The sequence below is a fragment of the Lissotriton helveticus genome, chromosome 6 (genome assembly GCF_964261635.1).
Source record: "Lissotriton helveticus chromosome 6, aLisHel1.1, whole genome shotgun sequence".
In the NCBI taxonomy this organism is placed as follows: domain Eukaryota; kingdom Metazoa; phylum Chordata; class Amphibia; order Caudata; family Salamandridae; genus Lissotriton; species Lissotriton helveticus.
The window spans coordinates 506,566,451-507,719,883 of record NC_136067.1 but is presented as its reverse complement, the minus strand read 5'-3'; the positions used below and the strand labels follow the sequence as shown (position 1 = coordinate 507,719,883).

At 44.2% G+C, this 1,153,433-nt stretch overlaps 1 protein-coding gene across 1 annotated transcript; it reads left to right on the top strand.

Annotated features, from left to right (window-relative positions):
- Positions 1-454,189: 454,189 nt before the first annotated feature.
- On the top strand, positions 454,190-925,857 carry FAM83B (family with sequence similarity 83 member B). The gene is made up of 5 exons (XM_078647970.1): positions 454,190-454,497; positions 488,626-489,118; positions 706,225-706,389; positions 889,903-890,027; positions 923,159-925,857. The coding sequence occupies exons 2-5, from the start codon at positions 488,663-488,665 to the stop codon at positions 925,662-925,664; spliced, it is 3,252 nt and encodes a 1,083-aa protein (XP_078504096.1). The 5' UTR covers positions 454,190-454,497; positions 488,626-488,662; the 3' UTR covers positions 925,665-925,857.
- The last annotated feature ends 227,576 nt before the right edge of the window (positions 925,858-1,153,433 follow it).

Genomic DNA, 1,153,433 nt, shown 5'->3' with positions numbered 1-1,153,433 from the left:
GTCCAAAACCTTCCTTGAGTTTACACTTGGTGGAGTGGGAATAGTAATTTGTATAGGTTCAGTGTCCAACACCTTCCTTGAGTTTACACTTGGTCGAGTGGGAATAGTGATTTGTATGGGTTCAGTGTCCAACACCTTCCTTGAGTTTACACTTGGTGGAGTGGGAATAGTAATTTGTTTGGGTTTAGTGTCCAGCACCTTCCTTTAGTTTATACTTGGTGTAGTGGGAATAGTAATTTGTATAGGTTCAGTGTCCAACACCTTCCTTGAGTTTACACTTGGTGGAGTGGGAATAGTAATTTTGATAGTCTCAGTGTCCAACACCTTCCTTGAGTTTACAGTTGGGGGAGTGGGAATAGTAATTTGGATGGGCTCAGTGTCCAACACCTTCTTTGAGTTTACACTTGGTGGAGTGGGAATAGTAATTTGTATGGGTTCAGTGTCCAACACCTTCCTTGAGTTTACACTTGGTGGAGTGGGAATAGTAATTTGTTTGGGTTTAGTGTCCAGCACCTTCCTTTAGTTTATACTTGGTGTAGTGGGAATAGTAATTTGTATAGGTTCAGTGTCCAACACCTTCCTTGAGTTTACACTTGGTGGAGTGGGAATAGTAATTTGGATGGGTTCAGTGTCCATTACCTTCCTTGAGTTTACACTTGGTGGAGTGGAAATAGTAATTTGGATGGGTTCAGTGTCCAACACCTTCATTGAGTTTACACTTGGTGGAGTGGGAATATTAAATTGGATGGGTTCAGTGTCGAACACCTTCCTTGAGTTTAAACTTGGTGGAGTGGGAATAGTAATTGATATGGGTTTAGTGTCCAACACCTTCTTTGAGTTTACACTTGGTGGAGTGGGAATAGTAATTTGTATTGGTTCAGTGTCCAACGCCTTCCTTGAGTTTACACTTGGTGGAGTGGGAATAATAATTTGTATAGGTTCAGTGTCCAACACCTTCCTTGAGTTTACACTTGGTGGAGTGGGAATAGTAATTTGTATGGGTTCAGTGTCCAACACCTTTCTTGAGTTTACACTTGGTGGAGTGGGAATAGTAATTTGGATGGGTTCAGTGTCCAACACCTTCATTGAGTTTACACTTGGTGGAGTGGGAATATTAAATTGGATGGGTTCAGTGTCTAACACCTTCCTTGAGTTTACACTTGGTTGAGTGGGAATAGTAATTGATATGGGTTTAGTGTCCAACACCTTCTTTGAGTTTACACTTGGTGGAGTGGGAATAGTAATTTGGATGGGATCAGTGTCCAACACCTTCCTTGAGTTTACACTTGGTGGAGTGGGAATAGTAATTGATATGGGTTTAGTGTCCAGTACTTTCCATGAGTATTTACATGGTGGAGTGGGAATAGTAATTTGTATGGGTTTAGTGTCCAGTGCCTTCCATGACTATGTACTTGGTGGAGTGGGAATAGTAGTTTGTATGGTTTTACTGTGTTGTACTTTTTGTGATTTTACAATTGGTTCAGTGGTAATAAGAAAAGTTTTTTAATAATAAATAATTATTTTTGTTAGGATAATATAATAAAGTTTTACAATAAAATATAAAATTTTACTGTTAATTCTAATTATTGTTACTGTTGTAGTAAAAAGATATATACATTTTTATAAATATTCAACTCTAAATAGCATCTTTAATTAGAACATTTAATATTTAGTTAATATTTATATTGAATATTAAAGAAGGAAACATACATAGGGTTAAATGGAACAAATAAAAAACAGTTTATTAACATGTCAAAATATATTTTCAGTACAATTATTTTTTTCATTTGTAGTGTAAATTAGTAAGTAAATAGTTTTTATTATCACAAAAAATATACTAAGTGTATATATATTTTTTTAATAAAACATGAATTTTTATTAACTTTTATGTTTAATCACATATATTGTAACATAAATAGTGAAAGCAAAAAATGTATAATATGTCCTTTTCATTTAATAAAAATTATTTTCATCACATAGACATTGCATAAATTGTTAGAATAAATGTGTTGACAATTATTTTTTTATTTGTTGTACATTCATTTTTACTTTTTGTAAATTACAGGAAAATCATACATACATATTTATACATTTTTTATTACAGTAACATTTTTGTGGGTTACAAAGTTGTAAAAGTTTGTTTTAGAAATCAATATTATGAATATAGAAAACTATTAATAATATGAATTTTTACAAAGATAAACACACTAATACATTTTTATAAACATATATAAGTAAGGAAATAATAATAGAATTTTTATGAATACATTTTTTGGGACAAGGTTATACATTCAAATTAGTTTAATATATAATTTTTTTTCAAATGTATATATAAGTACATATATTATAATACTGAGGTTATATTTTTAAAGTGTAGGAATATAGAAAATAAATAGCTTTTTGGGATATACAGGGACTACTTTTTAACCGCTGATGTTATTTAGGCTTATTTGGTGATTCAACAGATCGCGGTTGGATGCTGCTTCGCGTTGGAGAGGGTAAGTTTGTTTTAATTGAATATTATAAGTTAATGAAGTTATTGTGAGTGTATGTGTGGCGTGTTTAGCTTTATTTAGATAGTGTTATTGAGATAAGATTGTGTTTTGGGTGTTAGGTCGAGTGTACGATATTTGCTGATTACCGCGTTTTACTTGTAAGTGTGTGAGGTTAGCTAATATGTTTAAATGTTTGCAAATCAATATGTTTGCTGTATAAATATGTTTTTTTATGTATGTATTTGTGTGGGTGTGTATGTATTTTATGTTTTTCAGGTTATCGTCGTGTTTTATCGTTTTGGAGGAGGTACTTTTTTTTTTCAGAGTTGTGTGACGAGTATTATAAACTCCTATTTTTACACACATACTTTCGTTTTCGGGATTTCCAGGAACGTTTCTTTTTTTAAATTATTATTTTCGGGTTTTGAATGGTACATCGTGTGGATTACATTGGAGAGGAGTTGCTATGGAATTGCTTGTATTTTTCCATTTTTTGTTGGGCTTCCTTGGATTGTATTGGTTTTTGCAACGCTTTCGTATGGATTGCTTGAAATTGGATCACGTTTGAAGGTGCAACAGAAATGTAAGTATTTACAACACATTTTGTGGGTGGGGAAACTTTTAATTTTTGCTTAACTTACGTTGTATGTAACATTTTGTAAATACATTTTCAAAATACATTTAATATATGTTATTAATATGTATTTGATAGTTTAATTGCAAATGGTTACATATAAAAATATAGGAATTGTGAAGAAAATAAATGCTTAATGTAACATGTATAGTTATGTAATGTTTTATAGAATAGTTTTTGCTATCATTGATAGATATTCTAGTCCTTTGCTAGTTGGATAGAGTGTAACTTGGCTTTGGAGTGTGTTATACATTTTTTTGGTTTCTTTGGTGAGTTTAGGTCCAATCAGGGTTACTGATTGCTCCATTCGGAGCTCCTGGTAACTCTGTTCTTTTTGTAAGGATTGTATTAATTTGTGAAGGGTCGGCGTTCCTCTGCCTGTAGTTGATTGGAAGGTATTGTGCCATCCTTCAACTGCATTGTTTGTTTTTGCTTCCTTATTGAGTGTGCTAAGGTAGACATTCCACCAAGCTATTTGGTATTTGGGTTGTCTTCTATGGCCTGATCTGTGTAGCCTTCCTACCCATGTGTCTTCGAAGTAGTCAAGCATAGGGCTTAGTCTTTCTTCGTTTCTTTTATAGTAGGGGCTGTCTATTAACAAGTTATAGTGTTCAGTGACATCAGTCAATGGAACATAGGCTAGGGCGATGAGTTTTTCTATTTGATAAGCAAATGTGCTATCTGTGGCGTATTGGACACTCAAGGTAGATTTTTGTAGATGTCGCCATATACATTGGTTAAAATGATAATAGCAACCTTGTATTGCTGTGTGTGGGTATGTTTTAAGGATGCTATTTATCATTGCTTTCTCAAAGTCAATGATTATTCTTTGTGGAAAATAGTTGTTAGTATGTTGTTTGACTTCAGTTAGTATTTCTTGATACGTTGCTTGCTGTTTGTTTGGTAGGAGGGCATATAGGAATGGAATATTAGCATTTTGGAAATGACCGTGGATAGTGTATAATTGATAAAAAGGTTTTGGACATACAGAAAAAGTACCGTCCATCATCCAAGTTTGGCATTGGGTAAGTTTAGTCATGTTGTTTGCTGTGGAAGACAGTATAATTCTTTTATCTTTAGATTTGTTGTCATATAGTATAAATTGATCTTTACTGTGAGTTACACAGAGTTCAGGGGGAATTCGCACTTCTTGAAAAGTTGTAGGTGTGGGAGGAGTTGTGCATGTAGCTCTTTTTTGTCTAGCTACAGTTCTTTTAAGGGATTCTATAGATGGTAGTTGGCTAGAAACATGTTGGGGAAGTACACTTAAATGATGTTTCAAAATAGCAGTTGTTGGTTGATCAGTGCTAGTACTAGCTTCTTTCAGGGAATCAAGCATTTGTCTAATCTCTATTTCTGTTACATTGGGTGGGTGATTATGTTCCTTAGTATAAGTAACAGTTGTTTCCTGAGTTATAGCTCTACCATAACATTTGTTGGCATAATATTTTGTACACTTTCAAAAAACTTTCAAATCTTTTTGTTTCTCTTGAGTGTAGACATATCCCATGTAACAAAGAAGCAATTTCCCTTTTTGAGAATAAATGAATTTAGCTCCTTCAGTCATGCTTGTATTTTAGTGCTAGGAGGTAATTAAAAGAAAATATCAATACATTGTTTAAAGAATGAAAGTTGTATTATAATCACACACTTTAACACATTTCTGATTTACCTGTATATGTTTTTATGTTTTCAAGCTGTTCTTTTCAGATGTTGATGTTTTTCAAACTGTTATTTTCTGTGTATATCTTTTTGTACCTGTAGAAATAGAGAAAATGTGAGCTAATATTTTACAAGTATTTTTGATTTTTCTCTAGTGGGTTTTTAGCTCGTTTCTAATTAATTACCTATTTATTAAACTTCGAAGTAACATTTAAATTATATACTTACTTATTCAGATTTTGAGTTTGATGTCCAGGTGTTGTGTAGGTCTTTTGTAGAATCTTTTTGTCTGTAGGATAAAGAGTAGAGATAAAAGATTTGTTTTAGTTATTTGGCATTTAAATACAGGTGTGAGGTTTGAGAGTTTAATTTTCTATGGATATTCAGGAAGTAGTACTTACTTTAGATAGGTGTAGCTTTCTTTATGTTGAAGTCAATTAGTTTTCTTTCAGAAATCCTGCAGGGTTTCCTTTAGTTTGGAGATTTAGGGGGTCATTATGATGACGGGCCGACTTTGTCCGCCCGTCACCATAGTGGGAAACGGGACCGCCCGCCATAAGGGCGGGGGTCCCGTGGGGGGCATTAGGATGTGCACGCCACAGTGGCGGGCACATCCTGTAGTTTTAGCATTGTGGCGGGCGGTGCACTCTGCACCGCCCGCACGATGCTAAAATGCTTTTTTGCATTTGCATATGCAAAGCGGCAGGCACCGCGCGGTGCCAGCCGCTTTGCATATGCAAATGTGGGGGGGTACCATAGGTACCCCCCATGTGCCCCCTGACAGTGTCGTGAACCTGGGGGCCCTGCAGGGGGCCCCCGCAGCAATCCCCGCCTGCCTTTCCGTGGCGGCATTGCCGTCGCGGAAAAGCAGCTGCAGACAGGCACCCTAATATGGATGGTGGTGTCTGATAGACACCGCCACCATATGGTTCCATTACCGCCCTGGCCGCAAAGCGACCGGGCGGAAAAGCGGCGGACGGTGTTTTCGTCCGCCTCGGTCCCCCCCGCCATCCTAATATGGCGGGTGGGAATTAGAATGCGGATGTCGGGCGGATTGACCCCGCCAGGGTGGCTGTGGCCACCGCCACCCTGGCGGGGGCAATCCGCCCGACATCCTAATGGACCCCTATGTCTGCATTTTTAGTTTGTTTAAATCTTGTTTATATAGCATTAGTGTAATAGTTTCTCAAATAGGATTGGTTGTTTCAATTGATAGTGTTTTCTTATTTGTGGATTTGAATTTTTTTACATGGTATGGTAATTCCTTTCCTTATATGGGTGACGCCAATTAACGTATTTTTTATGTGTAAGGCCCTTTTTTGTATAGGTAATGTTATATTTTAGTTTTTAAAATAGAGGAGTATATATAATTTGAAGTAAGACATTTTTAGGTGTCAGTAACGTTGTTTATGTATTAGAAAATGTATATTTGATGTTATTTTCTGCTTTTAAATGTTAGTAAACTATATAGTATGTTTTATTTATTTTTGAAACGCTTTGTGATAAATAGTGATGCATATGACAAAATTTTAAAATAATACAGTGATTTAGGTAAGTATTTTGCAAATTCGATATTTAAAAAAAAAACGATATATTAGCATTCTATATTTTTGTAATCGATATTTTGGCTGTTTTTCAAGTAAAGATGTGATATTCGATGTTTTAAACATCGATAATGTTGTTTGTCGATATTGTTGTAGTCGTGGGTTTTTTTAGTCGATAATGTGGGTTCGATATTTTGGTGTTTAGTTGTTTAAGTATAGGCAATCGATAATTTTGTGGTCGATAATTTGGCATCGATATTTTGTCCAGTCGATATTCGGTCTGTCGAGGTTATGTCAGTGATCCGTTTGATTAGTAGGCTCACTGCTACAGTGCGGGCTAATCCCTCAGCACACCTCAGAACCGCTGGTGCCGGGACGCCTCTTCGTAGGCAGCCAAGCACTACATACATTTAATTGTATAGTATTGTACTGTTATATATTCACACCCTGACCTTTGGGCTTAGAAGGCAACTTTAGGGGTGACTCACAGAAATATAGAAATATGCTTTTCCTACGATGTAGAGGCATTTTCAGTGGCACCTGTTACTGCAGTGCAATTAAAATGCAGCCTAGACAGAAGCTCCAGGCAGAAATATATTTTGTTGTATATTTAGGTCGTGTAAATACACATTACAGTCCACATATTACATCTAACATTCATTGCAATTAAGGCGCCCTGTATAATTGATATATTGAATATTTATAAGGAGTTTCAATGTAGAGCATGCAGTGCTAAGTTTGTGAAAGAATAAGTGCTGGTGCCCAGTAATCTTTTCAGAAGCTCACTGCTGGCGCTATGGAAAGTTGTTGTTCTGGCTACCAATGCTGTATAGTCTTGATTCCATTTAACACCTCTTTAATTCTTCACCTGGCATTCCCTGTTTCTTTATTTCACTCTTGCATGTTCTTTTCATTCCTGCTTTCTCCCTTTGGAACTGTTTTTTGTCTTTCTCTTCTCCCTTATTTTTTTCCTTTTATGTTTTTTTGTCTTGCTGTGGATCAAAACCTTGTTAAGGAAAAATAGGTGGCGGTCCCCAAAAATTTGTGCTGGTGGGGCCCACCTGAAACCACCCGTTCAAATTAAGCACTGACAGCATGATCTACAGGGGAGTCACAGGCACATTATTACTGTTAGCAGTGGTCAAGCGCTCAAAATCCTCAAGCCAGCAACAATTGGTTACAGAAGAATGCAAAAATTCTGGGGACATGCAGAAAAAGAGAAGTATGCTAAATATTTGAACCTAGTTTCTATCAAGCCTGGAACCCATGTATGTACTGTTGGGACAGAAAAGTCCTCTGTATGATTATGGGTTTGAATCCCTGCCCTAAGTGCCCAACTATACTGCTGTCTGGATTCCTAATGTTGTCATAGGCAAACATGGATGTGCCATGACTTAGCCCTGTCTCATGGATTGTGCTCTTGTCGGACCAGGATGGGGGGCCCAAAGAGTTACCCTCAAAGTGATAGAAGGCTACTGCCTTCATCGGGAGAGATAAAGCAGCATGAGTGTGGTGGTGGCAGGATATTGTTTAGTGATCAGTCTGAAAGAGCAGGTCCTTTTTAACCTATCAACTTACTCAACCTTTTTAAAGTACTGCTGCTGTCTGCTTCAAGCACCCATGGCCTGCATCAGTTGGATGTAAAGTGCTGCACAGGAGTGGGGACTCTGTAGTGGATGTATATGTTCTTTTCATTCCTGCTTTCTCCCTTTGGAACTGTTTTTTGTCTTTCTCTTCTCCCTTATTTTTTCCTTTTATGTTTTTTTGTCTTGCTGTGGATCAAAACCTTGTTAAGGAAAAATAAGTGCCGGTCCCCAAAAATTAGTGCTGGTGGGACCCACCTGAAACCACCCGTTCAAATTAAGCACTGACAGCATGATTTACAGGGGAGTCACAGGCACATTATTACTGTTAACAGTGGTCAAGCGCTCAAAATCCTCAAGCCAGCAACAATTGGTTACAGAAGAATGCAAAAATTCTGGGGACATGCAGAAAAAGAGAAGTATGCTAAATATTTGAACCTAGTTTCTATCAAGCCTGGAACCCATGGATGTACTGTTGGGACAGAAAAGTCCTCTGTATGATTATGGGTTTGAATCCCTGCCCTAAGTGCCCAACTATACTGCTGTCTGAATTTCTAATGTTGTCATAGGCAAACATGGATGTGCCATGACTTAGCCCTGTCTCATGGATTGTGCTCTTGTCGGACCAGGAGGGGTGCCCAAAGAGTTACCCTCATAGTGGTAGAAGGCTACTGCCTTCATCGGGAGATAAAGCAGCATGAGTGTGGTGGTGGCAGGATATTGTTTAGTGATCAGTCTGAAAGAGCAGGTCCTTTTTAACCTATCAACTTACTCAACCTTTTTAAAGTACTGCTGCTGTCTGCTTAAAGCACCCATGACCTGCATCAGTTAGATGTAAAGTGCTGCACAGGAGTGGGGACTCTGCAGTGGATGTATATGTTCCTAGGGAGGGTACAGTACAGGGATAGAGAAATCCTGTGCAGTGCGGCATTGGTGAGTGCATGTAATGGGTGTATGTATACCGGAGAGTAATAGATTACAAGAAAGATGTAGTGCTGTGCAGTGCGTGCCCAATGAAAGCATGTGCTAGGTGTATGTTTTCCAGTTCATGAAGGGTGAAGTATTGCACAGTGCATTGCATGGTGAATGTGTGTGATAGCAGTGTGTGTGTTTGTAAGTAGCACACGCTGGCACAATACAAAAAGACTACAGTACAGAGCAGTGCGCCCAGAATGAACATGTGTGCTGAATGTATATGTGCCTTGTGTGGCACAATACACGGAGGTAACAGTATTGGTTACTGTGTGTGGTGTGTTCATACACTGAGTGCAAGTGTGCCTGTAATGGTACATTACATGGAGGACACTGGGCTCCTTTTTTTGATCGGGGAGGAAGCTTCCAAACCTCTGCTCCGGCTGCAACGGGAAACACACCCAGGTTCCCTATAGCCAATCACAACGCTGCAATGCAGTGTTGTGATTGGTCTGAGTGCCGCGGTTCGGTGCTCTGCCAGGGAATGGGGGCATGGGCATGTTCTTCACACAAGCTGTAATGCAGCCTGTGTGGAGAACATTCAAAGTGCGCATGACTGTTTGACCGGCCCCAAAGGGCCATTCAAACAGTCATGCCCACTTCGTCAACGTGCTCCTGTCATGACAGCAGCCCCACCCGCAAAGCTGCCTGACAAAATAAAATTATAATAACATGAGTTATTATAATTTTATTTTTCCTTTTTTGCACTACTCAAAGGCCGTGGAGCGATACTCCTCCACCTTAGAGGTGGAGCTGCCACTGTTTGATAGGATATTGATTTATTGATACTGCTGTGTGCTCTCTGAGTTATGAGTTGTGTTCACTGACCTGTATTCGCACTCTTTCCCCCTCCTTCCAGGGATCCTTTCCCTGCTCGACCATAGCTGTCACTGAGTCAAGTGCAGAAGGGTTACTTGGCCCAGTTGTTTAGCATCCATAGAATGTCGGTCTCTGGGACATCAGGATTAAGTTCAAGTTCAAGTTAGTTAGTGGGCCCAACCTCCACAGTTGGGCCCACTAACCCTTCTGTGCCCCATGGCCCTCTGGAAGGGTTCATCACATGTACCATTTACATAGTCTGTGCAGCATGATACTGAAATGTGTGCAAGTGCACAGATAGTACGCTGTAGAATGGAACAGGCCTGACTGTGAAAAGGTAATGACTTTGTTTGACAAAGTTTTCATGAAGTCAGAGGTGAATGTAAAAATATACGAACTAAATGCACTCATAACACAAGCCTTAGTTCCCATGCGTGACTGAAGGCCACGAGGGATTACAATTATCAGAGAATTCTGCTGGTTGCCTAGCCACAGTCAAGAAAGAATAGCAGCAGATGTTGAACAGAAAAGCAGGATCTGAGAACAAAGACTGCATTCACATTTCAATTTGTAAAGGAAAACAATGACCAGTTGGTCATCACCTACAAGCAGTGCTGTAGGAGTTGTATTTTTGGGTACAATGTTTGAAAGCATAGGATTCACAAATAAGCTATTTTAATAAATACAAGCCAACTCAATAATGTTTGCATTTGCTAATGATTGGATTTACAATACCGTCACGTATACTCCATCCCATTTTGTTCTTTGTTTAAAAAAGTATGTTAATAATTCTCAATCTGCATGCACTAGACACTGTGCTCCTTTGGCTTCAGCTAAAACAGCCACATTGAATTCAGGCTATGGGAGGCATGCCTACTGATTGATAAGACTCTAACTTAATTTCTTTCGAATCTTTACATCTATGAGGGCTCTATTTAGATTGCTTCTTTTATAATGATATGGTGAACACAACTGTATCCCTATCCCTGTCCCTATTGATGACTCAGTGTCAGCATATTAGCATTCTTCCCAGCCTGGGTACCCACGATTGGCTATGCCACACATGGAGCTTAGCATAACAAGTCTTTATTTATCTGAGTGTAACTGGGAACTCAACATGTGTTCAAAAAGGGCTCCACCATTGCTAACTCACACAACACTACATCTCCCCCTCTCTTAAATAAAGATCGACAATTGTTTACAAATGTGCTCTTATCACACAAACTGACTGTGTCTTCGGAAACTGGGGATTGGCTGTAGAAGTGTCCATCATCTGTGTTGGCGATGTAGGAAAAACAAAAGTCACGGGGATACAATTGTCATTTTCATACCTAGTCTCCAAATAGACAGCAGTGCCTGATGAGCAATGAGCGACGCATCAGAAATGCAAGGAAGCTCACGTAATAGACTTCCTAGGATGTTGGGTCCTTTGCTGGTAACAACATGAAATGGCTCAGCATCAAAAGGAGCATCACATTTTCATTTTCCAACTGATAAACAAGCCTGTTCAATAAATGGCTCTAGTAAAAGTAATGTCTTTTCATGGCGACGCTTGTCTTCACTTTGTTTGATGATCCAAGTCTCTTATACAAGTATCTTTCTCAGTACTTGATCTTCTGTTGGTCCATTGAGGTAACTTGGTCATCTGACTTTCCTGAACATCACAGTTGCAGGACTTGTGGTCGACTGAGGGGTCGAACAGCTAGCGTCACGTGACACCGCTATGATTCATGGGGCACGTAGTCCTGAATCAACGCAACATTACAAGCACAGTAAAAATACTGCAATCACAGTGTTTAATTTGGGGTAGTTCTATGTCTATGTTGCCAAGACCACAAATGCGGGACAATTAATCTAAAATAGTTAGTAGGCAATGCACATTTATGTGCTCACTTTTTAACGGACCACAGCGTTATCAATTCGCTATCGAAAGTTCAGGTTTAAACTTAGGGATAACGGTGGCAGATAGTATGCTTACGGAAAATGCGATACCGTGCTGCATGTACTCATAAATAATAGAAGTTTAGAATCCTTAATATGCTTGTTAGCGATACCATATGTGTTTAGCTGAACAACGGATTCAGATTCATCCAACAGAAGCAACATGTCCATGAAGAACCGCGGAAGAGGACGCCAACAACGATGGAGAGGTAACAACCAGAATCAGTTTCCTCAGTGGTGGCAACCAAATCCGTGGGCATATGGTGCCCAACGTTCCCCACACAAACGGGGCCCTTTGGCCCCCAACATTTTCCAGCTGACTTCAACAGCCAGCCTTTTTTAGGCTTTGGCCGAGGCACACCGAGAGGGAGACGGAGAGGACGGCAAACTCAAGTCCATTGGAATCCAACGCCGCAGTCAATGGACCTGAGGAGCAGCAGGAAAATACCACCGGAACAAGCAGGACCGAGTGCAGGGACAGCCTCGTAATTAACCTAAGCACCAGGGTCCTAACAGAAACTGAGGAAGCGATAATCAATAAAGGACTGGGTTTTGTGTCCACACACAAATGCGATCCTTTTCACACACGAATAGAAATGGCTAAATTCTTCCGCAAGATCAGATTGCACTTTTTCTTTTCCATAGACAACAAGGAGATAACGGGAGCATCAGATAGGAATACTGGCCTCAAGAAACCCTCCACTTTTAATCCTCCGTCAGTAGGGCTTCCTGCCAAAGTCGTGGCCTTTGAACAGGCAGTAGAGAATGACATCTCAAAAGTACAGCGTGAAGATGAACACACTTTTGTGAACGTGCCAAAAGCCAAACAAATTGGACTACGGGGTCTGATGAATGACGAGAAACTAACAATCAAGCCAGCTGACAAAGGCCGCGCCATTGTTCTTATGGATTCTACCACATACCGAGAAGAGTGCCCCCGACAACTCCAAGATAGGAGATCTTATTGTCCTCTCACTGAAGACCCAACTGGAAGGCTTGAAAGAATCATTGACCACATGGTAGAGGAAGCGTTATCGGAAGGTTGGATAACGGCACAAGAAGCAGGCTTCCTCCGTACCACTCATCCCACTATGCCTTACTTCTATGTCCTTCCAAAGGTGCATAAGGCACGTGGACGTCCTATAATATCAGGAATTGGTTCTATCCTTGAACTATTGTCCACCTTTGCGGACTTCTTTTTACGGCCGATGGTGAAGAGAATGCCAACGTTCCTTCAGGACACGAAGGACGTCCTGCGCATAATTCCTGACATCGAATTTGACAGCACAACAGACCATCTGGTGTCATTCGATGTTGAATCATTGTACACCTTGATTCCCCAGGAAGAGACTTTGGAAGTCATTGCCACCCTGCTAGCCGAGAGGGACTTGGAATCCATCACGCCTGCCAATTTCATCATGGCCTGCGCGTCCCTTGTAATGAAAGAATACTGTTTTCGTTTTGAGGAGACGATTTATATACAAACATCAGGGACCAGCAAGGAAAGCGTTTCTGCTCCAAGTCTGGCCAACCTGTATGTCCACCATTTCGAACAGGAGCATGTCTTGACATCTAGCAACCCATATCGTGACTCAATATGGAATTGGAAGCACTACATTGACAATATTTTTGTCATTTGGCGTGGTAGCGTTGAAGAACTTCTCCTATTCTTACAGTGGCTTAACACCAGGAATCAGTTCCTCCACTTTACAGTTCAGCGCGACTGCAACCACCTCGCTTTCTTGGATCTACTGATCTCTGCAACACCCCAAGGTTTAGCTTCAGAACTGTATAGGAAACCGATGGCACATAACTCCATGCTCCGTTTTGATAGTTGTCACCCGAGGGCCCTCCGGAACAACTTGCCGTATGGACAATTCTTACGGATCCAACGAAATTGTTAAACTAGAGAAGCTTTCTCTGAACACGCGCACAATTTGGAGGAACAGTTGAAAGCAAAGAAATACCCCAGGAAACTGGTGGGACAATCATTGAAACGCGCCGCGAATAATAACAGAGAGGCGCTCCTGGAACCAACACCACCAAAGGAGAACACCCAAAGAATGACCTTTGTGAACACCTACAATACCATGTCTAACCAAATACAGAAAATCGTGAGGTGACACTGGTTAATCTTGAACACTGGCGCAGACACATTACCACCGTCTCTGTTTTTATTCAAACGTAGGCCCAACCTCAAAGATAAACTGGTACACACCCGACCGAAGACAAAGATACCAAGGGCGGTAGGGACACTATGGGATGTACCAGCTGTTGAGGGTCACCACCCATGCGGTACCTGCACTGCTTGCCCGCAAACATCTAAATCAGCCTCCATCAATATAGGCACAGACGGCCCATGGCAACAGAGAAGGTTTACTAACTGTAATAGTGAATGGGTGATCTACATGATTACATGCCCGTGCCAACTTAAGTACGTCGGCATGACGACAAGAAAAATTAAAGTGCGTATTTCCGAACACAAGAGCACAATACGATGCAAGAAACAAGCTACCAGACTTAGCAACCACTTCTTGGATGCAAAACACGGCTTAACTGAATTCAAATGGACGGTGATTGAACAACCATTCATCCCTGAACACATAGTTGACATCAGTAAATACTTGCTAGTGAAAGAACAAAAGTGGGTATATAAGCTTGGCACAGACAAGAACGGCCTCAACGATGAGATACCATGGATGTCACTCTGATGATCGGTGCATAACTGCACATAATGAGCTTGCTTGCTAATTATTTTGAGCACCACAGTTGTCTGGCATTTACTTGCTATTCTTTGATACATTACCCTCAACCATATAACACCATATAACACCCATTCTTAAGAACCATCGATATAGTCTAGTGACAGTAACTGAGGTACTGGCATTACCCCCTTAATTTTATAACATCACTTGGGTCATGCTACTACTCTTCTGCATATACATACATGATTGGGTGGTTTAATGCATGTAATACCCTTACTTTGGTCCACCACTTTGAGTATGTGGCCTTCTCAATTACTACTCAGACCGTTATAATAAAATACTATTTGTTTAGCTAAACACATATGGTATCGCTAACAAGCATATTAAGCAGTCTAAACTTCTATTATTTATGAGTACATGCGGCACGTTATCGCATATTATGTAAGCATACTATCTGCCACCGTTATCCCTAAGTTTAAACCTGCACTTTCGATAGCGAATTGATAACGCTGTGGTCCGTTAAAAAGTGAGCATGTAAATGTGCATTGCCGTACTAACTATTTTAGATTGATTGTCTTGCTTTTGTGGTCTTGGCAACATAGACATGGAACTACCCCAAATTAAACACTGTGATTGCAATATTTTTACTGTGCTTGTAATGTTGGGTTGATTCAGGACTACGTGCCCCATGAATCAAAGCGGTGTCACGTGATCGCCACTTCCGTGTTGTGAGCCGGCACCCTGCTGATTAAAATGGAGCCTTGCCTTACACCGACCACCTCCCCGAGTCGGCTTGGATGCCTGCTCGGAGTACCGACGGAGAGGTAGGTCTGACGCTCGAGGGCTAAGCAGTAGAAATGCCGTAGTGGGGCGTAACTTTGACCAACCGGGCGATACCGGGCGATTGAGGATACATTAGAGCAAGAGTCCATGATATGTGAACGAACAGTCAGTGAGAGGTCTTGTAACCAGTACAATCTAGTGAGGAGAAACTTTAACGAACCTGACGAGCGTTCTACAGCGGGGGGCTGAGATTGCAAAGGGGTGTTTTTGCATCTGGCCTTTTGAAATCACGGTGTCAGCTATACTTAATATAGAGATGATGCCTGGGTCTTGTTTTTTGGCGAGGACTATTAGAGTGGCGTAGTTTCACTCGATGCTTAATATAAGTAACTTCATATGGCAAATGCATAATGTTTGGTACTTCCTTACCCACATACATTTCCTCTATAAAGCCAATCAAGGAAGAGAAGTATTTCATCTTACGGTTAGGACTAACTGATATTTTCCTGCAAGGCTGACAGAGGTTATGTGTGGGACTAAAATACTTGCCAGATAGACAGTAAAGAAATTGTTATACTCTGACATACAGGAACTGCGAGCTCGTCTTAACACGCACATACTAGATGCAGATAATGGATGTAATGACACGTGTGAGGTCTATACTTCCTTTCATTTCTTTTAGAGCGGTGCTCCATTTGCCTGAGCCGCAGCCAGGTGAGGTGAAACAAATTCCTCCTGCACAATGAGTAAGGATGAGGTACCCTGTGAATTGTACATAGGCTACTACATTGCTGAATAATTGGCATTTTTTTATGTTTTTTTGTTCATTCTTATGACGTACATTCCTTTCCAGAAGAGAATTCAAGAGAGGAGACGCTATTAACCACACCTAGGAATTCAGGTGATATGGTTCTTTCACTTACAATTTTGATTTATTCACATTTTGCAGTTGCATGAACATCTCTTAGAAGGTCCTGAGGAAAGCAGAGGACACTTTTGTCCATTAATCTGCAGAACCATGTCGACCACACATTAGATATAGCAGATATTTGTTTGAACTGCTATTCCTGCACTGTTTTTAACAATTGGAAAAGTGAGGGACATTATTAGTTTTTCTCTCTCATTTTCTCCAATTTTAATTACACGTTATATATATTTATTTCACTCACTTTTGTGCACTGCAAATCAGTAGCCATAGATTCATACACGTCCTGGGTTCACTCCATCAAGTCCAAGCCTAAGTATGGGACATATACATCTAGTCCCTGCTGGTGAACTCTTGAATCATATGGTATGAGGAAGCCCAAATGATGAAAAGGGCGGTACAGGACAGTTACTGATGGGTATCCTATTATACTAATAGGTATTTAGAGCATTCTCTTCACACTGAACACCACATATTTTTTGGAAGGTTTCTCGTCATATTTTAGCACAAAGTTCTTTTGACCCCAGACCCTTGGACACTCTTTGTTTGTTTAGTACCATTCATCAACAATCATAATCAGGGGATGTCCATCGTCAAGAGGACCAAAGAAGTCGACGGCAATTCTATCCCATGCATGATTTGGCAACTCTGACATGTTTAAGGTGAGTTGAGTGGTTTTCAATGGAAGGCATTTGCATAGATGACAGGCCTTCAACTCTCTCATTGAAATGGGGAATTCAGACTCGGTCTCAGAGATCTCATTTTGTGGCACCAATTCAACAATGTCCTTCATGGTTCACTTCAATTATCTGTTATAGCAGACTCTCTGGAATATTAATACTTGAACCTCTCAGTATAATTCCTTCTTGAGTAACGGACAGTTCATCCTAGACATTTGTACATTTCTGGTATTCACTGTCACTGGTAAGAGGTCGAGTGTGCTGGTTCCAAGACTAATGTGTAATAATGCCTTTCAGTTTTAACATGTCAGTATCTAGACTTATGGAAGTTACAATTTGTTTCAACAAAATGGCAGCTGGTGTGCTTGATTTTACAATGAAATTTATGTAGGCTTCAGCTGTCTTGGAGGGGGTACAATGGCACTGTAGAGGAATTTGTGAGAAGTAGTCGACAAGGTTTTAATCTTATCCAGGACGGTGCATGATTGTGTAGTTGTATTCTTGTAATCGTAGACCCCATCGCTCAATGCAAAGAGGTATCTTGCCCTTTGGATTGCCAAGAATGGTCAACAATGCTTGATGATCTGTCAAAAAGCATGAAATGCTTTCCATATAGGAATATGTGGAAATGTTCACAAGCCCACACCACTGCTAAACTTTCTTTCTCAGGTTGCGAATAAGCACGTTCAGTTTGAGACAAACATCTGCTTGTACATGCCACAATGTGTCTTTGAGCATTTGGGTGTCCACTGTGCTGTGGAAGGTGTGCACCTAGCCCGGCTGGGCTAGTGTCAAAAACAACCTTTGTATGAAACTTTGATTCAAGTTTTGCAATTTCAGTAGCATTTTCAATAGGTTTTTTGATTCTCTTGAAACTTTGCTTGCATTCACGTGACCAATGAAATGAAACATTCTTTTTCGTTAAGTCTCTCAACGGAGCGCTCATGGTGGCCAAGTCTCATATGTATGTAGAACAGTAGCTGGCCATGCCAATGAATTACCGTAACATGGAGACATCTTGTGGGGGACTGGCAGTTGAAAACCTTAAAACCATTCAGTTGGGTTACCATGTCGACGATATACGGACCTGGATGTACTTCTCGTTCAATTGCCTTGTTCGATTGTTGCATGTCAACCCAGATGCATACAGCTCCTTAACTGTTCTTTGTGAGCCCTACCACTATGGGAGAAATCCAGGGCATTGGACCAGTGGAACGTTCAATTATGTCATGTTTGAGCAATAATTCAAATTCTTTTTCAACAGCTTCCTGTAAATGAAATGCAATTTGTCTGTGTCTTTGAACAATAGGATGAACGTCCTCATTAATGTGTAGTTGTACTTTCATAGTCTTGAGTTTTCCTAACACGTGAAACAACAAAGGGAACTGACTTACAATTTTGTGAAGAGCATTCATGTTATAGTTCACTGATATCAGTCCCATGTCAGCAGCTGTGCTTTAACTAAGTAAAGAGGCATTTGATGTTGTACTTTGAAGTACATGAATGGGTGCTTGTACTTATATTTCTTGTGTTTTCTTGTTGCTTTTTAATGGCGTTGATGCAGCCCATGTATGCACTTTAGTTTTTGATGGCATAAGTTGTGGCAATAGAGCTAGTTCATTGTATTTCTCCTCAGAAATTACGTTTATAGTCAATTATAAAAGGTATTGAGCAACCGTTTACTTTTAGTGTAATGTTTGAACAATGTTTGGTGCCTTTTAATGTCGACTTTTCTTTGAATTGTGTTTTCTTCACAAGTGGCCCGTCCAACATGCGCGCAATTTCCTGAGTTAAATATTGACTTTGCACAACCCTCATCTTCACTTTAACTTGATGAAGATACTGAAGTACTGTGATGCGGTGTACACCCTTACCTCGCCGGAGCCACATCTCCGCGGACATTTACCCTTCCTGGAAACCGACGCCAGAAGCGTCAATAGAAATGACCCGACAACCAGAAGCCCAACCCTCTGTCCTCTCTTCAAGGAGCCAATCAGGAACGCCCGACACCGGAAGCACTCAACCTTGACCCCGGAAGTCCCTCCCTAGCCTCGATCGCGGAAGCCGGAAAAGACGACGGAAGAGACAGGAGCCCCGTCGCAGAAGCAAGCTCGTGGCAGGAGACCGAGACCGAAGCGGAAGCAGAGCAGGCGAACGAAGAAGAAGACGTGTGGAGTGAGGACTGGTGGAGTCCGCAGGAGGTGGCTGGGGAGGAGCCGAACACACTGGAGAGTTGCGGCGGAGCGTGTGAGTACCCATAATCCGCCTCTCTAGCACATTAGGTGCCTTGTATACATATCTCCCTTTAGCGTCACCTTGCCTCTGGCTACCACTGTAATTACCTTGTATAGCACTTACCCCTGTGTACAGCACTGTAGACATCTCCTCTCCCTCACGACCCTCACAGAACATATACCTTCTTGGAGCTCTCTCCTTTCCTTACCCGAGCCCGACCCCCCTTTCCTCATGGTCGTTTTCAACCCTCTCCACACTTAGCCCAGTGCCGGTTACGGTTTACGTTCAATATAGTCCGGATCGGACTAACGGCTCCTTTGTTTTCTTTCTTTCCCCTATAACCTCCGAGGACCACGCCAGGACGAGACCTTCCCCGAAGACCCAGCACCCAGACGTGACCTCGGAGCCTACCAAGACATCGCCCTTCGGGAGCCTCGACTTCTGTTACCCCTTCATCCCTTATATTCCTGAGCATACCCTCTATAAATAAAGACCGTCATTGCTCACCTTATCCGGCCTCCTCGCCTATTATTCCGGCCCGCTATCACCCCACGACCACAAGTACATTTTGAGTATGATTTAGATAATGATCTGCTTCATTTGGTGTTGATTTTCCTCAATTTCTGTGGTTGCTTGGCCTTGTGAAAGTGTGCTAAATGTTGCTCCTGAAAGGTTCAGCCAGAAAAAATAATTCGCACTGTGATGCACTTACTTTTTCATTAGCCTTACAATCCATTAAAACTTTATTCTCCTTCCCACAGCCTTTGCCCACCTGTCCTGTGGTGGGATATTTTCCTTTGTGTGGAAATAATAATCCACACCTGAAGCACTTCTTTTTTTTCCATGGAGACATCACTCTGTGTCCCTCTTCCTTGTGCTTTTGCTTACTTTTCATGTTCATGACTGACTCACTCTGGGCACCTCCAGCTTCCATATCAGCATACTGAGAGTTTCTCTCAACATTTATCATCTGAATGAATTTGGCAGGCATCCGTCAATAACCCTGCGGTATAGCTTCCTCATCATTAAAATCAATGATCTTACAGTGTTTAATGAGCGTACCCAATCTCAAACAAGTTAGTTAGTTGCTCAAACAGGTAATTTTCTGTTGTTCTTGACTCAAAATGTAGCTTTTGTAATCTACATTTATTATTGGCTTAAATTTGACACGCAAAGCTACTTTCATTTGACGGAATGCAATTTCGTCAACTTGTGGCATTTTTTTTATGACGCCTTTTACACCTTCACCAACTAGATTCTTAAGGTATTTGATAATCTTGTCGTAATCTGTTTCTTCTAGTGGATCAACGAAATTAACAAATGTCTCTATCCGAACAGTCCATCTTTTGCCAATTTTCAGCTTTTGGCAGTATCAATGGTGGTGATGGTTTCAGGAAGACAGCGGCCTTATAACCATTCATGGAACTAACTGGTGTGAAAGTAGTGTTGTTTCTAATTCTGCTAGGTAATCTCATTTAGGCAAACCATCTCTGAGGCCCTTCAACATACCGGCTTCTGGGTCATCTTTGATCATTTCCGGAAACGTGGCCTCTTTCTTGCTTTCCATTGGGAAAACAGCCTTTCAGTCTTCCCATCACAGCTCTTGGCTTTCTGATCTTTGAAGACCTCTGGAGACCTCTGGAGTTGGTCTGAGCCCCACTCTGCAGCTGTTGTGGTGTGCCACTTCGGGCATGGATGGCTCCATAAACACAACTGTCAGGCACTTCATCTGGCGCCAATTCTCCCAACTCTGTGGTATGATGACTCTCTTTGCTCAGTTTCGGTAAGCAGATGACTGTTTCCTGCATCTGAATCTTATTGCTTTTAGGTGTCTTTTTGTACTGTCTGGTACCTGGTTGATATCTGCCTCCCAGAGCTTCTGATCGCTGCGTTATCTTGCAATTTGCTATCACTATTTGATGCTCTTTCCAAACCTGTTGTATCCGCCCTTAGATTAATGATTCCGTATGATATAGCTTTAGGCTGCATGAGAGCACATTACCACTTTTTACTTTCGTTCTAGCAGGTTCTTTGCCAATGATGCCTCACTGCTCAGTGAACCTTTTGTTATTTTCAAATTCTTTACACAGGCTGTAATTTGCCCTTTGACTCCACAAACGCCAAGCATTGATGCTGCACTTCAACTGATGCACATGTGGCACGCACAAACAGTTCTCTGGACCACGGCAAACTATCTGGGAGAGCACAGTTGACCTTCAGGTTACTTATCTCCTATCTCGTTGCAAGTTGTAGGATCTTCCCCAGTCAGGGTACCCACCAATGAATATGCCACACATGGAACATAGTATAACACATCCTTATTTGTCATTCTAATTCTGAATTCACATTACTCCTCTCTAACACTTACAACACAGTTCTATGGAGTCCATCAGGAGCCAAAAGGGTTCAGGAATTGCTACCTCACACGATAATACAACCATCATTTTATGTGCTTAATTATATGTTAATCTGTAACACGCATACCCATTATTTACATGTCTGCATTTATCATTTTATACTTCATTATACATTTCGATTTAGTAAACTGAATTAATCAATTGTTTTTGATTAACGTTTTAGTATAGCAATTAACTGTTTTGGACAATGAGTGTCAGCACCTGCATGAGATGGGAGTCAGAGACAATGAAACGTATTTGTGAGAAATCACAAAGGCAGCTATAATAGAAAAAGCTTGTGATATATTATCCTTTGAGAAGCACAGCTGGAACCCTGAGTTTCGATTGGTTCATACTCGGTAGGAATCAGTAGAATGTTTCTCTTTCATTTCATGTTTTACCTGTGTGAACTGAGGTAGTTAGTTAGAACACTTGCCCCTGTCCAACTTTGAAGGCAGACGTCCCTTTCTCTTGAAACTCTATGCTCCTTATTGTTCTGCTCTTAGACTTACTTTCTAGAGCAAATACTTTCTCCTGTACTTGATTGGAACCATCATTTGGTTCTATTTGAGATTCTATGCTAACTGAAACCTGCTCCTTATGAGTTTCCTGCCTTTTTACTGTCACTTTAGACTAGCTTCATGTGATTAACTGCTGCCTTTAAATAATCGAATTTTGTATTGTCTATTTGACTTGCCTGGCTTATTTACAACAATGCTGTAACCAGGTGACTATTGATTTATGATTGAATTTGCTGATTTGACAATATACCTTCACTAATGTGTTAATATACATTCATGGTATGTCAATGTAATCTTCTCTTACATTACTCTGGGCCTAAATCTGTTTCACTGTCATTGGTATAGCTGAATTGTAATTGTATGCCTCAGTTTGAGTACAAGGGCTATACATGTAAGTGGAGCGCATACTAGAGTGTGCACCTACTTTTCTCTGTGTAAATACCATCCTTATCTTCCCATGCTTCCACTATACTCGCATAACTAACCTGTGAGCTGACACTATAGCCCTCTCCACCTTAACCCTCCTGTTATTTCTTGAAATGCTTCACCATTTTGATCCCTAGAGCTGCGGTGTTTTCAGCTGTTTTCAGCTGTTTTCAAACAGTAAAGTGGATTTAATTACACGTTGCAACATTACAAAAGCATATCATTCTCGTTTCACCTGGTGTGAATTGGGTCTACTTTTCTCTCTACTCCAGTTTTATTGAACCTGGGGGCTCATAGGGTGTCCTTATGGTCTAGTCGCAACTTTTTGTAAGGTAATATTTCATCTGCTTCTTTCTCCGGAGGACTGGGACATTTCCTAGGAAACAGGCCCAATAGAAAAACACAGGGCATTGAAAAAAGATTCTCTCACCAGAAGCAAGAGGAAGTACTTCAGAGCATCCAGCCTGGGACCAAAATTCCTTCATGACGTGAGGTTTCCACAGTGCCCCCAAAGAAGCTGGAAACCTACAGCCAATGGAGGCCACATTTATGTTCCAAAACAAGCTGTCCTCCAGTGTCAGGAGCCAGGTTTCCCATACGCTCAGGATAGCGAAGACCCCATAAGCTCCACTGCATAAGATCCAAAAGTTTGCAAAGCCCCACACGGGTATGAGTCAATCAGGAGGGGTGGTCTGCCCAGATAACCAACAGTACCCAGTTTAGCACCTTCTTTAGATGAATTTCAACAAGTTCTTCAGCAACATTTTTCTCCTTTCTCCTTAAAAGTTATCCAAGTGTTCAGAGCCCTTTGCCGGGCATGCCCCTCTAGAATAATGACAAAAGCATGCCCTCAGTTAAAAGACATGGCCTGAGGAAGAGGGAGTGCCGGGCAAAAGGGAGTCCATAAGTCCATCACAACTCCATGCGAGATCCATAATCAAGAATGTGCTCACCCTCATATTAGGCCTAGCAACCAGCTGAATACACCAGGCCTTACACACACCATCTGAAAGAATCAGTGAGCCCAATCTCAGACATCGCAATATCAGAAGCACACGGAGGCCACGGAACAGCCTTCTAACCACATCCATTTGTTTCCTGTGATAAAATAGAATAACAGATCACGAGAGACCTAGGGAAAGTGCCCAAAAGACCAATAAAAAAGCCAAAAAATCAGTCCAAAAAAAAACTTCTAGAAAAAGAGCACAGTCAAGACATCTGGCACCACTAGTGAGGATCACGTTGCACCCCACATGCCCGGACTGGAGGGGTATACACGTGACCTAAGGGCATGTTGTGATTGCCGACATGCAATTATGTCATGCTCCCGCTTTTTACACATCCCAGTGCAGGTGTAGGTCAAACTACACCATCCACGTTAATAGCACCTCCCCATGATTACATTGCATAGAGGAGCTGGCGACACCCATGGAATCCTAGCTAAAATTAATGTCATCCCATGTTCACAAGTCACAAGATTCCCCCATAAAATGTTGAATCAGCCTAACTGCCAGCTAGCTACGATAAGGGAGATGGCCAACATCCCATAAAAATTAAAGGCCAAACAACCAATAAAAATTAATGGATCCCATGAACAATAGCACACATTCAAAAATAGCTACCCCGACTGGGGCAACCCTCCAGCGCCTCATGAATAGAGTGTAAAGAGCACACTCTTAAAAGGAAGGCAAAGGAACCCCGAAGGGAAATGACAGCATATGCAATAATGCACTGTTTATTTAACTAACCAAAGAAACAAAGCTCCTATTCAACAGGTTGGCAATTGCTCTTCCAAGTGTACCGCCTTTTCAGTGGCCACATCAGCACCCCGACAGGATTTATGGTGGGCGAATGAAAGAATTACAAACTGTACAGTAAACTTTTTGCCTCAAACTTTGTTGACTAAAAATCCTCCCAATTACCAGAGGATTACATATGTCTCCCTGGATCCAATCCCAAGACCTGAAATGTTCAATACGTTTTTGTATTGTTGCCCTTCTATTTACTCTCTACTTACCATTGATGTTTCCACATCCATTCATCACCAAAGCATTGCTCAGTCCGATGGAGTCCACCCTGAAGCTTTCACTGCACTTGAGTAGGGACCTGTCCCACATGACTTAAAATTACGCCAAACCCAGCACTTGCATTCACACTCAATACATAGTGCCCTTTTACACAAAATGTAGTATCAGCACATGGCCACTGTGGCCTCCAAGATAACAGCCATGTTATGTTATATCTGTTCGCTGATAACGCATAGAGTAGGTGCAGAGGGCTTTACTTTTCCAAAGAGGTAGTCCCCAAAAAAGCACAATGCCTTCTCCACCTATAACTAAGTAGGATTAGGGCCAAGATACAACCCAACAGAGTAGAACCCCATAGAGTAGTAGTGAATTGGACTCAATACAAGACTAATTCCACAGTATGGTACCTTTTCACTAAGCTTAGCCACATTCAGACAGAGCCAAATAGGATGCACAGGACGGGCACTATAGAGGAGGATACTGTTTGGCCCCAAGACTTTCCAGAAAAGCGTTTCTTGGAGGTAGCACAACCACTGCACCAATGTATAAACACATCCACTTCTGCTTCCATCTGTGCTCTCAGGGTGGCCCATAGCATTTCTGGGGATGTCTTCTTTAGTCTAGGGTCATCCACCTCGATGATACAAAGGGAAACGATTCTAATACGGTAGGGTTCAACCACAGCATGGATACTCCATGCCAGGAAATCAGGGATACTGAGGTAAAAAGCTATATGTAGCGAGAAGAGAAGAAGCAAACCCTAATTGGACAGAAACTTACACAATATTGCTTGTGTTTCAGAGGTAAAAGAACCATTCCACTGGGAACAAATTAAAACTGTGGGACAGTACTGCACATTCCGGCCATGCAATGGTGCTCCTCCACATTGATGGATACCTACTGGCAATGTCGTGAGTTTGCCTACTTTTAGTTCGTCACTAGATGGTGTGGGCTCTGGTCCATCAGAAGAAGATGACTCTGTTGTATCAGGCTGAAGAAAAAATAACTGCTGATCACTTTGGCTGGGCTCAGTACAAGGACATACCAGAAGAATTCAGACTATTTTAAGACACACAAATAAATTCAGGTTGGTCTATACCCTTCTTCACAGTGCTGAAGAAAGCAAACGTACGCTGGTTACAAATACTGAGATGAGAATTGCTCAAGATAATGAGCATCACTGAACTCTGCCTTACTGCAATCAAGGAAGAACTAAGAGCCATCTGCCTCATGATGAATGCAACATTGATATGTTTGTTGGATTTAATGTTAATGACCGCAATAGAGGGAGGGATGTGTGTCAAGATCAGAGCATCTTGATCTAGACAATGGGACTCTAAATCTTGCAATCCAAACAATGCACTGTTTACAAAGAGTCATGGTGAGGAGGGAGGTGCCCCTGATCAGTAACTAGGAAAGTAGTAATAGTCAAAACTGAAGTACAACATGTACAACATGTCCCCAATAATCTGACTGTCAAGAAGTATGGGTTAGATAATGTAGTTGAAAATTCAAGTAGTGATAAAATCCATTCCAAAGTTTACAATGATACACTCACATTTACGAGAGAAATAGCATCAGTATTAATAAACTCCCCTGTCGTGAATTCTCCATCAGCCCTGACTCAGAAATATGTGGTCAGACAGGCTCTGCGACATAGGCCTGTGGTTACTGATAGGCACTTCACAGGTGGGGTGGTATGTTGCCGGCAGACAAATGTGCAAGCAGGGAACTCAGGTGCATCCCCTAGATAAGCACAGCAACACCACAATGGTCCAGGGAGATTGGCCCCAATAAAGCACACATGGCCAGATGGGTGTGCACATTCCCAAAACATCATGAAGTCAGATGCCACACGAAGTTAGGAACATATAGCCAATCAGGACACTGCACACACAGTATGCACAGTGATCACGCACCCCTCATGCCAGACATCTAGCGACATTACCCAACTGTATTTGTAATCAGGGGTCTTATTTATGACTCCACTGACAAGGCCTGCATTCTTTTACCAAACAAGGTTCACACGAAGTATGTTTATGATACCCAAAAATTGCATAAAACCTCGCTCAGATTGTTTGTACTTTGAGAAAGTCTTCAGGCCTGCTACTGTTATTGTGTTTCCGGCCGAAGTGTTTAATTAAACCAACCGTTTCTGTTTTGCCAAATTCCTCTTGTCTTTTGAGTTCTCAAGGTAAATTCATATTCAAGCAGCAATACGTTATACCCTGCCCTCTGGGTTGTTGAGGGCATATAGGGTGACTCATAAGTATGAAAAGGGAAGGTTTGAGCTTGGCAAAAGGTTTATTGTAAAAAATAAAATGGGGAAGGATTACTTGTCCTGCATGAACCAGGGTATGCAGGAGATAAAGCAAAGGTGTCTCCAATAAAAAACCCTCATGCACGTGTTGGGAAGCATGGATAGCGGTATATCTTGGTTCTCCGCTCTTCATACACGTGTGTGCATAATCATAGGGTTAGTTTCGGTATGCAGCCTCCACCAGGAGGATCTTACCCTTGGTTAAAAACAGTAGTGACCCAGTGACGTGGACAGTGTTCAAAATTTTTAAAAAACACCCGGATAACCAGAAATTGAATTTTATTGGGTCTGGGTTCGGGTCAGATTGTACACTTACTGCCTAACAGTAAAAGCAGGGACTTAGAGTCTTTTTCGCAGATTTTAGCCCTTAGAACCAACATAAGGTGTGTTGCTGCTGGGTCAAAGATTCAGGTTGTTCCAAGTCACAGCTTTTCCACAGCAGGAAAACCATTTCAGTGGAACTTCGCAGACAAGGTATCTTGCCTTGTGGAGCCCTATTCAGCTACAGCCTGCAGCCTTGCACCACTGGAAGAATCCAAGATCTGTGAAAGTGACTAAGTAAGAAGGTGGAAATCTTAACCGGGCAAATGTGCCTTAATCATCCAGTCAGTGAGAGATGTTACTTGGGCTCAAATTTTGAATTTCCACCACTTTGAGTTTTCTTGCCGGTGAAGGTCCCTCCTTGGGTGCTAATTTTGAATTACCCTTACTTTAAGCTTTCCTGCCAAAAGTCAACAGATTCACTGGGATTTAGTTTGACAGCTATCCAGCCTATGGAGCCCATCTCAGCCACAGCCTGGGGCCTTGCCCCACTGAGGATTTGTGACTTCTTTTCCAGAGAATAAGTCAGAAGATAAAATGAACCTGTCCTCTGTGTCTGACTCAATAACAGCTTTAAGCCTTACTTCTAAGCGGTTGGTGAATTGCATTTTTTGATGCTCTTTTTATCTATACCTTTAAAAGGTTATATATTCAGTTCACATTATTGAATTTTTAATATTTAGAGCTCATTTTGTTAATCAAAGTATCATCATTTTTATAAACTGATGTGGGATTGTTATTCTGTTGTATTTTTGACTTTTCAACTCTTTTGATACTTCTCAATTCTTTACACATTTTCCTAAGTTAAGCCAATATGCTCTGTGTCCAGCTACCAAGAGTTAAGTTAAAGTTTAATTTACTGAAGCCTTTACTGAACCTAACAAGATTAGTGAAATTATTAAATGTGGTGGACTCCTATCCTTCACAACTAATAAGCCACTTTCTTACACAATTATTAACGCTAGTATTAGTACAGAATTTCAGTTGGAAGATAAAAATTTCATAACTAACGCCAAACACAAGTTGCCCTCAGCTATCTTAACTCACTATCTATGGCATGCCATGACAGGCCACATTTTCTAGTAGCAATGATCCATGTGAATACCTGAGACAGAGCATGGAATCCTAGATTTAGTCCTTTTGCACAAGCACCATGAGAAGTTGTGCTTGTGATGTTAATATATTTTACGGTAAATAAAATAATATCTTTTCCAGCTTTACAGTTGTAAATATGCAAATCAAAGCTTAGCTTAGATAAAATAATATACCCCATTATTTGATTAAATATATTAGAGAGTTGGGGTAGCCATTCTCTGGTTATTGTCAGGATTCTGAGTAACCCTGAGCAATGAACTCCACTCCGCTAGCGGAGATTTGTTAACTACTCATTCCATTAAAAACACTGAATTCAGGCAAAAACTCTGTTCCTCCACGTAGCGGAGTCAGCTACTAAAGTGCACCCACAAATGCTTTGATAAAGCAACTTTACATGCTAAAAAGCATATAACCAATTCACAAAAGTGAACTTTGAAAATGAAAAATATCAGGCAATGAGAAAGGTGATTATTTTGCCCCCCCTAACCTAAGGGAAGGACCTAGCAGAAGCCTTGAACACAAAGAGCATATCAGTGGTGGTCCTATCCTCTTAGGACCACCACAAACACAGTTATGGGCAAAACTACATTCCCAACCAAAGGCCCTGCAAAGCAATATGGGACGAGATTAGCAGTGGGCAGTGAATATTATATTATAGTATCCAATATCAAAACATTCCTCAAGGGGCAGCAGGTCTCGGGCTGAGCAGAGAGATAATACTATAAATTTTACAAAGTGCTGCAGGTCAACTAGTCTTTTGCAAGGTGTCCCTCAAGTCAAATGCTTTTGCATTTGACTCATGAGGGACACCAAGTAACAACTAGTGGAACTGCAGCTTGATGTAATAATTTCAATGCTTTTACATTTGACTCATGAGGGACACCTAGTAACGACTAGATAAACTGCAGCTCTTTGAAAAATTATTTTTATATTGGATACTATAATATTCACTACCCACTGCTAATCACGTCCCATAATGATTTGCAGGGCCTATGGTTGGGATTGTATTTTTGCCCATAACTGTGCTTGGGGTGAGACCACCATCGAATCCTTCAGCAAGATGTGCTCTTTGTTTTCAAGGAATCTGCTTGGCTCTCTCCCTAGAATAGGAAGGATCCAAAAATCATCACCTCTCTGACTGCTTGCTAAATTTTCATTTTCGCTTTTGTGAAATGACTATATGCATTTTAGCATGTAAAGACAGAGATACTTGTTATTTTACCAAAAGTATATGAGGTCTCTGTTTTATTAATTGGGAGTCAGACGGAGCGAAGTTGCAGAATCACAGAGTTTTTGTTCAATTTCGTGGAATTCCGCGTAGTAGTAGTCCGTCAACTACACCCACCCTTAATTCTGATAGATGGGAATTCCTCAGTAAGAACTTTGCCACCATTTGACAAATCTCAATGAAACTTTTCTGAACAATTCCCTTTTCTCCTTTGACTGATGATGCAAAGTTTTGTGGTGATTAGTTAGGGGAATGCAAAGAAAAAAGGGGGTCCCAAAACATGTTTTCCCACATTTTCCATTGACTTTATACACAGACGTAGCGGTAAAATGGCTAAACGGATATTCATGTAATTTGGCAGAAATATAAACTATGATGGGAAAAGGATGCAATATGGGGTGTAGAGAAGTATGATGCAAGCCTGCCACCAGTCTCCCTTAATATTTACATTGGCTATGGAGCCCCTGCCAGCTTGGCCAGAAATGAGAGTCATTTCAGGGGATACGAATGGTAAATGTTAGCCACTACATCTCACTTTACATGGGCGATTTGTTGATTTTTCTACGGAATGCAACCGTTGAGCTGACGGGAGCCCAAAGAATGCTGCAGGAATTCGTTGAACTGTCGGGACTGTATGTTAATTGGCAAACGTCCAGACAGATTGGGATCCTGCAGTGGGAGTCCTACTGCTTGTCTTACCTTGGAGTGAAGATTTAGGATGACCTGTCAAATTTACTTGAGAGGAATATTGGCCTGGCGGTTAGTTGCCTTTGATTCCTCAGTATACTGAGCTACACTCAATAATCATTGTCATTTGTGGGGGCCGGGCCCGAGGTAAGTAGGTCTTAGCACACTGAAATTACCCATAATTGAGGAAGGCCTTGCAGTCCCTGATTTTGAGACATAATATTTCATGGGGCAGCTCCAATGGTTCACACAATGGTTGGCGGGTAAACACACTCAGGACCGAGTGGTGAGACTCCAGGTTCCAGAGTTGACTGCACTGACTAAGTTGTTACTAAGAACAAAACACTCTGTGACAGGAGACTTCAGAGAACTTAATGGAATGATGCATTGTTGGAATAGGTGTCTTAAGAACACGTGCTCTTTCGTCCCTTAACACCCTACTTACTCATGTCCCGGTTGCGGCTGCTGCCAAACGGTGGGTGCTGGGGGGACCTAGAGGACTGGATGGCAGCCAGGGTGAAGACAGAGGGGAGCTTATTCAGGGAGGGTACGTTGCACCCTTTTGAAGATTTTAGGGCTGAGGAAAATCTTCCAAGAAGACATTCCCTGTTCCATGACTCTGTTACAGCTGCTTTCCAAAGACACTGGAAGACAGGGATCTTGGAACCTCAGGTACACATTCCATGCCGGTATATTGCCCTGTCCTCATACACCTTCAAGGATGTAAATGTATTTGGGGAATGCAGTTCCTAAAGAAGAATCAGTGTCTATGTGGGTCAATGACTATTCTGTAGGATACGCGGTGGGCATGAAATTGCAAAAATCAAATGCCCTCACATACCTAGATAGGTGTCATGCTTCATCATAGGGCATTTGCTCCTCATCGGTCTGGCGCTGTAATGCTCTGGGTCCTCCAGGGGCCTTCCTATGCTATGTGAGCTCTCTTCTAGCCAAAAGCAAGGCTAAATCCTTGGCAGAAACCCAAGGTATGTGTATTGGGAGAAAATCAATGAACCCAAACAACAAAACTCCAATCACTAAGTAGATTAGGTTGATATTGGTCCTGATAAATAGCTACTAGATCATTGTTATGACTACACGCAAGCTAGAAACATGTTGCCCTATAGCTATCTAAGATAACTAAAGTCTAATAGATATTACCACACAATTTTTTATATTGGTAAGATAACTTATTCATTAAAGTCTTTCCTGAGAAGTATCTCTTTCCATATTTTTAACCTCACACCTTCACACCTCAATACCAATCTACTCCTTAAGCCCCCACACCTGCACTTCACCAAACAGCAGACTAGAAGATATCTGGCAAAGAGCCCCCATTGAGGCTACCCATCTGGCATTGCAGTGCCGCCCGACGAGGAGCATATGCCCTATGATGAAGCATGACACCTATCCAGATGTGTGAGGGCATTTGATTCTTGCAGTGTCACGCCCACTGCGTACCCTACATAAAAGTCCTTGACACATAGAGACACTCATTCTTCTTTTGAAACTGCATACCCCACATACATTTATTAGATAATTTGGAACATGTATGCTGTACCTTGATGCACTCTAAGTCCCTCCCTTTGTTAGACACCTACAAGGGTGTCACATGTCTTTATAGGTCAATGGGTAGTGATGTTCTACGGCCCCTTGAAATGCTTGGTGCGAAGCTGGAGACAGAATAGCGAGAAAGCTTGGATAGCTATCCTGGAGGGCCTGGGGATCTCTCGTAATGCTCACTTTAAGTTAATTTATTTTATATTTTACACAGAGCCTACCTCACCCCAGAACGGATTAATACATACTTCCATACTACAGATGTGACCAGCCTGAGGTGTGGGGAAGTGGGTCCTGGTTTTCTTCATATGCTTTGACTGTTTCCCTTCATGATTAGTCATTGGAAAGGGATCATTAGGCTGTCAGAAATTACGGAGAAACCTACTCCTTGTTCTCCAAGTCCTCACACCTCCAAAAATACAGTTGCCAACAGGTTTCAGGATTTAGCCTCCCTGTTGGCTATAAGAGAGCTCACACAGCACTGGAGGGTCCTTGGAGGACCCAGAGTGATTGTTCGGAGAAGGGAGCTAGAAAGATGGGCTGCATATGAGGGGGGGTGTTCGAGAGGTGCTAAAAGAGGCGGGGTATGCTAGAGGTAGCCCAAGCATGAGAGGTCCTGGAAGAGGGATTAAAAGACCTGGCATTTGCTCTCCCTCCCCCCAGCTATCAATGGAAGGTTTGTCGGCTGCTGCCGGTTCCCAACAGGATTAGCACCTTCAGCACCTTAGATTCGTATCCAGGAGTGGCTCAATATATGAACTTTCTTGCATGGAAAAAAGTTAACTAATTGTTCAAATATTAACACATACACACTACTGTGGTAAACCTACAGATGTGTTACAATTGTGTATCTGGGAGTATTTGCGTGAGCAGCCCATGACTGGGAGGGAGGCTTACAGTTAATAGTTCATATACCCTTGGGTGGGGGATGGGACGCTTCAAGTTACTGTCGCTGGTATTCTTCTGAATGATGTGGTATCATCCTACACTAAGAGACAGTACGGCATCTAATTTACTGATTGCAGCAAAATTCAATAAAATATGTTTACCTAAAACAATGCTGTGGAAAGGATCCTAATAGCACTTTCCCAAAAATGTTGTTCAGTAGTTTTGTAGTACTAAGAGATAACATCTTAGGGCCATATGTAGGTGGGCAAATACAGATCGGTAAAGCCGAAATTCGGTAAATTTTTGCTTAACCGACCGGTATTTAGCCCTGTGCGATGTACGTTTTACCGAATGCCCTCGGTAATAACGAATCGGTAAATCGTTACCGATTCCTTATTTACTGATCAGTGAACACTGAAACAAACATCACCGAATCGGTAAATAACGAATCGGTAATAATTCCGAAATGCAATGTAGCAAAATTCGGTAATACCGAATTTGACCAAAATTGGTATTAACAAATCGGTATTTACCACTGATCCTGAGCAGGTGGTAATCAGGTGCAGTACATAAAAACAGCCCCAAAATGCAACAGAGTGAACACAATGGCGGGCCTCTACCTCATAGCAAGGCGGCTATGTTTGAGAGCAGCAGGAGTGAGGATTTGGAGACGGGAAGAGCGGGTATACAGACTGCATGTCACATTGTTCGAAATGACTGAACCAGAAATCCATGAGAGGTACAGGCTGCACCCACACACCATCCTTGACCTCATACAGGACCTGAAACCATATCTTGAGCATCATACACCAAGGGCGCACGCAATACCCACCCATGTACAGGTGCTCTGTTGCCTGCACCTCCTGGCCTCAGGAAGTTACCAGGGTGTGATAGCCGCAGTAGGTGGTGTGTCACAGAGCTGCCTATCAAGATTTTTCAACACCTTCCTGGATGCCATGATGGACCGAATGCATCATTACATAACCTTCCCCAGTACACAGGCGGAGCTGCAGAAGACCAAGCTGGATTTCTACCAAATGGCACAGATCCAACATGTAATAGGCTGCGTCGATGGGACCCACATACCTATCTGTCAACCTGCAGCAACAGAATACATTTACCGCAACCACAAAACCACTCACTCCATAAATGTGCAGGTGATATGTGACTGACATTGTGGCAAAATTCCCAGGGAGTACCCACGACTCGTACATATTCAGGAACAGTGGTATCCATACACGTCTGGCTGCTGGTGAATTTGGAGAAGGATACCTACTAGGTAAATCAATGTGACACACCCTAATGTATACCTTGGATCAACCTATTGGTGACATAAATGAATGGCACTTTCTTTTGCATTTAGGTGACAGCGCATATGCCCTCCGGTCTTACCTACTCACACCATATCTCAACCCATCCACACCAAGGGAGAGGAGATACAATGTGGCACATAAGCGCACACGCAACGTGGTGGAGCGCACCTTTGGACTGTTTAAAAGCAGATTCCGTTGCCTCCACAAAAGTGGAGGTGCATGTCAGTACAGCCCCATCAAATTTTGCAAAATAATTGCTACATGTGCAATGCTACATAATATAGCCACAAAAAAAGGAACAGCAGTGGAGCTAACTGACTCCGAGGACGAGGGCGAGGACAATCCCCAGCCAGAGCCCTGGCAGCTGGTGTTGCAGTAGAATAGGATGGGAGACACAGACGGACTGAGATAACGTGCCACTATTTCTGAGTGAGCAACGAGACAGAGCCAGTTACTGTATTTGTGTAATGGTGTTTAATTAGCACACCACCAGGATCTAAACCAGTGTGTATTCAGACATGGGTTACATCACCCATTCAATGAGTCCCAAATAACAGTATGATCTATTTTTTGCGCCCACGCGCTGCATGTCCACGTTCACTGGCTACACTGTCTGTGCTGCCGCTATGTTCCTGCTCAGCGCTGTGGCATTCGCTGCGCCTCCTGCCCTTGGTGGGAGAGGGCATAATGCTACCACGGCTGGTAGCCTCCTCACTATCCCCCCGCTTCCATAGTGGCCGCCTTCACATTCTGCAGCACTTCCAGTGCAGAGGTCAGTGACACCATGCCCCTGGCCACGTCCCTGCTACAATGTGCCATCTCCTCCTGCATGGCGATGGACCTTCTACACATTAGGGAGGTAGCAGTGGCCAGTCAGTTCACTGCCTTGGTATAGGCCTGGAGTCTCTGCCTCTCCCTGCGCCTACCAAGATGGTCCTGCTCCAACTGGCTGCAGAGCTTGTCCACAGAGGTCGCAATGTCTCTCATGCCCTCAGACATGTTGTCGCCCATTGCAGTGATGCCCTTCTCAATTCTGTACATGTGTTTGTTGATGTGAGCCACCTCTCTATGCAATGATCGCATCTCTCTCCATTGCAGGCGCTGGACCTTAAGCATGTTGCCTTCATGTCCAGCAAAAACACTTTCATCATGTTCTGAGCCTTGAGGACTGGCTGGCCTTGGCCTGCGGCTTCTTGAGGATGTGTGGGCGCGCTCAGATGGAGTCCCTGCCCTCACCATGTTGCCCTTCTCATGGACTGGAGACTGTTGGCCCCCTGTACCCTCCTCCTCTGACTCCTCCCTCTGCTGGAGGGTGGCCACCGCATGCCTCCTGCCTGATTGTGGTGGTGGTGGTGGTGGTGATTGTGGCACTGGGGATTGAGTTTGAGGAGATGGCGGCGTTCTCTGGTGCGTGGTGATGTTGGGGAAGGAGAAGTTCTTGGTGGTGGTGGTGCGGAGGTTGTGTGCCCTGCAGGCAAACTCTCTTCCTCCTGTTGCCTCCCCTCTGGCTTGGCTGCCTTTGGTATGCTCCCCTCTGCAGCACTGTGAGATGACTCGCCTGTAATGACAGAATGTACATATACTCACTTCTCTGGCTGCATTTGCATTGCATTAAACATCATGCCTACAGATCACACTGACTGTCCTCAGCTTGCTAATTTTTTTCACATGCTATTGGGCTTGCTAGGCTGACTGTCCTATACATCTGTTCCCTAGGACTACATCTCCCACAATGCATAGCAGGTAATGAGTAAGACATGTAGTGGAGTGGGAGCCCCTATGCCTCTATGGGGATTGGGGTTGGGGAGGGGGTAGCACAGATGCTGGGCATGCATCTTACCTTGTATCCTGGCAGCTCTGGCAGAGCTGTCTGCGTCTCCCACGCCACTCACACTCTCCGGCTGGAGGGTGGACTCTACCATCAGTTCCAGTGATGTTGGTGCAGGTGCTGTGTTCTTCCCTCCACCAGGTTTGCCAGCCTGCCTCTGCCTCTCAGCCATCCTTGCCTTCTCCGTCTTCCTGAGGTTGTACCACCTTTTTTTTATGTCCTCTATGGAACGCTGGGTGACCCCAATTGCATTAATTTTACGCTGGATCCCAGTCCAGATCTGTCCCTTCTGAGACTCAGGCACATGGAGGGACTGCTTTCCAAAAAGCTCGTCATGGTCCTGGCTCATATCTTGTATAAGTACCTCCAGCTCATTCTCGCTGAACTTCAGCTTCCTTTTCCTTTCTGATCCCTCCTTCTCTCTCTCCTGGCTTGCCATTTCCAAGGTTTTTGGGGGGATTTGTGGATGTGTGGCTCTGTTGCTCCTGGATCCTCAGCTCACCTGCCTGCCTCACAGTCAGCTCCAGGTTCAGTGCAGCTGCCTGGGTGTGGCCACTTCCTGTTTGGGAGGTAATTGGGAGGCACAGGATTGGCTGATTCATCAAAAACTGAATTTTTGAATTGATTCGGTATTTACCGATTCGGTAACGGATTCGGTATTGGTGTTTCGGTATTTTTTACTGATTGCTTCCAAATCGGTATTTTTTTACCGAATCTGTATTTTTTACCGATTCGGTATTTCTTACCGATTTTTAACGAATCGGTAGATTTTTACCGATTGTTTACATGCATCGGATATACTGATTTCTTAATACCGAATCGGTAAAATTCGGTATTAAGGAATCGGTATTTCATGATTACCTACATATGGCCCTTCGAGATATATTGGGCTTCAGTATACAGCAGTAATTGTGTGGTATAATGCGGTACATAGCAATGACGAAACACAATATTATTGGCTAATGTATGCCCTTAAGAAAGTAAAAGGCAGCCACATTGTTTAGCCCACACTTCGGCTGTGTTCTGGCTATGGAACTGACATATACATTAGTACTATGTTTTACACTAAGGTGAAGACCAAGGGCAGTTTACAAAACTGGTACTAGTTTGGTAAAAGTATTTATAGTGTTCTATATATTTTAAACAATGTAAAGGAGTACTGCAGTAACATCTAGGAAGTACTGCGGCACCTTTTGAAATTTAAGAAATAATACATTTATGACAAATAATAAAACAAAAATAAACAAAAATAAAATTAATTGTTTTATTGCATGTAATAAATCTTTTTTTTTAAATTTCAATAGGTACTGCAGTGCTTCCCAGATAGTATAGTGGTACTCATATAGGAAAATAAATGTACATTTCACTAACTATTCACACTTTTGTATGTAAAGTGCCTCATACCCTGAGCGACCTCTGACCCTGCTCGCAGTCAGGTCTCTCCCCACGCTGCTGCACGGCTCTGCCTGCATTGTTTTTGTCTAAACTTGTATTTTTCCCCTGTGCCTAACTTGTTTTCTTGCCCAGACTTGTTTTTTCCCCTGTGCCTGTACTTGCCTTCTTGTCCAGACATGTTTTTTTCCCCTTGCCTAGCTTGCTTTCTGGCCCAGACTTGTTTTTATTCCCCTGTGCCTGTACTTGCTTTCTTGCCCAGACATGTTTTTATTCCCCTGTGCCTGTACTTGCTTTCTTGCCCAGACTTGTTTTTATTCGCCTGTGCCTGTTTTCTTGCCTAAACTCGCCCAGAGCCCAACCGACAACCCCATTGACCCCGACACCGCCACCCAAAACCTCAGACAGTGGATCAACGACTGGACCAACACCCTCGCCCCGATCAAGAAACCCTCCAACAGTCACACCAACAAGAAAGCCAGCTGGTTCACTGAAGACCTCCGGGCCTCCAAGCAAACCTGCCAAAAGCTGGAGAAGATCTGGCTCCATGAACGAACACTGGACAGCCACGCAGCCCACAAGAACGCCACACGCAGACACCATCACCTCATCCGATCCGCCAAAAGGGCCTCCTTCAAAAACTGCCTAGACAACAACGCGCACAACAGCAAAGAGCTCTTACACATCGTGAAGGAACTCTCCGACCCCAGCTCCAACTACAACAACGTCCCACCCTCGCAAGACCTGTGCGACCCGCTGGCCACCTTCTTTCACCGCAAGATCGCAGACATCCACCACAGCTTCAACGCCACGACTGCCTCGACAACCACTGAGACCTCCGCCCCCAAAACCACCATCCGCACCAACTGCCTGGTCTCCTGTACCAACATCAATGACGATTACACCATCAAGATCATGAACACCATCCACTCTGGATCTCCGTCAGACCACATCTTCAATAAAGTCAGCACATCCATCGCACCCCTTCTCCGGAAAGTCATCAACACCTCCTTCGAGACAGCAACCTTACCGGAGAGCTGGATGCACGCCAGGATCAACGCCTTACTCAAGAAAGCCATGGTGGACCCCAAGGATCTCAAGAACTTCCGGCCCATCTCCCTGCTCCCGTTCCCGGCAAAGGTCATCGAGAAGATCGTCAATGAAGAACTGACCCAATACCTCGAGGAGAACAACATCCTGGACCCTTCTCAGTCATGGTTCCGCTGCAACCACAGCACCAAGACTGCCCTCCTCGCCGCCACCGATTATCAAGTCCCTGCTGGACAGTGGAGAAACGGTAGCTCTCATCCTCCTGGACCTGTCAGCCGCCTTCGACACGGTCTGTCACCACACACTACGAACACGCCTCCAGAACGCGGGGATCCAAGAGAAGGCCCTGGACTGGACCACCTCCTTCCTCTCTGGCAGAACACAGAGCGTCCACCTTCCCCCTTTCCGCTCTGAAGCCACCGAGATCATCTGCGGCGTATTCCAGGGCTCATCCCTCAGCCCAACTCTGTTTAACATCTACATGGCACCCCTCGCCCACGTCGCCCGTCAGCACAGCCTCAACATCATCTCCTACACCGATGACTCCCAGCTGATCCTCTCCCTCACCAAGGACCCCCGAACCGCCAAAACCAACCTTCATGAAGGAATGTAGGCCGTCGCTGAATGAATGAGGAACAGCTGACTGAAGCTGAACTCGGACAAGACGGAGGTCCTCATCCTTGGATCCACCCCTTTGGCCTGGGACGACTCCTGGTGGCCGACTGCACTGGGAATCGCTCCAACACCCACTGACCACGCACGCAACCTAGGGGTCATCCTCGACTCCACCCTCTCCATGACTAAACAGGTCAACACTGTCTCCTCCTCCTGCTTCAACACCCTCTGTATGCTCCGCAAGATCTACAAGTGGATCCCCACTGAAAGGAGAAGAACAGTCACCCAGGCCCTCGTCGGCAGCAGGTTGGACTACGGAAATGCCCTCTACGCTGGAACCTCTGCCAAACTCCTGAGACAGCTCCAACGCATCCAGAGCGCCTCTGCACGCCTGATCTCGACATCCCGCACCACAGCCACATCACACCCCACCTGAGAGACCTGCACTGGCTCCCGGTCAACAAGAGGATAACCTTCAAGTTCCTCACCCACGCACATAAGGCACTCCACAACACCGGACCAACGTACCTCAACAGACGACTCAGCTTCTACACCCCCACCCGCCAGCTCCACTCCGCCGACCTCGCCCTCGCCTCTGGTGGCAGATCGTTCTCCCACGTTGCGGCCCAGTACTGGAACACCCTCCCCATCCACCTACGGCAGACCCAAGACCTGCTGACCTTCAGAAAACTCCTCAAGACCTGGCTTTTCGAGCAGTAGCAGCATTCCCCACCCCAGCGCCTTGAGACCCTCACGGGTGAGTAGTGCGCTTTACAAATGATATGATTGATTGATTGATTGATATCTTCCGATAGGTGCAAAAGCATAATAATAACCTCTGTCCAGTGGGGCTTGGCCAAGGAGGCCAACATGGTGGACTCACCTTAACGTCGCACTGGGCTCTATCCCAGGGATCCGTCCAGAATCTGGAAGAAAAGAAGACTATCAGCCTTCCTGGTGGCAAATTATTAAAACAAATTGATGATATACTCTCAGAATTGGCTATTATTACCACCCAAGAGAAGATTCAAGACTTTATGACCAAGCTTGAAGTGCGTCTAAACAAACTTGAAGACGAAATAACAGCACGTAAACAAAGGAAATTCTTAAGAGACTTCCAGGATTATCAATCGGGTAGAACCCTAACATTTCACAAGAAATACGATCATTTGTTTCTAAAGGTGAATATGAAGGAAGCAGACACAAGTAAAGTAAATCTCACATTGGAAGGAGAAAGTACTGCCCCCGAAGAAAGTGATGCATCTGATGGGAATGCCTCTGACGCAACAGGAAGTGCACCGGGAACGCCAATTCAAAAAGCAGTTACGGGTAAAATTAATTTCCTTACGCAATTTCAAATGCTAAACCAAGCGAAACAAAATCAACAAGGGGGCCAAGTGGATCAGGATTTTCACAGGGGCCGTGGACGAAACTTTCGCGGCATAGCAAGAGGATCCAGAGGAACCAAAAAGCGAGGCGGAGGAAGCAAAGGAGATTCCAACATACCCGCACCACCACCAATGCAGACCAGAGCAAGAAAAGGAACATGATGACAGTTGTCAACCTCTCAAAACGTGAGTTAAATAACACTGAAACTGACTTACTTTCGTTGGGGTTATCTTTTTGTCCTATGAGGAGAATGGACTATGTTCAAACACGAATAGATACTTTTTGCTTTATTCGTAAACTGAAATTGAAAAAATGGTTTCAAAATCAAGCATTGAGTGTGTCTACAAATATGGTTTCCAATGATTTAACTGATCCGCTAATGCCAGATGTGACCCCTATACAAGAGAGAAATGAGGTTGATACAGTGGGAGATACTGTCTCTAACACTGACAGTGATGCAGTAATGACAGCATTACCGTGCAAGAGCGGCTTTAAGCCAAAATCCACATTTGTTCCTCTTGTCCAGAGTGATGCAATTGATGTTTTTGAGCGGAGCGTTACTAAAGATCTAAAGAAGATTCGTTATAGTACTGCTGGATTGGCTAAATATAATTTGTCTAGATTGCAATATGAGGCACTTGATTCCCTTAAAAATGATGATTCGATTGTAATCCGCAATGCGGATAAGGGAGGAAATGTTGTGGTGTGGGGCAAGACTGAATATCTGAGAGAAGGTCTATCACAACTTGATGACACACAATGTTATTGTAAAGCATCTATGGAGGAATTATATGACTCGCAAGTGACATATGATGGCATGCTATTGAACTGGTATGAACAGGGAATTTTGGAAAAGGGAGAATATCTAGGACTGAAATGTAAATACCCGAAAACACCGGTCTTATATCTACTGCCAAAATTACACAAGAACCCACTATGTCCACCAGGGAGACCTATTGTGTCATCCATGGGGTCACAACTGGAGGTAACATCTAAATATATAGATTACTTCCTGAGACCTTTTGTAATGTCCCTACCTGCCTACCTCAGAGATACCATGCACTTCTTAAACCTAATTCATGACCTAACCTGGGAATCTGACTATTTATTAATAACTATGGATGTGACCAGTTTATATACATCAATTAAACATGAAACTGGCATCCAGGCAGTCAGACACTTCCTTAGAGCGAGATCAATTACTGCCCAGTCACACAGTGATATGTTAATTAAAATGACACAATTTTGTCTATCCAACAACTTTTTTTATTTTAACGATCAACTGTACAGGCAGATACAGGGCACGGCGATGGGCACCTGCTTCGCCCCCAGCTACGCGAATCTATTCATGGGCTGGTGGGAGGAGCAGGTGTCCAGTAGCCAAGGCGACCAGGGGGAAAGGGTGATACTCTGGATTCGCTTTATAGATGATATCTTTTGTATCTGGAGGGGAGATGAAGTGAGTGCCAGGAGATACATTGCCAGTCTAAATGACAACGAGATGAACATCAAACTAACTTCTCACATAAGCAGTGAGAAGGTCATCTTTCTTGACACCGTAGTGGAGGTCAGAAATAACAAACTATCCACGAGCCTGCACAGAAAAGATACAGCGGGGAACAGCTTGCTGTTTGCGTCTAGTGCTCATCCCTACAGTCTCATCCAGAGTATACCTTTCGGTGAGCTGTTAAGAGCCAAACGCAATAGTAGTGATAGCTTCAACTTTGAGAAAGAAAAACACGTGATGATAGACAGGTTTAAGGAGAGAGGTTACCCTGCAAAAACCATCAATCAAGCAATAGTCAGAGTTGATAGCATGGCAAGAACTGAATTACTTGTACCCAAACAAAGAAATGTGAGTGAGGAGGAGGGGACAGTAAGGTTCATTACAACCTATTCTGGGCAAGCATATCAGGTGAGGAAGATATTGACAAAAAACTGGCCAATTCTAACTACCGATAAATTCCTGAGCAAACACATAACAGAGAACCCCCAGATCACTTTTCGCAAGGGAAGATCACTGAAAGACGAGCTAAGCATTAATATGGTTTCGTCAAAAAAGAAAACCACAGCCAGGAATAAAGCAGGATTTGAGTGTTGTATGAAGTGCAAGGCTTGTAAAGGAAGTACGAACTGTAAGAAAATCCAGATGCCCAACAGCTCCAGGCCATTTTCCATCATGGGCAACTTTGACTGTAACACCGAATATTGTGTGTATTGTTTAATTTGTCCCTGTGGGAAAGTTTACATCGGAAGTACCAAACACAGGGCAAAAATTAGGATATTAGAACATAAACGGGCAATCAGGAATAACAACAAACTTTACCCGGTTGCCCGACATTACAAGACACACCACAACCAGAATGATAATTTGTTGAAATTTGTGGTACTTGAACAGCCGGGAATGGTTGTCGTACATATATATATATATATATATATATATATATATATATATATATATATATATATATTACCTACTGGCGGTCGCCAGTAGGTATATATAGTTAGGATTTTTTCTCTATGGGTTTTTTGAAAATTCTATGTCTAATAACTTTGGCGTTTGAGGACGGAATTGGCTGAAATTTTCAGGAAAATGGCACATTTTGTTTCTGAGCAGCCCTTGAAAATTTGGGGGGGGTTCGTCCAGTGGGGGCCGAGAAAAAAGGGGGGTCCCAAAACGTGTTTTTAACATTGAGTTTTCCATAGGGCGGTTGGCCTCACTTTTAGCCCGAACGGCTGAATGGATTTGCACGAAACTTGGCAAAATTGTAGGGACTGGTAGCCCGATGTGCCTTTTGTAGGTCTCAATATATGTGCTCCAGTGGATTTTGAGAAATTAACGTTTAAAAAAAGATATATATCTGTAACAGCGGACCGGTTAGCGCTCTGGTTCGCGGACTTTTCGCGCAACGGAGCTTTGTGAAGCGAAGCTGATTGGTTCTCCGGCGTCTGTCAACATTCCAAACAGTCCGTAGCGGCCGCCATCTTGTCTCTCGGTAGGATCGAGAGACAAGAGGAGGTCAAAACAAAGGGGGAAATAACTATAAGGGGGCATAGTAGATCCTCGCTGACCCCCTAGGTTTGATGTGGAGGTTTTAAAAGGGCCCCGTGGGGCAAAAAAAAAAAATAATAATAATAATTGAACGGCTGAATGGATTTGCACGAAACTTGGCAAAATATTAGGGACTGGTAGCCCGATGTGCCTTTGCTAGGTCTCAATATATGTGCTCCAGTGGATTTTGAGAAATTAACGTTCAAAAAAAGATATATATCTGTAACAGCGCTCCGCTTCGCGTAACGGAGGTTTGCGAAGCTGATTGGTCATTCTGTCACTGGGCTATAGTTGGGCTACATCTGGCTGATATTTGGGCTACATTTGTTTTTTTGTGTGTCTGGCGGCCATCTTTGGGCTACATTGGGCTACATTGGGCTTCATTGGGCTACATTCGGCTAATTAGCAAATAGCTCATCGCAAACTAGGAATGGTAAAGAATCGCTATTTATTCCTTAAAGTTCGCTATTTAGGAAATGCAAAAAACTTTGATGATATATATGGCGGTTCATCTCTAACAAGATAAGAAGCATAGGGATACATTTATGATGACTGGCGCATCACCAGGGATGTGTTAGTCATTCTGTGCCGCTGTTCCGTCACCTATGGTGTGCTGCATTTACAATGCGGCGCATCATGGGGCAAAAACAGCACAGATGCGTGATGTATCTGTGCCGTAAAGGTGGCGCATTGCTGGAGTTGTATCGCAAGTGTGATGAAGCTCCAGCAAGGGTCGGGGGTGCCCCTGTCGCAGGGTTTCTGTTCTCACACAGAACTGTGGACAGAGGATTGGAACCTCGGCGAATGCATTGCTGGAGTTGTATCGCAAGTGTGATGAAGCTCCAGCAAGGGTCGGGGGTGCCCCTGTCGCAGGGTTTCTGTTGTCACACAGAACTGTGGACAGAGGATTGGAACCTCGGCGAATTAGGGTGTCCCAAAACTCACGTTAGTAATCAAAAACTCCTTAGCAAGCTAGGTACAGTGTCACATTGGATATAACAAACTCTCAATGTTTAGACAATCCAGAATATGAACTTATAGTACCTCAGGATACGTGGAACTCATGAACAGTCGGTCGTTATAGATTTCTTAGAAACCAGAACATGGAGTTAAGAAGAACAGATGTGTATTTGAAATGTTTATTTACTAATGCCGTCTTCTCAGGCGTAGTACCTTAGATAATAAAAGTACACATATTATCAGTAGCAAAATTACCAGCATAGTTACTAGTACATAAAAAGTGAATGGTGATAGTATGTTAACATGCTGTAAATGAATAAGAGTTAGCAACACTTATAAGCAGCCGCGGGCCGTGGAGGGAGTTACGGTGAGGCAGGGAGGCGGGGAGGGGGAGAAGCAGGGTGGAGAATACAAGTACACATATTATCAGTAGCAAAATTACCAGCATAGTTACTAGTACATAAAAAGCGAATGGTGACAGTATGTTAACATGCTGTAAATGAATAAGAGTTAGCAACACTTATAAGCAGCCGCGGGCCGTGGAGGGAGTTACGGTGGGGCAGGGAGGCGGGGAGGGGGAGGGGCAAGGTAGAGAGGGCTCCACCCTGCTTCTCCCCCTCCCCGCCTCCCTGCCCCATCGTAACTCCCTCCACGGCCCGCGGCTGCTTATATCTCACCCTCCCTAATACACATATTATATTATTTGCTAAGAAGGTCTCTTTGTGTTGGTTTAGGGCGTGCCCATACTTTAGTGTTTTAGATTTGAAGGAATCACATCACCATACACCAGCTCTCTCTTCATGTGAACCGCATCAACTGTTGTGTATGTGTGTTCGGCAAAGCAATATAAAACCCGCCTCATGCCCAGAATTGGCAGAAGTTGCACTTATGTTATGAGTATGAAGTCGTGGAGATCAGACCTCATAACAATTCTGTATCGTGTTGTTCTTGAAACTTTAGCACTCGCTGTACAGATATAGTTTAACAAGTAAAGCAGATAGTAGACCAATAACATATTATTCTCATGTAAACCACGATGAACTACTAGGTGGAAAGCTAAAGCAACAACTAAGTGTCGTGTGCAGAAGTTGCAAAAAAGGAAAAATGGCGTTTAAACCGGTAATGAGCCCATGCTAACTTAACACGGTGTAAAGATATCCAGGACCTAGATGACACCTCCTCATGATCCGGAAACGAACTGAATAAGATAATAGAAGTGCCATCTCATGAGAGCAGATTGCAAGTTTATATGTGGACGGTCCGCAAGGTAAAGCATTAAAAACTAGGAAAATTTAATGCTAAAGAAAAATAAAACAGCCAAGTACTTTATCGAGTCTTAAGCCAATAGGCAAGGTAAATAAGAAAAACTTGACAAATAAGTCAATGAATTGTCAATGAAATGCTAGTACTCAGCATATCAAACATGAAAAAGGTCTATGACATAACTGTGTATGCAAAATAAGCTGCAACAGCCTCCAATAGGAAGTCACCGTCTTCATCCGAAAACAGTTCAGCCATCCAATTTAAAAGCGGAAAAGAACATACGTGCTCTCCCAGCACCGGATCCTCTATCACCATCAGAGGACAGCTCGGTGGGTTTTCAAGAAAGCTCTCTTCCAAGAAAGACTGTGCTGCCGCCAGTAAATTCCAGGGACCAAGTAGTCCATGCATCAATGCCACAGCCATAATCCTTTCGCCAGGACAAACCAACTCGTGAGTAATGATAGGAGTCATCAGCTGATTAAAGTCGACGTCAGGAGAAACCGGTCCGCAGAGACACAAATCAATGGCCCAATCGAAATCACAGGTCAGGCAGTGAAATACAGGCTGGACACAGGTGAAGTAGGAGAACCGAAAAGATAATCCATATGCCGTGCTTAATATCGCCAACGGCATTGTGCCATAATATTCTAGCATGCGATTGCGGAACAGTGTCAGCAGCTGCAGGGTCGGAGGTAGCATAGGAGGGACATCCATATTTAAAAATGTAAAAAAGCACAAGAGCGTCCGCTGGTAATGCAAGTAAAAATGCCAATCCACGAACCAGAGTGCAGAAAATACAATGAAAGGAAGCAGGGATGACTCCAAAGATTTTCTCAAATGAAGTCACGAGACCACTGGTAACAACTTTAAAAAAGTGTGTCAGGGACTTTGTGGAGGATGCGTTAAAGATAGTCGGAAACATGTTGCTGAAATTGAAAGGCAAATCTTAATTGAAAAGGGTGTGCACCTCTGTACGGGTGTTCGCTATGTGAAGTACAAAAGTTTCACGGGCCGAACTCAAGGCCACCTCTCTCTGAGACAAAAGAGCTCTTATTCTTGCCATGCCGTTGAAACGTGTCCCAAGGTTGGTATTTGTGGCCAGATTGAAAACTCCCTATGTTCATGTGTGGGAGGAAATAGAACATTTCTGCAGCAAATAACCCGTTCACTTACTGTTACGATAAAAGGAATACTTTTAATTAACTCAGAACAATCTTCATTATTGAGCATCAAATAACTACCATTTTCCAACAACTTGAACGTGGGGATGATAGCAGGAACTGGCGTGCCTTGCAACACGCAAGCCATATTTGGTCGGTGTTTGTTGCATGAACCGTGTAACTGTATGTGCCTACACATTAGTGAATGATCTGGCGTCTCAGTGCATTCCTCTCCATTCAGATAAACTTCTTGATCATCTTTGAAACATCTGTATGTGTATGGAAGCGACCAGACCTCATGAAGAAAAGCACTACCTAAAGGTTCATAACGACCTATTGGTATATATTTCATACAATTTGAAAACTTATATAAAGCAAAAGGCAGCGTTATTAAACCGTGGATAAGGCATGTTGTCAAAAAACCCGCAATCCTCTGCTGATGATGTCACTGAGCATGTCATGAATGATGTAATATGTGACATCATCAGCAGTGGATTACGGGTAATAGTATCTCTAGTTTACTCCCCTATAGCTGTCTTTATTTTAACATAAGTGTGTGTTTCCCTCCCTTATACTTACTGTTTTTGGTTCGCTTCCAGTTCGCGTACCGGCGAGCGAACTAGGAAGCGAACTAAGAGAAATAGAGGTTGGCACAGTTCCAAATATTGTACCAATTTTTTAATAACGGGGAGGTAGTTCTGAAAAGAACTTTTTTTTTTATTTTTCTGAACATTTTTTTACTGTTTTTGAATTTTTCGGAACAGTTTTATATTTTTTGGGGTTTTTCTTGGAGGGGGCAATGAAAACGATTCATTGTAAAGGGCTCAACAGGAGCAACAAAACAAAAAAAAGAAGTATTTATTATTTTGGGCGTTTCGGACAAACTTGCATATGATAGTCTATAGCTCTGTTGATCAGAGTGATGCTTCTTTCTCCGTAGGAAATGAATCCATCGCAAAATACGCAGGTGTGTTTTACTTCACCAAATCTCATTTGTATATTTGGCACCATCTCCCTGCCCTCTGGTCCCGTTACTTCCGGTACAACAGATCTTCTGGCCATAATAGGGAGATTATCTAGGTCGTTCCGAAACTGTGCAGCACTGTAGTTGTTAGGATGCCACCTAGTCATATGGCGATGCATTGTGTAGTTTCCGAAACTGTATTTTTTGTCGGTCCCTCTGGACAGTCTATCTTGACATATAAGGCAAGTTACGTATCTTGCATTTACTTTTTTCTGACCTTTGGGAATTTTAAAAAATTGCCAAATGAAGTTTTCTTTCCGGTGAGACGTCCTGGGCTGCTCAGGCAAAAACTGCCTCTCTTCGTGCTCGTCCTCCTGTTCCTCTTCTTCTTCTTCTTGTTGAATTATAACTTGAGCAGGTGGTCCACTCTTCCTTGGATGTGGTGGAGGTGGTGGGGAAGCACCAGCTGAAGCTACTAAAGAAGCCATTGCTCAGTGATCACAAAAGGTCTTTCTCTCACAATGATGAAAGTCAGAGTGAGGAAAGAAGGAGGGATTTTCATCATTTGGGAAAAACAAGAGTTCTCAACCAATCAAAAGTGTTCATTTTAGATTATATGACCTAGTCTTACATCATTAGGAAACCAAAAGTGAAATGAACCAATGAAAAGTGTTATTACCAAGTCACATGACTTGCTGTGTTTACGTTAAGCGCTTTGCAGGGCCTCCCGGTTTGCTTCCAGAAACCTGCGCTTTGCGACTCGCTTCGCGTACCAGTTCGCTAACGTAGTACGTCATATGACGTATCACGCGACAACGTGAAACGTCATGCGGACGGGAGGCGTCACGATGTTGTTTTGTAACGCGGCACTTGCGGTAAAGAAACGTTTACCGGCTCGCGGTCTATTTCACGGCATCAAGGTCAGCTAACGGGAAGCTTCCCGATTTGCAAAGCGGGAACGAAGAAAAAAAAATATTTTAAAAAAAAATTATTCATAAACATATAAAATATATTTTTGGATTTAAAGAAGAATACATTTTACAGCTACAGATATTAGCTGTTAAAAAACCAATGAAATTCACAGAAAAAACCATAGGTTATGGACCATATATAGTTAGGAATTAGCATTTACAAAACCTTGAAAATTCACTGAAAAAACCATAGGTTATAGACCATATATAGTTAGGAATTAGCATTTACAAAACCTTGAAAATTCACTGAAAAAACCATAGGTTATAGACCATATATAGTTAGGAATTAGCATTTAAAAAACCTTATTTTACTCACACAAAACCATCGAAATTCCATATATAGTTAGTTGCACTAACTATATATCGCGCACCCGCAATCCACTGCTGATCATGTCACATATTACATCATTCATGACATGGTCAGTGACATCACTGATGACATCACTGATGACATCTCAAATGACATCACTGATGACATCACTGATGACATCTCATTTGACATCATTCTTGTGCTAATACGAAAAACCTCTTCAGACTCTAATATAACCTTAGATACACTCAGTGTATACAGACACTCACACACTGCCACTCATCCATGGAGTTACTCACACACCCAGTCAGTCATGCAAAGAAACAATCTCACCTCCATTTCTTCAACTATACAGTTAAACACACCTTACTTATTGAAACATATACTAACACATATTTACTCTCTTATACAATCCCTGATACAAGTTCACAATGATCGATACAACCACTCACTCATTCAGTGGCTCTCATGCACAGTTATTTATATATGCCAACTCTCACATGTACTGTGTTTTACATATGTACTTACTATGACATGTAGCATTGAGATATCCATTCACTCATCAATACACTCATGCACACAGTCAACTGCCCATGTAGCTGTTTCCACATGCACTCTTGAACTCATACACCTAGTGAATAAACTGCTCACACGTCTATGCATAGAGTCTCACACCTTCCAGCCACCCCCACACAAACTCAATCTCCCATAGAAATACTTGGGCAACCAATTAATAACACATATAGCCTCTCGTATAGCTAATGATCAACACATGCAGCAGTTTACAGAACAACAGACATAATGATGCACAAATTAAGACAGTTTAGTCACTAACCCATGCATTCAGTGAGACACATTTAATCACTCACTCATACAGTCAGTCATGCACCTACTAAATCCTTCATCCAGACACTTATACATCCACTCAAGACATATTTTAACTTTACAGAAAAATACAGTCACTGGATGTTGTCATCAGTGATGTCATCAGTGATGTCATTTGAGATGTCATCAGTGATGTCACTGACCATGTCATGAATGATGTAATATGTGACATGATCAGCAGTGGATTGCGGGTGCGCGATATATAGTTAGTGCAACTAACTATATATGGAATTTCAATGGTTTTGTGTGAGTAAAATAAGGTTTTTTAAATGCTAATTCCTAACTATATATGGTCTATAACCTATGGTTTTTTCAGTGAATTTTCAAGGTTTTGTAAATGCTAATTCCTAACTATATATGGTCTATAACCTATGGTTTTTTCAGTGAATTTTCAAGGTTTTGTAAATGCTAATTCCTAACTATATATGGTCCATAACCTATGGTTTTTTCTGTGAATATATATATATATATATATATATATATATTTATAGGTATATAAAAGGGTAAATATTTAAAAAAAACACAGAATAAAAAATTATGTTTGAGGAAATAATTTTTAATACTCATGTTTTTAAATAAATACAGAATAAAAAATTATGTTTGAGGAAATAATTTTTAATACTCATGTTTTTAAATAAATACTAGGGTTTCTTAAACAAATTAGGAAATTATTGCATTGTGAAATATTAATAGTATCAGGGAGAATAAATTGATTTAATATAATTAAAGAATTTAAATAATGTATTGTTAAGAAAATTGTATTTAATGTCCAGGTATTAAAATAAGTACTAGAGTAAATTTAAGTAAATATTTTAATAAATGCATTGATATATATTAATATTATCATGGGGAAGTGTATTATATAAATAATAATAAAACAGTAAATAATTGTACGGATTTAATAAAATATACATGCATTACAATTAAAACTACAGTTTGTGTAACAAAATATTTTAAATAAATGTTTACTATTAAAGTAAGAATTAAGGGGAGATTAAATTTAATATACAAATTAAATAAAAACAAATTGGTTATATAAATGTAATAAAATATTTAGGTAATAAAATTAATAGTAGAGTATATATTTAAAGTTTTATGAAAATAGTACTGTTAAAGGGAATTTCAAAATACGTTTTTAAAAATATATTATATTAATTGATAAAAACTATTTTAAAAAACATATTGTCGACTGATTATATTAATTCAATTTAATATAAAATGAAGAAAGAAAAAACAGACGTAATTAATTAATAACATTTTATTAACATTATTAATATTGTTATGTTACACATATTAATTATAAAAAAATCAAAAATAGTTTATATTTAAAAAAATGTACAAAAATAAATGTGTAATTTTCCAATGCTCTTTTTCCATTGAAGTCAATGGGAGAAAATGTCCTTTTTTCATTTTTACAGAAAGACATGACGTTGCCGCGTATACATAGCTTCAGCATGAGTATGAGTAGGATGCACAAACGATTGTGGTTTCACTCAACTCACAGGATTGATGTAGAACACTCTCAATATACAGTTTGGAGTATTTTATGTATCCTGGGAAAGTGGTTCTGATACACGATATCTGATCATGGTATTTGGTATAACACTTCGGGCCGATTCCGATGTCGGAAGGACCTGAGTCCGTCTGACATCGGCCAGGAGCTGTAACCGACCGACCTGCTCTTGTCGGTTACAGCCCTGCTAGTATGGCTCGGTCAGAAAGGAATCCGGCCCACACATTCTGGGTCGGTTGGAAGGGCTCTGACCATCGTTCGGAGCCCTTCCGGCTGAAATCATAATCAGCCCCTTCATTAGATAAATATTATGGTGGTTTCAATGACAATAGCATGTGCATTATGTGTTGGTCATCGCTGTACATTTGTGCTTTTGTTTTTGCAGATTTGCCCCTGATGTAGGGACAACATATCCCAAAAGGCTTAATTCACAATTGTTGATCAACTACACATCTTAAGAAAGTTTTTATTTAAAAGTATTTTTGTTTTAATGATTGTATTAACCTATTGTTAGATAGGAGTGAATAAATAAGTTTTGTTTAATATATCACCAGAATGTGTTCACAACTTGTTAAACATTGAAAGTATATCCCTTTAGTAGTGCACACCTTGTCCAAGCCACCACAGGTGCTTGGCCTTGTTCTTTCAGGATATAACTGATAACCATCTTAAAGGTAAATTGCATTTTGCCATTCTGTGACACGCTCGCCAGTTTGAAAGACAGCGGCAACACGGACGTGGTTTAAATATTAGAATGGAAAGCTAATCAAACTGTGTAAATGGTATAGGACAGCATTTTAATTAGACTGAAGCAGAAGAGTTATCTCCATGCGAGCACAGAAAAAAAGCCTCATATTCTGAATTTGTATGACCCTGGAACTAAATGTGCAGACTACCGTGTGACAAAGCCTATCAGGAATAAATGTGGGCAAGATCCATTCCTACAATATAAAAGTATGTGAAAGCAATTATAAGAAAATTAGACTAAGTAAAAAAAAGAACTAAAATGGAAGCTAAATGCAAGCAGCATAACAATGTCCTGAGCGATGTAATATGTGAGGTCATAAGCAGTACATGGTTGGGGTGCTAGTTATAGTTAGCTCTGCTAACTATAAATAGTGCATTTTTGTGTTTTTTAGTTCAAAATGTTAATGTTGTCAAGGATGTATTCACCTAACTATAATGTCACTTTAACCTTTGTGATTTTAATGGATTTCTAAGTTGTTTTAAACAAAAAGAGATATTTTCATCACACCTCACTATAACATTACTTTAACCTTGTGTTTTTTAGTGAATGTCTAGGGTTCTTTTAAAGTAAAGTAATATTTTGTTATCATATGTATAGCCAACCCCCACCTGTGGCTAGGTCACCATTCCATAGTCAGCCAATTCCACGCTGAACATTGCCTTCAGCTGTGCACAGCAGGGGGTTGGACACATGGTCTGGCTGGCTAACCCACCCAGAGACAGCCAACCCCCCAGAGGCAGCAAACCCCACGCTGCGCACAGCTTGCTGTTATGCACAGCATGGTGCTGGCCGTAGGGCATGGCTTGCAACCAGGGCCTGTGTTCAATTACATGCCGGCAAACACCCGGAGGCAGTCAATCTGATGCCATGCACACCCATTGTTTGATTGTGTGTGGCATGCAACCAGATCCTATTTCCAACTTCCCACAAGTGCCAATCCTATTCCGTGCTCATCCATTGGCTATGCGCAGTGGGAGGTTGGCCACAGGGCTTGGACTGTAGCCAAGCCCTGTTGCCAAACCTCCAGCAGGCTGCCATACCCACAGCCTTGGGAGTGCACAGCATAGTATTGACCATTGGGCCCCAGGGACCCCATCCTCTGGGCCAAAAGCTATATATTAAGTGTGGGAGGGAAGTGCAGCCACCAATCCATAACTGGCCAGAGTGCTCCTCCCCAGAAATTAAATTCCAATAAAAAGGAGAGGAGGCACGTGTCCCCCCCCTCCCCATGTCTTAAAGAAACCCAGGGACCCCATCTCCTGGGGCCAAATACAATTAATCAGGAGTGGGGGTGAACAACCCCCTTCCAGATCCTTCTTGGGCCCAAAGGACCCATTCCCCAGGGCAAAATTCTACGGGAAGAGAGGCATCCACCCCCAAGCCTTAATATCCCACGGGGACCCCATGCCCCAGACAAAATACAAAAAAAAGGGAAGGAGTGTCATGCAGATCCCTTCCAGAGCATAAGTAGGCCCTGGGGACACCATCCCAGTGGCCATGTTTTATTTTAAAGGGGGTCACGTGGCCCTCCTCCACAAGCCTTATTAGGTCCTGGGGACCCCATCACCCATGGACAAATTGCATAATTAAGGGGAGGGGCCACACAGCTCACCTCCCCGAACCTTGTCAGGCCACAGGGTCCCTAATCCTAGGACCATAGTTTTTTTAAAAGGTAGGCGAGCCCCCCTCTTTGAGCCTATTTTGATGCCAGGGACCCATCTACTGGGGCCGTTAATAACTACAGGTGGGTACCCCTGTGACCGCCCTAGGGAATCCATCAACCACCAATTTGTGGGCTGCATGGGGAGCCCCCGGGCACCTACAACCCAAGCTGGCTCCCCCCATGGTAGAGGAGCCCCCATTGCTCCCACTAGGAGGGAGAAGCTTGATGTTGCATTCCCGGCCCGCAGCAGTGCAGGCAGGGAAACTAGCACAATTTTGATCCCAGCCAGCTGGAGCATCTTTAAATTTCCAGCCGACTGGGAGCAGATTTACGTCTTTGTTCCCGTGTGGACGGTGGGAGCACACACATATTTCCCCGCCTGTGATAGTGTGGGCAGGTAAACAAACTAATCTGTCTGGAGGGTGGGCTCCCCTCGACTCAGTCACTGAACTGGTCCTGGGGGATGGGTGTTCCAGAGATTACATGTAGTCTCCCTTTCAGCTTTCCTTTTTAACTTAGCATCTTTTTTTGATAGTGGTTGGCAAATATTTTCTCCTATTATGAGGAAGTTCTAGGTAGACATTGTAGCCCTGTAGTCTGCACAATTAGTTCCAGAGTCACACATATTAGAACACAATGCCATTGTTTTATGTTTGTGTTCACAGGAGATGACTCTTTCTCTACAGACATTGTTCTGCATCTCTGGCACAGTACAATAAGACTGGTGTTTCATTATTTAAACATCATCCATGCTGAATTAGGTGCAAGATACTTCACACCATAGTTATAATGGAAGCTCTAGTGACTGAGGTGCAGCTCTGCAGGTCCGACCTTCAATCTGAAAAGGGCTATAGCTGTGCAAGAGAAGCATGCAGGCCTGAACACTCAGATGGGGTGCATTTGTTAATTCACTGAGGCTGCATTACTGACACATTATACTAAGGTATGGGGTTAGATCATTTCAACTGGGCTGACAGAAGAGTTCTCCCAAAATGCTCTTTTTAGTGTAGAGGTATTAGTGATAGATAGATAGGAGTAACATTAGGAACAATGAACATCTCTCCTCATCTCAGGCTTGTACTGGCATTCTCTTATATAGAGCCCCTGGCCCTTTAGGCCCTTTCTTGGACGAACTGCAGGTAGCACTCTCAGTCCCGTGCCTTAAATCGGAGCATTGTTTACTTCTTGGTGATCTAAATATACACATGGATGATGATACTAACCCAGACACTATGAAACTGATGGACATAACTACTATACTAGGATTGTCACCGCTCATTCATGAACCTACGCACAACAAAGGTCACACCTTGGACCAAGTCTATTCTACCCTCCCTATTGACTCTCAAGCTCCGCAGCCGGTGTTGTGGTCAGACCATTATTTAATTACTTTTTTCCTTTCTTGTGTTTCATCCTCTAGAAGGAAATTTACTAGCCCTTCCAAGCGAACGTCCAGACCTTTTCATCTTCTTTCTAATGAGATGCTACTACAGGTTATGGAAGACGTACCCTGTACCCTGTCTGGCAACGTAGAAGAAGATCTAGCCCACTTTGTCGAATGGCTCACGGCAAGATTAGCGACTCTCGTTCCTGAGAAAATAGCCAAAGTGGGAAACAAGAGGCCCTCGGCTCCCTGGTTTACCTCTCAGCTTAGGGAAGCCCGCCAAAATTGTAAGAGAGCTGAAAGAGTTTGGAGGAGGGATTATAATCCCTTGGCAAAAGCTAAACTTAAAAACCTGACGAGATCCTACCACAAGATGATGTGGAATGAAAAAAAAACCTATTTTGAACGTCGTATTGATGATGCAGGAAATACATGTAAGGAAATTTTTTAAATTGTTAAGGATTTTACTGCGCCGTCTTTGGGTACCCAACCCCGGCTCAACCCCATTCAAAACCCTGGTTGATTGAATTGGCACATTATTTTGTTAACAAAATAACAACCATCCAAGATTCCCTCGCAGGTTACTCCAATCACACTAAGGTTGATCTACCTGGTGCCCTCTCCTTCCCCAATCCAGCTATGGTTCCCACTCTCTGGGAATTCCCCACGCTGAGCCTTGATTCTTCGTTAGCCCATCTGACCGGGCTGAAGTCGGGCTCTCCTTTAGATCCTTGCCCGGCTTCTTGTCTCAACAAAATAGCCCCAGCCCTAAATGGTTCCATTAATTCCATCCTTAATTCCTCTTTATCTTCTGGTGTGGTCCCCCCGGCCTGGAAGTGTGCGCTCATTCTCCCACTCCTAAAAAAACCAGCTGTAGATCCTACCGTCCATGCCAACTATAAGTCTATATCTCTCCTCCCCGCTCTGGCGAAAGTGGCAGAAAGACATGTGCACAGATCAATCTCGGATTTCATCGAAGAGAATGATCTGTTGCACAACACACAATCCGGTTTTCGTGCCAATTACAGCACGGAGACCGCGTTGCTGGAAGTCACTGTCGCTATTAGAGAGGTGTTAGATGCGGGAGGAAAGGCCATGCTGGTTATGTTGGATCTGTCGGCGGCGTTCAACACCGTTCCCCATGAAACCCTACTAATACGACTCTGGGAATGCGGTCTTCGGGGGACGGTGTGGAACTGGCTTAAATCCTTCTTAGCCGACCGTCGACAAACGATCTGGGCGCCTCCACACTCCGCCGTTATGGCACCTCTGGAAGTAGGGGTCCCTCAGGGGTCTATTCTTAGCCCCCTGCTTTTTAACATCTTTTTGGCCCCTCTTGCAGAGGTGGCGGAGTCCTTTGGCGCCCAGATCGTGTCTTATGCTGACGACACCCAACTCTTGTTTACCCACGACAAGAATGAGGTGTTCGACGGGATCCGCATCAGAAGCTGCTTAGAGGCGGTCTTCGGTTGGTTCAGAGAGCATGGTCTAAAATGCAACTCCGACAAATCGGAGTTGCTATTCTTTGGCTATGCTACTGAGCCAGCTTGGAAAAACTGGTGGCCGCAAGACTTGTTTCCACCTGCAAAGGCAAGTGTTAAAGCAAAGAATTTAGGAATTATTATTGATAATGACCTAACTTTTGGGCCCCAAATATCTAGCCTTTCGGGGAAATGTTTCGGCATCCTCCGGATGCTTAGAAAATGTCTCCCCTTGATTTCTACCAATCACAGAAGGGTCATTGTTCAAGCACTTGTTGGGTCTAGATTAGACTACGCAAACGCCCTATATCTAGGACTTCCTAAATACCTTGTGAGGCGACTTCAAGTAGTCCAAAACTCAGCCGCCCGTGCCATCTATGGGCTTCCTAGACGCGCAAGTGCCTCTGATCTGCTTAAAGAGCTGCACTGGCTTCCTATAGCCAAGAGAGTTCTGTTTAAGAGTTTGACGTTGACCTTTAAAGCCCTCCATGATATTGGCCCCAGCTACATCAGGAAACGTCTGGTCCTTTACAAACCCAATAGAGCTCTACGGTCCGCCTCCCTGTCTAAAGTGGTAGTTCCGACCATTAAACGCGTTAGACAGGGCGGCCGATCCTTTCATCACTTGGCTCCTCGTGCTTGGAACGAGCTTCCTCTTTCCCTTAGACAGATTTCCAGCCTTCTGTCTTTCAGAAAGGCCTTAAAAACTTGGCTCTTTACCAGATAGGCTTGCCGCATTCCCTTACTGTTGTGTTGTGTTGTCGCCCTTGAAGGTTTTCTTCGCCAAAGCGCCGGGACACTCCTTTTGGAGTAGCTGTTGCGCTATAGAAGAACCAAAATAACATAACAAATAACATAACATAACATAACATGGCTGAATTTGGGTTTTTCAGCATTTTGATAATTTTTTTAACAATAATGTGTTTCATCTACTTAATCGCAGATCATGTATTATTTACAAGGAATATATCTTTTCAATAGATCTTTGAAAATGTATTCTCGTATCTTTTCTTTCTGACACCTTGGGTATGCAAAAGTGACAAACGAAAGGGCTGGATCTGTTTCCATGAATTTCTTCTGAAGCAGAGTGGTCATGTTTGAGGTTACCTACAACATATATAACTCTGTAAAGGTAGGAGTTTAGATCTGCTACTGTGAGCTAGCCAAAACAACATTTACTGATGATATGAGTAGTCTCAGTCCCTATATTGTGAATATCTGTTGACCAAATACACAGTCATGTTAAGTTTGTAGGAACAGTATAACATGGTGCCACCAACGTTCTAGGTTTTGTACTTATTTTATGGGTCTCCTGGGTAGTTTTCTTAGGTGTGCCCAAGGCTCCTTTATTACCTCTATTCGGAGACATCTGTCATGACAAGGAATTATCCTTCTCAGCTTTAATCGAAGGCACCTATTTATGTCTGTAGGTTGATCAAGTTTGATCTTTTAAAAAGATAATCCCATATAGCATTTCCTTTTTTTAATGAATTCCATGAATTAAAAATGGCACCAGCAGTGATTATTGATGTTAATTGTAGACAAGCTGCCACTAATCATTTGGCTAGATATTGGCTCAGGTATAAGGTTGGATCAAACTATTTATTCACTCACTATTTTTTACTTGTGCAGTAGTTTATAATCAACTGGTCCTGAAGAAGGCCAGAGTACATTGGCTGAAACATGTCAACCGAAATAACAGCACACCCACACATCTATTAAGGGTGTTCTTGCACATTGTTATGTTTTATCATTTGATACCAAAGGATACTTAATAAATACAATTTTTCCTATTGGTTATCAAATTTTAACCTATTTCACTACACTGCACTATTATTAGCACTATTTCTTGCTTCATTCACAGACTACATTTATAGATATGTGAGTACCTCCATTTTACAACTAGGAGGTACAGAGGAGTTTCCCATATGATGACAACATATCACTTCGGTGTCTGATGGGAATCTACTTCTCTTATAGACACTTCTATGGGTTTTCTCTGTTTGTTAACTCCTGCACTGGTGCATTTTTCACAATTTTTCACTGTTTCTGTTCTCAACCCTGCAAAACACATATTTTGAGTTTTTTAGACCCACTGAGTTTTTGTTGTTGTTATGTATTGACAGGGGATTCATCCCTGCTGGTCTTTAAATGTCCCTTGGACCCTCCTGTTTACCTGGTAATATATATTAGATATTGGCTCACCAAATGTGTTGGAGATGTTACCTTCATGGTTGAGGCTCATGAAGCGTATAAATGAGAAGTTGTTTATTCCTTGGTTAATTTTCTAGCAGTTGATGCCAATTCACAAATATTTCACACATACACTGAGGCTGCAGTTCCGGGTGCAAATAGACCATATGAATATTTAGAAAAACCTTAAGCTTACCAGAAACATCATAATTCGTACCAATGTACCCTCCCACATACACTTCAGAATGTAAGACTGGGCCCTCTCAGTAATGGAGGAGCAACCCAGCCGGTCTAGCAGACCACACGCCTTAACCACATACATTACCATTTAGCTAGGCTGTATCAGCGTCTGATACAGGGTATTATGCATACATTAAGTACTGACCAGTAAAGGCTTTTCAAGCTGGGCAGGCACTGCTAGCGTTGCCAGCAATTAGTCTAGTTACTCATAATGCCAATATGGGTAAAATCCCTAACAAACGTGATGAAATTCCATTTTGAATTGCCCAAAAAACAAATCAGCTTGAAGCAGTGTTTCCCCATACAGGACCCAAGGAGAAATTTAGAATTCACTATGGGGTCTATTATGATGTCCGACCGCCATCGCCCCGGGAAATGGGACCCCGGACTAAAGGAGCAGCGGTCCCGCCTGCACAATGAGGATACACCCGCCACACTGGCGGGTGCATCCCGCATTTTTTGTATTGCGCCGGCCGGTGCTGTCAGCAGCACCCGCCACAATGCAAAAAAGGCTTGTGTGCATTTGCATGCACAACGTGGCAGGCACCGCGTGGAGCCGGCCACTTCGTCCATGCAAATGTCCCAACATCCTGGGGTGCCCGAAACGGGCCACCAAATCAGTAAACCGCATGCCTTCCTAATATGGATAGCGGTGTCTAGCAGACACCGCCACCATATTAGGCCCCTTTTCCGCCCAGTAGCCTGAGTGACTGGCAGAAAATCGGCGGACTGTCTTTCCGTCGGCCGGGGTCCCCCCCGCCATACTAATATGGTGGGGTAAATGGGTGGCGGGCGGGTTATGATGTAGGGCGGATCGCCACTACCCGCATGCTGGTGGAAATTTGCCCGATATCAAAATGGACATCTTGAGTCTTCCGCATGGTATGGTTCCCTCCAATTGAGGAGGGCAATATATGGGGTACTGAATTTGCTGCCATTTACACCATTACTCATGGTTTTCCTTCAATTGTAGTTTTACCTGAAGTTTTCCCTGAAGTCCTTAAACAATTCATGCTGAACATGGAGTGGCTCCTGCCCTTGATTTTGGGATGAAACTCATTGGCAACTCTGCCAATGTTTCCCCAATTATTTTAAATTATATCGTAGGGAAAGCATCTTCTTTGTCGGCACGGAAACAGCTCATTTTAGTCCCCACTGTAGACAGTAACGCAAGCCTTCTAAAATAATTTTTGAAATCTATGCATCTGTAGATTGGATTCTTTATGAACTAGGTCTAAAAAGCCAGAATCTAAATAACGTTATAAAACGTAAGGCAAATCTAGGTAACTGTTATAAAATGAAACAGCCTGATAGGTATTAGTATTCTGATACTTGTCCTTCTTGTTAATTGAAGGACTCTACAGACAAGCAGTCAAACAGAGAGGGACGAGGCAACCACAGACAGAAGAAGTATGTAAAACCAAAAATAGGCTCACAGCGCTCCTCTGATGTCATCATACAAAAGGAAGAGAAACTTCCACAAAAGGCCTGGGTTTGAAGTATAAACCAATACACATACATCAGTGATGTAGGCGTGCCTTGTAGCACCTACCATACACACCCTGATACGTTGCAAAGGGAGATACGATAGGCTGGCATGAAGGGTTCCTTATGAGAAATGCAACTTAGCAGCCATGACTGCTTGGCTCATGGCAAGGCTTTCTTATGCGATAAAAACTGTGGGTAGGATGTATTATAATTCCCGTCCAACTAAAGTTTAAAACACATGGACTCTTTGGCCACTGGATAGGGAGTAGGAGGAGAATAAAAGGATCTGTACTGTCGGGCTTAACCGGTCCTTGGTTCACATAGTACTGTACATGGAGAGTTTATTTTGAGCCTAATGTAATTTTTATCATTAAAAGATAATGGCAATCTCTGAAATCATGACATGTACTGAAGGGAGGACAAACTTTCATAACTTTAACAGATCATAATGCCAACACCCACTCTGAAGGACTATGACACAGCAATGAGAGGTACATTTCTTAATAATAAATTTTATGAAACATTGATATTGTTTTAGAAAGTAAAGGAATCGTACAATTAATAGTCCATGTTTAAAAAAAAAAACTGTTAGGCCAAATGAACTGAGCCACAACAAGTTTATGTCACAAGCCAAATATAGATATATTGGAATCTGGTCTTTTGGAGACAATTACATAAGGAGGCTGTAGCAAATAGGCATTAGCAGCATACTAAAGTACAAAAATGCAGATTTTCTTACAATTATGAGACTATGACATTTGGTATTTACAGTACTGGAATATAAAATGAAATGAAATGAAATGAAAAAGGTTCTTAATAAAGCGCACTGTGACCAAGCGGCTTCCTGGCGCTGAAATGATTTGCTGTGACAAAAAATAATGAATGGACGCAAAATAAGAATATTGAATGTGCAAAAAAATGAATGCTCCAAGATACATATATGGGGAAACTGTTTAAACAATGAAAATATGTCATTTGTTATTTAAAGCACTGGGAAATAGCATGATTTGTTGTGGCATACAAAAATCAAAGGGTGAGAAAAGAGGAAGAAAAAAGTGATTAAATGGGTAATTGTATAATCATGCTGAATCCCCCTGAGAATAAAATACCGTCAGGACAAATTCAACCAGGGACAAGCAACATGAGAATGGGAAACTAGCCTCTTACATCATGACAGGATGTTGTTGCCTAAAATTAATACATAAATGGGATGTATATAATTTATGATGCCTTTTTGAGAAAGATATTGACCACAATTTGAAAAAGGATTCAAAAATGGATTAAGTAACAAGTGAAATGTCAGCATGTGTGAAATTGTGTTTTTATTTTGTAAGTGATCACTTTTGCAAGTGATTTTAATAATGTGTGTGTATTGTCTGTATTTTGTAGCCCTAATGAAACCTCTTGTAAAGAGACGAAACGTTTTGGCTACATTGAACAAGTCAATTCTTGAGAAGATGCAAATAGAGAAATTCCTTTAAAAAAGAAACACATATGAATGAAGTCTATGCATCCTATGTTTCAACTGATATGCACTATATGTCAATGAATGGAAAACTGGGTGTGCTGATCAGTCTCCAATAAAAGTATTATAGAGTAGGACTCCTGTGAGGAAGACTAGGAGGCTGTTCTTCCTGATCTTTGGCACTACATACGTTTGACCAAATTTACTATATGTGACAGGTCTGGTTTCTCTTGCCACAGTCTCACCTTTTGTAATTGTAAATGTAAATGTAAATGTACATGTATTTATATAGCGCAAATCACCGACACGGTATCTAAGCGCTTGCTTAGGGAACCCGTCCTGGTATTCCCCTGTGAGATACCCCGGCAGGGTATCCACAAGGTGAAAGCCAGGCATCCCGCCGTGAGGGGCCGTAGTGAAGATTAAGCAAGCTATTGCCCAGAGTCGCAGAGTGTGACCCCGTGAGTCGAGTAGGCACCGGAGCGAGAATTATCGAGTCCGTGGAATTTTTTTAGAGCCCGAGACCCGCCGAGGCGGGGAATCGAACCCTGGTCCACGGCCGATCTCAGCTTCCGGGTCTGCCGCCTCTAACCACTGAGCCACACTTCTCCAATTCACTCACAACCGAAAGCAACATTTAAAAATAAGTGGCAGGAATTTCGGTTAAATATGCCACAAATGCTTAGAACTCTTCTTCTAGGCAAGACGTGGGTATTTGACCAGGTCTCCTGGTCGCTCCAAGGGCAATTATGAACGTCTCAGGATTCGGCCCACGGCTTAAAACTCGGGTCCAGCAATTGTGTGAAGGTGGTAAAGCCTGGGTTCTCTGCTCGGAAATTCTTTCAGACCCCATAACTATCACCAGAGGCACCCGGTAGGGTTGTCCTCTTTTACCTCAATTTTTTGCTCCCTATATCAAGCCTTATATCCAAGCTCTTAAAACTGCCAAGGCCATTCATCCTCTGCATGTACATCATCTGGAGCTTAAAGTTCTAGCGTATGACATGGCTATTCTGACTCCCTCTCTGGCTGCTGCTCTATCAGCTGTAGAATCAATAGCAGGATAATGCAGCTCCTTACCAGGATATAAGCTGAATCTCAATAAAACCCAGGTACTGACGGATGTATCTATTCCTGTCCCAAAAAAGCGCTGGGTACAGTCAACTGAGGTTTTCAATAAATAGAATCAACTACATCATAGACTGCTTGCAAGGGGTAACCTTATTAAAATGATCATCTTACTTCATTATCTTTACATCTTCAAGTGTATACCCCTCTATCTTCCCAAGGACCTCTTAAGCAAATCGAGGGGTGCTGTCAAAAATATATCTGCGTTATAAGATACCTAGAGCTAGTATACAGTTTCCTCAAATACCATGAGATAGAGGTGGTCTTTCCTTACCAGGCTTATGGGTCTACTATCTGGCATCCTTTATGTCACAACTATTTAAGTTACTTGGTAGATAACTATGGTTTCTGGGGCTAATGTTCTTGGATCATCTACTGTGTGGGGAGGCTATTGTGCCCCGCACTGCCATTATTGATACAATCCTGACTTTCTACTAATGTACATTAAAAGGACGCAGTTCAAGACTTTGAGGGTGTTCCACTTGATATGGACTTATCTCAAAAAGATTTTTCCAGACATCACTCTTTTTACACATATACCCATCTGGGCTATGACCCTAATATACCCAGTTTGTTCATTATAGCTTTCTTAAGTGCTGGGATGTCTCTAAACATCTCACATGGGGGCATCTATATGAGGGTGGCATACTTCTATATCATTCAAGACTTTCCAGTAACTATCCTCTCTTCCTTGTGTGGGATTTTTTTTAGATATCTACAGGTCTGACATTGTTTACGACGTCTCATTAGGACAGATGATATTTGCTCTTCTAAGAATACCTTCCTGGAGTATTTGATGAGCAGCCCTCATTAGAGGAGTATCAGCCTAACCTATAAAATTATCACCTTAGCAGAGGTCAAGCGGAGGGCTGGCCCATTTCAACTGGGGGCTGATAATTGGGGTAGGTAACTTGGGGTAGGGATTACTTCAGATGCCATTAAGAGAACTAATCTTCTTGGCAGAGTGTCCTAAACATCTCCTGGGCCAAAGTACATCATAGCAAGTTTATTAATGACCTTTTATTACACACCTTATCGCCTTAATATTATAAAGGTTAGACAAGATGGGAAATGTTTTTGTGCGGGGCTGAGGGAGCGAAAGCTGTGCACTTCTTTGATGCTTGTCAACTGGGAGATTAATATGGGGAGGTTTAATTGGATCTTTCAGGTCAACTTTGTTTGGGAGCCTGAGTCGATAGTATTAGGGCACTCTCATTTCATCCCATCGCATGTTGAAGCGAGATAATTGTTTGACATCACTTTGGCGAGATTAATGTAGGCTAGACATTGAGGCTCTTAACCCTAATCTCTGTTGTTGTTATGAATTCTTGAATCTGTCCTCTCTAGAAATGCCTCTACCAGATAATGATGAATGCAGAACCAGGTGAAGGAGGATGTGGCAACCTCTGAGGGGTTGACAGAGCTGGGTTCGGGCTGGCCATGACTAGCTATCGCTATAATATTATTTACTTTCCTTTCTGATAGTTGGACGCTTATGACACACCCTGCACTTTACACTCTGGCACTTTACACTTCAATTACATTTTTTCTCCCCAGGGATACGGACTGCTCCTCTTTGTCTTCCCCCCTTTTTTAAGGGTTTTTGCTGGTTTAAGTACTTTAGAATATTTTCTAATTTGCTGTAATTCCAATAAAAAAAGAAAATGGATATATATTCTCTTATCTTTTCTTTGTCTCACCTCAGGTATGTAAAAATGACAAATGAAAGGATTAGATCTGTTTCTACTAATTCCTTGGGAATTGGAGTGGTCATGTTTGAGGTTACGGACAACATCTATAATTCTGTAAGGTTAAGAGTTTAGATATGGTACTGTGAGCTAGCTAAATCAACATGTGCTAATGCCCAGTCCTACTACATTTTTAGGAATCATATAACATAGGGTCCCAGGACCAATAAAGCTTCCAGCTGGGGTGCCACATGGCCCCCTCCCTTTTTAATTAATGTGACTGCCCCGGAGGAATGGGACCCTCAAGCCTTTTTAAGGCTTGGAAGGGGGGCGAATGTGCAGCCCCCTTACTTCTTTTGAAAATCAGCCCTGGGGAGTGGTGTCCCCAGATCTTCCCAGACTCGAGGAAGGAGTCTGTGCGGCCCCTTTCCCTTTTTTATGATTTCAGCACCAGGTGGTGGGGTCCCCAGGTCCACTGTTGACTCCGGGAGGGGGAGGCACATACCCCTTCCCTTAATTAAATATACCTTGTCATAGGGGATAGGGTCATCATGGCCCGAAATGAGCTGGGAGACATACTCAAGGCCCCCTCTCCATATATTCAATAAAAAAACCTAACAGCTGCCATTTTTGTTTTTGGTGTGATTTTGTGGGATTCCTGTCGTTTTGCGGCAAAAACCTTTGACTTTTGAGTATTTTTCATTTGAGCCACTGGGGGTGGGTCCCTCCAGACCCACCAAAGAGCCTAAGGGGGCAGGGTATCTCTACTCTGCAGCCTTATATTTATTTTTTCATGCACATTTTAGGACAGGGGACTAAGTCCCCGAGTCGTATAATGGCTGCCAGAAAAATGTTTCTCATGTTGCTGGCAGCCAATCAGAGCTCTCACTCTCATGGGAGTCAGACTCCTTCGGGAGAAAATTGGCCCATGGGAAAAAGTCAATTGAAGGGGCTCTCGCATGAGTCCCTTGGACCCAAACATCCAGCTATATAATTGTTTTTTAGCCTTAATTTCTCAAAAACTACTTTACAGATTTACACCACATCATAAAAAGTAAAATCTGCAGACCAAGATCTAACTTCCTGCCAAATTTGTTGTAATTCCATTTATCCAACACTCTAAGCTGACAAGTATTACTTAACAGGATCAACAAAGGGACTGTGGAGCATGGCTCTAAGCCAAAAAGAGAGAGACATGTCAAACTGACTGGTAGCAAGCCAGATGCTGAGGTCCCTTTTCCTGTTAGTCTAACAGGTATTGCCTAGGTGGGGTACAGTTCTGCCACTATAAACTGGTTAAGGGCATGACGATCACTCTTACTACTCATAGTTGAATCCACCATGAATCCCAACCCTCCCTTTCACAGTCGTGATTGTCGCTACTATACAGGTAAATACCGTGGGCAGCTAGATAAGAATCAAGAAGGAAGAGAAAGAGAGAGAGAGAAATACATATCTGTATCGACTTCTCTTCCAAAGGTGGTATACAGAGATCTCCTTCTCAGCAATTTAGGGGCAGATTTTCAAGCCCCTTGCGCCACCTTTGCGTCACCTTTCCCATGTTAAAAGTGACTTAAAATTGGCGCAAGGGGCTTGTAAATCTGCGCCTTACTTTTTAAGATACATGCAAATAGATTTATTCAGGGATGTTTGTCATAGGGTATTCATAAAATCAGTACATAGGAGCTGGATTTTAGGAAACCTCTCTCGGAGTGAGTGTCATTTGGAAGGAAAATACATACTGGAGAGAACTCGATCTCTAGAAACCCAGATCACAAAGAATTTGAATTTCTCCCATTATATAGTATTGATATACAGCAGGTAAACAATTGAAGAGTCTCTTACAAATACTTCTGCATGTAGTGTTGTTATGATTGTTGTTGAAAACAGGAGAAACTCCCAAGAACCATGTTGTGGTAAAAGCCATTACTATTAATACAGGAGCCAATGTAGAGGCAGAATGCACAAAGTAGCACAACAACAACCTGCCTATCAAAGCATGGGAACAGAACCTAGGGACCAAATAAGGAGAAAACAAAAAAACGTGAGGGATATTATGGCTGAGTGACAACCTAGACATTTTAGTGAAGCACCTTAGCAAAGCACATTGTTGTTAGTCCATGAGTGACTAAATGATGTGCCTTCTTGTGCAGGTGGACAAGTGTGGACCCTAAAGTAATAATTTTTGGATATTTGAGGTAGGAACTTATCGCCTGCAAAGTGCCCTTATGGGACCTTTTTAGATAAAATACATGTGGTCATCTAGCCATATTTACAATGATTTACTATTGGCGTCATCTATATGTATGTTATGTTCTCCTACTTTGAATACAAAATTGGAGTATAATTTTTTATATAATTGCCGCCCTGTTAAAATTACGACCTTTGTGAGGCAATTAGGATATTTACTGTTAGGATATCCCTCTGGTGCACAATTTGTAATTGTATTTACATTGCTGTTCGGACTAGATCTTATTTGATAAAGATGGGGTCTGTGTTATAATAATAATAATCTGCCATAGGTTTTACCGCAGTAAACTTATAGAGTGTGAACAGACTCTAAATTAAAATAAAGGAAAGGTGAAATGACATATAAATAGTAATCTCTTTTGCTCTCATTACTTCAGAATCAGGCTACTGGAACAAAGATCTAAAAGACACGTTTTTATCACCAAATGACCAGATTTATTAAAATCAACACGTGACTAAGTGCGCTGAAAGTCATCTTGCAGAAATAAATCAGGTATATTTTCAATGTAGGGCAGTTAAGAGAGTATTTAAATAGTATATGGTAAAACATTAGTATCTAATAAAGATCGCATGTCTACTTTTCAGCATATCAGACTCGATATAAAAACGAAATAAAAGCTGTCGCCATAGGAAGCGAAGTCTCTCGCTTATAGATTCGACACCTTGACAATTATGTAAGTAAAATGTGTGAATCCTATTTTATTAGTAAGGATAACTTTAGGGTGAGTGTATAGGTACTTTTTCTATATCCACATCTATCTTGTTTTCTAGATTCTCTTCTCTCTCTGAAGCACCATTCTATAGTATGGAGCTGTTGGTCTGGGAACCCTTCAGAAAAACTATCATAGTTAGGAGTGCAATAAAAATGTATATGCTATAAGTGACAATGCTTTTATATAAGTATATTGAGTTTAGCCAATATTGATAAATGATCACCCATAATGTAACCTAGCAGGTATAAAGTAAATAACTAGATGGTCTGGCTTTAAATTAATTTGAGTGGTTGCACTAAGATGTTAACACTATATATATATATATGCATCTGTACTATAAATGTTATAGACCCTCGAATACAGAAACTGAATTTGTATTGTAAATAATTGAAATTAATGTGTATGTATGAGTTGTTGATATATTTTTTCTGTCTTTGTTTTGTTTGTTTAGGTTATATCACTTTTTCTATTTTATATAAAATGTACGAATGACGGTCACCTGACGAAGGCCTTGGGCCGAAACGCGCGTAGTTCTATTCAACCGCATTGCCTTCATCAATTATTCCAACGACTGAACATCTCGTATATCACTGGGTTTATCTGTTTTTTGAAATTGTGGATATGTAATTTTTCTGTTTTCACTTATTGTCTTTGTATGTCTTTAGTTGTAAATAATCCATTCTTTGCCTTAGTTTGAACATTTTGTATTATATATAAATGTTTTTTAAATGTGAAAAATGAAATGAACAAGTAAATGAAATGTAAACAAAAGACAAAAATAACAAGAAAACATACAATAATCAAAATAAAAAGATTGAAGAATTTTTGTATAAACTCACTGTTTCAGCACACGTTTATTTGAATGTTGTGGAGGGTCTATCACTATGTTCAGATTCTGATCTAGGGATTATCGATGCCCTTGGAGTTTGCTACACTTTTTTTCTCTACATAGTTGACCCTAAAGTAGGATTCATGAGTCAGGAACTCCTATCTAAGCCTTGCCTGCTCGCCTAATGCAATAACTGCCATCTTCCATTCTCTATAATCTCCACACTCTCTGTAATAAAACCTGATCCTTCGAATTTCTAACTCTTATTCCTATCACACAAGATAGCATGAATCCAAGTTTAAAATGGAATGCCAGGGGCTCTCTTGCTTTGTCTAATAATACTGAGCAGCTCATACCATCTGATCAGAGTTTCCTTCATTCACTCATAGTTTGTTTGATCAGCTACTGTCATTCTCCCAATGACTGCTATTCCTTCAATGGGCAAGTGACTTATCAAAGAGGCTGCTGTATACACATTTTTCAAAGACCGCGCTCTACAAGCGACCTCAAAGCTCACACACCATCCAAAAGTATCTAGAGGAGTGTGTATAATGTGACTAAATTTGATTTTACGTAATGAAGCAAAAATTGTGGCAGAACTGGTATTTCAGGCTGTACTGTTCCCTTGAGGCACAGGGTCAAGACTGATTTGCATATGGTTGGGTCCAAATTGCGGTGGCAAAGTGAGCTAAAGAATGAAGTTGGATTCAACCCAGATCTGTGACTGTGAGTGAGTGTCTGAAAAGTTTCAGCACTGTGTCCATCACCTCCTTGTGTTTGCTTTGTGCGCCCTAAGTTGGCAGGGTATGCTCATATGTCCCTTGACCCAGCTTGCAGGTCGGGCCACCCCCCACACCGCACAGCTCCGCCTGTGTGCTCCTGCCTCTGAGACAGCTGCTGCCGCCTCGGGAGTTGGCCGCTCCGCCCCCCCTCCGCTGGTATTACTCTGTGCCTTTCGCTCCTGCTCTGCGCTCTAATCTGTACTGCGCCTTTTTTTTCATTTTTCATTTTATTTTACCTCTGTAACTGTGCCAATTTGTATTCGTATTTGCTTTATTTTCCTAACTGCTTTTGTGCCCTGCGTTGCCTATAGCGCCCCTGCCCCGCCCCCTTCAGCCTTCGGCTTCTGTCCTGTTCTTCCCGCCACTGCCCCCCCTGCGGCCCGCCCCCCCGCACTCCCATTCGCCACCCCGCTCTCACCTCCTAGCTGCCCCTCCCTCCCACATCCCTTATATGGCGGCCGCAAAAGGCGCGCCAAAGGCAAGCCCATCTGCGCCCGTCCACGCCTGGACCGCGCCCAGTGCCAGACCCCTGGACCCCAAAGACACCACAACACCCGACTACACTACGACGGCAGCACCCTCCACGCACTTAACCCAGAGCGAGAACACACATGCTACCGGGCCACCCCGAAGCGCACCCAAGGGCACTTCACCTGCCGGGACTACAGATTCACCAGTATCCGACCCGCGCAACCACCAACCAACGAACCCAACCACCTGAAGTGCATCCTCCTCAACACCCACTTCACCCACAAAAACGCTGTTGAAATCTGGGACCTCCTCGACTCAACTGTCCCAGACGTCGCCTTCCTGACGGAGACCTGGCTGACCCCTGCCTCAGCACCAGACATCGCCATAGCCATCCCGGAAGGATACAAGATCGCCCGCAGAGACCGCATCAACGGAACAGGAGGTGGAATTGCCATCGTCCACAAGAACACCCTCAGCGTCTCGTCCAACACGATGACACCCTCAGCACCGCTGAACACCTGCACTTCCAGATTCACACTGACCCCAACACCACCCTCAGAGGAACCCTCATCTACAGACCCCCCAGGCCCAGACCACAGTTCAGCGACTCCATCACTGACCTCATCAGCAACCACGCCCTAGCCTCCACTGACTACATCCTCTTCGGGGACCTGAACTTCCACCTCGAGAACAACAACGACGTCAACTCCACCACCCTGATCGACAACCTTGCCAACCTCGGACTCAGACAGCTTGTGACAACACCCAACCACGCCACCGGTCACACGTTAGACCCCATCTTCTCCGCAAGCCCCCATGTCTCCTTCAACCACACCACCCTACCCCACTGGACCGACCACCGTTGCGTCCACTTCACCTTCAGGAAGCCCACCGCACATCGCCACACCCATCAGATGCCCCGTCGCTGCTGGGGAAAAATCACCGAAGAGCAGCTAGCCACCGCCCTCGCCCAAAGTCCACCAGCTGACCCCACCGAACCGCCACCCCCATCCTCCGACAGTGGATCAACAACAGCGCCAACACCCTCGCCCCGCTCAAGACACTCCCCAACAACCACACCAGCAAGAAAGCCACCTGGTTCCCTGAAGACTTTCAAGCCTCCAAGCGTACGTGCCAGAAACTGGAGAAGAACTGGCTCTGCAAACGATCAGCAGACAACTACACGACCCTCAAGAACGCCACCCGCAGACACCATCAACTCATAAGAACTGCCAAAAGGACCGCATTCAAGGACCGCCTGGATAACAATGCACACAACAGCAAAGAGCTCTTCAGCATAGTGAAGGAACTCTCCATCCCCAGCAACACCAACGACATCCCCCCTTCGCAGGACCTGTGCGACTCACTGGCCACCTACTTCCACCGCAAGATCGCAGACATCCACGACAGCTTCAATGCCACGACCACCCCGCCAACCATCGAGACCCCCACCGCCACAACCACCGGCCGCCTGATCGCATGGTCCAACATCAACGATGACGAAACCATCAAGACCATGAACTCCGTCCACTCTGGATCCCTGTCTGACCCATGCCCACACCACATCTTCAACAAAGCCAGCACAATCATCGCACCCCATCTTCGGAAAGTCATCAACACCTCCCTCGAAACAGCAACCTTCCCCGAAAGCTGGGAGCACGCCGAGATCAACGCCTTACTCAAGAAACCCAGGGTGGACCCCAAGGACCTTAAGAGCTTCCGTCCCATCTCCCTGCCCCCTTTCCCAGCAAAGGTCACTGAGAAAATCGTCAACAAACAACTGACCCGCTACCTTGAGGACAACAACATCCTGGACCCATCCCAGTCAGGCTACCGCAGCAACCACAGCACCGAAACCGCCTCATCGCCACCACCGACGACATCAGGGCCCTGCTCGACAATGGGGAAACAGCAGCCCTCATACTCCTGGACCTGTCAGCCGCCTCCGACGCGGTCTGCCACCGCACACTACGAACACGCCTACACAAAGCCGGGATCCAAGAGAAGGCTCTGGACTGGACCACATCTTTCCTCGCGGGCAGAACTCAAAGCGTCTGCCGGCCCCCCTTCAGCTCCACCGCCACCAAGATCACCGGCGGCATACCCCAGGGCTCCTCCCTCAGCCCAACGCTGTTCAACATGTGCATGGCACCCCTCGCCTTCGTCGCCCATCAGCACGACCTCAACATCATCTCCTATGCCGACAACACCCAGCTGAGCATCTCCCTCACCAAAGACCCTCACACCGCCAAAACCAACCTCCATGAAGGAATGAAGGCCGTCGCGGAATGGATGAGGAACAGCTGAATGAAGCTGAACTCAGACAAGACGGAGGTCCTCATCCTCGGCTCCAACCCCTCAGCATGGGATGACTCCTGGTGGCTGACTTCACTGGGAACAGCCCCGACACCCACTAACCACGCACGCAACCTGGAGGTCATCCTTGACTCCACCCTCTCCATGACTAAATAGGTCAACGCCGTATCCTCATCCTGCTTGAACACCCTACGAATGCTCCGCAGGATCTTCAAGTGGATCCCCACCGAAACAAGAAGAACAGTAACCCAGGCCCTCGTCATCAGCAGGCTGGACTACGGAAATGCCCTCTACGCAGGAACATCAAACAAGCTTCTGAGACGGCTGCAACGCAGCCAGAACGCCTCGGCATGACTAATCCTCGACATCCCCGCTGCAGCCACATCACACCGCACCTCAGAGACCTACACTGGCTCCCCGTCAACAGAAGGATAACCTTTAAACTCCTCATCCACGCACACAAGGCCCTCCACAACGCCGGCCCAGCGTTCCTCAACAAACGACTCAGCTTCTACACCCCTACCTACAAGCTCCGTTCCACCGACCTCGCCCTCGCCAGGGTGCCGCGCATCGGAAGAACAACCACCGGCGGCAAATCGTCTCCCACCTCGCCGCCAAGACCTGGAACACCCTCCCCACCAACCTACGGCAGACGCAAGATCTTCTGGCCTTCAGACGCCTTCTCAAAACTTGGCTCTTTGATCAGTAGCAGCAACCCCCCCCAGCGCTTTGAGACCCTCACGGGTATGTAGCGTGCTTAACAAATGTCTTTAATGATTGATTGATTGACACGTGGGTCCCTTGCTCACTTTGCCACTGGACTCAAGCTAGCCTGGCTGATGAGGGGTGTTACCTGGAAACGGGTCCCAGGATGATTGTTTCTGTCCCAGGGAGGACCTGTCCTGGCAGTTTGGGCTGGACTGTTCCTATGAGACACAGAATCAAAACTGATTTGCATATGCCGGGGTCCAAACTGGGGTGGAGAAGTGAGCTAAAGAACAATGATGGGTTCAACCCAGGTCTGTGACTGGGAGTGAGTGTCTGAAATGTTTCAGCACTACCTCCATCATCTCCTTGTGTTTGCTTGGAGGTGGAATCTCCATTCCCAGATGTAAATGTCTCAGCAGCCAACCTGAGTTTCTCTTTCACTAAAGGTATCCTCTCTCACTCAAATTTTCATTTCATTAATTGTTTTGCCTTTTTTTATATGTCTTTACTTTTCTTATTCTTATTGTCAATTTCCGCCTTTCCTTCTCTTTCTATTTTTCTTTCTTTTAGAGCCCATATCCTCTCTTCTGTTTTCCTTCTTCTTTCTGCTGGGGACCAATCCTCCTGTCTCACCTGCTTCTTTTCCTTGTTTTCCTAGTAAGCTAATGGTAGCTTCTCACTCTCAAACTCCCTAACTGTCTCTTGATCTTCAGTCTTCAATTTGTGGAGTGCCAACTGCTAGTTCAGAGTCTTAGACTTAACCATCCATTCTAGAATCAATGAGAGTGGTAGCTTTGAAAATAGAGGAGGAGCGAAAATCTCATAGGAAACCTGTGTGGTGAGAGCCTGACACAAAAGCACTCCTTCCCTGAGTGCCGGTCGTATAACCCCACCCAGAGCCCATGACAGTTTCTTCCCTTCATCTCACTTTTTGTAAATGGCATATATCAAAGGCACAAGTAGCTCCCTATCCTTGTTTCTGGAAGCCCCCGTCCTCTCACCAACACAGATCCCTCAAATGATATAAGAACTGGGTGCTAAGGTATACTCTCATCGACCCTGTGTCTGCCATTGTAAAGCAATGTAATAAGGCAGAACTACTTGTTCTGCTTCTGTTCAAGGCAGTTGTAACTAGAATTTGCAGATCCTACAACTCTTGCTGTCAAATGTCAGACCCCATTTAAGAGTCACAGAGCAGACATGGGTAAGGCGGCCCCAAATATGGTGGATGGGATCTTTTTTGCAGATCTAACAACCACATTTCTCAAGTGGTGAAATAAGGTTGTGGGTAACTGCTCTGAGAGGGGTGTCTGTTGGGACTGGAATGGCCCCTGCATGGTGATCAGGCATGTGCCTCACAACGTGTGAATCTGGTGTCCTGGCTTTGTTTGGCTCTGGTGGCACACTATTATAACATGTGCAGATGCCTAGACCAGTCCTTGTAATGCAAAGTCTAGAACTTATTCTGTGACTTGAACAGGTGCAAAAAGCATGCCCTCACAATAGGTACATGACTACTGTCCAGGGCTTCGGTAAGTCGCATAAAGCATCGGTTACAGAGTACTGAGTTTTGTGAATCTTCAGTTTGACTAGACCTTTTTCTCTATGTCATGAGAGGAAATAGAAAATAGTCTATTGACCCATCTTTTGTAAAGTTGTGCTTTGTATGTGAAGAACAGACCTTGTGCTGAGATATCATGTGAATGTTGAGTTAAGATATGTGTGCTAGCATTGTGACAAATGTGCAGTAGGGGGATTCTGCATGCAGTCAAAGTCTAAGTACTGACACCCTTGGGGTCCATTTTGATTGGCCCCTAGTTTAGCCTACCTCAGTATACAAAAAAAGTAATAAATAGAATCCTGAAGTAATCTCAACCACTTGTGTTCACTCAGCTTCACATCCTAGTCCATTGGTATTTTGCACACCATTCCACATCAGTTTGGACCAAGCCTAATGCACATCATCATTGACCCTGCACCACTGGGAACAGTCCAGACTGAACTGCCATGCCACATCCTCCCTGAACTGGAACACAAGCAATACAAGACAGTCAGCATGGGACCCACATCTGGGCATACCATTCCCATTTAGGGCATCACACATAAGTATATATAACAGGGCGAAACCAGACTTGAGGTATTGTGTTCAGGTCAGTGCCTAATTTGTAAAATAGTAAGTGCGGAGGCCTTGACCAGGAAGCCACTGCAGCTTGCACCACCCATTGCCCCATCATCGCTGCCAATGACGGTACCAAAACAATGACTAACCATCTCTCTCGCCTGCAAGTGTGACAGTTCGGATTATTCCAAGTTCCCAAAGCTAAAGGAATGGCTAAGGGGGTAGGTATTAGTAACTTTTTATGTATATTGCATTCAAAAACAACCGTTGTTCTGCTCATCTGTAAATTTGATCAGCAGCGCCACCATGTGGCAAAGTGTCATAAGTGTGGTGTTGACAATTAAGTGCCGGTGCTGAGCACCGGAAACCAATTAATTGCCTGTGTCCAGCACCGGAAACCAATTAAATGCAGGTGCTGAACACCGAAAAACACTGGCTGAAATTAAGCACTGGTTCAGGTTCATAGAGGACTTTGCTTAGCAGATTGGGCTGAACTGATCCTAATGGAGCAGGGTTATGGCTGATTTGCCTATGTCTGGGTCAAAACAAAGGTGACATGGTGGGCAAAAGAATGATTGGCTTGAATTCTACCCAGAGTGATTGCCAATGGGTAGACTTCTTGCAAGCATTCCACCCATCACCTGTTGTGTGTTTAATGTAAGTGGCAAAGATATGCCCAGACGTGGGTCTCATGCTCATTGTGCTACTAGACTCAAGCTATACCCGACTGATGAGCCCTAAGCAAGATAAAAGCGATCTTGAGTTGGTTGTGTTACAGTTCTGGGGGAAGGCAGAGACTGATTTGCATATGGCTGGGACCAAACTGAGGTGGCATGATAAGCAAAAAGAACAATGGGTCGGAATTCTGCCCTGAGCGATTGCTAGTGGTTAGAATCACTGCGAGCATTGCTCCCATCACCTGTTGTGCATTTGAAATATTGCACTAAGTGGCAACAATATACCCAGATGTGGGTCCTGTGCTGACTGTGTCACTGGAACCAAGCTACACCTGACTGATGAGCTCAAATCAGTGTAAAACTGGTATTGAGTTCCTAGTGTTTCAGTTGAGCTGGCACTTCCTTTGTGACCCTTGGCCTCAGAAGGGGCAAAGCATTTGCCTCCTCTGAGGCTAGGGGTCTCAAAGGAAGTGCCAGGAAGAGCTAGAGGCCATAGCTCCGACCCCTGACTACCTACAAATGACTTGCAAAGATTTTAGGGGTGAGGAATGGGACTGCTGTTTCTGTTGTAGTTTCTAGGCAAGGCCTGCACTTTTGTATGTCCTTCAGGAAGGGTGAGGACGACTAGGTGCAGAAATCTCACATTCCATTGTACCCTTGTTTTGGATAGTCCCATGTGGATCCAGCACCATTGCTACCTGCTAAGAGTGCCATCACCTTGCACAAATCCTGTGTCGTGTTTAAAAGCGAGCCAAACCATGATCCACATTCCATGTCTGGAAAATGAATATAAATATGGTACCCAAGCCACAGACTTCGTTTCAGTTCTGTACTTTTCTAGACTACGCAAGGGATTGCTTTGCAGTGCATTCAGAGGATTGCTGTGTGAACATGGATAGTGTCTGCCTGACAGCCAGTCTTATAGAGCTGGGAGGACATCAACTGGTGTGTATGCATTAGAGCGTCAATTCGAATTTGTACTTCCCAGCTTTCCCACGAGTGACCCCGAAGGCCTTCTGCTCGCACTGCCACTAGAGGCGCCCTTCCATGAGGCTGCATCAGCCTGGTAGCCGGAACCGCCTTAGACAAGTGCCTGACTGAATCTACCTGGAGGTCACACCTACTGAAAATCAGCACCCCCCTGCATCCGCATCCAAGCTTGTATCTGCCAAACACAAATCATGAACTACTTTGTACAAACAATTAATGATTTTCTCTTACATGGAAGAACAGAAACCCCATTTTATCATCATTGTCCTTTATAGTTGTATTTGTTATTGTGTAACAGATTGTGTGAATTGTACAGTGATGATCTCAGAAAAAACAAGCATGTGCAACTGGTATTCCTTCTAATTGGCCTACGGAAAAAAAAAACGTTCTAATAAGAAATAGTCCAGAAGAACAGTGCAAAACCTTTTATATATATTGTGTATGTGTTTCACTAGGAGGCTCTTTAGGAAAAAGACCTTTAAAAAATATGTACCTTTTTTGGTATTATTCTAAAGACCGATGAGGTAATTTAAAGCTTGGAGACCAGGGTCAAAAAATCAGCAGGGTACCTGCCCTCCCAAACTCAGCCTAATCTAGTTCCACCACCCAAAGCCTATGGCCACTGAGCTGCCAGGTGAATGAATGTAGGCATATCAATACATGTTTTGCCTGCATAGGACCGCTACATGAAGCATGGTAGATCCAGGAAGAAAAATTATCAATGGTCAAGGCACAGAGGGACATTGATTGAATTAATAGAAAAAATGCCGACCAACCTCTATGGCACGGCATTACAGTTTTGACAAAAAAATAAAACAATGTAAGTGGGAGCACATTCACCAAAGTGATCACACTTAGCCAGTGGGATAGCTAGTGTGTAGGTAGACTTGCTCTGGGCAGAAAGAGGCGAAGGCCTTCCTGACATCGGACAATTCATAGACTGCCCACCATAATTCATAAACTGCCCACCATACTCTAATGTACCTGCAAAGTGTATTCCTGCAACAACTGCTGCTTTAAAAACAGCATCTATGAACAAAGCGTTAATTCGTGTAAAAATATAAACAAAATATTTTCACGAAAAGAATAAACCAATATTTCCAGCTGTTTCAATGAGATTTGACGGCTTTGTTTTTGTTTCCTACTGTAGACAAAGCTACCCTTCTATCAATTAGGAATGCTTACTCAACCTGAGCAAACGCGTCACCTTAAAATGTCTGAGGAGAGCAGTCAACAGCTGAGCGGTGGCCAGTTAACTATGGGAAAGTGACAGTCATCGTGTTGCAACTGTATACCACTATGTGACTGTGTTATGTGCGACAAATGAATACTTACACACAAAAAAGCTGCTACAGCCGAATCATGTTTTTCCCGTGCCCTAACTAAATTAGTCTTTTTGCATTGAGACCATTTCTACAGTTTTGAAATAAAACAGGCAATGGTTCAAATGATTATAAAGATGCTATCGCTGGATTCTCAAGACCCAGCAAAAGGTTAACTTAGAACTAAAGTACAAACTCTGGGCACAGTTATAAAGAAACTGACAACTTACACATGGGGGATCACTGTGACACTTTGAGTAACATAAAATGATGCCCCCCTGCAGAATGTGTAGAGGGGGCCCTGAGTCGCCCATATCTCATATATATATATTATTTGGCCTTGGGCTGATTGGGTGTTTGTTAGAAATAGGGTCTCTAGTTGGCAGTGGTTTGTACCCTGTCCAGATAGGGATGACTACTCTGGTCAGGGTAAGTCAGATACACACCCTAAATTGACCTGTGCTCACCCTCTGGTAGATTGGCACAGAGCAGCCAGGTTTAACTTAAGAGGCAATGAATAAGGCGTCTGTGCAACACTTACATTACAGTAACTCAATAAAACAGGCTATGGTTCAACTGATTATAAAGATGCTATCCCTGGATTCTAAAGACCCAGCAAAAGGTTAACTTGTAACTAATGTACAATATTTGGTCACAGTTATAAAGAAACTGACAACTTACATATGGGGGATCACTGTGACACTTTGATGTAACAGAAAATGATACCCCCTGCAGAATGTGTAAAAGGGGCCCTGAGTTGCCCATATCTTATATATATATATTTTTGGGCCATGGGCTGATTGGGTGTTTGTTAGAAATGGGGTCTGTAGTTGGCAGTGGTTTGTACCCTGTCCAGATAGGGATGACTACTCTGGTCAGGGTAAGTCAGATAGATACACACCCTAAATTGACCTGTGCTCACCCTCTGGTAGATTGGCACAGAGCAGCCAGGTTTAACTTAAGAGGCAATGAATAAGGCGTCTGTGCAACACTTACATTACAGTAACTCAATAAAACAGGCTATGGTTCAACTGAATATAAAGATGCTATCCCTGGATTCTAAAGACCCAGCAAAAGGTTAACTTGTAACTAATGTACAATCTTTGGTCACAGTTATAAAGAAACTGACAACTTACATATGGGGGATCACTCTGACACTTTAATGTAACAGAAAATGATAACCCCTGCAGAATGTGTAAAGGGGGCCCTGAGTTGCCCATATCTTATATATATATATTTTTGGGCATGGGCTGATAGGGTGTTTGTTAGAAATGGGGTCTGTAGTTGGCAGTGGTTTGTACCCTGTCAAGGTAGGGATGACTAATCTGGTCAGGGTAAGTCAGATACACACCCTAAATTGACCCGTGCTCACCCTCTGGTAGCTTGGCACAGAGCAGCCAGGTAGAACTTAAGAGACAATAAATAAGGTGTCTGTGCAACACTTAAATTACAGTAACTCAATGAAAACACCACAAAAAGACTCCACACAGGTTTAGACAAATAGAGAATATGTATCTGAGTTAAACAGGACCAAAGCAACAAAAATACAATTAGTAGAAGTTGAGATATTAATTTTGAAGGAATAAATGCAAAAACAGTGCTTAGAAGCCAGTAGTGCTAAAAGTTTACTGGAGGTCGTGAGGGATCAGGTTAAATCCAAAGTTGAGGCCAACCATGACAGGACTCAGACAGGTCCTGCTAACAAAGTTCCTTGGATGAAGCAAAGTATCGATGTTAAAGACTGGAGGTGAGGAGTCGATGATGCGACGCATCGTCGATCCATGGTTGGAGGCAAGCATTGGCGCTGACCTGCCCCATTGATGGAAGGTTCGGTGTCAAACCCCTTTGCGATGCAGATGCTGTGTCGTTGTCGAGCCACGATATACATCTCCATGGAAGCACACCAGCTGTTGAATCGCTATCTTTGAGAACTTGCTGCTTCGGCATTGAAGGAGATGTGTTGGTTTCGATAGGTGCAAAGTCACAGCTGCTTCAACATCGATGTAGGGATTAGCTTCAGAAACCAACTTCTGAGGCACAGGACTGGAAGGGCACCTCAGGCAAAGGTAGGACTCACAGATGGAAGAATCGAGCAGCACCAGCAAGATTGTAGAAAGTCTTTTGTGTTCCTGATACTTCAGAAAACAGGAGGCAAGCCATCAAGCCCTTTGAGTCACTCTGGGTTCAAGTGAGATGGATCCAGTCCTTGTCCTCCTCAGGCAGCAGGACTGCTTATCCAAGCAGAGAAGAAATCATTACAGCACAGCAGTCTTTACCCCAGCCGAGTTCTTCCCAGGTCCAGTAGTGTATTCCTTTGGTAGGGCCAGAGCCCTAGTACTTACACTCAAAAGTGCCTTTGATGCAGGGGGGGACTTCAAAGGAACTCTCTGAACTGCACAATAATCCTTTTTAGCCCCACCTTGGCTCCAGACTACCAGTAGGGGTAAATTAGCCCTTTGTGGGAGGGCAGGACACAACCTATACAGATGCTCCCCCTCCTGCCCAAGAAGGCTATCAGTATGCAGAGGAATACCGAAGTTTCTCCTGCCACACCCAGCCCTTCTTGTCTTGTGGCTGTCTAGAGGGAAGGCACAAAGTGTGGCTGTCACCCAGCCCGGATGTGTATTGGAGACAGGATGCAAGGCACACAGAGCAGTAATAGCAGAGAAATGTCCACTTTCTAAAAGTATGAAAAGGAGTGGGAGACCCAATAGACCCTTGGAGGGTTGGCCAATTAGTACATTAGTGGGTAAGGATGCCTGCAAGGGATTTTGTTTTCTCTACTCAATCTAATATCTGTAATCAAACATCGGTCGTAAGCTTACATCAGGTAATTTAGGAAATTAAATTCACTCATTTAAACATGAACAAATCCGCCAAAGATAATTTCACAGAAGTGTAAGCTTTTTGAAACATAAATCTATAATAAAAGAACTTCTTAGAGGGTACAAAAACTGTTACATATATAAACATACACCAACACATAGTGACTGAGATTTAAGAATCCTTTGTTGTTATAAGCATCTCATTGTCACTGATGTGGAGATCTATTTCAAACAATATGTACAGAAGGAAATTGTGACTGATTAAACAGAAAACAAATCCTTTAGTGAAATAATTCACAAAGAAAATAGGTGTAATTGTCGATGTTTCGGTCTAGGAAGTGAAGGCATCTTTTAAACCTTCTTCAGGATGATAGATTCATGTGTTGGATGACCCCTATACAAATGGAATAAACCACAGATTACATACCAGGGAAAGATCAATGAAAAAGATACACCCATGCAAAAAAAAGGAAGGAGAAAGGGCGGCGTGACCAGGTCCAATGATAATCAATAAAGCGATAGGACTAATACTTGTCCACTAAAATGTAAGCTATTAATCAGAAAATGTGAAGAAAAAAAATCACCTAGAAATAGATTAAAAAGTAAGTGACTGGGACTTACTTAGAAGACTACATAGGTGGCTTAAGAATTGTAAATGTAGTCAGATACGTTAAAGTTGTGTGCTCGACGTCAAAGAAATAGCTAATTAATAGCTTGCGGTAATCCAAGGAGGTCCCTGTTTAAAAAGAGATATCAGAAGTAACCTATGTGGAACAGTCAGCAGATTGTGAGGCTCAATGCACATGTCCCTAACTCAGCAATTTATGTGGAGCACATATCTCAAATATATCTGTTGATGATTAGAGCCTATATTACGGTAATATGCCGTTAGGAGGACTTCAATTGTTCCCTTCTCCTATGTTGAGTCATAGCATGCTAACGACTGCTGTGTGGAGCTGTTATCTTAATAAAAAAAAGTGGAGAGACTTTAAGTATTCACACTCAGTGATGTAATGATCCAAAAGTTAGAAAAGCAGGTACAGAACATCTCAACTCTCTTAGGGCGATAGAAGGGTATTCAAACCAACCCCACGGCCAATGACATGTCTGTCCAAAAACAAATGGGGCGCATGCACACTGTCTAAAAATGCTGCACATCTTCAAGAGGGTAAAAGCACGTAATCGGCATGTCCTCTAATGAAGTCCTCTGTTCTTGATGTATTGGCCCCAACAGTAATCTTTGTATAAAAACAAATGTAGCCTGAGTTCAGCTTAATCTGAACATGCTTTATACAGTATTGTTTGCCTACTGATTTCTCTTACCAACAGTATGCAACACAAAAGTACTTGTAATCCTCTAGCGGTTCACACGGACGAACAGATGCAAGTGCCGGTGTTGCCGATCACTTCGTATCTATCGAGAGGTAAAGGGGGGGAGTTAGATAACCACATACCTCTGCTCTCTCTGCATATAAGACAGAACCGGCATGGAGTGTACTTAAAGAATTGTTGAACGGGCACTGCTCCGTACAACCATCCGCTGTCTCAACAGTCGGCATCTGAACACATGTCTGCGATCCTGTGTTAATAAAGATACTTCCGGGGCATGGTCTATTGAACATTGAATAGGGACCACAATAAGGCGTCTGCTTGAAGGCAGAGGCCATATTGGAAGCATAGTACCTAGTACATCCAGCTATTATATAGAAAGTGATGCAAGTTGAATACTCTAATATATTAAATATTCTGGTGATCACAAGGGAATTAGTCACAGCCAAAAAGAGGATAACAAAATTAAATAATCAAAAATGATTGTTGTACCGTGGAATGTAATTACCTTACCAAGTACCTTAAACTGACTGTTCGATAAATGAGGTACTCACTAGTCAGATGTGATAGCGTCTACACTGACAGGCCATGTTGATCATTAGGGGAAACTTGGGCTTACTATCACAAGGCAGACATATAAGGCAGTCAGCATGCCGACCTAATCAAAGCAAGGTGGTTGTGATGGTGGGGTTGGGAGTCTTACTGTGGGTAACTCTAGGGGATGGGCCCTGGAAGTGTATAGTAACAGAGGCCTACTCGAGGGGACACTTGACACAGCCACACGCTATCTGTACTTCGTGGCATCAGCCACGAACGCTGGCATCAACTTTTATTTATACTCCCCGGTCCGACCCTGGCCCAGGGAGTTGAGGTGCAACAAAGTATTGTACGGGAAGTGTGGCTCACTACATCCCATCCAACCAAGGGGTTGCAAAACAATAAACTAAAATAAGGAAGGCTAACACAACAAACCAACATAACAAACTGCCACAGATACGTGTCTTCACATCGACCTTGCTCTCGAGGTCACCTCAGCACATGAAGTCTCTCAACCGGGTGCTTGGCTGTGGGTTGTTCCTCAGTCGATGTCTGATATTTCCCCTCCGGGTGGTTCTTCTTCCTCACCTTGGGATTCCTTGCTCTCGGGCTCTTGACCCTGGCTGACTTCCTGATGTGCAGGAGCCGCTCCGCTTGGTTCCTCTACCTCAGGCTCACCAGGAACTGGACTCATCACATTCTTGAACCACAAAGCATTTCTGGATATCTGTCGTTCTCCCCTCTTCGCTGTGATCATGGAACCCTTCACCTGAATTACTTCCCAGGGCTCTTTCTCAAAAGGGGCGCGGAACTTTGAACCAGGGTACTGGTCCTTGACAACCACTTGGTCTCCTCATTGAAGATGGCAGTCCCGGGTTCTCCGCCGTTGACTGGTCCAATCATTGTTTTGCTTCCGTTTGCTTTGTGATCGGTTGCTGTCTTGGGCCGCAGGCGCCCATCGCTGGCCAGTGGGCACCAAGTCTCTCACTGCTTGTTGCATCAACAGGTCACTGGGAGCGCACCCCGTGGTGGAGTGAGGGGTTTGACAATATGCCCGTAGGAACCGATGAAGGCTATCTCCAAGCTCTTCCTCTTGGTCAACACCGATCCTCAGAGCCTTGTTTACAGTCCTCATAAACCTCTCCACATCACCGTTGGCCTGGGGCCACTGGGGAATTATCCTACGATGACGGATGTTATGGAGATTCATGTAGTCTCGGAATTCCTGCCACTGGATTGGTGGTCCATTGTGTGTTGGCATTTCCTAAGGTATCCCTAACATCCCAAATGTTTTTTTCTAGCACCGGCTTTAACCCCTCAAAGGCCATTGATTGCACCACTTCCACCAGGGGGAATTTAGAGCAGCTTTCCATTATGACGATCGTATGCCTCCCATCCGGGAAGCTTCCAAAGTCCATGCTAATGTTGGCCCAGGGTTTGGTGCTGGGTGCTACCGTGACTACGGCAAGTGTTGGAAGTTCTGCACCTGTTATCAGACATGCATGACAGCCCTTTACTTTCTCTTTGACCATCCGGTCCACTCCAGGGAACCACACCTTGGATCGAATACAGGCCTTATTCTTCTCGATCTCTTGATGGCCCTGTTGGGCAAGGTCCACTGTCCTCCTCCAGAGCAGTGTTGGTATTACCAGCCACGCCCCTCGTAGTATCACTCCATTGCCCCTTCACTCAGCTCTTCCCGACACCTCCATAGACCAAGCTTGGCCCCCCGCTGCTCATCGGTCAGAGTGCTTAACCCCAGGTAGAGCATTTTCCACTGGTGGTTATGCAGCGTTTCCTTCACTGCCTGGAGACATGCGTCGCCCCGAGTTGCTTGTACTATTTCCTCCCTTAACAGCACCCGGGGACACGCAGCCTCCACGATCTGCTTCATAAATTACTCTGAACCATTGTCCACTTCTGATGACTCCCCTGTCCGATCTGCCATGGGGTGCTTGGACTGGTAATCTGCAGAGTATTTGGCTCCTGGGCATTAAATGACATTGAAGTTGTAATGTTGGATTGGCACTGCCAACCACTCGATCCTGGGTGGCCCACTCCTGGCCGTACCACCAAATAGAAGCACCAGTGGTTTGTGATCGGTGACGACAGTGTACCGATGTCCACACAGGTATATGTCGAAATGCTGGCATACCCACCTGATGGCCAGAGCTTCTCATTCAATCTGGGCGTAACGGGTTTCCACAGGTGTTAGGGCCCGGCTGGCATATGCAATGGGCACCCATTCATTGCCATTTCCCTGTTGTAATAGCACTGCTCCCAACCCCACTGGGCTGGCGTCGACCACTACCTCCTTGGGCTGTCCTGGTTAGAAATACGTCACTGTTGCCCCCATTAGCAATGCCTCCTTGATGTCCGTGAATGCCTTTGCCTCTGCACTGGTCCACTGCCATATGACGTCCTTCTTAGTGAGATTTCTGAGCGGCTCCAACAGCATGGCCAGGTGTGGAATGCATCTGTCACAGTAATTTGCCATCCCTAGAAAACTCCTCACCTCGGACTGATTTTGTGGTACTGCTGCTGCTCTTATGGCTTCCACCTTGGCCAGGTCCACCTGCAAGCCTTGGGCCGAGAATCGATATCCAAAGAACGCCACTTAATTCGTATAGAACTCACAATTTCCCTTGTGGAGTGTCAGGCCTTGCTCTAGGAGTCTCTGCATCATCGCTCTGAGACTTGCGTGATGCTCTTCAAGGGAATTGGAGAAGATGAGGACATTGTCACTGACGTTGATGACACCCACCAAGCCAGACTGTGCTTCCCTAATGGCATTCTGGAATACCTCTGCTGCTGAGGATACTCTGAAGCTGAGGCACTTGAATCTTCGCAGTCCGGCATAGGTCGAGAACGTTGTTATATAGTGACTTTTCTCCTCCAGGACCAATTGATGATAGCCAGATTTCAGGTCCACTTTGGAAAAACATTTGGCCCCATTGATGTCTGCCACGATCTCATCTATAGTGGGTGTAATATGGCGCTATCTGTTGATGACCTTGTTGGGCAACCTCATGTCCACACACTGGCAAATCGCCCCGCATGCTTGGGTTTGGGGGCAATCACTAGTGGCGACACCCAGGGAGTAGGACCCAACACCTTTTCAATTACTTTATTCCATTCCAGTCTCTCCAATTCTACTTCCACTAGGGGTCTCAGGTGGAACGGTACCCTACGATGTCTGAGGGCTGTTGGCTTGATCGTGTCTTCTATCTGGAGTTTGACTTTGACCCCTAAACCTTCGAACAGCTCTGTAAATTCTGCTATCCCAGAGATTAAAGAACTTGTTTTGCAAACATCACTAGCCCCAGATCTTCGGCAGAGTGGCACCCCAGTATGGACCTAGCGCTGTCTCTTGTTACGTGGATTCGGAGTAGCGCCGCTCATTCACCACTGTCTCACCTCCACGTCGATGACTCCCAATAGGGAAATAGGCATGTCTCCCCCATAGGTGAAGATCTTCGCTTTGGTCTTGAGAAGTGTTGGTTTTCGTTCCAGTCGTTCATACTGAGCCGCATCGAAAAAAGGTTGACGGACGCTCCCGTGTCGATGAGAGCCCTAATGCAGTTGTCTCCCACCCACAGTTGACACATCGGAGATGGGCGTTTCTTGGTGATCACTCCTCTGGTGTACAAGATCACAAATACATTGTCCTCCTCATCGTCCTCCATTACATTCATCCTGCGGCACATGCTCTCCACCTCTTCTACTTCCTGCACGGTGCGCACTGTGGGTTTCTGTTTACTTTGTCGGCCTCCGCCTGTCGTAGATTTGGTCATGCCCAAGCAGACTTTGGCAAAGTCCATACTTGTTGCACTTCAAACATTGTCCGCCTTACACTGATCATCTTCTTGGCGGGTGGCTCCCCAGACCGCAATTTCTACAGCTTCTCCTGCCGGTCCGTTCTCCTCTGCCGCTTTCGCTCTCCTTGCTGCGGCCACAGAACTTCCTAAGGGCATCCGCCCTCTCCTCTTTAATGGGACTCAGCTATAACGGCTGTTGAGTAACCGGTCGTCGTGCCAGGGCTGATTCCATCTCCCCCGCTCTCGCATCCGCCAGCTCGTGTAGTCTCCCCAGCACTAAGATGTCATCCAGCGATATTCCGGGTTGGCGCAATATAAGTTTTCGCAATCCCGATGACTTGTACCCTAATTTCAACTGTGCCCTAATCTCCAACGGTCAATCAATCCCCACGCACAAACTCATCAGTTTCCGGAGGCACGCATGGAACATATCGATGGATTCTTCCCCCTTCTGCTTTGCCTGGCGCAGTTTAAAATGTTCGAAATCTGGGTTGACATGGGGATGGAAGTGGAATTTCAGACCTTTTACAGCCTTTTCATAGTCATTACTGTCCCCTGTGTCTGGGAGGTCCTGAAACAGTTCGTATAATTTCTCCCCTCCCATGTGGAGCATAGTGGAACGCTTTACTGCGCTGTCCTTTTCCCTGGTGGCGATAAAATAATTTTTTAACTGCCCGATCCACTTGCGCCAGTCTGGCGCGGCCATGGCCAGGTCTGCCAGCTGGCTTAAGGGGGGTAGTGCCCTCAAGGACATGCAGGAACCCTGGTCTGTGGGCTCTGTGGCCCCTCCATCTGCAGGCCTCCACATTTCCCCTGGTGCGCTAGTCTCCTGACTTGTAACCTGTTCTTGCCATGTGCTCATTAATTCAGGGGTAACCCCTCTCTTCTTGTCCCAGCTTGTTCTGCGTAAGAAAAATAGGAGTCTAGAGGGAAAAACAAAACTAGGACGCCCTCCACTCAGTAAGTCATCATGTTGAAAATAGCAATGTGTATGTACATAAGCGGCGTTCATTTGTGTTCACTGTACCCCTTGTTGTAAGCAGAACAGATATCGCTAAAACACTGACTGTGTTATCCCACTAGCATAGACCCATGCACACACGTACACGACAGCCATTTTAGGTATCATGGTCTCCTTGTTCACGATCGATCATCGGCACACTTCCCTGACCCTGCAAGCTTCCCCCTTGCACCCTGACCGCCCCCGCTCTCACATGCACAAGTCATGAGCCCTCCCCTATGACTCTGTCTCTGAGAATCACACCCCGCACCTGACCAACACCTCCTTTCCTTCCATGAATACCCCTCCTTTGATGACCCCGACCTCTGAGCCTGAATGTCTGCACGGACCGCTGGTCATCCCTTAGCCCGAGGATACAGTTTATTGCCCACTACTGTATGCACTCGCCTCTCTTGAAAGGAGCCACTATTGATCATGACCACCCCACCCCCTGAGATTCGACCAGGCGCACACATTCCAAAGGAATCAGCAGAACACTCAGCTGCGTGACAGCCCCTCCTATTGTATGGAGGATAAGGGCCCCTACTGTAGCCACGTGTTGGAATATCTTCACACTTCACAATGTCTTGATTGTAATGAAGGATGTGTGTGCCATAAACCTATGTATAAAAGACGAAGCCTCAGAGAAACTTGTTAGAGCACCTCCCGAAATACACTATGCGAGTGTCCCAAATGACATGCTCTCCTCATGAGAAATAAACCTTTTTCCTTGTCTTCCTGCTTCCAGTGCCCGTCTCTTCATTCGGTAATTATTTATGATGGGAACCAAGAGGCGCCTTGCGCCAGCAGCCTGGGCATCCGGTGCGTTATGGGCTGACTTTTCCACAATTGGCGTCCCAACGCGGGGTCCATCAGCGACATAAGGTCCGGTAAGAGAGGTCCAGACGATGGGGTGAACATCTAAATGATTGGAGTATACCTGCCTTGAGAGGGCCCTCGTCCGGCTGCCAATTGAATGAACTACACCGATTCCGAACGGACCACTCTCAAGTGACCTATTGTCCTGACTGGAATCCCACAGGAATGCTGCGGTAAAAAAACATGGAGAAAGAGAACGATCGGGCGCTGGAAAAAGGAAGGCGAAGAACTGTCCACATGGTCCGGTCCGGGTAAGGTCGTGACACACGACAAATTGCGAAATTGATTGATTGATTGTTTGAAAATACTAGTATTACTCACTTTATTGTCTCTGAGAGATTCTCTATTTGCAAACAAGCACAGAGTCGCCATACTCTGTTTAGTCTTTGCAGATAGTGAAGGATAGGTAATGCAGACTTTTGTCCCCATTGTAATCCGTCATAACTATTTTTCTCCCCATTGATTGATTGTTTGAATCGAGCATTGAATTGTTCGAAGTTGGTTCTCTTAAGGATCATTCTCTGCCTACAAACGGGGAAGAATAGGAATACTCTCTCTCCCTTTGCAGATAGTGAAGGGTAGGTAACGCAGGCTTTTGCCCCCAATTGTAACCCGTCGTGCTTATTTCGTTCCTCATTGATTGATTGTTTGTCCGAACATTGACTGTTTGGAAATTGGTTCTTTTCTTGGAGGTATTCCCTGTTTGCAAATAACGTAGGAAAAATCTTTGCAAGTAGTGAAGGGTAGGTAATGCGGACCTTTGTCCCCCGTTGTAATCTGTCATGCCTATCTACTCCCCACTGATTGATACGCCAGTTTCACCCGGACCATTTACTAGAGGTAGGTCATCTGGCCCGACCAGAGAGCACCCCTAGTGAAAAGGACATATACAATAATAACGAAGTGATCACTGTATCCTGTTAACAGAAACTTTAGCATGAAACAACCTGGAAAGAAAGGAATAGGAAAACGAAATCAGTAGGCTACTGATGAACTTTTTATTAAATAACGAACGAGGAAACGATAACAATACTTAATGATAAAACCTATTATTGTCCTAGAAACAAGAAACGTTAGAAATAAGCCCGTAATAAGAAACCTGAAAATGATAAGAGAAGCCAAGCTTGACATTGCGACGGCCATGAGGCAACGAGGCTTCACCGCCCCTCACTGCTCCAAACATGTCTGTCCCACCGCCTGCCACGCCCAAATAACGGCAACCGGGGAAAGATACAAGTCAGCAGACATCCGCCCCCATTCTGGAACCTCTCAAAGTGCAACAGGTTTACGGCTACGCCCAGCAACACATGTAGGGCGGGTCCTGCTGCCAACCGTCGGCCGGAGATCATAAGAGGCCGAGGCCGACGGGATCCGGCCGCGGTGGCTGCTACGACAACACTGGAGAGTTGCAGGGGGGGAATGTCCATGTCCTCGACCCCCCCTCTCTCTCCCAGTCTGGACAGGCTTCCATGGGAGGTCTGGGGGTGGAGAGGCCGCTACGCCAACAGCCCGAAGGCGGCGCCGCGCGCCAAGGCCTGTCTCCAGGATGGACTAAGGGACCCGTTCCTGGGGCCGTAGAAAAAAAAAGCGTCCAGCCACCATCAACCAGAGGCCCGGCCCGAAAGCATGCCAGGCGCCACTTCTTTCTTGTATAATGGCTGCGACAACCCTGGGGGGGGATGTCTTGCACATGCCTCCGACCCCCCCCTCGTCCTCATCGCCTGGTCCGGCCATAACAAATGTCAAGCGAGACGCCGTGGGGTGCACTGGGAGGGAGAGACGGTGCGAACAAGCCTCTCCCACCTCCCCAGGTGGAGGCTCCCCAGCTGCACCCTAGGCGCTCCACGCGCCCGGAAAAAGGGTTCATCCACTGTGGCGAATGCTGCGACACCTCGCCCGGCAGGTTGGAGCCCGTCCGCTCATTTAACCCCGCGATCGCCGGTAGCTGCCGAACTCTCAACATGGCGGTCGACCTTGCAAGAGCGGGCCCAGCATGAAGGAATGGCCCGGTCACTTGTTGACTCCACCATCATAAAAGTTCTCCACGACCTTGAAGATTCTAGAGGAGCCGCGGGAGTCCCCGACTCCCGCAGATACCCCCGATGGGGAATGACTGCCATGATTGCCCACGGAACGATGGAAATGTAGCCGCAGGACGTCGGCGCTCCCATGCTGGCGCCAGCCTCAGTTTGAATGACTAGAATCCTGCAGACTACAGTTGGATCAGTTCCGGTGAAAACCCAGTATGACCCGGTAGGAAAAATTGTTGCCTCCCTCCCCTTTTTGACTGATAGTTCAGACCGCCGATCCTTTCTTTTGCCCTTTAACGGAACTCTTGGACTGCCAAAAGAAGCTCTGGGCCAACCGCGAGTTAGTGGAGATTTAGACTATGCATGGATCTGCCTGACTGCACCCAAAATGGCGCCGATACAAATGAAACTTTCAACTCCTTGTTGTACCCCGATTGTTCAGCCCTGGTGTCATGAGATATATATATGCAGGTTTTTTTAACCACATGAATTGATATAGGATGTGTACTGATTATATGTTCGGACAATTAATTGATTCAGGATGTGTACTGTCAGTTCGGGAAATGAATTGATATGGGATGGGTACTGGTTATATGTTCGGACAATGAATTGAAATTGGATGGGTACTGATTATGTGTTCAGACGGTAAATTGACATCAGATGGGTAGTAATTGAACATTCGGACAATGAATTGTTGTTAAGTTTGGCGCATCATGATTATTGAAAATTGGAAGCCCAACACTCATGACACTCGCTCACACTGAAGTCTCGACATGATTTTATTGCACTTGTCGCACTTTTTATTATGAAATAAACGACCACTGACTCCATTAAAGTTTTCTGCTAATAAGTATCCCCACATATAACAGTTCCAGCCTGCTCCGTGGCCGGCCCACGGGGTTGTAGGCCCATATTTATGCACCGACATTCTTAGTAAAGATTTTTGGAAAAAGCAAACGTAGTTGTCACGTGTGAATTAGTAAGCTTCGAATAAATGACCACTGTTTAAGGATTAAAAAGTATAGTACGCAGAGATACTGCAAAAATGAATGGTACAGGTTTTTGTTGTATGTACTTTGCACATTTTTGTACAGCTTAAAGCAACCGCTAAAAGACCCTGGAATTCAGTCTATACTTTATATGCTACCTGTATCAGAAAAATTGTGTTAAAATGCCCCTAGGTCGCTCCGAAGGAGTGCCATCTGGTCTCCCTACATACGATCCGTAATACCACACTTGGGTGACCTATGCTATCCACCGGCTTCCGATAATCATCTCTCCCACACTAAAAGGTTCATCTGGGCTTAAATGCCGAATTGGCAAGAACTGCGTTCCGGGGAGATAGACCGCGTATGTAGTAAGTAAAAGCCTTTTCGGGTTTATGCGCGCTGATGTATTCTTAAATGCTGCCCCCGCCCCCTTCTTTTTCCCTCTTTTCTGCAGGTCACGTTGGAACATCGGTTAAAAATACGAAAAAAGAAAATGGTGATCTAACGGACGAAGAGACGGGAAAAAGTCGTTCGATTATGGTGCCCACGCACTCCGAATAATACAAACCTAAACTAATGTGCACACATGATTAAACCCTCCACACTTAACTAAATAGGGAAAGTTTAAGGAAAATTCCGAGGTAAGGATTACACAAGTACCCTCCGACGGGAGGACTAGGAATATTGCCGATACTTAAAGACCTACTACCTCCTTTTCGCATCCTCATAGACAAGTAACTAAAAGCTGCCCCATTGTTCTCCAACTGACACCAACTGTTGTCTCAGCCTGGAAACACATTTGCTAAAATGACTCGAAAATACCGCCGTGAGCATTAGCCCGACCAGGTCAGTTCATGACCAATTGCCAACGGCGTAAGTGTGTACAATCAAAGCCACCAGTAAGGGTAGCCGACGAATAAAAGAGAAGAAAAAGGTAAAAAGAGCTTAGGATGACAAGGATGCACAGCATACAGAAAAGGATAATTTTGGCCAATAACTATTTTATGTTTTGTCTTGGATTTTTGTATAATACATGTACTGTCTTCCCCGTCTGAGTTTGTGTGTACGTGATGTATGGATCTACGTCATCCCTCCGCTTGTGAATCCGTGTTACTTAACCCCTGGTGTTTTGTGTAGTGCGCGCACTGAATGGCCCATTATTGTACACGTCTCTCTCTCCTTCTCTCTCCATGTCATACGTGTACCGAATGGACCATTTAGGGTGCGGTCTCTCTCTCTCTCTCTCTCTCTCTCTCTCTCTCTCTCTCTCTCCCTCTCTGTCTCTCTCTTTCTCTCTCTCTCTCTCTCTCTCTCTCTCTCTCTTTCTCTCTCCAAAAGCCCCTGTTTCCTCTTTCCTTGTATGATGACGTTGTGCCCCTCCGGCACAAAACATAATTGGGTTTCCTCGAACGCAAAGGTGTTCAGCAAAATTGACCAAAACCAAAACGATTGTGACTTGCCATATTACTACCTCTCCTTTCTGCAAAACGATAGAACCCGAGTTGGTAATGAAGGAAAGGACAGGTAAGACGACGGACGTCCCCTAATCTGGCCTTTTATAAGGGAACTATAACGTCAATGGTCTTCTGTTTCTCAGTTCGTTAGAAATGCGATCCCCAATGCCCCGATTGCCCCACCCCCCTGCACCTAAGTGCGGATGTCCAGAGTACCCCACTTCTCCCGATCGACCCCAGCTCCCTGTCCAAAGCACCCACGCGCCCCCGATTAACCCTAGCCTCATGTCAGCTACCCACGAAACGTAATTGATGACCTTGATTAACGGTCATTCCCCAGGAAAGCCATGTTTAACATCTGCCCCCTCCCCCTTCTTCATGACGATAACGCCCCTGCTTGCAAGAGTTAGCAGACCCCGAAGGGAAGTGTAAGACTGTCAGTACCTGGGTTAACATGAAAAAGGGCGAGTCTCTACATAGGGGCTCGAGTTTTGAGTGATGAGATAATACACCATGTATAAAAAGTCCAATTCCTCTCACCATACATCGCGCATGAACGCCACACAGGTCCATGAAATCAATAACAATGCACTCCTACAGACTCCATAAGTGACGACTTCTGACTGTGATCGATGAACATATCCCCCACCTACGCAGGATTGGGGACGGAATTGAGATGTATAAATGTCTTCTCCTGCCAGTTTTTCTAAAACTTGTTTTCTACCCATTCAAAGATACAATCACCGGAGGAGAGGAGCTGGACGTAACGCACAGCCTGGCCACAGATCATTGAGCACGTGTGACCACAACCAAAGGTGGAACTGCAGAGCAACGAGACGCGGGACGAGGCATAACTTTCAAACTCAGCAGATGGAGGAATGAAGGGCTGCCTTGAAGCCCTCGACTCGCTGACCCACTCGTGCCTGAAGTCCCCCGTCCCCTTTTGAGTCCGACTGTTGGGCTTGCCTGCTTGTTGTCCTTTGCTCCCTTGGTCCCTTGGTGTGTTCAAAGATCTGGCCCCACTCCGCCCTCTCTTCCCTCGATTATCCAACAAACTCACCCTTTTCGCATAAACTTTTGACTATAGAATGAGGTTTTGCCACGGAAAAAGAAAAGACACGCAGGTGCCCAGCTTGAGGCACCCCTAAGAAAATAAGTTAGGAAACAGGACTGAGATCTAACAGCAGAGGACTGATCGCACCCTGCAACGTGTAAGGATGAATCCGAGCTGGACCTATAGCTCCACCGCCGGTGCTCAGTAGCGCCAACAAAAGAAGAACGGACTCTGTTAAAAGACATTGCGACAAAGACCCTCCCCCTTTCCAGAACTTTCTACTCACCCCTTGACTAATTGCTTGTATCGAATTGAATTCCTATTGCCTTCTAAAATGCTTCATCGGTCACTCATGTAGTTAGTTTTTCAAAAGTCTCTTATAGTACTGACAAGACTCGAAGGTAGCAGAACATTTTTCCTGTATGTTGATGTCACTGGAGAGAAAATGTGAACCTGATTTTTAATGTGTCGGAACATTCTTCCTTGATTCTACACCGACTAAACATTATGCCGATCTCTAGGCTTGTATGAAGAACCCAACAGATGTAAATTAACATGTATTGCATTCTGCCTCTAGCATCGACTAGGTAGAAATTGAACTTGCTTATGTAAAAAAGCGGCGACTGTTGATAATAGCAATGTGTATGTACATAAGCGGCGTTCATTTGTGTTCACTGTACCCCTTGTTGTAAGCAGAACAGATATCGCTAAAACACTGACTGTGTTATCCCGCTAGCATAGACCCATGCACACACGTACACGACAGCCATTTTAGGTATCATGGTCTCCTTGTTCACGATCGATCATCGGCACACTTCCCTGACCCTGCAAGCTTCCCCCATGCACCCTGACCGCCCCCGCTCTCACATGCACAAGTCATGAGCCCTCCCCTATGACTCTGTCTCTGAGAATCACACCCCGCGCCTGACCAACACCTCCTTTCCTTCCATGAATACCCCTCCTTTGATGACCCCGACCTCTGAGCCTGAATGTCTGCACGGACCGCTGGTCATCCCTTAGCCCGAGGATACAGTTTATTGCCCACTACTGTATGCACTCGCCTCTCTTGAAAGGAGCCACTATTGATCATGACCACCCCACCCCCTGAGATTCGACCAGGCGCACACATTCCAAAGGAATCAGCAGAACACTCAGCTGCGTGACAGCCCCTCCTATTGTATGGAGGATAAGGGCCCCTACTGTAGCCACGTGTTGGAATATCTTCACACTTCACAATGTCTTGATTGTAATGAAGGATGTGTGTGCCATAAACCTGTGTATAAAAGACGAAGCCTCAGAGAAACTTGTTAGAGCACCTCCCGAAGACACTATGCGAGTGTCCCAAATGACATGCTCTCCTCATGAGAAATAAACCTTTTTCCTTGTCTTCCTGCTTCCAGTGCCCGTCTCTTCATTCGGTAATTATTTATGATGGGAACCAAGAGGCGCCTTGCGCCAGCAGCCTGGGCATCCAGTGCGTTATGGGCTGACTTTTCCACAATCAATCAACAAAGGTCCTAGTTTTCAAGGCAATTCTCGTCTATCAATCTATAGACAACACTGGTTAAGAACCAATCACCCCAGGACATCTCTTATTATAGAGATTGTCAAATTGTCTCAGTTTATTGCCTCTATAAAAAGCAGCCCGGCTCTGATCTACACATTCAGAACAACACAAAAACTCACAATCACCTTAGAAGACAACAAAAAAGTGTTGTTCTGAATGTGTAGATCAGAGCCGGGCAGCTTTTTATAGAGGCAATAAACTGAGACAATTTGACAATCTCTAGAATAAGAGATGTCCTGGGGTGATTGGTTCTTAACCAGTGTTGTCTATAGATTGATAGACGAGAATTGCCTTGAAAACTAGGACCTTTGTTGATTGATGGCCAGCTTGTTCTGCCCCAGCAAGTTCAGCCTCTTTTGTGAGCTTGTGGTGGCCTGGCATCTCTCCCACCACACACACACACAGCACTCGTCTGTGTGGTACTCAGTGACGCCCTTGGCGTTGCAGTCATGTGTGCAACCAACTTCTCTTCCAGCACAGCGTGCTCGCAGCTGCCTCCCACGTACATGTCCCTTTCAGCGCCTCTTGTTCAGGGCCTCTTCTCCCCCCTGGTGCGTTTCCAGCGCAGCCTCACCGGTATAGCTGGTGCCCCGCAAAAGCAGCAGACAGGCTCCGGTGTCCCACACGCTCTGGGGGTATCAAACACCAGGGCGGCCAGAGAAACAGCGCACCCCACGTGTGTTGACGTCCTGAACGCACTAACTCCCCCCAACTGAGCGGCACACCTCTGCAGCTCCGCAACCGCAGTCCACAGCATCCGCGCTGCACCAGCGCGATCGTCGACGGACACCTTCTACGGCGATATGCGTAGCGAGGAGCACGCACTGGATTGCCAGCACCCACCCCGTCGCCAATGTGATGGTGGGGTCGGGAGTCTTACTGCGGGTATCACTAGGGGATGGGCACTGGACGGGTACAATAACAGAGGCCTACTCGAGAGGACACAGAGAAACAGCCATACGCTATCTGTACTTCGTGGCATCAGCCACGAGCGCTGACGTTACCTTTTGTTTATACTCCCCAGTCCGCGCCCGGCCCAGGGAGTTGAGGTGTAACAAAGTGTTGTACGAGCCCGGTGGCTCACTACATCGGTGTACTAGTTCATTCAGGGAGAAATAGATAGATATCTTATTGCCCACAGTGGTTGTCCACCTAGTACGTTAATAGAGTGATAGATGTGACATGAGTTAACAAATCAAAACTATTGAGCAAATGTCCCCAAGTGGTAAGGGTTATTAACATAGACAATGGAGCCAACTAATGAGATTCAAAGGCGGGCTTCAAGCTCTTTATTGTAAACAATACCTCTCACAAGCCCGCTGTGTAGGCTAGGCCTCAAAAGGAGGTCCAGACAGACTTTCTTTCGGTCAGCCTTCTTTATTTATTAGTCTGATGTAGTGTACACATGTTGCTTCTGCCAGCAGAGTACAGTCAAGAGGTCAGCCCAATTGGCTACCCTCGCTGTAAGTGTTTTGCCTGGACTTACTGTCATTATGTCCACATTGGCAGTGAAGTGGGACAACATTCCCCTTTCTTAATATGTTTTCTCAGCTACCACGACAGCTCGAAACTTCGATGCTCCCCTGTCCTGCGTGTACCTCTTGACGCTCAACAGATATTTTAGAAGGAATGTTTCAGCAGAATGCTCTGTGAGTATTCCGGTTTTCTTTGGAGTATGCGGGTTATTTAGACGGAATATAACTGTTTTCCCCTTTATATGTGGATGATAACAATGGTCTTGATGGAAAAAATATGTCTGTACATTCTTGCTTTGATACATAAACATTTCGCATTGGGAGGGAAAATGCTCCCTAACGGCCAGATTTGTGGACTTTGGAAGTGGGGAACAAGGCTTGAGTCTGGGCGGCAGCTCACTATCCTGTTATTCCGGTCATTCACTTACTCTCCCAGTGCCTAAAAGTGAATTTAACCTTGTGTAATGTAATTTGGTGCTCACGTGAAGCGGCCTGATGCCCCAGGGCTATGTTTGCTCTGTATAAAACGGAATAAATACGGTGTTATTGCTAAGGGAGTAATACAACCAGAATGCAGTGAAGACTGGCAATTGCTGTGTTTATGTTACTTTGAAATATTCTGCACATTCTTTCATGACCAGAGAATAAACATATTTTGTGTAGAAAGTCAACCTGGGCGATTCCTGCTCCAGCATAGCCTGTTTGGTTTGGATGAGTAAATAGAGCTTTCTTTAATCAACAGTTTTCACTAAAATAAAATCAATGAGTTTCATACTATTCAATTATTATTTCAAAAAATGATTTGCAATGCCCACTAACTTTTAGTTTTCTGAGTTGTTTCATCTTGCAATGTTTCTGTTTTAGACAAGATTTGGACTCAGAAGCAACATTTAATTTATTAGCTTTTCTTGTTTATAAGTGTCTATTTACGTGGATATTTCAATGGAAATGTCTTTAAATGGTGTGACGGCGCGGTTGGCTAAAGCCCATATGTTTTGGTGGGTGTTATTGTATATATTGACGCAGTAGCTCAGAAAATGTTATTGCTTTAGTTAGCAAAAATCATAGCAATTTACAAATAAAGAGCTATAAAAAAAACACCATTGCTGCCCAAATAAGGAGATAAAAATATATATTGATAAAAAGAATCCATGTTTACATTCTTGTAACAAATGACTGAAAACCCAACGGCCTAAATGATGAATGTGGGGGTGGGTGAAGACCAATTAAAGTGCGTAGACCAAGTGTTTGATGACACCGAGAGGCTTTGAGTGGGGTCTAAGAGTTAGTCAGGGTGGGCCTATACAGAATGCATTCTGGGAGCAAGAGCGGTGGAAGCTTTTTAACGAGTCTCACTTTCCCTTCCATTGTATTGAACTTAGCCTGGGAGATCCATGCCACCCCAGTTCCTGTTTCAGGGTCTCGCCGTATAGTAGTCCGTTATAAGTATTTGAAAAAAGGAGGAAGGACATCAATAGGGTTCTTTTAGTGTGGGAGAAGCACAGCATAAAACCGCAGCATAGCAGGTGTAAATTATGATTCTTTCTCATAGTTGCAGAGTCCGCAAGCCCCCTCTTTGCTCAGATGGGCCCATGGGTTAAAGTTGACCACTGGTAGGACTAGCAGGCCCTTAAATAAGATGTCTCTGCGTGCCCATTAATTTATGGCTTCTGAGAAGTATGGTTGTGGCTTCCCCGGTAGATAAAATTGTTCAGAAGGGAGGTAATGCTGGAGTGCTTTAAGGAGCGAGGGTCCAGCAAGTACGAATTTGATTGCAGCTGTCCATTGATATCCATTTTCCTGGCTGTATAAGGGATAGCATATGATTTAATGTTGATCCTTTAATTTACAGAGAAGCAATTGCTTTTTGAACTTGTAAATGCCCGGGGTTCCTAGGGCTCGCTAATGTCTCTATCAGGCAAGCTTTGATAGTGTTTACCGGGGCTTTCAAGATCCTTACATAGAATTTGAGGGTGAAAGCCTCACAGGTGATAGTTTATCTTGAGAGGCTAAGTTCCAGGCACACTCTAGTCCTCCAGAAATATATGAGCAGTTGAAATTCTCTTCTCTAGACTGTACATTGGGCGTGTTCTAGGCTGAGGGCACAGGCCTCCGGAAAAACCTGTTACCCATAATGTTTTGCCGGAAGGAGAGAGGCCTTCATGACCTTCAGGGTAGGTGCAGCCAAGGCACTGTTTAGGTTCTTATTGAGGTAGGTGAGATCATATATGATGGCTCCAGCTTTCTTTTTCAAGATGACTAAATGGGCCGTCAGTTTGGAGGTCTTGCTGAACTGTACTCCCAGATATTTATACTTCATGGTTGTTTTAATGATCATGCCCTGTGTGCCATGTTAGTAATTTTTCATTTTCATGGTGGCCAAAAATCATGACGTTAGTCTTATCTTGGTTGATCGTAAGGTGATTTGTTTCTCTATATTCCTAGAGTTTGCTCAATGCTGGCTGGATCCTGACTTTGGTATGGGCTATTATGACAATGCCATCAGTATACAGTAGGATGTGTAGGTTTGAGTGGCCTAATTGGGGAGGAACAAGGGAACTGTTCTCCAGAAACCTGCCTAAGTCAGCTGTGTATAAGTTGAAGAGGTGGGGAGAAAGGATGCACCCTTGCTCAGGCTACAATTAATAATCATTTTAGGGGTTACAGTGTGGGGAGACTGTTCTCACCAGACCTAGGAAAATGATGGCCCAAATCATTTCCTGGTTAACCCCCACATGCTTACTTTTCTCTAAAGCATGTTGTGGTCTACCTTATCGAACATGGCACTGTAGTCAATAAAACAGTTAAAAGTGGAGGCTGACTTTTTTGGCCTGCTTGGTGACTCAGAATGGCAAGTGCAATGATGTTGTCAATTGTAGAAATGGCAGCACGAAACACTGTTGGCAAAAATGGCAAATTGTGAATTTCCATCGCCCAGTCTCCAGCTGTTTGAGAAGAGTGCGGGGATAAACTTTGGCATCTAGGTCTAGGAGTGCTGTCAGTCGATCGTTAGAGAGAATTGTTGGATCTCCTTTCTTGAAAATCGGACACTGGACAGAGCACCTCCACGAGTAGGGGATTTACACAGTGAAAAAGGCTTGATTGAAGACGGGGGTTAGCACCTTTGCCCAGACCTCCGAGGCACATTTAAATATACTAGCCGGAAGGCTATTAGGGCCTGGCACTCCATCGTTTTTCATGTTTTTTTGTGTATACAGACATGGGCGGGCATGGACAGGACCTGTGTGCTTCCTGATTTTTGATCTGCAGTTCCCCTATTGGGATCGTCATTTGTTTCTGTCGCTGGATGGTGTATAGGGCTTTTACTTGTCACACCCAGGATCCCTTTGGAATGGCATTTTGCTTGGGGCAGTTATGAGTTTATTGATTTAGTACCAAAAATGAATTGAGTTTTTTTCCTGCAACATTTGATGTATTTGCAGCCATTCTTTGTGTTCTATGTTGTTCTAGGCCTCCCAGGTTGTTTCTTTGTGCTTTTTGCCAAGTTAGTTAAGTTCCTATTTGAATTTGCTGTGGGGTTGAGCTTATGAATACCTATAGAGCTTCTTAGTACGCTTCGTGTGATGACAATGGCCCTGTTGTACTGCTGTGGGGCTGCTCCTTCAAGGTGACCTTAAGATGATGTTGGAAGTCACCAGGTCCCAACAAATAGTCCCGTAACTCATTTATTAGAACGTCTCATCTGGTCTGTAAGTATATCAAGTGCTTGATATTAGACACTGTGGTCACATCTTCTAGCCACTTGGCCACCTTTGAAGTGTCTGTCGCTCTCCATGAAATTCTCCTGACTAGCTTGAATGCTTCAGCACATGTGGAGGAGCCCACTTCTGGGAGTCTGGTGACTGTTGTTGTGTTTAGGTCAAGCAGTACAGTCAGGGGATTGTGGTCACTTTCTGGGCCATCTGGGATTTCGAAGTTTACCAGATGGCTCACTAAAGATATCGACAAAAAGACATAGTCGATGGATGAGATCCCTTTGAGCACAGCAGGGAACAGGGAGTTGTGGTCTGCATTGTTTTGGCACAGTACAGGCTGTCATAAATTGGGTCATATGAGCCCTGGAAATGTTTTCATACCAGTTTGTCATACTGGAGATGATGAGCCCCATTCTCTCAGAAGGGTCTAGGGAGAGATTCCTCCACTAAGCAATTTCCTTAAATCTTTGTGGATGAGTTACTCCATCCCAACTGTGACGGATATCCAATCCGCCGAAATATAAATTCCGTAAACTATAATGGTATTTATATTTCGGCGGACGGGATATCAGACACCGGTGTTATGGAGTAAACTATCCGTCAGGATTTAAATCAGGCCCAGGCTCTTTTAATATTCCTCTACTTCAGCATCTTGCACAGCACCCAGGTGTTTTAGTTTTGTGCAGCAGTAAAATATGTCTGTGGCTCGAAAAAAAATGTGTTTCGCCCTTATCAGCTGCTTTAATGCCTGGGGGGTCCTTCTGCCGCCAGTGCCTAGGAGCAACCTGCAATCCTCCATCTAACTGTAGGTTTGTATGCCCCATTCTTCTAGTGATTCAGTAAATTCACTTTTTAAACATTTATTTTGCTGTCACCGGCAGATTACACTCATTCATGGACGCCTGGTGTACTTTTATATTCCGTACACTTTCACTCACATACCTTTTGTGCGTAGGCACATTAACCCAAAAGCTAATAATTACTATAGTCATTTTCCACATGTAGCACTTCTTTTACCCAAACAGTTGATTAGTCGAGGTGTCAAATCCTTCCTGTTTCAAATAACCTGTTTCATCATATTAGTTTAAACTATTTGTTTACAGAATAGTATGATTTTCATAAATTGCCAACTTGTAAATGAAAACCAACTATTTCATGCATATATTAACACGCACATTAATCCATGCAGCAGTATATATGTTTGCCATTTAAAAAAAAAATCTTTTTATTAACAAAATCTAAAAGAAAAGGCATTGGATGACATTTGCCACTTCCACATTTGTCATATATACATTTCCGTACTACAAGATAATACATACAGGATAACATTTAGGGATCACAGGGACTCGTGCACTGCCGCTTTGTCCAAAACCACTGGAGGAACACATATATCCCCACGATAACTGTTCCAGGCTCCCCAAACCTTCCCCCACTTCGCAGGACAGACCCTAGCAACGTAGACCGACCTCTACTTCTACAAACACCAATCCAGGTCCTCCATCCACCTCTCGACCCGGGGCGGTTGGCTGGTGCCCCACAGCTGAGCAATGTTCCGTTTAGCAATCATACACGCAAGGGTCGTCCGCTGTCTCCCATACACACTCAAATCTGTAGGCTCCCAGACATTTAGGACACACCTTAAGTCCTGGTGGGTCCACTCAGCCTTTCATCCATCTGAGGTTGATAAAATTATTACCGTTAAATAACATGCCCCCTGTCTTAATAAACATTAAGGCATACCTAATGGTGACCTATTAATATTTAGGAGGAGGCTCTAGGCATGTCAAAATGTGACATTTAGACAGGCTGAACTGGCAGTTTAAACCTGCCCAGCCAGGCTACTGGTGGCAAGGCTGCAGTCATGGTTGGAACTGTCAGTTTAGTGGTGGCCTAAGATATGCTGCAGTACACTAGTGGAAATTTAACTTACAGGCCCTGGGTACACTGTGTACCATATACTAGGGTCTTACATGTACGATGGATGTGCCACTTTTTGACACATTGTAGGGGTCAGACATTTAGGACACACCTTCGAACCTCCACTGGTATCTCCAACCCTAGCACCTCTCGCATCTTGTCATGAATTTTAACCCAGTATTCCTGTATTTCTGCACAATGCCACAAAGTATGCATGAAGGTTCCAAGCTCCCTGCACCCCCTCCGGCACTCCCCGCCCTCCGCCCGACCCATGTGCAGTAGCTGATGCCCCATGACACACGACCTGTGAAGAATCTTTAATTGCACAAGCTTGAGTCTCATCTGAATAGCCACTACCTTTGGAGAGGAGGCTGCCTCCCTCCAGTCCTCATCATCTAATTCCAACCCGTCAGTGCCCCATTGTGCCCTAATGGTTGCCAGCGGTTCTCCCATATTGTTGATACGTTTTTTTATATAATAACGATATGGTCTTTTCTGGGAGATGACCATCTAACACTCGATCTTCCAGGGGGGAGGCGTCTGGGAGCGTGGTGCCTCTGGGAATATGTGTGAGTAGGGCATGTCTAACTTGGAGGTATCGATAATGCTCACTTTCTTGTAGATGATACTTTTCTTGGAGAGCACCGAATGTGAGCACTGTGTCTTATGTTTGCCATTTTAAGTTATAGTTTTATGTTATGGTTCGTGCACTGGTATGCTTTGCATCGCATTTGTATAACCCCGTGTCACTTTTCAGGACTTGCTGAACTGCTTACTAGTTTACTAGTGCTCTAAATACCAGGTGACATAATGAACTAACTTTGTTGTGCTTACTGTATCGACCTCAAGAGCCTGACGTGTGATCCAGCGGCCTATAGAAAATATATCATAAACAACACTACCCAACTTCATAACCTAGAAACAAAATTCTATACTAAATTATGGACCCATTTATGAACCTGACATATTTTTGGGCCTACTGAATCAGGTGATCGGATTAAATCTATATACACCTAATTTACAAACTATATACAATATTATACATTAGCGGAAAGAATATTGTCATTATAACAAATCCTAATTATTTAAACGACCACCATTGGCGATGGGATCTAGCTAATAATAACCTGCACTTCTGAATAACCAAGACCAGCTTGTTTGTCAAAAGTAAGATTTTATTTACTAAATTATGGTATTTCAATTGATAGTTTTATATAAGTAATTTATTAGCATTGAAGCAAACATGATTGTAAAGAAACTTGAAAAATACAATTTAAGCAATTGAATCAAAGTTAAAGTAAGTATTTAAAGTTTAGCATTTCTAAAACCTAAGTCCCTATCTGAGCTAAATAGATAGAAATTAAAGTAAAGTTCTTTGAGGATTCTTACGTGCTCCACGCAATGTCCGACAGCACTTCACCCTCATCGGAAAGTCAGAAAGCAGCAGCCAGCCCATCCCTAGGGGCATGACTTTTTATACCTTTCTACACTAACTAAACTACGCAAAGGAAAGTTTTCAGAAATCTTCGACGTCCCATTGGCTGAGAGTGACAAGTGACATGTCACCCACATTTCAAATCTTCCATTAGGTCACTTTTCTTAAGGACCATTGTCCTTTCCAAGTGCAACCAGGAGCTTCCTAGGATTGCAACAAATGTACAATAATGTTCTCACTGCTTCCAATTGACTTCCGCGGATGCCAAGTTAAGGGCTGACAAAATGTTCTTTTTCGACCTTGGCCACGTCCGACAGAATGATGATAGCACGTCAGTTTTTGCTTTGTGAATGCAGCTTTTGACGATCACTTTATTTCAGAATGGGCGTCTCGTGACTTTTGCAGAAGTAAAATTCAGCTTTTAACAACTTGAGCAAACTAGGCCCAAAAGCAGGCAACTTATGCTTTCTAGTATAAAACAAACACAAGAAAAGTATTAATGTAAGAAATAATGTAAATTCTGTATCCACCCCAGGATTTACTAATTAATTAACCCACCCGATTAATCAAATGTTACCTAGCAAATGCAAACAAATAAAGCAGCGTTTATATCTACCAGTCTTCATTAATCCATGAGACTTATGTGCACCTAGAATAGTAGAAATGACATCACACAGACAAGGAAAAGCAAAACAAGCACATGCTTCTTTTAAGTTTGCAGCAGTTAGTAGTGACAAAAACGAAAACAATAAATTATTTTATTATTTTGCACGAACAAAAAGATGCAACAATTATGCACGTTTATGAGCACACATGTTAGTCCCCCCATGTGTAAAGTTTAATCTAAGTTGTATTAGCACGACATATCACAAATCATTAATATTATTATTCAAGTTATGGAAATGTGACTTCACGAGTTTAAACAAAATTTTGTTTTCTATCTCGCTCCATCAACTCCCTCATCTGGTGATTAACAAATCACCACACCAGCACCCAAAATTTTGGTAATTTAAACTTCCGAGAAATCGATTCAAATTCATTTGTATCAGTAATCTTAAAAGTCTGTTTCTGCATAATCTTTGGAATTAGCATAACGCTCTCTATGTAACTCCTGTAATTCGATTTCCCTTTCTTCTTCTTTCCTAAGTTTATAGATTCTTTTCTTTTCTTTCAACTGCTTCTTTCTTTTATGTAACAAACAACTTATTTTGGTCAAAATAAAAATGAATACTATTATAATCAAAGGTGCCAAAATCTTGCCAAGAATTGAACTTCCAATATCGTGAAACCAGTTTTTAATTGCTTGGAACCTTTTTGAAAGTTTCCCTGTAAAATCATCTTCTTCTAAAGGAATTATCTCTGAATGCATTTGTGTAATATTCTTGATATACATTTCAATATTCTTACTTTCGTCAGGTATATATGTGCAACAATGTTGTACATGTAAAATGCCACAGACTCCTCCCTCTTTTGCTAGGAGTATGTCTAAAGCAAGGCGGTCTTGAATTACCATGGATCTAATTGCAATAACTTCAACATTCACTAATTGAAACCCATCAGCTGTGTCAGTTGATAATCTATCAACTATAGTGGACAATTTTCTGATTTTCCCTGCATTTAAGGTTATACCAACAAAAGGTATTACTGCTTGAAAAATATCTCCCAGAACTTCAGTAAAAGTTTCTCTTTTAACTCTATTTACATAATTATGAATTTTAAACAATCCTTCTGAATCTCTGTCAACATGAAACACTTTAGGAAAAACAATTCCCACATAACAAGTTCCATACCAGTGGTCTGGAAGGTTGTAGTAGGCTTTGTCACCACAAACAAAATAAATCCCAGGAAAGATTGGATCCTTTCCACCTTTGAATCCCCAACCTCCCAAAATCTGATAAGTATCTTCACAGTTACTTGCACCTACAAAGTAATTATCAAAAAGTGTGTTATCTCTCCTAATGCAAAGTTTTCCACTAACTGGTTTGTCTATGTGAATTGCAATATTTTCAAGCATTTTGCCATTTAACTTCTCATCCTCTTTCTGCCAGAAATTAGACTTAGTCTGCTTGACTAATTCATTCCTCTTATAAATTGCTCTTCTCTCCTCAACCATATTCAAAAATTTCTTTCCTTCAGCACTTAATTTGCAAGTTAAATTATTTTTATAAGCATACTCATAAGTAAGTTCGTTAGTAACAAGGAAAAATTCTCTCATTTGCTTTGCTTTCTTATGCTTATTTAAAGCATTTTCAATCTTAATATTTGCAAAAATTTCGTCATAATTTGAATAGTAATATTCTAAACGTCCAGTTTGATAAAATAAGCTAGTTAACACACTACATGTTACACCATAAGTGAGAGGAAGCATATTATATGTTACTCCCTCAGAAACAGAAGCAGGTAACTTAACGCAGACGTAGCAGTCTTTTGCATCCATTACCTTAACATATTCACTCAATAGCTTTGTGAATGTATTACTTGAAAAATCACTAATTGATTTATCTTGATGAATGTTAGGCTGATGATCAATAACTTTTGCAGACGCACTATGTTTAGTTTGGCTAACCAGAGCTTTGTTTGTTATGTTAACTTTGTGTAATTCTCTATTCATCTCCAAAGGGATAATCACAGCTAAAACCAACCAGAGCAGAATTAAAATGAGCAGACACACCAGAGTCATCTTACAGCATCTCTTAAAAACAGAACACTTTGAAGTGCTCTCCTTAACATAAGGCATTTTTGGTTAGTTTAGCCTCAAAATAAAACAAAATAAAACAAAATTTTTAAAATCTAAATTTATATTTACACCCCCCTTTTAAAATATATATATATTTTTTTTTTAAACCCTAAACAAGATTTCTTCGACCTTATGTCATACATAAGTTTTCTTCAACTAAACAGTTTTTCTTCGACCTTGTGTCAACTAACAAATTTTCTTCAGCCTTTTGCTAATTTAATATTTTTGTACTTCAATCATTGTCACTAATTTCTTGGATTTCGTCTTCTTCTTCACTACTACCATATATGTCAATAACAGGTGGAATTACTAAATAAGTCCACTCAGGAGACTTGTATTTTTGGTTTGGTCTTACTATTCTTTTTCCTTTTCTCGATATTACTTCAATTTTCCTTCCAACTCCAACTTCTTTTCCAGGACTCTTTTGACTACTGATTTCTTCAACTTGTTCTTTTGGTTTCTTGATCAATCTGACTCTCAATCTTCCACCAGGCCAGTAGTCTGCTTTTCTCACGTACTTCTTCTTTGGTTCAGAATTATTTGATTCTGACTTCCAAGTCCTTTTCTTTCTGTTTTCACTTTCACCATCCACGTCACTTTCTTCAGTTTCGTAGTCTGAAATTTCAATTGACTCAGGAACTTCTCTATTCGGCAATTTCACTCCTTCAGGAACTTCACTTTGTTTTCCATTACTGGTACTCGGTAATTCGTCTTCCTCTTCTTCTTCAATTACCCCCAACTTCCCAGATTTTGGATTTCTGTTCCTTACTCCAGAGCTTGTTCTCTGCCTTCCGATACTCTCCTGGTCTGAAACTTCTTTTTGTTCTGCTTCTTTGTCTTCAATAGAGACAACCGAATCCTCAGTTATCTTTCCCTTTAACAGATTCTCTTCACCTTCAGAATCTATTTCAATGATTTCCAAGTCTTTTCTTGTCAAATTTCCATTCACTGGCACAGTTTCCAGATGTCGACTTTCTTGTCGATCTTCAGAATCTGGATTTATTTCACCTTCTGTTTCGCCTTCTGCTTCAGAATCAGAATCATCTGTGGTATCACTTTCAACATCAGAACTCTCAGGAGTTGGTACTGGAATAGTATGACTAGGATGAATCCAGCGTTTCAATCCTCTGCACTTTACAGCATTAGTAGTGATCAAAATTATCTGCCTAGGCTTCTGCCATCTAGGAGCTAGACAATTCCTTCTCCGATGTACTTTTGTTCTGACCCAATCGCCAGGTCTCAGATCATGTGTCAAAACCTTTTCATTTGATTGTGCTTCAGTTCCCACCTGATTAGACACATAAGTTACCATATCAGATAACCTTTTACAGTAATCCAAAATAGCACTGTCATTTATGCTCAACAGTTTACCTACAGGTACAAAAGCTTGCCTCATAACTCTTCCCATTAAAATTTCATGAGGACTCAAACCTGTCTTTTTATCTGGTGTACTTCTTAATGACATCAAAACAAGTGGAAGAGCATCAGTCCACTTTACACCTGTTTCAAGACACATTTTTCCAATTCTGTTTTTAATTGTTCCATTAATTTGTTCAACCACCCCAGATGCCTCTGGTCTGTATGCACAGTGTATTTTCTGCTCAATGCTCAAAGCTTCGCAAATTAACTTCATCAGTTTGTTATCAAAATGGCTTCCTCCATCACTCTCAATAGTGACTGGAAAACCGTACCTTGGGATGATTTCTCTAAGCATCAGTTTTGCTACTGTAATTGAATCACAATGTCGTGTAGGGAAAGCCTCTACCCATCTTGAAAATAAGCAAACAATTACAAGCACATATTTCAAACAATTGTGTAAGGGCATTTCGATGAAATCCATTTGTAACCTGGTAAAGGGACCACCCTCTCGACCAATTATTCCTGTCCCCACCACTGATTTTCTGTTTGGATTCATTTGTTGGCATGACAAACACCTTTGACAAAAAGATTCTGCAATAGTTCTGAACTTAGTATTGAACCATGTTTCTCTGAAAAGTCTAACCATAGAATCTCTTCCTAGATGTGCTGGACCATGATATAATCTGGCCATGTCAGCAATCAAGCAATTTGGTAAGACTACTCTGCCATCTTTGTAAACCCACACTCCATCTTCTTCACGTGGTCTACAATCTGATCTTAACCACAAGTCTTTTTCTTCATCTTCTGCTTCATTTTGTAAATCTCTAATCTCATGCCATGTTTCTACAACTGTTGTTAGCATTAATGAATTTGAATCAGTTTCTTTACTCCTTTCCCGATTGTATGAATAATTTTTCCTTGCGCAGTATTTAGCCGTTTCATCTGCGAAGGCATTGCCCTTGGAAATATAATCAATTCCTCTAGTGTGCGCTGCACACTTAACAATGGCGATTTCTTTCGGCAATTGTATTGCTTCAATTAATCTCCTAATGAAAACTGCATTTTTAATTGGTGATCCTGCTGATGTCATGTATCCTCTCTGTGACCAGAGTTGTCCATAATCATGTACAACTCCATACCCATACTGACTATCAGTAATGATGGTAACTCTTATATCCTTTGATATTTCACATGCACGAATCAAAGCAATTAATTCAGCTACTTGTGCTGAACGAACTCCTTCAAGACATGATGCTTCTTCGACATCTTTGACTGTACAAACTGAATATGAAGCTTTTAAGACACCTCCTTCGGATCTTAAGCATGAGCCATCTACAAAGTAGACAAAATCCGATTCAGACAAAGGTCTGTCTTTGATGTCTTTTCTTGGTTTAGTGCAGAATTCCATGACATCTAAACATTCATGTTCTGTTTCAATGTCATCAACAATTTCAGAATCAGGCAGTAATGTAGAAGGATTCAGATTCAAACATCTTGAAATTGAAACATTATCTGCTCCTAGTATGATTTTCTCATACTTTGTCAATCTACTGCTTGTTAAATGTTGAGTTTTACCTCTTGTCAGTAATATTTCCACTGAATGAGGCACAAAAACTTTCACAGGAAATCCCATAATGATCCCCTCACTTTGTTCGAGACTAATACTTGTAGCTGCAACTGCTTTTAAGCAACCTGGTAATGCCTTTGCAATTGGATCAAGAACTGCAGAGAAGTATGCAATAGGTTTCTTTAGATTTCCGTGTCTCTGAATTAACACAGATAATGCACATCCTTCTCTCTCACTGCAATACAGTTCAAAATCTTTCTCATAATTTGGCATACCTAAAGCAGGAGCTTGACATAAGCTCTTTTTCAGGTTTTCAAAAGAATCCATCTCAGCATCATTGAGAATAATTGGATCTTTTACATCTGACTTTGTCAGTCTTTGTAGTGGTTTTGCAATTACTGAAAATCCACTTATCCATTGACGACAGTAACCAACCATTCCCAAGAACATTCTGACCTGTCTTTGTGTTCTTGGTGGTAACATTGCTTGAATCATTTTTATTCTCTCTATTGTTACTTGTCTTTTTCCCTTTGCAATTCTGTGACCAAGATATTTTATTTCTTGTTTGCAAAACTGTAGTTTTGCTGGGGACACTTTATGTCCTTCTTCTGCAAGGCGATTTAACAGAATTATTGTGTCTGTCACACAATTTTCTCTTGTCTTTGCAGCTATCAACAGATCATCAATATACTGTACTAACGTTGACCTACCAGGTAAGTCTAGGTCTTCTAATGATCTTTTTAACAGTTCATTAAAGATTGAAGGACTTTCTGTATAGCCCTGTGGGATTCTCGACCATCCGAGGGTCTTACCTTGGAATCTGAAAGCAAAAATTTCATAACTGTCTGGATGTAAGGGAACAGTAAAGAATGCATTGCAAAGATCAATGACTGTATACCATTCAGCATCATGTGGAATCTGATATAGAATTACTGCTGGATTTGGAACCACAGGACAACATGGAACGACAATTTGATTAACCTTTCTCAAATCTTGTACGATTCTAAATGTTCCATTAGACTTTTTAACTCCCATAATTGGTGAATTACAAGGACTACTCTCCATTTCTTTTAATACGCCTTGTTTGATTAATTTTTCAATTATAGGTGTAATACCTTCAATTGTTTCTGTTTTCATTTTATACTGTGGAATGTTAGGAAATTCTATTCCCTGTTTCAATGTAATTTTTACTGGATCTACATTTTTCATTAGACCCATCTCGTTCCCAGTAAAATCCCATATTTCAGATTTCACTGTTTCCTTGAGTTCTTCAGGTAAATCCTTTTCTTCAAAAGCAGGAAACAATTTTGTTTCTTCTGCTTCCATCATCATCATTGTCATTCTGTATAAACCATCTTCCTCCATTGTTTGTAACTCAACTCCATCAGGAGAACAATATATTCTGCAATTCATTTTACATAGGATGTCTCTGCCCAATAGATTCACTGGACTACTATTGCAAACCACAAATCTGTGTTTGTCTCTGTAATTTCCAATTTCAACTGGAACTGGATCAGTTAAGTCAGTTTTAATTTGTTGATTACTTACTCCGACAACTTGGATGGTATCCCCAGAGAGAGGTAGGTTTTCAATTTCCACTGATCTAACAGTAGAACGGGTAGCACCAGTGTCCACTAGAAAAGTGATGTCTACATCATTAACTTTCCCGTTTACAAAAGGACCAGACTGGTCAACCTCAAGAGTGGCTCCAACAACACACTCTTCCCCCTCTCTCGGGCACCGTCAGCAATAATCATCAGAATCGCTGTCTTGACTTTCTGCTAATAAAAACTGTTGTGAAGCATTTTGCATTTGAACTCTTTGCTGCTTTTGCTGTTTTTGCGGTTTTATTACCTGTTCACTTCCCTGAAATCCCACGTTTGGATTATATTTTTGAACTCCCCCACAATTCGGAAAAGGTGGTTGTGGCAATTGATCCTGACGATTATTCACCTGTTGCTGTTGCTGTTGCTGCAACTGTCGCTGAATGTTTAATTCGTTTAACCCCTGTTGCATCTGTAGCTGTCGCTGCAGGTCAACACCATTCTGCATCTGTGGATTCAATAAGGGATTCTTTAAGTTTTTAGGAGGATGAGGACACTCGTCTCTCCAATGTCCAATTTCGCCACAATTAAAACAAGGTAATCTTTGTTTCAACTCCTCAATCTTTGGGCTAAATTTCTTTGGGAAATTATTACTTTTAAACTTTCCTTGTATCTGGTTTGTATTTCCAGTTTGAACAAAGTTAGTGTTCTTATTACCCATGCTGGCAATCTGTTGCTCAGCCACTTTTACCTGAGCCCACATGGCTTTCTCCTTGAGCTTCTTCTGTTTCACTTCTATTTCATCACTGCAATACTTTGCCTTTCTTAGAATATCATCTACAGAAAGTGATTGCCATCCTACAATGCTATTTCTGATCATTTCTCCGATTTCAGGTTTTAGTCCATAAACAAATCTATAGACAAAATGGCTCATATCCTTTTCATCTAGTTTTTCATAACCACTGTATTGTTTAAAGATTAACAGTAGTCTTTCATAAAAAGAATGAACTGATTCTTTTGTTTCCTGTTCTGTCCTTTCTATTTTAACCCAATCGACTTCTTTGGGTGGAATTTTGTTTTTCATCCAAACAATCACCTTTTCATAAAAATCCATTACAAGTGGATTTGGAGCACCTGTTTCTTTGATTCGTTCAGGTTCTGTTTTTGGCCAACTAATCGATATTTTACATTCTGTCCAAAGATCTGATGGAACGACAATGTCAAAAAATCCATCTAAATCAATCCACAGAACTTTTGACACTTTGATAAATCTATCTACTTGTCTGTACCACTCCACTGGTTTTTCCCTCAATTTTGGAAAGTCATTCGTAAACAACAGAATGTCCTGTCTCGACCAAGGGACATGAACATATCCTCCACCTGCAATTTCTCTCATTGGAAATTGTTTTGACAATTTTTCCAATTTTTCATCTTCCTTCTTTTTCGTCCATTTTACTCTCCACTTATTCAGTTCTCCTAGCTTTTTGATATAAACAATCAAATCTTTTATATGTAATATTCTTCCCATTGAGTTCAAACTCTCAATGTCACTTTCTGAAAAGTCTAATCTGTAATGTTTCGCAAAATTCTTTTGTTTGCTCACATCGATTTCAAGTTCCGCTGCTAGATCTTCTAGTTGATCATATTTATTTTTTGTTTTCCACTGAATGCTTTTGCAAATGAACAGTAGTTCATCATCTCGATAGTAATTTAAACTATCTGGACCAATTGTTCCGATTATTAATTCTTCGATATTCGCTTTTAATTTGGCCACATCAAGTTTTGGTGTGGTTACCCTGACTTCAGGACTCCCTATATCTGATATAGCACCCATTGGTGTTTTTGGAGATAAATCCTCATTAAAGGTTAAATCAGGCATTCTCGATTTAGAAGAGTTTATTTCAGATAAGTCTGAATAAAATTTTTCAGCAACCTTTTGAATTTCTGCATTTAAAGGAATAGTTAATCCTGTCTTGTTTGTTTCTTTTTGGTCAAATACAGGCTGAACAGGACCAATCGTTACTGGAACTGTCACAGCTTCCATGCCTTTTGTCATTCTTTTTATTAATTCTTCTTTAGATCTTAAATATTCATTATAATCGACATCTTCAACATTTCTTGCCTTTCTTGTATAATCTTTTGGAGCTTCTCTTGCCCTTGGAGCCATTGTAAAATGTCTACCTTCATTTCGAGCATTATCAAATTCTGGTCTTCTAGGAGTTTCAATGATTTCACAATTATTTGGATAAAGTTTAGGAGCTTCATTAATTGGAGGTGCACTCGGTGAAGTTTCAGTAGAAACCACCGGAGTAGACCATGATCTAGGAGGTCTCAAAGGTTGATTCTTTCTAGCTGTAGTATATATTTCTTCCATAACTGCATCCTCAGATTCACTTTCCATAGATTTCCCTGTAGGAGTACCCATTACCATTTCTTGTATTAAATACAATCCTTCACTCATGTTTCCCTGTCTCCACATTCGCAATCTATCTTCATGAGTTTCTCTTCTCCAAGGTGGATTTTTAGAAGGTCTTTTAATTCCACTAGCTTCTCTTTGTAACTGATACATCTCATCTTCCCACTCAACTAAAGCTTCAAATTGAGTTGGTCTCGGTTTTGGAATAAGAGCATTTATTTTCTCTCGTAAATTTCTCAAAACTTTTACGTTAAATGAACCATCATCAGGCCAAGTTAAAACACCATTGTTCTTAGTATAGCGTTTCCAGCTATCAAACCATAAGACGGTATGATATCCATATTCACCTTCCATGTACGCTGCAGGTGTTTTATACTTATGAAGTAGTTTACCACCTCGCGTTTCAATTTTCTTATCAGGTGAAAATAAATTTTTAAATTTCTGAAATAATGTTGGCTTTTTCTCAACATGTTTAAAATGATAACTCATTTTTAAGAGTTAATTCTAATTCACAAAATCGTTCGTAAAATATTTCCGGGATGTTCCACAAAACAACCAATCCGTGCGCGAAACACACCGACAAGCCAATGACAGTTGAGCTACGTCACGTTTCTGCTCAACAAATAAAATTGGAGTTTTCCTAAAGAACCAATTAGCTTACAGATCGTCAGAGACTCAAGAGCCAATCAGAGTATAGTTTGTGACGTAGGTCACCCAATCCCAGCGCGGCTCTGTGACGTACACAGCAGCTGCGGTTTCTCGTTTCTCACTCCTGGCGCTTACCCCTCCTTCACAAAATCTTTTCACAGCGCCATTTTAAGAACACTTTTCAGTGTAAATTAATTCTTAACAATGACTATAAGGACATCATCTGTTCGTTTCACTATTTAGGATAGTTTACATACATTCAAGTATCCACACTTCGGAATAGACGGCGCTATTCACACTAAGGATAATATCCAATTGTCAGTAGAGTAACCCTTACCCCACCCTTCTAACACGTATAATTATGAACTCGCTTTCCTCTGAACGCACCGCGAAGTGACAGTTCTAAGAGTTCCACTTGAACATAAAATACAAATCAAACTCGCACTTTCACACTGAAAATTCCCTAATTTCGAACACACATGAAATCCGTACAGGACTCTCACCTGTTTATAGAGATCATGCACCGTTAGCAAAATAACGACGTTATCCTTACAGGGCTCTCACCTGTTTATAGATATGAAACATGTACCCGTACAGGACTCTAACCTGTTTATAGATAATCATGCACCGACGCTACTTTACCCTTCATTCAAGCTCGGATTTAACTAATACTCTTATCACAGTGAGTTTTATGGAAGGCGCTTTGTCCCTATTCTCATGCTGCTCTAATTTCTTAGAAAACCCTCACTATACAAGATTCACACCTAGCCCTAAAACTGTGCTGCTCGGCGACAACACTATGGTACACGGCGATACCTCTTGTGATACTCGGCGATATCACTACAAACAGAACAGATGGTTTGCGTGACTAATTTCTCGCCACACAATCTATACCGGTATAGCTTACAGATAGCACGAAAAACGAACTCAACATGTGTTAAAACGTCGATCCTATTTCCATACCATAACACTTTAGTAACCCTTAGCAACCAACATATTACCTTGGTTACCCTTAGCAACCATCAATTTCTGCTACCAGAGAATTGATCCAGCGGCCTATAGAAAATATATCATAAACAACACTACCCAACTTCATAACCTAGAAACAAAATTCTATACTAAATTATGGACCCATTTATGAACCTGACATATTTTTGGGCCTACTGAATCAGGTGATCGGATTAAATCTATATACACCTAATTTACAAACTATATACAATATTATACATTAGCGGAAAGAATATTGTCATTATAACAAATCCTAATTATTTAAACGACCACCATTGGCGATGGGATCTAGCTAATAATAACCTGCACTTCTGAATAACCAAGACCAGCTTGTTTGTCAAAAGTAAGATTTTATTTACTAAATTATGGTATTTCAATTGATAGTTTTATATAAGTAATTTATTAGCATTGAAGCAAACATGATTGTAAAGAAACTTGAAAAATACAATTTAAGCAATTGAATCAAAGTTAAAGTAAGTATTTAAAGTTTAGCATTTCTAAAACCTAAGTCCCTATCTGAGCTAAATAGATAGAAATTAAAGTAAAGTTCTTTGAGGATTCTTACGTGCTCCACGCAATGTCCGACAGCACTTCACCCTCATCGGAAAGTCAGAAAGCAGCAGCCAGCCCATCCCTAGGGGCATGACTTTTTATACCTTTCTACACTAACTAAACTACGCAAAGGAAAGTTTTCAGAAATCTTCGACGTCCCATTGGCTGAGAGTGACAAGTGACATGTCACCCACATTTCAAATCTTCCATTAGGTCACTTTTCTTAAGGACCATTGTCCTTTCCAAGTGCAACCAGGAGCTTCCTAGGATTGCAACAAATGTACAATAATGTTCTCACTGCTTCCAATTGACTTCCGCGGATGCCAAGTTAAGGGCTGACAAAATGTTCTTTTTCGACCTTGGCCACGTCCGACAGAATGATGATAGCACGTCAGTTTTTGCTTTGTGAATGCAGCTTTTGACGATCACTTTATTTCAGAATGGGCGTCTCGTGACTTTTGCAGAAGTAAAATTCAGCTTTTAACAACTTGAGCAAACTAGGCCCAAAAGCAGGCAACTTATGCTTTCTAGTATAAAACAAACACAAGAAAAGTATTAATGTAAGAAATAATGTAAATTCTGTATCCACCCCAGGATTTACTAATTAATTAACCCACCCGATTAATCAAATGTTACCTAGCAAATGCAAACAAATAAAGCAGCGTTTATATCTACCAGTCTTCATTAATCCATGAGACTTATGTGCACCTAGAATAGTAGAAATGACATCACACAGACAAGGAAAAGCAAAACAAGCACATGCTTCTTTTAAGTTTGCAGCAGTTAGTAGTGACAAAAACGAAAACAATAAATTATTTTATTATTTTGCACGAACAAAAAGATGCAACAATTATGCACGTTTATGAGCACACATGTTAGTCCCCCCATGTGTAAAGTTTAATCTAAGTTGTATTAGCACGACATATCACAAATCATTAATATTATTATTCAAGTTATGGAAATGTGACTTCACGAGTTTAAACAAAATTTTGTTTTCTATCTCGCTCCATCACGTGCTAACGCTCGTGACCAACAGCCGTTTTACCCGCTTGCTTGTTAGTGTTTTCATAAATACTTTTACTATAAAGTAGTTCACACACATAGAGCGGCACAATCTCACCTGATCACTTCCCTGATCATCATACCTGCCATATTCTCCTATAAAACCAGACGATGCATCCTGTTAACTGCTCCCCCCTATACATTCTTAAACAGACTGGAAAATTGACCGCGGAACTACTTAACAGCATTATTCCAAAAAGGCATTTCGGTATGAAGTATGTAGGGATGGTGCCAACACTATAAATGCTACAGTGAGCTCCCTTGACCCTCAAGTGCCTTATCAATGTAAATAATCAAACATGAGTGCATTAAAGTACCATGCTGTGTAATTAGATTAAAGTGGCACATTCATTTATTTCATCTCTTTATGTATTTTAGCATTCATTCTGTATGAGTAAAGCAATAAGGCCTTTCACCGTATTTGTATTCTTAGAAGTCATTGGATCCGTCTAATCAGGCTTATATTACAGCACCATCACACTTTAAGTGCTTTATTTTTACGATTTGTTAAACTGGAACCTGCTCATATTACAAAAGCGGGTACAGTTTTTGACAAGAAGCATCAGATGATTTTTTTCAGTGAGGCTAACTATGTCATAATTCACAAACACAGCATACTTATGGCAAGCAAAAATATATGCTGGGATGCCAAGCAGTTCGCATTCAGTATATTATAGTCTCAAGCACAAAAAGAATCAGAGACATTTTGAAATGTTCGACAGCAAATGAAAATTCCAATAGTAACACATACTCAAATATGGAGAAAGGTGACCTCCATGGCCCTGGAGTGTGTGCCCCCACCTAGAATCCCCCAAAGCAAGCTTTAAAGTATTTACGCCCCACCTCAGCACACACAATTGTTATGCATGTGCACTAAGGTAGTATGTAATGAAACTTGGAGTGGGGCTTTATTTTCAAGAGGGCACACAATATGTGAATCTTTCTTTTAAAGAAACTACTATGATCTGCCCGGGTTGCATGGGACCGACAGTGGCGGCAGCGACATAATTTTAGTCAGAGGGAAGGCTTTTTTACTTGTCAGCCCTCCCCTATTTCTTTATACTAGTCTGCAAGTCCCATACAACTGTATCATTGGCTCATTCATCCCAGACAAGGATGTCACTTGTGAGAACATTTCTAGGTGGCAGAAGCGTGTGATGTCAGTGTTGAGCTTATTGTCAAGGCCACACTGGATTCCATTTTGCATGTCCGGAATCCAACTGCTACCCATGATGGAGGGTCAGTTTGAGAGCAAATATAGCTAATGTGAATTGGAGGGTTATTTCAAATATTCAAGGAATCTTTGTAGTTCTCAAGAATAGTATAGAATAGTATTTAGAAGGGGAGACTGTGGGTCTCTTTAAAGCTAGGGGGGTTCTCTCTGCCCTTTCCTTGCTCTTTGTCCACAGAAAGTGCTATCCACCACAGGTTCACCGGTAGCTGAGTGGAACAGCCCGCACATCTTTTGCACCATTGTCTGGGGTTTTCCTGGCAACAAATTCCCAGAACTATACCACCATTCTCCTCAAGTTCTGGACAAAAACCATTGCTGGACCACTCTGCATGGAAATAACAAAAAATTATAGAAACACCAAGAACCATTCACAAAACTGAAGTTCCGAAATACTCAACATCTGTCAAAAAGAGGTTTATTAGTTGGGGTGCATAGTAGCCCACCACAGGTAATAATGTGACTTTTATTCTTAGATCCAGTAAAGGTGTCCATAACTTAAATCGGAGCTTAACCAATGGAAGCTATAGCACAGAGCAGTTAGAAGTACCAAACCAGTTAAAAAGTTGATGGCACAATAAAAGTCCCACTCCAATTTGTAAAAATAGAGAATGTTTTCAATTAACAAAATTACATCAGCATGCCAAAATGTTTTAAGAGGAACCAGAGATATGAGTCTTAATGTTAAATTCAAAAAAAGCTTTGAGAAGTGCAAAGCATCAACCAAGATTAATTGATTGTGATAGACCAGGACAAGAGTAAGCTTTGAGTAAGATTTGAGGTTGAACGCGATGGAGTGGGGATCAACTCCAAGGCGGGTCTGGTGGCTCAGTGGACTAATGCATCCACTGCAGGGGCTTCTGTTTGTCCTCATGGTCACAGGTTCAAATTCTGGTGGGTCTACTCATCCTTTCATCCATCTGATGTTGATAAAATGATGACCGTTGAATTGGGTAACAATAAACATCGGTTATTCAGCGCCAAGATACCCTGTTATGGGTAAACTTGTGCTATACAAATACACATGTTATGTTAGAACCAGTTTGGTCTCTGTCTGAGTTAACTTCAGAATTGAAATTTTCTGAGAAGGTAAAGTCTTCAGCTGGCCAAGGCAGTAGGCTGTATCCAAAGATGGGCTCATCAATGATGGTTTCCAGTTGTTCGAAGGCCCAGTGAAGCCATCAATAAATGTGGGAAAAGTTCAGAATAGGAAATGTACAGATTTCAGAGACAGGAAGATATTGATGCAATTGCTGCTTGGCTTTGGGTCGGGTGAAGATTTCTACCTTCGGACTCAGCATTTGTATCCCTATTTCTTAACAGGAGCTTGGCTAATTGACCTTTGGAGTCCACATTTTTGACGTGGGTACCAGTGGGAGCAGGTCTAGCCCTTAGGATTTTCCTCAAAAGTCACAGCAGGAGGTGCAGTCCTTTGTTGAATTTCCCCAGGTCCAGTAGTGATCCGAAGAGGGTGCCCAGAAGTGCCACATTTTGTCTAGTTCTAGCCAGGGCTGGGGTAACTCCTACACACTACATTATCAATAGGGAAAAAGTTCCAGGGGTAACTCTACCCACTTTTGCAGCAGTTACTGTGTGCCCTCCTGCAAACAATCCTACAGTCTTGTTCATAGTCTGAGATAACATTAGATCATTTCAATATTAACTCCCAATGCTTTTCAATGGAACAGCCAACTCTGCTGCAGTTAATCTTGCTTGGTGCCTTGTTACTGTAAGGACTTTTTTTATATAAACGTTTACATATCCCACTTTTAACCCATGTGGCACTTCTGCAAAATGGGCGGGGCCGCGTCTACCGTTGGACGTGCGCAGCACTACGAAGGTAGTGCTTGCGACGTCTAACGGCCGATGGCAGCACTTAAGGGGTTAAATAACATGCCCTCTGTCTTAATGAACATTGAGGCATACCTAATGGTGACTTATTAATATTTAAGAGGAGGCTCTAGGCATGTCAAAATGTGACATTTAGACAGGCTGAACTGGCAGTTTAAACCTGCCCAGCCAGGCTACTGGTGGTAAGGCTGCAGTCATGGTTGGATTAGTCAGTTTAGTGGTGGCCTAAGATACGCTGCAGTACACTAGTGGAAATGTAACTTACAGGCCCTGGGTAAACTGTGTACCGTATACAAGGGTCTTACATGTACGATGGATGAGCCACTTTGTGACACATTTTAGGGGTCAGAGGACACCTCTGGGAACTGGTCAGTAGTGTATCAGTGTGCAAAGTCTAAAAACCTGCAATACAATCTTGCAAAAAAAAATTAATTGTAGTGACCACTCAAAAAGAGCCATTTCCTTTACAGGCTCCCAAGATAAAAAGGCCAAAAACCAAAGTCATTCCTTTGGCAGGTGTTCCTAATTTTCAGCTGAGAGGATGTGGAAATGCCCTCTGCTTCAGTTCCAGTCTCACATTCTCCTGTCAAGTCTGTTCCCTTGAAAGGAGTTGGACCACCTCAAGAGTTTTAAGTCTACCCTCAAATTTGGCCTTAGACAACAGTGGCCTCACCACTACTAGTCTTTGTATCCTCTCTTACCAAAGCAGGTAGCCCCTGGATTTCTGGTCTTCCCACTTGGGAGCACTCCTCCTCCTACCCCTATCATCTTTTTTCTGGGCCTCTGTGCCAAGGGCAGTAGCCCAGAAATCTGGGATTTTGGGGTGCCCTAGGTGGCCACTCCACTTAGCTCTTTTTTTATCTAGCTCTTTTTTTTACCTGCAGGTACCCTCTGCCATGGATGCCATCTAAGGAAGGTCAGGGAAGACAACTACCCTCCTCTATGGGCAACTACCCCCTCCCATTCTAGGATACCAAGGCCATAGGGTGGAAAGATTCTCACCCATGGGCATTCCTTTCCCAGCAAATCTCTCCAGACAGATAGTGATCTGAAGAAACCAGTCTTTGTAACACTGCTTTAGTATGAAACAGCTAACCTTGCTATATTACAATTAGCTTTTGGGGCCATGTCACTATAAGGACTTCTTTTAAATTAAGCTTTGATATCTCCCACTATTAATTAACATGCAACCTCCCTTATTGGTCATTAAATCCTACTTAGAAGTGACATATTCATATTTAAATGAATTACAGATAATAATCAAGGAACTATGAGCTAATATGGAAACACCTGGTTGGGGGGAACAGTGTGAGACCCAACCCTTTTGAAAATGGAGAACAAGGGTGTGATTCCAAACATTATGGAATGACCTCTGAGCATCTTTGCACAGCCCAGGTGATATCATAGACAGTAGCACAAGAACACTTGACAAAGAGGCCCCCCCACAACATGTTTGCTCGGATGTACGTCATGACAACTCAGGCTTTTACACCGCGCTGCCATTACGACACATCCATTACAACGCAAGTCGTTGCAACGACTTGCGCTGAAGGCGCTGGATTTTGGATTAGTATGATTTACTATTCCAACTCCAGCCTACGCAACAGTAGGGAATGTGTTGGAATAGTATATCTACTATTCCTTAGTCTCTAGCGCCATCCAGCACAAGTCGTTGATACGACTTGCGTTGTAATGGCAGCGTCGTAATGGAAGCACGGTGTAAAGCCCGCGTTGTCATGGCTGTCTCCCTGTTTGCTCATGTGTTAAGCACTTACAAATGGTACAAGAGTGGCTTGAGGTGCTATCTAAATGTAAATGTAAATGTAAATGTAGTTGAGCTTATATAGCGCACAGCTACCCGCAGTGGGTTTCCCGGCGCTTGCTTAGGGAACCCTTCCTGGTATTCCCCTGTGAGATAGCAGGGTATCCACAAGGTGAAAGTCAGGCATCCCGCCGCGAGGGGCCATTGTGGAGATTAAGCAAGCTATTGCCCAGAGTCGCAGAGTGTGAACCCGTGAGTCGAGGAGGCACCGGGGCGAGAATTATCGAGTCCGTGGAATTTTTAGCCCAAGACCCCGCCGAGGCGGGGAATTGAACCCTGGTCCAGGACCGATCTCAGCTTCCGGGTCTGCTGCCTCTAACCCCTGAGCCACACTTCTCCACACAATCTCCACATCTACAACACACAATTATTGTTCCTCTTATGATGATGTTGTGGAGGTTGATACACCGCACCTTGAAATCTTGTTCCTAAAGTGATTATTTTGAAGAACATGAAGACAAAAACTTGATTTTGATGTGTGTTCACTTTCATAAATAAATGCCAGTTTTTACATGAACAATGACAAACAATAGCGCTGGCTTTAAATTAGTTCAAGTGTTTAACAATTCATGGTGAGTGTGTTTTATGTTGTGATACATCAGCGGGTGAAAGAAAAAAATTTGGATTGAATGAATGTGTGGGTGAAGGTAAATGGTCTAAATATCGATTCCAAAATATCGAGCAACCTAAATATCGAGTCCAAAATATAGAATGGACAAAATATCGACTGGACAGAAAATAGACATCCAAAATATCGTTTTGAAGGTAAGTACTGTAATATCGAATTTAAAAATATAGACAGTCAAAATATCGAAGTACATAATATAGGTTATTATAAATATCGACTTTTTAATAATATCAAATGTTTTTTAAATGTTTTGTATGTTAGTATATGTGTGAAAAGTGTATATTTATTTCTAATTTATTGTAAGTGATTAATTTTATGTTATTTAATTTTTGCGTAGTTTAATTCTGTAGCGGGTTGTGGGTTTATAGGGGAATAGGGTGGGAAGTAATTTAATTATAATTAATTAAATATGTTAATTAATTGGTATTTATTTTGAATAAATTGTTAATTAATTTTTAATTGGTAAATAATTAATTGTTAATTGATAATTGATTTTTATTAATTGATTAATTGATCATTATGTGAATAATATTCTTTTACTTTCTGTAGCGGGTTGTGGGTTTATAGGGGAATAGGGTGGGAAGTAATTTAATTATAATTAATTAAATATGTTAATTAATTAATTGGTATTTATTTAGAATACATTGTCAATTAATTTTTGATTGGTAATTAATAAAGTGTTAATTGATAATTAACTTTTATTAATTGATTAATGTATAATTATGTGAATAATATTATTTTATTTTTAGTAGCGGGTTGTGGGTTTATAGGGGAATAGGGTGGGAAGTAATTTAATTATAATTAATTAAACATTTTAATTAATTAATTGGTATTTATTTAGAATACATTGTTAAATATTTTTTAATTGGTAATTAATTAATTCTTAATTGCTAATTAAAATTTATTAATTGATTAATTTATACTTATGTGATTTGTATTAATTTATTTTCACTAGAGTGGGGATAGTAAAATTTACCCCTATGCTATCCAATGCTTTCCCTATTGTTGCACTCTCTGGAGTGGGAATAGTAATTTTTACCCCTACGCTATCCAACGCTTTCCCTACTGTTTCACTCTCTGGAGTGGGAATAGTAATTTTTACCCCTACGCTATCCAATGCTTTCCCCACTGTTTCACTCTCTGCAGTGGGAATAGTAATTTTTACCCCTACGCTATCCAACGCTTTCCCTACTGTTGCACTCTCTGGAGTGGGAATAGTAATTTTTACCCCTAAGCTATCCAACGCTTTCCCGACTGTTGCACTCTCTGGAGTGGGAATAGTCATTTTTACCCCTACGCTATCCAACGCTTTCCCTACTGTTGCACTCACTGGAGTGAGAACAGTAATTTTTACCCCTACGCTATCCAACGCTTTCCCTACTTTTGCACTCTCTGGACTGGGAATAGTAATTTTTACCCCTACGCTATCCAACGCTTTCCCTACTGTTGCACTCTCTGGAGTGGGAATAGTAAGTTTTTACCCCTACGCTATCCAACGCCTTGCCTACTGTTGCACTCTCTGGAGTGGGAATAGTAATTTTTACCCCTACGCTTTCCCTACTGTTGCACTCTCTGGAGTGGGAATAGTAATTTGTACCCCTACGCTATCCAACGCTTTCCCTACTGTTTCACTCTCTGAAGTGGGAATAGTAATTTTTACCCTTACGCTATCCAACACTTTCTCTACTATTGCACTCTCTGGAGTGGGAATAGTAATTTTGACCCCTATGCTATCCAACGCTTTCCCTACTGTTGCACTCACTAGAGTGGGAATAGTAATTTTTACCCGTACGCTATCCAACGCTTTCCCTACTGTTGCACTCTCTGGAGTGGGAATAGTAATTTTTACCCTTACGCTATCCAACGCTTTACTTACTGCTGCACTCTTTGAAGTGGGAATAGTAATTTTTACCCCTACGCTATCCAACGCTTTCCCTACTGTTGCACTCTCTGGAGTGGGAAAAGTAATTTTTACCCCTAAGCTATCCACCGCTTTCCCTACTGTTGCACTCTCTGGAGTGGGAATAATAATTTTTACCCCTACGCTATCCAACGCTTTCCCTACTGTTGCACTCACTGGAGTGGGAATAGTAATTTTTACCTCTACGCTATCCAACGCTTTCCCTACTGTTGCCCTCTCTGGAGCGGGAATAGTAATTTTTACCCCTACGCTATCCAACGCTTTCCCTACTGTTGCACTCTTTGGAGTAGGAATAGTAATTTTTACCCCAAATTCGATATTTTTACAATGTATATATATATAAACGATGTTTTGGATTCAATATTTTGGTACTTACCTGTTTGTAGATAGGAATTCGATATTTTGTCCGTCGATATTTTGGCGTCGATATTTTGGGTAGTCTAAATTGTGTCCGTCGATATTTAGTCAGTGAATGGGTGAAAGACTCATTAGTGCATGCCATCCATGAAATCAATCATTATTCTATATCACAATGCCTTTGTTTGTCGAGCATGGGAAGAGCCGCTTTGGTGGAGAGACATTTCAGTTAAAAATCAACCAATATTACCTCTATGCTGGCAAAAGTCCACCAACATTTGTGGGCACTGGAAATACACCCTCAAAGTGAATGAACTGCATCATTTACAAAACAATCATGACACGCTCCTCCACTTATCTTGCAGTCCCTCCCTCCCCTACTTAATGGCGACTGCTGCGGGGAGCGCGTGTGAAGCCTAGACCTTCGGTCCAGGCCAGCACACTCCCCTGCAGCTCCGCCTCACCGCCGCAGCCTTGAGTCCCCGCTGTTCAGGGTTTGCACCAGTAGCCCACCCAGCCCCCCAGTGATTCTAGCTTTGTATTGTTATTTTCTCTTGTGACTGTATTTGTACTCCACTATGCTCCACATTACTGCAACTGAATATTTTCTTGTTTTCCATCAGGGCTTGCACCAGCAGCCCCCGCAGGTCAGGGTTTGTGCCAGCAGCCCGCCCAAGCCTCCTGGCGATTCCAGTATTATGTTATTTTTTCTGTGACTGCAACTGTATCATCTCCTATTCCTCCTGACTCTCTGAGTCTTTATTTTTGTTCTATACCCTGCATTGTGTTGAGCCCGTTCAACCGCTGCTCCTGCCCCTGCGGCACCTACCACCCTGACTCAGTCCCCATTCCCCCTCCCTATCGCTGGTCCCGCCCCCCCACTTAATGGCGACCATTGTGCGGTCACACCGCTGGCACTCCGAAGGCATGCCCGTCTGCACCCGTCTCCGCCCGTCCGATACCCGACCGCGGCCAGCGCCAGAAACCCTGGTTCTCCGGGCCCTCACTGCTATGACTCCGCCACCCTCCACGCACTCAATCCCGGAAGACACAATGACTGCACAAGATCCTCACCGATGGACAGTTCTCGAACAGACCCTGGCGCAGATCCTTCACCACAGACAAGGCTCCCGCAGCTGCCGAAGGCCCGCCTGATGCACGCACAACCGAAATTCTGACTTGCATCGTTCTCAACGTGCGTTCCCTGCACCGACACATTGTAGAGATCTGGGACCTGATCGACACCCTCTTGCCTGATGTTACCTTCTTCACAGAAACTTGGACCAACACCTCCTCTGGCCCTTACATTGCCACGGCCATCCCCGACAGCTACAAGATCCAGAGAAAGGACCGCCCACATCGCCCAGGAGGAGGACTCGCCATCGCACACAAGACCCCCTTACTCTCTACATCCAGCACGAGTGACCCCAACTCCAACACAGAACACCTCCACTTCCAGATCCAAACCAGCCCCAGGACCACGCTATTCGGCACCCTCATCTACAGACTGCCAGGACCTCGCACCCGGCCCGCAATTGCCATCGCCGAGTTCACCGCACCCCATGCCATCACCTCCACAGACTACATTCTACTATGATGTTAGTTTCTGACATCATTCCGACCGATTCAGTCAGAATTCTTTCCAACCGACATTGTAATCGACCCCCAAGATAGTGTACATCATAATAGGGGCCTTTGATGCTTATCCTCACGCAGCTGTGTTTTATATATGGTTTTATTGACTTTGGCATATGCTTTTTGTTTTGGTATGATCACTCCTAATTTGTTTGGACTGATGCTGCTGTTTCTCTAACTCTGTGCACTGGGAATCTGATAACCAGGACCCCGTGCAAGTGCGTTGACTCCTAAAACATCTAGACTTGGGTAAACTCCAAATTGGTATATTTAACTAACCCATAAGTCCCTAGGCTAGAGTACGAAGTATATCATGGGCTTGTTCACTAGATTTCACCAGTGAACTGCAGTACACGTTGTGCTTCACTGTACCTTGTCTGTGCAGGTTTTAACCTGTAAATTTAATTTGTCAAAATATTCCATTTTGGCAGGCCCAAACCCTTCATCAAATTATTAATAAGCGACTCAAAGTAGGCCTTAATGCTGAATAAGGTAGGGCTTTTGGTACTTAAAAGTAGGATACGTGCAAGTTTAATATAAAATATGTACTTAGAGTCACAAGGCCCCAAAAACAATTGTTACTATAGCATGGTTAGCTGTTCCTTAGGAAAGCACTGGTATATAGTATTAAATAATGTAATCGACATTTAAAACACAGCAACTAAATTAATTCTTGTACTTTTAAACATATATATTATAAGCCTAATTCACTGGGAAAGTTGGATTTGTAATACATATTTTACAAAGGCACTTTTAAAAAGTAATCTTGTACCTTCCTAAAGTGTCTAGAAACCCATTTGCATGGGGTTAAAATTGCTAACCAGGAGCTGAATGGCTCCTTGGCGAGACTTGCTCCCAGAACTGAAACAAAGGCGTTTGGTGTAGGGAGGTGTTCTGTACCAATGCCAGGATGATCATCTGGGTAATACCCTGTAACTTAATTAACTTCAAAGGGCCTGCCTAGTCACAGGCAGTTGTAGCTAAAACCTTGACCTGCCCCTTCTTTTGTTCTGTTAGCCGGTCAGGCACCAGCCCCAGTGGGAGAAGGGTTGACCTCAGAACCAGTTTTGAGCAAACAAAGAGTAAGGGTTGGTAATTTCCCTGGCCACACGTCTAGTCTGGACACACAAGCTCCGCACAGGAGAAAAAAGGTTCTACCATGTTGTATTTAGGTAGAGAAGGAAAGATATAAATGTGGTACCCCTTGGCACCATCTTCAAATCACTGTTGGACCAGTGAAAAACAAACAAGTACAACACCTGCTGTTGAGATCTGTTAGGAGAATTGAGTCTCCCACTTGTACCCAGGACAAAGAAATGGACTCCATGGTTCAGTTTGCTGACTCCCTGTTAAGATTGAGGGATACTAAAGCTGTAAGCAACCCACTTTTCTTAAAGCTCCCAGTTGACCAGTTTCAACTGGACTTGCCCTAGACTCTGGTAGTGGCTTCTGTTGATGTGAATCCTGACCCCCAAGTGTTATTCTTAGGGTCCTGGAAACCTTGGCTGGTGTCAGAGTGTACTCCTGCTGCCTTAATCTAAAAACCTAGGACTTAAAAACGTTTTGCTATCTTTTTGCATGGTGAACCGTCAAGTGACCTGGACCACCTGCCAGCCCATCAGTGTGCCTCACTTAACTGCAGATCCTGCTATATTCTTTTCAGCAGCGATTCCATTTCAGTGGGACTGACGCCGAACTGCATCCAATGACTTCGAGCACTCTTTGATTACAGCCTTCAGCCCTGCTCCACTGAGAATGTCCAGGAAAGTCCAAAGGTAGAAAGCTTCAATTAGCCCAACACTGAGCAGCATCAGATTGACATTGATGACTTCCTGGAGAAAAACTCAGGACTTTTCCCAGTCAGAGCGTTTCTCACCTTCGTCAATGGCTTCACTGTGGCATGGTGCTTCAACAAACAGTCATTGATATACCCGTCTTTAGATCAAGCATTTAGCCTTGCCCCCCGAAAGACTCTAAATTTTCTGAGATTTTCTACTTTTGGGGTTACATTTCCAATGGGCCAAATCTGACCTGTGTATCCAACCTGTGCTCTATTACAGTCAGGTTTAAATCATACCCTGGTCCAGGTCTAGTGCAACCAGTTGCCTGCAGTTGGCACATTCTGCATTTTTGCAGTTTTTTATTTAAAAAATGTAAGATACATATCTCGGGTTCCCCTTATTCAATTTTTGTAATATTTTTCTTGACATATTCTCCAATTGTATAATTTGGAGTGAGATGATTCATTTGTTGTGAGTTGTTAATTTTTATCTTTCCTGGTACTTCTAAGATCTTTACACATTTACTCAAGTTGATCCTGCGTTGTCTGTGACATAGATACTAGGGTCCTGATTCCGATTCCGTTCGGAAGCTCTCCGCATTGGATTTGGCTTTTCCGAAACTGATTCATAGCCTTTTTTTCCAACTGAATCGTACACAGGTCCGAATAACCAAGTACGATGCGAAGATCGCGTACTCGTCGACCAAATTGTTTCCCAATGTGATCCTGTCTATACAAGTCGTTCGTAGATGAATCGTGCCGCGCAATGGAGCCGGATTCCGAGCGAGCAAGTACAATGCACGATTCGGACAGCCGCATTGACTCGGCCTCAGTGAGACAAAATGGCTGTCAGAATCATACTTCGGGTGGCTGGAGCAGGACCCCTTTCACCCGGGGTCCTATGAATCTGTCACAGGGTGCCCATGAGTCCCCCCGATCCAAGAATGCACAGTGTGGCGGTCACCATGGGCTAGCCGCCACAGGGTTTACAATAACCCCCTTTTTTTTCTATGGGATCCTGTAAGTAGGCTCCCGTAGAGTTCAATAAAAGTCTGAGCGAATTGATTCTGTATGCTTACGGACGCATCGAACTCGCTCGCTCAGACTCCCGGAGCACATTTTGTCCGCAAACGCCGCTGGATCCAAGCTGTTCGGGGGCTTTCCGGACAGGATCAGAATCGGGCCCTAGGTTTGAGCTCTGGTATAAATTATCAAAATCTTTAAGGACTTAATAAGAATATTTCCTTATTACTTGTTGTTGACTACCCTCCACCATAATTAATAATTCACTTTCTCACAATATTGTTTATATCTTTGGATGATAATACTTTTTCATTATTCTGTAATTGTTCTACTCTGATAATGGTTGTGTTTTCTGCAACTCGGTCAGGGTTTTGTGGCTTATATATTTTAATAAAGATTTTTAAACGCTAAGGGGTCTATTAGCATGGCGGGCGGATCGCCACCGCCCGTAAGGCCGTGGCGATCCACCCACCATTTCCGTCCGCCCGCCTAACATTTCCTCCCGCCATATTACGATGGCGGTGGGGACCCAGGCGGACGGTAGACCGTCTGCCAATTTTCTACCGGTAGGCAATCTGCCCAATTATCTACCGTGTGGAAAAGACATTCAATATGGTGGCGGTGCCTTCCAGGCACCGCCCTCCATATTACGATGATGGCTGTTCCAGGCCTTTCCATTGGGAGACTCCACCATGGAAAGGCATGTCACAGAATGTCTTTGGGGCCCGTTACGGGCCCCCTGGGGGTTAGGAGGTGGGTGGCTGCACTTGTGGGGTACCCATGGTACCCCCGACATTTGCATGCAGAAGGTGGCACGCACCGCGCAGTGCCTGTCACTTTGTGCATGCAAATGCACAGCAGGCCCTTTTTTAACGTTGTGGTGGGTGCTGAATACAGCACTGCCCGCCACAATGTTAAATATACAAGATGCGACTGCCATGGTGGCGGTCGCATCCTAATTGGCGGTGTGGGACCGCCGCATCACTGGTCCCAGCACTGCTAAGGTGGCGGGCGGACTGGAGTCCACCCACCATCCTAATAGACCCCTAAGATGACAAAGGCATTTGAAAAGGAGGTAATCAGTTCACATTTCTCGCATTACAATGTTTTAGACTATATGACTGATTGTGAAGTCTTTCATATTGATATAGGCGTGGATTTTTTCTTTAGAGATCTAAGCTGGTTCAGAAGAGCGTTCACTATAATAGTATTGAAGAAAGCAGATGTGAAAATACATTATTCAGTTCTACCCCATTTTCAGGCCACTAATTTGCATTCCCCTTTGTGTTTGCTCTTCTTTATTGATGAATAGCTTTTCTACCACAAACAATGTACGTTGGGACATGCTTATTCTGAGGTCAATGTCAATAGAGACTGTGAAAAGATTATTAAGGCTATTCACGATGGTAAGTTACACTTGTGAATAAAATACATTTGTAGGTTTACTTTTACAATTTAGAGTCACTTTACTGCGTTTGGTTATTCACAAAATCTGAATGTAATGTAGCTAAAAAATGCAGACTAATACATCTTTAGCCACTACAAAATAGGAGGTGGAATCAAGCTTGCAAGTATAAGTTGCTACTGCCAGAAACAATAGTAACTCTAGCACCTCACATGGTCAATCACTGATACTGCAACACCCTCTCATTGGCTCCTTGGCGAGACTTGCTCCCAGAACTGAAACAAAGGCGTTTGGTGTAGGGAGGTGTTCTGTACCAATGCCAGGATGATCATCTGGGTAATACCCTGTAACTTAATTAACTTCAAAGGGCCTGCCTAGTCACAGGCAGTTGTAGCTAAAACCTTGACCTGCCCCTTCTTTTGTTCTGTTAGCCGGTCAGGCACCAGCCCCAGTGGGAGAAGGGTTGACCTCAGAACCAGTTTTGAGCAAACAAAGAGTAAGGGTTGGTAATTTCCCTGGCCACACGTCTAGTCTGGACACACAAGCTCCGCACAGGAGAAAAAAGGTTCTACCATGTTGTATTTAGGTAGAGAAGGAAAGATATAAATGTGGTACCCCTTGGCACCATCTTCAAATCACTGTTGGACCAGTGAAAAACAAACAAGTACAACACCTGCTGTTGAGATCTGTTAGGAGAATTGAGTCTCCCACTTGTACCCAGGACAAAGAAATGGACTCCATGGTTCAGTTTGCTGACTCCCTGTTAAGATTGAGGGATACTAAAGCTGTAAGCAACCCACTTTTCTTAAAGCTCCCAGTTGACCAGTTTCAACTGGACTTGCCCTAGACTCTGGTAGTGGCTTCTGTTGATGTGAATCCTGACCCCCAAGTGTTATTCTTAGCGTCCTGGAAACCTTGGCTGGTGTCAGAGTGTACTCCTGCTGCCTTAATCTAAAAACCTAGGACTTAAAAACGTTTTGCTATCTTTTTGCATGGTGAACCGTCAAGTGACCTGGACCACCTGCCAGCCCATCAGTGTGCCTCACTTAACTGCAGATCCTGCTATGTTCTTTTCAGCAGCGATTCCATTTCAGTGGGACTGACGCCGAACTGCATCCAATGACTTCGAGCACTCTTTGATTACAGCCTTCAGCCCTGCTCCACTGAGAATTTCCAGGAAAGTCCAAAGGTAGAAAGCTTCAATTAGCCCAACACTGAGCAGCATCAGATTGACATTGATGACTTCCTGGAGAAAAACTCAGGACTTTTCCCAGTCAGAGCGTTTCTCACCTTCGTCAATGGCTTCACTGTGGCATGGTGCTTCAACAAACAGTCATTGATACACCCGTCTTTAGATCAAGCATTTAGCCTTGCCCCCCGAAAGACTCTAAATTTTCTGAGATTTTCTACTTTTGGGGTTACATTTCCAATGGGCCAAATCTGACCTGTGTATCCAACCTGTGCTCTATTACAGTCAGGTTTAAATCATACCCTGGTCCAGGTCTAGTGCAACCAGTTGCCTGCAGTTGGCACATTCTGCATTTTTGCAGTTTTTTATTTAAAAAATGTAAGATACATATCTCGGGTTCCCCTTATTCAATTTTTGTAATATTTTTCTTTACATATTCTCCAATTGTATAATTTGGAGTGAGATGATTCATTTGTTGTGAGTTGTTAATTTTTATCTTTCCTGGTACTTCTAAGATCTTTACACATTTACTCAAGTTGATCCTGCGTTGTCTGTGACATAGATACTAGGGTCCTGATTCCGATTCCGTTCGGAAGCTCTCCGCATTGGATTTGGCTTTTCCGAAACTGATTCATAGCCTTTTTTTCCAACTGAATCGTACACAGGTCCGAATAACCAAGTACGATGCGAAGATCGCGTACTCGTCGACCAAATTGTTTCCCAATGTGATCCTGTCTATACAAGTCGTTCGTAGATGAATCGTGCCGCGCAATGGAGCCGGATTCCGAGCGAGCAAGTACAATGCACGATTCGGACAGCCGCATTGACTCGGCCTCAGTGAGACAAAATGGCTGTCAGAATCATACTTCGGGTGGCTGGAGCAGGACCCCTTTCACCCGGGGTCCTATGAATCTGTCACAGGGTGCCCATGAGTCCCCCCGATCCAAGAATGCACAGTGTGGCGGTCACCATGGGCTAGCCGCCACAGGGTTTACAATAACCCCCTTTTTTTTCTATGGGATCCTGTAAGTAGGCTCCCGTAGAGTTCAATAAAAGTCTGAGCGAATTGATTCTGTATGCTTACGGACGCATCGAACTCGCTCGCTCAGACTCCCGGAGCACATTTTGTCCGCAAACGCCGCTGGATCCAAGCTGTTCGGGGGCTTTCCGGACAGGATCAGAATCGGGCCCTAGGTTTGAGCTCTGGTATAAATTATCAAAATCTTTAAGGACTTAATAAGAATATTTCCTTATTACTTGTTGTTGACTACCCTCCACCATAATTAATAATTCACTTTCTCACAATATTGTTTATATCTTTGGATGATAATACTTTTTCATTATTCTGTAATTGTTCTACTCTGATAATGGTTGTGTTTTCTGCAACTCGGTCAGGGTTTTGTGGCTTATATATTTTAATAAAGATTTTTAAACGCTAAGGGGTCTATTAGCATGGCGGGCGGATCGCCACCGCCCGTAAGGCCGTGGCGATCCACCCACCATTTCCGTCCGCCCGCCTAACATTTCCTCCCGCCATATTACGATGGCGGTGGGGACCCAGGCGGACGGTAGACCGTCTGCCAATTTTCTACCGGTAGGCAATCTGCCCAATTATCTACCGTGTGGAAAAGACATTCAATATGGTGGCGGTGCCTTCCAGGCACCGCCCTCCATATTACGATGATGGCTGTCCCAGGCCTTTCCATGGTGGAGACTCCACCATGGAAAGGCATGTCACAGAATGTCTTTGGGGCCCGTTACGGGCCCCCTGGGGGTTAGGAGGTGGGTGGCTGCACTTGTGGGGTACCCATGGTACCCCCGACATTTGCATGCAGAAGGTGGCACGCACCGCGCAGTGCCTGTCACTTTGTGCATGCAAATGCACAGCAGGCCCTTTTTTAACGTTGTGGTGGGTGCTGAATACAGCACTGCCCGCCACAATGTTAAATATACAAGATGCGACTGCCATGGTGGCGGTCGCATCCTAATTGGCGGTGTGGGACAGCCGCATCACTGGTCCCAGCACCGCTAAGGTGGCGGGCGGACTGGAGTCCACCCACCATCCTAATAGACCCCTAAGATGACAAAGGCATTTGAAAAGGAGGTAATCAGTTCACATTTCTCGCATTACAATGTTTTAGACTATATGACTGATTGTGAAGTCTTTCATATTGATATAGGCGTGGATTTTTTCTTTAGAGATCTAAGCTGGTTCAGAAGAGCGTTCACTATAATAGTATTGAAGAAAGCAGATGTGAAAATACATTATTCAGTTCTACCCCATTTTCAGGCCACTAATTTGCATTCCCCTTTGTGTTTGCTCTTCTTTATTGATGAACAGCTTTTCTACCACAAACAATGTACGTTGGGACATGCTTATTCTGAGGTCAATGTCAATAGAGACTGTGAAAAGATTATTAAGGCTATTCACGATGGTAAGTTACACTTGTGAATAAAATACATTTGTAGGTTTACTTTTACAATTTAGAGTCACTTTACTGCGTTTGGTTATTCACAAAATCTGAATGTAATGTAGCTAAAAAATGCAGACTAATACATCTTTAGCCACTACAAAATAGGAGGTGGAATCAAGCTTGCAAGTATAAGTTGCTACTGCCAGAAACAATAGTAACTCTAGCACCTCACATGGTCAATCACTGATACTGCAACACCCTCTCATGAAAAATAACGGAGACAGGGTCTTAAATTAAAAACTCATAGGAAATAATGTTAAATGTAATTTAATTATTTAAAATATTTAAAAAAACTTAAATAAATATAATTTAATGTTTAAAAATATTAGAAACTATTTTAACAAACTTTCTATTAAAATATCCAATAACTTGAAAATGGTACGCTAACAAAAAATCGAGTTGTAAATGTCGACCTACAGAAATATTGTGTCCTAAATCTCATGAGCGGGAAATATTGACAGCAAGAATATCATGGTCAAAAGTATCGATTTAAGGTAAGAAATATTGATTTTAAAAATATAGAAGTCATTACTATCATTTGCAAATATATTAATTGTTTAATTAGTGTTATGTATTTTAGTATATATTTTAAATGTCTGTGATCTATATTTTGTACAAGAATTGTTTATATTTTTCGATACATGTATTAATGTAGTAGTAGTTAATACATTTTTTAAATTTCATTCAGCATTTGACCTAGACCACCCCTCTGCCACGCAAAAGTGGTACTCACTGGAAGCACCGGGTTGGCTAGTTGCCCCCCCAGGGGCCCTCAGGATTGAAAGGTAATTAATTCCCCAACTTTAAACGCGCCACAGGGCGTGGTTGCACACTTGCCACTTCAGGCCCCGCCCCCTCCCTTCATTCATGTGAAAACGCACCCGTGGCGCGTTTTAACTTGAGGGATAAAGTCCCCTTCAATCCTGAGGGCCAACGAGCCTACCAGGTATCTCCAGTAAGCGCCACAGGGTTACGTTGCAGAGAGATGTAAAAAGGGGCGTGGCCTGGACCACCTCTTTGCAACACAGCGCAGTGGCACTTACTGGAACCACCTGGTGGACTAGTTGCCCCCCAGGGGCCCTCAGGATTGAAACGTAATTATTCCCCAACTTTAAACGCACCACAGGGCAGGTTTGCACACTTGCCACCTCAGGCCTCGCCCACGCCATCACTCCCTTCACACCGTGGCGCGTTTTAAGTTGAGGGATAAAGTCCCCTTCAATCCTGAGGGACTCTGGGGGCCAACTAGACTACCAGGTACCTCCAGTAAGCGCCACAGTGCCATGTTGCATAGAGGTGTAAAAAGGGGCCTGGCCTGGACCACCTCTCTGCAACGCAGCGCAGTGGCACTTACTGGAAGCACCTGGTGGACTAGTAGGCCCCAAGGGGCCCTAAGGATTGAAAGGGAATTAATTCCCCAACTTTAAACGTGCCACAGGGCGTGTTTGCACACGTCACCTCAGGCCCGCCCCCTCCCTTCACCACTGTGCAAACGCCCTCGTGGTGCATTTTAAGTTGGGAGAATAAGTCCCATTGAATCCTGAGGGTCCCTAGGGTCCAACTAGCCCACGAGGTACCTCCAGTAAGCGCCACAGAGCTGCGCTGCAGAGAGGTGTAAAAAGGGGCATGGCCTCTGCACACCTCTCTGCAACGCAGCTCCCCGGCACATACTGGAGGTACCTGGTGGGCTAGTTGGACCCCAGGGACCCCCAGTATTCAATGGGACCTAATCTCCCAACTTAAAACGCAGAGATGTCATCAGTGATGTCATCAGTGATGTCACTGACCATGTCACGAATTAAGTAATATGTGACATCATCAGCAGTGGATTGTGGGCGCGCGAGTTATAGTTAGTACAACTAATTATAACGCAGAAATTTTCAATGGTTTTGTACGAGTGAAATGTTCAGCTAACGATAACACCCCTAAAACCTATGGTTTTTCCAGTGAATTTCTAAGGTTTTTTAAATGCTAATTCCTAACTATAACATGCCTGAAACCTATGTTTTTTTTCGGTGAATTTCAAAGGTATTTTAAATGTTAATTCCTAACTATAACATGTCTGAAACCTATGGTTTTTTCAGTGAATTTCAAAGATTTTGTAAATGACAATTTTTAAATGTATTAATTGTTATATTTATTTTTTGATACTGATTTACTACATTTTTTTAAACTATTTATTGTTAGATATTTTAGTTTTTAAATTACATTACATATTTTTTATATAAATAAAAAAAAATTAAATATTGAAATTCTAATATTGTTCTATTTTATTTTATATTTTTAAAATATATTTATATATATTTTATATAGCAGGCAATGATAAGGAATTCAAGTTACTGGTAAGTACAGTTAGAATTACTTTTCAGGAACAGTACTGGGTTCAAAGATGCAGCACTGAGTTCTCTCCTGATAACAGGTGAGTAAATCAGAGTTCGTAGTACGGCTGATTTTAGAGGAATATTTGTAAGTTCCAAAACTCCACACTTAGAAGAATTTCCAAGTGAAACCAGTCCATGTTAGCCGATGGAAGGAAATTAAAGTTACTGGTAAGTACAGTTAGAATTACTTTTCAGGAACAGTACTGGGCTCAAAGATGCAGCACTGAGTTCTCTCCTGATAACAGGTGAGTAAATCAGAGTTCGTAGTACGGCTGATTTTAGAGGAATATTTGTAAGTTCCAAAACTTCACACTTAGAAGAATTTCCAAGTGAAACCAGTCCATGTTAGCCGATGGAAGGAAATTCAAGTTACTGGTAAGTACGGTTGGAATTTCTTTTCAGGATCAGTACTGGGCTCAAAGATGCAGCACTGTGGTCTCTCCTGATAACAGGTGAGTGAATCAGAATTCGTCATTCGGCTGATTTTCGAGGAATATTTGTAAGTTTCAAAAATCAACAGAAACTTTTTCAGCGAAAAACAGGCAATGATATCCTATGGAAGGAAATTCAAGTTACTGGTAAATACGGTAAGAATTACTTTTCAGGATCAGTACTGGGCTCAAAGATGCAGCACTGAGGTCTCTCCTGATAACAGGTGAGTAAATCAGGATTTGTAGTTCGGCTGATTTTAGAGGAATATTTTAAAGTTCCAAAACTCCACACTTAGAAGAATTTCCAAGTGAAACCAGTCAATGTTAGCCTATGGAAGGAAATTCAAGTTACTGGTAAGTACTGTTAGAATTACTTTTCAGGATTAGTACTGGGCTCAAAGATGCAGCACTGAGGTCCCTCCTGATAACGGGTGAGTAAATCGGAATTCGTAGTTATGCTGATTTTACTTTGGTCCAGTATATATAGAGCCAATTTCCTACACCATCCTCTCCCTTCACCACTGTGCAAACACACCCTGCGGCACGTTTTAGGTTGGGGAAATAATTCCGCTTCAATCCTAAGGGTCCCTAGGGTCCAACTAGCCGACTAGGTACATCCAGTAAGCTCCACAGAGCTGCTGTTAAAATCTGGATTGTGGCGTAAACATTATCGGCGCCATCTTGCCCTTTTCAGATCCATACGTGCGCGTAAGCAGCAGCCATTTTGATTGCCATGGCCTCTCTGCCCACTCCCGATAGCCAGCGCATCTCTCCCCCCTCACTCTCTTGTTTCCCCAAGCACCCCCGCGCTCCGGCAACGCCCGATCTCTCCTCCTTGAACCATAAACGAACCATAAGCGCGATCCTGCCTCAGCGCAATATCCCGAGCCGAAACCATATAACCCTTTCATCCCTTCACAGGAACAAGCCTTTGATATCCTCTTCCTCCCTGCCCGATTGTCCAAGCTGTTCCCAGGCCATCACCTAGCCCAACAGATGCAGTTTATTGCCCCCTACAGTAGGACCTCGCCTCACATCAAAGGAGTGGGGATTAATCAATGCTTTCGCACCCCGAAGATCCGACTGAACACACACATCCCCGTTCCCAGCGGAATGTCCAGCTGCGCGATAACCACCACATGCTGAAATCGGGGTGGGAACTCTACTGTAGATGTGTGTGGGAACGGGCCTGGACCGGGGATTCCGAGGATGTCTTTTCTGTCCTTCAAAGAAACATTACAGATGCAGTGTATGTAATAAAGCCATAAACCTGTGTATAAGAGGCCAGGCCTCAGAGATGCGGTAAGAGCACCTCGAGAAGATACCCTGTTGTCTGATTTGACGTGTTCTGCTCCGTCGGAATAAACTCCTGTTTCCTGCCTTCCTGTCTCCAGCGCCTGCCTCTTTGTTTGGTAATATCGGACGGTATGAGAGGCGGCTAACGCCGGGCAAACACTGAAGGTTCTTGGTCGACATCGGCTCTACCTTTTTACACTGCGTAGCATAGAGATGTAACAAGGGGCACGGCCTAGACCACCTCTCTGCAACGCAGAGCAGTGGCACTTACTGGAAGCACCTGGTGGTCTAGTTGGCCCCCCGCATCCCTCAGGATTGAAGGAGAATTATTTCCCCAACTTAAAATGCCCCACAGGGCGTGTTTGCACACATCACCTCAGGCCCTGTCCCTTCCCTTCACCACTGTGTAAACGCCCCCTGTGGCCGTTCTAAGTTGAGAGATTAAGTCCCCTTGAATCCTAAGAGTCCCTATGGTCAAACTAGCCCACTAGGTACCTCCAGTAAGCGCCACAGAGCTGCATTCCAGACTGGCGTAGAAAGGGGCGTGGCCTCTGTACAGCTGTCTGAAACTCAGCTCCCTGGCGCATAGTGGAGATACCTGTTGGGCTAGTTGGCCCTCAGGGACCCTCAGTAATGAAAGAGAATTAATTCCCCGGCTTAAAACATGCCACAGGGCGCTTTTGCTCAGTGGTAAAGGAGGGGGCGTGGCCTGAGGTGACATGTCTGCAAACACACCCTGTGGCGCGTTTTAAGTTAGAAAATTAAATCCTCCTCAATCCTGTGGGTCCCTGGGGGACAACTATCCCACCAGGTACCTCCAGTATGCGCCAGGGAGCTGCGTTGCAGAGTGGTGTTCAGAGGCCACTTCCCTTTTTACAACACTCTGCAATGCAGCTCTGTGGCGCTTACTGGAGGTACCTGGTGGGCTAGGTGGCCCCCAGGGACCCTCAGGATTGACAAGGAATTAATTCCCCAACTTAAACCGTGCTGCAGGGTGTGTTTGCACACATGTGAACTCAGGCCCCGCCCCCTCCCTTCACCACTGTGCAAACGCGCCCTGTGGCGTGTTTTAAGTTGGGAGATTAACTCCCCTTGAATCCTGAGGGTCCTTGGGGTGCAACTAGCCCACCAGCTACCTCCACTAAGTGACACAGAGCTGCATTGCAGAGAGCTGTGAAAAGGGCCATGGCCTCAGAACACCTCTCTGCAACGCAGCCCCTTGGCGCATACTGGAGGTTCCTAGTGGGCTAGTTGGCCCCCAGGGTCCTCCAGTATTCAAGGGGAATTTGTTCCCCATCAGCAAGCGGGCCAGGGGGTGCATTTGCAGATTGCTGCAAGGAGGGGGCGTGGCCTCCGGCGCGATGTCGGTCTTTATTTTCTTTTAGATGGAGGGCTATGTAGCCCCACTTCTTTTTCTATTTTTTTGGCCCTGGGGACCCCCCCCTAATTTCTTTTTTTATTAAAAAATGTAGAAGGTGGCCACGTGGCCCCCATCCTGAGGCATTAATGGGCCCTAGGGACCCCATCCCCCTGGGCATGGCCTTTTCCTTTTTACCATTTGTTTGTAACTTTTTGGGAGGGGGGCCGTGTGGTCCCCCTCCCGGGCCACTTATGGCCTGGGACCCCATCCTCCATGGCCGGCCTTTCTATTTTTTTTACTTTTGGGGAGGGGGGCCGTGTGGCCCCCCTCCTGGGCCACTTGTAGCCCTGGGGACCCCATTCCCCAGGGCTGGCCCTCTTCATTGGGGACCAGTGGGGCGGTGCCCAATCCCCCACAGTCCCAGCCGGCTCCCGTGTCCTGCGAGAGCCGGCATTGCTTTTTCACATGGGGAGCAGCTAACATGCTGCTCCTCATTTAAAAAAGCAATCTGCTTTGCTTCAATGAAGCAAAGCAGTTTGCAATGACAGGGTGGGAGCCGCAAGTATCCCGCCTCTTTATTGCAAACTAGTGTCCCTGGGGTGGGCACCCCAGGACACTGCAGGAGCAGGCCCTGGGGGTTGGCGGTCCCCAGGGCCATGACAAAGCCCCCCCTCCCATATTTTACAAAGCCCCAGGAGTGGTGGTCCCGGGGCTAGCGGGTCCATCACAGACCCCCACTTTGAATCTTTAGAGCCCCAGGGAGGTGGCGGTCCCCGGGGCATGTGGGGGGGCTTGAGCCCCCCTCACAGGGTATTTTTTTATAAAAAAGCCCCAGGGGGTGGCAGTCCCCAGGGCTGCAAAGGGCCATGAGCCCCCGCATACACTCTGATAAATCCCCAGGGGGTGGCGGTCTCAGGGCTTGGGGGTCCTTTGAGCCCCCCACCCTCTTATTAGCAATTCCCCGGGGTGTGACGGTCCTCGGGACTGGGGGGCTATGAGCCCCCGCACATTTAATATAAAGCCCCGGGGGTGGCAGTCCCCGGGGCTGGGGGGCCACCCACACATTTCTTACATTGCCCCCGGGATTTGGCCCCACCGGGTTTTTTTATCATCAAGATCCTCGCACCCTGCGAGGATTTTGCCAATTTTTAATAAAAAGTTATATATTTTTTGGCCCTGAGCAGGCCTCCGGGGTCAGGGTGTTTCTACCCTACCCCCTTTTCGTGTTTTTTGCATTTTTTTCCTAGGTTTCTTGTGCCTCGGTTCTCCCGAGACACAAGATGGCTACCAACGCTTCCTGATTTGGAGTGTTGACAGTCAATTAGAATACTGCTCGTGCTCGGCAGGGTGCGCTTAGGGTGCCCGGATCCTCCGCGGCCATAGATATATATGTGATTTTACTTTTGATTTTCTCAGGAACTACTGAACGGATCAACACCATTTCAGCAAGAGGCACGACTCTGAACCTAGGGCTACATCTTAGCCACATTTGTAATTCTGTTCAGCAGTTCGGGCTGTAGCTGAGATTAACGGGTCTTATGGGAAATTGCGTGGGGAAAACATGTTTTGGGACCCCCTTTTTTCTCGGCCCCCGCTTGATGAATCCCCCTGAGACTTTCAGGATAGGAGTGTACTGGAGCGCCCCACCAGTTTTGAAAATTTCACAAAGATTCGTCAACCGGCGCCAAAGTTTTTTCAAATAGAATGTTGCGGATTTCCTATGGAAAATTGGTCCTAACTATAACTACCTACTGGCTCATTCTTTACAGTTTGGAAGGGTTTAATTGATGTCATGTGGCAGGTTCAGCCACAGAGCAACACACCACTATCAAAGCGCACCATCACTACCCGAACAAGAACCACAGAGAGAAAAATGAAGGCTAGAGGGTAGCGGCTGCCACCTGGGACCAGCCTCAGGTTAAGCCCCCAGCATACTTGAAAATGGCATGCAGGGGATCGCGGAGATTAACAGCAGTAAAAATAACGGACACCACCCACCGGAGGGGAACACTGTGAAGGCAGACTACAGGCACCATAATTCCTCACACTGCAATCCATTGCGGCGCCCACTAGAGGGTTAAATCATCGAGAGATAAAAAGAAAGGCAATAACCTGGTTTCATGTCAGTGCAGCCTCGTAGGTGTCCGGAAGCTCCTCCTCCTTTGAAAAAGGCCGAAGTTCAGGCCGAAATGCATCAGGACTATTGGAGTTCTTTTAAAAAAGGAACAATCGTTACGGCGATGTGTGCGGCTTTTTCTTTCCAGTTTGGAAGGGTTTATTTGATGTCATGTGTCAGGTACAGCCACGGAGCAAAGCACCACTATCGAAGCGCGCCATCACTACCCGAACAAGAACCACGGAAGGAAAAACGAAGGCTAGAGGGTAGCGGTTGCCACCTGGGACCAGCCTCAGGTTAAGCTCCCAGCATACTTGAAAATGGCATGCAGGGGATCGCGGAGATTAACAGCAGTAAAAATAACGGACACCACCCACCGGAGGGGAACACTGTGAAGGCTGACTACAGGCACCATAATGCCTCACACTGCAATCCATCGCGGAGCCCACTAGAGGGTTGAATCATCGAGAGATAAAAAGAAAGGCAATTACCTGGTTTCCTGTCAGTGCAGCCTCGTAGGTTTCCGGAAGCTCCTACTCCTTTGAAAAAGGCCGAAGTTCAGGCAGAAATGCATCAGGACTATTGGAGTGCTTTTAAATAAAGGAACAATCGTTACCGCGATGTGTGCGGCTCATTCTTTGCAGTTTGGTAGGGTTTCATTGATATATATATATATATATATATATATATATATATATATATATATATATATATATATATATATATATATATATATATATATATATATCTCAAATCAGTTTGCAAGTCTCTCTGCCGCTAATGGCGGCGGGCTTAAGCAAGGGCGGGAATCTTCCAAAATGTCACCAAGTTTTTATCGTATCAACAAAAAATACTTAAGCCCAGTTCCATTTTCGCAATGATTTATTGCAGCATGTGGCAAGCCAAACGCCCGACGCGTTTCGGTGCAGTCGCTCCTTGGACCCGTGACCAAGGTGCGGCTGCACCGAAATGCGTTGTGCTTTTGGCTTGCCACATGCTGCAATAACTCATTGCGAAACAGAACTGGGCATAAGTATTTTTTTTCTGATACCATAAAAAATGGGTGAAATTTTTTATTTGTAAATTTTTATGTAATTTAAAAATTATTTAATGACTTAAAATTAATAGTTTATTAATTGTTTTAGAGTATATATAGGTTTTAGGGGTGTTATAGTTAGTTGGACATTTCACTCGTACGAAACCATTGAAATTCCCCATTATAGTTAGTTGAACTAACTGTAACTTGCGCGCCCTCTATCCACTGCTAATGATGTCACATATTACATCATTCATGACATGGTCAGTGACATCACTGATGACATCACTGATGAACTCATCCAGTGAATGTGGTTTATTTCGATATTTAAAAAAGTATTATACATATATATATATATGCCACACCAACACTTCCCCACTCGGGAGAGATCACCACGGACACTTCACATGGTGGGGAAGTGTTGGTGTGGCATTATGCAGGGCTTCCGGTGCCCTGACCGCGGACCGCCCTGTAGACGGCCTCTTCTTTACCAGAGTTGGGTTGCTGATATATATATATATATATATATATTACCTACTGGTGGTCGCCAGTAGGTAGTTATAGTTAGGATTGGCTACCATAGGAAATCCGCAACATTCTATTGGGAATAACTCTGGCGCCGGTTGAGGAATTTGTGTGTAATTTTCCAAAGTTTTGGCCAGCTCTGCTCCGCTCCTGCCCTGGAAGTTTTGGGGGATTCGTGGGGTGGGGGCTGAGAAAAAAGGGGGGTCTCAAAACGTGTTTTCCCCATCTTCATTTCCATAGGACAGTCTGACAAGTCTACAGCCCGAACCGCTGAACGGAATTACGCCAAACTTGGCAAAATTGTAGGGACTGGTACGCAGATGTGCCTTTGCTATATTTGGTGAAAATTTCTCCAGTGGTTTTTTTGAAAATTACCTTCAAAAACACATATATATCTGTAGGCGCGCTCCGAGCGCTCACCGGTACACGTACCGGGGAGCGCACCCGGCGCGCTACGGGAGTATGCGAGCGGAAAGCTGATTGGCTGTCGGGTGTTTGTCAACATTCTAAACAGTCCGGAGAGTCCGCCATCTTGTGTCTCGGTAGAATCGAGACACAAGAGGTGAAAAAGAAAGGAGGAAATAATTAAAAGGGGGCAGAGTAGACACCCCTGACCCCCTAGGTTTTCTGAGGGGGGCCTAGAAGGACCCTGAAGGGCAAAACAACTTTTTAAAAAAAAAACATTTGCGGGGTAAGCGCTGGGTGCGTTCCCAGGTGCGCGCTCCGGTACGCGCACCCTGAGCTCACCACAGGGAAAAACAGTAAAAAAAATTATAGTAAAAAAATCATTTAGAGGGCTTAGAAGTAGGGTAGCTCTGAAAAGAGATGTTGTGTTATGTGGGTGTTTTTGTACCTACAAGTAGGTACCAATGCAGAGTCTTATATTCAAGAGGAAAACTCTATTCCCCTCATCTGTAAAATGCACACCATCTCTCCTATAGATGTCTTGCATGTTGTAACGCAAGTTGTTGTGGTAAATGAAACCCATACCATAGTCTCTGAGGAAAGCAAAAACAGATTTATTCACATGTTTCCTTGCTTTCTCAATCTGTGGACAAAACTGGTTGGACCAGTTCCATTTTTGCCTTTGGCATATATTAGAAAATACCAAGGCAGTTTTTGGAAAAAGTGACATCAATTGCCCAAAGATGTCCTTTAAAAGCATTTCCAGACCTACCCCAGTCAAAGTGCCCAGGTCATTGCCACCACAGTGCACAATTATGAGGTAGATGCATAAAGGATTTTACCAATGGTATCAATTGGTGACTTCTCAATCCTCTCTGTCCAATCCATACAATGTCCACATTTGGTAAATCAAGTTTGTAAATACCTCTGTTAGCTGCGTATTTTTGACTCCAGTGGACAAAGCTATGACCCACAAACCAGACTTTTGGCATCTTGAAGGTAGATGTGCTTGTATTCAGATGAGTTGTGGAAATGAAATGGCAGTTTGAAAGTAGGAGTTATGTAAAAAAGTGGTTGAGATTCAGTGCACTTGAAAAACAAAAAATGATTGGTGCTTTCTTAACATTCTCCACTGAAAACTAGGGTGCATGCTCTTGTTTTTTGAAAGAAGTCATTTCAATGGTTGAGGGAAAGTCATTTCAAGAAACATTGCACATGATTAGCTGGTACATTGAGTGGTCAAACACCCTTGCTGCTTTTTTTTTGCAACTTAGTATGATGAACTTCTGAACTATGTGCTGGGTGAGGAGGGAGTTACCATGGTAGCAAGGGAATGAGCACTGGGGGGATGGGTGAATGTTATGTGACTTTCAAAGTGTTCAAAAGTACAACCAATTAAAATGTGCAGTTTCTTACTCCACTTCATTATCTCCTTCTCTTACTACTTCTGTCCTCTTACTTCTACACTCCCCTTCCCTCATTCTCTCTCTGTTAGCCTCATTCTCTCCGTCCCCTTAGTCTCTCACTCCTTTTCTATCACGCTCACTCCCTATAACTCAGCCATACTCCTACACTCACCTTCTTTCAGACCTTTTCCTTTACTTTCCTTCCTCTGTCTTCCCATCCTTCGCTCCTTCACTCTTTTCCCTTCCCTTACTCCCCTTACTCCATTTCAGTAACTCCTTCTCTCAATCCCTCTGTCCTCTAACTTACTCACTCCCCTTCTCTTACTCTCTCTCTGTTACCCCCATTCTCTCCGTCCTCTTAGTTTCTCACTCCTCTTCTATCACACTCACTCCCTATAACTGAGTCATACTCCCAGACTCACCTTCTTTCAGACCTTCTCCTTTACTCTCTTTCCTCTCTCTTCCCTTCCTTCACTCCTTCCCTGTTTTCCCTTCCCTTACTCTCCTTACTCCACTTCATTAACTCCTTCTCTTACTCCGTCTGTCCTCTTACTTCTACACTCCCCTTACCTCATTCTCTCTCTGTTAGCCTCATTCTCTCCGTCCCTTTAGTCTCTCACTCCTCTTCTGTCACGCTCACTCCCTATAACTCAGTCATACTCCCACACTCACCTTCTTTCAGACCTTAACCTTTACTTTCCTTCCTGTCTCTTTCCTTCTTTTGCTCTTTCACTGTTTTCTCTTCCCTTACTCTCCTTACTCCACTTCACTAATTCCTTCTCTTACTCCCTCTGTCCTCTTAGTTCTACACTCCCCTTCCCTCTTTCTCTCTCTGTTAGCCTCATTCTCTCTGACCCCTTAGTCTGTCACTCCTCTTCTATCACGCTCACTCCCTATAACACAGCCACACTCCCTCACTTATGTTTCTTTCCTCCCTCACTCAGGGCCTCATTTATGAGAAATGACGCATCGCTGCGTGAAAGCAGCGATGCGTCACTTCTCAGTGCGCTCTCTTTGCGACATTCCTGATGCATTATATTTAATGTATGACGCATCATGTCTCAAGGAGTTACAGATACATCAGTATTTCTGACGTGTCTGTAAGCGCAAAAGTGACGCATTGCTGGAGTGTGTCACAAAAGTGACGCAACTCCAGCAATGCATCCTTTCACATGGGGCAAGCCCCTGCGTCAGTCTTACGCCTGCTGTGAGGCAGGTGCAAGATTTTGACGCAACGGTGTCCTAAAAGTGATGCAGTGAAATCTCATAGATTTCACTGCGTCACTTCTATGACCCTTCCTTGCATCAATACGCCCCCTTCACATACATTATACCTGGCGCAGGTATAATGTGGTGCAGGGGTTTACAAAGTGACGCATCTACCTAGATGCGTCACTTTGTAAATATGACTCACCAAGGTGCATTTTTTACACCACTGATGCGTCACAAAAAGTGACGCACCGGCGGCGTAAAAGTGACGCATGGCCTCATAAATGAGGCCCTCAGTGTTCTACTCTCACTTTTTCTTTCACTTTCTCTGTTTCTTCACTCCCTTACTCACCTTGTCTCACACTCACTTGCCTTTATCCAGTCTGTATCTCCACTCTTTCCTAAACATCACTGCTCTTTTCTTACCCTTCCACACCCCGTTCCTTTATTACATTTTCTTCACTTATCCTCATTCCCCATGTTCACTCTCCTTCTCCTCACTCTCCTTCCCCACACTCACCTTCTTTCAGTCCCCCTGCTTCACTTCCCTTCCCCTCTCGTCCCTTTCTTTGCTTTCTCACTCATTTTCCTCTCCTCTCTCATTGCACTCCACTTCAGTTACTCTTTTTCATTTTTTTAAGAATACAGCTCTTTTTTGAGAATTGGAGGTAGTTCTAAAAAGAACTTTTTTTTTCTTCTTTTTTCGTTTTTTTCTCAACAAAAACAAAAACAGGGAATGGGAAACTGCTCAACAGGAGCAAAAAAAATAATCAAAATTAGAGCTGGGGACGGCAGCGGTGGTTCTCTATTGCTCGAACAATAATCATAATACTTTGTTCCCCGTAACAAAGTAGTGCATCACAATGTTTGCATTTGATTGTGGCCTCATTAAAAACAGGCTGAATATTTGGGATCAGCTGTTCTGGTTGCCCCCTCACCAATGCAGTTGCTCCTCCAGTTGAAGTAGAAGCACCATCCCCTGGAACCTCTCGTTCCAGAGCCCTGACACTCTCCCGGGCATAATTCTGAGGGTGCCTCCTCTGGACATGCCGAATCATGGTCGAATTTCCAAATGAACCTTTTCTTGTAGGGTCACCCCGTGACAGGACAGTGTGACAAATTCGGCACTCCACCTTTGGAGCATTTACTTTTTTTTATCATCTGGAATGGAAAAAAACTTCCATATGAAGTGTTCTTTTACCTTGGGCTGAGGAGCTTCTTCTTCTATGAACCCATCCGAATCCTCACTGCTACTGGTGGGTCTAGCAGCCATGATAATCCAAAAAAGATTAAGCAGGAAAAAGACAGATCTTGCAGTCACAAAAGTGAAAGAAGAAGTGAAGGAAATGGGTGGGGATTTTATTCTTTGTAAAAAAAACTGTTAGCAACCAATGAAAAGTGTTATTTTAAGGTCACATGACCTGACACGCTTACGCTGCGCGCACCGGAGCACTTCTGAGGGCGCTTATGCGGTGCGAACGTAGGCGCTTCCGGGTGCGCTTATGCGGCGCGCCTGAGTGACGTTTTGGTAGCTTTACGGAAATGCAAAATCATTTTCATTCGGAAAATCAAAAATACTGCTTTTATAAGTATGGTACTGAATGTCTTGCATTATTATTTCGTTTTCATACCTATTTTTTTTTACGAACACAGAATTAGCGCTCTCGCTGCGCTCTCGGGGGAGCTTACTGGTGCGCGCACCCTGAGCGCTCCAAGAAAAAATGATACGGGTAAGCTTACTGGTGCGCGCACCCTGAGCGCACCAGGAAAAAAAGATTACAAAAATATATATATGCATTGAACAAATAACTAAAAAAATAATATATTACCTACTGGCGGTCGCCAGTAGGTATATATAGTTAGGATTTTTTCTCTATGGGTTTTTTGAAAATTCTATGTCTAATAACTTTGGCGTTTGTGGACGGAATTGGCTGAAATTTTCTGGAAAATGGAACATTTTGTTTCTGAGCAGCCACTGGAAATTTGGGGGGAGTTGGTCCAGGGGGGGCCGAGAAAAAAGGGGGGTCCCAAAACGTGTTTTTAACATTGAGTTTTCCATAGGGCGGTTGGCCTCACTTTTAGCCCGAACGGCTGAATGGATTTGCACGAAACTTGGCAAAATTGTAGGGACTGGTAGCCCGATGTGCCTTTTGTAGGTCTCAATATATGTGCTCCAGTGGATTTTGAGAAATTAACGTTTAAAAAAAGATATATATCTGTAACAGCGGACCGGTTAGCGCTCTGGTTCGCGGACTTTTCGCGCAACGGAGCTTTGTGAAGCGAAGTTGATTGGCTCTCCGGTGTCTGTCAACATTCTAAACAGTCCGGAGCGGCCGCCATCTTGTCTCTCGGTAGGATCGAGAGACAAGAGGAGGTCAAAAGCGAAGGGGCAAATGACCTTAAGGGGGCATAGTAGATACTCCCTGACCCCCTAGGTTTGATGTGGAGGCTTTAAAGGGGCCCCGCTAAGCAAAAAAAAAAAAAAATTTTTTTTGTTTTTTTTCGTGGTTAGCGCCCGGTACGCGAACCGGGAAGCGTACTGGGGAGCGTATCACAATAAAAAATGAATGATAGACTTTTCAAATGCTGTATGTTAATTGATTGTTGGTTTTGTTGATTATTTTTTTTTTTTTTAATTTTTTTTATTGTGTTTCATAATTTATTAAACTTTCTAACATTTCATTGTCAGAAATTTCATAATCATGGAATATAGATTGTAGTCTCTGAGGTTGTAAAATGTCCTCATTTGCAAGGAGGTTATCTACTGCTTGCACACATTGCAGTAGTTCTTGGTCCCATGTTTCATCCATAAATTCAATCTCATTTGGATCAATGATTTCTGTGTTGGACTCTGGAAGGACAATTTCAAATGAAATGTTTTGTTCACTTTCCATTTTTCCTGAAATTTGCATAAAAAAAATATATATTAGTAGAGGTAGGGCACTGTTGGGATTAATTTTAGATAGGCAGTTTTTATCAGAGAATTTATCTTTGGGCAGTGTATAGTATCAGAGTGGAAGTAGGAATATAAAAAAGTGTATCTAAATTTATAAGTACTACAGAGGGATAGTATATAACTAACAGAAAAAGTTTGCCATATTAACTTAAAGTGCACAATATACTTCAGTTTTAAAAATAACAACTTACCTTTAAAAAGAAGTTGAAGTTATTAATGAAAATCCAAATGAAATGTACACCAGGAAGTAGTAGTCAAAATGGCTGTGTTTCCTTCTCTTCCTTTATATATATTCGGGTACATAATCAATCAAATATCATGTAAAAAAAGTAGAAAATGAAAGTAACATTTTAATTGGTTGTCAATTCCAACACTTCAGATGTGTTTTGTGAAGTAATTTACCTCACGGTATTTAGAGAGGACTACAGGCTAAATGGCTAAATGGAATTCCAATCAAATTTGTGAAAATGGTAGGGATTGGTATGTAGTATGAGCTATTCTATATTTGGTGAAATTGTCTCCAGTGGCTTTTCTGTGAACTACTTTCCCACCTTTTTTGATGGTGCGCTTCCCAGGAAGCGACCCGGTACGCGAACCGGTGAGCGCCCTGGTACGCGAACCTTAAGCGTAACGGGAGTTCACCATTTTGTGTTTCGGTCGAATTATGATACAAGATGGAGGGCAAATAATGTTCAGAATGGGTAGAAGGGGGCACGGTAGACTTATCTTGACCCCCTAGGTTTTGTGAGGGTGGCTGAGGAGGCCCATATGTGCGGAAAAAAAAACATTTTTTTTAAAAATTTCGCGAGGTTAGCTCCCGGTACGCGTACCGGGTAGCGCACCAGGGAGCGTATTTTGTTGAAAATTAGTGAAAATAGTTAGAGTAAAAAAATAATTGTGAGTGATTAGATGTAGGGTAGCTCTGAGAAGAGCTTTTGGGTTTATGGTACATTTAGGTACTTATAAGTAGGTACCAATGCACATTTTTAAATTCAGAGTGAAAACTCTGTTGCCCTCATCTGAGAAGTGAACTCCATCTCCTCTGTAGATATCTTGCATGTAGTAACGCAAGTTATTGTTGTACAGGGAGCCCATTCCATGGTCTCTCATGTAAGCTGAAACAGATTTGTTTACATGCTTCCTCGACTTCTCAATTTGTGGACAAAATTGGTTTGACCACCTCCATTTCTGTCTTTGGCATATATTTGAATATACCAAGGCAGTCTGAGGAAAAAGTGCCATTAATTGCTCAAAGGTGTCCTTTAAAAGCATTTCCAGACCTACACCAGTCAAAGTGCCCAAGTCATTACCTCCACAGTGCACAATTAACAGGTCAGGTTTTGGCAAATGCATAAAGGTTTTCACCAATGGTATCAATTGGTGACATTTTAATCCTCTCTGGCCAAACCACTTAATTTCCACATCTTGTAAATTGAGGTTAGGTAAATTCCTGCTTTCAACGTACCTTTGAGCCCAGTGAATATAACTATGACCAACAATCCAGACAGAAAACATGGTGAGAGAAGGTTCTCCTGCAGTCAGATGAAGTGTGGCAATGAAATGGCAGTTGAAAAAATGTGAGTTTGAAATGAAAAAAACTGTGGAGTTTCTGTGTTCATGAAGTAGTAACAGTGATTGGTGGATTTTGATTGATGAAAACAGAAAGTTAGGGTGTAGAGATGTGTTCTTTGAAAGATGTATTTTGAGTGGTCAATAAAAAATCATTAAATGAAAGAAAGCACTGGATATGCAGGTGCACTGAGAGTTCAGAGTTCAATTGCAACATTGTTGTGTGAATTTGCAAACACCAGAGTTTCTCCAAGAGGTGGTTGCTATGGAAAATAGGCAGAAAGGGCAGAGGGGGAAGGGTTTTCATTTGAAAAAAAGTGAGGGAAGAGTTTTGATTGGGTGACATGAGAAATATGTGTGAAGAATTACACCATTTCTGTGCTTTTGATAGCTGCAGACTCTGGAGTGCATACCTTTTGCTCTGCTGAAGACAAATTGGTGTGTTTCTGAGACTGTTTTCAAACTCAAAGTATTTGCTAAGGTGAGAAAATATTTCTTTACTTTAGATAGAGAATAGTGTGCTTTAAGGAGAAAATTATGATTTATGTGGCGCAATTTGGTAGTAAATATGCTCTCACATGTGCATGGAAATTTTTGATTTTGAATGTTTCTGTTATATAGCCATGTTAAAAGTGACTCAACCATGCTGGAAAGTCAATCAAAAAATGATTTCATGTATTTTAATGACATTTTAAGTCATTTTCTGATGTGCAGTGTTTAGAAATTATGATTTGAAAATCGTTTTTGTGGAAAAGGAATTGTTTTTAAAATCATGACAAGGAAATAATGGTGTATGGTTATTTATAAGGCAATTGACTGTCCTTGATGTTATTTTTCTCATTTTATTGTAAGACCTTTCTCTGTGGCGCAAATTGCTTGTAAATATGCTCTTACATGTGCATGAAAATTTTAATTATCAATGTTTGTGTTACATAGCCATGATAAAAGTGAACCAACCATGCAGGAAAGCCAATAAAAAAACGCTTTCATGTGTTTCAATGACATTTTAAGTCATTTTCTCATGTGCAGTTTTTTGAAATTATGATCTGAAAATCGTTTTTGGGAAAAAGGAATTGTTTTTAAATTCAAGAGAAGGACATAATGGTGTATGGTTCTTTATAAGGCAATTGACTGTCCCTGATGTTATTTTTCCCATTTTAATGTCAGACCTTTCTTTGTGGCGCAAATTGCTTGTAAATATGCTCCCACCTGTACATTGAAAATTTTGATTTTGAATGTTTATGTTACATAGCCATGTTTAAAGTGACCCTACCATGCAGGAAAGCCAATCAAAATACGCTTTTATGTGTCTTAAGGACAATTTAAGTAATTTTCCCATGTGTAGTGTTTTGAAGTTATGATTTGAAAATCGTTTTTGAGGTAAAGGAATGTTGTTAAAATTTATGTTCGCCATATGCCCCCAAATTTCTTTCTCAGGGTTGCAGCAGGGTGCTCTTGAGACACCCCTGCACTTTTGGAATAAATTCCTAATTTGTGATGAGCAAATTGTTAATCGCAAATTGCACCTTCATTTATATGAGCCTCCTAGCCCATGGAAATGAATGGGTAATTTGCAATTAGCAATTTTCTCATCGCAAATTTGGAATGGTAAAGAATCGCTATTTATTCCTTAAAATTCGCTTTTTTGGAAATGCAAAATAGTTATATGATACATATGGCGGTTGATGTCTAACAAGATAAGAAGCTTATGGATACATTTATGATGACTGGTGCAATGAAGTAGAAATCACTTACTTCATTGGTAGGCCTTTACAATAAATTATCTCCTCTGTATTCTTCATCAAGCATAACTTTAATCTGCAATCCTGAGTAGGCCTCACCTTAAACAAACCTCTGGATAGGCCACATCTTATTGTCATCCTGATTTAATCATTTATAATTCTAGGGACAGATTTATGATAGGTGTATACCTCTTTTGTGCCACTTAGAAAACATTGTCCATGGGGAAATGAATTAAAATGTCATTAAGACACATGAATGTGTTTTTTTTAAACGTTTGCAATTTTTTTGGGTCACTTTCAACATGGCTATGTGTCTGAAACAGTCAAAATCTAAATTTGCAATGCACTGGTGGGAGTATATTTACAAGGAATGTGCTTCATGGGGAAAGGTCTTATAATGTAATATGGGAAAAATGACATTAGAGATACTGAAATGCCTTATAGAGAAGCATACACCATTATGTCCTTGTCATAAATTTGCAAACCATTACTTTTCCCCAAAAACGATTTTCAAATTATATTTAGAAAACAGTGCACATGTGGAAATTACTTAAAATGTCAATAATTCAAAAATTGTGATTCCTTAAATGCAATGTATAAAAAAAAAATATGTAAAAAATGATATTAAGGATTTGGAAACTACCACCAACTTGTAGTTTGTGGTAATTTGCGAATTCTTTTCAAAAAGAATTTTTTTTAAAAAAAAAAAAAGGTCCCATATGACGCCCATACATGCCATTAGGGCATGTAGGTGTGCCATGTGCTCCCAAATTTCTTTTTCAGGGGTGCAGCAGGTTGTTCTTGAGATACCCCTGCACGCTTGAAAAAAATCCTATTTTGTGATGAGCTAATTGCTAATCACAACTTGCAACATTAATTCCTATGAGCCTCCTAGCCTATGGAAATGAATGGGTAATTTGCAATTAGCAATTTGCTCATTGCAAATTAGGAATAGTAAAGAATCGCTATTTATTCCTTAAAATTTGCTATTTATAATATGTAAAATATTTTGATGATACATATGGCAGTTCATCTGTAACAAGATAAGAAGCTTAGGGATAGATTTATGATGAGTGGCGCATCCCCAGGGATGTGACAGTCATCCTGCGCCACTGTTCCGCCACCCATGGTGTGCTGCATTTACAATGCGGCGCAGCATGGGGCAAAAAAGGCACAGATGTGTGACGCATCTGTGCTGTAAAGGTGGCGCATTGCTGGAGTTGTATCGTAAGTGCGATGCAGCTCCAGCAAGGATCAGGGGTGCCCCATCTATACAATGCTGCGTCAAGACCTATGCCAGCTTCAAGCAGGTGCAGGGTTTTGAAGCAGCTTTCTCCTATCTGATTGTAAATGTGGCACACCATGGGTGGTAAAGCAGTGGTGCACATTAACTGGTGCATGCCTGGGGATGTGCCATTTAATATAAATCTGCACTTTAACATTTGAGTATGTGCAGGGGACACAGAGTCGTTGAGGCTTATCCAAGGTTAAGAACAGATGAGTCCTGTTCAGTGAAAAATTAGACATAGGCTTCACCTGCTCAGCATCGCTGGACATGGCTAAATAATAGCTGCAAAATGTTACTCTTGTTAAATAATTTTACTATTATAATCTGTGAGATTTGTCTCTTACTCTGCAACATCTCATTGTTGTTGTCTTTCTTTAAAGATAAAGACAACCTCAACATGAGCGACAATCTGCAATCAGTTGATTTTGACCTCATCATTGAACTTGTAATTGAAACATCAGTGGATGTTGATCCATTGGATGATTTAAATCCTGAGGATGAAGAAGAGCGTGATGAGGATGCAGATTTGTCCGAATTATATGATATAGGATGGGAAGATGACCTGCTTGAGCCTTTGGAATTATAAACATTTATTTTTAAAATTTATAATCAATAAAAAGTAAAAAGGTAAACCGTTTAATTTAAAAATAAAGACACCTTCAAAAACAGGTTATGTGTAGTGTCTTCAATAAAATATTAAAATATGCTCATAAAATTAGATCAGATTCACATATAAAATAGCATAGGTAACATAAATATAAATGTCATTTCTTTTCTGCTACTTCTGTATTGTAAATTTGCAAGGACTAAAAAATCTTCTATTTAAAATGTCAAGTAGTGTGTTATGTTTTTGATCACTATTACTGATTTACTGTTTGATAATATTTTTTTATTAACATTTTTATTATATTTTTCCTCAGATTCAACTATGCCTACAAAAATAAGAGAGATGAAGGCTGCAAAACGTCAAAGACAGCAGGAGAAAAAAAAAATGCAGCAGTCCTCTAACAAAAAGATTTCTCAAGCGATGAAGAAAGCACCGGGTAAGAGCTCTAAATATTTCATAAAAAATATTTCAAATAAAAAAAATATTAGTACAGAAAATGTTTCAATCCATAACAACACAAGTAAATCAAATGGAAAGAAAAGGACAAATGAAAATGTTACTGCTAGAGCAAGAGATAAATCTGTGCATGATAGTAGAAGGAAACAACAGTTTACGGAGATTCGTAAACGAATGTTCCGTAACAGGATAATTGGCAATTTGTTAAAAAATATTAAGAAAGGTCAACAGAAATTAGTTTTTTATAGGAGAAAAAAAAAAGTTGAGAAAGTTATTGATCAGGCTTTTGAAATTAAACGTAAGTTATTTATTTTGATAATCAATAGAATTAGGAAGCTAAACAAGGCAATTTTTGATTTCAAAAGAAATAGTAGATGGAAGAGAATAGTTAATCGTAGTAATTTTTGTGAAGTTTTTTCTGGAGAATGGATACATAGTTCAAGCTGTGAGGCATTTTTTAATGAAGAGAGTTATTTCCAGGATAATGATTTGGTGCATGCAGTTGACATCAGTGGTCGTGCTTATGAAGTGAAAGATGGTTGTCCAGTTGAAAAAGAAAAACTTGTGACAACAGAGGCAGAAGAGTTGTTAGGTAATGAGGTTTTAGGAAGACGTGCTAAGGGTCCTGTGTACACCTGGAAGTGTAGTAGTATTTGCAGTGTGCGACAGGATTCTATCAATTTGCTTTGTGATTTTGTACGGTCATTTAACAAGAAAAGTTTGAAGCAGAAAATGAGGTTGTTGCAAGAATTAGATCCTTGCAGAGTGAGAGAAGTGACAGGTTTGCATGGTCATTCACTGGCTTGTCTTTCCAGGAGAGTATGCCAGAGTGTTTTTCATCATTTCAGGATGCTAGCAGTGCATCATAACAAAGTGAGGAAGTTAGTTAGACTGTTGTATTATGCTAAGAGTCCAGCAATTATGCTGAAACAATTATGTGCTGCTCTTCTGCATGGTTCTGAAATAGATGTGAGGAATATATGTGAAGAAATTGAGTTTTGTTACTTTGGAAGTAAAGAGGAGAATGTTGAAATTGAGCAAGAAATAGAGGGTCATTTGGAAGATACTGTACATGTTTCCAGTACAGATAATTTCCAGAGGGAAATTGCGACGTTTGACATGAAATCAAGTGAGAGGCCTAATTTCACTTGTGTGTGTTGTCGACGCACTTATTATAAGAATCAGACTAAGTTAGTGGATTTATATGCAAAAAGTGAAAGGGAAAATAATAGTGAATGGAAGGATTTTGCAACATACTTGATGGTAGAAAATTGTTTTGATTTGGGATTGGATCAACGTGTGTGTACTTATTGTTGTAACAAATTAAAACAAAACCAGATGCCTGCTAGAGCAGTTCATAATAATCTGGAATTGGTTGAGATTCCTTCTGAATTGAAGGATTTAAATACTTATGAATCTATTTTGATTCAAAGTATCCATCCCTTTCAGGCTATTGTAAGAATGGAGCCAAAGACAGGGAAATTGCCTCCATCAGATTTACAGAGAGGATTAAAGGGAAGAGTTGTTTATTTGCCTCTAGATTTGAAGAAAAACATTAACACAATTGGAGTAGAAAAAGTGGAAGAGGAACCTCTGGTTATCTTAGTTAATGGGGTTCCGACAAAGAATAAGAAAATATGGCAAGATTTAGTAGATGTTAGGAAAGTTAAAAAGGCAACATTGTATTTGAAAAAAAATAATAAATACTATAAGAATGTATATGTTGAAGAAGAGGAAGTAAGTGAGGAAGAGGATAGCGATTTGTGTGCTGGTCAAATTGAGAAAGTAGAACCCTCTACTAGTGAGGAAATATATGAACATTATAGTGTTCATCCTTTGCATTCAAAGGAAGTCATGGGGAATGCTATTGAGTTGTTTCAAATGAAACAAGCCAAAGGGAGTCCCATTAGTGTTTGGGAGCAAAGTTTGGAAGCTCGGTGTTTCCCACAGCTTTTTCCAACAGGTCAGGGAGGAAGATATGATGAGCGACCTCATCAAATTCCTGCTTCTGAATACCGGACTTTGCGATTGTATGCAGGAGATGCTAGGTTTCGACAATGCATTCCATATTTGTTTCATCTCCTGTTTGAAAGCGATCTGTCTGGACTGTCATATGCAGTGAACCACATCTTGAAAAGTGGTATACACATGCAAAACATCTCGGCAAGTGATTTTATGGATAAAGTGAATGTCCAAGATAGTATTTTGGATTCTCACCTGATTAATCTCATGGCGTGTCAGCGTGGTACTAATGAGTACTGGTACCGTCGTCATGGTGATTTAAAATGTATGCTGAGGAACTTAGGTACTCCCACATGGTTCCTCACTCTGAGCTGTGCCGAGTATGGCTGGGAAGACTTACTTGAATTTCTACGAGAGGCAAATGCTAACGTAGAAAACATCGAATTCAAGACACCCGGAGAACTGTGCTCTTTGGATCCAGTCAATGTATGTAGGTACTTCAATCATAGATTTGAAGCTATGATGTCTTTCATCATGAATAAGAAGAATCCACCTCTTGGAGAGGTGTTGGATTTCTTCTGGAGAAAGGAGTACCAAGCAAGAGGTGCTCCTCATATACATATGTTGCTGTGGATCAAGGATGCACCTAAATTTGGAACGGATCCAGATGACTCAGTGATGAGTTTCATCCAACAGTATTCTACGTGTGCTGTTCCAAACGCAAAGGAGAAGAAAAGCCTAAGAGAAAAAGTTCTGCGTTTCCAAAGCCATCGATGTGGAAAGTACTGCCGTCGTAAATTCCGAAACAAGGACAAGTTCTACACTAAATGTCATTTCGGCTATCCACGACCGGTGATTTCTAAAGGAAGAGTAAACAGTTTGATGTCTTCGCTGCGACACAATGTCATGAAGAAATCACCTAAAAACACTTACAATTTGAAGAGGAACGAAGAGTCCAAGTACATCAACGACTACAACCCGGTGATTTTGTCCATGTGGAATGCTAACATGGATATACAGTTTGTGGCTGATAACTGTATGGCTGTGGCTCGGTATGTGACGTCTTACATCACCAAAAAAGAGAAGACAGAATTGAAGGATATGTGGGAGGACATTTCCCATGAAAAGAGCCTCAGCAAGAAGTTGTACAGTTTCAGTCTGAAGATGTTGTCGCATCGAGAAATCGGAGCGTACGAATGTTCTGACCGGTTGTCTTCAGCAAGTCTCTATGCCAAGTCCAGGAGTATCGTTTGGGCGAGTCTTGGTCTTGCTGCAACGCGTAATCGAGTTCTCAAACCTGTGCGGGAAATTGAGTATTTGGCGGAAAAGGAGCCAAACAGTACCGACATTTTGAAGACAAACATGTTGGATACATATTATCCAAATCGAAGCAGTCACCTAGAGAATGTTTGTCTGTATGAGGTTCTGCAAAATTACATGTTCAAGAGGAACATCAAAGAAGATACTGAGAAAGGAGTGTATGCTGTAATAGGAAGTGAGGGATGTCTGGTGAAGCAAAGAAAATGCCACTTGATAAACCATCGAAAATTGAGTGGCGAATCTCCTGAAAAAAAGGAGTTTTTCTATTTAGCACTTTTGCAACTTTTCAAGCCTTGGCGTGCAGAAGAGGAACTGCTTGGAGATTTCCTCTGTTATGAAGACTCTTTCAATGCCGCCAAGGAGACCATAGAATGTCCTGCTTTTCCCAAATATGTAGAAATGTTGAATGCGGAAATTGAGCAGGAAGCAACAATTGCAGCCGAGATTGCCAGAGACAGTTCTCAGGACAGTCAGAGTTCTGCTTCATTGAGTCAGGATCCACTAGGAGGACCTCTTATTGAAAATGAAGCTGCCACTGCTATGAATGAGGTGGAAAGAGCCATGGCACATGCTCAAGAGGATGCGGTTAACTTAGAAGAGTTGGAAAGGCAACTCAACGTTGAGCAGAGGAAAATATATGACGAAGTTACCATGCAAATTGATCATGGATTAAGTCATGATAAGAAAGAGTGCTCATGTACGTCGTTGAAGCCTGTCCGACTGTACGTGAGTGGAGAAGCGGGAACTGGAAAAAGTTTCCTCATTAAAGCAATTTCATGCTATTTGCAGGAAAGGACAGAGTCATCGCTGTCTTGTGTTGTCACTGCTCCAACTGGACTGGCAGCACATAATATTAAAGGGATTACTTTACATCGTTTACTGATGCTGCCAGTGGAGCATGACAACAAATTAGAATATCACAAGCTATCTGGAGATGCTTGTTTTGAAGTTTCAAGAATCTTGAGGAAAATGAAACTTCTTATCATTGACGAAGTAAGCATGGTTTCCAATGTCATGCTTGCCTTTGTGCATTTGAGGATGCAAGAAGTTCTCAAAACAGAGTATGATGTGTTATTTGGTGGCAAACACATCATTGTTTTCGGAGATCTTCTGCAGCTGACACCAGTGAAAGGGCAACCTGTGTTCAAAATGCTCACGCATGAAGATACCAGGAAGTGCCTAGGCAGCATTGGCAACGTCAATATATGGTTAAACTTCAATTATGCTGAACTGCATGAAAATATGCGTCAGGCAAAGGATGAAGTTTACAAGACTATTCTACAAGATGTTAGAATTGGAAAAGTGACCGAGCATGGAAAAGAAGCTTTACATGCACGATTACTGTCAAATTTATATCCAGAACAAGATGTTGTGCCTGAGAATATTTTTCAGAAAATTACTGATAAGAAATCTGGAATATGTTTGATGCCAACTCTTGCAGAATGTGCCAAATTTAACAACAAAATGTTGCATTTAGAAAAGCAAGAGATTGTGAAAGTGGAAGCTATTGATAGAGTAGAGCATATGGGATCAACAATTATTTTGTCTGAGAATCTGAAATCAAAATTGGATTCATTAGAGAAGACTATATCTAAAACTGCAGGTTTTGAAAAGACTCTGAATGTGTGCTTGAACTGCCGTATAATTTTAAGAAGGAATTTACATGTTGAAAGAGGTCTGGTAAATGGATCAATGGGTAATGTTGTTGATTTTGTGAAATACAGAAATAGAGATGGAATTGAATTTTTAAAAATTAAATTTGATGGCATTGAGGAAGTACAGCTAATTGCTCGTTGTTCTGCTAGATTTTTGCTTGTAAAAGACTTATATGTTCGCCGTAAGCAGTTCCCTGTTTGCTTGGCATATGCGGTGACAATTCATAAATCGCAAGGTTTAAGTGTAGACACTGCATTGGTGAATATTGGCAGTTCTGTGTTCAAGGAGGGTATGGCATATGTGGCATTGTCACGAGTTAGAACTTTATCGGGATTGTACTTGATTGAGTGTGATGTCAGAAACATTTGTGCAGATCTAGATTGTGTTAAGGAATACAATAGGTTAAGAAGAGAGTATGCGCCACATTTGCCTCAGTTTCCTTTGTTTGAGAAACGTCTGGTAGGCCGGAAACGAAGAAATGAGAACAATACTGGGGAGGTTGTAGCAAAAAGACAAAAAGTGAATGAACCTAAAATTACAAGCAGAAACAAAGAGGATTCTGTTGAAGATGTTGTTGGTTTTCAGTTTGAAAACAGTTCTGGTGTCAACTGCTATGCTAATGTAGTAATGAATGTTTTGTTTTCTCTAAAAAATGTAAAAGAAGAGATTGTGGTCAATTCTGATCAAAGATTTTGCAGTTTGTTGAATTCTGTGTTAGAGAAATGTAGCACAGATAGAACAAAAATAGAAAGTGTGTCTGAAATTCGAAACCTGTTAGACAGATGTTCAGGGCAAACACAATTCTCTCAAAATATTCAGCAAGATTGTCAGGAGTTTTTAATGTATATGCTTGATGTATTACATGCTGAAGGTGTAGATGTAGATCAGCTGTTTGGGCTTTCTTATCAATGGCAGCATGACTGCGAGAACTGTATGGTATCAAGTACTACTAGTGTAGACTCAGAAAGATTTATATATTTAACTTTGCCAGACAGTAAATCAGTCTCCTTTAATAAGCTAGTAAAAGCTGCTAATCACAGCATGGAGTGTAGCCAATGTAAATCTGAAATGATGTCCACATTATTTATACGAAAATATGGCCAGTACGTCATTTTAATGTTCCAACGATGTAGGCCTGATGGAACAAAATTGACAACTTTAATAAAAAATTTTGTAGCTTCGCAGTTGTCAATATCAGGAAGGACTTTTGTAACTACAGCAATTATATATCATGACGGCCCTTCAATATCATCAGGACATTACACAGCTTATTTAAAGTCTAGAAATGGCTGGTCATTCTGCAATGATTCTGTTTTAATTTTCAAAAAAAAATTGCCGTATGACCTTAAAAACTCTTACCTGGTGTTTTTAAAACCAAAATTTTAGGAAAATAATCTCGGGATATGATCTGTGGAATTTCAAGAAGTTCTAATGGCTCCTACACAATTTGGCCTTGAGGATAAGTGTAGTTCAGAGACATAACTTCTAATCAAAGGATTGGACATCATGGAGATGTATGTGCACTTTAAATGAGTTCAGAAAAATTGTTTCTTTTCATAAGCTAATTGAAGCAGCCAATCAAAACATGGAGTAGAGGGAATGTAAGTCTGCAATGCTGTCTACTGTTTTACATTGCTTTGTGATTAAAAGTGATGTAGAGAATTAAATAATTGTAGTACTCATAGAGGTAGTGTAAGTCTGCTTCATATTAAGCAGTATCAGTGTCATAGGAAATGTAGAACATGACTGACCAAGAAGGGGAAGATATTACTATTCCAGGATTGTGAAAATGATCTTCAACATTTTAATTCTGAAAGTTGCGGAAATGCCAAATGATGGGATTGGCTTACAAGAAATCCAAGAGTTATAAATATCTCTGACTAGATTTGGCCTTGTGGAAAATAGTGGTAGAGAGCAAGAAGTCATTTATTGCATGTAACGTGTTTTTAAAAACGATGGAGGTTTTCTTTCAGAAAGTGGCGGGCTGAAAGTAATAACAGCACAAAAGAGTGTAAGCTGTTCATAGGACATCCTTGGACGTCATGGAAAGTAAGTTAACTTTAAGGAGTTCTGAATTTTATTTTCTGATGTTGTATGGGTTTTTTAAACACAATCATTTTGATTGTGTTTTTTTTTCCCCGCTGTTACATGATGAATACCTTCAAGTCACTGTTTTTAGTGAATTTTGATACATTCTGAGAACAGCAAAAATAAACCATTTAACATGTATAATTAATTCTGTACTGTTTGCATTTATGATGTATATGTAGAACTGTGTAGGAGGCATGGAGAAGGTGAGTTTTCTGTAAGTGTTAAATTTATTGTATGCAGTGCTGCACTTCTACGTAATCTTTCATATGCTGGACTACATCTGCACAATGAGATACCTAAGCAAAGGAAACACAAGTGATGTGATTGTGAAATGAGCAAAATAAATTGCACATATTTCAATTACATCACTTGAGTTTCCTATCATTACGAATCACATTGTGCAGATCAAGTTTAGGTCTGTCCAGGGAAACATAGGAGGTTTCTACTTTGTTGAAGAGTGCAGTGGACATGACTCACTTCATTAGTAGACTTTCACAGATATTATCTCCTCTGTACACTTCAACAAGTGTAAATCTCATCTTGAACTCTGAGTAGGCCTCACCTCAAACAAATCTCTGGATAGGAGACATGTTATTGGCATACTGAAGCGACACTTTTCTGAAACAAGAGCAATGCAAAAGATGCACCATGTTTTAAGATAGTCCTCACTTCATCTGCATCAAGATACTGTTAGTTTAAAATGTATATCTTTAGCATTGTGTAGAGGACCTGGAGAAGCAGAAGCTTCTGTCAGTGTCAAAGTTGTTGAAAAACTATTTGTCCTTCAATATTTTCCCTTGTCTTTTGTAATTTTTAAATACATATTTTAATTTTTTTTTAAATGTTGGTTCTCTCTTTCACAGATTGAAAGTATAGAAATAAAATGTGATTAATTTAACAGCAATTACAAGGTAAATAGTTGTACTCTTTTCGTTACATTTCTATCACATTCACCTACTATTAGATCCACTGCTTCACTTCTTTAATCCTCAGTTTCCTGCCTTTGCTACTTTCCTCATTCCTTTCTCTATTACCTATTTACTCAACTCCTTCCACTCTTTTTCTCAGTCCCTCTGTTCTCATAGTTCCTCAGTCTTGTTCACTCACTCCATCTCTATTACTCTTAGTGTCTGTGAATTACTTTCCCAACTTTTTTTTTTTGGGGACCGCTTCCTGGGAAGTTGCCCGGTTCGCAAACCAGCAGCGTTATGGCAGTCCACCATTTTGTGTTTCGTTCGAATCAAGATACAAGATGGAGGGCAAATAATGTTCAGAATAGGTAGAAGGGGGCACGGTAGATGTATCTTGACCCCCTTGGTTTTCTGAGGGTGGCTCAGGAGGACCATAGTTCTTCACTCTTGTTCACTCTCTCTGTTTCTATTAATGTCACTGTTTATGACTGATCAAAAAAATGTTTTTTAAAAAAGAACAGTAACTATAAGGGAAGGAAATAGACAGTTATGTTAAAAGAAAGACAGCTAAAGGGAGTAAACTAACGATACTGTTACCTACAATCCACTGCTGTTGATGTTACTGACCATGTCATGAATGATGTAATATGTGAAATCATCAACAGTGGATTGTAGGTAACAGTATCCTTATTTTACTCCCTAGAGCTGTCTTTCTTTTAACATAACTGTGTATTTCCTTCCCTTATAGTTACTGTTCTTTTTTAAAAAATATTTTTTTGGTTAGCTTCCGGTACGCGTACCGGGTAGCGCTCCGGGAGCGAACTAAGAGAAATACAGGTTGGCAGAGTTCCAAATTTTCTACCAATTTTTTTATAATGGGGAGTTAGTTCTGAAAAGAACTTTTTTTTTTATGTTTTTGTTGTTTTATATTTTTTTTAGTATTTTTTGAACATTTTTTTACTTTTTTTGTATTTTCTGAACGTTTTTAAAAAAATTTTGGTTTTTTTGGGGGGGGGGGAAACAAAAACGATCCATTATAAAGGGCTCAACAGGAGCAAAAAAAAAAAAAGAATTTATTTTTTGGTGCGTTTTGTGCAAACATTAATATGATTTTGAATTGCTCGCAAAATCAAAGTGATGCTACTTTCTCTGTAGCAGATGAAAGCGCCACATTCCACGCACACTTGTTTTACGTGACCAAACAACATTTGGATGTTTGCAATCACCTCCCTCGCCTCTGGTCCCGACACCTCTGGAACCACCGATCTTCTTGCCATTTGGAGGGGATGTTGTTGTTGGTCACGTAGCTGGGCAGCACTATAGTTATTTGGGTGCCACCTACTCATATGCCGATGCATAGTATGATTCCCATAACTATATTTTTTATCGGTGCCCCTTGACAATCTGTCACCGCATATGCGGCAAAACACGTAACGAGCATTCACTTTCTTTTGCCCCTCAGGAATTCTGTAGAATTGCCAGATATAATTCTCCTGTCGATTGTACCTCCTGGGCTCCTCTGGCAAAAACTCATGCTCTTCCTCCTCTTCCTCCTCTTCCTGTTCTTCCTCTTCTTGCAGAATTACTTCTGCAGGTGGTCCTCTCTTTCTTGGATTTGGTGGAGGTGGTGGGCTAGCACCAGCTGAAGCTACTAATGAAGCCATCACAAAGTCTCAATAAAGGGTCTTTCTCTCACCAAGATGAAAGTCAGAGTGATGAAAGAAGGAGGGGTTTTCATCATTTGGGAAAAACAAAAGTTCTAAACCAATGACAAGTGTCCATTTTAGATCACATGACCTTGTATTACATCATTAGGAAACCAAAAGTGAAATGAACCAATGAAAAGTGTTATTATCGAGTCACATGACCTGCTATGTTTACATTACGCGGTCGGCGCCGCGCTGCGGATCGCTTCCGGTTCGCGTACCGGTGCGCTTCCGGGTACGCTAACGTAGCACGTAATATGACGTATTACGCGAGAACGCGAAACGTCATGCTGACGCGACGCGTCACGATGTTGTTTTGTAACGCGAGAGGTGCGCTAAAGGAACGTTTACCAGTTCGCGTACCGGGTCGCGCCTCCGGATTGAGCTAACGGGAAGCTAACCGGTACGCGTACTGGGAGCGAAACAAAAAAAAATAAAAAAAAAATTGTATAAAAAACATGTAAAAAATATTTTTCTTTTTAAAGAATAATACATTGTAAAGGTTTTGATATTAGCTATTAAAAAACCAATGAAATTCACTGAAAAAACCATAGGTTATAGACCATATATAGTTAGGAATTAGCATTTACAAAACCTTAAAAATTCACTGAAAAAACCATAGGTTATAGACCATATATAGTTAGGGATTAGCATTTAAAAAACCTTATTTTACTCACACAAAACCATTGAAATTCCATATATAGTTAGTTGCACTAACTATATATCGCGCACCCGCAATCCACTGCTGATCATGTCACATATTACATCATTCATGACATGGTCAGTGACATCACTGATGACATCACTGATGACATCTCAAATGACATCACTGATGACATCACTGATGACATCTCATTTGACATTACTGATCACATCACTGATGACATCATTCATGTGATGATACAATGAACCTCTTCAGACTCTAATATAACCTTAGATACACTCAGTGTAAACAGACACTCACAGACTGTCACTCATCCATGGAGTTACTCACACACCTAGTCAGTCTTGCAAAGAATCAATCACACCTCGATTTCCTCAACTATATAGTTATACACACCTTACTTATTGGAACATATAATAACACATATTTACTCTGTTATACAATCCCTGATACAAGTTCACAATAATCCATACAGCCACTCACACATTCACTGGCTCTTATGCACAGTTATTTATATATGTCAACTATCACATGTACTGTGTTTTACATATGTACTTACTTTGACATGTAGCACTGAGATATCCATTCACTCACCAATACACTCATGCACACAGTCAACCGCCCATACAGATGTTTCCACATGCACTTTTGAACCCATACATCTAGTGAATCAACTGCTCACACATCTATGCACAGTCATACACCTCCCAGACACCCACACACACACTCAGTCTCCCATACAAATACTTGGGCAACTAATCAATAACCCATATAGTTAGTCATATAGCTAATGATCAACACATGCATCAGATTACAAAACAACAGACACAATGATGCACAATTTAAAACAGTTTAGTCACTAACCCATGCACTCAGTGAGACACATTTAATCACTCACTTATACAGTCAGTCATGCACCTACTAAATCCTTCATCCAGACACTTATACATCCACTCATTCTTCAATATGTAAGACATATTTTAACTTTACAGAAGCATACAGTCACTGGATGTTGTCATCAGTGATGTCATTTGAGATGTCATCAGTGATGTCATCAGTGATGTCACTGACCATGTCATGAATGATGTAATATGTGACATGATCAGCAGTGGATTGCGGGTGCGCGATATATAGTTAGTGCAACTAACTATATATGGAATTTCAATGGTTTTGTGTGAGTAAAATAAGGTTTTTTAAATGCTAATCCCTAACTATATATGGTCTATAACCTATGGTTTTTTCAGTGAATTTTTAAGGTTTTGTAAATGCTAATTCCTAACTATATATGGTCTATAACCTATGGTTTTTTCAGTGAATATATATATAATTAACAGTTATAAAAAACAGCTAATAAAAAAAAATCGTAGGTTACAAAGTCGATATACAAAGGAATTAGCTTTTAAAAAAAACATGAAATTCACTGAAAAAACCATAGGTTTCACAAACATTATAGTTAGGAATAAGCATTTAAAAAACCTTTGAAATTCACTAAAAAACCATAGGTTTCACACTCGTTATAGTTAGGAATTAGCATTTAAAAAACCTTTGAAATTCACTGAAAAAACCATAGGTTTCACACCAGTTATAGTTAGCTGAACATTTTACTCATACAAAACCATTGAAATTCCCACGTTATAGTTAGTTGGACTCACTATAACTCGCGCGCCCGCAATCCACTGCTGATGATGTCACATATTACATCATTCATGACATGGTCAGTGACATCACTGATGACATTACTGATGACATCTCAAATGACATCGCTGATGACATCACTGATGACATCTCAAATGACATCACTGATGACATCATCCATGTGATAATACGAAGCCCCTTCTCACACTCGAATCTAACCTTTGATACACCCAGTGTTAAATACAAACTACCATTCCTGAAATTATTGACACACCAATACCAGTAACTACATACGCACTCACTGATTTCTAGGTCTACACACACATCCACTCATACACCCATACAATCACTCATACATACAGTCACTAATCAATAGAACACTATCATATCCACTTATACACCTATATAGACACTCATACGCTGACACTCATCCACAGAGTTACTCACAGACCTAGTCAGTTATGCAAAGAATCAATCACACTCCCATTTCCTCAACTACACAGTTATACACACTAAACCTTACTTATTCAAACATATACTAACACATACTTACTCTCTTTTACAATCACTGATACAAGTACACATTGATCCATACAGTCACTTACGCAATCACAGGCTCTCATGTATAGTCATTTATATATGCCAACTCTCACATGCACTGTGTTTTACATATGTACTTACTTGGACATGGAGCACTGAGATAGCCATTCACTCACCAACACACCCATGCACACAGTCAACCACCCATACAGCTCTTTCCACATGTACTCTTGAACCCATATACCAAGTGAATCAACTACTCACACATATATGCACAGAGTCACACACCTCCCAGCCACCCGCACACACACTCACACTCACATACAAATACTTGGGTAACCAATCAATAACCCATATAGCCACTCATATAGCTACTGATCAACACATGCAGCAGCTTACACAACAGACATACTGATGCACACATAGAGACAGTTTAGTCACTAACCAATACATTCAGTAAGACACATTTAATCACTCACTCATACAGTCAGTCACGCACCTACTATATCCTTCATCCAGACACTCATACATCCACTCATTCTTCAATATATAAAACATATTTTTACTTTTCAGAAACACACATTCACTGGATATGTCATCAGTGATGTCATCAGTGATGCCATTTGAGATGTCATCAGTGATGTCATCAGTGATGTCATTTAAGATGTCATCAGTGATGTCATCAGTGATGTCACTGACCATGACATGAATGATGTAATATGTGAAATCATCAGCAGTGGATTGCGGGCGCGCGAGTTATAGTGAGTCCAACTAACTATAAAGTGGGATTTTCAATGGTTTTGTATGAGTAAAATGTTCAGCTAACTATAACTGGTGTGAAACCTATGGTTTTTTCAGTGAATATATATATATATATATATATATATATAGCAATCTGCCCTGAGTGGATGTAGAAGTGTCTGAATGGAGGATTTAGTAGCAATGTGATTGACTGTCTAAGTGATTAATTTAAAGTGTCTCACTAAATATATGGGATAGTGATTAAACTGTGTGAATACCTGTATCACTCAATCTCTTGTTGTGTAAACTATTACATAAGTTGGTTACTAACTATGTGAAAGTCTATATTAGTTAATATTTAGTTAAGTGAGATAACTCGCGTGCCCGCAATGCACTGCTGATGACGTCACATATTACATCACTCATGACATGGTCAGTGACATCACTCATGACATCACTGATGACATCTCAAATGATATCATGTCATGAGTGATGTAATATGTGACGTCATCAGCAGTGCATTGCGGGCACGCGAGTTATAGTTAGCTGAACTAACTATAACAGGGGAATTTCAATGGTTTTGTATGAGTGAAATGTCCAGCTAACTATAACATGTGTGAAACCTCTGGTTTTTTCAGTGAATTTGCAAGGTTTTTCAAATGCTAATTCCTAACTATAACATGTGTGAAACCTATGGTTTTTTCAGTGAATTTCTAAGGTTTTTTAAATGCTAGCTCCTAACTATAACGTTTGTGAAACCTATGGTTTTTTCAGTCAATATATATATATATATATATATATATATGTAATGTAATGTAAAAATTACTTTTAAAGCGCAACTAACACCTAGCGGTTTCTTGGCGCTCGAGCAGCAGGGAGAAAACTGTTCGCAAGACACAGGGCGTTAGTGGTAGACATTACAAAACATATAAGTCTTGAGAAGGGACCTGAAACGTGCGTAGGGAGAAACAGATCTGATGCTTAAAGAAAGTGAGTTCCAAAAGGAAGGGACAAGAAACGAAAATCTTGATCCTCCATGTTTTTTGCGTTTGAAAACCGGAACCCTGAGTAGGGCCAGGTGGGAGGAACGAAGATTACGGGAAGGAACATAAGGGTTCAATAATGAAGAAATAAAAAAAGGACTCGCACTGGCGAGGGACTTAAAGATGGTGCAGCCTAACTTGAATTTGCACCGTTCGGACACAGGGAGCCAGTAGAGGGACTTTAACAAGGGACTGACGTGTTGGTGCCTAGGTTGATAATGGATGAGGTGTGCAGCCTGGTTCTGAACAAGCTGCAACCTCTTCAATAAATAGGCTGGGATACCTGCATAAAGAGAATTGGCATAGTCAATCCTCGAGATGACTAGAGCTAATAGGACTAGGGTCAGGGCCTCAGTGGTCAAAAAACGGGCGATCGTCCGGAGCTGAAAGAAGCAAGATGAAACTATAGCATTGATCTGGGGCTTCATCGTGAGATCATTGCTGATGATGACTCCCAGACTTTTAGCTGAGTTGACTGGGTTAGGGGGGAGACCCAAACTCGCAGGCCAAAAGGTGGATTTCCAAGGATTGGCAGCGCCCCCGACAAGAACCAATTCTGTCTTGTCGGGGTTGAGCTTGAGGTGATTAACCCCCATCCAGTCACTGATGTAGCAAAGAGTGGACTGGAAGTCGAAAATGGACTCCGCTGAGCCATCAATATTAAAAATCAACTGAATGTCATCCGCATAATTGAACGCGGTGACATGGTTGCCTCGCAAGGACCGGATAAGTGGGGTCAGATATAAATTAAAAAGGAGGGGGGTTAAGGAGAAACCCTGCGGGACACCACATGATAGGCCGACCCTGTCAGCGGTGAACTGAGAGAGCTGGACCGCCTGAATGCGGTTGGTCAGAAAGGAGCGAACCCAGTCCAGAGCCATGCCCCGGATGCCAGCCTCCCTGACACAGTCGATCAAGATAGCATGGTCGACCGTGTCAAAGGCGGCCGACAGATCCATATATATATATATGCACAGGAAAACTAAACAGGCACTTCCCTTAAAAAGAAGTACAAAGTTTGCATGTCTGCAGCCTTTCTTATTTTTCACCATATTCATTTTTCGCTCAATCAACACATCATCCACACATACACACATCTACTTGCTCCCTTTCTTGGCTGGGGTTATCAATCATTCTTCTTTCATTCAAATTCAAAGTAAGGCCCTTTATCGACGCGTTTTATTATAACAACTACCCCGGTCGAAGGCAGTATGACATTTGCACACTTGCTCCCTTTCTTGGGTGCACTCATCAATTATTCTTCAATTTCATATTTTGATTCAAACTCAAGGCCCTTTATCGAGCCTTATTGTTGTAACTGCTGTTGCAGTGATTATGCTCCTACACACAACTGTGTATAAAGGCTTACGACCTCAGTGAATTACGGTGTTCCAAACCCCACCTTAGTACCCAAACCCCTTAACAGACTAGACACCAAATGGTTACCTCAGGTAAGGTAGATAACAAGAGCACTCTTTTGTTACAATCTTACACCAGTCCAAAACAAGCACTTAATAAACACACCTGCAACTTTGAAATATTTATTTCTAACACCGTAATCTCATGCCCAGTACCTTACATAATACAAGCAAACATATTATCAGAAACAAAGTTGTCAGCATTGTTACTATCAAAACAAACAAGATGATGGACGGAATGTTGACAATGGCAAAACATTCACCCCCAGTCACAAATCTGGGTTTAATCCATCGTTATTTTGCTCACCAAGCCACCCCAGTTCAGACATGGCCATATGCAAATCAGTTATGAACCTGTGCCTCATGGGAACAGTCCAGCCCGAACTGCCAAGCCATGTCTTCCCTGGACCGGAATCAAGCATCCTAGGACCGGTTTCTGGCTATCAGCCGTCTTCAGGCAGGATAGCTTGACTCCAGTGGTGCAGTGAGCACGGGACCCACGTCTGGGCATACCCTTCCCACATAGGGTGAATAGCAAAACAAACAAATTGAATGGTATGCTCAGACGTGAGTCCCGTGATCTCCATGCCACTGGAATCAAGCTATCCAGGCTGATGAGGGCTCATAGCCCGAAACCGGTCCTTGGATGCTTGTTTCCAGTCCAGGGAGGACCTGGCTTGGCAGTTCGGGCTGGACTGTTCCCATGGGGCACAGGGTCAAGACTGATTTGCAAATGGCTGGGTTCAAACTGGAATGCCATGGTGAGCAAAAAAATGATAGATTTAGACCCAGATCTCTATACTGGGGTGAATGTATGACATTGTTCTGCATTCTGTCCATCACCTGTTGTTTTTGCATTTGTCACCCCGAGTGGGACGGGTATGCTCAGACGTGAGTCCCGTGCTCTCCATGCCACTGGAATAAAGCTATCCAGGCTGATATGGGCTGAAAGCCCGAAACCGCTCCTTGGATGCTTGTTTCCAGTCCAGGGAGGACCTGGCTTGGCAGTTCGGGCCGGACTGTTCCCAGGGGGCACAGGGTCAAGACTGATTAGCATATGACTGGGTTCAAACTGGAATGGCATGGTGAGCAAAAAAACGATGGATTTAGGCACAGATATCTGTACTGGGGTGAATGTATGGCATTGTTCCGCATTCTGTCCATCACCTGTTGTTTTTGCATTTGTCACCCCGAGTGGGACGGGTATGCTCAGACGTGAGTCCCGTGCTCTCCATGCCACTGGAATCAAGCTATCCAGGCTGATGAGGGCTGAAAGCCCTAATCCAGTCCTTGGATGCTTGTTTCCAGTCCAGGGAGGACCTGGCTTGGCAGTTCGGGCTGGACTGTTCCCATGGGGCACAGGGTCAAGACTGATTTGCATATGGCTGGGTTCAAACTGGAATGGCATGGTGAGCAAAAAAACTATGGATTTAGGCCCAGATCTCTGTACTGGGGTGAATGTATGACATTGTTCTGCATTCTGTCCATCACCTGTTGTTTTAGCATTGTTACTATTCCATAAAATACAAAGGGAGAAAGCATCCTATAATGCAAAAGGGAAACAGATTTAAAATATACCTAGATTTCACCCTCCCTACTTAGCAGGTTAGTTTATAACTACAGAAGATCTCATACGACTACATAGGCAGACCCATACCTCTGTTACTCAGCAGTAGTGGATCACATTGAGTTCTGCACAAACTGTCAAGATATGAATGTTCAAAAACTATGTGTAATCATACCTGCACACTTCATTACTAAACGCGCAAGTATAAGAGATGCCACAGCTGCATATCTCTTATGGCTCGAACGTGGGAACATCATTCCGAATAACACACAGTATCCAACATAACCTTGATGTTTCATGCCCTCACTATACACACTAAAGTAGCGAGGCAGTCTACAAAAGTAGTATATCAAATTATTCTCATATGGAGCAAAATACTCACCCTTCTCTAAACAATATTGCAAGTGCGTGTTGTGTGCAAAGCAGAGCAGGAAAACAAAAATGGCATTTAAGCTTCTAATAAACCCATGCTAACTGAAAACGGTGTGAGTGCAAGGCTCAGCCCACGACACATTTCATTGACCAAACTACATAATATTAATGTGGGCAAATTACAAATGCAGAGTCCAAGCTTAAATAGCAGAGTCAAGTTAACATTTCCCAAAAAAAGTTATTCACTCTTTCACAGAAAGCAGTAACTACATAATAAAGAATACGTAGAAAAATCAAAGAGTCTTAATCCAACAGGGTGTAAGCACAGTACGTAGCAACAGCCTCCAACAGGAAGTCATTGTTCTCATCTGAAAACATTTCAGCCATCCAATTCAATAGTGGAAATGAACATACATGTTCCTCAATGCCTGGAGACTCTATCACCATCGGAGGAAAACTCGGGTCATCTTCAATGTAACTGCGTGCCAAGAACTCAAGCGCCGCTGCAAAAACATTCCAACGTCCCATTATTCCATGTGTCGCTGCTAAGGCCATAATCCCGCCACCAGAACAGAAAACGTCATGAACCACTAAGGGGCTCATCAGCTGGTCATAATCCGCATTGGGAGATACCGTACTGCAGAGAATGGAAACGATAATCCATAAGCTGCACTCAACGTTGCAAGACGCAACGCTCCATAGTAACTAAGCATTCGGTTGCGGACCAGCAATAACCGAGAAATATTGCCGTCTGCTGCAAGATGTGCATCCATATTTAGTAAACAAATTAATACAAGCACACCGGCAACTCATGTGAGCATTAAGCACAATTCACCAAAGATGCTGGAAAAAATCGAATGAAAAAACACTGACAAGACACCAAATATAGTTTCTACAGAAGTCACAAGGCCAATGCTTATAACTTAAAAAAAGTAAGCTAACCCCCTACTCAAGGACGCATTAAAGATAGTCTAAATTAACTCCCTAAAATTCCAGGGCACATCTGTATTTAATAAAGCATACACTTCTGTGCGGGTGTTTGCTACATGAAGGACAAATGTTTCTCTAGCAGATGTAAGAGCGACCTCTTTTTGAGACAATAACGCTCTTATACGGCTCATTTGGTTGACTCTTCTTTCAAGGTCGGAATCGACAGCCAGATGGAAACATCCAGCTTCCCATACAGAGGAGTAAACACAACTTTTTTATAGCAAACCACACGCTCAGTTACCGTAATCATGTAAGCGATGCCTGCTAACATCGTACAATAAGCCACATAGCTGAATCGGATCTCCAATAAGTGACCACTTCTAACTATTCTCATAGCGCGCCCTGTGCTCTGATTTGACAGTGAGAGAGTGATCGCACCATAGTTTCTACTGCTAATCATTCTCAGCATACGTTACGAATACGATAAAACGGCGATAATTTTAACACCGGTCCTTGATAAGATGTCCCGAATTTTGTAGTGTGCCCTGCATCGCAAAATGCGATGCAAGGCACGGAACGAAGGGGCATATTATCAACAACATAAGGCGATACATTATCGCCGCTTTTATCGGCAGGAAACTGCAGATAAAGCGGCGATAATGGGCTTGATAATAGGCCCTTGTAAATTGCCATAGCAGCCCAGGTTCTGGTATTAACCTGGGCTGCTATGGGAATTCACAAGGGCATATTATCAAGGCCATTGTCGCTGCTTTATCTGAAGTTTCCTGCCAATAAAACCGGCGATAATGTATCGCCTTATGTTGTTGATAATATAGCCCGAAATTCATTTTATTAATTTAATTGTTTACTTACCTACAATAATCCAGATTCCGTTGTTTATCACCCCCCCACCCTGCCTCTCCCCCGCCCCACCTGCCCCACCGCAACTCCCTCCAGGGGCCACGTCTGGGCTTGATAATACTCCCTTGTTAATTCCCATAGACCGGTGTTAAAATTATCGCCGCTTTTATCGGCAGGAAACTGCCGCTAAAGCGGTGATAATGGGCTTGATAATAGGCCCTTGTAAATTCCCATAGCAGCCCAGGTTCTAGTGTTAACTTGGTCTTCTATGGCAATTCACAAGGTTATATTATCAAGACCATTATCACCGCTTTACCGGCAGTTTCCTGCCGATAAAAGCGGCGATAATGTATCGCCCTTTATTGATAATATGGCCCATAATCCCTTAATGTACAGAGACGCACAAACTGATATTAAACAAAAAAACATAACAGCATGCATTATATCAAAAACACATTTACTACTATAAAATGTTTAACACCGGATAAATATAGGGGCATATTATCAAGATAGGCGATAACATTATCGCCGCTTTATCGGCAGTTTTCTACCCATAAAGCGGCAATAATATTATCGCCTGTCTTGATATACCTCATAATTCCTTAATGTACAAACACTCCCATACAACTTATCAACTCACCTTTCAAATTGATTTGTAGATTAAGAAGAATACCACTCACACAGTAGATATTCTTGTACAGAATCTCTCTAGTTCCATGTTTGCAGCAGAACCGTCAACTGGAACATTTTCCCTCTCATTTTACACATACATACATATAAATAACCAATTAAAATCCTGCACACATTGCACACATTAGTTCAAAACAAAACACACATTTCTATTGATTTAACATTCCAAACCTGTCCAACTGACATAACTTTCCACCCTACCCCCAACAGATCATGCAAAATCCAACTGTCAACAATGGTCAAAAGTTCAGCACTGTATAAAACACTGCTCCTCAACAAATTTAGACTATGCATAAGCACTTACTTATAAGTACCAATATAGCAAAAATGTCTCATTACAAGCAACAAAGATATAAACACATAAACTTGATAAATATCTTTAAAAGATTTATTTTTAATTCATTTTTCTTGCTGACGTACGCTTATGGAACAACTTTCAAAATTTGCACTGTAGGCGCACAATAAATATACCGTAAAAAAAAAAATAGCATCCATCACTCATTTTTTACAATCACCGGACACCCCATCCACCAAGCCTCAAATGTAACGTTCAAGACTGTAGGTAGAGCCCCAAATCCACCACGGTACCAGCCGGCTCCCTTCATCATTCGGGAGCCGGAATTGCTTTTGGTCAGAGACACTACCTTACATACTGCTCTCTCAGACGAAAAACAATCTGCTTTCCTACTTCAAAGTGAACTCTCGCCCAACCATAGCAAACAGCAGACTCCCACGAATAGGCACCCTTTAACACTACAAGAGCCGACCCTCGGAGACAGTGCTCCCCAGGGCCATCAAAGGCTCAACAAAGGCCATCAAATATTTTGAACTTGGACATCATTGTAAATCCCCCTAAGCAGTCCTACGGGATCAGGAAGTCCTATAGCAAATAGAAAACTTTTCCGATCAAACTACACACTCAATCTAAACACATATACAAATAATTAAAAAATCACATTTATTCCCACATTAAATTCAAAACGAAACACACATTTATATTGCTTGAACTTTTGTACCCTTTCAAACTGACAAAACTTTCAACCCTTCCTCCATTCCACAATCTGCCAGTTACCATAGAAACACTACTGGGAACACCTAACTCAGCACACAGGTGAAAAGTTCATCATACATTGTTGCAAATTAAAACAGAAAGTATGCTTCACTTGAAAATATACCAGCTTATTTTATGTAACGTTCTTTGCTAACACTTATTCTTAACCAATAAAAGTCAGCCTTTTAAAACACAGAAACATTCATTGTAGCTTAGTTCAGAATGTTCTCGAACAACTAATCAATCCTTTTCTTTTTTCAAAACTGCATGTTGTCCACCATTTTAGAAAAAATCTCACTTTTCAAACTGCCACTTCGTTTACAGAGACCTTCAGAGTGCATCCAGACCTCTCTTCAAGATGCTTACAGTGTGGATTGTGGGACACAGCTATATTTTCTGAAGTCAAAGGTACACAGAACGGAAAGGAATTCGCAAAGACCTATGTTTACCAAATGTAGACATTAAATGGATTGCACAGAGAGGGTTAAAGTGCCACCAATTGATTCCATTGGTGAAATCCTTTTTGCATCTCTAACACCCTGACCTCATAATTGTGCACTGTGGTGGCAATGACCTAGGCACTTTGACAGGGGTAGGTCTGGAAATGCTTATGAAGGACACCTTTGCACAATTGATGACACTGTTTCCAAAACTGCCTTTGTATATTCTAATATATGCCAAAGGCAGAAATGGAACTGGTCTAACCACTATTGTCAACAGATTGAGAAAGCTAGGAAACGTGAATAAATCTGTTTCTGCCTTTCTCCGAGACTATCGAATGGGGTCCATTTACAACAACAATCTGCGTTACAATATGCATGACATCTATAGGAGAGACGGTGTACATTTTACAGATGAGGGGAACAGAGTCTTCCTCATAAACTTAAGACTCTGCATCGGTACTTACTTGTAGGTACTAAAATCTCCCAAGAAACACAAGGGCTCTTTTTAGAGCCACACAACACATAAACAAATACACTTCATAAATATCTAAAATTATTTTTATTTTTCTTGCTTAGGTACGCTTACAGGACGACTTCCAATATTCCATCTGTACGTCGTCCATATGTGCTCAGTACGCCTACGATAAATCTACCATGAAGAAAAATAGCCTTTATCACTAATTTTCTATAATTCCCAGGGACCCCGTCCCCCGGGGCTCAAATCTAACGTTGCGGACCATGGGAACAGCCGCAAGGCCTCCACGATCCCAGCCGGCTCCCCACTTCCTGCGGGAGCCGGCATTGCTATTCCTCACAGAGAGCAGCTTACATGCTTCCATTCTAATTTCAAACATGATTTCAACAGTTTGTTATACATTTTATAAAATAATATAGTACTGCACGCTAAAGCAGAAAAGTCAGCACAATTATGATAGAATACAAAATAGAAAAAAATATATATACTTCTACACTCAACAAACTCGTAACCAGAGTACATAGTTTAATTTAAAAAACACCCTACCACAACTAGTTTTTCAAACGCATTGTACAATAAAATGCGTCACAAAATATTTTACATACATGGTGACTCTATAACGTCACATAGAAAAAAGGCCACTCTTATGCTACCAGGAAAACACAACAAAAGTACAAGGCCAAAACTTCCATTGAAGTGACTTCTTAATTGCAGGTCTAGTGGTCAGATTGACAAACACACTTCCTCATGGCTGGTATACACCCACACCACATCCATTCAGCGCACCCGTCACTACACACGTGACCCTATCTATAAAAAAGACGGAGCGCACGTGTTGTACGCCATTTTAGAGTTGTTCCCAAAGCACCGAACAATGGGTCCACTACCACATGAGTGGCCTCTTTGGTCACTGAGTTAGTGGTGCCCAAAGCACTGAGCGAGTGAAGAACTTACGATGATGATGATGGGAGCATGAGTATGTCGTGAGCCATAGAGGTATCAAGACTCGGCAACACGTATGAGACTTCTTTGTTGAATATCGTGACTACATCATGAAGAAACTCGTTTCCACAAAAGGTGAGCAGTGACACTTGAGTACGCATCAGAAGGAGTCAAAGGGTTGTAGCCAGCCTCAGCCGGTAGTGGGAGTACCGGCCGGGCGGTGACGTGGGGAGGGGGAGGGGCAGGGTGGGGGGTAGTAATGTATGAAATACGGACTTTAAGAGGTAAGTAAACATAAAAATATATAAAACGAATTTCGTTGCTTGCACTGCATCGCATTTGGTGATGCAGTGCGCGCAACAAAATTTGTTTTATTTATTATTATGCTTACTTACCTGTTAAAGTCTGTATTCCATACATTACTACCCCCACCCTGCCCCTCCCCCTGCCCACGTCACTGCCCGGCTAGTACTCCCACTACCGGCCACGGCTGGTAGTAGCTGACTACATACAAAAATGCAACTTAATATTTTACACGAACGCACTCCTATATAATGTATTAATTTATAGATTTAATTTTTTTTCCCAATAGCAGTAAAATTTTTATAATCGCTGAAATGTCCGGAATATATTCACAATACAAACAGACATATTATCAAGGACTGCTGTTCAAATTATCGCTGTTTTATCGGCAGGAAACTGCCGATAAAGCGACGATAATGGGCTTGATAATATGCCCTTGTGAATTCCCATAGCACCCCAGGTTCTTGTGTTAACCTGGGCTGCTACAGTAATTCACAAGGGCATACTACCAAGCCCATTATCGCCGCTTTATCGGCAGTTTCCTGCCGATAAAAGTGGTGAAGCTGCAACAGTCTAACTACGGAATATTAAGAACCCACATTAAAATTCACTTTTGACAGGAGTTACGCAACTCAGTTAACAATGACTAATCAAAATATCCTTTTGTTTCCTTCACCAAACATCCTTCAGAAGCAACCACGGCCTATCGAGCAACAGCAATGGAATTGTCTGCAAAGTATTGAATATACTTTGACGTATAGAAGCAGAGTTCAAGTCGAGTGGTGAACTCCGGTGGCCGCACTGTTTATACAAGGTAAGCACAGCAGCCTACATATACAATGCCTTCATAGCAATGAATTAGAAATAAATCTGCATATTTACAATGCCGTTATGCCACTTTTGCGTCAGTAACGCAGTAGGCACTTCCATATAAACACCACTTGAACGCGGCACTATAACAAGTGAAATGTTACAGGTACACTGCACTCGTAAAACTATAGTGTTACCTTTATTTGTGAAAGGAGAGAGGGCCATATTATCAAACCTTGGCGACAAAATTATCGCCACTTTATCGGCAGGAAAGTGCAGCTAAAGTGGCGATAATGGGTTTGATAATATGCTCTATGGAATTCCAATCGAAGCTCATGTTAGATATGAAGGACATTTAACATGAGCTTCGATTGGAATTCCATAGAGCATATTATCAAACCCATTATCGCCACTTTAGCGGCACTTTCCTGCCGATAAAGTGGCGGTAATTTTGTCGCCCAGGCTTGATATTATGGCCCAGAGTGCGTAGTGTACAGCAGCTTCTCTGTAAAATCTATAATTACATCCGAGCAGTGACAACAGATAGGTTACAACAGTCTGACTAACAGATCCACAACCTTATTACGCCACTTTTGAGTCACTTTTAACATGGGTAAAGTGATGCAAGGAGCTAGTAAATCTACGTCTGACTTTTCAAGAAAAAATCTCAACTCCAGACTCTGTGACACAGTTTTAATGTTGTTTTCTCTCTCTTTCTCTCTCTCACTCTCTATGACATCATTTCTATTTTTCTCTTAAACTTATAGACACTGCTGTCTGCTTGGACGTGTAGAAGAATTGTTCGAAATAAGTTGTGAATTCAACTGCCTGAAGTGTTTGGCCACAAGGTTTATACAACGGTAAGTACAGAGGCCTAGATCTACAAAGCCTTCACAGCAATGCATTAGAAATAAGTCGACATAACGGGCGTCAGAAACGCAATAGGCACTTCCATATAGACACCACTTGAACGCGGCACTATAACAGAACTGAAATGTACGAGGCACACTGCACACGTAAAACCATGGAGTTACCAAAACTTGTAATGCTTCAGCTCATTTACTCTCATCTACATAATTCTAAACTCTAATTTTCTTTTTTGTTTTGTAGATTACCAATCGGACATCTTTTGGAGTCCATCTAACAATTTGTTTATAATATTGTTTGTTGTTAAAGTTATTTTTCTAGTTGCTTCTAATATAGTTAGAATTGAGTTTCGTTTACATTTATTGATTTAATAAAAGTTAATAAAAAAAACTACATACTTCTTTTATTTTGTGGGAGTGGGGTATGACAGTCCACAATAAAAATAATGTTGAAATACTATAGTAAGATATTCAAGACTAGGATTGAAAACTACTGAGTTCTAACTAACTACTAAAATGGCGGTGGACGGAGTACGTAATCAACGTTTGGCGCCTCAGCACTACCTTTCAAATAAATATAGAAAAAATATGATTATTAATATATTACAAAAGTACAGCAGCGGATGACATACACGACCCGGGAAAACAAAGCAACAAATTTACTACCTGAAATAAAGAAAGGTTTGCTTGTTGAACTTGAAGAAATAGAAAAAAACGTGGGCTTCGAAACGACGCTGTGCATGCCTAGAGAGTACAACTGCTACACAAAAAAAAAGGAAAGTTTTACATACTATCATAGAAATGAAGGAGCATATTATCAACAAAAGGCGATACATTATCGCCGCTTTTATCGACAGGAAACTGCCGATAAAGCGGCGATAATTAGCTTGATAATAAGCCCTTATAAATTCCCATAGCAGCCCAGGTTCTGATGTTAACCTGGGCTGCTATGGTTATTCACAAGGGCATATTATCAAGCCCATTATCGCTGCTTTATCGGCAGTTTCCTGCCGATAAGCGACGATAATGTATCGCCTTTTGTTGACAATATGGCCCATTGATCTTTTTTTTGACCAGTAAACTTAGGTGCATATTATCAAGGACCGGTGATAAAATTATTGCAGTTTTATTCACAGGAAACTGCCGATAAAACGGCGATAATGAGCTTGATAATACGGCCTTGTTATTTCTCATAGAAGCCCATGTTAACACCAGAACATAGGCTTCTATGGGAATAAACAAAGACGTATTATCAAGCCCACACTCCAAACATTAATAAAAAAATCATAGGCCCTTGTTAATTCCCATAGCAGCCCAGGTTCTGATGTTAACCTGGGCTGCTATGGTTATTCACAAGGGCATAATATCAAGCCCATTATCGCCGATTTATCTTTAGTTTCCTGCAGATAAAAGCAACAATAATGTATCGCCTTTTGTTGATAATACGGGCCATTGCCTTTTTTTTTTACCAGTAAACTTAGGTGCATATTATCAAGGACTGGTGTTAAAATTATTGCCGGTTTATTGACAGGAAACTGCCGATAAAACGGCGATAATGAGCTTGATAATACAGCCTTGTTATTTCCCATTGAAGCCCATGTTAACACCAGAACATAGGCTTCTATGGGAATTAACAAGGACATATAATCAAGGCCACCCTCCCAACATTAATAAAAAACTCCAGACAATGCAGGTACCAGGAGCTGGAAGGTCATTTTACATATTACTGCCCCAGAAAGGTGGCGTTCCCAGTGACGTGTACGGGGAGAGAGAGAGAGCTCAAAACATATTTTTTTTTTAAAAAGACCCGAGGGATGCCGCTCACAGAGACTGCGGGGAGTAGGACCGTAACCCCCCCAGCATACTTCAAAATAAAACCAGAGGAGTGCCGTTCCCCAGTGCTCGGGGCACCTTACAAGCCTCCATAATGCAAAAAAATTGCCCCCGTAATTTTCCCCCCCGGGACCTAGTGAATAAAACGTACTTCTAGTTTTTTTTCACCTTTTCCACCGCGTGCAAGTACTTCACAAGTACCCCGCCACTTTTTATTTTAAAAAAAATAAAAATTGTGCCTAAAGATCCATGTACCACCCCCTGACCAAGACTATAGGGTCAGAATGTTTCTACCCTGCCCCCTTTCCTTATTTCTCAACTTTGTTTTTCTGTTTTCTTGTGACTCTGCTCTCCCGACAAACAAGTTGGCTGCCAACTCTTCCTGGTTTGAAGTATTGACAGCCAATCAGCATGCACCTCCTGCTCGCAATTGTACGTATTTCCATACGCATACGCAGCGATTTTTCTTTAAAAATAAAATAGGGCCTAGACATCCATGTACGACCCCCTGAGCAAGCCTAGAGGGTCAGAATGTTTCTAGCCTGCCCCCTTCCCTTATTTCTCAACTTTGTTTTACTGTTTTCTTGTGACTCGGTTCTAGCGATGAACAAGATGGCTGCCAACACTTCCTGGTTTCAAGTGTTGACAGACAGTTCACAGCCAATCAGCATGCAGCTCGCGCTCGTAATTGAACGGATCTCCGTCCGCGTGTAGAACTCCGTCTCTAGATATCGCTATGATTATACTTGTCATTTTCTCAGAAACTACTGAACGGATTTACACCATTTAATGAAGAGCACAATCTGCGAACCGAACTCTACCTCTCTGCCAAATTTGGTGTAATTCCGTTCAGCCGTTCGGGCTGAAGCCCGGGCTAAATGTCCCTATGGAAAATTGAATGGGGAAAACACGTTTTGGGACGCCCTTTTCTCTCGCCCCCCGCTTGACGAATCACCCCCAAACTTTAAGGGAAGCAGCGGAACCGAGCATGCTATTTTCTTGGAGAAATTCGCGAAGATTCGTCCACCGGCGCCAAAGTTATTCCAAATAGAATGCTGTGGATTGCCTATGGTCCTAACTATAACTACCTACTGGCGACCGCCAATAGGTAATATATATACATATACATATATATATATACATATATATTCAGCACAATAGTCTTCAAAACCTCCTCGCAGGCGAAATGAAGAAGCGGACCCCACGGCTTCAGGCAAGGAAATAATTTATTCCAACTTTCCTTGTTGACGCATTTCGAGCATCAAGTGCTCTTGTTCACACAATGAGCACCACATCAGCCATCTTTTTAAAGTATGCTATGTGAGTAACCACTCTCTGTGAGTCACATGACCACATCCATGGAGATAGAAAGAGTACTTGTAAAATATAATCGAGTTTAAAACACAATCTTATGAGTGTTATTTAAAAATTCCTGTTTTGTTTCATTGATATCTGCATAAATGCAAAATATATACAACAATTCATAAACATATATTGGCAGTTTGTCAATTAATCTTCAACAGCATAAATGCTGGAATAGGACAAGAGTCTAAAGTGGCATAGTGCAATAAATAAGTGCAGAATATATACATATAAAAAATAGAAAACATTATATATGTATACAAATATATATTAAAATATATAAATATATATCAACATTAAATATCTCTAAGTAAAATATATTCCTGTTTGAATGCATTAGTTCTTTCTTCATAATCAAATGTATGCTACACATAACCACTCTATACACTTTATGACTATTTACACCAATATGTTTATAAAAAGAAATGTCCAAACAAAAACATTTTTGCCCAAAAATGTTTTTAAACTCATACCATCTATCCATGGATCACTGTGGTTGGTTCAATATATGTGTTTATTAAAATGTGCTAACCACAACCTTTAACCAAAAAAGGTTTATCCTATAATTTATACTTGATAATCAAGAAAGAAGATAAAAATAAAATAATATCTTCAAACACTAAATCTCACAAATGGTGTATATACAATTATATATATAAAGTGATGTTTAAAATATGATGTTGTAGTCTGGTTCACGGGAAAGTAAACCAATCATAGGATATTAACATTGTTAGGATACAATTTATACTCTTTTATTCTTCAGATATCTACAGCTTATGAACTAACAGTTATTTGATGGGAAATCATACCCATAATAGTCTATACAGATATTACTCACTTCTCAAATTATTATTTTTACAGGAAATTGTGTAAATCCTCAGTTGTATTTAATCAATTTGGATATTTGCTATCCAGTTCAACTATATAACCTGTTTCCTTTCTCCTTAATAATTTATCTCTGTTGCCACCTCTCCTTAGGGGTGCAACAGCATCGATCACAAAGTAAGACAAACATGATAAATTATTGCTGTGTAATGCTCTAAAATTCCGTGCAACCGGATAGATGTTGTCATTATTGACGGTTGCCCTCAAATGTTTTACGAGCCTGGCGTGCACCTGCAGCTTCGTGCTTCCCACGTACCGCAAGCCACAGGTGCACACCAGAACATACACAGCATACTCTATGCGACAGCTTTAATTGCCTTTGATCGCAGTTTGAAATGTGGAGAATGGGGTATCGGAATGGGTTGTAGTAATACTGAATATGCATGCCCTACAGGCTGAACATTTATAGAACCCATCTTTAGGCTTTAACCAGGTACTGCCACTACCCATTCCTGGACTGGCTCTTACTAGTCGCTTTCCTGTAAGTATTAGTGGGACTATCAGGCAGTCTACTGCCCAAAACTCCATCGGTTTTAATGATGGGCCAGTATTTTTAACAATAGCTTTAATTTTTTGCTCCTGTTTACTGAGTGTTAGTAATAAACAAAGAGTATCATCAACACCCTCCTTGTTAGAACTTTTGGGTGCTAATAAAGAATCCCTGGACCTTTCTTGTGTCTTGAATAGTGCTCTAGACAGAGTTCGATCACTACACCCTCTTGCCTTAAGACGTCCCACCATATTTTTAGCTCCCTCTTCAAAACTTTTAGGAGAGCTACAGATTCTTTTAAGGCATAGGAGAATATATATATTCATCAAGCGGGGGCTGAGAAAAAAGGGGGGTCCCAAAAGATGTTTTCCCCATGCAATTTTCCATTGGGACCTTTAGCCAGGGCTACAGCCCGAATGGCTGAACGGAATTACACCAAATTTGACAGAGATGTAGAGTTCGGTTTGCAGATTGTCTTTTTTTTTAAATAGTGTAAATCCGTTCAGTAGTTCGTGAGAAAATCAAAAGTAAAATCATAGCAATATCTAGAGGCGAAGTACAGCACGTGTACGGAAATCCGTACAATTACGCGCACGAGCTGCATGCTGATTGGATGTCAACTGTCTGTCAACACAGGAAGTGTTGACAGCCATCTTGTGCCTCCGTAGCACCGAGTCACAAGAAAACCATAAAACAAAGTTGAAAAATAAGGAAAGAGGGTAGGGTAGAAACATGTTGACCCTAGGCCTGCTCAGGGGGTCTCACATGGATGTTTAGGCGCAAATTTTATTAATTTTTTTAAATAAAAAAAACGCGTTGTACGCATATTGTACTCGTACGTGGCAGAAAAGGAAAAAAACCCTAGAAGTTCGTTTTATTCCTAATTAGCTCTAATTAGCTCCCGGGGGCAATTATTTTCTGTAATGGGGGGCTTGGTAGTGTCCAACAGAAAGAAAAGAATGAAAAAAAAAGTAATGTTGAGGACAGTGATGCTCCTGCTTCCTGCATTTTATCAGGTCAAAATAGACTGTTTCCCATAACACAAAAGTTTATTGCAATAAATGTATAGAATTTTAACTTGAGCAAAATCAGGATGAATTTGTGTGCGTGGACTGTTTAATGAAAATGCTGGTGCAGCAGTTGATGTGCTTGGTGCAGTAGCAGGTGGGTTGTCCTTCAACCTCTGTGTTGCAGCTCGAGCAAAGTTGTTGGGGTGTAAGTTCTTTACGTGTCGCTCCATATTTGCTGTTCTAAAGGAGTATTTTTGAGATGGATGGCTTGAAAGAGTTTGGAAAATTTTACAGGTTACTTTTGGAGCATTAACCTTTTTTTTCCCTTCTGGAAAGTAAAAAACTGCCATATTAGATCTTCTTTCCTCTTCTTTGGAGTTTCTTTAGGAATGAAATAGTCTTCTGAAGAATAGCTGGAAGATGAGTCAATTGCTGTTAATATGGTAAACTTTGTTCTATTTGACAAGATTCGCAGAAGAGATGTTTCTTTTTAGAAAGTCAAAGTAGAATTTTTAAAATGGGACGGAAGTTTCAACAATTGTAATAGGAAGTGTTATGAACCAATGAAATTTCTTCTTTTAAAGTCACATGGCTTTGCATACGGTTACGCTATTATTACGGTGTTCTTAGGATGCGAGTATGCATGACTTTTCACCGCTATTGGTGTAATTGCTTTTAAAAGTAATTAGGATTATTGGAACTTAAAAAAAATGTTTTCATAATTTTCCTAGATTATGTGTTCTGTTAGTATATTCAATAAATACATAAATATATGTTTTTAAACAATTAAAAACATTTGCGTCTTTGCGTACGGGGCACCGTACATGACGTCACACAGAAGCTTTGACGCGATGCGTAACGTAAATGCGTATTCATAGCGTGTGTTGAGAATGATTAGCAGTACAAACTATGGTGCGATCACTCGCTCACTGTCAAATCAGAGCACAGGATGTGCTATGAGACTGGTTAGAAGTGGTCACTCATTGGAAATCCGATTCAACTGTGTGGCTTATCCACGGTATCATAACGTCACTTTTTAGCCTGTTTAAGTTTGAGGTTTGCATGTAATACTATGGTATAGGCAGATATGGATGTTTAGTCAGCGCTTATCTCCATTAAGCTTGGTTATTATCATTTACATATAGGTGTCTGAGGGAGGGAAAAGAAGTCTATGTGAATGGCGAGGATTGCACAATAGCACCACATCACTCCTTAATTTGTAGACACATACAATTGCTTGGCTCTTGTAATCAAGATGCGCCTAATTTGGTGTGAGTTTTGAAAGGCACTGCGACACCTGCTATCTTACTATAGTTCAGTTTACTGGAAACGTGAGTTATTTAATTTGAAATAATGCAGATTGCTGTGCAATGTTACCAGGCATCGGTTACATGATTACGGTAACTGAGCGTGTGGTTTGCTAAAAAAAAGTTGTGTTTACTCCTCTGCATGGGAAGCTGGATGTTTCCATCTGGCCATCGATTCCGACCTTGAAAGCAGAGTCAACCAAGTGAGCCGTATAAGAGCGCTATTGTCTCAAAAAGAGGTTGCTCTTACATCTGCTAGAGAAACATTTGTACTTCATGTAGTAAACACCCGCACAGTGTATGGTTTATTCAATACAGACGTGCCTTTGTATTTTGGGGAGTTATTTATGAGTATCTCTAATGCGTCCTTGACTACGGGGTTCTTACTTTTTAAAGTTAGAAGCAGTGGTCTTGTGAGTACTTTTCAAACTATAATTGGTGTCTTGTCGGCATTTTTTCATTCGATGTTTTCCAGCATCTTTGGTGGAATCCCCTTAATAGTCGCATTAGTTGCCAGTGTTCTTCTATTAATTTGTTTACTTAAATATGGATGCACATCCTCCAGCAGCGACAATATTTCTCGGCTGTTGCTGCTCCGCAACCAAATTTTTTGTTATTATGGAGCGCTGCCTCTGGCTACATTGAGTGCAGCTTATGGATTATCATTTTGATTCTCCTTTTTCACATGCCTTCAACTTGTCTTCCATTGCCTGAGCTGCAATTTCGACTGGGCCCTGGATTTGTGTCTCGGCAGTACGGTGTCTCCCAACGCGGATTATGACCAGCTGATGAGCCCCTTAGTGGTTCATGACTTGCTCTGTTCTGGCGGCGGGATTATGGCCTTAGCAGCGATACATGGAATAATGGGATGTTGGAATATTTTTGCAGTGGCGCATGACTTCTTGGCACGTAGTTACATTGAAGATGACCCAAGTTTTCCTCCTATGGTGATAGAGGCTCCGGTCGTTGAGGAACATGTATGTTCATTCTCACTATTGAATTGGATGGCTCAAATGTTTTCAGATGAGAACAATGACTTCCTCTTGGAGACTGTTGCTACATACTGTGATTATACGCTGTTGGATTAAGACTCTTTGATTTTCCTACCTATTCTTTAGCATTTAGTTACTGTTTTTTTTAAACAGCGAATAATTTTATATGGAAATTTGAACTTGACTCTGCTTTTCAGGCTTGAACTCTGCGTTCCTAGTTCGCCCACGTTTATATCACGTGGTTCTATCGAGGGAGGGTGTCGTGGGCTGAGCCTTGCACTCACACCGTGTTAACTTAGCATGGGTGCATTAGAAGCTTAAACGCCATTTTTGCCTTCCTGCTCTGCTTTGCACACGACACGCAATTTTGATATTGTTTAGAGAAGGCTGACTATTTTGTTTCACATGAGAATAATTTGGCATGCTACATTTCTAGACTGCCTCGCTAGTTTAGTGTGTATAGTGAGAGCATGGAAAATCAAGGTTATCTTGGATACTGTGTCTGTTATTTGGAATGATCCTCGCACGTTCGACCTATAACACATATGCATGTGTGGCAACGTCTCATACTGGCGCATTTAATAATGCATTGTGGGGCATAATTAGACTCAGTTGGAGAACATTGGTATCCTGACAGTTTGTGCAGAAGTCAATGTGATCCACTACTGCTGAGTACCAGAGGTATGGGACCGTCTATGTAATCCTATGAGACCTTCTGTAGTTATAAACAAACCTGGTAGGTAGGGAGGGTGAAAGGTAGGTATATTTTAAACTTGTTTCCAGTTAGCAATATAAGATGCTTTCTCACTTTGTATTTTATGGAATAGTAACAATGCTGACAACCTTGTTTCTGATAATATGTTTGGTTATATTATCTAAGGTACTGTGCATGAGATTACGGCATTAGAAATAAACATTTCAAACTTGCACGTGTCTTTATTTACTCCTTGTTTTGGACTGGTGTAAGATTATAACAAAAGAGTTCTCTTTTTAGCTACCTTACTTGAGGTAATCTAAGTCGCATGTTCTGGGTTGACTAGTCATTGGTGTTTTTGCTATAGAACAAAGAACCAATGTGTCACTGATTGCAAATCTGGTAGGGGGTTTGGGTACTAAGGTGGGTTTTGGTACACCGTAATTCACTGAGGTCCTAAGTCTTTATGCACAGTTCTGTGTAGGAGCAGAATTCCTGCAACAGTAGTTACAACAAAAAGGCTCGATAAAGGTCCTTGAGTTTGAATCACAATATGAAATTGAAGAATAATTGATAACCCCAGCCAAGAAAGGGAGCAAGTGTGCAAATTTACAATGTCTTCGGCTGGGGTACTTGTTACAATAAAAATGTTCAATAAAGGCCTGCATTTTGAATAGGTATATGAAATAGGAGAATAGTTGATAATCACAACTAATGTATGCAGCAAGTAGTTGTGTGTATGAGTGGAAGATGAAAAAGGTGAAAAATAAGAAAGGTTGGAGACACGCATACTACCCGCTCCCTTGTCAGTGAAGAGAATCTTTGGATTTCCAGCTCATTACACAGATAGGGTGTTGAATTCCGCAGTGGGAGCAAGAGAAACGAGTAGCACATCTAAGGAAGCAAGCTAGTGCATAAAGTACACATAGTATGCGGTAGTAAGGACGGAAGAAAGGACGGAAGTGTGGAAATTTCCCACTGCTATTGGTGAGTAGTAGTTACGAAGAAGGCTGAATAAAGGGCCATGACTTTGAGTTTGAATTAAAGAAGAATAATTGATTAGCCCAGCCAAGAAAGGCAGTAAGTAGGTGTGTGTATTTGTGGATGATGTGTTGATTGAGCGGAACATGAATAAGGTGAAAAATAAGAGAGGCTGCAGAGATGCAAACTTTCCATGTCTTTGTAAGGGAAGTGGGTGTTTAGTTTTCCAGTGCGCATATATATATATATATATATATATATATATATATATATATATATATATATATATATATATATATAATCCACAATCCTGAGTACCAGCAACACCGCACAGGCACGAAACAGGCACAGACCACAACCGAGGATTCAAAAAATAAAGTGCTTTATTCCATGAATGGAGACAGCAACATGACGCGTTTCGTCCGGGAAACCCGGACTTGATCACATGACAAAACCAGAGAGTCATGTGGTTAAGTACTGGTTACACTCACAAAAGGCTCCTCCCATATTACAAACAATATAAAGAAAATACTACCATTTAAAGCATGTTTGGCTGATGGATACATGAATTTATAAAAAATATATAGAGCTCGTATATACACTCAATATATAAAATAAATCTTTAACAATTAAGGGCAAGTGCCCAAATGTGGATGTCGCCAATACAGACTACACATATAAAAAAATGGTATACAATATGAAGAGGGCCATGTTAAAGAAACCAGTAACAATAGTTGATACCACATCCTAAAATAGTGCATAAATAAAAGTGCAAAATACATCTAACCAAATAATTGGGAAAGAGCAATCCAGTGTTCAGGCAACAAAAACCTGTAGCAAGATGTTTCATGAAGTGGAAAAAAAAGTGCAAAGTGCAAGAAAGTGCAAAATACGGCAATTTCATAAGTATATAGGGGGGAAGGGGTCATTATGTTTTAAACGACAGGATAAAGTGTAGAGTTACTGTACAAAATGCATAATATGACGAAAGCTATTATCAAAACAAGATATAAGATGAGACTTAATACTTATCCCATCTACATACTCCATAGATAATATAATCCTCAATGTCATGTATTGATAAAACCACAGAGATTCATCCTTCATAAAATTAGCAATTATCTTCACCATAGGATAGACAGTTTCTTAGGTGAAGAATATGATAAAAACCTGCATATGAATCAGAACATATGATACTGGAGAAACATAAAGAACAAAGTATTTTCAAAGAAAGTTATTCAGTTCCTCCCCCATATTTAGACCATTAGGGATCTTACTATTGAGCCTGAGTATGTATTGGCTCTCTAACTGTCTTAGTTTCTTTTCTCTGTCTCCTCCTCTTTTATTAGGAGGTACTGCATCAATAACAAAGTACTGCAAGTCATTTAAATTGTTATTATGGACCAATTTGAAATGGCGAGCCACAGGGTAGTTGGGGTCAGAGTTAACTATTGCACGGAGATGTTGCAATATGCGGTTGTATACTTGTAGTTTAGTGCTACCTACGTATAACAACTCACATGTACATTTTAAAACATACACCGCAAAATCTGTCTTGCATGTGTATACATTATTGATTTTAAACACAGCATCTGTCAGGCCCTCAACAAAATCTGTGGTATTTACACCAAACTTGCAAGCCCTACAAGAGCTACATTTTCTGAATCCGGTTTTATTGGAGAACCAATGAGTTTTAACAATGGTTTCAGGGCTAGTTTTTACTAGAGCATCCCTCATAGATGGTGCCCGACGAAAGGTGATACTCGGTCTGTCTTCCAATAAAGGACCTAAAATGATGTCAGTTTTTAAAATTGGCTTTTTGACTTCATGATTTGTTTTATTCTCTTTTCTTGATTATTGAATGTAGTTATAAGACGAATAGTTGATTTATCCGTCTTAGCAGTAACCTCATTAGGTGTGTCTACAGCTAACTCCTCTGCATTTGTTACTGTAGGTTTAGACATCACCTGTTTAAGAGAGCTAGTAAGAGAATTTTTATCATAGTCTCTATGTAGGAATCTCTGAAAAGATCCATTGAGACAGTTGATAAGATCAATTTCGTTATTGCATATGCGTCTGATTCTTAAAAACTCCCCATAGGGGATGCTTTTAATCAGGTGATGCGGATGATTGCTCTGTGCATGTAAAATAGAATTTCCAGCAGTGGACTTTCTGTGCATTCTAGTCATGATGTTCTGATCTTTGATGTAAACCTCAACATCTAAGAAATTAACCTTAGTGTCACTGATGTTAGCAATAAATTCAAGATTTAGAGAGTTGTCATTGATGTTACAGACAAAATTCTCAGCTGATGATTTACAACCCTGCCAGACTATAAAAACATCATCAATAAACCGCCACATCTTTACAATGCCTGTTTCATCCTCCTTCAAACAGCTGCGAAGCCCACCAAGAACGTGCCTCTCCCACCAGCCCACGTGTAAACACGCGTAACTGGGGGAGAAGCACGCGCCCATGGCAACGCCACGCATCTGCTGGAAGATCTCATTGTTAAATAAGAAAAAATTGTTGTTAAGGCATAAATTGATCATGGAAATAAGCATTTTACTGTGTTCATAATACTTGATGTCTCTTGTAGACAAAAAATATTCTATTGCATTAATTCCATCACAATGATTAATGGAGGTGTAAAGAGACGTAATGTCCATGACAAGAAACAAATAGTTAGGTTTCCACACAACTTCTTTCAATTTTAACAGGAAGTCACTAGTGTCCCTTAAGTAGCTCGGTAAAGCCTCCATATATTCATGAAGGTAGTAATCAACATATTTGGAAAGGGGTTCCAAAAGTCCATTCTGGGCAGAGATAATGGGTCGCCCAGGCACAGGTGTGATGCCTTTATGGATCTTTGGCAATACGTATAATGTTGGAGTAATGGGAAAATCTTTTTTGAGAAAGTCAAATTCCTTTTTGCTGATCAAGCCTTCCCTCTTCCAAGATGTCAGATTAGTGTGTACCAAAGATTTTACTTTATTTAGTTCATTGAAAGAAGCCTTCCTGTAACAGGCTGGGTCACTCAATTGTCTTTCAGCTTCCTGTAAATACAAAGTGCGTGGCCATAAAACGACATTTCCACCCTTGTCTGCTTTGTTGACAATTATATTTCCATTAGATTTAATTTTCCGAATCAGTTGAGAGTATTGCTGCTCTCTGAAACTCCTCTGTTTGTTACTCTTAGCCACCGTCCGATTTAGTTCCTTTAAGTCCTCAATGACTCTGTCACTAAAAATGTCAATGGCATCCCTAGGCATCACAGGGACAAAAGTTGATTTAGGACCAAAAGGACTGTTCCCAGCACTTCCACTGCTGATACCCATAGAACCCAAAACTTCCTGAGTGTTGGTAGCGTGGTCATTCTCATCATTAGCCAAAGAATGTGCAACCTTCAACGCTCTAGTATCAGCTATGGAAAAGTTACTTTTACTCTGAGATTCATTTAAGATCTTATTGGCTTTTTCATATATATTCACTGAAAAAACCATAGGTTTCACACCTGTTATAGTTAGCTGGAAGTTTTACTCGCATAAAACCATTGAAATTCCCACGTTATAGTTAGTTGGACTCACTATAACTTGCGCGTGCAATGCACTGCTGATGACATCACATATTAAATCACTCATGACATGGTCAGTGACATCACTCATGACATCACTGATGACACCATCCAGTGAATGTGTGCATTTAAAAAAAAAATATGTGTTATATATCTATATGTAAAAGTTGATGGAAGAATAAATGTTTAAATAATGGTTTACATGGATGTTTTTTTTTTTTAATTGATTGGTTCACTGGCTTATTAAGTGTATCTTAGTGTATACATATATTAGTGAGTAATGTTTAAATATTTAAATATATGGATTAGTGTTTCACTTTGTGTATAAGTGGCTGCATGGGTTGGTGAGTAGCTACATGTGTATGTATATGGGTTATTAGATGTTTTTTTTAATATCAATAAGAGTGTCTATATGTTTGGTGGGGGTATTACTTAGAACATAGATGCATGAGTGACTGACTCTCTGTTTGTATATGTTTTGAAGACAGCATATGTGCAGGACTGTATGGGTGGATGACTGTATATATGTGTGTGTGTTACTGACTGAATGACTGTCTCACTATTGTCTTTATCAGTAACTACATATATTTTAATGTAGTATATGTGAATATTGATGTATATAAGTGACTATATGTGAGAGTAAGGGATTGTAAGAGTTCCTGTTTAAATAAGTATGTGTTTCTATAAGTGATTGTTTAAGAGAGTAAGAATGTGTAAGGTTCCTTAGAAGTAAGGTGGTAGTGTGTGTATAGCTATATATGCAAATAAATTGATGTATAATAGTTTATTTGCATGTGTGAGTATGTGTGAGAGTATCTTTTGGATGACTGTCAGTGTGTAACAGGATGTATAGGTGTATCACTACATATGATGAGTGAGTATACGTATGAGTGATTATATAGAACTGTTGGTGAATGAGTGGATGTGTATATAGATGGTGGAATTATTGAATTGGTTGTTGTAACTGGTATGGCTATCTCCATTTTTTTGAAAATTATAGTTTCTATTTTTGAATATGTGTTTCAAGGGTTACATTACAGTGAAAGGAGGTCTGTCAATGTGTCACAAGGATGGTGTCATCAGTGATGTCATGAGTGATGTCACTGACCATGTCATGAGTGATGTAATATGTGATGTCATCAGCAGTGCATTGCACGCGCAAGTTATAGTGAGTCCAACTAACTATAACGTGGGAATTTCAATGGTTTTATGCGAGTAAAACTTTCAGCTAACTATAACAGGTGTGAAACCTATGGTTTTTTGAGTGAATTTAATAGGTTTTTTTAAATGCTAATTCCTAACTATAACTGGTGTGAAACCTATGGTTTTTTCAGTGAATTTCAATGTTTTTTTAATAGCAAATCTCTATAGGTATAAAAAGTAAAAAAATGTATAACGAATTTTATATTGTATAAATATTTAATAGTTTTTTTTAATTTTTTGCCCCGGAGCGCTCCCGGGGCGCCTACCGGTGAACGCACGAGTAAGCGCAATGTTGCGGCGCGTACCGGCAAGCGTCCCGTTAGCGCTATTCTCGCGAATGAAAACAACATCGTGACGTTTCGCGTAACTGCGTGATGCGTCATATGACGCACTGCGTAAGCGCAACCGGAAACACGTGAGCGCATACGATCGCGCAACGTCCTGACGCGCTTACGCTACACACCCCCCGGGCGCGCCCCGGGGCGCGTAGCGTAAGCGCGTCGGGTCATGTAATCTGAAAATAACACTTTTCATTGGTGCAGATCAGTTTTGGTTTCCAAATGATGAAAACTCGGATCATGTGACTTGAAAATAACACTTTTCATTGGTCCAGAACAGTTTTGTTTTCCAAATGATGAAAGCCCCCACCTTTTTTCCTTATTCTGACTTTGTCCTTTGACTGAGGAAGACCTGTTTGGAGATCTGTCTCTAATCTTTTCTACTTTAAAATGGCTACAGTAGCAGCAGCAGCTGGAGCATCTGCACCACCACCACCACCACCAAGAGGACCACCACAACATCACTTTGGTGGTCAGGAAGAAGAAGAGGAGGAGGAGGATGAGGAGGGGAGAAGGACATTCCTCCAAGAAGACAATACCCCATATAGGCCAAAGGAGCACATAGTATGGGATTTTTTTTCTATTCCAGAGGGCAAAAAGAAAGTCAATGCTCCAAAGGTGACTTGCCTAATCTGTGGCATGGAACTTTCAAGGGGGAACCCTAATAGGAAATATTCATTTGGTAATTACACCATGATTAGGCATATGCAGCGCAAGCATCCCAGGAACTATGCTGCTGCAGAGATGAGAGATGGCCAGTAACCTTCCCCAATCTTCATCCAGCACCTCCAAAAGAAAGCAACCCACTCCATCGGGACCAGACACAAGGGAGATGATGCCAATCATCCAACCACGGTTTGGTGAATTCAGGGTCACTTGTATTTTTTGTGGTAAGACCTTCAGCTATGGTGAGCAGAGCGTAAAGCTCATCGTTCTTGCTGGTGACAACCACAATTGCCCCAAAAAACACTAATTTTTTCCTGATTTTTTTTTTGCTCCAGTTGAGCCGTTTACAATTCCCTGTTTTTTGTTTCTCCCCATAAAAAATACAAAAAAAATTTAAAAGTGTTCAGAAAAGCCAAAAAAAGTAAAAAATTTTCAAAAAAACAATTAAAAAAATATAAAACAACAAAAAGAATAAAAAAAACAGTTCTTTTTAGAACTACCTTTAATTTATAAAAATAAACCTATATTTTTAAAGAATCTCTGTCATTCTTTTTTCCTTAGGGTACGCGTACCGGTGCGCACCCAAAAAAAAAAAAAAAAAAAAAAGAAAGAGTGAGCATGAGGGAAGAACACAGAGAGAGTAATGTTAATAGAAAAAGAGCTAGAGGGAGCAACACAGAGGGATTGTTTATTACATAGTAAAAAACAGAGAAGGTGTAATAGGGTGTAAGTGAGAAAAGGAAAATGAATAAGGGAGCGAAAGAAGGGAAGAGAGAAAAAGAAGACTAAAGTAGAGGTACTGGTAGAATGTGAGTGGGTGTTGAAAGTAAAAGGAAGGACAGTAAGGAATGGGGAATGAGGGGTAGTGACGGAACCGGAATAAATGAACAACGGTGAGGGAGGGTGAGAAAAGAGCAGTGAGTGTAAGTAAAGAGGAGTGAAAGAGGGTGGATAAAAGTGAATAAGGTTAAGACATGGGGAGTGACAGAGAGAAAAGAGAGAGAGAGTAAAGGAAGGAGTGACTGAAAGAGTCTGAGTGAAACAGGAAAGAAAGGTAAGTAAGGCAGTGTGGGTGACTTATAGGGAGTCAGTGGGTGTAGGTGGGGGTGTGGGTGTGTAAGGTGTGTGTGTGTGGGTGTGTGGGGTGTTTGGGTGTGGGTGGAGGTGTGGGTGTGTGAGATATGTGTGGGGGGTGTGTGGGTGTGGGGGGTATGTGTGTGGAGTGTGTGTATGTGTGTGGGATGTGTGGGTGTTTGTGTGTGAGAAGTGGGTGTGTGGCTGTGTGTGTGTGTGTGAGGTGTGTGTGTGGTGTGTGTGGGGGGTGTATGTCAGAGGTATGTGTGTGTGTGTTGGGGGAGGTGTGTGTGTAGGAGTGAAGTAAATCATTAAGGGAAAGAGAATGAGTGAGTGAGCAAAGTAAGGAAACAGAGGGTAAGGGAAGTAAAGAATGGGGACTGAAAGAGGTTGAATGTAGGAGGGGGAATAGGGAAAGGGGAGTAAACATGGAGAATATGAATAAGGGAGGGAAGCAGAGTAAAGAAACAGGACTGAGGTAGGTTGAGAAAATAGTAGTGAGGTTAAAGCAAAGGGTCATGACAAACTACATTTTTTTAGTCACACTTACCATGTAATAAATGTAACTTTAATTACATTTGTTTACTACATTTTGTATCTGTAAAGAGAGAAGAAAAAATAAGTTATAATTAGTAAAATATGTATTTAAAATTAAAGATACAAATAAAGAGGTTAAAAATCATAACAGTGTATTTAGAAATAAAGTAAGGTAGAAGGACAAAAAGAGGGACAAAGAAATAGAAGGAGAGCAAATTACTAAGAGTAAGGCATATAGATTCACTGACAGAAAGGAAGAGAAGAAGAGAAAAATGAACTGAAGGTAAGAAAGATACTAAAAGAATATGAGTTAGCAAAACTAAATCAGGAAACAGGAGTAAGTAAAAAGATAATGACTGAGAGGGAAAGGAGTCTAATAAAGGATGCATTTAGAAGAATGAGGAATGGAAGATAACTGAGAGTTAGTGAAGGAGAGTCATAGAGTGAAGGGATGAAGGGAGAGAGGATAATATAGAAGGATTGAGGGAAAAGCAGTGAGGAAGTTAGTAGACAGAGAGACTAAGGGAAGGACTGAGTGAAGTGGAGTACAATGAGTGAGAAAAGAAAAATGAGTAAGGGAGCAAAAGAAGGAAAGAGAGGAGAAGAGGACTAAAGCAGTGGTACTGAGAGAAAGTGATTTGGTGATGAAAGTAAAGAGAAGGATACTGAAAGATAGGAAATGAGGGGTAGTAATGAAACCGGACTAAAAGAAATAGGTTGATGAGAGAGGAGCAGTGAAGTTGTTGTAAGAGAAATGATAGAAGGTAGATAAACACAAGTGAACATAACACAAGGAGAGTGAGGGACTGAGGACATAGAGGTAGTGAACGGAAAATAGAGAGAAGAGGTCAAAAGAAGGAGGAAACAAAGATAAGTGAGGGAAAGTGGATGATTTATAGTGATAGAGTGCGACAATACTGGTGAGTGAGTAAAGAGGAATTACTAAAAGAGCAAAGGAGGAAAACACGGAAAAGAAAAGTAAAGCAGACAGACTGAAAGCTGAATAGTTATGTAAGGGAGCGAGGGGATGCAGACAGTTGAAATGAGAATGAGGGGTTGTGAAAGAAGTGGAGTAAAAGAACGGGGTTGAAAGAGAGTGAAAGAAAGACATTATGGGGCGATTCCGATCCGGTAAAATCCCCGACCGTACGAATCGTATCCAGAGCCGTTTCCGTACGACTCGTACGGACGCCGTACGACCGGATGATTCCGATCCCGATCGGCCGACCCGGACGCGATTCGTACGGTACACGTCGATTCGTACGGAAAAGCGCACGATCACCTACACACCGTACGGCGCGTACCCCCCATGATCGCAGGGGTACGCACCGTACCCCTGTGATCATGCGGGGTATGTGCCGTACACCCAGCGTACATGGGGTACGTGCCGTACACCCACCGTACATGGGGTGCGGTGCGTACCCCATGTACGCTGGGTGTACAGCACGTACCCCGCATGATCACAGGGGTACGGCGCGTACCCCTGCGATCATGGGGGGTACGTGCCGTACCCGGGGGGGGGCGTTCCGTACCTTTTTCGGCGCGAACTCTGCGTTTACGACTGTTTTCGCTCCCGTAGGAAAAGGGTCGTACGGCGCGTACCCGACACGAATCGTACTTGCTGGGTCGTAAAAACCAGCCGCGAACCGTAATGATGTCGCGTACAGCCGGTTCCGAGTGAGACTCGTACGGAGATTTGAGTTGTACGGAGTCCTGTACGACTCGTACGGAGTTTGGCACCTGGTACGGATCGTACTTCGTCGTACGTACGGGACGTCTACGGGTACGATTCGTATGGGGAAAAAACTCTCCGTACGACGATTCGGAGCGCATTTTACCGGATCGGAATCGGCCCCTATAAGTGAGTAAAAAGAGCTGAAAGAGGGTGGAAAAAGGAAAGTGAGTGTGAGACAATGGGAATATAATTTAAATTACATAATACAAACTATAGATTAACTTGTACAACATGTTACATAGTTTATTTTTGCTGTTCTCAGAATATATTGAATTTCACTTAAAAGTGAGTTCAAACTACTCATCATATGACAGCGGGGAAAAAAACACAATCAAAAAGATTGTGTTTTAAAAAAAAACATCTAAACTTAAAAATAACAAATGTACACTAATCTTTGATTCACTTACTTTTCCTTTAGGCCAAATAGTATATCATGAAGGTCCTTTTCGTTGGAAAGTACTCTGCTGTTCTCTAAAAATTCCATTTCATCGACTTTCTAGAAGAAAACCTCGAAGAACATCTGAAATATTTTCATTATTTTCATATACTCCTTCTGTTCAGGCATAACTCTTTGCTCATTCCTTCACCATTCCTTAAGGCCAAATAGTGTCAGATGTATCAGTATATTTTCAAATTAATTAAAACAAACTCTAAAATTACCGTTTTTCCGACGTTCAGAAAGAAAGGCTCAAACAACATTTTCACAATATTTAAATTTTCGTAATTCCATCTCTGACTCACTCATGTTCATCATTTCCTATAATACTGATATCACTTACTATGAGATCCACTTACAGTACCTATATGACAACTCAATTTTTTATATTATCTTGATCACTTTTACTCAGAATATAATTTTAAACAGCAAACTAACCTTTATTAACTGCTCCCGTCTTCATAGGCCAATTACCTTTACTTAAATTTTGGTTCTAAAAACACTAGATATGAATTTTTTAAGTCAAAAGGCAAACGTTGTTTAAAAGTCAAATGAGTGTCATTACAAAGGGTCCAACCTTTACAACTTTTTAAATAGCATGTGTAATGCCCTGATGTTGTTGAAGGACCGTCATGATAAATAATAGCTACACTTGCAAAGGATCTTCCTGAAATTGATAACTGAGAAGCCACAAAATTTTTAATAGAAGTTGACAATTTACTTCCATCAGGTCTACATCGTTGGAAGATTAAAATCACATATTTACCATAAGTTTGTAAAAATAATGTGGACAGCATTGCAGACTTACATTGGGTACACACCATATTGTGATCAGCTGCTTTAACTAGATTATTAAAAGGCACTGATTTGCAGTCTGGTAAACTCAAATATATAAATCTTTCCGTGTCTATTCTAGTACTACTTGATAAACTACAGTGGTCGCAGTCATGCTGCCATTGATAAGAAAGGCTAAAAAGATTTTTTATATCTACTCCTTCATCTTCCAATACATCAAACATATACATTAAAAATTCCTGACAATCCTGCTGAATAATCTGTGAAAATTGATTTTGACCAGAACATATGTCTAGAAGATTTCTAATTTCTGAAACACTTTCTATTTTTGCTCTATCACTGCTACATTTCTCAAACACAGAATTCAATAAACAGCAGAATGTTTGATCCCGATTTTCAACAATCTGTTCTTGTAAATTTTGAAGAAAAAAAACAACATTAACCACTACATTAGCATAGCAGTTGACACCAGAACTGTTTTCAAACTGAAATCCAACAACATCTTCAACAGAATCCTTTTTCTTTCTGCTTACAATTACAGTTTCATCTACTTTTTGTCTTTTTGCTAGTACCTCACTGCAATTATTCTCATTTCTTCTTTTTCGGACTACCACACGTTTTTCAAACAGAGGATATTGAGGCAAATGTGGAGCATACTCTCTTCTTAACCTATTGTATTCTTTAACACAATCTAGATCGGCAACAAATCTTTGTTTCATCACACTCAATCAAGTACAATCCTGATAAAGTTCTGACTCGTGATAATGCCACATATGCCATACCCTCTTTAAACACAGAACTTCCAATGTTCACCAAAGCACTATCTACACTTAAACCTTGAGATTTATGAATTGTCACTGCATATGCCAAACAAACAGGAAACTGTTTTCGGCGAACATATAAGTCTTTCACAAGCAAAAATCTAGCTGAACAACGACAAATTTTTTCTATTTCGTCAATGCCATAAAATTTAATTTTTAACATTTCAATTCCATCTCTATTTTTGTAATTCACAAAACCAACAACATGACCTATTGCTCCATTTACCAGACCTCTTTCAACATTTAAATTCCTTCTCAAAATGGTACGACAATTTAAACACACATTCAGAGTCTTTTCAAAACCAGCAGTTTTAGATATAGTCTTCTCTAATGATTCCAATCTTGATTTCAAATTTTCTGACAAAATAATTGTTGCTCCCATATGCTCTATTTTATCTATAGCTTCCAGTTTCACTATCTCTTCATTTTCTAACTTTAACATTTTGTTGTTGAACATGGAACATTCTTTCAGAGTAGGCATCAAACATATGCCAATTTTCTTCTCGTTAATTTTATTAAAAATATTCTCTGGAAGAATGTTTTCATTTGGGTACAAATTTGAAATTAATCGTCCATGTAAAGCTTCTTTCCCATGCTGACTTACTTTTCCGATTCTTACATCTTGTAGAATATTTTTATAATCTTCATCCTTTGCCTGCCGCATATTTTGGAGTAGTTCTGCATATTTGAAATTTAACCATATATTAACATTTCCAATGCTTCCTAGGCACTTCCTGGTATCTTCATGCGTGACCATTTTAAACACTGGTTGTCCTTTCACTGGAGTCAACTGCAGTAGATCTCCAAAAACAATAATGTGTTTTCCTCCGAATAACACATCATACTCTGTTCTAAAAAAAATTTGCATTCTCAAATGCACAAAAGCAAGCATTAGATTTGAGACTATGCTTACTTCATCAATGATAAGAAGTTTAATTTTCTTCAGGACTCTGGAAACTTCGGAACACGCATCTCCAGATAGCTTGTGGTATTGCAATTTGTTGTCATGCTCCACTGGCAGCATCAGTAAACGATGTAAAGTAATCCCTTTAATATTATGTGCTGCCAGCCCAGTTGGAGCGGTAACAACACAAGACAGCGGTGATTCAGTCCTTTTCTGCAGATAAGTTGCAATTGCTTTAATCAGAAAACTTTTTCCAGTTCCCGCTTCTCCACTCACGTACAGTTGGACAGGCTTAAATGATGTACATGAGCACTCTTTCTTCTCATGACTGAATCCATGTTCAACCTGTTCTGTGACTTCGTCATATATCTGTTTCTGCTCAAGGTTTAATTGTTTCACCAAATCTTCTAAATTAATTACATCCTCTTGAGCTTGCTCCATAGCTCTTTCCACCTCATCCATGGCAGTGGCAGCTTCATTTTGGATAATTGGTCCTCCTAGTGGATCCTGACTCAATGAAGCAGAACTCTGACTGTCTTGAGAACTGTCACTCACAATCTCTGCAGCAATTGTTGCTTCTTGCTCTATTTCTTCATTCAACATTTGCAGATAATTTGGAAAAACAGGACATTCTATGGTATCCTTCGTTGCATTAAAAGAGTCTTCGTAACAGAGTAAATCTCCAAGTAGTTCCTCTTCTGTACGCCATGGTTTAAAGAGTTGCAAAAGAGCCAAATAGTAAAATTCTGTTTTGTCTGGATTTTCACAACTCAATTTTCGATGATTAATCAAATGACCTTTTCTCTGTTTCACTAGACATCCTTCACATCCAATGACAGCATATATTCCATTATTTATATCTTCTCTGATGTTCCTCTTATACATATATCTTTGCAGAACTTCATAGAGACAAGCGTTCTCAAGATAAGGACTTCTATTTGGATAGTATGTATCCAACATGTTTGTCTTCAAAATATCTGCACTTTCTGGTTCTTTCTCCGCCAAATACTCTCTTTCCTGTACAGATTTCAAAACTCGGTTTCGTGTTGCAGCAAGACCTAGACTTACCCAAATGATGGTTCTAGATTTGGCATATAGACTTGCTGATGACAATCGATCGGAACATTCATATGCTCCAATTTCTCGATGTGACAACATCTTTAGACTGTAACTGTATAATTTCTTGCTTATACTCTTTTCATGTGAAATGTCCTCCCACATTTCCTTCAGTTCTGTCTTTTCTTTTTTTGTGATGTAAGACGTCACATATCGGGCAGTTCGGCCTGGACTGTTCCCAGGAGGCACAGGGTCAGACTGATTTGCATATAGCCATGTCTGAACTGGGGTGGCCGAGTGAGCCTAAAGAATGGTGATGGATTAAACCCAGATCAGTTGACTGGGGGTGAGTATTTGATTTGCTCAAACACTCCGTCCATCATCCCCTTTTGTATCGCTTTGTTCGCCCTAAGTGTGGCAGGGTATGCTCAGACGTGAGTCCCTTGCTCACTTGGCCACTGGATTCAAGATGGCCTGGCTGATGAGGATTATGAATCCGAAAACTGTCCCAGGATGCTTGTTTCCGGTCCAGGGAAGACATGGCTTGGCAGTTCGGGCTGGACTGTTCCCATGAGGCACAGGGTCAGACTGATTTGCATATAGCCATGTCTGAACTGGGGTGGCCGAGTGAGCTAAAGAATGGTGATGGATTAAACCCAGATCAGTTGACTGGGGGTGAGTGTTTGATTTGCTCAAACGCTCCGTCCATCATCCCCTTTTGTATCGATTTGTTCGCCCTAAGTGTGGCAGGGTATGCTCAGACGTGAGTACCTTGCTCACTTGGCCACTGGATTCAAGATAGCCTGGCTGATGAGGATTATGAATCCGAAACCGGTCTCAGGATGCTTGTTTCCGGTCCAGGGAAAACATTGCTTGGCAGTTCGGGCTGGACTGTTCCCATGAGGTACAGGGTTAGACTGATTTGCATATAGCCATGTCTGAACTGGGGTGGCGAGTGAGCTAAAGAATGGTGATGGATTAAACCCAGATCAGTTGACTGGGGGGGAGTGTTTGATTTGCTCAAACGCTCCGTCCATCATCCCCTTTTGTATCACATATCGAGCCACAGCAATAGAGTTGTCAGCAACGAATTGAATATCCATGTTAGTATTCCACATGGACAAAATCACTGGGTTGTATTCGTTGATGTACTTGGACTCTTCGTTTCTTTTTAAATTGTATGTATTTTTGGGTGATTTCCTCGTCACAGTATGTCGCAGAGAAGACATCAAATTATTTACTCTTCCTTTAGAAATCACTGCTCGTGCAAAACCAAAACAACATTTTGTGTAGATCTTGTTCTTGTTTCTGAATTTTCGACGACAGTACTTTCCACAACGATGGGATTGAAAGCGTAAAACTTGTTGCCTTAAACTGTTTTCTTCAGTAGTTTTCGGAACAGCACATGTTGAATACTCTTCAATGAAGCTCATCACTGTCTCATCTGAATCTGTTCCAAATGTGGGTGCATCTTTAATCCTTTACTCCTTTCTCCATAAGAAATCCAAAACCTCTCCAAGGGGAGGATTTTTTTTGTTGGTAATGAAAGACATCATAGCTTCAAATCTATGATTAAAATATCTGCATACATTCACTGGATCCAAAAAACACAGTTCTCCAGGTGTTTTGAATTCTATATTTTGTATATTTGCATTTGCCTCGCGTATAAATTGAAGTAAGTCGTCCCATGCATACTCGGCACAGCTAAGAGTGAGGAACCATGTAGGAGTTCCTAAGTTTCTTAGCATACATTTCAATTCCCCATGACGACGGTACCAATACTTGTTTGTACCACGCTGACATGCCATGAGATTGATTAGATGAGATTCCAAAATATTATCTTGCAGATTAACTTTCTCCATAAAGTCCCTCGACTAAACATTTTGGAGATGTGCTCCACTTTTCAGTATATGATTTACTGCATAAGAAAGCCCAGACAAGTCACTTTCATACAGTAGATGAAACAAATATGGGATGCATTGACGAAACCTTGGATCTTCAGCATATAATCTTAAAGTCCGGTATTCAGATGCTGGAATTTGAAGTGGTCGATCGTCATATCGTCCACCTCGACCTGTTGGAAATAGCTGTGGAAAACAACGAGCTTCCAAACTTTCTTCCCATACACTAATGGGACTTCCTTTTGCTGATTTCATTTGAAACAAGTCAATTGCATTCCCCATTACTTCTTTGGAATGCAAAGGATGAACAGTATAATGTTCATATATTTCTTCACTTCTAGACACATCAACTTTTTCAATTTGGCCAGCTGAACAATCACTGTCTTCATCCGCAGCTGTTTCCTCTGCTCCAACACATACATGTTTGTAGTACACATTGTTTTTGACCAAATACAACGTTGCCTTTTTGACTTCCACTAAATCTTGCCAGATTTTCTTACTCTTTGTCGGAACCCCATTAACTAGAATAACCAGAGGTTCCTCTTCCACTTTCTCTACACCAATTGTATCAATATTTTTCTTGAAATCTAGAGGCAAATAAACAACTCTTCCCTTTAATCCTCTCTGTAAATCTGAAGGAGGCAATTTCCCTATCTTAGGCTCCATGCGAACAATTGCCTGAAAAAGATGGACACATTGAATCAAAATACACTCATATGTATTTAAATCCATCAATTCAGGAGGAATGTCTATCAACTCAAGATTATTATGAACAGCTCTAGCAGGCATTCTGTTTTGATTTAATTTATCATAACAATATTTACAAATACGCTGATCAGAATTCAAATCAAAAGAATTCTCCACCCACAAATAAGTTGCAAAATCCTTCCACTCATAATTATTTATCTTTTCACTTTTTACGTATAAATCAACTAATCTAGTTTGATGCTTATAATGAGTTTGTCGACAACACACACAAGTAAAATTCGTCCTTGCACTTGATTTCACCTTAAACCTGATAATTTCCTGGTCAAACTTTTCTGTAGTTGAAATCTGTACATTGTCTTACACATTACCTTGAATTTCTGTGTCAATTTCTACACTGTCCTCTTTTTCACTAAAATAACAAATCCCAATTTCTTCACAAATCTTCTTCACATCTAATTCAGTTACATGCAAAAGAGCACTGTTTAATTGTTTAAGCTTAAGTGCTGGACTTTTTGCATAATACAACCTTCTCACTAATTTCCTCATTTTGTTATGATGCACTGCTAACATCCTAAAATGATGAAAAACACTCTGACAGACTTTTCTAGAAAGACAAGCCAGTGAATGCCCTTGCAAACCTGTGTTTTCTCTCACTCTGCAAGGATCTAAGTCTTGCAACATCTTCATTTTCTGTTTTAGAGTTTTCTTACTATATGTACGTAAGAAATTACAAAACAAATCGATTGATTCCTGTCGCACACTACAAATACTACTACACTTCCAAGTGTACACTGGACCCTTAGTACGTCTCCCTAAAACTTCATCAGTTAACACCTCTTCTGGTTCTCTAGGTACAAGTTTCTCTTTTTCAATGGGACAACCGTCTTTCACCTCATATGCTCGACCACTGGTGTCAACTGCATGCACTAAATCATTCTCCTGAAAGTAACTCTCCTCATTAAAAAATGGCTCACAACTTGAACTGTGCATCCATTCTCCAGAAAAAACTTTACAAAAATAAGTCCGATTAATTACTCTTTTCCATTTACTGTTTGATTTGAAAACATCAATTGTCTTGTTAAGTGTCCTAAATCTATTGATTATTAAAATAAATAATTTGTTCTTAACTTCAAAAGCATGATCAACAATCTTCTCTACACTTTTCTTTTTCTTATAAAAATCAGATCTCCGTTTTCCTTTTTTAATATTTTTTAACAAATTTAAAACCACCCTATTGCGAAACATTCGTTTACGAATGTCCCTAAATTTATTTTGCCTTCTATTCCTATACATATTATTGTCTCCTGCTGCAGTAGTAAAAAATTTTCGGAATCTCGCCTTCCTCTTCAAATTTGCTCTCTCCTTCTCTTTTTCTACATTCTGTCCAACATTTTTTTTTTATCTACATATGTTCCGTAAGAAAGACTTACCAGGAGCTTTTTTCCTGTTTTTTTAAGTATTTGTTTTAGGAGACTGCTTTAATTCCGTTGTTGTTTTTGATTTTTTCCGCTTAGAATCTTTTCGTCTCCTTTCCCTTGAGGGCATATTTCCTTACTATTGAAATCTTGATTTAAATCTGTGGAAAAAAAAAATCATTATAGACCACTATTACCAAACAACAAAACAATGACAATAAGCAAACAATATAAACACTATAATACTTCTACATATGACCTTATCTCTGTTTTTTAAATATAATTCTAAAAAAATATTTCGGGCACATGAATTACTTTTACATTATTGACAAGGATTAGATAGTATCTGCATGTTTAAAAAAATATATTTGCACATTTCACAATCATATCACCTGTGTTTCCTCAGATTAGTAAGCAGATTGTACACATGAGGTAAGGACTGTCCTGGGGAGCATAGGTGGTGAGGCCGGTGTCTAAGAGTGCACTGGACTGCACTTCATGAAGCCTATCCCCCACTGTACTCTTAGACACAGCCCTCACCTCCTTTCCACCCCTGGACAGACCTCTCTTCCACTACACTCCTCAACAAATGCATCACCTCCTATGCACCCCTGGACAATCCTCACCTTATCTGCAACCCAGAATAGACCTCAACTCATCTGCACCATTAGACAGGCCTCAGTTCATTTACACCCCTGAACACGCCTCATCTCATCTGCACCCTGTTACCATCAATTATACTCAATGCATTGAGGCCTGTCGAAGGGCCACAGATTAGATAATGTTTGTCTAAGGGTCAGAGGAGGTAAGTCCTCTCAATTGCACTCATGGACACAGGCCTCAACTCCTTTGCGCCCCTGGACATGCCTCACCTCATCTGCACAATCCACTTCCTAATTTGAGGAAACACAGGTAACATACATTTTCTCTCTCTTGCAAACATTCCTACCAAGCATTACCATAAAAATGACACAAACCAACAGCAAACAAGCTCAGTCTGCTTCCTTTTCTGAGGTAACAGAGGTGACATGATTGTGAAATGTTGGAGAAGCGTGGCTCAGTGGTTAGAGGCGGCAGACCCGGAAGCTGAGATCAGCCGTGGACCAGGGTTCGATTCCCCGCCTCGGCGGGTCTCGGGCTCAAAAATTCCACGGACTTGACAATTCTCGCTCCGGTGCCTACTCGACTCACGGGGTCACACTCTGCGACTCTGGGCAATAGCTTGCTTAATCTCCATTACGGCCCCTCGCGGCGGGATGCCTGGCTTTCACCTTGTGAATACCCTGCCGGGGTATCTCACAGGGGAATACCAGGACGGGTTCCCTAAGCAAGCGCCTTGAGACCCCTGGGTGATTAGTGCGCTATATAAATCGAAACACATTTACATTTACAATGTTCAAATATGTTTATGTAATCATGCACACACTATTTATTCCTTCTCAAAAATGTAAAAGCCATTCATTTGCCCCAAAATCGTTTTTTGAATAACATTTTAGAAACAGAGCACAGGTCCTATGTACAAGCATTCAACTTCACTACTGAAACCTCACTATTTCACAAAATAAAAATCCTCTATCTTGCAAATGTAGATACCAAGCATTATCAAAAAGCATGACACAAACCATCAGCAAAGAAGCTCAGAGCCTCATTTATGAGGCCCTGCGTCAGTTTTGCGCTGGTGATGTGTCACTTTTTGTGACGCATCGGCAGCATAAAACATGTGCCTAGTTGCGCCATATTTAAAAAATGACACATCTAGGTAGATGCGTCACTTTTTAAACCCCTGCGCCACATTATACCTGCGTCAGGTATAATGTATGCAGAAGGGCGTTCCCCCGTAAAAAACCTTGTAATAGTGACGCAGTGAAATCTATGAGATTTCACTGCGTCACATTTAGGACGCTGTTATGTCAAAATCTTGTACCTGCTTCACAGCAGGCGTAAGACTGACGCAAACCCTTTCACATGGGGCTTTCCCCATTTGAAAAGACGCATTGCTGGAGTTGCGTCACTTTTGTGACACACTCCAGCAATGCGTCACTTTTGCGCTTACAGATACGTCAGAAATACTGACTTATCTGTAACTCCTTGCGACATGATGCGTCATACATTAAATATGACGCATCATTGGTGTCGCAAAGAGTGCGCAGTGAAAACTGACGCATCACTGTTTTCATAAATAAGGCCCTCAGTGTGCTTCCTAATCTGAGGTAACACAGGTGACATGATTGTGAAAGGTTCAAATATTTTATGTAATCAAGCACACACTATTTATTCCTTCTCAAAAATGTAAAACCATTGATTTGCCCCAAAATCGTTTTTTGAATAACATTTTAGAAACACAGCGCAGGTCCTATGTACAAGCATTCCATTTCAGTTCTGAAAACTCACTATTTTACAAAATACATTTCCTCTCTATTGCAAACATTCCTACCAAGCATTACACAAAAAATGACACAACCCAACAGCAAAGAAGCTCAGTCTGCTTCCTAATCGGAGGTAACACAGGTGACAGGATTGTGAAAGGTTCAAATATTTTTATGTAATCATGCACACACTATTTATTCCTTCTCAAAAATGTAAAAGCCATTGATTTGCCCCAAAATCGTTTTTTGAATAACATTTTAGAAACACAGCGCAGGTCCTATGTACAAGCATTCCATTTCAGTTCTGAAAACTCACTATTTTACAAAATACATTTCCTCTCTATTGCAAACATTCCTACCAAGCATTACCCAAAAAATGACACAAACCAACAGCAAAGAACCTCATTCTGCTTCCTAATCTGAGGTAACACAGGTGACATGATTGTGAAAGGTTCAAATATTTTTATGTAATCATGCACACACTATTTATTCCTTCTCAAAAATGTAAAACCATTGATTTGCCCCAAAATCGTTTTTTGAATAACATTTTAGAAACACAGCGCAGGTCCTATGTACAAGAATTCCATTTCAGTTCTGAAAACTCACTATTTTACAAAATACATTTCCTCTATCTTGCAAATATTGATACCATGCATTTTCAAAAAACATCACACAAGCCAACAGCAAAGAAACTCAATGTGCTTCCTAATCTGAACTCTCTATCTATTTTAAATGAATCATAACTCACCTTTACAAATGCTTTGGGAGATTGAGAACAGTGTCAGATACACACACCGATATTTCTTTAGCAGAGCAAAAGGTATGTACTCCAGGCACTGCAACCATGAATGGCACAGAAAACCTCTAATTCTACACACATATCCCTCATGTTAACCAATTAAAACTCTTCCCTCTCTATTTTCAAACCTACACCCTTCCCCCCCTCAGCCCTTTCTGCCTGTTACCATAGCAACTCCTTCCTCACTCACCTCTGAGGGTTAAAAGTTTATTCTACAATGTTGCAATTGAACTTAGCAAGGATGTTTGACCTCTCAATACACCAGCTTATGAGGTGCAATCTTTCTTTTAATGACTTTTTCTTAACCATTCAAATTACTTCTTTCACAGAACAGAACCATGCACCCTAACTTTCAGTTTTCAACTATCTGAATCCACAAATCATTGCTTGTGATTCAAGAGAACTGAAACTCCACAGTTTTTTTTTCAAACTCCTACTGTTCCAACTGCCATTTCATTCCCACACTTCATCTGACTGCACCAGAACCTCCTATCACCATGTACTCTGTATGGATTATTGGACATAGCTACATTCACTGGGCTCAAAGGTATGCAGCTATATGCAGCTATCAGACATTTTCACAACCTTGATTTACCAAATGTGCACATAAAATGGATTAGCCAAAGAGGATTGAGATGTCATCAATTGATACCATTGGTGAAAACCTTTTACCATCTGCCACACCCTGACCTTATAATTTTGCACTGTGGTGGAAATGACCTAGGCACTTTGACTGGGGTAGATCTAGAGATGGTTTTAAAGGACACCTTTGGGCAATTGATGACACTTTTTCCACAAACTGCCTTGGTATATTCCAATATATGCCAAAGACAGAAATGGAAGTGGTCCAACTAATTTTGTCCACAATTTGAGAAAGCACGGAAACATGTGAATAAATCTGTTTCTGCTTACATGAGAGACTATGGAGTGGGTTCAATATACAACAATAACTTGCGTTACAAATTGCAAAATATCTACAGAGAAGATGGTGTGCACTTCTCAGATGAGGGGAATAGAATATTCCTCCTGAATATAAGACTGTGCATTTGAACCTACCTGTAGGTACCTAAATCAGACACAGAACCCAAAAGCTCTTTTCAGAGCTACCCTACCTCTGATCACTCAAAATGATTACTTTTCTCTAACTTTTTTCACTAATTTTCACCAAAGTACGCTCCCCGGTATGCTCCCCGGTGCGCGTACCGTGCGCTCCCCCGCGAAACTTTTAATTTTTTTTTTAACCTATATGGGCCTCCTAAGACCCCCTCAGAAAACCTAGGGGGTCAGGGGGCGTCTACCGTACCCCCTTTTACCCATTCCCAATGTTGTTTGTCCTCCATCTTGTGTCTCAATTCTTCCGAAACACAAGATGGAGGACTCCCGTTGCGCTGCCGGTACGCGTACCGGGGCGCCCACCGGTAAGCGCTCCCAAAAAAATTTAAAAGTTGATTTACATAAAAACCTCTGTAAAGATGTTCACCAAATATAGAATAGGCAATACTACATACCATTTTCCCAAATTTGATGGAATTCCATTGAGCCATTTGGCCTGTAGCCCTCTCTAAATATCCTGAGGTAAATTACATGACAAAAACACATCTGAAGTGTTAGAATTTACAACCAATTAAAATGTTACTTTCAATTTCTAGTATTATTTCCTGACATTTGATTGGTTATGTACATGAATATAAATGAAAAAAGAGGGAAACACAGCCATTTTGACTACAACTACCTGAGGTACATCTTGAAAGGATTTTCACATTTTTTCTTCTTCACCTCTCTCAAAAGTAAGTTGTTAATTTGTAAGGAGCACTTTAAATTAACTAGTAAAAACGTTTTCTGATAGTTATTTATTGTCCCTCTGTTATAGTTATAGCTTGAGATATGCTTCTCTATTATATTTACGGATTAAGTTAGGCTTCTCTAGTATAATTACGATTTTAATTAGTCTTCATCACATGCACTTTTTAATAGTTCTACTTCCTGCCTGATACCATACACTGCCCAAAGATAACTTCACTGTTAAAAACTCAGAAGTACCTGTCTGAACTTAAACCTAACAGTGCCCTATCTCTACTGATATATTTATTTTTTATGCAATTTACAGTAACAAAATGGAAGGAGAACAGAAGAAATGTAATATTTCATTCGAAATTGATCTCGAGAACAACCCAGAGGAAGAGATTAATGATTTAGACTTTTTGGATCAGTCTCTTGATGAAGAGTTTCTTAAATATGTGGAAGAAATGGAATCATGTAATCCAAATGAGGACATTCCTGACGAAATAATGTTGGAAGTGTTATTAAATTTTGAAAAATCAGAGCAATACATTTTTATTTAATAATTAAAAATTGTTCCAGACATTATTCTTTTTTATATGTAATTCATGAAATAGTACCAAAATGAATATAATATAATGTGAGACTTATAGTATACTGTGCAACTTTTTTATGTTAAATAGTAATTTTCCTCATAGTTACTTCCTTTCTCCCACTATATTATCTCCAATGTGTATTTGACATCTCTTTTTCATCTCCTGCCTCAATGTTGTTTCTACTTTCCTGACAAACTATGGTATGGATTCCATATACCACAATAACTTCTGTAACAACATGCAAATTATCTACAGGGGAGACAATCTACATTGAATTTAAAACTCTGCGTTGGTACCTACATGCTGGTACTTATATCACCCACACAACACAACAACTCTATGCAGAGCTACCCTACCTCTAAGCACTTTAAATTATTATTTTACTGTTTCACTGGGTTTTCCTCATGGTACGCTTCCCGGTACGTGTGTGTGGGGGGGTGAGGTGTGTGTGGGGGATGTGTGGGGTGTGTCTGTGAGGTGTGTGTGTGGGGGGATGAGGTGTGTGTGTGGGTGTAGGTGTGTGGGGTGTGTGGGTGTGGGTGGGGGTGTGGGTGTGTAAGGTGTTTGTATGGGTGTGGGTGTGTGGGGTGTTTGGGTGTGGGTGGAGTTGTGGGTATGTGAGGTGTTTGTGGGGGGTGTGTGGGTGTGGGGGGTATGTGTGTGGGATGTGTGTGTGTGTGTGGGATGTGTGGGTGTGTCTGTGAGGTGTGTGTGTGTGTGTGTGTGTGGGGAGGTGTGTGTGTGGGATGTGTGGGGTGTGTCTTTGAGGTGTGTGTGTGTGTGCGTGTGTGGGGGGGTGAGGTGTGTGTGTGGGTGTGGGTGTGTGGGGTGTGTGGGTGTGGGTGTGGATGTGTAAGGTGTCGGTGTGGGTGTGTGGGGTGTTTGGGTGTGGGTGGAGGTGTGGGTGTGCGAGGTGTGTGTGAGGAGTGTGTGGGTGTGGGGGTGTGGGTTTATGTATGTGGGGTGTGTGTGTGTGTGTGTGAGATGTGTGGGTGTGTTGTGTGAGGAGTGTGTGTGTGGGTGTGTGTGGGTGTGTGTGTGGGGTGTGTGCATGTGGGTGTATGTGGGATGTACTTGTAGGTACCTAAATCAGCCACAGAACCCAAAAGCTCTTTTCAGAGCTACCCTACCTCTGATCACTCAAAATGATTATTTTACACAAATTTTTTTCACTATTTTTCACCAAAGTATGCTCCCCGGTACGCTCCCCGGTGCGCGTACCGGGCGCTCCCCCCGCGAAAATCGAAAAAAAATAAAAAAAAATTGTTTGTCCCGTGGGACCCTTTTATGGCCCCCACATTAAACCTAGGGGGTCAGGGGGGTCTACCCTGCCCCTTTTTGGTTATTTCCCCCTTTGTTTTTGCCACCTCTTGTGTCTCGATCCTACCGAGACACAAGATGGCGGCCGCTCCGGACTGTTTCGAATGTTGACAGACACCCGAGAGCCAATCAGCTTTCCGTGCGCGAACTCGCGGTGCGCGCCGGGAGCGCTCCCCGGTGCGCGTACCGGGGCGCGCCTATAGATATATATATTTTTTTGAACCTAAATTACTCAAAATACACTGGATCACATATCTTGAGACATAGCAAAGGCACATCGGGCTACCAGTCCCTACAATTTTGCCAAGTTTTGTGGGAATCCATTCAGCCGTTCGGGCTAAAAGTGAGTCCAACCGCCCTATGGAAATTAACACGGGAAAAACACGTTTTGGGACCCCCTTTTATCTTGGCCCCCGCTTGACGAATCCCCCCCAAACTTCCAGGGAAGGAGCGGACCACCGCGAGGCAAATTTGAGGAAAATTACAGGTAGATCCCTCAATCTGCTCCAAAGTTATTCCCAATAGAATGTTGCGGATTACCTATGGAAAACAATCCATTTGAGATGTCATGTGTGATGTCATGAGTGATGTCACTGACCATGTCATGAGTGATGTAATATGTGACGTCATCAGCAGTGCATTGCGGGCGCGTGAGTTATAGTTAGCTGAACTAACTATAACGGGGGAATTTCAAAGGTTTTGTATGAGTGAAATGCCCAGCTAACTATAACATGTGTGAAACCTATGTTTTTTTTCAGTGAATTTCTAAGGTTTTTTTAATGCTAATTCCTAACTATAACGTGCCTGAAACCTATGTTTTTTTCAGGTCAATATATATGAATATTACCTACTGGCGATAGCCAGTAGGTATATATGGTTAGGACCTAGCTACCATAGGAAATCCGCAACATTCTATTGGGAATAACTTTGACGCTGGTTGAGGAATTTGCATGTAATTATCCAAAAGTTTGGCCAGCTTCGCTGTGCTCCTTCCCTGAAAGTTTCGGGGGGATTCGTGAAGTGGGGGCTGAGAAAAAATGGGGGTCCCAAAACGTGTTTTCCCCATGTTAATTTCCATAGGACGTTCTGACAAGGCTACAGCCCGAACCACTGAACGGAATTACACCAAACATGGCAAAATTGTAGGGACTGGTACGCAGAAGTGCCTTTGCTATATTTGGTGAAAATTGCTCCAGTGGTTTTTATGAAAATTAACTTCAAAAACACATATATATCTGGGCGGAGCCTAACCTCACATCTCATCGTGAGATCTGATTGGCTGTCAGCACTTCATCCAAGAAGTCTTGGCAGCCATCTTGGGACCAATATACATGATAGCACCTCATTAAAAAGCATTGTAGTTAATAGAGGGTTTTAGGACTTTAGTTACATTATATACCATACTCATTTTAGGAATTGTGGTGTGTTCTAAGGTGATTTTACCATGTGAAAAAGCCTTCTGCTGGGATATCATGAATCATGTTTGAAAGAAAACTATTATCTCATGCTTTTCCCACAGTAGTTTGGAAGTGGATCTATAAGCCAAACTGAAAGCATATTTTCTGTAAATTCACATTATCTTTCTCAGTCACGTGAGCATGAAGTCTGACATTTTCAGTAAAACATGTACATCCAACATGGACAGAGACTGTCAGTTGATTCCTTTGTGTTCTACTGCAGCCTCCTAGAGTGTTCTAAAGAACATCTAGAGCGCTAACAGTCCTACTTATTACAAAGGTATGGCACACCTGAAGCCATCTTGATTGGTATAAAGTGGTAACTCTTAAAACATTTAGTTCAAAAAGGAACAAAATGAGGGGGTATATTTTGCCAGAGAAAGTATGATTAGTGCTGAAGAAAGAAAAATTAGGGCACATTTTGAGTGACTTCCCAAATCCTCTTCTATTTCATTAAAAAATTCTGACATGCAGTCTCCCAAGATGGCCAAGAGACAAAAGAGCCCAAATGTAGCCCAAATATCACCCAGATGTAGCCCAAGCATAGCCCAATGACAGAATGTCCCAGAGTGTTCTAAAGAACAACTAGAGCGCTAACAGTCTTACTTATGACAAAAGTATGGCACACCAGAAGCCATCTTGATTGGAATGAAGTGGTAAGTCTGAAAACATTTAATTTAAAAATGAACAAAACGAGGGGGTTCATTTTGCCATAGAAACTATGATTAGCAGCAGACTTCCCTGGTGAGCAGTAGCTTTACTACAGTGATCTAATGAGCAACTAGAGTGCTAACATTCAGAATTTATGGCAAATGTGTGACACATCTGAAGGCCTTCTTGATGGAACCAAAGTAAACAAGCATTAAAAATGCAATAGATCTCGCCCTCGTTTAAGTTAAAGCCATTCTGTTTGTAATGAGGTGGCTTTTTAGCTTTGCTTTTATTAGTGTTTTTAAAACATTCATGTAAATAACATGCATATGTATGCATATATGCATATGTATGCATGCATTTATATTTGTATTTATATAGATATGCAGATTATATATGTTTATATATGTATGTATATATATATATATATATATATATATATATTTACACATACATAAATGCATATGCATATATATGCATATATATGTGTATATGTGTGCGTGTAGAGAGAGGTAGAGAGGTAGAGGTGTAGTGGTAGAGAGGTAGAGGTAGAGAGGTAGAGGTAGAGAGGTAGAGAATAGTAGAGAGAGAAGTAGAGAGAGGTAGAGAGGTAGAGAGTAGAGAGTGAGTAGTAGAGAGTAGTAGAGAGCAGTAGAGAGAGTAGCAGAGAGTGAGTAGTAGAGAGTAGTAGAGTGAATAGTAGAGTGAGTAGTAGAGAGTAGTAGAGAGTGAGTAGTAGAGAGTAGTAGAGAATAAGTATTAGAGTGAGTAGTAGAGAGCAGTAGAGAGTAAGTAGTAGAGAGTAGTAAAGAGTGAGTAGTAGAGAGTAGTAAAGAGTGAGTAGCAGAGCGAGAGAATAGTAGAGATTAGTAGAGAGTGAGTAGTAGAGAGTAGAGAGTAGTAGAGAGTGAGTAGTAGAGAGTAGTAGATAGTGAGTAGTAGGGAGTGAGTAGTAGAGAGAGAGAGTAGTAGATTAGTAGAGAATGAGTAGTAGAGAGTGAGTTATAGAGAGTAGTGGAGTAGTAGAGAGTAAGTAGTAGAGAGTAGTGGAGAATATTCCAAAGTTTGGCACAGCACCACTTGCACAATAAGTCCAATCAAAAGCTTTTATTTTCCTTAAGTTTATGTACCACAGCCAGCTGACACGTTTCGTTCTGTACAACAGAACTTCTTCAGGACGTTCTTATTTCCTTCAAGTTATGTCGGTATCCTGTTGTCATATAACTAGATATTTCTTCCAAATTGTAGACGAGACGTAAGTACATTCTTATTCAAAGTAACTAGGTATCAATTTTACCCACACAATTCGGCAGACTTGAGTAATTTATAGCATCCTCAAAGTCAGTATTTCAAAAATTCCAAAGTATAGGACATGATAATCCAAATCCAAATGTTTCTCAAGAAAAGTCATTTTCAATCGTTCGGAATTTCGGCGTTTAGGCAGATATGACCCAGGGACCCCCAGTATGCAAGGGGAATTAGTCCCCCTCTGCAAACGCACCAGTGGCCTGCGTTGCAGAGAGGTGTAGAAAGAGGCATAGCCTCATTACACCTCTGTGCAATACAGCCCCCTGGCGCTTACTGGAGGTTCCAGGTGGGCTAGTTGGCCCCCAGGGACCACCAGTATGCAAGGGGAATTAGTTCCCCCTCTTCAAACATGCACGGGGGCTGCGTTGCAGAGAGGTGTAAAAAAGGGTGTGGCCTCATTACACCTCTCTGCAATGCAGCCCCCTGGCGCATACTGGAGGCACCTGGTGGCCTTGTTGGCCTCCAGGGACCCCCAGTATGCAAGGGGAACTAGTTCCTCCTCTGCAAAAGCGCCAGGGGGCTGCGTTGCAGAGAGGTGTAACAAGGTGCATAGCCTCATTACACCTCTGGAATGCAGCCCCCTGGCCCATACTGGAGGTTCAAGGTGGGCTAGTTGGCCTCCAGGGGCCCCCAGTATGCAAGGGGAATTAGTTCCCCCTCTTCAAACATGCATGGGGACTGCGTTGCAGAGAGGTGTAAAAAGGGTGTGGCTTCATTACACCTCTCTGCAATGCAGTCCCCTGGTGCATACTGGAGATTCCTGGTGGGCTTTCAGGTCTTATATAGTTAGGAATTAGCATTAAAAAAACTTTGAAATTCACTGAAAAAAACATAGATTTCAGGCCTTATATAGTTAGGAATTAGCATTTAAAAAACCTTGCAAATTCACTGAAAAAAACATAGGTTTCAGGCCTTATATAGTTAGGAATTAGTATTTAAAAAACCTTTGAAATTCACTGAAAAAACTATAGGTTTCAGGCCTTATATAGTTAGGAATTAGCATTTAAAAACCTTTAAAATTCACTCAAAAAACGATAAGTTTTAGGGGTGTTATTGTTAGCTGGACATTTCACTCATACAAAACCATTGAAATTGCTCCTATATAGTTAGTTGTACTAATTTATTTCGCGCACCCGCAATCCACTGCTGATGATGTCACATATTACCACATATTACATCATTCATGACATGGTCAGTGACATCACTGATGACATCTCAAATGACATCACTGATGACATCACTGATGACATCATCCACGTGACAATCACATACATCCTTTCAATACACTAGTAACATCTTTCATCACTCTTTGTAAAATAAAGAGTATCATATTTGAATCCATTGTTACAGCAATACAAGTATCTAAAAACCCACTCAGTGATATTAGATGTATAAACACATCTAATCACTTACCTGTAGATTCACTCATACATGCTGTCAATGAACAATAGAACACTATCAAAAATACTTATACACCTAAATCGACATTACACACCAGCACACATCCTATTCACATATGAAGTCATCCTACTCACTCATTCAAACAATGGATCATACTTACATATTTACTTAGCTACACACTTATACAAACACAACTACATCTATTCATTTAGATAGTAAGTCATACTTAGTGAATTATAAAATCATTATTACAAGTATAAAGTTATCCATACAGTCACTCACACAATCATTGAGTCTTATGTATACTTATTAATATACAACAACTGACACATACACTGCCTTTTATTTTTCTAGTTTGTTGGACATGTACCATTGAGAAATATATTTGCTCATCACCACACCCATAAAGATATTCACTCACCCAAACAACTGTTAGAACATGTAGTTTTAACTTCATATATCTAGTGAATCAACTATTCACACATCTTTGGGCAGTCACACACCCCCCACTGAACCACACACACATTCACTTTCCCATATAAATACTCAGTTAACTAATCAATAACTAATACAGACTTTCACATAGCTAGTAACCAACTGGAGAACCAGTTTACACAACAACTGACAACGTGATACAGATATTCAAACAGTTTAGTCACTATCCACTATATTTAATGAGACACTATAAATTGGTCAAGTAAACAGTCAATTACACTGCTACTAAATCCTCCATCCAAATATTTATTTTTATATATCCACTCATTCTTCAATGCAAATTGCTATATATATAATGCATATTTAAATAACGAAGCAAACCACATTCACTGGATTATGTCATCAGTGATGTCATCAGTGATGTCATTTGAGATGTCATCAGTGATGTCACTGACCATGTCATGAATGATGTAATATGTGACATCATCAGCAGTGGATTGCGGGTGCATAAAATATAGTTAGTACAACTAACTGTATAGAAGCAATTTCAATGGTTTTGTATGAGTGAAATGTCTTGCTAACTATAACACCCCTAAAACTCATAGTTTTTTGAGTGAATTTTAAAGGTTTTTTAAATGCTAATTACTAACTATATAAGGCCTGAAACCTATGGTTTTTTCAGTGAATATATATATATTACCTACTGGCGGTTGCCAGTAGGTAGTTATAGTTAGGATTGGCTACCATAGGAAATCCGCAACATTCTATTGGGAATAACTTTGGCGCCGGTTTAGGGATTTGCGTGTAATTTTCCAAAATTCTGGCCAGCTCTGCTCCGCTCCTTCCCAGGAAGTTTCGGGGGGACTCGTGGAGTGGGGGCTGAGAAAAAAGGGAGGTCCCAAAACATGTTTTCCCCATGTTAATTTCCATAGGACGGTCTGACGAGTCTACAGCCCGAATCGCTGAACGGAATTACGCCAAACTTGGCAAAATTGTAGGGACTGGTACTCAGATGTGCCTTTGCTATGTTTGCTGAAAATCGCTCCAGTGTTTTTTTTTAATTAACTTCAAAAACACATATATCTATAGGCACGCTCCGAGCGCTCACAGGTGCGCGTACCGAGGAGCGCACCGGGTGCGCTACGGGAGTGCGCGAGCGGAAAGCTGATTGGCTGTCGGGTGTCTGCCAACATTCTAAACAGTCCGGAGAGTCCGCCATCTTGTGTCTCGGTGGAATCGAGACACAAGAGGTGAAAAAGAAAGGGGGAAATAAATAAAAGGGGGCAGGGTAGACATTCCCTGACCCCCTAGTTTTCTGAGGGGGGCCTAGAAGGACCCTGAAGGGCAAAAAAACTATTTTTTTTTTTTAATTTTCGCGGGGTGAGCGCTCGGTGCGCTCCCAGGTGCGCGCTCCGGTACGCGCACCCTGAGCGTACCACGGGGAAAACCAGTGTAAAAAATAGAGTAAAAAAATAAAGTAGAGTGTTTAGAGGAAAGTGATGCATTGCTGGAGTGTGTCACAAAAATGATGCAACTCCAGCAATGCATCCTTTCACATGGGGCCAGTCCCATGTGAAAGGGCCTGCGTCAGTCTTATGCCTGCTGTGAGGCAGGCGCAAGATTTAGATGCAATGGCGTCCTAAAAGTGACGCAGTGAAATCTCATAGATTTCACTGCATCACTTCTACGACCCTTCCTTATGTCAATACACCCCCTTTGCATACATTACACCTGGCGCAGGTATAATGTGGCGCAGGGGTTTACAAAGTGACGCATCTACCTACATGCGTCACTTTGTAAATATGACTCAACAAGGTGTATTTTTTACAGCACTGGTGCGTCACAAAAAGTGACGCACCGGTGGCGTAAAAGTGACGCATGGCCTCATAAATGAGACCTTCAGTCTTCTACTCATGCGTCATATTTAATGTATGACGCATTATGTCGCAAGGAGTTACAGATACGTCAGTATTTCTGACGTATCTGTAAGCGCAAAAGTGATGTATTGCTGGAGTGTGTGACAAAAGTGACGCAACTCCAGCAATGCATCCTTTCACATGGGGCCAGCCCCATGTGAAAGGGCCTGCGTCAGTCTTACGCCTGCTGTGAGGCAGGCGCAAGATTTTGACGCAACAGTGTCCTAAAAGTAACACAGTGAAATCTCATAGATTTCACTGCGTCACTTCTACGACCCTTTCTTGCGCCAATACGCCTCCCTTTGCATACATTACACCTGGCGCAGGTATAATGTGACGCAGGGGTTTACAAAGTGACGCATCTACCTAGATGCGTCACTTTGTAAATATGACTCAACAAGGTGCATTTTTTACACCACTGGTGCGTCACAAAAAGTGACGCACCGGCGGCGTAAAAGTGACCCATGGCCTCATAAATGAGGCCTTCAGTCTTGTACTCATGCGTCATATTTAATGTATGACGCATTATGTCGCAAGGAGTTACAGATACGTCAGTATTTCTGACGTATCTGTAAGCGCAAAAGTGATGCATTGCTGGAGTGTGTCACAAAAGTGACGCAACTCCAGCAATGCATCCTTTCACATGGGGCCAGCCCCATGTGAAAGGGCCTGCGTCAGTCTTACGCCTGCTGTGAGGCAGGCGCAAGGTTTTGACGCAACGGTGTCCTAAAAGTGACGCAGTGAAATCTCATAGATTTCACTGCGTCACTTCTACGACCCTTTCTTGCGTCAATACACCCCCTTTGCATACATTACACCTGGCGCAGGTATAATGTGGCGCAGGGGTTTACAAAGTGACGCATCTACCTAGATGCGTCACTTTGTAAATATGACTCAACAAGGTGCATTTTTTACACCTCTGGTGCGTCACAAAAAGTGACGCACCGGCGGCGTAAAAGTGACGCATGGCCTCATAAATGAGGCCTTCAGTCTTCTACTCTTACTTTTTCTTTCACTTTCTCTGTTTCTTCACTGCCTTACTCACCTTGTCTCACACTCAATTGTCTTTATCCAGTCTGGATCTCCACTCTTTCCTAAACATCACTGCTCTTTTCTTACCCTTCCACACCACCGTTCTTTTACTACATTTTCTTCACTTATCCACATTCCCCATGTTCACTCTTCTTCTCCTCACTCTCCTTCCCCACACTCACCTTCTTTCAGTCCCCCTACTTCACTTCCCTTTCCCTCTTGTCCCTTTCTTTGCTCTTTCACTCATTTTCCTCTCCTCTCTCACTGCACTCCACTTCAGTTACTCTTTTTCATTTTTTTAAGAATACAGCTCTTTGATGAGAATTGGAGGTAGTTCTGAAAAGAACTTTTTTTTTCTTCTCTTTTCCTTTTTTTTGAACAAATACAAAAACAGGGAATGGGAAACTGCTCAACAGGAGCAAAAAAAATAATCAAAATTAGGACTGGGGACGGCAGCGGTGGTTGTCTAATGCTCGAACCATGAGCATAACACTTTGTTCCCCATAACAAAGTAGCTGATCACATTTTCTGCATTTAATTACGGCTTCATTAAAAGCAGGTTAAATATTAGGGATCAGCTATTCTGGTCGCCCCCTCACCGATGTAGTTGGTCCTCCGGTTGAAGTAGAGGCACCATCCCTGGGAGCCTCTCGTGCCAGAGCCCTGACACTCTCCCGGGCATAGTTCTGGGGGTGCCTCCTCTCAACATGGCGAATCATGGTGGAGTTTCCGAATGAATATTTTTTGGTAGGGTCACCCCGTGACAGGACAGTGTGACAAATCCTGCACTTCACCTTTGGAGCATGACTTTTTTTTATCATCTGGAATGGAAAAAAACTTCCATATGAAGTGTTCTTTTATCCTGGGCTGAGGAACCTCTTCATCTATAAATCCCTCTGAGTCATCTTCGCTGCTGGATGCTCTGGCAGCCATGGTAATCCAAGAAAGATTCGACAGCAAAAAGACAGGTCTTGCAGTCACAAAAGTGAAAGAAGAAGTGAAGGAAATGGGAGGGGATTTCATTCTTTGTAAAAAAAAACTGTTAGCAACCAATGAAAAGAGTTATTTTAAGGTCACATGATTTGACACGCTTACGCTGCGCGCACCGGAGCGCTTCCGGGGGCGCTTACGCGGCGCAAACGTAGACGCTTCCGGGGGCGCTTACGCTGCGCTCCTGAGTGACGTTTTGATAGCTTTACGGAAATGCAAAATCATTTTCATTTCGTTAATCAAAATTACTGCTTTTATAAGTATGGTACTAAATGTCTTGCATTATTATTTACTTTTCATACATATTTTTTTTTACGAACGCAGAAATAGCGCTCTCGGGAGAGCTTACCGGTGCGCGCACCCTGAACGCACCAGCAAAAAATGTAAAAAAAAAATATATACATTGAACAAATAATTTAAAAAAAAAAAAGAAAATTAATTGTAAAAAACAGCCAATAAAAAAAATTGTAGGTTACAAAGTTGATATACAAAAAAATTAGCTTTTCAAAAAACTATGAAATTCACTGAAAAAACCATAGGTTTCACAAACGTATGATCTGTATGGATCAATGCGTACTTGTATCAGTGATTGTAAAAGAGAGTAAGTATGTGTTAGTATATGTTTGAATAAGTAAGGTTTAGTGTGTATAACTATGTAGTTGAGGAAATGGGACTGTGATTGATTCTTTGCATAACTGACTAGGTGTTTGAGTAACTTTGTGGATGAGTGTCAGCATGTAAGTGTCTGTATAGGTGTATGAGTGGATATGATAGTGTTCTATTGATGAGTGACTGTATGTATGAGTGATTGTATGGGTGAATGAGTGGATGTGTGTGTAGACCTAGGAATCAGTGAGTGCGTATGTAGTTACGGGTATTGGTGTGTCAATAATTTTAGGAATGGTAGTTTGTATTTAACACTGGGTGTATCAAAGGTTAGATTAGAGTATGAGGAGGTGCATCGTATTATCACATGGATGATGTCATCAGTGATGTCATTTGAGATGTCATCAGTGATGTCATCAGTGATGTCACTGACCATGTCATGAATGATGTAATATGTGACATCATCAGCAGTGGATTGCGGGCGCGCGAGTTATAGTGAGTACAACTAACTATAACGGGGGAATTTCAATGGTTTTGTATGAGTAAAATGTTCAGCTAACTATAACTGGTGTGAAACCTATGTTTTTTTTCAGTGAATATATATATATATATATATATATATATATATATATATATATATATAAGTATATATATATATATATTACCTACTGGCGGTCGCCAGTAGGTATATATAGTTAGGATTTTTTCTCTATGGGATTTTTGAAAATTCTATGTCTAATAACTTTGGCGTTTGTGGACGGAATTGGCTGAAATTTTCAGGAAAATGGCACATTTTGTTTCTGAGCAGCCCTTGAAAATTTGGGGGGGGTTTGTCAAGGGGGGGCCGAGAAAAAAGGGGGGTCCCAAAACGTGTTTTTAACATTGAGTTTTCCATAGGGCGGTTGGCCTCACTTTTAGCCCGAACGGCTGAATGGATTTGCACGAAACTTGGCAAAATTGTAGGGACTGGTAGCCCGATGTGCGTTTGCTAGGTCTCAATATATGTGCTTCAGTGGATTTTGAGAAATTAACGTTCAAAAAAAGATATATATCTGTAACAGCGGACCGGGCAGCGCTCCGGTTCGCGGACTTTTCGCGGTACGGAGCTTTGTGAAGCGAAGCTGATTGGTTCTCCGGCGTCTGTGAACATTCCAAACAGTCCATAGCGGCCGCCATCTTGTCTCTCGGTAGGATCGAGAGACAAGAGGAGGCCAAAGCGAAGGGGCAAATGACCATAAGGGGGCATAGTAGATCCTCGCTGACCCCCTAGGTTTGATGTGGAGGTTTTAAAAGGGCCCCGCGGGGCAAAAAAAATAAATAATAATAATAATCGAACGGCTGAATGGATTTGCACGAAACTTGGTAAAATATTAGGGACTGGTAGCCCGATGTGCCTTTGCTAGGTCTCAATATATGTGCTCCAGTGGATTTTGAGAAATTAATGTTCAAAAAAAGATATATATCTGTAACAGCGCTCCGCTTCGCGTAACGGAGGTTTGCGAAGCTGATTGTTTCTCCGGCGTCTGTAAACATTGCAAACAGTCCGTAGCGGCCGCCATCTTGTCTCTCAGTAGGATCGAGAGACAAGAGGAGGCCAAAGCGAAGGGGCAAATGACCATAAGGGGGCATAGTAGATCCTCCTTGACCTCTTAGGTTTGATGTGGAGGTTTTAAAAGGGCCCCGCGGGGCAAAAAAAAAAATAATAATAATAATCGAACGGCTGAATGGATTTGCACGAAACTTGGCAAAATTGTAGGGACTGGTAGCTCGATGTGCCTTTGCTAGGTCTCAATATATGTGCTTCAGTGGATTTTGAGAAATTAACGTTCAAAAACAAGATATATATCTGTAACAGCGCTCCGCTTCGCGGAGATAAAATTATCTCTGTATTACCTAGCTGTTGCTAACACCAGTTAGCGACGGCTAGTAGGAGATAGCGACCATCTTGGGCCCCACTTTGCATGTGAGTGATATTTATCACTAATGACATGCAAAGTGGGCATGCCAAGATGTTAGCGACTGGAAACAGTCGCTAACATCGCTATCTCCTATTACCAACTTTTGGAAATATTCGCGATAAGCGCGAATATCTCCAAAAGCTACCACCTGCCCTGAGCAGTTCTTAGCCATGTTATCCAATGGGAGGTGGATAACATGGCTAAGAGCATTAGCTCGGTAATGCATGAATATCGCTGAGTTTTCAGCGATATTAATGCATTGCGGTCGTTTTTTATCGTATTTGCGATAAACCTTGATAATAGCAAGGTTTATCTGCGATAATTTCTGAAGATGCTTAGCGGTAAAAAATGTGTTGCTAAGCATCGTTAGGGATAAATATCGCTTAACTTTGGTAATATGCCCCAACGTCTGTTAACGTTCGATTCGAAGGAAATCAGGAAGTGTTGAAAAACATTGTCTGCGCCATCTTGCCTTTTTTCAAATCCCACACTTTTGTCGTGCACGGCAGTCATTTTAGATGCCTTGACCAGACCCACTCTCTGCACGCTGTCGATCCTTAGCATGGCTCCCCACCCTCGCAAGCATCTCCCCCAGGCAGTGGTCACCCCCGCTCTCTGTCTTATGCATGGGTAATAAACCACCCCCCATCTGCGCTGCTCTTCCCTGAGAATCACACCCTGTGCCCGCCCGACACCTCCCTTTCGCCCTATTCACTACCGCACCCTCTGACACTCCTTTTCCTCTGTGTCCGATTGTCCAGACCGGTCCTAGGGTATCAGCTAGCCCTGCAGATGTAGTTTATGGCCCCAGCTGTAAAGAATCACCCCTCTTCAAAGGAGTTATAGTAGATCAAGGCCCACACTCGATGAGATCCGTCACAGCAGACGCGTTCCTATTATCTGAAAACCATCCTGTATTGTGATTGGGGAGGGGACCGAGCCTGAAGCGGAAGATTCCAGGGATGACTCTTTGTACATCAAAGTTTTTACAATTATGTGTCACATTAAAAATATATAGCACTCCAACAAAGTAGTAAGATTATAAAACTTTAATAACTTATAAATATATACAAGAAAACAAAAACAGTAATAACATATAAACATTTTTAGGGAAAAACAACGAAGTAGCGGTCGGCTGTGCGAATAGTCCCAACGCAGCACAACGTCCAGATTTCACTGATTTCGGAATCCGGCGTGGGGCGTCGCGGGGGGTGGGTCATCAGTAGCAAACTGTTGTGCGAATAGTTCCAAGGCAGCAGAACGATGGCACCAAGGTGATGTCCAGTAAGTTGCCGCACTGGTTTTGGTATCCTACAATGCTGCTCCGAATAACGGCGTGGGGCGCCCCGGGGGAGGCGGCGTGAACGGGCCTCTCCAGGTGGAGTCTCGTCTGTTGTAGTGGGGCGCCCCTTTACCGTTTCAGTTGCCATTCCGTCCGCTTTTGGTCCACTGTGTCAAAAGCCGCAATTCAGCTGAGTTGCGCACACTCTTGCGGTGCAGCGATAGGCGGCTGTCACAGGATTCTCAAAATGGCGGCAGGCTGTTTCCTTTTTGGGCCTGGTCCACTGAAATGGCCCTGGGACACCTTGGAAATCGGACGCTTGTCTGCTAGGTCTTGGACCCCATTCTCGAAAGCGTCCCCTCCGCCTTGAGGATTCATCAAAAGTTTTGGGGGCCCCCGACTCCTGCAGGCTTCTGGTGGGGAGCGGCTGCCATGATTGCTCGCGGAATGACTACGACGGAGCCACGAGATGGTGGTGCTTTCATGGTGACGCCAGCTTCAGTCTGAAACATCCAGAAACAAGGTGGGGCTTTCATCGTTTGGGGAAATAAAAAACTTTTCATCCAATGAAAAGTGTTGTTTTTAGGTCATATGATCAAGCCTTCCATCATTAGGAAACCAAAAGTAAAATGAACCAATGAAAAGTTTTATAAACAAGTCACATGACCTGTTATGCGGCATAGGGTATAAAATGCGGAGAAAATACGTTGGCACGTGAGGCGGCGTCAGTAGCGGACCGATGTGCGAATAGGCCGAAGGCAACACAACGCGCCAAGATCCGGATGGCACCGAGGTGGTGTCCAGCAAGTTGCAGCACTGGTGTGGCCATCCTACAATGCTGAAAGTCGGCGTGGGGCGCCCTGTTGGCCTGTGAGTTCGCGTCAGTAGCGGACCGATGTGCGAATAGGCCGAAGGCAGCACAACGCGCCAAGATCCGGATGGCACCGAGGTGGTGTCTAGTAAGGTGCACTGGTGTGGCCATCCTACAATGTTGAAAGTCTGCGTGGGGCGCCCCGTTGGCCTGTGAGATGGCGTCAGTAGCGGACCGATGTGCGAATGGGGCCAAAGGCAGCGCAACAATGTTTTCTGAATAGAAGACACCACAAGGCGCTGAGATGCCAAGATCCGGATGGCACCGAGGTGGTGTCTAGCAAGTTGTGGCACTGGTGTGGCCATCCTACAATGGTAAAAGTCGGCGTGGGGCGCCCTGTTGGCCTGTGAGATGGCGTCAGTAGCGGACCGATGTGCGAATAGGGCCAAAGGCAGCGCAACAATATTTTCTGACTAGAAGACACCACAAGGCGCTGAGATGCCAAGATCCGGATGGCACCGAGGTGGTGTCTAGCAAGTTGCTGCACTGGTGTGGCCATCCTACAATGTTGAAAGTCGGCGTGGGGCGCCCCGTTGGCCTGTGAGATGGCGTCAGCAGCGGACCGATGTGCGAATGGGGCCAAAGGCAGCGCAACAATATTTTCTGAATAGAAGACACCACAAGGCGCTGAGATGCCAAGATCCGGATGGCACCGAGGTGGTGTCTAGCAAGTTGTGGCACTGGTGTGGCCATCCTACAATGGTAAAAGTCGGCGTGGGGCGCCCTGTTGGCCTGTGAGATGGTGTCAGTAGCGGACCGATGTGCGAATGGGGCCAAAGGCAGCGCAACAATATTTTCTGTATGGAAGATACCACTAGGCGTTGAGATGCGAAGATCCGGATGGCACCGAGGTGATGTCTAGCAAGTTGCTGTACTGGTGTGGTCATCCTACAATGCTGAAACTCGGCGTGGGGCGCCCCATTAGCCTGTGAGATGGCGTCAGTAGCGGACCGATGTGCGAATGGGGCCAAAGGCAGCGCAACAATATTTTCTGAAGAGAAGACACCAAAAGGCGCTGAGATTCGGTTACCACCGAGGTGATGTCTAGCAAGTTGCCGCACTGGTGTGGCCATCCTACAATACTGCTCCGAATAACGGCGTGGGGTGCCCGAAGGGGGGGGGGGGAGGCGGCGTGAACGGGCCTTCCTAGGTGGAGGCTCGTCTGCTGTAGTGGGGCGCCCCTTTACCGTTTCAGTTGCCATTCAGCTGAGTTTCAGCTGCTCTTGATGCTACAGCGACAGGCGGCTGCAACAGGACTCTCAAAATGGCGGCTTGTTCTTTGGATTTGGGCCTGGTCTACTAAAATGGCCCTGGGACACTTTAGAACTCGGACGCTCGATTTTTTTTTTTCCTTTCCTGTACATGCAAAAAAATATAAATGCCCGGTACGTTACACGCTTCATCTGCCACGATGTACTCTCCAGAGGAACCGAAAAAAAATATAGTTATGGTAACTATACCATGCATCGTCATATGGAGAGGTGGCACCAATTAATTATAGTGCTGCATAAAAGAGAGATTTGGAGGAGAACCCCCGACCTGCCAGTACATTCATCAAAGAAGTGGCACTGACAGCATCAGAGGCAAGGGAAATGGTCCCAAATATTTAGAACTTTGGAAAGATTAAAATGACATGTTTAGATTGTGGCAAATTAATTTCATGTGGACAGATGAGTGTTACTCTAATAAATACAGCATATGAACATCATCATAGTCGATGGTTGGTAGAGACATTTTGACTATATCCTGGACCTGCCCGTCCTCGCCCAAAATGGCGCCGGAATAAATGGGACTCGTAACTCCTTGTTGTGTACTGGTTGCAGAACCTTGAAATCACGAGATACGTATGCAGTTTTGAAGCATATGGCGGGCGGGGACGAGAATTGATTGAATATTTCGACATCCCTATTGATATTAAGTTCTGATGTGTTATTGATTACTGTACTATTGAAAGTTCGAATTAACGTCACCCATGGTACTTGCCCGCAAATGTATATCTTGATAATTTTATTGTAACTGGCCCTGTCGTATTTTAATTATAAAATGTACGTCCACCGATTCCGCAACTGTTAGACACCTTAGTTCTTGCAACCTAATGGCCCGCCCGTTACGTTCCTCTACAGTGTAAATGTCTACTCATCATATACGATTACAGTTTGCTCCGTGGCCGGCCCACGTGGTTATAGGCTCGTATTTGTATAATGAAATTTTCACAATAAAGGTTTTTAAAAGAAAACATGGTAGTAGTATATACATTGGTAAAGTTTTTAATAATAGTCACTGTTTTAGAATCATTAAAAGGCAAGTGAAATAAAGCAGACCAATTACATGAAGGGTAAAAGGTATAATACGCAGGAACGCAGTAAAGATAAATGGTCAAGGGCTGTTGTGTTTTCTACTCCTGCAACATAAAGTGATCGATAAGAATCTCATATTCGACCCTCTTTTGCTCAACGGCTCTGTCATGGGACGAAGAAACGCTCTTTTTCTCGAAAAAAGAATATATTTTACTTGCAGGACAGTTGTAAATTTTCCGGGAAAGTACATTAGCCTGGAACATTATAACATATATTTAAGAAAAAATAATGTTCGGAAGTAATAAAAAGCGTAATTTTTAGGTCATATGACCAAGCCTTTCATCATTAGAATAAGAAAAGTAAAATGAACCAATGAAAAGTTTTATTAACAAGTCACATGACTTGTTATGCTTACGTTACGCGCTGCGCGTCGCGCCCCGGATGACTTCCGGATGCGCTAACGCAGCGCGTCATATGACGCATTACGCGACAACGCAGGTCCAGAATATAGTCAAAATGTCTCCACCAACCAGCGGTCGGAACACAACCCCTTTCAGCAGGCTAAATAGTTCTGTTAAATGACAACAGAAGGGACAGGCAACAAGAACCATCAGTCAAAGAGGGGAGGGCTAGTTCTTCTCTACCGGGTTACATTGGGGCGCTACCGGAACTGATCGAATTGGTAGTCTACAGTGTTTCTGGATGTTTCAGACTGAAGCTGGGGTTAGCATGAGAGCACCACCATTTCGTAGCTCCGTCGTGGCCTTTCCGCAACCAATCATGGCAGCCGCTCTTTATCGTTATTTTGGGCGGGGTGGGTGGCGGAGCCGAGCTGTTTTGCAGCCATCATTGTGTGGAGTTCAGTTCATCTCACTAGTTTTGTATTTGTCATGAGGGGTTGTTCCTAATGTTTCTATTTTAGCGAGGTCAAAAAGAGATCCCATTAGTGGCCTACTGATTTTGCTTGATTCCTTTTCTTTTTTTTTACACGATTTTTCGTTATCTGCAAAGACTAAACAGAGTATTGCGACTCTGTGTCTGTTTGTAAATAGAGAATGAACCAAAGAGAACCAATTCTAAAACAGTAAATGCTTGGATAACAATCAATCAAATGGAGAGAGAAGCAGGCACGACGTATTACAACGGGGGCAAAGGCCTGCGTTAACTACCTTTCACTATCTGCAAAGAGAGAGTACTCCTAATAGAAATGAGGGGGGGCACCATTCAAAGCAGATCAGTGTGCATAAACACGAAAATGTTTTCACTTACCACGTACTTGACATTCGACAGCTTATGATATTTGCTATTAAAAAACCATTGAAATTCACAGAAAAAACCATAGGTTATAGACCATATATAGTTAGGAATTAGCATTTACAAAACCTTGAAAATTCACTGAAAAAACCATAGGTTATAGACCATATATAGTTAGGAATTAGCATTTAAAAAAACCTTATTTTACTCACACAAAACCATTGAAATTCCATATATAGTTAGTTGCACTAACTATATATCGCGCACCCGCAATCCACTGCTGATGATGATGTCACATATTACATCATTCATGACATGGTCAGTGACATCACTGATGACATCACTGATGACATCTCAAATGACATCACTGATGACATCACTGATGACATCTCATTTGACATCAATGACCACATCACTGATGATATCATTCATGTGACAATACAATGCATCTCCTCACATTTTAATATAACCTCTGTTTCACCCAGTGTTAAATACAGAGTATAATGTTTGAAACCATTGACACACCAATACTAGTTACTACATACGCACTCACTGATTCCTACGTCTACACACACATTCACTCATTCACCCATACAATCATTCATACATACAATCACTCATCTTTACAACACTATCATATGCACTCATACACCTATACAGACACTCACACTCTGCCACTCATCCATGGAGTTACTCACACACCTAGTCAGTCCTGTAAAGAATCAATCACACTTCCATTTTCTTGTCTATACAGTTAAACATAGAGCACCTTACATTTTCAAACATATACTAACACATACTTACTTTCTTATACAATCATTGATACAAGTACACATTGATCTGCAGAGAGTCACACACCTCCCAGCCAGCCACACACACACTCAGTCTCCCATACAAATACTTGGACAATCAATCAATAACCCATATAGTTAATCATATAGCTACTGATCAACACATGCAGCAGTTTACAGAACAACAGACATAATGATGCACAAATTAAGACAGTTTAGTCACTAACCCATGCACTCAGTGAGACACATTTAATCACTCACTCATACATTCAGTCATGCACCTACTAAATCCTTCGTCCAGACACTTATACATCTACTCATTCTTCAATATGTAAAACATATTTAAACTTTACAGAAACACACAGTCACTGGATGATGTCATCAGTGATGTCATCAGTGATGTCATTTGAGATGTCATCAGTGATGTCATCAGTGATGTCACTGACCATGTCATGAATGATGTAATATGTGACATCATCAGCAGTGGATTGCGGGTGCGCGATATATAGTTAGTGCAACTAACTATATATGGAATTTCAATGGTTTTGTGTGAGTAAAATAAGGTTTTTTAAATGCTAATTCCTAACTATATATGGTCTATAACCTATGGTTTTTTCAGTGAATATATATATATACATATATACATATATATATATATATATATATATATATATATATATATATATATATATATATATATATATATATATATATATATATATATATATGAAATTCAATGTGACTGCCAAAACGACATACACCTGCCTATGAGTGTCAGTGCTAGCCATCGCGGCAGGTAGCCACAAAAATCAGGGAGGCCAATCTAGGAAGAAAGTAAGCGGCACACCAAATTCGGGTGATTTCATGAGAAAGAAAAACAACGCGTTTCACCCAAAACAGCCTTTATATATGTACATATATATTAACAAATATGTATGTGTGTTTAACTTTTTTTAATTAATTTTATGTGTGATATTTGTTAAAATGTATAATAAATCAAATTCATTTTTTATATAAATTTTATTATTTAATATTTTTTATATGTATAATTTTATTTTATATATATATATATATATATATATATATATATATATATATATATATATATATATATGTATATACATATTGCGTTTCACCACACGCTCACAAGCGTGAAAATGCACTCGAAATCCAGAGTAATTCACCATTCAATTATACCATCCAGCAAAGTTCGTGGGTATATATTCTTTTATTCCAGCATGGAACACAGTTCATGGAACTAACCCCCAACGCGTTTCAGCGACAACTCGCCTTGGTCACGGGTGAGTAATGTTAGTGAAATAAACATTTAAATAAAGTTTTCAAACCATCGTGTATAAACATAAACAAAGGACAATGTGCATAAAATAAAACACAGCGGCCATCTTGGCATGGTCAACTATTCATAATGATGTGCCTGAGTGAATATCCATTCGACTATCAAACTCTTGCATTAATGTATGCTATCACTTCTAGCAACAATAATAAATGATTTATCCAATATCTACACCATAGTAGTTCGAAATAAATGTCCCAAGTGGGGAAAATATTCTTATTATGTCAAAAGTAAGGAAAGTTCCATGCTGCTATATTCACACAATCACATTTAAAGCAGCACAAAACCCATATACCCAGCAAGTGCATAATGGTGACAAATGAGAAACGGGCTGTGAGAACCCCCAACTCCAGTGGGTGATGGTGGTTACATACCAACTAGGTCACAAGGTAATCATGAAAACAGATTAGGTCATACAGTTTCAAAATCAATCATAATCAAAATAAACAAGACCCAAATCATGATAATATTTCCTTAAGTCCCAAGTGGGAAATATACACGTGACCCCATGGGTTGATCACATCTGCTGCCCGGTCTATTCTCCACAGAAAAGTGTCACCTATAGAAAAACAAGAGCGGCACATCAGAACTACTAATGCCATGTACAAGCGGCCTTCAAATAATATGTGCATAGAAACCAATACAATATAAGTGATATAAAAACAGTCGAATCATTATTCGGAGTTTGAGAAAACAACTGACGTTATATGCAATGTACATCATTGTAGGCAGACCACTATATAGTTTACTCTCCCAGATACCATTTAAGTTCTTCTTCAGAATTTAGCCCACCTGGGATGCGTGTGTCGAGGTCAAGAATATATTTACTTTCCAATTGACGCAACCTGCGTATTCTGTCGCCACCCCTCCTCATGTTTGGAATTCTATCAATCACAAAGAATTTCAATAAGTTACGGTTGCCCCTGTGTTTTTCTTCAAAGTGACGGGCGACCGGCGAGCTTTGATCTTTATTGTCGATCGCCCTCATGTGCTCAAGAATACGCTTTTTCGCAGGGAACATAGTGCTCCCTACATATTTTTTGGCACATGGACATACCAACACATATATCACATGGTCAGAGAGGCAGTTAAGATGTTGTGTAATTGGTTTTTCCTTGTCTTCTATGGGATAATAGACTGATTTGACGTTGGTGCTGAACTTACAAGCTTTACACTTCATACAAGTGAAAAAGCCCTTTATCTCATTGGTCTTCCTCGGTATGGTATTGACCTCATTTCTGCTCAGCTTGTCTTTAAGAGAGTCAGCCTTCCGATAAGTAATACTAGGATTGCTCCCTAAAACCTCGGTGAGTGTCTGTTCAGTAAGTAACACATTCCAGTTTTTTTTGAAGCTTTTCTGTATCTGCCACGAACTGGCATGGTACGTAGAGATAAATCTAATAACCTCCTGTTCTTCAGGTTTATCGATCTTGGGTACCAATAGCGACTCATGGCTGATGGTGCTTGCCTTTACAAAAGCCGCTTCAATCACCTGTGGATTGTAACCACGTTCCCTGAAACGTTCTTTCATTATGTCTCCTTCTCTTAGAAAATCCTCATCTTTACTGCAGTTCCTCCGAGCCCGGAGGAACTCCCCAAAGGGGATACTGCGTATGAGTGACTTCGGGTGACTACTGTCCGCGTGAAGCAGGGTGTTCCCTGCCGTGGCTTTGCGGAATAATTTGGTGACAAGTTTATTCCTCTCAACCCCAACCTCTAAATCTAGAAACTCCATCATACAGTTGCTGATCTTACCATCAAAAGTGAGGTTGAGATCATTACAGTTTAATTCACTGATGAAATTCTTCGCCAATATTTCAGGACCATCCCAAATGATGAATAAATCATCAATGTACCGCAGCCATGTCTTGACATGGCTGCGATACAAAGTGCTGGTCTCAGCCACCCGTTGCTCCCAGTTTGCCAAGAACAAATTCGCAAAACTGGGAGCAAAACAAGTTCCCATCGCTGTCCCTTGTCGCTGTCTAAAGTAAGTCTCATTAAAGATGAAGAAGTTATTTTCGAGACAAAACAACATCATTTTCAGAATCATATCTGTATGGTCACGAAACGAAATAGACCGTTTCTTAAGAAACCTCCGACAGGCGTCGATACCATCCAAATGCCTGATGGAGGTATACAGGCTGCCTACATCAAGAGAAATGAGGAGATAGCTATCCTGCCACTCACAGTTTTTAATCTTATTGACAAAATCTCTGCTGTCCTTCAGGTACGAGGGTATACCCTCCACAAAAGGGCGCAGAAAAAAATCAATATATTTTGAGGTATTCTCGAGGAGGGATCCCATTGAGGAAACAATTGGCCTGCCTGGGGGCCTGACTGCATCCTTGTGCAGTTTGGGCAGGAGATATAACACTGCCACTTTAGGGTTTCTATTCAACAGAAAATAATACTCATTCCATTCTAACAGGCCCTCACTGTGCCATTCCTTCAACATATTGTGGTACATGATATTCGTTCTTTCGATCTTTTCAATAGATGATACTTCATAACATTCAACAATGTTGAGTTGGCGCATACCCTCCTCAACATAGCTGTTAACATCCATGACCACAACATTCCCACCTTTATCCGATATCATGTACCACAATATGTTGAAGGAATGGCACAGTGAGGGCCTGTTAGAATGGAATGAGTATTCTTTTCTGTTGAATAGAAACCCTAAAGTGGCAGTGTTATATCTCCTGCCCAAACTGCACAAGGATGCAGTCAGGCCCCCAGGCAGGCCAATTGTTTCCTCAATGGGATCCCTCCTCGAGAATACCTCAAAATATATTGATTTTTTTCTGCGCCCTTTTGTGGAGGGTATACCCTCGTACCTGAAGGACAGCAGAGATTTTGTCAATAAGATTAAAAACTGTGAGTGGCAGGATAGCTATCTCCTCATTTCTCTTGATGTAGGCAGCCTGTATACCTCCATCAGGCATTTGGATGGTATCGACGCCTGTCGGAGGTTTCTTAAGAAACGGTCTATTTCGTTTCGTGACCATACAGATATGATTCTGAAAATGATGTTGTTTTGTCTCGAAAATAACTTCTTCATCTTTAATGAGACTTACTTTAGACAGCGACAAGGGACAGCGATGGGAACTTGTTTTGCTCCCAGTTTTGCGAATTTGTTCTTGGCAAACTGGGAGCAACGGGTGGCTGAGACCAGCACTTTGTATCGCAGCCATGTCAAGACGTGGCTGCGGTACATTGATGATTTATTCATCATTTGGGATGGTCCTGAAATATTGGCGAAGAATTTCATCAGTGAATTAAACTGTAATGATCTCAACCTCACTTTTGATGGTAAGATCAGCAACTGTATGATGGAGTTTCTAGATTTAGAGGTTGGGGTTGAGAGGAATAAACTTGTCACCAAATTATTCCGCAAAGCCACGGCAGGGAACACCCTGCTTCACGCGGACAGTAGTCACCCGAAGTCACTCATACGCAGTATCCCCTTTGGGGAGTTCCTCCGGGCTCGGAGGAACTGCAGTAAAGATGAGGATTTTCTAAGAGAAGGAGACATAATGAAAGAACGTTTCAGGGAATGTGGTTACAATCCACAGGTGATTGAAGCGGCTTTTGTAAAGGCAAGCACCATCAGCCATGAGTCGCTATTGGTACCCAAGATCGATAAACCTGAAGAACAGGAGGTTATTAGATTTATCTCTACGTACCATGCCAGTTCGTGGCAGATACAGAAAAGCTTAAAAAAAAACTGGAATGTGTTACTTACTGAACAGACACTCACCGAGGTTTTAGGGAGCAATCCTAGTATTACTTATCGGAAGGCTGACTCTCTTAAAGACAAGCTGAGCAGAAATGAGGTCAATACCATACCGAGGAAGACCAATGAGATAAAGGGCTTTTTCACTTGTATGAAGTGTAAAGCTTGTAAGTTCAGCACCAACGTCAAATCAGTCTATTATCCCATAGAAGACAGGGAAAAACCAATTACACAACATCTTAACTGCCTCTCTGACCATGTGATATATGTGTTGGTATGTCCATGTGCCAAAAAATATGTAGGGAGCACTATGTTCCCTGCGAAAAAGCGTATTCTTGAGCACATGAGGGCGATCGACAATAAAGATCAAAGCTCGCCGGTCGCCCGTCACTTTGAAGAAAAACACAGGGGCAACCGTAACTTATTGAAATTCTTTGTGATTGATAGAATTCCAAACATGAGGAGGGGTGGCGACAGAATACGCAGGTTGCGTCAATTGGAAAGTAAATATATTCTTGACCTCGACACACGCATCCCAGGTGGGCTAAATTCTGAAGAAGAACTTAAATGGTATCTGGGAGAGTAAACTATATAGTGGTCTGCCTACAATGATGTACATTGCATATAACGTCAGTTGTTTTCTCAAACTCCGAATAATGATTCGACTGTTTTTAAATCACTTATATTGTATTGGTTTCTATGCACATATTATTTGAAGGCCGCTTGTACATGGCATTAGTAGTTCTGATGTGCCGCTCTTGTTTTTCTATAGGTGACACTTTTCTGTGGAGAATAGACCGGGCAGCAGATGTGATCAACCCATGGGGTCACGTGTATATTTCCCACTTGGGACTTAAGGAAATATTATCATGATTTGGGTCTTGTTTATTTTGATTATGATTGATTTTGAAACTGTATGACCTAATCTGTTTTCATGATTACCTTGTGACCTAGTTGGTATGTAACCACCATCACCCACTGGGGTTGGGGGTTCTCACAGCCCGTTTCTCATTTGTCACCATTATGCACTTGCTGGGTATATGGGTTTTGTGCTGCTTTAAATGTGATTGTGTGAATATAGCAGCATGGAACTTTCCTTACTTTTGACATAATAAGAATATTTTCCCCACTTGGGACATTTATTTCGAACTACTATGGTGTAGATATTGGATAAATCATTTATTATTGTTGCTAGAAGTGATAGCATACATTAATGCAAGAGTTTGATAGTCGAATGGATATTCACTCAGGCACATCATTATGAATAGTTGACCATGCCAAGATGGCCGCTGTGTTTTATTTTATGCACATTGTCCTTTGTTTATGTTTATACACGATGGTTTGAAAACTTTATTTAAATGTTTATTTCACTAACATTACTCACCCGTGACCAAGGCGAGTTGTCGCTGAAACGCGTTGGGGGTTAGTTCCATGAACTGTGTTCCATGCTGGAATAAAAGAATATATACCCACGAACTTTGCTGGATGGTATAATTGAATGGTGAATTACTCTGGATTTCGAGTGCATTTTCACGCTTGTGAGCGTGTGGTGAAACGCAATACATACAGGGTGCCTTTGACCCTGGTGTGCACCGCAGTCCGAGGGTCCCGGTTTTTCAAAGGATGTGAACTTTTTATGTATATACATATATATATATGTATATAAAGTTGATATTTTGCACAACTATATTTTTTACTTCAATATTTTTTTTTCAATATTTTTGTAATGCCCTTTTTAAGTATGGGGAGCCGATCATTTTGTATTCTAGATTTAAACATCGATAATTTTTCCTTCAATATTTTTCATGTTGATATTGTGTCAGAGGACCCTTTAAATTATTGCTATACAACACTTTTAATTATTGATTCATAATACATAACTATTTTTGCACTTTGGATAGGATTTTATTTTCTAATTTAAACTTCATAATTATAATTTTTATTCAATTTAATTTATATAAACAAATCATATATTTAATTTAAAATTAAGTTAATAGTGCTGTAGCATTTTGTTTTTGTTTTGCATTGAAAAACATGTTTAAAGTTATTTGACATTAATATTTACATAGGATTATCTTCACTGATTTATTGTACATTTTAATAAACTCTTTTTTAATATCTCTATACTTTACTATAGAGAGTTGTGCACCCCAACTGTGGAGTCTCCCTATGATAAAGTATAGGAAAAAGTAAAACTAAAACATTAATGTTTATTTTTTGGTATACTTATTTTAAATGTAATGTGCTACTCGAATACTTCAGTATTGACTCTGCTTGCCTATTTGTTTCTTTGTTTGTTTGTTTCTTATTTTTTCCATCTCATTGATCTTTCTTTTTTCTTTTTTAAATTATAAAATGCTTCCACATTGTATATATGACTTGGTTGCTTTTCCTTAAGCAGCTGTTTTTTTTCGATATTGATTTTCTATTCGCAAAGTTCAATTATAAAGTGACTCAGAAGTGTAATCTTACATATCTCCATCCCAGAAAAAAGGAAGTGAAACCAAATTTAGGAGTGTAAAATACTACTGCCAGAAAGAACGAGTCATAAGTCCAGCACCACACACTCCCCAGTTGAAAATAATGGAGACAGGGACTTAATATAAAACCCCATAGAAAATAATGTAAAATTAAATTGCTTAAAATAGGTAAACATATAAACACATGTAATATAATGTTTAAACATGTCTAAAAACAAAATATATTAATTATTCGCACCAGCCTGATCATTGTGGAAGGGGCATGGTGAAAGCCAGGGAAGATTGAATGAATCATACAATTGAAACCCTTGCCTAGATGCACAAAGGAATATTGGGATAAGCTGATTAACATCCAATTAGCCCATCTGACCCATTACTAGGGTAAGGGTGTTTGAATTGCAACAAATTTTGTTGATAACAATTTGGATTGCAGGGTTTAGGTGAATTAGTGTAGAAAGAAAATCAAAACGTTAAGACACTTCCTACGCATACATCATATAAACAAGGAACACATATTTGCAATGGGGGAAGAAAAAGATGTTGACACTTGAAAAGGGCAATTATTACAGAAACAAATATCTGCAATGGTGAGATGAACAATAACTACTTCCTAAAACGATTTAAAGCATGTATACAAATGGTTTAAAAAATGGAATGCCTAGAATATGTATGTTAAATAAACAAACAAACTTTCATGCAGAGTGTATAAAGAAAAAAGGAAACAACAGTTCTGAAATGGACAAAGGTATTTTAGGCAGGGCCAACTGCTCATGTTCTGAAATAAGAATTTCCTGTATGCTGTAGAGGGTCGAGTGAGATGGGGATAGGTGTTAGCCTTCTAGTTCACTCAAATGAAACACATTATCAAGCATTATCTTGCATTTTGACATTGACTTCCTCATGGCTAAGGTACATCATGATTTGCAGACGTTTTCATTCATCAGTCTCACAATGACTGTATTGATCCCAATTCTCAATGCTAACTCTTCTCAAAGACTGCAAATCACTCAGCTTGAGAATTTCACCCTGTTGAGACATGGGTTTTTTTTTATGCAGCTTTCCCAGGGCATTCGGAGAAGAGGAAGCATCCAGGATATACTCTTTAATTCATGAAGATATAGCACAATCATCTACCAACAAGGAGCAAAATATAAGACATTTATTGTATCTATCAAAAAGGGAAATTAATCAAAAGTTACACGCAAGTACACTCATCAAAATATCATCGCGTGCAGCGTATACCCCGAGGTCTACGAATAGCCTTAAAACCATCTCTATGTAAGAACTCTAAACGCTTTCAAGAACGGTGGTACGCCATCCTGAACAAATGTTCTTTAGATTTGATCTTAGGTGATCTCACAAAAGAGATAGTGGAAGTGTCTAATGAACTTACCAACATGTTGTCGACTGAGGATTGGACAAAAACTCTGGAGGAAATTAATGATCAAATTGCGAAACACTCACAGGAGATAAATGAGAGGAAGATCAGGAAGTTTAAGAGGGACACCCTCGACTATAAACTGGGGGAAGTATATACATGGGCAGAAGTCTATGCCCTGAGACGAAACCGTCCTTACTCACAGCAGACTGACTCTTCCTCATCGGGAAGTGATACCTCTAATAGGCCACAAACAGGAAGAACATAATCAACATCAAGGCGCCAAGAAACAACATGCAGTGATGAGTTATCGACCGTCACCACAACAGCTGCAACCAGTGTTCTTTTTTAGACCAAAGCGACCAACAAAAAGGAACACACCAACACAAGGAGCATAATGGCACTAAAGAAGGAGAAAGACAAGAAGAAGACACCACCGAAAGACAATTAGTGATTAATATTTCAGATTACACGTTAACCATCAATGAGACCAAATTATTACAGAAAGGGACATCTTTTGTCCCTACCACTCTCAACAAATCACTTTAACTTGAAATTAGCTTATTTAAATTAGTGAGGAAATGAAGATTAAGGCATTTTTTGACAATGTCTTACCGAAACATGATACACAGAAAGAGGATCAACTGACGGGAGTAAAACCAACCAGTACATTTCAAGCTCCAGTAAGCCACAAGACGCTAGATCTTTTTGAAAATTTGGTGAAACAAGATCTAATGAAATTAAAATTTAACAGAAAAACCAAAAAGAACATCAAAGAAAAGGATTTGGGTACATTAAGGAGCTTAGCTAACAATGAAAAAAATCACCTGTGTGAAGGCCGACAAGGGAGGAGGACTTGTAATCATGAATATGGTTATGTACAAAACCAAAGTCAGAGAACACATACTGGATGTAAACACCTACTTAAAACTTGAAAAAAAAAACACCTTTGAGTACATGAAAACCTTGAAAGAGATCATTGAGAAAGCACATGATCAAGGTGTGATTAATGAAAGGACCAAGAATGTTCTACTAAAACAGAACCCAAAGAGTCCGACTTTTTACATGATACCGAAGGTCCATAAAAATCTAAGGGACCCACCTTTACGACCCATAGTATCAACAAGACGGAGTTTGCATGAACCTGTTGGACAGTTCCTAGATAAATATTTGCAACCGGTGGTAAAGAACATGCAGACCTAAGTGAAAGATATGACTGACTTTCTCTTGAAACTTCAAATGGTTGAGATCGAACAAGAAGAAAGCCTGATATTGTGTACAGCTGACGTTAAGTCACTCTACACTTCAATTCCGCATTCCTGAGGTATAGAGGCTAGGGAACAAGCCATAATGTCCACCAACTTGGAATTACCGATGCAAACTTTTTTGATGGAACTCATGGTGTTTACCCTGTACCAGAGCTATTTTAAATACACAAAAGATTGGTATCAACAACTCGTAAGCACCGCAATTGCGCTGCACCAGTGTATGCAAACATTTTCATGAAACAGTATGAAGAGAACATCCTAAAAAAACAGAATGGCATGACAACACCAAATTAATAGTGAGATATTTTGATGATGTCTTCATAATTTGGAGGAACTCAACAGAAGGGCTAGAAGAAGCATTGACACAATTGAACTCAATTGATGAACGCATCCAATTGACATGGGAAATCTCGAAAGACAAGGTTACATTTTTGGACGTGGAAATCACACTCACAGAGAATGGTTTGAAAACAGACATTTTTCAAAAAATTACAGACAAAAACAATACACTTCATTATACTAGTTTTCACCAAATATCTTTGAAACAGCATCTTCCAACATCTCAGATGACAAGAGTTAAAAGAATCACTTCAGATCCCATCAAATCAGCACAAAGAATAGAAGAAATGGGAGAAAAGTTCAATAACTGAGGGTACCCACAGAGCGTGATCGATACAGCAAAACAACGAGTCCATTTGATGAAAAGGAAATTAACTATTAAAGGAACACAAAACAACAGAGAACACCAGGACGGTAGGTGTATCGAAATTCTCAACTTCAAGCACTGACTTCTAGAAAATAATAAGAAGGCATTGGCCTATCCTGAACTTGGAGCCGGATTTCAACTCAGTATTTGCGGCAACACCACTGTTCGCTCACACTAGGAGTAAGAACATAGGGAAGATACTTAACCACATGAATGCTACAGCAGTTCATGCTCTGTGCTGCAGATCCATATTTAACATTGTTCATGATGAGCTCAGCTCGTCATCAGCACACAAGCAGTGTACTGCATGACGAGCTCAGCTCGTCATGAGCATGGAAGGGGTTAAACAGAAGGTGAAGACATCAGTTCGGTACAAAGGCACCAAAGCATGTCTAAATTGCGGGAACTGTAACAGCATTATAAGAGGTCATTCAATAACACATCCCATCAAGGGATATAACATAAAGCTAAGAGTATCTGCCACTTGTGATACGTCCAATGTAATTTATTTACTGAAATGCCCATGTGGGAAGGTGTGCGTGGGGAAAACAGAAAGGAAAAATAAAGACACGCATCAATTAACACAAGTCTAACATACAAACACGTAACATAAAATCCGCAGTGTCAATGCACTTTATAGAAGAACATCATAACGTCTCACAACTGAAATTTTTGATATTAGAGACAGTGGAAAAGATTGAAGGGAGAGACAACAATAAATACTTACTGCAACGTGAAAACGTCTGGATACATAAAATGAACTCTAGCAAGCTGAATGGTCTGAATGACCGGATGGAGTTTGCATGCTATCTGTGACTGTACTGCTGAATATGTTAAATATTATTAACATTGTTGATATTGTGATATAATCCTTGGTCCACATGGTAATGATCTCATGTACCGTTTTCATCATATAAAAACAGAAGTTTGCTGGAATGTGCAATTGCTGATGTACTAACAATCACACTTGGAACACGACCCTTGACTGACAGGGTTCACCTGGTTGTTAAGAGCACTTGGTTACTTTGTGTTTTATCACTTTTGCTTGTTTTTCACTTTTTTCTATTTTAGGCATTGCTGATCTTCTTTACGTTCTTTTTTATATTTTTTGAGGTTAGCCGAATTATTTGGTTATTTTTTACATATTTTCCAGTAGGGGTTTGGATCGCGGATGACTTCCTTTTTCTAAATAAACACCGGAGTGAAGGCTGTTGTTGAGTCTGTTGTTTAGTTTGACAACACGTGACGCGCAGGGGGCGTCCAATAGGGTTAAGTTGGAGGCAGTAAGATGGAAATACGGCTGCCATTGCTCAGAGTTGGGGAAACCGGTCTGGTAGATTAGAATTTGGCGAGAGAGAAATTCGCACACATTATATGCAGTTGACCCTATATGGTTGAACACACTAGTGCTAAATTCAATGCTTCGTCATTTTATCTAGAATAACGAGCTTCGTGGTGAAGAGAAGGCATGTAAGTTCGGGGATTTTTGGTTTCGTCTTTTGTTTGTTGTTTTTTTCAGCATGTTTCCAAATCATGAGCACAGATTTGCTCTTTTGCACTTGACACGGGCACTTATACATTGACGATCAGTATCTTTCGCAAGAACGCTCACGTGTTGGTTCACTTCGTTTAGAGCACGTTGTTCACAATCAGCAGAAGAATTGATAATAGGCATTAGAATCAATTGAATTATTTGAACTATTGATATGTTTTGAATTACCAGCAACAAATGATGCATATATGGTTACAGTGTTATTCTTTTGAATTCATAGCGATGCTCCCCAAGGAAGGGCTTTGTGCCTGAAATGCATAGGAGCTACACAAAGCAAACATGCCTATAAATGAGAAATAAGAATGGAATGCTAAATGAATTTCATTAATTAAGTTTTGAAAAGTAATTAGGAAAATAAAATAATTAACATTTGAACAAGAAGACGTGAAAGTGTTGGAGACCTAGTTTCTTAACAGAGAACCCGAAGAAGTGCCCAGAGGGATGCATCGAATGATTCATTAGTAGCACATGAATGACTGTATACATAGACGTCAGGGACGGCAAACGTCACCTGTGGAGCACCCAAAACATTGATAAAAGAATTGCGAGTCAAAAAATGTATTTAACTCACAATCCTGTGCACCTGCACCGAACATAACTAAGCTTTCCCAGGGCCCCATCTTGTGAGTTTTGAAACATAAGTTAATCACTTTAATGTGATATATGAACCATTCACATCCATTGCAGTACCTCTGTAGTCCAGTGGACAAAAACAGTTCATCCACCACGTTAAGCAGAAAATCCTTCTGGGGAAAACAGCATAATGATTTTTGTTAAAATATTTAAAGTCGCAAGGGAAGAGTTACACTTGCAACTCACTTTTTTGTTTGTGTGACTGTAAGTGTTTTATTCTGCATCAACTGTCTTCATTTTGGCAAGTGTTTGGGGGACATAGCCCTGCCATCCTAGAAGAGATCAGTATGTGTGAGGTATTCCTTGAAATGTGGTAGAGCTGAAATGAGTACAGTGTCCCATTTCTAGCACTACCTCTCCCAAGTACCCCTCCCAAGCCAGAATCCACTCACTGGACACTAGGGATTCATTAGTGGGGGCACGTGCCATTGGGCAATTGTCTAGAGCTCAGTGTCAAAGGAAACATTCACTTTTCCGTACCTTTGGTAAGTCTGTTGGGGTGCATATCCCAATCGGCCCAAGGGGGAAGAAAGTCAACTAGATACAAAGGATGATTAAATTAGCTGACATGGGGTGGGGGCAGCCCACTTCAGAATCTGGCCTGGCTCAAAAACATAAAGAAGGGGTGGGAGAACTAGATATTGTGCTATGTCTCGCCCAAGTAAGGCTCAAGCAGTTTTTCTGCCCCCAACCTCCAGCGGATACAGATTGTCCACTTGACACCAGAGAAAAATGGTTAACAAAATGTAGTGGAGGCCAACCCCACAGTCAAGGTGTGCCCCCAACCAAGAAAAGCCCCACAATCTTTCTGCTGGGGTGCATAAAGCCCACTAAACAGCAAGGATACTTCATTTTAAAAAGAAGACGAGGTCCTCATTAGACCATGCTCTACAACCAAAAGCCACAAGAGTCTATCTGCCCCAACCCGTTAAGGAAAATTAAAGGATTTACCCCAATCGGCCCCTTGGGACACTAAGCTCACTAAATGCCAGCATTATTATTTGAAAAAAAGAAAAAAGAAGGGGTAGAAGTGGCATGTCCAGTCATTAAGCCATGCTAGCACCCCAAAATGGGCCACATAATCTCCGCCCTCCTATAGGGTAGAAAGCCCACTAGACACCAGGGAGAAATGGTCAAAAAAGATTTGGAGACAGCCTACCCAAGCATCAGGCCATGCCTTTTTCCCAGAATGACTGAACAAGATGTCTGTGCACACCCTACCACATCCCCGGCATACGGAAATGATTACCCACCACCACCCCTTGGGGACAGAAAGCACACCAGAAACTGAATATAGTATATAAAAATGAAGGGGAGGGTACAGCCCACATATACATTGGGCCATCCTTCTACCCATAATGAGCCTAAAAGACTTCTCCCCTTCCCCAGGGAAGCAGAAAGCCCACTAAAGACCAGGGGAAAATACTTAAAATAGAAATAAGGGGTGTGCCAGCTTGGCCAAGCACCTGAATCATCCAAGCCAGCTTTCTGCCCCAGGTGATCAGAAAGACCACTTTACACAATGGACAATATTAAAAATAAAGAAAGGGTGAAAATGCCCTATGAGATTTATCCCTTGCACCCTAAAGTCAATGAATGCCATGGATATTTCAAAATAATGGGGTAAGGGTCAGCCCATCCTGATATCATGCCATACTTTACCCTTAGATCCCTAGCAGTCTTTCTGCCTTTTTGGGGCCTAGAGCATCCCTATACTCATGGCAAACAAAAGGAAATATGGATTCTGGTGGGCATAGTTTTAATATGTGGGCTGGCAGAAAGGGCCAAATCCCAATTTCTTTTCACTTCCATGGTAAATGGCTGCACTATTCAAGCTCTTTTCTGAGCCCCTGAGATGCAGGTGAATCCAGGGTGGTGTTGCTTGCATAAATCCCACTATGTTGTTTTCACCCAAAACATCCTGCAAATGTCAAACTTTGGCTAAAATTTCACACGTTCCTTAAATTTCTGTAATTGCATGTCCTGGAACCTGTGGAGATCCTCAAAATTCCTACAATCCATCTTTCACACACTTCACCTCAGAAAAAGAGTGCTCCACTTGTGTGGGTGAGCCTATCGAATGCAACATGAATGAATATAAAACTGTAATCATATGAAGTAAAATTACCTTTACATTGTCCCTAGTTTGATCCTTTCTCTTCTCAGATAATCAGCACAGATTCTGAAACTTTTGTGAGGAAAGGTATGATTTTAGATCACATCCACACACGTTGCCAAAATGGGGCAATTTACAAGGGAAAAATATTATGTCTCCATGTTGCATGTCAGGCATTTCCTTTTGTGAGTACTAGGCCCAGTCACACAAGTGGATACCGTTTTTTCCCAGAGATGGGTGAATAATACTGGATGTTAAGAATTTTGTGGATCCTCTCATGTTATGGATTTGAGGAAAATGTGTCACTTTAGCTCAAATTTAAAGTTGATATGCATTCTGGTTAAGAAAATGAGATACATGTAAGTAATTTTCAGAAGTATCTTGATTGGTTGGTTTTCCTTGGTAGCAACCGAGCCCAAGCCGAAATACTACAGCTATTCACATTTCCAAAATGGGCCCCTTTAACAGGCAAGAACTTGATGTCCTTGTTTTGATTTCGGGCCTTTTTAGTTCTGGGTGCTATGCCGAACCACACAATATCATTTCTAGCTTGAAAAGTGTGGCAACACATTATGGTAGAAAAAGTGTGGATCCACACAAAATCCAGAAAGTGTCCTCATAAAAAATTGAAGATGTAGTTTTTGAGGTTTGCAGGAAATTCTGTGTAAGCAAAAAGAGAGATACACACATTTGCCATCACCATGCACTTCCTTGGTTGTCTATTTTTAAGGTTTTCCTAGATGGTGGTTGAGCCTGCTTCAAAATCCCACAGCTACCCACATTTGTCAAGTTTCAAGGCACAATTATGATGTCTCCCAATGTGGGAAGGCTGGGTAGTTGACATTTCACAAAACATCTCATATTCTGGGACTTTCTATCACACAAATTTGGAGACATGCATGATTTTAGTCAAAGAGTTAGACTTGTATGGCATTCTGGGTACGAAAATGTAATGAGATTTATATAAATCGCCCCACCATGGACTCCCCTGGATGTCCACTTGTTAGAAATGATTGGGTTGAGTAGGTTCTGGGTGGCACCGTAGCCGTAGTCAAAATACTGCAGCTATTCAGCTCACCTAAATGGGTCAATTTTCCATGATAAAAGTTGTTGTGTCCACGTTGTCTTTTGGGACCTCTCCTACTGAGGGCAGGAGGCACTACCACACGTGGGGAACAGATTTTTATCAAGAATGTAAGAAATTGGATTATTGGCTGGGAGAAGTGGAGCCTAACTCAGGCAAAAACTACAATCCTTGTGATGGTGATCCACACAATTCACTAAATTAACCTGTGCTGAACCCTCTGGTAGATTGGAACAAAAGCAGTCAGGCTTAACTTAGAGGCAATGTGTAAAGTAAATATGCAGCCCACAACCCTTAATAAAGTGAAAACACAGCATAAGAAAAATCCTTAATCAATTTAGAAACATATAGTACAGTTTAATAAATAAAATTATACCAGCATGGCAAAATCCAATCAGTAGAACAAGAGATATGCAATTTTACATTAGAGCCTAAGAGCACTCAATATTATATGTCCATGCTAGACCAAGGCAAAGTCCCAGCTTTAGGCTGATCATAATGGAAAGTGGGTTGAATAGAGGGACCGGGCTAATTCCACTGAAAATGTTACTTCTCAAGTCCATTGCGAAACGTTATGGTCACATTGGAAGGGTATGCGACGTTTACGACGCAACAATTACAACATCGTTCCATTACGACGCGGTCATAACAACGAAAGTTGTTACAACGAATTGCGCTGGGGGGGCGCTCAAGTATAGTAAATCATTTAATTTACTATCCCAACACCTTCCCTACTATCCACGGGGACTGGTGTTGGAATAGTAAATTAAACATTTTTAATTTGCGCCCCCCCCAACGCAAGTCGTTGTAATGACTTGCGTTGTTACAACCGCGTTGTAATGGAACGCGTTGTAAAAGTGTGGGTCGTAATGACGTACATCCTAGTCACTGCTATAGCTTCTGATTTGTCATTGTCACATTACGTTACCCTAACACAAAGTGCAGTACTCACATTGCTGGTCATTGCTGTGGGTTCCTGCCCCTGCGTATAGCAGATCTCACCGAAACTTCGCATTAGTGGTCATTGTGAAAGGAAGTGTCTTGGCGCAACCGGGCCCATATGCAGTCATGAGGAGCTCAAACTTCAGGATTTTCACCTTTCTTCTTGCAGGAGCATTATCTGATACCAGCCAAAGGGACAGGACCTGGGAGAACACCTCTTGGGTGTCAGAACTCACTCCATCAGAGTACAGCAGCAGGGCACAGGCAGGTCCAGGCAGGTCCAGTTAAAGCAGGTCAGCTGGGCAGTTGCAGGGAGGTCTCTGATGCGTGTTGTGTCGCTGTAGCTCACACAGGAGGTTGGCCAAAAGACCTTTGGCATCACTCTGGGTAGCCTGGGATGAAGGCAATCATGTCCAATCTTCCTTCTCAGACATCAAAGAAATCTTTCATTCAGTACAGCAGTTCTCTGGCAGCAGGGAGTCCTTCTAATGTAACTTCAACTGGTCCAGAAGTGTTCTGATGAGTGGCTCTGGAGGTCCAATATTTATACTGTTGCCAATCTTTGTGGGGGGGGCACCCTCATATGGTTCTGGAAAGTTCTTCACCTTCTCCTGTCAAGGCTACAATCTGTCTTGGGGTGACAAAAGGCACAGTAAGCCATGGGTCAGGTTCCTTTGGGTGTGTGTAAGAGACAAAGTTCTTTGATGTGTAAGGGTGCAGACCCTCTCCACTCATTCCATCAGGATTGCCCATCCTGTCCACACCCAAGTCCCGTTTGTGTTACCTCAACACCAGAGCCATTCAAAGTTATGTGACACAGGATACTGGCAGAAAGGCACAGTTGGTTGGGAAAAGAAAATGCCACCTTTCTAAAAGTGGTATTTTTTAGATTGTAACTTAAAATCCGACTTCACAATTAAAGAGATGATTTTAAATTACAATTCATTTGAGTGTAAACGATATATCTCTATCTGCTCCTTGTCTAAAGTTAGCCAGGGGGAGAAAAAGGCCTTAGATGAGTGAAAACAGCTTTAGGAGCTTTTCACTGTCAGGACATGTAACGCCTAAGTTCATATGTCCCATATTTTAAATACAATGCAACCTGCCCTATCAGCCTTTAGTGCCTACCTTCGGGGCACTTAAATGCAAGGTTTAGGCCCTACAAACATTTTATCTTGCCAGGTCAAAACAGCAGTTTACAAATGCACAAGCGCCTGCAATGGCAGGTTTGAGCCATGTTTTAAAAGTTTACTTGAGTGGGTGGCACAATGAGTGCTGCTGCCCATTAGTGGCATTTAATTTACAGTCACTGGGTACATATATTGCTATTTACTAGGGAATTACAAGTATATTAAATGTACCAATCAAATATATGGCAATTATACCATGTTTTAGGGAGAGAGCACAAACATTGGCGCACAGAGTTCTAGTGCCACCAAAAATGGGTTCACAAACATAAGGCACAAAGCTGGGGCTGACCCTACAAAAAGGGCCACGCCCAAAAAAGAGAAATTTGGGAATGGTCAGTGATAGAAATGTGGATCCCCAAATATTCTGAAACTTTCCATCACAGAAATATGAGGGAAATGTGTGTAATTAACCAAAGGTTGATCTTTGCAGGGCATTCAGGGTATGAAAACACAGTCAAATTCAACAAGCTAACACCACTCTGAACTCCCCTGGGTGTATAGCTTTCAGAAATGTCTGGTATTAGTAAGTTTCCGTTAGTGGTAAGTATTCCCAGACCCCAATACTGCAGCTACCCACATTGCCTTCAGTCAATTTTCATAGAGAAAACAGGATGTTTCCATGCTGTATTTTAGGACCTAACGTGTCACGGATGCTAACCTATCTACACATGGGAGGAGTGTGACTGTACAGAATAGTAGAAACATTTTATTAGCAATTTAATTTCTCTCCATTTTTGCCTTGTAAATGTATGCCAATATGCCAGAAAGAACCCGTTCTGTAACGTTTTCCAATGCACAAGATAGTATGGGAATCCTCAAATACAGAGCTCTACAAATAACCACTATTTCAAAAATCTGAATCTTGGGCACATTTCGGATATCTATAGCTTTCCCCCATACTCATTTTTCTTTCAGTAGATTTTTCCACATGAATTGCTGTGTTGTCCTCATGCAAAGGGATGTTGTTATAAGCTGCAGCTCAGTTGTTGACTCTGGATATCGCGTGTTTTTGGACAAGCAGCAAACACTATATATCACTGCAAACAGACGGGATAGACATGATGGTATATTAATTGTGTATATTGCTCATCGAAGAAAAATTCACCTATTTCTATTGTTTCCAATTTTTTTGCATTCTTTTATAATTCAATGATTAGCCTATTTGAGAAAACATGAGTTATCTACACAAATCATACCTTGCTGAATTGCGATTTTTGTGTACTTTGCTGGAAAGTGTTGTTTTCGCGGGTTCACCCATAAGTTTCTCCTGTTTTCACAACAAACTGCAAGTACATAGAACAGACACCCAAAATACAAAGAAAAATCAAGATCAACATTTCAAAATGCCAAAAATTTGGTATTTATTTTACAACGCTGCTTGTTCCAAAGAGCTTTAGAAAAAAAAGCTTTCAAGCACTGCAATTTTTTCAGAAATGGATGTTTCTTGCAAACAAAATGGGAACGGTCCACTTTCATACTCTACATTGCTCAAATGTGACTGAATTGTTCTCCTATTTTTTACCCAAGCTTCCATCAGTAAATTTAAAAAATGTACCTTTTTTCTACCTTAGGCTCATTTGTGACCTCTCCTTTCTTCCACCTCTCACCACATCACTACAGATAAGGACAGTTCGTTGTGGTCCTTTGATGTCTTCTCCATCACAGTCCCTACATTTTCACTGGTGCATAGTTCCTTTCCTAACTCATCCTTTCACTGCATTTAAAATTACTTTTATGAACTTCTCTATGACGTCCATACTTATGGATGCACCCTTGCCAACTAAGGTATTAGGAGCACCTCACTGATCTTTACCTGACTCCTTGTTGCAGGCCTATATTGCCTTGTTCGTCTGTGAAGGTTGCTTAGTAGACCTATATTCTTCTGGACTTTAGAACTGACTTATTTGGAGCTAAGCACTGCTGATAATTTACTTGGGGCAGGAGCAATGAGCACTTGGCTTGAAGTTTCTATCTTCCACTGGTTATGTTAATGAGACCTCCATGTAGCAGACAGATACACACAACAAAGACACCAGCTTGAGGGAAACTGGTGCCTCAATCATAATATAGCAGAGAGTGAAATTGGTTTCTGCACAGTTTAACTGCCTCACATATTTTACTATAACTATTACTTCTTATGCCTCCTCTTCTCTGGCAGATAAAAAGATAGGTAGAAAAATGTCAGCAATACCTGACATTATCAATCAAAAGAAGACAGCATTATTGTCCATTCTAGATTAGTGCAGCCATGTCAACACCATGAAAAGCCTCCAACCCTTAGAAGAGCTAATAGTTAGCCACTGATCGTCTCATTCATATGGCATAGCTCTAGTAGATACTGATTGTAAGCTGCAGACACAATGATATATTTTGTCATAAAAGTCCGGGTTTCAAATGTTCTTCTATGTTCTCAAGCCCATGGAGCCAATACCTGAGAACTGTTAACCTACCACTCAATTAAAAACAACTGTCCAAATTGCTGTACATATATATGGTATGTTGGCAGCTTTCTCGCCATTGCAATGTGCGAACTGACACATTTTCCCGTTTTGAGAGAATGAAAGTGTGAGTTAAGTGAATTGCGCACAACAGGACAAATATGAATTCATGCATAACAGCTCCATTAATTTTCGTTTTCTACAACTATTCGTTATCCCACAGCTTTCCAAACTTTTCATGTTGGTGACACACCTTTTATAGAATCTTCAACTTGTGGCATGGTAATGCGAGCGAGCTCAGTGAGCTAGCCAGAACCACCTCAGGGAGGTTCGGGGAGTTTTCTCCTTGAGAAATTTTGAAAAAATAGTGGGCAAATGGTGCATTTCCAAGCAAATTTGAGAAAGCAGGAAGGTTAATAAAGCAATTGTGAATCTGATCTAACAAAGACAGTGACTGGCAAAACTGGGTGTGAGCAAGGTTAGGTTTGTGCCTGAAACATGAATATAATCATGCACAAATTTTCACATGCCCCAGTGATTTGCGACACAAAAAGGGAGGGTGCACGCACTGCCAACCCTTTCAACCATGCACACTGTCTGCCTGCTGCCTTGCAGAATATGAGTTATAAAAAATGCGTTCAGGGAGGGGGAATTGTGAGTGGTAAAACAATCATTCAACCTATCAGCCGGTCTCTGCGCATTGAACTCAGGTGGGACCGCTTTCCTCATCGCAGCGTGCCAAAAGGCAACAGAAATTAAGACAAGTCATATGTTTTTCCATTCAGTACTTTGAGGTAAAATTAACTGGATATAAGAGATAAGGACAAATACTTATATGCCATATAAATTGTAAATATCAAAATGTATGGGGACACAACATATCACAAAAACCTTTCATTTTTTTAAAATAAGCTTTGTAGTATAACACACATACATTCCCAAACCATGTTGTCCTTTATGAGTAGCAATATGTAATTATGTGCAAGAATAAAAAACTTTGAATAAAAACAACAGCACTTATTATTTTATTGAGGTAAATGAGGTGGAAAGGATGAACACAGCTGGTCAATATTTCGCATTTCAGCATTAAGCATTTTCATCGATTTCAACATTTGGTAAGTAATGGTTAAGGTTCTCTCTGAGCAATGTTAAATGGTCAACAATCAGGGGGCTGATATCACATTTCAGCGGGCACTTAGCAGTTTTGGAAAACATTTAAAAATGTCCTTCTTTCACTTTGCTTTTCCAAATTGCTCTTTTGTCTCTCATAGCTCAACAATTACAAAATTTGAACAAAAACAGCAGCCCTTGTCTTACTATTTTAATGCGATATATGAGGCTGATAGGATGAACACAGCTGGTCAATATTTGGTTGAATATTTGATAAAGACACTTGCATTTCATCATCTAGCATTTTCAAGCATCCACGTTTCAGTGTCTTTAAGATTGTCGTCATTGAAAAGGATACTTCACAAATGTATGTAGTAGAAAACTGCAAGAGAATATTTTACGCTTTTTTACCTATGTTTGGTGCATTTTTGTAACACAAATCCAAAAGCTGTCTAAATCACCCTCGGCATGCATACTTCGATCATTTTTTATTTCAGCTAATTTTTCTTCTAGTGAAAAGTTCCCATTTGAAGTTGAAACACTCCCCACCTCATCCCCATCCCCTAACCCTCTACTCTTCCCTCTACTCCCGGAGGAAGAGTTAGCTCAGGACTTTGTCCATGCATTGAGACTACCTCGGAACCGCTATACCTCAATGTGCTCCTCGGACACACAGCACACTGGAACTTTTGAACACTTATGCTTTCTTTGGCCTCTTTTATGTGTTTTTTCTCCCCTATATGCTGTAAAGCACTCCGATACCTTTGGGTCTAGCTAGCGCTATATAAAACCTCTTAAAAGAATAAATAAATACATTTCTGATCCAATCATAGGGGCCGATTACGACGTCTACCATCGCTGGTGGAAAAGGGATCGCCCGCCATAGGTGCGGCAGTCCCGCAAAACGAATTAGGATGCGCCCACCACCCTGGCGGGCGCATCATGTATGTTTACATTGTGGCGGGTGGCAGCACCCGCCACAATGTAAAAATACATGCTTTACATTTGCATGTACAACGTGGCAGGCACCGTGCGGTGCCTGCCACCTTGTACATGCAAATGCAGGGGGTACCATAGGTATCGCCCACGTGCAGCACCCCACCCTCCCACCCCCCTGGGGGCACGCAACGGACCCCGAAGGCATTTTCTGCCTGTAAGACAGGTATCCTAATGTCCACGGTGGTGCCTGAACGGCACCGCCTCCATAGCCCCATTGTACCGGGTCCTGCAAGGCGGCTGGAAAGGGATTGCCTTGTGGGACCAACACGGACGGTCTTTCCGTCCGCTGCGGTACCTTTCCCATTCCCACCACCATCCTAATTTGGCGATGGGAATATTCAGGGTGACGCCGGGAAATCCGCGACCGCCGAAGCGGCGGTCCACAACACCGGCACGGCAGTCGCGGATTTCCCACCATCGTATTCGGCTCCTTAGTCTTGGATTTCAACATTTGGGAAGTAATGATAAACTTTCTCTCCGAGCAGTGTTAAATGGTCAACAATCAGGGGGCTGATCTCATTTTTTCAGCTGGCACTCATCGGTTTTGGAAAATATTTCAAAACTGCCTTCTTTCACTTTCATTTCCAAATTTTTATTTTGTCTCTCAAAGCACAAATGTTATCTACTGGCGTTAAGATATATTTTCCTATTCCTTGCATACTGGTGTTAATTTTGCTCAAATATTCAAATATGCCAGCAAGCTATGCCAATTTTGTGCACCAAATTTTGTCCTGAATTAGTTCGCAGAATTCGTGTTGCTGATTTTCCTCGAAAAGTTTAGGCATCATTTCGAGCAATTCGTATATGCGACAAATCATGCGACCTCTTGAGAGCCAACGAACGTCTGTGTGCAGATGGAGCTTTTTAAACCTTGTCCCCATTTTTTCACAAATATGAGCATATATTCATGATTTAAGAGGTCTGCTTTTAACCCCTTCGCTTCTAGGCCTTTTCCCCCCCAACTGTGCTAAGCCTGTTTTTGGCTATTTGGGGTAATGCGCGCTTAGGCCCCTGAAACCTTTTGACCACATAAGGTATCCATGCCAATTTTGTGTCCTTTTCTTCCAACATCATGGGGATTCTGAAGATACCCAGGGTTTGTAGATTTTCCTTGGAGGGGTCCCAGAAATTAGCCAAAATACAGCAAAACTTTGTTTTTTCTTGGAAAAATGGGAAAAACGGGCTACAAATGATAGCGTCTGGGTTTTTCGCCGCAAATGTTATCAAAAAAGGGTTTGTGGGGCTGAAATCACAATTTTCCCAGCTTTTAGGGAATGACAGACTTTTGTCAGAAAACCAACATTTTTTTTACACAGTTTTGGCATTTTTCTGGGACATAGTCTATTTTTGCTATTTTTTGTGCTTTCAACCTCCTTCCAGTTAATGGTAAAAATGAGTATGAAAGCAATAATGGATCCTGAAAAGCTATACATTTTAGGAAAGTAGACAAAATTCTGGATTCAGCAAAGAGTTATTTGTGTAGATCCATCAAGGTTTCTTCATAGAAACTAACAGTTAAATATTGGAAAAATTGAAAATTAGTTAAGAAAAAAGCCTTTTGTGTCAACGTGTTCACCTGTAACTTATTGTAATTATGACAGCTCTTTGAAAGCAATATAACGTTACATCCACTGGACCTTCCTGGTTGTGGGGATATATAGGACTTGTAGGTTCACCAAGAACCAGACGAACCCAGAGTCAAAAACTGAGTAGCAATTTGAAATGGCTTTTTATTATGTACAGGGTATACAGCAACTATTGTGTGAAAATGTATACATGAAAAAATCGGTATGAAAGATACATACATATTTCTGAAATGGGAACAAATTATAGAGTTTAGAAACAGTACATATTTGCACATTTTCAAAATTGGAAATACTCCTACTAGCATGAGAATTATAGGTCATTTTTCAAAATGACTTCTTTTTTACACAATGTCTTTCATTTGGAAGGCAGAAATGCAACAAAAATCAATAAGTAAAAACAGTTGCTTTACAAATCTGAATGACCCTAAGTAACCTGATAAAAATGGTACCTCACTTCTGTGGGGAGGCATAGTGTCCACGACCGGAAAGGGCACAAAACCCAACATGATCACACCACATTTTCACAATGAAAATGGACCCTTTTTTGCGAAGTGTGTAGCTGTCGTTTTTGAACCCTAGCTCTGCCGGCACCTAGGGAAACCTAGCAAACCTATACATTTTCGAAAAGTAGACACCCAGGGGAATCCGGGATTGGGTGACTTGACTGCCTCATACCAGGTTCTGTTACCCAGAATCCCTTGCAAACATAACAAAATTGTCAAAAAAGCCACATTTTCCCCACATTTCTGTAGTGGAAAGTTACGGAATCTGCGTGGATCCACAAATTTCTAACCACCCCGCGTTTCCCAAAGTCCTACAAGAAAAACGGTACCTCACTTGTATGGGTCGGCCTAGTGCCGGCGACAGGAAACGGCGCAAAACGCAGCGTGGTCACACCTCAATTTCGCAGTAAAAAATGACCCTTTTTTTGTAAAGGGCCTAGCTGGTAAAAATGGAACCTCACTTCTGATGGGAGGCATAGTGTCCACGACCGGAAAGGGCACAAAACCCAATATGAACACACCACATTTTCACAATGAAAATATACCCTTTTTTTGCGAAGTGTGTAGCTGTCGTTTTGGAACCCTAGCACTGCCGGCACCTAGGGAACCCTAGCAAACCTATACATTTTTAAAAACTAGGGGCCTTATTTATGAAGAGCTTGCGCCGTCAATGCGTCAAAAATAATGACGCATCGTCGGCGCAACGCATGCGCCATATTAATGAAGTGGCGCATCTCCGACGATGCGTCATTTTGAGCCCACTGCGCGGGGAAAACCACTGCGTCACAATGCCCTGCGACACGTAAGAATTAATGTATGCAAGGTGGGCGTTACCCCGGAAAAACATGCGCAAAAGTGACGCATCCACATTTATGACTTTTCCCACTTTTGACGCATCCGTAGCTGAAATGGCGTAGCGTCGCGGTTTCGTCAGAATCGATGCGCCTACAAAACGGACGCGCAGGAAATGACGCATCGGCACATATCAAGAGGAGAGGCCAGAGTGGACATTGCTGCAACTATCCCCACACCATGGAGGTGGTAATGCTGCGAGTAGCTGCCAGACGGAGACGACTAGCACCAGGAATCCCACCACATTATGCATCTTGATTTTTGTTTGCACTAATAAAAATACATCATACAACCTTTTGTACCTTGTGCATGATTATTTTTCCTAAATTTACACTGCAAGTTGCATGACAATCTCATATGTGGAGTATATACATGACATTTACTCTCATGTCTGGAGGCTGACATCAGACATACATCAGGCCACACATCCATTTACATTGTACTGCCTTGCAATTTCACCTGCAATGGCCACACTCACCAGTGTCTGGCCAACACAGGTACCCTGGCACCATAGTGCATGTGTGTCTGTGTGCAGGGTATGAATGCACATGTGTATGAAGGTGACCCTTCCTGTACAAAAATATTCCTCCATGCAACACAGCATACATAGTGCCGGGAGGCAGGCCGGCCATTGTGCGTCAGCGCACATGAAAAGCACACGAATCTCCCGTATGTCATAGACACAGCACCTTCCCGCCCTATTTGCTTGCTGTAGGGAAGTGCCGCAGGAATGCATGCTGTAATATTCAACGCAAAAACATCATAAATTAGGTTCTAAATTCACAATTGTCAAAATGCAACATTTACCATCCAGATTCTGTGGTGCAGAAAATGAAAAAAGCACAGGTGAAGATGAGCCCACATAATGAAATCACACAGCAGGAAAAAATATAAAAAAGTACTTGTATGTTGCAAAGTCATGTTGAAAGTAAATAAATAATAGGACAAACATTACATTCATTAATATGTTACACAGTGGATGTGAGGCAAAATATGACCATCCATGAAAAAGTAGCTCTCAGTGCTCACACAAGTTTGCATAATAGAACAAATGTGGCAGGCACATAAATGAAGTTGGTGTATCATACTTCATAATCTTATCCATGCATTCATGACTCTACACACAAAAGTGATGTTGGGTCTGCCTATGTCAGTATCTGACCCATGCATTCCTGACTCCACGCACAAAAGTGACGTTAGGTCTGCCTACGTCAGAATCTGACCCATGCATTCCTGACTCCACGCACAAAAGTGACGATAGGTCTGCCAACGTCAGAATCTGACCCATGCATTCCTGACTCCACGCACAAAAGTGACGTTGTCTGATCTTATCTTATCTTAGGTGAAATTTATAGAGCGCACTGACACCATAGGCTTCCTGGCGCTATAAGACAGAGTGAGTGAGGAAGGAAGCGTGAGTGGCGGAAATTTAGCCCAAGGAAGGGAAAAGGTGGGTTTTAAGCGATTTCCAGAAGTTCCCAAGGGAAGGGGAGGATTTGATGGAGAGAGGAAGGAGATCCCAAAGCCCAGGAGCCAGATGAGAAAAACGGCGACCGCCAAATTTCTTGGTATTAGTATTGGGAGTGACTACCAGATGACGGTGGGCTGATCGGAGGGTTCGTGTTGGGCGGTGAGGGCAGATAAGAGATTTCAGAAACGCGGGGCCGGAGCAGTGGAGGGCTTAGAATGTGAGGCAGGCCACCTTAAAAGATGCCCTCTGGTCTATTGGGAGCAAGTGCAGACTGTGGAGTAGAGGTTTGGCCGGTTTTGTGAATTAGACGGGCCGCTTGATTCTGGACAACTTGGAGGCGGTGTGCCAGGGATTGTGGGAGACTGTAGTAGATGGACTTAGAGAAGTCCAGGCGGGAGAGCACAAGTGAGATGACCACTTGGGTAAGTGCGGTGGGTGGGAGTAAGTGGCGGACTTTACGGATCTTCCGGAGCTGGTACATACAGGAAGAAAGTACCGCACCCACTTGTGCTCTGAGGGAGAGTTCTGCGTCAATGATCACTCCCAGACTCTTTACTGAGTGTACCGGGGCTGGGGGGGAACCTAGCTCCGAGGGCCAGAACTGAGGGCCCCAGTGGGCATGACTGAGTCCAGGGAGGAGGAGCTCGGTTTTCCCGGGGTTAAGCTTCAATTGCTTCTGGTTCATCCATAATTGGATGTGGATCATGCCAGCGTGGAACGTGTTGATGGCATGAGGTGAATTGAGCGGGAGGATGATCTGTAAGTCGTCAGCGTAGTAATAGACAATAATGTTCCGTTTCTGAAGAGAATGGATCAGCGGCCGGAGGTATAGATTGAACAGGAGCGGTGAAAGGGAGGAGCCCTGTGGGACTCCACAGGACGTGGGTGTTTTTGTTGCAGTATAGGGTCCTAGGCAGACCGCTTGAGTTCTTCCAGTTAGGAAGGACTTGACCCACTCAAGAGCGGTGCCCTGGATGCCTGCCTGTTTGACAAGGTGGAGAAGGATGTGATGGTACACCGTGTCGAACGCGGACGACAGGTCCAGGAGTACGAGGGCTTGGGGGGACCCCGCATCCGCGTTGCTCCTGAGTGTGTCCAAGACTGCCAAGATAACTGCCTCTGTTGAGTGGGCAGGTCTGAAGCAGGCTTGATTGGGCTCGAGGTGACAGGAGGATTCAATGTAGTTTGACAGACATCGGGTGACATGGGCCTCCATTAATTTTGAGAAATATGGGAGGAGGGAGATGGGAGACGTTAGGTCTGGATAAGTCAGAATCTGACCCATGCTTTGCTGACTCTAGGCACAAAAGTCACGTTACACAAGGCCCAAAAGTGACTTTGGTCAACATATGTCATAGTCTGACTCAGCTGAATATACAAACACCACAAATTTACACGCAAACATTTAATGTTCCTGTTGAGACACTTTCATGCTAAGCGTAATCACGCATCTTTTGCCCAGCGTCAAAAATACAGCAGTAAATATATGCAACAACATTGTCAGATAAAAACAGCAATGCGTCATTAATGAAGATTGTGACGCATGCCAATAATGTCGCATCTAGTAAAACTGGTCGCACCTTGAGGGGAAAATATGTCATCAGCCAGCTATGCATCAAATTTACGATGCAACATAATAATGATTCGGTCGCATGACAATAATGACGCATCGACGATAACTGGTCGCACCGTAAGGGGAAATATTTAAGCAGTGTACCATGCTTCAAATCAGCGATGCGACATAATTAGGTTTTATTCGCATGCCAATAATGACGCTTCTACTACAACTGGTCGCACCTTGAGGGGAAAATATGTCATCAGTCAGCCATGCTTCAAATTAACGATGCGACATAATAATGATTTGGTCGCATGACAACAATGACGCTTCGACGAAAACTGGTCGCACCGTAAGGGGGAATATTTAAGCAGTGTACCATGCTTCAAATCAACGATGCGACATAATTAGGTTTTATTCGCATGCCAATAATGACGCTTCTACTACAACTGGTCGCACCTTGAGGGGAAAATATGTCATCAGTCAGCCATGCTTCAAATTAACGATGCGACATAATAATGATTTGGTCGCATGACAACAATGACGCTTCGACGAAAACTGGTCGCACCGTAAGGGGAAATATTTTATCAGTGTACCATGCTTCAAATCAACGATGCGACATAATTAGGTTTTATTCGCATGCCAATAATGACGCTTCTACTACAACTGGTCGCACCTTGAGGGGAAAATATGTCATCAGTCAGCCATGCTTCAAATTAACAATGCGACATAATTAGTTTTTGTCGCATGCCAATAATGACGCATCGTCGGAAACGAGTCGCATCGCAACAGGAAATGATGTAACCAGCCTGCCCTGCTCACAAACAGGAAGTCAAATCATACTTTCACTTTCTATTTCACTCCTTTGTAGTCTCTGAGAGGTGCAGGAGTGTGTTTGCCAAGTGCTTGAGAGTTGTGTCCTGTCCTGCAGTTGTTTTACAGTGTGTGTCTTGCTTACTGTGTCCAAATAGTCTCTGTACTGTAGTGTATTGTCTACCTGTATGTTGTGTGTAAAGGGGTGTCTGTCTGTTTAGGGGGTTTAATAGTTATTAATAGGGGGATTAGTGTTCTGTTTAGGGGTTTTCATAGTTAGTAATAGGGGGATTAGTGTTCTGTTTAGTGGATTTAATACTTAGTAATAGGGGTATTTGTGTTCTGTTTTGGGGTACGTATAGTAATAGGGGGATTCCTGTGAAAACAAATTTTTTTTGTAGCATTCACACAGCGTGGCTTGTGCTTTGTCACAATGCCACCCAGGTCTAGGAACCTTACTGAGCAGGAGTATGGGGGGGCTACTGTGGCTGATAGTCCACTACCTCCCAAATATGATTGGGAGTGGAGGCAGAGTACTGCTGGGTTACCCAACCCAAGAAAGGAAGCTGAGGTGGGAGAGGGTGCGGTACCAGATGTTGCGAATCTTTGGAGTGGACAGGACCCTGAGACAGTACAAGCATCGGTGGGCTGATCTCATCAACCGTGAGCAGGATCTCCTGGACCACCTTGGAATTGAGGTTGATGGAACAGTTGGTAAGTCAAATTACATGTATATCATATATTAATAGCTGTATTCTAAGGTTTAGCTATTCCATTGTGAAACTACCGGGGCCTCACAGATGATACCCTTGCGCCGCTGTAACATCAGATATAGGGCCATATCTATCAACAAACCCTTTTGCAAATCATAAATAGTGATTTGTAAGGAATTGCTATTTATGAATTGAAAAATGGTATATATGAAGAAAATCCGCTATTTTGTATGAATTCCTTAATCTTCCTTATTTGCGACTTTGCATTTTTAAAATTTGCAATTAAGGAATCATTTTCAATGCATTCCCATGGGCCAGGAGGCCCATAGGAATGATTTGAAAAAAAATCTCTAATTGCAAATTAGCAATTTGCTAATCGCTATTTGTGAATTATTACAAGGGTGCAGGGGTGTCTCTAAGACACCCTGCTGCACCCCTCAAAAGTATATGTGTGTGCATATGGTGCACATACATGCCCTATGGGCATGTGTGTGCATCACATGCCACCTTCAAAAATGCTAAATTGTGGATTTTTGGAAAAAAACGCAAGTTACCATCAACTACACGTTGGTGTTAATTTGCTAAATCTCAAACATAATGTGCTACACAAAAATGCTACATACATAGCATTTAAGGAATTGCAAAATTGCAATTCCCTAAATGCTATGGCAAAATAAGGATTCGCTAAACGTTGCTATTCCTTAATTGGCAAATGTTTCATACATCCTAAGACATGGATATAGGCCGTTTGCAATTCGCCAACGCCGAAAATCTGCGATTTTCAGACTCAGCAATTCACAAAAGGCTTGATACATATGGCCCCTAGTGACGTTCTGGTAATGCACAAGCCAGAGTGATCTACATCATGCTGGACTATGACCCTCATTGAGGCATAATCCTGCATGATAAATGTCCGCCCTTTCAATGCATTGTTCTGTGTCAAAGGGGCGTGCAATGGGTGTTGTTTGGCATGTCTACACTAACATCCATGGCCTTTTGTCACTGCTCCAGGGGCCTTTGTAATGAAGGCCTTGTGCCGCCGCAGCATCACTCATTAACATGTGGTAAAGTGACGCTCTGGCGGTGCAAGGCCTATGAAAAGAAGGCCAGAGATGTACGAGTCTGAGGCAGCGCAAAAAGCACATGCCTGCCCTGGGGAGGTGTAAGTGATGCGCAACGGGGAGTGAAGTTTTCATGTATCCATGTATTTCATATTTCTCTGTGTGCAGCTGCATTGTGCAGCACACAATGAAAAAAGTCTATGCAGTGTCTGACCATTGATGTACAGGAAGGTATCCCATACGGTATAAAAAACTTCTTCCAAGCAACACAGCCACCCTTGCATCATGGTGCAAAAGGTATTGTCCTACTGCATGACAGCACTTTGTGGGCAAGGCCAGGGAAAAGCACAAATATGCTACCTTAAGGGAACAACATGTTCCATCCTGGTATATCATATGTATGCATGATGGATTCTTGATACAATATTTCACACAGTGACAATATCATATTAACAATGGGCCTAAACATCCTAAGTAGTGCATAACATCAACAGAAACTTGGATGCAAACTTCATGCTCCCCCTCCATCACACATTGTAGGCCCTGTACATACAGTAAGAATCTACAGGGACATCACCTCAGAGGAGCATATGTCTGCCGGCATCACAAGTAACCTTGTAGTGGTTCTAAATCTCTCCACAAACGTGTTTGTATGTGTATTTCACTATACACAATGTGCTACATTACCATCTGTATGCAGTGAAGATGCACAAGTGTCAACTGAGTGCAAACCATGCCTTCACTCCTTCATCATGACTGTGTGCAGGAAGTATCACATTTAATTACTTGGATTCTACTTAATGACTGGATGTACTGTAACTACTTGTGATGTTAAATGCAGTGCAGAATGGATAACAACATGATAATAACAATACACTTATGCAACAATGTGCATACATGATGGCATACCGTGGGCTGAGTAAGGTTTGTTAGCATACCCAAACATAGGATTCATCATACAGCTGGGATTACGTCCGGTCACATGTTTGTTGTGCTGAAACAACAACATCAATCAAAATTTTAGGCCACTATTGTGCTTAGTCACGTGGCAAATAGGCACACATCTACAAGGCCTGGAAAAGTGTATGTAATGTTAATACCATGTACACGTGTACATGGTGTACTTGCACACAGATCAATGTGTATGTGTGTAATTGCATGTTGCTAGCAGTTGTTGTCACAATGCACATATCAAAGAAGCTGACACACTGACACATGTAAGGGTGCCAGTACATCTGTGAATGATGAATAAACAAATGACAAGCCATGTGTGTATTAGGGAGGACAAACTTCTCCAAAAGGCCACGTAAATTCCACTATTGTTTGAATACATATGGCAGATATTTGCTATTTTTTGTGTGAGACGCATTATTCTGCTGGCACATCTGTGAATACTCAAATGTTCACATTCACCATTGTACCAAAGTCCCCCATAAAAGCAGAATCACATACATCTACACAATGCTAACATATTTGCTATATGGGACAAGTGTGCATGTATTTGGCAAATGCCATCTCAATGTGACACCACAAACAAGGGACCACATGTGTGTTATACATGCAGTGGAAGAGTGTGCTTCACATGTGAAGCACTTAGCCAGAGACTGTTGTATGAATCAGGTAGCCTCATGGGACGCAACGTAAGCCAATGTTGAAGATACCACTGACTCTCATGTAATCTCTGTACTGTGTTGAAATATGCAACATACGCTGAGAATCTGGTCTATTGTCTTTCCCTTGTAGGTGGTCCACACCATACACAAGGGATGAGGTGGAGTCCTTCAAGAATCCTAAGGCCACTGGTGAGTGTGAAATCATTACTATCTTTGTCTGTATGCTTACAATGTCTCCTCATGCATGCCTTGTATGCAGACAGTCCAAAAGCATCATTTTTGCATGCATCATGTTTACACATCACATGTGCATGGAAGTGCCAAGGACTGAATGGCACTATGTGGAAATGCATAAACTCAAAGATAAGGGTCACATGTATGAGGTGTTACAGTGTGCAAGGGACACAGTAACACTTCTTGTGCTGCTGTAAGTATCTATCACATAAAATGAGACCACAATCAAACAATACATCTATACCTCCATAGAGCACCATACTCAGGTGTGAGGGTCTCAAGGCACTGAAGGGAGGGGGTGTGCTGCTACTGATGAAATAGGCAGGTCTTCAGTTCTTTAATGAAGGTTAGATGGTTCTGGTCAGTCGTACTTGTGCGGCAAGGGAGTTTCATGTCTTGGTGCCCAGGTAGGAGGATGATCTACCTCCAGTGGTGGATCAGTGAATCCTTGGGATGGTGGCTAGTGGGAGGCTGGTGGAGAGGAGGTGGCCGGTAGGATCTGAGAACGAGAGGCGGTTGAGGAATCATTCTGGGCTCATGTCATGTGTCTGTGTGTGCGTGTGGGTGAGGAGCCTAAACGTGATCCTTGTGTTGACGGTGACCAAGTGTTGGTCAATATGGCCTGTAGAAATGCTGCTGTGGTGAGGGCTGTCGAGGATGAGTTGTGCCGATGCATTTACTATGGGTAGTAGTTCTAAGTGAAGTCTGGCAGTGGTTCCTGTATATAGGGCCTTCCCGTTGTACAGTTGGCAGTTGATGAGGGCCTGGGTGACCGTCTCACAAGTTCCGGTGGTGATCCACCAGAATATATATCGGAGCATGCGCAGGGTGTAGAATCATAAGGATGAGATGACGTCCACTTGTTTGTTCGTTGTGAGTGAGCAGACCTGGATGAATCCCAAGTGGGGTGTATGCTCCGTGGGTGTTGTTGCAGTGAACATTGTTGTGGACCAATAGGCGTCGTCCCTGGCGGATGTTGATTTGCCAAGGATGATAACCTCTGTATTGTGTGTCTACAGTTTCTGCTGACTGAGCTTCTTCCATTCTGCAGCGTCTTCCTTTCCTTCATGGAGGTTTTTTTGGTTGGGGCTGGGTCTTGGGTGAGGGACAGTACCAGATGGGTGTCATTGGCATAGGAGATTATGTAATGGTGGTGTGTGCATGCAATGGCGGCAAGGGTGCTCATGGAGATGTCGAAGAGTGTTGTGCTGAGCAAGGAGCCTTGGGCTACGTGACAGTCAGTGTTTTTATACCATGGCTACATGACACATACTAATTGTAGTACAACATAGATATACCTCCTACATGTAGGATTTCCTTGTGCCCCACGTGTGTCAGTACTTGCCATTGTTAGAGGGATGCAACAGTGGTGCAAGTCCATCATTAATTAGCACAACATTCATGCTGTTACCTATGCAACTAAAAGGGTCACCGGCAGAATTCCCTATTGACATCAGTAGTAAATATGCAATGATGTACATGTGTTTAAATGGTCATTCCATCATTTATCATGCATAGTCAATCCACATACCAGGCCTTTATGCTGGGCATGATATGACGTCCCCTGTCAAGATGCGTCTACCATGAAAGTGTTGTGCAGTGTGTGTTGCGTTGTGTGAAAACGCAGCACGTATTTACTCCCAAGCAGAACCCCATGTACAAGTGTAAAATGATAGGAGGCGGTACACAAATCAATAGCATTGCACACCTGTGTTTTTCCTTGCAACACAATCCTAATTTGCCCATGTTTCGTTTCCATGGTGCATTTTACATGTGTGTTGCCTTGTGCAGCATACAGGGATCATGGTCCATATACCTTGCTTTGTATCTGCGTATGAAGTGTCAACTTACAATGCCTATACAAACCTTGCCGGCACACAGATGCACTGGCATCATGTTGAGAAGGGGCCTGCATATGTGAATGGCGAACATTGGGTTCATAGCAAGGACAAATGCATTGGAATGCACCATCTCATATGTATTGAGGCCTTACATGTCATCTACATTATTTATCATGTTAGGTATTATGCAACATCACTTAGCATCCCTGTGTATGACCATCGATGATGATGCCACCATGCTTTGAAATTGATGCCCTGTTAACCTCTTGGATGCTATGGGAATTCCCCTGCTGTGCTGGGATTTCGCGATCCTCGCACATTCATGACGAGCTGGGCTCGTCATGAGCGTAGCAGGAGGCTACTGCATGACGAGCCCAGCTCGTCATGAGCGTCGAAGGGGTTAACGATAGGCCCTTGACAAAAAGTGCCGAATATTGCATTAATGTGCATATGTACAGGTGTCAATGTGTAAGTGCAGACTGATGTGGATGTCATTGCTCCATTACAGAAAACATGTCACAAGATGAGGAGATATTTACAACAAGGGGTGGTGATGGACAGAGTCTCTGAATTAAGCAGAATACTCTCACCCAGTCAAGAGATCAGGGCTAGATCCAACACCGTTTTTTAGCTCATTGCACCATCCCAGTTTCAGAACCTGGCTGTATGTAAATTAGTCTGTCCCTGGCCCAGTGCATCATGGGAACAGGGCAGACCAGACTACAAAAGCCAATTCTTACACTGGGAAGGAAACAAGCTTCCGGGGACCGGTTTCTGGCATTTTAGCCGTCTTCGGCCCGGCTTGCTTGAATCCTGATGGTGCAATGAGAAAGGGACTCACATCTGAGTATACCCTTCCACGCTTAGGGTGGACAAAAATATTTACAACAAGGGGTGGTGATGGACAGAGTCTCTGAATTAAGCAGAATACTCTCACCCAGTCAAGAGATCAGGGCTAGATCCAACACCGTTTTTTACCTCATTGCACCATCCCAGTTTCAGAACCTGGCTGTATGCAAATTAGTCTGTCCCTGGCCCAGTGCATCATGGGAACAGGGCAGACCAGACTACAAAAGCCAATTCTTACACTGGGAAGGAAACAAGCTTCCGGGGACCGGTTTCTGGCATTTCAGCCGTCTTCGGCCCGGCTTGCTTGAATCCTGATGGTGCAATGAGCAAGGGACTCACATCTGAGTATACCCTTCCACGCTTAGGGTAGACAAAAATATTTACAACAAGGGGTGGTGATGGACAGAGTCTCTGAATTAAGCAGAATACTCTCACCCAGTCAAGAGATCAGGGCTAGATCCAACACCGTTTTTTAGCTCATTGCACCATCCCAGTTTCAGAACCTGGCTGTATGCAAATTAGTCTGTCCCTGGCCCAGTGCATCATGGGAACAGGGCAGACCAGACTACAAAAGCCAATTCTTACACTGGGAAGGAAACAAGCTTCCGGGGACCGGTTTCTGGCATTTCAGCCGTCTTCGGCCCGGCTTGCTTGAATCCTGATGGTGCAATGAGCAAGGGACTCACATCTGAGTATACCCTTCCACGCTTAGGGTGGACAAAAATATTTACAACAAGGGGTGGTGATGGACAGAGTCTCTGAATTAAGCAGAATACTCTCACCCAGTCAAGAGATCAGGGATAGATCCAACACCGTTTTTAGCTCATTGCACCATCCCAGCTTCAGAACCTGGCTGTATGCAAATTAGTCTGTCCCTGGCCCAGTGCATCATGAACAGGGCAGACCAGACTACAAAAGCCAATTCTTACACTGGGAAGGAAACAAGCTTCCGGGGACCGGTTTCTGGCATTTCAGCCGTCTTCGGCCCGGCTTGCTTGAATCCTGATGGTGCAATGAGCAAGGGACTCACATCTGAGTATACCCTTCCACGCTTAGGGTGGACAAAAATATTTACAACAAGGGGTGGTGATGGACAGAGTCTCTGAATTAAGCAGAATACTCTCACCCAGTCAAGAGATCAGGGCTAGATCCAACACCGTTTTTTAGCTCATTGCACCATCCCAGTTTCAGAACCTGGCTGTATGCAAATTAGTCTGTCCCTGGCCCAGTGCATCATGGGAACAGGGCAGACCAGACTACAAAAGCCAATTCTTACACTGGGAAGGAAACAAGCTTCCGGGGACCGGTTTCTGGCATTTCAGCCGTCTTCGGCCCGGCTTGCTTGAATCCTGATGGTGCAATGAGCAAGGGACTCACATCTGAGTATACCCTTCCACGCTTAGGGTGGACAAAAATATTCACAACAAGGGGTGGTGATGGACAGAGTCTCTGAATTAAGCAGAATACTCTCACCCAGTCAAGAGATCAGGGCTAGATCCAACACTGTTTTTTAGCTCATTGCACCATCCCAGTTTCAGAACCTGGCTGTATGCAAATTAGTCTGTCCCTGGCCCAGTGCATCATGGGAACAGGGCAGACCAGACTACAAAAGCCAATTCTTACACTGGGAAGGAAACAAGCTTCCTGGGACCGGTTTCTGGCATTTCAGCCGTCTTCGGCCCGGCTTGCTTGAATCCTGATGGTGCAATGAGCAAGGGACTCACATCTGAGTATACCCTTCCACGCTTAGGGTGGACAAAAATATTTACAACAAGGGGTGGTGATGGACAGAGTCTCTGAATTAAGCAGAATACTCTCACCCAGTCAAGAGATCAGGGCTAGATCCAACACCGTTTTTTAGCTCATTGCACCATCCCAGTTTCAGAACCTGGCTGTATGCAAATTAGTCTGTCCCTGGCCCAGTGCATCATGGGAACAGGGCAGACCAGACTACAAAAGCCAATTCTTACACTGGGAAGGAAACAAGCTTCCGGGGACCGGTTTCTGGCATTTCAGCCGTCTTCGGCCCGGCTTGCTTGAATCCTGATGGTGCAATGAGCAAGGGACTCACATCTGAGTATACCCTTCCACGCTTAGGGTGGACAAAAATATTTACAACAAGGGGTGGTGATGGACAGAGTCTCTGAATTAAGCAGAATACTCTCACCCAGTCAAGAGATCAGGGCTAGATCCAACACCGGTTTTTATCTCATTGCACCATCCCAGTTTCAGAACCTGGCTGTATGTAAATTAGTCTGTCCCTGGCCCAGTGCATCATGGGAACAGGGCAGACCAGACTACAAAAGCCAATTCTTACACTGGGAAGGAAACAAGCTTCCGGGGACCGGTTTCTGGCATTTCAGCCGTCTTCGGCCCGGCTTGCTTGAATCCTGATGGTGCAATGAGCAAGGGACTCACATCTGAGTATACCCTTCCACGCTTAGGGTGGACAAAAATATTTACAACAAGGGGTGGTGATGGACAGAGTCTCTGAATTAAGCAGAATACTCTCACCCAGTCAAGAGATCAGGGCTAGATCCAACACCGTTTTTTAGCTCATTGCACCATCCCAGTTTCAGAACCTGGCTGTATGCAAATTAGTCTGTCCCTGGCCCAGTGCATCATGGGAACAGGGCAGACCAGACTACAAAAGCCAATTCTTACACAGGGAAGGAAACAAGCTTCAGGGGACCGGTTTCTGGCATTTCAGCCGTCTTCGGCCCGGCTTGCTTGAATCCTGATGGTGCAATGAGCAAGGGACTCACATCTGAGTATACCCTTCCACGCTTAGGGTGGACAAAAATATTTACAACAAGGGGTGGTGATGGACAGAGTCTCTGAATTAAGCAGAATACTCTCACCCAGTCAAGAGATCAGGGCTAGATCCAACACCGTTTTTTAGCTCATTGCACCATCCCAGTTTCAGAACCTGGCTGTATGCAAATTAGTCTGTCCCTGGCCCAGTGCATCATGGGAACAGGGCAGACCAGACTACAAAAGCCAATTCTTACACTGGGAAGGAAACAAGCTTCCGGGGACCAGTTTCTGGCATTTCAGCCGTCTTCGGCCCGGCTTGCTTGAATCCTGATGGTGCAATGAGCAAGGGACTCACATCTGAGTATACCCTTCCACGCTTAGGGTGGACAAAAATATTTACAACAAGGGGTGGTGATGGACAGAGTCTCTGAATTAAGCAGAATACTCTCACCCAGTCAAGAGATCAGGGCTAGATCCAACACCGTTTTTTAGCTCATTGCACCATCCCAGTTTCAGAACCTGGCTGTATGCAAATTAGTCTGTCCCTGGCCCAGTGCATCATGGGAACAGGGCAGACCAGACTACAAAAGCCAATTCTTACACTGGGAAGGAAACAAGCTTCCGGGGACCGGTTTCTGGCATCTCAGCCGTCTTCGGCCCGGCTTGCTTGAATCCTGATGGTGCAATGAGCAAGGGACTCACATCTGAGTATACCCTTCCACGCTTAGGGTGGACAAAAATATTTACAACAAGGGGTGGTGATGGACAGAGTCTCTGAATTAAGCAGAATACTCTCACCCAGTCAAGAGATCAGGGCTAGATCCAACACCGTTTTTTAGCTCATTGCACCATCCCAGTTTCAGAACCTGGCTGTATGCAAATTAGTCTGTCCCTGGCCCAGTGCATCATGGGAACAGGGCAGACCAGACTACAAAAGCCAATTCTTACACTGGGAAGGAAACAAGCTTCCGGGGACCGGTTTCTGGCATTTCAGCCGTCTTCGGCCAGGCTTGCTTGAATCCTGATGGTGCAATGAGCAAGGGACTCACATCTGAGTATACCCTTCCACGCTTAGGGTGGACAAAAATATTTACAACAAGGGGTGGTGATGGACAGAGTCTCTGAATTAAGCAGAATACTCTCACCCAGTCAAGAGATCAGGGCTAGATCCAACACCGTTTTTTAGCTCATTGCACCATCCCAGTTTCAGAACCTGGCTGTATGCAAATTAGTCTGTCCCTGGCCCAGTGCATCATGGGAACAGGGCAGACCAGACTACAAAAGCCAATTCTTACACTGGGAAGGAAACAAGCTTCCGGGGACCGGTTTCTGGCATTTCAGCCGTCTTCGGCCCGGCTTGCTTGAATCCTGATGGTGCAATGAGCAAGGGACTCACATCTGAGTATACCCTTCCACGCTTAGTGTGGACAAAAATATTTACAACAAGGGGTGGTGATAGACAGAGTCTCTGAATTAAGCAGAATACTCTCACCCAGTCAAGAGATCAGGGCTATATCCAACACCGTTTTTTAGCTCATTGCACCATCCCAGTTTCAGAACCTGGCTGTATGCAAATTAGTCTGTCCCTGGCCCAGTGCATCATGGGAACAGGGCAGACCAGACTACAAAAGCCAATTCTTACACTGGGAAGGAAACAAGCTTCCGGGGACCGGTTTCTGGCATTTCAGCCGTCTTCGGCCCGGCTTGCTTGAATCCTGATGGTGCAATGAGCAAGGGACTCACATCTGAGTATACCCTTCCACGCTTAGGGTGGACAAAAATATTTACAACAAGGGGTGGTGATGGACAGAGTCTCTGAATTAAGCAGAATACTCTCACCCAGTCAAGAGATCAGGGCTAGATCCAACACCGTTTTTTAGCTCATTGCACCATCCCAGTTTCAGAACCTGGCTGTATGCAAATTAGTCTGTCCCTGGCCCAGTGCATCATGGGAACAGGGCAGACCAGACTACAAAAGCCAATTCTTACACTGGGAAGGAAACAAGCTTCCGGGTACCGGTTTCTGGCATTTCAGCCGTCTTCGGCCCGGCTTGCTTGAATCCTGATGGTGCAATGAGCAAGGGACTCACATCTGAGTATACCCTTCCACGCTTAGGGTGGACAAAAATATTTACAACAAGGGGTGGTGATGGACAGAGTCTCTGAATTAAGCAGAATACTCTCACCCAGTCAAGAGATCAGGGCTAGATCCAACACCGTTTTTTAGCTCATTGCACCATCCCAGTTTCAGAACCTGGCTGTATGCAAATTAGTAATGTAATGCCAGAAACCGGTCCCCGGAAGCTTGTTTCCTTCCCAGTGTAAGAATTGGCTTTTGTAGTTTGGTTTGCCCTGTTCCCATCATGCACTGGGACAGGAACAGACTAATTTGCATACAGCCAGGTTCTGAAACTGGGATGGTGCATTGAGCTAAAAAACGGTGTTGGATCTAGCCCTGATCTCTTGACTGGGTGAGAGTATTCTGTTTAATTCAGAGACTCTGTCCCTCACCACCCCTTGTTGTAAATATTTTTGTCCACCCTAAGCGTGGAAGGGTATACTCAGACATGAGTCCCTTGCTCATTGCACCATCAGGATTCAAGCAAGCCGGGCCGAAGACGGCTGTAATGCCAGAAACCGGTCCCCGGAAGCTTGTTTCCTTCCTAGTGTAAGAATTGGCTTTTGTAGTTTGGTTTGCCCTGTTCCCATCATGCACTGGGACAGGAACAGACTAATTTGCATACAGCCAGGTTCTGAAACTGGGATGGTGCATTGAGCTAAAAAACGGTGTTGGATCTAGCCCTGATCTCTTGACTGGGTGAGAGTATTCTGCTTAATTCAGAGACTCTGTCCCTCACCACCCCTTATTGTAAATATTTTTGTCCACCCGAAGCGTGGAAGGGTATACTCAGACATGAGTCCCTTGCTCATTGCACCATCAGGATTCAAGCAAGCCGGGCCGAAGACGGCTGTAATGCCAGAAACCGGTCCCCGGAAGCTTGTTTCCTTCCCAGTGTAAGAATTGGCTTTTGTAGTTTGGTTTGCCCTGTTCCCATCATGCACTGGGACAGGAACAGACTAATTTGCATACAGCCAGGTTCTGAAACTGGGATGGTGCATTGAGCTAAAAAACGGTGTTGGATCTAGCCCTGATCTCTTGACTGGGTGAGAGTATTCTGCTTAATTCAGAGACTCTGTCCCTCACCACCCCTTGTTGTAAATATTTTTGTCCACCCTAAGCGTGGAAGGGTATACTCAGACATGAGTCCCTTGCTCATTGCACCATCAGGATTCAAGCAAGCCGGGCCGAAGACGGCTGTAATGCCAGAAACCGGTCCCTGGAAGCTTGTTTCCTTCCCAGTGTAAGAATTGGCTTTTGTAGTTTGGTTTGCCCTGTTCCCATCATGCACTGGGACAGGGACAGACTAATTTGCATACAGCCAGGTTCTGAAACTGGGATGGTGCATTGAGCTAAAAAACGGTGTTGGATCTAGCCCTGATCTCTTGACTGGGTGAGAGTATTCTGTTTAATTCAGAGACTCTGTCCCTCACCACCCCTTGTTGTAAATATTTTTGTCCACCCTAAGCGTGGAAGGGTATACTCAGACATGAGTCCCTTGCTCATTGCACCATCAGGATTCAAGCAAGCCGGGCCGAAGACGGCTGTAATGCCAGAAACCGGTCCCCGGAAGCTTGTTTCCTTCCCAGTGTAAGAATTGGCTTTTGTAGTTTGGTTTGCCCTGTTCCCATCATGCACTGGGACAGGAACAGACTAATTTGCATACAGCCAGGTTCTGAAACTGGGATGGTGCATTGAGCTAAAAAACGGTGTTGGATCTAGCCCTGATCTCTTGACTGGGTGAGAGTATTCTGCTTAATTCAGAGACTCTGTCCCTCACCACCCCTTGTTGTAAATATTTTTGTCCACCCTAAGCGTGGAAGGGTATACTCAGACATGAGTCCCTTGCTCATTGCACCATCAGGATTCAAGCAAGCCAGGCCGAAGACGGCTGTAATGCCAAAAACCGGTCCCCGGAAGCTTGTTTCCTTCCCAGTGTAAGAATTGGCTTTTGTAGTTTGGTTTGCCCTGTTCCCATCATGCACTGGGACAGGAACAGACTAATTTGCATACAGCCAGGTTCTGAAACTGGGATGGTGCATTGAGCTAAAAAACGGTGTTGGATCTAGCCCTGATCTCTTGACTGGGTGAGAGTATTCTGCTTAATTCAGAGACTCTGTCCCTCACCACCCCTTGTTGTAAATATTTTTGTCCACCCTAAGCGTGGAAGGGTATACTCAGACATGAGTCCCTTGCTCATTGCACCATCAGGATTCAAGCAAGCCGGGCCGAAGACGGCTGTAATGCCAGAAACCGGTCCCCGGAAGCTTGTTTCCTTCCCAGTGTAAGAATTGGCTTTTGTAGTTTGGTTTGCCCTGTTCCCATCATGCACTGGGACAGAAACAGACTAATTTGCATACAGCCAGGTTCTGAAACTGGGATGGTGCATTGAGCTAAAAAACGGTGTTGGATCTAGCCCTGATCTCTTGACTGGGTGAGAGTATTCTGCTTAATTCAGAGACTCTGTCCCTCACCACCCCTTGTTGTAAATATTTTTGTCCACCCTAAGCGTGGAAGGGTATACTCAGACATGAGTCCCTTGCTCATTGCACCATCAGGATTCAAGCAAGCCGGGCCGAAGACGGCTGTAATGCCAGAAACCGGTCCCCGGAAGCTTGTTTCCTTCCCAGTGTAAGAATTGGCTTTTGTAGTTTGGTTTGCCCTGTTCCCATCATGCACTGGGACAGGAACAGACTAATTTGCATACAGCCAGGTTCTGAAACTGGGATGGTGCATTGAGCTAAAAAACGGTGTTGGATCTAGCCCTGATCTCTTGACTGGGTGAGAGTATTCTGCTTAATTCAGAGACTCTGTCCCTCACCACCCCTTGTTGTAAATATTTTTGTCCACCCTAAGCGTGGAAGGGTATACTCAGACATGAGTCCCTTGCTCATTGCACTATCAGGATTCAAGCAAGCCGGGCCGAAGACGGCTGTAATGCCAGAAACCGGTCCCCGGAAGCTTGTTTCCTTCCCAGTGTAAGAATTGGCTTTTGTAGTTTGGTTTGCCCTGTTCCCATCATGCACTGGGACAGGAACAGACTAATTTGCATACAGCCAGGTTCTGAAACTGGGATGGTGCATTGAGCTAAAAAACGGTGTTGGATCTAGCCCTGATCTCTTGACTGGGTGAGAGTATTCTGCTTAATTCAGAGACTCTGTCCCTCTCCACCCCTTGTTGTAAATATTTTTGTCCACCCTAAGCGTGGAAGGGTATACTCAGACATGAGTCCCTTGCTCATTGCACCATCAGGATTCAAGCAAGCCGGGCCGAAGACGGCTGTAATGCCAGAAACCGGTCCCCGGAAGCTTGTTTCCTTCCCAGTGTAAGAATTGGCTTTTGTAGTTTGGTTTGCCTTGTTCCCATCATGCACTGGGACAGGAACAGACTAATTTGCATACAGCCAGGTTCTGAAACTGGGATGGTGCATTGAGCTAAAAAACGATGTTGGATCTAGCCCTGATCTCTTGACTGGGTGAGAGTATTCTGCTTAATTCAGAGACTCTGTCCCTCACCACCCCTTGTTGTAAATATTTTTGTCCACCCTAAGCGTGGAAGGGTATACTCAGACATGAGTCCCTTGCTCATTGCACCATCAGGATTCAAGCAAGCCGGGCCGAAGACGGCTGTAATGCCAGAAACCGGTCCCCGGAAGCTTGTTTCCTTCCCAGTGTAAGAATTGGCTTTTGTAGTTTGGTTTGCCCTGTTCCCATCATCCACTGGGACAGGAACAGACTCATTTGCATACAGCCAGGTTCTGAAACTGGGATGGTGCATTGAGCTAAAAAACGGTGTTGGATCTAGCCCTGATCTCTTGACTGGGTGAGAGTATTCTGCTTAATTCAGAGACTCTGTCCCTCACCACCCCTTGTTGTAATATTTTTGTCCACCCTAAGCGTGGAAGGGTATACTCAGACATGAGTCCCTTGCTCATTGCACCATCCGGATTCAAGCAAGCCGGGCCGAAGACGGCTGTAATGCCAGAAATCGGTCCCCGGAAGCTTGTTTCCTTCCCAGTGTAAGAATTGGCTTTTGTAGTTTGGTTTGCCCTGTTCCCATCATGCACTGGGACAGGAACAGACTAATTTGCATACAGCCAGGTTCTGAAACTGGGATGGTGCATTGAGCTAAAAAACGGTGTTGGATCTAGCCCTGATCTCTTGACTGGGTGAGAGTATTCTGCTTAATTCAGAGACTCTGTCCCTCACCACCCCTTGTTGTAAATATTTCTGTCCACCCTAAGCGTGGAAGGGTATACTCAGACATGAGTCCCTTGCTCATTGCACCATCAGGATTCAAGCAAGCCGGGCCGAAGACGGCTGTAATGCCAGAAACCTGTCCCCGGAAGCTTGTTTCCTTCCCAGTGTAAGAATTGGCTTTTGTAGTTTGGTTTGCCCTGTTCCCATCATGCACTGGGACAGGAACAGACTAATTTGCATACAGCCAGGTTCTGAAACTGGGACGGTGCATTGAGCTAAAAAACGGTGTTGGATCTAGCCCTGATCTCTTGACTGGGTGAGAGTATTCTGCTTAATTCAGAGACTCTGTCCCTCACCACCCCTTGTTGTAAATATTTTTGTCCACCCTAAGCGTGGAAGGGTATACTCAGACATGAGTCCCTTGCTCATTGCACCATCAGGATTCAAGCAAGCCGGGCCGAAGACGGCTGTAATGCCAGAAACCGGTCCCCGGAAGCTTGTTTCCTTCCCAGTGTAAGAATTGGCTTTTGTAGTTTGGTTTGCCCTGTTACCATCATGCACTGGGACAGGAACAGACTAATTTGCATACAGCCAGGTTCTGAAACTGGGATGGTGCATTGAGCTAAAAAACGGTGTTGGATCTAGCCCTGATCTCTTGACTGGGTGAGAGTATTCTGCTTAATTCAGAGACTCTGTCCCTCACCACCCCTTGTTGTAAATATTTTTGTCCACCCTAAGCGTGGAAGGGTATACTCAGACATGAGTCCCTTGCTCATTGCACCATCAGGATTCAAGCAAGCCGGGCCGAAGACGGCTGTAATGCCAGAAACCGGTCCCCGGAAGCTTGTTTCCTTCCCAGTGTAAGAATTGGCTTTTGTAGTTTGGTTTGCCCTGTTCCCATCATGCACTGGGACAGGAACAGACTAATTTGCATACAGCCAGGTTCTGAAACTGGGATGGTGCATTGAGCAAAAAAACGGTGTTGGATCTAGCCCTGATCTCTTGACTGGGTGAGAGTATTCTGCTTAATTCAGAGACTCTGTCCCTCACCACCCCTTGTTCTAAATATTTTTGTCCACCCTAAGCGTGGAAGGGTATACTCAGACATGAGTCCCTTGCTCATTGCACCATCAGGATTCAAGCAAGCCGGGCCGAAGACAGCTGTAATGCCAGAAACCGGTCCCCGGAAGCTTGTTTCCTTCCCGGTGTAAGAATTGGCTTTTGTAGTTTGGTTTGCCCTGTTCCCATCATGCACTGGGACAGGAAGAGACTAATTTGCATACAGCCAGGTTCTGAAACTGGGATGGTGCATTGAGCTAAAAAACGGTGTTGGATCTAGCCCTGATCTCTTGACTGGGTGAGAGTATTCTGCTTAATTCAGAGACTCTGTCCCTCACCACCCCTTGTTGTAAATATTTTTGTCCACCCTAAGCGTGGAAGGGTATACTCAGACATGAGTCCCTTGCTCATTGCACCATCAGGATTCAAGCAAGCCGGGCCGAAGACGGCTGTAATGCCAGAAACCGGTCCCCGGAAGCTTGTTTCCTTCCCAGTGTAAGAATTGGCTTTTGTAGTTTGGTTTGCCCTGTTCCCATCATGCACTGGGACAAGAACAGACTAATTTGCATACAGCCAGGTTCTGAAACTGGGATGGTGCATTGAGCTAAAAAACGGTGTTGGATCTAGCCCTGATCTCTTGACTGGGTGAGAGTATTCTGCTTAATTCAGAGACTCTGTCCCTCACCACCCCTTGTTGTAAATATTTTTGTCCACCCTAAGCGTGGAAGGGTATACTCAGACATGAGTCCCTTGCTCATTGCACCATCAGGATTCAAGCAAGCCGGGCTGAAGACGGCTGTAATGCCAGAAACCGGTCCCCGGAAGCTTGTTTCCTTCCCAGTGTAAGAATTGGCTTTTGTAGTTTGGTTTGCCCTGTTCCCATCATGCACTGGGACAGGAACAGACTAATTTGCATACAGCCAGGTTCTGAAACTGGGATGGTGCATTGAGCTAAAAAACAGTGTTGGATCTAGCCCTGATCTCTTGACTGGGTGAGAGTATTCTGCTTAATTCAGAGACTCTGTCCCTCACCGCCCCTTGTTGTAAATATTTTTGTTCACCCTAAGCGTGGAAGGGTATACTCAGACATGAGTCCCTTGCTTATTGCACCATCAGGATTCAAGCAAGCCGGGCCGAAGACGGCTGTAATGCCAGAAACCGGTCCCCGGAAGCTTGTTTCCTTCCCAGTGTAAGAATTGGCTTTTGTAGTTTGGTTTGCCCTGTTCCCATCATGCACTGGGACAGGAACAGACTAATTTGCATACAGCCAGGTTCTGAAACTGGGATGGTGCATTGAGCTAAAAAACGGTGTTGGATCTAGCCCTGATCTCTTGACTGGGTGAGAGTATTCTGCTTAATTCAGAGACTCTGTCCCTCACCACAACTTGTTGTAAATATTTCTGTCCACCCTAAGCGTGGAAGGGTATACTCAGACATGAGTCCCTTGCTCATTGCACCATCAGGATTCAAGCAAGCCGGGCCGAAGACAGCTGTAATGCCAGAAACCTGTCCCCGGAAGCTTGTTTCCTTCCCAGTGTAAGAATTGGCTTTTGTAGTTTGGTTTGCCCTGTTCCCATCATGCACTGGGACAGGAACAGACTAATTTGCATACAGCCAGGTTCTGAAACTGGGACGGTGCATTTAGCTAAAAAACGGTGTTGGATCTAGCCCTGATCTCTTGACTGGGTGAGAGTATTCTGCTTAATTCAGAGACTCTGTCCCTCACCACCCCTTGTTGTAAATATTTTTGTCCACCCTAAGCGTGGAAGGGTATACTCAGACATGAGTCCCTTGCTCATTGCACCATCAGGATTCAAGCAAGCCGGGCCGAAGACGGCTGTAATGCCAGAAACCGGTCCCCGGAAGCTTGTTTCCTTCCCAGTGTAAGAATTGGCTTTTGTAGTTTGGTTTGCCCTGTTCCCATCATGCACTGGGACAGGAACAGACTCATTTGCATACAGCCAGGTTCTGAAACTGGGATGGTGCATTGAGCTAAAAAACGGTGTTGGATCTAGCCCTGATCTCTTGACTGGGTGAGAGTATTCTGCTTAATTCAGAGACTCTGTCCCTCACCACCCCTTGTTGTAATATTTTTGTCCACCCTAAGCGTGGAAGGGTATACTCAGACATGAGTCCCTTGCTCATTGCACCATCCGGATTCAAGCAAGCCGGGCCGAAGACGGCTGTAATGCCAGAAATCGGTCCCCGGAAGCTTGTTTCCTTCCCAGTGTAAGAATTGGCTTTTGTAGTTTGGTTTGCCCTGTTCCCATCATGCACTGGGACAGGAACAGACTAATTTGCATACAGCCAGGTTCTGAAACTGGGATGGTGCATTGAGCTAAAAAACGGTGTTGGATCTAGCCCTGATCTCTTGACTGGGTGAGAGTATTCTGCTTAATTCAGAGACTCTGTCCCTCACCACCCCTTGTTGTAAATATTTCTGTCCACCCTAAGCGTGGAAGGGTATACTCAGACATGAGTCCCTTGCTCATTGCACCATCAGGATTCAAGCAAGCCGGGCCGAAGACGGCTGTAATGCCAGAAACCTGTCCCCGGAAGCTTGTTTCCTTCCCAGTGTAAGAATTGGCTTTTGTAGTTTGGTTTGCCCTGTTCCCATCATGCACTGGGACAGGAACAGACTAATTTGCATACAGCCAGGTTCTGAAACTGGGACGGTGCATTGAGCTAAAAAACGGTGTTGGATCTAGCCCTGATCTCTTGACTGGGTGAGAGTATTCTGCTTAATTCAGAGACTCTGTCCCTCACCACCCCTTGTTGTAAATATTTTTGTCCACCCTAAGCGTGGAAGGGTATACTCAGACATGAGTCCCTTGCTCATTGCACCATCAGGATTCAAGCAAGCCGGGCCGAAGACGGCTGTAATGCCAGAAACCGGTCCCCGGAAGCTTGTTTCCTTCCCAGTGTAAGAATTGGCTTTTGTAGTTTGGTTTGCCCTGTTACCATCATGCACTGGGACAGGAACAGACTAATTTGCATACAGCCAGGTTCTGAAACTGGGATGGTGCATTGAGCTAAAAAACGGTGTTGGATCTAGCCCTGATCTCTTGACTGGGTGAGAGTGTTCTGCTTAATTCAGAGACTCTGTCCCTCACCACCCCTTGTTGTAAATATTTTTGTCCACCCTAAGCGTGGAAGGGTATACTCAGACATGAGTCCCTTGCTCATTGCACCATCAGGATTCAAGCAAGCCGGGCCGAAGACGGCTGTAATGCCAGAAACCGGTCCCCGGAAGCTTGTTTCCTTCCCAGTGTAAGAATTGGCTTTTGTAGTTTGGTTTGCCCTGTTCCCATCATGCACTGGGACAGGAACAGACTAATTTGCATACAGCCAGGTTCTGAAACTGGGATGGTGCATTGAGGAAAAAAACGGTGTTGGATCTAGCCCTGATCTCTTGACTGGGTGAGAGTATTCTGCTTAATTCAGAGACTCTGTCCCTCACCACCCCTTGTTCTAAATATTTTTGTCCACCCTAAGCGTGGAAGGGTATACTCAGACATGAGTCCCTTGCTCATTGCACCATCAGGATTCAAGCAAGCCGGGCCGAAGACAGCTGTAATGCCAGAAACCGGTCCCCGGAAGCTTGTTTCCTTCCCGGTGTAAGAATTGGCTTTTGTAGTTTGGTTTGCCCTGTTCCCATCATGCACTGGGACAGGAACAGACTAATTTGCATACAGCCAGGTTCTGAAACTGGGATGGTGCATTGAGCTAAAAAACGGTGTTGGATCTAGCCCTGATCTCTTGACTGGGTGAGAGTATTCTGCTTAATTCAGAGACTCTGTCCCTCACCACCCCTTGTTGTAAATATTTTTGTCCACCCTAAGCGTGGAAGGGTATACTCAGACATGAGTCCCTTGCTCATTGCACCATCAGGATTCAAGCAAGCCGGGCCGAAGACGGCTGTAATGCCAGAAACCGGTCCCCGGAAGCTTGTTTCCTTCCCAGTGTAAGAATTGGCTTTTGTAGTTTGGTTTGCCCTGTTCCCATCATGCACTGGGACAAGAACAGACTAATTTGCATACAGCCAGGTTCTGAAACTGGGATGGTGCATTGAGCTAAAAAACGGTGTTGGATCTAGCCCTGGTCTCTTGACTGGGTGAGAGTATTCTGCTTAATTCAGAGACTCTGTCCCTCACCACCCCTTGTTGTAAATATTTTTGTCCACCCTAAGCGTGGAAGGGTATACTCAGACATGAGTCCCTTGCTCATTGCACCATCAGGATTCAAGCAAGCCGGGCTGAAGACGGCTGTAATGCCAGAAACCGGTCCCCGGAAGCTTGTTTCCTTCCCAGTGTAAGAATTGGCTTTTGTAGTTTGGTTTGCCCTGTTCCCATCATGCACTGGGACAGGAACAGACTAATTTGCATACAGCCAGGTTCTGAAACTGGGATGGTGCATTGAGCTAAAAAACGGTGTTGGATCTAGCCCTGATCTCTTGACTGGGTGAGAGTATTCTGCTTAATTCAGAGACTCTGTCCCTCACCACCCCTTGTTGTAAATATTTTTGTCCACCCTAAGCGTGGAAGGGTATACTCAGACATGAGTCCCTTGCTCATTGCACCATCAGGATTCAAGCAAGCCGGGCCGAAGACGGCTGTAATGCCAGAAACCGGTCCCCGGAAGCTTGTTTCCTTCCTAGTGTAAGAATTGGCTTTTGTAGTTTGGTTTGCCCTGTTCCCATCATGCACTGGGACAGGAACAGACTAATTTGCATACAGCCAGGTTCTGAAACTGGGATGGTGCATTGAGCTAAAAAACGGTGTTGGATCTAGCCCTGATCTCTTGACTGGGTGAGAGTATTCTGCTTAATTCAGAGACTCTGTCCCTCACCACCCCTTATTGTAAATATTTTTGTCCACCCGAAGCGTGGAAGGGTATACTCAGACATGAGTCCCTTGCTCATTGCACCATCAGGATTCAAGCAAGCCGGGCCGAAGACGGCTGTAATGCCAGAAACCGGTCCCCGGAAGCTTGTTTCCTTCCCAGTGTAAGAATTGGCTTTTGTAGTTTGGTTTGCCCTGTTCCCATCATGCACTGGGACAGGAACAGACTAATTTGCATACAGCCAGGTTCTGAAACTGGGATGGTGCATTGAGCTAAAAAACGGTGTTGGATCTAGCCCTGATCTCTTGACTGGGTGAGAGTATTCTGCTTAATTCAGAGACTCTGTCCCTCACCACCCCTTGTTGTAAATATTTTTGTCCACCCTAAGCGTGGAAGGGTATACTCAGACATGAGTCCCTTGCTCATTGCACCATCAGGATTCAAGCAAGCCGGGCCGAAGACGGCTGTAATGCCAGAAACCGGTCCCTGGAAGCTTGTTTCCTTCCCAGTGTAAGAATTGGCTTTTGTAGTTTGGTTTGCCCTGTTCCCATCATGCACTGGGACAGGGACAGACTAATTTGCATACAGCCAGGTTCTGAAACTGGGATGGTGCATTGAGCTAAAAAACGGTGTTGGATCTAGCCCTGATCTCTTGACTGGGTGAGAGTATTCTGTTTAATTCAGAGACTCTGTCCCTCACCACCCCTTGTTGTAAATATTTTTGTCCACCCTAAGCGTGGAAGGGTATACTCAGACATGAGTCCCTTGCTCATTGCACCATCAGGATTCAAGCAAGCCGGGCCGAAGACGGCTGTAATGCCAGAAACCGGTCCCCGGAAGCTTGTTTCCTTCCCAGTGTAAGAATTGGCTTTTGTAGTTTGGTTTGCCCTGTTCCCATCATGCACTGGGACAGGAACAGACTAATTTGCATACAGCCAGGTTCTGAAACTGGGATGGTGCATTGAGCTAAAAAACGGTGTTGGATCTAGCCCTGATCTCTTGACTGGGTGAGAGTATTCTGCTTAATTCAGAGACTCTGTCCCTCACCACCCCTTGTTGTAAATATTTTTGTCCACCCTAAGCGTGGAAGGGTATACTCAGACATGAGTCCCTTGCTCATTGCACCATCAGGATTCAAGCAAGCCAGGCCGAAGACGGCTGTAATGCCAAAAACCGGTCCCCGGAAGCTTGTTTCCTTCCCAGTGTAAGAATTGGCTTTTGTAGTTTGGTTTGCCCTGTTCCCATCATGCACTGGGACAGGAACAGACTAATTTGCATACAGCCAGGTTCTGAAACTGGGATGGTGCATTGAGCTAAAAAACGGTGTTGGATCTAGCCCTGATCTCTTGACTGGGTGAGAGTATTCTGCTTAATTCAGAGACTCTGTCCCTCACCACCCCTTGTTGTAAATATTTTTGTCCACCCTAAGCGTGGAAGGGTATACTCAGACATGAGTCCCTTGCTCATTGCACCATCAGGATTCAAGCAAGCCGGGCCGAAGACGGCTGTAATGCCAGAAACCGGTCCCCGGAAGCTTGTTTCCTTCCCAGTGTAAGAATTGGCTTTTGTAGTTTGGTTTGCCCTGTTCCCATCATGCACTGGGACAGAAACAGACTAATTTGCATACAGCCAGGTTCTGAAACTGGGATGGTGCATTGAGCTAAAAAACGGTGTTGGATCTAGCCCTGATCTCTTGACTGGGTGAGAGTATTCTGCTTAATTCAGAGACTCTGTCCCTCACCACCCCTTGTTGTAAATATTTTTGTCCACCCTAAGCGTGGAAGGGTATACTCAGACATGAGTCCCTTGCTCATTGCACCATCAGGATTCAAGCAAGCCGGGCCGAAGACGGCTGTAATGCCAGAAACCGGTCCCCGGAAGCTTGTTTCCTTCCCAGTGTAAGAATTGGCTTTTGTAGTTTGGTTTGCCCTGTTCCCATCATGCACTGGGACAGGAACAGACTAATTTGCATACAGCCAGGTTCTGAAACTGGGATGGTGCATTGAGCTAAAAAACGGTGTTGGATCTAGCCCTGATCTCTTGACTGGGTGAGAGTATTCTGCTTAATTCAGAGACTCTGTCCCTCACCACCCCTTGTTGTAAATATTTTTGTCCACCCTAAGCGTGGAAGGGTATACTCAGACATGAGTCCCTTGCTCATTGCACTATCAGGATTCAAGCAAGCCGGGCCGAAGACGGCTGTAATGCCAGAAACCGGTCCCCGGAAGCTTGTTTCCTTCCCAGTGTAAGAATTGGCTTTTGTAGTTTGGTTTGCCCTGTTCCCATCATGCACTGGGACAGGAACAGACTAATTTGCATACAGCCAGGTTCTGAAACTGGGATGGTGCATTGAGCTAAAAAACGATGTTGGATCTAGCCCTGATCTCTTGACTGGGTGAGAGTATTCTGCTTAATTCAGAGACTCTGTCCCTCACCACCCCTTGTTGTAAATATTTTTGTCCACCCTAAGCGTGGAAGGGTATACTCAGACATGAGTCCCTTGCTCATTGCACCATCAGGATTCAAGCAAGCCGGGCCGAAGACGGCTGTAATGCCAGAAACCGGTCCCCGGAAGCTTGTTTCCTTCCCAGTGTAAGAATTGGCTTTTGTAGTTTGGTTTGCCCTGTTCCCATCATCCACTGGGACAGGAACAGACTCATTTGCATACAGCCAGGTTCTGAAACTGGGATGGTGCATTGAGCTAAAAAACGGTGTTGGATCTAGCCCTGATCTCTTGACTGGGTGAGAGTATTCTGCTTAATTCAGAGACTCTGTCCCTCACCACCCCTTGTTGTAATATTTTTGTCCACCCTAAGCGTGGAAGGGTATACTCAGACATGAGTCCCTTGCTCATTGCACCATCCGGATTCAAGCAAGCCGGGCCGAAGACGGCTGTAATGCCAGAAATCGGTCCCCGGAAGCTTGTTTCCTTCCCAGTGTAAGAATTGGCTTTTGTAGTTTGGTTTGCCCTGTTCCCATCATGCACTGGGACAGGAACAGACTAATTTGCATACAGCCAGGTTCTGAAACTGGGATGGTGCATTGAGCTAAAAAACGGTGTTGGATCTAGCCCTGATCTCTTGACTGGGTGAGAGTATTCTGCTTAATTCAGAGACTCTGTCCCTCACCACCCCTTGTTGTAAATATTTCTGTCCACCCTAAGCGTGGAAGGGTATACTCAGACATGAGTCCCTTGCTCATTGCACCATCAGGATTCAAGCAAGCCGGGCCGAAGACGGCTGTAATGCCAGAAACCTGTCCCCGGAAGCTTGTTTCCTTCCCAGTGTAAGAATTGGCTTTTGTAGTTTGGTTTGCCCTGTTCCCATCATGCACTGGGACAGGAACAGACTAATTTGCATACAGCCAGGTTCTGAAACTGGGACGGTGCATTGAGCTAAAAAACGGTGTTGGATCTAGCCCTGATCTCTTGACTGGGTGAGAGTATTCTGCTTAATTCAGAGACTCTGTCCCTCACCACCCCTTGTTGTAAATATTTTTGTCCACCCTAAGCGTGGAAGGGTATACTCAGACATGAGTCCCTTGCTCATTGCACCATCAGGATTCAAGCAAGCCGGGCCGAAGACGGCTGTAATGCCAGAAACCGGTCCCCGGAAGCTTGTTTCCTTCCCAGTGTAAGAATTGGCTTTTGTAGTTTGGTTTGCCCTGTTACCATCATGCACTGGGACAGGAACAGACTAATTTGCATACAGCCAGGTTCTGAAACTGGGATGGTGCATTGAGCTAAAAAACGGTGTTGGATCTAGCCCTGATCTCTTGACTGGGTGAGAGTATTCTGCTTAATTCAGAGACTCTGTCCCTCACCACCCCTTGTTGTAAATATTTTTGTCCACCCTAAGCGTGGAAGGGTATACTCAGACATGAGTCCCTTGCTCATTGCACCATCAGGATTCAAGCAAGCCGGGCCGAAGACGGCTGTAATGCCAGAAACCGGTCCCCGGAAGCTTGTTTCCTTCCCAGTGTAAGAATTGGCTTTTGTAGTTTGGTTTGCCCTGTTCCCATCATGCACTGGGACAGGAACAGACTAATTTGCATACAGCCAGGTTCTGAAACTGGGATGGTGCATTGAGCAAAAAAACGGTGTTGGATCTAGCCCTGATCTCTTGACTGGGTGAGAGTATTCTGCTTAATTCAGAGACTCTGTCCCTCACCACCCCTTGTTCTAAATATTTTTGTCCACCCTAAGCGTGGAAGGGTATACTCAGACATGAGTCCCTTGCTCATTGCACCATCAGGATTCAAGCAAGCCGGGCCGAAGACAGCTGTAATGCCAGAAACCGGTCCCCGGAAGCTTGTTTCCTTCCCGGTGTAAGAATTGGCTTTTGTAGTTTGGTTTGCCCTGTTCCCATCATGCACTGGGACAGGAACAGACTAATTTGCATACAGCCAGGTTCTGAAACTGGGATGGTGCATTGAGCTAAAAAACGGTGTTGGATCTAGCCCTGATCTCTTGACTGGGTGAGAGTATTCTGCTTAATTCAGAGACTCTGTCCCTCACCACCCCTTGTTGTAAATATTTTTGTCCACCCTAAGCGTGGAAGGGTATACTCAGACATGAGTCCCTTGCTCATTGCACCATCAGGATTCAAGCAAGCCGGGCCGAAGACGGCTGTAATGCCAGAAACCGGTCCCCGGAAGCTTGTTTCCTTCCCAGTGTAAGAATTGGCTTTTGTAGTTTGGTTTGCCCTGTTCCCATCATGCACTGGGACAAGAACAGACTAATTTGCATACAGCCAGGTTCTGAAACTGGGATGGTGCATTGAGCTAAAAAACGGTGTTGGATCTAGCCCTGATCTCTTGACTGGGTGAGAGTATTCTGCTTAATTCAGAGACTCTGTCCCTCACCACCCCTTGTTGTAAATATTTTTGTCCACCCTAAGCGTGGAAGGGTATACTCAGACATGAGTCCCTTGCTCATTGCACCATCAGGATTCAAGCAAGCCGGGCTGAAGACGGCTGTAATGCCAGAAACCGGTCCCCGGAAGCTTGTTTCCTTCCCAGTGTAAGAATTGGCTTTTGTAGTTTGGTTTGCCCTGTTCCCATCATGCACTGGGACAGGAACAGACTAATTTGCATACAGCCAGGTTCTGAAACTGGGATGGTGCATTGAGCTAAAAAACAGTGTTGGATCTAGCCCTGATCTCTTGACTGGGTGAGAGTATTCTGCTTAATTCAGAGACTCTGTCCCTCACCGCCCCTTGTTGTAAATATTTTTGTTCACCCTAAGCGTGGAAGGGTATACTCAGACATGAGTCCCTTGCTTATTGCACCATCAGGATTCAAGCAAGCCGGGCCGAAGACGGCTGTAATGCCAGAAACCGGTCCCCGGAAGCTTGTTTCCTTCCCAGTGTAAGAATTGGCTTTTGTAGTTTGGTTTGCCCTGTTCCCATCATGCACTGGGACAGGAACAGACTAATTTGCATACAGCCAGGTTCTGAAACTGGGATGGTGCATTGAGCTAAAAAACGGTGTTGGATCTAGCCCTGATCTCTTGACTGGGTGAGAGTATTCTGCTTAATTCAGAGACTCTGTCCCTCACCACAACTTGTTGTAAATATTTCTGTCCACCCTAAGCGTGGAAGGGTATACTCAGACATGAGTCCCTTGCTCATTGCACCATCAGGATTCAAGCAAGCCGGGCCGAAGACAGCTGTAATGCCAGAAACCTGTCCCCGGAAGCTTGTTTCCTTCCCAGTGTAAGAATTGGCTTTTGTAGTTTGGTTTGCCCTGTTCCCATCATGCACTGGGACAGGAACAGACTAATTTGCATACAGCCAGGTTCTGAAACTGGGACGGTGCATTTAGCTAAAAAACGGTGTTGGATCTAGCCCTGATCTCTTGACTGGGTGAGAGTATTCTGCTTAATTCAGAGACTCTGTCCCTCACCACCCCTTGTTGTAAATATTTTTGTCCACCCTAAGCGTGGAAGGGTATACTCAGACATGAGTCCCTTGCTCATTGCACCATCAGGATTCAAGCAAGCCGGGCCGAAGACGGCTGTAATGCCAGAAACCGGTCCCCGGAAGCTTGTTTCCTTCCCAGTGTAAGAATTGGCTTTTGTAGTTTGGTTTGCCCTGTTCCCATCATGCACTGGGACAGGAACAGACTCATTTGCATACAGCCAGGTTCTGAAACTGGGATGGTGCATTGAGCTAAAAAACGGTGTTGGATCTAGCCCTGATCTCTTGACTGGGTGAGAGTATTCTGCTTAATTCAGAGACTCTGTCCCTCACCACCCCTTGTTGTAATATTTTTGTCCACCCTAAGCGTGGAAGGGTATACTCAGACATGAGTCCCTTGCTCATTGCACCATCCGGATTCAAGCAAGCCGGGCCGAAGACGGCTGTAATGCCAGAAATCGGTCCCCGGAAGCTTGTTTCCTTCCCAGTGTAAGAATTGGCTTTTGTAGTTTGGTTTGCCCTGTTCCCATCATGCACTGGGACAGGAACAGACTAATTTGCATACAGCCAGGTTCTGAAACTGGGATGGTGCATTGAGCTAAAAAACGGTGTTGGATCTAGCCCTGATCTCTTGACTGGGTGAGAGTATTCTGCTTAATTCAGAGACTCTGTCCCTCACCACCCCTTGTTGTAAATATTTCTGTCCACCCTAAGCGTGGAAGGGTATACTCAGACATGAGTCCCTTGCTCATTGCACCATCAGGATTCAAGCAAGCCGGGCCGAAGACGGCTGTAATGCCAGAAACCTGTCCCCGGAAGCTTGTTTCCTTCCCAGTGTAAGAATTGGCTTTTGTAGTTTGGTTTGCCCTGTTCCCATCATGCACTGGGACAGGAACAGACTAATTTGCATACAGCCAGGTTCTGAAACTGGGACGGTGCATTGAGCTAAAAAACGGTGTTGGATCTAGCCCTGATCTCTTGACTGGGTGAGAGTATTCTGCTTAATTCAGAGACTCTGTCCCTCACCACCCCTTGTTGTAAATATTTTTGTCCACCCTAAGCGTGGAAGGGTATACTCAGACATGAGTCCCTTGCTCATTGCACCATCAGGATTCAAGCAAGCCGGGCCGAAGACGGCTGTAATGCCAGAAACCGGTCCCCGGAAGCTTGTTTCCTTCCCAGTGTAAGAATTGGCTTTTGTAGTTTGGTTTGCCCTGTTACCATCATGCACTGGGACAGGAACAGACTAATTTGCATACAGCCAGGTTCTGAAACTGGGATGGTGCATTGAGCTAAAAAACGGTGTTGGATCTAGCCCTGATCTCTTGACTGGGTGAGAGTGTTCTGCTTAATTCAGAGACTCTGTCCCTCACCACCCCTTGTTGTAAATATTTTTGTCCACCCTAAGCGTGGAAGGGTATACTCAGACATGAGTCCCTTGCTCATTGCACCATCAGGATTCAAGCAAGCCGGGCCGAAGACGGCTGTAATGCCAGAAACCGGTCCCCGGAAGCTTGTTTCCTTCCCAGTGTAAGAATTGGCTTTTGTAGTTTGGTTTGCCCTGTTCCCATCATGCACTGGGACAGGAACAGACTAATTTGCATACAGCCAGGTTCTGAAACTGGGATGGTGCATTGAGGAAAAAAACGGTGTTGGATCTAGCCCTGATCTCTTGACTGGGTGAGAGTATTCTGCTTAATTCAGAGACTCTGTCCCTCACCACCCCTTGTTCTAAATATTTTTGTCCACCCTAAGCGTGGAAGGGTATACTCAGACATGAGTCCCTTGCTCATTGCACCATCAGGATTCAAGCAAGCCGGGCCGAAGACAGCTGTAATGCCAGAAACCGGTCCCCGGAAGCTTGTTTCCTTCCCGGTGTAAGAATTGGCTTTTGTAGTTTGGTTTGCCCTGTTCCCATCATGCACTGGGACAGGAACAGACTAATTTGCATACAGCCAGGTTCTGAAACTGGGATGGTGCATTGAGCTAAAAAACGGTGTTGGATCTAGCCCTGATCTCTTGACTGGGTGAGAGTATTCTGCTTAATTCAGAGACTCTGTCCCTCACCACCCCTTGTTGTAAATATTTTTGTCCACCCTAAGCGTGGAAGGGTATACTCAGACATGAGTCCCTTGCTCATTGCACCATCAGGATTCAAGCAAGCCGGGCCGAAGACGGCTGTAATGCCAGAAACCGGTCCCCGGAAGCTTGTTTCCTTCCCAGTGTAAGAATTGGCTTTTGTAGTTTGGTTTGCCCTGTTCCCATCATGCACTGGGACAAGAACAGACTAATTTGCATACAGCCAGGTTCTGAAACTGGGATGGTGCATTGAGCTAAAAAACGGTGTTGGATCTAGCCCTGATCTCTTGACTGGGTGAGAGTATTCTGCTTAATTCAGAGACTCTGTCCCTCACCACCCCTTGTTGTAAATATTTTTGTCCACCCTAAGCGTGGAAGGGTATACTCAGACATGAGTCCCTTGCTCATTGCACCATCAGGATTCAAGCAAGCCGGGCTGAAGACGGCTGTAATGCCAGAAACCGGTCCCCGGAAGCTTGTTTCCTTCCCAGTGTAAGAATTGGCTTTTGTAGTTTGGTTTGCCCTGTTCCCATCATGCACTGGGACAGGAACAGACTAATTTGCATACAGCCAGGTTCTGAAACTGGGATGGTGCATTGAGCTAAAAAACAGTGTTGGATCTAGCCCTGATCTCTTGACTGGGTGAGAGTATTCTGCTTAATTCAGAGACTCTGTCCCTCACCGCCCCTTGTTGTAAATATTTTTGTCCACCCTAAGCGTGGAAGGGTATACTCAGACATGAGTCCCTTGCTTATTGCACCATCAGGATTCAAGCAAGCCGGGCCGAAGACGGCTGTAATGCCAGAAACCGGTCCCCGGAAGCTTGTTTCCTTCCCAGTGTAAGAATTGGCTTTTGTAGTTTGGTTTGCCCTGTTCCCATCATGCACTGGGACAGGAACAGACTAATTTGCATACAGCCAGGTTCTGAAACTGGGATGGTGCATTGAGCTAAAAAACGGTGTTGGATCTAGCCCTGATCTCTTGACTGGGTGAGAGTATTCTGCTTAATTCAGAGACTCTGTCCCTCACCACCCCTTGTTGTAAATACAAGATGAGGAGAGGCAGTATCGCATCCGACATGAGCACTCACGTGCTGCTGGAGCCTGGACATCACCAACTCCCACTCCCCCATGCAACATGCGGAGCAGGAAGCAAAAGCCAAAAACCTCACACATGGACTCCGGACCAGCAACTGGATCATGTCAAGATCAAGTTCCCCAAATGGAAACTGCATCTCCAACACAGAGTGGACCCTCAGGCATACAGACCTCAGCACCATCAACATCTGGTTTGGTGGCACCCCCAGCTAGTCTTGCTTCCGGATCTTCAAGTTATTCCACTTCTAGACATCCCTCTGATCTGACCCCTGTGACAACCAATGCTCCAACATCTGGAGCCACCACTGCACAGCCCCTTGCAACTAAGACAGATGGAGCAGCAGTAGCGCCACCTGAACTGGCTTGTGCGCAAGTCAGACAAACAGCAACAGGGCATGCAGCAGCTCCCCCAGAGATCGACGGTGTGCTCCTGATGGCCAAAATTGGCAATATTGAGGGCAAAATGGACAATATTGAAAAGGCCCAAAAGGAACTGACTTTGAAGGTTGCGGGCATGCAACTGCAGCTGGCCACCCTGTTGTCCATGGTTGCTGACATGAAAGCCACCATTCAACAAATGGACGAGCAGCAATAAACACTGAGTGAACAACGCCATCACTACTGTGGTCGTTGTCCATGACATGGAATGTCACATGTCAAGTTACAGACCTTGTTATTGTTTACCTTTTTTATTGTTAGTTAGCTTTTAGGATAGTTGTATTACTTAGGAATAGTGTTAGGATAAGTGTTAAGTTATTAGGAGTGGGTGGGGGGTTGATGTATAGTGTATGTTACATATATTTTAAGATGTATAAAAAAATTTAATACAAAAAATATATCATTGTTTAGTTAGGTAGGTTAATTAGTATGTGTTTAGATTAAGTGTATGTATGCCTGATGTGTGATTGTTGCATAGGGGGTGGGGGGTCATCTGTGTGTTGTGTAGTATGTGTGAGGTAGGTATAGGAACAGTTCGACAAGATAACTGTAGATGTTAGTGCCTTAGATTAGCTTAGTGTAGGATTTTAATTCAAATTTTAATAAGTGTAGTGTAGTTTACCATAGCTTTTTATTTGTGTGAACAATTTTTGAAAATAAAATATGTTTTTCTTTTACAATGAGTCGGACTTGTAGGCATATGAAGTTTTGAAATCCGCTTAGGGTGAGCCTTACACTTGCTGGTCAAGGAATGTCAACAATGATCTCATATCTGAGATTACCGTTACATGTTAGGTATTGTAAGCCAAATGTTCATTACACTATCACTAATTCATACAGGCCAATACTCACCCTTGAGGGACTTTAGGTATTGCGTCTCAGGTGAGCCCATGTGATCAACAATCATGTGTAAAGATTGTGGGACCTCTTTCATGACGTTTTGCCGTAGGGAAGCACAGCAGGCCTTCCTGTTGCACTACCCTTTTGCAGGATGAAGGGCAGGACCGTGCCGTATCTGCAAGATACTACGCAGTCCTGTTGTTCTCACCAGCACTGTAGCACAATGTCTTGTTCAGCGCTAACGCAGTCACCTTTGCACAATGGGGCAAGTGTGTCTGCCTTGCGGGGAACATCATACTTGTACAGGAACGGACACCTGTCAGTTAATCAATCATCACAACGGCCTCTTCCTCTTACTATATGTACTGCATTGTGAGAAAAAGGGAAGACAAAGAGAAATCATCATATTTGTCAACATTGTGCCTTCCTCACGCCTGCCCTGGGTCTGTGTCATTTCTGGACAGTGCCTCACATTTCATGTTCCTATAACATCTGGGGCAGTGTCAAAAGCCAATGGATGTTGCTGGGAAGGCACCCAGCAACACCCATTGCACATGCCTGTAACGCAGATCAATGTGTTCAAGGGTCGGATTTGTTGCATGCAGCATTATCCCATGACTATGGGCCCGATGTAGGTCGGTCGGTAACGGCCGAAAATCGGTATTTTCGGCCGTTACCGATCGAAAGTGAGGCATCGGGATGTAGGAAGCCGAAATCCGACAAAATCGGTGAAATTACCGAATCGGAAAGTCACCGAGTCGGTAAAATCCCGAATCGGAAAAAATAAGGAATCAGAAAAATCTCCGAATCGGTATAATACCGAATCGGAGATTTTTCAGAATCCTTATTTTTTCCGATTCGGTATTCGACCGATTCGGAGATTTTTCAGAATCCTTATTTTTTCCGAATCGGTATTCGACCGAATCGGAGATTTTACAGAATCGTGAACGTACCAAATCGGTATAATTACCGATTCGGTGATAATCCGAATCGTTGTGAAAAGCTGAAGATTGAGATGTAGGTAAGCACTGAAATACCGAATTTGCTTCAAATTCGGTATTTCAGATTCGGTAATTACCATGGATTGGAATCAGGTGGTAACCAGGTGCAACCTATAAAAAAGGACCTAAAATGCAGTTCTACTTGCAACATGGCAGCTTTCTATGTCATAGCAAGACGGCTACGGCTACAGCAGGAAGGAGAGAGGGAATGGCAGAGAGAGGAGCAGGTGTACAGAGAGAGGATCACCCTGTCCATGCTCACTGATGCAGAGATCCTACAGAGGTACAGGCTGGACCCAGAGACCATCAGAGACCTCATTAGGGACCTCAAACCCCTGTTGCAGCACCCCACCCCAAGGGCACACACAATCCTTGTGTATGTGCAGGTGCTATGCTGCCTACACCTGTTGGCGTCTGGCAGCTATCAAAGTGTAGTTGCTGTGGCAGGAGGGGTGACCCAGAGCAGCCTGTCAAGGTTCTTCCACAAGTTCCTTGACGCCATGATCCAGAGGATGGACCAGTACATTTCCTTCCCTGCAACCCATGCAGAACTGGTACAGACTAAAGCTGACTTCTACCAGATGGCAGGATTCCCCCACATCATTGGCTGTATAGACGGCACACACATTCCGATTTGCCCCCCTGCTGACACGGAATACGTATACCGCAATCGGAAGTCACGGCACACCATAAATGTCCAGGTGATTTGCAATGCCAAGGGTGTCATCACTGACCTGGTGGCGAAGTTTCCGGGGAGTACCCACGACTCCTATATCTTCCAGAATAGCGGAATTTATGCACGGCTGATGGCAGGGGAATTTGGTGAAGGATACCTCCTAGGTAAGACACAGTGTCAGACCCCCATAACGTAAATAGCAGTATGAAGTACATGTATGCATGTGAGTAATGTCACCCCTTTTCCTTCTAGGCGACAGTGCATATGCCCTCCGCTCGTTCATTCTCACCCCCTACCTGAACCCCTCTACACCCAGCCAAAGGAGGTATAACCGTGCCCACAAAAGCACGAGGAATGTAGTGGAAAGGACCTTTGGCATCTGGAAGAGCAGGTTCAGATGTCTGCACAAGAGCGGAGGTGCAAGGCAATATACCCCCATCACCTGCTGCAAAATAATTGCTGTCTGTGCAATGTTGCACAACCTTGCAGTCAGGAAAGGCACAGAGGTTGAGTTGTCCGACTACGAGGACCCTGACGATGACAATGCTGTGCCACTACCACTACCTGCTGGAGTGTCTGCACCAAGTGACGGCAGATACAGGCGTGAGGAGATAACAGCCAACTATTTCTGAGTGAGTACAGATGCACAGACAGGTCAATGTATGTTTTCAAAAAAGAAATTTAATAATGTTGCAACAACGTTACTGCACTGATGTGCAACAAAAAAAAAGTAAACAAGATGTGGTCAAATGTCAATTGTCCGGGTTGCCTCACCCACCCTGGCAGTCTTATTTCTTGCTGCGCTTAGCAGCCCCACTAGGATGTGGCTCACCCCCTTCTGTATGACCAGCAGCCTCAGCTGAGCGCCTGCTGCTCCGGCGCGGCTCAGACACTGCGCTGGCCGGGCTGCTGCGGCTGCTGCTGTCCCCAGCCTCGCCCAGGCCCAGGGCGGGATTAACAACTGTGTTGGATATCAGTAATGTCTCCATTGCGTTGGTAATGCGGGCCATGCCCCTAGTCACCTCTGCCATGTGCTGGGTGAGGCTGCCCTCCATGTTTGCCCCACGTTGGCATAGCTGGGCGGTTGCAGCAGCAAGGCGGTTCATAGACCTATTCTGCATGCGGGCATCCCTGCGGCGACAGTGCTCGTGTTCATCCATTTTATTGCAGAGCTGGGTGATGGCAGTGGTCATTCGCCCTATACCTGTTGCAATGTCCTTGTTGCTATCAACAAATGTTTTGAATCCCTGTGCCATCTCCCCCATCTGCAGGTTGTGCAGCCGCAACTGGCGATGGCAGGCCAAGATTGATTTTGCCTGCATTCTCTGGATTCTGACCATACTGCCCTCCAGCCCTCGGAACACGCTGCCCTCCTGTGCTGGATGTGCACTGCTGGATGCACGTGGCCTCCGGGGATTGCTGCTGCCCTGCTGTGTGTGCTGGGGTGACACAGGTGTTACAGGGTTTTGTGCTGGAGCCTGACCCGCTGCTCCCTCCATGAGGTTTAATGGTGCAACAATTCTCCTCCTGGCAGGAGATGTGGCCGGTGCAGGGTGGGTCTGTGGTGGTGAGTTCTCCGGGGAGAAATGCAATGGGGGCGTCTGAGACAGAGACAGTCTGGGGGAGTGTGGTAATGTGAGGGAATGTCCAGTGTCTTCCTCATTGCCCAGGGCGCTGCTGTTGTCCTCCTCCTGTATATGTACACTGGTGCTTGGCACTGCCACCGCACTGGCTGATGGTGCTGGAGCTGGTGCTTGAGTAGCTGCTGCTCCCCCGCCTGATGGTGCCCCTAGGTATAAAGAGGCATTTGTCAACTGATTGCTAATGTATTACATTCAGTACTATTAAAACATTGCACATCTCATTACTAATACTTTGATGCAGTATTACAGTTCTTTTTATTACGCTTCTGCAGTGGCATTTTAGGGTACTTTTGCTGACTGCATTTAGCATGATGCATTGATCATGTCTGTTGCTAGCACAACTGGGCTGGGGTTTGGCTGTGCATTGGGTCTAAAGGGGAGATGTCTGGTATGGTGTGTCAAGTTGTGCATGCTTCTTACCTGTAGCTGTAGCTCGAGATGAGCTATCCAGGTCCCCAATTCCCACAACACTCGGGCGCTCAATGGTATTCGCCACAAGTTCCTCCAGCTCAGTGAGGGGTGGCGCCCGGTTCTTGCCTCCACCAGTTAGTCCAGCCTGCTTGTGCAGCTCGGCAAGTTTCCTTTTAGTGACGCCGCGGATGTCGTAGAACCTCTTTTTGAGGTCGTCCAGGCTCCTGTGGGTGACACCGACAGCGTTTACTCTTTCCCCAATTTCAATCCACAGCTTCCTCTTAGTGCTCTCTGGAACAGTGAGTGACAGCCTTCCATACAGCTGGCTGTGTACCCTCACCACCTCCTCCACCAACACTTGCAGCTCCATGGTGCTGAATTTGCTCTTCCGCTTGCGCTCTGCCTTCTGCCTCTCAGAGCTGCTTGCCATGTTTTACAGGGATCTGGATACTGCTGCTCACTGTGGCTGCTCAGCTCAGGCTGCCTCTCCAGAAAGTTCTGATGAGTTGCACCTGCCTGGCTTGCCACACCCTGTGGGGGAGGGTGCTTCCACCTCATTGGCTGATGGCTTTAGTTTCAGTTTCCTTGCTCGACAAATCGGCATTTACCGATTCGGTAATTGCCGAATCGGTATATTCCGATACGGTAATTACCGATTCGGTATTTATAATCCATTCCTATTGGCCTTTTGGCCCAAGGGGTGTTTTGCTATTACCGATTCGGTATTTTCCGATTCGGTGGTGGCAGATTCAGTTTATACCAAATCGGAACTTGCCGAATCGGTACGTATCGACTCACGATACCGATTGCTACCGATTCGGAAAATTTCCGAATTTTTTTATCTACATATCATTTACCGATTTTGAAATACCGATTCGGTACGATTCGGTATTTTAAAATCGGTAAATGCGTTTTACCTACATCGGGCCCTATGTGCCTTGGTGATGGATGATGACTATTAGGCAGGGTTAGGCGTCACACAACGTCACAACAAGTGAGGGTCAGATAGCACAAGGGCTGTCATTAATTGGGCCACCTGGTATTGAGACTGTAACTCAATGTTTGCAGTGTTGTCCCAATGCTGAGGGCCAGTACGACCCACGACTTTCCTGCAAGTGGAAAATAAAGCTGGTTCACAGGCTGGCTATGTAGATGCAGGGAAATGTGACCATGGCTAGGTCTGTATTGCAGAGGTATGTCTTGTGGGCCTAGAAGCAGATTCATTGGTAGAGGTTTGCTGGGCCAGGGTTGTGGCTGACTGTGTAGGCGTGTGTGAGCTCCTTGAGTGTCAGTATATCTGTATGGGTGTGGATGCAGTAGAGCTCCTGTATGTGCTGGCGGAAGTGGTATTATCATGGAAGCCACAGGGAACGTCTACCTACGGTTGTCTGGACATTCATCATTTTTGTCCTTAGGGAATTCATGATACTGATATTCAGGGCTTTCACATTGAACAGGCTGATGATGATGGATGTGTGGCTGATCTAATCAATGCATTTGTTGGCAATTATGTTGATGCTCTTGCAGAGTTTGCAGAGGGTGAAGAAGTATGGTGAGGATACTGCTATTATCCATAATGACAGGGTGAGGGATGTGTTCTGTACAATGTATAGTTTGTGTGGTACATATGAGTGGTGAACTGTTTATCCAGCCCAGGGGACCCCCAGGTATAGTCCCATGTGGTAGGGTTTGTTGTGAGGATGATGACATGTTTTGACAACAAATGGAGATTTGTCCAGCTGAGGCACATACTTGTTGGCACATCTTGCATCCATTGTGGTTAGTTGTGTCCTGTGATGTTGGGTACCTTGGTGAGGGAGAGGCAGAGCTGGGTGTAATAGGCGTAGGGTACTATGCAGAGTCCATGTTCACTGATGTTCTCAGCAAGTGGGGCCATGTAGACATAGTAGACAAAGGTACTGAGGGACAGTCCCTGAGGAACTCAGCATCAGTACTCTGTGTGTTGTGCTGTGAAATGTATTAGGCTGAATCATCTGCTCTGGTCTGCAAGGGAGGAGACAATCCAGTGTGGTGTATTACCTTGCCTCATGCCATAGTGAAGTCTAACTGCTAGTGTGTTGTGGAACATTGTTTCTTGCAATGGTGCGATGTATTGTGTATATGGAGTGGCAGTGTGACCTACTTTGAGGATTGTGTGGATGTTGCTGTGGCGTGTAGGAGGGACCTCTTGATGCAGTTGTTTGTCATGGAGCAGGATTGGGGATGTTGTATGTTCCTATAAACATCACTGGGTGCATGATGACCCTCTGCTTTATGACTTTGTCTGCAAATGTGTGTGGAAAGATGTGCCTGTGTGTCTTGACGTCTGTTTGGTCAGCAGGGGTGTAACTGCTAATGTCATTTAGCTCTCACCATTTGCAATTACTGTGGAGGTGCATGTTCCAATGGTGGAGGCCATGTACTGTCACTGTTCGTGTGCAATGGGGGATGCAGCCCTGTAGAAGATGTGCTGTGGGCAGGTGTGTGTGGGTGCTCCTCAAAGTATGTCCATCACGGTGTTTGTGGTGTGAAACATGTAGACATGTGGCCACCAGAGGATGGTGTGTAGTGTGGCTTACTTGGGCTAAGGTGTTGTGTAGTATGCCTTGCTTATGTTCATCTAAGTAGACATTCACTTTGCTGATCTAGTGGTAGGAGACTGTACCAAGTGTCTAGAAAATTCCCGTGAAGTGAGTGAGGGCTGAGCTGGGTCATATTGTTAAAGTTGGTATGGAGTTGATGCTTGCCACGGATAGGCATGATGTGTAGAGGATTGTGCCCTTGATGATTTTGCATTTGTGTGGATCAGATGAGTTTGACATTTTGCTGTGATGTTGTCCCTGTAGGCGGAGTGTAATTCCTGGGGTTTGGTTGACCCTCAAAGCTAAATCCAGCAGCCTGCACATGAGCATTGTTTGTTGTATGTCCGTGGATACACAGGTGACATTGGTGGTGTGTTGTATGTTGTGCTTCAAGGAAGTGTGCAGGCATGTATGTGCATATGTAGTACAACATCTGTAATTCGTAATGATCTGAGTTTGTGTGGCACATGGTGGATGGAGGGGTGTGTATCAGTGCTGAGGCAAGGGGCTCTGTGTTGATCTTGCACCAGTGTCTGCACAGGGACTGTGCCCTTGACATGTGTATGGTGTGTTTTCTGAATGATGAGAGGATGTATTGGGGCTTGGATCAGGGAGGATGTGAGGGATGGCCAAGGAAAATGTAGTTACCTTGGATGACAATGTGTGCCCGGGTGTGTCCCGCCTTGTGAGTTGTGTTGATGACAGCCTGGGTATATCTGATGTTGGGGATGTTGTCTAGGAGTGCGGTGAGGTTGAATTGGCAGAGTTTGTCAATGAGTCATACTGGTGTCTGAGCTGTACATAGTCCATGTATTGTAGGTTGTTGTGCGGTCTGTGATCTGCATTGTAGTTGGCAAATGTTGTGGCACATCAAGGATGTCTGTATGCAAGGGTACAACATGGAGTTGTCCTGTAGTTGACTTTGATACAGGAGTGGACATGTTCAGGACTGTGCAATCACTTGATCATAATGGCATTAGTCTGTTGGAGGCAGTTCCTGGAGATGATGGCAAGGCATCCCTCCATGGTGTTTGTGGCCGTATTTCTGCATGGTCTTGTACAAGTTGTGTATTGCGTATGCAATGCCAGTTGCAGATGTGACCCAGGCAACGTAACTAGTGCCAGAGGCTGTAGTTGGCCTCACACATTTATATGCCATATCTGTGCACAGTGATTCAGAAAAGGGGGTGGTGATGAACAGAGTGCCTGAATTAAGCAGACCACTCTTACCCAGTCCAAAGATCAGGGCTTGATCCATCACCGTTTTTTAGCTCACTGCACCATCCCAGCTCAGAACTTGGCTATATGCAAATTAGTCTGTTCCTGTCCCAGTGCATGATGGGAACAGGGCATACCAAACTACCAAGCCAATTCTTGTACTGGGAAGGAAACAAGCTTCCGGGGACCGGTTTCTGCCATTTCAGGCGTCTTCGGCCCGGCTTGCTTGAATCCTGATGGTGCAATGAGCAAGGGACTCACATCTGAGTATACCCTTCCACGCTTATGGTGGACAAAATGATTCAGAAAAGGGGGTGGTGATGAACAGAGTGCCTGAATTAAGCAGACCACTCTTACCCAGTCCAAAGATCAGGGCTTGATCCATCACCGTTTTTTAGCTCACTGCACCATCCCAGCTCAGAACTTGGCTATATGCAAATTAGTCTGTTCCTGTCCCAGTGCATGATGGGAACAGGGCATACCAAACTACCAAGCCAATTCTTGTACTGGGAAGGAAACAAGCTTCCGGGGACCGGTTTCTGCCATTTCAGGCGTCTTCGGCCCGGCTTGCTTGAATCCTGATGGTGCAATGAGCAAGGGACTCACATCTGAGTATACCCTTCCACGCTTATGGTGGACAAAATGATTCAGAAAAGGGGGTGGTGATGAACAGAGTGCCTGAATTAAGCAGACCACTCTTACCCAGTCCAAAGATCAGGGCTTGATCCATCACCGTTTTTTAGCTCACTGCACCATCCCAGCTCAGAACTTGGCTATGTGCAAATTAGTCTGTTCCTGTCCCAGTGCATGATGGGAACAGGGCATACCAAACTACCAAGCCAATTCTTGTACTGGGAAGGAAACAAGCTTCCGGGGACCGGTTTCTGCCATTTCAGGCGTCTTCGGCCCGGCTTGCTTGAATCCTGATGGTGCAATGAGCAAGGGACTCACATCTGAGTATACCCTTCCACGCTTATGGTGGACAAAATGATTCAGAAAAGGGGGTGGTGATGAACAGAGTGCCTGAATTAAGCAGACCACTCTTACCCAGTCCAAAGATCAGGGCTTGATCCATCACCGTTTTTTAGCTCACTGCACCATCCCAGCTCAGAACTTGGCTATATGCAAATTAGTCTGTTCCTGTCCCAGTGCATGATGGGAACAGGGCATACCAAACTACCAAGCCAATTCTTGTACTGGGAAGGAAACAAGCTTCCGGGGACCGGTTTCTGCCATTTCAGGCGTCTTCGGCCCGGCTTGCTTGAATCCTGATGGTGCAATGAGCAAGGGACTCACATCTGAGTATACTCTTCCACGCTTATGGTGGACAAAATGATTCAGAAAAGGGGGTGGTGATGAACAGAGTGCCTGAATTAAGCAGACCACTCTTACCCAGTCCAAAGATCAGGGCTTGATCCATCACCGTTTTTTAGCTCACTGCACCATCCCAGCTCAGAACTTGGCTATATGCAAATTAGTCTGTTCCTGTCCCAGTGCATGATGGGAACAGGGCATACCAAACTACCAAGCCAATTCTTGTACTGGGAAGGAAACAAGCTTCCGGGGACCAGTTTCTGCCATTTCAGGCGTCTTCGGCCCGGCTTGCTTGAATCTGATGGTGCAATGAGCAAGGGACTCACATCTGAGTATACCCTTCCACGCTTATGGTGGACAAAATGATTCAGAAAAGGGGGTGGTGATGAACAGAGTGCCTGAATTAAGCAGACCACTCTTACCCAGTCCAAAGATCAGGGCTTGATCCATCACCGTTTTTTAGCTCACTGCACCATCCCAGCTCAGAACTTGGCTATATGCAAATTAGTCTGTTCCTGTCCCAGTGCATGATGGGAACAGGGCATACCAAACTACCAAGCCAATTCTTGTACTGGGAAGGAAACAAGCTTCCGGGGACCGGTTTCTGCCATTTCAGGCGTCTTCGGCCCGGCTTGCTTGAATCCTGATGGTGCAATGAGCAAGGGACTCACATCTGAGTATACCCTTCCACGCTTATGGTGGACAAAATGATTCAGAAAAGGGGGTGGTGATGAACAGAGTGCCTGAATTAAGCAGACCACTCTTACCCAGTCCAAAGATCAGGGCTTGATCCATCACCGTTTTTTAGCTCACTGCACCATCCCAGCTCAGAACTTGGCTATATGCAAATTAGTCTGCTCCTGTCCCAGTGCATGATGGGAACAGGGCATACCAAACTACCAAGCCAATTCTTGTACTGGGAAGGAAACAAGCTTCCGGGGACCGGTTTCTGCCATTTCAGGCGTCTTCGGCCCGGCTTGCTTGAATCCTGATGGTGCAATGAGCAAGGGACTCACATCTGAGTATACCCTTCCACGCTTATGGTGGACAAAATGATTCAGAAAAGGGGTGGTGATGAACAGAGTGCCTGAATTAAGCAGACCACTCTTACCCAGTCCAAAGATCAGGGCTTGATCCATCACCGTTTTTTAGCTCACTGCACCATCCCAGCTCAGAACTTGGCTATATGCAAATTAGTCTGTTCCTGTCCCAGTGCATGATGGGAACAGGGCATACCAAACTACCAAGCCAATTCTTGTACTGGGAAGGAAACAAGCTTCCGGGGACCGGTTTCTGCCATTTCAGGCGTCTTCGGCCCGGCTTGCTTGAATCCTGATGGTGCAATGAGCAAGGGACTCACATCTGAGTATACCCTTCCACGCTTATGGTGGACAAAATGATTCAGAAAAGGGGGTGGTGATGAACAGAGTGCCTGAATTAAGCAGACCACTCTTACCCAGTCCAAAGATCAGGGCTTGATCCATCACCGTTTTTTAGCTCACTGCACCATCCCAGCTCAGAACTTGGCTATATGCAAATTAGTCTGTTCCTGTCCCAGTGCATGATGGGAACAGGGCATACCAAACTACCAAGCCAATTCTTGTACTGGGAAGGAAACAAGCTTCCGGGGACCGGTTTCTGCCATTTCAGGCGTCTTCGGCCCGGCTTGCTTGAATCCTGATGGTGCAATGAGCAAGGGACTCACATCTGAGTATACCCTTCCACGCTTATGGTGGACAAAATGATTCAGAAAAGGGGGTGGTGATGAACAGAGTGCCTGAATTAAGCAGACCACTCTTACCCAGTCCAAAGATCAGGGCTTGATCCATCACCGTTTTTTAGCTCACTGCACCATCCCAGCTCAGAACTTGGCTATATGCAAATTAGTCTGCTCCTGTCCCAGTGCATGATGGGAACAGGGCATACCAAACTACCAAGCCAATTCTTGTACTGGGAAGGAAACAAGCTTCCGGGGACCGGTTTCTGCCATTTCAGGCGTCTTCGGCCCGGCTTGCTTGAATCCTGATGGTGCAATGAGCAAGGGACTCACATCTGAGTATACCCTTCCACGCTTATGGTGGACAAAATGATTCAGAAAAGGGGTGGTGATGAACAGAGTGCCTGAATTAAGCAGACCACTCTTACCCAGTCCAAAGATCAGGGCTTGATCCATCACCGTTTTTTAGCTCACTGCACCATCCCAGCTCAGAACTTGGCTATATGCAAATTAGTCTGTTCCTGTCCCAGTGCATGATGGGAACAGGGCATACCAAACTACCAAGCCAATTCTTGTACTGGGAAGGAAACAAGCTTCCGGGGACCGGTTTCTGCCATTTCAGGCGTCTTCGGCCCGGCTTGCTTGAATCCTGATGGTGCAATGAGCAAGGGACTCACAGCTGAGTATACCCTTCCACGCTTATGGTGGACAAAATGATTCAGAAAAGGGGGTGGTGATGAACAGAGTGCCTGAATTAAGCAGACCACTCTTACCCAGTCCAAAGATCAGGGCTTGATCCATCACCGTTTTTTAGCTCACTGCACCATCCCAGCTCAGAACTTGGCTATATGCAAATTAGTCTGTTCCTGTCCCAGTGCATGATGGGAACAGGGCATACCAAACTACCAAGCCAATTCTTGTACTGGGAAGGAAACAAGCTTCCGGGGACCGGTTTCTGCCATTTCAGGCGTCTTCGGCCCGGCTTGCTTGAATCCTGATGGTGCAATGAGCAAGGGACTCACATCTGAGTATACCCTTCCACGCTTATGGTGGACAAAATGATTCAGAAAAGGGGGTGGTGATGAACAGAGTGCCTGAATTAAGCAGACCACTCTTACCCAGTCCAAAGATCAGGGCTTGATCCATCACCGTTTTTTAGCTCACTGCACCATCGCAGCTCAGAACTTGGCTATATGCAAATTAGTCTGTTCCTGTCCCAGTGCATGATGGGAACAGGGCATACCAAACTACCAAGCCAATTCTTGTACTGGGAAGGAAACAAGCTTCCGGGGACCGGTTTCTGCCATTTCAGGCGTCTTCGGCCCGGCTTGCTTGAATCCTGATGGTGCAATGAGCAAGGGACTCACATCTGAGTATACCCTTCCACGCTTATGGTGGACAAAATGATTCAGAAAAGGGGGTGGTGATGAACAGAGTGCCTGAATTAAGCAGACCACTCTTACCCAGTCCAAAGATCAGGGCTTGATCCATCACCGTTTTTTAGCTCACTGCACCATCGCAGCTCAGAACTTGGCTATATGCAAATTAGTCTGTTCCTGTCCCAGTGCATGATGGGAACAGGGCATACCAAACTACCAAGCCAATTCTTGTACTGGGAAGGAAACAAGCTTCCGGGGACCGGTTTCTGCCATTTCAGGCGTCTTCGGCCCGGCTTGCTTGAATCCTGATGGTGCAATGAGCAAGGGACTCACATCTGAGTATACCCTTCCACGCTTATGGTGGACAAAATGATTCAGAAAAGGGGGTGGTGATGAACAGAGTGCCTGAATTAAGCAGACCACTCTTACCCAGTCCAAAGATCAGGGCTTGATCCATCACCGTTTTTTAGCTCACTGCACCATCCCAGCTCAGAACTTGGCTATATGCAAATTAGTCTGTTCCTGTCCCAGTGCATGATGGGAACAGGGCATACCAAACTACCAAGCCAATTCTTGTACTGGGAAGGAAACAAGCTTCCGGGGACCGGTTTCTGCCATTTCAGGCGTCTTCGGCCCGGCTTGCTTGAATCCTGATGGTGCAATGAGCAAGGGACTCACATCTGAGTATACCCTTCCACGCTTATGGTGGACAAAATGATTCAGAAAAGGGGGTGGTGATGAACAGAGTGCCTGAATTAAGCAGACCACTCTTACCCAGTCCAAAGATCAGGGCTTGATCCATCACCGTTTTTTAGCTCACTGCACCATCCCAGCTCAGAACTTGGCTATATGCAAATTAGTCTGTTCCTGTCCCAGTGCATGATGGGAACAGGGCATACCAAACTACCAAGCCAATTCTTGTACTGGGAAGGAAACAAGCTTCCGGGGACCGGTTTCTGCCATTTCAGGCGTCTTCGGCCCGGCTTGCTTGAATCCTGATGGTGCAATGAGCAAGGGACTCACATCTGAGTATACCCTTCCACGCTTATGGTGGACAAAATGATTCAGAAAAGGGGGTGGTGATGAACAGAGTGCCTGAATTAAGCAGACCACTCTTACCCAGTCCGAAGATCAGGGCTTGATCCATCACCGTTTTTTAGCTCACTGCACCATCCCAGCTCAGAACTTGGCTATATGCAAATTAGTCTGTTCCTGTCCCAGTGCATGATGGGAACAGGGCATACCAAACTACCAAGCCAATTCTTGTACTGGGAAGGAAACAAGCTTCCGGGGACCGGTTTCTGCCATTTCAGGCGTCTTCGGCCCGGCTTGCTTGAATCCTGATGGTGCAATGAGCAAGGGACTCACATCTGAGTATACCCTTCCACGCTTATGGTGGACAAAATGATTCAGAAAAGGGGGTGGTGATGAACAGAGTGCCTGAATTAAGCAGACCACTCTTACCCAGTCCAAAGATCAGGGCTTGATCCATCACCGTTTTTTAGCTCACTGCACCATCCCAGCTCAGAACTTGGCTATATGCAAATTAGTCTGTTCCTGTCCCAGTGCATGATGGGAACAGGGCATACCAAACTACCAAGCCAATTCTTGTACTGGGAAGGAAACAAGCTTCCGGGGACCGGTTTCTGCCATTTCAGGCGTCTTCGGCCCGGCTTGCTTGAATCCTGATGGTGCAATGAGCAAGGGACTCACATCTGAGTATACCCTTCCACGCTTATGGTGGACAAAATGATTCAGAAAAGGGGGTGGTGATGAACAGAGTGCCTGAATTAAGCAGACCACTCTTACCCAGTCCAAAGATCAGGGCTTGATCCATCACCGTTTTTTAGCTCACTGCACCATCCCAGCTCAGAACTTGGCTATATGCAAATTAGTCTGTTCCTGTCCCAGTGCATGATGGGAACAGGGCATACCAAACTACCAAGCCAATTCTTGTACTGGGAAGGAAACAAGCTTCCGGGGACCGGTTTCTGCCATTTCAGGCGTCTTCGGCCCGGCTTGCTTGAATCCTGATGGTGCAATGAGCAAGGGACTCACATCTGAGTATACCCTTCCACGCTTATGGTGGACAAAATGATTCAGAAAAGGGGGTGGTGATGAACAGAGTGCCTGAATTAAGCAGACCACTCTTACCCAGTCCAAAGATCAGGGCTTGATCCATCACCGTTTTTTAGCTCACTGCACCATCCCAGCTCAGAACTTGGCTATATGCAAATTAGTCTGTTCCTGTCCCAGTGCATGATGGGAACAGGGCATACCAAACTACCAAGCCAATTCTTGTACTGGGAAGGAAACAAGCTTCCGGGGACCGGTTTCTGCCATTTCAGGCGTCTTCGGCCCGGCTTGCTTGAATCCTGATGGTGCAATGAGCAAGGGACTCACATCTGAGTATACCCTTCCACGCTTATGGTGGACAAAATGATTCAGAAAAGGGGGTGGTGATGAACAGAGTGCCTGAATTAAGCAGACCACTCTTACCCAGTCCAAAGATCAGGGCTTGATCCATCACCGTTTTTTAGCTCACTGCACCATCCCAGCTCAGAACTTGGCTATATGCAAATTAGTCTGTTCCTGTCCCAGTGCATGATGGGAACAGGGCATACCAAACTACCAAGCCAATTCTTGTACTGGGAAGGAAACAAGCTTCCGGGGACCGGTTTCTGCCATTTCAGGCGTCTTCGGCCCGGCTTGCTTGAATCCTGATGGTGCAATGAGCAAGGGACTCACATCTGAGTATACCCTTCCACGCTTATGGTGGACAAAATGATTCAGAAAAGGGGGTGGTGATGAACAGAGTGCCTGAATTAAGCAGACCACTCTTACCCAGTCCAAAGATCAGGGCTTGATCCATCACCGTTTTTTAGCTCACTGCACCATCCCAGCTCAGAACTTGGCTATATGCAAATTAGTATGTTCCTGTCCCAGTGCATGATGGGAACAGGGCATACCAAACTACCAAGCCAATTCTTGTACTGGGAAGGAAACAAGCTTCCGGGGACCGGTTTCTGCCATTTCAGGAGTCTTCGGCCCGGCTTGCTTGAATCCTGATGGTGCAATGAGCAAGGGACTCACATCTGAGTATACCCTTCCACGCTTATGGTGGACAAAATGATTCAGAAAAGGGGGTGGTGATGAACAGAGTGCCTGAATTAAGCAGACCACTCTTACCCAGTCCAAAGATCAGGGCTTGATCCATCACCGTTTTTTAGCTCACTGCACCATCCCAGCTCAGAACTTGGCTATATGCAAATTAGTCTGTTCCTGTCCCAGTGCATGATGGGAACAGGGCATACCAAACTACCAAGCCAATTCTTGTACTGGGAAGGAAACAAGCTTCCGGGGACCGGTTTCTGCCATTTCAGGCGTCTTCGGCCCGGCTTGCTTGAATCCTGATGGTGCAATGAGCAAGGGACTCACATCTGAGTATACCCTTCCACGCTTATGGTGGACAAAATGATTCAGAAAAGGGGGTGGTGATGAACAGAGTGCCTGAATTAAGCAGACCACTCTTACCCAGTCCAAAGATCAGGGCTTGATCCATCACCGTTTTTTAGCTCACTGCACCATCCCAGCTCAGAACTTGGCTATATGCAAATTAGTCTGTTCCTGTCCCAGTGCATGATGGGAACAGGGCATACCAAACTACCAAGCCAATTCTTGTACTGGGAAGGAAACAAGCTTCCGGGGACCGGTTTCTGCCATTTCAGGCGTCTTCGGCCCGGCTTGCTTGAATCCTGATGGTGCAATGAGCAAGGGACTCACATCTGAGTATACCCTTCCACGCTTATGGTGGACAAAATGATTCAGAAAAGGGGGTGGTGATGAACAGAGTGCCTGAATTAAGCAGACCACTCTTACCCAGTCCAAAGATCAGGGCTTGATCCATCACCGTTTTTTAGCTCACTGCACCATCCCAGCTCAGAACTTGGCTATATGCAAATTAGTCTGTTCCTGTCCCAGTGCATGATGGGAACAGGGCATACCAAACTACCAAGCCAATTCTTGTACTGGGAAGGAGAGAAAAGCTTCCGGGGACCGGTTTCTGCCATTTCAGGCTCCATCAGGATTCAAGCAAGCCGGGCCGACGACGGCTGTAATGCCAGAAACCGGTCCCCGGAAGCTTGTCTCCTTTCTGGTGAAGAATTGGCTTGGTAGTTTGGTCTGCCCTGTTCCCATGATGCACTGGGCCAGGGACAGACTAATTTGCATATAGCCAGGTTCTGAGCTGGGATGGGGCAGTGAGCTAAATAACGGTGATGGATCAAGCCCTGATCTTTGGACTGGGTAAGAGTGGTCTGCTTAATTCAGACACTCTGTTCATCACCACCCCCTTTTCTGAATCATTTTTGGCCACTATAGGTGTGGCAGGGTATACTCAGACATGAGTCCCTTGCTCACTGCTCCATCAGGATTCAAGCAAGCCGGGCCGACGACGGCTGTAATGCCAGAAACCGGTCCCCGGAAGCTTGTCTCCTTTCTGGTGAAGAATTGGCTTGGTAGTTTGGTCTGCCCTGTTCCCATGATGCACTGGGCCAGGGACAGACTAATTTGCATATAGCCAGGTTCTGAGCTGGGATGGGGCAGTGAGCTAAATAACGGTGATGGATCAAGCCCTGATCTTTGGACTGGGTAAGAGTGGTCTGCTTAATTCAGACACTCTGTTCATCACCACCCCCTTTTCTGAATCGTTTTTGGCCACTATAGCTGTGGCAGGGTATACTCAGACATGAGTCCCTTGCTCACTGCTCCATCAGGATTCAAGCAAGCCGGGCCGACGACGGCTGTAATGCCAGAAACCGGTCCCCGGAAGCTTGTCTCCTTTCTGGTGAAGAATTGACTTGGTAGTTTGGTCTGCCCTGTTCCCATGATGCACTGGGCCAGGGACAGAATAATTTGCATATAGCCAGGTTCTGAGCTGGGATGGGGCAGTGAGCTAAATAACGGTGATGGATCAAGCCCTGATCTTTGGACTCGGTAAGAGTGGTCTGCTTAATTCAGACACTCTGTTCATCACCACCCCCTTTTCTGAATCGTTTTTGGCCACTATAGGTGTGGCAGGGTATACTCAGACATGAGTCCCTTGCTCACTGCTCCATCAGGATTCAAGCAAGCCGGGCCGACGACGGCTGTAATGCCAGAAACCGGTCCCCGGAAGCTTGTCTCCTTTCTGGTGAAGAATTGGCTTGGTAGTTTGGTCTGCCCTGTTCCCATGATGCACTGGGCCAGGGACAGACTAATTTGCATATAGCCAGGTTCTGAGCTGGGATGGGGCAGTGAGCTAAATAACGGTGATGGATCAAGCCCTGATCTTTGGACTGGGTAAGAGTGGTCTGCTTAATTCAGACACTCTGTTCATCACCACCCCCTTTTCTGAATCGTTTTTGGCCACTATAGGTGTGGCAGGGTATACTCAGACATGAGTCCCTTGCTCACTGCTCCATCAGGATTCAAGCAAGCCGGGCCGACGACGGCTGTAATGCCAGAAACCGGTCCCCGGAAGCTTGTCTCCTTTCTGGTGAAGAATTGGCTTGGTAGTTTGGTCTGCCCTGTTCCCATGATGCACTGGGCCAGGGACGGACTAATTTGCATATAGCCAGGTTCTGAGCTGGGATGGGGCAGTGAGCTAAATAACGGTGATGGATCCAGCCCTGATCTTTGGACTGGGTAAGAGTGGTCTGCTTAATTCAGACACTCTGTTCATCACCACCCCCTTTTCTGAATCGTTTTTGGCCACTATAGGTGTGGCAGGGTATACTCAGACATGAGTCCCTTGCTCACTGCTCCATCAGGATTCAAGCAAGCCGGGCCGACGACGGCTGTAATGCCAGAAACCGGTCCCCGGAAGCTTGTCTCCTTTCTGGTGAAGAATTGGCTTGGTAGTTTGGTCTGCCCTGTTCCCATGATGCACTGGGCCAGGGACAGACTAATTTGCATATAGCCAGGTTCTGAGCTGGGATGGGGCAGTGAGCTAAATAACGGTGATGGATCAAGCCCTGATCTTTGGACTGGGTAAGAGTGGTCTGCTTAATTCAGACACTCTGTTCATCACCACCCCCTTTTCTGAATCGTTTTTGGCCACTATAGGTGTGGCAGGGTATACTCAGACATGAGTCCCTTGCTCACTGCTCCATCAGGATTCAAGCAAGCCGGGCCGACGACGGCTGTAATGCCAGAAACCGGTCCCCGGAAGCTTGTCTCCTTTCTGGTGAAGAATTGGCTTGGTAGTTTGGTCTGTCCTGTTCCCATGATGCACTGGGCCAGGGACAGACTAATTTGCATATAGCCAGGTTCTGAGCTGGGATGGGGCAGTGAGCTAAATAACGGTGATGGATCAAGCCCTGATCTTTGGACTGGGTAAGAGTGGTCTGCTTAATTCAGACACTCTGTTCATCACCACCCCCTTTTCTGAATCGTTTTTGGCCACTATAGGTGTGGCAGGGTATACTCAGACATGAGTCCCTTGCTCACTGCTCCATCAGGATTCAAGCAAGCCGGGCCGACGATGGCTGTAATGCCAGAAACCGGTCCCCGGAAGCTTGTCTTCTTTCTGGTGAAGAATTGGCTTGGTAGTTTGGTCTGCCCTGTTCCCATGATGCACTGGGCCAGGGACAGACTAATTTGCATATAGCCAGGTTCTGAGCTGGGATGGGGCAGTGAGCTAAATAACGGTGATGGATCAAGCCCTGATCTTTAGACTGGGTAAGAGTGGTCTGCTTAATTCAGACACTCTGTTCATCACCACCCCCTTTTCTGAATCATTTTTGGCCACTATAGGTGTGGCAGGGTATACTCAGACATGAGTCCCTTGCTCACTGCTCCATCAGGATTCAAGCAAGCCGGGCCGACGACGGCTGTAATGCCAGAAACCGGTCCCCGGAAGCTTGTCTCCTTTCTGGTGAAGAATTGGCTTGGTAGTTTGGTCTGCCCTGTTCCCATGATGCACTGGGCCAGGGACAGACTAATTTGCATATAGCCAGGTTCTGAGCTGGGATGGGGCAGTGAGCTAAATAACAGTGATGGATCAAGCCCTGATCTTTGGACTGGGTAAGAGTGGTCTGCTTAATTCAGACACTCTGTTCATCACCACCCCCTTTTCTGAATCGTTTTTGGCCACTATAGGTGTGGCAGGGTATACTCAGACATGAGTCCCTTGCTCACTGCTCCATCAGTATTCAAGCAAGCCGGGCCGACGAAGGCTGTAAGGCCAGAAACCGGTCCCCGGAAGCTTGTCTCCTTTCTGGCGAAGAATTGGCTTGGTAGTTTGGTCTGCCCTGTTCCCATGATGCACTGGGCCAGGGACAGACTAATTTGCATATAGCCAGGTTCTGAGCTGGGATGGGGCAGTGAGCTAAATAACGGTGATGGATCAAGCCCTGATCTTTGGACTGGGTAAGAGTGGTCTGCTTAATTCAGACACTCTGTTCATCACCACCCCCTTTTCTGAATCATTTTTGGCCACTATAGGTGTGGCAGGGTATACTCAGACATGAGTCCCTTGCTCACTGCTCCATCAGGATTCAAGCAAGCCGGGCCGACGACGGCTGTAATGCCAGAAACCGGTCCCCGGAAGCTTGTCTCCTTTCTGGTGAAGAATTGGCTTGGTAGTTTGGTCTGCCCTGTTCCCATGATGCACTGGGCCAGGGACAGACTAATTTGCATATAGCCAGGTTCTGAGCTGGGATGGGGCAGTGAGCTAAATAACGGTGATGGATCAAGCCCTGATCTTTGGACTGGGTAAGAGTGGTCTGCTTAATTCAGACAATCTGTTCATCACCACCCCCTTTTCTGAATCGTTTTTGGCCACTATAGGTGTGGCAGGGTATACTCAGACATGAGTCCCTTGCTCACTGCTCCATCAGGATTCAAGCAAGCCGGGCCGACGACGGCTGTAATGCCAGAAACCGGTCCCCGGAAGCTTGTCTCCTTTCTGGTGAAGAATTGGCTTGGTAGTTTGGTCTGCCCTGTTCCCATGATGCACTGGGCCAGGGACAGACTAATTTGCATATAGCCAGGTTCTGAGCTGGGATGGGGCAGTGAGCTAAATAACAGTGATGGATCAAGCCCTGATCTTTGGACTGGGTAAGAGTGGTCTGCTTAATTCAGACACTCTGTTCATCACCACCCCCTTTTCTGAATCGTTTTTGGCCACTATAGGTGTGGCAGGGTATACTCAGACATGAGTCCCTTGCTCACTGCTCCATCAGTATTCAAGCAAGCCGGGCCGACGAAGGCTGTAATGCCAGAAACCGGTCCCCGGAAGCTTGTCTCCTTTCTGGCGAAGAATTGGCTTGGTAGTTTGGTCTGCCCTGTTCCCATGATGCACTGGGCCAGGGACAGACTAATTTGCATATAGCCAGGTTCTGAGCTGGGATGGGGCAGTGAGCTAAATAACGGTGATGGATCAAGCCCTGATCTTTGGACTGGGTAAGAGTGGTCTGCTTAATTCAGACACTCTGTTCATCACCACCCCCTTTTCTGAATCGTTTTTGGCCACTATAGGTGTGGCAGGGTATACTCAGACATGAGTCCCTTGCTCACTGCTCCATCAGGATTCAAGCAAGCCGGGCAGACGACGGCTGTAATGCCAGAAACCGGTCCCCGGAAGCTTGTCTCCTTTCTGGTGAAGAATTGGCTTGGTAGTTTGGTCTGCCCTGTTCCCATGATGCACTGGGCCAGGGACAGACTAATTTGCATATAGCCAGGTTCTGAGCTGGGATGGGGCAGTGAGCTAAATAACGGTGATGGATCAAGCCCTGATCTTTGGACTGGGTAAGAGTGGTCTGCTTAATTCAGACACTCTGTTCATCACCACCCCCTTTTCTGAATCGTTTTTGGCCACTATAGGTGTGGCAGGGTATACTCAGACATGAGTCCCTTGCTCACTGCTCCATCAGGATTCAAGCAAGCCGGGCCGACGACGGCTGTAATGCCAGAAACCGGTCCCCGGAAGCTTGTCTCCTTTCTGGTGAAGAATTGGCTTGGTAGTTTGGTCTGCCCTGTTCCCATGATGCACTGGGCCAGGGACAGACTAATTTGCATATAGCCAGGTTCTGAGCTGGGATGGAGCAGTGAGCTAAATAACGGTGATGGATCAAGCCCTGATCTTTGGACTGGGTAAGAGTGGTCTGCTTAATTCAGACACTCTGTTCATCACCACCCCCTTTTCTGAATCGTTTTTGGCCACTATAGGTGTGGCAGGGTATACTCAGACATGAGTCCCTTGCTCACTGCTCCATCAGGATTCAAGCAAGCCGGGCCGACGACGGCTGTAATGCCAGAAACCGGTCCCCGGAAGCTTGTTTCCTTTCTGGTGAAGAATTGGCTTGGTAGTTTGGTCTGCCCTGTTCCCATGATGCACTGGGCCAGGGACAGACTAATTTGCATATAGCCAGGTTCTGAGCTGGGATGGGGCAGTGAGCTAAATAACGGTGATGGATCAAGCCCTGATCTTTGGACTGGGTAAGAGTGGTCTGCTTAATTCAGACACTCTGTTCATCACCACCCCCTTTTCTGAATCGTTTTTGGCCACTATAGGTGTGGCAGGGTATACTCAGACATGAGTCCCTTGCTCACTGCTCCATCAGGATTCAAGCAAGCCGGGCCGACGACGGCTGTAATGCCAGAAACCGGTCCCCGGAAGCTTGTCTCCTTTCTGGTGAAGAATTGGCTTGGTAGTTTGGTCTGCCCTGTTCCCATGATGCACTGGGCCAGGGACAGACTAATTTGCATATAGCCAGGTTCTGAGCTGGGATGGGGCAGTGAGCTAAATAACGGTGATGGATCAAGCCCTGATCTTTGGACTGGGTAAGAGTGGTCTGCTTAATTCAGACACTCTGTTCATCACCACCCCCTTTTCTGAATCGTTTTTGGCCACTATAGGTGTGGCAGGGTATACTCAGACATGAGTCCCTTGCTCACTGCTCCATCAGGATTCAAGCAAGCCGGGCCGACGACGGCTGTAATGCCAGAAACCGGTCCCCGGAAGCTTGTCTCCTTTCTGGTGAAGAATTGGCTTGGTAGTTTGGTCTGCCCTGTTCCCATGATGCACTGGGCCAGGGACGGACTAATTTGCATATAGCCAGGTTCTGAGCTGGGATGGGGCAGTGAGCTAAATAACGGTGATGGATCAAGCCCTGATCTTTGGACTGGGTTAGAGTGGTCTGCTTAATTCAGACACTCTGTTCATCACCACCCCCTTTTCTGAATCGTTTTTGGCCACTATAGGTGTGGCAGGGTATACTCAGACATGAGTCCCTTGCTCACTGCTCCATCAGGATTCAAGCAAGCCGGGCCGACGACGGCTGTGATGCCAGAAACCGGTCCCCGGAAGCTTGTCTCCTTTCTGGTGAAGAATTGGCTTGGTAGTTTGGTCTGCCCTGTTCCCATGATGCACTGGGCCAGGGACAGACTAATTTGCATATAGCCAGGTTCTGAGCTGGGATGGGGCAGTGAGCTAAATAACGGTGATGGATCAAGCCCTGATCTTTGGACTGGGGAAGAGTGGTCTGCTTAATTCAGACACTCTGTTCATCACCACCCCCTTTTCTGAATCGTTTTTGGCCACTATAGGTGTGGCAGGGTATACTCAGACATGAGTCCCTTGCTCACTGCTCCATCAGGATTCAAGCAAGCCGGGCCGACGACGGCTGTAATGCCAGAAACCGGTCCCCGGAAGCTTGTCTCCTTTCTGGTGAAGAATTGGCTTGGTAGTTTGGTCTGCCCTGTTCCCATGATGCACTGGGCCAGGGACAGACTAATTTGCATATAGCCAGGTTCTGAGCTGGGATGGGGCAGTGAGCTAAATAACGGTGATGGATCAAGCCCTGATCTTTGGACTGGGTAAGAGTGGTCTGCTTAATTCAGACACTCTGTTCATCACCACCCCCTTTTCTGAATCGTTTTTGGCCACTATAGGTGTGGCAGGGTATACTCAGACATGAGTCCCTTGCTCACTGCTCCATCAGGATTCAAGCAAGCCGGGCCGACGATGGCTGTAATGCCAGAAACCGGTCCCCGGAAGCTTGTCTCCTTTCTGGTGAAGAATTGGCTTGGTAGTTTGGTCTGCCCTGTTCCCATGATGCACTGGGCCAGGGACAGACTAATTTGCATATAGCCAGGTTCTGAGCTGGGATGGGGCAGTGAGCTAAATAACGGTGATGGATCAAGCCCTGATCTTTGGACTGGGTAAGAGTGGTCTGCTTAATTCAGACACTCTGTTCATCACCACCCCCTTTTCTGAATCGTTTTTGGCCACTATAGGTGTGGCAGGGTATACTCAGACATGAGTCCCTTGCTCACTGCTCCATCAGGATTCAAGCAAGCCCGGCCGACGACGGCTGTAATGCCAGAAACCGGTCCCCGGAAGCTTGTCTCCTTTCTGGTGAAGAATTGGCTTGGTAGTTTGGTCTGCCCTGTTCCCATGATGCACTGGGCCAGGGACAGACTAATTTGCATATAGCCAGGTTCTGAGCTGGGATGGGGCAGTGAGCTAAATAACGGTGATGGATCAAGCCCTGATCTTTGGACTGGGTAAGAGTGGTCTGCTTAATTTAGACACTCTGTTCATCACCACCCCCTTTTCTGAATCGTTTTTGGCCACTATAGGTGTGGCAGGGTATACTCAGACATGAGTCCCTTGCTCACTGCTCCATCAGGATTCAAGCAAGCCGGGCCGACGACGGCTGTAATGCCAGAAACCGGTTCCCGGAAGCTTGTCTCCTTTCTGGTGAAGAATTGGCTTGGTAGTTTGGTCTGCCCTGTTCCCATGATGCACTGGGCCAGGGACAGACTAATTTGCATATAGCCAGGTTCTGAGCTGGGATGGGGCAGTGAGCTAAATAACGGTGATGGATCAAGCCCTGATCTTTGGACTGGGTAAGAGTGGTCTGCTTAATTCAGACACTCTGTTCATCACCACCCCCTTTTCTGAATCGTTTTTGGCCACTATAGGTGTGGCAGGGTATACTCAGACATGAGTCCCTTGCTCACTGCTCCATCAGTATTCAAGCAAGCCGGGCCGACGAAGGCTGTAATGCCAGAAACCGGTCCCCGGAAGCTTGTCTCCTTTCTGGCGAAGAATTGGCTTGGTAGTTTGGTCTGCCCTGTTCCCATGATGCACTGGGCCAGGGACAGACTAATTTGCATATAGCCAGGTTCTGAGCTGGGATGGGGCAGTGAGCTAAATAACGGTGATGGATCAAGCCCTGATCTTTGGACTGGGTAAGAGTGGTCTGCTTAATTCAGACACTCTGTTCATCACCACCCCCTTTTCTGAATCGTTTTTGGCCACTATAGGTGTGGCAGGGTATACTCAGACATGAGTCCCTTGCTCACTGCTCCATCAGGATTCAAGCAAGCCGGGCAGACGACGGCTGTAATGCCAGAAACCGGTCCCCGGAAGCTTGTCTCCTTTCTGGTGAAGAATTGGCTTGGTAGTTTGGTCTGCCCTGTTCCCATGATGCACTGGGCCAGGGACAGACTAATTTGCATATAGCCAGGTTCTGAGCTGGGATGGGGCAGTGAGCTTAATAACGGTGATGGATCAAGCCCTGATCTTTGGACTGGGTAAGAGTGGTCTGCTTAATTCAGACACTCTGTTAATCACCACCCCCTTTTCTGAATCGTTTTTGGCCACTATAGGTGTGGCAGGGTATACTCAGACATGAGTCCCTTGCTCACTGCTCCATCAGGATTCAAGCAAGCCAGGCCGACGACGTCTGTAATGCCAGAAACCGGTCCCCGGAAGCTTGTCTCCTTTCTGGTGAAGAATTGGCTTGGTAGTTTGGTCTGCCCTGTTCCCATGATGCACTGGGCCAGGGACAGACTAATTTGCATATAGCCAGGTTCTGAGCTGGGATGGGGCAGTGAGCTAAATAACGGTGATGGATCAAGCCCTGATATTTGGACTGGGTAAGAGTGGTCTGCTTAATTCAGACACTCTGTTCATCACCACCCCCTTTTCTGAATCGTTTTTGGCCACTATAGGTGTGGCAGGGTATACTCAGACATGAGTCCCTTGCTCACTGCTCCATCAGGATTCAAGCAAGCCGGGCCGACGACGGCTGTAATGCCAGAAACCGGTCCCCGGAAGCTTGTCTCCTTTCTGGTGAAGAATTGGCTTGGTAGTTTGGTCTGCCCTGTTCCCATGATGCACTGGGCCAGGGACAGACTAATTTGCATATAGCCAGGTTCTGAGCTGGGATGGGGCAGTGAGCTAAATAACGGTGATGGATCAAGCCCTGATCTTTGGACTGGGTAAGAGTGGTCTGCTTAATTCAGACACTCTGTTCATCACCACCCCCTTTTCTGAATCGTTTTTGGCCACTATAGGTGTGGCAGGGTATACTCAGACATGAGTCCCTTGCTCACTGCTCCATCAGGATTCAAGCAAGCCGGGCCGACGACGGCTGTAATGCCAGAAACCGGTCCCCGGAAGCTTGTCTCCTTTCTGGTGAAGAATTGGCTTGGTAGTTTGGTCTGCCCTGTTCCCATGATGCACTGGGCCAGGGACAGACTAATTTGCATATAGCCAGGTTCTGAGCTGGGATGGGGCAGTGAGCTAAATAACGGTGATGGATCAAGCCCTGATCTTTGGACTGGGTAAGAGTGGTCTGCTTAATTCAGACACTCTGTTCATCACCACCCCCTTTTCTGAATCGTTTTTGGCCACTATAGGTGTGGCAGGGTATACTCAGACATGAGTCCCTTGCTCACTGCTCCATCAGGATTCAAGCAAGCCGGGCCGACGACGGCTGTAATGCCAGAAACCGGTCCCCGGAAGCTTGTCTCCTTTCTGGTGAAGAATTGGCTTGGTAGTTTGGTCTGCCCTGTTCCCATGATGCACTGGGCCAGGGACAGACTAATTTGCATATAGCCAGGTTCTGAGCTGGGATGGGGCAGTGAGCTAAATAACGGTGATGGATCAAGCCCTGATCTTTGGACTGGGTAAGAGTGGTCTGCTTAATTCAGACACTCTGTTCATCACCACCCCCTTTTCTGAATCGTTTTTGGCCACTATAGGTGTGGCAGGGTATACTCAGACATGAGTCCCTTGCTCACTGCTCCATCAGGATTCAAGCAAGCCGGGCCGACGACGGCTGTGATGCCAGAAACCGGTCCCCGGAAGCTTGTCTCCTTTCTGGTGAAGAATTGGCTTGGTAGTTTGGTCTGCCCTGTTCCCATGATGCACTGGGCCAGGGACAGACTAATTTGCATATAGCCAGGTTCTGAGCTGGGATGGGGCAGTGAGCTAAATAACGGTGATGGATCAAGCCCTGATCTTTGGACTGGGTAAGAGTGGTCTGCTTAATTCAGACACTCTGTTCATCACCACCCCCTTTTCTGAATCGTTTTTGGCCACTATAGGTGTGGCAGGGTATACTCAGACATGAGTCCCTTGCTCACTGCTCCATCAGGATTCAAGCAAGCCGGGCCGACGACGGCTGTAATGCCAGAAACCGGTCCCCGGAAGCTTGTCTCCTTTCTGGTGAAGAATTGGCTTGGTAGTTTGGTCTGCCCTGTTCCCATGATGCACTGGGCCAGGGACAGACTAATTTGCATATAGCCAGGTTCTGAGCTGGGATGGGGCAGTGAGCTAAATAACGGTGATGGATCAAGCCCTGATCTTTGGACTGGGTAAGAGTGGTCTGCTTAATTCAGACACTCTGTTCATCACCACCCCCTTTTCTGAATCGTTTTTGGCCACTATAGGTGTGGCAGGGTATACTCAGACATGAGTCCCTTGCTCACTGCTCCATCAGGATTCAAGCAAGCCGGGCCGACGACGGCTGTAATGCCAGAAACCGGTCCCCGAAAGCTTGTCTCCTTTCTGGTGAAGAATTGGCTTGGTAGTTTGGTCTGCCCTGTTCCCATGATGCACTGGGCCAGGGACAGACTAATTTGCATATAGCCAGGTTCTGAGCTGGGATGGGGCAGTGAGCTAAATAACGGTGATGGATCAAGCCCTGATCTTTGGACTGGGTAAGAGTGGTCTGCTTAATTCAGACACTCTGTTCATCACCACCCCCTTTTCTGAATCGTTTTTGGCCACTATAGGTGTGGCAGGGTATACTCAGACATGAGTCCCTTGCTCACTGCTCCATCAGGATTCAAGCAAGCCGGGCCGACGACGGCTGTAATGCCAGAAACCGGTCCCCGGAAGCTTGTCTCCTTTCTGGTGAAGAATTGGCTTGGTAGTTTGGTCTGCCCTGTTCCCATGATGCACTGGGCCAGGGACAGACTAATTTGCATATAGCCAGGTTCTGAGCTGGGATGGGGCAGTGAGCTAAATAACGGTGATGGATCAAGCCCTGATCTTTGGACTGGGTAAGAGTGGTCTGCTTAATTCAGACACTCTGTTCATCACCACCCCCTTTTCTGAATCGTTTTTGGCCACTATAGGTGTGGCAGGGTATACTCAGACATGAGTCCCTTGCTCACTGCTCCATCAGGATTCAAGCAAGCCGGGCCGACGACGGCTGTAATGCAAGAAACCGGTCCCCGGAAGCTTGTCTCCTTTCTGGTGAAGAATTGGCTTGGTAGTTTGGTCTGCCCTGTTCCCATGATGCACTGGGCCAGGGACAGACTAATTTGCATATAGCCAGGTTCTGAGCTGGGATGGGGCAGTGAGCTAAATAACGGTGATGGATCAAGCCCTGATCTTTGGACTGGGTAAGAGTGGTCTGCTTAATTCAGACACTCTGTTCATCACCACCCCCTTTTCTGAATCGTTTTTGGCCACTATAGGTGTGGCAGGGTATACTCAGACATGAGTCCCTTGCTCACTGCTCCATCAGGATTCAAGCAAGCCGGGCCGACGACGGCTGTAATGCCAGAAACCGGTCCCCGGTAGCTTGTCTCCTTTCTGGTGAAGAATTGGCTTGGTAGTTTGGTCTGCCCTGTTCCCATGATGCACTGGGCCAGGGACAGACTAATTTGCATATAGCCAGGTTCTGAGCTGGGATGGGGCAGTGAGCTAAATAACGGTGATGGATCAAGCCCTGATCTTTGGACTGGGTAAGAGTGGTCTGCTTAATTCAGACACTCTGTTCATCACCACCCCCTTTTCTGAATCGTTTTTGGCCACTATAGGTGTGGCAGGGTATACTCAGACATGAGTCCCTTGCTCACTGCTCCATCAGGATTCAAGCAAGCCGGGCCGACGACGGCTGTAATGCCAGAAACCGGTCCCCGGAAGCTTGTCTCCTTTCTGGTGAAGAATTGGCTTGGTAGTTTGGTCTGCCCTGTTCCCATGATGCACTGGGCCAGGGACAGACTAATTTGCATATAGCCAGGTTCTGAGCTGGGATGGGGCAGTGAGCTAAATAACGGTGATGGATCAAGCCCTGATCTTTGGACTGGGTAAGAGTGGTCTGCTTAATTCAGACACTCTGTTCATCACCACCCCCTTTTCTGAATCGTTTTTGGCCACTATAGGTGTGGCAGGGTATACTCAGACATGAGTCCCTTGCTCACTGCTCCATCAGGATTCAAGCAAGCCGGGCCGACGACGGCTGTAATGCCAGAAACCGGTCCCCGGAAGCTTGTCTCCTTTCTGGTGAAGAATTGGCTTGGTAGTTTGGTCTGCCCTGTTCCCATGATGCACTGGGCCAGGGACAGACTAATTTGCATATAGCCAGGTTCTGAGCTGGGATGGGGCAGTGAGCTAAATAACGGTGATGGATCAAGCCCTGATCTTTGGACTGGGTAAGAGTGGTCTGCTTAATTCAGACACTCTGTTCATCACCATCCCCTTTTCTGAATCGTTTTTGGCCACTATAGGTGTGGCAGGGTATACTCAGACATGAGTCCCTTGCTCACTGCTCCATCAGGATTCAAGCAAGCCGGGCCGACGACGGCTGTAATGCCAGAAACCGGTCCCCGGAAGCTTGTCTCCTTTCTGGTGAAGAATTGGCTTGGTAGTTTGGTCTGCCCTGTTCCCATGATGCACTGGGCCAGGGACAGACTAATTTGCATATAGCCAGGTTCTGAGCTGGGATGGGGCAGTGAGCTAAATAACGGTGATGGATCAAGCCCTGATCTTTGGACTGGGTAAGAGTGGTCTGCTTAATTCAGACACTCTGTTCATCACCACCCCCTTTTCTGAATCGTTTTTGGCCACTATAGGTGTGGCAGGGTATACTCAGACATGAGTCCCTTGCTCACTGCTCCATCAGGATTCAAGCAAGCCGGGCCGACGACGGCTGTAATGCCAGAAACCGGTCCCCGGAAGCTTGTCTCCTTTCTGGTGAAGAATTGGCTTGGTAGTTTGGTCTGCCCTGTTCCCATGATGCACTGGGCCAGGGACAGACTAATTTGCATATAGCCAGATTCTGAGCTGGGATGGGGCAGTGAGCTAAATAACGGTGATGGATCAAGCCCTGATCTTTGGACTGGGTAAGAGTGGTCTGCTTAATTCAGACACTCTGTTCATCACCACCCCCTTTTCTGAATCGTTTTTGGCCACTATAGGTGTGGCAGGGTATACTCAGACATGAGTCCCTTGCTCACTGCTCCATCAGGATTCAAGCAAGCCGGGCCAACGACGGCTGTAATGCCAGAAACCGGTCCCCGGAAGCTTGTCTCCTTTCTGGTGAAGAATTGGCTTGGTAGTTTGGTCTGCCCTGTTCCCATGATGCACTGGGCCAGGGACAGACTAATTTGCATATAGCCAGGTTCTGAGCTGGGATGGGGCAGTGAGCTAAATAACGGTGATGGATCAAGCCCTGATCTTTGGACTGGGTAAGAGTGGTCTGCTTAATTCAGACACTCTGTTCATCACCACCCCCTTTTCTGAATCATATCTGTGCACAGGACATGTGTGTAGGAGGATGCAGCTCAGGCATCACTGTGCATTGGCATACAGCTGGCTGTTCATAGCTGTAATTGTCTGCAGACGGGGTAAGGTGCTTCAGCAGTGTCAACATGAGAGTGTTGCTTGTTATTTGTACGGTGTCCTGAGCTGTCAGTTGTATTATCTCACAAGGTTGCATACATGGAGTGCTGCATTTGTAGTGGGGGTGGTTTTAACGACCAGGCTAACTTGAGCTGGTCTTGCGCATGTTGTGTATGTTCACTGATGTGCTTGAACTCTGCACAACAATAGTACCTATATACATAATCCACCATTCAGCTGGGGTCGTGTGTAGGGTGAGCAGCTTGTAGCTGGAGCATGGACGTGTGTGGGTGCTGGATGGACAGGTAACTGCAGTGGCAAGTAAAAGTCAGTGTGAATACAGAGAAAATACAGGGGAAACACAACAGACAGGCCAAATTTGCGCTATCAGGAACAGCAGACACACACACCAAGGGCACAATACAGTGAACAAGGCACAGACAGACCATGGTGCCACTGGGAAATGGCCTCATTGGCAATCTACATTGTACTAGTGGTACGGATTGTACCACGAGTGTGTTGGGGCATTTCAATTGGGGAATGACTTTTCTTGTCTGTAGTAGCACAATAATCAGTTTGACAGGCCTGTACATAAGTACTTATTGTGGAAGTATGGTAGCTGACTCATTCTCACATAGCGATTTAGTGGATTTTCTAACAGACTCAAAGCTTGAAATCGGTCACGTTGTCACTTCTCCAAATGAAAGGTGTAACCGTGATCAAGGATCAGTAGTGTGGCGAGGCTTTGCCATTCGCTCAGATTCACATATGTGTTAGGACATCTCAATTCTGACATGTCATGTAAGTCATCTTGCCATGGCTAATTCCGCAGGCAATTTTGTCCGTCAGTGTGTCAACATACATCTGGCACACTGAGCCTCATCAATGACAGCCTTGATTCACTTTTGAAAAAGTGAAAATCGTGACGCTTCGGTGCCACAAGGCATTAAGGCATGAGGGCCACAGTCCTTGCAGCAGCACTGAAGTGTTTGTAGGACTTCATACATGAGACACCATTTGAGTGTTGAGTGATGTTGTTGCAATCACTGGTGTGATGCATATCCCTATTCCTAGGCTTAAGTTAATAGAATTGTCTGCTACTTATCTTACCTTAGGATGTGCCTTTGATGCCAGCCACGTGCTGATGTTTTCCATTTTTACATACATGTGGTATTTCAGATATTTCATCATCACATACATACACCTTGGACTGACCCACATTTATGGTAGCGTGCAAACAGATCTGATTTTACCAGTCACCCCCTCCTTGTACAAACTTGTAGTGTTAGTCTTTCAAACTTATGACATCATTCGTTATGTTGCACATTAGCAATGCTGTAGTACACAAGTTACTAGTCACTTTATGAACGTTGCCAGTTGGACATTGTATGTTGTGGTTGCAAATTAATGTAAGTGACTCAACTTTGCAAGTAGCAAGGTATGACAGGACTCTAATAATCAAGGGACACATACAGTAGGGTTGAGGATGTACATGCATAGTCCATACATCAACATGACATTTGTGACATGCATGAGTGAGTAGGTTTTTATTGTGTGATAAGGGAGTGTTAACATCATACGTTCACCTCATGGAGGGAGGCCACAGAAAATTTATTGTACATCCATTGACTACCAGTAATTTGTTTTTCATCATTACTGGGGTACAATGTCAGTAGTATGAGCACCAGACAGTGTATATTTAGTGTCCTGGTACAATAGGTGATGCTAACGCTTAGTTTTGCGGAGGACTGGACAATCCACTGAATCTTCTTCATCAGATGTATTTGTTGTCACAGCTGATGGTGTAATCAGTGGTACAGTCGACATAGGAGGCTTCGACACATCAGGGACTGCAGATGTTGACGGGACTGTACCTGTATCATGTTCCATGCCCATCAGGTAACGCATAAATGCACTAAGCATGACTTGGTGGTTTTCCAGCACTACTGTAACATCCCGTTGGTAGGCAGCCAAGTTGGTTAGGTATGCATCCTGGTTTGCATTCATTTCTTTAAGAATGTCATGAATGTCCCTCAGCCTGTTGGCAACTTCAAGGCTGGCACTTGTGTTGGGCATTTGTCTGTGCCTCTGCTGCATGACTTCTGATATGTCATTCATGGCGTGAAACAAAGTACCTGGTGGTGCATCGTTGCTGCTACCAGTTTCCGCACTGCCACTATTGGATGTTAGGCAACGGAGCACTCCCTCTAGGGTGCCTGACATGCTCTCTATGCCTTTACGCACCTCCTGTGCCAACTGACCCTGTACATCAACAACACGTTGTTCAAAAGAATTTAGCGTGTTCGGCGAGTGGTGAGGCTGAGATGTTGTGGGAGGTGGCGTAGGAGTGCTTCCATGTTGGGCAAGCGGAGATCCCACTGTGCTGCTTTGCATTCTTGTGCGGGGAGAGGGAGTTTGTATTGATTCTAACAGGTCCTGGAGGAGGCCTGTGTCCACACTTGGTACACTGTCACCGCCCTCATCATCGGATTCAAACATAGGTTCCTGCTCATGAGTAGGTGTACCATGCCCTGAAATGAAAAAAGATGTAGGTTTATGATCATGTCTGACATATGGTCTACAGATGCACAATTTTGAGTCATCTACCCTTTTTGACTTTGATGTGTGTCAACATGTCAAAGTTAAAGCTACACATCATCACTCATGTTACCTAAAATGACATGGCATGATTCATTTGATGGATTCAAACTGTTTTGCCAATCACATGGCACATGGCCAGACAGTGCTTGCACACTTGCAACATTCAACTTGAGTGCATGTCCTGATGTCTGTTTTGTTTGTGTATATTGAGGACACATTCCAGCACAGTAGCAAGTCCAAGTGGCATTATTCACTCTATATGTGTGCAACAGGTATCAGGCCACAATTACTGAGGATTTAGGACATGGATTTCTTACCATCTCACATCATCCCACCTGTCATAGCCATCACGGCTGTGTTGTTTGTGTGACCCATTTCCTGTGTCTGCATGCTAATGACGTTATATTTGGATAATACTGATTGCTCCTGGTATGTTGCTCAACCTACACCCAGCTCCCCCTGTGTGCCCCTGCTGCCGCTGCTGAGTACACACTGGCAGGTGTGCAGAACCACCATATTAGTGTCCCGTTAGTGGCCTCTGTGCAACTATTTTTCACCCTGTTTGCACACCATTTTGGTTTCAGTGCCACTGTTCCACCACCCCATGCACACTTGCTGCTCCCGCCTACCAGCTGCTCCTCCCTCCCACATCCCCATATGTGCCATACTTTGCTCGACTGTGCTACTTGCGCACCAGAGGCACACCTTAAGCAAGGCAGTCTGCAGCCATCTGCGCCTGGACCATGCCCAGCGCCATGACCCCTTGTGGCCACTAACGACACTACACCAGACTCCAGTGCTATGCCTGTACCCTCCATGCACTCAATGCCGGCCAATACAACACTTGCTTCAAGGCCACCACAATAACATACACAAGGGACCCTTCTCCTGACGCACATGCAGCTTCACATGCAACTGAGCCACCAAACCCCCATGGAGTGGACCCAGCCACCTCCAATGCATTATCCACAACACCCACTCCACACGAAAACAGCCCATGTGGCTCTGGGATCTGCTTGACACCTCCGCCCCAGATGTGTGATTATTAAACATGACCTGGTGGAACTACTCCTCTGCGACCAACATCACCATAGACATCCCAGACAGCTACAAGTGCAACCGCAGGGATTGCGCTGACTGATTTGGTGGATGAATCACCATCGACCACAAGTCCACCCTCAAGGTCGGCACCCATGCAGACAACACCATCAACACCGCAAACCACCTGCACTTAAACATCCACACCGACACCCAACACCACCCTCAGAGGACCCTCGTCTACAGCACCCCGACCCTGTGCTCAGTTCTGCAGCTCCATCGATGACCTCGCCAGCACCCACGCACTCGCCTCCACGCACTACATCATCCTGTGGGACCTGACCTTACACCTCAAGGACAACAACAACGACAACTCCACCATACTGATCAACAACCTCACCAGACCCGGCCGCAGACAACTCGGGACCGAACCCACGCCGCCAGCCACAAGCTGGACCCCGTCTTCTCAACAGGCACCCACGTCACCTCTAACCACACCACTGAACTGCACTCGACCGACCACCGCTGCATCAATTTGACCTTCAATTAATCAACCACACACCACCGCAGACAACTGCTGCCTCACCAATGCTGGGTAAAAGTAAACGTAGACCAGCTGGTCACACCCCTCAGCCAGAGCCCAAACTACAACCCCACCAACCCAGTCGCCAGTGCCCAAAAACTCTGACAGTTTATGTAGGACTGCACCAACACCTTTGCCCCACTCACGTTACCCTCCAACAGCCACGCCTGCAACAGAGCCACCCGGTTCACCGACTACCTCCAGACCTACCAACGCGCATGCCAGAAGATGGAGTGAACATGGCTCCACGGACACACACCACACAACCACACAGTCCACAAGGACGCCACGTGTATACATCACCACCTCAACAGATTGGCAAAGAGATCCTCCTTCCGAGCCTGGCTGGATACCAATGCACACGACAGCAATGAGGTCTTCAGCATTGTTACTGAACAGAGAAACCCATGCGCAAACGTTAACAACATCCCACCCTCACAAGAAGTGTGCGACTCACTGTCCATCTTCTCACAGCACACGTTTGGTGACATCGACGACAGCTTCAAAACCACATCCACACCAACTATGCCAGACTCCACCTCCCCGGCGAGGACCACCAGCGCCAACCGCAGCACCTCCTGGTACTACGTCAACAAGGACGCAACACACAAGGTCATTAACTCCATACACTCTGGATCACCAGCAGTACCATCACCACACCACTTATTGTACGAAGCAGAGGAAGCGATCATACCACAACTACACAAGTTCATCTACATCTTCTTCAATGCAGCAACATTCCATGAAATATGGAAGCACGCCACAAACAATGCCCTCCTCAAGAGGCACAAGGCACACCCCAAGGCCCTCGAGGACTCAAGGCCCATCTCCCTGCTCACGTTCCCAACGAAGGTCATCTGGGTAATCATCAACATGCAATTGGGCCGCAAGCTGGTAGACCCCAACATGTTTGACCCGTCCCAGTACGGATTTATACGTACATACAGCAGCAAGACAGTCCACATGTCCGGCACAGACAACATCATGCGCCAACTAGCCAGCACCAAGACAGCAGCCCTCTTCCTCCTGGACCGGTGAACCACCTTTGACACGGTATGCCATCACACTCTGAAGACACACCTCCGAGAATCATGATTCCAATAGAAGGCCCTAGACTGGACCACGTCCTTACTCTCCGGCAGAACCCAGAGCGTCCAGAGTGTCTGAATCCCATCCATCAAATCGGACGCCATCAACATCATCTGCGGCGTACCCCAGGGGTCATCCCTCAGTCCAACACTGTTCAACATGTACATGTCCCCCTCGCACAAGTGGCCCTCCATCACAACCTCTACATCATCTCCTACACCAACAACACCCAGCTCATCCTCTCCATCACCAGGGACCCACACACACCCTGAACAAACCTCCACGAGGGAATGAAGTCCCTCACCAACTGGATGAGGAGCAGCAGTCTGAAACTGTACTTGGACATGACACAGGTCCTCATCCTCGGACCCACACCCTGAGCCTGGGACGACTCCTGGTGGGCAACCACACTGGGAACAGCAACAACACCCACTGACCATGCACGCAACTTACAATACATCCAGTACTCCTCCCTCTCCATGTCTGAGCAGGTCAACGCCATCTCCTCCTCCTGCTACAACAGCCTCCGCATGCTATGCAGGATCTACAAGTGGATCCCCACCCCAGAGAAAAATAACGGTGACACAGGCCCTGAGCAGCAGCAGACTGGACTACCGCAACGCACTGTACGCAGGATTCCCAGCCAAACACCTACAACGACTGCAACGCATCCAATACACATACGGCTCATTGATTGTCAACGTCCCCCCCAGCAACATCATCCCCCAAATGTGAGACCTACACTGGTTCCCCATCAGCAAGTGGATCAGCTTCAAGCTCCAAACCCAGACACACAATGCACTCCAGTAGGCCGGACCAGCCTACCTGTACAGCAGACTCAGCTTCTACACCCCCGCACGCCATGTCCACTCCACCAGCCTCCCCCTCACCACTGTCCACCGCATCCTATGACCAACCTCCAGCAGCAGATCCTTGTCCTACCTCGCCGCCAAGACCATGCACACCCTCCCGGCCCACCTACGGCAGACCCAGGACCTACTCGCTTTCAGAAGACTCATCAAGACCTGTCTCTTTGAGGTGTAGCGGCAGCCCATTCCCATCAGAGATGGAGATCCAACAGGTGTTTTTCCATGCTGAAGGAGTTGTTCCAAGGACACGGACTTCTGTATTCTCTGATTTTGTTTTCATGCAGCTGTGGTTCATGCAGACTGCAACGTAATGCTTTCCTCAATGTATTTCAAGTCTTTGGTTGGTGTAGTCTTAGGTGTGAGAGGGTATGAGCTGTCTGTCATCAGCAATGGATACAATGTTGAGGCTGTGTTTGGTTTCAAATGGCGCTGAGGCAGCCCTGTTGATGTTGACAAGGGTCAGACACATAGATGGTCCCTCTTGCATTCTGCCTTGGAATTACGTGATTTTTAAAGACGAAGGTTGTCAGTCTGATCCTTGGACCTCTTGCTGGGATGAGTGACCCAGTTAAGCGTTGTTCCTTGGAATCCTGCTTCATGTAGTGTTGCAAATCTGTGTGGTGTTAGTCTGTGTCGGAGCACACTCACGGCTCTTGGTCCCGGAGGGTACGGATGTCACCTGTGACTGTGAATAGGGTGATCTTGGTGCTGTTGTTGATGTGATGAGGACAGGGCTGTAGTGATCCCACAGGTGGCTGTATCTCATGTTCGAGGGGGTGCATTGAGCTGTGACTGGTGTCCCGGTGGGGATGGTAGTATGGCTGTTGTGTTGGGAGAGGTTTGCGTGGTGCTGCCTGTGGCATCTCATGTGTACCGCAAAGTTGTTGTAGTGTAATTTTTTAGTTTATGGTGAACTTTGTTGGACACTTATCACAGGGCTGTAATGCCAGGGTGATGTGTGTAGCTTTGCTGCATAGGTTGTTTTATTCATGCAGGACCTTGACGAGTTTGCAGGACTTTCCATTATCTTAGACTATTTTTTTGTGGTACTCCCTCATTGCGTCCATGTATGTGTTTTACATTTCAGGTGTCTTGGTGTTCATACAGTTCTTACCAAGGTATCTGCTGGTGCCTCTTGCTTCTTAGAGATCAGTGCTCTACCATGCCGTGTCCCTGTAGTGCTGTTTGTTAGGCTTGCAGAGGGTGGAGGTCTAGTATGCACAGTTGTGTATCCAGGTGTGACTTTCACTTGCAGAAACGCTGGCGTTGGCTGTGTTTGAGACCAGGGTGGTGGTTGAGCTTTGTCAGCAGTGTAGGCATGTAAAATGTCTGCGGGTAATGTTTGCAAAGGCCTGTTGTCATTCTCCAATGTTTTCCATGTGTGAGTGCATGGAGGCTGTCTGAGCTGCATCAGTGAGTGACTGTAGATCAGTTGTTGCTGGAAATGATTGCGTTTGGGACACAGATGTGCGCATTCAGACTTGCCTTAGGCGTGCCTTCAGCACACCATGTACATGCGTCTGCTGTGCGCTTGCACAGCGGCTGACATTGAGTAGGGTAAGTGTGAGGTACAATATTCAGTGATGACGGAACACATGGAGACAGGGGTGGCGGCCTTAGTGGTAGTTAATAGACCATATTTGGAGTGTGGGCTCAGATGAGAGCACTGAACTGACTTCTAATGAAGACACAAGGGATGAGTGACTGATGTGATCATGCTATGTGTCATCATTGCATGGGAGGGTGGTTAGGGCACATCTAAGATGAGGTGGGTCATGTGCATATTGGCAAGATGACTCAGGTGCCACCCATGATGACCAAAGCAGTAATACCCACTTCCATGTTTGGTATGCAGGCTGCATTTCAGCCTCCATGGCAAACATGGCCAACACTCCAGCATGTGGCTGCATGACTTATCCCATTTCCTATTACCAGTCACTCCAGCACTTCACAGCATTGTGATTGGCTCAGAGTAGTGAGCCTGGCTGCCTAATTCCTTTTACGTGACACAAAGGCAGGGTTGCATAGGCTCCAGAGAAATGGGACACAGCTTTGAGGTCAGACTTCCCTCAATATGTGCCGGATTAACAGAATGAACTTAAGACTCAATCCTAAACTTACTACTATTTTGTTATTCACAGAAAGCACTTACTACTTTTGGCATTCACAGAATGAACTTGCTACTTTTGGTATTCACAGAAGTTAGTATTTTGTCTTGAGTCTGTCTTAAGTCTGTCTTACGAGACACTTAAGACAAAATCCTAAGTTCTGTGAATACCAAAAGTAGTAAGTTCATTCTGTGAATGCCAAAATTAGTAAGTGCTTTCTGTGAATAACAAAATAGTAGTAAGTTTAGGATTGAGTCTTAAGTTCATTCTGTGAATCGGGCACTATATGTTTTGCAGCACCCACTCACACACACATCCCTGCATCCATTAGACATTCATTGTTATTTCCTGCATTTGGTAACTGACAGCTGTCCCCCCCAATTGCCAATGTTTGCCACTGTGCCCCCATGCAGAGCAGGTGTGCCACTCTTGTGCCAAAAGGCACATACATATTACCAAAACATGCCATGTCATCACATTCCATTTAATTTATTTTTAATACTAGCCATGTTGCAACTGTAGAGTAGGTGTTGCACAGCGGAGACTTTAATTACACTGTTCAAAGTTCAGTGAGTACATGACAAACTATCCTTGTCACCACACACCCAGACCTGAAGCATGACAATCCTTTATGAACAACCACGACACACACAATGGAGTCAGATTAGTGAGTAATGCACACACCATTTGTCATTGGCAAAACAAATATACACAGCATTTGTTAATATTCTCAACATTTCAACCCCTATTTCTCATGATGTACATCTATACAAATAATAGTTCTGCCATATTTCACCCCATGACACAATCAAATGTTATTATTTGACACATAAATGCAAAACATTTTAGATATTTTTCCGATTTGTCACAAATTATTTTTTTATAATACTGACACACATTACCACATGAAGTACTTACATCACAACATAATTGTGGTCACAATGAGGTAGTTTGAGATGATATTTTGGTACACATGCATTGCATTGTTGACATTGTGCAGCATACATTGTAATGATCATCGCACAACACTACGGCAACCATAATGTACGCTGTTTGCATATGACTGGCTCAGGTCCACACTGTGAACCAAGGTTTCTTCCTCTTGGACACTGCAACAATACAATGTCAGCAACCTCCTCACCATCAACCCTGTACACCACCTCACCTGCCAGGACGTAACTCTGCTACAGACATCACTATCACTGTCACTGACAACTTCTGTGTCACCTGCATGTGGCAGCACGACAATCATGAAAGAGGCATTGTAAACCCATACACTGGTACACTCAGAATGAGCAGGCACTCTGATGTGCCATGGTTGACCATGTACTGCGACAACTACATTATCGTGACCAGGCCCATGGCCATACTCTGCAGCACACTTATGTGCAGGACACCCAGGCCATGTGCCCCATTCTCCAACACCATTGTTGACCTCATTGCACCCCAGTGTGTGACATCCACAGACAGCATCCCTCTCGATGACCTCCAGTTCCACCTCAGCAGGTTAAGTTACCTGACCAACAACACCTCCAGGGTAACTTCACTGACATCAGACACAAGCATCAAGGGACCTCAAGATACCACTGAACAGGACACGGTTAAGTACCTGTACTACGGCTGCAGGTACTTCAGATTCCGGTCTGTCTTCATACTCTCCTGGCACTACCATCATTGAATGCATGACATATGTGACTTGACCAGCAATCACCACCGCCATCCTTGCACCCTCTTGTAGCTGGAGCAAGGACACTGCATGACATCTCATCCACTCCTTGTGCAAAGACAGTCCACCAATGCTTAAATACTTGTGACACTACAGCACACAAATAGCACTGTTAGGATCTCTAATGACACCATCATTTCTGCACCCCTCATGAATGTACTTGCATCCCTACTTTCCCCCTGCCTCATGGCAACCATGTATGTGGGCAGTGGCATTGGCATCGTCTGCCACTATGCATTGCTGGAGTTGCGGCATGGTTGTGCATACACTGACATTATGATTTGTAATGGATCAGTCAGTACTTGAATCATGGAGCAATGTCCAGTGGGTACTGTACATCCATGCTATTGCAAGGGGGGACATGGTGAGAATTGTTGCCTCACTGTCTTCTTGCAGCAACAATTTTCATGGTTGTGCCATAGGAATGCACACAATATTGTTGTTGTTGCACATTTGTCGAGTGTATCTTTGTCACAGGGCAACCCTGTAACCTTGTTTGCAGCGCTGTCCAGTACCAGTCCCATGCATATATGTTGTGCCACAAATTGTCACCTTCCTTAGCGACATGTATGTTGTGGCTTTACATTCCGGGAGCTATAGTGCATTTGCGTGAGTTTGCTTGTTTCTTTCATGTCTGTGACAGCCTTGCTAATCTTGCAAGGTGCAGTTAGTTAACTTGTTAGCATTATTTGGATACCTAACGCATACTTTGCATGTCATTGCCATAGTTTTGTTGGGACATGCAATGCCATTGACATACAAGTTGCTATCACTCCTGAGCATTTGCTCTCATCTGTATGCTACAGCTTGCTACTGTGATTAAACATTCTTGGCACTTAAGATACACAAACAGTGCTGCTAAGTCGCTGATGATCCATTTGTATAATTAACTATGGTGCATATTTGCTGGATGTTTAGCAGCTGGACTGCACCACTTGCAATATTGGTGTGCTGCAGTGCATGCATAGGTACAGACCATGAATGGAGGCCTTTGGTGAGATGGTGCGCATTCCTGCAAACTATTGATGTTGGATGTTCTTTCACTGCAAGAACACCATTGGTACACTTATGTTTTTCCCATGGTCGTGACAACATAGATGTGCTGTATTCACTGTGTGTCACTACATGTTGTTATTCATGTTATATCCGTCATTCATCCAGACATAGATGGTCAGTGCTTAAGTCATGCATTCATGTGAGGAGCATCATTCAAGTACAGCAAACCTTGGTGCAAGCCTCTCCCGGTGGCACTGCCTCACCCCTATACCTACCATGATGCAGGTGTGAGGTACTGACACAATTGCCAGATGCTAATTTATTTCCAAACTTTGGATGGATTGCACAGCACCACTACTGATATTTTTGTTTGGATGTGCAGACCCACCATGCATACGTTATGCATGATGCTTGTGTAATGTGGCACAGGGCTTCACATGCTGAGTAACATTCCTGAGTACTTTCCCTTACATATGCAGATGATGAGGCTTAAACCATCATGCACAAAGTAGTACGATGACAGATTTTGGGCCTGCATGGGGTGACTATCAGTAGGGGCTCTTTATTGGTCTCACCTGTCCTTCACAGCGACATAGGTGCACAATGCTTGGCATGCGCCAACCCAGGCAAACTTGCACCATGTTGCAGGGGGTCCAGCGGTGCAGGGGATCATTGTTTGTTATAATCATAAAAAGTAAAGGAGGCCCCTTATCTGTCAAGTCTGGGACAGGGGAGTACTATTGAGAAACAGGGAAGTCCCATGATCATTGTTTGTGTGCATGGAAGGGACACATTCCTGCATGAGGCAGTCATCAAAGGATTTTTCCTCTTTCTATGTGTCCACTTGGATGCAACAGCTATATGTTGGGTATATCGGAGAGGAAACAGTTAGTATTGAATCAGGTTGTGCATGCCTTACACAGACCCTGAGGATGCATATCTTTGTGGCACAGCGTAATAGTTACAGTTTGACTTTGCTATTGGACATTGTCAATTGGACATGGATGTTTCGGGGTACACCCCCAGCAACAGCCATGGAATTGCGCTTTCTCACACTTTAATGTGGGAATGATGCAATGACATGATATGTTGTACTATGTAACATGGCTGTCTGTGGCCTATTATTGTGGGTGTGGAACATTGTGCCACCACTACATGATCAGAGTTACATCCTGCCAGCACAGTGGTGGCAGTCCAGGTTATACAAGTGTTAAACTCGGTCTGTTGCAGGATGTTGTGTGATTGGTATTTCATGAGGGTAGTTGTCTATTTGCACCAGCGTGTGGCACTTGTCAGGTGTAGCAGTGGGCTAGGACTTCACTTTAGAAATATGTTATTACTTTGACAGGGGTAGGTGTTTACCAAATGTGACTTCTGCATGTCCCTGGTACTATACATTTTGAAGGCACTTCACAGTTCATGACATTGCATGACTTCTCTTTCCACAACACGTCAGTAATTGAGCCAGCCACCTTAGTTTATGCACTGCACAACATTAGCTTCTTTGCACATTTCCCCTTGTAGGGACTTACCCTGTGTGTCTTGCAGTTCCTCATGCTCTGCACTGTCCTGTCCTGCAATTCCTACCACCAACTCGTCTGGGATGACCTCCGCAACCCGCTCCTCAAGGTCATCCAGCTCTTCCTGTTGTGATGGGCTGCCTCCTCCTGTCCCCGCTGCTTCTTTGCGGTTTTTTGCCATTTTTTCTTTTGTCCTGCGCTTTATGTCATTCCAGCGTTTCTTAAGGTCAATGACTGTCCTCTTTGATTGGGCCACACAGTTGACCTTTGTCAATATGGACTGCCAAATGGCCTCTTTTTTTGATAATGGCAACTTGGAACTTGCAAAAAGCTGGTGCTGGTGGTCTGTCACCTCATTGATTAGTATTTCGTTCTCCTCAGCACTGACATTTATTTTCCTTTTCCTCTTTACATGTGTTTCTTCTCCCTGTGTTTCAGACTGGGCATCCTGGCTGCCATGTGGCTGGGCATCCTGGCTGCCATGTGGAAGGTTCCCTTGACTGCTGCTGTCTCCTTCACGCTCCATGGTAGCTATTTTTTGCTTTGCGGGAGAATTAGGAGATGGATGCGTGTATTTTTGACGTTTTCCGGATTCTGACGCAACGTGAAAGTGGCGCAGCGCGACGTAGACTTGCGTCAGTACCGCAATAGCGACTTACGGCACTTTTCCAGCAGTTGCGTGACTCTCCGGTGCGTCAGGGCGGCGCTGTCTGTGTCACTTTTTTCCAACTTCCGCCATCACTTGCGCCACGATGCGCCATTGCATTAATCTGACGCATCTGTGTCGCAAAATTGTGACGCAGCGCGTCGTACGGAATTGTGACGCATCCCTGCGCCTGCGCAAGGATGAGTCACTTTTCATAAATGAGGGCCCAGACAACCAGGGGAATCCAGGATGGGGTGACTCGACTGCCTCCCTCTAGGTTCTGTTACCCAGAATCCCTTGCAAACCTAAAGAATTGTAAAAAAAACACATTTGCCCCACATTTCTGTGGTGGAAAGTTCTGGAATCTGCGTGGTTCCACAACTTTCTACCCTTCCCGAGTTCCCCTAAAGTGTTACGAGAAATATGGTACCTCACTTGTGTGGATCGGCCTAGTGCCTGCGACAGGGAACGGCGCAAAATACAACGTGGTCACACCTCTATTTCGCAGTGAAAAATGACCCATTTTTGGCAAAGGGCCTAGCTGTAGTTTTTTCACCCTAGCTCTGCCGGGACCTAGGGAAATCTAGCAAACCTATACATTTTAAAAAACTAGACACCCAGGGAAATCCAGTATGGGGTGACTTGACTGCCTCCCACCAGGGTCTGTTACCCAGAATCCCTTGCTAACCTAACAAATTGTAAAAAAAACACATTTTCCCACACATTTCTGTGGTGGAAAGTTCTTGATTCTGTGTGGATCCACAATTTTCCACCCACCCCGCATTTCGCAAAGTTTTACGAGAAAAATGGTAGCTCACTTGTGTGGGTCGGCCTAGTGCCCACAACAGAAAACGGCGCAAAAAGCAATGTGGTCACATCTTAATTTCGCTGTGAAAGCTGACCCTTTTTTTGGCAAGGTGCCTAGCTGTCGTTTTTGAACCCTAGCTCTGCCAGCACCTAGGGAAACCTAGCAAACGTATACATTTTTAAAAAGTAGACACCCAGGGAAATGAAGGATGGGGTGACTTGACTGCCTCCCACCAGGTTCTGTTACCCAGAATCCATTGCAAACCTAAAAAATGGTTAAAAAACACACATTTTCCCTACATTTTTGTGGTAGAAAGTTCTTGAATCTATGTGGATCCACAATTTTCCACCCACCCTGCGTTCCCCAAAGTCTTACAAGAAAAATGGTAGCTACCTTGTGTGGGTCGGCCTAGTGCCTACAACAGAAAACGGCGCAAAAAGCAACGTGGTCACATCTCAATTTCGCTGTGAAAAATGACCCTTTTTTGGCAAAGGGCCTAGCTGTAGTTTTTTCACCCTAGCTCTGCCGGAACCTAGGGAAATCTAGCAAACCTATACATTTTTAACAACTAGACACCCAGGGAAATCCAGTATGGGGTGACTTGACTGCCTTCCACCAGGGTCTGTTACCCGGAATCCCTTGCAAACCTAAAAAATTGTAAAAAAAACCCACATTTTTCCCTCATTTCTGTGGTGGAAAGTTCTTGATTCTGTGTGGATCCACAATTTTCCACCCACCCCGCATTTCAAAAAGTTTTATGAGAAAAATGGTACCTCACTTGTGTGGGTCGGCCTAGTGCCCACAACAGTAAAACGGAGCAAAAAGCAACGTGGTCACATCTCAATTTCGCTGTGAAAGATCACCCTTTTTTTGGCGCGGTGCCTAGCTGTCGTTTTTGAACCCTAGCTCTGCCAGCACCTAGGGAAAGCTAGCAAACGTATACATTTTTAAAAAGTAGACACCCAGGGGAATGAAGGATGGGGTGACTTGACTGCCTCCCACCAGGTTCTGTTACCCAGAATCCATTGCAAACATAAAAAATGGTTAAAAAAACACATTTTCCCTACATTTTTGTGGTAGAAATTTCTTGAATCTATGTGGATCCACAATTTTCCACCCACCCTGCATTCCCCAAAGTCTTACAAGAAAAATGGTACCTCACTTGTGTGGGTTGGTCTAGTGTCTGCGACAGGGAACTGCGCAAAACGCAACGTGGTCACACCTCAATTTCGCTATAGAAAAATGACCCATTTTTGGCAAATGGCCTAGCTGTAGTTTTTTAACCCTAGCTCTGCCGGCACCTAGGAAAACCTAGCAAACCTATACATTTTTCAAAATTAGACACTCAGGGGAATCCAGCATGGGGTGACTTCACTGCCTCCCACCAGGTTCTGTTACCCAGAATCCCTTGCAAACCTAAAAAATTGACAAAAAACAAATTTTCTCTGCCAATTGTAATACATCCAATGTAATTTATTTACTGAAATGCCGATGTGGGAAGGTGTACGTGGGAAAAACAGAAAGAAAAATAAAGACACACATCAATGAACACAAGTCTAACATACGAACACGTAACATAAAATCCGCAGTGTCAATGCACTTTATAGACGAACATCATAACAGAAGGCAAGCCCGTCTGCGCCCGTCCGCGCCTGGCCCGGGCCTAGGGCCACCCCCCATGCAGGATGCACATCCACTCACCAAGCTCCGATAATCGGTATACGGCCGATCAGCTAAGAGAGATAAATGTGAGTAGCTTTCTACACGCCTGCTCTCCGATGTTTGGAGTGACTTCCTTTACGCCTCCTAGTCATCTTTGTCCAACATGTCGTTATTCTTTTCCTGGTCTATGTCCACCTATTCAGCCTTCTCGCCTGAAACTAAGGCCCCCTTACTTAGCCGCCCTTGTTAATGCCCGTTCCGTACCTTGGCACAACTTAGAAATCCGGGAACTGATTAGTAACTTAGACCTGGATATTCTGTTTATTACAGAAACATGGGGCGATGCGGCCTCAGGACCAGACTTTTGTTCTGCTACTCCTGAGGGCTTTCTAGTTTCCAAATTGGACAGACCTTTAGGCAGAGGGGGGGGACTTGCTATAATCCATAAAGCAAAGTTTCATCTAAAAACTGAACCTATGCCCGCTTTGTCCAGTGAGGTTCTCAAATTCTCACTCACACTTAATGACAATCAAGTTTTCAATGGTAGTCTTTTTTATCGACCTCCAGGCCCACGCACTCATTTTCTCTCTAATCTTGGCGACATATTACAACTGTGCACTGATTCGTCGGACTACACACTCCTGGGAGATTTTAATTTTCATCTTGAATCTCCCGTGGACAAAGATACGATTCAACTTATTGCCGACTTGGAAGCAATAGGATTATATCAACTAGTCACAGCCCCGACACATCAAGCTGGCCACACCCTGGACGGGTTGTTTACTAACAACTCTGCTTTATCTTTCACCAAAGTGCTACCTTTAACCTGGTCAGATCATGACGCGGTCATTTTTTGTATTAAAGCACATAACCCTAATCCAGCACAATCTAAATCACAAAATGCACAGAGTATCCGCGACTGGAAAAATCTAGATTCTTCTCTGCTTGTTCAAACACTCACGTCTCCCTCTATTGATACTTCTGTCAACCCCAATCAGGCGGCGATTACATATCATGATTGGCTTCTAGAGGCACTCAACAAGGTGGTGCCCACCAAGTTAGTTTTTCCTAACCGCTCTACTAAATCTGCCAGATGGTTCTCAGAGGAACTTAGACTGCAGAGGCAGCACTGCAGGAACCTTGAGAGACATTGGCGAAAGAATTATAACCTTCATGATAAACAAAGCTATAAAGCTGCCATAGCTATCTACAAGCGCGCTATAATCGCCCACAAAAGAGCCTATTACCTATCTCAAATAGAGCTCGCACACAACTCTTCCAGAAAACTGTTCCAAATAGTTGACACCTTATCCACCCCTCCTTCTGTTCCTGCAATTGAGCCATCCCAAGATCTCTGTAACTCTTTAGCTGCTTATTTTTCCAGCAAAGTTACGAACATTTATGATACTTTTTCATCATTAGTTCAGTCCAAAGACCCGGACCCTCGACCCGTTTCTTTACCAATTATTGGCCCTTCGTTTTCTTTGTTTCAGCCTGTCTTCACTGAGACAATTATTAAATATACTACAACTATCACCTCAGGCTCCCCTCTTGACCCATGTCCTCCATCGGTACTCAATCTACTCGGTGAAATTATCACACCCCCCCTCACTGAGATTTGCAACTCCATGTTTCTTACAGGTGAGTACCCACAGATATGGAAGAAAACGATAATCAAACCTCTGTTAAAAAAACCTTCACTGGACCCATTGGAACCAGCCAGCTATAGACCCATTGCCTGTCTCCCTTTCCCAGCAAAAATCTTTGAAGCCCTTATGAACCGTCAACTTTCTGAATTCATTGATCAACATCATTTGCTGGACGACACCCAATTTGGGTTTAGAAAAGGTCATGGGACAGAGACAGCACTGATAAAGGCGGCTGATGAGATCAGAACAATTTTAGATCAGAATGGGGCAGCTGCCCTTATACTGCTTGATCTCTCCGCTGCCTTTGACACGGTCGATCATACCATCTTGATCGACCGTGTCTCAGCACTGGGGGTTAACCATCTAGCCAGAGATCTCATAGCTTCCTTCCTGGCTAACCGCTCCCAATCTGTGAAACTTGGTTCGTTCTACTCGCCCACATCCTCACTACCTTGTGGAGTGCCCCAGGGATCATCGCTAAGTCCGACACTTTTCAACATCTACGTGTCGGACTTGGCGAGGGTCATTAAAACTTATGGGCTGAATCTGACCACCTACGCAGACGACACCCAACTGGTGTTGGCGGTCCATAAAAATGGGTTGGCAGTGGCATCTAGATTCCAGGAGGCTATGCTAGCCATAGGCTCCTGGATGATGATGAACTGCCTAAAACTAAATTCTAATAAAACAGAGGTTATGACCTTTGGCAATCTGTCTCCGGTATGGTCTGACACTTGGTGACCCATTGATTTTGGCCCCCCTCCCGTTCCGGTTGCCAAGGTGAAGAACCTTGGAGTCATATTTGACACAAAATTAACATTTATCCATCATGTTAATACAGTGACTTGATCCTCCTTCTTCACCCTTAGGAAAATTAAAAAACTTCTCCCCTACCTACCTCCGGCTGCAGGAAGAACATTGATAACTGCACTAATATTCTCAAAATTGGACTACTGCAATGCCCTCCTGATAAATGCCCAACAACAGGTTGTGGACAAACTGCAATTAGTCCAAAATGCAGCAGCGAGAGCACTTCTTGCTATTCCTAAACATCAATCTGTTTCTGCGGCCATACATCAACTGCATTGGCTCAGAGTCAGGAGCCGAATAAAATTCAAGGCCCTCTGCATTGCGTATAAGGCTATTCACAATTCAGGCCCTCAATTTCTGATAAATGCCTTCAGGATCTATACCCCCACGAGGTCTCTCCGTTCGGCTTCCAACTACCTTCTTCCTCTTCCTCGCACCAGAACAGTTGCCTAGGGAGACAGACGCTTTTTGGTAGCCACGGCGAGACTGTGGAATACTCTCCCTCTTACCATTAAGACCAGTCCTACCCTCTGTATTTTTCGAAAACAGCTGAAAACATGGCTCTTTGATCAATAGTACCATTCTTCGTTCACTGTCACTGTATAAATCCTCTGCGCCGAGACACCTCCGGGTATTTGTTGCGCATTACAAATCCAAAAAACATAAACATAAACATAAACATAACGTCTCACAACTGAAACCTTTGATATTAGAGACAGTGGAAAAGATTGAAGGGAGAGATAACAATAAATACTTATTGCAACGTGAAAACGTCTGGATACATAAAATGAACTCTAGAAAGCCGAATGGTCTGAATGACCGGATGGAGTTTGCATGCTATCTGTGACTGTACTGCTGAATATGTTAAATATGAATAACAGTGTTGATATTGTGATATAATCCTTGGTCCACATGGTAATGATCTCATGTACCGTTTTCATCATATAAAAAGTTTGCTGGAATGTGCAATTGCTGATGTACTAACAATCACACTTGGAACACGACCCTTGACTGACAGGGTTCACCTGGTTGTTAAGAGCGCTTGGTTACTTTGTGTTTTATCACTTTTGCTCGTTTTTCACTTTTTTCTATTTTAGGCATTGCTGATCTTCTTTATGTTCTTTTTTATATTTTTTGAAGGTTAGCGGAATCATTTGGTTATTTTATATATATTTTCCAGTAGGGGTTTGGATCACAGACGACGTCCTTTTTCTAAATAAATGCCGAAGTGAACCCCCTGGTAGCTTGGAACAAAAGCAGTCAGGCTTAACTTAGAGGCAATGTGTAAAGTAATTATGCAGCCCACAATCCTTAATAAATTGAAAACACAGCATAAGAGAAATCCTTAATCAATTTAGAAACATATAGTACAGTTTAATAAATAAAATGATACCAGCATGACAAAATTCAATCAGTAGAACCAGAGATATGCAGTTTTACATTAGAGCCTAAGAGCACTCAATTTTTTTTATGTTCATGCTAGATCGAGGCAAAGTCCCAGGTTTAGGCTGATCATAATGGAAAGCGGTTTGAATAGAGGGACCAGGCTAATTCCACTGAAAATGTTACTTCTCAAGTCCATTGCGAAACGTTATGGTCATATTGGAGGAGGCCACATGGAGGCGCCGGAGTGTCCCTCAGCGCTGTAGCACGAAAAGCTGGTTGGGCGTCATGGACAGTCACTGCTATAGCTTCTGATTTGTGATCGTCACATTACGTTACCCTAACACAAAGTGCAGTTCTCATATTTCATGGTCATTGCTGTGGGTTCCAGTCCATGCGAAGAGCAGGTCTCACCAAAACTTCGCTTTAGTGGTCATTGTGGAAGGAAGTGTCTTGGCGCAACCGGGCCCATATGCAGTCATGGGGAGTTCAAACTTCAGGATTTTCACCTTTTCTTCTTGCAGGAGATTTATCTGATACCAGCCACAGGTACAGGACCTGGGAGAACACCTCATGGTTGTCAGGTCTCACTCCAGCAGAGTACAGCAGCAGGGCACAGGCAGGTCCAGGTAGGTCCAGGCACGTCCAGTTACAACAGGTCAGCTGGGAAGTTGCAGGGAGGTCTCTGATGCATGTTGTGTTGCTGTAGCTCACACAGGAGGTTGGCCAAAAGACCCTTGGCATCACTCTGGGTAGCCTGAGATGAAGGCAATCACGTCCAATCTTCCTTTTCAGACATCAAATCAATCTTTCAATCAGCAGGGCAGTTCTCTGGCAGGAGGGAGTCCTTCTTATGTAACTTCAACAGGTCCAGAAGTGTTCTGATGAGTGGCTCTGGAGGTCCAATATTTATACTGGTGCCAGTCTTTGTGGGGGGGGCACCCTCATATGGTTCTGGAAAGTTCTTCACAATCTCATGTCAAGGCTCCAATCTGTCTTGGGGTGACAAAAGGCACCTTAAGCCATGTGTCAGGTTCCTTTGGGTGTGTGTAAGAGACAAAGCTCTCTGATGTGAAAGGGTGCAGACCCTCCCCACTCATTCCATCAGGATTGCCCATCCTGTCCACACCCAAGTCCCCTTTGTGTTACCTCAACACCAGAGCCATTCACAGTTATGTGACACAGAATACTGGCAGAAAGGCACGGTTGGTTGGGAAAAAATGCCACCTTTCTAAAAGTAGTATTTTTGAGATTGTAACTTAAAATCCGACTTCACAATTAAAGAGAGGATTTTAAATTACAATTCATTTGAGTGTAAACGGTATATCTCTATCTGCTCCCAGTCTAAGGTTAGCCATGGAGAGAAAAAGGCCTTAGATGATTGAAAACAGCTTTAGGAGCCTTTCACTGTCAGGACATGTAAAGCTTAAGTTCACATGTCCCATATTTTAAATACAGCCTTTAGTGCCTTCCTTCGGGGCACTCAAATGCAAGGTTTAGGCCCTACAAGTGTTTTATCTTCCCAGGTCAAAACAGCAGTTTACAACTGCACAAGAGCCTGCGATGGCATGTTTGAGCCATGTTTTAAAAGTTTACTTGAATGGGTATCACAATCGGTGCTGCTGCCCATTAGTGGCATTTATTTTACAGGCACTGGGTACATATATTGCCATTTACTTGTGAATTACAAGTATATTAAATGTAACAATCAGGTACATGGCAATTATACCATGTTTTAGGAAGAGAGCACAAACATTGGCGCACAGAGTTCTAGTGCCAACAAAAATGGGTTCACAAACATAAGGCACAAAACTGGGGGTGACCCTACAAATAGGGCCATGTCCAAAAAAGAGAAATTTGGGAATGGTCGGTGATAGAAATGTGGATCCCCAAATATTCTGAAACTCTCCATCACAGAAATATGAGGAAAATGTGTGTAGTTAACCAAAGGTTGATCTTTGCAGGGCATTCTGGGTATGAAAACACAGTCAATTTCAACAAGCTAACACCACCCTGAACTCCCCTGGGTGTATAGCTTTCAGAAATGTCTGGTATTAGTAGGTTTCTGTTAGTGGTAAGTATTAACAGACGTGTAAACACATAGAGGGGTGGGGAGAAAGAAACTCAAAACAGACAAAGATACAGGGCTGTGAAAAATCAAAATTATTTGGAAAGACTGCCCTCACTCGCACATAATGTGTGTGACATGCTTCATCATTGGGTCTGCTTACAATACACCGCCGCGTAGCCACGCAGGGGGTGGAGCATAGGGAGTGGGGAACACAGAACTCAAAACAGACAGAGATCAACACAAAAGTGACAAACAGTGATCACAACAATAAGTGTTGTACCTAAGGACTGGGTGAGTGATAGATAGAAAAGTGCAGTTAGATAGTGCTCATTAAAACTGGCTCATGGATACCCGTTAACACTTTATTCATAGGTTCCACAGTCAGGATTAAAAGGTGTGAAGGATGACTAAGGGGCAGATTTATGAAGGCCTTGCGCCGCCAGTGCGTCACTTTTTCCCATGTTAAAAATGACGCACCGGCGCCGCAAGGCCTTCATAATTCTGCCCCTAAGTGTTTAGGCAGGAGGTCAAGATCCAAAAACACTCCTCCTTATACTGCGATGGTCAACATGTTTCGACCGTATTAAAGTGCCCTCACTTACATGGGTCACGTCGGTCTTCTTCAGGACAGTCTATCTGTCCCAGTCCCTATTTGCCTCTTACCTCAATCTGATAATTGTCAGAGGAAAACCACGTGGAGGGTACTTCCACAACCGTGGATTGTTATTACTAAAAGAGACAAGAAAAACAATAACACTTCAACCAAATATTCAATGGAATGCCACGGAATATCATGGCGTGGGAGCTATATCCCACATTAAGCTTACATACACATAAATGGTTCCTCGAAACCATGGTTACCAATAGTGCCCATGGGAATGAATGATATTCTGGTGGCAATGTAGGAACCTTAATAGTTTAGGTTTCAATAGCCTCCCGTCAGCTACTGGCTGCATTAATTAAAAACCCAGACACGTGTCAAAGAACAATATAGTCATACAGGCAAGGCGGAAGGACTACCCTGTCCGTAACTTATGATTAAAAGCACCCCTATTGCATATTATATCGCTAAAAAGCGAGCAGTAATGCACCTTCGATGTTCCTAGGGCATAAATATCTTTCCGAGTCTGTTGTTTCTTAAGGCTCGAATTGGCGTCGGGCGGGTGGAGTTCCAAAGAACACAACCTCTGTTCGAAAAGAAACAGATCCATTGTACAAGCTGTTGTTTTAAGTTTTTAACTCTGCGTACATCACCAATCTTTAACTAAAACAGGGGTAGGAATTAGTAGCTTTATGATTACCATAACACACTAAGGGGTATTATGCTTTATAGAGACCGTCAGTATTTGTGGGTCCCCTAATTTTATCATCATTTTAGTAATGAGGAGCCTCCCATTAATGTACAATAGGTATGAGGATCGAAATTTGTACATTTTGAATTATGTATCACACCGACATTTTGAGGAGCACTTCCCTCTTGCTTTCTTTCCCCCTTCTCCACCATAAAGTTAAATGCCCTTTCCGGACATCTTCAGACAAGGAATGATGATGGGTTTTACTCCGGATTACAGCTGCGGGACCCGTAGGAAGGGCCAAACTACTTTTCCCGTCACACCTACGCACGAAATGATGCCTCTACGTGGGCTCACACGTGACACACTGTCTTCCGGGTCTCCGTCAAGGTCCGCTTTAAATGGCGGAATCTTCCACACGCCGTAATCTTCACAGCGCATCGGACGGCGTGCACAACTGGTGCTGGAGGTCTCCATCAGAACAGTAAGTGGGTGCCTTCCCTGGGGTCCGGTACGTTTGTACGCACAGGGATATTTCTGTACCCTGTTAGTTTTTGTTGATAGGTTAACCCATAGGGTCTATGGGGAGACGCTTTGGCAAATGGAAAGCTATGAATTCCTATCCCTGTTGTAGTTAAAGATTGGTGATGTACGCAGAGTTTAAAACTTTAAAAACAGCATGTACAACGGATCTGTTTCTTTTCAAACACAGGTTGTGTTCTTTGGAACTCCACCCGCCCGACGCCAATTCGAACCTTAAGAAACAATAGACTCTGTAAGAAATGCATGCCCTAGGAACATCGAAGGGGCATTACTGTTCGCTTTTTAGCGATGTAATATGCAATAGGGGTGCTTTTAATCATAAGTTACAGACAGGGTAGTCCTTCTGCCTTGCCTGTATAACTATATTGTTCTTTGACACATGTCTGTGTTTTTAATAACCCTGGGCTTAATACTTCGCTACTCCAACGGAGCATGCAAAGTTTGTACTAATTTGCATTTTGCAAATTGCACATAGTACAGTACCAAAACTGTGCTGAATCACGTAGCGGAGCAGCTAAATAAACAATATCCTCAGATGCTTTGAAAAAGCAATTTTACATGCTTAAAAGCATATAACCAATACACCAAAGGGAACTTTTACAAAGAAAGCAATAGGCAATGAGAGAGCTGATGATTTTGGGCTCCCTCCTAACCTAGGGGGAGGACCAAGCAGATGCCTTGAACACAAAGAGCATAAACAAAAAGCACATTTTGTTGAACTTCAGTGGTGGTCCCATCATTTTAGGACCACCCCAAGCACAGATAATGGCAAAAAAAACAATCCCAACCAAAGGCCCTGCAAAGCATTATGGGACGAGATTAGCAGTGGGCAGTGAATATTATAGTATCCAATATCAAAATAATTCTCCAAAGAGCTGCAGTTTACCTAGTTGTTACTAGATGTCCCTCACGAGTTAAATGCTGAGCATTGAAATTATTCTTACATCAAGCTGCAGTTCCACAAGTCGTTACTAGATGTCCCTCACGCGTCAAATGCAAAACCATTGAAACCCTTTCATCAAGCATTTACATTTGACTCGTGAGGGACATCTAGTAACCACCAGTTAAACTGCAGCTCTTTGTAGAATTCTTTTGATATTGGATAGGATATAATATTCACTGCCCACTGCTAATCTCATCCCATAATGCTTTGCAGGGACTTTGGTTGGGAATGTTTATTTGGCAATAACTGTGTTTGGGGTGGTCCTAAGAGGATGGGACCACCACCAAATCATGCAATAAGATATGATTTTTTGTTTTCAAGGCATCTGTTTGGTACTCCCCATAGGTTAGGGAGGATCCCAAAATCATCACATCTCCCACTGCTTGCTAATTTCTCAATTTCACAATTGTGAAAGTACTATATGCACTTTAGCATATAAAGATAGAGATACTTATTTTATCATAATTGGCACTGTACAGGATGCCATTTGCAATTATTTTGCATTTTTTAACAGTGAAGACAAGTACTCAGTGTCATCAGCTTTGCCACGTAGACTACGTGTACTACCTGAAGTTCAAAGTATACTACGTGAAGCTACGTGTAGTGCTGCTACGCAATCTACGCCCAGCCTTAGTTTTTAATTAATACAGCCAGTAGCTGACGGAAGGCTATTGAAACCTAAACTATTAAGCGTCCTACAATGCCACCGGAATATCATTCATTCCCATGGGCACTATTGGTAACCATGGTCTCGAGGTACCATTTATGTGTATGTAAGCTTAATGTGGGATATAGCTCCCACGCCATGATATTACATGGCATTACATTGAATATTTGGTTGAAGTGTTAATGTTTTTCTTGGCTCTTTTAGTAATAACAATCCACGGTTGTGGAAGTACCCTCCACGTGGTTTTCCTCTGACAATTATTAGATTGAGGTAAGAGGCAAATAGGGACTGGGATAGATAGACTGTCCTGAAGAAGACCGACGTGACCCATGTAAGTGAGGGCACTTTAATACGGTCGAAACATGTTGACCATCGCAGTATAAGGAGGAGTGTTTTTGGACCTTGCCCTCCTGGCTAAACACTTAGTCATCCTTCACACCTTTTAATCCTGACCGTGGAACCTCTGAATAAAGTGGTAACGGGTATCCATGAGCCAGTTTTAATGAGAACTATCTTACTGCACTTTTCTATCTATCACTCCCCCAGTCCTTAGGGACAACACTTATTGTTGTGATCACTGTTTGTCACTTTTGTGTTGATCTCTGACTGTTTTGAGTTCTGTGTTCCCCCCTCCCTATGCTCCGCCCGCTGTGTGGCGACCCGGGGGCGTATTGTAAGCATACCTGATGATGAGGCATGTCACACACATTGTGTGTGAGTGAGGGCAGTTTTTCCCAATAATTTTGATTTTTCACAGCCCTGTGTCTTTGTCTGTTTTGAGTTTCTTTCTCCCCACCCCTCTATATGTTTACATTGTTGATTAGGGGGTTTGGGGTGGTCGAGTTCATTTGTTGACCCTCTCCCCTCCTTTGCGATAAATGAAGTATTCCCAGACCCCAATACTGCAGCTACCCACATTACCGTCAGTCAATTTTCATAGAGAAAACAGGATGTTTCCATTCTACATTTTAGGACCTAGCGTGTCACGGATGCTAACCTATCTGCACATGGAAGGAGTGTGAGTGTACAGAATAGTAGAAACATTTTATTAGCAATTAAATTTCTCTCCATTTTTGCTTTGTAAATGTATGCCAATATGCTAGAAAGAACCCGTTCTGTAACGTTTTCCGATGCACAAGATAGTATGGGAATCCTCAAATACAGAGCTCTACAAATAACCACTATTTCAAAAATCTGAATCTTGGACACATTTCGGATATCTATAGCTTTCCCCCATATTCATTTATCTTTCAGTAGACTTTTCCACATTATTGCTGTGTTGTCCTCATGCAAAGGAATGTTGTTATAAGCTGCAGCTCAGTTGTTGGCTCTGGATATCGCGTGTTTTTGGACGAGCAGCAAACACTATATATCACTGCAAACAGATGGGATAGACATGATGGTATATTCATTTTGTATATTGCTCATCGAAGAAAATTTCACCTATTTCAATTTTTTCCAATTTCTTTCCATTCTTTTATAATTCAATGATTAGCTTATTTGAGAAAAAATTAGTTATCTATACAAATCATACCTTGCTGAATTGCGATTTTTGTGCACTTTGCAGGAATGTGTTGTTTTTCTGGTTCACCCATAAGTTTCTCCTGTTTTGACAACAAACTGCAAGAATGTATAACAGACACCAAAAATACGAAGAAAAATCAAGAACAACATTTCAAAATGCGAAAAATGTGATATTTATTTTCCAACGCTGCTTTAGAAAAAAAAGCTTTCAAGCACAGCAATTTTTTCAGAAATGGATGTTTCTTAAAAACAAAATGCGAACGGTCCACTTTCTTACTCTACATTGCCCAAATGTGACTGAATTGTTCTCCTATTTTTTACCCAAGCTTCTATCAGCAAATTTAAAAAAGGTACATTTTTTCGACCTTAGGCTCATTTGTGACCTCTCCTTCCTTCCACCTCTCACCACATCACTACAGATAAGGACAGATCTTTGTGGTCCTTTGATGTCTTCTCCATCACATTCCCTACATTTTCACTGGTGCATAGTTCCTTTCCTAACTCATCCTTTCACAGCATTTAAAATTACTCTTATGAACTTCTCTATGACTTCCATACTTGTGGAAGCACCCTTGCCAACTAAGGTATTAGGATTACCTCACTGATCTTTACCTGACTCCTTGTTGCAGGCCTATATTGCCTTGTTTGTCTGTGAAGGTTGCTTAGTAGACCTATATTCTTCTGGACTTTAGAACTGACTTATTTAGAGCTAAGCAATGCTGATAATTTAAAGTGGAGCAGGAGCAATGAGCACTTGGCTTGAGGTTTTTGAACCCTAGCTCTGCCAGCACCCATGGAAACCTAGCAAACCTATACATTTTTGAAAACTATACAACCAGGGAAATCCAGGATGGGGTGACTTGACTGCCTCCCTCCAAGTTCTGTTACCCAGAATCCCTTGCAAACCTAAATAATTATCCAAAAAACACATTTCCCCACATTTCTGTGGTGGAAAGTTCTGGAATTGCGTGGTTCCACAACTTTCTACCCTTCCCGAGTTACCCTAAAGTGCTACAAGAAAAATGGTACCTCACTTGTGTGGATCGGCCTAGTGCCTGCGACATGGAGCGGCGCAAAACGCAACGTGGTCACACCTCAATTTCGCAGTGAAAAATGACCCTTTTTTTGCAAAGTGCATAGCTGTTGTTTTTTAACCCTAGCTCTGCCGGCACCTAGAGAAACCTAGCAAACCTATACATGTTTTAAAACTAGACACCTAGGGGAATCCAGGATGGGGTGACTTGACTGCCTCCCTCCAGGTTATGTTACCCAGAATCTCTTGCAAACCTAAAGAATTGTCCAAAAAACACATTTTCCCCACATTTCTGTGGTGGAAAGTTGTGGAATCTGCGTGGATCCACAACTTTCTACCCTTCCCGAGTTACCCTAAAGTGTTTGGAGAAAAATGGTACCTCATTTATGTGGGTCAGCCTAGTGCCCGCGACAGGAAAAGGTGCAAAAAGCAACATGGTCGCACCTCAATTTCGCAGTGAAAAATGACCCTTTTTTGGCAAAGGGCCTAGCTGTAGTTTTTTAACCCTAGCTCTGCCGGAACCTAGGGAAATCTAGCAATACTATACATTTTTAAAAATTAGACACCCAGGGGAATCCAGGATGGGGTGACTTCACTGCTTCCCACCAGATTCTGTTACCCAGAATACCTTGCAAAGCTAAAAGATTGTAAAAAAAAAACACATTTTCCCCAAATTTCTGGGTGGAAAGGGCTGGAATCTGCGTGGATCCACAAATCTCTACCCACCCGCGTTTCCCAAAGTCTTCTGAGAAAAATGGTACCTCACGTGTGTGGGTCAGCCTAGTGCCCGTGACAGGAAACGGCGCAAAACGCAACATGGTCAAACCTCAATTTGGCAGTGAAAAATGACCCATTTTTGGCAAAGGGCCTAGCTGTAGTTTTTTCACCCTAGCTCTGCCGGGACCTAGGGAAATCTAGCAAACCTATACATTTTAAAAAACTAGACACCCAGGGAAATCCAGTATGGGGTGACTTGACTGCCTCCCACCAGGGTCTGTTACCTGGAATCCCTTGCAAACCTAAAAAATTGTAAAAAAAACACATTTTTCCCTCATTTCTGTGGTGGAAAGTTCTTGATTCTGTGTGGATCCACAATTTTCCACCCACCCCGCATTTCGAAAAGTTTTATGAGAAAAATGGTACCTCACTTGTGTGGGTCGGCCTAGTGCCCACAACAGAAAACGGAGCAAAAAGCAACGTGGTCACATCTCAATTTCGCTGTGAAAGATCACCCTTTTTTTGGCCCGGTGCCTAGCTGTCGTTTTTGAACCCTAGCTCTGCCAGCACCTAGGGAAAGCTAGCAAACGTATACATTTTTTAAAAGTAGACACCCAGGGGAATGAAGGATGGGGTGACTTGACTGCCTCCCACCAGGTTCTGTTACCCAGAATCCATTGCAAACATAAAAAATTGTTAAAAAAACAAATTTTCCCTACATTTTTGTGGTAGAAATGTCTTGAATCTATGTGGATCCACAATTTTCCACCCACCCTGCATTCCCCAAAGTCTTACAAGAAAAATGGTACCTCACTTGTGTGGGTTGGTCTAGTGTCTGCGACAGGGAACTGCGCAAAACGCAACGTGGTCACACCTCAATTTCGCTATAGAAAAATGACCCGTTTTTGGCAAATGGCCTAGCTGTAGTTTTTTAACCCTAGCTCTGCCGGCACCTAGGAAAACCTAGCAAACCTATACATTTTTCAAAATTAGACACTCAGGGGAATCCAGCATGGGGTGACTTCACTGCCTCCCACCAGGTTCTGTTACCCAGAATCCCTTGCAAACCTAAAAAATTGACAAAAAACAAGTTTTCTCTGCCACTTGTGATACGTCCAATGTAATTTATTTACTGAAATGCCGATGTGGGAAGGTGTACGTGGGGAAAACAGAAAGAAAAATAAAGACACGCATCAATGAACACAAGTCTAACATACGAACAGGTAACATAAAATCCGCAGTGTCAATGCACTTTATAGAAGACCATCATAACGTCTCACAACTGAAATTTTTGATATTAGAGACAGATTGAAGGGAGAGATAACAATAAATACTTATTGCAACGTGAAAATGTCTGGATACATAAAATGAACTCTAGAAAGCCGAATGGTCTGAATGACCGGATGGAGTTGGCTTGCTATCTGTGACTGTACTGCTGAATATGTTAAATATGATTAACAGTGTTGATATTGTGATATAATCCTTGGTCCACATGGTAATGATCTCATGTACCGTTTTTATCATATAAAAAGAGAAGTTTGCTGGAATGTGAAATTGCTGATGTACTAACAATCACACTTGGAACACGACCCTTGACTGACAGGGTTCACCTGGTTGTTAAGAGCACTTGGTTACTTTGTGTTTTATCACTTTTGCTCGTTTTTCACTTTTTTCTATTTTAGGCATTGCTGATCTTCTATATGTTCTTTTTTATATTTTTTGGTTAGCGGAATTATTTGGTTATTTTTTATATATTTTCCAGTAGGGTTTTGGATCACAGACGACGTCCTTTTTCTAAATAAATGCCGGAGTGAACCCCCTGGTAGCTTGGAACAAAAGCAGTCAGGCTTAACTTAGAGACAATGTGTGAAGTAATTATGCAGCCCACAACCCTTAATAAATTGAAAACACAGCATAAGAAAAATCCTTAATCAATTTAGAAACATATAGTACAGTTTAATAAATAAAATGATACCAGCATGACAAAATCCAATCAGTAGAACCAGAGATATGCAATTTTACATTAGAGCCTAAGAGCACTCAATTGTATATGTTCATGCTAGGTCGAGGCAAAGTCCCAGGTTTAGGCTGATCATAATGGAAAGCGGGTTGAATAGAGGGACCAGGCTAATTCCACTGAAAATGTTACTTCTCAAGTCCATTGCGAAACGTTATGGTCATATTGGAAGAAGCCACATGGAGGCGCCGGAGTGTCCCTCAGTGCTGTAGCACAAAAAGCTGGTTGGGCGTCATGGACAGTCACTGCTATAGCTTCTGATTTGTGATCGTCACATTACGTTACCCTAACACAAAGTGCAGTTCTCACATTTCATGGTCATTGCTGTGGGTTCCTGTCCATGCGAAGAGCAGGTCTCACCGAAAATTCGCTTCAGTGGTCATTGTGGAAGGAAGTGTCTTGGCGCAACCGGGCCCATATACAGTCATGGGGAGCTCAAACTTCAGGATTTTCACCTTTTCTTCTTGCAGGAGATTTATCTGATACCAGCCACAGGTACAGGACCTGGGAGAACACCTCTTGGTTGTCAGGTCTCACTCCAGCAGAGTATAGCAGCAGGGCACAGGCAGGTCCAGGCAGGTCCAGGTAGGTCCAGGCACGCCCAGTTACAGCAGGCCAGCTGGGAAGTTGCAGGGAGGTCTCTGATGCGTGTGGTGTTGCTGTAGCTCACACAGGAGGTTGGCCAAAAGACCCTTGGCATCACTATGGGTAGCCTGAGATGAAGGCAATCAGGTCCAATCTTCCTTTTCAGACATCAAATCAATCTTTCAATCAGCAGGGCAGTTCTCTGGTAGCAGGGAGTCCTTCTTATGTAACTTCAACAGGTCCAGACGTGTTCTGATGAGTGGCTCTGGAGGTCCAATATTTATACTGGTGCCAGTCTTTGTGGGGGGGGGGCACCCTCATATGGTTCTGGAAAGTTCTTCACATTCTCATGTCAAGGCTCCAATCTGTCTTAGGGTGACAAAAGGCACCGTAAGCCATGTGTCAGGTTCCTTTGGGTAGGTGTAAGAGACAAAGCTCTTTGATGTGAAAGGGTGCAGACCCTCCCCACTCATTCCATCGGGATTGCCCATTCTGTCCACATCCAAGTCCCCTTTGTGTTACCTCAACACCAGAGCCATTCACTGTTATGTGACACAGAATACTGGCAGAAAGGCAAGGTTGGTTGGGAAAAAAATGCCACCTTTCTAAAAGTAGTATTTTTGAGATTGTAACTTAAAATCCGACTTCACAATTAAAGAGAGGATTTTAAATTACAATTCATTTGAGTGTAAACGGTATATCTCTATCTGCTCCCAGTCTAAAGTTAGCCATGGAGAGAAAAAGGCCTTAGATGATTGAAAACAGCTTTAGGAGCCTTTCACTGTCAGGACATGTAAAGCCTAAGTTCACATGTCCCATATTTTAAATACAATGCAACCAGCCCTTTTAGCCTTTAGTGCCTTCCTTCGGGGCACTCAAATGCAAGGTTTAGGCCCTGCAAATGTTTTATCTTGCCAGGTCAAAACAGCAGTTTACTTGAGTGGGTATCACAATCGGTGCTGCTGCCCATTAGTGGCATTTATTTTACACGCACTGGGTACATATATTGCCATTTACTAGGGAATTACAAGTATATTAAATGTAAGAATCAGGTATATGGCAATTATACCATGTTTTAGGAAGAGAGCACAAACATTGGCGCACAGAGTTCTAGTGCCAACAAAAGTGTTATTGTTTTTCTTGTCTCTTTTAGTAATAAAAATCCACGGTTGTCGAAGTACCGTCCACGTGGTTTTCCTCTGACAATTATTAGATTGAGGTAAGAGGCAAATAGGGACTGGGACAGATAGACTGTCCTGAAGAAGACCGACGTGACCCTTGTAAGTGAGGGCACTTTAATACGGTCGAAACATGTTGACCATCGCAGTATAAGGAGGAGTGTTTTGGGATCTTGCCCTCCTGGCTAAACACTTAGTCATCCTTCACACCTTTTAATCCTGACCGTGGAATCTATGAATAAAGTGTTAACGGGTATCCATGAGCCAGTTTTAATGAGAACTATCTAACTGCACTTTTCTATCTATCACTCACCCAGTCCTTAGGGACAACACTTATTGTTGTGATCACTGTTTGTCACTTTTGTGTTGATCTATGACTGTTTTGAGTTCTGTGTTCCCCCCTCCCTATGCTCTGCCCCCTGTGTGGCAACCCGGGGGCGTATTGTAAGCAGACCTGATGATGATGCATGTCACACACATTGTGTGTGTGAGTGAGGGCAGTTTTTCCCAATAATTTTGATTTTTCACAGCCCTGTGTCTTTGTCTGTTTTGAGTTTCTTTCTCCCCACCCCTCTATGTGTTTACATTGTTGATTAGGGGGTTTGGGGTGGTGGAGTCCATTTGTTGACCCTCCTTTGCGATAAATGAAGTATTCCCGGACCCCAAAACTGCAGCTACCCACATTGCCGTCAGTCAATTTTCATAGAGAAAACAGGATGTTTCTATTCTGCATTTTAGGACCTAGCGTGTCACGGATGCTAACCTATCTGCATATGGAAGGAGTGTGAGTGTACAGAATAGTAAAAAAATGTTATTAGCAATTTAATTTCTTTCCATTTGTGCCTTGTATATGTATGCCAATATGCTAGAAAGAACCCGTTCTGTAACGTTTTCCGATGCACAAGATAGTATGGGAATCCTCACATACAGAGCTCTACAAATAACCACTATTTCAAAAATCTGAATCTTGGACACATTTCGGATATCTATAGCTTTCCCCCATATTCATTTATTTTTCAGTAGACTTTTCCACATTATTGCTGTGTTGTCCTCATGCAAAGGAATGTTGTTATAAGCTGCAGCTCAGTTGTTGGCTCTGGATATCGCGTGTTTTTGGACGAGCAGCAAACACTATATATCCCTGCAAACAGACAGGATAGACATGATGGTATAATAATTTTGTATATTGCTCATCGAAGAAAATTTCATCTATTTCAATTTTTTCCAATTTTTTTGCATTCTTTTATAATTCAATGATTAGCTTATTTGAGAAAACATTAGTTATCTATACAAATCATACCTTGCTGAATTGCGATTTTTGTGCACTTTGCAGGAATGTGTTGTTTTCCTGGTTCACCCATAAGTTTCTCCTGTTTTGACAACAAACTGCAAGTATGTGGAACAGACACCAAAAATACGAAGAAAAATCAAGTTCAACAGTTCAAAATGCGAAAAATGTGATATTTATTTTTCAACGCTGCTTTAAAAAAAAAGCTTTCAAGCACAGCAATTTTTTCAGAAATGGATGTTTCTTGCAAACAAAATGCGAACGGTCCACTTTTTTACTCTACATTGCCCAAATGTGACTGAATTGTTCTCCTATTTTTTACCCAAGCTTCTATCGGGAAATTAAAAAAAGGTACATTTTTTCGACCTTAGGCTCATTTGTGACCTCTCCTTTCTTCCACCTCTCACCATATCACTATAGATAAGGACAGATCTTTGTGGTCCTTTGATGTCTTCTCCATCAAATTCCCTACATTTTCACTGGTGCTTAGTTCCTTTCCTAACTCATCCTTTCACAGCATTTAAAATTACTCTTATGAACTTCTCTATGACTTCCATACTTGTGGAAGCACCCTTGCCAACTAATGTATTAGGAGCACCTCACTGATCTTTACCTGACTCCTTGTTGCAGGCCTATATTGCCTTGTTTGTCTGTGAAGGTTGCTTAGTAGACCTATATTCTTCTGGACTATAGAACTGACCTATTTAGAGCTAAGCACTGCTGATAATTTAAAGTGGGGCGGGAGCAATGAGCACTTGGCCTGAAGTTTTTGAACCCTAGCTCTGCCAGCACCTAGGGAAACCTAGCAAACCTATACATTTTTAAAAACTAGACACCCAGGGAAATCCAGGATGGGGTGACTTGACTGCCTCCCTCCAAGTTCTGTTACCCAGAATCCCTTGCAAACCTAAAGAATTGTCCAAAAAACACATTTCCCCACATTCCTGTGGTGGAAAGTTCTGGAATTGCGTGGTTTCACAACTTTCTACCCTTCCTGAGTTACCCTAAAGTGTTTCAAGAAAAATGGTACCTCACTTGTGTGGATCGGCCTAGTGCCTGCGACAGGGAGCGGCACAAAACGCAACGTGGTCACACCTCAATTTCGCCGTGAAAAATGACCCTTTTTTTGCAATGTGCATAGCTGTCGTTTTTTAACCCTAGCTCTGCTGGCACCTAGGAAACCTAGCAAACCTATACATGTTTTAAAACTAGACACCTAGGGGAATCCAGGATGGGGTGACTTGACTGCCTCCCTCCAGGTTCTGTTACCCAGAATCTCTTGCAAACCTAAAGAATTGTCCAAAAAACACATTTTCCCCACATTTCTGTGGTGGAAAGTTGTGGAATCTGCGTGGATCCACAACTTTATACCCTTCCCGAGTTACCCTAAAGTGTTCGGAGAAAAATGGTACCTCACTTATGTGGGTCAGCCTAGTGCCCGCGACAGGAAAAGGCGCAAAAAGCAACATGGTCACACCTCAATTTCGCAGTGAAAAATTAGCCTTTTTTGGCAAAGGGCCTAGCTGCAGTTTTTTTTAACCCTAGCTCTGCCGGGACCTAGGGAAATCTAGCAAAACTATACATTTTTAAAAATTAGACACCCAGGGAAATCCAGGATGGGGTGACTTCACTGCTTCCCACCAGGTTCTGTTACCCAGAATCCCTTGCAAACCTAAAAGATTGTAAAAAAAAACCACATTTTCCCCAAATTTCTGGGGTGGAAAGGGCTGGGATCTGCGTGGATCCACAAATCTCTACCCACCCGCGTTTCCCAAAGTCTTCTGAGAAAAATGGTACCTCACTTGTGTGTGACAGCCTAGTGCCCGCGACAGGAAACGGCGCAAAACGCAACATGGTCACACCTCAATTTGGCATTGAAAAATTACCCTTTTTTGGCAAAGGGCCTAGCTGTAGTTTTTTCACCCTAGCTCTGCCGGGACCTAGGGAAATCTAGTAAACCTATACATTTTTAATAACTAGACACCCAGGGAAATCCAGTATGGGGTGACTTGACTGCCTCCCACCAGGGTCTGTTACCCAGAATCCCTTGCAAACCTAAACAATTGTAAAAAAAACACATTTTCCCAACCTTTCTGTGGTGGAAAGTTCTTGATTCTGTGTGGATCCAGAATTTTCCACCCACCCCGCATTTCGCAAAGTTTTACGAGAAAAATGGTACATCACTTGTGTGGGTCGGCCTAGTGCCCACAACAGAAAACGGCGCAAAAAGCTACGTGGTCACATCTCAATTTCGCTGTGAAAGATGACCCTTTTTTTGGCAAGGTGCCTAGCTGTCGTTTTTGAACCCTAGCTCTGCCAGCACCTAGGGCAAGCTAGCAAACGTATACATTTTTAAAAAGTAGACACCCAGGGGAATCCAGGATGGGGTGACTTCACTGCTTCTCACCAGGTTCTGTTACCCAGAATCCCTTGCAAACCTAAAAGATTGTAGAAAAAAACACATTTTCCCCAAATTTCTGGGGTGGAAAGGGCTGGAATCTGTGTGGATCCACAAGTCTCTACCCTCCCGCGTTTCCCAAAGTCTTCTGAGAAAAATGGTACCTCACTTGTGTGGGTCCGCCTAGTGCACGCGACAGGAAACGGTGCAAAACGAAACATGGTCACACCTCAATTTGGCAGTGAAAAATGACCCTTTTTTGGCAAAGGGCCTAGCTGTAGTTTTTTCACCCTTGCTCTGCCGGGACCTAAGGAAATCTAGCAAACCTATACATTTTTAACAACTAGACACCCAGGGAAATCCAGTATGGGGTGACTTTGACTGCCTCCCACCAGGGTCTGTTACCCAGAATCCCTTGCAAACCTAAACAATTGTAAAAAAAAAACACATTTTCCCCACATTTCTGTTGTGGAAAGTTCTTGATTCTGTGTGGATCCACAATTTTCCACCCACCCCGCATTTCGCAAAGTTTTACAAGAAAAATGGTACCTCACTTATGTGGGTCGGCCTAGTGCCCACAACAGAAAACGGCGCAAAAAGCTACGTGGTCACATCTCAATTTCGCTGTGAAAGATGACCCTTTTTTTGGCAAGGTGCCTAGCTGTCGTTTTTGAACCCTAGCTCTGCCAGCACCTAGGGCAAGCTAGCAAACGTATACATTTTTAAAAAGTAGACACCCAGGGGAATGAAGGATGGGGTGACTTGACTGCCTCCCACCAGGTTATGTTACCCAGAATCCATTGCACACCTAAAAAATGGTTAAAAAAACACATTTTCCCTACATTTTTGTGGTGGAAAGTTCTTGAATCTATGTGGATCCACAATTTTCCACCCACCCTGCGTTCCCTAAAGTCTTACAAGAAAAATGGTACCTCACTTGTGTGGTTTGGTCTAGTGTCTGCGACAGGGAACTGCGCAAAACGCAACGTGGTCACACCTCAATTTCGCTAGTGAAAAATGACCCTTTTTTGGCAAATGGCCTAGCTGTAGTTTTTTAACCCTAGCTCTGCCGGCACCTAGGAAAACCTAGCAAACCTAAACATTTTTCAAAATTAGACACCCAGGGGAATCCAGCATTGGGTGACTTCACTGCCTCCCACCAGGTTCTGTTACCCAGAATCCCTTGCAAACCTAAAAAATTGACAAAAAACAAATTTTCTCTGCCACTTGTGATACGTCCAATGTAATTTTTTTACTGAAATGCCGATGTGGGGAAAACAGAAAGAAAAATAAAGACACTCATCAATGAACACAAGTCTAACATACGAACACGTTACATAAAATCCGTAGTGTCAATGCACTTTATAGAAGAACATCATAACGTCTCACAACTGAAATTTTTGATATTAGAGGCAGTGGAAAAGATTGAAGGGAGAGATAACAATAAATACTTATTGCAACGTGAAAACGTCTGGATACATAAAATGAACTCTAGAAAGCCGAATGGTCTGAATGACCGGATGGAGTTGGCATGCTATCTGTGACTGTACTGCTGAATATGTTAAATATGATTAACAGTGTTGATATTGTGATATAATCCTTGGTCCACATGGTAATGGTCTCATGTAACGTTTTTATCATATAAAAAGAGAAGTTTGCTGGAATGTGCAATTGCTGATGTACTAACAATCACACTTGGAACACGACCCTTGACTGACAGGGTTACCTGGTTGTTAAGAGCACTTGGTTACTTTGTGTTTTATCACTTTTGCTCGTTTTTCACTTTTTTCTATTTTAGGCATTGCTGATCTTCTATATGTTCTTTTTTATATTTTTTGGTTAGCGGAATTATTTGGTTATTTTTTATATATTTTCCAGTAGGGGTTTGGATCACAGACGACGTCCTTTTTCTAAATAAATGCCGGAGTGAACCCCCTGGTAGCTTGGAACAAAAGCAGTCAGGCTTAACTTAGAGACAATGTGTGAAGTAATTATGCAGCCCACAACCCTTAATAAATTGAATACACAGCATAAGAAAAATCCTTAATCAATTTAGAAACATATAGTACAGTTTAATAAATAAAATGATACCAGCATGACAAAATCCAATCAGTAGAACCAGAGATATGCAATTTTACATTAGAACCTAGGAGCACTCAATTGTATATGTTCATGCTAGATCGAGGCAAAGGCCCAGGTTTAGGCTGATCATAATGGAAAGCGGGTTGAATAGAGGGACCAGGCTAATTCCACTGAAAATGTTACTTCTCAAGTCCATTGCGAAACGTTATGGTCATATTGAAAGAGGCCACATGGAGGCGCCGGAGTGTCCCTCAGTGCTGTAGCACAAAAAGCTGGTTAGGCGTCATGGACAGTCACTGCTATAGCTTCTGATTTGTGATCGTCACATTACGTTACCCTAACACAAAGTGCAGTTCTCACAATATCATGGTCATTGCTGTGGGTTCCTGTCCATGCGAAGAGCAGGTCTCACCGAAAATTCGCTTCAGTGGTCATTGTGGAAGGAAGTGTCTTGGCGCAACCGGGCCCATATACAGTCATGGGGAGCTCAAACTTCAGGATTTTCACCTTTTCTTCTTGCAGGAGATTTATCTGATACCAGCCACAGGTACAGGACCTGGGAGAACACCTCTTGGTTGTCAGGTCTCACTCCAGCAGAGTACAGCAGCAGGGCACAGGCAGGTCCAGGTAGGTCCAGGCACGCCCAGTTACAGCAGGTCAGCTGGGAAGTTGCAGGGAGGTCTCTGATGCGTGTGGTGTTGCTGTAGCTCACACAGGAGGTTGGCCAAAAGACCCTTGGCATCACTATGGGTAGCCTGAGATGAAGGCAATCAGGTCCAATCTTCCTTTTCAGACATCAAATCAATCTTTCAATCAGCAGGGCAGTTCTCTGGTAGCAGGGAGTCCTTCTTATGTAACTTCAACAGGTCCAGACGTGTTCTGATGAGTGGCTCTGGAGGTCCAATATTTATACTGGTGCCAGTCTTTGTGGGGGGGGGGGGCACCCTCATATGGTTCTGGAAAGTTCTTCACATTCTCATGTCAAGTCTCCAATCTGTCTTAGGGTGACAAAAGGCACCGTAAGCCATGTGTCAGGTTCCTTTGGGTAGGAGTAAGAGATAAAGCTCTTTGATGTGAAAGGGTGCAGACCCTCCCCACTCATTCCATCGGGATTGCCCATCCTGTCCACATCCAAGTCCCCTTTGTGTTACCTCAACACCAGAGCCAATCACTGTTATGTGACACAGAATACTGGCAGAAAGGCAAGGTTGGTTGGGAAAAAAATGCCACCTTTCTAAAAGTAGTATTTTTGAGATTGTAACTTAAAATCCGACTTCACAATTAAAGAGAGGATTTTAAATTACAATTCATTTGAGTGTAAACGGTATATCTCTATCTGCTCCCAGTCTAAAGTTAGCCATGGAGAGAAAAAGGCCTTAGATGATTGAAAACAGCTTTAGGAGCCTTTCACTGTCAGGACATGTAAAGCCTAAGTTCACATGTCCCATATTTTAAATACAATGCAACCAGCCCTTTTAGCCTTTAGTGCCTTCCTTCGGGGCACTCAAATGCAAGGTTTAGGCCCTGCAAATGTTTTATCTTGCCAGGTCAAAACAGCAGTTTACAACTGCACAAGAGCCTGCGATGGCAGGTTTGAGCCATGTTTTAAAAGTTTACTTGAGTGGGTATCACAATCGGTGCTGCTGCCCATTAGTGGCATTTATTTTACAGGCACTGGGTACATATATTGCCATTTACTAGGGAATTACAAGTATATTAAATGTAACAATCAGGTATATGGCAATTATACCATGTTTTAGGAAGAGAGCACAAACATTGGCGCACAGAGTTCTAGTGCCAACAAAAATGGGTTCACAAACATAAGGCACAAAACTGGGGGTGACCCTACAAAAAGGGCCCTGTCCAAAAAAGAGAAATTTGGGAATGGTCAGTGATAGAAATGTGGATCCCCAAATATTCTGAAACTCTACATCACAGAAATATGAGGAAAATGTGTGTAGTTAACCAAAGGTTGATCTTTGCAGGGCATTCTGGGTATGAAAACACAGTCAAATACAACAAGCTAACACCCCCCTGAACTCCCCTGGGTGTATAGCTTTCAGAAATGTCTGGTATTAGTAGGTTTCCGTTAGTGGTAAGTATTAACAGACGTGTAAACACATAGAGGGGTGGGGAGAAAGAAACTCAAAACAGACAAAGACACAGGGCTGTGAAAAATCAAAATTATTGGGAAAAACTGCCCTCACTCACACACACAATGTGTGTGACATGCTTCATCATCGGGTCTGCTTACAATACGCCCCCGGGTCGCCACACAGGGGGCAGAGCATAGGGAGGGGGGAACACAGAACTCAAAACAGTCATAGATCAACACAAAAGTGACAAACAGTGATTACAACAATAAGTGTTGTCCCTAAGGACTGGGTGAGTGATAGATAGAAAAGTGCAGTTAGATAGTTCTCATTAAAACTGGCTCTATGTGTTTACATTGTTGATTAGGGGGTTTGGGGTGGTGGAGTCCATTGGTTGACCCTCCTTTGCGATAAATGAAGTATTCCCAGACCCCAATACTGCAGCTACCCACATTGCCGTCAGTCAATTTTCATAGAAAAAACAGGATGTTTCTATTCTGCATTTTAGGACCTAGCGTGTCACGGATGCTAACCTATCTGCACATGGAAGGAGTGTGAGTGTACAGAATAGTAGAAAAATTTTATTAGCAATTTAATTTCTTTCCATTTGTGCCTTGTATATGTATGCCAATATGCTAGAAAGAACCCGTTCTGTTTTCCGATGCACAAGATAGTATGGGAATCCTCACATACAGAGCTCTACAAATAACCACTATTTCAAAAATCTGAATCTTGGACACATTTCGGATATCTATAGCTTTCCCCCATATTCATTTATCTTTCAGTAGACTTTTCCACATTATTGCTGTGTTGTCCTCATGCAAAGGAATGTTGTTATAAGCTGCAGCTCAGTTGTTGGCTCTGGATATCGCGTGTTTTTGGACGAGCAGCAAACACTATATATCACTGCAAACAGACGGGATAGACATGATGGTATATTAATTTTGTATATTGCTCATCGAAGAAAATTTCACCTATTTCAATTTTTTTCAATTTTTTTGCATTCTTTTATAATTCAATGATTAGCTTATTTGAGAAAACATTAGTTATCTATACAAATCATACCTTGCTGAATTGCGTTTTTTGTGCACTTTGCAGGAATGTGTTGTTTTCCTGGTTCACCCATAAGTTTCTCCTGTTTTGACAACAAACTGCAAGTATGTAGAACAGACACCAAAAATACGAAGAAAAATCAAGTTCAACATTTCAAAATGTGAAAAATTTGATATTTATTTTACAATGCTGCTTTAGAAAAAAAAGCTTTGAAGCACAGCAATTTTTTCAGAAATGGATGTTTCTTGCAAACAAAATGCGAACGGTCCACTTTCTTACTCTACATTGCCCAAATGTGACTGAATTGTTCTCCTATTTTTTACCCAAGCTTCTATCGGGAAATTAAAAAAAGGAAAAAAATTTCGACCTTAGGCTCATTTGTGACCTCTCCTTTCTTCCACCTCTCACCACATCACTACAGATAAGGACAGATCTTTGTGGTCCTTTGATGTCTTCTCCATCAAATTCCCTACATTTTCACTGGTGCTTAGTTCCTTTCCTAACTCATCCTTTCACAGCATTTAAAATTACTCTTATGAACTTCTCTATGGCTTCCATACTTGTGGAAGCACCCTTGCCAACTAATGTATTAGGAGCACCTCACTGATCTTTACCTGACTCCTTGTTGCAGGCCTATATTGCCTTGTTTGTCTGTGAAGGTTGCTTAGTAGACCTATATTCTTCTGGACTATAGAACTGACCTATTTAGAGCTAAGCACTGCTGATAATATAAAGTGGGGCAGGAGCAATGAGCACTTGGCTTGAGGTTTTTGAACCCTAGCTCTGCCAGCACCTAGGGAAACCTAGCAAACCTATACATTTTTAAAAACTAGACACCCAGGGAAATCCAGGATGGGGTGACTTGACTGCCTCCCTCCAAGTTCTGTTACCCAGAATCCCTTGCAAACCTAAAGAATTGTCCAAAAAACACATTTCCCCACATTTCTGTGGTTGAAAGTTCTGGAATTGCGTGGTTTCACAACTTTCTACACTTCCCGAGTTACCCTTAAGTGTTACAAGAAAAATAGTACCTCACTTGTGTGGATCGGCCTAGTGCCTGCGACAGGGAGCGGCGCAAAACGCAACGTGGTCACACCTCAATTTCGCCGTGAAAAATGACCCTTTTTTTGCAAAGTGCATAGCTGTCGTTTTTTAACCCTAGCTCTGCCGGCACCTAGGAAACCTAGCAAACCTATACATGTTTTAAAACTAGACACGTAGGGGAATCCATGATGGGGTGACTTGACTGCCTCCCTCCAGGTTCTGTTACCCAGAATCTCTTGCAAACCTAAAGAATTGTCCAAAAAACACATTTTCCCCACATTTCTGTGGTGGAAATTTGTGTAATCTGTGTGGATCCACAACTTTATACCCTTCCCGAGTTACCCTAAAGTGTTCAGAGAAAAATAGTACCTCACTAATGTGGGTCAGCCTAGTGCCCGCGACAGGAAAAGGCGCAAAAAGCAACATGGTCACACCTCAATTTCGCAGTGAAAAATGAGCCTTTTTTGGCAAAGGGCCTAGCTGTAGTTTTTTAACCCTAGCTCTGCAGGGACCTAGGGAAATCTAGCAAACCTATACATTTTAAACAATTAGACACCCAGGGGAATCCAGGATGGGGTGACTTCACTGCTTCCCACCAGGTTCTGTTACCCAGAATCCCTTGCAAACCTAAAAGATTGTAAAAAAAAAAACACATTTTCCCCAAATTTCTGGGGTGGAAAGGGCTGGAATCTGCGTGGATCCACAAATCTCTACCCTACCGCGTTTCCCAAAGTCTTCTGAGAAAAATGGTACCTCACTTGTGTGGGTCAGCCTAGTGCCCGCGACAGGAAACGGCGCAAAACGCAACATAGTCACACCTCAATTTGGCATTGAAAAATGACCCTTTTTTGGCAAAGGGCCTAGCTGTAGTTTTTTCACCCTAGCTCTGCTGGGACCTAGGGAAATCTAGTAAACCTATACATTTTTAACAACTAGACACCCAGGGAAATCCAGTATGGGGTGACTTGACTGCCTCCCACCAGGTTATGTTACCCAGAATCCCTTGCAAATCTAAACAATTGTAAAAAAAACACATTTTCCCCACCTTTCTGTGGTGGAAAGTTCTTGATTCTGTGTGGATCCACAATTTTCCACCCACCCCGCATTTCGCAAAAGTTTTACGAGAAAAATGGTACATCACTCGTGTGGGTCGGCCTAGTGCCCACAACAGAAAACGGCGCAAAAAGCACATCTCAATTTCGCTGTGAAAGATGACCCTTTTTTTGGCAAGGTGCCTAGCTGTCGTTTTTGAACCCCAGCTCTGCCAGCACCTAGGGCAAGCTAGCAAACGTATACATTTTTAAAAAGTAGACACCCAAGGGAATGAAGGATGGGGTGACTTGACTGCCTCCCACCAGGTTCTGTTACCCAGAATCCATTGCACACCTAAAAAATGGTTAAAAAAACAAATTTTCCCCACATTTCTGTGGTGGAAAGTTGTGGAATTTGTGTGGATCCACAACTTTCTACCCTTCCCGAGTTACCCTAAAGTGTTAGGAGAAAAATGGTACCTCACTTATGTGGGTCAGCCTAGTGCCCGCTACAGGAAAAGTCGCAAAAAGCAACATGGTCACCCCTCAATTTCGCTAGTGAAAAATGACCCTTTTTTGGCAAATGGCCTAGCTGTAGTTTTTTAACCCTAGCTCTGCTGGCACCTAGTAAAACCTAGCAAACCTATACATTTTTCAAAATTAGACACCCAGGGGAATCCAGCATGGGGTGACTTCACTGCCTCCCACCAGGTTCTGTTACCCAAAATCCCTTGCAAGCCTAAAAAATTGACAAAAAACAAATTTTCTCTGCCACTTGTGATACGTCCAATGTAATTTATTTACTGAAATGCCGATGTGGGAAGGTGTACGTGGGGACAACAGAAAGAAAAATAAAGACACGCATCAATGAACACAAGTCTAACATACGAACACGTAACATAAAATCCGCAGTGTCAATGCACTTTATAGAAGAACATCATAACGTCTCACAACTGAAATTTTTGATATTAGAGACAGTGGAAAAGATTGAAGGGAGAGATAACAATAAATACTTATTGCAACGTGAAAACGTCTGGATACATAAAATGAACTCTAGAAAGCCGAATGGTCTGAATGACCGGATGGAGTTTGCACGCTATCTGTGACTGTACTGCTGAATATGTTAAATATGATTAACAGTGTTGATATTGTGATATAATCCTTGGTCCACATGGTAATGATCTCATGTACCGTTTTCATCATATAAAAACAGAAGTTTGCTGGAATGTGCAATTGCTGATGTACTAACAATCACACTTGGAACACGACCCTTGACTGACAGGGTTCACCTGGTTGTTAAGAGCACTTGGTTACTTTGTGTTTTATCACTTTGGCTCGTTTTTCACTTTTTTCTATTTTAGGCATTGCTGATCTTCTTTATGTTCTTTTTTATATTTTTTGAAGGTTAGCGGAATTATTTGGTTATTTTTTATATATTTTCCAGTAGGGGTTTGGATCACAGACGGCGTCCTTTTTCTAAATAAATGCCGGAGTGAACCCCCTGGTAGCTTGGAACAAAAGCAGTCAGGCTTAACTTAGAGGCAATGTGTAAAGTAATTATGCATTCCACAACCCTTAATAAATTGAAAACACAGCATAAGAAAAATCCTTAATCAATTTAGAAACATATAGTACAGTTTAATAAATAAAATGATACCAGCATGACAAAATCCAATCAGTAGAACCAGAGATATGCAATTTTACATTAGAGCCTAAGAGCAGTCAATTTTATATGTTCATGCTAGATCGAGGCAGAGTCCCAGGTTTAGGCTGATCATAATGGAAAGCGGGTTGAATAGAGGGACCAGGCTAATTCCACTGAAAATGTTACTTCTCAAGTCCATTGCGAAACGTTATGGTCACATGGAGGCGCCGGAGTGTCCCTCAGCGCTGTAGCACGAAAAGTTCGTTGGGCGTCATGGACAGTCACTGCTATAGCTTCTGATTTGTGATCGTCACATTACGTTACCCTAACACAAAGTGCAGTTCTCACATTTCATGGTCATTGCTGTGGGTTCCTGTCCATGCGAAGAGCAGGTCTCACCAAAACTTTGCTTTAGTGGTCATTATGGAAGGAAGTGTCTTGGCACAACCGGGCCCATATGCAGTCATGGGGAGCTCAAACTTCAGGATTTTCACCTTTTCTTCTTGCAGGAGATTTATCTGATACCAGCCACAGGTACAGGACCTGGAAGAACACCTCTTGGTTGTCAGGTCTCACTCCAGCAGAGAACAGCAGCAGGGCACAGGCAGGTCCAGGTAGGTCCAGGCACATCCAGTTACAGCAGGTCAGCTGGGAAGTTGCAGGGAGGTCTCTGATGCGTGTTGTGTTGCTGTAGCTCACACAGGAGGTTGGCCAAAAGACCCTTGGCATCACTCTGGGTAGCCTGAGATGAAGGCATTCATGTCCAATCTTCCTTTTCAGACATCAAATCAATCTTTCAATCAGCAGGGCAGTTCTCTGCAACTTCAACAGGTCCAGAAGTGTTCTGATGAGTGGCTCTGGAGGTCCAATATTTATACTGGTGCCAGTCTTTGTGGGGGGGGGGGGCACCCTCATATGGTTCTGGAAAGTTCTTCACATTTTCATGTCAATGCTCCAATCTGTCTTGGGGTGACAAAAGGCACCGTGAGCCATGTGTCAGGTTCCTTTGGGTGTGTGTAAGAGACAAAGCTCTTTGATGTGAAAGGGTGCAGACCCTCCCCACTCATTCCATCAGGATTGCCCATCCTGTCCACACCCAAGTTACCTCAACACCAGAGCCATTCACAGTTATGTGACACAGAATACTGGCAGAAAGGCACGGTTGGTTGGGAAAAAAATGCCACCTTTCTAAAAGTAGTATTTTTGAGATAGTAACTTAAAATCCGACTTCACAATTAAAGAGAGGATTTTAAATTACAATTCATTTGTGTAAGAGTGTAAACTGTATATCTCTATCTGCTCCCAGTCTAAAGTTAACCATGGAGAGAAAAAGGCCTTAGATGATTGAAAACAGCTTTAGGAGCCTTTCACTGTCAGGACATATCAAGCCTAAGTTTACATGTCCCATATTTTAAATACAATGCAACCAGCTCTATCAGCCTTTAGAGTCTTCCTTCGGGGCACTCAAATGCAAGGTTTAGGCCCTGCAAATGTTTTATCTTGCCAGGTCAAAACAGCAGTTTACAACTGCACAAGAGCCTGCGATGGCAGGTTTGAGCCATGTTTTAAAAGTTTACTTGAGTGAGTATCACAATCGGTGCTGCTGCCCATTAGTGGCATTTATTTTACAGGCACTGTGTACATATATTGCCATTTACTAGGGAATTACAAGTATATTAAATGTAACAATCAGGTATATGGCAATTATACCATGTGTTAGGAAGAGAGCACAAACATTGGCGCACAGAGTTCTAGTGCCAACAAAAATGGGTTCACAAACATAAGGCACAAAACTGGGGGTGACCCTACAAAAAGGGCCATGTCCAAAAAAGAGAAATTTGGGAATGGTCGGTGATAGAAATGTGGATCCCCAATTATTCTGAAACTCTCCATCACAGAAATATGAGTAAAATGTGTGTAGTTAACCAAAGGTTGATCTTTGCAGGGCATTCTGGGTATGAAAACACATTCAAATTCAAGAAGCTAACACCACCCTGAACTCCCCTGGGTGTATAGCTTTCAGAAATGTCTGGTATTAATAGGTTTCCATTAGTGGTAAGTGTTAACAGACGTGTAAACACATAGAGGGGTGGGGAGAAAGAAACTCAAAACAGACAAAGACACAGGGCTGTGAAAAATCAAAATTATTTGGAAAAACTGCCCTCACTCACACACAATGTGTGTGACATGCTTCATCATCGGGTCTGCTTACAATACGCCTCCGCGTAGCCACGCAGGTGGTGGAGCATAGGGAGTGGGGAACACAGAACTCAAAACATACAGAGATCAACACAAAAATGACAAACAGTGTGTTATGGTAATCATAAAGCTACGAATTCCTACCCCTGTTGTAGTTAAAGATTGATGATGTACGCAGAGTTTAAAACTTTAAAAGCAGCATGTACAATTGATCTGTTTCTTTTCGAACAGAGGTTGTGATCTTTGGAACTCCACCCGCCCGACGCCAATTCGAGCCGTAAGAAACAATAGACTCGGTAAGATATTTATGCCCTAGGAACATCGAAGGTGCATTACTGCTCGCTTTTTAGCGATGTAATATACAATAGGGGTGCTTTTAATCATAAGTTACGGACAGGGTAGTCCTTCTGCCTTGCCTGTATAACTATATTGTTCTTTGACACGTGTCTGGGTTTTTAATTAATGCAGCCAGTAACTGACGGGAGGCTATTGAAACCTAAACTATTAAGGTTCCTACATTGCCACCAGAATATCATTCATTCCCATGGGCACTATGGGTAACCATGGTCTCGAGGAACCATTTATGTGTATGTAAGCTTAATGTGGGATATAGCTCCCACGCCATGATATTACATGGCATTACATTGAATATTTGGTTGAAGTGTTATTGTTTTTCTTGTCTCTTTTAGTAATAAAAATCCACGGTTGTGGAAGTACCCTCCACGTGGTTTTCCTCTGACAATTATTAGATTGAGGTAAGAGGCAAATAGGGACTGGGACAGATAGACTGTCCTGAAGAAGACTGACGTGACCCAAGTAAGTGAGGGCACTTTAATACGGTCGAAACATGTTGACCATTGCAGTATAAGGAGGAGTGTTTTTGGATCTTGCCCTCCTGACTAAACACTTAGTCATCCTTCACACCTTTTAATCCTGACCGTGGAACCTATGAATAAAGTGTTAACGGGTATCCATGAGCCAGTTTTAATGAGAACTATCTAACTGCACTTTTCTATCTATCACTCACCCAGTCCTTAGGGACAACAGTTATTTTTGTGATCACTGTTTGTCACTTTTGTGTTGATCTCTGACTGTTTTGAGTTCTGTGTTCCCCCCTCCCTATGCTCCGCCCCCTGTGTGGTGACCCGGGGTGTATTGTAAGCAGACCTGATGATGAGGCATGTCACACACGTTGTGTGTGAGTGAGGGCAGTTTTTCCCAATAATTTTTATTTTTCACAGCACTGTGTCTTTGTCTGTTTTGAGTTTCTTCCTCCCCACCCCTCTATGTGTTTACATTGTTGATTAGGGAGTTTGGGGTGGTGGAGTCCATTTGGTGACCCTCTCCCCTCCTTTGTGATAAATGAAGTATTTCCAGACCCCAATACTGCAGCTACCCAAATTGCCGTCAGTCAATTTTCATAGAGAAAACAGGATGTTTCCATTCTGCATTTTAGGACCTAGCGTGTCACGGATGCTAACCTATCTGCACATGGAAGGAGTGTGAGTGTACAGAATAGTAGAAAATTTGTATTAGCAATTTCATTTCTCTCCATTTTTGCCTTGTAAATGTATGCCAATATGCTAGAAAGAACCCGTTCTGTAATGTTTTCCGATGCACAAGATAGTATGGGAATCCTCAAATACAGAGCTCTACAAATAACCACTATTTCAAAAATCTGAATCTTGGACACATTTCAGATATCTGTAGCTTTCCCCCATATTCATTTATCTCTCAGTAGATTGTTCCACATTATTGCTGTGTTGTCCTCATGCAAAGGAATGTTGTTATAAGCTGCAGCTCAGTTGTTGGCTCTGGATATCGCGTGTTTTTGGACGAGCAGCAAACTCTATATATCTCTGCAAACAGACGGGATAGACATGATGGTATATTAATTTTGTATATTGCTCATCGAAGAAAATTTCACCTATTTAATTTTTTTCCTATTTTTTTGCATTCTTTAATAATTCAATGATTAGCTTATTTGAGAAAACATTAGTTATCTATACAAATCATACCTTGCTGAATTGCGATTTTTGTGCACTTTGCAGGAATGTGTTGTTTTCCTGGTTCACCCATAAGTTTCTCCTGTTTTGACAACAAACTGCAAGTATGTATAACAGACTCCAAAAATAGGAAGAAAAATCAAGATCAACATTTCAAAATGCGAAAAATTTGATATTTATTTTCCAACGCTGCTTTAGAAAAAAAAGCTTTCAAGCACAGCAATTTTTTCAGAAATGGATGTTTCTTGCAAACAAAAGGCGAACGGTCCACTTTCTTACTCTACATTGCCCAAATGTGACTGAATTGTTCTCCTATTTTTTACCCAAGCTTCTATCAGGAAATTTATAAAAGGTACATTTTTTCGACCTTAGGCTCATTTGTGACCTCTCCTTTCTTCCACCTCTCACCACATCACTACAGATAAGAACAGATCTTTGTGGTGCTTTGATGTCTTCTCCATCAAATTCCCTACATTTTCACTGGTGCATAGTTGCTTTCCTAACTCATCCTTTCACAGCATTTAAAATTACTCTTATGAACTTCTCTATGACTTCCGTACTTGTGGAAGCACCCTTGCCAACTAAGGTATTAGGAGCACCTCACTGATCTTTACCGGACTCCTTGTTGCAGGCCTATTTTGCCTTGTTTGTCTGTGAAGGTTGCTTAGTAGACCTATATTCTTCTGGACTTTAGAACTGACCTATTTAGAGCTAAGCACTGCTGATAATTTAAAGTGGTTCAGAAAAGGGGGTGGTCCCTTGCTCACTGCTCCATCAGGATTCAAGCAAGCCGGGCCGACGACGCCTGAAATGGCAGAAACCGGTCCCCGGAAGCTTGTCTCCTTTCTGGTGAAGAATTGGTCTGCCCTGTTCCCATGATGCACTGGGCCAGGGACAGACTAATTTGCATATAGCCAGGTTCTAAGCTGGGTTGGGGCAGTGAGCTAAATAATGGTGATGGATCAAGCCCTGAACTTTGGACTGGGAAAGAGTGGTCTGCTTAATTCAGACACTCTGTGCATCACCACCCCCTTTTCTGAATCATTTTGTCCACCATAAGCGTGGAAGGGTATACTCAGACATGAGTCCCTTGCTCACTGCTCCATCAGGATTCAAGCAAGCCGGGCCGACGACGCCTGAAATGGCAGAAACCGGTCCCCGGAAGCTTGTCTCCTTTCTGGTGAAGAATTGGCTTGGTAGTTTGGTCTGCCCTGTTCCCATGATGCACTGGGCCAGGGACAGACTAATTTGCATATAGCCAGGTTCTGAGCTGGGATGGGGCAGTGAGCTAAATAACGGTGATGGATCAAGCCCTCATCTTTGGACTGGGTAAGAGTGGTCTGCTTAATTCAGACACTCTGTTCATCACCACCCCCTTTTCTGAATCATTTTGTCCACCATAAGCGTGGAAGGGTATACTCAGACATGAGTCCCTTGCTCACTGCTCCATCAGGATTCAAGCAAGCCGGGCCGACGACGCCTGAAATGACAGAAACCGGTCCCCGGAAGCTTGTCTCCTTTCTGGTGAAGAATTGGCTTGGTAGTTTGGTCTGCCCTGTTCCCATGATGCACTGGGCCAGGGACAGACTAATTTGCATATAGCCAGGTTCTGAGCTGGGATGGGGCAGTGAGCTAAATAACAGTGATGGATCAAGCCCTGATCTTTGGACTGGGTAAGAGTGGTCTGCTTAATTCAGACACTCTGTTCATCACCACCCCCTTTTCTGAATCATTTTGTCCACCATAAGCGTGGAAGGGTTACTCAGACATGAGTCCCTTGCTCACTGCTCCATCAGGATTCAAGCAAGCCGGGCCGACGACGCCTGAAATGGCAGAATTCGGTCCCCGGAAGCTTGTCTCCTTTCTGGTGAAGAATTGGCTTGGTAGTTTGGTCTGCCCTGTTCCCATGATGCACTGGTCCAGGGACAGACTAATTTGCATATAGCCAGGTTCTGAGCTGGGATGGGGCAGTGAGCTAAATAACGGTGATGGATCAAGCCCTGATCTTTGGACTGGGTAGGAGTGGTCTGCTTAATTCAGACACTCTGTTCATCACCACCCCCTTTTCTGAATCATTTTGTCCACCATAAGCGTGGAAGGGTATACTCAGACATGAGTCCCTTGCTCACTGCTCCATCAGGATTCAAGCAAGCCGGGCCGACGACGCCTGAAATGGCAGAAACCGGTCCCCGGAAGCTTGTCTCCTTTCTGGTGAAGAATGCGCTTGGTAGTTTGGTCTGCCCTGTTCCCATGATGCACTGGGCCAGGGACAGACTAATTTGCATATAGCCAGGTTCTGAGCTGGGATGGGGCAGTGAGCTAAATAACGGTGATGGATCAAGCCCTGATCTTTGGACTGGGTAAGAGTGGTTTGCTTAATTCAGACACTCTGTTCATCACCACCCCCTTTTCTGAATCATTTTGTCCACCATAAGCGTGGAAGGGTACACTCAGACATGAGTCCCTTGCTCACTGCTCCATCAGGATTCAAGCAAGCCGGGCCAACGACGCCTGAAATGGCAGAAACCGGTCCCCGGAAGCTTGTCTCCTTCCTGGTGAAGAATTGGCTTGGTAGTTTGGTCTGCCCTGTTCCCATGATGCACTGGGCCAGGGACAGACTAATTTGCATATAGCCAGGTTCTGAGCTGGGATGGGGCAGTGAGCTAAATAACGGTGATGGATCAAGCCCTGATGTTTGGACTGGGTAGGAGTGGTCTGCTTAATTCAGACACTCTGTTCATCACCACCCCCTTTTCTGAATCATTTTGTCCACCATAAGCGTGGAAGGGTATACTCAGACATGAGTCCCTTGCTCACTGCTCCATCAGGATTCAAGCAAGCCGGGCCGACGCCGCCTGAAATGGCAGAAACCGGTCCCGGAAGCTTGTCTCCTTTCTGGTGAAGAATTGGCTTGGTAGTTTGGTCTGCCCTGTTCCCATGATGCACTGGGCCAGGGACAGACACATTTGCATATAGCCAGGTTCTGAGCTGGGATGGGGCAGTGAGCTAAATAACGGTGATGGATCAAGCCCTGATGTTTGGACTGGGTAAGAGTGGTCTGCTTAATTCAGACACTCTGTTCATCACCACCCCCTTTTTTTAATCATTTTGTCCACCATAAGCGTGGAAGGGTATACTCAGACATGAGTCCCTTGCTCACTGCTCCATCAGGATTCAAGCAAGCCGGGCCGACGACGCCTGGAATGGCAGAAACCGGTCCCCGGAAGCTTGTCTCCTTTCTGGTGAAGAATTGGCTTGGTAGTTTGGTCTGCCCTGTTCCCATGATGCACTGGGCCAGGGACAGACTAATTTGCATATAGCCAGGTTCTGAGCTGGGATGGGGCAGTGAGCTAAATAACGGTGATGGATCAAGCCCTGATGTTTGGACTGGGTAGGAGTGGTCTGCTTAATTCAGACACTCTGTTCATCACCACCCCCTTTTCTGAATCATTTTGTCCACCATAAGCGTGGAAGGGTATACTCAGACATGAGTCCCTTGCTCACTGCTCCATCAGGATTCAAGCAAGCCGGGCCGACGCCGCCTGAAATGGCAGAATTCGGTCCCCGGAAGCTTGTCTCCTTTCTGGTGAAGAATTGGCTTGGTAGTTTGGTCTGCCCTGTTCCCATGATGCACTGGGCCAGAGACAGACACATTTGCATATAGCCAGGTTCTGAGCTGGGATGGGGCAGTGAGCTAAATAACGGTGATGGATCAAGCCCTGATGTTTGGACTGGGTAAGAGTGGTCTGCTTAATTCAGACACTCTGTTCATCACCACCCCCTTTTTTTAATCATTTTGTCCACCATAAGCGTGGAAGGGTATACTCAGACATGAGTCCCTTGCTCACTGCTCCATCAGGATTCAAGCAAGCCGGGCCGACGACGCCTGGAATGGCAGAAACCGGTCCCCGGAAGCTTGTCTCCTTTCTGGTGAAGAATTGGCTTGGTAGTTTGGTCTGCCCTGTTCCCATGATGCACTGGGCCAGGGACAGACTAATTTGCATATAGCCAGGTTCTGAGCTGGGATGGGGCAGTGAGCTAAATAACGGTGATGGATCAAGCCCTGATCTTTGGACTGGGTAAGAGTGGTCTGCTTAATTCAGACACTCTGTTCATCACCACCCCCTTTTCTGAATCATTTTGTCCACCATAAGCGTGGAAGTGTATACTCAGACATGAGTCCCTTGCTCACTGCTGCATCAGGATTCAAGCAAGCCGGGCCGACGACGCCTGAAATGGCAGAAACCGGTCCCCGGAAGCTTGTCTCCTTTCTGGTGAAGAATTGGCTTGGTAGTTTGGTCTGCCCTGTTCCCATGATGCACTGGGCCAGGGACAGACTAATTTGCATATAGCCAGGTTCTGAGCTGGGATGGGGCAGTGAGCTAAATAACGGTGATGGATCAAGCCCTGATCTTTGGACTGGGTAAGAGTGGTCTGCTTAATTCAGACACTCTGTTCATCACCACCCCCTTTTCTGAATCATTTTGTCCACCATAAGCGTGGAAGGGTAAACTCAGACATGAGTCCCTTGCTCACTGCTCCATCAGGATTCAAGCAAGCCGGGCCGACGACGCCTGAAATGGCAGAAACCGGTCCCCGGAAGCTTGTCTCCTTTCTGGTGAAGAATTGGCTTGGTAGTTTGGTCTGCCCTGTTCCCATGATGCACTGGGCCAGGGACAGACAAATTTGCATATAGCCAGGTTCTGAGCTGGGATGGGGCAGTGAGCTAAATAACGGTGATGGATCAAGCCCTGATCTTTGGACTGGGTAAGAGTGGTCTGCTTAATTCAGACACTCTGTTCATCACCACCCCCTTTTCTGAATCATTTTGTCCACCATAAGCGTGGAAGGGTATACTCAGACATGAGTCCCTTGCTCACTGCTCCATCAGGATTCAAGCAAGCTGGGCCGACGACGCCTGAAATGGCAGAAACCTGTTCCCGGAAGCTTGTCTCCTTTCTGGTGAAGAATTGGCTTGGTAGTTTGGTCTGCCCTGTTCCCATGATGCACTGGGCCAGGGACAGACTAATTTGCATATAGCCAGATTCTGAGCTGGGATGGGGCAGTGAGCTTAATAACGGTGATGGATCAAGCCCTGATCTTTGGACTGGGTAAGAGTGGTCTGCTTAATTCAGACACTCTGTTCATCACCACCCCCTTTTCTAAATCATTTTGTCCACCATAAGCGTGGAAGGGTATACTCAGACATGAGTCCCTTGCTCACTGCTCCATCAGGATTCAAGCAAGCCGGGCCGACGACGCCTAAAATGGCAGAAACCGGTCCCCGGAAGCTTGTCTCCTTTCTGGTGAAGAATTGGCTTGGTAGTTTGTTCTGCCCTGTTCCCATGATGCACTGGGCCAGGGACAGACTAATTTGCATATAGCCAGGTTCTGAGCTGGGATGGGGCAGTGAGCTAAATAACGGTGATGGATCAAGCCCTGATCTTTGGACTGGGTAAGAGTGGTCTGCTTAATTCAGAAACTCTGTTCATCACCACCCCCTTTTCTGAATCATTTTGTCCACCATTAGCGTGGAAGGGTATACTCAGACATGAGTCCTTGCTCACTGCTCCATCAGGATTCAAGCAAGCCGGGCCGACGACGCCTGAAATGGCAGAAACCGGTCCCCGGAAGCTTGTCTCCTTTCTGGTGAAGAATTGGCTTGGTAGTTTGGTCTGCCCTGTCCCCATGATGCACTGGGCCAGGGACAGACTAATTTGCATATAGCCAGGTTCTGAGCTGGGATGGGGCAGTGAGCTAAATAACGGTGATGGATGAAGCCCTGATCTTTGGACTGGGTAAGAGTGGTCTGCTTAATTCAGACACTCTGTTCATCACCACCCCCTTTTCTGAATCATTTTGTCCACCATAAGCGTGGAAGGGTATACTCAGACATGAGTCCCTTGCTCACTGCTCCATCAGGATTCAAGCAAGCCGGGCCGACGACGCCTGAAATGGCAGAAACCGGTCCCCGGAAGCTTGTCTCCTTTCTGGTGAAGAATTGGCTTGGTAGTTTGGTCTGCCCTGTTCCCATGATGCACTGGGCCAGGGACAGACTAATTTGCATATAGCCAGGTTCTGAGCTGGGATGGGGCAGTGAGCTAAATAACGGTGATGGATCAAGCCCTGATCTTTGGACTGGGTAAGAGTGGTCTGCTTAATTCAGACACTCTGTTCATCGCCACCCCCTTTTCTGAATCATTTTGTCCACCATAAGCGTGGAAGGGTATACTCAGACATGAGTCCCTTGCTCACTGCTCCATCAGGATTCAAGCAAGCCGGGCCGACGACGCCTGAAATGGCAGAAACCGGTCCCCGGAAGCTTGTCTCCTTTCTGGTGAAGAATTGGCTTGGTAGTTTCGTCTGCCCTGTTCCCATGATGCACTGGGCCAGGGACAGACTAATTTGCATATAGCCAGCTTCTGAGCTGGGATGGGGCAGTGAGCTAAATAACGGTGATGGATCAAGCCCTGATCTTTGGACTGGGTAAGAGTGGTTTGCTTAATTCAGACACTCTGTTCATCACCACCCCCTTTTCTGAATCATTTTGTCCACCATAAGCGTGGAAGGGTACACTCAGACATGAGTCCCTTGCTCACTGCTCCATCAGGATTCAAGCAAGCCGGGCCGACGACGCCTGAAATGGCAGAAACCGGTCCCCGGAAGCTTGTCTCCTTCCTGGTGAAGAATTGGCTTGGTAGTTTGGTCTGCCCTGTTCCCATGATGCACTGGGCCAGGGACAGACTAATTTGCATATAGCCAGGTTCTGAGCTGGGATGGGGCAGTGAGCTAAATAACGGTGATGGATCAAGCCCTGATGTTTGGACTGGGTAGGAGTGGTCTGCTTAATTCAGACACTCTGTTCATCACCACCCCCTTTTCTGAATCATTTTGTCCACCATAAGCGTGGAAGGGTATACTCAGACATGAGTCCCTTGCTCACTGCTCCATCAGGATTCAAGCAAGCCGGGCCGACGCCGCCTGAAATGGCAGAAACCGGTCCCCGGAAGCTTGTCTCCTTTCTGGTGAAGAATTGGCTTGGTAGTTTGGTCTGCCCTGTTCCCATGATGCACTGGGCCAGGGACAGACACATTTGCATATAGCCAGGTTCTGAGCTGGGATGGGGCAGTGAGCTAAATAACGGTGATGGATCAAGCCCTGATGTTTGGACTGGGTAAGAGTGGTCTGCTTAATTCAGACACTCTGTTCATCACCACCCCCTTTTTTTAATCATTTTGTCCACCATAAGCGTGGAAGGGTATACTCAGACATGAGTCCCTTGCTCACTGCTCCATCAGGATTCAAGCAAGCCGGGCCGACGACGCCTGGAATGGCAGAAACCGGTCCCCGGAAGCTTGTCTCCTTTCTGGTGAAGAATTGGCTTGGTAGTTTGGTCTGCCCTGTTCCCATGATGCACTGGGCCAGGGACAGACTAATTTGCATATAGCCAGGTTCTGAGCTGGGATGGGGCAGTGAGCTAAATAACGGTGATGGATCAAGCCCTGATGTTTGGACTGGGTAGGAGTGGTCTGCTTAATTCAGACACTCTGTTCATCACCACCCCCTTTTCTGAATCATTTTGTCCACCATAAGCGTGGAAGGGTATACTCAGACATGAGTCCCTTGCTCACTGCTCCATCAGGATTCAAGCAAGCCGGGCCGACGCCGCCTGAAATGGCAGAATTCGGTCCCCGGAAGCTTGTCTCCTTTCTGGTGAAGAATTGGCTTGGTAGTTTGGACTGCCCTGTTCCCATGATGCACTGGGCCAGGGACAGACACATTTGCATATAGCCAGGTTCTGAGCTGGGATGGGGCAGTGAGCTAAATAACGGTGATGGATCAAGCCCTGATGTTTGGACTGGGTAAGAGTGGTCTGCTTAATTCAGACACTCTGTTCATCACCACCCCCTTTTTTTAATCATTTTGTCCACCATAAGCGTGGAAGGGTATACTCAGACATGAGTCCCTTGCTCACTGCTCCATCAGGATTCAAGCAAGCCGGGCCGACGACGCCTGGAATGGCAGAAACCGGTCCCCGGAAGCTTGTCTCCTTTCTGGTGAAGAATTGGCTTGGTAGTTTGGTCTGCCCTGTTCCCATGATGCACTGGGCCAGGGACAGACTAATTTGCATATAGCCAGGTTCTGAGCTGGGATGGGGCAGTGAGCTAAATAACGGTGATGGATCAAGCCCTGATCTTTGGACTGGGTAAGAGTGGTCTGCTTAATTCAGACACTCTGTTCATCACCACCCCCTTTTCTGAATCATTTTGTCCACCATAAGCGTGGAAGTGTATACTCAGACATGAGTCCCTTGCTCACTGCTGCATCAGGATTCAAGCAAGCCGGGCCGACGACGCCTGAAATGGCAGAAACCGGTCCCCGGAAGCTTGTCTCCTTTCTGGTGAAGAATTGGCTTGGTAGTTTGGTCTGCCCTGTTCCCATGATGCACTGGGCCAGGGACAGACTAATTTGCATATAGCCAGGTTCTGAGCTGGGATGGGGCAGTGAGCTAAATAACGGTGATGGATCAAGCCCTGATCTTTGGACTGGGTAAGAGTGGTCTGCTTAATTCAGACACTCTGTTCATCACCACCCCCTTTTCTGAATCATTTTGTCCACCATAAGCGTGGAAGGGTAAACTCAGACATGAGTCCCTTGCTCACTGCTCCATCAGGATTCAAGCAAGCCGGGCCGACGACGCCTGAAATGGCAGAAACCGGTCCCCGGAAGCTTGTCTCCTTTCTGGTGAAGAATTGGCTTGGTAGTTTGGTCTGCCCTGTTCCCATGATGCACTGGGCCAGGGACAGACAAATTTGCATATAGCCAGGTTCTGAGCTGGGATGGGGCAGTGAGCTAAATAACGGTGATGGATCAAGCCCTGATCTTTGGACTGGGTAAGAGTGGTCTGCTTAATTCAGACACTCTGTTCATCACCACCCCCTTTTCTGAATCATTTTGTCCACCATAAGCGTGGAAGGGTATACTCAGACATGAGTCCCTTGCTCACTGCTCCATCAGGATTCAAGCAAGCTGGGCCGACGACGCCTGAAATGGCAGAAACCTGTTCCCGGAAGCTTGTCTCCTTTCTGGTGAAGAATTGGCTTGGTAGTTTGGTCTGCCCTGTTCCCATGATGCACTGGGCCAGGGACAGACTAATTTGCATATAGCCAGATTCTGAGCTGGGATGGGGCAGTGAGCTTAATAACGGTGATGGATCAAGCCCTGATCTTTGGACTGGGTAAGAGTGGTCTGCTTAATTCAGACACTCTGTTCATCACCACCCCCTTTTCTAAATCATTTTGTCCACCATAAGCGTGGAAGGGTATACTCAGACATGAGTCCCTTGCTCACTGCTCCATCAGGATTCAAGCAAGCCGGGCCGACGACGCCTAAAATGGCAGAAACCGGTCCCCGGAAGCTTGTCTCCTTTCTGGTGAAGAATTGGCTTGGTAGTTTGTTCTGCCCTGTTCCCATGATGCACTGGGCCAGGGACAGACTAATTTGCATATAGCCAGGTTCTGAGCTGGGATGGGGCAGTGAGCTAAATAACGGTGATGGATCAAGCCCTGATCTTTGGACTGGGTAAGAGTGGTCTGCTTAATTCAGAAACTCTGTTCATCACCACCCCCTTTTCTGAATCATTTTGTCCACCATTAGCGTGGAAGGGTATACTCAGACATGAGTCCTTGCTCACTGCTCCATCAGGATTCAAGCAAGCCGGGCCGACGACGCCTGAAATGGCAGAAACCGGTCCCCGGAAGCTTGTCTCCTTTCTGGTGAAGAATTGGCTTGGTAGTTTGGTCTGCCCTGTCCCCATGATGCACTGGGCCAGGGACAGACTAATTTGCATATAGCCAGGTTCTGAGCTGGGATGGGGCAGTGAGCTAAATAACGGTGATGGATGAAGCCCTGATCTTTGGACTGGGTAAGAGTGGTCTGCTTAATTCAGACACTCTGTTCATCACCACCCCCTTTTCTGAATCATTTTGTCCACCATAAGCGTGGAAGGGTATACTCAGACATGAGTCCCTTGCTCACTGCTCCATCAGGATTCAAGCAAGCCGGGCCGACGACGCCTGAAATGGCAGAAACCGGTCCCCGGAAGCTTGTCTCCTTTCTGGTGAAGAATTGGCTTGGTAGTTTGGTCTGCCCTGTTCCCATGATGCACTGGGCCAGGGACAGACTAATTTGCATATAGCCAGGTTCTGAGCTGGGATGGGGCAGTGAGCTAAATAACGGTGATGGATCAAGCCCTGATCTTTGGACTGGGTAAGAGTGGTCTGCTTAATTCAGACACTCTGTTCATCGCCACCCCCTTTTCTGAATCATTTTGTCCACCATAAGCGTGGAAGGGTATACTCAGACATGAGTCCCTTGCTCACTGCTCCATCAGGATTCAAGCAAGCCGGGCCGACGACGCCTGAAATGGCAGAAACCGGTCCCCGGAAGCTTGTCTCCTTTCTGGTGAAGAATTGGCTTGGTAGTTTCGTCTGCCCTGTTCCCATGATGCACTGGGCCAGGGACAGACTAATTTGCATATAGCCAGCTTCTGAGCTGGGATGGGGCAGTGAGCTAAATAACGGTGATGGATCAAGCCCTGATCTTTGGACTGGGTAAGAGTGGTCTGCTTAATTCAGACACTCTGTTCATCACCACCCCCTTTTCTGAATCATTTTGTCCACCATAAGCGTGGAAGGGTATACTCAGACATGAGTCCCTTGCTCACTGCTCCATCAGGATTCAAGCAAGCCGGGCCGACGACGCCTGAAATGGCAGAAACCGGTCCCCGGAAGCTTGTCTCCTTTCTGGTGAAGAATTGGCTTGGTAGTTTGGTCTGCCCTGTTCCCATGATGCACTGGGCCAGGGACAGACTAATTTGCATATAGCCAGGTTCTGAGCTGGGATGGGGCAGTGAGCTAAATAACGGTGATGGATCAAGCCCTGATCTTTGGACTGGGTAAGAGTGGTCTGCTTAATTCAGACCCTCTGTTCATCACCACCCCCTTTTCTGAATCATTTTGTCCACCATAAGCGTGGAAGGGTATACTCAGACATGAGTCCCTTGCTCACTGCTCCATCAGGATTCAAGCAAGCCGGGCCGACGACGCCTGAAATGGCAGAAACCGGTCCCCGGAAGCTTGTCTCCTTTCTGGTGAAGAATTGGCTTGGTAGTTTGGTCTGCCCTGTTCCCATGATGGACTGGGCCAGGGACAGACTAATTTGCATATAGCCAGGTTCTGAGCTGGGATGGGGCAGTGAGCTAAATAACGGTGATGGATCAAGCCCTGATCTTTGGACTGGGTAAGAGTGGTCTGCTTAATTCAGACCCTCTGTTCATCACCACCCCCTTTTCTGAATCATTTTGTCCACCATAAGCGTGGAAGGGTATACTCAGACATGAGTCCCTTGCTCACTGCTCCATCAGGATTCAAGCAAGCCGGGCCGACGACGCCTGAAATGGCAGAAACCGGTCCCCGGAAGCTTGTCTCCTTTCTGGTGAAGAATTGGCTTGGTAGTTTGGTCTGCCCTGTTCCCATGATGGACTGGGCCAGGGACAGACTAATTTGCATATAGCCAGGTTCTGAGCTGGGATGGGGCAGTGAGCTAAATAACGGTGATGGATCAAGCCCTGATCTTTGGACTGGGTAAGAGTGGTCTGCTTAATTCAGACACTCTGTTCATCACCACCCCCTTTTCTGAATCATGATAATTTAAAGTGGGGCAGAAGCAAAGAGCACTTGGCTTGAAGTTTTTGAACCCTAGCTCTGCCGGCACCTAGGGAAACCTAGCAAAGCTATACATTTTTAAAAACTAGACACCCAGGGAAATCCAGGATGGGGTGACTTGACTGCCTCCCTCCAAGTTCTGTTACCCAGAATCCCTTGCAAACCTAAAGATTTGTCCAAAAAACACATTTCCCCACATTTCTGTGGTGGAAAGTTCTGGAATTGCATGGTTCCACAACTTTCTACCCTTCCAGAGTTACCGTAAAGTGTTACAAGAAAAATGGTACCTCACTTGTGTGGATCGGCCTAGTGCCTGCGACAGGGAGCGGTGCAAAACGCAACGTGGTCACACCTCAATTTCGCAGTGAAAAATGACCCTTTTTTTGCAAAGTGCATAGCTGTCGTTTTTTAACCCTAGCTCGGCCGGCACCTAGGGAAACATAGCAAACCTATACATGTTTTAAAACTAGACACCTAGGGAAATCCAGGATGGGGTGACTTGACTGCCTCCCTCCAGGTTCTGTTACCCAGAATCTCTTGCAAACCTTAAGAATTGTCCAAAAAACACATTTTCCCCACATTTCTGTGGTGGAAAGTTGTGGAATCTGCGTGGATCCACAACTTTCTACCCTTCCCGAGTTACCCTAAAGTATTAGGAGAAAAATGGTACCTCACTTGTGTGGATCGACCTTGTGCCTGCGACAGGGAACGGCGCAAAACACAACGTGGTCACACCTCAATTTCGCAGTCAAAAATGACCCTTTTTTTGCAAAGTGCTGAGCTGTAGTTCCTTAACCCTAGCTCTGCCGGCACCTAGGGAAACCTAGCAAACCTATACATTTTTGAAAGCTAGACACCTAGGGAAATCCAGGATAGGGGGACTTCACTGCTTTCCACCAGGTTATGTTACCCAGAATCTCTTGCAAACCTAAAAGATTGTAAAAAAAAAACAGAATTTCCCCAAATTTCTGTGGTGGAAAGTTCTGGAATCTGCATGGATCCACAAATCTCTACCCACCCAGAATTCCCCAAAGTCATCTGAGAAAAATGGTACCTCACTTATGTGGGTCAGCCTAGTGCCCGCGACAGGAAAAGGCGCAAAAAGCAACATGTTCACACCTCAATTTCGCAGTGAAAAAAGACCCCGCTTTTGGCAAAGGGCCTAGCTGTAGTTTTTTAACCCTAGCTCTGCCGGGACCTAGGGAAATCTAGCAAACCTATACATTTTTAAAAATTAGACACCCAGGGGAATCCAGGATGGGGTGACTTCACTGCCCCCCACCAGGTTATGTTACCCAGAATCCATTGCATACCTAACTAATGGTTAAAGAAAACACATTTTCCCCACATTTCTGTGGTGGAAAGTTCTTGAATCTATGTGGATCCACAATTTTCCACCCACCCTGTGTCCCCCAAACTATTACAAGAACAATCGTACCTCACTTGTGTGGGTCGGCCTAGTGTCTGCAACAGGGAACTGCGCAAAACGCAATGTGGTCACACCTCAATTTAGCAGTGAAAAATGACTCTTTTTTGGTAAAGTGCCTAGCTGTAGTTTTTTAACCCTAGCACTGTCGGCACCTAGGGAAACCTAGCAAACCTATACATTTTTCGAAATTAGACACCCAGGGAAATCCAGGATGGGGTGACTTCACTGCCTCCCACCAGGTTCTGTTAACTAGAATCCCTTGCAAACCTAAAAAATTGACAAAAAACACATATTCTCCACATTTCTGTGGTGGAAAGTTCTGGAATCTGCGTGGATCTACAAATTTCCACCCACCCCGCGTTCCCCATAGTCTTATGAGAAAAATGGTGGTACCTCACTTGTGTGGGTCGGCCTAGTGCCTGCGACAGGTAACTGAGCAAAACGCAACGTGCTCACACCACAAATACTTTGTGATTTGAGTTGCACTTTTTAAAACTTAATTTCTGATTTTAATAGCAATTCACCTTTGTCCCTTGCCGCACCTCGAACCCTGCTACACGCGCAGATGATTAGGAGATGTCGCATTTGGAGACAGGGCGTGCTGCCATCTTAGGTAGGAAAGCAGGGTAGCGCACCAGCTGTTGGATGCCTCCCGCCCTCCCTGGTACTTAAGCCGCGCTAATTCACGCACATTCAGATTTAGTGTACTTACTCTCCCCTGAGGCCGAAAGCCGGGGACTTAGGCTGCTACGAATTTTTAAATACTTTGTGATTTGAGTTGCACTTTTTAAAACTTAATTTCTGATTTTAATAGCAATTCACCTTTGTCCCTCGCCGCACCTCGAACCCTGCTACACGCGCAGACAATTAGGAGCTGTCGCGTTTGGAGACAGGGCGTGCTGCCATCTTAGGTGGGAAAGCAGGGTGGTGCACCAGCTGTTGGATGCCTCCCACCCTCCTCCTCCACCATAAAAGGAACACCGGTTCCCATCCGCGCAGCGGGCGTGCCAAAGGCAAGCCCGTCTGCGCCCGTCCACGCCAAGACCGCGACAGGCGCAGGCCAAACCCGACTGACATCCCCTACACCAATCTATCAGGCTATTGACCTTCTCAGGCTTAATATTGTAAACAACTGTAATTGTAGTATTTCCATCGGTCAAATAAGAGGTCCTTTTTCATGCAGGATCTGTAAATGGCCCATTCCTCGGCCAATCTCGGGACCGACGCCTCATTTAGACAGAATCGCCGCTGGCAATCCCTATCTTAAAGGAGGGCTTATTATCGCGCATTCTATGTGGCGCCACAGCCAAGATATCAAGGATTTAATCCTTGATCTCGACCTAGATTTTCTATGCATTACTGAGACTTGGCTAAATGATTCTAGTAACCCAGACCTAGCCATTGCCCTTCCCTCCGGTTTTACCATTCTTAGGCAGGATAAGCAGAATGGAAGAGGAGGGGGGTCGCCGTAGTTCTTAAAAATACCTTGAAGTGCCACACCTTCAATTTAGGTCCCCTGAAAGGTGCCGAAGGGATCGGGTTCTCTATTATGCTAAATGCATCTTCCTCATTCTCGGGAGGCTTGGTCTACCGACCCCTAGGCAGTGCCACCACGTTCTTAGACTCCCGGGGTGATTCTCTAGGTCAGCTTTCACTCCGGTATCCCCACTTTACTCTGTTGGGCGATTTTAACCTTCAGTTGGAATCTAAAACTGATGCACAAGTGCTCAATTTCCTTCAGACACTTGAGATTTTCGGCCTTCACCAAAAAGTGAGTCAGCCGACTCACGTTGCCGGACATACACTAGATGGGGTATGTTCCAACTTTCCTTCTCTGATGACTCAGGCTCTTACCCCGCAAATCTGGACCGACCATAGTCTCATTCCCTTCAATATTTGCATCCTTCGCCCCCAGAAAACAGCAAAGACTAGTCAACAAGCTGCTAACAACTTGAATTGGAAGGGTGTGGAAGATAGTATTAAGCGCAATCCAATTCATCAGTCACAGATTCCTTGTTTGTCTGGTGAAGTGGCCCATGATTCCAAATTATTTCACACTTGGATGCATCAAGTGATTAAAGAATGGGTTCCTCCCAAATGTCCTACTAGAAAGGAGAAAAGAGGAAAGATAAATGCCCCTCGGTTCTCACTAGCTCTGGCTGAAAAACATCTACTGTGTAAACAAAGTGAACGTAAATGGCGAAAAACATACGATCACTCAGCTAAAACCTTTTACATCCAACAAAGGAAATTGTATCTCTCTAGCATTAAATCGGCAAAGAAGGATTATTACATAAAAGCCATCAAAGAAGCCCATCAAAAGCAAAAAACGATATTCTCCATTGTTAAAACGTTTATACACCCCAAAGCTCCCCAGCCCGTAATTCCGTCGTCCTTAGGCTTTTGTAACCAAATAGCGGACTACTTTGAGTAGAAAATCGAACTGATTGAGAGGGATTTTCCGCCCCTCTCCGTCCTCCCCACCTATGACTGTCAGGGTAAGCCGGAGACTAAGGCTCACACTTTTAGTGCCTTTAAACCGGTCTCTCTGCTTCAAACGCGTGAAACTATTTTGGCCTGCAAATCGGGGTCCCCGACTGACTCCTGCCCACCACGGATACTCCACCAGATAATCGATGTGGTTAATCCCACAATTAATGGGATCATCAATGCTTCACTTAGCGCAGGCAAGGTCCCCCCTGATTGGAAAAAGGTAATAGTTAAACCTCTCATGAAAAAACTCAATAAATCCACTACAGACCTCTCTAATTTACGTCCAATATCCCTTCCTCCTGTTCTGGGCAAGGTTACAAAACAAATGGTCTACCAACAGCAAAAAAAAATTGTGGAAACACACAATATCCTTCATTCTCAGCAATCGGGTATCCGCCCAAGGCACTCGACGGAAACGGCCCTTATCGAGCTTACCGACTCCATAAAATTTCTGCAGAACAAAGGGAAGAACGCCGTTTTGATCTTGTTAGACCTCACAGTGGCGTTCGACACCATCTCCCATACAATATTGATTAGTAGGCATCGGTATTACAGACCTGGCCCTCACGTGGATTATTTCTTTCCTGTCAGACAGATCTCAAACTATTTCCTTGGGCCCTTATCTCTCCAAGGAAAAAAAGGTTCCATCGGGAGTACCGCAAGGCTCTATTTTGAGTCCTTTATTATTTAACATTTATATGGTGCCGCTCATTACCTTAATTGAGTCATATGGCATATTAGTAACATCATATGCCGATGACACCCAATTATTTGTACCCCTTGATAGGAACTCTACTGATGAAGAACAGAATCTAAAGTACTGTCTGTCTGATGTTTTTCAGTGGATGGAAAACAACCATCTAAAATGCAATGCTAATAAGACGGAGATCTTGCCCGTGGGAAAAAATGCCCCATTTTACCCCAGCAAGTGGTGGCCAGACGATTCTCCCGCTCCGCCGCATGCAGTAGAATCCGCCAGAAATGTGGGAGTCTTATTTGACTCCACACTTTCTTTTGACCAGCATGCGAGGAATGTGCCTGGAAGCTGTTTTAGCATTATTAAATCCTTAAAAAAATTCTTTGACTTCCTCCCTATTGATTCTAGAGAGGCAGTGGCGGTCGCCCTAATACTCTCCCGTCTCGCCTACTGTAACGGTCTGATGGTCGGGGTAAAAAAGACCACTTTAAAGAAACTCCAGAGTGTGCAACACGCCGCCGCCAGACTGGTGCTGAAACTCCCAAGGAAATCATCTGCATCCGCGGCCCTTAAGAACCTGCATTGGCTACCTTTGCATAAGAGGATTTTGTTTAAAATCCTGGTGACAGCCTTTCGAGCTCTAAACAATACAGGTCCACGATACCTCTCCAGGAGATGCACCCTCTATATTCCCCCCAGAAAGTTGAGGTCATCTGGTGGAAACCTGATTAACACCCCTAGATTCCACTATAAAACCAAGGAAGGGGGGGAGACTTTGATGGTCCTGGCCTCTAAGGCCTGGAATGCAATGCCCAAAGATCTTAGACTCCTGGAACAAGAGAACGTCTTCAGGAAACACTTAAAGACCTGGATTTTCAATCTTCCAGATGCCCTCGTAATGGCTGCCATTTAGCTCCCACTATTGTATTGTACACTTTTTCAGCGCCAGGATGCCCCTTTCGGAGCGACAGTAGCGCTTTATAATTCCTGCATACAAATACAAATACAAATTTTGCAGTGAAAAATGACCCTTTTTTGGCAAAATGCCTAGCTGTAGTTTTTGAGTTCTAGCTCTGCCGGCACCTAGGGAAACCTAGCAAACCTACATATTTTTGAAATGTAGACACCCAGGGGAATCAATTACGGGGTGATTTTACTGCCTCCCAACAGGTTCTACTACCCAGAATACCTTGCAAACCAAAATTGCCTATCTCGAAACAAGGGGGGGTTACCTGGGTTTTTGGCCCCGTGCTCGGAGGCCATCTAAGGAAACCTACCAAACCCACACATATCTGAAAACTAGACACCCGGGGGCTTCCAAGGAGGTATGGCTTGTGTAAATCCCCCAATGTTTCCTTACCCAGAATCCCTTGCAAACCTCAATATTAGCTGATAAAATCAGTTTTTTTCACACATTTTTGTGTGGGAAAGTGTGGAATCACCGGGCTCACACAAATGTCCTACCACCCAGCGTACCCCCAGGTCTCCCGATATGATAAAAATGGTGCCTCACTTGTGTGGGAGGCCCAAGTACCCGCGACATGCAAGGGCACAAAATGTTTTGAGGCAACATTTCACAATCCACTTTACACCCTGCATCACTGCTAAAGGCAGGCAACATCGGCTGCACCATGTTTGGATCAACCCAGATCCAGCACTTCCAGTAGGAAACCTAGCAGCCTCAGGCTGCAATCCAGATGCCTCTTGCACCATCAGAACAGCAGTATCCTCCTCTACAACAGGCACTTCATCTGCACTGAGAGAACCTTCATCATCTGATGAATCCATGTGAAGAGAAAACTCACTACCAGAATCTTCCCCTACCTCCTCTCCCTCAGATGCACTGTCAGTGTCATAATCCGGGTCAGAGGAAGATTCAAGAAGCATATCAACCACCTGCTGAGCAGTCATTCTACGGCTAGCCATAATGATTACTAATAAAGGTAACTTGTCAAACAAGTAAACAACAACAAACACTTTGTAAAATAGGTAATAAACAAAATGCACCTTTATCAAAAATACCTATACACTCCGAAATGATACCACTCACTTATCAGAAGCAGCTAAACTCACCACCGCGTACTCTGCACAGACACAGTATGGATCAACATTGTCTCACTAAAAATGAAAGAGAAAAGAAAAATACACATAAGACAATGCAAAACACATCACAAAGATTTTCATGCTCAAAACACTAACTAAATATGTTGCCAATATGACACCACTTACAAAAAAATTAATTCATACATTACAATATTACTCATTTGGAGTACATACAGCAAAATGTTTTTCTTACCAAAAAAATGCAACTACACAAAACTGCAGAACAACCACTGTCGAAACTGCAAACAGGAATCAAAAGCGTTTCACTAGATTTAAAAGGAGAAAAAAACATGGCTTGGCAGTTTGGGCTGGACTGTTCCCAAGAGGCACAGGGTCAGACTCATTTGCATATGGCCATGTCTGAACTGAGATGGCGGATTGAGCTACAGCATGATGATGGATTAAAGCATGATGATGGATTAAACAAACCAAAACCTAACCTCATGAGCATACTAAAATGGCCCCCAAAGGGGAGTGACCCTTGCCCAAGGGGCCGCTCCCCAGTACATATATTACATTAGCCCAGTGGGCTGATTTTTTAAAATCAAATTAAAACTGTCCCCCCAGGGGGCAGGAAGAGGAAAATATATGCCCCAAAAAAGGGAGTGACCTTTTCCCAAGGGTACATTTCCCACTACATTTATTCAATTGGCCCACTGGGCCGAATACATTTTTTTAAATTTAAATCTTCCCCCCAGGGGTCAGGGGGGCACACCAGGGGGGCAAACCAAGTAAAAATGATGGCCCCCAAAAGGGGAGCGACCCTTGCCTAAGGGGTCGCTCCCGAAAACAAAACAATAAACATTTTGGGCTTCCTAAAATGGCCCCCAAGGGGAGTGACCCTTGCCCAAGGTGCCACTCCCCAGCACATTGGCCCAGCGGGGCAATTCTTTATTAAATAATCAAATTCTGACCCCCCAGCAGGGCAGACAAAGCCTTTCAAATTGTCCCTAAAAGGGGAGCGACCCTTGCCTAATGGGTCGCTCCCCAAAACAAAACAAAAAACATCGTGGGCTGCCTTAAATGGTCCCCAAGGGGAGTGACCCTTGCCCAAGGGGCTACACCACAGCACCTTGGCCCAGTGGGCCGTTTTTTATTAAATAAACTAATTTTGCCCCCCCCCAGGGGGGCAGACAAAGCCTGTGAAAGTGTCCCCAAAAGGGGAAGCGACCCTTGCCCAAGGGGTATTTAGTTAACAGCAAAAAAAAACAGCTTGCTTAAAACGTGACTTGCGGAATGTACAAACAACCAGAGTGCAACACTACCTTGATTTCTAACTGAACAGCTCTAGTTTTACAGTTATATACACAAACATCTCAATCCAGCATACAGTAAGGCTCACTTTAGTGCACAAGAAACTGAGCAGTCATAGGATGGTAAGCATGTAACACAGGTTATTTGAACATGGTTTTTCAAGTGCGCAGCTTTAAAAATTAATGTCTAGATTAGAATTAGAGAAGCCGAACTGAGACAGCTTGCTTCTGTGACTACATGATCCACATTAATGGAAAAGTAAAAAGTATTGTCTGAAATTTTGAGCAACCTGGTCAGCCCCAGGTCTGTTAGTGTTTGCTAGACATAAATGTGCATACAAATATGTCACATTTCCAGACTCGAGCACACGGTCTCTCACATACATACAGTCAGACACATAGAGATGACCCAAAGAAGCGAATATCTTACGAATCACTCACTGCCCTCATTTTCAAACATTGGCCACTTTACTAGCTGTATAATTAACTAATGGGGGGGGCACTTTTATTTGATGCCAGGACTATTTTCTGTCCCAGTCCGACCCGGCTGTTGTGTGTGCAGAGGCGGCTCCATGGTCTCTGTGTCGGAGAGGAACAAGGCCGCGCTCTCAGCTAACGCTCACCTAACGCTTCTTCTTCCACTCCGCATGCCGCTGTACAGTCACTGAATGCAAACATTCACCCTAATATGCCCGTAGACGTCATCTCCATGTGACACACCCAGACATGGGAGGCGACATAGTACTGTGAAGGGACACACACTTTGGAAAGCACTGCGTTATCCCTTTGAAACTCAGATGCAAGGTAAAGCCTCAGATTGAGGCACCCAAGGGAGCTGAAATACAGATGGTATCAGAGAGAGATGTACAATGTGCCAGGAGACATGGCTCCCTATAAACTTTCTTCATTTCAAAGAAAAGCTCTGGGGTCTATGGCATATTTCTGGGGCCCATTATAGTGTCAGATTGTTGGGTTAGTTACCATTTTGTTGTAATTCTACAAGGTGTGCTTTCCCACCCACTGGTGGGTGGGGTGGGTGAACTTGGTGCAATGCACCATCAATGAATGTAAAAGACAAGTTAATGTAGCCCTGCAAAACACGATTCAATGTGCAATTTACATAGAAATATTGCCTTTGGGTTACTAATAATCACATAAAGGGATCAGGAGCACCGTGGAAACAGCAACAAACCCTATGTTGTTATTCACAGTATCACTCACACTGTACTAAGAAGACTACATGAACAATCAGTTTCTCAGTACATCTAAAACATCTATACAGAATATTATAAAAGCAGCAACAAGCACATTATAAATAATGAGAATAAGGTGAACATTTCCAGCATTATCAAAATGTTATTCAAAATGTTATCTAGAACATAACACCCTAATGCCTACTTAATTGCGCTATACTGTGAAAGCATGAAATGCAGAGCAATTTGCATTCTAGAGTTTTTAAGAAAAAGAGATGCACTGCATATCTTGTTAACAGCAAAGGCTTTCTTTATCAGCGGAAGCATAAATACAGTGTTCCCAACGAAGAGCAAACACCCACTGCGGTATCCAAATGTTACCAGAAATTTCTGACATAAGTTGAGGAATGTTTAACATATATTATGTGCATAAGGGTGTGCATCCCAGACAGTTCCTTAAAACCATATAAGGCAGAAGGACGTGGATTCACACTACATTATTTTGATTATATGTCTATATGTGTTCTTATTTAACCTTGAGATGGTGATGAGGAGACATTTGACCAAGAAGAATGACTCATTAGATGTTTTATCTATGTCATTAATCAAAGAATTTAACAATTTTACAGTTCCTAGAAAGTTAAGGGCTGGCGACATCTGCGTTTAAAGGCAGACATGACAATGATTCTGCATAAATCTGGGAATATGGTGGCTTCCATTGTCTAAATTAAGAAGGTAGCAGTCTCCATGAATAGGAAAGAGTGAGGGACTTTACATCATCCCCGACTTGATCGTCTGAATGGTACATCATAGGGGTGTGTCTAACAAATAGTAATTTGACTAATGTTTAGACAAATGTACGCTTTCACGTTATTGTCGACAAATATCTAGAACAGGACACATGTCTAAAACTGATTTATGTCATATACATGTAGAATATTATACGGTAATATAAAAAGCCATCAGCGCATTGTGGATATAAAAAATTTAAAAAAACAAATGTGGTTATATTTATTTAACAAAGCAAATCATAAATATTTGGGATTCCTGTCTTACAGCTAATACTAACAAAATCATATTTCATAATCTATCTAGAGTGTTTTATGTGTGTTGGTGAATAAACATACCACTGATAATATAGAGGGGACAGATTAAAAAAAAACTGTATAAAACGCAAAAATTAAAAAAAGGCCATTAAAATATTCGGTAAACTAGTTTGCATAGGCTTGGTTATATCTATGATGAATACAGGTCAGATTCGTTGGTTGACTTCCGTGTTGAGTTCATTGGTCATAAGAGGACATGTTGACACCATCACATGAATACGCAACATAAATAATAAATCCACATTTGTAAAGTGCACAATCACCCTCAAGGGTCTCTAAGCGCTGGGGGCCTTCGGGAAGATTAAGCAAGCTTTTTCCCAAAGTCACATGGTGCTGGGCTAATCTGCCGCCGGTGCCAGGGATCAAACCGTGATCCCCAGATTCCCGAGTCAGTCGCCCTAGCCGCGGCACCACACCTATTCCATTTCTGTGGTCTTTGCGGAATCGATACAGAGCATGTTCGTAGTTAACAGCTGATGCGTTAAAAGGACCAGCAATTGGGTGCTCATCTGAGGCATTCGATGCTGGTTGTGGGACTGCTACAGGGGGCTCAAAGAATAACAATGAGTCTAGCCATTCGTCAAGAGCTGCATCAGAAAGCGCCACTGGCGATACTGCTCTGTTGTAGGTGGCATCCTGTATAAGGGACATGTGCATTGCTCTGCATTGTTTCCAGTGATTATGCAGAGGTTGCAGAATCTTTTCCATATCAAGATAAACCACTGGAGGCTGCTCCAGATGTAAGTACAAGAGGATGTCAGTCAGAAAGTTTATGTACCAGAACACAAGCTTCACTTGTGTAGCATTCAGTTTGCGAAAAGTGAGCAACCAGAGTTTGCTGAGTTCGGATAACAAGCAAGTCCAATTTAGCATGCTAGAGTCTCCCTGTTACTTGGTTCAGTTGGATATGGGTACTCCGTGATGTTTATTTCTTTAGCGGAATAGGAGAAAGATGATGATAACACGTCATTTGGCAGTATTATGATCAGAAATCCTCCAAATGACTGTAGAACAGAGCATGAAATAATGACCGAATCAGTGAAAATGCTGCTTTAATTCCAGCTACAAGATGAGATGTTCTTAAAAATATGTACAACACCAATTGTTACAGATGATTTAAATATCGTTTGCACAATACCTGAAAAATCTATTAGGTATTGTTTGTCTCACAGCCGTTGAATTTCTGAAGCAGTATTGGCTATCTGCAAATTATAAACTTCAACCACTGAAGTCAAAGGGACTTCCTTTTTGTAAGAGAACAAACAATGGTTTGTTGAAGTCTCCAAAATGCACAGATTTCATATTTGTACTAGTACAATAGATATTCCTAAAAACATTTCTTGGTAGAGCATACAAAATCTTTCCACAACACTGTTTTGTTTCTCAAACCGTTAAAAGGTACTGCTGGACGGGTTCCAATTCACAACAAGTAATATTTGTTGAAAACAAATAGGAGCCATTACTTAAACATTCACGATGTATAACAAGAAGTGCAAGGGGGGAAGAGAGAAGCTGCAATTTAACCCTGGCATTAAAGTGTTATACATTCCGTGCAAAGATATGGGGTCGCATAGAAGGGAGTGTCCAAGAGGATTTCTGAAATTTGTGGTACTGATATACAGAGGGGCATCCTTATTTTCATTTACACAGATATGAGTGAAAGGAAATTTCCACGAATGAAACAGTTGTGAATTGTGCATGGTTTCATACCAATCAATAGTTTTATATTTTTGAGTCATGAAAATAAAAGTTGTTATGTGTAAAGAAATAATACCATGTATTAACCAGGTAATAGGTGGCGTGTCGCTGACTGTAAATGCTGCACCTTCAACATGTGCATCTTCAACTTGTTATAGGCTTTATTGAGTGTATGTGGATTATTTCTTTGCCATTGTTTTTTGAGTAAGTGTCAAATTATATGATTTGAATAAGACTATTTCATTAAGGAGTTGCATACGCACAAAACCTGATTTAAGTGTTTGTTATGGCAAATTCAGTTGTATAATTGTTCTCAATCAAGCCTGCCCATGTTGCAACAGTTGAGGATCTCCTTTCATGAGGTCTAATTCTAAGGACAAAACGTGATTTAGTGAGTACACTCTTTTAGAACGCATATGCATTCCATTGTCAATTACTTTGAAAACGGATTGCATGTTTTTCTAATCTATTTGCCTAATTCTTTCTACATTCTTGTTTCTTCTTTCTAATTCTTCTTTTTCTGAATATTCATTTAATTCATTATAGATGGCATATATTTCTTTAATGATGTGGTCCTAGAAAAAAGTCATAAAAAGCCATATTTTCACTAATGCAAGAGAAGTATTCCTTCACAGCTGAGAGACTAGACAATGTTGGCATAACTTGCCTACACTGTATGTGGTAACCACTACAGGTATTTGTGTATATTAACGTGGATCAGGACCATTACGTTTGGGTCTAGGAGTACTGGAAAAGAAATGGGGCATGCCTTCAGCAGAGAATCAAGTTGAATTATAGGTTCCATTGTATATCATAATATTTCTATCTGAGTCAGGCATGTTCATTGAAAATTACCAATTATTGAACATAGATTGACTTTTGGAATAGAAGGTTTCTTTAAATCCTTCATTGTTCCAAATCCAAGACAAGCAGTCTGTTGGATAGTTTAGTTTAGCAATACCATTTATTTTGGTATTATACTGGCTCGAAATAAGGCTCTTTACCTTTAATCTGCCAGAATTTGGCTCCTCAAATGCGTTTCTCATCAACATTTGCTTTTCATTACTCATTTTCTTGAATTGATAGGTTTTGACTAAACTCAGTCGAGTAAATAAGATTGTTGGTGGTGATTAGATTTTTTGGAAGCTGCTGTGGCTTCTGTGTACAATAAAATACTGAAGGGTTGTAGTGAGGTCATAGAATTGGTGCACAGTCAAAATATCGATTTTTAAATATCGACCTACCTTAATATTGAGTTTTTTATATCTTATGAACAGAATATCGAAGTCAAGAATATCGTTGACCAGAATATCGACCTTAAGGTAAGTAATATTGTTTTTTTAATATCGTAGTAAGTAATATAAAAGTAAGTACTATCGTTAGCAAAAATATCCTTGTCAATAATATTGAGAAAAAAAACTTAGTGTTATGTATTTTAGTATGTATTTTATATGTATGTTTAACATTTTATTTTAATGTATTTTCATAATTTTTAAATTTATGTATTAAATGTTTAGAAATTAGTCATTTTTTTAAAGTAAATTTTGCGTTTTTGTATCAGAGCGGGTAGTGGGTTTATAAGGGAATAGAGTGGGAAGCAGTTTAATTATAATTAATTAATTATTATGTTTTTATTTATTGTTATTGATTCTTAAATAATTATTAATTGGTAATACACTTTAATTAATTCATTATTTGTTAATTAAAGTAATTATGTTATTTTTTATGTGTAGTGGGTTGTGGGTTTATAAAGGAATAGAGTGGGAAGTAACTAAATTAATTAATTAATATATTGTTATTTATTTTTATTGATTATTAATTTATTGTTAATTAAATATTAATTGGTAATTAATTTGCATACATTGGTAAATGTATAATTATATTAATTATAATGAATGTATTATACATTTTTATATGTTGTTATTGATTATTGATTTATTGTTAAATATTTGTTATTAATTGATTAATTGATAATTAAATCAATTGTGTTTTTATGTATAGTGTGTTGTGTGTTAATGGGACAATAGTGTGGGAAGTAATTTAATGGTATTTAAGTAAATATTAATTACATTTATTTGGTATTTATAAATAATTTGTTGGTTAATTAATTATTATTAGGTTATTTATTTTACAAAATGTATTTAATTGATAAGTATGTGAATTTAACCCCTACGCTATCCTACATTTTCCACACTGTTACACTCACTGGAGTTGGAATAGTAATTTTTACCCCTACGCTATCCAACCCTTTCCCTACTGTTGCACTCCCTGGAGTGGGAATAGTAATTTTTACCCCTACGCTATCCAACACTTGTCCTCCTCTTGCACTCATTGGAGTGGGATTAGTCATTTTAACCCCTACGCTATCCAACACTTTCCTTACTGTTGCACTCCCTGGAGTGGGAATAGTAATTTTAACCCCTATACTATCCAACATTTTCACTACTGTTGCACTGTTTGGAGTTGGAATAGTAATGTTATTCCCTCCACTATTTAATTTGTTTTTCATTATTTTAGCTAATGTAGTATATAATCAATTGTAAAAGGATAAATAATATTAGATGTATTTATAATTTATAAGATTTTTTTTAAACAACTTATAAGTTATTCAAATCATTAATAAGTATGATATTATTATATATGTTTAATGTTTTTTTTAAATTATATATATTATTTATAATTTTTAAATATTTTAAACTATGTTTATTTTTATTATATGTATTATTTACTTTATTTTACATAAATGTTTTTATTTTAAAAACTGATATTTTTAATAACAATATTTTTGACATCGATATTTTTTCTCCATATTTTTGTACTTACCATAATGTAGATAGGATGTCGATATTCTTGATTTCAATATTCTTGCTGTGATATTTCTGTAGGTCAATATTCTGACCTGATATTTTTCCAGTGATTCCACAGAATTGCAGACACTGCTAAGTTAGCATTAGCTAGTATATGCTTGGCAGCCATCTTGCCGCTTTTGCACACGTTACTACATAGCTAGGCTGCTGGTGCATTCTCACATGAGAACTGCCTGCCCTTCATACATTTCGGTGTACACTGTGTTCCAGGTCTGCACAGCGTGTTCAAGTTCGAAAAATAATGTATGCTGTTGATTCACTTTGGTCAGTCCCGCGCCCATAGCCACAACATAGAGCACAGCTGCACTAGTGAAAGTCGTGTGCTTTTAATATGTCATTGCATGCATGAAAAGGCACTTGGAGAGATTCATTCCAGCGAAGAAGAACTGTGCTTGTCCTGAGATGTGATTCCTGACATCTAGACTTGGAGGTATGGGGTCCCCCTAACAAAAGCCTAGAGGTCTTCTATATTTATAATAAACTAACTTATAGCACAGGGAAGGTGGTAAGGTGTTGTAGCCCTGTTTCCACTATATTATAATATGATTTCCCCGCTTGTGCTTTACGGAATTGTAACCATGCTGATTATATTGTTCTTATGCATTTTGCTGCTAGTATTGGCTCGTGTACTGCATTATAGAGCACATTATTTAAAATAAACATTTAAAACTAAACTGTGTTTTGTTTACTCACGTTGTGGACAAGTGTGAGTGTTTGAACACTCACACTTGTCCACAACGTGGACAAGTGTTCTTCTTCCCGCGATTCCTGAGAGGGACAGAGTGACATGTTCTAGGATGTCTAATGACTGGTAGCTTTGCTGTATTCCGGAGAACGAATAAGACACTATAGCTAGTCGGATTGGGGTTCTGGTCACCGAGGTGGGTTTTCTGGTACACCACTACACACCGAGGTCCTGGTTTCCTGCTCATAGTTTGGAGAACTTGGCCTTATGGGCCGAGCGGCACAGGTCACACCTGAATTCTCCGGGTTCACCTACCTTATCAGACAGAGACACGAGACACTCTATTTAGGCGTAGAAAATCAGGTTTATTAGCTGCAGCTAAGCACAGTTGTCCAAGAAGTACACCAATGGTAGGTTCTCAGGAGACTGCCACTTCATTCCGTGGCGAACAATCTTTTATACCATACATATTTACAATGCCTACTCCCAAAACAGGCAAAACTGACAAATGAGAAAAGTTCGAAAACAAGCTATCAAGTATCTTGTATACGCCCTTCTTTCAGACCCCGTGTTCTCCCCTCCCATCAAGTTATTCAATGCTAGTGCATGTAATTCAATTTGCAGATGGCAGGACGTATTTGGGAGCCTCAAAGGATAGTTGTGTAACAGGAGAGTACACGGAGAGAATAGTGAAGGCTAGTCAAACAAGATAAAGTAAAGGAAGAATGGTGGGACCCAAACAGTCAACTAAGACAAGGATCAATCAGTCTAGACATGGATTAACTAACTCGGCCAGTCCCTGACACCGGTTTCACAAACAAGGACAAAGGGTTACTTTTTAACAGGAGAGACGAACAGCTGAAAAGGCAAAAACACTATGTTCGCCGTCTCGCCTGAGTGAGGGCAACATAAAATGGCGGCTGTCACAAAATGGCGGCTGACTACAAAGCAAAGTCGAAAATTACAGAACCTCAGACCCTCCTTTTGCCATTACTCAGGCAAAACACAAAGGACTCACGTTAGTCTGAGTCAATGTCAATGGACATGAGGTCATTGAGCTATTGCTGCAACATCATCTTAATGTTCTCTGTTTTCTGTGACACAGGCTGTGGAACACACAAGGTGGCACAAAGACCATAGATGGCGGGACCACATTGCAAACAGAGACAACAAGAAAAAATGATGGCTAAAATCATTCCAAGGAAAGTTAACACTTTCCATTCCCACTTAGACAGTAGTCCCCAAAACCATCCAATCACAGACCAATCTCCTGTGTCCTGATGAATAGACTCGGAAATCACATGTAACTTAGAAATGGCTTGGTAAACTGTAGGGGCATTGTCAGGAATGTAAATGCAGCAACTAGACCCAATCAATTTACAAACTCCTCCTCTATCTGCAAGAATAATGTCCAAAACCATTCGGTTTTGTAAAGTCATAAGACGATCCGCCTGAAGTTCAGCCGTCAAGTTACTCAATGCTCCGGAAGTTAAATTTATCGTAGCCTCGACAACACGAACCAACTGTCTGATGTTTCTGCTATTGACCATTGGGCCCCAAAAGGGAAGAAACCCTTTAATAAAGTCTCCTCCCTCTTGTCCAGCTGTGTCTCCAGAATCAATAACCCCTCTACCATATCTTTTCCTATGGTGTCCTGAAGGAGCAGTGTATGTAGGGGGAAGAAGAAAAGCTATATAACATGTTCCTGAAAAATAGGCAGGAAGCCACGTATAGGCCCTATCGTGACAAACAAAATATGTACCTTGAGATGGTACTAACGGAGAAGAAATCAAGGGGGAATAGACATAGGTATGTGAACAAACACTCTTTTCCTGCTTCTTCTTATTATTCTTACCAGTTACTTGCAAACACAGGATACCTTTATGAGGTACAGTCCAAATTGGTAAGGATCTTCTTTCTTTAGCCCTGTCAGTGAGGCTAGTAATGTAACGAGTCACATTCCAACCATCATATGCTTGTTTCTCGTCCATGGGAATCTTACTAATATCGGCAATTTTAGCCATAGTCACTATTCCCTTTATCAAGGGACTATGACTATAGTCTGATCCACCAGTATATATATCACCAGGAGGATATCGGAGTTGGTTCTGATATGCATTGGAAAACATAGCCAAATAAGCCCAAGGAGAACATTCATATGAAAACGGGAGAACTAAATATGGCATCCCTGTCTCAGCGTTATGGGGCATAAGCCCACAAACCCAACAGTCAGTAGTGTTATCTACCAGTTGATGCTGATGTAACAACTGGATGAATGAATTGTTAAAATATTCTGTTCTCCTAACTTGTTCATGGTCTGGAAGTGTGTAGAACTTATGAGGATTGTTAGTAGAAGAAGAGGGCAAAGGAACAGAAGTTGGAACAGGTGCTTGCTGCATAGTGTGGATAACCCATCCCACACAAGCTAATAAACTACATAAACACACTAGAATACATAATGCTATGCCACATCGACTAAACAACAGTTTCTTGTACTTATTTCTTTTTACAATCTTAACATCATTCCCTTCCATTTCAGTATCCATTTCTCTAAAGGCGTTGCTCACGGTGTGATTATTAGCCGTCCTATGACACTTCAAGTCCTGTTGACCTAGTCACTATTCAGGTCCCAGCCTAAGACTCCTACCGTGACCCTGCAACTTGATGGATAGTGGAAAGGAAATGTCTTTTCAAAAAAAGTAATCAAAGGAAAAGAAAACACAGTTCAATTGTCTTTTGACAACCTAGGTCTTAGGTTGTACCGTGTCTTGACAGGTATCATTTCGTCCTGGAACAGAGTCTCTGGGTTAGTCGCATCCAATCTTAAATGTGGTGGTACTGCTTCTTGCAGCACATCGTCATCTTCTTTCTCAGAACTTGTCCAGTCCAGGTGTGCACTAATAAAAGGTACAAATCGGGGTACTTTCTCACATTCACTATCACCAATGCCTTCTTGGACCCATTGATCATAAGGTAAAGGCAGGGGTACCCTCTTACAGTGCACGCCGTGAACCCAGTTTTTCTTCCCAACGACTTTAACAGCTGTACGTGTCGTCAAAAGCACTTGTCGCGGCGGCCCCCAACGAGGTTCCAGATTCTTCTTCCTCTGCAAATTTTTGAGGCAGACAAAATCGCCAGGTCGAATGGAATGACCTGGATCTGAGGAAGCCTCCGGCAAAGCGTTTTGGACCTGTTGATGAAGGGAAACATCCTTTACAACGCAACTTTTACCACGCAGTGCCTTTACGACGCAACTTTTACAACGCAAACCATTACAACGCATTGCGCTGGGGGGCACTCTAGGATAGGGAATAGATTTAAATTTACTATCCAACACCTTCCCTACTATCCACGGGGACTGGAGTTGGAATAGTAAATTAAACTATTCACTATCCAGCACCCCAAAGCGCTATGCGTTGTAAAGGCATGCGTTGTAAATACCGCGTTGTAAAGGCATGCGTGGTAAAAGTATGCATTGTAATGTCATACATCCATTGATGAATAACGTAATTTAGTGGTGAGGTCATGCAAGTAGTCAACCAACAATGGATATGGAATGTCAGAATATTTCTTTGGTCGAGGGACTCCCCAGACATTGGCTGGGCATCCGAAAACGACCTCATAAGGACTAAGTCCTAAACAAGAATGCACAGTTGTTCTTGTAGAGAGAAGTGCCAAAGGTAAGGCGTCAGGCCAAGCGAGGCCTGTGCTGGCCTGAATGTTCGCTAATTTGAGCTTGAGAGCACTCTACCAAACCCGCTGACTGAGGATGGTTTGCCGCATGGAATTTCTGTTTAATCCCAAGACCCGCACACACTTTCTGCATAATTTGACCACAAATTCACTTCCATTGTCACTCCAGACAATGCGCGGCAAACCAAATCTTGGAAAAAACTCTTTCAAAAGAACTTTAGCAGTGGATAAAGCAGTATTATCCTTTAGGGGGTAAGCCTCTACCCATCTGGAAAAGGCACAAACCACCACCAGGACATACTTGAGGTTATTGGAATGTTCCATATGGATATAATCTATTTGTAAAACCTCTAAAGGATACGTAGGGGGAGAAAAATGACCTGCCGGAGTTGGGGTTCCCTTTCCTGGATTATGCATTAAACAAACAATACAATGTTTCACCACATTTTCCGCACATTTAGGAATACCTTCATTCTGCCATACTGGAGCCAGAAGCTTACATATTCCTTTTGCACTGATATGAGCTGGACAATGCGCCATAGTAACTACAGGTAGTACGTAGGCGTCTGGTAACAACCATCGTTGGTGTTCCGACAATTCCGTCCAACATCCTGTCTCATCCAACATTCCCGTACTTTCTCTCCACTTACTTAATTCCTTCTCAGTTGCTTCTGCTTGAATCATTTTCATACTTTCCACTGTGTCCTCACACATAGCTCCTTCTCTGACCCAGTTTGCAGGGCCCGCAACATACATATGGCTCTTAACATTTGTTGCTGTTTCTTTCGCTACTTTGTCTGCAAATGCATTCCCACGACCCACATCATCAATGATCCTTTTCTGTGCACTGCACTTCACAATCGCTATTTGGGTAGGCAAGGCAAGTGATTCGAGAAGGTCAGTAACCAACTGACCATGCTTTATCTTAGTCCCATGGGAAGTAAAGAATCCTCTTTCCTTCCACAAGTGACTGAAACTATGAGCCACGCCAAAAGCGTATTGGCTATCAGTGTAAACAGTCACTCTCTTTCCTTTTGCCAACACACACGCTCTCGTCAGTGCAATCAACTCAGCTGCTTGTGCTGAATTGTGTGTGATACGTGCAGTTTCTACTACTGTATGCAAAGTGGTAACAGCATAGGCTACAGTCGTATCACCATTAGGAAGCTTAAAACACGACCCATCTACCCATAGGATCCCATCCGGCTCCACGAGCGGTGTATCTTTCAGATCTATTCTGCCTTTAGTTTCCTCCACTGTACGAAGGAAACAATCATGCTGATCTTGTATATTCTCTTCTTCTAGTTTAGGTAACAAAGTTGCTGGATTTAAAACAATACATCGCTTGATGTGTATGTGGCTAGCTAAAAGCGTCCACTCATACCCAGACAAGCGAGCACTCGTGAGATGTTGCGTTTTTGTTCTGTTCAAAAGAGTATCTACTGCATGTGGTACCATAACAACAAGAGTGTGATCCAATACCAATCCAGCAGATTGACAAATAGAGATCGCCGCTGCTGCTGTTGCTCTGAGAACTAAGCAATGCCTTGGCTACTGGATCCAAAGTAGCCGAAAAATAGGCACATGGCCTTTGTTTGTCTCCAAATTGTTGTGTTAAAACTGACAATGCACAACCTTCCCGTTCATGCACGCAGAGTGTAAAAGGCTTACTATAATCTGGAGTACCCAACACAGGAGCAGAACACAAAGCAGTACGTAGATCAGAAAAACTCTTCTGACATTCGTCAGTCCAAGGAAGAGGTTGGGGTGTGTCTTTCAGAGTAAGTGCCAACAGAGGTTTAGCCAAAAAAGAAAAATTTGGGATCCACTGTCTGAATAAGAGGTAATGCCCAAAAACGCACGTATTTCCTTTTGTGTGGATGGTACAGACATTCGTGAAATTGCATGAATTTGTTCTGGGGTCAATCGCCTTCCCTCCTTCGACAAGAGATGACCTAAATAGGGAACCTCTTGGCGGCAATATTGCAACTTAGAAGGTGACACCTTATGATGTAAATCAGACAAATGACGTAAAATCAAAACAGTCGCATTTTTACAAACATCCTCTGAATCGGCAGCAATTAACAAATCATCCACATACTGAATAAGAGTAGCACTTGAAGGCAAAGAGAAAGCATCCAGCTGGGACTTCAAAGCTTGGCTATAAATGGAGGGACTCTCACAGTAGCCTTGAGGTGCACGTTTGAATCTAAAGCTTCGGCCTCCGAGAGAGAAACCAAAGAGATCTCTACTTTCCTCAGCAATAGGAATGCTAAAGAAAGCATTCTTAAGATCGATGACTGAGAACCAAGCAGCCAAAGCAGGTATCATTGTGAGCAAAGCAGTAATATCTGGGACAACAGGAAACTGAGGGACAACAATTTTGTTGACCTCTCGAAGATCAATCACAAAACGATATACAGGTGGCTTAGAAGGAACAGTACGTTTAAGAACAGGCAAAACAGGACTGTTGCAAACGTTTACTCTCGTTTCTTCAACAACACCTTTCTGAACTAAATCATACACAATAGCTAACAGAGCTCTTTCACCATCGCTAGAAATCTTGTACTGAGGAATACGTGGCAATTGAACATCTGGTTTGACAGTGATCACGTAAGGTGGAATTTTGAGCAAACCAACATAATTCGGACCCGTGGCCCAAAGCGTAGCAGGAAGTGAACGCAATTCAAGTGGTAGTTGATCTTTAGACAAATACATAGGGGAAACCAATTTGTCACCCAACGTAAGAAGAACACCAGAGGGGGAACAATACAACGTTGCATGTAGACGTTTCAATAAATCCAAACCCAACACATTCTCACCACAACCAGTTGTTAAAATTAGGGGGGCTTCCAAATCATAAGGACCTATAAAAATGGGCAAAGGACATGAAACTGGGTTGCTAACTGGGGTGCCAGAGAATCCTACGGAAACATTCGTTAAGCCAGACAAAGGTGCCCCAGGGAGTTTGGAGTGAATAATAGAACATCTCATCAAACCGGTATCCAAAAGAAACGGCGCTGAAACACCCAATGCAACAACGTTAACATAAGGCCCATCCTGATCCACTGGAACTGATACCACTCCCTTGCTTTGTCTTCGGCTGTCCTAGCTAGTAGAAAAATCTGTATTTTCATTCTCAACACAATAGTCGTCATTGTAATATTGTGCAGACTGAGAATACTGTTGATCAAAATAATTCATAGTATTCTGAGAGGGTAAGGAACGCTGTTTATGCAATAATTCAGGAAGTAAATTAAATACAAATGTATCCACAAATAATCGCTGTCCACCCTCCGTACTCATATCCTGACCACTGTGGTCGATGAACATCTCTTCGAAACGAGTAAAAAAATCGGAAGCACTCTCATCTTTCTTCTGTTTACACACAGCTAACTTATCCCAATTAACTCGGAGGGCGGGCATCATCGTTTTCATGAGAGCTATTATTCTACCAGGCAATTCAGTGATCAAATCATCGGGTTTAGCACCACCTACTGTGCAGCATCCGCACCAGTTAAAGCAGCCTTATTACCACCTAAAGCTTGATCGTGGTCCTCCTTACGAATCCGAGCCCATAATGCTTGAGGGACTATATTTCCCATCAGCATATCAATATCTGTCAAATTCATATAGCACGCATCAACAGTCTGGGACAACTCTTTATAATACCCAGCAGGATTCTTACGTGGGTCCGGTAATGACTGTTTAAGCGCCAGAACTTCAGATCTTTTCCAAGGAACATGTACCCATATACGCTGAAAATGAGCAGGGATAGGCGGATTAGCAGCCTGATCCCCTTCCCTCCATATCGGAGGAACTTCTCGCATAGGATAGTGTTTTATTTTACGCCGGACCGCAGGATCAGGTTCGAGAGATGTTTGAGAAAAGAAGGAAGACCTAAAAGTAATAAGTGTTAGAACAGCTTCCTCGACATCGGAACCCACAATAAGTCCTTTATCAAATTTAGCCTGTATATCAAACAAACCATGAGGAGGTAAATCCAAATCCATATCTTCCCATCCTTTAACAAGAATATTACACATAACGTTAAAAATATATCTCTGTGTGGGCGCATTCCACTGAAGAAAAGTATCCAAAATATCGCGCACGCTATACTGTGGACCACGAAAGATCCAATTGGGAGCGAGAGAGTCTAACTTAATTAGTTCGTCAGTATCCGGAATTTGACTACGGGATTGTCTTCGGGACGAAGCAGGAGTCAAATTAAGAGACCCGAAGAAAGGCAACAAAAGACCGGAAACGGTATCAACTAATCGTTGACGAGCTGTAGGAGAATCAGACAGTAAGACTGGAGACATCGTGTGAAGCACAGCAGGAGAAGAACTGGCAGTAGTAAAGGAAACTGACGGTGAAGCAGACTGAGGTACAGAAGTCGGGGGCAAAGGATGTGGGGGAAGAGGCAATTGCGGAGGAACTGGAACAACTGATTAGACAACAGGTTGCTGAACAACAGGTTGTAATGGGGGTGCATTAGCACCTAATACATAAGGTGGAGGTAATCTCAACAAATGAGACATTAAAGGATCTTCATCAAGATCTTTACTCTTTGTAGAAGGAGGCAACACAGGATAACATCTATCTATTGCCATATGATGCTGTCGTTCTGACATTTCAATCATTTGGTCAATTTCATTATTCTTAAACTGTTGAGCAGCCTGTAGGATCGTCATATCCTGTGCTTTCTTATCTTTCTTTACCTGTTTAATTTCTTTCTGTTTGGATTCCTTACGCCATTGGCGGAAAAAGTCAAACATTGCCGGCCCAGGCTCAAAGCTACCATTTTGTGGCCACTGCAGAACACCATCTTTCTTTGTATATCGAATCCATGTTTCATTAAAAATAATTGGACCAAGACCATGTTTTGAATAGAGCTCATAAGTGGGAGTTCCAACCGGAGGAATTGGACAAGAGTCCTCTAGCTGGGAATCCCTATTAGAAGAAAAACAGCAAAACTTCTTAAACTTACTAAGTCCAGGCATTTCGTAACAAACTGGACTATTCTCAAACTTCAAGGGGTTTAAGGCAAATAATACAGCGCAAACGTACTTTCCCCTTCGGCTTCGACTAATGCATTTGTCGAATAACAAAAACCAAAACAAAAGAGTGGGTGCTACCCACGAATACTTAACTAAATATTTTCTCACGCCAACAGGTGTCTAACATCTCGCAATACCAATCATCACCAGAGGGCCAAAGCAGGGTGACAGTCAGGGCAGCAGCCATCTGCAGCCGTCAGAAAGGAGTAGCCGTGCTGAAAAAGACCCTCGGTTCACTTTCGACATACAGGGGTCACTTGACGTGGTTCGCTAATCCTCCAAAATTTTCTTGCGAGGCTCCTCACGACCTTCGGGCTGAACCGCTACCACTGAAGTCGCCCCACGTTGGGCGCCAATTGGAGAACTTGGCCTTATGGGCCAAGCAGCGCAGGGCACGCCTGAAATCTCCGGGTTCTCCTGCCTTATCACTCTGTTTAGGCGTAGAAAATCAGGTTTATTAGCTGCAGCTAAGCACAGTTGTCCAAGAAGTACACCAATGATAGGTTCTCAGGAGACTGCCACTTCATTCCGTGGCGAACAATCTTTTATAACAAGTGAGGTATGGAGAAGTGGCACAGCTGTTTTTTATAGAACAAGGATTAATATATTGTAAATCCACAATTTTTAAGGTTCATGAGGTTTGCAGTCAGGGAGACGTCTCTTGTCAAAGACGTCCAGTAAATCATGAAATCGTGCTGCCAATAGAAATTAGAAGCCTCCCCTGGCGCTCCACTCTTAAAATAAATTCAAATTGATTCAAAGAAAAGTTCATTCAATGTTGAAATCATTTCAAAGTTTATATGTGTAAGTTCAATTTAGAAAATATTTCTCATTCAATTGTATAGTTCATTGAATAACATTCCGTGATCAGAAAACAACACATTTTCAAGTCCGATGCATTTCGGGCTTTTTGCCCTTCTTCTGGGACAACAACTAGAAGCAAGAAAAGAAATTCTATTCAAATCGCTGTAAATATAATATCATACTCAAAACAAATTCATTACATTTTCAGTGTATCACTAAAGCATGGTGCCTGTGACCGTAGTGCTCTCCCCTTGTGTACATGCAAGCTAAATTGTCAACAGAATCTTTATGCACTCACGTGTTGTTCGTTTTCTAACTCATTCGAAGTCAATGACTGGTAATAAAGTTTAAACACGAGAATACGTAAGTATCATGTGTAAACCAAATGTCTATACAAAATTTAAGAATCACTGTTTCAGTTTAACTTACTAGCGGTACGCATTAGCGTCTCCTGTGTGATTCGAGCGATTTCCCAAACGCGTCTGGCGCGAAAACTGTTTGAAAGGACTTAACCACTCATATCAGGTATAAGATATCTACGGTTTTTCTGTTTAAAGTAAGATGTAATGCAATTGGACGAAGTTCCGATCATGTGATCGGAAGTCCCCCAATGGCTGATCAGCATTATGAACAACAAACTAATATATCGTTTCTATTGCAATGTTAGAGAGAACATAAACTCCAGCGCATACCGAGAGGACTACGCATTGCATTAAAACCTTCTCTTTGCAAAAATTCACAAAAATTCTTTGATAAATGGTATGCCATTTTGAACAAGTGCTCCCTGGATCTCCTATTACTAATTATAGAATAACTTTCTGGTATTTTAAACGAACTAAAAAAGGAGATAGAAGACACTACAGAAACAACCAGAATCAACTAGTCATCAACATCTCAAGCTACAGGCTTAAAGAGGTAGAATTGAAACTACTCCAAAAAGGAACATCTTTTGTTCCCACGACCAGAACTAATTCTTTGGTATTGGAGATTTGTTTTTTCAAACTTATGCGTAAACTAAGACTGCGACGTTTCTTTAACAACATATCTACCAATCCAACCACACAAGAACCAGATCAACTCAGAGGCTTGAAACCAAGAAGTACCTTTATGGCGCCCACTAGCCATAAGACACTTGATCTTTTTGAAACGTTGGTCAGGCAGGACCTGTTGAAAATCAACTGCCAAAAAAAATGCCAAAACAATGTTACCATGAAGGATCTCGGTATCCTGAAAAGATTATCAACCTACAAAGATATTGTTTGCACCAAAGCTGACAAGGGAGGTGGATTGGTCATTATGAATTCTACCATGTTCAAACAGAAAGTATTAGAACACATTAGCGACAAGAATACTTATGCACTCTTAGAGTACAATCCCACCAACGAATACCTAATGATTCTGACAGACCTCATCAACAAAGCCAAAAATGATGGTACAATCAATGAAAGAACGAGTAAATTCTTAAAATCTACAAACCCAAAGAGTCCTGCATTCTACATGATGCCAAAAATCCACAAGAATTTACTTGACCCTCCATTACCTCCAATTGTAAACCTAAAGATGTTTGTACGATATATTGATGACGTTTTCATCTTGTGGAAGAATTCGACTGACTCGTTACAACAGGCTCTGATTGAACTCAACAAAAAAGAAGACTGCATACAATTCACGTGGGAAATCTCTACAGAATCTATCACCTTTTTAGATGTACGAGTGAACCTAGTCAAAGGCAGAATTGAAACTGAAATGTTTCACAAGGAAACTGACCGGAATACCACCCTTCACTACCAGAGTTTCCACCAAGATTCTCTAAAACGACACCTACCACTATCGCAGATGATGCGGGCAAAACGGATAACGTCGAACCCAGAAAAAGCAAAGTTGACCATTAGAGAGATGGGTGAAAGATTTCACGCTAGAGGATATCCAGAGTCCATAATCAATGAAGCTGAACAGAAAACAGCAAACTTACACAGAACGGATTTATTGTCAATAAGACATAAACCTCAGTTAGACAGAATGACAGTAGTGTCTAAATACTCCACTGCGAGTTTCAACTTCAAGAAGATTATTAATAATCACTGGAACATTCTCAAAGCAGAAGCTGATTTTAAACAGACTTTTGACAATCCGCCAATCTTTTCTTTCACCAGAAACAGAAATTTTGGAGAAATGTTGAAACCTTCTACCACAGATTCCAAACTATATCGTGGTACCCGTCCATGTCTTCAATGCGGCAACTGTAACAACATCATGAGCGGAAATCAAATAGTACATCCTATGAAGGGTCATAAAATCAAACTGAGAGTCAACGCGACTTGTGACACGTCAAACTTGATATATATGTTGAAATGCCCTTGTGGCAAAGTATATGTCGGTAAGACCGAACGAAAAATAAAAATCAGAATCAACGAACATAAGTCAAACATAAGAACAAAAAACTTAAAATCAACAATAGCGAGTCATTTTTCTGAAGCTAATCACAACATTTCCCAACTCCAATATGTGGTTCTTGAAACTATTGAGAAGATTGAAGGCAGAGATAACAACCGTGTTCTTCTACAAAGAGAGAATCACTGGATCTATTTAGTGAACTCTAGCAAGCCGAACGGTCTCAATGACCGCATCGAATTTGCATGCTATCTATAATATTGACTCATGAATTTGTAGTACCTTTTTGAACTTTTTCTGCCTTGTTGGAACTGAAAGGGGACCGATCTGCTTATCCAATTTATTTTTTCTAAGTATGGGTTCGTTCTAAATCTTATTATAATGTGCACTGTAATGCATCTCTAACATTGCAATAGAAACGATATATTAGTTTGTTGTTCATAATGCTGATCAGCCATTGGGGGACTTCCGATCACATGATCGGAACTTCGTCCAATTATATTACATCTTACTTTAAACAGAAAAACCGTAGATATCTTATACCTGATATGAGTGGTTAAGTCCTTTCAAACAGTTTTCGCGCCAGACGCGTTTGGGAAATCGCTCGAATCACACAGGAGACGCTAATGCGTACCGCTAGTAAGTTAAACTGAAACAGTGATTCTTAAATTTTGTATAGACGTTTGGTTTACACATGATATTTACGTATTCTCTTGTTTAAACTTTATTACCAGCCATTGACTTCGAATGAGTTAGAAAACGAACAACACGTGAGTGCATAAAGATTCTGTTGACAATTTAGCTTGCATGTACACAAGGGGAGAGCACTACGGTCACAGGCACCATGTTTTAGTGATACACTGAAAATGTAATGAATTTGTTTTGAGTATGATATTATATTTACAGCGATTGGAATAGAATTTCTTTTCTTGCTTCTAGTTGTTGTCCCAGAAGAAGGGCAAATAGCCCGAAATGCATCGGACTTGAAAATGTGTTGTTTTCTGATCACGGAATGTTATTCAATGAACTATACAATTGAATGAGAAACATTTTCTAAATTGAACTTACACATATAAACTTTGAAATGATTTCAACATTGAATGAACTTTTCTTTGAATCAATTTGAATTTATTTTAAGAGTGGAGCGCCAGGGGATGCTTCTAATTTCTATTGGCAGCACGATTTCATGAACAATCTTTTATACCATACATATTTACAATGCCTACTCCCAAAACAGACAAAACTGACAAATGAGAAAAGTTTGAAAACAAGCTATCAAGTATCTTGTATACGCCCTTCTTTCAGACCCCGTGTTCTCCCCTCCCCTCAAGTTAATCAATGCTAGTGCATGTAATTCAATTTGCAGATGGCAGGACGTATTTGCAAGCCTCAAATGATAGTTGTGTAACAGGAGAGTACACTGAGAGAATAGTGAAGGCCAGTCAAACAAGATAAAGTAAAGGAAGAATGGTGGGACCCAAACAGTCAACTAAGACAAGGATCAATCAGTCTAGACATGGATTAACTAACTCTGCCAGTTCCTGACACCGGTTTCACAAACAAGGACAAAGGGTTACTTTTTAACAGGAGAGACGAACAGCTGAAAAGGCAAAAACACTATGTTCGCCGTCTCGCCTGAGTGAGGGCTACATAAAATGGCGGCTGTCACAAAATGGCGGCTGACTACGAAGCGAAGTCGAAAATTACAGAACCTCAAGTTCTGTGTATGTGCAGAATCCCTGCAACAGGGTGTTTCTCTAGGATATCTAGTTCTATAAATGAAATGATGTACATTGTGATGATAGCAATACATGTCTTTGTAGTTTGCTGAATTTGAACGAGGAACTAATTACTCAATTATTACTAAGGAGTATATGACTGCAAATGATTCATCATTCTTTCAACAGCCTAAATGTCCCAATCATCTTAAATAGAACATTCACCATTGAAACTTTCATCAGATAAGGCAATTGCATTGTCTCAGTGGATCCCACAATCTGATATGAAAATTTTTCCCAGGGTGTGCCCTCAGGCACAAGATAGGCTGTAATGTTTTTAACATAGAAACCTCTTTAAAGTCCACATTTGTAAAGCGCACAATCACCCGTAAGGGTCTCTCGGCGCTGGGGGGCCGTCGGGAAGATTAAGCGAGCTATTGCCCAGAGTCACATGGTGCTGGGGTGACCTGCCGCCGGAGCCGGGGATAGAACCGTGGTCCCCAGATTCCAGCGTCAGTCGCCCTGGCCGCGGCGCCACACCTCTTCCGTCGATGTGTTCTGTGGGATGAAAAGTGCGGCTCTAGTGCACGAACCAAAGGGGGTGCAATTCCTCTTGCAGGGGCAAAATCTGTGTTGATTAGTAGTAGACAAACACATGATGAGAAGAAAAGTTTGTAAAGCGATCCAGACATAGGACCATGGAGGAACCATATACTTGTCAAAAAACCTCTAAAAAGGTGTAAACCAGTCTTTGGCAATGAGAGACTGTGAAAGGGGTAAGAAAAATCTTCCGAGAAATATCCAGAGTCATATTCAGCATCGTTTGTCTCTCGGAACTCTCTTAAAGATACCAGTTCAAATGGTATAGCATCAAGTGGAATTTCATAGTAGACCATAGAATGATGTGGGACAGTAGCTACTTTCATATTGGAATCAGCTCTGTTTATTGCACTCAGTGTTCTGCATAAAGTGTTAAGCACAAACATCCCCAGCTGGGAACTTGAGCTAAGAGTAGTAGTGCTCTGTTTAAGGGGTAGGGTATTCAAATTAGGGAGAGACTGGGAGGCACTACTCTGACTACTTCTTGGTGTCTGCGGCAGCTGACTGTAGAGGGCTGACCACATAGTGTTTTTTATTGTGGTTTATAGAGACCTGTCTGTTTTTCCTTCATCTAGGCAGAGAAACAGGAAAGCAATTCTATTACCTTTCACCCCAAGAACAGTAATAAGTGGTCTGTAAGATGGTTCCAAAGCTGGATTGTCGTGAATTTTCTCCCAAACTACGTCTCCATCTTTGGGAACCTACCTGTTGGAAATAGCAAAGCCCTTCTCTTCACAGGTGGCAACGTCAGTGTAGTTTGTGTTAGACAGCAGGTCTCTGACTTCTTGGATACAGTGTTAAATATTCAAATGTTCTCCAAGTGAAATTTATCTTCATCCGCCCACCTTCCCATCATTGTCTAAGCCACGCACATATATAGGAACTCCGAAGAGAACCTACTATGGATGCATCCTCCCAATACTCATCTAGGCTAGCTATTCAATGCTTTCTGAACTCCATACAGATTATGGTACCAACTAAGACCTGAACTTAATACCCTAGCAGTCAAAGCTTCTTCAATCATGCCATTGGCCCTCTCTACAGTGTCGTTTGGCTCAACTTTGAATGGGTTGCTGAATTGCAGACAAACTTCCAGAGCAGACAGTGAATGCCTGTAAGCCTTGAAGTCAAATGCAGCACTGTTATATGAATGGAATAGATGAACTGCCCTTATTGACAGTAGGCACTACATATCTTTTACGACTATTGAAACGTTTGCATTTCTATGTAGCCAAACTCCTAGGAACTGAGAACATGAATCAATAGCTATCAATATGTGCTTATATCAGTTAGCTGGATTTAGGGGACCAATGTGGGCCAAATAAATCACCTAGACGGTGATAATTGAGATCATGAGGGGATCTGGTGAAGGTCTTTTAACAGTGGAGCATTTAATCTGCTGACACATGTTACATTTTCTCACATAGTCCCTAGCCTGTTTATATAAACTAGGCCACCAGTAACGTTGCTGTAGCACTCCTATGGTTGAATTTATTACTGCATGTGCAGAGATCGAACACTCGTGCGCTTCTTTGATTAATTCTAATCTAGTCAGATTATTATACATTATTCTGTCTCCCACTCCTTGTATCGTAACTAGCAGAATGTTATCTGAATTGAAGGTGTAGGAGTATTTTATTTTCATTTGATTTTACAGATTGAATATTGCTCAAATGCCCTGGGGCGTCTTGGCGCTGCTTCACACACAGATCTAATACCTTTTGGTACACACAATGTCTAGTTATTGAAAAGCGAGGTTTTTAATGATTCCTTGAAATACTGAAGGTTTGGACTATTCCTATGCTCCAAAGGGAGAGAATTCCAAAGTTTCACTGTTCCTTCAATGATGCTTTTTCCACCCCATGAAGCTCTTGTTATCCTTGGAACAACCAGAAGTTTTGCATTGAACGATCTGAAGTGCCTTGCTGGGGAGTACCAGGTAATATGCTTTTTTTTAAACTCTGGACCATTATTGTGTAATGCCTTGAAGGCTATACAATGATTTAAATGTGATGCATTTGCAGGCCTAAGGGTGCACCTAAGACAAGCCAAAGAGAAGCCCGTCTGCGCCCGTCCACGTCCGGACGGGGCCAGGGGCCATGAGCTTTACATTTTCAGATAGGGAGTATGGTACACCGACAAGAGTCTGTTATTCGTCACAAGCACTACTAGATGTACAGATTGCCCCTTTGTTGGGCTGTGCAAGGGAGGCTGGGTCACTCCCGGTAGGACTGTTTTCCTGCCGGCATTGTCAGTTTCAGGTGCCATACGATGAATAGTATCAATCAGGAACACCTTCTGTGACGGCTTCTAACGCCCATTTAGGGTGGAAGAATCTGCTTTGTAACATTAGATCGCTGCCGAAACATCATACAGAGGTATGGGACCTTATTTCAACCTCACTCCCTGATTTATGCTTCCTGACCGAGACGTGGCTAAAGCCTCATTCGGTCCCTGCCATCACCCTCGGTATCCCAGAAGGGTATAAAATAGTAAGGATCGACCGACCCATAAAGGTGGGTGGTGGTATAGCCATAGTTCATAGATGTGGCATAACCATCTCCATACTGGATCAATGCTGCACAGCAGATATGGAATTGATGATCTTTATGATCAACATCTCGGCTAGGACCAGTTGGAAAGGGGCTTTGGTCTATCGCCCCCCAGGTCCTTGCACAACCTTCCCTATCTCCTTAGTGGAAGCACTGGCCCCGCATATTAACCCGGGTAATGATTTTCTACTTTTGGGGGATTTTAATGTACATAGCGAATCACTGGATAATGCGGAGGCCCAGTCTCTGCTAGCCGATCTTTCTTTATTGGGGCTAACGCAGCACAACTTGGCCCCACTCACTGGGCTGGTCACACATTGGACCTAATCCTCTCCAATTCCCCGAAGATTGTATGCTGCCCCCCTAAACAGGTCAATTGGACAGATCATTAAATTTTAGAATTTGTGATGCCCACTCTGACCAAACCCCTCAATAAGCCATTACCGCTACCTCTGTGGCGGAGACAATGGCACAAAATGTCACAGGAGGTCCTCCAAGAGACATTGGTTGAACCCCATATTGCATCCACAGAGGACATCGAGATGTCTCTATCGAAATATAACCTTGCCATCCATTCGGCAGTAGAAATTATCGCCCCTCTGAAATCATGTAAGGTACGCCCTGCACAACGGCAGGAAGTATGGTTCTCTGACCTACTTCTGTCTCACAAACGGGCTTGCAGGAAGCTTGAAAAAGTTTGGAGATCGTCCCATTTGGAGGCTGATAAAATATGCTACCACACTGCTTTGACCTCCTACCATAAGGACATTAGAGCTGCTCGCAAAAACCATATTGCCTCTCAGCTCACGGAGGCAGGTAATGCCCCGAAGGTCCTTTATCGGATTCTTCAACTCTGTGACGATATCTCCCTTTATCTCACCAGTAAGATCAACAGGATATATGATAAAATCACTGACTCAAGCCTATTTATGGGTGGACCTGTGGCATTGCCTCAGGTAAAGAGGTTAGCTAATCCTGCCATGCTTACCAAGTTTCCTGCTGCCTCCTTGGGTGGGGTAGAGGACATCATTGGTCTAATTAAGAGTGGCTGCCCTTCAGATCTCATACCGGCAAGAATTATGCCAGTGGTTGGCAGGGTGCTCGGTCCCGTGATCCAGTCCCTTGTCAACCTCTCGCTCTCCAGATCTGTCCAACCTCAGACTTATATCTCTGCTTCCGTACCTGAGCAAAATAACGGAAAAGCACATCAAAATACATCTGTCGAGCTTTATCGAACGTACAGGGAGTCGGGACTATTGTCAGTCCGGCTTCAGGCCAAATCACAACACTGAATCTGCACTCCTTTCAGTGACAGATGACCTCCGTATGTTCCAGGACAAGGGACACTTGGTGATTTTGGTGCTATTGGATTTATCGGCAGCGTTCGATACCATATCTCATGACATCTTGCTCGGGCGTTTGGCAGAGATTGGGCTTGAGGGTTTGGCACTGGCCTCGCTGAGGAGCTTCCTATCCGGCCGCACACAGTGTGTTAACATGGGTACTTTTCGATCTGCGGCAGTAGAGATCACAAAGGGGGTGCCACAGGGCTCTTGTTTGAGCCCTACACTTTTTAATATCTATGTGGCCCCCCTGGCTAGGATCATGAGAGCTTTTGGTTTTATCCCAGTGTCATACGCTGATGACACTCAGCTCCTTTTTCCATTTAAATCACTCACCCCTGCGGTTAAACAGTCCTTCTCTGAAGGCATGAAGGCTGTCGCACAGTTGATGGCCTTGAATTTCCTACAATGCAACGTTGGAAAAACGGAGGTTATGCTTTTTGGGGAAGCCAAAATGCTGTGGACCCCTGACTTGTGGCCTTCCGATCTAGGTCCTGTTCCCAGCCCTGAGCAGGTGGTGAAGAATTTGGGGGTCCGATTGGACCAAGATCTGTCTTTGAAGGACCACACAAATAACACAGTAGGGTCCTGTTTTCATGTAATTGGACTACTCCGCAAAGTGTTTCCTTTACTCCCAGACATCACCAGGAAAACCTTGGTTCAGGCCTTGGTGTTCAGTCACCTGGATTATTGCAACGGGCTGCTGGCATCGGCTAATGAGGGAGTACTCAGCAGACTTCAAGTGGTGCAAAACAGTGCGGCAAGGCTGGTCCTAAATGCCCCACCCATATCCCCTTCACGCCCCCTGCTAGAAAAATTACACTGGTTACCAATTCGTCAAAGGGTCAAATTTAAGACCTGCTGCACGGTCCATAAGGGCTTACATGGACTGGGCCCCCGGTACTTGGCCGAAAAATGTATTCCCTACAATCCAGCTCGCTTCCTCCGGTCAAGAAACCAATTACTTCTTCAAGCCCCCACTGTAAAAAAGGCGAGACAGGGTGGTAAAACCCTGTCTTCCATCAACCCAGCACTATGGAACAAACTCCCTATCTCGCTTAGGCAGTGCTCGGACCATCTAACTTTTAGGAAAAGGCTGAAAACATTTTTGTTCCAGTCTCTGCATCTTATCTAGCCTCAGCTCTCCTCTTCCATCTGTTCACTGGCGTAGGACGCAGAGATACTTCTTCGGGAGTCGATTCTAGCGCGGTACAAACCCACAAATAAATAAATAAATAAAGTTGGAAGACAATGCAACTTAGCCAAAATAGAGCATTCCGGTAATGCAGTCTCGACAAGGCTAGGGCAGTGACCACTGTCTTCTGAAGGAATAAAAGGGCAGATCTTCCTAATCATTTTTAGGATGAAAAATACTGGGAATATCAAGGTGTTAATGTGATATTTGAAAGTCAGTCTGTCATCGAAGATAACCTTTAAATTACTATCCTTTCTCACAGGGAGAGGTAGAGTACCCAGATCAGTTGGGCACCAGTTCTGTGACCAGAAAGAAGTTTCAACACCCAGGAGGTGGACCTTAGTCTTCCAGGAATTACGTCTTAAGCAGTTGGTCTTCATCCACCCATTGATCTGGGGCATACAGCTATTAAAATGCTCTGCTGTTTCATCTGAATATCAAGACAATTAGCTGAGTGTCATCTGCATACTATATGACTGTAAATCCAAACTGTTTAATCAATTTGGCCGGCTTAGATTAAAAAGAGTAGGCCTCAAAGACAAGCCCTTTGGTACTCCAAATGGTAACCTAAATTGGTCAGAAAAGAAATGTTCCATTATAACCTGTTGTAATCAAACTGACAAAAAAGAAGTAAGTAGTTTTAGAGCCATACCTTTTGTTCCAAGCTCAAAGAGAGGCTTAATTAAAATGTCATGATTGACAGGGAGGAACACCTGAAGAAACATTCCTAGCTTGCTTGGCTGCATTTATGCCTGTCAAAATATTTGTCTCAATCTTCACTTGAGATCTGGCTAGAACTGCTACTCAGACAGTATGAATTGCAGCCTTTGCCGCTTGGTCAGCTACACAGTTCCCTTTTGCATGAATACCAATAGGTTGATGCTCTCAAATAGACCAATAGATGCTTGCCTTGCAAGACAGTTACCTTTCCCCAAAACTGTTTATTTTTTATAGGCTTTCCCTATGAATGCTTTCATTAATGAAACCGCCAATGTTGCAAATCAACATTGTATCCTTGTACAAAGAAAGCTGAGGCAGACACAGTGAGTGTGGGAACTGATAAGTCAGTCTTTAGTAATGCAAATAGAAGGGCATGTAATTCTGCATGTTGTGCAGTACTATCATCTAAGAGTTGGAGGAACTCATAATCCTTCACTACACCTTGGACTGTTGCGCAGGCTTCAGAGTACTTACATTTAGTTTCTACTGTGGGTTGAACAGAGCCATCTGTGTAATAGATGCTCTGGTAAGACTCCATAAGTAAAATGCCCGGAGTTGGAGCAGTAGCATGTTCATATTGGAGAGACAATGTATACAAAGGGAGGAATCATACTGAAACTTTAATTCCACTGCACTTACAGAAGATGCCCACTGTATCCATCTCAAGTATAGGGCATGAGCATTAGGAATGCTTGGCTATGGGGCTACCTCTATTTCTTGTATGGGAGAAACAATAAGAATATGTTTTCCCCATACCAAAAGGCGCTCCTTTGGAATAGCTGTTTGCACAGCAGTCAGAATTTTTTCAATGGACACAAATCATACTTCATACTTCAGCCAGGGAACACAAATGAGGTTTGTAAGCCTCGCCTTTTTTTCAACAGAGTATTATATAGTGCAAACTTGCCCCAAATCGCGCATCAGAGCGCTTTACATAGCACCAGTTGCATTACATGAGGACACATTCTTTTCTGTTAGGCACAGGGAGATTAAGTGATTTGCCTACAAAACAGGATGATCAGTGTCATTGCTGAGACTAGAACCCAGTTCCCCAGATTTGAGGTCGACCGCCCAAGCCGTTAGGCCAACGCTTCTCCCAACTCCTTTCTCCTTCATTGTACGTCACATAGGTGTAACCATAGTGACTGGATATGACTCTGAAAACTAGACTGGTTATCAACCTAGTTTGTAAATAGTTTGTCTCAAGCATGTCTGATTGTAGAGCATGCATGATATGAGTTTGTGCATTCAGCCAATGTTTAGAGAAAATTGTGGGAGAAATCAGGTCATATAGAGGCTTGACTCTCTGTGTAGTGAGGCAAATTAGCACATCCAAAGTCCAGACACCCCAACAGGGATTGCAACTTTTTCAGTGAATAGGGAGACTGTAATGTAGTGTACTTCTGGAGGAAGTCTGACGCTAGACCAATGCCATCAATGGATAATTCAGTCCGAGGAAGGTCACCCTCATGTAGGCGATGTGATGACACCATAGTCCCTACTTTATCTATCCTGGTAAGGTGTAGATTCAAGTCATCATCAGCTAAGTAAATATCCTCAATATACGACAATAACTCAGGATCTGGTTATTAGGTTTCCATGATTGGTGCTGAAAGCAAGCCACAACTATTCCTATAGCCCATGCTCTAATGTTGGAATGAAAACTATACTCCATCGAAACTGAAAGCAGTTAGGTACTCACTTTCAGGCGTTATGTTTTGACTGAAAAAACAATTGGAAATATCCAGGGCTCAGTTGTATTTTTTTCTGCTTCAGGTTCATCATTAAATCTGTGCTGTGTGTATTTTGTACTGCATATGTTCAGGTGTGCGAATTCTAATTTCTGTAGTCTAAGACTTGTCCATAGGAGCCATCTAGTGTAGAGCTGGGAAAAATTGGTGTGCACATGGGTGAAAGGCAAGGCATTATTATGCCTTGATGCTGCAATTGGTCAAATATTAGAGGAAATAATAATAATAATAATAATAATAATAGTAAAAATAATAATTTATAGTAATATGAAAGGAAATGGGGTCTTCTCTTTAATTGTGAGCAGGGTTGCCTAAAGCAGTGCCCCTTCATTTGGTGCTGTAAGGATCAACAGTATACCTGCTATTTTATAAGCGTTCCATATCCTTGAGGGAAAATAGGAGTTCTCCCTCCATAACTTCCCCAGAACAGGAAAAACGCTGTTGGTGTGTGACTGGTTCAGTATGGAGATTCAGATCCTATGCCAAGGAATATATCCACTATTGAAATTCATTTCTGTATTATGTGCAAGGGTTTTTTCTTGTGATCAACTGTGATCCCTGATTGGTTATGATTTCAGGGTACCATTGAAAATGGGAAAGTCTACCATGTACAAGATGAATCTGTTATGCTTTCCCCTGGCCACAATCAGGGTAGCTTAATTTAGTGCTGTGTGGCACCAAATAATTCCTGAATGACAGGCAAATTTGCCTTCCTCAGGGGCAGATCAGAACATACACCATAATCTTCCTTGCCAGTGTAGGGAAAATATGTTTGTTAACACTGCACCTGGGGAATGGGTCATAGTGCCAGGGTGGCACTCCCTCACTTACATTCATTTATGGCTAGAGGAACGTAATCCTTCATGGGGATTAATGTCCTTCCACATTCAGCAAGCAGAAAGGAATTTGTGAGTAGCAACATTAAAGAGGGAATAATCTCTGTTCCATCAATTACTTCCGCATTCATGTCTCTGCTTGGGAGGCCACTATACAATTCCAAATACATTTTGGTTTCACGGTGGGCTTTTCACTACAGAGCTGAGGGTATCAGAGACTAACTACTGATCTGCTCCAGGTTGATTACATGGGTTCAGTTGTTAGTTTGGGTTCTTTTCAAGTTGGTGCCCTCAATTGAAACCACTGTTGTCTATTAAGAACACTTCTCAGGAACTATAGTCTTGCAACATTGGGAATCTTTTCAGTAGGAGCACCAATAGATAAGGGAGAGTTTCCTCTTTCCAAAATTACCTATCTCATTAGTTTGTGAGCCTGGATAGCAAACAAGTCACCTTTTCTGCAGTTGAAGGTGGATTGAGAAATGTACGGTAGATGTATCCCTTTCTGGCATTTAAAACTGACATATTTAGGACTAAAGAATGGGTCCCTAAAAATGTTAGTGTCTCTGGGATTTCCCTTTTTTCTGGGAGGCAGATATGGGATAATCCATATCTTGGCCCTGAGAAGTAGAAACCTTGTGGGTGTGAAGATGGGGCCCAATGAGCATTACTTTCCATCCAGAAAAGGGAATCTTCTGGTTTCTGGGAAGAGAAATTTTGCCCTAACCTGATCTGGAGGAAGGACTGATTCTGACAAGTAGGGAGACATGGCCTACGGTTCCAACATGGACAAAACTAGCTAGAGCTTCAATTTCCATTTCAATTGACTTTGCCCTGGACCTGTGTGGACCAAGCTGTTGTTGGAGCAAAAAGAATGTGAGCAGCGTGCTGTGCTGCCTGTTTTCTTCTGCCTAGCAGCAAGCCAATAGGCACAACTAAACCTCTGCTGACATGCCCTGCTGCTGCGGTTGACATGTGTGGAAGCTTCCAGCCAGCCCAACGAATCATAAGATTCAGAGACAGGATCTTCTATCCCCCTGTTCCTCTCAACAAACACTGGAAGAGAGCTGCCCAAGAACCATACAGCTGGAAAGAGCCAATGAGCTTAGGGGTGGCTCTGCTTGGCATACATACTCTCTCACTAACATTTCTTATTTTCTTTATTTTTTCTGACCCAGAGCGAGGCCCTATGCCCAGTTCTTGGTGCCATTAGTGAGGTTTGATGTGCAAAGATGCACACTTTCAAGCACCAGAGGCTCTGCCAGCTATTAAAGTTCAGTGTATTGGAGAAGCCAAGCCTGGCGAGGGGAAGAAGATAAGGAAGGATTAATGAGCAGAGAGACATATAAGGAGATTTGAAATAGGTAGTTTGAAACCATAACTATCTCTAGCCCACTAGGTCCAACAGCTTCTGTCTATTCAACTGAACGTGTCTTTCATTCCTCCTGCTCCCTCAAGGCAGGAAATCTTACATTTCGAAGAATGCAGAATATTCAACAAGCAATGAATTGTGGTTACATACCGTACTCAGTATAAAATAATGGATACATCTATGAGTAGTGATAAGTGCAACAAGTGCAATCCGATAAAACTGCCTGTGAGTTTTTGGAGTCCCGAAATAAGAATCTGCATGCTATTACGAAAAATCACCTCTACTCTGTCTGCAACATATTGCTTAATGTATTGTTAAACCCAACAGTAACAAAAATCGGGGGTTTGGAATTCTTATTGTCCCACACACAGGACATGTTGTTTGGGGTCAAGGACAAGTGTTCATGTTTCTTTTGTCCCCTAGGCAAGAAAGCCCAACCCAATGCAGCGCAAACCTTTGGCTGCCGGTTTAGTCTACCAGGATATGGATGTGGGAAATAAGAATGTCTGCCACTAAGGCAATATTGCTGAGTTGTTCAGACTTGCACGCATGATTCATTAATGCAACAACTTTTCTTATTAAAGAGAGTGTTCTAAGAAAATGCAAGGAGCTCAGCTTGCATTAATGACAGTGGTTTCAGTGTAACAGCAGGTACCCATGGGCACACTTTTAAGCAACTTAGAATGCTCCCATATTATTCACAGGCTATACGCAAATACATTAGGACATATGGCAGCATGATTAGTGACTTCAAAATAAAATGCACACAAAAAATTGCATCTTGAAAAAAAGGTTTGCCAAACTATTGCATAGTCTTAAATTCCATTTCGCTGAGATGTAATTTATTAAAACGTGTTTGCTGCATGCCAGTATTTAAACAAATATTGACTTAAGTGCAGCTGTATGAGTGCAGATTTACGGTTTTCGGTTTTTAGGAATTCACAAGATTTTACAGTATTAATAATAATAATAATAAGGGTAGTTTATAAAGCGCATGGTTACGCAGACGCGTGTCCCCGCGCTACAACTAAAGGACCCTGGACGAGGTTTAAGAGAGTAAGACCAGTTATCTGGAAAACAGGTATGTTTTTAGGTTCTTGCGGAAGCTGTATTCGGATAGATCTAGGCGGAGATGGAGAGGCAGGGAATTCCAGCTTTTCGCCGCCAGATGGCGGAAGGAGCGTCCGCCCATGCGGGCCCTTTTAACCCTAGGAACCTTTAGTAGGGCCCCCTGTGAGGAGCGCAGATCGCGTGATGGTATATACCTGGTTACTAGGTTCTGAAGTGGAAAAGGCGATTTCTTTGCAAGGATGCGGTGACAGGTACAGAGGGCTTTGAATTCCACTCTGCTCTTTACTGGCAGCCAGTGGAGGGTTTTAAGAGCGGCCTTGGTGTCTGACCGTTTAGGGATTTTTAGGATAAGACGGGCTGCCGCATTCTGTATTACCTGGAGGCGATTCATGGCCTTACAGGTGGTTCCCAAGTATAGTAGGTTGCCGTAGTCCAGGCGTGATGTCACAAGGGCATGTACCAGTGTTCTTCGTGCAGACATAGGAAGGAGGTCCAGAACCTTCCGTATAGTTTTTAAAATACTAAAACAGACACCTGCCACTCGATCTATTTGGGGTCCAAAGGACAGGTCAGCATCAAGCCATACGCCAAGGTTTTTGACTCCCTGGCGGGGTATGGGAGCCTCACCCAGGCAAGGAGGCCACCACGCCGATGACCAAGCAGATGGATTCCCCCCCACAACGAGCACCTCGGTCTTGTTGCCGTTTAATTTAAGGCAGTTGGTGGACATCCAGGTTGCAAGTTCTTGCATGCAGTCCCTGAAACTGTCCATCGCAAGACCGGGTGCACGCGAGAGGGAGATGGCCAGCTGCGTGTCATCGGCGTATGACACAATGTTCAATCCATGACTCATGGCAATTGAAGCTACTGGCGAGACATAGAGATTAAACAAGGTTGGGCTCAGGGACGAACCCTGAGGAACGCCCTGTCCCAAACCTATGTCTCTGGAGTAGTGGTCGCCCTGGCGGACTTGGAAACTTCTCCCTGTCAGGAAGGATTGTAACCATTGGAGTGCAGCTTCGGATATTCCTCCGTGATTCAGACACTGTAGCAAGTTGACGTGCGCTACAGTGTTGAATGCTGCACTCAGGTCCAATAGGATGAGGGCCATGGTATGACCCTCGTCCACTCCCTGACGTAGTATCTCTACCGCTGTTAGGAGTGCAGACTCCGTTGAGTGGCGGGGGCGGAAGCCGAATTGAGTGTCGTGCAATAGGGCAGCCTTTTCCATGAAGTCCATCAGTTGCATATTGACCGTTTTTTCAGCCACCTTGGCCAGATAGGGAAGGAGTGAGATAGGGCGGAGGTTATCCAGCTTCTCGAAGCTGATGGTTGGTTTCTTCCTTAGAGGTAGAACTACCGCCTTTTTCCAATCTTTGGGTACTGTCTTGGTGCTAAAAGATACATCTAATAGGTGTCTGATGTAGGGTTCCAGTACCGCCAGACTATCCGTTAGGCGTTTGGGTGTGGTCGGGTCTCGAGGAGAGCCTGACTTCACCGATCTACAGATTTTTAGAAGATCTTCCGTGGGCGGGGTGACAAAGTTGGTCAGTCTTTGTTTATCTCCCCACTCCTGTGGGCTTTCAACAAACTCTGCCCCAGTTATGGGTTGCGTTGGGAATGCTGAGTAGATTTTGGTTATTTTTTCTGAAAAAAAGTCTGTGATTTTATCACACAATTCTGGTGAACAGTCGTCAGGGACAGTAGCTGATTTTCCGCTCGAAAGTTTTTTGTAGAGCGAAAACAGCTCTTTCGTTGAATTATCAGCTTCCCTGATTCTAGACGTATAGTATGCTGTTTTCGACTTTCTGATTAGGCCATGGTAAGATCGCCTCTCGGTCAAGTAGATAGTTCTGGTTTCTTTAGAGAAAGTCTTGCGCCATTCCCTTTCGGTTCTTTTCAATGCGGATTTCTGGACTCTCAGTTCATCCTTGAACCATGGGGCGGTTTTTTGTGCACGGCCACCAAATTTGGTTTTTAGAAGAGGAGCTGTGCAGTCTAGTGCCTCATTGATGCGTATGCAGAGGTTAGCATTGGCTGTATCAGCATCATCCCCCCCTGGGCTCCCCCCTTTAGTCAGTGCTTCACAGAATTTAGACTGAGAGAAAGTCGCCCATTTCCGTTTGAGGTGGTACATGACTGTTGGCATCGGGGTTCTGCAACCGGGAATTCGTATGGAAAAAGGGACCAGAAAATGGTCCGACCATGGAATGGGAATGGGGGTCATTACTTCTACTTCCCCCCAATTAACAAATATGGGATCCAGCAGATGACCCAGCTGATGGGTAGGGCCTTTAACAATTTGGTTCAGTTGAAGGGCTCTCAGTGCCTGACTAAAATTCTTACTGACGCTGTCGGAGGGATTATCAAGATGTAGATTAAGGTCCCCGAGTACCAGAAACTTGTCTCTGCACAGTGCGGTTTCCATAATACCTTCAATCAGACTCTCCTCAAACCTGGCTATAGGGCCTGGTGGTCTGTAGATTAACATGCCCTTAAGTGTATAATTATTATTCACTTTAACAGTAAAACTCCCTGCCTCACTGTCCAGGATGGGTGAACTGTCCAGTTGGCATCGTAAGTTTTCTCGAGCTATGATTGCGATGCCACCTCCTCTGCCTGTGGGTCTGTCCTGTCTATGTATTGTATACCCTAATGGAGTTGCCTCAAGGGCGTCGGTGTAGACTCATTGTCTAACCATGTCTCTGTTAGAAACACAAGATCCCATTGCTTCTCAATGAGTAGATCGTATAGGTCTAACCTGTGTTTTCTCAATGAGCGTACATTAAGCAGTCCACAGTGTAGGGTATGGGCCATACTAGTTGAATTCTTACCAAGGTCATAGGAGAAGTGACAGTATTCGCAACCCTTATCATCTTCCACGCATAGATTGTGCTTGCAGGCTGCTTCGATATTGCGGCGTAAGTTCAGTAAATCTTGCTTGCTCCACCGTATGTGGTCATCTAGCGGAGCAGGGGGTGTGGCCCTGGACCGCGTACGACCGCGGACGGGCGCAGACGGGCTTAACTTAGGTGCAACTTGGGCGCGATGATGGCGCGCCCGCTGCGCTCGCCCGCTGCGCGTCCGGGGAGGGTTCATAGATAAGGTGGCGGAGGGCGTGGCCTAAAAGTGGGCGTGGCTTGCGGGTCGAGCGCGCGAAGGCGGCAGCGCTGTTCCCCACCGGCAATCAGCGCTAGAATCCGCTGTGCAGGTGTTTCCCAACAATCGGCAAGTAAGCAGGGGCTCAGGAAGTGCAAGTGCGTTTAAAAACACAAAATACAGTGACACAGTTTTAAAATTAACACGAGCTCAATCTCCCGGCTTTCCGCCTCAGGAGTGCTTCAGTTGTTTGTTTAGGCGCGCTAGTGAGTCAGCGCGACTAAGTAGTGCAGGAGTGGGCGTGGCCTAAAAGTGGCCGTGGCTTGCGGGTCGAGCGCGCGAAGGCGGCAGCGCTGTTCCCCACCGGCAATCAGCGCTAGAATCCGCTGTGCAGGTGTTTCCCAACAATCGGCAAGTAAGCAGGGGCTCAGGAAGTGCAAGTGCGTTTAAAAACACAAAATACAGTGACACAGTTTTAAAATTAACACGAGCTCAATCTCCCGGCTTTCCGCCTCAGGAGTGCTCAGTAGTAGGCCAATAAACTGTACTTCTATCAAACTTTTGTTACTTCCATTTTCGCATGATCAATTATATACACTTGTATTTGCTCATGCGAAAATCTGCTAAGGAATTACAAATTCACTTTTCCTACAAACCCTTTTTCTCATGGTGAAAAAATGTTTTACTTTAACCTGTCAGGAGTAAATGTCTTTCTTTCTACAATCTGGGAAATTATTAGAGATGAGTTGGTAAATACCCTAAAACATGTAGGATTGAGGTTGTACACAGACTCATATTGCATTCCAACCCTAGAAATACCGCTGCACACCCTACTTCCAGCCCCTATAGTGTCCCAATTATGAGTTGCGTGGTACTGGCTGGTTAGTAAATCTGAACCACAAAAACCAGCACAATACAGAAGCACCTTGCCATTACCATGTTACAAAGGTACGGAACAGAGAATTATAATGCAGTATTACTGGCTGGAATTCTGCAAGGTATTCCCTTTTCTGTAGGTATTGTCACTCTAATATATCGCCTGCTTGCAGGCAAGGAGACAGGAGGGAGGATAGTGGGCAGGTGGGCAGAGGAGCCTAGTCTGGCAGGGGAGCACATTGCATGCTCCCTATGTGCCTTGGCCGACAGTTGGGCTGTGGCAGGCAAAGGGGGAATCTCATATGGGAATTCTGCTCTGCTCATAATCGAGACCTATGTAGATGCAGAAAGGTGGCAAAATCAAAACTTTTCTGGACTCCAAACCCTGATGTAACATGACCCCTGCCACAATTAGATAAGCTATTATCAGAGCTTTTAGATAATGAAAATGCTGTCAATTTTTTACCTCTCTGCTTGGTACTTAAAGGGACAAATGGATTTTCTTACAGAGCAAGGAAATTTCGGAATCATCCTACCCATTGGCCAAGTAATTGGATTATAACACTCTACACCCCTGAAATGGAGTTGCAGTTTACAACTATGAGGGGAGTTTAATAGCTGCATTAATTGCTGCATTTAGACCTGCGGGATCCAGCACCTAGTGTTGCGACACCTCATTTGAGGTAGCTATGCTCTTTAAAAAATACATCATTATTATGTATTATTAATGTTGTTTTCACAGCTGATATCAACAACAATGATGTGAACAATAATGGGTTTTACATTTCCCAACCTCAAAGAGTATATTACTGCACATCAAGAAAGGGTTTCACAAACTTCTGTTCATCTCAATATAAACATAATGAAATCTCCATTGTTAAGTTTAGAATGCACTTTGTGATGATTGTGGTGTATTAGATGGTGTTGTTGTGCGACCTCAGCATGTAATACACTCACAATACCATCCTGTGACCAATCAGTCTCTTTTGTAAAAATCTCTTGCTAAACTCAAGGTAGCAATGGCTTTGAGCAGCAAGTTTCAAACAAAGGAAATAGTGTAGAGCATTTGGAAGCACCAAACAACAGAATAAGAAAAACACAACATGAAAGAAACCTGACACCAATTTATAAAAACCGATGACATTTTACAAACCTTTTGATACCCTGATGGGCAAAATCCACCAGAGGGTTCTGGAGATGCAGATTTTCAATGAAAATGTAAATCTCCGCCTTTTAGTCAAAGCACGACCAAACATTGGTAACAATAAAGTTTTGAAACTTTTCAAAAGTTTGGAAGAGTTGTATTTGGCTACTCCAGCCAGACTGGGCGACCAATTCCAACAGGGAGAAGGTCAGAGAGGACGCTAAGGAATATTTGGACAGTTATGGGGTCACCAAAGCAGTCTCAAGTCCAGTTTCACACTTTACAACAAAACCGCCATGAACTTCAACGGAGTGGTCCTGATGCTGAGGATACAGGAGGATGCTAGACAGTCAACAGGGGTCTAATTGCAGTTATTTCTCTTTCCACGGGTAAGGTGGTGGTAACTTTGGCTTTAGGGTCTGGGGTCTCTCAAAGTCCCGCTTGGCAAATAGAAGTCCAGGAGTGGCTGGGCTACCGATCTGTGGTCGCAGTGGATCCAAAGGCATACTTTGGTGAGGGCTAGTGTCCATTTTTAGAGTAGGATCCACCCAAAATGGCTTATTTGTATCCTGGTGGGAATTGCAGTCGTGATGTAGTCTGTGTTAACAATGCAACGAATACTGACCTCCCATGGGCCAACGTTTTTTTGCAATAGCATTACCGCAGTCCTTTGTTCAATTTCACCATAGAGACAGCTAGCCAGATGGATAGAATCCAGTTTAGCCTAAGCAGACTCCTGTGCGCATTCAGGCTTGCTCCTATATCTGTGGGTCAAAGAGAGGTTTGCCCCCTTTCCTCATCAAATTCAGTCCCTGCCAAGTGAGGAACCTCCGGACCCTAGATAGTGGGGTGTAATTGTTTTGCATGACAGACACCACTAACCATAAAGATAAAAGGTAATTTACCTTCTTAGACTTGATAAATAAACTTTTCAAAGTTTGAAATACAGTTAACTCTTTAGCAGGTTACTGGGTACACTGTATGTCATTTGGCATTGATTTTGTTTTGGTCTCTACTGTTTGCAAAGACTAGGCCCGTGAAGAGTGAATGTTCTGGACTTGTAGCAAAGTATTTTGTTAGAAGGGACATAAACACTATTTTGCAGTGCATTCATGGTGGTCTTTGAAAACTGTGCCAGTGTGTCTCCATTCTTTTAAAGGTTTACAGGCCTCCAATCAGGAGTGGGTGAAATTTCTGGGCAAATTTCTAAGAAGATAAAATACACCCTGTATTTTTTTCCTGTGAAGCAGAGTTAGGGTTACTCCGAGAAGGAATAAGACCTATGTCCAATCTTTGAATATAGTTGCTTCTAGAAGTCCTGCAAGCGGCCGGGCACTGTATTTACCATATTTGCAATTGTATTTAGGTACTTACATTCCCTGACCACTGATGGTACTTAGATACCTTCTCTTCCAGCAAGGAAGCATTCATGTGGCACATGCCTGCAGAGTCTTTCTTGAATTATGAAAGCCACGTACCACACACAGGTTCTGCTTTAAGAGAACTTGCTTTCATACACTTTCAGAGAAGTGACAGTGTAACTAACTTCATCTAATTACAGAGTGGCTTTTGATGAGCAGCCTTCAGCCTTTGGTCTGTTAAATTGCCATTCATATTTTGCTTCTGTCCACCGCACCATTGAACATGAGGCAAAAGGTCAGCCTGCTTAAATCATCGGATCCGTTCATTTGAGGTACTGCACACAGTTTGTACACATTGTCCACATCCCCCTAAAAATAATTCCTTTCCCTTCAGTGACAAAGCTGGCTCAAACCATGATTCTTTATGATATTTTTCCATACTAACTTTAAATGCCAGTTATTTATCTTGCCCGCATTTCAAGAATCCAGTTACATGCTCATTTATTTTCTGCCTCCTGTATAAAGGTGCTGTTATGAAGTGCTGAATTGACATTGTAAAATTGTAGCTCTCTGTGATTTGAGTGCTTGGTTAAGTCATGATTTATTTTTATCTCCTTTCCATATACCAGCAAAAATAGCAACAGTAAAAACAAATGCATGGCATATCTCGAAGGTGTATTCTTTTTTTTTAAGTAAACTAGTAAAACAGCTACATTAGTGAATTTCTTAAAAAATAAAAATTGTTACTGCAAGCATACACCAGCCATATCTATTTCATGGCATGTGTTCTTTCTTTTTGTTTTTGTTGCAAAGGTTTGTAATAAATAATAAAAGAGAAATAACCATTGCACTAGCTTTCCAGAGCCAGACCTTTTGGTTTTGCCAAAATGTGTTTAATCTGGGACTAGCAGAGCAAAATCAGTAAAAATGGATAGAATTGCTCAAGGTTTGACTTCTGTTTACCACAAATTCGAACAATAAATAAATTTGCCCAGCTGTACCCCCATTAATCATTGGGAGGGTCCCACTTGCCTAACAAACTGTGAAAGCAATGGAATATTTCACAAATGTTCCTAAAATTCTCTGGTTTTGAAAGTCTATTCATATGAAAATTAGTTCATATACAATTTGGAGAAAAAAAATTCAAATGTTTCCCAGAGAGAATCTCCAAAATCTAGGTTAAGAAACTCAGACCTTATCACACAATGTGAGCTCTGAAAGTGCTTGTTGGACCCGACCCTCTCTGTAGGGTCACCCCCAAACGTTTTGCCTTCATTCCTCTTAGTTTTGCTGAATTCGTTTTTGTTGGCCTTAGGACTCCTAGCACTTTACCACTACTAAACAGTGCTAAAGTGCTTGTGCTCACTCCCCAAGACATAGTAAAATTGGCTTATACCTAATTGGACTATTTCATTTACTTATAAGTGCCTGGTAAAGTGCTATGCTGTGAGAAAGTCATCCTTTTTGCCCTATTCACTCCCATTTTTGACTGATACTGGTGGTGACTGAATCTGAAGTGCCCTAGTCTCTGCTAACCAGGCCCAGGGCCAGTTGTCAAATTAAAAAGGAATATGGTACATATGTTTAATCACAATTGGAAATGACGGACAATCTTAGTTATACGTATGAGTCACCCCCAAGGTCTCCCCTAGGTGCCCCAGTGGTGGACAAAAAGCAGAGACCTTATAAAATATGTTTTATAAGCCCTGTTGAGGGAAAACTACCAATTCCATTTTCCGCCATAATAGATTATTAGCTCTATAAACTAACATTGGAATATGTTATTAAATTATAAATATTGCTAGGAAGGAGCTAAAAATTTAATTCAAAATTCAAAACATAGCAATGATAAATCCAACAGATTGACACTGTTGATTTTACCTGAACTAGTACAGAAAATAAGTTATAGAACTTTATTTTCTGCAAGCCAAAATCCTGCCTTCCAGTCGTCTCTCCTGATTGGTCAGCCTTAACAGGTTTAGACATGCTGCTATGATGAGGTGATAAGTGGCCTCATCGAGCAGAGTTTATCTGATGTGGAAAGCTCTGTAGCTGCGAGGATGAATCAGAAAGGGGGCTGGGTACATCACACTGGGCTTCAAAGAGTGAGCAGGACAGTAAGTAACACCAGGCGTACCACGCCCTCTTCCTGTGACCAAAGCCAAATGGCAAGCCTGGGAAAGGAATTTGAAGAAGATGAAGGGGAATAGAAATGAGCAACCCCAGTGGGTTCGTTTTGCCAGTATTTACTTCAAAGAAGAGAAAACCTCCATCTTGAATTTTAAAGTGCAGTGCTTTGTGGGACAACAATATGCAACACTTTGGGGGAAGCTCTCTGTCCTGCTTTGGGGTGGCACCCTGCACCCACTGTACAGGGGTGCCCCCCTGCCTGTCACCCCAGATCATTGAATAAATATATGAGAGCTGCAGAGCTACTCAGTTTTGAATTTGAATTTGCTGCCTGAAACTACAAGAAGAAGGGCTGCCCTGCTGGAACCCTTTTCTTTACCACACAGGATTGCTGGCTGAAGGACGGCTCCTGTTGCACACTTGGAACTACAGCACTGGGGATGTTGTCTTGCTTCAAAAAGGATTAAGGAGTGGACTCCCCGAAATTAACAGGTTAACAGAGCTTCCCTGCACCATCTCCCTCAAGAAGTCCCCAGCTCAGAGTGCGTCCAGTGGATTTTGAAGGATTTGGTCAGGTGCATTGTGGGAACTGCATTCCGAATTCCAAAGCCCATCTCAGAGCTTCTGACCCCTTAGATTTGTGTTTTGGACACTTTGAATCCTCAAGAAGAACTTCAGGAAGACGTTCCAGAAGTTTGAAGCAACTTTGGGAAAAAGCTCCAGAAAGGGACCGGCCCGAGGTTGAGAGTCAGGCCGACTACCTTCAACTGAGACCCGGCCTGGATTTCAGGTTCGTCCAGCTGAAAGCTCCGGGGCTCCAGACTTACAGGATTTGACAGGTGCCTTGCCAAGAAGCAATATGATGACGTTGCATCTAAATCAATCCGCTCCAGAAACGTTCTAAGTCCAAAGGTAAAATTTTGACGGGGGCTTCCCATTTAGTGTATCTGACTAGAGCTCTATGGCAGTCAGCATCAATCTTTGACTATGTTCTGGTCAAGCCTGACCACATAACCCAAGTTGGTGTGATATGTTTTGAGCATTATAAAGTGGTTCATCTTTAAAAATTCATATCTCTTTTACAAAAAAAAAAAACAAAAAAAAAAAAATTCATATCTCCTGTTCCCTACATTGGATTTTAGTGTTTGTTGTGTCCTACTTATTTAATGTATCGGTTCATTTAAATGCTTTATATACTTGTCTCCTATGTTAAGCCTACCTGATCATGGCCAGCTATCAATGGTTGAGCAAGGGAATAATTTATTGAGACCTTGTCTTGACCTTATGTTGCTTAGGTGGGCCTATTGCTTGTGGTAGGTGCATTCTTACCCCATACCAATAACCTATCCTCTAATATAATTGGTGGCAGCGGTGGGATAGGAAGTGAGTTGGCACAAACTCTAGCAACACATTTGTTTGCTTCGACTCCAATGTGCAATATTGATATCTTGACTTGAAGGGTTGTGTTTTTTTTGCTGTGGATTGCCATTCTGGTTTGGAAACCCTTCTGTGTTCACAACAGCCATGTCCAAGAGCCAACAGGGGTACTTGCTGTGGGGGAGTTTGGGCAGGAATTGGAAACAGGGGAGGTGACCAAGCTCGGGAGACTCCACACAGACCTAAGTTAGTCTTTTAAATGCCACCAGGGATGGAGGGCCTGGATGGAGACCAGCAGTGCTGCTTGGGATTCATAGGAGAGTGAAGGTGTGAATAATGAGGAACAGGGTCTGCTTCTTGAGGCTTTCCAGATCAGGAGCTGCTGGGATAGGTTGTGGTGCCTCCCCGGTCAGGACGCAGTGTCACCTCTAAGTATCAGTCCTTCATGGAACAGGGGTGCATGCGGAGAGAAAGGGAGCTTGCGATGGAGCCTGGTGGATTCCAATGGGAACGTAGAAGGGCATGGGCAGAGAGAAGACATGATGTAGAGGTAAGGAAAGGATGTTATCTCAGGGGTTAAATGCAGCAGGGTTGGATTTACAAGCCAAGAGGCATGGACAGCCCAGGTGTTGGCTGCACAGGCGCTAGAAGAGAACCCTAGTGTGGGTGGCACCGATGATCCCTTATCAGGGGTGGGGAGGTACGGATAGGCATGGCATTTCCCCAAGGAGTTGGGTGGTTGGGGGCCCTCTATCTCTTCTCGATGGAGAAGGAAGGTCAAGGGTGGACCATGGTCCGGGATGCCTCCAGCTCAGCCACAGGGTGTGGTGTACTCCAGGTGGGTGCACCCAGGTAGGAGCCACAGCAGTACCAGGACACTATCCGCAGAAGGGTCTCACCTAGTGAAGGGAGAACAAGGGAGATGGCTGCCACAGTCACCCCCTATTCAGGATACAGGGGTACCCCTCTTCAATGGGGGGTATGAAACTCCTGAGAAAGGGGACAGGGACAAAGAGATCACCTCTGGCCCCTGTCCAGCATCAGGGCTGTGACCCCATGCTGGAGGACTAGCCTCAGGAGATCATCTCTGAGTTGGTAAGAGGGGAGAGAATGAGGGGGTGCTGCCCTGGGTCAGTCAACACCACCTCCCCCAGAGAACCACCCAAGTCGGAGAGCTCGAGGTGGTCAGGAAGCTGGTTTTGGACACTGGCAGTTGTCAGTGCCCTTTTCTGGGTTATTCACTAATGAACTAAGGTTGCCTGGGGGTGGGGCACTGGGTTGAGCTTGTGGGCATTCCCAAGGGAGGCTTAGTGGGCCCTGAGAGAAGCAGGACAGATCAAATGAGGTCCAAGGGGTGTAGAACTGGCAGGTTCCACTAGGGGAAGTGGGCCATTGTCCAGGGTCTATCACTCTGTGCAGGGAAGTTTGTCAAGTTATCAATTAAACTCCCCTGGCTTTCAGCTGGGAGAGGGTAGTGTTAGAAATGGCCCTTTCTAGGGTGCTTTCCCTCTAGTTTTTGCTTTTCTCCTTCACAACTTTCTGCTGCTCTGGATGCTAGTCTTAGGACTTCAGCATGTTTGGCACTGCCTTGCAGTGTCAAAGCTCTGACCTCTTCATATACATACTGTGGATTGGTGTATATATGATTGACTGATTTGAGTTAGCTGTAAGCCGCTTGGCATGGGCTGAGACCTATACCCAGGGCATGTATCTCAAATGCACCTCATTGGCCTGCTGCACTGGTGGTGCCATCTACGGAGGTAGCTCATTGATTGTGCCACAGGTCTGCCCTGGTGGGAACTGTGTGCACGGATTACTATTACTCTGTTTGCCATTTAAACAGCTATGTTCCAATATTCTGCATGTCTCCTGCTACATCGGAGTTCTCCCTGGTGACAGGATGTGGTAATGGGAAGAGGTTTGGCAGGTGTGTGTATGCATTATCTGCAAGAGACATGAATGACAATGGAAGGTGTGTTTGGTACAATGAGGCCTGCTTCTGGCATTGGATTAGCATGAGGGGGTGAAGAAAAAGGCTATTGAGCATTAGTAGCTTCGGGCATAATAATAACAACATAGTGTTTGGTATTGATGACTTTGTAATGGTGAATCCTCTCCAGTAGTGGGAGGGGGCTCGACATTACGGTGATGGAAATGTCACTTTGGGAAAGTGGGCTTTTCAATGTTCGTGGCTCTGTGTGCCTGGCAGCCTATCTCCTAATTTACAACTGAGTGCTAGCGGGACAGCCACATCTGCGTATTCCTGGTGGAAGGCCATAAACTAGGGGTTCAGTGGAAACTGCGGACCTCTGATTCTGAGGGCCTTCCTGGGATGATTACGTGGGTGTGGAATTGGCATCTGCATTCCAAGGGGCAGGGTCTTGACCCTGTTAAAGATTATGATGAAACTTCCCAGGTGGGAATGCAGACAGGACAAAAGTTAAAGAGGACCTGTGCATTTCAAAGGTGGCCTTTTGTACTGATATCATCTTCAAAGGCCATTGTGGTTTTGGACACTGGCAGTTGTCAGTGCCCTTTTCTGGGTTATTCACTAATGAACTATGGTTGCCTGGAGGTGGGACACTGGGTTGAGCCTGTGGGCATTCCAGTGGAGGCCTAGTGGGCCCAGGTTAAAGGCGGGACAGATCCAATGAGGATCAGGGGGCGTAGAACTGGAAGGTTCCACTAGGAGAAGTGGGCCATTGTCCAGGGTCTATGACTCGGTGCAAGGAAGTTTGTCAAGTTATCAATTAAACTCCCCTGGCTTTCGGCTGGGAGGAGGTAGTGTTGGAAATGACCCTTTCTAGGATGCTTTCCCTCTACTTTTTGCTTTTGTCCTTCACAGGTTTCTGCTGCTCTTATTGTGCCACCCACTTATATAGTCCCTTAAAACATATCCTTGGTCTGCCATTGCAGCCTGAATGCCTTTTGAAACTGCTAAACTGACTTGGTAATATACCTCCTTGCCAAGCCTTAAACTCCCCTTTTATTGCATATAAGTCACCCCTAAGGTAGGTACTAGGTAGCCCTATAGGGCATGGTGCATTGTAATTAGATGGTTCAGCATGTACCTTTACGTTTTACATGTTTTGGTAGTAAAAAAATCCTACATTCATTTTTCACTACTGTGATAACTTTTGATCGGGGACCGACTTGCATTTTGTGTTTGGTATCTATGAAATGGTAATTGAAACTCCTTTGTAATGGTGAAGTGAGATTTTAAATTACAATTTTGAAAATACCACTTTTACAATGTTGCCATTTTCCAGCCCTTTGCTATTTGGTGCCTGCAGCCTGTACCAGGTCACGTGACTTGGTGTAGTTGGTAGTTGGACTTGGTGAATTCCTTCCAGATAGCCACACAAAGAGAAATTAGATGTGTCTGAATGGGTCATTTGCTGGCAGAATGGGGGCAGAGTTGGACACAGCTCCATTTGTAAACGAATAGGCTGTGTTTTGCCTTCACACAAAGGACTTGTCACCACTGTATTGACACTACAGCTAGCTTGGAGCCAGGGCAGGGGGAGTAAGGAAATTCCAAGCACTGGAAAATGAAACCACTAGAAACTTCTCCTACTTCAAAGAAGGCACCAGGTATAAAAAGAGACCCTCAGACTCACTTTTCAGTTTACTTTCTGGACCTGTGGAAGGGTTCTCAGAAGAGCTGCCTGCTGTGCACTTCACACAACTGCTTTGCTACACATGGAAGGACAGCTTTGGTGCCTGGAGCCTGCCTTGAATCCATAAAGGCCTGATATGCTGCTTGAGAACTGCTTCTTCACTTGAACCCACGACTATCAGAGTAACTGCAAGGGCTAGGTTGCTGGCCTTCTGTTCAGATTCACTGGAACATAACAGGCTCCCATAATCTTGCACCCACAACTGGACATAGCCTGAGTAAGTCCTGAGCCTCCAAGTGGTGCCCTTCCAGTCCTTGACCCTTAGTTGTTGTTTGAAAGGTGCCCAGATAGCCATCCTCCGAAACTTGGGACATGAACATTCTTTGGGTAAAACCTTCACTGTAAACTGAGGAAACACTGGGACCAACCTGCTCAACTATCCTTCCAAAGTGCATCTCCAATCAGCCTGACTTTGTGGTACCTTCCACTATGTTCTTCTCTGCAGCAGCGAATCCTTTCAGTGATCTCTCAGTGTAGGGGTATCCAGCCTTCTGGAACTCTCATTGGCTACAGCCTCCAACTTTATCCTGTTGAAGATTTTTCACTTCCAAAAAAGACACCGTATGTTAACGTAGAAAACTTCACTGCAACTTCGTCTTGAGGCTCCCTGACGATGACGCCTCTTTCTTGGACACAACCTGTAGCTATGCCCTGCTGAACTTTACCTTCACGGAACAGATTCTTCAAAATTTCTTCTAAGTCCACTTCTTGTATCTGACCTACTCTGCATTGCATCCACAATATTTTTCAAGTTAGACCCCGTCTTGAACGACTTGATGTCTGCGGTTGCCGCTTTGATCGTTTAGGAGCTAGATTTCACTTTAAACTTTAAAAATGCATGACTCCGATTCTACTGATTGGATTTTTCTCATGGTGTCAACCAGTTTATTAAATGTATTCTATTTTTCTAACATTGGTGTGGGATTTTCCTTGTGTTGTGTTTTCACTTTATTACTGTTTGTGAGCTGCAGGAATAACATATACAGTGTCTTTAAGTGAAGCCTGCCTGCTTTTGTGCCAAGTTACCAAGTGGGTTCATTTAGTTACTTTTGTGGTTCCCCCTTACAGGGATTGTTCTGGGCTGTTGTTTGAACAGCCCCCCCCCTTCAACAAACAACCCAATTTCTCACAGTGCTAATTTGAAACAAGTCTCTGCCCAGTGGTGGATAGCTATCATTTTAGGTTGTGGGTGTTTAGGGGTTCTTACAGGACAATCATACACACATACTTGCTCACAAAACTCACACCTGCCCATTCACAAGCACACCCACGTGCTTGCTCACACCACCCATTCACAAGTATACACATGTGCTGTGCACAAAGTCACGTCCACCTATTCCCCAACCTGCGCAGAAGGCTCCTTTGTGTTCTCTCTGCCTCCGTACCCTTCCATGAAGAAATTTGTGTCTCACCAGTTTCAATGTTCAGAAACTTGCATTGCCTGTATTTCTCCATAGTTCGTTTATGCACTTTTGTACAGGCACACCTTAATCTCTTTCGATTGCGTTTCTTTTTTTTGCACTCATGCACATTGGTTCCCTCCTTCTCGACTCCAGCGGCACTTTTTGGCAGGTTTGCTCTTTTGCTGTTCTCCTGTTGATAATGCTCAAGGGCTTTAATGTATTAAAACATTAGATACTGCCATTGGGTCACTATTTTCCTTATCTCCCTTTTTGCATGAGATGAAACTGCAATATTGTCCCTCCTGCAGGATCTGTGCATATATTGAAGCAAGTAAATACGACTCCATCCACATTGCTGTTCTGTTTTTTGACTGTCTGCAGCTGGCTTTATTCCTGTTCCACTCGCTTTCAGGCGAATTCGTATTGTTACGGCGGGATTTCTGATCTATTGCTATAGATCTAGATCCCAACTCAGGTCGACTGAACCGTTGATACCTGTCATAGAGTAAAAGGCAATCCACTACTAGGTCAATCAGTTAAGGACTTTCACCACTCTAAAGAACCACTTACTACGAATAAGTTTTAAAAGTTTATTATAAAGCCAAAGTTAACTGGAGATACAAACATCTCAAAATAAGGTTCAAAAGATATACTGGTATCAATACAAACATAAATGTTCTAAATGCTCTTAGTCGGCAGAAGAATATCACCAAAACCAATTTAAAAATCATCAGAGTTGCAAGAATAGACACAAGCTGTAACTTGTGAGTCATTTACAGAAAGGAAGAAAATCCAGATTAGACTGTCCCTACACTAGACTAAGTGACATCCCTACTTAGTAAAATCTTAACCTAAAAAGGTGTCAGCCGTGGTGACTTCCAAAGAAGATCACTCACTTCCCTTAGTCTTCGTTGTGAATCGGTGTCTCGCTGTTATCCTATCTGCCTACCCATCCGCTCTCTTAGGTTCCTCAGACCATCTGCCCTAACTCCACCCAGGGGTGCTGTCCCTAATACAAAAATCACATTTACAATAGAAACTCCCTTTAGAGACGCCCCTCACGTGGTGTCGGTTCTGGCATTTTCCATGCTGATACTCCTCTGGGCCCATCGTTAGCGTTGACCTTGCTTCTCAGGCTCTTCTCCGGCAGGACGATACCCCCCAGGAAATTCCTGAAGCCTCCTCCAGGCCTGTGCCTGGCTCCCTGAACAAAACTCTATTCATCACTCTCTTGATTGGAACCTCCTCGCACCTGCAAACAGACACTTGTACAGTGGGCCCCAAATTCCGGCCTCCACCGTATCTTCTAAGTCGTAAACCTTCGAGCAGGCTCCGCAATTTATGCTTAACATGACCTTCCTCTAACTAACACATGCAGATCAAAAGAAATGACCTTATCTATTCAGGCCTATTAGAATTACATGAAACGGGCCTATGCACTCTGTAAACCTTTAATTTCTTAGTCTAAACAGTATTCTAACTTATTACACACAATGGTTATATGAAACACTTCTATAAAACATATATTTCAGTTCTATGATCAGTAATACTTTGAATTACAACAACATTAAAAAAAAACATATCATGTGAGAGTGTAACAGCACCTTTCATTCTCTGTGAACTGCCATGTGGCCTACACATTTCTACGTTTAGCAGTATTACATTCTCCTCTACAACAGCCACATAACATGGTATTTCAACATCATTCTAACATCTCTACACACTTCTACATTAGCTTTTCACACTGATATATGCATTCTATTTTAATTAAACACTCTTATGTATTTTCTCTCTATAAATTCGACACTCTTATGTAATCTTTACTAAACTGATGCAACGTGCTTGTAAATATGGTGCACTTCTATTTTTTTCTCAATTTGCGCTCTCTCAGTTCCCCCCTTTGATGACTTTTAGTAGTCATCACCATCACAACACCATCCCTGAGGTATGAACTGAATCAGACAGAACGCGTTGCAGTACTCTCTCGAGCCCTCAGACTCCTGTACTGATTATCCTGCATCGCAGCTAATCTCCTCTCCTGCTCTCTCATGGATCTCTGCAACCTATTTGATCTACACCATTGGTACAGCCGCACCAATCCCCACAAGGTGATTATACAAATCACTATTATGATGATAGGTTTCAGTATGTACCAAATGAAACCCTTTCCTAGGTTGGCAAACCAACCTCCAACTTTACCCATTTCATGACCTACTTTTCCCACACATTTACCTGTGTCAAATCCTCAATCTCATGATGAATTTCAGTGATGTTCCGTATATACTTTTCTAGAGGTTTTGAATTGTCTGGAATGTAAGTACAACATTCCTGAACCTTCAAAGCCTTACAGACTCCTCCCTCTTTGGCTAACAGAACGTCTAGAGCAAGTCGGTTCTGAAGAACCATTGCCCTTATCGATTGCATTTCTCCCTCCACCGGCATTAATGATCTAGCAGTACTGGCGGACAACCTATCTACAACTGTTGCCAATCTTCTAATCTTGACATCATTCAGTACTATCCCTAGAAGAGGAAACATAGCACCAAATACGTCTCCAACTACCTCCTCATAGCTTACATCCCTTCTTCCTCTAGCTTGAGTTCCTCCCTCTATAATTTCTAGATCCTTAGCATGGTATATCTTGGGGAAGACAATTGCTAAATAGCATGATCCATACCAATTATCCGGTAGTTTCACGTATGCATTTCTTCCACAAACAAAATATACATTCGGGATCACCTGCATTCCCTTCAAGAAATCCTTTGTATAATATTCTAATTGGAAAGCATGTTCACAATTTACTTCTCCCACAAACACATTCTCATAATAGGTTTTACCCCTATATATACACAGTTTCCCTTTTTGCTCTCGATCTAAAGCTATTGGACCATTACTACCCTTTCTTTTGTGTGACCTTTCTTCCTCGGTCCAATCTGTTTTCCATTGGCCTGAAGCCTTTAAGATCTTCTGTCTCCTATACCGATCATCCACCTGTCCTATAAACCTTTTCTCAATTTCTGACACTTTACAAGTCAAATTATTTCTTCGGGCATGTGAAGTATCCAACGTTTTCCAAGGAATGAAAAATGTCTTTAATCTATCTTCACTCTTATAATAATCCCACTTGTTCATGTGGTTGTAGTTTGGAACTTCTGGTAAAACAGCATCAAAATTTGAAAAATAATACTCAAAACCATCACGTTCATAAAATATACTAAGCAACAAACTATATGTGATTCCATAAGTCAATGGAAGATGATGATATCTAATACCTTCGTCTACAGAGGCTGGCAATTGCATGCACACATAGCAATCCTTTGCCTCCATAGCATCAATATATTCATAAAGCAATTTAGCATATGCATTTGATTTGAAATTTCCCTGTGATTCATCCACATGCAACCTACGAGTCTCTGCTGCTAGTAAAGCTTTATCTTTCTCTGTATTGTCCCCCCTTTGACCAGCAGTAGTAGGTTTCTGTATCGATACAATTTTTGGTTCCTTTGTTGCCTTCTCTTCATTTTCATGTCCCACTACATATGATATAGTAACTACTAAAACTATAAGAAAAATTACTCCCACTAAAAGTGTGCCTACTATGCATTTTGTCTTGCGGTTTGGGTTGCCGGCCTCCATGATCTCAAGACAGTGTAGTTCTGATTTTCTTTCACAACACAAAGTCTCTTTTCTCTGCTTATTCAGCCTTTCCGAACCACACCTGGAAGCTGATAATCCCTTCTGCAAGATCAGTCTTTGAGTTCTATAGCAACAGACAACCCTAGCCCTTCTCCGTCCACTAAATGGGAAGTCCCTAAATTTCTTCTTCTTCCACTTGGCGCTAGGTTATCTTTCAATCTGTTTTATTTACAAAGTCTTTAGCAATCTGGAATCATACGTGTTCCAGCGGCTCTAATCACGTATTCTAATATTTCTAAACGAAGAATGATCTCCTCGAGTGTTGGCATCATTGAACAAAAAGTCGGAAACTCTATTCTGTTTAAAACCAGTTCTCTTATCCTGCTCAGATAAGGAGGATTGGGGATAGTGAGTGTCAGCAACCCTTCGACCTCCACTCCTGGTACCAACAACACTACTTCCAATGTTATGATTGGGTCAGTACTGGTCACCGTCACTTCCCTCACCCTCCCGGATCTCCGTGCACTGGACATCTGCTGCTAGGTAGGTCCACTCAGGAGTAGCGTATCTTCTGCAGGGCACTCGCACCCTCCTCGATCTTCTCGGACCTTCCTGTTCCTGTCTTTGTGCACCTTCGTCCAAATCTGAGTCTTCAGATATAGGAGCAAGAGTTCTCTCTGGAGTTGGCTTCAAGCTCGGCCTCTCCTTTCTTTCAGGCCAACTAGCTTCTCCACGCCTTGTTCTCCTATTTCTTGTCCTCACACTCGGTTCTTGATCACTCTTGTCTTGATCCGTGTCTGAGCCGTATTCACAGCAACTTTCTCCTTCGGTGGCAACTTCAGTTTCACTGTCGTCCTGTCTTTCTTCTGCTGGATCTGTAGCACTCCCAACTTCTTTCGACACCCCCACAGCTTGACTGATCCCCTCTAGTGGTTCGCAGTCCACAGCTGGATTTTCATCTGTGAGAGGAGCTGTTTCTTCTAAGGGTGCTGGAACCCTTCGAGTATGGGAAGCATGAATGCAGTTTGGCAGCCCTCCACACTTTACAGCAGTATTCGTTGTCAGGATTATTTGGTAGGGCCCCTTCCAACGCACGTCTAGGCAGTTCTTCTGGACGTGTTTTTTCACAAGCACCCAATCACCAGGGCACAAGTCGTGACATAGGTCTCTTGAAGATGGAACTTCAGCAGCCTGCACCTGAAGAGACACAGAATGAATGACATCAGAAAGTCCCTTGCAGTAATCCAGGATCAGGTCATCTGTAATATTCAACAAAGCTGTAGTTGGAACTGACGGAAGTCTCATTGCCCTCCCCATTGAAACCTCATGTGGAGAGAGACCTGTCCTCCTGTCTGGTGTGCTACGCATACTCATGAGTACCAAGGGCAGAGCATCAGGCCAGCTTAAGGACGTCGATGAACATACTTTGGCAATTCGGGACTTTAGAGTTCCGTTTATCTGCTCCACGATACCTGAAGCCTCTGGTCGATAGCTACAGTGCAACTTCTGATCAATGTTTAATGCAGAGCAAAGCATCTTCACAACTTCACTGTTGAAATGAGTTCCTCTGTCTGATTCCAAGGAGGTCGGCACCCCAAAGCGCGGGATCAACTCTCTAAGCAACAACTTTGCTACTGTGAGTGTATCGCACCTGCGTGTAGGGTATGCTTCGATCCATCTGGAAAATATGCATACAACCACCAGAACATACCTGAGGCGGTTGATTTTTGGCATCTCAATAAAATCTAATTGCATTCGGTTGAAAGGCCCCCCAGACCTCCCAATGTGACTCATTGTAACTGGAGTTCTTTTCCCTACGTTCAATTGCTGACATGTGACACATCTTTGACACACTGCTTCTGCTGCAATCCTAAACTTTGGATTATACCAAGTCTGCCTAAATAACCTCAGCATGGCATCTCTTCCTAAGTGTACTGGACCATGTATCTGTCGTGCCATTGGACTCACTAATTCATCAGGTAATACTGCCCTTCCATCTGCTGAAACCCACAAATCCATTTCACTTTTCACACAACCTGCTGTTTCCCATGCCTTTTTCTGAGAATCAGGTGCGTTCTCTTGCATGTCTTTTAAATCCTCCCAAGTATCAACTGTTTCTAGCATCATGTTTAACTCTGTCTTTTCCTGAGTCCCTCCTACTTCCACTTCCGTGAAAGAATATCCTTGCTCCGCACAATATCGAGCAACTTCGTCTGCATATCGATTACCTTGCGACACAAAATCTGTATTTTTGGTGTGGGCTACACATTTAACGATCGCAATTGCTGCTGGACCTTGTAATGCTTCTAACAACAGTCGCACAAATTCTCCATTTCGAATAGGCGAACCAGAGGAGGTCATATAACCTCTCTGAGACCACAATTGCCCAAAATAATGAACTACACCGAAACCATATTGGCTATCGGTATAAATGGTGACTCTAATTTTGCTACCTGCTAAACAGGCACGTGTCAATGCAATGATTTCGGCTACCTGAGCGGAGTGTACTCCTTCCAGGCAAGCGGCTTCCACAACTCCAGTAATGGTGCAAACAGCATAAGCTGCTCTCAACCGACCAGTATCGTCTCTTAAACATGAGCCATCAACAATGAAAATTTCATCAGGGTCAGTCAACGGCTCATCCACAATATCTGGTCTTGGCTTGGTGCATAGTTCAGTCACATCAAGGCAATCGTGATCTTCACATTCTTCGACTTCTATATCATTAGGAAGTGGCATCAATGTAGCAGGATTCAAAACAGAGCACCTTTTAAGGGTCACGTTCTCCGCAGCAAGAATAACTTGCTCGTAGCGCGTGAGCCTATTATTGGTTAAGTGCTGTGTCTTGGTCCTGGTCATTAACAGTTCTACAGAATGAGGTACATACACCACTAATTGGTGTCCCATTACTATATTTTCACACCTTTCAATGCTGACACCTGTTGCAGCAACGGATTTGAGACATCCGGGCAACGCTGCGGCTACCGGATCTAAAGTAGCCGAAAAGTATGCAACTGGTCTACGGGCATTTCCATGAGTTTGTACTAAAACTGACAAAGCACAACCCTCTCTTTCGCAGCAGTAAAGTGAAAATGGTTTTTCGTAATCAGGCATCCCCAAAGCTGGAGCACGGCACAAGTCCTCTCTCAGCTGTAGGAACGACATCAAACAATCCTTGTCCCATGGTACCGGATCACTCACCTCCTTGTGCGTCAGTTTTTGTCAGCGTTTTGCCTTCAGGGAAAAGTTAGCTATCCACTGTCGGCAATAACCGACCATTCCTAGGAACATCCTGACTTCTCTCTGTGTCGTAGGCGAGTTCATCTTCATTATCGCCTCTATCCTATCTGGTGACACCTTGCGCTTTCCTTTTTCTATCCGGTGACCCAAGTACTGTACTTCTGTCAGACAGTACTGCAATTTGCTCGGAGATACCTTATGCCCATTTTCAGCTAAATGGTTCAGCAAGGCGATAATATCTATCTTACAAGCTTCTTCCGTTCCTGACGCAACAAGTAGGTCGTCTATGTACTGGACCAGAACCGTGTTCTGTGGCAGTACTAGACTTTCAAGATTTTTCTTCAATAGCTGGTTGAAAATTGATGGGCTTTCTGTATACCCCTGTGGGATACGACACCATGTTAGGACACGATTTTCCAGCTTAAAAGCGAAAAGAAACTGAGAGAGAGAGAAAATCTGTTTATTTAGACCGTGGTCTTTAAATTTCGAGTTCATATAAAATTAAAACATTACAATCCAAACAGTCACAATGATACGTAATGCTCTCTAAAATCACACAATTGCATTTCTAAGTTGCTTATACATTTCTAGTAAAACCCTAGCTACTATAGGCCCATATATTTCAGTATTTCCAACTTTAAAAGTCGGTTAAAATGTTAAAAATCTCTAAACATAATAAAATAAGCATTTACAATCTTTAAAAACCTGTACAAACATCATTATTATTTTACAAAGAAACTGGCTCTCCTCATCTAATGGAATTGAGAAGAAAGCCTGACAAAGATCTATCACTGTGAACCACTCAGCTTGGAATGGTATCTGAAACAATATCACTGATGGATTCGGTACCACTGGACAACATGAAACAACTATGTTATTAATCCTTCGAAGATCTTGTACTATTCTAAATTTCCCACTTGGTTTCTGCAAACACATAATCAGGGAGTTGCATGGACTACCCACGATTTCCTTCAGTATTCCCTGTTGAATCATAGAGTCGATTACGGGTTTTATTCCTGCAATCGTCTCCGGGGTCAATTTGTATTGAGGCGTTCTTGGATATTCAACATTTGGTTTTACCATGATCTTCACTGGTTCCACTCCTTTGATCAATCCTATCTCTTCTCCAGTATAATCCCATACCTCTGATGACACTGTATCTCATAAGTCCCAAGGAAGCTCCTCCACAGTCAGGGTAGGATACAGTTCTACGCATACTCTCGAATTTGCAACTTTAAAGGTAGCATCATCGTCTGTAGTCTGTACCTCCACTCCCTGAGGTGTGCAGTATATTATGCAGTTCAGTTTGCACAATAAGTCTCTTCCTAACAGACACACAGGACTAGAATCACATACTACAAACTGATGTTCATCAGTGTAGTTTCCTATTCTCACTAGCACTGGTTCCGTCAAAGGGTTAGTCATTCTCCTATTTGCGACTCCTACCACTTGAATTGTTTCCCCCGACATTGGTAGATCTGGAACCACTGCCGATCTCAAAGTTGATCGAGTAGCTCCGGTATCTACTAAGAATGTTGTAGGACACCCTGCCACTTCAGCCTCAACAAATGGTCCTCTTTGATCCACCTCTAGAACTGCCCCGAGGGTACAGTCCTCCTCTCTACTTACACGTCGTTCCATCAATGGATCAACGTAGTAACACTCTTCTTCGTCTATAAAAAGAGGCATTTGTCTATAGATCTTTCCCCCTGCCGTAATCTTTGGTGGCTGCGGGAACTGAGCTCGTGGAGCCGAAGTCTCCCCTTTGGCCACCTTACTCTTGGGCACTGTCACCCCTTGAACTGGAACTTCTTGAACTTCCTCCTCCTCTACTTCTAGTTCTCCGTTTTCAGGGTTATAGGGACACTCGCGTTTCCAATGTCCCACCTGGTGACACTGGTGACACTTTGTTGTTTTTTTTCAATGTAGCAACGTCTATTCTAGGTCTCGGTTTTTCCTCGTTGTCCTTATTCTGACTATTTGATTTCCGTCCCATCGACCCTGTTCCCTGTTGCTGCTGTCCACCCTTTCCAGCCGACTGCATCTGTACCATCATCAGTTTCTCCTTTAGTTTCTTTGCTTTGGAATCTATTTCATCACTGCAATACCTTGCGTATCGCAAAATTTCATCCAATGGTTTGTCTTGCCAACAAATTAAATGTTGCTGAATCATCAAACAAATATCAGGTCTCAACCCCAAAACGAACTTCGATACAAACTGTCCTATCTCTTTGGGATCCATTACATCTAATCCACTGTATTGTTTGAACGTTTTCAGCAATCGCTCATAAAACTCATGAACTGTCTCCTTGGGTTCCTGTCTTGTTCGGTCTATTTTTACCCAATCTATATCTTGTGGTGGCACCTTCTCCTTCAGCCATGTCATCACCTTTTCATATTTTAACATTACTCTTTCTGACGGTCCATTAGTACGAGTATCCCTTTCTGGTTCTGCAGTTGGCCATTCGACACTAACCTTGCATGCTATCCACAAGTCTCCTGGGACCACAATGTCGAATAAGGTGTTCAAATCAATCCACAATACCTTTGAAATCTTGACAAACCTCTCTACCTGCTTGTACCACTCTACGGGACTTTCCGTTAACTTCGGAAATGAGTTGGTAAATGCAGCCAAATCTCCCCTACTCCAGGGCACGTGTACATAACTCCCATTCGCTATTTCTCGCAAAGGGAATGCCTTCATCTGCAGTAGCCTTCCCTCCGGAGACATCACATTCGCGCTCCGCCTAACAGTTCCCTTTTTGGACCACCTCTCTTCCATTCCAGATCTCTCCATGCTCTTATTCCTGTGATCAGTTCCCTTATGTGTGTTTTTAATCCAGTTGTCCTCCTCTCTTCTAAGTCCTGATCTGAATAATGCAACCTATGGTTACCCTGCAATGCCTTTGTTCTGGACAAATCTACCATATACTTGTCTGCCAGTTCAGACAGTTTCTCATGAGTTGCTCTTGCCTCCGAGTAATATCTTTTGCTATAAACAGCAGCTCATCTTGTTCGTACATGTCAATCCTTTCTAAAGGCAACGCACCATCTATTATCTCGTCCAGGTCCGACTTTAAGCTGGTCACATCGAGTCTTTTGGCTTTTATCACAGCTTTCAGTATGCTATCTCTAGAGAGTCCATTTACATCTCTCCCATCACAGCTTTGAGTCCTACGTCTGGGCTCAGGCGTGTTATGGGGAGTCCTCCCATGCTCCAATCTCTCCAGGTCCCATGCAGTTCCATCCTCTCTGGGTGTATAGTGAAACACTTCTCTATTTCCCATAGTCCCACATTTCCCATTCTGCCTGGTTTCTCTAGGTGCATGGTAAGACATTCCATTATTCCCCATGCCTTCGCAATTTGCCTGTGATCTCTGATCACTCGACGCATGGCAAGATCCTTCGCGGTTCCCCATGTTCCCACGATTCCAGTGCTGTACGTTATCATCAGGTGCGTGGAGAGTGCACTTAAACCTATCCCTGTACTCTTGTGTCCTTTGGTCTCCCTCAATTTGAATGAGACGAGACGTCTCTCCACACTCCGTACTTCTACCTTTTCGCTCCTGCCCATTTCCACCGTCAATATGACGTGTAACTCCTCTACTCTCCTGACTTTTACCGTCCCACTCCTGACTGCTTTCACTAGCCCCGCAGTGAGATAATGTCCCGTTGCCTCGACTTCCCCATTCAGCTTCTGCTCTTGACCTGTTGCTCGGTGCTTCTGTGGACCTATCCCATTCCTTCAAGTCAGCCCTCAACTCTTTATAGGATTTCGGCCGTGGTCCCCTCAGGTCCATCGGTCCTCTCTGACCCCCCTGTTCTGTTACGGGATCCACTGCTGAATCCAATGGGGTGCTCCACGTTATCGGTCCTGGCAATTGCCTCCAGGCATTTGTCGTGTTATTCCTTCTTTCCATCTCAACTCTTTCTCTGTCTAGCCGTACCTGTTCTTCCTCTCTCCCTTTCTCTGGGTGATAAACCGACACTATAGGACCTATGGTAACGGGTACTTGAAGAGCATCTGGCAATCCATAAGACTCAACCCTCTATGTTGCTGGCATCTTCTGCACCACAACCCTTCCGACTACTCTCTGTACAAGACTATGTTGAGGTGTCTCCTCACCTTTGGTAGGTACCCAATTCGTTATAGGGAGTGGCCTATTCCCTTCTATGTCAACCCTATCTTCCCTTGGGAGCTCAGTACCTTCTATCTCCCTATTGTCCGGAGGCGGTCTATCTATCAACAACCTATTTATTAGGCCATCCTCCGACTCGCTCTCGTCATCCTCTTCTATGGGTCTCTTTTCTCCTGTAACCTCTCTCACTGGGTACAACTTATCCACTTCAATCGTCTGTACCCTCCATTTCTTGGCTTCCGCATCCCATTTGGCATCTTGCACTGCCCTTACTGATTGCCTTACCCTTTCTTGGCGTCTGTTCTGATTCCTGTCGTGCGCCGCCCTAATCCACGCATTAAGGGCCTCAAACTGTGTTGGTCTAGGCAAAGGTCTCAATGAGGACATAACTGCTTTCAGCTGATGCAACACTTCTAGTCTAAACGTTCCGTATTTCGGAAAAGTCAGTTCCTCATTCCCTTCTGTAATCTTACTCCAAGAATCAAGCCACAGTATAATATGCAACCCAACATTCGTTGCTATATAGTGAGCTGGTGTACCCTCTAGCGGTGCTTCTTCCCCGTAATAAGATTCTCTTCTTTTTCTCTTAAAGATTGCTCTCAAACATTTAAAACACTTCATGTTCAAAATCTACAAAATTTCTATTTTCTCCACGTTCGTTTACTTCCTGATGACAATCCACCAATCCCAGCGCGGTTCTCGCTAACCGGCCTATCACAGCGCGGCTTCACACCAACCGGCCTATCACAGCGCGGCTTCACACCAACCGGCCTATCACAGCGCGGCTTCACACCAACCGGCCTATCACAGCGCGGCTTCACACCAACCGGCCTATCACAGCGCGGCTTCACACCAACCGGCCTATCACAGCGCGGCTTCACACCAACCGGCCTATCACAGCGCGGCTCTCGCTGACGTCACTCGTCTCCCCTTCGCAGCAGTTCGCCTCCTTTCTCAGCTCGTCTCCCGGTCATGCATGCGTCCCATTCATACTCTGAAAAATGATTACTTCCGACCAAGCGATCACTTCCCTTGACTGTACGCCCACAGTCTAACTGTAATTGTCACCTTAACTGACGAAATGTCTTTCCGTGTCCAGACAATCGCCTTAACTGATAGGTTTCTTACACACGGTAACTTTCGACCTGCGTCCGTTACCCACACACTCACTCTTGCGTTCCCCCTATCTCGGTCCTGCGGGCGATCAATGGTACCTCATGACCCCCTTTACTCTGGTCGACAACTACTCTGGATGTTCGATACACCCGAACCACTTAAGCTCTTCTCCGAACTTAAGATTTTCACCCAGGTTGCGCGCGCTCACAACCCTCTCACAATCACACTACAGTCATTCAACTCCGCATGACATTACAATACAGATACAACACAAAACACCGCAATCTGTCAACGCATGACCCTTGTTATACTCACTCTCGTCCGACCCTGCTGCTTTTCTCTCGCACCGTCAGCACCTTCTTCGGCAGGCGATTCTTCCGCTGCTCATCTCTCGATCTCTAGGGACCTTGGGGTAATCTTAACCTAGTCTAGATCACCTTCCTCTAGAAGGCAACCATCCTTCTCTGCTACCAACTGTTACGGCGGGATTTCTGATCTATTGCTATAGATCTGGATCCCAACTCAGGTCGACTGAACCGTTGATACCTGTCATAGAGTAAAAGGCAATCCACTACTAGGTCAATCAGTTAAGGACTTTCACCACTCTAAAGAACCACTTACTACGAATAAGTTTTAAAAGTTTATTATAAAGCCAAAGTTAACTGGAGATACAAACATCTCAAAATAAGGTTCAAAAGATATACTGGTATCAATACAAACATAAATTTTCTAAATGCTCTTAGTCGGCAGAAGAATATCACCAAAACCAATTCAAAAATCATCAGAGTTGCAAGAATAGACACAAGCTGTAACTTGTGAGTCATTTACAGAAAGGAAGAAAATCCAGATTAGACTGTCCCTACACTAGACTAAGTGACATCCCTACTTAGTAAAATCTTAACCTAAAAAGGTGTCAGCCGTGATGACTTCCAAAGAAGATCACTCACTTCCCTTAGTCTTCGTTGTGAATCGGTGTCTCGCTGTTATCCTATCTGCCTACCCATCCGCTCTCTTAGGTTCCTCAGACCATCTGCCCTAACGCCACCCAGGGGTGCTGTCCCTAATACAAAAATCACATTTACAATAGAAACGCCCTTTAGAGACGCCCCTCACTTGGTGTCGGTTCGGGCATTTTCCATGCTGATACTCCTCTGGGCCCATCGTTAGCGTTGACCTTGCTTCTCAGGCTCTTCTCCGGCAGGACGATATCCCCCAGGAAATTCCTGAAGCCTCCTCCAGGCCTGTGCCTGGCTCCCTGAACAAAACTCTATTCATCACTCTCTTGATTGGAACCTCCTCGCACCTGCAAACAGACACTTGTACAGTGGGCCCCAAATTCCGGCCTCCACCGTATCTTCTAAGTCGTAAACCTTCGAGCAGGCTCCGCAATTGATGCTTAACATGACCTTCCTCTAACTAACACATGCAGATCAAAAGAAATGACCTTATCTATTCAGGCCTATTAGAATTACATGAAACGGGCCTGTGCACTCTGTAAACCTTTAATTTCTTAGTCTAAACAGTATTCTAACTTATTACACACAATGGTTATATGAAACACTTCTATAAAACATATATTTCAGTTCTATGATCAGTAATACTTTGAATTACAACAACATTAAAAAAAACATATCATGTGAGAGTGTAACAGCACCTTTCATTCTCTGTGAACTGCCATGTGGCCTACACATTTCTACGTTTAGCAGTATTACATTCTCCTCTACAACAGCCACATAACATGGGATTTCAACATCATTCTAACATCTCTACACACTTCTACATTAGCTTTTCACACTGATATATGCATTCTATTTTAATTAAACACTCTTATGTATTTTCTCTCTATAAATTCGACACTCTTATGTAATCTTTACTAAACTGATGCAATGTGCTTGTAAATATGGTGCACTTCTATTTTTTTTCTCAATTTGCGCTCTCTCAGTATATAACCTTGATTATAATAGTGTGTGCCCTACAGGGCCTCCCACCACGATGAGCAGGCAGTAAAGCAGACCTCAGACTGTCTGTTGCAAGGGAAGGCGTGCATGTCTGCACCTAGGGCCAGACAGCTTTCTGTTTATTACTGATCAGGCGCCTAGATGTGTGTCACCCACTGGCTATGCCCTCTTAAGCAATAAACAATGAAGAATGCCACATTTTCCCACCTAAAGAATGATTACAACATTTTTACAACATTTTTAGAACATGATGGCTTTAGTAAGTCTGCCTGACAAAAAGGAAGTGGCTGTGGGGTCAAAGAGCAGGTACACACCAGAGATGAAAGGTCATACTGATCCAACTAACTGGGCAGATCCTCTCCTTGAGAAAGCACAGCCATTGTAACCTCTCTTTACTCCTCTTTCGCAGACTCCGCTGTGAACCCCAAGGTCCTTAAGTAATATGTAATGATAGAATGTTTTAACAAAGAGACAGGGTCGATAACAGGTCCACAGCTCACGAGGTGGCCCCTTAGCTGCTTCTAACATCAGCGTGTTTTTGCATGTGCAAGTTTTCCATTTATATAGCAAAACAATAGCATTTTAAATGTCTTGTCTCACTTCTATCCATATAAGTAACATTTATTTCACTTAAATTGCGTAACTGTTAGAAATGTTGATACCAAATCTATGCTTTAAAAAACACACGTGGTTCCCCTTAAAGACATGCAATAAACGTACTGTAAAAAAAAAGTTGTTTCGTTCTTAAACGTTGGGTGCCATGTTGGACCTAGCCGCTTGTTAGAGTGCTGCGGTGCAGTGCACCGGCCGGTACAAAGCCAGAGTATTTATTTTTTATTTTCAGGTAATGAAAACTTTTCTCGTCTGCCTTTGAATGCTCTGCCGCCAATGGGATCACTAGACGTCGATGAGTAAGTTCTTTTTTTCCGGAAGGGCTGGGCTGCTGCTGAAACAGGTTCGGCAATAGATGATTTTGCAGCCGAGGGTTTCGTGTGACACTTATTTACATGTTTCAACTGGTTCACACACCCATCTGCCGACTGCCCTCCTGCCGGTGACATGAAATACCTGCCTGCGATCGTTTGTTTCTTTTCTGCCTGGCGGTTTCACAGAGCGGCTCATTGTCCCCTGAGCTGAGGAAATAACTCCAGTTTGAGCGACTTCCGAGGACATTCCCATGTAAATACCTCTCCGAGTAAGTGATAAGCTTGCTGTTAACCCTTAGGTGGTTTTCCGAGGTGTTGGTAGAACGTTTTAATAACTTGTAGTGCGCCCGCTCCGCTCTTTTCTTTCCAGTCTAGCCGGGGTGCGTGACTTTCTTTGCTTTGCAAATCTAAGCTACTTTGCAGCAGAAGAGTTATGTTCAGGGAAGGGCAGAAAACAAGAAGTGCATATGCAACTTATTTTTCAACTTTGGCACGTGAATTAATTTTGAATTCAAATTTGGGTGTACAAAATACATTAATTCCGAATAATTGCCATAAGGAGATGTCAGACCGAGTGAGCAAACACTCAGCGAGGCAGCCAAGGCAGCTACAAGAGGGCTTCCGAGAAAGCAGTGGGTTTTTACACTAAAATAAAGCAGTCTATTTTGGGGTGGGAACGGCATTTCCTTTGCTTTGCTAAACTTTTAACGTCATGCAGCGTTAGTGCACGCGCCTTGAAGCACAGACAAGACGTTATGTGAAAGCACAAGTTAAATACGTGTTCTATTGGCAGCTCTTAAACAGTTCCACCGTTTGTATTGTTTTCGCGCTTGTGTTTAACAGAGTATGTGTCAAAAGTCACAAAAAGGACTGAGACAAACGAGAGCGGAGGATCACCCTTGGCTCGTTTGCAGTTTGATTTAAATTTCGCTTTACATTTCGCTTTAAATTTCGCTTTAAGACAATGCAGTTTACCAATATCTGCGGAGTTTGACTCATTCTGCCTGACCGAACAAACCAAGGTCTGTTGGGGATCATTAAATACCTGAAAGTTAGTACGCTAGTTAAACATGTGTAGTCATGTTTTAGATGCCTTTATTGTCATTTCTGCAACCCAGCAGAGCACTGTGGCAGACTGAGTATGTTACAAAGTGGGGCTTTAAGTCCCCAGAACCAGAATTCTGATAAAAATTAGATTCTGGCATGGGCTTTGTCTTGGCTGAGACCATTTTTGCCGTGATCACCGCTACCTATGAAGTGACATGTCTTAGTCAAAACGGAGCATTGAAATAACGTTCTTGTGACCCTGACCTCCCATTAAATACATAATTCACATTCTTAGCATAGAGTAGACGTCGATTCACCAAAATGCCAGGGCTAGCGGAAATGGCATCATATGCCCTTTTCACATCAATCTGTGCTAAGGCACCAAATAATGGACGGAATCTGAATGGATCAAATATTCCTCCCCAGTCAAGAGATCTGGGTTACATCCATCATTCTTTTTCTCACTGTGCCCCACCCCAGTTTGGACCCAGCCATATGCAAATCAGTCTTAACCCTGTTGCTCATGGGAACCGTCCAGCTTGTACTGCCAAGCCAAGTCCTCCCGGGACCGGACTCAAGCATCCTGGGACCGGTTTTGGGGTAACACCCGTCATCAGCCAGGCTAGTTTGAATCTAGTGGCAAAACGAGCATGGGACTCAAGTCTGGGCATACCGGTCCCACTTAGGTTGAAAAGGGCTACGGCAACAAATGATGGATGGAATGCTGAATGAATCGAACATTCATCTCCAGTCAAGCGATATGGGTTAAATCCATTGTGTTTTTTGCTCACTACGTCACCCCAGTTTGGACCTGGCACTATGCAAATCGGTCTTTATCCTGTTCCTCATGGGAACAGTCCAGCCCGAACTACCAAGACAAGCATCCTGGAACTGTTTTCAGGGTAACACCCCTCTTTTAACTGGAATAGCATGGCATGCAAAAAATAATGGATTCAACCTAGATCTGTGAATGTTTGATTGGTTCTGCATTCTGTCCATCATCTGTTCTTTTTGCTTTTCACACAAATGACATCACAGTATATGACATCATATTACCCTTGATTCGATTATGTAAAAGAAACTGATGCCACATTACAACGCAGATGTTACATTGCTGTTAAGAACTGAGCTATATAAGTACAGTTTCAATGAAAGGAGAGCAGTTACAGAAGCAGATTCATGTCTACTTTAGTTACAATCTATATTTTAGCCTGAGTGCCACCAAGATATGCCAAGGGTCAGGCCACCACCTACCAAGGTAATACTGCCATATGCAATTATGGTCTAAAGTGCTTGGGCACATTATTGTATGCTTGTGCATTCATCAACATTGCTTTCCTTCCCAAACCAGCATGTTCCTTACCTACATAGCATTCATAACATAAATATTCTTAAATTTAAATCCTGTTCTATTTTAATGTGAATCTGCTGTATTTCGATTTGATAGGATTAAAATTGCTGTATGTAATGTATAATTTAATAAAGAATATAAATCAATCAATAAAACATCATTTTTTCTAAAGCGCAACACTGTCCCACCCAGGGGTATCTGGGCTCTGTTTCGGCGTCAAAGCTCCAGGTCTTGAGTCTCTTTCTGAAGTCTGCCAGTTTGGGGGCTGTACGCACCTTGAAGGGAAAGGTCATACTATGTCTTGGCCATGATGTAGGAGAAGGAGCGGCCACCACTGCAGCAGCGATGTATGCAGGTGTTTGTGTGCGAGGGCGAGTAAAGAGGAGTGCAGGTGTATAGAGGGTTGGTGAAACTTCGGTTGATGTTTGATGTAAGCAGGTCCAAAGTCGTGGAGGGCTTTGTTGGCATGTGAGGAGCTTAAGCTGTCATCTCACCTAGATGGGCATCAAGTGGAGGTCTCTCAGGTGGGGGGTGATGTGGGTTTATTTGGGGAAGTCCAGGATGAGTCTGAAGTCTTTTGAGGAGCTGGGTGGAGATTTCGGTGTAGAGGGCGTTACCGTAGTTGAGGCAACTGGTGACGAGGGACTGAGTGATGGTCTTTCTGGTGTTGGTTGGGATCCGTGTGAAGATTCTGTGGAGCATGCAAAGTGTGTGAAAGCAGGAGGAGGTGACTGATTTGACTTGTCATTTAATGGTCAGTTGGCTATCAAGGATGATACAGAGGTTACATGCATGATTGGTCGGTGTGGGTGTAGGTTCTGCAGGCCACCAGCTGTGGTCCAATGCAGAGGTATTCTTCTAGAAGATCAGTACTTCAGTTTTGTCGGAGTTGAGTTGGAGGCAGTTGTCACTCACCTGTTTGGCTACATTGGTGATGGCACTGCAGAAGTTGTTTTTTTGCTTTGGATGGGTCCTCTGTGAGAGAGAGGATCAGTTGAGTGTCTCTAATAATAGTAATAATAATAGTATTGAGACCTTATAAACAGTACCATCACACTGCTAAATGCTACTTCAGGCCTAATGGAATTATGAACTGGAATTAAGAAAGCTAATGATGATGCATGATGATGCATGAGGTAGAAACAGGAGCTGGACGACCCATAATCCACTTCCGTGTGATAACATTCCCAAATGTATACCCCAGCTTTGAGTCCCCACTGCAACTGTCCCAGCCACAGATACCTCAGTCACGGAAAGTTATTTAACATTCATATAACAACGGTTCTCAACGGAACGTCTTCCCCCTTTGCGAATAGGTTACTTTTCAATAGTTTGAACTGTAATTGTGGTTACAAATCATTGAAACATTGCAAAACGGATCACAGTTTGGAAGGGATGTCCTAAACAGGACCCTTCCAAAATGAGATTCAGGATCCATTTCTAAACCCATTTTGCAATTTTGTAATCCTTTGCAAAATGTGTTTTGTGCTACCGCCAAGCCATTTAACATTTGCAAATCCTGTTGATTTTGCTTAGTATATTGCCCCCTAGCCCCAATTCATTTGCATATGGCTTCCTTTTATAGCACTTGGAGTATTCAAACTTACACTTGTGCTACAAAGCTTTAATTATTAATGTTACAACTTAAAGTATTTGATCAGTTGCTATACTACTGACAATACCATTTCTAAAGTCGCACTGTATGTGTGAATCATTGATTTCTTCCATGAAATATTAACCTTAAGCTGGGGAACCTCTTAACTTCCTCTATTAATCCCCAGCATTAACTAAAAATAACCCAACCCCTTGTTCCTAATCAGAAAATTGTTACAACACAGAGATAAGGTTTTTGAAAAGGAAAAAGGTAAAGAACAAGCATCAGGAATACTATTAAGTTACAACTGGTAGTTTAAGCACTGATTTCCTTTCATATATGTTTCTCCCTCTGGCTGTTCCCTTTGGGTCCCATGCCTAACAGACAAGATGAGTCAGCTGGACTCTCAATGGCATGCTACTTCTACATATCCAATTAGATAGGCCTTATCTGAAACTTTGAGACTGGATTAAGGAAAACCAGTGTACAGGTATAGGAATACCAGAACAGAAGGTATATACAGTTGGGAAGACTAATGAGTACCTCCTTCTCAGGAGGCCAGTATACTTTTCCCAAGGCTCACCCTCAAGCCTCTAGGACAACAAAAAAAGTGACGGGTTAAATGGTTACATTAATGTCATCCACTGGTAAATACTTTGGGACCCATCACTATCCATCATATTTTTCCCGCCATGCCCCTCAGACAGGACCCAGTCATGGTCCTGCTTCAACAGGAGAAGTCCAGCTGAACTTCCAAGACAGGTCCCTTCTGAAACGACACCAGAAACCCCAGATCAGATTTGACTTATTTGGCCCAAGTGATAAAGTGAGAATGGGACCTACATCTGAAATGAAATGAAATGATTACGCACTTGTATAGCGCACGACTACCCGTAGGCATCTCGGTGCTTGTACGAATACCGCCGAGGAACCCTTTCTGGCCTTTCCCTGTGAGGAGCCCACTCCTGGGCACCCCCAAGGTGAAGTCAGGCATCCTCAGCGTTGTTGGGTCCGTTGTAGAGATTAAGCAAGCTATTGCCCAGAGGTGCAGAGTGGGACTCATGATTAGAATAGGCACCGAGACGAGAATGATCAGGTCCGAGGAAATTGAGCCCGAGACCCGCCGAGGCGGGAATTGAACACTGGTCCCGGCCAGACTACTGCATCAGGGTGTGCCGCTCTAACCATTGAGCCACACTTCTCTCTGGGCATATACATTGCTTTTAGGGAATCACACTAAGCAATGCAAAAAAGTGATGGGTGGAATTCTTGAATTTATCACTGCAACTGGTAATTACACAGCTCACCGGAGAGCACACCGATGAACAGTCCTCTTCTAAGTCAGGTCATAAAACAACCATCTAAGGCATGTAGCCTGGTATCTGCTGTGCCCATTATACACAAGTACCCACAATGACTTCTCATTCTTTTTTCAGGTAAGCCAAGGGAGGCATAGGTCAGAATTTAAAGTAGGTTGCCCAAGATCACACAATTGTGTTGAGCAAAATAAACCATATTTAGTTTCAACGTTTTTCTAAATATACACCATTATTCGGAATACAGGAAGTAAACCCTAGCCTGGAGGTAAAGTTACTTTAACAAAAATTGCACATTTGTGTTTAGTGAGGATTTTTTTTTAGAGCTGACTGTTCTCCTAGATTTACCATCTGCACCTACACTCTCACTTAAAGGCATACATACGTACTACGCACATTATTAATAGCACTTAAAAACAGAAATGAGGCACTATATAAAAACACATGATTAAAAGCATATAATAAGGCTTTATGTTCATTACTTACCCTTCTTGGAAGGATCAAAACATAGCCTGGCATAACCGAAACCCATTTGACAGAACATGTGTGTCAGTTCTCTTTACTGAGCTATAGGAAGTGACTAAGGCTCAGAAGAGCCCTGGTTAACTTTAAGTTCCTAGCACTGCCTTTGTGATCTCTGGGGTGAGAGGTCGCAAGGGAAGTGCCAGGGGTCGCAGGAGGCAAGCCAGGTGTCGCAGCTGCGACCCCTAAATGACTTACATGATTCTTAGTAGGGTTCTGTATCCATGTCTTAACCTGATGTGCAGAACATTAGAATACGAAGTTAGAGAATGCTTGGCCCGATGTGCAGGTAATTTACCTTTGTTAAGTGTAAAATATGCTATGTGCTTGTTGTCAAAGTCGTTTTCAGCAACAATCCGTGCAGCTTGATTGCACTACAGGGGCCCAGAAGAATCCTCTTGTAGTTTCCAGTTGCAGACCAGCAGGTTACAGCTAATGAAAATATCTGCAAAATACAAAAAAAACAGCATCAGTTGAAAATCAAGTTAAACCAGGCTGTGTTTTCATGTCATGATGAACACACAAAGCGTCTAATTTTTGTTCTGTAAGGAACACACCTCTTACCTTAATTGCACCCATTAAGCCAGTTTAATAAAAAGGCTTTCTTTCAAAGTAAATACATCACGTGATGCTTATGGAATAAGTTTGGCCATCTGAGATTCCCACCAATGTACATAAGTTGCACTGATGGCAAACTTTGGCCAAAGCTGGCTGCTGAATAGACATATAATAGGGACACAGCTTTAAGTGATGCTGGCTGCTCTGGGTCTCAGTTCCGGTAGTAATAAAAAAACAACTGGCTTAGAAATGGGTCCCTATCGGGCCCTATATTCATATAATTTACAGGAAACAGACATCAATTTCTCAACAACGAGATCTTAACAATGACTATAAAAACTATTAATATAATCCATGTTGGTGTAGTAATTCCAGTTTACATACGTTTCACTTAATTTACGTCCTTAAGAGTATTTGCTTCTTCCAGGGTGCTGTGTTCTGTATTTTTTTCATGCAGCATATTAAGCTTGTGTTATGCATATGGGGACTGGGTCATTTGTAGGTGTCTGTGTGAGCTCAGGTTGTGGGTGGGTGTTTATAACAGCCTACAATTGGGAGCTCTGGATTTGAGGCAGAAGGCAGTGCAAAGTTCTTATAAGTGGGTCAGTAGGAGTTCAGAATGCATGGTCATCCAATCCTTGGTCCTTCTGTAGTGTGCACAGAGCAATGGAAATGTGCCACTTGTAATTGTGAGTATATGTGAAAGTGTGTGAAGGAGGTGCAAAGTTGTTAATATATTAACCGTGTGAAAGTAAAAGAAAATTAAGTGCATATGTGTCTGGATGCACTAACAGAAAATGAACAGAAAGGAACTCAAATGCTAGTCAGGTGGTATGTTGTGAGAAACACAATATTTTAGTTTACTAGGTTTAAGGTATGCCCTTCTTTACATAGGCCACTTCTCTTGGAAAGGTTTCATAGTCACAATTGTTTGGCCACGCCTCGTTAAAAGACCCTCCCCACCTCTGTCATTCCATTTCAAGAGCTGATAAGAAATAGTAGAGCATGACTCTTGAAAGCAGCCAGAAGTCTCCATTCAGATCAATGGCTCCTTTTGCACTTTTATAAACGAATACATTAGGCACAGAAAGACATAATCTAGTCGCACAGTATTTGGCCCATTTTCTGACATGTTTGCAAGAATCTACAGCATGTGTATCATCTTCTAATGAAATTCTGTCATCGAGCCCCTAGAGGCAAACTAGTTCTTGTCAGACACTTACCAAAAGGGATGGGCAGCTTCCACGCTCGCCCAAGAAGAGATTCTCACAGCAGAGTGCTGCTGTGCTGAATCACTGCTTATATCCACAGTCAATAGGCCTATAATTAAAAGATAAAAAGCACACTTATACCAAGCTATCCACATTCTTGTGTTCAGGTATAAAGAGGAGAGCACATCATTTTGTTGTAACTGTAGACATAATTTAACAAACTGAACACTAGTTCTTCAATACTCTGATGGCAGTGTCACTTATATTCTGAATAGGTGTCGTTTGCACAGTGTGGGTCCTATTGTAACCCTTTATAATTTATGCTTGATGATTCTACATGATGGAAGAGTGCCTGATCCTGTGCTTGTGGCCACAGGCAAACAGGGGCTACTGTGTCTCAGCCGTAAGGATACAATTAGTTTGTCGCTGATGTTTCAGCATGCTGCGGGTGGCCTGTAGGGCAATCTGGCAGCTGCAGAAGGGAAGGACTGGACTGACAGGTCAGTGTATGTGCTCATTTTCGCGCTGCCGTGGGTCAGTTTTAAGGACTCGTCGGCTGGTTTTTACTGTTAATTTCCATGATATTACCACAAACATTGCGTGCAGCAAACACAAGGCCATGCAGTCTCCAATACCTTGCAAAGCAACTATGTAGTGTGTATTTAAAAGGTTCAAAACTGCCATGATTTGCAAATACAGCCCACTTTTTTAGGTATGCTATTGGCTAATGGAGCACACTTTTATTTTGGTGCACGGTCTTTTTTCTGTCCCAGTCTGACCTCTGAAGGCCTCAACCTCAGTCCCATTCACTTTAGGCCTCTGCCTGTTCTTGTCCATGTTTTGAGGTAAGGCAGCAAGGGTTGCAATATTCACCCCACCCAGGGACACTAAGGTTGTTTCCACCACCTGACTACCCCTCTCTGGGACACCACTCTCCACTCTCCACCCCTACACTTACACTGGCAATCCCTGTGGATGGCCCCTTAGGGGGGAGTTTCTTGGCGCAGATAGCATCTCCCTGCTTGTGCCCTGGCTGGTTACAGTCAAAGCACTTACCCACCAATGAGGGATCAAAGAATCTACCATTCTTTCCCTGATACCCCCTCCCTTTGAATTTGGGTTGGCTCAGGCTCCCACTCCTTGTTCAGGTTTTTGTGGGTCTTTTGAGGACTCCTTAGAATTATGACCTTCTTATCTCTGGGCTCTCCCCTGGGGAGCGACCTGTCCTCCTTTCTTCTGGTCACCCCCCGGGTTCTCACCCACTGATCAGCTGCTTCTCCCAGCTCTCTGGGGTCTGTCAGCTTAGAGTCCACTAGATACTGGCGTATCTTCTCTTCTGCACAATGAGTAAAAATATGCTCTTTCAAAAACAAACTATACAATCCCTCATATGTGCAAATTTTGTTACCAACAATCCAGCCTTTCAGTGCCTTCACTGAAACATCCAGAAAGTCTACCTAAGACACTGAACTTCTGGATGCCCTAAACTTCACCCTGTAGGGCCAGGTTGAGTTTGTCCCTTATTTAGCTTTTTTCCAAAGTTACTTCAAAGTTCTCCAAACTCCTGGAACTTCTTCTTGAAGTTCCCCAAGAGGTCCCAAAGTTTCTCAAACTCACTCCAAGGGTCTGGAATCTCCAACATGGTCCTTGAAAGTTGAGGACTTCAGGTCCCGCAATCCACTTGGTCAAAACCCTTACAAATCCACTGGTAGTTCTCCACATTAAGGATCCTTGGTGGTGATGTTCCAGGTGAGCTCTGTTAACATGTAGCTTGCAGGGAGCCCACTCTTTAGTCATTTTACAGCAAGGTAATCCACAGGCTGTAATTTCAGATGGTGCAGAAGGTGCATTCTTCAGAGTGCAGGCCTTAGGAAATGCACATCAAACTTCTCTGCATGGTCATCTTGCTTTCTTAGTTTTCAAGCATCAGATCTCAGAGGCTCTGCCTCTCTCAGAAAGTTATTCCAGGTTCTCTGGGTCAAGCAGGAGGTCACTCCTGTCCAATGGGGTGTAGAGTACCACCCCAAGGTCTGACCACTTCCTGCAGCGTGTGGCACTATTTTGTCCCAGAGTGCACCAATTCTTCCAAATTCATAATGGCTGATTTTCCATCAGGGAGAGAAGAGTTGGCTAAACACACCCCTAGGTTGGCTAATCTCCATAGTCTCTCCCCCTTGCATCAGCTCATTCTTTCCTTAATCCTAGTATCTGGCTGGGTTCAAAAGAGTAAAATTGTAAATGACACCGGGGTCATCCCCTTCGCTTAAAATCCATTGTTTACAACTCCTCCACCTGCTCTGGCATTCCTGGATAACAGAACACTGCCCTCCCAGCAGAGCTGGTCAACCCTGGGGCTCATCATCACCTCTTCAAAGAAGACTGGCTAATCCACTTAACTCCGACCAACCAGGATAGACCACTGGAAGGCTGAATCTGGACTTACAAAGAAGAAAGTCTTATAACTTCTTGTATGTACATTTTAGGAGAATTTCAACAATATCATATTGTTGAGTTTATTAACACAATTCTGGGAAGTCTTTGAATGGTACTTTTAGCCTTCTCCTATCAAGAGTTATTAGTTAATAACGTCTTGCCATGTTAACCTATGTGGCAGGGGATTTACACTGGGAAATATGGCTTTTGTTCCATGTTTCGAGCACCAGGGCTTATAAAAACATATTTGATACGTGCTCCACCTATATCTACAGGACCCCCACCCCTGGTATACCCAGGGGAGACTTTAGGGGTTTTGACAATGCCGAAATATTGCAGATCCTCCCTCCACATTGCTCCTAGCACCAAAGGCGAGTTTATGCAGCACTTTATCACAATGTAGGGAGTGAAATGTGCAATTTCATTAAACTCAGGGCATATAAAACTTATTCTATAAGGGTTTTGCTTTTAGATACCTGACCCCCCACCCCTTGGACTCTTAGGGGCGACCCTGGGGGTACCTAATGTGCCCATACATTGTAGGTTATCAGTTTGCAGGTGCCCCAAACACCAAAGTCGAGTTTGGGCAAAATGTACTTTTTAAAAGCAGTCCTGCAACACAGTGCTACTTTTAAACTGGCCTCAGGCTCAGCTGTGCAGACATACAAGTGCAGAAAGGGCCTCTTACTGCCATGCCCTACCTAGTATGTGCCTGGGAATTAGAGGTAATTTCAATCCCCCTGCCCTATTATGTACTAGGGGCTGATATGGTGGGTCATGCCAATCACAGGGGTACCCCAGCCCATAGTGTATCCTAGTGTATGCAGGTGTTTTCACTATATTCTAAATGTGTCTCTTTCAGCATAGCACTGGACCTGGGCCTGGTTAGGCAGAGTCCAGTGTCAGAGTCAGTTACCACCAGTACCAATCAGCAAAAATGTGGGGATGCCCAGGGCACAGGATGACTTTGCAACACTCAGTGAATGGGGCCATGTGTAACCACTTTAAGCATTTGACTCTCAGTGGTAGCGATGGTGAGCAGTCACAGGCTTCTCAGTGTCAGGACCTCGGGTTCAGAACTCAACAATCACACAGTAGAACGATAACTGATTGTACAGTTCAGTGCTTTACTTATAAATAGAAATGTACTTCAGTAGACTTCAAAACTAAATACTACATATGCAGTAAAAGGCAGGTACAATTTAATGAACTGTGTGCTGGGGCTCGCTGTGCCTCAATCGACTATCCTACTTCTCACCTTTGACTTCTCCATTCTTCTGGTTTAGGCAGTTCCCCTCTTTGCAGGAACAGTGTTAATGGTTCCAATGTATCCTCAGGTGCAGATTATGATTGTCTCCCTGTATATTGTTAATGCTTGCACTCTTTATCTGTTCACATCATATTTCTCTCACTATGGTAAGTCCGGAAGGCATTCAGTTGTCCAGCTGCAGCCATCTGTAGGCAGCATGCAGCCCCCCTCCTGTTTCTTGGATGTTGAGCATGCCATGGTTCCAATGTTGCCTCCTCTGAATGCAGCAAGGTTGTGTCTGAAGAGTAGCTGTGGAAAGAGACAATAAAGAGATGCATCAGACTGGGAAAAGCAAGTAGCTTGATGTTGTTATGTTCTGGCATGGACATATCTTGTAACATCAACACTCCAACCAGCTTCGGGTTGCTGGGCTTTGCACAGTTCTCACTGCAGTCCACTGGATTCCTCGGCATAGGGCCAAAGGCAGGGCTTAAATTTATTCAGACCCAGTGGCACACTGGCAGATGTTAATCTTCAGATGAGCATCAGTTTTTTGGGTCATTGTGGCACAGCCTCAGCTGCAGTAACCATTCTTTGGAATCACAGAGGCACATGTCAGCTGCAGTCACAATCCTCATTGCAGCCTCAGAGAGCAGCTGTGTGCCCCAGTGAGGCCTGGAGCACACCGTTAGCTCTTCTCTATCCTCCTTCTTCTAGCAGATCTAACCAGCACCAACGCTTTTCTGCACCTGGCTCTGCTTGGACTGTCACTTCTCCTGTAAGTTTGTCAGAGCCCTCCCCTCTCTCAGTAGGCAGGCAGTTTCCCAGTGGCTCTAAAACAGGTACACCTTTCTTCTAACAAGATATTCAGTCTCATGTGATGTCCTATCACCTCTGGTAGACTGGATGCCAGACAGAGACAATACTATTCTGCAGAGAACTCTCTCCCTTGGCCAGAGAGACTTTGGAACTGGAGGTGGGTCCCCACTTTTATATACCAAAATCAGATTGTGAATGTGCATAACTCACACAAAAAAAGCAGAGGAAAAATAAATGTGCCTTACTTCTTCATGTGTAGCCCTCAATGGTATTAAAACTGCCCTCACAAAATAAATAGTGTCATGCTTGTTCATAGGGCATGCTGCAACACTCAGATGCAGACAAACGCTCAGATTGGAGCAAAACATACTTTTTAAGGGCAGAACAACAACAGGGATCCTCCAAACACAAACATTCTAAAACTACCTAAGAGAGTGGCCACTTAATTTTATTCCGGGCCCCTCTTGGCAGGATTTAAAAATGTCACTCAGGGTATCTTTGGACTATTAGTAGCCTGAACCCCACATATTGTGTCCCTCATCAAAGTGTTTCAGCCTTTCAAACGCTTTTAAAGGTCACTTGTCAGGATGAAGATCGCCCTAATTCCTCCTCTACTTTACCCCCTCCTTCCTCTGTATTAGAATGAAGATAGGAATCAGATTCTTGCCATACAACCTTGTCAGGAACTACATGTAGAAAGAAATCTTGTAATCAGTTCAATGCCATTTGAGTGTAGGCTCGTGGCAATTTATTCTTAAGTAGTCCAATGTTTTATCTAGGACTCACACTCTGTGCTAACACCAAGCAGATGACACACGTGAACATAAACAAGCACAAACAAACACAAGGAGTCCCATTTTAACATTCCTTACCTGAGTTTTATCAAAGCTGTTCCAAAACTGGGGTAGGAGTGGGAGCATCGCCCTATAGTCACACTCTGTATGGGAAAGGTGAGAACACCAATACACATGCTCTCTGTATAATGTGCACTCTGTGCTCTTTCCAGTGCATTTGCGGACCAAGCTATGCCCCTCCTTCTAGTAAGCACATTGTGTTACTGTATGAGCAATCAGCATCGCTTAGTGGGCCTCCTACGTCCCAGAATCATTCTGTGTACCTTGTGCATAAAGCCTGATAATCCTGTTATATCTCTCGGCCCCCATGTTAAGACCAAATCCTTCTCATTTATTGTCTCAATATTGGTGTACCTATACTAATTACCCTTTATGAGCCTTTTAAATGCCTCTTCTAATTGTGTCATGCACAGACATCGATATTACATATATATGTTGTAGATGCAAAAAGACTTGTGGCTCCCAGGCCCGCCTGACTATCACCTGAATGTGGCCATGCCTGATCGTAATCAAAGGGTCAGAAGGGTATCCTCCTGCTGCCTAACCGTTTCCCCATTTCTCATAGTGATAATGCTTTTTAATAGCTCATGCAACATGACCCATATCAAGGTCATTATGCTGTGTTATACGCTGCAGCATATTGTTCCCACTTCCCCACTTAATTCATCAAGGGTCTGACACCACCATCCCGCCGCTCACTGCCTTCCGATGTGTGGAGGATTGTTCATCAGCTGCCATATTTATTGTGGCAGGTCCAATTTACATGTGTATCCCTCCTTTTTTTTAAACATATTTTTATTGTTTTTTTGCACAACAAGCTTACATCTTACAGTTGCCCCCAAAAACATAACCTCCCCAACCCACCTCTACTAGGACAGAGGATCCCCGTAGGAACCAAGCAGTCTTTCATTATTGATTGTCTAATAACCCGGTCGAATTAACATGTCCACAGATAGATAAAATCACAGCCAACAAACCTAGTCAGTAATTACATTGAGTTCCCACCGCTCCTTCCCCCCTCCTAACCCCAACCCCCTATTGTCCTACCCCCCCTCTACCCCCCTCCCTGTTCCCCTGGTGTCGGTGTTCTTCTAACTATCAACTGATATGTGGCACATGGAGTGCAGCCTGTATTCAGGATTCGCCCCTTTCGGGCGTGCTTGCACCGTTCTGCATGTCATGGTGTTGTCCCTGTTCTTCTCGTGACTGCTGTTCAACTAGCGAGCGAACAAGTTCTCCCCACGCTCGTGCTGTGTCCAATGCCTTCTCATTGTTCATGCGCCGCGCCAGCCTAAGCCTGACTGCCTCCTCTGTGTTGGCCCATTTTAACAACTCAGCCCTCCATCTCTTACTGCTGGGTCCGTCACTAGACTTCCAGCGCATTGTGATTTCCCGTTTTGCTAGCACCAGGCCCATGTCTACAAATTTACTTGTTACCTTTGTTTTGGGAGTATGTGGAAACCAGTGTAGTACACACGTGGCAATGTCAAAATCTAAGTTGCGCTCCGTGACAAAATTCAGGAGTTCCCCCACTTCTCCCCAGTAGTTCCCCAGTCTCGGACAGTTCCATAACATGTGTTCTAATTCCACACCTAGTCCGGCACACCTGGGGCACACCGCACGCTCAGCGTTAAAATACCTCATTATCTTGCCCGGCATCAAATATGCCCTATGGATTATAAAAAAGTGTACGAGTTGAAAACGCGCGTTCCTGTTGCTCTTCCACGCTCTGTTTAATAGTTGGCCCCATGTTGCGTCCGGTATAGGTTTACCAATCCCCGCTTCCCACTTCAATTTGAGCGTGTCAAGCGGGACCAATGTCTCATTCAGCATTCTCTCGTAAAGGCATGTTACAGCCTTAAAAGTACCCGTCGCCATTACCACATATTGGCATGCCATTGCCGTTGCAGGCTCTGCCAGTCCCCCCTTCCAATGCTTTTGCAACGCACAGACCAAGGCAGCATGCATCAGGAATCCCCCCCTGGGGAGGTCATATCGCTCCTGCAACGCTTGATACGAAAGCAGCACACCATCCTCATAGAGGTCTCCGAGCACCTAAATCCCGGCCTCCTCCCAGTCCTGCAAGGACGACCAGTCTCCCCCGTGAGGCAACGCCGTAATCATCCCTAAAGGGATTTCAGGTGCATAAGGGTGGGAAATCCCTGCCCGGCGGTGACACAGATTCCAACACAGTCGCAGCGTTTTTTCCTCCAGGGAAAGATCCCCGACGTCTAACCGCTGCTATAGTACTATGAAAGATAGGATATGCCTCTGTATGCCCCTTCCCCGCAATTCCTCCGGTCCCCTAAATTCTTTTGCTACCGCTTGAGTAAGGAGCTGAAGCTGCGCCGCTAGGTAATCGAACTCCAGATCCGGAACCGCCAACACCCCCTCTGCCCTCGGCCTCATCATTGTCTTCAGTGCTACTCTACGTCTGCAGGTTCCCCAAAGGAATCCCACCACCATGGATTGCAACAATTTGAATAAGGAACCAGGAACCCACACTGGCAATGTTCTAAAGAAATACAACAGCCTTGGGAGGGCCACCATTTTCAACAGAGCAGTCCGCCCCATCACGGACAACGGCAGCGTACTCCAGAACGCCATGCTCCCTTTCAATGCACATATACACCTGCCCACGTTGCCATCCAGAATATCATCTGCTTCGTGGTAAATCTTTACCCCTAGGTAGGTAAGGCAGGTCGGTTCCCATCGCATGGCCCTCGGCAGCTCCGACGCCACTCTCCCTGGTGTCATGGGGAACAGGCAAGTATTGGACCTGTAGCTGTAGCTCCCCTTTATAGGGCAAGCCCTCATATCGCTGTCCCAACCGGGCGCACGCCGCTAGTGGTTCTAACGCCAATGCGAACAGCAGCGGAGACAACGGGCAACCCTGCCGAGTTCCACGTGCCACTACATATCCGGGTGATATCATCGACCCCACTTTCACTCAGGCCAGTGCAGATGTATAGAGCACTGTCGTCCAGCTCACAAAGGTATCTCCCAGACCAAAACAGTGCATGGTCTTGTAAAGGAACGGCCATTCCAGGGTATCAAAAGCCTTTTCCATGTCTACCGACAATACTGTCGCCTCAGGCGATGTAATGCGGGCCACTCCCAGAACTCTCACCAACCTCCGTATATTCATGGTGGTATTTCTAGTTGGAATAAATCCTGCCTGGTCCTCATGTATCAAACTGGTCATATGCTGCATCAAGCGCGTGGCCAAGACCCTGCTGAGAATCTTATAATCTGTGGACAGCATCGACAGGGGCCGATATACAGCCACATCTTTACCCTCCCGTCTCGGTTTCAGCAGTGGAACAATCAGCGCCTCCCTCATTGAGAGCGGCAAGTACTTCAAGTCTCGGGCTTCTCCATAGACTTCCGATAATTTGGGCGCCAGCAGATCTATATAATGGTAATAAAACTCTATTGGCAACCCATCTACTCCAGGTGTCTTATTACGGGCCATGCCTTTAACTGCACTTCGAATCTCCTCAATCATTATATCCCTGCCCAGATGAGTTGCCTGTTCCTCTCCTAACTGCGGAAGCTGCAGAGAACCCAAGAAGGAAGTAATGTCCTCCTCCCCTGCCTCCAACTTGCTCCCATGTAAGGACTCATAGTATTCCTGGAACTTGGCCATTATCTCTTTCTGCGAATACACTACTCCCCCAGACTCAGTTGCCAGTGCCAATATCGGAGACCCCGCGGCGACGGACTGGCCAGCCATGCCAGCAAGGTGCCCGCCTTATCTCCCTCTATGTGGGTCTTTGCAAGGTAGCTCTTATAATCAAAACAGCGCAGCTTCTCTACCTCCACTGCCACAGCCTCCTTAGCATCTGTAACCTCGGCCTGCACCTCCGGTCTCTCTGGTCGCTTTAGTTCTGCCAGTTTCAGTTTTAGCTCGGCCCTTTCCACATCCTGTATCAGCGCTTTCCGCACTCCAGCATATTTGCTTATACAGATTTGTTGTGAATCTATCTAGGACCCTAATTAGATATCCCCGATTCATGCCCTTATTTGGTTATAACAAAACATACCCTTATAAAGGCATAATAATAATGTCCATATTTAGCCATAGCCAATGCAGTCCAAATACGGCAAGGCTACTGCCATAGATTCCTAGAAAGCACAACGTGTTCTTTAAACAAACCAAGCCTCCAGCAGCTCGGGAATTCCCCCTGCTTTTGTTTTGATTTGCACAAGAACTCCTGGAGTCCAGAAAGAACTGTTAGTTCTTAGTGACGTCTTATGTCCAACCTTACGTCAAACACGGCACCTTTCAGGTATAAATATACCAACGTTGCCTTAAGCAAACACACGGTGGTTTGGAGCAGAGCGGCTATCTACTTGCCCGATGCCCAGCTGATGCGAGTGCTGAAGGAAGCCGACCCTCCCATTTGACGCACTGAGAAAGACGCTGTCTTTTCTCCTGCCGAGAAATCCAGCTCCGGTGTTTCCAGTCACCCTTGTGGGTTGCTGGGAGATCGAGTCCTGAGACACGAGATACAAGACCTCCCTCATTCTAAATCCAAGGTACGGAGCTGACTAAAACCTTAAGAGAATTCTTGATTCAGATTCTTGGCAAAAAACCAACTTAACTTAAACTGCAACTTACTTACTCCTTCCCACGTATTAGGCTTAGGTCAGGTACACTAGTGTAGGCGTATATTAGAAGCAACAGTTGAGTACGTTAGTCAATGTTTTTATGTATGTATATATTTTATCCGTTTTAAAGTATCATATGGCTAAGAAACCAAATCAATGCTTTTACAGTATTGTTTCATAATACTCCTTTTACTGTACGCACTTTACTTCATGATAAGTATTGCAATTGTGGCAATTCATTTCTCTTGCATGAGAAAGAAGACTGCTCAATAAATAACAACTTTTATTGAAAACGCCCGTCTCTCTATTTCTCTGCACTCCTGGTGAAATTAAGCATGCACGATTGACTGAGTGAAATAGCTGTCTATTGTTTTCACACGACTCTGGAGATATACTCTTTATTCTGAGGGAGCAAAGTTGTCATGTTTATGCTGTTGTCTGAAGCTAATCCCTTCTTGTCTATTCAGGGAAGTTAACACCTCCTTGTTTACTCGAGAAAGTTTCTAGTGACCTCTGAGCTAGCTGGCAAACCTAATTAAGTCTAACATAGTCAGTAGAGACCTAGATGACCTCAGTCCTACGTCTAAACTGCTGTTTATGTTATTCCAATGCGCAGAGCCTATTGGGAATATAGGAACTACACTACAGATTCCCCTTAACACCATCTTAAAGGCGTCCTACTCTACTGCTCTGGAGGAAGCTGTGCCCGCGTTTTCAGCAAAATAATTCACGATCCCTCCCCCACTTCTCTTCGGAACACAGGATCTTCTAATGTTTCTGGACGTAACGTCCAAGTCGGAAAGTCCGACCTTTCATTCATCCAGTGCATAGTGATCATCAATGGGTTATGATCAGATAAAATTCTAGTCAGGTACTCTGAATTGGTCACAGTAGCCACAACTGACTGAGAACACAACACCACGTCCAGCCGGACATGAAGCTCGTGCAGAGATGAGAAATAGGAGTGATCCCTATCTTGCGGATGTTGAACTCTCCAGACATCCACCAAGTCCCACTTAATCTGCCAATCTCGTCTATATTTCGATAATTTATGGACCAAGCAAGGGGGGGTGCGATCTGTCCCGTGAGGGATCCGGTATCGAGTTTGAAATCCCCGCCCAGCACTATTGGGCCCGCCAAGTATTGCGCTAAAACTCCTGAAATCCTGTCTAGAAACCATGCCTGGTCTACATTCGGAGCATAAATGCTGCAAATCGCTACCTCTCTACCATATAGATGCCCTTCTACTGCCACGAATCTCCCCTCTGAGTCAATTGTGTGTCGTAACACCTGAAATGGGACTCCGGCCCTGATCCAGATCAATGCCCCCCGAGCAAATGCCGAATACAAGGTGCTGAATACCTGCCCTCTCCACCTGCGCTGCAATGCTAATCCCTCTACCCTGGTAAGGTGTGTCTCCTGGAACAATGCCACATGTACCCCTCTCCTAACTCAATAAGCATGTATTTTGTGGCGGCGTGACATAGTGTGGAGACCCCGGACATTCCATGTTATACAACGCAAATCAGGTGTATCCCCCATGTTCATGCCACCATCGGCTCTCCTCCCCCCGCAAAAAACAGAACACACCGACAATTAGCAGTCCCCACCCTTCCCCCCTACCCCTAAGACCCCTCTTCCCCAGAACAGGACCTAGAACAACATTGCTAGCCCCCATCCAAACCGTCCCAACTCGTGATTCACACCTAAGCCTAACAGTAGCCACTGTAGGCATGCCTTGTGGGCTATGGGGAAGACTTGTGCCAACTGGTGACCTTTACTAACCAATCAACCCCGCTCCCACCCCTTCCGCAATAACATCTAGCCCCCCTAGGACCCCTGTATTGCACCAGGAGCAGTCATGTGCAGCTCACGGAGCCGCCGACTCACGCCAGCCCAACCAGCCAGACAACATCCCCTGGGGCTCCGTCCAACATCCACTATACCATACCGCAATGCCCACTAACAAGTCTCCATTTCTGGCCCCCGTGTTAACCACCTAACCCCATGGAGTAGGCCATTACTCATCCAAAAGTCCGTCTGCCGTCGCTGGAGTAACCTGTGGCAGTTTAATACTCTCCGCCTCAGAGGGTTCGGTCTCCGACTGGGCCCCGCCATTTTCCGTGTCCATGCCCTCCGGAGACTGCATCGGCAGCTTGCCCAACAGAGCCAGTACCGCCTCAAGCGCCTCCTGCCTTTCCAATGCAGTCTGTGCCTGTGAATGTTTCCGTCGATCTTGTTGCTTTTGTCGAGGGCGTTGCGGCTGCCGTCGAGGAAGGTCTTCACACAAGGCATCATTGCGGCGGCCATCACGGTCTGTTCCAGCTGTGTAAGTCTCTAGCCACGCCCAAGCTTCTTACGGAGTATCATGAAACATCGTGGTACCATCCAACATTACCTTTAGCCTCGCCGGGAACATCAACGCATATTGAATACCGTCCGATCTCAGTTCTTTTTTGATCGTCAGAAAGGAGGCACGACGGCACTGGATCTCCCACGTATAGTCCAGAAATATGGTCACTTTACTGTTGTCCACTTGATATGGGTGATCCACTCTGGCCTTCTGAAGCAAAAGATCCCTGTCCCGGAAATGCAGCAGCTTGTCCACCACCGGACGTGGGGGACGCCCAGGCAGCGGGGGCTTAGCCGGCACCCTATGTGCCCGTTCCAAGGTATAAAAAGGAGACAGTCCCTCTGCCGCCACCACTGTGCGTAGCCACTCCTCTAGATATTTCACCATGTCTGCCCCTTCCAAATTTTCCGGCAGGCCTACCACTCGGATGTTGCTCCTTCTATTTCGCCTTTCGGCATCCTCTGCTCTCTTTTCCAAAGCTTGTATGCGCTCCTGTGCGTCTGCCATTTTGCTGTGTAAATCATTATGGGCCGGTACCACCTCCAGCAGCGTGTCTTCTGTTTGTTTCACCCTATCAACCAACTTGGGGTGGTCAGCTCGCAGGAGTCCCAATCCCGGTGCCACCTGCGCAATGTCCTGCTGCAAGGCTGTGCGCGAGTCCGCTATTGCTGCCAATATTTTGTCAAACTGTTTTTGCATCCCTGGATCTTGAGGCAAGCCCGCGTCCTCCGTATCAGTGTGTGATCTGGACTCCTCGTCCGGTGGCTGCTGTCCTGCCCCTGGCTTCCCTCTCGGCTTTCCCATTTTGCAGGCACTAAGGTGTGGGCCAATAACAAGGGGATCACAGAGGCCAGGTCAGGTTCCTCACTTCAACACAGGATAGAACAACCAGTTCAGCAGTTCCTACTTCGCAGGGACTCCAGTTTCTCCCCCTTAACGATCGCTGTTTGCCACTAGACTTATGCAATCTCAGCCGTCCAGCATAGCCTGATTCCAATTGTCCGCCCTAGTAAATGGGACAGCCATGCTCATTCCCCTGCTCAGGCAATTTTCGGATGTTGTGGTTGGGCTGACCCGTCCAGCCGTGCTCTCGTGCACCTTCTTCGCCCCTGGCGCGCCCGTACAGGGCCTTTCCCCCACTCTTTCCTAATCTTTTGCGGCAGAAGCCAGGGCTACTCACGAGTACTTCCTCCTGCCGTCGCTGGCCGACCCGTTGCTCAAGGCCGCTGCGACAGCCCCAGCCACTGTCTCTTCCACCTTAGCCCTCAGGCCGCGGCTGCCCCTCGCAGCCCCGCAGCCACTGCCACAGTCCTGGGCCACCGAACAGGCCACCCCCTATTCACCGCGGCATGAGCAATATGCCTCCGGCCTTCCACTGAGCCCATGCTCCCTGCTCTGGGCTATGCCTAGGGCCCACTCCGTCCTCGCCGTCACCTGCACTGGGTCGCCGCCGTGTGCTGTGCATCTGCGCCACCCCCGGTGCAGCAGGGCAGGATCCTCGGGTATGGCCAGCTCCAGTCTGGCTCACCGACGCGCAGTCACCCCCACCAAGCCGCGACTCATCCGTTTCCCGACCATCGATATCGTCCTCCGACGTTTGAGAATCTTGGCTCCGTACTCTCACCAGGCAGCCACGGCTTACGGTAGTCCACCCGTGCAGCCCACCCACCGAATCACGATGTCCACGGGCTGTCAGGGTCTCGTGTCCCGCAGCAGGCAGTCCTTCTGCCGACCCTCCATGTGTATCCCTCCTGTGCTGGAGTGAGAAACTCACTACCAGTGGCCCAGTTCCACCACCATATTGTAATCCTGCGGAGCCAATACCCTGTGATAAGGACTTGCAGTTTACTGTCTCGGTTCAATATTGCACTCAGTCAGCTCAATCTCTCAAAATCTATAATTGCTCCCTCTCTTACAATAGGTTTTAACACCCACATGATTCTCAGCCAATCCTAAATCCTACAGTGTGGCTATTGCACTTCCAAGTAGATAAATATTCCCCTATTTTTTAAATAACAGTTAAGCACAGCCTGTCAGGACCATTATGTCACACATCTCCGGAGTGAGGGTTACATTTCTATTTAATGTGTCGTCAACGTTGTCGTTGATTTGTGGCACCTGACGTTGCTAATGTGTTCCATGATTTTAATCTTTATTCCACAAAGGCTCCTGATAAGATAAATTACATTTTCTGAGTTACATATCGAATGATATTAAGTAGCCATAGAGTGTTCATGCCCAAATCAGCTGGCTTGACATTGCTGGTTAGTGGACATGCTTTACACGACCCACAGGCATTGTGTCCTGTCACAAGTGGGAGGTCCCACATTCTTAATCCCACCATCCGTTTACATACCTGGGGTCTGGTGTTGACCAGTAGGTACTTAACACTGGCACTCTTTCAATATGAGAACAATAGGATTTCCAAATTCAGACCATTAGAATTGATGATTCGTCATTTTCTTGAAACAATCATTTAGGCCATATTGGAGGCCATACTAAATGTTGCCAGGCATATGCTCCTCTCTGCTGTAGGTTTTTCAAGGATATTCAACAGGACATCCCTGTTGTTATTCTGTACTCTCCTTCATGCCCTCCTTAATACCCATTTAGGATAGTTCTGGTCCTGCATTTGGGTGGTCAGTTTTGCTGCTTCCTCGTCAAAAGCAGTAATCTCGGAACCATTCCTGCGCAACCGCAGGAATTGTCAGTAAGGTAAATTGTCTCATAGAACCCTGGGGTGAAAGCTATGGTAGGACAGCAGATTATTTCTGTCCATTGGTTTGCGATGTTCCTCTGCTACCAACCCACCCTCTTTCGGTTTGATATCCAAGTCCAAAAAAGAAGGGATATATTTGAGACCTTAGATGGGAAGTATAGGAATGGGTTCCTGCTATATAGCCATTCCAGGAACTCTGGAACTCTTCAATTGACTCACTATCTCTTTCCAAAATGACCAGCACGTCATCGATGTAGCAACGCCAAAGCTTCAGATGTTCCGAGACGAGGTTATTCGGGGAGTAGATGTGCTCTCTTTCAAAGTCCGAAACGTACAAACATGCCAAACTTGGCACGAATGTACACCTCATGGGAGCCCCATGTGATTGAAGGTATATTATCTCCTTGAACTGGAAGCAGTTCCTGGTCAGTGCCAGTTCAGCCAGGTTAAGAATGAAAGAACTTGGGGTTTGAAATTCCCCGTTTTTCTGATACAGGATGTTTTCAACCACCCTTGGGGGCTCTTCCTGGGGAATATTTGTATACAGGTACTCAATATCAAACCCTACCAGGAATTATGAGGGATGGTTTAATGTGATGTCCTTAATCAGATTGAATACTTCCCCACAATTGGTCTCAGGTAAACATCACAGAGGCATTACAATGGTTCTTAGACTGATTCTGTGCCCAAAACTATGGGTCTTCCAGGGGGGGGAATCTGTTTTTATATACTTTTGTAAATGTGTAAATGTGTAAAAGTACAGTATTACCCGGCTTACCTTTACAAAAGAAATATGCTTCATTCTGTGAGATCCAGTAATTTTGCAAGGCTTCTTAACCATGGTCTGGATGACAATGGCACTTCCCTTGTCCATCAGCTTTAACACTCTTCTGGGGTCCTCATTTAACTCCTGTATTATCTGTCTCTCGAGTCTTGTCAGATTTATAAAATATTTATAAAATATTTTTTATTTGTTTGTATTTCCTGTTCCACATCACAGATAACTGCTGGTTCAATTGCCCCTATTTCAGGTGGAAGTTGTGCCAGTGATGGTGTAAAAGTGGATTTGGGGCATAGGCATAGGCATGTGTCCCCACACTGCCCCTTGTCTAAATGACTTTCACCAAAGAAGATCCTCAGGTGTACATTTCTAAAGAACTTTTGGAGTTCACGCTTCAGTTTAAAGTCATCAACCTCATTTGTGGGGACACACCCAAGACCTTTGCTCACAACATTCTCTTGTTCCTTAGTCAGGATGATAGCCATTAAATGTATAATCAGGTTCCCTCTTTGCTTGTCCGTGGGAAGAAATCTGCGGTCATGCTCCAGGTTATCACCTGGTTCAGATCTTCCCACTGTACCTGTTGCCCTTTCCGTGTCACACACTCACGCCTCAAGCACATTGGAGCAGGTGGCTATTTCACCGCACTCGTTCAGGTTCTTTATTATGCGCATATCATTTCCTGTTTAGATATCCTCTGATGAAGGGCTAAGGAATGCCTGAAATGCATTGGGATAATTGAAATGCCAGGGATAATTGAAATGCCAAGAGTAAGACACTTTCTATAAGGATTACGATATGTCCAATTCAATATCATCAATTGAAATAAAAAATTGCAGGCAACTGTGACGTTATCCGGATTACATGATTATGTTTGAACTTTTTTGAATGAATACATACATATCGCCACGGCGTTCATGCAAAGCTTTTCTCAGAGGGAAGTTCCCTAAACTAGGAAACGCTACGCTTTGCCCTTTCCATTTCCCCATACCCCTTCTCCGGCCTCACTCAAAAATGGATTTGATTCTGCAGATACTGGAAGGGTTCCATCTGTGGGTACATTGGTGGCAAGCCATATTCTTGTCCAGGGTGGGGGGTTTGGGAATATCGGCATCTGTGCTTGGTAGAATTCCCTTCCCCTCTCTCGACCCCTAGGTCTTTGCTTATACTCGCTGCTATCATTGCCTGTGCTGGATGTAGCTGTATCTCTTCTCCCACCAGAATTGTTAAGTGTGTTCTGTAAGATTTTCTGGTTAATATACTCATCATTAGTATAGGGGTATAACTTCTGTGAGAACTTCCTCAGGTCTTTCTGGAGTTTATTTATCTTTTATTGGGCCTAATAGTGATAGTATTCATTAACCTCTCTGTTCGCTTCCTCTAGTTTCTTTTTGTAGACTGTCAATTGGACCTGTGTCCTTAAAGAATTTTCACTGGTCTGAATCAGGATAAGAATTGTTCCTGAGATTTTTTGGACTGTATTGATGATTAGAATGAGCCAATCTTTGGTACACTTCCATGCTATTAATGATCAATCCCTCCGAAAGGAGGCATCCTCAAAGAAGATTAGAGATTCATTCCTAACCAGAAGGCCCCTAGTTGTCACGTTAGCTCTCAAATAGTCTGTTAATACTGCTCCATGTAAAATGATCTTAATATGAGTTTTCTTGAGCTCTAACAGTGTGCTTTGCCCTCCACATGGGTTAGTACTTGTGAAAGTGGTGTCTCCCCCTAGAGGGAAGGTTCTGCTAAAATAGATGATGCTACATCATCACTATATGATAATTCCTGTTTGTCCACCATTATAGTAGTCGGAGATGTCACACCCTATATATATATATATACGTGACCAAGGCCTCTGTGCAGGCCGAAACGTTATGCTGACGAAGGTGCAATAAAATAAGAACCTCACCTGATTTTGGGTTCGTGTTCTGTGCTGCAGCGGCTTCCAGGATATTGGGTGTCCTCTGGTGTTGAACTCTTTGGAACATATATATATATATATATATATATATATATATATATCTGCCAAATTTAGTGTATGTCCGCCACGGTACTTCTGGGATCACCACTGCGGCCCAGCAGTCGTACTAGTATCAAATTGCAATTAAAGAGGGGTGAGAAGTGTCATCCTTCCTTTTGTCATCCCAAAATACTCTTACAACTCACACAAAAGAAAAGAAAGCGGAAAAACCAATCCCCCTCACTTCTTCATATGAAGCCCTCAATGGTATTAAAACTGCCCTTACACACTAAAAAAGGGCATGCTTCATTATAGTGTATGCTACAATACTCTGGCACAGATCAACACTCAGAGTGAAGCAAAACAATTATTTTTAAGGGTCAAAGATAGCCCTGCAACAACTGGGATCCTCAAAACACAAAGGGCCAGATGTAGGTAGGCTTTTACCGGTCGGTAACGGCCGATTTCGGACGTTACCGACCGGTAAATGGATTTTGAGATGTAGGGGGCAGAATCGGTAAATTTACCGATCGGTAAATTTACCGATTCTGTAAATTACCGAATCAGTATTTTTACCGATTCGGTAATTTTGAGATGTAGGTGGGACTCTTCTGAGTCCCACAAGCCTTTCCGAATCGGTATTTTACCATCAAATTCAATTTGATGGTAAAATACCAATTCCGGTGTGCATGCACATGTGTGCATGCACACCTGTGCCATATGACAGGCAGACCTGCCCTTAGGGCATGTATGCCTGCCACATGGCACACAAACCAGTTTTGGGGGTGCTAGAGGGTGTCAAAGTGACACCCCCTGCACCCTTGTGAAATTCGGTATTTACCGATTCGGTAAATACCGAATCGGTAATGCCCATTCATTCCTATGGGCTTCAAAGCCCATAGGAATGAATGGGCATTACCGGTCGGTATTTACCGATTCGGTAAATACCGAATATTACCGATTCGGTAAATGCACATCTGTTTTTACCTACATATCAGTACTTCTATTTTACCGATTCATAAATACCGAATCGGTAAAATTCGGTATTTATGAGTCGGTAAAATAGATTTACCTACATCGGGCCCAAAAAGTCTAAAACTACCTAGGAGAGTGCCGACTTAATTTTATTCCGTGTCCCTCTTGGCAGGAAAACTGTTGGTTGGGCCATCTTTGAACTATTAGTATCCTGTACTTCTTCATATTGTGTTCTTCCTCAAAAGTGTAGACGCTGTTGGCAACTGTAGTATCAGTTTAATGATGTACTCCTTTCAATGTTCTTCCCAGGATGGTCTCCGGACATAGTTGTCTGTGTGTAGAGTGATGCTCCACATAACAAGGTGGTATACAGCCTGGAGCACCCACAACAAAGGCACTAGGAGGTGTGAGCTTTCTGCACCTGGCATTCTTCAGCCATTCTGAAAACATGATCAGAGGAAAGACAAAAGGTTGGTCTCACCTAAGGAGTCCCTTTCACCTTGCACAACAGAGACTGCAGTGTTAGTCTGCACCCCCACCATGTACCAAATGGCAGTGCTAATAGGAGACTATTCATCCATGGCTCTCTCAGCTAAATGTCTAATCAATTTACTAAAGAAGCCTTGTCTCTTTTCTCTCCACTCCATTGTCTAGGTCTCTTTCCTCCGCTTCAGTAATGTCAACAAGACATTTCCACTTTCTGATGAAACAACCTCACCTCCATCCTGTGCACTAGGCCAGGCCAGGGTTATCAAAAATGTATCCCACATTCCTCTATTTCTCTGGCTCCCTCATACTCACAATGCAAGTACCATGCAGGCCACAATTTACAACATAAACTTGAGTACTTCATATTATACAAGTGGGCTATTAGGCCTCTACTTCAGTGATACAAAAGGTCCTAACTTCAACTGTAGATTCACCAAAATAGTATGCTCTATGTACTAACCCCATGACAGGATCAGCTGTCTTTGCAATGAGGGTACACTTGGGGTGCACCTTCATGTCACAGGCTGGTCCAGAACCTTATGGTTGGGTTAGTGGGTGTGAGTGTTTCACCCCTTAAGTCTGAGCACCATAAAGTTACAAGTTTGCAAGTACTCTCCAAACGTTTCCACTCTATATGCACTCAGTCATTTACCCATGCAGAAGTAGATGGGTGTTTGTGGTGATAAACTTGGAGGTGCCACTGCCAGAAAGGATGGGAAGCAAGGGTAGTGGTCCCTCTTTTTGGAAAATATTTTCCCCTTGTATTAAGAAAAATGTTTAGAAGGACAAATGCACCTTTGCATTTTATTTTCCAATTTAAAGGTGTTATAGGCATGTGAGATCTACTGGGGATCTAAAGCAAGTACAGAATCCTATGCTCTCCTGAAATGTTTCTAAATGTAAAAAGTCAGGTATTTACTTCACAGATAGCTAAGATACATGTTTTACTTTTTAAGGAACCTCTTTTAAACTATGCCTGTCATGTGTGCCACATTCAGGCAGTCCAAACTTTTTAACCAACAAAATGTTGCACTATGGGATTTATATTTTCACCTTAACCTTTGCTAAGGCGGAGGAGCCTCGCCCCACCTCTCAAAAGGACAAATACAATAACATAGTGTTATTATCACTGTATTTTTCCTATGGAAGACAGTGGCTCATGGGGCTGGGCAGCGCAAGGGGAGGAGTGGTTTGCACCCCCTAAGTGCTCATGGGCCGGCCAGCCAGGCATGCGCACTTTGCATCTTCCCCACCAGGCTGCATTACACAGCCTGGTGAGGAACACGCAAAGCCTCCCTGTCCCCATCTGAGCACCGAAGCACAGCGCTCAGACCAATCAAAACGCTGCATTGCAGCATTGTGATTGGCTTGGGGAGATCCTGTGTGTCTGGTTGCTTACCGCTACTGCTGCTGGCCGAGACTGGAGACCCAGAAATTAGGAGGATTTAGGAGAGGCGACTATCCGTCTGTTACAGGTAAGCCCTTTTTATTATTCTTTTCCATTCCCCCCACCTCCCCGCCTCACCACTCCCATCGGGTATCAGCCGCTACTGACAGGAAGTCACATTGCTGCTTATGCCTGCATCCATTTCTCCCTGGGTGTTACACACAAATACTTTTTAAAATGTTGGGTGCTTCTATATCCAATTTCTTTACCACTAAAGAAGAGCCAAATAGCGAGAACTGGGTCTCCTTAAGACTACCTTTTCCACATTACAAGAAGATAAATCAAATGATAGTTTTACTCTTGTCCTCCCGTTTTCAAATGGCGTTTCTGAGATTATTTGTTTGCCATACATATGCAATTAGCATCAAAAGCTTAAAATTACAAAATGTAAAAATGCCACTGTGAAAGCACATGAATATGTTTTGAAAGAAAAAAATGCCCCATTGCAAGAATAAGAAAAATGAAAGAAAAATGAAATGAGAGCAGGGACTAGAAACGGAGCCCTGGCACTGAAGGCGGTACTTTTCATGCGGATGTGCACATGCACACAAGCAAAATGCCAACAGTTACTGTGAAGAAAGCCTATGACTTAGGTCAATGGGCTGACCTATTGCTCCGTGCTGTATGCTATTCATTAGGCAAATATCGGTAAAGGTTTTGAAACAGCAACTCACTATTCTAGAAATGAGTCTTAGTAGCCAAGTTTTAGTGTGATACAGAAGTTCCATATTCATTATTTTACTCTTTCCTTCTTTCTGGAATAAGACGGTGGTTCTTCATCCCTTCCTGCGAGTTTTAGGATACTCATGGTGGGTCATGTCATCATGTTCTGAGGATGGTCACATGGACAATACTTGATGTCAAATGGTTGTATGCCTCAGAATGATGCCTGGGTAGGAGAATCACTGAAATATCAGTCCAAGATTCTCTCTGCATACTGTCTAAGGAAGAGATATACCTTAAAAGAGCCTAGGCCTTAGTGCTTACTAATCCATCAGTAGGACTGACTGTGCCAGCATACTATTTAAACCTAAAAAATGCACCATTTGCAGCTCTTGTGCTGAAGGCCGCAAATTTTGGTCAGGAATACATTACATAAAGTGGTTATTTTTATCACACAGGATTGGGGCTTTGCATTTCACCTGAATAAGCACATTAATAAAGAGATTGCATATTTGTCCATTGTGGGTCACAAGACTGAACATATGCATGTCAGCATCTCTCCCCTTTTTAGCCAAATGGAAGGAGCATGTCCATGGGGGACAGGAAGGACTTTGATATTCTCCCTCGCCTTGCTTAAAGTTGTGCAGAATATCACTGGAAAATGACACATGATGGTGCTGTAAGCCTGTTGCCAGGTCCTAACGTCTCCTTTTTTGCACTATCGTTGTGCCAATTGTTTGCTTACTCTTAACATAGGCTAAATGCCTAATCTTGTTCAGTGGTATTTTAAAAGCCTTAGGTCACATAACTCTCACCGACTTGATGACAGCCCTAATTACTTTTTAAGCAAGAGCTTAGCTCGTACACTTTGTTTCTGAGTAAAACCAATTTCAGACGTAGCTGTGAAGACGTGGTCTCTGTTTATCTGCACGCAGACAGGTATTATAATTTGGATGCCTGCCATGTGAGCAAGCAAGAAGGCTCCAGGCTTGCATTTGCAACTTTCTCTCCACAATCTCGAAATGGATCCAACTCCAATGTCACTCATTAAATCACCCAAAGTCCATCTCCTCAAATGTGCCATTTCTCCCCAGGTTGTTTAAACCAATCTATATAGTATCATTTAAACCGTATTACTAAAGTGTATCATTTTGCTGAAGGTCTTCTACAGGTCAAGGCTTTTTCATGTATACATCCAAGTCCAACCATGGGTGTTAGGAGAGAGTAAATATACTGTATCTCAAAGTCTAAAGTCTTGAAGTAGGACAAGAAGGAGATCCTGTCACGACATTTTGTGGTGGTTGAGGAACAGGAAAACCAACAAGTTCATACTTATCCACACATAGAAACAAAATAAAAGAAAAAAATCTCACCACGACAGAAGTTGACAATGGGTTATAGCCTCATTTGATAAAATATCTTCCTGAGTTGCTTTCTGCTCTATCTCTAAGTCAGTGGACTGAAAATTCAAATGTGCCTACCACATGGCAAGGAGTCAAAACAGTGGTGATCGGATGAGCATCAGACACCAATACCAGCCCTTTCTTGGGGGCAAAATAGATGCTCCTAACTGAGGTGACCGTGAACGTCCAGGGACTGCTCTGCTGGCTTACTCCTGGCTCACATATGGAAGTTTAAGAATGCTGCAGGAGTAGGTTGCACTTGTAATTGATGAGCATTCTGAAGTGTGAAAAAAGTGTACTGAGTGGGCTATTTGATTCCTCTGTTTGCACGGTCTTGGACATTTGGCACTTAGCAATGAAGATTGCCCACAGAAACTTGGCCGCCACTAGAAACCAGTGACAGGAATAAGCTACAGTGGTTGTACATTCTAACCCATTCTATAATAAGTCTTGTAGGAGGAGTCAGCCACCATTTGGAAGTAGCTGACACAAGAAACCACAGTCTGTTCTGATGAGAATCAGTTTGAGCAAATGAGCAAAATATATGTTATTAGAAAAACCATGGGAAAGTCTGTTTATTTTATGCAACTATCCCACTGTATTAATGAACACACATTCACACATTTACGAATGAGTACAGTTGAGTTGGGTAACAGTGAGCCTCTGTTATTCAGCGCCAAGATGCCTATGGATGACTGTGTGCTTTACAAATACACGTTATGTTATGTTATTACTATAGATCAAAGTTCAAATTAAGGGTTTAGTGCAGGAAGATTGTAACGAGAAAAACAAAACACTTTACTGCTTTACAGATGACATATAGCAATAACTTTACCAAGGGAAACAACTCTTTGAATAGCCATGTGGTCTCTTCAAAGTGATTTTACCGCTTACTATAATGCATAAATGTAACCATTTGAATCCTAGTTTTGGTTAAATACCTTTAGGTAAAACAAGAACACATGAAAAAGTACCATGGCATAATCCATGTATGTATATGTGCATATATGTTGCTTCTTACCATTGGTGAGTGTGAGGCATCTTTTCTCACAATCCCCAAGGTGAACAATTGTAATACATAGGATTCTAAACATCTCCGTTTGAATAATGTGTGGGTTGTCATCTTTTTGAGACATTATTAGTTTTCTGGTTTATTTGCATATTTAGACACATATGACCCAAAGTTAATTTTATGATCCTTGCTTTACACTGTGCTGCTGGAACAATTTTCAGAGTGGGTGTGCCGCCATCAATGTTACATCACTGAAGTCATAGGGATTCAGCACTCACACACTCTAATTTGCTTTATTTATTTACCTCCGTTCCGCCGTTTGCTGGAGTTTACTACCCCCCACCCTGCCCCTCCCCCGTCCACCTCACCGCACCGCAGAACCCCCTCCAGGAGCCACTACTGAGCAACACCCATTTAGGAGGCGAGTGGTAAGGGTGTGGTTAATAGCTGGTGGTGCATTTCGGAGCACATGTCGGCAAATCTATTACTAAAGCTTAGTGTGCAGCACACTGTCATTTACAAAGAGCACATTTTCCATTGAAATGGCCTACTAAAATCCACTGTTGTACAGTTTTACTGATATAACTTTATACTACAAGTACAATAGTGTGTAATAATCGGGTATTAGGGAATATTTATCATTTGCACATCACCAAGTAAAGTGTCTTGATTTGTTTTGATCATATTAAAATGTGTGTTTGCTTCCCACGTCAACATATTTGCACCCTTTGCTTTCCTTACTGCTGACATATTTTGAAATATTTGCACTGTTGATTTTCAGGTATTTAAATGTTGTTGTTGTGTTAGATAAAACTGACAACCTACAGCCTTTCCTTTCAAACTCCCTATACTCCAGCATGAATGTCTGAAAGTTTACTTTACACATTTCTCCCACTGTGCAGTCAGAGAAAGAAAATGAAACAACAATCTCCATATTAAAATTTTAAGCATAAGCAGCAATTTCTCACTAGACATCACCTGGCATTTGACCGCTGTCTTTGAAGGCACAGCAAATGTGCCAAAATAACAACAAAATATATAAGCATCTTTATTGTTCCCTCGCCTTCTGAACTCCAGCATGACTATTTTGGGTGCTGCAGCACCCCCACCACCCTTACTTTCAACGCCTATGCTTGCATGGGAACTATTTATTTCCTTTAAGACTGTAAATTGATCATCTTTTTCCTTACTGAGACTCAATAATCTTTATGACAGTCTAGAAAGAATAGAGGCACACCCATTTTACACCCACCTCTGAACCAACACCCTACTGAGCTTCCTTAGAACTCAGTCCTCTTTTTTAAACAAAAGAAAGTATTTTGAAATTAAGACGGTTCCAGTGTGTTAGAATGATATAATTGGTTTGTTGATGGATTTGGAAAACAATGATCTCTCAGACTGTCGGTGTACAGCCTATGACTCATTGTATTTTGAAAGCAGTTACACTAACATTCGTGTTCAGACTAGCCATAATATTTGTATGAACCTGGGTAGCTCTGAAGTGAAGCTGTAGTTGCTCGAGGATTCCCTGAACGCCACTCATTGGATGGGCAAACAGCGAAAGTTGGACTTTTTTGTTTATGTGTGAAATTGATGAGTGTTATCAGACTGTGTGCCTTATATTTGTATGAACTGTTTCGCAAATGGGCACCCGTGGTGATGACATCATGGTAAAAGTAATGATCAAATATTGATTCCAAGCAAGACTCTGTCAAATAAGAATTCCAAAGACGTACTGAAAATGAAACATAAAGGCCATCATTCCATGGGACACACAAACGCACAAGTGCTGTTTACCACTCCAATGTATGTTTACCCGCCCAGTTCTCATGAGCTACATACTGATTTAAATCGTTTGACCAAATATCACACATGCGCTGTTTAGACACCTCAAAATGAGGACTAATGTGCTCTATTACCACATATTGCCCTGTTTCGCAGTATATCAATTGGAATTGCATTGTGCACACCAAGTAGATATCAAACCATACACAACCAGGGGGTTGTTTATGGAAGCCTTGTTTCACTTTTGCTCACTTTATTGTGGTACATGTGTGAAACAGGGCTCTGAATCTGATTTATGCAGCCAAGCAAAGCCACCCTGTGTGTGGGCTGTGTCTTGTGATACGATGCTACAAAGTGTAGATGCTCAATAGAAACATTCAAACTGATTTCTCACAAAAACATTAAGGAGCCCATTAGGATCGCGGACGGACTTGAGTCCGTCCGCGACCCTTGAGGAGGAGGGAACGTCCGCATGGGCTGTGGCGTTCCCTCCTCTGCAATTAGGATGTGACCGCCACCCTGGCGGTCACATCCTCTATTTTTAACATTGCGGCGGGTGCGGCTTCAAGCTGCGCCCGCCGCAATGGTAAAAAAGCACGCGTTGCATTTACATGAAGAAAGCTGCAGGCACCGCGTGGTGCCTGCCGCTGTCTGCATGTAAATGCAGGGGGGTACCATAGGTACCCCCCCATGTGCACCCCCACCCCCCCTTCACCCTGGGGGCCCGCAACGGGCCCCCGAAGTGCACATCCGTATGCTTTTCCACGGCGGAGAACCCGCCGCGGAAAAGCATATCTGATACGCAAGCCTAATATGGCTGGCGGTGTCTGAGAGACACCACCACCATATAAGAGCGTATCCGCCGCAGGTTGTAAGCCGACCACGGCGGAAAAGCGGCGGACATAAACCAAGACCCACCAGCCATCCTAATTTGGCGGTGGGTCTTTGGAGGCTCCGCTGCGGTTTTCCCGCATCCTCCGGGCCGGCGGTGGATTCCGCCGGCCCGGAAGATGCGGGAAAACCGCGATCGTAATGTGCCCCTAAATGTGTGGAAGGACTTCTCTAAATAACTGGTAGAGAAAAACAGTACATGAAGTCAGAATGTGTCTAAAAGACGTTATGCAGCCTCTGCGGGTAGAAAGCAAATTAACACGAAGAGCTTTTGCGATGTCTTCCTCTGCCTTCAACATTTGTATTTTTACAATTCAAAGGTGTTTCAGCATGTTTTTCTTTCTTTAGGTCTGAATTGACTGCATGCATGGTTGACATGCAGTAGATGCCTTCCATAATGGATTCACTGTCTGCGCTTTCCTCTTTGCATGAGGAGTCCAAATCGGAGAACTACATAGAACCTCACTATAAGGAATGGTACCGTGTCGCTATTGAAGAGTTGATAGAAGGAGGGGTCGAGGCTTACCAACAATTCATTGCTAAGGAGCGGGTAACTGAATTTCTTGCCGAGGAGGAACTTAACCACATTCTGAACAATATAAAGAAGCCACCTGAAAATGTGGCTTATTCCACCGATGACAGCACAGACGATGGCTCTTCATCTGGGACCTATTGGCCTATTGAGTCAGATGTGGAGGCTCCAAACCTGGACCTGGGCTGGCCAAACCTCATTTCTGGACTTTCAGGGCCAACGAAAATTGATTTACTCTTTCATCCTCCACGCGCACAGCTGCTAACAATAAAGGAAACTGTCAGAAAGATGATGAAAGATGCAAAACAGGTAAGGTCCTCTTTCCTTCGAGTGTGAGCTCTTTGTACGTCATTCTAGGTGTTCAGCACACAAAGTACTTACAGATTCCATGTTCTTTCCATACAGGGCAGTAGGTTATAGAAAATATACTAATGTATGTGTCTTGTTCTTGATACATTTTGTACTATAAAGGTATACGTGTGATCTGGTAGGATGGACCCAAAGTGTCACTGAGTAGTTTTACTGTAAACAATCTAGTCGAAAACATCGAAGGTCAAGTGGTCTGTACATGTTATCAGAAGCCTGGCATGGAATCATTATTTATATTTTACATTAGTGCTTTTCTTTGGTTTACTTGGCATACAAGTAATCTTTTTTTTTTCAAACACTAAAATGTTTGTTGCAGGAAATTCATTTAGATGTCCTCTGTTTACTAATCTAAAGGCTGTAATAAAGTAGAGACGAGGTATACAAGTTCTGCCAGCCAGTAGGTGGGGCATTCAGAGAAAACCTTTGTTTGCTGTACCAAAAGTATATTATGTCTGCAGCCCTAAGGGGGTTTCCACCTGCTGGTTGCAAATTGGCATATGTAATTGCTGATTGCACATAATGTTTAACTTTGTTTACACTCCAGGAGAGGCTATTTTTTGAGCAAAGGGCATTAATTAAATAGTAGTGTGTATTTTAATGTTTTGAATATTTATACGCATTGCCATACATAACTCTGACTACTTAACTAATGAGTACGAAATGAGACAAAAAAATCTCAATTTCCAGGCATTATTTTTTGAACGTCATAATGTACCATAATTGTGTTATTTCTGTGTATTACGAGTAATAATTTATGATAATAACGTAATTCAAATGAATTATGTGTTTGAATCCTCTGTCTTTTCTGCAATGGTAATAGCCAACATACTAGGTTTGGATCTGAAATGGAATTGTAGAATATTCTAAATAGATGAGAAATCACGTGCTTAGTTTATCGTGTTAGCTATCTTCTTTACTCCCATGTCTCTCCCTGGTGTAACCTGCATGACATTTATAGTATATGGCACGAAAAGAAGCAAGTCACCATGAGGTTTGAATAACATTCTAAAGCAAGGCAAAAAATCCACATGATTTATAATGACAATACATGTATTTGTGTTGCTCAAACATTATTTTGGAGCATACAATTTCCAACTACAACCATTTAACAATGAGAAACAATATTTTCTTGCGACAAATATGTTCTCACGTTAGAATGAGCATTCATTTTATCCTAAGGGTCAGCTTTCATTGTCTTGCTGTTAGAAGGTCTGGCTAGAGACAGCTTTCACAATCTCACAAGAGCTTGCATTTTTTAGTCTGAAAGAGGGGCAAAAGTATAGTCTCCTCAGACACTGCCTCTCATGATAGCCGGTCACATTGTGTGGAGTATTGCTGTTTACGCAGCATACCACAATGTAATTGATGGAGAACAGTTAGATGAGTCCACACAGTGATGTCCCATCCTCCCTCTCTCTAGTTGCTCTGTATTGTGCATGGTACATTCACCTTCATGAAGAAGCTGGAATCCATCTGGACTCAATACTCCTCCAGTCCACTCTCTTACACATTGCCACTGAATGTCCTCAGGTTCTTGCAGAAGCTGCGCTTAAGATAATTATCACAGTGGTGGGCAGAGCTGTTGTTGGACTTGGCCCTTTTAGCAGGTTCACCCCGAAACAATTTGCATTTGCCTAGCCTGTTTCTGTAACCTGGTGTTGGTGATTTTAGGCCTCTGCGCATTTTTTCACTGTGGTCCAGTGTAAAGTGTGTGCACTCTCTGTGTATGTGTGGTGAGAGTGGCCTGCCCTCCCATAGGAATGCATGGGGATATGTGTGTCCATGGTAGTTCCTAATGTGGGGGGAGTGCAGGGTCGAGTTTGGTATGTGCGAACTCGTGAGATTAAATGCTGCGCGATGATGTGCACAGAGTTATTGTGTCTAGTGTGGAAGTGCCACTTCAAGAAGCTGGCATGTCTGTGCAGTGAATGTGAATTGACTGTCTGGCTTCTGATTGGCTGGTGTGCCTGGCTCCAGAAGTCAGGATGGGTCTGCCCCTGTGGTGAATGGAGAGATCTGCATGTTGATGGAAGGGAGAAGTGCATATGGGACCTGAATAGGGCTGGGCCTTCCCTCCACAATGCTATCTCCACCCCCTGTGGTGTGCCTGATGTCCCTGACCCACCCTGTGAATAGGCAGAGGGGCTGAGCAAAACAAAGTGCTCCAGAACCAGTTGCATCTGGTTCGCCCCTTGCCTGCACCTTTGGAAACAAAGGATTTATGTGTATAAAAAGGGGCCGTGACCCCATGAAAAAGGTTCTTGTTCCTACTTGAATCTACCTGGGGCTTGCTGCTGCTGGGGCCCAGGGGAAGGCTTGCCTCCCTGGGCCCTGCCCCGCCCCTGGATGCCTGATGGATTTTCCCTGGAAATCTTTGCCTGTGTTTCCTTGCTTGAAGACTTCTGGGACCCTTTCTTTACCTTTGCACAGGCTGGTTGTAGCCTAAGCGCCCTGGGAGCGCTTTTTAAGGAGAAGGCTGGTGACTTTGCCATAGCGCTTAGAGATTGCTTCTGTTTTGTGCCTTTGCAGCTCTGGGATGCTGTCTAGGGATTACCCCCGTCATAGCCGCCTATTTTGTTTATCTGTAGCAGGTGCCCACCCTGCGTTATTGCCGCCGTGTCGATGTGTATTTAAATTACGCGGATGCGCACACCGCAAATTTGCCCGTATTCCTATTCTTAATTTACAGGTGCCCACCCCGCTCTGATGCCGCCTCTCTGCTGTCGTGAACCGCGGCCCGCCTGGTTGTGGGAGGGGCCTGTGGACGGAAGCAGGAATGGAAGTGCGGCAGGAAGTTGTGCGAGACAGGAGATTGGAAGCTTACCCCGCCTCCTCAAGTGCCGGTGACGAGCCCCGGTCCCGAGATGGGGGACCGGGTGAAGATGCCGGCATGAGCGGTGCTGCGGGGCTCCCATGTGGAGGGGAGAGCCCCGCAGGAGAAGTGCAGCCACAGCCGCGAGGCTCTCCAGAGTGAGAGAGCCCCGCCCGCTGCACCATCGAGGCTCCCCGGGCCGAGTTCCCCCGCCCACGCCACAAGAGGAAGGCAGCGTCGTGAGCAGGGCTCCCGTGATCGGGAGGGAGACCCGCTGGAGGCAGAGTACCGGCACAAGGAAGAGTCCCCCTGCGCCGGAGCCCGGTAAGTGAGGGCTGGGCAGTGGGGATGGCAGTCTCATTCCCCGAGCGCCCCCGGATGGCAGAGGGCTGCTCTATCCCTAGGAGACAGTCTTTGTTAAAGGGCCCCAGTGGGGGTCCCAAGGCACACGATAAGTGGTGGCATTTCAAGCAGCCCCGGATGGCAGCGGGCCGCTCCAACATTTTGCACAGTGGCTTTTCAGAGCCCCCGAGGCTCCACCATGGGGGCCTGTTTTGTTTCGGGAGCCAGTGCGCTCCCTGGGGGCTAGATGTTTTTAGAGCCTTGCGGGCCCCAACAATGGGCATATTGATTTACAGAGCCTAGGTGGCTCCAACGTTGTGGCCCCATCATTCCGAATGCCTAGAGGGCTCCAACATGGGCCTATTGTTGTTTAGAGGGCCCAGAGGGGCCCATGCCTCATTGCCCAAGGGCCAGTTCTTTCCCTTCAAGGGGCCTCAGTATTGAGGGAGCCAGTGTGCTCCCCGGGGACTGTTGATCTCAGACCCTAGAAGGCTCCCATGTGTGGCAGTTTTCTTCCTAGGGCCAGTGAGAGCCCATGTCACAGTTTTGCTGAACCCCAGCTGCCCAGCAAGTAGTGGGCAGCTGCACCGTTTAGGCATTTATTTCAGGGGACCGGTGCTTGTGAACCCAGGAGTGAGACGCACTCCTTCCCCCTACCTTGGCCTCCACAGCTGCGCAGCACTTAGTGCCAGCTGCAGCGTTTAGGCCTCCAGTGAGTGTTCTCAGCTGCCCAGCAAGTAGTGGGCAGCTGCAACATTTAGGTTTGCGCAGATGGCGCACCCCTGACTGGCCGTGCCTTAGCAGCGTGCCCTGACATTCTGGACACAGGGCATTTGAGCCCCTTCTTAGATGGCCAGTTGGCCAGGGGGCTGGTAGATGTATAGGGCGCAAGGCCCTAATGTGATTTATGTGCTGAAGTGATTGTGATGCTAGGAAATGTAATGCATTTAGTATGTTTTACGCACCCTGTGTTTTATACCTCTAAACTGTGGTTTATGATTATGAGGTTATTTTGCATTCCATGTGGTTATGCTAGTGAGGTTAGGTTTCACTCTGTGATTTACGCCCCTAATGTGAGTTATAATTAGGAGGTAGGATCTAATGTGTTTAGACTAGTGAGAGATTAAAATGACATCTCACAAGATGGCGGACTGAGGACGCCGCTGTGTAGTTGCAGTTAGTGTGAGCTCCCTAACCCCTGCCGGACCGTTATGTTATGGCTTCCTGAGCTATGATTGTGAACTTGCCGGAGTCGGTGGCGTGAGGCTTGATGCCAGCTAAATGAAATCCTGAGTTACAGAGGGAGACAACTTTAAAACAGCCACCGGAGCTACCAGATTTGCCTACCGAGATTTTGCGGCGAGACCCGCTTAGAGGCGAAGGTGAAGGTGAAGGTGAAACGTAGCACTGAAACCCTGAAGGGGGTGTGATTGAGTGACCCCTGTTTGCTCTGAAAAGAGAACGGATTATACGGGGACTGATAAAAACTCTAAGAAAGGAGGAAAAAAAAAAACAAAGCAAAATAGGGAAGAGTCAGAGTCAGAGGCATATGCAGATCCATGCAGAGGCTGCTCCCGACCTACCTGCTGCTCGCCCGGCGTCTCATCCCACGGCTGGTCGGTGGGACTGTGCTCGGCTGGTCTGGTCTGGCACTACGGCACCGGTCAGAGGTGCGGGTGGATGCTCAGGTGAACGCGGATCTATCGCGAAGCACGCGTCCACAGATAGCGCCTAAGATTGTTTTAAGGGCGACAAGGGCTAATAAAATCAATGCCTTGGAGGTAGCAGGGGCAACGGGGGTTACAGCCATGGCCTCGGTATTAAATAACGCTAAACCAAGCACGGTGACCCAAACGCCCAAGACTGTTAAAGCAACCGCTACATTAATCACAGCAGCGGCTATCACTACAGCAAGTGAGACGATTTCACCATCACGAGGGGGGGCCAACGATACTTCTATCACCTCTGGGCAAACAGGTACTTTGACCTCCTGTGTTGGTTATCCCTACACTCGGGTCTGTGAACACATTTAACATAAAATCTGCTGAAGTTGACGCCAGTGTCTACAGGTGGGGAAAAAGCAGCTGAAAATGTTTCTAATATGTGTTCCTCTAATGGGGCTAATGGGGCTGCAGTTATGCTCCCGCCCACTCAGAGGGGGTCAATCACTGCTGGAGAAATGGAAGGAGAGGGAGGAAGAGAAGGAGAAGATGGCTTGATGATGGCTCCCTCAGATTGCACGATTGAAGCTTTGTCTCTTGCTATAGAGAGTATAGATGACTCTCCGGTTTTGGGCACAGATGTAACCAGCCCCTCTAACGAAAATCCGCTTGTGGAAGAGATTGGAGGAGCTGAGAGTGAAGCATCGAACAAGGAGTATGAGGACTTGACTGAAATGGGTTCTCCATCAGACAATGCCAAATACTTAGCCGGTAGGAGAGGTAGGCTAAATCTAAGAATAAAACAAAGAGCAAAAAAGGGAAAGCACTATGACTGTTGAGCATGTCTATATTGAACTTAGTACCATCGGTAAAGCAATCCCTCCTTGCAGAGAAAAGTCCCCTCAGGAAATGAATTCAAGCCAAGGGGTTGGTAAAGAACATGACGCTGAGACTATCTGGTGCAAGCCCGCCCGATCAGGATGTTACTCAATCTCTTGCCTTACTTACAGAAGATACCTCACTTGCAAAGGATACTTTACACATGCCCTCACCGGGCTTGAATGCTACAGTACGGCTAGAGACTGCAGGGTCCAAACACTCAGCCAACAAATTATTAGAAGTTTCAGAAGCCTTAGAAGATGCAAACTCCCAAATGGCTCCATTTTCTGAGAACCCCCCCTAATAATCCTACTGTGCCTAATGAAGTGGTTACTGATACCCCCTCTGTCAGTACAAGGTCACTAACTTCACCTGTTATCCCAGTTGATGTGACATCGCAAGGTGTGGATAGTATCAGCAGAAAAATGGAAGAAGAAAAAGGAACTGCAAACTTGCCACTTGACATTATTCTACAGACTCTAACTAGTCACAGGAAGGAGGCGCAAGACATTTTTTTACAATTGAGAGAGGATAATACTGAACTACAGAATTCCTTACAAGACATTACCGCAAAGATGGGGGGGATCTCACAGGAAATGGAGGAGCTACAGCAACGAGTGGTTAAGATAGAGGAGGGGGCTGCAGGAATGGATACTGTGGTTGGTCAACACGACGATCAGCTTTTATCACTGCAGTTAAAGGTTGAAGATTTAGAAAATCGCCAAAGGCGATCCAATCTCAGGCTTTTTGGTATCCCGGAGGGGGTCGAAGGGGGAGATCCGAGGGCATTCATGGTAGGGTTACTACAGAAGGCTTTTACGGATCTCTCTGATTGGGATTGGGATTCCCAATTACAGAGAGTCCACAGGCTACCATTAATCCAGAGGACCAAACAAAACAAGTTCCCACGCCCATTTCTCATCCACTTTGGCAATTATTTGCTGAGGCAGGCCGTTTCTTTAAAAGCAAGGCCTAATCTGCCAATCACAGTAGGCGATCTGTCTTTTTTTTTGTCAGATCGGACCATAGTAAGGCCACCATGGACAGACAGTGGCAATTGCGTAAACTTATTGATCAGTTTAAATCTCGAGGTGGTCAAGCATATTTGCAGGAACCTGCCTGACTCAAAGTTATTAAGGGAGGGCATACTTATTTTTTCACAGATGTAAGGGAAGCCAAGGATGTATTAGCCCCATTTTCGTAACTAAAAGAGAGATTACATGGAATGACATTTTTTTTAAAATGTTTTTTTTCCATTATATACGGTCAGGCAGGGATCAGGTGGAACCACAGGATGCTTCTTAGGGTAGCTGCCACTTCAACGGCAGCAGGTGTATTTGGGGAGGTGCCCTCCCGTCTGAGGAGGGAGGGGGTAGGAGGGGTAGGGGTGACTCGGGGAGGTAGGGGTGGGGAGTCTCTGTTTGAAAAAAGCAACACAGGAAGATAAGTCTTTAAAGCAGCTCGAGAGAAGTTCATCATGTATTTCAGTTTTACAGAATGACAAGATATATGTATATATATTTTTTTCTTTCTAAATGTTGCGAGTAAAATGTTTGGCCTGGAATGTTGCAGGCATAAACAGTAAAAATAAAAGACGCCTGGTTCGGGAAGAATTAGCCCTGCATAACTCACACTTTGTTTTTCTATCTGAAACACATGTTGCCTATAAAGACATGAAAATTCTGGGCCATCTGGGTTAAGAGGTGATCATCTGTTCTACGTTTAATGCGTCAATTAGGGGGGTCGCCATCCTTAAAGATAAATGCTTTAAGATAGAAATCATCAAAACCTCTTGAGACAAGAACGGAAGGTGGGCCATTACCCAATTACTGATCGAAAGTAGCAAATTTGTCTTCTGTGTAGTCTATGGATCGAATTTTGATGATGCTTTTATGATCAACTGAATATGGAACTGCTACAGTGGGCAGGAGAATTAATTATTATGGGAGATTTTAATTGTATAATGGACTATCAGATTGACACCACGAGGAGTAACGCTTTCCAACGTATGCGGAGAACCCGGGCTGCTATTGTAGAGCTAGGTCGCTTACATAATGTTAAAGATGTCTGGCGCTGTGTTTTTCCTATAACGCCCGGTTATACAAATTATTCGGCCCCTCATAGGCTCTGCTCTCGTATTGATATGGTTCGGGCACCGGACAGAGTGGTGAACACTTGCACTATCGAACTTTGTCCAAGAATTAATTCTGATCACAATCCAATATTTCTATCTTTTGACACTGAACGGAATCATATAAAACCCCGAATTTTCTCTTTTCCTAGGCATTTATTTATCAACACTTTATTTATGTCACAACTTAAGTTACATATAGCAGACTTTATCGAGCTCAATCTTAACTCCATGTCATGCCTTATGGTATGGGATGCTTGTGAGGCAAGTATCCGGGGTTTCACTCAGCAGTTTCTCTTCCACCAGAATTCTGAGCGCCGTAAAAAAGATAAAGCACTGATTAATGATATACTGTCAGCCGAATTGTTACTGGCGGAGGCTCTTCGCTTACATGCTGCTAATGTGGTGGAACTGGAACTACAACTAGGGCGGTTGAAGTCGGCTCTAAAAAATATTTTCTGGGAAAAAAGCAGCATAAAATTACATAAATTCCAAGTGACTGAATATGAGAGCGGAGATAAAGTTGGGAAGTTATTAGCTTATAAAATAGCTGAAGAGAGAGCTAATACTTTGATTAAAAAATTGAGTGGTCCGAATAACACTATACTTGATCAACCAGCGCAAATATTAGAACAATTTGAAATATTTTATAAAAAATTGTACACTCCAGAAACCCATCCGGCAGGGGCGGCCATTCAGAACTATTTGGATTACTTCCTGGTAAAACCCGATCTCCCCGAGTTGGAACAACTATCTAATCATATTAGCCAACTTTAGATTAGACACGCAATCTTCTCTCTGCCATCTGGAAAAGCGTCTGGCGAAGACACTATACCGGTAGAGATATATAAGTTATGTGTCGAGGAGCTTGTACCTCTCCTTTGCCAAGTTATTAGCTATATTGGGGACAGTGGGAAAGCCCTGTGTTCTTGGAACAGGGTAAAACTAGTTTAAAAAAAAAAAAGGGGAAACCCCCAGATGACTGTGGCTCTTATCGCCCTATTTTGTTAATCAACGCGGATGCTAAAGTATTTGCTAAGGTGTTGGCCACCCGTTTAGCATCTTATATACCTAAAATAGTTAGCCCACATCATCATTGGTTTGTAATGGGTAGGGACACCACAGCACATATTAATATGGCGGTAACAGCCTTTGATATAGCGGATAAGGAATCCACCCCACTCGGTATGATTATGCTTGACGCAGAGAAGGCTTTTGACCGAGTGGGGTGGGATTACCTATGGTTAGTGATGACCGGTCTTGGCTTTAGTGGTAAATTCCTGAACTGGACGCAATCATTATACGATAATCCTATGGCCAAAATTAGTTATGCAGGCTTGTCGTCAGCTACTTTTTCTATAGCCCGGGGAACTCGCCAGGGGTGTCCCCTGTCACCTCTTTTGTTTGCCTTATCAATGGAACCATTTCTTTATGCACTTCAATTGCAATCCGGTATTATTCCCTTTAAGTTTGGTCCTCACCTATTAAAAATTACAGCCTATGCTGACGACATCGCCATCTATTCTACTGATATTGTAAAAGCAATGCAGGGCATTACTACAGAAGCCAGCAGATTTGGGGACGTTTCTGGATATAAATTGAATATAAACAAAACTCAAATAATCGCTAATCATAATCCAGGGGGTGTAACTATTGGATTATGTCAAACGGCAACATACCTAGGGGTCAAGATATCTACCAGATCTAAGGATATAATTAAAATAAACTATGATGGTCTAGTTAAAATTTCTACAACTCTTTTAAAAAAATGTCACAAACTCCTTTTAAATATTATTGACAGAATTAATTTGATCCGAATGATAATACTACCTAAATTCCTTTATTTATTTTGGTCTATCCCTTTGGCACTGTGTAATTCTTTCTTTAGAAATTTGGACGGAATTTTCAGTAGTTTTATCTGGGGATATCGCAAAGCTTGTAGATCTATAACTCTCCTTCAAGGGGCTCTAGACGTAAGGGGGCTGAACTTTCCAGACTTTAAGTTATACTTCTGGGCAACATTTGTAGGACGTCTCCGACATTTAATTAACTCGGATAGTGCAGACAACCAACCTTACTTTTTTACGTTTATGTTTAATACTGATGCTAATTTGTTTCTGTGGAGGACCAACGACCCTAACTATTTCAAAAGGGTGAGATTTAATACCGCCAGAGACTTGGTTAAAATCTGGCGCAACATACAGGTTTTCTGTAATGTGTCTTTTTTCCCATCTTAAACTGATTTTATGGGGAAATCCTGGTCTGTCGGGAATATTTAGTGACGGGTCGACCAGTACTTGGTTGGCGCATGGAATAAAAACACTTGGGCATCTGTATGGTACACAAGGATTTCTGAGTTTTGAAACCCTTAAAATACTTTACAATGTCTCAGACTCTATGAGGTTCAAGTATCTGCAAATACATGATTTTTTTATTCGAAAAATGAAACTTCCGAATATTTCTGACTCTAATATATGAGACAACCTTTACTCGCAAAAAAATAAGTCACTAATTAACTGTCGCTATAAATGCTTTAACACCTATAGAAATACTGATTGTAGTACATTAGCGAAGAAATGGAGTAGGATGCTGGGGAGTAATATTACTTCGGCGGTGATTAATACTTCCTTATGTAACATTAACAAAGCTGTTTTCTTGGCAAGCCTGAGACTGCAGCAATTTAAAACAACTTGCATGCTTTATCACACCCCAGAAAGAATATCTAAATGGGCTTCGAACAGTACATACAGTGATCGATCTAAATGCCCCAAGTGTGCGTTAGCTGCAGCAGACCTGGTACATATGCTATATACCTGCCCCATGATATCAGAATTCTGGACGTCTTTTGATAAGATAATGAAACTGAAACTAGGGTGCACATTTTCCTTAAATCCAGCTTTAGTCTTACTCGACGTTAATGTTACTAACACTCCACAAAGAGCATTAATTACTATTATGTTATCAGGCGCCAAACTCATAATCGCCCGTGCCTGGATCTCTCCTAACTCTCCACACATTATGGAATGGTGGTCGCTGCTCAACGAAATTCATTGTATAGAACTTGCTTTGGCCAGGCTCAGGGGTACTAAGTCCTTAGTCAAATTTGATAAGATTTAGGGGTCTTTTTTTTTCTCAAATGAAAGCTACTCACTATCCGAAGTTTATTTAGCAGATAAATTGAGAATTTTTGTTGTATGCCTGCAATGATACTTGCATTAAGCTTGATTGGATTCAATTAGAATTTATCATTGATGTAATGTCTATTCTGTTTATGCTTTGGTTTCTATATTGTTTCTTACCTCGACCTGCTTGTTCTTGTTTACATTTTAGACCTGTGCTGCTAATAAAAATCTAAAAAAAAAAGACTTGTGAGAGATTACATAATGTGTTTATGCTGGTTAGGTTGGCACAGGATATAATTTGCGCCTGATTTGACTGTGCAAAATGTAAAGGTATGTTACAGGGTGAGGTGGAGTACAGTGATTACCAGTGGCTACTGGTTGGATGTTTATGAGCTATTATTACTTGTACCAATTTCTGCTAAGTGTTGATCCTGACAGTGGCCCACGTGGCCCTGTCCTGTGTAAATAATCCCTTGTGAATATTGCCTGTGCCAGTTGGCACAATGTATATTGTGTGATTACTATCTGCTGTGTTATGAGAATACAAAGGCTCTTTTTATGTAACCTTGTGCGGAGTTCCTTTTGTGGTGTGCCTGGGATGTTGTTGCTGTGTGCGTGCGCAAATGCTTTACACATTGCCTCCGGGATAAGCCTGACTTCTTGTGCCAAGCTACCAAGGGGGTGTGCAGGGGTTATCTTGGAGTGTAACTCCCTTGCCCTGACTAGAGTGGTGGTTTCTGCCTGGCTTTGGCGCAAGCCTTAGCCAACCAGAAATCCCAGTTCTAACAGCTGTCAAAGACAGAGCGGAAGCAATAACACTGATGTGTTTGCTATGATGAGACTCACAATATGGAGGGATCATTGGTGTCAATGTGGAGACCGTAAATAAAGGCGACATTATCAAGGAAAACATAGTGTTTCATCCACCTAATCTACTGGTTTTACACTGAGGTGTGGATCATTAAATCTTTCTGTTTAAATCTTTCAACATTATCACTTCCATTCTAATATTCCCAATTGTATGTTGTGGAGAGGCCTGCAGTACGGTGTCATGAGACGTGCAAAGGAGAAGCAACCAGTAAATCACCACTTCTGGGAGGTGTGCCTCTAACCTTAATCTCCACAAATGACTCCGTGGAAGGTGATGACATCACTAGGATCCCCAAATATTTTGAGAGTGAACATTAGTTTTGCCATATTTTTCCTCAATTTGTTAAGATTAGGCAGAACCCCTATCTATCTTTGGCTATTAAGAGCTATTGTGTAGATGGGAAATGTGGTTTGATCTCTGACACAAGCTAATTCAAATAATTAAATAAATATAGATGCAGAAAATCCCAAAAATTACATGGATCCGCTAAATGCCCCTTCACCGTACTGCTAGTTTTATGTGTGTTTTCGCTCTCTCAAGCTCATTGATAACATTTTATATATTGTGGAAATAAACCATGACCTTCCTTCTATTCGACACATTGATCATGATTCAGAAACAACCCCTTCTGAGTCAGTTATTAAGACATATATTCGTTCCTATTGGTATCAGTTTACCCTGTTGAAAATGGAGCCATGCAGCCACCACAGAGATGTCTGTGTAACCTGTAATGCATGCATCAGGTTCACAGTATGTCCACTCTGCCATGCACTCTTCAGAGCTTCAAACAATGAACACCATGCAGCTGGGTGATATGAACTCCTGTCATTGATGGTTTTGCCAAGCTCCCCTGCTCTCCCCTTGTCAACAGTAACTACTGAGAAGTAGCTAGAGGAAGTGTTTACTGTCGCGTTGTAGCTAGTGTATGCTATATAAGCAATATACGTACGCAACACTTTATATAAAGACTTTGAAATTTGAAGGGCAACGCCCATATATATTTTATAATTGTTATGCTGTAAGTCCCCGGATGTGGCATTATCTTTCTGAAATCGTGCCAGTGCTGTTTTCCATTCTGATCTCTATCAGTGCGGCACAAACCTTAAGCAGTTTCTAAATCCTTTGTTAGCTTTTCCGGGGCTTTCATCTCCACACTGTCTGTGACATACCCAGCATGCCGAAATATGTGGTTGGAGAGGGATATTGCTGTTCGGACACTGGTTTGGGTACCAAGCAAGGCTAGACGACACAAGCGTCATTGGTGGCATGCCGACCGAGCATGATAACGTTTTTTACTAACACCTTTGATTAACGATATTCATGACAGATCAGACAGCTGAGGTGGCAAATTTACAAATGACTCAGTAGTATATTGTAAGAATGCTAGGTTAAAGGGTCCTGTGGAAACCAGGTGGTACTTGGACCTAATTGTAACAACTAGGGTCTTTCCATCAATGTCACCTTTGATTAACGATATTCATGACAGATCAGACAGCTGAGGTGGCAAATTTACAAATGACTGAGTAGTATATTGTAAGAATGCTAGGTTAAAGGGTCCTGCGGAAACCACGTGGTACTTGGACCTAATTGTAACAACTAGGGTCTTTCCATCAATGTCATTAAGGGGTGGCTAGGGGTCAGAGCTGCAACCCCTAGCTTGCTCTTTGCGACCCCTGACACTACTTTTGCGACCCATGAACTCTGAAATAGCAAAATCAGTGCCAAGAAAGAAGGCAGCTCGCCTTTATGGGTGTCATGCTCCGCCTTCTTTTTCTGGTCATTTTTATATTACAGCAATATTGAACAATGTGTTATTATTCACAATTAGTTTAGTAAAATAATTGAAAAGGGCTAGCTAGAACGAGATCTACAGTGGTAGATGTGGTAAGTAAAAATGTTTTTAATTGTATGTAGTATGTGTGCTTGTCGATGAGAGTATGCATGTGTGCAATACAATGTGTGTGTTTGTGAGCATTTGTCTGAATGTCTGAACATGTATGGGAGTGAAAGGAGTGAGAGTCAATGACAGGTGTGAGAATGAGTGTCAGTGAGTATGAGTGAGTCTGAATGAGTGACAATAAGAGTAAGCATATGAGCGAGAAAGTATGACTGTGTGAGAGTTAGAGAGAAGGTGATTGAGAGTGAGTGTGAATGAAGTGAGAATGGCCGAATGAGAGTGTGTGAAAATAAGTGATTGAGAATGGTGGAGTTAGTGCATGAGACTATGAGTAAGTATAATTGAGTAATAGTAATAATGAGTGGAGTGAGTTAGAGTGAGTACAAGAAAGTGAGAATAAATGAGTGCAAGTGCAAATGAGTGACAAAGTGTGAGTGAGAATAAGTAAATGTAAGTAAGCGCAAGTTAGAATGTGGAAGTAGGCTGGTTAGTCTGCCAATGGAATACTGAATTTAATTCTTACCTTATGGAGGCAACCATTGCAAAACACTACATCTGGCATACTGGAGCCAATTGTTATCATGACAGGCACCTGTGAAAAATACTGGTACTGGTATGCTAGAGATAATTCTTTGCATACTGTGCTATAATGTGGAACAATCCTGGCACTGACACACAAGGAATGTATTGGCATGGGGGCACTCATGTCAAAATACTTGGCACTAACTCATTGGGGTTACTTCTCAGCATAAGGAGGAGGGGGCATGACATTTGGTAGGGGAGCAACCATGACAAATAAACTTACTGGAAGTACTTTGACATAAGGTATACAATGACATTAAATACATAGTTGTGACACAGATATTGTAGGTACTTTATGGCATATGAGGGGCACCCCTAACAAAACTCTGGCATCGGCAAAATGGAGGTGATTTTTGACATATGGGGGCATCCATAGCATATTCTCAAATGAATGGGATGAACTCCTCGAGAGCATCAGGTTTTATTGGCTTGGAGCACTTTGAATATGAATTAATGACCTTTCACGGCATATGGCTTTTTAGCAAACTGATTTGTTAATTGGGCTTTTGAATACACTATTTGCACCAATTAAAAAAAATCACAGTGGAAAAAAAAACCAAGTCCACGAGAAGTGGCCTGGCTTACTACAATTCAGATTACATATTGCACCTTACCACTTTCAAAGATCATGTCAGCACCATAATGTAAGTGGTTTCTAAAATGGCCTTTAGTCTGAGTTGTGTTATACTGATCATGCAGTTTTTAAAGAACTCCTGCAAAGTCAATTATTGCAATGTCTTCAGTGTTAAGATGATATGAGATCACTTCCAGGAGACATTTAGGGTCAAAGGCCATATGATGTGCATTTCCAGTGGTTTCATTAATGTCAAGGGTGTGTGACGTCTCTTCCACTAACCCTGGCATTTTGGTGAATCAGCATCTATTAGTCTTTCGCCACTGGTATCCTGTACTTCATACCCCTCACTGGGAACCCTTTTGTAGCACTTGATTCTCAGGGTAGCGAAGCAGAAAATTCCAAGGTTTACTCTGGGGAGGTGCTATGAGTTAGAGACTCAGAACTCAGCACAAAAACAAACCACACCCTATAATGTCTGATTAGTTCTTTAAAAACAGAAAAGAGACATGCTTTACTTTACATAAAGTACTACTATGCTCAAATGTACACATACATACAGAATGGCTTGTAGGAATGCCCATTGTGACATACTTGAAAGGGTCACAGAACCAATAGGGGCGCACACTAACACAGGGTCACACCAGACAAGTAATCCTATATATGTGCCCTGAAGTCCTTTAGCTGAAGCCACTTTAATAGCCCTGACCCTAAACCAGAATACTCGCTTATGGGTCTAACACTACATAAGGAGTACATCAGTTAAATAATCTGGCCTACTGACTTTATCAATGTGCCACCAATATAACAAAGCAATTCAAAATATTTTGGGATGGTATAACCTTTCAATAACTCATGAAAACATCTGCAGCAATTTTCTGACAACAATGTCATGTCAATAAAGTATTTATTGCTCGAAATTATACAATGGACCTGTCTCTTATACCTAAAACTTGGCCGCAAGGCAGCCACTGGACCTAATACCAAAAGGTTCAGACACCCAAGATCCTCTGGGTAAAAGACCAGGTTACAGGAGTGCTTGAAAACATCAATGGCCTATCTCTCGGGAGGGTGGGGGGGTGTAAAGTGCAGAGGACGTCATGGAATCATTAAGCAAGGAGACGTGGAGTCTCAATATAATTGTTTACATGAGACTCTTGTGGGGACATGCAACATTCCTAGAACACCCTTTTCAGTGTCAAGAAGAGCTAAAACTGAACCACTTTCCATATTTTGTGCTTGAATATCTTATCTATATATGACCACAATACTTATTTGTATATAATGTGATCCACCCACTTAATAACCTTTATATTTGAATATGGTTAGTGATAGTCACATAGCAATAGGTCACCTTACTTCATCAGGTGGAAAAAACTAAATGTATGAGTATTGTCTATGAAGAACTCAAAAGCACACTAGAAATATATTAGACAGGAAAGAGTCCCACCATGCATAGGCCCTCTATGAAATTGATTTCATGTGATCTGCTGATACTACACGTTTTTGTGTCACACTCTAACCACTATATTTACATTACTGATTCACTTTTATGTGATTATGGAACTAAATCTGAAACTTGAACTCGAAGTTGAGTCTGTGTTTTGATAAATCACTTGTAGTACAAATAACCGTACATCTGTCTCACCATTGCACAACCCTTTGCATTTGTCAGTAACCACTGCAGCCTCTCATGGAACATATACTTGTCTGCAGAATTACATTATGGCTACAGTTAAAATACTGGTTGTCCATGCTTAAAGTACCTACCTTGCAATATATATATAAGCTATCCTTCAATTGCTTAATTACCTGTGTAGAAGGTATTGCCCCTTTCTACTTCTGCTGCTGACAAATCCAGAACCATCGATTTAGAAAAAAACAACTTTATTTGTAGCATAATGAAAAGTAAAGACTATGGGCACCATCACTTGATACAAACAAGCATTTGCAATGCAGTAGTACTCGCATTCACGAGAGTTTGAGCTATTGGCATTCTAAATGGCAATGCCTTTTATTCATATGTTTTGAAAACCTGCAAGCTGTGCGTAAACACTCCTTTGTACTTATAGTCGTTGCTTGAGAGAAGCAAGTCAGGCAGTAACTGCGCTTCTTTTACTGACTGCCTTGCTTCTCTTAAGCAAGGATTATAAGTAAAAAGTGTGTGTGTATGCACCACTTGCAAGTTTTCAAAACACATAAATCAAATGCATTGTCATTTAAAATACCCTTAGCTCACACTTTTGCAAATACGAGACCTATTGCATTTCAAATGCTTGTTTAAATATTGTATCATATATTGTACTATGGTATCTCTCAGGTAAACATTTCTCCTTTGCTACCATGTCAACAAAAACGTAAGAAACCCCCCTGGTCCTACCAACAAGAGTTCTCAAATGCAACATTCCAGATTCATTCTCCTTCTAGGTGATATTCCTTCAAACTGTTTCTATTTTACAGGTAACAGAGTCTAATGTTCAGTGCTGCAGGCACAGTATAGGACTTTAAGGTAAAATAGGAACACTATAATATTATAAGGCCCTCTCACAATTTAAATGCACTCTGCTCTGTAAGTTCAATACGTCATTTCATTCCACTTACCAAATAGTTTTGAAATCCGACTCAAATAACATAATATATGTAGTTCGTGATTTAAAACATTCAGAGTATATGTACTGTAATGACTTATCTTTTCGGTAGCTCTGGCTGTCCCATTTTAGCGCTGTAAATAAAGGACATTTTCTTCTAATACGCTACCTATTTCAGCTATACACAGCTAAAAAAAAGGTTTCTGTGCAACATGAATTAACTTGCTGACCGCCTGAAATTACTCTTTTTCGAAATTGCTGTATTCACGAGATACATATTTATTGACCAATGGTCCAACCTCCAAAGGTGACCGGCCGGCAGTGAAACGGGAAGGTCATATGATAGGTGATGCTTCTAAAAACCTTGGGAGGGCTGGGGCAGAGTTCTCATAAGGAAATGGCTCTATCACAAGTTTGTCTCTAAAAGATACTACCCTGCAATTCAGCCCTACAGTAGCCTTGTACAGTAGACAGGCCCAGTGGCAGGGAGGTGCCTTGGAACTCACGAGTCAGAACTCACTAATCCCTTCACACACCCTATCCTAACATGTAACCTTTGACCTCCTATATTTAGGAACCTAAAAGACAAAATGCACAGTTAACTGCAATAGGGATAGGTTGATAAAATCATCGTGATTCTTTTAGAAATGTCACCCGATAAAATCATTTTTTATTGAAAGCATGTTTTTATTTAGATCGTAAAAGAGCAAAACTATCTCTCCATGGCATGTTGGCTCTCAGAGCCGACCTAGGCCACAGAAAGAGAAAATAGCACAAAAAGAAACGTAATCAGCAGAAAAGAGCCTTCTTGAAAGGCAGCTCTCCAGAAGAGACAGTGATCCCCTCACTGCCAAATGCCAGGGTTGCCGATCACCAAGGCAGCCTAGTCTGTATTCCACATCATGCCTCTCTCTTCCACCATCTTACTCTTATTTGTCTTTATCTCATGTGTGCGTGTTCTTATTCAGCCTTTAGTTCATCCTTTGGTGCTGTTTTTATATCTTTCTCTTCTTCTTACTTTCGTCCTTTTCTGCCTTTTTTCTCTGACCTTATCTCTATTGCTCTTGATAAAAGACCAAAGAAAAACATTAAGATTTGATTACAAAAACATTGTCAGTGCTCACCACATGTAACTGCCGGTACAAATTAAGTACTGGAAATCTTGATCCTTAGGGCAGTGTAAGCTCTCCACTTCTACCCCATTCCCCGCCACAGCGAATACATCTGAAACAGGGATTAGCACAGGGTGTTGATACATTTGCCAGAAATAATGGCCCGTATTATAATAGGCGTAGTGGGTGGTGCAGAGAGACTTAAAATGACCAGCTGTTTTACATCAAGCCAACAAGCAACTTTTGCACAGCAGAGATATTGTCATATTTCTTCAGTTACTAGCTGCCAGGTTTTGAAACATGTTGGGGGTTGGCAGTTGGGGACCCAAGTAGGGCCAGTCTCACTCTGACGGCATGATTGATGTGGGAAAGTATCAACAACAGTCCGTTACCAGGGCAGGCAGCCTAACCGAAAGTGACCGGCGCTGCCAGACTTGGGGAATATAGTGCTGTGCAAAAATTGCAAAGCAAGTAAATAAAATGCCCACGCAGATTGTGTGATGTGATCATACATCACACCCACCTACTATCCCTGAGTGCTTTGAAATGGTGGTAGGATAAAGAGTGTCGCCATGGAAACCACACTTAAAAAATAAATACAAATACTGCTAAATTGCTTTGTTTCAAAGGCGCACCTGCACAATGTGCATGTGTCTTGGCACATATGTGGAGCTATTTGCACGCAGGTGCAAAGTGCACTAATAACTCCAACATAAATAATGTTATCATCCTTTCTCTCCCTCCCACAGTCTGTAGGTGTTATTGAGTTACACAGTTTTGTTCACTCGTTATTAGGATACATGCTGGAGTTAGCATGGGTATTTTCCCACCAGTCACAATTTGGCGGTATTTTTCTTTGTAAATCTAGGAATGATGGCAAAACCTGCTTTTAGTCAGCACTAAGGCTAAAACAGGAGTTTGTTCAATTATAACAAGACGTCAGTAATAAACAAGCAGGCCAGCAGAAGCAGCAGAGCGTGCTGCATTGAAACACATGTTAAGAGCATGAAGGAGGGGGCGCATGAAGCTCTGCTGCCCCCACCCTCCCAGATAGAGATTGGAGACTTTGAGCCGTCACTCCACCACCCCCGCTCTTCTGGTACGTATGCACAGTCTACGTCCCGGGCCATGGCGTCCCTACTCAGGAGAGTGCTAGCAGGGGAGACGATGAAGCATCTCACTGAAGAAGAGCTCATGAGAAAGAGCACTAAAGTACCTTAGGTGCCACATACACCGCTCCAACAACGCACAAAAACTGCAGGGTCGTGCGCACCGAGCGTGAACCAGCAAATTATTATCACCTGGTTCCAGCCATCCGATGGGGGCTTCTGGGTGGTCTAGCCATTCCTGTGTGTGAAAGGGATGCACCTCTGTTGTGCACTGGTATTTTTGGCTCACACAGTGTGGAGCTCGTTGTTTTGTCTCCTGTTATGTTCTATCCTTTCTCATGTCCCAATTAGGAATGGAATGAGAGTTATTTATTGTATGTATTGTTAATATGTTAATATGATATTGTACTGGATTTCGGGGGGCCGTGGTCTTATGGCCTGGTATTAGAGGCGCCAAATGCATATTCAGACATAATTGAATATTGTTAACACCAGTAGCCCTGTTTTTAATTTGTGACTATTATTGCTCGGCTGAGCATATCAATTGGTCATGATTTTATTTGTATGTTTATATGTTTTGTTTTATCATAATACTGCCCTGAAGAAGTCCCTTCTGGGACGAAACGCGTCGGCTGTTCTTGCTTACAAATGGAACAATAAAGTGGATTTTTTAAAAAAAATTGACATTATTCGCATTGTCTTTGTAATCATTTTGTGATATAGATTTCACAATTGCTATATGTGGTGCACCTGTGCTTATGAATGAAATCTCGTTGTAAAGGTAACCTGGATGGCAGTAACATGCTCCCTTGTCCCAATCTGGCCACCCATGCTGCAGCCTTATTTTGGTGCCTTCTGCTCTCTTACTGATTCTGTGATTTCCATACAGGAGGTGGGGCATTTGCATGCTTTACAGCTTGTTTCTGGCTTGGGAGAAGTGGAAGTGCCCCTGTGCGCCGCTTCTTGTTCCCCGGGCAATAATCCATGGGAGTTACCTTGTCAGAAAACATGGGACATGCACCCGCCATTAGCCATTTGCAGGCTCTGAATCTTAATTGACACACACCAAAGCCAATCCAAAGTATAGGAGGAGTCAGACCCCACAAAGTACACGCAACATATCGCCTATCCACGCAAGCGCTGTGTAGCCTCGACCTAATGATTATTATTCTGACTTCAAACAAGGTGATATATAATTTTACCACTCTTTTTAGGTTCAATAACCCATGTAGGCAGAATTAAAAGGCACAATGTTCATCTAAGAAACCATTAGGTATGTGTAGGAGGTGGCTGTGTGTCTAGTTAAATGTGGCCATTATATTGGAATACACAAAAAAATAGGAAAGGGATGTCTGGTTATCCGCACAAATAGCTAATTGATGTTCTTTAAAAACATCATTTTTTAAAGGCACCAAAATCAAAATATTCTTTTGAAAATCATTTGTTTCCAAATCATCTCATGACATGCAGATGGTGTTCTAATTATGATTTAATTACATCAAGCGTAAAAAGATTTTCTTTCGTCCAATACAATGATGTTCTCTGTCACCCAAAAACATAAAGAGTGGCCTCCTTCATTATTAATGGCTGCGCAATATGATGCACTATTTTACTATGTTCTATGAGCCTCAAATCCGACCTTCTATTTACTGAATTATCATTCTTAAATATCTTTTAGTCATTTGCTGCTGATCAAAATGATGACGTTATTTTTTGTAAACATCGCAGCCGTCTTGACTTCTCAATTCCTCTTGTTCAATTATTTTGTCTAAAATTATTCTTGAATCTCATTAGTGAACTACTGCATGCATCCCCTGGGATTCCCTAACTTAAGATCCATTTATGGATATATCTAATAACTATTCATAAAATGCAGTTTTTTTGTTAACTATAAGTTAATTTAACTTACCTCTACGACATTGGGTACATGCACAGAATTTTCAAGGGGAAAAATAATATGGTCTGCATTGTAATTGAGGGCCGTATATATGCAGACGGTGGTTTGAGGTGGCAAGAAACATGCATGTGTTCAAGGAGTGCATTTTTGGGGGTATAGTTTTATACTATTTCCTCTAAATTAAGCCACTAGTTTATTAGGCATATGACCAGACATATAGACTATTAAGTGTGTTTACTGTGCTACATTGTATCTGTGCTGCAGTCTTTTTCTACCTCTTGAGGTTAGTCTGGGCTGCGCAATATTGTTACTCTTTTCATATGCTTCCTGGTAATTAGTATCACTTTGTTGCTGTTTACCAGGCTGACGTGAAAATCTATGTGGGGGATGTCAGACATGCAGGGTGGCTAGGAAGCCCTTCTCATAGCCCTGCACACAGCAAACTAGAGCTGCTCAGAGGTGGGTTTAACAGGAATTAAGAACCAGAACAGGAGATTTAGGCCCAGATGCATCAAGCTAAAATCCGCTCGCAAAGGGGCAGATTCTCACAATCAATTTAAGAAATCGCAAAATTGCGATTATTTAAATTGCTATTGCATTAAAGGAATCTCAAATTGAGATTCCTTAAATGCAATACATTAAAGTAAAAAAATAGCGATTTCGCTAATAGGGGGCGGAAATTTCCATGAAGTTGAACTTCATGGTAATATGCAAAAACTTTGAAAAAAGCACTAAAGTGCATTTTTCAAAGTTCCATTTTACAGACAAACATGCCCATAGGGCTAGGGCATGTGTGTGTGCAAGATGTACCCATATGCAGATTTCAGGGGTGCAACAGGGTGTCCTTTTGACACCCTGGCACCCTTGAAATTGCAATCTCAATTTGCGATTCTCTAATTGAGAATCGCAAATTGAGATTGTCTTCCCATTCATTCCTATGGGCCTCTAGGCCCATAGGAATGAATGGGGAGGTATTCCTTAATTGCGACTCGCAATTTGCGAGTCGCAATTAAGGAATTTTAAGAAAGTGCTATTTTTTGAGCGAGATCTTCATGCATAGCATTTTGCTATTCCTTATTAGCGAATCCTTTTTTTTTTGCTAATAAGGAATTGCAAAATGGGTGCTTGATGCATCTGGGGGATAGTGTACAACACAGGTTTAAGACACTGCTAAGTAGGAATGTGATCATCTATAGGAACAATGCTGCGCCCACAAGAGGGTAGTCGTAAAATAGTAGGCCCCTGCCCTAAAACATTTACATTAGTCAAACTGAATACATTCCTAGTATGTTAAACTGCAGAATTAAGATCTAATTTCTTGTCACTATCAGTGAAAATGGAAAGTACAATTTTGCAATTCCAGATACCGCTTCACCTCCATTAAAGTTGTGCCTAACTTTCCATGCAGTGTTACATAACTCTCTGTGTAACAGCAACGCTATTTGTACACTACAAAGTGTAACTAGCTCACATTTACCAGCAAAACTAAGATTAAATCATAATCAGACATGAATCACAGGTTTGCTAAGGGCTTGTCCTGGGATCATGCCGTTGGTGCTCATTTCCTGCAGGAAGATTGTTTTGAAGTGCTGACGTAATGGCAGATAAGAAGACAAAGGCAAACTGAGACCTTGATTTACCCAAGATCGAACAATCTAGCATTCATCCTACATTAAGTACATTTAATCATAACTGCAAAAAAAGGAGCAGAGGAGTAAGTTAGCAATCTGATTGCACAGGAGCACACAATTTGGTGACATGGGCAGGGTAGGAATATAAACTGTGTCATCTTTTTCCACAACTTACTCACTACACCAGTCATTTGTGGATGGTAATGATCCTCAACTGCCCTCCACAGACCAAATGTCACTCTATCGGAGGCCCTGTCAGATTATATTACAGTTTTTATTGACAGCATATTTTGCAATGCCATCTCAGTTTGGACTCAGCCAGATGCAATCAGTCCTGACCCTGCTGCAGTGGGAGCAGTGCAGGCTGAACTACCAGGCAAGGTCCACTCTGACCCAGAACACAAGCAACCCAGGACCGATTTCTCCCTAGTCAGGGCTTATCAGCCTGGTATAGCTTGGTTCCAGTGACATCTGGCCTGGTAGTTCGGGCTGGACATCTCCCACTGGGGCAGAGTGTAGACTGATTTGCATGTGGCTGGGTCCAAACTGAGGAGGCATGGTGTAAAAAATAATGATGAATTGAGATGCGGCCCGAGTAACTATCAGTGGCTTAGATTATTTCAAGCATTTCATCCATCACTTCTTTGTAGACTTGAGTGTTTACGTAAGCATGAGTAGGTGTTTTACGTTACCACAGCTGTCATTATAAAATCATAGTGAGCACAACGTTTTGGCCAAAAGCGTTGATTACACCTATTTGCCTTCTTCACCACTCATAATTTGCTATTGTCAATTAGTATTTTTCTCTTAGCTTGCTTATGCAGATTTTTTGCCTTAGAATGTTGAGTATACTGCAGTAGTATCTTGGATATCCAATTTGAAATAAATACTGTTGGAGCACCAATGGTAAGGAGTACTACCCACGATGGACGCTACCCAGTAATCACCTACTTCCCCAGGACTTAGAGAAATGGACTCACAATTTCCTTCTACTTTTAATCCCTCATCCTTAAAACGAAGGAGTCACACCTTCACACCACACACAAAATGAGGGCAATTCACTGAGGTGCATAGAGATCATCACCTTATCTGCATCAACTGGCACTAAATGGCTTGACATCAATGATGGCTTTACCACATTACCAAAAAATGGTCTCTTTTGCCTGTATTAAAACATTTCCCCTTCAACGCCTGATACATCTGCTATATTTGTAATACCTATATATCATCTAAGTTGTTTGGAAAAAAGTGTTAAACCGACACCAAATAGTGTTATGTACTTTTTTTTAAATTAAATCCACAGCGTTTTAAATGACATTATAACACAACAACTGTATTAAATGTTTCAGTAAGTATTGTCCAGCACATCATGCAACTCTGGCCTCATTAAATGTACCACCCACACGCCGGTTTGTGCTGTGGTTTCTCTTGTTTCTTTATTTATTCATGGTAACTATTTTAAAAGGGTGTTTCACATAAACATGTGTTGCTCTCATTGTTATTACCTACCTTATATATTTGGACTCCAAGCGAATCTCCTCTCTGCTGATACCCAGATCAGTTGACTGGGGGTGAGTGTTTGATTTGCTCAAACGCTCCGTCCATCATCCCCTTTGGTATCGCTTTGTATGCCCAAGTCAGCACACAACAATGCACCCACATCCATCCAAACTAAAATACGAATGAGTCTGGAGGAATATCCTTAACCTGTGAGGCCATAGGCATCAATAGAAGAGCATAAAAGTGAATGTGATACGTTTGGCTGGTGCGTCGAGCTAGCTACGTTGGACCAGCCATGGCGATGGCCACCAGTGCCATTGACTTAACGGATGAACCTCATTTACTAGCCTTGTGTATTTAGTTAGGCATGCACTACTTGAAATTCGCTGCCTCTTTATGTTTCATTTGAACAAATATAATGTTTCTGACAGTGAATCGTTCTGTTACTATATGTTTCTTTAGCTGGCAACCACCTGGTCCTTACAAGTGGTAAATGTTAAGTGTCATCGTTATCGTGAATATCCCATGCTAGTTATCAGCCTCAGTGTCTCCAAAGAGACAGAACTAACTGTGCTGCTCTGTGTTTTATGCTTCATGTTAACTTCTATTATGCAGTATTCAACAGAGAGAGTAGACACTTTTTCTGATAGATAATTCAAACTGCAGAATCTTTACCAGGAGCCAAACTGATTCTAAAGAATTTTGTAGCAGTGCTCCTGTGTGCAGACAAATCCACTGATGTAGCGCTATGAAATTACAAATGCGCAGACAGTTTTCATGCAGCCTAACTCTAACCTATGCCTCTACCCCATTACAGCTATCACCAGAGATTTGCATTTGTTTTTGTCTCTGACCTAGGTACTAGGCCAGAGCAGTGCGCACCTTAGTATATGGATAATGATGATGTTGAGTGTGACAGCTTTCTCCGACTTTACTATACTCATGAGTCTTTATACCATCCTTTAAAGAACACCAGTGGACTTGGTGGCCTTTTGTGAGACAGAGATTGACTCGCCACATGGACCACCAATAGAAGAAAATGCCTCGTTTGCAGTGGCGCTTGAGCAGGCAGTCAAAGTATGAGCATTACCGCTACCCAAAGCTGAGAGTAAAACACATTTTTTGACAGAAATTGTTCCGCCTCAGATGGCAAAATCTAAGCCTTAGCTCCCATTTAGTGATGCCTCTACAGATACTTTGATATCCATGGTCCAAACCAGAAGGTAAAGTGCATGAAAAAGTATGGGACATATGATGAATATAATGGGCGTAGGGTCAGCGAACTTGGGGCAAGGCAACAAGAACTATGGAAACTGTTAGTGTATAATAATCAGAACGCCATTCCCAATAGATCCTGCTCACTTCAACCACTAGTCGAAACTATGCTCTTGCTCTGTTAGCTGGCACGTGGCCAGGCGACATAGGCACTGATTTTCTGACCAAGCACCCTACACTGCTAATAGAGAATCCGAAAGGATTATTGCCAATGGAATGCACTTGTTTTTTCTGCCAGACTGGCACTGTGATCTGCAAACGCAGTCTATGTATTGGGCAATATACGCAAACCTTTTGAAACATGGTCAGCGAGATCTGTGACCCAGACTATTCTCGATGGACAACTTCACAGGTTTGCATTTACATGGCAATTGGCACCATTATTGTGCTTCATAGACTCACCTGGATGAGGTCTTCCTCATTTTTCAACAATGTATAATCATCGCTAATAAATTTGCCCTTTGATGAGTCTTGTCTCTGTGGAGAGAAGGTGGGTTTGCTCTGGATGTTTTTTAAATGGCAGATCTGTAGTGCATTCCTTGGGACTATGAACCCCTAAAAAACAATGTCCACACCAGTTTCAGACATTTGGGGTTTATTCAAAGGTATCGTCTATAGGCAGAGGCAGCCTTTGTAATCAGTTATTCCGCAGGTCGCCAGGGTATTTTGGGCTGCAGACCAGCAAGGGCACCAGTCCTCTAACTCCTCTTAACCTGCTACAGTAGCCAACAATCCACTTTAGTTTGCCCTCAGCAGTGCATATCCAAGCAGTGGGGGGAGGACCCAGTACTTCCTCCTGGCTTGGAAGATGGTTCCTGTAATCGCTGTTCTGATGAGGTGGGAAGTGGCCTGGGCTGAAATAATAAAAACATCTGGTGGGAGGAGATCTGCTGCCCGCAGATGTCAGTACAGGAAGGGGGCTGGTGGCCAAACTGGTCTTCAAAGGGAGACAGACGGATAGTACTGGAATCAGGCCCACTCCCACATCCTGAACCCCCAGCTGTAATTAAGTTAGGAGAGGGTCTGGAAGGGGAGTGTAAGGAAGTGTTAGCCACACCTGTGGGTTGGGATAGCCTGAACTGAAACTCCAGGAGAGATTTTCTCCATTTTGATTTTTTGTGAGAAGTGCTCTTTGGGACAAAATTATGCCACAATTCCAAAGAAGTGTTCATTACAGAGGTTGGGAACTTGGTTAGGGGTGCCCTCCTTTTGCCAGCCCCGAAAACTGCAACAAATATGGGAGAGCAGCACAACACCTCAGATCCCTGCCTGAAAATATCAAGAGGAGAATGATCCCTGCCTGAACCCCTAGTCTGCACCAAGAGAGGACTGCACTCACAATGACTACACCTGTAGCACACTGTGGTCTTCACAAAAGGGGCTTTGCCTTGCTTCAGAAGATTAATGCATGAACTCCCTGAAAGCAACAGATAGAAAAGAGCTACAAGAAGTCACCTGCAACACTTCCACCAAGACAAGCCCAGCTGACCAGCTTCACCTGGACTTTGAAGGATTTGAACCAGGTGCATAGTGACAATTGTAGTCCCAAACTTCTAAGAGGCAACTCAGAGCTTCTGAACACTTGACTGATGTTGTGGACCGTTAAAGACCCAGAGGAACCTTCTGCAAGAAGATCCAGAAATTTGAGAACATTTGAACAACTTTTATTAGATAGCTCCATAAGTTCACCAACCGCAGGGATGGAAGTCAGACAGGTGACATCAAACTGCGACGCGGCCTTAAATCCAGTTTTGCCCCAGTGAAAGCTCTGAAGCTCTTTGTCATCGACAAAGAAAACAAATTCCTCCAGGAATCACTGTGGCAAAAAACTCAGCGAGATTCCACAGAATTCCACGAATGGGCGCAATAATGATGGGAGCTCGTTCTGCACTGAAACATCAGTGCTAATGGTGCCAGGTGGTGTGCCAGAGGCTTCTTGAGTTGATTTTGATGCTGCTCAAGTAGATTGTCTACTTTAGAGGTAGCTTTTTAACTGCAAATGGTTGTGGCTGCCTGCTTTGGAAAAATCTTGCTGGGTGCCCTCTCAGCGACATAAATTCAAGCCATGGGATGCCAAATTTCACTCACGCTCTCCAACTTTCCATAAGTGGAACTCCTAACATCATTGGTGCTAGCGATTGCATTCTTGCTTGGCTGGGGTGTGAGCAGAAACCACAATACTAGTCAGTGTGAGGCACAAGCTGTCCCCAAATTAACCTGTGCTCACGCTCTGGTAGCTTGGCAAAAAGCAGTCAGTCTTAACTTTAATGCAATGTGTAAAGTATTTGTGGACTACTAAGAAGGCAGGGAGAGGGGTAGGTCGAACGCGAATCACCGCGCAGAAGACTAAACTACATTAATCACATGGTTCTGTGCCTTGACCTAAGATCACACTTTGGCCTGATATTGGGGTTGGTTTACAGATATCTATTAGAGTCAGCATATTCTAGATACATACTGATCTTTTGTGCCACCACTACGGATTATCACATAGAACTATACTCTGACACCTGTCTTGAATAAGGGGAGGATATTCACTTACTTGTTCCAGGTCCTGAAGAAATGCCTTGCATCCCTTCTAGACCAATAGAGCGTGAAACATGTCAACCTGATTTATGAATCCTCAACAGCTTTTTACACTGCACCTATCAGATAGTGTTGCTCCTTAGCTTTGTGCTCACTGTCCACATTTGTTTTTTAACCCAAACAAAGGAACCCTGAATAAAATTTAGCTGGATCCCCTTTAGGCATTTATAGATCACTTATACCATCACTCATTAGCACCTCAAACCCGCTCACACCATCACGGCTGATAGCGATAAAAAGATATCCACTAAAGAGCCCTCTCGTTGGGCCTGTGGCGCATTGCAGCACCAACCCCACGAGGAGCAAAAAGCCCGATGATGTAGCATGACACCTGCATGGATGCCTGTGGGCAACACTTCCAAATAAGGAAAACCCCTCTCAGAGCTATCTATTCCAACCGCTCCTCCTCCCTTTACCACCTGGGAACAAGTACTCTCTCTGGTTATATAAAGTATTCGTGCAACACTTCAAAGAGTAAAAACTGAAAATACCATACAAAAAGATACCACACCACTTTAGAAAAATGGAGAATATTTTAATAAATCAAACAAGACCAAAATGACAAAGAATCCAATTAGTAGAAATCGAGATTTGAATAATTAAAGATTACATTGTAAATCAATTCTTATAAGCCATAAGTGCTTTCTTGGGATATTTGTTCATGCTGGAATTCGGACAAAGTCAAAAGTTCAGGCAAACCGTGATGGAGCATGGGCCAGCTACATGTAACAGGGTTGGTCTGCTGGACTAGAGTGCCTTGACCATTGATGCGTCGACATCGAGGGATGCGCGGTGTAGTCAATGCAATGCGTTGGTGTTGAAGTGATGCATCAGTGACAATCCATGCGATGAATTGGTCCTGATCCGTGCAGCAGTGGTAATGTATTGGCTCCGATGAGTGCAGGGGCACTGATTCGGACTTCCTGGCATTGTTGTTGAGGCTTCCATCGATGGATATGCGAATGCCCTGCGCCGGGTCGAGCACTGCTCAGTGGTGGTTCTGAAGGCAATGCGTCAGGTCAGATGCGAAGCTCCAGTTCTGGTCAAGAAACAGGAGTGATGCACCAAACCTGATCTTTGCAACAGGAGTGATGGTATTGTTCTGATCCATGCAATGGCGCTGATGTGCTGGTTTGAGGGAGGATGTGGGAGTTTTGCTGAAGCAAGCACCCGAGGGCTCACTTCCATGGGTAAAGAGCTGGGGTAGAAATACATGAACCCCCTCTGAAGGGGTCAGAGACCTAGTTGGTGTGTATGGTTACTGCCAATTATGTCAGTGTGTACCAAAAAATTAAGAAAGAAAAATTTCTTTCTATAGTCCCCTCACTCACCGGGGTTTCCCCACGGTGACATGCTTCATCATTGGGGCTTCCCAATTTCTCTACGAAAAAGGGGCGTGCTGCGACAAAATGGACTACGCAGGAGCACTTTTTATGTGAAAGGCTATGTGTGGTGCAAGGTGTAATGATGGTGGAGTGGGTGTGTGTTTAAAAATACCGTGCTAGTGGGCCTCAACAATTTATTTTGCTCCTAGTCTGGTATATTAAAAAGGGGGTGACACTGCTATCTGGCCTTAAACTAGGGCTAGATCAGTGTTCTATGGTCAACATGTTTCAAGCTCCCCAAGCTTTTCATCAGGACCATACAGGGTCCAGCCTTGTATTGTCCACTCCAATATCCCAATATTAGGGTTTTTTAAAAAAATATAGTGATCATACTAAACGCTGTAAATTTTTAAACATGCGTTTTTCATACATACGATTTGTATCCTACTCGTATTTATATGAAAGTGCTCAGTTACACTTCATGGTCTCTGGCGAGGGCAGGATCGCCTCGTGGAAACGTTGTTCCTATCGGCAAACCCGCTCGGTACTACCTGATCAATCCTCACCTGACCGCATACTCAGAGCTGGGGTGACACCACTTGGCAGGGCAGACTCATAGAAGGTGGAGTCTCCGTGCGGAGCAGATAAGTTTTATGTCCATTAGACTTCAGGTCAGGAGGCCTACCAGATAGCCCTTGGAGTCACTCTGGGTCTGAGTTCAAGTGATGCAGGTCCAGTCCTTCTCACCCAGGCAAGAGTGCAGCAGGTCAGCACAGTAAAGCTGGATACCAGCAGAGTAGATGTGGTAGTCCTTTTAGCAGCACAGCCATCCTTCTTCCTGGCAAAGTATGCACTGATCCAGAAGTGCACTGAAGCACTGAACTCCTTTCTCCTTTGTAGAGAACAGAGAGTAAAGCTTGGAAATTTCCTCTCCCCTGCCAAGTCATTGCAATGTGGGGTGCCACAGGGGTCGGCCCTTAGTCCGACCCTGTTTAACATCTATGTGGCCCCCCTTGCTAGACTAGTAAGATCGCAGGGGATGGAGGTGGTGTCCTACGCCGATGACACCCAGATCATGGTGTCACTGGCTCATTCCTCTGTCCATACATCGCCATTAGCTTTAGGTCATGCATGCAGCATGTGGCAGATTGGATGATCATCAATTCCCTAAAGCTAAATGGCGACAAGACAGAGGTCTTGGTCTTTGGGAAAGACCAAGATGTTTGGTCGAGCGATTGGTGGCCTTCATCTCTTGGCATCTGCCCCACTCCCTCCCAATCAGCCAGAAATCTCGGCGTGGTTTTTGACACCTCACTCTCTATGACGCTCCAAGTAAATAGGACCGTGGCCACTTGTTGGGGTGTTATTAGGATCCTAAATAGGATCCGTAACTATCTTTCTATCCAGGCTCGTAAGCAGATTGCAGTCGCTCTTGTTGAATCCAGGCTCGATTATTGCAACTCCCTGTATGTGGAGGCCAACAAGGGCCTTATCCACCGACTGCAAATCGTGCAGAATGCTGCAGCGCGCTTTGTTCTGGCCCTTCCCTTGGCATCTTCAGCCACGACTGCTAGGAGAGATCTTCATTGGCTCCCTGTTCAGCATAGAGTCTTCTTTAAGATTCTATGTCTCACATACAGAGCTCTTGCGGCTGGCACGGACGACGCACTTGGGTCTCTGCTTACCCGCTATATCCCAACCAGATCTCTTTGATCTGCTGGGTTACTTCAACTGGTAGTGCCCCGTACAAGGCTAGCCAGATGGGGAGCGAGATCCTTTTCTGCTGCCGCTCCTAAGCTTTGGAATTCTCTTCCAATTGAGGTTAAATCTCTACCCTCAATTGATCTGTTTAAAAAGGCCCTTAAGACGTGGTACTTTTTCAAAGCCTACCAATGAGAGATTGCTGGTTTGATTTGCGAAGCTGTATTATTTGAATTAGGCGCCTTGACGCCCATTGGGCAAAGTTTGCGTATGATAAAACTCAGTTCATTCATTCATTCAAGCAGTGGTGTCTGCGGTCCAGTTCTTGTACTCAACGGTGCCTTTGAAGTGGGGAGACGTCAAAGAGATGCCTTTAAAGTAAACAGATGCCATCCCTTCCTGCCCTGATCCAGACTCACTACAGGTGGGTATGAAGCCCTTTGTGTGGGGAAAGTACGCATCCCAAACATGTGTAAGTGAAGCTGGGTCCGTCTCCTCCCTACAATCCTGTCACGATGGCCTATCAGGTCAGACTGAAGCTTCATGCTGCTTAACATTATCAGCATTATGAGGGCAGTGTCTGGAATAGTAGAGGGGAGTTGGCTGGGGCTCTGTAAAGTGATCACTCTGTGGTTAGGTAGTGTTTGCGCCAGAAAGAGGATTACTAAAAGTAAGTAACTTGCTCATTTGAAATAGGTGGCTTAGGGGAGTCTATGATGGCAAAAACTGAAGGTTGGAACTGGTTATAGACCAATGAAAGCTCATCATCTCAAAAGTGATTTCGATGATTTGCTTTCTACAATACAATAGGATTTGTAGAGCACTAATTACCACCTGTGATGGTATCCAGGTGCGGTGGGGGGTATGCTGCTGCTGCTGGCTGTCTGTTGTAAAGCCAGGTTTTCGATTTTTTTTTAACTCTTGGAGGGTAGGTGTTGATCAGAGTTGCATAGGGAGTTTATTGCAGTGTTTGGGAGCCATGTATGAGACAGCACGTCTGGCACGTATGCTTTTTTGGATGCGGGGTGTGTGGGCCAGGTGGAGCGACGCAGAGCTTAGTTGTTTGGTGGGTTGGTGGAAGTTAACTCTGTGGTTGAGTTAGACAGGGCCCAGGTTGCGGGTGGATTTGTAGGCATGGGTGAGTGGTTTGAACAAGAACTGTTTGTTTACAGGGAGACAGTATAGTGCCCTGAGGTGGTGGATTATGTGGGCTCATCTTGGGAGGTCGAGGATGAGTCTTGTGGCTGAGAGGGTGTTGCCATAGTCCAGGTGGCTGGTGATGTCTGCCTGGGTGACTGTGCATCTAGTGTCAGTCGGGAGCCACTTGAAAATTGTATATTCAGCATTTGGAGAACGTAAAAGCATGCTGAGGAGACAGCGTTTGTCTACTTTTTCATCAAGAGTTTGCTATTGAGGATAATACCTAGCTTTCTTGCGTGCTGTGTGGGGTGTGTTTGTAAAAGGGGCTGAGTTTGGTTGGCCGCCAAGTGTCATTCTGGGGACAGGGGTGCTCCTGAAGATGATGACTTCCATTTTGTCAGTGTTGAGCTTGAGGCACTTGTTCTGCATCCAGCTTGTGATGTCGGTTATCAGGGCCGGTTCCAGCAGGTGGCTGGGTGGGCCAGGCCCACCCAAACGTGAGCCTGGCCCACCCAAACAGGAGCCTTGGCCCACGCAGTGAGAGTTTGAAGGCAGGCGGCCAACAGCATTGGGCTCAAAGGGCTGTCTGTGTGTGTGCCCAGGCTGAGACAGCTTCCCGGGCACACACACACACATACAGTTGTAGAGATTATCGCAGCCGCACCCGAGTACTTCACAGGTCTTTAACCCCTCGGCTGCGCCGCCGATTTTGCGGAAGTGCGGCACTTCCGCAAAATGGGCGGGGCCGCGTCGGCCATTGGCCGACGGCAGCACCAGCGAGGTAGTGCAGCCGTCGGCCAATGGCCGACGGCAGCATGGAAGGGGTTAAAATACCATTAACATGTTAACGAGGCTTTGTTTATTTTTTCACCCCTTCATCTCCACATGGCGAAGGCGACAAATGCTTTCTTTGTTAACGGTCACCTTTGCCTACTGTTCTGCTGTGTGGATATTTCTTTTTCTATGCAGCACAGGAGAAAAGAAGTTTGTTTATTCCTATTCACCTTTCCTGACCCCTGCAGCTGCTTATCACATTAGGCTGTGACACAAAGTTTGACTAATGGAGTAGTAGGTAAGAGAATGGGTTTCTATTTGTTTTTCTTTTGAAAATCTGCACAGGGCCACTAGGACACATACTTCATGTGCTTCATTTAAACAGTTCTTATCATTATCATGGCTGATGCAGGACAACAATAAGACAATACAAAATGCCCAGATAACGCTGGTGATTAATGATCCTGCTGAAGAGCAATCATGTGTTTGTTAGTAGTTGTTAAATGCAGATAAACTGTATTTTAAGTGGAAGCTCAGTGGGTTACTCCCTTTGTCACAGAGATCACCGTGTTACTTGCAGTTCAGAAGTTACAATCCTAACATAGGACAGAGACCAATGAACTGTCACGAAAGAGCTGCTTACAAACACGAATGGTATAGTTAGAACTTCACTTTTTTTGTTTTGTGATATAGTTAGAACTTCCTCAGTCTTTCATTATTCTAATATTAGTAACATGAGTATGTTTGGGCAGATAAACATTTTTATCAGTAAAGCTGACCCCCATGGAATACTCCTTAAATCCTAAGGTTATGTTTCCACTGACCAAACCCTCTTAAAATATAGTGCCATCAGTATGGATGACACATGATTCCTACACCTTGTAATATTCATTGGCTTATGTGACATTCCCTGTAGACTGATTTACATACTTGTATGATTTATTGTCTCTGTATAATGTGTGCGTGGTATAAAGTACTGACACACACTACACTGATATGAGTAGCGCTATACAACCAAGGAAATGCATATGAGTGAAGGGCTACTTAAAGATGAGGGGCACTGTTGGAGGGTGGCAGCGAGGGAATCTGAGGAGGAGGTAGCGGGAGGGGCTACGGAGCGATGAGGGGCACTGGGAGGGAATCAGAGGAAGAGGTCATGGGGTGGAGGGGGATATAGGGAGAGATGAGGGGCACTGGTGGAGGGTGGTAGCGAGGGAGTCTGAGGAGGAGGTCTTGAGGGGGAGGGGCTACAGGTCAGTGGTGGGGCGCCAAAAAGGACTTTCGCACCAGCGCTAAAGCCAGCCCTGTCTTGGCCTTTTTGTTTTTGTTTATTTAATTAGCAGTCAGGTCATAAGGGTTTCTGTGGAACATACTTTAAAGTGCGTGCTAATTATATTTACTGCTATATTCAATGTTTTAAGTTTGAAGGTGATTTTACTAATGTTTTTACTGGGAAAAATGAAAGGGGAGCCTGATGGTGCCTGATATGGGGCTGGAGCCCAAGGTCAGATGTGAGATAAGGTGCACTGGAGAGGGGTGGTAGAAAAGTGGATAATCAAGCCTGTATGGGTGTGCATTGCAGAGTCTGGGGTCAGGTGGAGGTAGTAATGAAGAGGGATTCTCCCTGAAGGCTCGCACAGAGGGAGCCCGAGAAGTGTCACTTGCCTGATACTCCCACCTCAGAAACCTCCTCTTCCCATCAAAGGAACATTACATGGAAAAAACACTTTTTGAGAGTGATAATATTTAGAAAGAGACTTGGAAAAGAGTGCGTTTTACTGGGCCTTGTCTTATTGTTGTCCTGCATTAAGAAGAGATAAACGAGGGCCCTGAAGCAGGCCTGCCCAGACATATATGTGACAAATCGAGCCCGCCGTGGCTCACCCAAATGCACCCTTGGCCCACCCAAATAAAAATTCCTGGAGCCGGGCCTGTTGGTTATGCATCTGTGGAAGTTTGCTTTGGTCGTGGTGGGGTCTGCAGACAGGGAGAGAATGAGCTGTGTGTTGTCAGTGTTGGAAATTATGTTCATCTCGTGTACTTTGACCCGTGGTGGCTAGAGAGGCCATGTACGTTTTGGAGAGCATTGGGCTTAGAGATGATCCTTTGATTATGTTAGAGATAATCCACAGATTATGTCTTTTGGGCCTCAGTAGAAGGGGGGAGGCTTTGGGTTCCTCCTGTAAGGAAGGAAGCTATCGACTTGAGGACTTTCCCTTGGATTCCCATCTGGTGGAGGCCAAGTAGGAGGGAGTGCGTCAGGGCTGCTGTTTCTTCCCTGTCCATGAGAGCGATGATATAATCAGTGGCATCGACCAGGGTGATCTACATGCTGTGGTTTACGCAGAAGCCTGACTGTAAGGGGTTCAGGAGTTTGTTTGTTTCCATCTGGTTGGTTAGTTGGATGTTGTTGGAACTGGCTCTTCTTTCAGGGTCATCCCAAAACTTTTTGCTTCTTCCTCCCTTATTTTTCCAGACCCATGGCTGTTGGCAATAGGACTCTGAGCGCTTTACCACTGCTGATAAGTGCTAAAGTGCATATGCTCTCTGTATAAATTGTTATTATGATTGGATATACATGATTGGCATATTTGTATCACCAAGAAGTCCCTAGTAAAGTGCACTGGGTGTGCCAGGGCTGGTGATGACAAATGCTACAAGTGGGCCTGCAGCACTGATTGTGCCACCCACATGAGTAGCCCTAAAATGGTGTATCAGGCCTGCCACCACAATGCCTGTGTGCAGTCTGTAAACTGCCATGTCCTCCTGGTCAGTGTTCCCACTGACCAGGCCTAACCCGTCCCTTTCTGTGCACGTTGGTCACCCCTATGGAAGGCCCAAGGTACCCCATGGGCAGGGTGCAGTGTATGTGAAAGGTAGAGCATGTACTTGTGCAGGTGACATGCTCTGGTAGTGAATTACAGTAATTTTCGTTTTTCACTGCTGCAAGGCTATCTTGCTCCATAGGCTATCAAGGGGGATGCTGGCTACAGTGCCTACCAGCATATCTTCCTATAAGAGCAAGATAGGACATAAAAGTCTGGTATCCCTGAACTCAGAATTTAATAACACATCTTTTAGGAAAGGTAGTGTTTAACTCCTGTGTTTGAGAATAGCACTTTTAGAAAGTTGCTGTTCTCTTGTCTGACCTTTCTGTGTGCCTTGGCCTGTTTGTGAATTGACTGTCTGTTTTGAGAGTGACAGAGGCTGGGGATTCCCCAGGAGGCTGGCTGAGTCAGACCTAGGCTGAATGACTGCATCTGCATCTTGAGTGGTGGGAGGGGTTAGCACCTGGGCCTGAATAGGACTGTGCCCGCCCCCCACAGTGCTGGCTCCACCCCCTGTGGTGCGTTTGATGTCTCTGCCTTGCACTGTGAGAGGAGAGAAGGAATTATGTCAACAAAGTGCTCCAGGGCTGTGCTTTCCCTCCACAATGCTGGCTCCACCTCTTGCTGTGCGGCTGACGACCCTGCCCCTCTCTCTGAAAGGAAAGGAGAGGCCAGGAAAACAAAGTGCTCAAGGAACACCCAGAACTGGTTCAGACCGGGCTCAGAGCTCTCCTGCACAAAGGGAACAAAGACATTTTTTAGGGGTATAAGTACAGGACCCCTGACTACAGAAAATTTGATCATCCTGGAATCAAGAAGGAACCTGTGCCAAGGAGAAAGCTGAAACTGAAGAAGTAAGACTGTCCTGCTGTTGCTCTGCTGGACTGACCTGCTGTTGCTTTGCTGCCAAGGAGAGGGGAAGGACTTTGCTTTGTGCTGTGTCCCCTGTCTGGAAGGAATCTCCAAGGGACTGAGAAGAGCTGGCTCCCTGTTCTGAAGTCCCAGCAACAAAAGGACTTCACCCCAGCTTCCCTGAACTCTACTGAGAGAGTTCTGTCCTTCCTGGAGTGCATGGCTCATGTGTGGTGCCTCTAGAAGTTGTACCTGTGTTGGGAAGCTGGAAAGCAAGTTTTTAAAGACTTTCTGCAAGTTTTGACGCATCGCCCGATTGCGGAGCGCATCCCTGACAGTGCGAGGAAATTCCCGCTGCTACGAAGGTCGAGATGGTCGCAGCGCCTGTTACCTCTGCCAGAGCCGACGCATTCTCTGTGTGCGGGACACACCAGACCGGTGCGGGAAGATTACCATCGCTGCGAGTGTCGTCGCTGGGTGAAATCGCCGCACCGCTTGCTTGCGGACCGCATCACGTCACTGCGAGTGTCTTCGCAGAAGCCATAGCATCGAGGAGCTGCAAGAGAGAGATCACCTCTGGTCCGCGCATTGTCGCCACGGAGATCGTCGCAACTCCAAAGATCATCGCATCGTGCCTTTGCGAGAGAAAGCTTCCTAAGGAACCTACGCACCGGAATCCATACCAGTCTGCCTTCTTCCCCATACAGACCGGATTCGTCGCAGCACGCACGCTGCTGCAGTGGGGTTGTCGCATCGCCTCCCCAGGGTCTCAGGAGCAACGCATCGCTTGTTTTCTACCGCACCAGCTTCTGCTTTGGAACTTTGTCGCTTTTAAAAGGTACTGTTGGCAAAACGTGACGCAACTGTGAACTTTTCACGCAACTATGGAATATTTTATTGCAACCCTAAGAACTCTTTTGCAACCATAATCTTGAACTGTGTATGTTAGATTTTTGTTGTTTTCGTCTTTTGTATTTTTCTAAACTGTTGTGGAGTCAGTTTGTGGTGTTTTCACTGTGTTACCGTGAGTGTTGGTACAAATACTTCACACATTGCTTTTGGATAAGCCTGACTGCTTGTGCCAAGCTACCAAGGGGGTGAGCAGAGGTTATCTAAAGAGTGTTTCCTCCTTACCCTGACTAGAAGCAAGGGTCCCTATTTGGACAGTGGTGCCTACCTCTACCAACTAGAGATCCCCAGTTCTAACATTGGTGGCAGCGGTGGGATTTGAACTTGTATTTGTACTAGACCCACAGTGATTGGTGAACATCACTAGTAAGTGCAGACCACTACGCCACCGCATACTACGGTTGAGTTTTTTATTTTTTGTTCTATTTTTGATCGTAACCCTGAAAGAATCCAAGCATCATGTCTCTGAATGGTAAACCAGCAAGTGATGTTGCAGAACTGGAGTTTGATATTGAAATGTTAAGTGATTACAAAGTAGGTCAACTCAGGCAGTTCTGCAGGAACTTTGGATGCCCCATGAAGCGCCACTCCAAGAAGGAGGAGCTACAGGAGGCCTTAAGGGCCTGGTGGAAGACCAAAGAGACTGGGGAGACAGATGGTGCAGAAGTGGATGAGGATGCACAAAGGGATGGTTTCAGGCCACAGGATATGCCTGTGTCCAGAGCAGCCTCAAGGGCTGGCAGCAACCATCCAGCTAAAAGTATTTCTCCTGAGGAGTTGGAGGAAAACCAAAGGACTAGAGATCATCAATTAGAAATGTTGAGGCTTGAAATGGAGCTGAAGCAAATGGAAAAAGAAAGAGAAAGAGCGGAAAGAGAAAGGGTGGGGGAGGAGAGCAAACATGCCCGTGCCCTGGAGGAATTGAAATTGACTTTGGCCCACGAATTATGAATGAGGAAGCTTGAGTTGGAGCTCAAGAGGCGTGAAGCCATGAGGGGCTCAGCTGAAGAAGAAACATGGGTAGCTCAAGAGATGAGCTTTGCTGAGTGGGAGGTTGAGTCCAGCTCAGATGGTGGCAGCATGGTTATGATATCTAGTGCTGAGAGAAAGGTACAAACACCCAGAGATGTGGCGCCTGACTTGAGGGAGGGGGTCAACATACACCAGGGGGTTCAGGTTTATGATGAAGTTCCAGTTGAGTGCAGTGTCCCTGAAGTGGATTGGGGGACTGGCACAGGGGACCATATTCCTAGTGGTGGAAGGGACACTCTACTGACTCTAGATGAGAGGTACAGGGAGAGGGGTTCCCCCATGGTAGAAACCTTGGTGTGTGTGTGTGAAGACCAGCCAGAAGAGTGTGGGTTGTGTGACAGAGACAGTCAGATACTGTCTTGCCAATCTCAGGAGAGTGGTGTGAGGTACGTGTGTGAGGCACTGGAGGGTGAGGCAAAGGGTAGCTTGGTTAACAACTGTGGGGGGCTGTGTGATTCATTTGTGGGAGAGCATATTTTAAGTCCCTTTTTCCCAGAGCTATGCCAACACCCGCCGGAGTGTGAGTTCTCTGATTCCAGAGAGCTTGCGATGGAGGCAGACCTCTTGGTGGATTCCAGAGAGTCTGAGGAGGCATTGGGAAGTGACCCCAAAAGGAGTGGCTCAGATATCTTCCAGACCTGTTAGGTGGAAGAGGTTCAGTATAGCCCAGTTAGGTCCCAGTGTATTGGGATGGATGTTGGGGCTCATGTCCGGTCTCAGTGGAGAATGAGTGAGTGTGGGACGGTGTGTCTCATGGTGCCCGAAACCCAGTCTCAGGGCCTGGAGGGTTCCTTAAGGGAACACCAGGTTGGGGACCTAGACTGTACTTGTAGGCCATTTGAGGAGGATCTCCTAGTGTCTGGTGAACGGCGAGTGCCTGTAACCAGGCCTCCATCAGTTCTGGTGTCTGGCTGTGCCACTCCAGTTGGGAAGGTGCAGAAGTCCAGACTGAGGGGTGAGAGGGGGAAGGAATCACCAGTAGAAGAACCAGTGGGTCAGGGGCCAGCCAGAAGGGCTGAGTCTCCGAGGAATGACCATGGTGACACCACTTCTGTCCTGGGGGATCTTCACGCACTGTCAGGTTGACAGGGGTCACAAGATCAGCGCCAGACAGACTGTCACAGGACACATGAGTTGTGTGTCACCCTCAAGGGGGTACTGTGTGAGTCCCCAGAAGTCCTGGCGTGCCAGGCAAGTGCACAACCGCAGGTATTGGTGCCTGGGTTGGGAGACCAGGTTCAGGATCTGCCTGACCTGGAAGGAAGGATATCTGTAACCAGTGTCCTGACCAATATGGTTCCCAGGGGTACCACTCCAGGAGGGAGGGTGCAGCCCTCTGGAAGGGGGTGCAGAGGGGGGAGTCTTCGCCTCTGACCCCAGTGCAACCTGAGGGGTGGAACCCTAGGTTGGGAGACCAGTTGCTGGAGGGAGGTCCTGAACTGGTAGGAGAGATGTGTTCTGAGGGCGCCTCTCCTGGGAGGAGAGCGCGGGAACCCAGAAGGTGGGGTAGGGAGACGAGAGCCTCGCCCCTGACCCCTGGTCAGCCTGAGGGTACAGACCCTGAGCTGGCGAGCCAGTGTCAGGATGCCCTACCTGACTTGGCAGGAGGAAGAGTGGAAGAAAGGTGCCAGGTACCTGGGGCTACTGCCCCCCACTTTCTGACACCACAGAGGTTAGAGAGGCCTGACAGGCAGGAGGCCTGGCTCTCATCACTGACAGTTGTCCGTGGCCCCTGTGGATGGTTGTCCTGGTGGACAGGGTTGGTCCCAGGTAGGGGGAAGCCAGGTTCAGGTGTTGTCTGACCTGGAGGCTTTGGAGCCTAGATTTGAGGACCAGGTCTGGGGTGTCCCCCCTGACCTGGAATACCAGTTGCAGGATAGAACCCCTGAACTGGTGGGGGAATGGTGCGGGGCACCTGCCACAGGTGCCCTGACTATTCTAGAAGGGGGTACCGCTCCAGGTGGAAGGGTACAGAGCCCGAAGGAAGAGGAGGACTGAGTGTGGGGAAGCCCACCCCAGCCTCCGGTCCAGCCACCGGATACAGGTCCGGGACTGGTGGGTCAGTGCCAGAGTGTCAGACCTGACCAGACAAGAGAGGGAGTGGACAAAGAGTGCCAAGCACCTGGGGCTACTGACCCCACCCTCTGACGCCACAGGAGTTTGAAAGCCCTGAGAGGTATGAGGCCTGGATCCCATCCCTGATCACTGTCAGTGGTCACTGTGGCTGGCTGTCTGTCTGTTGGGACACACCTGTGAGTAAATTAAGGTTAGGTGCTTCACAGGTGGTGTTAACAGGTGAGGAGAAGGGTTCCACATGGATTGGCATGGTGGACCCTGAGAGTATGGATAGAGTGATCCAACTGGGTTTAGGACAGCGTAGAACAGGACTGCCCTGCTGTTTGGGCCAGTTTCCGTGTTCTATCGCCTTAAGCAGGGAATCCCATTGAGGTAACGTTTGGTCTATCCTGGCTTTAGGCTGGAAGGGGGTTGTGTTGGAACTGGCCCTTCTTGCAGGGTCATCCCCAAACTTTTTGCTTCTTCCTCCCCCATTTTTCCTGACCCATGGCTGTTGACAATAGGACTCTGAGCACTTTACCACTGCTGATCAGTGCTAACGTGCATATGCTCTCTGTGTAAATTGTTATTATGATTGGATATACATGATTGGCATATTTGTATCACCAAGAAGTCCCTAGTAAAGTGCACTGGGTGTGCCAGGGCTGGTGATGACAAATGCTACTAGTGGGCCTGCAGCACTGATTGTGCCACCCACATGAGTAGCCCTAAAATGGTGTCTCAGGCCTGCCACCGCAGTGCCTATGTGCAGTCTGTAAACTGCCATGTCCTCCTGGTCAGTGTCCCCACTGACCAGGCCTAACCCTTCCCTTTCTGTGCACATTGATCACCCCTATGGAAGGCCCAAGGTACCCCCTTGGGCAGGGTGCAGTGTATGTGCAAGGTACAGAATGTACTTGTGCAGGTGACATGCTCTGGTAGTGAATTACAATCATTTTCTTTTTTCACTGCTGCAAGGCTATTTTGATGGGAGTTGCGGTGTATGCTGTCGCTGTGCAGGTGATGATCACTTTATGGCTGATGGCTAGTCCACCGCCTTGCTTGTTGGTGCAGTTGCGGTGGATTCTTTTGTGTCCGTTTGGGATGGTGGGGGTGATTGTGGGTGCAGATGCTGGGTTGAGCCACTTATCGGTGAGGAAGACAATGTCTGGTGTGAGGGAGGTGATGGTGCCCCAGATTTCTGGTGGGCTGTGGAGCGAGCGAGTGTTGATTAGTAGGCAGTGTATTTGATCCGTGAGGGTGGTGGATGGTGGGTGTTCAAGGGCGTATACTTCCTCTGGCCATTCACTAATAAATTTCACATTGATTGTCCTGTAAGAGTGAGCAGTGTTGATTGATATTTTTATGGTACTTGTGTATGAGTCCAAATCAAATGACTGGCAGGATTTAAAAGTGTGATCAAGAGCATTCAGATACTTCCCTTACTTCTTTTTTTATTACTTACTTTCCATTTCAGTATGTTTGTTTCTTTCTTTGTTATATTTTCCTTCCTTCCTTGTATACTCTGTTTCAGCTGTTTTCCTTTCACCCTTCCTTTGACCCTTCCTTTCTCCTTCCATTGATTCCTTTCTCTCTTTTTTCTTACTTCATTCTTTCCTTCTATCAACGATCCAAATTTCTCTTTCTTCGTTCTTCCCAGTATTTATCACATTCTTTTTTCCTTCAGACAACTTGTCCTCCTTCAAACTCCCCCTTTCTCTCTACCTTTTTTTCTTATTTCTTTCGTCCCTTCTCACTCTCACGGTCTCCATCTTGCTCAGCTGAAATGTGTTATGCGTTGTAACTAAATAACATCAGTAATGAATACGGCATGAAATTAGGTCAATGTTAGGGAGTGCTGTGTTTATCTGGTTTTATTCCTGATGCTCAAGTAAATGCAGTTTGGTTCTATTCCTTAAACGATTTAGCCAAAGTATTTCTAGTGTACCAATGAACATCAGAACAAGCAAAATCAATCATCCGGCCTTTCAGGGGGGCGATGTATGCTAATGCGTGTATCCTTTTCCCCAAGCCTGGGTGCTGGCTGGCACCATTAGCTTGCTGCAAAGGTGAGAAGGTCACTACAAACTTGATCCTGGCTTTGACTCTGCGTGGGGTCCTCTAAGACCTACGAGCTGGGTGTAACAGAAGATGGACTTGTCTGCGCAGCAGGTTAAATGTATTTTGAATACCACCTCATCAAAATGTGAGAGTCTTGAAGCACTCTGCTGCTGCACCAGGTAAGGGGCGGGGGCTCTGGGAGGAGGCACTGCGCAAGAATGCCTTTTTTACATTTTGATAATAGGGTAATCGAAATACAAAAAGCCAGAGCTGGTTTTCTGTTGCTGCACCCACCCAGCGGGGACCCTCCTGCGCCGTGGGCCTTTTGCAAGACTAGGATGGCCCGGTAATATATGGATTGAAGCAGATACTCGAAACTCGAAAGTCAGGACGCTTGAGGATAAAGTAGTAGAAAAGAGAGAAAAAAAGCACACTATAACAAGTAACACACAACGAATAAACGGAGGAGCAACGGAACAGAAAAGACAGTGGATCCTGAGGAAAGGAAGAATATAGCATGGTCGATGCCACAGATATGTTGTTCTCTTTTGTGTCCCATGTAGCAATTACGCAGCAAAACCTAACACCATTCTACATGAATGTACACTTTTACCATGGTGTAATGACACGTCGCGGTAATCAGCTCTTGCATCACTGATTTCCAGGAGAACGCCTTACTGTGCTTTGTATTTTAAAATGCCTCATTTTCCACTCTTTCAGGAGAGATTTTATCCTAGAATGCAGGTCAAGAAAATATGATCACCCCCCTCGGCATCTTTGCTAGACACCTCCTTCCCAGGGTTGCCATCTTAAATTCGTAGCTCTTACACCTACAAGCTACACAACAGCTGGATGTTTCTTTTTTTTTTTAACATTTCGTGGCTCTGAAAGGGGAGATAGAGCAAGAAATAGAGGGAGAAAGAAAGAGACAGAGAGAAAGAGGAAACAAGAGATGTACCTGGTCAGGTCGAGTTAGAAAGGGAGGAGGTGGGGATGTGGAACAGTTAAAGGAGAAGAAAAAAAGAGGTAAAGAATAAAAAAGAGAAAGAGTGTGTTTGGGAGAGGGAGTAGAAGTACATTTGTGGGTTTGTGAGCAGAAGGCAGCAAAGGGCAATGTTAGAGCATTAGTGATAGTAGGCGGACATCGCGGAAACTATTTTCTATTTGGGTTGGCTCATGCTTAGGCTCTCCCCGCAAACTGGTTGGCTCGCCCAGCTCTACTTGTGTGCTCACATACGCTGCTGCAAAACCCTGCCCAGCATCTATGAGAATTTCTAGATCTGCTGTATTTCTGTTTGACTTGCAAATATTTCTCTTTCAAATCCAAGTAATTACTGTAAATGCAGACTGCACTATCCCAAAATCGAATAAGGCAGATTTCAAAGTATACATTTGCCTTAGAATTTTTTTTCCCGAAAGGGGAAACTGGTATTTTTAAAATAGGAACAACGGCTCCCTCAAATCTCAGTTCACAGCAGTCTTTGAAAGTGTCAATAATTAACCTATCAATAATTGCCAAGAAACACAGGAGTCAACAATAATGACATTTCAGCTTGTCTCGCTGGTTTGTTGAATTTTTAATACAAATTCCAGTGAATCACAAGTTAGGTTAACATCAGAAATGCTAATATCAAAAGCTGATGCGTTGATCACTGTGGGCCAGGGCATGTCCATGCAGTGCATGTACATCATGAGAAAGTATGGGCTTTTTATGCAGGGAGGAATAAAAAAAGAGTTAAGGCTGGTGCAGTAAAGCCCACCGCAGACATGCAAGTATATTTACATACATCATATTTCTAATCCCCCATCACCCCAGCAGCAGACAACCTGAAGTTATAATATGTTAGGTAAACAAAAAAAACATTATTTAGGTGAGAAGGACCATAAGATCCAACTGAGGTCATTAAGAAAAACCAAAAACGACTATTGTAAGACATTTGATTATTTGTTGAAATAAATGACACCAAAATGACAAAAATCTATTCAGAAGAACTAGAGATACGCTTTTTTTTAATTTGGAAAAAAACTGGGGCCAAAAAGCAGAAAGAACCAATCATGGGTATCTGGTTGCACTGGACCAGGTCGAAATCAAAAGTTAAGGCCGACCTCAGTACAGGGCAGGTCATATACAGGGACCAGGTTTGTAATAGTATAAAGTTTACCTTAAGACTTTAAATTTAACCTTGAGAAAAGTGGTCGACGGGACAAGTTTCAAGCAGGATCTGATGCAGGCCTCGAAGGGGGCAGGTTGTTTAAGAACGGGGACCTAGTGTGGTCATTGATGAAAGTGGGAAAGCTCAGAGTTGCCGAAGCTTGGAGTCTGGGCCCAGAAGGCCTCAATGTCAATCAGCTACTGCTTGGCATTAGTCTTGGAGAAGCCAGAATTAAAAATGTTTCTGTATTTGAGATCTCCTTTAGTGAATCTGACCTGCGATTCGACGTCAATGACTTTGGCTGAACAGTATTAAAGGTATCCTGCCAGTACGTTGGAGGACAACTTGGAAAAACATTTCTAAGTTCCAGGTTTTGCTGCTGGAACAAGAGGACAATACTGTAACACCAGCCAAGGGTTCAGGACCTCGGAGGCACCACGTGGGGATTAGTTATGTTCTGAGAGGGGTATTGTGGGTGCCACTTTTATGCTCAGAGCCAGTCTCTGGGTTAGGAAAGCTTCTGGCCACTCACTAACCAATGGGGTAAAAGTTCCCGGGGTGACCCTACCCACTTTTGCAGCACTTCCTGTGTGTTTTAGTGTAAACTATCCAACAGTTCCCTTTTCCACCTAACTCCAACATGGCAGAAGCCTTCGTCCTTTAGTCAGAGCTCCCTTTGCCGACCCAGAATTGTGGCTATGATAATGAACACGCCTATTGAAACAGCAACTAGATTTGCACAGACATACCGTTATACTGATAAACCAGTATACTGTACATAACATAATGTGAAGATGTAGGGTTTCAGCTAATAATTATCATTTGCACATCACCAAATACAGTGTCTTGATTTGTTTTGATCATATTAAAAAAATTGTTCTTTTCAGACTTCAGATTTACAAAACAAATGCCCCTTATTTGTGTTATCCTGACTGTCGATATTTTCTGTAATACTTGTGTAGTTCGTTTATAGGTATTTCAATTTTGCTGTGTGTTAGAAAACATGTCATCCTACGGTCTTTCCTTTCACACCGTACAAAATCCTTTCACTTCTAGTTGGACAAACAAATGTAAATCCCAATCTCCATGTTAAAAGAGTAATCACCAATTTGCTGGAAGTCATAGTCTGACATGTAGCGCCAGAGTCGAAAAGGTAAACATGCACTTTTGTGTAACTTTACAATGTTTTGCTATTCACAAAGGGAAAGTCATCTCTGCTTTCAGGGGATGGTGTTATCCTGGCTGCGGTCTTCCTTAGAATGCCGATCTCAGCTGGTCCTCCTTTGACCTTTTTCATCTTCATCCAAACTGCTGGTCTGTGGAGTGCCGCAGGCTTCAGCCCTAAGCCTGTTGCTTTTGAATCTATACTCAGCCCATTTGGCCACTATTATTGAATCCTGGGGCATGAAGGTGGTTTCCTATGCTGATAATACGCAACTAGTGTGTTCCTGTAGAGAACACTCCGTAGCAGCTTTCCATAATTTCAAAGAATAGCTGAAAGATATTTGTAAGTGAATGAACAGCAATTTCCTGTAATTAAACGCAGATAAGACTACATTTCTTTTTTTCAGTCAGGCAAAGCCTCCTTCAGCCAATCTTTGGTGGCCTGCAGAGCTTAATCCTCCAGCTACCTGAGCTAGAAACTTGGGAATCAGGTCGGATACCTGTCTCTCCTTTATGGCTCAAATTCGTCAGATTTCTTCATCTTGTTTTGTGAAGCTAAGATCTATCAGGAAGCTATTGCATTTTCTCTCAGAGGAGAGCCGCAAGATCATTGTCCATACATTGTTGACCTCGCACTTGGATTATACCAATAGCCTATACCTGGGGCTTCTAGCTTTTCTGAGTCTCAGATTGCAGATAATTCAGAACGCAGCGGTTAGGATCATTTGCCGGGCCCGTTTTCCCCACATCTGAGACAGCTTCACTAGCTCCCTGTGACCAAGAGGATCAAGTTCAAGGCACCTGCATTGGCCTTCAGAGACTAAAAGGGAATAGGTCCACATTATCTCAGACAGAGACTCAGCTTGCACCACCAGGAGTGAGCCCTGAGATCTAATCATCTGCGACTCCTTAACATTCCGAAATATGCCAAAACTTGATGAGGTGGCAGGTCCTTCCCCGTAAGGCTAGTAAGCTTTGGAATGCTCTGCCTACCCCTCTACGCGTGGCTGAGACAGAAGAGGGATTCAGCAAGGACTTCAAAACTACGCTCTTCAGTCAGGCTTAGATTAGCTGGTGAGGCTTTTCTTCAGTTTCACTTTTAGCACCGGGTCACCTCAATGGAGGTAGTCGCATGCTCTATAAATGACTTTGATTGATTGATTGATTGATTGAATTTTACTAGTAGTATCTTTACGACTTCCTAACTTTTTATTGCCGACTCTCCGCCATGAGTGTGGATACTGCTTGTAAAATTCCTTTGTCAATTAAATCGTAAACGTTGGCAAAAGTACAAGTTCACCTTTCTGAAGCAGGCCTCTAAACTCTGTCTTTGAAGCACAGTAAATGTTACAAGACGAAAAATAACATTTTAGGTTACCTTTATTGTTCATTCAGATTTTGATCTCCTGTATGTTTTTTGGGGGGTGCTGCACCCTTACTTCAAATGCCTATGTATTGTTTAAATTTACAAAACAATGGGGTGACCTAAAAATTGTAACCTGTAGGACCTTGGTAGCTTGAGACATAGACAACAATGGTCCTATCGGAAGAAAAGGGATAATTATTTAAATCTTGGAGGGCCATATTAGATACCTCCTACTTAATAACGTTAACAACCCCACTCGGATTAATCATAGAGAAATTAGGATAAAAAAAGTAAATTGTTAGCTCCAAAAGATTTTAGTGATAGAATAGTGCTCAGAGAAGGTGCTCATGCAGATTTAGAGAAAAGAAGAGGAAGGACGATATGGGGCCATTACATAAAGTATATATCTTTTCATGTAGTAGCCTATCCAACATATTCAGTACAGAGCAAAATCCTAATTAGTTGCATCAGAATGTGGGTACATTTACTGATTACATATTGCCCCAGTGTGATCCATCTATTGAATCGAGACTTTATATGTTACATCAAGGGTTTGACTTGGCATGGGAGGAAAGGGCCCGTAATTGCGGGTCTTCCTCAGGACTGGATAAGGGAGTAAAGAAGGAGCATCCTGGAAACAACCATCATTCAAGTATAGTAAAACCATTTATAATTTCAAAAGAACACAGAAGGCCCGTAGGCTCCTTTTTAAGTGACTATTTCACCTTGGCAATAACATTTGGCGCAAAGCAGGCAATAGAAGTAAATGTGTTCCAGCAACTCAAGTAAATAAAATAGCTTCATTTGGGGGAACTAATTCCCACCACAGCCTCTTTATGTGTAAATCACCTCAGGCTCTCATGCTGCAACAAAGTAACCTTCTGTCATGTCTGTCTGTAATTAAGAAGGATGTATCTAATTTAACCCTGCATGATTTAAATAATGTTCCTTTTTCTTCTGATAGGACCATTGTTGTCTGTATGTATTGTTTGAGGAAGGGATTATGCTGAGCCCTTCTGCTGTTCCTGGTTTCTCCCATCTCCTTTTTTATGACCTCATGCAACAAGGGCATGACACGGCCAGTGAGTCACCTCATCATTCCATTCTTCATTATTGGGTCCCTACTCTTTGTTCTTTCTTTTACTGTTTCCAAGTTCATTTCATTATCAGTCTATGGTCATAAAGTTTCTGTTCCACATAGCTCCACATCTATTCCCTTTCCTTGCCACATTAAGCTTCAAGGTACCTCATTCTCCTTCTCTTTCCCATCTTTGTACTGATCAGCTTTTGCTTTCATTGAACATAAACTATATTCTGTTTTTGAATAAGTATGTATATTAGAAACCTCAATTCTGTATAAAGACAGCTAAAAAAGCGGGAAACAGCCTTTACAAAGAAACTTTTACAACGAACTACCATTACAACGCAACTTTTACAACGCAAACTATTACAACGCATTGCTCTGGGGGGCGCTCTAGGATAGGGAATAGGTTAATTTACTATCCAATAACCTTCCCTACTATCCACGGGGACTGGAGTTGGAATAGTAAATTAAACTATTCACTATCCAGCGCCTAAAAACATTATGCGTTGTAATGGTATGCGTGGTAAAAACCGCGTTGTAAAGGTAGGCGTTGTAAAAGTATGCGTTGTAACGTCATACATCCAAAAAAGCGATTTCCTTGAACTGCCTCTGTTTACGTATAATCTGTTATAGAATAGAACACATTTTTTTGTGCAGAACACGCATAAAAAACAGCTCAATAATATGATTGGAGATAAAGTACAAAAAAATATAGCAGCTCATTTATAGAATAAAGGAAGCAATGACACAGTGCATGTCCAGCTGTGAGGCAATTTAGAAACGGTAAGTTGAGAATCTGCCAAAAATGGGACCTATGGCAGGCTGCCCCTTCCCTATCTCCAGACTTTTACAAGTAGCAGGTAATCTAGGCCAGAGGAAAAGTCCCTTCTGATCTCATCGTGCCCAACTCCACCGGCGCAAAGGGCAATCAGTGCTCCAAGGTGTACCCCACACCTCCTGCGATGCCTGATCCCTTCTACCACGTATCCCGGCCTGCAGCAGCCCTCTGCTCCCATTTCCAACCTGCTCAGAGCAAGCCAGTGTCTGCATAAATACTACCTATTCTGGTCTATTTAGCTCATATTTAAGCACTACAGGGGTGGAATTACTAGCAAGAAACATTAATTTCAGGTACTGGTAACTCTTCTCCCACATCACCAAACTTAAATTCAGGCCCCAGATCACAGGCTACACACAGGGGCTTATTACGATGTTGGGTGGAAAGCCTCTGCCGGACAGTCAGAATCTTCATTACCACGTCGGCGCCCTTCCGACCGAGTCAGTCGGTTTACAGTCCCACCACCCAATTACGATGTTCACGGTCGGAATGTAAACCTGCTGGTCATTCTGACTTAGGGCCATATGTATCAAGCAAATTCGCAATTGCAAAGGCCGAAATTCGAATGTATTAACCAAAATGTGGTGCAAAATAAGGAATTGCAAAATTTGCAATTCCTTATTTTGCAATTGCATTTAAGGAATCGTGAATTTTGCGATTCCTTAAATGCAATGTATGTAGCAAAATAAATTAGCAAAATGCCCTTAAGGAATCGCAAATTACCACCAACTTCTAGTTGGTGGTAAGCTGCGAATTCCTTGAAAAATGCACATTTTTGCATTTTTCAAAGTGCCATGTGACGTATGTGCGCCACTTGTGCACCCATGCATATTTCAGGGGTGCAACAGGGTGTCCTTTGGACACCCCTGCACCCTTGAAATTATTCTCAATTTGCGATTAGCAAATTGCAAATCGCAAATTGAGAATAACTTCCCATTCATTCCTATGGGCCTCCTGGCCCATAGAAATGAATGGGAAAGTATTCCTTAATTGCAATTCGCAATTTGCGAATCGCAATTAGGGATTTTAAGTAATCGCAAAAAAAATGCGATTTTGTACATACATACCCATTTGCGATTCTCAAATAGCGATTCTTTAAAAATTGCTATTTGGGAATCGCAAATGGGTATCTTGATACATATGGCCCTAAGTTCCCCCTCACTCGCGGAGTATTCCTGTCAGTTAGAACCGCACCGTAACCCACAATGGACAGCGTTCGCGCCGTCGGGATTACGATGTCATTTTCCAACAGCCTTTCTGTGTAGGCCTATCAGACACGGATAGGCTGTCAGAAAGTGAGTTTTGGGGTCCGTAGCAAGACCCTCTTGCCCCCGTGGCATACAGTTTTTGTCCGAGAGGGCTTTAAGGTACCCCCCTGTCAAACCATTCATTGTGTGGCAGGCATCATAGGGTGCCTGCCACAGGGTGCAAGGTTTTTCACACACACCCCATTCCCCATAAAAGCCTGTGTTACAACCAGTTACAGCCAGTTCTTGGGCATAATATGAGCTCTCATACGAAACCATGGGAAACCGACTGAACAGTTTTCGGTCACATTGTAATCTGGCGATCGTAACTGCCACAAATCCTAGACGGTGTCGGGCAGAGGCTTTCCGCCTGACATGGTAAGGAGCTCCACATTGAACTCAAAGCAGCCTTATTTTTACCAGTGACCTTTATTGCATATGCAGGCTACGCGTCTCTTAGGGAAACCCACATTTTCATTTCCATTGTGACCATTTTGTGAGTTCTTGTGCTAAATGACTGTTAAGTGGGAGAGTGGAGTAGAAGTGAGTTGGAGATGCCATACTTACCTTGGTGTTGCAAGACTGCAGGACTTCCCTCAGTGGTACTTGGCTTTTCATTTGAAGTATCATTAGTCCTAAAGAAATGAAATGCGTTAGTTATTGTTGGAGCAAAGACCGTCGAAGAAGCATTTCTTTCGACACTGTCCTTTCAGATTTTCCTTTGGTCCACCAAGTTTTCAGTAAAAAAAAGTTCTTATAAAAATTGTGTCAAAGCAAGTATGCAAATATTGCATTTACACTGTCAGTACACCAAAAATGGCATTATTCATAAGCCACAGGGGACTAGCCATTTGAAGCCTTCAATAGTTCTAAACTTCGGGAATCACAATGTATTATATCGAAAGGCAACAATGACCTTTGTAGAACATAAAAAAGGAAATAATTCAATAGATTATTCTATGGTGTTCAATATTGTGCAAAAAAAATTGCACTTGTGTTATGCACATTTTAATGGAATTCCAAGTAAATTTATGACGCTGATTATTTCTCTGAGGGAACATTATTTGCATTAATATGTGCCCAGATATTTCCAATTGACACTTTTTACATCGATTAAATAAAAAAGACAGCTCGACTACACAACCAAGCAGGTTAAAGACACTTAGCACAAGTAAACGCTTCGTACAAATCCTCCCCCCCCCCCCCCCCGCTAACCCTGATTGCATTTTAGGGAATACGAAAAGTGTACGTAAGAAAAAAAGGAAATCTGCGGAGCAGGAATTCCTCCTGTTTCAATTGAAACTGAAGTCGCTCTTGAAACCCTTTTGAAAGGTAACAAGAATGAATAACGAATTAGTGCACCCAATAGGAGAGATTGTGTGGCTTTGACAGTGAAACATTTTACCATCAGACTTAAAAAGTTTTCGGAGTAAATATCAGTAAGCTGGGCAAAGCATAAGGGTTCGTGTGATACTAAAGATTTGATGGGCCAGTGACCTGTCTTTGTGAAGGTGATAGTCCTTTATTAAGGGCAAGGCATGGCCTTTGTGAGTAGTGTACGTAGTTCTCAAGATAGGTGCCTCTGAATTACCTTAATGCTCAAAGTGGAGGATTCTTCCTGAAATGTCAGAAATCTTTGACAAGCAATTATACAGTACAGGAGAGGTGTATTTTCAAATACTTTTTTTCTTTTGACCATGCAGGATTGGTACTAATAAACCCAGTCAGCTTCAGAATATCTGTGTCAGGATTCAAATACATCTTGTGCTCAAGTTCTATTGGAAATATTGCACTCTTCCATCTCTCGCCATCTCCACCAGTGTTCCCAAAAAGGCAATATCTTTGATAGTGCTAGAAAGAGGAAAAGGAATATGGGTTAAAAGAAAAAATGGAAACATTGCACTGCGCCACATTGATTCCTCACTTTTTCTCATTACTGGTGAAAGAGAGGTGTAGTAGGTGTCGAAAGGCATCTTTAGTATGTTATAGCAACATAAAAAGATAATGAATGGAATGCTGAACATTGTCAAGCATTCTATGAGCTGAATAACTACCTCAAGCTTCATTACTATGCACTTTCTGTGGAAGTAGAGTTGTAATACCTACTTGATTCTTGATACCTTTCGCTTTAATGTATATATTCAGAATGGGCAGTGTAGTTTTGACTTAAGAATCACTACTGTTCTGCCACAGGATACGTACAAGTTGAATGTGACACTCCTACAGTCATTAGGAAAGTTCATATTAAGGGGTCAATTACGATGTCAGTCAGAGGGTTTCCAATCGACTCGGTCGGTTTGCGGTCTGACTGACCGATTACGATGCTGACGGTTAGAACGTAAACTGGCCAGTCATTCTGACTCAGTTCCAACCAGCTTTCGGACTCTTCCAGCTGATGGGAACCTCACTGCAACCCCCTATGGATTGCGTTTCCGCCATCTGGATTACAATGTCGTTTCCCACAGCCTTTCTGTGCTGGCCTTTCCAATGGGAAAGGCTGTCAGACAGTGAATTTGGGGCCACCTAGCAGGGCCCCCTTGACTCCGCGGTCTACACCCGGTGGTCGAGGGGGTACCTCCCTATAAAACCATGCACTGTGCAGCTCCCATAGAGAACAGTGGGAATCCGGCTGAATAGTGTTCGGTCGCATTGTAATCAAGCGATCTGAACCGCCTCAGGTCAGTCGGTCACGAGTCCGAGACAGTGTCAGTCGGAGGAACTCTGATCGACATTGTATTAAGTCCCTAAATGTTCAAATAGTTGAAAAATTGACATCCACCACATTATTGTACATTCAGAAGTACATCTCTGTAGTCTCAATTTTGTAAATTAACTCCAAGGGAAGCAGTTGTTTTTTGCGGGGGAAATCCTAGCTCTGTATAACAAGGCCCTGCCTGTATCAACATTGTATCATTATTGACTGGTAAAGAAGCCATTGGCCAAAAAAACATAAATGCCAAGAGAGCCAAGATGGCTGTTGCATCTCCAAAGTAAAGTGAAAACACAAAATTCCGTAGAATCTTAAAAGTCATTACACCATTCTCACATTCATCAACTCAGTATTCCTCCAGCTATTCCACCGAAACGCGTTGACGCTACTTTTGTATAAGGAATCCAACAAGGGGGAGCCATAAGGATAAGAGCAGGGCTCTCACCTGTTTTCCCCCCCCTAAACAATATATTTGGACCTTCATAGATAACAGAATCTTATCTGTATCAATAGGGTTTCCTCTTGCAGATTGATTTTCCATGTTTTTCATTGTATTGTACATGTAATTTGTTTTTAACTAGTGGATAAGAATTGTATTGTCTCCAACTCCAGGAGCTGGAGGAGTGGTCCTTGTGTGTTTATCCAAAAAAACACTTTTTTATTCTGTGATTTTAATAAATTAAGAAACTTTGTATGCGCTATACCTTAATCTCAGTGGGTTCATTTCGCTTGGTATTTTCAAGTTTTCCAGGGGGTTTGTTCTCAAGGTATATTTATACCTTCTAGGTTGTATGCACTAGGGCATGTATGTTGCTGAGTTGATGAATGTGAGAATGGTGTAATGACATAAGATTCTAGGGGAATTTTGTGTTTTCACTGTAATATAGTGCTCCGTCTCTTAAGATATCAGAGCCACCTCTTTCTCTTTTTTTGCATCTCCAAAGTATGTAAGAGTTCATGATCTGCAGTAAGCAGCACCCGCCGCAATGTTAAAATGCCGCAAGGCGACCGGGGCGGAAAAGCGTCGGACGGTCTTTCTGTCCGCTGAGGTCCCCCCTGCCATACTAATATGGTGGGGGGGGGGGAAACGAGTGAGGATGTCGGGCGGATTGCCCCCTATGGAAGGAAATGCAAGATACTGGTAAGTACGCTTAGATTTACTTTTCAGGGTCCGTACTGCCCTCAAAGATGCAGCACTGACGTCCCTCGTGATAACAGGTGAGTAAATCGGAATTCGTAGTTCAGCTGATTTTGGAGGAATATTTTGCTCAATAGTGAAGGAAGGGGGTGGGGCCTGAGGTAACATGTGTGCAAACACGCCCTCTGGCGTGTTTTAGGTTGGTGAATTAATTCCTCTTCAATCCTGAAGTCCCCTGTGAGCCAACTAGCCCACCAGGTACCTCCAGTATGCGCCAGGGAGCAGTGTTGCAGAGAGGTGTTCAGAGGGCACGCCCCCTTTTTACAACACTCTGCAACGCAGCTCCGTGGCGCTTACTGGAGATACCTGTTGGACTAGTTGCCCCCTAGGAGACCTCTAGATTTTTTTTTGTCCTCATACATGCCACCAGAATAGATAAACTCTAGATGGGGTCTCTCTGCGCCTTTCACATAGACCGACTCGATAACCGGCCTTGATGTCTATGCCCAGCATGCAGAGTTCGCCCAGAGGTCAGGCTGTCTCCTGGTCCAACTCCCATTCCCCTGGCTGAACCAACATAAATACAAGGGAGGACCGGACCACAAACCTCATAATCATTAGACCAATATTAGTTTTTCCTCCAGGCCTCCAGTGCAGACCAGATTTTATTAGTACTAGCTTCGTCACAAGACATGTCTGACTGACTGATCATAATAATGTATTTTAGACAATCAGCAAATATAGGTGGGGCCTCCGACTTCCATGCCCTACAAATTTCCCTTTTAGCTCTAACTATCACATAAAACAAAAATTTAGAGGCAAAATTATTCATGTTATAGCCCAACGGCAGACCAAAGAAGACCAGTCTGATGCTGAAAACGATTGGCCTTGATAGGACCTCCTCTAGGAAGCCACATACTGCAGCCCAGTATGTAGCGATCTTTGGTCAGTCCATAAAGATATGTCGATCATCCGAAGCCTGATGCCTACATCTGGGACAGTAATATGTATTCATGGTCACCTTGGATAGTTTAGCCGGAATCCAATACACCCTGTAGGCTGTATAAAGGTGATTCCTCCTCAAATTAGCTGGTTTAATTATTAACTGAGACATAGTGAAAGAGTCCCTCCAGATTTTCTGTATCTCTTCTCGGCTTCCTGTAAGGACATTACTCCAAAGATTCACCAATTCAGAACCCAAACCATCTTTTACTTCAATGAGCGTCTTATACCAGAAGGAGACCTCACGTTTCCATAGGCCCACTCTGGAGATGGAATCTAGGGGCAAACTGTCTTCTCCAATCCCCCAGGATTGTCTTGCCCACCAAGACCTCTAGATTGAAGAGGAATTAATTCCCCAACTTAAAACGTGCCATAGGGCATGTTTGCACTCACATCACCTCAAGCCCCGCCCCCTACCTTCACCACTGTGCAAACGCGCCCCGTAGCGTGTTCTAAGTAGAGGGATTAAGTCCCCTTGCATTCTGGGGGTCCCTGGGGGCCAACTAGCCCACCAGGAACCTCCAATATGCGCCAGGGGCTGCGTTGCAGATAGGTGTAAAAAGGGGCGTGGACTCATTACACCTCTCTGCAACGCAGCCCCCTGGTACATAGGCAGAGGGGGAACTAATTCCCCTTGCATACTGGAGGTCCCTGGGGGCCAACTAGCCCACCAGGAACCTCCAGTATGCGCCAGGGGACTGCGTTGCAGAGAGGTGTAATGAGGCCACGCCCCTTTTTACACCTCTCTGCAACGCAGCCCCCTGGCGCGTTTGCAGAGGGGGAACTAATTCCCCTTGCATACTGGAGGTCCCTGGGGGCCAACTAGCCCACCAGGAACCTCCAGTATGCGCCAGGGGGCTGCGTTGCAGAGAGCTGTAATGAGGCCACACCCCTTTTTACACCTCTCTGCAACGCAGCACCCTGGCCCATACTGGAGGCTCCTGGTGGGCTAGTTGGCCAGTATGCAAGGGGAATTAGTTCCCCCTCTGCAAACGCCCCAGGGGGCGCGTTTGCAGCGAGGTGCAGGGAGGGGGAATGGCCTCCTCCTGATCCCATTTTTCTTTTAAATCTACATTTAAGAAAGGGGGCTGTGTAGACCCCCTTCTTTTTTTTTTTTTTACCCTGGGGATCCCATCCCCCAGGGCCTGCCCCCAATTCTTATTTATTTCTTTTTTTTACGTTAAGGGGGCCGCGTGGCCCCCCTCCCGTGGCCAATTCTGTCCCCAGGCACCCCATCCCCCGGGGCATGGCAAACTCTTCTATTTTTTTTCTGGAGGGGGGTTGCATAGCCCCCCTCCTGGGCAACTTATGGCCCCAGGGACCCCATCCCCGGGGCCTGCCCCCTCCGTTGGGGACCGTGGGGGGTCCTCAAGCCCCCCACGGTACCTGCCGGCTCCCTGCATCCTGCGGGAGCCGGCATTGCTTTTCTGCATGGGTAGCAGCTAACATGCTGCTCTCCATGCAGAAAAGCAATCCGCTTTGATTTTTGAAAGAGAGAGCAGATTTACTGCTCTCTCTTTCAAAAACCAAAGCAGTTTGTTATGGTAGGGCTGGAGCAGCGAGGCTCCTGCCCTACCATAGCAAACAGGAGTGTCCCGGGGGTAGGCACCCCGGGACACTGCAGGACCTGGCTCTGAGGGGTGGCGGTCCCCAGGGCCATCAAGGGCTCCAGGAGACACTGGCTCCACCAGTTAAAAAGCCCCAGGGGGTGGTGGTCCCCAGGGCTGGGGGTTCCTTCACGCCCCCCCATTTATAATATTAGTGCCCCGGGGAGGTGGCGTTCCCTGGGGCGTGTGGGGGGGCTTGAGCCCCCCCACACAGGATTTTTTTTTTATTTAAAAAAAAGAAGCCCGGGGTGGTGGTCTCTGGGTCTGTGGGGGCCATGAGCCCCCCCCGCATACTCTATAATAAAGCCCGGGGGGTGGTGGTCCCCAGATATTATACTTACTTTGCCCCGGTGGTGGCTGTCCCCGGGGCAGTATGGGGGGGGGGATTGGGGCCCCCACACTTTTTTTATAAAGCCCCCGGGATTTGGTCCCCCCGGGGGCTAATTATAAAACAAATTGGACCAGGTTTTTTTTTCTTTTCATGGGGTACGCGTGCCTACGCGTATCCCGCGATTTAACAAAATAAAAATTTGGGGGAGCCTTGGGGGTCCTTATGGGACCCTCTGAGCAGGCCTAGGGGGTCAGGGTGTTTCTACCCTGCCCCCTTTGCGTGTTTTTCGCATTTCTTTTGCTGCTTTCTTGTGCCTCGGTTCTACCGAGGCACACGATGGCTGCCAACACTTCCTGGTTTGGAGTGTTGACAGACAGTTGACAGCCAATTAGCGTGCAGCTCATGCTCAGGAAGGTACGCATACTGTACTTCGTTTATAGATATACCTATGATTTTACTTTTGATTTTCTCAGGAACTACTGAACGGATTTACACCATTTTAACAAAAAGCGTAATCTACGGACTGAACTCTACTTTTAAATAAACATTTCAAACTCTCATAATTTTATGTTGGTATAATGTTTAACATTTGGGTTCAGACTTGATCGAAGAGCTACAAAAATCCAAATACTATGGTCTTCATTACAATGACACCATAGGTCGGCGATTCCACATACCGAATTAGGATGCGACCGCACATGATGCTTGAGCCCGTTGGAACCTAGTCAGTTTTCCCAGCCGGTTTATACTCTGACTGCCGCATTAACATTTGGCGGTTGGAATGGAAACCAACCGCTCGTTGGAGGCTTACCGACCGACATCATAAATAGGCCCCATATGTACAGACTCCAGGTATTGATGAATACTAATCTGAGAACAAAATACAGTTTAGTTGCAGGGTAACCACGGGCAGGGGTAGCAACAGATTATGGACTGGAGAAAAGCCACATGGCAATTTTGCACATGGAGATTATAGCCAAAGTTTTGTTTCCACAGGTGCACACATGGTCAGGCAATGGTGGCAATGTAGACTACACCCTATACTGTTACACATTGTTATCCTTCTGAACATATGCAGTATTGCAACAATCCCATGTTAGAAGGATATGTGAAAGAGTAGAAAATAATTTCTACTCAGTATACAGAGGTTGAGGCTGGTCTTCAGTCTTCAGGCCAACCGCAAAGTCCAAAGCAGATGTGTTCACAAAACCAAACATTCTAGATGACCATTGGTAGTATAATTTATTGTAAAGTCTACTGTAGGTACCTTGGCCTGCAATTTCAATACATTTATGTAATTTATTTTTGTGTTGATTTATATGGTGAGAGTCATATCTAAGGGTGATAGAGTGCAAAGGTGATAGAGTGCTGTACAATTGAGAAGCCAAGTGAGTGCATTGCAGGGAAAGGGAACGGTACATCAATAAACTAATAACAACAACACCCAAAGGAAAAATATTAAGTATATAACTGCAGAGAAGTATTACTTCAGAGTGGTCATAAACATGTTGAACCAGGTTACCTCATAAATTAAATCATAAATTAAAAGTTAGCATAGATATGAAACGCAAGCATTGTAAGGTGCAAGCTAAAAGGAAAAAAAATGTTAGAGGCCAATTCAGGAAGACATCAATATAGTTCATTGAGGGTCTACATGGTGGGAGACAGGCAAGAAAGGAAAAGATGAGGAGGTAACTGTGAAGGAAAGTCAGGTGAGTCAGAAAATAAAGTAGAAAAAATCATGACTTTGTTGAATTCGAAACTGAAGAAAACAAGATTCAAATTATTTTAAAATATTGTACAGAAGAGGTGGTGCACAGACCTGGAGAGAATGCATTTCAGATTTTGATTGCACTACTTGAAAAAGGTACATGGTGCGCTGCTTCTTGAATTCTAGCCATTGGAGAAGAAGATCCTCATCTCTGTGAATGGAAAATTGACTTCCAGAGCTTGATCACTTGTTTCTCAGGTGACAGAAGCTGCTTGATGATACATGGGCTTGATAATAGTGTTATACAAGCCAACATGTACAGTTTTGGAGAATGTGTATCACTTTAGTGATGTTGAAACCTCTTTACTTCTAATAACAACGCAGGTCACTGCATGCAAAACATCTCTCAGTAGCACAAAATGTGTTTTTTTGGGGAGCCGCTAAGAGTGAGCTGTCATAATTAAGTCTTGAAAGAACAAGATATTGTACTGTAGTCTAAAGATCTTGTCCAGATAGAAAGCGTCTAATTGCCTGCTATAGTTTCAAACGGAACATGACTTTAATTTGAGATTTAGGTATGTTCTTTTGTCAAGAGTCATTGATAGCTAGGTCGCAATCAAGGATTTTGCAGAGGTTGATCCAGGATTGCACAAGTATGTGAATCTGAATACAGGAGATTAGTAAGAACTCACGTTTTAATTGGTTGAATTTCAAATAGCAGGTGTCAATCACTGTTTCACAACCAAAGCTAAAGGGATTGCAATAGGTGCAGAATAATGTTAGATGAAAACATGTTGAGACAGACCACTGTATCATCTGCTATTAAAAGTCAAAGAAGCTATAATTATTAAGGATGAACTGAGAGTCTCTTGATAAAGATTAAAAGCAGATGGGGTCAGAATGAAAACGTGTGTACCTCCATCCTGTTGGTTATGAGTCTTCAAAAGGAATCACCAAGGTTGACCAATTTTGATGGAGAGTCAAGTGAAATATGACAGGTCTTAGAACTATGCTATTATTACCCATGCAGTGTTTACACACATTTAAGAAGGGTTGTATGATTCATTGTGTCAAATGCAGCAGATAAGTAAGTCAAAATAAGTAGACAAGAATATCTTAAGTTGAGAATTGGAAATGCATCTTCCATAAGCCTGGGGGTATGGCTGGACAAATCATTAAGCATGGAGGCCTAGGCCATAAAACTCACCACATGCTGCTATGGCATTCTCAGAAGGCTCTGCAAAATACTCTCCTTCCACTGCAGAAGGTTTGTTGTCCAGGCACCTATCCTCTCCCGTCTTGACTACGGGAACTCCCTATATCTGGAAGCCCTAAAATCTGTCATCAAAAAACTACAAGTGGTGTAGAACCCATCAGCCTGAGCTCTACTAAATATTCCTAAACACAACTCCCCCAGCAGGCCCTGGCCACCCCGCATGGGATACTGGTTGAACAAAGGGTAAAATTCGAAGCCCTGTGCATTACTCACAGGGTGCTCCAAACAAGAGGCCCTTTTATCCTCAGCCCTCTGGTGTCCCATTATACTTTTGTTATAGCCCTTCGTTCCACCAACGCCTGCTTGGTCGCTTCCATTTATAAGAAGAACAAGAAGTGGAGGACAGTCCTCTGGATAAACATGGTGGCCAAATTATGGAACACCATTCCACTCAGAGTGAGACTTAATTTCAATGAACTCAAATTCCATAAATGCATACAAACTTGGCTATTTTATAATGAATTCACCCTTAGCACTTTGGTGGATTCTGTGTCGCTTTGCTACTGCTCGGATGCCCACTGGTCGCCATCCACTCTACAAATGTGCTTAGAATAGAATAGAATAGAATAGATTAGAATAGATTAAAATAACCTCAAGCAATGCAGTATAAGAACTGCTGTACTGACTGAAGCCAGATTAAAAATGTATCTAAGTGTTGATTGTCTAACATACATTGATTAATTTGAGAGGTTACACAACTTTCAGTAACCTTCACTAGGAGGGGAGGCTTTATACAGACAAACGTTCTATTGTGTCAGCAGATGGGGGGAACTTTGCCAACTTCAAGGCAGTCTGGGAACAAACCTTGTGCAAACCAGTGTATACTTTAGTTTATCCAGAAGATTTACATCTAGTTGGTCAATTAATTTGGAGATGATAAACATGTGTAAAATAGTTTGATTGTTTTACTTTATCAGTGGTTTACTTAATTATCTCTGAGATTTTTGTAAAGTGTGACCACTCTCGCTTTTCAATCAATGTTTAGCTTTAGCAAGAATAGATTTGAATCTCTCATCAAAGCATTGCATATGTTCATCACACTTAGCCACAGGGTTATCAACAGTGAAGGCCAAGAAAATGTAGTTAGAAAATTGTATGAGATCAAGGATTTGTTTTGGGGGTTGATAGCATGGGTGACCAAATATTTGATAAAGGTGGCCCTTGCATTATAAATGTGTTTTTCACACACTAATATGACTCTGATTATCAAAGTAATAGAATGGTAAGATGGTCTCTAATTATTCCTAATCACTCTCAACGTTTGTTTCCAAATGGTTCCTTAAAAAAGACAGACCCAGAACGTAGTTTTTTTTACCTAAAGAGCTGGTACTTTATCAAGAAATGCCTTCGTTCATTAATTCAAATTCAAGGAGCCTTCACTGCTAGTTATCTACTATTTTATTTGGCTGAAGGTTTTGCTATGGGTGAAAGCTAATGAGAAAGGAACCTATAGCTGATCTACCCAATTTATAGGGAGAGGGTTCATAGGTCGTGAGTAAACCATTTTGAATTGATATTGACATCCTGCAGTGTCACTAAGATTTAATTTGCTTATATTTTGAATTATTGATCCATGATTGATAGTACAAGTAGGACTGTTTGATTTTGTGAAATCTTAATGCCATAGGTTGGTTTCTACAAAACTATTACTGTGCTAAACTTAGGTCCGGTCTCATCATTTAAATTACAATGTGACCGCCCTTAAGGCATCACAAAGCATATTTTTTGTATTGTGGCACACCGCAGTCCAAAAAATGCACATTTTGCATATCCCTACACTATGTGGCAGGCACCATGCGGTGCCTGCCAGATGGTTCAGGGATATGTCTGAGGGCCAGGGGGTAAGGTGTGCCCCATACGGGCCCCCAATGTCCCTTTCCACCTGCCTTTTCATGGCAGGTAAACCTCCATGAAACGGCCAGCAGGAGCGGACTTCACAGACATAACAGGCAACGCCACCATTGAAGGGATTGTGGCTTCCTCCGATGCAACAATGGGCTCAAGGAGCCCATCGGATGCGTGGTGGTCGGTCGTTCCGATCGCCAACCATCCGCCCTCCATATTACAAATGCAATAAGCCGGGCGATAAACAGTGTTACGATGGCGGTCCCATCGTCATCGTAATCCAATGCACCAATGGATTCAAGGAGCCCATCGGATGCGTGGTGGTCGGTCGTTCCGATCGCCAACCATCCGCCCTCGATATTACAAATGCAATAAGCTGGGCGATAAACAGTGTAACGATGGCGGTTCAATCGTCATCGTAATCAGGCCCTTATTTCGAAACAATAAACAGTTGATTCAGTGGACAAGATCGAGGATAACACATGAATATAGTTTTCCAGTGATGCATCTCCATTGTGGGCTTTGTAAGTAGGTTTGGTATGTCGTTCAATGTTACCCTTTCTAAGTACTTAACATGTACTGCTAAACTGAATTAAAAATAGAGACATAACGCAAATACCTAAAGACCACCTCCAGTCCAAGTGTATAACCTTACGTTTACCTGTAGCATCTAGAAAAAGATTCACCATGGAGCAGCCACGTCACATCTCTGAAAATGGTGCTTTGCTATTCTAACAAGATGCAGCTAGTATGTATATGCTCGTTGGAAGAGTGCCAAAGATTCCTTCTGTAATCACCTCATGCAGAACAAGTTTTGCTGGAGTCAGTTTGAAAGATGTATTGCCAAGTAAGAATGTAATGAATTCAAAATGGAGAGTACTTGGCATTCATTCATACCGCCTTCGACCAGGTGAAGAACATTCTCAGGAGAGTTTCTTTGACTTTTGTGACTTGCCTTTTAATGCTACTCAAAAGTTTTCTTTTACTTTGTAAGTCGTGGTGAATCAATGTTTATTATTTCAATATAAAATAGGTCATTCATATCTTAAACTTCATGAGCGTATCATTGAAAAGTATTTTTTTAAACTATTCAGTTCAGACTCTTTAAATACATCCTAAAACATACTACTTCAAATTGGGTGCTAAAATACATCCGAGAAATTTCTGTTTGTCCTTGGTTTGCAATGGGCAGTGCTGCCCGATCTAGCAATATGTGTAGAAATGGGGTATAATCGTTGCAAATGACTTCTGTGCCTATCCTTGCACCCATGTTGTGCAGTTTTGTACAACCATCTGCTAGCTGGTGGTACTTTGTGGCAGTGACAGCTCGCACAGGAAACCCTGCGGTGGTGAGGCGGGGCTGGGGGGTGGGGGAGTACCACTTACCTTGCGCACACCACATAGTTGAGTCGCCGAGATGGCGATGTGGCGAGCGCAAGGTAATGGGTTTTATTTATTTCTTTCTTGACTTTAATCTTTCCCGTCATATGTCGAATTCCACTATTCCCCCACCCCTGCCCCGCCTCACTGCCACACAACGTTACCTATGCAAGCCGCCACTGCTTTGTGGTGCAAAAACTCAACAACGTGCAACAACACAGGATATATTATTGTCAACCATCACCCATCTATGGTATAATGAAGGGGGCATGCCTCAAAACAAGCCAATGCAGCAAACTTTGACTGAGAAGCTTGAGGCCTCTTACTTGCATTAGCATCCTAGTGTCACATCCATTCTTCAACATAATGATCTAACAAGAGCCTCAAAACCCTGATGCTTGCTCATCAATCACCAGAACCTTAAGAAACTCAGAATGCAGAAATCCTTACTCTCTTTGAGCATCTTGACGGTGCTGGTGCCAAAACACCTTCAGGCCCACAGCCTTTTGCACTCTAGGCCCCAGCACCACTTCAACATCCTTTTGTTCCTTACCCTGTAGGGACTCTGGTGTCCGGAATATACCCAATATACCCCACCAGCCGGATATCTGAGCCCCTTTCCGATATCCGATCCCCCTTCAGCATCCAAAAATGGATGGTCAGCAAGTAAGACAATACCTTAAGGCTGTTGTACTGCTTGTCAGACAGATACAACTGAAACAAATCACAGACCATGGCCCGTGATGCTGTAAGCTGAATCCTTCCTGAACCATGTCTAGGCACCATGTTGATGTAAATGTTTTTGTACTTGTATAGTGCGCAGTTACCCAGACCGGGTCTCCCGGCGCTTGTACTCATACCGCTAAGGAACCCTTCCTGGTTTTCCTTGTGAAGTGTCCACTCCTGGGCACCCCCAAGGTGAAACCAGGCATCCTCGTGTTGTTGGGGCAATTAAGCAAGATATTGCCCAGACTTGCAGCGTGGGACCCATGATTAGAATAGGCACTGAGGTGAAAATATCCGGTCAGAGGAATTTGAGCCCAAGACCCGCCGAGGCGGGAATCGAACCCTGGTCCCGGGCCAGAGCTTTGCATCAAGGTCTGCCGCTCTAACCATTGAGCCACACTTCACCACATGTATGATCAACACACAGTTCTAGAATACCTGGGCTGTAAGGTCACTTCCAGTTCATATGCAGCAGGTATGTAAATATTTATCACATTATTGAAAAAAAAAAATGAAATTCACCCAAATAATTTGTTGCTGGTTAATTAGGGTAACTTCCCTCTCTGAAAACTATACCGCTAAAAGTTAGAAATTTAACAAGAATCTTCCCATCATTTGCATTGAAGGTGATGATTCAAAGTCTCAAAAATTCCACAATTTACTATCTGAAGTTGTTGTGCGACATGACAACACCGATGATATCATTAATGTCATAATTTTTTAAAACAACAATGCCCCGCTTGTGACATCACTGATGATTTCCCTCCATTACACCTTTTTTTCTGAACTTTTTTGTTTTCACTTTCTTATCCTTGCTGCTTTACAGTGTCCCTCTCTGCCAACGGATTCCTACCGTTTTATTACCCCACGGTATAAAAAGGTGGTCAAATATTAAAACTAATAGACAAAATGAAATAATTAATACACAATATCATTGAAGACAGGAACACACATTACAATGTGAGATTGCTCTTCGGAGTGTGTATAGAAGTGTTTTGGGGTTTAGAGATAAATATAAAATGACACAGGGCAGTTTGTAGCAAAATCATATTCTCTCATACATTTTATGTCAATTACACGCAGTCCATGCTGTAATATTAATACTCTATTGTACAACGATTAACATGCAAATTACCTACATGCACTGTCTCGTTGAGAAGAATCAAATAATATCCCTTTGTGCTATTGACACCACATAATCCCATGCGTTAATATATTAACTGAAAATGAGAAAATGGAATGGTTGCTTATCTCCATTCTTTGTTTACTGCACGATAGACTGTGCCGGCAGAAGCTCACGGGAGCATTACCGCGGATATTACAAAGATTATTGTGTGCTGGCTGCTGCACGGGGATGCAGTATCATTTATTTATCACCTAGTTTTGTATAACGCGGACAGACCCACAGATGAGATGACAGAGCCTTCACAAAGGTGCATATTCACAAAACACACTTCAGAAGGCATTATATTTAGAGATGGATAAGCGAAGGTTTGATCACTTTCAGGGTGAAGTGTATGCGCATGCAAAAATTACTCAGAACAAACATAGGGCCTTATTACGATGGCATATGGTCAGACTGCCGACTGGAATTGTATCGGGTAGGAGACCATCTGGTAATGAGTCCGCAATCCTGCCTGCCCAATATCGATGGGTCCGACAGCACGGCACTCGGAAAAGTTTTTTTTACTGCTGCAGCATGTGCTGCGACCCAGGAAAAGGGCTGCAGCACAAGCCTCAGTGGTAAAAAACACTTTGTGCATATCTATACATCGTGTGCCATGCACCATGTGGTCCTGGTGCACAGTGAATGGATGAGTGGGGAGGACCAACATGTGCCCACAGACCATTTAGCAATGGCCCACGGGAGCCCTGCTTGGGGCTTCCAAAATCGGTTTCTGTCTGCCTTTTCACGGCGGTCAGCCAGCCAAGGAAAGGTAGGCGGAAAGGGACATCCTAATCCCAATGGTTTGTGCCTGCGCAAGCACCGCCTCCATTGCAGGGATAGGATTACAACCAATGGGATCTTACATCCTGTCAGAGACAGCGGTCTTTTCCCCTGACATCTGCGCTCAGGGCCGAACTGGGAACACAAACGAGCCCTGGCAATTTACTTGAACCAGCCCTGGGAGGGGAGGAGGGATGCTAGTGAGAAGCACTGCTGCTGCTTTTGTTACAGGGGGCCGATATTGCACCAGTGCTGCAAAACCCACTCCCAGTAACCAAAACAGCTCTCATCACTCAAAAACCAGCCCCAGCCTTCCGGGCCACCACAAAAATGCCTGGTGTCCGCTACGTCCAGTCTGGCCCTGTCTGCACTCCGACTGCTGGTATTATAATCCGGCTGTTGGACCGATTGCCTGGATGTCGGGTGGACTGCCACCGACGGCCTGTCGGTGGCGGTCCAAATGCCATCGTAATGAGGCACATAGTCACAAGATAGATACCATAAGGTATGATTAATGTGAGCTGGCGTCTGGGCTTTATGAGGCGATCCTGAGAGAGAGGGAAATCCTCATGCTCTGAAAGGTCATTAGTGTACCTCCAGCCTGTATTAGTTACATGAGGCATTGAAATATAAGAAATGTTAATTCCTTTTAAAATTGACATGATGGAATTGTCCATTTTGCCTAGTAGGATGGAATTTCAGGATATGTGAACTTTCTGCCACGTTATTCATGCCAACAGGTATTTCACTGCCTTTACTGCAGTGGCTAATTATTAATTAAACAGCGCTGCAGATTTAGACTGCGAAGTGCCTTTTGGTAGATTAGGAAGAGGAGCAGGGGCATTCCTCTAAAAAAAAAAAAAAGAATAAAAACCCATGTAGCACTTCATGAGAAAAGACTGCTTTAGTGCTTTTGCTTACTCATGGCTGGTGTTTCAAGAAACCAAGGGACCTATTTTTGACCCGGTGTGCGTTGCATTTGCACCACGCAATGGGGATTATGCTTGATGCAAACCTTAAGTGAGATTAAGACAACAGACAAGACCACTTTCCATGAGTCTAACTGACTTAAAAAATCTGGAGTAAAGAAACGCAGTGCACATCACTACATTGTCTTACTCTGCCCTGGGAGGCATTCCATGAGTGTTGTGTGTGTGTGTTCCCATGCAACTCCCATGTGTTTGACACATTCACAGATAACCAGAACTGGTGAATTTAGGAATGCACCAGAAAGATACACCTTCCCAAGGGAGACATAATGAGAACTATTTTTATTTCTCTGTGTTACTTCCTTTTTCTATGTGTGTAACATTCTGTGATGCACATAGAAATAGGAATATGCCTCTCACTATTGTTTTTGTGCAGAACAGTGCCCCTTCCTGCAGAAAAACAATTATGCATGCAATAAAGGCACCCTTGCAACATGGTGCAAGAGTGCCTGTGTCAGCGCTATGCTGCCAAAAGACCACTAGTGCAGGCAGTGGCACAAGGAAAGTTGAGAAGCTCCTCCTACAAGGTACACAAAGGGGTTTTCAGACCTGAATACTGTCCTGAGGGCTGTGGGGGCCTGCGTTACGCCCCATAGCGCAGGGTGAAAAGCAGGAATGTCCTGTCCTTTCCCTGTCACGCACTGAAGCGCAGCAAGGTGACTTGCTGCGATGCACTGCGTGTCAAGTTCGTAACTAGGCCCCAGGGTTTCTAGACTCCTCAGTTGTTGCTGGACTCTTGTGATCCGTAGTTTCTGGTTAAGGTATTTTGGAGTGCATCCATGTAGTGCTTTGTGAGTGGCATATTTCAGTTTGAAGATATTCTGTTCTTCTGTTGAAAACCAGTTCAGAGAAACTAGTAAGGGTGAGACATGTTCCTAGGTCTAATAGCGCCTGCTACCGATTGGGAGTGGTGGGTAGGGGTGAGGGAAGGAAATGAACGCCTCCTCTCCTCCGTTCTGTACTTCCATTCTTCGCTGGCAACATGAAGCACCCGGGCTCCCCATAGCCAATCACAAAGCTGCAATGCAGCATTGTTATTGATCTGAGCGTTGTGGTTTGGGGCTCAGATGGGGACTGGGAGACTTTGCATATACCAAAAATAGTGACAAAGTGCACACCAATTCTTTCATATTAGGTAGACGATCGTTTTTTTCATTGTTTAGCGTGCTGGCCCGGAACCGTGGTCTGCCCAACCACGTGAATTGAAGAATCACTGGAGGAAGTGGGGTGAGGATGCACCCCACACTGGACGCACAGCTTAAAGTGCAACATACTGATGCCAAAAGTAGTTCAAGTTCATCAATTTTTATTTTCATTGAAGTTATTTCAATTGTTACGCTGTTCATGGTTTATCGGTCACATGTTAGACAAACTATGTTCACATTTAAACTCCTTAATGCTGTAGACATGCCATAACGAGCCTTGTTCTATAGCATGGAATGTTACATAGATATTCCTCGATTAAATCATTTCCGTCACCCAATGCATTTCGTGCCTTTCTTTGCACTTCGTCAGGGGTTCACTACAATTATTAAAAGACATGACTGTTAAGTTATATCTCAAAATGACTATAATTTATCAAATTATACAACGAATAGACCTCATGTCAGATAAACAGGTTTGTAACTTAAAGCTCATAATCAACGTTTTGCCCGCTGAAATTCATGTTATTAAATAACATTTGTTAAATGTCCCATCATTCACTAAGCGCTGCTTTCCAGTCAGTCACCAAAATACTTACAAACTTTACCAATCCTTAAAACATTTTCAACCCGGTAATTGCCCTTTTTTTTTAACAGTTGTTTGTTTCAGATTTAATCCCATAAACCCATACCTCGAGTGTTCTGGTGACTTCTTCCTCTCATTTCCAAAGTCGTACTAAGTGTTAACCTTCCACTTAATTATAACCACCTGTGTTATACGCCTGCCTCCTCGTGCCTTGCCAGATCACCCTCCCTCATTCGTTAAACTACAAAACCCATAATTCACTATTCTTATTCTATGCAAAGGCTGGTGAGAAACATATAACCGTCTTTGATTTATTCCATCTTAGATTGACACATGTAGTTTTCACTTTTCAATTTGGTACCTCCGGTACATATTTTATCCATCTTATGTGTCCCCGTTGCTGAAAGGTAGAAAAGCATCCATTATTGTGAACAATTCAACAAAAAGTTCCCCGCCCTCCCATAGGTGTAATTTTAAACATTGATCACCCCAAAGATCCAATCGTACTTGGTTGAGCTATGTTGCATTAAAAAGATAAACATGTCCTCGCTAAACATAACCATAAGTCCAGCCGATTTTCATCTGCTATTATGCTTCATAAAAAAGGTAGTCCGTACTTATCATTTTCGAAGAAGGATGTAAAAATAGTCCTGCATGTGACAAAACGTCCTTTTGTAGATTGTTATTCGATAATCGATGGGTGCTACTCGTCGGGTGGACAGAAGAGTATTCAAATCACAAAACTAGTGACAAAGTGCACACCAATTCTTTCATATTAGGTAGACGATCGTTTTTTTCATTGTTTAGCGTGCTGGCCCGGAACCGTGGTCTGCCCAACCACGTGAATTGAAGAATCACTGGAGGAAGTGGGGTGAGGATGCACCCCACACTGGACGCGCAGCTTAAAGTGCAACATACTGATGCCAAAAGTAGTTCAAGTTCATCAATTTTTATTTTCATTGAAGTTATTTCAATTGTTACGCTGTTCATGGTTTATCGGTCACATGTTAGACAAACTATGTTCACATTTAAACTCCTTAATGCTGTAGACATGCCATAACAAGCCTTGTTCTGTAGCATGGAATGTTACATAGATATTCCTCGATTAAATCATTTCCGTCACCCAATGCATTTCGTGCCATTCTTTGCACTTCGTCAGGGGTTCACTACAATTATTAAAAGACATGACTGTTAAGTTATATCTCAAAATGACTATAATTTATCAAATTATACAACGAATAGACCTCGTGTCAGATAAACAGGTTTGTAACTTAAAGCTCATAATCAACGTTTTGCCCACTGAAATTCATGTTATTAAATAACATTTGTTAAATGTCCCATCATTCACTAAGCGCTGCTTTCCAGTCAGTCCCCAAAATACTTTCAAACTTTACCAATCCGTAAAACATTTTCAACCCGGTAATTGCCCTTTTTTTTTTAACAGTTGTTTGTTTCAGATTTAATCCCATAAACCCATACCTCGAGTGTTCTGGTGACTTCTTCCTCTCATTTCCAAAGTCGTACTAAATGTTAACCTTCCACTTAATTATAACCACCTGTGTTATACGCCTGCCTCCTCGTGCCTTGCCAGATCACCCTCCCTCATTCGTTAAACTACAAAACCCATAATTCACTATTCTTATTCTATGCAAAGGCTGGTGAGAAACATATAACCGTCTTTGATTTATTCCATTTTAGATTGACACATGTAGCTTTCACTTTTCAATTTTGTACCTCCGGTACATATTTTATCCATCTTATGTGTCCCCATTGCTGAAAGGTAGAAAAGCACCCATTATTGTGAACAATTCAACAAAAAGTTCCCCGCCCTCCCATAGGTGTAATTTTAAACATTGATCACGCCAAAGATCCAATCGTACTTGGTTGAGCTATGTTGCATTAAAAAGATAAACATGTCCTCGCTTAACATAACCATAATTCCAGCCGATTTTCATCTGCTATTATGCTTCATAAAAAAGGTAGTACGTACTTATCATTTTCGAAGAAGGATGTAAAAATAGTCCTGCATGTGACAAAACATCCTTTTGTAGATTGTTATTCGATAATCGATGGGTGCTTCTCGTCGGGTGGACAGAAGAGTATTCAAATCACAAAACTAGTGACAAAGTGCACACCAATTCTTTCATATTAGGTAGACGATCGTTTTTTTCATTGTTTAGCGTGCTGGCCCGGAACCGTGGTCTTTGCATATACCTCACAAGGCTGTAAAATCAGGCCTGGTGCAAAGTACGGAGCGCTGTTTGGCCGGTCCAAGAGGGCCCGACCAAGCAGTCATGCGCACATAAGGAGTGTAAGCCATTCCTCTCCCTGCTCTGGCCAGCCACACCCTGCCCCGAGGGCCACTGGATTAAATAGGAAAAATAAAATTATAATAACAATACAATCATTATCATTTTATTTTTCCTTTTGAGCAGTGGGGTGATGCTCGGCGGAGGAGCCGCCACTGCTTAGGTCCCTGGTGAAATTCCTAGCCGTATGGAGTCCTCTGCACAAGGAAGCAACAACAGACTGTTGCGAGAAGAAACGTGTAAATCAATGTTTACTCACAACCCCTTGTGAGCAAAACCAAGAGTAGAAAAATAAGTGCTGTAAAGAGGAGCAAAAATTAAGCAGCTGAAATACTTCCTTACGTTCCTTTTTCGAGGCAGGAATCCCCTGTAGCGTGAAATGAGGCAAGCTCAGATATTGTGTCTGCAGTGTGCTTTGTCTGACTTCAACATTTGCTGACCAGAGTTAATGTAAGTAAATGTCAATGTTTCAAATAGTGTCTGGGAGCTTTTTCGAAGTCCATTTAGCATAGGTTATATATTTGCATGAATACTTAGTTCTAGAGTATCAAGTGGGACTGTCGGTGGATGGAGGTGTCTTATTCAGACTGATAGCAGTTAATATATTTTCAACTGTGTTAGGTCTTTGTGTGGTAATACGTCTGCTACCTTCAAAATGCAAAAAAAACAGCACATTGACGTAAGTAGACACTCCGATCGAGAACTGAAGGCGCTTGATTTGTGAAATGGTACACAAGTATGTGTAATGTATACTGATCAAAATCACATTAAGCATAACATTTGCATAGGATTTCCCAAAAGACGGAAATGAGAGATACAATATTACATTTCCAAGAAGCGCTCAAACAGGACTTTTATTTTGTAGTTGTGTTCTGCACTAGCACTATGTCGACCTGCCTTTGTTTGCCATGTCTGGCTCTCTGATCCAGGCTTTGTTAGCTGAAAGGATAGCAATTCCTAGGGTAAGCATACCCTGATGGTTTATGTTTGCACAGCTAAGTGTTTGTGCATTTATATCTTTTCAACAAACTCTGACTGGCACACTCTTCCAACAGAACGATCTCTCCATGTTGAAAAATCAACATATCGTCTGTTTCTCATGTGACACCCCCATTTTCCCATTCGATTAAAAAACGACAGTTTGCAATTAATCATTGTAATAGCGATCAATGCCCTCACAGGATGCGTATATTAGGATGTAAAGTAAGGCAATATGGTATCCTTGTATTGTGGAAACACAGTTTGACTTGAAAAAAGGTTTAAATATGCCACATTTTAACTAATTTCATAACTACTCTGGTTAATAAGCCATCTGCCAAACGGGCTGTAGAATTCACTTTAGTACAACTAAGAAGAAAGCATAGGCGTAGGTGTAAACACTGACTCCTTCCTTCCTGACTGTTTGTAAAGGCTCCTCAGAGGAATTGAGCACGTGAATTTCTATTTAATTTAATTCAGGGGAAATCACTGTTCTCATATTCAAGTCAAATACATGCCTTTCGTGTTTAATAACTGATTTTTAGCTTGAAGCCTACCAAACAGAACATCTGTCTGGTTTGCTAGAGACATCTTGGGGACTTTCTGAAAGCCTACCTAGGAATGCATTCTGCCCATGGCTTGCCAGTTGCTCTGTGGTTTGTAACTCACATTAGCTTCATTTCTATTTGCTGGTGTTATTTGTTTTATGCTGTCCAGCTTGAGTTAGCCTATCATGTGTAACCTGTTTACTGTATTCTTCGACAGTGCTCGCTTTCTCTAAAGTGGCCTTTAAATTTTGCTCTTATCTTGTCTTATTTGCTCTGCATAGACGGAGATAAAACGCAGTGCTCTATCTTCCGAGGAAGCTTGGTGTTTATTTTTCTTTCTCTGACTTCAAGGTGAGAGGATTTATCTGACAATCTGGTGATGCTAAACAGGGTGGATTTTTTCCTTTGATTTTGTGTTGGGTTTTCTCATCTTTTTCATTTTCTCTCCCTTCCTCTGTTGCAGTTTCTGGGAGGAATCCCCCTCCCTACTCCTTTAGTATAGGACTACACTGTCCTACAGTTTCCTTTCAGTGTAACTCTCTCCACTAGACTCCTTGTTGACCCACCAAGGTACTGCATACCACTTTTTGTTTGAGATACTTGGGCATGTATGCTGGACTTGACCTAAAGCCCTGTTGAGTCCCTTCTTTGTGATTAATTATCCTGAGTGGTGTCATCAGCCCCCTGCTTTTAGCAGCTTGAGTGGACTCCCCCACCCCCAGAGCTAGGCTGTGCTTATTTTGAGCAGGTGGCTTCCAGCTTTTCATGCGCACCAGTTAAGGTCACATTAGGTTACGGGTAGATTAAGTAATTTGCCCAGAATTACAGGATGTTGAGCGGACACCGAGACTCGAAAGTGATTCCCCAGCTCCGAAGTCTGCAGCTCTGGCCATTATGTCACATCCTCTCCCCACTTTCATGTTAGCAGTTGGTTCTGTTTTAGGTGGCCTAACAGGAGAAATAGGCAGGTGCAAGCTGCCTCTTTATGAGAGCCTTGGCACTTTTTTACAAATTAACCACTAGAGCTCAGGGCACCAAACCGAGTCAGCTTAAGCTCAGTTTGCTTGTTACAGTGACTGAACTTTATGGGGGTTGTAGTCCTCAGGTCAGTTCCTCTTTACGGTGTCCTGACTTTTGAGGACACAACACCCAAAGGGCTGCACGGGTTGCCTAATCTCCCAAGAGATTCATCAAGATTCCAGTGGGCATTGGTGGTTGTCATATAATTTTGATAGAATCTATGAGTAACAGGAGCGACCCACTGCAAATGCATTTCTCTCATTTATTCCTATAATCGTGTGCATCTACTGTGGTGTTTCATTGGTGTGGGAAGGTTGACTCCTGTGCTTCAAACCTACATTTCCTGTATGCTAAAAAGATTTCTTCGTTTTCTAAGGGTTAAAAGTGAAATATTTTTCCTAATAGACTTTAAAGAAAGCAAAACTATGTCAATTACTTATTTTGGTATAGTTGAAGTGTATACAGCTCAATGCAGAAAGCTCTGCTACATCATTGTTATTGCTTCAGTCCTGCCTCTATTACTTTAATCTTGGCTTTTACAAAGGAAGTACACCAAACCTGCATTTTCTTTGGTCTAGCTTTTAACTTTCTTTTATTTATTGCATTAATGTTTACTTGATATTGGGAAAACAAATGGCACAAATGAGGGGTAGTGTTTACCCAAATTAATGGTTACCTTTGTCCAAACTATTGACACGCTGGGCAAGACAGTGTATTCTTGTTAGATCAACTGTTCAGAAGGGACGGCAGGTGAAAGGGAAAGACTTCCAGAACGATGGATGAGAGAAATGTAAGGAACAAAGACGCCGAGGTGTTAAAGGGGAGAAAAGGTGTTAAAAGGGGGAAAAGAGTTGGAGACAAATGGAATTGGGAGAGAGACGAGAGACTAGGAGGGAGACAAAGAGAACAGTGGAGGTGAGTGAGGTGAGACAAATTTGGCAAGACGGAAAAAGAAGTGGGTGTTGGGTAGAAAAAAAGACAAACTTAGGAGAGAGGCAGTAAAAGGCAAAATTAGATGGGTAAGCAATGCAATGGGAGGAAACAGACAAAAGCAGAAGGATTGAATGGGAAAAAGAAGGAGAGAGGAAAAGGGGACGAATATATAGAGAGAGATCCAGTAGAAGAGAGCGAAAAGAGAAGCGATAGGAGAGATTGAAGGATATATCTTATAGGAAGAAACAGGTTTACTTGCGTGTTCAGCTATTCTAGATGTGGGTTCAAGTGGGGGGTATTTCTTTTTCCTAGCTCCTCCCCTGAACCTGAGCGATTTTTGGCTGAATACAAAAAAGACCCCGGGGCATATTATCAAGCAGGGCGATAGGCAATTATCACCGCTTTAGCGGCCGTTTTCGTCCGCTAAGCGGCGATAATTCTATCGCCCTATTAGCAAGCTGTTGCTAACTCATGTTAGCGACAGCTTTTAGGCGATAGCGAGCGGTTTGGGGCCCGCTTTGCATGTTAGCGATATTTATCGCTAATGACATGCAAAGTGGGCATACCCAACCTGTTAGCGACTGAAAGCAGTCGCTAACATCCCTATCGCCTATTAGGAAGGTAGGCGTAGCGATGGAAATATTCCCGCTATCGCCAAAAACCAACGCCTGCTCAGACCAGTTCTTAGCCATGTTATCCAATGGGAGGTGGATAACATGGCTAAGAGCATTTCGTCGCTAATGCGTGAATATCGCTGTATTCTCAGCGATATTCACGCATTTCGCAGCTATCGCTGGATATTTTAGCACAATGGAGAAAAACTTTTCTAATAGCATGTTTTCTCCGCTAACATATCCACCGATAGGCAGCGATAAAAAAAATTCACTAAGCCTATTCAGCGATAATTATCGCTACTTGTTGGTAATATGCCCCCCCCCAGTGAGGACAAAATAATGTGGGGTTGGGTGGTAGATTGATCATCTTCATAATGCGTTCTCTGTTTGTTCCCAAAAGCAAAAGAGAGATTCCTGTAGCCACCATAATATCAGTCAACATAGAGGGCAAATATTTCTGCAATAAGGCTATGGTGAACGCTGCAACGAAGTGAAATATTGATTTCATTCTAAAAGATGCACATTAAGAAGAGGTTCCTCAAGTTTGGTAATTCGTTGAAAACAGTGTTGAGGTGTTGCCCATTTAGAAACCATTTGTCTCCGGGAATTCACCAAGAGTGCTAAAGGGATACAATGGGACATTTTACGATTCAGTTATTTGTTTCTCAGGCACAGTTGTTATGGTTAGATTGTCACATGTTTGCTAGGGACCTGAGTTTTAACATTTATAGATAACAAAGACATAGTTGTGTTTATGAACATGTCCAATGATTTACAACCATTTGTCTACATGATTATCTGCAAATGGTTATGCAAACATTTGGTTTAAATCCCGGCTTTGTGATCAGAAGGGGTTAAGTCTGTGTGCTAACAGCAATGCTTCTAGGGGATTAAAGGCATTGTTTACAGATAATGCACAATGATAGTTTTGAATAAGCCTGCGGAGATGCAAAATCCCGCTTTATCCTGTCCTCAGCGGTGGTCTGATCTGAAAAGTTAGCTCGACCTCTAATTTCGAAAATATAGCAATAACAAAACGAGAGAATTATCATATATTATAGAACAACATATTTATCAAGATAAGTGGGGCAATGGCTAAATAACAATGATGCCACAGAGGGGGGAGCACGGGAAGTCCCAGCAGATACAAAATATCAACAAAATCTCTGTGTAAAGTTGAAGGATTTGTAGCAGGTGGGGGTTATAGTCAAAGTTAAAGTATACATTTAGTCAATTTGCAAGAAAAAATCATAAACTTTTGTTGTGATTGAGTTACATGGTTTAGTAAAGAGAAGGATTTCCCTGATGAGAGCAAAAGCACATCACCTGAGGGATTGTTAGAGGCAGAGGGCTCAAACATGTCCCGTTATGTAAAGAAAAAATTACCAGAATCACACTCCGGTCACTTTTATTTGGTTGAGCAGAGTGATCTGCTCTGGAAGGCACTGCAGCTCAAGCCACTCACCAAGTGATGAGCTTTGTACTCTAAAGATGTTATAGAATGTTAATGTAGATGCAACAGGTAATGCTTATTATTGGTGTGGATTGCAATAGTGTAAGCTACGAGGAGATCCTGATACAATATCTCAAACGAGGGAAAAAGTTGTCAGCCTATTGTGCAAGAGTCCCTTTCTTGTCACTATGCAGCACAACGTGTGCCAGAGCATGGAGAGTGTAGAACTGGTTTGAAGATGTGATGCACTTCTGCTCTCTCAAGGTGATGCAACACAGCGCAGACACATTCCCTTTCTGCACTGCTGTGTGCCACTTGTCAGTAAATCTGGGGAGAAAGAGAGAGAGAGAGAGAGAGAGAGAGAGAGAGAGTGTGTGTGTCTGTGTGTGTATGTGTGTGTCAGACTTAGGATCTTGAAAATTACTTGTCACAATGGTAATGCTAACAATGTATGCAGGATACAATGTTATTTACAGAGCTGTGAGTTGACATTGCTCAGATTAACAAGACAGAGACTTGAAAATATTTCACTTGCAGAAAGCTTCAGAGCAAGGTTCAGTGGTTGGAGCTACAAGATTATCCTCCCTCCTGCAAATCAGACTTGGAAGTAAATTGAAAATATTTGCTTGCCTTCCGTGAGCTGCTACATACAGACATTGTCGGTATTCCGGAGTGATGACAAGAAACTGTGCAGGCCACCCCCATAGAGAATAAATGGAAAACAAAGGATGCAGAGATTGTGTTGCTTGGTATTGACATAATTACAGAGTTCCTATCACCATTGAACGGATATAACAATCATGAAGAACACATGTAACAATCACGAGGAACATATATTTAGATATTAGTTGAGGATTAGAATAACTGATTAGAGAAGTGTGATAAAATTTGCTTTGGGGTTTCCTAATGTTTATTTTGCTTTATATTGTGACTGCTGACACTATCGTAATAATTACCATTATTCTGATACACGTCATTAATGGATGATTAGTGCATAATAATAACTGCATATTGTAAAATACCAACAGCTGTGTGTGCCTTCCATATCTATGAGCCAGGGTGGGGTTCCATATCTATAGCCAATGCTTCCTTTACAGATCAGAGTTATTCTGTCATGGTTGCCTGGCTCCTAACACTCATTATCTGAATGAGCATAAATCGACGTACAGAGGACTGAGAGGCACCTGCCAATTTTCCTTTTCTCTAAAGGGGGTATGCTGTGTTTTAGTCCTCTTCGGACTTTGTAGCTCTACCTCGATTTGTCACCCCAGGATGAACGGTTCATAACAATGATATTACTAAAGTATCAAATGTATTGCTAAATATTAATTATCAACAATAGTTATGGAAGTGAAGTGAGAGTTCTCTTAGTTGGTTTCGTGGTGTGACATTAGCCTTACCAAGGAAGTGGCAGCGGCATAGCAAAGTGGGAGCCGGGGGCAACCCGCCCGGGAGACACGAGTTTTGGGGGTGGCAGCCTCCTCCCCGGTCTAACTTACCTGTTGCCATTGCGGGGCAGCAAATGCAGAGATCGGCAGCCACCCCACCGCTCTTACCTGCGGCCATCACTGGACGGCAAATGCATGGACTGCCATGGGCGGCCTAAGATCCAGCTACACCACTGGGAATTGGACTGACTATAATCTCGAACAGTAAGCAACTCCAGTGAAATATGAACAATTTTTTTGATGAAAACGAATCTATCAAATTGACTTTATCAGCCAGATTGTAATCTGCAAAATGTCCCTCTTGGTTGATATTACACTGTGCAGGTTTTCTGAACGTGACTAATATTGTTTTCAAGCAGTACTTCTGACATTGTTTGAGAATTCCCTACAAGTAAGACGGTACCTCCAAGCAATATAGTAATGAGATAGGAGAAATAAAAAAAAATACATTAACTTTCGTTAATTAGTTTGCACTGTAATTTAAAATGTTATGTACAAAGAGAAGTATAGAGTTATGGGTTCGTGATGCGAATGTTGAAATCATTTGTGTAGATCAATTGTCAGACAATGTAATCTGTTGAAAAATATAGGCTTTATCGCAAACAAATTGTCATTTCACTTTCAAACGTAATCAGTTTCAATTGCAAACAGTTGTCATATTCAAATGTAAATCAAGGTAAAGTTGTATATTCTGCATGATAAGCACTTGTATGCCATACTTTGTTCCGTTCCCATTGCAACTTTTCTGGCTCGCAAGTGAGTTCTCTTCTCTGCTGCTGCCTCACCTGTAAAACCCCACAATGTGTTGCGGACCATTTAGGAAATAATATCCAGGGCTTGAGTCGGGGTACCACGCGGGTGGACGGCGTCTCCACACGTATTTTTCCGGGAGCTCGATAACTGGAGCAAATGGAGCCACACATTAACTCTTTGGCCTTTCTGGGGCAAGATCGGAGCCCATTCAGAACGTTGCTCACGCGCTGGCTTCTCTGATGCAATCACATCTAAGGGGTGAGCAAAGGAGGCAATGAGTATGATGGTGCAAGCCACCTGCCGTTACGTCAGCGTCCCCCACTTCTTTTTTTAGGACTTGTGCCCTGATAATGTCATCTATGGCAGCTACAATAATGACTTTGACTTTGTAATGAATTATTTTCATACTCTGCAAAGTGCACTTCACTAAGGGATTGAGGAAGGTTATGGTGAATGAGCCCTTCTGAGTGCCCAGCATTGTACAGAGATGGGCTTTCATCAAGTCTTGCTCTACCCTTATTGTGACGTCATTGGCTGATTTGCAATCTGCAACGCTGCCTATAAAACTTTGTGCTGTGACCCATAGCATCAGTGATGCAGCAATGTGCTAAGCACAACAAGCACGCTGCTGATGGGTTTGATAAGCATGCAGGTGGAAAGAAGTTATGCAGGTGAATCTCTTTATAGTTAATTATATTAATTAAGTTTGGCAAGTGGAAGTTGATGATGTTCTCTTTGAACTTATATTTAAACTATCTTCCAAATAACTGATGGCATACAACCACATATTATGCTTTCTCTATAATGACATTGTATCGTTTTAGTGGGTCTTCCAGGTTTACCACTAGCAGGTTGGTTTTTGTGACATGAGAAGCAAACTCAGAGTTTTTTGGGCTCTTTAAACCTGGACCCGGAACTCCCCATTCTAGAGCTTGGTTTCTGAAGCTCCATTGTCTTTTTAGGTTAGGCGCCAGACATGATCTACCTATCCATCTATCTATCTATCTATCTATCTATCTATCTATATATCTATCTATCTATCTATCTATCTATCTATCTATCTATCTATCTATCTATCTATCTATCTATCTATCTATCTATCTATCTATCTATCTATCTATCTATCTATCTGTCTGTCTGTCTGTCTGTCTGTCTGTCTGTCTGTCTGTCTGTCTGTCTGTCTGTCTGTCTGTCTGTCTGTCTGTCTGTCTGTCTGTCTGCCTGTCTGTCTGTCTGCCTGTCTGTCTGTCTGTCTGTCTGTCTGCCTCCCTGCCTGCCTGCCGGTCTGTCTGTATGTCTATCTGTCTATCTATTTACTCAATTATAGAGGCTTTCAGCCAACCCTCTTCACCCACTGTTTTGTTGTTGTGTCATTCAGATGTCCTTAAGAAGAACACTCACACCAAAGCAGGGACGACTATGACAATGTTTACTTTTTGAGGCCAAATGTATTTTTGCTTTTAGCCAGTGTTTTATGTTTTTTATAATTGAAGCTTAACAGCTCTCCCATCAAAACAATCTACAGACATCATGGCAAAGCAAAATAGATGCAAACTAGCATACACAACGACAAAAGACAGTGTTCCAACGCCAAATCTATGAACGTTACCAATGCTTGCTTAGAAGTTTTGGTTTCAAGATAGATTAGATAGTGATTGTACCAGATGGATGGGTACGGCTGAAGACAACCAACCGGACCTTTAGGTCCTGATGTAAATTTTAATATAAGGAGGACGATAAGTCAGTGATCACAAACGTCATACATCTGCTGCTATTTGACAATGACGTGCTAATAGCTTTGAAAGCTTGTGTTCCACGAATGCCCAAAAACATAGTAGATATTCCCAATACACATGACTGCCCCTCCACCACCTCACACATGAGTTATTTTTCTGTTGAGAAAGTTTCATTAGCAGGCAAAGCTATGTTTATGTTAGGCCCTGAGTGGCCTTTTAAGCATGTTGTTAGGAATAATAAACACCAGATTTGGAGATTAAAGATTTCCCATCTAGGTGGTGGAAGCGGCCTGGTGTTCAGTAATATGGCTTGCTCCTCCCAGTAATAGCATCAGTGATGTGGACGCTAGCTTGGGATGTGAAAGCTTTAAGCTGGAAGTCATTAAAAGAGACGACAGAATCAGACTCTGGCCTCGGCACTTACAGGTCTGTTCCAGATATTTACTGTCTCAGACTACAACATGATAACTGTTGTCAATGGGCCTCAACTGCACACAAATACCACAAGGAAAATTACAAAGAAGGATAAAAATGTCTTTTCAAAATGGTAGGCTGAATAAGGCAACTGGTGATAGAAAAGGGAAGATAGTTTCCTCCCCTGCTCCTTAATGAATGCCCTGTACGGTGAAAAAGGATAAAAGTAACACCTTTTTATCCCCAAAACAATCAGTTGTCCTGTCGCCATATAGCAAGCTTGCGATGGCTGGAAAGTAACCACGGTTTGAAAGAGCACAGTTAGGTACTCTGAGTGAAAGGTTTGTTACCTTATGTTATATATATATAATGATATGAGTCACCATAAGCCGTCAGTCTAAGGTGGGAATTTTGCTCCCATCCCAAAAAATAGTGGTTAGATTAGAGCTGGGTAGCAGTACTGCTGCTCCGGTCAAGGTACTTGAGGTCAAGGATGGACCTGGAGATCACCTGCCTGATTCAGCAATCATTACTTTAATTGAGAGTAATTGGGTTGACTTTAGGACTCTCTCAATAACCAACACGCTTTCCGAAAATCAAATAATGTGGGATATAAAGAACTCTATCTCAGATAGAGGAGTTTGCGGGGAAGGGGGTGTTTCTCTTCGTTGTAAACAGGGTGCCAGCTTGAAGATGCCCTTGTGGAATATTCCTGGGACCTGTGGACATAAAGAAGACTTTGATATAGTCTGTTAAATGATGACTTTGGTTTCAACTGCTTGCAGGAATCCTGAGCACCCATGCCTATAGCTGTAATTGGTTTCCAAGCTTTGGTCCATTTTTCAGGATGATAGCAATTAAGGACAGAGCAAAGCTAGCCTGCTTACATTCTGGTCTTTCAAGGTCTTATAATAGGTGTGAGGTTTGCCTGGTTCAATAAGACAAACGGCCTTGTATACGAGTTTATTATGATATTCAGCTCCTGATGGATACCTGCACCGCATGTGGTTAAAGACTATTATTATGGGAATATTTTCTAGTAACCATCAGATGACTTGATGGACTGGCCTTGTACTGGAGGATTGCTCAGGTTAAGCTCTTAGCCAAAAGTTATTGTAGGCTCAGATATTATGTGCAGAGCAGTAATTCACTATTTTAAGACACCTTTATCATATACATCTCCACTGTGAGGGTATATATTTTATTTGATAAAATGTTATTTGATTGTATATCTATGGGGAAATTACACATTACTTATTTGATGAAAGAATGGGAGAGACCTTTCTGGACAGGTCATTGTTCATCAGGCTCATCTTCTTTTCGTTCCCAGCAGTAAGGCCCTAGGTATCATGTACACAATGAGGGTCAAAGGCCATTAAGTAGCCAGTAGACTTCCATGAGGAGTCAAAGCTTGGTTAGTCTGGGAGTCCACTATTATGCTAGAATCTAGAATAAGGATTAGGATGTAGCAATATGATGATTATGTCACTACTCCCCTTTCTTTTGATACATTTGGGGGAAGTTGGATGAAAACAATTTAAGAAAAGCTGTTTAAAATTCCAAGGGAAAGGATGCAACGTGCATTCAAATTAGTCTGTTCTGCTGATAAAATCTTATTCGACATGTTGTTTGTAGGACTTCTTGGAATCCAAATAATATTTAAACCCAGTTGCAAGAACTGCGGAGTGATTATATGTTATGCATCAAACAAACTGCAGGGAGTTTTCGAGATAGTGATGCGAACATACGGTCAATTGCAAATTACAAAGAACCACAGGTTTTTGGATCTCGGTGGCCAGAGGTGGTAGCCAGATAAAAACTGAACTTACGGTGTATCCAGTGCAAAACAATGTAAGTGCTCAATAGGTGCGCTCCCAACAAGACTCGCTCTCACAATCAAGTAAAACAGTGACAAAAGAATGGGTTTGATTGCTGTGTGGGTCTGGAGCCAGGATCAATAAGAATTGAGAGACAACATAGCAGAAGAAGGTGCCATGGGACAAATGGAGGTTGTGCCAACTGGTCCATCATCAGTCTGCTCTTTGCCCAATGTCAAAGGTAAGCGGTTCTCTTGAGTTGAGAAATTATCCACCGCAGAGTGAAGTGCTAATGGTGATTAAAGAAAAAAAGCTGGATTCCATCCAGAGGGAAACAAATTAACACTGGACCATTAAGAAAAAATCCCTTGTCAGTGAGGTAGGGGAAATGAGGCAAAGCCACTGCTAGCAAAGCCATTACAAAAGTAAATTTATTTAGGGCGGGAGTCCAAAGGTCCACAATTGCAAACTCCAACCTGGCAGAAGACCTACATATGAGGAAACCATAAAGCTTAGTGAACAGAGGAGAAGAAAATAATTTTCTAACGATAACAACAATATGAGTACCATACTGAGATAGCAGACTGCAAGTAATAGCACACCCATCCTGGTGCTTACTCACTGACCCACCAAGCAAGATATATCACTCTGTGACAACATCTGAACCAAGAATGAACATGTAGACATGGAGGGAAACAGCTTGAGAGGAATTTGCCGAGCATTTTCATACACGTCCTGGAAAGGAACATTAGAATATCCAAATTGTGAATGATGATAAAGCGAGGTTCTGAAGAAGGAAGATGAATTGTGCCCAACGGATATATTAGCGAAGCATGCCCCCCTACCAGTGAAAAACAGAATGGTAAGAAAAACATTTAAAGCAGACAGCAGCACATTTGATGAAAGCCACCAACAGATCTGTCTGAAAGCATTTTGAACAAAAGAGGATCTCTGCAAGGGATTACGAGAGAACAAAGACGAAGAAAGATGACATATATGTGCATTAGTGTTCCCATTAAAATCTATGAATCATAGAGTCCAAAAAAGCAGAGGAGAGGAAGAAAGCATTGGAACTGCAATCAAGTGGATCACCGAGCACTCATACCAATGAGGAGAGATCCAGAACATGAAACTGGAGCAAATGAGGAATAAAGCAGCAGAAAATAGTGTATGGACAAGCTGAAATAACTCGAAACGGGACTAAAGAGGCTACTCATTTGAAGACACACTCTTCTTAACAGTCTGATAAAACTGCAAAGAGTGGAAGAGACATTTATGAGCGCATGAGGGAGAAAGAGGAATACCATCTATTGATGGACGTGCACTCTCTAGCACACCTGGGGTCTATCAATGGACCAGCGTGGGATCAGAAGGTTAAGTTAAAAGTCTAATTTGGATATTTTAACGGGGAATTTATGGTTGGGAGAGAAGAGAGAATAGGAGAATACACACCTCAATGATCAGAAGGACCCTTCCCCTGAAACACAATATAGACAGGTATCAAGGCTCAGTAGGTAAGGTATACAGGATTTCATTCTGAATGACCTGGTTGATCAGATGGAATTTGTGGGGTCTGAAATACCCAGTAAAGTGCCACAAAACAGGGCAGGCACACTGATTGGAATCACGGATGTGATATGTTTACAAGAGACCCATCTTCTCTCAAAATATATCAGATATAGGAAGCACAGGATGTTGCTGACCCAAGCAAGTACATCAACTAAGCAGAAAACCTATGGGTTATCAATCAATCAATCAGTATTTGTAGAGTGTGACTAATCATCCGCAAGACAATACAGACTCTGGGTTACTTGGCTCAGTCGAAAAACCAGGTCTTGAGTTCCTTTCTGAAGTCCATGGGAGAGGGTGATGATGTAGGTGTCAAGGTAGTAAAATGGACAGCCTCCCCTGTAGTTATGGTAGATGTGAGGTATCTGTGCGATGGCGAAAGAGGCAGAGTGGAGGACTCTGGAGAGTTGGTGAAAGTTCAGGCGGCGGCTGCTGTATTCTGGTCCTTGGTCGTGAAGGGCTTTGTAGGCGTAGCATGATTTTGAATTGGCATCTTTTCTGGATGGGGAGCCACTGGAGGTTCTGAATGTGATGTGGGTCTGTTTCAACAGGTTAAGGATAGGTCTTGCAGCTGATTTCTGTATCGTCTGGAGTCTCTTCATGAGTTGGTGTATACAGTGCATTGCTGTAGTCCAGTTGGCGGGTGACTAGGGCTTACGTAACATTTTTTCTTGCACTGATGAGGAGCCATTTGAAGATTCTTTTGAGCATACATAGGGTTTGGAAGCAGGCAGAGGAGACCACGCTTATCTGTCATTTCATGGTGAGTTTGCTGTCCAGGATGATGCCAAAGTTGGGGGCATTGTATGTCAGTGCGGGAGTGGGTCCAAGTTTGGCAGGCCACCTGCTGTGTTCTAGCGGGAGGTGTTGTTCCCAAAGAGTAGAACTTTTGTCTTGTCAGTGTTGAGCTTCAGACAGTTGGTCTTCCAACAGTCGGCAATGTTTGTCATGCAGTTGTGTGAAAGTTGGCCCTTGTGGCGGAGGGGGTCTGGTGAGAGCGAGAGGATGAGCTGGGTGTCATCGGTGTAGGATATGATTGTGAAGTTAGGGGTTCTGACCATTTCGGCCAGGGGCATCATGTACATGTTGAAGAGGGTAGGGCTGAGGGAATGAACCTTGAGGGATGCCGCAGATGGTGCTCTTTGGATCCAAGGTAAAAGTTGGCACTCAAACTCTCTGGGTTCATCCTAAGAGGAAGGATGTGATCCTTCTGAGGACATCTCCCTGGATCCTGATGTGGTGGAGTCTCTTGATGAGTGGGTGGTGGGATACAATTTTGAATGCTGCAGAGATTTCGAAGAGGATCAGGGCTGCTGATTCTTCCCTGTCAAGGAGGGTTTGGATGTCATCAGTCAAGGTGATCATGGTGGTCTCAGTGCTGTGGTTGGTATGGAAACCCGATTGTGAGGCATCAAGCAGGTTGTTTCTCTCCTGGTGTTCAGTGAGCCGGTGGTTTATGGCTTTCAAGAGAACTTTGGTGGGGAATGGGAGGAGCGAGATGGGTTGCTAGTTCTTGAGTTCACTGGAGTCGGCAGAGAGTTTCTTGAGAAGGGATTTGACTTCTGCATGTTTCCATCCATCGGGCGAAGGTGGATGTGGTGATGGATGCATTAATAATGGTGGTGATTTGGCAGCTGATTTCCTTTCTTTCGAGGTTGAAGCAGCAATGGGGGAAAGGGTCCATGGGTGCTCCTGAATGGATGAAGTTCATGATGGCTGTGGTGTTCTGTGTGGTAAGCAGTTTCCACAAGGGGAGCGGATGGTCTGGTGTGGCATCATTTGGTGTGAGGAGACTATTGAGGTCAGTGAGTTCAGTGGGTTGGGGATCAAAGTTTCTGTAGATGGTGGATATCTTGTAATGTAAATAATTCACTAGCATGTCGCAGAGTTACAGTGAAGGGGAGTTCATGTTCTCGGTGGTTGCAAGGCAGAACTCTTTGAAGCTGCTTAAGAGTTCCTTTGTGTGGTTGGCACTTGCTTCAATGCGGTTCACCATGGCATCTCTTTTTTTGTGTCTTTGAGGTGTTGGTGGTATTTGTGGAGCACAGACTTGATGGTGGCCTTGTCACAGGGTCTCTTCTGGTGTGCCATGTTCTCTACAGTCATTTACAGCTAGGTTTAATTGTCCTGAGTTTTGGTGTGAACCAGCTAGCTTGTTTTAAGGAATTGAGGCTCTTGGCTGGCTTGACAGGGAGACTCTGTATCAATTTATGAAAAACTAGCAGTTGAGATTAGCTAGACATGGGAAGATAATAAAATGGGTAGATATTTCATTATAACAGGCAAGCTAGAGGGGAAGGACTTAACATTTGTGGCTTCCTAAGCTAGAGGGGAAGGATTTAACAATCGTGGATTCCTATGTTGCCAACAAGAATCCAGATGGGTTCTCAAAATCATTACACAATATAATTCGGGAGAAATGGGTGGGTGAATTGGCTTGACTGAGAGACTTCAATTCTGTACATGCACCACATTTAAATAGACCCCCCCTAATGATAGATTCCTCAGTGAAGGGATGGTGAAAACTGTTAGCAAAACAATTCTAGGCAATGCACTTCCCAATTCCTATTGTCTGGTGAATGGTTCAACCCAAGCACAGAAAATATACATACATGCAAATGACAGAGAGATCTCTTGAGACTCAAACAATTCTTTGAGAATGCCTAATTTGGCTGATAAATTACTCAAGACAACTAGATAGAATCCTTGTATTTCAATGGTGATAAATGCCTCAGAAGGACCTACTGACTCGAAAGTGGGAATGATTTTAACCTACCTGTGCTAAATTCACATGAGAGAGAAAGGCTAGACCAACACATTACAGAGTACTAAATAGTCAGGGTAATTAGAGACCCTTTTATACACACATCTCCCGCCTCAATTGGTCTGACAGCATATTTTTTAAAAGATTTGTAGGACTATTGTGAGCCCCAACCAGGTAAAACTTAACAGCTCATGTACAAATACAGGAGAAATCAGTCAAACATGAAGCAAATATTTCTCTGACACACAAAGAAGCGAAATCCAAAATCATATTGTAAATCCCATAGACCAAAAATATAGTTCAATCTAAAATTACGGATATATACAAAGATATTGGCCAACACACTAGAAAATGTTATGTCTCGCCGTATTGCCCAGAGTAGTTGAGATTAATAAAAAACAGTCAATATTTTGGTAATGTCCAGAAGGTTCTACATTTAGCAGAGAAGGCAAACACGCAAAAAATCCCAATGGTCCTTCTTTTCCTTGAACTTTGAAAGGCATTTCACCAAGTTGATTAGGTATTCCTAAAATATACATAGAGTGATTTGGAACTTGCCCCATGATACAGAAATACTGTTGCTGGGATTCTCCTCTTTGAACAGAACTATGCTTAGAACCATAGTACATCAGTATTACTAGAGTCACCATATCACCTCAGTACCCATGAGTCCGAATCCGACTAACTATAGTCCCTCACTTGCTCTCCTAACCTTACCAGAGAAACAAGTGAATTGGTACCCAGGAACACAACACTCTCGACCCTTGCAAGGATCACGGTAACAGGAAACACCCTTTCAATCTCTCACTCATACTCAGCCACAATAAGTTGACCAGGAGACACAAAGGCAGTTTAAAATATTCAATCAAACTATTGTGCTCCGAAATGCAGTATACGTGCTACAATTGGAAAACAGATGCATACTAAAAATAACATTAGCATGGATAATAATCCATATATCATGAAAAGTCTTTCCTTTTATAGAACAGAGAAACCCCCTCTCTTTCTAATGAAGCTAAATGAATATTTATCAAAGATCTCTGGGAATAATGGCACACCCCGTACCTTACCATGCACAGGTGGACCCTCTACATCTCAGCAGCTGCTGTGCCCTTGTCTCAGAGCTCTCGTTCAATTAATCTGTTTTCTGCTCAGGCGCTCATCTATATGATAGGACATGTGTGCATATAAACAACAGCTGCATTCTTATGTTATGTCTATGTGTTAGTGCCTGACCAGAAATAATAACAAGGAACATTGTTGTTTGACCTTGTCTATGGTGTTCAGACTAAATCCGAGGAAAAGAACTGAACCCAAAAACATATGCAGGTTCTCTGTGAAAGTACAATGTGGTATAAAAGAAAAACATGCTTTCATAGTAATGTGCAAAGGAAAATGAGGCCTACAAAGTGCACAGTTTGGTCTCACATAGTGAAAACTATAATGGGCCATGCAGGAAACACACAATAATACATTTGGGTTAGCTATGCAATCCCAGCAGCCCAAATTTTAATAGATGGAGGGGAAAATACAACTTCTTTTCATTTGGAGTAAAAGACCAGGCTGGGATTCCATTATGGAAAAGAAACAATTGATGGACGTAATTCTGGACAATGCAAACATTCACCCCCAGTCACAAAGATCTGGATTTAATCCATCATTCTTTTGCTCACCACACCACCCCAGTTTGGACCCAGCCAAATGCAAATCAGTCTTGACCTTGTTCCTTGTGGGAACAGTCCAGCCCGCACTGCCAAGCCAGGTCCTCCCTGGACCAGTAACAAGCATCCTGGGACCGGTTTCTGGGCATCACCATTCATCAGCTAGGCTAGCTTGAATCCAGTGGTGTAGTGAGCACGGGACTCACTTCTGGGCATACCCTTCCCACTTAGGGTGACATATGCAAAAGAAATAATTGATGGATGGGATGCTGGATAATGCAAACATTCACCCCGGTCACAAAGTTCTGGATTTAATCCATCATTCTTTTGCTCACCACACCACCCCAGTTTGGACCCAGCCATATGCAAATCAGTGTTGACCCTGTTCCTTGTGGGAGGAGTCCAGCCCGAACTGCCAAGCTAGGTCCGTTATCCCAACTTCTCATTGTACAATCAGTACTGCCACAACTTTTCCCACAAATTATAGGTTTTGAGGGGAAGTCCTTCAGATGTACCCTACACAAAATATATCTATTTGAAGATGACATTCTACTCTCCCACGGACATCTCAAGACATAATTACCAGCGGTTTGGTTTATCCTAAAAGTATATGCCTTCATCTCAGTAGCCAAAGTGATAACTCAAGGGGTGCTGGGGTTAAGGCTACAAAAATTAACACAGGAAAATTTGGTTCCATCTCTCCTTTTCTTTGGGACGGGGAAGGTCAGATACTCAAAAGTAGATATAGGGCCATCTTTTCAGAAACTGTTTAAAGCAAAATATCCTTTACCAATATCAGAAATTTGGAAAGACCTAAACATTTTATTCTAGCTGGGCTGAATAGCAACTTTAAAAATTAATCCCCCTGAGGTTGCTTTATATGTTTCAAGCACTGCCAACCCCCTTTTCCAAAACTGGAATACAAGTTCTCCATGCCGAGAATGGGGTATTTATAAGGGGAGGCATGAAACCCAGAATTGCTGAAACAAATTATGTTAAATTACAGGTTTGGGAGGCCTATGTATTCCAAGTTTAGAGGATTATTACAAAGCTGCTCAATTATTAATTGCTAAATACAAATGGATTGAGGGTAGAGGCTATAGAAATCCGCACCTGACAGATATAGTATGTCTCAGTTATGACTAGATAGTGCAAACAACAAAGGAGCACTCCCCTCTATGTTCCCTACTTAGGAAAAAATCCTATATCAACATTAAACACAGAAAGGTTCGGTACTTTAACAATTATAGCAGACAATGTCCAAACAGTGAGCACACAAAAACATATCCAGATTCCAGTTGTAGGTTTCTTAAAAGGGATTTTTCTTTATTTAATTCATTTATTAAAAGTCAAAGGACCTTAGCCGACGCGTTTCGTCGTCTCACAAGAATACTTCTTCAGGGCTTTTTTAAGTCACAAGGAAATGTATTCAAAGACGTTGACTGAAACTGACGAGCATACACACTGCTGGCTATCGGGCCACTTTGTGGTAATGCCTACCGTATAAAGGTCTTCTCAACATGGACATTATGACATTCTGTTGGAACTTACAACGTTTTTGAATACATTTCTTTGTGACTTAAAAAAGCCCTGAAGAAGTCTTGTTAAGAAACCTACATCTGGGATCTGGACATCTTTTGTGTGCTCACTGTTTGGACGTTGTCTGCTATAATTGTTAAAGTGCTGAAGCTTTTAGTGTTTAATGTCAATTATTAATTGAGTTTGAATTTTTCCTGTTGGCCAGGGAGAAACACTGGCTATACATGGACATGACAATAATGCAATACTGCCTGTGGGACCTATTTTAGTTTCTGAAAAGGTAATAGACGCACAGTGCCTATGCAATGCAGATAATATGTCTGTACCTAGAGATTGGCAACAACATTTCGAGAAACCCTCTATAACTAAATTCTCATTGATGTAAATGTACAGGAATTTATATAGCGCAAATCACCGAGCGGTTTCTAAGCGCTTGCTTAGGGAACCCGTCCTGGTATTCCCCTGTGAGATAACTCCGGCAGGGTATCCGCAAGGTGAAAGCCAGGCATCCCACCGCGAGGGGCCGTTGTGGAGATTAAGCAAGCTATTGCCCAGAGTCGCAGAGTGTGAACCTGTGAATCGAGTAGGCACCGGAGCGAGAAATGTCGAGTCCATGGACATTTTAGGACTCAAGACCCCGACGAGCTGGGAATTGAACCCTGGTCCCGGGCTGACCTCTGCTTCCAGGTCTGCCTCCTCTAACCAGTGAGCCAAACTTCTCCACGATCTTCCCCCCATATGTGGTCATCTGAGTTTAAAACCAGTTAGATAAGTTAAGGGCTTAGGAAAATGGAGAAAGAGGATTTGCTTAATGTTGAGGGACTTCTTCTACCAGGGAACAGTAAAACCTTTGAACTGTATAAAAAATGATTTACAGTAGGCAAAGCAGAAAGGTTAAATTACTTGTGAGTAAAATATTGAGTATCTTTGCCTATGATGACTTCAGCAGGCAACGACTGCAGGCAACAGAGAATTGACAACTTTTGATACACTATTCAATGCATACAATTCTATGAGGGGGGTCTTATAACGAATATATACAAAATATTAACCAATCTGCATACACATCTTCACTGGCCATGCATGAACTCATGGAACAAAGCATAGGCTAGAAAGGTAATCAATGACAACAACTGTTCAATGGGACAATTGCTAAAAATATTTTGATTGATGTAACAAATGACAGAGTAGAATTCTGGAACTACGTAGACTCATCTGTAAGGAAACAGTAGGAGTGTCAGATGCTAAATCTGCTATGCTAGTGTTTTGAGTATTCATATGTTCAAAATCGGGTATTTATCTGCTCAGCTGTAGAATGGTATATGTGCACATAAAGCTTTCAAGTATAATCCCTCCATCTGCCTATCAAAACTGCTTGTGAAAATATGATCCATAGTCTAATGAGTTATTAGCTAAGCTAAATAAGAAAGTGGCTGCCTGCGGACGGGGGTGGTGGGGCAGGGGGAGGAATGTATTTTTTTTAAAAAGGACTTACCTGAAATGACCATTTCCTCCATCCTCGTCCTCTTCATTCTGCTTATCTGGGCTGGCAGCAGGAAGCACCAGGGCACAGCATGGCAGCATTGTGATTGGTCTGAGCGCTGTGGTTCGGAGCACAGATGGAGACAGGGTGCCTGGCATGTTCCTAACCAGGCTGTGTAATGCAATCTGGTGGGAACATGCAAAGTGCGCGTGAACTGTTTGGTAAAACAGTTCATGAAGACTTAGGGAGTACACACCACCCCTCCCCCTGCTCTTACCAGCCCCACCTCGCCCCACCACTGGTTGCAATAGGAAAGATAAAATTATAAAAACGATATGTTATTATAATTTTATTTGTCCTTTTGCAGTCCTGCCAAGTATCACGCATCATGTGTGATGCTAACGCATTTCAGTGCGGTGCTCCACATCACCACACCGAAATGCATTGTCACGCATAATGCATAGTCTTAGCCTTGTCACAGAGGCACTGCAAACTGAGTGTGTTTGTGGCAGCAGTGAGAGCGCGCCTTTGGCCTGTGCAGTTCCGCAGACTTGGGGCACTCCCAACAGTTGAGCAGGCTCACAGTCAGTGTGCTGCTACAATGTATTTTACACAATCCAATCCCACAGTGCTGCGCGGATCTGAGTTCAGGCAGGCTGACGTCATGGCCCTGCCGCCGCTGAGAGCCCACTACTCCAGAGACAGCTTGGGCCAGCCTACGCAATCAGTATGTGACACACTTTATGGCTCTGCAAGAGGGATGTGACATCCTGCTGCTGCCAGAGCAGGTCGCAGGGTCCGGAGTTTCAACTTTGTAAGGTTGTCCGTGGGACCGCGGCAAATAATTAATCAAGGTGCTGGAGCTGGTTCGTAGAGCTCTGCTGCTCGCACCGGCCGGCGCCCGCGCTGCTGGGCTAAATGTATACTATGCCCGCGCTGCTCCCCTGCCAATGAATTAAATATTTCAGAACCCGGCCGCCGAAGATGAGTGCGGCATCCAGTGACGGATGACAGCCACTGACCAGGTTGCAGCGGCTGCCAGGACTCGGAGGACAGCTCAACTGGTCGGTGTCAGGCCACTGTAACAGCCTGGACGCTTGCAGCTGATTAATTGTGACCCAGGGGCCAGTCGAGCGATCTTGCACAGTGAGTCGCAGATGCACCAGTTAAGTTGCCCGGTGTTCAGGCTGAGAGATTCAGAAGAACAGATCCGTGAGTATTACCACCAGCCACTTCAAATGTTGTCAAAGTGTTTAATTATAACACAATCACATTAAATTTTATGGGAGCGCCTGATATTTCTGAATGCTATGAAACTTCCATGGACGCCTATTGGGGAACTTATGGTGCCAGCCATACCACAGACACCTTGGTCTTAATTGGAGCCCTATTCACCCATAGGGCCTGTCTCGTTCCTACCACTAGTATGGCATTTGATCAGAAGTTTGTCCCATTGAAACAGGCGTTAGGCAGCAGGTGTATGAGTTGTGAAACTTTCTTGATTTCATGCGATGGGGTTCTTGACTTAGGAGGATGGTACCTGGAAGAGGCACTCTCAATAAATGGGTGTCATTTCTGAAATGTATATGTTTCCCTTGTTGCCATTGTTTGATTTTGCTCGCGAGAAAATGTCACTCATAGTCGTTGAATGTCACTCATAATTGCACAGAAATTTCGAAAATGTCACACATAAGCAATTTGAAACCTTGGCAGCTATGCTTTTGAGCAGAGGAGTGACACATCTCCACCTTAGCGGAGGAACCACCACTGACTGCAAATAGGAGTACGTCTAAAGTCTGATGAGAGCTATCCAGTCAAGGAGGAAACTAGAATATTGTTTCAAGTTGAGTTAATGTTATGCCGAGGAACACTCTTAAATTTCCCTTCTTGAACTATTATCACCAAGAAATTGTCAAAGAGTTATGTGTTCCTTTGTCATCACTGCCTCCTTAGGTGAGGGGTTGAGTGATCTTACTCTTGTCATAGGTTTATTTTGGCCATCAGTTCCTTTTATACATCTATTAGGCCTATGGCCTAGTTTGAAGTACTTGATGTTGCACTTTTTTTTAAGGATCTGCCTACTTATATTATATGCACCTCTAGGTCGAAAACACTTCACCTGTTTGTTTTGATTTGGGTTTGACTAACAAAGTATATGCCTGTTTTGTGCAAATGATCACTCTTGCAACCAAACATCTAAACAGCAGGTGAGTAGGTCACATTTGTGCTCTTTCATCATGCCGATTCATTATGTGAATGGCTATTCAATTACTGTTGGTGATAAGTGAACTGAGTCATGTTTGTTAGTAGGTTAAAATGCTGCAGCTGTTTTGCCCAAATAGTTTTTAGGTGATTCACAGTGGAATAAATTAAGTGTTTACCTGTCATAAAATGGTCGCTAATATATGGTTTTAATACTTTAGTACTGATGGGCCGCTGATGACAGATGCATAATGTGATTTGAGATTATTTTGCTTTGCTTGTAATCTTTATGATGTTTGGACTGTATATAACACCTAATAGCTGTTAAACTTTCAGACCAAAAGCAATCACATTTGTACACAGACTACTAAATATTTATTTTTCCTGCATGACATACTGGTGACCTTAAGTAAATGTAATAAATATAAATCAAAACAAACTCTATGAACATTGATTTTTACTGCCACAATACAGTTGTGACTTCCAGAAACGGAAATTGAGCGAAATGGCTAAAATGTAAATATGTGATGTGATAATAAAGAGTATCTACATGGAAATTAGCAGCACCCAGTCAGTGTCTAATGTAGCCTCAGATCTGAAAGAAGCCAAATCTATTGTACATAGGATTAAGAACATCAATGTATGTGACATCTGATATTAAAATTCACATTTAACCAATATTTTGCTGTTGGCACTCCGGTCATTATGAAAAGCACTGGATGAAGAACTGCCTACCCATGTGTTGATACATACTCTATACCTCATGCGGGGGGGGATTGACATCTTATCACATGGCTATACAAACCAATTAGGGACTATACGGGCATCTCTTTAGTGTACCTCGGGCACCTCTGAGAGTAGGACTTAACGAGACCTCTTCATGACACCAAGTGGTCTAGAGCCCTGGAATCCCCTAAGACTATTTTGAGGAATGCTTGTTTTAAAAATATCAAATGTATGATCCTACACAGGGCTTACCTTACACACTTTCGACTAAATCATATGTTCCCCGCAGCCAATTTCACTTGTCCTAGATAATTATTCCAGTTAGCTGACTTCCAGCACATGCCCAGGTCCTGCCCTAAAATAGCAAGATTTTGTCATGCACTACATTCTTCATTTGAGCACAGTCACAGAACTCACCACATTAAATCCTTGGGAGGCTACTGCCTTATGTATTTTCCACAGGCCAAAGAAATCACAGGGTACGGCTGCAATTCGCCAGCCTCACCCTCCTGTTGGCCAAGTATCTACTAACTATGAACAGGAGCACCCAACACCCACGGCTTTGTCCCTATGGTGTAAGGCATTACTGGGGTGAAGCAGAGACCTCTGCGTTGCATTGAGAGGAGGCCTTTCAAATACGCTGGAGCCCTATTGCTGCTGCCTGGAACCGAATGCTTCTACGGTATAAGGTACTGGCTGAGGAGAACACCCCCTCCCTCACAGTCGTAAATATATAGGCCTCAGGTCCCCAGTTACCCTCCCTCTCCATCACAATATGTCAGAGTTCACACAGCAGCATTACACTATTATCACTCATGCACCCCCTAGCTCAGTTTTCCAAGTTTTGTAACAACCCTATTTTGCATTGGGTCCCCCTTATCCTTTTAGGACACAGAGGGAGAAAATGTTACATGGCAGCAAGTAGCAGTAGCGTTGTGTCATTTTTCATCAGTATGAGCCAGTGCAATTCACACTAGCCCAGCGGGAAAGGTGGGGGGGATAGCGATCATTTTTAAGGACATTTATTCCTGTTCCCTGAACGTCGTCCCTTTTCCAAATTGCGAAGCTGCAGTATTCAAGCTAGTGGTCTCCCCTCGACTGACGCTATCGGGCATTCTCATCTACCGCCCCCCAACAAGCCTACGCAGTGGCTAGCCTCATTCGCTGAGCACGTTGCTCCCCACGCTACGAAGGCAGCTAATTTTACGATCTTGGGAGACCTAAATCTCCACCTAGAGGACATACAGAATGGCTTAAGCAGAACGTTCTTATCCGACTGCGAGGCCATCAATCTAATACTGCGCAACCGAGGACCCACCCATCAGGCCGGCCATTTACTTGACCCCATCATCTCCAATATCTTGTTTGACTGCACTTCCCCTGCTCTCCCCCTTGATTGGTCCGATCATTTTGCCATTTATTTCACCCTGCCTGCGGATACTATAAAGGGCATGCCCCTTCCTGGCCCTATGGGCAACCACAGAGCCTGGTCTAAGCTGAACGTCTCGGCATTTAATGCCTCACTTTCTGCCACCTGCCCTGATACCAACCTTGGGTGCACCTCCTTGGCTCAGGAAGTATACTACTGGCTTACTTCTAACATCAATCGCCACCTGCCGCTCCGTTCCAGATGACCAATTCCCCATCTTGCCCCAGCCCCATGGTTCACGGACGATTTGAAAGCTATTAAATCTGAATGTAAACATCTGGAGAGATCTTGGCGAGAAACTTACGACCTGAATGACGACTTAACCTATCGATCAGCACTCAGGCTATACCATCGTGCCTGCAGAAAGGCAAAAGCCCTCTTTGTCTCAGAGTCTATCGAAAAGGCCATCAATCGGCCGAAAGCCCTCTTCTCTATGGTTAAAAAGCTAGCTGGCTCAAATACCGCCCCCACTCCACCCGTGTTGGGGGTAGTGGAATGCAATGAAATTGCGGACTTTTTCATATCTAAAGTCGAAACTATCTACAATACTTTGTCCTCAGCCCCCCAAACCACCTCCTGACCCCCCCACCCTGGACTCTCTGAGCCTGATGTCTCAGAAAACTCAGATCTCAAAATGGCCCCTGTTAGACTCCATTACGCTGCTCACCTGCATGACGAAGGTCAACTCAGGTTCCCCCCTGGACCCAATCCCTATTAACATCCTCCGCCAGCTCTCTCCTGATGTTCTACTAGTCATCCAAGAGCTCCTGAACTCCTCATTGCGGGAATCTATAGTCCCGTAGGAATGGAAAAGAGCCCAGGTAGTACCACTCTTAAAAAAACCCGGTGCAGACCGCAAGATGCTTGCCAACTTTCGGCCCATCTCTCTGCTGCCCATGTTCTCTAAAATCCTGGAGAGGCATGTTAACATCCATCTTTCCTCTCATGTGGAGACTACAGGTTTTCTACATCCATCCCAGTCGGGATTCCGTTCCCACTACTCCACTGAAACTACCCTCTTGGGGGTTACTGAGAACCTATGCACTTGTCTCGACCATGGTGAGACCGAGGCGCTTATTCTTTTAGACTTAAGCGCCGCATTCGACACGGTCTCACACCCCATTCTCCTGCGAGCACTGAGAATGGCTGGAGTGACCGGCCCTGCCCTTGCCTGGCTGGCCTAGTTTTTGAGTAACCGCACTTTTCAGGTTGTCTCTTCTGGTTCCTCCTCCTCCGTCCGTTCATCTGCGTATGGCGTTCCGCAGGGGTCTTCACTGAGCCCTATGCTCTTTAATATCTACGTGAGACCGCTGGCCACCATCGTGGAAGACGCTGGTCTTTCCCTCTACTCATACGCAGATGACACCCAGATCCTTTTTTCCCTTTCCTCAGCCGCAGCAAACGCCCCATCCGCTTTTAAACTTGGACTTAGCCGAGTGGCAGAGTGGATGGAGGCGAATCTCCTGAAGTTGAATGGAGATAAGACGGAGGTGCTCATTCTGGGCAAGCAGAAGCACCTCTGGAGCCCTGCGTACTGGCCTCCAGAAATGGGCCCACCACCCCTTCCAGTGACCCAGGTTCGCCACCTTGGCTTTGTCCTGGATGACTCGCTCTCCATGCGACACCAAGTGGTCAAGGTGGCAGCCACGTGTTTTTCCATCTTGGGGTGGCTTCGAAAAATATTATGGATGCTCCCAGTAGGGACTAGATGCTCGGTGGTCCAGGCTTTAATCACCTCTCGCCTGGACTACGGCAATGTACTCTACCTCGGAGCTACCTTGGAGCTTCAGAGGAGACTTCAGCTCATTCAGAATTCAGCTGCTCGCCTCCTCTGTAAGGTCCCATGGAGATCCCCAATCTCCCCTTCTCTTAGAGACCTTCACTGGCTCCGCATTGCCAACCGTGTCAAATTCAAGGCCCTCTGCTTTATGCATAAAATCAAGCAAGGGTCAGCTCCAGTCTACCTTCAGGCTCTTGTCCAACAATATTCTCCACCCCGTCATCTCAGATCATCAGCTCATGGCAATTTTCTGATTCCACATTTTAAATTGACGAGAATGGGTGGTCGCTCTTTCTCCTGTGCTGCCCCCAGGCTATGGAACTCTCTTCTGGCTACATTGAAACTCGAACCATCTTTGTTGAAATTCCGCAGAGACCTTAAAACCTGGCTCTTCTCTCAATAACAACTGCGATGTGTAATCACTACTTCTTTGGCGCCGGGAGACCCCCTGTGGGTAGCTGCGCGCCCTACAAATTCAACTACAATACAATACAATACAATACAATAGCCTATTGTTTGTGCTGGTGCTGGACTTGTTTCTTTCATATACTGAAATTGAAATGTGTCTAAAATTTATATATTTTTTTAACTGCTACATTTACTAATTTCTATATAAGAGTGCCATCCATTCTTGTTCTCATCCTGCTACAATATTGTCTACAGTTGATAAAATCCAATAAAAATTGTTTGATCATGACTAATACTTTTATGTGTTTGAAAATATTGTGAAAAACATAGTGAAAAAATAATCTTATGAATAGAGATACATGTAAGCATAATGCTTGACTTAAAAAATATGAATTGATGTCTGTATTGTGGGATTCTTTTAAATTCTCATAAAAATTGTCACATTTAGAGCGTGCAATGCTAAGGTCATTGATAGTTTTGAGAAGCAGATAGTGCGTGGAAATTATGTTTTGCTGTCCATTGTCCTGAAAGTATAGAGTCTGAAAGGTCCTAGTGTACTATTCACGACACAACATCTCCCCTTTCCATACAGAAATTGATCTCTTCTCCCCTTTCCTTAAAGATAAATGATTCTAAAATGATTCTAAAGTGCAGCATTTCACCCACTTGAGGATGAATTCCCTTGGTGTTTTTCCTTGGGTCTTATACTGTGAGCTTGAACCTCTTTTCGTCATTCGAACTACTCCTGTTGCTGAGGATGGCAGAATGGTCATATTTTTGTGAGATTCCAGCTAATGTTGTACGTGGAGGCTAGTACTTGGTGCTAGAAAAGGGTAATCAAAATATGCTGTGCTACTCTCACCATTGATATGATTCTCTGAGTTCCATGTGCCTTTTGGTGGTTTTTGGCAAGGGTGTTCTTTTTTTGCTCATCCTCCTTGCATTAGTCTATGCACCTTTGTCATTGATTAACTCCCCAGCTCTCACCTTCACACGTATTTCCTCTAATGTGATTGGCCTTTTGAGAAGTTTACATTGCATATTTGGTGATGGACAGCCCTCAATAACTTGCAGTCAAACTGCTCCCTCGTTGGTGAATGTATTGATGTATTGAAGGAGCAATTTTGAGCCAGATGTTTAGCTGTCCAATGAAAGCTGTTAAGGATTCATCTGGCTCCTGGCATGAGGAGGTGAAGTTAGGGTGCTCTTGATCCACATTTCTCTTAGGGCCCTATTCCGATGTCGGACGGACTGGAGTGCATCCAACTTTGGTTTGGAACTGGAACCGAACGACCTCCTGTCATTGGTTCCAGACCAGCCAGTAGGATGCGACCGAACCCTGTTTGGTTACAATCCTAATCTTTACAATGGGAAAATGCATTCCAAACGGAATGCATGCTCTCATTGCCAAGAGCAGAGGTGCAGTTCATCCTTATGGTGCCTGCCACGGGGTGCAGGGATTAACAGGGGGACACCATAGGTGCCTCCTAGGCCACCATTTGCCAGCCTTGCAACCATGGGGGCCCTGCTGTGGGCCCCCAAAGACAGATTCCCAATGCCTTTCTGTATCACACATGCCAGCACAGAAAGGCAGTGGGAAGCTGCCATTGTAATTCCTCCCGCCGGAAAGAGCCAGCCAAGGGTTTACTGCATGATACAGACAAAGTGGTCCCAGATAGACGAACACTCAACTCAACAATTAGAATCACATGAGTGAATACAAAGACATTTATAACAACATTGTTTTTAATCACAACGTGTATCATAGGAAATCATTCATAAACATAAATACATAGTAAATCACATATAATGCCCCTGAAGAATGGGATGTAGGAAGGGTAGTGATGGGATGGTGAAGGTATGGGAGTTATACAGAACGGTCATTAAGACCCAGATACACCAGAAATAATGATAGGTTAACACAATGGAAAAAATGAATTAGCAACTGATTAAGTAATCATGCCTCAACATAAAATAGAATCACAAATGATAAGTCAGGGAAGAGGCTGAACACAGGAGTAAGTGTCGACGTTTCGACCCAAGTAGATGCAGGCGTAGTGTAAACCTTGCTAGAGGGTCTTCATCAGGACGGGGGATGTGAAGAATGGGGCAATGGATCTGTATGAAAAATTAATAAATATTACTATGGGTCACAAAAGGATCCCAGAAGCTCCTAAAATCATAAGAGGCAGTGAGGGAAATACATGGTCATATGTTAAGATCACATAGGGAATACATTAGAATGAGAAACAAATCCTGACCAATAATGATTGCGGTCTTGTGTACTGGAAGCACACATCTCATGTGAGGAAAGCCTCAACACTGAAAAATACCTGGTTGATTGGTCATAGAGATGTATTAGATTAGTAGTTGCATGAAAGTAAAAGCAGCACATAGCAAGCACAGGACATCGGTTAAATGGTGTCCGGGCCAAGGCTGCGAGATGATAGACGTCTTTTAAGGAAAAAAGTCAACAAATAATTACACGATCTAAGATGTTGCTGATCGGATATTGCAAAATTTGGTCCACATAGATCACTGTCACAAAATAAAGATCTATGGAGAAATCCTCACAACTGAATCAGTATTGGAAAGCATAATACATATTGGGCGAATGTAAATTACCTTAAGTTGGTGTGATAAGGCAATACGTTAAGTTAAATTCAGTAACGGTGGGTTCTCAAAGGACGTGGGAATTGTTGCAATGTCTAGAATACCAAAAATAGATCGACTGTATATTAGTTCAGGTACATGGTGGTATTCTGATGGTATTATCGGTTAGAAAAAACATGCATACCTGATATGCTTGTACCGGTCCGCTATAGAAAGCGTCTTTTGATGACGAATTGTTAACTGGTAGTACCGTTTCTGAGTGAATAAAACAACAGCAGGGGAAAGACCATTGAGTACTCACTAAAAGGTGTATACATAATTATAATATAGTAAGGAGATAGGAAGCATACCTTGTACCGACGCTGTGTATGTTGTTAAGATGACAGGGCCTAGCGTGTTATGACAATCAATGGAAAAAACGAAAAAACGAAAAATGGGGGCACCTCATCAGAATGCGTGCAGCATTGAAGGCAACATACTTTGTGCAAAATGTATGCAGGTTCGCATACCTGTTAGGGCGAGGAAACACCGCCAGGAGCGGGGGTTCAGATGTAGCTGCTTAAAACGGCACACAGTAATCGCCGTTATATTGAAGGGCAAGGGGTCGCTCAGAGGTCTTAGTAAAATCGTTGCATCCCGAAAATGAAGTCTGTGGAGTAACGAGGCAACAAATTAGTCAGTCCGCTTAACCTGGTAACGGAAGACTGGCCATGAAGAATGGCGGGAGATAGGTCAGACGTACCTTGCACGGTATGCAGTCACGGGCGTTTAGTGGGATTCAAAGAAGCAGTAGTCAGCGCTACACGCCGTCGGGGTAAAGTTCTATATCAACTTCCTGGAAAAGTTCCGATCACGTGACCCACACTGGTCATAGTAATGGAAAACAGACTTGAAACCGGTCCTAATAATGTAAAACAGACTCGCACAAAAGAGTAATGTATGACACGGTATATACGATTATGCATGGAGAGGCCAAATAGATGATTGGCATGTTTATACCTAAATCAGATGTAAAATATATACATTCATATATATATATATATGTAATAAATCTGTACCCTCGTTTGTAAATTTAATATACATTGTATAAACTGCCATATGAAAGACTGGATATGTTGAGCCAGCAAGTTTTTAAGTACAAAAAGATATGAAGTCTTAAAACATAAACAGTATGGTATAGTCGACCTGGAAAAATGGGCACAGCATTAAGGCCTACATATTGGTCACCTCATTGTTAGATATACAGAAATGTTTAACGTGATCTACGCCATCATATGTGAGTGTGATCTGATTTATATAGGGCAGACCCAGCAGAAGGCAAAAGTTAGGATTTTGCAACACATGAGCGGAGTCAGATGTGAGGTATTGGGAGCCCCGCTGGTTGATCATTTCAAAGTCAAACAACATTCACCAGAGAGCCTTAGGGTCATTCTGGAAAAAGTTACATTAGGCGCCAGAGGAGGGAGTGTTTCTAATGTTCTGAACATCCGTGAAGCAAAATGGATGTTGCTCTTTGATTCTGTAAGAACAGGCCTTAATGAAACAGAGAGCACTTTTGCTCAAATGGCCAATCTGTGAATGTGAATCACCAGTAGTATATAATTTTTTGAGCAATATGCACTTTTTCTCTAAATTATCTATGAGTAATGTGAATTTTGTCTCCTACACGGCCTTTACCGTCGTGCCTGACAGGTACGCCGTAAGTGTTTTATTAAACATTTCTGTATATCTAACAATGAGGTGACCAATATGTAGGCCTTAATGCTGTGCCCATTTTTCCAGGTCGACTATACCATACTGTTTATGTTTTAAGACTTCATATCTTTGTGTACTCAAAAACTTGCTGGCTCAACATATCCAGTCTTTCATATGGCAGTTTATAGAATGTATATTATATTTACAAACGAGGGTACAGATTTATTACATATATATATATATGAATGTATATATTTTACATCTGATTTAGGTATAAACATGCCAATCATCTATTTGGCCTCTCCATGCATAATCGTATATACCGTGTCATACATTACTCTTTTGTGCGAGTCTGTTTTACATTATTAGGACCGGTTTCAAGTCTGTTTTCCATTACTATGACCAGTGTGGGTCACGTGATCGGAACTTTTCCAGGAAGTTGATATAGAACTTTACCCCAACGGCATCTAGCGCTGACTACTGCTTCTTTGAATCCCACTAAACGCCCGCGACTGCATACCGTGCAAGGTACGTCTGACCTATCTCCCGCCATTCTTCATGGCCAGTCTTCCGTTACTAGGTTAAGCGGACTGACTAATTTGTTGCCTCGTTACTCCACAGACTTCATTTTCGGGATGCAACGAATTTACTAAGACCTCTGAGCGACCCCTTGCCCTTCAATATAACGGCGATTACTGTGTGCCGTTTTAAGAAGCTTCATCTGAACCCCCGCTCCTGGCGGTGTTTCCTCGCCCTAACAGGTATGCAAACCTGCATACATTTTGCACAAACCTTGCCTTCAATGCTGCACGCATTCTGACGAGGTGCCCCCATTTTTCGTTTTTTCGTTTTTTCCATAGATTGTCATAACACGCTAGGCCCTATCATCTTAACAACATACACAGCGTCGGTACAAGGTATACTTCCAATCTCCTTACTATATTATAATTATGTATACACCTTTTAGTGAGTACTCAATGGTCTTTCCCCTGCTGTTGTTTTATTCACTCAGACACGGTACTACCGGTTAACAATTCGTCATCAAAAGACGCTTTCTATAGCGGACCGGTACAAGCATATCAGGTATGCATGTTTTTTCTAACCCATAATACCATCAGAATACCACCATGTACCTGAACTAATATACAGTCGATATATTTTTGGTATTCTAGATGCTGCAACAATTCCCACGTCCTTTGAGAACCCACCGTTACTGAATTTAACTTAACGTATTGCCTTATCACACCAACTTAAGGTAATTTACATTCGCCCAATATGTATTATGCTTTCCAATACTGATTCAGTTGTGAGGATTTCTCCATAGATCTTTATTTTGTGACAGTGATCTATGTGGGCCAAATTTTGCAATATCCGATCAGCAACATCTTAGATCGTGTAATTATTTGTTGACTTTTTTCCTTAAAAGACGTCTATCATCTCGCAGCCTTGGCCCAGACACCATTTAACCGATGTCCTGTGCTTGCTATGTGCTGCTTTTACTTTCATGCAACTACTAATCTAATACATCTCTATGACCAATCAACCAGGTATTTTTCAGTGTTGAGGCTTTCCTCACATGAGATGTGTGCTTCCAGTACACAAGACCGCAATAATTATTGGTCAGGATTTGCTTCTCATTCTAATGTATTCCCTATGTGATCTTAACATATGACCATGTATTTCCCTCTCTGCCTCTTATGATTTTAGGAGCTTCTGGGATCCTTTTGTGACCCATAGTAATATTTATTAATTTTTCATACAGATCCATTGCCCCATTCTTCACATCCCCCGTCCTGATGAAGACCCTCTAGCAAAGTTTACACTACGCCTGCATCTACTTGGGTCGAAACATCGACACTTACTCCTGTGTTCAGCCTCTTCCCTGACTTATCATTTGTGATTCTATTTTATGTTGAGGCATGATTACTTATTCAGTTGCTAATTCATTATTTTTTCCATTGTGTTAACCTATCATTATTTCTGGTGTATCTAGGTCTTAATGACCTTTCTGTATAACTCCCATACCTTCACCATCCCATCACTACCCTTCCTACATCCCATTCATCAGAGGCATTATATGTGATTTACTATGTATTTATGTTTATGAATGATTTCCTACGATACACGTTGTGATTAAAAACAATGTTGTTATAAATGTCTTTGTATTCACTCATGTGATTCTAATTGCTGAGTTGAGTGTTCGTCTATCTGGGACCACTTTGTCTGTATCAATTATCCGCCCAGGTCCCAGTGACTTTTTGGGTTAACCCGTGTTTTTACAGCAAGGGTTTACTGCAGGCATTCCAAATGGTGGACGGGCTCTCTAAGCCTGTCGGAGGCCATTTAAAAAAAACGATTTAGATGCCCTTCTGACCCTCACAATCAAAATGGGTTGGTCGGAATGGAATCTGAATGAGCAATTCCAACGTGGTAGTAAGGGCTCTGACCGATGGTCTGAGCCGTTCCCAATTGCATCTGAATTGGGCCCTTAGAGTTGAAATGTGCACACAATGCTTCTTTGAGCTTCATGTACGTCTCAGTCTTCTTTTTGGAAAAGGTCTTAATTGGGCACCGGCCTTCATACCCTACTAAATCGATCAGAAGCCTCAATTTTTTCTAGCCTTAATTCTCCTGCTGCTTGGTGAAAGTAATCTATCTTCCTCTCCATCTCAAACTCTGCGTATCACCCTTTGTGACAAGGGATGGCACTTCGGGTTAGGGAGCCAAGTTCTGTGATCCTCTCTCTTCAGGCGTAATCATGTTTGCTACAAGGTCGTTTATTAATGTCTTTTCCTATTGTCAGTATTTAAGGCAGTTTCATTAACTCTGTGTATTTTGTTTTATGTTGTATCACAGTTTAAAGTTCATTCATATGTGGTAGTTGAGTTGACTTGCACAGATAATTGGGCACGGTGGGGCTTATTTACAATCCCCTCGCGCCATCAGTGCGTCACTTTCAAAATGGGGAAAAGTGACGTACAGGTGGCGCAAGGGGCTTGTAAATAAGCCCCAGAGTGATTAGCCTGATATCTTAATCTTATGATGTTCCCCATGGTATTTGTTTGTCTCTTACTGTGCTTTATTGGTACTTGTTTGAAATGGGATCTCTGGCTGGCCAAGGCTTGCGCCAAAGTCAGTCAGAGACCACCACTTCCACGTCAGGGCAAGGGAGTCACACACCAAGATAACCCCTGCTCACCCTCTAGGTAACGTGACGCGAGCAGCCAGGCTAAATTTGGAGGCTATGTAGGTTAAGTGTTTGCGCGCGCACCCAGCAACAACACCCAAGGCCCACCACAAAGGAAACTCCACACAAGGTTATATAAAAATAGCCTTTGTATTATACCAAAACACATTGGATAAGAACACTGGGCCCGATTCACAGAACTAACTTAAGACAAAATCCTAAACTTGCTACCATTTTGGTATTCACAGAAGGCACTTACTCATTTTGGTATTCACAGAAGGCACTTACTCATTTCGGTATTCACAGAAGTTAGGAGTCCTATCTTTAGGACTCTTAAATGCCTTCTGTGAATACCGAAAGTCTTAAAGTTAGGATTTTTCTCAATTTAGTAGTAGTAAAGTTAGGACTCCTAACGTTAGGACTCCTAAATGCCTTCTGTGAATGCCGAAAGTCTTAAAATTAGGATTTTTCTAAATTTAGTAGTAGTAAAGTTAGGACTCCTAACTTTTGGACCTCTAATTGCCTTCTGTGAATACCGAAAGTCTTAAAATTAGGGTTTTTCTCAGTTTAGTAGTAGTAAAGTTAGGATTCCTTACTTTAGAACTCCTAAATGCCTGCTGTGAATACCGAAAGTCTTAAAATTAGGATTTTTCTCAATTTAGTAGTAGTAAAGTTAGGACTCCTAACTTTCGGACTCCTAAATACCTTCTGTGAATACCGAAAGTCTTAAAATTAGGATTTTTTTCAATTTTACTACTGCTAAACTGAGACAATTCCTAATTTTAAGACTTTCGGTATTCACAGAAGGCATTTAGGAGTCCTAAAGTTAGAAGTACTAACTTTACTACTACTAAATTGAGAACAATCCTAACTTTAAGATTTTCGGTATTCACAAAAGGCATTTAGGAGTCCTAAAGTTAGCAGTCTTAACTTTACTACTCCTAAACTGAGAAAAATCCTACCTTTAGGACTTTCGGTAATCACAGATGGCATTTAGGAGTCCTAAAGTTAGGACTCCTAACTTCTGTGAATACCGAAATGAGTAAGTGTCTTCTGTGAATACCAAAATGAGTAAGTGCCTTCTGTGAATACGAAAATGGTAGTAAGTTTAGGATTTAGTCTTAAGTTAGTTCTGTGAATCGGGCCCACACATTTTACAATGTGCCAACAGGCACGGGCAGAATTTACAGGGCATATGCACAAGACAGGGCCACCTGGACCACTGTCAGGAATCATCACTTTTTAGGAATAGTAATTAGCACATAGAACACTTATAGAACCAAATAGAAAATGTAGCACACAACCAGTGATTACTGGTAAAGGGTAAGTACCTTCTGCGCAACCCTAACCACCTTAGGAAAATATTGCGCAGGGAACCAAGACCTCACTAGCAACACCTGTACTAGGAGAAAACCAACCACCTAAGTATCACCAACATTTAGGGGTATAAGCATAGGAACATTACACATGATGTATTAACATTCAGCGGTGTAGGAAAGAAAAACACATGATGCATCAAAACACATTCAGCGGTGTAAGGAAGGGAAACACATGATGCATCAAAACACATTCAGAGGTGCAAGGAAGGAAACACATGATGCATCAAAACACATTCAGAGGTGCAAGCACAAGCAATTGCGCAAAACTCACATGAGCCACAACCTGTGGCAGTCGCTAGGCCAACTGGCCTCTCTAGGGCTAGGACGCCCTGTGTCCCAGTGTCAGGGCAGGCTGCGCAGGCAGCCAAGAACAAACCTAAACGTGGCAACTGCCCACGAAGTGCTGGGCAGTTGAAGTAGACAAGATGATGCCAACGTTGGAGCCTCGTGGGCTCAAGAACACAATGGTGAGGGGACCAAACACAGCGTGGGAGCCTCGGGGCTCTGACCGACTAACTGGTGTCCCCCAAGAGCCTCACTGGACTCTACAAAGCAATGGCACCTCGAGCCTCTCTGGGCTCGTAAAACAAACATGGGCTGTGATCCTCTCTGGCTCGGAAAACAAGGAAATGCCCCCAGAGCCTATCTAGGCTCTAAACACAACTGGGGCGCCGGGAGTCCCTCGGGCTCGAAGGACCAATGTGGCGTTGTGGGAGTCCCACTGCTGGGGACTCTGAAACCAAGAAATGCCGCCTCGAGCCTCGCAAGGCTCGTAAATGCAAAAGGGCACGCTGAGCCTCTCGGGCTCGAAAGACAAATGTGGCGCCGTGAGCCTCTTGGGGCTCGAACACAAGATAATGCCCCCAGAGCCTCTCTTAGGCTCGAACACAACCGGCCTTTGTTCTGGAGGGGAGGGGCGGGCACCGACAGTGTGTCCAGACGCCCCCTCCACCATACGGGAAACCGTTGCCCCACTCACCGGCTTCTTTTGGGCCTGGAGGCAGCCTCTCTCTCCTGGGCAGTGGGGCTCTCCTTCTGGCAACGGAGCCCCGTCTGCACCTTCCGCCGCCCTGCTCTTCCTCTCGTGCTGCGGGGCGGGACTTCCGGGTGACACCTTCGGCTTCCGGGTCGTCGCTGGCAGCACGGCGGCCCGGTGGCTCTTGGCACACTCCTGGGCTGCGGCGGTGAAAACACGGGCAATGCCGGGTGGGCACCGGCTTTAATTATCAATAAAGCGCTCCCAAAGCGCTAGTAAAGAACTACTCAATTTCGCTGGCAATGCCGGGTGGGCACCGGCTTTCCCCCACGCAAAATGCGGGGTAAATATCCGCTCTGAAACACCAAAAGACAGCGCTCCCAGGCGCTATAAGCAGGAATCAAGCTCTCCCAGCGCTTAAGGGAACAAAGAGTCCAGCAAAGTTCTTTTAGGCGGGGAGGGTGGCAAGGCTGGGCCCAGAGCCAGCTCACAGGACCTCCAGGCAGGGAGACAGTCCAAGTGGCGGTCCTCCTGGCACCCAGCACAGCAACAGCCCCCCTCAGACAGGATCCTGGAACAGAACAACCTTCATGGGGACATAGCCCCTTCTTATACTCTAAAATCCTTTGTTTGGAGGTGCAGGGTGGGGGAGAAACCAGTCGCAGCTGGTTTTGGAGCACTCTTGATGGCTCAACCACCCCTTTCATTCACTAGGGAGGCTAGGGTCGTTAGACGCACCACAGGGGGTGGAGCCAGCATTGTGTGGGGAAAGCCCAGCCCCATTCAGGAACCAGGTGCAGCCCTCCCTCACATCACTCAGGCTGATCTCTCCATTCACTCCTGGGCAGACCCATCCAGGCTTCCTGGAGCCAGGCTTGCCAGCCAGCTCCAGCCAATCACACTCCAGCACCTTCACTGCACACACACATCAATGTCTAGAAGTGGCACTTCCCCACTAGACACATACGAGCCGCACATACCATTGCGCAGCATTCACTCTCATGAGTTCGCACATACCAAACTCGAGCCTGCACTCCCCACACATCAGGAACTACCAGGGACCTAGATATTCCCCATGCATTCCTATGGGAGGGCAGGCCAATCTTACTCCACGCACGCACATTACCCTGGGAAAAAGTGCACCAAGCCAGAAATCATGAACGCCAGGTCGCCATTAAAAGCGAAAGGTTGAGGGGTGAACCAGCCACAAAGGCCCGGGTCCAACAGTACTCAGCTCACTAACCTTAGAAGGATGAATAGGATGGTCCCCTGACATATGTTAAGCTTTTGACTTGGTGAGAGCTGCCTTTATCAGTGTTCAATATCTACTTGATTCACTTTGACTAGGTTTACTTAATGAGATCTCTCTAGTGGTATTTAACCGTGTTTTTGCATTTACTTAGTTGTCTCTTATTTTATTCATGGTTCTCTGTCTGTCCTCTGCACCTTTCTCTTTGTATGCTTTCATGTGTTTGTTGTTGTATGTTTGTTTGTCTTGAGTTCTGTGCTTTGATGCGCCTTTGAATTTGGGATTTGTCTGCTAAGTGCACTTCTCGCTCTCTGTTATTTATAGTGTTTCTTGTGTGGTAATCTGCTATTACACATTTCTTGTGTGGCCCACAAGTTGCTGTTTTTTGTTTAAGTCTTAAAGATCTTCCGCCCCATTTTGCATATCTGAGCATTGAGATTGCAAATAGAAGGCTGGAGGTCGCGAACAACCTGTACTTGCACAGGTGGGGCTCCAACCTTGTAGCAAGAAAGTTAGGGGAGAGCATTTTATACAAAATACTATGCATCTTCATCAATATGTTAAACATGGAATTGGGGTAACACTTCCTCATATTTTTTAAAACCAAAAAGAACTTGAATGACTGCATTGTGTATATGGTGCAATCTGTTCAACAGATTATGGAGTAATCCCAGATGCTTGGAATTACAAAACCCCTTACTGGATTAAACACTGGTGCTGACTGCTGGGATCTTATGTCCAAATGTAAGCGAGCAGAGGCAAAGTCAGTAGCTCTGGCCTTAATGTGCTAACAAGCAACCACATTCTCTATTTGCATTAGTGTGCACCTTAAACCTACACTAATTCGCTTTGTCTTTGTTTGTTTGTTTGTTTAATGTGATAGCAAGAAATTGCAGACGGTCGTTCAATTGAAGAAGAAAATCTGTCCAAAATTATGGAATAATGAATGCGAATATGTGGTAGGCCTCAGGAAGAGCATGGCATTGTAATCGAGAAGAAAATCTGAGGGACTAACGTCCACCTTTTGTAAACTGTGGCTAAGACCTGATCCTGGATTGGGACAGAAGAGGTTAGGCTGGTTGGCGCGAATGAGGAAGCAGCATTCTGCACCTCGTCTCCTCTACCCCCACTGCAGGAAGAGGTACAAGTATTTGGAGAATCCTTCTGACAAAAGCGTGTCAGAATGCCCTAAGTGACTGACTCCGAGATCAGTCTGCTGCATGACTGATAAAAGCGTGCCATCAGAAACTGCCCTACAGCATGGTATGAACCACTTCACACAAGCAGTGCTTGCTAACAGTGCTCTGGACAACATGTATGATTGGCAGAGGGTGAAATGACGGCAAGTAATCCATAGCATACAATGTAAAAGCTCCAACATAACTAGTGGCAATAATGCAGTTTTGTGAGGGCTTGATACATTCATTAAGACAGTCTGAAGGTGGAGTTTGGCGAGGCTTTTAAATAAACTTAATGACTGAGTATGAGCTAGTGAATGGCTGACAGCGCCTATTGAACAAAGGAATTATGAACGCCATGTTGGAGTTGCCAGTTTCCGTCAGCATTTGAAAGTCCACATGCACAGGGTCTGGGCAGATACAAGTGAGTGCAGTACAACTGCTGCACTGATCCAAGCAGACCTACTTTATGAATGCACAACCTATGTGCTTGAGTGGTGGATGGGAGTAGAAGAATGAATGCAATCCGACGATGCGATTACGAGAGGCAGTAAAGCACGAGGGACACTCAGTGCCAAAGACCACCTTTTAATGTTGATTTTGCACAGGGCACATATCATACTATTGTCACTGTCTGTGTGCAGGCGCTTGTTCCTGTCTCAAGTGACACTGCCTGAACTGCAGTAGTTTCTATGTATTATTTGTTTTATTTATTCATTTAAGAGATTTATCAAGACAGATGCAATTAAATGTTCACCAGACCTAAAAAGGTTGATTTCTTACAATAGCTCTTAATGATAAAAACAGGTGTTAGTGATTGAGGGATTCCTTGGAGTAAATCAACATTTCCAAGTTTGCCACTGCATGAACTGAGCAAAACATGTTCCCAATGAACCGGGCTGCAGTCTGCTAGTATAGATGTTTAACTTGTCATTGTTCAATAGAAGCTCCACCTTGGATGGGTTCAGTTTAAGACAGTTTTTGTTTATCTCCAAGTGAAGTTCTCCAGAACTTGATGGTGGTTTTAACCAGAGGAGCCCCTCTCTCCTCTCCTTACCTCAAGGAGACGCGGGATGTTTTCTGAAAATATGAAGATATGAAAATATGAAGAAAGAAAATCACTATAGCAAGCGAGACATATGAGTCATATATAATTATGCAGAATGGAGAAGGGCAAGGAAGTTTCCCTGTGAACTTCTTAATGAACTGATTTAAAGGTGATGTAAATGTGCACACCTAAAAAGTTTGAGATGTTCCGTTCACGAAGCATTTGATCCACTGACGAATGGTTAAATGTTGCAGCAGGATCTGATGTTTGCTTCAACATATAGCAACATTTCTAGACCACTAGGAGTCCCAAAACCACCGCTATGCATTATCATGTACAGATTATTCAGTACCAACATACCTATTCTGCCCAAAAGCTTGATTAGCGTCCCAAAGTAAATTGGACTTTACTCACTCTTCGTAGCTGTGTAGATTTGAGGGATAAGGTAGCAATAAAAAAAGGGCAATCATTCACCAAGTCCGTAGGGTCATGGAATACTTGTTTAAACTGTAGGGTTGGGCTGTGGACAGGGAATACTTTGTTTAACTATAGAACTGACTATTAAAGTTTTCAAGTGATTCGAAAACTTACCGGTTGATTAAGAGCTGTTTTGCTGACCCCATATGAGAGTGAAAGCTTACCTATTTGGTCTTGAGGAGAATTTCCAAGTGGCATATGTGTAAAAGGAAGTGCCAAAATTTAGTGACAGATTTTTCTCACACTCTCCTGGGAATAATGTTCGAATGTCCATGTTGAATGATATTAATAAGTTTTTTTTTAGAAAAACAAGAAATTATCAAAAATATCAAAGCAGTTAATCAAAGAAACTGTACAATGTATAAATCCATTGCATTTAAAATCGTTTTGTTCCTCGACAATAGGAAGGCTGATGGCAGATACGCATAGGTGCTTAGGTGCACTTCTTAAGCAAGATTCATTAAGCAGGGCCAATGGCTTGTAATGGTTTTTATGTAGAGGCTGGTGAAGTTGGTTCAATTTCCTCTTTAGTGTAAAGAATGATGAGTAGGCCCTGGCGTCCCACACCCTGGAGAAAGCCTCTTGCCCATTAAGCCTTTGTATGTTCTATGATACTCCTGCCCTCTGGGGCCTGGACCTTTGCAGAGAGTCCAAAGTATACACCTTCCCTTACACGAATAGAAGCAACTAACATTGCCATCATTCAACAGGGATAACATGCTGAGCAAGGATGCTGTTGTATAATCTTGCTCCTGAACGTTTCTGTGAAATTGTTGCTAGAGTATGTTTGATCACTTCAGGTAGGGTGTTGATTTACATTTTGGTCGGCTGTTGGGTGGTTTGGATACTGCAAATCTGTCCTTTCTGTTGTGCTTAAAACAGACGAGGTTGGGCTCGTTTAAATGTTGTCCAATGTTATTTGCAATTTATGAATATGCAGCATTTCTTTCAATCTATGTACTATATGCATAAGGCCTGAGTCCTTTTCTGATGAGACTATAAAATACCTATGCATAGAAATGTCTGCATGGGTTGGTCCACTACTCTGTACTTTGTATATCCATGTCCTCCTTAGATGGATACCCTTCTATTCTTTTGTTTGCCACCAACACTGTCCTCCTTGCCAGAAAGTACCTTTTTAAGTAAAAGAATACACTTAACAGATCTCCTGGGAGTCACTACAACCATGCTTTCCTACCACATAATAAATTATACATTTATAGCGTTGTGTTTGTGCTTGAGGTTAACTGTAACCTCAAAGTCTCTCTCAGCTGTTCCTACAAGGAAAGGCATACTACAGTGCGCACTATTCAAAATATTAAAGATAACTAAAGACATATTTTAGATGTCTTATCTTTTTTCCCTCTTTGGCACATTATTATGCTAATACTGTATTGCCTGCACCTGTTTCTAATTGGTATTAACTGGTTATAAAGGTACATCAATTTGGATGTCTCCAAAGAAGAGAAATGTGACGCACTAAAAGTCATGGCTTTTTTGTCTTTACAAAAATAGATATCAGCATGTAATGCAGATCAGGAAATAAACTGAGAGTGCTCCGTTGTGTAGCATCCTATTGTCGACACAAAAAGAGATAAACCGAATGTATATCTGTCAAGTTGATAACAAAAATCCAATACAAATAACTAAACTGCACTACATACCAGAACGTCGATAATTGTAGAGAGGGAGAGAGGTATAAATAAATGATTCTAAGCCTGCACTCTCACACGACAGTTTTTCTTTTAGGAACATTCTTTACCCAATGGTATATAGGGACTATCATTTCTCTTGCATTTTCTATGAACGTGAGGCAATCTAACTCATACTATTTTTATCAATAACACCAAAACGGCTGCTTTTTAAATAATAAAATAATGCATGTTCTCAGATTCACTTCTGGAAAACGACAAAAAATTAAATGTCCTGACATACTATAGCTTCTCACTCATAATAGTATAGAAATGTTGTCTTTAAAAGTACAGTAGGCATACTAATGGAATGAAGGTATTATGCAGGAAAAGAGTGAAGTGATGGCACAATAGACGAGAGAGCGAGACTTTTGTTTTTGGACCTAGGAGGGACTACTAGTCCTAGGGTGGCTTCTGGAGACCGCTGAGCAGGGAGGGGCCACAATCACATCCTATAAAGCACTTGGCCACCCCCACTGCATGGTAGTCTTTTGTTGTTGTAGCAAAGAGTGACTACAAGTCCCAGGGTACCTGCTGGAGGCTTGTGAGAAGAGAGGCGCCACAATCACCATGCTATAAAATGCTCACCCACACCCCGCTATGCTTAACGAGCCAAGATTTAGCCTATCAATGCCCATTAGAGCCCAGAGGAGGTTGGGCTGGGCTATCTCCCTCCTATCATCCACTTATAAGGCTACCCACCTCACTTCAGCAAGGGTGAGTCCTGTAATATGTGTCCCAATTGATTTGCCAATATGACCATACTTTTATGGGAGTCTGTCACAATGGGCAAGCACAAAGCTACAGAGAACTTTCCAGGAAAGAGGAATAAAAGCGCTAAGCTTACCCCCACATGCCCAACTGGCAAGCCCCAAGTCAACGCTACGCTCTAGGTCATTGACACTCTGATTGAGGAGGTTGAAACTCTTCTGGGGGCGACAAAGCCAAAGATCAGAAGCAAGGAAAAGGGTCCAGCAAGATTTCTCCCTTATTTGACAAGCTAAAAAGTAAAACCACAAGATCCAATTTGAAACTAGCCAGCCATCTCCGAAGACCCCACATCCAACGTGCCACAGAGGCCACCGCTGAAAACTCTGTTGAGGCCGATTTTACAGAACATCCTCCCGTACTTTGTAAGCCAGTAAATTTAAGCACAAACACCAACGTGGTTCTTTTGAAACTCACACCGTGGTGTGGTCTGGAAGTGACACTAGAGAGAGCATTGGAAAGTGGTAACTGGTGGGTTGACTTGCTTTGGATTCTGGTTTGGGAGCAACTGACAATGTTGAAACAGCTAATATAAGTGCTATAGTTAGGAGACTACAGAATGAGGTTATTGATTTAAGAATGCAATTAGCAGCTTAATTGGTTGATGTTGGGAAAATAAGACATTGCAAGCAGCCTGGTGCTCATCCACCTCATAAGATATATAGGGGCCGTGCTCCACCAGTAGTATGCATAATGATTCAGTAGTGTCTTTGCGGGATTCTGGTAAATATTACTTGTCTCTGTGGCCCCAGTTTACCTGTCAGAGCAGGTGAACAGAAACCTGCATTGACTTTGATGGTGCAGCAGCATTACCTTATTTCAACTTCACTTTGGTCCCGGGTGACCTGGAGGAAATGATGGATCACTACTACACAGAACGTGGCCTACATGGCCCAGCGCCTGCCATCAGAGCATTGAATCACTATGTTTTGAAACATTTGTTCTTATTAATGGCTTATCATGGAATCCATAAATTAACGGGTTGATTCACTAAGCTAAATATAAATGTGTATATTTACTCACATGTAGATCTACTCCTACATCCAGGTGTAACTCAATCTTTTTGCTATTCAACATTTGCAAGTGGAGGTTTTACACCTCAGTGTAATGTACACCTCGGACTTATATGTCTCCACCTCCTGAAATGATAAGGAACCCTATACACAGTGCTTAAGTTGTAAAAAAAATAAGTGCCAAGGCCCTCTCAGGGGGCCAATGCAGCTTACAACACACATTGCCCCTGCTCTGCCGCCAAGGAAAGTACCAACACAACTACTAACCATCACACTCCTACAGGTGTGACAGTTCGGACTATTTCAGGAACTTAAAGCTATAAGAATGGCTTGGGCATCAGGCAATTATTATTTTTAATGTCTATTTAACTAATAAATAACTGTTGTTGTGGTAAATGCTAAATTAGCCAGACATCGCCACCTTGGGACAGACTGTCACAGGCACAGGTGTTGATAATTAAGTGCGGAGCACCAGACCCCACCTGCACAAATTAAGCACAGCTCAAACAACAGAATTTACAAGTGTAAAGTTTTGATAAATTTGGCCACTTATGTCTGCGATGCAAACCCTCTACACCACCGCTCATTAGATCGCTGAGAGCGAGCCTACTGAATTACATATAATTTCATGGTAGCGATGTTATTCATAGCAACACAGTGACATTTTAAGTACCATGTATTATATACTCCTGTGACCGGTATGGCTGCACTACCCTTGTTACTAATGGCAGCCAGTGCATAACAGAGCTGCTGATGCCTGCTGTTTTATATGCAGAGAGGCCCAATAGAAATAGAGCTGCAACTATGCTTACTGCCCAACACTCTCCTGCCTACAGGTTCCTATCATGAATTGGCATTTATAAGCTCTGGAACTGCAGCTACAAATTTGTTGAGGGACACTTTACCCTAAAAAAAAGTGTACCATTGTCATGACACTGGTGTTATGTGCCGTATAATTTATGGATTATGTTGAAAGAATACATTTACTAGGATTTCCAGGTGTAATTTGTACGGCTAAAAATCAGACTATGTTTAAAACTATTGTCCGTGCGATAGCAATTTTATAGCCGAGTACTGTTCAAATGCAGGTCTCACACAAGCTGCATGTTTTACCAGCTTTCACTTTCAAGTTAACAAATATAACATGAATTATTTACCTTGCAAATAATGAATGTACTAATAAGGGGCTCTGTTTGAGGCCCTAATTTGGATGCATAACAGATCAATTGAAATTCAGGTTATGTAAGTGTTATAAATTAGGTTTCTAGTTGGCAGAAGTGTGCACCCTGTCCAAGTAGGGACTAGAGTCCTAGTCAGAGTAAGCCACCACACAACCTAAATTATCCTGTGCTCACCCTCTAGTAGCTTGACACAGAGCAAGCAGGCTTAACTTAGAAGGCAATGTGTACAATATTTGTGAACTATCTCAAGCAGCAACACACTGTAAACACCATCAATTATGACTCTATAAATAAAACAAGACCAACATTTCAAACATATATGTGTAGAAGATGAGATATTGAATTTTAAAGAAATAAATGCAGTAAAGTGCTTTAAAGCAAGTAGCACTAAAAAGGCTACTTTAGGTCACGCTGGACCAGGGCAAAGTCAAAGCTCGAGCCAGATGAGATGGAGCGCAAACCGGCTAAAGGACCCACGCAGGTCCTGGTGTACAAAGTACTTTTCCTGGTTGTTAACAGTGAGATGTGTCAATCATCTCCTCGCAGTGAAGGTGATGCGTCAGTTCTGAACACAGGTGCTGGAGTCGAGACACATCGAGCGATATACCAGTATCTGCCACACAGTTGAGGGGATACGTCGATGTCACCAACCTGCAGTAGTTTTGACACGCTGTTAGATGCATCGATCTCTGGAGGAAATACGCTGGTTCTGAAGCAATGTGCTCATTTTACTGCTGCAGCTGGCTCAATGCGCTGGTTCTGCTACGCACAGATAGAAGCTACATCAAAAATCTGTCTTGCAGGTATATGCTCCACTTCCAGTGAGCCAGGCACATGAGCAGGGGTAGACAGTTTGATATCCCTCAGTCTCAAACAACAGGAAGCAAGCCAACAATCCCTTGGAGATCACTTGGAAGAAGGCAGAGTCCAGCTCTCCTTCAGCAGAGTCAGAGGGCAGCAGACACCAGGGCAACAAACAGAAAAGCACGCCTTCCTGATCAATAATAAAATTGAGTCCTTTAGGCAGCACAGCCGTTCTTCTGACAGAGGTCCAGAAGAGTCTGATTTGCTGGGGTCAGAGACCTAGTACTTATACCCAAACTGCCTTTGAAATGGGGGAAACTTCAAAGAAATGCTTTGAAGTGCACCAGTATCCCTTTAACCCAAGTCCTGTCTGCCAGGCTATCAGTGGGGTTTAATCATTCCTTTGTGTGAGGTCAGGCCAATATCCTTTGAAGTGTAAGTGTGAGCCCCGTCCTGCCCAGGAAGGGACATCAAAATGCAGATTTATGTAGATGTGTACTCAGCCAAACTTAGCCTTTCTGTGCTTGTGGCTGTCTGGAGGGAATGCACAAAGTGTAATTGTCACCCATCCCAGACATGTATTGGAGGGAGGCTGCACGGCACACAGAGCAGTTAGAGCAGAGAAATGTTCACATTCCAAAAGTTGCATTTTTAAAATAGTAATGTAAAGTTCGATTTTACCAGTAAAGAGGATTTATTACCATTTAAAATATATGAAACATGATGTAGGTACTCCTTTCTAATCAGGAATTACAACTTCAAGATATTTTAAGGAATTCTTAATGTTAGCCTATAAGAGCAATATGCCTCACAGCAGTGAGAAATTAATTTTGCTTTTTGTCACTACCAGAACAGGTAAAACTTGTTAGTTCATGGCCTACCTTTTAGTTACACAGGACCCTGCTTTAAGGTACTGCCCTCAGAGTTTCCTGAAGCCTACTTTAAGGGTGACTTAGGTATAATAAAAGAGGATTTTAAGGCTTGCCAAGTAGTTTTAAATGCCAAGTCGAAGTGGCAGTGAACTGCACACAAAGGTTCTGCAGTGGCATAAATGAGACATGGTTAGAGGCTACATAGGTGGGTAGCACAAGCAGTGCTGCAGGCCCACTAGTAGCATTTAATTTACAGACCCTGGGCACATGTAGTGCACTTTACTTGGGACGTATAAGTAAATTAAATATGCCACTTGGGTATGAGTCAATGTTACTATGTTTTAGGGAGAGAACACATTCAGTTTTGCACTGGTTAGCAGTGGTAAAGTGCACAGACTCCAAAAGCTAGTAAAAACGAGTACACAAAAATGGGAGGAGGAAGGCAAACATTTGGTGGTGACCCTTCAGAAAGGGTCAGCTCCAACTGTAAGCATATGAAGCTCTTTCTATAATAATAGATATGTTTTATAGCACCAAATTAGTGAATTGGCAAAGCCCCGAGAAGTTCATTGTGCATATATATTTTCTTCGAATGATGAAATTAAGAATAGCCTGTATTTCGAACAATGATTCTAATCCTACATCAGCCTCAGTTCTGTGCTGCATATGTATTCCGTTTTACTACAGCAGAGTCGAAAGTTACACTCATGCTTGTGAGTCTTACATCAACACGATACAAAGAGGTTGATATTCTGTGCCATAAGATATCCATTAAGTGGCTTCGCTCTATTGGAAATGACATATGCATTTGTAATCCACACGAATGTTGAGTGGATGTTGGCTGCAACAAATTGGTCTTCAAGAGGACGTTGGTAAAATTGATATTACATACATTGGATGTTGTGAATTATTTGTAGTTTGATGCTTTTTCTCTCCTTAGCAGTTTTCTTTATCAGAATAATGCATATATGTTTTTATAAATGTTGTGTGACATTACTTTATGACATAGCGTATACAATGCATATTTCTGTTTATTGCAGAACTCTTGTCCCCTAATATGTTATTGTTTCATGCTGTCAGCCAAACAACAAGAATACATGAATGTGTCCATTATATTGGCTATGGGAGGAATTGTTAATGTGCTGCTTTAGGAATTAAACATAACATCATCTGTTGGTATCTCTAACATAATTACATAGCAAAAAAGAACACCAACAGAAACGAAAAAATAATATCAAACGAACAACACAACAAAAATAACTCATCTCGATACATAACAAAATATTGGAAAAAAGAATGCACCGCCAATGCAGTAAACACACCAGCATAATGCAATAATGCATCATAAATCGCAGTAGCACAAAAAGCCCACGTCGCCACCACAACAACATTTAACACAACAAATATGCACAAACATTCTAGTCACACATGACCAATTTCACAAATCTGTTTTTATTATACGGTGGTAAAAAATATGTTCACCAAGGACTGCCTGACTTACCACCAAGGACATATGAGAGAATATCAAAAATACGTTGTGATTCAGCCTTTAAAACTCAAAAATACACCGGAAAACATAGGAGGGTGTTCAAGCGCACTTAGTTCATGAATTTATATCTTGTGCATATCAATGGGGTGGTAGGTAATCTTTAATATCTATGCTCACTTTCAATTTATCGTTTCGGTAACATATTTGAATATATCAGCTGATTAAAGTTCTAAAGTGCAGAAACCTTTTTATATTTGATTAGAATTGCAAGGCACGCGATCTTGAAGGCAGAGATCGCCTGCAGCAAGAGCACTGTTGACACCTGCGTCCTTGTGGGTAACATAGGCTTGTGTGCGATGCCAGAGGCAAACAAACCATTAATCTAAGAAAGCTGACAAATGAATTATCTGAAGACTCCATTGCAGATAACTGCATCTGCATGCACAGCACACGCTTCGAGCACGCACTCAATGACACGACAATTGTTACTAAGCAAACGTCTCTTCTCCTATAATGGCACCATCTTTGAACACATTTTTCAGTGTTGGCGTTGAATACGGTTGCGTCACAAAGGTTGTATACTCGAGCTCTGCTGGTGGTTTAATTGAACTGTCTTTTGTACTGAAAAGCAAAGAGATTTTTCTCGGGCAGTGCGTGTGATTAATTCCTATTACTGCAGGGGCCTAATACTGTGCAGGGTTCCCCAACTCCTTAGGGGGCCCCGCCATTGAGGCGAAGGCCAATGAATATCTGTGAGATATGGGAGACTTAGGGGCTCCTCATCACATTCTGCAGGGTGGCCTGTTTTATTGATATATCCTTCCCTTTTGACTGAAGGGAGGGCAGGAAGGAAACTATCGCTTATACGCATGTGTTGCACGAAGGGCGCAGAAGAAGATCGAAGAAGGCAAGAATTCGCCAGTCTAGCGGACTCAAAAGAAGGCGCTTGCAGCTCAATGCTTTTCATTGCTATACGAGCAGCGCGTGTTCCTGTGTAGCCAGAGACATTTTAAGACACGGGCAAAGTCGGCTGTGGCCCAGGGACCCAGCCTTTCAGAGGGGCCCTTGATAACGCCAGCTCTGTTCTGCACAGTCTTGCCCTGTGACATTAAAGAAGTCTTAAACAGATTGTTTTAAATACCGTTTTCCTTTCATTTTCAAATGTGGTTGATGTGTGAGAGTCTATTACAGATATTTTGTAGAGACATGTGTTTATGATTCATGAAAAACTCATGTAAAAGTTTATTTTGATCAAAACAGGACCTCACATATAAGAAACTGGAGGATGTCACGGAGATTGTTTACAGTTATATTAGTAAACTGCTGTTGTGCTACCATATTGAAAACACATTTCAGTATCCCTGGATAGTATATGTAAACACATTTCGAATGTGTATGTGTATGTGTATGTGTATGCCTGTACTGGTTCAAATGAAGTGATAAAGAGGACATGAAAGAGCTGAAATTTGATCATATTTTTCAAGCTGTTCCGAACAGGGGTCCCCAAAATATGTTTTTCCCAGGGCCCCCAAATTCCTTACAATATGCCTGTAGTGTAGCAAAGACCATCTTATTCAAGACTTCCAGAGGTTCTTGCACAATGAGGTGCAGATCACCCACCATTTAAATAATAATGAAGCTGGAATTAGTTCGGAGCCCCTTTGTACGTAATAGAAAACGCAGCAATAGGGGTCTGCATAGGATGTCTCAGTATGCAATTAGTAGGGTGTTCCCATTGGTACAGGGAACAATGCAACAAAAAAGTGGCGTTGCAGTATGTGACATCATAGAGATCCATTCTATGCTTTGCAAGGACAGAGATAATGGTAAAGTATTTCTACATTAACATACGAATTGCATGAAGGGAGGAACACCTCTTTGGTGACCACAGGGCCGGATTTGGGGCAGTGCGAACGGTACGGCCGCACTGGTCGCTGACCTGTGGAGGGGGCGCTGCTTTGAGCAATAACGTATGATTGAGATGAGGGGCACTTTTGCCTGGTGGTGAGACAATCTGAGAAGGAGGTCATGGGGCGTAGGGGTGCCAGAATTAATTGTCGCACCAGGCGCCACCAGTGCTAAAGCCGGCCCTGGGTGACCTCAAAAGGATTACAAACAGTGCATTGCTGTTCACTATGACACTTGTAAACTGCACTGAAAATTGTGCATAGAAAGTTGGTGCTTTTTTAACTTGCACAGGCAGATATGCTGTTTTTGCAAATCCAGAAATGCTGGTGTGAATCTGGCCAATGTGATTTAACATGTAGAGCATGTAGAACGAAGTGGATGTAAGAGGGGAAGAACCAGCAAGAGAAGATAACAGGCTGGGCAAAAGGTGAGGTGCTTTTTTAACTTGCACAGGCAGATATGCTGTTTTTGCAAATCCAGAAATGCTGGTGTGAATCTGGCCAATGTGATTTAACATGTAGAGCATGTAGAACGAAGTGGATGTAAGAGGGGAAGAACCAGCAAGAGAAGATAACAGGCTGGGCAAAAGGTGAGGTGCTTTTTTAACTTGCACAGGCAGATATGCTGTTTTTGCAAATCCAGAAATGCTGGTGTGAATCTGGCCAATGTGATTTAACATGTAGAGCATGTAGAACGAAGTGGATGTAAGAGGGGAAGAACCAGCAAGAGAAGATAACAGGCTGGGCAAAAGGTGAGGTAAAAAGTAAAGTGCAGTGGAAAGAGGTGGATTTAAGTGGGCAGAATCAGCAAAAAAACATAAGCGACTGTAGGAGAGGTAAAAGTGTCTTTGAACTAACATGTGCTGCTAAGTACATTGAGCCTTCTGCCAAAGTTTGCAATACCTGTCTCTTTATTTTCCAAGTAGAAAATTTGGCTTAGATTTGCAATTTGTGTCATCTTTCACAAAGGTTTGTGATCTTGAAGCATCCTCGACATGTCTACGGAATTACAGCCTGCTCTCTGAGTACTCTTACTACTCTTGATCTTTTAACTAAATCTAGCTCCCACTTGGGACCCTTTCCTGCCCATTTCATAAATGGACATCTAATGTGCATAGCCCCTGCCCTGACCTGCATTTGTAGTATCACCCTTTTCTTGGAATTGGTCCCTATTAATATAAAAAAGAACAAAAAAACAGCTAAAAAGCTGTGTTTGTTCCACTGCCTAAAAATCCTTCTGCAGGCTCAAAGCTTCTCAGCATCTTCTAAAGATCTATGTCCGGCCTTTTTCTGAAACATTCTTGATAAATAAGTCAACTGACAAATATCTATTATAGAAAATTATTTACTTATTGATCGCTTGCCAGTTGAATTCTGACCTCTCCTTGAGTTGGAAGTAGCATTGCTAACTGTTTGCGCCTGGTTCTTGATCAGAAAAGCAGAGCAGCCTTGATATTTCTAAATTATAGTGTCACATTTGTCAGTTTCCCATCCAGTGCTTTTAACTCAACTTGAACAATCTATAATTCAAGGTATTCCACTGGCATAGCTTTAACTCTATCCTTTCTGAGAGGCCTCCAATGCCATGTTCGTGATGTACTAAACCTCTGACTTGTAGAATTTCTTGGGCCTCTGCTTTTTATTCTTCATCTTACCCAGTTTGCCTTAGTTATTCAATCCTTTAGTTTTTTGCTTATGTTCTTTGCATATTGATACCCAAATTATCATTTAATTCAATGACAATCTGGTCTCTAACCAAGAAAATGTTTTTGACTTGCATGCAATCTGTGTCTTTCTGGATAAAGACAAATTCATTAAAACCTTATAGTGAAATATCAGGCATCTGCATCTTTAAGGGGCCTGGTACCAAATTTGCTTCTCTTTGGTGGTCTATGGAGCTGGGCCAATCAACCGCCATTGGTTGCATCAACAAAAAATCTTGGATTCATTTTCCAACCTCTTCTCTCCTTGTCTGGACAAAAAGTGTGTTATCTAGTTCTACTACATCCACATGCAACACAAAATCCTGCCAAACAGTGTGTTATCTAGTTCTATTACATCCATATGCAACCCAAAATGCAGCATTTTCACCCCTGTCACTTCCGCAAGACTGTTGTAGAGTCAATTATCTTCTCACAACCAGATTACCCAAGTGTTAATTTCCTTGAAATTCCCACCTTTTGCATTTGGTACCCTTCAGATCATTAAGAACAGTGATAGGATTCTCATCCGAGGCAGCCCTAAATGCTGTAGCATTTCTATTCATCATTCTGCTGATTCCAACTACCAAAGGATCTATCCATGTGCCATTGTGGAGTGCATAAAAGGGCCCGCTCATTCTTCAGCACTATATTATTACTTCCATTTATTCCAGAATCCTACGCTCTGTAACAGCCATGCACCTGTGCCATCATGTAATTTAGAGGGAACATATTGGAAGTAGAACCTCCTCCTTTCTAACTGCATAGGACTGGATATGTCTCAGTCTTGAGCTAAGGTGCATATTAAATCTTCTCGGAAAAAACCTAAAATTGGTCTTTCCATACACTAGTATAGTCTGCCTGTCCCTTGGAAATACCTTAGTGCCAGGATACCCCCTTGGTGTGGTATTTTCATTCATCTCTTTCAAGAGAACAATAACTAAAGAAATGTGCATTATCTACACATTTAGTGTAATTTAACAAAACACTCTAAGGAAAGGGAAAAGTGATGAAGCCCAAATATCTTGTAAAAGTAGCTTGAAGGCCTATTAGGTATCTGCTCCAGTGTGTTTTCGGGTGCATCATTTGACACCAACAGTCCAAGGAACTATAACCATATATGCTACACACTAGTTATCCTGTCCCAAAGAGCGTTAAAAATACATTTACCAGGTTACTACACAGGTTAAGTCTGGTCATGCTCCCAAAGATAGCCTGATCACTGTCAAGTGCAGAATAACAATGGGCAGGTCTGGACAAGCACAAGATGACGTGCACCTCTTCCCACAACAAATGTTCCCAAACCTCAAGGAGTGACAGTGAGGCTTGAGGAAATTGCTGCTTTTTAGCAGTACAGTTTGAATTAGCCTTGCTTTGGAGTTCAGAAGAAGGGGTAGTGTACAGGAAAAGGGGACTGAAGAGGGGAGCTGACTGAGGAGTGAGTGCCTCATTCCATAGAGTACTTAATTGCATACAGGTTGATTAGCCAGTCATTGAGCCTAGGAGAGTGGGTGGCCAGTAGTTTTAGGAAGGCAACTCTTGAATTTGCAATTGGAAGGACCAAAGGTGTTTGGTTAAGGTAGCCTGGGGCATGACTGGCATTATTTTATGTATACTGTACGTGCTCGTTCAAGGTTCTTGAATTCAATTATCTCTTTAACCAAGATCCAGTGGATTTACCTGAGGTTAGGTGCAATTTGGTTGTTACTTCTTAGGCTAAATTTGAGTTGAGCAACATGTGTCTGTCACCTTCGCAATTTGGCAAGTGTCTTCTCAGATATTACGGTCATGTGACTTAAAATCTGACTTCAAATCTTTAAAACTGCAAATCTCAGTGATAATGGAAACTTTATTTTGAAAGTTAAACACAATCTCCCCAACCTATTCCACATTGCTAGATTAGTCTACTATAGTAAAGTCCGGTATCATAAAGCCCTCTTGTTTTGTTGCTTGAATTTACTACTTGTCTGTTTAGTGTCTGGCTCTCTTTGTTGCTTTTGGCAGGTTTTTCCCTTTCTACACATTCTTTTCTTTTTTAACCCATCTCATCTTTGTTAGAAATGGGGGTCTCTAGTTGGCAAGGGTTTGAACCTTTGTCCAAGTAGGGACCCTTCTTCCTAGTCAGGGTAAGGGGGATACACTTCTAAAATATCCCCTGCTCACGCCCGTGGTACCTTGGCAGGAGCAAACAGACTGATCTGAGAGGCAGTGTGTAAAACATTTGTGCACACATACAGTAATACAGTGAAAACACTACAAATGGACACCACACCAGTTTAGAAAAGTAAGTAATCTTTATCTAAACCAAAACAAGACCAAATACAACAACAATCCACAATACAATACTGTAAAAATAGTTACTTTGCAAGATAACTTTTAAATTGCAGAAATAGCTGAAAACACAGTTCTTCCGAGTCGGTAGCTTCGTCTGGGGCTACCTCGATGCTGAATACAACAGAATCTCACAATTCCCGCTGACCGCATCCTTGCGGGATCAGCTAAAGTGAAGACGGACTCGAAAACAGTACCTTTAGTCGTTGCAGCCAACACAATGGTTTGAGCTGGCCAGGGGGAACCATCACATTTGCGTTGCAAACCAATGGAAACGTTGCAGGGTGCGGTGCCCTCACAATGCGGTGCAGGCAGCTGCTCGGTGAGGATCATCCAGACAGCGTCGGTGAGCCCAAGGCTTATGGTGCAGGGTGAGGAGGTGTTCAATGAGGTGCTGGTAGGTTGCAGTGCAAGCAAAGGAGCTGGTCGATATACAGGTCGGGCAGCGATGGTGTCGGTAACGTCCAGGCAGGGTGAAGCGAGGCGGTGCGGAATGCGTGGCCCACAGGATGCGGTGCGAGCAACGGCTCAGTGATGATCTTGAAGGCAGCGTTGGTGAGACCAAGATTGTGGTGCGAAGTGCGACAGTGCCTTCTAAGTTGCCATCAGGACATGGAATCCTGTGACAGACTCTGTGACAGAGTCGGTTACCCTTGTCTTCTGCTAGCAGTTTCAGAGACGGTACCCAGAAGGATGGTGAGGTCTTTGCTGTTGCTGAGACATCTTGAACAGGAGGCAAGCTCCACTTCCAAGCCCTTGGAGACACTTCCAAAGCAGGATACACACACTGTTCCTCTCCTTGTCAGAAACAGCTACTGCAGGCCAACCCCAGACAGCACACAACAACGGGGCAGTGCTCCTCCTCCAGTTTCTTCCAGCTCTTCTTCCTCTAGAAGTCCAAAATATTCTCAATTTCTGGGGTCTGGGCCCCAATATTTATACAGCAAAATCCTTTGTTCTCTGATGGCAGACAAGCCCTGTGCCTAGCCAAAACCAGTTCTGTCCTCTCTAGTGCAGCTTATTGGCAGGAGATGTAGAGAGCATTGTCCTTGGCACACCAGGCCCATTCAGGTGTGAAAGAAGTCTCCTCTCCCTACTTTGAATGTGGCTCAAGTCTATTCAGCCCAGCCCAGACTCCCCCTAAAAAGGCACGACACACCTCAATCCCCCAAGTAGCTGTCTGAACAGAATGCACATACCCAGCCCCTGTCACTCCAAAGCCAACCAGTCAATACACAACCATAGCAGAGGCACACTGGATGGTTAGGCAAGAAAATACCTACTTTTTAAAAGTGGTATTTTCAAACCCAGAATGGAAAAATTACCCTCACTAAAAGATGCATCTTAACATTCTGTGTCCAGGCATATCAAACTTTATTTTCCTATCTTGTTCCCCTGAGCAGTTATGCTTATAAGATGTTATAAGCAAACTCCCCATTCTATCCTGTGGGGACAGAAAGCCTTACAATAGTAAAACCTAAATCCGGCAGTATTTCACTATCAGGACACGCCACACATATCAGGGCTTGTCCTACCTTTCACATACACTGCACCCGCCCACAGGGGTACCTTGTGTCTACCTTAGAGGTGACTAACATGTAAGAAAAGGGATGAGTAGGACCTGGCAAGTGGGTGCACTTGCCAAGTCGACATGACAGTACCAAACTGTGCACAGGTACTGCAGTGGCAGATCTAAGTTACATTTACAGGCTGCTTAGGTGGGTGGTACAATCAGTGGTGCAGGCCCACTAGCATCATTTGATTTACAGTCCCTGGGCACACACAGTGCACTGTACTAGGGACAGACTAGTAAATCAAATAAGCGAATCATGGAAACACCAATCCATAACAATAATTTACAAAGGGAGAACTTTGCACTTTGGCACTGTACGGCAGTGGCAAAGTGCCCAAAGAATCTAGACTAGCAAAACGAGGTCCAACACACAGCAAAAACACAGGAGGAAAAGGCAAAAATACAGGGGAAACCCACACCAATGATGCCAGGTCGAACTTTCTTTATATCTTCAAGGTAGTTCAGCTCTTTTAGGGCCATATGTACCAAGCCTTTTTCTCGTTTGCAAATGGGCAGATTCTTAGAATCGACCCATTCGCGAATGGAAAAAGCCTTTTGGGATGTATCTTCCCAAAAGGCCATTGCAAAATAGAGAATTGCAAAATTGGCGATTCTCTATTTTGAGAATGCAATTAAGGAATACCAAATTGCAATTCCTTAAATGCAATTCTGGAAGCACCAGAAATTTGCTGTTTAGCCTTAAGGAATTGCAAATTACCACCAACTTCAAGTTGGTGGTAATTTGCGATTTTCTTTAAAAAAGCCATATGTCTCACACGTATGTGCCTAAAATGTGAACACATGCATATTTCAGAGGTGTAACAGGGTGCCCTTTTGGCACCCTTGCAACCTTGAAATTGCATCCTCAATTTGCAATTCTCTAATTGGTAATCACAAATTGAGAATGTCTTCCCATTCATTCCTATGGGCCTCCTAGCCCATAGGAATGAATGGGAAGGTATTCCCTATTTGCGAATCCCAATTTACGATTCGCAAATAAGGAATATGTAGGGTTCGCAAAATTGTTAGTAAATCCTACATACATTGCATTTTACGATTCTCTAATTGCGATTCGCTAAAAATCGCAATTTCAGAATCCCAAAACTCTTTTATGGCCCATAATCTCTTAAAAATTATGTTTGAGAGTAGTTGCTGGGTTTAGGCATTCAATTTGTGGGATTGGTCCAGTTTTTGGTCCAGCTCCTGCCTATCAATATATTTGTCACCCCACCTGTGTATGTCATCTGGGCCAACTCTTCCTCCTATTTTTTGCAATCAGTGCTTTCTGTTGTTTACTGGAGCACTTGCAGGTCACTCACCCAAACCAGCATGTAAACCTTTGTGTTGATGCCCATGCCTGTTAAAACCAAATGCCCTAACCTTGAACTTCACTGGTGCAACTGGAGTACCATAGAGTCACCTGAAGGCCCACTGTATATCTTTGAGGCAATCTGTCTTACAACTGTATTGGAGGGATATAGGCCTAGCTTTTCAACCCAGTTTGACTTGTTGTAGTTCCACATAATAGAGCTTTAAACTATTTGCATGTATTTTATTAGGGCTAATATTTGTTTTTGTGGCCATCTCAGTGATATCCACATTAGAGAAGTAGCTTCTTGCCAGAAAATGAATGGTAAGTTGACACCTCCTATGAATTTATTCCCTGTAAGATAACATCTTATGCACATTAGAGGGGCCTCGCATGTTCCTATCCAACCAGTGGCCCCACAAATCCTAGGACTGGCCATGTATGCTAGGATTGTTTATCGAGGCGTTGGAGTAATGGCACAATGTAGCACAATTTTACATAAAAAACAGTGTAAAAGGCCTGAAATTATACGAATGACAGCAGCGTAATTTAATTTTTTCTGGGTCTTGTTTTCTGTCCTTTGCCGGACCCTAAGTTTTAACTTTGCTATTAGTCCAGGGATCCTATTAGTAAGCACACCATCATCAAAATGGAATACTGTTGCTTAGAATATGCCTGAGCAAGAAACATGGAGCAGGTGCCTTCTAAAATTCGGGTTACATTTTTTCCTAAGTTTTTTTTAAACATATAATATTTTTGGGAAACGTGCATTGCAAGAGTATATCTCTATATGTTTGGTCGAATTCATCTTTATTTTAATTCACAGCCGTTTGCAAATGTATTTGTTTGGCCTCTCTATGGCTTTGAAGTTATTATTTGTAACCAAACTATGGTAATTTGAAAGGAATGCACTTTTACCAGATTTTATTCGTTGCCCCTTTTTGTAAAATGTTTGAAGTTGCTCACTGTTTTAGAATGATTTCCTGCACAAGTTTCGACATTGCAAACATGCCACTGGTAGAATGCAAGAGTAAATATGTGCTAAAAGCTGAGCTTCCCATCACTGCAATTTACAAAATCGCTGCCAGGTCACTAGATCAAGCTATAATGTAATTGAGTGTCTATATATGTAGAATATAATGGACGTTTATATTTTCTATATTGCAGGTCTCTAACATAATATACATTATGTGTGTTCCTTAATAGCTTTTATCATACTGCCGCCAAATCATTCTTTAGTACTTGAGTAACAATTGACATGAAAAAATTACACTTTTGTTCCAAGTATCTGCGTACACTAAATAACGCAGATCATTTCTATAAATATTTAATGCGGACCCATTGGAGTATGATTATTATCCTTTTTTAACAGCTCTCTTACGGTCTTAACCTATCTATCCGTGCCAAAGCCGTAACACGATTGGCGTCTTTGCTTTTTACGTTATTTTTTTATTGGTTTCAAGTCGCGCTTGCCTCAGATGATACGTGGTTGTACTGTAGGTTTTACATAATATTAAACTCACTGCATTTATGTTATTGGGGTTTACTCTAGGGCACATTGTTATGTCATGAAAACCAGTGGCGGCCACCATGGCTCTTGGGTGGCGGGGCAGGTGTGAGGGAGGCGCGGGGGCCACTATAAAAAAAAAAAAAAAGAACATCTACCTTCCTGCCCGGTCCCGCACCTCTGCTACAGCTCTCGTCTTCCAGGAACAGGAATAGCCAGGGCTCTCACGCTCCCCGCAGCCAATCACGACTCTGAATTGAGGCGTTGTGATTGGTCTGAGCGCTCAGCCAGGGGCTGGAGGAATGGGCATGTTCTCCATGCAGGCTGTAATGAAGCCTGCATGGAGAACAGGGAAAGTGCGTATGACTGTTCTGGCCATCCCGAGAGACAGTCATTGCGCACTTAGGAGGGTTGTACCCATCTCCCCTGCTTTTCAACCCTACCCCCTCACGCAAACTGCCGCAGCAAGAGGACAAAGTAAAATGATAATACCATTACGTTATTATCATATTACTTTTTCCTTTATTTTCCTGCTTGAGGGCAGTGGGGCAATGCACCTCCGCCACAGCGGAAGAGCCGTCACTGGTGAAACCCGTCAACACATTTCATATACATATTTATGCAGCTCCTATGTCTCCATTTCTCAAATTGATTCATATATGCAAAACTATACCGACAACACAAATCTGGTAACTGTTTGGTGCCTATTAGAAGATGCTTTGATTTGACCAAATCTCATTCCTTCTTTAAGTGAATGGTGGCCGAGTTAACAAGCACAAACTTGTATTCAGACACAGCCTTCTGATATGATATTGTATATGTTCTATAAGAAGACGTGAGAAGCACTCTCCATTGTCTATAGGATATTAGAGCCTTACGTGCATTGCTGAAAATTGTCTATCAGTGGAGATTTCCCAGGTCATTTCAAACTAGTGTTTTACATAAAGGAAAAGGTAATTCCAATCAATTTTGTGTCCTGATTAAAACATTATTTTATGCATCCCAGTAAAACAGAGATTTATCCGCGCCCTCTTTGTAATGATTGACCTGCATTGTTTCTTCCAGGCATATCGTGTAGAGACGTCTTATGTTTCATAAAGTTATTTGCACTTGTGACATTTTATTAATGCCTGCTTCTACTGTCATAAATTTAACGTACATGCTGGAATAGCATAAACATTAATGCGGAGCTTTGTAAGGTCCTGGAACTATGTATTGTTGTTTTCATTTTTAGTTGATCTGGGAAAAACTATCATTTTCATATTTATGATCCCATTTATATTTATTTAATTCTATTGCCTGATTGCTATCATCATGTGCATCATTGCATACACAGCAAAAAGGCAATAATCTCATAGTATGGACCCAATTCTGAGCCAGGTGGAGTGATATGTTTGTGAGACACTGCTCTACCCTGTTTCAGGTTTTGTTAGGTGTGGGAAAGCACCCATTCATCCAAATGTGTTTCCATATGTGTTGAAAGTTAGTGGGAAATATCTCTGGACAAATTGGTAGCTACATATGGTATTGGAACTGGTAATTCATGATTGATCATATTGAAGAAGTTTAGAGCCCCCGAAACTATTGAACATACTTAAGAAGGGTGGGTCTGCAGCTAAGATATAGTCACAAATAGTGCCTCAATCAGTCAATCAATCAGGTGTTTGTTAAGCGCGACTACCCACCCGTAAGGGTCTCAAGACACTGGGGTGTTGGGGGGAGGGTGGGGGGTCGCAGGTTCCAATCCATCAGGGAGGGGGTCTGTCAAAGAGCCAGGCTTTGAGGTTTCTTGCGAAGATGGGGAGTGATGTTATCTGTCTGAGGAGGAGCAGAAGGTCGATCCAGGCTCTAGCCGCGCGGAAGGAGAAGGAGCGGCCTCCCGATCTGGTCTTTCTGGTGTGGGAGTCCACGGCGTAGGAGAGCTGGGCTGATCGTAGGGTCCTTTGGGGTGCGTGGAATTTGAGTCGGCTTTTCAGGTATGCTGGTCCGGTGTCGTTGAGGGCCTTGTGAGCGTGAGTTAGCATCTTGAAGGTAACTTTAGCTTCGATGGGGAGCCAGTGGAGTGTGCGCAGCTGCTGGAAGATGTGGCTGTGTCTTGGCAGGTTGAGGACGAGTCTTGCAGCAGCGTTTTGGATGTTCTGTAGCATGCAGGTGAGGTTTTTGTTTATTCCAGCATAGAGTGCGTTGCCCTAGTCAAGCCTGTTGGTGACCACGGCGTGAATGACAGTCTTTCTGTGTTTGAGGGGGATCCATTTGAAGGTCTTACGTAGGAGGAAGAGGGTGTGGAAGTAGGAGGACGAGACAGAGTTGATCTGGCGGTCCATTTTGAGCTCTGAGTCCAAAATGATTCCCAGGTTGCGTGCGTGGTCAGTGGGGGTGGGCGGGCTTCCGAGGGCGGGGGGCCACCAGGTGTCGTACCAGGCATCGGGGTTTGAGACCATGTTGAGTACTTCCATTTTGTTGGTGTTTAGTTGTAGGCAGCTGTTTTTCATCCATTTGGCGACGGCTTCCATGCCTTCTCGAAAGTTCTGTCTGGCGGTGTTGGGTTCGTTGGATAGGGAGAGGATGATTTGGGTGTTGTCTGCGTATGACACAATGTTGAGTCTGTAGGTTCCGATGATGGGGCGAGCCGAGCCATGTAGACGTTGAAGAGCGTAGGGCTGAGGGAGGACCCCTTGGGAACCTCGGAGGTGGTAGGTGTAGGGTCCGAGGGGAAAGGGGGGAGTCTGACCTGCTGCATTCCGCCGGAGAGGAAGCAGCGGATCCAGTTGAGGGCCTTGTCTTGGATCTCTGCATTGTGGAGTCTGCGTATTAGGTTGCGGTGAGGGCCTGCATCTTCATTTTCCATAACAATTAATTTTCATCCCTATCACAACAGACGCAACTCACACATAAAACATGGCCAGTCTACTTCTACCTTACCATATTTGTGTGAATTTTGAAACTGTTAGAAGAGTCATGTTGGCCTATGATGAATTCATTTCAGATAATCAATTTGCTCTAGTTTAAAAGGTATGTAAGCCAGACATTCATATGTAATCTAAGGTGTGCACCCGAGACTATGTCAGTAACGCATCAGCTTTTGCCTATCTTCTCGTCAGAGACATTTAAAGAAAAAAGTCAAATTTCTATACAGCGCATTACCAAGTGCATAATTTAGTCAATAAGATTCAGGAAGATTGCATCTAAAATTTCCCAACTAAAATGCAGTGGGGTGGAGGAGTGAGATGACCAAGGTTCATGATGGAGTGTTTCCAAGAGTAACAAGTTGACTACAGATTTGCGTCTATCTAGATTGGCACAGTCGAGAACGAATGGGTTGGAATGCCACATTAAGCAATTGCCAATGGTTAGACTATTTGCAAGTTTTCACCCCATCACCTTTTTGGTGATTGATTGCCAGTAGTATGTATGGAAATCTGAGAGTGGTGGAGTTTTTTAAGTCAACTACTGCCAATGTTTGTGAATTCCAGAAAGTAGTAAATTTGTACCCATGCAAGTAGTACTTACATAGTTGAGATTTACACATTTGTTTTGGTAAACTGTTCACTATATATAAAATAAGAATGGCAAGAAAAGCCAACACAGACATAGCAAACCAGGCTCAGGGATCCAGACTCAATGACCTACCCATGAATACATTTACACCCCAAAACCCACTTTTCTCATTGCATCTCTGAACCTCTGAACCAACACACCTGGGCCTCATAGTTCCCCGTGGGAAATCATGACTACAGTCATGTACAGCACAATTGCCAGGAGTTCCTGCCTTTGGCATCACTTATTTTAAATGGTTTTTCATTGCACACACTATTCTTCATTTCTGCTACAAAAAGTCTTAATTGTAGAGTTTTCAAATTGGTGCATGTAGGCATGGCTTCATGTTTCCAGTCCTTGCCTTTTTGATTGACAGCCCCATGTACTAAGCCTGGGTTGCAAATAGTGGTGGGCACATCCACAAATTAACAGGACCAGGTGAGCAGAGCTGACCCAAAGGGCTGGCTTGGCTCCAGGAGTCTGTGCCCATGCACGAACAATCCTGCAACAAACATAATGTACAAATAGGATACATTCTCTTCAAACTCCAAAAAAGGGGATTTCTGTTTCAAGTGGAAGAGTTTCCTCTTTGCACAATCGATTACTGTATAAAAAGACATTTATTAAAAATAGTATTTAAATATGAACTTAGAAACATTAGTGAGTTGGTCCCCCAATCACAATTTCACCAGTGAACTAAAAGGCAAGTCAGTCATAATGTGAACCCTAATCGTGGCCTAGATTTATATTATAGATGGAACAACATTATACTCTATTAGATGAAACACCGCACATACTGAACTCATGTATTTAAAAGTGCTCTTGTATGTGTTAATAAAATGGTGTTTTTTTAGTGTGCTGTCAGGTACAATAGAGTGAAACCTGTGTTTTAATCCAGCAATCAAAGGTTTTGTCTCTAAAATGCAACAATTGATACTACTGTTTGGGACATGGAAAACAATGGAAATGATCTACACAGAGATTTCTTAGCCCGTTTTGCTTTTTTATTGAGAGACAGCAACACTTTTGGACACAGGGTACTGGTACTTATGTGTTGGTATGCTTCAAATGTTTAGTGCTGTTTTTTTGGCAGTTGATGTATAACTTCTAACTTTTTTTGGGACATTTTAGACATCTTCAACAAAATGTGGACATTTCAAAGAGGTGCTGGAAATTGGGTTGGCGGTTTAAGGGCAGGGTGAAACCCTACTCAACCAGAAACCACAAGCCCTGTCAGGATGAAGTCAAAAGCAAACACAAATTAACCTGTGCTAAACCCTCTGGTAGCTTGGCACAAAGCTGTCAGGCTTAATTTAGAGGCAATGCGTGAAGTATTTATGCAGCACTTCAAACAGTAATGAAGTGAAAATACACCACAAGAAAAATCCCACACATTTTTTTAACTCTAGAGCAAAATGTAATAAAGTATTTGAAACCAAAATGACAAAAATTCGAACAATAGAATGGAAGCTATTCAATTTTAAAGATTTAAGTGAAAGTAGTACCTAGAAGCTCAAACCACCAACTGTGGTTATCTGGTCATGGAGGACCGGGACACAGTCACCAGTTCAAACTGACCAATGTGGAGCGTGGTTCAGATACAGGGACCAAGTTAGGCCCAATGAACAAAGTGCCTTAAATCTTGTTTATGGAGTATTGCGAGCTCTTCCCATAGCTGTGGAGCTGTGATGTGGAGTCCTGCGTCATCGTTGAGGATCTGTCTATGAGAGACTTGCGATGCGAATCAAAGCTATACAATTTTAAATATTTAAGCGAAAGTAGTGCCTCGAAGTGCAAACCACCAACTGTGGTTATTTGGTCATGCCCGACTGGGACAATGTTACAAGTTCAAGCTGACCAATATGGAGCGCGGTCCGGATACAGGGACCAGTTACGCTCACTGAACAAAGTTTTTAAATCTTGTTACGGAGCATTGCAAGATCTCAAGTCTAAGATGCATCTCACAGTGGCAGTTCCCATAGCAGTGGTGCTGTGATGCGGGGTCCTGCGTCATCGTTGAGGGTTTTGTCAACGAGAGGATTGTGATGCAAAGAACTGCATTAAAGATGCGTTGTGCACTGGCATTTCCAAATGAGTTGTGATGCGAAGTCCTGCATTGTCACAGAGGATTTAGTCGACGAGGGGTTGCGGTGCGAAGGCCTGCATCATGGATGCATCACACAGCGGAAATTCCAAGGAGACTGTGAGCTGCACTGTGAGGTCTGTGGTCGGGGATGCAACACGCTGCAGCGGTTCCGTAGTGAAGCTGCAGGGAAATGCCTTGCACTGCATCAGTTCTGCCAACAAGACATCAGCAGGGCTGGCAGGACACATTTGGACCCACTTCCAAGGGTACAGGACAGGGGTGGAACGTCTTGTGGAGCAGGACTCACAACAGACTGACTCCAGGTGCTGGGTTCAAGGTGCTTAGAGCCTTTTCTATCCCTGAGGCTGTCATCAGGAGGCCATATAACTAGCCCTTGTGGTCACTTTGGTGGTCCTGGGTCCAAGATGCAGGACCAGTCCTTCACACTCATGCAGGAGGGCAGCACGGTAGCAAAGCGGGGCAGCAGAGTGGCAATCCTTCTTGCAGCAAAGAGAGCATAGCAGTCATTCATTTGAGTATTTCAATGGTCCAAATGTGTAATGAAGAGATGCGTCTGAGGGTCCAATATTTAATATATTTAGCGCGGGGATGCCTCCGGGTCACCAGGCGCTTTATAAATTTATAAATAATTTATACCTGGTGCCCTCTTTGAAGTAGGGGAAGGTTCTGGAGGTTTGCACTCCAGCGGTGTGTGGAATTTTCTGCCTCCCTGACCTGGCCCCAGCTTGTCTGGGGTCACAAATGTATGGTGTCAAACCCTTTAGAGTGTGCTCAAGCAAAGCCTTTTTTTATGTGAATGTGAAGTAGGTGACAGTTCCTCCCCTCAACAATTCAGAGATGGACTTTCCTGATAACAACCATCCTCCCTGTATCTCACAGTCTGGGAGCAAGACACAAACACCAACTGCCAGCTACACCTAGTAATGTGATCCAGATTTCAGGCTACAAGCAACAAATGGTTAGGACAAGAAAATGCCAAAAAGTGGCATTTTCAGAACTGTGATTTAAAATCTGACTTTACCATTAAAGATGGTTTTGAATTACTACTCCATAGACACCAAACTCAACACTTGTTCTGGCTCCCAATTGAAAGTTGTCCATTATTAAATGTAATACGTTAACCCAATGTTATCTTGAGTGAGAGGTATGCCTCATAGTAAAGAAAAACACATTTAGGAGGTATTCAATGCCAGGACATGTAAAACGTAAAAGTACAAGTCCAACTTTTCAATTTTACTGCACCCTGCACTTTGGGATAATTAGGGCCTACCCTAGTGATGACTTATATGTACTAAAATAGAAAGTTTAGTCCTGGCAAATGGTTTACTTTGCCAGATCAAAATGGCAGCTTACAACTGCACATACAGGCTTCAATGGCATGCATGAGACATGTTTAAAGGGCTACTCAAGTGGGATCCATCAGGATTCAAGCAAGCCGGGCCGAAGACGGCTGTAATGCCAGAAACCGGTCCCCGGAAGCTTGTTTTCCTTCCCAGTGTAAGAATTGGCTTTTGTAGTCTGGTCTGCCCTGTTCCCATGATGCACTGGGCCAGGGACAGACTAATTTGCATACAGCCAGGTTCTGAAACTGGGATGGTGCAATGAGCTAAAAAACGGTGTTGGATCTAGCCCTGATCTCTTGACTGGGTGAGAGTATTCTGCTTAATTCAGAGACTCTGTCCCTCACCACCCCTTGTTGTAAATATTTTTGTCCACCCTAAGCGTGGAAGGGTATACTCAGACATGAGTCCCTTGCTCATTGCACCATCAGGATTCAAGCAAGCCGGGCTGAAGACGGCTGTAATGCCAGAAACCGGTCCCCGGAAGCTTGTTTTCCTTCCCAGTGTAAGAATTGGCTTTTGTAGTCTGGTCTGCCCTGTTCCCATGATGCACTGGGCCAGGGACAGACTAATTTGCATACAGCCAGGTTCTGAAACTGGGATGGTGCAATGAGCTAAAAAACGGTGTTGGATCTAGCCCTGATCTCTTGACTGGGTGAGAGTATTCTGCTTAATTCAGAGACTCTGTCCCTCACCACCCCTTGTTGTAAATATTTTTGTCCACCCTAAGCGTGGAAGGGTATACTCAGACATGAGTCCCTTGCTCATTGCACCATCAGGATTCAAGCAAGCCGGGCCGAAGACGGCTGTAATGCCAGAAACTGGTCCCCGGAAGCTTGTTTTCCTTCCCAGTGTAAGAATTGGCTTTTGTAGTCTGGTCTGCCCTGTTCCCATGATGCACTGGGCCAGGGACAGACTAATTTGCATACAGCCAGGTTCTGAAACTGGGATGGTGCAATGAGCTAAAAAACGGTGTTGGATCTAGCCCTGATCTCTTGACTGGGTGAGAGTATTCTGCTTAATTCAGAGACTCTGTCCCTCACCACCCTTTGTTGTAAATATTTTTGTCCACCCTAAGCGTGGAAGGGTATACTCAGACATGAGTCCCTTGCTCATTGCACCATCAGGATTCAAGCAAGCCGAGCCGAAGACGGCTGTAATGCCAGAAACCGGTCCCCGGAAGCTTGTTTTCCTTCCCAGTGTAAGAATTGGCTTTTGTAGTCTGGTCTGCCCTGTTCCCATGATGCACTGGGCCAGGGACAGACTAATTTGCATACAGCCAGGTTCTGAAACTGGGATGGTGCAATGAGCTAAAAAACGGTGTTGGATCTAGCCCTGATCTCTTGACTGGGTGAGAGTATTCTGCTTAATTCAGAGACTCTGTCCCTCACCACCCCTTGTTGTAAATATTTTTGTCCACCCTAAGCGTGGAAGGGTATACTCAGACATGAGTCCCTTGCTCATTGCACCATCAGGATTCAAGCAAGCCGGGCCGAAGACGGCTGTAATGCCAGAAACCGGTCCCCGGAAGCTTGTTTTCCTTCCCAGTGTAAGAATTGGCTTTTGTAGTCTGGTCTGCCCTGTTCCCATGATGCACTGGGCCAGGGACAGACTAATTTGCATACAGCCAGGTTCTGAAACTGGGATGGTGCAATGAGCTAAAAAACGGTGTTGGATCTAGCCCTGATCTCTTGACTGGGTGAGAGTATTCTGCTTAATTCAGAGACTCTGTCCCTCACCACCCCTTGTTGTAAATATTTTTGTCCACCCTAAGCGTGGAAGGGTATACTCAGACATGAGTCCCTTGCTCATTGCACCATCAGGATTCAAGCAAGCCGAGCCGAAGACGGCTGTAATGCCAGAAACCGGTCCCCGGAAGCTTGTTTTCCTTCCCAGTGTAAGAATTGGCTTTTGTAGTCTGGTCTGCCCTGTTCCCATGATGCACTGGGCCAGGGACAGACTAATTTGCATACAGCCAGGTTCTGAAACTGGGATGGTGCAATGAGCTAAAAAACGGTGTTGGATCTAGCCCTGATCTCTTGACTGGGTGAGAGTATTCTGCTTAATTCAGAGACTCTGTCCCTCACCACCCCTTGTTGTAAATATTTTTGTCCACCCTAAGCGTGGAAGGGTATACTCAGACATGAGTCCCTTGCTCATTGCACCATCAGGATTCAAGCAAGCCGGGCCGAAGACGGCTGTAATGCCAGAAACCGGTCCCCGGAAGCTTGTTTTCCTTCCCAGTGTAAGAATTGGCTTTTGTAGTCTGGTCTGCCCTGTTCCCATGATGCACTGGGCCAGGGACAGACTAATTTGCATACAGCCAGGTTCTGAAACTGGGATGGTGCAATGAGCTAAAAAACGGTGTTGGATCTAGCCCTGATCTCTTGACTGGGTGAGAGTATTCTGCTTAATTCAGAGACTCTGTCCCTCACCACCCCTTGTTGTAAATACTCAAGTGGGTGGCACAAATTAGAGCTGCAGTCTCACTAGTAGCATTTAATTTACAGGAAAAGGGTACATGTTTTACCACTATACTACGGACGTATTAGTAAAGTTATTTGCAATTGAGTTTAGGCCTATTTTACTATTTTTCGAGGCGAGAGCACAACCATTTTAGCATGGTTAGCATAGGTAATGTGCACAGAGTCCTAAGGCCAACAAAAATGAAATCAGCAGAAATGGAGGAGTAAGGCAAAAGGTTGGGGAATGACCCTGCAGAAAGGACCAAGTCCAACAAAAGGTATTGCACATTATCTGTCTATGTTCGAATGTTTAGTAGCAAGAGTATGTGAAAGCATCACTAAGGACGGGCCAATGAGTGGACATGCGAGGCATTGCAGCATCAGCCACGATATACATAAATTAGCAACAGTATTGATATGGACTGTGTTAATCTCAACTCTGCTAAGTTGCCTTTTAGGTTAAGCAATGGGCAACTGCTTAGTTCATTTTTGCAAGGAAACCACACAGTCAGGATAACGCAGTCATCAAGAGGACCCTTTATTCCAAACATTTCAAATGAGAAACATTGCCATACATTTGTACTGTTGTCTCAGCAATTGTCCCAGGATTTCCCACTAGATGTTATCATTTCTCCGGCACACATTTTGCAAATAGTTCTGCAGATGTTCACATATTCGTCCAAACAGCTGGAATTCCTATCATCATGGACACATTAAATGCGGCATAGTGAGTGTATCGAATTATAAATGATTATCACGAACACCTTAATCTGCTTCCAACTAAATATTTCAATAATCTATTATTAACAGATTATATTGCTTTTTGTTAGCACTCTTTGTCCAGAAAAAATTTTGTCCTTGCATAATAAGAGTGAATTCAATGATTGACTGCATTTCAAGTGTACTCGCTTAATTACTCACGCCCTCATTTACTCACACATTCACCTCCTCAATCATGCGCCCTTTCATATAATCCAGATATTTATAGTAGGAAAGTAAAAGATGATGGTATTTACAGGCAGGTACATTCAACATAAATAAATGATGCTCCATTTTAATTATCTCCTGACTATGGGCCTCATTAGGATCGCGGACGGACTTGCGTCCGTCCGCGACCCCAGAGGATGAGGGAACGTCCGCATGGGCTGCGGCGTTCCCTCATGTGCGATTAGGATGTGACCGCCACCCTGGCGGTCACATCCTGGATATTTAACATTGCCGAGGGTGCTGCTTCAAGCAGCACCCGCCGCAATGTTAAAAGTGCATGTTTAACATTTACATGCACAAAGCGGCAGGCACCGCGCGGTGCCTGCCCCTTTGTGCATGTAAATGCTGGGGGGTACCATAGGTACCCCCCATGTGCACCCCCTACCCACCAACACCCTGGGGGCCTGCAACGGGCCCCCAAAATCAAAAGTACACATGCTTTTCCACGGCGGAAAAACCGCTGCGGAAAAGCATGTTTAGAAATGCATCCTAATTCGGCTGGCGGTGTCTGATAGACACTGCCAGCCAAATGAGAGCTTTTCCGCCGCGGTTGTAATCCGACCGCGGCGGAAAAGCGGCGGACAGAAACCAAGACCCACCAGCCATCGTAATGCGGCGGTGGGTCTTTGGTGAGTCCGCAGAGGATTTTCCGCCTCCTCCGGGCCGGAGGTGGCTTCCGCCGGCCCGGAGGAGGCGGAAAATCCTCCATCATAATGAGGCCCTATATCTGCAGATATTTCCCATCTTTCATAACTTTAAAGTCCGAGGCTTCTGAATTCCTTGACAAACATTCATAGTAGGAGCATCCAGGAAGCAACCCAATGCCAGACTCTTCATAATGAAAGGAATTATTGACTCATTAGGGAAACAGCTTCCTTCTGATGACTCTGATTACTCTCTATCAAATGATATCACAATAAGTGACCAAGGGCCAGATGTACGACCGCAATATTTAGCGGCTCGCGATTTGCGCCAAATTGCAGCTCGCAAATTGAAAGTCGCTAAATTCAATGTACCAACACAGTACTCACAAATGACTCGCAACGCTAAATTGCGATTATGCCAATTGCGACATGTTAAACGCTTGAAGATAGCGTACATGGTTGAAAGCATGCATTTTGCATGCGTAATTAACGTTTGCGGCTGAAAGCATGCATTTTGCATGCGCAAAAAGCGAGTGTGAATAAACATTGGGGAAAAAAACGTTCCTGGTTGAGCAGAAGGACCCCAAATGAGGAAGTGGTGTCCCTGGAGAATCCTGAACAACATTAAAGGCACATGGCAAGGTGCAGCAGCTCAGTAAAACACTGATAGCCAAAGAGAGAACAGCACAGGAAGATTCCCAGCCAGACAAGTGAGAAAGAAGGGAAAAAGAGGCTGCGCAAACTGAAGTTTTCAGAAAAAGAAATTGACATTATCATCGAAGAGTACTGCAACAAATATGAGCAGCAAATTGTTCAGAGTTCTCATCCTGTGCTAGAATCTGACAAAAGAAAAATATGGCATGACATGTAGCTGCACGTGAATGCCATTGGTGTGCCTGACCATTCAATTGGCGACATTATGACCTACATTTCAGGGCAAAGGAGAGGGTGGCTGCACGGCTGCGTGATGCGCAACAAACAGGAGGTGGCCCATCCAGCCTCCCGGAAGCCTCAGCAGCAGAGGCAATGGTGGAAGCCACACTTGAACCCAAGGCAGTAGTGGGAATTGGAAGCCTGGACACATCTCAACCTCCACCACCCCCAGGTAATTGAGAAATGAATTCCATATTATGTCACACTCAAAGCCAGCACCCCACATGCATGCCCCACACACAGGCCCAAGTGCATCTACATGCTCCATCTACACAATAAAAAAGTCACAGTTGGTGCATCATGGGAAATGTAGTACGTGACACAAACATTGCTGTTAGGAACTGACATGATGAGATGTGAACATAGTACCACCACAGACAGTGACTCAAAACATTTCCTTTATTTTTCCTTTTGCAACATAGATACACCTTTGGGAGGAGAGCCAAGGGGATATGAGAGAGATTCTGAGCAAGAGCAGGGCCAAATGGATGAAGAGCTGGATGATCCAGGTTGTTCCATGTCATTGGGGAGTGCTCCAAGCTTGACACAACAGCCCCACAGCAGCAAGCAAAATCACGTCACACTCTGGGCACAAGGGACAGGGTACACCGTCCAACCCAGCGATCAGGAAGGCTGCTTCAATATCGCATGCACACTCCCACCCACACCAGAGCAGTCAATCAGTCTCCTTTTGCTGGCCTTGAGGATTCCATGTTAAATGTTCAGCCCCTTCAACAGAAACAGATCAGGAGGATCAATATGAAGTTGAGCAGGGGATTTGCCTATACAACACAACAATTGGCTGACAATCAGCACGTATTGAGGGCAAATTTGATGCCATCACTGGAGCTATTGTGCAGCTGTGCACAGAGCTGAAAGAGGACAGAGTACAGAACAGGACGATGGAGTGCAGCAGGTCATACGAAATGCACTCCATGACAAGGGCAATTGGTCGGCTGGCAACGGCCACATCTCAGCACAGTAAGCACACCCTGGTACTGCAGGTTGAAATGGGCCACTACAGATGTGATGCAGCAATGGGCCAGCAACAAATCACTGCTGCTGCTGAGGCTATTCAAACAAACATGCTAGCTACCGGAGGAGGCACAGACACTGCTGGCAGTGAAGTGTCCAGCCGCAGCATTGTTTCTACTGCAGATGCACCAATCCAGTGGTGAAGCAGCAGTCAGAATTCTATGCTTCCAAGTGCCAGATCCACACATGTTGGACATAGGAGCAAAAAACAATTTTATTTTATAATTTGCGTTGTTAAATTTGTGTGAGATGGACAGATTGTCCCATACTCTAAATCAATATGCCCTTCAAATAAAGAGAAATTGCAATATGCAGATTGCAGATTGCCTCATTCTTGTGTAGTTTATTGTGCATATAGGTGAGTGGTAATGTCTGGCTATGTGGTCCCTGCGCCTTCTCCCCTCTGCTGCTGAGCTTCCCTCGCTTGACTGGTGGGCTGGTGGTTCAGGCTCTTCATCCCTGAGTCTGTATCTGAGAGCTCCATGGGCAAGCCACACCTGCATGCAATGTTGTGGAGTATGGCACAGCTTGCCACAAGAAACGCGAAAGTGCACTCTGTGATACACCTCCAGCCACTGCAATTACGTCTTGATAACTACCTATGGCCAATAGATGGAGGGAGCACAACACCTGAACAAGTGCTGGAATTGCATTTCTGCGTTGGGTTCTGCTTTCCAAATGAGGCTTCAGAGTGTCTATGAGGTCTAGGATGACAGTGCTACTAAGCCTATACTGTTCATATATCTCTTCCTCCGTCTTCTTAAACAATGTCAGCCTGACTCTGAAAATCCTCTCCTGTCTCCGCCTCCTCTGCAGAGCAGCAAGTATCTGTATCCTCCTCACTATTACATACAGGGCAGTCCTTTTGGAAAGGTTCTGGTGCATTTTAGAACAGTTTTTATAGTTTGGGACCAGTAACCACCTGTTTCAGGTTAGTGGTAAATTGCATGCACAAATGGCCTGTTTTGAGCTTAGTCGTACATATTATTTTGCAAATCGCTATTTGCGGCTCGCAATTTGGTATACGCAAAAAGCGGTTACTTTTTCTGTGACTCGATATTCAGTCGCAGCACAATTTTGTGGTTTGCGAGTGCATTTGGTACATTGCGTTCGCTATTTTTGCATGCGCAAATCAATTTGCAACCAATTTTGCATGTGCAAAATGGTCGTAAATGCGGCCTACTATAGAAGGTAAAACTTTGGACCAGATTAAAACGGTAAATCTTTCAGACTGGTGAAACACTCTGAGCTTGTATGAAATCCATATTTGTTCAGCTCTGAGCTTTTGGCACCAAACCCAACAGCTTCAGCAGGAGCTTAATAACAAGGTATCCAGCTTTGTTCAACCACAAGCTTAGACCTTTCACCCACTGAAAATTTGTAACTTAAAAAATATAAGACTTAGGGCCGTTTTACAATATCGGTTGGTTGGACTGCTGACCGCTATCGTGGCGGTCAGGAGATCACCTGACAAGAAGTCGGCGGTCCAACTGCCACATTGTGATGTGAACGTCGTGCTGGTGGTCACAAAGTGGTACTTTACTCAGTGGCTAGTGCTTTGGCCCAGCAAAAGAGGCGTGGCACAAGCCACCATGTATAGGAGCACACGGCACACAGTGAATGGAGGTGAGTGGGCACTACATGTGCCCCTAGGGCCACTTTACATTGGCCGACAATGGACACAGGTCTTATTTGGGGCATCCAAAATCCATTTTGACAGCTTTTTCATGGCGGTCTTTCTGACCTGAAAAGGTTGTCTGAAAGGGATATCGCAATCCTGACGGCAATGCCTGCCTTCGCACCCCCTTCATTCGGGATTGCGATTCCTACCGCAGCTTGATTGAATCACTGATCCTGTCGGAGGTGGCTATCTTCCCCAGACCTTTTAGGGTCTGCCGCCTGGATTGTAATCTGGTAGTCAACCCGATGGGCTGCCGGAGGTGGCCCGAAAGACATTGTAATCAGGCACTAATTCAGAAGGTAAACAAATTCAGAAAAATCAGATTGGTGTGTCCAACCTTTGCTTCATTGCAGTCAGTCTGAAATCACACCTAGATTCCTGTCGTACCCGAACAGTGCCATTTGATTGGTGCTTTAACTTTTTGGGCGCTTTTTTGCCTTAAAACTTTAAAAATTCATATGCATGGTACCCTTAACCTATTTTGATGATCTTGGTGGATTTGTGCTCATTTAATTTTTCCCTGATGAATGAATTTGGTTTGGGAATGTTACTGTTTTGTGGTACCCCTTGAATTTTGCACGCACTACCTTCGAGATGGCATGCATCTTGTCCCATAGCTGCGGCAGTTACGCAGTGATATCTTTTGACCTAATTAGCGCAAGTTTATATAGTTGTTAGGAGTACCCTCTCCCAAATGAATAACTCAGTTTTTAACACTTAAAATTAAGGAAGCCTCTGTGAAGAAATAGAGGTAACCGCACACAATATCTTTAATCTGTAAAGTCTTACTCACTGAACGAGACTTCCAATTATGAGAGAAGGCCTGTCTCTCTACATTCCATCAGAAACAGCAGACTATGGGAGTAATCTTGGTTTTGCTACAATTTACGTAGTATTTTTAAAGGGCATAAAAAGTATTGGGTTGCTATTAATAATTAAGCTACTTTACAAAGGATAGATGTCTCTATCGTCTCATTTCCAATTTATCTAGTAAATAATTTTGCCTATATGAAATATATGAAATCATTAGCATTGTGTTTTATGGTGAACGTTTTGTAAGTGCTAGAAAGTCAGAATTTTTCAATATTTGCATATCAATGATGCATTTTCCCTGCTGCACTTTTACCTTTTTGGGAAACTTCCACACTTAGGGGTCGATTAGGATGGCGGACGGACCTGCGTCCGTCCGCCACCCCAGAGTAGGAGGGACCGTCCGCAGGGGCAGCGGCAGTCCCTTCTGTGCAATTAGGATGTGACCGCCACCCTGGCGGTCACATCCTGTATTTTTAACATTGCGGCGGGTGCTGCTTCAAGCAGCACCCGCCGCAAGGTTAAAAATTAAAGCAGTGCATTTGCATGCACAAAGCGGCAGGCACCTCGAGGTGCCTGCCGCTTCGTGCACGCAAATGCAGGGGGGTACCATAGGTACCCCCCATGTGCACCCCCCACCCCCTCTTCACCCCTGGGGGCCCGCAACGGGCCCCCAAACAAAAGTCCGTATGCCTTTTCACGGCGGAAATGCCGCCGTGGAAAGGCATAGAAATGCTGACATCCTAATATGCCTGGCGGTGTCTGATAGACACCGCCAGACATGTTAGAGCTTTTCCGCCGCGGTTGGAAAGCGACCGCGCCGGAAAAGCTGCGGACGGTCTTCCTGACCCCCCAGCCATCCTAATCTGGCGGGGGGTCTGTGAAGGCTCCGCAGCGGTTTTTCCGCATCCTCCGGGCCGGCGGACTCTTCCGCCGGCCCGGAGGATGCGGAAGAACCGCTATCCTAATGAGGGCCTTATTACGGGAGAAGAAAAATATCAGATCACATTTTAGAAAAGAGGGAAAGTTAACATGCTATCTGGATGCTTCAGCACAGGCTGATGTACAGTGATGCATCTGTTTTACTTGTTATTTCAAACTATGTTCCATTAATGGTTTTGGAGGATTTACTAACATGAAAAAAGAACTACACAGTATTTTTGGGAAACACCTGATGACTTACTTTCAATACAAAAGCATTTACTTTTTTATCGGTCTCCCTGCAGTTTTCAAGGATAGCATCATAAATGCGTGAATAATAATCAGAGAAAGTGAAAGATGAGACAATGCTGATAAGACAGGAAAATGAGGGGCACTTGTATGTATTGTCCCACATCACTGTCCGATCCATCGTGTACATATGTTCTTCCTCCTTCAGGCTTGCCTTTGGTTCTACCTCCTAGGCCAGGATAATACAGCACACAGTGGATGAAAGGGGAAGGCTGGATCACCAGGTGGAGTGAAACAAGGCACAAACTAGATAATAGAGAAAGTGAGACTTGAGCTGGATGAGAGAGAGAGTAGTGAGATGCAAGACTTGTGAGACATGGGACTGATAAGGGAACCGTTAGATCACTAGATACGTGAATAAGTATACCAGAGCATGAAATGGTGTGAGAGAGGTCTATGTGGATGAGAGGGAAATAGGGCAAACAAGGGATGACATGTGACCATACACATAGTAGATGAAAGAGGCGGCCAAGGCACATGACAAGATGGAAAACACTAAAATACTTGATAAATGTCAGAGTGAAGTGAAGTATGGGATAGATTAAAAGGTGGAGTGAGGTGCCATTTGGGTGAGAAGGCATAATTTGGCACCAGTTCAGCGGGAAAAGGTTCAGGAGTCACAAGACTAATGAGAAGTAAAGTAAAGTAAAGTCCACATTTGTAAAGCGCACAATCACCCGTAAGGGTCTCTAGGCGCTGGGGGGCCGTCGGGAAGATTAAGCGAGCTATTACCCAGAGTCACATGGTGCTGGGCTGACCTGCCGCCGGAGCCGGGGATCGAACCGTGGTCCCCAGATTCCAGCGTCAGTCGCCCTGGCCGCGGCGCCACACCTCTTCCACAGAAGAGGGGTTTAGGTACAAATTGTGTGTGAAAGAACAAACCGAAGACAGGTGAGTGACACTACTCAGGCACAAATAAATTAGAGACAAGATTGGGACACAAGATGAGTACGAGTAGGGTTTGAGGTTCAAAAAATATATCACAGAGGAGGGTATGTCACCAGATTGATAAGACAGTGAACGTACTACAAAATGCTATTGACAATCCTACGTACTTAAGTTCCATTTCTGTCTGTCCTGCAGTGGCGGCTGGTGGATTTTGAAAGTGGGGGGCTATAAATGGTGTAGACTAATGTAACAAGCGAGCGAGCGAAGCGAGCGAGCCCGAACCCCAAAAGGAGGGTGCGGGGGGGGTTCTCCCCCCGTAAGAAAATTTTGAAAAAAATCGAAAAAGGAGGGGGCGGGGGGGTTCTCCCCCGTAAGAAAATTTTGAAAAAAATGGATTGAGTACGAGTAGGGTTTGAGGTTCAAAAAATATATCACAGAGGAGGGTATGTCACCAGATTGATAAGACAGTGAACGTACTACAAAATGCTATTGACAATCCTACGTACTTAAGTTCCATTTCTGTCTGTCCTGCAGTGGCGGCTGGTGGATTTTGAAAGTGGGGGGGCTATAAATGGTGTAGACTAATGTAACAAGCGAGCGAGCGAAGCGAGCGAGCCCGAACCCCAAAAGGAGGGTGCGGGGGGGTTCTCCCCCCGTAAGAAAATTTTGAAAAAAATGGATTAAAAAGGTGGATTTTACACCACATATTTACTGCAAATTGTTGAAAAAAAGGGGGATCCAAGTATAGCATTTTGGAGCTAAAGAATATGGTAAACAGTGAAATATTTGTTTGAAGAGCATTGTTTTTAAGGGTTTCCTAAACCGAATACAATTACCTATGTTGTATAAGTGATCTGGGAGAGAGTTCCATAGGACAGAAACTTGTACCGAGAAGTTACAGCCTCCTTTACTTTTCTTTACCAATCTGATTAGGGATGTATTTCTTGACTTTCCTATCCACAAAGCAAGTAGCCATGCCATTCAAGACCTTAGTGCGAAAACAGCAGGTCTTAAACTGGATCCTGTGTCTGGCTGGTGGCAAATGCAGGGCCATCAATAAGGCAGTGACATCTGTGATCAGTGAGTTTACATATCAGACATACACTTATACACAACATAGTCACAAAGTCCTGATTTACATGCGAAAGCTCAGCTTTACAGCTTCTTGAGCTTCACACTAGTTATAGTTTTCTGCTAGAAATTTCGAGGTTGCAAGAAGAAATGTTTGGCAATTCTCAAATCTATACAAAAAATCACTAGACACCATGTAGCACAACAAGACAGAACATAGCACTCAACAAAGCATATGAACACATCACAGCTCAATACAATATCACAATTCAAGGCACACTACTGCATCGCATCATTGCTCACTGCAACCCATCACAACATCAGAGCTCAAGGCAACTTGTAACATCATAAGACACATCGCACCACCACAGAGCAGCTCGTCACAGTATCAGGATGTACTGTTTCAGGCTCCATTATGTTTTGATAAGATTCACAATCATAGTAAGTACTGTACAACAAAACTCACTAGTAAATCAACATGTCGAGGTAATGCAAAGCAAAACTCAGAATCTATAGTAACATCAAAATATTATTATTCGTTATTATTTAGTGCACGAAAGTATATACTTGGAATGCTTCCACACTACTAAAAACGTAGCGAAACAGCTCGTCACACTTGAAAGCCATTCACACAAAGGTTGACTGGTCACCCTTCAGCTGATTATTGCTCTATTTATGTGTAATCTGGAACTAATGTGGTCAAACCTCTGCCCAGTGTTAACATGTTGAGAAATGACAACAGTATGAACTAATACCATCAGACAATGTGCCACATAATTTGCCTTTTCTTGGCAGATAGTTTAGTCAACCCAGCCGCATTATTTAGCCCTCCCCTGTTACATAATTCCAGTGCCCTTGAATATAGCTGATTAAGGTGGGAATACCCTGCTCTATGTAAAAAAAAAAACAGCAGCATTTGGCATCAAACCCCCTAGCTCCTCGGGCAATAACCCAACAAGGGATCAAACAGAAAAGTAGCATCAGAAATCTTTCTCATAATCTCATTGACATAACCCTGATGTATAGTTTGATATTGCATCGGATTCTTGTCCTGCAGAGACAGCCTTGCAGGTGTCAGGTTTTCTTCTGATTTATTTTATGTCTTGATGGATGGCCACGTGCCGTTGTGGACTAAGAGGTTATTGCTGATGAAACTGCGTTCATGAGGCTGTCACATTTGATTGAGACTTGAAACAAATCCATTTGAATGTGGGCCACACCAGGGCTTAAAAGTGGGTGGCAGCCTCCTTAGTACCATTTTGGGCAACAACACCTATGTGTGTTTCAAATGAATCACTGTTTTTTGCTCTTCTAGGTCTCAGTAAGAAAACAAAAGTGAGATTACGGAAATTTCCCACATGAAGGAGATCAGTGGTGCGTGCAGTGTGCAGTGACTGCCGGAAGCAAACAACATGCTCATTACTTTATACACCTTCACACCACATGTCAGGGAAACAAACTTTCAGAGCCTGGTTGTGGGCACATAATGAACAACATGGGGGTTCAATTGAGCTGATAATGCGATGCAGCTTCCTTGATGTGACAGGCGCACAAACCACCAGCTGTTGTTTTACTCCAGGAGAATGCCTAAATTATGAATAAGTTCCGAAATGTTTCCTCCAAGAGACATTTCTAACTATTTACCTAGCAATGCCGCGCTGTTCCATAGCTCTGAGCAGTTATAAGGGCAACTAAATGGTACCAGGGCGAGAGAGCTGGAGTTTCCCACTGAATCGGACTATAATGACCTGCCAAAGGGCCTGACCACTGTAATTGTAGGAGAAAAGGTGTATGGGGAAATAAGTAAGGGAACGTCTCACCTGTGTATTGAACTGGCAGTAACAGCCCCTGGCAAACTGACCTGCACTAGAGCATTCTGGGACAAGCAAAGAAGGAACTGAGCTTTCAGAAGCAGGTCAATTTTGATCTGTGCCTGGATTTTGAAAACAAATTTATGCACAGCGAAGGCACCAACTTTATGCCGTTATGGGTTTCACTTTTCATCCATGTTTAAAACTTAAGCAGCGTGATAACATTTTAAACATTTGCTTTTTTATTAGGGGGTGTGAATCTGAGTTACTACGAATTTAATGTGGATTAATAACAACCAAACACTTTTAATTTCTTGCTAAATAGCACAAAATGTGTTTTACATGTGCAATTTAGTGATGGCTTTGGGGCGCTTTTAATTTCCTGAACACACTACACTTTGCTACCACTGTGCTCTCTCTGTGTTGACAGGATTTGATATAACGGCAAGAAGGGACCAGCAATCAAAAATATGGCCTAACGAAAAATAGATGCGGATCGGATTCAATCATTGATACTTTTTTTTATTAAGCAGAGCTGCTTCGCCCGTGCAGATAACGTGTCTGCGCCACCACTTCAATGTTATTCTTTCAGCCAGCCCACATAAACCATAGTTATAATTTAGCCTAAATGTCCTAATCATAAAACTCATTCCTCTTCCGAGGGACAAGGCAAATCAGTCTTGAGCGAACTTCTATTTGGAAGCCAGCGATGAAAAAAAATAAAATAAACATGCCTTCATTTGTCAGAGGATTTCTATTAGAAAATCGGAGTGACAATCAATGCAGTTTTAGCACCAGGAACAGAATAGTCACACATTCTATGCCACTGTAGAGGGTCCATTACAACCCAGTCCCTTTTCTAAATACTGAAAAAAACTATCTATGTTAATGCTTTTGAAAAAAGTTCCTGTTAAAGCCCTAGTGGAAAATCCAATTGACAAGTTACAAATGGGTTCTCCTGACCCACCTGTGGCATATGGGTTTAATAACGTTTCACTGCATGTGCCCATTGTAAAAAAAAAAAACAGTATGGAAATTCTACTTGTCAATAATAAAAAGCTGAAACCAATAGGCACCTTTAGACATCAACTAATTAGACAAATATTGACATTACAAATCATCTCTAATCTGCAACCTCTATCAGCTGGGATTTCCACCAAGGGTGCTCTGTACATACAACCATATTATCAGCGCTTTAAATGGGACGGTACTCACCGGTATGGAGTACCGGCACTTCTCCGTGTTCTCCCATTGAGTACCGGGACTTCTCCTTGTGTTAAGAGAGTACCGGTACTCCCAGTGGCATGCTGTGGTCAGTCTCTGGGTTATGGGCGCGTGGCGGTTAATGACGTGTATCCCGGCGCTAGGTTGCGACTGCAGCCATACACTCAGAGCCGGCATTTGTTAAGATAGCGCCTTAGGCGGAGAGAAATTTGGCGCCCTTGCTGATAGAGACTGAAATCTGGCAGCAGGGATCCAAACGCCTCGGGACCTCCACCGCTCACCTAAATCACAGACAGCTTAACTGCCTCACGGTGATGGGTCTGTTGGTGGAGGGGTGAGAAGGTGAAAGGAGAGCGAAGAAAGGGGCAATGAGGTGTTAAAACATTGCCCAAAAGTCTAATCATAAAGGATTAAAAGAACTCTAATCTGGCAAGTCAGACAGAGGCAGGGACATGAACAAGGCGGATGCAAGATGACAGGGGTTCTGCTGCTGGTATTGCCTTAATGCGCACAGCTCCGTGCGTCCCTTGGAATACTGGCGCCATGGGCCTGTGCCCAGCTCGCCCACGCTACAGGTCGGCCCTGCTCACACCCTGACAGCGCGACAGGACAGGAAGACACGTGTGGCTTGACAGCTAGAGCTCTCCACATTGGAACTGTCGCGCTTTCAGTTATAGGGAAAGGTTGCAGGCTGGAATACACTCGCCATTGTCTGTCAGAGCGCCTAACGCCCTTCGGCCAAGTTCGGCTTGTGTATGCAGGGTACATTGGTCTATTTATGCAGTTATATATAGCGCAAACTTGGCAGGAGGGCATAAAAGTGCTTTACATGAGAAGCACAAGTTCTACATGAAGGCATTCTTTGTTTTTTTGGCACAGGTGAAATCCCAGGGTTGACTCAACATCCTGTGATCCAGGGCAAATCACTTAAATCTCCATGTGCCATAAAAAAAAGTCTGCTTTTGCGAAACTTCTGCTTCTCACATTAATGCCCTCGGGCTAAGTTCACGCTGTATTTAATTACAACAAACACCAATTACACCTTGCAGCTATGAGCACAACTTGGCCAGGGGCACTTTACATTGAAGAAGAAATTGCTGATAGTGTACAAGGCTGCCTTGAAGCCACGACCCACAGATACACCCCTCCCAAGCACCCTAATCAATTTGGTGAGAACTGGCACTTCTCTTTTTCCATTTAAAGCACTGCATATTAAGAAGTGGATCTTAAAGACAAATGATGACTGTTTATATATTTGGGGGCAGATTTATGAAGGCCTTGCGCCGCCGGTGCGTCACTTTTTTCCATGTTAAAAATGACGCACCGGCGGCGCAAGGCCTTCATAACTCTGCCCCTTGGAGTCTTACCTCTGGGGTCTGCATAGGCGACAGATAGAACTAACAGAAACACACGTGTTTATTTCATTGTGCACTAAGTCCTGCGAAATGCTGTGATTTCCTTCTCAAATGGGCTGCGTGGGGTGCCTTAGAACGGTTATTTATTTTGTCTATTTAAATCACACTTTCCAGAACTTTTAATAAATGATTGTCAGAGGCACAGGAGCACGGGGCACTCATCCTTGACCCATGGGAGTGCTAAAGAAACGAAACAGACAGGCTCTGTGAAATAAATACTGCAGTAATTTGCTGGCGCTTAAGTTTTAAACTGCAGGAAATTATGATTTGCGGCCCAAATTATCTCGAGGGCAGCAGGTAAAAGAAAAATGGGGGTGGGGAGGCTCAAAACTCTATTTGCACACACAGCCTGGGCGATCTAGTTGCCGGCCAGTGCTCAACACAGGGACCACCCGGAGCTCCAATAATGGCATTACCTCACACTCCTGCCATCAACAACAGCGCCGCAGGAAGCAGAAAACTCGAGTCTGCAGTGGTCTTCAGAAGTACTGATGACTGCGCAGACTCGATGTCTCTGCTTCCCCCTGTGACGAATTGGGAAAGGGTGGGGTGACCCCTCCCTCCACTCCCAGACTGACGTGCAGCTCCGGAGTTACAGGGCTTAAGAATAAACGCCCGGGGCTAATTTTGCACGCACGTCTTCAGGGGGTGGAGACTGGTCTTTTAGGCAATGTATTTGCCGAGCTGATGACCTCACAACCCTCAGGGCTGTGGGATCCTCCGACCGGCAAATACATTAGGTTGTAGCTCTGCCCACAGGCACAGGCAGCGCCAGCACATTCAGGAAGTAGCTTTCACTGACTGGCAAGCTGCAAGCAGTGTGTGCACAATGTTTTTTTAAAAGCAAACTCGAAGAGAATGGATCGTGGTTGACCGGGGTGAAAGTAAAGGGGGCGGAGCCCCGACGCCCTTAGCCAGAAACCGCCACTGCTGTCCTGGCTTTATCTGTGGGGAGATCTCTGCCTCAGCTGCAAAGTTTCCACACACAATGCTGTATGCTTCAGAAGCAAATATGAAAGGAACAGAGGGAGGTGGATGCACAATGGGGAATACTTTCTACTAAATCCAAGGGGTTAAGGGAGGAGTAAGGAATGGTTTAGGTAGAGAGGTACACCCACCCACAGAAGAGTAAGAGCATTCTTATTCACAAACAGCCAAAAAGGACTCAAACAGTCATAAATATAAATGTACTCCAGCTCAGAGGTGGAGTAAGTCCAGCACCACACAATGCTAACCAGGTATACTGGAACACCCTCCCAAAGAAAATGCTGCAGATAGAAACTTAAAATTATATCTGAAAGGAAATAATGTCACATTAGAGTACATTATTTTAGCTGGTTAAAAATATAAATACATTGAATTTAATACAAAAATATTATCTAAAACGAATACATACTTTTATTTAAATTTAACATAGTTTAATACCTTTAAAATGTAAACATGTATGTAATATTAATTTATACTAAACTATAATTACGCTACTGTTAATTAATTCTATACATCACCTTAAAAAATGTCATGCATAATAAAAAATATATACAATTCCCTATAATTTAGAAAACATTGTGTAGAGGATTTATTGAAATTCATGTACATGTTATCTATCTATCCATCTATCTATCAATGTATCTATCTCTCTGTCTGTCTGTCTGTCTGTCTGTCAGTCTGTCTAAGTTTTGAACATGTCTGTTTCTGATTTTTTTACATCAATTGCGCAAATATACTAATGAACAGCATTAAGCAATCTGAAGACTCACATTTTGCTTGTTAAGCAAAAACGTTTAACAACTTTTGTGATCATCTAATTGTAAATGGATACAGCTTTTATGACTACTTCAGTACTCTAATTTGCAAAACAATAAATAAGATAATGGATAACAATGATGTGTGAATGTTTTAATGGGTCACAAACAAGAAAGCGATTAGAAAATATTTCTTGCAGCTTAGTTAAATTGTATTCGATTGCAAAAAAACGAGTTTTAAGTAGTTTTACACATCTCTCAGGTAATTAATGAAACCATCAAACTAAGCAAAATTATAGTAAACCACACACATTGCTCTTAAGTATCCATCTAAAACCATATATACAGTAAATGTAGAGTTTTAAAAATCCTTCACCAACTCCGGTATAGTAAGGCTTTTCAGCACGGAAATAGTATTTCTCTGAATACAAACTTGCCTCGGTCTACTCCTGTTTAATAATGTGCTAAATTTGGCTAAATTAGGTGCTGATTAGGATGGCGGTCAGACTTTCGTCGGCAGTCCCGCCATAGGCATTAAGATTCGACCATCACCACAGTGGTTGTAATGCCTATATTTTGTATTGAGGCGGGTGCTGCTGACTGCAGCACACACCACAGTACAAAAAGGAGACACTGCACATATCCCTGCACTACGTGTTAAGGCACCATGCTGTACCTGCCACATGGTGCAGGGATATGTAGGGGGGCACCTATGGTGCCCTGTCTGAGAGCCAGGGTTTAAGTGGGGCCCACCACAAGAGCCCAATGTAAACCACTATGAAACAGCCAGTGAGGAGGGACATCTTAATCCCTATGGCGATACCTGGCAGGCACCACCACCATTGTAGGGATTGTGGCTCCCTCCGATGCGTGGCGTCGGTCTTTCCAACCGCTATCCATCCACCCACCATTGTAATATGGTGGGCGGTAAACTGTGTTACGATAGTGGTGGGACTGCCACTGACAAGCTGTTGGTGGCGGTCCCACCGTCATCCTAATCAGGCCCTTAATTCCAGTCCTTTGATAATGCTCTACTTTTTTTATTCTTACACCCTATCTCCATTGCTGTGGACTTCGCTCTTTCAAAAAAACATTTTTTTACTGGGGTTTTGCCAGTCGACTTTTAGGAAACTATCTCTCTTAATTGCATGTCAGAGATCACGAAATTCAGTTGGTTTCTTTCCATTTTAGACAAGAGGGAAAGAAATGCAGTTCATAAGAGCTTTACGATCATTGCTGCAGGAGAGCTGCAAGTGTAAATTTCAGCATACCAACTACGGCTTTTCACCCTTAAATGGGGTTCTCAGTCAACCAGTTGAGCAGTTTCCCAAATTTTTCTCCCTGTTTGTAATTCATGCTCTGAGATGCAAACCAAATGCTTTTAGCTTCTCCAGTTAAATCTTGTTTGAGGAAGATATGCGCTCCTTCCATGTCGAACAGTGTTGCATGCTCTTGTGAGCACCTACACCTTGCTTTCAGCTCTAGGAAGTTAGCTTTAAGAGGCGCTGTTGCTTACCTGTTGTCTTTCTTGATTCAGAAGATTCCGTCATCCACAAGGCTATGACGAACCGTTGAAAGACTTCCCAAAGAGTAGTGGGAAGCTTGGCCTAGTCTGTTTTAGTAAAGAATTGAGATGCAATCCCTGCAGCTATTTGGCCATGGAATCCTGATCCATTTGCCACCACACACTCAGGGGCACCCACCGACCCCTGCCCCCACTGAATCTTAAACCTCGAATGAGAAAAGATCATTCACCAACTGACCACCATCCTCAGTGCCTCATTTACCACCACCACCTTTCCTGATGCCTGGAAGAACGCTGAGGTCAGACCCCTCGGTAGACCCCAACGAACTCCAGAACTTCAGTCCCATCTCACTTCTCCCATTCCCTGCCAAAGTCCTGGAAAAGGATATCAACCTCCAACTCACTAAACACCCGGAGAGGAATAACGTACCGGACCCATCCCAATTAGGCTTCAAAACCAACCACATTACCAAGACAGCCATGATTACATCAACTGACGACTTCTGCACCCTACTTGACAGAGGAGAATCAGCCACCCTGAATCTGCTTGACCACTCCGCTGCCTTTGACATGGTCTCCCACCAGACAATCTCCAACCGCTTCCAACAGATTGATAAAAGAGACTACGAACTCAGATGGATGGTAACCTTTATCACAGGATGCACCCAGAGAGACAGACTCCCTCCTCTCACATCACAAGCCAAGCACAACATCAGTGCTGAGCACTAAGACTTATCCTTCAGTCCAACCTCCACTGGCTCCTGGTCCAGATAAAATGCCAGTTCAAGCTCCTTACACATGTCTACAAAGCCATTCATGACCAAGGACCCACCTACATAAACCACCATCTGTACTTCCACCAGCTCCCCAGGAACCACTGCTCTGCACACCTCACTCTTGCACAGATCCCTTGCATTCACAGTTGCCATGCAGGAGGTTGCTCCTTCTCCCATCTCACCACCAAAGTCTGGAACACCCTACCCCTCCACATCCGCACATCGCCCTTGCTGACAGTCTTCAGGAAGGGGCTCAAGACCTGGTTTTTCAACTGAGACTTTTAGCCAGCTCCTGGATACCATTTCGGTGACAACCCAAGCTTTACAAATATGACTTGAATGATTGATTGACACATTAAGTCTCCACAAACTACCAGCAGGAGTTATTCAATGCCCCAATGCAAGGACAATGGGTAAGTGATCAAAGACACCCCTTAGAAAGATGTATGCCTCAGGGAGCAAATGTGCATCAACCATGGGAATAAAAAAGAGTTGATCTCTAGAAACTGGGTGATGGGTTTGTCCAAATATCCAGAAATCTAAGGCACCTTATAAAGGAGTGTTATAGGATGTTTCCTCTCCGTGTCAAATTTTGGTAGATTGTCTAACCAACTCCAAGTTCATCATTCCACGGAAGTCACTCCCAGTTACAAGAATACCTGTTGAAGATTCCAGTTGTACCATTCTTATGACTGAGATGAAGGAGTCTGTAATATGTGGTGGAGCATATACATTTATGCAGGTAAAGATCTCGCCCTTGATTTTACCACAGCAGTCTCACCAAGTGCACTGGATAGTAAACGGGGATGTTTACAGCATAAGGTAATGACCCCACAGGAGCCCCAGAATAAACCTAATTATAGAATGTTAGAAAAGTCAAATCTACCAAGAAACAGGCACTGTAATCCCAAGTTTTATTTGATGAGAAGTATGTCTGTTGAGAGATGGTTGACAACTTTTAATATCACATCCTTATTCACCTTCTTTTTGAGTTCGCTCAGCACTTGCATTAGAGGACATTTGAAAGTACTCATCATAGTGGCCATTTAGTGTAGGAAATGGACATAGTGGCCCTTCCGGGACACCAATAGAACATCTGCCATTTCTGAATACCACCATACGAACAACCAACAACCTCATTCATAAAACCAAAAACAATATGCCTAAAGAAAGCACCATTACCTAATCGTTACTTCTAATCTGAAGCATCAGTCATTCAACCCTTAGACACGGGGGGCCCGATTCACAGAACTAACTTAAGACAAAATCCTAAACTTCCTACCATTTTGGTATTCACAGAAGGCACTTACTCATTTCGGTATTCACAGAAGTTAGGAGTCCTAACTTTAGGACTCTTAAATGCCTTCTGTGAATACCGAAAGTCTTGAAGTTAGGATTTTTCTCAATTTAGTAGTAGTAAAGTTAGGACTCCTAACTTTAGGACTCCTAAATGCCTTCTGTGAATGCCGAAAGTCTTAAAATTAGGATTTTTCTCAATTTAGTAGTAGTAAAGTTAGGACTCCTAACTTTCGGACGCCTAAATGCCTTCTGTGAATACCGAAAGTCTTAAAATTAGGATTTTTCTCAACTTTACTACTACTGAACTGAGAAAAATCCTAATTTTAAGACTTTTGGTATTCACAGAAGCCATTTAGGAGTCCTAAAGTTAGCAGTCCTAACTTTACTACTACTAAATTGAGAAAAATTGTAATTTTAAGACTTTTGGCATTCACAGAAGGCAGAGGAGGCAAACGTTTGCCCCCTCTGAGGCCAGGGGTCACAATGGAGGTGCCAGAAGTAGCAGGGAGAAAGCTATTGGTTACAGCTGCAACCCTTAACTTCTTACAAATAATGTCCATCTTGCCAGGTCCACATCGTCCTTTTCAATACACATGTAACCCCTGGAAAAGGCCCTGGACAGCCCAGAGAGTGGGTGCAATGTATTTAGAAAGTAGGACATGTACTCTTATGTTTTACCATCCAGGTAGTGAAAAGCTATGACACTTGTTTTTCACCACTGCAAGGCCAACCCCTTCAATTGAATAACATTGGAGTCACTTTATTACATTTAGTAAGCTGTAATTTTCAAATGTGAACAGGTAACAAGTTCATATTTTTTGGCTTTGGCTTTGAAATGAAAAATCCTAACTTATGGTGTAGTCAGATTCTAAATTACAATTTTGAAAATGCCACTTTTAAAAGGTTTGGTATAACAAGGGGTGGACCCTATGTCACACAGCTAGATTGGGCCAGTAAACTACAAAAGAACGAGATATCTATCTGACCATTTATTTGTCTGCCAGCAATTTAAGCAGACCTAGACCAAAGTCCCAAATAAGATGGTATACATAATTTAATTATTCTTTTTTGAAAATGATCATACATTTTATCAGTACAAAAGGTAGATATGGACAATACTTCACAATTTACATTGCGCAAGAATTAGGCTAAAAAAGTGAAAGCAACAAAAACAATTGTAACATAATCAATTGGTGATTTCACAAGGTGACTTTGGTCTGCTTAAATTGCTGGCAGCCTAATAAATGGTCAGCTAGATATCTCGTTCTCTTGTTCTTTTAAATAGTTGACCTTAGCCATTTAGTGCCTGTAGCCTGTACCTGGGTCACACAGCTGGCTGATGCTTTTAGCTGAGCTTTGTGTATACCTCCTAGATAACCACACACATAAGCGAGCTTAGTTGTGCCTGGGTGGGCCATCACTGGCAGGATGGGAGGGAGGAACTGAGCACAGCCCCACTTAAGCTTTAATATCCTGTCTCCTACCTCCACACAAAGGGCTGCATACCCCCTGTAGTTAGTCTGGGGCCTGGACAGCGAAGTTTCTCTCCTACTACAAAAGTACAACTGGGTATAAATACTGGAACTCAGATACCACTTCTACAGTACACTACTGGACCTGTGTATACTCTGCCAGGAAGAAGGACTATCTGCGACAAGCACTGCCTGGCTGCTGGACTGCTGCTGTAAAGGAACTGCTGCCGTGCTGTACGGACCTTCTGTCTGCTACCCTTTTGCCTGGAGGAGAAGAACCGGACCTGCAACTTCTTCTTGAACCCTGGGACCCAGAGTGACTCCAAAGGCTAGTCTGTTGGCCTCCTAATCTGAGCCTTACGGACATAAAATACATCAACCAGCCCCTGAACCCTGCTGCGTCAAGTTCCTCACCTCCCAAGTGGTGTCCCTCAGTTCCTGGATCCTTGGTGGAGCTTAGCAAGCTTGAATCAAGCCTTTGTGCTCTTACCACGACTGCAAACAAGCCCATTTGCACCACGACCCCATTGCTCGGACCGCAAATTAGCATGAGCCACTGACAGCCCTTGTCTTCACACCACCACAGCATTAACCGCCAGTGGGGAACCACCAATGTGAAGCTACACCCCGCCCGTCCGCAAAGCCCAGCCTGCTCTTCATGCAACTCCGACAGCCTCCAGGATGCTCATCTTGCGGCCCTCTCAAGTGCGAATGGGACTCTTGGCACAAAACTTGAAAAGGTAAACCTTCAGTGGGAATGATGATCTGAACAGTTGCCATCCAGTCATACAGTACCTATCCTAACAGAAGTCCTTGCAAAATGCTTGGAGACTGAGCTCCAAATAATTAATAAATGAAGAAACCTTTTTGGTGAAGTGCAATCAAGTCTTATACCAGGAGGTGAGAAGAATAGGCAACAGTGGCTACCTTGAATAAAACACCTGAAACCAGGGGCAATTGGCATATACTAAATAATGGTTCTTAGTTGAATGGATGATAACACAAATAATATGCATTGCCTCACTGGTCATGGTGGGTGACGTAATGTTCTTTGCACACTGTTGGATGGTACTTCGTCCACCAAAGTTTTATTGTGGCTTATATATGCTTATAGTTTGTTCAAGAAATAACACATATCTGCTACTCAAAGGCTTCCTCACCCATTAACAATAGCATCTCAAAGCATAATGCCTTTTGAAAGCTGAAACTTTGAAAAAAATTGACTGTGATATTCTTGCTTTAAAATATGATGTGGTCTTGTTGCGTACATTTAGCCTGCCCATATTTACATCTGTCATTGTATTTCAAACACTACTTCTAAGACTACACATTTAGTCAAAGTAAATCTATTGCTGAATAAATGAATCTATAAAGAGGATGGTTCAGGTTAGAGGTTCCTACCACCAACGAAGGCAGGAGGATGGTTCAAAAGAGTTCTTTTAGCAGGAGCAAAGGGATCAAGGTAAAGTCAACTGCAGAAAAGTCTATGGCCATGGGAAAGGGAAATTGGCGCAATAAATAGGAAAGTTCAAGTCTAGTCTCTCACCAGACACCTCCAAATCGCCATCAGGCGAGATCATCAGCAAAGAGAAAAATGTGAGGGGCATGTAAAGATATTCTGGCAGTCAGGCTGAAGGCAATGGAAGAGAAAAGGAGCTTTGGTGAAAGGTGGTTCTCTCCTCCTAGGAAAGTCAGTTTTTATACTCCAAGTCATCTATTTGTGACATCAGTTGTCACCATATAATGGTCTGATGATCATGTGGCCGTTCTTCCACTCACCAGGTACAAAATTGATACTCCAATATATTTTCCCATGTTGCGCATGAGAAACGACTGTCCATTCCATCCTCACAGGTTAGTTGACAAAGTGCTTATGTACTTTGTTGCTCTTCATGGATTAAGTAAAAGGATCAAGTTCCCACCAATTCACCCACAATGAAGTACTGGAAATGGTGTGTATTGATTAAAGAATGTGGCATAAACAGAAAGGATTAAACAACATTTGAGGAAACGGTAACACAAGTCCATTACACCTGGCTTGAAATAATGCAGCCTAAGGAAAAGGGCTTTTCAATGCATTTTAAAGTTAGCATTTCTTAATTAGTAAAATAACTCATAATTATGTTCAAGCATAATTAAATAAATCAAGCATATCATAAGTGGAAATAATAGAAACATTTGTCAGTGATTATTGCACATAAAGTTCAACTCTAATTATGACCTGCTACCAACATTTTAGAAGAGCCTACGTGCAACCTTTTCTTAAAAACCATTATAATAAAATTATTTTGGAAAATCTAAGACTAATATTGTCATGTGTTGATACTGAAAGTTTCATTCATATACCATATTGCATAAAGATTTTGCACCACTGTTTCAATGAAGGTAATAGAGATGCTAAGCCTCATCATTAATAATTGCACAATTGCATTTAAGAATTATTTGTTACATAGATATACTGCTCCATATTAATAATTTGTGTTATTTTGCATTATAGACTTTGATCAAATTATATAGTAACCAATTAATAAGCATGTCAAATTCGTATCTACATTCTTTTATTTCTACAAATCCAAGCACACTTTCATAGTGCAGATACTTCAACTTCTCTCAGTTTCAGTATTGATTTTCTAAATGAGTGCAAAATGCACATTATAGTTTTATTGCCAAGATTGTTTTTATATGCTGTGTTAAGACGAAATGGCTTTTCCACTGCAACAAAGGTCAAATTGAATGCAACTAGTCTGTCATAACTTACAATCAGTGAATAGTTTTTTAGTGAACCGTTCTGTGACCATGCAGGTACAGCCCACACTTCAGATAACTGCTGAATAAATGAATGCATAAATATGTTGTACAGTTGAAGGAAGAGAACACGACTTAGACTTAGAAAAGGGAGGGCAGAGAGAGAAATAGAGGTAGAGCAACAGAAAGGGAGACAGAGAAAGAGAGCTGTGGTGAAGGGGTTTGTAGGAGAGTGCTAATTTTTACCAATCCTGTTTCAAACTGTGCAGTTTCTAGCAACTTAGAGAATGCATCTCAGAAAAGAAAATCAAAGAACCATTCCTCTGCCTGCTCTGTCAGCATAATAACTTCTAATATTTCGGATATGTGGGCACGCCTGCATAAAACACTGGCCAATGTTCCTAAATCTCCTATGTTAACAGGGCATGCCATTGCAGCGTGCTAGTGAGATCGTGCTTTCGAACCACAATACTTGTATTTGACTTAAGATTATATGATTGGGAAGTTGAATTCGTGTTTTGGAAGTCAGCTGTGAAATGCATTCTCCCTGGAACAACATTGGTCCCAGTCTAGGACAGTTTGTTAGACATCATGTGACAGCTAAAGTGCTGCTCTGTCATGGCAGTAAAAGAGGTTTCATGTGCTATGTTTACTTTCTGTCTGAAAGGATTTCCCTCTGTAATCATCCACTAATGGAGCATTCCACCATTAAATTAAAGGATATACCCCCAGGAGAGTGGAATATATTTGCACGTTTGACAAGTAGCATGGAAAAAAGTTTTACATGTATCCATGCCACTAAAATAGGACGTACTTTATTTATTGCAGGTACAATTCAAGCATTTCCAACTCGAAAAGAATTGACATGCTCCAGCACTACATTGAATCAGGTGTATAGTAAATAACTCAGTACATCCCGACCCACCTGTGCTTGTTGTGGCATTTGCTCACTTCATATTACTGTCATAAACACCTTTTTAGAAAATATTGACCTTTCTTTAACAAATTAACATAAATGGACAGCTCCTGCTTAAAACACCAATTAAGAACTGTAGATATTTTCAGATTGGAAACAACAAAGCAACAGGAATATGACTAATCATTAGATTAAAGCTCGTTTTGTAATTTGTGAACAGTGACTCACCCTGGGATTATTCCAAAATGTCTTAAAGAGTGTTTGGTGAAACTGGAAGGATACCTCTAAGTAACTCTAAAACTACACTCCTCTTTCATATACTCAATTTACTCTCTTATAGTGTTCATAGCTGCTATATTACATTATTTACTACATTTTTCTATTGAGAACTACAAAGGTTCTGTGCTTTTATGAATTACCAATACCATCTGTTCACGTTTGATCTATAAGTTGTGCTTGGATGCAATGAGTCTTGTAAATATTGGAACAAATGTTATCCATTAACAGCTTGCAAACCAATGGAGACATTGGGCCTGATTTAGATCTTGCCGGACGGGGTAGAAGTCACAATGGTGACGGACATCCTGACTGCCAAAATATAAATCACATTATATCCTATGATATTTATACTTCAGTGATTGGGATATCTGTCACTGTTGTGATGGAGTAAACCGTCTGCCAAGATCTAAACCAGGCCCTTTGTTTCTTGTTTGTGACTTCTGTATCACACTCACTTAAGTAAACTGACATGTAGACAGCAAAGATTGCAAACCACTTTTTGACTTTCAGATATTAAATACATCATTAATGTAGTGTGACACACAGCATATGTTGCTTAATCAAAAATTATTTTCATAAAATATTGAACATCTGACGAATATACATATTAAATTAAAAAGGAGTGGGAACGCCATGCGTAGTTCTATAGTTAGCAATGAGTCTCTATTTATTTTGAGCACTTTAATGAAACTCTACATTACAAAACACTATTTTCATAAGTCATTGAGAATGTTCAGATGCTGCAGTCTTCACCTTCTACAAAGTCTACGTAACATTTCCTGGTTTCATTCTAACGTGATGTGAACTATATTGAGTTACTTAATATTAAAGCAGCAGTACTACTCATAAAACAGCCATTGGGAGATCCAGTACTGAATTACACCTGTAGTCATTGCATACACGTTTCCATTTAGAGTCGCATTATCAGGTCTCCAGATTTGAGCCTATTAGTCCATCCTAATTGAGATTTGATGCCATGGTTAACTGCTATCTCTTCAGGGCTGAATTATCACGGATTGCAGGTGGAACTACGTGGCTCCCCTCAGAAAGGAAGTAATGAGTACCATTTTCAGACAGTTGGAATTAAGTGGCTTCTACTAATGAGGGTCTTAATAACGAGGGTCATGATGTTTCCATCAGTTGAGAATGCATTCCAAGAGAAGGCGTCTGCTCCTACTTATTTTAAGAAGGAACACATTCGCATTTACTGTAAACTGTAAGAGTAACAGAGAACTTGTTGACAGATAATGTCTGCCTGGTTGCATTGGTAAGTTATTACCTTTATTTATTTTTTGTATTTGACATAGAATAAACTTATTTCCAAGGAGCAGTACGGCACCCACAGATAACATTTACACTGTATTAGAGGAATCTCAAACATGCGGTGTGATCAAAGCTGTGTTAGAGAAAGCAGGAAGTGATGTGGAAGAGGAGGGAGGATGCTGGTCATGCAATTGGACAGCATTAGACAGCACACTCCACACTTCGCATTTGCACTACACTAATTCATATTTCGTTTTATGTTATACAGCTATGGATATTTACTGAGGAAGAGGGACATACAGTAGTTTGTCAAGTATTACAGTGTGACAAAGCACAGTCTGCCTTCATTGTTTCTAAATAGTGTCTACTTTAATTGATTACACTGCTGTGCTCTTTATACCACAGACAAGCACAGAGATTGATAATGATATTACTTTATTTCTTCAGATTGAAAGGTCTGCATTTTAGGGCCTTATTATGAGTATGGTGGTTGAGGATCAGGACCGCCCGCTCCCACATTGCCAAACCCCTGTAGGAACCGCCTGCCAGATCATTAGTTTTCTCCTGGTCAAGCGGGTGGTTCTTTGGCGTTCCCAGGGTGGTGCCTATGAAATAGATACCACAATGGAAACATCAAAGGTAGTACCTGCATGGCATGGACTGCTGCAGTCCATACCGTGCAGGTACTGGTCTGCATGCACACAGGAGGGCACATGGTTTGCCCCCTTGTGTGCATCCACATTAAGTGAAGCACTAGGGGGGCCCTGTAGGGCCCACTTTGTTTCATCACTGCCATACCTTTCATAGCGGTCGCACTACCATAAAAAGTGTGGCAGTGAGGAAACTTGTAATATGCTTTGAGGGGCTGCATCGACCCCGCCAAGCATATTGCGGGCACAGGACTGCCGTGCAACCACCGTGGACCAGAGTGGCTTCAGTGGTCTCATGACAGCCCCGACACGCCTAATTATAATTTGGCGGTTGATAGACCACCACCATGAGTCTGGCAGTCTGTGCACTGCCAGACTCATAATAAAGCCCTTAGACAGTAGGCAGTAGGCCACGTTTCCTCCATTACCATTGGTTTATTAGTGCTCTCTATTCTCCCCATTTTGATCCAGGATATTTTTATTTTTATCTTATTCATGTTTTCATCATTTCTGGGAGGAGGATGCTCCATGCGTTCACTACAATTTCTGTTACAAATATCTTCCAGTAAAACTTCTGACATTGCATTCAATATGATCTTTTTAATCTCTTATTCTAAGAGTATTCATCCGATGTAAAAAGTATCTTGGTTCACTGACTTAAATCCGTCAATGTATTTGAAAGTCTCTGTCATGAAACTCTTCATTCCTGAAACTCATAAATGGTCATGTTGTGGTCCCTTCACAAAAGATACGTGGATAGTTTAAAGATTGCATTGTATTTGTAAAAAGTAAAGAAATAGTGTCTTATCAATCTAAAACCTATATGAAAACCTAGTAACTGCTTGCATGGGTGTCTCACCTACTAGAATGTTAGGGTGGTGTTCGACCTACATTGTCCTATCACTCTGATGGTTTATTGATGATCTGGGGTGTCTGTGTCATACAGTTCCAGAATGCTAGAGTGATGGGAAAAATATACAAATTGCACTAGTCCAATGGGTGAAAAGTCCATGCTTGCCGCATCAGAGATGGACAGGTTTTAATGTTTTGCTACAGAATGCTATGGTAAAAAAATGGATTTTAAAATGACAGCTCTATGTTGCCAAGTAAAGCAGCTTACACCAGCTATCCAGACCAACAAGTCTTTCCAGCATCAGTTGTTGGCAGGGGCCTCTCACCCATTATGGCGTTTGAGTGCTGTCCTACCAACTTCTTGTCCAACTACTTTGAGGTTCTGATGGTGTGCAGCGTTGTCTCTAAGACATTTCCCACAGGTGTTTTTAAAGGTGTCTGTTAGAAATAGTTTTTTTGGTTGATGGAGTGTGAGCCCTCCTCAAGGAAAAACCACAATCCCTGCCAGAGTGAATCACAAAAAGTCACAGCATTAACTTATGCTTAACCCTTTGGAAGCTTGGTAGAAAACCAGTCAGGTTTAACTAAGACACAATGTGTCAAGTATTTATGCAACACTTAGTAATAAACTGAACACACAACACAAGAAAGATTCCACATCAATTTGGAAAAATAGAGTGAAATTTGTACATAGGTATTCAAAAATTAATTTTTTATGTGGGAATGACTCCTTTGCCTCCCTTTAAAAAAGAATTATTTTCATCCCCACTTTTAACCTTACCTCCTATACTCCTACCTGGTCCTAAACTGCAAACATACCCTTACCATCCTATACCTCTACCCACCACTATACCCTACAAATACCCTACCATTTTATTCCTCTACCAACCCTAAACCCTAAAGCACCCTAATAACCCTGTTCACCTACCCACTCCTAAATCCTAAGAAATACTCTTACAACCCTGCACCCCTACCTACCCCTACACCCTAAGAATTCCATTACCTCCCTATATCCTTAGCCAACCCTAAGCCCTAAAGATACTTTTACCACCCTATATCTCTACTCAGCCCAAACCCTTAAAATAACCTTATGACCCCACCCCTAAACTCTAAAACATGGTTTCCACTCTATACCCTTACCCGCTCATGAGCCCTAAAAAATACCCTTATGTTGCAAAGTCATCCTGTGGCCTGGGCACCCCCATTTTTTTTGCTGACTGGTACTGGTGGTACCTGATTCTGACTGTACCTGATCTCTGCCTAACCAGGCCCCGGGCCAGTGCTATGGTGAAAACACACACACACACATTAGCGTACACTATATGTTAGGGTATCCCTATGATTGGCAGGACCTACCCTATAAGTCCTTAGTACATTATAGGGCATGGGGATTAAAACTTCATATTAGTCCCTAGTATCTAATATGATATAGTAGTTTAGAGGCCAGCAGCCCTTTCTGTACTTGCACGTGTTCACTGCTAAGAGCCTGAGGTCAGTTTAAAAGCAGCCCTGTATTGCAGCACTGCTTTTAAATGTAAATTGTGCCCAACTCGACTTTGGTGGTAGGGGCACTTAAAAAGTGATAAACTACGATATTGTTGCATATTAGGTACCCCAGGGTCTCCTCTAGGTGTCCCAGGGGTGGGGAGCATGCAATTATAAGGAGGACCCTTATAAAATAGGTTTTATATGCAATAGGGGATGGAGACATTGCACATTTCACTTCCACCATTATAGTAAAGTTCTTCCCAAAGTCAAGGTTTGTGCTAGGAGCACTATGGAGTGAGGATCTACATGATTCTTACATATTCAGGACCCTTACAGTCCCACTTAGGTGTCCTAGGGATGGGGGGTTGGTAGCTATACGCAGGGTGCTAATAAGAGATGTTTTATAGCTCTTTTCATTTTCCCCATTGTAGACCCCCAGCCACCTAGGTTAACATTGCAATACTTTATGAAATCATAACTATCGATAGGGATTACCAAAAAATATCATTCACGGACTTAGGAGAACGGTATTGCTAAATCCAACAATATGCTATTGTTGAATTTATCTCAACGTAAAGGAACCACATTTGGGCACCATTCCAGCTGCAGAGCCAAATTCTGGACTGTGTGAATCCAGTGCTTATGTCAGCATCTGCGTATGACATACAAATGCGTAAAATAAATTGTAAAGAAAAGCGTTAAACATGATAAAGAATATGGAACAAAATAAGGAGCAAAAAGAAGAGTAATTGGTAAACTCAATTTATTGGATTCATACAGTTCAGAATTTGGCTGTGCAGCTGGAATTGTTCCCAAATGTGGTTCCTTTGTGTTGAGTTTTCATTGAAAAGCGCAATGGGACCGTGCGCGTAACATGCTTGCATGCCTACACAAGTATAAATGGTTAAACATGATGTAAAAGAATGATTACACTGGTGTGCATCTTACCACCCCCAAATGATTATCGAATTTATCCCAAAGTCAACAGAAAATAGGTTATTAGACTTTCTTGTCTGTAAGCCAGAATTTTACCTTACTGCCCTCTTCCCTGATTGGTCAGAGTTAACAGGATTGGCCAGAATGCTTTTATGAAGTGATAAGTTACACCCAGGAGGAGAGGCGATCTGGTAGGAGAGGGCTCTGCTACACAGGAATGCCAGAACAGAGGGCTGACGGGTCGTAACGCATGAGCTTCAAAGGAGGAATCGGACAGGCAGAGAAGGCCAGGTCCATCCACCCACCCCCTCTGAACCTAGCCAGATAGCAGGCTCAAGGAAGGAATTTGTAGATCTCAGGGGGAGAAGAGCTATGTAAAAGAGCCATACTGGAGCATGGTTTAACTAGCTCTTGATTTTATGCTGAGACTTCAGCCATATTGAATGTTAGAGGAATAGTATATTCTGGAATAACATTATGACACACATTGGAGGTAGTGGTCATGCTCCTGGGTGTTGCCCCATACCTCATTACACAGGAGGACCCTCCTGCTTGACCTCAGAGAACACTGAATAACTATCTGAGAGGAGCAGAGCCTCTCAAATCTGCTGCTTGAAACTAAAAGAAGAAGAAGGGTCCATGCTGGAAGTTTGATTTGCACAAACCAGGGCCTGCACTGACTGACGCTGCTTGCTGCACAATCTGGAACTACAGGTCTGTGGACCTAACTTGCTTCAAGAGGAATGAAGAGTAGACTCCCAGCAAGCTACATGTTAACAGAGCTCGCCTAGACCATCACCACCAAGAATCTCCAGCCTGAAGTGCATCCAATGGATTTCTAAGGGTTTTGTACAAATGGATGGTGGGAACTAAAGTCCCAAACTGTCAAGGACCATCTTGGATATTCCAGACCATTCGATTGTATTCTTTTGAACACTTTGGGACCTTCAGAGGAACGTCAGGAAGAAGTTCCAGAAGTTTGGACAACTTTGAAAAAAAAGCTCTAGAGGGGGAACCAACTCAACTTCGAGAGCCAAGCCGGCGACCTTCAACTGCGATCTGGCCTTCCCTGCTAGTTCGTAATTATCAGAGACCTATTCTGAGCCCTAGACTATGTTAGTGGCCTTATTGTCAGTGGTAGATGCACGTTTACCACTATTAATAACCCACTTTTCAACACCTTCCTACCCTATACCCATACTTACATGAAATGTTCTGTAGCTCACACACCTTCGTACACAGTGTTGTGAACTTGCTATCTACACTACATTAACTGTAACTTGCACCTTTTCCATGTACTCCTTATACCCTTTCATATAAAATCCATTATAGCATGTTAAATCATAGCATTCTTAACAACACTCATGCCATCTCAAATTACATTATTTATAAGAATACTGTGCATGATAGAGGTGCGAGTTATAGTTAATTCAGTGTGACTAACAAGTTCACAACACAGAGGTGGGTGATATAGGATGTTTCAGACGGGGCACAAATAATAACTGTAAGTTATATCTATACTGTTAGAAGTTGTAAGGTTTGTGTAGTTTAAGTTGGTTTTATATAGAAAGAATAAAGAATGTTTCCTAATTATAATCAAGCATGTGTTGGCGACTGGAGTGTCATCGACTGGAGGGTTGTCACGTGGAGTGCTGAAAGTGAGATCGAGTGAAATGGCATGCAGTAGAGTGTTCTAGAGTGGAATGCCATAAAGTGGAGTGCGTGTCATAGAGTACAGTGGAATTCCATAGAGTGGAGTAGTGTCATAGAGTGGCCTTTGAATGTGGTAACCTTGATAAAGTCAAGGACCTGCCTTAATAAAAGTGACATTCTCATATATGACAATGTGGTATATAGTATGGGAGGGATGCACTTTGATTTCTAAAGGTCATGACCTTTTAGGAGTCAAATGTGATTTCCAAGTGTCACCAAGGTATTTCCACCTAGCTTATGTATGTTTCTAAGATACTGTATAGTATCAAGTAGTAAGTGTGTAATGTACTCTTCCTTTTCAAGAGAAAAGCACAGACTAGTAAATTATTTATTGGATGTTAATATTGCCTGCTAAAGAATGGTGATTACTAGCCCACATTACCTCCACGGAGTGGGGCTAGGATAGCTCTGTTTCCCTACCCTGAGAGTGTCAGGCGCTATAATGGATTGCTCGGTTCTCAGTGAAGGGGAAATTGTGGACCTAGTCCTTGTGCAGCACCACATCCTGCACAACTAATAGCCCAGTTTCCTTACATTAATGTTTTCAGCCATTTTGTTGGGTGTTAAAATTCACTAAACATGTTTTATGTTTGTGAAGTGTAACTGTACAAGAAATGTGATTGAAATCAAAATTAACATTACATATTTGGTACACTTGTGCTTGTTATTTTGATGCCACTTGAGGAACATTAGATTCTTGTTTCCAAATTAAATATTGCCTTCTCTTAAAAGATGCCTTAGGAATGTGCCAACAATTTATTTCATACTGCAAACACAATGGTATTTAACAGATTGAATATGGCATCCCTCCAGCAATAATATATATGTTTTAGTTGAATAGCAGACACCAACTAATAAGTAACACTCAGTCAAAAACCTGCTCAAAAATGAGGGTTGGAAAATTATGTGTGCTGCTTGCAAAATCAATAACAAGACACCCTTGCGATAGTTACAGTGTTCCCATCAGGGTTCCAACCTGTACCGCCCTTCATCATTTGGGAAGGCCACCATAAGTACACAGGGAGACCCCATATACGATCAGGCACAGCATGGTGGAAACCAATGCCCAATGAAGTTATGACAGGTCGGTGGCAGGATGTAACCAATAAGCAGTGCTAAATAATGAAAATAAGAATTTTTCAAAAAAGTGGTGATGTTAAAAAGGGGTAGGAGAAGGAAAATAGATTTATTAGCAACCTTCAACTCCCACTCTCTAAAAACAGTGCAAAAAGGTAGTGTGAGCAAATTACTACCTCGACGGTTTATAAAGTCACGGTCGACATGTTTCTGCAGCTTTTACCTGTGCCCCGGGGTCACTTGCTGCTTCTTCAGGACCTATCCTGCTACTGCTTAATTAGTGCAAAATAAGGAAACTTAAATAAAATAAATTTCACCTTAGATTCTCCTCAGATTTTCCTGTTGGGGGAACCAGTGGATTTCGCAATACAGCACACACACATAGAAAAGAAGAAAGACCGGTTTGAACATCATGCCGATTGCCTTACAGAAGATCTTGCACAAAAACATTATCCCAAAGGCCTGATTCGGAAATCAAAAAAGAGAGCCTCCAATAACAACCGTGAGGGGCTATTGGAGATATTGCCACCCAAACCCATTCAAAATCGAATGACCTGTGTGAGCACCTTCACTCCGCAATCAAATGCCATACAGAAAATAATAAAGAAACGTTGGGGCATTCTGAACACTGGAGGTGACACTATTCCAGCCCCATTGTTTGCCTTTAAGAGAGGGCAGAGCTTAAAGGACAGATTGGTTCACACGCGTCCCAAAGGGGACATACCACGGGCATTAGGTACATTATGGGACATGCCTGCGGCCACAGGACACCATCCCTGTGGGAATTGCGCGGCCTGTCCGAACACAACGAAATCCCAAACTATTGATATAGGGACTGGGAGACCATGGGAACAGCGTAGGTTCACAAATTGTAACAGCTCCAATTTAGTGTACCTAATCAGCTGCCCATGTAATAAGAGGTATGTGGGTATGACTACTCGCAAAATCAAGACACGCATCTGTGAGCACAAAAGCTCTATTCGGTGCTCAAGACAGTCGACCAGATTGACGAACCACTTTTTAACAGCCAAGCATATGTCGTCTGAGTTGCATTGGACTGTGATAGAGCAGCCCCTAATACCAGCCCATATCACTGACACTAAGAGCTTTCTATTCCAGCGTGAACAGCGATGGGTACATAAGTTGGGCACAGACAAGCGAGGATTGAATGAAGACATTCCTTGGATGTCACTCAAGAGTTAGAGGCACAAGATAATTAGTGCTTTTTCACCAATGAATGATATGCCCGGAGAGAGGTATATCTGTTACTTCCCGTGAGTATCAGTACCTGATGTTTCGATGATGTGTGTGGCATGTGGGCTGTCAGTGACAGAACATCTTCGCTGCCTGGGTGCATGGAAGCTCAGGACTTTTGTTTTCCAGTACAATGGATACAGCGCAGGAGTAGCGCGTTTATAATGGCCTTTTGAGGCGAGATCTGTCTATGTCTCGCCCAAATGCGCCATTAGCCTAAATATGATATGGCCATTGACCTTACTATTAAGACACAAGGGGCCTTGGTTTGGTGCCCCCCCCCTCCTTGTCACGTAGGATTTGCCGCCAGGCTGTTTCAAACTTTGTTTAAATTGAAAAAAATTCTGGGCAAATTTTTTTTAACACAAGTACGAGGGCGCCACGATAATTGCGCGCCAGCGCTAAGTGTGTATGTTAAAAATCTGAGGAGTCTGGGAGACCTCTTAGTCCCGATACCATAGATAATTGTATATAGAGTACACACGAGGGTTTTAAACTACAAAGCCCACATTTCCTCGCGTGACGCGTCCGCGTCACGCACCGCGCTAGCCAATCAGTACACTCCTCTGGCATACCCGGAAGAGGACAGACTGACGCGAGCAGCAAGGACCGGGGCAGCGCGTCCGTGTTTCACGGTATGTGCCGGTACACCCATAAGATCAATAGCCTATTTAAGCAACACGACGCCTACCGTCGGTACCTCCCACAGACAGCCCAGTTGGACGTCTGGAGTACCGACGGAGAGGTGAGTCAACAGATAGAACAGGCGCCTCTGTAAGCCACGCTATATCGAGTGGCCTGCCTTGACCTTATAGTACTTCCTTTAATTAATTCTGGTTTTATATGTGTTTGTGATTCATACAGAGCGGGGCTCCGCAGTACCTGAGCTAATGCCGGGTGAGGTGGGGCAGCATTCTCCACAACATTGGGTGAGTGTCTCTGTACCTAAGTGGCAATCTGGCTCTTTTGGGAATTGCTGTTATCTCAAAATAAGTGTGGAAGGTAATGGATTATAGACCATTAATTGCGAGACCTTGCTTGGTATCTGAGTCTCGCCCAGAGAGCTTTCTGCTAATAGGCGTGTTCTCTTTTTCTTCTTTTCTATGTGTGTGTGCTGTATTGCGAAATCCACTGGTTCCCCCAACAGGAAAATCTGAGGAGAATCTAAGGTGAAATTTATTTTATTTAAGTTTCCTTATTTTGCACTAATTAAGCAGTAGCAGGATAGGTCCTGAAGAAGCAGCAAGTGACCCCGGGGCACAGGTAAAAGCTGCAGAAACATGTCGACCGTGACTTTATAAACCGTCGAGGTAGTAATTTGCTCACACTACCTTTTTGCACTGTTTTTAGAGAGTGGGAGTTGAAGGTTGCTAATAAATCTATTTTCCTTCTCCTACCCCTTTTTAACATCACCACTTTTTTGAAAAATTCTTATTTTCATTATTTAGCACTGCTTATTGGTTACATCCTGCCACCGACCTGTCATAACTTCATTGGGCATTGGTTTCCACCATGCTGTGCCTGATCGTATATGGGGTCTCCCTGTGTACTTATGGTGGCCTTCCCAAATGATGAAGGGCGGTACAGGTTGGAACCCTGATGGGAACACTGTAACTATCGCAAGGGTGTCTTGTTATTGATTTTGCAAGCAGCACACATAATTTTCCAACCCTCATTTTTGAGCAGGTTTTTGACTGAGTGTTACTTATTAGTTGGTGTCTAGTATTTACGAGGGACGTAGCACTCTCGGTCATTAAACTTTCCCTCTGACCCTCCCTAGTGAAGTTTGTTAGTTGAATAGCATCCAGATTTGCATATGATTCAAGGTTACAAAAATTCAACCAAACTCATTAATGCAATGCAAACATTTACATCATTTAAAACTTGCCTGGGGTCATTCAGAACTTGTACACCCGTCAGACTATGCACATAGAAGTGTGTACATATACTAAAGACGAGATACATCCTGTGCATGTGTCCAACAAATTTTCTCAGAGAAGGGTCTTTTAAATAAATCACTTAGTAAGATCATGGTGTTATTTAAATGGTATGTGAACATATTGTTTCTGACTGTTGATATTTTTGCTTATTCACTGAATAAAAATGCTAAAGTCATATGATTTGTGATCTGTGGTTGGCTTTTTGAGATTGCTGGACGAAGCACTGTTCAGTTCTTAGAATCTATGCTCTTGGCAAATGTGCTGGTGATAAGTATCAGTGTGTCCCTGGGAATGTATTCACAGGAGTTCAAGCTTATAAGTGTGGGGCAAATGAGGTGCCTGAGGGTCCACACACATTTGACTTATTGCAGAACCTTGGACTCGCTCAAGTGGCAATGCCTATGCCTCTCCGGCTGAGAGCAAAACATTCATCCACAGCTTTGCTATCTGACTCTGCCACAGCCCATACCCATATGTCTGAAATACCCAGCTGCTTCATGGGGTTAACAGACAGTTTGACAGACACTTTGTTTACTGTCCTATGCAGTTAAATGTATTACACCACCTCGTCTGTTTAATTTTTCTGACTCCTTTAGGTTTCGTGCCAGGCAAGTCCACAAGCATGGGCCTATGATAATAAAGGAACACCCATGTTTTACTGTCTGCTTTCTTCAGCACCACCTAATCTTCATTCCTACAGCAAGAGTCCTGTACCCCATCCTTAATATAAAATGTTATAACCAACCATGCAACTAACTGAACGTACTGTGTGTGGGCCAACTGTTTAATACTGACCCTTAATCATATTGAGAATGGTGTGAAAATACTCTTATATTATTATAATATTCACAATAAATTCACAAGCTGTGGAGTTAATTATTTGGTAAAGAGACAGTATTTTGCCCCATTTCCAATGCAAGTTATCCTGAATGAGGGCCATCCCCCGTACCCTGGTCCACCCCAAGGGAAATTGATAAAACGGCAGTGTTGCTCCACAAGCTCCATTGGGTCGCTTTGGATGATCTTGGGCTCATTTCACTCCTGGAGAGGAGCTATATCCACATAAACAAACAGAATTCACTCTTATGACAGACGGGTTTCTCAACTGTGGTTGGGGGCACCCAGTGTTTGTTAACATACCCCTCACACACCAAAAGGACCCTTGGTGTCATGCTTCATCATTGGGGTGCGGCGTGCTGCGACCTGCGACTACGCGGGAGCACTTGTTCACTGACTATGTGTGGAGTGTGTGAGGGTTTTTTATTTTTGTTTCATGTGCGTGAGTGGTGAGGTTATCGGCGAGTGATGTTAAAAAGTGCCTGGCTTGTGGGGTAAACACAAAAGAAATTTTAATGGGCCTCTGGGCTGGCGCTACTAAAATTGGTGAAGAAAAGGAGGTGTGGAATGCAGGATAATGTGCATCACCTCCTGTGTGTGTGTGTCAACATGTTTCGGAGTGTGGAACTCCTTCTTCAGGACGGGGTACACAAATCCCCACCTTACTCACGTTTCTCTACTTTAAAAATGTGTTATTTACAAAGGTGAGATATGGTGCAGGTTATGCAATGCACCTACAGTTTCGCTTTGACGTCGCTATTCAGCTGACCTGCAGAAGAAGGGGATAGAAAATGTTTTGTGGTAGTCCACTTCTCTGCTTTCAGAGGTACAGTGACCTGTGGGAAAAAGATCAATATGTGCGGGCTTTGATCTCTAGACTGGAGTCATTCTATGTGTGAAATCTTGCCTAGCGTGAAAAAAGGAACAAAGACAAGACACACCAACACTTAACATAAAACACACACTCTATAAAACTGTCACTCTTTCAAGGGTTAACTTGGTTGTGCATCAATTCGGCTTCTCAAAGTTTTTTATGAAGTTAAAGGTTTTTAGTTAGTGCAAAGAACATTATGAATGACATACTGTTATAGGTTAATTTTCAATGCCTCATGAGCCTAAAGGAACGTAGGGGTCTTCGTGCTAGTTCGCTACCTCAGGGTAATGCAGAGAATCAATGATTGCCAATACTTACATTGTCTGGGACTTTTTAACCTGGCTCCCATTGTTTTATACTCACGATGCCTCAGAGAAACTCTCTCTTGACTACCCCGTACGCGGATCCGCTGCGAGTGTCGGTTTGTTATTCAGTTTGCATTTTTATACTGAGCCTGATTGCCAATTATCCCTCTAATTAGTAGATTGGTCATTTCGGAATGCCCTAATTCGGGTTTTCCGGTGCAGCGGTTTGTCGCATCTGTGCAGATTGGTCGGGTTTTTCTGCCCATGCGCATTGGTTTGACGCTGCCCTGCCCATGCGTCTTTGCCGGTATTGTTCTGGGTCCGTGCTGAGAGGGATAGCGTGTCTCTGCGCATGTGCGCTAGCTACACACGTGTTCTCCACGCAGCTAATGTTATTTTGGGCCACACGTTGGTGCATTGGTTTAAGGTCTTCATGCTTTGGATTTTTGAGGAATTTTTTAGTTCCTTTCGATGTTCCTTTTTTGGAGTTAGCTTCCAAAAAGGAATCTGTTATATACAATAAGACTGCTGATTATGACCTTTCACACTTTATTGGAATTATTGTCTTGCAATACACATTTCTGGATCAAGATGTTGAAGTGTGGTGTATACTAGTTTATGACAGTTGGCCCCAAGGTATTTCGTCATTCAGGCCTCTGACATCGGTGTCCAATCTAAACACCCAACATTGCTCTTTCTCAAAGAGTCCTGCCTCTGCAGGTAATTGTTCTATGACGGTCCACATCATCTCATTGACACAGTGTTGTTTTTCTAAGAAATGGGTAGCCATTTTGGTTGTGCTTTTTTTGCAACAAATGTTGCTTTTATGTTCGTTCAGTTGTACCTTTACTGCTCTGGTGGTCATGCCTATGTACTCGAGGCCACAGGGACAGGTGATCATGTAAACAACATTCTTACTATTGCAGTTGGTCAATTTGCGCTGGTCCCATTTCGTACCATTGCTGAATATTAGTTGTTTACTCTTTTTCGTGAGGTGACAACTACCACTATACCACACGATACTCCACACAGACAACCCATACAGACAGCACATAATCACCTAGAAAAGGTATATTGACGATGTGCTGGTCATCTGGCAAGGGAATTTACAGTCTGTTACACAATTCATGGAATGGCTAAATGTACAAAATCAGTACCTAAAATTTACCCATTCAGTGTCCAAGGAGTCATTGGTCTTCCTAGACCTGAACATTTACCACGAAGATGGACTAGACGACAAAGTACAACCCAGCATGGAACAAACGAGACCTATATGTGTAACTACATATAGTACACACTCCAACGAGGTATCCAAAATCATCAACAAACATTGGCGGATTCTTACATGTGGGGCATTGAAATTTGAGAAACCACTTTTTGCACATAGAAAAGGAAAACATCGCAAAGATATCCTTGTCCACACCCGTCCAAAACAAATATACCCACTACCACTAGCCACACATGGAATCCAGGGCCATTACCCATGTGGCAATTGTGGTAGTTGTCACCTCACGAAAAAGAGTAAACAACTAATATTCAGCAACGGTACGAAATGGGACCAGCGCAAATTGACCAACTGCAATAGTAAGAATGTTGTTAACTGGACCTAGCAGGGTGACAAAAGGCCTGGGCTCTGATCCTGTACTGAGGTAGGAAAACATGGAAACTCTGAATGACCCACAAGATGTACAGTAATTTTGAAAGTTACACATTTGAGGTTCTCGCAACGATTACACTCTAATTCAAGGAGTCAATGGTCTCTGTAGGCCAAGGGGAAGGAACATTACACTCTAAGGCAGTAGCCTCCCTATTTGTGTAATGGAGGGTCACTATAGTTAAAACAGTGAAGCACACTGATCTTCGTAAATAGTGACAGAACCCTCATAAGGCCTATCCCAGGTGGAAACCTAACTGTACAGAGACCCCATTGCACCAGGATAACTGTGCACTGTTACCGGGCTGCACATGACAGCAGACACCCACTCTCAGCCTGCTCTCGTGTACAACCACCCAAGTGCCTTTTACCATTGATGCTTCACAGCAGCTTATCTTAAAAGGTGGGCACTGGCGGAAAACATGTGCAGTCTGTTTGCCATGTGATTTCCGTCGATGAAACACTGGTAGTGATGCTCACCACAGTAAAAGGCCTAAAAACAGGTGTTTGGAATAGCAAAAAATCCAGGTGTACTGCTGGGGCAGAACCCAGTGCAACAGCCATATTCTAAATTCGTTCTTTCACATGTGAAGAAATGTTTTCTTTTCTTTGTCATAATAGTGGAATGTTTCATGAATAGCACACGCAGGAAGACACCACAGTGTACAGGGAGGTTTCTATATCTCATCCTTGTACAGATAGTTTAAGTTTGAAAGACTTTGAGAGACGCTTTTTTCATTAGAAGTCCTGAGAAACTAACAAGCGTATAATTGCATCATCTTGCTTCAATCTGACTAGATTGTCTCATGAGAACTGCATGCAGGTGTTTCAAGTGTTAGAATTGTGTGTTGTAAATTAGTGCAGTAGAGCTTAGAAGCGGAGGGAGAGTTTTGATGCAGCTAAAAGCAGAGTAGGAGATTTAGATTACTCTCTTAGAATGAGAAAACTGACTTTCCCAGGTCCTTACCTTTAAGGCTATCCCATGTTGATTTGTTCTCTGATTTCTAGTTCACTTGATTTTAAATTCATATTATTGGATGCATTCATATTTTGATTAGTAATCAGTTCTAATTAGTTTTTTGCCTTCTGTTACCCATTAATGTTCAATAATACTTCATGGTTTGAAATTTCAATAATAAATGTGTATTTCTTGTGGAAACTAACATTAATCCTAATCATTGAATATATACATGTTTGACCAGGCTCAGTTGTGAAATTTTAACCATCCAGTAGAGCTTTATAGTGTTTGAACTTGCACAAAAAAGCACTAGCATTGTCCTTCAATTAAATATTCCATACACAATTATGGTTCGTCCTTTCTCTTCCTTTATTCCCTGCTGCAATACATTCTATAGTGAGCTATGATCTAAAATGATAGGAAACTACAATGGGTGCAAAACTGTGCAGAGCACCTCCACCTGGATCTTCAGTGTACTGGCCCTATCATTCCCACTACAAAATCACTTTTAATTTGAAGGGTTTTATATAGCGCTGGCAAGACCCGGAGGTATCAGAGCGCTTTACAAGAGTATCAGACCATAGTTGCAGGTTACATCGTTACAACGGTGACACACAGTTTTGGAGCATAGCTACAAAGTTACATGTTAGGTTGAGACAAACAATAACGTGAGGGAATAATCATATAAGGAGAGAGATTCAGGAGAGAGGGGGTAGGAGCAGGGGACATAGACAGAGAATGAGGGAGGGAAAGAGGAGGGCGAAGTAGCGAGACACAGCATGAAAGAGGAGCTGGAGGGCGACTGGGGCAAAAACCGGTAGATGAGTAAAAGCTGCGTCCAAAGTCCAATAAGCTGTGAACTCAGGGCAAGTGGTATCATTCCCCTATCTCGGTTGCGAGAGGATCCCTTCACACAGTGGACTCTCTCAGAGGGGTCTCTGAAACTCCAAGGCCTACCTACTGGATCCTTCCCCAAAAAGGGGAGAGGGAGTGCTTTGGCAAGGGGCGCCATACTATACCTCCACTGTGAGTGGCTCCCTTGGCGCTGTGGACTCTCTCAGAGGGATCACTGAGACTCCAGAGTATACATATTGGATCTTTCCCCAACAAGGGGAGAAGGAGTGCTTAGTCAAAGGGCACAAGGGACAGGGGGCAAGGCAGCGTCGCAGGCAAGGAGAGAGATTCAGGGGAGAAGATGTAGGAGCAGAGGGAGTAGATAAAGAATGAAAGAGGGAAAGCGGTGGGGGAGGGTGAGAGACAAAGCATGAAAGAGGAGGGGGAGGGGGAAGGGTGAAGTGGGCACAGACCGGTAGACGAGAAAGGGCCGCATTCAAGGTCCGATAAGCTGTGAACCCAGGGAAGTGGTATAATTCCCACATCTCCCCTGCGTGAGGCTCCCTTTACACAGTTGACTCTCTCAGAGGGGTCTCTGAGACTCCAAGGCCTACCTTCTGAATCCTACCCCAACAAGGGGAGAGGGAGTGCTTTAGCTGGGGGCGCCATACCATACCTCAACTGTGCGTGGCTCCCTAGACGCTGTCAACTCTCTCAGAGGGGTCACTGAGACTCCAGGGTATGCATATTGGCTCTTTCCCCAACAAGGGGAGAAGGAGTGCTTAGTCAAGGGCAACAAGGGAACGGGGGCTAGGAGGCAGTCGGAACTGGTAGGTCAACAGAGGGGCAACAAACGGCAAAAGAAAAATCACATTAATTACAGAAAGATAATAACATTCAATACCAGGGTAAATTTGTGATCCTGAAAAATACAGGATCCCCAAAATGCAGGGGTCAGGGAGAAGAAAGGGAGGGAGTCAACGAGTTGAAGAGTCCCACAAGGAAGAGATACCGATATCAGAAAAGGCAATGTGTATGTTGTAGAGTCACTCAGCGGAGAGATGCAAATGGGAAATCTCAGAATCACAGAATAGTGATATCAAGTACAAAGAACTACTACATACTGACGGATAGTCAAACAGAGGGCAGAGTTCTAAACTTTTACCTTCGTAAGCAAGGCACTGCAGGGTCATGCTCTGGGACAATTACTTGAAGCTGATGCTTCAGTGCCACCCTGTCAGGTGCCTGATAGAACCTCTTTCTGTGTTTTGAAAGATACAAATTGTTGCTGTGAAAAAGTCCTGTTTTCTTAGCTTGACATACACTAAAGTCTTCCCGGTTGTCCTTCCGATTGTCTTGATACATGTTTCAGGAAGTACTATTAGATATCTCTCTTTTTCAACAGCGATTCAAACTAGGCACCTAAGTTTGCTCTTGGAAAATTATGTTTTTTTAATTGGCAATTATTGCTATCAGTAATCATTCAGAGGTTGAGTGATTAAAGAGTGGAAGGATTGATAGCCTACTTTATGCTGTTTACACAGGGGATTTCCAGCGATCAGCCTGGGGCCACTTTTAACTTCTCTGAATGGACTATTACCCTTTCATTTGTTCCGACTGCCATTATCTGTGAATCAAACTTACACTTTGTTGGAGTAGGACAACTACACTCTCCCTAAACTCGGTCCTTACAAACAGTTTATTGTATGCAAATATGCAAGCCTGTCCTTAATAGAACCGTAAAAGCATTCAGAATGTTATATCCTAAGTATTACATTTATGTAATCAGCCTAGGTCCTCCTAGCTGCTCAGCCAGAGTGAGAGATGGTATTGGAATGTTGGTGTGACTGTGATGAATGGAATGCCTGGGTGCCTGTGTGGATGAGTGGTGGCAGTTGGAGATGGACTGAGCAGCTAGGCAGGCTGCTCCTGGTGGGGCTGGTACATGACTAGTACCTAAATAGAGCTGGCTGGACTATGATTGATATTACCCTGGCATGGAACTAATAAAGAAGACTTCAGAACATACAACATGGCTACCAGTGTCTCTGTGTGTAGGGTACAACATTTATTTTGGCGATGAGCAGACCTGGGCCCAAGCGTACTTAATGACAGTACAGAAATCAAGCGACTACTATGGGATTACCAGTAACCAGCGCAACTACCAGAAAATAAAGCAAGTACATGAAAGAGTATGGAGTTTCAGGCAAGCCAGCCCCACCAGTGTCCATGTCATCAGACGGCCACATCCACTGTGTGTGTCCAGCCTGAACTTGTTCCTTGGATTTGACCTCAGGTATGGTCTGTTATGTTAGTGTATATCTGGACTAAGTGTCACCCTACCACATCCTTTTGTACATGTTGCATTGATGATTCTACAGTGTAAAGAAATTGTGTCTGCACGGATAAGAGTTATGGACTAACTCAGTGAAGAAAATTCACAGGTGCCACACAGGAGCTGTGTGGTTCTTCTGAGTTTGGTGTTTTGTTGGCACATAGGAAGTTCTAGTATTGTCAGTGAACACTGTGGAAGTAATGTGCCTGGGAATCTGTTCACATCAGACTATTATTATATGACCCTGTGAAATCCACAAGCACAGTGAGAGATGTGGTCATCTAGTGAAGGATTAACTATTACGCCTGCTGATTAGTTACAGAACCACCTCCCAGTAAAACACTTGAATATTCGAAGTTTCTTTACAGTTTACCTTCCCCGCCCGTTCATTTGAACCTTTCCATTTAAAGGCTTGAAAACAAGAATCCCCCACTCTCTGACCTCTCTTGTTTATGTATATCTGCACCCTGCCTCTTTTGGGTATGCCACGTGTATCTGCCTGGCACTCTGCATTGCCTCATTTATTATCACAGCATGATTGCCACAATAAATATTACAAGCTACTTACAAGAAACACCTTGCCAGATGTTTTTTGCCAAACCCCCCTTAAACATATCCTAACTTAGGGCTCTTGAGTATGCCAAGCACGTTACTCAGTCCTTCCATGTCATATATTGCTACTTTACCCATCTTCGTGCCCACAGAATGCATCCATTATTGGAAGATTTAGCATCATTAACGGTGAGAAACCTTACAAACTAATGATTCCTCCATGGCATTACAAAATCCACTCCTGCTTCTATTTCCTTCTGTAAAAAGTAACAGTTTTTCTCTGGCAAGATTGCTTTCATCTTCATTGTTCTAGTCTTTGCTCCCAGGTCCTAATTCTCTGTCAACCCTCAATGATCGTTTCCTTTTTTCATTCTTGCAATTCAATCATTTCTTTAAATCGTTCAAGAACTCTGAGTTCCATTTTTACCTTACCCTTCCTCCCTATTATTAAAATATTTGCCCTTATGATAATGCCTGTCCTACTTCATTCAATTAAATGTCCGAGCCAAAGCCATTGGACAAAGAGCTTCACCCAGTAGGAAATGGTGGCACCTTTTAAGAGCTCTGAGGCGATTTCAAAGTGGCGTCATGGGAGGCACCATCTCCCCAAGGTTGTATCTGTTAACCCTCAAGTGTATGGGTGGGTACTGTGCAGCTGTGGAACACCAAGCAGATGGCTCAGAAGAGAGACCTACCAAGAGCGTGCTGCCCTGATGGAGCTCTGATCTGTGTGGCAGGAGAAGCAGAAATTACCACAGATGGCACCTTTACCACCTAACACGCTCTGAGCACTCACCTTTCAGAATGCTCTTCTGTCTTTACAAGATTGGGTGGCAAACAGTAAAGTACCAGGGGAGCAACCCAGACCGGTGGTGGTCAAAATAGAAAGAGGGCCTGATGACATGCACAAGCGGTGGTCATCTTGGAATGGGTGCTAAAGTAATGGCACCTTATTCTTTTGAAATTCACCAAAACAGAAGTGGAGCTGGCAGTGAGCACCAAAACATTGCCCTTTGTCAGACCTTCCAAACCACACAATGCCACTGTGTGTCGTACCATATCCAGTCCCATCACACGGTCACCTAGTGAGGAGCTGATATCACACAGTGCGCACTCAATTATCCAGAAACGTCAGCAGAGAGCAGGTTTACAGCTAATTGTTTGGAGATTCTGCTCGTCCAATGTCCATTACATGGTATGAAATCTCCCCAGGACATCAACAGCAGCCTCAAAAGCTTTGTATCTGGTTTTTGCACATTGGAAGGGGTTCAGAGGACGAGATATTTGAGGAAGTGGTTTAAAGGTACCTCGGGTTGTGCTCAGCACTAAGCCCCCCCCTCCTTTGAGGACATGCCCCGCCTCACACGGTGAAAGCATTTTACTAGTTGTCAAGTCTGCTATGTGGTCAATACTTCTGACTTTTCTTTTGGCCACGATTGTTCACTTTTGATGTTTACTGCAGATACCATACGGAGGTCTTCCTCTCACCATTGAATACACTGCATTGTCCTAGCACCTGGTGCCTATGGCTTTTATTGGCATGTATTTGACATCAAGCACTATCATTGCTTTCCAATGGTTGTGAGTTAGGGCTGAGGCAGCCCTATAATATCCCATCTCATTTTACTTAATCAGCAATACCTAGGCAATAGGATATTATGCTACTGAGTGGCTCATATTAGTGCCTGTAGAAGGAGCTGAGTCAAATTTGAATTGTAAGTTATGCAATCTTAGGCTGTGACTGGTGCCGCCTTATAGCTAGCGTTTCTGTGGTGAGTAATTCCTGACAAGATAGTTCAGTTGGCAGGACCTGTGAGATGTTGCTTGATTTAAAAGTTAAAAAAAAAGAAATTACAACCCAATAGACCCTTTGAGCCTTAGGTAATGTACAATGTCAGGTAATAGTGCCTGCAAGGGATTATTTTTAATATCTAAGTCTTCACTGATTTCAAGCAGAGATTATCCTAAGCCCTAGGTAGCAGTTTATTACAATCGAATGTCAAAATTTATTATTTAGCTAAATGGGTGTATACTTAATAAAGTCCAAATTTATATAAAAACTGTTTTATTTAAAAGGGTACAGATTACAATTCACATACAGGCAAAAGCGACTGAGATGGGCATTCATTCCTACAGATCTTTTATCATGCACACTTTTGCCATAATCCATTTCACACATTAAATGACAGGAACATCATCATTGGCTATACAATGAACAATTCCTGAAAGGATGGTAACAAAGAAAATGGGACAGATTGTTGACGTTTCGGTCTTTACTGTGAAGGCATCTAAAAGATCATCTACAGGACGTACGTTCTTATGTGTTCCGATGACCCCAGAATTCAAATGGTGGTAGCCATAATGGGGCATGTGCTCACCACGAGATTCAGTTTATCTCTTGTTATGAGGATTAATAATCCCTCTCAGTTGAGATAAAAGTTACTGCAAAATTGGAAACTCTCGCTGTAGTGGCAAGTTGCCAGAGTCCTCCTAATTGTGCTGACTTCTTGGATCGAAATGAATTTGATTTAAAAGTTGGCAAAACCACTCCTGTTCACAGAAACCATCACTGGAAAACCTCACAAGGCCTAAAGAAATACTGAGGGGATAGCACCAAATATGGCATTGGAGAGCAGCATAAAAGAACTGGCAGCCATGCAAATGTCTATCTCCACAATTGCATAAAATCCTTCCAGAATATTTACTGATGTCACCTTGATAAGACTAAACCTCACAGCCTTTAGCCCTCGGCCGAATGAGAGAAAGCAAAGGCTTACAAGCGTGGAGCAAAAACTGATGCCCATAAGGTAATATTGTTGGTCTATTATTTGAAGTAAACCTTACTTCCACTGCTTACATGAACTGAATTTTGGACATGGAAACAGTAATATAGTGGTCAGACATGGAGAGGCCCAGATGGACACTATGGGGCCCATTAGGATGGCGGGCGGATTGCCCCCGCCAGGCTGGCAGTAGCCACCGCCAGCCTGGCGGTGGCAATCCGCCCGCCATCCGCACCTGATTCCCCCCCGCCATATTAGGATGGCGGGGGGACCGTGGCGGACGGAAACACCGTCCGCCGCTTTTCCGCCCCGGTCTGGGCCCCCAGAGTGAAGGAGAGCTGGGGGTGCACACGGGGGTACCTGTGGTACCCCCCTTTATTTGCATAAACAAAGGGGCAGGCACCGCGCGGTGCCTGCCGCTTTGTCTATGCAAATGCATTAATGCATTTTTAGCATTGTGGCGGGCGGTGCAGAGAGCACCGCCCGCCACAATGCTAAAAATGTAGGATGTGCCTGCCACTGTGGCGGGCACATCTTAATACCCCCCACGGGACCCCCGCCCTTATGGCGGGTGGTTCCAAACCCCGGTAGGATGACGGGCGGACAAAGTATAAAGCGCATGAATCACCCCACATGGGGTATCTTCGCGCTGAGGACTAAGGTGGTGCAACACATAAAGGAACGAAGCTAGAAAAGACGAGTCTTGAGCTTTTTCCTAAAAGCCAAATAATTGGTATTCAGGCGATAGACAGTCTCCCTGTCCCTTTCTCACAAGCTAAGGTGTTAATTGGCGGGGATTAGCACTTAGTTCTAGATTCTTTAAAAGATAATTTAGGCAACCATACAACCTATTGTTCCAGAGACAGCCATATCTTGTGTAACATAATGTTGGACCATTCCTTACCAGATCTATGGAATCTAACCCACCCAGATACTCATGAATATAATATCACATCCTACACACACATTATGTGTACCTGTATAGATTACTCCTTTTAATTATCCTCCGTGAGGTCCCATATTGCTGACTCAGACCCAATACCAAATTTCACCATGATTATGTACAGATTGGTATGTTAATTTGTTTACTAGCACCCCTTTAGCACCATTGGCATAACATGTATGGGGCAAAGACACAAAAGCCAAATGAAGCTGCAAGAATTCCTGCACACATATTTGGAGACAAACCAACATACAGAAACTTCCCCTTAAGTTCTGTGGTAAGGCCTGTGTATGATATAAAATAATGCAGTATTCCCCAATATTAAACATATAGGCATGTTTTTCCCAGAATGCCTCGGAACAGAAAGTGAGATTATTATGCCTCAATACAACACAAAATCCTCACCTGAGAATTTGGGTCAATTCCCGTGATAAAAGAAGATGGTTCACCCTTAACTCAACTCTCTGGGAAGTGGCTCAAGTGATGAAATTGAACATAGCTCCTCACCTTAATTGGGCCTTTGCTACGCTGCCCCTAAAAATCTCCAGGAAAATGCTGATGTGGGAAGAAAAGCAGCCCTGGTTAAAAATGGGTAAACTATATGTTTCTGTGGTATGTGGAGGGCTCCCATTACCATATTTTGAGTCATACTGGTTATTGTTCCAAATAGCGCAAACTACCTCCTATGGAGAGCTCTGACTTGTTATTGCATTAGCTTCCAACCTCTCATCACTGTATGCAAGAAAGATCTCTACTTCTCACTGTGGGAAAAGCCCAAATATGTCAAGTGTTCAGACCTCAGAGATCACTTGTATGTTGCATAACACACTTGCCTTTAAAGAGATTTTTGACTGAGTTTCTTGTAAACCAATCCTCAGGATATTGTTAGGTTGTTATTCTTATTTCAAATGTGAAAGTACCTGGAAACACATGGTCTAGTTTGCCTGCATCTCCTAAGAGTGTTAAAATACTGAGGTGCTCATCAATAGTGACTGATATGCATAAGGATGACTGCCATAAATCACTGATGTGTACATATTCAGTTTCTTGTAAGAGTAAATGATATGAACTACTAAATCCTCTGAAGTATATGGCCATCTAGCTTTAGACACCTACAATGATTTCCTGTAGAGACTAGTGTGAAACTCATGCCTGGATCCTAGGAGACTTGAACAAGAGATCTTCCTAATAATAAAATGATAACAATGTAAAGACATTGACTGAAATATACTCTTTTGAACATAAATGCATTAAAGAATTTATCAATAAGGACTGTGTCAATGACTTGTGAACGTCAGTGATCTAACATTCATTCATACTAATTCCATCAGTTAAGTCTATCCCCAATATGGAGGTCTAAATTGTAAATCAATTTATATACTTGATGAACAGTACATACTATTTAATGAACAATAAAATGTCTAATTGACAATAAAATTAAATTCATTATAGTTTAATTAACTTCTCACCCTATCCCCCTACAAACTCACGGACCCAATTACTGCTTGTATTGATAACTACACTTTTAAAATTACAAACTATACTTAAAAAAAGTATAAATTATCGTAGTAATACTTGTAAACTTGTAAACTTGTAAACTTGCAGATTTATATAGCGCAAATTGTTGCCCGGAGGCGTCCAAGCGCTAGGATAACCAGGACCCACTGTTGAGCAGAGAGGAGGAAGAGCGGCAGTTAGTGGGGGGATGTAAACAGAAAGGTCTTTAATTGCTTACGAAACACATTGAGGTTCGGGTTGGCTCTGAGATGGAGTGGCAGAGTGTTCCAGATCTTGGAGGCGTTGTATGCAAACATCCTTCCGCCAGATCTGGATCTTTTTATTCTTGGTACCGCTGCTAAGAAGGTCTGACCGGAACGGAGACTGCGGTTAGGGGTGTAATGAGTGACCAGATCGCGGGTGATGCTGGGGCCTGTGTCCCAGAAGGCTTGGTGGGCTATGCATAATGCTTTAAACAGAACTCTCTGCCGAACCGGTAGCCAATGAAGGCTAGTCAGTCCGGCCCTCACTGAGTGTCTACGGGGGATTTTGAGCAGTAGGCGCGCTGAGCAGTTCTGCACCATCTGCAGCCTACGTAGGGTGTACTCTGGGGCGCCGAGATAGAGTATGTTATTGAAATCGAGGCGTGAGTGTATGAGACCTTGTATAGCCACCTGTTTTGCTTCCATGGGAAGGAGGGGGAATATTTTATTTAGCATCCTCATGGTGCCGAAACAGGTAGCTGAAAGTTTTGTGGCTTGAACATTGAAGGACAGAGATCTGTCCAGCCACACTCCGAGGCTCTTGATGTTATTTTTGGGGGGTGGTGGGGGACCTAGACAGGGGGGCCACAGGGTGGGAGGAAGGCCACAATCTGAAAGGCCAAGGAGCATCAGCTCTGTTTTGTCCCCGTTCAACTTAAGGGATGATGAAGACATCCAGGTCTTCACTTCGTCCAGGCATTCTCTAAGCCCGCCTGGCGGAGGTCGGTTTGCCTCCTGCGCCAGTGAGACCACCAGCTGCGTGTCGTCCGCGTAGGAGATGATCTTAACTCCAAATGGGCGGATGACATCAGCCAACGGTCTCATATACAGATTGAAGAGAGCCGGGCTTAGAGAGGAACCCTGAGGAACTCCGCACTTTAGAGGTCTGCTAGAGGACACGGCCTCGCCATCAAAAACCCTAAAGGATCTATTCTCCAAAAAAGATTTAAACCATGCCCAGGCTTTATCCTTAATCCCAGCACAGGACAGACGGTCAAGTAAGGTGTCATGACTGACCGTGTCAAATGCCGCACTTAGATCAAGGAGGATCACTGCCACTGATCCTCCCCGATCTAAGATTTTTCTAGCTTCCTCGGTAACCATGAGGAGAGCGGTCTCAGTCCCGTGTTTCGGTCTGAAACTCGTCTGGGTGGGGTCTAGTATGTGATGGTCTTCCAGAAAGTTCACTAGCTGTTGGTTAATATATTTTTCTAAGACCTTGCTCACCCATGGGAGCAGGGAGATGGGGCGATAGTTGGCCAGATCAGAGGGGTCCAGATTAGGTTTCTTAATTAGCGACCTAACCATGGCTTGTTTCCAGACCGTAGGTACAGTGTTGGAGGTGATGGATGCGTTTAGTACCTCCCTGATGATGGGCAGGGTGATCCGGGAAGCTGCCATTACAATGTCGGGTGGAGCAGGATCGTCCGGCGATCCTGATTTAACACTGTGAGCTAGTGGTTCAAGGGTGGTAAGGTTCAGTGGGGGAAAATGGGTCAGGGTGTGTTGAGAGGGGGGAGAGGAGAGGATTGGGGGTATGTTGGATTGGTTTGATGAGTTAGTTTTTTGGGGAGGAAATGCCAAATAAATGGTGTTTACTTTCTGGTAAAAAAACTCAGCAATATCATTGCAATGAGTGACAGGTTTCTCAACATGTTGCGCAGGGGGCGGGTTTCTTAACTTTTTAATGATCTGGAAGATCTCCCTGGGTTTAGACTTGGCCTGTAGAATTTTGTCGGCGAAATAAGTGGCCTGGGCTGCTTTTAGTTGGGTTTTATACTCGCCAATAGATTCACGGTAGCGAGTTTTGTTGTCTGCTGTGTCGTCTAACCGCCAGCGTCTTTCCACCCTTCTACAAAGACGTTTCTTATCCCTAAGAGCCTGCGTATACCAAGGGGCAGTTTTATGGGGACGCTTCAGTACAGTCTTGCTCATAGGGAGGGTGGCGTCCAGGGTATGAGTGATCCAGTTGACATAGGCTTGATTTGCTAGGGCAGGATCCTCTTGGTCCCCGGGTTGGGAGCTGGCAAGTTTGATGGACCAGTTGTCAACTTCAAGGTGCGACCAGGCTCGCCTAAGCCTTGTGGTGGGGGCGGATGGTGGTGTTTTGAGCGATGTCCACCTGAAAGGGATCAGAAAGTGGTCTGTCCAAGGCAGTGGAATGGCTGAGTCCACTATGAGGTCGGGGCAGTTACTGAAAATTGGGTCCAATAAGTGGCCTCTGACATGGGTGGGGGTGGGGACACGTTGGGTAAGTTGCAGGGCCGCTAGATCCTCTGATAAGGTGGCCGCTGTATGATCAGAGGGGGAGTCAAAATGAAAATTCAGGTCACCTAGCACGGTAAAGTTAGAGGAGGTACTAACTCTATCGGCCACACTAGATGGCAGCGTTTCATGGAACTGCTTGGGGAGGCCGGGGGGGCGGTAAATAAGGGTGCCAGAGAAACAGCTGTTGGGTGAGAGTTCGATGTTGAAACCCATACTCTCGCAGTCCGAGATGGATTCAGAAGTGACTCGGCAGTGGTATTGTTCCTTGTAGATGATAGCCAAGCCTCCTCCTCTCCCTTTAGGTCGGTCTTGCCGTGTGATTTGGAAGCCAGACGGGAGAGCATCTACTATTGCGGGGTCGGACTCGGAGGTGAGCCAGCTTTCTGTCAGGAATAAAATATCGGGGGTATGTTCCTCTAACAGCAGGGCCATTACAGCGCAATGTTTAGGCAGAGAGCGGCAATTTAGTAGGAACATACGAAAATCGTGTGTGGGCACAGAGCAGGGTTTAGGCTTGAGCTGAACGGAGCAGGTGGGGCAGGAATGCGGCAGCTCCTCGGCTTGAAAGATATGCGGGTGCAAAAGCTAGCGGAGGGCCTTAGTCCATGGAGGGTTGCCGAGGTATAGTATCTACGCTGTAATGGCTGAGATGCAGGAGGGGTGGCCCAGGGCCCGGACTCGACGCGGACGAGCGCAGACGAGCTTGCCTTATGCGCGCCTTTGGCGCGCATTCGTCGCGCATTCGTCGCGCCCGCTGCACTCGTCCGCTGCGCTTCCGGCACATGCACATGTTTGTAGCAACGGCAGTGCAGGGGGCGTGGCCTCGAATGGGCGTGTCCCAGTCAGGTCGAGAGGAGTACAGCTGGTGGCAAAAACGGCGATTTCGCCCTGCCCAGCGCTCGTTTTCACCCAAGAAAGGGTGCCTGCACACAGTAATCGTGCAACAGGGAAGGTGAGTGGGTTTTTAAAACAGGTGAAAATTTTCAGTTTCAAACATTAAAATACACGAACTTGCTGCTGCTCCCAGCTGTGCCTCAGGAGAATACTAGCTATCTAAGCGCTTGTGGTTCAGCGCGGTACTTAAAGCTTTTAGCAAAAGGGGGCGTGGCCTCGAATGGGCGTGTCCCAGTCAGGTCGAGAGGAGTACAGCTGGTGGCAAAAACGGCGATTTCGCCCTGCCCAGCGCTCGTTTTCACCCAAGAAAGGGTGCCTGCACACAGTAATCGTGCAACAGGGAAGGTGAGTGGGTTTTAAAAACAGGTGAAAATTTTCAGTTTCAAACATTAAAATACACAAACTTGCTGCTGCTCCCGGCTGTGCCTCAGGAGAATACTAGCTATCTAAGCGCTTGTGGTTCAGCGCGGTATTTAAAGCTTCTAGCAAAAGGGGGCATGGCCTCGAATGGGCATGTCCCAGTCAGGTCGAGAGGAGTACAGCTGGTGGCAAAAGCGGTGATTTCGCCCTGCCCAACGCTCGTTTTCACCCAAGAAAGGGTGCCTGCACACAGTAATCGTGCAACAGGGAAGGTGAGTGGGTTTTTAAAACACGTGAAAATTTTCAGTTTCAAACATTAAAATACACGAACTTGCTGCTGCTCCCGGCTGTGCCTCAGGAGAATACTAGCTATACTAGCTAAATACTAGCAGTTAAACCTAATATTGTAACTAATATATATTAAATTAATAAAACACAATATTAATTGCAGCTATTTTAAAGTAAACAATATTAAATATGACACTTTTCTGAAAAAGAAGACCTTAACTGGAACAAAATGCTAACTTTATGACTTTTGGTATTCACAAAATGCATTTAGGAGTACTAAAGTTAGGAATCCTAACTTTAGTACTCTTAAATGCCCTTTGTGAATACCAAAAGTCGTAAAGTTAGGATTTTGTCTCAGATTACTTTTGTGAATCGGGCCAGATATTCTTACCTTACGTATTCTGTTTCATGATATTTTGGTAGCCACAATCTTTTTACACAATATTCATGTCACACACTATTTTAATCCAATTAGTTGATTATTCACCCTGAGACAGTACAATCTACTTCCTAATGCCTGTCTGAATTACAGAGCCATCAAGTCCCTCAACCTCCTAGCATACATGCTGGCATTGGGCCACATGAAGGTAGGTGTAGTGTCCTCAATACGACGTGGAAACAGGAAACAGAGAGTAGTTATAGGTAGGAACAAGTATTTAATCAAGAGAGAGAGAAGAAATGCATGCAGCTCCAGTAAAGGTACATCAAGAATGACACAAGATCCACCAGTTACTGTTACCCAGCACTCATACATTCCAATTACATATATAACATTCCAATTAAAGGAACATGCCATTACTACACATCCTCCTTCTTAACAAAAGAAACAAAAAGAACATAAAAATTAAAATAATAAAAAAACATAAAAATCATTAATAAACTATGAAGAATTCATAACACTCTGAACCCAACAATTTACACACTAAAATTAATTTAGTAAATTCCTCATCTTCCTAAGTGAACAGAATAGAACATGTGAGAACAGAACATGTGAACTCACTCCCAACCATCCCCTTTTTCCAAAATGCAAAATGCAAGAGAGAAAAAAAAAAACACCAAATCATCAACAAATACGTCACCAACATTTGATCATTAAAAATCAAATCTCATTGTTCCGAACACAATTAACTTGAACATCACTATCATCAGACTCAGAAACAGATGAATCATCTTCATACTGAACATAAGTAACTTTTTTCTTAGAATACTTCTTATTTTTCCGGTTGCAAACCCTTGAGAAATGACCCACCAATCCGCACTCTATACACTTTGCATGCTTAGCAGGGCACCTCTCAAAAGTAGCGGCATGTGAATAACTCGCACACCTAAAACACACCACATCACTAAATTTCTTTCTTTCACCACCCTCACTAAATTTCTTCCTTTCACTACCCTCCCACTCCTTCCTATCACGAAAATCACCATTTCTTCCCTCCAACTTATCTTTATACCCTGCTTTCTTCTCAACTACCTTGGCCACTAATTCCTTCTCCACCTTGTTATCCTGTGACAAAGTGACTTTTGCACATCGGTCAGCCAGTTCCGCCTTTTTAACTAAAGTCACTATTTCTTTAAGACACTTGTCTCCCTCTACCCACAATTTATCCTGTAATACCTTATTCTTAGTATACATCACTACCTGGTCACGTATAATGTCATCATGTAACTGAGCAAACTCACATTTCCTTGCCAACTTTTTCAAGGCTGAAACAAATTCTTCTACTGTCTCATTTTTCCCTTGCTTCCTGTGGAAAAATGCATGCCTAGTCACAGCAATCGATACTGAGGGAGAGAAATGATCATCTAAATCCATCAAAGCACATTCAAAAACATCAGAATCACCTTCCACTCTTTTATGTGAGTGCATATCCTGAAAAATACGCAAACCCTCCGGACCAAGCGAATATAACAACATCCTCTTCTTCCTTTCCGGAGAGAATGTACCATTCACGTCCTCTAAATTAGCTGTATAGTTAAAAAAATATGCCTTCCAATCCAACCAAGCAATCAACGGTTCTCCAGGAATTGCTAAAAATTCTTTGGGGGATTTGATTTGTAAATTTGAAGTCAAACGCACACCAGAAGAACCTTCGTCCCCTGTTGCTGAATCCCTGGTTATCAAAGACATACTCAAAAGCTTACACACCAACACAGATCCAAAATAAAATTAGTTCAGCAATGGATAACAACCTTCATGTAAATGCGAAAGAGAAACAAAAACACTCAAACAACCACTTCGTGAATGACGAGTCAGTAAAAATATAAAGACTCACATAACCACTTCATGAATAATGAGACAGCAAAATATAAAGATCGTAAGTCTAGAACGTAAATGAACATCCACTTACAAACTCTAAACTAATACCTCACGAAATTCCTGAGCCTCAAGAAATCTCTGCTGTAATGTATACCCCAAGAAATCTCTATTGCATGTATGATACAATTACAATCCCAAAATCCCCCGAACTAGTCAATTGTGTTTTCGTGAATGTCAACCTAATAAATATACTGTTTACATGACAAACACATTACTTCATTATCAATTGTTACATCGTGAAATTTCAGCACTTCATGAATTATTTACAGCATATATACTACAGGCATGAATTTTTTTTTTTTTTTTTACTGAAACTGTCTGACCATACACATAGCAAATAGCAATATTGATACTGCTGCAAGAAATAGACAGGTTTGTTGTTCCAAATACTAAAGCAAAATGGTCACTAATGCTCTATTGTAAGTACAACGTATTCGAAAGCCTTCTTTGCACACTCGATATATGGAGAGTACATGACACACGGTGTGCGTGTCACCAGCAAAACGGCATAACGATGTTCATCCAAAAACTTTCAATGTTGCTTGACTCCGTGTATTCCCAAATAAGTTCTTCCCAGCTGCTTTCGTTTACCTCCAATAGCCCCGAACGCTGAAAACCGCTCCGTGGTCGGGGAATTTAAAGTCGTTCAAAAGAAATAAAAAAAAACAAGAAAATGCTTCCCGAACTGTTCCAGTGAGGTTACCATGGAAATAATCAACAAAGAAGATGACCGCCAAGCGCGACAAGCAGCGTGATGATGTGATGACGCTACCCAAGATGCAATGCTTCTTCCGTGATGACGCGTAGAGGTTGGCTTCCGTTTAGCAGGACTCCAAAGAGGAATTATGGACGCGCTGCTCCGAAAGAATGTTCCGGTGCCACAGACGATAAGAACATCACAACGCTCCAGAGAGGAATCACGGGCGCGCTGCTCCGTGAGAATGTTCCGGTGCCAAACGTTAGTAAGTTCGTACTTAAAAATACACAACGTAATCTTCGGCAATGCAAAATGCGATCAAACTGGCCCAAAACTATCAAACTGGCCCAAAACTGTCCACAAACCCTTCCTCTTCACGTGGCAAATCAAAGAAGTATCCACTGTTTTCTTCGATTCCAAAATGAAATTTCCTTTCTTTTCTCCGATCTCAGAGTCCTCTCCACTCTCAAGTATCGTAAACGCACTTTTTTTTAGTGAAGTGTCGAAATCACAATCGGTCTTCCACAGCTTCCATCAAAATACGGACAAAGTCACACCTCCGTTTTCTTAAGCACTTCTGTACTTCCCAACAGGATATCTTCTTCTTTTTTTTTTTTTTTTTTTTAAAGACCATCCATGTCGCCAAAATTGTAGTGTCCTCAATACGACGTGGAAACAGGAAACAGAGAGTAGTTGTAGGTAGGAATAAGTATTTAATCAAGAGAGAGAGAAGAAATGCATGCAGCTCCAGTAAAGGTACATCAAGAATGACACAAGATCCACCAGTTACTGTTACCCAGCACTCATACATTCCAATTACATATATAACATTCCAATTAAAGGAACATGCCATTACTACAGTAGGCAGCACCATAGACTGTCTATATGCCTGTTCCGTGAAAGGACAGGCAAACTGTGCACAATAAAGAAATGTCAAAAGAGGAATTCTGAGCTGTAAGTGAGCCCATGCTAGGCACTTATTCACCAGGCTGAGAAGACACGCCCTACGGCACACAAGTGAAGCCCAACACTTTGACTAGCAAAGGTAAAATGCATCCTTGCTATCTAAAATAAAACAAAAAAATATGGAAAGAAACAAACTGATCGTTTGATGCTATCTATTCTAACTATAAGAGAGGCACTAAAATGAAAAGGAATGTATAAAAGACAATAGCCAATCGACTGGAGCTGCAGAACTGTATGTTTTAAGTGAATGAAGCAGATTATAGGGGTTAGTTGCCGTTGGTTGTTTACCATCAGATTTTAATGAGATTTGATTATTTTCTTTTATGATGCTGATACAAAAGCAAGATTCCATAAAAGTATAAAATGAACCTCAGATCTTTCAATACAATTATCAATGTGAACAAAAACATTACAATTGGGTAAGAGCGAATAATAAGGATGTTTTTCACTGACGGAATTACTTTTATTCACAAATAATAAATAAAGACCAACAAACCAATGGCCAACACTATGAAGTGAACGATTCAACTTCCAACACATAAAATCCCCTAACATTCTACACGTAACCCTTCGTATGCATGCCTAACGTTCCATAGCTTTCTGACATAATTACGAAACAAGGCCCGCAAGCCAATGGCAAACACTATGACGTGAACGATTCAACTTCCAACATGTAAATTCCCCTAACATTCTACACGTAACCATTTGTATGCATGCCTGACAGTCCATAGCATTATGACATAATTACAAGACATTGACAACACGGAACCTAACCAACAGGTGAAAATTATTCCACTTTTTAACTTTTTATATATCTATAGCTTTATGTTACATATAACTGTCAATATCATCTGCAACTGTTTTCACGTGCTTTACTGTGCCAGAAAAGCATTTGGTTCTCCTCCCTATCCCAACTGTAAAACAAAACACCTGATGCTATCTTACGCCTTCCTCTCCTGAAGCTGTGTCCTTTGCCCTCCATCAAAGAAGTTAAACAGTGCTGCACTGACAAGCTCTCAGGGCATACTGGAATTTCTTTATGTTGTATCAACAGTGGGTAACAAACTTTGTTACTCACTTTTCCTGTATCACAGCAGAGAATAACCAAATTTATAATCTGAGGTGCACGCGAGTGGCTGTCAATGAGAGCCATATATGACAGAGATACTATTGAAAAAGGTGGGGATAATCAGGTGTGTCAGATTGTTTGGCAGATATGCTGGCAAACAGAGTATTTGATGCCAGTTAGTGGTGTTGAAGCATTAGCTGCATCATGAAGGAACAGGTAAAACTTGCTTTGTATTTCAATAAATACATGTTGTAACACAAGAGCACAGTCCTCAATATGTATAGGTCTTGGACAAACAGCTTTGGCTGCCTTCCCGTGTGACTGCCCTAGGGGTAATACATTCAGTGTGGTTTGATAATTACCATACACTGAAAACATCAGTGGTTTGAATTTATGCACTCATGTTCCAGTTGACGTGGCCAAAGTTTGGTTTCCCAGGCCACTCCTCTGTGCAATCCGTTTCCTATCCCTAATCATTGTATTAACTTGAAAAATCCCCTTGGATAACCATTTCAAAATTCATGTGGTTTGATCAATAGCTTTTCCACCAACTTCTAGTTATGTTAAATGTATAAAACTGATGCCCACAGGCAACGACTTGGACGATGTATGCAGTGTTTGTAACTCATAAAACTTGAATTTACTCACTCACTAACTCACTCCCCTCACTCATTCACTCGATCAGTTTTTGTGATATATTTCATGTTGATATCATTACTCAAATTATGTGCCTCATTTTCTTATATGATATAAAACAGAGTGGTTTACTTGTTGCACCTGCAATTACCTCCCACACTTGTACCAGCTTTTTTTTGTTTCCTTTCTCTGAATCCAGTCACTTTGTGGAGCACACCTGTTTTATGTTTACTGTTGCAATCTTATCTATTCACGTGGTCTAACTGATGTTATATGTTGTAACAGAACATGACTGTTACTGGGTGATAGGAAATCGTATGCTGGATATCAGAGCGTGGACTAAAGCAAACATTAGGAGGACAACTAGGCAATGATTAAAACATTAAAGCTGCACCACCCATTGCCCTGTGATCCAAAAGCACAAATAATGTACTGTATGAGAAAACATAGGTTCAATGTTTGCTTAATGTGGCTGTATGACAACCAATAAAACTACTCACAATTAGACCAAGAACAGTGGGAATACTTTGGTATAACAACCTGTTAATTGTTATGCAAATAAGTAATTTACAAATGAAAATGTGCCCATCTTTGATGAGATTTTTATTCTTTATACTTAATTTGTGAAAGTGATTTATCCGTACTCTCTGTCACAGGCTATTTTCAAGATCATTGATGTTATAGGGTATACCTAAGCTACTAAACACTCACTAGCCTGACTCAACAACTCAACCATTCTTTAAAACCAGTAAACAAAAAGGAGGTTGATGAAGATGTCATAAACAATTAAGTAATGACACAACATAAATAGTGCTGCACAGCTCTCATCTAGATTGTTATGAGCAACTGGACATCCTGTTGAGCGACTTCCAAAACCTATATTAATTTTAAACCTACAAGCACATTATTGTCCTCAAGAACCTTATAGGATAGGAGCATGGCACTTTCTTTAATATTTCCAAAATCCATGTACATTGTAAAATAGGCTTTATTTGCTGCAGCTAATGGGCTCTAAAGAATAATGAGTGTACCAATACATTGGCGTAAAGGTTAACAAAACATGTGCTAATCAAAAGACAAGGACAACTCACGTCAAGGTTGTATTCATTACCTGTTTTTAATGTCAGCAAGATACCACAATGGTGATATTTTAGACAACACAAACATCTTCCTTTTAGGGAATAATATCTTGGAAGTCAAAGCAATGCAAAATGAATTTGAGTGAATGCATGCACTGGGGAAAGATCAACTATTTTGATTACACAAATAAGGTAAGTAATTATTTACTAGGCTAAATGTAGAAGGGTCATTCGACATTTCAGTACTTTGAAGATTTCTATTGAAGAATTATAAGCATTTGCAAATGGTCCGCTAAAATAAATCTTCCCTAGCTTGAAAACTGCAATTTTGGAATCTCTTCCTTTGTTTTTATGTTTTATTTTATTCTCCTCAGTGGGCTTATCTTGGCAATAATTCTGACTCTATTCTAGGTGTGTTTTAAGATTCCAGATCTTGGATATAGAACTTTGTAGTTTTTTAAAGGTATGAAGTTATGATTTCACAAGGCGGCAGCACTGAAAATTAATTGATTGTGGCAGCATGGAATACATATGGTTGCCTTTTTACAATATTGAGTAAAAAAATGAAGTTAAATGGTCAACTAAAACAAAGTCAAAGAGCGAAGTTTTCCAATATCAAAAGTATAGGATTTTATCAGAACTATGCAAGTACAATGTGCCCAATAATGGCGCTGTACATAAGATTTGCTACAGGTGTCTTTTCCTTTCTACCCATCTCTCAGGAAACACTGTTTCTGTTTTTACTCAAGACAGGAAAGCACACACCCAGAGGTCTTCATATAGGTCACTGTAGCGATGAAATATTGAACCAGAAACCAGAATTCTTCTTGGGAATTGCTTTTTTCACAAATAATAAATAAAGGCCCACAATCCAATGGCAAACACTATGAATGGAATGATTCAACTTCCAACACGTAAAAGTCCCTAACATTCTACACGTAACCCTTTGTATGCATGCCTGACATTCCATACCATTATGACATACCACGACACGATGAACAAGCTGCTGCATGTACATACCCCATGTAACCATCACCCTCACTCTTAAACTACAATATTCATACAATAGTACATAGTGTAGTTAGTGTAGCTGTCAATAATTCCAACAAAGCAACGTATGAAATGTAGCGTACTGTTTAAGCATCATTGGGCTCTATTTAACTAAATTGTGAAAATAGACTCCTTACACTACAAACGTCTAGAGATGTGGTCCCACTGATTCTTAACTAGATATAATAATGTTTTCTAGCTGTGGGTATGAAAATCAGCTTAAACTCATCATAAATATTTCAAATTTTTCAGTTAAGAAGAGATACATTTATATTGATCTGCTATAAACGACCTATTAATTTACCTATCTGGTGTTTATGCTATTGTACAAACCAGGACATGCTAAATAACCTGGATAATTGGTTAAGCAGCCCATATTATATACAGGGATATACTGTGGTACCCCTTTAAATATTTCCTAACAGTCCCAGGCCCCAATGGGTCTACATTATGTAGTTTGAGGGATTCATAGGGCATGTTGTGCAAAGAGTATGTTGATTAACTTTGCAGGTGGACTTGGATAAGATGAATTTTGGTAGCTAGAGGCATAACATATTTTAGTACATCGCAAATGTCTATTAAATGGCTAGCTCCTTTGTGATTTGAGTTTGTAAACACAAAGGGATACTTGAAACAAAAGAGGTGAACATGAAGATGTTTCTAGTTTGGCTAGGTACACATTCTGCCATGACCACTGGGATGGGGGTCTGTGAAGAAGTTAACTGGTTTGCAGGTGTGTTTCATCAATTGGTGGACAATATAGTAATGTAGTCATTTCGTCATTGACACATGCACCTTATTGATCACACATGTAAATGCTTCACTAATAATTCACGGTGTGCAAACTGTATGCAGGTAGTTACCATCTGTTCTTTAGAGTTCACTTCTGGACAAACCTGAGGACAACATGGCAGGATCACATGGATGAGGTGGGGCAATGAGTTTACCACCTTAAGGCCTGCAATGGGCAAAATGTGATGAATGTAGAAACAAGCATTAACAATGCCAAACGTTCTGGTTTATAAGTGCATTTCATATCAATCATGGATTTAAGCACTTCAGTCATCATATATGCACTCTCTTACTCATCTTTGCACTCATTCATCCATCCACTGACTTTGTCTTGAATTTCCCTCTGAAACAACCAAAATCTCACACAAACTCAACAGCATGTGCAACATAAATGAAAAAAAAACAGTAGAAAAAAGAAGCCATGCTACATTCTAAATTTGTCAGAAATATGCTGGCAAATATAGCAGTGGATGTCCATCTTACATTGGTATTTTATTTAGCTTATAACTGTTTTAACGTGTTAGCTTGACCGCCACATTTACAACCAGTATGTTGACCATCTTGTAACGGTAAAACAATGATACACTATGAACATCAGCATTCCATAATGGTTGTCTGGTTTAGAGGAAGAGGCCACATGGAATGCAGCACAAAGCAGATGAAATTAGCAGCCAGCAACACTGCCTGGGCAGCTCTGTAATGCATTTTAAAAAGGAAAGAAGCTAATAAATGAAAGGGTAACGATAAAACAGGGAAATTGAACACTAAAGGACTGGCCAACTAGACTTGACACTGAAGCGCACTCATTTTCTGGTGATTGTGCATGTGTTCAGAAATAGTGGATATGCATGTGTTCAAAAAATGTTGTACTTTACTGGGCAATGAAGCAGTGAATGCTATGGATTGAACCATTACTCCATGCATGAAGCTATAATGGATGGAAGTAGAGTGTAAATGACACTCAGACAAACTGATGGTATAAGAAGACTGGCTCAGCAGCCCTCTGTGTATCTATATGGGATATATTTATACATATACGAGTGTATGCAATATTTAATTATTTTGTACAAGATCCTAGTAAACAGCTAAGTGTGTCAGGGCTACAGAAGAGAGTTTAGCAAGAATTATTAAAGCACACATTTTCTATTACTAGGGTTAGTCAAGGGGGTAACCAACAACAAACCTCTTTGTTACACAGGTAATCTGTGAGATTTTAAGCAACAAAATGCATGCTTGCAGTATTTTACAAAATGCAAAAACAATCTGCCCTTAAAAGCCTAATGACTTTAATATATGTGTTAAACTGTTAATACATCAGGCCTAATACGTTTGTCATAGGTTTTCATAATAAACAGATCAGACATATTGTATCTGAAATTAACGTTGCTATTAAACCATCAAGGCCTATGGCTGTTATCGTTGGCTTGTTACCATAACTAATATAGGCCTACTGTATAACCCTATGCTTTCCCAAAAGACAACCATTAGGCATACATTGATACATATACAGAACTATACAAAAGTACAGTTGTCAAACCAAAATACTATTTCTCCTAAGAGGGTCTAACAAGGATTTTTCCAGTGTGAATCTTCTACATCCACGATTTGCCACGGAGGGCCAATACCAAAGCCTTTGCCTACTAAGGTAATCTGTGAGAGTCCATGAAACAACTTACCTATCTTAATGCTTTAATATAGAATGGTAGCATTTCTCCATTAAATGCATTTTGACTTTAACATATGCTTTTCACAACCAATATATCAGGCCTAGTGCCTCTATCATAACTTTCATGATAAACAATCAGGTCTATAACCTTTATCAATGGCTTGTCACCATAACATATTTAGAGCAACAGTGTTGGGCTTAGGCTTCCCCATTAGGCTGCCATCAGGTATGCCATAATACAATTTCAAATATATAGACAATTACAGTTGCACAAATCATCTTTCACCATAGTTTGCTCATTTTGGACACCAACTGTGAATCCTTTGCCTACAGTAATATGCGAGATTCTGAGTAATAATATACCTGCTTACAGGCTTCAGCACAGTGTAATACAATCCACCCTTGAATGTTCAGCATTCAAGCTTTTCCCAATAAATCTGACATGACTTTTCTCAGTGATCCAATAACGCTTAAAGCCTTTACCATTAGCTTGACACAATAACCAACACAGGCCAACTGAAAGTGTCATAAACCGGCAACCATCATGCATATGGTTAAAAAACCACAAACATACCAAAATAAAAATAGGTAAACCAATATACAATCAGTCTCAATAGGGCCTAACAAGAATTATCATAATGAAAATACAGAGTTTCTCAGAGTGGGTGACCAGCCCCAAAACACTTTCATTTTGTCGTAGCTGATGAGATTAAATGGGCATAATAACCTGTCTATAGACTTTGTCATAACAATCCACTGTTAGAGGTCAATTGGCTTCAGCAAACACAGTTCACAATAAATAAATCAGTACTGGTCCCTATGTCATATCGTTCCTTAAAAAAAAAGACCAGACCTGTGGCATCTGCTTAACAGATTCCAACTCATCAATTAGGCATAAGGCTTTCTCACCATAGTCAACTCCGGTCAACTCTGTGTGCTGTACCACATGACAACCATCAGGCACAGAGTGGTACAATTACAAAGATATATACAATTACAGTTGACTAAGCAAAATTTTAAATCTCTTAAGAGAGTTTAGCAAGGATTATCAGAGACCAAATCTTTTATCTCCACAGTTTATTACAAGAAGTAACCAACACAAAACACAAAAATCCTCCCCTGCTATAGCGATCTGTTAGATTCCTGTAACAAAATCCTTCTCTGCAGAATTTGATATTGAGTAATCGCAATCCATCCTTAAATGCATTGATCATACCCTTTACACAATTAACACATCAGGCCTACTGCCTTTATTGTAACAGTTCAGTATAAATAGTTCAAGCATATAGCTATGATCACTGCCTTGCCACCATAACCAACCACTCTAGTGTATTGAGTACATGCCTAAAAGTTGCAATAGAAACATTCCTTTGGGAGGAAGCACACAGTTGGCCCATTCAAATGCTGTACTCAGGGGAACCAAAATGTTGGTGGAGCCAACGCATATAACGCTGTCTCGTCAGAACGCAAAAGGATCTAACAATGCACAGTTAATTTCTTCTCAGTATCTTCCATAAATGCTATAAGACACATGCGAAAGTGAACATTTATTGACTGTATCACCTCTACATATTCCAACCTCTTAGATGTTGCTGGGCCTTTTAACCTTTTAATACATTACTATGGTACTTACCTTCAGTAGTTGGGTATTGTGGACGATCTGCACACAGATCCAAAAGTTCTGTCCCCAGTTACTGAAATGTAAATATTAACAGGACCAATTTGTAATTTGATCTGTTCAATTTAAAAAGAAAGATTAATGATCTTGTATATCTAGAAAACGTGCAATGTTCTCACTTAAATATGCCTGACTTTGTTATGGATTCAGAAAAAGGTCTGCAAAACTTTCCGAGGGAGGAAGACCGAATTTCAATGGATGAACACAACTGCATCTTAGAAAATGACAGTTTTTTATTGTCAACAGAATTATTTGCCACTAGTATTATATTTAACTTATATTTTAAGTCTCTTGTGTGCTCATGCTTACTCAAAGCAGCCTTATTTTTGGATATCGTGAAGCATAATGTGCTTGTGTGACTCCAGGCCTCACTGAATGAGTCATGTTATTTTTAGGAAATTGAGATTTTAAACGCTTGTAAAGGATGCTGTTTCACAAATGAGGTGGGCCACAATTCAATGCATCCTTGATAACGTTAACATATAAATATGTTCGTGGCACAAAGGTAATCACCAATTTTTGTAGTAAAACCGCTTCTTTTGTGTCCATGAAAAGTGTTCTCACTACTTGTCCCCCTGTTATTTATTCTTCAAAGTAACTCTTAGCCAGGGGGATTAAATTAGCTTTTTAGCAACTTTAAAGATAAGACATTTCAGCTATTGCCATTATCACTTTCTTTGTTTAGTGTTCCCAGACAGAGAGTCATTTATTGACCTAAGGTGAAGTTTTAAGCTTATTGTCGCAACTGCATGACATTATTGTCTGCTTTCATGCTGTAGTCTTTGCTCTTAATTAGGGCTAAAAGGGCTAGCACACATTTTGTTGAGACTAGCAATATTTAATATTGTTTCAAATCCATATCATGTTCTGGAAGGAGATGCAGGACAAATGGACGCACCACATATTGTGGTATCAGCCAACTCCTAAATGAAACCAAAATATCTATGATGCTAAGGCCGGTAATGTTCACAAGTTGGTGCTCCAGTTAAATGAAATCAAAGTAATCCTGAATGGCCTGACTGAATTACTCACTTCTGTCTCTATTATGATAGTTATCAAACTAGCTACATTCCAAAGTTGCATATCTAGAAACCATGCCTCTTCATATAAATGCAATCCACATACTGTCCCAAGAGAGTATTTTTGCTCCCATTCCTAGACTATTGTATCTATCAATATTTTGGACATATCAACAAATCTGCATAATCGGAAAGGTTAAGATCAAGGGGGATATTTACAATAAAATGTCGAAGCATGGTGGTACTCCAAAATTGGTAACGCCGCACTCTGACATTTTTTACACACAGGAATGCAACATATTTACCAAAATACGGCACAGCCCTGCGTTTCTCCTAGCATTGGTGCTAAAAATGCTGCCTAGCGCCTGAGCAGGCACTGTTGCGCCATGTTGCAAGGTTGCCTGCATTGCAGAAGCAAGTGTTTATGTGCAGGAAGCGACACCTTCCTGCACATAAGCAACCTCTAAAGGCAATTTGCTGTATTTATGTGTGCTGCAGAATGCAGCACACATAGAAAGAGCAACAACTAGGAGAAATTAGTAATTTCTCCTCATATAGCCATCCTAAAACCAGGTTTTACCTGGTCTCAGTTTTTGGTGTTGCCCCTTCCTTGTAAATATGAGGCAATGTCGAAAAGCAATGGGTGTTGCAGCAGAACACCAACTACAACACCTATTGCATACCCCTTTCATGCTAAGTGAAGCGTGAAAAGGGGCCTTACTTACAAGGTGGCGTTAAACCACGTGAAATCCATCTTGTAAATAAGGAGAAGGGGATATCGCCACCAGAACGTCACTAAAAGTGATGTTCTGGTGGCAATATCCCCTTGTAAATTTTCCTCCTAGTCTGCTACAAATCTAGAGAATCAAACCTTCAGAATACAGTCACTCTGATCTTTGTTTCCTTCTCAGATTAACACTAACATAAACCTCCTACACTTACACTTAGTCTATTTTCTTTTACTGTGTCTTTCGTCTGAAATGTTTATGTTGCATAATACTACAGACCGAGCTAGTAGGGCAAAACAATTTTGAGACCTGTAAGAGAAGGCAGAATATTTCTTTGTGCTAATCTGAACATTTTCCATTGGCAAATTGTTCACATTTCAGGTTTTCAAACCACTGATAATAGTTTTAAGTGCTGAGTTGAAAAAAACAATTTTCTTAATATGAGATTTTTTGAGAAACACCTTTAAAAGTCATTCTAACTGAGCTGTTCTTCAAGATAATGCATGTGTAAATTGTTTGCCTGTTTGGATTCATACCTTTTTCTTCTGCAAAGTGTCTATGATCACAGACCGTTGTCCTTTCTCTTTTCTCAAAGAAATAGACTCCCACATGGAGCCACAAACTGCTTAGTATTTTGAATTTCCCTCTAAAGTTACTGTATCCTTTAATCTATCTGTTGACAAAAAGTCCCTGTCTCCCCTTGAAAAACAGTTTGAATCGTCATGAAGGAGCTCTGCATTGTTTGGTGTTCATAAGCTGTAAATAAATAGCAACGTAGCAAATCACCATGGGGGTGCAAATGACATTTTGGATGTGAAACTTCCAGTTGCACTCAGCATGGGTGCAAATAACAGGTATTTGGTCCCTCAATTTGAGGTAGATGAATCCTGGTGCTAATTACTGAAGCAAATGGCACACATTTGGAAACTTTGCAGTTAGTACAATATTTTTATGTTTAATACTATTGTAAATTAATTGTATATATTTATTTGAAATGTAGAGCTGAAGGAAAGCATGATACGGCATTATTCATTTAATTTTGAATTATAACTTCACTTAATTTTAATATATTAATAAATTTACAGTTTGCTCTTAAGTTTAAAACAAAAAATAAATTCCCACCCTAATGTTAAAAAAATATTTTTTTAAAATAGGTTTTATTATTATTAAAAGTTAGGTATAGAATTTGATTTAATTTTTATTTAATATCATTTTTTTACTAGCATTTGGGGGTCGATTCCGATTCGGGAAAATCCCCTACGAATTGCCGTATGGAGCGTTTTTCCTGTACAAATCATACACCTTCAACACCCCCATACGTACGATGAAGTACGATCCGAACTCAAAGCTGATCTCCGTACGAATCGTACCAAACACTGTACGACTTACATATACGTACAAATCGCCTTCGGAACACGCAGTACGCGACGTCTGTACGGATCGAAGCAGCTGTTTCCGACCCAGCAAGTACGATTCATTACGACAGGACTCCGTAGGACTCTTTTCCTACAGGAGTTTAAAACGTCCGTAAGAGCAGATTTTGACTCGAACTGCGTGCGAAACGGACCCCCCCAGGTACGTGAGTACACCCCATGCTTGCAGGGGTACGGTGCGTAGGGGTACGGTGCCACGGCATTCAATGTGTAGGGGTACAGTGCCATGGGGTACGATGTGTAGGGGTACAGAGCATAGGGGTACGGGGCGTACCCCCATGCTTGCAGTGGTATGGCGGTTATGTGAATGTGTTGCTCTCCGTACGAATTGCTCATATGGCGTTTCCCGTACGAATCGCGTTCTCGGTCCCCTGTCCGGATCGTACTTGTCGGGTCGTACGGCATGTTTACGATTCGTACAGTTCACTTTCAGGGTCCATATCGTACGGATTTTCCCTTGCTTTTCGTACGATTCGCTACGATTCAGATGTATTTTTTTACTACAGATCGTACTACACGATTCGGACGGATTTGTACGATTCGTATGGAAAAGGCTACAAATCGGAATCGTCGTAGGGTTTCCCGAATCGGAATCAACCCTTAATGTTATACTAATTTGAAATACCAAGAAAGTGGTTGGAATATTTTCTTATTAAATAATAAATATATATTATTTTATTTTTTTTACTTTACATTTTTTTATTTATATTTGTGACCATATTTTTTGTATATTTTCATTTAACATTATTTCCTAGGGGGCTCATTTTAAGTCCTTACCTCCATTATGTTCTGTCGTTAGGTGTTGCAATATCATTTGTTGGCTATGTGTGGTGCTGGAGTTACTACTGTTTCTTTTTGGCAGGAGTAATTTACACTCGTAAATTTGGGTACAACTCTGTTTTAGAGGCAGAAAACATTCAAGTCTACACTTTTGAATATCTTTACATTATGATTTTATTCAATACCCAAAAGCATTAAAGTTAATAAAAAAAACTAAGAGTGAAGGTACTTGCGACAACTGTCAACTACCTTTTATGAATAGGCGAGGTTATGCCTGATAACAGAGGCACAGTGAGACACTCTATGAATCAAGACCTCAAACTATATTAATTACCAGAGGTTATCCTGAATTTCTCTGCTATGAAGTCTGGAGACATTGTTAAATCTTGGCAAAAATGTATAAAATTGAAATATAGTACGTAGAGATTTTATTAAACATAAATTAAATGTTTTCCACTTTCCCCTCAACAACATTGTATTCTGTGTCTTACATTCCTTTAATATCTCCGTTCAATTAATTTCGAAATGTACAGAAAGAACAAGAAAATATGGCTTTTTGTTTTTATTAATAAGAATATACCCTTACTGTTTATCTGGGTCTCTCTTGTTAGGAAATATCAAAGAAGTAGCGTGGTTAACTTAGACCTGTTACATTGCCAATTGGCTCAGTAAGAAACCAGCTAAAATATGGAAAATATTGCTTTAAAAATGCAACGAATGCTGACTTATATATTCTCAGTGGTTGTGTTATGGATTACGGGGTAATTCATTGGAACGAAACAATTTTGGAAGAATAACTTCTTAAAAAATATTTAAGTTATGACTATATTGAAAATATTCATGTGAGAAAGACAGGCGGCTTACACATGACTTAGCCATGGAGAGAATAGCCACAGGGTGGTTTGTGCTGGCTCGCATATTTTTTAACCAAAACTTCATCAACTCATTGAATCAAGATATTTTGATTAAATATTCGATGGGCATAGAATTTCTATGTCGCGATGTACAATGTTTATATGTGTAGATTAACACAAGGTTTGAACAATATGTTGTTCAGAACTAGATGTCAATGGCAAGTTTCAAGCTTTCCTTCATCTTTTCATTTATATATGTGATGGATTGTATTGGCGACAAAATATGACCCTAATAAGATAAATGGCCCAAAGTATGAAGGCTTTATCACAGCACAAAGTGATGCAAGAAGTGCATGCTATTTTCTACCTAGTGCAAAAGGTGTGTTGTCCTTGAAAGGTGTCCTTTTCTCAGCAAAAATGCTTTGAACGACTTTGTCTGGCTTTACGTCATGGGAGCATTAATGGGACTGAACAATGCAAACATAGCCTGATCTACTGAGATAGCTAAACTGGGCTTTGCATCACAAATTAACCACTTCCAGTGCTTTCTTAACGTTTGTGCATTTTGTGCTTTCTAACTTGTTTTCCACTAAAGATATGCAGGCAAAAATGGTGTCTCTTTTTTTCAAACATACTAGGAATACTAAATGTGCTCATGATTTGTGAATGCTCCTAGAGGAAACTGACGAAATAGCCAAAACATAGATTATTTTAGTTTTGGGGTAAAAATGAGAAAACAGGGCTGTGAAAGAACATATGTTTTTTTCTAAAATGACATAAATGAAAGGTTTGCTGTACTGCAGTCACCATTCTTCCAGCTTTCAGGAACAAGCAGAGGTGTCCCAAAAATATTACTTAACACAGTTTTGTCTAAAACATGGAGGTAGTCAATTTTTCTTACTTTTTGTGGTTTTAAACTACTTGCAGTTTGAGGTGAAACAGGCATGAAATCTATATGTGACCCCGGAAAGGGATACATTTTTGAGAAGTAGACAACATTTTTAATTTAGCAAACGTCCTTTGCGTAGCTACCAAAACATTTTCCCAAGAAATCAAACTGTTGGAATAAAAAAAAAAAACAATGAAAACAAGTAGAACAAAGTAGCAATTGGTGACAAGTTTTTCATCTCTAATTTGCTGCCATGATGTCCAATTTACAGAAGAAATATACCTTCACATCCTTTGGGTCACAAAAGTATATATAGGTTCTGAAAATTTCTCAAAAACATTGGGAACTGAGAGCCAATAACTGTGCTGCTCATTATATACCGATCATGCGGCAATGCATATGGTAAAATCTAATGTATCAAAAATGGGTCAGGTGGAAACCTATGTATCTATAAAATAGGCATACAATACTGTGTTGAGAAACAGTGGTTATCTGTACACCTCTGTATTTGTGGTTGACCATATTAGTATGTGATTCAAAGGACACTTGGCAAAATGTGTTCTTTCTTGCACACAAATACAATTTTAAAGCCACAAATACAGAGATGAACAATTGGTAATAACAAATATTCTAATATTCTGTGTTCCCACACTTCTCTTGATAAAAACAGTACACCACATGTGATACTGGGCCTAGCGCCTTTGACATCCCAAAATGTGACCTGTAAACATCACATTTCACCCAACCCTGGCTCAGCCCTCACACAAAGAAACCTAAAAAAGCCATACATTTCTGAAAGCTAAACTCCAAAGGGAGTCCAGGGTAGAGTGACTTGTGCGGATCCCATTACATTTTCTTACACATTACAACCTTGCAAACCTCAGATGTGGGATAAAAATTCACATGTTTTTCACATTCCTGTACGAGAAAGTTCCAGATGCTGTGGGAATCCACCAAATTCTTACCACCCAGCACTTCCGCACTTTTCCTGATCCAAACGGTCCCACACTAGTGTGTCTTGTCCTTTGGCCTGCAACAGAAAACCCCCAAATCAATGCTTTTTTTACAATGTGGGTAGCTGTGGAATTTCAGCCTTACCCAGAGAAATCTTCAAAGCCCAGACGTTTTTGAAAACTAGATACCCTGGGGAGTTCAAGGTGGTTTGATTCATGTTGATCCCATTATGTTTTTTTACCAATGTGGCCTTCGACCTTTGGCTAAAAACTTGCATTTTCCTCATATTTTTGTCAAATAAATTTCCAGGAGTTGCAAAGAACCATAGCAACGAAACAGCGCTCATTGTAGCCACTGACTACATTTGAATCATCCTGGACTGAGTATAACAGATGCCCGCCTTGTCAGAAGACTCAACGAGAGTGGCATACAAGGATCTTCTCTTGAATGGATTCATATTTCCTCACGGGAAGACACCAAAGGGTCAGACTGTCATCTGTCACATCAGAGACCTAGAGATTGATATATGGAGTCCCACAGGTATCATTCCTCACCCCCACCTTTTTCTACATATGAATGACACCAACTTCATCCAATCACAAGCTATCACCATCTTCTCCAACACCACTAACACCCAATTCATCCTCATCCTAACCTACAAGACATTCCTCACCAAGGCCAACTTCATCAACTGCATCATCATGATAAAAGACTGGATGAGAGCCAACTGCCTACATCTCAACTTTGACAAGACAGAAGTGCTGGTCTTTGCCAACAGGACCTCCTTATGGAACTCCACCTGATGTCCTTCGGAGCTAGGACCTACACCCACACCCACAAACCTATCAAGACATCTAGGGATCATCCTAGATGACAAGCTCAACATGATGGCTCAAGCCAATGTAGTGTAGACCGCCTGCTTCTACATCATATTGATGCTACACAATATCTTCAAATGGTTGCCCCACAACACCAGAAGGACAGTCACAGAAGCATTTATCACCAGTAGGCTAAACTACGGCAACACTCTCTATGCTGGAATCTCCAAACTACTCCTATACAGACTCCAGACCATCCAGAACACTGCTATAAGAATCATACTTGATCTTCCACACCGCACCCACATCACACCACACCTCAAGAAGCTTCACTGGCTCCTCATTCACAAACGCAGCCAATTTAAACTTGTCAAGCACACATACAAAGCCCATCACAACACAGTACCAAAAGACCTAAAGAGCCACATACACTATCACCAATCCACCAGACACCTATGTTCTGCCTTACTCACACACATTCCCATCATCAGAAAAAACAAGACTGAAGTTCACATCATTCTCCTACATCACACCCAAGACATGTAACAAGCTCCCTCAACACATCAGAGTCTCCTTCTCACTTCTTAAGTTTTGCAAGAATCTGAAGCCCTCGCCCTCATATAAGCACCTTGGGGACTTCCCACCTACATACCAGACCAAGCTCCTGGATACCGTCTTGGGTGATTAGTGTGCTCTATAAATCAATATACCATAGCGTAACTGGGATCCACAAACTTCGTCTGACACAGCATATCACAATTTTCCAGCTAAAAAATGGCACCCCACTTCTATGGCTAGGCCAACCGCCTGCAGCACAAAACACCCCAAAACATGGCATGGAGACGTCAAAATAAAATCTGAGTATAAAATAAAACAACCTGGCTTGGTGATGTTGATAGCTGCGGAATTTGGGCCTGTGTTCGGCAGTCACTGAGGAAAACATACCAAAACCAGATAGTCCTGAAATCTAGACACTGAGGGGATTTCAGAGTGGTGTGACATGCATGAATACCATGACATATTCTTACTGACAGTGTCCTCCAAGCCTCATACTTTGCCTAAAACCGTGGATCTTCCTCATAGCATGAAATCTGCAGGGATCCACAAAATGTCTACCAACCAGTGTTCCCATACTTATCCCAGTAAAAACTCTACCTCACATGTGTGGCTGTTCATATGACCACACACCAGGAATGGATCAAACACAGGACAGTGGGAGTCCTCTCAAAGGTTTTTTGGTCTATTTTTTTCACAGAGATCTAGTCTTTCGGTTCCCTTGAAGACATATTGGGGGAAAACTACCCCAATCTATCCCCAGGGGGAAAGTCAGACTGATGGGCCGCTGTGGGGGGATAGGGGGACACAGGCTGATGAGTGGGCAGGTCAATCACACCCTTACTTTTTTTCAGCCTTTTGTCATTTGGTTGGTAGTGGGGTTTCACTCCGCCATCCTGAAGGAAGAATGTGGATAAACAATCCACCCTCCAGGAGCTGACAGCTTTCCTGCCCAAGAGTTGGGAGGAACACATGCCCATGCCAATGGGATGGTTCCCCCCGAAATACACAGTAAACAGATTCAACTATAAAAACAATATTTGTGTCTAGTGGGCTGTGGTCTCCTCCCCGAGTGATGACTGGGGTAAACATCACCTATCTTTTACCTGGGTTGTCCTCCACACTTAAAAGGTTAACACCTACTTCATGTTGTCATAAATAGGGAGAAATGTGTACATTTCTTGAATAAAAACAAATAAATGCATTGCATATCTGCTGTGGTGCACAGCACTCACCCAATGTGTGGTTCCCTTATGTAAATCCTAGGTCAGACAGCACGTAATCACCTTATTAACTTGGTGGTTGGCTGTGCACCACATAAGGCAACGTAATCAGATTGACTTTTTCAGAGAATGACTGCAGCAACAGGCCATTCTTTATAGATGAATGCTGTGATGTGTTTTCCTCCATTGCACAATGCAGCACAAAAGGTTTGCTACTGCACTGCACGACAAATTAGTAACTCTGTGCCTGTGTGTCTATATTAATTAACCTGGACACCTGAATGCATCAGCAGAAATGATGTTTGGTCCATTTTGATAATAGTCAAGCTTGAAAGAGTTGGGACTGCAAATGCCTCCAAGACAAACTGTATTTTCTCTATTGAAAAGGAGTTGGTTTGGCTCCATTGAGCTTACTGATTTATTCTCCAAAAGAATAGTAGTCAGTGAATATTAAGAACAAGAGATTATGTAAATTAAATTATTGAAAAGAGAGAAACTTTAGATTGCCACATTTAAATATGTTTTAGAAGAGGACACCAAAAGCGAGGTATTGTCCATTATTTATACTTCTTGAAACATCGGTGTACAAAGAGGACACAAAATTTTGCTTCATGCCACTCCCACTGGCAAATAAGATTGGAGGAGAAATGTTATGACTTATACAAATACAGAGGCGTATCAAGAACAGGCGCACTTGATCAGTAAGAGCCAACCAGTGGTGCAGCTTCCATTGGTGCAGCAGGTGCAGTGGCAGTGGTGCCAAGAGGCTAGATAGGCCTACTGAACCCTGAGTGTGGGTGGGGAGTTAAAATTTCCTTCTTCGCTCTAGGACCCATACTACACTACTGGAGCCTGTCTCCTGTTTTTTTATTTGTTTAATGTTTAAAGGGTATTCATATTATTCAGAATTTCTCAGAGTTAATGCATGAAGAGTGGCTCTACATATCTAGGTGGATTGGCTGTAAAGTGTAACTAGATAACTTGGTTTTAAAACTCACTTTAATATTTTGAACATTAATAGCTATGCCCAAATGCTGATCAGAAATACGCTATATTATGCTACTCCTTGCAAGTTTTCACTTTATTCTGGAAAATCTGCTCCCCTGATGCACACGTGGGGCCATATCCTAATGCTTTTTTACTAGTCCGCCAGGCCCTGAAGAGGGCTCTGCACCTGCACCCCTAACTCAGTTAGTTACACTGAGTTAGTTCAAGTGCTGCAGACCGCACAACTTCGAGACACGCAGCTGTCTTGCTGATCCATGTTTCTGACCTAGAGCTCAGGTGCTAATCTCTGGAAATCATACCTGCTAACTTGAAGAACCATCTCACACAGTGAGGAGGGGGCGGGTCTTTGAAGGTGGCGGGGCCACGTGTCAAGAATTATCTAGAAGGCTCTTTTTAACCACACCCTGCCTGAAAGCTCCCTCCGCACAAAAAAAACAAAAACTTGCTGATGCTGATGTCCTGGGATGTTTTCACACCTCTTAATGAACATGGCAGTTCAAAGCCTTGGAAAAAGACCTGGAAAAACACTGTTTACAGTGATTTTCAGCTTCTCTTCCCTGCCACTGTGTGATATCGGCTCATCACATGGAGACCGTGTGAAGGGAGTTGATATCGTGGGTCACATAGTGGCACTGTGTGAGTTGGCAGGTATGGGAATTTCCAATGTATTTCATTAGCAGTTAACAGCACAATGTATTCACGATTGTCTCCTTTACCATTGCAAAACTGGGTCATTTTAAGAAACAGATGTGTTACAGTCACAACACAATTTTTATTTTCACTATATTACTCCTATAATCCCTAAATGTATTAATTGCTCTTCTTAGCTTAAACAAATGTTTTAATGAATATACATTACGTCTTTTAATCTGTTTGTTTTTGTGTTGAAAAGAAAACTTAAGTGAACAAGGAACTTCTCTCTATTAGATTGCATATACTAATGTAAAATGTTAATGCGCAGCTGCATGTTGGTCTAGTGCTGATTTATTTCTTTTAATTATACTTTATGTTGTACAAAATGTTTAGGAGTATGTTTTTTATTTATCCAAATGTTTCAATTTGCAGGTAATTGCTATTGTCATGGACATGTTTACTGATGTGGATTTATTCAAGGAAGTCATCGAGGCCTCTACAAGAGGGATTTCAGTGTATATTTTGCTTGACGATTCCAAAATGTGTCATTTTCTTAAAATGACAGAGAAACAGGGATTTCAAGTTCAAAGAAACCGGGTAAGGTATTTTTCTGTTTTCAACTGAAAATCACTGTCTACCTATACTCTAGGCATTTTCCAATTTGGAAATAACGTTTATCTCATAAAGGGAACCAACACATTTTGGGTAGGTATTTGCAGAGCCATACAACCTAAAATATTCAAGTTCCGCATGTTTAACCCTAGTTCTCTTTACCTTAAAAACATATTCATGTATCAGCATGTTTCCTTTTGAGTTTGATAAAAGGGCTTGTTGTAACACATCCTCTCATCCTCTAACAGGTAGCTTAAAAGCACCCCGAACCACCAATGACTACACAGACCTCCTTCCAAGCAATGTAGTGATGTAGTTCTGCATCATTTGTGCTACCACTTCTAGCCTAAGTAAAGTGTTGTTGAATGTGTGCTGCTGTGCTTTCCATCTCACCGTTGTGTGTAGGCTTATTATAACAATCAGAAATGGGTAGTTTATTAGTTTGAGCCTTATTGTTGAGATCTTCATGGGCCAAGATGTATTTGACTAAAATGTTTTTGGACATTAGTAAAAATGTCTCCAGGTTTCACACATAAAATTGAATTTTCTCCGTTTAGTAGGAGAAGGGTCCAAATAAGCACTGAATACAGCAATACAATCCCTACTAAGAGTGAGCATAGTTCCAATGCCAAATTTTAAAAATCCTTAGCCACATCCCTATGAGGCACACATACAAGACAATCATCATGGCAGCCATGCCAGTTCACAGTTAACAGCAATCTACTCCCCAACTGTATCTCTGCGCTAGCCGACCACCTACCAGTTTCAAAGGAATTAACATCCATCTAACTATGTAAATCAGATGTGTCTTTCAGAAGCCTAGGATATCCACGTTTATCCTATGAATTTAGATTGTTACAGAACCTCATGGCCTCTTGATCAGCCCTTAACATTCCAGCGCACTGTGTATTTGCATGATGCCTGTACAAGTATATCAACTTAGAAACATAATGTTAGTGTATGTGTACTACCACCTGAGAGGGTATCCTGGCGCTGAGCAGGTGTGCATAAGGCCTCATCTTTACTTGAAGAACCAGATCTTCAGCTTCTTGCCGAACCCCAGAGGTGATGAGGAGGCTCTGATATTTATCAATAGGTCGTTCTCGCTTCAAGGGTGATTTAGGAGAAGGTCCGACCGTAGGATCTGGTTCTGCATATGGGCAGGAGTCTAGCTAAGCAGAGGTTCCTGGGTGGTTTGTGAAAGGATATGTGACTATTGAGGTATGCTGGCCAGTGTCGTGTAGTGCCTTGCAGGAGTGAGTGATGATTTTCAACTGTGCATGCTACTTAAGGTATGGCATGAAGGGTGTTCAGCACAGCAGGTTGAGGATGATTTTGTCTGCCATTTTCAGAATGGTTTGCATCCTTCTCGTGAGTTGTTTGTTGGTCCTGGCAAAGAGGTAGCTTCTGTAGTCCAGCTTCCCAGTGATGATGACGTGTTTGATGGTTTTGCAGGTGCTGCTTGGGAGCCATTTGAAGATTCTTCTCATCAGCTTCAGGGTGTGGAAGCAGGAGGGTGTGATTGCGTTGACTTGGGGGGTCATGTCGAGTTTGCTATCAATAATGCCCCGAGGTTCTTGGCATGGGTGCTGGGGATGAATGTGGGTCCTAGTTTGTTCGGTCACTATGTGAAATTCCACAGCGAGGTGTTCTTTTGGAGAAATCAAAACTTCTGTCTTGTCATTGTTCAGTTTGAGACAGTCTTGGTTTGTAAGTTTGGGCTGGATGAGGGGCAGCAAAGTAGATGATTATTCAGGAATGTACAACTTGATTTTGAAGGTGCATATTCTTGATCTTTGTTTTGCAGACCTCTGCCAACACCTGGTTGATAGTAATCTTTTTGATCCCAGGAAGTTTGCTGATGAGGCGGACATCTGGGACAACAGCAGAGTGTCCAATAAAGCATCTAGGGGACTCCCAAAAGGGTGGTCAAGGTTCCCACCAGAAAAAGGAGGAGGAGATCAAAAGGCAGAGTTCTCTAAAGCCCCCCGAAACAACTCACAGGGGAAATGGTCTGGTTCTCATTCCCAATCTGGCCATCATAAGAAAAACTACCCTGACAAATGTCAGCAGCCTAAGTCCATTAACTAGTGGGAGTGCTATGAGTATGGGCACTAAAGGGAGAGCCTAAGTGTAAAAAGAGCACTAACTCCCATTGGAGGAAAGATTCCAAGGGAGGCTAATGTAGTGCTGGGGGATGAATTTGTCGCATTAAATAGGGGGAGGGGTTTAGTGGGGTAACCCTAGTGGCCCTGGTTGACAGTTAGATGGTTCCTAAGATCCATGTGCCCTCAAATACTACCAAGTATACGCAATGGGTCACGATCAATGGACAAGGTGAGGAGGCTCTGGGGGATATAGGAGCCAGTATGACTATGGTGAGGAGTCAGTTCCCCAGGGCAGTTAATTTCCAATGCATTCAACCAGATTGTGGTGGTTGACAACAAAATGGTCACTACCCAGTGGCCCTTGTTCAATTTGAGTGGGGTGTCAGGTCTTCAGAAAATTGCCTGTGGACAGTTTGTTGGGTAATGACCTTGAGCACACTGCCTGGACGTAAGTGGAGCTCAAGCTTCATGTGGAGATATTAGGGTTACTTGATTAGATCTGTGCTATGACAAGGTCCATCGCTGCCCAGGATGGGAGTTTGAAAGGGCTGGAGCCTGAAAAAATGGTCCATCCAGCTGCTACGAATGGGTAAAGGCAGGAGGCATGGGAAATCAGCTCCTGATTGTATGCCTATTGAGATGGATGGGGCAACTGAGGTGGCCATCCGGAGCCTACTGACCAGGGCATTGCACCTCTTGCTGACCTGCCTGTCATTGCTCGATGGCATGTAGTAGGAGGACCCACCAAGGAGGAGTTCTGTAGGGCACCGAGAGTGCTCAACCCTTGAGGGCATGAGACAACAGGCTGAAGCCCATGCTGCAGATAATGCCTCTGGTACTCACCATGTTTTTGGGAGGACAGCCTCCTTTACAGTGAGTCTAAGGTTTCTGTTCATGGGACAACAATGGCCCTGGTGGTCCCCGAATGCCACAGAGCTTTCCCACTGGAGCTGGCTCATGAAATTCCCCTGGCAAGACAACTGGATCAAGACAAGACCTATGCAAGGCTTGTCCCACACTTTTATTAGCCCAGGATCAATTCAGGTACATTCCATAGGACTTGTGAGACCTGCCAGGCTAGTGGGAAGACAGGGCAGAGGCATATCCGCCCCTTAACCCACTTCCTGTTGTGGGCGCATCCTTTGAGAGGATGGGCATCAACATTGGATCATGCCACCAGGTATGCAGAGGCAATTAGTCTGAGAACCATGACAGCACATGCAGTGGAAAAGTCTCTAATTGGGATTTTCACCCAAGTGGGTTTCCCCAAGGAAGTTGTGTCTGACAGGGGAAAAAAACATAATTTCCGCATACATGCAGTCAGTGTGGAAGGAGTGTTCCTACACTGGATCTACAGGTCTTCTACTAATTACCATCCACAAACCATTGGGCTTGATGAAAGGTTCAACGAGACCTTGAAGGGCATAATTAGAGACCTACATGAGGCCTTGAGGTAATAGTGGGCCATCCTCTTACTATTCTTGTTTTTTGCCTACCAGGAGGTACCACAGAAGGGAGTGGGCTTCTGCCCCTTTAAGCTTCAGTTTAGGCACAATGTTAGAGGACGTCTGAGCTTGGTGAAGGAAGGGTGGGAGCAGGTTCCTAGGAAAACTCTCCACTGCATCATGAGCTATAGGATGGCCTTTAGGAACCAATGCCTATGTTATGGAAGCAAGCTTTCAGTAACTTTAAAGCTAGTCAGGCTGTCATGAAAGAGTGGTATTACAAGAAATCTACCTCTGTGGATTTGCTGTCTGGTCAAAACATGTGGGTGATGAAGCCTGTGGAGCCCAAGGCCCTCCAGGACCGGTGGACTAGGTCCTATGATGTGATTGAGAAAAATGGTGAGACCACTGACCTTGTGGATCTCAACACACCTACTAAATCCCACTGGGTGCAGCATGTCAATCACCTCAAACCCCACTTGAGAAGTCTGAGGTCACCATGCTGCTGGAGACAGATGGCGAGGAGGAAGAGGAAAGTGAACCTCTCCCTGACCTCTAAGACTGTAAGGAGAAAGATGAGTCTGTTGAGGAAGTAATTCTTTTCCACCACTCTAACTCCTGTACAACAGAGAGACTGTAACCAAGTGCTGGTACAGTACTCCTCCATGTTCTCCCTTATCCCTGGGGGTAACCTCCTGTGTACCCATGATATGGACATGGGTGACAACCTCTCTGTTATGAACAAGTCTTGCAGGATGTCAGATATGGTAAGATCCAACATTTAGGAAGAGTTTTCTATAATGCTGAAGTTGAGATTGATAGAACCCTCCAGTAGCCCCTGGTCAGTCCTGTGGTCAGATACCAAAAGCTGTCCCACTGGGCACCGCACCTGAACTGAGGTTCTGTGTGGACTATAGAGGGCTTAACTCAGTGACAAAACAGATGCTCACTCTAAACCCCGGGCTGATGAGCTGATCAACAGGTTAGGGTTTGCCCAGTTCTTAAGTGTACTTGGGACACCTGGTGGGCAGGGAGAAGGTAAAACCTCTTCAGGACAAAAGAGAAACCATCATGGCCTGGCTGCCTCCAAAACCCAGAATGAGGTCAGAGCATTCTTGGGCCTCACTGGGCACTATAGGATATTTGTCAAGGGCCATGGCCCCATTATTGCCCCGTGACTGAGCTGACTTCCAAGAAGCAGTCCAGAAATGTGATTTGGACCGAGGCATGCCGTACTGCATTTGTCTCTCTTAAGCATCATCATCATCATCATCATCTTTATTTCGGCAACATGTGCCATAAAAGTACAAATGACATTAAAAGCAGTACATGTTAAGATATATACAACCATTAAAACATATATAATCAATGTACAAGTGTAAGGACCAGCCATTCAGACATACTATTATTTTTTAGATCATAGTTTATCATTTTGATTCCCCATCTAAAAAAATGTCTCCTCTTATGCCAGACTATCCCCAGATACTTAGCCAAGGCAAAAACTATACGCTCTGATAAATCGGTCTTGAGAACCCTATATGCTTGCATACAGTGTGAGAAACCCAAGTTTTTACACAATGGGACAATCCATTTCCTCCTCGCCTTGACATAAGCATTACAGAAAAACAGTATGTGCAAATCAGTTTCCTGTTCAGATTTACACCCTGGGCAATGAGACGGGGAAAATTCGGTCCATTTACTAGTATAGGACCGTAATGGTAAACTACCATACCTCCATTGGAGATACAATTTCCTAATTAATGTTAGAGATATAACATCTAAAACAGTCTCAAACCTGTAGCTGTCCTTATTTAGTAGAAATGATGACGTTAGGGTGCCTAGGCTGCTTCCTTGTAGGTGGATAGCAAATTTACTTTCCCGATACTGAGTGATGAGCTGGGTCCGTGTAACCCTAAGACATGATGAAAGTGGGTCAGACCATAAGGTAGATAGCCCTAATTTCCCTGGTTCTTTCTTGATATAGTTTAGCCAGGGGATTTTCCCGATGTTTGGGAGGGTAAGAATTTCCTGCAATTCTAGCCTGTAGTTCGCTAGCTCTGGTACAGACCAGATACTACGCCAGAATAATAGGGGCCGGAGGCCCATATCTTCGTCTAGAGGTCTCAAGGCCAGCTCCAATCTAATGGGCAATAGGGGGGTACTAGGTGGAAGTGATAGGAGCTGTCTGATAAATTTATTCTCAGTTACAACCAGGTCATGATTGCACATATGGCCCCAAAGTTCACTCCCGTACATAGCCGCTCCCCTGGCTTGTGCTCTGTAAATCTCTAAAGGAGGACCCACTGGCTTACAAGAGGATTTGTTTTTAGAGACCAGTATGATGATTCCACCTGCCATTTGGGCCAGCTTTAGTTGTGATTTCTCTCGTTGATGTGCCCATGACATTTTTTCATTTAGGGTAATTCCTAAATACTCAAAAGTTCGAACCCTCTCCAACATGTTTGGTCCAATATACGGATTAGAACGGGTTCTGGATGGAGGGTTGGAGACCATATATTTGGTCTTCAAAGCGTTGATCTCAAGACCATGATCCTTACAAAATACCTCGAAGCCATTGAGGACTCGCTGTATCCCCATTGGGGACTTGGAGAGCAGCAGGGTATCGTCCGCGAACATAATCGCCGGAACCCTGCTGCCTCCAAGTTTAGGTACATCTATATTCTCAACTCCATTCAGGTGCGCTATTACCCCGTTGACATAGAGGCAGAACAGGGTTGGTGCAAGCACACAGCCCTGCCTAACCCCCCTGTCAATGGGGAATTTGTTAGACAATGTACCCTCCCTGCCGCATCTGACCTGGGCGTAATTATCAGTGTGTAATCTAATGATCATGGTTAAGAGGTGTCGTGGCACCCCCAAACCAAAGAGCATGGACCAAAGTTTCCTACGAGGTACAAGATCAAAAGCCGCTCTTAGGTCAACGAATACAGTATAGAGGCTGCCACCCTCCAACTGTACCGTTTTCCAAAATATAATGGCAAGTCGAAAGACTTGGTCTATAGTGGACACCTTGCTCCTGAAACCCGCTTGGTATGGGCTCAGGACCGAGCAATCTTGCATCCAATCTAATAGGCGGTCCAAAATTAACCTGGCAAAAATCTTTTGAGGGAGGTCTATTAAACTGATGGGCCTATAGTTGGCTGGGAGCAGAGAAGAACCCTTCTTAAAGATGGGAACAATCTCTGCCCCCAGCCAAGTAACAGGCACAGGCATTCCCTCCAGAATTGCATTTAACAAGACCTGTAGGTATGGAGCCCAGATCATAGGTTCATTTTTAAACAAATCACCTGGGAGTTTGTCCAACCCAGGGGCTTTTTTCTGAGGCAAGTCTAGTAATAGCTGCCCCTACTTCTGCCACAGTAAATTTGTCTGAATCCAGAAGTGGCGTAGGGGTCAGGCCCTCCAACATATCATCTTGGACCCAGGCAAAATCTATGTTAGCCTCAGTGTACAGGGATCTAAAATGATCCTCCAACACACTGGGTGCAATATTGGCCTCTACTGCCGGGGTGGGCTCGGCCGAGCCATTTTTAACAATCTGCCTGAACTTCCTGGCATCTCGGAACTTGAGGGTGTCTGTCATATCCACACAGTTGCCATAATCCCATTCGGTCTTAGCATTGAAAATAAGATGTTTGTTCTCCTTCCTCTTAGTTCTAACCAGGGAGGTGTGGCACTTTTGCTTCATAGCCACTAGTAGAGCAGCTTTAGCCTTTCTGCAAGCGGCATTATACCATGGGACACATTCCCCCTTGCATTTTCCTTTACGCTGCCTATGCTCAGGATTCAGTATATCTGCTAGGGTGCCACACAGCTCTAGGTGGAGTACACCAAGTTCTCTGTAAGTCTCCTCAGATGAGACAGGATGGTGTATAAGGTTGTCAACTTTTTGCAAGACCAGAGCAGCTTTTGCATACAGTCTCTGTATATCCTTAGGGCTTCCTACAATTTTGGGCCACCGAACTCTACGCCGGTTACTAGATAAGATCGTTCTCGAATCCATACGATCATCACCACCCTGTGCGTGGAATGTAACGCCCGGTACCAGGATTTTTTAAATCAGCGCATTATGGTCGCTGTCAGCTGGGGGTATTACATTAAAATCCACAATTCTTGCCCATTCAGACATTTCCACAAGTGTATAGTCCAATCGGGAATTATGCCCCACTTTATTAAAAGTCGGTTTGGGTGGGATATCACCATTTACCCGACCTCAGGCCCTAAAAGAATTTGCTAGGGTCAAACAAGTAATTTGCGTTGCTAACGGCGACCAAGACTTTACTGGTTAGCCACCCAGTTTCGGAATTCCCTATTGTTCATCTTCCTCATTGGTTGTACCTTCTAAGAATGATGGGAGGGGCTCAAATTGGCAGTTGAAATCTCCTTCAACCACGTACGGGATGCCCTGAGGGAAAGTGCTTAAAAAAAGCATTAATTCCTCGATAGTACTACTCTCTTAAGCAAGTCACATACACAGCTCCTGAGCCCAGGGTCCCTGATTTCCCCAAGGAGTTGATTGTTCAGACAGATGACCCAGAAAATGGCATTGGGGCAGTACTATGTCTCAACTTAATGAGGAGAGTCTAGACAAACTTGTAGCCTTCATTTCCAGGAGGTTACTCCTCCCCCAGGGATCAATGGTGTAGTGCTATAGCATGAGAAGCTTTTGCTGTAGTTTGGGCACGGCATAACCTGAGGCCATATTTGGTCGGCACTCACTTCCTGATTCAGACTGATTACAGACCCCTCAGGTGACTCATGGAAATGAGGGGTGAAAATCCAAAACTGCTGAGGTGGTCCACTTCCGTACAGAGGATGGACTTTGGGGTGGAACATAGAACAGGAGTAGACCACTCCAATGCTGATGGTCTATCCAGGTATTTCCACCTTAGTTAAGAGAACTCCCTAGAGACTGGGTAGACCTTTCCACTTCCAGCTGGGGGGAGACGTGTTACACCTGTTGTCCTTAGGGTGGTCTTCCCCCAAACCTTTTGCTTTTTGCCTTCATATTTTGCCTTTATATTTTGTTAACCTTTGGACTCTAAGCATTTTCCCACGGCAGACCAGTGCTAAAGGGCATGTGCTTTTTCCTCAAACGTGTGTAACTGGTGTATACATGAATGGCATATTTAATTTACCTGTACGTCCCTTTTAAAGTGATATACCATAAACCCAGGACCTGTAAGTTAAATGCTGCAAGTAGACTTGCAGCACTGACTGTGTCACCAACAGATGCAGCCTTTCAAATCTGTCTCAGGCCTGACATTGCAGTGCTGTGTGTGCAGTTTACTACCACTTCAACTTGGCATATTAAAAACGACTTCCCAATCCTTAAACTCCTGTTTTCTTAGACTTAAGCCACCTTTAAGGTAGGACTTGGGTAGCTCTATTGGCAGAGTGCTGTCTAAGTAAAAAGTTGGACACATAATTTTATGTTTTGCATGTCCTGGTACAGGCCTACAGCTAAATTCATTTTTCACTACTGTGAGGCCTACGTCTCTCACAGGTTAACATTGGGAATTCATTAATACACTTTTAAGCTGTAATTCCTGATTAGAGATAAGTAACCAGTTCATTTTAAATATATTTGGAATGGTATTGAATAATACTCCTTACGGGTGCAGCTGGATTTAACATTACTGTTTTAGAAATGCCAAAAGTCGACATTTATCTGCACTCACTGCTCTCTGTGCCTTGAAGCCTGTCCCCAATAACCATCTGGGGTGGGCGACAGCTGCACTTTGTGCATGTGCATTCCCTCTATACAGCAGCAAACACAGGAAGTCTAAGTGTGTCTGAGTACCCAACGCCATAGATCTGCATTCTGATGGCCCTGCCTGGGCAGGATGGAAGGGAGGGGTCAACTCTTCACTGAATAGGTGGTGTCCTATCCTCACACAAAGGGCTGATTTACCCCCCATAGACAGCATGGCAGAGTAAGCTACTTTTGGGTATAAGTACTCAGTCTCTGACCCCTAAAATGAGACACTACTGGACTTGTAACTTAAGTTCTGCCAGAAAACTCTTGTACTGCTTAAAGGAGTCAGCTGGAGTGCTGACCTAAAAGGTCGGCTTTTCTATTTCCTGTCCTTCTGCCTGCTACACTCTGATTTTGCTGAAGGAGAGCTGGATTCTACTTTCTATCCAAGTTTACTCTAAGTAAGGGTGAAGTTTGCGAATTCGCGGTTCGCGAATTCGTGCAAAATTTCAAAAAAAGTCAGAGAGTTTGCGAATTTTCCTGCAAACTCGCGGATTTCTGTGCCATTTGCACAAATATGTGACCACGTGTGCCTGTAACTTTACCAGCGCGCCAAAAGGCGCCGAGGTCCCTTGAGTAAGCTGGCCATTATAGTGGAGACGGGCGGGAAGACGTTTCATACCGCTAGTGTGTGGTGGATGGGGCCAAACGGGCGGGGTTTATATGCGAGTTCACATGTATCTTGTTTATAAAGGGTCAGAGACCGAGCAGAGCAGCAGATGAGGAGAAAGCAGCCTCCTGGTCACAGGAGCTACACGGGGATGGCGCTCGGGAAACTCATGGATGCAAAAATACGTTTGGCACAGGACCCCAGAATCCTTCAGATGTCCAAGATACCTCAGCTGCGCGTGTTGGTACAAAGCCATTCTGATCCTGCTCAGTCGGTTCAGGCGCATGCAGCTGCTGCTGCTGGACAATGTCCCATCTCATACTAAAATGCCCGTACAGGCATATGCTGGTGCTGGGCAGAGGGTGCAGTAGCATGCGGGTGCTCCACGTCTGGTACATGCGCATACTGGTGCCAGGGGGGACACGTCTTTATTGGTGCTGTGTAGCAAGTTAAGACTTTACATTTTGACTGCACCAGAAGGTGGTACCACCTACACGGATCAGGAGCATCCAGGCACCAGAGTTCATGGTGCAAGAGCATAATGGTGCTGTGCGGTACGGGTACAAATGTACTGGGGGCAGGGGGACACTTAGCACAATGTGTGCTCACACCCAGAGGGCTCCCAGGCAATTGAGCACAAATGATTTTCACACTGAGAGGGCTCCGGGGCAGTTCAGCAGCACAGGGGCTCACACCCACTGGGCCCCGGGGCAGTTCAGTAGCGCGTGGGCTCACAACACCTGGGCAACCCAGCATCGCAGGGGCTCACACCCACAGGACTCCCGGGCAGTTTAGCAGTGCCACCCTCTGGTTCATCACTGCCACCCTCTGGTTCATCACTGCCACCCTCTGGTTCACCACTGACTCCCTCTGGTTCATCACTGCCACCCTCTGGTTCACCACTGCCACCCTCTGGTTCACCACTATCACCCTCTGGTTCATCACTGTCACCCTCTGGTTCATCACTGCCACCCTCTGGTTCATCACTGCCACCCTCTGGTTCATCACAGCACCCTCCGGTTCACCACTGCCACCCTCTGGTTCATTACTATCACCCTCTGGTTCATCACTGCCGCCCTCTGGTTCATCACAACACCCTCTGGTTCACCACTGCCACCCTCTGGTTCATCACTGCCACCCTCTGGTTCATCACTGTCACCCTCTGGTTCATCACTGCCACCCTCTGGTTCACCACTGCCACCCTCTGGTTCATCACTGCCACCCTCTGGTTCACCACTGCCACCCTCTGGTTCATCAGTGCCCCCCTCTGGTTCATCACTGCCACCCTCTGGTTCATCACTGTCACCCTCTGGTTCATCACTGCCACCCTCTGGTTCATTACTGCCACACTCTGGTTCGCCACTGCCACCCTCAGGATCATCACTGCCACCCTCTGGATCATCACTGCCACCCTCTGGTTTGCCCCTGCCACCCTCTGGATCATCACTGTCACCCTCTGGTTCATCACAGCCACCCTCTGGTTCATCAAAGCACCCTCTGGTTCACCAGTGCCACCAACAGGTTCATCACTACCACCCTCTGGTTCATCACTGCCACCCTCTGATTCACATCTGCCACCCTCTGGTTTATCACTGCCATTCTCTGGTTCATCACAGCACCCACTGGTTCACCACTACCACCCTCTGGTTCATCACTGCCACCCTCTGGTTCATCACGGCTCCCTCTGGTTCACCACTGCCACCCTCCGGTTCATCATTGCCACCCTCTGGTTCATCACAGCACCCTCTGGTTCACCACTGGCACCCTCTGGTTCATCACTGCCAACCTCTAGTTCATCACTGCCACCCTCTGGTTCACCACTGCCACCCTCTGGATCATCACTGTCACCCTCTGGTTCATCACTGCCACCCTCTGGTTCACCACTGCCACCCTCTGGTTCATCACTGCCACCCTCTGGTTCATCACAGCACCCTCTGGTTCACCTCTGCCACCCTCTGGTTCATCACTGCCACCCTCTGGTTCACCACTGCCACCCTCTGGTTCACCACTACCACCCTCTGGTACATCACACCCTCTGGTTCACCACTGACGCACTCTGGTTCACCCCTGCCACCATCTGGTTCATCACAGCACCCTCTGGTTCACCACTGTCACCCTATGGTTCACCACTGCCACCCTCTGGTTCATCACTGCCACCCTCTGGTTCATCACAGCACCCTCTGGTTCACCACTGCGATCTTCTGGTTCACCACTGCCACCCTCTGGTTCATCACTGCCACCCTCTGGTTCACGACTGCCACCCCCTGGTTCATCACTGTCACCCTCTGGTTCATCACTGCCACCCTCTGGTTCACCACTGCCACCCTCTGGTTCATCACTGTCACCCTCTGGTTCATCACTGCCAACCTCTGGTTCATCACAGCACCATCTGGTTCACCACTGCCACCCCCTGGTTCATCACTGTCACCCTCTGGTTCATCACTGCCACCATCTGGTTCACCACTGCCACCCTCTGGTTCATCACTGTCACCCTCTGGTTCATCACTGTCACCCTCTGGTTCATCACTGTCACCCTCTGGTTCATCACTGCCACCCTCTGGTACATCACTGCCACCCTCTTGTTCATCACTGCCACCCTCTGGTTCATTACTGCCACACTCTGGTTCACCACTGCCACCCTTTAGATTATCACTGCCACCTTCTGTTTCATCACTGCCACCCTCTGGTTTGCCACTGCCACCCTCTGGATCATCACTGTCACCCTCTGGTTCATCACAGCCACCCTCTGGTTCATCACAGCACCCTCTGGTTCACCAGTGCCACCAACTGGTTCATCACTGCCACCCTCTGGTTCATCACTGCCACCCTCTGTTTCACGTCTGCCACCCTCTGGTTGATCACAGCCATTCTCTATGTCATAACAGCACCCTCTGGTTCACCACTGCCTCCCTCTGGTTCATCACTGCCCCCCTCTGGTTCATCACGGCTCCCTCTGGTTCACCACTGCCACCCTCCGGTTCATCACTGCCACCCTCTGGTTCATCACAGCACCCTCTGGTTCACCACTGCCACCCTCCGGTTCATCACTGCCAACCTTTAGTTCATCACTGCCACCCTCTGGTTCACCACTGCCACCCTCTGGATCATCACTGTCACCCTCTGGTTCATCACTGCCACCCTCTGGTTCACCACTGCCACCCTCTGGTTCATCACTGCCACCCTCTGGTTCATCACAGCACCCTCTGGTTCACCCCTGCCACCCTCTGGTTCATCACTGCCACCCTCTGGTTCACCACTATCACCCTCTGGTTCATCACAGCACCCTCTGGTTCACTACTGCCACCCTCTGGTTCACCACTGACGCACTCTGGTTCACCCCTGCCACCATCTGGTTCATCACAGCACCCTCTGGTTCACCACTGTCACCCTCTGGTTCACCACTGTCACCCTCTGGTTCATCACTGCCACCCTCTGGTTCACCCCTGCAACCCTCTGGTTCATCACTGTCACCCTCTGGTTCATCACTGCCTCCCTCTGGTTCACCACTGCCACCCTCTGGTTCACCACAGCCTCTGCCACCCTCTGGTTCACCCCTGCCACGCTCTGGTTCACCCCACCACCATCTGGTTCATCACTGCCATCCTCTGGTTCACCACTGCCACCCTCTGGTTCACCACTGCCTCCCTCTGGTTCATCATTGCAATCCTCTGGTTCATCACTGCCACCCTCTGTTTCATTACTGCCACCCTCTGGTTCATTACTGCCACCCTCTGGTTCGTCACTGCCACCCTCTGGTTCATCACTGCCACCCTCTGGTTTGCCACTGCCTCCCTCTGGTTCATCACAGCCACCCTCTGGTTCATCACAGCCACCCTCTGGTTCATCACAACACCCTCTGGCTCACCAGTGCCACCTCCTGGTTCATCACTGTCACCCTCTGGTTCATCACTGCAACCCTCTGGTTCACCACTGCCACCCTCTGGTTCATCACTATCACCCTCTGGGTCATCACTGCCACCCTCTGGTTGATCACTGCCACCTTCTGGTTCACGACTGCCACCCTCTGGTTGATCACTGCCATCCTCTGGTTCATCACATCACCCTCTGGTTCATCACAGCACCCTCTGGTTCACCACTGTCACCCTCTGGTTCACCACTGCCACCTTCTGGTTCATCACTGCCACCCTCTGGTTCAACACTGTCACCCTCTGGTTCATCACTGCGACCTTCTGGTTCACCATTGCCACCCTATGGTTCATCACTGCCACCCTCTGGTTCACCACTGCCACCCCCTGGTTCATCACTGTCACCCTCTGGTTCATCACTGCCACCCTCTGGTTCACCACTGCCACCCTCTGGTTCATCACTGTCACCCTCTGGTTCATCACTGCCACCCTCTGGCTCATCACAGCACAATCTGGTTCACCACTGCCACCCCCTGGTTCATCACTGTCACCCTCTGGTTCATCATTGCCACCCTCTGGTTCACCACTGCCACCCTCTGGTTCATCACTGTCACCCTCAGGTTCATCACTGCCACCCTCTGGTTCATCACTGTCACCCTCTGGTTCATCACTGTCACCCTCTGGTTCATCACTGTCACCCTCTGGTTCATCACTGCCACCCTCTGGTTCATCACAGCACCCTCTGGTTCACCACTGCCACCCTCTGGTACATCACTGCCACCCTCTGGTTCATCCCTGCCACCCTCTGGTTCATTACTGCCACACTCTGGTTCACCACTGCCACCCTCTAGATCATCACTGCCACCTTCTGGTTCATCACTGCCACCCTCTGGTTTGCCACTGCCACCCTCTGGATCATCACTGTCACCCTCTGGTTCATCACAGCCACCCTCTGGTTCATCACAGCACCCTCTGGTTCACTAGTGCCAGCAACTGGTTCATCACTGCCACCCTCTGGTTCATCACTGCCACCCTCTGTTTCACGTCTGCCACCCTCTGGTTGATCACTGCCATTCTCTGGTTCATAACAGCACCCTCTGGTTCGCCACTGCCACCCTCTGGTTCATCACTGCCACCCTCTGGTTCATCACGCTCCCTCCGGTTCACCACTGCCACCCTCTGGTTCATCACTGCCACCCTCTGGTTCATCACAGCACCCTCTGGTTCACCACTGCCACCCTCCGGTTCATCACTGCCAACCTCTATTTCATCACTGCCACCCTCTGGTTCACCACTGCCACCCTCTGGATCATCACTGTCACCCTCTGGTTCATCACTGCCACCCTCTGGTTCACCACTGCCACCCTCTGGTTCATCACTGCCACCCTCTGGTTCATCACAGCACCCTCTGGTTCACCCCTGCCACCCTCTGGTTCATCACTGCCACCCTCTGGTTCACCACTATCACCCTCTGGTTCATCACAGCACCCTCTGGTTCACCACTGCCACCCTCTGGTACACCACTGACGCACTCTGGTTCACCCCTGCCACCATCTGGTTCATCACAGCACCCTCTGGTTCACCACTGTCACCCTCTGGTTCACCACTGTCACCCTCTGGTTCATCACTGCCACCCTCTGGTTCATCCCTGCCACCCTCTGGTTCATCACTGCCACCCTCTGGTTCATCACTGCTACCCTCTGGTTCATCACTATCACCCTCTGGTTCATCACAGCACCCTCTGGTTCATCACTGCCACCCTCTGGTTCACCACTAACGCACTCTGGTACACCCCTGCCACCATCTGGTTCATCACAGCACCCTCTGGTTCACCACTGTCACCCTCTGGTTCACCACTGTCACCCTCTGGTTCATCACAGCACCCTCTGGTTCACCACTGCCACCCTCTGGTACATCACTGCCACCCTCTGGTTCATCACTGCCACCCTCTGGTTCATTACTGCCACACTCTGGTTCACCACTGCCACCCTCTAGATCATCACTGCCACCTTCTGTTTCATCACTGCCACCCTCTGGTTTGCCACTGCCACCCTCTGGATCATCACTGTCACCCTCTGGTTCATCACAGCCACCCTCTGGTTCATCACAGCACCCTCTGGTTCACCAGTGCCACCAACTGGTTCATCACTGTCACCCTCTGGTTCATAACTGCCACCCTCTGGTTCACCCCTGCCACCCTCTGGTTCATCACTACCACCCTCTGGTTCACCACTGTCACCCTCTGGTTCATCACAGCACCCTCTGGTTCACCACTGACGCACTCTGGTTCACCCCTGCCATCATCTGGTTCATCACAGCACCCTCTGGTTCACCACTGTCAGCCTCTGGTTCACCACTGTCACCCTCTGGTTCATCACTGCCACCCTCTGGTTCACCCCTGCCACCCTCTGGTTCATCACTGTCACCCTCTGGTTCATCACTGCCTCCCTCTGGTTCACCACTGCCACCCTCTGGTTCACCACTGCCTCTGCCACCCTCTGGTTCACCCCTGCCACGCTCTGGTTCACCCCACCACCATCTGGTTCATCACTGCCACCCTCTGGTTCACGAATGCCACCCTCTGGTTCACCACTGCCACCCTCTGGTTCATCATTGCAACCCTCTGGTTCATCACTGCCACCCTCTGGTTCATTACTCACACCCTCTGGTTCATTACTGCCACCCTCTGGTTCACCACTGCCACCCTCTGGTTCATCACTGCCACCCTCTGGTTTGCCACTGCCTCCCTCTGGATCATCACAGCCACCCTCTGGTTCATCACAGCCACCCTCTGGTTCATCACAACACCCTCTGGTACACCAGTGCCACCCCCTGGTTCATCACTGTCACCCTCTGGTTCATCACTGCCACCCTCTGGTTCACCACTGCCACCCTCTGGTTCATCACTGTCAGCCTCTGGGTCATCACTGCCACCCTCTGGCTGATCACTGCCACCCTCTGGTTCACGACTGCCACCCTCTGGTTCACCACTGCCACCCTCTGGTTCATCACTGCCACAATCTGGTTCATCACTGTCACCCTCAGGTTCATCACTGCAACCTTCTGGTTCACCATGGCCACCCTCTGGTTCATCACTGCCACCCTCTGGTACACCACTGCCACCCCCTGGTTCACCACTGTCACCCTCTGGTTAATCACTGCCACCCTCTGGTTCACCACTGTCACCCTCTGGTTCATCACTGCCACCCTCTGGCTCATCACAGCACAATCTGGTTCATCACTGCCACCCCCTGGTTCATCACTGTCACCCTCTGGTTCATCATTGCCACCCTCTGGTTCACCACTGCCACCCTCTGGTTCATCACTGTCACCCTCTGGTTCATCACTGTCACCCTCTGGTTCATCACTGTCACCCTCTGGTTCATCACTGCCACCCTCTGGTTCATCACAGCACCCTCTGGTTCACCACTGCCACCCTCTGGTACATCACTGCCACCCTCTGGTTCATCCCTTCCACCCTCTGGTTCATTACTGCCACACTCTGGTTCACCATTGCCACCCTCTAGATCATCACTGCCACGTTCTGGTTCATCACTGCCACCCTCTGGTTTGCCACTGCCACCCTCTGGATCATCACTGTCACCCTCAGGTTCATCACAGCCACCCTCTGGTTCATCACAGCACTCTCTGGTTCACCAGTGCCAGCAACTGGTTCATCACTGCCACCCTCTGGTTCATCACTGCCACCCTCTCTTTCACGTCTGCCACCCTCTGGTTGATCACTGCCATTCTCTGGTTCATAACAGCACCCTCTGGTTCACCACTGCCACCCTCTGGTTCATCACTGCCACCCTCTGGTTCATCCCGGCTCCCTCTGGTTCACCACTGCCACCCTCCGGTTCATCACTGCCACCCTCTGGTTCATCACAGCACCCTCTGGTTCACCACTGCCACCATCCGGTTCATCACTGCCAACCTCTAGTTCATCACTGCCACCCTCTGGTTCACCACTGCCATCCTCTGGATCATCACTGTCACCCTCTAGTTCATCACTGCCACCCTCTGGTTCACCACTGCCACCCTCTGGTTCATCACTGCCACCCTCTGGTTCATCACAGCACCCTCTGGTTCACCCCTGCCACCCTCTGGTTCATCACTGCCACGCTCTGGTTCACCACTATCACCCTCTGGTTCATCCCAGCACCCTCTGGTTCACCACTGACGCACTCTGGTTCACCCCTGCCACCATCTGGTTCATCACAGCACCCTCTGGTTCACCACTGTCACCCTCTGGTTCACCACTGTCACCCTCTGGTTCATCACTGCCACCCTCTGGTTCACCCCTGCCACCCTCTGGTTCATCACTGTCACCCTCTGGTTCATCACTCCCTCCCTCTGGTTCACCACTGCCACCCTCTGGTTCACCACTGCCTCTGCCACCCTCTGGTTCACCCCTGCCACGCTCTGGTTCACCCCACCACCATCTGGTTCATCACTGCCACCCTCTGGTTCACCACTGCCACCCTCTGGTTCACCACTGCCACCCTCTGGTTCATCATTGCAACCCTCTGGTTCATCACTGCAACCCTCTGGTTCATTACTGCCACCCTCTGGTTCGCCACTGCCACCCTCTGGTTCATCACTGCCACCCTCTGGTTTGCCACTGCCTCCCTCTGGATCATCACAGCCACCCTCTGGTTCATCACAGCCACCCTCTGGTTCATCACAACACCCTCTGGTTCACCAGTGCCACCAACTGGTTAATCACTGCCACCCTCTGGTTGATCACTGCCACCCTCTGGTTCACGACTGTCACCCTCTGGTTCACCACTGTCACCCTCTGGTTCATCACTGCCACCCTCTGGTTCACCCCTGCCACCCTCTGGTTCATCACTGTCACCCTCTGGTTCATCACAACACCCTCTGGTTCACCAGTGCCACCAACTGGTTCATCATTGCCACCCTCTGGTTCATCACTGCCACCCTCTGGTTTGCCACTGCCTCCCTCTGGATCATCACAGCCACCCTCTGGTTCATCACAGCCACCCTCTGGTTCATCACAACACCCTCTGGTTCACCAGTGCCACCAACTGGTTCATCACTGCCACAATCTGGTTGATCACTGCCATCCTCTGGTTCATCACATCACCCTCTGGTTCACCACTGCCACCCTCTGGTTCATCACTGCCACCCTCTGGTTCGTCACAGCTCCCTCTGGTTCACCACTGCCACCCTCTGGTTCATCACTGCCACCCTCTGGTTCATCACAGCACCCTCTGGTTCACCACTGCCTCTGCCACCCTCTGGTTCACCCCTGCCACGCTCTGGTTCACCCCACCACCATCTGGTTCATCACTGCCACCCTCTGGTTCACCACTGCCACCCTCTGGTTCACCACTGCCACCCTCTGGTTCATCATTGCAACACTCTGGTTCATCACTGCCACCCTCTGGTTCATTAATGCCACCCTCTGGTTCATTACTGCCACCCTCTGGTTCGCCACTGCCACCCTCTGGTCCATCACTGCCACCCTCTGGTTTGCCACTGCCTCCCTCTGGATCATCACAGCCACCCTCTGGTTCATCACAGCCACCCTCTGGTTGATCACAACACCCTCTGGTTCACCAGTGCCACCCCCTGGTACATCACTGTCACCCTCTGGTTCATCACTGCCACCCTCTGGTTCACCACTGCCACCCTCTGGTTAATCAGTGTCACCCTCTGGGTCATCACTGCCACCCTCTGGTTGATCACTGCCACCCTCTGGTTCACGACTGCCACCCTCTGGTTGATCACTGCCATCCTCTGGTTCATCACATCACCCTCTGGTTCATCACAGCACCCTCTTGTTCACCACTGTCACCCTCTGGTTCACCACTGCCACCCTCTGGTTCATCACTGCCACCCTCTGGTTCATCACTGCCACCCTCTGGTTCATCACTGCGACCTTCTGGTTCACCATTGCCACCCTCTGGTTCATCACTGCCACCCTCTGGTTCACCACTGCCACCCCCTGGTTCATCACTGTCACCCTCTGGTTCATCACTGCCACCCTCTGGTTCACCACTGCCACCCTCTGGTTCATCACTGTCACCCTCTGGTTCATCACTGCCACCCTCTGGCTCATCACAGCACAATCTGGTTCACCACTGCCACCCCCTGGTTCATCACTGTCACCCTCTGGTTCATCATTGCCACCCTCTGGTTCAGCACTGCCACCCTCTGGTTCATCACTGTCACCCTCTGGTTCATCACTGTCACCCTCTGGTTCATCACTGCCACCCTCTGGTTCATCACAGCACCCTCTGGTTCACCACTGCCACCCTCTGGTAAATCACTGCCACCCTCTGGTTCATCCCTGCCACCCTCTGATTAATTACTGCCACACTCTGGTTCACCACTGCCACCCTCTAGATCATCACTGCCACCTTCTGGTTCATCACTGCCACCCTCTGGTTTGCCACTGCCACCCTCTGGATCATCACTGTCACCCTCTGGTTCATCACAGCCACCCTCTGGTTCATCACAGCACCCTCTGGTTCACCAGTGCCAGCAACTGGTTCATCACTGCCACCCTCTGGTTCATCACTGCCACCCTCTGTTTCACGTCTGCCACCCTCTGGTTGATCACTGCAATTCTCTGGTTCATAACAGCACCCTCTGGTTCACCACTGCCACCCTCTGGTTCATCACTGCCACCCTCTGGTTCATCACGGCTCCCTCTGGTTCACCACTGCCACCCTCCGGTTCATCACTGTCACCCTCTGGTTCATCACAGCACCCTCTGGTTCACCACTGCCACCCTCTGGTTCATCACTGCCACCCTCTGGTTCACCACTATCACCCTCTGGTTCATCACAGCACCCTCTGGTTCACCACTGCCACCCTCTGGTTCACCACTGACGCACTCTGGTTCACCCCTGCCACCATCTGGTTCATCACAGCACCCTCTGGTTCACCACTGTCACCCTCTGGTTCACCACTGTCACCCTCTGGTTCATCACTGCCACCCTCTGGTTCACCCCAGCCACCCTCTGGTTCATCACTGTCACCCTCTGGTTCATCACTCCCTCCCTCTGGTTCACCACTGCCACCCTCTCGTTCACCACTGCCACCCTCTGGATCATCACTGTCACCCTCTGGTTCATCACTGCCACCCTCTGGTTCACCACTGCCACCCTCTGGTTCATCACTGCCACCCTCTGGTTCATCACAGCACCCTCTGGTTCACCCCTGCCACCCTTTGGTTCATTACTGCCACCCTGTTGGTTTACCACTAATACCCTCTGGTTCATCACAGCACCCTCTGGTTCACCACTGCCACCCTCTGGTTCACCACTGACGCACTCTGGTTCACCCCTGCCACCATCCGGTTCATCACTGCCAACCTCTAGTTCATCACTGCCACCCTCTGGTTCACCACTGCCACCCTCTGGATCATCACTGTCACCCTCTGGTTCATCACTGCCACCCTCTGGTTCACCACTGCCACCCTCTGGTTCATCACTGCCACCCTCTGGTTCATCACAGCACCCTCTGGTTCACCCCTGCCACCCTCTGGTTCATCACTGCCACCCTCTGGTTCACCACTATCACCCTCTTGTTCATCACAGCACCCTCTGGTTCACCACTGCCACCCTCTGGTTCACCACTGACGCACTCTGGTTCACCCCTGCCACCATCTGGTTCATCACAGCACCCTCTTGTTCACCACTGTCACCCTCTGGTTCACCACTGTCACCCTCTGGTTCATCACTGCCACCCTCTGGTTCACCCCTGCCACCCTCTGGTTCATCAATGTCACCCTCTGGTTCACCCCTGCCACCCTCTGGTTCACCACTGCCACCCTCTGGTTCATCACTGTCAGCCTCTGGGTCATCACTGCCACCCTCTGGCTGATCACTGCCACCCTCTGGTTCACGACTGCCACCCTCTGGTTCATCACTGCCACACTCTGGTTCATCACTGTCACCCTCAGGTTCATCACTGCGACCTTCTGGTTCACCATGGCCACCCTCTGGTTCATCACTGCCACACTCTGGTTCATCACTGTCACCCTCAGGTTCATCACTGCGTCCTTCTGGTTCACCATGGCCACCCTCTGGTTCATCACTGCCACCCTCTGGTACACCACTGCCACCCCCTGGTTCATCACTGTCACCCTCTGGTTCATCACTGCCACCCTCTGGTTCACTACTGCCACCCTCTGGTTCATCACTGTCACCCTCTGGTTCACCACTGGCACCCTCTGGTTCATGACTGTCACCCTCTGGTTCATCACTGCCACCCTCTGGTTCATCACAGCACCCTCTCGTTCACCACTGCCACCCTCTGGTACATCACTGCCACCCTCTGGTTCATCCCTTCCACCCTCTGGTTCATTACTGCCACACTCTGGTTCACCACTGCCACCCTCTAGATCATCACTGCCACCTTCTGGTTCATCACTGCCACCCTCTGGTTTGCCACTGCCACACTCTGGATCATCACTGTCACCCTCATGTTCATCACAGCCACCCTCTGGTTCATCACAGCACCCTCTGGTTCACCAGTGCCAGCAACTGGTTCATCACTGCCACCCTCTGGTTCATCACTGCCACCCTCTGTTTCACGTCTGCCACCCTCTGGTTGATCACTGCCATTCTCTGGTTCACCACTGCCACCCTCTGGTTCATCACTGCCACCCTCTGGTTCATCACGGCTCCCTCTGGTTCACCACTGCCACCCTCCGGTTCATCACTGCCACCCTCTGGTTCATCACAGCACCCTCTGGTTCACCACTGCCACCCTCCGGTTCATCACTGCCAACCTCTAGTTCATCACTGCCACCCTCTGGTTCACCACTGCCACCCTCTGGATCATCACTGTCACCCTCTAGTTCATCACTGCCACCCTCTGGTTCACCACTGCCACCCTCTGGTTCATCACTGCCACCCTCTGGTTCATCACAGCACCCTCTGGTTCACCCCTGCCACCCTCTGGTTCATCACTGCCACGCTCTGGTTCACCACTATCACCCTCTGGTTCATCACAGCACCCTCTGGTTCACCACTGACGCACTCTGGTTCACCCCTGCCACCATCTGGTTCATCACAGCACCCTCTGGTTCACCACTGTCACCCTCTGGTTCACAACTGTCACCCTCTGGTTCATCACTGCCACCCTCTGGTTCACCCCTGCCACCCTCTGGTTCATCACTGTCACCCTCTGGTTCATCACTCCCTCCCTCTGGTTCACCACTGCCACCCTCTGGTTCACCACTGCCTCTGCCACCCTCTGGTTCACCCCTGCCATGCTCTGGTTCACCCCACCAACATCTGGTTCATCACTGCCACCCTCTGGTTCACCACTGCCACCCTCTGGTTCACCACTGCCACCCTCTGGTTCATCATTGCAACCCTCTGGTTCATTACTGCCACCCTCTGGTTCGCCACTGCCACCCTCTGGTTCATCACTGCCACCCTCTGGTTTGCCACTGCCTCCCTCTGGATCATCACAGCCACCCTCTGGTTCATCACAGCCACCCTCTGGTTCATCACAACACCCTCTGGTTCACCAGTGCCACCAACTGGTTCATCACTGCCACCCTCTGGTTGATCACTGCCACCCTCTGGTTCACGACTGTCACCCTCTGGTTCACCACTGTCACCCTCTGGTTCATCACTGCCACCCTCTGGTTCACCCCTGCCACCCTCTGGTTCATCACTGTCACCCTCTGGTTCATCACAACACCCTCTGGTTCACCAGTGCCACCAACTGGTTCATCATTGCCACCCTCTGGTTCATCACTGCCACCCTCTGGTTTGCCACTGCCTCCCTCTGGATCATCACAGCCACCCTCTGGTTCATCACAGCCACCCTCTGGTTCATCACAACACCCTCTGGTTCACCAGTGCCACCAACTGGTTCATCACTGCCACAATCTGGTTGATCACTGCCATCCTCTGGTTCATCACATCACCCTCTGGTTCACCACTGCCACCCTCTGGTTCATCACTGCCACCCTCTGGTTCGTCACAGCTCCCTCTGGTTCACCACTGCCACCCTCTGGTTCATCACTGCCACCCTCTGGTTCATCACAGCACCCTCTGGTTCACCACTGCCTCTGCCACCCTCTGGTTCACCCCTGCCACGCTCTGGTTCACCCCACCACCATCTGGTTCATCACTGCCACCCTCTGGTTCACCACTGCACCCTCTGGTTCACCACTGCCACCCTCTGGTTCATCATTGCAACCCTCTGGTTCATCACTGCCACCCTCTGGTTCATTAATGCCACCCTCTGGTTCATTACTGCCACCCTCTGGTTCGCCACTGCCACCCTCTGGTCCATCACTGCCACCCTCTGGTTTGCCACTGCCTCCCTCTGGATCATCACAGCCACCCTCTGGTTCATCACAGCCACCCTCTGGTTGATCACAACACCCTCTGGTTCACCAGTGCCACCCCCTGGTTCATCACTGTCACCCTCTGGTTCATCACTGCCACCCTCTGGTTCACCACTGCCACCCTCTGGTTAATCAGTGTCACCCTCTGGGTCATCACTGCCACCCTCTGGTTGATCACTGCCACCCTCTGGTTCACGACTGCCACCCTCTGGTTGATCACTGCCATCCTCTGGTTCATCACATCACCCTCTGGTTCATCACAGCACCCTCTTGTTCACCACTGTCACCCTCTGGTTCACCACTGCCACCCTCTGGTTCATCAATGCCACCCTCTGGTTCATCACTGTCACCCTCTGGTTCATCACTGCGACCTTCTGGTTCACCATTGCCACCCTCTGGTTCATCACTGCCACCCTCTGGTTCACCACTGCCACCCCCTGGTTCATCACTGTCACCCTCTGGTTCATCACTGCCACCCTCTGGTTCACCACTGCCACCCTCTGGTTCATCACTGTCACCCTCTGGTTCATCACTGCCACCCTCTGGCTCATCACAGCACAATCTGGTTCACCACTGCCACCCCCTGGTTCATCACTGTCACCCTCTGGTTCATCATTGCCACCCTCTGGTTCAGCACTGCCACCCTCTGGTTCATCACTGTCACCCTCTGGTTCATCACTGTCACCCTCTGGTTCATCACTGCCACCCTCTGGTTCATCACAGCACCCTCTGGTTCACCACTGCCACCCTCTGGTACATCACTGCCACCCTCTGGTTCATCCCTGCCACCCTCTGATTCATTACTGCCACACTCTGGTTCACCACTGCCACCCTCTAGATCACCACTGCCACCTTCTGGTTCATCACTGCCACCCTCTGGTTTGCCACTGCCACCCTCTGGATCATCACTGTCACCCTCTGGTTCATCACAGCCACCCTCTGGTTCATCACAGCACCCTCTGGTTCACCAGTGCCAGCAACTGGTTCATCACTGCCACCCTCTGCTTCATCACTGCCACCCTCTGTTTCACGTCTGCCACCCTCTGGTTGATCACTGCCATTCTCTGGTTCATAACAGCACCCTCTGGTTCACCACTGCCACCCTCTGGTTCATCACTGCCACCCTCTGGTTCATCACGGCTCCCTCTGGTTCACCACTGCCACCCTCCGGTTCATCACTGTCACCCTCTGGTTCATCACAGCACCCTCTGGTTCACCACTGCCACCCTCTGGTTCATTACTGCCACCCTCTGGTTCACCACTATCACCCTCTGGTTCATCACAGCACCCTCTGGTTCACCACTGCCACCCTCTGGTTCACCACTGACGCACTCTGGTTCACCCCTGCCACCATCTGGTTCATCACAGCACCCTCTGGTTCACCACTGTCACCCTCTGGTTCACCACTGTCACCCTCTGGTTCATCACTGCCACCCTCTGGTTCACCCCTGCCACCCTCTGGTTCATCACTGTCACCCTCTGGTTCATCACTCCCTCCCTCTGGTTCACCACTGCCACCCTCTCGTTCACCACTGCCACCCTCTGGATCATCAGTGTCACCCTCTGGTTCATCACTGCCACCCTCTGGTTCACCAGTGCCACCCCCTGGTTCATCACTGTCACCCTCTGGTTCACCACTGCCACCCTCTGGTTAATCAGTGTCACCCTCTGGTTCACCACTGCCACCCTCTGGTTAATCAGTGTCACCCTCTGGGTCATCACTGCCACCCTCTGGTTGATGACTGCCACCCTCTGGTTCACGACTGCCACCCTCTGGTTGATCACTGCCATCCTCTGGTTCATCACATCACCCTCTGGTTCATCACAGCACCCTCTTGTTCACCACTGTCACCCTCTGGTTCACCACTGTCACCCTCTGGTTCATCACTGCCACCCTCTGGTTCATCACTGTCACCCTCTGGTTCATCACTGCGACCTTCTGGTTCACCATTGCCACCCTCTGGTTCATCACTGCCACCCTCTGGTTCACCACTGCCACCCCCTGGTTCATCACTGTCACCCTCTGGTTCATCACTGCCACCCTCTGGTTCACCACTGCCACCCTCTGGTTCATCACTGTCACCCTCTGGTTCATCACTGCCACCCTCTGGCTCATCACAGCACAATCTGGTTCACCACTGCCACCCCCTGGTTCTTCACTGTCACCCTCTGGTTCATCATTGCCACCCTCTGGTTCAGCACTGCCACCCTCTGGTTCATCACTGTCACCCTCTGGTTCATCACTGTCACCCTCTGGTTCATCACTGCCACCCTCTGGTTCATCACAGCACCCTCTGGTTCACCACTGCCACCCTCTGGTACATCACTGCCACCCTCTGGTTCATCCCTGACACCCTCTGATTCATTACTGCCACACTCTGGTTCACCACTGCCACCCTCTAGATCACCACTGCCACCTTCTGGTTCATCACTGCCACCCTCTGGTTTGCCACTGCCACCCTCTGGATCATCACTGTCACCCTCTGGTTCATCACAGCCACCCTCTGGTTCATCACAGCACCCTCTGGTTCACCAGTGACAGCAACTGGTTCATCACTGCCACCCTCTGGTTCATCACTGCCACCCTCTGTTTCACGTCTGCCACCCTCTGGTTGATCACTGCCATTCTCTGGTTCATAACAGCACCCTCTGGTTCACCACTGCCACCCTCTGGTTCATCACTGCCACCCTCTGGTTCATCACGGCTCCCTCTGGTTCACCACTGCCACCCTCCGGTTCATCACTGTCACCCTCTGGTTCATCACAGCACCCTCTGGTTCACCACTGCCACCCTCTGGTTCATCACTGCCACCCTCTGGTTCACCACTATCACCCTCTGGTTCATCACAGCACCCTCTGGTTCACCACTGCCACCCTCTGGTTCACCACTGACGCACTCTGGTTCACCCCTGCCACCATCTGGTTCATCACAGCACCCTCTGGTTCACCACTGTCACCCTCTGGTTCACCACTGTCACCCTCTGGTTCATCACTGCCACCCTCTGGTTCACCCCTGGCACCCTCTGGTTCATCACTGTCACCCTCTGGTTCATCACTCCCTCCCTCTGGTTCACCACTGCTACCCTCTCGTTCACCACTGCCACCCTCTGGATCATCACTGTCACCCTCTGGTTCATCACTGCCACCCTCTGGTTCACCACTGCCTCCCTCTGGTTCATCACTGCCACCCTCTGGTTCATCACAGCACCCTCTGGTTCACACCTGCCACCCTTTGGTTCATCACTGCCACCCTCTGGTTCACCACTAATACCCTCTGGTTCATCACAGCACCCTCTGGTTCACCACTGCCACCCTCTGGTTCACCACTGACGCACTCTGGTTCACCCCTGCCACCATCCGGTTCATCACTGCCAACCTCTAGTTCATCACTGCCACCCTCTGGATCACCACTGCCACCCTCTGGATCATCACTGTCACCCTCTGGTTCATCACTGCCACCCTCTGGTTCACCACTGCCACCCTCTGGTTCATCACTGCCACCCACTGGTTCATCACAGCACCCTCTGGTTCACCCCTGCCACCCTCTGGTTCATCACTGCCACCCTCTGGTTCACCACTATCACCCTCTTGTTCATCACAGCACCCTCTGGTTCACCACTGCCACCCTCTGGTTCACCACTGACGCACTCTAGTTCACCCCTGCCACCATCTGGTTCATCACAGCACCCTCTTGTTCACCACTGTCACCCTCTGGTTCACCACTGTCACCCTCTGGTTCATCACTGCCACCCTCTGGTTCACCCCTGCCACCCTCTGGTTCATCACTGTCACCCTCTGGTTCATCACTCCCTCCCTCTGGTTCACCACTGCCACCCTCTCGTTCACCACTGCCTCTGCCACCCTCTGGTTCACCCCTGCCATGCTCTGGTTCACCCCACCACCATCTGGTTCATCACTGCCACCCTCTGGTTCACCACTGCCACCCTCTGGTTCATCATTGCAACCCTCTGGTTCATCACTGCAACCCTCTGGATCATTACTGCCACCCTCTGGTTCGCCACTACCACCCTCTGGTTCATCACTGCCACCCTCTGGTTCATCACAGCCACCCTCTGGTTCATCACAACACCCTCTGGTTCACCAGTGCCACCAACTGGTTCATCACTGCCACCCTCTGGTTGATCACTGCCACCCTCTGGTTCACGACTGCCACAATCTGGTTGATCACTGCCACCCTCTGGTTCATCACTGCCACCCTCTGGATCATTACTGCCACCCTCTGGTTCGCCACTACCACCCTCTGGTTCATCACTGCCACCCTCTGGTTCATCACAGCCACCCTCTGGTTCATCACAACACCCTCTGGTTCACCAGTGCCACCAACTGGTTCATCACTGCCACCCTCTGGTTGATCACTGCCACCCTCTGGTTCACGACTGCCACAATCTGGTTGATCACTGCCACCCTCTGGTTCATCACTGCCACCCTCTGGTTCATCACAGCATCTTCTGGTTCACTACTGCCTCTGCCACCCTCTGGTTCACCCCTGCCACGCTCTGGTGCACCCCACCACCATCTGGTTCATCACTGCCACCCTCTGGTTCACCACTGCCACCCTCTGGTTCATCACTGCCACCCTCTGGTTCATCACAGCTCCCTCTTGTTCACCACTGCCACCCTCTGGTTCATCACTGCCACCCTCTGGTTCATCACAGCACCTTCTGGTTCACCACTGCCTCTGCCACCCTCTGGTTCACCCCTGCCACGCTCTGGTTCACCCCACCACCCTCTGGTTCATTACTGCCACCCTCTGGTTCTCCACTGCCACCCTCTGGTTCATCACTGCCACCCTCTGGTTTGCCACTGCCTCCCTCTGGATCATCACAGCCACCCTCTGGTTCATCACAGCCACCCTCTGGTTCATCACAACACCCTCTGGTTCACCAGTGCCACCCCCTGGTTCATCACTGTCACCCTCTGGTTCATCACTGCCACCCTCTGGTTCACCACTGCCACCCTCTGGTTAATCAGTGTCACCCTCTGGGTCATCACTGCCACCCTCTGGTTGATCACTGCCACCCTCTGGTTCACGACTGCCACCCTCTGGTTGATCACTGCCATCCTCTGGTTCATCACATCACCCTCTCGTTCATCACAGCACCCTCTTGTTCACCACTGTCACCCTCTGGTTCACCACTGCCACCCTCTGGTTCATCACTGTCACCCTCTGGTTCATCACTGCGACCTTCTGGTTCACCATTGCCACCCTCTGGTTCATCACTGCCACCCTCTGGTTCATCACTGCCACCCTCTTGTTCACCACTGCCACCCTCTGGTTCATCACTGTCACCCTCTGGTTCATCACTGCCACCCTCTGGCTCATCACAGCACAATCTGGTTCACCACTGCCACCCCCTGGTTCATCACTGTCACCCTCTGGTTCATCATTGCCATCCTCTGGTTCACCACTGCCACCCTCTGGTTCATCACTGTCACCCTCTGGTTCATCACTGTCACCCTCTGGTTCATCACTGCCACCCTCTGGTTCATCACAGCACCCTCTGGTTCACCACTGCCACCCTCTGGTACATCACTGCCACCCTCTGGTTAGTCCCTGCCACCCTCTGATTCATTACTGCCACACTCTGGTTCACCACTGCCACCCGCTAGATCATCACTGCCACCTTCTGGTTCATCACTGCCACCCTCTGGTTTGCCACTGCCACCCTCTGGATCATCACTGTCACCCTCTGGTTCATCACAGCCACCCTCTGGTTCATCACAGCACCCTCTGGTTCACCAGTGCCAGCAACTGGTTCATCACTGCCACCCTCTGGTTCATCACTGCCACCCTCTGTTTCACGTCTGCCACCCTCTGGTTGATCACTGCCATTCTCTGGTTCATAACAGCACCCTCTGGTTCACCACTGCCACCCTCTGGTTCATCACAGCTCCCTCTGGTTCACCACTGCCACCCTCTGGTTCATCAATGCCACCCTCTGGTTCATCACAGCACCTTCTGGTTCACCACTGCCTCTGCCACCCTCTGGTTCACGACTGCCACAATCTGGTTGATCACTGCCACCCTCTGGTTCATCACTGCCACCCTCTGGTTCATCACAGCATCTTCTGGTTCACCACTGCCTCTGCCACCCTCTGGTTCACCCCTGCCACGCTCTGGTGCACCCCACCACCATCTGGTTCATCACTGCCACCCTCTGGTTCACCACTGCCACCCTCTGGTTCATCACTGCCACCCTCTGGTTCATCACAGCTCCCTCTGGTTCACCACTGCCACCCTCTGGTTCATCACTGCCACCCTCTGGTTCATCACAGCACCTTCTGGTTCACCACTGCCTCTGCCACCCTCTGGTTCACCCCTGCCACGCTCTGGTTCACCCCACCACCCTATGGTTCATTACTGACACCCTCTGGTTCGCCACTGCCACCCTCTGGTTCATCACTGCCACCCTCTGGTTTGCCACTGCCTCCCTCTGGATCATCACAGCCACCCTCTGGTTCATCACAGCCACCCTCTGGTTCATCACAACACCCTCTGGTTCACCAGTGCCACCCCCTGGTTCATCACTGTCACCCTCTGGTTCATCACTGCCACCCTCTGGTTCACCACTGCCACCCTCTGGTTAATCAGTGTCACCCTCTGGGTCATCACTGCCACCCTCTGGTTGATCACTGCCACCCTCTGGTTCACGACTGCCACCCTCTGGTTGATCACTGCCATCCTCTGGTTCATCACATCACCCTCTGGTTCATCACAGCACCCTCTTGTTCACCACTGTCACCCTCTGGTTCACCACTGCCACCCTCTGGTTCATCACTGTCACCCTCTGGTTCATCACTGCGACCTTCTGGTTCACCATTGCCACCCTCTGGTTCATCACTGCCACCCTCTGGTTCATCACTGCCACCCTCTGGTTCACCACTGCCACCCTCTGGTTCATCACTGTCACCCTCTGGTTCATCACTGCCACCCTCTGGCTCATCACAGCACAATCTGGTTCACCACTGCCACCCCCTGGTTCATCACTGTCACCCTCTGGTTCATCATTGCCACCCTCTGGTTCACCACTGCCACCCTCTGGTTCATCACTGTCACCCTCTGGTTCATCACTGTCACCCTCTGGTTCATCACTGCCACCCTCTGGTTCATCACAGCACCCTCTGGTTCACCACTGCCACCCTCTGGTACATCACTGCCACCCTCTGGTTAGTCCCTGCCACCCTCTGATTCATTACTGCCACACTCTGGTTCACCACTGCCACCCTCTAGATCATCACTGCCACCTTCTGGTTCATCACTGCCACCCTCTGGTTTGCCACTGCCACCCTCTGGATCATCACTGTCACCCTCTGGTTCATCACAGCCACCCTCTGGTTCATCACAGCACCCTCTGGTTCACCAGTGCCAGCAACTGGTTCATCACTGCCACCCTCTGGTTCATCACTGCCACCCTCTGTTTCACGTCTGCCACCCTCTGGTTGATCACTGCCATTCTCTGGTTCATAACAGCACCCTCTGGTTCACCACTGCCACCCTCTGGTTCATCACAGCTCCCTCTGGTTCACCACTGCCACCCTCTGGTTCATCAATGCCACCCTCTGGTTCATCACAGCACCTTCTGGTTCACCACTGCCTCTGCCACCCTCTGGTTCACGACTGCCACAATCTGGTTGATCACTGCCACCCTCTGGTTCATCACTGCCACCCTCTGGTTCATCACAGCATCTTCTGGTTCACCACTGCCTCTGCCACCCTCTGGTTCACCCCTGCCACGCTCTGGTGCACCCCACCACCATCTGGTTCATCACTGCCACCCTCTGGTTCACCACTGCCACCCTCTGGTTCATCACTGCCACCCTCTGGTTCATCACAGCTCCCTCTGGTTCACCACTGCCACCCTCTGGTTCATCACTGCCACCCTCTGGTTCATCACAGCACCTTCTGGTTCACCACTGCCTCTGCCACCCTCTGGTTCACCCCTGCCACGCTCTGGTTCACCCCACCACCCTCTGGTTCATTACTGCCACCCTCTGGTTCGCCACTGCCACCCTCTGGTTCATCACTGCCACCCTCTGGTTTGCCACTGCCTCCCTCTGGATCATCACAGCCACCCTCTGGTTCATCACAGCCACCCTCTGGTTCATCACAACACCCTCTGGTTCACCAGTGCCACCCCCTGGTTCATCACTGTCACCCTCTGGTTCATCACTGCCACCCTCTGGTTCACCACTGCCACCCTCTGGTTAATCAGTGTCACCCTCTGGGTCATCACTGCCACCCTCTGGTTGATCACTGCCACCCTCTGGTTCACGACTGCCACCCTCTGGTTGATCACTGCCATCCTCTGGTTCATCACATCACCCTCTGGTTCATCACAGCACCCTCTTGTTCACCACTGTCACCCTCTGGTTCACCACTGCCACCCTCTGGTTCATCACTGTCACCCTCTGGTTCATCACTGCGACCTTCTGGTTCACCATTGCCACCCTCTGGTTCATCACTGCCACCCTCTGGTTCATCACTGCCACCCTCTGGTTCACCACTGCCACCCTCTGGTTCATCACTGTCACCCTCTGGTTCATCACTGCCACCCTCTGGCTCATCACAGCACAATCTGGTTCACCACTGCCACCCCCTGGTTCATCACTGTCACCCTCTGGTTCATCATTGCCACCCTCTGGTTCACCACTGCCACCCTCTGGTTCATCACTGTCACCCTCTGGTTCATCACTGTCACCCTCTGGTTCATCACTGCCACCCTCTGGTTCATCACAGCACCCTCTGGTTCACCACTGCCACCCTCTGGTACATCACTGCCACCCTCTGGTTAGTCCCTGCCATCCTCTGATTCATTACTGCCACACTCTGGTTCACCACTGCCACCCTCTAGATCATCACTGCCACCTTCTGGTTCATCACTGCCACCCTCTGGTTTGCCACTGCCACCCTCTGGATCATCACTGTCACCCTCTGGTTCATCACAGCCACCCTCTGGTTCATCACAGCACCCTCTGGTTCACCAGTGCCAGCAACTGGTTCATCACTGCCACCCTCTGGTTCATCACTGCCACCCTCTGTTTCACGTCTGCCACCCTCTGGTTGATCACTGCCATTCTCTGGTTCATAACAGCACCCTCTGGTTCACCACTGCCACCCTCTGGTTCATCACTGCCACCCTCTGGTTCATCACGGCTCCCTCTAGTTCACCACTGCCACCCTCCGGTTCATCACTGTCACCCTCTGGTTCATCACAGAACCCTCTGGTTCACCACTGCCACCCTCCGGTTCATCACTGCCAACCTCTAGTTCATCACTGCCACCCTCTGGTTCACCACTGCCACCCTCTGGATCATCACTGTCACCCTCTGGTTCATCACTGCCACCCTCTGGTTCACCACTGCCACCCTCTGGTTCATCACTGCCACCCTCTGGTTCATCACAGCACCCTCTGGTTCACCCCTGCCACCCTCTGGTTCATCAGTGCCACCCTCTGGTTCACCACTATCACCCTCTGGTTCATCACAGCACCCTCTGGTTCACCACTGCCACCCTCTGGTTCACCACTGACGCACTCTGGTTCACCCCTGCCACCATCTGGTTCATCACAGCACCCTCTGGTTCACCACTGTCACCCTCTGGTTCACCACTGTCACCCTCTAGTTCATCACTGCCACCCTCTGGTTCACCCCTGCCACCCTCTGGTTCATCACTGTCACCCTCTGGTTCATCACTCCCTCCCTCTGGTTCACCACTGCCACCCTCTCGTTCACCACTGCCTCTGCCTCCCTCTGGTTCACCCCTGCCACGCTCTGGTTCACCCCACCACCATCTGGTTCATCACTGCCACCCACTGGTTCACCACTGCCACCCTCTGGTTCACCACTGCCACCCTCTGGTTCATCATTGCAACCCTCTGGTTCATCACTGCCACCCTCTGGTTCATTACTGCCACCCTCTGGTTCGCCACTGCCACCCTCTGGTTCATCACTGCCACCCTCTGGTTTGCCACTGCCTCCCTCTGGATCATCACAGCCACCCTCTGGTTCATCACAGCCACCCTCTGGTACATCACAACACCCTCTGGTTCACCAGTGCCACCAACTGGTGCATCACTGCCACCCTCTGGTTGATCACTGCCACCCTCTGGTTCACGACTGCCACAATCTGGTTGATCACTGCCATCCTCTGGTTCATCACATCACCCTCTGGTTCACCTCTGCCGCCCTCTGGTTCATCACTGCCACCCTCTGGTTCATCACAGCTCCCTCTGGTTCACCACTGCCACCCTCTGGTTCATCACTGCCACCCTCTGGTTCATCAGAGCACCCTCTGGTTCACCACTGCCACCCTCTGGTTCATCACTGCCACCCTCTAGTTCATCACTGCCACCCTCTGGTTCACCACTGCCACCCTCTGGATCATCACTGTCACCCTCTGGTTCATCACTGCCACCCTCTGGTTCATCACAGTACCCTCTGGTTCATCACTGCCACCCTCTGGTTCATCACAGTACCCTCTGGTTCACCCCTGTCCACCCTCTCGTTCATCACAGCACCCTCTGGTTCACCACTGACACCCTCTGGTTCATCACTGACACCCTCTGGTTCACCCCTGCCACCATCTGGTTCATCACAGCACCCTCTGGTTCACCACTGTCACCCTCTGGTTCACCACTGTCACCGTCTGGTGATTCACTGCCACCCTCTGGTTCATCACTGCCACCCTCTGGTTCACCACTGCCACCCTCTGGTTCACCCCTGCCACCCTCTGGTTGATCACTGCCACCCTCTGGTTCATCACTGCCACCCTCTGGTTCACCACTGCCACCCTCTGGTTCATCACTGCCACCCTCTGTTTCACCACTGCCCCCCTCTGGTACATCACTGCCACCCTCTGGTTCATCCCTGCCACCCTCTGATTCATTACTGCCACACTCTGGTTCACCACTGCCACCCTCTAGATCACCACTGCCACCTTCTGGTTCATCACTGCCACCCTCTGGTTTGCCACTGCCACCCTCTGGATCATCACTGTCACCCTCTGGTTCATCACAGCCACCCTCTGGTTCATCACAGCACCCTCTGGTTCACCAGTGCCAGCAACTGGTTCACCACTGCCACCCTCTGGTTCATCACTGCCACCCACTGGTTCATCACAGCACCCTCTGGTTCACCCCTGCCACCCTCTGGTTCATCACTGCCACCCTCTGGTTCACCACTATCACCCTCTTGTTCATCACAGCACCCTCTGGTTCACCACTGCCACCCTCTGGTTCACCACTGACGCACTCTAGTTCACCCCTGCCACCATCTGGTTCATCACAGCACCCTCTTGTTCACCACTGTCACCCTCTGGTTCACCACTGTCACCCTCTGGTTCATCACTGCCACCCTCTGGTTCACCCCTGCCACCCTCTGGTTCATCACTGTCACCCTCTGGTTCATCACTCCCTCCCTCTGGTTCACCACTGCCACCCTCTCGTTCACCACTGCCTCTGCCACCCTCTGGTTCACCCCTGCCACGCTCTGGTTCACCCCACCACCATCTGGTTCATCACTGCCACCCTCTGGTTCACCACTGCCACCCTCTGGTTCATCATTGCAACCCTCTGGTTCATCACTGCAACCCTCTGGATCATTACTGCCACCCTCTGGTTCGCCACTACCACCCTCTGGTTCATCACTGCCACCCTCTGGTTCATCACAGCCACCCTCTGGTTCATCACAACACCCTCTGGTTCACCAGTGCCACCAACTGGTTCATCACTGCCACCCTCTGGTTGATCACTGCCACCCTCTGGTTCACGACTGCCACAATCTGGTTGATCACTGCCACCCTCTGGTTCATCACTGCCACCCTCTGGTTCATCACAGCATCTTCTGGTTCACCACTGCCTCTGCCACCCTCTGGTTCACCCCTGCCACGCTCTGGTGCACCCCACCACCATCTGGTTCATCACTGCCACCCTCTGGTTCACCACTGCCACCCTCTGGTTCATCACTGCCACCCTCTGGTTCATCACAGCTCCCTCTTGTTCACCACTGCCACCCTCTGGTTCATCACTGCCACCCTCTGGTTCATCACAGCACCTTCTGGTTCACCACTGCCTCTGCCACCCTCTGGTTCACCCCTGCCACGCTCTGGTTCACCCCACCACCCTCTGGTTCATTACTGCCACCCTCTGGTTCTCCACTGCCACCCTCTGGTTCATCACTGCCACCCTCTGGTTTGCCACTGCCTCCCTCTGGATCATCACAGCCACCCTCTGGTTCATCACAGCCACCCTCTGGTTCATCACAACACCCTCTGGTTCACCAGTGCCACCCCCTGGTTCATCACTGTCACCCTCTGGTTCATCACTGCCACCCTCTGGTTCACCACTGCCACCCTCTGGTTAATCAGTGTCACCCTCTGGGTCATCACTGCCACCCTCTGGTTGATCACTGCCACCCTCTGGTTCACGACTGCCACCCTCTGGTTGATCACTGCCATCCTCTGGTTCATCACATCACCCTCTGGTTCATCACAGCACCCTCTTGTTCACCACTGTCACCCTCTGGTTCACCACTGCCACCCTCTGGTTCATCACTGTCACCCTCTGGTTCATCACTGCGACCTTCTGGTTCACCATTGCCACCCTCTGGTTCATCACTGCCACCCTCTGGTTCATCACTGCCACCCTCTGGTTCACCACTGCCACCCTCTGGTTCATCACTGTCACCCTCTGGTTCATCACTGCCACCCTCTGGCTCATCACAGCACAATCTGGTTCACCACTGCCACCCCCTGGTTCATCACTGTCACCCTCTGGTTCATCATTGCCATCCTCTGGTTCACCACTGCCACCCTCTGGTTCATCACTGTCACCCTCTGGTTCATCACTGTCACCCTCTGGTTCATCACTGCCACCCTCTGGTTCATCACAGCACCCTCTGGTTCACCACTGCCACCCTCTGGTACATCACTGCCACCCTCTGGTTAGTCCCTGCCACCCTCTGATTCATTACTGCCACACTCTGGTTCACCACTGCCACCCTCTAGATCATCACTGCCACCTTCTGGTTCATCACTGCCACCCTCTGGTTTGCCACTGCCACCCTCTGGATCATCACTGTCACCCTCTGGTTCATCACAGCCACCCTCTGGTTCATCACAGCACCCTCTGGTTCACCAGTGCCAGCAACTGGTTCATCACTGCCACCCTCTGGTTCATCACTGCCACCCTCTGTTTCACGTCTGCCACCCTCTGGTTGATCACTGCCATTCTCTGGTTCATAACAGCACCCTCTGGTTCACCACTGCCACCCTCTGGTTCATCACAGCTCCCTCTGGTTCACCACTGCCACCCTCTGGTTCATCACTGCCACCCTCTGGTTCATCACAGCACCTTCTGGTTCACCACTGCCTCTGCCACCCTCTGGTTCACGACTGCCACAATCTGGTTGATCACTGCCACCCTCTGGTTCATCACTGCCACCCTCTGGTTCATCACAGCATCTTCTGGTTCACCACTGCCTCTGCCACCCTCTGGTTCACCCCTGCCACGCTCTGGTGCACCCCACCACCATCTGGTTCATCACTGCCACCCTCTGGTTCACCACTGCCACCCTCTGGTTCATCACTGCCACCCTCTGGTTCATCACAGCTCCCTCTGGTTCACCACTGCCACCCTCTGGTTCATCACTGCCACCCTCTGGTTCATCACAGCACCTTCTGGTTCACCACTGCCTCTGCCACCCTCTGGTTCACCCCTGCCACGCTCTGGTTCACCCCACCACCCTCTGGTTCATTACTGCCACCCTCTGGTTCGCCACTGCCACCCTCTGGTTCATCACTGCCACCCTCTGGTTTGCCACTGCCTCCCTCTGGATCATCACAGCCACCCTCTGGTTCATCACAGCCACCCTCTGGTTCATCACAACACCCTCTGGTTCACCAGTGCCACCCCCTGGTTCATCACTGTCACCCTCTGGTTCATCACTGCCACCCTCTGGTTCACCACTGCCACCCTCTGGTTAATCAGTGTCACCCTCTGGGTCATCACTGCCACCCTCTGGTTGATCACTGCCACCCTCTGGTTCACGACTGCCACCCTCTGGTTGATCACTGCCATCCTCTGGTTCATCACATCACCCTCTGGTTCATCACAGCACCCTCTTGTTCACCACTGTCACCCTCTGGTTCACCACTGCCACCCTCTGGTTCATCACTGTCACCCTCTGGTTCATCACTGCGACCTTCTGGTTCACCATTGCCACCCTCTGGTTCATCACTGCCACCCTCTGGTTCATCACTGCCACCCTCTGGTTCACCACTGCCACCCTCTGGTTCATCACTGTCACCCTCTGGTTCATCACTGCCACCCTCTGGCTCATCACAGCACAATCTGGTTCACCACTGCCACCCCCTGGTTCATCACTGTCACCCTCTGGTTCATCATTGCCACCCTCTGGTTCACCACTGCCACCCTCTGGTTCATCACTGTCACCCTCTGGTTCATCACTGTCACCCTCTAGTTCATCACTGCCACCCTCTGGTTCATCACAGCACCCTCTGGTTCACCACTGCCACCCTCTGGTACATCACTGCCACCCTCTGGTTAGTCCCTGCCACCCTCTGATTCATTACTGCCACACTCTGGTTCACCACTGCCACCCTCTAGATCATCACTGCCACCTTCTGGTTCATCACTGCCACCCTCTGGTTTGCCACTGCCACCCTCTGGATCATCACTGTCACCCTCTGGTTCATCACAGCCACCCTCTGGTTCATCACAGCACCCTCTGGTTCACCAGTGCCAGCAACTGGTTCATCACTGCCACCCTCTGGTTCATCACTGCCACCCTCTGTTTCACGTCTGCCACCCTCTGGTTGATCACTGCCATTCTCTGGTTCATAACAGCACCCTCTGGTTCACCACTGCCACCCTCTGGTTCATCACTGCCACCCTCTGGTTCATCACGGCTCCCTCTAGTTCACCACTGCCACCCTCCAGTTCATCACTGTCACCCTCTGGTTCATCACAAAACCCTCTGGTTCACCACTGCCACCCTCCGGTTCATCACTGCCAACCTCTAGTTCATCACTGCCACCCTCTGGTTCACCACTGCCACCCTCTGGATCATCACTGTCACCCTCTGGTTCATCACTGCCACCCTCTGGTTCACCACTGCCACCCTCTGGTTCATCACTGCCACCCTCTGGTTCATCACAGCACCCTCTGGTTCACCCCTGCCACCCTCTGGTTCATCAGTGCCACCCTCTGGTTCACCACTATCACCCTCTGGTTCATCACAGCACCCTCTGGTTCACCACTGCCACCCTCTGGTTCACCACTGACGCACTCTGGTTCACCCCTGCCACCATCTGGTTCATCACAGCACCCTCTGGTTCACCACTGTCACCCTCTGGTTCACCACTGTCACCCTCTAGTTCATCACTGCCACCCTCTGGTTCACCCCTGCCACCCTCTGGTTCATCACTGTCACCCTCTGGTTCATCACTCCCTCCCTCTGGTTCACCACTGCCACCCTCTCGTTCACCACTGCCTCTGCCTCCCTCTGGTTCACCCCTGCCACGCTCTGGTTCACCCCACCACCATCTGGTTCATCACTGCCACCCACTGGTTCACCACTGCCACCCTCTGGTTCACCACTGCCACCCTCTGGTTCATCATTGCAACCCTCTGGTTCATCACTGCCACCCTCTGGTTCATTACTGCCACCCTCTGGTTCGCCACTGCCACCCTCTGGTTCATCACTGCCACCCTCTGGTTTGCCACTGCCTCCCTCTGGATCATCACAGCCACCCTCTGGTTCATCACAGCCACCCTCTGGTACATCACAACACCCTCTGGTTCACCAGTGCCACCAACTGGTGCATCACTGCCACCCTCTGGTTGATCACTGCCACCCTCTGGTTCACGACTGCCACAATCTGGTTGATCACTGCCATCCTCTGGTTCATCACATCACCCTCTGGTTCACCTCTGCCGCCCTCTGGTTCATCACTGCCACCCTCTGGTTCATCACAGCTCCCTCTGGTTCACCACTGCCACCCTCTGGTTCATCACTGCCACCCTCTGGTTCATCAGAGCACCCTCTGGTTCACCACTGCCACCCTCTGGTTCATCACTGCCACCCTCTAGTTCATCACTGCCACCCTCTGGTTCACCACTGCCACCCTCTGGATCATCACTGTCACCCTCTGGTTCATCACTGCCACCCTCTGGTTCATCACAGTACCCTCTGGTTCATCACTGCCACCCTCTGGTTCATCACAGTACCCTCTGGTTCACCCCTGTCCACCCTCTCGTTCATCACAGCACCCTCTGGTTCACCACTGACACCCTCTAGTTCATCACTGACACCCTCTGGTTCACCCCTGCCACCATCTGGTTCATCACAGCACCCTCTGGTTCACCACTGTCACCCTCTGGTTCACCACTGTCACCGTCTGGTGATTCACTGCCACCCTCTGGTTCATCACTGCCACCCTCTGGTTCACCACTGCCACCCTCTGGTTCACCCCTGCCACCCTCTGGTTGATCACTGCCACCCTCTGGTTCATCACTGCCACCCTCTGGTTCACCACTGCCACCCTCTGGTTCATCACTGCCACCCTCTGTTTCACCACTGCCCCCCTCTGGTACATCACTGTCACCCTCTGGTTCATCACCGTCACCCACTGGTTAATCACTGCCACCCTCTGGTTCATCACAGCACCCTCTGGTTCACCACTGCCACCCTCTGGTTCACCACTGCCACCCTCTGGTTCACCACTGCCACCCTTTGGTTCACCACTGCCACCCTCTGGTTCATCACTGCCACCCGCTGGATCACCACTGCCACCCTCTGGTTCATCACTGCCACCCGCTGGATCACTACTGCCACCCTCTGGTTCATCACTGCCACCCGCTGGATCACCACTGCCACCCTCTGGTTCACCACTGCCACCCTCTGGTTCACCACTGCCACCCTCTGCTTCATCACAGCACCCTCTGGTTCACCACTGCCACCCTCTGGTTCATCACTGCCACCCTCTGGTTCATCAGAGCACCCTCTGGTTCACCACTGCCACCCTCTGGTTCATCACTGCCACCCTCTAGTTCATCACTGCCACCCTCTGGTTCACCACTGCCACCCTCTGGATCATCACTGTCACCCTCTGGTTCATCACTGCCACCCTCTGGTTCATCACAGTACCCTCTGGTTCATCACTGCCACCCTCTGGTTCATCACAGTACCCTCTGGTTCACCCCTGTCCACCCTCTCGTTCATCACAGCACCCTCTGGTTCACCACTGACACCCTCTGGTTCATCACTGACACCCTCTGGTTCACCCCTGCCACCATCTGGTTCATCACAGCACCCTCTGGTTCACCACTGTCACCCTCTGGTTCACCACTGTCACCGTCTGGTGATTCACTGCCACCCTCTGGTTCATCACTGCCACCCTCTGGTTCACCACTGCCACCCTCTGGTTCACCCCTGCCACCCTCTGGTTGATCACTGCCACCCTCTGGTTCATCACTGCCACCCTCTGGTTCACCACTGCCACCCTCTGGTTCATCACTGCCACCCTCTGTTTCACCACTGCCCCCCTCTGGTACATCACTGTCACCCTCTGGTTCATCACCGTCACCCACTGGTTAATCACTGCCACCCTCTGGTTCATCACAGCACCCTCTGGTTCACCACTGCCACCCTCTGGTTCACCACTGCCACCCTCTGGTTCACCACTGCCAACCTCTGGTTCATCACTGCCACCCGCTGGATCACCACTGCCACCCTCTGGTTCATCACTGCCACCCGCTGGATCACTACTGCCACCCTCTGGTTCATCACTGCCACCCGCTGGATCACCACTGCCACCCTCTGGTTCACCACTGCCACCCTCTGGTTCACCACTGCCACCCTCTGCTTCATCACAGCACCCTCTGGTTCACCACTGCCACCCTCTGGTTCATCACAGCACCCTCTGGTTCACAACTGCACCTTCTGGTTCATCACAGCACCCTCTGGTTCACCACTGTAGATTATGGGGAGAAAGCCCACCTGCCCAGCCTCAACCGGGGTCTGGTTAATGTGTTACTGAATTTGAGCTTCAAGTCCGGCACCTGCTTCCTTATCTGTAAGTGCTTCCTGTTGTGGTTTAATTTTTGTGACAGCCTGGAGCATTGTGCCATACTTGTAACTATTCTCTGACCCTGCTTCGAGGGTCAGAGCAGGGTCAGAGAATAGTTGCAAGTAGGCAACAACTCTGGAGGCGCCGCTCAGGAAGCACTTACAGGGTTACAGCAGGTGCCCAGGTTGAAGTTAATTTCTTTGTAACCATTTTGTAAATGGTTACAAAGAAATTAGCTTCAACTTGGGCACCTGCTGTAACCCTGTAAGTGCTTCATGTACTTCAGTTTTTGAAAATCCGTCCAGAACGCGATTTAGCGGATTTTTCTGCAGTTTCTCTAAATTTGCGGACCGCGAAATTGCAGAAAATCCACAAATTCCGCGAACGGAACGGATTTTACACCCATGCTTAGTTTACTCCAAGTGCTTGTTGGCTTGCCTTCTGTTGCTTGAGACTCAGTGAAATCAAAGTCTCTACTCCAGCTCCTGTGCCAGGTGCACTGCAAGTGGACCCAGATACTTGCAACACGGACATCAACGCAGCTTCTGTCTGCATGTAGCATAACCAGCTAGTGAATTTGGCACTTCACTCTCTTAACCAATTCAGCATCTCAAGAGTCCAATGCATCGGAACTGTGCATCGCTGATGCAGCAGCTCAGAAAAGGTACTTGGTTCACCGGGGCCTGCATGGGTCCTGTAGCTTGGGGGCACTTTATCGCGGTTTACCCGAATTTTGACTTTGCCTCCATCCAGCCCATCCTCAATTAACCAATAAAGCGTTATTTGCTTCTAAGAGCTAGTGTTGACTTATTCTTTTAAAATTCATATGTCAACTTCTATACAATGATTTTTTGTTGTTGTGCTCTTGTTTTGTTCAGAATCTAACAACCAATTTTTCTACACCTATGTGGAGTCTTTATGTGGTCTATTCATTCTGTTACTGTGTGTGGGTGTTGCACAAATATTTGACACATTGCCTCTTTAGAAAAGCTTGCCTGCTCTGTGCCTACCTACAAGAGGGTCAGTACAGGCTATCTTTTAGTGTGATCTTAGCTTACCCTGACAAGAGAGGTGGTTCCTGCCTGGCCTGGGTGCATACCTCAGCCAACCAAGAATCCCAGTTCTGACAAGTACTCACCCAGTATAGACCACCACATGATTCAAAGATAGCCCCTCCCGATCACCACAATACAGACACTGTTTACAGGGGCATCATTCACCCCCTACTTTAGCAGCAGAGTGGAATAATTGGAAAGAAAAGAGTAATGGATGAGAAGAAAGAAGGTAGGTAAGATGAAAGGATGGTAGGATAATGGATGCAAAAGGCCAGAAAAAGACAAAAAAACGAAGAGAAACAATGATGGATGAAACTGATAAAAGATGGAGAGAAGGAAGGATGGACAGATGGAAAAGGCTGAATAAAGGGTTAATTGATAAACGGATGGAAAAAAGTACAGAACGAATAAAAAGACAGGAGAGGAAGATAGATATGAGACAGATGGAGAGAAACAAGGACAATTCTGAATGTAAGATTCCCGCATGAGAAATAATCTCCTGAATGACTCCTGGATTCAGTTACCTCAATTCTTTGTTCAGAGTTTTTTGGGACATGGTTCAGCGACGGGGGATTTCATTTTTCTGCTTATAAAAGAAGAGAAGGACCAGCTGTTCTCTTCTAGCATCCCTTGTATCTTTGTATCTTGTGGCTGACATCATCAATAAAAAGGAGGCCAAAAAGAAGGTAACGAGTGGAAAATGAAAATGAACGAATATTCACATGCAGGCATCAGAGCAAAGCTAATGCAGGCTCCCACTAAATTGCCAGTTTAACCACGCTCAAACTTGTGTAGATTGAATAAAAGTATGTTCTTTCATTGCAAAACGCTTTGTACCAAGCAGGAATATGTAGAAAAATATAACTTCTAGTGTTCAAACTTCAAGAGATTTTGAAGTTGGTTTGCATTTGATGCCAATCGTGCTCATTTCTGAATGTGAGAACAAAGTAATTCTATCGAAATACACCTAGGGGCATATTATCAAGGGGGTTTATCTCCGCTTTTTTGGCTTTAAAAGCCAAGAAAGCGGAGATAAAATTATCTCCCTATTACCTACCTGTCGCTAACACCAGTTAACTACAGCTAGTAGGAGATAGCGACCATCTTGGGCCCCACTTTGCATGTCAGTGATATTTATCACTAATGACATGCAAAGTGGGCGTGCCAAGATGTTAGCGACTGGAAACAGTCGCTAACATCGCTATCTCCTATTACCAACTTTTGGAGATATTCACGCTAAGCGCGAATATCTCCAAAAACTAACACCTGCCCTGAGCAGTTCTTAGCCATGTTATCCAATGGGAGTGGATAACATGGCTAAGAGCATTAGCTCGGTAATGCATGAATATCGCTGACTTTTCAGCGATATTCATGCATTGCGGCCGTTTTTTATCGCATTTGCGATAAACCTTGATAATAGCAAGGTTTATCTGCGATAATTTCTGACGATGCTTAGCGTTAAAAAATTCGTTGCTAAGCATCGTTAGTGATAAATATCGCTTAACGTTGGTAATATGCCCCCTACTGATTTAGCCTACTGGGCCACGTTTAGTGGGCTGTATTGCTTTAAATGATTTATTTCATTTTTTGAAACAGGTGTGTATGATTGAGCTGCATTTCACAACGTTATGTTTTTCCTACTTTATAATGCCTTATGTAATAAAATCCAATAAGAAGTTTGGGATTGCCTTAGGAATGTTAACAGGTACTGCATCGGTCGTTTTAGTGAACACATACACTGCGTGCATCTGAATAGAATTAATGCATGTTCTCACATATCAAGACTTAGCCTCACTATTTCCTAAGCACTTAAAAATGTTTTCAGATGTACTTGCAATGGCGAGGAAGCGTTTGCTTTTCTTGTAAATCACACATTGGACCGTGTTTAATGTTGTAAGGAAAACAACACTTTAATATGTAAAATCTTTAATCTGCAATTAAAGGGCCCAATTAAGATGACGGTGGGACTGCCACCGACAGCCCATGGGTGGTGGTCCCACTGCCATCGCAATAATCTTTTCTGCCTGCCGCATTTGGATGGTGGTCGGAAAGGCTGACCGCCACAGATCCGAATGTCCGTCAGAGGCGGAATAATGCGTACAATGGTGGGGGTGCCTGCCAGGCACAGACATATAGGCATTACGATTTTCAGCCTGCCATGAAAAGGGAGACAGTAAAGGGACTTTGGAGTCCCGTAACAGGCCTCTCCCTTACTCCCTGGGCCTCAGTTTGGGGTTTTGTGCCTGCCACTTAGTGCAGGGATATGTTTTAGGCACCTGCCACAATACATAAAAAAGACATTGAGACCACCGGTGGCAGTCGCATCCTTATTCAAACTGCGGGACCACCAACTTGTAGTCGGGTCATCCTCCATTTTAATGAGGCCCTAAATCACAAAGGCTCACATCCGAATTAGATATGATTCTGTCGTGACGCAGCAACTACTTTGGCAATATGAGACTGGAGTCCTGATATGATCTCTTATTACAGATTTACAAAACACTGAGAAAGGCTGTGAATCCTTCATTTTCCCTGTTTTACAAAAGTGAACTCATAATTTCAAATGCCATGTCCCTCTCATGAGAGATAATTAAGGTGAGGTCTCACCGTGATACACATGAGCACAATGAATGCATGTTGCCATCCACAGACACAGATATCTCACTCAGAGTTAATCTTTTTAATAACCGCGTCTACCTTCGTTCAAGGAGCAATATGTACTTTCATTGGAAGTGTTTCACTCCACGACGAATCACGAAAAAAATCATTATATTCTCCTTCCATCCCTGGTGGCGAATATTTGAGCAAAGATTGTTTTTCTATGATGTACTTAATTTAATCTAAAGGTGACAATACTGTGATCCTTCAAAACACGCCAGCTGATTTGAACTAGTCAGGGTTTGAACATTTTACCAAATTATTTTTTTAAACAACAGGCGCAGCTATAGCTCTTTCAAATTAGTTATTTATGAAACAGAATTGTAAGTAAATGGCATGCTATTTTAACCATGCCTTCTAACTCATCTGTAGAACTTGTGGAACAAAATATCTGTCCTTTTACTGTGAACATATTTGAGTTGTCTCAAACCTGGTAGGATTCTAATCTTTCAAATGTAGGATTTTTTTTATCAAATACCTTATACAGTTTCCTTGTTAAAATATGACTGCGTGATCCTTTTGATTAATTAACATAAATTCATGTGGTGTAGTGAAGATCAAAACGTGTTCGCTTGTTTTGTTCCAATTTTCTAGAGAAGCAAGTGGGGTTCTTTCATCTTATGTCTTTAGTGAAATTGAGCTCCAGGTGCCTACTCATTTTTATGCTTCGAGAAAGAATGTTTTAAGTTGTTGTCACCTTTCCAAGGCATTCCTCTTCAATTGTGCATGCTAGGGGAGGTTGATCTATTTAATAAACAAAGCCTACTTTGCCGAGGTGATGGTCAACAGCTGTTCCTTTACTAGAGATGTTCTAAATAATACACGCGTAGGCCTTTTATCTCACAGACTTCATGGCGTCGGTAATTATGCCTGTGCATATGAATGTTAGTGATGTCCCAAGACTCATTCTTGAAGTGTTAGCAATGCCTTCTGTTTAAGTTCAACGATAACTTAACTTTAGACCTTCTGTAATTCAAAATAAACTTTAGAGTGCTGTAAATGATTCTCTAAGTCTTCAGGTTATTTTGAATCTTCCTGATATACTTAATCTGTGTATTTACACCTTTTATGTTTATTTGTTTTTTATTGTTTTATATATTTTTATTGGATTGTTGCTGCCTAACAAAGCACAATTGCAATTCAAAATGTCAGTTGCCACATTTAGAGGGAGACTGAAAATGATCTAACTAGGGTTGAAACAAAACAGTGTCATATGTCTGACTGGGATGCTGCAACAGAGCAGACTGTTTCAGGGAGCAAATACTTGCTCTCTTCCTTTCAATGTACTTTGGCGATTCTCAGGCTATCTCATGGTATCCGCTGTATGTCCTCAGTAGCCCCCATAACCTCTCACATTTATGAGGACATCAGTTCTCTTTACACACATATTTTTAAGTCATCATGCACCATTTTGTGTCCTTTTTCATATTTGTGTGTGAGGGGGAAACTCGCTTCCCACAATCCATCTGAACAGCATCAAATCCTAGTTAGAAAAAACTTTCAGATACAGGATCTCTTCAATTAATAGGTCCAGTATTAATACTTTTGCATTTAGGTCAATGGGGTCACCTGTGATCTGCACATTTTGGCAGCAGCTTCCGCCGTGATCCTAGGACCTTGAAGCCTTTAACACTGATTCTTTGACTTTTAGGTCCAGATTTACTATTCTTCATGCAACCAAGACCTGCTGAAAAATTGCAGTGCTGCATTGCATGATGAACAAAAAAATTGTGCGTAGTCATATGTCACTGGTACCATTAGTGTCACTAACACTAAAATGGCTGTTCCATGACACTCACCATTGCACGATGACATAAACATAAAGGCAAACTGTTAAACCTGCCAGCCCTAGGTTGGTGTTCCCCCAAACCTTTTGCCTTCACCCTTCTTATACTTGCTGGCCTAATGACTCTGCACATGTTACAACTGCTAACCAGTACGAAAGTGGATATGCTTACTCCTTAAAATATGGTAACATTGGTGTAACATTGGCTTATCCCCAATTTGCATATTTAATGTACTTGTAAGTCCATACTAAAGTGGTATTACATGTGAATAGTGCCTGTAAATTAAGTGCTACTAGTGAGCATGCAGCACTGATTGTACCATCCACTTAAGTAGCCCTTCAATCTTGCCTCATTCATGTGCTGGTAGAGTAAAAAAACACTTATATTTGTTTTTAACTACTTCAGCACCAACCTCTCCCATAGACTAACATTGGAGTTACCATATTACATGTTTGGTATCTTTGGAATTGTAATGAAAAATCCTCTTATTGTACAGTTGGAATTTAAATTGCAATTTTGAAAATGCCACTTTTAGAAAGTTGCAAAAAAGGGGAGGTGGCAGGGATAGCTCCTCCGCTATGGCGGAGGAGCGACACCCCACTGCTTTTAAGCAGTGCACTGTAAAGTAAAGTAAATATAAAATGATAATAACTTTCAGTTGTTATCATTTTATTTTCCTGTTGCTTTGCAGGCAGGTGGGTGGGCTGGGCTGCTCTTCTCCCAGAGCAGGGCAGGGGGAGGAGTGGTTTGCTCACTCCCAAGTGCGCAAGAACTGTTTGGTCGGCCCTCTCGGGCCGCCCAAACCAGTCATGCTCTCTTTCCCCGTTCTCCATGCAAGCTGCACTACAGCCCATGTGGACATCAAGTACAGGCGCCCATTCCCTAGCTGAGCGTCAAATCAGGACACTCAAAACCAATCACAAAGCTGCATTGCAAACGTGTAAGATTTGTGCTTTAATGTATATCAGGTGATGTAATGCTTACCCACTTGTTTGTGCCACCACATTACGTCATTAGGTCTGACTTTGGGCCAAATTATGTTTTTGGATCATTCCACTCCATACATGTCACATCTGTTTTGGTTTTGCACCAGGGTCGACATTAATTGCAAAATAGCTTTTGCACGTAAAGTTGACCACAACTGCTGTTTGCCTTATTTTTCAAAGTTTTCTGTTGTATAAGCTCCAGCACAAAGTATTGTCCACAGGTATACTGTGGCAAGTTTCACTTAAAACATTCTTGCATGGGCCTTGTTTTACCTATTGATATATTTTTGAGCTCCATGTTCAGTAGCATGTTTTCAATTAACATTATGTGTCCCCTTTATGCTTTTCCTTCTTTTCCTTTAACATAGTGCTTGCTATTGACAATCCTTATCAATGTACGTCTGGCCTATCTTTGTCTAACTTTTGTATTTGCTTTGAGTGATTTTCCAGAGGGCAAAGTTAACATCAAACAACAGCTGCAGTCTGGAGGAACCCATGATCTGTCAATCTGAAAATAATAAAATCATACTTTTGTATGTTCAGTCCATGCATCTGTGACTCTTTACATTTCTAAAAGCTTGATTGTATAATTGCAATGTTTGGTGGGTGCCAACAGCTCGAGCACCCAGTGACTCATTTGCCACAGGGCTACTGTGAGGATTTTGGCAATGAAGATTTGACAAAAGTACAGCCTCTGCATTGGCAGAGGCTCTTTAGTCAAAGTGATCCTCAACTAGCTGACAGAGATCCTTAAATTGGGTGGGGGTGTAGGGGGGTGTTGGGCTTATTCTGGAATGACAAAGGGGGAAGCCTTAGCTAGACCAAAGGGCTGTTGGATGCCTGCTCAATTTTGAATAACATACTGATATTGTTATCAATTAATCTCATTCAATCTCTGAAATTCCGCCTATGCTGCCCATTCATTAGCTACTCTGGATATTATCCTGAATTGTTGCTATAGTCATGGAGTGTCCCCTTGTCTTTATCTCTCCTTGATCACAAAAATGCCTACAATTAGTGCATGACTGTTAAGCCTGGCCCTTTAAGCAGAGTCTCCCCCAGATTTTTGCCTTGTGTTGCCATTAGGACTCTCTGTACTTCTTTCCTGCTAACCAGTGATAGTGGGCTTGCGCTATCACCCTAAAATATGGTACAACTGGCATCTGCCTAATTGGTACATTTAATTTACCTGTAAGTCCCTAATAGGTGCTACTACATGTACCCAGGGCCTGTATATTAAATTATTCTAGTGGGTCTGCCTCACTTAATGTGCCTCCCTCTAAAGTATGATTTTAAAACATTTCTCATGCCTTCCACTTCAGCAAGTTTGCGGTTTTAACCTGCCCTTTTGGTGAAGGAAAATACAACTTTTGCAAGACCTAAACTTTCCCTTTTAGCAACATAAGTCACGCCTTAGATAGGCATTGTTTTTAAAAAAGTAGAACATGTTACATATCCTGGCCATGAATAACTCTTAAAGTTGTCTTTCTCTGTTGTAAGGCCTATCTCTCCCTTTGACTAACACTGGGTTATCCTATTAAAATTAAAGTGATAACTCTAGATTGGTAGAAGATAGAGATATGCTGTTTATGCTCAAATTAATTGTAATTTAAAAACCTGTTTAATGGTAAAGTCGTATTTTAAGCCACAATTCTGAAAATGCCACTTTTAGAAACTGGGCATTTCATGTCCTAACCATTTGTGCCTTCTGTCAGTATCCTGGGCGACATGCCTGTTAATGGTTCTGCTATTAGGGTTTGTGTATTCCTCCCAGACAGTGAGGCAAAGGGGACTAAGGCTCGGCATGATGGGCCATCCTGCCAGGATCGCTGAGGATGGAGCTATGCCCTGCCTCAGTTCACTTCGATGTGATTCCCTCCAGCACACACAAGTTAACCTGACACCAGCCATTTGTCTACACAGACTTTCTGGATCCTTGATAGGGGAAGGAAAATAACTTTTCAGAAAGACATTTGGGGGTCTTAGGTAGAAGAAACCACACAGAGGATGGCACCAGGTATAAATATTGGACCTTAAGAGGCACTTTTTCAGAACACTTCTGAACCTGTGGACATTACTGAAGAAGGACTGCCCTGCTGCTTTGGACTGCCTTGCTGTCTGAAATGGAAGACTGGGCTTTCTTAACTTCATCCCAGACTAACATGAGTGACTCCAATGGTCATTTGGATGGCCTCTTGTTTTAGCTAGAGCAACATAACAAGCTCCAGATGCCTCCCTGCAACTGCTCATCTGACCTGCTGCAACAAGACCTGACTGGTCTTGAAACTGGACCTGCCTGAGCCCAGCTTGCCTCTGGTGGAGTGAGTTTCTGACCCCCAAGCAGTGACCCCAGGTCCTGGACCATTGACTGATATCACTCTGAGCTCCTCCCAAGACGAAAAAGTGAAATCCTGAAGTTGTGATCATGAATGGGCCCCTTCACGCTGAGACTCCGCCACCCGCAAGGACAACCATCGTGAAGCATCAGTGAAGACCTGTCCTCCACGCTAAAGTGACCACCAGCTACAACCAGCAATGCAAGATCTGCTCTTCATTCTACAGCAACAACAGCCTGTGGTGCCTGCCAACTTGAAGCTCCAGCAACGACCATCCTTGACAACCGGCTGGCCCGTGATACAGCGACAACCATCCACGATGGTCTTCCTGCTCCTTTTGGCCTCTTCCACCACTAACTGAACCCTTCACACCAGACTTTGAGAGGATACATCTTACAGCAGGACTTCCTGCTCACTACATCGTTCCTGCACTCAATCACGGTCAGCCTGAACTTGTGACTTTCGCTCGGTCTAGCCTGACCAGATGACGCCAATAGCTCATTATGCAAAATTTTCCTAAAATTTCTAAATTAAATATCTGCAGTTCAACTGATTGTATTATTGTTGTTCTGGTATTGTTTTATTCCGTGGTGATCTTTTGTTTCCGAAAATAAGTGCCTTTGTCTTGTCTTTGTTCAGCATTACCAAAGCTCGTCCCTCCTACAGTTTGCGCCTGTTTGGGCCATCTTGAATATCCAAGAGATAAAACTGAGATATCTAGGGTTTCATTCACTTATATTCTTTCTCCCCATTTTCCCGTGGTGAGATTGAGGTTGTTTGTTGTTGTGGTAGTTCTCAGCCTGCGTATATCTATTAATGGAGAATTGGTGTATTTTCACAAGAGTCCTCACTTGAAACTCGACAACAACCATATCGGATTATGACAACCTCTCTCAAAAGTCAACTTCATTAATTTTTTGCATGAAGTTCAGGATGCCCCATGTAGAGTAGAAGAAGATTTTCAAGGATTCTGGAAGAAACCCTGCATACAATCAAAAGGCTTCAATCCCTTAAAGTTAAACTTTCAGTAAAAATAAGTATCACTATACCTTTACAGAAAATCCTTAACCTGCACCAGGGCAAGGTTGTTTTTCTGATGGTGGGAAATTGTATACCCTCGAATTGACTATCAAAGACTTCCTCAAACATTTCAGCTAAGGGGCTCAGTAGCATCCACTCTTTGTAATCACCTGCGCAGTAGCTTATATGCAAAACAAAACAAAGGGACATGGACACTCGGACAATGTTCACGCGACTTGCTATATTTTCTGAAGCATTCCAGAATCTATATTGAAAGAAAGTACATTAAAGAAAATGAAACTTAAAATACCACTTTCTTTTATTGAGATCGTGAAGTGCACCCGCCCATCATCAAGCATTCAAAACTGTTTACATCGTCGTCAAATTGGTTTCCTATCATGGGCATTTGTATGCAGTCAAATTAATGGTTCAATTATTTGCATATATATAATGGACTTCATATTAAAATGTTTTGAATGTTGACATCAACATTTCTCTGCAGGAGGAATGGCTGTGTAATAAGTGTCAACCAATTTTATTTTCAACGACCTGCTTCTGTTAGTGATATAAGTAGTCCTTCGACACACTTTAAAAAAAAAGATTTTTAATCAGTTTTGAAGCAAAAAATTCTCAGAACAATTCACAATTGACAACACCAATCTCTTAGGCATGTTTTATTCATGTGCCACTTGTCACATTATCTTTTTGATTGAACAGCTGGCTAACATGCACCTTCAATACATTTCCATCGGCTGTCAGATAAATATGATATTATTATTGAGAGCAGCACAATTGACAGAATTTCAAAGCAAGAGATATCCCTCCTCTACAAGCCACAGGCCACAATTTGAATTCATTTGAAAATATTAAAAGCTAATATGGTTTGCGCAAATTTGATCCTGGCGTTCTACATTGAAAACCGAGAAAATACTGACCCACAATACAATTATATGTGACGCATTATCCAGTCTCCATAATTTCAAAGAAATATAGTATATACTCTGCCTCTTACCCAAGAGGCGTTCATAGAACAAGAAAATCATACGCAAATTTGCAGTGCTGAGGAAACAAATGGCATAGAAGCCGAAGCAGCCTGTTTTGGCGCCTTTGATGAAGAGCATAGTGAATGGATAACATGTATCTAGCTTCTTATAGCACCATACCATTCAGCAATCCACGAATTTATCATCTTTTGTGGGTCAGCAGTACTAATTTGCATGAAGCACCTGTGTCCAAATCATAGAAGAGTGTACTGCACCCTAAGCAGAGCCACAACAGTAGGGTGCGGTATGGTGAAGTAGATACTGATCAAGTATCCTGTTGGAAACATTAGCGATGTGCAGATAGCATAGCTTTTAAGTCTTCAGACCCCTAGAACCACTGATGATCCCACTGCTTACAAGACAACGACCGTGTATGGGTGAGGCCATGTTTCTGACTGTCTCCCATCTTTCTGATTGCCAGTAAATATGGAGATCTCTTGAGTTGGAACACGTGTCAGCACCAGCTGAAATTCGCATGAAGGGCAAGTAAAATGTAGCTAGCAGAGCTTCTACAGAGTTTGCCTAGATTTACAAATCACATCAATTCCTTCTGCCTGAAGGATGCATATTTAGTGAATCTGATGTATATTTCACTTCGGCACTGACCAGCGATATTAACATATGCGCCATTTGGGTTTTCACTTGAGCAGATGATCAGCACCAGCAAAGGAAAGACCAGAAAATTCCTAAAGAGCAAGGCATGTTAGCATGGCTGAATCAAGTCAATTGAGCACCATGGAAATGAGCATGCTCGTGGAAGTTCAACATAAGCAGTGAGTGAGGAAGTGGCTGTCTGACGATGTCAGAATGTGCCTTTCAGTGCAGTCCCAGGAGCACCCAGAAAAGGACTTCAAAACTGCTGTTCAGGCCCTCATGCACTTCAACTCCTCTGGGCCGACTGCTCTCCCACTTACTCCAAGTCGTGCAAATGTGTGTGGCACTGATGTGGAAGCAGCCACTTCTTCCTTCTTTAAATATTTGGTTGGGGAAGGTGTGGTCCATCTACCCCATAGAGAAATTGACTGCTATCAGTTGAGATCTGGTGGCAAAATTCAATGCTATATGGCGCCCCTTTAATACTAATATCAAGTGCCAATAGTTGTCATTAGGGCTTCACATGAAAATGTCCAAAATAATATGCACCTCTGACATCTACATTATGTCCTCTTCTGACCCTGAGGAGGGAGGGATCTGTCGAAATGTAACTTTCATAGTTATGACCGGCATGGGGTGGTATGTTGCAGGGTCGGACTGGCCGTAGCGGGCACTGGGTGTTTCCCAAGTTTGCCAGAGGGGTGGGGGTTGGTTTTCTGCCCATGAGGTCCACTTTTCTTACTGGGGGGCCGGTTTTACTGCAGTGCTGAAATATCGCCCCCCTGTAAAAAAAAAAGCAGGAGGGGTGTTTTTCGCTAGCACCCCCCTACACCCTGCTCCCAGGGCTTGGCTAGCAGCAACCTGCCAGGGCAGATTGCTGTTCCCAGTCCGGCCATGGTATGTTGTATTGAGTTTCTCATAATGTTTGAGTGTAGATGTTCTTCTTTCCCATCATTTTTCAGCAAGATTTATTATTCCTAGTGGAATTGTGCGATGTGTCATGTTTACTTGTTTTCTTTTAAACATGCTAAATAAAATCGTTAAAAGACAGAAAGCAGACGTGGAGAGGCATGCCAAGATTGGGGAAATGCTTATCCATCCAAAACGTTTGTTTCAAGTTACAGCTGATTAGGATGTGAACAAAGGTCGTAGCTACTTTTATTAAGCCTTGGGTCTGTATTTTGGAAAGGTCCCTAGGATTTACCTAAGATGCTTACACAGAATTGAGTCAAGATGGGTCGAATGATATACATTGTAGAGAAATGTAAACCAGGCGTGCATCCAGTTGGACTTGGGTTGGAGAATGTAAGTCCTTGTACCACAACATACGAGATGAAGTTATGCTTGAATTGGCTGTGTTTGAATATAGTTTTAAAGACTATCAGGACCTCCAATCTGACGCTTGCTACCCATTTTTATAATTCTGTCCTTGCGAATAGTCCCAACTATATATGTCACCTTATTAAATTACCAACTAATACGCAGAGCCACATTGAATATGAGAAAAGGAAGTCCGTTTCAGAAATAGATTTCGTTAAAGGGATACATGCGCTGCAAATAGAATATATCTGCATCCTGCGTGAAGTGGAGATACAAGATTTAGACCCCTTGAAAAGGTTTCTTCGTCAGATATGAAACAAATGAGGTACTAGAAATAGTTGTGAGGTAACCAGACAGACTCTTAATCCGGTGAACGTAACTGTTTGTCATACAATTTCAACATTTAAAGGCATTTAGAATGCATTTTAATTTTATAAATGTAAATGTTAAATTTGCTGAAATTATGTATCCTGTTTCGTTAAAAGGGACGCTATAATCTTCCGTTGAGCCTGGGAGAGGAGAAGGACTCACGGATTTCTGGACCTGACCTGAGATCTTCTGTCCATTTGGGTGCCGCTGTTTCCGCTGTTCCCGCTGTTCCCGCCACTGCTCGCCGCACCCGCTACGCGGGTGCCGCTTCGCGGGCTGCAGCAAGGGGCGAGGACTAAAGGCTGGCAGCTGGGGTTGGAGGCGGAAAGGAGAAGGGCGTAATCCACCACGCAAGGACTCCAAAGACCAGGAGTCCCTGCAACCGCCCAGGTGCGCACGGCCGCGCCCCCTGGGAGACACGCCCCCCGCCCACAACTGCTCCAAATAAACAGAATACGTGGCGCATAGCGGGACGCTAGCGGGACGCCGAGCGAAGCCCGAGCAAAGGGCGGGCAGTCAGGGGCTGTCAAGGCTGGGCTGGGCCACGTCTCTTTCTTCCAGCATACTGTGTGTGCGTGTCCCTTGAGCTTTTACCGGAGGTAAACAACTCTGCAATGTCTACGAGGGCAGGGAAGTCCCTGAGAAACGTGGGAGGTGGCGCTGCTCCTACCGCGCCGACTATGATCGGCTCCATGGACCGTTTCATCACCAGAGTAGCGGCGGTAATAGAAAAGGAAATAGTGATGTCTGAAAAACGCCTTTCTGACGTATATCTTCCCGCTAGGCGTTCCCTAGGGGCTGTGGCTTTGGCAATGTCGCAGTCTCCAAACAATGCTCAATGTCTCCCTACAACGGACAATCCCCAGAAGTCCCGCATCTCTATAATAGGGGACACAGTTGACAGGCTGGAGAAACTGGCAGCGTTACTGCCGGGACAGGAGGACTATGAGGTTGTGGAGGTTTTTGAGGAGCCCGGGCCTTCGCCCCCAAATGGAATACAGGCTCCAATGCCCAGCGTGGTACCTTCACCGAATAACCAGGATATTGTGGATGAAGCAGTTGAGCCCGCAAGACCTTTGGTGTTGCCCACACATGATAAGGGGAAGAGGGGTGGCCGCCATCGGAAGGGGAAGTATGTCACCCTTTCCAAACGTTCTAAGAAGCAAGAATGCAGAAGACTGGGGGTAAGATCATATTCCCTTCCAACCCCCACCACAGAGGATGTACCAACTGAGGGGAATCTGCCAAGCAAATCATTAGAAGAGGGGTGTAGCTTGCCAATTTATAGTAGTAATGTGTTGAGCACGGCTGTCCCTGACTACACCGATATTATTACTAATAAGCTCACTAGCCTTTTAGCCCCCCTGCTTAGTATAGTTGAAGGATTGGGCACAAGATTGGATAAGCTAGAGCAAACAACACTTGATAACTTCTGCTCGCTAAAAAACCTGATTAAATTGCAGACTCGAGTGAGTGAGAAAAATATGGTGGGGGAGGTAGGAAAATTACTCCCTGTAGCCCAGGGCCTGACGCTGGCCCCGTCTATTGTACTCTCAGTGGGGGGGGAAAAAGCTCCTTCCTCAAACCCAGTTCCTTCTGTACCCTCAGCAGGATGTTACTCTAAACCTAAGCAAAAACCCCCCGTTCTTCCCAAATCCCAACCCCAAAAGCTTTCCCAATCTAAGGCAGTAGACAAAGTGGACCCGCCTAAAGCCAACCAAACAGTGGAGGGGGCACAGAAAGTAAGGGGTAGCAGTCCTAGCCATACACCTATCCCCGACAAGAACAAGACAACCCTTGCGCCACCTGTAGTTGGTCCCCAGAGGCAGTCACAAAGGAGGCACTCGGCAAACCTTCCCCCGGACTGCCTTCCCTATGTGGCTGTCCTGGTAAAAGTTCCCCCATTGAAGGAAATTCAGATAGAAACACACCAGATGTTAAAAAACAAGTGTATTCATTGGTTAATATTAAAAAAAACATTACCCCCCGGTGTGGACGGGCTGATATTAGCCGTCCGTAGAGTGAATTGGGTGGGTCAAGGTAAGAAGCACCTGGAGGGGGACTGTATTATTATCAACTTCCAGGATCCTAGGGTGGCAGGTTTAATTTGTGCCCAGGGCCAAGAGGTAGCTAGCGAGGGTGTACAAGCAGTGGATTTGTCCTATTTTTACCCCAGGACGGTGTCTAATTAAAAAAAACTGGGTTTGGCTGTAAATCCTCTTTCTCAAAGCATGGGTGTATGCTGGTCAGTGGAACCTTTGTCACACCCCCAGGTCGGTTGGATTACTCCCAATTGGAATCTGGGGGGGTGTTGACCTGAGGGAGTCGAGGGGCTGTTAGGGGAGGAACTGTATAGTGTAACTATTGATCCGAAACAGATGCCCATTTCCTCTTCTCTGGAGGAATTACCGCTACTACCAACTGATATAGCGGGAGCCAGTATGCCCCAAATCCCTAGTTCTTATCTGGGAGCTGACGGTCCTCTGGTGGGCTTGCCCCCCTGTCCTGCTCTTGTGAGCAGAGGTGCCGCGCCTGTAGGGGACATTGATCTTAGGGTCGCCAGCTGGAATGTGGCTGGAATTTCTAGGAAGTTACAACTCCCAGACTGGAATGCCTTGGTAGAGGAATATGCTATATGCATCTTCCAGGAGACCTGGAGCGTGGTCCCTGTGCATAGAGCAGGTTATGCAACCAGCTCTATCCCGGCCATATGCTCGTCCTCTAAGAAAGGACGACCCTTGGGTGGTCTTTTAATCTGGGTGTCAGCGTCCCTAAATTGTAGGTTAGTGGAGTGTCAAACAGGTTGCCCTGACATTCAAAATATCATCTTAAAAGACTCTCGGAATCGAGCAGTGCTGAATATTTTTAATATTTATGCACGCAGTACCAAAGGGGGTAATCATTCACCTACTATCAAAATACTGGCGGGTCTTCTAAAAACAACTCCCTATAAATCTTGCACTATGGTTGCAGGTGACATTAACTGTACATACGAGCCCTTGGGCTCGGATGTTTCCTTGCACCAGGAAGAGCTCGATAGTGCTAGGGGGATTCCAGGCCTAGAGATACAACCAATCAGAAGGTGGTTGCAGGTGGCCCTTCAAGTATACTCACTTTCTATTGAATTTGAGCTACGGGCGGTGAATGGTAGGACCAAATCAGACAGGGAAGGGGCTCACACATATAATAGACCAAACCACACATCGCGTATTGACTATATCATGCTCGATGTGGGCTTATGGAGAGAGTTAAAAGATATGGTTGTGGTTCCAACCATAGAGAGTGACCACAATCTACTCTCTCTTACATTGGGGTGTTGGTGGACACCAGGAAGGAAGGGTACACCCACCCCTCGTCTGGTGGGACTGGGCGAATCGCAAGTTGCCCCCTGCGGGAGGCGACTAAAGTGGGAAAAACTTTCACTCTCCAAGAAGAGTGTTGAACAGGTTATGCTTGTCCTATCTAAAGCCCAACAAAGTTTAGATGCATCATTGGGGGGAGTGGGTGCAGCCTGTGGGGAGTTTCGAACTTTGACAGAGACTCTAACAAGCTTATTTACTGTCCCATCAAGTGGCCGGGAGGGAAATTCTAAGCAAACCCAAGCAAAGGGATGGTATACCCACGCATGTAGAGTGTTAAAAACAAGGCTGGTAGAAGCTGTAAAATCTAATTCCCCATCCAGAGTGAAAGAGGCAAGGAGATTGTACTCCAGGTCGCTCTCTGTGGCAAAGAGGGAATGGGAGGAAAAATATTGGGAGGACCTGCTAGTGGCCAGTAGAAACAAAGACCTAAGAGGGTTCTGGCTACTCGTGGGGAAGCGTAGCAAGCCCGATGACACTCTAAGGACTTGTAATATTCCCTCCCAGAGTTGGGCCAATCATTTTGGGGCACTTTATGCACTTGGAGAAAGGGTCTCGCTTGAAACTGTTCCCCTATCACCCTCCCTGGAGTTAGCTAGTTTAGATCTGTTTACCCCTCAGGAGGTTGAGAATGTCATTCAGTGGGTGGCTCCCCGGAAGGCGGCAGGACCAGATGGTCTACCTGGAGACTTGCTGAAGGCTTACCCATCAGAGTGGGGGAAAATAATATCGGCAGTTCTTAACGATATTATGAAGGGTGGGCCGGTCCCCGATTCTTGGAAGGGGGCAGTGGTAGTCCCCATTTTCAAAAAAGGTTGCAGGAATAGCCCTGGGAACTACAGACCTATTAGTCTCCTTGAATCCTCACAGAAAGTAGCGGGAAAGGTGCTCCTGGGGCGTATTCTGCATTGGGTCAATGAAAATAGAATACTCTCTGACTACCAAGCGGGGTTTCGCACAGGAACAGGAACCGTGGAACAGGCGTTTAGGTTGGCCCTTATCAATTGGAAGGTGGTGGTGCTGGGCAAGGGCAGTCTTTATTTAGCCTTTATTGACTTGAAGACTGCCTTTGACCTAGTACCACGGGGTCGGTTGTGGGAGTCTCTATACAATATGGGGATGCCTCCCTATATCTTATCCCTGCTTATTAAGTTGCATGAAGGCAATTTTGCCCAGGTACGGTGGGGGAGTAATGGCGAGACAACAGAGAAGATCCCAGTGTTAAGGGGTGTGAGGCAAGGGTGTGTGTTGGCCCCCACCCTGTTTTCGTTGTACGTTAATGGGGTGGTTGATTATCTCCAGAAGGAACCGGCTGACGCCCCTTGCTTGGGGGGTGTTCGAGTGCCGACCCTGCTTTTTGCGGACGACACTCTATTAATTTCGAACACCCCCCAAGGACTCCAGAAACTACTCAACCGCTTTCAGAACTTTTGTGGCGCTCGAGGTCTTGTCATCAATGTAGACAAAACAAAGTACTTAATTCTACATCCCCCGAGGAAGCTCGGAAGCCCTCCTGTTCTTAATTCCATACCTCTGGAGAGAGTTTCCCAATTTGATTATCTGGGCCCTCGATTAACAGATAGCATGAGCTGGTCCATGCATATAGAAAAAATGCTTCTAAGTCACAAGAGAGTGGGTGGCGCTTTGTTGAGAGAATTCCGGGAGTCCCCCAGACACAGAATAGCGCCAGTCCTCGAAATCTATAAAGCAAAAGGTGTTTCGGCGGCCCTATATGGGGCGGAGCTATGGGGACATGAAAACCTGGACTCCTTGGAAAAAGCTGAGAATAGGTTTTTGAAGGACCTCCTTTGTCTGCCCTCAAGTACACCAACAGTCCCTGTACTATTAGATACGGGCTGTAAGAGCATTAAAAATCAAGCACGTCTACGCCCGCTCTTACTGTGGTCCCGGATCTGGATGGTGGAGGAACTGAAATCTTATGCCAATGGATTAATTGAGATAATGAATATGGCTGGTTGGGCCAAAATCAAATGGCTGAGGGACACCAAGAAACTACTATACGACCTTAGCCTTGGTGATCATTGGAGCGCAAAAACGTCACCCCCAAAAGACGCTTTGAAGAAACTCTACTGGGACTGGGTTGCAGGCCAGCTAATTATGAACTCTTCCCACTGTAATGCCACGAGATCTTTTTTGCTCCTAAAGGATATGACAAGATACGAATCTTATTTTGATTTTATCACCCTCCCAGCAGATAGGGCATTGTATTTTAAATTTAGAGTGGGTATTCTCCCAATTGGTGCTTTTACATCGAAATGGAAATCTGGTGCTCCTCTGTCCCCGTTTTGTGCCCATTGTCATACTAGACCAGAAACGGTGGCTCACATTTTGTTTGAGTGCCCGGACTACCTAAAACCAAGGAAATATTGGCTCAAGCCCCTTTTGTCTAACATGGGAACACGTAGTCACCTGGTTGCCCTTCGTATTTTAATGTCAGATACCTCTCCTGTTATTGTTTGTGGTGTCTCCAAATTTTTAAAACAATTTTGGCTGATTCGTTCCAAGAGGCTGTCAATTTCTGTTTAATTGTTTCTTAATTAATTTATTCGGGAGTATACCCGGTTCTTAACTTTTTATGATGTATGCATTGACTAGCTGGATGTCTTGGAATATTCTTATTGTATGTAAATTGCTTTCAAGATACTTGTTTATCGAATAAAAGCTTACAACAACAACAAAAGTATACATCAGAACAAATATGCATATACGCGTATTTCATATTTGTTCTACCTCCTCAAAACGATATCCCTTTGCCTTGGTTGCTACTTCATTTCAATTAGAAAATAGACATGTTTTTAATGAAAATCTAGATCCACACTGCCTAATAATTTAAGTAACCGTGGAATTATTTGGCGTTCAACTTCCTTTCTTTTCTCAACAAATACCTGAACTCACATACTTTGCTTATTTTATATTTGTTTTTCTCTCCGATCCTTACCTAATAGGAACGTGTACTGTTCATGCTAAAAGAACAAGCATTCTGTCAATCCATTTAAGAACGCTACTGGAATGTAACACACAATTATCTTCTGACAAATAATTAAGCACTTAGTTTGTCATCATTTTTCAAAAGTAGTTTTCCAGTGACAGGCACACTCATTGCTTTCCTGAAAAAATAGGTAAAGTAGTGATCTTCTTGGCAATAACATCAATTATGGTCCATACATGGTCACAAACATCAAGGAAATGTGTTGATAAATTTGGCTGTATCACAGCGTAATTTAAATATCCGCCTCAGAAGCGACAACTTCCATATATTGTGATTTTTTTCATGCAAGGATTCATAGTAAATAGAATTTTGCATGTTTCAAGTTTCAGGTTCTGTCTGTTTATGCAACAAAAATGTATTTTTTTGGTCTTGCTTTTAAACATTTCAAGAAAGAATAGAGCTTTGCAAAGTGTTTTGGCCCTATTTCTAAACCATATTCTGTGGTTAAGTCAGACTGGCGCCCAGAACACTTTCATACTGTACATGCAACACTGTTTTTAGGACACGGACTGGCCCATAGGGCTATCGGGCAGTGCCAGATGGGTCAGTCTGAAGGGTCACTGTGGGCCATTTTGTAATGTGTGTTCGCTATTCTTGTGATATGGTGGGTCGGGTTTTTAATTAGGTTAGCTAGTATTGTGAATATCTTTATAAAATGACTAGGAGGCTGAAATAGGCAGAATTTTGCAAGAAACGGTAGGTTACACTTAGTGCACAGAACACTATGGGATCAGAATCTTATATAGTATGGAAGAAGCTCCAACAAACAAACCCTATCAAGTGTGTTACTGTTACCCAACTAACAATGGCTGCTGTAAACATACCTACCCTATAATTACACACTCTGCAACACAATCCTTCTCTGATTTGGACGGGTGCTGAATGCTTTTATGAATGCACATTACTGTATCTTATGCCAGAAGCAGCTAACTGGCAAGAAGTGCATAGGTAGAGTCTGTGGGCAAGAGGGGTGTGGCCACGTGTCTTTTCAACACGAACTCTGCAGAAGTATGATTGAAGAGGTGCTAACTGCCTGGAGGCTCGGTCTTACAGAGCTGCATAGGGACACTTGGTGCAGTGATGTGGTGTGAGAGTTACTATCTAGGTATACAAGATAGTAATAGTAATCTAAATATTATGAAGAAATACTCTAGTATTTAGAGAAGCGGAAACATTCCCCAGTTCTTTATTAATCATTGTCTAAACTTCAGTGTTGACAATTTTCAAAGCACTGGATTCCCTTACAAATATTATATCCAAAGTCCAAAGAGTCCAGAACCAACTGACTCATTTCCTTTTCATCTTGAAGCAACATGACAATATCAAACAGAAAGAAATGTTTTAAAATATTAATGCTTTGTTTACAAAGTCTTAAATGTCGGAGTTCCTAATTACCTGTCAATTGTTTTCCTTTACATTCCTTCCAGATGTTTACTGTCATCCAATCCTTACTTAGGGGCCTATTAGAATTGCGTTTTTTCCGCATCCTCCGGGCCAGCGGAAGCCACCGCCGGCCCTGAGGATGCGGAAAAACCGCAGCGGACCCACCAAAGACCCACCGCCACATTAGGATGGCTGGTGGGTCCTGGTTTCCGTCCGCAGCTTTTCCGCCGCGGTTGGCTTACAACCGCGGCGGAAAAGCTCTAATATTGTGGCGGTGTCTCTCAGACACCGCCAGCCATATTAGGATGGGTTTAAAAAATGCTTTTCCGCTGCGGGTTTTCCGCCGTTGAAAAGCATGTGGAAGTTCACTGCGGGGTCCCGTTGCGGGCCCCCGGGGTGAAGGGGGTATGGGGGGTGCACATGGGGGTACCTATGGTACCCCCCTGCATTTGTATGCAGAAATCGGCAGGCACCGCACGGTGCCTGCCGCTTTCTGCATACAAATGCAATGTATGCATTTTTACCATTGCGGCGGGTGCAGCTTGAAGCCGCACCCGCCGCAATGGTAAAAATAGAGGATGTGACCGCCAGGGTGGGGGTCACATCCTAATTGGACAGGAGGGATCTCCGCAGGCCATGCGGAGGTTCCCTCCTCCTCTATGGTCGCGGACGGACTCAAGTCCGTCCGCGATCTTAATGGGCCCCTTAATGTCCATCTCTCAGAATTGCTACGAGATATTCAGAGGAATGAGCTTTCCTAAGGCAGAGAGTAGCTCACTGCTTCCATCAGTACTCATGGAATTTAACTTTCTCAAATTGTTGAGGTTGCTAAAAACCAATTTCCTTAAACAGACATCTGCCTAGCCCTCCTCCTTGTCTGCCTCTATTCTGCTTCTTTCACTTAGGCCTGTTGTTAGATGTCCAATACTGGTTGCAGCCTCTTCACCCTGCAAACTGTTCATTGAGGCCTTAACCTCTCTATCAGGATACATCGTTGATGGAGTCATTCAGTTGATAATACCACTTCAAAAGATGTTCAGTTATTGTCCAAAACGTGTATTCTATTTCCAGTCTAAATGGTATTTATATAGCATCTGCCACACCTGACGAGGCGTTGCAGTTGATTGTGTAGAAATGTGACTGAGAGGTCTAATAAAGTCAAGATACAGAATATGGCTTGGTCCTGGATATTATATAGTTCGTCCATGATGTATAACACTGTTGACTCTGTGCCCCTGAGGCATTTGCAACCTGATTGAAATTCACTGTGAATGCCATTTGATTCCAGGTGTGATGAAAGTTTACAGATTACTACAGTTTCTGTTTCAAATGTCTTTCTAAGGCAGGCTGAGATAGGTCATAGTTTGAACTTGTGTAGGTCTGCCGAAGGTTTCTGTGGACTTGGAACGATGATAGAATGTGTTTCAGGTCTTGATCACATGGAGAGTGAGAAATTGTTGATCGTATTGGGGATGGTCAACAGTGCAATGAGACCCAGGCTAACCAGTTTTCCATTGCAAACATTTCACAATGAGTAGGATTTTTTGAAGGACATACAGATTTTTCTATCATCATCAGTGTCTGGGGATGAATCACGAAGAGGGGTAGAGTAGACAAGTAATGTTGGGTGAGTGTCGCCAGACCACTGCGTGGTAGAAGAGATGTTGTCTCTAAGAGCACTAGTTTTGTTGGTGTAGAAGTCAAGGAATTTGTCTCACAGTTAATTTTAGGGGTCCAGGAGGAGAGCCATTAGTATATGGGATGTATTCATGTGATCACCTCATGTGTTACTTATCGGTAATGTAATCAATCATATACATTCATTCGACATGTCTAAATGAGGGATGTATGATGATACAACGAGGGCCATCTCAACGCGGTCTGTTAGATCGCGGTTTTCGCGCTGGAGGGGCGCTGGACTTAGGAATAGTGTGAATTACTTTCCCAACTCCAGTCAACATACAGTGGGGAAGGTGTTGGAAACAGTAATTTACACTATTCCTTAGTCAACAGGCGCTCCAGTGCAAGTCGGTGTAACGACCTGCATAGTGAAAACCACAATGTAATAGTACCATGTTGAAATGGATGCGTGGTAAACGATGTCTCCTCTAAATGAGCATACAATACAACATTTCATTATAGAATTGAATATATCAAAAGACACTATTCTTTAAGTTATGGATACAGCTATTCATTGAATAGGATGAGAGAGCATAACATACAAAGAGACATTAGGGCAGAAGACACTTTCTAAAAATATGAACATATGTACAAGTATATGCATAGACACTAATACCTGAAAGCATCTACTGGTGCTTCCTTCATAGCATTCATGTAGAATGCAGTGGCTTATGAGCACATGGATTGCTCACGCCATTGGCTTCAGACATGGTCGTTCACATCTTGGGTCAGCCCATGTAACTATTTTAACCTCACAATCTTTCTATTTCCTGTTTGGGTGTGTCCTTAGGTCTCCTATGGAATACTTAAAGGGCTACTTTACATTTATTTTGTATCAGAATTCATCTGACAAGTATTCTGGAAGCACTGGGGAGTAAGAGCTGAAAAAGCATTCAAAAAAATGAATGATACATAAAAGCAAGCATTGACAAAACCAATCATTCATGACTCTAAATGATCGAGCTGTAGGATTTGCCAATGATTGTTTCCAATTGCATGCATGAGCTATGGCTTATGCACATGCATTGATGGCAATACAGCAATTGGTTTTCTATGAAAGAATAATGATTCCAAGATGCCCGACGTGTGTGCAGGAGTCATACCAGATTTGTGATTCGTGCATCACCATGATGTGTGTTTCATGACATATATGCACATGTGTGTTGGGACGCATACCTGTGCATGCTTCATGATGCATGGTAGAAATTTTGAAATGAGTGTTCTAATATGGTAGATGGCTATTTTAATATGGTAAATTTGAATGTTAAAAAAGAAGACGCTTGCATGAAGCATAAACAATTAAGAGAGGACCCTGGCAGCACTTTATAGCTGTCTGGCTCTCATTAAAACTAATAAAAATGAAAATTCTAACACAGGGCGTGGGTTTGAGAACATCATAGGGTAGTGAAAAAAGAACTGGTAGGAGGGACGAATACATGGAGGAAATAGGGGAAAAACACGGAAATACAAGCCCTCCTCGGGCGAGCACAATACTAAATACAATTTCAAGTATGCAGTGGAAAGATATAGCTCTTCAGAAACCGTGACACAATTGCTCCTGGGTGGGACAAATATGATAATAGGGAGTAAAGCCAATAAATCAAGAACGGCAACTGAAAGAGACCACAAAAGCTATCACATCATGAACATGGGCCTAATCCACAGCCCATTCTAAGTGAGTGATGTTATAAACTGGAAACACTAAAGCTAAAGCTGTCTGCAGCCAGGACTCAAAAAAGGGTTTATTTTCTACAGCACCCAAAATGTATTTGATTTTTTTTTTGTAATTTGAAACAATAACTTTGGTGTTTTTACCGTGTGTTCTCGTCATACAAATGTGGACTTTGCCAGTACCTATTCCAGTTTACTAATCGGGTAATCAGGGAGGGGCATATAGTATGGTTTAAAACTGATAGAAATTCATTATCTATCCAATATATTAATAAAGACAGCATTCTATATGACAATAATGGACTACTACTGTTATAAAGTAATTTCTATCCGGTTTGTGAAATAGTCAGTCACTATTAGCTGCTATAGAAAAATAACATGCCCACGAGTTACGCTCATCATGTATTCAAACGTACACTCTTTGTAAATACTGTATAGGTTGGCCTATTTTGCTTTCCAAATAGCCTGCACTAAATACCCTATTTTTTTTTATTACACACATTTTTAGTGGGGAATGTTTCCCTATTTTTTATATTGTGATTTTTCTTACAGAGCAATTTACAGATTTAGCAATTAAATGCAAATGTAGGAAGTGGAATTGCGAAACCATGAGCTTGCTGAAAATAAGCATTTCTCAAGAACTCGCCACATTGTTAAGCAGGAGCTTTGTGGACATAGTCATTCCTCAGCCACTTGCCACTCCTTTTTTTCTAATACTGCAGAGAGATATTCCAGCTGACATGGCACATTTCTTTTGCAATACCTCAGGCTGGGTTTTGGCTTCAAGAGACAATATTGATTTTAGCAGATACAGACATGCATAATGGTACTCTGTGTTGATTACTTCTGTAAATGTGTTGCACCAGTTAATCCCAAAAAATGAGTTATCTGTTTGGTGCTTGTTTTCTTAGAATTATTGCTAAAACACAGCGTGAAAACAATACTAGTCCTGTAATAGAATGTGAGCATCTGCATTAACCCCTTGCTTTATTTGGTTTGAAATGTACATAAACTTGCTTCACAAGGTAGGTCTTTCTTTCGTGGAAGCAACATTCTGATTCCTGAAGAAAGACTGAGGGTGAGACTTTCGAAATTCAAACTCAGTTATTATCTAATCCCCATAGAAAGGACTTCAAATATTTCACTTTTGAAATGGTCTACTAGTTAGTTACACGTTTTGTGTGAACTATGCTTAAAATATGCAGAGTGTGGTCTCAAGAACTGATATATGAAATAATTCCTTGGGGAAATATTTATGTAGATTTTGCCGCACCCTTGCGCCACGGAAGGGGACTTAAGGATGATGCAACACCTAAGTCAGATTTATCAAGCCAAGCGAGGCGACCTTGAGTGGCCCTGCATGGCTTTATAGATTGAGGGTGAGGCAACGCAACGTAGCACAAATTGCTGCATTGCTTTGCTCTGCCCTGGGATGGCTTTCCATGTGTGGAGTGGGGGTGTTCCCACGCATCCACCCATGGATTGTGGCACATTCCCATATTTACTCAACAAGAGTGGCAGAATGCACTCAAAGTTTTACCCATTTTTCACAATGCTCTAAGGCTATGTGTTGCAGCGTGCGACGCTGAGCGTGCTCCGTCCATGTTCATAAGATAATTATGTCAATGATGAAGCCTCATCAGGTCCCACCCCAGGATGCACAGCTTTTTAAAATTCATAAACAGAACATTTCCAACAATTTTATCGTTATTATTCCTTTTAATTTTCTTCAATTAAATCACTAAACTACAGTTATTCCAATGTTGTTTAGTTATACATGTTTCATCCAAGTTCAACATATGGAACCGTTCTGTTTATGAATTTAAAAAAGGTGCGCATGCTGGGGTGGGACCTGACGAGGCTCCATTATTGACATAATTATGTTACGTGCACGTACGGAGTGCGCTCAGCGTTGCACGCTGCAATACATAGACTTGGTGCATTGTGAAAACTGTGTAAATCTTGAAGTGCATTCTTCCACTTTTGTTGAATACTAAATATATACCCATTTCCGCCCAAACGGTTGGTTTGCACCCGTAGATAAACTTGGTTAAAAGGAACATAAACCTGACAAAATGGAATACTGGTTAAAATACATACCCCCGCACTCTGCCCCACTTCCACAGTGTTTCCCAATACCTTTTCTTTGTACTTCCCCTCCCGCCAAGAAAGCCACTATACGTCTTGTCTTTGTGGTGGTCATTTGTTGGCCGCAGTTTATTAGGGTTACAAGGAAACAGGTATATCTTGCATTTGCATGTTATGTCATCATACATTTCCTTGCTATTGTCTTTTGGCCCTTCTGGGGCGGTTCTTCTGTAGGTTGGATTTTCTTGCGCTTCCTCTGCGCGGGAAGGGAATATCCGTTGTCCCAGAGTTAGGCCGCCTCGCTACCTTTCCCGACTTTGTTGTGCCCTGCCATCCGGCGGGGGCTGGGCTGCGAGCGCCGTCTCTGCATATTACCCCTTCCCTTCGTAGCCATGTCACCCAGTCGTGAGGCATCCCAGAGCCACTGTCCTTAGGCAATCTCACCTAGCCGTGCGGCATCTGAAGGTGAGTGGACCTATTCTGGCGCACCGCCCTCCGGGGTGCCTCCGTACCAACCGTTCTCAGCGTAGCCCTTCGCCACGCCGTCAGGGAGGCTGCCATCTTCCTGCGGCTCCCCCCTTATGCCCCCTTATTTACTGACATCCTGCAAACACCATGGCACCCGACAGGTTGCTCCAGAATATCTCCATCCCTTGCTCAGAGAGGTGCACCCCGTCATTGGCGTAATACTCCGGGCGACCCGTGAGTATCAACCCATGCCTGATTGATCCCAGGCCGTTTGATCTGCAGAATTTGCTCACTGTGAAGTTCAACTTTTTTCTCGAGTTCTTCACCCCCTTGTATGATTCTGCACCTCGCCATTCCTGCCTGCTGACCAGTTCGGACCATATGATTGTCGAGCGCCCGAATGCCCTGGCTGTCTCTACCAGGTCGTTCTGTATCCCGATGAGTAGGACCTTCCACCCCAAACTGGCCAGGTTGTTCCCCCCGAGGTGTATGATCAGAACGTCCAGGTGGCACCCCGCCTCTTCCCTCAGGCTTCTGAGGGCTGCCGACAGTTGCTCCCAACGCATGCCTGACCGGCCGAACCAGCAAATGCACGTGTGTCGTGGTCTGGCCCCGAGCGCGTGACCCCTGCTTTTCCACCATGCGCCCATCCGTCTGATGAATGAGTGGCCAACCACCCAAACCAGGTGGGGTCTGTTCCCTGTCGAGGCAAATGGAAAGCGACTGGTCACTCTCCTGCTTACCCCGCGTGCCCACTGGTCATAATAGCTTGGGCCTCACATATGTCTTGTATGCGCACGAGCGCCACCTCCCCACTGCCTGTATGTCTGCCTCGGGCATCCCGTGTTGTGCCGCGGTTGTGGCCGCCCCTATCCGGAATGAGTGGGACCCAAAGTCCCCTGGTGGCAGTCCCACCTTGCTAAGGGCGAGGCGCATTACCGCTGTAAACTGGAATTTGCTCAGATGGGACCCATCCCTGTGTTTGAGTAGGGGGCCCCCTCCTGCTGGGCGTACTGCCATGAAGGCCAACAGGCAGCATACCGCGCAGAGTTCCTGGTCCTGAATGCAATGCAATCTCACTGTGACCCCTCTACCCACCTGATCTGTCTTTGACTGCCGCAGCACCAACTCTATTCCCCCGGCTCTTGGAGTTACGTCACTGGCCTGTAGGCAGCGCTCAGCCATGCCCTCCCTGGCGGGGGCCACTAGTTCGCTGATGCGGAATGCCCCAAAGAAAGCCGTGGTGAATGCTGCCCAGAATAGCAGCCGCTCATATTCGCCTGACGCTACGCTCTCCAGTGCTTTTAGCAGCGCCCCTAATCTTTCGAAATCTATCGGGCGCCTTGTGTCCGCTTTCTTTCCTTCCTTCTTCCTCCAGCCTTTCATTGCCATCTTTATGTAGTGTGATGCAATCGGGTTGTGTCCTGTTTCTAACTTTGCATGGTGCGCTATGGCTGCTAGGTGGGCTTGTGCCCATGACCTGGACCTCTCGTTCTTGTATGCCCAGACAATAAATTGTTCTGCCGCCCTGCGCGTGTCACCCGGGTTGACCAGTGATTGTATGCCCCCTACTCTCAACACTGTCGCTATATAGTTGTTGTACCTTTTCACCGCGCCGGGGGTCAGTGCGTGGGTGATCAGTTCTGAGAGGTCTGCCCTGCTAGTTTCCACAGCTGGTCATTTCTACATCTGCCCTGGGTGCCAGTTCCTGAATCTGCTCATCTTGTCTCTGGATAGGGCGTCCGCTTTCTCGTTCTCCACCCCTGGCACTTGCCTTGCCCGCAGGTCTATGTTGCCTTCCAACTGCAAGGTAACCAGACGTCGCATTAGTCTCAGTGTGTTTGGGCACCTGGCCGATCCCCTGTTAATTGCCTGAACTACGCCCTTGTTATCAGACCATAGGGTCAATTTCATGTTCTGAAGTTCCTCCCTCCAAATCACCAGAGCTACTACAATGGGAAAAAGCTCCAAGAACGTTATATTGCTTGTTACGCCTTGCCTGTGCCAGCTGTCGGGCCACTGCCCCGCACACCACTTGTCCCTCAAGATTGCACCAAACCCTGTGCTCTCTGACGCATCAGTGTACAGCTCGACCTGCTTGCAGGTGGGCCAACCTTCCCTCCAGATCAGGACCCCGTTGAAGTCCGCTAGGAAGGAATCCCACAACACCAGGTCCATTTTTACCTCTGCCCCCAGTCGAACGTGGTGGTGCTTGTGTGTGAGGCCACGCGTGAGTTTTGTCAATCGCCTTGCGAACACTCTGCCTGCTGGGATGACCCTGGTGGCGAAATTCAGCTTCCCAATGAGTTGCTGTATTTCCCTTAGTGTGGCTTTTTCCCGCCCACACAGGCCTTTTATCTCTCGCCTGAAGTCCTCTACCTTCTCGGGGGGAGCCTGGACGTGCCTGAGACTGAATCCATGTCTATCCCTAGGAACGTGATCTTTGTCGTTGGCCCCTCGGTTTTGTCTTTGGACAAGGGAATCCCTAATTCTCCTGCGAGCTTGATGAATGCCCCCAAGGTGTCTCGGCACTCGGGGGACTTTGCTGGGCCAGTAAATAAGAAATCATCTAAGTAATGCAGCTTCCCGCCCGCCGGGTGGCGGTCGTGTAATGCCCATTCAATAAATGTGCTAAATAGCTCGAAGTAGGCACATGACACTGAACAACCCTTTGGCATTGCTTTGTCATGGTAGTACTGTCCCTCCCACTGGAAACCTAACAGGTGGAAGCTGTCGGGGTGGACTGGGAGAAGGCGAAACGCCGATTCGATGTCTGCCTTTGCCATGAGCGTGCCGCTGCCCGTGGCCATTATCAAGTCTATTGCATCGTCTATCGTGGAGTAGCTCACCGAGCACACCTCTGACTCAATCCCATCATTAACTGACAACCCATCCGGGAATGACAAGTGGTGGATCAGTCTAAATTGCCCTACCTCCTTCTTTGGCACCACCCCCAGTGCTGAGATGACCAGCTCCCCACATGCTGTGGCTGGGAGAGGACCCTCAATCCTGCCCAGCTGCCTCTCCTTTTCTATCTTCCTTGCTACCACCCCAGGGTGTTGCATTGCTGATTTCAAGTTCCTCTCGCAGCTGGGGGGAGGGGGCCTCTGAATGGCATGGTGAAACCTCTCTCAAATCCTTGTACCAATATTTCCGCATCTAACTTATTGTGGTATCTGTTGGCTAGTGCGCATAGTCGTGTGTTGATGGGGGACCATGCAAGGGGGGTACCCTGTCGCGCTTCATCCTCGCTGTCCTCCCTGTGTGCCTCATTGCTTCCTATTTTCCCTTTTGTCGCGCTTTGGGTCATGTCTGCGCCTACAGTTTGCCGACGGGTGTCCTCCCCCGCATGCTGAACATGTGTGTAAGAATTTACATGCTGCCCCATATGTGCATTCGTTGGTCTCAAATTTCCAGCATATTGCTGGTGGTCCGCTTGCGTGCGTTCCCTTCCCTGTGCTGAAGTGTTTGTGCTTCTGAAACGGCCTTCCTTTCCCTCTTTGAAAGGATCCACGAAAGGGGTGTTCGCCCCTCCCCCCCAAGACCTAGCGTCATTCGCTACCATCATTTTATGGATGAAACCGGAAACGTCTTCCTCGTTCCATTCCATTTCTGGGTGTGTCTGCATTTTGAGCCTGAAACCCTTGTCGTATTCTAGCCATGCCTCACCCTGGAACTGCCTTTGTGCATTGTGTATGCTCCCCTCGTAAAGCCATAGGTCAGCTGCGCAGCACGGGAACTTCTTGACTATGATGCATGCCATTATCCGGAACGCATCTAACCAATTGTCAAATGTTCGTTCCTTCCGCTCCCTTCTCCTTTCCCTCCTGCCTTCCTCCTTCTTGTCGCATGTTGTCAAGTCTAGCCCCTCTAACTGTATCTCCAGTAGCGAGAAGATATCTATGAATTCCTTGCGCCATATTCTTTCTTTTACAGCCAAAGGAATGAGGCTAGCCATGCCTGTGGCTCTGGTGGTCATAGGTGCGGGGCCCGGTGAAGGTCTCGCGTAGGCCCCTGCTATGTCTACTGTGGTGGGAGGTCCGCCCTGGAGCTGGACATTTCCCCATGCTGCTGTGGGTGACCGCCCTCCCTTTCCGGAGCGGCTGCGGTCTGTTCCCCTATCTGTTGCTGCCGCGCCGCGCCTGGGTTGATTAAGTACCAAGGAGCCCCTGTGGCATCCCCTCACTGCGAGGTTGTCGCTCCCTCCGGTCACACTGGCCCCTGTCCCATGCTCGTCTGCACCCCTGCCGCCCCTGCGCTCCCTGCGTTCTGCACCTATAACCCTTGTAATAACAGTGGCGCCATTGCTCTACAACATTCTTGAATAATTGCGCTAATATGCTCACCACCAGTTGGTGTGTCGTTGGTCCCCTTGTCCGGTCCCGCTGCCGCCGTGCTGGCTCCAGTTGGCTGGGTCCGTTTTGGTACTTTCATGGTCTTTGGCGCATCTTCAAGCTTCGCTGGCGCCCTCCTGCTTCTCTTGGCCTCGGGGGGGGGGGGGATGTGCTCCTGTAACCATCCGTCGCCATGCACCTACCTCTCAGGCTGCGCGTATCCTCCTCAGCAGATCGCTCAGGTCGTCCTGGCCCTTCCGTGTGCCCCTCTCCTGGCCATCCCTTCTGGGTGGGGTGCCGCTGTTTTCGGTGAGGGCTCTCTGAGTCGAGCGGGGTGCTGCCGCCAATGACCTTGCACCAAACTTGTCCACTGTGGCACGTGGTGGCGGGGTGCAGCCGCTGTGTTTTACGCACCAAAGCAAAAGTCCCCACAACAGAAAACCTCCCTGCTCTGCCAATGCTTGTTGGTCTTATTTCAGTGTCCTATTCCCCTCTTCCTCCACTAGAGGGCGCCTGCTGCTGCTGACTCGTGCTCCCTGGATACCGAGGGGCACTCTTCTCCCACTCGATGGTGCTGCCGAGCAGGCTCTGTGCTTTCCTCCCGTTCTCCCACAGTGCCTTTGAGCGAGGTAAGGTGCGGGGAAACGTGGGGTGTTGTTCCTGCTCGGGATCGATTCCCCGAGCTTCCTTCAACCCCTGCACACGCCGGGTGGGCTCCGGTCACGATGGTTCTGTGCTGCCACTTCCCGCCTCCACCGGGTGGGCTCCGATTGGTTCGGGTGGGTCTCTCCCTAGTCAGGAAGCACCGGGTGGGCTCCGGTCGCGTTTCCTGTTGCCTGGCCATGCTCCGGTTGGTTCGGGCGGGTCTCTCCCTGGTCAGGATGCGCCGGGTGGGCTCCGGTCGCGTTCCTGTGGCCCGGGCGCTTCCGGCTGTTAGTAAGGCACCGGGTGGGCTCCAGTCGCCTTCTCGGGGGCAATTCAGTCGTGCCGGAGTAATGTATGGATTACGGACTTTAACAGGTAAGTAAACATTTAAATAAATAAAACGAATTTCGTTGCGCGCACTGCATCACATTTGGTGATGCAGCGCACACAACGAAATTCGTTTTATTTATTTAAATGTTTACTTACCTGTTAAAGTATGTAATCCATACATTACTACCCCCCACCTTACCCCTCCCCCTCTCCACGTCACCGCCCTGCAGTTACACCTACTACCGGCCGTGGCTGCCTTTGGATAGACAGCATGTTTAATTTGGTATACAATTAAGGCACATGTTAGAGTCTTATTTTATATCGTTTTATTTTTTACAATATATTTAATGGTAGCACGGTTGTTTTGATTTTGGGATGCATGGAGGTGAGATTACACTCGTGGAAGAGTAGTGAGAGACAACTAAATTTGTCAGTCTGGGATGGGGATTCATTCGTGATATGTGATCTTTTTCATTGTAGTTACACCTGAGGAAGGGCATTCAATGCCCGAAATGCATTGTTTTTTTAAAAATACGTTGTGGAGTGAGGAATGGTGAATTCTGACATGTATAGAAGAGAAAAGCCTGGATGGGCCTATGTTGAACTTGGGTGAAACATGTATAACTAAAAACATTGGAATAACTGTGGATTAGTGATTTCATTGAAGAAAATTAAAAGAATAACAACTAGAAAATTGTTGGACCTGTTCCCACGCCATGCCAGCAGGCCAAGATCCTGGGCGTGTGGATCAATTCAGACTTGACATTTGCACTGCAGATAGGTCGTGTGATTGGGGTGTGCTTTGGTATCCTGAAAGGTCTACGGAAGAGCTTGGACCTCCTTCCTACTGATGCTAGACGGACGCTGGTGCATACCCTTGTTACCTCACGACTAGACTATGGCAATCTCCTATATCTAGGTGCTACGGTTAGGAGTCTGGATCATCTGCAGGTGCTACAAAATGCCGCTGCCCGGCTGGTCTTGAGGCTTCCCAGAAGAGCTGCCTCGAAGGCCGCCTTGGAGGCTCTACACAGGCTTCCGGATAGGAAAAGAATTGTGTATAAGGCCCTCTGCACATGTCATCGTATTATTGGGAGCAAAGCACCCAGGCCTCTACAGAGCCTTGTTGCGCCCCATAGGCCTGTACGGTCTCTTAGATCTTCCGGAACTGGCCTGTTAATGATCCCCAAAATCAACAAGGCCCGCATGGGGGGTAGATCTTTCCGGCTCCTAGCAGCAAGGAGCTGGAATAAACTCCCGCTGGAGCTTCGTCTGGAACCCTCGGAGGCCAGGTTCAGAGGAAAGCTTAAAACGCATCTGTTTTTACAATAATCAGGCGCTTGAGCACAGAGGGGGGCTTGTCGTTGATAATCACCATAGCGCGGGGACACGCCGGTTGTGCGTAAACAGGCGCTTTATAAACTTCCTTATTATTATTATTATTATTTATGAATTTTAAAAAGCTGTGCATCCTGGGGTGGGACCTTACGAGGCTCCATCATTGACATAAAATTCCCATATTTACCAACAATGGTAAACCTGAGGATGCTTCAAATTCCTATGCCTCTTGTTTCTTCCTCCTTCTATGTGTGTTACATTGTGCAGCAAATATAGAAAGAGGAAAGTACCGCAGGGGGTTGTTTTTTGCAGGAAGTACCCCTTTCGGCACAAAAGCAATCCTGCTTACAACGCAGGCATCCTTACACCATAGTGCAAGGTTCCTTGCATTGGCAATAGGCAGCACATTGTGCACCAATGCAGAAAATAAAATAACAGGAACATACCCTATGATGTTAAATACGGCACATTACTGCCCTTTCCCTATCATGCAGAGCAGCACAGCAATGTGATTTACTGCATCATGCTGCATGACAGCTTAGTAAATATGCCTCTTAGTAGACTGATTACAGTGGTCAAGACATGCCCTGTTCAGACATTTCCTCATGTTCTACTTAACACTATAGTGCAAGGTACAGTAAGGACACGTTCTTACACTGATTTACGATAATATAAGATAGGGAATATTTACTCACCAATGAATTTTCTCTGAAATTTACTCTGCAGCTGGCTACATATTGGAAATGGTTTACTGTTTAGCTAGTGGCCTTGAAATTAGCACAGGAATTTCACTATTCCCTGCCCATTGGCTGAATGATAGAGATTCAGCTTTGTTTGGCCAGTAGCCATTCAAATAGCAGAAAAACATCCCTATTAACCTGGCTGCAAGCTAAGTAGTAGAGATTCTGCACTGTTTGGTCGGCTGCTGTGCAAATAGCAGAAAAGCTCCCCTATTTACCTGGCCGCTGCATAAATGGTAGAGATTCTGCAGTGTTCGGCCAGTGGATGGCAGATAACAGAAATACTTTACTATTGAACCAGCCACTGGTTAAATGGGAGGGTTTATGCACTGTTCGGCCCGGGCCATACAAATAGCAGAAACATTTTACTATTTACCTGACAATTGGCTAAATAGTCGAGATTCTGCACTGTTTGGCTTGCGGCTGCTCAAATAGCAGAAACACATCACTATTTACCCAGCTCCTGGCAAAATAAAAGAGATTTTGCATTGTTTGGCCAACTGCCATGCTAATAGCAGAAAAACTTCACCATTTACTTACACCAGGTAGAAATGCAAGCAAGGAATGAAAACAATCGCCATTTATCTCCTTATGAAAGTTAGGGTACTGCTGTATAATTTAAGTCACAAAAACTGATTGCAAAATCCCTACATATGTTTTGTGAATGAAATAGGGTTTTCACACCAACATATGCACTGTGCAGGCATTTCACAAAATATTGAATCACAGTGGGCTGCAGATCAACCTCCCTAATTAATGTTCATAAGGCAAGTGCCAATTTGCAACCTTATGCTATTGGCTGTAATCACAGAGATGGTGGCCTGCAAGGGACATCATCTTTATGACTGCATTCCAAAATGGAAAAAAAAATCTTTTCAAAGCAGCTGTGTTCCTTATATACTTTTAGGTTTTGGAAAGCTTCTTACCACTGTGGTTGCTAACATGATTCCCATTTCCATATTAGTTTCCACCCCAAACCGGGGGTCATTGGGTCATCAATGGTTTGCAACATCAATTGCAGGAATAACATTTCAGTAAATGCCTTCCCAAATTGAAAAGGGGAGAGAGGAAACCTCTTTCATGAACCCTCCTATCTGCAATTCGTAAGCAATCATAAATGTTCCTTTACCTTTCAAAATACTTTCCGTTATGAAAGTGTTTTTTCTGCATAATGATAAGCACTTTTGTGATCACAAACCATGTGTTTTAGTGACATGAGGTCCTTAGTGCTAACACTTGCTTAGATTCAGGCACTAACTTGAAGGTCTAGATGGCAAAAATATTTGAATGTTTCCAAGTTATTTTGACAGACATAGCACAGGATGCTACTCCACTACACAATGAGCCAAGACATACAGACTTCAGAAGCCCTATATGGGGCTGGCTGGTGCTCCACAAATGAACCTACTACTTTACTTTTACCTGCAAAGAATAGTTAGAGTGGTTTGCCATTTGAATGTGCCAGGGTTCAGATATAGAATTGCCCAAAGCAGTGCTTTAAATAGGAACTCACTAAATTGAGCCCAGAGATAGGGTGAGGCTAAGGGCAGGATTAAGGGCAGGGTTTAGAGGCAAGTATGTTGACACATTTCTATCAGGTATATATTTTTATTTACTCAAACACACGGAGCTAAGAGGGAGAAATACAGGACCCAGGTTGCCCTCCACTCACATTATTTGAAACAAACTACACCTGGTCCACAGTAATAGGCAACAATTTGATCATCAGCTGTGATAGCCACTACTACAGACTCAAACGTAGTCTATTAGCAATCAATAAATCCTATCAACAACGTGTGCCTCTTTCATATCTTCTATACATCAGCTCTACATGTCTATGTGCGATTGCTTATGAGTCGAGCAAGCACTCTACTGAGTATGTAGAAAGAGAAGAAAGGGAAAAATGTGTGAAGGGAAGGAAGGGACCTCACGGGAGTAACCACCAGGGAACTGCTGACTGGAACTCGTCAGAATGTTCCTTTTATCATCATCAGCTCCTTCCACCCCAAAAGAAACAAAGTTGCAAAGAATGATGTAGAAAGGAAAATAATAAACAACTCAAAAAGTGGTAATCCCTATACTACATGTTATATGCACTACAACCCCCCAAGAAGTGAGAGCCGCTATCCGACGCTCAACAAATTAAAAATGGGTCAGGTATCCCTAGCTCTCTGAAACTTTATTCTGTGCTGGGTACCTGCACCTATTAAAACCTACACTCCACAGTTGTGCTTCGGTTTAATAAATAAGAAGCCAACATGTTTCGTTGCCTGTCATTCTTGATCGGCAACTTCTTCAGGGCTGGGGGTTGTCTTCACCACACACTCCTGGAACCTTCCAGTATTTAACTCTAAAGACACATAGAGACACATTAACAAAGATAAGACATAGAGGGACACTGTTAGATATATTGCCCTTCTTATAAATACATTTTCAGGTCAACTGTTCATAGGGCTTGCCGCATTCACCTTGTTGGGGGTACGCTGTAGCTTACCTATGACTTACTCCTGCACACGCAATTCGCTGTGTCAGCCCCCTATTGGTAGAGGCGGTCGCCTTATGTCAACCTATAAGTATCACAATGAAACAGAGTTTAAAATAGGCTTAGAAAAACGAGTGGTTGAATAGTGTATAGTTTATTAGGGAGCCCCCTCATTCACTCGCTTGCTTGTGCATACCTATTTGTTTTGCCAGGTTGGCAAAACAACATATAGTATAGGGATTACCACTTTTTGAGTTGTTTATTATTTTCCTTTCTACATCATTCTTTGCAACTTTGTTTCTTTTGGGTTGGAAGGAGCCGATGATGATAAAAGGAACATACTGACGAGTACCAGTCAGCAGTTCCCTGGTGGTTGCTCCCGTGAGGTCCCTTCCTTCCCTTCACACATTTTTCCCTTTCTTATCTTTCTACATACTCAGTAGAGTGCTTGCTCGACTCATAAGCAATCGCACATAGACATGTAGAGCTGATGTATAGAAGATATGAAAGAGGCACACGTTGTTGATAGGATTTTTTGATTGCTAATAGACTATGTTTGAGTCTGTAGTAGTGGCTATCACAGCTGATGATCAAGTTGTTGCCTATTACTGTGGACCAGGTGTAGTTTGTTTCATATATTTTTATTTACCAAGACGAGTACAAAAGGATGCATTTAATATTCTGTTTCAAATTTCATATATGTGCTAATTGTAATGACACACAAAAGATATTTGGATTTTCCCATTATATGCCACATAAAGGATATTAGGGGCTATTGAAGAAAGAAAACAGAATAATGCAATGCCATGATCATGCACTATCTCAAAGAGTGACAAACGTCTACAGGGTTCATCTGTTCAACATCTGTAGAATATATCTTTTATGCAGCAATAAGTGATGGTGAGTAATTAAAAGTACCCATTGCAATCCTCTTAACTGCATAACTCAATCCCATTCAATAACAATATTTAGTCATATGATGATGAGAAGAACTTAACTTAAAGGTACCGAAATACACACAGTGAGAATATGATAAAGAGCAGGAAAATGAAAGAGGTGCTCCATGGTTAGTGGAAGTGTGTGGCCCCTACAGTAATCGATCAAAAATCCACCGAGCCTTGATGAACACACCTTTTTGTATTGTTAGGATCACAGAAGGATCAAAAATATTTCTACAAACAAATAGTGCCCCTCCAAACACTTCATTCAGGGTATTGGTTTTCTTAGCTTGTCTTATTTATGACCTTATGCAAAGTTCAATTTAACACCAAAACAATTCTTCTACTAAGAATTATCTACTGGGTGCACTCTTTCTGGTCAGCCCTACTCTAATTACATAAAAGTTTTGTTTTAGTGGCAGTCCGAACTTTCAATAAACTCTAAACATGGTCATTTTTGCATGACTGCCCTCGCTTTGACAGACTTGGGAGTGAATTTCTACTCCATTTCATTCTGGAGCAAACGACCAATACATGGGCTAGATGGGAAAACTTAGACAAAGTAAACCAGGCAGGCTTTGCACTTTATCTTTGATCACTATTCCTTTTCGTGTTTTAATGTAGCCACCAGATTCATAAAGAAATAATGTGGCATGGTCCTGTGAAAGAAGCATAATAATATAAAATATTTGACCAAAGCCAATTAAATTATAAGAGGTCCAGCACATCAACAGCAAAGAACTCTAACGTTTTTGGGACTAGGATGGCAGAAGGTCCAAAGACTTAGAACATGGCCATCATTTAGTGATCGCCGGGGGTCACAGCTGAGAACCCTGTCTTGACTTTTGCTACCTCTGGTACTGCTATTGCGACCCCTGGCATCAGAGGTGGCCAAATCAGAGCCTAGAACACAGGGGCAGCTCTTCCAAATGGATGCTGGTTGGAGCTCCACTTGCCTGGTTTCTGTAATGTTTTTAATACAAATAGTGAATAATATAATTTACTATTAGTGTAATAAAAGGTGGAGTACATTAGCTGAAATATGACCATATATGGAAGCTAACGTAAGTAAGAAATGCTGTTAAATGTATGTTGTATGCATGCTTGTGGAAAGAGTGTTTTATGTGCATGAGTGTGTGAATGTGTTAGTATGTATAAACATGTGTGCATGAGTCAAAGTAAAGGTCAAGTGGCATGCAATGTCACTTTCGCTACCCCTAGCATTTTGGTGAATTGACGTCCATTGAGTAAGTGAAATTTTGGTGTTTAGAGCATTTCAACGAACAACAAAAATCTTGGTTACCTGCACATAGTGTGGCAGTGCAGGTAGCAGTGCTGAGAAGTGGCATAAAATAAGGGACCAGCTGCCATGCAGGATAGAGGTCACAGTGTTGTAGGAGTTCATGTGAAGGATCAGAAGAAAGGATGTAGAAGCCATCGCACAGAGCTGCATGTCGAGCTCTTGACTTTGTGTTTTTCGGCCTCTTAATTCCTCTATAATTATTTTTCGTGTCAATCCTCACTCCCATAAGTTCAACATTTTAACTGAAGTAATAAAGAAGACTAAAGAATCTTTGCATATGCCTCATGTGGCTCTTTTCTTTCGGGTCCAGTTTTCAAGTCATTCACATATGAAAAGTGTCACGCCTATTTTCAATGAATAACCAGTTTTCCTTCGTTACACGCTGAAATATTTATGCAGTCCATTATGATTAAAGAAATTGGTGAGGATGGTCCATCATTGTCACATGGTCCTCAGTACAAACAAGCCAGGTGTATAGCTAAGCATTATGGGAAGCTGTTTATAATTTTCCTGTAGACCTGAATTACTTTGCCCCAATGCTGTTGGTCTCGGGTCAGTGCTGCTTGACACTGGCCCATCATCCCAGTGTAACTTTGGGACAGTGTTGTGTGATCTTAGACATGTGTAAGTAATTATAGGCCAGCACCAAGTGATTTGTTTCCCAGAAATGTGTGTTCCAGGCTTGATTCTGTATGACCATAAGTCTTTGCTCCAAACTGTGCTTTTTTGCACCACCATTATGTGATCTTGAGCTAGCATAGGGTAATCTTGGGCCACCACCTCACAAAATAGATGGGAGGAACGTCAGCTATGTCTTTCAGTGTCTTATCTCGGCCAAGCCTTGCCACCTGTGAAGGCCGGTGCAGATACGAGTGGTGGGGCAGGGTGGGAGGTGTTAACAGATGACGAAGAGGGAAAATAAAGTAAATAATCGAGTCATCGATGTGGCAAGCCGAAGGTAAGTTTATCTTTTTTACATTTTATTTTCCCTCAACTTCTTCTGTCGACTCCCATCCTGGGGCCATTCTGATTCTCCTTATTCCAGTCATTGTGGTCCATCTGGTACTGTATCCACTGGTCCTGTTCTTCCTTATTAGGTCCTCTTGGGCTGGGCCTACTCATTTTGGTCCTGGTCTGGTCCCATTAGTCCTCATGGCTCTTGGTGTCCTGATTTCCCTGATCCCTGCCTGTCTTATCCTCATACCCCCGTTTCTAGTCCTTCTGCTCCAGTTGGATACTCAGGTCCTAGTCCCGTTGGTTCTGACCTCGCTGGCCCTCCTTGGCCTGTAGTAGGTCCTATGTATTGTGATACTTCTTGTGCACTTAATTGTCCTCCATCTGGTACCTGGTCTTAAGGGCTCTAGTCCACCAGTACCTGACCTGACTAATGCCTCTTGGCACTAGCCCTGCTGCTCCTTGCCCTCATAGTTCTACATGCTAGCCTTAAGGCTTTCTGACCATGTACTTCTTGGTCTGTCTGGTCATCATTCTCATGTATTCATACCTAGTCCTTTTTATCCGTGTCTCCTGTTTCACAGGCTCCTGGTCCTGACCTTTTTCACCCCTTAATCTAATTCTCATCTATCAGTCCTCCTGGTCCTGCTCCTTGGGTTTATGGTTTGCCCTATTTTGCCTGGTTCTAGACCTTCTGCTCCTGGTCCTTGTGGTTCTTGTCTTAGTGCTGTTACATGTTTTGTTTAGTACTCATGTATTGGGTCTTCTGGTGCTGGTCCCACTGGCCTGGGTTTCACTAACCCTACCAGTCCCATGCCCCATCCTAGTCCCACTAGCCCTCCTGGTTTGCCTATTCCACCTTGTTTTTGTCTGTGTTGGAAAGGCGACCCCAGGGGAGACAGAAGGTGTCTGACTGTCCGCCCCGAGTCCCACCTCTCTCTGGGGAATAGGCCAAACGTCGTAGGGAGGCCTCCTTGGCGAGGCTCCGCTCCTACAATCGTACCAGCAGAGCAATCACACTACTTACAGATAGACACCACACAGGGAGGATATTCACACGAATCTTTATATAAGTAATCAAAGCAAGTTCTTGGCAGGGTAGCGGCAAGGGTCGAGGGATCCGTAATGTCGTGGTCTCGGGGAAAGGGGGTAGCGGGACAGTCTTGGCACCCACTGGTGCGTGGATAGTTCAAGGGTTCAGGCCGCGACAGCGTCAGCAGGGCCTCGAAGGTGGTTTAGCTTGGTCAGGCCGCGACAGCGTCAGCAGGGCCTCGAAGATAGTTCAGCTCGGTCAGGCCGGGACAGCTTCAGCAGGGCCTCGAAGGTGGTTCAGCTCGGTCAGGCCGCGACAGCGTCAGCAGGGCCTCGAAGATAGTTCAGCTTGGTCAGGCCGCAACAGCGTCAGCAGGGCCTCGAAGATAGTTCAGCTCGGTCAGGCCGCGACAGCGTCAGCAGGGCCTCGAAGATAGTTCAGCTCGGTCAGGCCGCGACAGCGTCAGCAGGGCCTCGAAGGTGGTTCAGCTCGGTCAGGCCGCGACAGCGTCAGCAGGGTCTCGAAGATAGTTCAGCTTGGTCAAGAGTTCGGATCAGGATCAGCCGCGACGAGGTCAGCAGGGCTTCCACTCCAGATACAACTGCCGTCTTGATCCGGGGCTGGCCCAGATATAGGACTGGAGGGCTTTGATGTCCGGACCCTCGCGCCTGGGGGTGGGCCGGGATGAAGGTGTCCAGACACCCAGCAGGGGGGCGGAGCCAGCGCCCAGGGAGCCGGGAGAACGATCGATACCAGGCGTCCGGGGGTGGTGGAAGGCCCATCGAGACTCTCCTCCTCCGGGATCTGGTCGAGTGGCCACTTTACCACCTAGGAGGATCCTGGTGCCTCAATGTCTGGGCTTCGCTGGGGCCGGGCCCGGGATGGCTGCGGCCACGTGTTCGGGGCGTGAGGGTCCCAAGATGGAGTCGGGCCGGAAAGGGTGTCCTGGTCAGGGTGCCAGGCTGGCAGCGTTGGCGAGCAGGTTCTGCCGGGGTACCAGGGAGGGGGAGAGCTGTAGGTGGCCGGGGAGGCTGCTCGCGCCGATGGTTCGTGAATGGGCGTGTCAGGGGGGTCGATAGTAGGTAAATGGAGGGCCGATGTCGTCCTGGGCCCTCCATGCGGACGGGGTCGGACCACGCCACGAGGCCGTGTCCAACACACGTCCCCTCCAGCTGAAGGCGGGGAGAGTCACCCATCTTCCTGGGGGCTCTCTTCGTCGAGGCGGAAAAACCGGGACAGGCCGTCCGCGTTGGCGTGGTCACTGCCAGGGCGATGCTCCACAGTGAAATCCATGCCTTGGAGGGAGATGGACCATCGCAGCAGTTTGGGATTTTCGCCACTCATGTGCATCAGCCACCTTAGGGGCCGGTGGTCAGTCTGCACCCGGAAGTGGGTGCCGAAGAGGTAGGGCCTGAGTTTCTTGAGGGCCCACACGACAGCGAAGGCTTCTCTCTCGATGGTGCTCCATCGCTGTTCTCGGGCCAGCAGCCGCCGGCTGATGAAGCCACAGGATGGTCAGTTCCCGCGGAGTCCAATTGCGATAGGACCGCCCCGATGCCGTGTTCCGAGGCGTCGGTCTGGACCACAAACTCTCGGCTGTAGTCGGGGGCCTGGAACACAGGGGCGGTACACATGGCTGCTTTCAAGGTCTTGAAGGCCACCTGACACGAGGGTGTCCACTGCACTTTCTGGGGCCGGTTCTTCGAGGTCAGTTCGGTGAGGGGCCCCACAATGCTCCCATAGTTCTTGATGAAACGCCGATAGTACCCCGTGAGCCCCAGGAAGGCTCGGACGGCGGTCTGGTTGACCGGCGGTTCCCAGGCTAGGATGGCGTCGATCTTGGGTTGGAGGGGAGCCACTTGGCCGCTCCCCACTTGGTGTCCCAGATAGGTCACGGACCCTTGGCCTATCTGGCATTTTCTGGCCTTCACCATTAGCCCGGCCCGGCGGAGGGCTGTCAGGACTTCCCAAAGGTGTTTCAGGTGCTCAGCCCAGTGGAGGCTGTAGACCGCAATGTCGTCTAGGTAGGCAGCACTGAACTCTTCTAGCCCCGCCAGTACTTTGTTTACTAGTCTCTGGAAGGTGGCCGGGGCGTTTTTCATGCCGAAGGGCATTACCCTGACTGGAAGTGGCCGTCGGGCGTGGAGAAGGCTGAGTGCTCCTGGGCGCCCGGGGTGAGACCGATCTGCCAATACCCGGCGGTGAGGTCGAAGGTACTGAGGTACTTGGCGGCCCCCAGGCGGTCGATCAGTTCATCGGCCCGGGGGATGGGATGTGCGTCGGTTCTTGTAACAGCATTCAGTCCCCGGTAGTCGACGCAAAACCGGAGTTCTGGCAGGGTGCCAGGCGCGGCGGCCTTGGGGACCAGGACCACTGGGCTGGCCCAGGGACTGTCGGAGGGTTCGACTACCCCCAGGGCCAGCATCTTGGTGACTTCCGTCTGGATGCAGGCCCGAACTCGGTCGGGGACCCGGTAGGCCCCGTGTCGTACTGGCTGACTGTCCCCGGTGTCGACATCGTGGACACACCATTGGGTAACCCCGGGGGTGAGGGAGAACAGATCTGTGAATTGTCCCAACAGTTCTTGACAGTCTCGGCGCTGTGCGGGGGTCAGGTCGGGGGAGAGAGAGATCCCTTTGACGGAGCCGTCCTTCTCAGTGCACTTTAGGAGGTCGGGCAAGGGCTCGGAGTCGTCTTCGGTCCCATCGTCAGTAGCGAGTAGCAGGCTCAGTTCGGTGCGGGCAAAATGAGGTTTGAGCCGGTTGGCGTGCAGAACCCGGAGGGGGTTCCGGGGAGATTCCATATCCACGAGGTAAGTGACGGGGCTCTTGCGCTCGATCACCTTGAAGGGCCCCGACCATTTGTCCTGGAGGGCACATGGTTCGACCGGGGACATGACCCAGACCCGCTGGCACGGCTCGAACTCGATGGAGGAGGAGTGCTGGTCGTACCAGCGTTTCATGTCCTCCTGACTGGCCTCCAGGTTGGCCTCTGCAAGGGCCCGGAACTTCCGAGTCTGGTTTCGGAGGGTCAGGAGGTACCGGTAGACATCCGGTGGTGCGCCTTGGACGGTAGTTTCCCAGCCTTCTTTGACTAGGCTGAGCGGACCTCGGACAGTGTGTCCGTACAAGATTTCAAAGGGGCTGAACCCCAGGGATTTCTGTGGTACCTCCCGATAGGCAAACAGGAGGCAGGGCAGCAGGACATCCCATTTGCGTCGTAGTGGCTCTTCTAGGCCCTGGATCATTCCCTTGAGTGTCCGGTTGAACCGCTCCACAAGTCCATTCCCTTGGGGATGATACGGGGTGGTGAACTTGTATGTGACCCCTCACTGTTGCCACAGGGACCGCATATACTTAGATATAAAGTTCGTGCCCCGATCGCTCACGACCTCCCGGGAGAAGATCCCCATCAAGGCTCGCCCCCCCACGGGAGCGGTGATGGTTCTGAGGGGGATGGCCTCAGGCTAGCGGGTGGCGTGGTCCACCAGGATAAGTATGAAGCGATGCCCTTGCGAGGTTTGAGGGTCCAGGGGCCCCACAATGTCTATTCCCACTCGCTCGAAGGGGGTGGTCACTACTGGAAAAGGTTGGAGCGGGGCCTTCACCTTCCCCCCGCTCTTTCCGCTGGCTTGGCATGTCGGGCAGGTGCGGCAGTGGTTATGTACATCAGTGCGCATTTTGGGCCAGTAGAAATGGGTCACCAGGCGGCTGTAAGTTTTGTCCTGCCCCAGGTGCCCTGCGAGGGGCACATCGTGCGCCAAGTTCAAAAGGAAGTCTCTGAATCGCAGGGGAACCACTAGCACTCGGCTGGCCCCCAGCTCGGCAATTTTCTGTTCACTATATAGGAGGTCGTGGTCCCAGTAGACCCAGTGGGACCCTGAGGTGTCCCCGGTAGCTTGGGCAGCGGCTTGTTGGCGGGTCCCCTCGAGGGAAGGGCAGGTCTTCTGTTCCTGCCGAAACTGTTCTCGGGTGGGACCACCCTCTTGGCGCCATTGGGCGAGTTCGGGGATGTCGCTAGGCCCGTGGTGGTTTCCGGGCTCCGAGGGCCTGGTCTCGGAGTCGCATTCTTCATAGATGGCAGAGGGTGGTGGCTCGGGCCACTCCGGCTCTTCGGTCGGGGCGGCCTCGGTCGCTGCCGGGGCTCGGGCCGCCATAGATCGGGTCGTCGCACAGACCCACTCTGGTAATCCCATCATTCCTAGGTGCTCTCTCCGCTCGACTTGGGCCCAGGGAGAGCTATCGAGGTCGTTCCCAAGGAGGCAGTCCACGGGGGCGTCGTCCCGGACGGTCACCTTGAGGGTGCCCGACACTTCCCCCCATTCGAAGGGAATTCGGGCCATCTGGCATAGAGTTTCGGAGTTGTCGGCGGCCCTCACGGGGCAGTGTACGTTCGGGATGATCTGTTCGGGGGTCACGAAGTGGCAGCGGACGGCCGTCACACTGGCGCCCGTGTCTCGGAGGGCTTCGGTCCGTCGTCCATTGATGTGGACCCACTGACGGTATTTACGAGTGTTGCTCGGTAGCGGGGCCTGGGGGCCAGGTCTCTACTGCCCAGGCAGGCTAGGGCCATGGCGGCCGGTTCATACTCGATTTGATCTTCCTCGTAGACCTCTACGTCTTCTTCTCCCAGAGCTGCAGCAGCGAACTGGCGAGTCGGAGGCCCAGTGGTGCCGGGACGCTGGTTCATGGGGCTGAGGGGGTCACTGGCATAGTGACCGGTCCGCTGGCATCTGTGGCAAGTAATGTTCGGGTGGGGCCCCGGCCGTGCTGGGGGGTCCCTCTTCAGGGACGGCGAAGTGTTACTCGGGGGGGACCCTGGAGGGGGGCCCCGGCCCGAGGCCGGAGGGAAGCTTCTGTCCTCCTCCGCCTCCCCGCTGGCGGGGGTGCCCCCAGCCGCCCTGACCGGTTTCTCCTATCGGTGTTCGGGGGACCCGGGTGTTCACCCATCGATCCGCCTCGACAGCGAGTTTCCGGGGCTCGGTTAGCTTGCTGTGGAGTAGATGCTGTCTGAGCTCGACAAAGCAGTTGTTGGAGAGGTGCTCCCAAACGATGAGGTCGAACAGCTGCTCGTAGGTGGACACCTTGCTGCCCTTTATCCATCCTTCCAGGGCCCTGCTATAAAAGTTCACGTACTCGACCCACGTGGTACCGGGGATTTTCTTGCAATCTCTGCCGGTACATCTCGGGGGTGAGGCCATACCGGACAAGCAGGGCGTCCTTCATGTGGTCATAGGAGGACATTACGTCGTCGGCCAGCTCCAGCAGGGTGTCCCTCCCTTCGCTGACGAATCTCCCCCATAAGCCGGCACCCCAGTCCTTTCGCGGAATGCGGTGCGCGGTCATGGCAACTTCGTACGCCTTGAACCATTGCTGGATATCGTCATTCTTGTAGTACTCCTTGACGATATCCTTCGGGATGTGGACCTTTGGGTCGGCAGGAGGTGGGGGGTTCCGGGCTACTGTGGCGCCAGCCTCTTCGAGTTTGGCTTTGATTTCGAGTTCTTTGAGGCCACGCTCGTGTTCGTATGCGAGTTTTTTTTCTTTTAATTCTCTTTGCCGCCGCCTCTCTTCCAGATCTCCCTCTAATCGCAGTTGTTCAAGGGCCATTTTCTTTTCTGTTAATTGGAGTTCTCCATCCAGCCGGAGTCGGGCGAGCTCTAGTTCATGGAGCCGACTCTTCTCTCGCTCCCGGGCGTCTTCGTGGGAGAGTCCCGGGTCCCTGTTGGCGGTTCTTTCCTCTATGGGGGCTATGACGGTACTCACGGGTACTTCTCGGACAATGTCATCGTTTGTTTGGGGTGGGGTCTCTCTGGTCTCCACCCAGGTTTGCAGCGCTTCTTTGAAATCGTCCTTTGTGCTTAGTCCGGTGGTAGCGATACCCAAGTCTTTGCAAAATTGTTTAAGTTCTTTATGGGTATACTCCTCTAACAGGTCTTTCTGGAATTCTGCAGTCGTTCCGGCTTCCTTAGTAGTCATCGTGGCTGTGGGTCTCTGTCAGTAGTGACGCGTTACTCGCTGTACGATTTGCGTGGGCTCGTATCCCATCGCTTGCCACCAAAGTTGGAAAGGCGACCCCAGGGGAGACAGAAGGTGTCTGACTGTCCGCCCCGAGTCCCACCTCTCTCTGGGGAATAGGCCGAGCGCCGTAGGGAGGCCTCCTTGGCGAGGCTCCGCTCCTACAATCGTACCAGCAGAGCAATCACACTACTTACAGATAGACACCACACAGGGAGGATATTCACACGAATCTTTATATAAGTAATCAAAGCAAGTTCTTGGCAGGGTAGCGGCAAGGGTCGAGGGATCCGTAATGTTGTGGTCTCGGGGAAAGGGGGTAGCGGGACAGTTGTAGTGTAGTTCCTATTTTCCCAATAGGCTCTGCGCATTGGAATAGTACCTACAGCAGTAAAGGCCTAGGCCAGACGTTAACTAGGTCTACTACTGTCGATACTAGACTTAATTTTTGGGTTTGCCAGCTAAGCTCAGAGTTCGCTAGAAACTTTCTCGAATGTTCAAGGAAGGATTAACTCCCCTGATTAGACAAGAAGGGATTTAGTTTCTGACAACCATAGAACATGACAACTTTGCTCTCCCCTAATCAAGAGTCAATCTCAAGAGTCGTGTGAGCACAAGGCAATTATTTTACTCAGTCAGTACGTGCATTCTTAGTCTCATCAGAATGTAGAGAAAAGGAGGAGACGGGCGTGTTCAATAAAAGATGTTATTTATTGATCAGTCTCTTTTCTCGTACAAGAGAAATGGATCGATATTATTGCAATACTTATAGTTAAGTAAAGTGCATACATTAAAAGCAATAGTATAAAATAATACTGTAAAAACATTGATATGGTTTCTGAGCCATATGATGTTTAAAATGATTAAAATATATTTACATACACATATACATTTGACTAAACGTACTCAACTGGTGTTTCTAAATACGCCTACCCCGTGTACCTGACCTAAGTCTAATACGTGGGCGGGAATAGAAAGTTACAGTTTAAGTTAAGTTTGTTTTTGCCAAGTGAATAACTAAAGAATTCTCTAGGAGGGGTTATTCAGTTCTGTACCTGGAATTTAGGATGAATGAGGGATGGTATCTCTTTCTCTGCTCTCGATATTCCAGGCTGCCTGCGAGGGCTGCCCAGAAGCGCCGGTGCTGGGTCTCTCGGCTTGAGATAGCAGCGCGTCTCTCAGCGCGTCAGGAAGGCGGGGCTGTTGCCTGCGGGGTCTGCTTCTGCTCTCGGCTTCGGCAAGTATGGCTGCTCCGTCTTGTCACCACGCGTGTGTTTGCATAGGGCAAGGTCGGCAATATTTATACCTTAAAGGTGCCGGGATTGACGTAAGGATGGACATAGGTACGTCAATAAAGATGTCATACGACTTGCTCGTTAGCACATTCTTTACTAAAGTTCTCTGTGAAATCAAAACAATGGCCGCACGGATTATCCAGGTTGTCATGGGTTTGATTTGTTATGAGAACGTCGTATGCCTTATCAGGGGCTGGAGGAATGTCGCTTGTCTAATTAGATCTCAAGCGTTATGACCTAATCAGATAACACGTTCCTGTGCCGTAGTGTGACTGCGTCAGATAACGGTATCTGCATCATGGGGGATTTCTTGCCTCATGGGCTGACTGTTAGTTAACTAGCTAGGTAGGTTAACCAGAATATGGTCAGGAATAGGGGGATCGATTCAGAACCTATAGAAATACACGACACCCACTCCACGCTAACTATGGTCATATCTACTAATCTATGCATAGTATAACATAGTACAACATACTATAGAGTATAGTGTATACCTTACCACCCCAAAATACATAAATGCATTTTGAAATTTTCAAATATACTGAAAAATTGCAGTCATATATATTGTATGCACTTAAGCTATGAATTAAATGCAAAAGTAAACACGCATTGTTATGCATTATTGCTTGTTGGTATATGAGAAATACACATGAAATGGCTCTTAATATGGCTATACAGAAAAAAAGTCGAAACCATTTCATCACATAAAATATATTGTGAACAAACCAGCGGGCAGCTAAAGTCTATATAAAGTCTATAAAGTATCTAAAAAAATAGAAATCTTAGTTCTCTAGGAATAGTTTCTTACTTTAAGCAGAAGGTCAGTGTCCCGGGGAAAAATATATTGAAAAATATTTTAAGGGCTTGCTGAAAAAAGTTGCTGTCCGTGAACTGGATTGTAATTGTTCATGTGACTTTATTTTTTAAGTTGAAGGCCGGATTCAGGGAACGCCGTGTGCGAGTTTACTCAAAAGTCTCTATTTCTGTTCCGGAGAGAACATCATATCATTCAGGCTTTCGAAAAAACTGTCAACAGCTTCATGGGAAAGTTCCACTAAGTCGGAAATAGGGGTAACCATGCATTCATGCGCATGATTGTCTGCATTGACATTCTGATTTGCATTGCTGACAGAAGGTCGTACCTGTTCGATGCTGCTTTCATCTCGTACTTCACTACTCTTCAATCGCAGTGGTGAAGATTCCAGGAATGCCGTCATCAGAATTGGCAGCCTTTGAGGGCAGCACAGTGCGTGAACCTTGGTAGGAACCAACAGTGTATCTGCATCCACCGGCGCATCCGATTGTAGCGTCAGACAGGTGTCTAACACGCATTCTTCTCCGCATAGCAGACACCTTAGTACAGGTAAAACACACCTTTGCCACATTGGTCGAAATGATAGAAACCAAGTCATGTTCAGGTCTCTAAGCCGGGAGAGTCCCAGGATTTTTGATATCCGGTCCCGGTATCCAATGGCTAGGATCGTATCTTCCATTGTCGCGAGAGTTTGATCTGTGACATGGGTTGCCATATCGAAAAATAAGGACTAGGAATAGGATTCCTGCAATTAGTCCTAGGATTAGGGGAAGTCCGCCAAAAATCGAATGGACGAAATCTGGAAAAATACCCAGTATGGCTTTGAATGGTGTTAATGCCATCGAAAATACTGTCTTAAATACCTTTGAGACCCCTGTGGTATCAGAAATATTTAAGATTTCGCTCAGGATTTCCGCGAAATGTACGGGGGAATTGGTTGATAATAATGTATGTATCTCTGCAGTCGTCCTTGCGACTTGTAGATCATACGTTTCTTTTGATGACGTGAGCCTTGTAGGCGTCTGAAGAAGCACTGTTTTCATTCTGCTTAAAGTGTCTATTCGAATAGAAGTAATTTTCAAACTGGGCCATGCCCTCGCCTCCCTGTCTGGAAAGGAGCTGGGGAACAAAGAACGTCCACAGCACTTGACCTTCGCCGTCGTAGTGACGAGATAAGGAGTCCCGGGCATAAGACTACAACATCTGCGGTCTACAATAAGAATGTAACTCCCATTATAGAGTCTTTGAAAGAATGGTTCTATTTCAGTTGCAGGTGCGCCTTCCTGGTGACATGAAAGGTTGTATGAATTCCCTTCACAGGCTCCGTGCAAACTAATACCGTTACACAGAAGCGTGCCGCTTAGTGACATAGCACAATTGTTGCCACTAAGAAACACTTTCTGTCCTTTGTTACTGACACATGCATGTGAATAGGGCAGGTTCCAAGTTGTTTTAAGGTACCCCTTTCCCAATTTCTCGTACATGCCAGCCTGTATATATTTTTGGCAGTATTGAAACCTGAAGGTTGAGATTGGAATATTTATGATTCCGTGGATTATCCATTCACTGACAGGTCGTTCTGACATTGTCAACGGTAATCTTTCTAGTTTTTCAATGCTCAAGATTGTATAATCAGCACCCTTCTGCGCCATACCGATTTGTCTATCAGTAAGGTTAAAGATTTGGAATAGTGACGTAGTGTTGATTAAACGCCAAGGCACATAGCCTGAACGCAGATTTTGTAACGTCCAGCCAAGCTGTACGATAGAACGCAATTGTGACTGACCATGTTGTAATAACAGTAAGTCTTGCGATAATATATCGATTGCTGAAGACACAATCTTGTCCAATGAAAAAATTCTGGAGGACAGAGTCATTAACCCATTGTCCACTACAGAAAGTGATTTTTCCAAATTAATACGGTCAATTTCCCGTATTCTTTCTGCTGTCTCAATTTGAGTAACCTTCCAGGCCTCATTGTATGCTGCATATACAGAGGCTGCTATGAAACGCTTTTGACGCTGTTTGCGTGGTCCCATTATGAAATCACGCAAGTCAGCACCATCAGTAAGTAAAGTTAGGTGTTGCTTAATTTCAGGCAGTGTGGAAGTTTGTAGCCATTGAAGGCATAATTTGCCCACACTGTAGGTTGTTATTATCCCTGGGTGATGTCTTTGGGGATATCTAGGGTCTGGCCTGGTCATTTTGAAACCCTGTGTTTTATTCAGGAATCTATCTTGACAGTTATTTGTATCTGTGGGCCAGATCAACCATTGTTTCCAATCAGGATGTGTTCTGTTTTGGTTAAGTATATGGTTTATGTCTATTTCTTCATCTGTATCAGAGTTATTGCTAAACATTGTTGGCTTTGGAATAGACGGGTTATTTAAATCTTTGATTTTGGCTAAGCCAAGACAGGTGGTTTGTTGAACAGTGTCATTTAAAAATATCATTTGTTCTGGGATCATGCAGGCTCTAAACAAAGCTTCTAAACCCTGTACTTGCCATTCTTTTGTGCCCCAAACACTTTTCAAATCAACATTTTTGTCCCAATAATCGAATCCAAAAGTATTCATTTTTTCAAAGAATGAATCAGAATAAATCAATTTTGTGTTGGTTATCATGGTTTTGGTCCCTGTCTTGTTTGACAATTTATAATAAAATGTTTCAGCATTACTAGTGTTAAAACCTTGAAAGTATGAATATTTGTCATAAACGGTTCTAGAGCTCCCTTTTGGAGGTGTAGCACAATGTTCCCATTGATTAAAATTTAAAACATTTCTAGGTTGTGCAGATTTATGCAAGAAATGGTTACCATAGTGGTTATAGCAATACATACTATCATAATTTGTAGAACCTTGCAAATAATCATGTTTTGTAAATTTAGCAGACATTACTAAGTCAGACATCATATTGTTTATACTTTCAAAGTCCCAATCATCAGCAAATGAGTTTGGTTTTGCAAAGTCACTCAAAGAGATCTTAATTTGGTGTGGATATTTCAGGATCTCGACCGGACCATAAATTTCATAGTCAGTGTTGTCCCAGGCTACCCCACCAGGTATTGGAATTGCTGTGAAGTTGGCTGAAGAAAGTTCTGAAGAAAGTTCTCGTTTCTCGACGTGTGAAGATGTGTGTGGTTTGAGGACCAAGTTGATGTTCTGACTTGCTGTGTCCATTTTAGCATATTTTCCCTCAATGAAGCGTCCCAAAGTAAATACCATGATGAGCCAAAGTATGAGGATAAATGCACCAAAACCCACCCAAAATTCAATCCATGGAGAAATCAGATATGTTTCTTTTAGTTGTTTCAAAAGTTCCTTCGCTTTGTCTTTAAAGGATTTTGATGATGGCTGTGTCTTTTGTTCGCTGAAGCCTTCAGAGGAATCATCGAAGTTGATGAAGTAACCGGATGCAGTTCTGTCAATTGTTCCAATTGGTTCAGGATTTTTGTTTTTTGCATTTTCACTTGGTACTTCAGTATAGATTGGTGTGTCTCTGCTAAATGTCTTTATTTGGGTTTTCAGAGGTCTAAGTTCTATTGCATTGTTGCATAGTCCTTGTTGTTCTTCTGTAGGCGTTTCGAATGTGATGAGCCTCTTTGTTAGGACCTCTGTACTGGTAGCAAACCTTGGTGTTCTGCTACTTATTGGGAGTCCACTTGGCCTACTGTTTGTTATTGGCCACATGTTGTGGTTTTACCAGGTCGATGGATACAACTCGGTTCTCCTTTTTTCCAGCAAGTGGCGGTAGTACAACTGATCTTGTCCCGTTGACAGACAAGACAGGAACTGCTTTTCTGTAAGAAGGCCCAAATTCCTTCTTTACCGCGATCTTCTCCCTGACTAGATCCCCGACTTTTGGAATCCAGACAGGTCTTGCTGGGACAGGTGGTGATTCTTCAGTGGTTGTTGGCTGTTGTTTCAACTGTATGTTGCTCAGGTCTTTTCTTGTTTTGTTTAAGTCCTGCAAAATAGCCAAACGGTCTTTGACATCAAAGCTTTTTTCTGTTACCACTGAAGTCTGACTATCAAGGTCAGAGATCAACATCCTAGTTCCGAATAATAATTCGTACGGACTGAATCCCTTCAGAGAATTTCTTGGCAAGTTATTTAGACTACGTTGGACACTTATTAGATGTTTGACCCACCCAGCTCCCGAACCTAATATCCTTTCTATTATAGATTGCTTTCTGTCTTGGTTTTTTCTTTACACCATCCCATACCCTCAGGAAGGAAGTGAGAAGATTCCCGCTGGGCTGTGCTCATTTGGTCATTCTTTTCCCCCCAGGCTGGATTGCCTGAGAAAAAGAAAAAAAATGGTCGAACGTAGCATGCTCTTAGCGTATATGCCATTTAGACTCGCAAATCTTGTATAACAGTCCGGACGTCAGCTGAGTGCTGTGGATCTACATTATAAGTGGGAACTAGCCTGTATATGTTAATCGCAAGCCATTCTTTTTGCTGGTAACATTATCTGCCTTGATACGACGAGGTATTAAACTGCTTCTCTCCCCACTGCGATCTCTGTTGCAGTTTGGGCAGTTTTTTACAAAGATGGTAAGATGGAGGCTCATGCCTGGCCACCAGTACCGTGATTGTAAATCTTCCAGAGAATCTTTTAATTTAAGGTGTCTGTGACCCTCGCCCATGTGTGCGTCTGCGATTAACAAGTTTCTCCTGTCCTTGTTTGGAATCACTCTATCCCCCACTCCAGGGATTCGAGCAAAAGGGACGGAGTTTGCATCGATTATGTATGTATAATTGAGTGGATAGTTGATCGGTAACGCTGAGCAGTCGCCTTTTGATGACGTTTTCACCGCCAGCAATGTTTCACCGTCAATGTATTTTAATGTATGCTTTTTTCGATCTACGGGAGCCGATTTAGTGGCTGCCGCTGCGGCTGTCTCAGCCAATGAATTCCCCACAACGTGAACGCCATCACGTTGATGACTCAGTGAGTGAGTCACGTGAGTCTTTGGTAGTTCTTTCTTCAAAAGAGCTACTTGTTCCCAGAGAAGTCTCTGCTTTATTGGTGCACCTGTGTCATCTTTGTAACCGTTCTGGATCCATGTCTGCAAATCCTTGTTATATGCTTTGACGCAGAAATATGAATCTGACACTATAAGTGTCGGGAATTCGCGATCCGCATTATCTAGCGCCATTTTCAAAGCTATTATTTCAGTTTGCATTTCTGAATTTGTTTCTACTGAGTGTGATTTTGTTAATAGAGGTCTTAGTTTACCTCCGCGCCACACTTCTTTTGTGATCTCACATGTGGGATTGTATGCATGTTCTCCCCAAACGGAGGGTTGAGCATGTCCGTCTGTATAGATTACACAGGCGTAATGTCGTAGAGGCAGAATGTCGATTGGCAGAGGATACGTTTTTTCATTTTTTAGATTTTTTAATTCTTCTAGTTCTGGATCAAAGAAGTAGTATACTTTGTCCGTTGTGATTGAATTTACCCATTGTAACCATTCTGGATCCAATGTTGTTGTTGGTAAATTACACGGTGTTGTTAATGCTTCAAAGGCTGATTCAGCTGTTCTGACTGTGATATGTCTACCGTCAGCTATGTCTTTTTCTCTAGCTATTGCGGTTTGAACTGCTTGAACAATTTTTCCTTTGTTGCTGAATCTCTGTTCAGCTTTTGTGTACAAGTGTGATCTGAATGCAATTGGTACCTTTTCTCCCTCATTAGAGGTCAGGTATGTGAATCCGCATCTCCCTGGGATGACTCGGATCACAAGGTTGCGTGTATTATCACGGGTTTCTAATTTTGTTTTAATTAGCATGTCTGTTTGTAAGGATCTCAAAATTTCTGTGTGTGTTTGAGTCCAACTGGATCTTTTAAAGTCTGGTTTAATTAGATCGTAAAGGGGTTTGACCCTTTCTGCGTAATTTGCAATGTAAGTTCTTCCGAAATTTAGGAAGCCTAGAATTGACTGTAGGTTTTTTAGTGTTTTAGGAGCTTGGATTACGGCACATTTCTCTAGGAAATTGTCTGCCAGGCTTTTGCCTTCACTTGATAACTCATATCATAAGAATAGGACTGTCAGATGGGCAATTCTGGATTTTTTGAAGTTGAATTTGTAACCCTCTGCAGCGAAACCAAGTATTATGGTGTTCACTCTTTTCAAGTGAGTTTTCAAGTCATCATCTGTTAAGTAAATGTCATCGACATAAGATAATGCTTCATCATCATATTGTTGTAGTAATTCTGTTACTCTCGCTGAGAATACCCCCGGGCTATTCTTGTACCCCTGGGCTAACCGACAGAATTGTTTTTGAGTGCCATTTACTGAGAAAGCTGTTAAATATCTGCTCTCTGGTGCTATGTTTTGACAAAAGAATCCGTTGGAGATGTCCAAGGTAGTTTTGTATTTTTTGCGCACTATGTTATTCATTAGTGCAGCACTGTGTGAGTTTTGCACTGCAAAAGTTTTGCAACATGTGTTAAGGTGTCGGTAATCCAAAACTAGACGGTATGAATTGTCTGGTTTGGAGACCGGAAACAAAGGATTGTTCATTTGTGAGGTGCAAGTTTCAATCACCCCCTGGTATTCTAGCTGATCTAGTATTTCATTTACTTGTTTTTTAGCTTCTTGCTTAATTGGGTACTGCCTTTGTGCAGTTGGTTGTGATTTTAACTGGATTTTGTGAGGAGGAGAATCCTCATCCCATCCTACATGATTTTTATATAAAGCAGGTGCTAAGGCCACTGCCCACTTTCTAGCAAGTGTGTATTTTTTATGAATCGGGTTTTGATTCGAGAAGGCAGGCATAATTACTTCTTCGCCATGAGGGCACTCCCTGACAAACTCTGGTGGCCAGTCTTTTTCAGCTAGAAGTATGTCATAACCCTTTGAGAGGTTATCCCAAAATAGTCCCCTTATTTTCCTAGTCTTATCTCCCTCTATACGTAATGTTATCTCGTATATTTTGTGGGGCTTGCTAACTCTGGTATCTGCAGTTTCCACTTGAAGGTATTCATTCGTGTCCACTGTCTCCAGATGATCCATAAGGACTTTGCGAGCTATGCTCACCTCTGCTGCGCTGTCTAGCATTGTCTGAGCCCACTCTCCGTTTTTCAGTTGTGTCCTCAGTATTCTCGGCATTGTTAACTACCTTGATACTGGCTACCTTCTTTTTTGGAAATTGTGATTTCTTTTTCAGTTGAGCAGGTTCCTTGTCTTTGGACTTGGCGTGCTCTTCTGATCGTCCTCTTCTTTCCGATTTCTGCGAGGAATTCTGAAAAGATTGAGAGGGACGTGTATCAATGTCTTGATATCTATCAGGTTTTTTAATATTATCCCTATTTCTAAGGTTATATCTATTCCCAGAGGGTTCACTCTGAGGTGACCTTTGTCTCGGGTTTGGAGATTTCTCTCTTCGCCTAGGAGACCTTCCTCTGGACTGGAATTTCTTTTCTTTTGGATTGGATTGTTTGTTCCCATCCCAGTTCTTTTTTGGTGAATTATTATTATTATTAAAAAACATTTTTTCTGGACTTGTAGTCAGTTGCGGTTTTACTGGTATTTCACCTAGACTATCTCTGCCTAGTTCTTCATAGGATTTTTCTATGATTCTGGCAATTTCAGCTGGTTGGTCTGCTATATCTGTCTCTTTTAACCTCTGGCGGATCGCCACGTTTGCTGCTTCACCCTTTATGTTGGCTAGTAATATAGCCGATACCTGCTTGAAGTCTTTTAGTAATTTCATACCAAGAGTTAAAGCAGGTTCTGGACCGTATTCATCTTGAATTTGTTTTAGCACATCTGGTATTACCGAAATGGATGGAACACCGTGCGTTTTTGTGTAGATGGAAGCAAAGACTGTACCCCAAGTGTCACAGTCCTCAATGTGTGGTGCGATTCCCATTGGGAGACATATAGTCAGAATCCTGTGTTTTTCTAATGGGGTGGTGTCAGGAAACACCGCCTCTATTTGGGTAATTTTCTGTGCCAACCAGAATGGTATTTGTTCCCGTTTAGCTGGAACTTTACCTAGGCAGGATTGGATGTTCTGTGGTGTATCTTTATTTGTGTTCCCCTGGTGAGGGGTCAGCTGTGGAAGTTTAATCGCTGGCTGAATTGTTGAAGTCCGCATTACATACTGAACTAATTGTCTGTGAATTTTTAGTAGTTGTTTTAGCTGTATTAGCAGCTCTGCTGCAGGCATTCTTTCGATGTCTGGATATGGTGTGTATCCGGCTAAGACCGGCCACGTTGCTCCTGGTCTTCCTAAAGGACCGAGCCTTGTAATGTGATTATTATGTTTTAGGGCGCCATCAAATAAGAGCAAATGCTCTTGGAATTTGAGTGGTACTTCCACCTCCTCGAAAGGAGTGTACTCATTAGGAGGTTCCTCTACTTTGTAATAGTGGAAGTACTTTGTTATAGTATTAGCTGCTGGAAAATGTATCCATGTATAGTATACCTCTGTCTGCCGATATTCGTGTGCCTCGATTACGAATATGACTGTGCCACCTCTAGGTGTCAGTCCATTTTCTATAAGTTTTAAGGTTATAGATCTCCTTTTGGCGACCGGAATGAGTATTATATCCGCGTCTGCTGCTTGCATGGTAGCATCAGCATCTGCTATTTCAGTAGCTAATCTAGTAACCTCTCGTTCTTCATCGCTGTCCATTTTGCTGACAGGATGGTATTATGTTTATTTGCAGATCAGGTTTCTTTATGGAAACAGAGATTAGATGCACAATATTTTGGAACACTGTTTATCCTTCAACGTTGACTTAGACCAAGAACCATACATAGGAGTTCCCTCCTGCGAGGTTTTGGAGGATATTATAACCTTTCACCCACTCCAGACGTCTTTGGAGTATTTGGGAAAAGGGGTCTGAGTGAGAAAGCACGACTGAGTTACTCTAAATGTCTTACGTTAGTTTTATCGCCCTTTCCAAACGCGTTGGGCGCCATGTAGTGTAGTTCCTATTTTCCCAATAGGCTCTGCGCATTGGAATAGTACCTACAGCAGTAAAGGCCTAGGCCAGACGTTAACTAGGTCTACTACTGTCGATACTAGACTTAATTTTTGGGTTTGCCAGCTAAGCTCAGAGTTCGCTAGAAACTTTCTCGAATGTTCAAGGAAGGATTAACTCCCCTGATTAGACAAGAAGGGATTTAGTTTCTGACAACCATAGAACATGACAACTTTGCTCTCCCCTAATCAAGAGTCAATCTCAAGAGTCGTGTGAGCACAAGGCAATTATTTTACTCAGTCAGTACGTGCATTCTTAGTCTCATCAGAATGTAGAGAAAAGGAGGAGACGGGCGTGTTCAATAAAAGATGTTATTTATTGATCAGTCTCTTTTCTCGTACAAGAGAAATGGATCGATATTATTGCAATACTTATAGTTAAGTAAAGTGCATACATTAAAAGCAATAGTATAAAATAATACTGTAAAAACATTGATATGGTTTCTGAGCCATATGATGTTTAAAATGATTAAAATATATTTACATACACATATACATTTGACTAAACGTACTCAACTGGTGTTTCTAAATACGCCTACCCCGTGTACCTGACCTAAGTCTAATACGTGGGCGGGAATAGAAAGTTACAGTTTAAGTTAAGTTTGTTTTTGCCAAGTGAATAACTAAAGAATTCTCTAGGAGGGGTTATTCAGTTCTGTACCTGGAATTTAGGATGAATGAGGGATGGTATCTCTTTCTCTGCTCTCGATATTCCAGGCTGCCTGCGAGGGCTGCCCAGAAGCGCCGGTGCTGGGTCTCTCGGCTTGAGATAGCAGCACGTCTCTCAGCGCGTCAGGAAGGCGGGGCTGTTGCCTGCGGGGTCTGCTTCTGCTCTCGGCTTCGGCAAGTATGGCTGCTCCGTCTTGTCACCACGCGTGTGTTTGCATAGGGCAAGGTCGGCAATATTTATACCTTAAAGGTGCCGGGATTGACGTAAGGATGGACATAGGTACGTCAATAAAGATGTCATACGACTTGCTCGTTAGCACATTCTTTACTAAAGTTCTCTGTGAAATCAAAACAATGGCCGCACGGATTATCCAGGTTGTCATAGGTTTGATTTGTTATGAGAACGTCGTATGCCTTATCAGGGGCTGGAGGAATGTCGCTTGTCTAATTAGATCTCAAGCGTTATGACCTAATCAGATAACACGTTCCTGTGCCGTAGTGTGACTGCGTCAGATAACGGTATCTGCATCATGGGGGATTTCTTGCCTCATGGGCTGACTGTTAGTTAACTAGCTAGGTAGGTTAACCAGAATATGGTCAGGAATAGGGGGATCGATTCAGAACCTATAGAAATACACGACACAGTCTTGGCACCCACTGGTGCGTGGATAGTTCAAGGGTTCAGGCCGCGACAGCGTCAGCAGGGCCTCGAAGGTGGTTTAGCTTGGTCAGGCCGCGACAGCGTCAGCAGGGCCTCGAAGATAGTTCAGCTCGGTCAGGCCGCGACAGCGTCAGCAGGGCCTCGAAGGTGGTTCAGCTCGGTCAGGCCGCGACAGCGTCAGCAGGGCCTCGAAGATAGTTCAGCTCGGTCAGGCCGCGACAGCGTCAGCAGGGCCTCGAAGATAGTTCAGCTCGGTCAGGCCGCGACAGCGTCAGCAGGGCCTCGAAGATAGTTCAGCTCGGTCAGGCCGCGACAGCGTCAGCAGGGCCTCGAAGGTGGTTCAGCTCGGTCAGGCCGCGACAGCGTCAGCAGGGCCTCGAAGATAGTTCAGCTTGGTCAAGAGTTCGGATCAGGATCAGCCGCGACGAGGTCAGCAGGGCTTCCACTCCAGATACAACTGCCGTCTTGATCCGGGGCTGGCCCAGATATAGGACTGGAGGGCTTTGATGTCCGGACCCTCGCGCCTGGGGGTCAGAGGGGCCGGGATGAAGGTGTCCAAACACCCAGCAGGGGGGCGGAGCCAGCGCCCAGGGAGCCGGGAGAACGATCGATACCAGGCGTCCGGGGGCGGTGGAAGGCCCATCGAGACTCTCCTCCTCCGGGATCTGGTCGAGTGGCCACTTTACCACCTAGGAGGATCCTGGTGCCTCAATGTCTGGGCTTCGCTGGGGCTGGGGCCGGGCCCGGGATGGCTGCGTGCACGTGTTTGGGGCGTGAGGGTCCCAAGATGGAGTCGGGCCGGAAAGGGTGTCCTGGTCAGGGTGCCAGGCTGGCAGCGTTGGCGAGCAGGTTCTGCCGGGGTACCAGGGAGGGGGAGAGCTGTAGGTGGCCGGGGAGGCTGCTCGCACCGATGGTTCATGAATGGGCGTGTCAGGGGGGTCGATAGTAGGTAAATGGAGGGCCGATGTCGTCCTGGGCCCTCCATGCGGACGGGGTCGGACCACGCCACGAGGCCGTGTCCAACAGTCTGACCCTTTTCCCCTCTATTATTATCGTTCTAATAATGGTCCCCCTGAGGCTGGTCTTCTTCATCCTGGTACTGGCATTGGTCCTCCTAGTTCCTATGTTGCATGTTTCCTTGGTTCAGGTAGTTCTTGCACACTGGTTTAGGATTCCCCTGAATCTGACCTTCATAGAGTGTCTGATGCTGGTCCCACTAGGCCTAAACTTCCTGGCCCTTTATATCCCCCTGGTCATTCTAATCAAATATTTCTAGTTCCTGTTAGCCCAGGACCTTTCTGGCTGTGGTCTTCCCAGTACTGGTGCATTCGCTTGTCGCTCCTTGGTCTGCCTTTATCCGATCTCTGTGACTTTGCCGTCCTATCTCTGGCCATTCTTTCCATTGGTCTCCTGGTACTGGTCCTTTTTTGTCCATCTACTTGGGCATGCAACTCCTGGTCCTGGTTGTCCTCTTTCCTCTGGTCCTGGTTCATTCTACCAGGCCCTCTTCGTCATTAAGGTCCAAGGCTTTCAGTTCCTTCTACCCCTGCTGCTCATTTGGGCCCTTGTCAACTGTGTCCAGATCCTCTGTTACATTTCCTCCTGGCCCTCCTAGTCCTGTTTTTCTTTGACCTGTTCCTTATATTCTTTTTTCTCCTGGGCCCCTCTGGCATTGGTAACACTGGTACTCATAGACTAGGTCTCCCTGGTCCTGTTTGCTTTTGTCCTGATCCTCGTGGTTCTGGTCATCCTAGCCCTAGTAGTAGACCACTTTCTGATCCATATTATTCCCTCCTAATTGTCACCATCCTCCTCCTACTAGCCTTACCCCATCCTTCCCTTGCCCCGTCCACAATTACTTTAGTCAGGTACAGCCCCCAATCCTGTCACCCAGATTTTTATTTTCTTTGGCTAACAGATTCTTTCACTGAGGTAGCACTGTGGGCCTTTCCCACTTAAAAAAGGCTTAGCATGTTCTAAATCTAACTACCATGCCTAAAATCCATTGTGCAGGTGACTAAACTTTCAGTGTGACTGAAGGGTCCACTTATGGATTGTGACCTATAAGCATATGTGCCTGAATCCCACTGTGATGGGTGAATGAGTACTACCATCAAGTGGTTTTTTTCCGCAGGCAGCAGAGTGAACTCCTCCTGTGAATTATCTGCATGCATTATTTACCTGAATCCTGCTTTCACTTCCCCATTCCACAGAAGCCCCGCTACTGTTTCACACCCAGTTTACCTTCTGCAAGTGTCCCAAAGACCTGTGCCCTAGGCACCAATTGCCCACTCTATGTGTCTCTCCCTCTGGGGCCTATATACCACCTATCTGCATTCCCAGTTTGTTACTGCTTGTCCACTGCTGCTGTGTTGCCAGATTTGAAATACTAGGCAAACATAACCACCACCTTAAACAGAAGCCTAAAGCTAGCATAAGACTTCCATAAGAAGGCCAACAAGAGCCCAATATGATCAAAAGAAGGATCATGAACTTTAACAAAACAATGTATTCTCATTAGTTAATAAAACATTTATGTAACATGCGTTAAAACCATACTCATTATTTTTGCAGGGAGCAAAACATTCCTAGAGTACAGCACAGAATATCTGTGTGTCATTTCCAATAGGTCCTGAAATATAGGTTTGATTCCTACATATCTTATCTAAATATGAAAATAGGTTTTACAGTTTTTTTCATTTGTAAATGGCTTAGCATAATTCATGCACTTACCTTTGTACGAACTGTTGCATATTTGTTCATGATTTTACATTCAAATGTCAGCCGCGGCCCGTGGAGGGAGTTCCGTGGGGCAGACAGGCAGGACGGGGGAGGGGCAGAGTGGGGGGTGGTAAACACCAGAATATGGATGATTGCAGGTGAGTAAACAATTAAATTAATAAAATGAATTTCGTAGCGCGCCCTGCATCGCATTTTGCGATGCAGGGCATGCAACGAAATGCATTTTTTCAATTAAATTGTTTACTTACATGCAATCATCCATATTCCTGTGTTTACCACCCCCCACCCTGGCCCTCCTCCGCCCCGCCTGTCTGCCCCACGAAACTCCCTCCACGGGCCGTGGCTGTCAAATGCATCGTACATGTTGCATCCCCATTACAAGATGGCCACCATCGTAGTATAGCTTGTTGTCCCTTTTTCTTCACAGCCAACTAAATAAAGACTTCTTTCACACTATTTTTCCAACCACCAGTCAAAGTGTACATCATCACTACTATTTAGCCAGTACCCGTCTAAATAGCAGAGATTATGTACTATATTGCTGACGGACGGGTAAATAGCAGAGATGGTGTACTATTTAACAGGCGGTGAGGTAAATAGCCACTTCCATAATATAAACCAGTTTGTGGCTATTGTGGAACTGATTTTGAGAAAAGTGTTTTTTTACACATGACACTGAGCTTGAGTTCTAAAACAGTTGATAGTTCAGGAAATCAGCCTTGATTATTGCTTGGAAGGCTATGAACTTTAATATTAGTTTGGAAATCACCATTAACCCAATTGTCCTCATTGAGCAAGGTGTGACTTCATGCCAGAGGCAAAGCCAAAAATAAGAAAATTGCTATTCTCAATAACAAGTAACAAGATATACATTTGGTCCTGTTCATCCAAAAATGAGGCAAAAGCCAAAATGCAAGGAACACCCACTCATTCAAGTGTCAGCAATTCTGTCAGAAAAAGAAAACTTTCAGGACATCTTTATAAATAAATACTGAACAGCAGCACACCCTTTCACTCAATATCAGATATGACAACAACTAACAAACAAATAGCAACCAGGAACAGATTATAGGCACTGAGGAACATGGTGGCCACCAGCTAACCGGCCGCGGACTTCTTGGAGGTATGTTTTCTCTACGCGGAGTGCCCCCCTCCCCTAACCCCCCCCCGCCTCCCCCCTCACCTTCAAGGGCGTGAGTCCAGGAGCGTTAGTATGAATGAAAAATATTAGAGTGGTTCCGAGGGACCTATTATTAATGATTACATACAAGTCTGCTACAAGGATTTCAGATAGTTCCTTGAGACTGTTGGTTTAGAAGTTTTGGAAGTGTTTGTTGAGAGGCTAGGAGAGGAAATAATAATATGATAGGCTGATCCTAAATGTTTCAGAGAGGCTGTGAGGTAGAGTGAGGGAGATGATTGCAGGTTATGGAGAAAGACGTAAGGAATAGAATAACTGGGCGAACATAGGAAATACTTGCGAAAAGCAATTGAAGAAGAGGTAGATATACAAAAGAAGAGTTGAAGGATAGGTGAAGAATGGTGAAAGGAAATTAGTGGTCTAGGAAAGGTGCTTACACAGAAAAGTAAGAAAAGCGTATGGTAGCCCCGCTCTAGATGCTGATGCGGTACAAAAGGTGGTGATGGACGGAGCATCTGAACCAATCAAACACTCACACCCAGTCAAAAGATCTGGGTTTGATCCATCACCGTTCTTTAGCCCACTCTGCCACCCCAGTTCAGACATGGCTATATGCAAATCAGTCGGACCCTGTGCCTCAAGGGAACAGTCCATCCCGAACTGCCAAGCCATGCCTTCCCTGGACTGGAAACAAGCTTCCGAGGACCGGTTTCTGGCATTCCAGCCGTCTTCAGCCCGGCTTGCTTGAATCCAGTGGCAAAGTGAGCAAAGGGTTCAGCTGCTCCGTCCATCAACACCCCCTTTTGTACCGCTAGATACTGATGCAGCCGAAAGGTCCAACACTGACAGGCTTATCTACAGCTTTGATGCTGCACCACATCACACCGCTCGGCAGTGCTTCTTATTGTGCCTGATGCTTGGGGAGCAATCCTGGACTTCCTGGTTGTATGGCCTTTGCAGGGAGTGCATGCCTTACTCTGAGATGGGAGTTCAGCTTGTGCCAGGCCCTTGCACTGCAGACCCCGTGGAGTGATTCTTGTTGGGCCCTTGGAGTTTTCTACCCATCCTACACTCATTCAGCTCCTACACGGAAATTAAAGTGCATTCACCTGAAAGAAAGCTTTAAACATGGTCATAGAAAAGAACCAAGACATTTTATAGACGTTTTGGAATTTGTGCTGGCAATCCTAACTGACATATTGTCAGTGCTTTTCTTGGGCGTTGTTAGTCACCAATCGTTTGGTGTCAATAATACAACAGAGAAATCTGCTAGAAGTTTGAAAAGCTATGAATTTGAATAACTAAAGTGCTGCGTTCTGGACTAGTTTCCACACGAAGGACAGTACTCCAAAATAAATATGGTTTGTTATACTACACCATTCTAATCACTGAAACCTCACTGCGAGGTGGTCATATGTTATCAGAAGACAAATTAAGATAGCTCTAAAATGGACTGACTGCAGTTTGGACAACACTTTCTGTGACATTTCACAATAGACACCGATACATTATAATGGATGGTGGGTCAAACAACTGTCTGTATTATTACCATCCTTTGATTGATGAAGGACGGAACCAGCCACGCCCTTAGATAACAACTCCATGACTAGCTCACCCGGCAGCAAGGAAACCTGCGACCTGCAAGGGTCGCAGGAGGTGAAGAAAGGTCTCCGTTGTCAAGAGGAGCTCGAGACTTTTCGTAAGCACTGTGTCCCATACAAATGAGGCGGGATCCCACGTCGCTCCAGGCCTGCTCCAAAGCAGTGACACTGCGTGGTGTCTCCCTGAACCCAAAATGAGGAATGAATCGATAAGTGCCCAAAACACATTAATCCCACAGAGAGGCAGTGGGCACGAATGTGTTGAAGCTCCATACCCAGAAGGATCCACTGACCTGTAGGTGAATCTGCATGAAAGTTAAGAAAGTAGAGCTTGCGCGCAGATGGGAGGGGAGACTGGCCGGTCCAGGGATCACTGGCAGCACCGTCGGTGTACAGAGCACGCCACTAAAACATTAACTTCATCATTCAGGTGGAGTGAGCTCTTAACCTCAGACACTGGAATAATTAACTGGTGAGATAACATCATCTGAGGGGAGGTCGACTATCAGGAGGAAGACACGCCGAGAAGGGATGCACATCGGGTCGCTGACTTGACAACAGTGCTATAATTGAGGCCAGAAATGCCAAAGAAACTCTCACAATCAGTACCTTGCAATGAACAAGCTGATAGAAATTAAAATCAAGGAGGGCAAATCCGTGCCAAACTTATTTCTGATGGTAGGAGGATTTGAAAAGAGGGGCCCAAGAGGGGCTCAAGAAGAAATTAAATAAAAGGCCCTGGCTCTATTCCCTTGATGGAGCACCTTGAAGGTGTGCACATTAAAAACACATTTAGGGGTCAGTATTAGGATACAAGGACCCTGCTTCTCGGCTTTGGCAAGTACATTGAGCAGTGTTCCTCAAGTACAAGTATTACCACCTCACTAACATACAAACAAAGCAATCACCATCCATGTGAAAGCTATTACTCAGAGTTACTACATCCAGTAACGAGCAGATGTGAATGACGAATAAACCGAACACGTTTGACAGCTGCAGCCAATCCCAAATGTGTGGAAACACTACAATTATTCCAGACATCACATGACAAGCGCAGGCACTTACAATTTCTGACACACGCCCTGTCATTCAGGCCAGGAGGAACTTGAAACATTGACACCCAGCACACCTCCTTTGTCTGCCGGAAGCATTCAGATAGCTATATCTGAAGCTGCCTTTGGAGGTGAGCAAAATGAAAAACAGGCATCTAACAGATACAACGTTGGATGTCACACTAGAAACCATTATGAATTAAATAACTATAATGTTCATGAAATTAAGTTCATTTCACACCACCATGCATGCAATATTAACAGAAATAATACCAGTATGGTCTGAACTCTCATATCTGTCCCTCCCACGGAACTGGTGAATGTTGAAAGACATTTAGCAACTTAACCAGATTGTGTATTGTAAGAATTGGGTTATTAGTTGAGGTGGGTGGAAGACCCACTCAAGCAACAACCACAATCTTAGTCAGGGTAAACCACAACAGTCACTAAATTAACCTGTGCTTATATGGTAGTTGGCATAAAGCAGTCAGGCTTAAGATAGAGGTACTGTGTAAACTATTTGTGTAACACACAAAGAGAATTAACGTGAAAACACAGCACAAGAAAAATCCCAAACCAATTTACAAAAAAAGACTACATTTTAATAAATAAGAGGAGACCAAAACAAAAAGAATACTGTCAGTAGAGCCAGAGATATGCAAATGTAAGCTTTTAGGTAGGTAGTTTGCCTAAAAGCACAAAACGTCACTCTCAGTCATCTGGTTGTGCTAGACCAGAGAAAAGTCACAAGTTCAGGCTGACTGCGATGGACCAGGGCCTGCATACAGTCCCTCTGAACATGTTATCTTCTCAAACTCTGGCACGAAGAGTCCAGAACTTTTGGATTACTTTCGGATGCACTCTTATGCAGACAAGAGCCCAGGACCTGGAGAGGCACTTCTTCAGGATCAGAAACTCACTCTTGAAGAGGCCAGCAGGACTTGGGTAGGTCAAGGTGCAGGTCAAGTTGCAGCAAGTCAGTTGAGCAGCTGCAGGGAGGCCTTAGGAGCTTGTTGTGTTTCTGTAGCTCAAAACAGGAGATCAGTCAACTGCCCTTCGAGTCACTAATGTTGTCAAAGATAAAGGGAGGTCTAGCCTTCCTTCAAAGAGAGCAAGTCAGCCTTTAAGCAGCAGGGCAGTCCTGTAGGGAAGAAGGGAAGCCTCAAGCAGCAGGACAGGCCTCTGTGGAACAAGGCAAGCCTGAAGCAGCAGGGCAGTCCTCTGATAGCAGCAGGGTAGTCCTCTGAGGAAGTCAGGCAGGACTCAGGCAGCAGGGATGTCCTCTGGGGAACAAGGGAGGCCTCAAGCCACAGGAAAGACCTCTGGAGAAGATGGCAGTCCTTCTTCTGTAATGTTCGCAGGTCCAGGAGTGAGTTGAAGAGCGACTCAGGAGGGCCAATATTTATGCCTGGTGCCATACGTTGAAGTAGGAGAATTTTCTAGGTTACCCCCACATCTGGTTCTGGAAAGTTCTTCTCTTTCCCTTCCAATTCTCCAAGAAGCCTGGGGTGAAAAAGTCTAGTGTCAGGTTCCATTGTGTGTGCTAGAGACAATTCCTTTAAAAGTAAGTGGGGTTGAGAGCAGGTCCACCCCAACCATCCTGACTGGGTGGCCCATCCTGTCCACACCTAGTGCCTAATATTCACTGTCTGTGCCCAATGCACATCCTAAATGGGGGAGCAATTAATAGGCCCAGACAGCTGAAAACTCCTAAATGGTTTTAGAATCTTTTGGCAGGAAAATGCAACTTTCTAAAAGTGGAATTTTCACAATTATAATCTAAAATCCGACTTTACCATTAAAGAGATTATACATTACAATACATTTGTTTCCTAATATGCCATTTCTACTTGTTTCCAAACAAATGTTAACACTTATTAAATGTAATAAGCTACCCCAATATTATCCAATGGGAGAGAGTGGCCTTATGGCAGTGAAAAATACATTTGGAAGTTTTTCACAACCAGGACATGTAAAACTTAACCCCACGTCCTACTTTTTAAATACAAATCACCTTGCCTTACTAGTCTCTAGGGTCTACCTTAGGTACCTTCAGGGCCACTGAAATTATTTGATTCTGCAGCTGAGGCTTTTTTACATAAATAGGGGAGACGCTTTCCGTGGCTGAGAGGAGGAGTACCTTTGCACGCTGCTTTCCCTTGCTGGGCTTGCCTTTCTTTTGCTGAACTTTTTGTAACACCTCGCGGTCCCCGCTGCGCGGGTCCCGCTTCGCCTTCGTGTCAAGGCGCTAATCGTCTGGATTCCATCACCGGGGGCAGGAGGAGGAAGCACAGGGCTGCGAGCGCCAGGTGAGGAACAGGGACTCCATTGCCCAGGAGTCCCTGCGCTGTAATCACCTACACCTGGTCGCTCTCCCTGTTTGCCCCGCCCTGAACACCGAGTGAAAGGCGCCTGTGAGCTGCTGCCTGTGGGAGACGCTTTCCGTGGCTGAGAGGAGGAGTACCTTTGCACGCTGCTTTCCCTTGCTGGGCTTGCCTTTCTTTTGCTGAACTTTTTGTAACACCTCGCGGTCCCCGCTGCGCGGGTCCCGCTTCGCCTTCGTGTCAAGGCGCTAATCGTCTGGATTCCATCACCGGGGGCAGGAGGAGGAAGCACAGGGCTGCGAGCGCCAGGTGAGGAACAGGGACTCCATTGCCCAGGAGTCCCTGCGCTGTAATCACCTACACCTGGTCGCTCTCCCTGTTTGCCCCGCCCTGAACACCGAGTGAAAGGCGCCTGTGAGCTGCTGCCTGTGGGAGACGCTTTCCGTGGCTGAGAGGAGGAGTACCTTTGCACGCTGCTTTCCCTTGCTGGGCTTGCCTTTCTTTTGCTGAACTTTTTGTAACACCTCGCGGTCCCCGCTGCGCGGGTCCCGCTTCGCCTTCGTGTCAAGGCGCTAATCGTCTGGATTCCATCACCGGGGGCAGGAGGAGGAAGCACAGGGCTGCGAGCGCCAGGTGAGGAACAGGGACTCCATTGCCCAGGAGTCCCTGCGCTGTAATCACCTACACCTGGTCGCTCTCCCTGTTTGCCCCGCCCTGAACACCGAGTGAAAGGCGCCTGTGAGCTGCTGCCTGTGGGAGACGCTTTCCGTGGCTGAGAGGAGGAGTACCTTTGCACGCTGCTTTCCCTTGCTGGGCTTGCCTTTCTTTTGCTGAACTTTTTGTAACACCTCGCGGTCCCCGCTGCGCGGGTCCCGCTTCGCCTTCGTGTCAAGGCGCTAATCGTCTGGATTCCATCACCGGGGGCAGGAGGAGGAAGCACAGGGCTGCGAGCGCCAGGTGAGGAACAGGGACTCCATTGCCCAGGAGTCCCTGCGCTGTAATCACCTACACCTGGTCGCTCTCCCTGTTTGCCCCGCCCTGAACACCGAGTGAAAGGCGCCTGTGAGCTGCTGCCTGTGGGAGACGCTTTCCGTGGCTGAGAGGAGGAGTACCTTTGCACGCTGCTTTCCCTTGCTGGGCTTGCCTTTCTTTTGCTGAACTTTTTGTAACACCTCGCGGTCCCCGCTGCGCGGGTCCCGCTTCGCCTTCGTGTCAAGGCGCTAATCGTCTGGATTCCATCACCGGGGGCAGGAGGAGGAAGCACAGGGCTGCGAGCGCCAGGTGAGGAACAGGGACTCCATTGCCCAGGAGTCCCTGCGCTGTAATCACCTACACCTGGTCGCTCTCCCTGTTTGCCCCGCCCTAAACACCTCCCTTCTTTATTAGGAGTAGTCCCTGCCGCTTCGCGTGAGCGCGCGGGAGCGCGCCGGGAGAAGCCCGGGACAAGGGCGGGACCGTCTGTGGCCGTCCGGGGCCGCTGGAGGCCGGGCTGGGCCACCCCATTAACATCTACGGGCCAGGTATTGATCATACGCACTGTTGTTGGAAAGGCTTTGTGACCTATTTCCCTATAGGTGGGTAGAAAGGGGGTCCCTTGTATTATGGCTAGCTCAATAAGTACTTCTACTCTGCTGCCTCCCCTGGGGGAAGCTGAGCCTGCTATCATGGGCCCCCTTGACTCCTACTTCAAGCGTCTGCCGCAGGATATCGATAAAGAGATCGCCTTGGCAGAAAGGCGAGCCGGGCGTAGGCTTTCGATTGAGCTTCTGAAAAATCCACTGGAGAAAAACCAATGCTTGAACTATCCTGCGCTGGTTACACCATTATCATCCATTGTTTTACCAGCCCCCCAGGACTTATTACTTGACGTACCACTGCTTACTGAGTTAGTAGCTAACCCCCAATTGGACATTGTTACAACAAACTTATCTGTTGTGCATTCTGAGGCACCTAGCCAAATAGTGACAGGGGAAGGAGCCTCAGAAAATCACTGTGTACTAACAGAAGCGGGCAAACTTAAGCCTGGTGTCAAAAGGAAATGGGGAGCTACTGTAAAAAAACCACAACCAATAAAACCTGCTAGAAAACACAGGAAGCTAGGTACTAAATCGATTTTGACTCATGTCCCTCCAAAGCATGATGCATTAATGACAATAGGGGAGGCTGAAGTAGCTCCAGTTGTAGTGGAGCCTATAAGTATGGTGCACCCGACAATAAGGGCGGTGCCTGTCCCAGATCCATCTGTCATAGTTCCCCCTGGTTCGCAACCCTCCAACCACGATCTTCTGATAGAAGTGGAAAAAATAATGCGTTCCCTCCTTAATCCAGTGGAAATAAGACTTAAAAAGCTAGCTGAGCAACTTGACCATCTAGAACAAGCTAGCCTAGATAACTTTTTTTCTATTAAATCTTTAATTAAGTCTGGCAAAAAAATGGGTGAGGTTGGGAACAACCAACAGAAGGGTGATAAAGTACAAGGAGCCATGTTGGTTGACCTACAATCTCCGCCTGTAAGTGGTATTCCTGCACAGGTCAATAATGAAGGGGAGAATAGCAAGAATGTACCTGATCCAGTGTCTAGCAAAACTAGTAGTAATTGCGGGAAACCGAAGTCCAATAACACTAGAGACAAGGGAAGCAAGGACAGTGTAAAAAACCCACCTACATCAACTAGCAAAAATGCCACACCCTTGACGACCGGATCGGGAATAACTTTGGCCCAACGGCCAGGAAATGATAAAATTCACCCTAGTAATGGGCATGGGAATAATACCTGTGTGACAGTGGTAAAACCTCCCACACAGAGCCATGTTCCCCCACAACAAGTCCATACACAGGCAGTTAAAATTCACCCGAGTAATGGGAATGGGATTAATTCCTGTGTGACAGTGGCAAAACCTCCCTCACAGAGTTATGTTCCCCCACAACAAGTCCAAACAAAGACCCAAATAACCAAACTGCCAACTAGAATCCCGCCAGTACAGCTCACCCCTGACTCCTTCCCATATGTGGCCGTACTTACTAACGTCCCACCCCTAACGGAGGGCCAAAGAGAAACCTACGACATGTTAAAAAACAAGGCCATGCATTGGCTTTCAGTCAATAGACCGCTCCCAGGGGGGGTGGATGGCCTGATAATCGGGGCTAGAAGGGTCCTTTGGATAGGGAATACTATAAAAAAACAGGGGGGTGAGTGTATTATAATCAATTTCCAGGATCCAAGGGTTGTGGGGCTGATTACGGGACAGGGTTGGAACACTAACATTGGAGGTATTGGGGTTGTTGACCTCACTTTCTTTTACCCAAGACCGGCGATCTATCTAGGGGGCTCCAATGAGCAACCGAGACCCAGTTTTTGCACCTGGGTAGAGGCTGTCCCACCTGCTGCTCCTACATTTAGATCGACTAACTGTTATACTGAGGCATTTAACCCCTATAAAGGGCAGGGGCAGATGAGGTGGGGTTGCTGACAGAGCCCAATTGAGCAATTACGACAGGATGAGGTCTTGGTTAGTGGGAAGTTCCCTGATGTAATATTAAGACCCCACGATGAAATGACCGGAAAACTCGTAGTGGAATATGTGAGGGATGTGGACAATATTGAATGCTCGGGGGGGTGTGTGGGTGAACCGAGTTTGCAAACTATTGACTGCTCCAAAGATGGTACAGATGTTAATTGTATAAATACTGCTCTAAGTGAGGTTTGTTATTGTGGGAAGCAGGATGATATTCCGCCTATGACACCTAATGACAAGGGGATTTGTGTAGAAAATATCCTGGAGAGATTTTTGTCATGGAATGTTGCGGGGTTGGGGGCAAGAATGATGTCGCAGGATTGGATTGACTTCGTAACCGGGTTTGAAATGTGCCTATTTCAGGAGACATGGGCATGTGAGCCAATCCACTTCCAGGGTTACTTAAACTTCTGCATACCGGCAACGAGAGGCCACAGGGGTAGACCTATGGGAGGCCTTGCAGTCTGGATTAAACAAAACTCAAATGTAAAGGCAAAAACGATTGATCTAGGTTGTAAGGATATCCAGTTACTGAGATTATCTGTAGCCAAGGGTTCAACAATAGATATCTATAATATATATGCCAGGGGCACGAGTCCAGGGAATTCTGTTACCCTAGAAGTACTATCCGCTTCCCTTGAATCCCGGTCACTTGGAAACAGTGTAATTTTGGCAGGTGACTTGAATAGGACATTCGAGCCCCTAGAACATACTGCATTCCCAATAGGACTAGAGGAAGATGCCCTTTGGGACATCCCCAATCTAGACCTCCTACCAGTGAAGCGGTGGACTAACGACATCTTGTTGTTGAATGCATTATGTTTGGAATACGGTTTGAGGGCCCTCAATGGCAGGACAAAGAGTGATCAAGGTGGTAGTTGCACATATGATAATGGACATAATAAAAGCAGGATTGACTATGTCATCTGCAGTCTTGAGTTATGGTGTGGCGTGGGTGACATGGAAATTGTGGCCAGAATAGAAAGCGACCACAATCCTCTCTGTGTCTCCCACTCATGGTGGAAGGCCGCACGAGCCAACTCAGTGTCAGGTAGTGGGAGCGTACCTGTTATGGCCAATGACTCAAGAAGGGTGAAATGGCCATATGTCCTGGCTAATTTGACCACCTTGGAGTCTATTAATTTGGAGGTTGACAATGCCATTGCCGCCATGGAAAGAGTAGACCCTGTACTACCAGGCTCTGTCCAAATAACTGACATACATGAGACATTTTTTTCTCTGTTAAAACCGCATTTCACTAAACCTTTGAAGGCTAATAGGAAAGTACCAATCACAATTCCAACCTGGTTCAACAAACAATGTAGGGTAGCTAGGCTGGAGTTGGGTAGAGCACTCAAAAGCAGGGACAAGGCCTCGATTAAAGCTACAAGGAAATGTTATAATGACAGTATTCGAAAGGCTAAGAAGCAGTGGGATGAGGAGTACTGGGAGGAGCTACTGGAGGCCTCAGGTCAAAGGGACTCCAGAATGTTCTGGAAAATCGTGAAATGGGGAAGAGGGGGCGCCCCCAATAATCCCGACAACAATGTCGATGAGACATTGTGGGTCGAGTATTTTAAACCCCAGTATGCTGAGTGTAGGGATATAGTGGCTAAAGAACCTATCCCTATGGTATTTTGCAAGGGTGATTTTTTTAACACTAAGGATGCGGAAATTGTAATCTCAACACTGCAGGGGGGAAAAGCCCCTGGGCTGGATGGAATCCCTTCAGACATTTTTAAGCATGACAAGGCTAAGTGGGCAAAATATGCGACTTTGTTGGGAAATGGCTTGGCTAAAGGGGCAAAAATCCCCAATATATGGAAGGGGGCCATAATTATACCGATTTTTAAAAAAGGCGATCGGTCACTCCCAGCAAACTATAGACCAATAAGTTTGCTGGCTACTATACAAAAAGTAGTGGGGAAGATGCTTGTCGACAAACTTATGGCCTGGGTAGATGACAATAATGCCCTATCCCCTTACCAGGCAGGATTCAGACGTGCAACCAGTACGGTCGACCAAATTTTCCGCTTCACCATGCTGCGGTGGGGGACTGTACTCCTGGGTAAAGGCAGCCTTTATGTAGCATTTGTAGATCTAAGGGCTGCCTTTGACTTGGTGCCCAGGTGCACGCTGTGGGAGGTTTTATCCAAAATTGGGGTTCCCCTTGAATTGCTCTCGCTGATAATGCGTCTCCACGAGAGCAATTATGCCAAGGTCCAGTGGGGGAGGAATGGGGAATCCACTACTAATTTCCCGGTTGAGCGGGGAGTGCGGCAGGGTTGTGCAATGGCACCCCTGCTGTTCTCCCTGTTCATCAATGGCATCGTGGACAGGATGTTGGACGCAATGGTTGACGCACCTTCGTTAGCGGGCATCAGAGTCCCAATTCTGATGTTCGCGGACGATACCTTGATTGTGTCCAAGACTCCGTCAGGCCTGCAGAGAGCCCTGAACATTTTTGACGCATTTTGCAAAGAACGGGGTCTTGAGGTGAATGTAAATAAAACCAAGTTGATGGCCTTTGGGCATAAGCGTCAATCTCAACCTAGGGTATTTTTGAATAATGTTAAGTTGGAGCTAGTAAATGTTTTTACATACCTCGGGGTTGAGATCTCAAGCAAACTTGGTTGGGCAAGACACATAGAGAAGGCGCTGTTGAAGCATCGGCAAATTTCAGGAGCCCTCAGGCTTGAGCAAGTAAAATCTAAGACCAGGCCCATAAAACCAGTTCTTATGGTTTATGACGCCAAAGCCTTGGGCGCAACCCTTTATGGGGCCGAAGTCTGGGGCTTTGAGAGTCTTATCAACATTCAAAAATCTGAGAACAAGTTTTTGAGAGGGATAACTAGTCTTCCCCAAAGCACCCCCTTAATACCGCTTGTCCTTGATTTAGGTAGAAAATCGCTCAGGGACCGAGCCCGACTTAGGCCAATCCTTTATTGGAGACGGCTTTGGACAACCATGGAAATAAGGCACTATGCCGAGGGCTTCCTAGCATTAGCCAAATTAGATGTTTTTCGCAAAATTAAATGGCTAAAAACGCTCAAGGACGTTCTTGCGGAACTTGGGCTCTCCAAATTATGGGAAAACCCTCTCGGGGAAGTATTCCCCAGTAAAACCAACATTAAAGAAATATATTGGGATTACATAGATCAGAAATTATGGAGGAGCGCAACCTCGGATTCAATGGGGGGAAGATTCCTGGAAATTAAACAAAGCCCATCCCTGGAAAAGTATTGGGACAGCATAACTGTCCCATTAGATAGGAAATTATTTTTCCAGCTAAGGGCGGGCTCTCTCCCCCTGAGGTGCCTGACATCCGGCTGGAGAACTAGTGGTGGTTTGTGCTGCCCGTCATGTGGGGCCCCCAATGAGAATATTGCACACTTCCTGTTTATATGTGAGTCCTATGCAATCCCAAGGAAATCATGGTTGGCTCCAGTATGTAGGAATCTTGGTGTCCGAAGCGGTGTGGAGGGGCTGAGAATTATCTGTTCCTCCACTGAAATGCCCATCGTAGTTGGAACAGCTAAATACCTGGGGTGGGCATGGTCCATAAGGAGGCGGGCTCTACTCCCCGATGTGTTTTGATTTTCACATTTTTATATTTGTTTGACTAAACCTTGCAAATATCTACTGGGTGTTGTATATGAATTTTAACTTCAAAAAATGCGGGCAATATGTATGGTATGAGTTTTAATTTGTCCAAACTTTGGGAATGGTCTGTAACGCGGAGGTTCCCATACCTCAGCATGCATTTAGTATTCGCATAGCATGAAAAAGCTTATTTTATTCCAATTGGTAAAAATTTTAATGCTTTGGTATTATGTATTTTCAATTATAAATTGTTGTTATAGAATGCTTGATGTTTTAAAATGTATGAATTTATATGCCAGTGCTTTTATGAGTGTATAACTCGAATAAAGCTTTTTCAATCAATCATAAATATGGATGTGCTGAAATGTGCCACATTTGCTAACATCTGCTGCCTAATCTGCAGATTTTTTCCAAGCTCAAAAGGACTTTTGCAAATGCTAACTGATCATCTTTCTGTTTTTTTTCTGTATTTGGTTGTAAGTGGCACCAGTGAGGTGAAATATTTGGGCAGACATTATTTTCGAGTGTACAAATGACAGAATAATGACATAATAGCATCATAATATGTGCTGTATTATACGGCATGATTTTCCTTTTCTTGCCACATAATTTAGAGAACCCTGCTGCATAATTTGGTGCTCCCCTGTTATTTAATCCCAGCTTCCCTTGTTATATGTATGAAAATGGAATGTATAAACATCTGAACTCCAGGAGCCTCAAGACCAGCAAAACTATATTGACAATGTCATGCCATACTTAATGCAAACTGTGAAAGCAGAGATCAATGACAAACGTGCAAGTGACAAATCCAGAGGCAACAGTCGATGGCATGCAAACACACATGCCCCACCACTACCCATATGTTATTGTCATCCACAAAGAAGATCAGACAGTATGAATAAATTAGTGGACTCCATGGACAAAGATCAATAAAAATTGCATTACCTATTGAAGAACTGCAGCACAAAAAAGTTAGGACTGACTTTGCATTCTCACTTATACATTTAATTTTGATCCGTAATAAGTATGTCGCAAATACAAATGTTACATTCTGGTTTATAATATAATTTTGAGAGCAATGTCGTAATGTATGCAAATAACAGGTATACCAGTACATTTAATACTAATTATCACACTCTGAGCCACATGTATGAATCATTTTTACAATTAAAAATGGCCAGCTGGTCAGTTTCCTACTGTAAAAATGCGTTTGCATATGTACAGAATACAAATTGCAATTCGGTATCATGTTACCAAATCACAATTTGTGTTTGCGATTCGGTTTTTGGAAGGGGCGTGTTTAGGATGTCCCTTCCAAATACTGAATCTGAATGTCATATACAAATGATTCATACTTTATCACAAATTCAAAGTTCCCCAAGAGATCCCTTCCCCTTTGATAATGGTTGGAAAAATATTTTTAAGAGCCGGTAATGGTCCCACGGACCAATGCCTACTTCTAAAACATTATAAGAAAACTGTAAAAAAAATTTTTTAAACAAATCCCATTTTTCTTTCATGAAAACAGGCTGCATTTAAAAAAAAAAAGATTGTTTTATTTAAAAGTAATCAAAGACATGGTGGTCAGATGTCCCCCGCAGTCTACCATCCCTGTGATTTTTGCAATTCCCAATGGGTCGCAAATTGAGACCTACCCCATTATTAATCATGAGGTAGGTCTATTTACTACCCACTGGAACTCATGAAAAGGGTAAAACACACTTTAGTACATTAGTGGTTGCAATTACAAAATATTAAGTCACAATAATTCACTATTTGGTAAATGCAAATACCGTTGTTACTAATATTTAGCCCTAGGTGATTAGGCAAATTACTCAATCCCAACCACTCTCTATTCTCTCCCACCAGGTCCACAGTCAATACCTGGCAGGCCGTGCAACCTTTACTAGTCACTTGTTATGCATAATACAAATGGGACAAAAGATAAGGATGTCTCCTTTATCCCTTAGTTTCTTATTTGACATGGAATGCTTGGCTGCCTCCCTTCGAATGTCGAAAATGATCAGTTGTTCCCACATAGACAGCACAATGGAAGCTCTCTTGTATGCAGACAACCAAAATTTAGCACATTTAGCACATTATACACTTACACTGTAGCAGGTGGAGTGAAAATGCATACATGAGCAGCTACTAATAATAATAATAATACAGATTTTTGTATAGCGCGAACAGCTACCTCAGCTAGGAGGTGTCCCGGCGCTGAAAGAGCAGTGCAGGACTACAAGCCCTGGAAGAGAGGAATATCTAGTTTCCTTGTGTGTAGAGCCAGGTCTTCAACTGCTTTCTAAAGCTGGATTCCGAGGGAGCGCTCTGAAGGCTCGGGGGCAGAGAGTTCCATAACCGAGCCGTATTAGCCGAAAACGTACGCCCTCCTATTCAAGCCCTTCTCACTCGTGGTTCTAGCAGCAGAACCCAGCCATTCGAATGGAGAGAGCGGGCCTGAGAGTATCTGGGCAACCGCGATCTTAAATAGGATGGACAGATTCCGTGCAGAGCTCGAAACGCCAGCGTAAGAGCCTTGAATTGTATTCTACTGGATACCGGCAGCCAATGCAATGAACGGAGATAAGGGGTCACATGGTCTTTGAACGGTATGCGCTTTAGCAGCCTAGCCGCCGCGTTCTGCACAATTTGCAAACGCTGGATCAAGTATTTCGGGAGACCTAGGTATAGGCCATTCGCATAATCCAGCCTAGATGTGATTGTGGCCTGGATCACCGTTTTCCTGCACTGCTCAGGCAAGAGCGCAAGAATTTTCCGCAGGTTCTTCAGTTTGCTGAGACAGCACCCCGTCACCTGCTGAATATGCGAGGAAAAGGCTAGACTGTCGTCCCATTTAACCCCTAGGTTTTTTGCTGAAAGGCTAGGTAGAGGTGCAGGCCCCATCACCTCGGGCCACCATAGATCTGCCGCAGGAGGTGTACCCTTCCCAAAAAAGATCACCTCCGTTTTATTCGGATTCAACTTCAATTTATTCGTGTTCATCCAGGCTGCCACGTCGCCGAGGCAGCCCTTGAAGCTGGCAAAGGCTGCCGCTGACACTTCAGAGTAGGGGAAAACCAACTGGGTGTCGTCTTCATAAGATATTGCAGTGACCCCCCAATTGGCAATTAATGTGAAGAGCGGAGCCAGATAAATATTGAATAATAAAGGGCTTAGTGCCGACCCCTGCGAAACGCCACATGTCAGGCTCCCGGATTTTGAGGAACATGCCCCCAGTGCCACCCTCTGCGATCTGTTTGACAGATAAGAATGTAGCCAGCCGAGGGCCTGCTCCTGAAGCCCAATCGCTGCAAGCCTCTGTAGTAGTCTGCCATGGTCGACCGTATCAAAAGCGGCCGACAGATCCAGGAGCACCAGCATAGCTGAGTCCCCTGAATCCATCGACCACCTTACCGACTCTGCCACCTCAATCAGGGCTGTCTCGGTGCTAAAACCGGGTCTAAACCCCGATTGGGTCTCATGTAGAATATTGTTGGCCTCAATATAGCTATTTAGCTGTCGCTGAATTACTTTCTCCATCATTTTACCCGGCGCCGCCAGTAAAGATATTGGCCGGAGGTTATTCAGATCCTCAGGGTCCCCATTCGGTTTCTTTTTCAAAGGAAGAAGCGTTGCATGCTTCCACCCCTCCGGGAACTCTCCCGTCCTAATAGAGGTATTCCAGATGTGTTGCAAAGTAGGCGCGATTGAATCCGCCATCAGCCCCCAGAGCTTTGGTGATTTGGTACATAACCAATCGCTTCTCACAATTGCTGTACTAGTATCCACAAATTGCCAATCCAACTCAATGGACCACCATAGAATGTACAATAATATAATGTGAATGCAATCTTGATGCATTACACAAAAAATGACACACACTTAAACTGAGAGACAGGCCAATTGTAATTTGCATGATTAGGTATGGAAATTATCTCACAAATTACTCAGGCTAGCCCTGTGGCTAAATGGACATGTTTTGATATTGAACAATGATTAGAATAGGCAAGACACGTATCAATTGAAATGTCTGGAAACAGGCAGGCATTGACAGGGTAGATTATATTATCATATTATATTGTCATATTATCACACCTTTACATAATTAGGATTGGAAAATTGTGATTCTCCTATTAACATGACCAGAGAATCTGGATTTCATTAAAAACAAGGAGGCTAACATTATGCATTATTCCTTTTAATGCAACTCACAAGCAGCCGCTTACATCATAGAGATAAGAACTAGAATGTGGTGACAACATAGCAAGAATATAAGGCATGAGCAAGAACAGAGCTGCCTCTTTTAAATGCAATGAAGCAAGGAGAGAGTCAGCAAAATCAAGGTGCAACTTGGATCAGAAAGCGATGAAGAAGGTGAATTCCAAGGAAGGAAGTGAAGGCAAGTCCATGAAGATCCGTTAGGTCGAATTGTCTGAAAATAAAAAGTGAAAAATTAAAAGGTTGAAGGAACCTTGGGAAAGAAAAAAAAAAGAAAATTGTAAACAGTAACATGACCAAACAACATCATCATAAGAAGTGCAAATAGTCAAAAATCATAAGAATAAATACTCCGTCCAAGGGAGGGACAGGAGGGATAATGTTAGCCTCCATGTCTTTAATGAAATCCAGATTCTCTGGTCATGTTAATAGGAGAATCGCAATTTCAGTACAAGACAGGAGGCTACATTATGCATGTTGGTAGCCTTGAAGAACAACGTCGGACATGTGCTCAATAGGTTTACAATAATGAAGAGCAAAAGTAGAGGCATTGGACCAGTCAGCAGCTTTAAGGATAGCATCTAGCTTACCACCAGGCCAAAAGGACTTGCTAGCCATGGCACCTCTGAGAGAATGGGCTTGAAATTTAGAAAGGTCAATGCCAGCGAAACTCATAGCCAACTTAACCCATCTGGCGATAGAGCAGGAGGAAATAGGTTTAAAAGGTTTGACAAAGGAAATGAGGATTTGATTGGCATCATGAGGGCGAAGGTCCTTCATCCTGGAGTCGTATTCATTCATACAATCAACAACACAAAGTTTTTTGCAATAGTTAAAACGAGGGTAATAGATGAAATCAGACATGGTTTTAGTTCTCCTAAGGATTTCAAACCTAACACCAAACATATCATAAGATCTATTAGAAATATCCAGAGATTTAACATCAGATACCCTACGACAAGAAATCAGACATAAGAGAGTAGCAAGCCTAATGGAGAGACATTTCCTATTAAGAAGAGCATTATCAGGCCATGAACAAAAAAGGTCTAGGATAACTTTAACATCCCATAAGGACTGGTATTTGGGTCTAGAAGGTCTTCTTAGTCTAATGCTCTTTAAAACTCTACAAATAATAACATTCTTACCTACAGTCTTACCGGTGACAAGAGAATGTCAAGCAGAGATAGCTGATCTGTAACAATTAATGGATCTATAGGAGAGGCCATTGTTGAATAATTCGACAAGGAAAATTACTGTATTGACGATAGAAGCCTCCACGGGATCCAAGTTCCTCTCCATGCACCAACAAAACTATTTTCTCCAAATGTTATTGGATCTGTGGTGGGTCCCTGGAGCCCAGGACTCTCTGAGGAGAGTGAGGGCTGATGATGAAAGTCCAGACAACTGGTTAGATTGCCTGACACTTTCCAAGCAAGAAGGTTCAAATTCCCTGAAAGTATTAGGTGGTGATCTTCTCCGTTTGCGTTTGAGACCAGACCTCTGGTTGCCGGAATTAGGAAGGGGATGTCGCACGACAGTTCTAAAGTTGTGGGGAATCATGCTTGAGAAGGCCAGAAGGGAGTGATCAGGACCAGGGAGCACTGGTCCTGTCTCACCTTCTGGAGAACCCTCTGAATCATGGAAAATGGAGGGAAGGCATGAGGCTGAAGATGGGACCAGGGTTGGAGGAAGGCGTTCACCGCAAGGGCGCCTGGATCCAGCATCCACCTGTAGTATTGGGGCAGTTGGAAGGTCAATCTGCTCGCAAAAAGGTCCATGTCGAAGGGGCCCCAAAAATGAAATAGAGAATTGAAAAGGTTCACATTGAGTTTCCAATCGCTGAAATCTAGAAGGAATCTCGAATTCCAATCTGCGGAAAGATTTGATTTCCCGGGGAGATAATCTGCTTTCAGAGAGATTTGGTGTTCTAAACAAAACATCCAAAGTTTCTTGGCTAAATCGGAGAGGTCTGCAGACCTCGTCCCGCCAAGGCGGTTGATATAAGAGACTGCGGAGATGTTGTCCATCTTCAAGACAACAGATCTGCCCTGAAGTGAGTGTTTGAAACCCATTAGGGCGTAAAGACCAGCAGTCAGTTCTAGAAAATGTATATGGTGCGAAGATTACGCGTGAAACCAAACACCGCTTGTGTCTTGATCGAGGAGGCGGGCACCCCAACTATGAAGACTGGCGTCTGACTCCAAGACAAAATCAGGAGTCCACCCGAAGATAGCTCTTCCATTCCATGCATCCAAATTGTCCAGCCACCAAGAGAGTTTCGACCTTGCTTGTTGATCTAAAGTTACAAGGTCTCCGTACCAAAGACCGGATCTGAGTGCTTTGGCCTTCACTCTCTGAAGGGCAAGATAGTTGAGGGGACCGGGAAAGATGGCTTGAATGGAGGAAGTGAGAAGACCCAGATGTCTGGCCAATTCCCGTAGGGTAAGGGATTGTTGTTTTAGAACAAACCTGACCTCTTTCCGAATCTTGGTGATTTTCTTGCTGGGAAGAAGAAGGAGGCATTTTGAAGTGTCTATGGTGAACCTGAGGAATTCTAAAGATTTCGAGGAGGTAAGGATGGACTTTTTTCGATTTACAATGAAACCGAGACTCTCTATAAGAGTCATGGTGGTCTTGAGGTCTTGCAAGAGTTGAGAGTGAAGTTGGGACATGATGAGAATATCGTCTAGACAGAAAATCAGACGGATCCCTTTCCCTCTCAGGAGAGAGACGATTGATCACATAATCTTGGTGATAGCCCGAAAGGGAGGGCTTGAAACTGAAAGATGTGATTGTCCCAAATGAATTGAAGGAAGGGTTGATGTTCTTCCGCCATGGGGATAGTAAAGTAGGCGTCCTTTAGATCTAGTTTGACCAGCCAGTCCCCTTGAAGAAGAAGGTCTCTGAGGAGGGGAATGCCCTCCATTTTGAAATGTCTGTACACTAAGTATTTGCTTACTTCTCGTAGGTTTATAACTGGTCTCCACCCTTTTTCCTTCTTTTGGACCAAGAAGAGTGTGAGGACAAATCTCTTTTGAGAGAAAGGAACTTCGATAATGGCGCCTTTTTGGAGCATAGAACACATTTCTTCCTTGACAAATTTCTGGTGTTCTAATGGAAGAACCAAGGGATTGGTTATATGTGTTTTAAATGGAAGTTCTATAAAATTTATTTTGAAGCCCTGAAATGTGTCGAGAACCCTCAGGTTTTGAGTCAAAGATTTCCAAACATGGTAGAAGGGTTTGAGTCTTCCACCGACCATGGGAGGGGAAGAGAAGAGAAAAGGACTTACTTGGAAGGTTGTTATTGAAAGTTCCTTGGGGGGAGAAACCTCTGTTGCAAGAACCCCTTCCTCTCTGGGGGTAAAACTGCCGGTTGGTAGGGTAAAAACCTCTGCCCGCAGCTACTCTACCTCTTGTGGATGAGTAGGGCTGGTCATTTCTGCGGCCAGAAGAACGGCCGCTTCTTCCAGCCTGTCCAAAAAAGTTACTATTAAAGCCACGCCTCATGTTGTTCTGGGCCTTGTCTAGGGCAGTGTAGGTGAAAACGTACTTCTATATAGTCTTTATCATATCCTCGCCGAAGAGGAGCCCTCTGGGTTTTTTTGAAGGCTCCTTCTCGGCCAGGTGGCCCAATTTGGGGTTAATTTTATTGAGGATAGTCTTCCTCCTTTCAGTGTTGAGGCCTGAATTAGTATTTCCAAGCAAGACAATTGCCCTTTGGCTCCAGCCTCTAATCAGGTTAGTGTCAAGGGGTGAATTGGAAATATAGGATTCTTCGGCCAAGTCAAGATTCTTAGTAAGGGGGCCGAGAACGTCAAGAAGACGATCTTGACAACTTTTTAGAGCTCCTCAAGGCCTTTTCTGGGGTCCTTGCCCAATTTAAACAAAAATTTAGTAAGGTCAGGATCGAGATTGGGGGTCTGACAGACCTTGTCTTCGATGCATGGTCTTGGGCATTCAGACCTGAGGGTATTGCGTGTCTCCCTTTTGAGGGAGTTTCTCAGCCATCTAGTAATGAATTTAGAGACGTGGTCGTGGGGAAACCATTTAGAACTATTAGGGTGGGAAATGTTGAGGGGGAGAACATTTCGCCACCCAATTGGTCAAATATGACGTTTTTGTCAGAAGGGGAAGAGTCAACCTCAGACTGGATATTGAAATCCAGAGCATTAATATCTTGATCATTTAAATCGAGGATAAACTCATCGTAGGGGTTGTCGAAGATTTCATCTTCGTCTGAATCGGTACCTGCATCATCACGTGAACTATTAAAGTTTGTGTCGCTAGGGACACCCGCCAAATTTGTGCCACTAGGGACACCCATTATATTCATGTCTCGAGGGACACCTGTGTCTTTTGAGGCGTGGAGGCCTCCCAACAAGCGTGAGGTGCTAGGACCTCCCAGGTCAAGTGAGGTGCTATTACCTCTAATAGTGCCTTCACAATGTTTCACCCTTTTACTGCTCTTTGAATACGCAGTTGGATATCACGAGGAGGGACGTCATCATGCTCTTGTAGGAATGGTCTTTTGGATGACATGACCTCCTTAAGCATGTCCATCATGCAGGACCTCATCTCCTTTTGTAAGAAAATTTTAAAGGAGTCATTAGTATGATTAGGGAAACTGGCGATAGCGTCGTCAGATTCCATGTCAGACATGCCAGGTAAGTATAACTCGGATGGCTTAGAGTAGTTATTAAATAAATGAATTAATAAAATGAATTATTAAAATCCTTCTTTTTTTTATTAATACATATATATAATATATATATATGCAGAAACTTTCTGTCCTTTCCTCCAGCGGCAACACAGAAACTCCGGACCACCAAACAGAGTGTAAGTAGAAAGATTTATTCTCCCTTGTCTCTACTTGGCATGACGCGTTTCGGGTAACCAGTACCCTTGATCACATGACGAGTCAGCAGTGCAGCACAGGTTTAAATATGCATTTTTTTGGGGGGGGAGTTTCGGTTTTTTTCTCTTTATTTTACCCATGTGACCATAAACAGTGTAAAAGTACTTAAGTGTGCAAAAAACGCAAAATCCACAAAATTCCTAATGCACCATTTACAATCTTCAACAATGAATGTTTGTATAACAGCATAAATGCATATTTTGTAAAGTGCATATTTGTAAAAAGGCCTATGACATCCATTTGTTATTCCTTTGTGCATTACAGTATAAATGCATTCTAACGTTGTGCAAGTCTCGCAATCTATAGGATAATAAAACAGCATAAATGCAAAAGTCTGTAAAGTGCATGTGTAGCAGCATAGTTGTCTTATTACGTTGTGCAAATCTCACAAGTACATGATTATATAGCAGCATAAATGCAAAGTCTATAAAATGCATAATTGTCTATGGCGTACAACATACATCAATCAGTTCTCCATAGATAGCAGCATAAATGCAAAATTAGTTTGTGCAAATATCGCAAGTTCAAAATAACAGTACAGCTATGAACAATGAATAGATAAATAGTAATAAATATTAATAAATAACATAATATTTAAAATCCTCCACATAATTGATAAATATGACTCCACAACATAAAAATGTGATCATATTCTCAGCTAACTTTATGACTAGGTGTCTACATAAATGCTAATTTTTAAAGTTATACCATAACATGAGCTGCTTGGATACTATCGTGTATTGTAAGGGCATCAAACTAACTTCTCAAGCTAATCACAGAACTTAATGTGATTCTACTGTTAATACGGCAAGGACTTACAAATAAATATGTCATTATATAGCGGACTTGCAAAAATACTAAAGTGCTGAATTCCATGGTGTAAAAAATAATAAAGTGAAAATAAAAAAATATATGTGACAACCCATATATATATATATATATATTTATTTATTAATTATTTTTTATTTTTTATTTATTATTATTTTTTATATCTTAAATGTATTGATTAATTAATTCTATGAGTAGCATGCGGGGGTTTTTATAAGAAGGGAAAAGGGAGGGGAATTGATCCCTTCTTGACTTGTTACTAGGAGGCTACATTATACATTAATCCTTTTAATGCAACTCACAAGCAGCCGCTTACATCATAGAGATAAGAACTAGAATGTGTTGACAACATCGCAACAATATAAGGCATGAGCAAGAACAGAGCTGCCTCTTTTAAACCCTACTCAGGCGCATCCCTTTGAGCCCCCAAGTGTTTCCTGTGCGCATACTTAATCTTCGCCTTCCGGAGAATTGGCCTATATTGCCTCCGCTCTAGCAGATGCCTTGACTTTGGCTCCGCTTTAGATTTATTTCTTTTTGGACGCCCTCATCTTTTTGTCTCCTCGAGACACGCGCGCTTCACTGACATCCTTGCGAGTGCGTCCCTCAACAAGAATGAACTTCGGCAGTGGTCGCGCAGCGTGTGGCACGTGCTGAGGGTCATTCCTCTAAACCCCCGGCGGTGGCTGGTTCGAGAGCGTCAGTTGCACCGCGCCTGCCAGCCACTACCGGAGACTAACTCAGCTGTTACATTAAGCCCGCATTTCCCGTATTTTGAGCACTTCTACCCCTTAGACAAGTCACAAAGATATAAAGACAGCTTATTAGCAGGCTGTCTGCACAGCCAACTAGGAAAAAATCCAATAATTTTTCCAAAACATTCCTTTAGATCCTACGTTGAGAATATAAGAAAATACTGTGACATGATTGCTGGTATGTTTAGCATGCTAATCAATGTGGCCTTGGGTTTCTGGCAATAGAGGCTTTGTAATGATCACACCAAAAGGGAGTGAGAGATTATATTAGAACCACATAATAATAAACGGTCACCACTGTGTATTTATAGTTATTTGAGAGGTTTCATAGGAAGGGTGTTTATTGCTTTGCTAATATCTTTGGCACAGGTTGATGAATCTACAGAAAAGTTCTAAAAAAAAGGCCATCTTCCTCAGCTCCTTCCTGGGAAGAATCAAGCAAGGGCCAAGAAAAATGGGGGAGCGGGGGTCCCAAAACATTGTTTCCCTTAATTAATTCCCATACAAAATGTTAGTAAGCAATATAGCAAAAATGTCAGAAAGAAATTACACCCAAATTTGCACTAAGTTTGAACTTTACGTAGAAAGCGTGCTTTACAATATTTGGTGTAAATAGATTCAGCAGTTTTTGAGAAATTTACACATATAGCTCTACATGCAATGGTCATGAAGGGATTAAAATGCTAGGTATATCTGGACTGATGCTGTCCAGAAATGCTTTGCATGGCCACTTTTAAAAGGGGACTAATCTATAATGTATAATGTTTAGTTGGCCACAGCTTGAACAATATGTTGAGGCTCTGAGTGACAACTTTTAAGGGAACTAGTCAATCTTGATTGGTTGGCCACAGCCTGAACAATATGTTGTAGTAGCCATTACAGGACTCTAAATGAATTAAAAAAATATGTAAAGGAGCAGGGTGAGCACACCCTTACCCCTATAAGCACAAGAGCGTTGCCAAAAGGACCCAAACTCCCCTGATTGGCTGGACACAACATGGACTAAATGTTACAGCAGTCATTACAAGACTCAGGGATATGGTCCCCATTTACAACTATATAGAGAAAACTTGATTTTGATGGTCGCAAAAAAGAACGTGCATGAAGGGTGAAAACTGATTTTACTCACAATATAAATAATGTGTTGGTACTGTCATACTAATTTTAGGAATTGTGGTGTGTTCTAATGTGTTTTTACCCAGTGAAAAATGATGATCCTCTGCTGGGTTTTAATGAACCATGTTTGAGAGAAAACTGTTGTTTTTTTCTTTCATGATTTTCTCATTGGCATTATGAAAGGAGCTCCAGAAGGTAAAACAAGAGCATATGTTCTGGAAATTCATGCTACCTTCCTCAGCCATGCTAGAATAAAGTATGATATTCAGGGTAAAATATGTACTTCTAACAGGAGAAGCAGCATGTCAGTAGATTCCCCAATATTCTTCTGCCACTTCCCAGTGTTTTAATAAACAACTATAGCTATGACATACTGCATTTATAGTAAAACTGTGGTGCACCAGAAGTCATCTTGATGGAATCAATGTTGTTAAACGTAAAACATTTCCTTCACAAGTGAACAAGTCAAGGGGGTTCTTTTTTCCATAGAAAGGTCAGTTAACGGTCTCAAAAGCCAACATGAGGACACATTTTCTATGGGGAACATCGTTTACAACGCGGTGTTTACACCGCGTTGCCTTTACAATGATGTCGTTACTACGACTTGCGCTGGATGGCGCTGTTGTATAAGGAATATTGTAATTTTATATTCTAACACCTTCCCTACTGTTACGTGGACTGGTGTTGGAATATAAAATTATAATATTCCACAATCCACGCCCTCCAACGCAAGTCGTTGTAACGACTCGTGTTGTAATGGCAGGGTGTCATGTACCGCGATCTAAAAGATCGCGTTGTACTGACATACATCCTTTTCTATGAGTTCTCAATTATCTCCCTCATCCATTTCAATACTACATTTTGATATGCAGACTGGAACTTACTTTCAAAAGCATCCTGTCAGTTAAGCCACCAGGGGGACCTATAGTTTCAGCCAAATGATCCTTATTTGAACCAACCTCAAACTATATATATTTTTTCCTAGCCCCATTAGTGAAATACCTTAGTTCATGTTTAAGAAACATAGTGGATTTGCTCCAACATATTCAGGATATACCATGGCAAGTCACATATAAATTGATCACATTGGTGGTGATATCAGTCTATAGCAGTATATAACATCACATAGGAATACAGGTCTGGGAACATTTCTTTATAAACAGAAGCATCCATCTACAACAACACAAATGCTAACAGACTTGATGAAAATGTGCCTGAACAACATCTTCCTATTTGTCAAATAATAATTCACACTTACTACACGGCACTGCCTTGGGCTTTTTTCACCAAACTGTGGAAAACTAACAATGGGATGGTGGGATCAACAAAAGACCAATATGTAAATCATATCATCATGTGTTTATGTGTGTCATCAACAATCTATTCATTGCTTGGGATTGATCGACAACATTTTTTTAAACTTATTAACAAATCTTGAACAATAATACTGCAAATTTTAACTTCACATATTAAATCAACACTACATGGGTAATTTTTCGGACACATAAATATTCACACAAACCAGATCATCCAAATAGCTCCTTGCTGCATGCAGAAAGTTTCCATCAGACCTATATGAATTAGAGTATCCTTTATGGCAATGATTTGTCACTAAAAATACTTTTTTCCCTAGAAAAAGAATTTAAGAAACATACCAAAATAACTTTTCAGAGATTTGAAGCAAGAAAATACCGGAAAAAATAATACAATCTGGACTGACAAAAGTAAAAGTCAAAAACAGGAGGCATATAATACAACCAAAAAAAAGAAGAAAACTCAGGCAGAATGAGAATGATCACCAATTTCTCACTGGAATCTGCAAAGATGAAAAACACAGGCATATACTACTAATGGATACATCCATCAGTGATACATTAGAGAATAATCCAACCATCATGTACAGGATGGCATGGAAAATGAAAAAGAAAGAAATGTACAGTTACTTTTGTGAAGATCCAGCAACAGGATTGGCTAGTACAGCCATGTTTTGGTGACTACTCACATTGCAAGCCTTGCAAGATCCACATAAGCAAAAACGCGCTTGTCACAGGAATAGGGCAAGTGTGTACATTCAAACATCTCAACACATGTAAGAGCAAATTCATTATATATGGGCTGGTTTTCGCTAGATAAATTAATTTATGTTGACAGTACAACATGTCAACGAAAAAAGAAATACCTTGAACATATTTAAACAGTGCCAAACAAGAATCAAAGATATGCAACTGTGAAACATATGAAGTAATATCATAGCAGTGAGATTGTGAGAAGAAGAAATTGTACTAAATGAAATCCAGATACATAATCTCACTCTGCAGCCTCACTCCAAATGGACGTAATCAGGATAAAGAGTTACATGTACGTTTGTAATATAACAATGTGCAGCATCACAGCTGCAATCTAACACAAAATTGAATTGCATTAAGTTAGCCATCAAATACAATCACAATAAGAGGGATACAAAAAAAGGTTAAAGGATGTTTTAGCTAGGCTCAGGTTTCACTCGTACAAAACCAGTGAAATCCAGCAGCTATAGTTAGTCATGACCTCACATATTACATCACTTATGATATGCTACGTGGCTCCGCTGCATAGTATTACTGCCTCAGGTATGTGGCCATGCCCGGGGCTGCGGGGGAGGCCTTAGAGTCTCCCCACATTGTCTTTTTATTAAATAATGTATGTGCTCCAGGGAGGTGGTGGTCCACAGGGCAGTGGGTGGCTGAGCATCCACCCCACATTTATAATTTCAAGTGCCCAGGGGGTGGCAGTCCCCGGGATTCAGAAAGCCTAGGAGAGTGGCCCTATGAGCCCCCTCCTTGATTACCCTCGTGCCCCTAGTATTTGGCTCACCTTTGGTCTTTAGAAAAGAGACCCCCCAGGAGAAAATGTTTTTTTTTAAAGGCCGCAGCTACATTTTCTGAAAAAGAAGCTTTTAAACCTATCTGGGTTGTCACGGTAGTCCTACCCTGCTCCCTTTTCTTCATTGCTTACTATATGTGTGGGACTCAGCTTCTATCCGCACCCCAAAATGGCTGCCAACACTTTCTGGTTGAAGGGTTGGCAACCAATCAAATTTTAATAGGATCTGCGAGTCTACTACTATATCTTTGATGCTGTTTGATGAATCTTCACAAACTTTTTCAAATAACGTGTGCTGGTGAGTCTAGTTTTGCATGGAAAGTTTCAGAGCGATCCGTCAAGCAAGGGCTGAGAAAAGGGAGTGGTAAAAAAAAGTGTATTTCGAATGTTATTTCCCATAGGGTCTTTGAACACGACTACAGCCCGAACGACTGGATAGAACTACACCAAATTTGGCAGAAAGCATTCACAGATTATGCTTACAGTTATTTGGTGTAATCTGTAAATATTTTGTGAGAATTTAAAGAAAACAAAATTTGTATATCTATAACCGTGAAGCCTTAACGAATATTAACACGCATTTGCAGACATCTGCAGAGTTCTGATTGGCTGGCAACACTTCAACCAGGAAGTATTGGCACCACCAAAAAAAACAGAAAGAAAGAAAAGAGGTAGGGTATGAATACCCTAACCCCATAACCTTGGCCTTGGGGTCCAAGAGGAACCCTGGAAGTGCAAAAAAACATTATCTTTGAATTTACGGTGAAATATGTGAATATTTGTGAATTTTAAAGTAATTTGAAGTGTCATGCTACCTTTAATGAATGAGGAGGGGGGCTCAGGGGGCCACCCTCTAAGGAGTTATTTATGCCACATTGATCTCCATCATCCCAGGCCTTATGTTTTATCAATGCAGGCAATCACTTAGACCCTCCTGGGCCCCTGGATCACCACCTCCCCGGGGCTACACATAAAAACTAATATTGGGGGCTGCACAAACCCCCCGACACCATAGACTACCTCCTCCCCAGGGCAAAAATACACATACCATACTTGGTGATTTAAATATCCATCTAGATGATGTCAACAATTCCCTCACTAAATCGTTTTTGTCTGATCTTGAGGTCTTCAACCTCAAACTTTATAATACTGGAGCCACTCATCTTGCCGGTCATTTGCTGGACCCAGTCATTTCCACTCTTCCATTTGATTGCTCCCATCTGGCACGCCCGCTGGTCTGGTCTGACCATTACGCCGTACATTTTGTGTTACCACCCGGTCTTTTTACAGCTAATGATTACGTAGAGGAAACAAAACCTTCTTATCGCTGGGACAGGATTGACATAGCTGCTTTTAATCTGCATCTGACTGAGACTATTCCTTCTCTCAGTAACACTGAGCAAAATTTGAATGCCCCCATTTCTAAGTGGCTAACCGATGCAGTATCTATTCATGCTCCTTGTTCTGGCAGTAAACTTCGATCCTTGCGTCCCCCAGCACCTTGGTACTCGGATGAGTTAAAAATCCAACGTGTTAAATGTAAAGCTTTGGAGAGGAAGTGGAGAAAGTCCTATTCCACTCCCTCTAAACTGATTTACAAGGATGGCCTAAAGGCTTATCATGCCAACTGTAAACGGGCCAAAGCTGCTTACATTACCTCTACCATCACTTCAGTGCAGAATTGTCCTCGGACTCTTTTTGCCACTGTTAAGAAACTTACAGGTGCTGACACTGTTCCCGCGTTGCCGGCTCTAGATGGCATACACTGCAATAATATCGCGGACTTTTTTGTATCGAAGGTTCAGGGCATTCACCAATCCCTAGCTTCTATCTCACCTTCTATGGATTCTTCCTTGCTTGGCTTCTGTTGTAATGCCCCTGCTCCTCCCACTGAGTTTCTATACAACTGGAAATTATTTGATGATGTTTCCTTCCTATCATGCCTAAAAAGCATCAGGTCAGGCTCTCCTCGGGACCCTGTCCCCATGAAGATACTAAAGCAACTTGACCTTGAACCACGTAGATTTTTAATGAGGCTACTCAATATCTCCCTCAGTGAATCGCGTGTTGAACAGGTTTGGAAACATGCCATGGTCGTTCCCTTACAAAAGAAATCTGGTGTGGACATTACTAACCTGGCCAACTTTAGGCCTATATCCCTGCTGCCAGCTTGTTCTAAAATACTAGAACGCCATATTAACATCCAGCTAAATGAGTTTGTTGAAAATACAGGATACCTTCATCCATCCCAATCAGGCTTTCGCGCCAACTATTCCACCGAATCCGCACTTTTGGGGGTGACTGAGCGACTCCGACACGGTATTGATAGCGGTGAGACCTTTGCGCTTATCCTTTTGGATTTAAGCGCGGCTTTTGATACCGTGTCGCATTCTATTCTATTGGAGTCCCTTCACTCCCTTGGTGTTGCTGGATCTGCGCTTGCCTGGTTGGCCTCATTTCTTAATGAGCGTACATTCCAGGTATTTTCAAACAAAGCTGAATCGGCGATCTGTCCATCTGCGTACGGCGTCCCTCAGGGGTCTATATTGAGCCCTTTGTTGTTCAATATTTACATCAGACCCCTTGCTACTATCGTTGAGGACGCCGGTCTGTCCATATACTCATATGCAGACAACACGCAGATCGTGTTTTCCCTGTCTGGCAGCAGGGTCCAGGATACCTCTGCCCTTAAAATCGGCCTTTCCCGGGTTGCTGCCTGGATGCAGGCTAATCTGTTAAAACTTAACGGTGAAAAGACCAAGGTTATTATACTTGGCAAACATAAAGATCTGTGGGGCTCTAGACACTGGCCCAGTGACATGGGTCCACTGCCCACCCCCGTGCCAGTTGCTCGTAACCTCGGCTTTCTAATCGACGAGAAACTTTCGATGCGACAGCAGGCAACTAAGGTCGCTGCAATCTGCTTTAATACCTTACGCTGGTTGCAGAAGATCCTATGGATGTTGCCTGAGTCCACTCGTCGAATGGTTGTTCAGGCTCTTGTAATGTCCCGTATCGACTATGGAAATGTGCTCTATCTGGGAGCCGATAAAGCCACTATGAATGTTCTCCAGGTTGTACAGAACTCAGCTGCCCGCCTGTTGTGCAATGTCCCACGAAGAATGTCTGCTACGCAAGCCCTGTGTGACCTTCATTGGTTAAAAATTTCTGACCGCGTGGCTTTCAAAACCTTGTGTCTTCTGTTTAAGATTCGCCAGGGCTCTGCCCCTACTTACCTGCACAATCTTGTTCAGGCTTACCAGCCCTGTCGTCCCCTCAGGTCATCTAATCAAGCCAACCTTGTAGTTCCTAGAATTCGTTTGGCAAAAATGGGAGGCCGCTCATTTGCCCATTTGGGGCCGAAGATGTGGAATGCTCTTCCGCTGGCGCTAAAAATGGAGACTAATCTTTTTGCTTTTCGCAAAAAGTTGAAAACTTTTTTGTTTTAACTGATCACGGCTTCTGTTCATTCTTTATTCAGCAATTACCTGTCCTTTCTTCTTCAGTCTGTCCCTGGCGCCGGGAAACCCATTACGGGTAGCTGTGCGCAATATAAATTCAATAAATAAATAAAATAAATTAAAGAGGGGATTGGTGCGGACAACCGGCTTGGTGACCACCACCTCCCTGGGGCTTTCTATTGTTTTTAAGAAGGAGGGGGGCTCAGCCCCAGAGACCACCACTGTCCTGGGACAGGTGCTCGATAATCAAAAGAGAGCTGCAACACAGCCCCCTTCCTGGAGCTATACATTCCCTTGGGACCACCACCCCCTATTGCCAGCTCCTGATATGTCCTGGAGTGCCCACCCCCTTGAAATAGCTATTTGCTTTTACTTGGCATTAGCTGTGACAGCTCATGCCAAGCAAAAGCAAACACTCAGCTCCCACCAAGCGGGAGCTGTCATACCACTCCCACTTGCTGGAAGTAGAGTTTTCTTTTCATCTCTTTTCCTACCCGCAGACATGCAGGCAGGGAAACAAATGAAACAATTGCTATATCATGCAGGGAGCTGCATTTTCAGCAGCTCCCTATATCCATAAGCAATGCCGGCTCCCACAGGAGGCAGGGAGCAGGCTGGGACGGTGGCAGCCCTGAGACCCCTGCACTTCCATACCACACTGTGGGTTCTGGTTGGGACCAGGGCACCCTGTTAGACATGGCCAGACCCCTAAGGGATGGGGCCGAAATTGGCCTTGAGAGGCGGGCCAAGCGGCACCCCTCTCCCCTTAAATTTTGGCTCGGCACTGGGGAATCGGGTTCCTGTGCCAAAATCGTTCCCAGGAAGTAGGGCTGCGCAGTCGGCCTCCCCCATTAAATCCCCTATTAAATTTCCGCCAGGGCCTGTGGATGAGGTCCCCATGGCTGAAATTGGCCCAAGAAGGGGAGCTGAACTGCCACCCCCCCTAATAAATAGTGTCATCCTGGACCTGATGCACATTTCACAGTAATTAAATCTCAATGGGAGGCACTTACAAATATAAACAAAGCAGGTGCCCCTATTGAAGCTCCACTTCTGTAAAGGACAAATGATCCTAATATCTGCACTTGGCGAAAGCAAAGCAAATGTATTTTCTTGGCAATTCCATTTTGAAAAATTATCTAAAATCCTTCGTGGTGGTGACTGCATCATTAATCTATTGAAGCTCAATCTGTTTGTGACTGTGACAGGTGGTTTACATTGTTGACCTGTCCTGGTCAGCTCAGAGTCCATGGGTCTCCCTTTACCTTGCTAAGAGTATTCACATGTGAAAATCACTTGGAAGCTCCTTGTGTTTGACCCCACCCTGTCCACTTTAGGAGTTTGCAAAGGTTTTTCTGCCTCTGGACATAATGATGAACAGCCTAACAAGCAGCCCTCCACCGCATTTCTCACCAATTTTAGTGGCGTGTTCTTGATTCAAAGAAGCACTAACTTCATATAGTTAAAAAGAAGGAGCCTTGTTTGGTGGAGATTTACATTTACATGGATGAAGATGCACCAAGAACAATCACATTTCCAAAATAAACACAATCTCATTAGCTGCATTTCCTCGTGCTCCATTACTCAGTTGTAGTGTAGATAATTGATTGTCCAGTCTGTTCTTTGCTTTATAAAAGTAAGAGTACAATTATTAAACACACACCATGCAATACTATGCACCAATTTACAAATATACATAAGCTGTTGGAATTATTTTGTGACATTGCATTACATATCTACCCCTCCCTAGGTACCACCACTCCCATGTATGCACATCATCTTGTCCCCAATGCAGTTAGTTGAACATAACCTGCGCACTGGCACCATCCCAACGGCGACCCACCTCATTATCCCAACAAGCATTTAAAATAGGTAACCCTGCCTTAGTGACACACAACCCGGACCATGAAGTATACACCTCTACATCTTAAGGGCTAGCCGTCTGGGTTCTTCACCTAAGTGGCAGCAGCAAGAATACATGTTAAAGCATCACTTTAGAATGACAGTACTCATCAAATTTGTGGATCATTAACATACATTGCAATTACAGCCCCTAAAGGCATCACAGATTAAATCACAGGATTATGCATATACAGCCAGACACCCTAGCAGGAATGTCTGACTACATAACCCCACTTTGCTTATGACATCACCTTACACAGGTACTTCACATTACACATGTGACCTTCAGTCCCTCTAAAAGAAATAACATTAGTAAATGCAATACTTTTCTTGGTGCAATTACACCTCTTCATCTGCAGGGGATGCCCTTCTCCAGACATCCCCCACTCAGCCCTTCACTCCTTGATGCACTTCTTAACCCTCCTCCAGCTGTAGAACAAAAGTTCCAGCCCAAGAGGAATCAAAATGCTGGCTGAGCCCTTGAGGGGTTATTCTTTTCATGTCCCCATAAGGCTTAAGGAGGGACTTTTCTTTGTTGTGCTGGGGGAGACTATGTTCCTCCTGCACTTCCCCCTGTACCATGGCACAGATATATTGGTGACCCCGTCCTCCTGGGGCCACCACAAGCTGAGAAAATGCTGTTTTGACCTTGCAGGCCGGTCCTGGCCTGCAAGGCATTATGGAAAGGTTTGCATGCTAGAGCAGAGGCTCCCCTGCTGCTCCGGGGAGAGCTGCGCTGCACTTTTTCCTGGTGCTTCGCCGCATCTCCACTTATCGGTGGGAGGCCCGGTTCCACCCAGACCCCCAAAGGATACTTTGCAGCTCGGGGAGCCCACCCCGGCAGCTCCAGGTGATAAGTGCTTCCTGAGGCACGGGGAGCCCAACCACGGCCGCTCTTCATCCCGCACGGCCCTGTCTTACCCGGGCCCCAGCATTTCAGCCTTGACCTTTCCTTTTGGGGGTGCCGGTCCCACCGGGACCCCTGCATTGCCACCAAATTGGAGAGCAGCCCTGGGAGCCCACCCCCGCAGGCTCCCTGATCGGCCAGCACTTTTGCGTGCTGCCATGGGAGCCGGCCTCTGGTCGGATCTGCCCACTCCAGCAGGCAGACACATCGGATTCCGCTGTTCAGGTGGCGCCACTGGAGAATGCAATGGCATTCCCCCCCCTTCCTCACGAGGCCCGGAGATGGGGTACCGGGTCCCCAGGCACTGCGTTCCTCGGAGCCAGGGTGGAATCCTGGCCCCCCCACACACACATTCACGGGTAGCAAGACAGCCCTCCCCGTCTTGGCTTTGGGGCCCGGGGATGGGGTCCTGGGCCCCTACAGACCTCACGGGGCGCAACAGCACTCCACCATCGGCAGGGGCCAGGGTGGGCTCACGGCCCCCTTTCAGGGCATTTTCAAGGGGAGCGTGACGGCGCTCCCCAGCTTGCCTTCCGCTGGGGGCATCCCCCGGGGACCTGAGCCACCCCGGGGGTATAGTTGAGACCAGCGGAAGAGCCCCACGCGCTTCATCGTCGGTCCACTGAGGGGGTCAAAGGTTGCCTACCTTCTGGGGGGCATATCTCGGCCCCCAGGTGGCTGATTTTCACAATTGTTGTCTCTCCTTGCTCCTCGTGACCAGCCCCAGCCACTGGGAACACTCTTCCTCATCCTCCTGGTCTTAAGGAGGGTGCATTCAGCAGGGAGCTGTCTTCACTGGCACCCTGCACCAGCCTTTCACCGGCTCTCCTCCTGGGCCTCTCTTCTCCCTGCGCAGAGGCCCCTGCTTCTGCGCACTGGTCCTGGACTCTTCTCCTGGAGCTGTTCAGGATCCTGGGGGCTCAGGGGTTTTCTCCTTCCAACTGCCCATTGCGCCATGCTCCAGCAACTTCTGCCCCAGCAGACCACACCCCTGAGACCTTGTCTTCCTGTGCAAGCACTTTAAAAAAGTTGAGGAGGGGGCTGGCAGGAAGTCTCTGTTTGTCCTATCATACAGCGACCCATCACTTCACTGCCCCTGCTCTCTCCTTCCTGCCCAGCCTCTGGGTTTGTTCAAAATGGCGTCGTCCAGGGTCTCCTGTCACATGGTCTCTGAAAGCCTCTTCCCCCCACGCTGCCTTCCCTCCCTGGTGCAGCCTGGTACCTGGCACCCAGTGATATCTGCTGATGGATGAGCCTGTGGCTCCACCCATCTTCTATTCATGGAGAGGAGGTCTTCGCTGGGAAGAAAAGTCATCAATCCAGGCTACTGAGGTCAGCCCCCAGCCAGAACCTGGTTATGGCTGACTCAGAGAAATATGACAGTTCTGGATGACCCAAAAGCAGTACAAATATTACTTCGGATTCTGCAGAATACTTCTTTTCACACCAGTTACAATGGACTTTATTGTGTGTCTGGAATCTGTAGGCCTTAGGAAAGTTAATCTAGCCCATGGCTCCACATCCTCATAGGGGAATAATGAAGTGAAAAACAGTAAAACACACTGACGTTTCCAAGCATGTTGCTTCCCAGTGTATAAAGCCTATTCCATGTCACCACCCTATTCTGCATCAGTCCGGCCACACCATTCTATCTGCACCTGCACTTTGGCTGCGCATGCTAGGAATCTCCCCTGTGCAGCCCCTACACTTGAGCATACCCATGTACACATGTGTCTGCATGTAACCAGCCCGGTGGCCCTTACTCCAGCTGCTACACAGTGGCCTGGTCAAGCCAGGGGACAACAGTAAAATCCCCATGCAGTCGCTTTCATCCTAAGTTCACTGTGGGTGAGTCCCAACTTATGAGGCTCCCCCACAGTAAAAGATCAACAATAAGGTGCTCAAAAAGAGACAAATCCGGGCAGCCGATAATGTCAGAACCACCTTCCTAACACAGACCTACTGAGACACTAATTCTCCCACTCAAACCCCCATTGAGACACTCACGCATCTACTCACAGACTCACTCAGACACTCGGGCACCCACTTACACACCCAGGGAGACACTTATGCAGCCACTTCCAGCATTACAGACACTCACACACCTACTCACACACCCATTGATACACTTGTGCTCTCATTCATGCACTCAATCTCAAAGGTAACAAATTATAGTTAGAAAATAAAAATTTAAAAACCTTAGAAATTCACTTTGAAAACCTATGGTTACAAGGACTTTATAGTTAGGAAACAACATTTAAAAAAGGTTACTGGTACATTTTAGTTACGCTCAGATTTCACCTAAGCCAACTATAAGCTATGGCCCCACAATGCACTGATTATGACCTCACATATTACATCACTTATGACATGGTCAGTGACATCCCTGATGACATCTCAAATGACATCACTGATTACATCATGCAGACAACCACCTGTGTACCCATTCACAAAACGAATGACTCACACACATCCACTCACTCACTCATAGAGCCACTAACACAGCCAAATCACAGGCCCATACAGGTACTTACACACCCACTTACTCACCCATACAGCCACTCAAACACCCAACCAGACACCTATACACTCACTCACACTAACACTAACTGTTAGAGCTGGGGGTATCAAGTTGGCTGAGGTAGGTACCTTATTCCAAATAAGGACCCTTGCTTCTAGTCAGGGTAAGGAGGGACACACACTTAGATAACCCCCTGGTAGCTTGGCATGAGCATCCAGGCCTATCTCCAAGGCAATGTGTAAAGTATTTGCAACCACACTCCCAGTAACACAGTGATAACACCACAAATGGACACCACACTGGTTTCATAAAAATAGCGGTATCTTTATGAAAAGGAATACAATGACACCAAACAATAGAAATCCAACATATGTGTATTCGTAATATTTCACTTTGCCGGTTATAAGGCCAGCAATCACTAGGTTCTTACGGTATTAATGAGCAATTCATGATCTCTTATGCAGTCCTAATGCAATACTATATAGTTCGTAATGCAGTTCGTAATGTAGTACTAAGACAGTCCTTAATGTAAGAATCAGGCATTTCGTAATGTAAGAATAATGCGGAAGGAATGCACAAATCAGGCCGGTCGTTGTTTTTTTGTTTTTTTTCAACTGCGGTGAAAAAAAGCGAGTACAAAACAACAAGAAGAAGATAAAATAGTCAAAGAGTAGCAGCACCCCCCGCAAGGAGAAATAATAAGTATAGAAGGCCATTTCTAGGGAAGCACGATACTAATGAAATAATACGTATCCCATTGAGCATTACATCAAGATCAAAAGTTAATTTTAGGCACTTTTTGTCCCACAGCAGCAATAGCTTTAATAAAGAAAATGCATTTTCCCAAAAATAGAAACATTCAGTAAAGTGACCAGTGCAACAGAACGATATTGCAAAAAATTGACATATACATATATGTAGAGAGCGATGACTTAATCTGTGGGCTATCCCACAATTAGCCTTGGTGGGTGAGCCAGGGAGAAAGTGGACCTCAGATTACTAGTCCCTTTTTTTTTTTAGCTCTGAGTCCCTTTTTTGCATATATTGCCTTCTCTAATTTGTGAATTGAGTAAAAGTAAGCTAACCGGTATTTAAAGACTGGAGTGTCAGGATCCAGCCAGGAAGAAGCTATGCATAGCCTAAGAACAGTCATAGCGATGAACATTAGTGCTCCTCCCTTTCTTCGTTCAATCGAATCCGCTATATCCAACATTATCGTAGAGGGAACCAGCACCAGATTATAGGATAACACCTGTCCCAAAAAGTGTTGAATTTTATTTATTAAAGGCTCTAATTTAGTACATGTAGCAAACATGTGGATTGAGTCAGCTTCAAACTCGGAGCAACAAGGACAGTATGTTCCTTTACCTGAGCCCCATTTTGCAATCTTACTGGGAGTGTAGAAAAAAAAAGTCTTATAAAACTGTGCCTGAAGGTTAGAAGATAGCAGATAGCTTTGTGCGGATTCGAGTGCAAGTAAAAAAGTATTGTTAGTGATATCCAATTTCTGTTGCCACTTAGTGGATGTTAAAAGCAGATCGGGATCAGGATGTTAAATATGTTATAGATAACTCCAATACGTGGTATCGAGTCCCCACAAAGCTTCTCTATCAGGTTACACTTAGTGAAACCCGACAGACCCCCAATCTTTCGTATGAAGAAAGAATTCACAGCTAACTACTTCATAGAGTCCCTCTTGCCTAAAGTATATAATAATTGAAGATCTTCAAACGACAAGATCTCGCCGGCTGAACTGAGGTCTCCTAGTTTAGTTATACCTTTTTCTATCCAATTTTGGAAATAGAAAGAGCTAAAGATATCTGGAAGGTTAGGGTTATTTCTAATAGGGGTGTAAAAATGTTGTCTACCTATATTGAAAAACTTGCTTATGGCTAAAAAGACTTTAAATGCCCCCAAAAGAGACCTAAATTCCACCCTTTTGTAGTAACCCAGTTCTAGCTACCGCCACAGGCAGCCCCAGGCATCGGGTCCTAGCAAAAGTTAGAAAGGTGAGGGCAAGGCAAAGGCAGGAAAAGGGGGAAATCTTGTAATATTATAGGGCACGTTTGCAGCACTGTGGCCCAAAATTAAAGTTTTAAGTCGGAAAGGGCCCACCCCCCTCTATCCCGAGGTAGGGACAAAAATGTAAATGCCCTTCTGGGCTGAGAGTATGCCCATACAAATTGAGAAAACAGCCTTTCAAAGTTTACGAGAGTCCGCTTGTTAAACTCTAAGGGTACAGCCCTAAAAAGGTATAAGATTTTCGAGAAGATCATTTTTAGCAAATTACAGCGCCCAACAATGGAGAGATGTAAGTTGTTAAGGTGATTCAGGGCTTTCCTTGACTCAGCAATGAGAGGGTCGATGTTACTTACCTTATACTTACTTTAAGGTAAGTATTGGCTAGGATGTTAATGCCCAAATATTTGGCTTTAGCCACTACCCTTTCGAATCCCAGCTGACCTAACTATTGTTTATCATTTGAGTTTTTCCCTTATTTATTTTATACCCCGATAAGGAGCCAAATAGATGAGCATCAGCTTCAATTACAGGGATGGCGTTCTTTGGATCCGGTGTAACCAAGGCCAGATCATCGGCATAGGCCATGATTTTAGTTTCTATGCCGAATCTACTCACAGGTGGTATGGCCTTGTTGGCTTCTAGTTTTTTAATAAAAGGATCAATATAGATAGCGAAGAGCAGTGGGGAGCAGGGACAACCTTGGTGGGTCCCCTCTTGATTTTAATCAGCTCCGTCAGTCCCCCATTGATGGATACCCTAGCCGTGGGGGAAATCTATAATGCCTTAATTGCTTGGATGGATTTGGACACAAAGTTCATTCTCTGCATGACGCCCCACAGATAGTTCCAGGAGACCCGATCAAATTCTTTTTCAGCATCTAAGAAGATTGCTGCCAATGGGTCCCCCGAAACCTGTGAGGCGCCAAGCAGAGTAATGAGCCTGCGAGTATGTTCGGTTGAATACTTCACGGGGATAAAGTCATGTTGCCAACGGAAAACTATCCCATAGATTCTAGCCCAAAGCCGTGAGGCAAGAATTTTAGAGTATGCTTTGGAATCACCATTAATTAGGGTGATCAGCCGGTATGAGCCCATCTCTATTGGTGGTTTATCTTTTTTGGGGAACACTATAATCTTGGCGTTAGGCCAGGACTGAGGAGGAGAGACACCCTGAAAGATTTGAGTCACAACTTCATTTAGAATAATTTCTGTTTGTGGGAGAAAAATCCTATAAAATTCCACTGGGATACAGTCTGGCCCAGCACCTTTCCCATCTGGGAGGCTGTTCAAAGCTTTAACTATCTCTTCCCAGAATGGAGCAAGTTCAAATAGCTCACACTCTTCTCTACTCAGTGTTGCTAAAGAAATTGAATCTAGGTAGGTATCTAGGTGGCAGCTACACTTTCAGAATACAGGTCTTGAAAGAATTTAGAAAACGCGGAGCGAATTTCTACAGGGTCGTTGATGATAGTTCCTGCAGGTGTTTTAATTTTTTGAATGTCGCTGGCTGAAACCTGTAACCTAGTTCTTAAAGCCAGTTGGTGCCCAATTCTTTCACTGCATTCATAAGTTTTCTCACGAGCCGCAGCCCATTTGGAAGCGGCTTTATCAGCCAATAAAGAACAAATCTCAGCCCTAGCTGCCGCAACCGACAATTGTGAGGGATCAATCTCACCATTAGACTGAATGACTAAGATAAGATTTTCCTCCATTTTAGCTAGTTTTGTTTATAATTCCATCAATTTGGCTTTCTCTAGTTAATTATTCTTAAGTGGGTATTGTAGGGTTTCCCCACGAACACAGGCTTTTAAAGTGTACCAAACTATCATAGTAGGGGCAGGAACCAAGATTGGTGTCAAGAAAGGACTTTATCCAATGTTTCATATGGGACTGATAACCTTCAGCCTGTGAGAGTGCTCTTTCAAAGCTCCAAGAAGAAGTTTCCTTGCGTGTGAGCAGCCCCTGGAGGTTAAGATTTAGAGGATTCTGATCAGAAAGAATGCGGGGAAAACTTTGCCTCCACCACCACCGTGGCCTTGATCTATAGCCATTTATTGCCTCTCTTCAGATTAGCCAGCTCACCCCATCAGAAACCTGGGGCCAGTTTTAAATGTGGTTTCTCACCAATAAGCCACACCCAATCACTGCACTCCCACCTGGGAGGCAAACAAATACACTTTTAAGCATGTCTTACCACCCCTGGCACAGCAAGACTGCAACATAAAACAAACAGCACCTTTGAAAAGGAGTTTTATTTAACAAAATGCAAAGACTATCACTTTTAGAATAAAGCTTGTGGTTTATTACATAGTACTCTCTAAACAAAGGCTGTTTCAGATACCAAATGCATTAGATTCAAATATATGTAGCATACTTATAATCTAAAGGCATGAATCAATAACTGAGCAAACTATAATACTGATAATAAACAAGCAATAACTGATGTAAGATAAGATACACTGGACGTCCTGCAAGAGATCAGAAAGATATATATAAAGAGTAGAGGATCACTCTGGAAGTGCACCTCCCACACCACAAAGAAAATACCTCAAACAATCACAGCCACTGGCTCACATCACAATGGCAATAACCACAAAACTCAATACATCACCTGATGCATACACTGCCCACTTCTGGCCGGGGGAAGTCTTCACACAGCCGGGGATCAGAGCTCAGCAATCAAGGTTCAATCCGAGATAGACACGTCTGCCCTCACTCGGAATCCAAACTCCCATACTTCCAAACTTCCACCAGACCAGTGGAGGCTCCCTCTTTTAATACAAGTGGAAACGTAGGTCGAAGCTTCTAGCAAGCCTCGCCTCCTTTTCCCATCAGATTCCATACCACTCCGTGCGAAGGACACAGCATCAGCTGATCAGGCCTTTGCTATGACATTGGAGAACCTGACCTTATGGTCCAGGCGGCGCAGGGCACGCCTAAGATATCCGAGTTCACCTGCCTCGACCGACAGAGACACGAGACACTCTGTTAGGGGTAGAAAAGTGGTTTTATTAGCTGCAGCTAAGCACAGTTGTCTAAGAAGTACCACACAGGTAGGTTCTCAAGAGACTGCCACTTCAATCCATGGCGCACAGACTATTATACAACACAAGTTTACAATGACAACTCCCAATATACACAAAACTGACAAATAGGAATAGTTCAAAAACAAGATATCGGATGTCTAAAACACACCCTCCTTTCAGACCCCGTGTGCTCTCCTCCCATCAGGTTAATCAACACTAGTGCCCGTAATTCAATTTGCAGGTGGCAAAACATGTGTAGAATGCTTCAAAAGAAGGGCTATGTAACAAGAGAACACACGAAGAGAATAGTGAAGGCCAGTTAAATAAGATAAGGTAGAGAAGAATGGTGGGACCCAAACAGTGGAGTAAGTCATGGATTAATCAGTCTAGACATGGCTTTGCGAACTCGGCCAGACCCTGACATCAGTATCGCACACAAGGACAAAGATTGTTCTTTAGCGAGAAAAACATGGAGCAGCTGAAAACGGCAGAAAGACCATTTTACCGCGTTAGCCGTGCTGCCTGAGTGAGGCAACATAAAATGGCGACTAACATGGCGGCTATAGCGAAGCGGGGCCGAAAACTACGTAACCTCAGACCCTCCTTTTGCCATACTCAGGCAATGCACAAAGGAACCCATGTTAGTCTGAGTCAATATCAATGGTCATGAGGTCACTGAGATGTTGTTGCACCATCATCTTAATGTGTTCTGTCTGCTGTGCTACTGGTTTGGAGACACAGATCATGGCACAGAGTCCACAAATGGCTGGACCACCATCTGTAGACAAAGACAACAAGAAAAGACGAGTGCTAAAATCATTCCGAGGAAAGTTAGTACTTTCCATCCCCAAGTGGACAGTAGTCCCCAAAACCATCCCATCACAGACCAATCTCCAGTATCTTGGAGAATAGACTCAGAGATGACATGTAGCTTAGAGATGGCTTGGTATACTGTAGGGGCATTGTCAGGAATATAAATGCAACAACTAGACCCAATCAGTTTACAAACTCCTCCTTTATCTGCAAGGATTATGTCTAAAACCATTCTATTCTGTAAAGCCATAAGTCGATCCGCCTGAAGCTCAGCAGTCAAATTCTTTAATGCTCCAGAAGTTACATTGATTGTGGCATCAACGATGCGGACCAACTGTCTGATATTTTTGCTTTTGGCCCTCGGACCCCAAAAGGGAAGAAACCCTTTCAGAAAATCCACTCCTTCTTGCCCTGCTGTATCTTCCGAATCTACAACTCCTCTAGCAACTCTCTTTTTATGATAATCAGCAGGGGCAGTGTATGTAGGAGGGAGGAGAAAAGCTATATAACACGTCCCCGAGAAGTATGGGGGAAGCCATGTATAAGCTTTGTCATGACAGATAAAATATGTACCTTGTGATGCCACCAATGGTGCGGGTGTAGAAGGAGTATAGACATAAGTATGGGAGCAGTTGCTCCTCTCTTGCTTAGTTTTGGTATTCTGGCCATTTATTTGCAAGTACAAACAACCTCTTTGGGGTAATACCCAAATTGGCGTAGAACTCTGTTGCTTGAGCTTCTCAGTGAGGCTGAGAGTATAACGAGTTATAATCCACCCATCGTATGCTTTCTTTTCGTCTTTGGGAATTTTGATAATGTCAGCAATCTTTGCCATAGTTACAATACCCTTTATCAAAGAACTGTGACTGAAATCCACTCCACCATTATAGGATCCACCAGATTGATGCTGGTGTAACAGTTGAATGAACGAATTGTTAAGATATTCCATTCTTCTCATTTGCTCGTGATCTGGGAGTGAGTAAAATTTATGCGGTGAAACAGTAGTAGAGGGAGTTAGAGGGACAGAAACGGGAACAGGTACTAACTGCAGGACGTGAATAAGCCATCCTATGCATGCTAATAAACTATATAAACATACTAAAATACATAATGCTACGCCACAACGACCAAATAATAATTTCTTATAATGAGCTCTCTTCATCATTTTAATATCACTTCCTTTCCCTGTACTATCCATTACTCTAAAGGCGTTGCTCACGATAATCTTCCTTAATCACTTGTCTGTGATTGTTAGCCGTCCTATGACACTGCAAGTCCTGTTGACCTAGTCACTATTCAGGTCACAGCTCAAGACTCCTACCGTGACCCTGCAACTTGATGGACAAGGGAAAGAAAAAAACGTTTCATTATAAACAAAATAAAAGGAAACCAGAATTAATTGTCTTTATGCAATTTCTTTCTCAGATTGTATCGTCTCTTCCCAGGCGTTGTTTGGTCCTTGAACAAATGTTCGGGATCTGTGGTGTTAAGTCTCAGATGAACAGGTACAGCTTCTTGTAAGACGTCATCGTCCTCCTTCTCTGAGCTAGTCCAATCCAGGCGTGCACTGCTGAAAGGTACGAAACTGGGTACCTTCTCGCACTCACTATCACCGATACCCTCTCGGACCCACTGGTCATAAGGTAAAGGCAATGGTACCCTTTTGCAATGCACGCCGTGGATCCAGTTCTTCTTTCCCAGGACCTTAACAGCTGTACGAGTTGTGAGTAGCACTTGTCGCGGAGGCCCCCAGCGAGGTTCCAAGTTCTTTTTCCTCCGGAAATTCTTCAGACACACCCAATCCCCAGGCTGGATGGAGTGTCCGGGATCTGAGGAGGGCTCCGGTAAAGCGTTTTGGACCAGTTGACGAATAACATGCAATTTAGTGGTGAGATCATGCAAATAGTCAACCAACAGCGGGTATGGAATATCTGAGTACTTTTTGGGTCTGGGGACTCCCCAGACATTAGCTGGGCGTCCGAACACAATCTCGTATGGGCTAAGCCCCAAACGAGAATCAACAGTAGTTCTAGTAGAAAGGAGTGCTAAAGGCAAGGCATCAGGCCAAGAAAGGCCCGTGCTGGCTTGAATCTTTGCTAACTTAAGTTTGAGAGTGCCATTATAGCACTCTACCAGACCTGCTGACTGAGGATGGTTTGCCGCATGGAATTTCTGTCTAATGCCTAGACCCACACACACCTTTTGCATAATTTGACCTACAAATTCACTTTCATTGTCACTCCAGACAATGTGCGGCAAACCAAATCCCGGGAAGAATTCTTTCAAAAGTATTTTTGCAGTGGACAGGGCAGTGTTGTCCTTTAGGGGGTAGGCCTCTATCCATCTGGAAAAGGCACAAACCACCACCAGGACGTACTTGAGGTTATTGAAGCGTTCCATATGGATATAGTCTATTTGCAGTACCTAAAATGGGTACGTAGGGGGTGCAAAATGACCTGCTGGAGTTGGTGTTCCCTTTCCTGGATTGTGCATCAAACAAACAATGCAATGTTTCACCACATTTTCTGCACATTTAGGAATACCCTCATTCTGCCATACTGGAGCTAAAAGCTTACATATACCCCATGCATTAATATGGGCTGGTCCATGGGCCATAGTAACTACAGGCAGTACATACGCATCTGGTAGCAACCATCGTTGATGTTCTGACAATTCCGTCCAACATCCCGTACTATCCAACATTCCCGTACTTTCTCTCCACGTACTTAATTCTTACTCAGTGGCCTCCTTCTGGATTGCTTTCACACTTTCCACTGTGTCTTCACACATACCAGCTTCTGCAACCCATCTTGCAGGGCCCGCAACATACATGCGACTTTCAACATTCCTCGCTGTCTCCTTCGCTATTTCATCCGCAAATGCATTTCCTTGACCGACGTCATCAGTAATCTTTTTATGTGCACTGCACTTTACAATCGCTATTTGAGTAGGCAAAGCAAGTGATTCAAGAAGGTCAGTTACCAACCGACCATGCTGTATCTTGGTGCCGTGGGAGGTAAAGAATCCTCTTTCCCTCCACAAACGACCAAAACTATGGGCAACGCCAAATGCATACTGGCTGTCAGTATAGACAGTCACTCTTTTCCCTTTCGCCAACACACATGCTCTTGTCAACGCAATCAATTCTGCAGCTTGCGCTGAGTTATGCGGAATGCGTGTAGTTTCTACCACTGTGTACAAAGTCGTTACTGCATAAGCAGCTGTGGTTTTGCCATAAGGAAGCTTGAAACAAGACCCATCTACCCATAGGATCCCATCCGGATTCACAAGTGGTGTATCCTTCAGATCTATTCGACCCTTTGTCTCTTCTTCAGTGCGAAGGAAACAATCATGCTGATCTTGTACATGGTTTGCATCCAAAGTAGGCAACAATGTTGCTGGATTCGGAACATTACATCTTTTTATGTGTATATGGCTAGCTAGAAGTGTCAACTCATATCCGGACAAGCGAGCACTCGTTAAGTGCTGTGTTTTCGTCCTGTTAAGAAGAGTATCTACTGCATGTGGCACCATAACATTAAGAGTATGATCTAGCACTAGTCCAGCAGATTGACGAATAGAAATTGCCGCTGCTGCTGTTGCTCTAAGGCAACTAGGTAATGCCTTAGCTACCGTATCTAATGTTGCAGAAAAATAGGCACACAGCCTTTGTTTGTCGCCAAATTGTTGCGTCAATACTGATAATGCGTAACCTTCCCTTTCATGGACATAGAATGTGAAAGGTTTACTGTAATCTGGAGTACCCAACACAGGAGCAGAACACAAGGCAGTACCTAAATCTGTAAAACTCTTTTGACATTCATCAGTCCAAGGCAGAGGCTGGGGCGTATCTTTAAGTGTAAGTGCCAACAGAGGTTTAGCAAGTAGGGAAAAATTTGGAATCCACTGTCTACAGTAAGAGGTAATGCCTAAGAAAGCACGCACTTTTCTTTGTGTGGACGGTACAGGCATCCGTGCAATTGCATGAATACGTTCTGAAGTCAATCGCCTTCCCTCCTTCGACAAGAGATGACCTAAATAGGTAACTTCTTGTCGTCCATATTGTAACTTGGAAGACGATACTTTATGATGTAAATCAGACAAATGTCGTAAGAGCGATACAGTTGCTGTTTTACAAACATTTTCCGAATCAGCAGCGATCAACAAATCATCCACATATTGGATAAGAGTGGCACCGGAGGGTAAAGAAAAGGTGTCAAGCTGAGACTTTAAAGCTTGACTATATATGGAAGGACTTTCACAATAGACCTTAGGTGCACGCTTAAACCGGAAGCTTCGGCCTCCGAGAGAGAAGCCAAAGAGATCCCTACTTTCTTCAGCAATAGGAATGCTAAAGAAAGCATTCTTAAGATCAATAACCGAGAACCAGACTGCTGAAGCAGGAATCACAGTAAGCAAAGCTGTTATATCTGGCACAACAGGGAACTGAGGGACAACAATTTTGTTGACCTCCCGAAGATCAATTACAAAACGGTACACAGGCGGCTAAGAGGGATCAGTACGTTTAAGAATAGGCAAAACAGGGCTATTGCAAACATTCCCTCTAGTCTCTTCAACCACACCCTTCTGAACCAAATCATGAACAATGGCCAACAAGGCTCTCTCACCATCACTAGATATTTTATATTGAGGAACACGTGGCATCTTAACATTGTCTTTAACAGTAATCACATATGGTGGAATTTGCAATAAGCCAACATCATTTGGACCCACAGCCCAAAGTGTAGCAGGAAGTGAACGCAACTCGGGTGGTAGCTGTTCTTTAGATACATACATCGGAGAAGTTAGTTTATCACCCAAAGTGAGGTGCACACCAGAGGATGAACAATACAGGGTAGCATGTAAACGTTTCAATAAGTCCAAACCCAATAAATTCTCTCCGCATCCTGTCGTTAAAAGGAGTGGAGCTTCCAAATCGTATGGACCAATAGAAATGGGCAAAGGGCAAGAAATAGGATTTGAAACTGGGGCGCCAGAGAATCCCACAGAAACATTTGTTAAGCCAGACAAAGGTGCCCCAGGGAGTTTAGAATGCATTATGGAACTTCTCATAGCACCAGTATCCAAGAGAAATGGTTCTGTAACACCTAATGCCATAACATTAACATAAGGTCCTTCCTGATCTACTGGAACTGATACGACTCCCTTACTTTGCCTATGGCTGTCCTAGCTAGTATGAAAATCAACGTCCTCATTATCGAAACAATAGTCATCATTGTAGTATTGTGCAGATTGAGAATGCTGCTGATCAAAATAATTTGTAGAGTCCTGAGGGGGAGAGGGACGTCGTTCCTGAGTCGACACACCACGACCCCTACCTCTGGATATGGATCGAGAATCACCACGACCCCGTGGAGCTAATGGTCCACCATACCGCTGTAATAAAATTGGACAAGTATTCTTAAAATGACCATCTTCCTTACAGTAAGCACACTGATTAGGGCCCAATGGAACTCGTGGAACTGAGGGTACTGGCTTCAGTAACAACCTCTGAAACTGTGGGGGCTGTGGAAATTGGAGCTGAGCAGAACGAGGGGGATAAGCCTGTTGCAGAAGGACCTTCGTTTTTAAGTCTTTAGTCTTTTTCTCCACTTTCTCCTTATCTTCCTTATCCCTATTCTCATAATATTGAGCAGTAGCCAATATCTGAGCAGTGGAAGAGACAGCCCACGAACTCTCCGATTGTTTTAATTTATGCGATAATTCTGGAAGTAAATTAAAAACAAATTTGTCTACGAATAATCGCTGTCCACCTTCAGTACTCATGTCTTGCCCACTATGGTCGATGAAAGTCTCCTCGAAATGAGTAAAGAAGTCGGAGACACTTTCATCCGTCTTTTGCTTACACGCCGCTAACTTATCCAAGTTAACGCGCACCGCAGGCATCATAGTTTTCATCAAATCTTTTATTCTTCCAGGTAATTCCGTAATCAAGACATCCGGTTTGGCACCACCTACTTGTCCTGCATCCGCAGCTGTAATGGCAGCCCAATCACCACCTAAAGCTGCCGCATGATCCTGCCTACAAATCTTGGTCCATATTGCTTGTGGGACTATATTCCCCATAAGTAAGTCAATATCTGCCAAATTCATAATACAAGCGTCAACAGTCTGAGACATCTCTTTATAATACCCAGCAGAATTCTTACGGGGGTCCAGTAAAGACTGTTTAAGTGCCAATACTTCTGACCTTTTCCAAGGGTCATGTACCCATATACGCTGAAAATGAGCAGGAACACCAGGAACATTACCTGCTTGTGGGACCTCATCTCTCCATATTGGAGGAACTTCTCGCATAGGATATTGTGCCGTCTTACGACGAACCGCGGGATCAGGCTCAAGAGAACTTTGAGAGAAAAAGGTGGATCGAAAAGCAACAAGCTTCTGAACAGCATGCTCTACAGCAGGACCCACAATAAGTCCCTTATCAAATTGATCCTGTATTTCGAATAAATCCTGAGGAGGTGAGTCTAGATCTACGTCTCCCCATTCTTTAATCAGAGTATTGCACATAACATTAAATACGTATCTCTGTGTGGGCGCGTTCCATTGAAGGAAAGTATCTAAAATATCACGTATACTATACTGTACATGACTCATGATCCAATTATAAGCAAAGGAATCTAATTTAGTCCGTTCTTCCAAATCCGGAAACTGACTACGGGATTGTCTCCTAGACGACGCAGGAGAAAAGTAAAGAGGCCCAAGAAAAGGCGACAAAATACCTGAAACAGTATCGACTAAACGTTGTCGGGCTGTAGGGGAATCTGACACCAAAACAGGAGACAACGTATTCTGTAAAATAGGCGAAGCATCTATAGCAAAGGAAACGACTGATGGAGAAGGCTGAGGAACAGGCGATTGGGGTACAGATGTCGCTGGCAAAGGGGGCGGAGGCGGAATCACAGGGATAGGCTACTGTGCAGGAATTAAAGCAGCTGGATTAACAACAGGCTGCAATGGCGGTGCATTAGCACCTAACACAAAAGGTGGAGGTAATGTCAACAAATGGGACATAAAAGAATCGTCATCAGGAGTTTTACTCTTTGATACAGTGGGTAACACAGGATAACATCTATCTATTGCCATACGATGTTGCCTTTCCGACACCTCAATCACCTGATCAGCTTCGTCATTTTTAAATTGTTGGGCAGCCTGTAGCATCGACATACTCTGCTCTTTCTTATCTTTCTTCATTTGCTTAATTTCTTTCTGTTTGGCTTCCTTGCGCCATAGGCGAAAGGAGTCAAACATTGCCGGCCGGGCTTTTCTCTTGAATAGAATCGCTTCCAAATTATCTAATATATCGGGCTCAAAAGAACCATTTTGTGGCCATTGCAAAACACCATCCTTTCTGGTGTATCGGATCCATGTTTCGTTAAAAACAATAGGACCCAGACCATGTTTCGAATAAAGTTCGTAGGTAGGAGTTCCAACTGGAGGAATCGGACAAGAATCCTCTAGTTGGGAATCCCTAGAACAACCAAAACAACAACATTTCTTGAACTTACTAAATCCAGGCATTTCGTAACAAACTGGACTTCCTTACAAACGTCAAGGGATTTTCAGACAATAGAGTCACAGCACAAACGTACTTACCCCTTGGCTTCGGTTAGCGCGCTAATCGAATAACAAAATACAAAAACAAAGAGAGTGGGCGCTACCCACAAATACTTAACTAAATGCTTTTCTCACGCCAACAGATGTCCGTCTATCATCTCGCGATACCAATCATCACCAAAGGGCCAAGGCAGGGCGACAGTCAGTGCAGCAGTCGTCAGCAGCCGTCAGCAGCCGTCGGGAAGGAGTTGCCACGCTTCAAAAGACCTTCGGTCCACTTCGACATGCAGGGGTCGCTCACGTGGTTCGCGAAATCCTCCGGAATTTTCTTGCGAAGTTCCTCACGACTCTCGGGCAAAACTACTACCGCTGAAGTCGCCCACACGTTGGGCCGCCAATTGGAGAACCTGACCTTATGGGCCAGGCGGCGCAGGGCACGCCTAAGATCTCCGAGTTCACCTGCCTCGACCGACAGAGACACGAGACACTCTGTTAGGCGTAGAAAAGTAGTTTTATTAGCTGCAGCTAAGCACAGTTATCTAAGAAGTACCACACAGGTAGGTTCTCAAGAGACTGCCACTTCAATCCGTGGCGCACAGTCTATTATACAACACAAGTTTACAATGACAACTCCCAATATACACAAAACTGACAAATAGGAATAGTTCAAAAACAAGCTATCGATGTCTAAAACACACCCTCCTTTCAGACCCCGTGTGCTCTCCTCCCATCAGGTTAATCAACAGTGCCCGTAATTCAATTTGCAGGTGGCAAAACATGTGTAGAATGCTTCAAAAGAAGGGCTATGTAACAAGAGAACACACGAAGAGAATAGTGAAGGCCAGTTAAATAAGATAAGGTAGAGAAGAATGGTGGGACCCAAACAGTGGAGTAAGTCATGGATTAATCAGTGTAGACATGGCTTTGCGAACTCGGCCAGACCCTGACATCAGTATCGCACACAAGGACAAAGATTGTTCTTTAGCGAGAAAAACATGGAGCAGCTGAAAACGGCAGAAAGACCATTTTACCGTGTTAGCCGTGCTGCCTGAGTGAGGCAACATAAAATGGCGACTAAACACTAAATGGCGGCTATAGCGAAGCGGGGCCGAAAACTACGTAACCTCAACTTCGAGAAATAGCCTGTAAATTCCTCCGATAAGGACCGGTTTCTCCAGTCAGAAAAGTGTGGAAAACAGGAGGAAAGCAAAACATGCCCTCTTCAGCTTCGTGTAGGCACAGAAAAGCAAGATGACATGAGAGCATATCAAAGTCAATAGTCAACACTACCATTAGGCAAGGTAAAGTCAGAAAACAGAATGGTCAAAGCCAATAGTAAGAACTCATAATTCTCACCAATGCACAATACAATACACATTCCTGCACAACTGCACACCTTCAAATACACATCCCGCACGCTCTGATCTTGGCAATACTGTTCCACTCCGTAAAGGCCCATAGAACATCTCCCACTGAAAGACAGCAAGATTACAGAACAGAAGAGAAGCAGGCAAATGCAGGACCATCCTACATTAAGGCTGGGTAAAATAACACACTATAATCAATTAAAATAGTGGTAGTCGGAGGTCATCATAGGGTGCAAGACTACAAAAGTGGCTCTTTCACTACAGGGCCTTGTCACGAACATTGGTTAACGTAATCTGTAAATATGTTATCTCATCTTGAATATTGGGATATTTATTTTGTAAATACGTGCCCTATCTCCCTTATATACCCTGCACACTGCCCTCCTTCTTTCGATCCGTAACTGGATGATGCTATGCCTACTCTGTACATGACTATGTTTTCCTGTAAAGCGCTCTGATACCCTAACGGGTCAAGTTCACGCTCTATAAAACGCATAAATAAATAAAATAATAAATAATTACATTTCGCTAAAATGAATAAGGGATGAAGAAACCAGAAAAAATCCAACGTGCAAAAGATTTATGTGGAACGGAAAAAAATGTGTTACCCGGTATGTTAGGGTACAAATAGGACCAAATATCAACCAGCCCATGGGTGTGTAAAAGATTCTTAAGAGCCAAAAGCACTTTAGGTTTGTGAGAGGTCTGAGGGAATTGTGGGTCATTTCCCCAGTTCAACAGTAAGTTAATATTGAGATCCCCACACAGGATAATTGTAAATGTAAATGTAAATGTACAGGAATTTATATAGCGCAAATCACCAAGCGGTTTCTAAGCGCTTGCTTAGGGAACCCGTCCTGGTATTCCCCTGTGAGATAACCCCGGCAGGGTATCCGCAAGGTGAAAGCCAGGCATCCCGCCGCGAGGGGCCGTTGTGGAGATTAAGCAAGCTATTGCCCAGAGTCACAGAGCCCGTGAATCGAGTAGGCACCGGAGCGAGAATTGTCGAGTCCATGGACATTTTAGGACTCAAGACCCCACCGAGCCAGGAATTGAACCCTGGTCCCGGGCTGACCTCTGCTTCCAGGTCTGCCTCCTCTAACCAGTGAGCCACACTTCTCCTAATTGGCAGGGGCCAATGAGCCAATTCGGAGGAGTTTTGATTAAGCACCGTAGGATCATCTAGAACACTCCCATAGATGGAACATAAGGTAAACAAGAAAGTAGGTGTGATACGGCATTCGGTAAGCATCCATCTCCCTTGAGAATCTGTCTTAGCTCAAATATTTTGAGAGAGATAGTTATACCGGGCTAGAATGGCTACACCCCTGGTACAGGTCCCTTGTGTAGTTCCCCCAATAACCTTATATCCTAAGCTGTTTAATAGATATAATTGTGACCCTTCTATGTGTGTCTCTTGGAGACATACTATATTAGCCTGACAGCCGTAAACTTTGGGCTACTTTTTTCCTTTTTTGGGTATCGTTAAGCCCGCAAATGTTCACAGATAGAATTTTAAGGTTTGTGGTGTTCATCAAGATGAGAAAACATTAAACCTTAGTTCAGGGAATCCTGTGAATAGGGAAATTAAAAAGCATATAGAAAACTTCCAAAGAACAAGCCTTTGAGAAACACAGGTCACATCGTTAAAGTATAGATCAGTTAATGAAATATTGCCAGCCATCGCGGATTCTGCCTTCCCTTCGTAAGAAAGCAAATCCACCCCTGAGAGCCCCTCCCACCCTCCCCCTAAACGTGAGCAATCAGGATCTGCCTGAATGATAAGCCCTGACATAACAACCCGCCACTGTAGCCTCACCAAAGGAAAAAACTAAAGAAAAAAAAGATCATGCTGCTTATGTAAAGTCATTTACAACAAGGGGTGGTGATGGACAGAGTCTCTGAATTAAGCAGAGTACTCTCACCCAGTCAAGAGATCAGGGCTAGATCCAACACCGTTTTTTAGCTCATTGCACCATCCCAGTTTCAGAACCTGGCTGTATGCAAATTAGTCTGTCCCTGGCCCAGTGCATCATGGGAACAGGGCAGACCAGACTACAAAAGCCAATTCTTACACTGGGAAGGAAACAAGCTTCCGGGGACCGGTTTCTGGCATTACAGCCGTCTTCGGCCCGGCTTGCTTGAATCCTGATGGTGCAATGAGCAAGGGACTCACATCTGAGTATACCCTTCCACGCTTAGGGTGGACAAAATTATTTACAACAAGGGGTGGTGATGGACAGAGTCTCTGAATTAAGCAGAGTACTCTCACCCAGTCAAGAGATCAGGGCTAGATCCAACACCGTTTTTTAGCTCATTGCACCATCCCAGTTTCAGAACCTGGCTGTATGCAAATTAGTCTGTCCCTGGCCCAGTGCATCATGGGAACAGGGCAGACCAGACTACAAAAGCCAATTCTTACACTGGGAAGGAAACAAGCTTCCGGGGACCAGTTTCTGGCATTACAGCCGTCTTCGGCCCGGCTTGCTTGAATCCTGATGGTGCAATGAGCAAGGGACTCACATCTGAGTATACCCTTCCACGCTTAGGGTGGACAAAATTATTTACAACAAGGGGTGGTGATGGACAGAGTCTCTGAATTAAGCAGAGTACTCTCACCCAGTCAGGAGATCAGGGCTAGATCCAACACCGTTTTTTAGCTCATTGCACCATCCCAGTTTCAGAACCTGGCTGTATGCAAATTAGTCTGTCCCTGGCCCAGTGCATCATGGGAACAGGGCAGACCAGACTACAAAAGCCAATTCTTACACTGGGAAGGAAACATGCTTCCGGGGACCGGTATCTGGCATTACAGCCGTCTTCGGCCCGGCTTGCTTGAATCCTGATGGTGCAATGAGCAAGGGACTCACATCTGAGTATACCCTTCCACGCTTAGGGTGGACAAAATTATTTACAACAAGGGGTGGTGATGGACAGAGTCTCTGAATTAAGCAGCCGAAGACGGCTGTAATGCCAGAAACCGGTCCCCGGAAGCTTGTTTCCTTCCCAGTGTAAGAATTGGCTTTTGTAGTTTGGTTTGCCCTGTTCCCATCATGCACTGGGACAGGAACAGACTAATTTGCATACAGCCAGGTTCTGAAACTGGGATGGTGCAATGAGCTAAAAAACGGTGTTGGATCTAGCCCTGATCTTTTGACTGGGTGAGAGTATTCTGCTTAATTCAGAGACTCTGTCCCTCACCACCCCTTGTTGTAAATATTTTTGTCCACCCTAAGCGTGGAAGGGTATACTCAGACATGAGTCCCTTGCTCATTGCACCATCAGGATTCAAGCAAGCCGGGCCGAAGACGGCTGTAATGCCAGAAACCGGTCCCCGGAAGCTTGTTTCCTTCCCAGTGTAAGAATTGGCTTTTGTAGTTTGGTCTGCCCTGTTCCCATCATGCACTGGGACAGGAACAGACTTATTTGCATACAGCCAGGTTCTGAAACTGGGATGGTGCAATGAGCTAAAAAACGGTGTTGGATCTAGCCCTGATCTTTTGACTGGGTGAGAGTATTCTGCTTAATTCAGAGACTCTGTCCCTCACCACCCCTTGTTGTAAATATGCTTATGTAAAGTCAGCTGTAAAAGAAAAAAAATAGAACATCAAAAGGTAAAGAAAGAGCAAGAGCAAGAGACATATATATGACTATGCTAGGCTGAGTGGGCTTTAAAAGCTCAACTGACCAAGTCCCAATATCAATTGTAATTATTTTGACATTTGTTTGGTTTTAAGTTCTGACAGATATTCTTGTGCTTTGATCTCCGACAAGAAAAATCGTGAAGTCCCGTTAAAAATACCCTTCAGTTCAGCAGGGTTCATGAGGAAAACCTGGGCCCCCAACTGCTGGAAGGGGGTAATTAGCTGACGAAGTTGCCACCTTCATTCCACAGTGGAATGACAAAAATCTGGTTTGGCAAAGAAGGAGACCCCTTCGAAAGATTTCTGGGAATATTGCCAGGCTTAGTCAAAAATTAGCTGTCTTAAAGAAAATTCCCCCTAAAAAACAGGAATGCCCGTGGCCTTCCAGAGTTGGTAGAAGTGCCTGACTGCTTTTTGGTCATAAGGTGGAAGTGGTGAGCTTGTTGAATTTCGTGTTCCCAGCACCACTCAGTCTGATCGGGAAATGCCCCCTTTAGGAGCTTGATGATGTAGCGCCTGGGATCTTCCCCCTCAACCTCTTCCGGGATCCCGAGGAGGTGGAGATTGTTTCTAAGTTGCCTATTTTCCTGATCTTCCAGTTTCCATAATACATCCGAAAGTTGATCATTTTGGGTAGTGCTTTGACTTTTGAGCAGCGCAGCGTCTGTTAGGAGACTTTTGGTTCAAGCTTCTACCATCGTCATTCTCTCACATACATCCGTGCAGGTCTTATTAAGCTTTCGGATACTCCCCTGCAGGTTTTTAGCTGTGCTCGTCGCCTGATGATTATCAGCTCAAGCTTCCTCCTGGAATTGTTTAATGGATGCCAGGATAGCAGCTAAGGTTGGTTCTTCATAGTGCTCGAGTGCCACTTGTGAAGCACAGTTTGATTTCCTGGATTCATCAGTCTGGGAAAATGAGAGCTGGGTCCCAGATTAATCCCACTTAAGGAGATCCTTTTCCTCATGTCTCTTTCCTTCACCCTTTACCGCCTGGCATTTCTGTTTGCGAACTGTACTTTTCCCTCCTTTTGAAGAGTGCTGTAGTTAGATTCTGAGATATCGCTATCGTTGGTAGATACAGAGCTTGCTTCTGCCGGAGAGTTTGACCCATTTGAAACTAGGAAAAAGTGTTCTCCCAAAGGATCGGGGGAGCCAGGGTTGGTGAGCCATTGTGTATTTAAGTTTTTAAGATCGTATAAATCAGTGGGCACGGGGCCCCAGATGTTTTGATCCTGGGTTGCACTTACAGTGGGGGTCAAATCAATATCGGGCTGAGAGGAAGAGATTAAGGCTTCACAATTTGTATTAGAAGTATTATTTTCCACTAGAACAACCCTCTGGCTTGGATTTGGCTGCATGTTTTTTATTTCTCCAGTTTCAGCTGTATGTGAGGGTAAAGCTATGTGTGGGTCTGGAGGCCCATTCTGGACAGTTAAAGCAGGGGTTACCGGGCTACTTTCAGGCCGTTCGTAATGCAAGAATAATGCGGTAAGTAATGCACAAATCAGGTAGTTTGTGATGCAAGAATAATGCGGTAAGTAATGCACAAATCAGGCAGTTCGTAATGCAACAATAATGCGGTGAGTAATGCACAAATCAGGCAGTTAGTAATGCAAGAATAATACGGTAAGTAATGCAAGAATCAGGCAGTTCGTAATGCAAGAATAATGTGATAAGTAATCTACATGGTCAACTCGGGTACCACTAGGCCCCTAAAACAGAGACAATGGTCAGACGCTTAAAAGGGCGGCCCGGTACTGCAGAGCAGATACGGGCTGCTTGGGGCCCAGCGTGTCTAACGCGGAGCAGCGGCTGAGAGCTCGGAGCACTCCTGTACATCTCCTGCATGCCTCCCCAGACCACACACGCTTGCGGCTCCCAGACGGAGTCCAAGCCTTACCTGGGGGGTGCTCTGCCTTGCTTTCTCCCTCCGCTCGTCGGAAGTCCTGCTGGGCGATTGGGATCACGTTGCAGCTCTTTTGCTAGGTGACGCTATAGCTGGTCGGTTATGGCACTACCTTCTCCTTCATTGCCAACCTTGAGCAGATTCCTCTCTCCGAACAACGATCACAATCTCTTTCACCTTGTAGCTTCCAGAAATCCTTTAGCAAGTTGCGGCTCGAGCCAGCGGCAGCGATCTTTCCTCACAGCCTCAGTTACAATGATGGCTCGGTCCACAAACAGCTGTGCAGCAGCGTGGGCGATGTTTCAGGCTGTGCTGGCAATGTAGTCATGGGGCACCTTGTAAGCAGCACCACGGACCAAACGGCAGTCTCAGGCGTGCAAATAGCACATGCACCCAGAGTCGCTGAGACACACATGGAAACTTTTATGTTCCTGAGTTTCCACAACAGGGGACCAGCTCTCCCCGGGCCCTTGGAGACAAATTACCTCAGGACACAGCACACAGCAAAGTCCCTTATCCTCTCCTCAGTCAAATCAGCAAACTGCAGGCCAGCCCCAGAAAACACAGCAAGGGCAGTCCTTCCCCTCAATCTCTTCAGCTCGTCTTCTTTGGCAGAGGTTCTTCTTGACCACAAAGTAGTTTCAATCCCTTTTCAATCTGGATTTCAGTCTTGAGTTCAGGGCTTTCAGCTCCTACACTTATACCCAAAATGCCTTTGAAGTCTTTGTGTTCAGGGGCTCTGACCCTGGTCCAACCAAGACCTGGGTGTCTTGCTGCCAGTGCCACACCCTCTTCCTTTGATATTCAGGATCTGGGGCCCAGACACTCAGCAGGAGGTAGAGCCATCCTTTTGTGGCAGCAACACAGCCTTCTTCATATCTAGGGGGCAACTACCCCCCCTATATCAAATGCAGGACAGCCTGTTGCTATCTCACCTTCTCCTCCCTGGGGTCAGGACACTTCCCAGACCCTGTCACATCCAAACCCAGATGGTCAATACACAAACAGGCAGAGGCACACAGGATGGTTTAAGAAAAGTAACCAGCCACTTTTAAAAACATGGTTTCTAAGCACACAATTTAAAACCCATCTTCACAAACATATTTGTTATTAATGTCTGAGTTCAGGCACACTAAACTCCACCTTTCCTTCTTATGCCTATGGGAAGATATGCTGGAAACCTGGGACACAGGTTTTCCCATTCGGTCTTATGAACAGGATGGCCTTGTAACAGTGAAATTTAGCATTATTTCCCTGTCAGGACATGGTACATACCTCAGTACATGTCCTCCCTTTCACATACACTGCACCCTCCCCAGGGGGTACCTTGGGCGTACTAAAGGGGTGTCTGATGTGCATAAAAAAGGAAAGGTAATGCCTGGCATGTGGGTGCACTTGTCAGGACAACAAGGCAGTTAACAAACTGCACGCAGGCACTGCATCGGCAGGCCTGAGATCTCTTTTTAGGGCTACTTGTGGGGGCACAATTAGTGCTGCAGGCCCACTAGTAGCATTTGCATTTCCAGCCCTGGCTCACATAGTGCACTTTACTAGTAAGACAAACATACCAATTATGGACAACCACTTACGATAACACCTTTTACAGGGAACACTTGCACTTTCACACAGATCAGCAGTGGCAAAGTGCCCAAAGCATCTAAGTCGGCAACATTATGTCGGAAAAAGGTCTAGTAGGAAGGCAAAAAGTTTAGGGAACATTAGCCAAAAAGGGCCAAGTCCAACACTAACTCACCCATACAGCTACTCACAGAGCCACTCACCCATACAGCTACTCACACAGCCATTGACGAATCCAGTTCACCATTTCCATGCCCATTTACACATCCATACAAGTAGTCACACACTCACTTGCTCACCTATACAGCCACTCACAGAGACACGTACTTTACAAAACAACCACTCACACATACTCACTCACCCATACATCTATTCAAACAGCCGCTAACTTACCTATACAGCCACTAACATACCCACTCACCCACCAATAGAGCCCCTCAAACAGCCACTCAGTCACCAAAACAGAAACTTACACACTCTCCCATCCATAGAGCTACTAAGGCAGCCACTCACTCACCGACACAGACAATCACACTCAATCACCAGTACAGCATTCACACAGTCACTCACACACCCATACAGCTACTCACACACCCTCTTATTCACCTATACATCGACTCACACGCCTACTCACACACACATCCAGCACTCAGACACCCACTCCCACACTGACACAGACAGTCACATATCCACTCAGAGGACATATGTTAGAAACAGTATAACTCATTACTAGTTTTAGAAAGAATATTAATTTAACATACGCAGTAGCTTACTATATATCTTTAAGTCTCAGAAACATTTATGAAACACTTTCACTCACTGGATGACGTCATTAGTGACGTAATTTGGGATAACACCAGTGATGTCACTGACCATGTCATGAGTGATGTAATATGTAACGTCATAAGCACTGCGTTGTGGTAGCATAAGTTATGGTTAGCTCAGGTATAACCGCTGAATTTTAATGGTTTTGTGTGAGTGAAATCTGAGCCTAGCCATAATGTCCCTGTAAACCTTGTTTTTTAGTGCATGTGTAAATACATATATATATATATATATATATATATACACACACACACACACACACATATATATATATATATATATATATATATATATATATATATATATATATCAGCAACAAATTCTCTCGTAAATGAAGAGAATACACCGAGCCCCAATTCAGTTGTTTTAGCGTGAATTTATTTCAAGATGCGGCAAACAACTCCCAACGCGTTTCGAAACCCGTAGGTTTCTTGCTCACGGGTCAGATTTGTGTTTACCATGGTCACATGATATAGGTTTAGACATTTTACACAAAATCAAAAAAGGACTACGGTTGCTATATTTTCGTATGGCTGCAGGATCCAGAATGCCGCAGGTTGCGGACACGCCCACAAGGGCAGGCCCTTTAAAATTCAGTGCATGATGAAACTTCACGGTATGCAGAAGCCATTGAGAAAGGGATTACATTCCCGAAACCGGGCTGGCTAAGGAAAGACGATGACTGTTTCTTCTGCGTCTTCTGCTGCAGCTGTTCCTTAAATGAAATGGATGCAAATTTCTGACCAAGTTGCTGCTTCCATCGAGGGCTCAACTCTTCGTTGGGATATATATATATATATATAAATATATATATATATATATATATATATTACCTACTGGCGGTCGCCAGTAGGTAGATATAGTTAGGACCTAGTTTCCATAGGAAATCCTCAACATTCTATCGGGAATAACTTTGGCGCCTGTGGACGAATCTTCGCGAATTTCCCAAAGAAGATGGCCAGCTCCGCTCCGCTCCTTTCCTCAAAGTTTTGGGAGGATTCGTCAAGTGAGGGCTGGGAAAAAAGGGGGGTTGCAAAACGTGTTTTCTGTTTTGGAGTGTTGACAGACAGTGGCAGCCAATCAGCACATGCTGCATGCTCATTGGCTTTCAACACTTCAAACCAGGAAGTGTTGGCAGCCATCTTGTGCTCGGTAGACTGAGGCACAAAAAATAAGAAAAACAAACATGTAGAACACAAAAAGGGGGCAGGGTAGAAACACCCTGACCCCCTAGGCCTGCCCAGGTGGTCCCACAAGGACCCCTAAAGCCCAAAAAATGTTTTTTTAAAACCCGGTCTGTTTTTGTTTCAAATTACCCCCCGTGGGGACCAAATCGCGGGGGCATAGTGATAAAGAAGTGTGGAGGGGCCCCTGGCGCACACTGGAGGTTCCAGGTGAGCTAGTTGGCCCCCAGGGACCCCCAGTATGCAAGGGGAATTAGTTCCTCCTCTGAGAACGCGCCCGGGGGCTGTGTTGCAGAGAGGTGTAAAAAAGGATGTGGCCTCATTACACCTCTCTGCAATGCAGCCCCCTGGCGCATACTGGAGGTTCCAGGTGGGCTAGTTGGCCCCCATGGACCCACAGTATGCAAGGGGAATTAGTTTCCCTTCTGCAAACGTGCCAGGGGGCTGCATTGCAGAGAGGTGTAAAAAGGGGCATAGCCTCATTACACCTCTCTGCAATGCAGCCCCCTAGCGCATACTGGAGGTTCGAGGTGGGCTAGTTGGCCCCCAGGGACCCCCAATATGCAAGGTGAATTAGTTCCCCCTCTGCAAATGCACCAGGGGGCTGCGTTGCAGAGAGGTGTAAAAAGGGGCATAGCCTCATTACACCTCTCTGCAATGCAGCCCCCTGGTGCATACTGGAGGTTCCAGGTGGGCTAGTTGGCCCCCAGGGACCCCTAGTATGCAAGGGGAATTAGTTCCCCCTCTGCAAACGTGCCCGTGGGCTGCGCTGCAGAGAGGTGTAAAAAGGGTGTGGCCTCATTACACCTCTCTGCAATGCAGCCCCCGGGGAATACTGGATGTTCCTGGTGGGCTAGTTGGCCCCCAGGGACCCCCAGTATGCAAGGGGAATTAGTTCCCCCTCTGCAAACACGCCAGGGGGCTGCATTGCAGAGAGGTGTAAAAACATTTTTTTTTCAATTTATATGAAAAATATGTAATGTAATTTAAAAAATAAAATATCTAAAAATAAATAATTTAAAATAATGTAGTAAATCAGTATAAAAAATATAAAAATTAATACATTTAAAGATTATCATTTACAAAACCATTGAAATTCAATTAAAAAACCATAGGTTTCAGCCACGTTATAGTTAGGAATTACCATTTAAAAATCCTTTGAAATTTACTCAAAAAAACATAGGTTTCACACACGTTATATTTAGGAATTAGCACTTAAAAAACTTTGTAAAATCACTGAAAAAAACATAGATTTCACACATGTTATAGTTAGAAATTAGCATTGAAAAAACCTTAGAAATTCACAGAAAAACCATAGGTTTCACACACATCATAATTAGGAATTAGCATTTAAAAAACCTTGCAAATTCACTGAAAAAACCATTGGTTTCAGGCCTGATATAGTTAGGAATTAGCATTTAAAAAACCTTGCAAATTCACTGAAAAAACCATAGGTTTCAGGAATGATATAGTTAGGAATTAGCATTTATAAAACCTTTGAAACATTTATAAAACCATCAGTGATGTCACTGACCATGTCATGAATGATGTAATATGTGACATCATCAGCAGTGGATTGCAGGCGCGCGAGATATATTTAGTACAACTAACTATATCCGTGGAATTTCAATGGTTTTGTATGAGTTAAAAGTCCAGCTAACTATAACACCCCTAAAATCTACAGTTTTTTCAGTGAATTTCTAAGGTTTTTTAAATGCTAATTCCTAACTATATCAGGCCTGAAACCTATGGTTTTTTCAGTGAATTTCAAAGGTTTTTTAAATGCTAATTCCTAACTATATCAGGCCTGAAACCTATGGTTTTTTCAGTGAATATATATATATATATATATATATTACATTTCCTATATTCTTATAACCTAACATACCACAATTATTATTATTCATATTACATTGTTGATGACATCACCAGATAGACTTGCTTTGTACTTGGTGATTTCTTAGGACATATCCGTCATCTCTGCCATCCAGGAGGGGATGGCGAGACCACAGACCAATTTTTGTAAGCCTTCCAAACTCTGATTGTTGGCCATGCAGTGCCCTCAATCCCTCTATCTCAGGAGTTCAAGTTTAGGCGCTAGGCCAGGCTCTGCGCCTTGGTGGTCTCTGGAGAGGAGCATGTTCTTCAACTAAGTTGTTCAGTCAAGGAGGAGATCCTTGTGTTCAGTTCCATTTTCTAATTTTCCGTCATAGGTTTGGAGAAGAATCTCAAAACCTATAATTTCTGGTTTAAAAAAAAGCTGCTCATAATGTGTGTGTTAATTGCTTCTGACAAACTTCAATTTAATACTCGTGCCAAAATAGACATGATTAAGCTTCTATAATATTTTAAATGCCTGCCCATGTTCTCACGCATACATATATCTTAGGTGTTTTTCTTTGTATTCTAAAAATAATACAGTAACAAAAGTCAACAAGATGTTTTATTGTGTTATTTAGACCTAGATAGTAAGTGTGACTGCAGACCTATATATTTGTGCGGTGGTAAAAGGGAAACAACCTTTACAACGCAGTTATTACATCGCACTACACTTACATTGCAACATCCCTTACAACGCATGTCACTACAACGCCGGCATTACAACGCATACCATTACAATGCATGACACTACATCGCAAGTCACTACAATGCAGGCATTACAACGCATACCATCACAATGCATGCCTTTACAACGCATAGTGCCCTTACACTATCCAACACTTACCCTACTGTTGCACCCCCTGGAGTTAGAATAGTAATTTTAACCCCTACACTATCCAACACTTACCCTACTGTTGCACCCCTGGAGTTAGAATAGTAATTTTTACCCCTATACTATCCAATACTAGTTTTCAAGTTTTTATTTTATTATGTTTTGGAACTCCAAAGAGGTCCACATAAAACGAGAAAAAGGAAAATAAGCATATACATAATACAAAGTACTTATAAGAAATACAGCAAACACTTGACAACATTTTTAACAAATACTATGTGATCAATCAACACTATTGAATGAGACCTTCTAATAGATATTTAAAAAACATTTAAAGAAATTAAAAATGTTAAAACAAAACATTGCATTAGGAGGATTATATAACGCACTCAAGAAAGAGTTGGCTGAAAGAATAATCAATTTCAAACAAATTTGTCTAAACCACTTGCGGCGAAATAAGCGGAGTGCAGGACATACAAAAAGAACATGAATAAAATCCTGAGTAGACAGATTACAAAGATTGCAGGTTGCAGGATAACCGTACCACTTAGCCATAAGCTTATTAAGGGGGAGTAGATCCTGCCTTAAAAGAAGCCAGAAACGCCGTATGCCGTGGGGTATATTCCAGGTGACATAGGGTTGCGTGCGTTTTAATATGCACGTATCAATAAGGGGGGATACATTTTTCTTAGCAAGTATGAATTCCCTATCCAGTTTAAAGCTGAGTTCCCACGAGGCCTGTTTCAAAAGGGGTTTCAGCTGAGCGGCGGATAGGGTGAAAAGAGTGCTCTCCTTTAATTGTAAAAGTTCAACAGCTTTCCTAAAATTCTTTACAAGAGAGGAGAACTTCCTAAAAGTACCCAACAATTCCAACTTCATTAGGTGTCTCAGAGTACCCATATCCCCTCTGGCCAAGCTGGTTACCCAACGCACCAGCCCTGCCAACCCTTGCACCCAACTACTGCGAATACCAAACTCAAGTCTTAAAGATGCCACTGAGCAGGAAGTATTAGTGGAGGCTAGAAACCGTAAGACTTTTCCTTCTACAACATGTAAAAAACCCCATTGCCCTATATCTACTATTTCTATTCCGTACAGGAGGTATGACGGTATTTTAGCCCTGAAAACCTTTAGCATATGTGGAAAGTGTCTTCTTCCAGTGGCAGAATATAATGCGTTTAAGCTTTTACCCTGAGACAAGGCCTTACGAGCGTTGTTATCGATGTGGGCCTTGTCGCTTAGGCTGTGAGATAGTATTTTCCCCAGAAAGACATAGGAATTACCCACCTCTAGTTTATGTCCACCTATAGACCAGCCAAATTTCTCATATTTTGTTTTTTTCCTCCCTGAAATACTCATGATTTGACTTTTGGTCGTATTTATCTTTAAATAATGGATTTCTGAGAAAAGATATAAGGCATGCAGACGATTATTTAACCCCTTGGGTGTAAGGTCTAGTATAGGAATATCGACCAAACAAGAAATGGGGGATCCCCCTAATGACGGAGCGATACCTTCACAATCTGATAAAGACCTAGGGAGATCAGAAATATATAAGGAAAAGAGCAGAGGTGCCAAAAGACAACCCTGCTTTAATCCATTGATAATCAGGATAGTTTGAGATAACCCCCTCTCCCCTCCTTGTAGTACTTGGCACCAAGTATCAGAATGAAGGGCCTTAACCAAATCTAACAGGAGGGGAGGCACACCCAGGGCTGCCAACTTTCTCCACAGCAACGGCCGGTCTACTTTGTCGAATGCTGTGGAGAAATCAATAAACGCTGCATATATTCTTCCTCCTCGAACCCTAACATATTTATCACAGATTATCTGGAAAGCGGTGAGGTTGTCCAATGTACCATGGCCCTTACGAAATCCTGTCTGTTCTAGAGGTAAAATATGATTCCTCTCCACCCAATCATTTATAGTATATAGGAGACATTTGGAAAAAATGTTGCCAATTGCATCGAGAAGGGCTATTTGTCGGTAATTTTTATCTATCTCCCTTCTTGAACAGAGGCACCAAAATGCTCCCTTTCCAAGACGGGGGGACAGATTTATTCAAGAAGCAGAATCTAAATAAAAGGAACAAAATTTTGCTCCAAGAAACTGGGTCCTGTTTCAGGACTGATATGGGGAGTTCATCGGGCCCCATACTACCTTAAATGCAATGTAATGGTATGCGTTGTAAAGGTAGCATGTGATGTAATGGAATGCGTTGTAAAGGTAGTTTTTTAATATGCGATGTAGTGTCATGTGATGTAATGGAATGCGTTGTTCTGGATGTTGCGATGTAAAAACTGTGTTGTAAGTGCATGCGTTTTAAATGTATGCATTGTAACATCGTACATTTGTGGTAAAACGGGTGCACATGCAGTCTTCCATCGTCGACATTGCTATTAAATGGAAAGGGGAGGTTTCTGCCGGCAGATCATCTTCTCGTTTAGTGTTACACTTATGTACACAAATCTGTTTTTGTAGATTTAAATAACCAAGCTTTGAGATTTCTGTGTACTCTAGAAAAAGGTGTAACTTTTAAACATATTTTTGCGGCTTTTAGCAAAAGCCATACCAAGCAGTGGGTAATTCATGCCTGTGGTGGCCAGTGAGAACAATGGCAGTAATTTCTCAGGACCAGTGCTTTTCTATTTCCTCCTTCGGGTGTTCATCCCAATAAATATACCCTTTTTCCTATTGCTCATTAGGCCTGCATATAGGACTCAGCTCGACAGCTCTGTCACATGCTAGTAGCTTAGCCACAGTCCACCATATGGTGGTGATGTTCACCAGTCTTCCTGACCATGGATTTCCTATCTTCAGAAGTCATGGCATGGATAGCACTATAGGTAATTACGAGAAAGCCCGGAGACATGAGTGTAGATTCTTGTGGACACTCCTAGGCCAAAAACGGTGTGCAAAAGGAAATCTTCAGCAGCATGGGCAGCGTTCAAACTGCTACATCCAACAAGGAAGGAATTTGTTATGGCCTGCTTTTTAATTGGTGGGACTGATGAGGCATTGCGCCTGCGCCATCAAGTGCAGAACGTCATGTTAGTGGGCAGGGGTTTAGTGGTTCATTTTCTTTCCCCATGGTCACCTGGATTGCTTGGGTTGACACAACCCTGGCGATAACATCCGAGGTCACTTCCATGATGTGGTGTGCGATGGGAGGCCATTTATATGCTCAAACTCACCTGCCTTCCCCATCGTTGGTGTTTTGGCGGTTTCCAACTCTTTTGCCATTTTGTCATACTCCGGTTCTATATGTTTTTTTATGGTCTCCGCGGAAGTGGCTTAGTCCTCCTTTCATAGCTTCAAGGACCAGGCTCATCATTGAGCCAGATGCTCAAGTGGCCAGGTGAGGAGTAATTGGGACTCTTAGTGTAATGTTCGGGGGGCTGCCCTCCCGCCGTGACAGCTGCGTATGGCCCTTACAACGTGCTGCTGAATAACGAGGCACACACAGTATTGCGGTGTGGCGTGGACTGCCTTACGACTCCGCCCATCTTTATTTATAGATGTGCTCACGCCAGCTGGCATGAGCGCAGGGGCGGTGAACTCTCAGTGCACGCCAGTGGTAAATGCTGGTGCGCTGTCACATCCCATCCTAACTCAGTCCTTGACTGGACCTCAAAAGTCTCATGGTTCACTTACATGACAGGCAAAGTCTCTCAGACGAGTGCTTGGCAGAGGATTCCCCCATAGGGCATACCTGGAGGGGCCCTGGCCGGTGGTGGAGGCAGGGACTGTGATGCTGGGTCCAGGAGGTAGACTGGGGGTTTTGCAGGCAGCCTCCGGACATGCTCGCATCGGGGTAACCCCTGGATGGTGGCCGTCAGCTTCTTGGGGCTCCCCTTGGCTGGATTTGGTCCCCTCGGAGTGGTTTGCGACAGCAGGGGGAGGGTTGGGCCTGTCCACTTGTTTGAACCACGAGATGTTGCGGGTCACTGTTTCTCCCTCATTGTCAACAGTCACCATGGTCCCTTGTCTATTGATCACTGTCCAATACCACTGTTTGTACCAGTTCCAGAATTTTCCCCCAGGCCTCCTGTCCTTCATGATGACCGTGTCTCCTTGCTGTAACTGGCGGAATGCCACTCTCCGAGCTTGGCTGGCAGAGTTATTGCGCTGCTATTGCGCTTCTCTCTTCTGAGGGCACCTCTTTCGCCAAATGAGGGGGAGACCGCCCTGGCGCAGTGGGGAGACCATCTCGGCGGGCGCCGTGGAACATTAGTGCCCAGGGCACTTGGCGTGTTGAACAGTGCGGTATGCTCTGATATTCCCGTAGGAACCTCTGCATTTCTTGTTCTGGGTTGATTTGCTCTGCAACGGTGATGCAGATGATTTTGTTTATTGTTCTCATGAGGCGTTCAATCTCCCTATCGGCCTGGGATAACTGTGTGGTGATGCGCCGGTGCTGGTTGCCATGGTGGTGCACAAACTCGTAGAAGTCGTGTCCTTGAAATGGGGGCCCATTGTCGCTGCGGAGTTCATCCGGACATTCGAACATGCCAAAAATCTTCTCTAGAGCAGGGCCAACATGCAGGAAGGCGGTTGACTGCACGACTTTCACCACTGGGTACTTTGAGTAGCTATCAATGAGGGCTAGTGTGACACGCTCATCAGGGAAGCTCCCAAAATCCACGCTCACTTTTTTCCATTGGCGTCGGCCGTGTTCTTCTGTGAGTATATGTACTGGCTATTTGGGCCCGCTCGTTAGCTGGCAGGACAGGCACTTCCAGACTGTCTCTTCTACTTGAGTGTCCATTCCTGGGAACCAGACCTTCTCCCTCATGTGGACCTTCATCTTTTCCACTCCTTGATGCCCCCGTGGGTGAGTTGCGTTGCCTGTAGCTACAGGGATGCCGGGATGACGATCCGGGGTCCTCTGAGGAGAATGTCCCCTTGGGTGAGGCTTAGTTCGTTCTGGACCCTCCACATGTGTATCAAGCTTTCTTTCTCTGGGCTTGACTAGGCATTTGGAGCCTGCAGGAATTGACGCCTCAGCCCTCCTTCGATAGTGTCCCGGACCTTGATCATGACTGGGTCTTGCTTGGCCGCGGTAGATACTTCTTCGAGCATCAGAGCTCGGGGGCACGTCAGTGCTGCGATCATGTTCAGGTGTGCCTCTGTCATTACTGCTGGGTTCTCCATTGCCTTCTCCATTTGTGTCTGGGAGTCATGACAGGAAGTTGGCTGTGTTCTTGGCACCGGGCTGGTAAACTACATCCATGTCTTAGTGCTGGAGCCCGATGGCCCATCTTTCGATGTGTGGCGGCGGGTGGGGAGCTGATCCTTTGAATATCGGCACCAGTGGTTGGTGATATGTGACTATGGTGAATGGGTGTCCAAGTTATATGTATAAGTTGAAGTGTCTGCAGCCCCACCGGATGGCTAGGGCGTCTCTTTCAAATTGAGAATATCACTTCTTGGTTGCGAAAAGTGCTTTGCTGGGTATGCTAGGGCTGCACATCGTCTGGGCTCTTGTTCTTGTGTGAGGACAGCCCCTAGGCCCACAGGGCTGGCATCTACTAGTTTTTCTGTCTTCTTTGTCGGGTCAAAGTACACCAGCATGGTGTGGTCGAGAAGTACTTTCTTGACTGCTTGGAACGCCGCCTCTTAGGCTGGACCCTGCGTCTGCCCGAGTGAGGTTTCGGAGGGGCTCTGCAAGGGTGGCCAGGTCCGGAATGAAGTGGCCACAGTACATGGCCATTCCCAGAAAGTTGCGTACTTCCGCCACAGATAGTGGGGCTGTGGTCTTGATGACTTGAGATTTCCCTGAATCGACCTGTATACCCTCTTGGGTAAACGTGTATCTGAAGAATTCTATCTTCTGTTGGAACAGTAGGTACTTCTCTTTGTGTAAAGTGACTCCGTGGTCTAGGAGTCTCTTCAGTGTGGCTCTTACATGTCTGTAGTGTTCTCCCACTGTCTTGAAGTGAATGAGGATGTTGTCACTCACGTTTAGGACGCCGGGTAGTCCGACCAGGATTTCTTTTACGGCATTCTGGAATATTTCTGCGTCTGAGGATATGCCGAAATTCTGCCATTTATACCTCCGGAGGACTATGTGCGTGCTGAAAGTTGTTATGTATCGACTGTCTTTGGCAAGGGCTAGTTGGTGGTAGCCCACAATCAGGTCCAGCTTCGAAAATCATCTGGACCTATTCAGGTCAGCCACAATGTCATCCATAGTCGGCGTAATGTGGCGTTCGCGCCAAATGGCCTTGTTGGGGAGACACATGTCAATGCAGAGTCTGATCTTCCCTGGTTGATGCGTTTTTTCCGCGATTACCATCGGTGACACCCACGGCGTGGGCCCGGACACTCTCTATGACCCCTTGATCTTCGAGCTTTTGCAACTCTTCCTCCACCAGTGGCTGTAGTTGTAAATGGATTCTCCGGTGTCTTGGGGCATTGGCAAGACAGTCGGGTCTATGTGTAGTCGGATGGGGGCTCTCTTAATCTTCCCTAGCCCCTTGAACAGGTCTCCAAACTGGCTCAGTAGTTCTTCCATCTGGTCAGCTTGTAGTCTCTTGGCGAACATTACCAGACCCAGGTCTTCAGCTGCATGGCCACTGAGCAGCGTGTCTACCTCCTGGATAGTGACGTGGATATCAGCAGTGATTTCAGTGTCTTCTGACCGCACTGGCATGGTCATTTTGCCTCAGAGGGGCATTGGCAAGTCACTTCCATAGGCGAAGATCTGGGCCTTTGACGGTCTAAGTTCCGGTCTGAGCCTTAACTTGTTGTATTGCTAGTCCCCCATTGCAGTCACAGAAGCTCTGGTATCGATTAATGCATTGACGTCCGTCCCTGCGACCTGTACTGTGCAGCGGAGTTGGGGTCGCCTCCTGCTCTGTGGGCTCGGGTGAATGAGATTAGGTACGTCTCCCCTTTGTCATCTGATGTGGACTTGTCTCTTTGGTAGGCTGTTGGCTACCTCTTCTTCCCTCCGAGTTGTGATGCTAGCGAGACCTGCGATAGTTGTCAGACCATCCTTCTCATGTGCTTCGGTCCATTCCCTTCATTGTGCTGAGTTTTCTTCCTGCACACTGACGCGAAGTGGTTCACAATGCCTCAGTTACTGCAGGTCTTCCTTTGGGTCGGGCATGCCTGTGCGGGATTTTCTTCGTACCCACAGTACCCACAGTGGTTCTTTGGGGTCTTCCTCTGGCGATCCTGTGGTCTGTAGGTCTTGTTTCGTGTTTGGACTGCGTCAGCCTTCTTTGCTTTTTCTGTGATGCCCTTTTCCGCATCACGCACCAACGCCATGTTCATTTCTTCCGCTCGCGCCGCCGACAGGTTGGGAGACAATGCCAGTATGAGGATGTCGTTCATCAGTAGATTCGGCTGCCTGAGTATGAGGCCTCGTTGGACTTTGCTACGTATACCAAGGATTAGCTGGGCTCTGGCTCAGTCTCCTGCGAGGTGAGTGGTGGCTAGTTCCCTGAGCCGTTTGAGAAAAGCATCCACTGACTCTCCCTCTCTTAGCTTGGCTTGCCTCAACTTAAAATGTTCAAAGTCCTAGTTCATTTGGGGATCGAAGTGAGAATTTAGGGCTGTGACCCCAGCAGCATAGTCCTCAGGGGGGCTGTGTTTGGCAGATGCTTAAACAAGAGGTAGATTTCCTCCCCTGCATAATGGAGCAGCAGCGAATGTTTCACTGATCCATCCTTTTCCCTCTTAGCGGTGAAGTAGTTTTCCAGGTGGCCAAGCAAGGTCTGCCACCTTGGCGCGGCCATGGAGGGGCGCTCGCTGAATGGAGGCAGGACTCTGGAGGGTGGGTGATGGGGAGCCGCTGGCGCAGGGGCATGGGCAGCGTCATCCTGATCCCCCATTGCGCTAAACGTAGGTGCAGATGAGTGGCCTAGCAAGCACGCTGGGTTCTCTTGGTGGACCTAGGCGTATGGGTGTTGGCGCAGAGGCTCTGGGTAACGTGTGGGTCCACATGTGTGCAGATGTGTGGTACTCACCAAGCTGGTATGGGCCAATACAGTGCCCTTCGGCTTCCTCTGGTGCATTCACGACCACCCCCTGTAGCGTGGAACCGACGACCTCCTTGGTGGATGGGGATGCAGGGGAGAGCAGCTGTGCCTGTTGCTGTCACCATTTAACTGCTTGTGTCAGAGGCGAGGCGGGGTAACTTGGGGTGTCGCCTTGTGGGCCTGCCACACTAGAGGTGTCTTTGTCACTTTATTGTTGTGAGCTGCAAATCTCAGCAGGGCAGGAGCAGGCCTATGTTGCATCTCATCCTAGTCGCCAATGTAATGTTCAGGAGGGCTGCCCTCCCGCCATGACTGCTGCACGGGGCCCTTACAGATGATGAATAACAAGGCGCACACAGTATTGCGGTGTGGCGCGGACTGCCTCACAGCTCCGCCCATCTTTATTTATAGACGCGCTCACGCCAGCCGGCGTGAGCGCAAGGGCAGTGAACTCTCAGTGCGCGCCAGCGGTTAACGCTGATGTGCTAACTGTCACACTTAATTAATGGGGGTTTGACTGCTAATGATCAACCCCTGTGTATGAGTTCAAAGTGGTCTAGAGATGGGGTGAATCCACTCAGAGGGTTAAAGCACAGGCTAAAGTAAAAGTCCGATGCACTGTAGCTGATTCAGTCGGGTGGGCGATTTAGGTCCTACCACCGCTCCACGTCTTGTGGATTACACGTAAAATAACACGTTACCATGCCCAAGTTTAAATACACCTGCAGCAATGTTTCAAAAGTTGTGGTCTCAGTTTGCACTCTTGAGTCTTTTTTGTGTGGGATGGTGTATATACTTTGTGGGGCCACAAGCGTGGGTAGGGACTATGGGATATCAGCAGGATAGCCAGAGTGCCTGAGCCTACACCATTGCCCTGCTGAGATCAGAAGTAATTTAAGTCTAGCCAAAGGACCATCAAGAGGAGGTGAAGTTGAGGCCCAAAAACTTGTCCAGGGCGGTGTCATTTCTGTGTTTAGAAGACTAAGGATAGCATGGGCTAAAGCACGTAAAACTAGTATCATATCCTGTAATCACTAATCTCTCCTGGCCAAGAGATTACCCAGGGCCTCCTGCTCATTTGAGATTCGACCGGAGCAAGTGCAGTCTAGGGTTTTGAAAGGATTAGGGTTTGCTCCTTATTAGCACAGTTTACCAGTGCTGATTTCAGATCAGACCCTGTTACTGCACAACCGGACTGAGAATGAGAGGGAGACGCACCCGCGCACGCACACACACACGCGCACGCCTAAACGGACAGACACACACACGTTTCCTGCAACAGAACGCAACATCTCGTGTTCCGATCGATATTAGAGAGCTGTTATGCAAATTCGACATTTCAGCAGTCAGAATTGAGGCAACGAGGCTCGAGCCAGATTTTCTCTATATTGCCTTTAACTGTCAAGATTCCCAGCGAAGATAGTCACATGACAATTTCACGGCGAGCAACATACGTGGTTGATTAAGTGTAAATGGTGCGTTACTGACATCGAGGTTAATGCTGCTGCCGCCTGCCCGCCCCCGCCCCCCAAGCACTGCTCTGATTCTGCAGACAACTTGTTTGTTTCGAAGCAAGAACATGATTTAGTTTTGAAATACTTTCTGTGCATGAGACGCACACTTAGAAGAAAATAGACAGCAGGGGGGAGAGGAACGATTTAGAGAGAAATAAAATAGGGCGGTGACACGCACACGATGACAAACAAATTATAATACGAGACAAACAAATTATAATACGAGAGAGAGCAAAGGCAGTAGGCAAGGAAATCGGAGAGGAGCAAGAAGATTGACATGAAAGAGAGTAGAGAAGAACGCACAGGATTGTAAGGCAAATAAATACATAAAACATGAGATGGGCGGCACTAAGATATCATTAGATCCAGAGAGTACAGAATCATGTTGTTTTGGTGACGTCGCAGGCATCATTTTTGAAGGAAGGGTCATAATGGGAATTATGATGAGCATTATGTTTTCTTAAAAAGGGTGGCAAACTCCAGCCGTGATAATCATGGACTCCACTACATTTATTTCCAGGCCTAGCGCAGCTGCTGCCGCTGCCCCATCGATGATACCAGAACAATACAATACAGATAAATACTACCCCCGATCTATCTAAAATATTACAATCCAATAACATTTACCACGTCACCCAAGTGAAAATGGAACCTATGATGTTTTTTTACTTCATTACCGAGTCTTGTAATTTTAACTCTTGGCATGTTTGTATTTCTTGATACATAATGTTACGAAGCACTGAGAGCAACATTTTCCAAATAGCAGATTGTTGTTGGTTAAAATACTGGACTGATGAAAGCTGTTATTTTTGAAGTGGTTTGCAACAAGATTTATTGTACTTCTTCTATTCCTAAATCGGTTGCTACAGGCCACCTGTGCCAAATGTATATTCTACATTTCCAAGTTGCCTGCACTCCTGAGGCTGTGTCCACTTAATTGCATTTCATGAAGTGAGACTGCCTGCACTTTAATATATTTAAGGAGTTTGAAGTCCCGAATATGGTGTATATAATGTGCGCACCTCTTATAAATGACTAAAACTTTATTCTTTCTATACAAGCCAAACTCAAACTAAACTCAAACTACACTAACATTAGAAAATTCAAAGTAATAGTTGTTTATTAAATTTCTAAATTATGAACCACCTTCTAATTATTATAACTCGCACACCCCCAGGCCCAGTTTAGTGAAACTGGTAGCCACACTACATTAACTAGAAATCACCACTCTACCATGCACTGAGTTTTCACAAATGATGTGAAGCGTTCTTATGAATGCTAGGATTTCAGATGTAATGAGAGATGTAACATGAAATGGTATAAGCTGTGAATGAAGAAGGCATGGGTTGTTCACTACACTGTGTATAGAGGTGCACAAGTTATAATAATTTGAAGGTGCAACATATAATTTGTAGGAATAACTCTAACTTTAGACATTTTAATGTAGAATGGCATATAATGGAGTGGGGTAAAGTAAAGTGGTATAGAGTTGAGAATCATTGAGTGGAGTGAAGAGGCATAGAGTGGCATACAGTAGAGTGGCATAGAGTGGGAGTAGCATAGAGTGGAGTGGCATACTAGAGTGGCATGGAGTGCAGGGGGATACAGTAGAGTAGTGTAGAATAGAGTGGTGTAGAGTAGAGTGGCATAGAGTTGCATAGCGGAGTGGGGTACACTGGAGTGACATGGAGTGTATTGACGTACAGTGAAGTGGTGTAGAGTACAGAGGCTTAGAGCTGAGTGGTGCAGAGTGGAATAGTGTGCAGTGAAGTGCCGTACAATGGAATGGTGCAGGATGGAGTGGCATAGAGTGGAGTTTCATACAGTGGAATAGGGTAGAGTGGAGTTTCATACAGTGGAATAGCGTAGAGGGGAGTGTCATATGCTGGAGTGTCATAGAGTGGAATAGCTGAAGTAGAGTAGTGTAGAGTGGAGTGGCATAGAGTAGAGTGGACTAGCGTAGCATGGAACATCATACAGTGGAGTGGCGTACAGAAGAGTTGTGTACAGTAGAAAAGTGTAGTGTAGAGTGGTGCATCAAGGAGTAGTGTAGAGTGGAGTGTCATAGAGTGGAGTGGAGAGGCATACAGTAGAAAAGCATACAGTGGACTGGCATTCAGTGGAGTGCCATAGAGTGGAATAGTGCAAAGTGGAGTGGCTTATAATGGAATAGCATAAAGTGGAGTACCAAAGAGTGTAGTGGTATAAAGTGGATTGGCATAGACTGGAGTGGCCTAGAGTGGAGTGGCATAAAGTGGAATATCATAGAGTGAAGTGGCTTACACTGGCGTGGCATAGAGGGAAATGGCATGGAGCGGATTGCGTACAGTTGATGGGCATAGAGTGGAATCCCATATAGTAGAGTTTTTAGCGTGGAGTCATGTACAGTGAAGTGCATGTCAGAGAGTAGAGTGGAGTGGTGTACAGTGAAGTGCCGTAGACTCGAGTGATATAGAGCTGAGTAGCGTGTCATGCAGAAGAGTGGAGTGCTGTAGAATGGAATACTGTAGAGTGTATTGGCATGCAGTGGAATAGCGTAGAGTGGTATAGACTAAAGTGGCACAGAGTGCAATGAGGTACAGTGCAATATCGTGCTATTGAGTGGTGTACAGTGAATGGTGGAGATTGGAATTACGAAGAGTGGTATAGCATAGAGTGGAGTGGCATATGAAGTTATGTACAGCGGAATAGCATTGAGTGTAGTGGCATAGAATGTAGTGGCATAGAGTGGAATAGTGTGCAGTGTAGTGGCGTATATTAGAGTGACAGAGATTGGAGTGGTGTAGAGTGGAGTGGCATAGAGTGGAATAGCATACAGTAGAAAATAGGACAGTGGAGTGGCGGAGAGTGGAATGGCATCCCGTTGAATAGCGTAGAGTGGAGAGGCGTAAAGTGGAGTTGCGTACAGTGAACTATAGTGCAGAGTGGAGTTGATTAGAGTGAAATAACGTTCAGTAGCATAGCATACAGTGTAGTGGCATGGAGTGGAATACAGAGGAGTGGCATATAGTGGAGTACCGTAGAGTGGAATGGTGTAGAGTAGAGTGGCGCAAAGGGGAGTGGGGTACAGTGAAATACCATAGAGTGGAGTGGTGTACAGTAGAACAGCATATAGTGGAGTGGCGTTGACTGTAGTGGCGTACACTGGAGTAGCATGTCATACAGTCAAGTGAAGTAGTGTAGAATGTAATGGAGTGACTTCGTTTACAAAACTAAAAGAGACGGGGAGAAATTCGGATGTCTGGTGGCAGCTGAATGCACAGCAGAGGGCTTCCCTTGCTGGCTGAGACCCCCTTGCAGCCCCGATAGCACTACTTCATTTACTGGTGAAGACCTGGTTGTTCAACCAGTAATGGGTCCTACGTACAGATGCTGCCACCCTCAGAGATCCTATTTGGTATTCTTAGCGCCAAGACGCCCACGAGCAAACGTATGCGCTTTACAAATTGTAATAATAAATAATAAATAAATAAATACCCTGGGGAGGAATTAAAATTCAGCGGTGCCTGCCCTAACATGGCGCCCGCGGTGGATGTGATAGCGGCGCTAGCCGCCATTTTGAATTTGGGGGCGATTTTATCCTCTGGCAATCTCCTGACTGTGATGAGATGCCCCGCCAGTGTCCTAAGGTATTACCCGGCCGCTGCCTCAGCGGACATGCCAGCTTGTCTGCTCAGAGCCTCCAGTTGCTGACAGCGGAATCCGAATATTATGTTGGACGCCCGGTGGAGCTGCTCTGTTCAGTTAATGAGGAGATTGGCCTTGGCTCACCCCCTGACCATCACCTGCCCAGCTGGACCTTGGGCACAGTTTCTCCCCTTCTCCCTGTCTCGCCCATCCCCCCCTCTACTGGCGAAAATCTCACCCAGCGTTTTAACCTCAAGATGGCACCTGAGAAGGAACGGACCTGCTTTTTGAATGACTCGAAGCAGATCCATGGGAACTTTTACCGAACTACCTACCCCCTACCCCTCCCCGCTCTACTCCTCTCCACTTGCCTGCTACTGACCTCTGCCCTCACCTTGTCCTGTCCCTAGTCCCCACCCTGTTTATCTGTGAATTTTCCCTCGTCATTTGAGATCTAGCTATTTTGTCTGATGCCCGATGGAGCTACATGGTTTAGCTATAGGGGAGACAGGTCGGGGATTCCCTCCTTGGACGTCACCTACCCAGTCAGTCTTTAGCCAGACTTCCTTTCATTTCTCCTGTCATCGCTTCCCGTATCCTCCCTCTATTTATGTCTCTCCTTCTCTCCTCTCTCAATGTATTGAGACTGAATTATTTTGTCTGATGCCCGATGGAGCTACCTGGTTTAGCTATAGGGGAGAAGGACCGTGGACTCCCTCCTTGGTCGTCACCTACCCAGTCGGCCTTTAGACAGACTTCATTTCATCTCTCCTTGTTGTCTCTTCCCCGATCCTCCCTTTCTCACCTTCCCTGTCCCCTCCACTCTACGCTCCATTACTTTGCCCTCCATGTTCTTTAAATGTTTCCCATTGAGACCTAGCTATTTGGCCAAAGCCCAGTGGAGCTACCTGATAGCTATAGAGGAGATAGGTTTTGGGACTTCTCCCTTGACCGTCACCTACCCAGCCGGACTTTGGGCAGACTTTCCTTCGTCTTTCTGCCGTATCTCCCTCCCATCCCTTTACCCTTTACCCTTACCCCCTTCCCCTCTACACTTCACTTATCTCGATCTCTATGCTCTTGTAATTGTTTATCTAGCAACTGATGTAAATTGAAACTGATGTAATCTTGTAATTTTGTGGAACCTCATGTAAAGCGCTCTGATACCACTGGGTCTAGCCAGCGCTATATAAAACTCTGTAAATAAATAAATAACATAAAATAAATATCAGTAAGTAGCAGTTTCTATTGTTTTTCCCTAGCTGTTACCAATTTATTTAGTTATAATAGGCAAGAACATTTTATTTGTATACATATTTTGTAAAATGTTTATGGACTACTGTGCTAGTAAATAGAAAGTAGACCAGTAGTTACAGAAAAAACTGAAAAATATCAAAAAAAGTAAAACTACATTGTGGTACACTCTATTAGTTGAGATAAAGTGTAGTACAGTGTATTTTTAATGTTTTAACATTATTTTTATGTTTTATTTATTTAAGTAGTGCAGTAATTTGCAGGGATTATCAGAGTTCTTTGAAGACTTTTTGTAAAGAATCAAATATGTTAAAAATTTTAAATAAACTTTAGTACACTTTATCTGTGAAATATAATGTAGTAAAGAGCATTTTTTTCACCTTTAAATTTGTTTTTTAAGTATTGTCGTAATTCCTAGGTAGTGACACGGTACTCCATAAACATTTCAAAAATAAACAGAAAAAATCATTCTTTTTCACTGCCTATTACCACTTTAAGAAAGTGGTAATGGGTCGAGAAAAATAGAATACCCTGTATTAACTTGATCTAAGTCCTCAACACAGAACATAGCCACAGTGCACCTAACACAACATGGCTTCCTTTAATTTTCGTAAAGTCAGTCATTAGTTGATCAGATGATGCCTTGTCATTGCCATGTATCACGGTAGGTTCGTGAACTTTGGTGAAATTATGTGAAAAGTCATGATACTAACTGCAACCTGAGATATCACTAATATTTATTGCTTCAGAAATCCAAAATGGCTAAATGTATTTTCATGAAACCCCCAAAAGGACCCTTTCCATGTCATAATATATATTTCTGCCAAATTTCACGAAAATACGTTCAGTTGTTTTGTTGCTGCGTATGTCTAACAAGTCCATAAACGTCCATTGAAAATGTATTGGGGAAAAATTATACGCAGTAGATACTGAGACCTTGATTCAAAAAGGGCCTTTGTACTCATGGTGGAGACCCCTCTGCTGTGGGGAAGTCTCCACATTCGGGGCGGAATCTAGACAATGAGAACTATCTAGGAATTGGCAGTCTACGAACAAAGCAGCAGGTGTAAAGGGAATATCAGATGGCAGACAGCATTCAAAGCTCGATAACGCTTTAGAATAAATCATTGATTCACTGAATCAATCTTTTATTCTGCAATCTGGAGGCTGAGCCTGCATGTCCTCAAGTAGAAACTGGTAGATCATAAGCAAAGCCCAGGTTTGTGAGTTTCTAGGATTAAAAGATTCTTCTAGCAATGTGTATGAATTAAACTTGCCCCACTTTCACAGAACAAATACGGGTTTCTAAAATATTTATGTATGTTACTTTTTCTTAACAGAATATTAGAGTGAGAACTGTTAAAGGGCAAGACTACTTTTCCAAATCAGGGGCTAAATTTTGTGGAAAAATGGAACAGAAATTTCTACTGGTTGACAGTAAGAAAGTTATGTATGGAACCTATAGGTAAGTCCACAGTTTTAAAAAAATGTTTTTACACTAATTACACAATGTTTTTTTTTAATTTGCAATATTGGATATTGTTTTCTCATTGAATAGAAAATGCTGTAAACGTGGCTTTAAGGAATTTGAATTTGCTATTACATTTTTAAAAGTGAATAATTTAAAATGTTTATGGAAAACAAATGATAATTAATTCCTTGTTTTGTGCCTTTCCCAAAAGGGTTTATAAAAACCATACATGCACTTTCTCTGCAGGAAATTATCATTTGATACATGGCTTCTTGTGCCATGTTTGCTAGCTAATTGTGTGGTCATTGGTCAGCTCCTTTCCAATTTTATCTTTATTTAAATTTTGATGTTGACAGGCTGAGAATCAGACATCTTGCATGCATCAATTTTACAAGTGCATAAATGGTCTTAACCTCCATCCTTCGACCTGCCTCTTGTGCAGCACAGTATATAAAGATCAGTAAGACCCTCAAGGTCCACAACCCATTCAAAAGTAATCAGACATGCTGCTCTGATGCTGTTACCTGTAATACCAATACTGACAGATCATGACAGAGAAGATAAGCATGCCCAGTGAAACTACAGTGTGAAAGTCGAGGAAATATGTTCAGTGTGAGTTTCTTTCCTCTGCCTTCACAGCATGCGATTTGATGTTCTTGGAGCCAAGAAGACTATCTGGAAATTCATTCAGAAGTTGAAGATTACTGACAGCCTATGTCAGCCTTCGTAGACACAAGCACACCTATCAATATCATGTCCAACTCACTTTACTGCACACTGCAGGACCTGCTGAAACTGTAGGCAACTTGCATCCCATTGTACACCTTCAGTACCTATATATGCCTCTTCCACAGGCCTGAGTGTTGACAATAAAAGTCAGCCAGAAGGGACGCTCAACATGGGCACAAATATGAAGGGAATGGTTTCTTACTCAGCTATCACACGCCAAAGAACTTCACCTAATCCACTTTGCCCTTGGAGTGGATTCCCTGGTAGAAGAGTTTCTGCAACTGTTCAGAGGCATAGGCTGCCTGAGAGAGAAAATGGTAAAGCTCTACATTATTCAGTCGATTAACCCTGCCACCCTTCACCACAGTCAAATCATGTTCCATCTCTGCTCCAAGGTGGAGCAGGAGCTGAGGAAGTTAAAAGACACAGACATCATTAAGAAGTTTAAAGGGCTCACACCCTGGGTCTCCTAATTGTGGTAGCACGGAAGCCAAAACAGCACAGGGAGGTCAGAATCTGCATTGATATGTGTATCCCAAATCTGACAAATTAGGAGGGAACGCCATCCGACCCCCATGGTCGATGGTGTTGTGAATCAACTGACTTGCTCAAACTGGTTCTCCAAAATGGACCTCAGGTTGGGATAGCAGCATATTCTGCTTTCCTTCGAATCATGGCACATCGCCACATTGACATTGGAAGGGGGGGTGGTCGTCCCCCGGCGGCATGAGTTTTGCAGGCAGCAGCTTCCTCCCCTCTTATCTGCCATCTCATGGGCAGTAATTGCCCTCCTCCCCTTTAAATTGCAGCTTTGGCAGGGTGGTAATTGGCGCTGAATATGGGCAGCACACCCGCTCTTTAATGCAGCCGCTGCGGGACAAGCTTTGTCACTGCATCACCTACTTCTCAACCCAAATCGGGCTGCTCAGATATAGGTGTCTCAAGTTTTGGATCTCCAAACCGGAGAAGTATTCTGTGAGATCCTTTACAGTGGACTAGTACTCCACCAGTTGAAGTGTCAACTTTCAAAGCAAAACATTAGTTTCTTCAGATACCACTGCTCCAAACAGGGAGAAGTGCCAGACCCGGAGAAAATCAGATACAAATAGCCCACCCCAGCCCGTATGTGACAGGAGTAGAGAGTTTCCTGGGAATGGTCACATAATGTGAGTGATCCATCCAGAATGTGTCCACCCTGTCAGAACCACTAACAGACCTCACAAAAAAATTCACACCCTCGTGGCCTAAATAGGAGAAAGCATTCAAAGACACGAAGAAGGACCTAACAGATGAACCACACCAGCATGCTTCAAACCCAAGTAGATATTCTAAACTATCCATTGATGCCAGTTCACAGGGCTAGGGGCAGTCCTGCCGCAGAAGCAACCGTATGGTGATGGGCCCCAGTGGTGTATGCGAACTGAGCGCTCAGCCCCAACATAACAGAGGTACTCGCACATTGAGAAGGAGGTGATCAACTTGCACTGGGGGTGCCAGCAGTTATCCCTATATTTACCATCAACATGGACCGTAAACCTTTCACCACACTTTTCACAGGGTCAGCGTCCAAGCCCCGTACACGGATGGAGAAGTGGATACTGCTACTTCAAGAGTATCAGTTTACCATTAAATATAAACCGGGGTCACACAACACCATTGATGACCTTTGGAGACGTGCCCAGCCAGAATTACAGAAAGAGGTGGAGACCAAGCAAGGCATCAAAGAGTACATCAGGATGATTATAGAAGGGTCTAGGCCTCTTCTCATGCCACAGTTGGACATTGTTAAGGCCACAAAATCTGATGACAATGTCAAGCTAGTCACCACTGCTTTTAGGACTGACAACTAGAAAGCCTTCACGGAGTATACAGACAAGCGAACATATAAAGCAAAATCTCTACCCAAAGTATGGCATGAACACTTCATCACCGAGGAAGGGTATCTGATGTGAAGCAACCTGACACAATGAGCTGTGAGTGTAGCTCCTGGCTCACATCAAAGCACGGTCAAGACCAAAAGCAGGCTATGAAGCAAGGTCTTGTTTCTTGAGCTAGATGAGATGGTGGAAGAGACCATCAGAGGTGTGATGCGAGCCAGTTATGTGGGACTCTGGATCCGCTTGCCCCTATCATCACAGAAGACATCCCTAAAATCTTATGGCACAGGGTCAGCACAGACTTTGTTCGCCTCTTGGACTGCGGCACCTCCTTGTTGTCATCAGCAACTACTAAAGTACCAAAAAGTGAACATAATGGGGGCTCTTAACCTAATCTAAACATTGTGCACTGACAATTGCCCCCCCATCAGTAGTCGCAAATGATCAGAATACCTGCATTCCTAGTGCACCAAACACTGCTGGATCTCACCACAATGGCCTCAAGCGAATGGAGAAGTGGAGAATTTTATGAGAACATTACCAAACGTCATCTGCCTGGCTTAATTTTAGCACAGAACATTGAACAGGTCTTTGCTCTCCACTGAGAATAACAAGTGCCCCCCTGTAATTACCAGAGAAGCCCCTAACTGACTCTTCCTCAGCTGTACTGTAACTGACACCATCCTTTGCCACTCGACATGGGCGGACAGCCCAAACCCAGGAAATATATTCTTTTCTTGAAGATCCTGTCAGAACTCCTCAATCAGCCAGTGTAGTCATGTGAGGCATCGTACCCTGGGAGAGGAAGATCATGTACTTGTAAAGAAGTTTAAACTACTGTCTGAGCCAGGTGCACGGACCATCACCAGAGTCAAAAGCACCATAGTAACAGACAGAAAAGGAACAAAGTTGGTTACAAGAAATGTGTCAGTCTTTAAAAAGCTCTTGAAACCATCTGTCAGAGAGCATCCCATGGTGGACAGTGTTGACTGTGACATATGGGACGGCCAGGAGAAGAGTCCTGCTACCCAACTGGGCAAAGACCAGACTCACCTCCACAAGATAACAGGGTACATACTCATGCCACAGAAGTGTATTCGAGCCAGATTGAAAAGGAGAATACCTTAACACCACCGCCATCCCAATGAGGCAAACAACTACATACTTTCTGTGGTCAAACCTGAACCCCTATCAGCAGTTCAAAGACTTTGTAATAAACTAAGGTCCCCGCTTCAGCCATGGGTAAGAGACCACAGCGGACTGTGTGTAGAGGTTTGTCTGTCAGTGTCTCTGTCATCCATGTTTTTGTTGTTTTGTTTTACTCACAGTGGAAGGCGGTATGGCCCACAGCACATGGGAAAAGTTAATCAGCAGGCTGTGAAGCCAGGTGGGGCAAAAACTAGCATTCCTGGGGTCATTGAAGTTATTGTGGCAGACCAATATCACCAAACCCAGCACCAGAGTATTTAGAAATAGGAGTGAAATTCTCATGCTCTGTATGACGTGCAACAATATATGGTCTAGCAATCTAAACCATAGACCGCCACATTGAATGTTTCAGGTCGAATATTATTACAACGGAGAAGCCACATATTAGCTTTGTAATGAAACATTATGAAAATAAATACTGACATTTGAAGCAAAGAAGATTGAAAAGAGTTAAGGCTCACTTTAAGTTGTATTGCTTTAAGGATAAACAATGCTTTGGAAGCGCTGCTCTGTAACATTATATTGTAAATGTCATTGTTCACATTAGATTAATAATTCCTTCTCCAACTTCCAAAGTTGAAGATGGAAGCAGACAGTCAGTGCTTATTGAAGTCAGTGTGTTAAGTGTGCCCCTTCCCAAAATCAGATAGACTCCAAGTCACTTTTTGCTTGAAGATGTATTGTAAGTTGAAGTGCACAAGAACCTCCACCCTCTAGGAAGCTTTCTTCTTCTCCAAATGTCTTCCTCAGAACCTTATCAGGTTTTTCCAGCACTATAACATAAGATTGTTCTCCCACTATGACATGAGTAACCACAACAAATTATACACCCAGAAAAATATATTCAACAACAACAAAATGTTAAATAGGCAGAATAATATAACATAAAATGCATTGCTAGGCTAGGGAAAATAAATATATACATTACCATTGTAAGGACATGTAGCTGTACATTTCCCTAATTACCCACCAAAGGGTGTTCTAAGGCAAGCAGGTAAAGAATGATTTGTTCAAATTTCATCTAAATGCAGGTATAATGCTCAAGTTTTGTTTTAACAAGTCTAGACATATTTCAGACATCGCCCGAGTCCAAATAACTACATTTCTCTTCACCTTCTGGATGATAAATGGACCCATGAACTTTAAATCACCCTTCCTGACAAATACTGTTCTTCAATAAAATAGCATACCCTTCAATCCAGGCCAAAGCTTTAGTACAATTACTTTAATCATATATGGCCTTGTACCTTCTTTGGTAGTCTCTGCTTCTCCGATTATGTTGCCCTCGCTATATTTCTCCCTAACCTCATCTCCCCTTCCAGTTTTCAAGCAAAGTGGATGAGCTTCGATCCAGATGACCTGCCTTTGACAAAGTAAAAAGGCGATTCTAACGGTACACAGTTTGGTGTCGTTCTTTGTGCCCACCACTTTTCTCTTACAAAGACCATTTTCTTTACATTGCTCTGTTCACATATTCTTTAACCACCCTATTCGTTCTTTCTGCTACACCATTTGCCTGTGGTGGAGAGTTAAGGGCTGTCTTTAAATCTGTAATAGGGAAACCTTTGAGGAATTTACACTTTTCATTAGAACACAACTAGACACCGTTATCTGTCACTATGAACTGAGGCACCCTTTCTTAGCAAATTCTTCCTTCAAGAACTCAATCACAATTTTTGTGCTCAAGGAATTCACACATTTGATAACCACCCATTTGGATGTATAATCCATCACTAATTAAATGAACCGTTCCTTACTTGCTAAGCCATGAAATGGCCCCACAATGTCCAATCTCAATTTAGTCCATGGCTCATTAGTTATTTCCACTGTGGATAATCAATCAATCAGGGGAATTGTAAGCGAGCTACTCACCTGTGAGGGTCTCATGGCGCTGGACGGGGGGTCAGCAGTTCTGTTCAGCCGAAGAGCAATGTCTTGAGAGTCTTCCTGAAGGTGTTCAGGGAGGGGACACGTCTGATGAAAATCGGGAGCTCGTTCCAAGTCTTGGCCATGATGTAGGAGAAGGATCTCCCCCCTGCTTTGGCTCTGTGGACGCCTGGGGTTTCAGAGAGGATGAGGTTGGCTGATCAGAGGTTTTTTTTGGGTACGTGGAGGATGCTTCTGTCGTTGAGGGATTGGGGTTCGGTATTGTGTAGGCGTGGGTTAGAAACTTGAAGGTGACTCTCTTCTCAATGGAGAGCCAGTGGAGCTTCCGTAGGTGTTGGCTGATGTGCTTGTGTTGAGGGATGCAGGGGACGAGTCTGGTGGCAGTGTTCTGTATTGTCTGGAGTTTGCGGAGTAGAGAATTGTTTATGCCGGAATAGATGGCGATTCTGTAGTCCAGCCTGCTGGTGATGTGTACTTGGGTGACTGTCTTCCTTAACTCGGGGGGATCCATTTGAAAGTCTTACAGAGGATGCGGAGGGTGTTGACGCAGCTAGAGGCGACGGCCTTGACCTGTCGGTTCATGGAGAGGGAGGAGTTGAGTACTATGCCGAGGTTTCTGGCATGGTCCATGGGGTTCGATGGGCTTCAAAGGACTGTGGGCCACCAGGTGTCGTCCCATGCTGATGGGGTGGTTCTGAGGACTAGGACTTCTGTCTTCTCAGGGTTGAGCTTTAGGCATCTGTTGTTCATCCAGGCTGCGACATCCTGCATTCCTTCCTGGAAGTTGAGTCTGGTTGTGGCAGGGTCCTTGGTGAGGAAGAGGATGGGCTGGGTGTCGTCAGTGTAGGATACAATGCTGAAGATGGTGTCGAGGGGGGCCTTGTTGATGTTGAAGAGGGTTGGGCTGAGTGATCACCCCTGTGGGACTACGCAGTTGATTTCCGTGGGTTCAGAGAGGAAGGGCGGCAGTCTGATCCTTTGGCTTCTGCCGGTGAGGAACAACCGGATCCAGTCAAGGGCAGATCCTTGTATGCCGGCACTGTGTAGTCTGGCTACGAGTGTGCGATGGGAGACAGTGTTGAATGCTGCTGATAGGTCAAGTAGAATCAGGGCAGCCGTGTGGACTTGGTCGAAGAGGGTGCAGATGCCATCTGTGGCGGCGAGTAGGGCAGTGTCGTACTGTGGTTGCTTCAGAATCCGGATTGAGATGGATAGAGGACAGCGTTGTCTTTGATGAACCTTGACATTTCTGAGTTGATGGATTTCTTTGCGACTTTTGCCGCAAAGGGGAGGAGCGAGATAGGCCGGTAGTTCTTGAGGGCTGTTGGATCAGCTGAGGGCTTCTTAAGCAGGGGCCTGACTTCTGCGCATTTCCAGTAGGGGAAAGTGCCCATCTCAAAGGTGGTGTTGATGGTGCATTGTAATTCAGGTGCAATAGTGGTGGCGGCTCTCTGGTAAATGTGTGGTTGGCAGGGGTCAATGGGAGCCCCTGAGTGGATGCCTTTCATGGTCGAGACGGTCTCTTCGGACGTGATCGGTGTCCAGGACAAGATGGTGGGCTGGCTGGTGTAGCCGGATGGCGGGCTGGCTGCGGAGTCAGGCCTATGGTCGTTGAAGTTGTCATAGAGGTTTTTGATCTTCAGGTGGAAGTAGACTCCAAGCTTGTTGCAGAGGTCTCAGGAGGGGGTGATGTCCATGGCTTCTCTGCGGGGATTGGCAAATTCCAAGATGATGCTGAAGGGTTCCTTGGAGTTGCTAGAGTTGGCGAGGATTTTGTTGTGGATAAAGGTTCTTTTGGTGGTTCTGATGCATTGGTGGTAGTCCGTCATGTCGTCCTTTTAGGTGGTGTAGTTTCCAGGTGTATATCTTTATGGTTTTTTATCTTTTGGGTGGGTAATCTGCAACCTGATTGGGGGGTTGGAGTGGGAGGTGGGTGGAGGGTAGGGTTTGTTTTATTGTTCAATGCCAGTACAGTTGTGAATTGGAGGCTAGAATGCGCAGTCCATGATTGCAGGAAACCTTGCCGTCACTGCCAACATGGGCTCTGTTAGTGCACATCACACATACTCTTGCTAATACACTAAATTGCCTCACTTGGAACATTCGAGGGCTTAATGACTGTAGAAAATCCAAACCGGAACATGCTTATCTATCCCGTCATAATATAGATAGTTGCTTATTGCAGGAGACACACCTCAATGCTACGCCATCACGGAAGCTCCACCATGGTCGGTGGGGAAATGTCTACTCCGCTATATATTCCAACTATGTGTGTGGGGTAGCTGTGCTGGTCAGGTGGGGGCTGGACTGGAGGGAGGGTATGGTGCAGGTTGATCCCGAAGGAAGATAACCCTTTTACAAGGAATTTTGTGCGGCGCAACCATGGTTATTGTGGCTGTTTACTGTCCTAATGTAGACTCCCCAGAGTTTTTTAGAGATATTTGGATGAGGGTTAGGACGACTGGCTGTAATACGATACTATGGGGAGGTGACTTTAATGCAATTATAATTGATAATATAGACAGGCGGGGGACTGCCCGCTCTTTGCACCCTACAGCTAGCGCTGCCCTGAGGGCTATAATTTCTGATGGAGATTTGGTCGACAGATGGCGTGGCAGACACCCCTCAGTCAGGGAGGGCACTTGCATCTCTGATCATCACAGTGCCTCGTTCCGTTTGGACTTGTGGCTGGTATCCGGTGATGTGGCCACTTCAACTTCAGATGTAGTGCACTTACCGCGTTCACTGTCTGATCACGCTCCATGGTTGTTGAAACTATTGATCCCGAGCTCGCCTCCACGAGCCTTCACCTGGTGCCTCCCACCATTTGCCCTGCTTGACGAAGCCTTTAAAGAGGAGATACGGACGGATGTCACTGAGTATTTTGATATAAATACAGGTTCGGTAGACACTGTGGCTTCACTCTGGGAGGCATTTAAGGTCGTCATTAGAGGACAGTGTATCGCCAGACAGGCGTCAGTGTTGAAAGCTATTAGAGGCACGATCGATTTCTTGGAGACTCACATAAGGGAGCTTGAGGAGAGGTTTTATTCTACTGGAGACCCCAATACTGTCGCCCTCCTGAAGGCCAAGCTGCTAGACTTTTCTGAGGAGGCACAGAGGGAGGTTAAGTTCCTTGGGAAATAAGCTGAGGCAAGGCGGTACGGGGAGGAGGACAGGCCAGGCCACATGCTGGCTGGTATGATTAGACTGGCCAAATCAACCGCGTTCTTCCACGAGATACACACTGCACCAGATACCACTGTCAAGGGTCAGGAAGGTCAGGAAGAAATTCTGAACGTTTTCTCCACATTTTATTCTTACCTCTACACTGCCACTTAGGGGATGCAGTCTTTTCTTGACTCGACTGCATTGGTTCGGTTCAATAACACCCATAGAGTGTATATGGATCTCCCATTCACTTTCGAAGATGTCGCCCAGGTTATAAAAAGCTTACTGCTCCATAAGGCCCCCGGACCTGATGGCTTGACCACATTGTTTTACAAAACATATGTTGAGGAGCTGGCGCCTAGATTGCTTGCAGTATATGAGGAGGCCCTGGAGGAGGGAGTATTGCCTAAGTTCATGAGAGAAGCCATTCCTTTGTTAAAGCCCGGGAAGCCAGAAGCAGAGGTGGACTCATATAGACCATTATCGATGATAAATGTAGACATGAAAATCCTAGCTAAGCTGATTGCAAATCGGCTATAGCCACTGCTCCCTATGATTGCGCTTTCGGATCAGTCAGGGTTCATCCCGGGTAGGTTGACTTCTCACAATTTACGAACTATCTTCTCAGCTTTGCACTATTTACATCAGGAGGTACACGCTGCAGTGTTTTTTTAGATGCCACTAAGGCTTTTGATACACTTGAGTGGCCTTACCTGTTTGCAATATTGGGTTGAATGGGGTTCAGCCCACTTTTCCTCAATCGCATACGGTTATTGTATGCTCTGCCCAGCGCTCGGATCAGGGTGAACAGATTATTGTCTGATCCCTTCCCTATATCGCACGGCACAAGGCAGGGCTGCCCCCTTTCCCTCTACTTTCCGTGATAGCAATGGAGCCCCTGGCTGCCCGTATTAAGCAACATCACACAGCCCCCAGTATAGGGTTTAGCTCCAGAAGCCTACTCATATCATTGCATGCTGATGACGTGACTCTTTATCTTATTAACCCAGAGTAGAATCTAGATCCAATTTAGAGGGAGTTTATTCGTTTTGGTGGCTTAGCTGGTATCTTTGTAAATTCGGCAAAATCAGTGATATTCACGCCATGGGTAACTTCTGACTATCCTTTGAAGTGGGAGGCCAAGGCGGTCAAGTACCTGGGCGTATGGATCAGTTGGAATACACAGGAGGTTTGGGATTTAAATTATGGGCGGGCTGTCATGTGGTTGGAGGGGAATGTTAAGATTTGGTCTAAGCTACCGTTGTCCCTGGCTGGGAGGATAGCATTGGCCAAAATGGTCATTCTACACAATTTTATGTATTTATTTGTAAATATTCCAGTACCACTCATGCTACATTTTTTTACCACTCTTAGTTCACATCTCATTTCCTTGGCATGGGTGGGCAGACAAGCTAGGGCATCCTGGGATATGTTGACACTCCCGCTGTGGCAGGGAGGTTTGGGTGCTCCGGATATGCATCTTTACGTGCTTGCGTCCAGGGCCAATTCTTGCACTTTTTGGTCCACCTGTCACCTTTTCAACCCCACGTGGCAGTAGAACTTGATGGCGTTACGCCTGTCCCACTTAAAGTGGCTGTTTACAAGGCGTCGCGGTGCCTCCTCGGAGATATAGACACCGCTGCTACGTTACGATGGGCATGGGATGATTTACGCAAAAGGGCAGACTTCCCGGTGCTGTATGACCCCTCGATCCCGCTGGCACATAACCCAATGATGCCCTGCCTCGAAGACAGGATTAGTAAGACACTAGAACAGAAGATGCAACTTTACACCTTTGCTGACTTGTTTCCCGATAACGAATTTAGGCCCCCTCTGGAAGTGGACGAGGGTCAGTCGGTACCCTTCTCTGAACTTTTCCTATATCACTAGCTCCATGCAGCATTTTGAACCATTTGCGGGGACTTTCCGGCGGCCCCCCAGTACTACCCATGTTAGAAAACCTGTTAAGATCCCCATCTCCTCAAAAACTCACATGCAAAATACTGCTCCATTAGTAAAGCTTAAGTCCCTTCAATATTGGAACAAAGAGATTCACACACCTCTAAGTGAAACACAATGGGACTTCTGCTGTGGACAACTTAAAGAGCTCTCTACTAATTACAGGCTTCGGCTTATCCACTTTAAATATTTGCACAGATTTTATAGAACACCTATAGGTCTGCATCGTATGGGACTCACAGAGGACGATAGCTGTTGGCGCTGCAAATATTCTCCTGCTTCATTTCTACATGTGGCGTGGAAATGTCCAAAAATTGCAGAATATTGGTCCAGAATTTTCACCTCAGTGAGTCAAATCGTTGGAGTATCAGATGCTCCATCTCCTGTCCTAGGTCTATTAGGATATGTTAAAGATACCCCACCTAAGCTGTGTAAGTTGCATGCACTGCTTCTATTATTCGCTAAGCGTCAAATCGCAGTACACTGGGGTAGAAGGAGGGCACCATCGCTTAAGGGATGGATAGCCGATGTCACCTATGGCCATACACAGTTAAATACATTCTGGGAACTTATGCCCCCCCACTTCCCGACCTCGCAACATTTGGGAACCATTGCTGACCTGGGTTCAGGGGCAAACCGATTTTGCTGGGGCAGAGCAAACAGGCGGCATGCAAACTGTGCTAATAGATAACACATGCTTAGTGACGGATCCCAAATGCTAATTTCCTTGGGAACTGCGGCGACTATTGTATACAACATATGAGAGCTGGACAAATCCTGTGAAAAGCTGTGTATTTGATTTCATATTTTTTCACACTGCTGTCAGAGAGCACTTTGAGTTATGTGATTAATGTTTTCATGAGTCATAGGTGCAAATGTGACGTGCCTAACTATTGTATTATGTATGAATGCATGGACTGGGAGCTATATTCTGTATCGATGTATCAACAAACTGGCCTGTTATGTTGTTGTAGTGTTATGTTTCTTTAACAAAATGCTGATAAAAAAAATTAGTTAGTTGAATTGTCCACCCATCAGACACAGTATCCCTCATTTGTCCTCCAGACATATTAGTGCAATTTGTATGTTAGTCAGTTAAAACGAATGACATGCCTCACCCATGCCCAACAAAAAGCAAAATTGGTAGATGTTTTGATTTTCTTGGGAAAATTACTCCACAGATCTTCCCATTTATCATGAAAAGTGTAACCACTTAATTTCTAATAAATGACTTAATTCAAACTACTGTACACCATTTCTCCAGTATTGAATCTTTTATAGAGTCCCATGCTTGTATCTTCCCGTCGTCATGGTGGGTGTCTTGCGGTAGTTAGAAAAGAAGTACCATAAAAGTACATAGAAACCACCAAAAGGAAAGAAAAGCTTGACATTCATCAGCATCTTTAAGTAGGTCCAAACTTCAACCGACCAGAGACCAGCCCTAGACCTCAACTCCCCAGTCAGAGCCATCAGACCTTAGATTTCTAACCGCACGTCGTGTGTAAGGGAGTCTCCCTGGGCTCTGCTCAGTTTGTCAGTGAGTGAACCTTTGACCCTGCTTGAATTCACCTCAAGGTAGTGTTTTCTACCTTCTTTACTTTAAGGATGTCTGAAGGTTCTGAGAAGAGGCTTTTCAGGCCCTGTAGATCCTGTGGAAAGGCAAGGCTTTTTTCTGAAGAACCACATAAAGCCTGCCTTTATTGCCTTTATCCTAAACATACAGCCAAAGACTGTAAATATTGTAGAACCTTCTCAGCAAAGACACTAAAGGATAAAGAGGCCTGGCTGTTGGTATGGCTCCAGAAAAAGAAATCAAAATCAGAATCTCGATCTGATGTTGAAGAGAGCCCTGGGCCATCCTCAGTTGAGAGAATGCGTACAAATGAGGGCTGTACCTCATTAAAGGCTGATTTAGAGATATTAAAGGCAGAAAAATCCTCCACTGCCGAAAAGACAGCCATTAAGCATAAAGATTCATGCCTGAAGAAATCACCTGCTACCTCTCAGCCTGTCACACCTCTCAAAAAGGCTTCATCGATGAAGAAAGCACCGTCTATGGACCGGTCGTCGAGAACTTCTTCTAAATCCCCGACTTCTATTGTAACAACTGCTTCATCGATGGCCGTGGCGACGGCATCGTCAGCGAGCACAGTGACAATGCTTTCATTGTCGACGACATCATCGGTGACAACGACGACATACTCTGTGTCGAAGATCGCGTTACAACTTCGACAGTGGGACCATCGTTGATGGCAGTGTTCAAATCTCCTTCTCGGCCAGTATCTATGTCAATTACTATCAGGCGTCTTCTATCGTCGACTGCTTCGTCAACGGATACAACAAGTCTGCATTTAGTCCAAAATCATCAGGATTGTCACCATTACCCAAGATCTCACTGTTGCTTCCTTCTCACCTTCTTGACACGGAGGAATCGGGGGATGAAAGTTTTTTTGTTCCCGCTTACAGTCCCTCACAACTCAGAGTCAAATGCCAGGGCACTGATGAGAAAGAGGAAGCGCAAGTACAATCAGAATATATGGAAGGGGATTATTCATTTTCAGGTCACCCTCAGGCCCAACGTTATGACTCTTTTCAGGAGCACTATCCATATGAGGTTTATGAAGAGCGTCCGGAGGTTCGGAGTGTTTCCATGCTGGTCCCACTCGCCTTGGTCACCGACCTTAGACATATGTTAAAGGATTAATATAAAAGGTTTCCGGGCTCCCAAGCTCTAGTTCCGTTGACATCTAGCGGTCCAAGTATTTAAGTTGCTCCACCTCCACCAGTAGTTACTCTGCCGCCTGTTGCACAGGTTGAGACAGAGGCTCCTCTGTGTATTACAATACAGGAGGATTACATCAAGAGTGAAGCAGACAATCAACCAGAGGAAGGGAAGCTCATTCAGGATCCGGACCTTCTTGGCCAAGAATGGATGATTATGCGGCTAAATCTTTACCGTCACCTTCCACTTCACCCGGCGACATCCCTCCGGGAGATATCGGGGGCTTCCATGAAGTGCTTGAGAGCGCTTCTAGAAGGTTTGATTTGCCTCTGCCTGTGGTGTAAACCGGATGTTTCCTTCACGATTTTAAAGATGCATCAAAGAAATCAGTTAGATCCATTCCAATTGTGGATTACATTTGGAGTGAAGGTTTGAAGATAATGATGAATCCAGCCTCCGTTCCTGCTGTGTTACAGAGAATGGAAAAGAAATAAAAGGCACCTGATTCTGCTCCAGCATGTTTAATTCGCCATTCTTGTCTGGATTCAGTAATAATGCAGGCTGCCTAGAGGCGTTCCAGGAATGCGTAATCTCTTTGTTCAGAGCCTCCAGACAGGGAAGGCAAACACTTGGACAACATCAGCAAGCGCTTCGCTACTATGGCGGCTACTGCCATCAAGACTTCTAACGCCTTTGCAATCTTGGGGAGGTATGATCTTCAGTTATGGTCGGGCCTGGCTCATCTTCTCGAATTCCTTCCTGAGGGTTAAAAGAGAGAAGCAAAAGATCTCCTGCAGGAGGGTGCTAGAGCATCTTTGGAGGTGATTGACTCCGCAATGGATCTGTCTTCTATTGCTTTCAGGCAAATGGCAGGTGCCGCAGTCTTTCATAGACAGGGCTGGCTTAGGGCAATGCCTTTCTGCCCTGAAGTCCAATCAAAAGTGCTGGACATGACCTTCGATGGGGGAAACCTTTTTGGAAAACACGTAGATGAGGAGCTTCAGGGCGTCAAAAAGGATACTGAGACTGCACGTTCGTTGGGCATGGTGCAACAAAGGCATTTTCAATCCTTTCATGGAGTAAAGGAAGAGGACAGTTCCAACAAAGACCATCTTACCAATCTTATAGATATCAGCCATATGGTCTAGGTTACAGATCACAATATGGAGGACAGCAACAGCAGCAATTGGGTGCCTCCAACATGTCTTACAATCAGCAATCAGCTAGACACAAGTCTGCAGGATGAGGAAAATTACAGGATTCCTCAAGACGTCAGTGACGTTTATCTTCTGCCAGCCACCTCCTTTCCTTCTCAACACCTTCGGTCCCATCGGATTTCTCTATTTCTAAATAAATGACAAACCCTCACAAAGGATAAATGGGTGCTGGACATCATATAACATGGCCACACCTTGAAATTTGTAAAACATATCATCATCATTTGTCCTCATTAGAAATTTTGACTCTTCTAAAGAAAGGAGCGATAGAAAAAGTGTTTCTCGGGCAACGAGGAAAAGGTTTTTATTCCGAGTTCTTCTTAATAAAGAAAAATGCGGGAAATAGAGACAGGTCATAGACCTCAGGCAGCTAAACAAATACATCAAAAAACCATCTTTCAGAATGCTGTCCCTTCAAGAGATTCTCTTATTAATAAACAAGGGAGGCTTTCTAGCGTCCCTCGATCTCTAGGATACATACTTTCACATTCCCATTCATGCAAAGCATTGCCAATTCTTCAGGGTTGAGGTAGCTGGGGATCACTACCAGTTTAAAGTCTTGCTATTCGGCCTTCACTCAGCGCCCAGAGTTTTCACGAAATGTATGGCTCCGGTAGCAGCTTTTCTGAGAAGGCAGGGACACCAGGTTTACCCCTACCTGGATAACTGGCTAGTGAACGGGGCTACATTTCACTCTACCAAAAAATCTACGAAGACTTGTAAGTGGCTCTTCGAGCCTCTGGGGTTACAACTCAACGTGGAGAACTCACACACGATTCCAAGTCAGAAGCAAGTTTTTCTAGGGGCATTTCTAAACAAAATGTCAATGAAGGCGTTTCCAACTTCAGAACGGAAGCTCAATATAATGCGCTTAGCATCCCTCCTACGTGCAAAATAGTCCACTTCTGTGAGAGTATTCAAGTCCTTACTGGGGATGCTGTCATCATGCATCCCGTTGATTCAAAATTGTCGGCTGCACATGAGGCCTCTATAGAAGCAGTTATACATGCAGTGGGTGCAGGTATATGGCTCATTCGAGGACATCATCTCTCTCTCTCTGACAATGAAATGGTCTCAGTCATGGTGGAAAAAAGAAATCAATATCTTTCCAAGCCTCTTGTTCCAAGCAGCACAGCCTCATTATATTATGACAATGGACACTTCAGTGGACGGTTCGGGGGCGCATCTCCAGGAATTGCAAATACACTTAAAATGGTCCCTTCAGTAAACACGTTCATACATCAATCTTTTGGAAGTAAGGGCAGTTTTTCAGGAGTTGCAGGGTTTTCTTCCCAGAATCCAGGGATACTCCGTTCTAGTAAGAAGAGACAACACCACAACAATGATCTATTTCGTCAAACAAGGGGGCACCAGGCCTCTCATATTACCAGAACAGGCCCAGGAGATTTGGAGGTGGCTAATTCCTCACAACATAACTTTGCAAATAGCGCATGTTCCTGGCGTGGACAATGATTGGGCTGATTCTCTAAACAGAACCAATTCCCAATGTCAAGAATGGGAGTTAAACAAAGTCCAGATCAGAAGAGTCTTCAAACTGTGGGGCACTCCAAAACTGGATCTTTTTGAGACAGAAAACAACAAGAGGTGAGAGAAGTTCGCAGCAGCTGCCTCAGAGGAACCCATTGGGGGAACGCTCTGCAGATGCGTTGGATGGGGACTTTCTCCTATGCATTCCTGTCGTTTCTCCTCATCCCAAGAGTGTTGAACAAGATGATCAAAGAACTATGCAATCTCATTCTCATAGTTCCGGCATGTCCGGGGAAGTCTTGGTACACGGAACTTCTCCTATGCTCGATATCTCCGCACATTCGCTTTCCTCCACTGCCAAACCTACTCTCAATGAACAATGGTCAGATTGTTCATCCTCAAATAAACTCTCCAATTTTGTCAGCTTGAAACCTCATGCCTATGAATTCACAGATTTAAACATCCCTCCGAATTGCAGGTCTATCCTACACCGGGCCAGAGCTCATTCCACTAACAGGTCATATGCTGCAAAAAGGAAGAGATTCTGCTATTGTTGCGAGGAGAAAGAAGTTGCATCCTTTGATATTAACTCTGGAACAGGTTTTGCCTTACTCACTTCACTTACCTAAAGCAAATTGGCTCACTCATCAATCAAAGTTCACTTGGCAGCAATTTCCAGGTTTTGCAGAAAACCAGGTGCACTTTCTTTGTGGTCAACATTAATTTTTAAGGAGTTTATGAAAGGTCTCTGTAGGGTTTTCCAACCCTTAAAGCGCCCTGCAGTTCCGTGGGAATCTAGCTCAACTGATGAAATCGCCTTAAGAGCCCATGCATAAGGCTGATTTAAAATATGTTTCTTGGAAAAGGGCTCTCCTTTGGCAGCTAGAAGTATCAGTGAAATTCCGGCTTTCACGATTGCTGCGCCTTTCCTTCAATTCAGACAGGATAAACTTTTATTGAGAACAAATCCTCAATTCATTCCCATAGTGGAGAAGTGTGGCTCACTGGTTAGAGGCGGCAGACCCGTAAGCAGAGGACGGCCCGGGACCAGGGTTCGATTCCCGATGCGGCAGGGTCGTGGACCAGGGTCAGTGGACTCGATAATTCTCGCCACGGTGCCTACTCTAGTCAGAGACCACACTCGGCAACTCTGGGCATCAGCTTGCCTCATCTTCACAACGGCCCCCCCAGACCGCCGGGGATGCTTGGTCGCACCTTAGAGATACCCATCAGGGACCATCTCTCAGGGTGAGCCAGGACGGGTTCCCCAGCGGTCGAAGCGTGGAGATACTCCTCCGGGAGTCGATTCCTAGCGCTATATAAACCCGCAATCAATAGTTCCAACTCCTTTTCACTTGAACGAACCGGTTGTGCTCACCACGTATTTTGGGAACCCTTCAACTGCCGCAGAAAGAGCATTGCACTCATTGGATGTGAAGCGATGCATCAAGTTCTACATACATAGAACAAATACTTTCGAAAAATCTGATCAGTTATTTGTATCTTTTACTTCACCACGGAAGGGCCAAGCCCTTTCAAGGAACAGTATTACGCATTGGATTTCCTCTGCGATTGTTTTCTGCCACAACCAGGCTGGGAAGCCTTTGTCTGCAAAAGTGTCTGCGCACTCCACGAGGAGGATGGCAACCTCTACAGTCTTGTTTGCTTTTATGTCGCTTCCAGACATTTGTAGGGCGGCAACATGGTCCAATGTGCATACATTCTGTTGCAGGGATTCTGCTCAGACACAGAACTCGGCACAGAGACTCAGGACCTCAGTGAATTAGGGTGTGCCAAAAACTCACCTTAGTACCCCAAATCCCCTACCAGAATAGCATCGGTGTCTCATTAGCTCTTCGTCCTATAGCAAAGAAACCAATGATCAGACAACCCAGAACATGCGACTTAGGATACCGCTGGTAAGGTAGGAAACATGAGCACTCTTTCGTTATACTCTCAAACCAGTCCAGAACAGGGAGTAAAGGGAGACACGTGTACGTTTAAAATAGTTATTTTAACACTGTGATCTCAGGTGCAGCATCTTAGCTAATACAAGCAGACATATGATAAGAAATAAGATTGTCAGCATAGTTACTATTCCATAAAATACATCGGGAGATAGCATGTTATAATGCTATATGGAAAAAGGTTAAATATATACCTATATTTCACCCTCCCTTGCTAGTAGGTTATTTTTTAACGAAAGAAGGTCTCTTAGGCTTGCATAGGCGACCCCATACCTCAAAGATTAGCAGGAGTAAATCACATCGAGTTCTGCACAAGCTCTCAGTTTACGAATGTTCTCCAAGTGTGTTCAATCATGCGTACACAGTGCATTGTTAAAGGCTCCCGTATCTGAGTTGGCCACAGCTGCATATATGTTATGGCTAGAACGTGCGCTGATCAGTTTGAACAACAGCTACAGTGTTGATATAACCTTGAAGGCCTCGGCACTTACTGTTCAGACTAAGCTTATGAAGCAAGTCTAGCAATGTAGAAAAACAAGTTATTCTCATGTGAAGCAAAACACTCAGCCTAACTCTAAACAATAGTTAACGTGTGTGCCGTGTGCAAAAGACAGCATAAGGTAAAATGGCGTTTAAACTTCTAATAAGCTCATGCTAACTTAACACTGTATGAATGCAAGGCTCAGCCCCACTACAATTCACTAAGCATTACTGCCTAGACTCAGCATGGAAAGTGGACCCTGCAGTCGGTCTAGCTGTCCTGAGACATCTGTTTGCTTTAGGTACAGTCTTTCATATCTATCAATTCTATTTGTTTTATAGATTTGGTTGCCGCTGTTTATTTGCTATTTTACTATTTACTTGGATTCATGCTTCATATGTAATAGTATATTTTTCAATATGTCTCTTTATTGCATATGAAGTTCTTTGCCTAGTCGCAAATCAAGGGAATTACACTGCTAACTACTCAGATACAAGCAATTGAATCTATGAAAGATTCAATTCTGGAGACAAAACAAGTAACTTACCTGTACACTGTTGTTTTCCAGTATTGATATCTTTTATAGATTGTGCTTGTAATCAAATAGAGAGCGAGGAACTAGAGTGGCTAGTTCGTTTCCCCAGGGGATATGTACAAATCAACAAGAGCTATCTACTAGGAAAGGGTTATGTGTCTATTGGGTCAAAAGCAATTGTTTTGAGGGAAAAAAAACTGTTCGTTTTTTAAGAAGGCCCTCACCCACCAACCTTGGGGCCGATTATGATTGCGGTTTTTCCGCATCCTCCGGGCCGGCGGAAGCCACCGCCGGGCCGGAGGATGCCGAAAAACCGCTGCGGAGCCTCCAAAGACCCACCGCCATATTAGGATGGCTGGTGGGTCTGGCATTCCGTCCGCAGCTTTTCCGCTGCGCTCGCCTTCCGACCGCGGCGGAAAAGCTCTAACATGGCTGGCGGTGTCTATCAGACACCGCCAGCCATATTAGGATGGTGTGACAGACATGCTTTTCCGCGGCGGCTTTTCCGCCGTGGAAAAGCATACGGACTTTCACTTCGGGGGCCCGTTGCGGGCCCCCTGGGTGAAGGGAGGGTGTGGGGTGCACATGGTACCTATGGTACCCCCCTGCATTTGCATGCTCAAAGCAGCAGGCACTGCGCGGTGCCTGCCGCTTTGTGCATGCAAATGCAATGCATGCATTTTTAACCGCCGCAATGTTAAAGATAGAGGATGTGACGGCCACCCTGGCGGTCACATCCTAATATGCTCGGAGGGAACACCGCAGCCCTTGCGGACGTTCCCTCCTCCTCAGGGGTCATAATCGGCCCCATAGTTTGTGGAATGCTTCATCATCAGGCCCCACCCGAAGCACCTTAAAAAAGCTGTCCTAGAGGTCCTAGTCAGTTAATTTATTAAAGAGCCCTAGGCAGAATTAAAAAAACCTCCTCTTACATATATAGCACCTTAGTGAGTGCTTCACATAAGGTGCTCACTACATGTCAGCCCCTGTCTCACCCATCACACATAGGTCCTGAAGAAAGCCAGTTTTTAAACCAAGGCCTGGCTGAAACTAGTTGACCACACAAGACTTGTTTTTTAATTCTGCCTAGGGCCCATTCATAAATTAACTGACTGGGACCCCTAGGACAGCTTGTTTAACCCCATACAAATCACTTCACTGCACACTCACTTAACAAAACCAACTCCGCTGTAATCATGCTTCGTAGCACACCTGAGGCACACTCGGTGCCTCCGTTGGGACCCGATGATGAAGCATGTCACCAACTAGGTTGGTGGGTGAGGGTCTTTTTAAAAAACTAACAGTTTTTGTCCCTCAAAACAATTGCTTTTGACCCAATAGACACATAACCTTTTCCTAGTAGCTAGCTCGTGTTGATTTATACATCTTTCATAGATTCACATGCGGCCCTCCCTCCTCCCCGTGTAGGCTTGCCACTTCTGATCTCATGTTACTTCTTTACCTTAGCACACTTGTGCGCGAAATCTGAGGTCTGATGGCTCTGACTGGGGGGGTTGAGGGTTAGGGCTAGTCTCTGATTTGTTGAAGTTTGAACCTACAGAAGGATGCTGACGAAAGTCAAAGTTTTTCTTTCTTTTGGTGGTTTCTATGTAATTCTATGGTACTTCTTTTCTAACTATGGCAAGACTCCCACCATGATGATGGGGAAGATACAAGCATGTGAATCTATGAAAGATATCAATACTGGAAAACTACAGTGAACAGGTATGTAACTTGTTTTTTATTGACCACAGAATTCTTACAGGTCTGGGTGGAGCTAATAATTTAGAGATATATTCTAGGGACTGATCTGATGATGGAACCAACAGGGAGACCAAATTTAGCTATTTAAATTCACATTATTATTTCTTTGAAATAAAACTGAAACCTTTACATGTTGTATATTGTTAGAGCTGACAATATGGATTATTAGACCTGACAGCCTTTGGTGTGATCTTCCCCAAACTTTTTGACTTCTCAAATCAATTCATGCGTTATTAATTGATCAAGACCTCTACTGAGGTCAACAATAACTTTTTTTTAAAACTTTAGTAAATTTGCTTAGTTACCATAATTTCATCTAATGCTGTTACAGTGGTAATTTTAAAACATTAATATACATTGTTGCTAATTCATTTAGTGGAAAATTAATAAGAACCATCAGCATCTTTATCATAAATACATTTTCCTAGAATAAGCATTAATAGTTCTTGAGTTCGATAAGTTCTTCAATTTCTAGTAAAATGGAAAAAGGGATTTTAAAAATGTATATACTTTTTTTTGTGTGTGTTTTGTTTTAGAGTTTTATATAGCGCAAACTAGACCCGAGAATATCAGATATCAGAGTGCTTTACATGAGCACCAGTTTCATTACAGATGAAACATTCCTTTTTGTTAAGCATGGGGAGATTAAGTATATTTGAATTTGTTTGGCGGGGAATTTATAATAGCAGTCATTTTGTTCCCTTTAGGGATGTTAATCTTTGAATGATATTGAGCCTCTACCATCTCTCTGTTTGGACATATATGTATCATGTGAGCTAGGTTTTGTTCCCCACCATTACAGAGATTACAAACTCCTGCTTTGCCAGTGAACTTTTCCCAATGTTTAGTATAGGAATTCAAAGGCAGGATCCCTAAACATAGCAAAATATTGCTTTGTCGCATACTATGCGCGAGAGTGAATTTCAAGTACTTCTGATAGACCTTATACTCGGGGGAAGCAGAATAAGGTCTATAATGGGATAACTGTCAGCGGTGGGCTAAGTCTAGATCATGGCTAAAATGAGGAGTCATATTGCGACCAAGTCAAAAAGAGTGAAATTGTGAACTTAAAATGTGATAGAACATCTGCGAGAGTCTTGTTAAATTTAATTTTTCTTGAGACACTTTTGACTTCTCCCGCTACCCTGTTTGCCAACATTTTGTTTTTGTTCTCTTTACGACTATGTGCACTTCAACACCTCTAACCATTGCTAAAATGTTTATGTTTAAAACAGAACAGAATAGGCCGACACCCAATTGACAGTATAATTATAAGTATAATTTACTTATAAGTCCCTAGTAAAGTGATTCTACATGTATCCAGTGACTGTAAATTAAATGTTGCTAGTGGACCTGCAGCATGTATTGTGCCACCCACTTAAGTAGCCCTTAAAACATGTATTAGGTCTGCTATTGCAGCCGTAGTGCAGTTTTAAACTACCATTTCAACCTGGCATATTAAACCTTTTATCAGGCCGAAACCTCTCATTTTAATACATATGTCACCCCTATGGTAAGACCTAAACAGCCCATAGGGCAGGCTGCATTGTATTTAGAAGGTAGGACATGTGTTTTTAGAATTTACATGTCCTACTACTGTGAGGCCTACCTCTTCCATAGGATAACATTGGGACCCTCATTAAATTTAGGAAGTGCTAATATTTGAGTGGGAACAAATAGAAATGTCATGTTTGATCTGAATAGAATTGTACATTAAAAGTGTCTTTATTGGAAAAGGTGGATTTGAAGTCAGAATTTGTTCTGGGTCACGTGATTGTGAATAGCTGCCACTTTATCTTTGCATATTCTTACCCCACAGAGAGACAAAGAGGAATAAGGTGTTGACAGGATTGGCCATCCTCCCAGGTAGGGTGGGGCTGAGCTGTCCCCTTACATTTCAAAGGGAAGCCTCCAGCACACTCACAAAAAACTTGACACCAGCCTTTGGCACCGTAGACCACTTGGAGGGGGAAGGATGGACATTTCCATAACCAGATAGGGGAAAAGCCTAGAAGGGGCAGATTTACAATAAACTAACTCAACTCGGTGCACCAAGCAATTTGGCAGCACTGCGCTGCATTATTTTTGAAGCACATGGATATGACATAGTCACAACAATATTTTGCATCTCTGTTCTTCCCCCTGAGCTGGCTCATAAACTGTTACTATGCGCCAACGCAGGCACCCTTGCACGCTGGTCCAGGGATGCCTGAATCACGGGATGATTGTTCATGTACAGGAAGGGTTCCCTTCCTGCGCATAAACAATCAGAAATGCATTTTACAACTTCTATGGGTGCTGCATTAGCACACATAGAACTTGGAAAACGTCATTGAGTTAAAGGATTGTTTATGTAGAGAAAGGGACACCTTCCTGTACATAAACAATCACCAGAGGTGATTTCCTCTTTCTATATGTGTTGCAGAATGCAGCATGCATACAAAGAGGAAAACAAGGAGAAGAAATGAATAGATTTCTCCTTGTTGTGCCGGGCTTCCGACCTCTAGAGAGCACCAGAGAGCTGTGAGAACGCCGACCTAGAGACAGAGCCAGAGACGCCATACCAGCGGGAGGAAAACATCGCTGCTGCACTTTCGGAGCTACTGCCTCGGTGCTGTTCCTGTACCTCTGGTACCACCAGCGCTGTCACAGCTCACAGTTGCGGGGCCACCCTAGTCGCGCACCAGCCGCGCCCAGACCGTGACTGTCTCTTGTCCCGCCGTGGAAGGCACCGAAGCTTCACCAAAACCCGGCGGCGGCGTGAGTGGCCTAGGGAATCCTGCTCGCCTGCTCGTCCGCCTGCCTGCCTACCTGTTTTGCTACACATTTCCCTGAGTGGAGCGTCGTGGCACGGAAAGGAGAGCAGCTTGGCCCATTGCTGATTTCGGTGCCGAGGGCAGTTGAGTCAGACCCGACCTGATCTGCCTCGTGCTCCTCACCTGCCAGCGGGTGTGGAGTGCTGCAAAAAACAACACCGCCGAGGCAGCACCAGGAGCTCTATCCAGCTCCGACCATTCAGCTCCAATCAGCCTACAGTCTCCCTCCAACTATATAACCGGCATCTAAGGTAGGACTCAAAACTAACTAGTGAAACCACAGTGTGGCAGTAGACTATAGTGGACTATAGTGGACTACAGTAACAGTAACAGAAAAAAAGGGAAAGAGGGGAGAAAGGAAGGAAAAAAGGAAGGAGGAAGGAAGGGGAAAAAAAAAAGGGGGCTCCGCGATGTCCTTTTAACCAGAGAGTGTTCCAAGAGAAAATACACTAACTCGCCACAAGGCACTGTTTTTTTTTTTTTTTGGTTTTTTTTTTTTTCTCTTCCCAAAAGCCTTCCTTTGAACAAACCTTGCTGGCTTAGGGTCGCGAAAAGCCTATTTACATTGACCTTGCCAAAAAGGGCCTAAACAATTACCATTCAAGGTACCTTTCAACACAACATTCGACTATTGGAGCACAGCTGGGGAGCTCTGTGCTAGAGCCAGAGCTGAGTGTACAGCGATCTAAGGCAAAGGAACCGGTAAAGACTGCCCTAAGACTGAAACAAGATCGATCCATCCACGCCGCAATTGGCACTCACTTCTCCGTAGCAGCTCTAGAGGCCTGTGCGGTGGGGGGGCTAAGAACCAGAGCAACGTAGAGCGATAATCTAAATCCATCTTTAGCTCTCAGACAGTCATGAGGTCAGGAAAAGTGAGAAGGTCCCTCACAAAACCAGCACCCAGACGGAAAAGGGGGGCAACCAAAGATACTGGAACCTCTCCATTACCCACAGATGACAATGTCAGTTCTACAATAAACGGAAAGGAAAAAGTCAAATCCAATGAAATCAAAACTAGCAAAGAAATTAATGATGATATGGGCTGCCTCTGGTTTACAGGCTTGGATCCTACTAAAGACAATAATCCCGCAGTCACCACGGACAAAAAAAAGGCATTAAAACAAAGTAAATCATTGAAAGGATTAAAAAGAGCCAGAACTGAAGACCTCATAACAATAGATGGAGAACCAGTTGCAACATCTTCACACACTTACCAACCGAAAATCTACACAAAATTTTCGTTCCTAAAACAACCTGGAGCGGCAATTTTTACTAACAACGAGAACTTGGAAAAACTACCCACTCCTTTGGAACCTGGGAAGATAAAATATTCCCCATTACAAGTACAACAACAATCGGAAGCAGAAAGACCTCTAAAACTTGTAATGGCGGACATTCACATTAACAGTCACCAGAGGGTACAAACTGAAATCGGACAAACAACTAACAAGGGAAAAGACGAAACAGCCCGCACGACAATAAACCAGCCAGCGGAGTTTAGCAGTCCACCAAACATAGCATTAAAGAGCGCCCAAAACACACAGACTCCGCTCAGAAGGATAATAGCAGAAAGCTCCCCGGTCAAGGAGACCTCTCCAAGTGGGTCAAGATTAAACGGAGCACTAGACGCCTCCATCATCCTCCAATTTCAAGACTCAAACGATTGGGGCAACCTCTCATCTCGATCATCGCACAAAAAAGCTCAGAGTGAGCAGGAAGGAATGGGAGCAACATTTCAACCGACCAGCACCCGTCCATCGACGCTCACGAGCTCGCAAGACACTCATCAAACGGCCCTTACAGAGCAGAGAGATACAGGCTGACTTAACACACCAAACACACCTAAAAGTCAGAAAAAAGAGAACACCCACATCACAGCTAACGACATGACCTTTCTTGCATCACAGGAGTGGCAAGACTTAGTGACGGCCTACAACCTAAAGCCCAGTAAAACCCCTAGTACCACCAGACTGGAGAACGAGAGTAAAGGCTTGTGCATTACGTTCTGGGCAAATCTACTAAACACAATACAACTATCGGCAACAGCACTACAATATCAATCAGAGAAATTAGACATGCAACTAACAGTATTACAAACACTCGCAGAGTTTACCTCAGGAATCGAGAGGAAACTAGGCGACTTAAACGGTCTCATAAAAAGGGGACAGGAAGCAGTAGAACTTTCAGCGTTAGCAAAAACAGAATGTGACTGCTTCCCAATAATAAATAAGCTATCAACGCTACCAACTATGCTAGAAAACCTCCTGGACGAGCTGAAACCTCTCAAGGCACCGACACCAATAGACATAGTCATTACGGGAAACGAGACTAGGGACCCACAAGCGAACCGAAATCAGACAGAGAAGAAACCCCTCCAAACCAGGAATACCGGATCTCCCCAAGCGACTCAATCGCCAAAAAATCTAACCTCAGCTCTCAAGATTCCCGAAACAGAAAGCACAGTAGCACCTACAAATTCACGAACTCGCCGGAAAGAAAAAAGGAAAGGCAGGAATAAGAGAATGATAGCCATAACTCAAGGAAAGGAAAGTCAGTTACAGGAGTCCTACCATCAAAAGACAAAAGAAGAGACCGCATCCTCCCATACCGAGATTGAGCAGACCTTGACCACAGGCAAAGAAACGACTCCAGGGAAAAAATCGATCGCCTCAAGGTCCTTAGACAAATCCGACAAACCCAAAAAACCAAACAAAAAAGAAACAATTGCAACAACAATTGATGGATCGGGACACAAGGAGGAGTTAAAAACACAAAGTATTCAACAGTGGAAAAGTATTGAGCAAGAGCCCCACGAACGCAGTGAAGCTAGGAGCCAAAATTTTGTGTCTCAAAGCGAGAGCCTGCTGGGCCTGAAGCAGGATCAGGAAAACTCCTACAACAAATTTAAAAAACCAACTACAACTACAATAGAAGTAACTGCACTAATAACAGATCATCTTGAACACAAGGAGGAGCCGGGCACACAAATCATACAACAGCGGAAAAGTCCCGAGCAGGAGATCTATGAATGTGGCGTAGCCAGGAATCACAACATCACGCCCCAAAGTGAGAGCCCCCCGACTCTGAAGGAGGACTAAAAAAATTTCAAATTAAGGGAAACCACAGTCATAGCAGACTACAACTGTGACCAATCTATCAACAGGGCTAATGACCCCGGCCTCACCGCAGTCAAAGAACCACGTGGCACTCCATCTAACAAGACAGACATACTAATATTCATCCCAGAATATAAAACTAGAGGCCGAGTGGACGTCTTGAACAGAGGGAACATCATAAAACTGATAAACTCAATTGAGGGCCTGGAGGGCATCTCTTCAACTGACCTACTCGAACTCGAATTCCTACCAGCACTAGTGCAGAACAAATCAGAAATAACAAAGACGACATGGTCATCAAATGACCTGGTCGATCGCATCTTAGGAAAGTTGACCAAATTTGCACAATGGGGAATAAAACTTGAACTAGGCAAAAGGCCTTGCTATCCAACACCTTTTTTAAATGAAGGCGGAAAAGAACATCGCCCCAAAATTACATCAATATTGAAAGGTGCACTCAGCCACTCACCAGGCTACCAAGGGAGGCCTTCCCACATCGAAGTGGCAACAACAAAACTTCCAATTTTGAACCCCAACATAATACTGCGAACAATAACAAACAGAGGTGGGCACTGACAAGAATACTCAGCAGAGCCCCCGGGCCTCGAAAATCCGATCACCCTCAGAATTTGCATCTGGAACATCAACGGTTTGACTGATAAATTAGATGACCAGGACACATTAAGGTACCTAAGGTCATTTGATCTAATACTACTCCAGGAAACTTGGGAAGTAGAAGAAATATCCCTGGAAGGATATATGATGCAAACTACCCCAGCGACCAGGACATCAACCTTTGGTCACAGCTCAGGAGGATTGACGATTTTTGCCTCAATATCATCAATCAGATCGATGAGGGAAATAAAAGCAAAAACCTTAACTCCTAATGTGCTACAGGCGGCAGTTATTACACTCAACACTAGGAAGCCAGACCGCCCTCTTGTAATAATCAACTCCTACATACACCCGAAGCATAAGCAGAAGGGTGCAAGAGAGCTGGCCAAGGAAACAGCAAGAATCCTGGATGAGGGGGAAGCTGAGGACTTAATCCTGGCAGGAGACTTCAATCTTTTTCTCCTTGGAACAGCCGCGGATGAGGAACTATCATGCGAATTCGACAGAGCATGGGGAATCCCAGCGCAAGCACAAGTGCCGGTAATTAAACGAACAAAATGCTCAACTCAATTGTTAAAAGATCTAGAGGAACTAAACTTAAGGGCGCTGAACGGACGGTATACAGAAGACACCCCCCCAGCACCTACTTACCACTCCGCTACAACCTCCTCCTATTTAGACTACGCATTTGTAACACTCTCGCTATTCGACGCCATCAGCTCATATCAACTGGGTGCCAGCGACAAAAGCGACCACCTGCCACAAGAAATAGTCTTAAAACCTCTCAGTGGGAACCCCAAAGAAGCCAGGGCAACCGCAGGCTCTGAATATACAACAGACTTCAAACGCATTAGATTCAAACAAGACAACATTGAGGCGCTGTCTACTGACGCAAAGGAACTAATACATCAAGGGACCTCTGCTGGAAACCAAATAGAGGCCTGGGAAGGGTTCACGAAGGCCCTTGGGATCAAACATGCAACAAAACCAATGGCGTCTAAAGGCAAACCCTCGAAGGCTGCATTGAGAAAGATAAGTACACCGGAGATAAAAAGCCTCAAAAGGGACATCAAGAAAACTTTGAAGCAATTGCGCACACAGCCTACAAAAGAGCCCCTACATTACATTCTACGCGGTTTAAAAGCAAGTCTGAAAAAGGCAACTTGGGAGAACAAAAGGCAGATGAACGACGAGCTTTGGGTAAAAATAAAGCACGATTCAAAACAAAAAAACAGCGCCAATTTTTGGAAACGAATTCATAGCCTGCAGCGGCCAGGGCACCACGGGATAAGCTCATATATATCAGAGCCAGTTTGGGCAGATCACCTGCACAACCATTTTAATCAACCAAACGTAGACAACTTTACAGGTTCGACAACACAAGGAAATGAGCTTATCACGGAGATCAGTGAAACAAGGAAGGTAGACAAAGGACCCAGAAACGCAGAAGAAAACATCAGAGCACAACAAGACCAACAGAAGGCAGGGGGAGAAAAGGAAAACAGCACACTGACATTTAACACTGAAAACGACATCAAAATAACTACTAATCGGATAAAAACTCAAATAAAGAAAGGGAAAACGGAAGGAGCCCCGGGCCCAAACGGGATACCACCGTCAATATTCAAGCATGACATCGAATTCTGGAGTAATATCTTAGTGCCACTCTTTTCGTGCACACTGGAATTAGAGACATGCCCGGAATCCTGGAAAGGATCTATGGTAAGCCCTATCTACAAGCAAGGAGACGGAGCAATCCTGCCAACTATCGGCTGATAGCCTTACTAGATATAGAGGCCAAATATGACACTGGCATACTATTAGAAGAACTGACTTCATGGGCAGAGACAATGCACATAATCCCACCGACCCAAACAGGATTCCGCAGAGGACAGGGCACTTCCACAAATATCATGGCTCTATCCCTACTAACAGACGCGGCAAAATTAGGAAAAAACTCGCTGTTCCTGTGCTTCATAGACTATAGCTCAGCCTTTGACCACGTGGACCGGGGCAAATTATGGGAAAAGCTAAAAAAATGGGGGATACCCCACCCCCTCTTGAGGCAACTCATCTTACTTCACACCAACACGTGGCTCAAGATCAAGCTGGGAGACGGGATGCACCTTTCAAGGCGAATTAACACCTCCAAAGGCCTGAAACAAGGGTGCGTCCTAGCCCCGACCCTGTTCAACCTCTACCTGGCAGATCTACCAGGGGAACTGGACGGTACCAATTCACACGCCCCGCGGCTAGGGGACATTACTTTGACCAACCTCCTCTATGCCGATGATCTTGTCCTAATAAGCCGCACTCCAACAGGCCTTCAACATCTTTTGAACACTACTAGTTCATTCTCGAATCGAAACGGCCTAACCATCAATTTGAATAAAACAAGAATCATGGCTGTGAACTACAAGAAGGCCAGGAAGAACAACTGGCTTCTGAATGGACACAAATTGGGGCAAGTGACGTGCTACAAGTACCTGGGTGTCTTATTGGATAGCAGAGGGTCGTTTAAACCTCAATTAGAATCGCTACACCGAAAAGGAACCATGACCTGCCTTGCGATGAAACCCTTGAAGAAGCTTCTGCCTGACCACACGCTCGACCCTTTCCTGCAGGTATTGAGAGCTCGTCTCCAACCGACTCTCACATATGGGAGCGAATCAACCTTCGGAAAAGACGCGCTGACAATAGACAAAGCAATCGCCAGAACCTATAGGTCAATCTTTCAGCTTCCTAGTTATGTCTCAGCAGCACAAATCCGTCTGGAGTTTGGGGTACAAAAGCAAACAGTGGAAAGAAGGGGCAGCTTCATAAAATGCTGGCACAAGATCAGAAACGCAGAGCTGGGCACCCTAAATTCCCACCTCTGGACTGAACTGCAAAGACGCGAACGATCAAACGCTAGAGAGTACCTGATGGAATCTCTACAAAATTTGGAGCTGACTGGCCTCTGGAACAGCCCAGTAGACCACAAACAATTTAAAAAGCTGGTAACAAAAGTAACTAAAATAACATCATTACTGGAAGATAAAGAAACTCGGGCAAAAAGGGCACACGGATGGATAGTCTTAAACAACTATAAAACTCTAAAGCCTCAAGAGTACTTAGACCAAGGATTTAAACAAAAGATTAAAGAAAAATTCCTAAAGCTGCGGTTAGGCATTCTCCCAATTCTCCCTCATCTGGCTCCATGGAAGAGGACTCAGGACGACCAAATTTGCCGACTCTGCAAAACAGGCCCCGAAGATCTAGTCCACACAATATGTATTTGTCCCAGCTTAACGGACCTAAGGAGAACACTATTACGTGCAATATGGAACCAGAAGGGGATTAGATCCTGCCGACAGGCAGTCAAACTGTGCTTCAATCCACAAGAGACCCAATTAAACTGCAGAATTACAAAATACCTTGACGCAGTGGCAAAAAGAATTAATGAAGCACAAAAAGACGTAAATGTGCAATAGCCAGTCATTACCCCCAGCAACTATGAGCCCATGATCCAAACGAAGCACATTAACTGACTCATGGACAATATGTACTACGCAAATAATTTTAAATGTTTGATAACCAATTTTTTATGCATTTTAAATTGTGAGTTTTAATTAACTGTGCAATAAAAAAATTTACCAAAATTTACCAATTCCTTGTTGTGCCTCACAATGCCTCCCCTGGGGAGGCGTAGCATTCAGACGCATTGCCAGATTTACAGTTTCTTGTAAATATGGAAATGTGTCTGGTTACATGGGTGTTGCTTTGGAACACCCACAGCAACACCCTTGGAATGCCCCTTCCATGCAAAGTGCTGCGTGTAAAGGGGCTGTATTTACAAGGAGAGGAAAAGACACAGAGTGTGGCTTTCCCTGTACCTGGAAATATGGGTCAGTAAAATGCGCTGCTGGTGCGTCACAAAAAGTAATGCACTGGCAGTGCAAGAGGCTTTTAAATCTGCCCCCAAGTTTCTACCACTTCAAAGGATGACACCAGGTACAAATCCTGGACCCTTAGACTAATTCTCCAGTTCACTCCTGACCTGCGGAGGAATCCCGGAAATACTGCCTTGTACTTCAGAGGGCTGCACTCCTACTTGAGTCCTCCATTGCATCTCGGAGGACTGTCTTTCTACTAGAGAGGACTGCCTTGCTACTAGAGAGAACTGCCCTGTGGTTTGAAGTATGCATTGTACCCTCAGAGGACAGCCCTGCAGCTTGAGGCCTGCCTTGCTGCTTGATCCCTTTGGGAGTGTTCCCAAAGGCTAGGTGGCTGGCCTCCTGTGTGAACTACAGGTACATAACAAGCTTCAAAGACCTTGAACCTTGCACCAGGCCTCTGAGTCTTGACCCTCAAGTTGTGCCCAACCAGACCGGGACCCTTGAAAGTGATGCTATAAGTGCTTCTCCAGCCAAAACCTGAAACTTAGTGCTTGGAAAAATGTCACCTATAGAGTGACCTAAAGACCAACAGGACACTGAGATCTACCTGCTCTCCAGTCCCTAGGTGCTTCACCAGTCTGCCTTACTTTGTGGTATCTCCTGCTACGTACTTCTCTGCAGCAGCAAATCCTGTTCAGCAGGACCTCTTGCAAAGGTTATCAAGCATCATGTAGCCCTTGTCGACTACAGCCTTCAGCTTCGTGCCACTGGAGATTTTCAAATTCCCCAAAACTGACGGAGTCGGAATGTAGAAATCTTTACTGCAACTTCGTTCAGTAGCTCCCCAATGACAATGCCTCTTCTTTTGATACTGCTAGCTGCCTTGTTCCCTGAACTTTACCTTCAGCAGCAATATTTCTTCAAAACTTCTTCCAAGTTACAAGGTAAGTTGAGACCATGCCCAATCAACCTTGAGTACCCAACGTATGCTTTGTCATTGTCGACCTTAGCTTTTGACTTTGCCCTGGGCTCGCATGACCAGATACTCATGGTGTAGGCGCCATTTTTCACTTAGAACTTTAAAACTTCATAACTCTGAATCTGCTGATTGAATTCAATATGTTTTGGTGTTGTTTTATTTAATACGATGTTCTCTATTTTTGTAAATTGGTTTGGGATTTTTCTTGTGTTGTGTTTTTACTTTAATACTGTTTGTTTGCTGCATAAATACTTAATACAGTGCCTCCAAGTTAAGCGTGATTGCCTTTGTGCCAGGCTACCACAGAGTTAAGTGCAGGTTAATTTAGTGACTTTTGTGGTACTCCCTCACAGGTATTGTGCTTGTTGCTTGAGAAGGGTCTTTAACACCCTCAATCAAAATCTTAATTTCCTACAGGTATGTAGAGTATTATGCTTATAACGTCATGGGTAATAAATCCTCAGATTTGCTTTTGTAGTTAATGCGTCTGATCATATGCAATTGCTCGAATACTGATATGGTTCACTTAGTTTAGCAAGCAGTTGAGATTTATTCAACCTATTGACATTCCTACTCAGTGATCTGATATCAAATCTAGCATTTCCAGGTGTGCAATGATTTACACTTTATTAACTTTGTTGTCAAAAAAACTTTAATTGCATTTACTAATTATAATCTAGCACTAATGCATATTTTTGTCTTTTTCCTTCAGTTTTATGTGGTCATTTGAGAAGGTCAATTTGAGCATGGTTCAAGTCATAACTGGACAGCTGGTTGAGTCGTTTGATGAGGAGTTTAGGACACTGTATGCTCGCTCTTTTGTTCCCATTGGATTTGGACTGGAAGAATTAGGTCTTGGAAAAACTCGCAAACTGTCATTGGAGAATGGCATATATCAACACTCACTGACGTCTCTGGCTTCTTCCTCTAGTCAACAAAGCCTATTTGGAAGACATCACAAGATCCATACATTAGATACCAGCTTCTTAAAATCTCATGGGCGATATGCAATAAATGAAGATGAAAGATACAGTATAAGAAATGCTACTTATAAGCCACACCTCAATTCAGGGTATAACGTACAACAAAAAATCCAGCAACTTCAGCAGGCTACTAGAAATGAAAATTGGAAGAGGCATAGCTATGCTGGTGGGGAGAAACCAGAATCTTCTCCTTATCTCATGCTCAACAGAGGTGTTAACTACAAGCCCATGCCATCTCATAACTGGAAAACACATCTCGAAAACCCAAGTGTTGGATCTTCTTCTAGAGGTGGATATATGGGTACCTACAATGGATCTACTCAAGGATTTGTTAGCAGGTTTGCACAGCCAAAGGGCCCTAATCTTTCAGAAAAGCCTTCAACTCTTCGGAGGTCTTTTCATGGAACTGATAATCATGTCCGTACACTACAGCAGAAGATGCCTACCCTTGAGCGTACTACGAAGTCATTCTTAAGGAACTGGAGAATTGAATCCTACTTAAATGACCAATCTGATTTCTCTGCTGGTTCAAATGCGGAATCAATCGGGGACAGGCAAGACACCTCTGATGGAACTGAAAATCCTCCATCTTCATCAATTTATACCCATTCTCGCCTTCGCTCTTCACTAGTTTTTAAACCAACATTACCAGAGCAAAAAGAAGCAATCAGTTGTACTTCAAACTCTACAAATTCAAATTCAACAATCATTGACTCACAAGAAAGTGTAACACCAAAGGCCATTACATCTAACGAGAGTGCACATATCAGACTTACAGCAGACAAATCCTTCACAGGATATGCAACACACCAACAGCTGCCAGAGGCAGATAAAAGGCACAGCTTGCACGTTCCTGAATGCTCTCGTGGTGTTAATCACATCACAAATAAGCCAACAACAAACTATTTGTACACATCTTTAGGTGCCAATAAACAAGGAGACAACGTAAAGAGTCAGCAAAACGATAGTCTGCTGAAAAGGCGCAGCTTGCCTATGTTTGAGAGCTTAAAGTTAAATATAGCAAACAGTCACAATAGGCCATCAAACAACTACATATATAGCACTTTGGTCAAGGGTGGAGTCAGGGAAGCGGATAATCCGTCAGTGCAGCCGGATAATCAGCAGTTAAACAGTGTGCACACTGCAAGTACACAGTCTGCAAATGTGTATGAATCTCACGACAGTGCAACTAAAACTTTATCCTATGATTCTCTAAACGAATCTTACAGAGATGAAACAAACAAACAGTCGTCTCCAAAGAAAGAAAATAAAGGCTCCCCAAATTTTCTTAAAAAAGGATCAAAGAAACTGAGATCATTGCTTAGTCTTACACCAGACAAAAAAGAAACGTTGTCGAAAAGTAAAACCCCCGCGTTTTATAGGATGTGCAGTAGCTCAGATACATTAATATCAGAAGATGATGACGCAGTAAAACTAAAGAAGTATGAAAATAAGAACGAGGCATCGCCAAACCCGGACAAGTTACCATCAACTCCTCTGCAGAGTAGCATATATAGGAGTAAAGAAAGTGTTTGTGTTAGTCCAGCCAGATCTGTTAGATCAGTGGTAGATGAGGGCAGTAAATTGAGTTCAACTGCTGGTCCAATAGAAAGCAAGTTTTCAGAAACTACAGGAGATGCTTCAGCTCCTAGATTCAACACAGAACAAATTCAGTATCAAGATCCTAAAGAAACCAGAATGGAAGTTGGTTACGGCACAGCTTATGTTTCCACGTCCCTGCAAAGGGTGAGGCCACATAGGGACATTTTACAAAGAGAGGTACCACAAAGGGATATGTTGCATAGGGAGGTGCCACCAAGGGTCCATCTGCAAAGAGCACTGTCACATAGGGACATTCTACAAAGGGACATTCCAACAAGGGACATGCTACAAAGGGATATGGGACACAGGGTATTACCACAAAGGGAACTATCACATAGAGAGGTGCGAAATCACGACATTACTCCTTGTATCTCAAGGATGAGTGACAGGCGTCTTTATAGCCGTTTTGAACCATTCTACAAAACAGAAGGTTCAGCCCAGACCACAAACACAGCAGAAAACACTAACACACCTGTCATGGAACACAAAAGCAATCCTATGGGACACAGTTACAACAGGCAATCCCCTATGATGAACTATAACTCTTCAGCTTATCAGACCTACCAACAAAATGATAACAAATTTGGAAGGTTTATGCAAAAGTTTGGAAACTTGATACACAAAAACAAATAAAAAAAAAAGTACAAGGCAATAGCCATACAGTTGTAAATACGATTTGGGAGACTGCGGATATGTATTTTTGTTAAAAAAAAAATACATGGGCTTGTCATTTGTATATAACAGACGGTGGATTCAAATGTTTACATGCATTATGTGCACATTGTACATAAAGGGGCCGTTTTCACAATAAACCTCACTTCTTTTACCTTGGTTCTGACATTTGTTATGGCTTTGTGTGTCTCTATGAACCCATCTTGTCGTGCCAATTCATGGAATTGTCAACGCAATTAAGTTAAATCTTTTATGATGATGTTCGCATACACCTCTGCTGCATTGTTTCTTTACACGTTGATTTTATTTCACCAAGTTCACTTTTTGCTGTCCCTAGACGCCACAACTCTAACACCACTGCCATTTGCTTTTGAATCAATGTTAAGATGTTTTTACAGTGACATCAGATTTTCCGGCACGTCAGAAATCTGCAATCAGACTTCGATTTTTAGTCTTTTATGTATTTCTCCCGGCAGAGATAGTGCCTAATCTAAACACATACAACAAAATAAGTGTGTCAGTCGAGCTGTTCTTGTCTATTCATGTTAACACTCCATTGAAAATATAACAAGTGGTCCTATTACATTGTCATCTTTTCTTTTGCTGCATAGTGATAGGCAGGTGGTTTACTAGTCGCCTCCACTACAGATCTTTGACTTTAGGGTCATCTCGGTCTACCAGGGAGTTCTGCCTGGATTGTAGAGTTTTCTGGTCTTGCTCCACCGTGGTAGTGCTGCAAAGTAACCACACTTGCGAAGAACTTGGGTATTTACGCTCACAATTTATGGTTGCACATTATTTGGTGTACAAGAATTTCGGCTGGAACTCGGTGGGAAGCAGATAGTTTAAAAATTCTGTAAGCTAACTAAAACCTTCGTATAGTTTCCTCATTTATTTTCTCTGTAAGTTAATTTTGGTTATTTTACTAAGTCTCTCCAACAGTGGCAACATACACTGCCCATTGTGAACGCTGCACTTACAAATACCCCAAAATAAAATAAAATGGTAAGAATAAAATAGTCAATAAGGAGAGTCAAATGGGAAGGAAGGAGAGCGGTCCCGTTGTGTTACGTCTTTGTCATCTCATAAGCAAGTCTTAAGTTAAATATGAATTATATATTGCAATTTTGAATATATATATATATGTAATTGGGAGTCTTTCATCTCCAGCGACGACTGGAAGTGTCTTAGCACTTGCAAATGCAAAATACCAAGCTGCAACAGATGATGGGCATCAAGGGTCCAATCAAAAAACATCAATCGGAATTTATTGATTAATGTATTCTCAAGAGACGTTTTCTAACGCAGAGCAGGAACTAAAGTGGGGCATGGACAGAAACAATGAAGTTTGTGGTAAGAAAAAGGTTGTTTTGTGATACAGCAGAAGGAAAACAAAAGGGAGTATGCCGTTAAAAGTTAAATAGAATCTGAGAAAACAAGAGGTGTGGTGCCCCGGCCAGGGCAACTGACGCTGGAATCTGGGGCTGATGGTGCGATCCCAGGCACCGGCGGCAGGTCAGTCCAGCACCCGGTGACTCTGGAGAATAGCTTGCTTAATCTTCCAGACGGCCCCCAGCGGGATGCCTTTGGGTAGCTGTTCGCGCTTTACAAATACTGGATTTATTATTATTATTTAAAACAAGTTTTTCAAGCGTGAGTCCCATATTTGCAACAAAAAAAAAATGAAAAAATTAAAAATACTTCTGCAATACAAATTGTGTACCTTCATTTTATGCCCTTACGTGAAAAACCTTGGAGACCCGCCTGTAACCGTATAACTTACTTAGATGTCTAATGGGTGACATAAGATTACTTTTCCAACAGTAACTCTACTGACATTTACTTCTACATAATCAACTCAGCAATACCATAATCTATGCCCATCGACCAGCACAGTTCTGGCGTGCTAACTATTGTATTAGAAACTTTCTCAGTCCCTCACCTGCTTGAGTGAGCCATGACGGATTACTTTCTCTAACCCGGAAGAGTAGTTTGCATGAAAAGGATCTCTATCCTTAGAGGCAGAAACTGCCCGAGAACCCTAAGAAAGGGACACAGAGTAATAGCTCATGAATTCGAGATTAGAAATACGCATCTCAACTACTGGAGGAGCCTTCGGGGGTTTTCGAAAAGTGTATCCCCTATGATTGGCTCTGGCAGTCCAATGTTGAATTATAAGGTAATAAAAAGTACATGCCCACTCAGCCAGTACTTCGTTCAAGATGACGATTCAACAGCAAGGAGGACTGTAAATCAGTGCAGGAGAGAAGACCACATGAACCTCGATGGGTACCTATACGTAGTGCAATTCTTCCTACCTCCACAAAGCCTGAGGAATAGCCGTACTGCTTGTCCTCCAGAGAGAACTAAGGCCTAGCTTTCTGCCTGAGACACTCAATGGCAGCAACAAGGAGGCATGTTCATTTCATGTATTTAGACCAATCACTCCAACAAAATCAGTTCCCCAAAAGTTTAAAACAAGTAAATAAAAGGTCATAAATACTTCAAATCAGCTTATTATACTAACCTTCAGGTAAAAAACGTAAATAACAATGCAACACTGTTAGACCAGTCAGCCGGCTGGGTGGTCTTCCCCCAAACATTTTGTCTTTGCCCTCCAGTTTTTGCTGAAATTCGTTTTTGTAGGGCCTAGGATTCTGTGCACTTTACCACTGCTAAACAGTGCTAAACTATTTGTTGTAACTCCCTAAAACATGATAACATTGGATTACCCCATTTAATTTACTTATGCGTCCCTTGTAGTGTGATATACCATATACACAGGGCCTGTAAATGAAAAGCTACTAGTGGGCCTGCAGCACTTATTGCACCAGCCACTTAAGTAGCCCCTTAAAACATGTCCAAGGCCTGCCATTGCAGCCTGAATGCAGTTTTAAACTGCCAATTGAATTTGCATTTGACAAAATAACCCTGTACCTAGCCTTAAACTCCACTTTTATTTCATATGTCACCATAAGGTCGGATTTTAAATTGCAATTTTGGAAATGTCACTTGTAGAAAGTTCCTTGAAAGTGGCGCGGCCTGTCCGTGTCACGAAGGAGTTGCACAGCTTTTTGTGCACATATGCAAACAGTATTCACGCGTACTCTATATTTTTTCAAATTCATCCAAATTTATTCCAAAATGTAATCAGTTTTTCACCATCACGTCAAAGACAACGTTTCTGCGCTTTATGCATCTTTATACTCTGAGAATGCCCATCCAGGCTTATTCACAGGCAATAGCTTGAAACTTCACAATTCCAGAACATTCTACCCAATGCATTTCGGTCCACTCGACCTTCTTCGGGGGTATCTATACCGTTAAGAACATATTTCAGTAAACAATGCAAATGCGTGATAATTTTACAATGAATGTTAAACATTTATCTAGATTTGATTTCACATTATGGTCTCAGTAGTTTTTTTCTTTGCAGTAAGGCTCTCGAGCATGATGTTAACAAGGAGGGCACATTTAATTGTGTATTATGAGAACTGGGGCAGTTTCAATGGGGAGCTTAAAGACTGCAGGATGGGGTCAAGAACAGCGTGTTTAAGAGTCAAACACATGATTGTAGTCACACGTTTTTGGTTACAGGGGTGTTTGGGTTAGATAAATGTTTAACATTCATTGTAAAATTATCACGCATTTGCATTGTTTACTGAAATATGTTCTTAACGTTATAGATACCCCCGAAGAAGGTCGAGTGGACCGAAATGCATTGGGTAGAATGTTCTGGAATTGTGAAGTTTCAAGCTATTGCCTGTGAATAAGCCTGGATGGGCATTCTCAGAGTATAAAGATGCATAAAGCGCAGAAACGTTGTCTTTGACGTGATGGTGAAAAACTGATTAAATTTTGGAATAAATTTGGATGAATTTGAAAAAATATAGAGTACGCGTGAATACTGTTTGCATATGTGCACAAAAAGCTGTGCAACTCCTTCGTGACACGGACAGGCCGCGCCACTTTCAAGGATGTTTATACCAGGTGCTTTGTTTGGGACGGAGCATAATGGAGTTTTGCACGCTAAAATTGAAAAGGAGACATAAAGTTTGTTTATTCAAAAGAAAAAGGGTGTGCTGCAGGTTTAACCACAGTGAACTTGTAGAAAGTTGCCATTTTCTGGCCCTAGATATTTGGTGCCTGCAGGCTGCAGCCTGCAGCCTGTCCTAGGCCACCTGACTGGGTGTAGTCTGTGGTTAGCCTTTGTTTTGCTCTCAGGATGCCTGGCGCCTAATGCGACAATCATTTTAGGTTCCCCACACCCTATGTCCCCCTTTTCGGATTCTCTCACTACCACCAGGCAAAAGTGTTCAGCTGCCACATGTTACACCTGGGACAGCAGATGAGATCGTCGATGCTTAATATTGTGAGACTTTACCACAAGAGTTTGTAGGAGGGACCGTCCCCTGCTTGTTCCCCTTTCTCCATAGGTTTAATCTTGCAATTGGTATGTAATGATATCAAGGACTGGCTGATTTTTTTTAAAAAAGGGGAGAAAATTTGAGGGCTAGAATATGCGGCCCCCTCAGAGCGGAATGCCCCACGGGATGTTGGGGCTTAATTATCACTGGGGGTATGGCGCCAGATAGTAATGGCACTGTAGTTGTGTTCTCTCGGCTCTTAGTCATCTCCCCTACCTTTTTCAGTTCTTGTTCCTCGGTAGCTACCAGAGGGAAAGTCAGCCTATTAGTTTGGATGGGAATTAGAGTTTTAGGGCCTGTTCTGGGTTGTGGATGTTGGGGTGTTTTTTGGGTTCATTTTGGGGAAGTTGGGACCACTGGTGTGTCCAAAGGGAGTGAGCAGTCACTTATGGGACCTCAATTGCAATATGGGGACGTTATCTGAATTAAAATACATCACACGGAATGTACAGGGGTTACATACAATGCTGAGACGCCATGGGGTGCATGCTTACTTGGTGCGCAGGGGGGCCCAAATTGCTTTCCTCCAGGAAACACATATTAGTCGTGCTGAAGACTTAGCGCTGCAGCGTAGATGGAGAGGGCAACTTTTTTACACAACATACTCAGCTTTTGCCAGGGGAGCGCTGATATGGGTTAAAGCAGGGGTCACCTTTCAGCCGATGCAGCATTTAGTGTACCCAGAAGGGAGATTTGTGGTAGTTGTGGGTCGCTTTAATGGTAAAGATGTTTCGTTATGTAGTGTGTATGCACCCAATGTGGACCAGGCAGCCTTTTTTACCTACCTGTCAGGGAGGTTAGCACCATATTTGACTGGCCCGGTAATTATGAGCAGCAATTTCAATTCTATTACTGACACCAACATGAATAGATCTCATCCCCCATTGCCTGAAGCGCCCATACATAGAATTTCCAAAGTCAGATGGGACTGGCTGAGTAGATGGGGGCTAATAGACACGTGGTGCGCGCAGCACACGTGGAAGCGAGAATATTCTTTTTTCTCTGCGCTGCTCCAATTGCATGTGTGGTTGGATGCGATATTATGCACCCCAGACATACATACCAAGGTGGGTCACAGTGAATATCTCACAAGAACACTCTCGGATCATAACCCGTTATTGTTGAGGATTCAATGGGCCCCAGAGAGACCTGCGATTACGGCCTGGAGGTTGCGACCCGAGGAGTTGGAAAACCCAGTCTTCCGCGAAGAGGTCGGGACAAGAATCACTTTCTTGAAAATGAGGGTACGGCATCGATGACGGCCATGGAATGGGATGCTTTTAAAGTGGTGGTAAGGGGACTGTGTAGCACTACAATGGTGGGAGTATGGAAGACACTATTGCTGGATGTAGATGCGGCAGAGCAACGCTTGCGAACGGCTGAAAGGGCCCTCCCTGAGAACCCAGATGAACAGGGGTAGGTCTCGGACACTAGAGAGGCAGTGGCTGTTCAAATAGAGAGGTTACGTTGTTTCAACCACAAGAAATACTTGGCGAGAGGCCACACTGAACAAGACAAAGCAAACACACTGCTGGCATGGTTGGCCAACCCGGCCCCTCAAGGTACACCCATACTAAACTTGACCTCTCCAACGGGACATCTGGTGTATACCTAACAGGGGATAAACGGGTTGGTTTTTGACTATTATAATGAGTTGTAGCAGAGGAAATTGTGTGTTACTGGGGATGCCATAGGGGATTTCTTAGCTGACATAGCGCTACCGCAACTAGAAAAGACGCAGGCAGACCTGGTAGGAGAGGAAATTACACTAGGGAAAATTAGGAGTGCGATTAAACACATGTCACGTAATAAAACGCCAGGTCCGGACGGGCTGCCCATAGAGTTTTACCCAGCTTACATTGATTTATTGGCCCCTAAGTTGTTGGCTGTTCTTAAAGAGGCAAGGAAGGTTGGAGTATTACCGGCATCCACCTAAAAGGTTTTCATTATTCCATTGCTGAAGCCCGGGTATGCGGAACAACTTAAAGAGGAGAGGGGCCGATGCAGGGGCCAGGAAAGAAAATAGAGGAGAACCAAATGTCCCGAGCATAAGCTGGCTTATAAGGAGGCATACAGAGTCTACCTAGGCCACTGCAAATCAGCCGGAAGGGAACATTTGAGCGAACGGATAAGGGAGGCAAACAATTCGTCACAGGAACTGTTTAAGATATTAAAATAATTCACCAATCCCACTGTGAGTAGCACATCAGTCCCCTACACGCAAGATCTATGTGAGAATCTGGCCACCTACTTCAGAGAAAAGATAAGTAACATCCATAACTCTCTGGGAGGAGGCAAGGCCTCAAGGGCTCCTAACCCGAAGATCAGAAAGCCCTCCTTACCCACGCTTGACTCCTTTTCTACCATTACTACAGTGCAAGTAAGGGCGGCACTTGCACCTACTAAATCAGGTGCAGAGTCAGATTGCGCTCCTCCTTTCATCATGGCAGTACTGTCCTCCATCTTAGCTCCCTTGCTTACTGAAGTCTGTTATATCTCTTTGGACACGGCTATCTTCCCAGACAAGTGGAAGCATGCATTGAACAAGCCTCTCCTGAAGAAAACATCAGCCGATCCATCAGATATGAAAAACTACAGGCCTATTTCTCTTCTACCATGCTGCTCGAAAGTCATGGAAAAGATGATCAATCAGCAATTGACAATCTATCTGGAGCAGAACCAATTGCTAGACCCTGCCCAATCGAGATTCTGAGCAGGACATAGTACGGAGGCGGCCCTGATGGAAGTTACGGACAGTATAAGGATGTCCCTAGATGAAGAGAGACTCCCATGATCCTGGTGCTTCTTGATTTGTCAGCAGCCTTCAACACCATCTCTCATAACATCCTGCTTTGCAGATTGAAGTAGATTGGTGTCGAAGGCCAGGCACTGACATGGCTACAAAGTTTTCTGTCAAATAGATCTCAACGGGTCAAATTAGACTCATTTATGTCAGGAACTTCTCCACTTGACAAGGGGGTACCCCAGGGCTCCACCCTAAGCCCTACTTTGTACAACATATATGTGGCCCCGCTGTCTGCCTTTATGAGATTTTGCGGCTTTGAGACAATTTCGTATGCAGATGACACACAGGTGATAATCCCATTCGAATCGAATCCATCAGTCACTAGAGCCAAGTTTAAGACCTGTATGTTGAACATAGTGGCCTGGATGGGGGATCATTTCCTCCAGCTCAACTCCAATAAAAAGGAGATCCTCCTGTTTGGAAACGCGGAGGAAAAATGGACATCAGACTGGTGGCCCTTGGAATTGGGGGAGCCCCCCTCCCCTACAAAACATGGTAAGAACTTGGGAGTCTTATTGGATAACAAACTATCCTCTGAAGACCATGTAAAGACATTGTCCAGCACCTGTTTTGGGATCCCGAGAATGCTAAAGAAAGTGTTTCCTTGGATCCCTCTGGATGCAAGAAAGACTATCAGCCAGGCATTGATTGTGAGTATTTTGGACTACGGTAACGCGCTCTTGGTAGGAGCCAGAGAAGAGCTTTTCTCCAGGCTCCAGGTACTGCAAAATACTGGAGCAAAAATGGCTTTGAATAAGCCTAGGCGTTCCCCGTCTCGACCCCTGTTGCAAGCTCTTCCCGTCAGGAAGAGAGCAATCTTTAAACTTCTGATACTGGTGTTTAAGGCAAGACACGGCCTGGGACCAATATGCCTTAGGAGGAAGGTGAGGGCGTATGTCCTTGGCCGCCAGCTGAGATCTAGCAATCAAAATCTCCTAGTCCCTTGCAAGATCAATAAATCCAGAATGGGAGGGCGTGCCTTCTCGTACCTTGCCCCCTTCCATTGGAACAGGCTACCGGATGTGATGCGTTGCTGTCCCTCGCTGGGACAATTTAAGAGGGTTCTGTCAGTGTGCTGCCTGCGCCAAGAGATGCCCCTGGGGATAATTCTCTGCGCAATACTAATGTTAAATAAATAAATAAACGGGTTGTTTTTAGACTATTATAACGAGTTGTACCAGAGCAAATTTTGGGTTTCTGGGAATGCCATAGGGGATTTCTCAGCGTATATAGCGCTACCGCAACTAGAAAAGACTCAGGCAGACCGGCTAGGACAGGAAATTACACTAGGGGAAATTAGGAGTGCGATGAAACACATGGCACTTAATAAAACACCGGGTCCGGATGGGCTGCCCATAGAGTTTTGCTCAGCTTACATTGATTTATTGGCCCCTAAGTTGTTGCCTGTATTTAAAGAGGCAATGAAGGTTGGAGTATTACCGGCATCCACCCAAAAGGCTGTCATTATTCCATTGCTGATGCCCGGGAAGAACCCCTCTGATAAGACAGCTTACCGCCCCTTATCCATGTCTACATCCGATTATAAAATTGTGAGTAGGCTCCTTGCAACTGGGATCCTCCCATATATGGTGCAACTGATCCACCCAGATCAAGTGGGATTTATCCCGACCCGGAATACAGCCACCAGTGTGCAACGTCTAATCCACATATTAGGGGAGGACTACCGTCTTGCTACCTCTGCGGCCATCCTATCGGTAGATATCAAAAAAGGCGTTTGACAGTCTGGAATGGCCATACCTGTTCCACGTTATGCACACAATTGGTCTTGGGGATGCTTTTGTGGAGTGGACCGACATTCTCTACATATTGGCGATGGTCGGGTTTGGACGGGGACTATGATTTCTTCCTCTTGCCCAGTGGGGCGTGGAACGTGACAGGGGTGTCTCCTTTCTTCTTTGTTATTTGCATTGGCCATTGAGCCATTAGCAGCACATGCCAGACTGGGACAGAACTATCCCGGCTAGACTTACATGGGGCTGTGCAGTATATTTCTCTCTAGGCCGATGATTTACTTATATTTCTGGTTAATACGGTGGTGGCTCTGGATGGAGCGACGACCCTTCTTTGGGAATTTGGCAGAGTTTCAGGGTTTGGGGTGAATTGGGCAAAGACCTGCCTGTTTCCGGTGACCCCATCAAATGCTGGCCTCACCCATGTTGAAGGTATTCGGTGGGAGTCTCGATACTTGCCCTATCTCGAAACGAACATCTATAATACAACTGATGACCTGTTAGAAGGTAATATAGGCAGAGCGGCAGGGCGATACGAGGGCTTAGGGGTAGCTTAACATTTTGGGGTACTTTGCCACTTTCGGTGGGAGGTCAGGTGGCCCTATTAAAGATTGTAGCGCTCCCCCGGTTGTTCCGGGGGTTTCTTTGGGGGAATGGAAGACGGCGGGTGGCACTGGATACGATGATGAGTCCGAGGGCCGATGGTGGACTGGCTGTACCAGACTTTGAGCTATATTATTTGGCAGCTCAACTGCAGTAGCTTACCCAGGCGGTGACACTGGAGTTTAGGGGCCCAGATGGCCCTGATAGACGATGGATTCCACACCATATATTGTCCTTTATAGTACTTCACATCGGCTGTGCCTTGGGATGCTTTCTAATCAGGCGCGGACGCTGAGGCTGTGTTGGAACCGGAACCAGCGCAGAGCTGTAATTGCCCGCCCTTATGCCCGAAGATACATTTGGGTATGTGTACCACCCTCCCACAAGGGAGGGTTTGGACTGTGTTGGCCGAGTGGGAGACATTGGGAGTACAAGTATTGGGGGATTTGTATGAAGATGGTGTCCTGTTGCCCTATCAGACCCTGCAGGACAGATATGGCCTCCCTCATGGGGAGTACTTACTACATTCTGCCCTGGTTTTGGCGATTCAGCGTCATTGGAGGGAGGGACTCCCAGAACCATGGACGGCCATGGTGTGCCAGTATGTAGTGATGGCAGCGGGGACCTTCAAAGCAATTACAAATTTACACAGGCGCATGATGGGTGAGGGAATGGAGCCACTGAGGGAATTGCAATGGAAATGGGAGGTGGATCTAGGCAAGGAGATCCCTGACATGGGCTCAATTAGTCAGGAGAGCATGGAAAAGTACCAGGAACACCAGATTCCAGCTGGTTCACTTCTTTATACTACACAGGGCATACCTTACTCCTGCTAAGATTAATAAGTAATTTAAAATAGGCACTGCCCAGTGTCCATGTTGTACTCTAGAGGGAGGGGAGTTTCATCATATGATGTGGGGTTGTCCACAACTGGGAACATACTGGGAGAAGGTAGTTGAACTGCTCTGTGAAGTTACGGAACGAGGAGTAGAACCTGACATGGGTAATTGTTTACTGCACTGGTTTCCGCATACACCCAAAACGAATGTAAGGAGTACGTTTTTAGACCTGGGATTGTTACTGGCTAAAAGAGACATCACAGCGCACTGGAAGTCAAGGCAAGGGCCCAGCTTTGAGAGGTGGAAAGCAGAATTAATTAAATGGGCAACGAGTGAAAGTACAGTTCGGCTTTATCATGCCAAGCGGACTAATAATGATAAGACGCTGGAGACTGCAAGGGCATGGGAGGCCATAGTTGTGTCACTGCAAGCACCAGAGGCAGATTCAAATGCAAAATCGGTCCTGAATGCACACACGGACCGCCCTGAACTACAAGGGCAGTAGGGAATCCCCTAGTATAAGCATACTGTGCACCCACTGAGTGTTTGGAGGTTAAGTCGTACCGTACTAATGTTACTACGATAAGTAGTGCTGAGGGAATTGTTGCTCTATAATTGATAGACTGCTAGTATTCGGAACACACCCGTGAAAGTGGGTGGGCTGGGAGGGAGTGGAAGGGGGCGGCTTTTTCGTTTGTTATATTCCTCAGTTAAAATGGCACTGGCACACCTTGGTCACTAGCAAGGGATTGGCCTCTAGCAGATTGTTGTACGTTATAACGGTATGTGTCTAATGACAGATAGCCTAAAGAATGTATGCATATAATCCACGTGCTCATGTCGATAATGAGCAGTAAGACAACTGACCAGAGGGGCTGTTGCTATGATGATTACTGAGTATTATTAAAATTGTATTATTTGCTTGATGTTGTGTGAAAAAAACAAGAATAATATTTTACAAAATGACAAAAATCAAATAAGTAGAATGGTAATTTTGAATTTTTTAAGAATAAATCAAAAAGTACTGTTTAGGAGCAAATAGTGCTTAATGATTACTTGAGGTTGTGCTTGAGCTGGGTAAATCCAAAGTTCAGGCCAACATCGATGGAGGACAGGCCGGCTAAGGGACTCATGCAGATCCTGCTGAAAAAAGTACCTTGGAAGGAGCAAGCATTGATGTCAAAGACTCAATGAGAGGTGCAGAGGAGGGGTTAAGTTGTTGTTGATCCAATGGATGCAGGACAAGTGTTGATTCTGATCTGCATGGTCAATGAAGGCTTAATTGATGAACCTCTTTACAATGAGGGCAATATGTTGTCGTTGAGCCACGCTATCCATTGTCATCAAGCCGTGCAGTCCGTCGAAGCAATGCCATCAATCGGCTCCTGTGTCGAAGGGCAATGTGTAACTAAAAAGTAAGTACATTACATTTATAGAGTGCACAGCTACCTCTGACTGAGGTGTCTCGACGCTAAATGCAAATACAAGTGAGTAAAAAGGGGGAAAAACTACAGGAAAAACTACAGGAGGCTAAAGAGCCTGGTTGTCAATGCTTTCCTAAATGCCAATTCTGACTCATCATGCAAAATGTGTCAGTTCCGATTGGCGCAAAGTCGTCACTGCATCAATTTTTGATGGCTCTGCACTTCAGAAGTCATCTTTCAAGGGCCCAGGTTTAGATAGGCACCACTTGGCAGGGCAGGACTCACATGGTTAAAGGAGGTCTTTGATCGCCCTGAGACTTCAGAACAGGGAGCAAACCATCGAGCCCCTGGAGTCACTCTGGGTTCAAGTGAGATGGGTCCAGTATTTCTCCTTAGCAAGGCAGAGATCAGCAGGCAGAAGGGCAGCACAGCAAATCAGAAATGTAGTTCCTACAGCGCATCAGTCAAGCAGAGTGTCAATCCATGTAGCACAGCAGTCTTTACTCCTGGCAGAGTACGTAAATCCAGTTGTGCCTTTGATGTGGGTGTGACTTCAAAGCAGGCCCTTCAAGTGCAAAGGTCCACCCTTTCTACCCAGCCCTGCTCCAAACTTTCAGGAGGGTTTGCAATCAGCCCTTTGTTTGGGAAACAGGGCGCTACCTATTCAGGTGTAAGTGTCAGCTCCTCCCTCTCTTCCTGCCCAGGAAGAGCTATCGGAATACAGATGAATGCAGATGAGGTCCTTGTCACACCCACCCTTTCTGTGTTTGTCACTCTCCAGAGGGAATGTAAGTATAGCTGCCCCCCATCCCAGGCATATAGGAGCAGAGAAATGCCCACTTTTAAAAAGTGGCATTTCTAAAATAGTAATGTTAAATCCAACCATACCATTAAAGAGGATTTATCATTACCATATAAAAGATATAAAACGTGATGCAGATAATCCTTTCTGATCAAGAATTACAGTTTATTATATTAAGGAATTCCCGATTCTACCCAATGATAGGAGTATGCCTCACAGTAATGAAAAACATGCTCAACTTAAATCTACCTGTCTTTCCATTTACTTAGTCTGCCGTATGGTCTACCTAGGTCCTACCTTCGGGGATGATTTCGCAGCAAATAACATTTCCAGCTACTCTGGATCTATAGTTGGCTCATTACATATTGATTCACAAAAACTATTTCAGCCTATACTAGATAACTCGATATTGCTAGGTGGTCTGTGCAAATGTTCCCCTCTTACGGGGTTACTAATCCGATGGTAACTGCCAAATCTAGGTCACATTCTGACCCTTGTCCACCTGTTCTCTTGTTTGATCTAAATGCAACTGACTAAACTACTGAATTGTATTCTAGAGGCAGTTCTCCTTTTTTTTATAAAAAACCTACACTAGATTTGACGGTTATTAAGAACTGCTGTCCCATCTCAAGTCTGCCTTTCCCTGTCAAATTCTTGGAAAAGGCATTGAACGAATATCTTACGGCTTATTGGACTCCAATATGATATTTAACCCCTGGCAACATGGCTTCAGGCCTAAACACTGTACTGAATCAGCCCTTGTGGCATCCACAGAGGATATCCACGGCTTGTGGAGAAGGGTGAGGGTGCTGGGCTGATTCTTCTGGACCTCTCAGCTGCATTTGAAACAGTGAACCATGTGGTGCTTGTCAACCTGCATGAGAGGGTCTGGGTTAGAGAGCACGATGCTCCCACTTCTCAGTTCCATCCTACCTAATAGAGTTCAAACAGTGGAGATGGGCAGCTTTAAATCCAACTCCTTCTCTCTTCCTTTTGGGGTACCACAGGGGTCCTCCCTGTCCACCACACTTTGCAACATTTATATTACCCTTCGGTGGAACTTATACAATCATTCAGCCTCTCTGCTATATCTTACACCAACGATACACAAATTATTGTATCTATTTCCACAAAGGATGGTGAAGTTGCCTATGACCTTAATCAATGCTTAACCCAGTCCTCTGTTTGGAAGCGGGATCATTTTTTAAAAACGAAATACAGAGAAAACACTACCTGTTCCTGTCCAAAAGGTAAAAACCTAAGTATAATTTTTGAGGAACAACTGACTTTTTTGGAGTTGATTAACCGTAAAACCTCTTCCTGCTTTGATACAATGAAGCTGCTTAAAAAGGTTTTCCTTTTATTCCCACTGACCTGCAACAGATGGTTGTGGTTGCTCTTATCCATTCAAGGATCAACTACTGTAATTCCATCTATTTAGGGATACATAAACATTCTTAATCCAAGCTGCAACCTTAGCAAAATACAGCAACATGTGTTCTTCTAAAGTTGCCGGAATTCTTCTGTTTCTAAAATTTCACATTTGGTGATGCAGTGCGCGCAATGAAATTCATTTTATTTATTTAAATTTTTACTTACCTGTAAAACTCCGTAATCCATACATTACTACCCCCCACCCTGCCCCTCCCCCTGCCCACGTCACCGCCCTGCAGTAACTCCTACAGCCGACCGCTACTGAATTGGGAACATACCTAGTGACAACTAGATATGTGGTATCTAGTACAACCATATATCTGATGATTCAGAAGCACTGACTTCAATCACTTCCTTCTGGTGTAGGTGTGTAAACACCAGTCCATGAAAAAAGAGGGGCAGTGCACACAGCTATTTAGACTCCCTTTCGTTAATTGTTCTTTGAGGAGCATTCATAAACTATAGATTAGATTATTCAAAGTCCATTTTATCTAATTAATCATGATTTGTCAATGAAACCTTTTTTGCAGGTTGATGATCATACATTTCGTCTTTGTCATATAGACTTCTAGTGATTTGATATTCATGTGTAGAGCAATACCATTAGACTCATGCTGCGCATTCAACAGGTAAGCCATTAGGACTACGCCAATTAAAGTGGAAAGTTTGCATGTCCCAAATGACTGAATGACTGTCACAAAGGCACCTCAAGGAGCTCAGGAGCCACACAGCCCAAGGAGAATGAAAAGAATAATTTAGGTTGAGGAGTTGCTCCATCACATTCAGCATGAATAAGGCTCAGCCTTCACTGCCCCTGTTTATGATGGTGCCAGTGGGGTGTATGGACTTTCCTTTTCCTCAGTCGAATAGAATCCAGAGACAGTCATGAGGCCTCTGCATGGGTACAATTGTATTTGTTAGAGGAAGTCATGCTAAATCTAATACCATCATTCTAGCCTTTACACTATTTGATGCTGCGGATTAAGTTGACATCCTAACTACTCATTTCTGACCAGTGACTGTAAAAATGATAATCTTATTTGGGGGTGGGTGACTACCCAGCTCAAGGAATAATCAGGATCCTTGTCAAGTTGAACCCTCAAATCCACTAAATTTACTTGACCTCAACCCTTTGATAGCTTTGGCACAGAGCTTAACTTGGGGTAACGTTGAAACTATTTATGCAGTACCAAAATAACAATAACTTCAAAATGCTAAACAATTAAAATTCCAAAGGGAATAAAAAAAATATAGTAACATTTAATAAACAAAGTGATACCAACACTTCTGAAGTGTGGGTAGGATACACCAGCTAGGTTTGTCCCTATCAAAAATGTCACCTTCTGAATTAGGATTCCACTTCTTTGACCTGGATACATGTGGGAGCAAGTTCAGTCCTTCAGGGCTCCTCTCAGGTCACAGACAGCAGGTGCATTCCTCTTGTGATGTTTTGCTGGTCTAAAAGGTGTTCTGCAGTGTGTGCATGGAAATGCTATGTTTATTCCTGGCATGAGCTTGTATGTGGGGGTGACTCGCGGCCCCTACTTAACAATTGGGTTAAAGGTCCCAGGCCCTCACCTACCTACTTTTACAGTAGTGCCTCCCAAAATATCATGCATCAGAAACTTTTCAAGCTGGTGAAAGTCTTTGGCCACACTAAATTTGGGCTTTGAGGGCAGGGGGGTGCATAAGGACTATACTATGGTAATCCTGGTGTCCTTTCACATCTACCACTAAATCCCATTTAAGGCAGGCGCTGTACCTGCAACAAAACCAGAGATACAAGTCTGGTAGGACAAAAGCAGCCTCCGTCAGCAACACGACTATTGATATACTAGAGTTGTCTTGGCATCCTGCTCTCTGCCTTCCTTTCAAGTGTTCTCCAAGTGATGCATGTGGTTTGGTTCAACAGACCTGAGCTGTCAAAAGGAGGCCCGCAGCTTCCAACCTGCAATTTCTGTGGAGTGTAGGAGAGTCATCTCTGATCATTCAGATCAGCCTATTTTCTGCTCCTGGGAGGTATTTCACATCTTTTTCACACCTATTGAAGGCAAATCAATGACTGGGCTACTGCTGGAGAACTAATGCTAATTAGCCTCTATGAAGCTCAGTCAGAGAAAAGATAACATTCCTAAAAAATACTTCCCTTGATATTCATCAAAAATCCAACTTCACCATCAAATATAATTTTTTGGTTAATTATTTTCTAACTCGTACCATTCCTGAGATACAGTATCATGATTTTAATCTGTACTCTGGTTTTCTACATAGGACAGCTAGGTCTGCTACAGTGAAAAATTGCTTTTAGGGCCTTGTCACTGAATGGATATGGAATCAATATTTTGTCCAACTTTTAAATGATATGCCCTCAATGCTGTGGGCTACAAAGTTTACCTAGGGGTAACTTACTAATGTTCAAAATTGAGTTTTCTACCTGTCAAAAGGGTTTATCAATAAATTAATGATTTAGTATTAGAAATAAGTTCACTCCTAATATATACATTGCATTATTTTTTATACAAATATGAATCATTTTGAAATTAAAACCAATATAGCATTATTAATGTCTTTAGAAATTATATCGTAGGAGCATTAGTAATAAGAATAATTAAAATGATTAACATATTTTTAAATCATTAAAACATTTTATAGCTAAAGAAGGTAACACAAATTAATAAATATTACATATTTATTATATTTTAAAAATAGCTACTATTTTAAAAACAACAAATACATTAGAAATACATTTAATAAATTAATAAATACAGTGCAAAATGAAAGTGGACAACTATATCTCTAATACAACAAACATTAAGGACTGTACATAAATTAAGGGGTTGGGGCAGAATTACAACTCTAGCTCGAATGCAACTATGGAGAAAGACCATATATTTAGGGTGTGGATTTACTCTTCTAACTCCAGTTGAATATCACTAGGGAACTTCATATATTTGAAAAGTTAGTATTCTATCTACCACCCAACAACCATTGGGAAAAATGCATATATTTGGATAGGGGAGGGAGTGGGTCATATTTAGTACTCTAACATTCCAAGCAACATTAGGAAATTGCAGTGGGAGTCCACCTTACTATTGTAACTCAAATCCTCTAAACATTGTAGAACGTGAGTATATATTTAGTGTGATACAAAAGGGGATGATGGACGGAGCGTTTGAGCAAATCAAACACTCACCCCCAGTCAACTGATCTGGGTTTAATCCATCACCATTCTTTAGCCCACTCAGCCACCCCATTTCAGACATGGCTATATGCAAATCAGTCTGACCCTGTGCCTCATGGGAACAGTCCAGCCCGAACTGCCAAGCCATGTCTTCCCTGGACCGGAAACAAGCATCCTGGGACCGGTTTCGGATTCATAATCCTCATCAGCCAGGCTATCTTGAATCCAGTGGCCAAGTGAGCAAGGGACTCACGTCTGAGCATACCCTGCCACACTTAGGGCGAACAAAGCGATACAAAAGGGGATGATGGACGGAGCGTTTGAGCAAATCAAACACTCACCCCCAGTCAACTGATCTGGGTTTAATCCATCACCATTCTTTAGCCCACTCAGCCACCCCATTTCAGACATGGCTATATGCAAATCAGTCTGACCCTGTGCCTCATGGGAACAGTCCAGCCCGAACTGCCAAGCCATGTCTTCCCTGGACCGGAAACAAGCATCCTGGGACCGGTTTCGGATTCATAATCCTCATCAGCCAGGCTATCTTGAATCCAGTGGCCAAGTGAGCAAGGGACTCACGTCTGAGCATACCCTGCCACACTTAGGGCGAACAAAGCGATACAAAAGGGGATGATGGACGGAGCGTTTGAGCAAATCAAACACTCACCCCCAGTCAACTGATCTGGGTTTAATCCATCACCATTCTTTAGCCCACTCAGCCACCCCATTTCAGACATGGCTATATGCAAATCAGTCTGACGCTGTGCCTCATGGGAACAGTCCAGCCCGAACTGCCAAGCCATGTCTTCCATGGACCGGAAACAAGCGTCCTGGGACCGGTTTCGGATTCATAATCCTCATCAGCCAGGCTATCTTGAATCCAGTGGCCAAGTGAGCAAGGGACTCACGTCTGAGCAGCACCCTGCCACACTTAGGGCAAACAAAGCGATACAAAAGGGGATGATGGACGGAGCGTTTGAGCAAATTAAACACTCACCCCCAGTCAACTGATCTGGGTTTAATCCATCACCATTCTTTAGCCCAAACGCTCCGTTCATCATCCCCTTTTGTATCGCTTTGTTCGCCCTAAGTGTGGCAGGGTATGCTCAGACGTGAGTCCCTTGCTCACTTGGCCACTGGATTCAAGATAGCCTGGCTGATGAGGATTATGAATCCAAAACCAGTCCCAGGATGCTTGTTTCCGGTCCAGGGAAGACATGGCTTGGCAGTTCGGGCTGGACTGTTCCCATGAGGCACAGGGTCAGACTGATTTGCATATAGCCATGTCTGAACTGGGGTGGCCGAGTGAGCTAAAGAATGGTGATGGATTGAGTTTGAGTTTAAAATAGTTTAAAATTATTTGTAAAAGCGCGCATACACCAGCGGTTTCTTGGCGCTACCACTAACAGACTTGCTCAAACGCTCCGTCCATCATCCCCTTTTGTACCCCCTTTTGTATCGCTATATATTTAGTGTGACCAGGTTTACAATTCTAACTCCATTCCCAAAAATGGAGAAAGTGCATATATTTAGAGTGGTCAGATTTACTATTTTATATCCAGCCCGACTAACATAAGGGAAAGTAATTATATATTTGGGGAGACAGATTTTATATTTTTACTACAATCAAACAATTACTGGACAACGTTCATATATATTTGGAGGAGGATATATTTACCATTCTAACTCAAATTCTAAAATATTGGATAACATGCTTTTATGAAGGGGAGATAGTTCACCTAAATTCGACTAAAATTGACAAATTGGCAAATATTTTGGGGGGGGGGGCAGATCAGATTTAATGTTCTAAGTCCAGCCCAAGTAACATTCAGGAAACTGCATACATTTGTAATGGTAACATTTTGTCTTTTAAGGGCAGCTTTGCAATTGGGAACTGGGTTCAAATATCGGCAGGTACGCTCAACATCCTGTGATTCTGGGCAAATCACTTAATCTCCCCTTGCCTAATAAAAGTTACTACTCTAAATCCAGTCCAACGAACATTGGAGATGTACTTCAAGGATTAGATTTCATTCTCTAACTCTAGTCTAATGAAAATCGGCAAACAGCACATATTTATGTGAGTTAGATTTGATTTGCTAAAACTAGCCTAACATGCATTGGGGAAAGTGCATATATTTAAAGAAGTCAGATGGGGATTTTTCATTATTCTAACTCTAGTCCAACAAACATTGGGTAAAGTGTATATACTTGCATAGAGCCAATAACCTGGATCATGGTTGTCTTTGACAAAAAACAGATTTTGGGTGGCTTGGGAGGAGTGGACCACCGGTTACATAATATAATCCCTTAAAACAGGTCCAATGTTTATGAAATAAGGAAGCTTATGGCAAATAGGTTAATCCTTGGGAAGGCTGCTACGCTCCTCCTCTCTTTCTTGCCTAGGTGGGTTCATGTTGGCCCTTTTAGGAACCTTGGAGGTGGTAAGGTAACAGCTGAAGTTGAAACCTCCCTCTAAAGGAACCGTTAAAGAACCCGTACTCTCTAAAAGACAATTACTTATTTATGAATGAGGGCAAGTTAGAAAAAAACAATCTTGAAGGATCAGATTTTTTTTTATTCCAGTCTAATGAACACTGGGGAGAGGGCATTTATTTATGGGGGCATATTTTCTATTCCAAAACAAACATCAAGGAAAGATAATATCTTTGAGGGAGTTTGCAGGTTGGGTCATTATATTTCTTCCAGGCCCAACACATATTGGAAACAGTTCAAATATTTGGTAATGGTTAGATGTACTATTTATTTCCATTCACAACTAACATTGTGGAAAATGCAATATGAAGAAAGATGGTTGAAATAATGTAAAAGTAGTTACTCAACCACTAAAGACAAGTTACTACATATAATGTTTTACATTATGTAATATAATTTATTATGTATTCTGAATATTAATCTATCAACAAAAAAACAAAAGAATATTTAAACAACTTAAATATAATTGATCATAGAAAATAAAAAAATACAAATTAAAAGTTAACATGATTAATAATCAACTAATATTACACATTACATATTGTATTTAAATACTATCTGACTATTCCACCCTTAGCTATCTATCTAGAAATAAAATAGATAAAACATGTATATGAAATTGAATGCACACAAAGTAAATATCAAATTTAAATTATTTATTAAGCTATTAGCCAATTACTATAATTGACCAACCCAATAATCCTAAACTAAACAATAATGAAACAGGTTAAAAATAAACATTTGAATAAAAACTATCAATAAAAAAATTACATAATTATTGATATAATAAAACAATATATATAATTAAATTTAAATGCTGTCCACCCTCAATAAATATATTTCCATCAAAATGAAATTAATTAGGAAATCATCAGCATTTTAATGGATTAATAAAATGTGTACAAAACGTATTTATCAATGAACAATAATAATATTTTGCTACCCATCTAATCCCTCCATTAATCCAGCAGCCAGCATTACTATAATCATATTTGAAAATAATTAAACATAATGACAATAATAAAATAATTACAGAATAAATACATAATCCAATTAACCGTAATATTATTCTAAAAGTTATGGGGCTAATCACTATGGCATTTAAGCAGGATTGAAACTGTCCGACATGGAGTCGTCAGTCCCACCCGCCATATTTTGATCAGACCACAGTGTAGGCAGTTGGAAACTGCCTTTTTCATCTGCAGCTTGTGCAGTTGCCTAGAAATGGGCAGCAACACAAGCCTCAGTAGAAAAAGGTATTTCCCAAACATCCTTGCACTGTGTGCCAGGCACACTGTAGTGCCTGACACACAGTGCATGGATGTTTGGGGGGCACCATGTCTCCCTTGGCCACTTAGCAGTAGCTTATGGGAGATGAGGGCCCTGCTTGGGGCCTTCAAAGTCCCTTTCTGGCTGCCTTTCCATGATTGTGGGTCAGACATGAGCAGGCAGTTGGAAAGGGACAACGTGATCCTGTTGGCGGTGCCTGAGCAGGCATCGCCTCCATTCAGGATCACGATTTTGACCACCACCCCGTCAAGATCAGTAGATCCTGTCAGAGGCGATAGTCCGTTCCTAGACAGTCATAATGAAGCAGTTGGCCCGAAGGGCAGTGGGTTGGTGGGACCGCCACTGATGGCCTAACCCACTAGCATCTTCATGTGCACCTATATTTAAATCTAAACAAAATATAGTTACCTTTTAATATTATTGCTCACTATTTTTCTCTATTGTTCTATATTTACTATTTATTGAACTGTAATAATATGGTCAGACAATATTTTAGAGTCAATGTTATGGCGCCATACCACTAGTAAGAGATCAACTACTAAACAGCTCAGAAATGTCTCTCTAATGTTTTTAAATGAGCACAACTAAAGTGCAACAAGGACAAATCGGAGGTCCTTCTGAATGGATCCTTCCTTCCTTCCTTTACGGAGACTCTGTGGCCCTTAGACCACCCTCGGCCAGACTCAGTGGGCAACCCTGTTAAGAACTTGGGCGTCTGGTTTGGGGAGGACCTTAGGTTCTCCGTGCATATCAAGAAGCTTGCAGGGTCTTGCTTTAGTACTCTTTAGGCACTCAGAAAATGTTTTCCCCTGCTCCCTAGGCTAGCCAAAGAAATGGTGGCCCATGCTCTTATCTTGTCACATATTGGCTATGCGAATGCTCTGTAAATTGGCATTCCTGGCTACCTGTTCAAAAAATTGCAAACAATACAGAATGCAGCTGTCAGACTTCTGTTGAACTTCCCTGGAAGGTCAAGCGTTAGACAGCATCTGCCGGATCTCCATTGGCTCTCAGTGGCCCACAGAGTACAATTTAAAGCCCTCACTCTGGTCCACAGAGCCTAGTATGGATTAGGGCCGATGTATCTTAGAAAGCGCTTCATCTTCTACGTCCCCGGCAGATCTCCGGACACTATTGAGTATCTGTGCGCATTATAAGTGTATTATAACATAACATAACATAACTAGAAGTATGTGTTGGACAATAGAAGCTGACTTCGCAACTTCCAGTAAGGGTTCTAATGCTTGCAGGGAATGGCATCCATTCTGGCCGATTCCTAGGGGGAACTCTTTTTTTTGTTTCCTTTTATCCCTGTTGTGCTGCTCCACAGTAATCTGCTACGTAAGTGTGATCTATCTTTATATCTTAAAAGCCAGAAAACCTTTGTGGTTCTTCATGATCTCTCTGCTTGTTACAACTTTATTGACCATTACATACTGTTACCTTGTTTGAAACAGTGGTACATGTTTTCTAGAAGTGTACTACTCAGGATCATCCTCACACAAATCATAATGTAGTATACTACAAGATTCTCAGCTCTCACTGCTGTTTAACTGTTACATACGCTGCCTGTCCCAGCTGTTAATACTCTAAGAGATCATTCAAATACTGAACTCTTTACCATCTGGAAAACACCTCGCACAACTCCCACAGAGGATGACAAACAATTATCTTTAATTCTTATCTGAGACTCTATTACAGGGAGGATATTGAAATGCTTTTTTCACCTTGAACTAGGCATATCATGGAGCCTATATTTCAATCTTCTTAGAAAGCCAGCAATGAGGATTGTTTTGGGTGAGTGTCAACATGCAACTCAACATGCTCCACAGAATTCTCTCTCATATTGACTACTCATTTGATTAGGCTTAAAATATGTTGTGTTATCCGATACTTAGATTACTGCAAAAAACTCTGATCAAGTAGCTAAGATATACCTGGACTTACATTCATCTGACTTTGCCAAATCAGTTCAGAAACCAATCTACTCGCTTCCATTAGATACATACAAGAGGTCTACTGCACTAATAGCCTGGCATATTAAAAGTGCTGGCTTAACAATGCAGTTTCATGAGGAATCTTGAATTTCTATTAATCTTAAATATAAGCCACATGCCCCTTACAACCAGGAGAAACATATCGGCATCACTCTGCAAGTGCCCTGGGCCCTGAATTGTGGAACACCCTTGCTCCAAGACTCAGATCTGAACCAAATTACACCTAATTAAAGAAACACCTTAAAAAATAACCCTTCAAGAAACAATTAGCTTAATTCCATTTAAATGGGCATTGCAAGAAAGATTTGTTGTGCTTTTCCCCTTATCCTACTGCTCTCTGATAACCTGGCATTTAGAGTTTACTGCTTTGCTTAACCTACCCTTTTGGAACGGTGGTAATGGAATCCTTTAAGTTTATTAGCAGACATAAATCCTGTGACCATCTAAAGCCAGCAACCAACCGACTCTCTGTGTTCACAGATTAGCACATTCAGAACCAGATGAAGTCACAAAAGCATTACAAGCATGACATTCTGTGAGAGCATCATAGGGCTGGGCACAGGGGAAAAAACAAAGAAGAATGCAATGTAAATAATATTATAACACATGCCCTTCCCAAATGACAGACACAAAGCCCTAAACATCAGCTACCACAACCACAAGACGGAACACACAACAAAAGCAGACGCACGATATACTACAAATGTGACTTGAACCACAACATTAAACATAACAAAGACTTTACCCCTATATAAGTCACCCAACCATCCTAGAGGCTTACAGGATCTCACTGCTCATTCCATGGAAGGACCAACCCCACAAATGTGGGTTTCTCTAGTATCACATCCATCATGTAAGATTCTCCCAATTCCTCTTGCTTTGCTTTGAAAATCATCATCTTCTACCGACAACCATCCTGAATATCTCTATAATCCCTCTTCTGGCTGCTCTACACTACTCCCTCCCTTCTGGAACAAAGCAACTCTCCTCAAATTCCAGGACTGCCCATTCTACAACTTCACCCAGTTTTCATCCACCACCATCTTCATGTATGAGCCTCGAAATGTAGACGTTAACCCAATCACCCACATTGACTAGGTGCCCACTCTGACCATCCTGTAGAGTACGTTTTAGCTTTTTTCTACTGTGTTCCCACATCCATTAGGAACCAATTTTTTCCCTGGCTGCCGAACTCATACCTTCTCAAACGGTGTTGTTTCCAGGATGGCATTAAACATCGTGCAATGTGCCCACTGCATGTCTTTTACAGCATTTTGAACAACTAACCCTGCACGACTGGCCATCTCCATGGTCCCCTTAATCAGGTGGTTTATCCTCTCCACCTGCCCTTTGCCTTGTGGGTTGTACAAAGAAGTACAAACATGCTTCACTCCTATGTTGAACAGAAACTCTTTCATTTGACCTGAAGTAAGTTGAGTGCCATTATCAGTTATCAACACTAAAGGTATACCTCCTTTCTTGAAAATGTCTCCCAACACCACAATGGTACCCTTAGTATTTACACACATTATAAAAGCCCCCTCAATCCACTTTGATTTGGCATCCACCAAAACTGCTACATGCCTCTCATGTTCAGGCAAGAAAACAAACACCTAGTACATCCAAGCATACCTTTTCCCACACACAGTCTGCTTCAGATACATGTTGTTCATTTTCCAACACTCCCCACCTTTTTTCAGAAATTGTGAACACCTCACATTCTTCCACCCACTTCTTCACCTGACCATCCATTACAGCCCACCCAAAACCTTTCTCTGAGTCTCTTGAGTGTTAATGTCTGCCCCAAATGCTTCTCATGGGCTAAACATATTAGTTTGTTCCTTTTGGCACTCTGTGGTGAAAACCTCTCACCACTCATGATAAGATTGTCCCTAAACAAAGAAATGTGTTCGGCCACCTCGTGAAAAGGTTTAACTGCATTCAGAAACTTACTCTTCCTCCTTACAACACTTTTGAATATAACCACCACTGCTTTGAGGACAACATCCCCTTCCATAGAACATGTCCAATCCTCCATGGATACACATGTCTGCAAACCTTCCATGGCATCCTTCACACCCGCTGCCACTTCTTCTGTATCAAATTCAAAGCCATCTAACACCTTAACCATTAACCTTGACAGACAATCTGCCAGCTTGTTCTGCCACCCTGGCACATATTCGAGACAACCATCAAGATCAGCTAACATTGCCAAGCATCTCATACTCTTTTTTGTACCATTAGGCCCCAAAACCCTCAGCAAAGGCTTATGATCCATTCCTAGCATTACGCTGACACCCTAAATTAGAGTGCAAAATAAGTAGCTGCCCTTGCTACAGCCAATACCTCCAATCTGATGATGGAATAGTTCTTTTCTATGCTAGTCAATGAACCAGAAGCAAAGGCCGCTGTCTTCTCTGTCTTCAAATATACCTGTGAGAGCACCACACGTATGCCAATAGCACTGACATACATTGTGAGGATCACCTGCAAGCCAAAATAAAATAAGGGTAAAATGAAATGAAATGAAATGAAAGTGGGTTTTGTAAAGCGCATTACTACCCGAAGGCCACGTAGCGCTGTAAATGCATATCTCTGGAAGTCTACTGATTTACTTAGAAAAAAAGGAAGGTTTTAAGAGTTTTGCGGAATTTTAGAAGATTAGGCTCGCTACGGAGCGTGGATGGTAAAGAGTTCCAAGTCATGGCAGCATTCAGGGAGAAGGAGCGTCCGCCCCACCTGGCCCGTTTGATCTTGCGTGTTGTTGCCAGAAAGGCCGTGCTGGAACGCAGTGATCTTTGGGGATGGTAAGGGGTGGCTAAGGAACAGATCATTGCGGGGGCGTTTTTCCACATGGCCTTATGCATTATGCACATAGCCTTAAATTTTACTCTGGCTTGGATGGGCAGCCAGTGCAAATTTCTCAGGGCAGCGGTGCCCGAATGCCTACGGGACAGGCCTAGCAGTAGACGTGCTGCTGCGTTCTTGCAGCTTTTTAAGTGTGCTGGTCGGTGCACCCAGATATAAAGCATTCCCATAATCGAGACGGGACAGGATGATGGCCTGGACCATTATCCTGCGGGCCTGGAAAGGGAGAAGTGGTAGAATTTTCTGCAACATTCGCATCAGCCCGAAGCAGGTGGCGGAGAGTATTGTGGCTTGCTGGTTAAAGCTAAGGGTATCATCCAGCCACATGCCCAAGCTTTTGATTTGCTTTTTTGGCTCTGGGGGGGGGGGGCATACAGGGTGGCCATTGTAGAGTTGGTCTAGGGCCGGCTGTGTTCCCCAGGAACATCAGTTCAGTTTTGTCCCCGTTAAGTTTTAAATGGGAAGAGGCCATCCATTTTGTAACTGCTACTAGGCAGCTGTTCAGGTTAGAAGGGGTGTGTCCTGGCTGACTCAGGGCCACCACAAGCTGGGTGTCATCAGCGTAGGTCACGATTTCAAAACCAAAAGGGTGAACGACCTCCGCTAATGGTTGCATGTAAATGTTAAAAAGTGTGGGGCTCAGGGAGGAGCCCTGAGGCACACCTTGATTGAGAGGCCAAGTTTTGGAATGAATGTCACCCTCCACCACCTGGAAAGTTCGATTTTCCAAAAAAGACTGTAGCCATGAGATGGCGCTTCCCGTCACTCCAAGCTGTTTTACTCGGGAGATAAGGATGTTACTGTTCACGGTATCAAAGGTGGCACTTAGGTCCAACAGCATGATGGCTGTGGTGCCGCCTTGATCCATGTGCTTGCGGGCTAGTTCTGTGACAGTCAATAACGCCGCCTCTGTCCCCAATTTTGGGCGAAAGCCAGCTTGAGAATCATGGAGCAGATGGTTGGCTTCCAGATAGAGCATAAGGCTGGTGTTGATATGTTTCTCAAGCAGCTTACCTACCCGAGGAAGGAGTGAGATGGGGCGGTAGTTGGTCATTTTTTCTGGGTCAAGGTTTTTTTTTTTTTAACAGAGCCCTAACTTGAGCACATTTCCAGGTTTCTGGTACTCTCCGTGTGGTGATTGACATATTTACAATATTTAAAAACGCTGGTCTAATGGTATCCGCGACTTTCAGGAGATGGCGTGGGGGAGCGGGGTCTGAAGGGGAGCCTGATGTAACTTTCAACATAAGAGTATTTAGCGAGTCTTCTTCAAGCAGTGGGAATTCAGCTAGCTGGCAGACCGTGGTTGGAGGAAGGGTATCTGTTCCCACTGGGTGTTGGCTGACCGGGTCAAATGATGAGGAAATGGCTTGGTTTTGTTGATGGAAGTACTCTGCCTGTCTGTCGCAGCGAGTCTGGGCTTCACAGGGGTCCTGCAAAATTGGGGGGGTGCTGATCAGGGATTTTGCTATCCGGAATAGTTCCCTCGGGGTGTTGGCGGACGTTGTCATTTTTTCCTCATAAAATAAAGCCTGTGTCAGTGTAATTTCAGCTTTATATTTTTTGATTGCCTCTCGATGGCTGCTTCTGTCCTGTACCTTGAGAGTGCGTCTCCAAGTTCTCTCAAGCTTCCGGCCGTTTTGTTTTAACTCTTTTAGCTCGGGGGTAAACAAAGGTGATTTTTTGGACTTGGTTTTAACTTTAAGGGGTTTCTAAGGCACAATTATGTCTAAGGTGGTCTGTAGCCAATTGGCGTAATGGATGTAAAGTGTGTCTACGTCAACCCCAATCTGCCGAGGGGTAGTGGAGAGGGAATCTACCCACTGGTCTGTGGATAGTTTCACCCAGTCCCTCCCTCTTAATGTGGCTCGAGGGCGCACAAAGGGGGGGCTAGGAATGTGCCAGAGTAGTGGGACCAAGAAATGGTCGGTCCATGGGAGGGGGACTGGGTTCCCAGTCTTAAGTCTGTGATCATTGCTTAGGACTGCATCTAGCAGGTGACCTTTGTTGTGCGTAGGTTCAAAACATGAAAGTGCCTAGCCACCTATATTTATAACCACACTTAAGGAATGTCGAAAACACTGTTTGTCTAGATCGACAAGGTATTTTTATTTATACCAGTTATTTATACCAGTTATTTCATATTTATTTAATGATTTTTGAAAGAAGATTTTAAAGCAAGAAAAGACACGTATCTATATTCACATATTTAGAAAACATTTTTTATACAAAACTATATACACAAGTGTATTTCAATGTCGCCATAGGCAATGTTGTCCTTAATCTGATCAAAAGCCACCTGTTAAACGTACCCCAAATACATGTTTTACCTTTCCTTAGCAGCTCTCTCAAGGGATCTGTTTTACAGGGGAAATTTCTCACAAACCTAGAATAGTATTCCACCAACCCCATGAAAGAACGAAGTTTGTCTTTATCATCAGGTACTTCTGCATTGGCTACAGCAATGACTAAGTTCAGTTTGGGTTTGAGGCCCTCTCCTGTGATGAGGGACCCTAAATACTCAACTTCTGGCACCAAAAATAGCATTTTTTCCCTTCACAAAGAAAACCGAGCCTTGGAAATGCACCTTAAGGCTTCATGCAAGGTGTCATTGTTTGTTTGCAATGTTTCGCCAACAGTCAAAATGCGTACCTTAGAAAAACACAACATTTGAGATCTATGCAACAGGTTTGATATTAGTCTCTGGAACACTTTCTATGGAAGATAATCGGAAAGGAAACCTGTTGAACTAAAATATCCCCTTACTCATTACAAAAATGGTCAAGTGCTTTGAATCTGGATGCAGTTTCATCTGATATTAGGCACTTTTCAGGTCTGGCTTGGAAAATCCCCTTTCCCCAGACAACAACATAATCAGCTCATTGATGTTTGACAGAGGAAGCGATCCACGATGACATTTTGTTGAGGCTATGTAAGTCAACGCAAAACCTCAATGACCCAATCTATTTTTTAGTTATCACCACAGGAGATAACGATTGTGTGACCTCAACAGGCTCTATGACTTTCTCATTGATCATCTACTCAACTATACTCCTCACCTTTGCTCTTATTGCCAGCGGAATTTACCTTGTTGTATTTTTCACTGGCATGACATCCTTCCTCTATACAATATGGTGTTTGTATTTTTTCGTTTTACCCAGCTTGGTCTTACAAACCAATTGGAATTGGTCCAAAACTGTTCCTAGTTCTCTATTGCCCACTACCATCACTGGGTTAATGGCTCTAGGATTTACAATTATATGCAATGCATACTGATGTGTCCAACCTACAATAGGCAGCTCCTCCGCAGGCATATACACTGTCCCATGAGTTACTTGATCCATGAACTCAATTTTTTCTAACAAATAGCCCAGCACTCCACTGTCCACCCCCTGAAAGCCCTTCAAAATAACATCAGTAGATTTGAGTTTCCCTACGGGCCAAAATAAGGTCAAACAGTTGCTTGGGTACGATTGTGTACAGTGACCCTGAATCCACCATCAATTAAACTTCTTTGCCATTAACTTTATTTTTTTTAATAAATCTTTCTATTAAAGATATCAAGGTAAGTACAATCACATTTCTTAACATTACAGACATCAGCTGATGTAACATGTTTATCTGAGGCTTTAAATAATCATGCAAAATGTCCTCTCTTGCCACAGATTCAACATTCCTTGCCTATGGCAATTTTGGAGTCACACAAATGGAAATTGCTAACACATGTCACAAGAATGGGAGGAAGATCTCCCTAAGAAATTTGATGCCCCCCACTTTTCATGTAATTTCCTTTGTGGATCATTTGTCACCACCAATTTTGTTTTCACTGCATTAACCAGTTCTGGTTCAATTACTACTTCTGCTACATCTGAGAAATTTTAGCTTTCAGGTTTTTGTATCTCCTTTATGCATCGCTCCAACTCCTCTACCATCTTAGCAATTTTAATAGAGTCTTTTAGAATAGGATTGCTGGCCGCCAAAGTCTCACTTGCATTTTCTGTACCACTACCTGGAATTATTAATTGTTCTCTAATCAGTTCTTCTGTCATGGGCCCAAATTGGCACTTACCTGCCAACTTACGCAGTCTTGCAAAAAAATCATCTACTGACTCAACTGATTTTTGCAGCTGAGTGTGAAACTTGTGAAGTTGCATCGCTATATTCACAACCTTTGCAAATCGGCACTATAATTTTATTTTGGCCTCTTTGTATGAATCTCAATTTCATATCCACTATCTTCATGTACTTTTTGGAAGTATTCAAGTACATATTGGCCCTCCGTACCCCTATTAGAAGTAAAGGAAAATATGTGCCCTCAAGTGCCCCTAAGTAGTTTTCAAACGTCTCTAGCCAAACGTGCCATTCAATTGATGGATCTCCAGGTTGCATGAGAAATGAGGAAGGAATCCCAATGGACTAGTTTATGCTCACAGTAAATATTTAGATTCGGAGTTTCACAAGGAGACACCAGGTAGCGCAGCAACGGATCACAAATACTAAAAATGATAGAGACTATGGGGCATTTTTACAAAGAAATGACTCAACATAGCAAGCAATTACGCAGTGCCTCACTGTGCCATTTAAAAAACACAGGGATGCGAAGTTTTCATAAGAATACCGCGCACCACTGTGCTTTTCCTAGCGCCAGTGCTAAAAAAAACTGCCTAGGGCCAACGCAGACACCCTTGAATGGATGATTGTTTATGTGAAGGAGGGAGTTGAATATATTCCAGCTCCTAGATGTTTTGATGGGTACCTTGCATTTATTTGAGGATGATGGCTTGTATGAAGAGTAAGCCTGGGCGGAGTTCACGAAGTTCCGCTTAGCGAAACTCTGCAAAGTGCAAAAAAACCTCTGCTGTTAAACGCAGAGCTCCACAAGCAGCAGAGTGCGTTAGATAAATGCTGTTTGCAGTGATTTTCAACAGTGGGTGTTTGTCCGCACTGTGCCATCATCGCGAATGGCATCAAGCACAGAGCAAACAGGCGCAACCGGGCGCTGCTTCCTTTATGCAGTTCGAGTAGATTTTTTACCCAAGCTGCAGCTTTCTCAACGCAAACGGACAGTTTCTCAACACGATCGGTCGTGAGCACACGCGAGCACTCGCAACGAGAAATCAGACCACCCACATTGAGAAATCTCACTGGGAGGTTGAGTTTCCATGCTCTCCAATTTGATATTGACGATCGTGAATGAGGAAAAATCTCACCAGGTGGTGGATTTACCTCTCTCACCAACTTGATGGTGATGAGCGTGACCTCCGCATAACGAGGAGTGCAGAAAAAAAGTGTGATGGGAGAGATTCCTGTGGACGGCTGAATGTGGTGATCAAGGGAGAGTTCAATCTACATGGTTTTGTCATTGTAGAAGTTCAGAAATTTGTCACAATGCTCTTTGGTGAGAAAACACATGAAAGTACCTAGCCACCTATATTTATAACCACACTTAAGGAATGTCGAAAACACTGTTTGTCTAGATCGACAAGGTATTTTTATTTATACCAGTTATTTCATATTTATTTAATGATTTTTGAAAGAAGATTTTAAAGCAAGAAAAGACACGTATCTATATTCACATATTTACAAAATATTTTTTTTTACAAAACTATATACACAAGTGTATTTCAGACTTAGCACATAATAAATGACAAATGCAACTAAACCAAAACAAAATCAAATGTCTACGTCATAAACATCCTACGTAAAAATAATACAGTTGTTAAACAAGAGAGTATATCAAATAAACATATACATTGAAAACAGTGACTCTATACAAGTGGTAATAATGAGATGAATCAACAAGAAAATGCAAGGAGTGAAATCAATCTATGACCGCTAGTGAAACCAGCTATTGCTGGTATGAAGGAATTAATCAAAATTGCTCCTTTTTAACAAGCCGACGCGTTTCGATACCAGGGCAAAAGTTCCTGGAATCTCATCAGGGCGCTGTCAATGTATCAATAGTTTTGAAAAGAAGTGAATTCAAAGAACAAACGGTTTTGCACGGAATTCCTCATCGCCAATACATTCTGCGGTCAATCCAAAATGGCAGCCATTTTGGATTGGAAAAAATTCACAGTGTCCCAAATTTAAAGGATGCCCGTGGAAGAAATCCCTGCCGGGTGTTGGGTATCTACTGCACAAGTTTGATTGCTAGACACAACCACCAGGTATCACAACAGATAATATACGTGCAACTGGTCACAATTTAAACAACACCCTACCATAATGCTAATCATGAAAATGACAATATCAAGAACATAAATAATGTTTGTGTGACATGAGAAAACAAAGCACAAGTGTTAGGCGATGTACATACATTTATTATACATTTATACAAAAGGTTCATACAGTATTAAAATACATCATATTGTCCATAAGAAAATTGTTAAAAATGTTCATGAGAACATGAGTTGACGCGGCGTTTCAGTTAAAAAACCTTTATCAGGACAGTTTCTATAAAGAAACACAGTATTACTACGTCTGTAAATGAAGATTCTTCGGATACTCAAGCATTAATATAAACCTCGCTCTATAAATGCGAAATAAAAAATATGGTTCGGCGACATAAGTGTTAAAATTAGTTGTGGCCTCCTCGAATACTAAACTGGAATACTAGGTTCCTGCACTTTTGGCTTTATATTATAAAAACGATATGCGATTGAGAATGTTCATTTCTGACGAAAATCAATAAAGTTCAGTGTTGTTATCATGTGACCACACCTAAACCAATAGCGTGGTCCCTACTAGTAACCAATCGACAGGCTGCTGATATTTAAGGGCTTCAGAACATGGAGGTAGCGTCTTTTCGCTGAAACTAACAGAACCCCTAGACGCTGTATACGGAGGAGCAGGGAGGCCAGCTTTTTTTATCGAGGTGAGCGAAACACAAGCATATAGATGCTAATTCTAATTAACCGCTTAGGATACTTCTAGCTCAGAAGAACCGTTAACTACTAGGTTGCAATATATCATATACTAATTGCTAGACAGAAGGTCGTAAGATAATAATGGTCTATCGCTATAACAGTTTGCAAACATAGTTAGCACAACGTTCCTACTTGGAGGCATATCTGTATAATAAGGCATTTAAACCTATAACCCTACTACTAATGAAGCGGGATAACGATATATCAAAAAATGTGTTAGAACATTTCTATATTTCTGTGTGAAAAGAACTAGCGTGACTGAAGAACTCCAAAAGGAACAATCATGTAACAGGAATAACATTGCTTTTAACATGTCGGAATATGAATGTTTTGACTAACAATCGATGCTTCATATTCAGGTCTGCCCGCACAATCGAGAGCGATGAATAAATGCGCTTAATTTGTGCCTTGTATAAATATAGATGTGCGTTTAGGTTCCAATTGCCATTTAAATATAAGATTGAAAGGTGGAAAATATGGGATTTCAATATGCAAATAAACTATGTAGGTGTTCCTTGCTCAACTAAATTCATTTATCAAACAGGCAAGACACCAAAACAACCTCTCTGAACTGCTTGCTTTTCGCAAGCTAGATACTGTCGTGATTCATAAAAAATAGTGGCAGGATGATATAGAGGCCAGGATTAACTAAATTTGAACCTCTAACTTATAAACATTAAATATAAGTATCAAATTTGGTCATGCTTCTTATTAATTTACAGATGCTTCATATAACGTTATGACCAGATCTAGCCGACAAAACGTATCTAGCACGCGGCTACAGCGATTGCACAAGCAGCAACATTGGTAAGTTCCAGCTATTCCAGGGCTATTGGCTGGCAAATAGTCTAATTAATTCGGTCTAATCAACCAAGTGTAAAAGTCACCAGAACATTTCTGTTATTATTATTTTTTATCTCTAGTATTCAAATATCTACTGGTGGCACCACCGATACAGCGATAAATTTTCAGATCTTATCAAGAAGGTATGTTTGAGATTAATGCCCCCTTATCCTACTATCAACTAACTAACTGTGGGGTGTATATAATATACCATCCTTTTTCTTTGCGCATATAGATAAAGACAGAAATCATCACATCCCGAATTAATGGGACTTCAGTATACTTGAGTGTGGACCTTAACCAGGACACCTCTTTTGTGGTTTTAACAAACTACACCCCAGACTGGATAGCTGGGGTTCAATTACCACAAATTGATATTCTGAGGTAAGAAACCCTTATTTCATAACCTGGGTTATTCTCAAATTCACCCATAGAAGGGGGTTTGTCTCCCAAGAGGTGGGAATAAGAGCTAGCAATTACATACAAGTAGTTCAGGTTTAACAAGTTCAATAGCACAACCACCGGTATAAAGCATTGCTTGCTGTAACCCATATAAAGAAATTTCTGCAACTGTTAACGTTAGAGTACTGTGAATGTTTTTTGGAACAAAATTTTATGACTAAATTGTGTGACAACTAGAGATATTTAACGACTGTATAGAAGCTATTTATGATGTTTTTGTATAAAACATAGTGGTTCTTTATTGCATCTTTAACAATGTTTTAAAAAAATGCGATTATGATGTAGTAATACTGTGTTTCTTTATAGAAACTGTCCTGAGGAAGGTTTTTTAACCGAAACGCCGCGTCGACTCATGTTCTCATGAACATTTTTAACAATTTTCTTATGGACAATATGATGTATTTTAATACTGTATGAACCTTTTGTATAAATGTATAATAAATGTATGTACATCGCCTAACACTTGTGCTTTGTTTTCTCATGTCACACAAACATTATTTATGTTCTTGATATTGTCATTTTCATGATTAGCATTATGGTAGGGTGTTGTTTAAATTGTGACCAGTTGCACGTATATTATCTGTTGTGATACCTGGTAGTTGTGTCTAGCAATCAAACTTGTGCAGTAGATGCCCAACACCCGGCAGGGATTTCTTCCATGGGCATCCTTTAAATTTGGGACACTGTGAATTTTTTCCTGTCATTTTCCCTGGTCCCTAATCGTACCTTAGGGGGCCTCCTATACCTTTTTGATACTTACCCAGCTTGTGAGCTGAGGGGGCTTTTTGCGTTCGCACATATTCAGTGCCTCTGACTAAAGATATTGGTCTATATGCAATTAGAATGGAGGGTATAAAGACACTATCCTATTCCGAGGATCAGTTCAATAGGATTATTAATGGCATTTCGTCAAAAAATGTATCAAGTGCACGCATAGATAAAACTGACGAGGAACAATGGCGTGCGCTATGGAACCTTAAGAAAAAGATAGTACGAGCTGAATTACATGCTGAGTTTTTAGTTCAATACTGTAAACAAGGAATCATACCAAAATGGCTGCAAGTGGCGAATGAACCAGGGGTGTTCATAGATAACAGAAAATTTATTGAGAACTGGACACTCATTGCTAATCGCTGTAGCCGCGACTGGATGCTACTCATAATTGAGACAGCATTCGATATCCTAGTCATCCAACGTAAAGACATTGAAGAAATGGAAGCAAAATTTATGGATGACACGGCACTATTAGATGCCAAACAAAAATTAGAGGAAATCCAAAAAGATGCGACTAGCTACAGTGATTACTTAACTAATAAGAAAACCAATAAACTACGTAAGGACATACAAAACTATAAATTAGAATACGTGTATCCCTATCTCCAACAAGATTTCTATGATAGACCTAGGGACACTTGTCATCCTCGTAGAAATTGGCAAAACCAACCCCGTTATCAACCACCTAACAATACCAGGAAGAGAGTTCGGTTTTTTGATACGTCTTATACCAGCTCGGATTCGGAAGCAGAATGCCATGAAGAGGGCAGAAACCCAAAAGAATCCAATGGAGGCCCCAGTAAAGAAGGGCTCTCTTTTTTAGATTCACATCAACAAACCTTTGGCCAACCACGAGGGAAAGGCAGGGGTCGGGCAATTACAATCAGACTCCCCAATTCCTTCGACGTCCTCACACGAGGAGCCAGAAAAATTGGGACTAGCAAACTCTACAAAAGCACCCATTATTAACCTGTCAGAATACGAACTTACTAACAGTGAAATCACCCTATTAGAGAAGGGACTAGGCTTTGCGGTCTCAGCCACAGTTGACAGATACACACTAGAAAGAGACCTACAGAGTTTCTTTAGGAAGATCCTCTTGTCAATCTTCTTTGAAGGGAAAGACAGGCAGGTAAGGACCAACAAATCCGGTCTGAAAAATAAGTCAACCTGGACTCCAAATATTAGCATGGTGCCAAAAGATATCGAAGCTTTTGAACGAAGCGTAGACAATGGCCAAAACATAACCTTACTCGTGAGGAAAATGCAGCTCTCCAGACACTACAAAACAATACCACCCTAACCATCAAACCAGCCGATAAGGGCGGGGGTATTGTTGTAATGGATACCCTTGATTATAACAATAGGATGCTTTCTTTATTACTAAACAAGCAACATTACAAACCATCTAATTTTAGTGAATGGACCAACCTAAAGACATCAATACAAACCCTTTTGAGACAAGCTAAAGAAGATGCAGTCATCTGAGATGAGGAATACCACTTTTTAAAAAACACTAATCCCACCATCCCAGCCCTGTATGGACTGCCTAAAGTTCACAAGAGTACCACCGATCCACCAATGAGACCTATTGTTTCCTGCATAGGATCTCTCACTGAACCATTGAGCAAATACGTAGATGTATTTTTACAACCTCTTGTTATTCCCCAAAGGCATATATTAAAGATACTACATCTATCATACAGAAGTTGTAAGGGATCAATTTTGATCCTGAAACCCAAGTCTTGGTAACTCTTGATATCGAGGCGCTTTACACAAACATTCCTCAGGACGCCACAATAGAAATGATCAAATCCATGTTCAGCTCGGAGGATAGGGACCTTAATGCACATGAAACTTTTATCATAGACTGTGTATCTACGTTTTAAAAAAATAACATCTTTATATTCAATAAGGATCTATATAAACAGACTAAGGGCACCAGTATGGGAGCCACTTGTGCTCCTAGCCTGGCATGCCTTTATGTCTCCAGATTTGAGGAACATCACATATTTAATGACCTTGCACCCTTTGCTGAAAACATCTCTGAATGGTCCCGTTACATCGACGATGTCTTCTTCATCTGGACGGGGCCTTCAGAGATGTTAGATGAATTCATCAGTTGGCTTAACCTAGGTGATGTTAATTTAAACTTCACTTCACATACTAACAAACAACAGTGTGAATTCCTGGACCTGATCATCAAACATGTTGATGGCCACATCAATGTAGAACTCTTTACTAAACCCACGGATAAAAATACTATGCTTCATTTCACCAGTAATCACATCCCTAGTCAAATTAATAATATTCCCTTCGGTCAATTTTTAAGGTTGAAGCGTAATTGCACAACGATTCAAGACTACGATAAACATGCAAGCTTCCTCCAACGAAAATTCATCGAAAGAGGCTATCCTAAACGCATGATTAGACATGCTTATAAAAGGGCAAAATATTATAATCGTGATAGTCTGCTCGATGGTAAACAAAAATCAGATACCGATGCCCAACCGCTAATTTTTGTAACCAACTATAATGCAGTGAGCAATAAGGTAAAAAATATTATTAATAGAAACTGGCACCTTATTAATGATAAACAACAGAAGAATTATCCTAAACCAATGTTCTCTTATTGTAGAAATCGTACTATTCGGAACAGTATAGTGCATACCTATAGGGACAGTAATACATGCACCCAACAGTGCATCAACAAAGCACCTTTGCCCACTGGCACATTTGACTGTTCAGGGTGTTCTAACTGTAAAGACATCATTAAGGGCAGCACTATTAAGATCAAGAACACTTCTGTAGCAATTAAAAGTTTCATGAACTGCCGTTCTAAAAATATAATCTACATGATTCGTTGCCCATGTGACCTCATCTACATTGGTGAAACGTCACGTGAGGCTCGCATTAGAATGAACGAGCATAAATCAGCGATAAGGAACAGGAAGAAGGGTGCCCCTCTCACTGAACATTGGCACACTACAGGCCACAACATCAATGATTTCCAATGGTGCTGCCTAGAAGCTGTCACCATTAACAATAGAGGCGGCGATATAGATCAGAAACGCAGAAAAAGAGAGCAGTACTATATGTCTAGGTTCAACAGTGTTAGAGTAGGATTAAACAGTCGGGAAGATTGGGAACGTATTATTGGTTGAATAACAAGCTTCAATGTGCCAGAACATACCTTGACGTTATCCCGTTCCTATACCAAACATCCTATGAGAAACACTGAATGTATTACACCACTGTATTAGAATTAATTATATATATATTTGTATAAATGATGATGTTGCCCTAAATTTGGGGGAGCCCGTTGATCTATAATAAAGTCCACTAATAATTAGAACAAAAATGATGCGGATACTTGAGCAATAATAACATCATACAACCAATATTGACCTATTGGTATTATAATAATGAATATATGGAGGTCTGTAAAGTCGATGTAGTTCTATCCTTTAATTTCAGGTAACGTTGAACTACACAGTCTTCGAGTCTGTAAATTAACATTCTTCGGATACTCAAGCATTAATATAAACCTCGCTCTATAAATGCGAAATAAAAAATATGGTTCAGCGACATAAGTGTTAAAATGAGTTGTGGCCTCCTCGAATACTAAACTGGAATACTAGGTTCCTGCACTTTTGGCTTTATATTATAAAAACGATATGCGATTGAGAATGTTCATTTCTGACGAAAAACAATAAAGTTCAGTGTTGTGATCATGTGACCACACCTAAACCAATAGCGTGGTCCCTACTAGTAACCAATCGACAGGCTGCTGATATTTAAGGGCTTGAGAACATGGAGGTAGCGTCTTTTCGCTGAAACTAACAGAACCCCTAGACGCTGTATACGGAGGAGCTGGGAGGCCAGCTTTTTTTATCGAGGTGAGCGAAACACAAGCATAGAGATGCTAATTCTAATTAACCGCTTAGGATACTTCTAGCTCAGAAGAACCGTTAACTACTAGGTTGCAATATATCATATACTAATTGCTAGACAGAAGGTCGTAAGATAATAATGGTCTATCGCTATAACAGTTTGCAAACATAGTTAGCACAACGCTCCTACATGGAGGCATATCTGTATAATAAGGTATTTAAACCTATAACCCTACTACTAATGAAGCGGGATAACGATATATCAAAAAATTTGTTAGAAATTTTCTATATTTCTGTGTGAAAAGAACTAGCGTGACTGAAGAACTCCAAAAGGAACAATCATGTAACAGGAATAACATTGCTTTTAACATGTCGGAATATGAATGTTTTGACTAACAATCAATGCTTCATATTCAGGTCTGCCCGCACAATCGAGAGCGATGAATAAATGCGCTTAATTTGTGCCTTGTATAAATATAGATGTGCGTTTAGGTTCCAATTGCCATTTAAATATAAGATTGAAAGGTGGAAAATATGGGATTTCAATATGCAAATAAACTATGTAGGTGTTCCTTGCTCAACTAAATTCATTTATCAAACAGGCAAGACACCAAAACAACCTCTCTGAACTGCTTGCTTTTCGCAAGCTAGATACTGTCGTGATTCATAAAAAATAGTGGCAGGATGATTTAGAGGCCAGGATTAACTAAATTTGAACCTCTAACTTATAAACATTAAATATAAGTATCAAATTTGGTCATGCTCCTTATTAATTTACAGATGCTTCATATAACGTTATGACCAGATCTAGCCGACAAAACGTATCTAGCACGCGGCTACAGCGATTGCACAAGCAGCAACATTGGTAAGTTCCAGCTATTCCAGGGCTATTGGCTGGCAAATAGTCTAATTAATTCGGTCTAATCAACCAAGTGTAAAAGTCACCAGAAAATTTCTGTTATTATTATTTTTTATCTCTAGTATTCAAATATCTACTGGTGGCACCTCCGATACAGCGATACATTTTCAGATCTTATCAAGAAGGTATGTTTGAGATTAATGCCCCCTTATCCTACTATCAACTAAATAACTGTGGGGTGTATATAATATACCATCCTTTTTCTTTGCGCATATAGATAAAGACAGAAATCATTACATCCCGAATTAATGGGACTTCAGTATACTTGAGTGTGGACCTTAACCAGGACACCTCTTTTGTGTTTTTAACAAACTACACCCCAGACTGGATAGCTGGGGTTCAATTACCACAAATTGATATTCTGAGGTAAGAAACCCTTATTTCATAACCTGGGTTATTCTCAAATTCACCCATAGAAGGGGGTTTGTCTCCCAAGAGGTGGGAATAAGAGCTAGCAATTACATACAAGTAGTTCAGGTTTAACAAGTTCAATAGCACAACCACCGGTATAAAGCATTGCTTGCTGTAACCCATATAAAGAAATTTCTGCAACTGTTAACGTTAGAGTACTGTGAATGTTTTTTGGAACAAAATTTTATGACTAAATTGTGTGACAACTAGAGATATTTAACGACTGTATAGAAGCTATTTATGATGTTTGTGTATAAAACATAGTGGTTCTTTATTGCATCTTTAACAATGTTTTAAAAAAATGCGATTATGATGTAGTAATACTGTGTTTCTTTATAGAAACTGTCCTGAGGAAGGTTTTTTAACCAAAACGCCGCGTCGACTCATGTTTTCATGAACATTTTTAACAATTTTCTTATGGACAATATGATGTATTTTAATACTGTATGAACCTTTTGTATAAATGTATAATAAATGTATGTACATCGCCTAACACTTGTGCTTTGTTTTCGCATGTCACACAAACATTATTTATGTTCTTGATATTGTCATTTTCATGATTAGCATTATGGTAGGGTGTTGGTTAAATTGTGACCAGTTGCACGTATATTTTCTGTTGTGATATCTGATGGTTGTGTCTAGCAATCAAACTTGTGCAGTAGATACCCAACACCCGGCAGGGATTTCTTCCACGGGCATCCTTTAAATTTGGGACACTGTGAATGTTTTCCTGTCATTTCCCCTGGTCCCTAATCGTATCCTAAACCTTTTTGAGCCATTTGGATTGACCGCAGAATGTATTGGCGATGAGGGAGGAAAGAGCGGATTGAACCACGCTGCCCGAAAGACTGTGAGAAGCACTGCGAGAAGCATTTTACTCCTTACGCGCCACTAAAGCGTTCAGTTTCCGGCAGACAAAACTTGAGCTTTCTAGAATATGAAGTCGGCGGCAGCCGTGAGCCTCCCTCGATTACAATAATAGAAGGTGGCCCCCCTCCCTCTCCGCCTAGTTGCAATGCAATGGGACGCATCTAGAAGAATAAAGAAGGCTACTGCACTTGAGGAATTCCGTGCAAAACCGTTTGTTCTTTGAATTCACTTCTTTTCAAAACTATTGATACATTGACAGCGCCCTGATGAGATTCCAGGAACTTTCGCCCTGGTATCGAAACGCATCATCATTAAATAAACATGAAATAACTGGTATAAATAAAAATACCTTGTCGATCTAGACAAACAGTGTTTTCGACATTCCTTAAGTGTGGTTATAAATATAGGTGGCTAGGCACTTTCATGTGTTTTCTCATTTAAATAGGGTCCAGCCTACCCACCTTTTTATTCTTTACATCAATAATTTGAGCTCCTCTTTGAGTACTTTAACAAAAGATGTACCCTATGTGAATGGAGTCCCTATTCCTACCCTCCTCTACGCTGATGATGCGGTCCTAATGGGCCGCACACCAAAGGCACTTCGTATTTTAATCTCAGGCTTTGTCAAATTCATGGCAGACCTAGGTTTGACCACTAATTTTAAAAAATCGTTTATTATGAGCTGTGGCCCTAAAAAACATAAAATTGTTGAGATTAAATCAGGGTCAAACGTTTTGAAAAGCACTTGTACTTTTCCCTATCTGGGGTTGCTATTTTCAAATTCTGGTTTGTGGCAACCACACGTTTCTTATGCCAGGAACAAGTTGGGTAAAGCTATAAATTGTGTCACTTCTTTGCGACAACCCCCCCACGCTGATGTGATTACACCACTAGTAAAAATGTATCAAACCCAATGCATCCCAACTGGTACTTATGGCGCCGAGGTTTGGGGCTACACAAATTGTATCCATCTCCAAACCGAAGAAAACGGGTTTTGTCGGAAGGTGTTGGGAGGGGTCGTTTGTTCCCCTCAATATATATGTCACAATGAATAAAACGTCTCATACATAGAAGACTTTGTAAAATCAAGACCAGCACTCTTCTGGCTAAAATTATGGATTAACCCGACTGCCACCTTGACCCGTGATATAATTTTGGACTGCCTAAAATGTGACAGGGCACACTATATACGTTGGTTAAAAGCTGTAAAAGATTGCCTTGACAGCGTAGGACATGGTCATTTGTTTACTTCACCCACCCTGATAAATCGTTCCCACAAGATTACTATTCAAAGGGCACTGTATCATGTGTATAGAGAAGAGCGGGAAAGGAAAAATCTGTCAAAGTGTACTGTTATAAAATACATGGGCTATTCTGATTCGCAAATCAAACACCCAGGCCCTCCTCATAGATATCTATGTTTACACCTTGGCAGATGGAACAGAAGCTTGCTGTTTCGCTTTCGTGATGGGAGCATAGTAAATCTGTTAAATTTTTCTTTGGGTTACAATAAACATCTAGAAACACTGTACTGTCCATGTAACCAAAATATGAAACAGAGCCTTTTGCACTTTTTGTTTTTCTGCGGATTTTATAAAAAAAATTCTGCTCATTATTTGATGTCTTACTGTAGAAAACATAAGTTGACTTGCTTTAGAAAAGCACTGAGAACCTTTTTATCATTGGAATCTGATGAAGTAATATTCAGAGTGAGCTGCTTTCTTAAAGCTGCCGTTCGTTCACGAGCCACTTTATATATTGATGCATAACATCCGCACACTATATTTTTTATGCACTTTATAAATGTGCTCTTTGCACATTGGGTTTAATTCGCTCCTTTGCACATGACCGATGAGGATTAATTGAATGTTGTTGCTATTTCTTCCATCCATCTTTTTATCTCTGTTTGCTAGAAAACAGTTTTAATTGTGTAAACATTTTGTTTTAAGAATAGGAGGGACATTTTGTGTGTTTATGTAAGATAAGATTGATTGGTTTATGCCTTTTTTCTTTCCAGCTGTCATATTATCATTGTACTGTACTGTTTTTAAAATTGCACTTGTATGCACTTTTATGGATGTTTTTATTCCGAATAAAGATCATTTGACTTTGACTTTGACTTGACTACCCACCTGTCCTTAAGGGCCTGACTCCTTAGGTTTTACAATGCTCTTTGGTGACATGAAGATCATCTCCTGCTGGTTTCGATGTTTGTTGTTCAATAATGTTGAAAATGTATTTGGGGTGGTTTTCTGCTTTGTCTAGAACTCTGCAGAAGAAAGCAGCTTTTTCTTTTACTATGTGTATTTTGAAATTTCTGCATTACACTCTGAGCTTTTGAAAACGGGTTATGGACGATTTTGTTCTCCAGGGTATTTCCGCTGCTCTTAGTTGTCTACTTTCAGAGTTTAGGTCTTTGTCAAACCAGAATCTCAAGAGGGTCTTTCACCTTTTTTTTTTAGTTCCCAGGGCTCTAATTGGTTTAGGATGTCTGTAGTTGTTGCGTTATAGTGTGCTGTAAGTTCCTTTGTAGTAAAGTTGTCTATTCAGGGGGAGAGTAGTGTCCTTTTTTTATCTTCCAGATCAGTCCGGGGAATGTGGCTAATGTTACGAGACCATTGGCTAGTTGTCACGAATAGAGGGAATTTCTGTTTGATTGAGTTGGAACAGAATGGTGTGGTGATCTGAGTCGTCAATTGGAAGGGTGTTGTTAATAGTTGGCACTTTGTTATGAGCTATGATGGTGTCAAGGATTGTGTCTCATCCAGCTTATCCTCTCCCTCACCAAGGACCCCAACACCACCAGACTTCATTTCCAGGAAGTTATGAAGGACGTCGCATCCTGGATGAGCAGCAGCTGTCTGAAGCTCAACTCAGAGAAGACAGAGGTCCTCGTCCTCTGACCCACCCCCTCTGCATGGGACAACACCTGGTGGGCTACCGCCCTCGGCAGCCCTCCAACCCCCACCCCCACCGACCATGCCCGGAACCTCAGCATCATTCTCGACTCCTCCGTCTCCATTACCTGACAGGTCAACACTGTCACCTCCAGCTGCTTCAACACCCTCCGCATCCTCTGAAACACCTTAAAATGGATCCCTCCGAATCAAGAAAGACCATCACTCATGCACTCGTAACCAGCAGACTCGACTACAGCAACGCCCTCTATGCCGGGATCAAAGATTCTATGCTGCGCCAGCTCCAGACCGCACAGAACACTGGAGCCAGACTTGTACTCAGCATCCCTCGACATTAACACATCACCCAACACCTGCAAACACTCCACTGGCTCCCTCTCGAGAAGAGAGCCACTTTCAAGATACTCACCCATGCCTACAAATGCCTCCACAATTTACAACAAGGGGTGGTGATGGACAGAGTCTCTGAATTAGGCAGAATACTCTCACCCAGTCAAGAGATCAGGGCTAGATCCAACACCGTTTTTTAGCTCATTGCACCATCCCAGTTTCAGAACCTGGCTGTATGCAAACTAGTCTGTCCCTGTCCCAGTGCATCATGGGAACAGGGCAGACCAGACTACAAAAGCCAATTCTTACACTGGGAAGGAAACAAGCTTCCGGGGACCGGTTTCTGGCATTTCAGCCGTCTTCGGCCCGGCTTGCTTGAATCCTGATGGTGCAATGAGCAAGGGACTCACATCTGAGTATACCCTTCCACGCTTAGGGTGGACAAAATAATTTACAACAAGGGGTGGTGATGGACAGAGTCTCTGAATTAAGCAGAATACTCTCACCCAGTCAAGAGATCAGGGCTAGATCCAACACCGTTTTTTAGCTCATTGCACCATCCCAGTTTCAGAACCTGGCTGTTATGCAAATTAGTCTGTCCCTGGCCCAGTGCATCATGGGAACAGGGCAGACCAGACTACAAAAGCCAATTCTTACACTGGGAAGGAAACAAGCTTCCGGGGACCGGTTTCTGGCATTTCAGCCGTCTTCAGCCCGGCTTGCTTGAATCCTGATGGTGCAATGAGCAAGGGACTCACATCTGAGTATACCCTTCCACGCTTAGGGTGGACAAAATAATTTACAACAAGGGGTGGTGATGGACAGAGTCTCTGAATTAAGCAGAATACTCTCACCCAGTCAAGAGATCAGGGCTAGATCCAACACCGTTTTTTAGCTCATTGCACCATCCCAGTTTCAGAACCTGGCTGTATGCAAATTAGTCTGTCCCTGGCCCAGTGCATCATGGGAACAGGGCAGACCAGACTACAAAAGCCAATTCTTACACTGGGAAGGAAACAAGCTTCCGGGGACCAGTTTCTGGCATTTCAGCCGTCTTCGGCCCGGCTTGCTTGAATCCTGATGGTGCAATGAGCAAGGGACTCACATCTGAGTATACCCTTCCACGCTTAGGGTGGACAAAATAATTTACAACAAGGGGTGGTGATGGACAGAGTCTCTGAATTAAGCAGAATACTCTCACCCAGTCAAGAGATCAGGGCTAGATCCAACACCGTTTTTTAGCTCATTGCACCATCCCAGTTTCAGAACCTGGCTGTATGCAAATAATCTGTCCCTGGCCCAGTGCATCATGGGAACAGGGCAGACCAGACTACAAAAACCAATTCTTACAGTGGGAAGGAAACAAGCTTCCGGGGACCGGTTTCTGGCATTTCAGCCGTCTTCGGCCTGGCTTGCTTGAATCCTGATGGTGCAATGAGCAAGGGACTCACATCTGAGTATACCCTTCCACGCTTAGGGTGGACAAAATAATATACAACAAGGGGTGGTGATGGACAGAGTCTCTGAATTAAGCAGAATACTCTCACCCAGTCAAGAGATCAGGGCTAGATCCAACACCGTTTTTTAGCTCATTGCACCATCCCAGTTTCAGAACCTGGCTGTATGCAAATTAGTCTGTCCCTGTCCCAGTGCATCATGGGAACAGGGCAGACCAGACTACAAAAGCCAATTCTTACACTGGGAAGGAAACAAGCTTCTGGGGACCGGTTTCTGGCATTTCAGCCGTCTTCGGCCCGGCTTGCTTGAATCCTGATGGTGCAATGAGCAAGGGACTCACATCTGAGTATACCCTTCCACGCTTAGGGTGGACAAAATAATTTACAACAAGGGGTGGTGATGGACAGAGTCTCTGAATTAAGCAGAATACTCTCACCCAGTCAAGAGATCAGGGCTAGATCCAACACCGTTTTTTAGCTCATTGCACCATCCCAGTTTCAGAACCTGGCTGTATGCAAATTAGTCTGTCCCTGGCCCAGTGCATCATGGGAACAGGGCAGACCAGACTACAAAAGCCAATTCTTACACTGGGAAGGAAACAAGCTTCCGGGGACCGGTTTCTGGCATTTCAGCCGTCTTCGGCCCGGCTTGCTTGAATCCTGATGGTGCAATGAGCAAGGGACTCACATCTGAGTATACCCTTCCACGCTTAGGGTGGACAAAATAATTTACAACAAGGGGTGGTGATGGACAGAGTCTCTGAATTAAGCAGAATACTCTCACCCAGTCAAGAGATCAGGGCTAGATCCAACACCGTTTTTTAGCTCATTGCACCACCCCAGTTTCAGAACCTGGCTGTATGCAAATTAGTCTGTCCCTGGCCCAGTGCATCATGGGAACAGGGCAGACCAGACTACAAAAGCCAATTCTTACACTGGGAAGGAAACAAGCTTCCGGGGACCGGTTTCTGGCATTTCAGCCGTCTTCGGCCCGGCTTGCTTGAATCCTGATGGTGCAATGAGCAAGGGACTCACATCTGAGTATACCCTTCCACGCTTAGGGTGGACAAAATAATTTACAACAAGGGGTGGTGATGGACAGAGTCTCTGAATTAAGCAGAATACTCTCACCCAGTCAAGAGATCAGGGCTAGATCCAACACCGTTTTTTAGCTCATTGCACCATCCCAGTTTCAGAACCTGGCTGTATGCAAATTAGTCTGTCCCTGGCCCAGTGCATCATGGGAACAGGGCAGACCAGACTACAAAAGCCAATTCTTACACTGGGAAGGAAACAAGCTTCCGGGGACCGGTTTCTGGCATTTCAGCCGTCTTCGGCCCGGCTTGCTTGAATCCTGATGGTGCAATGAGCAAGGGACTCACATCTGAGTATACCCTTCCACGCTTAGGGTGGACAAAATAATTTACAACAAGGGGTGGTGATGGACAGAGTCTCTGAATTAAGCAGAATACTCTCACCCAGTCAAGAGATCAGGGCTAGATCCAACACCGTTTTTTAGCTCATCGCACCATCCCAGTTTCAGAACCTGGCTGTATGCAAATTAGTCTGTCCCTGGCCCAGTGCATCATGGGAACAGGGCAGACCAGACTACAAAAGCCAATTCTTACACTGGGAAGGAAACAAGCTTCCGGGGACCGGTTTCTGGCATTTCAGCCGTCTTCGGCCCGGCTTGCTTGAATCCTGATGGTGCAATGAGCAAGGGACTCACATCTGAGTATACCCTTCCACGCTTAGGGTGGACAAAATAATTTACAACAAGGGGTGGTGATGGACAGAGTCTCTGAATTAAGCAGAATACTCTCACCCAGTCAAGAGATCAGGGCTAGATCCAACACCGTTTTTTAGCTCATTGCACCATCCCAGTTTCAGAACCTGGCTGTATGCAAATTAGTCTGTCCCTGGCCCAGTGCATCATGGGAACAGGGCAGACCAGACTACAAAAGCCAATTCTTACACTGGGAAGGAAACAAGCTTCCGGGGACCGGTTTCTGGCATTTCAGCCGTCTTCGGCCCGGCTTGCTTGAATCCTGATGGTGCAATGAGCAAGGGACTCACATCTGAGTATACCCTTCCACGCTTAGGGTGGACAAAATAATTTACAACAAGGGGTGGTGATGGACAGAGTCTCTGAATTAAGCAGAATACTCTCACCCAGTCAAGAGATCAGGGCTAGATCCAACACCGTTTTTTAGCTCATTGCACCATCCCAGTTTCAGAACCTGGCTGTATGCAAATTAGTCTGTCCCTGGCCCAGTGCATCATGGGAACAGGGCAGACCAGACTACAAAAGCCAATTCTTACACTGGGAAGGAAACAAGCTTCCGGGGACCGGTTTCTGGCATTTCAGCCGTCTTCGGCCCGGCTTGCTTGAATCCTGATGGTGCAATGAGCAAGGGACTCACATCTGAGTATACCCTTCCACGCTTAGGGTGGACAAAATAATTTACAACAAGGGGTGATGATGGACAGAGTCTCTGAATTAAGCAGAATACTCTCACCCAGTCAAGAGATCAGGGCTAGATCCAACACCGTTTTTTAGCTCATTGCACCATCCCAGTTTCAGAACCTGGCTGTATGCAAATTAGTCTGTCCCTGGCCCAGTGCATCATGGGAACAGGGCAGACCAGACTACAAAAGCCAATTCTTACACTGGGAAGGAAACAAGCTTCTGGGGACCGGTTTCTGGCATTTCAGCCGTCTTCGGCCCGGCTTGCTTGAATCCTGATGGTGCAATGAGCAAGGGACTCACATCTGAGTATACCCTTCCACGCTTAGGGTGGACAAAATAATTTACAACAAGGGGTGGTGATGGACAGAGTCTCTGAATTAAGCAGAATACTCTCACCCAGTCAAGAGATCAGGGCTAGATCCAACACCGTTTTTTAGCTCATTGCACCATCCCAGTTTCAGAACATGGCTGTATGCAAATTAGTCTGTCCCTGGCCCAGTGCATCATGGGAACAGGGCAGACCAGACTACAAAAGCCAATTCTTACACTGGGAAGGAAACAAGCTTCCGGGGACCGGTTTCTGGCATTTCAGCCGTCTTCGGCCCGGCTTGCTTGAATCCTGATGGTGCAATGAGCAAGGGACTCACATCTGAGTATACCCTTCCACTCTTAGGGTGGACAAAATAATTTACAACAAGGGGTGGTGATGGACAGAGTCTCTGAATTAAGCAGCATACTCTCACCCAGTCAAGAGATCAGGGCTAGATCCAACACCGTTTTTTAGCTCATTGCACCATCCCAGTTTCAGAACCTGGCTGTATGCAAATTAGTCTGTCCCTGGCCCAGTGCATCATGGGAACAGGGCAGACCAGACTACAAAAGCCAATTCTTACACTGGGAAGGAAACACGCTTCCGGGGACCGGTTTCTGGCATTTCAGCCGTCTTCGGCCCGGCTTGCTTGAATCCTGATGGTGCAATGAGCAAGGGACTCACATCTGAGTATACCCTTCCACGCTTAGGGTGGACAAATAATTTACAACAAGGGGTGGTGATGGACAGAGTCTCTGAATTAAGCAGAATACTCTCACCCAGTCAAGAGATCAGGGCTAGATCCAACACAAATGCCTCCACAACACCAGACCCCAATACCTCAATGAAATAATCTCCTTCCACCTACCCAAAAGAAGCCTCTGATCGGCCGACCTCACCCTCGCCAAAACCCTGTGCATCCACAGAGCCAGTTTAGGCGGAAGAGCCTTCTTCTGCATTGTGGCCAAGACCTGAAACAATCTCTCAATCAATATCAGACGAGCCCCCTCCCTGAACATCTAGAACAAGACACTCAAGACCTGGCTCTTTGACTGAACAGAGCTGTCCCCCCCCCTGCAGCGCCTTGAGACGCTCACAGGTGAGTAGTGCACTTACAATTCCTCTGATTGATTGATTGATTGCCTCTTGTATGCATTTAGCATGTGCAGTGTTGGATAAGATCTTTTCTGAGTAGGAGTTAATGGAGGGCTGGATTAGTGTGTTTTTGTCATCATTCCAGTGGAGATTGAAGTTCTCTTGGATTATGATATTGTCACTGAAGAGTTAGCATTACATTATCAGTTATGTTAGGTGTTAATGAAAGGTGGGCATGTTCCCTGGTCGATGATAGAGTAGGTGACATTTTGTTGTTTTGTTGTTCTTCATCATTATGTTTGTGCTGAGGTATTCAAATGTGGGGTAAGTGAAGGTGTCTCTTTCAGCCATGAGAATGCTACTTTTATGGATGATAGCTAAGCCACCCCTGCAGCAGTCCTCCATGTCTTTCTAGATGATAGAGAAGCCAGGATGGACTAGAAGGTCTAGAATTGGACAAGAGGAGTCATTGAGCCATGTTTCTGTGATGAATGTAATGTCAGTGTCATGCTTCAAATGGCTTCAGCTATATCCATTGCACGTTTGGTTGCTAATCTACAGTTTATGAGCATGCAATTGATATTACTGATGTTGCTGAGGTTTGAGCGTTTGGGGCCAAGGGGTTGATGATGTGATGTGTTTGAAGTATAGGAATTGGGGGGGGGGGGATTTGAGGTCTCTCCCGATTCCAGTTATCACTTGGATCTTTGAGGTGGGGTTGTCTTGGGTTGAGGTCAGGTTGCAAGTTTTAGCTATATCCATAGCTTCAGTCAGGGGCATCCCAGGACTCAATCTTCTCAGTCTGTGAGCTTGGTTGTTGAGCAGATTTCTGAGCCAGCATAGAGGCTGGATTTTGTACACTTTTAAGGGATATCTGATAATGGAAGAGTAGGGAAGTTGTGGTGTTTAGAACAACTCTGAATGATTTATAAGCATCTTAATAATATTGCTGATGCTCAGACTTACCATATTGAGATGATTTTCCACCAATAGAATTAGTCGTTCTTTTGAATTGATTGTGGACAAAGGAATCCGAGGGGATAGAGGAGGTGAGGTGGTGTGATCCATCATATGCATGGTGTTCTGCATAAGCGGAGTATGACTCAGTGAGAGATAGGGTTGAGTTGCCAATTGTTGCTTCCCTGGTTTGGTTAAGATTGGATTGGGTATTTTGAGGACTCCACAGAATTGTTACCTTTACTGAGTGAAATAGGACTAAGAGCAGTTTGAAATACCGTGTTCTGGCACCTCTGGTACTGCATTTTGCATGTGGAGGTAGAGAGAGGGAGGGAAGGGGTTTGGTTTGAGTTAGTATTGGTACGGGTGTTGGAGTGTTTCCGGTTGGAGTTGTTGCTATGAAGTGGTCTAGTGACTGTGTTAGGCTTGATTAGGAAGTCTGTATTATGATAGTGATGGGAAGTTAAGCACTCGGGAGAGACAGTGGAGGCCATCTCTGTGAGGGAGGGTTCTAAGGCAGGATTGGTTGCGGGGTAGGGACTATAGTTGGGTACGATTAGTGAGTCCCATGTACTTTGCATCCCGTGTTGTAGAGTAGTGCACCTTTTTCAAGTCAGTGTGTGTGGAAGATAAGATAAGTTCTATCTGGACCTTTGTAGGTGTTTAATAGATGTCAGCTTTGAGAGTTTTGGGTCATTCTGTGTTTAAAGTTTTGGTGGCACTAGCTGAGATGTTTGAGGGTATGATATAGAGAAGTTAGGACCGTGAGGTTTCAGGTTACTGGGTGGAGTAAAAGTGGGGGGAGCTTAGTAAACACTCATATTGATTTTTTGTTTTTGGATAATTGGTGGAGTGCATTTGGATTGGGATCCTGGTGTGGGTCTGGCTGTCTACCCTAGGGATTGACGTGCAGAGCCTGGATTCACGTTGGTTAAGGGGATCGTCGCTGCAGAGTCACTGAGGATTCATTAGGTTGTCAGGGATGTCACGTGGTTCTGAACTCTTATGTGATGACTGAAGTTCCAGAGGGTGATATAGGGATGGTGATTTCTTGATTTTTATAAATTTCAATTTCCTGAGCCTTTACAGGTGGCTATTGCCTCAGAGGAGGGTAGGAGAGGCTTTTTCCTAATTGATTTTTTGGGTTTATAGAAGCGGAATTACAACAGCGGTAAGGTCTGACCAATCCAATATGTCCACCTCTTCTGGTATTAGGTGGGTAAGCAACAGGCCAATAAAGAATGGCAGCCTCTCTTGGAGTTCAAGTCCTCTTTCTATTGTATTGATTGTTTTTTGCATGAGTGAAGAGGCTCTGATGAACTTCTTCTGTTTCTATGGATTAGGCTCAGGGCAGCGAGCATCAAGATGGCTGCATAGCCTGGGGAGATCCCAAAAAGGAGTCTCAGAGACCCCAAGAAACACTATGCAGTGGGGGTCTTCAGATAAAACATAATTGAAATCAGCAGTGTTGGTAGTGCAAATGAGCCCACTCCAGCTGATCAGGATGCGTCCCTAAGGCAGGGAGTAACCCAAATATTGTGTGGGGTAATATGTGTACTAGTGGATAGCTCTAACTGTGGCGAGATCCCCAACTTACTCACTCGTTCCCTCTACCGATCCCTCACTACTCTTGCTTTGACTGGGTCACTCCTCTCGTGCCATCCGGCGCTGGCGCCCTTCCTCTGTATATGACCTGGAGTAATGGCTGGTGGGTCTTCAATCTGCTCCTCTCCCTCGATCTGTCACCCACTCTCCATAGCAGCCACGGGCCCGATTTGAAGCTCTCTGATCTGGCTCCCCACATGGGAGGTGGAATACAGACCACCCAAGTCTCCCCTGGTCCCCAGTGGTCTCAGAATCAGTGGCTCCTCAAATCAGCCAAGGACAACCCTTGGGCACCAGTGGTTCTTTGGCCATGGCAACATTGCTCCCCTGGGCCGACGATTTCTCCAGTTTTGTTATAGAACATTTTATGTGTGTATTGCTTGTGCAATACATAGATTTACACAAATAGTGATCCCAGCCCACAAGAGGCCACAGAGAGTGCTCCTGTTCAATTGGCAGGCATCTTCAACTCTACACTGACAAGGCAACTGATAGGAATCTTGGTATAACATGAGTGGCTGAAATATCAGGCTGGAGGAGAAAGATGCATGGCGCAGCATGCTAGATGCAGTGAACTGGACACAAGATGCGGGCTGCTTGGGAAGATTGCCCGAGGGAGCAACAATGCAGTAAAGAGCACAACCACTTTTCATGCTGTCAATGTACACAAGGCTACACCTATGCTCTGATAACAGTTTTTTGGCTGGAGTACAGAATTTAATATTGGGGCCTGAGATGAAGTGCAAAATGAGCGAGTAGCAATATGAGATGCGTGGGCCGGGCTAGGCAGAAGTGTGGGCTGCGCTAGCTGGTTCTTCCATAACTTCAAGTTGGAGAGTGAAGTCATCAGGATTTTTCTGCTGCTAAAGGTATTATGTGCCTGGCCATACTGGTTTCCAAATTATTTTCTGTAATACATGCTGAAAGGGCTATGGTAATTGATTTTTTAACTGTATTAGCAGATCTAAATCCTGTGACCATCTAAAGTCAGGCACTAACCATCTCTCTGCAGTCCACAGATTTAGAACCTGATAAGTCACAAAAGAATTACTTGCATGGCATTCTATGGGAACATAACAGGGCAGGTAAACAGAAAAACAACTAAGAGGAATACAATGCAAAACATATTATAACAAGCTTTTCCTATGATGTTAGTTCCTTTTTAATTATAAATGAGGAAGACACTTACTAGGGAAGGTGCTTCACAACACATTTGTTGCCTTGTTTTTTTGTTTTCTAATCTCTTTGGCTATTACTTTTGTCCCAGATTTATACTTACAGCTATTTGATCATCTTCTGGAATTCTTAACCTGGATTTCTTGTTTGGCTCTTTTCTCTTTCTTGATGTCAGGAGGAGTTTGATTCCTTACTGACTTCTTCATTTCTAATCTTCATTTTCAATCAAGTGATATTAAAGTGCCAAGGAGGATTTTTACGTGTGTGGGCTTGTCCTTTGCAGAGCAACTTTCTTAAGGAGACACTTGCAGTGTATCACAGTGGCTACTGGCAGGAGTTACTTTTTCCCTGGACAATCAATTAACAGTCTTTAACAGCATATGGTCCTTGAAAGTTAATTACAGACAAACCTTAGTCCTAGAAAAGACCACTGTCAAGAAACTCCGCGAGCCTAACAGGCATTTATGGTGGGTGTCCCAGCTATACAAGACAGCAATAGAAATTATCATGTTGCCAAATTTCCAACAGTATCTGTTGGTGTGAACATGGTGTGGCCCCTAAGTGTTTTGAATGTCCTTATTATCATGGAGAAACAATACAAGATTAAAGTTGCACTGCATTGTTTTAAATACATGACTGGATATAAACCAATGCAAACTGCCTTCAGACATGTGCAGATGTCTGGTTTTCTGTCTCAGTATACCTCAAATCAACAAATTGAAAGAAATGACTGAGCATTTTATTTAGTAGCACATAGGGAGACTGGACCACACCCAGTGTGTTTGCTTCATTCCACTGAAAATGGTATCAATGCTGATGTCAGAGTGATTACTTCAGCACCTTTATGAGTGATGCTGTTTGCGATGTCATCAGTGAAATTATTTTAGATATTATCAGTGATAATCAGTAATTTGTTAGGTCATGAGTCATGCATAGTAAGTGTGTGAGTTGCAGTTTGCACAGATTAGTATGACTTGTTCATTTACATGCTTTTAATAAGATTTACTTTGTTATTATACCAGCTTGTTAACTGTTGTTTTTTAATTTTAATTTTTGAGGATCTTCATAGCAAATGTTAATGTTATATGAATAAAGGTAAATATAACTCACCTCTGTGTCTTTTTTCAGTGATTTTTGATTATATATTGCAACTCACCATATCCCATCAAAAAATATCTAGACTTTAGCGGCTCTCAGTGTCCCCTGGCCCCCATACCCATCCCAGTAGCACATGGACTTCTGCCATGTGCAACAGACTCTGCCAGGCAAAGTGCCTAGCTCCATCCAACTGAATCAGTTATGCACAGATTTTGCTATGCGGCTCTAGACAGGTCTCAAACAGGTTTTGTGAAATTCCCTGTTCTACTCAACTCAGTGCTGCCTAGCCTTAGTGTTGCAAATGGCCTTCTCTAAAAGGTCACCCCAACCTTTTTGCCTTCCTCCTTTTTTTTCTGACATTTTCGTTGGACTTAGGACTCTGAGCACTTTACCACTGCTGAACAGTGCTAAAGTGCATGTGCTGCTCCCCAAAACATGGTGACAGTGGTGGATACCCAATTGATCTATTTAGTTTACTTGTAAGTCTCTTGTAAAGTGGTAGACCGTATACCTAGGGCCTGTAACCTAAATGCTACTAGTGGGCCTGCTGCATTGATTGTGCAACCCACATAAGTAGCCATTCAAACTTGTCTCAAGCCTGCCATTACAAGGTCTGTGTATGCAATTTATTGCCACTTCGACTTGGCATTTAAAACTACTTACCAAGCCTTAAACTCCTATTTTTATAACACATTATTCACCACTAAGGGAGGTCCTAGGTACCCCTAAGGGCAAGTTGCTGTGTAGGTAAAACGTAGGACATGTACTCCTATGTTATGCATGTCCTAGTAGTGACAAACACCAAAATAATTTTTTTCTCTGCTGTGAGTCCTACTCCTTTCATAGGCTAGCATTGTGAATTCCTCAATACACTATTAAGCTGTAAATCATGATTAGAAAGAAGTAGCCTCATCATGTTTCATATCTTTGAAATTGAATTGATAAATTCTCTTTACAGGTAAAGCTGGATTTAACAATACTATTCTAGAAATGTCACTTTTAGAAAGTGGACATGTTTCTGCTCTTACTGCTCTGTGTGCCTTGCAGGCTGTCTTCAATACACGTCGGGGGTGAGTGACAGCTACACTTTGTGTATTCCCTTTAGACAGTCACAAACACAGGAAGGGAGAATGTGACAAAGAACTCATCTACGTTCATCTACATTCTGATAGCTCTTTTTAAGCAGGAAGAGAGGAGGTGCTGACACTTACACCTTAATAGGCAGTGTCCTGTTTTCTACCCAAAGGGCTGATTATCCCTTACTGACAGTCTAGAGCCAGCGTTGGGAGGAAAGGGGGCCTGTGCCACCCCCTTTCTAAAGCACAACTGGACATTAGTACTGAGCTGCTAACCCGACTAACACAGTACACTACTGAACCTGTTAAGAACTGTGCCAGGACTAAAGACTGCTGTACTACAAGGATTGCCACTCAGCTTTACTGCTGCTCTGGAAGAACTACTTTTTGGCTTGCTTTGCTGCACTGCTACCTGTTGATCTGGGCCCTGCCAGGAATAAGGACTAGACCAATCTCACTTAAAACCCAGAGTGTCTCCAAGGGCAAGCTGGCTTATCCTCTATTCTGAAGTCTCAGGCAGTGGTGGCTTCTCTGCTAACTCAATATTATTAACATTTTTTTTCTTGTTGCAGGTGCTGCACCTTTGGGAGGTGGGTAGGGCTGCTCTGCTGAAGGAGCAGGGGAGGGGAGGAGTACACACAAAGCATGCTGTCCACCTAAGCTGCATTACAGCCTGGGTGGAGAACATGGCCTGGCTCCATTCCCCATCTGAATGCCGAACCATGGTGCTCAGACCTATCACAACCCTGCATTGCAGCATTGTGAATGGCTCACGGGAGCCTGGGAGTTTCCTGTGTCCTTCCTTTTCCGACCTGAGGATGCAGTGGAGAGACACGACGAGGGCAATGCCGGATGTGGACAGGAGGTAAGTTTATTTATTTTTACCCTTTTCCCTCCGCCTCCCTGCCACACCACCCCCAATCAATGCCACCCAACACTGGTCTCAGGGCCACCAAAAACTTCCTTCAACCTTGAAACAGCACCTGGACTCTGCCATCTCTTGGTCCTGTCCTACCAAGTGGTTCCAACCCAGTCCTGGGCCCTTGAATGTGAGCTTCTGCTGTGCAGAATCATTCAAATCGATGCAGTGACAACTGCGCGATCCAAACTGATGCATTGTCCTTCGAAACAGGAGCTGATCAACAAAATCGCTTCAATGGACAGGACAGCTCGAAGATGATGGACAGCGCCACTCAACAACGACATAACACTTGTATCATACAAAGGTTCTTCGACGACGCCTTCATCGTCTGTGTGGATCAGAGCCGACGCTTTGACGTTGATGCTTCCTCTATCCAAGGTACTTTTTCAGTGGGATAAGCATGAGTCCTGTAGCCAGCTTGCCCTCTATCGTGTTTGGCCTTAACTTTAGATTTTCCTCGGTTCAGTGCAATCTCAAGTAACCCTTAAGAGCTATTTCCTTCTAAGCATTGCTTTTTGATTTATTCTTAAAAAAAACATACATCCTGTTCTACTTATTGGATTTTTTGTCTTGTTTTACTCATGAAAATAGTCTATTTTTTTAAACCTGTGTGGAGTCATTTTGTGCTGTTTTCATTGGGTTGCATAGTGTGTATGTTGCACAAGTACCATACAAATTGCCTCTTTGGATAAGCCTGACTTCTCTGTGCTGCCGTGTATTTCCTATAGTTATAAACATTAACAGTGGTCCTTAAACAATCAGATATTAGCCAGATAAATATAGACTGAAATCAAGGCTATATTTCACATGTCCAGCCGGCAATGTTGCGAACAATAAGACAACGGTAGTTGAGAACATCAATGTAGTGGGACACAATCCTGTATCCTCTATGAAACATGACAGGTACAAAACATAAAAAAAGACATTTCAGGCAAGACATGTATAGCTTGTCAAATACAAATTCTTTCAAGCTTAGTATAAACAGTCAGTGCACTTGTTTTACACAGTGGATTAATGCGCAAAGCTGTTTAACATGGGTCTGCGACGTTTCGATCCTTTCAGCGAGATAGTAGGATCATCTTCAGAACAATGATAAGTTCATGCCTGATTAAATTAAGAAATTGCTTGTGGAAGAGGAAAGAGGGTAGGGAAAAGGAAACAGAATTAGGAAACCTAATGGTGATATCTAAAAACAATCAAAACAAAATGTCCTTCTGTTGCGAGTATCAATACCCAAAAACGTGTGTCAGTGAGAAATAAGGTTTAAGACATATACATACTGTACCCCTAGCGGGTGCGTGAATGGAACCGAGTGGTAGCGGGAGAATGAAACCAATGTCATTGACAAGCTTGCCGCTTGTGAGGGCTGATTAATTGTGGGAGACAAGCACTGGTCGAGGTGCATCAAGGCACTACGTGAAAAGGTCGGCGAAGCGAGTGGGACAATCTGAATCATGCACCTTCTTCACTGGTTTAAAAGGGACAACAAATTAACACATGAAAATCCATCCAAGGCTGTATTCCATTAAAATTGACCCTGCGCACAGGGGACACTCTCAATTGCAACCCTCTGTAACGTGCCTAATCTTAAAACACCAAGACCATAAGCTAATTAAAACCAACCTCAGAATGTGAGGGAAGCGACTTCTATTGTCCGATGGACAGGAGGTCCAAATACTTAAATCTTCTTATGTTTAGTGAACCAATTCTGGCAAATGAAAAAAACGGGGTTAGGGAACCGTGCATTTGGAAAATTACATAAAACGAGGCGGAACTGGTGCAGGCTCACCTTTAAGGGCAATACATTTCCATGTGAATGAAATTAATTAAATCCAGTAAATCACGTGGAAACCGTAACTACGTACTCGTGACACTGCACTATGAGAGAGAGAAATTATGAAGCTTTAACATAAGGACAATTAAAGGTAAACTAATTGACCGTGTCAAAACAAATACCATCGGAGGCCTTACAGATTCAATGCAGCATCCTCTCCGAAGATTACCGAGTGACAATGTGTGCGCAAATGAACGTGAACCCTTGTTTCAGAGGGGGGTCGCCTCATGCAAAGCCTCCTCGCCGTCCTTGTCAGTCTGTGCCTCTCTGAGCTGGGCATCAGGAAAAAAGGAACAAAGCAAGGAATCGGCTTTCCATCCTGATTTATGACCCCGTCTTTCGCCTGAGAGTTGTAAGGCAGGGGTACACGCTTCTTCCGGTCTTCTACCTTCACCGCTGTTATAGTTTACAGCAACCTCTGTGCTGGTTGCCTTCAGCTTGGCTTCAAGCTGGACTTGTGCTGAATCTTCAGGCTGGATCTAATATCCTGACCCATCTGGCAATGGTTGTAAGGCAGCAGATATCTGTTGGTGAACAGAACAAAAATCTTTAGACACAAATAATCAATCAAAAGAGGATATTTTATTTCAGAAACGCCCCTATATTGTTTCTCTGAAGAACCTCACAGAAAAGGAAAAACAATTATTCTTTGGTGTTTCTTGTGTTAGCAAGCATGTGTTCCATAAATCATATAGTTCACAACACTTCTTCTACTTATGATTTTTTTCCACTACTGTACAGGACTGTGGACACTTCTAAAATTATTTTCCTTACGTAAGAACAACCATGTTTTGCGCTTTATGGCCGTGCTCTCATATTATAGGTGTAACAGGAAACCCTAAAACTGTGAATGTAACAGAGATCTGGATTGAATGAATAACTGACTAATTAATCCTAACATAGTAAGTATATAAATCTTTCCAGCAGAACTTATTGTTGCAAACAAACTCCTTAAAGGCTATATTTTTCTTCAAGATGTTGCTAAGGATTGCACAGGTATTTTCCCAAGAATTGTGAACCATAGGTATCATATGTTTTTCAGGATCTGGGCCATGTCATATCATATTCAGGGGAGAAACCTATTTACCAACTCTATCAAGGGTTATCAGCTCAATTAAATGAACTAGCTAATAAAAGGCTCACGATGCCTCTGTGTCTTTGTGTAGTGTTGAAATAACATAAACAATAATGGTGTTGCCACCTAGGAATTTTAGAACAAAAATTACTAACATATAGCTCCCCTTAAAGGTCAAATAAGGGAACATCAGTCTATTCTACCATCCTTTCATAATTTCATCAGTTTACAGACAGGAGGGACAGTAACATGGCATATTTATTAATTCATTTTGTTAATTCTAACAATTTATTCAAACAGTATTACTTAATAGCCAATTAGACGTGCACTGGTGAGGTGCTTTGTCTCTATTTATTTAAGAACATATTCACATCATCTTGTGAAATGAGAATGACTAAAGCGAGCCCAACCAATTGTCTCGTAGCCATTCCTAGACAGCTTAGATAGGCTCAAGAGAGAGAGAGAGAGAGAGAGAGAGAGAGAGAGAGAGAGAGAGAGAGAGAGCGAGAGAGAGTGAGAGAGAGAGAAAGAAAGAGAGAAAGCACAACAACAAGCTGCCCTGCGTACTTTCCAAGCAAAATAGCTCACAATAATACACATAATAGGCACAAAAACCAGGAAAAAGGACAATGTGTTACTTAATTTTGCTTACCCTTAATTTGCCCAGGAGCTAGTCTCCTACCCCCCTTCGACAGTAGGTAACCTAAGCAGGTGCCCTCCTGTCGACAATATTTACCCACTTTGGCAGCTGGGCACAAACAGACTTGTAGGAGCTAACTAGAAAACATTAATCCAATAACCAGCTACCAATTCCTGTAGCTTACTGAGCTGTGTAACATTATAGCGCATTAATGCAAACTGTATTTCATGGCCTTCTTAACTGGCCCTAGCACAACAATTTTAAGTGGAAACCATTATTTCTGTAGCATTGCAGAGCTATTCTCTGCACATGGCCCACAGACACTCCTGCCCCTTGATAATGTTACTCAGTAGGATAAACCCCACCCTGCATATCTCCTACACTTGTATTATTTCTCAAGAAAGCAGTGATATCCTCATCTGCTTCTAAAAGAATATGCAATATTTCCTTTAGTTAATGTTACCTATAACAGATCTGTGGTATCCAATCTTGTTCCATGAAGGCTTAATCAAGGCCATAAGTTCATTGAAAAAACTAAGTAAATTCTTCCATTTCTAAAATGTAGCTAAATTACTGATGACGATATTCTAAATATTATTAACATGAATTGAGAATTAATTTGACCCTAATTTTCCTAGGCACATTATAGCCTCAGACATCATTAGAGCAAAGTTTATATTACCTGTAGTGTTTTATCCTACAATGTTAGAATCAACAAATTTAATTAACACAAAGGAATTAATTTGTTAAACTACTCTTTAACATTACAAGCAAGTATTTCGTAGAATTTCGTAGTGCGCCCTGCATCGCAAAATGCAATGCAGCGCGCGCTACGATTTTTAAAATTTATTTTATTGCTTACTTACCTCCAATCATCTATATTCCGGTCTTTACTACCCCCCACCCTGCCCCTCACCCGCCCCGCCTTTGTGCCCCACAGAACTCCCTCCACGGGCCGCAACTGCATAATGCACTCAGAACTATCGTGCAGTAAGGCACACAATGTAATCCACATGCCTCTAAAGCTACTCTTTGCATGACTTTTATTAGCCTTTGTATTTGACACTGCAGCCATTAGGCCAAACTACATTTTAAGTTTGTTACTAAGAGACAGTAATATTGGTGTTGTTAGATAAACTAATATTGACCCTTTTTAATTTGGTGCAACAACATATTTTAACCAGCTTGAGATAGAAATCTTAATGTGCATATTGAAATCTGAATACATACTTTGCACAGGGTAATTTCCTACAGTGTTAAATATTATTATTTTTTCTCAGTAGTGTTATTAGACATTATAAAGATCATAATAATTCAAAAACGATTTTAGTGCAATAACTTTTAATATTTTTTTCATGTAGTCATTTTTTTTATAATGATCACCAACCCTTTCGTTTTTTCTACATATGAAAAGCAAACCCTATTCCTTTCCTTCTGTCTTCAAATGCATTTATTTATAAAACTTACAAAACATCCTTTGAAACTAAGCGTAGAAGCTTTACTGAAGCACAGAAAATTCGTTTCACTTTGTTTTTTAAAGAGCAGTAATTATTTACCATCAGAACCGCAGATGTGCGTTTTTTAGGAAAGCAACAAGAAAGAAAGTCCTTACTTTTATCCTTTCTCTTTTATAAACAATAATGAAGCTGTATTTCTAACTTTCAAAATTAGTAGTCTTTAATGCACATGCTTTTAGCCCATTCTGTACTAGATTAACACCTAGTTGCCACTGTGTTTATTTATAGCTTGGGCCTGGGTAAAGCCTGTATTATTTATTCGGTTGTGTTTTAAGACCGACAGGTGTTAGATTCTACACTTCTTCAGGAGAGAAAAAAACCCTGTGCTCTAGGACTGATAAATCCTGTCTGACTTTTAATGGCACAGGGCCCCTTCTATTCCGATATGACAGCAATGTGCTGTACTGTAATGTCCTCACAGAAACCTAAAAAGTTGATAAACTACTCAGTACCTCTTCCTTTGCTCTGACAGACAGCTTCCTTTGAACAGACAACTTTTGAGCAGCTGTTAAAAGCTCTCTTTCTGGTGCTGGGAGTGAACACGGTTCATTCTATTTAAAACCCAGGTATTCCAAGCCAGTCAAAATCTATCAGCAGTGTGGTAAAATAAGGACGCTTTTATTTTAGCAGCAATCAATTACTCATATAATGTGAATGCCTTTCAATATTTAATATGATGCATCTAAGGATAATGCTGTAACATTTTGTATTGAGTCCTAGTTGTGTAAAACACACACATTGTTTTTTTTCCGTGAGGCCTACTTTTCCCTATTGAGTTTTAATTCAAATTTTTTTTTACCATCCTGGCATTATTCACATATCTATACATTGTTACTGCTTTTACTCTCTAAAGTAGCGTGCAGCTGTTAACATATTTTATATAATGAATTCTTTGAAATTTAAAGTGTAATTCTTTCAATGGCATTTGCAGAACATATGATGACAACAAACCAAATTGTGCTCATTCCAGACATTTTCAAGAAGGTGGCCACATACTCATACCAAACAACACAGATTGCTGAGGTAAGCCATTTTACACAAAGAGCACAGTCGCTACTCACTCAAGCAAGTACTTCACAAGCATCACCACCGGTGTTAGTCAACAATCCTCATGGACATTCAAATACACAATCAAACCACAAATCAACACTAGGACAAAAACAAAAGGCAGCCCACAGACTGTACTCAAACCAAACCAATTGTAAATCATATTTACAAACAAAAGAGCTCTGTAAAGTAGTCCACAGACTGCAACAAGAGAAGTAAATAGCCCAAAGGCTGTTCCATGTTACAAATATCAAAAGGCCTTTTTATCGTATATTCGTTCCACAGTGTACTTATACATTATGGAAAAAATACTGTATTTTTTTTTTTTTTTTTTTTTTTTTTTTTTTTTGAGTTCAACCTGCTTTATTGGAGTATACAGAATATGATACACAGCTTGGTTCGCCTACAACCCGGAGGCCGGCAGCAAAATTTACGAACAGTACACAGCCCAGTAGCCGGCATCCCGGGGGCCCGGCGGCGTATAAAAAAGACTTACATGATACTGATTCAGCAGTCCGGGGAGTAGGACAAGCAAAGGATAAGCAGCAGTTGAACAGGGTTTTGTGGTCAAAAAAGATGAGGTTCCTCACCTTAATATTGGTAGTTAAAAAACAAGAACCCAAAACTTCCCAACTCAGATTAGAACTACGAGGCCGATTGCGACTGTACTAAAGTGCAAATAATGAGTGGTGCAGCAAGGTGGGTCAGGCAGACCGTAGCCCATGGCGGAAATGATGTCTGGGTATGCTATCCTAGTGTGGCAGAAGCTTGCAAAGGTGCGTCCCACGGACGTAAAGCAGACAACGGGGTATCACCTAGTAAGATCGTGAAACGGGCTGTAGATGCAGAAAGGAGAGAATAGTCATGTCCAAAGTGGAGGGGGGGGGTGTGGGTCAGGCCACGCCTGGGCGGCCTAGTTCGTGCAGGACACTGCAGGGGCATGAGAGCGGGTGTGGACGGAGAGAGTCAGATGTCGCAGGAGGAGGCAAGGGGCTGCGATCCAAGAGGGACAGCAGAACGCCGAGGGGGGGGAGGCAGGTCGTCTGAGCGTGCATCGCCGTCCGGGCGCGTGAGCAGATAATGCGTTAGAGGCTCCCAGATATCCCTGGGCCTGCAGGAGAGAGGCACCAGTTCGGCAAACGTGGTGTGCTGATCTTGGCAATATGTCAAATCTGTGAGCCAGTCCTTAAACTTAGGGGCTCTGCCTCTGCCCCAGCGGCAAGCAACACGTCGCTTGGCTAAGAGCAAGGCGGTGTCAACAAATTTACGGCATCCTTTAGGTATCTGCATCGTATAACCGAGTATGGCAACCAAGGGGTCAGCGGGAACCGCCTCACCCACCATCTCCGCAATAGCCCCCACAATCAACTGCCAATAATGAGCAACCTGAGGACAGTCCCATGCCAGGTGCAGGAAATCAGCGTGGTCAGCACGGCAGCGGTCACAGCGGTCGCTGTCAGCCAAACCAAACCTGTATTTCCGAGCCGGAGTATAATATATTCTCTGAAGGAATTTGTAGTGAATGATTTTCAATCTGCTGCTAGCAGATACACGAGAGGTGAGCGTGCAGCAGTATTTCCACTGCTCATCAGTAATGTCGATGGCAAGCTCATCCGACCAGCGCAACCTAGCACTAGATTCCGGCTCAGGGGCAGCTACGCGGATTTGGCGGTAAAGACCGGAGACCAAATGGGTCCCATCTTGTGACCCCAGCAGGAAGTGCAGTGGCGCTAGGGTATCAGGTTCATTGGGATAATCAGGCAAGATGTCCCGCATCCCCGCACGCAACCGAATGTAGTAAAAGAGTTCAAGGCAGGTGCGCGACTGCGCCTTGAAAAACACTTCTTCAGTCTTGAAACTACCCTCATGGAACAGGTCGCCCCAACAGGCAATGAGTAATTTGTCACACAGGTGACGGAAACCACGTTCCGACAAGAGAGACAGTTGTGGGTGGTAAGAAAGCGGCAATTTAGGAGAGTAGGGAAGTGAGCATGACAGGTGTTTAGCAATGCGGCGCCATGCGTCCAACGTGCAGGAAACCGAGGTGTTCGCAGTGGTAATGGAAGTCTCGGGACAGTACAGTAGGCCATTGAGCGGTATAGGGTGTACGATCCAGTCCTCTACCGCTACGTGCGGCATGAAAGGGGTTGGAGCTATCCAATGGTAGGCAAAGTGTGCCTGTGCACATTGGTAGTAAGTTTCGAAATCAGGGACGTCAAAGCCACCTCTATCGTAGGGGAGGGTCAGCGTTGACCATTTTAAGCGGGGGGATTTGCCACCCCAGAAAAGCCTGCGCAGTTCCGTGCGAAGCGTTCTAAAGAAAAAAGCGCCAGGGTAATAGGGGATATTAAGGAATAGATACAGGAAGCAAGGTAAGATCACCATTTTAATGAGTGAGGCTCTACCCGCCATGGAGAGTGGCAGAGTGATCCACCTGTCTACTGAAGCAGCTAATTTGGTCATGGCCACTCCATAGTTGGCACGTAACGTCTCCTCTCTATCGCGAGAGACACGAATCCCCAGGTATTTAAGGTCATCGCTACACCACTCTAATGGGTAATCGAGAGGGAAGACCTGTACTGCATCAGTGAGGGGAAAAAACTGCGACTTTGCCCAATTGATGTGGACACCTGATACCCCTCCGAACATTATGAATTCTCTAAGCAGGGGATTGAGATGCGTCTCAGGATGCTTAACATATAGTGTGATGTCATCCGCATATAGGGACACATCTATTTGCCGCTGCAGACATAGCACTGCCCCCTCTCGGTGTAGCTGCCGTAAACGACAGGCTAGAGGTTCAACCGCGATGGCAAACAGTAAGGGAGAGAGCGGGCATCCCTGCCGGGTGCCTCTGGTAAGCGCAATAGGGAGTGACAGGCGGCCATTGATTAGCACTCGAGCAGTGGGGTCGGTATACAGGAGTCGAACCCAAGAGATAAACAATTTGGGGAAACCCATGCTGGCTAGAACCGAAAAGAGGTAAGGCCACTCGATCGAGTCGAATGCCTTAGTGGCATCCAGGAACACGGGTGCAACAGGGATGTCGGGGTGAACCGTGCGAAGCAAGGCAAAGAGGGTGCGAAGATTATGGGACGTAGATCTCCCCGCCACAAAGCCAGATTGATCAGGCAGGACCAACCTGGTCATGAGCAGCGACAGTCGGGTGGCCAAGACCTTAGCTAGGATCTTGACATCGCAATTCAGGAGGGATAGTGGTCGGTACGACTCACAGGTGGTGGGGTTTTTATCCGGTTTCAGAAGGGAGGTGATCACCACCTCGCGCATAGAGCGGGGGAGTATCCCATCAGCTAGGGATTCCGTGAAGACTTCGCGGAGCACCGGTGCCATTATGTCAATGTAAGTTTTATAAAATTCGGCCGGTAAGCCATCGAGCCCCGGCGCTTTACCATTCCGAAGGGACATGATGGCCTCGCGGATCTCGTCCAGCTCGAGAGGAGCCGCGAGAAACTCCCTGTTCCCATCACTGAGCCAACATAATGCCACCTCGTTAAGGTATTCAGTGTATGGGGTGTGTTCCACTGCCGTAGAAGTATACAGTGTAGAGTAGTGCATTGTGAAGGTGGACAGTATTTCCGCCGGGTCCCTGACTATAGTTCCGGCGTCGCCAGCGAGCTCAAGTATAGTGTTGTGCACCCGAGATGGTCGTGTGATTGCAGCGAGCACTTTTCCTGGCCTATCACCCTCACAATACTTACGAGCCACCCAGTGTTTGCCCCGATATTTCGCCTCCCTGGCTGCTTCCTCCTCAAACTCCGATAGTGTCTCCCTAAAGGTGGCGTGTAAGCGCGGGTCAGAATCTGTGGTCATGCGGTGTTCCAGAGTTCGCAGGCTGCGCTCCAGTGTGGCTATGGAGTGTAGGATATCACGCAGTACCCCGTGACTCTTGGAGATGCAGAAACCCCGGACGGTGACCTTAAAAGCCTCCCAGATGGTCTCGACAGAGTCAACCGAGCCTTTATTCCGTGGGAAAAAATCTGCTATTTCCTCACCCAGCTCAGTGCGGAAGACAGCGTCCAGAAGTATATCAGGACGCAGTCGCCACTGAGGTCGTGGATCGTCCCACCCAGGAATGCTGAACTGCATAGACACAGGGCTGTGATCGGAAAAGGTTCTAGGCAGGTGTTCTACTCCTATCAACTCTGCAGCAACCTCCCTGTCAACTAGAAAATAGTCGAGACGTGCCCATGTTCCAGTGTATGAGGTAAAGTGTGTCCCCTCCCGTCCCTGGGTATGCAGGCGCCTCCAGGCATCCAAGAGCCCACCCTCCTCTATGATTCCCTCCAATGTCGTTCTAGACCTGGGCTTGTAGGAGCTAACACCATCTGCCCTATCCATGTGGGGCACCAGTGCGAGGTTGAAGTCTCCACCCCATACAACATGTCGTGCCCCAACAGCTACAATCTTTCCCCATAGCGTAGAGAAAAAGGCAGGAGTATCAACGTTTGGTGCGTACATAGATACAAATACATAGACATCTCGGCCAATCCTTCCCCACAGTAAAGCATAACGCCCTTCTCTGTCCATCGCCTCTCCGAGACGATGAAACGGCACTCCGCGGGAGATGAGCACCGCAACCCCCCTTGCATAAGTCGAGTACGAGGAGAAAACACGGGCATTAGCCCACTTTGACCCAAAAGTGGCATCACCCTGAGCAGGCAGATGTGTCTCCTGCAACAGAGCAACTTGTACATGATGTCTGTTCAGATAAGCAAGTATATTTCTGCATTTCCTAGCATTATTCAGACCCCTGACATTCCATGACACGCATGTCAATCTTGCACTTGTATTCGATACTGCCATAGATGCAGCAAGACTATATGTGAAAACACACAAAAGGACACAGCCTCATGGCCACAGCCATCCCGCCCAAAACCCAAGGAAACACCATACCAGCAGAGAAAGATACAGTCTGAGCAATAGCAGCCTCGTAAAACCCAACCTCCCCCCACCCACCCCAGCATCCCAAACATGCCGGTAGCCATGAATCCCACCCTCTTAGTCCCTCCCCAACCTCCCCTCCAGCCGCAACAGCAGCAACAAAAAAACACAACCATGTAATGGGGAGCACCCAGTAGGGGTAAGGCATAGAGTGCGAACTGCCACCACCTGGTCCTAGCTCCAGTACTGTACTACCCTCGGTGGAGACTAAGACCAAGGGAGTGGTCCTTGGCGTACATTACCGCTGGGGGTGCAGTGTCCAAGCATGTCCATCTTCCTCCCACCTCTCCAGCGATCAAAATCCCACATGCTGCTGAAAAGACAGCAGGCGTGGCTGGCGTTGTCAACACATACTGCAAGTACAGTTAGTTATCCTGTTGTCCAGGGGGTATATCAGCGTTCTCCAGGTCCTCGGCTGGCACATTCCCGCCCCTGCGCGCAGTACGCACAGATTTTAAAAAATCTTCTGCTTTCTGCGGGTTAGTAAAAAAGCGTTGCCTACCCTGATGGGTAACTCGCAGTTTCGCCGGATACAGGAGGGCATAGTCAATTTGGGCCTCTCGCAGCTTTTTCTTTACGGGCAGAAACTTGCGCCTCTCGTCTTGGACCATCGGTGTAAAATCAGGGTATATTGAAAAAGTGATCCCATTATACTGCAGCGACTGTTGAGTGCGGGCCGCCCGGAGGGCCGCGTCGCGATCCCGATAGTTCAATAGCCTTGCAATTATAGGCCTAGGAGGTAAGCCAGGCTGGGGGATCGGCGCCAATGATCGGTGGGCCCTCTCCACTATGAACTGAGGAGAAAAAGCGTCCTCTCCTATGGAACCCTTAAGCAACTTTTCCACGTACAGCTCCATTCTGCCTGTGGCTGTGGATTCCGGAACATTCGTTATGCGGATGTTGTTGCGGCGACTGCGCGCCTCCAAATCTTCGTTCTTCGCCGCTATGACACGAAGCAAATTGTCCATCCTGGCCAATTGCGACGTATGGGCTGCGGTGGAGTCCAAGTTGTCGGAAATCCGCTGCTCCGCAGTTGTGATGCGTTCCTCATGGCGGTCAACCTTGTGCACAAGGGCATCCAGCCGAGCCGTTACTCCATCTACTTTTTCCACGACAGTGGCAAAGCCTTGTCGCATTTCTTGGATCAGACTCGTGAGGTCCGCCGCAGGGGCCGGGGGTGGGGGGGGGGTGGGTTGTGGAGAAGACGTGCTAGGCCCCGGGTTCAGCGGCGTCGACTTAGCGCCCCTGCGAGCAGTGTCAAAACTCAGTTTGGGCTGGCGGTGTTCAGGGCGCCCCATGGCAGCTGCCAGCGACAGGCCACAGATACGGGTGGCCAGTAGCAGGGCAATTCAATGGACCGGTGAAGGAGTGGTCAGTCGAGAGGGGCAGGACGGCCCCACCGCAGTGCACCTCAGTCAGATAGTACAGGAGAGACGGTGACAAACTCCGCCAGCCTGCGCCCTCTCAGGCTCCAAAGAAGCGATAGTGGTCGCAGGAGCACGCAGGGGACACCAGCGTCGCCCGGCGTGGGACCCAGGCCTCAGGGCCCGGGGCGGGTCCAGTTCAAGAGGATCCAGGCCAGTAGGACAGACAGCAGCGGCCAACAGCGAGAGGAGAGAGCCCCCCCGGGGACCGCCACGCAGGGGGGCAATCCAGGGCCCACGCTCAGGAGGGAGACACAGCAAGCCCCCGCACCGACAGTATCTTCAGGTCCGTCCCCGGCGTAGGAGCCCGTCAGCAGGGAGCACGGGGCAAAGGTAAGTCCCAGCGCGGTGGGGTCAGGCCTCGGACCCTGCAGGACCGCCGAGATCCGTCGCGCCGGCCAGGTACAGTGGCGGGGCGGGAAACAGCCCAGGCAGGCCGCAGCCCCGTCCAGCACGGGGGAATCAACCCCCCCCAGGCGCCACTAAACCAGGGGCCACCAGCGGTGGGAAGGGGGGGGGGGGACGCAGCACAGGGTAGGGCAGCCAGTCGTCTCCTACCCTCACGATGAGCGCCGCATGTCTTCCCAGCAGGATCTTAGGCCGTGGCGGCGAGGCGCGGCCCGCAGACTCGTGGCGATCCCCAGGGTCGCGTTAATACAGCAGCCGTTCCGGCGCCTGCCCGAGCTCCAGTGACAGGGCCGGTCAATCTTCAAACCTCCGTATCTCCGGTTCCGGAGCACTCAGAGCCGCCAGATTTGGAACGAGTGCGGGGAACAATGCAGGAGTCAGGATCTAATCTTCGTGGGATGATTTATCACCCCGTGGCGCAGGATAAGAGAAGGATCATGCGCCAAGGAACGGGAGCTGCACGTCTAGGCAGCCATTCCGTAAGCGCGCCCTCTAGCGCCCCCGAAAAAAAAAAAAAAAAAAAAAAATACTGTATTTAATATACATAACCCTATTAAGTGTGCCTTTTAGGGGAGCTGGCTGAGTACTTTCTAGATCCATATTGGCACCTCCAAGACAGCAACACTTTCTACGTAGTGTGCTAGGGGCAGGCATGCCAAAAATAGTATAAGAGAATATAATATTATAAATAAAGTAGTACTTATCCTAAATATAGTACTTATCCCAAATATATCAAATTTAAAGACAAAACATCTCCTCATTACCTGCCTGTGTATATTGCATCTCCTCATTACCTGCCTTTGTATATTGCAACAAAATCGAACCAGAATCTTGGCCAAGCAAATCCAAAACAAGAGTGTCGCTTAAGCAACCTTACCAAACCAGACAGAAGAAGCACATGGCTAACACATGGCTAACTAAAATGGATGCCACAAATAAAATGGCTTCAGCTTATGCTAACGGTAATTTCTGCGATTTCCACACCCTGGAGGTGTGCAGCGTGGGGAGCATCTGATGTTGATCGGGAGCCCGTTCCAGGTCTTTGCCTCATTGTGGGAGAAGGCTGTTCCATCCGCTCTGGTTTTGCGGATGCGCTAGGTTTCTCTTGGGAATGTGGAAGGTAACACTTACGTTGAGGTTTTCGCGTCCGGTGTTGTGGAGGGATTTGTATGCGTGGGTGAGTAGCTTGAAGGTTACTCTCTTTTCAACGAGGAGCCAGTGGAGGTCTTGTAGGTGTTGGATGAAGTGTTCATCTAGTGGGATGCCGAGGACAAGCCTGGCTGTGGTGCTCTGGATGGTCTGGAGTTTTTGTTGATTTCAGCATAGAGAGCATATCAATAGTCCAGGCTGCTTGTTATGAGTGCGTGGGTGACGGTTTTTCCGGATTTGGGGGGATCCATTTGAAGGTCGTACGAAGGATGTACAGAGTGTTGAAGCAGGTGGAGGAGAAGGTGTTGATCCGGTGGGTCAGGGTGAGGGAGGAGTCAAGTATGATGCCGAGGTTGCAGGCCTGATCCGTTGGGGTGAGGGGGTTGCTGAGGGCTGTGTTGTCCCAAGCTCAAGGGGTAGGTCCGAGGACTACAGTCTTCTCCGAGTTCAGCTTCAGACAGCTTCTGCTCATCCAGGATTCTACGTCTTTCATCCATTCTTGGAAGCTGAGTTTGTTGGTGTTGGACACCTTTGTGAGGGAGAGAATGAGCTGGGTGTTGTCAGCGTTGGATTCTATGCTGAGTCCATACTGTCTGACAATGGCGGTGAGGGGGCCATGTAGATGTTGAATAGAGTGGGGCTTAGAAATGATCCCTGGGGAACTACGCAGTTGATCTCAGTGGGCTCAGAGAGGAAAGGTGGGAGTCTGATACTTTGGGTTCTGCCAGTGAGGAAAGAGCGGATCCAGTCAAGGGCGGTTCCCTGTATGCCAGTGTCACGGAGTCTGGCTGCGAGAGTGCTGTTAGGAGACATGTCAAAGGCTGCAGTGAGGTCAAGTAGGATGAGGGCCATGTTGTGGCCTTGGTCGAGAAGTGCACGGATATTGTCTGGCTGCGAGGAATCCAGATAGGGTGGGGTCAAGGATGGCGTTCTCTTCGATGAAGTTAGTCAGCTGGGTGTTGACGATCTTCTGAGTAACTTTGGCCGCAAAGGGTAGAAGAAAGATGGGTCGGTAGTTTTTCAGGTCTGTTGGGTCTGCTGAGGGTTTCTTGAAGAGGGGCTTGACTTCTGCGCATTTCCAGCTGTAGGCAAAAGGGCTGTATCCGAAGGTGGCATTGATGGTGCGTCGTAGCTCGGGTGTAATGCTGGCAGCAGCTCTATGGAAGAAGTACAGCGGGCAGGGGTCTGTGGGTGCTCCAGAGTGCGTGCTTTTTATGGGTGTGGTGGTATCTTCAGTGGAGACTGAGGTCTACGGGGTGATGGTAGCCTGGCTGTTGCCGCTGGAGGAAGGAGTGGATTCAGGAGACTGTTCGCTGAAGTTGTCGTAGAGGGCTTGATCTTTAGATGCAAGTAGGAGCCTAGCTTGTTGCAGAGGTCGTGGAAGGGAGTGATGTCAGTGGCTTCGCTGGGGGATTTGGTGAAATGCTGGATGATGCTGAATAGTTACTTAGAGTTGCTGGAGTTGATGAGGATTTTGTTCAGGACGAAAGTCCTTTTAGAGCACAATACTTTCAATAAATATTGTAAGCTTTTTTAGTGTCTCTTTTCTGTTTATTGTGAATATTTATGAGTGAGAGAATGAAAGGTGATGGCCTGCTAGTGCGATTCCCTGAGAGGATCTAGAGTTTTGTTTTATTGCATGCAATTTACTTATTTCTCTGGAAATGTTAGGAGAGCAAGTAAGACACTATGTGCTAGCCTAGATATGGGGTCTATAGTTAATGATATGGTATAGTGACTCAGTTCCTACGTACTGATGTTCTGTAGTTGTGTTTCTGAACAGAATCCCTGCAACAGTGCCAACCTACCAGTGGGTGAGCATGGGTTATCTTTTAATGAGTGTCTAGCTTACCCTGACTAGAGTGGTGGTTCCTTCCTATACAGGGTGCATACACTGACAACCAGAAACCCAAGTTCTTACACTTATGCTATGTACATTCGGATCTTAAGAATTGTACAGACTTAAGGCCTAAGGCCAACCCTCACACTCAGGCATGACCCAGCAAACTCAGTTGCACAAGGCTCTTAGTCGAGCACAGCAGGAAGGCCCTATCCTTGGAATCAACTACACAAAGCCTTTACTCACGTGTAGCAGACTCAGTGAAAGGCTTGGCCTACTGTCTGGCTTTGCAGAAGTTCTACCCACACCAACTATGCCCTGTGGTGATCCCTAATGATCAAAGTGCTCTCTGTGCATGGCCAAACACCTTACATGGCCAAAGGCTAAGCACGGTTGCTCTGTGGATTTTCCTAATCTTCTCTTCAGTACTTACAGCTCCGAAAATATTTTCAGTTTATATAACATTTATAGATTCATCTGTGGGTGTGGAAATAGAAGCAGATTCACAATGTTAACTTAAAATATAAATGATGGCTTACGGGCTCTGCAAATTTGGGGCTGTACCTGCAAATACTGTGAGAAGAAACAGTTTTTTCTATTTTTAGGGACAATAGGTTTAGCAATTATGAAGATGTTCCCTGCAACTTTTAACCCCATAACCAATTGTTTAAAACTCTCCAAAGTGAGCCAATATAAATTGAGAATACATTAGGAAATTATTGTGCAGTTTTGTCAAATGGCTTTCCAGTTTTTTTTTATGTCATCACTAAATGCAGTTGGACATAACTGTAACTACAAAGTTGGTAATGTTGACTGTACGGTGGAGGATAGAAGAACACGACAGATAATGGATAATAATGGTAATGATTCGTCAGAAAAGGGCTGTAATATATAGTAAGGGGAAGATTGCCGGTTTCATTTGCACAGAACTCGTTGTTAATGTTAATGTTAATGTTAATAGGTATTTGTAAGCGCTCGTACGCCCGGGGGCTTCATGGCGCTATGGGAAGGAGCTAGCGAAGGGTCACAGGGAAGGGAGCAGCTCAACAATGCGCCTGAGTAAAAAGCCTGGTTTTCAAGGAATGTCTAAAACTGAGGATGTTGTCATTCAGCTTCAGATGGAGGGGAAGGGAATTCCAAAAACCAGCTGCAAGAAGGTCAAAGCAACTGCCTCCAAGACGCTTCCTTTTGTAAGATGGAACAGTCAGAAGAGATTTATGAGTGGAGCGGAGATTACGTGAGGGAGTATATCTCTTGAACATGTCTCTGATGAAAAGGGGGCCAGAGGCATGCAGAGATTTGAATACAATGCACCCTGTTTTAAACGCCACACGCTGCTCCACAGGCAGCCAGTGTAGCTGTTTCAGGCCGGATCTTACAGACTGCCTCTTAGAGAGGTTCAGGAGGAGTCTGGCGGCCTGGTTCTGAACCAGCTGAAGGCGTTTGAGCTCTCCAGCTTGAATGCCAAGGTAAAGGCTGTTGGAGAAGTCAAGTCTGGACAGAACCAGGGAGATGAATATCTGAGTGAGAGCGGCCGGGGAGAAAAAGCTAGCAATTTTCTTAATTTTCTTCAGCTGGAAGAAACTAGCTGAGACAACTGCCCGACTTGTTTTTTAAGGGAGAGGTCTTCGCTAATGTGTATTCCCAGACTCTTGACCGAGCAGGACTTGGATGGGGGAGTTCCCATACAGGAAGGCCAAAAGCTGGGGTTCCAGCTGAGGGCGCTCAGCCCCGGCAAGACCAGTTCGGTCTTGCCAGGGTTGAGCTTCAGATGACTGCAGTTCATCCATTTTAAAATGTGGGACATAGTGTTTTGGAATTCAACCACCGCATCCTTGGTGTTTAAAGGGAAAATCAACTGCAGATCGTCTGCATAGTTGAATATCGTTACCTTGGCCCTCCTAAGGGAGTGCAGAAGGGGGCGTAGATATACGCATGGGTGATAACGAAGAGCCCTGCGGGACTCCGCAGGTAGAGGATATGGTGGGGGCAGTGAAAGATCCGAGTCTGACAGCCTGAGTGCGCCCTGTAATAAATGAGCGGATCCAGCTCAATGCCAGGCCCCTGAGACCTGCCTGCTCGACACGGTCGACCAAGATGTTATAGTCGACCGTGTCGAAAGCGGCTGAGAGGTCCAGCAGCACCAGAGCCTGATGTATTCCCTCATCCGCATTCCGTCTCAGGGTATTCTGCACCGAGAGGATGACTGCCTCGGTGGAATGACATGGGCGAAAGCCGGCCTGGTTCGGTGCAAAATACTCTGATTGTTCCAAGAATTTGGAGATGCTGTTACAGACATGAGCCTCCAAAAGTTTGGCACAGTAAGGCAGCAGGGATATGGGCCTATAGTTTTGCAGGTCCTGCGGATTAGCACCTACTTTTTTAACAAGGGAATAAGAAGGGCTTTTTTAAGATTTACAGGGACTTTACCCTGAGAGAGCGTGCCATTCAGTAAAGCGAGTATACCCTCCGGAATACTGGCTCCCACTTCTCTCAGGATGAAAGGGGGGCAGATGTCATCGGGAGAACCTGAAGTAACTTTGGAGAGAAGATTGAGCAGCATAATGCTGTCAACTGGGGGAAGTGAACTCAAGGTCGCAGTGTTGTGATAATTGTCAGTCAATGAAAGCGGGGACTGAGTAATAGGGATGCTTTGCTTGATAGCACTGATTTTATCCGAAAAGAAGGAATTTAGTGAGTTACACAGCTCCTGAGTAGGGGCTATCGGGAGGGACGTTCTATCGCTAGCACTAAGGTTCTCTACGATGTTAAACAGCTCTTTAGATTTGTTGTGAGCATTAAGGATCTTTTTAGAGAAGTAGTCAGTTTTGTGTTCCTGAAGCAGTTTTTGATATTCCTTACGTGTCTTGCAATAATTAACTCTGTCTACTTCTAATAGTCTGTCCGCCACTTGCGCTCCATCTGACGAACTCCAAGTTTAAGACTTTTTAAATGAGGTGAAAACCACCTATGAGCGTCGTTGGGACGAGAGCGGGGAAAGTTAGTGCACGGAGCATAGACATCGGCTGCCTGAAGTAGCCACCTGGAGAATGCCGCTTCCATTTCTTCAGTGTCCTGATCTAAAAGAGGGCAAGAAGATCTTAAAGTGCCAATAAAAGCCGAAGTATCCACATTCTTCCAGGTTCTAGTTTTGCCTCCTGGCTGAATAGGAGGTTTCCTGTTGTTTTCAACGGTCAAGGTGAACTTGACCATAAAGTGATCTGACCAGATGCAAGGCAAGATGGAGTTGATGGCCAGAGGGATGTTCTGAGACCAGATTTGGTCAAGGCTATGACCTTTTATATGAGTAGGGAGGTGGATTTGCTGAGTGAGGTTCATATCTAGAAGGACATCTTTCAACGCAGCTGCCTGAGTACCTAACTCCGCCGAGTCCAGCCAAAGATTAAGATCACCTAGCAGCACTATTTTTTTATGGGAAATTATTAAGGGGGCAAGCTGTTCTGCTAAAGCAGCCGCAAAGCTGGGCATATTTTGAGGGGGGCGGTAAATGAGGATCATAAGTAGAGTGCCGCATTTGTTATCCAGTTTGATGATCAGGTTATCTGAGCATGTAAGGTTCAAAGATGGTAGAAGAGTGACTTTATGAGACTTGCGTAGGATCACGGCGACCCCCCCGCCCCTTTTGTCCGCGGGTCTATCCACATGCAGAATGTAATAATCTGAAGGGACCGCTGCCAAAATATCGGGTAAGGAGTCGGCATTCAGCCAAGTCTCAGTAAGGAACAGAAAGTCAGGCTGCTCAGTTTGTAGAAAGAGAAAAATGTCCAGCTGGTGCTTAACCATAGACCTGGTGTTGAGGTACGAGCATTTGAGGATAGTTTTAGGATTAAGGGGGGGTGGGAAACAGTCGGGGAGGCTAGGAAGTGGGGTTTTACCGATGGTAAACTCTGGCCTCAGGATACCATGGGTGGCAGCACGTTTTAGAACATAGGCAGGGAGGACAGGTCCCATGCTAATAGAGGGTCTAAGTGACAGTAACTCAGGGGGGGAGTATTTCAGTATTTGACCAGGGGTTGTGGCCCCGAGCCCCAGACTGCCGCGGACGGGCGCAGACAGGCTCGACTTCGGCACGCTTCCGGCGCGCCCGCTGCGCCAGCCCGCTGCGCCGTCTGGTTGGGTGACACATGATATAGGGAGGAGGAGGGTGGGAGGCCGGCCCGACTTGAGCGCTGACCTCGCCGTCCTCACCCAAGATGGCGCCCACCGCCGAGTAAAATCTCAACCAAAGCGGGTTGAGGCTCAAGATATAGGAGGTAAGGGTGTAAAGGGTGTCAGTGTGCCTGCAATTCAATTCCCCATTCTAAAAGCAGCCCCCAGAATATAAATGCGATATAATTATTAAAATGCTAAAAACGCTCCAAATTATTTTTTAAAAAGCCTGTAAGCAGTGCGCAAAGGTTCGCGCTTCCTCTTGTTGCCTCAGCAGCTCGCAGCCCCAGTAACCTCGCTAGGGAGAGCTTACTGTAGGGCAGGGAGCGCTGGGTAGGGCGCGCCTAAATACTGTGGGAGGGCGGGAGGCCGGCCCGACTTGAGCGCTGACCTCGCCGTCCTCACCCAAGATGGCGCCCACCGCCGAGTAAAATCTCAACCAAAGCGGGTTGAGGCTCAAGATATAGGAGGTAAGGGTGTAAAGGGTGTCAGTGTGCCTGCAATTCAATTCCCCATTCTAAAAGCAGCCCCCAGAATATAAATGCGATATAATTATTAAAATGCTAAAAACGCTTAAAATTATTTTTTAAAAAGCCTGTAAGCAGTGCGCAAAGGTTTGCGCTTCCTCTTGTTGCCTCAGCAGCTCGCAGCCCCAGTAACCTCGCTAGGGAGAGCTTACTGTAGGGCTGGGAGCGCTGGGTGCGAAATCTTTGGCAGACCCTACCTTCTGTCTTGGTCAACGCTCCCCCCCGACGCCGCATTCTGGTGTCATCTGTGCGGCCGCTGTGTGGGGGTGAACTTGCAGGGGGCGGACTACAAATCCCGATAGACCTTGCGGCCGGAAGCCGGGTTACGGGGAAAGGCGCAAGGAGGCGCAGAAATAGATGCTCCACCTCCCGCGTCGCGGGAGCGCGCTGGAATGCCCGGGCTAAGCCCGGGACAAGGGCGGGCCCTCTTAGGCCCTCACAGGCCAGAGGAGGCTGGGCTGGGCCTCCCTTCCTTCGACGTGTATTCCACGGGGAGGACTGACTGTTTGTATATGCATACTACTCCAGTAAGCAAACTCATCTAAAGCTTTCCATTTGGCTTCCTTGATTATTGATAAATGTTCGTCATCAGTTTGGTTAGAAAGAACATTAAAGGCTAGGTGTGTTCTATATAGGTATTCATAGCTTTAAGTAGGTATCATGACCCTGCCCACCCCCAAATGAAAATCCTTAGTGGGTGAAGGAGCTAAACGAGGGACATTGGATAATTATGTCATCAGGGCCGCCATAGCAACTGACAGGGTCATAGCACTCGCCGAGCGACGGGCCAAGAGACGTCGCTCTGTCGAGTTTATTAAGAATAAACGGTCATCTTTGAGCCCGCTACAGCTAGCCATGTCACTACACATTAGCACGCCCTGTGGAAGCGAGAGTCCCGATGCATCTTTCGATGAAAGTATACCGTTACTCCTCCAAGATAGAACCCCTCGATTCGATCCTAATAAAAATAATGATTTGATCCTAAACCTTTCTGCCTCCTTAGGTAGCACGATACAAGAGGTAGAACCCTTGGCAGACACACCGTTACCATTGGTAGAGACTGCCCAAAAACCTATTAAAACTTCTAAAAACCCTCGAGTACAAGGCCCCCCCCGAAAAAAAGGATAAAGAGGGGGAATGGACCGCAGAGAACCAAGATCGCTCATACTGCTCCTGCTAAACCTAAAAGCCCCTCATCCGATGCACCTACATTACCCGCACCAACATTTCAACTACCCTCCCCAATACTAGAAACATCAGGAACTGATTTGGTGGGAAGTATTGAAAAACTGATTAGATCTCTCATATTTCCTTTAGTAGAGAGACTAAAAAGAATAACTCAACAGTTGGGAAACTTAGAACAGGTCATCGGGGTAATTAAAGAGGGAAGTAAGGGCATACTAAGGCCCCCATCAGTGCCAACACCTACCGCATCATCCCCAAACATTACCATTCAGAAGGAGGCAAAAACCACAAATCAAATTAAACCTAAAACCCTGAAACCAATGTCCCCCAAAATAACACGGCAAAAAGTGAAAATTAGAGATAAAGAGGCTCAGGCGGGCGGAAAACCTAATCTCCCAGAAAGTGTCCAAAAATCAATTAGCTACGATGTTTCCGCGAGGACATCCATCCCTAAGAGACACATTGCGGATCTGCCTCCAGAAGCAGCCCCGCTTGTGGTAGTCCTCACTGGAGTTCCGGCTCTGGAGGATGGTAAGAGAGAAGACCAAAATCAGCTAAAAAATAAAGTCATTTTTTGGCTTAGGCAGAATCGACCACTTCCTCCTAACGTAAATGGGGAAATTTTACTCGTCAGGCGTCTTCCCTGGTTAGGACCCAGTATAAAGAACATAACGGGGGATATTATAATAATACATTTTAGAGACAAAAGGGCAGTTAGTCATATTTTAAATTGGTTTCCTCTTAGTGGTAGTAATACAATTACAGTTCGTGAATTGCCCTATTTTTACCCCAGAAACTTGATGACCCCTGTCACTAATCCTAGGCCCCTAGTCCATCTTCAGGATGACCGTATCAGACCCTTGTTCCAACATCAGGATGATCATTTCAGGCCCCAATTTAATCACCAAGATGATCGTTATAGACCCTTCTTCCAACGCCAGGTTGCCTGTTCGAGGCCTCCACCCCTACATCAGATTGATCACTTTAGACCCTCATCTCAATATCAGAATGATCATTTCAGGCCTCCAGGCTATTTTTTTCCCTTACCGTGGAATAACCCTCCTATTCAGGAGCATAGGTTTAACCACCATCAACTGACCACAAGACCTTTTCTGATCCCCACTCAGAACCGCTATAACATTCTGTCAGGACTAGACGATATAGAATGACTAACAGATACGCTAATGTCTTTAGACAACTCTAACCTGTACGTCGTAAACAAGCTGATCGTACCCCAAAAGGTCTCTTTATCTGAGGATTATTCTCATAGTTCTTATCCCTTAAGCGAATTTCCTAATAAGGTCCTGGAAAACAGTATCTTGAATGAAGGGCCTTGGAATTCAACACAAGATCCCTCTTCGTCGACCCAAGGTCAAACTGTGTTAAAGTCCTTTTAAACAACTCCATCTCCCTCTTAAGGTACAACCATCCAGTAGTTCGTCTCTTTCAATTATATTCTGGAACGTAGCAGGCCTGCGTCCTAAAGTCGATCAACTTAACTGGCTAGAAACAATCAGAAACTATAACATAGTATGTTGTCAGGAAACATGGTCAGTGACTGCTATTCATCTTCAGGGGTATAGAACGTTTTATTCCAGTGCACGTCCTTCCCTCTTTGGTAGACCTACGGGAGGACTATCCGTATATGTATCTAATACCCTCCTACTTTAGGAAATTGTTGAACTAAAAACCGAAGAGAACTATCAGATCCTCAAACTCTCAGTGAATCAAGGGCACACATACTTTGTGGTGAATTTTTATAATAATTACCCACCACCAGAATTTATCCTAGCTCTAAATAGGATAACCTCTGTCTTAGACGACCAACGGAGTAGACTTTCTTCTTCACCTTTTAAGTTGATATGGGGTGGAGATTTTAATATTACCCTATGCAAAGAATATAATAAGACTAACTGTGGCATTGTCGATGAAGGCGGAAGACCCCTAACTCATTTTGCTCATTCCAGTACGGGGAATATTTTAAACGAAAAGTTCTTTACCCTAGGACTGGGATATGCAAACGAATTAGTAGAGCCTCCAATCGACTTCTCCCCCACTTTTCACGGTAGGGGTTGTAACAGCATAATTGATTTTATCCTGATCTCCAACTATACGAAGGACCAGCTGCTCACATTCTCAACTGGAGATGATATTAGTAGTGATCATTTCCCCATTAGTGTTACCATCTCAGCGCAGACCACACATAATACAACTGGTAATTTCGGGTTGTTAAACCATAAAGCTATAAGCATAGATAAAATAAACGGCTATTCGGTTAAATGGTCCAAAGTAGATCCGGATGCTATAACAACAAAGGTTATAACCAGAGCCCTTCCTATGCTGGAAACATGTTTAAATCTGCATTCTTCTGCAGAGCAGATTTTGACAGGTTTCATTAATATTACTAAGGTAATTAGCGAGGAGTTGTTTGGTAAGCAAAAGCAGAATTTCTCCCAGGATAAAGGATGGTTTAATCCTGAACGTCGTAAGGCTCTTTCGACCCTAAAAAAAGCTTTACGCAAACCTGTGAGGGATCAAGCTGAAATTAGGAACCTGAGAAAGCTTTATAACTTGGCAATAAAAAAATGCAGGCAAGAAATTAAAAGAGATCTCTGGGTGAAGCTTCATGAAAGCTGTAATAGAAAGGATAGTTTCATGTTCTGGAAAGTGGTTAAATCACCTTTATTGACTGATGTGAACCCTGGCCCCAGTATTGAGGTAGCAATCACTGCAGAGGGATGGGTTTCCCACTTCTCGAAAATATTTTCAGCTGAAAGTCTATACTCAAACGAAAGTGGGGAGGGAATACCTTCCAATCCATCAACTTTTCCCATTGATCTATTTTTCAGTCAGTAGTAAGCGCCCTGTCATATTCAAAGTCGGGTAAGGCCCCCGGGCCGGATGGGGTTCCTTTGGACATTTACACCTACACCCAGGAGCTCTGGGCGCCGGTACTGACCCGGGTAATTGAAGCTGCTCTAAAAGGGGGTCTTATAAAATCTTGGTCAACCTCTACCCTGCTGCCCATTTTTAAGAGGGGAGATCATAACAATCCTGCATGTTACAGACCCATTTCCCTCCTGGATTCCCTTGGCAAAGTCGCTGGTCGGCTGATACTAGATAGATTGCGGGTCTGGTCTGAGTCCAATAACATCCTGACAGACCTGCAATTCGGTTTCCGGGAGGGCTTGGGTACTGTGGAGCAGGCGTTGAACCTCTCCCTTCTTATTGGGAAATATGTAGGGGTTAAGAAAGGTAACCTTCACCTAGTTTATGTGGATTTGACCGCAGCTTTTGACTGTGTCTCACACTCAAGGCTGTGGTCAATCCTAATGGAACTAGGCGTAGACTTACCGATAATATCCTTCCTACGCGAGCTGTATTCGGAAGCATCGGCTAGGGTTAGATTTGGGGTGAACGGCAAGCTTACTTCCCCCTTTGCAGTTACTAAGGGAGTCAGACAGGGGTGCGTCCTGGCTCCCTTCTTATTTAATCTTTACACGAACGGTCTCGAGAAGGCCATGCTAAAGGGGAGTGAGGACCTACCAGCTATCGCCCGTCGTCCTATTCCTGTGTTGCTTTACGCGGACGACGCGGTGATCATAGTGCGAACCCCAATACAACTCCAGATTTTGTTAAATCGCTACTGCAAATTCATGGCCTCATTGGACCTTAAGGTTAATATCAAAAAAACCTTTGCTATGCATTTTGGTAAAAAGACAGCCAAGACAAAACCGATATTCATTGAAGAAGCCAAGTTGGATTGTACTAACACCTACCCATACTTAGGTATTTTATTTGATAATATTTCCTCATGGAAACAGGCCATTAGTAGTAGGCACCTTCTATTCCTGAGAGCTACGTCTGCCCTTATTGCTTTCGCACGTAAATTAGGGAAGCCTCCCCCGAAAGAACTCATGCAAATATACCATGCAAAATGTCATAGTGTAGCTGTTTATGGCGCTGGGGTGTGGGGCTATGTATCCGTGGACATTCTACAGAGGGTAGAGAACAATTTTATTCGCTTTTTGTTGGCCGTCCCGCAGTGCTCTCCAACGTATGGTTGCCATATTGAATTGGGTATGGATTAAATTGCCGACTACATTAAAATTCAGGCAATACTATAATGGCACCGCATCTGGTCAACAGAGCAGTGTAGTTTAACATGTACACTAATTTTAGACTGTTTGGGTCTAGATAACTGGTCAGATATTCCGTGGCTGTCCTTTGTACACAACTTTCTTAAGGATTTGGGCCTTCTTACATATTTTAAAGAACCTTCCATCTTGTCCACTATTACAAGAAAGACCTTGAAAACGTTATGTTTGTCACAATTAAGGGAATTGCGTATAGCTAAAGAAATTTAAAAAGTTTCCAACCGACACATTTTAACTATTCAATGTACTCAGGGCATTCAACCATACCTTACCTTCGGTCTGACCACCTTTGAAAAATACCTGTTGACTAGGTTCAGGTTCAACATATTTTATCGTTTGGTTATATTTCCAAAGAAACACCACATCAGCATGACTCCGCACCACCTAAGCCTTTTCCCACCACCACCTCAGTGCACACCATACCACATAATTCCACTACACAAATTCACTCCTCGCAACTTTTGTCATGTGGAAAATGCCCATCATTGGATAAAGATAATCAAATTCTACTGAATTGTTCATAAAATGATAGCTACGATACGGAAACACCTTCATTGAGTAAATTGGCAGTATAGGCAGGTCTTCAAGCTGAGCACGTATTCTGTTGCGTAGTTTTTGACTGGAGAAGGTGTTACTGGTAAAACTCAATCTTCTTCATTGGGACTGTATTCTGGGAGATCATATCCGAGGCATGTATTCCGGCCCATGGAGGAAATTGCTTTTTTTCATCCTACAGTCGCAAATATTAAGCCATATGCTGCATTCAGTTCATTTAGCTTTTGAGACCACAGCATCACTTATAAGATTCATGTCTTCAGCCACTTTGAAACTTTCTAGTAGACAGGGATGTGTTGATGGCTTGTAATGATTTTGCACACGTTGGCAGGGCAGTTGAGTTATAAGTTTGCAGCTTCTTTGTTTGTGCCTACAGCTGACACAGCTTGTTTTCCAGCAGATACTTCATTGGTACAGTCTTGAGAAAGCACTGTGTCAGTATCATGTGTGCTGGATGTTCCAGACAAAGAAGAGCTGCCTTCTTGTCAAGAGCAGCAATTGTAAATCCTTTCCTGATAAGTGACTTGGAAGTGGTGTGCTTTCAGATTCACAAGATTTTACAGCATGAGCTGCTAACACGTTCCTGCTCTGTACTAAATCATTATAACTTGTTGACACACCAATCAATTCATTGAAGTTATTAGCTCTCTACTTTTTCAACTCTCATATATTGTGTGGGCAGTAATCATGTGTAGCTGAGTTTTCTTTTTGTTGTGAAGTAATTCATAAATCATGATTTGGAAAAAGACAGTACGTTTGTACAGCATAAGCCTGCCGGTTCATTGGATTGTCTTCCACTTCTTCACTTATATCTCCAAACCCATCATCAAAGTTGTCGGCTTCTGTTCCAAACTCACAAACTACAGTTTCCAACACTTTTGCTTTGCTGATATTAAACAATGATGTACAAAATGATAAAACATCCAACATTCTTGTTGACTCCCATGATTTGCAGAGTTCTAGGACATCACAATTTTTTTCATTACGTTCAAAATCTAAATCCTTCAGGACATTTCCTAAAATGTTTCTGTTGTAATGTATCTGGTTGCCTATGGTACGTTCCATTCCCCCCTTCCTTCCCTGCCCTTGGTTTCTCCCACTTCTTAACAGTTTCCTTCAGATTTTACTGCGTCCTGTGATATTATTTTGGCACCAGGACTTCAGGAGTCAAATCAGCTGAGAACATCATAAGTGGTTCACTCTTTTTGTTAAACTGACCAAAATGAATTCTTCATTGTACATTCTCCCAGATAAATCTTAATTTCATTATTATGGATCAATACAGTTTCTTCAATGTTGACCATTATTTCCATTTTCTCGCCGAGTGTGAACCTGTAGTCAACGTTCAAGAGTGGCTTTAAAATTTCATTTAACTTTTCAAAGAGGGCAAACTTAACTGAAGACTGGCAGTTGCGTTGCTGAGGTGAGCATTGTGTACACACATATTTTCAAATGTATGCATACATGCTGTTTGGGTGGGCATACAAATCCACTGCAAATACATTTGCCTCACTGTTTAGATGAGCTATTCAGCTGAAAACTTCATCTTAAAAGAAACAAGCTGCATATAAAAACATGTTTGCTCCTTGAGACTCACATACTCTTTAACTTGATCTTTTGGCAATCCCTTTGGCCCTTGTTCTGGCTAAACCACAGATAACACATCCTCTGTTTTCTGATCAGTTGTTGGAGGTGGACGAGGGGTAGCCATCAATCTTCTAAGTGAATGGGCATTGAGTTTTGTTGTTGTTGCATCATCAGAACACTCTGATTCATGTTGTGATTCACTGGTTTCTGCTACTTTTTGATTCATTGTTTCCAGGCTTTTTTCCATTGTATATGACTTGTGTCACTTGTTGTTACAATGATAAAATATGTAATTCTCTTAATCCATCAGTTTCAATCTTTTATGAACTTCGTCTTGCTGTACTTCAGCAGCATCTCAAAATCTCTTCTGTCCAGCCTCAGTGGATGTTAGCTTTTCTTTTGGATAAGTTTGGCAAATTAGACATTTACATCCTCAGATTTTGTAGTTAGCAACAATTTGTCAGGAGGTAAAGATTCTCTACTACTACATGCACACTCATGTTTACGAACACATCATTATAGAGCTGCCGTTTTGGAAAAAAGTGGAAGGATTCTCTGAGGAGTTATTTTTTCTCTCTATAAAACTAGTCGACCTCCAAAAACGATGTTTTGAAACAAAAATGAAGTATGTAGGTCTCATGGTTCCTGAAATATTGCATCGTTACTGCACACAACTGCCATTTTTAAAAATGTCATACAGAAGAATTCAGCCCAGATTATCAATGTCTACCCAAGCTAAATTACTTCACTAATGTACAAAAACACAAATCAAAAATGCTAATCTCTGGACAATAATTTTTGTTGGAATGAATATAAAGGGGGCAGGAATATGTTGGCAGAATAAGTAAATTGATGAGATTTTGAGGTATGCAAAGTAGTGCAGTGATGAATTGGAGAAGAAGACAAGAAACTGAAGAAGTTGATGGTGATACAGATAAACAGAATGATGGATTTGGGCAATCCCAAAATAATAATAGAGTTCAGACACAGCAAATACACTGGCAAAGGACGCACCATTTTGAGGTTCCCACAGCTCAGGTAATGCAGGTTCCACCAGCCCCAAGACCACCAATGCAAATAACAACGCTTTTGCGAATCAGGGTACTTCTAAACAGTACCCTATGATACAAACAGATGAGGATTACTGCTCAGACCTTTCTCAATGATGGTGGCTGAAGTGGAGGAGGATTGCATGCTTGGTACAGTGTTAGAGGTAGACCTGAGTGGTCATTTTGTGTATGGTGAGGTGAATGGCCACCCTGTATAATTCTTGATTGATTCTGCTGCTACCGGCTCTACTGTGAGAACAGCAGAGGTTGCCAACCTACGCCTCGTGGGAAAAAGGATCCAGGTTTTAGGAGCTGCCAACAAACAAATGACTAGTCCTGTTACTTTTGCAGTACCAGTTAAAATACGGTCCTTTGAGGGGAACTTCTGATTTGTGGTGCTCAGCATTGAAAGAACGGAAGGGCATATTATCAAGCAGGGCGTTAAAAATATTGCAGTTTTAGTGGCAGAAATCTGCGGCTAAAGCAGCGATAATGGGCTTGATAATATGCCCTGGAGAATTTCAATAGAAGCCCATGTTCACACCAGAACATGGGTTTCTATTGGAATTCACATTGGCATAGACTGCAGTGTTGTAAAGTGTAATAGCATATAGTGGAATGGCATAGAGTAGAATGGCATGGAGTAGACTGAGGTAGAGTGGAATGGCATAGAGTACAGTGTCAGAGTGAAGTGGTGTGGTGTATAGTAAAGTGACATAGAGTGAAGTTACATAGGGGCCGATTACGGGTTCTGGTGGTGCAGGAGCGGGCGGTACGCCACCGCTGCTGCCCGCCTGCCAGATTGCGACTTTAAAATGATCGGGGGGGTATGACGGTCCTACAGTGGTGATGCTTTCGACGGTGGCAGTAGCTTTGAAAAACTCACCGCAAGGGGACTGCACAACGAGGTTCAGGAACAGTGGATCGCAGATGGCGTCAGTAGTCCTAGGGTGGTCCAACCACCCAACTCGCAATGGGCAGTCAGACCACCCCTGTGATTCTGGAAGTCCTCGGACCACCATACTCGTAATTGGGCCCTTAGAGTGGAATAGTGTACTTTGGAGTTGCATACAGTAAAGTGGCACTGAGTAGCGTAGAGTGGTTTAGCGTAGAGTGAAGTGGAGTAGAGACTCCACAGTCATAAAGATACTACCATTAAAATGCATTTGTGAATAGCAAACATCAGTAAACTTACAGAAAAGTGTAAGTTTACCATTGTCAATCAGGCCCAGAAAGCACAAAAAAATATATTGGGCCATAGAATACCACAATATTTTCATAGTATATCATGGTAGATGCTGATAACAAAACAGTATAGGCACAATTCACAAAGGTAAAGTTAGGCCAACAGTTCAATTTAGACCAAAAGTCTAACTTAACTAATTTTCAGGATTCACAAAAGGACTGAGTAGAGGTGACTGGTAAATTTCGTTCTACCCGCAGAGTTTTGCCAACTCTGCACTCTGCTTGGACAGCAGAGTTTGGTAAAAACTCTGCCAACCACTGCCAACCTACCTACTATGGCTTATCAGTGGTCTCATACCATATGTAATCTGTGGCAAACACTGGGCATGCAACGTGGCACATTTTTTTGCTGACTCTTATTATTTTTGATGTCCCATGCTGCGATATCAAAGTCCTCAGTGCACTTAATTTATGTTTGGTACTCCCTGCGCTCCACCAGTATTTGACGGGTCAAGTGATATAAGATTGGCTCCTCCAGAGTGGAGATTGTGGGAGGAATTGAGAGAGCAGGGAAGATGGCTGTGTGCAGGAGCATAACTGTCAGGTGTGGCGCTCTGTGAGTGCTCAGGAAATTGTGTGGCATGGAGAGCGAAGAGTAGCAGCACACCAGTACCCTGATGTACATGGGATTTGTTGAGCCTGTTGCCAGCCAGAAAGCATTGCGTGTGGCTAAAAACAATAATGAGACGATGGCACTGCTACTAATGAGAGGCCGTCTTGGCCTACAGCGGGTATGAGCCCATGGGAAGCCGAAGTCCACGCTAGCACAGTGGTGAGATTAGCCACGGCAGGCAGGTAAGCTTTGACCTTCCACCGCACTATTCTGAACTGAGGTAGAGGATAGTGAGGTAAGGAGATGCAGCTTCCTATTTTGCAATTAAATCAGGAGAGGAAGCAGCTGCCAGCAGAGGTAGAGAGACCACACCTGACGAGGGGCAGGGCACCCCATTTAAGCATCCTGAAGTGTGCATGCACACCCAGTAACTAAGTAAGAGGACGAACAGGATTCCTACCCAACAAGAAACAGGATGCCCCATCACAGGAATAAATAAAATAGCAGAAATGTACAGCCTGTATGCTACGAGCAATCAGTGTCTAGTAGCAAATAGGCTGTACCTTATATATACAGTGGGAAGATCACTGAAGGGAGAGAGAGATTCATGCACTCCATATTTCCCATTCATTTGGAGGGCAATTAATGAACATGAGCAATAAGTGGCAATATTAGTAACTAACTACATTGGCACATAATGAAGAAAAGGCAACTTGTACAGGAGTATCTTGAGATGCACCAAACGAGAGCTACGCAAGTGCCATACACCCAAAGGTTGGCACACACAGTGAGTAGTAGCTTACCTCTTACTACCAAGTATATTCGCACCATCACATGCAGCTATTTATCAACACAACAGACTGGAATTCCACTGCTCGTGGAACTCTGAGGGATCTTGCAGAGATTTTGGGTAACTCAGTGGAATTCAGTGGAGTAAAACTCCAAGAGTTCTTCCCACCCCTACTTAAGAGTAGTATATTTACACCTACGGAGGTTCTCCACTCAGTGCAGAAGTTCTGCACTTGGGAAGGAATCTCCACTCAAAGTGCAGAATCTCTGCCCTCAATGTGGAACATCATCCTGAGTTAGAACCTCCGCAGGTGTAAGGATACTTCTCATACATCCCTTTGTAAATACTGAAAAGGTCTAAGTTAGACTTTTGGTCCAACTTTTACGTTTGTGGCCATATACTTGGCTATTGATTGCCCATATAAGGTTGAAGGTACCTATAGTGTGTAGATTACACTTTGGCTGTGTTCTTGCTTATATATGTAAATATAGAGACCTACTGTTTTAAAAGTGTATAGAAAGGGATGAGTCCATGAATATAAGCGTGTGAAGGTAATGAAAAATTGTTTCATTACATTATATATTTAATAAAAAGTTGCAGGGTGCCACGGTACTATCATATTGTTTATAAAACACTTAGGGGCCGTTTACGATGTCGTGCGGAAACTAAACCGCCAGACTCCTTGTTGGACTCACTACCAACTCGCGATCGGCAGTTCTGCACAACCAATTGCGATGCTTCTGAACACGGTTCAGAAAGACTCCCATTGACTTCAATGGGTGTTCGACCGACAACACAGGCTCCTAGGGGGGAAATGGGTGTCTGCGGAAAGCCTTGCACCCTGTCCATGAGGTGCCTGGGACAGGGTGCAAGGCTTTCCGCAGATACACACTGTGCATTGCAATTCTGGCGGGTCCCTTGCATTCCCCACAGACCCCAACCGGAGACCTAAGGATGAAGGGGGGCCTGCGAGGGGCCCCCAAAGTCAGTTTTCGACATCCTCGCTGTCAGAATCTGACTTCGAAATGAGTCAGTTGGAAACGCTGTCTGTTGAGCTGTACGAATCAGGTTTGACCGGCTCAGATGGCGGTCAGAACTGATTCGGAATGACCGAACGGTTCCCCTTTGACTACGAGTATTGTAATGTGTCGGTTAGGATTGTTTCCAACTGAGTCGGGTGGATGGGTTCCGACACGATCTTTGGTAAACCGACTGTCGGTCAGAGGCTTTCTGACCGAAATTGTAATGAGCCCCTTAGTCTGTGTTTTTGAGTTTAATGGAAAATATAGTGTAGTATTGTGTTTTAAAAATATTTTTTGCCTTTTTCTTTAAAAATTAAGTATACTGTACTACACTATATTTTCCCTTAAAATACAAAATACAGACTTCGTGTAAAATGTAAAAAATAAGGGGCATATTACCAACCAATAGAGATAATTTTTGTCTCTAACTTGTTTAGAGACAAAAATTATCGCCGCAAATCGGCGATTTTTATCGCAGATAAACCTTGCTATTAGCAAGGTTTATCGCAAATGCGATAAAAAACGGCCGCAATGCATGAATATCGCTGAAAAGTCAGCGATATTCATGCATTATCGAGCAAATGCTCTTAGCCATGTTATCCACCTCCCATTGGTTAACATGGCTAAGAACTGCTCAGGGCAGGTGTTAGCTTTTGGAGATATTCGCGCTTAGCGCGAATATCTCCAAAAGTTGGTAATAGGAGATAGCGATGTTAGCGACTGTTTCCAGTCGCTAACATCTTGGCATGCCCACTTTGCATGTCATTAGTGATAAATATCACTGACATGCAAAGCGGGGCCCAAGATGGTCGCTATCTCCTATTAGCTGTTGCTAACTGGTGTTAGCGACAGCTTGGTAATAGGGAGATAATTTTATCTCCGCTTTCTTGGCTTTTAAAGCCAAAAAAGCGGAGATAAACCCCCTTGATAATATGCCCCCATATTATATAATTTTTTTTCAAATGTTTTTCGTAGAGTTTTAAATAGCGCGAACTAGACCCGAACCGAATCAGGTATCAGAGTGCTTTACATAGCACAAGTTACGTTTTTTACATGAGGACACACACTTTCATTTTTAGGCACGGGGAGATTAAGTGATTTGCCAAGAATCACAGGAGGCTTTTGGTGTCGTTACCGAGACTCGAACCCAGATCCCCAAGTCCAAGGTCGATCACCTTAGCCGTTAGGCCAGCTCCTCTCCCCATAAATAATAATTAAAAAGGTTAAAAAAAAACGACTACTGTATCTTTCCCATTAACTATATTATACCATTCTTTTTAATTTTTGTGAGTAGCGCGGTCATTTCTAGGTAGTACTCCCGGACTCCGTACATTTATTTTTACAAAATTAAATATTTTTAAAAAAATTATACAGTACACTATGTTTGTAACACAGTACAGTATATTTTTAATAGTCTTCAAATTATTTTTTGAAGTATCGTGTTACTTCATGCTATTACCACAGTACACCGTGAGCTTTTCTTAAAATATATATACAATTATAAATAATGTTCCCTAACTACTACCATTTTTCTCACAATAGAAAGTTTAAAGAGACATTACAGTTAGGTGAAAATGTCCGTACCCTTTTAAACAAACACCAGTTATAGTTGGCTCAAGTAGGGTTGCGTATACACTAAAGTAAATATAACTCTCTCCCCCGCCATGCACAGTGTTTTCATCAATGATGTCAATTCAGATGTCAGCAATGATGTTAATGGTGTCATGCAACACGTCTTCAGTTATGTAATATGTGTATTACAACAATTTAGTGACAACTGGTCTAGGGGATGAGGGGTAGGTCTGCGTGCAGGAACACGATGGGCCCTTTTGAGCGAGACAAAGGAAGACAACTTGTAAGATGCCACAAAAGTCCTAATCCATTTTTCCAGAATTTCAGCAGTGCCTTGACCCTTAGAAATTCTGATGTTACTGCATTGATATGAGCCCACAGTGTCCTCTTCTCTGTCCCCTAGGAAATGCAAACATTGTAATAAATTGTGAATTGTATGTGAGTCTTGCTGCTCTCTAGTTGGTTGGCTTTCAATTTGGCTGATCTTAGCCTCCCCATTTCCACTATGCCTAGGTTTTTGAGGCGTCTGTGAAGTATCACAGGCAACCAGCTGAGTGGTGTTTGGATAGAGTCTGGTAAGTGTGAGAGGTTAGCTGGATAATCTGGATTGTGAATAGATTGTGAATAGTGGTCCGCAGGCCTCCTTGCCATTACTATACGCTGAAGGAGGGAAGCAGCAACGTGAGCAGGCCAAACTTGTAGAAAAGGTAGCCTGTCACGGTGAGGAGGTCGGTGAATGATGACTCATTTAGGGCACTGTCTTAAGTGAAACGTCACTGCAAACAACTGGAGTACAAATGGAGAATGAGTCATGGCAATCCACACAGGTGCACATTTAAATCTGTCCTGTCAAAAGATTCATAGAGGGAGAATGCTTGAAACCACCTCTCTAGAGCTTAGCAGGACCTGGGTTCCCTTATCTCCCGGGCCAGTATATTCAAGGGTCCCATCCTCGGCCCGCCAGCAAGGAAGAAGGTGAGGGAGAGCTGTTGTGCCACCCACAATGATGGTGGGGTGATCCCTGCTCCCTATGCCCTTGTCTGGGGGAGTGGTTAGCAGATAGTACTCTCACAGAATACAGAGTGCAGTGAGAATTAAGTTGTCAGCTTCTACACAGGCAGTAATCGAGTTGGCTAGGTGGGAAGCTGCCTTGGCAGTGCAGGAGAGAGCTTCCTGAGATGCGCCCCCAAATATTGCATGTTGGATTCCCCACTTCGGACCGTACGGCCCCAACAAAAAAAACAGAAAGAAAACATGGAAAGGCTGCACACCTAATAATAATGTAGCCAAAGCTGCTAAAAAAGTATTCACTGCCCTTGGACGGGGTACTCATAATGCCCTGCAGGGCTTATTATGCATATAGTTTCCTCTGCTCGTAGTAAACCCAGAAGGGCAAAGGCACCATCAACGTAAAATTCAAGTACTGAGTAGGGTTGCAGAGAATTGCAGAAGCCCCCCCTCCGCATCCGGCCAGGAAAAGATTTGAAAACTGATCCTTAGTTTGTGGATAATGAAATGTATGGACCCCAGGCTTTTCATCACAGCTTGGAAGTGCTGCAGTTTCTATTGGTTGGTTCTGTGGGTGTATACTATATAGCTTTCAGGTGTTTAAGAATAACACAGATACCTGTTGATTTAATTTTAAATGCTAGATTGACAAATAGTGGTTTGTATCAAGCATTGCAATGCTACATTCATGATAATGACTGCATTAAAACAGTTAATTATCACAGCTATATAATTATGATTTTTTAACATGTGAATTTTTAAGGTTGTGATTATTGAAAAGTCAGTAGGCCTGCTATGTATATATATGGTGGTGACCCTAGACAAAGCCCATAGGCTTGCTTTAAATATTGTTGTGATGACCCCACTTGACAAAACCAATAAGCTTGCCTTATGTATTAATATGGTCTTCTTTTTTAAGCCAATATGCCTGATTATTTAAAGTAACCACCCTATTTTGTGATGGTCTATCTGGTATAGGTGAGGAGTATACTATGATTTTGGGGATCATGACCCACTAGTACTGTTCAGATGGATTGTTTAGCTGACATGGAATAATACAGACGCCTGAGAACTGGTATGTCACCATCTAAGCTCTACTGCCACAATGATTACCACATTGCACTGTAAAAAGAAGTAGGCAATTATGCAAAGCATAACTAATACGCCCATGAGGCGCATTGAATATAATAGCCTCTAGAATGTACTTTCGAAAAAATTATTCCTCATACAATAGTAAACCCCATCAGATACTATAGCAAGTTTATTGCCACCGGGTGTTATATAACACAGATGACCCCATCAGCACTATTGCTCCCAAGCCGCTATTATAGAAATGATGAGTCATGCTAGGCACTATCGTAATACTGACATACTCCTCATCTGAGATTATAGCCATATTGACTTCTACGAGGCTCTAAACCGATACTGAATTTCATAAGGCACATTGGACACCATAAATATAATAGTACCATTATAGTAATATTGACTTCCTTTCACCAATGTGGCAATAATGATTTCAGATAGCTGTGCAGGAACCATGAGCATTCAATTAGCATTCTGTAGACTCTAAATGAAAAAAGACTCCATGAGGCATAGATAAATGGCACCCAAAAGAACCAAATATAAACATATTGACGTGACCAGACCCGGAATATAGTCCTAGCAAATACATTACTCAGAAAGGCTCCTCCCAGGTTTGCCATCGTGGAGCCGGGGTTGCATATAATTTTGTTCAAATTGGTGTAAACATCAGTTTTCCTCTTGGCATTCCCGCTTGTCCAAATAATATTATTTTAGGCACCGTATATGTCCCCATAGCTTTTTAGACCCCTGTTTGAACAAGCTAAACTTGTGTACCCTGTTTGAGGCCTGCCATTGGATGGGCATTTGTAGGACAAGTTCTATCATAACTTGCAGCCGGATGCTTGAGATCGACTGAAGGCTGTCTTTTGGTGGCCCTAGGTTTCCACTGACTTCTTTTGGAGGACGAGCATTTTCTTTTCTGATGGTTAAGTTATGGAAATCACTGCCCTCTTATCTTAGGGTGTATGATTCTCTCCTTGCTTTTCACAACGCCTTGAAGGCCTGTCTGTTTCCCAACGGAGTTATTTTTGATCACTAGTCTAGTCAGTGCAAGGGCACCTTTTTGGTAATAGAGCGCTTAACAAGTGGATACTAAATTACGTTATATGCTTGCAGAGGGCATAGCAGTTTTCGAACAAAGTTTTCAACAAGCATTTGCAATGCAATCTGTCTCACCTTTGGGACTTTATATGCATTTAGCTATGATGTGAGCTCATTCCTCGCCCGTTCATTGACAGTGCACTAATCTCCCTGAAACACATAGATACAACTTGTGCTTGCTATAGTGATAAGACCTGTTTGTAAGTTTTCACCAAATTACCCCCGCCCAACCATTTAAAATCGCAGGTGCATCTTCAAAGACATCGCTGGCATCCCTCTCTGCGTGACACTTACAGCATTTTATGGGCATCTTTTTTACAGTCTGCGTGCTCTCAAGTGCCTTGGTGGGACATTTGTTTCAATGTATGCTCTATACGAAGAAAATCCACTAACTCCTGCATAAATATATACACACAACGTGGTGCATTCCACAACAGCAAGTGTACCACAGGAATAAAGATTACACGTCTTCAGATAAAGCTGATCTATCTACCTGCATGCACGATTGCACGTGAACTTTATTGCTACCATGCCATTGCCTGGCAGGCGTCACCAACCTCCAACAGCGGGACTCTCATACAAAATGGGACCGAACATGCTAATCGCTGCCACACGTGTTTAGTGGTTATCAGAATAAAGCAGCTACTCGCAGATGCTATTTTCCGAGGAGCGCGTGCATACCTGCATATGACCCGTAAAAATGCACGTGTATAAGGGGTGAGGCGTAATAGGCAAAAATCTGTCAGGGGAACTGTAGGCTGGGTTTGAGGGCCAGTGATACAATAAATCAACTAATACACACAAAGCTGTAATAGGTCAGTGTGCCTAAGAAAGCCTTTAAAAATTGCCTGCGTGCCCTATACAGCAATATGCCCCACTGGTGTGCATGCAAAAAGTCCCCATGTCCTGTTGAAGATCTTAATCTTAGAGAGAGTGAGAAAGAGAGAAAGAGAGGGAGAGAGAGATGATAATGGTGTGTGTGTGTGTGTGTGTGTGCAAGTATGTGTGTGTATGTGTGTGTGCGCGGGTGCGTGTGTGTGTGTGTAAGTTTTAAAGTGACCCTACTAGAAGAATAATGATTATTGGGGGGTCAGTGCTGCACGCTGGACACAAGCCGTGAGGGCAACGGCATTCATAAACCGGTATCCCTGATTCCTGTCACACCGTGAGGGGAACGGCTTTTCCCATCGCCACAGCGCCGTGAGGGCAACGGCTAAACTACACCTCCCAGTAGCCCTGGCGGCGGCGCACCTCACCTATGCCACCAACGCGCTCGGAGGTGCTTAAAGCAGGTGGAGCGCCCGGAGCCCCTGGGGGTCAGTGTTGCAGGCTGGACACAAGCCGTGAGGGCAACGGCATTCATAAACTGGTATCCCTGATTCCTGTTACGCCGTGAGGGGAACGGCTTTTCCCACCGCCACCGTGCCGTGAGGGCAACGGCTAAACTACACCTCCCAGTAGCCCTGGGGGCGGCGCACCTCACCTACGCCACCAACGCGCCTGGAGGCTCATAAAGCAGGCGGAGCGCCTCTCGCCCCGTGAGTCGCGTGCGGGAGCATCGTGGGAGAAGCCCGGGACAAGGGCGGGACAGTCTGTAAAATTTGTTTTAATACTTCAAGGGTATTCCGCTAGATCTGATAATGTCTAAACAGAAGTCCGACAAAAGCACTCCTGTGTTAGCCACTTTAGACAACTACCTAGTGAAAGTCGTCAATAAAATTAATAATGACCGGAGAGCCTCGTTAGGGCGGGGGGTCCTTCTGTCCTACACCCAGTTCTCCTCTCTCCCACCTCACCGGCTGCTTTAGTAAATGATGACTGTATAGAACTGGATAATAGGGTAGATGTCACGACTGAAGCTCAGGTCCATTCCGATCCCCATCTGGATATTATGGATGTATCAATTGAGGCAATTGAGCGAAGCCCACAGGCCCCAAGAGCTCCAAGAGCAATGAGGGCATGTAGGAAGGTGCAAGTTAAACGTGGGGGAAATCGTACCAAAAAAGGGTAGACACACCCCCTAAAACCCACCTGGTTGATGTCCCTAAACTATCAGAAAGAGAAGTTGCTGCTAAAATTAATCCTGAGCAATTTGATCTTCTAGTTAGAGCCATCAAAATGAAGATGGACGAGATTATTAAACCCCTGGTACTTAAATTGGATATTATCTCCCTAGAAGTCAAAAGATTAGAGGGGCTTTTGGGAACGCATTTGGCTGCGGCCGAAACATCTAAGGCTGCTATTGTGGGTCCAGACTCAGAGGGTAATCGAACCTGTAATGCAAATGGCAATGGAACCAGTATAAGCTTATCTAACCCAACTAAAGGGAGAATATGTGTTACCCAAACTGTTTTGCCTGATTAAATACCAACTAATTTCCAGAATAAACAGGCTACAGCTTTACCAGAGAGTAATTTGGGTTTTAGAGAAGCTAAGAAAAGTTGTTTCATTAATCTCCCCCCTGACTGTGCACCCTATGTGGTTGTTTTGACCAATGTCCCCCCCTATGAATCCCGCAATAACCAGCCCCATCAGGAACCCCATGATTTGCTCAAAAATAAAGCAGTTTCTTGGCTAAACAAGCACTGTGGCTTCCCAATCGCCTATTCTGATCAAATATTAACTACCAGAAGGGTAAATTGGATTGGCCCATCTAGAAAGACCTGTAGGGGTGACTGTGTTATCATTCATTTTAAACACCCCCAACATGTTGCTACAGCCCTGCTAAGAGCAGCCTCCCTAGTATTTGATGCGAACAGCGTCTATGTTCGCTTACTTGGCTACTTTTATAAGCACCTCACTGTAGTATCTTCTGAAACTAGCAGAAGCAGACCCTCTTTTCCTAATGTCCGCCCTGTTTTTGAATTAACTATGCAGAACAGATACCAAGCCTTAAGCTCCCTGGAACACTAATGACTGACATTTACAGGGTTGCAGGCCCCCTGTAAGTGCGATCACTTATCCAATCACCCTGTACCTCGACCCAGAGCAAACTGTGACGGGTGGCCTAACAGTGAATAATGACAGTGGGGAGGCATCTAATGCTAACATAAAGGTGGGGGATAGTTTACACACTTTTGTTGCCCCGGATGACAAGAGTGTCATGCAAGTTAATGGTATTTCTATTGTTAGCTGGAATATCGCCAGACTAAAATCTAAGGGAAATGTTCTGGGCTGGCAAGATTTTATTAACAGTCATGATATTCTTTGCTTCCAGGAAACTTGGTGTAGGGAAGACGTAAATTATGAGGGGTTTGTTTCTTACAGTCTGATGGCCCAAGGGTCAACCTCAGGAAGAGCTAAAGGTGGACTTTTGATTTTAATTTCTATAAAACAGAAAATTGTGGTAAAAAGGTATCTGACTGTGGGCCTACATGTACAGCTTTTGTGGCTTATCACGGACCAAGGGCGCAACATATTACTTGTTAATTACTACAATAATGTGTTTGACAACTCTAGGATGACAGTAGTCAATGATCTAGCGAATGAAATCGATAGTTTTAGCACCAAATTAGATGTTTTATTTGATTTTATCTGGGTGGGTGATTTTAACTTACCGCTATGTGAACTGTCAATCCAAAAGGTCTGTGGGGTAATTAATAACGTTGGTTCAGATGACCTGCATTTTAAACATAACAGCTACGGTGATTCATTACACAAACTTATGGGCTACCATGACCTGGAAATCTTAGATTTCGTTAAGGGTGATCAGGGTCAGACTATCCCTACTTTTAAGAATACGCAGAGCATCTCAGTTATTGATCACGTAATTGTCTCATCGAATATATCCCCATATTGCGCCCCCCCCCAGGATTGAGGTCTCATCACTAAGTGACCATAACTGTATAATTCTGAAATGTACACTGTGTGGGGAAAAGCACTGGGGATGCGGGTACCACAATTACTAACGTAGAACCACACAGACCTAATGGTGTTAGAATAAGATGGGTTGGGAAGAAGGCTAAAGACCTGCTAAGTTCCATTGTCAAAGAAAGTTTGTCTGATATTACCCTTATTCTTGACACAAATGCAGATCACGATCAGGATTTAACTACTTTTAATGCCATCAATAAATCTATTGACGCCAGGTTCACTAGACCCAAGAAAACCCAATGTGGAAATGGACCGGGTTGGTTTGACCATATGTGTACCAGTTCATTAACCAAGCTAAAACATGCTCTTGCAAAAAAAGCCTCGGGCCTCAGGTGAAATTGTTAATTTAAGAAGGGAGTACAAACAAGCATTAAAGAGGAGGAAGGGTGAGATGCAGCAGCAGGCATGGGACTCACTTAATGAAGCTGCCGAGTTATCTAATAACACACTATTTTGGGCAACAGTCAACTCCGCTTTTCTTATAGAGGAAACACGACTGAGCTAACCGCTAATGTTTCTAGCGATGACTGGGTCTCGCATTTCTCCCTAATATTTGGACTGTCCAACCCTGCCGATAATTATTCTAGTAGATGGCCCATTATTCCTTTGGATATAGGTGCGAAAGAGGTTGAGCTTGGCATGGGCGCGAGCAAGGGGGGCAAATCCCAGGGTTCCGATGGGGTCCCTATAGACTTTCATAAAGCAGCCCCAGACTGTGGAGTCCTCTCTTGGCAATTGTTTTTAATGCTGCTGTATGCACTGTGGCACCAAAAACTTGGGGGGAATCCTTTATTATCCCGATTCACAAAAAGGGCAACAGATCTGATGCTAAAAATTATCAGCCCATTTCTCTTCAAGGTTCGGGGGACACTTGATCAGTGCATCAACCTTGATCTATTGATAGGCAAATACACTGAAGCCAAACAGGGCCCATTATATCTCTGCTTTGCAGATCTCAGCAGTGCTTTTGATATGGTCGACCACACTATATTGTGGACGACCTTGTTACAGCTAGGAGGACCTGAGGGGATAATTTTCTTTCTCGCCAGATTATATGAAAAGTTAGAAACCTGTGTCCGTTATGGCATCAAAGGTGAATGCACCCCGAAATTTAGGGTTAAACAAGGGATTAGGCAGGGCTGCGTATTAGCCCCCCTACTTTTTATATTGTTTATTAATGAAATTGACTCCATTTTAAAAAACGTAAACGCTGATGCCCCTAAAATTAAAGGTGTTTCGGTACCAGTTTTACTGTATGCCGATGACACTGTCCTGCTTTCAAGAACTCCATGCGGACTACAGCGTCTGATCGATAGATTTTCTAACTTTATTAAGGATAGAAAACTGTCTATCAATAAGGGAAAAACACACACTATGAATTATGGGGCTAGAAGAAAAACCTCTAATGCCTTTTTTATTGAGGGTGTAAAGGTGCTGGAAGTAGATAAATTCTGTTATCTTGGTATAACCTTCTCGAAAAATAAAAAGTGGACTAATGAACTCAATATTGTTAGTAATAAAATGGCGAAAAACGCACATGGTGTTTTTAGATTTGCGGCAAAAGTGGGAGACAGACGCTCAAGGGATATGCTTCACATCTATCAAGCAAGATGTGTCTCCATTGCAATGTACATTGCTGGGGTCTGGGGACACACATGCACTCATAAATTGCAATTGGAGGAGAATTCCTTTCTAAAAAAACTCTTATGTTTACCATCTTCCGCCCCGACTGAGTTGATCCACCGGGAATTGGATATCCACTTTTTAGATGATCTACTGTCAATGAGGCCATTAATGTTATGGCGGTCGATATGGCTTCAGGACGAAAATGTTTTTAACAGATCTATCATAGAGGATTGTTTATCAATGGAAAAATCTCTCAATATCCCGTGGTTAAAATATGTCGCCGACTGTTTTCTAGAAATATTCAATATTGATGTATTGATTGACCCCAGTGCCGCATCTAAAATATCTAAAGTGGAATTAAAAACTACATTTTTGGCCCATAAAGTAAGGAAAAGGGCCTCATTGTATGGATCTATGTCCACAGTTATGCTTTACAATAAATACAATTTGAACGAAGGTTTCCCAGGTTATCTAGTCATGGTAACTTGCCATCCCATACGTTTGTGCTAACTAGGCTGAGGTTTGGCATGGCACATCATTTAGTGGCTTTGCCAATCCTGAAGAAACATCCAACTGGGCCTTGCTTATGTGATGGCGTTACCAAACAAAGCACTTTGCACTTTCTATTGATTTGTAAATTATATATGAATTTTCGATTACTCTATTTGAAACCCATGTTTATCAAATATGGTGTATGTACTGCTAATGAGGCGATGAATTTGCTATTTAACATGGAGTCTGCTGATATTTGCTTTTTTACTGCCACCTTTTTAAACTGTTCTATCAAGGCACGTAAAGGTATGCTATTTTAGGAACACTGTCTGTATTTTATGTGCTCTGGATATTGTAATATTGTAATCATATATGTTTTGTGCTTTTATGGTCATTTTTATGTGCCGAATAAAGCTTCATGAATTGAATTGATTAAATCAAGGAGATGAACACATGATGATATTATTACTCTAAAACCCAGAAATTAAAGATAAACGCATTTCAATAAACACCATGCTTTTCGTTTCGAGTCCATTGCCCTTGATATTTAATATTATATTGTTGGTTGTGATATGGAGGTGTACAGTGGAAGTCTGTCTGGTGCTACACAGCGCATGCGCTGTCTAGCCGAGACCTAAAAATGAAACTGGGCTTGCGAGGGGGATACACATTATACACCGGCCTTTTCATCTTCGAGCAGAGTTTGAATCAGTGCACACGCATTGTTATTGAGCCAAGAAGCCGCACTCTCGGCGCTAACAAGATGCAAAATGTATATTTAAATTAGGAAAAGAAGGAAGTGAATGTTTTTAGAAAAGTGATAGAATGGTCGTGTGTATTTCATTAGGTCATCTTGTTGAAGAGTGTGTGTGAAGTGATGCCTCATTGTTGTGCCAGTATTTTTGTTTCTTTGACCTCTCGCTAAGAGCGTTTTTCCCCAGTTGCAAGCGAGCACATGTAAAATATAAAATTCTCACCTCGCGCTCAGTAGATGTGTGGCTAGTGCCTGTAATCAATTTGTTCTAAATGCCTATCTTTACAATACAACAGCTCTGTATTGCATCATTTGTTTTACTTATACATCACTTTCTGCCACCTTTGCGAGCCCTAAATGGGTTTCTGGGAATTCAGCGGAAAGAAAACGCGGCAGTTTCCTGTGACATTGCTAGTTACAGAGAGAGAAGACCCCGCTTGCAGTGGGGTACCGTACTGTCTGTAGGAACGCCCCAGGCACCTGGATAAAAGCAGGCAGCAGGGTACAGTGCCCATCAGGCGCGCAACACCCATTGGACTCAAAGGGCTTCAGCCCCACCCCGTCGTTTTTGTCAGCCCGGGATGAGACAGCTTCCCGGGCACACACACAGCCGTACCCGAGCACTTCACAGGTCTTTAAAAGACCATTTGCATGTTAATGAGGCCTTGCCCCTTCTAAGAACCCCAGCAGCTCCACTCTGCATGTTGCTTAAAGATTCAGCCCCCCCCCGAATTTTTTTCTTAGCCCTTCCCCGTAATTTGGTTCTAGTTGCACCTCTGGTGCCCATCAGGCGCGCAACGCCCATTTGACTCAAAGGGCTTTAGGCCCCCCCGTCGTGTGTGGCAGCCCGGGATGAGACAGGTTCCCGGGCGCACACACAGCTGCACCCGAGCACTTCACAGGTCTTTTAAAGACCTTTTGCTTCTTAATGAGGCTTTGATGGTTTTCACCCCTTCTTAGGTCACCTGCAGCTCCACTCTGCCTTTTGTTTGAAGAATCAGCCCCCCCCGAAATTTTTCGGGGGGGCAAATCTGTGCAAATCAGGGACTTGCACAGATTTGCTGATGCTGTATCCATACCACAGGTAGATGGGCTGCGGCCTTCTGAATGCAGCATGCGCTGTACTCCTGACGCCGGTGACGTAATCCCTTACAACCGAAGATAACCTTACATTATATCCTTGTCACACTGGAGCTGGGGGCTATGACCTTGTGACGATGCATTGTTTTTACAGATGTGACAGCATCAGGCGCTGCACCTGGGAATCTGCAGCAGAGACCTTCCCCCTCTTCCTCTGGAACACCAGCAGGGGCTCTACCCTTGGAATGTACCACCGGCTGACCCCTGCAACCGTTGCTGGGGTGGTACCCACCTGGAACGGTTGAGGGGGCTCTTAAAAGTATGAGTCCTGTAATCGTATAACAGTAACCAAGCTGTATCCTGGTACACATAGGGCCTGCCATAGTAGCATAAGGTTTGCGTGCCAGTGAGGCCTGTATTAGGCTCGTCCCCAGCCTGTGTCACCCCCCAGTAATCTGATCGCCAGAGACCTGCACCAGTGACAGCGTCCGGCACCGCCTCCAGCCGCATATTACTCAGCTTGCACGACTCTGTCCACTGATGCCAGTGAGCAGCCGGTCCTGCCTTAGCCTATAGACACCGCGGGCAGTAGTAGGTGGTGTACTGGGGGTACATCTGCTGTTTCCACACTTTGCCCATGAAGATGGAACAAGAGCCTGCAGCACAGGGAGTTACTCGGGTGCTTTCCAAACTGCTCTGTGCCGTGTACATAAAATAATTAAAATACAATGTATACAAATGCAAATATCGCCAGTAATCTGACATGTGTGCTGTTTCATATGGAGAAGCTTGCCAAACGATTCCCTTACTCAGGTACCATCCTGCTGATTGTTTTAGAGCAGGTTTATAATTGTAATTGTGGTCGTCTCCATAAAGAAAGCTTGTTCTGTTGATGCTGGAAAGTTTGCATTCAGTGGGTGGGGTTCAGGATGCGTCAGGGGCTAGTTTTACTTTCATAGGGCGATTTGTTTCCTAGCTGTGGTAAATGTTATCCAGTCTGGTGAAGCTGCAATCAGTACTTCAAGGCACTAGCCTTCCAGTTGGCTAACTCCACTGGAGGACAGTGAGGTGGGGCGCATCACACACCCGCTCTAGGGGGGCTTTGGAAATACCCACAGACATGGCTGCTGCTGGCCCAGTTGGATAGAATGATAGAAGTGCTGTCATTTTAGTTGTCAATTTGTGTGGGCTACTGTGTTCCACATCAAAAGACTGTGTATGCTGTTTTATGATTTCCGCTTCCGACACATTCAATGTTTTTCTCCCATCACCTGTCAATGTCCATGTCACAGTGGTCAAACTGGAGAAAGAGAGCATGCTTTGTGTGACCTGACCCTGTGTTTACTGCATCCTAAGGTGGTGTCACCACCACCCAATATACTAAGTGTGGCCCTTGTTGTGGGTCATTTCATCCACAGTGCCAGCAGGGGTAGGACAGCCACATGATGCTCACATTAGTGACTGGTAGCGCTTCGACTGCACGGGCACTTAGGGAGGCTCCACCCTCCCTAAGTACGCAACACTTCCATGGCGCTCTCTCTGTCCACCTACTTAGCCTCTTGGCTGCTTTATCCCAAGATATTAATTATAGAAACTCAACCACGTACCTGGAAGGCTTCATAGCTCGTGACAATTAACCAGTAATTATATTAATAACAATAAATAGAATAATAAACATAATGTCACCTCCCCCTTTCTCTGCTCCTCATTTCCCTCCATATTCATCTCCTCCTTCACCTCCACTGAAGCATTACAAAAGGTGTCCACTGTCTCTTGCTTGTTGACCTCATGAGCACAGCACACTAAGGGGACAGAAACAACAGTGCATCCACCCTGGACCCGCCCTTGCATACGGGTACCATGGCCTCCATGGCCGCAGATCCAGCCTCATTGTCCCTTTTATTGGGTAAGAGCAGGACCTGTTGTACACTGTGCCTCAAGGTGTCACCGGAAGTGCCCTGTCACAGGAAGTGCCCTGTAACTACAGGTTACTGCTCTGAAATTGACCGGGCAGGGATGAGTTATTGCCTTCTGCTGCAACATCATGGGTGGAGGTATCACTGACATGCAGGTCTCCTATGGGGCTCCTAAAATAGTTTATGCAATGTTATGTTATGTCCTGGAGTGCTTTGTCATTTAGTTTGATCTTATGCCGTGTGATGTAAAGCAGTGTGATGTCATGGAGTGTCCTGCCCAGGGCACAAGTCCTAAAAAAAGAAGTGGGGGGACGCTGCCACCGGAAGTGACGTCACGACAGGAAGTGATGTCACGAAAGGTGGCTTGCACCATCGCGCTCATTGCCTCCCCTCCGCAAAGATAATGGTGTCCTTTCGAAATTAACAAACCCAGTGGCGCACCAGTGCCGAGATCCGCGGGAGACGGCGCGCCAATTAGCATTCGCCCCTCGCAGTTAATGACAGAGAGGCCAGAGAGTGAAGTCCAGCTGTTTGGCAGGGGGGACGGCGTCCTCCCGGTAAAATAAGTGGGGGGACGCCGTCCACCCGCGTGGTACCTTGACTCGAGCCCTGGTCGTGCCATTTAGTCTTATCTCGTGCTGAGTCATGTAAAGCAGCGTTAGGTCCTGGAGTGCTTTGTCATTTAGATTTATCTTGTACCGATACATGTAAAGCAGTGTTATGTAATGGAATGCGCCATACACATGACATCACAGATCTTCCAAAGGGATGCGGTGGATTTCCAGGTGCCCCTGGGTTTCCATCCCAGACCAGAGTGTGAGTTGACTTGGGACACTGATCGCTGCGCTGTGAATGATTTGTTCCTCTTTTAGGTGAATGCGTGAACTTGAATGAGCTCCTGGTGCCTGAATGAACCTGGCATATCACTCCCTCCCAGTAAGAGTCACAGGTGGTCTGAACTGTGTAAATCAACAGTGTAAAAGTGTATCTCTCGAAATCAGGCATCACCCCTTCAGGGGTATTGACTTTACTCTTCTGAACATAAATAAGTTGCACTGATGGCTCTCGAACTGAAGGTCACATGATCAGTTCCTCGGATTCCATATTGCTGGTTAGTTGCTGCCGATGTTTGGTGCCAGTGGTTACACGTGTTTGTTAGTGTTCCAGTGGAGTGAAATGTGTTTGCGCTCCCTGGCTTTTCTCTGTAGAACTGTGTGAACTCGAGCCCCACCCCACCCCCCCAGCAGTCTCCGCAGGGTCTCCTACAATCCGGGACACATTACTACTACTACAGTAGTGTTCGCGAGAAGCTGCAGGTTGTAGGGTGATGAGAGCTTCTGATTGTATTTACTTGCAACAGTTTCGTTCTGCTTAATGCTGATTGGTTGAAACTGCGAGAATCCCATCGGACCTGCTCAATGTATGAACTCCTCTCTTCGGAGCCCTGTATAGGCGGCCGTTGTTCCATGTGTGAAAAGCCCTTCCACCGACCCACAGAGGCGAGTCCTTGCAGACCCCGCTCCAATATGATCATTTGTACTCATGACCTGCAGTTTACCTCAGCTCCGCACTCTGATTATCAATGAATTATTCAATTTTAAGTGGGCGCCGCGCTCACCATAACAGTAAAATCAAAACAAAAATCATAAATGCGCAGGCAAAGTGAGTTTATAAAAAACTTTCGGTTGCGAGATCGGAACCCACAGTGCTTGACTTTGTCCCGTTTCCTTTCGCTGCTTCTGCTGTCTCTGCCTTCCACCATTCTATGCGCATGTGTTCTGGATAGGATAGGACAGTCAGGCAAAAAATAGTGCGAACTCACACAGCCAATCCCAGGACAAAACAAGCATTTACAAATGCAATAGGACTCGTAATTACGCGAGTCCTATTGCATTGTAAACAAAAGTGCGGGCGACGAAGAAGGCAGGAACAGGAGTGGGTGGTGGTGGCCAGAGAAGTCACGGGCTGCGGGAGGGAACAGGGGGAGGCAGGGGAACAAAAGAGTTGCTGAAGTAAAGGGATGATAGCCATGGAAGGACAAACATGATGTAAACGCAGGAAGGAGGCGGGACTAATATGCCGGCAACCAATCAGAATGCAGGATTTCCGATTTGAGCCAATTAAAAGCATGGGCAGAAAATGGACGGTGCTTCCCCCACAATACTGTATACGGCATCTCTCAACGAGACTGCGACTGCGCTACCTAGCCGAGACGTAAAAATGGAAGAAACTCCATTGCAGGTTTTCTGCTGTGCATGGGTGTGCATGCACACTGGCATCTCTCGAGTCAATAAAAACTATTGACAAAGCCATCAGGTCAGCACCTGGTAGCAGAGACAAGACCTATTGGCTTTGCCAATGCTTGTTTCAACAGTTTGCAAATAGATTTCCAGACTACCATCTTCAAAATATTGAACACTTGTGCAGTACACATTTTCATTTTGGCTGGCGTCTTCACTGTATGTGCTGACACTCACTCATATCTGGCTTCAAATTTTGCTTATGTTCTAAAATGTTCATAAAAAATTGGAAATTACAATTATCAAAAAAATCTAGCTCTATTTACTGAATAGAATGCAATATTCTTAGCTCAGAGCTCCTGGTTACATAGTTTCAATTGTCATTGTTTTCCCATTAAGACTTTGTCTTTACTGAATATTTGTTTGTATTGTATGTGTTTATTTTAACATTGTTACTGTTAATTTGTGCTTAATTCTTCTGCTGGTTTCTTTCAAAAAACATGTTTATAAAATATTCAAATAATCAATGCACACGCTATACTGGTCATAGTTATTAACATATTTTCAGTTTGTGTTTGAATGATGATTATATATATTACATATAATGAAAAACAATTCTCCTCTGCTCTCAATGATTAATTTACCATAATTTGATTCCAACAATTTCTGTAGAAGCGGGATACATGTGATAATGCATATTTATGGAATCAATTGCTTGGAGTTATATATTCATATAATACTTTATGGAAATGTCCCTAACAAATTAAATAGGTTTATGACTATATTGAATTTTATATTACTATATTTGGGAAGTGTAAAAATATCTGACGGAAAATACTTTTGAAATCCCGGGAGAAAAAGAGAAATTGGCTGCTCATGCCTCAACATAAGCCCATGTTAGAAATCGGGGTCTCCGGTTGGCAGGTTTGTAGCCTGTCCAATTAGGGACCCTTCCTTCTAGTCAGAATAAGGAGGATTACACTTCTAAAATAACCCCTGCTCACCCCCTTGGTAGCTTGGCAGTAGCAGTCAGGCTTATCTCAGAGGCAATGTGTAAAACATTTGCACATAAAACACAGTATTCCAGTGAAAGCACTACAAAAGGACACCACTCCAGTTTTAAATAAATAGCCAACATTTATCTGTGTAAAACAAGACAAAAACAATGAAAACCAACATACAGTAAAAAAGATATGAATTTTGCATTAATAAAGTTTAGATACATTTCCCACAAGTTGATAGCTTCGTCCAGGGATCTCCCGGGGTTGTGAACAAACAAATCCAACAGTTCAGCTGAATGTGGTGTCATGGGCCAGCTATGGTGCCGGGAAGACTCTCAAACACTACCTTGGAAATGCAGTGCTTTGTGGACTTTGCGATGAACTACGAAGAAGTTTCGGCATTGGTTCTGGAGGTCGGTGCAGGAGTCGTCAGGCCCTTGAAGTCACATGCCTTGCAGATCAAACTCTGTGAGGTTGGCGTCAGGAGTGACAGCAGGCGTTGGGGCTGTGGTGCAAAGTGGAGCAGTGCGGCATCCTCAGGTTGTAGTACAGGCAGCTGCTCGGGCATGGCGAACAGTGGTGACAGTGAGACCAGGGCTGAGGTGCAAAGTGGGATGTGCTTGTTGCAGTGTTAGCAGATAATGGTGCAGGCAGCGTCGTCATCATTGCTGAAGTGCTGTCATTGGTAGATGACCTGAAAGTCAATGGCACCGGTGGGCCAAGGCGGTGGCATGGTATAGAGCGGTGCATTGAGTAACTTTCAACCGGTGCCCCCAGGCCATGGTGCAGGCAGCAGTGTCGATGTGGGTGTGAAGCGTCATCATCAGGGATACCAGGGCTGCCATTTGGAGTGAGGTGGTGCGAAGTGCAGTGCCCTCAGGTCACTGTGTAAGCAGCGGCTCGGTGGTGATGTTGGGTGGTGTCATCAGGTGACATCGTTAGTGAGACCAGGGTTGTGGTGCAAAGTGGACTGGTGCTCTCTACGATGCCAACAGGTCACTGAGACAGCAGCAGCATCATGGACGGCTTTGGGTTGCTTTTTCCTCTGTGGCAGCTGAAACACGCAATTTCAGATGCAGAGGAGGGAGAAGTCTTCCATGTGCCTGAGACTTCCAACAGGAGGCAAGCTCTACTTCAAGTCCTTGGAGAAGCTTTAACAGCAGGATTCAAGAAAGTTCAGTCCAGTCCTTTCACTGCCCAAGACAGAAGCAGCAATTTTTAGGCCAACCTAACAAAGCCCAAAACAGCAAAGGGCAGTACTCCTCCTGGTAGCTCTTCCATCTCTTTTTCTTGGCAGGGTCCTTAGTCCAAAGTGTTCTAAAGGTATGGGGTCAGGGCTCCAACATTTATATTACGTTTACCTTTGAAGTTGTAGGCAGCACGTCCCTCTACTCAGTGGAAACCAGTTCAGTCCTTATCTAGTGCAGTGCTTCACTACAGGAGGTGGAGACAGCATTGTGCAGTGCAAACAAAGCCTGTTCAGGTGCGAGTGAAAACTCCTGCCCTCACTCGAATTGCAGAAAGGTCTATTCAGCCTGGCTATGAGTCGCCCAGGATAGGAAAAGATACACCTCAGGTCCCCTGGGGACTATCCGGAGTGAATGCACATCCTCAGATCCTGCCACTCCAAAACCAGAGGGTGAATACACAAACATGCAGCGGCACACAAGATGGTTAAGCAAGAAAATGGCCACTTTCTAAAAGTGGCATTTTCAGACATACAATTTTATAATCCACCTTTACTAAAATATGTGTTATTAAATTCTGAGCTCAGGGAGCCTAAACTCGATTTCTCTATATTTTCCTAAATGAAAGTAACACTTGTAAAATGTTACAAGGCAGCATCAATGATCACCAATGGTAAAGACAGACTTTCAATAGTGAAAAACTAAATGCACAGTATTTCACTATCAGGACATGTAACTACATGTCCTACCTTTCACATACACTGCACACTGACCATGGAGCTACTTTGGGTCTACCTCAGGGTTGACGTACATGTTAGAAAAGTGAAAGTTAGGGCCTGGCAGGTGGGTGCACTTCTCAGGTTGACATGGCAGTTAAAACTGCATGCAGACACTGCGGTGGCAGGTATGAGATACATTGGAAAGGCTACTTGTGTGGTTGGCACAAGCAGTGCTGCAGGCCCACTAGTGGCATTTGATTTACGTACCCCTGGCACACACAGTCCACTGTACTAGGGACTTATTAGTAAATCAAATATACCAATAATGGAAAACCAATAATAACATCAATATACAGTAGGAGCACTTGCACGAAAGCACTGAATAGCAGTGAAAAAGTGTGCAAAGAGACTAAACCAGAAAACATGAAGTCAAGCATACCTGCAAAAACAGGAGGTCAGAAAGCAAAAAGACAGGGGAAACATGCCAAAAGATGCCAGGTCTAACAGCCCACTAGAATGTTTGGCTCTCGACAAGCATGATGAAGAAAGACTCTCAGACATGTTTATAAATATTTGGTGGATTGGATTACGGTGTCCAACACAGAGACAAACATCAGATCAAAGATGTAAGAGATTGAGCAAGATACAAAGGGCAAGACAGAACCCCCTTAAATGTGTCTGTGGTCAACTAATCAATGACACAGTATGCAACATTGTGCCTTCTACGGAGGATGCATTGGAACCCAAGAATGTCATACAGATTGCTATGCTTCATCCCTCAAAGTGCCAGCCTTGTTGGAAGTAAGTAGCTCACTGTGAGCACACAATCTTCAGACCTTATGTATTGCCTTAGTTCACCATCTCAAAAATGTTAAAACGGTCATAGTTCTGCTAATTATCAATAACTACCACATTGTCCACAGACTAACAGGCAGTGAATGCCATCAGAGCAAAGTTTCACTCAATGGTGTGATTCCAGAATGTGTAAGGAGTCATTGATTGCACCAGCTTTGCAGTGTTCGCGCACCTCCTAACATGTCTTCAGCAAATTCATTGTTAAGATGGTATGCAATGACGATCTCTACTTCACACATTGGTTTGAAAAACCTCCAGATTCTACACACAACACAATGATCCTAAGTAAAAGCTGTATTCCATACCCCATTTAGAAACACTACCTGGAAAGTATCAGGCTACTTGGTGACAACCTGACACATCTTTAATCAGTTGAACATATCCATTATATTACAGAAATACAGTGTCTATTACACTTTATTTCATCTTATACACTATATTTAGTTCTGCATTTGTGTGTTAACAATCAATCAATTCTGGGCGTAGTAGCTCCAAATGTGTTAAGCAGCCCTTCATAACTTGTATGTATGTTCACAACTGTCAAATGTTATCAGGTGTACATGAGCATTTGGGTGCCGGTAAACATTGCTCCACAGATAGAGTTTTCAGAATTTTGCCAATCCACACTCCGCTTGGAGCTCCTAGTTCAGCAAAGCTCCACCTACCGCAGGTGGAGCGTGTAGGAGAGTAGGGTCTACTATCCTATGGTCACCCCAAATTTTTGCTTTTTGCTTCACTGGTTTATGACTTAATGTGGCTGTGGGCCTGCTAATCAGACCCACAGCCTGCTGTTCTCTCTCTAAATTGTTACCCATGTACTTTAGGTGCATAACGAAATTGGAACTGGTTCACCTTATTGGCCCCTGTAACAGTGTACCCAGGTACCCAGGGCATAGGTGCTTCCAAGGCCTACCAGTGGCTGCAGCATGTATTGTGCCACCCCTGGCCTGGCCTCCATATTTGACACAACTGGCTGATCACTCAGCTGGGGTAAGGCGGTGTAACCACCCCTTACTTAGGTGTAGTATGCCTATACCTAACCTAAAATGGACACATATGTTCCTATCAGTCACTCCTATGGAAGGCCTCATCAATCCTGGAGGCAGAGTGCTTGGAAATATGTGAGATGGTGCTCTGGCATGAGCTGAGCCTGTCTGCAGCTTTCGGAACCATGTCCTTTAGCTGTTTCATGATATTGCCATACCATATACTCTTAAGTGCATTATGAACCTCGCGGTTAAATGCTATCTTGGGTTTGGCTTTATCAAAACATGTCGAGTAAGGTGTCATACGAATTGGAATACTACCCCCTCGCCAGTTCTGGCGACGGGGGTAGCATTCCACCCTTCTAGAGGGACACGACAAGTACCTAGCCTGAACCCCGGTTAAAGTTAAATAGAGCCTTAGCATCCCAAAATGGATGCTGCCACCACAGACACAAGTCTGACCTCCTGCTGCTGGGAGTCCTTCCAGCGAGGGCAGCTTGGACAAAGGGTTTCCTGCCTGGGGAGGTGCTAGCACCACTCCAGACAGGATTTTGTGTATTAGGTAGGACAGGGCTGAATAGAATCAGACATGCCTGGGGCACACAAGGTGTCCCTGTGCATAGGCGAGTTCAAACCGGTGCTGGGGCTTTCCAGCCCCAGTCCTGGCGCGAAACTGGACAAAGGAAAGGGGGTGTAACCACCCCCTTCCTGGTTCCACCCAGAGGAGGGACCTAGTAGGTGATCCGGCCCCCCAGATTCGAATAAGAGTGGGAGCTGTGTCCTGAGACTTCAGATCATCCTGAATCAACTTGAAATACAGAAGAAGACTGGACTTCGACATTCTGCTGCACAGAAGACGGAAGACAATCTCCCTTGTGGCCAAGGAGTGACCACCCTGTGAATACAGGCACCAACCAGCAACTTGACGTCTGCTTTGCCGCCGCCTCCCGCCGGAGCCCGAGCCCAGAGCCTGACAAGACCCAGACTCTCAGACTTCTCACCGCCCGATCCACAGTCCCTGCAAAGAAGGGACCCGTGGAGGCATCGAGAGACGTGGGACCGGACCTCTTGGAAGACCCCCGAAACGCTGACTGCGCAGCATCAGAGGCACCCTCGACGCTGTGCTTTGGGGTTTGAGAAGCCCCAACCTCGAGCAGCCCTTGCACCGAAGATCAGCCCCCCAGCATCTTCACGATCTGCGTGGGGCCCTTTTGCATTGTGCCACTCGACGCGCCATCCCGGCCACTTGCCACATGGCTAGCGGCCATCTTGGCGAAGAAACCTTCAACCTACACTGCGAGTCTGGTTGCTCCAGACTTGCCCTTGCTCCTGTAAAAAGCAGTACCTGCTCTGACCTTGCTGGTCCGAGTAACAAGCCTTTTTTGATTCCTGCGTGGCTTGCATTAGCCAAGGCCTGTTTGCTCCAACCAAGTTGCCGACACCGCCAACAGCGAGAAGCCTGCGTGGGACAGCTTGTGACCGACTCCTGGATGTCTTCGACCCCTCGTGTCCACGTGGCTGCAGAGAGAAGCTACACAACATCACCTGTTTGTGCCCGACATTGCCTGGTTCCACTCTGGTTCCACGGTAGTCACTGGCTAGTGACTTTGAACATTGTCCCCTCTGCTTTCAGGTCGTCACCTCTTCAGATCCACCCTTGGATCCACCGGAACTCTTCACATCGAGTCGCCTGCAGCATCTTCAGCTCCAAGCACCATCGACCTGCGTGACGAAACCCGACACTACTTCGACCCTATGCACCCGCTTCCTGTGGGTGAGGTAACTCAGCTCCGCCGGTGTTCCCACACTGGTACACACCTCTAGTGTCTGTGTCTAAAGTTTCATCCTTCTAGGTCACTCGGAAGGTTCCTTTTTAACTAACTTTGTAACTTTTACGCACCATTGACATTGCATTGGTAAAGCGTGACTTTCCGCACTGCACCCGAGTCCCGCGGGCCTGTCCCGACTTCTTCACTGCTAGTCCCGAACAGCTCCAGCGATTCCCCAGGCCCTAGGCCTCTTCACTTTCCCCATAGTGGTTCTTATACCACTATTTTAGTATATGGTTTAGGTGGCCCCTAGGGCTCATCCATAATTGTGCAACTTTTGTGTATTTAAACTGTGTTTTGTTTTAACGCATTTGCTTCTGTGATCATAAAGAGTATCAGGGTTATTTGTAGAAATAAATCTATATATATTTTCAATATATATCTGCGTGGTGTCCTTTCATTAGGTATTCAAGGGATTGTGTATGGTAAAACAGCTTGCTTCACATGCCTTTACAGAGTTTAGCCTAAGACTGCTTAGTCCATGCTACCCCTAGGATAGCTTGTCTATAAGGTTGACTTTACAACCTGCACCATAAGGGTTGCTTGGCATGGTACAAGGTGACCACTAGAACTAGTGAGCATCATATACCAGGCCAACTTCTCACATTGGTGAGCAGCGGATTGGGATTTGAGCTTGCTGTTGTTTTACCATTACAATCTTTGAAAATATCATTTGAAAGATCATACAGGTACCTGATAGGTACACTAAAACAAGACTAGATATACTTAAGTTCTACTGAACTTAGTTGTTGTAGAGGATAGGGAGTAGCACACCCTGACTACAACTACTAGATAGGTTTTGTAGGAAAACACAAGTGTAGGTAGATTGCAACACATCCACCACACTAGAGCAATGTCTGGAGCAGAGGGATCCACTGGAACCACCTCTGTTGAGAGTGACCCTCCAAGGGCACCATCCAAATTTGCTATCTTTCCATTTAAGGAACGGAGGCAACTGTGTTCCATGAGAGGAATCAAAACAGGTCCTAATCCTACAGCAGGACACCTCAGAGAGCTGTTAGACCAGTCTGAAGCTCTAAAGAACTCCAAGCCAGGCACCTCAGGGACTGGTGAGGAAGTTTCTCCTTCTGAAGATGATAACCCTGATGCCCCTGCCCCTGTCATCCAGATAGATGAGGAAGACCAGACCCCTGGGAATTCTCAGCCTGAGGAAGAAGAAGAGGGGGAGGAGGTAGAAGAAAGTGAGTCTGATGATGATAGAGATAGCCAGGTGTTAGTCAGCAGGCCTAACCAGGCTAACCTAAGCTTATTTGGGACTGAAGGTGGGTCCAACCCATTCAGACCCCCAAATGGACTTAACCAGGAGCATAGGAGGAGGAGGAATCACTCAGGTGAGTCCAATACTTCCCATGTTTCTAAAGGTTCTCATGGTAACTCCAGAAGGGAGTTCACTAGCCCTCAGAGAAGGGAACATGAGGCCAAAATGAGAGAGGCTGCACTTAGGATCCAGAGACAAGAATTAGAAGTTGCCCTGGCCAAAGAGAAACTTGCTACAGCAAGGCAGCCTAGAGAGAGTGGATTAGATTCCACTGGTGGCAGCACTATCCATAAGGATAAAGACAGGTCCTATGACAATAGAAACCTGAGTAAGATTGTGCCCCCCACAAAGCTGGGGATGATATCCACAAGTGGATGACTGCACTTGAGAGAGCTTGCAAAGTACAGCAGGTTCCTCAGGAGCAGTGGGCAGCAATCTTGTGGCTCTCCTTTGAAGGTAGAGGCCGAGACAGACTCCTCACAGTTAGTGATGGGGAGTCTAGAAACTACCTGGTCCTGAAGAGTGCTCTGATTGATGGGTTAGGCTTAACCACTGAACAGTACAGGTTAATGTTCAGAGATACCCAGAAGACACAGACTCAGGACTGGTCTGAATTTGTTGAATGTGCCACTAAGGCTCTGGAGGGCTGGTTGCTGGGAAGTAAGGTTACAGACTATGAAGGATTGTACAATTTGCTTATGAGAGAACAGATTTTAAATAACTGTCAGAACCAGCAGTTGCATCAACATTTGGTTGACTCAGATCTAACCTCTCCCCAAGAATTGGGAAAGAGGGCAGACAAATGGGTTAGAACCAGAGTTAAGCAAAAGAACCAGAACCAGAACCAGGGTGGTGACCAAAAGAAAACAGACCAGAAGGGTGGGGAGCAGAAAGCTAAATACCAGAAGTCTTCAACAGGGCCCCAAACTAATACTGAGGGTGGATCCCAAACTTCCAAGAAGAAGAAGAAAGAAGGTCAAAGAAAACCCTGGTGTAGCTTTTGCAAAAACACCACTCACTGGACAAGTGATTGTAAAAAGGGTGGAGCCACCAACACTGCAGCCCCTAAGGCACCTGCACCCACTAGTACAGCTGGCAGTGTTGGACCACAGACTAAGGGGGTAGTGGGTATCACCTTGGGAACTGATGGAGATTCTGACCTAGTCAGAGTCCCCACACAGGCTGTTCTGATTTGTGATGGGGAGATTGATTTTTCCCCTACTGTCAGTCCCAATAATTTGGGCAAGTACAGACAGACACCTTTAATTAATGAAAAAGTGGCTCAAGCATACAGGGACACATGTGCCAGTGTCACTATGGTGACGCGTAGCTTTGTGGACCCTGGACAGTACATACCAGGTGATAAATACCTGGTGACCAATGCCAGCAATGTCACTACTACACATAGTGTGGCAATTGTTAACTTTTCCTGGGGAGGGGTAACTGGCCTAAAAAGAGTTGTGGTTAGTGCTGATCTCCCAGTAGAATGTTTGTTGGGCAATGACCTGGAGAGCTCTCTATGGTCAGAAGTTGAGTACAGCACTCATGCAGAGATGTTAGGGATATCATCACATGTCCTTGCTGTGACCAGGTCACAGGCCAAAAAGTGCCTCTCTGAACCTCAGGTCTTGGATCCTGGAACAATGGACCAAGTACCTTCCAAGACAAGGAACAGGAGGGCAAAGGCTGTGCCTTCCCAAATGCCTACAAGTGAGAATCAGCCTTCACAGGAAGATGATTCTGAGACCCCTGAAGGAACTGTCCCTATAGAGCTTGAACCTGATCAGGTTGAGTTTCTGGGGACAGGGGGACCTTCTAGGGCAGACTTGGGGCAGGCTCAGTTATCCTGTCCTTCTCTTGAACCCCTCAGACAGCAGGCTGCTGCTGAGGCTGCTGGGAATGCTCAAGGTACCCATAAGGTTTATTGGGATGATGGGCTCCTTTATTCAGAGGGTAGAGACCCCAAGCCTGGTACAACCAGGAGGTTGGTCATACCTCTGCAATTTAGGGGCTTCCTTCTTACCTTGGCACATGATATTCCCTTATCAGGACACCTAGGCCAGAACAAAACATGGGAAAGACTTGTCTGTCACTTTCACTGGCCTCACATGTCAGAAGATACAAAGGAGTTTTGTCGCTCCTGTGTAACCTGCCAAGCAAGTGGCAAAGCAGGTGGTACCACAAAGGCCCCCCTAATACCACTACTTGTGGTGGGGGTGCCCTTTGAAAGGGTGGGGATTGACATTGTTGGACCAATGGATCCCCCTACAGCATCTGGGCACAGATTCATACTGGTGGTGGTGGACCATGCCACCAGGTACCCAGAGGCAATTCCACTTATGACCACAACAGCTCCTGTTGTGGCCAGGGCCTTACTTGGAGAGGAGGTAGTATCTGATAGAGGTGCAAACTTCATGTCAGGATACTTGACAGCTATGTGGAAGGAATGTGGTGTTAACTATAAGTTCACCACTCCCTATCATCCACAATGCAATGGGCTTGTTGAGAGATTCAACAAGACCCTAAAGGGCATGATCAAAGGATTACCTGAGAAGCTCAGGCGAAGATGGGATATCCTTCTGCCCTGCCTTCTGTTTGCTTACAGAGAGGTCCCACAAAAAGGAGTTGGCTTCAGCCCCTTTGAATTGTTGTTTGGACATCCTGTAAGAGGACCCCTATGTCTGGTGAGGGAAGGATGGGAGTTACCTCTCAAAAAGCCCAAGCAAGACATAGTGGACTATGTACTTGGTCTCCGCTCCAGGATGGCTGAGTATATGGAGAAGGCCTCCAAAAACCTTGAGGCTAGCCAGGCCTTACAGAAAGCCTGGCATGACCAAAAGGCTGTCCTGACTGAGTACCAGCCTGGACAGAAGGTATGGGTGTTGGAGCCAGTGGCCCCAGCAGCACTCCAAGACAGATGGTCTGGACCCCATACAATCATGGAGAAAAAGGGAGAGGTTACCTACTTGGTGGACCTTGGAACTCCCGGGAGCCCCCACAGGGTGCTCCATGTTAACAGGCTGAAAGCATATGTTGACAGGGCAGACATGGGCTTGCTCATGGCTACAGATGAGGGGCAGGAGGAAGAGAGTGACCCTCTCCCAGACCTGCTGTCTCAGAACCCTGAGGATGGCTCAGTTGATGGTGTGGCCTTAGATGGCAGCCTCACTGAACATCAGCAACATGACTGTAGACAGGTTTTGCAGTCATATCGACATATGTTCTCCCTGACACCCAGTCAGACTAACTGGTGTACCCATGTGGTGGACACTGGTGATAGTCTTCCTGTAAAGAACAAAATTTACAGGCAGCCTGACCATGTCAGAGACTGTATCAAGGCTGAGGTGCAAAAGATGCTGGAGTTAGGTGTCATTGAGCCTTCAGAGAGCCCCTGGGCTAGCCCAGTGGTTCTGGTCCCCAAACCTCACACCAAAGATGGAAAGAGAGAGATGAGGTTCTGTGTGGATTACAGAGGACTCAATGCTGTCACCAGGACAGATGCACACCCAATTCCAAGAGCAGATGAGCTCATAGACAAATTGGCTTCTGCCAAGTATTTGAGCACATTTGACTTTACAGCTGGCTACTGGCAAATCAGGTTAGCTGAGGAGTCAAAAGCCAAGACAGCATTTTCTACCCCCAGTGGGCATTACCAGTTTGTGGTGATGCCCTTTGGTTTGAAAAATGCACCTGCCACCTTCCAAAGGTTGGTGAATCAAGTCCTTACTGGGTTGGATGACTTTTGTGCAGCATATCTGGACGATATTGCTGTCTTCAGCTCCACCTGGGAGGATCACCTGGTCCACCTGAAGGAAGTGCTAGAGGCTCTGCAAAAGGCAGGCCTCACTATCAAGGCAACCAAGTGCCAGATAGGGCAGAGTAAGGTTGTGTACTTGGGCCACCTTGTGGGTGGAGGCCAAGTTCAACCACTGGAGAGTAAGATTCAGACCATAAAGGACTGGATTCCTCCAACTACCCAGACTCAGGTCAGAGCTTTCTTGGGCCTGACTGGGTACTACAGGAAGTTTGTTAAGAACTATGGGTCCATTGTGACTCCTCTTAATGATCTGACATCCAAGAAGATGCCCAAAAAGGTTCAGTGGACAGAATACTGTCAAAAGGCATTTGATGACCTGAAGAAGGCCATGTGCTCTGCACCTATCCTGAAGAGTCCTGACTACTCAAGAGAGTTTATTGTCCAAACAGATGCTTCTGAGTTGGGAGTGGGAGCTGTGCTTTCACAACTTAATGTAGATGGTCAAGACCAGCCCATTGCTTTCATTAGCAGAAGGCTGACCCCCAGAGAGAAACGTTGGTCAGCCATTGAGAGGGAGGCCTTTGCTGTGGTGTGGGCCCTGAAGAAGTTGAGACCATACTTGTTTGGCACTCACTTCAAGATTCAGACCGACCATAAGCCCCTCTTATGGCTTAATCAGATGAAGGGTGAAAACCCCAAACTGCTCAGGTGGTCCATTTCCCTACAGGGGATGGACTTTACAGTGGAGCACCGCCCAGGGACTGACCATGGTAATGCAGATGGTCTCTCCAGGTACTTCCACTTAGAACATAACGACACAACTGGTCAAGGTTAGTCTAATGTCCCTGCGTTTGGGGGGGGGGTTGTGTAGGAGAGTAGGGTCTGCTATCCTATGGTCACCCCAAATTTTTGCTTTTTGCTTCACTGGTTTATGACGTAATGTGGCTGTGGGCCTGCTAATCAGACCCACAGCCTGCTGTTCTCTCTCTAAGTTGTTACCCATGTACTTTAGGTGCATAACGAAATTGGAACTGGTTCACCTTATTGGCCCCTGTAACAGTGTACCCAGGTACCCAGGGCATAGGTGCTTCCAAGGCCTACCAGTGGCTGCAGCATGTATTGTGCCACCCCTGGCTTGGCCTCCATATTTGACAAGACTGGCTGATCACTCAGCTGGGGTCAGTCGGTGTAACCACCCCTTACTTAGGTGTAGTATGCCTATACCTAACCTAAAATGGACACATATGTTCCTATCAGTCACTCCTATGGAAGGCCTCATCAATCCTGGAGGCAGAGTGCTTGGAAATATGTGAGATGGTGCTCTGGCATGAGCTGAGCCTGTCTGCAGCTTTCGGAACCATGTCCTTTAGCTGTTTCATGATATTGCCATACCATATACTCTTAAGTGCATTATGAACCTCGCGGTTAAATGCTATCTTGGGTTTGGCTTTATCAAAACATGTCGAGTAAGGTGTCATACGAATTGGAATACTACCCCCTCGCCAGTTCTGGCGACGGGGGTAGCATTCCACCCTTCTAGAGGGACACGACATGTACCTAGCCTGAACCCCGGTTAAAGTTAAATAGAGCCTTAGCATCCCAAAATGGATGCTGCCACCACAGACACAAGTCTGACCTCCTGCTGCTGGGAGTCCTTCCAGCGAGGGCAGCTTGGATAAAGAGTTTCCTGCCTGGGGAGGTGCTAGCACCACTCCAGACAGGATTTTGTGTATTAGGTAGGACAGGGCTGAATAGAATCAGACATGCCTGGGGCACACAAGGTGTCCCTGTGCATAGGCCAGTTCAAACCGGTGCTGGGGCTTTCCAGCCCCAGTCCTGGCGCGAAACTGGACAAAGGAAAGGGGGTGTAACCACCGCCCTTCCTGGTTCCACCCAGAGGAGGGACCTAGTAGGTGATCCGGCCCCCCAGATTCGAATAAGAGTGGGAGCTGTGTCCTGAGACTTCAGATCATCCTGAATCAACTTGAAATACAGAAGAAGACTGGACTTCGACATTCTGCTGCACAGAAGACGGAAGAGAATCTCCCTTGTAGCCAAGGAGTGACCACCCTGTGAATACAGGCACCAACCAGCAACTCGACGTCTGCTTTGCTGCCGCCTCCCGCCGGAGCCCGAGCCCAGAGCCTGACAAGACCCAGACTCCCAGACTTCTCACCGCCCGATCCACAGTCCCTGCAAAGAAGGGACCCGTGGACGCACCGAGAGACGTGGGACCGGACCTCTTGGAAGACCCCTGAAACGCTGACTGCGCAGCATCAGAGGCACCCTCGATGCTGTGCTTTAGGGTTTGAGAAGCCTCAACCTCGAGCATCCCTTGCACCGAAGATCAGCCCCCCAGCCTCTCCACGATCTGCGTGGGGCCCTTTTGCATCGTGCCACTCGACGCGCCATCCCGGCCACTTGCCACGTGGCTAGCGGCCATCCTGGCGATGAAACCTTCAACTTACACTGCGGGTCTGGTTGCTCCAGACTTGCCCTTGCTCCTGTAAAAAGACCTGCTCTGACCTTGCTGGTCCGAGTAACAAGCCTTTTTCGATTCCTGCGTGGCTTGCATTAGCCAAGGCCTGTTTGCTCCAACCAAGTTGCCGACACCACCAACAGCGAGAAGCCTGCGTGGGACAGCTCGTGACCGACTCCTGGACGTCTTCGACCCCTCGTGTCCACGTGGCTGCAGAGAGAAGCTACACGACATCACCTGTTTGCGCCCGACATTGCCTGGTTCCACTCTGGTTCCACGGTAGTCACTGGCTAGTGACTTTGAACATTGTCCCCTCTGCTTTCAGGTCGTCACCTCTTCAGATCCACTCTTGGATCCACCGGAACTCTTCACATCGAGTCGCCTGCAGCATCTTCAGCTCCAAGCACCATCGACCTGCGTGACGAAACCCGACACTACTTCGACCCTATGCACCCGCTTCCTGTGGGTGAGGTAACTCAGCTCTGCCGGTGTTCCCACACTGGCACACCTCTAGTGTCTGTGTCTAAAGTTTCATCCTTCTAGGTCACTCGGAAGGTTCCTTTTTAACTAACTTTGTAACTTTTACGCACCATTGACATTGCATTGGTAAAGCGTGCACTTTCCGCACTGCACCCGAGTCCCGCGGGCCTTTCCCGACTTCTTCACTGCTAGTCCCGAACAGCTATAGCGATTCCCCAGGCCCTAGGCCTCTTCACTTTCCCCATAGTGGTTCTTATACCACTATTTTAGTATATGGTTTAGGTGGCCCCTAGGACTCATCCATAATTGTGCAACTTTTGTGTATTTAAACTGTGTTTTGTTTTAACGCATTTGCTTCTGTGCTCATAAAGAGTATCAGGGTTATTTGTAGAAATAAATCTATATATATTTTCAATATATATCTGTGTGGTGTCCTTTCATTTGGTATTCAAGGGATTGTGTATGGTAAAACAGCTTGCTTCACATGCCTTTACAGAGTTTAGCCTAAGACTGCTTAGTCCATGCTACCCCTAGGATAGCTTGTCTATAAGGTTGACTTTACAACCTGCTCCATAAGGGTTGCTTGGCATGGTACAAGGTGACCACTAGAACTAGTGAGCATCATATACCAGGCCAACTTCTCACATTGGTGAGCAGCGGATTGGGATTTGAGCTTGCTGTTGTTTTACCATTACAATCTTTGAAAATATCATTTGAAAGATCATACAGGTACCTGATAGGTACACTAAAACAAGACTAGATATACTTAAGTTCTAGGGGAAGGGGGCAAAGGAGGCCAGTTCTGAAAAAAGCCTGAGTGCACAAGAGTTGAAAGTGTAAGGAAACTGGCTCTTCACCATCCGCAAGTACCAAAAGGTGGCTGCCTGTTATGGCAGATAAATAGTGAGTGAAGTTGTGCACTGATGAGCCAATGAGAAGACATAATTGCCCAGACAGTGTTAGCATCTATAACAATTACAAAATAATGAAGTTATATTATCACAAAATGTGCTGCTTTGTCACATAAACTGACTCTTCTTGCTAAATAACTTAGTCAAGCCTACCGCATAAATTGGTCCTCCCCTGCTGCATAATTACCGTTGCCTTGACCATAGGTTTTGTTACTGTGCCCATTAGCATGTTCTCTGCGCAGGAACCGACAACCTTTTTACCAGTCCATATGTCTTGAGTTATAGAAACATGTCTAACCCATGGAGACACCAATATTATCCCATCTCCCACTGGTAGAAATAAGTGGTGCAATTCCTACTGAGGCTATCACATCACCAGAGATGATGCACATATTAAAAACAACTACTATTGGCTTCACAATTTTACAGGTTGATAATGAATTTGCAATACCATCTATAGCTTCTTAGAGTGCAGTTCGTAAACATTTTAACAATGGTTACCAAAACTAAATATTGTTTTCAAGGTCATATTGTGAATGAAACCCTTTTCTATATTAATGGGTATGCAAAAACACAACTTTTTAATGGCATGCTTCTTTTCATTTACTGTGCAACTATGTTCTTCAAATTGGTAAAATAGTGCGAAGCAAAATCCAGTGTGTTGATCCAAATTGTATCCTTTTTTTGCTATTTGTGGACTCGCCACCTTCTAAGTTTTTACGTCTGGTGAGGTCACTTCCTTTGGAGTGTGGGGGCGTAGTTGCCCCTGCGGTGTGTAATCGGAGAGGGTTATGCCCCTGCGGTGTGAAATCTTCTCTACTCCACTCCTCAAGCTTCTAGCTTCTCTTTCTTTCTTCCTTGTTTGCATGGCAGCACAATGATCGATATCAAATAATACAGATTTTCTCGTTGCAAATTAATCAATGCTCCCTTTCAATCTAACATTTTTCTGGTCGAAACACAAAGGGCTTCTCAACTGTGTCTCTTAGTGGAGGTTCTGTTAAAATGTGTGTTTGTTTCTTGCTTATTATGGTCTGTTTCTGTAAAGAGAATGACAGACAGAAGGAGGTGGCAAGAACACAGTGGGAGACTGAAATGAATCGGACACAAACATGTACATTATTTTATAATCTGTGGCTTTTTTAGTGAATTATGTAAAGAGCTGGGATTGCTCTGATACCGATATCACAATACCACCATTTAGACAAAATGCATGTGATCTGTTGGTATTTCACCAGCGAGCCTCATTTCACTCCCTCAATTAATGCACCTGAGTTCTGGCAGATATTATTTCATAACTGCCTCTGAATTTAACCTGACCTTCATGGCTTGTAAACATGCTGCCACTTCACCAGCAAGGGCAGCTGCCTTCCCAGAATAGAATGGGTTTTATTTCCACAAAGGTAGACCTGGCCACCACGCATCACTGTGGAAAGTGCTCCTTGGTATTACTAATGACGAGGAGTGGCCGAACAAAACTCTGCTGCTCGAGGGACTCCATGAATTTCCACTGTGTTTTTTTAGTGACTCTGTGGAATTCCTCCCAGGCCTTTAGTTTGTATAAAACATATAAGCCAGCCATAAGGCATGCCCTAAAAAGCCCATAGGACAGGCTACAATGTATTTAAAAAGTTAGACACATACTTTTAACTTTTACATGTACTGGTGGTGAAAAACACTTCAATTAATTTTTCACTACTCCAAGGCTTGCCTATCCCACAGAAGAACAATGGGTTACCTTATTACAATTAATACGTGATGACTTTCAGTTGGCAGAAGGTAGAAATCTTTAGTTTGGTATCTTAGAATTGTAATGTAAAACCACCTTCAATGGTATAGTCGGATTTTAAGTCACAACCCTGAAAATGCCACTTTTAGAAAGTGTTTTTTTGACCCAGCCACTTGGTGCCAACATCACGTATCCTAGGTCACATGACTAGGAGTAGCTGGCAGTTGATCACTATGTATTGGTTTCAGACAGTGAGAAAAAGGGTGAACAGGTGTTGACAGGATGGGGCATTACTGACTTGATAAGGGGAGGAGCTGTCACCTACCACACTTGCACATCACAAAAGCTCTGCTTAAGCACACTCACAAACATTGTGGACTAGTATTTTGTGCATCCAGGAAAGCTGGGGCTTGGTCAGAAAGGCAGAAAATTCCAAACACCTCCGTTGGTGCAAACCTCCAGAACCTTCTCCTACTTCAAAACTAGCATCAAGTATAAATATTGGAACCTCAGACCCAACTCTTCAGTATACATCCAACCCTGTGGAAGACTCAGAAGGACTGCTGTGCTGCTCTGCTGAAAGAAGGACTGCTACTCTGCTGCCCTGCTGCCTGCAATCCTGCTGCCCGAGTGAAAAGGACTGGACCATCATCTTTAACCCAGGACCACCATAGCGACTTCAAAGGCTAGTTGGCTTGCCTCCTGATCAGAGCCTTAGGGATAGAAAAGGACATTGAACCCAGCACCTGGACTCTGTCTGCAATGAGTCTTGCCCCCCCCCCAAGTGGTGCTACCCCAGTACAGGACCACTGGATGTGAGCCTGAAGGTTCTCTGCAAGGCCAGCTGTGGTCATTTGGGCAGTAGCGATGCAGCTCAATGCTGCTCCTCACAGCTCTGCATCAGAGCCGCCACTGTGTGTTTTATCCCCAAACCCAGTACTTGGCATTGCAGCCTTAACTCATAGGAACTGTTGCTGCATGAATCATCCCTGATGCAGGACTTTGCATCTGTCGACAGTGTCCTTGAAGATGAAGGATATATTTGCATTGCAATCCTCCTCAACTGCTTTATCAGAACTGTTGCTGTGTAATGCGCCCTCAATGCTGGATCTCGCATCTCTATACAACCAGAACTTTTTTTCTTGTCATCATTCTTTCTTTATTTCGATCACAAAAGATCTTACAAGAGCACAGCACAGAATACAATAGAGCAAGAGAATTTGACATAAATAAGTAAAAACATCAGATAAAATACTTTAAAGATAAGATCGCATTAGTTAAAAATAGGGTACATCATAGAATGGTTAGCGCAGACCATGGTCAAGGGGTAAGACCAAGGGAAAAAAAGAAAAAAAACTGTATTTAAAATCATGTTGATAGAGAAAAGAGCAATGTGTCATAAAGTGCACTTCAAACGCTTTATCCATAATGCGTGCCAAAATCTAGAAAGGCTAAAGACGACTACTCTGCGAGTATCAGTGCACAAGATTCTTAGGACTTCTAGATAGTGACCCCTGCCAACTAACTTACAAAGTGGTAATATCCATTTTTTCCTAAGGAGTTTATAGTTAGGGCGAAAAAAATAAAAGATGAACAATAGATTCTGGGGTAACATTACATGCGAGACAGAGGTCTTCCATTGGAACATCTTTTTGCCAGCTTTTACTAAAACATTTTGTAGGTATAGTCTTGTATCGAAACTGGAACAATAATATTTGTGCCAGAGGAGGGACAATTTCATCTAATGTTTCCTCAAAGCAGGGAGTTGATTTAAAAGTTTAAAATTCAGAGGTCAATCAGCCCTCCGCTTTAGCCAAGATATGCAATGATGTTGCTTCCCAGAATATTTCTTTCGGGATACATCTGCCAAACTCTCTGGGTCATTCCAAAAACCCTCCATCCCAAGTTTCATCAATAGTGCTCTTAGTGATCTGAACCAGGGAATCGCGGTTATTGATGGTGACTCTAGAAGATCAAGAAGTGGCTCCCTATAAGGCAGGAGTTTTTATATAGTCCACAGACTATGTCAGAAAATGAGAAGTTTATAGATTAACCAGGATTTAATATACTTTGTTTACAGGGCCTAACTTGGTCTCTATATCCAGCCAGTAGTCCATCATGGTTGGCCTGAACTTATGGCTTTTTCTCAGTTCGGTACAAAAGGGGGTGGTGATGGACGGAGCATCTGACCCAATCAAATACTCACACCCAGTCAACAGATCTGGGTTTAATCCATCACCGTTCTTTAGCCCACCCTGCCACCCCAGTTCAGACATGGCCATATGCAAATCAGTCTGACCCTGTGCCTCATGGGAATAGTCCAGCCCGAACTGCCAAGCCATGCCTTCCCTGGACTGGAAACAAGCTTGCGAGAACCGGTTTCTGGCATTTTAGCCGTCTTCAGCCCGGCTTGCTTGAATCCAGTGGCAAAGTGAGCAAGGGACTCACGTCTGAGCATACCCTGCCAACTTATGGCGAACAAAACGGTACAAAAGGGGGTGGTGATGGACGGAGCATCTGAACCAATAAAATACTCACACCCAGTAAACAGATCTAGGTTTAATCCAACACCGTTCTTTATCCCACTCTGCCACCCCAGTTCAGACATGGCCATATGCAAATCAGTCTGACCCTGTGCCTCATGGGAACAGTCCAGCCCGGACTGCCAAGCCATGCCTTCCCTGGACCGGAGACAAGCTTCCGAGAACCGGTTTCTGTCATTTCAGCCGTCATCAGCCCGGCTTGCTTGAATCCAGTGGCAAAGTGAGCAAGGGACTCACGTCTGAGCATACCCTGCTAGAAACCGGTCCTCGCAAGCTTGTTTCCGGTCCAGGGAAGGCATGGCTTGTCAGTTCGGGCTGGACTGTTCCCATGAGGCATGGGGTCAGACTGATTTGCATATGGCCATGTCTGAACTGGGGTGGCAGAGTGGGCTAAAGAACGGTGATGGATTAAACCCAGATCTGTTGACTGGGTTTGAGTGTTTGATTGGTTCAGATGCTCCGTCCATCACCACCCCCTTTTGTACCACTTTTTCCCAGTTCAGCATGACCAAATAGCCTCATGTGACGTTTTGTGCTTTTATGCACTATTTCCAACTAAATATTTAAAGTTACGCATCTGTGGTCCTACTGATTGGATTTTTTCAATAAAATGTTACTGATTGTTTTCTAAATTGGTGCGAGATTTTTCTTGTGTTGTGTTTTCACTTTATTACTGCTTGAAGTGCTTCATAAATACTCTTACCTCTAGGTTAAACCAGGCTGCTTTTTGTCAGGCTACCAGAGGTCAATATACTGTTGCTTGTGACTTCACCCTGACAGGAAATGTGGTTGCCTCTTGAGTTGGATTTCAACACCCTCAACCATTATCCCAATTTCCTATACCACAGTTTATGACCCCACTGTGAGAACCTGGCATGGTGCAAAAGCAAACATGCAACATGGCACACATCCTGACATGAAACCCTATTATGCACACATTTTGACCGTACGATTTGTGCGTTTTTTTAGGTTTCAGACTCTTAGTCTTATCCCACAAACCGGATACTATTCACCACATTTAATTATTAATTACATGCTCCAAAACGTAGCTGAGATACGTTGGTTTCAAATGACTGAGAAGTAAGAGAAGGAGGTAGACCATAGTGATGTGAAAGAAAAGGGACAAGTAAGACATGTGAGACATCCACATGATGATAAAGTAATTGGCATCAGAGACGATATCATTATAATCTACTTTTACATATATAATAACATCACAGATGCATCGATTTTATTACAAAAATATCACATGGCAGATGAGTATGCATTGTGAAATGTGCATTTTCATTAACTTATTTCATCACCGTATGACCAAAAATGTATAATAAAAAATACAATCCTACAACTTAATGGAGTCCGAGAGTTGCACCGCCTTGCAGATGTCCTCTGTGTGCTTGGTAATGGTATTATCTGTACAAAAAGGAAAGCCATGTATGAATATGTCATTTCCCGTCACCCTGTCCAGGACTGACCCAATTGCCCTCTGACATTCAGCTATCTGGCAGCTGATGGTGAGGATGGAGGTGTGTAGTATGTTCAGTTTTACTGCTTCCTCATGAGATCCTTTACTACTGGGACAGCAGGTAGTAATTCACAAAACTACTCATACCTGCTTTACGTCTTCCAGCTACAGTGTAAAAGTGGTTTCAACATCTCATGAGATGGACCTATGTACAATCCTGGGATGGGGCTACAATCGTGTCAAGTAATTAATCTGAGAGTCCATGGGCTCTGTTGTTTCATCATCCATGCCAGTAATCTCCTGAAGTATCAACTGCACGGCAAGAGCGTTTACTAATCTTCATCATCACACAGATGCATGTTGTCACAGCTGCAGTGTCAGAAATTGCAGCTATCATGCCTGTTGAAGGAGAAGCTGTACTGGAAGAGGATGATGCAGCTGTTCTGTCTGACACAGTTGCAGTGGTCGAGGCCATTGCAGGTGCTGTCGGTGTGTCTGCTAATGTGGCAGCTGAAGTTGCAGCTCCTGTAGCAGCATGTATTGCTCAATAGATTGCTGTATTTTTAGGTAAAGATTATCCTGCATTGCGGGGAACAGATTGTATTACAATGCTAGATGTAGGTTTCATCGTACTGCAAACTGTAAACATTTTTGCCACACTTTTAGATTCAGAAGGTGCAGACAGTAGAGTCATTGGATGTGGTGTTGGCAGCACTGCGGCTTGAAGACTTTGCTCCTGTTAGTACAGTAGATAGGGCTACTGCTTTGGATGCTGAGTTGTCTGCTGTGGCTGATAGAGATAATGTATAGGTGGTGAGACCCCCATCAACACTTCATTGGGCATCGCCTGCAGGCTGTAAATGTATATAATTGTGTGGCGGTTCCCTTGGAAGCACTGGAGAACTCAGTATATTTGTGAGATAGAATCCTTTGCGTAACAGCTAGTCTTGGATACTGTAGTCATATCACAGTAAACTGACACAGCAATTGCATGAAGGTAGTTCTGCTTCAATTAGTTTTCATTTCTGTACCAATACTATGTAATGTCAATTGTGTGTCTTTTGCCAATACTATGTAACTACATTGTTAACCAAACCACCCTCCTAAGCAGTATTGCCATGAAAATATGCATGCTTGACTGCCTGCTGTCTGGCAGTCCAATCCCTTATCACACCTGTGATTTTGAATGGCAAAACATGCATACATGCTCTCTGTCAGAGGTGTGACAGTACCCTCCAGGCCCTGCATCATCCTTTCTACTTTAACACTTTATACAGACACACTTCCTTGGGCACAAATAGTCTCCCCTTTACCATCGTATATCTTCACGGCAAAATGGTCTGCTGTTTATTATCAGTTGCCTTCAAGTCCAAACTGTTTGATATTTCAGTCTTTGTGTTCATGCTTGGCAGTTGATTAGTACTGGTGCAAATATGGAGTCACATAGATCAATTTCTACCATTGATTTCTTCCATAGGCCACACTCTACCAGGCTACTCTCACAAGGCAGCACATATCATTCCACTCCACACACTATCACAGACATGACTTCTATCAGCCTATTTTTCAATAACCATTCAAATAATTAGAATCGTTAGTACATGGCAACTTTTTGGATGGCTTTCACACCCATGTATGTCACCTCTACCTGTGTAGATGTCACATGTGCTGCAGCATCAACACAGAGTACACTTAATTTAAGTGCCAATTTGTTCCAGCTACTGAGCATCAGTTGGTTGCTCCGGGGTATTTGAATGCCCCACATCACCACTAAGGATTCCCAACACCTTTTCCTCCCAGGGTTTCAGGTGCATCTAGGGTGGGGGTCTGCAGCGGTTGAGCAATGGCCCCTACTAGTGTACCACACTCATGTCTTCAGAGCTTTGCAGCATTTTATTATTGTCCTCATCTTCAAGCGGGTAAGTTGAAACAACATTTATCTTGTTTGTGCAGCACTTTGATACAGGATTTTGGTGATCTTCATCATGAGGCATCAGAATAACGGCTGCAGTGCTCACTACCTCCTGTGCTGATACATTCAGCTCTGAATATGTAAACATGTATCCCCCATGTCTGCTCATTGCCATCTCAATGCAGACTCGGTGGTTTGTTGCTGCTTCAGATGAAAGGTAGAGGAGAGTTGTACTAGACCCTGTTCTGTGGTCTCTATATCATGTGATGAAAACAAAATGGCTGCCTCCTTGTCCTTTGAGGATTCGTTGATCTATATAAAGCTACTGGGGTTGCCAGATGTTTTGGCCCAGATGCATGCATATAATTCAAGGCTTCTCTACGTTTGTTTGACCACAATAGGGTTCCATTTGTTAGTAAATGCCATTCTTGGGTCTGTGTATGTACTTTAAAGATTGCATACAGTATAAATAACATGCAGAATACACATATGTAGTACCTTTCACATGTGATATATACAACATGCAGTATTCGATGATACCCCATTTCTGGCAAGAGACAACTTTTTCAATCATGACAAGAACTATTGTGAAACGACCAGATTCAGATACTTCCCCTGTTTTTTTTTTACAATCACTTGCAATGGGCCACAGAGCCTCTCAACCTTAGTAGCCACTTCCTCCCTGCAAATATGATAACAAAAAGCCCAAACTCCATTGTCAAATCATGTTTTGCTGCTATCAGATCTGGCAAGTAATGACTGATAGCCAGTCCATGAGGCCTATTGCCTGAGCATGGAAAACATTCTACTGCAGACATTGAAAACAGCTGGGAGGGCACCACACTACCACATGAGACCTCAAGCCAGAATATAATTTCTTGGAACATTGCAGGTATTTCACCTAAGCTAAATATACCAAGCTGGTTACATTTTATACACTTCTCCCAGGTAGCTCTGCCTTCTCCTTTCAGTAGTACCTGGGCCAGATTAACGACTTGGTTCAAGGTTACATTGCAATGCACCATAGAACACCTCTCATTCAGTATAGACCTTGTAAAAGTATTTAAGCTCAGCTAGCCATGTAATTTCTGTCTATTTGAAATTAACTTTTACAATTCCTGATACCCGAAGCTTTGGTGATTGAGGAGGTGGGACGCCTTTGTTTACATATGTTTTCAGTATTTGGACTACTTATTGGCAGAGACTTCAACCCCAAAACAGAGAAAAGGTCGCTGTGTATGAATCCTTTTTCATCTGAAGACCCTTCAATATTCTTTTTAACAATTTCGCTGCATTAAATTTATGGAATGCTAAAGAACTTGTTGAATTTAATAACCAAAAATACCTAACAAAGGGGGTGATTAATGGCAGGCTGATTGCCACAGCCGGGCCAGCGGTGGCGATCAATCCGCCATCCCAACTTGATTTACCCCCCACCATAATATCATGGCGGGGGTATTGCGGCGGACTGGAAGTTCGTCCGCCACTTTTCCGCGGGTCGGCAATCGTTATGATTGCCAGCCAGGCGGAGCTGGGGCAGAATATGGTGCCGTCCATATTATGATGCCTGGTTGAAAAGGCCTTTCCATGGCGGGGATGTCCTTTGGGGGCCCATCCCCCAAAGGTCCCCTAGGGTGGGAGGGGGGTGCACTTCGGGGGTACCAGACAAAATCCTAACTTTACGACTTTTGGTATGCACAAAGGGCATTTAGAATAGTTAAGTTAGGAATCCTAACTTTACTACTCCTAAACACCCTTAGTGAATACTGAAAGTTGTAAGTTAGGATTTTAAGACAAAAACTTAAGTTTAACTGAGAAAAAATCCTAACCTTATGACTTTCGGTATTCGCATAGGACATTTAGGAGTAGTAAACAGCCGCGGCCCGTGGAGGGAGTTGCTGTTGGGCAGACAGGCGGGGCGGGGGAATGGCCGGGTGGGTGGTGTTAAACACCGGAATATGGATGATTGCAGGTAAGTAAACAATTAAATTATTAAAACGATTTTCGTAGCTCGCCCTGCATCGCAAAATGAAATGCAGGGCGCACTCCGAAATTCGTTTTATTAATTTAATTGTTTACTTACCAGCAATCATCCATATTCCGGTGTCTAACACCACCCACCCTGCCCCTCCCCTGCCCCGCCTGTCTGCCCCACCGCAACTCCCTCCACAGGCCGCGGCTGGTAGCAAAGTAAATTAGGATTCCTAACTTTACTACTCCTAAATGCCCTTTGTGAATATCAAAAGTCGTAAAATTAGGATTTTGTCTCAGATTACTTTTGTGAACCGAGCCCTTAGTTCCTATGTATTTTTCCAACATTTGCTGAAATGTCTTATACAGAGTGCTGCTTTGCATAATTAATTTATTTCGCTTCTGCTCACATTAACATTTAGTTTGTTAATCTCAGAGAATCATTATGTTTTCTTGCTAACAAAAAGTTGTACGGCCTTATTATGAGGTTGGCGGTGCGGGACTGGGACTGTCCCATATACATGCAACCATATCTGTGTGCACGCTGCCTGCCAGATCACAAAGTTTTTCGCTTCAGGCGGGCGGTTCTTTGGCAGTCTTATGGCAGTGCTTATATGAATGGCACTGCCATGGGAACGCCAAAGCAAGTTTCTGCAGAGCATGGACAGTCAAGTCCATGCCATGCAGTAACTAGGAAACAAAAAGGAGTTAGGTCCTAGCGGGACAGAGGCAGGCTGGACCATTCATAAAGCAATACAACACGAATAATGCCTGCATCCTTATTATTTAGTGACACATGATTATTTAAATGTGGACCACACCGTTAATGAATGTAGGTAGATCCGGTACCTCGTTTTGTACCAATTACTTTTTTTATTTTAAAGATGATTTCATACGTGTGTTTATGCACAAATAAACAGATACACTGACATTTATACCTTACTATCTACATATATACACAATTTATACAAAACTAAAATTATTAATAAAGTGAACACAAACCTAACAACATCATTACATCATTTATACAAAAACAATTAATTCTCTACTTCGTGATTTATCAAGAGACACTGTCAAATGCCAGGGAACATTCAAGGATTATTCGCGAAATCCTAATGTATAATTAATATACAAGTGTGTTCCCATTGGTAAGCCGACGCGTTTCGAGTTGGGGCCACCAGGGTTCCCAAACTCTCATTAGGGCCTTTTGATCAATCTGTGTAGGAAGTGAGAAGAAAATAAAAAAATCACTTTTCGATCATATCATGTATCTCGTGTTGCTCTTATGCCATACCACGATAATTGCCAATCATGTACCTGTAGTTTGATTCACCGTGGGAGCAGTCTATTTAGGGGGCTTTTCGTTGAGAAGGGCTGTATCTCTTGCTTCTGCCCGTATTGCCGTGCCGGTGTGCTAATTTCTCTTAAACAGGGGGGGGAAAGACTATGTGAGCCCCTCGGTATCAAGCTGATGGTTTCAAAAAAATTATCATAATTACAGATGGAAACCTGAAGCGAGTCCTACCTCGTCTTGAGGGTTATGTACTGCTAGTGGACAATTGTTTGGGCTGATGGCGTCTTGCATGTAGTCATTACCTATTAAATGAGAATGCGTGTTAATTTAGAGCTTAATCGCCCCTCACCAGTATTTTCAGAAAAATATACTGAAAGGAGCAACTGGAAATCGTACCTGCACAAACATGTGCTTGTTCTGCCACTTGGCTTCCTCTGGCGTTCGTCGCTCAGGGACAAAATTTCAAAGCTCGGCTTGCGAGCGTGTTCAAATTCAAATGTTTCTGTAAAATAAGTGAATGGGACCGATAAATAACTCGCATGTTTAGCCTGATTATGACCTTGGTTCAACAGGACAGACAAGAACGGCACAGAGCTTACTTGTTTGTTTTACTCCTTGCCAGCACACCAGCCTCCGCTCTCGCATGTAGTCAGGAATCATCCGACTCGTGTTTGATGCGGAAGACGTCACTTTTGTTAACGATGTGGGTTGGCTCTCAATGTTCAAGAATTATGGGAGATGTAGTTTTTCTTAAACTATGTCACAAACAATTGCGTAATCCATTCAGTTGCTCGTTTTCATTGAACAGATTGTGAATGTGATTATGTACAGTGAAGCTGAGACCCATACTTTTGCAGACACGGTCACACCCTGGATAATTCAGACATACTGTTTAGTCCGGTTAGGGTAGTGTTAAATTTCAAAATTAAATATGCTTCTTTTTGAAGCAGCATACTGTCGACATCACCAGGGCACTGTTGGCTATTTATTGTGAATAGTACAGACCATTCAAAGTCATTTTCATTGTGTGATTTTTCAATGAAGTGCTCGACCATGGGGGCCGTGAGCACCTTTCTTTTCAATCGCGATTTATTTTGGCCAATGCGTGCATTGACCTGTTGGTTGGTTTTCCCAATATAAATCTTACTGCACGGACATCTTACCACATAGATTAAATTTTTTGTTTTGCAGTTGGAAAAGGTAGAATGCTTCCATTTAACATTCATGTGTTGGAATTCGTTGCCCTCAATAGTGTTGGCACATGCCACACAGTTACCACATTTATGGTGGCCCTCCAATGGTTTCATATTCCAGATGGACAATAAGTCGTGTTTATACTTAGGCCTAGAAATGTCCGCCCGGACAATTTGTTGCCCAACACTTTTGTTTTTTTTATAGGCGAATATTGGCCTTGGGAAAGGGCATTCTAATCCCTCAAGCAGATGCCAGTTTTTCAAAACTGTCTGACGCATTCTATGCGTATCTGGGCCAAAAGTGGTCACACAGACAGGTTGATCTAGTTCTTCCTTCGGTCTGGACTGTAAGAGGCATTCACCTGGTGTGAACCGTGCCCTTTTGTAGGAATGTTTTAGGAGCTTTTTGGGATAGCCTCGATGTTTCATTTCGTCACAGAACTTCTGTGCGTGGTTGTCATAATCTCCTATTTCACTGCAGTTCCTACGTATCCGTAGCAGTTGTCCATAAGGGAGATTTGCTTTGAGGTTTCCTGGGTGGTAGCTTCTATGGTGCAAAATGGTATTTTTGTCCGTAGCTTTTTTATACAGGGATGTTTTTAAACACCCTTCAACACAAGTCACTTCGACATCCAAAAATGTCATTCGAGTCGTGCTTGCCTCCATTGAAAATTTAATGTCTGGATGTCTCTCATTCATCCAACCGTGAAACGCCAATAGATCGGTCTGGCTCCCCTGCCACAGGAGCCAGACGTCATCTATATAGCGCAACCATTGGACAATGTGATCAGAAAAGGGGTTACTCGTATCGACAAATCTTTTTTTGTATTGTGCCATATATAGCACTGCCATCTCCGGTGCATAAGGACATCCCATCGCGGTTCCTTTTATCTGCATGTAGAACTGGTCATTAAAGACAAAATAGTTCTTTTTAAGCGCTATTTCGGCTAATCTCAGAATGAACGATGTAGGCACTCTATGTGGCCGTGGTCTACTTTCTAGATAGTACTCCATTACTTCTAGGGCCTCGTCCTGTGGGATCTGGGTGTACAGGGACGTTACGTCCATTGTGACCATTATTTGAATTGATGGATCAAATGGTATCCCCTCGACTTTTAACAAAAAATCGGTTGTGTCCTTTAGGTACGATTTTACCTCTATGATAAAAGGCTTGAGGAAAAAATCCACATATTTGGATATAGAATCTAAACAAGAATCACAACCCGATACTATGGGTCGACCCGGTGGTTCATGTAGATTTTTGTGAATTTTGGGTAATAGGTACAGGACTGGTGTCCTGGGGAATTTCTTGTTGAGGAACTCAAATTCCTTATTACCCAAGAAGCCCTGTTCTTTACCTATCTCAAGGATGACGTTAATCTGCCCTTGGATCTCCTTAGTTGGATCTTCTGATAGCTTCCGATACCACGAGGCATTTTCAACTTGTTTAAGCCCTTCCGATAAATACATGTCTCGGGCCACACAACCACCGCTCCCCCTTTATCCGCCTGCTTGATAACCACCGAAGTATCGTCTTTCAACCTCTGGATTGCATTACGCTCTCCTTTGGTGAGGTTCGGCTGTATAAATCTCTTCTCTTTCTCCATTTTATTAATGGATGACAGCAGGATTTGTTCAAATGCTTTAATTTGTTGTGGGATATTTTGGTGGGGTACAAATTTTGACCTATTTCTTAGCCCAGTGGTTTCATTGTTAGGAGTTGTTGGTTGGTTGAAGAAAAATGCCTTGAGCCTTAGTTTTCTACAGAATTCCAAAGTCTCGACCTTCAATTTGGTAAAATCTGATTTCCTACATGGGACAAACTTCAGGCCTAGATTCAATAAAGACTCCTCGTCTTTTGTTAGATGTTTCTGAGATAAATTGACCACTGTGTTCGGTTTTATGATTTGTAGAACCGGTTGCGTGTCCTCATTTCCCATGGCGCTTTGAATCGTGTTTTTGTTTTTGGGCCCCTTTCTAAAAAAGCAACCTGTTTCCTGGGGTTGCCTCTCGAGTCAGAGTCCGAAGACTCAGACGAGGAAGTCTCTGAAAAAGTGGTGAAACGATTTCTTGATCTTCCTTGGTAGTTAGACAGTGCCCTGCGTGAGTCAGACGAGGTGTAATAGTCCTCTTTCAAGAAAGGATACACTTGTTCAATCTTGAAAGACTTGGTGTCTCTTTCGTATTTAATAGTTTTGTCGTTTATAGAGTTATCTTTAAATACCTGTATCTCTTTGTCAATCTTTTCCAGAAGTGCTTTAGCGTCTGCAATTGTGGGGTCGTTTTGAATGGCTTTAGTTAATGTCTCTATTTCTTTCTCCTCTTGGCGGCACAATCTCTGGGCAGTTTCTTTGGTATGGACCATCAGATCCCGACTACATTTGGTGTTTATAAAACTGAACCCCTTCTTATACTCTACGTCATCTGTAAAGATGACGGGTGTGTTCTTAATCTGCAGGCCCCAGGGAATAGTTCCACCCTTCAGATGTCTCAACAGGAAATGTCAGTGTAATTCTGTCCTCACACGTTTTTTGCACAGTCTGACTAATTTCTCTGAGTCATTCTGTTGTTTAGCGCTAGTGCTTAAGGCAATCGAGGAAAAAGGCGACGAGGCAATAAGTGACTGAATGTGACTTTCACTAAATGAAAGTGTATCTTTATCTGCCATACTTTGCGAAGGACAATATGTCCTTCACCACACAAATGGAATGTCTAGATCCCTTGATACTCTCCCGGACTGGTGTCCGCTCTGAACTTTGAAACAAAAAGGAGTTAGGTCCTAGCGGGACAGAGGCAGGCTGGACCATTCATAAAGCAATACAACACAAATAATGCCTGCACCCTTATTATTTAGTGACACATGATTATTTAAATGTGGACCACACCGTTAATTAATGTAGGTAGATCCGGTACCTCGATTTGTACCAATTACTTTTTTTATTTTAAAGATGATTTCATACGTGTGTTTATGCACAAATAAACAGATACACTGACATTTATACCTTACTATCTACATATATACACAATTTATACAAAACTAAAATTATTAATAAAGTGAACACAAACCTAACAACATCATTACACCATTTATACAAAAACAATTAATTCTCTACTTCGTGATTTATCAAGAGACACTGTCAAATGCCAGGGAACATTCAAGGATTATTCGCGAAATCCTAATGTATAATTAATATACAAGTGTGTTCCCATTTCTAGGCCTAAGTATAAACACAACTTATTGTCCATCTGGAATATGAAACCATTGGAGGGCCACCATAAATGTGGTAACTGTGTGGCATGTGCCAACACTATTGAGGGCAACGAATTCCAACACATGAATGTTAAATGGAAGCATTCTACCTTTTCCAACTGCAAAACAAAAAATGTAATCTATGTGGTAAGATGTCCGTGCAGTAAGATTTATATTGGGAAAACCAACCAACAGGTCAATGCACGCATTGGCCAACATAAATCGCGATTGAAAAGAAAGGTGCTCACGGCCCCCAGGGTCGAGCACTTCATTGAAAAATCACACAATGAAAATGACTTTGAATGGTCTGTACTATTCACAATAAATAGCCAACAGTGCCCTGGTGATGTCGACAGTATGCTGCTTCAAAAAGAAGCATATTTAATATTGAAATTTAACACTACCCTAACCGGACTAAACAGTATGTCCGAATTATCCAGGGTGTGACCGTGTCTGCAAAAGTATGGGTCTCAGCTTCACTGTACATAATCACATTCACAATCTGTTCAATGAAAACGAGCAACTGAATGGATTACGCAATTGTTTGTGACATAGTTTAAGAAAAACTACATCTCCCATAATTCTTGAACATTGAGAGCCAACCCACATCGTTAACAAAAGTGACGTCTTCCGCATCAAACACGAGTCGGATGATTCCTGACTACATGCGAGAGCGGAGGCTGGTGTGCTGGCAAGGAGTAAAACAAACAAGTAAGCTCCGTGCCGTTCTTGTCTGTCCTGTTGAACCAAGGTCATAATCAGGCTAAACATGCGAGTTATTTATCGGTCCCATTCACTTATTTTACAGAAACATTTGAATTTGAACACGCTCGCAAGCCGAGCTTTGAAATTTTGTCCCTGAGCGACGAACGCCAGAGGAAGCCAAGTGGCAGAACAAGCACATGTTTGTGCAGGTACGATTTCCAGTTGCTCCTTTCAGTATATTTTTCTGAAAATACTGGTGAGGGGCGATTAAGCTCTAAATTAACACGCATTCTCATTTAATAGGTAATGACTACATGCAAGACGCCATCAGCCCAAACAATTGTCCACTAGCAGTACATAACCCTCAAGACGAGGTAGGACTCGCTTCAGGTTTCCATCTGTAATTATGATAATTTTTTTTAAACCATCAGCTTGATACCGAGGAGCTCACATAGTCTTTCCCCCCCCTGTTTTAGAGAAATTAGCACACCGGCACGGCAATACGGGCAGAAGCAAGAGATACAGCCCTTCTCAACGATAAGCCCCCTAAATAGACTGCTCCCACAGTGAATCAAACTACAGGTACATGATTGGCAATTATCGTGGTATGGCATAAGAGCAACACGAGATACATGATATGATCGCATAGTGATTTTTTTATTTTCTTCTCACTTCCTACACAGATTGATCAAAAGGCCCTGATGAGAGTTTAGGAACCCTGGTGGCCCCAACTCGAAACGCGTCGGCTTACCAATGGGAACACACTTGTATATTAATTATACATTAGGATTTCGCGAATAATCCTTGAATGTTCCCTGGCATTTGACAGTGTCTCTTGATAAATCACGAAGTAGAGAATTAATTGTTTTTGTATAAATGGTGTAATGATGTTGTTAGGTTTGTGTTCACTTTATTAATAATTTTAGTTTTGTATAAATTGTGTATATATGTAGATAGTAAGGTATAAATGTCAGTGTATCTGTTTATTTGTGCATAAACACACGTATGAAATCATCTTTAAAATAAAAAAAGTAATTGGTACAAATCTAGGTACCGGATCTACCTACATTCATTAACGGTGTGGTCCACATTTAAATAATCATGTGTCACTAAATATTAAGGGTGCAGGCATTATTTGTGTTGTAATGCAGTAACTAGGGTCAGACAGGGGGTACACCATGTGCCCCCCTTCATGCATCCCCTGGCACAGACGCATAAGAGGACCCCTTTGTTTCCTCTCCACCATAATTTTCATGGCAGGCTCACTGCCATGAAAACAGTGGCAGAGAGGAAACTTGTAATATGCTTGTAGGGCCTCAGCAGCTCCGTCAAGCATATTTTAGCCTCAAGACCACCGCAACACCGCATGTCTGAAGTAGCGGTCCCATTGTGGTCCAACTGCCCTACTTGTTACAGGGCGGTTAGACCACCACTGAGAGTTTGGTGGTGCATCGGACAGCCAATTTCATAATACGGCCCTTCGGTAATTAAGTATGAGAAGTTGAAATCGGCATAGTTTGCGTGTCATGCAATCAAATACTGGTACAACCGCTTCAGTTTTTCTCTATTTAAAGGGAGATTAATTGAGTACCATTAAGGCCGTCCTAAAAGTAATGTGGTAAATAGGTAGGTTTTTCCACAGCTCTGGATTACTGGTAACTCCACTGGTGGGGAAAATCTGGGCAAATATCAAATTGGATCCTCATGGTCCATTAAGAAATTAGGAATTACTCAGGAAAATTATAGTTTTGGTCCCAACTTCCCCAGTAGTTCCTCATTTTCCTTAGAACATTTGCATGCTGATTTCGGCTGTTTTCTTCAACCAGAATCTCTGATGTGAAAGTAACTAGAGCCGTAGTGTTTCAGCAGATCTCATAATTTGATGGGACTGGTAACAGTTGATACTAGCCCCATCAATTTAAGAAGCCACTCGTAATGCAGGCCTAAGTAGTAGAAAAGTAAGGATTATTATTTAGAGCCCTAACACACAAAATCGTGTTAATCACTAAGCCGAAAAGGTGATATTAATCAATAGTTCCATATGTGTTTAACTGCTGAGAGTTTACAATCAGATTTGCAGACGAACATCTTCAAAACATAGAAGTCTTGCTCAACATTTCCTGTTATGGACAGAGGGGTCCCAGACTTGGAAGAGCAAATTATATACAATACAGATCATCAATATAAAGATAAAGAAGAAAGAAACGTATCCAAACATGCGATGTTTTTATTCACAAAGCACTAAACCTTTTCTTTGGTTGGAAAGAATTAATCACGATCATTTTTTGTATTTTATCACATTATTTACATGCCCACATGGGAAGAAGGGGAGGGGAGTGCTGTGTAGGAATTGGTGAGAAAAATACGCTATTGGTTTAAAAAATCCGCAATATACAGCAAAAATCAATATTCGTATTATATTTCTAAAGTGGTCCCCATCCGTCGGAGCCACACAAAACACAATGCATATATCAATACATTTTACACAATCAAACTCCTAGATAGCTGTACATATCCTGCTAAAGAAGGGAGTTGATAGGGTAGGCGAGAGTAGTCTACGTTTCGACCCTTAAGGAATGTAGGATAGATCGTCCTTACAACAAGGGTCTTCATCAGGACATTGTGGGGCGGTGGGCTTGCCTCCTAGGGTAAAGGAGAATAGGAAAAACTATTTAGGCTCAAGGATCTTAGGAGATTCCATGTTAAGCCATAGTGGAGAACCCACTCAGCAAATTCATTAAAAAACATACACTGAAAAGACTACAGTTAAAGGAAGCCTAAAAGGCTACCTCTGCTTATTTACAAGAGAACATTTTTAATAGTTAAATAGTTACATAGTTACCTTGCCAGACCGGCAAGTAGGGTAGCGTGAGGAGTACTCCTAGTAGCCTCGTGATGGGTCTAAAGATCGAAAAAATTCCCATTAGGGGTAAGTTCAACATCAAAAAAGACTAAGGCAAAAACCACCGTGTGGCGATTACCGCGATTTACCTTGTTTTCAATGTTCAGAATCCAAATTGATATTTTATACAGCGCCCGTATCTAGAACGAATAATTAAAATCAATCCATTTGAGTTCCCTAACATTGAGAATAGGAGCTATATTCCCACCTCTCGGGCCAAGTTGCACTTGTTCTAGTACAATCCACTTGAGGGTTTCAGGTGCGTGGTCCTCTTTGATACAATGCTCAACCAGAGGGGCCCCATTTACTTTGCATCTGAGCCATCTGAAGTAGTGAACGGAATTCACTACTTCAGTATTCCAGCCATCACCCGAGAGGCAACTTGGCCCGAGAGGCAACTTGGCCCGAGAGGTGGGAATATAGCTCCTATTCTCAATGTTAGGGAACTCAAATGGATTGATTTTTTTGACCCTGTAAGAAATGGCTTAAACGAATCAGAGAACAGTTTTGCTCAATTGGCTACCCTTTAATTCCCTGAATCTGTCCATTACATGCCCTGTGCATATTCCAACACTACCTGTATATGAGGCGTTTTTTAACCATCATGTTGGGTAGGTACTTGCATTCATGCTGACTTAAACATCTGTCACGGTTTTTTCAAATTCAACTCTTCATTGTTATGCGTCTGACCACCATGTCAGGTAGGTTCACACAAATGTAGTGGTGGTTGGATCCCCTTGATCACTATTTAACTAATTCCCAATATTGTGCATCCTGACATACTTGCATGTTACCTTTTTCATAAAATCCGATTTACAATGGTATGCGTTTAACCACCGTGTCAGGTAGGTTCACGCAAATGTGCTCTGACCCACGCGTTCACCCGATATGATTAATTGTTTTTCAATACCGTGTATGTGCACGTTTTCTGTCTCCTAGGCTCGTACATTTAGTTTGAATAATTTATATGCGCATGAGTCCATTATGATGCGTTGTATGTAAGGCTTCATTGAGCTGACCGGTACAGTCCCCTTAGAGTTGATGACACCCGTTACTTAGCAACCACCAGCGTCAGGTAGAACTCCAGTCTTTTCACTCTTTAATATAAGCGTAACCACGCCCCTCTTCCTTGCGATACTTCCTGGTTGCGGGAGACTCGAACGCTCGGGTTCCTGAGACGCCGCCAATGCCTCTGAGCTTCAAATAACGGGTAAGATACTCGTAACAAGCTCCCCCCTGGCATACCTGGCAAGACAAGACTTAACTTAGCACGCACAAGTCCTTTTAATCTCTTCCAGATACGGACGTTGAGGACTGTTAACAATCAGATTTTTGAAACCACCTTAATGCCTAAAGGCTTTTTCCGAACGGGTAAGCTCCCCTTTTCTTAGAATGTTTTGGAGTATTTCGTATATGAAAGGACTGACTAACTCCTGAATTAACTCAACAATCATCAGCCCCTTTATTTATTCGTTCTAGATACGGGCGCTGTATAAAATATCAATTTGGATTCTGAACATTGAAAACAAGGTAAATCGCGGTAATCGCCACACGGTGGTTTTTGCCTTAGTCTTTTTTGATGTTGAACTTACCCCTAATGGGAATTTTTTCGATCTTTAGACCCATCACAAGGCTACTAGGAGTACTCCTCACGCTACCCTACTTGCCGGTCTGGCAAGGTAACTATGTAACTATTTAACTATTAAAAATTTTCTCTTGTAAATAAGCAGAGGTAGCCTTTTAGGCTTCCTTTAACTGTAGTCTTTTCAGTGTATGTTTTTTAATGAATTTGCTGATTGTGGGTTCTCCACTATGGCTTAACATGTAATCTCCTAAGACCCTTGAGCCTAAATAGTTTTTCCTATTCTCCTTTACCCTAGGAGGCAAGCCCACCGCCCCACAATGTCCTGATGAAGACTCTTGTTGTAAGGACGATCTATCCTACATTCCTTAAGGGTCGAAACGTAGACTACTCTCGCCTACCCTATCAACTCCCTTCTTTAGCAGGATATGTACAGCTATCTAGGAGTTTGATTGTATAAAATGTATTGATATATGCATTGTGTTTTGTGTGGCTCCGACGGATGGGGACCACTTTAGAAATATAATACGAATATTGATTTTTGCTGTATATTGCTGATTTTTGAAACCAATAGCGTATTTTTCTCACCAATTCCTACACAGCACTCCCCTCCCCTTCTTCCCATGTGGGCATGTAAATAATGTGATAAAATACAAAAAATTATCGTGATAAATTCTTTCCAACCAAAGAAAAGGTTTAGTGCTTTGTGAATAAAAACATTGCATGTTTGGATACGTTTCTTTCTTCTTTATCTTTATATTGATGATCTGTATTGTATATAATTTGCTCTTCCAAGTCTGGGACCCCTCTGTCCATAACGTGTATTCACCCAGGTCCCGTTGACTTTATGGGTTTAACCCTGTTACATGCAACAACATTTCCTGTTGGCACCTAATTACCCATCTCTAAGTGTCTATCCTCAATCCTCCTACACGTCGAATGACTCTAAAATGTGCTCTTGCTCTCATATGTTCTCTAAATATTCCTTCTCTAAAACTACATATGTTTGATTTTCCAAGCCTGAATCTTTGTGTGCACTGTGCCTTAACTGTTAGTAACATTAGAATGTGATTGAATTGTTGGGAAACCTGTTTTCAATTGCAACGTTATCAAATGTTGAAATCATCAATTCAAATGTTAAAAGTCCATAAACAATTAAAGTTTTTAAACTGTGTTTTTGAGGGATTATCTGATGATCTATTATGAACATTGCTCTCTTTTGACCTACAATAATTCATTTACAATTACATGACTTTATTAGTTGCATTTATTTAATTATGTAAAACATTATAAGCATTTATTTTGACAATTAAGTTGGTGTATGGAGGTTTCAATAATGGAGTCCATCCCTACAAACTACGTATGAAAGTATGTGTTTGGCTGCTCGTTTCAACACATTTCACCTAAATCTAGATTAAAAAATATCATATGACCATAATATCATGGTCAATATACTATACAAATATTTTAAAAGGTCAATGACACATTTTCGTTTTTCTGTAGTTTCGAAGTTAAAAGCATTGTTTACTATAAAGATGCTTTTTTATTGTGGTGTTTTACTGTCATTTACTATGTTTACTTTATTAAATATATAATTGTAAAAAGTATTGTATATTGTTTTAAATAACTTAGGGGCATATCAGCAAGGCGGCGTTATAAAATGATCTCCGCTTTTGCGTCCGTTTTCGGCCGAAAAGCGGCAGTTAATTTTATTGCCTTATCTGCAAGGTCACCTTATTGCGTGAATTCTTGCCTTAGCTCCCTTACTCATAATGCCCAACTTTGCATCTCTAATGAGATGCAAAGTGGGCGTACCTTCCCAAACGTCAGTGGAGAATGTCACTAAACGACATTACTCCAATTAACAAGCAAATCGCTACCTACTTAGTGATATTAAAAGAAGTGCTAACGGAGGTTTCTGTACACCTGCTTTTCATTTGACTTAGCCATGTAATCCAATGAGAGGTGGATTACATGGCTAAATCCACCCTGCCGTATCAGCAAGGTATCGCCTGTCACAGTGCGACTATCGCTGGTTTCCCAGCGATAATCGCACTGCTTTGAAGCTTACGCTTTGATTTCTATCGCTTTGGATATATGCGTTGCTGATAGCACACTATCTCCACGATAGAAACCAGTGATAGCCGGCGATAATTATCCTAGCGATAAGTGCGCTTAGCGATAATTATCCCCGGTTGTTGCTGATATGCCCCTCAGAGTTTTAAGTATTTTTCTTTTTTTTAACTCAAAAATGGCTCAGTGAATAATTTTCATTTTAACAATGACCTACACGTGTTTTAATTTTTGATAAACTATTTTAGTCCTTTTCCTAATTTAAATGTTTATTTATAAGTTATCGAATTTTCTAAATGCAATATTTGATATAACTTTATCTATAACTTTAGTGGGTACTTATTTTTTATGTTTGTGGCAAGTCTAACCCTTCAAATATATGCACTTTCTCCAATGTTTGTTAGACTGCCATTATAGCATAGGTATGATTGCGTTCAAAGTCATGTGTACCGTGTTTAAGGCCTTCCATCTCATTTGTCCTCTGCATTTGAAGGACATGTTCTATCATTATCTTGCAGCCTGATGCTTGAGATCGACTGAAGCCTGTCTTTTGGTGGTCCTAAGGTTCACCTGGAGCCTTTTGGAGGACAATCATTTTCTGTTGGGCAGTAAAGTTATGTAAATCAGGCCTTTCTGTTTCCCAACCCAGTTATTTTTGATCACTAGTCTAGTCAGAGCCAGGTCACCTTTTTGGTATCGGGGCACTTTATAAATGGGTATGAAATTACAGTATATCACTTGGAATAGGCATTGCTGTTTTTGTATGAAGGTTTAAAAAAACGTAAGAGACTCCATTACAAGTGTTGTACTGTGCATGTGTTTGCATGTGCTGCAGCATCTCTAAAACCAACAAATGTGCACATGCATCATAACTAGAAAAAGCAATTCGTTATTTGCGATAAATAAGGAATTGCAAATAAAAAATCTCTAACCGGAATGCATCAAGAGAATCGTTAAAAAATTGTGATTCGCTATAAATCGCTAAATCGAGATCGAGTACACAATTGCGACTTACTAACATTCGCAAAAAGTGATTTCGGTAATAGAGATTTTGGTATTAGCGAAATCGCTATTAGCGAAATCAAAAAAAACGGGTCACACTGGAAGCAGGCTGATGACATCACAACCAGGAACATGAAAGTAGCACCAGCACACATGTATTGGTGTCTCCTTGGGCACAGATTAGTTGCTGTTTGATACAGCTAGTTTCAACCTTGTAATAAACCAATCAATGTTCCTTTTTCTTATTTAACCGTAAGTGATTTTATTCATCAATTACTGCATCCAGGTAAGTAAACAATATGTTTTTTTATATCATTCCTGGGTATCCATGATACATTAATTTTTCATTCCCAATGCATTTCGGCTACTGCCTTCATCTGGGGAATATCTAGTGAAAAACATATAATGTACATCACTAATGTGAATATGTCACTGAACAATATCCACCACTTAATAAACATTGCCGTGAGAAAAGTTAGCAAAATCACCAAGTGATATCAACCTAAACGTTAAGGTTCTAATAGTTATGTAAAGGGTGTTCACGAACAATAGATAAAACGGTAACTAAACTAAGCAAGACGATTGTGTGCAAACATAGAAAGAATTAGTACGGGTGAGGAAGCATTCAATAATAAGCATGCTAGAATGGTACACTTAACTTCTATGGACTTGGGCGTGAATGGTCGAGACGTATTTTAACAACATTGCGGTTTATGTGTAGTGATATGAACCAACAACGGTGTGCTCTTCACTACACCCGTAGGTGAAAGGTGTGGTCGTCAAAAAAGTGCTCTAATAGTACAAAGAGTTGCGCAATGAGTGCTTACCGATTAGAAAAATGCTGCGGTGTTTCAATGAGTCGGTGATACAGACGCCATACTCTCGCACTGCGTCCCTACACCAGAGCAAATTAGGACGTGTGTTACGTCATGTCAGGGGGAGTGGTTAAGAGCGCAGTTCAGTGTATGCTGAATTAAAGGTGTACCCACGTCATATATAGTCTCTGAAATAGAAAAACCACTTACGGCTAAAGTGGTTGCGCAGCTCTTTGAACTATTAGAGCACTTTTTTGATGACCACACTTTTCACCTACGGGTGTAGTGAAGAGCACACCGTTGTTGGTTTATATTACTACACATAAACCGCAATGTTGTTAAAATCCGCCTCGACCATTCACGCCCAAGTCCATAGAAGTTAAGTGTACCATTCTAGCATGCTTATTATTGAATGCTTCCTCACCAGTGCTAATTCTTTCTATTTTTGCACACAATCGTCTTGCTTGGTTTAGTTACCGTTTTACCTATTGTTTGTGAACATCCTTTACATAACTATTAGAACCTTAACGTTCAGGTTGATATCACTTGGTGATTTTGCTAACTTTTCTCACGGCAATGTTTATTAAGTGGTGGATATTGTTCAGTGACATATTAACATTAGTGATGTACATTATATGTTTTTCACTAGATATTCCCCAGAAGAAGGCAGCAGCCGAAATGCATTGGGAATGAAAAATTAATGTATCATGGATACCCAGGAGTGATATAAAAAAACCATATTGTTTACTTACCTGGATGCAGTAATTGATGAATAAAATCACTTACGGTTAAATAAGAAAAAGGAACATTGATTGGTTTATTACAAGGTTGAAACTAGCTGTAGCAAACAGCAACTAATCTGTGCCCAAGGAGACACCAATACATGTGTGCTGGTGTTACTTTCAAGTTAATCGTTTTCTCCCGAGCGGGGAGTTATTCTTTGGAGCACGAAACACACTCGAGTGTGGTTTAAATCTAAGGCTGTGCACGGTCAAAACCATTGGTCTTGTTCAAGTGTATCACAACCAGGAAGTCATCCAGTCCATGCTTCATTCAGTGCCCTGAGGAGCTCGGAGGAGGAGGCAGAGAACTGAAGCTGAGCTGAGAAACCTCACACTCTGTATCCAGCTACTGTTGCCAGACCCAGGATGGACAAAAACAATGCAGGGAAGAGTGCCACACCTAGGAAGAGGAAGTGGAAGTTCTCTGAGTGGGATCTTGAACACCTGATTGAGAGTGTCAGGAGTAGCCATGATAAACTTTTTTGAAAATTGTCCCGGAAGGTGCCAGAGGCTGTAAAGCGCAAAATATGGCTGCACATAAAGGAAAAAGCGAATGCTGTGGGAGTCACACACCGCAGCATTGAAGAATTGAAGAAAAGGTGGTATGACCTGAGGAAACATGCCAAGGTGCGCATAGCAGAAAGGGTGAAGGAAGCAGCTGGCACAGGAGGGGGTCCTTCGAATGCACCTGCAAACACAGCCCTGGAGGACCTCGTTGAGGGGACAATCGAGCCTGAGGCAGTCATCGGAGTGACACAATTGGACACATCCAGCGCAGCAGGAACACCACAAGGTAGGATGCATGCAAGCGCTAATCCTATGCGCACTGTATAATCGTGCACATTCCCCCAGGCAAATCACAGTGTACAGGTAAAACCCCATGCCACTTTTCACCTCATACACAAAATGCATCATGGGAGTTATAGTCACGTCAGACAAGTGGTCATTCAAAACCAAAAATGGTTAATTAAACATGCCAATACCGCATGCCAGCCAGTATTTTTAAATCGGTGATTTATTTTGAAATAATTATGCCAAATGATAAACAGATTTAGGATCATACAAGACTAACACTGCACTGTTTCACATCACAGATGCAGCGGAGGCAGATTCCGAGGATAGTAACCAGCTCGTCATCTCAGAAACACCTGCAGAGACGGATGCAGAGACTCCTGTGGTCCCAGAAAACACACCACCCCCACCACCAAAACACAGGGCACATGTACCCTCACTGCTAGTAATGGAATCCGAGCAGACTCCAGCACCCACTACATCCTCAAGCCAGCCACGTGTCCCTTCACCAACTCCAACACAGGCACAGGTCCAAACAGGAAAATGGCGCAGGTCCAGGGCCCGTATTGCGGCACATGATGAGCAGGTTCCAAATGTATATGGAGGCGTGCAGTCTCAGATGCTATGTGTGCAGCGCCTGCAGGGGAGACAATTGGGCACAATCAATATGCAGATCATAAAGCTGGCCAAAAACATAAGCACAATGGCAGACAATGGTTGCTGAGGGGAATCAGCAGACAAACTTGAGGCTAGAGGAGCTCACCCATGCGGTGCTTGCAGGACAACGCACTAAGCGGAGAAGGCATCACCAGAGCCTGATCCGCATGTCAGCAAATACAAGGGCCATCAATAAGCTCTGTAACACCACCGTGCTATTGGCACGGTGCTGCGTGTCAATGCAGATTGATCTTGGCCATTTTTGTGGGGATGTTGTGGGGATGTTGCCAGGTCCTTATGACACGTGACCACTGCTGTGGAACAGATCCATTCTGGGACTGTGAGTGCCATCAATTTAGAAAGGGAAGAGTGGATGGAGGAGGCCTCAAGCCTGAGTAGCCTATCGGTGCCAGTGACCACTAACAGGATGCGCAGTTCGCGCAGCTCACCATCCACAGGATCCCGTCAGGGTGATGTTGCAGAGGCAGGCGACAGGGGGCTGGAGGTACATGGCAAGAGGCGCTAGCCAGGCATATACTCCTTTTTGGCCATGGTGGGGTAACCATGGTCACTTTCAACTTAGTTATTGCCCTCCAGTGCTGAGTACAATTTTATTTTGACTTTATAGACCAATGCAATCACCTTCCAAGTTTTCAAAACGCACTTCTCCAGTTTGACATGTGCTCGTGTTGATAAACATTTGGTTCAGCATTTGTTTGTAATGGCTTATTCTTACCTACCTCAAAAATGATTTGGTTTGATGTGTGCACGTCTCCTCTGACCCTCTGCAGTGTTTGCCACATGCACCTGTCGGTGTTGTGCGGGTGGTTGCTCATCACCATCCGAGTCACTGTTGTCCATCTCAATGGAATGCCCCTTCTGGTGGCAATGTTGTTCAGCATGGCACATACAGCCACAAGCCTGCAGCAGGTCTCGGGGCTATATTGCAATGCACCACCAGTTTTATGAAGGATGCCAAATTGACTTTTGAGTATGACGAATGTCCGTTCTACCACATTCCTTGTGCTTATGTGTGCCGCGTTGTATCTCTGTTCCTGTGGTGTGGCTGGGTTGTGGTATAGTGTCAGGATACATTTGCGCAAGGCATATGTACTGTCACCTACAGGGTGGAAAGTAAAGGATTAGCCACAGTAATGCTATTACATTTTGTTTCATGATGTAGCAACTAGGTATATGTATGTACCAAGTAGGTGTCCTTAGCCAAATTCACCCCCGAGCCTGTGGCTGCCACTGTGGCAGAATATATACGAGTCATGTGTTCTCCCTGTAAATTGTGCGACAATGTCCGTTATATGCTTTGCATTGCACACGACCGGCACATTGATGGAGTGGTACGACTTCCTGTTCCGGAAGATGTACACGTTGGTGCTGGTGGACAGATGGGGACTTGCGTGCAGTCAATGCATCCGATGACATGTGGAAAATGTGCCACCTGGTAGAACTCCAGTTTTGTCTGGTTCAACTCCTGTGGGGTTCTGGGGAAGGTGATGTGAATGAGAATCATTGTCAATGGCGTCAAGGAATTTTCGGAAGAAGCATGAGAGTGCGCTTTGGGATACTCCTCCGGCTACGACTACCACCCCCTGGAAACTGCCTGAAGCTAGTAGGTGCAGGCTGTATAGGACCTGTACGTGTGCAGAGATGGGATTCGTCCTACGGGTCTGGTGCTGCAGCAGGGGTTCCAAATCTGCTATGAGGCACATTATCATAGCACGGTTCAGCCGGTACTTATCATACATTTTGTCTTCATTTTGGCCCCGCAATGTTATGCGCACTCGGAATACCCTCTCCTGTATCCTCCTTCTGCGCTGGGCTGCTGCATTGATCCTCATCCTCCTTGCCAGCACCTAGAGGGCTGCCATTGTGAAAGGCTTCTGGGGTCTCCAGGTTGAGATTCCCCTTATTCTGCTCTTGCTAAATAGCGAATTTCATTGAATTTGCTATATGCGATTTTTGCTGCATTGCTTTGTGATCCTTTATTTGCTAATCGCTATTTGCGGTTGCAGTTGTATGTTTTGCTATTATGGTTTCACTATTTTGCTAATCGCTAAATTTGCAAGAGCTGTTTTGCGAATCTCTTGTATTTTTGGTATTTCGGTTGATGCATTGGAAAGTTTCGTTTTGCGGTTGCTAACGGCCTATTTTGCATTCTCGCTATTTTTGCCAGTGCAATTATAATTGATGCATGTGCCTGAAAATCTATTGGCAAAGCCAATAGGTCAGCACCTGGTCGCAAAGGCAAGACCTATTAGGTTTGTCAAATCTTGTTTCAACTGACCACAGTTTTCAAATACATTTGCAGACTACCATCTTCGAAACACAGAACACTTGCTCAGTACACATTTTCATATTGGCAAATGCTCTCAGTTTAAGTGCTGATCGACCCTCACTCATATTTGACTTCAAATTATGCTCATATTCTAAAATATTTTTAAAAATTGGAAATTACTACTATAAAAAATCCAGGTCTTTTTGCCGAATAGGATGCAGTATTCTTAAATGAGAGTTCCTGACATTGTTTTCCCATGTAGACTTTATATTTACTGTACAATTGCTTTTATTGCATGTGCTTGTTTTAACATTTTTATTGTTAATCTGCGCTTAATTCCTCTGTAGGTTTCTTTCACAAGCAAGTTTATAAAATATTCAAATAATCAATGCACACTCTATACTGGTAATAATTAAAGACGTTTTCAGTCTGTGTTTGAGTGATAATTATATGATTTATAATGAAAACGATTCCCTTCTGGTCTAAATGATTAATTTAACGTAATTTGATTCAAACAACTTGAGTAGAAGCGGGATACATGGGATAATGCATATTTATGGAATCAATTGCTTGTAGTTATATATTCATATAATACTTTTACGAAAATCTACCTGACAAATTAAACATGTGTATGACTACATTAGATTTAAATGTTTGATATTTCAAAGTGTACAAATATCTGATATACATCCTGGGAGAAAAGGAGACATTGCTGCAAATTCCTCAACATGAGCACACCAGAAGTACTCGGTCCCTACAAGCCTAGATGAAGAAACCATCCCGGACATGTTTAGAAGTATCTGATTGGTTGGCTTAGGATGTCAATCGCCAGAGATAAACGTCAGATCATATATGTAGGAGACTGAGCAGGATACAAAGGACAAGTAGGACTCTTAAACATGTCTGTGGTCAGCTGAACACGGACACAGTATACAACATTGTGGCTTCTACTAGGATGCATTGAAACCCAAGAATGTCATACACATTGATATGCTCCCTCTCTCAAAATACATGCTGTGTTGGAAGTAAGTAACTGGCTGTGAGCACACTCCTCTTCAGACCATGTGTATTTCCATTGTTCACCTTTTCAACAATTCTCACACCAGCCATAGTTCTGCTAATTGTCAATTACCACCACATTGTCTTGTCCACAGACAGTGAATACCATCAAAGCAAAGTTACACACAATGTTGGGATTCCTGAATGTGCTAGGAGTCCTTGACTGCACCAGTGTTGCACTGGCCGCACACCAGCTAACACGTCTTCGGCAACTTCATTGTTCAGGTGGTATGCAATGACGATTTCTGCTTCACCCATTGCTTTAAAAAATACCCACATTCTACACACAGCACAATAATCCTGAGCAACAGATGTATTCCATACACTCATTAGAAATATCATTGCAAAGTCCCAGGCTACTTGATGATAACCTGACACATCCCTTATGTTGAACTCTATATTCAGTTGACCAAATCCATTATATTGCTGAAATACAATGACTATCACATATCATTGCATCTTACACACTGTATTTAGTCTTGCATTTGTTTGTTTACAATCAATGTATTCTTTTCTTTGTAGCTACAAATATGGTAAGCCGATCTTCATAACCTGTTGTTTAATCATATTCGTCAAATGTTATCAGGTGTAAATGAGCATGTGGGTGGTTATAATTACTAGCAATACTCACACATATCTACTGTAGGTGAAGCTTGAGAATCCACTATACGAAACACACAAAAGGTAATGGGAGGCTGCTTGTAATATGTCTAACCACTGACAATCGCTTGCATAGTACTCCAACTCATCATTCTTTCTTTCTAGATGCCACCTTAGTATGGACCCAGCCATATGCAAATCAGTCTTGACCCTGTTCCTCATAGGAATAGTCCAGTCCGAGCTGCCAAGCCAAGGCCTCCCTGGACAGGAACCCAAGTAAGCAAGGGCTGGTTTCAGATGTCTTCTCTTCCCCCTAGGTTTTGGTTACTCCTCCTCAGGAGCTAGACATATTAGTGCTGGGACACTTCAGTCGAAGTAGCTATGTGCTATACAAGCTTCATTATTATGATTATTATTATTATTAAATTAAATGAAACTAGTGGGCATGCAGCATTGATTGTGTCACCTACTCAAGTAGCCTGGGAACCATTTCTCAGGCCTGTCATTGCAACATGTGTGTGCAGTTTTAAACTGCCATTTTTTACCAAGGAAAATAAACCTTTTCTGATGGGTCTAAACCATCCTTTCTAAAACATAACTCAGCCCTGAGATTAGAAATGGGGTTTCTAGTTGTCAGAGTTCTGCACTACGCCTGTGCTGAGTTTGCGGAGTAAGTGGAACTCCATAAAGTGAGGTTAGTCGCACTGCTCATGCTGATTCTTAGCACCAGGAGTTTTCCCCGCCATGTAAAATCAACACAAACTTCACCACATGTAGCCTAAGAAGATGCAGCTTCTTTCTTTTGCTCGAGTAGATGTTCTACTTGAGCGGCAGCTTCCTCAACACGAGTTGCAGATTTCTCAACATGAACTACCTGCCATGACTGCCCCATTGAGAAATCTCCCCGGGGAGGTGGTCTAGCATTAGATTTGCCTCGCTCGTGCTCGCCAACTTAACGTTGGTTGGCTGCGAGAGAGGAAAAACTCTGTTCAGCACTTTTTCAGTACTTCGTGCTCTACATGGATCGCAGAGCTGGAAAAACTACGCAAACACCACGAGTGGTGTGGAGTTTACTGCCCAACCCTACTATGCACACTGTCCACGCCGAAACTACAATCCTAGTCAGGGTAAGTCAAATACACACCATAAATTAACCTCTGCTCACCCTCTGGTAGCTTCTTGGTGGACCCCAACTTCCAACTGTAAGACTCCACTGACACCAGCTCTACCAACCTGCTGGAAAGATTGGACAACATCTGCCTCAAGGACCTGGTCACAGCCCCCACACACAAAGCAGGACACGAACTGGACCTGAACTTCACGTCCAGCAACAGAATCAGAGACATCGCCAGCACTAAACTCAGCGGGTATGACCACTCTAGCATACACTTCACCCTTGCTGGACCTCCCCTGTACCACCCCCATCCACCACAGCATAGTACCCCTTAGCTGGGCCAAGGTCACCCAGCACCAGTGGATTGACAACCTCAGTATCACAAAACCCAAAGTTACCACAAACTTGAACCAAGCAGTAGAGAACTTTAATGCCTAGATTACCAGCGCCACCGACCGAGTGGCTCCCACCAGAACTGGCAAAATGCACGGATTCACCAAATGAGCCAGCTGGTACACCGTGGAACTTAGCACTTCAAAGTGCAGATGCAAGCAACTAGAGAGAAAATGGTGCACCAGCAAAAACCACACTGACTAAGCCACCTTTAACCCCTTCGGCGCTGATGACGAGCTCAGCTCGTCATCAGTTGCGCCGCTCGCACGCTGATGACGAGCTGAGCTCGTCATGTAACGCGGCTTTTTGAAAAAAGCCGTGTAGCGCGAAAATCGCCGCAGCGCGCATGCAGTTAATTCTGCCCTCCACAACTTCCACCACCAGCTGAAAGCAGTGGAGAAAAAAGGCCCTGACTCACCAGATAGAGTCCAGCGCCAACCGAACCAAGAAACTCATCGTCAGAGAGTTAACCAGCCCGTTAAGCACTGAAAATTCAATCCCCACCTCACTGCATCTCTACAACGTGCTCACAGACCACTTCCACATGATAGCAACCATCTATAAAAACTTTAATCCCCAACCTACGACCTCCTCAGCATCCCAATGACCACTACTGACGACCACCCACTCTCCATATGGGAACAAGTCAGCACACCAAACACAAGTACTCTAATGAACTCCGTTCACTGTGGAGCACCCACAGACCCATGCCCCCACCAACTTTTTAACCTTGATCGTGACGAGATCAGCCACCATCTCATCACAATCCTCAACACCACTGTCACCACAGCCCCCTTTCCTGATGCCTGGAAACACACAGAGGTGAGACCCCTCCTCAACAAACCTTTACAGACCCTCAAGAGCTCCAGAACTACCATCATATCTAACTTCTCCCATTTCCCACCATAGCCCTGGAGAAGGCTATCAACCTCAAACTCCTGGAAAGAAACTACCTGCTTGACCCTTCCCAATCAGGTTACAGAACCAATCAGAGCACTGAGACATCCCTCATTGTTGCACTAAATGACATCCACATTCTATTCAATAGAGGAGAAACAGCTGCCCTAATCCTACTCGATCTCTCTGCAGCCTCAATCAATCAATCAATCAATCAAACATTTGTAGAGCGCGCTACATACCTGTGAGGGTCTCAATGTGCTGGTGGGTGTGGGGGGGGGGGGGCTGCTGCTACTCGAAGAGCCAGATCTTGAGCAGTCGTCTGAAGGTCAGCAGGTCCTGGGTCTGACATAGGCCAGTAGGGAAAGTGTACCAGGTCTTGGCAGCGAGGTAGGAGAAGGATCTGCCACCGGCAGTGGTTTTCCGGATGCGTGGAACTGTGGCGAGGGCGAGGTTGGCTGAGCGGAGGCTGCGGGTGGGGGTGTAGAAGCTGAGTCAACCGTTAAGGTATGCTGGTCTGGCGTTGTGTAGGGCTTTGTGTGCGTGGATGAGGAGTTTGAAGGTGATCATCTTGTTGACGGGGAGCCAATATAGGTCTCTCAGGTGGGGTGTGATGTGGTTGCCTCGGGGGATGTCGAGGACTAGTCGCGCCGAGGCATTCAGGATGCGTTGGAGCCGTCTTAGGAGTTTGGTTGTTGTTCCTGCGTAGAGGGTGTTCCCGTAGTCCAGTCTGCTGGTGACGAGGGCCTGGGTGATGGTTTTCCTCGTGTCTGAGGGGATCCACTTGAAAATCCTGCAGAGCATTCAGAGGGTGTTGAAGCAGGAAGCAGAGACGGCGTTGACCTGCTTGGTCATGGAGAGGGCAGAGTCGAGGATGACCCCCAGATTGCGAGCGTGGTCGGTGGGTTCCGGGGGTGTTCCTAGCGATGTTGGCCACCAGGAGTCGTCCCAGGCTGAGGGGGTGGAGCCGAGGATGAGGACCTCCGTCTTGCCTGAATTCAGCTTCAGTCTGCTCTCCTTCATCCATTCGGCGTCGGCCTTCATTCCTCTGTGGAGGTTGGTTTTGGCGGTGCGGGGGTCTTCAGTGAGGGATATGATCAGCTGTGTGTCGTCGGCGTAGGAGATGACGTTGAGGCTATGCGGTCGGGCGACGTGGGCGAGTGGTGCCATGTAGATATTGAACAGTGTTGGGCTGAGGGATGATCCCTGTGGAACTCCGCAGATGATCTTGGTGGTCTTGGAGCAGAAGGGTGGGAGACGGACACTCTGGGATCTGCCGGAGAGGAAGGATGTGGTCCAGGCCAGGGCCTTCTCTTGGATTCCGGCATTGTGGAGGCATGCTGTTAGGGTGCGGTGGCAGACTGTGTCGAAGGCGGCTGATAAGTCCAGAAGGATGAGGGTGGCTGTTTCTCCTTTGTCCATGAGGATCCTGATGTCGTCGGTGGCGGCAATGAGGGCGGTCTCGGTGCTGTGGTTGCTGAGGAAGCCCGATTGGGAGGGGTCCAGGATATTGTTCTCTTCGAGGTAGCACGTCAGCTGGCTGTTGACGATCTTCTCCATGACTTTCGCCGGGAAAGGGAGCAGGGAGATGGGCCGGAAGTTCTTGAGGTCCTTTGGGTCCGATGTGAGTTTCTTCAGTAGGGCATTGATCTCTGCGTGCTTCCAGCTCTCCGGGAAGTTTGCTGTCTCGAAGGAGATGTTGATTGTTTTCCGGAGATGGGGTGCGATGACTATGCTGGCTTTGCTGAAAACGTGGTGTGTGCATGGGTCAAAAGGGGATCCAGAGTGGATGGATTTAATTGTCATGGTGGTGTCTTCGTCGCTGACGTTGGACCAGGCGGTCAGGCGGTTGGTGCTGGTGGTGGTTGCATGGGTGTTGAACTCGGCGGCGGAGGCGTTGGTGGCAGTGTTGAAGCTGTCGTGGATGTCGGTGATCTTGCGATGAAAGAAGGTGGCCACAGTGAGTCACACAGGTCTTGTGATGGGGGAATGTCGTTGGTGTTGGAGCTGAGGTTGGAGAGTTCGTTCACGATGTTGAAGAGCTCTTTGCTCTTATGTGCGTTGCTGTCTAGGCGGTCCTTGAAGGCAGTCCACTTGGCAGCCCTGATGAGTTGGTGGTGTCTGCGGGTTGTGCTCTTGTGGGCTGTGTAGCTGTCAGGTGTTCGGTCGTGGAGCCAGCTCTTCTCCAGCTTCCAGCAGGCGCGCTTGGAGGTCTGGAGGTCTTCGGTGAACCATGTGACTTTCTTGTTGGTGTGGCTGGCATCGGGTGTCCTGAGTGGGGCGAGGGTGTCGGCGCAGTCGTTGATCCACTGTTTGAGGTTGATGGCGGCGGTGTTGGCGGCGGTGGGGTCGGCGGGTGGTCTCAAGGCGAGGGTGGTGGTCAGTTGGTCCTCAGTGACCTTGCCCCAGCAGCGGCGTGGCATCTATTGGGTGCGGTGGTGTGTGGTGGGTTTCCTAAAGGTGAAGTGGACGCATCTGTGGTCGGTCCAGTGGGGTTCGGTGGTGTGGTTGAAGGAGACTTGGTGACTTGAGAAGAAGATGGGGTCCAGTGTGTGTCCAGTGGCGTGGGTGGGAGTCGTCACAAGCTGTTTGAGTCCGAGGTTGTTGATCAGGGCGGTGGAGTTGGCATCGTTGTTGTTCTCGAGGTGGATATTCAGGTCCCCCAGGAGGATGTAGTCCATGGAGGTGAGGGCGTGGGTGCTGACGAGGTCGGTGATGGTGTCGCTGAATTGTGGTCAGGGTCCGGGTGGTCTGTAGATGAGTGTTCCTCTGAGGGTGGTGTTGGGGTCGGTGTGGATCTGGAAGTGCATGTGCTCAGCGGTGGTGAGGGTGTTGTCGTTGTTGGTCGAGACTCTGAGGGTGTTCTTGTGGATGATGGCGATTCCCCCTCCCATTCCGTTAGTGCGGTCTCTGCGGGAGATCTTGTAGTCTTCTGGGATGGCTATGGCGATGTCTGGTGCCGAGGTGGTGTTCAGGTCAGGAAGGTGACGTCGGGAGCGGTAGAGTTGAGGAGGTACCAGAGTTCGATGGCGTGCTTGCGACCGGAGCGGGTGTTGAGTAGGATGTATCGGAGGTGATTGCATTCTCTGGATGACGGTTTTGCGGGCCGGTTGCTGGTGAAGCTGCAATTCCGGCAGGTGAAGGATCCTTAGGTGCACTTCGGGGTGGCCCGGTAGCAGGAGTGCATGTGTCCTGGGTTGAGTGCATGGAGGGTGCTGGCGTCGTAGTGCAGTCCAGTGTTTTGGTGGCCCTGGGGTCCAGGGGTTCTGGTGCTGGGCGCGGTCCAGGCGCAGACTGGCGCAGACGGGCTTGCCTTTGGTGCGCCCGCTGCGCACGTCCGCGTCCTGGCGGTGGTCGTCATAGGAGGCAAGGAGGGAGGGAGGAGCAGCTGGGAGGTGGTAGCGGGGTGGCGAGGGGGGCGTGGCCGTATGGGAGCGGCGGGAACAGCTGGGCACAGAGGGCGAGAGTGGGGGGATGCAGCTATGAAGGGGAGTAAGGAAAGGAACAGAGCAGAAAATGCAACATTCAAACAATAATACCAAAATGGGAGACAGACCACGGCTGATCTGGGCACAGGCACGAACCCCAGTCAGGATGGTAGCAGCAGGGGAGAGCGCTCACAGGTGGTGCTGAGGCGTCAGGGGAGTGACCTGGCCCTGGAGCAGGGTCGAGGGTCATCCTGTCCGTACGTCCGCGGCCACCTTAAGAGGTGAGAAGGGAGGGAGGAGCAGCAGGGAGGCGGGAGCGGGGCGGCGAGGGGGTGTGGCCATATGGGAGCGGCAGGAAAAGCTGGGCACAGAAGGCGAGAGTGTGGGGGGCGAGGTTGCAGCTACCGAGGGGAGTAAGGGAAGGAACAGAGCAGAAAATGCAACAGTCAAACAATAATACCTAAACGGGAGACAGACCACGGCTGATCTGGGCACAGGTTCGAACCCCAGTCAGGACGGTAGCAGCGGGAAAAAGCACTCACAGGTGGTGCTGAGGCGGCAGGGGAGTGACCCGGCCCTGGAGCAGGGTTGAGGGTCACCTTGTCCGTACGTCCGCGGCCGCCTTAAGAGGCGTGGAGGGAGGGAGAAGCAGCCGGGATGCGGGAGCGCGGCGGCATGGCCGTATGGGAGCGGCGGGAACAGCTAGGCACAGAAGGTGAAAGTGGGGGGTTGGGGGGGCAAGGGTGCAGCTACAGAGGGGAGTAAGCGAAGGAACAGAGCAGAAAATGCAACAGTCAAACAATAATACCAAAATGGGAGACAGACCACGGCTGATCTGGGCACAGGCTCAAACCCCAGTCAGGACGGTAGCAGCAGGGGAGAGCGCTCACAGGTGGTGCTGAGGTGGCAGGGGAGTGACCCGGCCCAGGAGCAGGGTCGAGGGTCACCCTGTCCGTACGTCCGCGGCCGCCTTAAGAGGCGAGGAGGGAGGGAGGAGCAGCTGGGAGGCTGGAGCGGGGTGGCGAGGGGGGCGTGGCCAAATGGGAGCGGTGGGAACAGCTGGGTACAGAAGGCGAGAGTGGGGGGGTGGGAGGGGGCAAGGGTGCTGCTACAGGGGGGAGTAAGGGAAGGAACAGAGCAGTAAAATGCAACAGTCAAACAATAATACCAAAACGGGAGACAGTCCACGGCTGATCTGGGCACAGGCTCGAACCCCATTCAGGATGGTAGCAGCGGGGGAGAGCGCTCACAGGTGGTGCTGAGGCGGAAGGGGAGTAACCTGGCCATGGAGCAGGGTCGAGGGTCATCCTGTCCTTACGTCCGCGGCCACCTTAAGAGGCGAGAAGGGTGGGAGGAGCAGCTGGGAGGCGGGAGCGGGGCAGCGAGGGGGGCGTGGCCATATGGGAGCGGCGGGAACAGCTGGGCACAGAAGGCGAGAGTGGGCTGTTTGGGGGGGCGAGGATGCAGCTACGAAGGGGAGTAAGGGAAGGAACAGAGCAGAAAATGCAACATTCAAACAATAATACCAAAATGGGAGACAGACCACGGCTGATCAGGGCACAGGCACGAACCCCAGTCAGGATGGTAGCAGCGGGGGAGAGCGCTCACAGGTGGTGCTGAGGCGGCAGGGGAGTGACCTGGCCCTGGAGCAGGGTCGAGGGTCATCCTGTCCGTACGTCCGCGGCCACCTTAAGAGGCGAGAAGGGAGGGAGGAGCAGCTGGGAGGCGGGAGCGGGGTGGCGAGGGGGGCGTGGCCATATGGGAGCGGCGGGAAAAGCTGGGCACAGAAGGCGAGAGTGTGGGGGTGGGGGGGCGAGGTTGCAGCTACCGAAGGGAGTAAGGGAAGGAACAGAGCAGAAAATGCAACAGTCAAACAATAATACCTAAACGGGAGACAGACCACGGCTGATCTGGGCACAGGTTCGAACCCCAGTCAGGACGGTAGCAGCGGGAGAAAGCACTCACAGGTGGTGCTGAGGCGGCAGGGGAGTGACCCGGCCCTGGAGCAGGGTTGAGGGTCACCCTGTCCGTACGTCCACGGCCGCCTTAAGAGGCGTGGAGGGAGGGAGGAGCAGCCGGGAGGCGGGAGCGCGGCGGCATGGCCGTATGGGAGCGGCGGGAACAGCTGGGCACAGAAGGTGAAAGTGGGGGGTTAGGGGGGCAAGGGTGCAGCTACAGAGGGGAGTATGGGAAGGAACAGAGCAGAAAATGTCAAACAATAATACCAAAATGGGAGACAGACCACGGCTGATCGGGGCACAGGCTCAAACCCCAGTCAGGACGGTAGGAGCAGGGGAGAGCGCTCACAGGTGGTGCTGAGGTGGCAGGGGAGTGACCCGGCCCAGGAGCAGGGTCGAGGGTCACCCTGTCCGTACGTCCGCGGGCGCCTTAAGAGGCGAGGAGGGAGGGAGGAGCAGCTGGGAGGCTGGAGTGGGGCGGCGAGGGGGGCGTGGCCGAATGGGAGGGGTGGGAACAGCTGGGTACAGAAGGCGAGAGTGGGGGGGTGGGAGGGGGCGAGGGTGCTGCTACAGAGGGGAGTAAGGGAAGGAACAGAGCAGAAAATGTAACAGTCAAACAATATTACCAAAACGGGAGACAGTCCACGGCTGATCTGGGCACAGGCTCGAACCCCAGTCAGGATGGTAGCAGCGGGGGAAAGTGCTCACAGGTGGTGCTGAGGCAGGAGGGGAGTGACTTGGCCCTGGAGCAGCGTCAAGGGTCACCTTGGACACCGTGTTGCACCACACACTCATTGATTGGCTGCACCAGACAATGCACGATGGTTGGCATCCTCTCTCATGCCCAGAGAACCCATCCCCCCTTCACCTCAGAACCCAAGCACACCTCCTGTGCTTTCCCTCAAGGCTCATCACTCAGTCCAACTCTTTTCATCATCTACATGACATCACTTGCAGACATCGTCAGATCGTACAACATCAACATCATCTCCTATGTCGACGATGCCCAACTCATGGGATGGGATCCTCTCACTCTCAGCGGAACTCACCTAGATGAAGACCAACCTCTACTAAGGTATGATGAACTTTGCAGCCTGGATGAAGAACAACTGCCCGAGGTTCAACACAAACAAAACAAAAGTTTTGATCTTTGGCAGACACACCACACCAAAATGAATCCTGGTGGCCAACAGAAACCGGGTCCACCCCCACTCTGAAAGAACATGCCTACAACCTCGGCATCAAACACCATCTCCTTAGCTTGTTTTCACACTCTCTGCATGCTCCGTAAAGTCTTCAAGTGGCTCCCCATCAGTACCAGAAAAACAGTGATGCAGGCCCTTATCCCCAGCCGGCCGACTATGACAGTATACTTTATGCAGGCACCACCACCAAACTCCTGAAAAGACTCCAGTCAATCCAGAATACAGCAGCCAGACTGATCCTCAACCTACCTAAGAGGACCCATATCACTCAGCACCTGAAGGACACCCACGGACTCCTTATCCAGGAAAGATGCCAATTCAAGCTTCTGATCCACACCCACAAAGCACCTCCACAACGAAGGAGACGCTTACCTAAGGCAAGCCCGTCGGCGCCCGCCTGCACCAGGCTACCACCAGACATGCTGGCAGTTTGGTTAGAGACAGGCCTACATACTCAGGTGGTGACTTGATGGCTATTAGGGAGACAGTGAAACTCTGTGAGCATCCCCTGGGTATGGTTCCTGAGGACCCTTTTTGCTGCATACGTTGTGGCTTTAACTCTTGGCCTACTTGCTTCCCTTCTATGAAACCGTCTACTGCTGGACATAATATTAAAATTCTCAGTCTTAATTGTCGCTCTCTAGTGAAGCACTATCTTGAAGTCACGAGATGCTGCAAGACTAATCCCCGGACGTTCTCTTCTTAATGGAAATGCCGATACTGTAGCCGAGCCTGATTTGGCACTCCCCAGGGCTTTAATATCATGATTCTTAACAGAGACTCTAGGGGAGGCGGTATTGCAGTTGTTTTTAAAGCCTGTTATACTTGTACCTTTGCCAAAATGGCCCTGGCTGGCTTTGAGTGTGCAGGCTTTGGGATTTCCTTCAATGCAGGCTTTACTCTGTCAGGTCTTCTGATCTACCGGCCTCCAGGCCCCTCTAAAGAGTTCAGGACAGCCCTCGCAGAGATATCTAGCTCATTGGTTATGAGAGCTGCTAATTTTACCATCATTGGGGACCTGAACTTGCATTTGGACAGTCCTTTGGACCCAGAAGTAGGTAGTTTCCTGGCTGACTTCGAGGCATGTCAGTTGATTCAACTGGTTCAAGGCCCCACTCACTGTGCCGGCCATTTGTTAGACCCAGTTTTCTTGAATCTCTGCTCCCTCACAGTTGACCCACCTGTTCAGTTGTGCTGTTCAGACCATTATGTAATACCTATGACTCTTCTGGGGGTAGAGCCCGCTCAGAGGTCAGCTAAGCACCCCTCCTGCAGGCGTCCGTGGCATAAATTAAATATCGAGCAGCTTCATGCCCTTCTATCTACTAATACCCTTAACCTACCAGGTGACCCTGATGCTGCTGATAAAGCACTGTCAAACTGGTTCTTGCGGCCACTGGACATACTTATCCCGGCTAGATGGTCCAAGTGTCGCAATACCAAGTCTAGCCCGTGGTACAGTGATAAGCTCAACAACATGCGTAAAGCTTACAAAAGGTTGGAACAGGTGTGGAGGCGCGATTATGACCTGCTCTTTAAAGGGATGCTATCACGCAGCTATTAAGGACTACCACAGGGCTATCCAGTCACAGCGGGCAGCCTCCTACGCAGCTGAGATCAGGATCAGTAAGATACCAGCTAAATGTGTTTTTAGCATATTGAAAGATCTTAAACGGGCGGGGTTACCCCCAGCACCCAGCATGACATCAGATGAACAATGTGAGGCTCCTGCCACCTTTTTTGTGGAAAAGGTGGCGAACATCTATAACTCCTTCCTTCTGGCTGCTCAAGCCCTGGGCCCGGCTCTAAGTTCCTCTAGCACCCACACTCTTGCGTTGTTTCCATCAATATCCCAGGACGAGCTTTGTGTGCTGTGCAGCAAGGTGAAATCAGGCTCACCTGCTGACCCTCTCAAACCGGAGCTATTTATGAACTCTTTACCCGTGCTTCTGTCTCCATTGGGCCAGGTGATTAATATGGCCCTGTCCAAGGTAGCCAGCCAAACTGGAGAATTTCCATCCCATATCTCTCCTGCCTTGGGTATCAAAGATCGCTGAGACCCATGTCAATCCAACATCTTGGACCACTCTCAGAATGGCCTCCGTCCTGGCCACAGCATTGAGTCCGCCCTCCTAGCAGTGACCGAACATCTGAGGGCCACACTCGATGAGGCACGTATGTCGGCACTGATTTTATTAGACCTGAGAGCTGTGTTTGATACGGTCGCCCACAACATTCTGTTGCAATGGCTTGAGGAAGTGGGGGTTGTGGGTTCTGCCCTTGACTGGTTCGCCTCCTTCCTTTCTGAGAGGTCCTTTCAGGTGATGGCTCCCCCTTTTGGCTCGAGGATTCATGCTATTCATCAAGGGGTTCCACAGGGCTCTACACTGAGCCCTATGCTGTTCAACCTGTACGTGCAACCTCTTGCAGCAGGGGCTAGGAGCAGAGGCCTGACAATAGAATTTTATGCCGACGATACACAGTTGGTAGTGGCACTCTTTGGTAACTTAGCGCAGGATATTTCCACAATTGGGAGCGATCTCGCAGCTATTGCGGAGTGGATGTCCACCAACTCTCTACAGCTTAACGCAAGCAAGACTGAAGTCCCATATCTCTCCTGCCTTGGGTATCAAAGATCGCTGAGACCCATGTCTGGTCGGGCGGTATGTAAAGCTGTGGAGTGAGCACTGGTGGCTCACAACCCTGGGTGTTGCCCCACTCCCAAGCAGTTGATAAAGAATATGGGTGTCTGGGTGGATTCGGCTCTCAGCTTTCAGGCCCAAACCAAGAAAGTGGCAGGGACCTGTATCGGCATTTTGCTGTGCCTTAAACCACTGTTAGGATACTTTGACCCGTCCACTCGGCAAAATATCACCCAGGCTGCTATTTTGTCGAGATTGGACTTCACCTGCTCTCTCTACTTGGGGACTGACAAGTCGCAAGACGTTTTTGGATGTCGAAGTGAGATGTGAGGAAGGACGATTGGTTACATCGCTCTATAAAAAGGTGACTGATAGGAACACCATTCTGCACCACAGAAGCGCCCATCCAAGCAATCTAAAGGCCAATCTGCCCTATGGGCAATTGCTCAGAATTAGACGTAATTGTTCGGATGTGGCTGATTATGAAAGGCATGCGAGATCTTTTTGTCATGACATGCAAGACAGGGGCTACCCTAAGCACCTACCCTTAAGCACTCATTCAAACGTGCTAGATATACGCTGAGAGAATGCTTGCTGCAGCTTAAGCAATGCCCACCGATGAACAAAATGGTGTGCTTCACAACGTTCTGTCCCGACACCCACAAGTTGCGCCAAGCTGTTTTAAAGAATTGGCATCTATTAGAAGGTTTGAATTGCCCATTTCCTAAGCCCATCTTCGCTTATAGAAAAAATCGAAGTATTGGCGAACAATTGATTAGAGCTGATATTACCATCTAAAACCTAAAAGTGACCTTTTGTCACAATGGAACCTAAAGCCTGTGTAAGGTCATCACTGGTGCGGCAATTGTGTTGCTTGTTCTACCACAATTGAGGGCAATGAATTTGTCCATCAGGGCACTAAGTGGAGACATACAGAATTCTCCAACTGCAAAACGAAAAATGTCATTTACGGAATACTTTGCCCGTGCCCACTAATTTACATAGGCAAGACTAGCCAACAAGTCAACCAAAGGATCAGCCAGCATCGATCACGCATAAAGAAATATAATAATGACCGCTCCGCTGGTTGAACACTTCTGTGATAAAGGCCATAATGAACATGAATTTAAATGGTCGGTGTTATTCACTGTGAATTCAATGACAAAATGCCACGATATTGAGCGTGCCTTACTGCAGAAACGGTGATGGATCAAGCCCTGATCTTTGGACTGGGTAAGAGTGGTCTGCTTAATTCAGACACTCTGTTCATCACCACCCCCTTTTCTGAATCATTTTGTCCACCATAAGCGTGGAAGGGTATACTCAGATGTGAGTCCCTTGCTCATTGCACCATCAGGATTCAAGCAAGCCGGGCCGACGACGGCTGAAATGCCAGAAACCGGTCCCCGGAAGCTTGTTTCCTTCCCAGTATAAGAATTGGCTTGGTAGTTTGGTTTGCCCTGTTCCCATCATGCACTGGGACAGGAACAGACTAATTTGCATGTAGCCAGGTTCTGAGCTGGGATGGTGCAGTGAGCTAAAAAACGTTGATGGATCAAGCCCTGATCTTTGGACTGGGTAAGAGTGGTCTGCTTAACTCTGGTGGGGAGCATCTGGGGAAAAAAAAATGTCCAATTCGCCATTTTCAAAGTCTCATTGGGTACACCTTTGTTAAGAGAAATAGCGCAAGGTAGGGTAGCGTATTCATCATATATTAAGATTCTTTCGTGGAATGTCAATGGGTTGCGTGTCAAGCATAGGAGAGAAAGAATTTTTCAGTATTTAAAGGATGCACCTGAAAACATTTTAATTCTACAAGAGACCCACTCCACCGAACAAGAACTTAGAGATATTTTTAAAGGAAAAAAGTGGATCCAGCAGGTGATAGTCACTTCACAACAAACTGCTACTAAAGGGGTGGCTATATTGATTAAATCTAATTCCGAGATAACTTTGTTACAATCTAAATCTGATAAAAACGGGAGGTGGGTTATAGCGAAAATAAAGCAACACGCCAACAAATTTACGATCGTAGGCTACTACGGTCCTAATCTGGATGATACCCTTCCTCTTAAAGACCTCTTTGTAGAACTCTTAGATTATGAGGATCCGGTGATACTGGCAGGAGATTTTAATTTAGTACTAGATTCTCAGCTAGATAAATCGACTACCTCAAGGACCTCACATAACCCCAAAACTAGAGCTATACTCCTAAATGCGATCTCCCAGTTTGGCTGGAAAGATATTTGGAGACACAGGAATGGCACAAAAAGAGAATTTACATTCCACAATAAGAGATTACGGCATAAATCTAGGCTAGACTTTTTCTTGATCGCAGAACATCTAGGTCAGTATGTGGAGGAGATAAAACATCTTGGGGCCCACATTTCAGATCACTCAGCGGTAGCTTTAACTCTAAAACTGTCAGGTCCACAGTTGGTCAAGAGATGGACTATAGACAGAAGTATTCTGCTGGAAGAAGAAGTAATTGATAAATTGCTTAAGGAATCAAACGAGTTCTTCACTCTCAATCTAGGTACTGCTACACTCCCGGTTGTCTGGGACACATATAAAGCCTTTTTGAGAGGGCAATTATTAGCACTACAGATTGCAAATCATACTGCATATAAGGCGCAAATCTCACAGATTGAAGCGAGAATCAAGGTTCTTGAACAAGCTGTACTAGACCACAGCCTGACAGATCAAGAGAATAATAAGAAAGATTTGTTATCATGCAGATTACAGTTGGAGCAACTATTAGATGGAAGGCTGAGAAAACGTTGGCAAGCTAGTGCATTGGCACACTTCGAATACGGCGAGGCCAGCGGAAAACTGTTAGCCTGGAAAACAAAAAAGGACATTAAGAAGAACTCTATTAAGGAAGTGCAGATAGCAAATACGGATGTGATCTCAGATAAAAGAACAGAAATTGATCAGGCATTTTTTCATCATTTTGAGAAAGTTTATAGAGAAGATCTCCTTCCACAAAAGCAATCAATACAGTTATGGTTACACCAATATCAGGATAAAGTTTTAGATGATCAGGCCTCCAACAATCTTAGCAGAGGATTTAGTTCTATTGAAATAGCTTCGGCGATAGATTCCGCCAAGAGAAGTAAGGCTCCAGGCCCTGACGGGCTACCCTCTGAGATTTATAAAGTGCTAGCACCTGTATTAATACCAGTTTTGAATATGCTTTTCACCTCTATATATGAGGAAGGAGGCAAAATCCCTCTTTCTTGGAATGATGCCATAGTGGTCCTTATCTTAAAACCAATGAAGAAACCATCCCAATGTGATTCATATGGGCCTATCTCCCTCCTTAATACTGATTATAAGCTCATGGCAAAATTATTAGCGGAGAGGTTAAACGGGGTAGCAGGGCAATTATTACATTTAGATCAAAAGGGTTTTGTCAGAGGTCGCTCTATACAAGATCTTACACAAGCCTTGGTGGGTGCAGTAGACATTGCTTCACAATATAAAGTCCCACTAGCGGTTATCACATTAGATGCCGCAAAGGCTTTTGATCGCGTTAACTGGGAATTTTTGGTTAAAGTACTAGAAAAGGTCAATTTAGGTAGAAATTTCTGTAGGACAATAGCAGCATTTTATCAAGCTCCCACAGCCAGAGTATTAATAAACGGGAGTTTATCTCATCCCATAAAAATTCAAAGAGGGACAAGACAAGGATGTCCGCTTTCACCCTTGCTCTTTGATTTATATATGGAATCATTCGCAGAAAAGATTAGACAAGACCAAGACATCCCACCGTTTAAAAATAACAACTGGGTTAAAAAAGTTGCTTTATATGCGGACGATTTGATGCTATACACTACTGACCCTATCAAATCTATCCCTCTTATATACAAAGCAGCAGAGATGTTTGGTCAAGTTTCTGGAAATCTGATTAACCAATCTAAATCAGAATGTATGTGTTGGAATATAACCCACGCAAACTCCATCTCAATTTTGAAACACCAAATCAGATATCTGGGAATTCAAATTACGCAGGACATAAATCAACTTTCGGAAAAAAATCTCCATAAAATAGAGAAAGAAATCGCGGAATCCCTAAAAAGTTGGTCATTTCTTCCTCTGACCTTAATCGGAGAAATCAACATAGTAAAAATTATGTTGCTACCCAAACTAATATATATATTCCAGAATATTCCACTGACCTTCAAAGAAGCCAGACTAAAGAAAATTCAAGCTAAATGGAACTCCTTTATTTGGGCTTCAAAAGGCATAACGATTTCCTGGAAAAAGCTCCGTAGAAAGAAAACCAAGGGTGGTCTATGTGCACCAGATCTGAGAGTATATGCCTGATCTTTATTATTGAAGGCAGGACTAAGACTATTCGATAACTTAGGGAACACAGAATTGGACTGTATGTTCCAAAATATGTTATCTGAGATCCAGGGAGGATCTAATGCATTTTTGTTTAAGTTTGGAGATATGCGTTACTTTAAAAAAGTGCGTTTAAAGATTCTTAGAGACATGGCATATGTGTGGGCTAGAGTCAGGAGAGCGCTGAATATCCCATATTACTCTGCTATGGCCCCAATCTGGGACTCACCGGGCTCTCCTGAATGGACTAAAAACTCACTATCTACAGCTGTACAGAGTTCAAACATCAGAACATGGGGTCAGTTATTGCCTGAAGGGAATCTTTTGAGTTGGGAAGACATCTCTGCCCTTACGGATAAAAATGTATCTAAATTTAAGTACCTACAAATCAAAAGCTGGACCCAGGCTGTAACAGGGGATAAAGGTGTTAAAACTGTATTAGATGAGCTTTTAATGAAGACACCGAGATCACTCAAAACATCAGTCCTCTATTGGACAATACTCGAGGAGGAAGATAGAGATTTCGCCCTTCCAGAACAGCTATGGAGGGATCAAGTACCGGACGTCGACTTGCAGACCTTATGGCAAGTATCCTTTGATTTACTACATCTTACGGTCTCACTTGCCAATTTAAAGCAGAATCACTTGTTTTCTCTTCATAGAGTATATTGGTCTCCAGCCAGGCTTGCTAAATGTTCGAAGGGGCCTACTCCCTGTTGCCCAAAATGCAATTTGGAAAAAGCAGATGACCTGCACATGTTCTTGACTTGTCCCGCACTCAATGAATTTTGGTTTGAAATACAAGAAGGTACGAAAGCCCTCTTTGGTTATGAAATACAGGTTAGTACGCAACAAGTTTTTTTTGGAATTTCTTCTAATTATGAAAATGTACCTCGTGATAGCAACAAGTTATTTTTGTACTTAATTGTCTTGGCCCGTAGGGAAATATGTAAACTCTGGGTGAGCACCACTGTCCCGATATATGCAGATTGGATAAGGGCAATCAGGCACACTCTTAGTCTGGATAGTATAGCGTGGAAGAGAAGGAAGCATTTTTGGACCCCCTGTATAATCTGGCTCGATGGATTATAACAACTTTGTCCAATGATTATGCCTTTTTGCGGAAGGATCTACCCTAAGATCAGTCTAAGGGTCTGGTAAAGTGCGAGACTGAGCTGACTCTCTACATGGTGGAACCGTGAGATCTATACTGGGTGTTCGCAGAAAGAGCTTCCATAAAGATTCTCGGTATAATTAATACTGAAAATATCTTTATCGGCGTATGAGGAAAAAAAAAAAAAAAAAAGAATTGGCTTGGTAGTTTGGTTTGCCCTGTTCCCATCATGCACTGGGACAGGAACAGACTAATTTGCATGTAGCCAGGTTCTGAGCTGGGATGGTGCAGTGAGCTAAAAAACGGTGATGGATCAAGCCCTGATCTTTGGACTGGGTAAGAGTGGTCTGCTTAATTCAGACACTCTGTTCATCACCACCCCCTTTTCTGAATCTTACTGCAGAAAGAGGCTTACCTCATTTTGAAATACAATAGCACTCAAACAGGCCTTTATAGCTTGTCCAAGATAGCCCACATATAATTGGCACAGACACACAGTATGGCGGACTGGCATCTGTCAGACATCCCTGGACTTAATCTGTAGCCTTACGTCCTCTTTTCATTAAATACACCTCGCGTATAAAAAATAAGCGTGGCCACTGCCTGGCAGGTAGAGATATGCAATCTTAAGAATGGGTGTAGCGGCACCTACAGACTCTCCACATGCTCTGTTATTAAAGTTTGTTTAGAGTGCATACAACACATGATTACAATAATGACCCTTAATGTGCTCGCCGTACTTGTGACATATATGCGATTCAAATCAGCGTTCAAATGAACCGGCCTGTTTTAATATTAGTGTTCAGATACGAGTTGCTAATAAAGTTTTGAGGTTTTTTATCTCAAACTCAGCGCGTAATTAAAATAGTCACAAAATAGGTTTTCTGCATCTATTCATTGAAAGTGACACTACGCAATAGGCGCGCCCTGACTTTATATGCACTTCATATAATAAATATAATTTTCTTGTAGTGTAAGTTCGAGGACACTACAAGTCCCATCATGCCCTCTTTTGGAGGTGGGCTTTAAATACAGGAAGTGCCTGCGCGGCCATCTCTTGGGAGAAAACTTTGATCACACCAGTGGCGTGCTGGTATTTCAGAGCAGGTAAATGCCAGGACATGCTTTTGGTCCATTTAACGCTCAGAATCTGTTTGAATGCTCAGACTTTTAGCTACAAGCGCTCACACTCATTTTTACGTTTTTTTGCTAACACAGGACGGCCAATTGAGAGCATTTTTTCAAAAATTTTCAGAAATTTAAAAGGGAACAGAAATACACCATTAAGGTAGGCTAAATTACTCCTGCCCATTCTGGTATATTTTTTTAATAATGCATGCACTATGCGAACAATGTAATCATCAGGCCCACCACTAAAACAACTTTCACTATTGTTTTAGGAGCTTATCCGCATGGTGGTAGACTACATATAAGTACGCCGGTTGGCGGCAGTCGACAATAGCAAGGTATGCTTCATGTAGTACTGGGTTACGCTTTAGTAATGAAACCACGAGCTGGTTTAAATTACTAATATAAAAACTTCTCAAAATTTCTTGTAGGTTGTCCTGCCTGGCCACGCTTAAAATAATTGGTTTGAAACCCCTTTACGCCTTAATGCCCTGCTCTACTTACAAACAAGTTTGGTATGTAGCAATTTTTTTTCTCAGCCCATTGCCTTAAAAGAAGTTTGGTTTTGAGGAGTGATGAGTAAAATATTTTCTTTGCATCTTGCAGATACAAAGAATAAAACAGCCCTAATGAGAGATCAGCGACATTGCGCCTGATCTCGAAACGCGTCGGCACTTTCATAGGGTGCAATAAAATGTCATCTTCACGATACTAGGACCGGCTGGTCCAGTATTGATTTGTTTAAGAGCCATTCATTTGCTTATAATTCCCCCTTGGATTGGTTTTCTCTATATTTTTCTCATTTTTTGATTGTAATGTTTGTTCTAATGTTGTTTGCGATATATTCTTAGTTGTTTTGTAATGTTTGATGCAAGAAATTTTCTTTTTTGTATTGTGTAAAGAATTTGTGTTTCATGTATGTACAAAGTATTTATAGCTGTGTAAATATTTAATGTATTGTTCGTGTTCTGTCATGTAGCTTGTTATAACTTGAAAAAGATTTTAAAAAAACATTGACACTAAGTAAAGTGTCGAGGGTGATCACAATCAATTGATCGTTCCCTCTCAAGAAGCTTGTGGAGATTTTGTGGTTCGGGCAATTTGTGTTACATATTCTATAAAGGGTCTAGTCCCCACCACTTGTTTATGGACCTATCCCCTTTTGTTCATACAAACCAAGAAAGTGGCAGGGACCTGTATCGGCATTTTGCGGTGCCTTAAACCACTGTTAGGATACTTTGACCCGTCCACTCGGCAAATTATCACCTAGGCTGGTATTTTGTCGAGATTGGACTACACTTGCTCTCTCTACTTGAGGACTAACAAGTCAGAGATCTTGAGATTACAGAGGGTTCCGAATGTGTCAGCCAGAACTCTTCTTGGCCTCCCGAGATCCTCCCGAGAACCTGCTCCAACTACATTGGTTGCCAGTGGCCAGACATGTGGAGTTCAAGTCCCTGTGTATCGCTTTTAGAAGCTTGAATTCATCGTCACCTTGCATTTTGGCCACCTTGCTCTCAACCTACTTACCCTCCCACCAACTTCGTTCTACAGACCAACATTTGGCGGTGGTTCTGAGGGTGAGGCGAGTACCGGCCGGTGGGTGCACTTTCTGCATTTGGGCAGTCAAACTGTGGAATTCTCTCCCTCTGCCTATTCACAGTTTGAATAACTAGTTGGCATTCCGTAAGGCAATAAAGACATATCTCTTCCCGTCCGTGAAGTACCCTGAGCTCTTTCTGGTGGTCTTTCCATATGACTGTTATTTGTGCCGGGACGCCCCTTTGCTGGGGTAGCTGTGCACTCTACAAGCTGTAAAACATAACATGAACCACCGCCTGAATTTCCACTGACCTCCCAGGAACAGCCACTCTGCTCACCTCACCATCTCAAGGATACCACCCATCAGCCATTGCCACTTTGAAGGATGCTCTTTTCCCCAGCCCAGTTCTGGAACACCCTCCCTCTCCACCTCTGCACTACACCCTTATTGGCCCACTTCAAGAAGGGACTCAAAACCTGACTCTTTGACTTATACCCACAGCACAGCACCTCAATACCATCTCGGGTGATAAGCAGTCCTGTATACATACCTTTTCATTGATTGATTGATTGTTAACTTGTCACAGAGCAGGCAGGCTTAGCTTAAGAGGCAATGTGGAAAGTATTTCTGCAACATTTCAAACAGTAACACAGTGAAGACTCCATGCCAGTTTAGAACAATAGAATATGATTTTATAAATATAACAAGACCAATACAACAAAAATCAAATAAGTAGAAATCATCAATGAATTTTTAAAGATTAAAAGTGAAAAATGGCACTTAGAAGCAATAAGAGCCTATGGGGTTATCTGGTCGCGTTGGACTGGGGCAAAGTCAATAATTCAGGCTGACGTGACGGAGCATGGACCAGATACAGGAGCTGCACAAGGCCCACTGAACAAAAGTACCTTGATCCTGGTCACACCAGCGAGAAGCGGAGTGCAGTTGGGGAATATGTAGGTGTCAATTCCGCAGGCGAGATGATGCATCAATTTTCTCCACACAATGATGGCAATGTGCTGGTTCCAAATCTGAAGCTCCAGGTCCAAGATTCGTTTTTTCCAAAGCCGATGTGATGGGTTTTCTCCACACAGTTGTGGGGATATGTTGATAATTTCTCCTGCACTGCTGACAATGCAGTTCGTTCTGGTGCGTCGGTTCCGATGGCGATGCACTGGTTCCAAGTGCTAAGCACCGGTGCCGTTCTCACAACAGCAATGAAGCGTTGATTCTGCTCGCGCTGGAGCAGCACAAGGATCCACTTCCAATGGGCTGGGCACAGGAGCAGGTGTAATGATTTTGATATCCTGGGTCTTAAAACAGAAGGCACACCAGCATTATCTTAGAGATCACTCTGGGTTCAAGCCAGAATCAAATTCTTCATCAGCAGGGCTGAGGGAAGCAGGCAGCAGGGGTAGCACAGCAGAAAAGCTGTTCTTCCAGAGCAGCAGTCCAGCAGATTGACAGTTCTCATAGCAGCACAGCAGTATTTCCTCCTGCCAGAGTTTCTTCACAGGTCCAGTAGGGTTTGATTTGGTGAGGTCAGAAACCAAATACCTATACCCAGTTAATCCATTGAAGTGGAGGTAACTTCAAAGAAGGGCTTTAAAGTTCCCAGAGATACTCCCTTCCAGCTCTGGCTCCAGACTCATTTTTTTAAAGAATTGCAGACTTGTAAAATTGCTTATTTGCACATTTTGTGGGGGTACTGTTTTTAAATTGGACTGATCTTCAAAATATCGCTACTTTGCACTTTAATAATTTACCCTCTTACCTGATTTCTCGCATCCCCGGTCCGTCACAGCTTTTGTGTGCCACTTGCACGGAGGGACGCGACTCCTTCCCCAGCCACCCCACTTCCTGTAGAACTATTATACACAGATGGAGAATCGGACGCGCAGCGTGCGCGCCGCTGGTGCGCCGAAGGCACGCTTAAGGCAAGCCCGTCTGCGCCCGTACGCGTCCATAAGGGTCCAGGGGCCAAAACCCCTGCTCCTGTCGCCTCTCAGCAGAGACAATATGGATCGATTGAACTGCGTTCCTTAGCCGGTTCGTTTGCAGGGTCATGCCAACATTGCATCCCACCTACGTGTGATGAATTGATATGTCCATTTTGCAGTTTCCATCTTATGACAGATCCTCATGTTGGTCTTATTAGTTCGCCGAAATATAAAATTCTAGTTTTAAATTGTAGATCTCTGCCCAAACATACAGGGGAAATGTCCATCCTTCTTGAAGAACTACCTGAGGTATTGTTCCTGACCGAAACGTGGCTCATGTCCAGCTCTGAGCCCAACATCATTCAGGCACTGCCAAGTTGTTATTCGATCTCAAGGCTTGATCGACCGGCCAGGAAGGGGGGGGGGGGATAGCCATTATATATAAACAGGGCCTTATATGCCAACTGACAGGTAGCCCAGTCCCAGACTGCGAAAACACAGTTTTTTCGATTGAGTTTTCGCCAGTCCTCACCTTCTCTGGTATTCTGATATATCGCACCCCTGGTCCTGTAATGAATTTCTGCAATGCATTACCTGATCTGGTGGCAGAATTAGCTAGCTCTCTAGCTAAGTTCACTTTATTGGGTGATTTCAATCTCCATTTTGACGACCCATTGCAGATTTCTGCTAACGAACTTACCAAGGATCTAGCAGCCTTCCAGTTCACACATAAAATCAATGAACCGACACATGTAAAAGGCCATTTATTAGATCCTGTCCTTTCGAACTCAGAAGAGTTATCTGGAGGAAAACCCATCCCTGTTCCGTAGATGGACCATTTTATTATCCCTCTTATCTGGGCCCCTTTTCATTCATTTCCATGTTCTCAGGTAACATATTCCAAGAAACGTTCATGGTCTAAACTGTCAGTTGAACAATGGACATCAGTATTGGAGGAAACCACACCAGAATTCTCATTAAATGTGGTGACAGCAAATGATAATTTTAATAGTTGGGTGCAAAAATCCCTAGACATTCTTGTTCCAGTAAAAACTGTTAGAAATAAAAAGGAGACCCTTCAAAAACCCTGGTACTCCACCTTAGTACGGGGTTTGAAACAAAATTGTAAAAAACTGGAGAGAGCATGGAGAAGAAAGTTTTCACCAGATAAGAAAAAACTATACAGAGAAAGCATTCAGCTTCATAAGGCCGAAATTAAAGCTGCCCAGTCAGTTTATTATGGAAACAAGATCCTAGCTGCCTCCAGCTCCCCTCGGGAGATCTTCAGTATAGTGAAAACCCTTTCCAAAGTTCCTTCCCCTTCGGCTGCACCAGATACTTCAGGAGCGCAATGTGATAAGCTAGCCGAATACTTTTGTAACAAAATCGAAACCATTTATTCATCATTCCCTTTGACTGAACTGGATTTTGCAGCCCCGGTTACCTCATCTCCTGTCAACCGGGTGCTTCTGGATAACATCCTGGCCATAGAGATGCATGTCTTAAGGAGCCTTTTATCTACAGTGAAGACTGGCTCACCCAACGATCCTTCTTCTTTAGGGAAACTAAAGCTGTTAGCTGAGTTGGTCCTCCCAGTGATTCTAGATCTCATTAACACCTCACTGTCCTCAGGGATTGTTCCCCCTAAGTGGAAAGAAGCCATGGTAAAGGCTCTGTTAAAGAAACCCAGCTTTGACCCAGCAGATCTGGGAAGCTACCGGCCTATCTCACTGCTCCCTGCAATTATCAAAATCACGGAAAAATGCTTTAATCAAATTCTATCATCCTATTTGGAGACTAGCAATCTTCTCCATCCTACACAGACTGGTTTCCGTCCCTTACAGGGCACTGAGACGGCTTTACTTTCTGTAGTAGAAGAATCAAGAAGGATAGTAGATGCTGGTGGCACTGCGGTGGTCCTCCTCCTTGACCTCAGTGCTGCCTTTGATACCGTAAACCATCAGATTCTGATTCACAAACTGGGTAACTTAGGTATCACAGGAACGGCCCTGGCCTGGCTAAAATCCTTCCTGAATAATAGATCATTTCAAGTTTCGTTTCGTTTCAGAAGCTTTATTCGATTATTTCACAACAATCATAAAAGCGTACAAAATATAAACAATATACATCCATTCCAAAACGTTCTAATACAAATTTTACTAACAAATACTGGTTAAAAACAGTAGTTGAAACAAGTGATTAAAAACAAATTAAAAACAGATGCCGCTCGTATTGGTTAATAAACAACTTGATTAATTAGAAGACCATGCTTTTCCTAGCGGCCATTGATTTCAAGACAAACGTGGCTGTAAAAAAACAAATATCAGGGTCCCCTAGAGAAAATAACAAACTCATTGCTGATTTTATCGTTCTTACAGCTTTTTTTTTAATAAGGGTTTCAAATAAACAATGCGAAATGGCAAGAAAAGGTCACAGATCAATAAAAAATGTGCAGTGTTCTGTTTAGTAACCCTGTCACAGGAGCAGGGTACAGAGGGATAGTATCCCATACGCGGAAATGCCACCAAGTGGTGGACAATTCCTAATCATAATCTGGTGAGGACAAACCGATGGGATGGCCTGGTAACTATTCTCAGATAATTTTGGAAGCCAGATATAGATATATTGGAGTAATAACATTGCGGGGTATTTAGCAACATACTAACATTTTTCTGTGCTTGCGCTTTCTTGCCCATATAACGACACTTTAGCTCTTTCTTGGGGATATCAAGTAGGCATTCGGGGTCTGCCTGGATGTCTAAGTTAAATACATCCTTGGCTGTTGTCATAACATAATTAATCCATGGGATCAATGAACATTTATCTAGGCGGAGACAATCGCTAATAATACTCCTGGTAAAACCAGTTTCTTCTTTTAACCAAATTGCTCTCCACACCAACAAAGGTCTTAAACTTATTAAATCAGACAAATACTCCAACCCCAATTCCAGGTGCGTTATCTCAGTTGAGGCCGATTTAGGTAGGCATAGCAATTTTTTAATAAAACAATTCTCTTCCACCTGTAGGTCCACATGGCGACAGTGCCCCCAAACACCACATCCGTATAGTGCAATTGAAACACATCTGCACCTGTAAATGTGCAGCATATCATAGATACGACGGTCCCCAAGTTTGGACGCAAATTTATAAACGCCATGAGCACTCCTAGACATGTTAGCTTTAACATTAGTTACCTCTTGGGACCACATGCCATTACTGCTAAATGTTATACCCAAATAGCAGACATTTTTCACAATTTCAATTTTCTCATCTTCTATATAAAAGGGTTTCAACTTCCTCATTTTCTTCCCACACTGCATAATAAAAGTTTTGGTAGTATTAATTTTCAACTTCCTGCCCTTAATAAATCCCGCAAATTTGTCCATTAGCTTCTGTAGACCGCGGGGGGTTCTAGACATAAGCACTGAATCATCGGCATAAAGCAAGACAGGGGTAGCCAGGCTATCTACTTGTGGGGCATCAGAGCTAACCTCCTTGAGCTCAGTATCAATGGCGTTGATAAAAAATGAGAAAAGAAGGGGCGCAGGAACACACCCTTGTCTAATACCCAGGTTTACCTGAATGCTATCTGTACATTCTCCCCCTTGTCCATATCTTATACAGGCAGATAACTTGATATATAATCTTGCCAGAAAATAAATTATCCCAGCAGGAGCACCTTGTTCCAATAGGGTTGACCACAGCAGCGCATGGTCGACAAGATCAAACGCGCTACTAGGATCCGCAAAGCAGAGAAAGAGTGATCCCTGCTTTGCGCACGTATACTTCCCTATTAGGAAGTCCTATGGTCCCCAAACCTTTATTTACATCATTTCGAGTTTTCGATAACTTAGTCATCTCCAAACAAACATCTCTTCAATGTGGAGTTCCGCAGGGATCTTCATTAAGTCCCACCCTGTTTAATATTTATACCGCCACTCTCGCAGAGATAGTGCTACCCTTTGGAGTCCATATAATATCCTACGCGGATGATACGCAATTGGTGATTGGGCTCAATAAAGGTGAAAGTTCTTCCTTCCGCCTCCATCCTTGCCTGGAGGAAATTGCAAGATGGATGAATAATTATTTCTTGAAGATGAATGGGAGAAAGACTGAAATTATGATTTTGGTTAATCAGTCTCCTCATAACCTGATGGAAAGATGGCCTACTTCCATGGGACCCGCTCCTACCACTAAGACCCAGCTAAAGAGTCTGGGCTTTTGGATGGACCACGAACATACCTTCAAAACCTAGGCTCGGAAAACGGCAGCTGTATGCTACGGGACCCTTAAAATGGTCCGGAAGGTTTCCCTCTTCTCCTTTTTCAGGCCAGAATGGTCCTGGCCCTGGTGTTGTCCAGGCTGGACTACGCAGACGCCCTATATCTGGCCGCACCAGCGGCCACTCTCTCTAAACTTCAGACCACCCAAAACAGGGCAGCTAGACTCTTAATGGGTACCCCCAAGTATCAATCGGCCAGACCGGCTCTTAAGGCATTGCATTGGCTGCCGGTCCAGGAGAGAGTGAAGTTCAAAAGCCTATGTATTGTCCATAAATCCCTGTTTAAACTAGGACCCACTATTCTTCAAGGGATCATCCAGTCCTATGAGCCCAAAAGACTTCTTCGCTCTAAAATTAAGAATTTGGCCATCACCCCCAGGGTCCACAAGGCTAGGAGCGGGGGGCGCCTGTTTTCAGGCATCGCCTCCAGACTGTGGAATGCCCTCCCCTCTCACCTTTGTTTATAAACCAATCATCTCTCCTTCCGTAGATCCTTGAATACATTTCTTTTTCCAAACTGAGTCATACCACTGCATTTCGTGATTGTAAGCGCTGGGATGCCTCCGGGTAGCCATGCGCTATATAAATGCTCTTTACAATCACAATTACAATTACTACGGGTGGCATGAAGCTCTTTGTATTGGGACAGGAACCAGCCTATTCAGGTGTGACAGCTCCTCCTTCCCAACCTACCCAGGATGGTCCATCAAGATATGGATGGCCACTCAGTCACACCTAATCTACCTTTTTGTGTGGCTGTCGAGAGGGAATGCACAAGGTCCAGCTGTCACCCACACCAGACATATATTGGACACAGGGCTAAGAGCAGAAAATACCATCTTTTTAAAAGTAACATTTTTGAAAGAGTAGAAATAAATTAAACTTTACCAATAGAGAGGATTTATCACTTCCATTCCATTGAATTGAAACATGACTGAGCAACTCCTTTTCAATCAGGAAATAAAGCTTATACATGTAAGGAATTCACAATGTTAACCTCTGAGGGGTAGGCCTCACAATTATGAAAAATGAATTTAGTCGTCTTTTTTACTACCAGGACATGTAAAACCTAAAAGTACATGTCTGACCTTATATCTACATAGCACCCTGCACAGTGAGCTACCAACGCCTACCTTAGGGATGACTTATATGCATTAAAAAGGAAGATTAAGGCTTGGCAAAGGGTTGTAAATGCCAAATTGACAAGGCAGTAAAATGGCACACACAGGCTCAGCAGTGGCAGGCCTGAGACATGTTTAAAATGCTACTGGCGTGGGTGGCACAATTAGTGCTGCAACCCCAATAGTAGCATTTAATTTACAGGCCCTGAGCACATGTAATGCAGTCAACTAGGGACTTATAGGTAAATTAAATATGCCAATTGTGGATAAGTCCATCAAATTATGTTTTAGGGGAGTAGCACATCCATTTTAGTACTGTTTGGCAGTTTTAAAACCAACAGAAAGAAATCAGCAAAAAGGTGAGGCAAGCAGGCTAAAAGTTTGGGGAAGACCACTCTAAGGATGTCAGGTCTAACACGTAGGGTAGACAATAAAAAGCCCATAGGGCATGGCGCAGTGTAATTTAAAAGTTGGACACATACTTTAGCTATTACATGTTTTGGTAGTTAAAAACTCTTACATTAATTTCTCACTACTGCAAGGCCTGCTCCTCCCATAGGATAACCTGTGGTTACCTTATTACAATTAATAAGTGATAACTTTCAATTGGGGGCAGGTAGACATGTTAAGTTTTGTGTTGAGAGAATTGTAATTTTACACACTCTTGCTGCGGGTACTCTGCACATACACAGAAGTAGGCGCAGGAAAAAGGACTTCGGCGTATAGGGGTGGTACCTTCCTACCACCTTAGTACCCAAATTCCCAAAACTGACTAGCTATAGTGTCTCCTTCATTCTCCTATATAATCACAAAGCTACAAATGATTAGACAACCCAGAACACAACACTCCCGACTCTCTCAGGAATCGTAGTAGCAAGTCATATCCTTTCGCTCACTCACTCGTACTTGTCCACAATAAGAATTGTCAGAGTCACGGTGATAGTTCAACATTTTTATTTGAACTATTGTGCTCTATAATGCAGTATACGAGCCACTACCAGCAGCGAAATGCATAAACCTAACACAGTTAGCATTGTTACAATTCCATAGAAAATTAAGGGGGATGTCTTTGTATACAGACAGTGGAAAAAGGACTGAAAGACATAACTCCCCTCCCCTTGGTAAGGTGAGGTTTATTATATAAAGGAAGATCTCTGGGCTTTGTCAGCAGAGCCCCATACCATAGTGCCTAGTTGGAAGTTTTACATTATAGTAACTGCATAGCTCTTCTGCCTGGAAAGGTCCCTCTCCAAGTTTGTGTTGAACAACATGCGTCCCTGTAATATCAAAGTATGAGATTCCAACAGCGCAGTTGTGTTAGCATGGTTTGTCTAGGTGCTAGGGACCGACCAGAACAGAATAACAAGGGGCATTGCTTATCGACCTTGCACATCAGACTAAACTCCAGGAAATAGCAGAGAATGCATAAAGCAGACAGTTCTCATGAGAAAGGCACAAACAGAGTCATGCAAAATAAAGTCATGTAGTATTGTGCGCAAAAGCAGCATCATGGCTCAAGCTAACTTAGCAATGTCGACAATTACCCTAATGGCCATATAACACTCTTTAATGGTAAAGTCAGATTTTAAGTCAGAATTCTGAAAAAGCCACTTTAACCCCTTGTATGCTCATGACGAGCTGAGCTCGTCATGGCATACAGTGCTCGGGTGCTCATGACGAGCTCAGCTCGTCATGAGCCACACCCGCGGGGGGAGCGCCAGCGCTCCCCCCGCGGGTGCCCGATCTATTTCGTTTTTATGGGGGAGGAAGGGAAAGACCTTCCCCAGACTCCCCCCGCCCCCCCCGCCCGCGTCATCAATGACGTCAGCGCGCCTCCGACGCACAGGGAAGCCATTTGCTTCCTGCGCGTCGTTGGAGAAAGAGGTGAGTTTTGGGGCTGGGGAGGGGGGGATTGAAATGAAAGAGGCATCGGGGAAAGGAAAGGGTTTTCCTTTCCCTTGATGTCTCTTTCTGCATTCCTGCTGCACGATCGTGCAGCAGGAATGCCCACTAGACACCAGGGAATTTTTTTTTTTTTGTATGGCAAAGTTTGTTGGTTTGGGGAGCGGCCCCTTGGGCAAGGGTCGCTCCCATATTTGGGGGCAAATAGTTTTACTTTCTCTGGCCCCCGGGGGTTCCAGAAGTTGCCTTTTAAAAAAAAAACAGCATTTGGGGGCATTGTTTGTGCGTTCGGGGAGTGTCCCCTTGGGAAAGGGTCACTCTCCTTTTGGTGGCCATTTTGACTAGCCCTAATGGTTTTTTTTTGTTTTGGGGAGCAACCCCTTGGACAAGGGTTGCTCCCCTTTAGGGGTCAATTACTTTTGCTTTGTCTGCCCCCCGGGGTGGCATAATTAAAACATTTTTTTTCATAGAAACCATACATTGGGGCAAAGTGCAGGGGACTGGCCCCTTGGGCAAGGGTCACTTTCATTTTGGGGGCCATTTTGAGTAGCCTTAGGGGCATGTTGTAAGCTCATGGGGGGGGCACATTTTTAGAAAAATAACCATATTGGTCAGTCTGATTTGCATATGGCCATGTCTGAACTGGGTTGGTGAAGTGAGCTAAACAATGATGATGGATTAATTCAAGATCAGTTGCCTGGGGGTGAGTGTTAGATTTGTGCATTTGCTCCGTCCGCCATCCCCTTTGGTATCACCTGGAAGGGCAGTTCTGCTTTTTTTTTTCGGGCCACTAGGGGACCAGGGTTTTTTGATCCGCCCCATGGTCATGGGTCGGTCCCCTTCCTTTATGGGAGGATGATTGTGGCCTTTTCTGCCCTCTATGAGTGGCAGAGTAGCAGTCCCATCTGTTCCCAAGGTGGGCAGAAGCCAGTAAACAACAGAATTTTTAAAAAGTTTGTCTTTTTAGGGGTGGCCTCAAGGGCAAGTGTTGCTCCCCTATTGATCTTATACTGTTAGGCCCACCTACCCCTTAACTTGTCATGTTGGACTAGTGTATTTTTTGTTTATGTGAATCTAATGTTTTTTTTTCTTCTTTTTAAATCTAGTCTCAAGCTTTTGATTCTTGTTTACGGTTTCGACAGTGGTTGTTCTCCCGTTTTGTGACTTTGCATTTTTGTAGGTAAGAAAATAATTTTTGTTGTATGTACTCCAAATGAGTAATATTGTAATGTTTGGATTATTTTTTGTAAGTGGTGTCTTAGTGGCATTTAGTTACTGTTTTGTGCATGAACATTTTTGTGATGTGTTTTGCATTGTCTTATGTCTATTTTTTTTCTCTTTCTCTTTTAGTGGGATATTGTTGATCCATACTGTGTCAGTGCAGACTACGTGGTGGTGAGTTTAGTTGCTTCTGGCAAGTGAGTGGTATTGTTTTGCACTCTGTAGTTATTTTTGATAAAGGTGAATTTTGTTCATTGCTTATTTCACATAGTGATTATAGTTGTTGACTTGTGTGTCAAGTTACCTTTGTTAGTAATCATTATGGCTAGCCGTAGAATGACTGCTCAGCAGGTGGTAGGTATGCTTCTTGAATCTTCCTCTGAGCCGGATTATGACACTGACAGTGCGTCTGAGGGAGAGGAGGGAGGGGAAGATTCTGGCAGTGAGTTTTCTCTCCACATGGAATCATCCGATGATGAAGGTACTCTCAGTGCAGATGAAGGGCCTGTGTTAGAGGAGGACACTGCTGTGCCAATGGTGGAAGAGGCAGCTGGATTTCAGCCTGAGTCTGCTAGTCTTCCTACTGGAAGTGTTGGGCTCTGGGTTGATCCGAACATGGTGCAGCCGGTGTTGTCTGCCTTTAGCGGTGATGCAGGGTATAGAGTGGATTGTGAAAACTTTTTGCCTATATAGTATTTTCAGTTATTTATGGATGATGTGTTTTTGGGTGAGATTGTTGAGCAGACTAATTTGTATGCTGAACAGTTTTTGAGGGTCAACAGTGACAAACTTAGGCCCCACTTTAGAGCTACCCGGTAGACTCCCACAAATCTGGAAGAGCTGAAGTAGTTTTTGGATTGACTTTATTGATGGGTTTGTTAAAGAAGCCGAACCTGGCTTCATATTGGTCTTCCAGTCCTTTGATTGAAACAGCCATATTTCCAGCTGTTATGACTCGTGATCGGTATTTACTTTTGCTACGCATGTTGCATTCTGTGGATAATTCTGAGGCGTTGCCACGTAGTCACCCTGACTGTGACCGTCTTTTTAAGATTCGGCCTGTTCTTGATCACTTTGTTGATCATTTTTCAGAGATTTACATTCCTGGGAAAGAAATTTCTATTGATGAGTCTTTGGTTTTGTTCAAGGGTCGTTTGGTTTTTAGGCAGTACATCCCTAGCAAGAGGGCACACTATGGAATTAAACTGTATCTGTTGTCTGAGAGTAAGACAGGGTATGTTTTTAATTTTCGTGTGTACACTGGTAGAGATTCCACTATTGACCCCCCTGGTTGTCCTTCCACTTTTGGAGTGTCAGAGAAAATTTTGTGGGATCTTGATAGAAGACTGTTCAACAGAGGCCACCATTTGTACCTTGATACCTTCTACACTGCTGTGCAATTGTTTAAGGAATTGTTTAAAGTGGACACTTTTGCATGTGGCACAATCCGCTCTAACCGCAAAGGTTTTCCAAAGGAGCTTGTTTGCAAGAAACTTCGGAGGGGTCAGTGCAGTTCCTTACGTTGTGGCGAACTACTAGCTGTGAAATTTGTGGACAGGAGGGATGTGTACATGCTGAGTACCATCCATGATGAGAGTACTTCACCTCTGCCAGTTTGAGGTCAGGTTGCTGAAGTGCACAAACCTGTGTGCATTCTGGACTACAATAAGTACATGGGTGGTGTTGACAGAGTAGATTAGCGGTTGGAACCTTACACTGCTATTCGGAAGGCTTATGTTTGGTATAAGAAGTTGGCCATCCATTTTTTCAACTTAGCAACTTTCAATGCTTTTATTGTGTTCAAGGCGTGTTCTCCTGGGTCAAAGTTGACCTTTCTTCAGTTTCAGCACTCTGTGATATCTAGCCTTGTTGTTGTGAAGCAAGTAAGTGTTCCTAGATTTGGAGTGGTGGAGGATGTGGCTCGATTGAAAGATCGCCACTTTCCAGATTACATTCCTCCCACATCTACAAAAGACTTTCCAACTCGGAGATGTAGAGTCTGTTGGCGAAGAGGTTTGCAAAAGGAGTCTCGTCTTTACTGCCCTGGGTGTCCTTCTAACCTTGGGCTGTGTGTGCCTGCTTGTTATAGAGCTTATCACACACAAAATAATTTTTGGGAGTATCCATGAGAGGTAAAATGTACTGCCTGGTCTGTGTTTTTTTAAATTTTGTATTCTTTTTTAAGGTTGGCATTTGTGCGATGTTTTTAGTGACAGATTTTGTGTTACTAGATTTGTATCTATTTGCAATTATTTTGTTAAAAAAATTCAAAATGTGATGGCGGTGTGCATAGGCTGGCGGTGTGGGCGGAGTGATGCTTGGCTGGCGATGTGTGTGGCGTAGCGCTTGGCTGTTGGTGTGCGTGGAGTGGTACTTGGCTGTCTGTGCGTGGAGTGCTGCTTGGCTGTCGGTGTGTGTGGAGTGGTGCTTGGCTGGAGGTGTGCGTGGAGTGGTGCTTGGCTGGCGGTGTGCACGGAGTGATGCTTGGCTGGCGGTGTGTTTGGAGTGGTGCTTGGCTGGCGGTGTGCACGGAGTGATGCTTGGCTGGCGGTGTGTTTGGAGTGGTGCTTGCATGGCGGTGTGTGTGGATTGGTGCTTGGCTGGCGGTGTGTGTTGAGTGGTGCTTTGCTGGTGGTGTGCGTGGAGTGGCGCTTGGCTGGTGGTGTGTGTGGAGTGGCGTTTGGCTGGTGGTGTGAGTGGAGTGGCGCTTGGCTGGTGGTGTGCGTGGAGTGGTACTTGGCTGGCGGTGTGCATGGAGTGGTGCTTGGCTGGCGGTGTGCGTGGAGTGGTGCTTGGCTGTTGGTGTGGTGGGGTGGTGCTTGGCTGGTGGTGTGCGTGGAGTGGCACTTGGCTGGTGGTGTGTGTGGAGGTGAGCTTGGCTGGTGGTGTGCGTGGAGTGGTACTTGGCTGTCTGTGCGCGGAGTGGTGCTTGGCTGGCGGTGTGCGTGGAGTGGTGCTTGGCTGGTGGTGTGTGTGGAGTGGTATTTGGCTGGCGGTGTGTGTGGAGTAGCACTTGCCTGGCGGTGTGCGTGGAGTGGTGCTTGGCTGGTGGTGTGCGTGGAGTGGGACTTTGCTGTCTGTATGCAGAGTGGTGCTTGGCTGGCGGTGTGTGTGGAGTGGTGCTTGGCTGTCGGTGTGCGTGGAGTGGTGTTTGGCTGGTGGTGTGCATGGTCTGGTGCTTGGATGGTGGTGTGGGTGGACTGGCGCTCGGCTGGCGGTATGTGAGGAGATACTTTCAGTTGGTCACTACACACAATGCTAGTTGAGTGATACTCCACGCAGTCCATCATTTTGTGTAGTTGCAATGTCAGGAATGTGGGCGTGTGAAAGTGATGGGCCCTTGAATGGCGCTGTCTGCTGGTGTGAGTGTTGTAATGTGATGGGTCCGCGGCTGGCGGTGTGAATGTTTTGTATGTGTCACATGTACGAAAGGTGTATGAATGGCCTGTAAAGAGGTTGGTGCCTTGACGTGGCTTTACAGCTCACGAGCTGTGAGTCAGTAGTTCAGTTTCTCATACATTCAATTATTCGCAGTGCATTTCATTTTTGAGAAATTACTTGCAAATACAATTGTATGTACTGAATCATCACTCACCCTCGTGCCAAATCCAACCAGTATGTGTGTGTGCTTGCGGATTAGATGGCTGTGCAGTAATATTTGTCTTTTTTCTCTTTCTGAAGTAGGGTGTACCTTGTCCCTTTTTGTGAATGTTGTACCAGGGAGGTATGGCATGCGTGGGTCCCCCAACGTTTTCCTACCTAGTATTCCCTGTAAACCTTAAAATTATGTTAAAAAAAACAGTTTTCCATACATGTTTGTGTAGGATCTCCGTGCCGGCACAAATGTCCTACCACCCAGCGTTCCCCTTGTTCTCGCAAGTAAAATGATACCTCACTTGTGTGGGTGGGCCAAAGGCCTGTGACTAGGATGACCCCAAAACTGTAGAATTCTCTGTGCTTAATTTGTCAATCCAGAACGGTCCAATTTCTTAAAAATACATTTTTGGCCTGTCCTGCTTTGGCCCACCCACACAAGTGAGGTATCATTTTACTCGGGAGAACAAGGGGAACGCTGGGTGGTAGGACCTTTTTGCCGGCACAGAGATCCCAATCAAAAAAGTTTGGAAAAGTGTTTTTTTTACCTGAATTTAAGGTTTGCAAGGAATTCTGGGTAGGAAAACATTGGGGGACCCATGCATGCCATACCTCCCTGGACTCCCCCGGGTGTCTTGTTTTCAGAACTGTTTGGGTTTGGTAGTTTCACAAGTTTGCCGCCGAGCACTGGGCCAAAAACTCAGGTGCCCCCCCCAAAAAGAAGGTAATTTTGCTATAGGTAATTTTAAATTCTCCACTGTACGATTTGGGCCTTTTCCTGTTGCAGCCACTATGCCTACCCATGCAAGTGAGGTACCATTTTTTCCAGGAGATCTGGAGGAACGCGGGGTGGGTGGAAATTTGTTGATCCACGCAGATTCCAGAACTTTCCCCCACAGAAATGTGAGGAAAATGCGTTTTTATTTGTCAATTTTTTAGGTTTACAAGGGATTCTGGGTAACAGAACCTGGTGAGAGGCAGTCGTGTCACCCCATCCTGAATTCCCCTGTGTGTCTAGTTTTCAAATATGTATAGGTTTGCTAGGTTTCCCTAGGTGCCGGCAGAGCTAGGGTTAAAAAACAAAAGGTAGGCACTTTGCCAAAAAAGGGCCCGTTTTTACTGCGAAATTGCGGTGCAAACACGTTGCGTTTTGCGCTGTTTCCTATCGCAGGCACTAGGCAGACCCAGGCAAGTGAGGTACCATTTTTTTCGAGAGACCTGGGGGAACACAGGGTGGGTGGAAATTTGTTAATCCACACAGATTCCTGAACTTTCCACCACAGAAATGTGAGGAAAATGCATTTTTTTTGGCAATTTTTTAGCTTTGCAAGGGATTCTGGGTAACAGAACCTGGTGGGAGGCAGATAAGTCACCCCATCCTGAATTGCCCTGGGTATCTAGTTTGTAAAAATGTATAGGTTTGCTAGGTTTCCCTAGGTGCCGGCAGAGCTAGGGTTCAAAAACGAAAGGTAGGCACTTTGCCAAAAAAGGGCCCCTTTACACTGCAAAATTTTGGTGCGACCGCGTTGCGCTTTGTGCTGTTTCCTGTCCCAGGCACTAGGCAGACCCAGGCAAGTGAGGTACCATTTTTCTCGGGAGACCTGGGGGAACGCTGGGTGGGTGAAAATGTGTTGATCCACACAGATTCCACAACTTTACACCACAGAAATGTGAGGAAAATGCGTTTTTTTGGCAATTTTTTAGCTTTGCAAGGGATTCTGGGTAACAGAACCTGGTGGGAGGCAGTTGAGTCACCCCATCCTGAACTCCCATGGGTGTCTACTTTAAAAAATGTATAGGTTTGCTAGGTTTCCCTAAGTGCTGGCAGAGCTAGGGTTCAAAAATGAAAGGTAGGCACTTTGCCAAAAAAGGGCCCATTTTCACTGCGAAATTGCGGTGCAAACACATTGCGTTTTGCGCTGTTTCCTGTCGCAGGCACTAGGCAGACCCGGGCAAGTGAGGTACAATTTTTTTAGGGAGACCTGGGGGAACACGCGGTGGGTGGAAATTTGTTGATCCACCCAGATTCCAGAACTTTCCACCACAGAAATGTGAGGAAAATGCGTTTTTATTTGTCAATTTTTTAGGTTTACAAGGGATTCTGGGTAACAGAACCTGGTGAGAGGCAGTCGTGTCACCCCATCCTGAATTCCCCTGGGTGTCTAGTTTTCAAATATGTATAGGTTTGCTAGGTTTCCCTAGGTGCCGGCAGAGCTAGGGTTAAAAAACAAAAGGTAGGCACTTTGACAAAAAAGGGCCATTTTCACTGCGAAATTGCGGTGCTAACACGTTGTGTTTTGCGCTGTTTCCTGTTGCAGGCACTTGGGACACCTGGGGGAACACGGGATGGGTGGAAATTTGTTGATCCACGCAGATTCCAGAACTTTCCACCACAGAATTGTGAGGAAAATGCGTATTTTTTGTCAATTTTTTAGGTTTGCAAGGGATTCTGGGTAACAGAACATGGTGGGAGGCAATTGAGTCACCCCATCCTGATTTTCCCTGGGTGTCTAGTTTTCAGGAGTGTAGAGGGTTGCTAGGTTTCCCTAGGTGCCGGCAGAGCTAGGGTTCAAAAACGAAAGGTAGGCACTTTGACAAAAAGGGGCCCGTTTTCACTGCGAAATTGCGGTGCGAACATGTTGCGTTTTGCGCTGTTTCCTGTCGCAGGCACTAGGCAGACCCAGGCAAGTGAGGTACCATTTTTTTTGGGAAACCTGGGGGAACACGGGGTGGGTGGAAATCTGTTGATCCACGCAGATTCCAGAACTTTCCACCACAGAAATGTGAGGAAAATGCGTTTATTTTGACAATTTCTTTGCTTTGCAAGGGATTCTGGGTAACAGAACCTGGTGGGAGGCAGTTGAGTCACCCCATCCTGAATTCCCCTGGGTGTCTAGTTTTCAGAAATGTATAGGTTTGCTAGGTTTCCCTAACTGCAAAATTGCGGTGCGAACACGTTGCGTTTTGCGCTGTTTCCTGTCGCAGGCACTAGGCAGACCCAGGCAAGTGAGGTACCATTTTTTCGAGAGACCTGGGGGAACACGGGGTGGGTGGAAATTTGTTAATCCACACAGATTCCAGAACTTTCCACCACAGAAATGTGAGAAAAAAGCATTTTTTTTGTCAATGTTTTAGCTTTGCAAGGGATTCTGGGTAACAGAACCTGGTGGGAGGCAGATACGTCACCCCATCCTGAATTCCCCTGGGTATCTTGTTTTTAAAAATGTATAGGGTTGCTAGGTTTCCCTAGGTGCCGGCAGAGCTAGGGTTCAAAAACGAAAGGTAGGCACTTTGCCAAAAAAGGGCCCGTTTACACTGCAAAATTTTGGTGCGACCGCGTTGCACTTTGTGCTGTTTCCTGTCCCAGGCACTAGGCAGACCCAGGCAAGTGAGGTACCATTTTTCTCAGGAGACCTGGGGGAACGCTGGGTGGGTGAAAATGTGTTGATCCACACAGATTCCACAACTTTACACCACAGAAATGTGAGGAAAATGCGTTTTTTTGGCAATTTTTTAGCTTTGCAAGGGATTCTGGGTAACAGAACCTGGTGGGAGGCAGTTGAGTCACCCCATCCTGAACTCCCATGGGTGTCTACTTTCAAAAATGTATAGGTTTGCTAGGTTTCCCTAGGTGCCGGCAGAGATAGGGTTCAAAAATGAAAGGTAGGCACTTTGCCAAAAAAGGGCCCATTTTCACTGCGAAATTGCGGTGCAAACACATTGCGTTTTGCGCTGTTTCCTGTCGCAGGCACTAGGCAGACCCGGGCAAGTGAGGTACAATTTTTTGCGGGAGACCTGGGGGAACACGCGGTGGGTGGAAATTTGTTGATCCACCCAGATTCCAGAACTTTCCACCACAGAAATGTGAGGAAAATGCGTTTTTTATGTCAATTTCTAAGGTTTGCAAGGGATTCAGGGTAACTGAACCTGGTGGGAGGCAGTTGAGTCACCCTATCCTGAATTCCCCTGGGTGTCTAGTTTTCAAAAATGTATAGGTTTGCTAGGTTTCCCTAGGGGCCGGCTGAGCTAGGGTTAAAAAACGAAAGGTAGGCACTTTGCCAAAAAAGGGCCCGTTTTCATTGCGAAATTGCGGTGCGAACACGTTGTGTTTTGCGCAGTTTCCTGTCTCAGGCACTAGGCAGACCCAGGCAAATGAGGTGGAGTGGTGCTTGGCTGGTGGTGTGCGTGGAGTGGGACTTTGCTGTCTGTATGCGGAGTGGTGCTTGGCTGGCGGTGTGTGTGGAGTGGTGCTTGGCTGTCGGTGTGCGTGGAGTGGTGTTTGGCTGGCGGTGTGCATGGTCTGGTGCTTGGATGGTGGTGTGGGTGGACTGGCGCTCGGCTGGTGGTATGTGAGTAGTTACTTTCGGTTGGTCACTACACACAATGCTAGTTGAGTGATACTCCACGCAGTCCATCATTTTGTGTAGTTGCAATGTCAGGAATGTGGGCGTGTGAAAGTGATGGGCCCTTGAATGGCGCTGTCTGCTGGTGTGAGTGTTGTAATGTGATGGGTCCGCGGCTGGCGGTGTGAATGTTTAGTATGTGTCACATGTACGAAAGGTGTATGAATGGCCTGTAAAGAGGTTGGTGAACTACTGACTCACAGCTCGTGGCTGGTGGTGTGCGTGGAGTGGGACTTTGCTGTCTGTATGCGGAGTGGTGCTTGGCTGGCGGTGTGTGTGGAGTAGTGCTTGGCTGTCGGTGTGCGTGGAGTGGTGTTTGGCTGGCGGTGTGCATGGTCTGGTGCTTGGATGGTGGTGTGGGTGGACTGGCGCTCGGCTGGCGGTATGTGAGTAGTTACTTTCGGTTAGTCACTACACACAATGCTAGTTGAGTGATACTCCACGCAGTCCATCATTTTGTGTAGTTGCAATGTCAGGAATGTGGGCGTGTGAAAGTGATGGGCCCTTGAATGGCGCTGTCTGCTGGTGTGAGTGTTGTAATGTGTCCGCGGCTGGCGGTGTGAATGTTTAGTATGTGTCACATGTACGAAAGGTGTATGAATGGCCTGTAAAGAGGTTAGTGCCTTGACGTGGCTTTACAGCTCACGAGCTGTGAGTCAGTAGTTCAGTTTCTCATACTTTCAATTATTCGCAGTGCATTTCATTTTTGAGAAATTACTTGTGAATACAATTGTATGTACTGAATCATCACTCACCCTCGTGCCAAATCCAACCAGTATGTGTGTGTGCTTGCGGATTAGATGGCTGTGCAGTAATATTTGTCTTTTTTCTCTATCTGAATTAGGGTGTACCTTGTCCCTTTTTGTGAATGTTGTACCAGGGAGGTATGGCATGCGTGGGTCCCCCAACGTTTTCCTACCTAGTATTCCCTGTAAACCTTAAAATTATGTAAAAAAACTGTTTTCCATACATTTTTGCGTAGGATCTCCGTGCCGGCACAAATGTCCTACCACCCAGCGTTCCCCTTGTTCTCCCGAGTAAAATGATACCTCACTTGTGTGGGTGGGCCAAAGGCATGTGACTAGGATGACCCCAAAACTGTAGAATTCTCTGTGCTTAATTTGTCAATCCAGAACGGTCCAATTTCTTAAAAATACATTTTTGGCCTGTTCTGCTTTGGCCCACCCACACAAGTGAGGTATCATTTTACTCGGGAGAACAAGGGGAACGCTGGGTGGTAGGACCTTTTTGCCGGCACAGAGATCCCAATCAAAAAAGTTTGGAAAAGTGTTTTTTTTACCTGAATTTAAGGTTTGCAAGGAATTCTGGGTAGGTAAATATTGGGGGATCCATGCATGCCATACCTCCCTGGACTCCCCCGGGTGTCTAGTTTTCAGAACTGTTTGGGTTTGGTAGTTTCATAAGTTTTCCGCCGAGCCCCGGGCCAAAAACTCAGGTGCCCCCCCAAAAAGAAGGTAATTTTGCTATAGGTTATTTTAAATTCTCCACCGTACGATTTGGGCCTTTTCCTGTTGCAGCCACTATGCCTACCCACGCAAGTGAGGTACCATTTTTTCCAGGAGATCTGGGGGAACGTGGGGTGGGTGGAAATTTGTTGATCCACCCAGATTCCAGAACTTTCCACCACAGAAATGTGAGGAAATGCGTTTTTATTTGTCAATTTTTTAGGTTTACAAGGGAATCTGGGTAACAGAAACTGGTGAGAGGCAGTCGTGTCACCCCATCCTGAATTCCCCTGGGTGTCTAGTTTCTAAATATGTATAGGTTTGCTAGGTTTCCCTAGGTGCCGGCAGAGCTAGGGTTAAAAAACAAAAGGTAGGCACTTTGACAAAAAAGGGCCATTTTCACTGCGAAATTGCGGTGCAAACACGTTGTGTTTTGCGCTGTTTCCTGTTGCAGGTACTTGGGACACCTGGGGGAACACTGGATGGGTGGAAATTTGTTGATCCACGCAGATTCCAGAACTTTCCACCACAGAATTGTGAGGAAAATGCATATTTTTTGTCAATTTTTTAGGTTTGCAAGGGATTCTGGGTAACAGAACATGGTGGGAGGCAGTTGAGTCACCCCATCCTGAATTTCCCTGGGTGTCTAGTTTTCAGAAATGTAGAGGTTTGCTAGGTTTCCCTAGGTGCCGGCAGAGCTAGGGTTCAAAAACAAAAGGTAGACACTTTCCCAAAAAAGGGCCCGTTTACACTGCGAAATTTCGGTGCTACCATGTTGCGTTTTGCGCTGTTTCCTGTCGCAGGCACTAGGCAAACCCAGACAAGTGAGGTACCATTTTTCTCGGGAGACCTGGGGAAACGCTGGGTGGGTGAAAATTTGTTGATCCACGCAGATTCCACAACTTTACACCACAGAAATGTGAGGAAAATGCATTTTTTTTGTCAATTTATTAGCTTTGCAAGGGATTCTGGGTAACAGAACCTGATGAGAGGCAGTTGATTCACCCCATCCTGAACACCCCTGGGTGTCTACCTTTTAAAAATATATAGGTTTGCTAAGTTTCCCTAGGTGCCAGCAGAACTAGGGTTAAAAAACTACAGGTAGGCACTTAGCCAAAAATGGGCCAGTATTGACTGCGAAATTGAGGTGCGACCTTGTTGCGTTTTGCACCGTTTCCTGTCGAAGGCACTAGGCAGACCCAGGCAAGTGAGGTACCATTTTTTTGTTTTTGGGAGACATGGGGAAACGCGGGGTGGGTGGAAATTTGTTGATCCATGCACATTCCAGAACTTTCCACCACAGAAATGTGAGGAAAATGCGTTTTTTTTGTCAATTGTTTAGCTTAGCAAGGGATTCTGGGTAACAGAACCTGGTGGGAGGCAGATGAGTCAACCCATCCTGAATTCCCCTGGGTGTCTAGTTTTCAAAAATGCATAGGTTTGCTAGGTTTCCCTAGGTGCCGGCAGAGCTAGGGTTCAAAAACAAAAGGTAGACACTTTGCCAAAAAAGGGCCCATTTACACTGCGAAATTTCGGTGCGACCATGTTGCGTTTTGCACTGTTTCCTGTCGCAGGCACTAGGCAAACCCAGACAAGTGAGGTACCATTTTTCTCGGGAGACCTGGGGAAACGCTGGGTGGGTGAAAATTTGTTGATCCACGCAGATTCCACAACTTTACACCACAGAAATGTGAGGAAAATGCATTTTTCTTGTCAATTTGTTAGCTTTGCAAGGGATTCTGGGTAACAGAACCTGATGAGAGGCAGTTGATTCACCCCATCCTGAACTCCCCTGGGTGTCTACCTTTTAAAAATATATAGGTTTGCTAGGTTTCCCTAGGTGCCAGCAGAGCTAGGGTTAAAAAACTACAGGTAGACACTTAGCCAAAAATGCGCCAGTATTGACTGCGAAAGTGACGTGCGACCTTGTTGCGTTTTGCACCATTTCCTGTCGAAGGCACTAGGCAGACCCAGGCAAGTGAGATACCATTTTTCTCGGGAGACCTGGGGGAATACTGGGTGTGTGAAAATTTGTTGATCTACGCAGATTCCAGAACTTTCCAACACAGCTATGTGAGGAAAATGTGTTTTCTTTTTCAATTTTTTAGCTTTACAAGGGATTCTGGGTAACAGAACCTGGTGGGAGGCAGTCGAGTCACCCCATCCTGAATTCCCCTGAGTGTCTACTTTTCCAAAATGTATAGATTTGCTAGGTTTCCCTAGGTGCCGGCAGAGCTAGGGTGCAAAAACTACAGCTAGGCACTTTGCCAAAAAAGGGTCAATTTTTAACTGTAAAATTGAGGTGTGACCACGTTGCATTTTGTGGCGTTTCATGTCGCAGGCACAAGGCCGAACCACACAAGTGAGGTACCGTTTTTATCGGGACACTTAGGGTAATTCAGATTTGTAAATCAACTGTTATTACCTATTGAGTTTTCATGCATTTCTCCCTTCCCAATGAAAGACATTGTGTAAAAAAAAATCTTTTTGAAAAATGACCAATAATTCTCATGCTAGTATGAGAATTCCCAATTTTGAAAATGTACAAATATATACTGTTTCTAAACTCTATAATTTGTACCCAATTCAGAAATACATAGGTGTTTTCATACCGATTTTTCCATGTATACATTTTCCAAGAATAAGTGCTCTATACCCAGTAAATAATAAAATACCATTGAAAGTTGCTGCTCAGTTTTTGGCTCTGGGTTCGTCGGGTTCTTGGTGAAACTACAAGTCCTATATGTCCCCACAACCAGGAAGGTCACATGGATTTAACGGTAATTGCTTTCAAAGAGTTATCAAAATTACAAGAAGTTATAGGTGAAAACGTTGAGCTTAAAGGCTGTTTTTTTTAACTAATTTTCAATTATTCCAATATTTAAATGTTAGTTTCTATAAAGAAACCTTCATGGATTCAGACAAATTACCCCTTTCTGAATTCAGAAGTTTGTCTACTTTTTGAAAATGTATAGCTGTCCAGGATCCATTATTGCTTTTAAACTCATTTCTACCATTAACTGGAAGGAGGTTGAAAGCTCTAAAAATAGCAAAAATAGGCTATGTCCCAGAAAAATGCCAAAACTGTGTGAAAAATGTTGGTTCTCTGAAAAACGACTGTCATTCCCTAAAAGCTGAGAAAATTGAGATTTCAGCCCCACAAACTCTTTTTTGATAACATTTGCAGGGAAAAACCCAGAGGCTTTCATTTGCAGCCCGTTTTTCCAATTTTTCTGAAAAAAACTAAAATTTCACTGTATTTTGCTTAATTTCTGGGAACCCTCCAAGGGAATCCACAAACCCTGGGCACTTTTAGAATCCACATGATGTTGGAAGAAAGTTTGTATTATCTTGTCCCAGCTATTTGGTGCCGGCAGTCTGTATCCTGGGTCACATGACTAGGAGTAGATGGCAGTTAGTCTTTGTGTATTGCTCCCAGACAATGAGACACAGGGAGAATAGGTGTTGCCAGAATAAACCCTCACTGACTTTATGAGGGGTGGAGCTATCACCTATCACATACTTACACATTACAAAGGATCTGCCTCAGCACACGAACCAAAGTTTCACACTAGTCTTTTGTGCCAAAAGACAAGTTGAGGCCAGGGCAGAGTGGCAGGAAATTCCAAACACCACTGTGGTTGGAAACTTCCAGAACCTTCTGTTACTTCAAAGCTGGTACCACGCATAAATATTGAACCCTCAGACCCAAAACTTCAGTACATCTCTAAGCATGGGGAAGACTCAGAAGGACTGCTGTGCTGCTCTACTGCGAGAAGGACTGCTACTCTGCTGGCCTGCTAAGCTCCTACCCTGCTGCCTGCTGTCCTGCTACCTGAGTGAAAAGAACAGGACCTGCATCTTGAACCAAGGGCCATCACAGTGTCTCCAAAAGGTAGTTGATTGACCTACTGATCAGAGCCTCAGGGAGAGAAAGGCTTCCAACATCTTGAACCCAGCACCTCGACTCTGCCTGCAGTATGTCTTGCCCCCAAGTGGTGCCAAGCCAGTACTGGACCTTTGGAAGTAGGCCTGAAAGTGCTCTGCAATCCCAGCTGTTGTCTCTTGGGCAGAAGCAATGCAGCATGACACATCTCCTCGTAGCTATGAATTGAAAACGCCACTGTGCCACACATCCCCAATGCAGGATCTTGCATCGTAGCTCTCAGCTCATTTGAGCCACCACTGCAAAACGCATCTCCGATGCACAGCTTTGCATCTTTTGACAGCATTCTCGATGATGAAGGAGGTCCTCATACTGCAAGCTTCATCACCGGGTTCATTGGAATGGCTGCTGTGCAACACATCCTCGATGCAAGTCCATGCAACGCTGCGTGCTGCTCATCAGACCAGTCGCTGTGTGAAACATCCTCAACGTGAGCTCTTGCAACTCTTTGCAAACCAGGATTTAAGATACTTTGTTCAGAGGGCCTACCTTGGTCAATGTATCTGGCCCGTGATCCATTGTGGTTGATGTGAACTTGTGACTTTGTCCCAGATAGACACAGTTTGTGCTTTATGCTTTTAGGCACTTCTTTCGCTTAAATCTATGAAAAATTGCAGATTTCCAGTTCTACTGAAAGGATTTTTGTTGTTTTGGTCCTAAAAAAAGTGTAACATTTTACTCATATATTTTTAAGTTAGTGTGGGACTTTTCCTGTCCTCTGGTTTCACTTCATTAGTGTTGGAATTGCTGCATAAATACTCTAGCCTCTGAGTAAATCCCGACAGCTTTTGTGCCAAGCTTGGCGGTAAACAGTGAAACAGCACGCGAGCCTACCTGCTCGCCGGTCCGCCCTTCAGCTCGCCGTCTGCGCCCAGGGACCCAGGTCTGCCACCAGCCACCAGCCTTATCGGACAGGGGTCCAGAGCCTTCACCGCCGCGCCTGCTGCCTGCTGTCTCCTCCCCCCGCGGCAGCCCTCCACCGCCGGGTCTGCAGCTGAGTAGGGGGAGTAGAGACTTCAACACCCAGAAGCCTCCGCGACACGAGCGGAAGTCGCGTAGAGGCTTGGCGCCCGGAGGCGCTGTATAAGGGGCTGGCCTTGCTGGGGAGCGGGTGTTGGCGGTAAACAGTGAAACAGCACGCGAGCCTACCTGCTCGCCGGTCCGCCCTTCAGCTTGCCGTCTGCGCCCAGGGACCCAGGTCTGCCACCAGCCACCAGCCTTATCGGACAGGGGTCCAGAGCCTTCACCGCCGCGCCTGCTGCCTGCTGTCTCCTCCCCCCGCGGCAGCCCTCCACCGCCGGGTCTGCAGCTGAGTAGGGGGAGTAGAGACTTCAACACCCAGAAGCCTCCGCGACACGAGCGGAAGTCGCGTAGAGGCTTGGCGCCCGGAGGCGCTGTATAAGGGGCTGGCCTTGCTGGGGAGCGGGTGTTGGCGGTAAACAGTGAAACAGCACGCGAGCCTACCTGCTCGCCGGTCCGCCCTTCAGCTCGCCGTCTGCTCCCAGGGACCCAGGTCTGCCACCAGCCACCAGCCTTATCGGACAGGGGTCCAGAGCCTTCACCTCCGCACCTGCTGCCTGCTGTCTCCTCCCCCCGCGGCAGCCCTCCACCGCCGGGTCTGCAGCTGAGTAGGGGGAGTAGAGACTTCAACACCCAGAAGCCTCCGCGACACGAGCGGAAGTCGCGTAGAGGCTTGGCGCCCGGAGGCGCTGTATAAGGGGCTGGCCTTGCTGGGGAGCGGGTGTTGGCGGTAAACAGTGAAACAGCACGCGAGCCTACCTGTTTGCCGGTCCGCCCTTTAGCTCGCCGTCTGCGCCCAGGGACCCAGGTCTGCCACCAGCCACCAGCCTTATCGGACAGGGGTCCAGAGCCTTCACCGCCGCGCCTGCTGCCTGCTGTCTCCTCCCCCCGCGGCAGCCCTCCACCGCCGGGTCTGCAGCTGAGTAGGGGGAGTAGAGACTTCAACACCCAGAAGCCTCCGCGACACGAGCGGAAGTCGCGTAGAGGCTTGGCGCCCGGAGGCGCTGTATAAGGGGCTGGCCTTCCCGCGTCATGGGACCGCGCGTGGGGCCGTGCCCGGGGCGAAGCCCGGGCAAAGGGCGGGCCCTCTGTGGCCCTCAGAGGCCCGAGGAGGCTGGGCTGGGCACTACCCCCTGGCCAATTCTATACCGATCACTAAGGTATTAAATTTGTGATTTAAAGCACATTGCAAATGGCTCCTACTGTATCCAAATCCAGCACTAAAATCATGGCAAAAAAAACGCCCATTAACACACGTTCTGTTGCAAGGATCACCGCCCAAACTAAAACACCGTTACCAACGTTAACTGCTATTGACCGTATGCTTCAACAGACAATTGTGGTGGTAGCAAATGCCATTGAAAACACCGAGAGACGACTGTCTCTACCACCCAGTACTTGCCTAATCCATCGGACACCACAACTTGCCGACAGTACTGTACATAATATAAATATGACTGCATTATCAAATGACTCCATTTTAATGCAATCTTACACAGGCCTTCCCGGGACCGTGCCACTTCCAATAGAAGATCCTCCTACACTTCCAGCAGTATTCCAAGATAGGGACAGTCGCCTGTCCCTAACTCCTAATCTGCTGATTAATGTAACACCATCTGAGGAACCGGGCCCCAGCAATGCGCCTAGCGCAATATTGATTTCCTGTGACAACGAAGATACCACCCACACAATTGACCTACCCAATAATAGCACCGTAAACAGTACGACCAATCATGGCACTGCCCATCGTAGATCTAGACGTATCCATCACAGAAAATTACTAGCTCTTACTAGGGGATGCGCGAAACAAAGGGGTAGGAGAAAGAAGGCAACCTTATCATCACCTCCCATTGAACAAACTAACGGAAGCGAACCACCACTGCCAAATTCAGGACCTGCAGTTCATATGGAGTCTATAATGGGTCACATTATGGATGCTATGAAGCTGCTCATTGCCCCCCTAAACGACAAACTTGATCAAATAGGTAAAAAGGTGGAAAACCTGGAAAAATTGGGCTTAGCCAAATTAGACATTCTCGAACATCTAGGTCCACAAATTACTCAAACCATCTCAAATGTACCGACTGTGAATAAGGCCAACACGATTGCCCATATTACATCTAAACCACAGGTTGCACCAGCCAGAAATACGAATCCCACAGCAGCTACCGGTAAACCTGTAAATTCACATACCAACATACCAGGCAATGCCACCAATGGCCCTTCAACATCTTCCTCCCTTAGAGCAACTGGGGAGATGCCCATGGGCCACCCTTCAGTAAGCAGGAATCCACCAGCGCGTAGCCATTATAATAATATTATTCCCGCTGTGATCAACCTCCCACCAGAAAGTAGGCCATACGTGGCAATCCTTGCCAATGTACCAAAACCTCAACCCTCCCAATTTGAAAATAGTGAAACACTTAAAAACAAAATTTTATACTGGCTTGTTCATAACTGTGGATTCCCCTTAAGTGGGACAGGCCAGATCATTTCAACTCAAAGGGTAGGGTGGGTGGGCCCTAGTAAAAAGGAAATCAATGGGGACTGTGTAATCATAAATTACAAAACCACCGAATGGGCAAGAGATTCCATCCTGAACGCACCCACCCCTTCAGATAATGATTACAATACAACCCTATTCCCATTGGACTACTTTTATAGAAATCTGGTGGGGTTCAAGATTCCGGTGCAGAATTTCCAACATCCTAGAGCAATTAACACACCTTATCTACCAGTACAGCAGGCACCAGTACAATTAGCTGGGTACTCCTCGACCCTTCACGATTTTAGTAATCAGCATGTCCCACAACCTCTTATGGATTTGTACAGAATGCCCAACCCCAATTACCTTAATTACCACAATGCCATTGGGCCTGGAAACAACACCTATGGTCAATTTACAGTCCCAACATCAAATAGATTCCAGATATTTAATTCCCTAGACGAAAACGATTGACTCGTGAATACCCTTGCTGAAGAACTTCCTGCAAGTGAACCTCATACAGACATCCCTGTAACAAGCTTAAACGATCTAACCATGATAGACAACACCATTTGTATTGTTGAAAATCATCTGGGTAATCAAATACTATCGTCAGCTACATCAGTTACTGTTCCACCTCAAGTATCCAGGGAAGAGTCACTGAGGGTTATTATGTGGAACATAGCCGGGCTAGCTTCCAAGGTAAACACACCCGTATGGGATGACTTTCTCAAACAGGGCTATGATATAATATGCCTACAAGAAACCTGGGACAGGGCTGAAGTACACGTCGAGGGATATACCTCTTTCAACGTGCTGGCTGTGGCTTCCCAGGCTGGTCGAGCCAAGGGGGGGCTAGTGACTCTGTTATCTACAACATTGACTGAGTTCCGGGTTAGCGATCAGGCAGTCTTAGGAGAACATGCTTCCGTTTTGCGTTTGGCCCACAGTGGATACAGAGACTTAATAATAGTGAATTTTTATAACAACATCGCTGGGCACAAACAGGGGATGTTCATTTCTGATATCGAGCAGGCCATCGATGCAATGTTACTAAGTACACCCAAACCAGCTGCCATTTTGTGGGCAGGAGATTTCAACATCAAAACATGCACTTATGCACTTAAGGGGGCATGTGGCCACAGGGAGGAATACTCTGGAAGGGAAACAACATGTGTATACAATCATTTCCCACACAACATCCTTGGCAGCGCGTTGAATAACCTATTGGCTAAATATGACCTGGAACTCCTCGAATGTAATACGAATGCAAACAACGCTAGATGTCCAACATTCCATGGAAGGAATAGCCAATCTTTTATTGACCATATCATCATATCCTGTTCTGCAACCTATATTAATGTTTGGGTAATTGAACAAACGGTCAGTGACCACAATAGTGTATATGTTGAATTACTGGGCTGGGGGACAAAAAGGAACTCCTATGGTCAACCCATTCATGACATCACCGTAGGAAGGCCGAACGGGACAAGGGTGAAGTGGACAAAAGTTGACTCCGCTAAAATTGTTACTAATGTCATCGCAAACTGCTATGGAGAGGTGGAGTACTGTTTATCCCCGACACCATGCCCAGGAACCTTGCTATCTAAATTTCTAATTATTACGCAAGCTATCGAGAAATCACTGACTAGCAAAACTCGGAATCCAAGAAAAGTCAAGACAGCGTGGTTTGATGACAATTGTGCCCACTCACTAAAAAGGTTAAAAATCTCGCTTGATGCCAAACCAAGAGACCCGTGTAAGATTAGGGAAGAGCGTTATAACTACAAAACTGCACTAGCCACTCGGAAGAGAGAACTACAGGACGAGGCATGGGCTAAATTAGATCAGGCTGCAGAAACCAAAGACCATAAACTCTTCTGGGACACTGTAAATAGTCCGTTCTTAAAGAACGACAACATTCCTGAACTAACCTCCCATGTCAGTTGTCAGGCCTGGATTGTACACTTTACTGGGATTTTTAACTCTGATTGTATCTTTGATTTCATTCCGGTTTCAAATCTTAATGTTTTAACTGAAATGCCAACCTGTTTTAAATGGGAGAAATTATTGTTTTCGGTATCTTTAAATGAGGTGTGGGATGCAATTGAGAAGAGCAAGGGGGGGAAAGCCCCGGGCCCAGATGGGGTCCCTGTGGACTTCTTCAAATCCAAGATCGATTTATGGGCCCCTATTTTAACACGCTACTTTAATGCTGCTATTGAGGACGAGTTACCTACCTCATGGGGCCAATCTATCTTGGTGCCACTTTTCAAAAAAGGCTCAAGGGCTGAAGCACGAAACTACCGCCCAATTTCTCTTTTGGACTTGTCACTAAAGATACTGAGTCGCGTGCTTCTGGTAAGACTAGAGTCCTGGGCCGAAGATAATAATGTCCTGTCACCAATCCAGTATGGGTTCCGAAGGGGCATAGGAACCATGGAGCAGTGTGTGAACCTTGAGCTTATCATCGGCAAGTACACAAAAGCCAAGGAAGGGAATCTGTTCATGTGCTTTGCCGATCTAAGCTCAGCGTTCGATCTAGTGGAACACACACTGCTCTGGCCAACATTACTTGCTATGGGCGCACCCCCAGAAATTATCCATTTACTGGCCAGAATGTATAGCAGCTTATCAAGTAAAGTTAGATTTGGACCGAATGGAGAATGCACCCCCTTTTTTAAAATTGGCAGAGGAATTAGACAAGGGTGTGTTCTTGCTCCCTTGTTGTTCTCCCTTTTTATAAACCAGGTTGACCTGTTCCTACAAGAATCTTTTGTTGATGCCCCCATTATTAATGGAAAACAAATACCCGTCCTCCTATATGCGGACGACGCGGTCCTGATTTCTAGGACCGCGAATGGGCTCCAAAAGCTAATTGAGAAATGTAACATTTTTATTGAGGGCAGAAAGCTTAAAATTAACAAGGGTAAGACTATGACCATGACCTGTGGAAAGAAATTAAAGAAAAGTAGGTCATTTTTCCTTGATGGGGATAAACTTGAGTCTGTGCAACACTTCTGCTATCTAGGCATTACCTTCTCAGGAGATGGGAGGTGGGTAAACGAGCAATCCTGTGTAGGCATGAAGATGACTAGAAATACAAACTGTATCTTCAGATTCGCTTCCAAACTGGGGGGGCGCAGAATAAGAGAGATGATTTCCATCTATAACTCAAGGTGCATGTCCTCTGCTCTATATGGAGCAGGGATATGGGGATATAACTCCCAGATCGCCCTATCCATTCAGCAGGAGGAAAACAGGTACCTGAAACGCTTATTATGTCTCCCTGCCTCAGCGTCAAATGAGATCACCCATAGGGAGCTGGGCATATATCATGCCACAGATCTGATTGCATTACGTCCCCTTTCTCTTTGGCGATCCATCTGGGCTAAAGAAGAAACCAAGTTTACCCAGGAAGTAATTTTAGACTGTATTAAATTGGATCAGCACTTAAAAATCCCTTGGCTAAAACACATTTTCCACTGGTACAAGATCCTTTTTGGTCAGGATATTTTTAAAGAAATCCCAACAGAATCAGTTTTAACGAAGCGGGACCTCAAAACTACCTATATGGATCATGCAAAAGGGATCAGAATGAAGGGGTACGCTATACAAAGCACCTTCAAATTGTACCTGGAGTATAATTTAAGCACAGGATTCCCATTATATCTTACATTTGTTAATATTAACTCCCATCGCTTTGTTCTAGCACGCCTGAGGCTGGGCATAGTCCACCATTTGGTGGCTTTCCCTACTGTAAAAAAACCCGGGTCATGTCCGTGCCCATGCGATGGGAAATCTAAACAGAGCATCTGCCACTTTTTTCAATATTTTGTAATTTTTATACTGGTTTTAGAAAGTTTTATTTGAAGCAACTATTTTTAGAATACAGTGCGTGCAATATAAGAGCTGCAATGCAATTGTTGTTTGACTTGCCCTCTCCGAATGTGTGTTACCGTGTAGCCATCTATGTTCTCAAATGTATCGGGCACAGGAAATCTATCATTATATGATTCCCGTTGTCCTTCCCCCTGTTGGTAAACACATCCTATGTCTAATTGAGAGCTACTGTTAAACCACATGCATTTCTCTTATATATGATTTTTGGTTTTTGGTTATTTTGTACTTTACACTTGTTGTGTATCCTGGTAATGATTGTCCTCCGGCTTTGAACCCTCTTGCACTAACGTCTTTCTAAATTTTCTGTATACAAACTGCTGCTAAAACACGTAAGAGACTATATAGACATTGCACTTTAGTTATATCCTTGCATATTTGCACATACCATTGCACTTTATGCCCAGCATAGGCCTTTTACTGATTTGCACTATTCCATTTGGCACGTTTTGCACTAAACTTTTTAAATGCTGCTAATTATAGTGACCAATTTTTACCGTATACAAATGTGATATATCTTGCAGGTTTTAACCAGATTGGCTTGGATATCGATGTAATTGTTTTTAGTAAAAGTTTCATTATTCTTTTTTTTTTTCTCTTTACAAATGTGATTTTAACTGCATTCTGAATGTTGCTATATGGTTGTACTCGTACAAACCGAATAAAGCATTTTGAAACTGATAAACTGAAACTTGTGCCAAGCTACCAGAGGGTTAACCATATGTTAATCTGGGGTTGCTTGTGACTTCACCCTTAAAGGAATTGTAGTTGCTGCTTGAGTAGGGTTTCTACCCCCTCAACCAGTCACCCAAGTTCCTATAGCATGGTTTATTACCCCACTGTGAAAACCTGGCATGGTGCAAAAGTAAACAAGCAACAGGGCACACATTCTGACATTGAATTCTATTTTGCATACATTTTGACTGTAGAAATTGTGTTTTTTTTAAGTTTGAGGTACACCCTTTGAGTTCTATAACACAAGTTGGATAAGATTCACCATACTACAATTATTAATTACATGCTCTACAACATAGGTGTGCGACGCTGTTTCCAAATTTCTGGGAAGAAAGAGAAGGAGGAAGACCATAGTGATGGGAAAGGAAAAGGACAAGTGAGACATGTAAGACATCCAAATAATAATAAAGTAATTGGAATTAGAGACAATATCATTATGATTTACTTTTGAATTTTAAAGTACTTCCCAGAGCTACAATGTTATGAAAAATATCACAAGGCTGATGAGTATGCATTGTGACGTGCATTTTCTTGAACCAATCTGCTCACCCGTATGTCCAAAAATTAATAGTAAAAGCTACATTGCTATGCCAGTTCCCTAAAAAGTCAGAAAGTTCTACTGCCCTGCAGATTTCCTCCCTGGACTTGGTAATGGTATTATTTGGGGAAAAGGGAGAGACATGTGTAAATATATAATTTCCCATCACTCTGTGAGATTGATCAGACTATTCAGTACTAACCCTACCCTATTGCCCTCTGACGTTCAGTCTTTTGGCAGCTGATGGTGAGGATGGAGGTGGGTAATGTGTTCAGTTCTTGAAGAAGAAGTATACCAATTTGCAAAATGGAGGATCTTCTTTTAGTTTTTATTGTAATTTTCTTGGTAGTGTTCATTTACTACTCAAAAGTAGTCTTCATTTAGTATACGTGAAAAGTATGAAGTAGGCCCACAAGCCTAAAATTTAAAATTTGAGAAGAATACATTTATTCAAATAGTATTTGAATATGAAGGAAGATGTACAGGAGTATTCATGTTTATTCTTACAGGAGACTGGTAATATCTATTGTGAACACTAGTTGAAATCCACTTCCCTTAATCCAGACCACTAAATGAAGCTAATCATTTTCATTGTGAAGATTATATGAAGATTATTAGCATTCATCGTGAAAAGTATATGGAATCTAGTGTCACTGAAGGTGAGCACTAAATGAATGCAAGTAGCATTGATTATGAATCCTAACAGCTAGATATACAAAGGTTTTTGAGGTTATTAACCCTCTAATTCTTACAGTAACAGGCTTTGCGATTGCAAAATACCTTTGTGAAATGCACAAAAAACATTTTGCAAGTCAGAAAAAGCTTTACAACTTGCAATATGGCTTTTGCTACCCATACCAAATGACAATCAGGAGAGAGCATGAAAGAGCTGACACCCCCCTCCCTTTTAGCTGCGAGTTGTACATATATGTATAAATGGTTTGAGTCCGTAAACCCGGTTACAAACCATTGACCCCAGAGCTAACTGAGTCGCAAAGCTGAAATTGTCCCCAGAGAACAGTTTCCGCTGTGGGAAATATTGTAGTTGTCCTAAGAAAAAAAGACAGTAGTCCAGGGGACCACTACATGTTTCCCTAATGCCTTATCTGAATGGGTTCAATATAAAACAGCACCTCTCTAAGGGAACACAGGCTGTGTTTTTTTATTTAACTGTTTCCAGGCAGGAAATACAAGAGCATAAATGAAGTGCTGCTCTCAATTGCAGGCTTCCTCCCCGTGTTCTTTTTAAAAAATATATATATATTTTGTCAACTGGAAGCTAACACAGAAACAGAAAGCAGTATACATGATATACAAAATGAGAAAAGAAACAAATATATCCATTACATTACATTGTTCCGAATTATTACAATTGAACAGAGGAAAAATTCATTCTGTCAAAAATAAAGACCCCCAGATTGTCATAAACTTTACCATTGAGCGAAGACCTCTAGTTTTGGCCAATGCCTGTTCCATATCATATATTTGTCTCACAAAAACCCACCATTCCATAACGGATGGTGGTTTTGGTGATATCCAGTTTCTAGATATAATTAATCTTGCTGAAACCAATAGTATAGAATATAAGCTATTGTTCTCAAGATGTTCTGAACTATACCCCATCATAATCACCAAGGGTTGAAGCGGACCCCTATCCCCAATTTCTGAGAAAGAACCCTCCCAATACATCCAGCCAGAAAGTATATAATACTGGACATGTTACAAACATGTGTATAATGTCAGCCGCAATTAGTTTGCATCTAGGGCATTGTGTACGATCACTAATCATAGTGTTATCAGATTACCACTTAGCAATCCTCTCCGGGGTATAATATAAAAGACACAACGTGCGGTGCTGCTGCAGTCGCAAGTTAGATGAGTGAACTGCCTTATCTATTATTCTAAAAGCTTCTGATATAGTATTGGGCGCTACTGTCTCTCCCAGCAGCCTGCGCCATTTATCCGATAATCTCCCCCCGTCATCTATTCTAGAACTATTTACCATTTATACACTCTGCTAATCAGTTTCTTAGGTTCTACTGCATATATAAATTCTACTATTTTTTCCAATTTTACATCCTTTAAAAAATAATCACTAATCTGATAATATTTAAACCGCATATTATCAAGCAATTTATATTTAGTCTGCAGTCTCTCAAATAAAATAAAGTCTCTGTGATCGTACAGATTCCCCAAACTTTTAACCTCACAACTTTCCCATTTGCTGCCCGTTCCATCCTGAAATATCCCTGGCAAACTTGGATTATGCCACAGTGGATATTTACGATGATAGAAAGAAATATTTTTGCCAAGAATAATTGCACTCCATATATATACATTGTCTCGTATTGTCTTAAATTGAACCCTTTTAAAATAATTGGGGTCATTAATTCTGTACAGAAATATCCTAATCTCAGTAGATAATGTAAATTCATGACAAAAGAGAGTACTTGCTGAGTGAAAAAGCTCCGAAAACGAATAAAACAGGCAGACCAAAAATACATTTTGAAGTCCGGAAATTCCAATCCCCCTTGCCAAAAGGGTAGTTTTAGCCGATCTAACGCTCATCGCGCTTTCTTATGTCCCCAAATAAAACTGCTGAGAATTCTCTCCAATCGTTTAAAAAATAAGTTCAGAATGGAATGGAACGAAAAAAATTAAGGAACTTAGGTAAGACCTTCATTTTTTAAATATTAATTCTACCTATGATACCAATAGGCAGTTTATACTATTTGTTTTAAAGACTTAGCCATTTCCTTCAGTAACGCTTCATAATTGAAAGAAAAAATTCTATCAATTTGTGCAGCTATTTTAACACCCAAATATGTAACCACCCATTAGACTCCCTGTAGTGGAGTCGTAGTTTTGTAATTAAGAAGAACCTGGGTCTTATTTACATTTATCTTATAGCCTGAAATTAGGCTGAAATTACTAGCTGCCTCTGTTATTGCTTGAAGAGCTTCGGCTGGCTCTGTTGAAAAAACAGCTATATCGTCTGCGTATGCTATAGCTTTAAGCTAATTGTTTCCAGCGTTAAAAGCCCGTATTTGTTGATCATTTTGTAAGGCTTGAATTAACGGCTCTATATAAAGAGCAAATAGTAAGGGTGAGAGAGGGCACCCCTGACGAGTGCCACAGAGTATTGGGAAGACTGAGGAATGCAGCCCTAAATATAATAATTTAGCACACGGTTTATCTTATAGGGCTTGTATCAGTCTTTTAAATTGGCCCTTGACCCCAAAAGCAGACTATGTAGCCCATAAGAAGCTCCACCCCACTCGGTCAAACGCCTTCTCTGCGTCTAATAAAATCATACCGAGTGGGGTGGATCTAACATCTGCCACATCAAAAGCAGTTATTGCCATACTGACATGGGCTGTTGTGTCCCTCCCTTGAATGAACCCATGCTGATGACGGGAAACCAAATTAGGCATTATAGGGATAACCAATTAGCCAATATTTTTGCATATATTTTTACATCAGCTTTTAGAAGTGCAATTGGCTGTTATGAGCCGCATTCCTCTGAAGGCTTATATTTTTTCAGGAAAAAAATTATTTGAGTCTTATTCCATGAATCAGGAATTGTACAGTTATTACCAATGAAATCTATTACCTCATTAAGCGGTGCCGGCAGAACATCTTTAAAAGCTTTATAAAATTCTAGGGGTATCGCATCTTCCCCTGCTGCCTTACCCACTGGTAGTGCACTAATTGCCCTATCCAGTTCTTCACCTGAGATGCTTACATCAAGTAAGTCAGATACCTCCTCCCCCATATTATTCAGGGAGCTCTTCTCAATATAACTAAAAATATCCTCTTGTTTAGGATAAGATAATGGAGTATACAGACTTTGATAGTACGAAACAAACTGTTCTAATATCTGTTGTGGTTGTTCATACAGAATACAATTTGACCCCCTAATAGCCTTTATGTGAGACTTGGTCCTATCATTTGCTACCTAGTAAGCCAGAATCTTGCCAATATTCTCCCTAAATTCATATTGCGTTTTACGATATTTGTTATAGCTTGCTATAACTTTTTCCCTAAATGTACTATTTAATTTCCATCTGAGGTTGATTAGACTAGATCCAAGTTGTTCCAATGTTCCCAAGTCCCTAGCCTCACCCAAAGCAGCCTCTGTATGTTGATCTTCTGCCACCCTTATTGCCAGCATACTCTCCTTAGCCTCTTTTCTCAAATCCTTATTTTGCTGTAAGACATATTGTTGAGTATGACCGCTGATAAAAGCCTTGCAAGTATCCCATATCACTGTGGGAGAGGCAGTTCCTGCATTTTCCTTATAGAAAGCTACAAGTTGTCCATCAGTTTTATCTACGTATTCTTTATCTACTAATAGATACCTTGGAAACGAGAAGTTTCTGGGTGCTTTACTCTCGTCACAGATTTTTAATATCAAAACAATAGAGTTGTGATCTGAAGTAGCTTTTGGATATATTTCCATATCCGCGGCCCACAGAAAAGAAGTTGTGACCCAGGCCATATCTATATGTGTATAGAGATTGTGTGGAGTAGAATTGTATGTATAACCTGGAACCTTTGGATATAGTGTCCCCTACACATCCCTAATACACTGTAATCGCCCCAGTTCTTTGATTGCAGCTCTGGTCTTTCACATTCTATGAAATGCTCCCCGCTTAGTTGTATCAATTCCGTAATCCATAATACAATTAAAATCACCCATCACCACCCGCTCCCCCTCCCAATTCAACAAATCAATGTTTACCATATCAAATATAGTAGGGTCGTCTGTATTAGGGCCATATACAACACAAAATACATACTTTTCCCCCATCATCTGAGCTATAGCCCATCTCCCATTTTTGTCAGCCGCTGTCCTAATAGTTTCCCCCATAAACCTTTTGTGTTTTAACACCTTCAGCGCGGCGCGCATTTTCGCGCTGTGCTGAAGGTTCTAAAAAACCGGCGTGGCTGTGACGGAACGGTTCCGTCATAAGCACAGCCCAACCGGCGCTCGTGACGGAACCGTTCCGTCACAAGCATCGAAGGGGTTAATATAGCCACGCCCTGTATGGAAACACTTTGAGCTGTACTAACTACTACCTCAAATCCTAATTGTTTTAGCAAACCACGGGGCATATTAGCAAGGGCAATATAGCCGCTTTAGCTGGACTTTTTCCCGCTAAAGCGGCGATAATTTTATCGCCCTATTAGCAAGCTGTCACTGACAGCAGTTAGCGACAGCTTTTAGGCGATAGCGATAGCGAAAGCAGTCGCTAACACAGGTATAGCCCATTAGCAAGGCAGGATGTGCAATGAAAAAAGTTGCGCTAAGCGCGATTATCTCCAGAACCTAACGTCTGCTCAGAACATGACTTAACCTGTTTATCCAATGGGAGGTGGATATTCAGGTTAAGTCCCCATTAGGGTCAATGCCTGAATAGCGCTGGATTTTCAGTGATAGTCACACATTGAGCCACTATCGCCGGATATTTTATCGCATTAGAGATAAACGTTGCTAATAGCATGTTATCTCTGCGATAATATCCGTCGGTAGGCAGCGATAAAAAAAATGCACTAATCACATTTAGTGATAAATATCGCTATTTGTTGCCCCCACGATCCTTATGCGCCAAGTGTGTTTCTGTCAGCATTACCTATTGTGCTTTATACATTTTGAGTTCCTATGCCACTAATTGCCTCTTAGTCTTATTATTCAGACCTGCCACATTCCATGCTAAGCAATTGAACCATGCCATGGCGATAATAACACACTAATGCCTATTGTATCAATCTCTATCATCCCAATACTCTTTGCACTTTCTTTATTATCATTTTTATTTCCTTCACCACCATCCCCACATACCCCCCAAACCTCCGTTGAAGGTTGATCCACCCCCCTCATCTAGAAGGAGGAATCATCCTCTTTCAAGAGCTGCCGTTGAATTGGCAGCTTCCTGAGATCCAGCCCCAGCGATAGCTCCTGAGGCACACACAAATGCTGGCAGAGGTTTTTTTTATGCCTGAGAGCTAAAGTTTTTCCCCTAGCTGACCTTTAACAAATACTATATCCACCCCAAGCTTTTAGTACCATCCCCCGATTTCTGCCATTCAAAAAGCGCTGCCTTCGCTTCCCTTTCAGACATACAAAACTGTGAATGCCCTCCTTGTATTATTTTCAAGCGTGCTGGTACCTACAAATACACTTGTGCACCAGTATTTTTCAATGGATCAATCAATTGTCTAAGCTGCCAGCGACTGTCCAATGTTGTTCTACAAAAATCCGACCTAAAAAAAATTGAGAATGAATCAACAGTTACAGGCGATCTAGGACCTGCTTTCAGAGAAACAGCCTGCCGGAGCAAAAAGTTCCCAAAATAAATAAGAAAAGGGCGTGGAAAACGGGCATCTTGCCTTCGTTGCACAAGTGGAAGTCTATGGGCTCTTTGTATTTGACAATCCCTGTCCCAGTCCTGAAGGTCCGGAAAAGCCCTCTGCAATATCTGCACTATATACGCTCTGCAGTCGGACCCCTCAAGTCCTTCTGGAATCCCAAACAGTTTCAAATTCTCCCTCCTTTGACGATTTTCCAAGTCCTCTATTTGTAATTGCATTTTCTCCAGCAACTCGTCATGTCGCTGAACCCTACTGGATGCCTAAATTGTTGTTTCTTCGCATCCAGCAACCCTAGTCTGTAAGTCTGTTACTTCATTTGAGTGAGTCAGACCCTTTGAAGTTATCTCCTTCATTGTTTGCTGAATACCTTGATTATCAGCCCTGACTTGGGCAAAGAGGTCTTGTATTTCCTCTCTTTGCTTTTTAAGAGATTGCAGAATTAATGCCAGCATTGATGTTTCCCTTACTTGGGGGTCCTCGTCCCCCTCAGATATCTCACCATCTTCCTCCCATGCCAGTGTGCTCTCTCCCTGCTGAAAGCAAGCTTTTTCTGATATTTCCATAGGGGTCCCTTCAACTGAAAGTCTAGGAGCCCCACACACATCATCAACTAAGTCTGCATCCGATAGCCTAGAGATCAGGGCTTTAACCCCTCCTTTTGCTTGCACCCACTGTCGCATAGGGCTCCCAGCCCCTGAATTTTTAGTTTCTGACTTTTTCTGACTGCTGGATTGCTGACTAGGCCGAGCAAGTGACTTCGCAGTCCTAGGTGTCTTAGACTTAGTTCTTGGGTGCCTCTTCATACCATCCAGAGGGTTTAAGATCTGATTCTGTTTCACCCCTGTTGCTATTACTATTGCAATCTACAAGGATTTGTCAGCATTCTGTTGTTTTATATTGCTGTAATTGTTAATTACTAGAGACTCATCCAGAAGATCTGTAGCCTGAGTAGTAGTAGTAGTAGTACCAATATTTATTTTTCCTGATTGGGTAAAGGACTACCCTCTAAGTCATGCCTGCTACTCATCACTAAGTTCAGACCCTCCATCGAGTTACCTCTCAAGTCCAGCACCTCGGGTGTTAATGCTGATAGACCCTCTTCACTTACTATATTAGCTCCTTTGAGCTCAATATTAGCAGCATGTTCAGCATGTTCAGCAGTCAGCTCAGTTACTGTTTCAGCCTCTAAAGAAATATCTGTTTCAGCAAACACCGGATCCTGTCTTTCCTTGCCAATATCAGCAAAGCAGTTTTCTTCCTCTCTCTTTAAGCATGTACTGGCTCCACTCTCGCTATTTGCTTCCACAAGACCTGGGGACACTATGAAACGTTGTTGCTCATTCATAGCATGCTCAACTATCTCTATCAGTCTATTGCCAGCGCTTGCTTCCATTGCCCCCTCCGTCATAAGCAGCTCTGGTGACTGCTTTGTTTGCAAAAAGCGCAAGATCAGCTTCCCAAGCTTTCCAGTCCCCCTTAATTGACAGGGATTTTCCATTTTCTGGGTACCGTCGCCCCCCACAGGTCCAACAGCACTTACCAATATCCGGTTTACTGCTCGGGTGCTCCTTGGCATGTTTTTGGGAGGTGCCATGGTTGCCAGACTCCGAGAAACCACCCACAGTTGAAGTACACAACCAAACGTGGGCTGGCAGCAAGATCCCAGCAGAGTTCGTTGAGACACCAAACACACAGCTACACGCTCATACGGCAAGCTCTGTAGCCCAAATAACGCTGCTACCAGCATCCGGTAAAAATGTGTATTGAGCCCACAGTGCTTGCTCCTTGCTGCTTGCACTATCGAGTCTCTTTTTATTTCGCGATCTGCACCGTGATGCCAAGCGGGTAAAACAATTCGAAAATGTCAAAAGGAAAAGAGGCACTCTACACGCACATCATTTTCAGCGCTAGAGCACAGTTCTCACTTGTCCCCGCTCCGGCAGACTTCCTCTCCCCAACGTCCGGTCCCAGTGTTTTCTCCAGGCCCAAAATGCTAAAAGGTAGTGTCCGAAAAAAGACGGTGGTAAAGAGTTCAGAAAGGTGTTTCTCCCCGTGTTCTAAAACTCATTCTGCTGCCTCTGCTGGTGGGCCCTGGCTTCACTGCATTGTCCCTCACTCAATGGAATTCCTCCAGGGATCCCACCGCATTGACTTGTTCCAAAAGATGGTGCAGTATTGCTGCAATCAGACGGGTCCGTGCAGGGAACAGCGGTGGGGTCAGGTAAGGGGGATTTTCGAGGGACGATGCTGGGGTAAAAATGAATAAATAATTAATTTTCCGCCGGCATCGCCCCTAATGTTTGTGTTGACACTCCTGATCTTCTGAGCGGTGGTTTGTCAGGAATTGGTATACTGGAACAGCAACAATCATTGTTCTGTTTGCAAACGAGGGCTATCCAAGTTCATCAGACCTCATCAAGATCTTTCTAAGACCTTTTTTTTTGTACCCTGGAAAAGGTAAACATCTTTAAAGATAGGGACCATCTGTTCTAGATTGCCCCGTTCCCAATCCGAGGAATGTCTTTGCTATTACTCTTATCAGCCACCTAGAGTTAACAGTATCTGAAAGGGATGGAGACAGGAGGAAGAGTTGGTTATGCCACTTGCATGCCATATGGGCAGAACACCTTGCCATGGTTTTTAAAGAAGTAGTCCGGAAAGGGGTGACACCTGAAACCTGGAGTGGGTCTTTAATATCTCCCATTTACAAAAAAGGAGATTGGGCATTGCCTGGAAACTATCGATTTATAACCCTACAGAACACCGATGCAAAACTGTTTGCAGGGATCTTGCTAACAATTCTAACTGACAGGGCAAAGGACAACTGCATTCTCCCACCTAACCAACCTACAGCGGACCCCACCGAACTCAAGAATTACCGTCCCATCTCGCTCCTCCCGTTCCCGGCCAAAGTCATCGAAAAGACCGTCAACAAACAGCTGGCCGCCTTCCTCGAGACGAATGGATCCCTCGACCCCTCACAGTCTGGCTTCCGAGCCAACCACAGCACCGAGACCGCCCTCATCGCTGCCACCGATGACATCCGAACCCTGATGGACAACGGAGAAACAGCGGCCCTCATCCTCCTGGACCTCTCCGCGGCATTCGACACTGTCTGCCACCGCACCCTAGTGCAGCGCCTCGGCAACATCGGAATCCAGAAGAAAGGCACTGGAATGGATCACCTCCTTCCTCAACGGAAGAACACAGAGAGTCCGCCTACCACCGTACAAGTCAGAGGCCACCGAAGTCATCTGCGGCGTCCCTCAAGGATCCTCGTTGAGTCCCACCCTCTTCAACGTCTACATGAGCCCCCTCGCGGCCATCGCACGCCAACACAACCTCAACATAATTTCCTACGCCGACGACACCCAGCTGATCCTCTCCCTGACCAACGACCCCACCGCCGCCAGAGCCAACCTGCACGAAGGGATGAGAGATGTAGCCGAGTGGATGACGACCAGCCGCCTGAAACTGAACTCAGACAAGACGGAAGTCCTCATCCTGGGCTCCTCGCCCTCCGCCTGGGACGACTCCTGGTGGCCCCCCGCCCTGGGCACCGCACCCAAACCGACGGACCACGCACGCAACCTGGGCTTCATCCTGGACTCCTCCCTCTCCATGACCAGACAAGTCAACGCCGTCTCCTCGTCATGCTTCAACATCCTACGCATGCTACGGAAGATCTTCTGGTGGATCCCCACTGAGACCAGGAAGACTGTCACCCAGGCCCTCGTCACCAGCCGACTGGACTACGGCAACGCCCTCTACGCCGGAACCACCGCCAAGCTCCAGAAGAGACTCCAGCAGATCCAGAACGCCTCAGCCAGACTCATCCTCGACATCCCACGAAACAGCCACATCTCCGGACATCTGAGAGACCTGCGCTGGCTCCCCGTCAACAAAAGAATCACCTTCCATCTCCTCACCCACGCACACAAAGCCCTACACGACCAAGGCCCGAGCTACCTCAACAACCGAATCAACTTCTACGCTCCCAAGCGCCACCTCAGATCAACCAGCCACGCCCTCGCCGCCGTCCCCAGCATCCGAAGAGCAACAACAGGTGGAAGGTCCTTCTCCTACCTGGCCGCCAAGACCTGGAACTCCCTCCCGACCGACCTGCGCCTGACCCAAGACCACCTCTCCTTCAGGAAGAAGCTCAAGACCTGGCTGTTCGAGCAGTAACGGCACCCCCCCCCCCCTAGCGCCTTGAGACCCTACGGGTGAGTAGTGCGCTCTATAAATGTCTTGATTGATTGATTGATTGACCAAACCGGTTTCATTAAAGGCCTAGGAACATCTACTAACATCTGTTTTAATCGACAAAGCAATTACAAAAAGACAACCTTTGTACTTATGCTTTGTTGATTATAAATCAGCGTTTGATTGTGTGGCTAGAGAACGTTTGTGGGAAAAACTATGTATACAAGGGATTCCTCCTTTGTTACTATACCTGATCCATCTTCTGCATACACATACTTGGGCCAGAGTACGTAACGGTAATGGTCAGTCACTAACCAGGGAAATACCAACGCTAGGTGGACTGAAGCAAGGGTGTGTATTGGCTCCTTTATTATTTAATCTGTTTTTAGCCGATTTGACAGAGGCTTTGAACGACATAAACGCTCACCCGCCTAAGCTTGCCGATAAACATATATCAAATCTACTCTATGCAGATGATGTCATTCTTCTAAGCAACACTAAGGTGGGCTTACAACGTTTATTTACGCGCACACTGGAATACGCCACAGAAAATAATATGGTAATAAATGAAACTAAATTTAAAGTTATGGTTGTCGCCAAAAATTTTAAAAGGAAGTAAAATTCCAAATGGTTTCTGGGAAAGGAGAACTTGGAACAAGTTGAAACCTATAGATATCTGGGAGTAATATTTAACGACAATGGCAACTTTATTCCCCAGAAACTTGATATCGTTAGGAAAGTGAATGCATTTGGGATCATCAAAAAGTCAACGAGTAACCTATCCTACCAACCACTTCTTAAGGTGATATTGGCTAAATTATTACCATCACTAACTTATGGCAGTGAGGCCCTAAATGGAAAAGCTGCAATGATTACTAACAAAGCTATTTCAAAAACTTTTAGATCCCTCTTCCTCCTTCCAAAAAACGCATCACAAGCCCAAGTCAGGCTGGAATTCGGCTTGAATATTCAGCTGTTTGCACGAAAGGGTCATACAATCAAAGTATGAAACAGAGTGAAAAATGATAAGGAGAACTTGATCTTACAGCTTTTGTGGAAAGAAATTGAAGGAAACAATACATCATCTGCCTGGAAATACCTGACAAGGCTCTGGATGAATTTGAGGTTAGGGGGATCTGGACCTCTACCATAACCCAGGAATCGTTTAAAAAAGTTGTGAATAAAACAACTGATTACCTAGCATTGATAAGCGACAAAGCTACCCTTGTCAAAAGGAAACATGCACGGTCCATAATAAATGGCTACACAAAAAAAGAGGCCTCAGCAATATTTGGACACGGCATGGTCATTGAGAAGCAAACAGATTTTCATCAAAGCACGATTTGGTGTATGGCCGGGAGAATCCCATGCACTACCATGGAAAAAACTTGAAAATAACATATTGTGGAGGCTGTGCAAACTTGGTGAGGAAAATATTATACATCTCTTGTGTCTCTGTCCAGAACTGAAAAATGAAAGATTAACATTACTAAAAAGGTTATTTAATGAAAGAGGAATAAGGACATGTAGACAAGCATTGATTCGATGTCTTTGTTCAGACGATGTACCCATTAACTCTGCTTTGACAAAATTATTAACAATAGAATGGAAAAAATTAGAACAACATGACATTGGAATTAACTCATAACATATGAATTTGTTTTATTAGAAGCAGTTTTAATAACGAAGGTATATCATTTTATAAATTTAATTTTAAAGATTTACTGTTATTTAAAATGCAATTTTTATGACGTATTATAATTCAGATGTACCTAATGGAGAATGTATGTTTTTTTGTAAAGATTTTAATTAATCAATCAATAAATATCCTACCACTTGCATGCCAATACCCTGCCACGTGCAGCTGTGGGGCTGGTTGAGAGGGGCTATGGTGTTTTTGAGCATTCTCCATGTAGCTCATTGAAAAGAAGGGGGTTGCAGAACAACCATCTAGGCAGTGAAAAAAGGCCCAAGACAATAATTTTAATGTTATGTTTCTCCTTCTTAGGACCATAAAATGAAAGATCCCAAAATGGATGCTAGTGTGAAACATGCTTAAGGCAGAAAAAAAAAATTCTGCAAAATGGTCCTGTTGCAATATAAGAATGTCTTCCAGATCAGCCGGAGAACAGCCTTTACCACGCGGATTTTACTCCACATACCGTTACAACGCGGTTTTTAGAACGCAAGTTGTAACCACGACTTGCGCTGGACGGCGCAACAGGACAAGGAATAATTTAATTTACTATCCAACACCTTCCCTACTGTACGTAGGCTGGTGTTGGAATAGTAAATTAAAAAATTCCGAAGTCCGCACCCCTATAACACAAGTCGTGGTAACGACTTGTGTTGTAAAAACCGTGTTCTAACGGTACGCGTGGTAAAACCATGCGTCGTACCGTCATACATCAGATCAGCCTAGAGCAGCAGATGGTTGAAAAATAACAAAGCATTTAATATGACATGGACATATAGCAATCTTGAAGATAACAATTTAACGCTCCTTTTGTAATTCTGAAATGCAATATTTTTGCAAACATGTGCACTGATGGTTGCAGCAAAAAGGTAAGATATCTGTGGCAGTATAAGGTATTTAACTCAACTGCATTGTTGCTTTTAATAGACCGCAAGCTCACTGATATACCACGGGGCTATTTTGCAGGCTTTGACATTAAGGGAGAAGCAGTGACAAATAGCCAGAGCTTGCTCTTGAAGGATAATGCAGGGTATAAAGACAAGTTCAGGATGCCCTTGTATCACTCACAATAAACGTACCGTCCAAGCATTATGAATTATACTAAAGTATATATAGATAAAAAAGTAAAATTCTAAGTTTTGAAAAACTCTGTAAACACTCTTGAAGCTAAAAAGTTGGGATCATCAGTTTGAGTCATGGCATCAGCAGAAGTACAGTAAGCAGAATCTAGTATGAACGATTGGTCCCGAAATTGAAGCAGCACTGGCATACACTGACAAAAACAGCATGTGCATCAGGACAAAGTGATATGCTAGTGTCTAGGGTACCGCTTCATTTTTTTAAAAGAAAACACTTTTTTTTTTCTTTTTTTTTTTTAAAGTTTAGAAAGCTTTATTGAACAAGATCAACCAAGTAAAACATCAGTACACAATCACATTTAATAAAGGGAAATGTCATTATATAATAAGAAAGTAAAAAATAAAAGGAGCCAAAACCCCAAAAGGGGAAGAAAACACATTTTTGAAAAGCTGGATCTTTACCAGATCGGTCTTCATATCTTTTTTAATTTCTGAATTAAGTAAAATATTCCCATCATTTGGCTATCTGTTCGATGTTTACTTCTGTATTTGTTTAAAGGGTCAAAACAGAGACTGCTTTTGGGGGTCCGAGCAAGTTCAAATTTAAAGAACTGCTGGCATAAAGAAAGATGATATATACTGCACGAAGTTCAGGGAAAACGGATCACTTGCAGTCTTCAGTCACTTGAAGAAACCAGTGCATTGATGAAGGGTTCAGGTACACAAGCCTCTCACAATCATCAGGTTCAGCAAGAAGAAGCAGCAATAAATGGTACTGACATAAAGGTCTCTTATGGTCATTGGGCAAAGAAACAGGATACAGCGATGCAGGGTTCGGGCTACTCTAGTCTCTAAAAATAATCTGGCACTGAAAGCCGACTGGGGCAATTCGAGGGTCATATTCAAGGACCTCTGAAAATAATCTAGAAGCAAAACAAAATGAAATATAGGATTTGGAGGACTTCTTGGTCTTAGCACCCTTGGCTTCCTCAACCTCCACACAGAAGTGCTCATAATGACCTTGGTCTCTAGCTGAACAAGCATGTTCTTTCAATGCTGGACAACCTACCTCCTTCAGTAGTAGTACCAGCAGGGTTTCTTCTATGCCGCAGGGATGTGGCCCTTAAACCTAGAAGGCAGTCAGCCACAAATTCTGTCTCTGTTCCTTACCTTCCTCCACACCAGTATGCAGAACTTCTTGACTGAAAAGATGAAAACTACATATACAGCAGGGACCAATTAATGTACAGTCCTGGGTCAGTTATCGTTTTCAATTTCCCAATCAAGTTCATAGTTCATATTAAACATTTAGCAGGAACCAATCAGACATTTTCCTTGTGGTTTGTATAAACTATTTTAATTATTTGGAGTTAACACTGCTGCCTACCTACGGGGATTGCAGGTAGGCATTCCATGTTCTCCATAAAAAACACAAGATACCTGGCAGGAGCATGATGCCAGTCTTTCAATGTGGTGTGCATCCCAGGACAGGTTTCCATGCCACAGATTGTGTCCAAGCATCTGGTCAAGTAACCATTTTGAATTATGGAATTGGATCTGTTTCAGTCACTTGCAACAAATGGTCCTTCCTCTGGATGATGATTCAAAGTCAGACAGTGTATTTTGCTTTGCTGTGAATCCAAATGAGGTTTTACCAAAGGAGCAAACATTTCCTAAATAGGATTAAGTTAAGGTCACCACCTTATTTAATGGGTTGAAGAAAAAGCGTTTTGCCAAGTAGATATGCATTTTCTCCATAGATAAAAAGAAAATGACATTCACTTACGTACACTCGCTTTTTATTTACACATGCTAGATTTCATCCATGGTAAAGTTCACACAAGCGACTACTCAAAGGAAAAGTGGAAATTACATTGTCTTCCTGGAGCACTCCTTGGATTCTTTTGTGAATTCCTAAAATGTCAGAAATTTACTACACACATAGAAGACGCCAAGTGGCAGAAAATTGACAGCAAAGGGTGGCTACAGAGATTTTACAACCGATAGCCACAGACTGCTGAACTTTGCCTTGGCATTTACAGTGTTTCATAGTTAGGGCTCACATGCCAAACATCCGAGTATGTAGATGGGCTTCTTTCAGGGAAGAGGGTCAGGCAAAAGTGCCAGAACACCAATCTCCTTTAACCACTTGGCTGCTAAGGGGTTTTCCCCTCCCGTGCTGCAGATTTATGTTTCCCATTATACATGACGAGTTGACCTTGTCATGAGCACAGATTCAGTGTGCCTCATGACGAGTTCACCTTGTCATTAGCATGCAAGTACAGTGAAAGGATGGACTAATCTTCGAAACAAATCCTGGGTCATGGTACATCACCAGGCAATTGATTCTCACGGGATGATATACTACACCAAGGACATATGGGGTAATATCCAAGATGTCAGAAACATTTGAGCTGTCTGCAAGAGAGGGGCACATTCAGTAGAATATTCACACAACACATTGGGCAGATCAAAGGCAACACCATAGGAGAACTCAATTTTGCACTGGGCCTGCATCTAGAAGGCAGCAGGGATAGTCCACTAATTAAAGCCGCACCAAAGGTGAGAAAGAAGAGGAAGTGGCACTCCACCGTAGGAGTCATAAACAGCTTACGTATACATTGATAAAAAACCTATTACATTTCAAAACTTTGAATACCATGAACATGCTAGCCAGAGATGGAGACTGCACATTTATCATCCAGTCATCCAGATATTAGAGAGCAGGTAAACCCACTGATTCTCAAAACTCTGCATACCAAGGACATAGCTGACAGAGATTGAAACCCCACATGTACCATTGAGCCATCCAGATAGTAGTGGACTATCCGAAACGCTTGGCATGAGTAGTGCTAGAAGAAGGAAGCTGATATTTGATAGCCATCCTACCTTAAACAAGACAGAAGCAGACTACGCTCTTGTGCCTATGCAGAGCCTAATCAGCTGAAATCTGCAGGTCCATGCCAAACACAGTGAGTCCAACCTGTTGAAATAAAAAAACAATCAACTGGATACCCCATGGTCCATCAGTGTCTAATGTCAATCAGCAAGACAGCAGTAGATATATGGGTTGATGAAATGGGCTGCAACAGGACATCTCTGCTCACATTCATAATTTAACCTAAGTGGTTCAGGACACGAACGCTGGGTGACTGCGAAGCACCCATCATGACTTAAGCTTTGGTGATGTTGCTTGGCTTTTTGAACACGTCTGCAACCTGTTGAGGTCACTGCTACAAATCATTGCTACCTTGTGGAAATCCATTGGTGGGGCAAATGTCAAGTCCACCTCTTGCACTTACGGAGGCCCCTTGGATTTGATTTAATTTAAAGTTTGTAAAGCACAGAGAATTCCCATGGGCGTCTTAGCGCTACATTATACCCGAAGGAGAGAAAGCTGTCCCATAGTCCACCTAATTTCTGACCTACAGGGGAGAGGTGAACAGCCAGGTTTTTCTTCCCTGCCTTTCGAGACTGGTTCAAATTTCTTGATGTTTTTCAGGAGTCTGACTGTGGCATTTTGCAGTCTCTGGAGTTTTTGAAAGATGCTTTGCTGGGTAACGGCATAAAGGGTGTTACAGTAGTCTTGTCTAGATAAAGCAAGCGAGGTAACCATTGTTTTATGTAGTTCGAGAGGTAGAAATGGAAGAATTTTCACTATCAGTTTTAAAACAAGGAAACAAGAATAAGTAAGTTGGTTGGTCTGGTCTCTAAAAGGTAGATTAGAGTCAATTATGATGCCTAGATTCCTGGTTTTTGGTACTGGAATGGGAAGTTACCCTAGGGACCATGCCTTCCAGAAATTATTCCAAAAGGAGGTGTCTCATCTGAAGAGAAGCCCCTCTGTCTTCTCTGAGTTTAGTTTAAAACAGTGGAGGTACATCCAGTTAACTATTGGGCTCATACATGTATTGGAGTGCAGGACACCTTATCTAGGTTGTTGTCCAAGGATACCACAATTTGGGGATCGTCAACTTAAGACAGTAGAGAAACCATATTATCTAATCAAGTTCAAAAAGGGAATCACATATATATTAAATAATGTTTCCATTGAGGTTCCGTGGTTATCGGGACCGGACTCCATTTTGTTTGCGTTGTTCAAAACGCCATTTTGTGTTGCCCTCATGTAGGCCTTGGAAGTAAACGAACGAACAAAGTTGCATGGGCTTCGTTGTCCATGTACATATTAACTTGCCCTTTCTGACTTGTGAGTGAACTGCAGGACACTGACCTCTTCACCTAAAACTTACCCTTCATGAAGCCAATTTCCCTTCGTTTGATTCTTGTCTGAGATTACCAATCAATGTTCAGGACCTCGTTAACTTTTAGTTTCCTTGCACATATCTTATCCTAATCAGCATCTGAATTGTTTCTTTCCTTACGACTGTTCATTACATGGGTAGTGCTTTCAATTATGGGTTTGTCCGGCTTGTGGATATTGAATTTGGGACATTCTCCCATTCCGGTGCAGAAGGTGACCCGTTTGGCCCATATCCTGAGATCCCCGCCAATTCTGGTAAGACAATCCTTGAAGCACATATCCCTTTTTTCACCCTGCTGGGTACAGCGGCTGTAGTTTCTATCGGTATGCCTCACCTTGTTACATCCATGGGAGAGCTCTAAGAGTACTTCTTCTAAAATATGTTTTTACATGTTATTGGTATCAGGATTGCTGCGCTTTTACCTCTCCTTTGAACCACCGTTCCTTCTAACATTCAGTTCATAGAGCCTGACTATTCTTCGTCTACTTCTGTCAGCCGCCATCGACCGCGGGACCTGCCGTTCTCCGTCCTGAAGGGTTAGATGCTGATCAGTTTCTTCCCTCCGATAGGCTGGGATATGTTGTTGTTTGCCCAGAAACTCTGGAATTGAGTTAAATGTCATCCTCTTGATACTTTGGAGGACCTTGATGGCCACACATATTTGAATGACTGGCGCCCTGATGAAGGAATTCCCCACTGTGGCATTTTTCCGAAATGCGCGTCGGCGCTTCTTTCCGTCTGGCTGTTGAGAATGTGTGTGTAGTTGGTTGTACCTTGATGGATGTTTTGATCTATGAGTGTGTTTGTGCTTGATCGTATGAGTGATTTATGTATGTAAAATGTTTTTATTGTTCCTTGATGCTCTGGGCTGACGTTATATGAATTATACATGTCGATATATTTACTGAAGCAATGGTGTGTGTTTTTTTACAAATATATATATATACATGACAATAAAATGATTTAATACTACCAGCTGCTCTGTGGGCAATTGTTTATACTGGAACCTATTGGTCCGTTAGATTAATGGGAACTTCCCTTTCATGTTGTTATACTTATTGACTTCCCTGGTGGGTTGTTCCACCTTCCCGTATCCTTTTTTTAGGTTCAGGGTCCCTCTTTTGTTCTTTGTAACTGCAGGACGCTGACCTCTTCACCTGAAACTGACCCTTGACGAAGCCTATTTCCTTTGGTTTGATTCTTGTCTGAGATTACCAATCAATGTTCAGGACCTCGTTAACTTTTAGTTTCCTTGCACATATCTTATCCTAATCAGCATCTCAATTGTTTCTTTCCTTACGACTTTTCATTACATGGGTAGTGCTTTCAATTATGGGTTTGTCCGGCTTATGGAAATTGAATTTGGGACATTCCTAATGATTAACTTTTGGGTTGGGTTCCTGTAAGTTGGGTTTTTGTTAATGTGATACTCAGTTAGAAAATGTGTCCTATTGGTCAGAATTTTGTGCAGTGGGTGTGCATTTATATAGAGAATATTGTGTGTAAATACTGATGTCTTGCTCTATGAAAATGGAACAGTTTCTTGAGTTGTACACCGTGTTGTATTGCTGAGATTACTGTTACTAGCTGCAGCTAATAAATTTGATCTCTGACGCCACCTAGAAGTATTCCGTGTCTCTGTTTGCCAAGACAGGAGAACTCGAAGACTTTGGGCGTGTCCCTGGCGCCGCTGGGTTCTAAAACCCGGTTCTTCAGTTGGCGCCCAACGTTGGGCGACTTCAGCGGTACCGGTCCAAGCCTGAGGATCGTGAGGAGCCACGTGAGGAAATTCTGGAGGAAGGCCGCCATTTCATTGACCCCTGCATGTCGACGTGGACCGTAGGTCTTTTCTGCGAGGCTTCCCGCTTTCTAATGGCTACGAAGGACTGCTGCCCTGACTGTCGCCCTGTCTTGGACCCTTGATTGATCCTTTGTAGAGCGAGACGATAGACGGTCTTCTGGTGGCGTGACAGATATTTGGTTAAGTATAAGTGGGTCGCTCCCACGACTTTGTTTTGGTTCTTGGTTTTGATTTGATTTTTGCAAAAATCGAAGAAGAGGGGCTCATATATTTACGAGTGTATCGATAGTTGATAACCCCTTGAAGTTTGAAGCTAGATTAGTGAGATATAAGATGCCTGGTCTTAGCAAAATTAGGAAATGGTTTAGTTGTGGTTGCAACAGGGATTCCCGATTGGAGGATTCGTGTCCGATACCTCCGGTTGGAACTCCGACTTATGAGCTCTATTTAAAACACAGAGTGGGTCCTATTACTTATAACGAAGTGTGGGTCCGCTATACTAAAAAAGATGCTGTCTTACGATGGCCCCAACATGGTAGTTTTGAATTAAATATTTTAGATAATCTGGAAGTTGCGCTATTTAAGAAGAAAGCCCGGCCGGCAATGTTTGACTCTTTCCGCCTTTGGTGAAAGGAAGCTATATAGCGAGGAATTAAGCAAGCAAAGAGAGATAGGAAAGATAAGAATATGTCAGTACTACAAGCTGCTAGGCAGTTTAAGTCAGATGAGGAAGATCGAGTGTGTGAAGTTTTAGATAGACAGCGTTGCATGGCCATAGATAAATGTTATCTGGCCTTGCCGTCTTCTCCTCCAAAAGTGACGGAAGACCTTGAAAAAGATCCTTTGATGTCTCATTTACTGAGACTGTCACCCCCTTATGTGCAGGGTGCTACTGCGCCTCCATTACCCCCGGTTGTTCCACCCTTTGTTGTTCAACCTCCTGCTGTTGTCCAGCCACACTGTGCTCCACAGATGGTTTTGTCTCCTATTGCGCAACCCACTCTAGGGTCGCAAGCTTTGCTTCCATTTGTGCCTCAAACTCCTTTGCCTTCTGCTTCTGCATCTCAGACTCCTACTGCTCTTGTTCCTACTTTGTCTCAAGATTTTAACTTTCCTGTTTTTACGCCTACTTTTTCTCCTTCTGCTCGTAAACGGATGACAGAGACTGTTGCTAATCTGTTGTCTCTATTGTTTGGGCCACTGAGTATGACCCCTGTTTCGGAACGTAAGCAGAGTCGTAGTCAGCTTCCTAGTTCTGAAGAGCGAGCAGTGTTGGATTTGTTGGCTCGTAGATGGATTTTAAATGCTTCCAGGTATAATTTGCCAGCAGTTATGGATGTTTTCTTTCAGTGGGAGCCGCCTAAGCAAAGGTATGTTTTTTGATGTGATGTGTGCTTTTCTGAGGCAGGAATGGGAAGATAATGAGTTGGGTCCAATTCCGCAGGAAGTGCTTGATGTTCAGTCAGAATTTGCTAAAGGGACGATAGTGGAATCTGATGTTACAGATGCTGTAGAGACGATACTTGCCTTCAGGTCTAGGTTACCGCCTCAGCCATTGTATGAACCTGATCCTTCTGTTAGGAGGAAAGTGAAGCAGTATCCTATGAGAGAGGTTCCCCCTGTCTGGAGAGAGGCAGTTCAGGCTGATGTTAATCGGGGTATTCAGGCTGCAGAAGCCCATTTTCAGCGAGTGTGGGTACATGTTCCTTGGAAGAGAGCAGAGGTCTTGGCTCTTAAGCAGACCTTACCTGACCCCCATAAGAATCCTGCCGGTTATTACAAGGAGTTGTCTCAGACAGTTGAAGCATGTATTATGAATTTAGCTGACATAGACATGTTAATGGGTAATGTAGTTCCTCAACCTTTGTGGGCGAAGATTCGTCATGAGAATCATGCGGCAGAATTAGGAGATACGTGGGCTAATATTGTTGCTGCAGATAGTCGACAGGTTTGAGGTGCTAAACCTGAGCCCTTAGTTGCAGAATTACCTGGTAGAATTGTTAATCTAATGAAAACTATGATGCCTGCTTTACGAGTGAATTAGGACAAGTTAGCAGCAGGCAAACAGAAGAAAGACGAGAGTGTGTCTGATTTCTTCACTAGGTTTGAAGAAACGTTTATCGATCATAGTGGTCAGGACATGAGTACGGAAGGTGGTCAAAGGTTGTTCGTGGACAAATTTGTCTTTAATTTACTTCCCGAACTTTCTAATAAGTTAAAGGACTCTGAGAGTTCATAGGCTGTTTCTTCGTCGGCCCAGATATTGGCTCCTGCACAATATTATGAGAATAGGGATAAAGATGAGAAGGATAAAGCAGAGAAGAAAACTAAAGATCTAAAGACGAAAGTTCTTTTGCAGCAAGCTTATCCGCCTCGTCAGAATCAGCCTCAGTTTCAGCAACCTCCACAGTTTCAGAGATTGTTACAGAAGCCTGAGCCTTATGCTCCGCGATTCTTTCCTTGTCTTAATCAGTGTGCTTATTGCAGAGAGGAAGGTCATTTCAAGAATAATTGCCCGGCTTTGTTACAGCGTGCGAATGGCGTATCTGGTCAGAGAGGTCGTGGTGGTTTCCAGCAAGCTCCTAGGGGTAGGGGACGTGGTGTGTTGCCCCAGAATGAGCGTTCCTTTTCCCTACAGAATTCTGCGAATTACTTTGACAGACAGAATATTCCGACTGGTCAGTCTGCACAGTACTATGATGATGATTATTATGGCGAGAGTGCTGGTTATAATGATAGTTAGGACAGCCATGGGCAAAGAGAGGGAGTAGTGTCACTTCCAGTAGACCAAAGTGGACCTTATGTTGAAGTGACTACATCAGGTGTGATAGAACCTTTTCTTTTGGATACTGGTGTGACAAAGAGTTCTATTATGTACTCTAAACTTCCTGGCGCACCTTTGTCTGGCTTAACCAATGTTTCCGTAGGATTTTCAGGCGCCCCAGTTTTTAACCCGGTTTCTAATCCCTTTGCCCCTTTCTATTGGCCCTTGTAAATTGGAAGCTCCTCTTATTTTGACGACTGGTTGTAATGAGAATCTGTTGGGTTTGGACTTGCTGAAAAGATTGTATGCGACATTACATTGTTCTCCTTCGGGAGTACATCTTACCTTAGGTAAGAAAGTGATTTCTCCGATGTATGTGTCTAAAGATTGTCATCCACTGGAATTGCGTTCTCTTCCTGATACACTTTGGGCTACAGGTCCTAATGATGTTGGTCTTTTGCAGATTCCACCTTATGTTGTCACCCTCAAATCGAATGCTAGGCTACCTCGTATTCCCCAATATAAAATCTCTAGCGATGGCGAGAGAGCTCTTCTAGCGATCGTTTATGATTTGGTTGAGAAGGGTGTAGTTGAAGAATAGGTGGTAATGTGTGTAACAGTCCTGTTTTGCCTGTCCTTAAGCGTACTGATGCTTCTCAGCCACCTGTGTACCAGTTTGTGATCGACCTTCGAGAGGTAAACAAGATTGTGGTGCCACAGTTTCCTGTTGTTCCCGATATCACTGCTTTGTTGACTCTGATTCCTGCTTCGGCAGCCTGGTTTTCTGTTATCGACTTGAAGAATGCTTTCTTTAGCATTCCTATTGCTGAGGAGAGTAGGGATATTTTTGGCTTCTCTTTAGGAGGCCGAAGCTTCCAGTTTAAGAGAGCTCCCCAAGGTTATTGTGAAAGTCCCTCCATCTATAGTCAGGCGGTGAAAACTCAGCTTGATAGCTTTGTGTTGCCTACTGGTGCTACTCTTATCCAGTACGTTGATGATCTGTTGGTTGCCGCTGTTGACGAAGAGATTTGTAAAGAGGCTACTCTTTCTTTGTTACGGTATTTGTCTGACCTTCATCATAAAGTGTCACCTTCCAAGTTACAGTATTGCCAACAAGAAGTAACCTAGTTAGGTCTTCTCTTGTCGAAGGAGGGAAGAAGGTTGACCCCAGAACGAATTCAAACGATTGCGCAAATGAGTGTACCATCC

Bases quoted from the DNA above. Each gene is read 5' to 3' on its own strand.
- FAM83B (XM_078647970.1), top strand. From the start codon at position 488,663: ATGCCTTCCATAATGGATTCACTGTCTGCGCTTTCCTCTTTGCATGAG. The intron at 489,119-706,224 runs GTAAGGTCCTCT...TTCAATTTGCAG, and splicing joins TGATGAAAGATGCAAAACAG to GTAATTGCTATTGTCATGGA. The intron at 890,028-923,158 runs GTAAGTCCACAG...TTTTTCCTTCAG, and splicing joins GTTATGTATGGAACCTATAG to TTTTATGTGGTCATTTGAGA.